Source organism: Odocoileus virginianus, chromosome 18 (assembly GCF_023699985.2).
Source record: "Odocoileus virginianus isolate 20LAN1187 ecotype Illinois chromosome 18, Ovbor_1.2, whole genome shotgun sequence".
Classification (NCBI taxonomy): domain Eukaryota; kingdom Metazoa; phylum Chordata; class Mammalia; order Artiodactyla; family Cervidae; genus Odocoileus; species Odocoileus virginianus.
Window position 1 is genome coordinate 20072886 of NC_069691.1, and position 843147 is coordinate 20916032.

General features: G+C 38.8%; 1 protein-coding gene, 1 long non-coding RNA gene and 3 pseudogenes across 14 annotated transcripts; all 5 read right to left on the minus strand.

Moving 5' to 3' along the window:
• Window positions 1-14551: 14551 nt before the first annotated feature.
• On the minus strand, window positions 14552-15502 carry LOC110136809 (voltage-dependent anion-selective channel protein 3 pseudogene; annotated as a pseudogene).
• A 3832-nt stretch (window positions 15503-19334) lies between these two features.
• Window positions 19335-264198, minus strand: LOC139039421 (uncharacterized). 5 transcript variants are annotated; one of them, XR_011492682.1, is made up of 9 exons: window positions 264086-264198; window positions 183345-183470; window positions 137647-137751; window positions 61395-61485; window positions 41941-42148; window positions 40760-40846; window positions 24791-24880; window positions 22889-22996; window positions 19335-20524 (listed from the first exon to the last, which is right to left on the minus strand). It is a non-coding gene; the product is annotated as an uncharacterized lncRNA (long non-coding RNA). The 5 variants fall into 5 exon arrangements; XR_011492684.1 differs by lacking the exon at window positions 22889-22996 and adding an exon at window positions 23063-23118; XR_011492683.1 differs by lacking the exon at window positions 19335-20524 and adding an exon at window positions 22674-22757.
• LOC110136808 (transformer-2 protein homolog beta pseudogene) lies at window positions 63132-67384 on the minus strand (annotated as a pseudogene).
• A 26558-nt stretch (window positions 264199-290756) lies between the features above and the next one.
• RFX3 (regulatory factor X3) lies at window positions 290757-718407 on the minus strand. Of its 9 annotated transcripts, none has more exons than XM_020879414.2 (18): window positions 596139-596768; window positions 556518-556585; window positions 471217-471341; window positions 412173-412270; window positions 396707-396965; window positions 378383-378457; window positions 368799-368980; window positions 364952-365071; window positions 350909-351030; window positions 349083-349195; window positions 345029-345144; window positions 344437-344591; window positions 340426-340523; window positions 337278-337427; window positions 330994-331202; window positions 318435-318588; window positions 301786-301828; window positions 290757-297653 (listed from the first exon to the last, which is right to left on the minus strand). In XM_020879414.2, exons 3-18 carry the CDS (start codon window positions 471331-471333, stop codon window positions 297415-297417), a joined length of 2250 nt encoding a protein of 749 aa, XP_020735073.1. In that variant the 5' UTR covers window positions 471334-471341; window positions 556518-556585; window positions 596139-596768; the 3' UTR covers window positions 290757-297414. The 9 variants fall into 9 exon arrangements, with proteins under 9 accessions (XP_020735073.1, XP_020735070.1, XP_070336519.1 ...); XM_020879411.2 differs by lacking the exon at window positions 556518-556585 and adding an exon at window positions 594863-594920; XM_070480418.1 differs by lacking the exon at window positions 596139-596768 and adding an exon at window positions 594863-594920.
• LOC110128563 (PRELI domain-containing protein 1, mitochondrial pseudogene) lies at window positions 441717-443839 on the minus strand (annotated as a pseudogene).
• Window positions 718408-843147: the final 124740 nt, after the last annotated feature.

The following is an 843147-nucleotide window of genomic DNA, read 5'->3' on the forward strand; positions in this document are numbered from 1 at the left end:
TCTTTAAATTTTATTGAAGTATAGCTGATTTATAATATTGTGTTAATTTCTGCTATATGGCAAGGTGGTTCAGTTACATATATACTTTTCATATTTTTCCATTATGGTTTGTCACAGGATACTGAATACAGTTCCCTGTGCTAGAGCAGGACCTCGCTGCTTATCCATTTCCTGTATACTAGTTTGTATCTGCTAACCTCAAACTCCCAATCCTACCCTCCTTCCCCCATGGCAGCCGCGGGTCTGTTCTCTATGCCTGTGAGTTTGTTTCTGTTTGTAGATAAGTTTATGTGTGCTGTATTTTAGATTCCACATAATATAAGTGATATGGTACTTGTCTTTCCCTTTGTGACTTACTTTGCTTAGTATGATAATCTCTAGGTCCATTCATGCTGCTGCAAGTGGCATTATTTCATTCTTTTTAAAAGCTGAGTGACAGTCCCTTGGATATATGTACCACATTTTCCTTATTCATTCCTCTGCTGATGGACATCTAGACTGCTTCCATGTCTTGGCTATTGTGAGAAGTGCCGGTATAAACACAGGGGCGCATGTATCTTTCTGAATTGTAATTTTGTCTGGGTATGTGCCCAGTAGTGGGATTGCTGAATCATATGGCAACTCTATTTCTGGTTTTTGAGGAACCTCCATACTCCATACTGTTTTCCATAATGGCTGCATCAACTCACATTTGTCTGTTTGGTATTTGTGTGTGTGGAACTGTCTACTTGTCCATCCTTGCACCCACACGTGCTGTCTCCAGCACAATAATTGGTCTCGACATATGATGGAGAAAGTTCTCTTGTCTTCTCCTTCAGCACTGCCCTAGCTATTCTCTGCCTTTTGCTTTTGTACTGCATCTTCAGTGATGAAGACACAGATCTATTTAGTTTGATTTCTTTCCTCCCTCCTACCACTGTTTGCTCTTTTCATTCAAACCTATTTTATAGCAACATCTTGCTTATGTGATTCTTGTCTCCTCCTTTAGGTTCAGAAAATTTGAATTATAAAAAAAATTATCCTCGCATATTTCTTTTTCAGTAAAGAACAGCATTTCTACTTATCTAATAGAATGGGAAAAGAGATTACAGACAGACTCTCCTTGATGTTTTTATAGCTCATTTATAAATGAACTCAGTGGATCAAACTAAATTTATATTTCACGTGAAATTTCAACAAGATGACATATAAAACTGAGTGCCTGTGTTCCTTCACCCTTATCCCACCTATGCCAGCCTCTTTGTTGCTCTCAGGCACCTCTTTCTTCCTTCCCAACCCCTCCTTGGTAACGCTTGGCCTCATTTATGTGTAAAATCTATCTTACAGATGTTCTTTCCATTTGAACTGCTAAGCCCTTTAACATCTGCTCACTCTCGTGTATTACTTGGACAAGACCTCACCATGCATCATCAACCACCTGCTCTAGAGCTGCCACAGAAGAACTGGGTTTGAAAAATTTAAGTAGAAAATAAACTGCTCAATGATTAATGAAAGTCTCATAGCATTTCAGGAAATGGATGTCAGAATTGCCCAAATGCCTGCAACCACAGCTCATGGCAAGTGTGCTAGTGAACAGAAGTAACTAAACTCAATTTTTTATTAGAAGTCTTTTGATTTAAACTGCATTTGATGGCTGGTAATCAGAGACCTGATCTGAGTGGCTTCAGCAGATGAGGGGTATATTTTTTGACATAAAAAAAGATCCAGAGGTAGGCAGCCCAAGGCTAGTGTGGCAACTCACTGCCACCAGGAATCCAGGCATCTCCTCCTTTTGCCTCCCTACCTGGGGTCACGGCTGCATTCCCAAGGATGCTAGCAATCCAAGATGACTGCCAGGGGGTGACCACTCTGTGTGTAGTTTAGCAAAGCCTGAATGGAGTGAAAAGGTTCCTGTAAGAGCCAGAATGGGAGGGTGAAGGGGTTTTGCTTTTGAGAAGGGAAGAGGAGAGAGGAGTGAAGGAAATTTCCCCGAATAGGGCAGAATTTGGAAGTCAACAGAGATCACAAATCTTTGCTCACATTTGTATATAGATCTCTGGACTGGTGGCTCAGGTGGTAAAGAATCTGCCTGCAATACAGGAGACCTGAGTGTGATCCCTGAGTCGGGATGATACCCGGGAGGTGGGCATGACAACCTACTCCAGTATTCTTTCCATGGATTCCATGGCAGGCTACACTCCATGGGGTCACAAAGAGTCAGATGTGACTAACTGAGTGACTAACACTTTCACTGGACTAACTAGAGGTCAAAACCTTTGTGTTTTAAAACTGTTCCTCAGAGAAGCTGTGAGTCAGCAATCTGCGAGAGGACCTACGTCACCTGGCTGCATCACTAAGCAGCCAGTGCACGCATGCCCCCTCTTCGCAATTTTCTATCAAGCCCAGTTTTAGGCATTAGACTAAAATCTGTATCACTGATAAAACCCATAACTCTCCCAATGATATTTCTATTTAAACACTCACCAAAGGCATCCAAAGTTGATCACTGTAATTGTTTTATATTTTTCCCAATTTGGGGTTAAAACAGTATATCATTGCTTTATTTGATTATTGGTGAGCTTGGATTTTTTCATGTTTATTGGTCATTTTTGTTTCTGTTGAGAATTTTTGCTCATATCTTTTGCACATTCACAGATTGGAGTGTTAAGAGGTTTTATTTTTAACTTACACAGTTTCCTTATACAGTCGGGTTATTAGCCAATTGTCTAATTTATTACAAACTAATTTGTTACAAAATAATCTTCCAATTGGGCTTCCCTGGTGGCTCGGTGGTAAAGAATCTGCCTGCCAATGCAGGAGATGCAGGTTTGATCCCTGGGTCGGGAAGATCCTCTGGAGAAGGAAACGGCAACCCACTCCAGTCTTCTTGCCTGGGAAATCCCATGGACAGAGAAGCCAGCAGGCTACAGTCCATGGGGTCACAAAAGAGTCAGACACAACTTAGTGACTAAAACATCAACACGACAACAATCTTCTAATTCCTGCTTCATTCCTCAGCTATATCTGCCCTATTATTTACTCCATCTATTATATTCTCTTTAAAATATCATAGTTTTAACCTGGTTCTTTTCTGATTTTTTGTCTCATATATCTATCACCCCTTATCACAGGCATTTCTTGTGTTCATTTAAAATTCTTGTTCCAGCGATGCTGCCTTGGATGGAATCTGAAGCGCCTGTCAGGGTGAGTTCAGGTAACTTCGAAGAGAGGAAAGGACAAGCCCCATGGTGAAGCCTGGGCACCACAGAACCACAGCTGAGCTCTGCCACTGGCTGCTATGGCAACACCTGTGGTCAGAAAGGCATCTTTAAAAACTGGGAGAGGCAACATTTTGGGGAGGGCATCTCTTCACTACATTATGTTCTAAGCAATGGCTCTGGGCTGGAGGTGGAGGAGGAGAGGAGTGCCCTGACCTGTGGCTCCTTTCCTTCAACACCTTCCTCTGCAAGGCTTTGGGGCCCGCATCCATGTCACACTGACAGAGGAAGTCTGAAGGGTCAGGCAGTGATTTCTCCAAGTTACTCAGAGGAGAGGAGGGGCAGGTTAAAAGGTTTTCCCCCAACTTCTCACTGTGGCCTCAGGCCACCCTCTGGCTGCAGCCACACCAGTTTTCCCACAAAACCAGGCAACCCTGGGAATTCTCAGGGGCAGCTCACATTTTTTAGCTCTAGTTTTACCACTAGTTCCTACAATCCATGTTTCTTCTTGGTTACTTGGAGAGTTACTCCAGGGTGGACTCTGGAGGATGGAACCAGCAGCCCGAGTGGTTGGTTATCGTATGGGTTCCCTAGGGCTGCTGTAACCAAGGACTACAAACACGGTGGCTTAAGACAACAGAAATATATTCTCTCACAGTTCTAGAGGTGGGAAGCCCAGAATCAAGCTGTTGGCAGGATTGGTCCCTGCTGAAAGATCTGAGTGAGAACCCATTGACTGTCCCTCTCCTAGCTTCTGGTGACTTTGGGCCATTCTTGGCACACACTGGCTTGTAGTTGCATCACTCCAATCTTTACACAGCCATAGTCTTTATATGGCCTTTTCCCCTGTGTTCAGGTCCTCTCTTCCTCCTACAAGGGCACGGATCACTGGATTTAGGGGCCACATGGATAATCCAGGAAGAGCCCATCTAGAGATCCTTAATCATTACATCTGCAAAGACCCTTTTCCCAAGGATCTCCTGTATAGTACAGAGAATTACAGTATTTTGTAATAACCTACAAGGGAAAAGAATCTGAAATAAATAAATAAATAAATAAATATATATATATATATATATATAAACACTTTGCTGTATCTGAAATTAACACAATATTGCAAATCAATTATGTGTGCGCGTGTGCTAAGTCGTTTCAGTTGTGTCCGACTCTTTGTGACCCCATGGATTGTAGCCCAGCAGGCTCCTCTGTCCATGGGATTCTCCAGGCAAGAATACTGGAGTGGATTGCCATGTCCCACCCCCGGGCATCTTCCTAACCCAGGGATCGAAGCTGCATCTCTTACATGTCCTGAGTATACTTCAATAATTTTTTTTTCACTTTAAAAAACCCCCCCTTTCCCAAATAAGGTCACATTCACTGGTGTCCAGGACCACCAAACAGCCCACTACGGCCATCGTGGCAGGAGATACAACCTCCAAGGACAACTGGTTCAGCTACATCTATTTTTCGGAACGCATCCAAGCAGGGCATTGGTGCTCTTCTGGTATCACCTGTCCCTCCTATGAAGCATGCCTTCTTTAGCCCAGAGGTCAAGTTCTTCCAGGATCCACCAAAAGTTCCCTCTTTCTTTCTCAAGTCTTTAGGAGGTCAGAAGGATTCTTGTTAAGGAGACACTTCTCGGTCTGGCTTGGAGGAAAGCCACCACGCCTGTGTCCCAGGCCCTTTGATCTTCTCCAGTCTCTGACAATTTTAGTAGAAACATAACAGACATGCCTGGAGAGGCCAGACTCTGAAAATCTATAAGCCATTAGCCACAGCTCTATTAAACGAATAAGAATCCATTCCCACTCATGTCTTCAAAGCATGCCAGGGTCTAGAAGGGGCTAGAAGCGCAACAGTCTACAGCCAGGCTCATCATCCACAGAGGGGCTGGTGGGGTCACTCTTTACAAACTGTCCGATCCTCAGAAGAAGACTCTCCAGCTTCACCTGAGACTATTGAGCAGGAGTGGAGAAGGCGATTCCTTCACCCAGAGGCAGAACGGAGGGCCGGGAAGGACTGAACAGGGAATCGGCAATGGCCAAGCTCCTGAAATCAGCGGGCTTTGAAGACCCTGAGTTTTGCTTGCCTGAATGACTCCTGGTTGCATGATGCCTATTGATGTTCCCGAGCTTCCGTGGCTGGTAACTGATGAGGCTTTTATCGCACTCCATGACTGAAGGGCACACAACTGTGAGAGCAGCTCATTTCATTTTTTTCGATTTATACAAAAGATGCTGTGGCCCGAGCCCTCTAGGCACCCATCTCAATACATAAATATGCCAATTAAGCTAAATGGAAATCCTGCAGGTTAAAAGTGCCTCATAAAAGAAGGAGGCTTTTTCCAGAGCCAGAAAGTTGATCCATAGAGGAAATACCAGATCGACAAAAGTGGGTTTGTGCCAAACCCTGAAGATTAAAAAAAATAAAGAGTTCTGCAATCCAAAAATGAAGAAAAATCGCCCCCCCACCTCCACCACAAAAGCCAATTGAGGGAAAATACCTTGAAGCTGTGTATTCAAGATTCTAAGCAACTGTTATTACTGAGTATTTATTTATTGCATTTTCCTGGAGAGGGCTGGTAGTGTCGGGGGCAGGTGAAGGAGAGGAGACCAATGCTAGAACCAGATACCAAGAATGTCTCAGGTATTCCTCCAAAATGTCATAGTGATGGGTGCGGGCAAACCAGAGTTAGATATGTTGATGGTTTTGTTACCCAAAGAGTGGCTCATCAAACTGATGCCCAGCAATACGAACAGCAGTGCCAACAGGGAACTGGTGGGTTATTTTTTTTGGCCATGCTGTGCAGCGTGTGGAATCCTAGTTCCCAGACCAAGGATCAAACACATGCCGTCTACACTGTAAGGACATCTTAAATCAACCACTGGACCACCTGGAAAGTCCCTGGGAAATCTGCTAAAAGTAGAGACTCTAGGGCCCCATCCAGATTAATTTGGGCAGAAAGGATTTTTTTTACCGAATGCTCTTAGTAAAGATAAGCAGGGTTAAAAATACTGTGTAATCCTTGCAAGTTTTCTCCCACCAGTAGTACCAAAAAGGCATACAATGCCACAGACTAAACAATGCCAAAATCATCAAACACATTTAATCAAACCGAAGCATCTTCACTCACTCAGTTGCTCTCTCAGCCCCCAATAAATACTCAGTGCGTATCTATCAATCTCACACTTGACAAAACCCACTGCTATTGGACTGCTGCCTCCTCTGATTTCTTTTCCTGCCACACTTCATAAAGAGCCCTCAGTGCTACTTGTACTTTCTTAAGACCCGGCTCTGCTTCTCTGTCATCTGTCTGTATCCCCTACTGCTTCACAGAAACAAGTCTTGAAAACCCCCTGCATCTCTTTGCCAAATACAAGCAGTGACTCTTGAATGTCCATTAGGAGGCAGGACTCTAAGAAAACGCCTTCTATTTTTGACTTCCATGACAGTGCCTTTTATTGCTCTCCTATCCCCATGACTTCTCTCTCCCTCAGCTGCCCACCTTTCCTCTGTTTATCTACTCCAGAACACAGATTTTTCAGTTTTCCACCGCAGACTGATAACAGTTACGAATTTTAAGCTGATGTGATATGGGGCAGGTACCATGTTGGACATTTAACTGACATTCTTACTTAAACCCACAATGTAACATTAAGTACTTATTCCCTTCTTAAAGTTAAGAAACTCAAGAATCAAAGGAGTTCAATAACAAGGTCTCAGAGCTGGCTGATAGGGAGTCACCTGCATCTAAAATATGGCCATCAGGAATCTGTCATCCTCTGTAGGAATCCAGAATAATGGGTGTGGGAAGGGCTGACTGAGACTTTAGGAGACCAGGAGTCCTGTATGGACGGAGTGCTGAGCAGGGAAGACTGCAGGGTGCCCCTCCACAGGTGGAGCCCATGAGGAGGCACTGTCGGAGCTGCCAAGCTGATGAATAAGCCTGAGAAGAGGGGTGGCTCCACCGATGCTGACACTGAGACGGAGAAAAGGAAGAGTCAGTAGCACCACCTGGGAAGAAACTCGGGTCCAGAGACAAAGTCCTAACTGTATCATCTATAAGCCCTGTGGTCCAAATTGCCAATTTTCAAGGAGGTGTTATCACTTTGGTTCAGTCCGGTGGACAACACTATGGGCCTTTTCCACACCCCATGCTGTCTACAGACAAAATAGGTAGAATCACGTTGACTTAAGGCCCAGGCTTTGATTATTAGAGAGACATGGACGTCAAGCTGGACTCGATCCATGCTTGCTATGTGGCTTTGTGCAAGTACCATCTCCCTCTGAGCCTCAGTTTTTTCATCTGTAAATGGGGATAATAATGATGCCTATTCACTCAACTGATACACTGTCCAAAGAGATCATGCAAGCAAAGCTCTGAGTACAATAGAAAGCCTCCCTAAAATGATGGAGAGGTTGGAGGTGGGGAGCGAGGGGAGGCTGGTAAGGGGTCGGGGAGGCAGAGAACACATCTTCAACTGGGAAACTGAACCATTTAACCACACTTTTCTCAAGGGATTTTCCTGGAGAAGCATTTGTTGGGAAAACGTGTGAGGTAACAGATTCTATCTTTACAGCACAGAAAGGCAAGATGATGAAAATGAATGGAGACTGTGGGGAAGCAGATTTCAGCTCATTATAAGTAATAGCTTTCTAACAATAAACATTGTCAAACAATTCTTGACAATGAAGGACTGAGTTTCCCAACACTGGGATTCAACAAGCCAAGATGGGTAGCTGTAAAAAGGCCTTCCGGGGAATGAGTGACTGAACGGAAGTTGTTTCACTCCTGCCCACCTTCCTAGCCTTTCTGTCTCAGAGGCCCTCAAGGTTCAGGCATCTTCCTCCTCCTTCTCTGTTCTTTCATTCACTCCTACCTACCACTCCGCCACTTCTCTCTGAGGTCTCGCTTCTGAACTCCAGACAGGTGTCTCCCGTTACTTGTCTGCACTTGGACGGCACCAATTCCCCAAGTCCCAAGCGGAACTGGTCCTTCTCAATCAGTGAGCAAGGACTCAAAGGCATTTCACAGGCCTGTCACTTTCAAAGGACTTCCCTGCTGGGCTGCGAGGGAAAAACGAGAGGAAGACTGTCAGTAGAGGGAGATGTCAGCTAAGAAAAGACTCTCAGAGGCTCTGTCAGGATGATTTTCAAGCCATTTTTTTTCCCCTTAACTCAAAAAAAGCTTTTAAAATTGGCTAGTTTTTTGAACTCTGAAAAAAATGAATGTTGTTTTATAACTTCTGACATGGTATTTTCTATAGTTGGGAGGGTTCTTTCTGCGAGTTTGCCTTATGCGAGGGAAGCAATAGTTGCATCTGGTTCTTAATGCAAACAAGCCTCACCATAGCACATGCTTATTGAGGACTACCTTCCCCCTGCCACCCACGGCATGGAGATGCTACCCCATGAAGTCCAAGCCAGGGTGCCTAGTCCAGGAAAGACACACGCCACAGGCCAGAGCTCCAGGTCTGGCAAGATGCTCACTTTGGTTATGAGTGTCCCTGCCTCTCACTGTCACGAGCAGCCCCTCAGAGAGCAACCCAGTCTAGCACATGTGTGTGTGTGTGTGTGTGTGTGAGAGGTCAGCCCGGCTCTGGGCTCTGTATTCCCCCATCCTTGTATTTCTCTGTTATTCTACACAACTATAGTTTCTATTACTATATCATATACAATTTATCCTTGGAAACCCACTTAATTCTTTTGTAAAAAGCCATAATGGGTGGATAGATAAGTGGATGAAGGAGTAGACACATGTACAAGCAGGAAGACAGACACTTTTTAACAGCCACCTGGGCAAAGGGCTATTGATAAATCCTTACTGTCTCCACGGGTTCATTTACAGTTTCCCTCTCTTCTATTCTCCCTCTAATTCACCTTCTCTTTGCTCTCATTTTCCTCTCATGCTTTCTGTGTCCCATCCCCACCACTCTCCTCACCTCTGAGCCAGGATAGGGTTTGGGGTAACTGAAGATTCCGCACTATTTGAACTTCCCAGGAGAAAAGCCCCCTCAAGTGTGTTCCAGAAATGCCAGGCCAGTGTTAACCTTCTTGGCAACGTTCCCCTTCTTGTTCCGTTCTCCCGTCCATCCTGGTCTTCATTTTGGAGTGCTTACCCTCTGCCTTGTGTCTGGCCCATTTCCACCTGAGGCTTTTGGGGAACAACTGTAGTCAGATGGATGAGTTATGGAGGGAGGGGAATCTTGAGAATAGAACTGTTGGAGAAGAAAGAATTCTGAATGCTGGCTCCTGGTGAGAAGGATGCCCTGCTGGGGACCCCCCAGTCCTCAAATAAAGTCATGATGCCTCAGACACAGGCGTGTACTCAGACTCATCACACCTTAGGGGTGCCCTCAACCCTCATATCTTCCCATACATTGACCGCTCACCCCCGGGGTGGGGGCAGAATCAGTCTCTTCAACAGCTCAGCTCCCATCAGGACAGTGGCTTCGCACAAGGGGAGTTCATGGGAAACAAAGCCCACTGAATGCATTCAGCAGTGGAGCCTCATCATGCTCTAAGAAAGAGACTTTTCATTTGGTAAACATGTATTGAGCATCTACTGTATGCAAGGGAACCCCATAGGCCAATGGAAAGAGGGTAGGGCATAGAAACACAAAAATGTGTTCAACTCAGCCCTCCAGGACTCTGGGGAAAAGGACCACAAAGAAAATATTTTTTCACGATTGGCCCATCAAAGTGACCAGATGTGGCAAATCACGCTTTTGCTCAGCATTCATCAAGCTGAATTCTCTCACAATTTATATGGATAGAGTGTGCAGTTCAGCCTCTGAGACATCAACAATTATGAGCACCAACCCTCCTAGACATGCAGTTATCATCAATTAAGTCCATTTCTGAGTCATCGACAGCTAGGAAAATGCTGGTTCCCAAACCACTGGAAGGGAGAACAGATTGGTAAAGACTTTACGGGAACAAGGACAGAAGCCGAAAACTGAGAGTATCAGTGGAGATGAGATTCAGGCAAATGCTTCCAAGAGTGGGTCTGTAAGAGAAGCTAGACAGGGAAGTCTAAAATATACCACTATTTTCTTTTGGGTTCATCTGTAGTTGTGTTATTTTAATACAAAGATATGTATTATGTGGGCTTCCCTAGGTGGTGTCAGTGGTAAAGAATCCATCTGCAAATGCAAGAGACATGGGTTCGATCCCTGAGTCCAGAAGATCCCCTGAAGAAGGGAATAGCTACCCATTCCAGTATTCTTGCTTGGAAAATTCAAAGGACAGAGGAGCCTGGTGGGCTACATACCATAGGGTCACAGGGTCAGACATGACCGTGTGACTCAGCACACATGTATTATGTATGCGACGAATAAAAGGACAAGCAATCTACTTTGGCCAACAGTTGTCTTAACAGCCCTCCATTCTGACACTTTGTTACAGGAGCTAAGTTTGGCTTGACCCTCCTCCCATGACGTCTATCTTGAGTTGACAGTGTTTTCTTCTCAGCCTCTCTGGGCTTTGGTGCTGGTAATGCTCATTCTTTTGTGCTTAGCTCTGTGGTCTGTTTTTGAGATTCCCTTTTGTAAGAACCTGGCTATTTCCTCCCCGTTTCTGAGCTCAGGAGGAAAACACTTCAGTTTTTTTCTCCCCTTGGAGCCACCATCACTCCCTAACATACATGATAACAGTGTACATAAAAGTGTTTTATCCCCAGTAAAGCGATGGACAACGTCAATAGATGTGATTCAAAGTAGCTGCTCTACATGTCTCAGGTTGATTTCCAATCAGATTCCTGTTACCAGATTAAATCTGAGATAAAACTGCCCTCCTTGCTTCTGTGGTGACAGAGCCATTCAGGCACAATGCTATTGTGACAGCTGGGAATCATCTGAAAATGAGCCTTGCTTGGCATGTCAGATGGTAATGTAAAAAACACTGGGTCCTGGTTTGTTTTTTTTTTAAGATTAGAATTGATTCACATTCAAGAGGCACACACCCCCTGCCTGGAGAGGGGCTCAGATATGCAGCTGGTGGTGGGACATCAAACTGGGAGCACAGGGACCTGGTCACACAATAAATCCTAATGGAGGCATTGCAGGGATGGCCAGCCAAGAGGGAGGCGTTTGCGATACCAGGCCAGTCTTGACGGGGAACAGCTGGTGATCGTCGTAGCTGACTGACTTCAGAGGGAGCTGGCCAAGGACCCCCTTGGGTGTGCTGGCAGGAGGGCGAAGCCTTCACAGAAGTGCTGGAAGGGATCAGTGATGGCAAGGTTCCACGGCAGTCCTGGGAACTTGGATGAGATTCTTAGGCACAAATGTCACATTTCCTATCTTTGTTCTCCTAGGCACCTTCCACCTCCTCATGGGTCCACCCCATTCAACGGATGCTCTCAGACACAGGAGATCTCAGTTTAGACTCCATTTATTATGCCTACTACTTCATACAAAACTGCTTTCCTAAAAAATGTTTATCACAAATTTTGTGGCTGTTTTGTAGATGTGAAGCTGCGAAAATCCACTTCTCTCCCTGTGGTCACACTCCTGGCTTTGTAGATGGAGAATCCTATTTTGGCTAAGGTACCACATGTGCCAAAAGGTGAGGGAGGGAAGAATGGGTGCTCCTGGCTCCCAAAGTCACCATGGCACACACTTGGGGAGGAGCCACTGAATACTTGCAGACAGCAATTAATCTCTTCGTTGTCTAATTTCTTCGCTATTCTCATAGATAAGCTCACGTATTCAACCAGCTTTTGTAGAACAGCATGACTTAAAATGGCACCTCTCTTCTCCACAGACAGAATTCACACTTGAGCAAGGCCCTACCCCTCACTTCAACAGCCAGGACGTGGGGTTAAGCGCGGTTGCACAGGATTCCATGCTGAGTGTTTGTGGTTTAATGCTCTGGAGTAACTCTCCTGAGATCTTTAATATTTTTATCTTTGTGTTTTGTTAGTGCAGTGTGCTGAGACTTCAGTGCACACCCTTGAGACTGGCAACTTCAGTTCACAGGGACAGGATTCCGCCTTCCCTCTGCCTCTCTAGCATCCAACCACAAAGCCCCAGGTTCTGCCGGGCCTCCCCCTCCTTGCCTCTGCCCCCAGGACTATAGTAGCAACAGGTGGGGGTGGCCTGAGTTCTGTTACACTCTGTTGCCATGAGGGTTCCTGGCAAGCCACAGGCATAACTGGAATCAGGCATATGTCCAGCTGTTTCTTTGGTGGGGAAGAGCAAGGCTACTTCCTGCCCAGGGACTGAGGTCAGCAGCAAATCCAAGGGGTCCTCTCCCCCATTCTCCATCTCGGCACTGGGAAGCTGCAGTCTTGGGGGTCATCTGTCCACCACGGTTTGGAACAAGAGGCTCACAAAAGGGGAGACTGACTTATCTACCCAGCCTGGGTCTCTGCATCTTTTTTTTCACTGGGTGGTGCAAACTATGTAGCCTGCTCCGACTGTGGCTCTCTGATGTGTTTCTTTAAATGTAGTGGAAATGTCAAGTCATAATAAAATGTGACATTAATATTACTTCCAAGGGTGCTGAGTGCAAGACACTAATAATTTAATAAGTTTGGGCTTCTGCACTGACCTATGTTAATATGTGATTTCATGCTATTTTGCATGGCAAGGGAAGTTCCCCAGAATTTATTTGATTGTTAGATCAATGTGAAAATGCATTATCTGTCTGCCTTGAGCATGGCCAACTGTTGACCTCTCCAATTAAGTAGACTTGAGAATGAAAATTCAGTTACAATGAACAAACGTTTCTTGAACACTTTCTATGAGCCAGGCCCTATGCCAGGCCCTGTGGGGAATATGCAAATTTGTGAGATCTGTTCCTATCTCTGGAGTGCTTGCAAGCAAGTGGGAAGAGGGAAAGATACGTATGTGGATGACTACGGTGCAATACACCATCTTACCTTGTAAGTGCAGAGGGAATGGGATTAGTAGAACAGCTGGGCTATTTCTAGGCAGCCCCTCATAAGCAGATGACAGTGGCTCCTTGCTGCATGTCCATTATCCTTCTTGGGAAACAGAACTCTATTTTCTTCTTTTTTTCAGAGTCTATCCCTTGGGAAAGATGAGTCTATCTCCAGCTCAGTGATAAATCCTGACCAGCTCAGCCCCTCTGCAGTGATCCCATGTCTCCTGGCAGTGACTGGGTTAGAGGTGAGCATGTGACTCAGGTCTGGCCATTGAAACAGGAAGACAAGTCTGTGGGCTGTTTCTAGAAAGGCTTTCTTGAGAGCAGAGAGCTTTGTGGTTCTGCACGGACTCTGGAGTGGACTGAACTCTGGAGTAGACTGCCTGGTTGATGATCCTGAAACTATCACTCACTAGCTGTGTCATTTGGAAAGTGACTTAACCTTTCTGCCTCCATTTCCTCATCCGTTCAACAGGGTTAATAATAATACAGCAATAGGAGTGTTGTGAGGATCAAAATTAATGTTTGTAAAGTTCCTGGAACATAGTAAGTGCTACATAAATGTCAACTACCATTATCACCAAGAGGAGACACCAGAGAAGACAGCCTCTTCTTAAGACTCCAGACACTGGTGTGTGTAGATGTGGCTCCTGTTACTTCCACGGTCACCTTGGGCCTCAAGGGGAGTCTGACCTATGAGGGGGGATGGCAGAGCCAAAGGAGGGAAGAACCTCAGTCCTTGAGGAAATCTCCAAGCTACTCAGTCACCAATCCTGGAGTCCACTCCACCTCAGAACTTCTTGTTCTGTGATATGATAACATCACTGGTTATCTTCAGTCAGGGTCTTGTGTTACTGGCTGTCAAATGCACAATTTAACCCCTACACCAGCTGCTGGTATACATCCTGGAGCTCCTTAGCCTGTGCAACATCCAAGTCCCACAACTGTCCGGCTAGATGCGGGCTACCTCACAGCAGCTCCTGACATCAGCCCCTGTCCAACCTGCTATGACTCCTGAGGGCTCTGGCCTTATCTTTTTTTTCCTTTATATTCCAAATGTGATGTGTTTATGATGCAAAAGCAAAGATTCAACTACTGCACAGGGACCAATATGTTACAAGGTCATGAAAAAGTGGTGTGGGACAAGCAGGAGGTGATGGACAACCGGAGGGTCGGGTCATCTCCTTTGTAATGTGACACTGCACTGTCGCTGGAACACATTGAAAAGAACACTGCAGAACTGAACTGAAATGAGACACGAACATACAACTTCCAGGCATGCCTTCAAGCACCTCCCTGAGGATGGGCTTGGTGTCTAGGCTTCAGAGTGGGGAAGATTACAAATCTTTGGAAGAATAAAAAGCTCACCCTTTTGAAATTTCACAGAAGAATTTAAAGGCCAGAACATATTGGGTTCATTTCTCTTCACCTTCAGGGACAAAGATGATGCTTTATTCAAAACTCCATTAAGCTTCAAGTTCAAATCTCAGCCCGATCTTGTGCCCTCTTGCACTGAAGTTCTTTCCATTGATGAGAGCTGACAGGGTCAGTTTCACTCCTAGTTGAAGGGTCTGAGTATAGCCCAGTCCAATCAGGCTGGCATTATTTACTTTAGCAGAGAGAGAAGTTCTACAATCCATCTTGCACTTAGAGCAATGCCAATACAGGCATTCCTGCCAACTATCTACACAAGTTTTATTGATGTTCTGATCTTCTCATTCACCTTCTGGTAGAGTAACCCTCCGAATTCAGTGCCTAGTTCATGTAAGGGTGCAGCTAGATGTCTGAAGCCTTGCAACTCAGAGTGAAACTACTCTGTGACAGTTTGGATTTGGCTGTGTCAAAACCCAAGTGATAGCCAGCAAGCTAACCTTCAAAGGTCAACACAGCCCAGTCATAGATAACTGGTCCAGAAATATCTATATCAACATTATTGCCAAGATGGAAACAAGCCCATTTATAGGAGGCCTTCAATTTCCTACTCTTCTTTCCTATGTTCGATACAAACAACCCTTTTGCCAACTTGTTCTCCAAAGAGATTTTTGTCCCCAGATTACTGTCTGTGTTTCACTCTTGGGTGAAGGTCAGTGCATAATTACAGATCTTGTATTTGGTCTCTAGGTTGCCTGATGCTTTCCCTGAATCAGTGTAAGTAAGCAAAGTCAGAAGTAGGAAATTCCACTCCACTACATGACCTGGTTCTCAGATCTGTCTCGGTCATGTCAAATCCATATCCTCTGTTGAAGGCATTGTTGGTAGTCTTTCCTGGGTCATAGTAAGTTGGTGTGTTATACATATCTCCTACTGGAGGGCCTGTCCGCTCCACCAGGGCATTGCTGAAGTTCTTCTTCAGACCACTGATCTGACCTTGTCTGAATTATAATGTGATGGCTTCATGAAGGATTAAGGCTTCCAAGGTTTCCCTAAATTCATTTTCTCTTGATATTCAGAGGGGACATGCTTTGAGGTCACTTTCAAACTTGCAAATACTATGGTAATGTAATTTCCCCATAAAATACAGTAAATTAGCACTTAATAAGTAATTCCCTTGATTCTTAAGAATTCCATTGATACAGGACGGAGATAAGAAAAAGTTATTAAGTTCCTCCATTAAAATATGCTCTACCCTACATCATTTGTTTAGTGACACTAAGAGCTTACATTTCTAAAAATAAGGTGAAAGTGTTGAAAGTGCTAGTTGCTCAGTAGTGTCCAACCCTTTGCAACCTGGCGGACTATAGCCCACCAGGCTTCCCTGTCCATGAGATTTCCCAGGCAAGAATACTGGAGTGAGCTTCTATTTCCTTCTCCAGGGGATCTTCCCAACTCATGGATCAAAGCTGGGTCTCCTGCATCACAAGCAGATTCTTTACCATCTGAGCCACCAGGGAAGTCCCAAAATAAGGTGAAGACAATGACAATTTTTAAGCAATACCTCAGGAGAGTTACTGATTACATGGAGGTGCATCCTCTGAGTTACTGACAAAAAGACACTCCCCTCATATCCACCTTGTAGCAGATATCACTATCAAATTTGTGCTCCAGCAAAATTATAAATCCATAATACTATATACCTTTAAGACTGTTCAAAGATTGGGAAATAATATCAATGTTTAGAGTCATTAAAAGTGATTGGATTTCATCTCCTGTGCTCACTTCTACAGACTCATCATGGCTTCCAAGGGTGTCAGGCTAAGAAGAACTGTGAGGTCATATCAGGATTCAGTGGGAGAGAGTTCGGGGATTGATTACAAATGTCTGCCTTGGGTTCGGGTGGAGACAGCAGCATCAGCCATATTGTTCCTATAATTCAGGTTACAGTTTCTTGAAAAGCAACTAGAACATTATCAGGTTTCATAAATTGTACCAGTGTTTTCTTAGGTCAGTCTCCCAAGGGAATAAAAATAAAAACAAAAATAAACAAACGGACAAACTTACAAGTTTTGCACAGCAAAAGAGACCATGAACAAAACGAAAAAACAATCTATGTACTGGGAGAAAACATTTGCAAATTATGTGACTGACAAGGGCTTAGTTTCCAAAATATACAAACACCTCATATAATGCACAACCCAACAACAAAACACAACCCAATTGAAAAATGGGCAGAAGACCTAAATAGACATTTCTCCAAAGAAGACATACATATGGCAAAAAAGCAGATGAAAAGATGAAAGATGAAAAGATAAAAGATGCTCGACATCACTAATTGTTAGAGAAATGCAAATCAAAATTATTAATACAATGAGATACCATCTCACACCAGTTAGAATGGCCAACATTAAAAAGTCTACAAATGTGTATGGAAATAGAAAAAACCTCAAATAGCCAAAGCAATCTTAAGAAAGAAGAATGGAACTGGAGGAATCAACCTGCCTGACTTCAGGCTCTACTACAAAGCCACAGTCATCAAGACAGTATGGTACTGGCACAAAGACAGAAACATAGATCAAAGGAACAAAATAGAAAGCCCAGAGATAAATCCATGCACCTATGGACACCTTATCTTTGACAAAGGAGGCAAGAATATAGAGTGGAGAAAAGATAATCTCTTTAAACAAGTGGAGCTGGGAAAACTGATCAACCACTTGTAAAAGAATGAAACGAGAACACTTTCTAATACCATACACAAAAATAAACTCAAAATGGATTAAAGATCTAAATGTAAGACCAGAAACTATAAAACTCCTAGAGGAAAACATAGGCAAAACACTCTCTGATGTAAATCATAGCAGGATCCTCTATGACCCACCTCCCAGAGTAATGGAAATAAAAGCAAAAATAAACAAATGGGACCTAATTAAACTTAAAAGCTTTTGTACAATGAAGGAAACTATAAGCAAGGTGAAAAGACAGCCTTCAGAATGGGAGAAAATAATAGCAAATGAAGCAACTGACAAAGAATTAATCTCAAAAATATACAAGCAACTCCTGCAGCTCAATTCCAGGAAAATAAGCGATCCAATTAAAAAATGGGTCAAAGAACTAAACAGACGATTCTCCAAAAAATACATACAGATGGCTAACAAACATATGAAAAGATGCTCAACATCACTCATTATTAGAGAAATGCAAATCAAAACCACAATGAGGTACCATCTCACACTGGTCAGAATGGCTGCCATCCAAAAGTCTACAAGCAATAAATGCTGGAGAGGGTGTGGAGAAAAGGGGACCCTCTTACTCTGTTGGTGGGAATGCAAACTAGTACAGCCACTATGGAGAACAGTGTGGAGATTCCTTAAAAATCTGGAAATAGAACTGGCATATGACCCAGCAATCCCACTTCTGGGCATACACACCGAGGAAACCAGAATAGAAAGAGACATGTGTACCCCAGTGTTCATCGCAGCACTATTTACAATAGCTAGGATGTGGAAGCAACCTAGATGCCCATCAGCAGATGAATGGATAAGAAAGCTGTGGTGCATATACACAATGGAATATTACTCAGCTATTAAAAAGAATGAATTTGAATCCGTTCTAATGAGGTGGATGAAACTGGAGCCTATTATACAGAGTGAAGTAAGTCAGAAAGAAAAACACCAATACAGTATATTAATGCATAGATATGGACTTTAGAAAGATGGTAACGATGACCCTATATGCGAGACAGCAAGAGAGACGCAGATGTAAAGAACAAACTTTTGGACTCTGTGGGAGAAGGCGAGGGTGGGATGATTTGAGAGAATAGCATTGAAACATATATATTATCATATGTGAAATAGATCGCCAGTCCAGGTTCAATGCATGAGACAGGGTTCTCAGGGCTGGTGCACTGGGATGACCCTGAGGGAAGGGATGGGGAGGGAGGTGGGAGGAGGATGAGGAACACATGTACACCCATGGCTGATTCATGTCAATGTATGGCAAAAACCACCACAGTATTGTAAAGTAATTGGCCTCCAATTAAAAAAAAAAAGTCTACAAATGACAAATGCTGGAGACGGTGTGGAGAAAAGATAACCTTCCTACACTGTTGGTGGGACCAGAAGTTGGTGCAGCTACTGTGGAAAACAGTATGAAGATTTCTCAGAAAACTAAAAATAGAATTGCCATATGATCCAGCAGTCCCACTCCTGGACATATTTCCAGATAAAACTATAAGTCAAAAAGATACATGCACCCCTATGTTCGCAACAGCATTCTTTATAACAGCAAAGCCATGGAAGCAATCTAAATGTCCATCAACAGATGAATGTATAAAGAAGATGCAGTACATGTATACAATGGAATACTACTCAGCCATAAAAAACAACAAAGTCATGCCATGTGCAGCAAACTGAATGCAACTAAAGATAATCACATTAAGTGAAGTAAAAAAGAGAAAAACCATATGATATCACTTACATGTGGAATCTAAAATATGACACAAATGAACCTATCTTTAAAAAAGAAACAGAATCACGAACATAGAGAACAGACTGGTAGTTGCCAAGTAGGAGAGAGAGATTGGGAGGTCGGGATTAGCAGACGTAAGCTTTTATATAGAGAATGGAAAAACAACAAGGTCCTATTGGATAGTACAGAGACCTATATTCAATATCCTATGATAAGCCATAAAACATTTAAAAATGTATGTATTTGTAACTGAATCACTTTGCTATACAGCAGAAATTAACATGGCATTGTAAATCAACTATACTTCAATAAAAATATTGACAAAAAAGGTCTGATTCCATAATTCCAATTACTCTTAACTTCAGGATTAATTTCTTTCTTTTATCAATGTACATTTATTGAGCACATTCCATGTATGAGGTGTACCGTTAGGCACTGAAAGAATAAAAAGTGAATTGGTCTCTCATCCAACCCACAAAGTAGTAGTTAATAAAAGAGAAAGACGTGTGTGTGTTTCGGGTATGAAGTGATAAAATGCTGCATGAAGAGTTTGAGAAGAAGGACTGGAGATGCATCAATGGTAGGAAGGGGTACTTTTAGAGAGGCATGCTGTGTGTGGCAGGGAAGCCTTGCAGTGATGTGAGACTGTTGGAATGGACTGAAGGAGAAGGCTATTTCAAACTGAGTTGCCAGAAAGAGTGGAAGCACCAGAGTGGAAAGCTGATGGCGGTGGGTGACTGACTGACTGACGAGAATATGGAGCTGCTCTTTATCCCAGCTTCCCCCACAGAGCAAGCTGGGTGCCTGTTGGCTTCATTAGGTGGTATGCTGACATGACTGACACCCATTTCTAGAAGGGTTGTTCCGGTCCAGGGAAAACCTGCTCTCTGGAAAGATCATCTTTCATCACCATTTAAAGCGTGACATAGAACAGATGTCTTTAGTAAAGGGGAGGCCTCACTGGTGTCTCACACTGTACATTTTTTATTGTAAACCTAAGAGGACTGACAAAGTTTCCATCTTTATTTTCTGAACTGCACACCGAGTCATCAAATGTGGCTGATGAAGAACACTCGTGATGTCGTATTATTCTTTTACCTGGATAAGGCAAAAATTCTTTAACACATTGCTGAGCTAGACACTAAGTGTTGATTTACTGAAAACATTTGCAAGAATAGATTAAAATTGAAAACAGAGGATCACCCCTCACATGCTCTTATGTCATGTCGTATATAAGCATAGAATATAAACATGAGGTAGCATTTTGTTCAATTTCTTTTTTAAATACTTCAAAAGCCAATCATATTGGCTTTACTTTAAAAATAAAGAAAGAAACCAAAAAAGAAAACCACTTTTCAGCTACATGAAGAAAACTTACAGGGCCAGTCCAGGTAAAGAAGTACCAAGAAATAGATTTGTCAGTAAAATTAGGATGTGCATTTTAAAGTTAAGAAGGGAGAAAGAAATTTAATTAAATCTAACATCCTTGTAAAATTTAGAATGCACGTCCAGAACAGGAAGGATTAACTTGCATGTCCAGGGACTTCTCAGGCCTTCACTTACTCATGGCTTGGCTTGTCACTATCTTCTAAGCAAACCTAAAACAGAGAAGGTTATACTGTGATACTGAGTAAGTTCCACCAGGTCCAAAGCTACAGGCAAGCTGATTGTTCACGTCCCTCCTCAGCCCCTCCTACTTCCCTCTTTCCACTCCATGCCCTTCTCTGGAGTTTTTATGGGCAGCCTTAGATCTATATTTACCCACTATATTTAGCGAGTTTGATTATGCACAGCCTAAATTCAGATCCGAGATGACGATCCAGATTTTTGTTCACTGAAAGAACTTTTTTTTTGAAAATAGGTTTATAGCAAAGACTAAGCACTGACTTATTTCTCTCTTTTCTTGCTTTTCAATAGGCTTGTTTTGCCTCAGGCCTTTGCCCTTCCTGTTCTCTTCTAGAAAGTTCTGTGTGCACACCTGCCCAAGCCACTTCCTTCCTGATATTTACCTGGCCACTCTCCTGCTACCTCTTTGGAGAGGCCTTGAAGATCACCCCACATAAATGACACCCACCCCCAGTCCCTGGCCTTGCCACTGTCCAATAGGTCACCCTATCCATCTGTTTTCTGCTGTCTCTTTTTCATTCTAAGTTTTTGTATAATTGAAATATTCTTATAGATACAGTAAAGTTCACCCTTTTTAGTGTCCAGTTCTGTAAGTTTTGACAAACATATAGACACACTGCCACAACTACAGTCAAGATTTAGAAAAATTCCATCACCCTGCACAACATTTCTATGCCCCCTTTATAGTGAACACTCTCCCAGTCACAGTTCTCATCTGTTTCCTGCATCTATAGTGTTTCCTTTGTCAGAATATCATAGAAATGGGGTCACAGAGTACGTAACATTTTGAGTCTGGCTTTTTCACTTAGCATAAAGTATTTGAGACTTAACTATATTATCACATCTGTCAGCACTTCGTTCCTTTTGATTGCTGAAAATGACTCCATTGTATGCATGTTATACACTCTCCATTTGAAAAACATTCCATTTGTTTCGAATTTTTCGTGATTATAAGCAAAGATACAGTAAACATTCAAATATAGTTCTCATTTCACTGGTGTAAATATCCAGAGGTGGGATTGCTGGGTGATACTGTAAGTGAATGTTTAACTACAGAATAAACTACAACTGTTTTTCAAAGTGGCTGTACCGTTTTGTATTCTGACCAGCAATGAGTGAGGGTTCCAGTACCCCTACATCTTCCTCAGCACTTGGTATTTTATTCCAGCCATTCTAAGAGCTGCATAGTAGAATGCCACTGTGGTTACAGTTTGCATTTTCCCTAACGACTAATTATGCTGAACATCTTTTCATGTACATATTTGATATTATATCTCTTTTCCCTTTGGAATTAATTTTTAGAGCTGGTGTGAGATATGGAAGGAAGTTTGTGTTTCTAGCACCTAACGTGTAACACTGCCATTACAACTAGCAGTAGGCAAGACTTTGTGCTCCAAGTATGAGGGGACACAGACAAAGAAAACAGTAACTGATAATAACTGAGGCAGAGCCATCCAGGTGCCCTAGAAGTGGGAGCTGCACACGGCTCTTTAGGTGACGTGGGAGGGGCCCCTCGGTCAGCCTCAGGCCTGGAAGACTTCTCAGAAGAGAAGCCTTGCTTGATCAAGGTCTCAGGGTTCAACAGGAAACCTTGGGTCCCAGCTCCTCTGAGTGGGGCGTGGCAACCCCGTAGCACAGAGCTCTCTCTCCTGGAGCGCGTCAGCTGTTTCTGGACTTGGGGTGCCCACGGTGGTGGGATTACAGATTAATTCTTCAGGGGCAACCTCTACTCCTCCTGCACGCCACTTACGCAGTTACGATGACATCATTCATTATGCAGTTAAGTATTTAGCACCCACTTCTCTCCCACTACAAGAGCTTCCTGGGGCCCAGGGCTGCTCCTGCCCTGGTCACACCACAACCCAGCAGCGTGAGTGGCCCAGCCAGGTCCTGGGACAGAATGGCACCCAAAGGACGAAGGACTAGTCTCATAGCTCCTGGAAAAATTGACTAGGCTACTGGAGAGTTTTCCCTCCCTGGTGGGGTAGTTTTGTACCTTTGCTCACTTTTAGGACCAGCTGTTAGCTCTTTATTTTCAAATTACTAAAATAATTGACAGTCAAAATAAAGGTGCCCCCGACCCCCCCCCCCCGCCCGCCACCCCGCTCCATCCAAGGGAAAACAAACTTTCACATTGTGTATAATGGTGGATGTTCATGCCTTAAGCAATCAATCTGTTGATCCTGGGATGTTTTCAGCATGTCACTGGTGGTCAGATGGTATCGGGGATATGCCAAAATAAAAAAAGAAATCTTTTGTCAGAAAGGTCTATTGTGCCCTAAAAATGGGTAGAACAAAAAGCAAATGGAGAGAAAGTTATTTTGAAGCTAAATTACCTATCAATCCTCCAGGTAATGTCATTCATTTTAATTCTCCTCCGTATTCACATACAACACACACACCCCCTTGGGCTGGCTTCTCGTTGATGCAATAGCAAATTGGAGCTGAACGTGGGGGAGCAGGAGAAGGAGGTGATCACTTTGGAACATTCAACTGCACCTACTACGTACCAAGTATTCATCCAAGAGTCTCATTTAGCCCACACCTCCACTGAGGATACGGAGGCCTACACATCGGGAAATGGACGGTAAAGAAATAGAATCAAGATCTGCAATTTCCAGGGGAGTCACATTTTTAAGCACAACACTGGCTTAATTAAATACATGAGTCAGACTTGCTGCGGAGTTGGGGAAAGGGGAACGGGAAGGGCACCGCCCCTGGCCCCACAGTCTGCCTGTCTGACAGGGTTCTGGCCATCTTCAGCATCACCAGACCTCTGACCAACTCTCACTTTGACCTTGTGGCCACTGTGTTTATGCCATCATGCAAAGCAGGGGCTGGTCAGGGCTCAGATCTTCTCCGTATGGTTTTTTGGTTCAGATTTTGTTCTTGTGTGATGAAGTGGAAGTGGGACTCAGGGTTACCAGTTGACATGGTTCTTGCATTCAGAATGCAGGTTTTTCTAAAACCCTACAAAAATTCTTTTTCTTTTCCCAAACCCAAATGATTATGTTTGGAATGAACTACAAGTCAGCATCTATTTACTCACAGAGAGAACCAGTGAGCAGAGAACAGGAAGAAAAGAAAGTGACATTTATTGAGCACCAATTATGTGAATTACTAAGCATCTGGACATGTCATAGAAATCTTTGCAATTGTCCAGTGAAGTATGTTGTTTATCCCATTTTACAGATGAGAAAACTGAAGCCTAGGAACATTCAGTAGTACTAGCAAGTAGTCAATCTGTTCTCTCTTGAGGCTAAAACCTACGCCCTTTACTTTACATGGCAGGACTGTACAAGGGGATGGGAGTGAGGATTTCTCCCTTCTCATGGAATTAGAGCTAGACCCCTATCCCTAATTGGCAATAGGTTTCAAAGAGTCATACCACGTGTGACAGCCTGCTCACAATGTACACAGTTACAGCCTCGCCTGTTTTATTTCCTTTCCTGCTTCAAGCTCAACATCTCATTTTCCCAGTGTTGCCAAAGAGTTCTTGTTTTGGTTTCCTGAGTTCCCTCTTCTCTTCAAGCTTTTCAATATTATACAGACATGATGCTCTGAATTAAAGCCTTGGAAAGACATTAAAATATGGGGGAAGTCACTTTCTAGCCAGTAGCTTTTTTGTGTACTTGACTTCATGTGTGGATTTTTAATTCATTCATATTGAATAGATACAAAGATGGGGAGTTTTTCCAGAAGCATTTGTTGTATCCAACTCATAGTGGCAAGTTCTTCATTTCAGACAAAATCTGCATAGCTTAAAGAGAGTTATGCCCTGACTTACATGATCTCAAAAAACATTCCAAAAATGTACCTTAAATGGACTCATGTTTTATGTGTTTTGGAATCACTACTACATAAAATCATCCCACAGTGAATGAAGGTCAAAAGAGATTAAACTCTACATTTTGCAGATGAGAAAACTAATGCCAAAAGGAAAGTGACTTTGCCTGAGGTCACACAGCTCATTATAGCTCAGCTAGAAGGAAAATTCACTTTGTAGGGCTCTCCTGCACTCTGTTTTGAGATCAGATTGCTATATACTGAATTCTGCTGAATGGAACATAAAACACTCAACTACATACCAAAATCCAAGTCTCCTTAGAGAGGGAAGAATAGATGTGTTTTCTCCTCTTAGGGAAGACATAGTATTCTAAAGCTCTTTATCTTGTCATATGGTCAGTTGAGATTCACACCTATATACATAGGTGTGAAATGGATGAGGAATTTCTTACCTAAAGAAAGGATTCTTTAAATTGAGGGTGTTCCCAGATCTGAAGCCCATCTGGTGTACCAGCACCATGATCTGAATGTCATAGCTCTGTCTGCAAGGCAGGAAAAAAACACACATCATCTCACAGGCTGTGTCAAGCCAGTTACATACATTTAGGGCATCTTCTACACATACCTACTTCATGACGGTTTTAGGAGTATGTGTTGGACATCTTATACATGTCTGCATCTGTTTCAATTTCCCTGGTGTCTCAGATGGTAAAGAATATGCCTGCAATGCAGCAGTCCCAGGTTTAACCCTGGGGTTGGTAAGATCCCCTTGAAAAGGGAATGGCTACCAGCTCCAGTATTTTTTCCTGGAGAATTCCATGGACAGAGGCACCTGGTGGGCTACAGTCCATGGGGCTGCAAAGAGTCAGTGACTAACACTTTTCATTCTCAATATTACTAGAGGCAACTGAAGGCTCATTTGCTTGCAAATGGTTTGTTACAAAAGTTTGATAGCTATAATTTCTTGGTTTAAATATTACAAATGTAATGGTGTTTCTGGTTGGTTAAAGTGATTTTTTTTTTTTAAAAAAGCTTTACCAATATCAATGGCAGAAATGGCTTTATGAAACAGAGACTCTTTATGTGTCACCACTGACATACCAAAACAATCCTAATCATGTAAGAATTGGCTAAGCTAGTATTTCAAACTGACAAAAAGCAGCTAACAAATATGACTGATTTAATTTAAGACACCCCAGATGAAGACTCAAATAATTACAAGAAGTGGCTAATAATAGCAAGTAGTATGCTATACCCTTGATGACTAATCTGAAAGGGCTGTGATTTGGGAATTTTTATTATTCATTCTTAACAATATATGTATTTCTTTTGGTTATAAAAGTGTCACATACTCACTGTAGAAAAATAAGGAAACATTTAAATAAAATAAAGTAATCTATAATATCATTAGACAGATTCTTTCAACCAACATTGTAGAATATTTCCCTTCTGTGTATTTTTCACTCTGTATATTTATAAATGTAAATTTTTAGTAAAATGATGCCTAAGTATTCCTTCATCTCTCTTTATTTAATGCTAGCATTTATTCTATAATTCTTAACAATGAACTTTTCAACAGCATAATGTGGGTATAGCACAATTTAGCAATTCTTCATTATTAAATATTTATGCCTTTATAATAACATATTATTACTTATGGTAACAAATATCTGGTTTTATGACAGAAATTCTTCTGTAAAAGACATTCTTATAATACATCTTTATGTGCTATCAAGGATTATAGTTTTTGGAATAAATTCTCAGAGGCAGACTCACCAGGCTAAAGCATATAAGGCATATTTAAGGTTCCCAACACCTGCTGCTAAAATGTCTTCCAGAAAGTACACCAAACTACTTCCTTACCTACAAAGTATAAAAGTGCTAATTTCATTATACCTTTCCCGACCTTTAATATTTAAATGTTTGGGATTAGAATATTATTATTTGAATTTGAATTTCCTTGATAACTAGGCTTCCTTTTTAAATTCCAGAAATTAGCAAGGGACATAATTCCCTCCCTTCCCTATTATTACCAATTGAGGCCTGGGTAGGTTTAAATACAATGTCAAATTCTGTGAAACCAGCAACTCAAGATCTAGCTTTAACTGAGGACAAACAAGAGGAAGACATATTCCAAATGGTTCCAAATTGGACAAGGAATACGTCAAGGATGTACACTGTCACCCTGCTTATTTATATTATATGCAGACTACATCATGCAAAATGCCTGGATGAGTACAAGCTGGAATCAAGATTTCTGGGAGAAATATCAATAACCTTAGATACACAGATGACACCACCCTTGTAGCAAAAAGTGAAGAAGTGAAGAGCCTCTAGATGAAAGTAAAAGAGAGTGAAAAGTTGGCTTAAAACTCAACATTAAAAAAACCAAGATCATGGCATCCAGTTCCAACACTTCATGGCAAATAGATGGGGAAACAATGGAAACGGTGACAGACTTTATTTTCTTGGGCTCCAAAATCACTGCAGATGGTGACTGCAGCCATGAAATTAAAAGACACTTGCTCCCTGGAAGCAAAGCTATGACCAACCTAGACAGCATATTAAAAAGCAGAGACATTACTTTGCTGACAAAGGTCTGTCTAGTCAAAGCTACAGCTTTTCCAGTAGTCATGAATAGATGTGAGAGTTGAACCATAAAGAAAGTTGAGTGCCAAAGAATTGATGCTTTTGAACTGTGGTGTTGGAGAAGACTCTTAAGAGTCCCTTGGCCTGTAAGGAGATCAAACCAGTCAATCCTAAAAGAAATCAGTCCTGAATATTCATTGGAAAGACTGATGCGAAACTGAAACTCTAATACTTTGGTCACCTGATGTGAAGAACTGACTCATTGGAAAAGACCCTGACTCTGGGAAAGATTGAAGGCAGGAGTAGAAGGGGATGACAGAGGATGGGACAGTTGGATGGAATCACTGACTCAATGGACATGAGTTTGAGCAAGCTCTGGAAGTTGGTGATGGACAGGGAAGCCTGGCGTGCTGCAGTCCATGGGGTTGCAAAGAGACAGACATGACTGAGCAACTGAACTGAACTGATAGCTAGAGATTTAAAAAAAAAAAAGTAATGTCCTTTGAGGGCTTCAAGGGGGCTCAGTAGTAAAGAACCAACCTCCTGGCTACAGTCCATGAAATGGTAAGACAGTCAGATACAACTTAGCGACTCAATAACAATAACAATGTCCTTTCCTATTTCAACTTCTGTAACTGACTTGGAATTCTTTTTTGTTTTAAAATGTTTCTTCCTGACATTCACATCCTGCAGTTCACTTCCTTTGTGATACTTGAGGGTAGATTTGAAGAGAACCAGACACTGAGGCAGTGAGCTCTTTAGGAGCAAGGTTTATAAAGCAATCAATAATGGATAATTTTCCAATACTGCATCTACAGGATCCTAAATAACTATTCACTGTTTTGAATCAGTTATTTGCCAATGTACATTAAAAGAAAATGCAACCTAAGTCCTTGCCAGAGTTACTCATTTAAAACCTTATGTGGCCAGGGGATTCCCTGGTGGTCCAGTGGTTTTGCCTTCCAGTGCAGCAGGGGACATCAGTCTGATTCCTTGTCAGGGAGCTAGATCTCACATGCCTTATGGCCAAAAAATAAACAAGTAAAAAACACCCAAAACATAAAACAGAAGTAATATTGGAACAAATTCAATAAAGACTTTAAAAATGGTCTATACCAAGAAATACCTTAAAAAAATTTTTTTTAACTAAAAAAGAAAAAAATCTTATAGGGCCAGCGCAGGTGACTAAGTGGTAACATACTCTAGTTTAAGAATTGAATACAAAACCATTGCTTTATATACTAAGATCTCTTTTGTAATATTCAAGAAGATTTTGGAAACCTGGGACTAACACAAGCAGTCATGTTCTTACTGAAGAAATAATTCATGATCATTCATCTTAGAGCAAACAGAAGGTACAGTAGTGGGATGGGTTCAGTGGTGACCATCAAGGAAGAATGGGATGGAGAAGAGAAGAGGTAGGAAGCCTGGGGACAAAATGGTCCAAGTCACCCAGGATTTACTGAGAGATAAAGGAAGGAATGAGAACCTCAGCACATGCGAACTCTAGACCAGTGTTCTTCAAAGGGGTTGAAACGTGCCCCAGAAAGGACGTGGGATGCTACCTCATGGTGTGGAAGAAAATACAGACCCGTTATTTTCAATTTTTTCAGTTATTCGTTTTAGTGTCCTACCAACATGTATACTCAAGTCCTAAAGCCTGGTACCCGTGCCTATGATTGTATCTGGATAGAAGATCTTTGTACACGTGATGAAGTTTATATGAAGTCATACTGGATTAAGTGAAAGTCGCTCAGTCGTGTCTGACTCTTTGTGACCCCAAAGACTATACAGTTCATGGAATTCTCCAGCCCAGAATACTAGAATGGGTATCCTTTCCCTTCTCCAGGGGATCTTCCCAACCCAGGGAACGAACCCAGGTCTCACACACTGCAGGCAGATTCTCTACCAGCTGAGCCACAGGGGAAGCCCATACTAGATTAAGGTGAGCCCCAAATCCAATGATCAGTGTCCTTATAAGAAGACAGGACACATAGAGACACACCCAGGGATGAAAAGCAACTGAAGAGTGTGGCAGAGACTGGAGTTATGCAGCTACAAGGAAGACCAAGGATTTTCAGGCACCATCAGAAGCTGAAAGACCCGTTTCTTCCTTGGAAACATGGTCCTGCTGATGCCCAGATTTCACACTTCTAGCCTCTGGAATTGTTAGAGGATATATTTTTGTTGTTTTAAGCACCTGGTTGGTAGTAATTTGTTACAGCAGCCCTAGGAGATGAGTGCAGTTTATTAAATATATTTTGAACACAAGTGGATTGAGTAGGTAAATGCTGGATTCCAATCACCAGCTTAGAGTTAAGACATCTGTTAGTTCACCTAAGTTCCTCAGGCTTGGCTAAGGGGGGTTGGTTTAGCAAGACTGTGATTACATCTTAAACCATGTGCTACAATGATACTGAGTAAACACCAGCCATGAGACTGTCAGACAGCATCACAGACTCAATGGTTGTAAATTTGAGCAAACTCGGGGAGATAGTGGAAGACAGAGGAGCCTAGTGTGCTATAGTCCACGGGTTGGGCACGAACAATTGCAGAGAGTTGAACACAGCTTAGCAATTGAACAACGGCAACAACAACCAGCCATGTGATGGACACACGGGTCAGAGTTTGAATAATCTGAGTAAGGGTGTAGAATGTGGAAATGTCACTTAAAGCTGCCCATCACATATCATTACTTCACTGTACCTAACCATGCACAACAGTTTCCCCTTGAAATTCCTTCTGCTGCAGCTGTCCAAATACACAGCAAGTGAGAGGATTTGTCTTAGCTGGAGTCCAAGGTGGAGAAGCTTAATGCTAAGCACTTGAAGCTTCCAAAGCATTTAATTCTCTGGTCAGCATGTCTTCCAGTTTTATAAACCAAAAAGCTCATTCAACTCTCTGGAAACCACCTTCTCTGGCAGCATACCTGGGTAGTGCAGACCTTTGCCTGGGATCCAAAAATTTTAAACTATGTTTTAAAACATTATGGCACAGGATAAGCAGCTGAGCTGGATCCAACAATAAGCCATATTTATTTTTTCAGTTCATGTTTTTAGTTTTATTTTTGTATGTCTTAGAAAATGCACCCTATATGAATTTCTGTATGTGAATATACACAGACATGTCTACGCATGTGTGTATATATAGTATATAGACACATATACATCCATATAGACCTACCTATATATCTATGTGGAGCATTTTGTTTTGTATTTTCTATTATTACTGTAGTATATCCACACAATTAAAAGAGAAATATTAATCTACGTGGAACACACATAAATAAAGAGATTTTACTCAAACGTGCAGATATCCAATAACATTGGAGACCATTTCGGGGAACTTTAGGGATATAAATTTCATAAAGTTCATAAAAAAGAAATGTTCTCTTTTACTGTCCAGAGCAATAAGACGAAAGACAGCTCAAGAATGATAGGAGGCTGTCAGAAATAAAATGCTACAGTACAATCAGAAATGTTGCTGGCAGGGAAGGAAAGGGCAGGCATTGTCACACCGGTGTGGTCGCACAGGCAGTTCTCCCAGGAGGTCAGAGTTTAAAAGAATATTTGACGATAAAGGAGCGGAGATCCTCCCTGAGGCAGAACAAAAAGGTAGCCCCTTTCTGAGAAAATAGTGTAAAAACCTTGACATTAAGGAAGTGCCAAGGTTTGTAGAAAATAACCAAGGAAAACAATTTTAAGACCAAAAAAATAAAATCTGATTAGATACAGTAAGAGTAAGAAAGTAAGTAGAGGAAGAGGAAATAGAACTGAGGTTTACTGTGGACCCACTGTGTGCTAATTATTACACTGTGTTCTCCCTTAGTATCTGCAAAAGCCTAGTGAGACAATGATCATAAAGTCTACTGTATAGATGGTGAGGTGAGGAAACTGGGGTGCTAGAGAGATTGATTAAATTGCCTGAGATCACTCAGGTACAAACTAGTATGGAGAAAAGCTTGGAAAGAACCAGGACACATCCAGACTCCAAAACCTAGTCTCTTCCACTACACAAGGGTACTGGTCTAATAAGAGGAAGAACTTCCTCCCTTTCTTCCTCCTGCAAAGCACTGCATGCCTATGACGTCTCAGCATCTTCTTTCAATTGTGCCGGACTACGTTTTTAATGCGAGAGGAATCAGCTATGAGTCTGTGATTCAGGGAGTCATTCCATACCACTGTTGAATCTCTGGAATGTATTAGGTGAGGACAGACACCACAGAATAAAACTCAGGCCCTCTTTTTCGGAAGTTCACATACAGGCAAATTAACAGCAATATAACAATGCTGTCATAATAAAGCTGTGGAGGGCTGGAGGAGCCCTGGGCGTCAGGAGGCAGTGGAGATGGTTTGCTTTCTTCTTGGCTATTAGGGGCGTGAAGGAGGGGAGGGCTGAAAAATATGACTGATAAGGATGAAACCCAAGCTACATTAGAAAAAAGGAGTGGAGGAATAAGATGACTTAAATTCAGTCACCTAATTTTACCCTAGGGTACCTTAAAATATTTGAAAAGAAATGGATGTTATTCTGGTTTGCACAAAGCAGAAAAGGTAAAGTCCCAAACTCCAGGCAGATGCTGGTTACTGCTCCTTAGCACTAAAGAACCAGTCATTAAACAGGTGGTATATGAGGGTTTAGGCAGAAAGTGGTCACTTCAAGAACAAGGCATGAAGTATCTCCCACTTTTTCTCCTAGAAAGTTTTGGGATGCTATCCCAAAGCAAGGAGAAGAGAGGGACGCTGCAAACCACAGAGCACATTTTCTGTAAAATTGGTAGAAAGATGTATCTGCCATCTCCAACTTAGGTGTAAGGGCTGCCGAAGCAACTGAGATTAGTTGAAAGCCACATGGGAAAAAGTGCAGACGTGCAAAGAGGGACGACAGCCCAGGGCCAGTACGCCTCAGAAAGTACTCACACCACTATACTACCTGAAGATAAGGAACGCCTTCTGACATGCCAAAGTTTTATCCCTTGTACCCTGATGTGTAGGAATTGGAGCAAGTAAGGCTGCTGCTGCTGCTAAGTCACTTCAGTCACGTCCGACTCCGTGCGACCCCCACAGACGGCAGCCCACCAGGCTCCCCCATCCCTGGGATTCTCCAGGCAAGAACACTGGAGTGGGTTGCCATTTCCTTCTCCAGGGGATCTTCCCAACCCAGGGATCGAACCCGGGTCTCCCGCATTGCAGGCAGATGCTTTACCCTCTGAACTACCAGGGAAGCACCCAGGTAAGGCACAAATACAGCAAATATTTTGTTACAATTTTTCAAAACTGCAATGAAGCTCTTACCTCTGTGAAGGAAGTAATGATGTTTATGAAGGAAGACCATGATGTAGAAATACAATAACTCCAGGAAGAGGAAGAGAAAGATCTCAGTGTACCGATTTGGAAATTATTTGAGATGCATTGTTAAGTGAGAATATTAAGATGTAGAAAACAGGTATAGAATGTTACTGTTTACATATAAAAGCAGAGGAAAAATATCCCTACAAATACAGTGTTTTCTAACTGTATATCCAAAATGAAACTCTTAAGAGATATACAAGGAACAGTTAACAGTGTCTACACAATGGAGGAGAGGAAGGAATGAATGGGGTGTGATACTGGGATGAACACTTTTCACTGTCAGCCTTTTTATATATTTTTATTGTGAACATCATGACTGTATTATTAAAAATTGAATATCCCCTTAAGGAGATAGAAAGTTATGATAACTGGAGATATAACACAGTTTTATAAAGAACAGTAATGATATAACACAGTTTTATAAAGAACAGTAACGAAAGCGAAAATGTTAATCACTGAGTCAGGTCTGACTCTTTGCAACCCCATGGACTGGAGCCCTCCAGGCTCCTCTGTCCATGGGATTCTGTGGGCAAGAATACTGGAGTGGGTGGACATTTCCTTCCCCAGGGGGATCGTCCCGATCCACAGATCGAACCTGGGGCTCCTGCATTGCAGGTGGTCTCCTTCACTGTAAGCAGGTTCTTTCCCGAATGAGCCACCAGGGAAACTCTAAAATAACAGTAATAGCTAGCCCGATTAGTTTCATTTCTCAAGGCAGTGTTATTCCCCTGGGCTATGAGGGTGAAACCAGAGGTTAAACTCAAGTGCATCACATTCAATAAAGGCTGGTCCATACTTCCTCTGGCCTGGACGGAGGAATGTAGGCAGGATATGACGACAGGTGGAGGGTTTTGAGCTACTTCCACGACAGATCCAAAGGGTGCAGACAGGGTTATGCACATTTTGAAGGAACATTTACACTCTGGGCCTCTTTCTGCTGAACAACTTTTAAATAAATATTTGCCTATTAAATTTGCAAATGATTAAAAAATGGTAGGCATCCCTAACGTGCTCCACTAAAGAATGTTTAAAAGTAAGTAAAAGAATCCACTGGCTCTAGTAAGGATCTACAGACAGCGCGATGAATGCATGAGTGGAATAAACAGCACGATAAATGCATGAAGTGGAATAAACACAAAAACTTGAACTGAAGCTGACAAACATCAGCTGTGTACTAGAAGAAAAGACTTAAATGTAGATTGTATAAAAATAGGCTTTTTGCTTTGAATTATCTAAACACTCGAGTAAAGTGGCCCTCAGCCTACGGTTTGATTATATTATTATAAGTATGGTACTCAAGACAGCAGTGGTCACTATTGCTTTGTACTTAGCATGTATCAGAAGATGTATGCTGTCCTGTTCTTTTAAAGGGGACACTGAAAACCTGGCTATTTCCAGAGAGGATTTAAAATTTTAAACTAGTTCAAAATCACTCTTAAAGGCGGGGAGGAGCTGAGCACGTTAGCCTGAGGACAGGGAGACTAGGAGAATATTTTCTAAGACTCTCCTAATACTTGAACAACTGCCACCTGGAGATTGGAATAGATCTATTTCTTTTGAATTCATAAGCACAACTAAGATTAATGAGTTGAATATACAGGAAGTAGATAAAGGATCAATATCAAGAATGATTTTTTAATAATTAAGAGATGTCTAAAGTAGAAGAAAGTAGTGAATAGCCCATGACTTTATGAAAAGTTACTTAACTGTATTAGTGATTAAGGGCTTCCCTGGTGGCTCAGAGCGTAAAGAATCTGCCCGCAATGCAGGAGACCCAGGTTCGATCCCTGGGTCAGAAGATCCCCTGGAGAAGGAAATGGCACCCCACTCCAGTACTCTTGCCTGGAGAATCCCATGGACAGAGAAGTCTGGTGTGCCACAGTCTATGGAATCTCAAAGAGTTGGACACGACTGAGCTACTAATACTATTAGTGACTAAATAACTATAAATCAACTATAACCAGATGCAACTTTAAACACTTATTTTAGAGTCTATTAGATTTGAAAAAGCATAGAGACTGGTAATATCCAGTCTTAGGAAAAATACGGACAAAAAGAGCCTGCTTATCAATGGCTATTATGAGTGGAAATTGGTGCTGCCACTGAGAAAGTTAGGATCTAGCAGACTGTAACATGTATGTACCCTCTGATCCAGCATTTCTATTTTTAGGCATCTCACTTAGAAATATTTACATTACTGTGCAAGCTCTATGTTCAAGTGCACTTAGTGCAAATTTTTTTTTTGCAATGGCAAAACAAAAAAAAATAATTGGAAGCAATCTAAACGTCAGTGGATCAGGGATTTTTTAAAAGACATGATGGTATATCCATGTCCTTGACTGTCATTCACCCATGAAAAGAACAAAGCTTATCTATCTGTACAGATTCAGGACTTACTACTAAGCAAAAACGTTAGTTGTAGACTGTTAGTATAACCTTTGTATAAAACAACAGCAACTCCACAGTGATGTTATTTGTTGGTCCAGGCACAGAAAATCACTTGAAAGGATATGGACCAAGCAAGCATATCTGAGGAATGGGGTGAGGGGTGGGTGTGTGGATTGACCCTAGACACTTTTGAAGTTTTTAATTTATATGTGAGCATGTTTAGGTTTTGTAATGAAATCAAGACTTTAAATATGGAAAAGCTGACTGCTGAGGTGGTGAGCTCTCTGTCACTGGAATGTTTAAGCACAGGCCCAAGGAAGCGGGATACAGGGGGAGGTAGGGAGGGATGAAAGTTGGGTGAAATGACCTCTGAATACCCTTAATATCCTGAGATATAATATTCAAGTGTCCTTGAACCACACTCCTCTGGGCCCTTCTCTGCTAACTCACACAGGAGAAGCTCCCACAAGATGAAAGAAAACAGAGCATTCTAAAAATGAGCCAAGTCAAAGTAATCGCTGCTGAGACCTCGTGCGTCCATCACCAGAGGAGAGCAGTATCCTGCCGGTCACACCGCATATGCCCCTGCAGTACTCTCCCCCCTGCAGTACAGATGGACTTCCCGGCACTAAATCCGGGGATGTTTGGCCAGACAGATGCAAGTAAAGCTAGGAAGCTGCCACGGGCTTTAGAGCACTTGAGAGCTCAAGCTTTGGCCAGTGTCCCCACAAGCTGATGGATTTCCTTCCTGGCTGCGCGCGCGGTAAGGAGGGGACCACTGCCTTTGACTTACCCTAAACTCCCTTTCCTGGCTGTGCTCAGGGCAAGCTGATGTGTGCCCTGTAGGCTTTGACACCGGGGGCACCTTTGCAAGCTCAGCCAGGCCTTGGTAAAGCCTGTTGGCCACTTCCAGTCCTGGGGTCTCAGGGGCCCACCAGCTTCCCACAGGCCCAGTAACCAGAGGCAGGATCAAGTCCACACTCTCGTGCTTACTGCTTATTGTCGACAAACAGCACTTTCCCTGAGAGGGTCTCTCCTTCCCTGTCCAAAAGAGGAGTCTGAAGAAGACACCGCGCCTGATACCAGTGAGTCCAAGGCTCAGTGGGGGCTGTTGACAGCCAGACCCTTACCCTATGGGGCAAGGAAAGAGTTAAAAGCCAATTAGGCTCCAGGTCCAGAACTGGGGACTAGTAGTTCACGGTTTATTGACTCATGGAACACTTTTAAAATAAGGATAGCTCAATTTATTGAGCAGTTACTATGTGCTGAGTATTGTCCCAGGACCATTAGGTATATTAGCCCATTAAATCTATACAGCAACCTTATGGAGTTAGGCCAGGCTTCAAATCCAGGGACTTGGTCACTCTATAAATCTATATGGCTGTATCAAAGTTCATTAGAAGCCCAATAATAACAAAGTTTGGGGAATTGATTTCTTGGCAAAGCCTGGCAGGGCGGAAAGTCTGGAGTGTGGCCTTTTACTGTCTGATGCCAACCTGTTCAGGGGTCCCGATGGGCTTCTGGAAGCAAGAAAACCTATTGGGGCAGATGGCCTCTACCATCTTTCCAGCCCCAATGTGTGTGTCTGTATGTGTCTGTGTGTGTGTGCGTGTGTCTGTTTGTGTGCCTATATGTGTGTATATATCTGTATGTGTGTGTGTCTGTGTAAGTTGAGTTGCTTCATTTCACATGAAGGAGGACATCCTGCTGATGCTCTGAACGCAAGGTCACCTGTCCTGGGATTCGGCAGGGCTCGTGGGCGGGCAGGGAATCAGGTGTGCACTGAGCGTGGAGTACATCCCTAGAGGGGACATTCTGAACTGAAGATTTTGGGGAGAAACTTTATATAGTCTAACTGCTAAGTAAAATGAACCACTTTTATATTAAAATACATACTCAGCTATATTATGAGGTAGAATGCAAATGTAGAAGCTTTTTAAAATAAAGCATTTAACTTCAAAGAAATTTCCTCTGTGAAGCAGGCCGCTTCAAGCTTATCTCCCTCACCCTTGCAGGAACAAATTCATTTACTTGGGATGTGAGTAGGGGGAAGTTTGAGAAATAGATGCACAGATTCCTTGAACACGAATGCTGTGTGGAATAGGAGTGACTCACAGATCATGTGCCTTCTGGTTGTCAGTCCAGACAAGGCTTCTGGGGATCCCCTCCTCCTGAGCCCCACAAGCCCCCTGAGCTGTATCACATGCCCATGGGCACTTCTTTCTCAGTAGGTGGCCATGAGGAGCCTGGATGTTTTCATAAGAAGTGGAGGAGGGCCAGGTCACATGACTCAGATCAACCCTCACTGCTGGTGGGACACATGGAGAAGCGTGGGGAGAGAGCAGGAGTGTCAGAAAGAGAGCAGAGACTCGGGGGTCATGGAGTGGCACAGCCCTTAAGAGAACACCAAACACTGACAGTCACCTTGTAGGTGGTCCTTCCCCTCTTCCCCCCACAACTTTCAAGCCTTTCCAGTAGGAGAGAAAGGGGTGCACAGAGTGGGAAGTTACCAATGCTGCAATTAGCATTGTTAGCACCTGCTTGCCTGATCATTAAAAAAAGGATTCTAGATTGTGAAACCGAAAGCTGTAACCTACATGGGGAAAATCCATTGAGGCATTACTCAGACACAAGAGGTTCTACAACCAGGGATGATGGAAACGAAGACAGGGGCTTATTCATCACCGCCCCCCACCTTCCCCACCACCACCCATCTATTCTGGGAAAGAACAAGTTGGCTGACAAAGCACAGACCCTATCTCACTCCTCCAAATCCCAACCCAACTGGCTTAAGAGATTTCATTACAGATTTTATTTTAGCCAGAGTTGATATGGCTACCACAGAAAACTGTCTTATCTTTATTTCAGTCTAAAAACTAAAAGTAACATTAACATCAGTGCTTATTTTCTGGAAACCCAGAGAAATGAATACTACTGTTTGAACCTAGTTTTTTAAAACTTTAAAGTTATGATGACAAATAGTAGAGGATGATGTGGAACAGCACAGATGAGGAAGGGGAATGATACCGACTGAGACCCAGCAAAGGCCACGTCAAACCAGAAGGCCAGGCCGTGGATGAGGCCAGACTGCGCCATCTGAAACACAAAGGGAATTTCTATTCTGCAAGGAAATAAAAAAGAGAAAGAACAAAGAAACACTTGAAATTATTTTTCTGTTGACAGACATACTGGATACATTTGTGAGATCGGTGGGAACATTCACAGAACATTTTCTTTCTCTCTGAAGCACTCTTGCTTTGGCAGCAAGACTCTCGGTGGGTGACTAACGCTTGGGTGAGGCTGCACATTTAAGAATGTTGCTTCTTGATGAAACCCTGCAAGGACCAGCCCACTGTGCTGCAGTGATCCAGAACTCCACAGGGAGGGTACAGCATTCAGAATGGGGTTTGACTACTGAACAGGAGGATGACTCAGGACACGGATGACAACTGTCCTTCCAGAAGCCAAAACGTGGGCTCTGGCAGCTCCCCTAGGTAGCTCTTCAGAAGGGAAAGGCTATTCAGACCCTTACGCGATGAAATGGACCACGAGGGTGAAGATGGAGCTCAGAAGGTCACTGTCACAGTTCATTTCTTTTTCAGGGAGGCAATATAACTTCCCACCACGCTGCTGCAAAACTCTGGCAGAAGGGGCCATGGCTGATGTCAAATGCAGAGTAAGTAGGAATAGAAAGAAAGTTGGAAAAGACATAACAAAATATAGAAGCTGGACCTGTTTTAGCCATGGATCTTTGGAAAGTCATTTAAATTCTCCGAGCCTCAGTTTCCTCCTTTGTTGAGTGCTTGTGCTCAGTCATGTCTGACTCTTTGTGACACCATGGACTATAGCACGGGCTCCTCTGTCTGTGGGAATATCCTGGCAAGAATATTGGATTGGGTTACTATTTCCTACCCCAGGGGATCTTCCCAGCCCAAGGATCCAACCCACATCTCCTGCATTGGCAGGCATATTCTTTTACTTTTAACCTACCTGGAAAGCCCCTTCCAAGCAGCGAAATCTCTCTTCCCTCTCAAGGTTCTTGTGTAGGTCAAGTGGGAAAAAATGTATATGAAAGTGCTTTGTAAAGTTGAAAGTATTTCACAATTAAAAGATGATATTATTGGTCCACTGATGGAGCTATACTGCTCCAAGGAGATACATTTTAGTGAATGCTCTAGAGACTGACAAAGAAAAATCTTATTTTTAAGATTACTTGTATTTATGGTACCACCAAAGGCCTAACTTCTTCCATTCTGCAGTAGTCAGAACATTTCTCGAGTTTTCCGTATTTGTCACACTGAATTTGTTGGTATTGCATTACAATTATTTCATCCCCTAAAGGGACCATGAGCTTCTCAAGGAGAAACTTAAGTGACTTAATGTACCTTTGCAGGCACCAGTACAGTACCAGGCATAAAGGAGAACTGCAATCAACATTCGCTGAATCAATGCACAAATGACATTGCAGAAAAGTCAACAAAGATACACTTTTCAAAAAATACCCTCAGGAGGCAGACAAGAGTGGCAAATAAAGCCATGGAAGTCAATTTTGCCTGGATCTTGATAGTTACTGGACTTCTCTGGTGGCTCAGCAGTAAAGAATACACCTGCAGTGCAGGAGATATGGGTTCGATCCCTGGGTCTGGCAGATCCCCTGGAGAAGGAAGTGGCCACCCATTCCAGTATTCTTGCCAGGGACAGAGGCGCTTTGTGGCATACAGTCTATGGGGGCGCAAGAGTTGGCCATGACTTAGCAAGTGAGCACACAAACGGTAGCTATTAGAGTTGTTCCCAAATGCCTATTCTCTTGCTCTGAGCACAGTAGGACTGCATTCATCCACCTCCTGTGCTCAGGTACTGCCTTGTGATTTGCTCTGACCAATTAAATGTGAAGTGAGTGGTGTCACGTCCCAGCAGAAGCTTTACTGCTAGTACATGCTTTGCCATGCTCTTCTTCCTCAGTAATCATTCCTTGTTTCAGATAGGGGCTGCGGCACCAGCCTGATAGCTGGGGTGGGTGATGCTGCATGGAGCTAAGCTGATGCACAAAGAATGAACAGTGTGGGAGAGAAAGGTCTCTGTGTTATCATAAACCACTGAAGATTGGTTTTATTACTGCAGCATACTCTAGCCTATCCTTACTGATACAGCATCCTTTGTCCATCATGATCTCGAGGCAGATGATGGTCTGAGTTAACTAGCTGTACCTTCTGAAGTCTGTCTGATTCATGCTTCCTCAGTCATCCTGGCAAATTATAACCTGGCCTTATATTTATTAATTTCAAATTAATTTTTAAATTAAATTTATTATCAAGGAAAAAAAAAAGGTCAATCTTCTCAGGCAGAAAAAGGAAAATTCTAATGAAAGGTCATTCAAAGGGGATTCATATTACCATCTGAGAAATAAGTCTTCATTTCAGAGTCTCTTCAAGTGGAAAAAAGAGGACAAAAACTAACATTTACCGAGGGCCTTCTTGGAAAATGAGGTAGAGCCTGTAAAATTTTTAGTATGTTACCTAGTATGCAGTAAGCACTCAAAAAGTTGTAGCTCTTCTTCCTGTCATTAGTGTGGGTACTTGCCTGGGTGGATGGTTAAAAAGTCCAGACACTGGCCTTCTGAAAGGTTCAATCCTAGCTTCAACTCACATATTAATTCTGTGCATTTTATATAATTTTGTATATGCAACTTACTGTTTCATTCTACTTGATATGTGTCATTAGTTAAGTGGGGACAAAAACAGTACCATCTGCCTAGGGTTGCTGTGAGGATTAAATGAGTCATTATATATATATACAAATATATATATATATATATATATATATATATATATATATATATGGCTCAGAACAGTGTATATAAGCATAAGCTACTATTCAATGTTTCTCATTCAATTCCTAAAGCAATCCTAAGAAGGAAGCATCATTATCCTCATTTTTCAATAAATGAAACTAGTATTAACAGACCCTCCCTGTGGGTAACTCACACCTGAAATCTGTCCCCTGTGTGAGCTCTGAAACTCTGCCCTGAAGCTTAGGGAATGAGAGAGGTAGAGGAGAATCTAAAAATCAAGAGCAACATCGATTTGTACCAACCTGTGGAGGTCTGTCTCTTGCACATCCATAAAGTTTACTGTGTGCTTGACTGTCTGAGCCATCAAATTCCTAATGTCAAATGTGTCCCTGGGGAAAAAAAATAAAGATGATACCTTTTTTTCCGGATAAACTGAAGTCAAGCAAGATTGCTGTCTAGCTTTCCTCCTGAAATTTTAAGTCAGCAAGAGTGAGGGTTTAGAGGGCATGAGCTTAATGAGAATAGTATTAACAACAAAAGCTCACATTTATTTAGTGCTTACTATACGCCAAGCACTAAGTGCTCTGTACTTTATTAAGTTCTTTACTAGGTCCTATCTTTTAATCCTCACCAATGTCTCGGGAATAGGCATTTGGCGTTTTTTGGACCATCCAGAATTTACCACCTCTCCACACTCCAAGAAGTTTCCCAGCAAATCAGTCTACCCTCAGCTCCAGGTAGAAGCTGGCGCTCAGGTACCTGACCTCAGAAAAGCCAATCAGAGCATTACTTTTTCCCTGAAGACAGGAGCTGATTCACAGATGGAGGCATGAGCCAAAGTTTGACAAACAGGCTCCATCTAAACTAATTCTGGGGCTTTTGCCTAAGTTATTAGGAAAAGTCAGGTTCTCCTGTGGGACTTAGTTACAAGGATCTGAAGTTGTAGCTTCTGATGCTACCTTCTTACCCTAAGGAAAGACCCTGCTAGGCAACAGAGTAAAATCACAGGAAATGGAGATAAGTGGTAAGAGTAGAAAAACCAGACCCTCGTGACAATGTCTGAACTTGTGCAACAGGTCCCTGAAGCAAGCTCTGTCTCCAGGCTTTGCAGTATTGGAGAACCAATAGTTTCATTCTAGTTTAAGCCAGTGTGAGTTTCAGATAATGCAAACTTGAGTTGTCTAAGGTTACACAGCTAGATGGGATCACAACTGAAACCCACATCTGTCTGACAACAAAACTCCAGCTCCCAGCTATTTATTATCCAAAGCTTCCCCTTCTATTATGCATTTGGTCACTAGAATCAATGAGAGGATATGAATTATTGAACAAGTATGAGGGCTGAGTGTGTGCATGCGGTGAGTCAGGACACTTGGAGAATTAAAAGTTACTTATCAACATGCAGTCAGAAAATCTCCTTGCTTTCAATAGTATCATTCTCTGAGAATTTTCCTAACTGATCAGGAGATCAGAGGTGGAAAACCTGAAACAGCGTTCCCAGGAGCTTTTTCTTTCCTTCTGTGTTGGCTCAGCACAGCTCGTCCCAGGCGCCTGAGTGAGCAAGTGGATGAGTCAGCAGATAAACACCCGGGAAGAAGAGCCCACTTATCACTACTGGCTGGCTGAAGTAGTCCTCCACCGTGGCACCCTGGAGACTGGACAGGCCGACCCCGAAGCAGCACCGCTGGTACCTGAAATAGATGGCAGAAAGCAACACCATGCATCTTGTCGTGTTTCCCCAAGCCCCAAAGAACCGTAATGCACTGCATGGCCACCTCGTGGGTCCTCAGCCCCGGGGCAAGTATGAAGATGTGTGAAGGGCAAGAGGTTGACGAGGGCAGAGGAAGAAACTCTCTCTAAAGTCTCTGCGGTTCAGGTGGCGAGAAAAGCAAGGAGGTAATGGAGGCGGAGGAAATTACTTGTGGGGAGAATACTGACAAGGGTATTTAGCGGCTGAAAGGCCTTTGAGTCCCCTCCCTTGACCTCATGCCTTGTGGACACAGCCTTCATGTCCTGAAAGACAATTCCTTGGCCCTCTCATTATCTCAACCCAAAGCACAACAGAGACCTTCCAACGTTTACAGAAATAGATTTCCTTTTCCTGTTCTTCCATGGCCACTCATGCACCTTGATGGCATTTGTCGTGGTGGCCGACACCCAGTCTAGTGGGGAACTGGAGCCCACTCCCCACTGTCCATTGGGCACATTTCTTCTCAATTCCGGGCTCAGGGCCGTCTGGACCTCAGCAGTGGGCACGTTCTACGAATGCTGCCTCTCACTCACTCCTCTCAGTGAGCCAGATGTGGGGCAAATGCCCCAGCGCACGCCTGGGGCGGGAACACAGCAACAACTCCCTGCTGGCTTGGCTAAAGGTCTTGGCTTTTAGCGAAGAGATCTGGGGTGAAGATTAGCATTAGCATTAGTTGCTAAGTCGTGTCTGACTCTTTGCAACCCCATGGACTGTAGCCCACCAGGCTACTCTGTTTCATGGAATTCCCCAGGCAAGAATACTGGGGGGGGTTGCAATTTCCTTCTCCAGGGGATCTTCCTGACCCAGGGAACAAACCCGGGTCTCCTGCACTGGAGGCGGATGCTTTACCATCTGAGCTACCAGGGAAGCTGTCTTTAGCGTCTGGGCTACTAGGGGTGTGGATTAAGTGTGGCTTTACTCAAATTCTTCAACTGCCTGGCTATGTGCCTTGGGTGAGTTATCTGAACTCTGGGCTTCAGTTTCCTTATTTCTAAAATGGGGATAATTATAAACTCATTTTGTAGGGTTATGGTAAGGGTTAAATGAGTTAATACAAGTAAAGCACTTTAAGCAGTGCTTATCATTTTGTTCCTACTATATAAGTGCTGGCTATTATTCTCTGAACTTCACCTTCCAAAATCACACAGGGGACTAAGGCAGTGGTTCCCAGTAGGACTGTACCATGGGATGACTTGGAAAGTTAATTAAAAATTCAAATTCCCAGGCACAACTGCAGTGATAAGGCTGGGGGACCTTATCACTGGAGACAGAAGGCCTTTGAGATGAGAAAAAGTTTTCCCTACTAAGGCTGTGTGTGCGTGTGCTGGACAGCCCATGAATCAGACGGGAATTCAGTTTATTAGTTTCTATTCCTCCCCAACCCACTGCCTGCCGACCTGCAGGGAAGAAAAAAGAAAACAAAAACAAAAACAGAGAATAAACATAAAATGTGGATTACAGTTAGATTTTAGCCAAAGGAAGGCTCAGAATCAGGAGACAATGCCTCAGATGCCCTGTGGGAGGCAGGGAGGCTTAACACAGTTAAGTCAACAGCCAGTCCCCAACCTGCAGGCGAAGCACCAGGCCTCCAAGCCTTTCAGACCATGAAAGGCTTGTACTATTTTTCACCTCTGAGCCGTTGCTTGCTTTTCCTTCTCCCCAGAATATTCCTTCCCCTCCTTTGCCCCATTAATTCCTACTCAATCTTTAAGAGTCAGCTCAAATATTTCCACTTGAAAATGTAAAACCTGGTATTACAATTAAATATTCAAGTTTTACCCACTTAAAAACAGAAGTTATTCTTTTTCTTTCTGTGTATATTTAACACTTAGCATGGGGCATCGAACACTGTTAGTACATAAAAACATCTACGTACCTATCTTTGCATTTAATGAGTGAATGGAGAACTGGGCACCTAAACGGCCCTGTGTGTGGGCCAGTGACAATGAGGACAATGCTGTGCTCAGTCATGTCTGACTCTCTGCAACCCTACAGACGATAGCCCGCCAGGCTCCTCCTTCCATGAAATTTCCCAGGCAAGAACACTGGAGTGGGCTGCATTTCCTACTCCAGGGGATCTTCCCCACACAGGAATCAAACTTGCTTCTCCTGCATTGGCAGGCAAATTCTTCACCATCAACCACCTGGGAAGCCCAATAAGGACAATGGGGAAATGGAAAATCATTTGCCAAAGTCTCTCTCGCTTCATCTCGTTCCCAACACTCTCTTCCATCATGGGCCAGAGACAGGCTGTCCACAGGTACAGCCAAACTGCTGTATGTCACTTCATAAATATACATAGCGGAAACAAGACTCCTGTTATCCTGGAAAATGTTTGGAAATAGAACACTAAATTTAAGCAATCTTTCTCAGTATTCAGAAAGAGAGTGAAAGTGTTCTTGTGGAAATAAGCCATTGTCACAAAAGTTTTTATTGGAGGGAAATGGGGAGAGGGAGGGAGGGGAAGCGAGGAGGGTGGTAGGGAGGAAGAGGTGGAGAGAGGGAAGAGAGAGGAGGCGAGGGTCAGAGAGTCAGAAGTTCCCAGAAAGCCTGGAAGCACTCAACCTTGTCTGTCCTTGAGAAGCCCCTGGGAAGCTTTCACAACATCTACAGCCTGGACTGAACCCCCAGTTGTGATTTACTGGATCTGGGGGTGTAGCCCTAACACTGATCTGTTTCTGAAGCTCAACAAATGATTCTAATGCACGACCAGGGTTGAAGACTACTGAGTCAGCGGTTCTAGAATCCTGGCCAAGTAGGTGGAAGGGAAAACCCCGAAGGCAAAGACCGCCCTCCGCCTGGCAGTGGCTGAGGCTGGGAACTGCTCGCAGTTCTCTGTGTACTAGTCTCTGCATTCAACCTCAGCTGTGCCACTCACTATATGCCAATTAAAACCCAGCAGCCACGACCAGTGTGGTGCAAACGGGCACTGTTCCTGGGGCAGACGGAGAGCGGTGGGCAGAGAGCCCACTGCCTCGGTTTTTAAAATTTTTCTGGCTGGACCATATTTCCAATTCTTAGAAATCCCCAGCCTCCTGAAATGCATCAAAGATAATTAAAGCAGATGGGAGCTGGCATCGTTCTGGATCTCCTAAGATACATTGTCGGGGATGGATCAGGAAACCAATCTTTTGACTTGGAAGCTGGAGATAATTTCCATTGTTTTTATCATATGTGGGTTCTATTCTCCAAGTTAGCTTAAGGCCTCTTTATGAGTGTGTAAGGTGGGTCTACATGCACTTTTTCCTCCTGTCTTCAAATTTCAAGTGTCGCTGTCTCCTCTTCTCCACCATAATACATGCAACATCTTGAAAAGTCCTGCAGGTACAGTTCAGAAGGAAATCAATCTTACACTGGCTATACCTTAACACAGCCAGAATACAGAGAAAGAGGCCAGCCATTCACCATCATATCAGCCTCTCCATGGTCTCCATACAGAGCTGAGCCTGGAGAAATACCATGAGAATCTTTCCTCTGGAGTCTCTTTGGTTCTTGCCTCTCCTCTGACTTACCATGGTCCTTTGTCCTTTCACCTCCTCCACATCTCTCCTCCTGTCACAGTGTCCTGGATCTGTATTTGAAGGATGGTGGTACAGCCCACCACCCCACCCGCCAGGTTCTCTTGCCGAAGTTAACACTGGCGGTTTCTCTAACGCACACACTCCTTTGTCTTGCTAATATGAACACATGTTCTCAAAGCATAACTGAGATGTTTCCCTAAGAAAATCTCTGTGAAACTAACACAACATTGTAAATCAACTATACTCTAATATTAAGAATCTTTGCAAAAAAAAAGAATCTTTGCTTCCTCCTTCTATTCTGACCAAAAAAAATTCACTCATCCCCATAAAAAACTTCCTTCCTTTTAGAAAGGCAAAAAAAAAAAAAAAAAAAAGAAAGAAAGAAAGAAAGAGAAGGGAGAAAAGTAAGGGAGGAAGGATAACCTTTTTCTGCTGTTTGACAATTAAGCAACTTTTGGGTATTTAGCAGAATATGTTCTACCAAAATCAACCAGTGACATGTTAACCCCACTGAGCTACAGTCCATGGGGTTGCAAAGAGTCAGACACGACTGAGCAAGAACGCACAACATGCTAACCTGAGGAGAGACACATATAACCTTAAGAAACAGGAGACACAAGCAAGGATCCAAGAAGGTCACCCAAGCCACACACAACACTGACGATGTAGCATAAGAGGGTGTGGTTGGAATGGCCTGCTGGAAATGCCTGGTAGGAGAAAGATACATGTCTAGAAACATATTGTGTCTTTATTTCTTATACATTCCTTTTATATAGCAGGACTTGAAGCTTGGTTGTTTTTGACAATTTTCTACATCAGTAGCATGTAGACATACCATTCTGTAAAGTGGTATCTATAAAGATGCTCAGCTCATTATGTCTCTGGTTCTACTGGCTTAAACCCCAGCAAAGTAAAGTGGCTTATACTTTACATGCGTTGTATTTATATGCTTTTGCATTTGTAAAAATAGGTGTTTTTCTTTTTTTAAGTATAAAGGAAAAAGGGAAATGGATGCACAGGCTTTAAAAGAAACCGAGCTTCAGGCTGTCTCTTTCCGAAGAAGATAGAGAGAGCCGGGAATTCTGTAAAGAAATCCATTGAGCATTGCTCAGTGTATCAACAGGAATCTAGACATTACCGGTTTGCATGAGAACAGGGCCCACAGAAATGGGTCAGAAGAAAAATTGCATCAGTCAAGACAGCTACAGGGGACACCTTTTGTTCATTCTACCCAGCAAATAGTTCCCTCTTCTCCTGGTTATAGCACCAAATCTTCTGAAAGACACCTTGTCCTCACTCTCAGTTCTTGGGGTTTGGATGGTCTTGATTTTGCCTTCAGCAATAAAGTCTGCTATGTAGCTGAGCTGTAGCCAATCAGAGCATCTCATCTCCTTGGCCTTGATGATGGACCCCAGGGTTAAGCATGCGACCCCAGGACAGTCAGGTGAAAGCCTTTTGTTCAAACTGTTGCAAGAGAGAAGTGGCCAGGGAGCTCTGAGTCTATGAATCCAGATTTGTCGGAAACCACATTACTGCCATGAGGGATGAGCCCTGTCCAAGGATGGAGTTGAGCTGAGGCGGAGAGAGAGACCTGAACCCAGTAAGTGTCTGTGCCCTGGGATTCATTTCAGCCTGAGAAGCTGAATCTGCTTTCCGGCTTTTCAGATACATTAGCCAAAAGTATTCTTTTTCTATAAGTCATTGTTTCATTCTTTCTTTTTTTGTTTTTGTCACTTAAAACTACAAGAGTCTTAGCTAAAAAGAAAACAGCTAATAAGAGTCTGTCATATGTGTCATGAATATAATTCTGATGAATAGTTTGTCTAATTCAGGGGAGTTCTAATTCTGTGAGTATGGAAAGTGCTTTGGCTTAGAGTGTGTAGAACCAGACCCAGGGATGATGAAGTAATGTCTGCTGAACTTGAACTCTGTCTGGAAATGGACAGCTCTGAATCCAGAGGATCCAGAAATTGAAACAGTGTGTCCCTGACTACACAGATCTGGATTTGTATGGGCCCAGCAGCAGAGTATTATGGAAGAGCAATGGGTTTGATACAGGTTACCAAAAAGATGAATACAGAAACTGAGGTCTATATCATGAGCAAAAGTCAGTGAGTTCAAGAGCTGCAGACATAAAAGGAGAAGCAGAGGAAATATCAAGAAGAAATACTGGGTAGCTGAAAGACTATAGTTCCAGGAATCACTGCAATATAAATGAAACAGGAATAGTGGTATACGAAAGTCCAAACACGGTTATGTTGCTGGTGGCATTCCTGCCAAAGTTCTCTGTGATGCTTTCTGCACATATTTGACTTCCAGTTAAAATCTGGTTGTATCTCATGGTAATTTGAAATATTCTTCTTTGGTCCACATGGTACTTCTATGAACTAATGACTATCTGGGCCAAATATATTTTTGGGAAAGACCAGAAGGCCTAAAACTCTAGCTTTACCAAAAGTACCTTTAGTAGAAACTTCAGTTTGGGGGCAGGATTGGCCCAGGAACAAACCTACCCAGTGCCTTCATGGTAGAATTGAGCAGTTTGTCCATTCAGTGGAGTAGACTCCCTTCAAGATAATATCAGCCCCACCATGGTCAAGAAGGCATTCAGTAGTGTCAGAGTAGAGAGGTGCAAGAAAAGCGCTCTCACCGTCTGTGGCAGGATTCTGCTTACATTCATCTTCCCTTGTCCTTTTGCAAGCACAGATTCCAATTTCTGTAAAGAACAACTGACTACAGGCCATCCACCACTGGCCGCCCTGCCATCATTCTACCTGCTCTTTGTCAAGCATGATGAGTGCCCATCATCACTCAAAATACTCTGAAAAGGAAACTGGGAAATCTCTTTCGGTTCCTTCAGTGGTATGCTATTACCTTTGAAAGGTCAGCTGAGTTCCTCCGTCTTACCTGCCTCTGGAGTCCTCAGCCAGGTGCTGTGCCCTCACTGTGTCAAGGTGGGTTCACCGGACCCTGTGTGAGCACGGCCCAGCAGGGCTGCACCTCAGGCCCACCCCGTGAGCTCTCCCCTCCTGCTCTAAAGGCTCCTGCAGACTGCGGGGCGTGAGGAGCCGTGGCCTGAACTTGGTGTCCCTGCACGCACAACCAGAAGTTCACACTAAATGTTGAGTAAACAGCTGGCCAGTGAAGAGGTAAGAGCCTGTGGATGAATCCACTTCTTTCCAATCCTCTATATAAAGGGTCCTGACATGTATTTCATGTGACTTCCTGAAGATGGTACTAAGGGACCCAGCAATCTCTTGGTATTTGCTACCTGGTGGTGATCAGATCAGCTCAGAAATGCACTTTTGCATTAGTTCTGCCTCCTTCCTCACTCTGGTTTTTCCTCATTCTTGTTTCACTGGGACTGCATTAGTTCAGTAGCTAAGTCATGTCTGATGTTTCTCAAACCCATGGACTGCAAAACTCCGGGCTTCCCTATCCATCACGAACTTCCAGAATTTGCTGAAACTCATGTCCTTCAAGTCGGTAATGGCATCCAAACAATTCATCCTGGGTCATCCCCTTCTCCTCTGCATACACTAATAAAATAGCTTATGAGCTTTGCCTAAGACCCTGATTCCTGGGGAACCCAAGCTAAGACAATTATATGGTTGGGATGGTCCCTGAATGTAGACCCTCAAGATGGAATTACTGGTATGTTAAGCTCCACTGCACTGTTGCTCACTGCCTCCAGGCTAATGGCCCCTCGTTGCTGTCAGGCTGGTAACCCCAGCACAGAATGAGCATTAAGTATACTCCTACTCCAGGAGGAGATAACTTCCACAACAAAACGTTGCAGGAGCTGGTTAATATTTTCTGCTAAGAACCATGGAAATAGGTATTGGAGTGGATTTTAAGGGTGCTGGATTGGGGATTTGGAGAGCAACATATGTCAGGGTAGCTCAGTCGCTCGTCACGTCTGACTCGTTGCAACCCCATGGACTGCAGCACGATAGGCTTCCCTGTCTACCACCAACTCCCGGAGTTTACTCAAACTCATGTTCATCAGTTGGTGATGCCTTCCAATCATCTCATCCTCTATCGTCCCCCTTCTCCTCCTGCCTTCAATCTCTCCTAGCATCAGCGACTTTACCAGTGAGTCAGTTCTTCATATCAGGTGGCCAAAGTATTGGAGTTTCAGCTTCAACATCAGTCCTTCCAATGAATATTCAGGACTGATCTCCTTTAGGATGGACTGGTTTCATCTCCTTGCAGTCCAAGGAACCCTCAAGAGTTTTCTCCAACACCACAGTTCAAAAACATCAATTCTGTGGTGCTCAGCTTTCTTTATGGTCCAACTCTCACATCCATACATGACTACTGGAAAAACCATAGCTTTGACTAGATGGACATTTGTCAACAAAGTAATGTCTTTGCTTTTTAATACACTGTCTAGTTTGGCCTAGATTTTCTTCTAAGGAGCAAGCGTCTTTTAATTTCATGGCTGCAGTCACCATCTGCAGTGATTTTGGAGCCCCCAAAAATAAAGTCTGTCACTATTTCCATTGTTTCCCCATCTATCTGCCATGAAGTGATGGGATTAGATGCCATGATCTTAGCTTTCTGAATGTTGAGTTTTAGGCCAGCTTTTTCACTCTCCTCTTTCACTTTCATCAAAAGGCTCTTTAGTTCTTCACTTTCTACCATAAGGGTGGTGTCATCTGCATATCTGAGGTTATTGATATTTCTCCCGGCAATCTTGATTCCAGCTTGTGCTTCATTCAGCCTGGCATTTCACAGGATGTACTCTGCATAGAAGTTAAATAAGCAGGGTGACAATATGCAGCCTTGATGGACTCCTTTACCAATTTGGAACCAGTCTGTTGTTCCATGTCCAGTTCTAACTGTTGCTTCTTGACCTGCATACAGGTTTCTAAGGAGGCAGGTAAGGTGGTCTGGTATTCCCACCTCTTGAAGAATTTTCCAGTTTGTTGTGATCTGCACAGTTAAAGGCTTTGGCATAATCAATAAAGCAGAAGTAGATGTTTTCCTGGTACTGTCTTGCTCTTATGATGATCCAACAGATGTTGGCAATTTGATCTCTGGTTCCTCTGCCTGTTCTAAATCCAGCTTGAACATCCATAAGTTCATGGTTCATGTACTGTTTGTTAGGTAGTTAGAATAGGGAAAAAGAGTCCAAAATGGTGGTGGCTAAAAGACCTGGAAGGGAAAGCCCGCGAAAACAGAACAAAGGAAGGTCCGAGGACCGGAGTGAGAACCTCAGGTAAAACAAACAACACTCCTGGCTGGCCCAATTTACATAAGACAGGCCCAGGGACAGAGAAACACATAAAAAAGAGGAGCCAAAGCCCTCTTCTCACTCTCTCTCTCTCCTGCACGATGGGGCGATCTTCGCATCTTTGGATCAACGTGCGCTCATGCCTCCAAGATGGATTTTCCTGCTATTATCTAAACAAATAGAGCTGTAACACTGAGCTGTAACACTGATTATTTAAGAGCTATAACATGGTCTGTCCTCCAAGAGCTGTGACCCGCTAACGGGGCTTCAATGTCCGTCACTCCAAATTCTTTGTTGTGACGAGACAGAGAACCTGAGGAACATACACTAGCGTGAGATGTTGAAGCCAGGCTTGGAGAATTTTGAGCATTACTTTGTGAGCATGTGAAATGAGTGCAATTGTGCGGTAGCTTGAACATTCCTTTGCATTGCCTTTCTTTGGGATTGGAATGAAAACTGACCTTTTCCAGTCCTGTGGCCACTGTTGAATTTTCCAAATTTGCTGGCATATTAAGTACAGCACATTCATAGCATCATCTTTTAGGATCTGAAACAGCTCAGCTGGAATTCCATCACTTCCACTAGCTTTGTTCACAGCAATGCTTCCTAAGGCCCACTTGACTTCGCATTCCAGGATGTCTGGCTCTAGGTGAGTGATCATGATCACACCATCATGGTTATCTGGGTCATGAAGATCTTTGTTGTATAGTCCCTTCTATAGTTCCTCTTCTTAATATCATCTGCTTCTGTTAGGTCCATACCATCCTTTGTTGTAACCATCTGAGAGGGTAACAGGAGGAAGGCCAGGGGTCTCTGAGGAAATCGGCTGCAAGTGTCAGACATTTGTTATCTCTCTCTTATGTGGCAGGAGGAAAACAAACTAGTGTTACATTTTTTTCCCCTTCTCTATACAAATTTAAAAAGAGGTTTCTCTTAAAATTTTGTGTTGCCGTAATGACACGTGGTTCCACCTGAACTTAAATTTTCTCAAATTCTGAGCTAACCAAAGCATTTTTCTTATGGAAATGTTTGTCTTAAGCTATGTTAATGTGCTATGTGTTTACCCCAGACTGTTTTCAAGACAGTTCCGCCTAAAGGCTCAGGCTCAGAACCAACTTGACAAACCAGTATGTTACACTCATACACTGTTCTCCTAATCTATGTTAAAGAAACTGTATATTTGTATGGAAATCTGCTTTTCTTCAAGATTCAAGTCAATCATTTTATGGCCCAGATGAGTCACCTGGTGCCAAGGTCATCTCAAAATGCATCTTGTGGGTGAGGGACCTGGTAACATTCTCTGAGTTTTGAGACATTTCCTTTCTTTAATTAGCAGACTGCTAGTAGCTATGTAACATCCAGTTAAAGACTAACAGGGGGGCACTCGTCCTGCCCTCTTCTGATGTCTATGTCAGAAGCTTTCTCTATCTCTTTTATACTTTAATAAAACTTTATTACATGAAAGCTCTGAGCAATCAAACCTCCTCACTGGTCCCGGATTGAATTCCTCTCCCCCGGAGGCCAAAAATCCCGGCATCTTTCATGGTTCAGCAACAACCTTTCACATCTTTGCATGAAATGCTCCCTTGGTATTTCTAATTTTCTTGAAGAGACCTCTAGTCTTTCCCATTCTATTGTTTTCCTCTATTTCTTTGCATTGATCACTGAGAAGGGCTTTCTTATCTGTCCTTTTTATTCTTTGGAACTCTGCATTCAAATAGGTATATCTTTCCTTTTCTCCTTTGCCTTTAGCTTCTCTTCTTTTCTCAGCTATTAGTAAGGCCTCCTTTGACAACCATTTTGCCTTTTTGCATTTCTTTCTCTTGGGGATGGTCTTGATCGCTGCCTCCTGTACAATGTCACGAATCTCTGTCCATAGTTCTTAAGATACTCTATCAGATCTAATCCCTTGAATCTATTTGTCACTTTCACTGTATACTCGTAAGGGATTTGATTTAGGTCATACCTAAATGGTCTAGTGGTTTTTCCCTACTTGCTTCAATTTAAGTCTAAATTTTGCAATAAGGAGTTCATGATCTGAGCCACAGTCAGCTCCCGGTTTTGTTTTTGCTGACTGTATAGAGCTTCTCCATCTTTGGCTGCAAAGAATATAATCAATCTGATTTTGGTATTGACCATCTGGTTATGTCTATGTGTAGAGTCTTCTCTTGTGCTGTTGAAAGAGGGCATTTGCTATGACCAGTGTGTTTTCTTGGCAGAACTCTGTTAGCCTTTGCCCTGCTTCATTTTATACTCCAAGGCCAAATTTGCCTGTTATCTCTTGACTTGATATCCTGGTATCTCTTGACTTCCTACTTCTGCATTACAGTCCCCTATGATAAAAAGGACATCTCTTTTGGGTATTAGTTCTAGAAGGTCTTGTAGGTCTTATTGACAAGGCACTCCCAGGATTCAACATTCTAGCAGATACCATTATTAACAGTCTCCTGGGATGTCATTGTGAAGAACTCTCATCATGGTGGCCTGTAGTTAATGAGATAGAGATTCCAGAATCTCTGCAGCATAGTAATTTTTTGAATTTATTTTTTAATTGGAGGAAAATTGCTTTATAATGCTGTATTCATTGTGGCATGGTATTGAAGAAGGGGTCTAAAGGCTCAGAGAAGTGGAAAAGCTAGATGGGTTTACTGTGGAAGACCTAAGAATGTTCCACCTAACTTTTCTCAGGCAAAGTCCATGAAACTCTTGTTTCATAAAGATAACAGGGAACAAACCAGGAGAGAGCAGAGGTATTTTTGAGACATTTAAGGTGGCCATTCTCAGTACATGAAGGACAGTGACACGGCATGTGGCCATTAAACCATGGTCTGCATGAGCACAACCTGAACAGAATTTCATAATGTAAGAAGCAATAAAGCAGTAATTAACCATCATAAGCAAGAATGACATAATTACTGTGTTGGACAGCAAGACAAGATTGACAGTCAGGGAACCCTGAACCAGAGGCATCTGTGCTGGTTGCTAAGAGATCCCAGTGTTATCAGAGGGGTGAAATAGATGTGGAATCACTAGGATAGTACTCAAACTCTGTAACAACAACATAAGATATGTTATCTTATGAGTAGGATGATGTCAGTTGTCACAATAGAGGTTTGGTCCCTCATCCGGTTTCCAGATCTGGTTTCTGGATCCAGTGACCACTGGCCCATGACTGAAGTGGAAACTCGGTCCCCTGAGGGAGGAATCTGCAGTGCCATCACAGGAACATATAGGAAACAATTCCCAAATCTTCTCTGTGGAAAAGCAACTATGTTGGAGAAAGGAGAATATCTAGATTTTTTGAGGAATGTGAGGTAAGAAGGCACATTGATTTGAGACATTTTAGAATATCTCTGGTTAGTAACAGCTTATGAAGGTAGCAGAGGAAGGTCTGAACAAGTTGACTGCACATGGTGTCCAGTGAGTTCATCCCTACCCTGTGGTTATTATCTCAGTCCCTGAATATATAACTGGGAGAGAACTATTCAGCACCTGGTAAAACCCTTACACTGGCCTGTAAAGAAAGGGCTATGACAGTACTATAAGGACAGGACCCATCCCTAAATTGAAACTCCCCATTCCCCAAGTAGATTACACTGATATCTTTAATTTAGAAATAAGGGAACTTGCCTGGTGGTCCAGTGGTGAAGACTGCACTCCCAATGCAGGGCGGCCAGGTTCAATCCCTGGTCAGGGAACTAGATCCCACATGCTGCAACTAAGACTCGACAAGCTAATTAAATAAACACATAAATATAAAAATTTTTATAAATAAACTGTGTCTAAGAGAAGTTAGATTAACTTGGCTAAGTGTTTACAGTTAGTAATGGACAGAACCAAGAATCAAATGTAGTTGAATCTGGCTCCAGAGTCTGATTTATCTATTAACAGTGTTTAACTACCGCCTACTTGCCCGTGTCCATGGACAGTGAAGCCTGTCCTCTGTCCTTTGCGACAGGGTCGCAAAGATTCAGACATGACTGAGGGACTGAGAATGCATGGACACACTTGCCTACACTTGTATATTCTATAACTGCAATAAATATAACAAGGTAAATGAGCACCATCTCAATCTTCTTGAGAATATCTGGTTACTCCTCTTAATTGTTCCTATGTATATATATTTTTCTCACATATTTATTTATAAGAATCCATTAAAATTTGAATTTAAAGACCTTGGTTTGCACCTGCTAAACCAATTATTTTCAGTAATATCAGTAGTATCTATCACATAAAGAAGTTTTACAGCTGAGAATAATGATTGTTCATGACTGAGCCTTACTCTGAAGAGATATTTTTCAGTCTTAATTAATAAGAGCAAAAAAATCTTAGTCAAGTGAGAAAAGAAAATTATTAATTTTGTAGGTGACTGCTACTAACATCAGAATGCAGTAATCTTGTCTATTTACAGAAAATCCCATGACTTGTTATTTAAAAACAGTAAAGTTATATGCATACTGCATATTTAAATTAAAATGAATTTAGAGTTAAATGCATATTTGAAAGAAGTGAAAAAAGTAAAATATAAAAGAAGAAGAAAGTGAATACCAAAGTTAGGGTGGGGAAGCCTTTTTTCAAATAAAGGAAAAGAAAGAAATTGTAAAAGAAAATATTGGGAGATTTACATACATAAAAGTTTCTAACTTCTTTTGTGATAAAAACCACCACAAAGAATATTACAAAGTAAAGTGAAGTCTGAAGAAAACACAACAAAGTCTTAATATCCAAAGTGCCGAAGTTTGTCACCTGTGGTATGTTGTTCATTTGAGCACTAGAGAAAGAAAGCATCTTCCAGAACTAGGCCCCCAAGGTCATACACCTCACTGGTCATAAAGCCGAGTTGAGAATCCAGGTTCAACTAAAAAAAAGAAGTCTTAATATCCTTAATATATAAGGATAAATAAATTTATAAATAATTTATAAATTCTTATAAATAATGCATTTGTCTTCTAGTTAGCCAAAATGTACTGAACAATTATGATGAGCTAGGTCAATTTTCATTTCAATCTCAAAGAAGGCTAATGCTGAAGAATGTTCAAACTACCCTACAGTTACACTCATTTCTCATGTTAGTAAGGCTGTGCTCAAAATCCTGCAAGCTAGGCTTCAGCACTACGTGAACAGAGAACTTACAAGCTGGGTTTAGAAAAGGCAGAGGAACCAGACATCAAATTGGCAACATTTGTTGGATGGTAGAGAAAGCAAGGGAATTTCAGAAAAGTATCTACTTCTGCCTCATTGACTATGCAAAAGCCTATGACTGTGTGTATCACAACAAATTGTGGGAAACTCTTAAACAGCTGGGGCTACCAGACCACCTTACCTGAGAAACCTGTATGTAGGACAAGAAGCAACAGTTAGAACCAGACATGGAACAACCAGCTGGTTCAAAATTGGGAAAGAGGTACAACAGGCTATATACACATTTCACATGTATATCATGTGAAATGCTGGGCTGGAAGAATTACAAGCTGGAATCAAGATTGCTAGACATCCAAGGTCTATGGTTCTGGGGAGAAGTCTGGCCTGGAGTTCTAATTATGAGACTTGTCGACACAAAGACAGTATTTACTGCCAAGAGCCTAAATGAGATCATTAAGAAAGTGAGCACAGACAGAAAACAGAAGACATCTAAGAACAAACCTGCAGTCAATCTAACAAGAAAGATTTGAGTCAGAAGGAAGTCAGCAAAGGAGACTTCATGCCAATAAAGAAGGAGGGAAATCGGGCTTAGGCTCCAGAAGTGAAGAATCAAAGGTGTTGTGTGTTGTTGATATTAAGTCAGTTGAGGACTGATGATGAATTGTATCTGCTGATCTTATTTACTTCATCTGTTAATTATTCCTCAATCTCTCAGCTCACTCCTGTAGAACATACACAGACTCACTGCTTACACCCACCTCCTTCTCTCAGCCAGCATTTCCACTTCTTTGCTTCTTCTGATGGAAACTGAAAATCATGCAAGCTTTCACTACCTGTTCCTTGGATCCATGCAAGAAAGGACCCGCACACTAGCAATCTAAAGCAGAAATGTCCTTATACAGGGAAGGGAAGTAGAAGCAGAGTGAATGAAGGCTATGAATTTTGATAACTATATATTAAAAAACTGTGTGTGTCTGTTGACTGAAAATAAAACCATTCAAATGTACTAGCTATCAAAGAAATACAGATTAAAAATAAATTGGCCACCATTTTTTTGCAAATCAAATTGGCATTTAACAAAACATAGCCCGTATGGGCAAGACTCAGCAGACATTCTCATATACCACTGGTGGAAGTGTTAATTGGTGAAACTTCTCTACGGGGCAATTTGGCAACATATAAGAATAATTTTTTTAAAGTTCATTCTTCACATCTTTCCGTCCAGTGATTCTTCTTCTAGCTATTTATTGTAAGGTAATAATCAGAATGCACAAGATTTCTATAATAGGATATTCATTTCATTGTTGCTTCCTATAGAATTTAGGGTATAGAAGTCTATAAAATTCTATATTCTTGTGGAATATAGGAACAATACCTTAGTGGTGTTTCCTAATAGAAGGAATAGATTTAAAATGGTAGTGGTAGCAGTTTAGTTGCTAAGTCATGTTCACCTCTTTTGTGATGGCATGGACTGTAGCCTGCAAGGCTTCCCTGTCCATTGGACTTCCCAGGCAAAAACACTGGAATGGGTAGCCATTTCCTTTTCCAGGGGAGCTTCCTGACCCAGGGATCAAACCCAGGTCTCCTGCACTGCAAGTGGATTCTTCACCAACTGAGCCACTAGGAAGCCCACAGGGTTAAAGGAGTAATTAAATAATTTAATATCCAACTTTGGAGCTTAAGTCAATAAATCATGAGACAGCCACAAAAGAAATAACCTGTAGCAACAGAATAACTAAAAGGTATGAGAATATGTCAATAAGGCACTGATCAAGTTTTTAAAGTGCTATAAAATGCATTTATGGTATTATTCTAATTTTATAAAGAAAAAGAAAAGTGAGAACGATATCAACTAAAATCTCGGTGGTAATTATTTCCATACATGCTTGAGATTATAGGAGTTTCTACTTATTCAGAAATATTTTCTGGGAGCCTACCATGTGGCATAATTCCAGCTTTTGGCGGTGCTCATGTTCTATGCAGTGGGATACAGACAATAAACTAATAAATAAACGAACAATATATCTTTTAGGAAGTGGTAAGCACTGTGGGGGAAAACACAAGAGCAGGAAAGGTGTGATTGGGAGTGGTATGGCTGCCGCTTTAAATACAGTGGTCAGGGCAGGTCCTATTGAGAAGGTGGTGTTCAACAAAGACATGTGGCGAAGGAATTAGCCATGTGACTTCGGAGGGAAAAGTACCCCAGAGGAGGGTCAGCACATGCAAGGCCATGAAAAGGGAGGGAGTTGGGTATGCCTGGGGATGGGAAGGGAAGCCTGGGTGGCTGTGAACACAACAGCTGGGAATGAGGAACCAGATTAGGTAGGACCTACTGGAAGGCTGTGAGGATGTTGGGATAGACAAGGTAACAGCTGCTGCAATAACTGAGATGAGAGATGGCACGGCTGGGATCAAGAGGAATCAGTGCACATAAGGGGACTGGTCAGATTCTCCCTTGGACAACATAACGGGGGTTGTTGGCACACCCACTCTTGGCACAGCTGAGAATCCCTGGTTAAATTTACAGTCAGCCCTCTGTATCCGTGGTTTCATAGCTGTGGATTCATATGTAGAACTACAGAATGTATTTATTGAAAACAATCCACATACAAGTGGACACACACAGTTCAAACATGACTTCTTCAAAAGTCAAATGTTTTTAAAAGTAAAACCAACATAATTTACTGATGGTTTAGGCACAGAGGACAAAGAAATAAGGCCTTCAAGATTTTGGACCTGAATTATTAGAAAGATAACGTTGTCAGCAACTGAGGTGGGAAGACTGTAGGTAAAGCAGGTGTGGGCACGAGTGGGTAAGGTCAGGAGTTACATTTTGGGCAAAGTGAGATATCCAAGAGGCACTTGCTGTGGAAAAATATGGAGTTCACAGGACAAGTCTGAGTTGGGGAGATGCACTGGGAAACCTTGAGTATAGAGATGGTATTTGAACTGTAGAATCATCAAGGGAATTCTGTGGACAGAAAGGATGTCTAAAGACTGCATGCTGGGGCAATTCCAACATTAAGAGGTTGAGGAGACTAGTAACGACCTGAACCACAGAAGCAGAAGGAAAAAAATCAAAAGAATGTGGGGCAAGGGTGCTCTGCTGATGACCGAGAGGGCTGGGATGCAGTGGTGGGAGGGAGGCTCTAGAGGGAGGGCATATATGTATACTTAGGGCTGATTCACAGTGGTGTACAGCAGAGACCATCACAACATTGGAAAGCAATTATCCTCCACTTAAAAATAAATAAAAAAAGAATGTGGGGCAAATATGTGTCTCAAATGCTGCTCAAATGCTGGTAGTTACATAAGTTGAGAAGTGATAAATGATCACTGGATTTAGCAAGTCGGGGCACTGGCCACCTTGGAAAAAAAGCTTTAGGTAGAACGTTTGGAGAGAAATCAAAGTGGGGGCCGAGGGATGTGACTAGAGACCATGAAATACAGACAGCTCTTCTGAGGAACTTCATTGCGATAAGATAAGTGGCGGCTGACTGGGGAAGTGAGGTATAAAAAAATTTTTTTTTTTTCCTGATGGAATGAATAGCAGCATGTTTGCAGGTTTGATGGGGAGACAGCCAGTCCACCATGATTGTTAATACTGTCCAGGTATTAATAAGTAAGATGGCAGCAGATGGTATGGTTGGGAGGTCACATAAGAAATGCCTAGACAATAAACCTCCCCTATAAGTCTCGGTCATCTGAAATACTCTGGCATACTCTGTCACCTGAAACTCCTATCTCTCCAACCTTTGCATTTAAAATAGAAATATTTAGGGTCTACATAACCTTACATGACATAACTGCTACCCCCTAACCACACACATACTAATACACTAACAGGCCATTCATCCCCATTGGAAAGTCTGGCTTGTAGTTTCGAAATTACAGATTAAGCAGACTCCATAGTAAGAAAGTCAATTTTGCAAGAAAAAACTGGGGAGAAAGAAAAATCATACCTCTCTGAACTCACTCCTCACAGAACTCTATATAACTCAGGAAACCAAAGCATCTCCCATTTGCTCCTCCTGCACCAGAAGATGGCATTACCAAGAGAAAGTCCTGGAAATCAACTTTGGATATCTCTGCTGGACAGCTCTGCATACTTCAGCCAGAACTCAAAGGGTCTATTTTAGCATGCATCCTAACCCACGTGTCTGCACACACCTGTGCTCCTTCCTAGACACTTAACATTTGCACTCAGATGGTGTCACCATCATTCTCCTCTTTTCCTTCTAAAAACCAATATCAAGAAAGAAAGGCAGAAGGAGGACTTCCCTGTGGTCCAGTGGTTGGGAATCTGCCTGCCGATGCAGGGGACATGGGTTTGATCCCTCGTCCAGGAAAACCCTACATGCCACAGGGCAACTAAACCCTTGCGCCAGAACTCCTGAGCCTGCTCTAGAGACCATGTGCTGCAATGAGAGAAAGTGTGCACACAGCAATGAAGACCCAGTGCAGCCAAAAATAAATAAAAAAGAAAGGCAGAAGGAATGGGGACTTAAAATGGTCAAGCTGTCAGGGGTTTTATGTTAGCTTTCATTTTACAAATGAAGAAATCAAGTCTGGAGGGTGACATGAACTGCCCCAAAGTCACCAGCTACTTAGTAGGGAAGCTCCAAGTTTTTTTGATCCTACATCAAGGTATATAGATTGATCTGTTCTCTGACAAAGGCTTGTTCTTGCAGAAACCATAGTTTTGGGCCAAAGGAATGGATGGAGGAAGTGGAAAGAGGAAACGGGAGGCAGAGGAGGAGGCTGGTAACTTAGCATTAGGGCAGTATTTTGAATGGTAGCTCCCTTATTTGTCTATTTCGGGGGCTTCTCTGGTGGCTCAGCTGGTAAAAAATCTGCCTACAACGAGGGTGACCCAGATTCAATCCCTGGGTTAGAAAGATTCCCTGGAGAAGGGAATGGCTACCTACTCCAGCGCTCCTGCCTGGAGAATTCAAAGGACAGATAAGCCTGGTGGGCTACAGTCCATGGGGTCTCAAAGAGTCAGACACAACTAAGCAACTAACACTTTCACTTCTATTTCAGTAATTCTCAACAAGGGGTGACTTTGCCTTCCAAGGGGATGTTCGGCAATGTCTGGAGACACTTTTGGTTGGCACAATTAGTGGGAAGGTGCCTTTGGCATCCAGTAATACATGCCAAGAAAGCTGCTAAACTTCCTACAGTGCCCAGGTCAGTCCCTGCCCCCAATTTATGACCCACTGTGTCAACAGTTTAGGAACCCTGGTTTACTCTGGAAAGGAGGAGAAGAAAGAAAAGAACATTACCAAAAGTTGGCTCTGGAGCGGTGTTCCATCTACAGCTGCTCATCAGAAAAGGGGGTCAGATGGATGTTGCTGAACGTTGGGAACATCATTCCTATTGAGTAAGAGACAACAGGCTCAAAGCTGACTCCTACTGCCTTCTGATTGAAGATGCTCACTTGCCACTCAGCCAGTTCCATTCTTTTATTCCATCTCAGTTATCACACAACAGGCTAATGTGTAAAGCTGCCTCAAAGCAGTGATAAGAAAACTAGGCAACAGATTGGAGAGGATATAAGAGACTATTATAGCAAGTCACAAAGCTATGCTATAATGATAGCTTAGAGTTTTAGGTGAGGCCTTTAAGCCGGCTTACTGGCCTTCTCAGCTATTGGTTTTTTCCTTTCTCTATGCCTGGTGCTTAGAAATCCAGGCATTTCCTTCCTTTATTTATTTACTCTTTTCATTTGTGTTTATTTAAATACAGTTCACAAAACATTTGCGTGAAACTGGGCCTCCTTAGGTAAGCAAAGGGGACCTGAATATAATATTTAAAAAATGAACAAAGTCTTCAGATCATCCACAACACAGGTATAGTGCTCCCTTCTTTTCTATCAAACTCTGAAGCACCCAGTTCTTCCATATAGTCTTAAAGCTTGGACTCTGGGAGAAGGAGAGGGTGGGATGTTTCAGGAGAACAGCATTGAAACATGTATATTATCTAGGGTGAAACGGATAACCAGCTCAGGTTGGGGACATGAGACAAGTGCTCGGGCCTGGTGCACTGGGAAGACCCAGAGGGATCGGGTGGAGAGGGAGGTGGGAGGGGGGACTGGGATGGGGAATACATGTAAATCCATGGCTAATTCATATCAATGTATAACAAAAACTACTGTAATGATGTAAAGTAATTAGCCTCCAACTAATAAAAATTTAAAAAAAAAATAAAATAAAATAAATTTGGATAAATTTACAGGTAGGTTAAAAAAAAAAAAAAAAAAGCTAGAAGATCAAGAGCACATTTGTGGTGGAATGTATTCATCATTTGCTGATAACTAGTTGAAAGACCATCATCCCCTTGTAACAGCTTTAAGAAATAACTTTTTGAAAGCATACATTGTGTAACTCATTCCCTGCTGTATATAATACAGATTACACAAAGGCTGACAAATTCACATTTATATAAGTATTAAGCATTTGCTGTATTGAAAGATCTTTAGCTTTAATACTAGCCATATAGAGTTATAAAGCCTAATTTTTATCACTTAATTGCAGGTATTAAAAGTATGGTATGTTTCATGGGCTGAAAGAAAATGGGCCTTTCTGTCTTGAATTTACTACTGACAATCTAATCTGAACAGTTTTGCTAAGCATTGATATGTTAGAAAGAAATGTAAAAATCAAACTGTACTGTTGCTTTTTGCCACTGGTAGCATTTTACACACAGGCTTTGATCTTCAGAATACCCTAGATTCAGGAAGAAAACCATTTACATGAAGTTCTATACAATAGAAACTTCTCAGCAGTCAAAATTTTAGACTGTAAAATAATACATGCAAAACATACTTTTCTGAAAACACTTAACCTTGAACAAAGCACTGAACTACACAAATGCAGAATGAAAACAGCATTTCAACTCCAACAAAAATAGTCATCATAAAAGATGCAAGTCACCTAACTTCACTAGGCGCTGTTCACTTTTTAAACAGGAGATAATAAAAAGTACTGTCCACAAACAATATCCCAGCTCTAGGGCAGATTTCAGGAACTCTTCATCTTCATGCTGTGGCAGTGACAAGGTGAGTATGATTAAGATCTGGAACATGATCTGTATCATCCACGACTATAAGAGGGAGGAGGTGACCATCTTCTCTATATCTGATCCCTGTCTTGAGCAGCTCTCCATCCTCCTCCTCCTTTATATGACATGCTTTAATAGTCCTGATCATCATAGCCTCAACCACATCCTCTGTCGTAAGTAAACCCAGTATGTGAGCTGCCATAGGTAGGTCTCCCCATGTAAATTCCTGGTTGGAGTACATGCTCTTTTTGTTATAGAGAGATCAACTCTAATACTATGTCCATCAAGCTCAATTCCACTGGCATGCCCTTTTGCTTCCTTGGCATTATTGCCATTTTCCAAGGATACAAAGGAAAATCCTCTTGAATGTCTAGATTGCTGGTCATATACAATAGACACACATCAGCAACTGGGCCATATTTAGAGAACACTTCTCTTAGATCTCTTTCTGTAGTGTACAAGCTCAACCCAAATACTCCAAAACAATAGTTGGGATCAAAATTTGCCCGATTCCCAACATGACACCTATGAGTTCACCTGGGAGAATGACTGTGGCAATGCCATCTTCTATAATCTCTACTGTAAGATCTGCTATGGAACCTACTATGGGAGCAGGACTGAGGTCGTGACCTTGTATAATGCCTTTAAGAACTTCTTCTGGACCTATACTTAGATTTGGATCTGGACTTGGACTTTGATCTGAAATGCCTGGCATCTTCCTTGGAGTGAGACCTTGCAGGGGTATGCCTTGCAGATTTCCCAGATCCATGGGCACCTTCACTTTGGAAGACTGGTATTCCCACCTGCTGTAGCTCTGCTTGCCACTGTTGCTCAATACTTCTACTGCTGTCGCCACCTGACATGCTGCAGTCAAAGCTGCCAACCTCTCGTGCCTTCTACACAGAGACTCAGCCGCAGCCTCGCGGCTCGTACCACGCACCAGTCCCCGAGCCGCTGAGAGCTGAAATGCTCTGCGCTGCCTCAGAGTTCAGGCTCTCCATTTATTTTTTTATTTTTTGTAAAAACAACTTCACCATAAACAAATCATTTCATTCATAGTATTTTCAGAGGTGATTGGAGAAAAATAATCTACATTCAATCCTCCTATCACATTATTGTTAGTATTTTCATTCTCAACCTTTGTTGATGTAAAACCTTACTATCTTTTTAAGTGCTATTAGAATCTATGCTTATGTGCTGGCTCACCATCCTCCATGCCAAGAAGCCAAAACACTTGCATTTTGTTCCTGACATTTGCAGTAAAAAGGGGAAAAAACATTTACTTTAGTAGAAAACAAACACCTAGGCTGGCATGCCTGAAGTTGGGCCATTCTGGGCAGGCAGACGGGGTGATCAGCATTATTGCTCTCATCATATAAAAATGTATAAATCCTATAATTATCATCATCATTCTAAAAACAGTACCTAAATTTTCTTGGTTATGTCAACCCTGTCTCAAACCTTTCCATGGGCTTTCCATGTATTAATTCATTTAATTCTTGGGACTTCCCTGGTGGCTAAAGTGGGTACTATTATTATATTCATTTTATACATGAGAAAACTAAGAAACAGGGAAATTTAAACAATTCAACCATAATCACAGAGCTATTAAGTAGAAGGAAAAAAACTCAGGAGAGAAGTCCCTCCTATAGTCAATGGTCTCATAGTTTAGCTATGTTCACTTTGATGTCTCTTAAAATTGAACAAATCATCTCATTCACAGTATTTTCAGAGGTGATCAGAGAAAAACCATGGGTGTAACATCATTCGCATTTCTCCATCTAAATCTCAAGCACTGTTGTCAAAACAGCAATGACTGCTGGTAGTTTTTTAAATTTCAAGGATATTAAACAACTTTGGAAAAGTCAAATGTATCATTATCTGTGTAAACTTGTGAAGTTTCAGAGCTCTGAGGCCAAGTCTAACAGGAATTTCAAAGATATCAGATAAAATGGAGGAGAGGAACTCATCAAAGGTAAAATACAAGAAAAATTCCAAGAGAAGAAGAAAATGAGTCTTCTGACTTAACATACCCATTACATGTCCTACAGAAGAAAATGGCAACCCATTCCAGTATGTTTGCCTGGGAAATCCCATGGACACAGGAGCCTGGCAGGTTACAGTCCATGGGGTCACAAAAGAGTTGGACAGGGGTTAGCAACTAAACAAATAACAACAACATGGACAGCATAGCAATTTAAAATATTTCACACTAAGAGAACTAAAGAAAAAATACTAAAAGCATCAAGATGGAAAAACTATGCCATTCTAAAAGTTCAGAAGTCAGAATGGCATTGGACTTCTCAACAGTAACATAGGAAACCAGATACTAAAAAAAGATGCCTTAAAAAAACTGAGTAAAAATTGTTTTCAAGTTAAAATTCTCTATCTAACAAAATGATAATTTTGTTATCAAGGACTCAACAAACAAAGTAACTCAAGCATCCTTTCTCCAGAAGCTATTGAAAAATATTCTTTGCTGAAAGAAATGGTGTAAATCAAAAAAGAGAAAACAAAAAATGACCAAAAGTCAAAGTGGAATAGCCATACAACAAGACCAGAGAGCCACCCATTCGTGTGGTAGAGGAGGACAGAGAATTACAGGAGAATTCCACAAAATAAATACTGATAGGCAATCTGTCAGACCTGTTAAAGCATGGAAACAACCAGTCATGAGTATATAGAAAACTAATAAAAAAACAAGGCAATTAACTCCAGGAAGAACAAAAGATTTCATGAAAAAGATACATAATCATATGTAATCTGGTGGGCTACAGTCCATGGGGTCACAGAGAGTCGGACACAATTGAACACACATACAGAGAGGATGCACCTGCCTCAGCACTGAACAGTATTTACATTGTCATAATGATGCAAACACTGATTATTGATTTAAATCAAGTCATAATTTAGGTCTATATTGCCTTATATTTTTTAAAAAATTCTAACATCCAAAAAGCTCTGCAAAGCAACAGATTTTTGTTAGGTTTGCAACATTATATAATGGCAAGACCTGACCTGAGTTGACTTGAGTTTATAGTCTTTATTTATCCCTTCTGAGATGCCTGTATGCAGGACAAGAAGCAACAGCAAGAATGGGACATGTAACAGTGGACTGGTTCAAAATTGGGAAAGGAGTAGTCAAGGCTGTATATTGTCACTGTGTTTATTTAACTTTTAAGCAGAGTACTTCATGGGACACGTCAGGCTGGATGAATCACAAGCTGGAATCAAGACTGTCAGGAGAAATAACAACAATCTCAGATATACAGTTGATACCACTTTAATGGCAGAAAGCAAAGAGGAACTAAAGAGCCTCTTGATGAAGGTGAAAGAGTGGAGTCAAAAAGCTGGCCTAAAACTCAACACAGAAAAAACTAAGATCATGGCATCCAGTCACATCACTTCATGGCAAATAGATGGGGACAACAATGAAAACAGTGACAGATTTTATTTCTTGGGCTCAAAAATCACTACGGACGGTGACTGCAGCCATGAAATTAAAAGATGCTTGCTCCTGAGAAGAAAAGCTATGACAAATCTAAACAGCACATTAAAAAGCAGAGATATCACTTTGCTGACAAAGGTCTGTATACTTGAAGCTATGGTTTTCCAGTAGTTATGTACAGATGTGAGAGTTGGACCATAAAGAAGGCTAAGCACCAAAGAATTGATGCTTTCAAACTGTGGTTCTAGAAAAGACTCGAGAGTCCCCTGGACAGTAAGGAGATCAAACCAATCAATCCTAAAGGAAATCAGCTCTGAATATTCATTGGAAGGTCTGATGCTGAAGCTCCAATACTTTGGCCACCTGATGTGAAGAGCCGATTCATTGGAAAAGACCCTGATGCTGGGAAAGACCGAAGGCAAGAGGAAAAGGGGGCTACAGAGAATGAGATGGTTAGATGGCATCATTGACTCAGTGTACATGAGTCTGAGCAAACTCCAGGAGATAGTGAAGGGCAGGGAAGCCTGGCGTGCTGCAATTCATGAGGCTGCAATGTGTTGGACACAACTTAGCAACTGAACAACAATCCATACCAATATAGACTTGGTATCCATATTCGTGTTTTGTTGCAGAAATATTACATGTTTCATTATGGAGGGTTGCCTCAGATCCCACTGGAGGAGTGAAGTATAACACATGTGGTGTGATTCTACAGCCTTTGCAAAGTCCTCCAGATTCTGAATTCTGAAACGCACCTGGCCCCATCAAGGGTCTGGATAAGGGACTGAGGACCTTTATAAATACATCAAGAGGATGAGGTGGGGGTGCCTCAATAAGGGAAGGAGCCGCTATATAGGAGAGCTAACTTCTCAACTAGAGGGTGACAAGAAGAGCAACATGATAATTTTACAATAGAAATATGTGGTTAAATAATAGAAGCAACAGAAAAGAGAGCTGAAAAGGAAAAAGCCTTCGGGAAGCAGTCTTGGGATTGGAAGAGGCATGGCAGAGGGTTACTATTTTTCACTGTCTTTTTATTATTATGTGATGTTGTAAACTATGTCTTATTTTGATGGAAAATAAAAATAATTTGGAAAAATATCAGTCATCCTTTCCCCCAGGAATGCACAGGATAGAAGGCTGATAAAATCAGTATTCATTTCTACTTGTCTAGTTAAAGATACATAGCCCAATATAAAATTTCATATATGTTTCTAACATCTGGGGGAAAAGAATGCCCAGACATTAAGTCCAAATATTCGGCTTAGGGGGCAGCTCATCAGATGCATATTAATTAACTTTGTTTAAAATCTCATCATACAAAGACACCAAACCATTTGAGAAAAATCCAGAAAAAGTATAAAAATTCTTTCTGGAGGCACTGAGGAGGAAATCCAAACAGCTTTGCTCCTTTGCTTTCATCTCCCATAGTTCAATTTTATCACATGACCACAAGGCTTCCAAGATCTTCCTTGGCTGTTCTATAATGGAAATGCTAATAAAGTTCTTAACTTTAGGTATACTTTACCTAAGCTTATTTATTTTTGCATGAGTTTTTTTAAAAAATGCCTATTGATAAATCCCTAATTTTTGAAACCTGTAGGAAATTATAGACGAACGTCAACCTTTACTTATATGCATATATACCAGGTAATCTGGTGAGTACATGTTGTGTTTTATTCGTTATTTTGTCTTCATTGGGTATTAGCAGCAAGCCACAACGATGGTAATTTCAGGTAAGTATAACAGGTTAGGAAGGAGCTGCCATTCTCACTAGAGATACAACTGCTAAAACTGGCCAGTTACTTTTCTAACTCTCATTTGAAAAAACATATGTTATTGGAACACATCCCCTCTCTGGTGAAGAGTGGAAAGCGAGTGTGTGTGCAAGGAGTTGTGAGTGTGGCTTTCAGGGTCAGACAGATCTAGCGTCAAATCCCTGCTCTGTGACTTATTACAGTTCTGTCCTTGCCAAGCTGCTTCCCCTCATGGTGCTTCAGTTTTTTAAGTGGGGATTGTAATACTGTCTCCTACCAAGCCAGGTCTCAATCTTGGCACTATTGACATTTTGGGCTGAATATGAGCTGAATAACTCTTTGATGTGTGGGGGTGATATCCTGCACACCAAAAGATATTTAGCAAGTCCCTGGCCTCCCCCATAGGTGCTGGTAGCACCCCCTTGCCAGTTATGACAACTCAAAATGTCTTCAGACATAACCAAACGTCTCCTGCGAAAGGAGTATAAAATAACCAAGAATCTCTGCAGTAAACCTTCAAATAAACTGAAAGCTTTCATTACTCAAACTTTGTAAGGTTTTCATAAAATAATTTGTACAAAGTCTGCTTAGCACACACAGATATTCGGTCAGCACAAAGAGAATACTGAACTTTATCTTATTATCTCAATTACATGTAGCGATCATAGGGAAAGAAACACAGCAGGAAGAGAATATGTTAGAAAGAAGAAATGAACACCAGAGACTTTCTCACACTTCAGAAGGTCAATACTTGAAAGGGCTTTAGAGACTACTTTTAATAATACAGATGAGGAAGCCAAAGTCAAAAGATCAAGTATCAAGCCAAGTTAGCTAAGAAAGTGATTGCATCAGGACAAAAACACGTAACTCAGAACTGGTCTTCTACACCATTCTGAACACCATGGCTATCAGGGTCTTTTGGGGACTAGCTCAATTATTATGGGAGAATAAGATGAGGAAATCAAATACCTGGTTTAACAGAAATGTTCTTTCCTCCTTTCTGTAAAGGATTGAATATAGGGGAAGGAAGATGGCAAATCTTACAGAAAAAGTTAGCCTACTTTCAAAACCAGGAACTAGCCAGCTCACCATTTGTTTTCAGCCACTTTTTGGAATGAAGGTAACTTTCCAGCATCCTTTCATTACACAGCATGCATCCCATTAGTTCTGAAATGATCACATCTACAGCCTCAGGAAGTGAGATTTCTTCAGTTTTCCCTGGCAAAACAATGATATTGTCTGAAAGGTTGTTACTTTCCACTAGCATCTGAAACAGATAAAATGTACCAGTACTGTTATACAGAATCTTATGAAAAGTAAGTTTTATAGATTAGGGGTTGACTGGGTGATATGGATGAGAGGGAAGTTATTTATTTGCTTCTATAATATTATACAGATATTTTTTCTTACTGCACAAACATTTCAAGTTTACTGTAGATAAATTAGAAGATACAGATATGGAACAAATAAAAACATCTATAATCAATGCCACATACGAATAATAACTATTAATAGCTTTATATATATCCTTCTAGACTCTATACAAACATACCCTTATATGCACATACATACTGTATGTGCGGTCTGTGTATGTGTGTGTGTGAAAGTCAAAGTCGCTCAATCATGTCTGACTCTTTGCAACCCCATGGACTGTACAGTCCATGGAATTCTCCAGACCAGAGGGTAGCCGTTCCTTTCTCTAGGGGATCTTCCCAACCCAGAGATGAATCCAAGTCTCCTGCATTGCAGACGGATTCTTTATCATCTGAGCCACGAGGGAAGCCCATGTGTGTGTATATATGCACGTGTACTTTGGGGGGATTATTAATGATTTCAGTCTATTTCTGATTGTTCTACTGGCATTAAGAGATGCCCAAGAGTTCTGTACAACAATCTTGCGTAACATAATAATCCTGATCCTTATTAAATCATCCTTTGATCTTTTGATTCCAAAGATAAATAATACCATGCTCATTAGCTTTGTTAGAAGTACATTTTACAGTTATGTATTCTTTTTTCTTTGATGTCCTCTGTATTGTATTTAGTAATTTTGAGCTCTCTTAAAAGAAGGACCTTGAAGAGAAATATGGTTATGTATTTCTAACATATTTCTTCTAAATGTCAAATACAATAAGGTGATTATATTATTACATTTATGTCTTTCTACTGCTTGAAAAAATATTTCCTAATAAACATCTTATATTCACCATCACAAATACATACAGCACATTCCTTTTCAAGCTGTGCTTTCCTGAGATTCTTACATCTTTGCTCATTGTATTTATACATATTCAGAGACTCTACATTTTGTATTTTTGCAACTTGACCCTTTCCTCATCCAAAATGCAATATACCAAGCATCCGTCATGATTCAGTTGCATTTTCTCAACTTCTGATCACCTCTTCCCAAGATTAGGATATCTTTCACTTTGAAGTCTGTCTTCTAGGATGCTGCTTGGTAACATTACACCACAAGCTTGTTGAATGTCTTTTCTACCTACATTTTCTTTAAAAGAAATGAAGCAGTGTCTGATCTAAGAAAAACAATGAAAACTATTTGAACATGCCATTCACTGTCAACATCCACCCCTGCACAAGGACTTGCGGAATTCCATTCTTCTATTGCCCTACACGTGCTTGTCAAGTCTCGGGGGCCTGTGATCACAGGGCCTAAAGGGCAAGGCTTTAGGGGGCCTGATTTTCTGAGCACGTTCTTTTCTGGGGAGAGCCCTTCTCCTGGATAGCTGTAAGCACGGCTCCCCGCGGATGACAGGGCAAGCTTCAGGTTTTCTCTCTCACCTGAGCACTGGCCACTACCTGGACATTTCCACCAACCTGCTAGGTTATCTCCTCAGTCTCACCAAGTAAAGAGCCAATCTCAAAACTCCTTCTTGAAAACTAGCCATTTATCTAAATTCCTTTAAAATCTTCACATGATTTTGTATTTTCTTGATTCTTTTTTGGTTACTGAGGCCATAATCCTCAACATCCTGGAGGCATACATACTTGCTTCCCGTGGACAATTAGTTACTATTTTCTCGTATTTCTACTTTTCAGATGTGTCTCATTTCCACCTTCTTCTTTCTGCCTGCATTAACTTGTCCTGTTCTTAATAACTTCAAATCTGAGATTTAAAAATAGCAGTTACATAATGAAAATAATAATAGCAGTGCTTACACTTCACAGGCCTGCTTGAGGCTAAAACAAGATAAATCATATTAAGGGTCATGTAAGTATTAAATTACTATTGTCATATTATTGCTATTAAAGAAAAGCACTAACTAAAAAAGAGAAATGTAGATGAGCAAAAGCATGAGAATAAAAATCACTGTATTCCCATCACCCGGACATAGGCAGAGTATATTTCCTAGCACAATTTTGAGTGTATCTATATTTATAAAAATATGTACTTTTGTAGTTATATTTCATAATCTTTTTACATATATTTTAGACCAGTTTTCTGAATATTATCTACATCATGGCATACACATAAAAAGTAACACTTTTATGAATAGTAGGGTGAACAGGGAAGGATGTCTGTGCTTTTGAGACATTTAACCTGGGGGTTCATGCCCCATGAGACCCTGACCATCTCCCAAGAAGGCAAAGGGCACTAAAACATTCTTCCTGACACATTTTTCCAGAAGTTCTGCTATTGACATCTTTCCATGAACTGCTCTAGAACATAATTTTTATTGGCTGTATAGTACTTCAAAACACACTTTGATTCACTAACCAATACTATGCTACTGGACATTCAAGTTATATCAAATGTTTCATTATTACAACAGTATATTGACAAATAATAAAGCTATTCAATCTGGGGACATACTTCTTACAACTCTGTTTCAAAGTTAAAGGACCCAGAACTTTTAAGGGTTTCAGGTTCACACTGTCCCTCTGCCTAATGGAAAGGTGATTCCATTTCTAAATTACAAGCCCTTTTTAAATTCCACTTATGGGATTTGAGGCTGTCTACATAACTTCAATGTGTAAATGTGAAGTGAAGTTGCTCAGTTGTGTCCGACTCTCTGCTACCCCTGACAGGCTCCGCTGTCCATGGGATTCTCCAGGCAAGAATACTGGAGTGGGTTGCCATTTCCTTCTCCAGGGGATCTTCCCAACCCAGGGATTGAGCTCAGGTCTTCCACATTGCAGGTAGACACTTTAACCTCTGAGCCACCAGGGAAGCCTCATCAACTTGGATCAGGATGTTGGAAGGGAAATTTTTCTGGCTAAATTTTGCTGGGAGGACTAATAAGATAGGATGGTCAAGGGAGTGTGATATCCACTCTACATGGAGATTTTATAGAGAATAATCAGAGACTCTTACACCCTCAGGAAGATCAGATATCTAAGAAGGTTCGAGAGAGAGGATGCTATGAGCTGTCAGAAGGGCGATTTGAGGTTCAAAGGAAAGAATTTGTCTTACTATTTGTCTTACTATTCTCACAGGTGAAAAAGGACATACCACATATGTGTAAGCAAACAAACAGGCTTGCCTTCGGGCCACTGCATCTTGTGACTTATTTTTTCCTTAATTTTACAAAACTTCATCGGAGTATAGTTGCTTTACAATGTTGTATTAGTTTTCACTGTACAGCAAATATACATATATGTATATCTACACTTTCTGGACTTCCTTCACATTTAGGTCATGAAGTGACTTCATTTATTTTTGACCAGATTCAAAGAACATTAGATCAAGAATATGAAGATACAGATTCTAGACCTGCCATTATCATCAAAGAGCCGTGTGCCCTTGGGGAAGTACTTAAACTCTCCACATTTATTTCCCTCTTGAAAAATTAGAGTTTAAAATTGAGTCATTTTAAGGCTCCATTCAGTTCTAAAATTTCATGATTTGAGGAAAGCAAAATTTCTGTAAAGTCTGTTCCAGAAATCCATGAACACAAGGAGTACCATGATCAAATATTATTGGGACTTCGTTATAATGCATATTCCCTCTTACAAATTCAGAGAGTTCATTACCATATTAATAGATTCAAAAAATTCTGCTGAAAACTGGTTTGGCTAAATCAAAGATATCCAAACTTACTTCAGTATTTGACAGCTTTTTTCTTGAAAGTTTATCTCTGACAGATCAATCTTTAAGAAACAGTAAAAGACAGTTATTTGATAATCCTAGGTTGCAAAGGAGAAAAGGAAAGATATACCCATTTGAATGCAGAGTTCCAAAGAATAGCAAGGAGAGATAAGAAAACCTTCCTCAGTGATTACTGCAAACAAACAGAATGGGGAAAAAAAGAATGGGAAAGACTAGAGATCTCTTCAAGAAAAGTATAGATACCAAGGGAACATTTAATGTAAAGATGGGGACAATAAAGGACAGAAATGGTATGGACCTAACAGAAGCAGAAGATACTAAGAAGTGGCAAGAATACATAGAAGAACTGTACAAAAAACATATCACAACCCAGATAATCACGATGGTGTGATCACTCACCTAGAGCCAAACATCCTGGAATGCGAAGTCAAGTGGGCTTTAAAGAGCATTGTTAGGAACAAAGCTAGTGGAGGTGATGGAATTCCAGTTGAGCTATTTCAAATCCTAAAAGATGATGCTATGAAAGTGCTGCACTCAATATGCCAGCAAAGTTGGAAAACTCAGCAGTGGCCACAGGACTGGAAAAGGTCAGTCTTCATTCCAATCCCAAAGAAAGGCAATCCCAAAGAATGCTCAAACTACCACACAATTGTACACATCTCACACACTAGCAAAGTAATGCTCAAAATTCTCCAAGCCAAGCTTCAACAGTATGTGAACTGTGAACTTTCAGATGTTCAAGCTGGATTTAGAAAAGGCAGAGGAACCAGAGATCAAATTGCCAATATCCACTGGATCATAGAAAAAGCAAGAGAGTTCCAGAAAAACATCTACTTCTGCTTTATTGACTATGCCAAAGCCTTTCACTGTGTGGATCGTAACAAACTGTGGCAAATTCTTAAAGAGATGAGTATACCAAACCACCTGACCTGCTTCTTGAGAAACCTGTATGCAGGTCAGGAAGCAACAGTTAGAACTGGACATGGAACAACAAACTGGTTTGAAATCGGGAAAGGGATACATCAAGGCTGCATATTGTCATCCTGCTTATTTAAATTATATGCAGAGTACATTATAAGAAACACTGGGCTGGAGGAAGCACAGGCTGGAATCAAGATTGCCAGGAGAAATATCAATAACCTCAGATATGCAGATGATACCACACTTGTGGCAGAAAGTGAAGAAGAACTAAAGAGTCTCCTGATGAAAGTGAAAGAGAGTGAAAAAGTTGGCTTGAAACTCAACATTCAGAAAACTACGATCATGGCATCTGGTCCCAATACTTCATGACAAGTAGATGGGGAAACAATAGAAATAGTGAGAGACTTTATTTTTTGGGGTTTGAAAATCACTGCAGATGGTGACTGCAGCCATGAAATTAAAAGATGCTTGCTCCGTGGAAGAAAAGCTACGACCAACCTAAACAGCATATTAAAAAGTAAAGACATTACTTAGCCAACAAAAGTCTACCTAGTCAAAGCTATGGTTTTTCCAGTAGTCATGTATGAATGTGAGAGTTGGATTATAAAGAAAGCTGAGTGCCAAAGAATTGATGCTTTTAACTGCGATACTGGAGAAGACTCTTAAGAGTCCATTGGACTGCAAGGAGATCAAACCAGTCAATCCCAAAGGAAATCAGTCCTGAATATTCACTGGAAGGACTAATGCTGAAGCTGAAATTCCAATACTTCGGTTACCTGAGGCGAAGAACTGACTCATTGGAAAAGACCCTGATGCTGGGAAAGATTGAAGGTGGGAGGAGAAGGGGATGACAGAGGAGGAGATGGTTGAATGGCATCACCGACTCAATGGACATGAGTTTGAGTAAACTCTGTGTGTTGGTGATGAACAGGGAGGCCTGGCATGCTGCAGTCCATAGGGTCGCAAAGAGTCGGACACAACTGAGTGACTGAACTGAACTGAGGCTGAAAACAATTCACTGATAGAGATATTTGAAGACAGAACATAAACTCAATCAGTAATACCTCCTAGAGACAAGAGCAGCTAATTCTGGACGTGAGACGCATTTTATTCTGAGTCAGTCTTGCTGCCTTACTTGCTGTTTGGTAATCAACAGCTAGTTGTATGTTAGCCTGTCACTTTGGACTCCATTCTTCCAAAACTAAATCCTGTAGAACTATCCTTTCTAGAGAATGCATGCCCAATATCCAGGAAGAGAATATGTTATACTCAAAGCATACATAACCATTTTGGAAAACCATCTGGCATTACTTGATAAAGCTGAAGATGTCTATAACTTAGAAATATCACTCCCATAAATACACATTCTAGAGAATTTTTTGAACATGTGTACAATATAACGTATACTAAAACTTTATAATAATATTGGTAATTATAAATTTAAAAATAGATAATCAGGATTTACTAACTGATAGGGAAGTAAATGAATAAATGCTGTTATATTCATATTATGAATACTACTGAACAGTGAGAAAGAAAGAACTAGAGGTTTTCATGTTAACAAATTAATTTCACAAGCACAATTTTAAGGAGGAAAAGAAACAGGTTGCTGAAGAATATACACTATGTTTCCTTTTACTTAAAAAGTCAACTGCATCCAAAAGTAAACTGTATTGATTAGGATATACTGCTGCTGCTGCTAAGTCGCTTCAGTCGTGTTCTACTCTGTGTGACACCGTAGACAGCAGCCCACCAGGCTCCACTATCTGAGGATTCTCCAGGCAAGAGTACTGGAGTGGGTTGCCATTTCCTTCTCCAACGCATGACAGTGAAAAGTGAAAGTGAAGTCGCTCAGTTGTATCCGACTCTTTGCAACCCCATGGACTGCAGCCTACCAGGCTCCTCAGTCCATGGGATTTTCCAGGCAAGAGTACTGGAGTGGGTTGCCATTGCCTTCTCCGTAGGATATAATACATTATTCTTAAAAACTCTTCTATCCTAACATGCTGGTAACTTTTGGGAGTGAAAAGAGGGCATGAAATTTGGGAGAAGCATAAAGGAATTTTAATACACAGTTATATTATTCTAGCTGTTACACTGCATTGTGGGCATATATGTGGTTTTTATATTTACATTCACCTTTATTCTGGATGCAAGAGTATTTTACAATAAGAAGTACTTTTAATAGAAAAGTTTGAGGTAATCATAAAAAATGCAAATTGTGAAAAACAAACTGATTTCTGCAATCAGAAGATAACAGATATGAAAGACAGACTTAAAACAAAGCAGCATAAAGGTAATTAATGTCTCTGAAGAACAGAAAAATCATTCAAAGGTATATTAAAATTTCCCTGAAGTAAAAAAAAAACTGAATCCATTAACAGAAAAAATACACAGTGCTCATAAGAAAATGCCATACAGTAATAGCAACATGGAAATATATTCTGCTCAAGATTGTAAATTTAATTCCTTGGGTACCCATGCAGAAAAAAAAATCACCCTAAAACTGAAAGAAAATCAGGCTGGCATCAGACTGCTCTATACTCATATTCATTTTAAAAAGATAGTGGAACAATATCTGCCAAATTTAGAAACAAAAATCTGTGATCAAAATAAGATTAAATCCAAAAATAATAATAATAAAAAAATTAAATCCAGAGGAGGTACTATTCATATTTTCAACATGAGAAAACTCAGGATAGCACACATAAGACCTTCCTCAAAAACTGATTTACCAAAAACAAAATAATTCATGTTATTAAGATATGAACTAAACAAAGAGTTTGGTAATAAAGAAGTTACATACATGAAAGATATATCCATCTGAATGCAGAATTCCAAAGAGTAGCAAGGAGAGATAAAAAAGCCTTCCTAAGTGATCAATGCAAAGAAACAGAGGAAAACAATAGAATGGGAAAGACTAGAAATCTCTTCAAGAAAATTAGAGATACCAAGGGAACATTTAATGTAAAGATGGACACAATAAAGGACAGAAACAGTATGAATCTAACAAAAGCAAAAGACATTAAGAAGAGGTGGAAAGAATACACAGAACTATATAAAAAAGGTCTTAATGATCCAGATAACCATGATGGTGTGGTCACTCACCTAGAGGCAGACAACCTGGAATGAAAAGTAAAGTGTACCTTGGGAAGCATCACTATGAACAAAGCTAGTGGAGGTGATGGAATTCCAGCTGAGCTGTTTCAAATCCTAAAAGATGATGCTATGAAAGTGCTGCACTCAATATGCCAGCAAATTTGGAAAACTCATCAGTGGCCACAGGACTGGGAAAGGTCAGTCTTCATTCCAATCCCAAAGAAAGGTAATGCCAAAGAATGCTCAAACTACCGTACAATTGTGCACATCTCATTCACTAGCAAAGTAATGCTCAAAAGTCTCCAAGCTAGGCTTCAACAGTATGTGAACCGAGAACTTCTGGATGTTCAAGCTGGATTTCGAAAGGGCAGAGGAACCAGAGATCAAATTGCCAACATCCATCGGATCATCAGAAAAGCAAGAGAAATCTGGAAAAACATCTACTTACGCTTCATTGACTACACTAAAACCTTTGACTGTGTGGATCACAACAAACTATGGACAATTCTACAAGAGATGGGAATACGAGAGCACCTTACCTGCCTCCTGAGAAATCTGCATGCAAGTCAAGAAACATCAGTTAGAACCAGACAGGAAACAACAGACAAGGCTGTATAGAGTCACCCAGCTTACTTAACTTACATCATGCAAAATGTCAAGCTGGATGAAGCACAAGCTGGAATCAAGATTGCTGGTAGAAATTTCAATATGGCAGAGAGTGAAGAAGAACTAAAGAGCCTCTTGATGAAGGTGAAAGAGGAGAGTGAAAAAGTTGGCTTAAAGCTCAACATTCAGAAAACTAAGATCATGGCATCTGATCTTATAACTTCATGGCAAATAGATGGGGAAATAATGGAAACAGTGAGAGACTTTATTTTCTTGGGCTCCAAAATCACTGCAGATGGTGACTGCAGTCATGAAATTAAAAGATGGTTGCTCCTTGGAAGAAAAGTTATGACCAACCTAGACAGCATATTAAAAAGCAGAGACATTACTTTGCCGACAAAGGTCCATTTAGTCAAAGCTGTGGCTTTTCCAGTAGTCATTTATGGATGTGAGTTGGACCATAAAGAAGGCTGAGTGCCGAAGAATTGATGCTTTTGAACTGTGGTGTTGGAGAAGACTCTTGAGAGTCCCTTGGACTGCAAGGTGATCAAACCAGTCAATCCTAAAGGAAATCAGTACTGAATATTCATTGGAAGGACTAATGCTGAAGATCCAATACTTCGGCTACCTGACGAGAAGAATTGACTTATTGGAAAAGACCCTGATGCTGGGAAAGATTGAAGGCAGGAGGAGAAGGGGATGACAGAGGATGAGATGGTTGGATGGAATCACTGACTCAATGGACATGAGTCTGAGTAAGCTACGGGATTTGGTGAATGACAGGGAAGCCTGGCATGTTCCAGTCCATGGGGCCACAAAGAATTGGACACGACTGAATGATTGAACTGAACTGACAGGAGGAAGGTGGAGCTATGGGAACACTGATGATTTCACTTCTGTTATATAGGAAGGAGTGAATTTTTATCATGATGTTTAAAAAGATTCAGTTTCTTAATATTTTCCAAAACTTTACAGGAATCCATTAGGAAGCAATTTCTCTTAAAAAATTTTCTTTTTTTTACTGGAGTATAGTTTATTTACAATGTTGTGTTAGTCTCAGGTATACAGTAAAGTGAATCTGTTATACATACAGCCACTCTTTTGTAGATTCTTTACCCATATAGACCAGTATAGAGAACTGAGTAGAGTTCCCTATGCTACACAATAGGTCCTTATTAGCTATCTACTTTATATATAGTAGTGTGCATATGTTAATCCAAGTAGGAAGCAATTTCTTTTTATGTGAAGAACTTATTCAAAGTTAAAACAATTTATCTTTTATTCTTAGTTTCTTTTCCTCATTAAATTCAACAAAATTCAACATTTTTTTATTCAAAACATTACAGATCAGATAATCTCATTTTTCTAAAAATGTTTCTCTCTAACCATTCTTCTCCTTGTATCTTTGCATAGAAAAATGTCTGAAATGCAGATTCAAGTAATATTAATGATAACTATTATGGGTGGTTAAAATTTTTCTTCTTTGCTAGATTTCTCAATTGCTTAATTTCTTTATTATAAGGCATTATTTTTATAAATACAGCTAAATGATTTTTCTTTAAAGAAAACTATTAGTAAAACTAGGAATCTAAGCAAATATAACTGTCTCCTCTCTTTTGTGAGATCCCACAGAAATACAGGAAATGAAATAAATCAGATAGAAACTTTAATATGCATGTACATTAAAAAGAACTATCAAGAGGAGAGAGTCTGAGAGCATTCTGTAAGATAGAAAGCAGATTGGATTGGATTGATGGAAAAAACAGAGTACATTATTCTGAACCCCTAAATTTCAGAGCTAAGGACAGCTTTCTGTAAGGGAGTTTGGGAGGAAAAATTCCAAATTTCAAGTCAGCAAATGTCAAGAGCAGACGAACCCATGGGATTACTATCTAGGCTTGTATGTCCACCCTCTCACCCATCTTAGGAATACAGACTCTATGAGACTGGCCTCGGTGGCTTTTGTTCCTGGCTAAAGCTCTTAGCATGGCTTTTGTGATACGTCTTAGCAGGAATCCTAATGTGAATTTTAAAACCCAAAAGCAAAACACAGAAGAGCTTGGGTAACTTTGGGTCCCAATGGGAAGAAAATTATGAGGCGGTGCCACCCAAAGTTCCATTCCCAGGGATAAAGCTCTTACTTTGGCAATAGTGCAGGTCACTAGGCTACCAGTGAGCTACACACACATCCATGTACACATACAGGGAAGCTCACCTGCCAGCACATCTTCTCCACGGGGCAAAGGCTTTGTTTGATCTGCTCTCCCTATTAAGGGGGAGATGTGTTGGAAACACAGACTCACACTCTCTATACTAAGCAACATAGTTCTTCATCAGCTCAGAGTGAGTGAACAAGGATTTCTAGACATTGGAGGAAAGTAAATAGCATGAAAGAGAAAGTTGGAGAGTAACAAACAGAACAAATGACTCATGAGGAAACATCATTATTTTTAAAAAATGACTAACCTCAGAGAGGTGAGATTTTATAGCCATAAAACCACAACAGGCTGCTATAAAATTAAGAATATGACGACTAGAAAATAAATTCAGTTGGTAAACTGTCAAAACTTAAGACCAAGATAGTGAACTGTAAGAAAACTTTGAGGAAATCTGAGAACAGAGCAAACTCAAAGAGACAGACACCATAAAAGAACAGTTGAATTGACATGGGTATAATATCCATAGTTAAATAAATAATAGAAAATATCCCAGAACTCAAGAAAGACTTAGTCTTCAAATTGAAAGAGCTTACTGAGAATGACGCAGAGGAGACCATCTAAAAAGTTAGTTCACATCTAAATACATAATGGCAAATTTGACAACCCCAACAACTATGCTGGTAAAGAATCCACCTGCAATGCAGGAGACCTGGGTTTGATCCCTGGGTTAGAAAGATCCCCTGGAGAAGGGAAAGGCTACCCACTCCAGTATTCTGGCCTGGAGAATTCCGTGGACCACGTAGTCCATAGGGTCACAAAAAGTCAGACATGACTGACTGACTTTCACTTTCAGTTTCAGGAATTATGACAAAGATTCCTAAAGCTTTTAAAGTTTTAAAAAGTCACAGCTTCTGGTGAACAAAAATTATACTGATGCCAGAATTCTCACCAGCAGCAAAGGCCATTAGCAGATAACAAAGCAAGTTCAGAGGGAAAAAGACTTTTGAGCCCCAAATCCAAAAACTTTGAGGAAATAGAAAACTTTTTCAGATATAAAAAGCCTCAAAGATTTTGTGTGTCACAGTGAAAAAATAAAAGGAATTAGTCAAGAGGAAAAAACAAATATAAGAAATATTTCCTGGCGGTCCAGCGATTGAGACTTCTCCTTCCAATGAGGGGGGTGGGTTCAATCCCTGGATGGGCAGGTAGAAGCCCACATGTCTCATGGACAAAAGGCTAAAACATAAAACAGAAACAATACTGTAACAAATTCAACAGACTTTAAAAATGATCTACCTCAAAAAATTCTTTTTAAAAGAAAAGGGATAACATAGATAACAACGATAGCAAAGATAGAAGAAACAGTGGCAATCTGAGTATAAACTATAGGAAGGGTAGAAATCTGAAAATAAAAAAAGAATTATATCCATTTTTAATGATGAGCACATTTTTCCAGACTAGCAAGTGTTCAGTGTCACAGGATTCTTTTTCTATTAGTTTATGAAACTGGTTGGTTCCACAATGAAAGGTATTTATATGGTCATTATACTTAATATGCTTTTTGTACAGGGGGTAAATTTTCTGATGCAATCTATAAACCAAGCAATACTTAGTGAACTACATATTCTAAATCTTGACTATCTATAGATAATATAACCAAACAAAATTGGGAGTTCTATACTGGGAGTCAGCAGTACATCCAGAGTAGATAGCTCAGGAAACAGAAATATGAGTATTACGACATACAGTTATCACGGTCATCAGCTAAAACAAGCAAATAACAGGTCAGAGTAGATCACACTGGGAAATGTGATCAGGCACAAGTGGAGTGGGTGGGAGAAAGTTGTTTCTGTTTTTTTTGAAAATTGTTTTTATTTTACACATTCCTATACAGTTTGACTCCCCTTCCTCATGTTCAATATTTCTTTAATTTTAAAAAGTCAGTGAGCAGTCCCCCAAAGAACAGAATACCTAAACAATCCTTCAGTTCTCTCCTTTTAACCCCATTCCTTAGTGAACAATTCTGAACATCTGCCTAAATATTTTACAAAGTCCTATTCACCTTACTTTTTAAAAACTCAGTGACTTTAGTTTACTGAAACAGAGTATTTATGCTAAAGTTATTCCTAACTCGCTGTTTGTTACCCCGTCATTTTAGAACTCAGGAAACTGAGTCCTGGGGAGGTCAGTGTCCAAGTCAAGGATACGCTACAAGGCAGTGGCAGATGTCCGGGGCTTAAGTGGTTTACAGCGATCCATACTGTTATCAGAGGCAGTAGCATTATGGGCTGGCTTTCTGAGAAGGTTCAAAGAGGAAACACCTGTGGTAACGGTCCCTCCCCCTCTCCCTCTCCCTCCCTCAGTGTTGGCTGCCTCCTGCCTGCAATCCAGGGGAACATTAAGCATCACATATCACCCTTCTTAGGCCACTGGTACGTCATTACTGGTGTGCAGATATCAGGGCCTCCTGGAATCTGTGGTTAAGAAAGAATAAACGGGCCTCTGGAGGAACCAGTCAGAGCTGTGAGTGCAAAAATCCTTTGCAAACAAGAACTAGTGGGCAGGTCAATGAGGACTACACAGAGTGAGACAGACAGTGAGTGACAGAAGGATGGGAAGGAGAGGCAGAGAGAAGGACTTTTTTTGTTTCTCTTAAGGGTGACTTACGGGGACAGAGCTTGTGGGGTTCGGAAGTTTCTTTGCACTGGGTGATTATACACCCTTTTATCACCGCAGGATCTCCAGAGGTGACAGAAGGAAGTAACATGCAGTCTCTGTGATGGAAATGCTACTAATCCTACAGCACGGCCACCAACAAGAACAAAAACCTCCTGGCAACTTTAATACACACTGTTGTTTCCCTCTGATGATGTTCCAGGATGCTCAAGAACTGGGAAAGAAGAATACCAAGAAGCCAGACAACCTGTCTAAACTTGGAAAGGATGCTTTGACCAAGCTATAAAATAAGCACTAAGAACTATGTCTGCAGAAGCAACTCAGAGCTGTGTGTATGTGTGTGTTGGGGGAGGGAGGGTTTGTACCTTTATACATCCTATTAGCCAGCTAATTTGCCCTCCATGGGAAGGTAAGTTGTCCCCTGCAGACTGCAAGTATCTGACAGCAGTTTCCATGCCTACTGCGCTCATCCAGCAGAGTATCTGGCACATGAAAGGCATGAGTAAGTACCTGTTAATTACCTCACTAAAGGGGACATGGCAGCCCTTGGAATTCAGTCTCCATCTCAGTTTGAAGAGATGATTCTGTGCGCTTCTCTTCCTCTCTGCAGCTCCTCTGGTAGCAGATAAATGGAGGGTAGATAGGTAAGACAGGTCTGGGGGATATTCTTCACATCTCTAAATGCTGGTACATTTGGCAACAGAGAGAGGGCAATTCAGGTATGTCAGGAAGAGGTTTTTTTTTTAAGAATTTTTTGATATGGACCATTTTTGAAGTCTTTACTGAATTTGTAACAATATTGCTTCTGCTTTATGTTTTGTTTGTTTGCCCCACCCCACCCCCACCCCAGGCATGTGGGATGTTAGCTCCCTGACCAGGTATTGAACCTGCAACCCCAGCACTGGAAGGCGAAGTCTTAACCACTGGACCACTAGGCAATTCCCAGGAAAAGTTGTTAAACTGTATTTTAAAATGGACAAAAGGTTACTGAGTGTCCTGTGCAGTATAACCTTCCAGGGTGCTCTTCACCTTTCAGAATCTTAAAGTTATTTTTCAACTCCGTAAGAAAAACTAATGATGATGCAAGTAATTCTTGTCCTTAGAAACTGAATGGAATTATATCTGGAGGAATCTGAAAGATGACTGCCCTACAGATGGACCAGTCTTCCATCTATGTATAAATTCTTTCCAGGGTTCCTCATTGCCTACAAATGTGGTTCCTTGAGGTTGCCTTTGAACAGGTTTAACATCTTACTAGTTTACCTACTCATGAGTTAAATAAAGTATCTGTCACATGCTAATATTTGCATGAGAATCATGCCTTTATCTTTGTAAGAAGTTATCTTTTAGAATTTTAATACACTACTTTTCACTTTAGTTCTAGGATGTAATTTATTGTCACCTCATCATGACTTTTCCTCTTTCCTTGTAGGTGTAATGCACAGCACAGTAACTAACAGTATACTTGCTTTGGAGATGACTGACCTGCTCTCCTTCTCTATCTCCTAGTAATCTTGTTCAAATTAATTAACCTCAAGCCTTGGCTTCTATATATGTAGAACAGGACTAATATTAGCAGTTACTTTATGGGTTGCTCTGAGACAATGAGTTAATGCACAAAAAACGATTATACATGGCTTGGTAAACAGCAAGTGCACAACAGATGCACTATTAATCCTCTTTTAATGCCCTGTGGAGGGTGAGCCAGACTTTCAGTGATTGGTGTCCAGTAAGAATGGGAGGGTAGAATGGACAGCTGGTCAAGTCACTACGCAGCAATTCTCCTAGATTGTAATTATTCCTTTCCACTCATTCACTGGAAAGTCCCAAGAAATATATAGTCTGTGTAGCAACTTCTAGTTGCCTATCCAAATCCATTCTTGCCTTTTACCTTATTAATACCTACATTAATGTTGGTGCAAGAATGCACCAACTGAAATACAATACTGCCCAGCCACTCTTGCAGCAAAGTATGGCTAATGACTAAGTTTTGACCTTTGAGATGAGCACATAAACTTGCTGGGAGAGACTTCCTGGGAGGTTCCTTAAAATGGGGAGGAAAAACTAGGGAAAGACAATTTTGAGTTCCTTCCTTTATCCATCTGATGGCCTAGAACATGGATTTCTTGGCTGAAGCTCTAGCCAACACATCTTGGATGTTGAGGTGACTTGCAGGAGATAAGCTGTGTACTAAGACAGTGTAGCAGGAAGATGCAAGCAGCCTGGGATTAAACAAATTTTGTGTAGCTGCCACACTGCCTTCTCAATCTGACTTCTTTCACATAAATTAAAAAATGTCCCTCTGTGTTTAAGTCACTGTTAATTTGGGCTTTGTGTAAGTTACGTGGAGGTGAACTAACTGATAAATGCTGTTCCTGTTCAGACCAAGGGGCATCGTAACCATGTGAGTCATAATGGAACCATGGAATCTGAGAACTCAGATCAATTTCTACCCTCTGCGTTTAGCTGGGTTACTTGCTGGATCCGAGGGACCACATAGTAGCAAAGGACACAAGTCGAAAGGTGAAGGGTCTCCCCTTCCGGCCGTGCCTCCAGGTTTACAAATGAATCATTTCCCCAGTGGGGACTTCTTTCCATCCATAGCAATCTTCAGGACTATGAGGCTCTGGTGCAATTATAGAATGAAAATGCTAAATGAAATGCTAAACGTTAGCATATTTAGAATATGCTAGGATATTTTATGTTAGAATAAAAAATTAAATTTTGATTTGCTTCCTCTGGGCAGATATAAACAGTATTTAGTTATATGACTATATAACTATGGTTATAGTTAGGTTATATAATGTCAGTCAGTTCAGTTCAGTTCAGTCACTCAGTCGTGTCCGACTCTTTGTGACCCCATGGACTGAAGCACGCTAGGCTTCCCTGTCCATCACCAACTCCCAGAGCCCGCGCAAACTCATGTCCATAAAATTTGTTGTGATCCACACAGTCAAAGGCTTTGGCATAGTCAATAAAGCAGAAGTAGATGTTTTTCTGGAACTCTCTTGCTTTTATGATAATCCAATGGATGTTGGCAATTTCATCTCTGGTTCCTGTGCCTTTCCTAAATCCAGCTTGAACATCTGGAAGTTCATGGTTCATGCACTGTTGAAGCCTGACTTGGAGAAGTTTAAGCATTACTTTGCTAGTGCGTGAGATAAGTGCAATTGTGCAGTAGTTTGAGCATTCTTTGGCATTCCCTTTCTTTAGGATTGGAATGAAACTGACCTTTCCCAGTCTTGTGGCCACTGATGAGTTTTCCAAATTTGCTGGCATATTGAGTGAAGCACTTTCACAGCATCATCTTTTAGGATTTGAAATAGCTCAACTGGAATCCCATCACCTCCACTAGCTTTGTTCATAGTGATCCTTCCTAAGGTCCACTTGACTTCGCATTCCAGGATCACATTCCAGTGATCACAATAGCATGATCACGTGCCTAGGTTATATAATATATATTTACATAATTATACTTTTGTGGTTTTACTTTTGGTAAAATCAGTGAAAATATTAGACCCCTACCTTTCACAAAATGTGTTCCATTTATTTTCTCGTATCTGTTCCACAACACTGTGAATGAAGCATTAATGTTTCCAGTTTGTTGTTCAGATGCAACTTCGTGATTTACAGATACAAAAACTAAAATGCAAAGTGATTCAATAATTCGATCCAGCTAACTCCTATTTCTCTGTAGCAACTGGTCTGTAGCAACTGATCACTAAAGAAACCCTTGATTGAACTGATATTTTTTAATAGCAAAAGACATTTTAAAATTTAAAACAAAGAAACATTTCTAACATTTGAAGTTAGAACTTTCAATATATAAAAAAGACCAACAAATTACATATTTGATTTTGCTGATTAAGAAGTAAAGCAACATTTTAACAATTTAAACATGAAGAAAGTAGGATTATTTGGATTTTATTTTCCACCCAATATGTGAATATAAAATCTGTCCCAGGTTTAACCAAATTTCAAATGTTTCATCTTCTCAATGGTTTTTCCTCTAATGTGAAATGCAGCTAATTAGCTCATCCCTGATTTGAGAGCAACTAGTGACTTGAGAACATCCAGGGGACCGACCTGCAGCCAGCTCTGCAGAGCCCTGAAGAGACAACAGATGAGTAAATGGATTTGTTCCTCGAGGGTGAGAGCTGATGAAATGCACATGTTGCACAGATGTAACCAAGGCATCCTGAAATTTCTTTTCTCCAGGTCCCTTTTAAGAATATTTAGTCTAAAAAAGTTGCCTGCCAATGAAAGAATCACATTTCTGAAAGGTTATTCAACCAGTATTACAAATAGGTGAAATATTTATAACAACCAAAAAACAGATCTAAAGAAGTATTCGAGTTCATGCACAACTCCATTATGGAATTAATATAATTAGGGGCCTACAGAACAAACACATCGGAGGCAACAGAGCTCTAATAAGAGACTATGTCTGAATCAAAACACATTACTCTACTCTTAAAAATCACAGATTCTTGGGATCTGGGTCTGGATAATTGTCCTCCTTCCTCTCCCACACCATTTCCTTTCTTACAAGGATTATTCAGTAAGTCTGGAGAGTTCAGAATTTCTCCCACATCAGAAGCCTTCTGGCTTCAGAGAAATATCCATCCACCCAGCATCTTTCTTCCACAATGATCCCAAACCACTCACTGTCTCAGTTAAGCTTGCCAAAGAAAATTTCATCCCCAGACAGTTAGTGACTTAACTGACTTGTGTGTGTGCTCAGTCATGTCCAACTCTTTACAACCCCATGGACTGTGGCCCTCCAGGATCCTCTGTCCTTGGTATTTTCCAGGCAAGAATACTGGAGTGGGGTGCCATGCCCTTCTCCAGAGAATCTTCCTGACCCAGAGGTCGAACCCAGGTCTCCCACATTGCGGACAGATTCTTTACCATCTACAACCTCACTGTACAAGAGAGGAGACAGATGCAGATAAGTGACATGACTTATCAATTTCAAGAAACCAAGGAGCAACCCAGCAAGGAACCAAGGAGCAACCCAGCCAAGGCTAGAAGCTGAACTGGCTGTCCCCCATGCAAATATTTTCTTATGCCAGCCCTCGGAGTCCCACGTGGAGGTGGCCTGCTATTGCTGGAACCGGAGGAAGATCGTATCAGTCAGTATGCTCACTGTGCCTCAGAAGTCTGCTAAATGACATTTGCATGTTGTTTCCTTGTCCCTGCTTTACTCAGAATAATCCAACCACCTTCTCCATGTGCTGCTGTTCTGTGCTGACCAGCTGAGAAATTCTGCTGATTTATTAGTCTTTGGTGGGCTGTGTTCCATGTAATTTTCAAGCAAAAGCAAAAAAGATTGCTATCAGCTAGGAAGTTATATGAAGCACAGAGGTTAAAACAACATCTCCCCTGAATAACACATTTAAAAAGTCACCCAAAGCATCTTATTCAATCTAGCACCCAGATTTAAAGATTGCCAGATGGCCCACCCAGGCCCCTGAGGAAGAAATATTGCATTGGTCTTCCCTTCTTATTCCTGTCTTGCCCTGAAAATACCAAAAACTTGTAGAGAACCACAGAACTGCAGCATTCAATTATGCTAATAATTAAAGGTAAGATACTCAGGCTGGATGGTTTCTCACTACCTGGAGATGAAATACAGCATTTGTATATGTAATACCAAATTCCCTGAGCATTTCTAAGAAAGCTGGAAACCTCAGGAAGAGATCAAGAAAGATGAGGGGTTTCAAATTCCTCCCAGGACAAGCCTCTGGGATGCAACTATGTGAACAGCATGATAAAGTGTAATCAACCAAATACACTATCTCACAAAGCCAGATGGACTTTCAATTATAGCCCTGGTATCACTCTGAATTGTTCTTGCCCTGCACTCGCTTTAAACAATCAGTTCAACGATTAGGCATCGGGCACGAAGTGCCCTGCTCTGCAGTATCATACATGACGTGAGAGCATTATAAACAGGACCAGCAAAGGCCCCACCCACTGAGGTTACTGAAGGAGACAGACGCACACGCGGTCAAACACATTAGGTAATTCAGGGCTTACTTATGTTTTTGCACTATCTCAATATTTAAAATATTCACTTGTTGAATCACACAGGATCTCTACAACATAGGCTATATTTTATTCTATTTGCTAAAGTAGAAATTAGGTCGCTCTTCTGGATTGATTGTACACCCCCACCTTAATTAATATGGTTGAAGTCCTAATCATGGGTACCTCAGGATGTGATCTTATTTGGAAATAGAGTTGTAGCAAATGTAACTAGCTCAGGTTGAAGTCACTGGAGCAGGGTGGGCCCCTAATCCATTACGACAGGTCTCCTTACCCAGAGGGGAACCCTGGACATGGGCAAGCATACAGAGAGAGTGCCACAGGAAGATGGAGGCAGAGCCCAGGTGAAGGCAGCAGAAGCCAGGGAACACCCAAGACGCCAGCAAACCTCTAGATGCTCAGAGAGAGGCATGAACAGATTCACCGTCATAACTGTCATAAGCAGCCAATCAGCCAATACCTTGCTCTCAGACTTCTAGCCTCCAGAACTGAGACAACAAATTCTGTCTAAGCCATCCAGTCTGCGGTACTTATTACAGCAGCCCTAGCAAACCAATATAGTCACCAAGCCAATAAAACATGAACAACACAAACCCCAGCAGCCTGGTGCCAGAGTTGGCATTCATAAGCATTTCACTGAAGTGCTTATACTCTTTAAAGCATTGAGCCAAACACCACACACTCTCCTGCCCATGAGGCCGAACGAGAGCCACAGAGGTACACAGAAGCCAGAGTGCAAAGAAAGATCTTGAGGAGTCTCATTCAAAACATCCCTTCAGTAAGCATCTGTTGAGACTTAACAACTATAAAGACTCAACGTGTAGGATGTGTCTCTGTTCTCATGGAATTTAATACTCCTAATAGATCTCTGAGCAACTAAATGACAATGTACTGAATTAGGGAGGCCTTACATCAGAAGTTTGTAAAATCCAGAAGGTCATGCAGGTACTAGGAGGTTAATGCTGGGGTAGAAGGAGATTTTGAGCAGACAAAAAACAATATGTATAATGTCACAGAATCACAAACTGAAGATAGCAAGGCAAGGAAGAGAAAGCCCAGATTCTAAATAAAGTGTGTGAGGCTGGGTGAGAGCCACTAAGATCTAGAAAGCAGCCCTGGACTGGAGCCTGCTGCTGCCTCGGGTGCTGACCCGGGCCACCCTCCTGTCACTGCACTGATTTCCTCATTCATGAAGATTTCCTGCTCCTCATTCATGTCACTCTGGCTGCCTGACTCCACGAAGCTAAACCTCAGCTTCTGAGGACCATCTCAATCCACCAGGCTTTTTACCCCCCTCTCCACCCACTGCTTCTAGGGCATCTTGGCCCTGTCTCCAGATTTTTTGGGGGAAACCATTTAGTTCTTCTTTCGGGCTTCCTACATCTGGCCACTGGGGAGCTGGATCAGCCAAGCCTGCCTGGATCAGGTGGTTAAGGGAGGGGAAGGGGCCAGGTCACCTACCAGGATAAGGGGAGGCAGGTGAGCTGTTATGGGCTAACTGTGTCATCCCCACAAATTCATATGTTAGAGCCCTAACTTCCCAGCACCTCAGAATGTGCTGTGTTTGAAGAGAGGAGCTTTCAAGAAGTACTTAAGTTAAAATGAGGTCATGAGGGTGGGCGCTAATCCATGCACCAACATAGACACTTGTCCTAAGAGACGCACACACACGGGAAGTCCACGGGAAGACACAGGCAGAAGAGAGCCATCTCCAAACCAAGGGAGAGGCTTCCCAAGAATCCAATCCTGCTGACAACTTGATCTTGGACCTCTGGCCTCAAGAACTGTGAGAAAGTAAGTTCCTATTGTTGAAACCACCCAGGCTGTGGTACTTTGTTCTGACAGCCCTAGGAGATTAATACACAGGTGATACAGGAAACGCAAAGGGAGGTACTTGTCAGTGGATCCCACTATCTCCGGGGCAGCTCTGATTCCTGGAATACAGTCAAGATTAAGAGACTGGGCCTTTCTGGATCCCAGCTGTGGGACAAAGCCCCCAGTCAATGAGGGCTCTGGGAAGCGGGAGGCTCACGGAGAGGTGGATCTTATCCTTGTCTCCTCCTCTTATTCTGAAGACCGAATCAGACTCGCCTTGAGGGCTGTGGTCACAATAAGAGTAAGTGTGATTCCAGACACTTGGCCCATCCCCTTAACATACATAATTTCAGCTGTCAATTACCCCAGTTCAAAGCTAAAATGCAAAGTGAGTGAGAAGGTGAAAACTTCAGTAACACGAGTAACATGGGTGATCAATCAACACAAGAAAGTGACAGTTACATCTTCTTCCCTGTTTTGACTGGAAAAGTAGGCAGCACTGGGTGTAGGAAGCAGGGGGATGGTCCACAACAGAGAGAACTGCAGCACAAGTGTACTGTGTGCATGTGTGTATGTGTTCGGGGAGACAGCTCTAGAAATGGTGTCTGGAGATGCAGCAGGAAGACTTTTTAAAAGTTCAACCTGGCATTGGCGCTATTTACCCTCGGCGGAGTCGCCGAGCAAGTATTTTGGTTGCACTCACACGTGCTCACTGCTGGGCTTCCAGGGATTTATGAAAACTGCTTTAATGACTTCATTATAAAGGTGCCTCCTTCCCAAGGGATCCATACATCAAGGTGCCAAGGCAGTGCTTCCTGCCTCTGGTCTGGCTACGAAAGGCCTTTTGAACAAACCATGCACAGCTGTAATGTGGAGCGTGCTGCCGCAAGCACAGGACTTAAACATCATTCAGTAAGTACAAGATACTAGCTGTCAAGGCATCAGGAGGAGAGTGAAGAATTCAGTCCATTTGCCCTGATTCTTCCCTGACATAATCTGCATATTTGGAGCCGTTGGGGTCTGCTTGGGGTGAAACATTCCTCCAGGAGAGGGGCTGCATCTTATTCTTCCAGAACTTCCCCTAACCCCAAGCCAGGGTCACAGGAGCACCCAGCCAACACATGCTGTAGAACACGTCACCACATCATCCTATATATCTGTCATCTGGCAGGGGAACCTCATTCCAAAGTAACAAGCAACCCTGTTCCTAGGTTTAATACTAAAAGGTTTTTGTCACTGACTCAGTCAATTTGCTGCTAACCTCTTGCCTATTTATTGCAACTTCACTTTCACCTAAGTAAGATAGTGGAACAATACAGGCCTGCCACCAGCACTAATGTACCCTGGTAAATAATGGGACTTTTTGTTCAACTTGCATAAGAACAGCAATTAGCATTTGGACAATGCTTTGCAATTTGCAAAAGACTTTCACATGCTTTATCTTATTGAGAGCTAGGCAGGTTTGTTTGAGCTTTTGGGTTGATTTCACCAGAGTAGGCCTTGTTCTTCCTCTCCAAGAAGGGGGAATTTCTGGGAAATTCTTCCTCCCCTATTCTGATCCTGTGATCCCAGTGCGACTGCCAATTACAGCCAGCTTCCCACACCTCAGCCACAGAAGCTGGGCGGGGACCAGTGCGGGCCATCCCGGGACTCCATCGAAAGCCTTCCCCAAGATCTCTGCAGGGCAGACATGGAGGAGGAGGAGCGCTCTTGCTTTCGGAGTCATGCAGCTGAAAGGATGTTTCCAGGGGCTGCTGGTGGTCGTCCCCACCACACGTGGACAGAGAGAGTATGGCCGGAGAATAAATCCAACCCAGAGCAGGATGGGCTCCCCCAGTGGCTCAGTGGGAAAGAATCCGCCTGCCAAGCAGGAGATACGTGTTCAGTCTCTGGGTCAGGAAGACTCCCTGGAGAAGGGCATGGCGACCCACTCCAGCATTCTTGCCTGGGAAATCCCAGGGACAGAGGAGCCTGGGGGGCTACCGTCCACGGGGTCGCAAGGAGTCAGACACAACTCAGTGACTAAAGAACACCAACAGAGAGAAGGAAGGAGAGGTGAGGAGGGGAGGAGAGAGGGAGGGGGAAAGAGGGAGAGAGAACTCCATTGGGGTGCATAGGAACTCCCTGGTTATGCAAGGCAATAAATTCTCTTTTCTCTTAAGCTTAATGTGAGTTGTACTTCTGTGATTTGCGATCTAAAGTCTGACAGATTTTACAAAATTAGACTAATCTTTGAAGTTAGAGAAACCAAATTGTCTTCCTACTGTCCATAAATATCTCTTCCCCTTCCTATGACCCATTCACATCAGGCTTGGTCATGTGAGGTGCTTTATCAATAAAATAAACCACAGACATGGACACGTGAGCAAAAATTTAAACCTTTTGTTGTTGTCAGGTTCGAGAAGTTGGAGTTTTTTGTTTCTATAGCAGACCCTTGAGGAAAAACCGTGCCTATCCTGACAGATATGCTTACAAGAAATCAGACAGTCCAAGTATCAATATATACTGCTTGATTACAAACCCTACAGTTCTTATTTACACTAGGTCAGGCTGCCTGTGGCAAACCTAAACTCTCCAAGTTTTCCAAAGCATCTGTGAAAAATAAAAACCGTATCACAACAAAATAAAGTTGTTCAGTCTCATGGCCAATGCTAGGTAGTGCCAGGTTAACTGACACAAACAATGGCGATGCTAATAACAAGAACAGCTAATGATAACATCCACTAAAAGGGAGCCTTAATGAGAGCAGGGACCTAGGATGTAGTGCTCATTGCAGTATCCTCAGGAGTTAGCAAGTGCCTGGCAAGCTATAAAGCTCAATAAATATCTGTTCAGTGTTAAAGAGTTCCATTTGCAGGTGCCGTGCTGCATGCTCTTCCCCCCCTCATTGTATTCATTTACTCGACAGAAATGGACGTGCACCGCCTTTGTGCCAAGCACAGCTGTAACCACTGAGGACAATGGAGACCACAGACCAAGTCTTTGCTCTTATTCTGCTTCTGCTCCCCAGTATGGCTGCCTATCTCACCATTAGGGACATTTGGGGCCATAGGATTTTCTGTTGTGAACTTCTGTCTGAACCATCTGAGCTTCTTACTCCCAACGTGACAACCCAGAATATCTCCAGGCACTGGTTAGTGTCTCCAGGGGGGCAAATATCGCCGCAGATTGAGATCCACTATGTTAGTGGTAGGAGACAAGCAGGCTATTGACTTAAAATATCTGAAAGTATAAAGGTGCCATCAGTGAACATAAAGCGGGTAGCAGAATAGTGCATAGTCCAAAGGGAGGTGCTTCTTCACTGAGTGATCAGAGAAGACCTTGGTTCTACATTAAGGCTTGAGGAGAACTGAACGGAGTGAGTGCCAGCCCTGTGGCCACTTGGGGGGAGAAGTTTCCTGTGACAGGGAACAGTGAGAGCAAGGACCAGGAGGAGGGGATGCGCTGGCTGTTTCCGAGCAGAGCCACGAGTCCAGAAAGGCCGGCAAGCAAGGGCAGGTGCGGGAGGAAATGTGGTCACGGTGGAGGCCGGGCCCAAGGACTCCACTCTGCTCAGGCTAGTCTGCGGAGTTCCTGGGAGGTGTGAGCAGAGACACGGCAGATTCTGACTTACATTTTAAAGAACTACGCAGGCTGCAGTGTGAAAAACAACACAAGGGACATGGACAGAAGCAAGAAGACTAGTCAAGAGGCTGATCCGCTCTTCTGATCCAGGCACTGCCTGGAGGGGACTGGGGAGCGGTGGGTGGATTCAGGAGGTATTTTGAAGGAAGAGCTTGCTAGATCTGGTGTGCTGGATATAGAGGAGAGGGAAAGGAACAGGCAACCAGATGTCCTGTTAATATCCGCATGGTGAAGATGAGGAAACCAAAGTGCAGACTTGAGGCAGCCCGTGCATGACCGCGGCTTTTAGGTGTTCGAGCCGCCTTTCCCCCAGACACTGATCTCAGAGCTTATTCTCTCGCTCCCTTTTGCTAGCTGCTTCAAGTTTATTTTCCACTTGGTGCAGGGTTGTGGGGTGTCAGGAAGGCTCTCATGTGACTTAGATCGGAAACAGTGGGGTTCTCTCAACATCCTTCTTGGTGTTTTGATACTAAAAACCCAGCTGCTTCCACTGGCTGCAGGCTGCTTAGTCGAAAGGAGGGGCAGGCAGGGTGGGGAGGGCTCTGATGGGCCCGATGCCTCGGAAGGAAGCCTGGCAGTTGGTGGTGGCTGCTCAGGACAGGGGCCTGCAGCTGGTTTCGCGAGCCTGGCCGCCACGCTGCTGCAGCCCCAGAGCTTCCCGAGCCAGGCCACACACAGGGGACCATGCCGGGGGGCGGCTGGGCAGGTCCCAAGTGCTCCGGGGACTCCAACGCCGTGGCCATGAAGGGGGCGTGGACTTCCCTCCGGAGAAGCTAGCCCACCAATGCCTGGGGTGGGCTTTGAGGAGCCTGGGGTAGTGGGGGATGGCTTCCCCAGGAGAGGACGGCTGCCTTGCTCGTGTTTGGGGGCTGGCAGAAAGCTTCGAGGTGGGGATTGCGGGAAACCGGGCCATTAAGTCCATCTGCCTAGGAAATCACTGGCAGTTGCTCCACGACCTAGAGACATGGGGCCCAGAGTCTATAGCCTTAATCTCTATTTTATATGCCAATCATAGGGCTGGCAGTGGAGAGGAGGAGAAAAAACAGAGGCGCTCCAACCACCCATTTTCTTTGAAAAAATGAAAGAAAAATGAAAGACCCCTGTCTCAGGGTCCACGACACCCCAGATGATGTGCTCATATAGACATAATACAAAAACAAGCACCCAAGACAGCGGCGGACCCAAGCCTTCTCATTACTAGCTCTTGTTAGGCCCATGCACAAGTAATGGAGATTTAATTCTTACAAGAAGATAGCTTAAAAAATTCAAAATTACCAGGAAAACTTCTTGAAATATATATTTACACTCAATATCATTCACAACAAAAGCTCACCTCAAGGTTATATATTGCACTAGTAAAAAGCATCTGGATTTGTAAGACATTTAAATAGCTTATCAACTGAGCTATGGAGACACTTTTACAATTTTTTCAAATACCCATTTAAAGGTATGCATTACTCAACCCAGCTCTGCATTAAATTTCTCCAAATTTCGTAAGCCATTTTTGAGGTTCCTTACATAATAACAAATCATTGAAGCCAAGTATCAATGAAAAATGCTTGTTCTTCCTGCTGTGGTAAAAACGACTGAAATAATACATGGCAACAATATAAAGAAAAAGTAAAATGCATTCACCTGTTACTGAATAATACTGGCAATGCAGAGAAAATACTGTTGATAATCTAAGAAACAATTCAGAAAAAAAAATACATGTGGAAGGCTTGCCACATACATTTGCATTAAATACTGATGTTCCTAATGTAAATTATAGCTTCCCCTGCGGTTCAGTGGTAGAGAACCCGCCTGCCCATGCAGGAAACGTGGGTTCCATGCCCAGGTGGGGAAGATGCCCTGGAGAAGGAAATGGCAACCCACTCCAGTATTCTTGCCTGGGAAATTCCATGGACAGAGGAGCCTGGAGGCCTAAAATCCATGGGGTCGCAAAAAGTCAGACACGACTAAGCAACTAAACAACGCTAAGTTACATTAAAGTCTAGATTCTGTTTCAAAAACATTTACCACAGCTGTTTTCCTGAGGGCCTGCTAAAGAAGCCACATACTGGAAAAGATTCATGATCTTCAATGATATCAATATTGGGAAAACTGTGTACATACAACCACTCATAGAGCAGTTATTTTGGTGTGAATTTCTAAAAATTCACAGAGGGACTGTTTACATATGGATAGCTCTGTATGTAAAATTCCTTCAGAGTATTATACATCAGTGAGTTATTACAGATAAGATGTTGAAGTAAGAAATCCACATGGTCTATGAGGCTGTCATCAATGTGAATAATTTTATATATATTTTAAAAGCCATAAGATGTAGATGGTTTATATTATTTTGTAATAACAAAAATGGCCTGAGAAATCTTGATAGCCATGAATCTTTGCTGGTTATTTCATAACAAAGCTTTTAGAAGAACTGTTCCACTAACAGATGAATCATGCAATTTCTTGTTAAAGACAAGAGTTGTAATTTGCTGAAATTTTCTGTGATGACATGTAGCTGTCAGAATTATTCTACTAGTAGGCATTTTTAGAAGAAATAAACTTAATTTGCCCTTTCAAAGATGACTTTTTGTAATGAATAAGGGAGGGACAATTTTTTCAAGAGAAACTCATGCTATGGAAAAAATATTTTGAAAATGGTTGTCTTTATATATTTCATTGTTACATGATTACACTTCTGAAAATAATATAGAAAGTTTCAGATTGGAAAATTTTTTTTTAAACTTAGAGATATGATTTTCTAATTTGCTCAAAAATCTTCCAAGAGAAAAATTTTAATATTTTTAAATCTATTTTTTTAACAATGTAAGACTTTCTGATTGACATCATCAGAGAAAAGAGAAATGTATTAACTAAATTTTATATGCTTTGCATAATGGTAAATGGGTTAAAAATCGAGTACTGTGATTTATTTAGCTCAACTCATTTTGCTTTCCTTCCATTTGTATTTATATATTTTTGTGTGTTTTCCCATTCACCAGCAACACACCTCATAACTAAGTAAAATATATTTATTATAGAACCAGATGTTTAAGTCACATTATCACCAAACATTAAAATCAATATTTAAAATCATACAACTCTTTAGGTTTTTGGGTCCTCTAAGTATAACACAGATATTTTAATATATTAATAATTTTCATCCATGTCTTATCTTCTCCCTTTTCATCCATTTTATTCCTGGTTCTTATTCCATGAACTCTGACTTCCAGTACAAAAGTGAAGAGAATTTTACTTTTGTGTTTTAAAAAGCATGCTTACTGAAAGTCTGCTGAATAATTTACATACAATGAAACACTCATTTTAAGTGTATAGTTAAATGTATTTTAATAAATGTGTATTCAGGTAACTATCACCATAAGTCAAAATATACAAAATAACCAGCACCTTCAATCTCCTTCACATCATCTTTTGGTCAATCCAGACCCTTACTTCACTCCTACTCAAAACCGCCTACTCCCTGGTAACCACTGATATGCCTTCTGACCTTATTAGATTAATTCTGAGGCAGGAGACAGATGGGCTGCAGAGTAGACATTTATAACTGGCCTCCTGTTTACATTTCTTGGGGTGAGAAAAAAGATGGACTTCAGGCTGGACACTGATAACTAACCTCTTGTTTGCATTTCCTGAGACAGGAGATAGGTGCGTTCCAGGTTAGATATTTACAATCAGTGTCCTGTTAATACTTCAAAATAGAAATAGTAACAGAGGTTTCCCAAGTGGCTCAGTGGTGAAAGAATCCACCTGCCAATGCAGGAGGTGCAGGAGATGCCAGTTTGATCCCCGGGGTCATGAAGATCCTCTGGAGTAGAAAATATCAACCCACTCCAGTATTCCTGCTTGGAAAAATCCCATGGACAGAGGAGCCTGGCATACTACAGTCCATAGGATCACGAAGAGTCAGACACAACTGAGACTAAAGCCGCGTGTACCAGAACTTACCTGTCTCCTGAGAAACCTGTGTGTGGGTCAAGAAGGAACAGTTAGAACCAGACAGGGAACAAATGACTGGTTCAAAACTGGGAACGGAGTACATCAAGGCTGCATGTTGTCACCCTGCTTATTTAACTTATATGCAAAGTATGTTACGCGAAATGTGCTCACAAGCTAGAATCAAGATTGCCAGGAGAAATATCAACAACCTCAGATATGCAGATGATGCCTCTCTAATGACAGAAAGTGAAGAAGAACTAAAGAGCCTCTTGATGAAGGTGAAAGAGGAGAGTGAAAAAGCTGGCTTGAAATTCAACATTAAAAAAGCTAAGATCATGGCATCTGGTCCCATCACTTCATGGTAAACAGAAGAGGGAAAAGTGGAAGCACTGGCAGATTTTATTTTCTCGGGCTCCAAAATCACTGCAGACGGTGACCGCAGACACTTGCTCCTTGGAAGGAAAGCTATGCAAACCTAGACAGCGTACTAAAAAGCAGAGACATCATTTTGTCGACAAAGGTCCGTATTTTCAGAGCTATGGTTTTTCCAGTTGAGCACTGAAGAACTGATCTCTTGAATTGTGGTGCTGAAGAAGACTTTAGATTTCCTTGGACAGCAAGGAGATCAAATCAGTCAATCCTAAAGGAAATCAACCCTGATATTCACTGGAAGGACTGATGCTGAAGCTGAAGAAGCTCCAATACTTTGGCCACCTGATGCGAAGAGCTAACTCACTTGAAAAAACCTTGATCCTGGGAAAGACTGACAGCAAAAGGAGAGTAAAATCCTGGCAGAGGATGAGATGGCTAGATAGCATCACCAACTCAACGGACTGAGTTTGAGCAAACCCCAGGAGATAGCAGAGGACAAAGGAGCCTCGTGTGCTGCGATACATGGGCTCACAGAATCGGACACAACTTAGCCATTGAACAACACCATCATTTACCAGGGACGGGGGCACAGTTCTTCAGGTGCTAGCCTACTGTGTTCCTGCTTTCCCTGGCCAGGTAATAAAGCCACTCTTTCTTTCTCCTTCATAAAAAAGAAAAAAAGCAACAGAAACAGGGAAAATAGCTAGGCTTTGTCTCCTGAGGCCACTTTAAGATACCAATGACGGCAGAACAGAGAAGGGCTAAACCTTGTTTGAGTAAAAGATCAAGAAGTCATGTATTTCCCATCTGGGGGTCAAGGGAGAAACTGCACCTGTGCAGAAAGGCTCCATGGGGATCAAAAAGGAGGGTGCACCACCCCAGAACAGGTGATGCCAAAGCCCCCCATAGGCCTCTGGGCTGGAGTCCATCTTGGAAAAAAGCTGTGCACATATGCTGGGGAAGGTCCTAAGGGCAGGTCAGATGTGGAAAAAGAAACCAGATAATTGGTCAAAGGTAAAGAAAGACCTGGAAGAACTGTCCTCTGTGAATGAATTCTCTGCCTATTTCCTCCTCTTCACTAGGGAGGATACCCTTTTTTTCTGGCTGTGCATTTCTGCCTTGCTTCTGTTTTGTCTAAACTGTTTCTCTGGGCGCTCTCCCACTTGCTGTACTGTGTGTCTCTAATAAACTTTGTACATGTCTTAGCAGTTTTCGCCTCCTTGAGAAATGTGGCGGGGATGGGGGGGGGGTGGGGCAAGGGCCCAGGGAATTTTGCTTCTAGCCTCTAGCCCCTGGTGGTCTAGTGGCTAGGATTCCTGGTTTTCATCCAGGCTCCCCAGGTTCAAAAATGGGCTGGGCACCTTGCAACTTCCTTGATGGTCCACTGGTTAAGACTCCAAGCTTCCCCTGCAGGTGGCATGAGTTTGATCCCTGGTCAGGGAACTGAGATCCTGCATGCTGCACAGGGTCATCAAAAATTCCTGGGTAGGGAGCCAAGATCTCATTGCAAGCCACTGCTCAGTGCTGTTTCTCTGGGGTCAATTCTGTTTATTTCAATATAATAAAACAATATGTCCTTTGTGTCTAGCTTCTTTCACGCAGCTTATGTTTCTGAGATTCATCCATAGTCTTATGTACAAAAGTAGTTGACTCATTTGTATTCTTAACAGCAATCCATTGTTTGTCTTTTCATCTGCTGATGGACGTTTGGGTTACTTCCAATGTACAAATCTTTGTGGAAACATATATTCTTATTTCTTTTTGGAAAATGCCAAGGAGTGAATTGCTGGGTCACAGTGAGAATTCATGTTTAACTTTAAGAGAAACTGCCCAATTATTCTTGAAAGTTCTTAATGCCATTTTACATTCTCACCAACAATGTATGCGGGTCCCACTGGCTTTATTGTCAGTCTTTTACATTTCAGCTCTGTGTGGGTGTATAGTGGGATATCATTTTAATTCTGGAGAATGTTTATAATGCACATAATATGTGAGCACAGTAGTACATAGTTTTCAAAATAAACTTATCTATAAATATATATTGATGGGATAGCTAAAAATGTGCACCAATTATGATATACACGCAGAGCTTTGCAGATACATAGTCATAGTTAATGATCAGGCCCCTGCCTTAAGAACCAGTCATCTAACACCCAGGAAACTGCTTTTTAAAAATATTACACTATGGTGGTTTTGAAATTTAAAAGAATCTCAGAAGGAGAGGGAACAATTTCCTGCCTTCAGGTTCCAGTCTGACGGCAGTCAGCAGAGGCTGCCTGTCCGCAGGGGTAGAAGGGAGACTGCCCCGGTTTTCTGCTGTGTGTTTTCACTCCATTCCGGGTCCCCCATGGCGCTGGCTCTGGTTTCACCCCTGATTGAAATTCTTGTCCACAGAGGGTAACCCTAAAAAAAAAAACACATTTCCCCTTCCAGCACTGCCCCAGGAGGTGGCTGGGCCCCAGGAGTTTCTCGGGCACTTAACCTGTGGCTCACACTCAAGTTTAGGGACACTCATCTGTCATTTCACAGCTTGTTGGCAGAAAAGCAGCAGTGCAAATTCCAAGAAGCCTCGGTGGTAAGTCCGATTCAAGCAGGTCAGATGCCCAGTAATATGCGCAGTGTGATAGTTTAATCAGAGAATAGTGCAGTATTACTGCTCCTGCCTGAGAGAAGCAGACTTTTTTCTTTTCAAGAAAGCTCTTTTCAGATGGCTATTAGGTTGTTGAATGAGGAGAGGCACAAAAGAAATGCCGGCTCCTTGTGGTCTTTCAGATAATTAAAAAGTAACCCAGGTGGCAAAACCAGTTATCATTTCCTCAGCTTCAGTAGATGAAAAGAGCAAGAATGGACACCAGTCTGAAGCTACGGGACGGCCAAACCATCAGCCCAGAGCAAGAGGATTCATCAATCTTGCGGAAAATGAGGAGTCAAAATGATTATGTAGCATTGAGTGTGGAGGCCAACCTGTTGGTGTGATATGGCTGAATTTTTTCCTTCTCGGATGTCGGTCTGGTCTTTGAAGAGTCTCACACAGCTAAACACTGATCTCGTTTTTTTTTTCTTCCCCCACTCTTACAGGACTTCTACAGGGTGAAGCTCTTCTGGCTGGGAAAGGTAAAGTTTAGGTGGGGTTGGAGGTGTGGGAGTGTGATGCAAATTCACAGCCAGAGCTGAAGGAATTTAGCTGTAAGATGTCAAGACATTTTTTAGCAATGATTAGTAATCAACCATCTGAATGCCTGTTGATTTCACAAATCAAATGACACCTTTCTTATTTGGATGAATTTAAATTACAGTCTGTCCCACCCTCCCTGCTCTGCTTGCCAAGAAAATGTGTAGCCTAAATCACAGTTCCCTTAAACTGTGTAGCTGCTATCGCAGACAAATGTTTTAGGTCAACAAGCACTTTCTGCTGCTTCTTGCCTCTGACAACCAGAATCAAATGGGCCCTGAAGTGGGGGCCGACAACAGCTCTGCCCTGGGGGCTGTGGGGCAAGAGGAGAGGGACAAGAAGGTGACTGGCTGTGAGTGGAGACGCTGGCTTAGGGAGAGCAGAGTTCAGAAGCAGTGAGGGAAGAAGCTGCTTGAATTACGGTTTAGACACGTCAGTGCTGGACTCGAGGACCGCTTCCCACAGCAGAGGAACAGCAACTGTCCACGTAGGCAAGGCCCTTACTTCTCAAGGTCCCCCTCTGGAAATTGAGGAAACTGGACATCCATTTCAAAACGTTGCTTTAGCCTCCAGAAGGGAAGCATTAGTTGCTCAGTTGTGTCCGACTCTTGTGACCCCATGGACTTTAACCCGCTAGGCTCCTCTGTCCGTGGGATTCTCCAGGCAAGAATACTGAAGTGAGTTGCCATTTTCTTGTCCAGGGGAATCTTTCTGACCCAGGGATCGAACGCAGGTCCCTTGTGTTGGCAGGTGGGTTCTTTACCATCTGAGCCACCAGGGAAGCCCTCCACACCCTTCTTCAAATAAAAGTTGATCCAGAAACCCACTAAGTAAAAACACATAAAAGGTGTGTTACTCTCCTAACCATCAGGGAAATACAGATCAAAATCACAAGACATCACCTTAAGTAGGACTCCTGTTTCCTAATAATAGCCAAAAAATAAGTTGGTGAGGATGTGGAAAAATTGGAACCCTCCTTATACATTGGTAGTGGGCATATAAAATGATGCAGCCACTATAGAAAACTGGAGTTCCCATAAAAATTAAAAACAGAACTACTCTATGACCTTTGAATCTCAATTGTGAGCATATATCCACAAGAAGTGAAATCAGGACACTGAAAAGGTATCTGCACCAATGTTGACTGCAGCATTACTCACAGCAGAAATGTGGTGTGTGTATATATATATATATGTGTGTGTGAGTATACATATATGTGTATACTTTATATATATACACATATATATGTGTATACCTATATATACATATATATATACAGACACAAACAAAGGAGTAATATCCAGCCTTAAACAAAGAAAGAAATCCTGCCATTTGAAGCAACATGAATAAATGCAGGGGACATAATGCTAAGTGAAATAAGCCAATCACAAGAGGACAAATACTGTATGATTCCCCATAAAGAGCCCGCCTGCCAATGCAGGAGATGCAGGAGACTCCAGTTCAATCCCTGGGCCAGGAAGATCCCTTGGAAAGGAAATGGCAATCCACTCCAGTATTCTTGCCTGCAGAATCCCATGGGTAGAGGAGCCTGGCAGGCTACAGTCCATGGGGTTGCAAAGAGTCAGATATGAGTGAAGCAACTTAGCACGCACATACACCATATGTCAGGTATGTAAAACAGTCCAACTCACTGAAACATAGAATAGTATTGCCAGGGACTACAGGAAGGGGAAATGCAGAATTATTTTTCAATGGGTATTTAATTTTTGTTATGCAAGATTTCAAACCCTAAAGATGATGCTGTGAAAGTGCTGCACTCAACATGCCAGCAAATTCGGAAAACTCAGCACTGGCCACAGGACTGGAAGAGGTCAGTTTTCATTCCAATCCCAAAGAAAGGCAATGCCAAAGAATGCTCAAACTACCACACAATTGTACTCATCTCACATGCTAGTAAAGTAATGCTCAAAATTCTCCAAGCCAGGCTTCAGCAATACATGAACCATGAACTTCCAGATGTTCAAGCTGGTTTTAGAAAAGGAGGAGGAACCAGAAATCAAATTGTCAACATCTGCTGGATCATCAAAAAAACAAGAGAGTTCTAGAAAAACATCTATTTCTGCTTTACTGACTGTGCCAAAGCCTTTGACTGTGTGGATCAACAATCAACGGTGGAAAATTCTTCAAGAGATGGGAATACCAGACCATCTGACCTACCTCTTGAGAAACCTGTATGCAGGTCAGGAGCAACAGTTAGAACTGGACATGGAACAACAGACTGGTTCCAAATAGGAAAATGAGTATGTCAAGGCTGTATATTGTCACCCTGCTTATTTAACTTATATGCAGAGTATATCATGAGAAACACTGGGCTGGAGGAAGCACAAGCTGGAATCAAGATTGCCGGGAAAAATATCAATAACCTCAGATATGCAGATGACACCACCCTTATGGCAGAAAGTGAAGAAGAACTAAAAAGCCTCTTGATGAAAGTGAAAGAGGAGAGTGAAAAAGTTGGCTTAAAGCTCAACATTCAGAAAACTAAGATCATGGCATCCGGTCCCATCACTTCAGGGCAAATAGATGGGGAAACAGTAGCTGACTTTATTTTTCTGGGCTCCAAAATCACTGCAGATGGTGATTGCAACCATGAAATTAAAAGATGCTTACTCCTTGGAAGGAAAGTTATGACCAACCTAGACAGCATATTCAAAAGCAGAGACATTACTTTGCCAACAAAGGTCCGTCTAGTCAAGGCTATGGTTTTTCCAGTGGTCACGTATGGATGTGAGAGTTGGACTATAAGCGCCAAAGAATTGATGCTTTTGAACTGTGGTGTTGGAGAAGACTCTTGAGAGTCCCTTGGACTGCAAGAACATCCAACCAGTCCATCCTTAAGGAGATCAGTCCTGGGTGTTCATTGGAAAGACTGATGTTGAAGCTGAAACTCCAATACTTTGGCCACCTGACACAATGAGTTGACTCACTGGAAAAGACCCTGATGCTGGGAAAGACGGAGGGCAGGAGGAGAAGGGGACGACAGAGGATGAGATGGTTGGATGGCATCACCAACTTGATGGACATGTGTCGGGAGATGCCGGGATGTGCCCAATCCGTGACAAGGTCACGGGGCGAGAAAGGAACCTGCAAGGCAGCTCTTCCCCTCGGGGTTGTCCTGGGGGCCCAGTATGTCCCTTTCCTCTTTCTGTCTTACTGTTGTTGGGCTTTCTATTAATTTTTGGAAATGTAACATATAGTAATAAGGCCTCCCCGGAAAAGTCCAAGCCTATTTAGAAATGCTCATGGTTGCTCTGGCTCAGGACAAGACCATAAACATCAAGTCAAAAAGGAAAAGGCCACAGGCATAGTTTGGCTGCTTGCTTAAAAGATTATAATGTTCTAGAATAGAAAAGAGTAGAGGCATTTAGATTTATAAGTAGATATACTGCTTCAGTTTACTTGCTCCTTGGTTGAGAGGGTTTTCATTATTGCTATTTACTTGCTGCTATTTGTTCATTGTTTCCCTTCCTTTAAACAACATGGAATATTACGGGTATTTTTGTAGCGTTAGGAAATGTGGTTCATAGGATCTCAATAGAAGATTTATATTAACCAGCTTCACTGCCATTACCGCACTATTAATAGAGGTGTTTTGCTGCTTCATAGTTAATCATTGCAGACCGAGGTTTTGTAGTTTCAGGTAAAGAAAAATATCAGGGTTTTCATGTGGTACTATTCTCAGAAATGTCAAACATGTTTGTGTAGCCCTTCCCATGTATTGTTTTATTGTCTAAAGAATTCACACTATACCTGAAATTTGTGGAACATTGTTTTTGTTAGAGTGAAAATGTTAGGCCATTGAGGCAAGAAGACTAATGTACGGGACATTTAAGAAAAAACCCTGTAATCAGAAATGTTCCAGATGAATACACAGGGGAAAAACATGGGAAGAAAAATATTGACAAAAGCACAAAACCAATATCTGATGTAATATGTGGTGACTTAAGGGGGAGGTAATGTTCATTCTATAAAAACTGAGCTGTCCTAAAAATAAAAAAGCTTTTTCTTCCATGCAACCTTCTGTGTGTGTCTGTCTTCTTCCTCACCAATGCCATTCATCCCTTGGGTATTCCTGGACCCGCTGGGGCTGGACTCCGGCAGACATGGGTTTGGGTGGAGTTGGTGATGGACGGGGAGGCCTGGCATGCTGCAGTTCATGGGGTCACAAAGAGTTGGACACAACTGAGCAACTGAACTGAACTGAACTGAAAGATGATGCTGTGAAAGTGCTGCACTCAACATGCCAGCAAATTTGGAAAACTCAGCAGTGGCCACGGCACTGGAAAAGGTCAGTTTTCATTCCAATCCCAAAGAAAGGCAATGCCAAAGAATGTTCAAACTACTGCACCATTGCACTCACCTCACACGCTAGCAAAGTAATGCTCAAAATTCTCCAAGCCACGCTTCAGCAGCACGAGAACCGTGACCTTTCAGATGCTCAAGCTGGATTTAGAAAAGGCAGAGGAACCAGATGTCAAATTGCCAACATCTGCTGGATCATTGAGAAAGCAAGAGAGTTCCAGGAAAACATCTACTTCTCCTTTATTGACTGTGCCAAAGCCTCTGACTGTGTGGATCACAACAAACTGTGGAAAATTCTTCAAATGATGGGAATACCAGACCACCTTACCTGCCTCCTGAGAAATCTGTATGCAGGTCAAGAAGCAACAGTTAGAACTGAACATGGAACAATGAACTGGTTCCAAATCAGGAAAGGAGTACGTCAAGGCTGTATATTGTCACCCTGTTTTTTTAACTTATATGCAGAGTACATCATGAGGAACGCTAGGCTGGATGCAGCACAAGCTGGAATTAAGATTTCCAGGAGAAAATCAATAACCTCAGATATGCAGATGACACCACCCTTATGGCAGAAAGTGAAGAACAAAACAACCTCTTGATGAAAGTGAAAGAGGACAGTGAAAACCCTGGCTTAAAACTCAACATTCAATAAACAAAGATCATGGCATCTAGTTCCATCACTTCATGGCAAATGGAAACAGTGACAGACTTTATTTTCTTGTGCTCCAAAATCACAGCAGATGGTGACTATAGCCACGAAATTAAGACACTTGCTCCTTGGAAGAAAAGCTATAACAAAACTAGAAGCATATTAAAAAGCAGAGACATTACTTTGCCGACAAAGGTGTGTCTGGTCAAAGCTATGGTTTTTCCAGTAGTCATGTATGGATGTAAGAGTTGGACTATAAAGAAAGCTGAGTGCAGAAGGATTTATATTTTTGAACTGTGGTGTTGGAGAAGACTCTTGAGAGTCCCTCGGACTGCAAGGAGATCAAACCAGTCAATCCTAAAGGAAATCAGTCCTGAATATTCATTGGAAGACTCATCAGGAAAGACCCTGATGCTGGGCAAGATTTTAAGGTAGGAGGATAAGGGGACAACAGAGGATGAGATGCTTGGAGGGCATCACCGATTCGATGGACATGAGTTTGAGCAAGCTCCGGGAGTTGGTGATGGACAGGGAAGCCTCATGTGCTGCATTCCACAGGGTCGCAAAGAGTTGGACACGACTGAGCGATTGAACTGAAGTGATGCAAGATGAGTAAGATCTTAGACATGCGCTGTACAGCGCAGCACCTATACTTAGCAATGCAGCATGGCAGACTTTAAGATATGCTATGAAGATAGATCCCATGTTAAGTTCTTATCAAAACACCAAACGAAAACAGAACACAAGGACATCTTTGCAGGTGATGTACATGTTTAGTAACTTGGTTGTAGTGGAAATATCAGATTATGCATATGTCATATTCTTTAAGATAGTATTACACTAAGTGTGTGCAATTTTAAAGTATCAATTATGCTTCAACTAAGCAAAAAAGGGAGGTTGTTAAAGGAAACAAAACCACTATCTCAAAAAGATACCTGTTACTCACAAGTTCACTACCACATTATCTACAATAGCCAAGACACAAGACTTACGTCCATTCATCGATGAATGGATAAAGAAGTTGGGGTATATATGTAAATATAATGGAATATTATTCAGCCACAAAACAAGGAAATTCTACCACTTATAACAACATGGATAGACCTTGAAGGCCTTATGGTAAGTGAAGTAAATCAGACAGAGAAAGACAAACACTTCATGATCTCACTTACATACATAATTAAAACAAAACAACAATGGAAAAAACCCACCAAACTCATAGAAAAAGAGGTCAGAGGTCAAGGGCTGGTGAAGGAACTGGAGGAAGGGGGGTCCAAAGGTTTTAAGAATAATATGTACATGGGATATAATATATAACATGATAAGTATAATTAACACTGCTGTATATTATCTATGAAAGCTGTTAAAAGACTAAATTGTAAGAGTTATAATGAGAAATCTTTCTTTTTATTGTATTTATATGAGGTAGTGAATGTTAACTAAACTACTGTGGTAATCATTTCATATTACCTTTAAATCAAAATATCATTTTGCATACCTTATTCTTACACAGTGATATACGTCAACTATTTCTCAATAAAACTGGAAAAAAAACCAAAAATGAGGTTAAAAATTAAAGCAAACTTTTTAAAGAAGAAAAATAGAAAAAAAGACAATCAAGTTATTTTTAACCAAGTCTCAATGATGTGCAAAATACATCTGGTGTTAAGCCCTTAGCATTTCTGGCTATTTACTAAATTGGATGCAATAATATTTATCCCTGGTGGCTCAGATAGTAAAGAATCCACCTGCAAAGTGGGAGACCTGGGTTTGATCCCTGGGTTAGGGAGATCTCCTGGAGGAGGGCATGGCAACCCACTCCAGCATTCTTGCCTGGAGAATCCGCATAGACAGAGGAGCCTGGTAGACTACAGTTCATGGGGTCACAAAGAGTCAGACACGACTGAGTGACTAAGCACAGTATTTATCCATCATTATAAACTGACATTTTACTCTCACTATAGGGGCCTTGGGGCAGGTAAGCTCACTGCCACAAGGTCCCTTTCCTCCCTAATTCAGTCCCTGAAAGGTCTTCTAGATGTACCTTTCAGAAACATTTTGGAAAATCCTTTTTAGGGGCTGTTTCATCTCTGATGTTATATAATTCCAGTGGTTCTCAAAGTGCGGTCCCCTCATCAGAAGCATCAGCATCATCAGAATTTACTAGAAATGTAGATTCTCAGTCTACATTCCAGTATGGACTGATTAGAAACTGGGACTTGGGCTCAGCACCTGTGTTACAGGAGCCCTGTGGGGGGGGATCCTGAGGCATCCTTGCCTGAGGGCCACTTCACTGCTTTCTGATGCTGAAGTGGCAGGGTTCCTCCAAACAGTCATCAGTACTGAGGCCATCTGAGGATAACTGTGCAGATTTGGGCCAGCAAGGGAAATTCCTACTAGGAAAAGGACATTGGAACAGCTATGAATTTCTCAGAAGTGAATTTCAGAGAACTGTTTATCAGGCTGCCCTGCCCAGTCTGCGGAGGCTTTGAGAAGAGCTGGGAACCTGTACATACATCTTGTAATGTTTTGATAATTGAAAAGAAATAACACTGGACTTCCCTCATGGTCCAGTGGCTAAGAATCTTCCTGCCAATCCAAGGGGCATGGGTTTGACTCCTGGTCTGGGATGTGGGGCAACTAAGCCTGTGTACCAAAACTCCTGAGCTTGTGCACCCGAGACCATGCTCTGCAACAAGAGGAGCCTGAGCACTGCGACCAGAGAGGCGCTCTGCTCCTGTTCGCTGCAATAGGAAAACCTACGCGCAGCAACAAAGATCCGGTGCAGCCAAAAATACATAAATTAATTTCTTTTTAAGTTTAAAAAGGAGTAATACAAATTACAGTTTAGAGCACCCTGTACTTTTCTTTCACAACCACTACTTAAGAGTTTCTAATTACATATTTGTGTGGTTATTCTATCATGAGCTCCATGAGGACAAGGACCATGTCTAAATACAGATGTTACAGTCCCCAAGTCTAGCATGGGACCTGACATAGATCAGCTACTTAACTAAAAAAACCTGTTTTTTATGAATTAGGGTTATTTTAGGCCAGGAGTCAGCATTAGCGCCCACAGGAAGATCTGGTCCATTACTCTCTCTCTCTGCATGGCCTGCAAGCTAAGAATGGTTTTTGTATTTTTAAATGCCTGGGAAAAAATAAAAAGAAGGATACAGCTTGACATATGAAAATTAAATAAAATTCCATTTAAGAAAAATCCATTTCAGTGTTCATAAATAAAGCTTTATTGAAATGTAAAAAAATACAAAGGAGTAAGAAAAGAAATTTCAAAATTCAATTTAAACACACACACTGTGGCCTGGCCTCCCTGCTCAGTTGATCTGTACAGAGATGAAATGAGACCCTATAATGATGCTGATAATAACCATGACAGCAATAACAATTGCTACAGAATGTCGGACATCAATTTTCTCATTCAGTTCTCTTAATATCTTCATGAGGGATTATCATGATCTACAATTTCACAGGTGAAGAAAATGGGGTAGAGAAAGATCAAGTAACTTGTTATGGTTGGCAGAATAATCGCAGCTCCCCTCAATCCCCACAAGTGTCTACATCCTATTTCCTGGAAATTTACAAATGTGTCACTTTACATGGCAAAGCGATGTTGTAAATGGGAGTAAATTAAGGATTCTGAGATGGATTACCGGGGCTATCTTGGTGGGCCCAATATAATCACAAGGCTCTTTATATGCCAGAAGCAGGAAAATGAGAAAAGGAAAAGTGATGCTTCCAAAGCAGAGTGATGTAGTCACTGGCTAAGTGAGGCCAGCAACCTCTAAAGGCTGCAAAAGGCAAAGAACAGATCCTCCCTTAGAGTCTCCAGAGTGAACACAGCTCTGTGTCACTCTGATCTTACCCCATGAAACCCACTCCAAATCTCTAACCTCCAGAACTATAAGATAATAAATACAAATTGGTTATAGCCACTAAGTTTGTGTTAATTTGTTACAGCAGCAATTAGGAAACTAATACACTTGTCAAGGTCACATATCCATTAGGTCATGGATCAAGAATGAAACCCCATGCTGTATGATTCCAGAACCTGCATCATCACTTCTAATACTGGCAAAGGTGTTGAGGACCTACCCTACAGGGAAGAGAATATTGAGGGAGATGAAGAGGCATCAACATTCTCTACCAAGAGGCCACCTTACCTTACCCATCACCAATCCAGCTACAAGAAGAATTATTTTGGGGGCAGGGTTTTGTGGCAAATGGGGTGGCATTCCATGTGGACGACCTCAAACAGCTCCCCTATTAAGTGTGTTGCTACTTGATTTTGCCACAGAGGAAGGTTTCCTTCTTATATAGCAGGCCTACCTGCCTGTTTAAGTACTTCATAATAGATAGCTCGAGAAGAAAAAGATGCTTTTCTCCTGGCTCCTAGATGAACTATCTACAGGAGTAAGAGCTCCTTATAGCTCTTATAAACACATTCACCTCTTCACCGCCAAGGGAACCACTAGTCACAGCTTACCTGGATGCTGAAGAAGGAGGGGGCAGTGAGGGTCTGTGTCATGACCTAACTTCTCCAAGGTTCTTTCTCATCTGTCATGTGGATATGATAATATCTGCCCCAAGCACCTCAAAGACTCTTCCTGAAAAACTACGAGTTTATAGATATGGAAATGCAACCTAAATTCTAAAAAAAGTCAACTATGCAAAATGGGTATTATTATTTTTTCATGGATTTGTTATGGTCACCTTTTAACTTTCCTATCAGTGCAAAAATAAAAAGTGTTGATGCTCTGGATGGAATTTGGTGACTCGGGCTTTTGGTGTCTATGGGAGATGACAAGGGAGAAGTAAGCTATAAGAGACACTAAAAAAAAAAAACAGAGAAAAATCCTCCTTAAAGAATGAACTCGTATCAGAAAACTTCAAAGTATACATTCTTTCTAGTAGTCAAGATTAAAAATTAGAATGACCTTTTCAATAAATGACCTTCAGTTATTTGTGAAGAGATTAGCAACATATTTAGGGTAGAACCCCATGAGAACTCAAGGGTTTTTTAAAAATCTCATTTTTGGCAGTAAGAGATGAAAATGGAAAGAGGGGCAGTTCATTCCCCTACATCTTTAAGGATTCAAGCCAAATCACACCGCTTATCAGATGGTTCTCTGAACAGCCAAGCTGATGGGAACTGTTCCTTACAGTGACATTTCTTGTCTCTACCATTCATATGCATTAGGCGTTCAGTGTCCTATGGCAAGAATTTCACTTGTGTGAAGCCCAATTGGAAGACAAATTACCTCAGGGGAGAAATCACATCTCATATGTATTCTGTGTCCGCACAGAGCTTAGAAATGTACGAAGTACATCAGTTCAGATGTGGACTGGGTTTCTAGGTAATCTCTGCCCATCCCTAAAGCACACACAGCAAATCACCCCGGTCTCACCCATGCTGTCAGTATCACCCTCTCTGCTCCATCACTTTGACCCTCCTCCTTGATTTACTATTATGTTTCTTCTCCATCAGCTTCCTGTCTGAAGACTAAAGTCAGGATCCTGAATCCTGACCCTATAGTACTTGCTGAGACACACCATGCAGATTCTTCCTTCAGGACCAAGGCATCATCCCCCAGAGGCTGGGAATGCTGCAGATGATGGCTCCCAGCTGAGTTTTGGTCTACAAGCTTCCCTCGGCCCAGGAGAGCCACCTTCCCCAAGGTTACACTCCTTCCTGAGGACGTGTATATAAAAAATGTGAAGCATAAAAGCCCTTGCCTCAAGGTGGTTCAACTCTGAAACATTCCCCCAGCTCGAGAATTCCCTGTGGGTTTGCCTGAGCTCTTTATTCCAACTACATTGCAGCTTAACTCCTCCTCTGCCCAATTTTATCCTAGTTCCTTCACAGGTCAGATTCCTGAGAGCCTTCTGCAATAAATTTCCTGCATGTAAATCTGTGCATCACCATCTGTTTCCTAGGGAACCTGTTCTAAGCCAGATCTTACACAAAAATAAGGGAAAGATAAACAATGCCCACAGCAAGAGGGGCTGGGGAGGGCTGTCTCAACTCACACCAAACCGGTCTGATCCGGCCATGGCTGCCAACACCTGCCAGCGAACACGGCCACCAGCCCGGCCCTTCCATGCCAGAGAAGTGACGGATGGCCACCCGTGTCCTCTTCATCAGTACTACCCACTCAAACTTTCTTTGATGAGGGACATATTCCATACTTTCACAGTCTACTACAATAGCCATTAGCTACTAAGCACTTGAAATGCAGCTAGTGAGACTAAGAAATTTAATTTTAAAAATGAGTTTATATTTACATATAAAGAGCCATATGTGTCTAAAGGCTGCCACATTAGACAAAGCAGCCCTAGATTTTGAACCCAGTAGATTTAGAAATGCAATGTCACAACATTTCCAATTCTACCTGCTTTTAATTCCACTACTCATGACCTAGAAATACTTGGTCTGACTCCTTAAAAATCATCCTAATGAGACATAGGTAAGAACTATATGCTAGTAAAGTCTAAGTGGTCCAATAATGATTATGAACATTGTGAAATCTAAGAGCCAGAGAGCTTTGCTGTAAGCTTAAGCTGATTATAATACATAAATCTATTCACGACGGCTTACTCTCATAGTCTTTTAATTTCCAGCCTTTCAAAGAATTTATCATCGGGATGGAGAGGCATCTGTGTACAATTTTAACTTAAGAATCATCCTCTTCCTTGACTATATACATGTATACATTTGATTAATGCCTTCTCCCCACTCCCATTCGGTCTATATGCTGAGGGTTTCAGCTTTATGTTTCAACAGAAAAGAAAAAGAGAACAAGAAACAGCTGCCCTTTTGAGGTGGGCCGACTCACAGGCTGGGAACTCAGGGGAGACCTTTAGTTCTGCCCTGTTTCTTGGACAGAGATGGTCTCTTATTATTGACCCAGAAATGTCAGATGGGGCCCAGGGTGAGAGCACATGTCTGCACCTGGGCAGGTTCACGACTATCCCGCAAAAAATGACTAAATGTGCGTGCCCTCCAGACAAGGAGTCATCTCCATCATCTCATCATCTGAGGGTCAGCCCTTACAAAATCAGCTTTAGCCACTGAATGTGACTGAAATTGAATTCAATGCAAACTGAAAATATTCTGTTTACTTAAAGCCCAGAAGCCTTTTGTGAGAAGAATCCAGGGGCAGGCAATGGTAGTTAAATTTGTACATTTTTCTTTCTTGTTACAGTTTTATCTTTTCCGAGCAATTTAATGAAGACTCCAGAGGAAAGAATTAAATGTCTGCTGGTTCAATTACTGAATAATGAAAAGGTGGAAAGGAGCACCATGCGCTGTGTGCCGAGCGGCCAGCAAGGCCTATTCTTAGAGTGGAAATCTTTTCTGTGCTGTTCACACTCACCTGTGCCATCTACAAGTTGTACAGACAAGTGTCGGCGGAAGCAGCAGAAACCGAGCCTGGTGTAGATCTTCCTCTGCAAGGGTGACAGGCCTGGCCCACAGGGGGCATTGCAGGACACCCACAGTAGCAGCCAGGAACATGGCCATCCTTCAAGAAGATTCTCACCAGCCCTGGCCCCGAATGCACTCGTAACTAGCCTGTCCTTAGGATCACACGACAGGAAGGCCTCAGGGGCAGAGGAAGACTTGCCAGCAAGGATTTCAAGGATACTTGACAGTCCCCGCAGCATTTGGAAAACTACCCCTGCCCCCTACCTGCCCTAGCCATACACAGGAAGATTACAGAAGCACAAAAATCCTCCCTGCATGCTAAAACCAAAGATAAAATAAAGCGATGATGCTTCAGAATTCTTTAGAACATTGCTTTAAAAACTTTAAAACTCAAGTCTCCCTGGAAATACTATGCAAGGAATTAGGCAGTGAAGTGTAGACTGTTCTTGCCTCAACGCCCAGGGTGACGTGTATCTCTGCTCATGCTGGGGCCTCCCTGAAATCTGTTCAGTAACATCAGAAGACTCCATGGACAAGCCATTGTACAGCTTCTTTCTCACCTTTGAATTCTTCTCTGTTTATTTAAGAGAATGACTTTGTTCTTGCAAAACACACACTGAAATGTTTAAGGATAAAAGGCTATGATGTACATAACCAACCCATAGGAAAAAAATGTGTGTATCTCTATCTGCATATATATATATATATATATATATATATAATATATACATACACACACACCTGTATTTGTGTATACATATGAACACGTGTGTTCGTGGATGGTAACAGTGGAGCAAGAGTAAATGATAAAGCAAATGGGATAAAATATCAACAATGGATGAATCAAGCTAAAGAGAACTTGTAAAGCTTTTGAATTACTTTCTATTTTTTTACAACTTATTTGTAAGTTTGAAATTAAATAGTTTAAAATAGTTTCAAAGTTAAAAATAATACAAAGTTTTACAATTTTAAATTCTTTCTCTTTTCTTCTCTGTATTGGTTTCTTGCTAGAGACCTTTATAATTAGCCAGAGGACCTACTGGGTAAAAGTGTCTGTGCGGGTAGCCCCGCTCTGCAGGAAGGCAACTGTCCCGCCGACGTGTTTAATCAGGCTGAGAATTCTCTTGGAGAAACCAATCACAGATGGTTCTGGAACAGCTCCTCTGATGGTGTGCTGGTGATGACTGGGGCTGTGTGCTGGGGGGGATAGGACTGTGTCTAGGGAGTGCATGAGGATCTCAAGCTCTTCCTCTCTTCCCTTAAAATATTACAACCAAAGGCATTACATTTTAAAAAATAACTATCAAGTGTGTCTCAAGCCACCTTAAATATGTGAGAAAATAAACTGTGAGAAAGAAGAAATCTCTAATGCCTCTCTCTCTCTCTGTTGTTTTTTTTTTTTTTTTTGGTATGTGACACAAGAGACGACAACAACGTCAATCTATCAGAATAGAAGCTCTTTAAATACAAGAGTACTCCTTAATTATTTCTGTTTCTCCTATACTGTCCCAAGAAACAGAACTGTGGGATGCAACTGAATGAAGATGTGATTAAATAAATGCACAACCCCCGAGACAAGTTCTACATGCAGCTCCTTCGGTTTAAGACTGCATTAAAAAAAAAAAAAAAGACTGCATTTTGAAATCTATCAAATGTTGAAGCAGGGACATTGTTATCTATGGGTTCTCTCTATGTAAGTTTATATTCTTCTTCTCTTTTCTTTTTAGAATTCTGTATTTAAATCTTATTTAGAATTCCATGAAGAGAAAAGGTGAGGTACTAACTGGGAGAAGATACTTTCTTCCCATATAAAACTGAACAGAATTAATATCCAGAATATAGACATCATTCCTACAAATGAATTAGACATTAAAACAATTGAAAAAAAGCACTGTCCAAAAAACTGGAACAGGTATTTCATGGAAGAGACGAGATGGTCAAACACCATTCAAAGATGCTCAAAGTCACTAGTGGTTAGAAAATACAAATTAAAACCACAAATATGTGGTAAACCCCAGATTGATAAGAATTCCAAAGCCTGACAATACCAAGTGCTGACAAAGTTGTAGAATAACAGCACGCTCATTATCTGCTGAAGTGAGTGAAAACTGGAACAACCACTTTGGAAAACCAGTTGGCATCACAGAACAGAGGTGTATGCATGCTCTATTATCCATCAATTCTACTCTTGGGTATATACTGAGATAGGTGGAGAGTGTGTACAAGAATACTCATAATAATACTTGTATAATGGAAGTCATCCAAATTTTATCAACAGCACATTGCACTAGCAACTTAATGCATTTCATATTACAGAATGCTATCCAACATTGATAAGGGCTGTATGCATCAACAAAATGACCATCAGAAGCAACATGTTGGGTTAAAAAAGCAGATTATAGGATATATACATTATGATCCCATTTATGGAAAGTTCATTTGGATTTGTTTTAGGAATAGAAACACATGTGGTAAAACTATAAAGAAGAGCATGCAAATGACCAACAAAAATTCAACACAGCAGTTACCTCTGTTTAGAGCAGAAGAGAAGAGTGATCAGGACAAGACACATGAACCTTTAATAGAAATGCTAATGGCCTATTCCTTAAAAGACACAGTGGACACATATTCATTGTATTGTTATTCTTGATATTTTACAAATGTACACATTTTACAAATATTAATATGTATGCTAAGTGAGTGCTCACTCAGGCATGTCTGACTGTTTGTGACCTCACAGAATGTAGACCACAAGGCTTCTCCGTCCATGTGATTTCCCAGGCAAGAATGCTGGAGTGGGCTGCCATTTCCTACTCCATGGGGTCTCCCCGACCCAAGGATCGAATCTGTGTTTCCTGCATTGGCAGGCAGATTCTTCACCAATGAGCCATCGAGGAGGCCCCCAATAATAGGTATACATTTAATAAATATTCTTTTGTGTGCACTCAATATTTAACAAAAATGACTCTTAAGAATTGGTTAGTAAGCCAAAGACCAAAAATATTTTATCCAAGGCTTGTTGGAAGAAGGAAGTGAAACAACATGCTGGTCATCAGGTCCTGGCACTCCTTCCTTCCAAACACGGCATGCTGTCTACTGGTCTCCAGTTCCTCCCCGGTCATTCAATCCAAACTCAGCCATCACTCAGAGCTACCAACTGTCCCAGGCCCAAGGAAAGTTTCAGGATGTTCCTCAGAAGCAGCAGGCAAGCTTCCCTTTCTATCTGCAGTTATAGCCCTCATTTTAGCATAGGCCTCCTCCAGGTGTGAATGACAAGCACATCACCCTGAGCAAGTCTGTGCACACACACTTCCAACTCTGCAGCTTGATTGGGTTACTATTACATCCAACCATTACTGAAAGCTACTATTACTGACTCTTGACTTTGATTTATTCGCCAATATTTGTACACATTTCATAATGATAATGAAGCACCACATTTAAAACAAAGCATCTCCCTGTCCTCCGGTCAGAATCTGCAATCTGAAAAAGCTCCTTGAAACATACATCTCTCCACGCTCCAACTACAACCATGTAGGAACCATCCCTTAAACCAAAACTGAAATTTAAAATGAGTGGTGCAGTTACTGTCAGTATAGCATTGAAGAAAAAATCAACCTAGCTCCAGGGATGTCTGACTCCTCACCTTAGTAGGTCATTAAAGATAAGAAAGAATTTACCTTCCCCAGGCAAGGGAAGGATAGGGAAGAAGAAAGTTTTGTTATATTTTTAGTATTGTGAATGTTTTTAGATAAATGTTTTCATTATCAATTACTACAATGAAGGTGGGCTCCTTCAGCAGTAACATCCCAACAGAAAAAAAATCGGACTGGAAAAAAAATTCTTTTATATATGACTTACCTTGAAAAGTCCATCACTCAATCCCCTATAAAAATATAGCCACTTATCTCAGCATATTGTGCTACTGAACTGGCCTCAACTGCATAGACTCTACAAGCTCCAGCCTGCACAGCAAAAAATGACAGCATTCCTGATCCACAACAAACATCCAAAACAATCTGGAAGGAAGTGAGAAGACAGACAAAAAGGGGTGAAAACACATACCAGAGTTTTGAGACCAGACAATTAAAGTACTGGCTTTGATTTTTACAAGTGGTCTTACTTTGGCCAAGTTATGAATCTCACTGAGACTCCCTTTTCTCCTATGTTAAACACGGTTAGTAACTCCCACCTTTTAAGGTTTGCTGTAGGGATTAATATGAAGTATATACAAAGTACTTGGCACATAATTGGTTTTACTGATATTATTGCTATCGTTACTACAGTTTCTTTGTTATATGGTTTGCTTTTAGGATATTTAGGACCAATAAAAGTAGAGCATCATGAATGAACTTGCTTATCCTAAACATCAACATGAACAAAATGAAAACTGTCTCCAATAATTCTTAGAATTATATATATATACACACACACGGGGATATGTGTGTGTATATTATATATATGTGTGTGTACATATATATATACACACATATATATTCATAAAAAAACTGAAGATAAAGTCTTTCACCCACATAAACTAGGATATAAGCTTTCATTCTAGGTAACCCCAAAAAAGTTGTGGTGATTTATATGAAGGGTAGAAGGGTATTAAGACAGTAGACAAATAGAATTAACAGAAACTTTTCTTCTAAGATTTAAATCAACAAAACCACCACTCATGGGCACAAAAGGACAAGCCAATATTTGGACCTGCATGCTGAGAGGAAGAGGTGGATGTTATGGACTGGATCTCTGGCCCCACACACTGCGAAACTGAGGCCTAAAGCTCATTCTGATGGTTGAAACCTTAGGATTCTGTATTTCTGCCATATCTTTTAGTCTTAGCATCTTTTAGCACTAGCTTTGAGCAAGGCATTTCACATGGCTCAAACCCTCACAATAAATATATGAATAGATAGCATTATCGTGCCCACTTGTGAGAGGACTAAACTGAAAATCAGAGACATTGAATGAGCCCAATTTCACCTAGCAGTAAGCAGGGGAAATAGGAGTTGAACCTGGGCATTTCTGCCTTCCAAGCTCATGTTTCATAAAATCACACACTGATTACTTAAGTTCAATTTTATAAATCTGACATTTTAACCCAGCCAACACCAAGAGGTAATGAACGACAAGGAAACAAAGTAGTTTTTTTTTTTTTTTCCAGGAAAATTTATAACAGTTTTTACTTTTACTTTGATAGCAGGAAAAATTTTCCAAAAAGTAGGAAATATTGGAGGTCACACATTCATGCGTGTGTGCGTGTGTTTTAATTGCAATATCATACTGTGCTGACACAGATTCGGTGCCATTATTCTAAGAGAACATGCTGTTAGTAATGGGCTCACAGTGCTCACTTGTATTAACTCTAGAGCTGTGGCTGTATTCCACACGGTCTCCTAGGGCCTGGGTAATTAGGAGCATTACCAATTTAAAATGTCACCCAGTCTCTGGAATTTGCCGTTAGGCTGCCTATCTTTTTTGAAATACCGCTATTTATTTCTCCCCATCCTCCCTAGGAGCATCATCTTCACATGGTCCTGGTTTATTGCAAGAACACTCACGACTGCTGGCTAAAGAACAGAGGCTCTGTAGGTTGGACAGTGCAACCCAAGCCCCCCTCAAAAGACGCACCACACCCAGAAGAACTTTTCCAGAATCTTCTTCAATTAAAAATAGAACATCTTCAATTCTATGTTCAGTCCAAAATAGGGATACAAAATTAAGACACGATAGAAACTGCACCTGTTTGCTCTGGTGACAGGTGCCCCAGAAATGTGTGAAGGGAACATTTTATTAGGGTTTCACAAGGCACATCTTAGAGGAGTGTATTTCAGTTCTCTTGATTCCGCAGACTAAAAAACAAAGACATGTTTAACCACTAGAAGAGAGACAGTGAAGAGAGGGAATGAGGAGAGAGAGAAAAGAGGTGAGAGGGAGCCTGATGTGGTTCAACTTTTTGCCAAATTAGGACTTTAAGTAGGAAGACGCTTTGACAGACCCAGACCCTATCTAGAGAAGAGCTGAAAACGATTCCCAAATACCTTATTTCAATAACTAATTTCAAGTCAAAACAACTTTATTCATTTGGGTGATTTCAAAACAGAGCAGAGCCCTTGAAAAAGAATCTGATCGTTTTCTAGCATTATCCAGATAATGCCATCTGTTTCCCGCTTGTGTGTATATTTAAAAAGTTAACAAGTGAATTTTCAGTCTGGGGCTTGCAGAAGAGGGAGCGGAGAGGGAGGGACATTCTGCCTTGTCTACATAGAGCCATGAAATGCTGGAAACAAAGCTGAGGGAGGCTGAGAATACATTCTCTGGTGAAAAATGAAAGAGTCAAAGCAAATGCTCAGCCTCGAATGGAAACATACTCCCTTGGCCCTTTCCAATGGGGGTTTCCCAGACTAGGAGGAGAGAGGGCATTAACGCAGATAATTCTTTTACACCTTCTTATCTGGCACCTCAGGAAGCCTTGGAGCTGCCACTAATCACATTTTCTTGTCCTCACAGAAGATTATATTGAGTCCGTTTTTTATTCTACCATTGGGAGGCCATCACAGAACTGGGTATGCTTGAGGACCTTACACTTCCTGATCCTAGAGAAACCTCTCTCCCCTCAGACAGAGGCAAAAGAGAGTCACAAAATCCCCTTTAACGGGTAAAGCAGTGTGTAGTTTCCAAAGGATGTTCCCTTGGCACTCTCTCTGTGGTCCTCATGCCTCCCTGGGATACAGGGTACGCGGTCAGGGCCCCACTGTACTGAGAAGGAAACAGGCTTGGAGAGACGGTGTTCAGCCCAAGGTGACGCAGCTGGTGAGGGGCAGGGCTGGATGAGAATGCAGTGCTCAGCGATCGGCGGCATCACGGCCATCCTTCTGCACAGGGACTATGAAGACATGCAAGTCTGACCACACCACACTCCAACTGAACATTCCCGATGGCTCCATGGTATTGGACTCTGGTTGGGATCAGCCAAGAGAAAGGACGACAGTAGGTCAGAGGCAGTGAGGACAGCAAGCTCAGGGAACCTATTCTGACTTCCTCCCTCCTGGGTCTCCAGGGATTGGCTGAGTCTCCTCCACCAAAGCCACAGCTCTGCTGGGCTTCCATTTCTTCCAGCTCTGACTATTGTCTCAGGTTCCCAGCAACCACTCCTTCCTCTCTCCTCCTTCAGGCCTAGGGGCGCTAACAGGTCCCCACTCTCGCTAGTGCTAGGGAATTTCACCATCTCATGCTGGCTCCCTATATTCTGCCCACAGCACTGTAAACGGTCCTGTCCTTCAACTCTCCTAAAACACCTTGTCGGGTATGCTGTGTCTCTCCTGCAGGAACCCTGGCTATTACACCAACTCTTCCTTCTGTGCCCCAGCAGGGAATATTTCCTTAACCTTCGCTCCCCTCCCAGGCTAAGCCAAGTGCTCCAGCTCTATACTTTTTATCATCACCTACTCAAGCCCTCCCTCTGCAACATTCACCACAGTTATACTTTTTCATTCGAGGAGGAACTATCTGATTAATTTCTGCTCCTTGTCCTGGATCCTAAGCTTCATTAAAGGAGAGACTTCTATCTGTTTTTTCAGGACACTCACTAAATCTTTGTTAAACAAACTGAGCAAATAGCAATGGGTCTCACTACCACAGAGAAGGAACATATTCACGATCCAAAAGACACAGTGCAAATCTGTTACCTCCGTGAGAAAGCATCTTCTACCGGCATAACACATTCACTTCAACCTTGGGATCTTAATAAGCATCCTTCAAAGGAAGACTTTCCTTTGATGGTGCCATACCATCATCACATTACAATCTAGTTAGCTCCGGTTTACCATGTTCCTCTAGAGACAGAATTCATCCTCAGCTCCCCCTGGATACACAGGCAGTTAACTAGAGAACTGGATAATTTGGGGCTCATGTGCGGCAGCAGCAGAAAACGGTATGAAATCCTTGCCAGGACTAATGGGGAAAAGTCAACAATCGGTCCATGTAACAACGGTCCAAAGTTCTGTGAATTTATTTGTAAATAAAGTTTAAAAAAAATTTAAAAGATAAGGTCATTTCACATGTACAGATTATTTTAATTACATGCTCTTATGGTTTCCTGGGCAAAGAAATTTTGCAAAATGTTTGGACAGGCCTAAAAAAGCTCCAAGAGGGTTCAGAGATATTTATCAGGATTTACTAGGTTAAAATTAACAAAGAACACACAGGTCCTAATGAAAACATGAAACACAACTACCCCGGAATAATAAAGCAAAAATAAACACAGACCATTATTTTTATATTTACTTTGTACTATGCTTATTTAGTACCTGTACTTTATTTATTCATGGTGATGACCATCAAATGTGGGCACCTTATTTTCTCCATAGTACAAATAAAGAGACTGAAAATTAGACAGAATTGAAGTCATACACTTAATAAATGGCAGAGATGAGATAAAAACAAATGTACCTAACTGAAACATCATGCTATCAGCCACTTCCCCCAGTTTTGATTCAAAGCTTTTTCTGTGTGCTGCTCAGGCTACAGTAATATTGGTCACATTTAGTCTTCTTTTCACGCCACCAGTTTTACAACTATCTTCAAAGATTGAGGTCTTGACTCTCCTACAATCAGTTCTTCAATTCATGCCAGTTGTTATGTATGCACTGTTTCTTTATTTGCTTGAGGGTAACAATGGCTGCCCTGAACTGCAAATCCTAACTGTCATTTTTGTATGCCTCATACCCCTAAATTGTGCCCTACCACTTGGCACTTTCATGGCCATTGCTGCTTCTTCCAGGCATTATTTTGTTACATCCACAGATACCACCATTGAACAATCCCAAGTTATAAGAACCCCATGATTTTGCAATGTCATGTACTTTATCAACATAGCTATCTGGGTTATGATGGGCTCATAGCCCATATTTATGGGCTCCCTACCCCACAGACTGCATCCAACTCTTCCAACAACCAAATTGCTAACTAATAGGTTGACTGAACAGCTTCTAGGTAGGAAGAGAATGATTGAACTACACAGCCTTCTGCAGGCCACTACATCTCTCACTCTGGCTTTTATCAGAGAAGAAAAATTCCAAATCACCTCAAGAGCTACAGAAGACATCCCTTTGTGGCCTCCACAGCTAGGTTTAAATCCTGTTCAGATAACTGGCACTTTCACTATGGCCAGAAGAGTTCTTCAGTGACAGCTCCTCATAAGACAGAACTCTACAACTGTTGTGCAATTAAACTGGCTTTCCACAAAAAGGTTGCCTGTATTGAAATAATGAATATTTAATACTTATGAGCACCCTTGTTTCATCCCACCTTATTTCTTCTGGCAGAGGACAGATAAATTCATCACCCATCTTTTCACCACCCTTTTACCAGTTCTCCAACTACTTTTCTCTATTGTTATGGAAAATACAGAGATGCTGATCACTCTCAGCTTCTCTCCCCGTGATTATCCCCTTCACATGCTGCCAACAGACTCAGACAAGCTCACTCAGCTCTAAACCCTTTGGCACGCAGTCATTCATCAGACATCAAAAGTGACTCCTACTACCCGTTGTGCCAAATACTGCTAGATGCTGGAAATGCAGAGATGAAAATAACCTGTCTAGTAGGGAGAAGTACAATAGTGTGTTCTAGTAGCAGTGATAGTTTTCTATAACAGGCACAATGAAAGCATGAAAGAGGAATGGTCTGCTCTACTAAGGAGTCTGGAAAGACTTCATTGAGATGACCTGAAGAGTGAAACTCGACAGATAAGTTGATGTGTGTCATGGGAACGGAGGGAGTGGCAGGAGTTTCAAGCTGAAAGCATATGAAGGCACCAATGAATGACAGAGCCAGTCAAGTTTGCTGTTCAGTCACTCAGTCATGTCCAGCTCTTTGCAACCCCAGGGACTGCAGCATGCCAGGCTTCCCTGTCATGTCCAGGAGGCAGCAAATTTTCTCAGGAGTATGATGTGTGTGGTAGAGACAGAAGTTGGGCGAATGGTTGATAACAGCGCAACAGCAAAGGGTGATGCTTGATTGTAAATGGTCTTGTACATGACACTAAGAACTTGGACTTAATCCTTAAGCAAAGAAGGACCATAAAAATGTTTTCAGTGGAAGAATTATTTCATAGTTGGATTTCAGCAACTTCAGTGTGGCATAGATTGGAGGGCAAGATATCAGAGGTAGCAAAGCAAACACTGGAAGTTCCTAATCACCATCAGTCCCTTCTTCCTTCTTATCAGAATCTCACTCTATGATGTATGCCCCTCTGTGTGATTAGCCATCCCCAGTCCCAGCCTGGGAAACTCAACATTCAAAAAACTAAGATCATGGCATCTGGTCCCATAACTTCATAGCATAGAGATGGGGAAACAATGGAAACAGTGAAAGACTTTATTTTCTTGGGCTCCAAAATCACTGCGAATGGTGACTGCAGCCATGAAATTAAAAGATGTTTGCTCCTTGGAAGGAAAGCTATGACCAACCTAGACAGCATATGAAAAAGCAGAGACAATACTTTGCCGACAAAGGTCCATCTAGTCAAAGCTGTGGTTTTCAAAGTAGTCATGTATGGATGTCAGAGTTGGACTATAAAGAAGGCTGAGCACCTAAGAATTGATGCTTTTGAACCATGGTGTTGGAGAAGACTCTTGAGAGTCCCCTAAACAGAAAGACCACACCAGTCAATCCTAAAGGAAATCAACCCTGAATATTCATTGGAAGGACTGATACTAAAGTTGAAGCTCTAATACTTTGGCCACCTGATGCAAAGAGCTGACTCACTGGAAAAGACCCTGATGCTGGGCAAGACTGAAGGCAAAAGAAGAAGAGGGTGGCAGAGGATGAGATGGTTGGATAGTATCACTGACTCAATGGACATGAGTTTGAGCAAGCTCTGGGAGATAGTGAAGGATAGGGAAGAATGGTGTGCCACAGTCCATGGGGTCACAAAGAGTCGGACACAACTGAGCAACTGAACAACATCAACAAGTCCCAAACAAAGGAGCCGGACTGGTTCAGGGCAATCATAAGTGGTTCTTTGTCTCTTGCCAGTGATGGCTTTTGTACATGGTGTGTGTAATACAATATTGCTAATAATACCAGAGGGGAACTCTGTTGGGAGCTACTGGGAAATTTTATGCCTTTTAAGACAGACACACAAGAAAGATGTTACTTCCTTCTTGGAAATGATTAAATTTAAATGTGATGCTCAGAAGAACTGGATTAAAACACCTCAGAATCTCACTACCTCCAGCATTTCAGCCAATTTGAACAGGATTTCCTCCTATTTGAGGCCAAAGTTATCTTAACTGGTACAAGTAGGGAAACTAATTGGAAAACATTTCCAATACTCTAGAAAAGACACAGTAAGATTGAGAACTAAGAATCAGCTGTGGGACAAAGGGAAAGAGAAGCATCGCAAAAATGCTGGGTTCATAGACACTAAAGAATTTGGAAACTGGAAAGTATAAGAAAAGGCCAAGATTGACTCTGGGTTCCTGGCTGATGTTTATAACATCTTCAGTTTCTGCAGCTAGAATGGGGTGCCTGCCTGCCTTGCTGACCAGCCACAGTGGCCGGAGAAACTGCTTGTGCTGGTCTTTGAAGGTGGAGCTGTTTCACTGCTGCTGCTCCAGCCACCGCTGCTCACAGAACGCGCAGCAGAGTGTCCGCTGTCCCTCACATTGCGCATGGGCACAACTGAACGATGCCCACCTCACTCGGGCCACATCCACCTCCTCCCCTGCCTCCTCCCACTGCTGAGTCACTACAGCCCCCATCTGGCATGCATGCAGATGCTCCTTGGAGATAAGGGAGGTAACCAGGGGGAGATGGCAGCCAGTGGAGAAACCATTCTCCTCTCCCACCCATGAACTACCTGAAGACAAAGTGGCTTCGTATGATCTCTCTGAAGATGTCTTATGACACAGAGCATGCAGTTTTTCATCAAGCATTGGTCAGCTCAGTAACACTCCTCCCCAATACACCTCCCCTCCCTCCTTCCCTGCCTTGCTCCTGCTCTGGGGAGACTGCCCTCTCTAAGACAGTCCGAGCACAGAAGCCTTTCCTGCATGATCTGTGATATGGGGATCTGAGGCTAAGAAAACAGTGGTCCTTAAACAAAATAAAACGTCTGTTGACATTTTTCTTCAATTCTGTCTTTTCTGGATTTTTGTACTTCTACATTCTAAACCTAAGCTACTACTCTGCAGTGGAGTGGCTGTGTCAACAACTCAGATTTAGGGAATTAAGCAAAAAGAAGATACAGGCAGACGCTCTAGGTTCACTGATGCCCAAGTCCTAGTTCAGGGCTGGGGAAGACCAGGTTCTAGTACAGGACTTTGTTTTCTCAAATCTAACTGCTTTTACTGACTTGATTCTATTTACATTCTCATCTTGCAAAGCAGATATTAACACAAAGACATCTACGTTAGAAGTTCCTGCTGTACTGAGCCTCTAACAAGGTCAGTAACAAATAACAAAGTCAGCAGTTGCTCCAAATTAGTCTTTCATGCCATTGTCTTATACGGAAAGTGAAAGGTTTAGAAATTCAACCCTAGGATGTTTCTAAAGTGCACTGCCTTTTGTGGGAAGGGACTCCACCAGGCAGAAGTTCATAGGAAGCTAACCAATAAAACCATATCAGTGAAAACAAAGTTCTTTTTTTTTTCTAGCTCCCCTCCCATGCATGGCTGAGGCACTGAGAATTTCACCTTAGGCAATCTGTGCCTTCTTTAATGATTTTGCAAAAGTGGCATCTGGTATGATAGTTATTAGCGCCACTTACCAGATATTTCTGGTTCTCCTTATGGCACATGGCAGAACTGCACCCTTTGCCCTTTGGAAATCAGGAATGACCATGAGCCTGGTGGACTACAGTCTGTGGGCTGCAAAGAGTTGGACACAAGTGAGCACACACATGACTCGCTTTGGCCCATGTAACGTGCCAGGGGTTAAGATGGGTCACTGCTGGGAGGAAGACTGAAGAAAGAGGCGTGCGCTTTGCCACATGCTCCTTCTCTTGACAACAGGAATGTCACACATGGAGGCGGCTTCCTCAGCCTGGGTCTCAGGGTGAGAATGAGACAAAATACAGCCCTCAGCTAGCCCGCAGTGGATTAAACAAGCAATATATACAGTTCTACTGATTTAAACCATGGAGGTCTGAGGGCTGACTGTTAGAGCAGCATAACCTAGTTCACCCCAACAAGCCCAGCTAAACCATACCCCTGCAGTGCTGATGATTTCTGACTCAGATTCCCCAGTGTGTTCACAGAACTCGGATGCTGTGCCGCGACTCTGGTGCTGCAGTTCACTAAATTCTTACAGTCATCACATGTTAAGTGTTCTTAACTCATTTTAAAATTGACTTCCAAAAGATTAAGGTCAAATGTCAGCATCTTGAAAGATACAGAGGCTGGCCTGGAGCACAGTTATCTTGACTAGAAAATCCATCGAGTACATTACAGCCCCTAGCTCCCTCTTTTCCAAATGCCCTGAAAAACAGTCTGTGATTGTTGTTTATTCGGTCTTCTTGGCTTGCCTTGAAAGCTGCACTTTGCTTTCATACCAAATGAAAGCACTTTTCTGTGCTGGTTCTGGCATCTTTCTGCAGTGCCCTCACAGGAGCAGATTCTATCCAAGCTCAGGAGAATCCTGGCACAGACACACCATCTGCTTCACTCACTCGCATTCAGGAAATCTCCGTGGGGGCCCCCTCAGGACTTCAGGGGCCAAAGAGCTCCGTTAAAACCCAGATCCATTCTCTACCTCTACCTCCTCACCTGAACTACAGACAATTAACCTCAGGGATGAGTTTCTGTGGCGTACGCTCTAACATGAACCTTGGCCTCTGCACCAGGCTGAAGCAGTGGCCTCCAAAATTGATGTCTACCCAGAATCCGTGAATGTGACTGTATTTGGAAAGATGGTTTTTACAGATATATCAAATTAACTGGACTACGGAGAGCCCTAAATCCAACATGCCTGGTGCCATCACAAGGAGAGGAGGGCTTACACAGAGACATAAGACACACAGGGGGAGCGCCACCCAGCGGAGATGAGACTGCAGTGACGCATTTTAAGGAACACAGGACCACCAGCAGCCTCAAGAAGCTAGGGGAAGGCGAGGAAGGACCTTCCCCCAGAGCGTTCAGAGGGAGCACGGGCTTGCTGACACCCTGATTGTAGACTTCTGACATCTGGAACTGGGAGAGAATACACTTCTATTGTTCTAAGCTACCTTGTTCGCGGTAATTTGTTATGACAGCCCCAGGAAAGTAAAACAGCCTCCAAACTCCAAGTCAGAGGGAAATACAATACATATGCAAAACAGACACACAAGATATACACAAATAACATACACAAAACAGATACATATACATGTGTACATGTATCACAGAGACTCTTTTTCACAATCACATCCTATCCTCATACACATTCCAAAGATCACATAAATAAAATATCAGTCTGATTACCAACCCAGAACATACGAAGAATGCCTTTACATTGCTCCTAAAGTCACTGTGCAGTCCTAGCAGACCTGAGTTCGCACATCGCTCTTCCACTCAGGAGCAATGCACCTTAAAGCAAGTGAGTTAAATCTATGGATCTCTGGTCCCTTTATCTAGATCACAAGCTGAATAACATATCTTGAGTTTGCCAGGTGGTATGGCTGGCGTTTACCATTCTTTGGTGCCTCTCTGAACTCTCATCTGAAACTTCTTCCTTTGCTTGGGGAATGTCCCACTTTGGAGGCATACACCTCCAACCTGGGAAGCTGCAGGGGTCTCGTGTTCTTTCCCAGTATCCCTGAGGCATGACTGAGGCACTACAGGTAATATGCACTTTGCACGTGAAACTGACAGTGCACAGACAGACAGCACAGAATCCATGCTGGTGAGGTCAAGGCCATCTCCAGGTTCCACCAGCGCAACAGAGAAAGGTTCTAAGGACATCACTCAAGGGTAGTATCAGGTGAAGCTATGTATGCTGGGGTGTCTATGTCTGGTTACCCTGATGTCGCCCAGAGATCAGTTCTGTAGCATGATTTTGGAAATTATTTTTGGTCCTGTAGCCTCCATGCCTAGTTCTCTGATGATCTGCATACATTTAGGAAATTATTTTTTCTTTTTTTGTTCTTTATTTTCTTAAGTTTGCATATCTGGTTTCTGATGCTGGCAGCTAAGAACCCTGACTAACATACAAGGATTATAATGAGAGAAGATACGCAAAGCACCTAGCAGGAGTCACTTCCTTTCTTTCCACTTTCCTACACAGCTCTAAATGAGGATTCTTCTGTCAATGGTTAACAATACTCAGGGGTGAGAAGTGGAGGATTTGAAGAATGCATAAAGAAAACGTGGTATACACACACAATGGAATATTATGTTGTCTTAAAAAAGGAGATCTTGCCATGTGTGGCATGGGGCTTCCCAGGTGGCTTGGTGGTAAAGACTCCGCCTGCCTATGCAGGAGACATGGGTTCGATCCCCGGATTGGGAAGAACCCCTGGAGAAGGGAATGTAACCCCCTCCAGTATCCTTGCTGGGAAAATCTTATGGACATAAGTGCCGGGGGGACTACGGTCCATGAGGTCGCAGACAGTAGGACAGGACTGGGCATGCATACCATGTGCGACAACATGGATGAACCTGGAGGACAATATGTTAAGTGGAATAAGTCAGACGGAGAGGGATGAATACTGCGTGATTTCGCGTATATGAAGTAGTTAAAAGAGTCAGACTCTTAGAAGCAGAGTAGAATGGTGGTTGTTGCCAGTGGCTGGAAAAGAGATGAAAATAGGAAAGTATTAGTCAAAAGGTACAAAGTTTGGGTTATGGAGGATGAATCATTCTTACTTCCTAAACCTCTGTTGGTGCCTAGAGTTACCAATACCATAGTTGTTACTTTAAAAGTTGCTAAGAGAGTGGATCTTATATTAAGTGTTCTCATCAGAAAATAATAATAATAGTTACTATCATAAATAAAGAAACCAAGAGAAAACTTTTGGAAATGATGGATATGGTTATGGCCAAGATTGTGGTGCTAGTTTCATGGGTGTATTATGCGTGCATGTGTGCATGCTCAGTCGTGTCCAACTCTGAAACCCCTTCGACTGTAGCCCACCAGGCTTCTCTGTCCCTGGGAATCTCCAGGCAAGAATAGTGGAGGGGGTTGCCATGCCCTCCTCCAGAGGATCTTTCCAAATCATGGATCGAACCCAAGTCTCCTGCATCTCCCGCATTGGCACGCAGATTCTTTACCACTGAGCCACATGGGAAGCCCCTCATGGGTGTATACGTATCTCCAAACTCATCAAGTTGTATACATTAAATATGTACAGCTTTCTGTCTGTGCTTCATACCTCATTAAACAGTTTAACATTTTTTTTTTTCAGGAAGTGAGACCTGTTTTAACAGGTGTCAACATGACTATCTGGCAGGCATGTGCTGAGGCCTTTACTCCCTCTGTGATGAAGGCTGGCCCTCATTCATGCACCAGGCTGAACAAATAAAGCAGCAGCAGTGCTTTAAAGTCAGAGAATTTCAGAGCAGGATCAGGTCCAAATATTCAACCAGACTGATGATAAGTTCACACCAAAGAAAACTCACACTGGACAAGCCAGAAGCTCAGGCTCTGCGAATCTGCACATCATCTGACAATCCGAACAGGTGGCTTTGCATGTTTGTTGTAGTTATTTATGTTTTCTTTTAAGCCTTTAAATCCCTGAATCCCTTCCATCTAAGTCTACCTTACTTGTGGGTGCACGAAGCAGCTGGGGATTCTCTCCTCTACTGAAAATGATGAGTTTTTTTTCTTTAAATAATAAGCTTCCGGCTCCTGCTTTTACTCTCACAAGCTTCCAGCAACTGGTGCCCTGACAAATGAAGTGTCAAAACATTTCCAAATTAAAACCCTACGGCTCATACAGCCCCACACCTTCAGCAAGATGGACCTTCCTGCTTGTTCCGAGCGCATACTCAAAGACACTAAGAATAGCCAGATGGCAATTAACAGAAACTCTGAGGAGGGCAGTGGAGTGGGTTCCAGCAGGGTCAGTTTCCTGGACAGATTCCAAATGGAGTTCTCAGCCAGCAGTGCTCCTGCCAAGGAAGGATTTTCATTAAAACTGCATGGAGGAGGCAGGATGAAAAACCAAGATTTGAAAGATATAAAATTATTGCTGAGGTGGAAACTTCAGCACCATCCCCAAGATCACTAATAACAACAATACTTGCTACTAAGGACTGAGCTGATATTTGAGGCCATGTATTGAGCATTTCCTATGCAGTGTATCATCCTGATCTCACAAGGACTCTAGGAAGTAACTGCTGCTCTCACAGACAAGGAAATGGAAGCCCAGAGATGGTAGAAAACCTGTCAAGATCTCAAGGCAAACAGGATAAAAGTCTATGGCAGGTGCCTAGTAAGTGGCCAAGTTAGAGTTTGAACTCAGTTCTCTGGCTCCAAAACTCACGAATTTAACCATGGTACAATGCTGCATCATACTTGCATGGGGGTGTTTTAAATAACTACAATCATTCCATCCTTAAGCCCAGAGAAACAAAAGTCTCTCTTGGCAATTTCAGCCAACATTCCCATGAGCAACCTCCCTTCCAGAGGTTATGTGCACTAACTGGGCTCAACTTCTGGCCTTCTCATTTATTAGTTGTATAAATTCAGGTAAATTATCAACAGTCCCAAGTCTTAGCTCTCTCATCTCTAAAATGGCAAAAATACTAGCCTCTAATTAAGCTGTAATGATTTTAAAAAAAAATGCTGCAACTGAATTTTTGTGCCCTCCAAAATCCACAGGTTGATACCCCAATCCCCAAGGTGAAGGAATTTGAATACTTGGCCTTTGGGTGGTGATTAGGTCACAAGGGCGGAGTCGTCATGGTGGGATTAGTGTCCTTGTAAGAGGAAGCAGAGGATGGCTTGCTTCTTCTCCCTCTTATGTGAGGACATGGCAAGAAGGTTGCCATCCACAAGCCAGGAAAAGAACCCTCACCAGTCACCAGCTCTACAGGGACAATGATCTTGGACTACAAGAAATCAATGCTGTGTTAAGACATGCTGTCTAGAATATTTTGTTACAGCATTGTGAACTAAGACAGAAATAGTATATGAAAAGCTAGCTCTTGGTGTGGTGCCTCCATATACTAAGTTCTTCAATAAACAATAGCCACTGGGACTGAAAAGACTGATGGTGGGAAAGAATGAAGGTGGGAGGAGGTGACAGAGGATGAGATGGTTGGATGGTATCAGTGACTCACTGGATATGAGTTTTAGAAAAGTCTGGGAGATAGTGAAGGATAGGGAAGCCTAGTATGATGCAGTCCATGGAGCTGCAGAGTCGGACATGACTTAGTGATTGAAAACAACAACAACAAAAATTGATCATTCTAAACCCAAGCCCTTTTAGGTAATCAGTTTCAATAAGCAAGAAAACAAGAACTTAGAGAAAAAGTAGCATCCTCCATGGACTCAAGGGGGTTATTCTAATATGGTCTTCAGCATGATGAAGCAAACAAAAAAGGACTTTAAAACATTCTGGGGTTTGTCGTGGATTTGGTAGGTCTGGAGTTAGGGTGACCAACCATCCTGGTTTGTCTGGGACTGAGGGGATTCCTGGGACATTAAAACTGGGATAATTTGTTCTTTCAGTTTTCAGAGGGGAGGAGATACTTCAGGAGTGGACAGGACTGGGAAAAGAGAGCTCACCTCCCCTTCCTCTCTCTACCTCCTAACAGAAGTGACCTACCTGACTGGTGACGCTGGAAACCAGTCTGAGCTTGCAGAGCACTGTACTTGGAAGAGGCCAGCCTGTCTCCCTCTGCCCAAGCATGTGTTCTTGAGTCTCCCATGTGGAAGCTTGCTGGGCGGGCTCTGGACCTGTCTGGGTAGACCAGACGTTCAGAACACAAGTGAGTGGAAAAGTTTAGTTTGGGGGAAAATGGGTGGGAACTTTGGACACATGTCCAAGCTCCATACTGCAAATAGCATTGCCAACAATAAAGCTGATATTGTGATTTCTACCTGACATCTGTGTCTATTTCTAAACTGGTTCAGAATTCAGAGGGGGAGAGGGTATAATTAATTACCAAATATGTCATTAGTTATCACCTTCATAAACCCCAACATATGGATGCCTATTTTATTTCACTGTCAGAAAAACCCATCCCAGGCTGGCAAGAAGAAAGTATTTCATAGAATCCAATAAGGTTAGAGGAGGGAGTGACCTTAGAGATGACCTGGTCAATATCTTTGTTTTCATAGATGAAAAGAAATACAAATGAAACAGTAAAGTGACAAAATCCCTGTGAGATTCTGTGAAAAACTCATCAAGTGCAGATTATTAGTAGTTTGGGGAGTGGTCTTTAAAGTTACAATAAGAAATAAAAACAGATTATAGATAATATAGAAAATAGGCTATAGATTAAAGAAAATAGATTAGAGATTAAAACTAAGCAATTTCAGAAGGAGAGAAATTTCCCAAAATAAAAGCATTACTTCCAAGAAACCTCTTCAAACCATCGAGAAGCAACCAACAGTTGAGAGCTGAATTATATCAACTGTCAAGATAACGGTAAGACTTAGTTCAGTTAGACTGCTTATGCACAATTTTGAATATCAGGTAGGGTGTCAAAAGAAACAAGCTTTGTCCTTCTGTCCTCATTGTGCCTACCTATCACAAGCTGATCCTCTGCAGTAGGAATGTTTACTTCCTCACTGTTAACCGGGAATGCCCACTGGCAGAAGAAGGGTCCCGGAACCTCAACACGAGACCCTTTGATCATCCAAGGCCATTTCTGGTCATACCTTCTTCTCTTGCTCACCAGAGTACCTATGTTTGACTTTTTTAAAATGTCTAGTTTTGGGTAAGTCAGAGAAAGCCCACCTCACTCTGACTGTCGAGTAAACGCAGCTATAAAACCTGGACAGAATGCATGGAGCAGTTACTTGAAGCCTCTGAAAAGTCAACAGTAGTAAAGGGAGGCTGGGGAAGATGACCAGAATTTCAAATACTACTGAGCCATGTATCTCCTTACCCTCAACAGGAGCCTGAACTCAACACACCAGCTGAGGAGGCCAGGGTCCAGGCAAGAGAGCTCTAGCTGGGAGAAGGGAACCCCTAATGCCCAAAGGGAATGGGAAATCCTAGTTTTTCCCTTGCTCTTTTTTTTTTTTTTCTTTTCCTCTCCCCTCCCTTCCTTTCTTCTTCCCTTTCCTCCCTTCTTCTATGCTCCAGCCCACAAATCTTACGGAGTCATATCATCACATCAGCCCACACTATAAGAGAAGGGACACTTCCTCTGCCTTCAGTAGAGCCACAGATCCCAGAGGCAAGGACCAAGCCCCATTGCTTCCTCTCCGCTCCTGTCCTCGCTCTGCTCGGTGATACCTAGGCAAGGCCACGGATGTGCCTGGCAGAGTCAGCCTTTTGGCCAGAGACTAAAAAGTGGTCCCAAGGAACCAGAAAGTACCAGGGAGACATGGAGAGGAAGGAACTGGGCAAAGAAACCCCAACATTCACCCTCAAACTGTACATGCAAGGATCCCATCTTAATTAGCACATCAAAACTCTGAGAACTCTACCGAGGTGCCAGACTGACCACTGGGTGACAAGCACATGGGACAGAGCCAGATGGCACCGTGAAGGCTTTGAAAAGTGAAATGACGTGGAAACCAGAGCCCCCAGCAGATCAACTAGTGCTGTGAGCCTAACCAGGCTGAATGAATCCTCAATTGGAAATAACACTCTCTATAGGCTTTAAACAAGACCCAGGGTATCATAATATAATAACCAAGATGAATGTAAAACAACCCAAAATTCCCTGGCATAGGAAGACTGAGGGAAGTACCAATTCCCTGGGAACAGATAATTAACTGTAGTGAACACAGCAGTGACACAGATGTTAGAATTATCTGGCAAATCTTTCAAGTCACTATTATAAAAAAAGCTCCAAGCATCGATCATAAACACTACTGATTCAAGGGAAAAATAAATGGTCTCAGTCAAGAAATACATGACATAAAGAAGAGCCAAATGGAAATTTTAGAGCTGAAAAATACAATGACCAAAATTAAAAGTTCTCTGATGGGTTCAATAGCAGAATGGACATGACAGCAGAAAACAAATCATGAGGAAATCAACTTCAAGCTGGGCGCCTATGTGTCACTATTTTTTCATGTGTCTTTTCTCTGCTTTAATTAACTATTTCACCACCATAAACTACATCAGGATTTAGTAGCTTAAACTAGAACCAATATACTATTTCTCCCAGCTCTGTGGGAAGGCTGGGCAGTTTCTCTATGGATCTTGCCTGGATTCACTCCTGTTCCTGCATTCAACTGGAGAGGTGGTTGGACAGGAAGGTCCAGCCTGGCCTCACTCACCAGTCTGGCAGTTGGTACTGGCTACTGACTGGACTGCCTTACTTCTCCACCTGACCTCCCAATCTCTAGTAAGTTCAGTTCAGTTTAGTCTCTCAGTCATGTCCGACTCCCTGCAACCCTATGGAGCACAGCACGCTAGGCCTCCCTGTCCATCACCAACTCCTGGAGTCCACCCAAACCATGTCCATTGAGTCGGTGATGCCATCGAACCATCTCATCCTCTGTCATCCCCTTCTCCTCCTGCCCTCAATCTTTCCCAGCATCAGGGTCTCTTCCTATGAGTCAGCTCTTCGCATCAGGTGGCCAAAGTACTGGAGTTTCAGCTTCAACATCAGTCCTTCCAATGAACATCCAGGACTGATCTCCTTTAGGATGGACTGGTTGGATCTCCATGCAGTCTCTCAAGGGACTCTCAAGAGTCTTCTCCAACACCACAGTTCAAAAGCATCAATTCTTTGGCGCTCAGCTTTCTTTATCGTCCAACTCTCACATCCATACATGACCACTGCAAAAACCACAGCCTTGACTAGACAGACCTTTGTTGGCAAAGTAATGTCTCTGCTTTTTAATATGCTGTCTAGGTTGGTCATAACTTTCCTTCCAAGGAGTAAGCGTCTTTTAATTTCATGGCTGCAATGGCTAGACGGGACTTATTGTCATTATGGTGGTCTCTGTGCCAAGAGGGTGAATGAAGCCAGAAGCCTCATGAAGACGGAGACTCTGAAAGGCACGCAACATCATCTTTGTCATATTCTACTGACCGAAATATATCCCAAGGATTGTGCAGAGATGAAGGACAAAAAATAAAACTATCTCTTTATGAAAGGAGCAGCTGTACAACTTTGCAAACGTGTGTGAACACAGGGATGAGATCCTGATTTGACAATTCTACCACATTCCTCCAGTCAAATTAATGCTGAAAATCTCAAAGGCCACTGATCTACAGTGACTGTGGCAGGAGATGAAATTCTGAGGCTCAGAGAAATCTAATGCTTTGCCTAAGATCACAAAGCCAGTAAGTGGGAAAATATGAAACTAGATCCCAGGCCTGCTGATTCACTGACCCCTGATCTTGTTTTCTGAGATGAGCTATATAGTATTTGGAACACTTCGGCTGTTTAACAGGTCGGAAAACAATGGACAACACTTGTACCGTGTGTTAGCAATCATTCATCATTCAGATCCATTTTGTGAAGAAAATAAATGCAGGCACTTATGGAGTCTATGAAAAAAAAGTGAAGTAAAGTGACACAATAAGAGCTATTCATTATGTAGCAATAAAGCTCCTAACCTGTTCTGTGCATCAAAACACAGTGCATTCAGCCTCTCAAGTTCCTGGCACTCAAAGCTTAACTCCCTTTTGGGGTAAAATTCACATAACATACAATTAGCTATTAACCCTTTTAAAGCGTCCAACTCAGTGGCTTTTGGTACATGCACTATGATAGGCAACCATTACATCTAGCAAGACACCTTCAGCCCCTCCCAAAAGGCACTGTACCCACTAGCAGCCCCCCGGCCCCTGGGAATCACCAGGCTGCCTTCTCTCCATGGGCTTCTATTCTGGATACTTCCTATAAATGGAATCATATGAGCTTTGTAACTGGCTGCTTTCACTGAGCATGTTTCCATGGTTAATTCGCATTGCAGTGTGTATCAGCATTACACTCCTTTTTATGAATAATATAAATATAATCAATATTCACAATATTCCACTATATGGATACACCATGTTTTGGTCATCTATTCATCAGTTGATGGGCATTTGGAATTCTCCCACTTTCTGGCTAATATGAACAGTGCTATTATGAACATTCATATAGAGATGGTTATTTCAATACCTGCTTTTAATTCTTTCCATTAGGTATAGAGTTAAAACTGAATTTTGAGTCCAGTTTTTGATAAGGCTTCTTAAAATGGTTTGAGAAAATAAACTGCTGCTAGCATTACCTTATTTCTGAAGTGAGTGTGGTTCTAGAGGATGGCTCTGTGGTAAGTGGCTGTCATCACAAAATCTCACATCACGTTCTGCTGCTGGGAAAGGCAGCCATAAAACTGTAAGGAAAAGAGAAAGAGAGGGAGAGTAAACGTGCCACAAGGCAGGACCTTCACGAACACATACAGCCACCACCGTCAAGGCACGTCGAGGCTCTGAGGCTCTAACTCTCAGGAGAGCAGAGGCTCTGAGACAGCGGTGACCTGTCCACACCGGCCCTATGTATAAGGCCGGTAACTCTAAGGAGACGCCTGGACTTGACTGTTGCTCCATACTATGGATCACGTCTAGCTCTTGAACAACTGGTGTTGGGGGGTCCTTCCCAAAGCAGAGGCTGAAAGCACAGTGCAGTTCAGTCACTCAATTGTGCCCGACACTTTGCGATCCACGGACTGCAGCACGCCAGGCCTCCCTGTCCATGACCAACTCCCGGAGTTTATTCAAACTCATGTCCATTGAGTCAGTGATGCCATCCAACCATCTATCCTCTGTCGTCCCCTTCTCCTCCTGTCTTCAATCTTTCCCAGAATCAGGGTCTTTTTCAATGAGTTAGTTCATTGAATCAGGTGGCCAAAGCACTGGAGTTTCAGCTTCAGCAACAGTCCTTCCAATGAATATTCAGGACTGATTTCCTTTAGGATGGACTGGTTGGATCTCCTAGCTGTCCAAGGGACTCTTAACAGTATTCTCCAACACCACAGTTCAAAAGCATCAATTATTCAGCACTCAGCTTTCTTTGTAGTCCAACTCTCACATCCATACATGACAACTGGGAAAACCATAGCTTTGACTAGACAGACCTTTGTTGGCAAAGTAATGTCTCTACTTTTTAATATGCTGTCTAGGTTGGTCATAACTTTTCTTCCAAGGAGCAAATTCTTTTAATTTCATGGCTGCAGTCACCATCTATAGTCATTTTCAAGCCCCCCAAAATAAAGTCTGTCACTGTTTCCACTGTTTCCCCATCAATCTGCCATGAAGTGATGGGACCAGATGCCATGATTTTAGTTTTCTGAATGTTGAGCTTTAAGACAACTCTTTCACTCTCCTCTTTTACTTTCATCAAGAGGCTCTTTAGTTCTTCTTCGCTTTCTGCCGTAAGGGTGGTGTCATCTGCATGTCTGCATGCATGCATGCATGTCTGCATGTCTGAGGTTATTGATATTTCTCCTGGAAATCTTGATTCCAGCTTATGCTTCATCCAGCCAGCATTTCTCAGGATGTATTCTGTATACAAGTTAAAAAAACAGGGTGACAATATACAGCCTTGATGTACTCCTTTCCTGATTTGGAACCAGTCTGTTGTTCCATGCCCAGTTCTAACTGTTGCTTCTTGACCTGCATACAAATTTCTGAGGGGGCAGGTCAGGTGGTCTGGTATTCCCATCTCTTGAGGAATTTTCCAGTTTGCTGTGATCCACACAGTCAAAGGCTTTGGAACAGTCAATAAAGCAGAAGTAGATGCTTTTCTGGAACTCTCTTGCTTTTTCTATGATCCAGTAGATGTTGGCAATATGATCTCTGGTTCCTCTCTCTGTTCTAAATTCAACTTGAACACCTGGAAGTTCACGGTTCACATATTGCTGAAGCCTGGCTTGGAGAATTTTGAGCATTACTTTACTAGCGTGTGAGATGAATGCAATTGTGTGTGGTAGTTTGAGCATTCTTTGGCATTGCCTTTCTTTGGGACTGGAATGAAAACTGACCTTTTCCAGTCCTGTGGCCACTGCTGAGTTTTCCGAATTTGCTGGCATATTGAGTGCAGCACTTTCACAGCATCATCTTTTAGGATTTGAAATAGCTCAACTGGAATTCCATCATCTCCACTAGCTTTGTTTGTAGTGATGCTTCCTAAGGCCCACTTGACTTTGCATTTCGGGATGTCTGGCTCCAGGTGAGTGATCACACCATAGTGATCATCTGGGTCATGAAGATCTTTTCTGTACAGTTCTTCTGTGTATTCTTGCCACTTCTCAGTATCTTCTGGTTCTGTTAGGTCCCTACCATTTCTGTCCTTTATTGAGCCCATCTTTGCATGAAATGTTCCCTTCGTATATCTAATTTTCCTGAAGAGATCTCTAGTCTTTCCCATTCTATTTTCCTTTATTTCTCTGCATTGATCGCTGAGGAGGGTTTTCTCATCTCTCCTTGCTATTCTTTGAACTCTGCATTCAAATGGGCACATCTTTCCTTTTCTCCTTTTCCTTTTGCTTCTCTTCTTTTCACAGCTATTTGTAAGACCTCCTCAGACAGCCATTTTGCTTTTTTGCATTTCTTTTTCTTGGGGATGGTCGTGATCCCTGTCTCCTGTACAATGTCATGAACCTCCGCCCATGGTTCTTCAGGCACTCTGTCTAGGGATTAGATCAGATCTAATCCCTTGAATCTATTTCTCACTTTCACTGTATAATCATAAGGGATTTGATTAAGTCATACCTGAATGATCTAGTGGTTTTCCCTACTTACTTCAATTTAAGTCTGAATTCGGCAATAAGGAGTTCATGATCTGAGACACAGTCAGTTCCTGGTCTTGTTTTTGCTGACTGTATAGAGCTTCTCCATCTTTGGCTGCAAAGAATATAATCAATCTGATTTCGGTATTGACCATCTGGTGATGTCCATGTGTAAAGTCTTTTGTATTGTTGGAAGAGGGTGTTTGCTATGACAAGTATGTTCTCTTAGCAAAACTCTATTAGTTTTTGCCCTGCTTCATTCTGTAGTCCAAGGCCAAATCTGCCTGTTACCCAGATGTTTCTTGACTTCCTACTTTTGCACTCCAGTCCCCTATAATGAAAATGACATCATTTTTCAGTGTTAGTTCTAGAAGGTCTTATATGTCTTCATAGAACCATTCTACTTCAGCTTCTTCAGCATTACTGGTCGGGGCATAGACTTGGATTACTCTGATATTGAATGGTTTGCCTTGGAAATGAACAGAGATCATTCTGTCATTTTTGAGTTAGCGTCCAAGTACTGCATTTCAAACTCTTTTGTTGACTATGATGGCTACTCCATTTCTTCTAAGGGATTCCTGCCCACAGTAGTAGATATAATGGTCATCTGAGTTAAATTCACCCATTCTAGTCCATTTTAGTTTGTTGATTCCTAAAATGTCAGTGTTCACTCATGCCATCTCCTGTTTGACCACTTTCAGTTTGCCTTGATTCACGGACCTAACATTCCAGGTTCCTGTGCAATATTGCTCTTTACAGCATCAGACTTCACTTCCATCACCAGTCACATACACAACTGGGTGTTGTTTTTGCTTTGGCTCTGTCTCTTCATTCTTTCTCGAGTTATTTCTCCAGTGTTCTCCAGTAGCATATTGGGCAACTACTGACCTGGGGAGTTTATGGTTCAGTGTCCTATCTTTTTGCCTTTTCATACTGTTCATGGGGTTCTCAAGGCAAGAATACTGAAGTGGTTTGCCATTCCCTTCTCCAGTGGAGCACGTATTGTCAGAAGTCTCCACCATGACCTGTCCGTCTTGGGTGGCCCTACACGGCATGGCTCATAGTTTCATTGAGATAGACAAGGCTGTGGTCCATGTGATCAGATTAGTCATGAGAAACACAGGGGACTTCCTTGGTGGTCCAGTGGTTAAGAATTTGCCTTGCAATACAGGGCACATCGGTTTGATCCCTGGTAGGAGAACTCAGATCCCATATGCCACAGAGCAACTAAGCCCACATGCCGCAAGTGCTGAGCCCACATGCCGCAAGTGCTGAGCCCACATGCCGCAAGTACTGAGTCCACTGCCGCAAGTACTGAGCCCACTGCCGCAAGTACTGAGCCCACATGCTGCAAGTACTGAGACCACATGTCGCAAGTACTGAGCCCACTGCCACAACTAGAGAGTCCGTGTGCTGTAACAATGGCTCCTACAGGCAGCGATGAAGACCCTGCATGCTGCAGCTAAGATCCAATCCAGTGAAAAAAGATTAAAGAGAGAAGTGAGAGAGAAAGGGGCAAAGGCCAAAAGGGATGGCCCTGAGGAGTCCCATCAGCCTAGAGAGAAAGCAAAGTCTTGTACAGACTTCTCCCTCCCAGGAGAGGGTGGGAATGCAGCAGAAGGCACTGATGGTAGTAATCTGAGGAAGCAAGCCGGCTAGGTGGTGTGGTGCATGTGAGTCCACGAGAACTGAGTCAGCAGTAAATATCATGACTGTAATGGTCACCATTTTGGAGAGTATGCCACGTGCCGGGCACCATGCTAAGTGCTTCACGTATATCCTCTAATCAAATTACATCACCACAACAATCATGAAATATGTTCACCAGATGAGGGAATGTTCCTGCTGTCAGAGGACCATACGTTAAAAACCAGTTCACTCTCTTCTCTACCCACCACCCCACCCAGGTGTCTGTCACTTTGAAATGACACAGTTCTGCCAGGGGCAACTTCCCTGACCTGGAAGTACTGTGCAGCAGACACCTCTTCTGTCCGCTGGCTGAACACTGAGTGTTCCTCTTTCTCACACTTTCTCAAGGTATTTGAAAATGCACAGAACTCTGCAAGGAGAAGAGAGAAGATATATTTCTACACCTTGGAAACCATAGCATTACCCTTCAAAAAATTCCAACTGAGAAAATATTAGAAGATTAAAACAGCACAGTCACCCCAGAACACATGGGTGATAAGGAATGGCAAGGTGGGAATGGGTACTACTCCGAGCTGTGAGACCCTTATTTACACTTGTCAGACACATCTGCATTCAGAAATGTCGAGTACGAGAGTGGAACAGAACACGGGCAGAGTTTGGGCTCACCGAATTCTCCTGGTACCATGCTAATAGGGCTCACAGGCTTATCCTCAGTAGTGCACTGGGGAAGGCAATTGTTGATGGTAAGGGAAAAAAATGTATATGTGAATACAAACTATAGATGCATATAAGTAAATATATACTGGGTTCAGTCCCTGGGTTGGGAAGATCCCCTGGAGAAGGGAATGATTACCCATCTCAGTATTCTTGCCTGGGAAATCCCACGGACAGAGGAGCCTGGTGGGCTATAGTCCATGGGGATTGCACAGAGTTGGACATGACTTAGCGACTAACACTTTCACTTTCAACCTCACTCTAGTATCATAGTGACAGTCTCCCCCCACCCCCCACATTTAGTATTCTCTAAGCGTACAGGGAAAGGGTAAAATAACTGGGGATATGTGAATATATAACAGAATGCTTTTATTATTTGAGAAAAAAAAATAGAAGTAAAAGTTCAAAAAATACCAGAAGTGATAGACAACACAGTAGGCACAGTTGAATTCTGTGACTTCTGCCTTAGAAATGTCTCTCCAAGTCCTGCCCAGCGGGGCTCGCTGCCTGTGGTCTTGCCCCTCTCCACTTCTGGGGCTGTGAGCAGGTCTCTCCTTCCAGCCCACACTGGATCCCTAATGCTCACCCAGTCCGGATTCACCATGAGCTCCAGTCCCTCACATTCTGTCTGCCCCATGCACGTGCCCTCCACACCCCTTTTCTGCACATACAAGACATACGCATACAAGACATACATACAAGACATACACATACAAGACATACAAGGCAGCATTGCCATGCTGGAGCACTTACACATTTCCACGTCAACCTGGGCCTGGCCTGGCTTCTTGATTTTGAAACCTCCATTTCTTCTGCTTAGAGTACCTTCTGACCTCAAACTACTATTCATCATCCAAGACTCAGTTCAACAAGTATTTCTTCATTGCTGTGTTCTGTAACACCCATAGGCAGAATGAACTGCTGTAAACACACTGGGCCTCAACACTTGGCTACAGATCAGAATGACCTAGGAAGGTTTTTTTTGTTTTTGTTTTTGTTTTAATATGCATGCTCCCTCATCCTATACTTGGAAATTCAATGCTCTGGTGTGGGTACAAGGCATCTCTATTTTTCTCAAAAGCTTCCACTAAGTTTTTATGTTCAGCCAGGGAGAAGAACATGTGTTCTCATCTCAGGCTCTCAGCTTACCATTTTATTTCATATTTTACTGAATTCATCAATTTTTGAACTATTCATCTCTCTATCTATATCAAGCTCTTTTAGGGCATGGTTTAGGGAGGTGGGTCAAGCTTTATTATTATAATCTCTAGTCCTTAGAATAATAGCAGCCACCCAGTAACAGGTCAAAATGTGAGTTCAATAAATTTGGGGAGATGATGAATGAATTTGGTGAAACTACTTCATATCTGTCAACAGATGAACAGATTTTAAGATGTGATATATATTATATAATATATATATATTCATTCAATGAATATCATTCAGCCACAAGAAAGAAGGAAATCTTGCCACTTAACAGCAACATGGATGGACTTCGATGGCATTATGCTAAATGAAATAAAGTAGATAGAGGAAGGGACTTCCCTGGTAGCTCAGTTGGTAAAGAAACTGCCTGCAGTGCAGAAGATCTGGGTTCAATCCCTGGGTCAAGAAGATCCCCTGGAGAAGGAAACAGCAACCTACTCCGGTGTTCTTGCCTGGAAAATCCTATGGACAGAGGAGCCTGGCAGGCTACAGTCTATGGGTCACAAGAGTCAGATGCAACTTAGTGACTAAGCCACCAGATGGAGGAAAACAAATATTATATTATTTATATATGGAAACTTTTTAAAAATGTGGACCATTTTAAAAATCTTTACTGAATTTGTAATAATATTGCTTCTGTTTTATGTTTTGTTTTTTTTGGGCCACGAAGCATATGGAATCTTAGCTCCCTAACCAGGAATTGAACAGGAATCCCCTGCATTGGAAGGATAAGTTATAACCATAGGACCACGAGGGAAGTCCCAGGAACCTTTTTTTAAAGTCAAACTTATAAAAACAGAGGGCAGAAAGGTAGTTACCAGGAGCTAAGGGGTGGGAAAATAGGTAAACATTGGTAAAGGGGTACAAACTTTCAATTATAGAATGGATGAGGCCTGAGGATCTGGAATATAGCATGGTAACTATAGTTGTTAACATGTATTATACAATTTAAATTTGCTAACAGAGAACTTAGATAGTCTCAGCAAAAAAAATTAACAATAAAGTAAAATAAAATATAATAACAGGGCTTCTCTGGTGGCACTTGTGGTAAAAGAACCTGCCTGCCAATGCAGGAGTCCAGGAGATGCAGGTGTGGTTCCTGGGTCAGGAAGATCCCCTGGGGGAAGGCATGGCAATCCACTCCCATTGACAGAGAATCCCACTGAGAATCCCCTTGACAGAATCGTCCCATGGAGGACCCTAGTGGGCTACGTTCCAGAGGGTCCCAAAGAGTCAGACAAGATTGAAGCAACTTAGCATACATGAGTTTAAGCAAGCTCTAAGAGATGGCTTCCTTCTAGGAAGCCAGGGAAGCCTGGCATGCTACAGTCCATGGGGACGCAAAGAATTGGACATGACTGAGCAACTGAAAAACAACAACCTACAGTCAGAAGTCAGTCAGTTCAGTCGCACAGTCATGTCCCTGCAGCTTGCTCAAACTCACGTCCATTCAGTTGGTGTTGCCATCCAACTATCTCATCCTCTGTCGTCCTCTTCTCCTCCCGCCTTCAATCTTTCCCAGCATCAGGGTCTTTTCCAATGAGTCAGTTCTTCGCATCAGGTGGCCAAAGTATTGGAGCTTCAGCTTCAGCACCAGTCCTTCCAATGAACACCCAGGACTGATCTTTAGGATGGACTGATTGGATCTCCCTGCAGTCCAAGGGACTCTCAAGAGTCTTCTCCAACACCACAGTTCAAAAGCATCAATTCTTCAGTGCTCAGCTTTCTTTATGGTCCAACTCTCACATCTATACAGTTCAGTTCAGTTGCTCAGTTGTGTCCTGACTCTTTGTGACCCCATGGACTGCAGCACACCAGGCTTCCCTGTCCATCACCAACCCCCAGGAGCTTGCTCAAACTCATGTCCATCAAGTCAGTGATGCCATTCAACCATCTCATCCTGACTACTGGAAAAACCAGTAGACTAGATGACTAGATGGACCTTTGTTGGCAAAATAATGTCCCTGATTTTTAACATGCTGTCTAGGTTGGTCATAGCTTTTCTTCCAAGGAGCATGCGTCGTTTTAATTTCAAGACTGAAGTCACCATCTGTAGTGATTTTGGAGCCCAAGAAAATAAAGTGTCACTGTTTCCATTGTTTCCCCATCTATTTGCCATGAAATGATGGAACTGGATGACATGATTTTTGTTTACTGACTGTTCAGTTTTAAGCCAGCTTTTTCACTCTCTTCTTTCACTTTCATCAAGAGGCTCTTTAGTTCCTCTTCACTTCTTGCTATAGGGTGGTGTCATCTGCATTTCTGAGGTTATTGATATTTCTCCTGGCAATCTTGATTCCAGCTTGTGCTTCATCCAGTCCAGCATTTCAGATAATGTACTCTGCATAAAAGTTAAATAAGCAGGGTGACAATCTACAGCCTTGACGTACAACATTCCCAATCTTGATCCAGTTTGCTGTTCCGTGTCTGGTTCTAAGTGTTGCTTCTTTACCTGCATACAGATTTCTCAGGAGGCAGGTAAGGTGGTCTGGTATTTCTATGTCTTTAAGAATTTTCCACAGTTTGTTGTGATCCACACAGTCAAAGCTTTTAGCGTTTCAGTGAAGCAGAAGCAGAGGTTTTTCTGGAATTCTCTTGCTTTTTCTATGATCCAATGGATGCTGGCAATTTGATCTCTGGTTCCTCTCCCTTTTTTAAATCCAGCTTGAACATCTGGAATTTCTTAGTGAAGAGGATGTATGGCAAATTGCAAAGTACCCTTTCGGGTTTAAAAGCAAGATTTTGATTATAAAGTAACAAGGAGAGTCTGCTCGTATACCTCACCAATTGTCTCCAAAGGACAAAGTGAAGGAGAAACTCCAGTGAAGTTTTGTGTTATGACCAGCATTCAGGCAATGCACATACAGCCTTCTAAAATCAATACTAATTCGAATGTATCAAGTCTGTGTTTGCTATTTTTAAAAAATCCAATCTCACTACATTACACACTATAATCACAACCCTGTAATTCTGGCACAGGGACCATATGTGACAAACCAAAAATAATGGTCTCTAGTTTGACAAGTTTGAGATGTGTTTATGGGATTTTAGGAAATTAGAAGCCAATACTCGGCAAGTCCAGGAATCAACATCATTCACTATTGTGAGTTCTGTCACAACGGTTGCCAGGAGAATGTTCTTTTCACAAGTTACCCTTACTTTTATGGCTATTTAATGGTTAAACAAATGTGTATAAATAAATGTCAGGCTTACATCTTTCCATACACAGAAGAACGTTACTTGGTACCTGATTTTCCTTACCTCACAATAATCTTTGATGTTCAGACTGCCTGCCCACTTTGTTACAAACTGCTACATAGCCTGGCTCCCCCTCCCACATCCTTGGAACAGTTTTCTCCAAGTTACTGAGAAGATATCTCCGGGGCTTGGGGTCTTTTAACATTCTCACCAAGTAAAATAACTCTCCACTTTAAGGTTGTGACTAAAATTTTTGTCAACACTGTGTTTCCACATGATGTATAAAGATGGAAAAAAAAGAACCATTGTATTTTAAAAAAGGAAAAGAAATTTAATTGCTGATTTCTCCCCTTCCCTCAGCCTCTAGAAGAAAGGACTCTTAGCCACTAGAGACACAGTCTTAGTCCGTCTGGGCTGCTATAATAGAGAACCACAGACAGGGGGACTTCTCAACAAGGGAAATTGGGTTCTCACAGTTGTGGAGGCTGAACGTCTGAGATCAGGATGCCAGCATTGTTAGGTTCTGGTGAGGGTTCTCTTCTGAGCTGCTGACTACAGACTTCTGTCTGTGTCCTCACCCAGCAGAAGAGAGAAAGGACCTCTCTGGGATCTCTTTTAAAGGACACTAACCTCATTCATAAGGGCTCCACTCTTTTGATCCAATCACTTCCCACCTACACTTGAGGCTGCTATGCCTTTCTTTGAAAACTCACACACACAGAGTATATCTATACAGGAAATGTCCTGAAATTCAGCTTGCATTTATCTAACTTTGGGAGCAAGACCAAAGAAGGTATGGATATTTTCTTATGAAAATATTATTAATATGTTCCTCTTCATTATAAAAAGATGAAAAATAGTAACTGACATTTAAGAGTTCAGATGGTGAATAGATTGTGACTTAAAATGCACCATAGACCAAAGATAATTTAGTTCTGCCAGTGATAGCTACCTAGAACTTTTGGACTAATTAAACTTTCACTCTAAGTAAGCTAGAACAACCAGATCCAAATAGTTAAGTTCACACATCTCTGATAAGGGAATAAATAGGAGAAAATAAATCCTTGATTCTAAGGACTATGAAACCAGGAGAAGCAGAACTGAACAGAAGCAGATGGTCGGTTGTGTTTCCTTTTTTGAAAATAGGTATCTTTTACTTCTTCCTGGTAAAAAGACCTTAATTTTGCAAATTTGAGCTGACTGACCATAGAGAATCAGGATGGGCTATTTGTAAATTATTCAAGATAGTCCACAGGCAGCTCTGCAAGAAGTCTGCAGTTTGACTTTTCTTTAAAAAAAAAAAAAAATGTATACCATGGTTATCATATTGCCAGTTTGGGATTTTCCAATATAATTTTGGGACATGTGTCCAGAACAGCTGAGGTAGTCAGGCAGGTATTAGCCACTCCTGGCACAGAAAGATGCTAGCATCTTGGTAAACAAACTTTGTGTAGCAAGTACCACAGACAGTATCACTTGTAAACAGCAGCTTTTTAAGGGAGGCAAGGAAACAAAAACGGGTCCCTTCAATCTGTTTTTTTTTTTTTTTTTTTTTTTAGCAATAACAGAACAAAAAGGAAATTGCTGTGTCTGAGTAGTCTTTACTGATCCATGAGTACACTACATGCTAAAGCTGAAAGTAATGGTTTGTCAAGAAAGAACCTAAATTGAGCCTGAGAAAGTAGAATAATGAGAATCATGACTGAGGCATGAAACTGTCATGTCCTTGGTTGGTATTTATATGATAGAGAAAATGACATCCATGTACTGTGGTGAGAAAAGGTAAAACGTGATGGTTTACAGCCAGAGTGGCTACAATGCCAGTTCCATCAGGCCATCCTCTTCAAAAACAGTGAGGATAAATGTGTCCTTCGAAGGGACTTCTCAACAGCTGGACTTTCTTTACTCTCTTCTGGGAGTCAACCTGGATCTACAGAATTAATGTCATTCAAACAGATGATGCCTGCAGATCAAAAGTCTCCTTCATCCAAAAAAGAAAAAAATTGTTTCTCCTTGCCAAAATATTTTCCAAAGGCAAAATTACCTGTTGATTTAAAGTTCTTTTCCAAGGCAACCCATTCACTATCACAGTAATCCAAGCCTATGCCCCAACCAATAATGCTCAAGAAGCTGAAGTTGAATGGTTCTACAAGACCTTTTAGAACTAACACCCTAAAAAGATGTCCTTTTCATTATAGGGGACTGGAATGCAAAAGCAGGAAGTCAATAAACACCTGGAGTAACAGGCAAATTTGGCCTTGGAGTACAGAATGGAGCAGGGCAAAGGCTAATAGAGTTTTGTCAAGAGAATGCACTGGTCATAGCAAACACCCTCTTCCAACAACACAAGAGAAGACTCTACACATGGACATCACCAGATGGTCAACACTGAAATCAGATTGATTATATTCTTTGCAGCCAAAGATGGAGAAGCTCTATACAGTCAGCAAAAACAAGACCAGGAACTGACTGTGTCTCAGATCATGAACTCCTTACTGCCGAATTCAGACTTAAATTGAAGTAAGTAGGGAAAACCACTAGATCATTCCGGTATGACTTAATCAAATCCCTTATGATTATACAGTGAAAGTGAGAATAGATTCAAGGGATTAGATCTGATCTAATCCCTAGACAGAGTGCCTGAAGAACCATGGACGGAGGTTCATGACATTGTACAGGAGACAGGGATCACGACCATCCCCAAGAAAAAGAAATGCAAAAAAGCAAAATGGCTGTCTGAGGAGGTCTTACAAATAGCTGTGAAAAGAAGAGAAGCAAAAGGAAAAGGAGAAAAGGAAAGATGTGCCCATTTGAATGCAGAGTTCAAAGAATAGCAAGGAGAGATGAGAAAACCTTCCTCAGTGATCAATGCAGAGAAATAAAGGAAAATAGAATGGGAAAGACTAGAGATCTCTTCAGGAAAATCAGAGATACCAAGGGAACATTTCATGCAAAGATGGGCTCAATAAAGGACAGAAATGGTAGGGACCTAACAGAAGCAGAAGATATTGAGAAGTGGCAAGAATACACAGAAGAACTGTACAAAAAAGATCATGACCCAGATAATCACAGTGGTGTGATCACTCACCTAGAGCCAGACATCCTGGAATGCGAAGTCAAGTGGGCCTTAGAAAGCATGACTACAAACAAAGCTAGGGAGGTGATGGAATTCCAGTTGAGCTATTTCAAATCCTGAAAGATGATGCTGTGAAAGTGCTGCACTCAACATGCCAGCAAATTCGGAAAACTCAGCAGTGGCCACAGGACTGGAAAAGGTCAGTTTTCATTCCAATCCCAAAGAAAGGTAATCCCAAAGAATGCTCAAACTACCGCACAATTGCACTCATCTCACATGCTAGTAAAGTAATGCTCAAAATTCTCTAAGCCAGGCTTCAGCAATACGTGAACCGTGAACTTCCAGATGTTCAAGCTGGTTTTAGAAAAGCCAGAGGAACCAGAGATCAAATTGCCAATATCTGCTGGATCATTGAAAAAGCAAGCGAGTTCCAGAAAAACATCTATTTCTGCTTTATTGACTACGCCAAAGCCTTTGACTGTGTGGATCACAATAAACTGTGGAAAATTCTTCAAGAGATGGGCATACCAGACCACCTGACCTGCCTCTTGAGAAACCTGTATGCAGGTCAGGATGCAACAGTTAGAACTGGACATGGAACAACAGACTGGTTCCAAATAGGAAAAGGAGTACGTCAAGGCTGTATATTATCACCCTGCTTATTCAACTTATATGCAGAGTACATCATGCGAAATGCTGGGCTGGATGAAGCACAAGCTGGAATCAAGATTGCCGTGAGAAATATCAATGAAGATGACACCAGATATGCAGATATGAGATGAATGATATGCAGATGACACCACCCTTATGACAGAATATGAAGAAAGCCTCTTGATGAAAGTGAAAGAGGAGAGTGAAAAAGTTGGCTTAAAGCTTAACATTCAGAAAACTAAGATCATGGCATCTGGTCCCATCACCTCATGGGAAATAGATGGGGAGACAGTGGAAACAGTGTCAGACTTTATTTTTGGGGACTCCAAAATCACTGCAGATGGTGATTGTAGCCATGAAATTAAAAGACGCTTACTCCTTGGAAGGAAAGTCATGACCAACCTAGATAGCATATTAAACAGCAGAGACATTACTTTGCCAACAAATGTCTGTCTGGTCAAGGCTATGGTTTTTCCAGTGGTCATGTATGGATGTGAGAGTTGGACTGTGAAGAAAGCTGAGCACCGAAAAACTGATGCTTTTGAACTGTGGTGTTGGAGAAGACTCTTGAGAGTCCCTTGGACTGCAAGGAGATCCAACCAGTGCATCCTAAAGGAGATCAGTCCTGGGTGTTCATTGGAAGGACTGATGCTGAAGCTGAAACTCCAACACTTTGGCTACCTCATGCGAAGAGTTGACTCATTGGAAAAGACCATGATGCTGGGAGGGATTGGGGGCACGAGGAGAAGGGGACGACAGAGGATGAGATGGCTGGATGGCATCACCAACTCGATGGACATGAGTTTGAGTAAACTCTGGGAGTTGGTGATGGACAGGGAGGCCTGGCGTGCTGCGATTCATGGGGTCGCAAAGAGTCAGACACGACTAGCGACTGAACTGAACTTACCTCTCCTACCAAAAGTCTCTCCTTCTAGTTTGGAGAACTGAAGAAGACACGATGGGTTATTACTGCCTCTTATTTTGGAATCTCCAATGAGCATTGTCAAAGACAATGTTTGTCTCCCTAAAATCATACATTGAAACCTAGTCTCCAGTGAGGGCAGTTAGAGGATAGAGCCTTTGGGTAGTGATTAGATATAAAGTAGATTCTTGGAGTGCCCACCATAGATAGCATTATGATAAGACACAGTAGGTTTCTACTGCATACATAAGAAAACTAGAAAAATGGAGAACTTCCCTAAACTTCAAGCCAGTGTTTTTGTCTCCTCTTTAAAATAAATTTGTTAGGACTTCTCTGGTGTCCTAGTGGTTAAGACTCCTCCTTCCAATGCAAGGGGTGTGAGTTCAATCCCCACTTGGGGAACTAAGGTCCTACATGCCATGGAGTGTGGCCAAAAATAAATAAATAAATAACTGTTTAAGTTGCCTCTTAAAAAAAATACATTAGCATTTCTTGCAAGCAATTGCCAATCAACTTCTCTTAAAGATACTTATAAGTTCTAAGAAATCAAATGTATTATTTGGTTTTGCATTCCCCTCAAAGCTTTACAATTAGCAACTAAAAGTATAATCCATAATCCATATAATGTTCAACTAAAATTATTTTGTACAAATAAAACATTAGTATAAAGTACTGGGAAGGGCTATTTGCGAATACTTGGTATATTTGTCGTTCTCTCTAAATATTTAGAATCTTATGCAAAAACAACTGGATCACAAATCCCATAAAGTTTCAGACACAATCTACACACACATCTTATAAACCAACTGAATATTTTCTGAGATGACCAGCTGTGACCTAAACACTAGTGAACTAGTGAGCTTCACCATTTACAAAAATAAGGACAGTTTGCTTATTTGTTTGAATGTTGAACCAGTTCCCTGATCCCTGTGGGATCTTAGCACACTTGTCCTGACACTCAACCCAGCAGCAAGGAAAAACCAAGATCGAAGAACTGTGTGGTTTCCAATAAGCCAAAGGATGAGGGGTCAGCCTTGGACAGAGGGATAGGTGACTGAGACAAAGTACAAACAAGATTTTAAGGAAAGGATATTAGTGAAAACTCTTGTTGGCAAGAGGTGGAAACTCAACCAAGTTGAAGGGAAATAGGAATTTTATGGCTCATGAAACTGAAAAATCCAGAATTAAAACTCAATTTTCAAGAATGATTGTATCCAGGAGTCTGAATGATTTTAAGACCCTCCCACTCTCGCTCTGGCTCTCATGCTCACTCAGTGTTTCCCTATTTTAGTTTCCTGTTCAGGCGGGCTTCCCCTCCCACAGGACAAGATGATGGTCATCATCTCCAGAACACTGCCACCAGCCCAGCAAGCCCCGTCCTTCCAAAATGTTGCAACAAAAGCCCCAGGCCGAGTCTCACTGAACCAAGCTAAATTAAGGACCCATCTCGGGATCAATTGCTATGGTCAGGGATCAATGCCAACTGACCAGACTCGAGTCAGCCCTATCTAAACACAAAGAAAACTGGGCCTCTTTTATCAGAGGAAAATAGAGTAGATTAAATAAAAACAGTTGATCACTGCTGAAAGAGAGGTTGAACCATTAGAGACTAAGTTGAAACTGATAAAATAGGAGTGAGAAAATACACGTAATTCAGGGGACAAACTGGAGGATGGAGAGCCACGAAAGCTAGACATTAAGTCTCTTGGCTTCAGAAATCTTTGAACCGGGGCTAGCTTAAACCCAGCTTTTGCTCCCAAAGCAGGCTGCTGTTGTGAAAGGCTACTACAAAGCAATTGATCTAACATTTCTGGACCTGGAACATGCTGAATCTCTGACACTGTCCCAGTTAACGAGCTTCTTCTTCCTATCCATACTCTTTTAACAGTATCTGCCCCTGTTCAGAGCTCCTGATATTCTGTTTGCACTACTGGATCCCAACCTTATTCAGTAGATTAGTTAAAAATGAGATGCTGATTAAAAGATCTTTCAGTCTGGACCAACAGACCCAGATACTAATAAACATGATGGACTCTGGGGCTCCAAATCTTGGCGGGGGGGTGGGGGGGGCAGGCAGGAGAGGTGGTGATCCTACATCCTGGCTTACCTGGGACATTTCAGTTTATGTCTGCCCTCCTGGAGGGATTACTGGTTACACTTCCTCTCATACTCAAAGAGTCCTGGTTGGAATGATAAATTACTGAGTCACCTTAGCTACAAGACGATGCAATCTTAGAGGAGGGAGCCAGGCAGGGTCAAGTGCAAGAGGGACAGGAAGCTGAGAGATGATGATACAGAAAGATGCAGATGGGGGAACCACGCAGAGAATACCTGTTTCCTCACACAGTTCCAGTACAGTGTCTTCCTCTGCCTTAAAGGCCATGAAACATTTCCTTACAGTAACTTCCCTTTTTTTGTCCTGAGCTACTCTGTGTAGGTAGACTTGACTAGAACAGAAATCTCCCCATGTTATGATAATGTTTTTTATTTGTTTTTTTCTGAGTCATTGCCAGTTGACTCAGGACTACTGAGAGTTTTTTGGTTTGGGTTTGGTTTGGTTTTACAAACAATTTTATATATTTTTATGCTGTGCCCCTTTCAAGGGTTATTATTTTTTTCTAATCTACACCATACTTTGTTTGACTCCAGAGGTCAATCAGCTGATTTACAGTTGAGCTCATTTCTACCATTATATTTTAAACCCATTACAGTGAAGGCCCTCCCATATGTGCATTATTTAGGATCAAGACTGCATTCCACAAAGCCACCTAGTCATTTGAAGGTCATCAGACTTGCAGCAAGATAAATGGTACCTCAGTTCACTAAGTGAGGCCAGAATACACCTTCTAGAGCATTTAGCATGTATTCACGGAGGGACTAATTTATGTATGCGGCAGCACAAGCCATGATTCAGCTGGCTTTCATGGCTTCCTAAGCTCTCTCTGTGCTTCCCAGCGAGCAAATCAGCACAGGTGAGCACCGAACAGGTGGCAGGGAGGCACATTTCCAATTTGCTTAGATTTACACAGACTTTAAAATGATGTTTAACAACTTAAATGCACATTTTCAGCTGCTTATGCCATACTCCCTACACTCCCTCGAACAGTTAACTTTGCGTAAGCATTAACGTAATGCAGCATAAAACTCAAAAACTTGAAATAGCAGCCTGTACCTTCAGTACATAATGTTCAGGGCACCTCACTTTGCCAAGTGAAAACTTAGCATAATAAGTAGACACAAAAATCTCTCTAGGCTTTCTCTTTATATATTATCTCTACACGAATGAGACAAAAATATCCACAAATTCAGCTGAGAAATTCTGTACCTGTTGCAAAGCAAAGACAAACTTCACATCTGGCAGAGTTGAGATTTCAAGTTACATTAAGGGGGGGAAAAAAAGACAGTTTCAGATGACAAGTAGCATCTTTGGTTCTGCAATACAATTTTTATGAAATGGCTCTCTTCTGACTCAAATATCACTTTAACAATAACACTACACACCATACTTTAATGCAAAGATGGGCACAATAAAGGAGAGAAATGGTATGGAACTAACAGAAGCAAAATATATTAAGAAGAGGTGGCAAGAATACACAGAACTATACAAAAAAGATCTTTATAACCCAGATAATCACAATGGCTTGATCACTCACTTAGAGCCAGACATCCTCGAATGCAAAGTCAAGTGGGCCTTAGGAAGCATGACTACGAACAAAGCTAGTGGATGTGATGGAATTCCAGTTGAGCTATTTCAAATCCTGAAAGATGATGCTGTGAAAGTGCTGCACTCAATATGCCAGCAAATTTGGAAAACTCAGCAGTGGCCACAGGACTGGAAAAGGTCAGTTTTCATTCCAGTCCCAAAGAAAGGCAAGGCCAAAGAATGCTCAAACTACTGCACAGTTGCACTCATCTCACACGTTAACAAAGTAATGATCCAATTTCTCCAAGTCAGGCTTCAACAGTAAATGAACCGTGAATTTCTAGATGTTCAAGCTGGATTTAGAAAAGACAGAGGAACCAGAGATCAAATTGCCAACATCTGTTGGATCATAGAAAAATCAAGAGAGTTCCAGAAAAACATCTACTTTTGCTTTATTGACTATGCCAACGCCTTTGACTGTGTGGATCACAACAAACTGGAAAATTCTTCAAGAGATGGGAATACCAGACCACCTGACCTGCCTCCTCAGAAATTTGTATGCAGGTCAGAACACAACAGTTAGAACTGGACATGGAACAACACACTGGTTCCAAATTGGGAAAGGAGTACATCAAGGCTGTATATTGTCACCCTGCTTATTTAACTTATATGCAGAGTACATCATGAGAAATGCTGGACTGGATGAAGCACAAGCTGGAATCAAGATTTCCGGGAGAAATATCAATAACCTCAGATATGCAGATGACACCACCCTTGTGGCAGAAAGCGAAGAGGAACTAAACAGTCTCTTGAAGAAAGTGAAAGAGGAGAGTGAAAAAGCTGTGTTAAAACTCAACATTCAGAAAACTAAGGTCATGGCATCTGTTCCCATCACTTTATGGCAAACAGATGGGGAAACAATGGAAACAGTGAGACTACTTTTGGGGGCTCGAAAATCACTGTAGATGTTGATTGTATCCATGAAATTAAAAGACGCTTGCTCCTTGGAAGAAAAGTTATACCAACCTAGACAGCATATTAAAAAGCAGAGACATTACTTTGCCAACCAAGGTCTGTCTAGTCAAAGCTACGGTTTTTCCAGTAGTCATGTATGGATGCAAGAGTTGGACTACAAAGAAAGCTAAGCGCCGAAGAATTGATGCTTTTGAAATATGGTGCTGGAGAAGACTTTTGAGAGTCCCTTGGACAGCTAGGAGATCCAACCAGTCCATCCTAAAGGAAATCAGTCCTGAATATTCATTGGAAGAACTGATGTTGAAGCTCCAATTGAAGCTGAGACTCCAATCCTTTGGCCACCTGATGCGAAGAGCTGACTCATCCGAAAAGACCCTGATGCTGGGAACGACTGAAGGTGGGAAGAAAAGGGGATGACAGAGGATGAGATGGTTGGATGGCATCACTGATTTGATGGACATGAGTTTGAGTAAACTCTGGGAGTTGGTGATAGACAGCGAGGCCTGGCATGCTGCAGTTCATAGGGTTGCAAAGAGTCAGACACGACTGAGTGACAAAACTGAACTAACATAGCATACTTACAGGAAATTAATCTTGTCTTCATTTTTTAGCAAGGAAAATGCATCTACTATAGTTCTCTCAATGGCATGAACCTATAATAGACTAAAAGCATGGATGTACAGTTGCTTTCTTAGCCCAGTCTCTTTCTTTTCCTCTTGTTTCCTCTTTCACATTTAGCCAGCTGGTTCACTGGGCGCAGAACCACTTAGCAGAGGCTAAATCTAGCCTCTAGGCACTTTTAAACTTGGTCACCATATGTCTTAATAATCACAAAAATCTCACAGAAAATATGAATTTCTGACTAAAATGGCACAGCATGAAATCCCTGGGTCTGACTTTCTCTATGACAACAATCACATGAAGGAAGTAGTTGCCACCTTTCTCCAGGTTACCACAGTTGCCACCATTCATTCATTCCTGTTTGCAACCAGCTCCCTTCATGTATTTCCATGACCTGCCTGGGCCTTGTAGACTTTTGAGTCTGTGATTCCATATCCCCAGGGTCCACTACAAACCTTAGTAGAGAGCAAGTCTGCAACTTAAAATATCAACTATTTCTCTTCAATTTTTAAGCACTGTGAAACCATAAAAACGAAGGAAAATGAAACACATTTTATCATGCTGTCTTTTCAATCATTAGTTACATTTTAAGCTTACAGAAGAAGCTGTTGAGTTTCTTGACAGTGATTTTATTTGGCTATTTTGTACAGACACTCATCAGGGCAGGTTCAAACTCTTAACTCTAGAGCTCTTAGATAACCTCTGGTGAAATGATCACTATCATTCCCAAACAAATTATTTCCGTATGAAAAGGGTACTACTGACTGACCCACAGGGTGATTTCAGCAGTGAAAATGACCTTCATTACATCATCCACCTCCCCCAACCTTCCCCTGTAATTAGAGATAATCTAGGAGACTCAGGAGAGTGACATCTACAGTGAAGACCAACTCCACTCAGGAAGGATGCCCAGAGCATGCACTGCATTTGTCTTCAACCCCTAACGAACTGAACCCACCATCCACTTTGCTGACAAATCACTAGTGGATTTATTAATAGTTGAATGAATACTTCCTGGGTGATATCTGTCTACACTTTCCTCACATGGAATGGTGGATGACACTGACCATTTTAATTTTCTGAAGTCAGGAAAATTAATCCAGGGATATTGGTTATCATTCAATACTTTCATAACTACAACCAGCAGTTTGTTTTATATGTGGGGTTTACCTGAAACTTTAACTGCATCCTAGCTCTAGAATGAGCATTAAGTTTAGAGCCCTTAATACTCTATTCTGAAGAATGCTCCAAATCTTATTAGGAGCCCATTTGAAAAACTTTCTTCAGAGCAAAATGCCAAGGGAAACTTTGCTTGACATTCTGCCCACCAACCATTGATCGGCCCCTCATGGACACAAGGAATCTTGTAGGTCAACAGCATTGCCTCTTTTGCTAGGGTGCCAGGATGATCAGAGCCAAAATTATGGGTTGACAGTAATATTTATGGGTCCTATAATATGCAGGTTTGTGTTTCAATTTCCTCTTGGCCTCAGTCCTTCTATATTTTCCCTGATCTTAAAATGTATCTACTTATATTTTTTAATATAAATGTGTAAGGAAACAACTTATCAGTAGGAAAAAAATGAGAAATGGATGGATGATGGATACAAAGATCTACTGTTTTCATCATTACTATATGAAGATGTAACAAAGACTGGTTGTTAAGTCATTCTGCAATTTTCTGCCTCACTTTCCACACAATAACCCACCCCTGCTCTGAACAGAAAATGCAAGGACTGTGGAAGCAACAGCGTTGGTCCCATATGCTAAAAGCAGATGGGATCTGCACTGTCTTCACAGGAGCAGCTGCCCAGGATCCAAAGTGAAGAGGAGGGGGCTGGGGGAAAGAGCACAAGGGGAGAGAAACACAAAAGAGCAACTAGGAGTAGACAAGAGAGATACTTCCTGCTACCATTCTCCGCCACGGTTATAAAGCAAGAGCACATTTATGTTTGCACAATTTATGATGTCACTTCATTCAATTCCCACTGCCAGGAGGTATTCTGATCACCACTGTACACAGAAAGGAAAGGGAAGGACATAGTGTATTCTGATTAAAATTAGCAAGGCCAGTGTTCATTCCAATACCACTATCTGCATTCCAGAAATTCTAAAATATAGAAGGAGTGTGTTCTACCTTGGAAGAAGCTGATTATGTACTAAGTGAGAATGGCTGGGGGAAAAAAAATTAAGATATAACATATCAATGTAACATAAGTAACAGGGAAATGACTTCAGCTGCAGCCAGAGAGATTGGCTGAACAGGGAAATGCTTTTGATTCCAAGTGTTACAAAATCACAACGGCAAACAATTCTCTGTGTGCAACTGCAAAATTTCCTTATTTGGAGATGTTGCTTTCAACACTAGCTATTTTTTATTCTAGCTTGGCAAAATTTTGCCAAAATTTTCTTTAAAACACTCTAGCGAATCTCTCACTGTTCTCATAAACCAGGTAACTACCAATATACAAGTATGAATATCAAGCATAGAGTGATGTTAGCAGCATAGCTGAATAAGATGGCCTTTGTTTCTGTCTCTCCCCATCACAACCCCCAAAACAAGAACAATTTGGTGTCCATCCATGGACAAAAGCACCTTTGTGGGAGCTATGGGGTCCAACGTAATACACCAAGAAACCCAGAAGGAGTCCACCCACGTGTTGGGTAATAGGTACACAGATCTTAGTTCCAGCTGTGGACTCTGAGTGGCCTATGAACTGACTCCAGCCCCTCCAAGACAGTCTTGGAGGCTCTGGAAAAGATTGTCTTAGACAATCAACCATGGACAAGAGATCTTTTGCGGAAATCCAGGTTTCCAATAGTGCTAGCATACCACTGGAACAAAACAAAAATGTGAATTTGGACATGCTGGAGAGGGTAAGAGAAACATTGTGATATCACTCAAACTACACTTCACCCAAGGCTAAAACATGTGAAAATATGAACACACTGGTAAAGGTAAGTATATAGTTAAGTTCAGAATACTGTCATACTGCAATATGATGTGTTACCCATTTAATAAGGCTTAAAGGACAAGAGTTGTTAAAAATAGCTAAAATAATCTGTTAATAAATATACTATATAAAAAGAGGCAAATTGAGACAAGAAAAACAAAACAGGGTGGAGGTATATAAAAGGGCATAGTTTTTGTGTTAATGAACTTGTTGTAAGTGTAAAATAGACTATAATATTTATAGAATGTTCTGTGTAAGCCTCATATTAACCACAAAGCAAAAGCCTACAGCAGATAAAGGGATAGAAAAAGATACTCCATGCAAATGAAAACCAAAAGAGAGCAGTAGCAGCTATCAAGTAGACCCTTGAAAAATACAGGGCTTAGGGCTGCCAAACTCACCCCCATGCATTTGAAAATCTGCATGTAAATACAATCAGCCCTCCACATTCATGGTTCCACATCCAAAGATTCAATCAACCAAGTGATCATGTAGTAATACACTATGTAGTTACTGAAAAAAAATGCATATAAGTAGACTTATGCAATTCAAACCTGTATCATTTAAGGGTCAACTGTACTTATATCAGAAAAAAATAGACTTTAAGCCAAAAACTATAAATCCAGAAGACCATTATATAATGATATTAGGGTCAATTAACCAAGAAGATTAACAATCATAAGTATATATGTACCCAACACTGGAACACCTAAATATGTTCAACAAATACTAGAAGATCTGAATGGATAAATAGACAACAATACAATAATAGCATAGAACTTCAATATGCTACTATCAACAGTGAGTAAGTCATTCAGAGAGACAATATGGGAACATTGGAGCTGAATTGTCCTTTAGACCAAATGCACAAAGAACGTCCTTCCCAAATACACATAGAACATTCTCCAGGATAGAGCATACAATGAGTCACAAGTCTGAGCAAATTTAAGATTGAAATCATACCAGTATCTTTAGTGACCACAACAGTATGAAACTAAAAGTCAATAAAAGGAGGAAGGTTGGCATATTGACAAATATATGGAAATTAAACACCACTCTCCTGAATAACCAGTGGGTCAAAGGAGAAATTTCAAAATATATAAGACAATGAGGGAAGTTTATAGCAATAAACCACTACATAAAAAAAAGAAAGTTATCAAATAAACAAGTTAAATTTATACCTTAAGACACTAGAGAAGAAAGAAGAAAAGAAGCTCAGAGATAGCAGATGGAAGGAAACAACAGCGATCAGAGCAGATACAGGCCAGCAAAACAACAGAATAAAACAAAATGAAAAGCTGTTTTTTTAAAAGATAAAATTGTCAAAACTTTAAAAACACCATCTTAAAAAAAAAAGAAGACTCAATTATTTCAGAAATGGAAGAGGAGACATTACAACCAGACCACAGAAATACAAAGGGTCAAAGAGACTACAATTAATAATCAAACAGACTATAATTAACAATTACATGTCAACAAACTGGATAGCCTAGAAGAAAATGGATATATTTCTAGAAACATAAAAACCACCAAGCCAAATCATGAAGAATTAGAAAATCTGAGAAGATCAATAATGAATAAGGAGACTGAATCAGTAAAAAAAACAAAAAACTTCCAAACAAAGAAAAGCCCAGGGTCCAATAGCTTTCCAGATGAATTCGATCAAGTATTTAAAGAATTAATGCTGATCTTTCTCAAACTTTCCTAAAATATTGAAGAAGAGGAAACACTCTTGAACTTATTTTATCTGATACCAAGTCAGATAAGAATACTAAATACAAAAGAAGAGAAAACGATAGGCCATTATCCTTGATGAACATAAACGTAAAAATTCTCAACAGAGTATTACCAAACATAATTTAACAGTAAACTTAAAGGATTTATCTCTTTTAGTTAAAAGGAATGTAGCCCCAAATAAGAAAGATAAATCATAAGGGGAGATCTGTCCTTGTGTTCATAATCTGATCTTATATAGAAAAACTCCTAGACTCCATCAAAACACTGTTGGAACTAATCAACAACTTCAGTAAAGTTGCAGGATACAAAATCAACATACAGAAATCAGAATCATTTCCATACAAAAACAATACTTGAAAAAGTAAAAAACCAAACTCACTTACAAGACCATTAGAAGCAATGAAATACTTAGGAATAAATTTAACCACAGAAGTGAAGAGCTGAAACTGTAAGATGTTGATGAAAGAAACTGAAGATGACACAAATAAATGGAAACATATATATGTTCATCATTCAGAAGAGTTAATATTATTAAAATGTCAATACTACAGAGTCAGATTCAGTGCAGTCTCTATCAAGATTCCAATTGCATTTTTCATGGAAATAAGAGCAATCTGAAAACTTGTAATGGCACTATGCAAGACCCTGATTAGCCAAAGCAATGCTGAGAATGAAGAACAAAGCTGCAAACGTCACACCCCCTGATTTCAAATGTAGTGAAAAGTTACACTAACCAAAACAATATGGTACTGACATAAAAATATACACAGATTAATCGAATAGAACTGAGTGCCCCCAAATAAACCCTCACATATATGGTAAACTAATATTTGACAGGGGAGCCAAGAATAATCAAGGAATAAATGATAATCTCTTTTAAAAATGGTGTTGGAAAAACCATATAACCACATACAAAAAAATGTGGCTGAACCCTTTCTTATACTATTTACAAAAATTAACGCAACATGGATTACAGACTTAAACATAAGACCTGAAGCCATAAAACTACTAGAAGAAAACAAGAAAAAACTTCTTGATATTGCTCCTGGTAATGATTTGTTGGACATGACAGCAAGAGTAAAATAAACAAATGGGACTACATCAAAAAGCTTCTTCACAAAAAAGAAACAATCAACAAATGAAAACAAAATCTATATAATAAGAGAAAATACTTGCAAATCATCTGATAAAGGGTTTAAAATATATAAGGAACTCATAAAACTAAACAGCAAAAAAAAAAACAACAAACAACCTCATTAAAAAATGAGCAGAGGACCTTAATAGATATTTGTCCAAAGAAGATATCAAGATGGCCAACAGATACAGAAAAGATTGTCAATATCCTAATCATCAGGAAAACACAAAGCAAAACTTCAATCACCTTACACCTGTTAGGAAGGCTGTCATGAAAAAGACAAGAGACTGCAAACACTGGTGAGGATGTGGAGAAAAGGGGGCCTTTGTGCACTGTTGGTGGGAATATAAACTGGTAGGGCCATTATGGAAGACAGTATGGAAGTCCCTCAAAAAATTAAAAACAGGACTACATATACAATCCAATAATTCTACTTCTGGGTAAATATACAAAGGAAATGAAATTACTACCTCAAAAAGTTATCTTCGCGCCCATGTTCACTGAAGCATTATTCATAATAGCCAAGGTATGGAAACAACCTCAGTGGCTAGATGAACAGATAAAAGTGATGAATGGATAAAAAAGATGTGGTGTATGTATTCAATGGAATGTCATTCAGCCATGAGAAAGAAGGAAATCCTGCCATTTATGACAACATGGACATACTGTGAGGGTATTATGGTAAGTAAAATAAGTGAAATAGAGAGACATATACTGTGTATCACTTATATGTGGACTCTATAAAAGGTGAGCTCACAGAAACAGTGGAATGGTGGCTATAAGGGGTTTGACGTGAGAGAAGTGTTGTTAAAATATACAAACTTCCAGTTATTAGAATAAGTGCTAGAGATCTAATGTACAGTATGGTGATTACAGTTAACAATATGGTATTCAAGACTTGAAATTACTAAGAGAGTAAACCTTAACTGTTCTCATCACAAAAAACAAATGATAATTATTTGAGGTGATGCAGGTGTGGACTAACCCTACTGAGGTAATCATTTCACAATATATAAGTGTATCAAATCAACACATTGTATACCTTAAACTTGTACAATGTTATATATAAATGATACCTTGATAAAGCTAGAAAATATCTAATTTATAAAATATTACACTTCAAAATTGTTTCCTGTCTTGTCTACACACAGGTACACACACAGATATACTCCCTCTCTCACAGGATACTAATTAATACTAAGAGGTCCAGTATAGAATACTACATAGGGCAAATGCCAAGAGCTCAGACTCAAAGTAGTCTGCCTGGCGTACAGTTCTGGCTCGACCATTTGCTACTGTGTGACTTCGGACAGGTTACATAAAGGTGTCTTTTGTAAAATGAGAATAGGTGATAACACTTTTCCCTGAGCTTGCTTGGTGAATATAAATATATGCACATATATATTTACATTTACTTACAAATGTATATACACTTATATGCATATTTACATGTCATATAAGAAGTACTCAGTGCTTGCTCAGGTTGGAAATCATTTTATTTTGCTAAAGGAAAATGAGCAGACATAGGTGTGAATTTTATCTGAGTGAGCCCTAGGCCTCCTCTCCACTGGGGATTTCTTTCTTTCACCATTACTCAAGGGTAGGATGGCCCTTTCTGAGTTTTTTCTTTGAAGGCCCAGTATTGAAATTCATTCCAGTACTATGGAAGGAAGCCAAGAAAGTCAGCTTTTCTTGGAAGGCTGCAAGCCTTAGAACAACCTGAGCCACGGGGGCCAGAGTGCTGGCAGTGAGTCAACTCCTTATTAAAAAGCACTTATTGATCACCTGCTGAGTGCTGGGTACAGGCGCAGGGACTATGGAGGGGGTACAAACAAAATTAGAAATGAGGTTTCCACCCTTCAGGAATATGTAACTAAACAGATGCATACACACACAAACACACAATTACAAAACAAAGCATTATTACACACAAAATGTGGGATAATTTTTATTCAAAAATCCAGGGAAACCAAGCGCTGTGTGTTCATCCCATCAGGGAAGGGTGCTCAGAGGAGGTGGAAGGTGAGCTGAAGGATGCAGGAAGAATCTGGAAAGGCAGCGTGGAAGGAGGAGAGTCGTGGCCTGGAAACAGAGCTCCCAGCAGGGAGATTTCTGAGTACCTGTGCAAGTGGGGAGATGGCCTATCTTTCCAGTGTGGATGGGCCAACGTATGGATTTACAGAGAAAATTAAAGTGGACAAAAAGGCCACTTGGTGATGCAATGTTCAGTGTAAGGTTAGATTTGTCATCTCAAGCAACAGGTAGTCTGTGTGGCTTGTTGAGGAGGGTCTGATGACAATTTCAGAAATTTTCTTTGCCTTGAGCTTTGGTGTTGCCATGGATGTCACAGTTAACTTTTTGATCAGTTCCCTCAAAAATCATTAGCTTGCATCCTGTGTGAGGGAAGAAAGTCTGTTTCTGGCCTGTTCACCATTATCCAGGATGGGGGTTGCAAGTAAAAATCTCCAATTTGATAATTAAATAAGTTAATATACGTAAAGTACTCAGAAGAATGTCAAGCACAAAAGAAGCTCTACAAAAATACTGCTATTCTCCCTCCTCCTCCTCTTCCCCCTTCTTCATGAATAAGGCAGAAGATGCATCATAACCTCAATGAGTCCTGTCCACTGGGCCAGGGTCTCCAAGTGTGACCATGTGGGTTGTGCATGGCATAGAATCCCCACATGGACCACGAAAAGAAGTGTGTTGTCTGAAACTGTTTTACACAACAGCCCTGCACAGGCAAGATTTCCATGATATACTGAACTTGGAAGCTCCTCTCATGCTTTCAAATTCTAGAATAACCTCAAAACCCCTTCCCAGCATCACAGCAGAAGGTAGATCAAAGAGTGGACAGAGTAGAAAGAAACTGTAACAGTGCAAAAATGAAAGAAGGCATTCTCAAGGTAACTGACAGCTGCAGCAGGCATCATTTAAGTGTATTGGAAGAAAAGGACACTCCTAAAGGTTTTGCAAAAAGGAAGAATAGGAAGATCACTACTTTAAAGGCTTGAACTTGAGTACTGCAGTCGAAGACACACAGAAAACTCTGCAATCGGCATAAAACATCTGACTCAGGAGTGTGTGAGGTCAAGCTGGGATGAGCAGCCCAGGATATGAGCAACATGAGACATAAAAGGATTCGCGGGTGATACCAGGAAAACTTCAGGAAACAAACTGTAAAGGCTCAGGACTGTTGCTAAGGGAGTCACCAATTCTTTCTGGAAGTAAGATCAGCTGTTAGCATGTGAATATCACTACATATTATTATACTCAAAGAAGTATGTCTGTGATTCATTTGTTGTATAAAAAGAAACAATTTAGAAAGCTGCATGCCATTAAAACCAAATGGAGGTTCTAGTCATTCACAAGGCACTTTGTTATTCTTTGTCTTTAAGGGCTGGGCTAAAGAAATTCCCTAACAAGGCTAGGATTATAGCCTTGTTATATATCAGGTGACTATCACCTGTATCAGGCGACAAGCCCAGATAGCATTCCAGTTGGTGACCACATTGGGCAGAATAAGAAACTTTACAAAGAAGTAAGGGTAAGACTGATTTTTAAGTGGAACTTAAAATAAAGCTATAGGCTTTCCTGGTGGCTCAGTGGTAAAGAATCCTCCCGCCAAAGCAGGAGACACGGGTTGGATCCCTGGGCCAGGAAGATCCCCTGGAGAAGGAAATGGCAGCCCAATCCAGTATTCTTGCCTGGAAGACACCATGGACAGAAAGCCTGATGGGCTACAGTCCATGGGATTGCAAAAGAGTTGGACACGACTTAGGGACGAAATAACAACCTCAGAGGTCAATAACCATACACCTCATTCTGCTTGTACAGTGGCATACCAGCAGACTGTGTATGAATACATCAGAATGACTTCAGTGTAATGGAAGTTTACCAATGACAAAGTGCTGACTGCCCCAAACTCAGCTGGGCTACACGAGGAAGAGCGGAAAGTGGAAGCTCTACCTCTGTGGCTGCCGACGGACAGTGAGCCGAGGGAACGGCAGGGGTGCTGGCAAGGGTGACGGGGAAGCTGGGCTTCGGAGCAGCAGCGCCACCGTGGGTGGCCGGGGATTAACAGAGGCACAGGGACCCGCCTCCCCGGGGCACCCCCAGAAGGGTCTGTGCTCTCTTTGAAAGAACACCCCACATGTTCCAAAGCCCGAGAAGCAGTACTGCGAACATCGAGATGACAGACTGTCCCCGCTGTGCACCTCTGATAGCTGTGATCACTCTGCCACGTGTGTGACAGCTACTGGGGCACACGGCCACCTCCCTGCTAGACTCCCAGCTCCCAGAGAGTGCAGCTGTGCCTGCTTCGTTTCAGATCTCCCAGGGTGACTAGCCCAGCACTGGGCCTGCGGTGGATGCTGACAGCGTGCTGGGCCATGGCCATGAGATCCTTCGTCTCATTTAATTCACCAGCAGTCCTCTGCAGTATGCACTGTAATCATTCCCATCTCACAATGAGGAAACCAAACCTCAGGAGGACGAAGCAACTGCTGTTAAATTACACGGCTGATTGGTGAAAATACCAGGATTTGCACCAAAAGAAGTCATGTGTTTTAACTAACACATTACTGTTCCTCTAGATTAGGGGTGGGCAAACGACTAGCCATGGGCCAAACTCAGCCTCTGGTCTGTTTCTGTACTGGCCACAAGCTAACAACAGTTTTTACCTTTTCACAAAGTTGTTTTTAAAAAATCAAAGCAATAATAATATTTTGTGACAAATGAAAATTACATGAGATTCAAATTTCAGTATTCCGTAAAAGATGTTTAACTGGAGTATGCCACCTTCACTCTTCTACATATTGCCCAAGGCTGCTTCCAGGCTACAAGCTGGCCCTTTACAGAAAGACAGTTTACTCAGTTCCTTCCCAGATACAGTCAAGCAGCAGACACACCCCTCCGCTCGGCTGGGCAGGACCCTGGCACACAGGTCAGAGAAGTCGTGGATCCACGAGCACCAGGTCAGCTCAGAGGCGCTGTCTGAAGCCCACGGCTACAACCTGGCCACACCCGCAACTCAGAGGCACTTGGCTCAGGACCATTTACTGGCAGAGGAGACACTGCTGATGGTATTTCTGAAGGTCAGTGAGGATGCTCAATAACCCACTTATTGCAAGTAAAAAGGATCTTGCAGATGACTGAGCCATGCAGACGATATGAAAATGACATTAGCCTTGAGTCAGCAGCCTCCTCTCCTGCTGAGCTCTCTGCCGAGATCCCAACAAGTCGCAGAACTGACAGATTTGAGTACCACCATCCTGCGTTAGGGATGCTAATTGAGCAGTGACACAGCCAGGGGGCAGACAGCAGGATGGGAGAAAGACAAACCAGATGCCCCTGCAATCCTGTACCTGCAGGATGAGAAGGGCCCAGATGACCCATCTCTCTGCACAGCCAGGAGAACACAATGGAAGCAGCCAGACAGAGCCCCAGAGACAAGAAACCAGCTCTGGGGAGTAGGGAGGGGGCTCAGGAGAAAGGGAGAGATAGTCACTACTTGGCTGTATGTTTTATGGGCCTCCTGCCAGATGGTGAAGGCAAAGGACACCCATGCTCAGGAAGGGGCTGGGACAAAGTGGTCAGCACACCAGGTCTTACTAGATCCCCCACGCAGGACCTAACATCATTAACTGTGACCTGGTACTCTAAGGTCAGTATTCTGCATGGCAGTTCTGAAAATGTGCAGTAATAGTGGAGTGGGGGAATTAACAGAAATCACATCTTTGGAAAACAAGATGGTACAATAAATAAAACACAGGCTTTGGGGCCAAAATTCCCAGGCCTCAGTTTTGTCTCTGACACTAGTACTCCTTGCATAATCCTTGTCAGATCACTTAAGTTTTCAGATTTCTGGTAAGCTCCTCTGCAAAATGAACTAACAGAGCTAATTAATGGGTTATGTATCCTATGTAAGTCCAGATTAGGCTTGTCTGCATATAACAAAATTTCAAACAAAAGTGACCTAAATAACAGAGTGATTTACTTTTCTCTCAGATAAAAGAAGTCCAGAATTAGGCAGTGTAAGACTGGCTCAGTAGTTACACAGTCAAACAAATACAAGTACCATGTAATCCTCCTCTGATGTTCTTAGAATCTACTTTCCATCCTCAGGGTGCCTCATAGTCAAAAATGACTGCTGCAGCTCCAGCAAGCATGTCTACATTCCAGGTAGCAAGAAGCTGGATGGGGCAATGGATAAATGATGTACTTCCTCTCTGAATCAGCTCATGTTAAGATTTCCTAGAAACCCTATTCAATCAACTGCCATCTTTATTTGCAAGGCTGGTTGGGAGGTGTACATTTTTATTATGGTCATAATTACCCCTAGTAAGACAGAACTTCAATAATGTGGAAGGAGGAGAGAATAGAATGAAGAGGCAATACGCAGTCTTAGCCACAAGGGCTGATACTGTTTCCAAATGATAAGTTCCCAACATGTATGAAAGGCCATTATAAAGTTGCAGAGGCACACGCAATAAAGCCCACAGCCCTTGGTTTCCAATACGAGGTGTTTTATGACTTGGCCCTAATCCCCTGTTAAGTCACACCTCCTACCCCTCTTCCCACCTTGCTGTTTCTGCTCATCAAAGCAAACTGCAGGAAGTTCCTTGCATGCCTTAAATCTCCTTCTCTTTGCCCAGCCCAGGTGCCATCTTCCAGAAACCTCCTGGAGCTCCAGGCTGAGGTAAGTGTTCATTTGCTGTCCTCCCACAGTGCCCCATGGACATTCTATCAAACCATCCCCCTCATCACCCTGAAATATGATGGTATGACTAAGGCCAATGAGAGGCTAAGATGACAGCAGTCAAGGGCAAGGGTCTGGCAGGACCAAAATGTGCCCTATTTGGGGCCTTGAGAAAGACTGGGAAGAATCAAGGTGGTCCCTTGTGGAGCAGTGGCCAGAGCACAGCTTCACAGCCCCAGCTTCAAACCCTGGTACTGCTATTAACCAGAGCATGGCCTTGACAAGGATGTGTACTCTGAGCCTCCCTGTCTTCACCTATAAAGTAGGGATGATGACAGCACTGACCTCCACATGGCAAGGAGAAATAAGGAGAGTCTGCTGGCACAGTCCCTGAAGCAGAAAGACGATCCATAAATGTTAGCTTTTCTTTTATTAGCTTTTACGGGCCCATCGTGAAGGAAAAGCAATTTTTTAAAAGCTGCCTGAAGCCAACCCATATTAAGTCATTTCCCTGCTGAATATTAAAACAGTCTTTAATCTGAGATGACAAAAATAATTTGAGCTGGCAGATGGCAGGGTGCTGTCACCCACTTTGCTGCTGGAAACTGAATGGATCATACATAAATACCACCAAACCCTTCCTTGTTTGGAAAAGCACCTGACTTGAAGGGCTGCTGCCTGTTCAGCGGTGCTGAAGGGGCCTCGAAGGTGGGAGCAATGGCAGAGCCAAGCAGGCAGGTGGAGCAGCTGGGCTTGGCTGGCCACCCAGGCAGGTGGGTTATGCGCCTAACTCACCACCAACACAATCTCAGGGGCTGAGCACCACCCCCACATTTGCTTCTCATTTATGCTACACGCACAGTTCAGTGCAGGGCCATGGCTTCCTGTTATTCTCACCAGAGGACCCAGGTAAGGAAGTGCCCAGGATTGTGGCTGCAGGAAAGCAGGAATGTGGCAATGCTCACACTGGCTCCTGAAACAATCCGGCAGAAATGATACATCTCTCTAGCGCACATGTATTGGCCAAAGCCAGTCACATGTCTGTGTCTGACTTCAGGGAGTAGGGAAATGGAATCTGATCATACGGCTGGAAAGAAGGAATGAAAAGTAATACCCATGTAGAGTTCTGATGACTGCCACCATCTGGTAGATGGTCATGTGATGACAGAGATATGATGCCATCCAGTGCCCTGAAAGTCTGGGATTCCTACACAACTGCCCTCAATTTTGTTATCAACAGAAAGCAATAAAATTCAAACTGAAATGATGTGCCATTTTTAAGAACAACTGAATCAGTAAATTTATAGCATGCAATTTTGTTAAGGTTTCAGTGAAACGATACACCCAAACACTCCTGGAGTCACCATAAATCAGAACATGTGCTGTGGAAAGCAGTCTGACAGTACGTATTAGAGCAAGAAGGGAACGTTTACGTCCTTTGGCACCTTTGTTCAGTTCCTGAGGACTGATCCAAAAGCTATAGGTTCAAAGACATTCATTTACTTGTAATATAATGAATGTTGCTCTTACCAATTACAATTGCAAAAATATTTATAACTTAAAAAGTAGAAATAAAACATCCTACTACAGATTCTGGGTTAAGTAAGCTAGAGAAGCTCTTTGAGGAACATAATTTATGTATTTTCAATGATGTTTATAAAGTCCAACAAATAGAGAAATATGCTTATGATGGGAATTAAATGAAATTAGTAGGATTAAATGAAAATAGTAGGATGCAAAATAATATGTAAATAATAATCACAACCAATGCTAATAGCAGAGACATTAATATTTTCATCTCATATACAATAATGAAAAATAAACTTTAAAATGGAACCTGAGAAAAGTAAAAATTATCTTCAGTTGCAAGGGATTCTGTGAAGAGGCTGCTTGGGCAGAGGTTATATTTAGAAAATGGTTTTCCCATAAAATCATGGATTTATCACAGTGCAAGATCACAGTAGGTGCTCAACAATATTACTGAATGAAGACCTAAATATACAATTTTCCAAAGAAGATGTGCAGATGATCAAGAGGCACATGAAAACATGCTCCTAGCTAAATATTAGAGAAATACAAATCAAAACTACAATGAGGTACCACCTCACACCAGTCAGAACGGCCATCGTTAAAAAGTCTACAAACAATAAACGCTGGAGAGGGAGTGGAGGAAAGGGAACGCTCTGCACTGTTTGTGGGAACGTAAACTAGTTCAGCCACCGCAGAGAAACTAAAAACAGAGCTACTACACGATCCAACAGGGCTTCCCCGCTGGCTAGAAGGGAAGAATCTGCCTGCAGTGTGGGACACCCAGGTTCAGCTCCTGGGTCAGGAGGATCCCCTGGAGAAGGGAATGGTAACTCACTCCAGTTCTCTCGCCTGGAGAATTCCATGGCCGAGGAGCCTGGTGGGCTACAGTCCATGGGGTCGCAAAGAGTAGCACATGACTGAGCGACTAACACTTTCACTGTTCATGATCCAGCAATCCCACTCCTGGGCATTTATCAGAAGGAAACTATGGGTCAAAAGGATACATGAACCCCAGTGTTCACTGTGTGTGTATATATATATATATATACACACACACACACACACAATGGAAAATTACTCATCTGTTAAAAAGAATGAAATAATACCATTTGCAGCAACATGGATGGACCTGGAGATTATCACACTAAACGAAGCACGTTAGAGAAAGACAAATGTACGCTATTGCTTATATGTGGGGTCAAAAAAAAATGATACAACTGAAGTTATTTATAAAACAGAAACAGACTCACAGACTTAGAGAATGAACCTATAGTTACTGAGGGGAAGGGACAGACTGGGAGTTTGGGACTGACACACACACACTGCTATGTTGAAAACAGGTGACCAACAAGGACTAACTGAACGGCACAGGCAACTGTTCAATACTCTGTAATAACCTAAGCAGGAAAATAATTTGAAAAAAGAAACAGCTGCACGTGTATGTATAACTGAATCACTCTGCTACACACCCGAAACTAAAATTGTTAATCAACTACACTCCAATATACAATAAAATTTTTTTTAAAATTAGTATAAACAGTAAACAAAAAATAAACCAAAAACATATCTTTTATAAACATTTATTGAACAAACAAATTTAAAAGAAAGATTAATGGAAAAAAGAAAAACAACCACAAATGAATGTTGAATTGAGAACATGAAAGTGGAGGGATCATCTCTCAGGAACTTTGCCTGACTAGATACCACTATTCACTAATGAGATAAACAGTTTTCAAATTGAGAACTCCAGTACTCTTGCCTGGAAAATCCCATGGATGGAGGAGCCTGGTAGGCTGCAGTCCATGGGGTCGCGAAGAGTCGGACATGACTCCGTGACTTCACTTTCACTTTTCACTTTTATGCACTGGAGAAGGAAATGGCAACCCACTCCAGTGTTCTTGCCTGGAGAATCCCAGGGATGGCGTCGCACAGAGTCGGACACAACTGAAGTGAGAAAGAACAGCCTCCCCAGATTGATTCTGGCCCAGGATGTGCGCATCCAGTGGACAGAGGTCAGGGATGTTACTCAGCATCCCACAGAGTACAGGACACCACCCGCCCCCCACCATCACCACAAAGAATGATTCAGACTAAAAGGTTAACAAAAGGTTAACAGTGTTGCTGCTGAAAAACTCTGGTCAAAGTAGCTTTGTGAGAATTGAAAACAGAAGACTTGAAAAAAGGGAGCTTTTTAGCTTGATGTGCAAGGAATCCTTAAATCCTAGGAAGGATCTACAGGTGTGGATGGTAGAATTTAAAAGGCTTAGCCAATTTCTGGAACCAGCATACGAAGAGGGGTGACCAAGATGTTAGCAATAAACTACAATAAAGGCACTTCTAGACAAGAGGTTGTTCCAGCTCCTTACTCTAGGGACTCCTGGAAGCCATTACTTTGTCCACATATTTGTGTGATATGCAATGTCATGTCAGATCACAGGAACCATTATTGGTGAGTTTCTGGGAATGTGTTTCAATAGCACATGAACCACTGGTGAAGATGGTGGCATCTTAAATTCTTCCTCAGAGAAAACTTTACCCACATTATTATTCTTCTTGTTGAATATGGACATTATACTTCACGACACTGAGTACTAGCTTCAGATATACCATGAAATTTGCAAACTGGCCTGAACACTATGCCTCCTGCAAGTTACTTCAAAGAGCAATGATGTCTGAATTTCCAACTACCAGAAGCAGATTTTAACTCCATTCTGATGTATGACCACCATTCAAATCTGGCAGTCCTTTTAAATGGGTGAACTACCATGCTGTCTCATCAACAAATTTTTTTACAATGATTTCCTTTCCTTGAGATGGGTTTGATATACCACACTGCCTCTTCCTGTATGCTCCAGGACTCCACAGGAACACTAAAAACAGGCTAAGATGACATGAATCAAATTGCTTTGGGGGCATCATCACCTTATCTGGGAACCAGAGAAAGTCTTCTCTTACAAAGAGAAGGTGGGAGGGTTGGAGGAGGCACTTGCCTGGTAAAAAATCGCTCAACAAATGAAAATCAATGAAAGGGAATATTCTATCCCTATCATCCAGCATAGTGCTTGAATGATTGAGGGTTTTAAACACTAAGTATTTTTTCCACTGAAAAATATATAAATTGATGCCATAAACAATTCTTCCCATTTAAAATTTTTTTAATTTAACAATGTATCTATAAGTTTTTCTCCAAAGTAAGCATAGGGTTTTGTTTTTAGACAGCTATATCATATTTCAAATCACCAATAGTCAGATGATGGACATTTTGGTTGTTTTCAGTATTTTGCTATTAAAAACACTGAGTTAATTTCAGTATTTTCTTGGATTTCATTTCTCCCATTTATGAGTATATTTGTAGATTAAACTCCTAGAAGTGAGATTAAAAGAAGCATGCATTTTAATTTTGAAATATATTACCAAATTGTGCTCTGTATCTTCTCAGGTGGCACTAGTGGTAAACACTCCACCTGCCAACGCAGGAGATGTGAGAGATGTAGGTTCAATCCCTCGGTCAGGAAGATCCGCTGGAGAAGGAAATGGCAACCTCCTGCAGTACTCTTGCCTGGAGAATCCCATGGACAGAGGAGCCTGGAGGGCTGCAGTTCAAAGAATCGGACTTGTCCGATTGAAGTGACTTAGTATGGACACACATCCTCTATATAGACTATTATAATTTACACTCTTCAGGAATCTGTGACAATGCCTATTTCCCCACATCACTACCAACATAGTGCAGCTAACAATTTTTCACAATATTTATTTGGCTGCATCAGATCTTGTGGGATCCAGTTCCTTGACCAGGGATCAAACCTGGGGGCCGTGCACTAGGAGAGCAGAGATGGAGCCACTGGACCACTAGGGAAGTCACAACTTTGTTTTTAATGAATAAATAAATTTAAACATTTATGTATTCTCTTTTATGTTAACCTGTTTTATGACATAAGTTTCTTTAATAACTCTCAGGAGTGCTAAAGTATTTAAAGGCACTTTAAAGAAGAACGGGGGGATGGGACGGGGGAAGATTGCAAAAAAAAAATATTGCTGAGCCCAGGTTGTCCTGTATTATTAATAAATAACCTTCTGTTTTTCCAGTAACTATGCAATAAAGCCCAAACTACAAAGGGTCTCAAGTTCTACTTCTCAGCCACCTCAGCTTCCTGCCATTGCTACTATAATCTGAAAAGGGCATTTCAATGCAGCTCGAAAGCTCATGATCAATAACCATACCTCAGATGACCAGCAGGAAGATAAACATATAGGTAAATGAGATGTTTCCTGAAAAAATGTCTATATCTCTTGACGCTCCAAATCATATTTTTATGGACTTATTCACATATGATATTTTTACTTTCATTATGAAGATTTTCAAAAGTACATAAAATACATAGATTAATAAAGGTTTCTATCATCAAGATTCAAAATGAACTAAGACTTTGCTGATCTTAATTCATTTCTGCTATCATGTAATTTTTGTTTTCTTAGCTGGACATTTTAAAGTAAAACCCAGAAATAAAGTCATTTCATCCATAAATATTTCAGCAGTTTGCATATTTTGTGCACATATTCGGCAGGAAACAGGGGCCAGAGAATATGTAATAAATACTGAGAGCAGAAAAGCATGGAGAACCACACTCCAACTGAGTTTAAGCGAGGTATGAGTTTTCCTCATATGAGAAAAAACTGAAGTACAGTTTCAGGAAACTTGGAGTCTTTACTTTTTGCTTTCTTGATTCACTATCTGAAAAGTAATCTCACATATACTCAATAGAATATACTCAATTTTTATATAGCAAAGGGGCATAAACAACTATAACATACAACAAATCCAGTTATAACTGGTCATTCCAACTCTCCTCTTTATATAATTAATAAATAAGTAGGCTAAGAATCGTTAAAGATCAATTTGACTTAACTGATATTTAGACAACAGTCCACCCAATAATAACAAAACACATGTTATTTTCAAATGCACACAGAAAATTCACCAAGATGGACCATACTGTAGACCAGAAAACAAACTTGAACAAATCTTAAACCACTAATAATCATACAAACCATGTTCTCAGGCCACAAAAGAATCCAACTGGAACATGAAAGCTATTAGGGAAGTGTCCAAATATTTGGAAATTAAACAATATACTTCCAAATAGTCCACAGATCAAAAAAAGAAACCCATAGGCCAAAAACCAAATAACACAAATTATTTTTAACCACATGACAAGGAAAACAGAACATAACAAAATGTATTGAATGCAGCTAGGGCAGTGCATAGAAAGAAATGTAGAGTGTTAAATGTGTGTATTGGAAAAAAAGAGAAAGCGTTAAAATTAATGGTCTAAGCATCTAGCTAGAGCACAGGAAGCTCAGCTTGGTTCTCTGTGATGACCTAGAAGGGTGGGATGGGGAGAATGGGAGGAGGTTCAACAAGGAGGGGATATATGTACACATATAGCTGATTCACTTTGTTATACAACAGAAGCTAAGACAACATTGTAAAGCAATTATACTCAAATTTTAAAAAGAGAAGAGTTAATCAGAGGATCAAATTTCATGAAAGTGTAAACAATTATAAACAACAGATACATTATTCACTCAATAATGTACCTTATTCACTCAATAAACAACAGAGACATTAAACAGATCTATATATATTAAAACAATTGACTCTGTAGTTAACTATCTTCTCTCAAAGAAAACTTAAGGTCCATTTGACTTCAGTTGTTAATTTTAACAAACACTTGAGGAAGAAGCAATGTCAAATTCTATACACAGTCTGCAGAGGAGGGAATCTAAGCTGAATTTTCTAAGGCCAGTATTACTTTGAAACCCAAACCAAACTAAAGCATTAAGGAAGCAATCCCTAAGGAATGTAGACACAAAAATTCTTTATAAAATTCTAGCAAATCTAGTTCAGCAAACAGAGAAAGGATCATACATCATGACAATGAGGCAATCATCACAGATTCAGAAACAGCATTTCACAACATATAATTCAAGACAGAAATTATCCATAAACTAGAAACAGAATGGACTTTATTCAACCTGATATAAGACATCTACAAAACCAGAACTATAGCTAATAAATGCTACCCCAGAAGTCATAAACAAGGTAAGGATGTCCACTCTAATTTCTTCTATGCAACACTGTACTAAAGGTCCTATTTGGTGTAATAAGCAAGAAAAAGAAACTTTAAAGCATACACACACACACACACACACACACATATATATGAAAGGAAAAAAGTAAAATTGTCTTTAATCACAGAAGACATAATCATTTATGCAGAAACTCCTAAGAATCTACACAAGAAACCTGCAAGAACTAAATGACTTACTAAGATCGCAGGATCTTGCCCACATATATTTTTTAAAAAGTAAACTGTCTTTCCAAAGAAATAGATAATAAATGAATACTAAGGTTAGGCTGTCTGATGACAAACAGGATATTTGGGTAACTTCAAAATGCCTTCATAGAGACTGCGTGTTAGTTCTATCAGGGAAAGCATAGTAACTTTATAGTGGAGAAACTAAAAGTATCTTGACCTGGCACTTGAAATTTCTATTATCAAAAAGAGGTAGACAGATCTCAGTACTCCCTGATGTGATCCTGAAAAGGACACAAGAATATTTACGTAGTTTACTGACAGGGGATGCGTAACCTGAATTTTTCCATGAGGAAACATCAGAAAAACACAAACTCGGGAATATTCTATAAAATAACTGGTCCCTGTTCTCTAAATTACACAATGACATGAAAAGAAAGGTTGAGGAACTGTTACAGATTAAGGGAGTCTAAAGAGAAGTGACAACTAAATGCAATATATGATCCTGGACCAGATTTAGAAATAGAGAGGGAAAAAAACTGCTCTAAAGGACTGTGTGTGTGTGTGTGTGTGTGTGTCTGTCTGTCTGTCTGTCTCAGTCACTCAGTTTCAACTCTTTTCAATCCCATAGGCTGTAGCCCACTTGAATTTCTAGGCAAGAACACTGGAGTAGGCTGCCATTTCCTATTCCAGCGGATCTTCCCAACCCAGGGATTGAACCCAAATTTCTTGCATCTCCCGCACTGGCAGGTGGATTCTTTACCACTGAACCACCTTGTACTGTATAAAGGATATTACTGGCATAATTTATGAAACTGGGCTATAGATGGTAAAAATAAATATAAATATTGCATAGATGTTAGATTCCTGAATTTGGTAACTCTACTGTGGTCACACAAGAGAATATTCTTGTTTCTAGGTTATATCTAGTGAAACACTAAATAGTAAAGAACTATGACATATGCAAGTTACTCTCCAATGATTCAGAAATATAATATGTTTATATATACGTACACACATATAAAGAGATGGATAAAGCATAAGAAATGTAAATTAGTGAACCTGTTCAAAGGCTATTCAGAAACTCCATAACTCCCAGAACAAGGCTTACCTGGGTCTTGCTTTTTCATGTAGTGGAATGTTGACAAAAGTGGGTTTTCCCATGTTTGTATTATCATCCCAATTAAAGATATGAGTTTTCTAGATTATATGTCAACTCATGAAGAGTGCAGGGACAGATGGGAAATTGTTGAGAGAACACGAGCCTTACATTTTCTCTGTCATTTGGGAAACTTCCTTCCTGTCTATGAATCTTAGTGTCTTTGGGTAACAATGGGCATGTTGTTTAGCAGCTCAGTCATGTCCGACTCTTCTGTGACCCTAGGGACTGTAGCCCGCCAGGCTCCTCTGTCCATAGGATTTCCCAGGCAAGAATACTGGAGTGGGCTGCCATTTCCTTCTCCAGGGGATCTTCCTGACCCAGGGACCAAACCCTAGCCTCTTGCATCTCCTGCACTGATGAGTGGATTCTTTACCACTGAGCCACAGGGAAGCCTGCTAACAATGGGAATGAAAGTGAAAGTGAAGCCGCTCAGTCGTGTCCAACTCTTTGCGACCCTGTGGACTGTAGCCTACCAGGCTCCTCCATCCATAGGATTCTCCAGGCAAGAATACTGGAGTGGGTTGCCATTTCCTTCTCCAAACAATGGGAAAAAGTAATAATAAAAATACCAACTTTACAGAGCTGCTGTGAGAAAGGCAATAAGAGAAAGTATAAATACATACCTTTCAAAGTATAAAAAAGTACATATATAATGCTCAGTCAATGCTGGGCCTCTGCTTCATGACCTCAGATATTTTCAATATCCCTTAGCATCCTCACCATGACTTCCAGTGTCTCCCCTGACTGCTTTCTAACTCTCTGAGCTCACCATTCTCCTTCTCCTCACTAAGTCCCTCTGTTCTTCGTGCCATTCCCTAAGCTTACTCTGCCTCAAGGTCCTTGCAGTTCTCCTCACCTGTCCATCTCACCAGATAAACACAAGGGCCCTCCCTTCCAGCTCCCTGCGTACATGTCAGACATCTTATCAGTGATCTCTCCCCAAAATAACCTATAAAACAGTAAACATACTTAACCCCTATTGGTTGCCTCTTTGCCTGATTTTTCTTTTCAATATTTATCACACACAATCCACCATGTATGTATCTTCATTTACTAATTGCCTGTGTCCTTCTCTTAAAATGTCAGCTGTACAATTTTAAGGACTTATATTTACTCAGTACTGCATTTTTAGCACATGAACAAGTGCTTAGAACATTAACAGACTCTCAATAAATATTTGTTAAATGAATGAATGAACAGGGAAGCCCTGCACATATCTAGTTCATACACAGTGCTTCACAGAAATTATCTCAAGTCCATTTAATTAAAATGTCATTTTTTTCCTGTCGACATCTGTCACTATTAAATATTCCCACTGCTTTTAAGGTCCATCTAGTCAAAGCTATGGTTTTTCCAGTAGTCATGTATGGATGTGACAGTTGGACTATAAAGAAAGCTGACTGCCAAAGAATTGATGCTTTTGAACTGTGGTGTTGGAGAAGACTCTTGAGAGTCCCTGGGATTGCAAGGAGATCCAACCAGTCCATCCTAAAGGAAATCAGTCCTGAATATTCATTGAAAGGACTGATGCTGAATCTGAAACTCCAATACTTTGGCTACCTGATGCGAAAAACTGACTCACTAGAAAAGACCCTGATGCTGGGAAAGATTGAAGGCGGGAGGAGAAGGGGACGAGAGAGGATGAGATAGTTGGATGGCATCACTGACTCACTGGACATGGGTTTAAGTAAGCTCAGGGAGTTGGTGAAGGACAGGGAAGCTGGGTGTGCTTCAGTATCCATGGGGTCGCAAAGAGTCGGACACGACTAAGCAGCTGAACTGAACTGCTTCTAAAATACAATGAATTTAAGTGCACTGGATTTCACACTAGTCTTTGAGATTACTGGAGATTATTTAACATGTGACTGAATCAGGCCTGGAGATCACTGAATCATAATTCTGAAGAAGGAAAGAAGGGCAAGAAGAAATATTCCTCACACAGACATTTGAATATTGGCTCATTTCTTTCTTAGTGGTTCCATCTAATTATCAAGACAGGGCAATCCCCAGTACAGTTGGATTTTCTTTCTTATCCAAGTTACAGATAATTGGCAGCTGCTCACTCACTTCTAAATATAAAATAGAACTCTCACATTTCAAACGCCACATCCTCTTACTCCAGAAAAGCAGAACACATCTCAAAAATTCAGCAATTGTGTCTGATGGGCAGTGACAGCAGTAGACAGCCTTCTGTCAACACCCAGGCTGACAAATGACAATCAATATCCCACTGCCACCTGGGATCTGGGCCACCTGGGACCCTCCGAGTCACAGCCAGCTTGTTCCTCACTTGCCACTACCTTCCTGCAGCTGTGGACTCAGGTCTGCATTGCAACCTGCCCTGACAGATCCAGAATGAGGGATCAGCTGCTTGGCTTGTTCAGTTTCCAGGGCCAGGAAAATCAGACAGGCAACCAACGCCCCAGGGACATTCATTGAATCTGAAAACTACTATTAAATTAAACTATGGAGGATCACCAATTTGCAAACATCTGCATTTGCAATCCTTTTGGTGTTGGTATTCACTTTCAGCAGAGATCAAGAAACACATGAACTCCAGAAAAGGGAACTATTGTTTAAGGCATCCCCAGCAAATTCTCAAAACAACAGAAATTCCTGTTAACAATTATTTTCCTTTCCTACTAATAATAAATGAGGCTAGAAAGTTATACCCAGTGCTCTAAAGCATGGTGAGACCAGGTCTTTATGCTCATTCCTGAAACACAGAATATACACTGAACCAACTAAGAATTCATGATACAGAATTCATCCCACCTAAAGGGCTCCTTATTTAGAAACTTACTCTCTTGCCTTTTTTTTTCCCCCACTGGTATAAACAGTTTAAAAAGTACCTTAGTATTTTAAATTATTGAACCCAAAGTCTCTGTCTCAAGAAATGTAATAGGAAAGGTCTGTAGACTATCTCTCCTAGTCAGGCAAGTCAACAGAATGACAACCGGAACCTTGGTGTAGGATAGAGGCCCCCAACACTCAGAGAGCCATGTTGGTTCTGGGTCTTATAACTTTCCAGGCCATTTATGATTATCTCATTCAGGTAGAGAGGTGGAAGCTGTATGGGAGTAGTACATGGAAACTGCTTAGTCACTGGATGCAACAGGGAATAAAATACATCCCAAATTATTTACACTTTGTCTATTGGCATCTCAAAATTCCCATTTCACTGCCATGTAAAGATTCCAATAAAAGTTTCATCCAGACAATGAAGGCAGCTTCAACTTCGAGCGTACCTAAAACATGAAGTTTCCAGGCCTGCTCAGATTGTGGTACCAACTCTGAACAGTACAATAAGCCTGAAACATGGATATCTTTTTGTTTCCGCAAACCCCCACCCCCCTCAGCTGTGCCTCGGAGGCATGCAGGATCTTAGTTCCCTAACCAGGAATGGAACCCCCAGACCCCTGGAGGTGCAAGCATGCAGTCTTAACCACTAGACCACTAGGGAATTTCTGAAGCACAGATACCCTCAAGCATTAAGTGCTCTAAGTGTGAACACATTAAAAGAAAGGTTTTTCCATTCAACTGTGCAGTTACACCTTATTCTTTCACCGGTTTCTTTCTTTCTTAAAACTAACTGGGTGTCATTACAGAAGGATGCATTGTGGTGCGGGAAGAGTACATGAGCTCTGGAGTAGGTAACTCTAGATTCAAATCCTTGGTCAGTTAATTATTAGTTATATTACCTTGAACAAGTGACCAATTTTCTCTGAATCTCAGTTTCCTCATTAGTAAGATGATCTGATTAAATTCTCCCTTAAGTGAATGGTATATGAGATGAGGTAATATGTTAAATGTTTATAGCATAAAAAGCCAAAATCAGTTTGCTTTTAACTTGGTTATGTCTGATCACATGACTCAGAAAAAAATTCCACTTATTAAAGCCTTCAATTACTGAAATCCATAAAGTACCAAGAAATTATGAAACATTCACATGCTGAGGTAAGCCATATCCTGATTTTCATGATCAAAAATAGGAATTTCTTATTTTTATTAAAATTGACTCAACTATAACCCAATCAGAACTGCAGACTGTCAAACAATTATACCTCAGTAAAGCGAACAACTGCAAGAAATGGATAAATTCCTAGAAATGTACAATCTGCCAAGACTGAATCAGGAAGAAACAGAAAATATGAACAGACTGGTTACGAGTAATGAAACTGAATCAGCCATTTTAAAGTTCTCAATAAACAATAGCTTCCCAGGTAAATTCTACAGGACATTTTTAAAAATTTATTTATTTATTTTAATTGGAGGCTAATTACTTTACAATATTGCAGTGGTTTTTGCCATACATTGACATGAATCAGCCATGGGTGTACATGTGTTCCCCATCCTGATCCCCCCTCCCCCCTCCCTCCCCATCCCATCCCTCTGGGTCATCCCAGTGCACCAGCCCTGAGCGTCCTGTCTCCTGCATCGAACATGGACTGGTGATCTATTTCACGCATGATAATATACATGTTTCAATGCTATTCTCTCAAATCATCCCACCCTCGCCTTCTCCCACAGAGTCCAAAAGACTGTTCTCTACATCTGTGTCTCTTTTGCTGTCTCACATATAGGGTCACTGTTACCAACTTTCTAAATTCCATATATATGTGTTAGTATACTGTATTGGTGTTTTTCTTTCTGACTCCTCTATGTAATAGGCTCCAGTTTCATCCACCTCATTAGAACTGATTCAAACACATTCTTTTTAATGACTGAGTAATATTTCATTGTGTTTATGTACCACAGAACTGACTCACTAGAAAAGACCCTGATGCTGGGAAAGATTGAAGGTGGGAGGAGAAGGGGGCGACAGAGGATGAGATGGTTGGATGGCATCACTGATGCGATGGACATGAGTTCGAGTAAACTCTGGGAGTTCGTGATGGACAGGGAGGCCTGGCGTGCTGCAGTCCATGGGGTTGCAAAGAGTCAGACATGACTGAGAAACTGAACTGAACTGAAGTCAGGGAGTTGGGACAGGCACAAAACTTACCAGCATGAGATGCAAACTTCAGCAAAGCACTGTGGTAGCCCAGAGTAACCAAGATGGACTCCTTCCCCACGTAGCAACTTCCAGTGTCCCTGCTGAGTGAGCATCTGAAGACATAGAGGCCATCAGCTATAGGAGGAAGGGAAAAAAAAGGATGATGAAATTCATTTTGAGCTCTGTAAAAAAGATTCAGCCAATCCTACATTTCTGTTTTCAAGGCTCCCCATTTCTATCTTCTTAATATAATATAGCGACTTCACTTTCACTTTTCACTTTCATGCATTGGAGAAGGGCATGGCAACCCACTCCAGTGTTCTTGCCTGAAAAATCCCAGGGATGGGGGAGCCTGGTGGGCTTCCATCTATGGGGTCGCACAGAGTCGGACACTACTGAAGCGACTTAACAGCAGCAGCAGCAGCAGCAATGTATATGCAGACATATGTGAACATGAACAGGAATGCAACCATGACCAAAAAATAATTCTTCACATATGGGCTAATACAGGGCTCAAAACTGCCTCTTATCTCTTACCTCTGTGTACATCATTCCATTCCCTACAACTCTTTATTCCTCAAAACACTTTGTATCTCTTGACACCATTCCAGGAGAGATCAGGTAATGGTTTTCCAGGTGATTCTGGAGCACCGACTACATGCCAGAGATTTCACAACAAATCTTCACTGTATGTATCATCACTGGCAATATTAGTTGAATACCAGGAAAAGAGTTTAGGTCCAAATACGCACAGCTAATAAGTAGCAGAACTGGAATTCAAACCAAGTTATTTTACTCCTAAGCATGTTCTTCCTACTGCAGTGTGCAAGTATGATTAAAAGGGGAGATTCGTTTCTGCAAGCAGAACCTGTGATAAAGGGCTAAGGTCTCATTAAATTCACCCATAGACAATTGGGAAGTAGCTCTCAATTCTTCTCTTTAGTGGGGAGACAGGCCTAGGTAGAAACAGCAATGAAACTTGCAGTTCTTTTTTCATCTTTGATATTTACTAACCTGGGAACTTCAATTACTTAATCACTACATTTCTTCATTGTGTAAAATAAAAATAGTGATTCTTATTTCACAGGCTTTTTTGTGAAGACTGAATAACCAAGGTAAATAATTTCTAAAATCCTATTAAAACAAAAAAGGGTTATTATTATTTCTCTCATTATAAAGTAGATCTTAGTTTCTATTCTTAATGGTTTGCATTCTCCCTAACAAAATTAAATAAGCGTGTTAACTGAAAAACATAATGATATATAAAATTCTACACATGAGCATGTGCACATTCAAAACACACACACACAGAGTTAAAATGACAAAATATTTTCAAATATTTTCATGCACTATTTCAATTAAGTGAGCACCTCATAATGGAGGCATTCACAAATATTTTTCACAAAACATCTTGGCTGATTAAATAGTACAGATGTTCTGAAAACATTTTCCTGCCACAAAACATGACTACAGGTTTAGATGTTATGACACAGGGAGTGTCTCAAAGGCGTAAATGTCTCCCTGCAGAGAGATTGCCGTGAATGTAGATACATAAGAACAGAGTTTGGAGTCTTTTAAACAATGTTTTCTTTTTTTTTTTTAATCAAAAACTCCTTCAAGAAAGCAGGATTTCTAGCATTTACCAATTATTTCTTTGATGGTTTCAGTTCAGTTCAGTTCAGTCGCTCAGTCGTGTCCGACTCTTTGAGACCCCATGAATCACAGCACGCAGGCCTCCCTGTCCATCACCAACTCCTGGAGTTTACTCAAACTCATGTCCACCGAGTCAGTGATGCCATCCAGCCATCTCGTCCTCTGTCATCCCCTTCTCCTCCTGACACCAATCCCTCCCAGCATCAGGGTCTTTTCCAATGAGTCAACTCTTCACATGAGGTGGCCAAAGTATTGGAGCTTCAGCTTCAGCATCAGTCCTGACAATGAACACCCAGGACTGAGTTCCTTTAGGATGGACTGGTTGGATCTCCTTCAGTCAAGAGACTCTCAAGAGTCTTCTCCAACACCACAGTTCAAAAGCATCAATTTTTCAGTGCTCAGCTTTCTTCACAGTCCAACTCTCACATCCATACATGACTACTGGAAAAACCATAGCCTTGACTAGACGGACCTTTGTTGGCAAAGTAACGTCTCTGCTGTTTAATATGCTCTCTGGGTTGGTCATAACTTTCCTTCCAAGGAGTAGGCATATTTTAATTTCATGGCTGTAATCACCATCTGCAGTGATTCTGGAGCCCCCCAAAATAAAGTCTGACACTGTTTCCACTGTTTTCCCATCTACTTCCCATGAAGTCATGGGACCGGATGCCATGATCTTAGTTTTCTGAATGTTGAATAACAGAGAAGGAAGAAGGAATGAGGAGTCAGGGTCCCACAGTCCCTTGTCCCTACATGACTATTATAGTCTGTGAACTCTTTGTGGGCAGGGGCAATTTTACTTTATTTTTGTAATCAGTATCTTTTTCTTTCTGAATCAAAACCTAGACCAGTACCTGGTACTTAATATTTGTTGAATCAGTGAAGGTATTTCTCCATGTACTGATGGCACACAACCATAGAATGGGTAAAAAGCTTTAACTTTTATCTGGTTCAATTCTCCTTAGCCAAACAGGTGCAGACGTTTTTTATTATTGTTTGTTTGCTTCACTGTAATTTGATTAGAATATAAATTGAGTAGCTTGTTTTCCTACTTTTATAAATTATAAAATGTCTGTCTATATAACCTCTTTTCTTCATCATCTTCCTACTCTGTTTAAGTACAGATGGAGAATGTCTTAAGTATGCAACAGAATTCAAAAAACACTGAAAATTTAAAAATTTTTAAACCTACAAATGGCAAAAAATTGTTAATACTTTAAACCAAATTAAAAGCAATGATAAACAAGGAAAATACTTTCAAAAATGTAACAAAGACTTAATACCCAAATCTACAATTAGCTGCAAAAGAAAATAAGAAGTGACCTACTGAAAATTTAGTAAGAAGGATTAACAAACAACTGGCAACTAGAAAATTGCTGATGCTAAATAAAGGTGAAAAAAAAATAGACCTCAGAAATAATCAAATTGAAATATATGATAAAACAATAAGATCAAACTTTTTATGTCTCACTGTTAAGTTTTAAAAAATATAAACTGACAGTATCAAATATTGGCAAAGGTATGAGAAATCAGTGGATGGCAGTAATTTAGAATATAAATTTCTATGCTCCTAGAGTACAGCCTGCCCATATGGTTCAAAATTTAAAACCTATGTACTCTTTGTCAGATATTTTAGTCATAATTTCTTCCAGTATGACTTTATCAAGTGTGGATAAATGTATATTAAAGAAGTTCATTTTAGAGCTGTTTATTACAGCTATGGAGTGTAAAGAAGCTAAGAGCCTGTCACTTACATGGTTGGTTAAATCAAACAAGGTACCTTCCTATTAAGGTTTCAGAACAGCATGTATAATATTATTGTAACAACTTAACCTCATGTTGGCCTTCGGAGAAAGCTGTCCTAAAAGACACACACCAAAGACATACAGACATGCATCATCAGTGGTTTCCTCTGAATAGAGAGATGTGGGAACATTTTTACTTTTCCCCTCATTCAGTTCTCCCTTATTTGAATTTTCTTTGTGACCTGTACTTTTTATAATAATAATTTTAAAAAGCTATTTTCAACTGGTAAAAAGCAATCAAACAAAATGCACACTACCACTGCTAATGCAGTTAGCATGTAACTACTAGTGTAATTACCACATACTCATTCTTGGTGAGGATTACCATTCCTTTCATTTGTTCATTTATTAGATAGATATTAATTGGTACCTCATTCATTCAACATAATAATTTAAGAGTTCCTGCATTCAATATAATCATTTTAATTCTCACTTTAAACATAATTCATGGAAATGAATGTTTTATCATGTTTTTATTTGCTAATCTTCTACCCTCTAGTGTTTATTTCCTTTCTGCCCTCTGACTATGTTATATAGAAAACAAACATTCTAAATTATTTCTGCCAACTAATATGATTGAGATTAAAGTGCAGCTATTTTAGGGAAGAGTATATTAATAGAGAATTGTATCTTTTAAAATTTATATTAGAAAAATGAAGAAATACGTAAATATTGTTGAAGAAATACGTAAATACAAATCTAAGACCAGGAAAAATTCTATCAGTGAAAAGTAGGGGTGGTGGGGGAAATCATTTCCAATCTACCCTGAACTAAGGTACAGGACATCTATCTTTCTATCGAGCTGTCATTACTAGTGAAAATAACTACATTTGCAGAGCCCTCTGACTCCCTTTACAAACACTGCATCTCGCCTTTTCAGCGGCACGGAAGCCTGTACTCACTATCATTCAGCTTTTGAACTTTGCTTTCATCAGCAGCCCTCTTTGCTACATCTTCAAAGGGCAAGGCCTGACCTCTTGGTAGCAGCAGAGTAATAAGCGGAGTAAGCTCATGTGCACAAACTTTGGCTGACTTTAGCAAAGCCCGGGGCCGTGCTTCCTCCTTGAGGAAAGCCACTTGTTCTACCAGAGGACTCTCAAAAGGAATCCACAGAAACAGTGAATCCAGATGCCTTACTCTGTTCTCCACCTTAGCCTTATGTGACAAAAACTGCAAAGGTTCAGAAAGAAATTCAGGATCCAGCCAGTTTACAAGTGCATACAAGGAAACAGGGAAAGTGCCACCAGGAAACATCAAGAGAATTGTCTTTGCCTCTCTTAACCAATACTTCCTTACCTTTCCACATATATACCTCCAATCCTTTCAGCTTGTGAAAGTGAAAGTTGCTTAGTTGTGTCTCTTTGCGACCTCATGGACTATACAGTCCATGGAATTCTCCAGGCCAGAATACTGGAGTGGGTAGCCTTTCCCTTCTCCAGGGGACTTTCCCAACTCAGGGATAGAACCTAGGTCTTCCAAATTGCATGTGGATTCTTTACCAGCTGAGCCACAAGAGAAGCCCAAGAATACTGGAGTGGGTAGCCTATCCCTTCTCAAGAAGATCTTCCCGACCCAGGAATCAAACCAGGTTCTCCTGTATTGCAGCCATAAACTTTCAGCTTAGCAAAGGCAAAAGTTCAATCTCTACAGGAAAGCTAAAACACTAGTTGATCAAGAATATTAGGTATCAGGCATGGTCTAAACAGATATTCTAAAATGTATTTTTATACATAAATTCCCAGACTGAAGAGTATTCATGACCTAATAATATGGCATCATGTCAATTCTTTGCTAAATAACCCTATCAAGAACTAGGAAGTTTGTCTATCTAAGGAATGTTTCCTGGACACAAATAACTAAAAAATAAAAGATTGTATGGGCAGCACTTGCGCATATGGAATAAAGTATATAGACAACTATGTAGTTATTTTTTAACAAATTTAACTATGGAAAAAGAGTGTAAGGAAAAAAGGACAGGGTTATGGACTCGCTTCTACCTGGTAAGGAGAATTTTCCATTTGAAAGATGAGATTTTCAGCTTTTGCTTGCTGGAGTAATGAGAGTGAAGAAAAACTGAAAATGGAATGATTGATTTGGGTTAAAAACAGCCTAAGGTTAATAGAAAAGAAATGAAGAGAGCAGGAAAATCAGAAGAAGGAAGAAAGGGATTTAAAGGTAGTTTTAGAGTTAAGAACTGGGGAAACTGCCATATGTGAGAGACAGAAGACAAAGAAAAGGTGCTTTTAAGACATCAGTTTCAGACTAACAATGTAAATACTATCAGCACCAACTATGATTACTGAAACAGGTATCTAATTGTTTTATTGTTGCTTTGGTTTAGGGTTTGGTTTGGATTTGTAAACGCACTTCCCTCCCTCTACATTTTGTTTTTTTATTATGGTAAGTCTACATTGTCAAATCATACAGTCCTTATACAATATATTATTCCCTATTAGCCCTCATTTAATAACTATCGAGTGCTCCCCACCAGTCCTATATTGATGTCTCTTTAGTCATTTTGGTTATCCAAAGTCGTATTCTCTAGTAGTATTTTAGGAAGGGCTTGCTGAAACAATATTCCATGAATTTCTGTGTGCCAATCATTGTCTTTTATATTTTTGAGGGTCAGTTTTTCTGGATATAAAATTCTTATCTCACATTTTTTTTTCCTCTGAAGATCTTTAATGTTACTTCATTTTCTTCTGGCATGTAGCATTACTGTTAAAAAGTCTAATGATAGATGAATGGATAAGAAAGCTGTGGTACATATACACCATAGAATATTACTCAGCCATTAAAAAGAATTCATTTGAATCAGTTCTAATGAGATGGATGAAACTGGAGCCCATTATACAGAGTGAAGTAAGCCAGAAAGATAAAGACCATTACAGTATACTAACACATATATATGGAATTTAGAAAGATGGTAACGATAACCCTATATGCAAAACAGAAGAGACACAGATGTATAGAACTTGTGGACTCTGTGGGAGAAGGCGAGGGTGGGATGTTTCGAGAGAACAGCATTGAAACATGTATATTATCTAGGGTGAAACAGATCACCAGCCCAGGTTGGATGCATGAGACAAGTGCTCAGGGCTGGTGCACTGGGAAGACCCAGAGGGATGGGATGGAGAGGGAGGCGGGAGGGGGGATTGGGATGGGGAACACATGTAAATCCATGACTGATTCATGTCAATGTATGACAAAAACCACTACAATATTGTAAAGTAATTAGCCTCTAACTAATAAAAATAAATGAAAAAAAAAGTCTAATGATAATCAGACTTTCTTTCCCTTAACAGATACTATGATAATGTTGTCTCAATTCTAAAGTGTTTCTCTTTCTTTAAAAGGTCAGTAATTTTTGCTAGAAGTGTCTTATGCTGGCCATTCTAGGTCAGTATTTTCAGGTATAAATTTAACTCTTTCAGTATATATTTTTAATTATCTCAGCAAAATTTTCTCAACCATAATTTTTGTACTTGTTTCTTTGCTCTGATATCTTCTTCAGAGATTTTTATGCATATATTAGATCTTCTTTACTTATGCTTGCAATTTTCCTTTGAATTCTTTTTATCTGTTTTATATTCCCTCTTATATTTAAAAACTTTCCATCTTTTCTTCTTTATTTGATATAATTTTTTCCCTTCTCTTCAGTCTTCATTTCTAAAATCAATATTTTTTAAATTATTTTATTTCTGATTGCTCCTTGAATTTTTTCATTTTAACTTCTAAGCTTTTCAAATTCTGATTTATATTATTATTTCATGTCCTGTATAATGTTCCTAATTGTTAATTTGTCCTGCAAATTAATCTTACATATTTTTGGAACATACCTTTATAGTATGCTTTCACTGTTGGTAGAGATGTTAGTCTGCCTTTTTCTCTTAGAGTAAGTGCATGGAATTTGATCTCCATACTTTGCTGTTGTTCATTTTAATGTAAACATAATTTTCCTGAACTTTTAGGAGGATAGTAATTACATATATAGTTTTGTAGGAAACTATCAAATTCTCTTCCATAGTGACTGTGATATTTAACATTCATATCAACAATGGAAAAATAATCTAGTTTCTCCACATACTCATAGTGTAGTAGTATCTCATTGTGGGTTAAATTTGCACTTTCCTAAGGTCTAATAAGGGCTTCCCAGATGGCTCAGTGGTAAAGAATCTGCCTGCCAAGGCAGGAGATGCAAGAGAACTGGATGCTAATGATGCTGACCATCTTTTCATGTGTTTGTTTACCATCTGAATAGTCTCTTCAGTGAATGTCTGTTTACGTTATCTGTTGTTGTTGTTCAATTGCTAAGTCGTGTCCGACTCTTTGTGACCCTATGAACTGCAGCATGCCAGGCTTCACTATCCTTCACTATCTCCCTGAGTTTGCTCACGCTCATGCCCATTGAGTCGGTGATGCCATCTAACCATCTCATTCTCTGTCACCCCCTTCTCCTACTGCCCTCAATCTTTCCCAGCATCAGGGTCTTTTCCAATGAATTGGCTCTTCACATCAGGTGGCCAAAGTATTGGAGCTTCAGTATCAGTCCTTCCAATGAACACTCAGGGTTGATTTCCTTTAGGACTGACTGATTTTATCTCCTTGCTTTCCAAAGGACTCTCAAGAGTTTTTCCTAGCACTGCAATTTAAAAGTATAGATTCTTTGGCGTTCAGTCTTCATTATGGTCCAACTCTTACATCCATACATGATTACTGGAAAAACCATAGCTTTTACCCATTTGCAAAATGGATTGGTTTGGGTTTGTTTGTTTTAACTATTGAGTTCTTCATATATTGTGGATACAGTCCTTTAACAGATATGTGGTTTGCAAATATTTTCTCCCATTTTGTAGTGTACCCTTTATTCCTCTTAACAGGATTTTTCACATAGCAAATGCTTAATTCTGATAAAGTCCAATTACCAATTTTTCCTTTTATTAATTATCTTTCAGTGTCTAAGAACTCTCTGCCTGAGTCTTTTGATCTTGCTTGTTCCTTGGTTTCATTACATTCTACGTGGACAACAGTGACAGTCTCTTCACTGTTATCTGCCCTGGTAACTGAAAATGAGTTCACACTACTCCAAGCTGCCAGGTTACAATTAATGAAGCACACATGCAGTCATTGCAATGCTCTGCTCAAACCTTCAAAGATTCCCCACTGAACATTAAAGTACGGAGCTTCCTGCCTGGAACTGTAAATCCCCCAGAATCTTTCCTACTTCCGCCCAGCCAATCCACAGCTCCCTAACATACTCCAACCAGACTAATTATCAGCTGCTCTGCAAGAAGATTATGATTAGAGTGACAGCAGAGATGTGAATTAGAAGAACAGAACTTCTAAAGTGATACAGAAAATCAAATCTGCCACTGTAAACATTGCCTAATTTACCAATGTCCTTATCAAACACCATCACTGCCATGGCACCTTTCCTGATTGCCCCCAACTGGCATATGTTTTCTCCCTGCCCGGGTTGGGAAGATCCCCTGGAGAAGGAAATGGCAACCCACTCCAGTACTCTTGCCTAGAAAATTCCATGGATGGAGGAGCCCGGTGGGCTACAGTCCATGGGGTCACAAAAGAGTCAGACACGACTGAACGACTTCACTTTACTAACAGAGGTTCAACAGCACTCTGTTACAGCACTTAGCTTATCCTGCCATTTGCAGCCCAATTTTAACTATTCTGCAACATGTCATACCTTCCACAGGCAGAGATTGTGTCCTCCTTTCTCTGATTCTTCTGGAGGAACTGATACATAGCAAGGACTGTCAAACTTCAACTTGACAGGAACCACCATCAACATTACTCCAGTTTGGACACATCTGGTGTGTTTGCCATATTTACTGCTGAAAACAAAGCTTGAAGACAAATTCAACTCATCTTCCTAGCCTTTGAATCAGCTTAAACATATTTTTAACCAGTCTCTCTTTTTTCCACATTCTTCTCTCCACACATAACCACAGCAAAAAAAAAAAAAAAAAATAAACACTGAAACCAACTTCATAATGAAATTTTAAACACCTCTGTGAACAATATTTTCAAATCAGAAGGAAGTAACATTTCATACTGCCTTTTAATGAAACAGTATGCCATGTCCCTAACAACTCCCTAGGAACCTACTACTCCCTCAAATTTATTTGCAATGCTTCTCTGAGTAATCCTTCGGCTGAAATTTTTCAAGGCAGGAAAATGACTTGGTGCCAGAGAGCCATGAATACATGGAATTCTAGAAAAGGGAGTAATGCGTTTTGTTCTTCTTTTAATCTCAAAATTTCCCTATCAAATACATGTCTATTGTTTCCAGAACACCACTCAGCACATAGAATATGACTGGTACTTAACAAATTAAACAACAGAATCATTACAGTTATAGAAGCCATGGTCACTTTTAAACCACGCAAAAATAAAGAAAATGAAATAGAGCAGTATGGATATCAAAGTGTCAATCAAACACTTGGTACTTTCAGTCAACTTTTTTTTCCAACTCCTGCAAATGGTTTGGAGCATTTGGTTAATGAAATGTTTTTCCTGTTATGATATAAGATCAAGAAAAAGTTCACTTTCTCTTTTCTCCATTAAGAATGTAAACTTCTTAATTCTTCCAACCTTACCTGAAGAAGCTGGTCATCTCAGGTTTAGATTTAAACTTCATTGTGAATGTCTCTACAGGGTCTAAACTAAATATTGTAGCATCTACTTTCTTCCTGGGAAGAGTTTTCTCCGATCTCCAGCTTTCTCCTTGTGGTTTCTAGAGACTATAGACTATTCTCTTGAAGTTACTCAGTCAGGGATAATTGCTCTGATGCAGACTCACTGACTATAACAACAAAAAAGCGAGAGCTTCCAATGAAAGAGTATAAAATAACAACTCTGCTGTCAAGACCTGTTGTACAGATTCAGTTTTGTTTCTGCCCCGCAGCAGATATGGTGGAACCAGATGTCTGTAAGCCATGGCTTGGGGATTCACTCCTACATGCACATAGCACTAACATTTTACCAGCATCTGCTGTAAACCAGTCACTACTGATTGGCACCAGGGAAAGATGCAAAGATGAACTGCAGACACAGCCTTGAGAGAGCTCACAGTGCAAGGAGAAGAGGTCTGTTCACAAGTTACGGTCCCTGAGAGAAACAAGCAGCTAATTTTGCCTAGGAGATCCCTCACGGGAGACAGGACACGGGGAGGGAGCCCTGGAAGAAAAGTAAGAGCTTTCCAAGCAGAAAGGAAAGAAGGGAGAAAGGTCACACTGCACGCAGAGGGAACAGCCTTTGTAAAGGGCTACTGAATGAACGTGTCACGAACGAGGACAGCAGACCTGGACGGTCCACCTCACCTGCAGCTGGAATAATTAACATTAAGACCTCAGTCAGAGAGAAAAAAAAAAAAAGACCTCAGTCTGAATAGCATAACTGGAAAAGGGATTCTGTTTTAAGTCAAATAATTTTTGCCCTACACCTTCACTTTATAAAGGAATTCTTTTTTTTTTTTTAATAAAAAGCACTAAGAGACTTGATTCAACACAGCGCCTGCATTTTTACTACAGTCATGGAAGGATTCCTAAATGTTTAGATCAGCAGTTTTTATAGAACACAATGCAAATTTTTAAATAACTGAATTACTTTTTTAACTTTACAAAACATAAATAAGTGGGAACAGGATGGTTTGTTCAATAATTGTGTTGATGCAACTGGATAAACATTTAAGGAATAGAAATAATAACATGTTTACCTGTTACTTCTCCCCCACTCCCCCCAAAAATTAAAGGTTTGTTAAAAATTAAGCAACAAAGATATTAGAAGAAAATATAGGTCAGTTGCCATATAAACTTGGGCTGCGGAATATGTGTGTATATTTTCCAGACATGATACTGAGGCAGAAGATAGATGGCCCCAGGCTGAACAGTTTCTCCCCTGTAGACAGAAACTCCATGAAAGCAGGGTAACAGACGAGGCCAGGCCCTGCCAGGTTGAGACAAAACAACACGCATTCCTTATTTTCAAAGTCAAGGAGACCTCTCCACCTCCACATGCGCAGACAGGCTCCCTGGAGGTCAAAAAGGGAGGGCGCACCACCCCATAATAAGTGATATCAACTACCCACAGGCCTCTTTGCTAAAATCCATCTTGGCTAATAAGAGATGGACACGCACATGTGGGAGGACCCTGAGATATACCTAATACACTCAGGACCAGGCAAAGCAGGGTGACTGGCCAAAGGAAACCCAGAAGAAACACCCCATAAAAGTAATTCAAACTCCCAGAAGGGCACAACTCTCTGAGCACGCCCATGTGTCTATCTACATACACTGTACTCTTTTTCCCTAATAAACACTACTTGCTTCACTGCTGTCTGTCTCTACTTGGAAATTCACTTCTACACAACTGATGGGCCAGGGCCTTGTCACTGGTTTCTGGTGGCCTAGTGGCTAGGATTCAGGACTCTCACTTCCTTAGGCATACTGAAGCCTTGCTTTTTTTTTTTTTTCAGGGAAAAAAATCAAAGACATTTGACAATCTATTCTTTTAAAAGCTCATAAACTTAAGACAAATTATAAAATGGAAACATACCACAATATATAGCAAAAGAACAGTATATTTTTGTTGTTTTTGTTAAAGACCCACAAAGAGAGAAGCAATGTTTTTGTCTATTCGACTCATGAAGATGTTTTTTATGAATGTGGGTTAAAACAGAGTAACAATACTCATACAATGAGAGTATAAATGAGAATATCTGGGGAGGAAAACTTAATAATATATATATCAAAATCTTTCAAAGTAATCATGCCCTTTGACTCAGTAATTTTAGATTGATAAGTTTACTCTGAGACTATAATAAAGATTGTGTGGAAAGACTTAATTACAATTCATTATAGTGCTACTTGTACTTTCAAAAAAACTGAAAGATTTTAAATGTCAAGCAATAGGGGATTAATTAAATAGATCATGGTAATCCCCATAAAGGAACACCATAGAATTTTCAAAAATGTTATCATGGATAGTTGTTCCTCATATATTCTAAAGAATAAAATATTTTGTGTAACTCTCATTTTTTAAGGAAAAAATTATATGAAAGTGCCTGGAAACATAGGCAGTGAATCTTTAAGAGCATTTTTCCCCCTCTGGTAGGTAGAATAAAAGGTAATCTTCTTGTCTCCATTATTTTATTTTTCATTAATTAATACATATAGCTTTTTCATAAGAAAATACAATAAAACTTATTTTTACAAAAATATAAAAATACAGCATATATCTCGTATGCCTTAAAGTGGTAGTAGTCACTTAACGTTACACTGAATTGGAAAGAGCGGGAAATGAATCATGTGTATGTACAACCCGACACTGAAATTTCCCTCCAGGGAATTGTTAGAATGCCTTTGACACTGAACTTGGTAAGTACACCATGAAGAATGACAGCATTAAGTCTGAGTGTGCCTATCTTCCTACATTTCCCTAAAAATTCACACAGGTTTCCAAAAACATGAGTGTAAATTCATATATAGTATGGTATTTATGTACATCTTCCTAACTCACTATTATTTAAAAACACCATGCTGTATTTTGAGCAGTGAGCTCTCCTAACTTGACCATCTGCCTTTTTTTCTTATCTTGAAATCTTTATCTGTTTAAAATTTTTCTGATAAATCCAGAATATGAAACCTATGTATATATGAAACACTCTGAATGTCCAGACATTCAACAGACAAAAGGTCATTCTCTGAAAGACCACTGAATAAAAATTTATCTTTCCTGCTTTTTTTCTTCTGTCGTATTTCTAATCTAAAGTTTCCATCACTGAAATATTTGGGGAGGACCAGTCTTCAGACCTGTAGGTCTGTAAGCCTTGAAATACTTTGCTAAAACATCTGTACGCATTCATATATTTATATTCATAAAATAGATCATATGTATTTGTGGGTTTAAAGTTGTAGTTGGCAATAAAGAAAAAATGATTAATGGCAATTTGGAACGTTTTTCATCCAATTATCAAATCATACACATTTTTTAACCTAGATCTCCTTCATGTATTAAACGCTACCATTTGTATAAGTAGATTAAGGTATGCTCTGATTTCACCATATTGACAACTCTGTGAAAATATTTCTCTTTGTAATAAGTCATCCTCCTGGTAAATTAATAACTGCACTCCATCATGGACTTAGAAACAGAGCCCCAATTTATTATCTTTTCTCTTATATATATTTCAGTATTTTAAAGCTGGTTTTTAGCCCTTATATAATGTCACACATAAAAATTCATAGGAAAAAAATTCATAGGAATGTTTATAAGCATAAATTCAATTCTGAAAAGCAAGCATAGGTGGGCACTATAATATTCCAGGCTCTGCTAATTAAGATGGTAACAAAGAAGAGCAGGAAGTTTCTGCCCACAAGGGGTTCACAGTCTCAACTTCAAAGTGTTATAACATAAAGTATAACCATACAGTGTTATGGTGACAGTGTGTGCAAATGAAGAGCGCCTGCCCAGACTTGGGAGCGCAGTGAAGAAGTTCCAAGGATTTCCAGGAGATTATTCTAAATTGAGGCTTAAAAATGACTAGTCAGGGAAGCGAAAATGAAATTATCCAGGCAGAAGAAACAGCAGGTACAAAGGCACAGAGGCATAAAGAAGCAGAGTATGTATGGGAAATAACATTAGTTTGATGTTGCTGGAACACAAAGTGTGAGGCCAAGAAAAACAGAAGGAAGTTGGCAGGAGCCTCATAGTCATGTTCATCCATCAGGCTTTAGTTGAAAGAACAGAAATCACTCTAACTAGATTAAACAAAAGATATTTAATTTAGAGAAACAGGGCTTAGAAAATCATTGGGAGAGTTTTGTAAGCAGCTTCTAGGCTGACCTTTAGAGTGATCCCGACAGCAATCCCTCCCAAAAGATGCTCCAATGAGGCTGCCGTCTCTGACGCAGTCAGAAACCAGAGAATCTAGACGCTTCTGCTACAGCAGCTGGCTACAGGGTTACGCAACTCCAGCTGCAACTGATGTCAGCAAAATGGGCACTTCAGCTCTAGTTTTCAACACCAGATCCTGGGAACTCTGCAGCCTTTGCCACTTAAAAACATAATAAATATAAATTCCAAATGTGTTCATGGTAGGAAGACCAGAAACATTGCTTTTGCATCACTTCTGGCTTTAAAAAAAAAAAAACTCTTCCAGACTCACCTGCTTGGCGGAAACTCTCCAGCTTCTAGGGTGCATGAAGGCTTGCTACTGAAGTTATAAAACAGATTCAAGCCATCCAAACTATAATCTTCAGTACACTCTGATAAGCAGCCTGGGTTTCATCAAGGATTTTGTGTGTGTGTGATGTAACTCACATCCCATGAAATTCACCATTTTAGAGCATATAATTCAGTGTGTTATTTAATTCCTAAGGCTGTATGACTATTATAAATCCAAAACTTTTTCATTACCCTAAAAAGAAGTCCCATACCCATCCTCAGTCCCTCTTCATTCTTTTCTTCTTCTACCTTCTGCCAACCACTAGTCTGCTTTCTGTCTCTATGTATGTCTCTCCTACATTTTTAAAAAATGGACTCTCTGTGGGAGAAGGCAAGGGTGGAATGTTCTGAGAGAACAGCATTGAAACAAGTATACTATCAAGGGCGAAACAGATCACCAGCCCAGGTTGGATGCATGAGACAAGTGCTCAGGGCTGGTGCACTGGGAAGACCCAAAGGGATCGGATCGGATGGGGAGGGAGGCGGGAGTTGGGGATTAGGATGGGGAACACATGTAAATCCATGGCTGATTCATGTCAATGTATGGCAAAAACCACTACAATACTGTAAAGTAATTAGCCTCCGACTAATAAAAATAAATGAGAAAAAAAAAAAAGCCAGACTCATGCAACATGTCTTTATGTCTGGCTTTTTTCACTTAGCATAATGTGTTCAGGGTTCATCATGCCATAACATATATTAACACTTCATTTCTTTATACGGTTGGATAATAATCAAATGTATGGAAATACCATAATTTGTTTATCCATTCATCAGTTTATCTACTCATCAGGCAATGATTTCTTAGTTGGGTTGTTACCATGTTTTTCACTTTCATAAATAATGCTTCTGTGAACATTCTTGCAGAAATCTTTGTTTTAAAATATGCTTTCAATTTTCTTGGGATTATACCTAGGAGTAGAATTGCTAGGTTATCTATGTTTAATTTCTTGAAGAACTGTCAAACTGTTTTCCACCATAATTATACCATGTTATATTCCCATCAGGAATGTATCGGGCTTCCAATTTCCCTACATATAACACTAGCTATTATCTGGTTATTATTATTATTATATTACCATTATTATTGCCATGCCAGCAGATATAAAGTGATATCTCACTGTAATTTTCATTTGTATTCCCCTAATGACCACTGAGGTAAGCAAGCATCTTTTCATGAGGTTACTGGCCATTTTACATTTTCTCTGGAGAAATGTCAATTCAAACCCTTTGCCATATTTTCTCCCATTCTGTGTGTTGTCTTTTTACACTATCTTGTAGTTTCCTTTGATGCATAAGAGTTTTTAATTTTGATCATGTCTGATTTACCTGGATTTTCTTCAGTGGCTTATGTTTATAGGCATAGCTAAGAAATCACTGCCTAATCCAAGGTCACAGGATTTAAGCCTATATTTTTCTAAGAGTGTCATGGTTTTAAATCTTAGAACTTTATCCATTTTGAGTAAATTTTTGTATATGATTAATCAGCCCAAATTATTTTTTCTTTTTATGTGACTATCCAGCTGTCCTAATACCAACTGTTGAAAAAGACCATTTTTTCTCCATTTAATTGATGTGACACTCTAGCCAAAGGTCAACTGGCCATAGATATACAGGTTTATTTCTGAACTCTCAAGTCTAGTTCATTGATATAAACGTCTATTCTTAGGCCAATACTACACTTGTCTTGATTACTTATAACTTTGTACTAAGTTCTTGAATTGAGAAGTATGAGTCCTTCAACTTTGTTCTTTTGTAAGATGGTTTTGTCTATCCTGGGTCTCTTGTATTTTCACACAAATTTTAAGACCAGTTTCTCCCCAGTTTATTCATTTCTGCAACAGAGACAGTCAGGTGTTTTTTTTTTTTACAGAATTGCACTGAATCTGTAGATCAATTTGGTGAGTACTTTATCTTAATAATAGTCTTCCAAAATCATCTTAATAAAATTTTCTTCCAATCTATGAACACAGGATGTCTCTGCAATTATTTGTGTTAAATAATTTGCAATTATTTAACCTCTTTCAACAATGTATTGTAGTTTTCAGTATACAAGTCATACACTTAATTTATTCCTATTTCATTAAAATAAACTGGAATTTTTAAAATATTATCTTCAGACTGTCCAGTGTATAGAAATGCAACTGATTTTTGCATACTGATTTTGTATACTGGAAACTTGCCAAACTCCTTTACTAACTCAAACACTGTCCTTAGTAATGTATGGGTTCCTTAGGCTCTTTTTTAATACACAAATATTTTTACTTCTTCCTTTTCAATGTGGATGCTTCAATTTCATTTTCTTGTTTAAATCTCCTGTACAATGCTGAATAGAATCAGTGAGAGGAAACATCCTTGATTTGTTCTTGATCTTCGGGGGACAGTTTTTAAGTGTTTCAACATTAAGTATGATGTTAACTGTGATCACCAAGGATTCTAATCAGTAGTCTGAAGAGGTACAAGATCGGAAGCACAGACAAGCAGGTTAATACTGGGAGATCTATGTTCTCTGAATTACAAATTAAGGCCAGTTTTATTATCACTACGTCCCTAGCGTCTGCTAGCTTTTTCAGTAGAGTCTTTCTCTATACTCTAGATTCTGTGCAAGGAAGAGATGGATTCCAGCCTCCTCTTTCCAGTGAGATCACTTTTTCCCAGCTCTCCACCACCACCAGGACAAGTAAGATGCTTCCTCCTAATTCCAGCCACTAAGATAACAGTTCTCCAAGAAAATTTTACTGACCTCTTCACTGTCACACCACCAGGAACTATAGAAGAGATTAATGTCCAGTGGCCCCCAATCTCAGGACTTTTCCCATTATGCCTCACCCTCCCATTAACCTCACAGAGTATGAGAATTTCAAGCCTCCCAAGTCTCTCATTTATCCTGCCCAGCATTCCATAATTCCATGGCCCCCAACACCCTGTTACTATGTCTCTGGTCTTTCCCCCATAACCCTGATCTGCTATTTGAAGCTCCCCTCATCCTCTTGTATAACAGAAACCTGGCTGATCTGTAATGAGCCCATTTCTGCAGGCCTCTCAATTAAAAGCTATTTTTCTTTCTGACACCCCTGAGGTATTACTTAGCTATTGCTGGCAACAAATCCCCACAACCTTAGCAGTTTAAACTGACACAAGTTTATTAGCTTACAGTTCTGGAGGTGAGAACTCCTTTTCTCCATGACTGGTTCCATTTTCTCACTCAAATATCAGTTTCAACATCACTTTCTGATAAAGCCACCCTGCTGCCCACAATCATTCCATCTTCAGTCTCTCAGTCACTGTTACATTAACCCTATTTTAATCCCCCATACTTACCACTGTCTGAATTTTAACTTGTAAGTTTATATATATAAATACACACACACACACACACATACACACACATATATATAAAATATGCTCTCCATTAAAATATTTATTGGAATCTTTCTTCCCCTTTTATCAGATAACTTTACCAAACCTTATTATTGTAACTAATAGAGTTTTCAGTTGATTTTAGGTAAATACTCTGACATTTGAAAAAAATGATAATTTTGTGATTTCCTTTATGGTACGTTTTTAAAAAACCTTATTTTGTTGGCTAAAACTTCAATGACACCATGGAACAAATAGCAGTGGGAGTAGACATCTGCATCATTATTTTTTACTATTTGATTCATAGCTCTAGTTTGACCATTTAGTATGATGTTTGCTATAGACTTATGATACAAACTCTTTACCATGTAAAGAGTGCTTAAATTTTTAACATTGTTTGCTAATATTTTTATCACCAAGGAAGTTTGAATTTATCAGTTTTCAACATCTATTTATATTTTCTTCTCCTTTATTATATATTACATTAGTATTAATATATAACATTAATATATTACATTAATGTGCTAAGTGCAGAATTTTATTTGTAGGTATTCACAGGTAATCTACCCCTGCAATTCTTTGATAAACTGACTTAAGAATTGCTAATTATCATTCTAAGAAGCTATTGTGCTTAATTTGTTAAGAGTTTGGTGTATTTTCACATCTTTATTCCTATGGAAAATTAATTTGTAGTTGCTTTGTTCTTTTGTCCTATTTGGCCATCAGTGGCATGTTAACTCATCAAAATGAACACAGTGTTTCATGAAACTGATTAAAAAAACTCTAACTTTGGATCAAGTTTAGTAACGTTGTAATTATCTCTTTCTTAAGGATTTTATAAAAGTCTCCCAATTAACTATCCCAGTCTAGTAAAAAATGGCATTTAACTTTTTTTCTCCAGAACTATATCCTTCATATCTTCCAGAATGCTCTCCAAACCATATGCTGGTTTCTTGCTTGAGCAAACTGCAAAGTGCGCTTTCTTAGTTCAGTCTACCCCAAAATAAGGAAGAGGCTGAAAGAGCAGATGAAAAGGTAAGACCTGGTGAGTCCACTTCAAGATGTATTATTCTCTTTATCACTTCTACAGATTCGTCTAAATGAATAAGTGCAAGATTATTTGCAACATCTGCTGTTTTCTTTTCTTTCCCTTTGAGTCCAGAGGCAGGGACTGGTTATGAATTAAAAGCTACTTACTCTCCGTGTAGACTCCTGGTCTCTGATGTTTGTCAAGTCCCCACCATTCAGCTATACAAAGCATCAGAGCTCTGAGGAATTAACTCCATTGACACTTTCCCACCAATCAAAATGCTTCCTTTAACCTATTTCTTTTTAAGATTTTTATATTATGTTCTATTCAAATTGCTCTTAACTAATCAAATATCCCTTCTGAAGTACATGGCTTATTGCTTTATGGTTTCTTTTCTAATTATGAGCAACATGGACCTTAAGAAGAAATTGATCCTACTGTCTAATATTGCCACCATAAAGTGGTTCAGAGGAACTATTAATTGGTGTAGATCAGATAATTTCACACAGCACAACACAATACTTAAAAGTCACTCTGGTTTACATTTCACAAGTAATTATCTTGAAAAACAACCAGCAGTTGTCCTACACAAACCTAGCCTTCAGGATGTTTTAAATGAGTTATGACTATGGTGGATACCTGGTTGCACCTGCTTTAATAATCTTCCAGACTAAAATTTATGTGGTCATGCTATATGAAATAGAACATATTCTGGCCTGGAGAATTCCATGGACTGTATAGTACATGGGGTCATAAAGAGTCGGACACAACTGAGAGACTTTCACTTTCACTTTTCATAATGAAAAATAATTTCAAAAATGTATTTACATACAACTGAATCACTTTGCTGTACATCTGAAACACAACATTATAAATTAACTATAGTACATATAGTATATTCCCTGGATCATAGAAAAAGTGAGAGAATTCCAGAAAAACATCACTTCTGCTTCATTGACTATGCTAAAGCTTCTCACTGTGCAGACTACAACAAACTGTGGAAAATTCTTCAAGACCCTGGCCTGCCACCTGATCTGTATGCAGGTCAAGAAGCAACAGTTAGAACAAGACATGGAACAACAAACTTGCTCCAAATTGGGAAAGGAGTACATCAAGGCTGTATACTGTCACCCTGCTTATTTAACTTATATGCAGAGTATATCATGCAAAATGCTGGGCTGGATGAAGCAGAAGCTGGAATCAAGATTGCCGGGAGAAATATCAATAACCTCAGGAATGCAGATGACACCACCCTTGTGGCAGAAAGAGAAGAGGAACTAAACAGTCTCCTGATGAAAGTGAAAGAGGAGAGTGAAAAAGCTGGCTTAAAACTCAATATTCAAAAAACTAAGATCATGGCATCTGATCTCATCACTTCATGGCAAATAGATGGAGAAAAAAATGGAAACAGTGACAGACTTTATTTTCTTGGGCTCCAAAATCACTGCAGATGGTGACTGCAGCCATGAAATGAAAAGAGGCTTGTTCCTTGGAAGAAAAGCTATGACCAACCTAGACAGCGTATTAAAAAGCAGAGACATTACTTTGTCAACAAACGTTCATACAGTCAAAGCTATGGTTTTTCCAATAGTCATGTATGGATGTGAGAGCTGGACCATAAAGAAAGCTGAGTGCCAAAACTGGATGCTTTTGAACTGTGGTGTTGGATAAGACTCTTGAGAGTCCTTTGAACTGCAAGGAGATTAGACCAGTCAATCCTCAAGGAAATCAGTCCTGAATATTCATTGGAAGGACTGATGCTGAAGCTCAAAACTCCAATATTCTGGCCACCTGATGCGAAGAACTGACTCACTGGAAAAGATCCTGATGCTGGGAAAGATTGAAGGTGGGAGGAAAAGGGGACGACAGAGGATGAGATGGTTGGATGGCATCGCCAACGGATGGATATGAATTTGAGCAAGCTTTGGGAGTTGGTGATGGACAGGAAAGCCTGGCGTGCTGCAGCCCATGGGGTCGCAAAGAGTCAGACATGACTGATTGACTGAACTGAACTGACAGTGCATAAGAAAAAAAATAAATAAAATCTTTAAAGTAGCCAGTGAAAAGTGACACATAACATACAACAGTACAGCAATTTGAATTATCAGTGACTATCTGTAATTAACAGAGTTCAAAGATAATAAAACATCTTCAAAATACTGAAAGAAAAAAAATAGCTACTAACCCCAAATTCCATATTCAGAGAAAATATTCCTCAAAAATGAAAGCAAAGTTTAGATATTTTCAGATAATGGAAAACTGAAAGAATGTCTTGCCAGCTCATCTGCACTATAAAAAAAAATGTTAAAGGGAAATTATAGCAGATGAAAACCTGGATCTTCAGGAAGGAAAGAAAAACAGAGATAGTAAATGTATAATTTTAAAAGATTATATTCTTCTAGATGTTTTAAAATAAAATGTATAACACTGTGTTCAGATACAGTGACACAGTTTACAACAAATGGAGATGTAATACGTATAATAAATGTATCATAAACAATAGGAGAGTAAGTGGAACTCTACAGTTGCAAATTTTACATAAGTGGTACAATAATAATTATAATAATAAGCATACTATGAAAAGTTAGAATGTATAATTTCTAAATCCACTCCTAAAATGGCAAAGAGTTATAGCTATAAAGTTAATAGATAAATTTAAGAGGATTTATTTAAAAGATTCAAATAATCCACAAGGCAGCAAGGTAGAAGAAACAAAGGAACTAACTGCAAAGGGACAGACAAATAAGAAGACAGAAGTAAATCAACCATATTAATAATTAAATGTTAATGAAGTAAGCATTTAATTAACAGGCAAAGTTTATCAGAACTGATTGAAGACCAAAACCCAACTATATGACCTCTACAACATTTTAAAATACATGTATGTACAATCCATAAGCACATGGCTGGAGTAGATACACTGATATAACTTAAAGTATACTTCAAGGAAATAAAGATATTACCAGAGATAAGGCCATTTCACAATGTAATACGATCATTTCATCAGGAAGACAAATAATCATAAAAGTCTATGTACCTAGCAGCAGAGTTTCAAAATATTTGAAGCAAGAATGGCCAGAAATAATAAATTAAAAATTCAGTAAAAGCACAGATGATTTCAACAACACCAGCAATCACCCTGACATAACTGATATTTATAAAACACTTACCCCCAAAAGTGCTGAATACATGTTCTTTTCACATATACAAAGTACTGTAACCAAGATAGACCACACCATGGGCTATGAATTAAGTATTGACAATAGTGAAAGGCATGAAATCATATTTAGTGTGATCTCTGATCACAAAAAATTGAAAAGGAAATCAATAAACACATATATTAAAAAACCAAATCCAACACTTATGTGAAATGAATAAATATCTTGAAAAAACAACTTACCAAATCTGATACAAAAGGAAATAAAAAAATCTGAAGGCCCTATATATAAATGAATTTGATGTCAAACAAAGAAATAATAACACCAATCTAATAAAATTTATTCAGAATATAGAGAAGGGAACACTTCCTAAATAATTTTTGAGGCCAACATAACTGTAATACTTATTTGGAATAACTTCTGACAAAGCAGCAATGAAATTTAAAATAACATATCAATTTCCCTCACAAACCAGACACAACATTTCTTAACCAAATAAAAGCAAACTGAATCAGTAGTATATAAAAAAGACAATGCATCAAGAGCAAGTAGGGTTCCCGAGGAATGTAAGGTTGGTTTAACATTCAAAAATCAATCACATAATTCACCACTTTGAACTGCAATGTTTCAATTAACAAAGAAAAGCCAATTGACATAATTCAATAATCACCGATTATAAAACCTCTTAGCAAATAGATCAGAAGGGAATTTCCTCAGTCTAACAAAGGGTATTTACAAAAAGCCTCAGCAAGCATTATTTCTAGTGATTTAAAAAGATGAGTAGGCAAGTCACAGACTAGGAGAAAACATCTTCAGAACACACAGCTGACAATATACCAGTACCAGGATTTAGAAAATACTACATTAAGTCCATTAAAAACAGACAATCCCCCAAAACAGGCAAAAGACCTGAAATGATACTTCACAAAAGAAAATATGCACAGCAAAATAAGCACCTGAAAAAGTTCTCAACATCAGTAGGCAATAAAAACTATAACAAAATACATACTACCAAAACCCACAGGCAATGGTTAAAAGTAAGACTGAAAACACTTAATTGAGCATGTGAAGCGTCTAGAACATTCATGCATAGTTTGTGGGAGTGCAAAATGGTCTAACCACGTAGAAATCTGGAAATTTCACTTTAGAAACCACTGGAAATGTCTTATAAAACTTAAGACCAATGCACTCTATGACCCAGCCTTTCCAATTCTAGCTATTTTCTCATGAGAAATGAAAATACATGCTCATAAAAAAGACTATGTACCAGGATATGTGGATGAAAAACGCCAGTGCCACATCAGTAAACAGAGGATGCTGCAGGTATCAGCCACTATTGCTGCTGCCCACCTCCATGGTGAGCCCTGAAGGAACTCAGGCTTCAGACAACCAGGCTGCCCCGAAGGCCACCAGGGTGTCAGCCGCTGCAGCAGTCTCCAAACGGTGGGCCCCGAGTCCCGGCTCCTCCCTTACTTCTTTTTTTTTTCTGCTTTTATGTATTTTTTTCTTTCATTTATTTATATTAGTTGGAGGCTAATTACAATATTGTAGTAGTTTTTGCCATACACTGATAGGAATCAGCCATGAATTTACATGTGACTCTGTGGGAGAAGGCTAGAGGGGGATGATCTCAGAGAACAGCATTGAAACATGTACATTATCAATTGTGAAACATCGCCAGTCCAGGTTTGATGCATGAGAGAAGTGCTCAGGGCTGGTGCACTCGGATGACCCAGAGGGATGGGATGGGGAGGGAGGTGGGAGGGGGGTTCAGGATGGGGAACACATGTAAATCCATGGCTGATTCATATTAATGTATGGCAAAACCTCCCTTACTTCTTCAGAGCAGTCTGCAGAGCTATCTGAGAGGCTGCCTCTCAGGCTTGAGTTCTGAGAAGGTTCTCAGAATAAAACATAATTTCTCCACTTTTAGGTTGTGCTTTTCTTTTTTCAGCTGACAGATATTTACAGCCAGGATCTGGAAAGAGACCACGTGTCCATCAACAGAAATGTATAAACAAATTGAGGTATACGCATACAATGGAACACAACTCAGCAGTATAAAGGAACTAAAATACTGATAGTCAACACAAAACGGATGTCTCAAAAATATTATGTCAAGTAAAAGAAGCTTTACACAAAATAATACATACTGTGTGATTCCATAAAGAAGACAGGCAAAACTAAATCAAGGTGGAAAGGATCAGAAAGGCTGTTGCTCCAAATAGGTAGTATCAACTGACAATATGTTTAATTAAACCAATTTTACCACGAAGAGTGCCCACGAGAATATCTTGTTTTTTTCACCATTTTAAAGGTATGCAACTGCCAATTGTAAAATGTTTATTAATCTGATAGTAACATTTTAATTTACATTTCTTTAAAGTCAAGGGTTTTCACATCTTTACAAATGTTTATAGGCCATTTCTGTTTCTGTGTTTACCTTCTGTGGTTACCTTTTCGTATTTTTTTAAGAATTAATTTATTTATTTTCATTGGAGGCTAATTACTTTGCAATAGTGTAGTGGTTTTTGCCATACATTGACATGAATCAGACATGGGTGTACCTGTGTCCCCCATCCTGAACCCTCCTCCCACCTCCCTCCCCATTCCATCCCTCAAGGTTGTCCCAGTACACCGGCTTTGAGTGCCCCGTTTCATGCATAGAACTTAGACTGGTGGTCTATTTCACATATGGTAATATAGATGTTTCAATGTGGTTACCTTTTCACATTCTTTATAGCTCAGCTGGTAAAGAGTCCGCCTGCAATGCAGGAGGTCCCGGTTCAATTCCTGGGTCAGGAAGATCCACTGGAGAAGGGATAGATAGGCTACTCACTCCAGTATTCTTGGGCTTCCCTTGGGGCTCAGCTGGTAAAGAATCCGTCAGCAATGTGGGAGAGCTGGTTCAATCCCTGGTTTGGGAAGAACTCCTGGAGAAGATAAAGACTACCCACTCTAGTATTCTGGCCTGGAGAATTCCATGGACTGTATAGTCCACGGGGTCGCAAAGAGTTAGACACAACTGAGGGACTTTCATATTCTTCAGAATGTTTCCGATTGCTTTTTTGTTTTATTTCTTATTGCATTGTAAGAGTTATTTTATATGTTAAGAGATGTATCTATATCTGTCGTTTTTGTTACAAATTGTTTTTTCTCCTAAGTTGTTTTGTCTTTTGACTTACGATGGGTATACACTCTGGTATAACTATGAAGATTAATATGAGAAGAGATGGCAAGCTAATTGGATAAAAAAACAACCTTACAAGATTCACTAGGCTTCATTTACATTGGAACTAATTTGTCTGTATTGAAGATGAAAAAAATAAGACACTGACAAAATTTAAAAATAAAAGAATATCGGTTGCTTTTGAGGGGGTGGGGAGGACAAGACTGAGAAACTTTCAGGGTTGATAGGTTCTCTATCTTGACAGAGACTGGGTTACACAGATAGAAGTATGTGTCAAAATTATGGTACACATAAGATTTATACATTATATTCATGTATAAATTTTACCAAAAATAGAAAGAAAAAACAGTAAGCAAGTATCAAGTACTTATAAACAAGTAAAACAGTAAACAATTATTTATGATTTGCATGCTGAAGTATCTAGGGTGAAATGTATGGATGTCTGCAACTGATTTTGAAACAGGTCAAAAACACTGTATATCCTTGCCTCCTTTGTCGAAGATAAGGTGTCCATAGGTTCGTGGATTTATCTCTGGGCTTTCTATTCTGTTCCATTGATCTATATTTCTGTCTTTGTGCCAGTACCATACTGTCTTGATGACTGTGGCTTTGTAGTATAGTCTGAAGTCAGGCAGGTTGATTCCTCCAGTTCCATTCTTCTTTCTCAAGATTACTTTGGCTATTTGAGGTTTTTTGTATTTCCATACAAATTGTGAAATTATTTGTTCTAGTTCTGTGAAAAATACCGTTGGTAGCTTAATATGGATTGCATTGAATCTATAGATTGCTTTGGGTAGTATAGCCATTTTGACAATATTGATTCTTCCAATCCATGAACAGGGTATGCTTCTCCATCTGTTTGTGTCCTCTTTGATTTCTTTCATCAGTGTTTTATAGTTTTCTATGTATAGGTGTTTTGTTTCTTTAGGTAGATATACTCCTAAGTATTTTATTCTTTTTGTTGCAATGGTGAATGGTATTGTTTCCTTAATTTCTCTTTCTGTTTTCTCATTGTTAGTGTATAGGAATGCAAGGGATTTCTGTGTGTTTATTTTATATCCTGCAACTTTACTATATTCATTGATTAGCTCTAGTAATTTTCTGGTAGAGTCTTTAGGGTTTTCTATGTAGAGGATCACATCATCTGCAAACAGCGAGAGTTTCACTTCTTTTCCTATCTGGATTCCTTTTACTTCTTTTTCTGCTCTGATTGCTGTGGCCAAAACTTCCAAAACTATGTTGAATAGTAGTGGTGAGAATGGGCACCCTTGTCTTGTTCCTGATTTCAGGGGAAATGCTTTCAATTTTTCACTATTGAGGGTAATGCTTGCTGTGAGTTTGTCATATATAGCTTTTATTATGTTGAGGTATGTTCCTTCTATTCCTGCTTTCTGGAGAGTTTTAATCATAAATGGGTGCTGAATTTTGTCAAAGGCTTTTTCTGCATCTATTGAGATAATCATATGGTTTTAACAAAAATATTTATGAATAGACAGAGGAGTGGATTAATCAACAGATACATAATAAAGCAAGTATAGGGAAACATTAATGATTTAATCTGGGTTTTGTATAAACAAATGTTAACAATATAAAATTTTCATTAAAATATTTGGGGAAAAGAGGAAGTTTGATTGTACTTCTTGAATTTTATTCGAAACATATTCTAAAGCAGTATTATTTTTAGAAATGGAGGATTTGTGGCCATAATGACTATTTTTCTAAAGTTAAATCATATTACTCTGAGTATAACCTAAAATGTGTAATTTGAAATAACTGTGCTTATATTACCTATTTTTATTAAAGCTATATCAGAATAACTAATCTGTATCTACAGATAGAATGTAATTTTGAAAGGCATATTTTGAAAGCCAATTATGAACTGGTTTTGAATAACTGTCTTCCAAAGATGTAATTATTTACTTCAATCCAAACTTTTTTCATATCTGTATGTGTCAAGTTCTAATCATCTGGGAAGCTTAATGGGTTTCTATTTTTAATTGTTTTGAATAAAGCAATCCTTTTTTTATATTCCAATGTTTTCTATATAGGGAAGCAAAGAAAATAAGTTTAAATTATAATAGTTGTGTTAAACTAGAATTTCTAGGTGACAATTCTCATTTCTAGTGATTCTACCAAGAAAGAAAAATGTCTAACTTTAGGTTTTTACATATGACAGATTATTAATATCTTTGGATTATTTTAGGTAGGTATATGAGAATATGGGTGTCTTCAGTTACTCAGTGATAAAGAATCTACCCGCAATGCAGGAGATGCAAAGACATGGGTTCAACCCCTGGGTCAGGAAAATCCCCTGGAAGAAGAAACAGCAACCTACTCCCGTTTATTTTTGCCTGTAAAATTCCATGGACAGAGGAGCCTGGTGGGCTACAGTTCATGGGGTCACAGAATTGGACGTGACTGGGCACATACAGTGAGAACTCCATGTGGCTCCTTAAGATATTAATATAATCTGTAGCTTCTTAGAACTGGTAGTATAAAATAAGGATGACAAGATACATGGTAATTCACTTATTAATACAGATCATAATAATCCATTAGGGCACTCTGTCCCATCCAGCCGAGGGCAGTTACAGAATCCTTCTCAACACCATGTCTAGCAGGCATTACTAACTGGTCAGAGTTGACCTAGAAGAAACTTAGTGAACTTGGCCCTTGCCCATCTGTCTTTAGGTCATGGAAGTGGCGATGTATTAGTCACTTCACTGTTAACTACAAACATGACTTGATAGTTACATAACTGAGCTCTGTTGACTGTAGAGGATTCTCTATGGAAACAGTCTGAATTGTTAAAGAACTTTCAAATTATGTAACTGAAAATTCTTTCATGGTAGAAGCAAAATAATTCTCATCTTTTTAGCAAAACCAATTTGTGCAGCACTGAAAGCAATATTAACCAAGAGTCAAATGTGAAGACACTGGTAAGTATCATATTTCATTTAGTAACTTACATTCTATCTCATTTCCAAAAGGTTCTGAAGGTCCTCAGGAAATAAATAGCTCAAGAGATTTATTAGTTCATTTGTTTCCTTTTGTGTGGTTTTTAAAGACTGCGGAATCAAGATGTGAAGGAAACATGTTGCCTGTCTTATCAGTAAACAAAGGATATTGAGGCCATGGACCAGCAGTCCCTGCAGCCACCCTGAGGGGATTCAGGATGGAGAAAAGCAGGATACTGGTCCTAACTGGTTAAGGTGTGAATCAAAGGAAGGATTTCAATGAGCTCAGACTCTTGCATCTTCCATACACAGAAAAGCACTAACTCACTAACTTGTCTGGTTTTCTTTAATTAATGGTATCTTTTGATGTTCAGACTACCCGTTCTTTGTTGCAAAAACTCTGATATATTCTGGCTTCTCCCTTACCTCTGCAGAGCAGTCCCTCAGAGCTATCTGAGAGTCTGTCTTCCAGGCGTAAGTGCTCAGTTTTGTCTGCCAAATAAAACATCATTCTCAACTTTTATGCTGTGCACTTTTTTCATTCAGCAAAGGTATTTTAATTCAATTGGCTTCTATAAAAACCTACAGGCTGGAGTGACTGACAAAAGGGCAAGAGGTGATCTCTGACTCTGTTTAAAATAGACCAGGACTAATTAAACATGAGAAACAATGACATTATTTGAGCTCCTGAGTCCTGCTATGCCTGAAGCCAATTCATTCTTGAAATTTTATTATATTAGTCTCTTTATTTATTATAGCTTAAGATGTGATTTCAACACCTGCAACAAAGAGTCCCCAGAAAGAATCATTCTAATAAAAATACATATATAACTTGATAAAAAAGGGAATAAAGAACAACACTGAGGGAGCAAAAATAACATCTAAACATGCATGGAGAATTACATGTATCATAAAGTGTTCTAATTGCTTTATATGTGGTACTCATTTAATTCTCACAGCAAATCAATGATAAAAATGTTACTATTATTTCCCTTCTTTAGATAAGGATATTAAAAAGCAAAAAAATTGAGAGATTAACCCACTCCAGTCACAAAGTTAGCAAACGAGGGCACAAAGAGTTGAACCCAAGCTGATTTGCTTCAAAACCATCTCTTAATCAATAGGTTAATCCACTTCTCTGCTTAAAGGTGGAGTAAATACACAGCAACACATCCTTTAGTCACATATACTTGCTAGAAATGGGCTGTGAATTTGTTTCAGACTTTTTCATCTGGTTAACTGGTTACGCAAAGAGATAAATATAATCAGATATTGGTTCACGATGTCAAGAATACAAATATGTTATCAACTACTCATAGATACCAGAGATACCATAGCTCAGTTGGTAAAGAATCTGCTTGCAATGCAGGAGACCTGGGTTCGGTTCCTGGGTTGGGAAGATCCCCTGGAGAAGGAAATGGCAACCCACTCCAGTATTCTTGCCTGGAGAATCCCAAGAACAGAGGAGCCTGGCAGGCTACAGTCCATGGGGTCGCAATAGTCGGACATGACTTAGCAACTTAACCACCACCATCATCAGAGATACCTAAGAAATTCCTTCTTTGAATGTTGAGAACAGAGTGATTTGCTGGACAACACTCTCAACAGATAAGAAATACCAGATAGCTTCTACTTACATTTCAACTTAAGTTGAGAATTTCAGGACAAATTGTAAATCAAGTTACTCTTCTAGAGAGCAAAAATAATGCTCTCCAGTCATAAACAGCCTAGTTTTATCAAGTATATCTAGAGGAAGGGGTGAATTTGATTGTTTCAGACACGACCCTCCATGTATATTATTTTAAGGTGTTGACTTATTGGCTTTTGTGAACTCCGGACAGCAAATGGTTGTGTTACAGTCGCTCTCAAGAAACTACAATGCCCAATTTCCCTCTTTCCCCCCAAATGGAAGATTTACATGTTTTGATATTAAAAATTGAGTAGCTAAATCATGTATCCTTGTCCCCAAAATAAAACAGTCCACTTCAAATGGGATGGACCAAAATAGTTGATGGAAGATCACTGGATAAAGCTAATATATATTGAGAAAACAGCTTTGGATCTGTTCTAATCCAAAGAGCAGGGAAAGAATGGCACTCCAATGCTTCAAAGAGAGCATGTCTGTGCTAGATCCGCCCCCCTCAGAAAATTTTCAAAATTGGCATTATTGATTTTAAGTAACACAACATCTTCACGAACCCTCTAAGATGAACCAGTTGCAAAACTAAGCCCTAGGCAACACCCTGAGTTGACCTTTTGTATAGTTACTAGATATAAACCAATTCAACAACTTAGAATATCTGTTAAAAACAATGACCTTATTTGAGAAGTAGTTGGTTATGAGCCATGGTTTGTTCTGACAGTAATTAGATATCTAGCAGGACTAGCTGTCAGTTGAGTTCAGTCCTATTTTATGACAGTAAAATCATCTCTCATTATTTTCCTTATCTGTCTAAAGGAATGTGATCCAAAACTGGGCTGACATCTTAAGATCAAGTTAGGAATAAGAGAATAGACCAAACTTCTCTCAGCTTTACAACATAAGGAATTATTATTTTCTGTGTCAGAAGATCTTTGACTGTTCATTCTGACTTTTTTAAGGGTATTTTTGAGCTCTATATAAACAATTTTAAAGTTTTTACTGAGGTTAAGCAAGTTAGCTAGCTCTTGTGCACACAGTCAAAGGCAGAGAAAAGAGCAATAAAAATTCTGGAAAAGTTATACAGAGAATCCTGACAGATTTATCTATAAGGTTATAAAGAATATATTAGTGGTCTATTTTACACTAGCTCTATCTAAATCCCACCTGCTTCCCAAAGTAGGATAATAACAGCCAACATACAGTGATGTATAATTTAATAGCAATGTTCTAGAGATTTGGCAGTAATTACCTCATTTAATTCTAACAACCTATTAAGTTCAGCACTATTATAATCCAAAATTAGATGATAAAACTGAGGCATAGAACTATGACTTAATCTGCCCCAAATCACACTACTAGAGCGTAGCTAAACAAACATAAAACCCCACCAGTCTAACTTTCAGATCATGCTCTAATCACTGTGCTGTGTCATATTATTTTGGTTCATGAAGCCAACATTTGTTATTTCAGGGAGATTTGGAATATATTTTGAATGGGATATCCAATACACTAATGGATCTACCATTTGGGGAGGAAATAATTATATAAGGGCTTTACTGGCTCAGGAAAGTAAAGAATGGCTCAGTCGGTAAAGAATGAGGTTCAGTTGGTAAATAATCCACCTGCAATGCAGAAGACTGCCTGCAACACAGTAGACCCAGGTTTGATCCTTGGGTTGGGAAGACCCCCTAAAGAAGGAAATGGCAACCCCCCAGTATTCTTGCCTAGAAAATCTCACTGACAGTGGAGCCTGGCAGGCTGAGGTCCATGGGGTTGCAAGAGTCAGACACAACTTAGCGACTAAACCACCATAAACAAACGTCCTTTTAATAAAAGAAGAATAGAGTACAGGCAGCTATAGATTTAAAAAATAGATAAACTAGATTTCATCAAACTTAACAGCTTTTGGGCATCTAAAGACAATATCAAGAGAATGAAAAGAAAACCCAAAGAATTGTAGAACCTGTGTGCAAAGCATATTTCTGATAAAGGATCAATATCCAGAAGATATAAAGAAGTTACAACTCAACAATAGCAAAAAACCCAAACAGCCTAATTCAAAAATAAAGGGTTTAAACAGATAATTCTCCAAAGATGATACACAAATGGTCAAGAAGCAGATGAAAAGTTGTTCAACATCACTAACCATTATGGAAACACATGTCAAAATCAAAATGAGATACTACCTCACATTTGTTAGGATGACTACTATAAACAATCCCTCCCCCCAAATAACAAAAGTTAACAAGGAGTTGAAGACATTATAAACCTGTACACTGTAATGAGAGTATGAAATGATATAGTCACTATGGAAAACAATTTAGTGGATCCTCTCAAACTTAATCACTGATCCACCAATGTCATCCTAGATTTCAACACAAAAAATAATTTACAGCAGGGACTCAAAAGAAATCAAACTGTGATACATGAGGAAGGGTGGAGTCAGAGGAGGAGGACTAGGGGTAGAACCAAGGGCAAGGAAAAAAAGTTCTGATACTACAGCATGGATGAAACCTGAAAGCACTGAGCTACATGAGACAGACCAGACACAAAAGGACAACTGCTGTACAGTTTCACCTACAGAGATACCTAGAAGAAGCATTCTCACACAGACAGAAAGCCAGAGCAGAGGTGACCAGGACTAGGAGGAAGAAAGAGTAGAGGGGTATCGTTTAATGGGCAAAGAGTTTCTGTTTGGGGTAACAAAAAGTTCTGGAAATGGATAGTACTGGGACAGCCAAATGGTTTGTTAAGGTTGTTCCATTACATTTTACGAAAAAACCCAAATGAACTTATCGGCCAGTCTGATAGTAATAGTTGCACACACTGTGACTGAACTTAATACCCCTAAACTAGACACTTAAAAATGGTTAAAATGCCAAATGTTATCTTATGCATATTTCACCACAATTATTTTAAATTAATAGAACCTACAATGGTTTCATCCAGGTGCTACTTCACCTGTAGAATTAAGCAGATAAATTATGAGATCAGAGCATAATTGGAAGAATTCGGGAAGTGTGACATCTTCACTGGCTGGCTTAACTACCTGTAGAAGACATTAGTTGTGCCCAAACAGAAAGAAGCCTACCTCCTACAAAGCTCAAGCTGGTCAGCGGGCCTTGGTTTATAAAGTTAATCAAAATAAGTCCCTTAGGGTCAGGTGAGATATGGGCAGCCATGATCCTCACACTGGGGTCCATGCCCTAGGAAAGGGAACTGACATTTACAATGACTGCTGCTTAAAGATTATTACAAGAGTATCTGAAGAAGAAAACTACTCGTATTTCTAAAGCACATTCTCATACAGTTTAAAAATAGACAAAGGCATTTTCATTAGCAACTGAATCCTCTCAACAATTGCAAAAGAAGGAAAAGTAAACAGTAACTTTACTGCAAGCCTTTTCTTTTCTTTTTTTTTTCTTAAAAAAAAGAATACAAAAAATAAAAGGGTTCATATACTAGGAAAAGTTTGAAATTTCAGTGTATTGGGTTTATTATCTGACCACTCGTTCATTATTTCATGCTGCTAACTGCATCAACATCCTTTATCATTCTCCAGAAAGTCATATGACATTTTTGTTCATAGTATGTCACAATTAATTTTAACTTGAAGATTCTTTCTAGAATTTTCTAACAGTGCTAAAATTACTGAATATACTCAACATATCACAAAGCAAAAATGGGAACTGTTAAGTGACCAGACAAATGCTGAGGTGCATGACAGATCTACCTATCACAGGCCGGTGGATGGTACAATCCAAGTGAATAGAGGATTCTAGACTACACAATTCTTGGGTAGTCTTGGAATCATGCTTCTGCCCTCAACAATTAAAATGCTACAGGTGCAACAACTTTGCATGGATTTCCAGTGGTTATTTGATGAAACACTTACATGAATTAAACAAATCAAAGTCCTAATATGGGCAGCAATGGAAATCCAAATGAGTAGAATCCTCTCCATATTAGGCTGGATCATGAAGAGGAACTCAGTGACCATGTACAATATATGAAATCAGAGACATGAAACAAAATAAATCAGACATAAGTAAAAACAAATACTTGAGTGAATTCAGAATTCAGAAAAATGCCTTCTGAATTCTGAAAAGGATTGTAGAAGCCATCTATAAACCATGAAAAACTAATTTTGCCATAATAAAATAATTAGTGCTCTATAAGAATGAGCAAATGTGCTGGGCCTATGAAATTTTGTGAAAACACACAAAGAGCATAGTAAATAATGCTCTCAGATAAAAGTCACTTTGATAAGACAAACTTACTGTAAGAAGAAAGTTTTAAAGTTCTTAATGAGATAAAAGAAGAAAACACCTTTTTAAAATAGACTATTACCAGAAAGGTACAGGCTAGGGTAAAGAAAGCCTGTATTAAAATTACAAACACAGTACCCAATTTGGAAACGTTTTAGCCTTAGATTGGTATGAAATTGCTTTTGCTTTATGGTCAAAGGTAAGGAACTAATTCATTATCTCAAATTTTCTAAATAATATCTCCTCCCACCAATAATGTTGGCAATTCTTATCATGTACTGAATTCTTCTATTCTAAACACTAAATTCTATTTCTAGGATATCTATAATACTACATACAAATCTACTATCCAATTGTAGTGCTACTACAATTCAATTTTAATTCTTGGAGTTTTACAACACAGTTTCATATCTGATAGGGGATGTTTTTATTTTTTTCAAAACATCTTTTAAACTGTTTTTATTATTCTTCCATATAACTTTTTAGAATAATTTTGTTAAGTTAAATTGAATTTCCAGCAAGTTCAGCTGAGGTTTTATTAAAATTGGATTAAATGTATCTATTAATTCTGAAACTAAAATACATACTAAGTGTTAAAAGAATACAGAAGGAAAGACCTAAGAATATTAAGGATGATTATCTTCAAGTGATGGAGTTATGAATCACTCTAAATTTCTTCTTCATACCTTTTCATGTTTCTCAAACTTTCCACAATAGAAATTATCACAGTTATAACCAAGAATTGCTTATATATAATAGTACAGTAAATCACAGACTTGACATTGCATATAATTCAATCATAGAAATGCATGACTTATTTCTAAGATGCTTCTGGAACTCAAGTAAAAATGACAGATATCATGATAAATAATGATTGGATGAACTGTAGGGACACAAAATATTATATTCATCTCCTTATACTCCGCAGGAGTCAAATGCTATTATATTTTCCTTATCTGTAATAATTAATAAAGACAGATTTAAGAACACATCTCAAAATCATAAGGATAATAAATTTGGAAAGAAACAGGAAGAATAATTTTCCAAACATCTGAAGATGGAGTAACATTAATTAACTCTACCATTTGTTGACTATGTGCCATGCACCACTTAATCTTCAGATAATTGGAGTTACTATCCCCCATTACAACTATGGGGAAAGCAACAGCAAACCACAAAATTTAAAGGATTTTGGATTTCAGTTGTGCCAGTCTGATTCCACAGTATGTTTTTTTAACCTCCATACACATTTCGGCCCACAATAACACCTGAGTTTCCACAATAACACCCATGGTACCAGGCAGTACTAGTAGTTAAAGAACCTGCCTGCAAACGCAGGGGATGTAAGAGATGCGGGTTTGGTCCCTGAATAGGAAGATCCCTGCAGCAGGCATGGCAACCCACTCCAGCATTCGTGCCTGGAGACTCTCATGGACAGAGGAGCCTGACAGACTACAGTCCACAGGGCTCACAGAGAGTTGGACATGACTGAAGCGACTTAACACGCATGCACACATGCGCAGAAAATTAGGTACTTACCGTCTACTTCTGGGATATCAATTCTCTCCCTTTGATCAGTCTGTTGATTACAGTTTGGAGTATATTTTAATACTAGCATTAACAATAATGAATTTTCCCAATATGGAACACAGGATATTCCTTCATTTATACAAGTTTTTCATGGCTCCCAGTCAAGTTTTAAAGTATCTTATTGTAAATCACTAGATTTTTTTTAAGGTCATTCCTATTTATATTTGCAACAACTATCTAAACAGAATTTATTCCATTATAGGCTCTATTATACTTTAGTTCCTCTGTGGTCATGTGAACTATTTCTGTATATTTGTTTTGAATCTGGCCACAACTCTGGGTAATTCTAATTTTTCAATTGGTTCTCCTTAATTTTTAAAGGTATATAGTTACAGCATTTACAGATTTTCTCTCCTTTTTCCGTTATTTTTACACTTCTCACTGAACTAGTTAGAATTTTCCAGAATAACAACTGTTTAGCAGGTGATCTAGTCCTGGTCCAGACTACAAAAGGAAAACCCCTGGTCCAGGCTAAAAGGAAAGCCAGAACTAATTTTCACCCAGTCCAACTGGTATGGCCTTCCATGCTGGAAAAGAGTTGCTGTCCTGACCCCTAGACAACCACCCAGAAAGGTTAATGCTTCACATAGTAGAAGCCTTTAAAGACTCCTCTAGCTCAAAGCTTAACGACTCCTCCTGGCCATCCTGTCTGGTGGTACCTGCAATCTGCTTATTGTTGTTCAGTTGCTCAGCCCTGTCCAACTCTTTGCGACCCCATGGACTGCAGCACGCCAGGCTCCCCCGTCCTTCACTATATCCTGGAGTTTGCTCAAACTCATGTCCATTGAGTCAGTGATGTCATTAACCTATATCTCCTATACCAATATTATAAAACAGAATGTTGAGTGATCTGTACCCTCAAAGATATTAAAAATCCTTCTTTTCTTGAGTTTAATAGCAGAAAATTATGCTAGATATTTAATACAATACCATAGAGTTACTAGGGATGACAATTAAAGATAATCTTTCTTAGCACAGAAAACTGCTACACTATGACCAATGAAAAACCAGAGTACCAATTTTACATAGGTTGTAAAAATAAATATATAAAAAATATGTACTTAGAACCAAGAGACTTAGAAAAACAGAGTATTAGTGATGATTGTCTTATGACAAAGTTTTATCTTCCATCTTTGTATGGTTTCCTTTTCTTCTTTACATAATGAGTTTGCAGTACTTCTACACTGACGGAAAAAGCCTTCATGTTAAAAAATGAATATAATTCAGTGCCCTCAAAAACAATTTGTACATATATAAGGTTAAATTAATGACCAAACAATATGTTAAAAAAAAAGTGTAAGAAATTAGCATAAACTGAACTATAGATGTGTAGCAGGAAGGAGATACTGGTCAAAGTACACAGTTAGTGAAAATTATTTACAATTAACAGTCTTAACATTTCTGATGAGAATTTCAGGCTGTTTATAAGATTTTATGAGGGCAAAGAGGGGAAACTTGAGACTAACCTTCTTGGAGAAAACAGGTGAAATTGGTAAGCAAAACACATTTTAATAATGGGCTATTTTATTGTGTTTCTGTAAATACCAGCAACTTTCAGAACTATGGAGAGATCTGAGTCAAGGCAATGTTAAATACTGACAGTATTCTCAAAGGAGAAAGTGTGCTGCACCACTGAAACAAACCAGCAGTGATACTTGACATCATTTGAATTCACTTGCTTTCCTCCCTCCTTACAAAGGCTGAAAAACAATGTGTAATGAATCCTTTTCTCTCACTACTTATCTCTAAGCACTCATGGAGAGAAAGACTTCAGGGTTCAGATCTGCTTTCAGAAATAACAAAGGAAAAGAACTAGACAGAGCATTCTGTCCTACAGAATCACAAAACATTACTGAGAGACATCAGTGGCCACGCATTCCATAGTGAAAGGCTGCGGGCCAGCCTGCACTTTGCCAGTCCAAGTTCTGGGTGCATTAGCAACAAACTATGAAAACACCAGCCCCAAAACAAAAGCTCCTACAAAATAACAATCACATGTCACCTGGTGTCCATGACATTTCATCAGAGCCCAGTGTGAATTAATCTAATAAAACTGACGTGCTCTCACTGGGCTTCCCGGTGGCTCAGACAGTAAAGAATCCGCCTGCAACACGGGAGACCTGGGTTCAATCCCTGAGTTGGGGAGATACCCTGGAGGGGGGCATGGCATACCACCCCAGTACTCTTGCCCGGAGAATCCTCGTGGATAGAGGAGCCTGGGACGCTACCAGTCCATGAGGTAGCAAAGAGTCGGACATGACTGAGCAAATAAGCACAGCACAGCCCTCACTGCAATTTAAATTAGTACAAAAATCTCAGATACTAGACTACAAAACCATACATGTAACTGAAGAATATATTGCTACATATCTTTGTAATTTCTACAAACAACCACCAAGTAGAAGTTAGCTAAGGAAGTTTGCTAAGTATTAGAAACAGGCTTATGAGTCTTTGGGTCAATTGTTTCACTTTTCTAAGTCTCAATTTCCTCACCTATAAGATAATAATGATTCTGACAATGATGAGAATAATAATACTAGTACCTTCCTCATGGGGTTGTTGTGAGAATTAAATAAAATATCAATGTGTGGATTTGTAATTGGTGTATAAAGATGTGTTAGGTTTTTCTCTTCTTGAGCATTTCATCTCTCTTCTAATGTGAAGATCATTCTGAACAAATTACTATATGCCAGTCAGTATGCTTCAAAACAAACAGAGAGTGAGCCTAAACCCAACAATTCTCCAAAACCATTTTAAACTGCTGACAAATGGTCAAGGGACCCACCCAGGAAAATAGAAGAGATGACAGCAGAACCCAGAGGGGCTTGAACCTTCAGCGGGGACAATATTCTTAAAATTAATGGAGGTCAAATAAGTAATACTGTTGTTTAACTGCTAATAGGAAAACAGGAAGCAGATGTATGAAACTGTAACAACAGAAAGACTGCACGATGCTTCCAAATCCTTACATTGGAAGCATGGCCATAAAAAGAGTACTGCTTAATCAAAGAGTTCTAAGAAAAGTGATTTTATACCCCATGCACGTGTATCTAACTAACTAAAGGCATTTAACCATATGAATTGAGAGACCTATTTTTCTGACCATGCCACTGTAAAAACTTAAGTTATTCCATAAAAACTGACACATTTACCCCATGGAAGGTTGGCCCACTAACTGTCCCAGTTAAAGACATAGAACACGGGGGAAGCTGATGAATTAGGGCTCCTGTTCTTTGTCAAGATGTTCTGCCTAGATGAAACCACTAGCATCTGTGAGTGCAGGAAACTGTGAATTTCCATAAATAACCACATTTTAATTTCACACCTCTTATAACTTTCAGATCGAAAACCTAAACTCTCCTAGGTCTTTTGTGTGGTTCATCTGTTACTAGTTGTGAATCAATCCATACGTGGGCTACCGAATCATTCCCTTTCATAAGAGTGCAGTAAACTGACTAACACATTTGAAACGTCACAGATGTTAAAGCAGCAAGGTCCTTAGAAATTTTAGCCTGACACCCTTATCATCTGGATGAGAAAAAATGGTGGCAGAGAGAGGCCCAGGCATTAGACCAAAGTTGTAGAGCAGATTAACTTCTAAATGAACAGCTAACAGGAAAGAACATTTTAATACTTCAATACTAGTGGTTTTCCAAAGAATTTTTAAAGGAAAAATTTTAAATTTTTTAAAGTGTCTTCATTATTTGTTACAAAATCTTACACAGACCTCCAATATATATAATAGTCAGAGGCGCCGACTGATGGCCAAGGGAGGGACTGGCTGACCGAGCCCCTTCTTACGCCTCATCCTATTTGCCACACCTCCTCCACCCCATCCCCAGCTCTGGCCAGCTCTGGCCTGCACCATATCTCTGCAAAACCCTGAGATTTAATGAAGTGGAGTCTGAACCTTTGCATGTATCATCTTGAAACTGTTTCTGCTGAAATTCTGGGGCTCCTTAGCTGTGCCTTCACTACTGGGCTATGTCCTCCGTGATCACTGCGTGCTCCCCTGCGGCCAGAGGCACCCAGACCCATGAGCCCTGTTCCTCTTCCTTTCCTCCTTCCCCTGTATGTGCTCAACTTAATTGTTTCCCCTGGTGTCTCCTCTCCTTGTAGGCCATAGCCATGGACAACTCTATTAACTTCTCTGAATGTCTAAGCAAATCTATTTTAAAATGTATCAAAGCAAAGCAAAACAGATTTTCTGGTTCAGAGTGTCACCACTGTTTTATAGTTGGCCCCTTCTTAACTTGGCAGTCTGTTGGAAAGAAAAAAAAAATGGAAATGTTCTTTTCCTGGGGTTTTCATCATTCTGCTGGTGAACTGGGTGGACTCCTTCTCCAGGGGCTTGAGAAGCCCTGGCCTCTCCACTAGGCGTATTCAAGTCAGCATGGATCATTAAGCTTTGGGAAAGCTGTGGTCTTGCAAAACCAGTGCAAGGCATTCCAACAGAAAGCAAGACGGAAAAAGACCACTCTCGCTTTCCAACTGCTTTTATTTTCACAAGTGCTACAAGCTCAAAGCAAACCTTCCCCTCTACCACCCCTGATGCCATAGTAGATACAGAATATAATGCCACTCCCTTTATTCTGCCTCTTTGTTCAGTGTTTCTCAACCATTAACATTTGTGAAACGAGAGCTTTAATGTGAGGAATTGTCCTGTACTTTAAAGGGCACTTAGCATTATTGCCTTCACTCACTAAAAGGTCAGTTATGTTACGTCCCAATCATCCTGACAACCAAACTTGTCCCCATAGATTCTAAACACCTCGAGAAACACAGAACCACCTCTGAGAACTGCTCCCTGGTCATTGCTGCCTCCATTTTTCCCTTCCTGCTTTTCCTTAGGTCAGGAACCCCTTCTCATGCCCCCAACACATCTTTGCAGGTCTGCAGCACCATCCATCAGAGTATATTATCACATCATCCATGCATGCATTGGTCCCCACCACTCTCAGGCCCTATCTATGAATATTCTGAAGGTAGGGATCATACACGAACCTTCGAAATCTGTTAAATGCTCAATAAATTTGCATGGAGGGAAAAAAAACAATAAAATGAGCAAATAACATATGCAGGGAATTTCGCCTATGTTAAGGAAAAACTGTGATCATTTTTAAAAACATTTGGGAGCTTCTTCTAGCTTCTCAATTCCTTGATACTACCTGAAAATGTGTAATTTTGGAGATACTATGCAGAGATGTTTTTATTCTTTGAAGGAGTTTGTATTACTAGCTTCAGCCTGCTTTTGAACCTCTTTGCTACCATTATTAGTAAGGAAAAAAACCTGATTCCACCACCAATCACAAATCCATTCGAACTAATTAAACTATCTTTGCAGTACTTCAGTCAAAAGAATTGCTAAATGGGGAATAAAAATCCATGTTTCACCTAAACAGAATTTCAGATGCCAAGACCAGAAATAAGGGGCAGATCAGTGAAGCAAAAGGCCTCACCAGGGTGTGTGATATGTAAATCACACACCTAAAATACAAGGACACAGGAAAGCATTCATGGGTCCCTTATGTATGAGGTTTCACATGCTTCAATTTATTGAACCTTCACTATTTAATCTTTTAGAGGAAGTGACACTACTACGGCCCCTGTTTTACAGATCAGGAAAGACATTCATCTTCCAGAATACAAACCTCACAAGTAGCTGAGCCAGGATTCAAGTTCATCCAAGCTTAAATTCATCCACCTCCAAGCTCTGAATCACCACTTTCAACCATCTCCCACACATGTAGGGTTCCTCTCTCCCAACAAAATTAAAGGCACTTAATATATAAACTAATAAGTTGTGTCGTTGCTTCAAAGTCACACATTACCTTAAGCTTTCAAGTCACTGCTCCCATATCAGGCTGCTTTCTCAAGGGGAGAAGACAGAAGAGAAAGGAAAAGATTTTTTGATACCTATCATGTTTTAGGTAGTAAGCTTTATATTGAAATTTAATCTCTGTAATAAATGTACCTGTGTTGTCAGATAAGGAAATTAAGATTCCAAGGTTAAGACAGCTGCCAAACTCATCATTCTCTGGGGTCACACATCAAGGGAAGACTCAAACTGGAATTCAATGCAAGTAAGGATGACTATATCACACTACCACCTATATAATTGTTTTAAAACAAAGAAAATATTGGAAGAGCCTGGAATTTCTAAAGTATTAACACATAGAAATATTGACTCAGGCAGTATACATGATATGAAAACATCACATAAAACTGCCATTTCTGTTAGGATGATCGCTTAGACTGCTGGTGGAAACCAAATGATACAAGATTTCCCCCCCGTAAAAAAAAAAGAGAAAGAGAGAGAAAGGGAGACTTGCACTAGGTAAGAAAAAAATCTAGCAGGAGGTTTGCTGACTGGTATTCTTCATCTTCAACCAAATTCTGGCCCATCAGCCTATGCTCAAGAATAATTTCCTGATTGATAATTATATTAAATTATGCAGATAGAGCTGTCGTTCTCATCTGACTCTATTTTGTGCTTTATAAAAGTCTTTTCTAATCAGTAAAGATTAGTTACAATATGTTTTGTATCAGTAATTATAAAGCGGCCATGGTATTTAGTAGTTTCATTATATTTTCAAGCATCAGATTCTCAGGTTATTAAATTAGACATGCTACCGCTGGGGAGCCTGGCAATTTTTCCTAATTAACAATGACAAAAGGAGACAAAGGGAATATTGTTTCATGGTCCAAATGTATTCAAAAGCTAATATCTTCTACGAAACACTAAACTTGGACACACACCCACACACCCACACACCTACACACACACACACACACACACAACACAGCAGGCTCTACTTTTGCTGACCACCATAAAGCTGGCACTCAATTAAAAAATGAATTCTAAATGAAATTTTTCTTTTCCCTCTATTCGTACTTTTGATGTTATTTTAACACAACTGCAATCAAAACGATCTTTAGAGAAATGTTACAAGTTATATATGGTTACCAATGAAAATCAATAAGGCCTCTTAAACAGTAGTTCCAATAAAACAAATTATGTATAATTCTTACTTTCACAACTCAATGATGCTTGAAATGAAATCTTTTTATACTCTTTATCCAAGTATATTTTAGTAGTAGTTAGCAATTTGAAAAAAAGGGTTTTATTAGCAAGATTTCTGCTATTGCACGTCCACCTTGACTTAAGGGGTCAAGCGGTACTGGATCAATGTATTCAGGTGCATAAAGCATGCTGCTTCTTAGCTTATAGAAAAATGAGAGCTACAGGTCATTCTGCTCTTAAATAGATGTAAGAAATGGAAAGAAAAAATATCCTTTACACACAGAGGTTTTTAACTGTAATAAAGTCTTTATAGTCTCAAATTATAGCTCTGAAAGGAAAATTAGAAAAATAATCTTTTAATTTTCCTCCTCTATCTACTTTCCAACATAACATATCTTTCCTAGGCATACTACAAAAATAAATATGGACAAGATTATAAACAAGGAAGTATCTCCACTGTCATAAAAGTCCATACTATATATATATACACACACAATGATATATATATACTATATACATGTTTTTTTAAATATACACCAGTGACGACATACATATAAAATATGTAAGATGTGTATCATTAGTATATATTTTATATACATGTATAAACATCTATATTGTCATTAGTATAGTTTATATATATAGGTATATACACACATCACAGGTATGTGTCTCATATATTTTTCCCATGATTTAGTGCAAATACTTCCTTGATTGTAATATAGCCCATATTTATTTTTATAATATGCCTGGGATACATATGATGATGGTTGGCAATTATCATAGTGCAATGTGCTAGGCACCATTCTAAATGCTTTTCAAACTAACTCATTTAATCCTAAGGTAGGTACTAATATGATCCTTTTGCTCCTGGTGAACAAACTGAAGCATAGAGTCTTTTTCAGATCACACAGGATGTAAGTGCTAGAATCATGACCTAAACCCTGGCAGACTGGTCCCAGGATCTGCATACTAAAGCTAAAGCTACTTAGGGGTTTCCGTGGTGCCTAAAGGTAAAGAATCCACCTGCGGAGAAACAGACAGAGAGAACAGACTTACGGACACAGTGAGAGGGGGGGAGAGGGTGAGATGTACAGAGAAAGTAACATGGAAACTTACATCACCATGTGTAAAATACACAGCCAACGGGAATTTGCTGTATGTCTTGGGGAACTCAAATAGGGGCTTGGTATCAACCTAGAGGTGTGGGATGGGGAGAGAGATGGGAAGGAGGTTCAGGAAGGAGGGAACATATGTACATATATGGCTGAGGTTTGACAGAAAACATTCTGTAAAGAAATTGTCCTTGAATTAAAAAGTAAAAAAAAAGAATGCAGGAGAGACGAGTTCGATCACTGATCCAGTTAGATCTCACATGTCACAAAGCAATTAAGCCCATGTGCCACAACTACTGAGCCTGTGCTCTAGAGCCCAGGAACCCAACTACTGAGCCACATACAGCAACCACTGAAGCCTGCACACCCGAGAGCCCATGCTCTGAGACAAGAGGAGCCACTGCGGTGAGAAGCCCACGCACCACAGCAAAGAGTAGCCCCCACTCACCACAACTAGAGAAAGTCCACGTGCATCAACAAAGACCTTAGTCCAACCAAAAAAAAAAAAAAAGAGTTAAAAGTTACTTAGCCTGGCCCAGAGGACACAACACGTGTGGATGCCTACTGCTTTCCACCTTCTTCAATATGCTCGCTTTGGATCCTCACTACTGGCCACGCTGGCCTCTTTACTGCATTCTGTCCCCTGTGCCAGTCACAGGGTCTTTGCACATCCTGCTCACTCTTGCTGGATCATTCTCCCCTCTCTTCCTTTTCAATATCAGCTCATGTGTCACTTTCCCAGAAGCAGACTTTCTGTGACCTCCCTAACTACCTACTGCCCTATCAGAGGTTCTCCTAGCACTGTTCTTCTTTGGAGAACAAGATTATACTTACCCGTGTAATCAGGTGATTGACATCAGTGTCTTCCACTGACATCGAAGATTGGGAATTGGGTCTGACTTTGTTTATCTCCAGTATTGCTGGGAGCCAACACACGAGACCCTACCCATGACAAGGCCATGAGGGAGAAAGCCTGACAGGGAAGGTGGATCAGGTTTTCAGGGGTTTCGAAAAGGCCAGCTCACGAGATCCCACCCATGACAAGGTCACGAGGAGAAAGCCTGACAGGCAAGGCAGATCAGGTTTTCAGGGATTTCGAAAAGCTGCCCCCGGCGCTCACCTTAAAGATGATATCTGTCTTTCTGATGCCTGCCTCAATAGACTACTCCCTAATTTCTGTGACACAGGCAGAAGGCCTTCCCCGATCTCTTCCCAAATAAGAATCAATTTAGAACTTTAATCAATAAGTTTCCCAGGTGGTGGTATTTTATGAGATTATCCAGGGTAAAGGAGTGTTTTAATTTAAACGCCTTTGCTGGTATTTTAGTTTGTTTGGTAAATGCATTTATGCCCTTGGTACTAATATGCATGATTGCTTATAATACCTTAATCATAAAATAACCTAAAGAACCTGATCATATAAAGGCCCTAACAGACATAGAGCCCTTCGGGGGGTGAGGAAGCCCTATTAGAAAACACAAGAAAAATTATTCTAAAAGTAGCTATTGGGTTAACATTTGCTTTCTGTGTTTTGCTTGCTGTGTTTTTGCTTTTAATGGGCTACGGTTGTGTTATAGAAACCATTGTTAATATAGTTAAAGATCTAGAGAAATAAGAGCTTAGCCCTAGTGTAGTAACAATAAGATGGTTGTTAATTGTCAGCCAGGAGTGCTAGGCAGAGGCTACCTCACCAAAGTCGCAGAGTCAGTGTGGGGTAAACTTCTTAGATAAATGCAACTGACAACTTCTGCAGAAGGATTAATTTTTGTGTTAACAAGGTTATACTTCTACTCTGTACTGTTGCCCTATGAGACTGTTACCTTTCAGTTAAGGTCACCATAGAAACAGAAAATAGGTTTACATTCACCTGACTTGCATAAAATGTTAATAGGCCCCAAGGCCAGAAGATAATGTACAAGACCCTCATAAACAAAGAAGTGTGCAGAAAACACCCTGGTTTCGTGAGGAACAAGCTGATGTAATGTTAAACTATCTTCCCCTTAGAAATGTACTAACTTAGGGTATAAAAGCTACGGTAAAAAATAAAGCATTGCCAGACTCTGCACCCCCCGTCTGGTCACTCTCTCCCTCGCAGACTTGGCCCTATCAAGGCTGGTCTCACGTGTCTTCTCTCTCTTGCCAACGCCATTCATCCTGAGGGTACCCCCTGGATCCTGCCGAGGCTGGACCCTGGCACAGTATTTCTGTCAGTATCCAGTTCTGTGTACTGAATGGATGTATAGAGGAATACACAGACTCCTTGCTATTGTAGCCTCTGAGCAAGTTAGTCTTTCAGATGGGTTCTTCTGAATCTGAAGAATGAAATCTGTGTATCTATAAAAGAGGGCTAAAAGGAGGCAGGTGTGTCAGAGATTGAAGGGCCAGAAAGAGTGTGGCATGGACCTCATTTATCCACTTAGCTGGCGATCACTAAGCACGTCCCTGTTGAGTATCAAGGAATGTGGGCGGCATGATGAGGACAGTTTTTAAAGGAAACAATTCTGCTATGGCTAATTAAACAAATGCAATACAACCTAAGGGCAACATATTTAAAAAGGGCAGACGACGGAGGAACAAATCAAGTCCACATGGGCTACAGCTGGGAATGGTTTCAGCGGCAAAGTCTGGGAAGACATGAGTGAGTTTTTCAGGTTGATGGAAAAGAATTACATGAAATACTTTGTTCAAAGTTAGACACATATGAGAATACACAAAAGGGTTTGGAGATGTAGGAGTGCTCAGGAAAGCCAGGAGTTGGGGGATAGGAAGCGGCTAAGTGGTGGTCAGATTCTGGAGGAAACCAGATGCCATGGACAGTAGTAGTTCTTTTTCTAATGTTCAGTGAGGAAACAATAACTGTAAATGTAGGATCAATATGATATAAAACGGCAGACTGTTTTCCCATGCCTAAGATGTTTTTTCTCAGTATCACCAATTCTTGCCTTTCCCACCCTTGACGTGTTTGGAAAGGCTCTCTGCACTTGATCCGTCACAGTTTCTGCCACTCACTGGCTTCAGGGATCACCTCCATGAAGGTGACGCTCCCAGCAGTACTGCTAAACCTGTGCCCTTTCTGAGTTTTACCCTCACACCTCTTACTTCCATCCGTGCATTTTCATCTCTGTTTTAGGCTTCCCTTCTCCTAACATTCCAGTAGCTCTCTCTCATGACTTCCCAGCACCTATTAATATAATTTTTCTCAGGATGGAAGCCTCACACTCACATCTCCCTCTCTTGCTGGACAAGTGAAGATGCTATGTTTGTGAGTATTGGAAAAATCTAACTGGTAGCAATGTAGAAATTATATGTAACTAGGAATTGGGGTGGGCACTAGAAAAGCTGTCATAGCCTTCCATCTAGTTCCCTTCACTATATGGAGCTGAAATCCAGGCCACACTTTTGTTAATCATATCTTTTGTATCTGTGCAGAGGAGGTACCTTCTTCTAATTCAACAATGGCCCTGAATAAGATCAAGCAGACAAGCAAACACAGCGGAAGATAACTCTGAAACCACACAATAGATATGCAAGAGGAAAAATAAGGAGGATCACTCTGCCCAGTAACACATACACTGTAGTCCCAGTGTCATCTATACTTTTGTCAGCTGGAACAAAGGTTCCCTGGGCTGACTGTCTGCTTTACATCCACACCATAAAATGAAGCCTGCCAACCAATATGCCCTGCCCTCTTATGCAGAGCATACTACTAGGTATCTCACTGAAGAGCAAAGTATGTTGGGGAAGTAGACGCTCACAAATGCATGTCAGTATAAACTTATACCAGCTTATAGAATAATCAATACATAATTGCATAATACCCACCAATACTATGCACTAATCAATCCAGTCTTTAAAAGTGCATAAAATAACTTAAGCAACTAATATAAATATATACAACCAAGGAAAATCAATGCCACAAAAGAGAATAACCAAGAGAAATAATCAGAACAACTGACACCAGAAGAACCAGAAATAATTTAGTTGATAGGAGAGGATATTTTGGAAGGTTCACTATCCACAGACAGATTACAAAGGATATTGCATCTAATGTTAGCAATGGTTGAATCTAGCTGGAGGGCATTACGTATCCACCATACCCACTTTTTAATATACTTCTGTGTTCAGAAAAATTTTTGAAAAGTTAACAGGCAAAAGAATATTGGTCTATAAAACAAGGACAAAGACAAGCTACTATAGCTGAGGAATGAAAAATAAGAAAGAATTCTGAAACGGAAGGCAGTGATGATCTGAGTAAGTGGCTTCCCTGGTGGTCCAGTGCCTGCGATTCCACAATCCCAATGCAAGGGGCCCGGATTCAATTTCTGGTCAAGGAACTAGATCCCATATGCTGCAACTAAGAGTTCTCAAGCTGAAACTAAGACTCAGTGGAGCCAAAGAAATAAGCAAATAAATAAATATGTATTTAAAAAGTCAAAGCCCACCAATTACTGAGGAGGATACATTTTTTAAATTTTTAAAGATTCAGATTCATTTTTTGTGAAATTTCGGAACACCAAGTATAGATAGAAGAATAAAACTAGCTTTTCCCACTGGAGAGGGGAAAAACGGATTATCTATAAAAGACTAGATCATACTGAGAACAAATGTCTCAAAACAACACTGAACACCAGATGACTACATGGAAATACATTCAAATGTCTGAGGGAAAACAATCTTAAAACTGAACTGTTCAGCCAGTAGACAGAAATTAATTTGGCAAAATGATGACAGTTTGGGTTATTCAAGACTCAAAAAATTCACCTCCTATGTACCTAACACAGCACACAGTGTCAGTCAAAAAATGACTTAAAGGTAGAAAAAAAAATCCCAAAAGAAATCAAAGAAAGCAATGTCTTTGCCACTGGCACATTATTCCTTGGTTAGTAACGGTTTAGATATATAGAATTATATTGCTTTCTCTATGTTAAGTCCTAACTAGTACCTGGTACTGTTTTAAGTACAATGTAGATAATCATATTACTCCCTTTATTGAACTTACAGACAAAACAAAGGAGACAGAGATACAGAACAAGAAATAAATGGTCAAAACATCAATAATGCAGAGAGATATGTGCTTAACGAAATGAGTAATGTTTGAGTGAAAATGGTCTAAACTTCTCATCTTCCATGGCCAGAGCCAACAGTTTGAAAACCAACTGGATAACAAAGAAAGGTATATCGCGGGACATCACAAACAACAAAACGTGGCTACGTATCAGGCACTGACTGGACAGGGTGAATGTGAAGGCCAAAGTTTCTAAGATGGTGGAGCCTTGAACCTCGTCCATTTTTCAAGCTCCTATTCAAAAGGAACATATTGTAAAATGAGCTTACATAAGGTGGCAATAAATGTTCCTTTTAAAATATTTTCTCTTTTCATATTTTTTATCCCAGGAAGCCTCAATACAGTGGCAGGTGTATTTTATATAAATGACCAAAATGTAACAATGTAAGTATGCCTCACATCTTGATCTCCATCTGTTTCCCTGTGAGAAAATTAAACAGCCTTGCAGCAGACCATCCTTTCACAAATCATCCTTCAGATGGCCTCTGTGTGCAGCACATTCATCTAGCCTTCCATCTCTCAAAGTTAAAGTGACCTCTTCAGGCTCCGCTCTCGGGACATCAGTGTTTTTCCAACACAGGCTCCGTCTTTACATTCTGCCAGCTGACTATGAAATTCATTTGACTACAGTGAAATCTGGCTTTCTTGAGGGGTTCAGGAGTTAACTGTTGCCGAAAAAAAAATCCGTGGGAGGAAAAGTCTGTCATGGTTAATGATATGATTTATTGCAATTACAGAAAACTACCCTGATTGTTCAAATTGCGGTCTGTGGGCCTCAGCCAGATTAAATGCCAGGCTGTGACTGGCACAGGGAGGTAATCAAATAACTGACTTCACTAAATAACACTGTTTTTAATTCACACAGCAAACTTTCGAAAAGTGTAAATTGGTATTATGTGACTGAGAGAAATAAAACCCCAAGATTTTAAAAATCAGACTGTGCAACAAAAATGGATCTAGTATTTGCTGACCAAAACTAATCTGTAAGGCAAATTTTCTTCGAAGGTATCTGAAGTTTAGAGTGTTACAGAGGGCCAAAGATTTCATATAACCCAATAACTAATTATTACAAAATGTAATAACTGCCTTTTGTGAATGTTCGTGTCCCCCAGCAAAATTTCACATGCTGGAATCCTAACCTCCAATATAATGTTATTAGGAGGTGAAGCCTTTGGGAGGTGCTTGGGGTCATGAGTGTGGAGTCCTCATAAATGGGTTAGTGCCCTTAGAAAAGAGACCCGGGAGAAGCCTGTCTCCTCCTTTCTTCCATGGTAAGACACATGAAAAGTAAAATAGAGACAGTACATATGTTTGATTGGATATTATCCACTCAGAAGATAGTCTGCCTGAACCAACAGATTGGAGAGTGAAGGATGAGGCAGTATCTTTGAAAGTCTGTCAAGTGTCACAATTAGTTTATTCTAGTTAAAATAAAAAAGAATTGGTCACCTATATTGTCAGTGATACTTGTGTATGATCAAAGAATCTGCAGTGGTTAATTATGGAAATGCTCTCTTAGTCTCAAAAGAAAATGGTGCAAAAGATAATAAGGAAAAACAGGTAATATGGATGCTTGCTATCCATATCCAAAACCTCTAAGGGCAGTTTTTGTTGGTTTTTTTTTTTTAGTAACCCATTATGTCATCCAAAGCACATCTAGATCAAGCATTTCCAAACAACCACTAAAGGGCACATATTAATTACAGCTCACAGTGAAGGCACCAGACTCATAAAAGGTTTTTTTATTGCATCCTCCCAACATGCATGAAATTAAGCTTTGTTCTGAAGTTCAGAAATGGGCTAAGTTTCCATCTTGCCTATGCCAAATTTACAGTCTACTCAGAAAACAGAATGGGCAAAGGGAGATACCACAGTAATCTACTAATGGCTCACCAGAGATAGACCATGAATACGAGGAAAATATTAAAAGAAACATACGTAATTTGGACACATTAACACACAAATCAAGTTGAATGGATGACGAAGTGTGACTTGGAGACTAATGGATTAAGGTAAATGAACCCAGAATAAGATATTATTGGGTAGACATTAGAGAAAACTTGAAAGAGACATGAAACTGTACACAGAAATGTGGAGGACATAATCTAATTTGAAACACTGGCCATGAAATGGGGGTCGGTCATAACAGAGGGGGTTTCCCAGGTGGCTCCCTAGTAAAGAATCTGCCTGCCAATGCAGGAGACACGGGAGATGTGGGTTTGATCCCTGGGTCAGGAAGATCCCCTGGAGGAGGAAATGGCAACCCACTCTAGTATCCTTACCTGGAGAATCCCATGGACAGAAGGCCTGGCATGCTATAGTCCACTGGGTAGCAAAGAGACAGCACGCAGGCACACACACCAGAGGTGTTTACAATCACAAGGGTTTGACAGTCTCAGACCCTCTCAGAGAAACAGGAGCTGAGGTAAGTAGTAAAGCGGAGGCCAAAGTGACCCATGAGAACAGTGGCTGCCAGGAACCAAAATCAGAGTAAAAGTTTTTCAAAAATAACAAGACAGATAAATAAATGACAAAAACCAGAAACCAAGGGAAACAAATTATAGAACAGAAGCTACGCAAGATGAAAAGTGAAGGAAATGCCCAATTAATTTCAACAGTCTGGATGGCTGTGTGCCATTTCAGAGGACTGGACTTTTCATTCTCCCAGCTACACATTTAATTTTGCATCTATTTGGTCTGTTTTTCTGTTCTTCTTCCTAATCGCAACATTCATTAGAGGTGGAACTCTGACAACACAAAAGAAAGCGCTGGCTATCTTCAGAAAGTCTCGGGGGTGAAAATCTGAAGTTGGTAACTATTCTCAGAAATGCATTCTGTTTAAGAAAACTCTTGGTGATTATTTCTTCATCTTTCTTTAATAGAGCAATGTGTATTTGTCTCCAAAAGGATTTGTTTCTGTTATTCTGTGTACTGGCTTATTAGTCACAGCTTCTCTTTCATTTCTAAAATATGGTCAGATAATTTACTAATAAATACTGTCAGTTTTGTTTTGTTTTAATGCTACCACTAGGGAGTAACCAAGAGTAAATATTGAGATTCTTTAAACACAGAAAGAAAAAAAAACAGAAAGTCTTCCAACTAATGTAACTTAATATGTCTAGTTTATCCCAATATGAGGTTGTTAATAGGAGAGTTATGTGTCCAGTCATAAGGATATGAATAAGCCACAAATTCCTGAGTTTAGAATATAAAAAGCCACCAAAGAATATCACTCTAACCCTAATTTTATATTTATTTTTATGTGTCAACCTGACTGCATCATGAGGTACCCAAATATTTGACTAAACATTATTTCTGGGTATGTATGATGAATTTAAATTATGCATTTAAACTGGTAAAATCAGTAAAGCAATTTGTCCTCTCCAATGTGAGTGGGGATTATCAAACCCACTGAGGTTCTGAATAAAACAAAAAGGCAGAGGAAGGAAGAATTCAACCCTTTCTGCCTGACGCCTTGAGCTGAGATACTGATGTTCTTCTGTCTTCCGCATGCTGGGTTTTTAGGCCTTCAGAATTGGGCTGAATTATACCACAGGCTTTCGTGAGTCTCCAGCTAGTAGGTAGCATATCAGGGGACTTCTGAGCCTTCCTAATTGCACAAGCCAATTTCTTACAATCAATTCTCTCTCTTTCTTTATATATATATATATCTATATCCATATATGGTGTGTGTGTATATATATATCTATCTATGTATGTATGTATTTCCATATCTACTGGTTCCACTTCTCTAAGGAGAACCCAGACTAACCTTGAGATTTCAAGGCAACCAGGCAAACTGAATTCAAACCCCCCTGAGGACAGATGGGAGACAGAAACTGGAAAACTAGGAGAGAAAGAGGTGATAAACCTAAAAGCAGGAAAAACATCAGCTCAAAACTAGTACACTTCTAAAGCCTGGAAGTAGACTAGCACAGCGGCTTAGAACCCCTGGGAGCCACAGACGAGTGGAATCCTTACCCACTCACCGGCTTTTCTCTATGAGCCGCCACAGGCGCTTAGGAGGAAGATGGTGGAGGGCGGGAAACCTGGGAACGACACCCGATGCCCACAGGGTGCAGAGCAGGACCAGGAGTGGGCGTGGGAGACGAGGATGCGAGTGGAGGAGCATCTACAAAAGGGAAGCGTCTACCACAACTCCAGAAATTATACAATTTTTTGCCTCCCTAGTTTCATTAAAATAATAAATTAATGAGTTTTCTGATATTCTTACAATGAAATTTTACTGGGTATTTTAAAAATATTCTGTTGCAGTCTGTATTTTTATTTAAGGCTTTTTACATCAATAGTCATAACAGGTTAGTTACAAATTTTTATAACCAATAAAGTTTTATACAGTCTTTATCATCTTGGGGATCAACAATAAATAAGTTTCTATAATAAATGTGAAAGATGTCTTTTACTCTGCATTGGAATAGTTTAAGTATTATTACTGCTACTGAGATATATATACACACATATGTTTATATAAACACTGTACACACACACACATATATAAGAATGTTACTCAGCCATCAAAAACTGTGAAATAAATGGGAAAAAAAAAAACTGTGAAATAATGCCATATGCAGAAACAATGGATGGATCTTGAATCTAGAGATTAGTATACTAAGTGAAGTGAGTCAGAAAAAGATAAACTATACGATATCACTTATACATGGAATCTAAAATATGACAAAAATGAACTTATCTACAAAACAAAAACAGACACGGAGAACAGACTTGTGGATGCCAGGGGGATAAAGGGGGAAGAGGAAAGTTGGATTGGGAGACTGAGACTAGCAGATGCAAACTATTAAATATAAAATGGATTAAAAAAACAAGGTTTTATTGTACAGTGCAGGGAACTATATTCAACATCCTATAATAAACCATAACAGAAAAGAACATGAAAAAGAATATATAAAATATATATATATAACATATATTTCCATCCCTTACAGGCAAAGTCTTTTCCATACAAATCACCAGGGGAGCCTATCTATCTATCTATCTATCTATAACTAAATCACTTGGCAGTATACCAGAAACTAACACAACATTGTAAATCAACTGTACATCAATAAAATTTTAAAACTGAAACTTAAGGGCTTATTTTCCTTGGAAGAAGAGACACCCGTCCAACCCATCATAGCCATAAATGGAGCAATTTATTCTTTTCCAACTTCTTGGAATGAACCACAAAAAATCTAACGTAACTAAACTGATTCTCAATCTAGCTGTCTTTCCAATATGTCATACTGTCTCATGTGAAAGTTAATGATAGATGTATTTCATATGGTATCTAACTATTCAGTAAGCTTTTTGTACTAAAAAGTGTCCAAAGGTTGTTTTACTTTTTTCCTCACACAGTGTTTTTTAAAGTATCTATCTTAAGTATCATCATTATTATGATATATCCGTGCCTGAGCAAGTATTTCTAAGCTTTCAAATTCTCTGTGGTTAGCCATGGTCATTAAGTGACCTACACTTAACGTCAAGGTCCAGAGGAATATTGAGCTATATTTTTACTCAGTCTCAGAGAGTATAACTTGACTGCCCCTAATTACACTGAGATAAGGCAGCACAAACTCCTGCAAGAAGGCACTGACTATGCCTACTTAGAGAAAAATGGCAGGAGACTGAGCGACTTACTCAGATACTCGCTTTCTGTTTTGAGTAACCACATCCGCATCACTTCAAAACATAAATGTAACCGAATGCTTTTTATGTTAGAATTCTGTGGCTGCTGGAACAAACTACCACAAACAAGATGGCTGAAAACAATACAAATATATCCCCCCCAGTTCCAGAGGCCAGAAGCCCCACACCCAGGTGTTAGCAGGGCTGTGGGCCCTCTGCAGGGCCTATGGTGGAATCCATCCTTTCTCGCCTTCAGCTTCTACTGGCACCAGTGTTCTGCGACCTGCGGTCACAGGATCCCAGGATTCCAACCCCTGGGCCCTAGTCAACAGTGAGGGTAAACGAAGCACTTTTTAAGTTTACGATGCTCAAACATCACAGAACTACTGTTTTCTCTTCTCCTCTTTCTCAGAGAACTGTAGTGCGGTTATGTTTTTCATTTGAAATACAGTTCAGCTTATTTCTCTGTCTGTATTTTGATTTATAGTTTTCCCCCTTGTTTGTTGATCTTATTTATTCATATCGTATATATAAAACATCAGCATAGTTCTATACAATACCATGCATTTTAAGACGTTCAACCTCTCTTCCCAATTATTTCTACCCTTTCCACTGCATTCCCATTCCCTGTCTTTCCCTCCAGGTAACCAATGTAACTATTCTCTCAAGTACCTTTCCTTCTTTGCTATATAAATTTCAGATGCATGCATGTATTTTCTCATTTTCCCTTCTTTCCTATACAAAAGGTAGCATATTATACTCTTTTTCACTTGCCTTTTCAATTCTGGAAGCCACGCTACAATAGCTCATTGAGATAAACCTCTCTTGTTTTACATCTGCACAATCTCCATCACATATATTTAACAGCTTATTTAATTATTCCTCAATATTTCAGCATTTAGGTTGTTTCCACAATTATATAATTACAAATTCTACTGCAACAACAAAAATTTCACATATGTGCTTCCATATTGTTAAAGGGGTACCTCCAGGGTAAATTTCTAAAAGTGAAATTGCTGGATCAAATGCCAAAACATATGTAGTTTGTTTTGTTTTGTTAAGATGGTGCCAAACTCCCTTCCACAAGGAGGGTAACAATTTGCATTTCCCTCACCAGTGTGTAAGACTGCCTATTTTCTCACAGCCTCAAACACAGAAAGGTGTGTTCTACTTTTTAATTCTTGCCAATCCGATATATAGGAAATCATATTTCAGAGCACTTTACTTTTCATTTTTCTCATTAAAGTGAGGCTGAAAAACTTTTTATATGTTGAAGTGTCATTTTATATCTTTATCTGTAAATTGTCTGTTTGTGGCTTTTGCCCATTTTTCTATTGGTTTTTAGTCTAATTTTTAAAGATTTCTTTATATATTAAGGATATTAGCACTTTGTGATACATGATGTAAATATTTTCTCTCAGTTTGTCAGTTATACTTTTGAATTGCAAAATTTTGTGTATTTCCGTCAGTTCAGTCTCTCATTCGTGTCCGACTCTTTGCGACCCCAAGGATTGCAGCACACCAGGCTTCCCTGTCCATCATGAACTCCCAGAGTTTACTCAAACTCATGTCCATCGAGTCGGTGATGCCATCCAACCATCTCATCCTCTGTCGTCTCCTCCTCCTCCTGCCTTCAATCTTTCCCAGCATCAGGGTCTTTTCAAATGAGTCAGTTATTCGCATCAGGTGGCCAAAGTATTGGAGTTTCAGCTTCAGCATCAGTCCTTCCAATGAATATTCAGGACTGACTTCCTTTAAGATTGACTGGTTGGATCTCCTTGCAGTCCAAGGGACTCTCAAGAGTCTTCTCCAACACCATAGTTCAAAAGCATCAATTATTTGGCACTCAGCCTTCTTTATAGTCCAACTCTCACATCCATAAATGACTACTGGAAAAATCATAGCCTTGACTAGACAGACCTTTGTTGGCAAAGTAGTGTCTCTGCTTTTAAATATGCTGTCTAGGTTGGTCATAGATTTTCCTAAAAGGAGCAAGCATCTTTTCATTTCATGGCTGCACTCAAAATCTGCAGTGATTTTGGAGTCCCCAAAAATATAGTCTCTCACTGTTTCCCCATCTATTTGCCATGAAGTAATCAGACCAGATGCCATGATTTTAGTTTTCTGAATGTTGACTTTGAAACCAGCTTTTTCACTCTCCTCTTTCACCTTCACCAAGGGGCTCTTTAGTTTTTCACTTTCTGCCATAAGGGTGGTGTCATCTGCATATCTGAGGTTATTGATATTTCATATGGCAGTCTTGATTCCAGCTTGTGCTTCATCTATCCTGGCATTTCATATGATATACTCTGCATGTAAGTTAAATCAGCAGGGTAGCGATATATAACCTTGACATACTCCTTTCCCTATTTGGAACCAGTCTGTTGTTCCATGTCCAGTTCTAACTGTTGCTTCTTGACCTGCAAACAGATTTTTCAGGAGGCAGGTCAGATTGTCTGGATGTCTACCTCTTGAAGAATTTTCCAGTTTGTTGTGATCTACACAAAGACTTTGGCTTAATCAATAAAGGAGAAGTAGATGTTTTTCCGGTATTCTCTTGCTTTTTTGATGATCCAATGGATGTTGGCAATTAGATCTCTGGTTCCTCTGCCTTTTCTAAAACCAGCTTGAACATCTTGAAGTTCACAGTTCACATACGGTTGAAGCATGGCTTGGAAAATTTGGAGCATTACTTTACTAGCATGTGAGGTAAGTACAATTGTGTGGTAGTTTGAACATTCTTTAGCATTGCCTTTCTTTGGGATTGGAATGAAAACTGACCTTTTCCAATCCTGTAGCCACTGCTGAGTTTTCCAAATTTGCTGGTATTATTGAGTGCAGCAATTTCACAGCATCATTTTTCAGGATTTGAAATAGCTCAACTGGAATTCCATCACCTCCATTAGCTTTGTTTGTAGTGATGCTTCCTAAGGCACACTTGACTTTGCATTCCAGTATGTCTGGCTCTGGGTGAGTGATCACACCATCGTGATTATCTGGGTCATGAAGATCTTTTTTGTATAGTTCTTCTGTGTATTCTTGCCACCTCTTCTTAATATCTTCTGCTTCTGTTAGGTCCATAGCATTTCCGTCCTTTACTGTGCCCATCTTTGCATGAAATGTTCCCTTGGTATCTCTAATTTTCTTGAAGACATCTCTAGTCTTTCCCATTCTATTGTTTTCCTCCATTTCTTTGCATTGATCACTGAGGAAGGCTTTCTTATCTCTCCTTGCTATTCTTTGGAACTCTATATTCAAACGGGTATATTTTCCTTTTCTCCTTTGCCTTGCACCATGGTCCCTGAGACAGTTTTTCTGTAGTAAATTTTATTAATCATTTATTTTATTGCCTCAGTATTTTTTAAAGGTTTTATGCATTTATTTTTTGGCCATGCTGAATCTTTGATGCTGTGTGCAGGTTTTCTCTGGTTGCAGCGAGCTGGGGCCTCTCTTCATTGCCGTGTGCGAGCTTCTCACAGAAGCTTCTCTTTGGCTTCTTTTTGCGGAGCACAGGCTCCAGGCAAATGGCCTTCGGCAGCTGTGGCTTGTGGGTTCTAGAGCACTAGCTCAGCAGCTGTGGCGCACAGGCTTAGCTGCTCCACGGCGTGTGGGAACGTTCCAGACCAGGGGCAGGAGTGGCAGCCCTCGTATTGCAAGGTGGATTCTTAACCACTGGGCCACTAGGGAAGCCCTGCATCAGTATTTTGAGGCCCAGTTAAAAACCCTTTTCCTTCACATAGGTAAAAGAAGAATTATATACATTTTCTTGTATTGTGTATACAATTTTATTTTTTAGGTTTGGATCTCTGATCCCTCTGGAGTTTATTCTCATGTATGATGTGAGTTACGGATCTAATTTTAACTTTTTCCAAATGACTAATACGTTGTCCTAGAATTACTTAGTAAAAAGTCCATCTTTGATCTGATAATCTGACATGACATCTTTATGATAAATATAGTTTTAGATATTTCTGGATCTACTTCTGGACTTTTTATTCTATTCCATTGACCTTTCTCTTCGTGTTTTAAGTATTGTGGTGTGTTTTAAGTATTGTGGTGTGTTTTAATACCTGGTAGGGGTTACTTTTCCTGCATAGTTTTTCTTTTTTAATGTTTTCCTGGCTATTTATCATTCCACATAGATTCTAGTATCAACTCATCCAATTTCACCTTTACGGTGTGAGTCACCTTTTCAAGATGAGGGGAGGGAGTCTTTAATTTATTCACATACTTCTGTGTCTTTCACAAGTGTTTTAAAGATTACCTTTTCGGTTTTTGCAAACCAATTTTAAGTATTTAATCTCTTTTGTTTCTATTTAAATGTGGTTTCTCTACCATTATGTCTGCACACTGGTTATTGTTTCTCTATCTAAAGACAAGCGATTTCAATTTCCTTATGTTAATTTTATATGCTGTTACTTTATTGAATTCCTTTTATTGTCTGAGAAAGTTTTACCATTGTTTTCCTAGGGTTTTCCAAGTACATGATCATATTATCAGCAAATAGAAACAATTCTATTTTTCTTTTCAAATTCTTAGCTTTCTAATTGCCTTGTCCTATGACTATCTAGGAATCAGCGAACTAAAATGGACTGGAATGGGTGAATTTAACTCAGATGACCATTATATCTACTACTATGGGCAGGAATCCCTTAGAAGAAATGGCATAGCAATCATGGTCAACAAAAGAGTCTGAAATGCAGTACTTGGATGCAATCTCAAAAATGACAGAATGATCACTGTTTGTTTTCAAGGCAAACCAGTCAACATCACGGTAATCCAAACCTATGCTCGAACCAGTAACACTGAAGAAGCTGAAGTTGAACGGTACTATGAAGACCTACAAGACCTTTTAGAACTGACACCCAAAAAAGATGTCCTTTTCATTATAGGGGACTGGAATGCAAAAGTAGGAAGTCAAGAAACGCCTGGAGTAACAGGCAAATTTGGCCTTGGAGTACAGAATGAAGCAGGGCAAAGGCTAATAGAGTTTTACCAAGAGAACACACTGGTCATAACAAACACCCTCTTCCAACAACACAAGAGAAGACTCTACACATGGACATCACCAGATGGTCAACACCAAAATCAGATTGATTATATTCTTTGCAGCCAAAGATGCAGAAGCTCTATACAGTCAGCAAAAATAAGACTGGGAGCTGACTGTGGCTCAGATCATGAACTCCTTATTGCCAAATTCAGACTTAAATTGAAGAAAGTAGGGAAAACCACTAGACCAGGTATGACCTAAATCAAATCCCTTATGATTACACAGTGGAAATGAGAAATAGATTTCAGGGACCAGATCTGATAGACAAGTGCCTGATGAACTATGGATGGAGGTTCGTGACACTGTACAGGAGACAGGATCAAGACCATCCCCATGGAAAAGAAATGCAAAAAAGGCAAAATGGCTGTCTGAGGAGGCCTTACAAATAGCTGTGAAAAGAAGGGAAGCAAAAAGCAAAGGAGAAAAGGAAAGATATTCCCATTTGAATGCAGAGTTCCAGACAATAGCAAGGAGAGATAAGAAAGCCTTCCTAAGCGATCAATGCAAAGAAATAGAGGAAAAAAACAGAATGGGAAAGACTAGAGATGTGTTCAAGAAAATTAGAGCTACCAAGGGAATATTTCATGCAAAGATGGGTTTGATAAAGGAGAGAAATGGTATAGACCTAACAGAAGCAGAAGATACTAAGAGGAGGTTGCAAGAATCACAATGGTGTGATCACTCACCTAGAGTCAGACATCCTGGAATGCCAAGTCAAGTGGCCTTAGAAAGCATCACTATGAACAAAGCTAGTGGAGGTGATGGAATTCCAGTTGAGCTATTTCAAATCCTGAAAGATGATGCTGTGAAAGTGCTGCACTCAATATGCCAGTACATTTGGAAAACTCAGCAGTGGCTACAGGACTAGAAAAGGTCAGTTTTCATTCAATCCCAAAGAAAGGCAAGGCTAAAGAATGCTCAAACTACCACACAATTGCACTCATCTCACACGCTAGTAAAGTAACACTAAAAATTTTCCAAGCCAGGCTTCAGCAATACGTGAACCATGAATTTCCAGATGTTCAAGCTGGTTTTAAAAAAAGTAGAGGAACCAGAGATCAAATTGCCAACATCCGCTGGATCATCGAAAAAGCAAGAGAGTTCCAGAAATACATTTATTTCTACTTTATTGACTGTGTCAAAGCCTTTAACTGTGTGGATCACAGTAAACTGTGGAAAATTCTGAAAGAGATGGGAATACCAGACCACCTGACCTGCCTCTTTAGAAACCTGTATGCAGGTCAGGAAGCAACAGTTAGAACTGGACATGGAACAACAGACTGGTTCCAAATAGGGAAAGGAGTACATCACCCTGTATACTGTCACCCTGCTCATTCAACTTATATGCAGAGTACATCATGAGAAAGGCTGGGCTGGAAGAAGCACAAGCTGAAATCAAGATTTCCGGGAGAAATATCAATAACCTCAGATATACAGATGACACCACCCTTATGGCAGAAAAAGAAGAGGAACTAAAGATTCTCTTGATGAAAGTGAAAGAAGAGAGTGAAAAAGTTGGCTTAAAGCTCAACATTCAGAAAACTAAGATCATGGAATCTGGTCCCATCACCTCATGGGAAATAGATGAGGAAACAGTAGAAACAGTGGCTGACTTTATTTTGGGGGGCTCGAAAATCACTGCAGCCATGAAATTAAAAGACGCTTACTCCTTGGAAGGAAACTTATGACCAACCCAGAGAGCATATTAAAAGGCAGAGACATTACTTTGCCAAAAAAGGTCCGTCTTGTCAAGGCTATGGTTTTTCCAGTGGTCATGTATGGATGTGAGAGTTGGACTGTGAAGAAAGCTGATTGCCAAAGAATTGATGCTTTTGAACTGTGGTGTTGGAGAAGACTCTTGAGAGTCCCTTGGACTGTAAGGAGATCCAACCAGTCCATCCTCAAGGAGATCAGTCCTGGGTGTTCATTGGAAGGACTGATGCTGAAGCTGAAACTCCAGTACTTTGGCCACCTCATGCGAAGAGTTGACTCATTGGAAAAGACCCTGATGCTGGGAGGGATTGGGGGCAGGAGGCAAAGGGGACGACAGAGGATGAGATGGCTGGATGCCATCACTGACTCAATGGACATGAGTGTGAGTAAACTCCGGGAGTTGGTGATGGACAGGGAGGCCTGGCGTGCTGTGATTCATGGGGTCACAAAGATTCGGACACAACTGAGCAACTGAACTGAAACTGACACTGATTCTAGGACAACATTGAATGGCAGTACAGATAGTAGGCATATTTTCCTTGTTCTTAGTATTAATGCAAGTACCTCTAGTATTTCTCCAAAGATGTTAGCCTGAAGAATGAGTTACAGGGATTCTCTGGTAGCTCACTGGTAAAGAATCTGTCTGCCAGTGCAGGGGATATGGGTTCGATCCCTTGTCTGGGAAGATTCCACATGCCTTGGAGCAACTAAACCTGTGCACCACAACTACAGAGCCAGCGCTCTAGAGCCCATGAGCTGCAGCTACTGAGAAGCCTGCATGCCTACAGCCTGTGCTCCGCAACAAGAGAAACCAGTACAGCGAGAAGCCTGAGCACCACAACTAGAGAGGAGCCCCTGCTCACCGAGACCACAGAAAGCCCATGCACAGCAACAAAGGCCCAGTGCAGCTATAAATATACAAATCTTAAAAAAAAAAAGACTTCCATATTTTTAATTTTTGTTCAAAGACTTTTAAGCATCTCTGGAGATACTTGTAGGATCTTTTTTTCTCCTTAGATCTGTTAATGTGGTATATCATTGTACTGAATTTCTTAACTGTGAACCAAGCTTGCCCTCCTGGAATAAATGCCACTTAATCATGGCATTTTTACTGTAGTATTGGATTCTGCTTGCTGATGTTTTATTAAACTTTGCACCAATACTCCTAAATGATATTGGTAATAGTTTTCTAATTATAATTTCATTAGCTTACTTATTTATTAAAAAGAATTTCAAAACTTTTAAATACATTATAAGGCAGTGGGTATATCTAGCCTTTGATGGTTTGGAAGAATTCCCCTGTGAAACCATCAGGATCTGGTGTTTCCTTATGAAGTAGCTCCTTTATAATCATCTCTATTTCTTTGATGGAACTGTCTGTTTAACCTTCTTTTCATAACAAAGTCAATTTCTTTAGCAAACTGTCTATTCCACACAGGTTTTCAAATTCATTTGCATAGATGTTGGCAAAACTGTCTCTAATGATTTTTTTAAATTCTTCTGTTTTAACAGTTATTTCTTCCTTGCCAATTCTTATTTTGAATATTTATACTTTCTCATTAGGTTAGTTCAGGATTTGTATATTTTGCTAATTTTTCCAAAAACCTGTTTCTGGCTTAATTATATCTAATTTTACTTATTTTATTATTTTCCTCCTTTTCCTCTCATTTGTTTACATTTTCTAGCTTTTTTAATCTGGCATTTGTTAATTTTCATTTTTCATTTTAATAGGTGTTTTAAGACTATAATTTTTCTTCTAATCATTACTTTAACATATAACAGATTTCTCTATCCTCATCTTCATTTTTAATTTAGTGTGAGATGTACAATGAAATATACTAAATTCATATCATCAGACCTTTTGCCAAAGCTTAACTCTTGATGTGGAGTTCAGTTGCTCAGTCGTGTCCAACTCTTTGCGACCCCATGGACTGCAGCATGCCAGACTACCCTGTCCATCACCAACTCCCGGAGTTTCCTCAAACTCATGTCCATCACATTGGTGATGTCACCCAACCATCTCATCCTCTGTTGTCCCCTTCCCCTCCTGCCTTCAATCTTTCCAAGCATCAGGGTCTTTTCAAATAGTTGGTTTTTCGTTATCAGGTGGTCGAAGTATTGGAGTTTCAGCTTCAGCATCAGTCCTTCCAATGAATATTCAGGACTGATCTCCTTTAGGATTGACTGGTTGGCTCTCCTTGCAGTCCAAGGGACTCTCAACAGTCTTCCCAACACCACAGTTCAAAAGAATCAGTTCTTGTGTAGTGAAAGTCTGATATCCTCAAGAAGGCCCCTGGTTATGAGTTCCTGAGTTCTTGTATATTTAAAAGACATGATAATGCTGTTCTGTTACTGATGTACTTTGTATGTTGTTTTTGAATGTTTAAAGCCACCCTATAAACATATTTATAACATATTTTGTATTTTTTGCAATGTTACTCTAAGGACTTTTTAAAATAGCTTTACAGTCTAATTGTTTTGCTCAGATAGGTCTGAAAGTTACTTGCTAGGAGTGAGAGTTAGCTGTTAAGGATCAATATTCCCTGTTATCTAGTAAGCCTTTTTAATATGTAGATTCTGACCTTTAACTTCCTAGAAATAAGGATTTTTTTAAATTATAGTTTTAAATATTACTTGCTCCATTGTTTTATGTATCATTTTTCAGAGAATCCAATTATATCTAACTGAATCATTTGCCTGTGCTTTTTTCAAATACTTCCTTTCTCTTAAAATTTCTTTTTTTAATGTCATTTTTCATTCTCGTGGTATTTTCCTGATTTTCTTTAATGCTCTTATTTTCATTTTATTCTCATATTCTTTAGGGAATTTTCAAATTAGTCTTCATTCCTTTAAGAATTAGACTATTTCTTCCATTTTTTCCAGAATTTAACTAACCCTTATTAACTTTAATCAACTCTTTAATCTTGTGTCCAAACCTACTATTGGCTTTTAAATTGCTGCTCCCTCCAAAAGTAGTTTGATTTTTCAAATTTTCAAAAGTTTATTTGGGAATATTTTATTTCATTTGATTGAGCTGGTAGAATTTTCATTAGATGAATTAATGTGCTTTTAATTTCCTGATTTATTTTTATGGTAATTATATATAAATGAAGACTGCTTATGCCTCTGCATTTCTGTGCATAGGTAGTTTGGAGTGGTTTAAGAGATGCCTACTAGAAGAGCACACTCTTCCATCAGGGTACTAAAATGTGGTATGTGTCTGTGTGCATACATGCATGTGTGCTCAATGATGTCCAGCTCTTTGTGACCCAGTGGAATATAACCTCCCAGGCTCGTCTGTCCATAAGATTTTCCAGGTAAGAACACTGCAGTGGGTTGCCATTCCCTTCTCCAGGGGCTCTTTCCAACCCAGGGGTCACACCCCTGTCTCTTGTCTCTCCTGTATCAGCACGCAGGTTCTTGACCAGGTGAACCACCACGGAAGCCCCAAATGGGGTAGATTTACTGAACAGCTCTTTTCTTTTTACTGAATGGAGGATTCTTTAAATTCTATAGTGCTTTACAACTTTCCAAAGTTTTATACCATGGTCTCCTATAATTCTATAATAACCCTTTCCCCCTTATCCCTATGTTACCCCTCTTCCTCCCCTTGCCTCACTGGTAACCACTAGTTTGCTCTCTATAACTTTAAGTCCGCTGCATTGTTTTATTGACTACTTTGTTGTATTTTTTTAGATTTCACATGTAAATGATATCTACAGTATTTGTCTTTCTCTGCTTGACTTATTTCACTTAGCATAATGCCCTCCAAGACCATCCATGTTGCTGCAAATTGTAAAATTCATTCTTTCTTATCACTAAGTAGTATTTAATTGTATATACATGCACCACATTTTCTTTATTCATTCATCTCTTGATGGACACTTAGGTTGCTTCAATACTTTGGCAATTATAAATAATGCTGCTATGAACACTAGGATACGTGGATCTTCTTGAATTAGTGTTGCTTATTTTTGATATATACCCACATAAGTAACTGGCTGAAAGTGAAAAATATGAGGCCAAAAGAGAAAGCAGAAATTTGGGGGAGCAGATCCATGGTAAGTAACTAATAAGATACCTTTGTTAAGTAGGAAATGTGATATTTAGTAATCACTTTCTGAGATTATAATAAAAAGATGGACATGGGATTATGGTTTTTTCCTAGTGTTCATTACTTCACCTCTCATGTTTCAATTCCTTTGCGTTATATGTCTCTTTTCTCTTATTCTGTTAATACCGTGTTATCGGTATCTTTTAAGAGAAATTTCATTCCATGAACTGAAAAGCTGGTTGTTTCCAGAGACAATCAGGAAGATCAAGTCAAGAAGCATGAGAGCAAAGATGTACCTTTACATCAGTTCTGGGACTCCAGGCACTACCAGCTGCTGAAAACATTCTATTGCGTCTATTGTGCCACATTACCAACAGTAAGAATTGTACAGAATAACTGGTTGCTCTTTTGTTACTGATAAGATGGTATAATGGTACAGGCACAGATGCCTAATAAATAATCACGGATGAATATGAGAAATAATGAAAATTACCATGACTCTTCACAATCTTGCTACTTTTCAATGACAGAATATGCTGCTTTAGAAAATGTTTATTTAAAAGCTACTATTTTGCTTCACACCAAATGAAGTCTCTATTTCTTGGGATCTAAACTCCATGGAGAAAAGTGTTCTCTTTGGTTTTCTAAGGAACTAGATTTATTAGAAATTTCACCCTTTTGCAAGGTGGGTATTATTCACAGATCGCAAAATACCTTTGGCCCCATGTGAATTGAGTTAACTAAAAGCAGAAAAATATATTTAAGAATGAATCAGGGGGAAAATGGGTAGGAAAACCTGGAGATGACTTCCAAAACACTAAACGATATTTTTACTTGTAACTTAGCACAAACACTTCCCCTTATAGTTGTATTATTACATTGTATTACATTTCAGGCACACATTCTGACTAGGAAAGTAAAGGTCTACATCAGAATATGGAGAAATGCAGAGAAAGCAGTACCCCTAAAATGTTTCAACACCAGATAATGTAATTACCATTCTAACTGGAATATCAGGGGACCAAAAACTTTGTGGAAAGAAAATGTCTCTTGTAAATGAAAAAGAAAAATCACAACTATTGCTGGGAGTCAAGAGATACAAATCATATAAATTGACTAAGAGAACTCATTCTAAATATTCTCCAAGGAGACTTTGAAATGGGGGGCCAAGCCCAGCCCTACCCATCTATGTACGAGCTAGGTGCACCTGTAGATTTATTCCACCTCTCTGAACCAAAGTCTCTTCGAATGCTATTATTATTCCATAGATTAGAAAATTAATATTCATTGCCTATGGTTGACATGTTCCCTGCTCTTCTGATCTTTCTAAAAATCTAAGGAAACAGAATTCACATCCTGAAGGACTTGTCATCTATGGAAACAGGATTTAAAAACTTAATTTTCTGAGGAAGGAAAAAACTATGAAATTAGAAGTGAGTCTTCCTATAAGGAGAAAAACATAAGCTTTATCCAAAGGAAATTCATGAAGTAATGACACAGACCTTGTGTTTCCCAGGCACAAAGAAGCATTACAAGGGCCCAGATTCTAGCCCCAATGACTGTGTTTACACTGTCAGCTCTGTTCTTTCCTCAAAGAGTCTTAGGCCAGTTTCTGAATTATGCCTGTCTTCTTTCAAGGTAGCAGACATCTCACATTAATTTGCGATATTTATAAATACCTTGGGGTCTATGGGATCATTAGCTGGACTGGGTTTGGCTGACAGCAATGCATAAAATTCAGATTCACTTTCCTCCTCCCCGTCCCAATGTATGGATTTTCATTAATCTTTGATTTTCTAATACCCACGATTCAAGGCATGGGTATTCTCTCAAGCCTGTACACAATCTGTCTCTATGTCTTTTAAAATGTAAATTCTAAACCCATGACTGTATAAATGTCAAAGTTTGTGAAACATATTTTAGATAAGGACAAAAACCATGGCTAGCACAGAATATACCAATATTGCCACAGTGAATCTGTCTGTTTATCCCCAAGATGCAATAAACCCAGAGTGAGTACTCTCGCTTCCTTTCTTCTTTCCCCCCTTCTTTCCTTCATTCCTTCCATCCATCCGTCACTCCTTTCTTTCTTTCTCTTTCCCTATCTTTGTCCTAACTTCTTTGTTTTACTTTCTAAAACTTCACTGTAATTTCTAGTATTTGAAACAGCAGCTACCTCTGTCTCTCCTGTGAGTGACTTAATAAAAACACTTTAGTGTCTGAACCTAAACACAAGACAAATTTTATCTTCAGTGCATCTCATCCCTGTATTCCTGCAAAGAAGAAAAGCTAGCTGAGCCCAGCAAACAAAGAAATGAAGTCATGATAAAGTAAAGCTGCCTAAAAATTAGACAGAGGTTCCCACAAAGGATGTGTCTTAATCATAAATATGGGCCTCTTCCACCCAGCTATCCAAAGCAAAGCAAAGGACCTAGAAGCCAAAAGCACACTGGAGCCGATTTTCTGTTCCACTGATCAGTGCAGCTCTGCTGAAAGATTCCGTATACTCTGAGCTACGTGCTTCAGTTCTGCAAGTTAGCTGCAAACTCCCTGAGGGTTTCACAGCAATATCGTATGTGATAACTAATTTTAAAAAGGATTCTTCGCATGGTGTTTAGCAATTTGTGTTAGAAGCACAAATATATTTTCTTCAAACAGGCCCTTAGAAGGTCCAACAGATGCTTTCTGACTGGTACTAGAACGTACCCTTGGTAAAAGCAGGGACTTTGTTACCTTCAGTCCTTGTTGCAGGCAGACTCTACGATAGCCCTCAGTGGTCACTGGTATGCATGCCACTATGGAATCCTCTCCCATCAGGTGTGGAATGGCCCAGTGACTAACCAACACACTACATCAAAGGTCATGGATCTAACCTCCATGGTTAGGTTACAAAGGACTGAGATTTTCATCTTGCCATCAGACTCCTTCCTCTCTTACTGGCCTTTATGACACAAGTTGCCATGCTGGGCAGCCCATGTACCAAGGAACAGAAGCAGGCTTCCTACAAATGGACCACAAGGAATCGAGGCCCTCAGTGAACCACCACTGATGACCAGAATTAAGCCAACAAGCACACAAGAGGGCTGAGAAGAGGATCCTTAGCCCAGCCAAATCTTTATATGAAACCTCAGCACAAGCAGAGCCTTCGGTGCAGCAGAGCCTTGAGTGCAGCTCTGAGAAAGTGGAAGTGAAATTTGCTCAGCCGATTCCGACTCTCTGCGACCCCCTGGACTATACAGTCCCTGGAATTCTCCAGGCCAGAATACTGGAGTGGGTAGCCTTTCCCTTCTCCAGGGGAACTTCCCAACCCAGGGATAGAACCCAGGTCTCTCACATTGCAGGAGGATTCTTTACCAGCTGAGCCAGAAGGGAAGCCCAAGAATACTGCATAGAGTAGCCTATCCCTTCTCCAGGGGATCCTCCCAACCCAGGAATCGAACCAGGGTCTCCTGTATTGTGGGTGGATTCTTTACCAACTGAGCTATCAGGGCTGCCCACAGCAGCTCTGAGAGATCCTGAGCAAAGGCCCCTGCTAAGCCACACTTAAGATTGCTGACCCTAGAAACAGTGAAGACAATCAAAGCGTACTGTTTTAAGCCACTGAGTTGGTGGTTGTCACTCAACAATAGGTAGCTAAACCCTGCTATTTAGGCTTTCCTGGTGGCTCAGACAGTAAAGAATCTGCCTGTAACGCAGAAAACCTGGGTTCAATTCCAGGGTCGGGAAGATCCCCTGGAGAAGAGAATAGCAACTCACTCTAGATAGGGAAACAGTGGAAACAGCGACTGACTTTATTTTTTGGAGCTCCAAATCACTGCAGATGGTGACTGCAACCATGAAATTAAAAGACGCTTGCTCCTTGGAAGGAAAGTTATGACCAACTTAGACAGCATATTAAAAAGCAGAGACAGTACTTGGCCAACAAAGGTCTGTCTAGTCAAGGCTACGGTTCTTCCAGTAGTCATGTATGGATGTGAGAGTTGGACTATAAAGAAAGCTGAACACCAAATAACTGATCCTTTTGAACTGTGGTGTTGGAGAAGACTCTTGAGAGTCCCTTGGACTGCAAGGAGATCCAACCAGTCCCTCCTAAAGGAGATCAGTCCTGGGTGTTCATTGGAAGGACTGATGTTGAAGGCGAAACTCCAATACTTGGGCCACCTGATGCAAACAGCTGACTCATTTGAACAGACCCTGATGCTGGGAAAGATTGAGGGCAAGAGGAGAAGGGGACGACAAGATGAGATGATTGGATGGCATCATGGACTCAATGGACATGAGTTTGAGTAAACTCCGGGAGTTGATGATGGACAGGAAGGCCTGGCGTGCTGCAATTCATGGGGTCGCAAAGAGTCGGACACAACTGAGCGACTGAACTAACTGACTAACTGAAGACAGTAATCTATTCATCACAGTGCTGCTGTGTACAACACAAATGTGTAAATAAACTCAATTTTCTACAAACATTCTAATAAATTCAATTTTGTAAAAGAAACAAAGTAAATACAATTTCCTATAACGAGCATGTTAAATAAACTTCGGTGGCCGTAAGAGCCTCAATGTTGACTTATATTTCCCAGGAGAAAACAATAAACTTTGTATAGTTAAAAACAAAATATTGCAGGAGGCTTTTTTTCCCCCCACTCTCAGGGACTGGTCTGGAACTCAATTTCTTCATGACAAAATTCAGAGGATGTGTAGCTCTGATTCAAGTAGTCCTTCTACCTGACCTGGCAAGTGTTTTTTATTTTTCCTGCCTTCATGGCTCCTAATTGGAAAATATGCTGCAACCTACTCTTCACATTCTCAAAAGCTTTGGGGTCAACTTCCGTTCTTCTTAAGGTTTCTTATTAAATATTCTTGAGATTTGTGACCGGTGATTCCAACTTCAATTTTAACCAGGAAGGAAGAATTTTTTTAAATTTCTCATTGCAAGTTGTGATCACTGCTATGAAAGCAAGAGGGCTGAGATAAATGGTGGTAAACCCCGTAGGAATCCTGGGTACTCAGCCTTGTGAGAAATATAACTTTCAAACTCTGACTCAAAGGATGAGAAGGACCCATAATACAAAGGGTTGAGACAGGGATGTGGACATGGACCAGCAATTCAAGCAGATGGAACAGCACATAGAAAGGCTCTGAGATCCCTCAGCAGAGAGGCTGATAGTCGAGTCAGCCATATTCTGATTGTGAAAGGCAACTATACACAATCAATCTGTTAGAATCACAAATGATACATTTCCCCCACTAGTCCTGCAGGAAGTCCAGCAAAAACAAAGAAACCTGAGGCTTTCTGAATGGTACTAAAATGCCAGCTCCACAAAAGTGTTAGCTTAGCTTCACAACTGCTTGTCAAATAGTTTTATTTTTATTTGATCATTTTAACCCACTCACTTTAAAAATTAATAAAAGTCATTTTGATTTTTTTTTTTTTTTTACTTTTTGTTATTTTGTTTATTTTCCCCATTACTTAATGAGATAAAACTTAGCTTCTTGGAAAGAAGACGAAGGTTTAGGCAGGTTCAAAAAAACTCCCCAAGGTAATGAAGCCAGTACTTGGGGGAATCTGAGCTGGTTGGGGCTTCCCAAGTAGCCCTAGTGAAAAAGAACCTGTCTGCCGGTGCAGACTTAGAAGACTCGGGTTCAATCCCTGGGAAGATTCCCTGGAGGAGGGCATGGTAACCCACTCCAGTATCCTTGCGTGGAGAATCCCGGGAACAGAGGAGCCTCGCGGGCTACAGTCCATACAGTAGCAAAGAGTCACACAGGACTGAAGCAACTTAGCACACACACAAGGTGGTTGATCCAACCATCTCACCAGCCTAACCATAAAACAGGTTCAAATAGTGAGAAGCAATTAACAAAAGACGGTCACACAATTTTATTTAGATTGGTGACCTGGAGTTTAGGAAACCTCATTTCTATCTAAAATATGCCAAGAATGATACCATTAGCCACTCTACCCATTCACTCAGGTTTCTAAGCTCACTGAAGAATCCAGCTCCCTATAAGCAACAAGCAAGTATTTTCTCATCCTATGGATTTGTGGCCAGACATCCAATTTTATCACAGACTCAAGACTGGGTAGCTAAACACAAGAGGTTTACCATGGCAAGGAGGAGGTGCTCAGGTTTGTGGACAATGTACCTGGAACAAATGGACTGATAAAATAAGGTCCATTTGTCAATATTCTCTACCCTCCAGGTCATTGTGAGCCTAATGTGTGCAGGACCTCCCACGGAGGGAGTAGCTTAGCTAAACGGAAGTGTAGGAATTAAAAAGTGATGTGAGAAGGGCTTCCCCGGTGGTCCAGTGATGAGAATCTGCGCGCCAATGCAGGGGACACTGGTTCCGGGAATTAAGCTTCCACATGCAACTAAACCCATCTGCCACAACCACCCAGCCTGCGTGCTAGGGCCTGTGCTCTACAAGAGAAGCTACAGCAACAAGAAGCCCACACACCTCAATAAAGACAGCGCAGCAACAATTAATTCATAATTAAACATTTTAAAGATCTGAGATACCTAGTGAGACCTTATTCAAGAATGTAAGGGCATACCATTGAGCAAGGAATGTGTTCCTGTTAAAATGCTAATATATTGGGAAAACCTAACCCCCTTCAGCTTTTACAGATCTTCAGGTGAAATCCTGGCAAGACAGAGAAGGAACCAAGGGGTGTGGGGGAAAGCCTCTCAGGCACTAAGGGTTTAAAAGGGAGGAAAATCCCGGGAGGAGGAGGTTACTGATGACCATATGCTCCAATGTGCCAGGGATAAGAGTGCGCATCGCTGTGACCACAGGAGCGGGGAAAGGAGGTACAGAAGCAGTTTCATCATCAGGATGGTCCTAGTCTGGTTCATTTTTATAAGCGTCATCTTTTAAAGTAACTATACATTTCAAATATCCTGTGGCCAGCCACAACAAAAAGCACAAATATAATGTCAGTGACATAGCTTTCTTTCTTTTTTTGCTTCAATAATCTGTTTTAAAAAACAACTCTGAATATTACAAGCAACTATGGTATCTACAGTTTACTCACAAGATCCTCATGCCTCTTTTCTCTTCCCAGCGGCACTGATTTTAAGTATTAATGAGTGGATGCCTGTCCATGAAATAGTTTATTCATTGGTACTAATCACAAACTTAGTAACACTATTGAAAATGGGGAATGAAAGGGATCTTTAAAAGATCTTTATTTAGCCAGAAAAACAAGCCTTTTCATCTGTTTTCACTTCCGGTGAAACACAAGGGCCTTGAACCATTTTCCATTTGTCACCCATTCGAGGTTCCATTACTGCCTGACAGAAGGAGGAAAGGCTTGTGCTTCACTGCTTGTGCATCCCATAATGCTGAAACACAAAACCAGGTCCAGCTGAAAGCCTCCATTTCATTCCATTAAATATCTTCCTTGGAAAAAGCCACAAGAAATCATGAAAGCACTGCTTCTGGTAAAATAACAATGAAAAAAAAGGAGTTACTTGGCAGGATTCTGACAGTATTTCACATCTTAAAACAACTCTTCAGCGCAACAAAATCGAAATAGTTGCTAGGATTAAACAGTAGCAAGGTCGGATTTGCCCAAGAATATAAGGAATGATCTACTGTTTGGGGGGTGGACTACTGTGCTAGAGAAATATGTAGTTGTTTCTCAAACAGTTTGGAAGGAGACATGTTAGGGTGTGCTGAGTTTGTGACTGCCGGGTCGGGGTAGGCAGGGGAAGAAACTCTGCATTCTTCCTCCCTCACAGGCCACCTGAAGGAGTTCCACTAGCACGCATGAACGTTGTTTCTCTCCGTCACAGGAACTGGGGCATGAAACTTGGGGTTGCTGGGATTTACCGCCAAGGGACCAGAGGTGCTAACCACTCTGCAGTGTCTCTCACAACGAAGAATGTTCCAGCACAAATGCTGCTTATGCCCCACTGAGAAATACTGGGTCCCAGTAAGGGCTCCAGCCTCTTTCCCCATGCCCTCTCTCCCTTCCCAGGATTCTCTGATTTATGACTTTGAGAGAAGGATAGAACCCGCACATCTAGCCCCTACCTGCTTGCTTCCCCATCTGCTGCTTGCAGGGAAGGCATTCTGTGAGGTGCTCATCTCAAGTGGGGGCAAGTTCAGTTTATAAAAGAAAAATGAGAAAGCCCTCTGTGGTACACATCAAAACCCATGCTCTCTATCAGCTGTTTCAGTAATTTTGATGAAGAGGACTGGTATTACAGTTCCTCCAAAAACCCTAAGTGCGTGTGTGAGTGAAAGAAAGAGAGAGAGAGAAAGAGTGAGAGAATGAGTGTGTGTGTGTATCCTACACGACCCAGCTGGTCTAAGCGGCAATTTTAAAACATTTTACCTAAATTATTTGACCCCCCTGCCATGAAGAGGTGAGGTCTATCCACATCCTCTCCTGTTGAACCTGGGCAGGTTTGTAACCTGCGCTCTGGCCAACAGAGCGTGCCACAGGTGATATCAGCTGACACCCACGCACGGGTCACAAAAAGGAAGGCAGCTTCTGTTTCGTCTGCTGGAAAACTCTCACGGGGCAATAGAAGTCTTGCTGGGAGAAGCCCCAGGTGTGAAGAGACCATGCAGGACAAAGTCATGCCACACACATAGGCCACATACAGGCTCCCTGCTCACAGTCTCAGCGTTGTCGTTTAAGTTCAAAGACAATCTGCTGGCAGAGTTCTTTCTTGCTGAGCAAAGACCAGTCTATTGAGGTCTTCAAATGATTGGCTGAGGCCCGTCCACATTCTTGAGGGGCAATCTGCTATACTCAAAGTTACTGACTTAAATATTACTCTCATTCCAAAACACCCTCACTGACACATTCAGAATAATGTTTGGTCAGTAATCTGGGCACATGACCCACCCAAATTAACATACGTAATTAACTATCACACCAGCCCATATGACAACCCAAGTGAAAAAGCCTTGCTGGATACCCCAGACCACGCTGGCTACCAGCTGAGTGCCAAGGGGTCACCTGTCAATGCCACAGGGAGCAAAAGAATCACCCAGCCAAGTCCTGCCTGGTTTCTTAACCCACAGAGTGGTCCGGGAGCATGGCAGTTATTTTAAGGCACTGAGGGAACCTGTTATGCTTCAATAAAAACAGGAATGCTAACTTCAACTCACGTTGCTCCCTGTCCCCCTTAAGAAGCATCAGTTACACTGGCCATGTCAGACACATCGGCTCCTTCCAGCTACAGGGCCATTCCACCTGCCCTTCTCTCACCTGTTATGGTTTTCCTCCAGCACTTTGCTTAGCTGGCTCCTTTCATCCTTTCTCCTTCAGATCAAGGATTACTTCCTCAGAGAGGCCGTCCCTGACCACATTCTTTATAAGTTAGCCTTCCTCTCAATGTCTCTAATTTTTCATTCTGTTCATTTACCTCAATCTGAAATTATCTTGCCGTCTCTTTGGCTATTGTCTTCCCCCCAATTAAAATAATAGTTCCATAATCCTGGGTCTTTATCCAGCCCCACACTGCCCACACAGTGATTAGGACAGAACACATGTTCAATAAATACCTGCTGAATAAGAAGTAATTAATGCTCAGGACTTCCCTGGTGGTACAGTGGCTAAAACTCTGCACTCTCAATGCAGGGGGCCCAGGTTCAATCCCTGATCAGGGTATTAGACCCCTCAGGCTGCAACTAAAGATTCCACATGCCACAACTAAGATCCAGCACAGCCAAATGAATATTTAAAAAAAAAAAAGTAATTAATGCTCATGTCACACACAGATGCCTGACTTGCAGACTCTAAGTTGCAGTCCCTAGGTCTCAACTTACTAACAACTTTTAGCACAGATTTAATGAAGGAAGATTAGTGTACCATGTGATACAAAGGATATGTTTCTCTGACGTTTCTTCTCCCTCATCTAATGAGATGAGCAACCACTGGGGGACAAAAAACCTGGCATCCTTTCACCATCCCTCAGAGACAAAAACCACTGCATTTTTATACTTGATTATCAATGTGGCTTATTTACATATTTTCCAAACTCTTCCAGATTAATTAAAAGACAACTCTAAACTGAGAAAGTGAATAAAAGTTCTCTCTTTCCTCCTGGAGATCCACTCTACCTTTAGCCTTTGCACAATACAGTCTCAGCTCTTCATCTCCCCGCTGCTCCCCAGCACAGGATTATACAGACCTTGGAGAAAGGGGTGGAGGAGAAGCAGCCCCATCCCCCACTTTTTTGGTTCCCTTCCCTTTCCCAGTTCAATGAAATCAATATATGTTTTTCCCATCACCTGAACTCAACTCCTGACCCACAAGCCCTTCCTACCTGCAGCCACCCTCCACGCCAGCAGCACCCACCCCACCCTATATACTTGCCAATTCTTTTGTATTCTGATACTCCCTTGTTCTAACCGTGACTTTTCATTGTGTATTCTGATACTGGATACACTGCCTCTCCCAGGGTAAACCAATTCCTAGAGATAGTTAACAACTTACCTGCAAGCACACTTTTCAAATAGAATCCAATCAATCCAGACCCCACACAACTGTCTCCTTTATTGGGCCCCCACACCCTGGGCCACTATCCACCTGCCCTAAACACCCTTGGGCCAGATACCAGACCACCAGGTAGAGCCTGTATGCCCCCAGAGCCCACTGAAATGATTCTAACCAGCCAATTTACACCTGGCCACCCTGCCTCACCCATTCCTTCCCACAGAAAGCATGACAAAGGCTCTTGCCCACAGCTCCCTATCACTCCCAGCCGCCTCCTGAGGACTCCAGGGCTTCTCCACGTGTTCCATCCCCCCACCCTCATGGTGTGCTATGCCCTCTCTCTCTTCTGGGGAACTGAGTAACAAACTTTTTTTTTTAATGTTTATTTTTATTGGCTGCACCAGGTCTTAGTTGTAGCATGTGGGATCTAGCTCCTTGACCTGGGATAAACCCCGGGGCCCCTGTATTGGAAGCAGTCTTAGCCCCTGGACAATCAGGGCAATTGTCTCCTGAACTGTGTACCTTACTATATCTCCATTGTCTGTTAATTCACTATATTTTACAACATCCCTCTAGACTGTAAGTGAAGCCAGTGTCTTAATCATTAGGGAGACAATTCAGAATCTGCACTCTAAGTACTCACTATTTCAACTTTCATTTTAGCAAGATTAAAAAATTCTCGCATTAAATCACTGACTCACTCAAGAAACATTTAGTGATGTCTTGTGTGTGCCAGGTATCCTGGAAGGCTCTGGGAATAGGAGGATAAATGAAGCATGCCTCAGGCAGGCTCCTGGTAGGATGGGGGCTCAAAAAATTTTAAGAAAGAAGGGATGGATAAATGTCTTCCCAGAGTCCACAAGACAGAGCACATTACTGGCTAGATCCCCTGGTGTGTTCCCTTCATAAAATTGTCAATTTTGGAGGGACTGAAAATAGAATAAACTAATTTGTCTTGTTCTATCCCATTCTTTACATGACAAGCTATTGAAACTGGGAATCAAGAAGATTATTCAGTTTTCCAAGTAATTATCAGATTTAATTAACCCTTCTAAGAAAAACCTTCACAAAAATACAGCCTACCTATTCCTCAGCACAGCCTGAGAAAACTATTGCCTGGGGGGACACAACATAAATAATAATAACAACAGAAAACACTTACTGATCTCTTAATAATCTCTTAATATATGCCAGGTATTGTATCAAGCATGGTGTATGCATTCTTCCATTTAATCCTCATGTGGTGGTGGGGGTGGTGGTTGAGTTGCCAAGTCCTGTCCAATTCTTGGGACCCCATGGATTGTAGCTCACCAGGCTCTTCCCGTCCATGGGATTTCTCAGGTAAGAATACTGGAGTGGGCTGCCATTTCAATCTCCAGGGGATCTTCCTGACCCAGGGATCGAACCTGTGAACCTGTGTCTCCTGCATCACAGGCAGAGGCTTCACTGCTGAGCCACCAGGAAGCCCTGAATGTGTATTATCATTCTTATTTTACAAATGAAGAAACTGAAGCTTACGTAGGATGAAAGCTTTGAAAAATGCAGCACAGCTGAAAAAGGCAGTGCCAGGATTTGAACTCAGGCCAGGTTACTCCAGAGTCTACTTGTTTAACAACAAATTCTAGATACAAACTGAGAAACGATGTCGTTTTCTAAGGGTACATTGCTTAGACCCTTTCTTATATCCCATTAAAGAATCTGGGCCATTCTTTACCCCAGGAGAAATTCTACCCATTCAAAATGCTGCTACTAAATGTACAATATTTGAACACAACATAATCTTCCTTCGGGCTTCCCTGGGGGATCACATAGTAAAGAATCCACCTGCAATGCAGGAGACCTGGGTTCGACCCCTGGGTTGGGAAGATCCCCTGGAGGAGGGCAGGGCAACCCACTCCAGTATTCTTGCCTGGAGAATTCCATGGACAGAGGAGCCTGACGGGCTACAGTCTATGGGGTCGCAGAGAGACACAACTGAGCAACTAAGCGCAGCATAGTCTTCCTTCTAACAGTTCTTTAGAATTTGTTGCTAAGCTGCTCTGCCCAACCACCATCCATAGGGGTCTGGTTGGTTATACAGTAAAATGAGCTACTTAAAAAAAAAAAGAGACTCAAGAATTGTTCTCCAAAAACTCCATAAAAGAGCAGCAAACTTAAGTAACTGCATTCATGTACAGAATGCATTTTAGGACTCAAGTTGTTAGGAGAGTGAATTCTCTGCTTCTTTGTTAGTGAATCTTTCACTAGGAATTGAGTAAAAATCTTGTGGCAATGACTGCTCGCCTTAGCTTTAATTATTCCTTTTGTTTCCATTAACATGGTTTACTGCATACCAAAGAGGTCATCTCCAGATTTGATCTGTTCATTGAGGGAAGCTTATTCCTCTCTGTAAGATGATTATACCCTCAAAGGCCAGGCATCGGGTGTGCTCTCAGGAAACTACAACTTCAGTAACCTTGAGTCTCTGATACTTCTTTTAAAGCACATTTGTGGGAAAGCCACAAGACACCAAGTACCATGTTTATCTCAAATCTGCTCTTCTGTTTCTCTATATGGATGACTACAGATTAAACAAAATCACTGTAATAGGTAAACTGAACTCACTCTTTCTGGCACCTTGAGTTTCAGAATTCCCCAGAGAAACACTGAAACCTACTCCTAATCCTTCTTATACCCATAAAAGAGATCCATGAGTCACTTGAATAAGGCTTCTGATCTCCAGCCAAATCTCAAGCTTCCTAAGATACTGGTCAAATGATAATTAATATTTCTTTAAAAAAAAAAAAAAAATTTGTGTGTGTGTGGGGTGGGGGGGCTTCCCAGGCAGATGGTAAAGAATCTGCCTGCAATGCAATTCGATCCCTGGGTCAGGAAGATCCCCTGGAGAAGGGAATGGCTACCCATTCCAGTATTCTTGCCTGGAGAATTCCGTGGGCGGAGGAGCCTGACACGCTACAGTCAATGGGATCACAAAGAGTTGGAGACAGCTGAGCAACTTTCACTTCATTTTTAAAAATTTTTTATATATTTTTTAACAACAAAAATATTTTGTATTGGAGTATAGCCGATTAACAATGCTGTGATACTTTCAGGTGAACAGTCAAGGGACTCAGTGCTAAAGGAAATCAGTCCTGAATATTCACTGGAAGGACTGATGCTTAAACTTAAACTCCAATACTCTGGCCACCTGACACGAAGAACTGACTCACTGGAAAAGACCCTGATGCTGGGAAAGATTGAAGGCGGGAAGAGAACGGGACAACAGGATAAGATGGTTGGATGGCATCACCGACTCGATGGACATGAGTTTGAGAAAGCTCATGGCTTTTAATTTCATGGCTTTAGAGAAATGCAAATCGAAACTACAATGAGATATCACCTCATTCCAGTCAGAATGGTTACCATCCAAAAAACCCACAAACAGCAAATGCTGGAGAGAGCATGGAGTGAAAAGAACTCTCTTGCACTGTTGGGAAGAAGGTAAATTGATACAGCCACTATAGAGAACAGTATGGTTTCTTAAAAAACTAAAATCAGAGCTATTATATGACCTGCAATCCCACTCCTGGGCACATATCCAGAGAAAAACATGGCCCAAAAAGATACACACACCCCTAAGTTCACTGCAGCACTGTTTACAGTAGCCAAGACATGGAGACAACCCAGAGGAATGGATAAAGAAGATGTGTTTTATGTATATATACACACAAGGGAATAATATTCAGCCTTTAATACTACCTTTTTAAAGACCCAAGCCTCATCATTCCAGCCTACAGTAAAGAGAGAAGACACATGTGAAGGGTTTTATTATTCCACAACAAGCATTTTTTGAGTGAGAACTATGTACCTGGGTCTGTTCTAAGGCTTCAGAGATATGGCAGTGAGCCGGGATCACACTTATTACTGAGGGGCAGGACAGTTCTTGAAATTCCCACTAGAACCGAACGACAATGCAGAACACTCTAAACTCGACTCAGCATCTTAGAAGTTAGGGTCGGAAGGAGCCTCAGCAGTCTCAAGACTTGCAGCTGTCTCAGGATCTATTCCCTACACTTAAAACTGGTGACTTAACATGAGCTGCAGAAAAGAGCTGTGATCCCCGCCCCCCACCCCCATAGTTATAAGCAAAGTTTGTCGGGCGTGTACATACATTTTCTGAGACAAGGTTCTAAAGGTTTCCTTGAATTCTCAAAACTTCTGAGATCCCACAAAGATCAGAAGCATTCCCTTCATACACCCACTCCTCGACTCAAGGAAGCCAGGGGACTGGTACCTGCGCGTCTTTGGTAAGTCACCTCTGGGACCGAAACTGCTGCCCTTCCAACTCAGAACTTCGCCCCCAAGAAAGCTGCAGACCGGGAGGTGGTGGCCCCCTGCCTTCGAAAAGCAGCAAGGCCCGGAAGGAGAGTGACAAAGCTTCCCAGCGAGGAAATCACGCGCCTCACTTCTGACATCTACAAGTTACGGCTAAGACTAGTTCGCAGAGCCGGTCTGCCCAGAGCGCCAAAGTTTCTCGGATCTCAATTAAGACACAATTGGAAGCACGTGGGCCTTTTGGGAACTGGCGCGATAGCCCGGCAGTCCCCCAAGCCAAGCCTTGGTGCGGAGGGGGCGCACACCCGCTCAGGACGGGGAGACGCGACCCCGGGCTGAGCGCACCCCGCACCCCTCTGCCCCCACCCCACGCGCGCCGGCCCATGGCCGCCCTTTCGGACTCGCCAGCAGCTCACCGGCGGTCCCCGTCGCATCCGCCTCCTCCCCCGCCGGGTGCACCTCCAGCCGCAGCGACTTCGGAAAAGGGAGCCAGAGCGGCCCCGCGGCGAAGAGCTGCTCCTCGGTGACCGAGCCGGCGAGCCGGGATCCGGGCGGGGGCGGGAGCCGCGGCCCCGGCGCGAGCGCCTCCGCCCCGAGCCGCGCCGCGCGGCGCTCCCAAACCCTGCCGCGGGAAGGGGAGGGGCCGGGAAGCGCCGGCACCTGCCTCAGCTCCGCCGCGGGGTCGCGCTCCCGCCTGGGAGGTCCCGCCGGCTGGGCCCCGCGCATCCCCCCCGCTCCACCCGGCCCGGCCGCCGCTGGCACGCGGGGACCCCCGGCACACAGGGTGGTGCAGGCGCCCCGCGGGCCGCGGCTCCGAACGCACAAGTTTAGAGCGCGCGAGGCACCGAGGTAGCTGGGGTTTGGAAGCAGAACGGTGACACCTGCCGTTCACTGGGACCCGCGAGGGCGTCGGATTGGAGCCTGCCTTGGCCCGCGCTTTGCTGGGTGGGCACTCGCTCTTGTGGGGAGGGTCTCCCCGGGCCCACGTGTGAACACACGTCCTAAGTCCTGAACTCCTCCCTCGTGGACGGTTTTCCCGACAGTAGCATGGGGGTGGGGAGGAGGGCCCCACGGAGAAGCCCGAGGACATTCCTGCCACCCGGCCGTCTGGTCCAAATGACCACGGTCATCTCCCGTCACCTAACGGAGTTGAAAACGTACTGGCTGCTGCATGGTGAACCGTTTCGCTAGACGTGGGTCGGGAGGGCCAGGGAGTCTCATCCCCAAGTTGACGCCTGCAAGACCAGCCATCTAACCTACCCAGTTAGCTTCAGCGTCAACGGATGGGGCCTCCAAACCCAATTAGAGGTTGTCTTCTCCAAAGAGAAATCGGTCTTCTGCTGCAGGTGGATAAGAAAAAGAAGCAGTCCTTCTGACGGGAGTCTCCCTCAGTCACAGACTCATTTACCATAAAGGAAACTTTTCAAATTCGGCATCAATTTATGTATTCTAAATCTGTAATCTCCTGACAGAATGAACTGCAGGGAGGAAGCAAGGATTGCAAATCCATGTAGATTCCTTGAAGACAATATCCGTAACCAAGCAGGCTGACTTGACAGCAATGAGCTTCCCGAGAGGTTCTGGGGGTTGTAACTTCAGAATTTCTGACTTCATTGGACCCAGCCAGGCTTTATGGAATCCCTAGCCTCATCTATTTCCCCACTACCCCCACCTCCCACGGGGTCCTAAGTTCCTGACATGGCCTCTCTGACTGCCCCCCCTTACTCCCTTTCCCAGGGCTTTTTCTCCCCTTTGTCTGTCTGTCTGTCTCTTTCATCCAAGTACCCCGCTCTTCCTTCTTATGGCTTTGATTTGTGCCCTGGAAGTCCCTGGGAATCAGGAATTCTTATAAAAGTTGGAGTTCTGGGATGAAGACCACAGAACACTTGTATTCTGCCGCACCCTGCCCCTCCCTGTATCATTCTGCCTCTCCTGCTTCCAGCCTCCTCAAAACCTTCTCCTGCCTTCCTCATTTCTTTTTGCCTTCTCAAGCCTGATGGCACTATTTTCCTGCTACCCAAAACCCTCCCAAGTAGTGCTTGGACCTCTTTATCCTTCTGTCAAAAAAGCTTGTTTAGCGTTCACATGCTTTCAGTTGTTAAGTTGGATTTATACTAAAATGTGAATGATAGATGAAAATGACTCATAAAGCCTCTCTACAAGGACAATATAATGAACTTAGAATTTCCACCATACTCTCAAGAAACCAGGAGTCCTCTGTTCCTTAAACCAAACAAGCAAACATAAAACACATTGGCAGTATTTCCTAAACGTGGGGTGCAAAAACCCAACCAGCTAACTAGAGAAAAATGTCAAAATATGATTCATCACAAAGCCAGGAAACCTAAGCTTTGGTCATGACTAAATTTAGGGCCTTCATTGATTAGATGGTCTTGTCTCATCTTACAGAGAGGCCTCAGTCACATGCTGGAAGTCGTCACTGATTTACAACCTTTCAGCAAAGGCAAGGCCACATCTCCTCTAACTCCAAGTCGAGTTAAGCCATTTGAAAATGACTGATTTGCTGTGAGGTCTACCCAAATTGGCCTCGGACTAGGAAGAATGGAAGCCTTACCAAGTCTGCATCACCCGAATGACTGCTGAGCAGAAAACCAAAGGGAGGAGGTAGCTGGGATGATAAAGCAAGTTACAATCATGACATCTACCACTGAGGGCTTATCACATGCCGGCACTATTGTGAGCACATCACAGACATCCCACCCTGTGAGAGCGGTATTAGACTATTATGACCCTTGTTTTGACGAATGAGGAAACTAGGCACAAAGATTAACCAATTTGCCCAAAGTCAGAACTGAGAAGGGACAAACTACAGCAGTTCAGACTCAAAATAAGTCCATGAATGCCCTTACTGCCATTTTTCAAAGTTAGAAGCTAGTAGACTAATTTCCTGGTATTTCAAATAGAAATCAGGACCTTAAGAGTCCCCAGAATTATAAGCACATTATTTAAATGGGTCCCATTTTCTTTCCTCTCATGGCCCCCCACCCCCATGCAGATGGTTAAGAATCCCTTAGACTTCCCCTCCGCAGGTGTTTCACCTTCCAATAGTCTTGGTGATATTTATACTTGAACAGTTTTCGCTCTGGTGCATGTACTAAGCAGAAAGTTCCATGAATCATTTTTCTTCTGTCTTAAGTGTAGTGTGGATTCACTCACATCATCTATTCCATCCACCAGTGAATTTGACTTTTTATCTTTAGTTTGTCCCTAGTTTGTTTCCCAACAGCCACCACTCTCTTCCTCATCTTCCTTTCTGTCATCAGCACTTTCTTTTCAGGGCCACCAAACTTAAAAAAAAAAAAAATCAGTACAGGATAGTTAAGGAAAGAGAAGCTCCAGTCTGCAATGGAATAATGATTGGGAGCAATTGGAAAGACTTATCTACTAGATTCCTGTATCCGCTTTGCCAGCCTCAGTGTGTGCCAGGGGGAGGCTTTTTTTCGAGCAATTGGCAGAGACATAATGGAGTTCTGAGGGTCCAACTGGGGGAACTAAACCCATGCTCCAGATTCTTCCTCCTTCATATCCTCTAGGAAGAATAAGTTCTCTCAGATGTGACGGAGGACCCCTGATACCTGATATCCCTGACAGACCCCTATCCACCATGGCCAGCTCCAGATTGACTGTTGTCACTGCAGCATCAAAAGCATTGTCTTTGTTTATGTATCTGACCTGTGCCCAAAGCTTCGAGAGATTCTTTCTACCCTTTTCTTTCTCCAGATAATGCACAGAAAAGGACCTCTGGCCAATCACATTTGCAGGGGCCTGTGGCTGCAAGCTCAGCTCAACTTTGGACTCCAAAGAGACATCATCAGACCAGTGCTGAGCTGAGACAGAGAAAGGGGTCCACTTTGTCTATCTCCTGCCTTCCATAGGGTGCAGCCCAATCTGCTAATGAACTGCAACTCAACTGCCTGAAGTCTAGACCAGTCTCTTCAACCCTCGGCAAGCTCTTTCCCTCATATCCTCAATAGAGAGGCTCAGATGAGAGTCCCTGATACACTGATTTCAAAGTACGTTATCCTCAGCTACACAGTGACCACATTACTTATCATATTGTTCCAAACAACAATAACAAAAGTCTACACGTCATGAAGAAACTGTGATGTCACTCACAAGTCTACCTCAGATAGTTCTGTGGCCGACCCCGGGACATGATTCTAACTTCAGTGACTCAGATACAGGAAGAGGTGCTTATAAGAAAAAGGGGAATTAACCCTGGGATAACCCCTCCCTACCCCCACCCCCACCATGGTGAGGTTTGCTAAGAAAGATTATGGGAATGGCCAAAGTTAGAAGCTGAAGGTGGCCTGGTCTGGCAGGGAGAGGGGGACCTGAGGTTAGGGAAGCAAGGTCAGGACTTGGGAACATCACGGGAGAGGTTTCATGTCCCTTAGCTCACAAAGCAAGTCCCACTCCGTGTGTGGTTTTTCGCATTGCAGGCTGTGAGTTCCTTTCAGTACCCCATCTCGGTGCTTCAGTTTCTCAGCTTTGCCTCAGCTGAGTGCGATGGTGGGCTGGGGCACAGGGTAAGAGAAATAGGTGTGCCAGTGACATGGGGAGGAAGCAGTTATAGAGAAGACTGTATCCAGGATTGCAGATCGTTACTAGCAAGAAGTGAATGGGACCCCACAGGGCTGGGAATGAAAGGAAGGAGCAAGACCCACTGAGGAATATGCCAGGAGACTTGGGCCAGGCAGATTTGGGGTCGAATCCCAGTCCCATTCATTGCTTCTTACCTGAGTAACTCGGCAAATTATTCAGATGCTTTGAATTTATGGAAGCATTTACAGTAAACTCATAATGCCCCTATAAGCTTATTGTGAAAATTAAATGACACGGTACAGCACTGAATATATATAGTGGCTATTCCCTGGTGGTTGGAATGCAGAAACTGCCTGGAATGCAAGAGATGCAGATTCGATCTGTGCGTCAGGAATATCCCCTGGAGGAGGACATGACAACCCACTCCAGTATACTTGCCTGGGAAATCCCATGGACAGAGGAGCCTGGCAGCTACAGTCCATGGAGTCACAAAGAGTCAGACATGACTGAGCACACAGCACACATCATTAGTATTATTATTCATGCAACAAAATATGGAAAAGTGAAAAGACAGGAGCTTAAATAAATCATATTCCCTCACCTGAATGCAAGTATTGGAACTATGTTACACTGTTTTTTTTTTTTCTGTTAGCTAGCTAATCATGGCATTTAGTCAATTTTTTTATTGAAAGAAAAAAAAGTGTGAATACCCACAAGTCAGAGAGATGTATGCATATAGGATTGACTCCCATTTTTCTCAGATAAGAAAAACTTATTACACAGGCATATGAGTGTCAGCTTTTACTTACTTCTGCTTTTGTTGTTCTGTCATTTATTTATGGCTGTGATTTATATTGTACTCATGCCCAGAGGCACATTGGCATGTTTTGTAAACTACCAAATAAACAAACAACAGCTATATTTCCAGATCCGTTTGTATGGAGGTGAAAGCAAACATGAAAATTGGAGAAAATAAGCTGAAAAACTGAGATGATGGTTGGAGAGGCATTTTGAAAACCTAATGTGATTATTATTAATCTGCCAATCTACGCTTAAATCCAGGGTCAGACCCCACTGCAATTGTCAGTTACAAGGAAATTACTTCAATGATCATCCGCCTGGGGTTCTTCCCCAAGAGGTGATGTGCTTGTATGAGATCTATGCATGATTTCTCACGAGGTTCTCGTCTTGATCTCTAAGCAAGAAATATAAAACAGACATAGTAAGCTTACTGACTCACCTCTCATTCTCTCAGCAACCACCATAAACCAGAATACACCTTATTATCTGATTTATTAGAGAACACAGTAAGAAGAATAAAACAGATGCTATAAAAAATGCATCAGTATATATTTTATACCACATGCTTACCCTTTTCAGTTTCTCCATAAATTAAAAAAATAGTTGCCTCACCAGTGAATCTTAATGCATCCTTCCAGCTCTACTGCTTTCAGTATGTCGAACAGCTGATATTTATTCATTGGTCTACATGGATTCTCCTTTGTATCATATGGTTGCAGATTTACCTTTAGGCTAATATTCGCACTCCTCCACATTCTGAAGGGTAATGGTGGTCAAATTTTACTATGCTTAAGAATCACCTGGAGAGATGGTTAAAATGCAGATTGCTGGGCCCAGTCCTCAGCGATTCAAATTTAACAGGCCTAGTGTGGTGCCCAAGAAATAATTCTAACAAGATCTCAGGGGATGGCAATGCTGCTGGGTTGCCACCAGTGGACTAAACTTTAAGTAACTCTGTTTTAACCTTGCGAGCAGCTGCATCCCAAGTTAGGCTGAATGTTAAACTGTTCAGCAGCTAATCCAGAACACTGAAGAACTGCATAGAGATGATGAAGGAGAATTATATTGTTCAATTACACGTGTGTATTTGCTGGAGGGCTGCTCAGGTGGCTCAGTGGTCAAGAATCAGCCAGCCAGCAGGAGACGCAGGTTTGATTCCTGGGTCAGGAAGATTCCCTGGAGAAGGAAATGGCGACCCACTCCAGTATTCTTGTCTGGAAAATCCCATGGACAGAGGAGCTTGGCCGGCTACAGTCCATAGAGTTGCGAAAGGGTCAGACATGATCTAGCAACTAAGCAACAACAAAGTATTTGTCAGGAGCTGGTTTTGCCACAAACATTGTGAAAACTATTTTCCTATAAGTTCAAAGCTATAATAATAATAGCTTATCTTTTCAGGGGATGCACTGACACAAAATTTCCAGAAGGGACAAATGAAGAATGGGATTATTTGAAAGAGCTTCACCTTCATGCTTGTACACCAACCAATCAGCACTTCCCTTTCACTCATATTTAACCGTCCCATGTACAGTTGTACCCAGGTACAGCGCAATAAGCACTTTAATCTCTTCCATGTTTCCCCTTCCTCATCTGCAGACTGAGAAGAGAAATGCTGGTATCAAAGACTTGACGTGAAGATTAAAAGAATAATGCACACGAAAGCAAAACACTGCCCAGAGAATACACCCCGGAGTTTCCCGTTCTCTCAGGACACCTCATTCCTTTCCTTCAGCATGCTCATTGGAGATTATAACTCTACCCGTGGTGGGTGGGGAGGGTATGACTTAATTAACCTCTCTCTCTCACACACATACTATCATAAACCCCATGAGTATGTGTTTTGCTCGCTGTTGAATCCACACCCTTAACCCAGTTCCTGGTTTTTAGCAGGCCATCAGAAAAGACAGTATTTGGCCTGTGGTAAAAACACAGTGTCAATTTAAAAATGGATACACACAAAATATTAGGTGCAATAAAAATGAGCAATTTAGAGAAGGAAGGCATTCTTAACAATCAAGAATCTGACTGTGCCACTAGGGTTGGCTGCAAAGCCGGCGCAGCCCTCTGAGCTGTGGTCCCCTCGGGGGACCACTGAGACTGCTAGCTGCAACTGCAAAGCCAAGACTGACAACCGTGGTGTCTAAAAGTTGGGTTATTAGCTCCCAGAAAAAAATAAAAAGGTTGAGTTACTGATCTCTTGGGTCTTTCTTTTTTGTTTAAGAATCTACTTTGTCTCTCATTTCTTCAAATGTATTGCCTGTTCTTTCTGAGTTCTTCTTAATGGAAAATTGAAGTCAGGGATAAGTGAAGAATCTTAGAATTTACAAACACAATGCAGATTTGCAGCTCAGTAGTTGCCACAGGTCTGCCAAAATTGTCAAATTTCTAATGATGGTGGGGGTGGGGGAACTGCTTGGTTAGATTGCCAAGAACAGTGACACACACACAGCACATTAATTTTTACCTTTCAAAGATCCAAATTAATTTTTAGTATGAGGACATTTACTAGTATGACAGCTTTACTGTACAAGTTATAAACAGGAATTTCTTAAAAGTACAAAGACACTATATCACTGAGCTCACACTGTTAAGTGGTTTTCCTTGGAAGGAGAAATAAACAGCTCGGTCCTGAGACAGAAGTTGCACAAGGAGTCAACATAAACAAGCTAATTGCAGACAATAAAGATAAATCTTAAAACAATTTTTATATATACATAAAGGCAAAGGAGGTCATTTTAGAAAGCTTTCCTAAGCTTTGGGGCTTCCCTGAGAGCCAGTTCGTAAACAATTCGCCTGCAATGCAGGAGACCCTGGTTCGACTCTTGGGTTGGGAAGATCCCCTGGAGAACGGATAGGCTACCCACTCCAGTATTCTTGGGCTTCCTTGTGACTCAGCTGGTAAAGAATCCACCTGCAGTGGGGAAGACCTGGGTTCTATCCCTGGGTTGGGAAGATCCCCTGGAGAAGGGAAAGGCTACCCACTCCAGTATTCTGGCCTGAAGAATTCCATGGACTGTATAGTCCATTGGGTCACAAAGAGTCAGACACGACTGAGGGCCTTTCACTTTCACTTTTCTAAGCTTTGCAATCAGAACTAAACCTGCCGTGCTTGTGCATTAGTTTGAAAAGTTTTCAAAATGAATTCAAATCTTCTCTAGTCTTCCATTAAGTCTTTTCTCTTTCTGCTACTAATTTTTACACTTTGGAAATCACATCACACTTAAGAAAAGGATTCCCAGTACCTGCTGAAGAGATGCTCTTTTCAGACATTCCTCTATTTGGTTTCCAGTTTATTGTGGTGCAGAGAGACAGGGCTCCTAGTCAATGGATGTGTGCGTCCATCTCAGCCACACAAGCTGGAACCTTCCTTACCTATGCGTGCCGCAAGCATCTCCCTTTGTAAGAGGAGGATAACAACAAACCTAATCTCAGAGTAACGGCCAGGATCATCCTCTTAATTCCCATTCATTTGGGCTAATGTAAACCTTGTTCCCATTCCCCAAACAGGAACAGTTCTGTAGTGGAAGGTACAGCAAAGTGGAATAATGCGTGCAAAAGTGCTTAGTAAGACTAAGAAGCACACACAGAATTTTATTAATATTACTTTAAATAACTTCCTCAGTAAGGGAAGAACATAGCTGCCAGCCACGGACAGAAACAGCCCCAAATGGTTACTTAGGAGCCAAGCCTCCCACAGGTTTACTGCACTCAACGTCCCTGGGTCTTTCAGAGTGGGCAACGCTCAGCACTTTGCATCGACATTCAGTGATACCTGCCAATTATCTTCCCCAGAGACCTGCTAAGAGGGGCTGTGCTCGGAGCACCTGCAATTTCTGCTCTTTAAAAATAGAAAACCACTTTAACCTGTGGAGGCTTAACACAAGTGGGGGCAGAAAACCACCTCAACCCTAGTACATGCAAAGAATTTTTCTCCTCCTTTGTACCAGAAATGATTGTTTTTCTCAAATGATGTCTTTTTCTGAAAATCATAAATGAAGTAAGACAAATAAGATCTTGTTCTTATTTGTCAAATAAGATCAATAAGACATTTACTGGTAAACTATAAACAAAACTTAATTATCACTACTTTTCTAGTTCTTTAGGCATATCACTACAATTGAGAGAAATTATCAGCCTTGAGGGTAATTTTCAAAGGTCATTTGGTCCTCATGGTATAAACGACCAATTCTCTCACACACACAAAATACAAATTGTAGGAATATGTGTGTATAGGATCAGATGTATATACATGCATAGGATCAGATATTCAAGTTCAGTTTGGAAAATGTGAAGTAAAAATCTTTAAACCTTTTTTCACTTTCTAGAATCACAAAATATCTTTAAAATTCTACTGACTATGAGGTAGAGAAATAAGCATCCTGTTCATTGATGAGGGCTATGTAAACTGGTAAAGCTCTCTGGAGGACAGTACACATCAAATTTCAAAATACCTATCTCTTAGTACCAGCAACTCCACTTCTAAAAATGGACTGGAGATGGACTGGAGTCAAAGCTTATGAGGAGCACAAGCTTTATGATGAAAATGTAAAACTTAAAAACGTACTCAGAAATTCCTTCAATCTGCCTCAACGTACAGCATATTGTATAGAGTCACAATGTAGTCTACATGTGAGAAATATATAAATGTGTAGAGATAAATGTGTAAAATATAATTTTACAGTATTTCTAGCAACAAAGGATGATGAGACCCTCCCTCATTCAATACCGGAAATTAAAAGACAAAGCTTAAATTATTGATGATTATAGAAAAGGAGGGGTATGCTCAGGCACGGGCTTCCATAGTGGCTCAGCAGGTAAAGAATCTGCCTGCAATGCAGCAGACACAAGAGATGCGGGTTCGATCCCTGGGGTCAGGAAGATCCCCTGGAGGAGAAAAATAGCAACCCATTCCAGCATTCTTGCCTGATGGGCTGCAGTTCAAAGGGTTGCAAAGAGTCAGACATGACTGAAGGACTAAGCATGCGTGCTCAGACAACACTGTCTCTGCATAGAAGGGATTGAGTTTACAAGGTTTGGTTTGGTTTGGTTTGGAAAGCATGGAGTTCAGGGGTTGCACCTTTTCAGAGGTGTGGGTAGGCTAACATCGTATGTAGAAGCCTGGTAACCTGGGTGAGGCTGTTGGTTGCTTGCTTGGTGGTATTTGAGGTGTATTTATTGGCATGGGTCTCTGGTTGACCGGCTTTCAGTAGCCAGGGTTGACACTGATTGTCTGGTTTGTAAATTTAAAGTTGTTGATCCATTGGTTCATAAGGAGTTCCGGTGGCCACTTGTTATCATGGCTATGGAAAAATATATCTTTTCCAAAATGTGTGGAAATACATTTGATCTTACTGTTGAGCTTACCCAAATGTCTTTTGAGGCAAATGCACTTTATAATCAGAAAAACAGACAAGGAAATTCACTGCCAAGAGAGACTGCAAACAACTTAACATAAATTAGGTTTTTAAATGAATCTGGCACATCTGTATGATAGAATACAATATGGTTTTTATAAGGAAGGAAACTAGATGTACTGATATGGAACAATCTCCATGATGTGGTGGTAAGTGAAAAAAGTCAGGTGTGGAATAAGTTCTTATCTATATGTAGAAGTCTCTGAAAGGAACAAAAAAGACTGATAAAGGTATTTACCTCATGAGAGAGAAATGGAGAGTCCTTGGGAGGGAAGAGTGGAGGAAAACCTTTCATTAGAAAGTCAGTGTTCAAACTCCAGTCATCTCGGACTCTAAATTCCATTCTCTTTCCACACAGCCCCAACAACTCATCTTTTATGTGATTTTTCTGGTTGGTGCTCCAGTTGGCTTTGAGTAAGAGCTCCCCCGACATACTCCATAAAATGGTCTTTTAAAACTTATAACACCAGCAGCCAAAATCCCTCTCTTCTTACTCATCCTCATTTGCTAATGTTGACTATATTCTGGAGGTTTGGCAAACCTGGGGTGAGCACCCTTCCTAGGAAGGGATTACCCTGAGGCAGGACGGTCCTGCCCAGAGATCTCCCGATCTGGGAGCCCTCGCTGCTCCACACCCCCGGTAACTCCCCCCTCACCCTGTGGAATGCTCACTGGGTTTGCCTTCTCCATAAACCAGAAGCCTGTTCTCTCTTCCTTCCCTATTTAGTCAGCGCAGGGTTGACACAGCTGCTGGGATGTCTTTCAACCGCCTCCGGAAGCAGTGCCTTGGGGGCCCCTGCAGTACTTTCCCCAACCTTCTCTCAAATCTTTCCAGCCTCTCGCATGCAGCTGAGGAGAAGGCAGTGGCACCCCACTCCAGTACTCTTGCCTGGAAAATCCCATGGACGGAGGAGCCTGGTGGGCTGCAGTCCATGGGGTCATGAAGAGTCAGACACAACTGAGCGACTTCTCTTTCACTTCTCACTTTCATGCATTGGAGAAGGAAATGGCAACCCACTCCAGTGTTCTTGCCTGGAGAATCCCAGGGACGGGGGAGCCTGGTGGGCTGCCGTCTATGGGGTCGCACAGAGTCGGACACGACTGAAGCGACTTGGCAGCAGCAGCATGCAGCTGAGAGGCTCAGGACTAAACATGGCCAGCCAGGCATGGTCTCTAGAGGACTCTACATCACTTACTACAACAGTGAGAGGAGAACTCATTAATGCAACAAACACCGAGCAGGAACACAGTCCTGTCAGAATGCCTGGGACTCCTGGTGCTGTTGGAGTCAGCACTTGGCGAGGGGTGCCTGGGGAGCCAGGAAGGGGGTGCAAACCATGGGCAGAGCCTAGGAACGAGACAGGAGGCACACCTTCAGATGGTGAAGGTGCTTCGGAACAAAGTCTCCACACAGCTGTAGGACTGCCTTCTTGGACAGGGGCTGTGTCAGTTAGGTAGGTGGATTCTTGTATTTTAACCTAACTTTCAACCAGTCCACAGGCTTCTCTTTGGAGTCCACACAGGCAGAGGTTGCCGGAGGTGCCTGTTGTCTCTCAGAGAGACCTGAATCCTACTGGATTAGAGCTCCACACTAATGGCTTCAGTGAATCTTAATCACTTCCTCTACAGGCCCCATTGCCAAGTACAGCCACAGCTGGGGGTTTGGGCTTCAGCTGATAATTCCGGGAAGGGCACAGCATTCAGTCCAGACTAGGTGGCTGTCCCCCACCATTGTCATACTTGAGTCAAAACCGCCACCTACATACAGCTCCCAACCAGAGAGATGGGTCTATTCACAGACCTCCAGCACCTGGGAATCTGCTGGACTCTGAATGTGGGTTCAGGGCATCAGAGCACCATGGTTAAGAACTCTGGTTCTGAACTACCAACAGACAGACGCACCTCTTGTTTGCCGTCTTGGGAACGTGACTGCGAGTTAGTTCCATGGGGACGTGTACACGGCAGCACGCTGGGGACTAGGTTTTCTGTGGCAGACCTGGGGTGGCCTCTGGTGATGAACAGCCTCTTGCAGAAATGAAGCAGGACCCTCCGGGGCCCTCCCCAGGACAAAATCCTTTCCATGTCGCCTGTTTCTTGTCTGTAGGAAAAAGGCTTCAGCCAGACCTTCCCTGAGTTCCAAAGGGCAGATTCAAACAGTTAGGGATAAGGGAACTGAGTGAGCGCAGAAACAAAGAAATCAAGACAAGATAGTGCTATGATAAAGACAGGTCCCAGTTCCTCCTCAAGGGATACACACAACAGCCTGAAATATATCTCTGAGTTCTCCTACAGGAACTAAGGTTCCGACTCAGGCTAAAGATGCTAACTTCAGGCTGAGCACAAACATACAGACACCAGACTGGTTGGAACCAGGCGGATGACTGAGATGCCGGAAACATCATCCTGTTATCTCACCACCAACCAATGAAAAGAAAGTCACACATCTTGTAGCCTCTCAACCCCACCCCTCTGCCAAATGCTGCCTTTAAGAATATTTCCCTGAAGTGTTTCGTCTGTTGAGCACAAGCCATCCGTCTCCTTGCTTGGCCCTGTAATAAGCCTTTCTCTGCTCCAAACTCCAATGTTTCAGTTTGTTTGGCCTCACTATGCATCGGGCCCATGAACTCAGGTTCAACGACACTGTGACGGTGTACAATACAGTAAGTCCTCTACATGCAGATGAGCTCGGTTCTAAGTGATGTCACTCAGTTGTGTCCAGCTCTTTGCGACCCCATGGACTGTAGGCCTACCAGGCTCCCCCGTCCATGGGATTTTCCAGGCAAGGGTACTGGAGTGGGTTGCCATTTCCTTCTCCAGGGAATCTTCCCAACCCAGGGATCAAACCCAGGTCTACCCTCATTGTGGGCAGACACTTTACCATCTGAGCCGTTAGGGAAGCCTTCTGTTCTAAGAGTGGGTTCCAAAGTCCAATTTGTCCAACAAAGTTAGCCTAGGTACGCAAATAACACTATCGGCTCCATACCACTGCTTTTATGCTTGCTTCCAGACATCCTGGGCTTGAAATAAAAATACTATACCACTGTACTCTACACAGTCCTGTACAGTACACAAAAGCACAACCACCTGTAGATGATGCATGCATGTGACGATGTATACCAGACACATGAACTGACTTACATGATTGTACATGCAAACATACGTCGCATTTTTGAAAGTTGGTTCATATATAGGGGACTTACTGTAATTATACATGCATCATCACATGAAAACAGAGCAGATGATGAGGTTCAGGATGTGCTACCCAAAATATGGCACCTTGGGATAGTAATATCTTAAGCTGAAGGAATTAAAAAAATAAATACATAAAAAACCCCAGCAGAAGCAGGAAGATCACTCTGACCTCTCCTAGATCACTCTTCTTCCCTGAAACAGGTCATAAAACTCCTATGTGAATAGTATCCCTCACCAGGGGGAGGAAAGACATTCATATCACCAAAAACAGGGAATTTGGGACCAAGAAACCTGTGCAAACAAACCTTGTTAAACTAACCCATATCTTGTTAGTTACTTCTTCACCATTTACTACCCCAAGCCCAAATCCCTTTGAGTAGTCAATTCTTCACAAATTTATTGTTGTTTTATTTCAAAGAGAATTTTCAAGTGTCTACAGTGAATACATATAACTTTGTATTGATATAAATTATTTTAAAGTGTTTTAAAGCATGGCATTTATCCACTGAAGGAAATTCAAAAAGATTTTCTTCCGCTAGTTCCCACATGTGTTGTTGTTCAGGTTGCTAAGCTGTGTCCATCTCTTTCGGGATCCCATGGACTGCAGTCGGCCAGGCTGCTATGTCCATGGGATTTCCCAGGCAAGAATACTAGAGTGGGTGGCCATTTCCTGCTCCAGGGTGTCTTCTTGACCCAGGGATCTAACCCGCTCCTCCTGCTTGACGGGCAGATTCTTTACCACTGAGCCACCTGGGAAGCCCACTAGATCCCACACAGGAGGTCTGAAATATGAGATTTGTCAGACATGTGGGTGAATCTAAAAGAAACACTGGCTGTACAAAACAACAATCATAATGTCAAGTATGTGTGCAGAGAAACAAGCCAGAACCAAAATACTGGGCAAAGATGGCATTAACATTGGAAGAGGGTTATCATAACTACTGGGCTTCCCTGATAGCTCAGTTGGTAAAGAATCCACCTGCAATGCAAGAGGCCCTGGTTTGATCCCTGGGTCGGGAAGATCCACTGGAGAAGGGATAGGCTACCCACTCGAGTATTCTGGCCTGGAGAATTCCATGGATTGTATAGTCCATGGGGTCGCAAAGAATCAGACATGACTGAGCAACTTCACTTTCGTCAGAACTATTGCAGCATATTATCCAGTGGCACTATACACAAAGTACAGAGGAACTGCAGGAATGAAGAGAAACACCAAGAATTTTCTGTAAGTGCTCCTTTCCAGCCACTGAGAGAGAGAGAAAAAGTTGCTGACCACATTTATGGAGGGAGACATCTCCATAAAATATAAAGTAGGATCTGCATGTCAAGATAAACATAGACATAATGTACTTTTGAGAACAGATTTGTCTCGTGGTAAATTAAGATCAGAAAAGCAAAGAATGGCAACTATTTAAAAATAAGCAAGCATTTGGCAATTAGGTCATTTCATCTTAACAAACATCTACAGTCTCTATAGCTCACAAGGTATTCATTCTGCAAACAAAAGAAACTTGATGTAACACAGGCAAAAGTTACCTGAAATTGTTTCAAAGTTTCCTTATAATTTGAACGTGCTCTCCTTTTTACAGGGGACTCACATTTCTAATTCCATGTTTTCCATTTCCAGACTAGATATGTATCTATGCATCTTGGCTCCATCCTTCATTACTTACTGGTAGCTAATTATGCTGAATTAAGTTAATGAAAATTTTCAATCTTTTAAAATTTACCCCTATGCTCACTATTTCAGACACAGGAGGAAAAAGAATATGTTCTTAGATAAGGCAAACTTGTGGATTCTGTGGATTTAAAGACATCCTTGGGTACTTCCCTGGTGGCGCAGGGGCCATGGGTTTGATCCCTGGTCTGGGAAGATTTCACAAGCCGCAGAGCAACTAACCCTGTGTGTTGCAACTCCTGAGCCTGCGCTCTAGGCCCCGTGAGCGACAACTACCAAGCCGGCGTACTGCCACTCCGGAAACTCATGCAGTTAGAGCCCGTGCTCCTCAACTAGAGAAGCCCGCATACCACAATGAAGAGCAGCCCCCACTCGCCATAACTAGAGAAAGTCCACGCACAGCAGCAAAGAGCCAGTGCGGTCAAAAGTAAACAAATATTTTTTTTAAAAAAGAACATTCTTAGAAGTCTCTTTGTAGTTAGTGCTTACTGAGTGAATGAGTGAAAGAATGGATATGCAAATGAATGGATGGTTCTGCGGACAACCAGGCCAACTGCTGAATCTCATCCTCCCTTTGGTTTTGCTTCCTCTCCTCTGTCAGCTGGTTCTGAGCACCTGCAAAAGTTATTCTGCACAGGCCTGTTTTGCGCTGGCCTTAGTAGTTGAGGGGATGCCAGCCTCGGTTCTGCCCAGCACTCAGCCTCAGCCCCATGGGCTCCCTCCGAACTGAGAGAGAGCGCCGCTGGCTGCAGACACCTGCAATCTCGGCAGGGGAGCTGCCCCTGTCACCGAGCCTGGTTCCCAGTCGGTTCAGCACCTGTGCCGCTGGCCTCTGGCCCTGCCTCCCTGTCTCCATGCTGACAGCTCCTGATGGGGCTCCCACCTGGTTTTCTATATCCACTGCTCACCCCGTCGTCATGGGTTAGTCACTCCCAGGTGGTAGGTGTGATGCCGGTGAAAAGGTGGAGTGCCAAACACTTACAGGAGAAAGTGGGGACGATGCTATAGTTCAATGAAGAGATGAAAAGACTCAATAACATGGGGATGGATTTTGAAAGAAGCTCTAGCCAAAGGCATTGCTCTCTCCCCAAATGACTGTGCATGAAGAAACATTGCATACGATGAACCCGAAGTCACAGAAGCACAGACCCTTCAGAAACAGGGTGTAAGTCCAATACTCCAAAGCCCTACGGAGAGGCGAGGAAGACAGCAAAACCAGTGTTTCCTAGCATCACACAATCTGCCAATGGCAGGTGGAGAGCGCGACTTTACAAGTGTCTGCCACCTCACAAGGCACACTGGCATACAATGTTTTATTTACTCCACCACACGAACTCCATAGGACTTCCCTGGTGGCTCAGATGGTAAAGAATCTGCCTGCGATATGAGAGACCTGGGTTCGATTCCTGGGCTGGGAATCGAGGAGGAGGAGGAGGAAATGGCAACCCACTCTAGTATTCTTACCTGGAGAATCCCCATGGGCAGAGGAGCCTGGAGGGCTACAGTCCATGGGGTCACAAACAGTCAAACACAATTGAGCAAATAAGCGCAGCACAGCACAAACTCTCTATATATTTATTATGATGCTATTTTACATCTAAGGAAACCACTTGTCTGGCACAGTGGTAAAGAATCTGCCTGCCAATGCAGTAGATGCAAAAGACGCGGGCGGGTTCTATCTCTGGGTTGGGAAGATTCTCTGAATTAGGAACTGGCAATCCACTCCATTACTCTTGCCTGGGAAATCCCATGGACAGAGGAACCTGGTGGGCTACAGTCCGTGGGGTCGCACAGAGTCAGACAAGACTGAGCATGCATGCAGACCATCTGTCAGAGCAGGGATATTTGTTCCTTCACGCCCAAACAGTCCAGGAATCAGCAGGTTGATGGTTCTCAACTGCTGATCTGAGTATTTGATAATAACTATTTGTAGAGCTGTGTTGAACCAAGTTTTTAACTGAAGTTGACAATGTTTTACAGATTGAGAATAATTTGGAGATCATTGAGAAAAACACACCATAACTTTATGACAAAGGAAGTAAACACAGAAATAAATTTAAACAAACTTAGAGCTTCCCAGGAGGTGCCAGTGGTAAAGAACCCAACTGCCAATGCAGGAGACGAAAGAGACTCAGACTCAATCCCTGGGTTGTGAAGATCCCCTGGAGGAGGGCATGGCAACCCACTCCAGTATTCTTGCCTGGAGAATCCCCTGGACAGAGGAGCCTGGTGGGACCACTACAGTTTATGGGGTTGCGTAGAGTTGGACAGGACTGAAGAGACTTAGCATATATGCATTACAGTAAAAATTATGAATTGTGGTTTTCTTACATTCAGAATTGAAACACACAGTTCTAATGTACCAATTATAACATATAACTGAGTAGGTAATAAATGGAGTTAAATTGTTCTAAGGCCTGTGTACTACCCAGGACAAAGGTAAAAGTATTGATACTTTTAGATCTTAATCATACATATAGTTGAAAATAATATATATTATGTATGATACTATGTACTATATATTATTTTTAAGTTAATCAATAAAAGAATAGAAAAAGAGTACATGACTTCTTACCCAGCAGAAGGGGAAATGTAATGATAGAAATTATTCAGTCCAATAGAAATGACAGAGAAGGAAAACACAGGACAGGCATGACAAAGACTCAAAATGATAGATGAAACCTAATTATGTCTGCAGTCGTATCAGCATAAATAGAGTAAATGTTCCTGCCAGCATCCATGATTTTTCTGAAAACATCTAACTTTCATCCATTTACAAGAAATGCATTTAAGACATTAAAATGTATAAAAACTGAAAGTAAAATTATGAAAAAGGATAAGTCAAAAGAACATTGGTATATCCATATTAATATTAGACAGTGCAGACTTCCAGGCAAAAAGCAGCACAAGGAAGCCACTTCCTAATGGTAAAAGGCTCAATCCTTCAGGAAGATAAAATAGTTTTAAGTTGCTATACTTATAACAACATTGCCAATAAATAAACAAGCAAGCAAACACAGAATTACAAGAGGTAAACAAATCCATAATCAGAGGGTGAAAGATTAAAAACTCATGTTTCTGACTAAATTATGGAACAGGAAGACAAAACATACCAGTATGAACATTAAAAGTATGAACAACATAAGTACAAACTAGAGCACATGTGTGTACATAAAATCTGCACACAGTACTGAAAAATGCATTCTTTCATGGTACACATAATATTTAAGGAAACTGACTATGTACGGGGTCATGAAGTAAAACCTACACACATCTCAAAAGACTGAAATCATACAGAATTTCTTCTCTGACAGCAATGTAATTAAGTGACAAATTAAGTGACAAGTTAACTAAAAAAATCTTCTTATGTTTGGAAAGTAAGACATACTTCCAACTTGTCCATGGGTTAAACAGGAAATGGTCATATAAATTAGACAATGTTCAGAGTGAATACAAACACATAACAAAATGTCTGGATGATCTTTATGTCATGAGATAGAAAGACCTACAGAAAATGAAAATTTTTCTAAAAAATATAACTTATCAAAACTGACCTGAAAAAAAGAAACCCCTGAACCTAAGAAGGAATTTAAAACTTGAAAGAAAAAAAAAAGAAAAGAAATTGAACCAGTCACTTAAAATCTTCCAAAGAAAATGAAATTCTAGGTCCAAGTGGCTTCAACTGATGAAGTTCAACAAACATTCAAGGAATAATTAATAAAACAAGATAGAGTGAATGGTAGAAAAGCATTAATCAAAGAAAGCAATTCTGAAAAATGTCTAGAAGAGAAGGAAGACAGTGAATCAATACTTGTTACTGCTCCTGAAAGCACCGCAAAAGAGTTCATTACTACCTTACTAGCCGTCAAAAACAAAAGACTGGAATCTCAGAAAAAGGCCATTCCCCTCTGGCATAATTATAGCAATGACTGACCAAGCCTCTCCTCCTGAACCGCCCAGGGGTGGGTGGGGGCTCCAGGCCCTCCCACAGCATGCCCTGGGTCTTCCCACATAGATTACTACCTAAACTCCTGTATTGCCTCTTTTAATCTCTGTGGTGTGCATCCTATTCTTATCTTGATTTTACAGATGAGGAAGTTGAACTTTAGAAAAGTGATTTTCATGGCCACATGGTTAACAGAGGGCGTGGGTGGGGATGGAAGACAGGCCAATTGATGGTACTGGAAATCTCATACCCTTCTCTTCTTCTCTACATCCATGTAGGTACTGGTCCCACTGAACCTCCCAGCAGGATCCATCAGGAATGTTTGCTTCCCCACAACAACACAGCCCTTCCCTGGCACAGATAAATCAGTGCTGACTATTTCAAAGAAGCATATGGTGCCCAGGACTGACCTTTGGATAGCTATTTAAAGAACAAGGACATTCTGAGGTTTGTGCCATTGTGTGACAGCAGGTGGTCAGCAGTTACCCATGAAAGTTGTTTAAAAGAGCACTTGACAAATATTTACTATCTCCAGAAAATGGGGCTTAAATAATAGAAACTATCCCACAGAGTTGTTGGGATATTAGATGAGCTAATATTTATGCTTTATGTCACCCACCAAGACACAAACAGTCAGAGCATCTCCACAAAACACTGTTCACCCTTCCATCACGGCCAACCAATGCTGAGTCTGCCCAGCCCCAACTGCATTACATTCTGATAAGCATCCACAGACAATTATGAAGAACACCCAAATGTCTTAATTTGGCCCCTCTCAGAGAAGAGATATCCCAAATCTGAAGGAGTGTTAGAGGTTGATCAGGTCAATTAAGCCACCAGCTATGCACCTCACCCAAGTGCTCTAGGCTTCGCCATCATGAGTTAAGGAGTTGTCATCTCCCTTCTGGAATGAATTTCCTCTCCAGACTCATTACTCTCATTCCTCATATAGCTGTACCAGGTCCATACTCTAATTTCTCAGAGATTCTGTTACGTGAATCAGTGCAGTATGTAACACCAAGTTTAAGGAATCTTGAGTCATGTGTTACACACATTTTCCATTTTTATCTTTGCTTGGTGGAGTGTGTCATGGAGTTTTAAATAGATCTTGGTCTCCTTGAACCTTTTATATTCTAATTCATTCTTAGGGTGAAAAAAACTTATATAAAGTCAAATATAAAGAACAAGTTTCTTGTAAACCCACGACTAAGCAGCTGCCCTTGATGAGCAGAGAGGGAAGCCCTCTGCCAACACTTCCTGCTGGCCCTTCAGTCCTGAGAAAGGAGATCAGAGGAACTGTGCCCACTGCATGTATTTGTTTTGATGATGCAGACAAAATAATTTAATGCATTTAGGCTTCCTAACAAATCTGACATCCAAATGTCGAGTGGAAACTTTGAGATGCACTGAATTTTAGAGAGAGGGCATGCCATTTACAGACGCCCAAGAATTTTAGCAGTGGGTGTAAATTTCACAATACATAAACTCACTGTTACAAAAGTATTTTTTAAATCTCTTATATCCAGCTCCGCTTCTGCTGGTTAACAGAACACTTATTAGCTGTTACATTTGTAAAGTAGAATTAGACTGGGAAGAAGGACTTTTTTTTTTAACTTTGTATACTTCTGTGCAATTTTACTTTATTATTTTTTGGAAAGGGGTCCATTTTCCCTAACTGCTAATGAAAATCCTTTTTGGACCAGATTCAGACGAATTTCGTTACCCATGGAAAAGCAGGTAGTTGATGGTGATGCTTCAGAATTCTCCCAGCAGAACATGACAGCAGATATGCCTTCCCCCAGAAACCTTGAAATACCCTATGTTAGAGTTGATGCACCTACACATTATTAAGAACTTGGGTCTCTCTTAAAGGCTTAAACATAAGGTATGACACCATAAAACTTCTAGAAGAGATCATAGGAAAAAACATTCTCTGACATAAATCTTACCAGCATCTTTTTAGGTCAGTCTTCTATGGCAATAGAAATAAAAATAAACAAATGGGACCTAACAAAACAAAAACCCTGATGGTGGGAAAGACTGAAAGGAAAAGGAGAAGGGGGCAGCCGAGGATGAGATGGCTGGATGCCATCACTGATTTAATGGACACGAATTTGAGCAAACTCTGGGAGATAGTGAAGGACAGGGAAGCCTGGCATGATGCAGTCCATGGGGTCAAAAAGGGTCAGACACAACTTGATGACTAAACAACAATAAACACAGGTAACAAATGCTGGAGAGAGTGTGTAGAAAAGGAAACCCTCTTACACTGCTGGTGGGACTGTAAATTGGTGCAGCCGCTATGGAAAACAGTATGGCGGTTCCTCAAAAATGCTAAAAATAGAGTTGCCATGTGATTCAGTGATCCCACTTCTGGGCATATATCCAGACAAAACTATAATTTTAAAAGATACATGTACCCCTATATTCACAGCAGAACTATTTACAATAGTTAAGACATGGAAACAATCTAAATGTCCATCACCAGACAAATGGATAAAGCAGATACAGTGTAAACACATGCACACGCATGTGCGCACACACACACACACAAATGGAATATTACCCAGCAATCAGAAACAATAAAATAATGCCATTTGCAGCAACACGGATGAACCCAGAGATTACCATACTAAGCAAAGGAAATCAGAACGACAAATGATATCACTTATATGTGGAATCTAAAATATGATACAAATCAACATATCTATTAAAAAAAACACAGACTTACAGACACAGAGAACAGACTTATGGTTGTCAAGGGAGTGGAGAGGAAAGTAGGGAAGGGATGGGAGTTTGGGATTAGCAGAGGCAAACTATTACATATAGGATAGATAAACAACAAGCTCCTCCTGTAAAGCACAGGGAACAATACTCAATATCCTGTGACAAACCATAATGGAAAGAAGATACACACACACACACACACACACACACACACACACATATGTAACTGTGTCACTTTGCTATACAGAAGGAATTAATACAAGATTGTAAATCAACTATACTTTCATTAAAAAAATTTTTTTTTAAGAATTTGGGCCTCAAATAAGATACAGAAACACTCTAGTGGCAGAAAATTAAGTACAATAAAAGCTGATCCCCACTGGCTCAACAGTTGAGAGCCAGCAAGAACAGGGAGAACCTGAGGAGTGGAGCAGGCAAGCCCTGGAGTTCCCCTCTCTGGCTCTTTGCATTCTGATGACACTACTTAGCAAAAGCATTTCTATGCAACAGTGTGACCACTGCTGTTTCACTAGTCATAAGCTGTGTGGTATTTTGGATTCTGCAAATCATTCAGGACGGCCATATGGCATCCTAGGTTTAACTGAGTGGCACTGGGCATACTGCAGTGATAATGCACCCATGAAGCAAGTAAATCATCCTATTTCTGCAAACGAATAGTGTGATTTCCTGCCCGTATCTTCTGTTTCTTAGGGTTCCCCCACACACACTTTGAGGCCTTAGTTTGCTTCCAGGCGTCACATACAGTGAGGCCTCTGTCTTCTAAAGACCACAGAGCTACTCTTCTAATGCACAGTACCTGCTGATGTAATCATCTGAATAGCCATTTGGGCAAAGTGGACAAACACTGGGCCCTCTAGACCACTGAGAGACATTTCTGCAGGATCTTGACAACCTGTAAACCTGGATATTCTGTTATAGAGTGTATCCTTACTCTTAACTTACTAGGCACTCAGATTTTTTTCTAAAAAGATTATGCTTAGCATTTATTTGTTAAACCAACTCCAACAAATACATCCTTTTGTAACAAGATACAAGAAATCAGGTAGGCAGGTCGCACAGAGTCAGGCATGACTCAACCGACTTAGCAGCAGCAGTCAGCTGTGATTACTGAAGCATGAACATTTCATAGCTGCTTCTGGTTCAAGATATCATTAAATAATGTGTTAAACGTAACTCTGGAACACAGCATTTGGGATGCCTTTCAATATAAATGCGTAAGTTAAATGTTTCCTGGGCTTAAGAAAACTGTTAGGTGGATTTGGGATTTTAAGCCATTAGGGAAACTGAACCCAAACTAGTTTCAATGTTTTTAAAAAATCAGTTCAATAAATTATCTTAAACTAAATGTACAGATAACCACTACACAGATCAAGAAACAGTATGTTGTTAGCATCACAAAACCTTGCTCTTTTCTAATTGCAAGTGTTTCTGTAACCAAGCAGTACCCCATGAGGCCTTCCTGGGACAGACCCCTTCTCCATATCCTCTGCTTTATCTCCTCGCTGAAGTACCTAGGTAATAGTATCTGATGCACATTTCCTGAGTTGTCTTATTGATGTGAAACTACCACCAAAGGGAAGAAATGAACTACTTGATGACCATGAGCATGTAACCCCCAGATCTACTAGCATCAAAAGATTTACAGTGTTAACCCCTGTGACACTGCCCTGTTACCTCACCATCAGCCAATCAAAACTGTACATGAGCTGATCACATAACCTAGACCCCACTCACCACCCTCCGCCTTGCTTTTAAAAATGTTTTCCTGAAATACATCAGGGAGTTCTGGTGTTTTGAGCACTAGCTCGTTTGGTGCCCTGAAATAAATGCTGCATTTCACCACAATCTAGTGTCAGTAGACTGCCTTTACTGCATACAGGCCAGCAGACCCATTTGGGTTTTCTCCTCTTCAAAGGTAAACAATAAACTCTAGTATGCAGCTTCCTGGTTTTGAACCTTATAAATGAAATCATGTAACATGTAGTCCTTCATGTTTGTCTTCTTTTTTCCATGGAATGTTTGTGAAATTTATCAAGTTAATTGTACTCTGTTTAATTCACTAACATATGGTACTCCTTACATAAATAGTCTGTAATGTCTTTATCCATTCTACATTTGAAGGAAATGGGTTGTTTTTAGTTTGGTAAGATTATGAGTCATTTCTTTAGCTCAGAAAGATTTAAAAAAATTTTTTTTCCATAATTTAAAAAACAGTCCCTCTACTTAATACACATAGTGAAGTGTTCTGAGAATATGTAGGTATGTTCAACTGGCTACAGTTAAAATGACAGTGAAGTAATGATATGTTAACATAAGTGCTTAGTGTTACATTTGTAACTCGTATTCCAAGTTTAACTTTAGGATGACCACTTGGGGTATAAAATATTTACTTGCCCAAAATGCCTTCACAATTAATATGACCATTGCTGAGGGAAAGTTTCCAAATAATCAACTATCATTTTACTGGATAATCAATTTGCCAAATTATTCAGGGATTTTCTGAAGTGTTGATTTCTCTGCCTATAAAATGGTAAATAGTCCCAGATCAAACATAAGATGCCTTTACAACAATTTTTTTCCACTAATTTTTTTTCTGAGATCAGATTCAGAGTTTTTGAAGGAATTATAAATTGGTTTAGGCTTTCACAGAGTTCAGCAACCTGTTCCAAAAATAGTTTTACCATTTTAGGCTTTTGGAAACATGTGTAGAGAATCTGTGTTTACAGGAAAAATGGGATAAATGCACAGACAAAATGCTCAAGAGGAGTTTGTAAGAATTATTTGTAATGGCAGAAACCATGAACCTTAAAACTGTATAAACATTAGGTATAATGAATTAAGGTATTCAAACAAGTATTTGTTTATTAAATAATTCACGCCAAGGACTTCCCTGGTGGTCCAGGGCAAAGAATCAGCCTGCCAATGCAGGGGGCACAGGTTCGATCCCTAGTCTGGGAGGATCCCACATGCCAGGGGGCAACTAAGCCCATGCACCACAACTTCTGGGCCCAGGAGCCTAGAACCAGCAAGCTGCGACCACTGAAGCCCAGGCGCCTAGAGCCTGTGCTCACAAGAGAAGCCACTGCAAACAGAAGCCCAGCAACAAAAGAAGAACTAACCCCGCTCATCGCAGTTAGAGAAAGCCGGCTCGCAGCAAGGAAGAACCAACGCAGCCTAAATTAATTAGTTAATTATAAAATATGCCAAGTACCACGCGACACAGAGAATTCTGCAGTGATCAAGACAGAGGTTCCTGAGCATTAAATTCCTGACTCACCTCTCCCATAGACACACGGAGTCTACAGCTACAGATGGAACACATTTCCTCTAATATAAGGCTGGCTGAGCAACTGCGACATGTTGGATAAATCAGGAACAAAAATACATTAAACTCGGTAGGAGACTGGGACACAACCTCACCATAAACTTCATGCCCAACCCCAGCCCCACAATCAGAAGAGAACTCAAAATCCAGTACTACTGCCTGAGGAGCCAGGCCGCTCAACTTTTAATACCTTCGCCTCACAGACGAGCCCTTAAAATATCTAAACCATTTGAAAACCAACAGGAGACCCACAAGGCTCTAGCAAAACTGAGAAGGGCTCCTGAGGGCTGGAGCGCCCAGACTCACCGCCCCCGGCTCCGTGCAGACTGGACGTGAAGGAGGCGGCTTCTTTGCTTCCACTCCAGGCGGCGTGGTTTTTGGCCCACTCACCTGGGAACTACGGCTCCTCTGGGACAGAAGGTAGGCACCTGGCTCCCCACTGCCGGCTCCAGCGCCTGCGCGGTTTGCTTTTTTGGTAGGTCCTCTCTCCTTCCTGGCAGGTGCCCTCTTCCTTGGCTGCACTCCTGAGCCAGGATTAACTAGAAGGAAACTTTCCCTCCTGTCTGGGGCCTGGGTCTGGTGGCCGCGCGCTGGGGACACGGCTCAGTCACGTGACTGGGGGCGGACGGGGGGCTTGCAGTCCTGGACACCACAGGACTGGGACAATGGCGAGGCAGTCGTGCTGGGGGAACCAGACAGCTGACCGAGAGAAACGCCCAGACTTCCCTAGAAGGAGCCCGTTTGCTGGTCTAGGGGCACCCTTCCTGCCTCAGGGGACGGGGGCTGGTGGTTCCAGGCTGAGTGCTGTGGCTCTGCCTCTCTCCAGTTCACCAGTATCACTGGTCTGGCGCCTCATTTTGTGGTTGCCTCCAGAGAACCTCAGATTTCCAAGAGAAACCAAGTACAAAAAAAAAAAAGAGGTTAGAAACTGTGAACTCTTCTATGTATAAAGGGTGAATTTTCCTGAATGTAAATACATCATTCAAAGAAGAAAAAAACTGAGGCAGGGTATCTTAAGTGTATTAAAATGAATTTTAATAAACTGTTGCAATCTAAGCAAGAAACTTGGGTGCCAAATATCAATGTGAAGTGACACCAAACAAACACATTATGAACATCCAAAAATCTGGATTTACAATGGGAATGTTGACAGCTTTTGAAATTAAACAGCACTCAATCACTAATTTTCTTTGAGGGTAAGATTTGTACCCTGCTGGGCTTATAATTTTGTTTTCTCTTTTTGTGCTGTTCATGTGTAAATATTGCCAATTCCATTTGACACAAAAAAGGAAAACAACTTAATTTTGTTTCTAAGCTAGTGAATGATAGACATCCTAGATGAGGCAGTGTAATATATGCTTCCTGGCAATGATACGAGGTGCGTGTGGGGGGAGGGAATCAAGCCATTTCAAATGTATTTGTAACAAGGAAACAAATTTATTGATTTTAAAAGACAAGACACCATTTTGTTTTGAAAAACACAAGGAAGCTAGCCTGAGTTCAAGTCTGAAATATTCAGAAAAATCCTACTAATATCTTTAGTATGTTCCAGTCATTTGTTTTAAACAACACACTAAAAGTTAATATATATTTTTATAATTATAAAAGTTCCCCAGTTATTGTACAGTACACAATACAAATCGCCCACAAACTATTATTTAGCTCCTGCCAATTTTGAGAGGACATGATATACTAAAAGATTTAGCATTTCTCACAAAAATCACATCAGGAAATACGTATTTACAAAATCAAATACATTATACAAAAAACCATCACATGTTATTCGGTAAAGATGTTTTTAAATAATTAAAAAGTTTATTCAACTGTAGTCCAAAACTGGAAAAGAACATTACATTATCTCACACATACAACCTCTACAAAAGTTGCTTACCTCATTTACATAATATATTCAGTCGATTGTAAAATAAATGTTCAAATATCTCCTAGTGTTACTATGTTTCTGTGCTTGTGGGACTGAATAATGTAATCTGCCACTTACTAAGTGAAATTTAAATGATGGCACTTAAAAAAAAATACAATATTTTAAAAAAACACAATGAAATAAGTTTTACCTAGAAGGTACGAAAGCCCTGAGTGATAGTAGAATTACTGATTGGTAAGCACTACAATTAACCTAATTAAAAGTTTACCACCCCAGGCACAAATTTCCAAGTTTTCTCAAGGCACTCACTTATAGTTTCTGTAACCAACGCATTGGTCACCACCATAGGTCCCAATTGATGATGGAGATGAGAAAAAATTTGCTTTGGTACAAAAGATGCTTTTTAAACGAATAAAATTCAATACCTCCGTTACTGGGTCATTTAAAATTGTGTTTAACAGGTTAAAACAAGGCAATTATTTGTTCAAAAGTATTAATTCATTAAGGAAAAATTTACTTGGTTATCAACAGTCAATGGGAGTTTTCACTTTTTCTTTTCCTCCCCAGAATCATAATCCCTCTAATAAAGACTTGTCCTCATTACTGAGCTACATAAAAACAATCCTTACCAAAGATTTCATTACTCAGGGCTTCCAATCCCAACATCATAATTCATTTAAAAAAAACAAAGGAAAGAAGTGGCGGGGAGGGGAAAGGATCAAATATCAGAACCAAATACGAGACAAAATACATCTTTGAAAATAGGACATATTACCAATTACTTCAAACCAAAAGAAAAAAAAAAGAAATCCTAGGCAGTCACTTTGTAAGTGGCTTTTACTATTTAAGTAAAATTGGTAAACTAAACTCAGGTCTACTGGCACATAAAATCACTAGCAGCAATGATCAAGGCATGCAAACTTAGAAGCATTTACAGTAAATCATCATGAAGAATTCAAAAGAAGAGAGTTAAATTAAAACCCTTTGAGTATTGCATGTTAACACATGAGTAATTTGCATGGTTTGACTTCCTAAACTGCCTAAAAAAAGCAACGTTTACGGCAAACTTGCACTATGCTATGGATGTCCTTTCACCAGACATCAGAATAGGTTACACTCTTTATGAGCGCCTGGCTAGCGCAGCACAAGCACATCTGCAGATGACACGGCTCTCAAGTTCCCTTGAGCAGGGGACAAAGGGGGCCCAGTGCACGCAGAGAGGCCCTGGAACAAAGTCAGCAATTGTGTAAGCACACTGGCATTTAGATACCAGAAGCAGTAGTCATAGCATCTCCTGACAGATGAGCTTAAAATCAAGTGCCATTCTATCTATATATAATTCTTTTGACAAAGTATTAAAGTTTTGGAGCATAGATAAAATTATGCCCTACATGAAATTCCCAAACAATATTTTATGAGAGATCTAACTCCAAATAGCTTACCTGCCCCCATAGTTCAGCTTTTCTTTATCCACTCGTTTCTAAGGCTTCTCTTACAACTGTACTTTCTAAAGCTAAATAAACGAGATCTTTTGTTCTGTTTGGGGAAAAAAAATGTAACCCTTTCTTTATCATACCTTTTAAAGGCAATCTAGGTACTTTCAATGTGCAGAGATCAGTAATGACATAGGTCTACAGGCCCATGTATTTGTCCTCCTTTTCTAGAGTCATGATGTGATGCTAGAAAAGTTGATTTTTTTTTTTTTTCTGTAAACAGTACACTTCCTTAGATGGCAGTGAATATTTGGGAATAAATATATCAAGCCCTCTTGAAGAAAATTAAGAGTTGTATATAAAATGCAAGTGTTCAGCATGGAAACACTTTATCTTCCTACCCCCCCTTTAAAAAAACAGCATAATTAGACATTTGGATATAGAGTATATTTTACCGGTCTAAGTCTAAATAAATGATCTGAAAGGCTTTTGTCCCCCATTGTATATCTTACAATGCTCAAAGGGTTAATACAAGGCATTACATTAAAGGGGTTTTCTAATACTAGAACTAAGCACTGAATTAATGCTTCTATTCCAGTTTTTAAAAATCACCAAACTTGCAGAAATACTAGGATTCCATTAATTGATTTGTTCTAAGCACACACATGGAGGTTGATCTGATCTAGTGACAAGCCTAATTTTCAGTAGCACTGCATGTCAACCCCTCTCCCCCATGTTCTGCTATGATTCATACAAATCATAAATTGTAACTTTAATTTTTTGATGACTATTATTTTTCTCACCAGGAATTTGGAGGAGGGGAGGTTATAACAAAGGTCAATTTATTGTAATATAACCACTGCCTCAAATTGTACACAAAGGTGACTTGCCAAAGTTTTTTACTTTCTACTTGTGTCCACACAAGGAGGACCAACATCACAGTGACCTACACTTTTTTTACACTAATGTTTCAAGCACAGCATTATTTTAGACATTTCAAATACATCTGAAGAATTTTTCAATTTGAAAATGCATCGCGATTTGCACTTCTAGAGAGTGCGTTCACGTAAAAAGGTTCATGATTATGGTAATGAAACCATATTCAGTCCTGAATGACTTTGACAGCATTCTACAAGAACGTGTTCGTTTTTACATGTCTACTACAAAGCAAAGGCAGTCAATGATGCACACTACTAATTTTAGGTATGCAGTGTTAAAAATCATTTTCTAAAATTTACTTTTGTTTTTAAAGTACACCATCTAAAGAGAGGTGCATGAACCGTGCTATACAGTACAAGAAAACGCACAAAAAGGAAAGCAGATTTCTGAAAAGGCAGTAAGACTTATAGAGTCAGTCCAAACATAGTTTGGATGAGAATCCTGAAAAAGTGACCAGCCATTTGATATCGAGAGAAAAAATTTTAAATTGGGTCCTGTGTTCCAAGGAGACATTTCAGCCATTTCATCCCATTGTTCACTGGCTTTGTGAATGCAAATCTTTTGGGTATGATTCTCAAAGTGTATGTGAAGGTCAAACTATACCCATGGTACTCAATACTATTACATGCAAATATCTTTTTAGAAACTTAAAAATAGCCAACATGTCCTCCTCACATTTTTCCTCACCGAAAGTCTAGCACTGGGTCTACATAGATACTTTCATGACTAGTATTTAATTACAATGTCAAGAAATATTAAGAGGTCCTTAAAATGTGTACTTTCACTTATCAGTGAAATCTACTCTGAGAGTGGTCATAATTTTAGAAAAGGTAATAGTTTTTGTGAATAAAAAAATGAAAAAAAATTCAACATTTGCTCCAATTTGCTCAACTGTGTAAATTATGCTTTTATTTTCTAATATATTTCACAATTCAAAGTCAAAATTGTTTAAGCTCTGTGTGTCCTTCTGTGGATTACAGATAACTGGAAATAGCAGAGACCACAGATGTCATTTTATCTATTGGTCAGAACTGCCTACCCTAGTCACGAAGAATCAATGTCCCTGTGTTCATAAAAAGACATTAGAATACTGTAATATTCATTGAAATGTAATAATATTTGATTCCTCTAATCTGTCCTAATTTAGAACCAACCGTGAACAACTGGAAGAAATGTTGAATCCTGGAGGGTACCCAATCCCTAAATTTCATCAATCTAAATTTGCCCATTATTTATCAGATTCCTCTCATGATACAAATATATCCAACATTAAACAATGATAATAAATATTTAAAATCATTCAATAAACAAGATGAAAACAGTAAATACATTTGGTCCAATATAGATATAATATAGTTCTGGGGGTGGTGAATGGGAAAGTGAAAAAATTCAGAAAGGAGGGTCATAATGAAGAATGATTTTTTCCTTTTTAGATTTTAATTTTACCTGTAAACCTTTTCTAATGCACAATGAAGTAGATACACGTCTTTGCAGCTTTAAGGTGTTTTGTTTGCCTTTGTGTGTGTGTGATAGTGCAAATTCATTGCCTTTTGGGGAGGAAAAAGGGGAATGATTATTTAAATGATATTTAAAGAAGGTGATGCTAGGATGCTAGTGAAGACTTTCAAATATGTGAGTTGTATGATACAAAATTTGAATCAATTAAAAAATTATATCTAAATCATTCAAACTTAAGAAGCTTTGTTGATCTTAGTTATTTGAGTAGTCTAAGGCAATCAGGTAACAGTAGCTGAAATGTACTAGTGTTACCCAATGCGCCATTTGGTATTTTCAATTTAACAGATTAGATTGGCTCACCCTCTCCTTCCCACACCCCACCCCCACCCTAATAAAACTGAGAAGATAAAACCTCTTGAGTTTAACATAGGCCTCATTAATAATCTGTAAATCATTTTGTGCTTTCCCTTTTTTTGGCTCTGTGTATTTGTATACTATTTATTTTTGCTAATTAGCTTTTTTAGAACTATTTAAATAAATGGATGTGCCTGTTCTTTTTGTTAATAATTTGAGTGCTTAAAAGAACCTCGCTTTTCACATAAATTAAAATAGGGATGGGTGTATCCTCTCTGGGATCTCACCTTCTGACTTTGTAGCTGACTCCCGCCCATGGACACCCCTGTACACATGGGCACACAGACACCGAGACACACAGAGAAACATTTAGACTGAAAAGATGCACTTCAATAAGTACCTGCTTATTTTGTTAATTTTCTTAAATTATAACTAGATAAGAATGGTCTAAAACATAGATGATTTTATGTAACAAAGTTGGTAATTAAAACTAGCCTGCTATTCCACAACAGCAATCTGATCCTTAATCTTTAAACAATGTGATTTGTAATCAAATAATCTTCAGCTCAAGGAACAAAAATAAATTCATGGTCACTCAACGAGGGGAAGTGATTTTTGTCTGTTTTGCTTAGCTTTCCCTAAATTTCCTTTGAAGAACATGTTACCTGTCCTCACTTCGGCAATCTGAAAATGACAGGCACACCTTGTCAAATGGATTGAAAAGGAATTCACATGAACAAAATAAGCCTTACTAAACCTTAGCTTCAGTTCTGTTTTAAGGCACCATGTAATAGCCGAGGTACGATGATCCCTGATGTACATTCTTCAATGGCACTGGTCCACCCAGCCACCTATCCAAATCCTACAGAATTGGAGATAAGCAGCAGTGTGGTGTGCCAGTTACACTGCCTTCAGGTTCTGTTTAAAATTTAAATCCACGTATTTTAGAAACCAGGAAATATTTTTGAAGGAAATAACGATATGCAGGTTGCTACATTCCTTGCATTCTATAAATTTTCTTTTACAATAGCAGCATATTGAACTACTATTAGGAAAAAGACCTGGAATAAAAGAAAGTCATCCAAATGGAATGGTTTCCTGTATGTCCAGCTCAGCATAAGTAGCGTGTACACTTAAAAAAAAAAAAAAGTCAAGTCATTTTTTTCAGCTTCAGTATCTAACTATAACAGCCCCACTCAACAGCAGAATGCATCTGTGCAGTGGTCCCAAATACAGAATCAGTAGTCTTTAAACAGAGGAATTGGTATGCAAATAACAGTTAAAATTCAATGTTTAACGGAAGCTTGCATTAACATGGTTTAATAATTATGTACACAAATTATGTACTTATTAGCATAATCTCTTGCAATTCTGTCATTTACTCTGAACTGATAAATGCACAGCTCAATTTTTCTTTAGAGAAAAATAGATGACCTTCCCAACCCTCTAGCACTATAATAAAAATGCTTTGTATTCTCTCTCCGTACTCCAAAATGTTATCAAAATAGTGTCTTGTGGTTCTGTCCAATGAAAAGCACCTTTCAAAAGCAAATTTGATGCATCTGCTGCCAAATGTGCATGCCTCCAGTGTAAATCAAAGAAAATAATTTCTTTTGATATTTCACAGAAGTGCATCTAATTAAAAACTTACACATGAAATCATACACCAAGACTAACAATCAACAATAAAATATTTTAAGCTACAAAAATGTAAATTACTTTTTAATTATAAGAAAACAAAAACATTGACATTAAGTGTTGTAAAAATCCTTCTTGACACCCAAAACTAAGGGGAAAAAACTCATTATTAAGAGGCAAATAATTTTGTTTATGTTAAAAAAAAAGACCTGGCAAAATACATACACCCATTCCATTTCACAACTCTGAAAAGATAATGTTCAGCACAGATAGTATTTGACAACAGTCGACCTTCAGGCTTATTAAAATTTCAACTTAAGCCCAATATCAACAGGGTTAATGTTAGCTGGAAAAATACACTTTAATATCCTTTAGACTGCAGTATAGGTATTTCCTGTAGCGCTGCACTGTCTGATAGTCTGAGTGCTTGTGACGATGTGCTCGCTGTGAATTGGATTCAGGAGGCTTGGCTGCACGCCACTCTCGAGAACAGGCTGCATGCAACCCACCGGAAACGCCTGGTTCAGCTCTGTTTTCTCTCTTTTGGCTTGAGGTTCTGAAGAGTCATCTAATTCCTCATCCATTTCACTTTCCACTTCACTGCCTTCATCTGCACAAACATAATACCAAGACAAGTACTAGAAGACAAACTGGAAAAGAGCAATCCACACATGCTTTAGAAACACTTTAATATAGTACATTAGGAAAGCAACTCCTTAGCCCTTCTTGGAGGACAAAGCTTGTGGGTTTTCCTTTCAATGGATTCTACCTGTGTCAGTGCCCTATTCTTTCAAACACAGCAAAGGTACTTTATTCTTGACCTGTTTGTGGCTCGTACCTTTAATAGTTCTTCTAAGAAGACCTTTGGAGTTTCCTAAAGTTTTACATTAAAGAGTAGCATAACTTGTGTCATTTTAAAGTAGGCACTTTGGTACACTATGCTGGTTTGCAGGGAATGTACTGAGCTGAAAAATGCTAACTTAACAAAAAAGGAAGAAAGAAAAAATTACAGTTTCCTCTGAAGACCTACACTAGATATAAATTTCATCTGTGCTGATGTTAATACAGATAGGAACTATGTTGATTCATGAAATAACTACAGTGTATATAAGCAGGGGCTGTGTACACACCTTCTGTGCACATGAATGTTGTCGATCACAATATTAATTAGATCCTTAACTTTCCTTACAAAAAATTATGAAGACTGAGGCGCAGTATCAGATTTAAAAAGCATAATGAATTTCTTTCCTGGCAACACTGATAGTCTCTGTTAATAGCTGGTATTCATTTCTGGAAATTAGGTGTATTAAGTAGTCACTATTACCTCCAAATTTTAATACATTCTATATTAACTAAAACATTGTTATAATGGGATACTATTTAATTTTTTCCAGCATGTGCTATTAAAATTCAAAAGCACAGCAAAGAGAGAAAATGGTTACACACAGCTTTACTACTGTGTAAGAGTCTCCTGAGAGGAGTGGAGAGAATGCCTCTTCATGAGTGCTAATTTTTAAACAGCTAGGGATATATTTCTGCTTCAGAAATCTTTTTATTGTAAATTCGCTGATGGTACAATGGTTAAGACTCTGCACTTTCACTGCTAGGGGCCTGAGTTTGATCCGTGGTTGGGGAACTAAGATCCCACAAGCTGTGAAGTGCAGCCAGAAAAAAAAAAAAACCTCTTTTTTACTCATCTTCAATATGTTTTATTGTTTACCCTTCCCCCACAAAAAAACCCACATATAATTATACCAAAACCTCATTTATAAATAAATCTATACTTACTCTTAGATATTTTTACTTTTTATGGTGACTTGTATTAACAGAATTAGATCTCCATTACATTCTATGGCATGTTATGTACAATGAGTGTGTAACTAATAACTGAAAAAGTCAGCTGGACTCATTCTAAGGGGTGTTGAGGCTAGTTTTACCCTTTGGGGGCACACCTGCAGAAGTTCTGCTAATACAGCTCTCAACATAAATGGGCTCCTTGACTTTTCTCCTTTTCCTATCAACTGGTGCAAAGATGGCTCCAGAGAGAAATGATGAGGAATAACAGAGCCTCCATATGTGGTTGTGCAGGTTGTGCAGCCTCCATATGTGGCTGCCGGGAGCAACATTTCTGGAAATGCTGGGTGATTAAAAAAGGCTGATATTAGGTATTATCGACTAGAAATAATATCTGTACTGCATTCAACAATATACAGAGAAGTTCTCTTAGATGAGGCAAGATATCCTGGCTCACCTATTTTATCTAGTTACCTTTTGCCTCTGGAAAATGAACTTGATGATAACACTGCAGTTGGTCAGAACATATCCAAAGGTCTGGAGGGCTGCAGGAGAGGACTACATTCCATAGACATTTGCTTCAATAAGAGGAGCTGGTGGCTCAGATGGTAAAGAATTAGCCTGCAATGCAGGAGACCCAGGTTTGATCCCTGGGTTGGGGAGATCCCCTGGAGAAGGGAATGGCTACCCACTCCAGTGTTCTTGCATGGAGAACCCCAGGGACGTAGGAGCCTGGTGGGCTATAGTCCATGGGGTCCCAAAGAGTTGGACATGATTGAGCAACTAACACTTTGACTTTCATGATACCTCTGTGGTTTATATATATATATATATATAAACAAACAACAATAGGTCTGGAAGGATCCTCTCACTAAATTCTTAATGTTTAAATTCAGAAGTCTCTTAGGCTACGAAGTTTTCACTTTCTATACTTTCTAATTCTAATTCTCTGCATTATTTGAAATCTTTCTACAGAGCTACTATTACTTTCATTATCTGGAAAAAATTAGGTTCTCATTTTATGTCAAAAAGCCCACAAAAATTTCTTAAAAGATTTCACATTCAAGCCTTAGGTTCTGAATATGCTAGTGTGGTCCTGTCTCAAGAAACATCCAGTCGGCAGTGAATGGGACCAGCAGAGCCACCCAGGAAGAAGAGGGTAAGTCACACTGCTTCTTGGCTCCATCTCCACCAACTTTTCTGTGACTAGAAAATAGTGCCAACATAATAAAAGAGGCAGAAGTAAAAGAAAAATAAAATCATTTCAAGAAGGCAGGCAAGTGGAGAGAAAGTGGGATGTCCTGAAAAAGGCAATGGGGCGAAGGGCAAAACAAACTAGTGTTCAAGGCCACCCTGCTTCAGGTCCACTTATGAGCGACAGGGCTCTTTTGGACAGGCTACACAGGAGCACAAAAGCAAGCCCTTTCTCTAGTTCCCACAGACATTTTAAGCTTCTATAAAGACCAAAGATAAAATTCAAGTCTTTATAGAAAGACTTCTATAAAATTCAAGATATTTCCTAGGAACCTATTTGAAGTTATAGGAATTTGGAACAAAAGAACGAAAACAAAAGAAAGGTGCTACTATTGAAGACTCTGGTTCAACACTGGACAAAGAAGACTGGCTGCCAATCAGTGTCTGGCCCAGAGGCAACATTCCTAGGACACCTCCAGGCACCCTGGGATGAAATCCCTGAATCTGAATTAGGAGGCTTTATCAGTGCATCATCAGGGTTGTCTTATGTTGGACTTGGGTGTCAACAGCTACTTTTCCTGCTCTGAAATGACAAACTGGCCTCATCATTGATTTACTTTTCTGATGTTTCTTCAGTTAATCCTAAATAATATATATTTGCAGCTATTTTATAGGGGCTATCATTTTCTACTTTCCCTGTTTTGCTACTATTGAGCTATTATGCATAATATTAACACGGGAATTGAGGTGGACATGGTTGATAAATAGTGACAGGAGTTTAATGTGGGAGTGATGTTGATTCACATAGGACTTCCCCGGCACATGACTGTCTTCCACCACCAGGAAGGTTCGGAAGCTGAACACTGAGGACCCTGGTACAGAATGCTGCAGAGGACAGCACAGCACCTTGTGCGGAGATTTCCTACATCCTTCCTCATGCCTCAGTTTCCCCACTGGCTCTGTCCTGGTCTAACGGTATAGTTCTTCCCAGTCTTTGTACACTTTGACTCCAAAACTCAATTCTTTAAACCTCAAGATGTCTTCACTTTGTGTGTGTTTTAACAAAGGTGTACACTTTCTGCAGTGCTTACTTATTAGAAATTTTACATTAAGATAAAATCTGAGTTAGAATTTTTTTTCAGGAGTGTTTGTGTGTGTGTTCTATTCCAACCTCATTTTCCCTTGAGCCCTGCTCCTTTTACTCTGATATAGGTTGTGAGTTTCTTCAGAATTATATATTGGATTGTCATATTAGAATGGCAACACTAATATGAAAGTTCAAGAAATATATATGTTACTCCCCCAATACTGATTGTGCTTTAATAGTAAACTTCACTGCTATTTCTGGGTTCCCTTTCTACTGAAAAGTATGAATTAGTGACTTGGGTAGGCTGAGGACTCTTTTCTTGCCGAGTGGGCCTTGAATAAAAATATTTGACCCAATTTTATCACTTTTCTCCAGGACTTCAGTGAAGGCCAGAAAGAATTTCTTGTTACTTGTAATCAACTGCAGGCAAAACTGCATTTAAATTCAATTCTTGCACTTAATATACATAACATAAAGAAAGCATAGAACTGGAGTGAAGCATTTCAAAAGACACAACTGTCACATTCATCAAGGATTCGATGCCATTTCCACAAAATGGAAATGTATGTGTATATATACTTTATATATGTACATATACTACATTTTCCTCTGAGAACTTCTTACTCAAAAAAAGTCCTTGAAAATGTACATTATTTTTGATTCTTACCTTTATCCAGATTTCCAGGAGACACAGCATTTAAATCACCAAACTGCAAAACAACAGTCATTTGTGCAATAGTTACTACCAGGTGGAATAAAATAATATTCTAAGAGACTGTAGTAAAAACACCACACTATGACTTTTTAAACTGTAAACTCGTGACCATTTTGATTTCTAACTACATGGGTCACCTAATTTTCCAATCAAACCTGTCGAATTTGAACAGTTTAAATTGTGTTACAATTTAGCTGTCTTAGCCTCGTCACAAAAGGATAACAATTTTCTCTGCCTTTCATGCTCCACTTTACTTTTTATTAGTTGAACTCAGCAGTGAAGAAATAGGGGCCTGGCTGACCTGGATCAAGATGATGTGGCAGAATAAATTTGGAAACGCTCTGATAAAGCAGGATGCATCAGCTCCACCCCCGTTAACTCCAAGAGTTCACCAGGAGTCTACATTACAGAAATGTGGTCCAGCCACTTGTTTGAACTCTGCTTTTTGAGTTTTTATTAGTAGAAGTGAAAAACAATAGGAGTCCCAACACTGAGAATATTAATTTTTACAAAACCTTTGGGACTTTTTATCATTTGATCTTTTTATTTACTAAGATACAGGGTCCCAAATTAAAAAAGAAAGGCATCTGATTGTTACTAATGCAACAAAAAGGGCTTAAAACAATATGGAACAATTAATAATATTCAGCTTAGACTTTATTTTCTACCTTGGTTCAAAAACTTAAGGATATTTTTACAGTGAAAAAAATACACTTTGAGATTCTCAGGGTGAACAAAGATGGATACATTGAATAAAAAATTGAAGAGCAGAGGTAACAAAGCTAATCAGAAAAAGGTGAAGTGAAATCTCATAGCACCTGCTTTTCAAATGGTAAACATTACTTTTTTGAATGCTGAGGATTCAGAATAAGTCATTATTAGAAATTCAGATTTCTTAAAAAGCTTAGAAAGGGTAAGAGAGAAATTCTACTTACATTTGGAAGTTTGCTTATAAAAAGTTCCATGATAGTAGTAGTTTTTTCACCTATAAAGTATGTCTACAAAGTAATAAAACTAATCTTATTTTGCAAACATACACACATTATTATTTTTTTACCTAGAGATGTATTGTTCTTCACAGTAGCTACCTTAGGAGCCTCTACATTTATTCCAAGTTTTAAGATTCCGGAATTCCTCTTTGATAATCAATGTCAAAAGTTCGTTTATGTATCATTCAAGAAAGGCCATCTTGTTGTCTTTACATCAAACAATCACCCCAAATACTCTGCATTTTCTTCACTGTGTTTGATCTAAGATGATTTTTGATTACTCATCAAAGTCAAATGCATCTCTACCACAATTCAGGATATCCAAAATAATGTGTCATCTTGCTTTTTATTATTTCTTAGCAGGTTCAGAGGCAGTTTTAAAAAACGGTATTCCACAACATTTTAAGTCATGAGGGTATTACTGGAACAAACATGTAGCCTCCCTAGGTGACTGCTTTGAAAGGGACAAGCCCTCCTGGATGCATAACTCTCAGCATGTTTGTTTGAAAGACTGCCCAATCGCCTCACAGTTATATCCCTTGGACAGCAAATACAAAATCATAAATACTGAACTGTTGTTTTAAAGTTGTTCCTGTTCATATGGCTCAGAACCTTATGCTAGTCTAAATAAACATCACAGTTTAAATTGTATAGGATTTCTTGAACTAGAGAATATAAGCGCTAAAAATCACAACAGGATTTTCTTTACCTATTTTTGGTATTATTTAAATATTTTAGGACTATAAATAGAGAATGCTCAAAGCTGAAAGGGCAATACGTTATTTTTATTTGGCATACAGAATCAGAGTTTTATTTCTTGTACATGAGTATTTAACAACACTTAAGACCCCATACTGGAAACAAGTTGGCACTGATGAATCTAAACATACTTCAATACCTATAAAAAGTGAACACACCATTTGTTTTTGATAAATCTTGAAAAATTTTTTGAAACTAAATTATTCCTGCTACTGGTGATCAATAATACCATGCAAAGTGGCTAAAACCAAACTCTGGACACATTTGAAAATTTTTCTTCAAAATAAACACTGCTTTTTAGTTGCTACTTAACTGAAAATATGACAACTTAATATAAATATTTTTCTTGAAAATTTCTGCTTAATTTGATGAACGTATCTAATTACTGGGCTCTCCTGGTGGCTCAGACCGTAAAGAATCTGTCTGCAGTGCAGGAGACTTAGGTTCCCAGGTGGCGCTAGTGGTTTAGAGCCTACCTACCAATGCAGGAGACATAAGAGGCATGGGGGGGGGCGGGGGGGCGGGTTCGAACCCTGGGTTGGGAAGATCCCCTGGAAGAGGGCATGGCAACCCACACTAGTATTCTTGCTTGGAGAATCCCGTGGACAAAGGAGCTTGGCAGGGTACAGTCCATAGGGTCACAAAGAGTCAGACACGACTAAAGCGACGACTTAGCATGCATGCACACACATCTGATTACTCAGGATGATAAAAATAAAAACCCAAACAACTGAAATCTCTGTGATTGTTATGATCATTAGTAAATAAATATTTGCACACTCAATGCTGCAGGCTTGTGACCACGTACTGTGGGGGACAACGTGCCAATAATAATAATCTCTGAGACACTGCCAATGCCTCTAGGCGTCTCTGGGATTAATGACAAAGTTAATCCCAGGGTAGAGTTAAAATAAAAATCTTGTGAGTAAGAGATTTTAATATCTATATAGTGGAAGGTAAAGGCTTTTATATGCATTTTATGGGTAAGGAAACAATATACACATATTAAGGAAAAAAGTCACTTTAATCTTATAGATAGACTAAGATTAGGACAATCAATTCATTCACTCAGGATTCGAAAAATATTTACTGAGAGCTTAGTATGTGCTAGACACTCTACCAGCCAGTTCCAGTCAGGTTAGTCTGGAAATACTCTTCTTTCCAAACGTGAATATCAAAAGTTGCTTATATTGGAAAGGACAGGTGGTTTAGCCAAAAACGGAGGCAGCCAGGGAAACCTGCAGGAAGGTTTTAAAAGTATAGGGTTATTAGAAAGGGAAGTCAACTGCAGGGGGAACTGGAGTGAGCAGTGGGTCAAAGCAGCAGGAAGGGAAGGGAGGCAGGGGAGACTGAGGGTGGGCATAAGGAAGACAGAATCCCAGAGGGGAGTGAGACCACAAGGACCTAAATGAGGCCAGCCCAAACCAGAAAGAGAAGAGGAGGAGAGACACGATACAGATGAAAAAATGGAGGTTGGCAAGAAGGTCCAAAGATCAGTGCAAACTTATGGCTTCAGAAATCAGGAAAACTGTTACTGCTTTCTAATTTTCCTTGCTGCACAGGGGACTGGAAGGGACTGCGATTCACTGAGGTGACATCTTAACAATTTATAGAGTACTGTCATGGTTTAGTAGGTGGTTGGTTTCCTCTCAAATATAAGGATGTCAAATATCACCGTCTCTATGTCATTTCCTCAGAGAGCCTTTTCCTCACAACCCTACTTAAGTATCACTGCCTCACAAAAAAAAGTTTATGAATTTGGCAAGGTAAGGAGCTTAGAGTTAATCTTATAGCCACTGAAAACACATTAATCTGTTTAGCATTGTATAGGAAATATGGTGGTCTAATATGGTATTAGACCACCATATTTCCTATATATAGCATTGAGTATGCAATATTGAGACCAGATATTCTGACCATCAGTTTAGGAAGGGAGGGAGTTAGGGATCAGGAGGGACAGATGGAAAGGAGGAGAAGGTCAGAGAGACAGAATGTATGTTTCATACAAGGAGGAGAGAATAGAAATTAAGTGATTTAACATGTGCTCTGGGGTAGAAAGCATATGGCCTTGGATGTACACAGGAATTAAAACTGTCAGCCAGATAGATAAATAGGGGACATTCTAAAGCAGAAACTGAATGGGATGCAGAGAAAGCATATCTGTTACTTTTAGGAAGATAGACCTCTTAACCTTAGAAACTGTTTCCTCCAGGTCTAACAAGGGATCATAATAATGAGCATGCTACTAGACAAAAGCAGACTGAAAAATGTGTGGTCAAGGCACCCAGCGGGTGTCTGTTAGACCACGAGTTTACGACGAGTAGTAATGGCCAGGAAGCATAAGCAGGAGACTCGTCAGCACAGCCAGTGCAACGACGGGCAGCGTCCTTGGGAGCGACCCTGAGTACGACCCTGACTTGTGGCCAAGCAGCTGAGAAGTAGTTCATCATAGGAGTTCATCACCAAGAGAGGAACCAGGCTCGGCACAGGGGAATGCAGCCCCCAGACCTACTCCAGAGGCCACTATACGCTGAATCCAGCAGCAGTGAACTTTCCATAGTGAGGGAGGCAAGCTGTATATATTGTGATAGCTGGAAACTGAAACAACGCGGAGGATGCCAGGGGGCCCAGACAGCAAACTGGGGAGGCTCCACGGGAGCCCTCAACACAGAGACTGGGGATAGAAGGAAGGTGTTCAAAGCCTGAGACAAAGACCTCACTTGTTGGGATGCTGGAAGAGTTCACCCCATCCTGGGGAGGGAGGATTCATCAGTAATCATGACCACATCATCTGGGCAGCCAGGTAAAATTTGCAAGGTATGTTAATGTTCCATTTGGCAAAACTGTGTGTTCCTTGACCATTTTTTTACTCTAGAAGTAGACTTTTCTATGTATTTCCAAATAGCTTTACTGAAGCCTGCAAAGATGGGTAAGATTTCTGCTAGTCTGCTTCACATCAAGGCAAATTCTGCCAAACATTCACTGTTGGTTCTACCCTTTCAGGCTAGCTGGCTATCCTGGCAACTTGTGCTATTGGCTACTCTATACCCAGGTAGGTTATTTTCATCATGATTCTGACTCCTCAGGATTTTTTCCCTTCCGCACCCTAGGGATACAGTAATTTATCTGCCTTTACATGGTTTCAAAATCTCTTAAGAAGTTAAACTACTATGTAAAAATAGATAAGCAGCATAGTAGCTCAGACAGTAAAGAATCTGCCTGCAATGCAGGAGATCTGGGTTCGACCCCTGGGTGGGGAAAATCCCCTTGAGAAGGAAATGGCAACCCACTCCAGTATTCTTGCCTGGAGGATTCCGTGGACAGAAAAGCCTGGTAGGCTACAGTTCATGGGGTTGTAAAGAGTTGGACATGACTGAGCCATTAACACTTTCACAAGAATATATTTACAGCAGAGGGAAATAAAGGCATTAGTTTGTAACAACTTTAAATGGGGAGTAAAATCTATAAAAAGAGTGAATCACTATTCCCTCCATCTGAAATTAATATTGCCAAGCAATTATATTTCAAGAAAAAAATCTCTAAGAAGCACTCATGAGTGAGTAAGCAGGTAGTGAAGAAGAAGGAATACAGGCCTTAGTTGCTTTTGAGGAGAAGAGTAATTTCAAAAACAGGAACATTTAATGCTCCCACTAGGTCACACCAAGAGGGGCCTCTGTCCTGAGCCCCACATCACAGAGAGCCCTGTCTTGGCTTCCCAATGGCCGCGGCCCTCGCCACAGAGTGAGGAGCCCGCTGGGTCACGTGGGTGTGCCGTGGCTCTCGCCACAGAGCGAGGAGCCCGCTGGGTCACGTGGCTGTGCCGTGGCCCTCGCCACAGAGTGAGGAGCCGGCTGGGTCACGTGGGTGTGCCGCGGCCCTCCGCACAGAGCGAGGAGCCCGCTGGGTCACGTGGGTGTGCCGCGGCCCTCCGCACAGAGCGAGGAGCCCGATGGGTCACGTGGGTGTGCTGCGGCCCTCCGCACAGAGCGAGGAGCCCGCTGGGTCACGTGGCTGTGGCTGCGGCCCTCCGCACAGAGCGAGGAGCCCGCTGGGTCACGTGGCTGTGCTGCGGCCCTCCGCACAGAGCGAGGAGCCCGCTGGTTCACGTGGCTGTGCCGTGGCCCTCGCCACAGAGCGAGGAGCCCGCTGGGTCACGTGGCTGTGCCGTGGCCCTCGCCACAGAGCGAGGAGCCCGCTGGGTCACGTGGCTGTGCCGTGGCCCTCGCCACAGAGCGAAGAGCCCGCTGGGTCACGTGGGTGTGCCCGCCGGAAGCCTGTGTTTTACTCCTACCCCCAGGCCATACTTCTGTTGTCTGAGATCCCAGAATTTCCTGCCTAAAACCCCAAAGTCCCCTTTCAGGCCTGTACAGGTCCACCTTTCGGAGGAAAGAAGGGAGAGCTGGTGTGGGGGGTGGGGTAGGAGGAGAGGCAGCTGTTTGCAAAAGACAGACGAAACCTGAACACTGGACCAAGGTGCCCCCCAAGCAGGAGCACAGGCTCTTCACAATATAGGCAGGGAGTGATACCTGAGAGAAGAGGCGTGGTCCAGGGGACAGAGGCTGGGCCACGGATCAGCATTGTCTATGTCACCATATTCTGGTACGGAACTAGGAGCCGCCCAAGAATTTACAATTTAAATCCAGTCTTCCAAGTTATTATCAAAGTATATTTTTCAACCTAGATGGATAGAACATGTTTTATTTCTAGTTTGATTCATAACTTTTAGAATATTCAAATGCAGGGTACCATAGGCCCTGCCAATGTTTGGGTGGGGCCTGGCAGTATACCCTTTATGCAAATAAAACTATAGGCTGAAAAGAAAGAACCTTGGTGCTTTTAACTACAGACAGGCTCCCACTGAGGCCACCTTCACTATCTATCAGAAAACCATGGTATTAATTTATTATGTCAGGGGAGCACTTCTTATTTTGATTATGCCACTTCCCTTTTTTGAAAATTATTAACTGTGGAGACAAGGGTGATGAGAGTGTAGAAACATGTTCTCTTTGTAACAAGACTTTTACCACTAGAGTGAATCAGATTTGAAGTACTTGTAGGATTATCACACCTGGCCCATATACATACTGAAAGTCTCTCATATGAAAGTATATTTTAGTACAGTGATGGTGAAAAGCAGAAAACCATTCCTGTGAATTGAGGAGCTTACCCATCTCAAACAAGGACTGTTTCTTTCCATGGAGGACCAGCGACCACCATCTTCACCTGTGTCTGTGAGCAAAAATATCAGGAAGACAACAGCAGGGCCAGACACATGGGCTGGGTACAGGAAGACAGTGTGGCAAGGAGGGCAGCAGGGGGCGCTGTCATGCTTAATCTATGCCAGGGAACCTTTCACACCTAGCTGACTCCAAGGCCGGGCCTACCAGCGAACTGTTTCTAAGCGAAGAGCCCAGTGGTGGACGTTGTTGAAGAGGACAGTGTGCTATTTCCCTTCCTATTGTCTACACTGACCATTTTAGTTCTTGAAAAATGCCCAGAAATCTTGGATTTTTATTTTCTTCTCTTTGGCCACTTCCAAACTCTCTGGGAAAACCAAGCTCTAGTTGTAAGCACTCATGAAAACCCAACTTCATACAGAGGCTCTCTGAAATACTGAAGGCATATTCTGGGGAGAGGGAGCACTTCCCCCTCTAGGAGCGAGTATAGGAGCTTTAGATATAAATCCAGTATGTTCATCATGAAATGAATGAGATATTCTGTTAGCTGGTATTCTGTCTTTCTATTTTTTCTACTTCCTACCATGAATGAGGGCTTCCCTTGTGGCTCAGCTGGTAAAGAATCACCTGCGATGCAGGAGACCTGGGTTCGATTCCTGCGTTGGGAAGATCCCCTGGAGAAGGGAAAGGCTACCCACTCCAGTATTCAGGCCTAAAAAATTCCATGGACTGTATAGTCCATGCGGTTGCATTGCAGTCAGACATAACTGAGCAACTTTCACTTCACCACAAATGAAGGATTGATGCTGAAGCTTTAATACTCTGGCCACCTGATGCAAAGAGCCTACTCACTGGAAAAGGCCTGTGGCTTGGAAAGATTGAGGGCAGGAGGAGAAGGGGATGACAGAGGATGAGATGGTTGGATAGCATCACTGACTCAATGGACATGAGTTTCAGCAAATGCCAGGAGATGGTAAAGGACAGGGAAGCCTGGCATGCTGCAGTCCATGGGGCTGCAAAGAGTTGGATGTGAATTAGTGCTTGAACAACAACAATCTTGAATGAGTATTTTGGGGGCACCTATTGCTGGATTGTGTTTAGACCAGATCTCTAAGCAAAACTCCATTCCCTGAAGAGGATATGAGGAGAGGTTAGAGCCCAGAGCAAGCCACGAAGGAAACCAAGTAGAGGGAGCTAATGCACAGGGATCCATCCCAGAGGGACAAGGTGGCAGCTCTGAGGTGCTGAGTCAATAGATGCTTTTCTCAAATGCGAGGAGAGTAAGGAGGAGAATGATAAACCAGGAAAGAGGAAAGAAATTGGAAAATGTCTACAGAGATAATTCTTAGAAACTTGGAGGATGAAGTGTAGGAGAAAGGTTTTCCAGGGGGTCACTTTTATCATTTATTTTCAAGTTGTTAGAATTGTACTAATGTAGAGGAGCAGATTTATAGCTAAAAGCAAACTGCAAATTCTTAAAACATAATTTTGATTTAGGTCTAGTCTGTGGGTGGGTACAGAGGAACTGAAGGGTATAATTTGTTGGTGGTGTTGTTTTCTGGCAGATTAAGCTTTCCAACTGCAATTTGCTTAGACTAATACTCTATTTAGTTTGCTAACTAGCAAAAAGTGGATAAGGGGAAGGGTGGTAGGACTATCAAGATGCAACCTGCAAAGCAGAGGAAAGAAGCCTTGCCCTGGAACAACATAATGAAAGCTTTCATGCCAGGCATCTAGTTTGTGTATGACTGTGAGTGTGCATGCATTTGGGGGGAGTAGTAAAGTACAGACACAAATAAATTAGTCCCTGTTTTGAAACTATCTATAAACAATTTATGCAGTGAAAAACTAAAATGTGGATTGAACTCATTTGGCTATTTGGAGTGAGACTGACCGACTTTCTACAGTCAGCTCTACCACTGACTAGTTCTGATATTGGGTGACTTTCAACCTGTATTTTCCTTATGGGTGAAATGGGGACACGAAGAGACCCTTTGCAAGATTTTGGTGAATATTAAATAAGAATGTAAGGCATTCAGCACAGTAATTGTCACCAGGCCAGTCCTCAATTAGAAAAAATATTAATAAAAAGTAAGCTTTGTTATAAATAATAAAACTTTTGACAAGTACTCATTATATTTGATAAGTCACTACTTTTCCAAGATATGCTTTTTTCCTGCAAATGATTTTAACTTGTGATATAATCCCTTTTAAAATATTCTATAACAAGTCTACTATTCAATAAGTACATTTTCAGTGTATTCCCTTGATGCACTAGAATAACAGTGCTCATTGAAATCTGTGTATCATTAATTTGATTTTACTTTGAGCATTCATGCTTGTTTACAATGGTTGTACTTTTATCAAATGGAACTTTTTCACTCAATTTTATCCTAAAGGCTTTTGCCTGTGAATTATTACTGCTCTTCTCCACTTTTTAGGTTTTAAACAGTTTTTTCCCTTTCCCTCTGAGTATATCAGTTTTACTGACGCCAAGACAGTTTTCTTTTAATGGTAAATCCTTAAGATTGCTTTATTTTTTTCTAATATTTCTAATATTTTTAAAATAGTACTAAATATTATATTTTTAATACTGATATTCACAACCAAATTAAAGCATGTTTTGGTTCCTAATTTTATTTCAAAAAGTTGATTAGACAGATGTCTTAGATATTCTATTAAGTATAATTAAATTATGATAAAGACAATTTAAATATGCTTACCACATTAAACATAAAAATGTTTGTCACAAAAAATCATTTTATGCAGCAATACAAATTTGTAGATTGAATGACTATATTAAGACTACATATATTTTAAAGTAATGAAGCATGTATACCATAAGCTTCCAAATATACTTCAAATAGTCATAAGATCCAAATAAAAGGATATTTTTCCGTTCAATTTTCTGTGTCAAAGCTGAAGAGAAAACCTTACGATTTTTAAAAGAATTTAACAAGTGTGCAAACAGATGCAACTTGTTTATTTTATTCCTTCTCTCAAAATTTTATCACTGCCACAAAGTCTATTGGCATATTTATAATATTTAAATAAAATTCAAAAAATTGCATAAATTTTAGCAGTAAATAAATGGTTTCCTTTTTATCACCCAGACAAAAAATAAAAATAATAATGTCATTTTTGAAGTGCAAATACTTTAAATAACTTGCTAGTTGGTGTTATGTAGTAGCAGGCTGATATTCAGAAGAAAACTCATAGTGGTGATGCTCTTTTATTTGGGAGTTCCATTACATGGTAGCCTTCATTTCAACTGAAATAGTGCTACAGGGAATGCAAAAACAAAACTGTATGTTTGTTTACAGTGTTTATACATAAAACATGATGTATTGGTCTCTCCTGCTTGCTCAAATAATGTAAATAATGTTAATTTTAAAACATTTATTGAATTCACATTAATGAAAAGATACATTGTCCCTTAAGCTACTTTAAAAGGGAAACCTTTCCCCTTGCATCTGGATCTATTTAGCTGACTTTCTTTAGTCACTAAGCCATGTCTGACTCTTTGCGACTCCACAGACTGTAGCCTATCAGGCTTCTCTGTCCATGTGATTTCAAGGCAAGAATACTGGAGTGGGTGGCCATTTCCTTTTCCAGGGGATCATCCCAATCCAGGGACTGAACCCATGTCTCCTGCAGTGCAGGCAGACTTTTTATGGCTGAGCCACCAGGGAAGCCTCTTAACTGTCTGATATCTGTCCCAAATACAACACCTATAGATGTAAAACAAATGTCCAGTAAAGTTTGTGACTCTTTTTCCACTTTCTCATCACTGATATCTGAACTATTCTTGCTTCAGTCTCACTCTGTCCAGCAGCAGGTAACAAGCATGGCAGAATATCAGCAAGGGTTAATCGTGCCAGGGTGCTTGGCTTCCGAACCTGATTTTATAACCTAGTAGCTGTGTGACTCTGTGTGACTTGATGGCTCTGTCTCATTTCACCGTTTGTAAAATGAGTTAAAAATAATATTAACTCACAAATGAATATTATTCTTTAAGTATTCCTTAAGTATTATTAATATAGTAGTAATAACATATTATTAAGTATTCATGTCTGACTCCTTGCGACCCCGTGGATTGTACAGTTCAGGGAATTCTCCAGGCGAGAATACTGGAGTGGGTAGCCTTTCCCTTCTCCAGGGGATCTTCCCAACCCCAGTGATCAAACCCAGGTCTCCCACATTGCAGGCAGATTCTTTACAAGCTGAGCCACCAGGGAAGCCCTAAGTATTCCTATATCCTTTTAATTTTCCTTTGCAGTATTTCTCAGAATTTATAGCTATATAGTTATGTGAACATTTGACAAATATGTATCCACTACTAAAATATAAGTTCCATGGATGCAGTGTCAAAATTCATCTTGTTCATCATTATATCCTAAACATTATAGAATAGATGCATAAGACTGTGTGGATCATAACAAACTGTGGAAAATTCTTAGAGATGGGAATACCAGACAACCTTACCTGCCTCCTGAGAAACCTGTATGCAGGTCAAGAAGCAAGAGAACCAGACATGGAATGACAAACTGGTTGAAAATTTGGAAAGGAGTACGTAAAGGTTTTATATTGTTACCCTGCTTATTTAACTTCTACGCAGAGTACATTATGCGAAATGCTGGGCTGGATGAAGCACAAGCTGGAATCAAAATTGCCAGAAGAAATATCAATAATCTCAGATATGCAGATGACACCACCCTAATGGCAGAAAGCGAAGAGGAACTAAAGAGCCTCTTGATGAAAGTGAAACACAGGAGAGTGAAAAAGCTGGTTTGAAACTCAATATTCAAGACTCAGATGTATAGAACAGACTTGTGGACTCTGTGGGAGAAGGCGAGGGTGGGATGTTTAAAGAGAACAGCATAGAAACATGTATATTATCAAGGGTGAAACAGATCACCAGCCCAGGTTGGGTGCATGAGACAAGTGCTCGGGGCTGGTGCACTGGGAAGACCCAGAGGGATAGGGTGGAGAGGGAGGTGGGAGGGGGGACCGGGATGGGGAATACATGTAAATCCATGGCTAATTCATTTCAATGTAAGACAAAAACCACTGCAATGATGTAAAGTAATTAGCCTCCAACTAATAAAAATAAATGGAAAAAAAAACAAACAAACAAAAAAAGAAACTCAACATTCAGAAAACTAAGATCATGTCATCTGGTTCCATCACTTTATGGCAAATAGATGGGGAAACCATGGAAACTAACAGATTTTATTTTCTTGGGCTCTAAAATCACTGCAGATGGTGACTACAGCCATGAAATTAAAAGACACTTGCTCCTTGGAAGAAAAGCTATGACAAACTGAGACAGTAGAGACATCACTTTTCTGACAAAGGTCTATATAGTCAAAGATATGGTTTTTCCAGTAGTCATGTATGGATATGAGAGTTGGACCATAAAGAAGGCTGAGTGCTAAAGAATTGATATTTCAAACTGTGGTGCTGGAGAAGAATTTTGAGACTCCCTTGGACATCAAGATCAAATCAGTCAATCCTAAAGTAAATCAACACTGAAAATTCATTGGAAGGACTGATGATGAAGCTGAAGCTCCAATGCTCTGGTCACCTGATGTGAAGAGCCGACTCACTGGAAAAGACCCTGATGCTGGGAAAGACAGAAGGCAGGAGGAAAAGGAGGCAACAGAGGATGAAATGGTTGGATGGCATCACTGACTCAATGGACCCGATTTCCAGCAAACTCTAGGAGATAGTGAAGGACAGGGAAGGCTGGCGTGCTGCAGTCCACGGGGTCACAAAGAGTCGAACACGACAGAGCGACTGAACAACAAAGATGCATAAGAAGTACTTGTTAAATAAATGAATACATTAATTTTAGAGATAAGTCAGAGAATCAGCCTAAGTGAACATGATTTGCCCAAGATTATACTACCATAAGTTACAGAACTGTAAGCAGAGTTCAATTCTTCTGACTCAAAGTCCTCCATTATTTCCAGGCAATAAGTCTATAATAACACAAATCATACAAAGCACTGTGCAATTATTATTCTGCAGGTTCTAGAATGAAAAAGAAAAGTATAAATTAGAGAGAAAAGGAGTATCAAATGTAGTCTGAGGGAAACTGGACCTCTTAGAGGAACTGGTATTTAAGACATGAAGGAGTTAGAATGGGCAAAGAGAGTCAGGCAGACAGTTCTAGGTAAAAGAACCATTTACACACTTGTCCAGTGATGAGAAAAACTTGAGTAAGAACAGAGAAAAGACTACTGTAATTGCAACAGAAGGACCTGGAAGAGACAGGGTGAGTTTGATCAGAGAGAAAGGCCAGATCTTATACCATAGAAAGACTTTTGTCTCTTAACTAGCAGAAGATAAACTCACTAAAGGGTTTTAAGAGGGTATAACACAATCAGGTTTGCATTTTCATAAGATGATACTGCCTACAACTATGGGGAATTTGGGAAAGGGCAGACTTAGTAACTGGTTGGACACTCAGGTCAAAACAGAAAGATACATAAAGATGTTGCTCATATATTCAACCTGATCGACAGGGGGAGTACCGTTTACTGAGAAAGGACCATTAGTAGATAGATCAAGAGCTTAATTTCATTCAGGGTATAATAAACTCACACTAACTAGTGATAACTGCAGTTGTTATCACTGATGATTGAAAACCACTAGCTGCAACTGAGAGTAATGGTGAATTTTTATGGATGTCCATGGATTTTGGCCTGTGGTGTCGTGCCCATGTATACACAGGCACTTCTGGACCTTTTCTTTTGAAGTGGAAGTCATCTAAGGAGTTAAGATTACAGTTGAGCCTTGACACATGAAAGCCTTTTAACTTCCAGTCTGACTTCTAGGGTAGGCTTAGGGTAACACATGAAAAGATACATGGGAAAACAACCTTCCTTTCTCTCACATTTCTTTCTCCTTTCCCCAAGAATCAAGAAATTTTAGATATGATAATATGACCATAGCTAACAAGTCTATAATGGCTCATTGTTCTATGAGGCATAAATCTTACAGGGAGATCAAACCTGTAAAATTAGCTTTACTTGGCCTGGACTGAATAATGATGAGCATGGACAACTCAAGAGGGTTTTCCTATAAACTGAGTAAGGAGATAGTAAGCAAAGAAATCAAGAGGTATGCTTAGATCTTTGATCTTAGAGAAGAACACTTTCTGATCTAGACTTTGTGTCATATTTTTGAATCATGTGGCAGTGTCTTATTCATTTACATTGTTTACCTAAGGTAAAAAAAAGCCATTTAGAACGTTTGTTGGCAGTATAGACTATATAAAGTCATTTTAATTCTGGTGAGCCAGGACTTCCTATACCAGCATATGAGGAAGTAGTTAAGTCTTCATGCCATGTCACTGGCTTACAGCCACAGCTTTTACTCCCTAAAGATGCAAGGGAAGCAAAGACCATATATCAGCATTAGCCACATGGTATTAATGAGAATCCGTATTATCATTATCCTGGTCATCCTGTTATAGAGGTCCTGGAGCATAGGCGGTATGTGCCACATGCATTAAATATACCAAAAGGGATGTCTATTTCAGAACTTTTTGGGCCCCGGGTTAAGAAAGTTTATAGTATTTAATCTACTTGCCAGTTGGGCATTTTGCAACCAGATAATTAGAGAAGAACTAAGAAAAGAGGCACTGAGGGGAAGTCAAATCTAAGAAAAGTTCAGACTGCTTTTGGTCACATGAGGATCTGCCCGTAATTTAAAAGCTAAAAGGAATCTTGCTTAATTCTCATATATACATAATTGGCATCATTTAGGCACAATCACCATTAAAAAACATACAAATATATGTAGATCAGCAAACAGCAAGGGATTTTAAAGAGGGAAAGAAGAATATTTTAACCAATATTCTAAATAAAATTCATATGTATTTTATTTATATTAGAATACTTACATAGTTCCTTGAGGTATTTTACTATATATTTTAATTTATACTTTGTCATCATATTTATAAAACTACTATTTTCTAATTTAAATAAGCACATATGCATAGTTTAAAAGTGAATATGTCTTCTTGACTACTTCGGATGATAAAATGTAACATTGCCTAATCTGGTATAATCTAGCAAAATCTGGATTCAGTCAAAATCCAGTACAGTACAACAAAGTAAGCCAGTGCTGAATCATTAAGCAAGTACATCTATCCCTCAATATATTGAGCAATCTTGTATATATTAACTTCAGCATTTTAGCTTTACAACATGTTGAACATATCAATGACATCTTGGCACTATCCAGAAATTATGAAGAAGAGAATATTTTTTCTACATCTTTAGTGATTAGGAGCATGGGTGTGAAAATCAGACTAAATACTTAAAAGAGGTCTCCACCACTTACTAGATATACAACCTTTTAATCTCTCTGTGCCTTAGCCTCCGTCCTGAACCTCAGATTCTCATCAGTAAAACAGTATGAGGTAGCACCTATCTCAAAGCATTGTTATATGTATTAAATGCTTTATTATATATACATAAGGGAATTAGGACTATGTTTGGCACATAGTAAGTGCTCCCAGAATGTTAGCTATCACTTTCATCATCATTGGTATTACCCTTCATTCTTTTCCTGGGCACTTGGATAAAGAGTCAACAAGATACATATTTAACTTTTTCCTCTCAGTTCCTAGCCCATAGGCTTATCGGAAGCATCAGTCTTCCTTATTTTCCAGTCAGTAACGTTTTTATTTTTTAATTCAAGTATAGTTGATTTATAATACTGTGGTAGTTTCAGGTAAATGATAAAGTGATTTAGCTATATACATATATATATATATTTATATATATCTGCAAACTTTTTTCTCAGTTCTTTTCCAATATATTTTATTACAAAACATTGGATAAATTTCTCTGTGTCCTATGGCAAAATCTTGTTTATCTACTGTATATACGGTAGTGTACATCTGTTAAACACATGTGTTAGTCACTCAGTCGGGTCTGACTCTTTGCGGCCCCACGGAAAGAGTAGCCCACCAGGCTCCTCTGTCCATGGAATTCTCTAGGCAAGAGTACTGGAGTGGGTTGCCATTCCCTTCTCCAAGGACTGAATCCGGGTCTCTTGCATTGTAGGCAGCCTCTTGATCATCTGAGCCACCAGGGAAGCCCAATTTATACGATTGTTAATCCTATATTCCCCAATTCATCCCTCCTCTGCTTTCCTTTTGGGAACCATAATTTTGTCTTCCACGTCTGTATGTCCGTTTCTGTTTTGTAAATAAATTTATTTGTAACTATTTTCTTTAGAGTCCACATATAAATATCATATATTTATGTTTGTCTGATTTACTTCACTTGGTATGATAATTTCTAGGACCATCTATGTTGCTGCAAATGGCATTATCTGATTCTGTTTTATGGTTGACTAATACTAAGGATTTTTAAATCCAGTGATTCTCAAGCTTTTTTGTTATATAGAGACTTTTATAGCATATTGAAATATTCCATATACTTTTCCATGATATCATCCACAATTTTAGAATCTTTTGACTAATAATATATGAACAAAGGGATTTAGGGACCCCCTGAAATAACTATACAGGCTCTCTGGAGTGCAAGACTCATTGGTTAGAAACCATCGCTTTGATAATTAATATTTAGATTAAAATAAAATTCAGATTTTTTTAGAAAGTCTTGTGGGTCATAGCTCATTTAGCTTCTCTTACCTCACCCATGACTGCTATGGGTGTCTCTCCTGTTGCCTGAGCAACACGATGTTCTACTAAGTAGAACATGTACTCGTCGTAGAGTAGACGGATCAGGTGGAAGGAGCCAAAGCTAGCAGCACTGCGTAGAGTTAAGTCCCGAATAACCATTGAGCTGTTCCAAGAGAAAAGACACAGATGCAGCCAGCGTTAGTGATCAGGATTAGCATTCAGCATGCTTTTCCTACTAAAAGAAGTTAGAGGTCTAATAGATTGGTACAGTGCATGACTTTGCATGGAATAATTTCATAAATGAAGCAGTTGGCTCAACTCTTTAAAACAGAGTGGTAAAGAGGTAATCTTCATTAAGACTTGACTAGATCCTTGTGAGAACTAGATAGGCACTCATTGGGAAAAACCATTTTACTATCATAAGCAAGTTCACAAATGGGTCAGAATCAATTAAAAAAAAATTTTTGGAAGGCTGACAATTCCTCACCATCAGAAAAAGCATCTCAAAGTGAAAGTGTTATGATGATGAGTGAACACTGTATCACCATCTCAATGACTTCTGAGGTACACTTTGGGGAAATATGTATTTGTCCCCAACTAAGTTTACAACATAAAATAAGCAATGTTTACAAATACACAAGCAAGTTTACAAATATACTAAGCAATGTTCCCAGATGCGGCAATGTAGAATGTAGGAGAGGATATACAGGGATCCTTGCAACTTCTGTTGGAAGGCAAATTTATTAAGCGATTCTACTTCCTTACTGATTTCCATTAAATTAAGGTGATTTTCCCATTAGCAGTAGTATAATAAAGTCAATTAAAAATGCATAACCTTGAAAAATATGAATGTGTAACTACAAAATACCAAAATCTGAAATATATTTTTAATTAAATACTAACAATACACTCTATTATACTCAAAATAGAAGTAAGTCAAAATAAAATTTTGGCTTCATTGAAGACATGTCAATTATTAACTTGACCATGCACTTCAAATCTCCTTAATATTTTTAACTTAGAGTCAGAGTAGGATGTGTGTGTGTGTATGTGTGTGTTTCTCCTCACTTTCATTTAGTGTCTTTCTCTAGAGACTTCTGTCCTACGCAAACTAAAACAGCCATTATATTCTCAGATAGGAGGAAGAGATAGACTCTCACAAATGTATGGGCTAATATTGCTAAGGGGCTTCCTTGATGGTTCAGTGGTAAAGAATGCACCTGTCAATGTAGGAGAAGTAGGTTTGATCCCTGGGTTGGGAAGATCCCCTGGAGAAAGAAATGGCAACCCACTATAGAATTTTTGCCTGAGAAATTCTGTGGACAGAGGATCCTGGCAGGCTACAGTTCATGGGGTCACAAAGAGTCAGACATGACTTAATGACTGAACAACAAACAACAATATCTTATTTTGCAATGAAGAATTGTAAAACACCAGACAGATGGAAAAACAGACTGTACTTTTGTTTTCCCTTTCACTTTTAACCTTAATTATATAGTGGCTACTAATATATCAAATTCTGCACATTCAAGTTGGCAAGTGACAGATCACCACTGTACATCTAAAACCCTAAAGCCCTGGATTCCGACTCTGGTTTTTCATTAATTCACTGTCAATCTCAAAAAACACCATTTCCTGGAGAGTGTTTTCCTTTTGGGTGCAAATAAAAGCAATACTTCTGGCCTTATCTAATGTATGTGATTATTTCAAGGATAAAATGGGTTAAAGGTTGTGAAATAAACTTAGGAATGAATAGAACGAGACTCAAATATAAGTGATTATGATCCTAATACACATTACAGGAGGTGAGCTTGTCACTCTTATTTGTTTATGGCAACAAAAACAGGTGTTACAAAGATGGCAGAGAATTTCTCCTTCTGTGGATTTACTCACTAAAAAGAAAAAAAAAAACACAGTTTTTCATCCACAGGTTTGAAGTGAGATCCACATTAACCACTATATGATCTTGACTGTACATCATTCAACATTTTAAGGTTCAAAATTAGCTTGAGAGTCAAGTGAGATAATGTGTGTGATATCTTAAGAAAACTGCCAATTGCAACACTATTACATATGATGGAGTTCAGTTCAGTTCAGTTCAGTCACTCAGTCGTGTCTGCCTCTTTGTAACCCCATGGACTGCAGCATGCCAGGCCTCCCTGTCCATCACCAACTCCCCAACTTTACTCAAACTCATGTCCATTGAGTTGGTGATGCCACCCAACCATCTCATCCTCTGTCGTCCCCTTCTCCTCCCACCTTCAGTCTTTCCCAGCATCAGGGTCTTTTCCAATGAGTCAGTTCTTTGCATCACTGGCCAAAGTATTGGAGTCTCAGCTTCAACATCAGTCTGTCCAATGAATATTCAGGACTGATTTCCTTTAGGATGAACTGGTTGGATTACCTTGCAGTCCAAGGGACTTTCAAGAGTCTTCTCCAACATTATAGTTCAAAAGCATCAATTCTTCAGTGCTCAGCTTTCTTTATAGTCCAACTCTCACATCTATACATGATTACCAGAAAAACCATAGCCTTGACTAGACAGACCTTTGTTGGCAAAGTAACGTCTCTGCTTTTTAATATGCTGTCTAGGTTGGTCGTAACTTTTCTTCCAAGGAGCAAGCATCTTTTAATTTCATGGCTGCAGTCACCATCTGCTGTGATTTTGGAGCCCCCCCAAAATAAACTCTCTCACTGTTTCCATTGTTTCCCCATCTATTTGCCATGAAGTGATGGGACCAGATGCCATGATCTTACTTTTCTGAATGTTGAACTTTAAGCCAACTTTTTCACTCTCCTCTTTCACTTTCATCAAGAGAATCTTTAGTTCCTCTTCGCTTTCTGCCATAAGGATGGTGTCATCTGCATATCTCAGGTTATTGATATCTCTCCTGGCAATCTTGATTCCAGCTTGTTATTCATCCAGCCCAGCATTTCTCATGATGTACTCTGCATATAAGTTAAAAAAGCAGGGTGACAATATACAGCTTTGACATATTCCTTTCCCTATCTGGAGCCAGTCTGTTGTTCCATGTCCAATTCTAACTGTTGCTTCCCGACCTGCATACAGGTTTCTCAAGAGGCAGGTCAGGTGGTCTGGTATTCCCATCTCTTCAATAATTTTCCACGGTTTGTGGTGATCCACACAGTCAAAGGCTTTGGCATAGTCAATAAAGCAGAAATAGATGTTTTTCTGCAACTCTCTTGCTTTTTCAATAATCCAATCGGTGTCGGCAATTTGATCTCTGGTTCCTCTGCCTTTTCTAAAACCAGCTTGAACATCTGGAAGTTCACGGTTCAATATACTTAATATAGAATTTGCCTGCCAATGCAGGAGACAGGAATGTTTGATTCCTGTGTCGGGAACATCCCCTGGAGTAGGAAATGGCAACCCACTCCAGTATTCTTGCCTGGAAAATCCCATGGACAGAGTAGCCTGGTGGGCTACAGTCCATGGAGTCTCAAAGAGTTGGACACGACTGAGAATACACATTATAAAAGGCAGTACTGGTGACTGATTCCTCGGAGTTATATACTTTAATGAATACTTTAAGTTTAGAACTCTAAAAGAATCACTAAAAATGAACTAACACTTTCAGCTATATGTCAACGATATAATGACAAATTTTATTTATAATCCTATGCATGCTTTGTCTAAAATTAAGTGACACATCACCTATTTGTAAAAATAACTTGTAAACTTAATAGCTATTTGAAATTTATTTCCTATGGAAAAAAATTTAAAAGGCAGAGACTCCTCTACTTTGAAAAGCAAAACAAGATAACATGTTGGCTAGCATTCTTAACCATACAAACTTGATCATGTGAAGCAAATATGTAATAGTTACATAAACATTACATAAACAACTATGCAATACAGGAGGAGAATATACACTCCAAGTACATATCTCTTGCTGAAGAAAGACAGCAAATATTTAAAATACAGCCTGGAAAGACAAATGGCCAACAAGTATATTCAGTTCAGTTCAGTCGCATCCAACTCTTTGTGACCCCATAAACTGCAGCACGCCAGGCCTCCCTGTCCATCACCAACTCCTGAAGTCCACCCAAACCCATGTCCATTGAGTCAGTGATGCCATCCAACCATCTCATCCTCTGTTGTCCCTTTCTCCTCCTTCCCTCAATCTTTCCCAGCATCAGGGTCTTTCCAAATGAGTCAGCTCTTTGCATCAGGTGGCCAAAGTATTGGAGTTTCAGTTTCAACATCAGTCCTTCCAATGAACACCCAGGACTGATCTCCTTTAGGATGGACTGGTTGGATCTCCTTGCAGTCCAAGGGACTCTCAAGAGTCTTCTCCAACACCACAGTTCAAAAGCATCAATTCTTCTGCGCTCAGCTTTCTTTATAGTCCAACTCTCACATCCATACATGACCACTGGAAAAACCATAGCCTTGACTAGACGGACCTTTGTTGGCAAAGTAATGTCTCTGCCTTTTAATATGCTGTCTAGGTTGGTCGTAACTTTTTTTCCAAGGAGTAAGTGTCTTTTAATTTCATGGCTGCAATCACCATCTGCAGTGATTTTGGAGCCCAGAAAAATAAAGTCAGCCACTGTTTCCCCATCTATTTGCCATGAAGTGACAGGACCAGATGCCATGATCTTGGTTTTCTGAATGTTGAGCTTTAAGCCAACTTTTTCAGTCTCCTCTTTCACTTTCATCAAGAGGCTCTTTAGTTCTTCTTCACTTTCTGCCATAAGGGTGGTATAATCTTCATATCTGAAGTTATTGATATTTCTCCTGGCAATCTTGATTCCAGCGTGTGCTTCTTCCAGCCCAGCATTTCTCATGATGTACCCTGCATATAACTTAAATAAGCAGAGTGATAATATACAGCCTTGAAGCACTCCTTTTCCTATTTGGAACCAGTCTGTTGTTCCATGTCCAGTCCTAACTGTTGCTTCCTGACCTGCATACAGGTTTCTCAAGAAGCAGGTCAGGTTGTCTGGTATTCCCATCTCTTTTAGAATTTTCCACAGTTTATTGTGATCCACACAGTCAAAGGCTTTAGCATAGTCAATAAAGCAGAAATAGATGTCTTTCTGGAACTCTCTTGCTCTTTTGATGATCCAGCAGATGTTGGCAATTTGATCTCTGGTTCCTCTGCCTTTTCTAAAACCAGCTGGAACATCTGGAAGTTCACAGTTTACGTATTGCTGAAACCTGGCTTAGAGAATTTTAAGCATCACTTTACTAGCATGTGAGATGAGTGCAATGGTGTGGTAGCATGAACATTCTTTGGCATTGCCTCACATTGAGATTGGAATTAAAACTGACCTTTTCCATTCCTGTGGCCACTGCTGAGTTTTCCAAATTTGCTGGCATATTGAGTGCAGCACTTTCACAGCATCATCTTTCAGGATTTGAAATAGCTCAACTGGAATTCCATCACCTCCATTAGCTTTGCTCGTAGTGATGCTTCCTAAGGCCCACTTGACTTGACATTCCAGGATGTCTGGCTCTAGTGAGTGATCACACCATGGTGATTATCTGGGCTGTGAAGATCTTTTTTGTACAGTCCTTCTGTGTATTCTTGCCACCTCTTCTTAATATCTTCTTCTGTTAGATCCCTAGCATTTCTGTCCTTTATTGAGCCCATCTTTGCATGAAATGTTCCCTTGGTATCTCTAATTTTCTTGAAGACATCTCTCGTCTTTCCCATTCTATTGTTTTCCTCTATTTCTTTGCATTGATAGCTGAGGAAGGCTTTCTTATCTCTCCTTGCTATTCTTTGGAACTGTGCATTCAATTGGGTATATCTTTCCTTTCCTCCTTTGCTTTTCACTTCCCTTCTTTTCACAGCTATTTGTAAGGCCTCCTCAGACAGCCGTTTTGCTTTTCTGCATTTCTTTTTCTTGGGGATGGTCTTTATTCCTGTCTCCTCTACAATGTCACGAACCTCCGTCCATAGTTCATCAGGCTCTCTGTCTATCAGATCTAGTCTCTTAAATCTATTTCTCACTTCCACTGTATAGCCATTTGATTTAGGTTATACCTGAATGGTCTAGTGGTTTTCTCCACTCTCTTCAATTTCAGTGTGAATTTGGCAATAAGGAGTTCATGATCTGAGCCACAGTCAGCTCCCAGTCTTGTTTTTGATGACTGTATAGAGCTTCTCCATCTTTGGCTGCAAAGAATATAATCAATCTGATTTTGGTGTTGACCATCTGGTGGTGTCCATGTGTAGAGTCTTCTCTTGTGTTGTTGGAAGAGGGTGTTTGCTACGACCAGTGTGTTCTCTTGGCAAAACTATTAGCCTTTGCCCTGCTTCATTCTGTACTCCAAGGCCAAATTTGCCTGCTACTCCAGGTGCTTCTTGACTTCCTACTTTTGCATTCCAGCCCCCTATAATGAAAAGGACATCTTTTTTGGGTGTTATTTCTAGAAGGTCTTATAGGTCTTCACAGAACTGTTCAACTTCAGCTTCTTCAGCATTACTGGTCGGGGGATAGACTTGGATTACTATGATATTGAATGGTTTTCCTTGGAAACAAACAGAAATCATTCTGTCGTTTTTGAGATTGCATCCAAGTACTGCATTTCGGACTCTTTTGTTGACTATAATGGATACTCCATTTCCTCTAAGGGAATCATAACAAGCATATATGATTAACCTTATTCAAAATTAAAAGAAATACAAATAAAAGTAAGATACCATATATTATCTATTATACTATAAGAAATTAAAAGATCAGCATTGAAGAGGGTATGGGGAAAGAACTCTCATTTATTGTTTCTTCAAGCATGAATTCACAAAATTTTTATGAAGGGAAATTTGGCAACAAATGTCAAAATTAAAAAAGGCACAAATGCTTTCACCTAGCATTTCTAATTCTAATATTTACACAAATGACCAAAGATGGTTTTAATTGTAGCAATATTTATACTAGTGAGAAAATAAGGGGCAACACTAAATAACCACTTGTAGGATACTAGGTAAAAAATGGCTCATTCATATATGGAAATTTATACAATACTTTAAAGAAACTGGGCTTCCTGAGTAGCTCAAATGGTAAAGAATCCACCTGCAATGCAGGAGGCCTGAGTTCCACCCCTGGGTTGGGAAGACCCCCTGGGGAAGGGAATGGTAACTCACTCCAGTATTCTTTCCTGGAAAATTCCATGGATAGAATAGCCTGGCAAGTCACAGTCCATGGGGTCACAAAAAGGGTCAGACATGGCTGGGTAATTTCACTCACTTTAAAGAAATGAGAGCGATTACACATAGAGGTAGTAAGATGGAAAGACGTCAATTATAAAATGTTAAGTGAAAGAAGGCACACGTGTAATATGTGCCCATTTAACATAGAAACTATCTGCAAAGTTCTTGAAAAAGTCCTACCTCTAAATAAATGGGAATGGTTAATACTTATCAGTCTCAAGATAGCATACTTCATTAAAACAGTATTAGTCAACTTAAAAATGCAAATTTATTTGAAGATAAATGTGCAACTTTATATAAAGATAAACATTAAAGTATGTTTTATATTTGTACTGTAAGACCAAAACCCACCTAAATGTTTAAGAATAAGAGACAAAAAGAATGTTTAAATAATGTATGCATGAGTGCTTGCTAAGTCGCTTCAGTTGTGTCCGACTTTTTGGACCCCATGGACTGCAGACTCCTCTGTCCATGGGATTCTCCAGGTGAGAACACCTGAGTGGGTTGCCATTTCATACAAAATGGAATATTGGAAGGACATTAAAAATTAAGTTTCTTAAGATATGCCTGAGGTATAATGTTAAGGGAAAAATACAGATAATAAACTCTGATAAACAACTGGATCTCAATTTTATATAAAACTGAAAGAAAACATTTTACCATTGGTCTTTCTGGGTAGTAAATTATGGATGATTTAAGTTTATTCTTTGTACAGTATTTGTATTTTTCAGGTTTTCTAAAGTGAGTATATACTAATTTCATAATAAAAATGATTTATTTTAAAAGAAATTTATTATAATATAGAAAAACAATCCTGTGTCAGTTGAATGTCAGTAAATCTTTACAGGAATAGATATGACAGATATAGAATAAATATATATATATATGTTTCTAAATCCAACTTTTAGGCCTTTATATTTCCCTCAAAGTAATGTAAATGACTAAGAAGAATATTCATATTGAGTACACCTTTATGGTAGTTTTAAAAGAAATGCAAAGCCAATTTCTTTTATCCAAGAGAATTCATTTTCATTCATTGAATAGATATTTATTGTGTTCCTACTGTGTGTCAGGGTCTTGTTCTACAGCAAGTCAGACAAAAGATTGGTTTCAAAAGAACTCACTTTCTAGTAGGACAGATAGTTGATAAAAACAGAGTAGAAATAAATTATAAAGTTAGGTAGTGGTAAATCCTATGAAGAAAGTAAATTAGGTCAAGAGACTACAGGGTGATGGGCTCTGGCACTTAAAAGTCAGGGTGTCAGGAAAACTTTGAGGAGGTGATAAGTGAGCATAAATGAGACTGAAGTGAGGGAGTGAGCCATGCAAACACATGAACTTTCCTAGCAGAAAGGAGAGCAGATGCTGAGACTGAGGCAGAACTATGTTTGTTTTATTGAAAGAATAGTCCAGAAGCTGCGGCTGGGAAGACATGAGCAGAGAGAATATATATGATGGGACTAGAGATCATTAGTAGCTGGACCATGGAGGGTCTGTAGGCCATAAATAATAAGGGCTTCATATTCTATCCCAAGTGTTTTGGAAACTTTGACAATTGGGCAATCACCTTCCTGCAGCATAAAGACATAGGTAACACAAAATTCTGTTGGAAAATGAAAAAAAAAAGAGTGTGCTGACCTTCAGTTATAATAGTTACTTTTCAAAGTACTGATAATCTGCTATGAAATTATTGTCATCTGTTTAGAAGAGAATCAGTTGAATTATATTATTAACATAATAATATAATATTATTATATTATTAATAATGTCTATGTCTACTTTTTGCTCTCTGTGTTGGGCCTCTGCCCTACAAGCCAAGTATCAAATGACACAATTAACAGTTTAATTGGAAACCTACTGTCTGATTCAGATTTCTGTAAGACATGTTACAAAATTGACTCCACTGAATTTCATGTTGCTAAGTTACCATGAACTCAACTCTTTAAAATTGGAGTTAAAACTGTTAATTATTTTATAACAGATGAGAAATATCTTTGTGTATATAGCTTCATAATTCATGGCGTGAAAATTAAAACATATACTTGAACACATGATACTCAATCCACCTCTTTATGTATTTGGGGAGACATCACACATGCCTGAGAAGAAAGGTGAGAACATCACACCGTGGCCCCCCCACCCCCCAGCTCCACCCTGTGAACTCTTCTCAAACAGTGCTTACAGCTTATTCCAAAATTGGAAGATTTATATATTGTTCAGCTGAAGGCAAACTAGGTTCTCTGTGCCCGCTTTCAAGTTATTGTATCAAAGCTATAAATTTAATTCTTTAAAAATGGGATGTTTGGTTGACCCTCAGGGTGGCCCTGAGGAATTCTGTGTTCTGTTATTCACAAAACACCCAAGCTGAGAAACGGCCCACTTAACTTCTGCACTGCTGCCCAAGAAAGGTGGCAATATCTTTTCCACCTCCCAGGGAGCCAGCAGTAGACATTCAAAGCCATGTTAGGCAAGGAGAGACCCCCATTTGGAGCAGAGGGTGGTTGCAGCAACATGTCCACTACTGCTATCACGACTCTCTGCCAGTCCATTTCTTGTATATACATGTGAATCTATACACAGAATTTTAGAAATTATGAGATTAATCAACTTCAGAAAATGAATGGTTGGTATATGTGACTGCAAAATTCTTATTACAAAGCCAAAAACATTTAAAAAATACTCTGTAACTCTGCTTCTGTTTGTGAATGAAGTTTTCATTACTCGGTATGTTCTTATGCCTCAGTAAAAAACAGATCAGATTTTAGTCTTCTATGTTACTAAGCTATTGACTTCGCCCACCAGCAGGAGGTATGCATCTTTCTGAATATGCCTTTCCTTCTGTAGCCCTGAACTGTACACCTTCAAGACTCTTTGAAATGAAAATAATAGCCATAATAGTGTCTAATAATAACAAGCCAATTATCCCCAACTCAGGGCGGACAGAGGGCAGGCAAGTGATGATCTACTGGGTTGGTGTATCTGCAGAGAACAAGACACACGAGTAAGTAATTTTCTCTCCTTTCAAGATACTGCAGCAGATCTCTGTGGAGACAAAGGCTCCAGGGGTGTATTTCTAAAATGGTATCTACCAAACAGATTTAAAAACTCCTCAGGGACGAGTAAGGGCAAGTCTGATGTAACAGCAAAAGAAAGCAGTAAGAAGAAGGGAAAAAACCCTTGCTTTTTTTGATATAGAGGATGTACTGTGCTTTTGCTCCTATAGGTTTTAGAGCAACAGCTAGTATAACATCTGTTTTACCACTCATGAAGCATGTATACCATCTACATGATTTTTTTGAGGGGAAAAAAATGGATGAAATCAACTTGCAAACAAATGGGGAAATATTTGAAATCTTTTAAAGAAATGTTCCCAAGTTAAAATTTTGAATTCCATTAATACTACTACTATTGGCTATATCTACTTTGAGAATACTGTGATATTGTTTTCCAAATCTTCCCCATATATCAAGGGAAAACATATCAACACATTTCTCACTGACACCCAGATCTAAACCTAGTGCTGACTTTAATGAAGCGTATCAGTGGGTCATAGAATTAGATAGCACCTTAATAAGGTGCTTTACAAACCCTGTGGGCTAAAAGTATTATGTATATGAGAGACAAAATGGTGGAATTATTCCATTCCAAAATAAAAACAAAACACCACCACCACTGCTATGCTTTCTTTCACAGCATTTATTGAACTCTGGGAATGGGTTCAGTCTCAGGGTCAGGAAGATCCCCTGGAGGAGGAAATGGCAACCCACACCAGTATTCTTGCCTGGAGAATTCCATGGACAGAGGAGCCTGGAGGGCTACAGTTCACGGGCTCGCAAAGTGTCAGACTTGACTGGGCAGGTATGCAGACACTAGAAAATCATTTTCAGGATATAAGGATAATTTAACTCCTAATTAAACATATATGGAATCTACAACTCTACTTCAGTTTAAGAAATAAGAATTGGGCTAAATCAATTGAAAAAGAAAGAAGTCACAATAAAAACCTTCTACCATGATAATGGAATCTCTGGTTCCATCCTTATAAAGGTGATCAAAACAAGATGGAAATCCTATAATTTGGGCTTAGCGGGTTCACAATTTCTACTAGTTTCTAAACTTTGCTATTTCTTTGCATATCATCTCTCCTCACAACTGCTTTGGACTCACTGCTGATGTCCAGATGATGACCACAGTGTACCCATAGCCACAGCCAGTGGTAGGTTCTGTAGCCACTATTTTGATGAGTGCATGGTTACACAGGAACTAAATTAGGGACTGCCTAAAGTTCAAAGTGATATGGCTTTTAGAAAGGCCATTATGATCTAAAGAAGAAAAGAAATAAACTCTCACCACAAGAGTAAATGCTGGGGTCAAAAACATAACTTACCTAACATCTTAAGAAATGGAACTCCATCCGTCAATGCCATCCTATGCCATATATATGGTATATATGCCAACTCGCACAGGGTCTGTTTTTAAACCCTGGAGTGGACCTATGGTCAATGGCTCATCACAACATTTGATATCATATATAAGTAATTTTTCTATTCTGGGGTTCTTCTATGTCTAAAAAAACATACATTTATTTATATATTATTTTAGTCCAAAAGCGATTCATTTTGAATTATCTACTAGATTATTTGATATTAAACTAGCTATGCATTAAAATTACCAGGAGTAACCTTTCTAAAAAAAAAAAAAAAAAGAATTTCTGATTATCCCTATTGCTAATTACTACTTTCTAACCACCATGATTTTGAGTAAGTTTGGGGAGGTACGTAGAAGCTCTGTTTTTCTTTCCACTAATTCTGAGGTGCAACTAGGTTTGAAAACAATTTTAATTGATCAAATTAAAAAATTAACTAGATTGTTCTGAGCACCCATCTAAATTGCCTGGACAGAACTTTAAAAAAGCATAGATTGCTGGGCCTCTCCTCCGCAATTTGTGATTAAGGTGGGTTTGGGGGAGGGGTCTGAAAATACACATTTTTAATGTGTTTCCAAGCAACAGTGATGCTACTGGTCTAGGGAAGACAGTTTGAGAATCCCTGAACTAGAGAATAAAAAGAAGAGTGGTGGAAAGCCTAAATGATACATGTTTGCCAAAAGGAGGACTTTCCTGACTTGTTAAGCACATTATCTAGACTGGAATCTCTGATGTTCCCATCTGAGAACTTCTAGGGCTCTGAATAAGAGGCTTTCTTTTCCCAGCAGAAATTTTATTTCCAAAAGCCTCCTGGTTCAATTCCATGATGTTGTAATCACAAGCTGGGCTGAAGATAATCACAACACATAGTTTCTACATACTAAACTCTCACTCTTTTCCTTTTTTCTGAGAAGCATGTACATACATAATTACAGAATAGGAAAAATTGAGATGATACCTGTAGAAAGACCATTTTAGCAGAAATTGCCTGGCAGCTTTAGGAAAACTGGGTCTTCCTTCATAAGGTTTCAGTGCTTGCATCATCACATTGTCAAGCCAAGCTGCCCACTGCTCCAGGGTGCTCTGCTGCTGGAGAGTCATCTTGAAGTCTGTTTCTAGTCTCTGAACCATGTTGTCATCACACTGGCACACCCAGGAAGCCTGCTCCTGGGACAGTACACAGAAAGCAAAGGACAATTTCAAGTCAGCATTTTTTCATTGAATGTCAGCACACAAACCATATGCATGAATGGCAAACTATACTGAAAGTACAAAACAATCAAATGAATTAAGAAAAATGAATGACTACTTGGCAGTTGTTAAGGAAACTAACATCACTTCTGTGCATGAAAAAGTGATGTGACATAAAGGTATGACTTGGTGTTCTACATTAGCTAGTCTGTGTGAAAGACTAAAATACATGATTACTTAAGAAGAAAAGGAGCCTGAATTTACTGTATGTAGAGTCTTTTTCTAGTTTTTATACTCTCTCTTTTACTTCTCAATCAGATAAAACTAAAGCCAATTCATTTGAAAAGATTTAGGGTAAGTCAGATGGATAAATAGATTCAATTGAGCAGAAGCGGTCCCTCAGGATTAAGACAAAAGCAAACAATGAATGATACAAGGCAGAAGCACATGCTGTGTGAGTTTCATGGGAAAGAAACTGAGTCTCCAGGACTCTCAAGGTAAAAGCTATGAATGCAAATTAACTCACAGAACCAAAACCAACAATAACAATAACCAAAAATACATTAGAGAAAATGTAGCAATGCTACCTACCAAGAAATTTGATTGCTATAGTTTTCCTTCTGGTTCTGATAGGAAAGTTTCATGTTTGGTAACAGGGATGAAAATAGAAACTTTTAAAGTTAATTTTCAATGGTTGCCATGAGTTTTACAATGTTTCTAGTGCTGCGTTTCATTTTAAGATTAAAAAAATACTATACTCTTTCAGGTCAGAAGATAATTATCTGATAATATTAATATAATATTTGAGTGAAGACTTGGATTTTAACATAGGGCCTGAATCCACTAACTTGATTTTAAGCAATGCATTTAACCTACATGGGCCTCATTTTCCCCAAGCATAAAATTAGAGAAGTGAAATGTGACAAGAATTTTTAAGCTAGGTTCATTGTGTCCAGATAATATTTTCAACATAGAGTTCTGTGGAGGGGTGTCTGTGAAGGTCCTAATTCTATATGTAAAACATTATCAATATGTGTGTATTTTTCTGAAAAGTCTCTATAGCTTTCAATCTATCTGTTCTCAGAGGACAAATTTATTTAAATCAACCTTTCGACTGAATCAATCCCTAATCTCCACCCTGTGATTCCAGGATCTCTCCTGACCCCACAAACTCTACCTTATTCAAAAGACATTTCAAATGGGAGGTACTTCAAATAGAAAATGGCTAAACTCAATTCATTTTTCTTTCTCAGGGAAATTTAGGGCTTCTTCCAAATTTCCAACTGAGGATGCCATCTACTAACCTTCCTTCTCTTATCTAATTAATAATAAAGCCTTTCAGATTTTTACCTCCTAAGTATCACCTTTAAGTATTTTAAGTACACTAAAATACGATTATTAAATTTGAAAGTACAAATAAAAAGAAATAAAATATTAAGAGTATCTAAAATGCCAACATTAAGAGAGAACTATAAATGCTAATTTTCAAACTGTTCATATGCAATATATACATATGCATGTATACTTATGTATATATATTATTTTAAAAAAGGATCATATTATACATTTTACTTGACATTTTGCTTAGTTTCTCTTTATATATAGGTAAATGAGGAGCTACATTTATTGTTCAATGACTCAATTTGCTTCAATACATGAATATACCATTATTTACAAAGTCAATTCCACATGGCTGCACATTTATGGTCATTCCAATTTTTTACTGTTAGGAATAATGCTGGAATTAGCAATCTTGTAACTACATCTTTGCTTAGTCTGTACTTATTTCTATGTGATACATTTACATAAGAATAGTTAAGATCTTTCAAAATACAGTTAAATGATTCCCAGAAATTTTATATCAGTTTAACAGTTGAGGAGAACACCCAGGGAAGAAGTTGCATACACGCTAAGTTACTTCAGTTGTATCCGACTCTTTGTGACCCTATGGACTGTACCCTGGGTTCCTCTGTCCATAGGATTCTCTAGGCAAGAATTCTGGAGTGGGTAGCCATGCCCTTCTCCAGGGGGGGGAATCTTTCCACCCAGGCATCAAACTCACATCTCTATGTGTCCTACATTGGCAGATGGGTTCTTTACCACTAGCACTACCTGGGATGCAGATGAGGAGGGAAGAATTTAGGCCTCAAGAAAAAGACAGGGGATGTTGTTTGTTTGTGTGTGTGTGTGTGTGTGTGTGTTTTAAATCCACAAACATCTAAGCATTTTTTGGTCTGTGGCATAAAACAAGAAACATAAAACTTATCATCTTAACCATTTTTAAGTATACAGTATAGGAGTGTTAGGGATTTCCTGATGGCTCAGTGGTAAAGAATCTGTCTTCCAATGCAAGAGATGCGGGTTCAGTTCGTGGGTCAGGAAGATCCCCTGGAGAAGGAAATGACAACCAACTCCAGTATTCTTGCCTGGGAAACCCACAGTTTCTCAGGGGTCACAAGAGTTGAACATGATTTAGCAACTACAAAACAATAACAACAATATGAGTGTCTACTTATACTCAATACTGTACATTAGCTCTTTTTCATCTTGCAAAACTGAAATTCTATGGGAAGCCACTGTGGGAGATGTGTTTTATGTATTGGCAAGGAAAAGAAGGAACTTACTGGTATCCTTGGAATAATTTAATTTCATTTCTTAACATAAATTCAAACTCACTACTTCCTACAGTTAGATTTGCCAAAAGAAAATGATAATCTAAGACTAAGCTTAGAGAAATAAAGCCACAGGACATTATTCTGGCTCTTCAAACTACGTTTCATTTTACTACTCTCAAGGTTTAAAATATACTAACAACTGAGTACCCTGTAAATATTCCCTTATGAAGGAACTTGGATATTTTAATTCTTTAGTGGAAAAAGGTAAGGATGAAAACTAAAGATATTATCTTGGAAATAAATTATCTCCAAGATGATAAGAAGTCAGTAACTTCAAAATCAGATTCTCTTTTAAATATAGAAACACAAGTACATGCAAAAGTTAGGTTATCAGGTCAACTAACCCAAGTATATTTAGCCCATACTGTAGTTGAAAAACTATCCATTTACACACAAAAAAATTAGAAAGCAATACTACTATAATGTTATCAATTAAACAGAAAACCAATTATACTGCAATAGGAAAGCTTATCCTGAATGCATGAGGAAAAGATTTGATTAGAGAATGATGAAGTGATGACAGAGGCTTCCCTGGTGGCTAGACAGTGGTTCAGATGGTAACAAGTCTGCTTACAATGTGGGAGACTTGAGTTCGATTTTTGGGCCGTGAAGATTCCCCTGGAGAAGGAAATGGACTCTTGCCTGGAAAATCCCATGGACGGAGAAGCCTGGCAGGCTACAGTTCATGGGGTCGCAAAGAGTCAGACACAACTGAGCAACTAACACATTCACTTTTCTTTCAGAGCATTAAAATATTGACCCTTACACGCGGTTTCAATGTTTCAAATTAAAGTTTCCTTATTACAGGAGCATCATCCTTACATGTATCTGCCAGTTTACTGAGGTTAATCTCATAGAGACAGGAACAATTTTCAAATGAACAGAAGATGGTGATGAAGGTGGAATGGGAGCTAGAAGACTGAGAAAACCAGGGGACTCAGGAAGCCAGAACAGAAAAGGAAAGAAAGAAGGGAGTTGAAATCAAATATGTTAACCTGAGAAAGATTATGTATTAAAATGAAGAGTGGTGAGAAGTAAAATGTAGAGGGAAATGGAGGGCTACCACTGTGTTCATGGTCCTCTAAGGAAGGAGGCCCTGGAGGATAGATACTTGAGCACACAGGTTTCAGCACTAATAACTGCTGTGGAAACCCAGAAAAATTTGGTACTTAAAGAAGGGAAAAAGGTAGCCTCAAAGTTGGTGAGTAGAGAGGATGAGGATGAGCATAGTAAAGATGTATAACTAACCATTTATATGTAATAATGTTGCCAAGGATGGCATTTATAGCCAGGAAGAACTCATTTCTGTAAATACTTCACATGATTCAGGCATACAACTATACAAATGAAAATAATGTTAACATAAAATTTAAAATCTTTCTCAGATCTTATCAGGAATCAGTCTTAAACATGTTTTTTGCTATTAAACTTAAATTACTTTTTCAGACTGGAAGTTTTCTTACCATTTCAACTTTTCTTAAGGTACTTTTAAACATATCTTTTCTGAATGAAGATTTGAAATTAACATTATAGTATACATTTTAAGACAATACTGTATGAGCTCTTAATATTCCCACTAAAATCAGGTAATGTAAATTCCACTGAAATATGTAAAGTTAATGGATTTGTAAACATGAGTTTGTTCTTATGGAGATTATGAATTTGCATGTGTATGTATGTATGTTTGTGTGTGTATATATATACACACACATATATATAAACAGGTGTTTATATAGATTTAAGGAAAACTATGCACATTAGAAGACTAAATCAAATTCATTAAAGTCAGAATGAACTTAACTACTAAATCCTAGCACTAAAATTAATCAAGCCCAAATATTACTTTTATTTTAAATTCTAAAACAAGCCCAGAATTGTAGATTAAAATTTATAGGAAATGTAGAAATAATTAGTTTATTATTGAGCAATGCTATTGTTTTTTTAAAACAGTTTTATTGAGATGTAATTCATATAGCAAACAATTCATTCAATAAAAGTATATAATTCAATGGCTTCACTCAGTATATTCACTGAGTGGTCCGTCTAACACCACAATTAATTTTAAAATGTATTCATTCTTAAAGAAGAAATGTCATACTCCTTATCTATCAGTTCCCAATCACCTAGTCTACAGGGCCTAGGCAACCACTAATTTACTGTGTGTCTCTATAGATCTACTTGTTCTGCACATTTAATATAAATGGAATCTTGTAACATAAGGTCCTTTGTATCTGGTTCCTTTCACTTAGTGTAATGTTCATCTGTGTTGTAGCATGTATCAGAACAGAACTTCATTACTTTTTATTGTCTGATAACATTTAATTGTGTGAAATGCCATGTTTTGTCTATACAGTCATCAGTTAATGGACATCTGGGTGGTTCTCACTTTAGAGTGGCTAATATGAATAATGCTGCTGGAATAACCATGAACAAGTTTTTAGATGGGCGTGTTTTCATTTTGCTTGGTATGTACCTAGGAGTGAAACTGCCAAGTCATATGGTAACTCTAACCTTTTAAGAAACTGCCATACTGCTTTAAAAGTTGCTGTAGCACTTTACAGTCCAATCACTAGTGTATAATGGTTCTCATTTCTCCACATCCTTATTAACATTTGCTGTTATTCATCTTTTTGATAATACCTATTTTAGTGTATGTTGCTGTTCAGTTGCTAAGTCATGTCTGATTCTTTGCAACCCCATGGATTGCAGCACACCAGGCTTCCCTATCCTCCACTATCTCCTGGAGTTTGCTCAAACTCATGTTCATTGAGTCGGTGATGCCATCCAACCATCTCATCCTCTGTCGTCCCCTTTTCCTCCTGCCTTCAATCTTTCCCAGCATCAGGGTCTTTTCCAGTGAGTCAATTCTTCGCATCAAAGTGGCCAAAGTATTGGAGCTTCAGCTTCAGCATTACTCCTTCCAATGAACATTCAGGACTGATTTCCTTTAGGATGGACTAGTTTGATATCCTTGAAGTCCAAGGGACTCTCAGCAGAGTCTTCTCCAACACCACAGTTCAAAATTATCAATTCTTTGATGCTCAGCTTTCTTTATGGTCCAACTTTCACATCCATACATGACTACCATAGCTTTGACTCTTGCCTACACCATGGCTGTTCTTACTGTATTAATCATTCAGCAAATCCTGGTGACATATGTTGCAGTCTGGCACTAAAAATCTTCCCAGGCTTTAACCACAAAACAGAGGAGCAGTTAAGTTACAGTTGAGTAAAACTCTCCTCTTTCAGGACACTGTGAATCTAGATGTGCCTGTAAATTGATATAACTTTGAAAAGAAATAAGATGATCTTAATTAAGAAGAAAAATATTGGATACCTTTCATTCAAAGATCTGTTTTGAAAGAAAACAGAGTACCTGGACATTGGCAAAGTCGACACGGTTGAGGTCATTGAGCATCTGGTTGATCTGTGACGTGTTCTGCAGCACTGCACGAGCTGCCTGGGCCAGGTGATTAAGCGACGTGTATCTTCGCAGAGTCTGGGCAAAGGCACTTACAGCTGCAACCTGTAAAGAAACCCAGTTAAATTGGGATTTCTTTTCTCCTCCAATAAAAGAAACCACTGCGATCTTCAAATCTTCATTCCCTTGCCAAATTTTAAATGCTTCTCTCTGATACTTATTTCAAATTCATTTGGTGAGACAGTTTACTTGTAAATTATAGCATTTAAACCTCTAAACCAAGTATTATTTTCCTTTTCAGCAGGTTGAGGTCAAGGCTAACACAAACTCCCACATTCTTAGGCATCTGAGTGTACCATTAATTAAACCAGTCTTGCAAGTAGCTACTCATCATCAGCAAGAAATGATTTAGTCTAGGAAATTAGGGAAAATGTTGATTTTCATTTCTTATTCTCAGTGTGACAGTCAACTATAAATTAAGCAAATAAGAAAAATTTTCCTTTTACTTGGAAAACCAAGCTGTCCAGTCCCACTTTTTAACTGGATTAAAAAAATATACTTCTCAGAGCATTATCATTCAGATTCACTCTTTTAATCTTCATTTTATAGAGGTGAAATAAGGGTGGTAAATTTTGGGGTGAAATAGGAGAACTAAAAGCCTGTATTAGCAAGTAGATAGCTAATAAACTTCTCAGACACAAGCAACAAGAAGAACCCTTTTTTTCCAGAATCTGGATGTATGTAAAAGGGTTATCCAGAAAAATCCCCGTTTGCCCTCTGAAATGTACTTTCTATCCTTCCCTCTTCTGCTCTGTGCCCGGGAAGACTGAACTCAAAAAATTACATTAACTGCCTCCCTTGTCCTTGGGCTTCTAGTTGGATTTGGTCAATGAGACGCACTGGTAAGGGACTGAAGGACAGAAGAAAGTGGCCAAAATATTTATTCCCTTACAACCTCCGCTCTCTCCTTCCTAAGGCCACAGTCCTGCATGAGCAGAAAAGCTCCTGCTGCCACATTCACTTCTCTCCCATTCAGACCTAGGGATGGGCAGGCTTCCCCCACTAATTCTAGGTCTTGGTTTTCTTAGCTCTGTTTACACATTTAGAAACAGACCCTTATTAAACTTTCTTCAATTATTCTTCTCTTTGGATACACCATTTATTTCCTGCTGAAACCCTGAACAAATCAGGTTATGTAGAAAGATAGCAAAGATAATGACAAAAAAAGTCTAAATAAATATCTAAATGTCATGATCTCATGAAAATTTGTTACTTCCATAGCAGATCTGATGAGGATTTTAATGTATTTACAGGAATAGATGGAATGACATTAAATCACTGTGGGTATATAAACAAGCAACTGATTGAACAGTCATTTGGCTGAGTGGGAGTAGATGTTCCTCAAGACAACGATGCCCTGTCTTGATAGTGAGATGTTTTAGGACCATGTGGAGCTTGGGGACATCCACATATCCTCAGAGAGAATATTTCACATTTTCCCATCTCTGAGGTTTGTACTAATCAAGTACGTATTACGTGCCAGGCATTGTGTTAAATGTCTAACATACAATACCATGTTCAATTCTCATAAACATCCCATTAGACACATGTTATACCTTAGGGAGGTTAGCTGTCTTACTCAAGATACAGAGAAACTAAAGTACAGAGGTGGGATATGAATCCAGGCATTTTGATAACAACTTCCAGTCACATCCTCATTATGCTGTTTCTACTGTCCAGCTGGATCATCTTTGTTGACTGAATGCTCAGCTGAAAAAAGGCTGCACATCCTTGAAAGAGGAGTAGCAGAAGACATCTTTCACTAAGGGAAAATACTCAAATCAATTCTGGAGATCAATGAGATGGCCAATAGTGCAGCTGGATTGCTATCACAGCCACTTGATGGTACTGGGATAGGAGATGCTTTTAGTTGTTTGAAAGTACCGTTATGACTATGACTGACTTTGCAAGTTGGAAAGCATTCCTCTGATCATCTTAATCAAACAGTACCTCCTTTATTTGCTCACCTCAATGTGGCACTCTAGAACAGCACTGCCACAGATGGAATCATTTCTGCAATGATGGAAATGCTCTACATGTGTGTTACCTAATATGGTGGCCACTAGTCATGTGGGTTAAGATGCACTTGAAATGTAGCTAGTGTGACTGAAGAGCTAAAATTTTAATGCAATTTAAATAAATTTAGATGTAAATAGTCACATGTGGTTAGCCCTACCATATTGACAGCACAGCTCAATCAAGCAACAATCTAAGGTGGACATGTCCTTGAAATGTGACCTTCAGTATGTTTTAGAGATAGAATGTGTTATTGCAAACCTTAAGCCAAAATAGGAAGAACTGAGAGTTAAACTTGTGCTATCACAGACTTGTCAGCTCCAAAGCTTCAACTACACTTTCAAACTGAAAGCCAAGGCATATTGTTGGAGTCTGACAGGAGATACAGTCCCTGACAAAAGGCCATAAATGTGATTTTTGTTAATAAAGTTTAGACAGAATCAGTCCAATCTGTCGAGTGTGTTCACAGATTAATCTAAAGTAACATGGTTAATAGGGGAAAAAGTGAAGAGTAGAATTCATATCTCCATATTATAATCCATATTCCTGAAATATACTCAACTATGAGATAATGGTTCTCTTTAAGAAATGATTACTTGATTCACAAAAGCATTCTCCAGTGTTAAAAACAAAACATCCTGAAAAGCAAAATGGTTATTATTTTACATGAGCATTTCAGAATATGAGTATAGTAGGGGACTTAAAGAAAACCTAAAACTCATTCAAATGGAAATTATTTGCACATTCTAGGCTATTCTTTTCAATATTTGAAATTATGCAACCTGAAATATACACTTTAGAAAAGGGCTGATATATACACCACACCTACAATGCTTCTCTAGTCTCTCTGAAGGGAGCATTATCAGACAACATATCTTGTGAAGTTCTTTGCCACATGGTTATAAAATAGAAATATAAAAATCAATGCTATATTTCACATAACATCATTTGATAGGACAGATTTAAAATTCATAGTTCATGACTATTTCCTAAACACAAAAGAAAAGGCAAGGACATGAAAGTGTACCTTGGTTTGTATCATTCTTTGTGGAATATTGTTCATGGCATTGGAAAGCCAACCTTCAAGGCTTTTTGCAAAATTTCGAATGGCTTGGGTCAAGGCACCTAAATGTTAAAGAACAGAAGCAGAACGAAACAAATACCAAAGAACATTAATCTTTATGCGAGAATAAGGGAAAACATACAACCATAACATCTGAAATAGCACAGAACTTATCCTCATTAACAAGACTTTATTTAACATTATTCCTAGCTTTGAAAGAATCCAGATATTATATCGTGGGCTTTTTTGTCTTAAAGCTATTTTGTTCCCAGATACTTATGACACTTCATTGGGAAATGAAAACATTCAAGCGTTTTTTGCTTATAGCAACATATACCAGTTGTGAATATACTTATGGAATTTTCTATCTTAGACAAAATACTCTTTTCAAAAACAGCTTTTTGCTCAAAGGCTAAGTATTGTCTTTAGAAATCTGGTGACTTTTTTCAAGCTCTTATTTTCATTTCTTTAGCTAGAAAGAAAATAATGCAAAGCTTTCTTTCTCTATGCATCTCTTTACATTAGAACATGTCAATTAGAGTAGTTATCTCTCACTGTTGTTGAAAAGTAAGGTAAAATTAAAATTGCCTGACTTGATATTCTGGATAACTATTCTCCATCTCACTGGCAGGTAGCGATAAAAGATTACTGTGATAAAACTGCTGTCACAGAGACCAATGTTCTTAAGATATTCCTAAAATAGTCTGTTCCATATTCCTTGCATCTCTGTTAAAACCTGAGTAAGTATAGGTCCCATGAGAGCAGCTTTTATGGTGGTCATAAAACGATTGGAAGCATTTTCCAGTATCAGGGGTGACTATGATTATTTTATACGAAGGGATCTGCTTACTGAGATAGGAAACAGAATTCTTCTCTTGTTCAACAAGTAGTTCAGTCAGAGCATTTCACTTCATCTGTGCCCAAAGCTACACAGTGTAGGGAGTAGTTTTAAGACATTTAATAAATGTCTGAAGCACCCACAACACAAAGCAAATCCTTGTGGGTTCCCTATAATGCAGGTAGGTAGTACAGTTGGTAGTCCACGATAAGAGACAAAGAAGTCACATTGTTACCCAAGGCTCCCAAGAGTATTAATGTTAATGATGGGATCAAATTCCCTCATTTTTCTTCTGTGCTCAAAATAGTCTGACATGCATCTTTATTACTTTTGTTAAAGCAGAGTTAGACATAATTTAACTTACTCAAATTGCTTGCATCAGATATAAATTATACTGATCCAATAATAAAATTACTAATTTTTAAAAGTTATTTATTTAAGTGGTCAAATGACAAAAAAGATTTAAATGGCTATCTTTTTTTTGGAAAAATACTCAAGTAGTGCAGATTTTAAACATGAGAATCATCCATTGAAAACCCTGAGTTGGAAATTTCTTGAGAGCTAAGTTTTTGAAATTTCCAAAGCTTCCCACATTAGCCAAAAAGAAAAAAGAAAGAAAAATATTTTTCTGCTGTATTATGTACTAGAACCATGGAGGGCAGGCATGAATGGAAATGAAAAAGAGTGAAAAAAAATTAAAGACCCTTTTTGAAAGTCAGTAAAATTTTGTTCAAGATTTAGTTTTACTATCTGTATTATGTTGTTTTCTCTAATTAATAATTATTTAATCTGAAAAAACCAAGAACTGGGTAAAGCTACTTTAAAAATTTTAATATGGGTCTTCTTTTATCTACACAAATTTAATGCTAGGGAGATTATAAAATAAAAAGATATGTTTTATATCTCAAATGATTTTTAGTTTTTACTTTTTTGTATTAAATGACATTTTGGGTCACCTTTAACTGAAATCATAAATTGTACATTTAAGTGCTACCAGTTGAGTTCTTATACACTTTTTTTACACTTCACTTTATTTTTTCCATTTTCAGATAAATGTATTTTAGAGTATAGTAGCTTCAAGCTGACTTTAAATTAGTGTGATATGCAAACTTTTTTTTTGGCTAAAAAAAGGAATCCCATCTGGACAGTAAATGATAGAGCGAAGTACTAGTAGCCAGGAAAATAAAATTCTCCAAAATAAAATTAAGTTTGTTCTCTCTATAGGGATTCATGTCAGATTAAATTGTGCAGATTGACTGACAACTTTTTCTCATGAATGGATGGTTAGAAATTTAAAGCTATTCTAAAGCTAACTTGTCTCAGCCTGCTTATGATTAATACAAAAATGCATACAATCAGAAGATTGTGATTTAAACTATATTTTAAGCTTTACTTTTGTTAAATCTTATTATAGAACATGAATTAAAATTCCAAATTTACTTGGTAGGGTGGCACATTAATGTATCTTGTAATTTCAGAGAAACTGTAAAACTGTACTTATACAAAAATTCCTGAATTTGAGTTCTCTGAATGCAGAGACAGAATAAAATGCTTTTCAAACAAAAATTTGTGAAAAGCAAAGGTCATGTGTATTGTGTACTTAAAAATTATGGGGCTTAAGACCATCTAAACTTGATACATGGTTTATGTTAGGTAACTGCTGAGTTTACAAGTTAAAGTCTTATGATGCTAACATAGAAGCAACAGATTTTAGAACTGTTTAACGAATACTGATGTTGTTGATTTGCCTCAAAGAAGGTGCTCACTGACATTTTTTTCTTATATCTCATGAGAGAAATTTATGTTGGTGGCAAGATGTCATAGGCTAATGAGCTACCCTATGCAACTTTTCTTAAACATCTCTAGAGATTATTACTCAGAGCACAGGGAGTAAGACAAAAACAAGGAAAATCAGATTCTGGAACATAAATCAGTAGAGAATTTACATGTTGAAATTTTCCATGACAATGTCACTTTTAATCAATCTTTAGTCAGGAAACTTGATGTAGTAAAGAAGATATTAGCAATTTATAACAATGTGAGACTATGGCAGCTGAATTTTTTTAAAACTAATTTGTGTACATATTTATGTACGTTTATGTGTGCGTTTATTGATAGTATATATAAATGTACATCTAAGCATACTAAAGGTGGTGGGAAACATACATATCTTCCACTCTATCATATTTTTAAAAAGAAAGTATAAACATACAAATGTTAAATCTTCACCTTACTAAATCCCTATATTAATATTTTCTGGAATACTTTAATACAGATTTCTGTGAACAGTGTACTTGAAGTACACAGTTGCTAATTTTAAAAGCTAAAATTGTTTGCCTTGTTAATGTCACTGCAGAGTATCAATTCTGTTCCATTTCTCCAAAGGTTAAGTTTACTAGTATGTGCTCATAAAGATGTAGGGCTAAAATCGTTTCAACTGCCTCCAACATATGTATCCACAGTGGCTTTTAGACTGACACTTGAAAAAAAAAAATAGCTTTGTTTGCAACAGGGTAGATTAAAAAGCACTATCACTTAAAAAAGTAATCTAACTTATCTATGTAATTCCTATTTGCTTCATGGCAGGAATACAATGCTCTTGCAGTTACATAGATTTTTCTCTCAAAATGCCAGTTAACCATTACTGTTAATGGAAACTGCATTTGTAGTTTTTAACATGTCAGTGACAAAGTAAATGCTTTTATAAAGAAATTCAACTTCAGTAGAAACCAAGATAAATTCATTTCAAATCAAAAGCAACCGTGAAAGAGGCTGGTCTAGAAATCACAGATTTCCAAAATTAGGAGTTTTATGAAGGACACTGTGTCCTTGGGTAGAATGATTTTCACACTGGTTGACTGGCCTGGGAGTGTTCTTGCAGTTAGTCATCAGGGCTGTCACATCTTTAGGCTGTCTTTTCGTCAAAAAGAAAATGAAAGATTGAAAAACAGAGAATTTTTCCTTTTTAACTACAGTTTTGCCCTAGGCTGCTTTCATGCAATACTCTGTTGTGTGTTTTCTATGTGGCAAATTTAAATGAGATTAGAATCACTCTAGTTTGCAACGTCACTACCCGAAACTTCCTGGGTGGAATGTAGGAGAACAAAAGCATCCGTACTTGTCTGCATTTAACTTACTAGGAATAGGTCTAAGGACGTCGGGGATGAGAATCTCCACCAAAGCCTGGTACATCCCATGGTCACAGTTACACATCCATTTCAGGATAGACTCATGTTTGCACAGAGTTATCAGCTTTGCTTTCGGAAGTCGACTTTCTATTTCACTCAGATTGCTGGTGTGAATAAATGTAGCAAATGAATAGATGGCAAATGAGGATAAAAAAGAAAATGGACTTTAAAAATAGTTTTAGTTTATCAAATATTACTGAGGTTAGAACTATACCACCACTGCCCTGGTGCCATACGGCTGGATATATAAAATACTCCCCCGGAGCTGCCTATGCACGTTAAGACTTTCTGACGGTATGAAAGGCAGATATGATACTAAACCCATGAGGATGAAATAGTTCTACCGCAGTCCCCCAAATCAATAAAAATGGGAGCTATAATACACAGGCTGAAATCTCAAGAGAGTACTTTGTGGTTTATTTCAATCTATTCAATTAAGGTTATCAGGTAAGGTTCACAACTGGTATACATATCTCTAATTTATTAGCTGTGACATCTACTCAGCCATGAAAATGAATTGGAAAAGCATATTGATTCTGACCTTGACTCAGTAATGGTAGTGCCGTCAGCTGGAGTTGAGGGAGAATAGCGCCAGAATGTTTGCCACAATTTTTCTATCAGGCTAAACTGAAGATTCACAACAACATCCAATATTGCCTACAAAACAAAATGGTTATCGATATTACCTTAACAAAATTACTTATGGGGATGTGTGAGGAATACATACTGTAACAAGACTTAAAAGGTAAAGATACTTTTGGGCTCATAAACTGACATAGTGAAACTGGACTAAGTTTTGCAGTGGAAATGGGAACACAAAAGAGATTAGCTAGAGATGAAGAGGAAAATATCTCATAAATAAATGATTAAGAAGAGTAACTTGTATCCCTCTCAGAATGACCTCACACTCCACCCTTATTTTTACCTCTTTTCTCTCCATTTCCATGCTTGCTTCCCTAACTTTTCTTTCACCCATTAACCCACTGCTTCCCTGTCTGTCTCCACTCTTATTATCCTCAGATTCATAAGCGCACAGAACATAGATTTGATTCACATCAGCCTTCACTGGACTGTGTGTACTGGTCATGAAAGAGGGCAAAAGATAAGGGTATGGAGGTGCCTGTGCGTGGCAGATGGAGTTAGGGTTAAGTTACCTTGGTCTAGGGCTGCCGACTATGGCTTCTGAAGCATTCCTAGCCAAGCAGAGGCTGGGGGTAGAAACTAGAATTAGGCTGACTTTCCAAGGGTAGTGCCTGTCTTGGCAGAAAAAAAGCCTCTCTGTGGTCACACTGTGCCTTCCATTCAATCCTCTCTCCACACACTCCCTTTAGAGAGAAGCTGTAAGACTATCTCTCCTTTCCTAACCTTGAGGGCATGGGCCTCACCTCTCCTTCTCTTTAATTTTATCTCCTAGATCTCCAGCTGCATCAGGATATTTTTTTCGATGATGCTAAAATTTGCCACTTTCATTAGCTTTTGATGATCATATTTAATTTCACCCTGTCATTGCAATTAGTCTGCAAATTTGCCTTCAGATAAAAGCAGTCATAAAACTAAATAACTTATTTGTACAAAGATCATGTGATTCTGTGATTATTTTGAGTATAAAAGACAAGTCCTCAGTATAATCTGTTTGATGTCATCAGCACTGAGAACAAAAACACGTAAAACAACGCGTTCAAGATCTGCAAAATTCACAGAAGCTAAGAGACAATAAGAAGCAACTGAGAGAATCAATCTGAACATTTGAGGAAGAAAGAAGAAACCATGACTTTCTAATCCTGGAGTATGTGCTACCTGTGTAGACCTGGCCCTGTGCATGGTACAGAGAATAACTGATGCTCTATACAGAGGCACTTTGAGACCAATTTGAATATTAAGTAAAATCTGTTTGGGAGCATGTTCTGGGAACTAGTAGGAAATGTTGCAAGTAGTCAGACAATGAAAATGAAGGGAAGGGGACAAATTAATATCACACTCCTCACCCTTTAATATCAGTAACAATAAAAATGCAAAAGCAAGCCCTAAAAGTAAAGGGCATCCAGATGTGGCTGCTCCCAGCAAAACCCAAAACCTTCTCAGGAGGCAAATTATTATAGCTGCTTTCTTGAAAGATTCTAACTTAGACTTCTTCTGACAAGACGCCTATTAATGGAGCAACTAGTAATATCTCATCTAATACCTTATATGTCTCTAATTATGAGACTGCTGTAAGAACACTATGCATATATTGAAAGGAAAAATTACTGTTATATCAACTTGTGTTGAAAATTATATTTAATATAATCACTACATAACTAGTGATCCTTTCAAGGTATCTTTGATAAACAACTATGAGAATTCCAAATAACAGTCAAAATAGGTATGTTACTCTTTCTTAAAAATATAAATAGGAAACATGAAATAAAATAAGGCAAGTAACAAATTCAGTGCACCTTAAATTAAGAATCTCTTCAAATTAAATAACCTCAAATAATTATGTCGAAAAGGACATTTGTATCAGCCTCACTCACAAATGAATAAAATGTTTTGTCATTTGTCCACCCACTTTTAAATTTGTTCAGACTAAAATTTATGGCAAATATAGTTTAAAATAATCCTGATGCCACTAGCCTAAGGCAAACGACCATTTACAGGATTGGATCCGAGACCCAAAAGTTTAGAAGTGTGGCAGGAAACAATAATTAGGGACTTTCTTTTCATAAATGACTTTATGCTCCATGAGAGTGGCCATGAATACTGGTAACTCTGAAACAAATGAGGATCATTCTATGAACTGCCATTTCCCATGCAGATTAATTACCCTAAATGTTCCTCTGGCCATGGGATTATCCAGGCAAGAATATTGGAATGCATTGCCATGCCCTATTCCAGGGGATCTTCCCCACCCAGGCAGGCTCTTTACCACTAGTGCCACCTGGGAAGCCCTCATATAGAGTATTCATGACAATTAATGAAAATTTTATAATCCAAATAATATTCTCATCTTATTGGGGGAGTTTTTAATTTAGATTAATTTTAGTGTATATTTTTTAGAGTTGTAAATAATCATCCCAAGTTATATTTTGAATAATATGATAAACTTTAAAAAAATCTAAATTATATTTGTATAGGCTGGGTTGCTTGAAGCGAGTTTCACCTGAACACAGAGCAATGAGAAAAATGATTAGAGCATCTGTATGTAAACCTTTGAATAGACATGATATTCATGTAGAAAGCAAGAAAGAAGTTTTTTTTTCCTTGATAAGTAAGGATCATCCAGAAATTCTCTAATACTAGGAAAAGTACAGCAGTGGAAGAGAAATGGACAGTGTTTTTCATCATAACAAGAAACGTTGGGAACAAACTGTCAGGACATGTTAAAAAATACTTATGGGACATGGTTTGTTAACAAGGAGACAACTTGCCCTTGGTTGTTAATAACCTAGCACCCTTGACAAGCACTCAGATTCACTCAAGCAGTTCTTATTTCTGGAGTGGGGAAAAAAAACCTGTGAATGCTATGAGCTGAGACTTCTCACTACATACTGCATCGTCAGCAGTCAGGAGGACTGCCCAAGGATTATCTTTTACTTCTAAGTAGATCATAAATAGCCCTGGAATAAAGCTACCTAAATTCTAAGCAGTTCCTCTTTGAAAAGAAGGGATACTTTAGAAAACTCCTATAGCAATCTGCTATCTCCTTTCTTCCAGATAAGTGGCCAGTATATGTGGACCTGGAGAGAATTCACTTCCTGGAGACAATGTATCCAATTCTGATCTGGGATAATCAGAAAAGAAGGAGGAGGAGGGATGGAAAACACCAAGAGAAGACTCAAGGGGCAAAAATGAAACAAGCAAAACTAGAGCTTCAGTGATCCCTGGAAGGAACTCCTAAACATTTCTAGAAAATAGTTTTTGATAAAAATACATACTTACAGTATAAACTTCAGAAGATTAAAAAGGGTGTATAGAAAATTAAGTCTCTTTCCCCTGACTCCTTAAACTCAGTTTTGATCCCAAAGGCAACCAGCATTAATATTTTGTTCTTTCTTCTGGAGAGATGTATACAACATGTTCTTTTTCATGAAAACAACAGTATGCTATACTCACTGTTTACATCTTGCTTTTTCTCTTAAAAATAAATCCTGGAGCTTGTTCCACAAATGTACATTTAGACTTGCCTATTCCTTTTAATGGTTGCATAGCATTCCACTCTATAGGTTATACCATATTTTATTTATTCAGTTTCCTGTTAGATACTGAAGTTATAATCAATCTTTTTAATTAAAAAACATAATGCAACAAGTTCCCTATACACTTATCTCTTCAACCACATGTAAACATTTTTCTAGGATGAGTACCTAGAAGTGGAATTGCTCCATCAAAGGATTTATATCAGACTAGGCTAAGAGGATGGAAAGTAAAATTTATTCTCCCCTTCCTGCCTTCTTCACTTCTCCAGTTTGAGACAAGAAGAAAAAAATAGCTTATCCGTGTTCAAAGAAATATGAACTAACTTCATCTGTCCTCTAGGAATACGTTGGAGTTTTTGTTTTAGCCAGTTGTCTGGAAAAACTTAGCTTGTGTCCATACTATGTTTTGAAAAGACCTACCTCACAGTGCTCTCGATAAAGACTCTGCAGTGACTTGATATCCTCAAAGGTAGTACCATCTGGCAGAGAAGAGATTTCAACTTCTCCAAACTCTGGAAGTGCGCGAGATGCATCTGTTACCATGACAACACAATGGAAAAAAGTTACTGTGGATGGTGCCAATTAAAGACTAATGAAGGAAATTTTAAGCAGACTAAAAAGGAAAAAATATTATAGGTCAGAGGTCCAAAAAGCAAGGACTTTTCATACTAGTATTTTATAAACAAAACTTACAGCAGCAGCAGCACAAAAGAATAGAGGGAATACTTCTAAAATTTTGGAGAAACTAAATTTTCACTATGATTATACTGGAAATAACATATCACAATGACTCTCAAAACAGGACCCCTATGATAAGAAAAATACCTTGAGGTGGCCACTATCAATTTTAGTTATTTTTATCATTTTGTTACTTAGGTATATAAAATACATTAGCTTTAAACTCATTATGCTTATACAACTCATATAATCATAAACCGAAAGACCTGCAAAGTAAGTATAAAGAAACCTAAAAAAATAACATTAAACTTAATAATGTTAATTTATATGATAGATGATGGTGCTGTCCTGTAACTGAATCTCTCACGACTTGAATTTGGCACTGACTGCTGCAGTGCAGAAACTTTTGAGTTTGACAAGCAACACATACTTCATGGTGGCTGGTTCTCCCATTATGCTTCTATATTCAAATGAGCTGTGAAACTTTCCTCCACACAGAGCACTAGGACATCATTTAGCCTTCCCTTGGGATGAAGCCGTAATTTACATAGTAAGTCTCTGTTCTTTTCTCATTAGCTCTGGACAATTAATGCAATACACTTTGGTGCCAGCCTTATCATAAATTCAAATACAAATGTGGAAACTATAAAGTTTCAGAACAGTATTCGTTCTAATCTTCTAGGTAATCCAAAATATGCTTTTTTTAAAAAGATTATAATTGAAATAAGAACATAAAATAAGAAACATAAAAATTCTTGTTGAGAGCTCATGGATCTATAAGAATATACTTGAAGACTCTAGTTTGGGAATGCTGCCATAATGTTTTCATACTTCAGTAGCTATTCTGTCCTGAGAGTACATTTTAGTTGTCTTTGTCAGAAAGTGCACATAGACACATACACACACACACACACACAGACACATACACACACTCTGATACATTCTACTAATTTTGATCTGTTGTACCAAAACTATGCATGCTCATCTCTAGAAAAGCTGTCATTTAAAGTGCAAAATGCCATTTTGCACTTTTAGCTTTTATAGGAATATGCAAAATGTTCAAGTTCTACTTCCTTAACTCTTAAGTAACAAGAAACATGTATACCATTTACAAAATTACAAAAATAGGAAATACTATGATCAATTTAAAAGAATAAATTACTTAAAAGTTTATAATATTTTTTTCTAATCTGAGATTGTATGCACATGCAACTTTCTACATTGGAAATGAGAATTGCTTTTGGCACTTGAAGCTACTAATACTATTGAAACCAGAACACAATTTTGACCACAAATGCCCAATTAATACAAATTCTGGGAAACAATTCCACAGAAATGAGCCTTTAATTCATACGAATTTAAAAGTTTTACATAGCTTGAGATTTTTAAAAATAAGTCTAGAGGACACAAAAAAAAGTAGAAATGAAATAATGTGCATAGTTTCAGCATACAAAGAAATCTATGTAATTAATATCTGTAATAGACATTGTACTTGGATAAAACACTACTGTAGTTCTTTTGTTTTCAAAATTCTAATAACAACTAATATGCATTACACCTTAACATACCTAAAAATTGTTGATGATGTTGACTTTGGGCAATTACAGTTTGCTCAACAGATGTGCCTGTCTGTTGACCACTTCCTGTGAAACCATCTGCAACCCCATCCACTTTCTGCATAGGCTTGTACCTAAAAATATTAGATGGGAAAAAACAAATAAATCAAATTATTCCTTGCTTTTTTGTACTACAAAAAACTCCCAAGGCATTCATTTTTGTTTTATCTTCTTTAACTGTCTCATGACAGTTGTAAAAGATTTTCTTCCTTGATAGTCTCATAAAGTAGGATGAGGAAATTTTTTAAATTGCAAAAAGAAAAATGAAGGAGAAGCACTTAGGAAAGGCACCCATTTTTGAAAATTCAGTAATTTAGCTAAGAATGAAAGTTAGGTATTTCTTTGGACAGCAGTGGCAAGGAAGTCCATGATTATACTTTTAATACACTATTTGAACATAATTCTTAATGGCCAATGGATCAAGGGAGAAACATTTTAAATACATTGGGATGTGAATCTGAATTAAAATCTAGGAGTTTGGGCCTGAGCAATGTTTTAAATGACTTTTATTTAATTAATATCTCCAAAATGTGGTTCAGCCTAAAACTCAACCATACTGTTTTCCATATCACCTAAATCCCCACATGCATCTCAACACATTCATCTCCCTTGACTTCTGTCCACATCTGCAAGTATAAAGACCATAAGCATCAGCTTGTAGCAAAATGCATGCAAAAATCTATCTATAAACCCGAATCATCAAATTTAAAAAAGTAAAATGAATAAAAGTCACCTATAGTTATGCATTTATCTTTAGGTCCTAGTCATATAAACTCAAGAACTTTCCATACTGTTAAAATAGAAAAAATATGCTTCAACAGTATAGGCAAGAAAGAAAGATGCTTGGGAGAGAAATACCATAGGAAAAATACATAGGTAACTCTCCTAAGATAAGCAAATATAAAATAAGAAAGAAGCAGCAACTATAATTTCTTCTGTTTCTAAGATCTTAAATATTTTTATTCATTTTATAAATTAAAAAAAACAGATAAATGTAAGAAAATGTTCAAATCTATAATAAGTTTATTATCTACATTTATGCACTTTATGCTGTTTGTCCTTCCATTTCTCCCCATCTCTAAATATATTTATAATATAATAGTCTTACCATCCAGATACTTGACTCTTTCATTGATACCATAAGTTAACTGTTAATACTGTGTTAATATGAAGTTATTGTGAGTAGCAATGTCCCCAGTACACGAACAAGATATACACAGAGATGCCTACAGTCTGACAACAGATAGGAAATGAATGGATCTGGTGAAACATCACACAAACTAATGCTGAGGCTGCCTTAGGAAGTAATTCAACCTTGAGTGCTATTATGACTTAGATAAACGAAACTTCCATGAAAAACTGCAGAGTCACTCGTAATGACATTTACTTGTATTTTTTGTGTGACAGGAATCTCACAAAGAACTATATGAAAAGCAAAAATAAAATCAGAAGATGAACAGGGTGAACAAAGGATACAACACACCTCATCCCTGCTATCAGTTTAGTGATGACCCTGTGCACCAAAATGGTGGTTGTTATTTTCTAATGATATAAAAGAACTCAAGCCTATTCTTTTATGTAATGGAAAAAAACATTTGAAAGTACTTTTCAATTGGGGCCACATCAAGAGATAACACACGGTTTAATACGGTAGTGTGCTAGAAGTGCCATTTATTTCTTTTAAAAAATGAATGTTTTTCTGATTTTTTTCCTCCTTAAAGAATCATCTTAGAGAGGCCCCAAAAAAAAAAAAAAAATCCTTTGTGAGGCAAGAACTTTTGAGTATTTTTGTGGGGGAGCAGTTGCTAACCATTCTGTTCTAGAAGACTTTAATGATTTTACCTTTAGAGAATACAGTTAGAGAAGCTTTTATCCTCATTGATCCCTTCCAGGTTTCATTTGATTTTAGCCTCCCTTTGTCAACTATGAAATTTTATATCACTAATAAAAGAAGCTAAAATTGTTTAACCATGTTTCTTCATTTATGTAATAGAGTTTGGGGATCATGGAGTTAATAAACAAAAGTGGTTAAAGGGACTTGATTACTTACTCTGGAGAAGAGCAAAATGGAAATATTTCCTATAGTCTTCAATTATATTAATTTTCAATATAGGATGAGAGAGTAATTATTAGACTTTGTCCAGCTGTGCTTTATCAGTTTGCTGTGTCCTGCACAGCATCTAGTATACTACAGATGTTTAGTAGGCACAAATATCAAGGACCATAAAAGGATATGACATATATTCACCTTAGACTGACATACAGACATTGTACAGATGCTGCGTCACCTTCTACTTGTACACAGTGCTTAGCAAGCCTATGGTCTGCAAGGAAAATGATCTACTTCCTCAGAAAGATGTAGACAGCAGAAGTTCCGAACGAGAAAGATGTATTTTTAATAAGCAAAGTCACAGTACACTATAATTAATGAATGATTATGCTTAATAATAATGATATTGAGTGGCAAGCATTGATTAGAGGTATATTCTATTATACAGGAGATTCAAAAATTCATTAAGATTAGTTTGTAGACAAAAAAGAAATAAGTTAATTCTGGAGAAATTCTGCAGGTCAGTACTTAAGAACAAATCTTATAAAGAAGAGGTGAAGAAAAAAAAAAAGAAAATACCTTCAAAACTGGGCAATAGGAGGTTTAATTTTAACCACAGAGTTGGGTTGCAAAGTGAATGGTGGATTGAATGGATTGGGTGAAAATGCACCAAGTGTTTCAGTGTTTGCTTGCCTGGGTAATAATAAAGCTAGTCACTCAGTCATGTCCGATTCTTTATGACCCATGAACTGTAGCCCTCCAGGCTTCTCCATCCATGGGATTTACTAGGCAAGAATACTGCAGAGGGTTGCCATTTCCCTCTCCAGGAGATCTTCCTGACTCAGGGATCAAACCCAAGTCTCCTACATTGCAGGCAGACTCTCCACCATCTCAGCCACCAGAGAAGCCCTTTGCCTCAATAATAGGACCTCTACATGCCAGAAGCTTATGTTGTATCTCTTTAGAAAAAGATGTGAAGACAAGTTTGGGAGGGTTTTGTGACATAGAGAATGACAAAAGAGATTTCTGTGGTGGTCTAGTGGTTAAGAACCCACCTTGCAAAATGCAGAGGACATGGGTTCAATCACTGGTCAGGAAACTTAAGATTCCATATGCCACGGAGCAACAAAGTCCACACATCACAACTAGAGAGGCTGCATGTGTCAAAGCACTTCAGAGCCCACAGCCCACAACTCCTGAAGCCTGTGCCCTCTGGAGCCTGCTCATTGCAACCACTGAGCCTGGGACCACAGCGAGTCCATGCACCGCAACAAGAGACCTCACGTGCTACAACCAAGACCCGATGCAGCCAACAGATAAATGTTAAAAGAGAATGACATCGGAAGGGCAGATATACGGCTCATATTCAAGAACAGTAAGAGTGTGGGCCTATAAATAAGAGAGAGCTTCCAGGCAGTGCTGACTTTTCCCAGTAGTAGCATTTCCAAATGCCAGGTATTGCCTGGTACTAAATTGATACTTAGAAAGAAACCCCAAGAAATTAGAAATATTGAACTGAGGAAAGCTAGATGTTCATTTTCCTGACATCCTATCTAAGGATAACATCCTATCCCTGCCATTACTTCAGAGCACTGGGGCTTCCCAGAGAAGGAAGGAGTTTAATAGGAAGTTGAATAGCCACATTAAATATAAGATAAACAAATACATGTGATAACTGACCCTTCTTGGAAGAAACAGTTATAGATGATATTATATTGGGTTTTGAAAGCTATTTATATATCAGTATCTGAGTAGGTTTCAAAAAAATTCAAATGCTAGGCTTACCCTAGATCTATCTAACAAAATCTTTGAGAATGGGGATTAGGAATTTATTATTTTAACTAGCTTCTCATATATTTCTTAAGTAGTCTTCACAGAACTAGCCTATAGGAGCATCTTGGCCCAATAATAAATTTATTCAGTCAAATGTTGTAGAAATAGAACCATAACATTACAGAAAAATCATTTTCATAAGTCATTTCTCAATTTTTTTCAATAAACTATATTTGGAATGTAAATAACTATGTCTGAACAGATGGTGGATGATTAAATGAATGTATGAAGGAATGCTCAAGGTAACACCTTTCACCTATTAGACCATCAATTGATCTTAACAAATAGCAAACCTAGTTAACAAATATCTACTTTACTATAGGTAAAGTATTGTAGAGGCGTAGCTTTGAAAAGGCTGTGTATGCATAGAATTTTCCAGGATGTTTTAATATTCCATTGACTTACATGATAATCCAACATTATCTTAGCTCTGGTTGAATTTCAAGTGACCTCTTAGCATTGAAACACAACTTTCAGATTTCCTATCTTTTTTTTTAAATTTATTTTTTAATTAAGGATAATTGCTTTAGAGAATTTTGTTGTTTTCTTTCAAACATCAATAAGAACCAGCCATGTCCCTATCTTTTCTAAATAAAATAATCACTATTTAACTACTAAAATTACCAAAAACAAGTTTTCTACTGAAAAAAAATTTGTTGAATCTTTCAAAAAACAGAACTCTTTAGTGTTTAAGAATTCTCTCCTTCTACTAGCATTTATTTTTACAAATTTATTGTTTTATAATAGGCTTTCTTATAGTAGATTCTTAGTGCTCTTGAGTTGTGTGTGCTCTAATAAAGACCTGTGCTACATCAAATGAACAAACAGCTCTTGGTTTCAAAATCAGTAAGAGGCAAATGATAATTTTAACAGCTTGCAACTCCATGGGCAATCAAAGCTAAAGTTGTTAATGATTAAGAAATCAAAGAAACTCTAATGCTTTAATAGCTGAGCGTTATGCATGAAACCTGTCACTAACAAAGAAACTTGGAAAATTATTAGGAATCTTCCCCCATGGGGTTAGACATAGCTGTTATTTAGAACTTGGACAGCTGTAACTCTACTGTAAAATAATATCTAATTCTGTCAATAATCTCACACATACAGACATTGAAGGAGTTCAATGGAAGGCAAAGAAGGGTATATGTATTTACCATCACATTCAACTCATAGTAACAGGTAGAAGGATTTTCAACAGACTAAATGAACCATTTGGACAAGTATCTTTGAACCAGGCAAAAAAATGCACAAGCAAGATGTAAAATCTCAGCTATATAGGCATTTAGAGTCATCATTATGCTTATAACTATAGAGAGTACAAAATCATTTGATTTGCATGAACAAACCTAAATGTTGAGCTCATAACCAGGACAAAAGGCTAACATTTTCTGCAGGAATCATGACATTCCCTTTGGAAAAATTGTCCCAGAAAATTCTTAGGTGACTTGAGGTATGAAGTAAATCAAACGATATAAACATGAACAGATCAGAAGAAAATAATGTTGGGTGCCATCTTTTCAGAATAGTAATGGACTTCTTGATGTCACACTGGATATGTTTCTATCTTGACTTGTAGCATCAACCCTGCTGATTAATGATAGTTATTACAACTCTTCAATACTTGTTGGTAGCTCTATATTTGTCTCGTCATTAGCTCTACATCTATAATTGGGAAAGGAGAGTAGGAAAAATTAAATTCAAATGGGAGTATTTGTGTTCATTGCAGCAGTTTTAGTAGGAAATGTGGAAGGGAAGCAGGGAAGGGAAGAGGTTTAAGCTGTTGGATGAAACGGAAGCCTGTGGATCCTTTATTCATTTCACAAATGATGCTCACTGCTCTCCTAGGTGCTGAAAATGCAATGTTGAAAGAAGCAAATACAATTCCCTTAGCTCATGAATTTCTTCACTGAGTTCTCCTATTATAGGTAATTTAGACTTAACTATATAGAACTGATATGTTCTTGTTACAAATATGTATGACACCTTTATGATACTTCTTTTATCTATAGTTGGTCCTTTCTGTTAAACTGATCCTAGAGGAATGCGTCCACTCTCCCTTTATTTGGAGAATGACAACATGACTCCACCTGACTGCAAGACAGCAACAAAAACAAAAATGGGCATCTGAAACTCTATCTTGGAAAAAACAAATTAGTGAGCTTCTTGCATAAAGCAAATTAAATAAGCCTGTTTCCTTATCAGTAAATAACAAACAATATAATTGCCAAATGAGATCTTGCATATAAATGAACATTTCACAAGTTCAATAAATGTTCATCAGAAGAATTAATATTAACAAACTTTACATGAATTACTATACTTAATAATTACTGAATGTGATTATTTATGATTCTATCTTCAGTGAAAAATATATTTACATTAGGGACTTGCTGCAGCAGTATAGTGAACATTAAATACCTCAGTGCCAAGATTCCTTATTTTTTTCCAAAAGCCAAACGCACAGACATCTGATCATCTTCTCACTAAAGACCCCTGCCACCTTCAGCTGCCTCAGAGCAATTTACCAGTCCTAGATGCTTATCTCTGTAATGACCTCAGGGAATTTATGGTCAGGAAAGGAATTGTAAACCATTAACATCAATCACAGTTGAAAACCACTGGCCCAGAGGTGTAAAGAAATGAAAGCCAAACTTGCCCAATTTCCCAGCTTCATTCTTCTCCAAAACAGCCTTACTCTTTAATTTTTTAAAATTGTAGTATAGTTGATTTACAATATCATGCTAGTTTCTGGTGTACAGCTCAATGATTATATAAAATACAATTCGTTTTCAGAATCTTTTCCCTTGTAGGTTATTAAAAAATACTGAGTATATTTCCCTTTGCTATATAGAAGAAGGAAACATATCTTGAGACAGAGAATTGTATCCAGGAAGTTTGTTGGGGAGCACCCAGGGCATCAATGCTCATGGAAGGGGTGGTGAAGGGAGGAAGAATGGGCAGGCGGAGGAATCAAGTGCTTTTGTGTTTTTTTTTAATTGAAAAACATATTTATTTTCAGTTGGAGGATAATTGATTTACAGTGTTGTGTTCATTTCTGCCATACATCCACATGAAAGTCACAGGTGTACATATGTTCCCTCCCTCTTGAATCTCCCTCCCATCTCCATGCCCCGCATCCCACCCCTCTAGCTGTCACAGAGGACCAGGCTGAGCTCCCTGTGCTACACGGCAACATCTCATTGGCTGTCTATTTCACACATAGTAATAAATATATTTCAAAGCTACTTTCTCAACTTGGTCCACCTTCTTCTTCCCCCACTGTGTCCATAAGTCTGTTCTCTATGTCTGAGTTTTTATTCCTGCCCTGCAAATAGGTTCATCAGCACCTTTGTCACCACAAACTGGAGAGCTCTTAGAGAGATGGGAACACCAGACCATCTTACCTGTCTTCTGAGAAACCTGTATGCGGATCAAGAAGCAACAGTTAGAACCCTGTATGGAACAACTGAGTGGTTCAAGAATGAGAAAGGAGTCTGACAGGGCTGTTTGCTGTCACCTTGTTTGCTTAATCAATATGCTGAGCACATCATGAGAAATGCCAGGCTGGATGAGTTACAAGCTGGAATCAACATAGGCAGGAGAAACATCAACAACCTCAGATGTCCAAATGTTACCACTCTAATGGCAGAAAGAGAAGAGGAACTAAACAGCCTCTTGATGAGGGTGAAGGAAGAGAATGAAAGAGCTGGCTTAAGACTACATAAAAAACACTAAGATCGTGACGTCTGGCCCATTACTGCATTGCAAATAGAAAGAGAAAAGGTGGAGTTAGTGACAGACTTCCCCTTCTTCCTTGATAGCTCAGTTGGTAAAGAATCCGCCTGCAGTACAGGAGGCCGTGGTTCAATTCCTGGGTCGGGAAGATCCCCTGAGGAAGGGACAGGCTGCCCACTCCAGTATTCTCGGGCTTCCCTTGTGGCTCAGCTGAGCCAGCTGGTAAAGAATCTGCCTGCAATGTGGGAGACCTGGGTTCAGTCCCTGGGTTTGGAAGATCCTCAGGAAAAGGGAAAGGCTACACACTCCAGTATTCTGTCCTGGAGAATTCCAAGGACTGTATAGTCCATGGGGTCGCAGAGTCGGACACAACTGAGCAATTTTCATATTCCTCTTCTTGGGCTCCAAAATCACTGTAGACAGTGACGGATGGTGACTGCAGCCATGAAATCAGAAGACAATTGCTTCTTGGCAGGAAAGTTATGACAAACCTAGACAGTGTGCTGAAAAACAGAGAAATTATTCTGCTGACAAAGGTCCGTATAGTCAAGGCTATGGTCTTTCCAGTGGTCGTGTATGGTTGTGACAGCTGGACTATAAAGAAAGCTGAATGCCAAAGAATTGATGCCTTCAAACTGTGGTGCTGGAGAAGACTCTTGAAAGTCCCTTGGACACAGGAGATCAAACCAGTCAATCTTAAGGGGGATCAACCCTGAATGTTTACTGGAAGGACTGATGCTGAAGCTGAAGCTCCAATATTTTGGCCATCTGATGTGAAGAGATGACTGATTGGAAAAGTCCCTGATGCTGGGAAAGATCAAAGGCAGGAGGAGAAGAAAGCATCAGAGGATGAGACTGCTGGATGGCATCACTGATGCAATGAACGTGAACTTGGGCAAACCCCAGGAGACAGTGAGGGACAGGGAGGCCTGGCGTGCCACAGTCCATGGGACTGCAAAGAGTCAGACACGACTGGGGACTGAACAACAACAATTATTATTAATTTCCATTTTTCAGATGAAGAAACTGAGGTTCAGTGACGTTCAGTCATACACACCAAAGTGCCACGCAACCTGTACTCAAATCCCTATTTCCAACCTTTACATACAGAATTCTTTTCACTAGTCTACAAAACTATATTAAGAAAGGTCTTCTAATGACAGAGGTTCTTGCCCTCACTCCTTAGGAACATGCATGCTTTCACATCTGTCTACAGCCAAAGCACAACTAGCTTTGCTTTTCAATTGGCCTCTATTTTCCTCCCCTCACTGCCACAAAAATTTCTTTTTTTCACAGAATCCAATTCCTATGAAGAGATTGTTCACAGAGTCAGGAAGTGACACATTTCTTCACTTATTTAGGACATACTCAACTGTAATCTTCCCCTTTATTTCATATGCAAAACTTTTATTAACATGTGTACATTTCTCTTTGGGCTATACTACCTCTTTGGGGAAAGAACCTTGTCAGGTCAAAGATAAGAGGCCTGGGTTTTTGTCCTGGTTTCTATATGATCATGGATACATTACCTACTCTTGTGGACTTCAGTTTTCTCATCAAGAAAACTGCACTTTTAGGTGCACTAGGTGACCCCTTGCTCCAACTCTTTCTATGATTCTGTGATGGACATATTCTATATGCACCATTGATTGTTATGTATTTGGTGAAGGAATCAAATGCAGCAAACCACATTGTCAAAAGCATCTGACTCTATTTCACCACTTTTGCTACTAGAATTTGGAAGAATAACCAAAATACATGTGCCAACACTCTCTATGTATGTTTTTTAAATAGTAAAAAGAAACTGCAGTGAAGATTTTTATTTAGATCATAAAGCTGAAAATTATTCACCTCCTTTTTGCTCTACACTAACCTAATTTATTTATTGTCTATATTAGAGTGAGCAAATTAGTCCATGAGTAAAATTCCTTGAAAACTGAAGATTACCTCATTTAAGTGCAGAAGTTATTTTCATGTGAAATATTTTCAAAAGGAAGGTCTTAAAAATTACCCAATTATTACACATTCTCCTGCTTCCTTAAGCAGAGTACTTAACCACTTTCTGATTACCTATAATGCCATCAATATGCCAAATAGTTATCACATTGTGTAGACTAGACTTTAGTCACTATAGTGCTACTTAAAGGGCCTACTGGAGTGCCTAGGTCTACATGTTCCTCCATGGAAAGTGCACAGATTGCTGGGCTGAATAACCCAAAAGGGAATCAAAGACACTTGTCTACTTATATTTCCTCTTGCCAGCTGTTATATCTCACGATTGCCTATGAATCAAGTGGGCTTTAATCTTGCTCCTTTATTTTAGGTAAATGACTTGAGGATGGCTTCATCTTTTCAATTAAGCTAATCTATGGGCTCTGTGACATCTGTTTTTCAATCAGAAGCTGTTTCCATTTATTTCCAGACTCATGGCTATGTTCCCATATGGTGGTGTTGCTGGGAATTTGATTTGCAGATAAGTGGAAATTTCCTCTACTGCCCTATCAAATCTTCAAATGAGATACCATATTAAAGGAGTTCTAAAAATTATAAAGCTATGCAAAACAAAAATCATTATAAATGCTATAGCTACAGTGATTCCAAACTAATGAGAAAAAAATGCACAAACTGAACTCCAAAAAATGATTTTTTTTGGATAAAATAATTACTGTTTATATTTGAATTTTCTTATAGGAACAGGTGAAGCACATACATTTACACTATGGAAGATGTGCACATATAGATTCATAAAAAACTCCTACTGTATTTAAACAATTTGAATATTCTAAAATATTAAACACTAGTAGATGCTATAAACTATATTAAACTTTTCAAATGTCCCTCGTACTTTACCAGGATGAACGGCAGTCTCTTCTTATGTGAAATTTAATACATTCAATAGAATCATTTGAATTTTGAAACCATCTTATTTTATAAGCTATAAAGCAAATGATACAATAAGTCTTTTTTCCACTGTGTTCAACAAATACTTTAACCCTTGCATTTAAGACTCAGGAAGAGACACTTTTCCTCTTCTGTGCAAGTGCTTCCTCTCAGTGGGGTAACTGGCTTCACTTAAGGTTCATCAATGTTGCCATTGATATAACCCTTCAGAGATAATAATAAAAAAAAAAATTAGGATTCCTCCTAATCCAATGAGGGGTTGGTGAAGTTGATAATAGAAGCAATTATCCAAAACACCATGCCAAGAGAAACTGTCCATAATCCAAAACTTGTACCATTAACAAATAACAACAACAAATTAAAGGAAGTTTCAGTACGTCTTTGGTTCTCTAATATTCTTATTTCATAAGAAAGCAAACACTGTAAGAAACTAAAGTCTCATGAACTATGAATATCACTGGGAATTTTATATCACTTCTTAAATACAACCATATCATATCTAATTCTAAAAGCAGTACTTGGATTGCAGGGTTTTCATAGCTCATTAAACTTTATAGCTCTGAAATCTGTTTCATAAGGAGACCTTTGTAACTCTTTGGTTTTGCTTACCTAACCCAGGCTTTGTAAAAAGAATGTTCCTGGAAGGCTTCCATTTCCATGAAAACTTGCAGTGAAATCCCTGGATAAAGTAAGCTTCAGCTATCTTGGGTGCAATTTACCAAGGCATTGTTCGTATTTAAATTTGAATATATGTTATTTTTGAACTAATCTTTTCTTTCTTTATTGCACCAACATCTCCAATGAGAATTGCTGCTATGCGTGAGTGCAGAGACTATGCCAGAAAGTAAAAGCTATAAGTGTTATCACTAACAGGTGGAAACAGTAATTGTAAATCAAGACAAGTAACAGTTTATTCCAACTCACACAAACTCTGTTCCCAACCATAAAAGGGACTGTTTTGTGTTTCTTCCCCAGAACTCTTAATATATTTGATTGATTACACCTCAAAAAACAGAAATCAGTAATTTAAAAACTAAGTTTGAGAATCTGTGAAACATAATTTATGTAATAGCTAATCCTGAACTGACTCTTCAGTCCTGAATACTAGAAATTATATCTGTATTTACAAGCGCCTTTACCTCCAGTCTCTTTCCACTAAATAGGTCTTGCCCCAAATCAAAAAGTAATCTCTTCAGACAAAATCTGAATGTGTCACTACTTTGTTTGGAAGCAAGTCTTTGAAGTCTTGACAGTTTCTAAGCACAAAGTCATTAACTCCACATACAACCAAATCCCTTCATCTGTGATCCAAACTACTTTTAAAATCCCATCTCTCACTCAAGTTTAATCTTAACCCTAAAGGACCCAATCTTCTCAGTTCTCCTCCTGCAATATCAACCTCACCATATCAGAGTGTATTCACCAGAGATGTCATGGACTTTATGCCTCAGTGGTACATGTGTTTACATTATTCCCTCTGCCTAAATGTTCCTCTCTTATTCTGATCCCTCTAATTCCCTACTCAAATAACACCTTCTCTGTGAAACTTCCCAATCCTCCCTTTCCAAGACTTGGCTCAAACAGTTTGGCAAAGTAGTCCAACAGTTCCTTGATCAAAGCTTTGTTTTAGCATTTCTTAGGCTGCATTATCGGAGAAGGCAATGGCACCCCACTCCAGGGCTCTTGCCTGGAAAATCCCATGGATGGAGGAGCCTGGTAGGCTGCAGTCCATGGGGTCGCGAAGAGTTGGACATGACTGAGTGACTTCACTTTCACTTTTCAATTTTATGCATTGGAGAAGGAAATGGCAACCCACTCCAGTGTTCTTGCCTGGAGAATCCCATGGATGGGGTCGCACAGAGTCGGACATGACTGAAGTGACTTAGCAGCAGTAGCAGCAGCAGGCTGCATTATGGGCTTCCCAGGTGGCAGCAGTGGTAAAGTACCTGCCGGCCAATGCAGGAGACACAAGAGACATGGGTTCAATCCCTGGGTCAGGAAGATACCCTGAAGGAAGCCAGGGCAACCCACTCCAGTAGTCTTGCCTGGAGAATCTCATGGACAGAGGAGCCTGGAGGGCTATAGTCCATAGGGTCGAAGAGTCAGACAGGACTGAAGTGATAGCATGCACACAGGCTGCATTACCTTTAAAAAAAAAAATTTTTTCCATGTGCCTGGTTATCTAATTTCTTAACTACTCAAAGGTAAGAACTGTGTCTTATCTCTGCACTCAGGACCTAGCACATGTTAGAGATGCAACCGGTGCTCAGTTACTAAATAGATAAAGGGCTACTGCATGGTATGGCCTTTCCAGGTCCAACAGTAGTAAAGAATCTACCTGCCAATGCAAAGGACACAGGTTCAAGCCCTGGGTCAGGAAGACCCACTGGAGGAGGAAATGGCAATCTACTCCATTATTCTTGCCTGGAAAATTCCATGGACAGAGGAGCCTGGTAGGCTGCAATCCACGGGGGTCACAAAAAAGTTGGACATGACTGAGCATGTACACACTGCATGGTATCCTTTTTCTCCAGCAGTAACTTAGAACTAATGCATCTGATTACACTAGTATGATGTGGAGATCTTGCCAAGATGACTCACTATCCCAGATCAATGGATTAAGCAGATTGACATAGATCACCTGACTACATATGTGCAGTCCTTCTTTTCCCTATCAAACATTGCATGCTCAACTGAAAACAAAAACTGGAACTACTGCCATGGCTGAGCTATATTAGTAAAGAGGGAAAGATTTTTCATTTTACTCCAAACTGTGATATAAGTCACATGAGACAGAAGGCCTTTGGCTATGTAGCAATTTTACACGCTTGTGCAAATCATTTAACCTCTCTGGGACTTATCTGAAAAAAAAAAGAAAAAAAACCAGGGGTTTTAGTGCTTTGACTAACACAAAGCTAAGGAGGCAGACTACACTGATGTATTTTTCATTTCTAAGATCTATAACTCTATTTATCCATCCATCCATTCATCATCCACCCATCCATTCATGAATGCTTGAGATATCTTAAAGCCCTAATATTTACAATTCTACATTTATGAAAGTTGGAGTCAAAGAAAATGCAAGGAGTCCCAAACATTTCTGCAAGAATTTATACTGTCAAAAAGAATGACTTAAAAACATGTGCAGATTAACAAGAAGCTCATGAATACTGACAAATTTCTCCAGATGCCTCTTATAGCATGTGTTTAGTCTCCTTATTGGAATAGTTTGGGATGTCACGTTTATTTAAAGGGACCAAACAGGCTGTCTGATAAGTAATTTTTCAAAGATTTAGAAAACAGAATGAATGAAATTCTAAATCATATTTGAGAACTGTCTGTAGTGAAAGCATATCAACAATAGTGACATTCTTGCACACTTAGGTATTTGTTTACTCGTTCAGAAAAAAAAAAAAAACTGAAACAGCTAAAGAAATCCATAACTTTGACATGTCAATGACAATCCCAAAATCTACCTTTGTTTCTGTTGCATGGGTTGTTGTCTCATAGCCATATACTGCATGTCTTCTTGGAGGCGATTAAGAGGGGAATCAGGCTTGACACGAATCCCATAGTAATGGTACTTGGAGTTTCCTCTTCATAAGAGAACAGCAAACAGAGACACAAAAAAGTCAGTCAAGTCATTATCAATCATATAGGATTCCATTTAATTTCATATTTGGAAAAAATAGGTAAAGGCAAACTTAATGTTATATATCTATGATTTACCTGTTCTGGACACCTGTGTATTTTTATGGTGGCTACATTTGAAGAATCAAAATAAGATTCTGAATCAATTAGTTCAAGGCCCTAAGAAAAATCTTTCCTTATAAACTTTTGCTTAAATACTAGTCACAGTCCATTTGTTTGATTTAAATTATTTTGTTTTCAAATTTATATTTTAGCTATAATTTAGAAAATTAACAGGATATTCACTAACAGGATAAAGGGCTGCACACTAAGAAGTTACTATAAAGTAGTTATGCAGAACAAAGAGGAAAAAAATATTAACTCTACTGTCTTGGAGAAGTCCTGTATTTTTCTAGTTCTATTATTGCAGGGGTGATTAAGATAACTTCACTGACACAAGTTGTTGCTAAGTCTATTATTTAATATTTTGAAACCTAAAAAAGCAGGCATTTAATCCTACTGATTTCAAAACATATTTTATTAGTCTCTGTTTTTATGGATTCATATCAGTTTTGCAGGCTGAATAAGATGTGTCACAACAGATATGGAGAAATTTCTCTGTGAAAATGGCAAATTTCCACCTGGATAAAAAAATTGTAACAATTTCCTCATGTTCATGAAAAAGACCATATTTGTTATTAGAAATGACAAAGTTTTACCCTGAATGAAATTTGCAAATTCTTTCAAAAATAACATTTTAAATATGTAAATTTTTGCAAATAGAAAATAGTAGTTTTTCACAAGTCTATATATAGCAAGCCATCAGTGCTCTTTCCAATTTTTTCTTTCATTTACAAAAAAAAAATGCAAGTGGAGTGTGGATTCAATATTTTATATAAAAATAAAACAAAATTTTACTTCCAAGCTCCAAGAACACACATTAGATGAACTCTATATATTTGAAAATACATTACATTTTTATTATATAAATAATATTGGTAGCCTAAAAAGGTAGCCTACCACTTTGAATACCTACACAGTTATCGGTGTAGGTATTTGAATACCTACATAGTTATAGTAAAATAAACCAGTAGGAAAACTTAATGCCTTCCATTTGCAGACATTAGATTTTTTCTCCAAGATCCACTGCCAAATAGAGCAAAATACAAAAACAGACAAACAAATACCACAAACTCAGTTAGCCCTGTTCTCCCACACAAACAGCAGAACAAGAGGGAAAAGCCAATGACAAAGTTACAAAGTAAAATGACATCGCTCTTGTGAGATCCCAAAATACATGAAGTATCTATCAGTAGTTTCTCTTCAGTTTCCTATAAATCAGCACTTTGGGTGTGTTGGTGGGGAGGTGGTTCTTTCTGTGCCACTGGAGATGGTTGGGGGATATGAGTATGTTCTGTGGTAACAAAAGATACCCTTTGATTTGTCTTTGTTTAGAAACACGGTGACTTTACTCATCTTTTACTTAGTTCCAGAGACTGAGAAACAGTCTGGTTCTGGTTTGAATGAATTCACCCGATAATTTTATTGACGGATAAGTAACAATTTACATACGGTTTGCTTTGAAAAAAAAAAGTATCTGAGTTGGTCTGCCTCATGATTTATACTGAATTTCTTTCTGTTCCCTGGATTAGGCATAGAAAATGAATGCTAAAACAGTTTCCACGGTAGAAAGAGTCCCTGGTACCTCATCCCTACCATCGTCAGCTTTTCTACATTAAGAGTTCTGCTATCTTCATAACACAGTATTTGTTTAAACTTTCTCCATAAGATTTCTTTTCTCCTTATTCTTCTAGGCTTTGTTTTCCATCTCTAATTTCAAACATTACATACAATTTTAAAAGGAACAGGAGACACAACTCATATAGTGCGAAGGGGAAGAAAAGAAGATAGAAATTAAAAGCTGCAATATTGCAATATGTACTTATAGAGCCTAGAGTATGGATTCCACTCATTCGCAAACCCAAACAACCCCAATTTTGTCCTTTTCTATTTTAAAGATGCCTTTCAGGGCTTGAATGGAGCCTCAAAATAGGATTCATTGAAATCCCTTTCAGTAACAAAAGAGGCACAACAATACCGCTATTAGAATTCTGAATAAAGCCCAGAGATTCAAAATATTGGCACAGTATGCATAACTACTGATCCATCAGCTAGGATATAGTAGATTAGGTCCCCAAATAATGATTTTTGTGGTTCCAGGAAAAAAAATACTAACAAAACAAAAAGACTTTTTCAAGTGATAGGAAACTAGTTCCTTTACTCTGAATAAATAATCACATTCTTCAGTTTAAAATACACTATTCTTTTGAAGTATGGATAGAAGAAAATACATTTCTGAGAGAACAGAACCTTCAGTAATCTGAAAGCTGTACAATCACTTACAATGCAACAGAAAGGAATAATTCACACTCTGAATACATACAGACCTTGTAATCCTCATAAAACTGTCACATTCCTTTTTTCTGTATAAATTTACATTGAAGTCAATTACAAAGGCTCTGTTTATTTTATTAAGAATATTAAAAACTCTTTGCTAGAATACTATGGGGCTGTGACATCTCTCATTAAAGGTACATCATCTGTTATATATTATATAGAATCTATACATTTATACTTTTAAATATAGATTTCATCAGGTATAAGAAATCAGAAGCATGCATAAGACTCTGCTCAGCTATTCAAAATATGTTACGGTAATTTGTAAAAAATACAGCAGTAAAATGAAGCTCTCCAGTTTTAAGTATTATTTTCATCATATTTTGACTAATAAAAACACTCATATGTATTTCCAAAAGAAGGAAACAGAGAAACTCTAAGAATCTTCCTCACGTTATTGATTTCCTTGCAATGGAACCATACTAAATTTTTGCTTCCATAAATTCATGGCTTGACAATCAGGAGTTTTAAAAAGGCTAATAAAAGGTTAAAAAGGACAGTGTCATTAACTGAGAGCTTCAAACATCCAAAACTTGTAAGTTCACCAAATAATTTTTAATTGGTCTCCAAAAATGACATGAATAACTCAGCTTTAATTTCTTACTTTATGCAAATAGAAGAGTTATTTATAAAGATCTTTCAATGTAATTTTGCAAATCAAGAGATACATGGTTTTCCACTTACTATGTCACTTTATTCATCATCTTTAGTACATTTATTTTCCAAAAGAGAAGAAAGCAGTATACACTGATTTTTAAAGCATCATATATAAATTTTCCATTAATAGCTTGAAAAATGAAAGTGAAAGCGTTAGTGGCTAGGTTGTGTGCGACTGTCTGCAGCCCCATGGACTATAGCCCACCAGGCTCCTCTGTCTATGGAATTCTCCAGGCAAGAATATTGGAGTCGGTTGCCATTCCCTTCTCCAGTGGATCTTCCCGACCCAGGGATCAAACCAGGGTCTCCCGCATTGGTCTGTTCATTTCTACATGATTTGAGAATCAGTTTTTCTCCACGCTTTGCTACTTGGATGTTTAGGACAAGACATCATTCTGTATTGTCAGTTTTCAGTGAATAATGACCTTTCCTTTTCCTGAGGATTTTCATAAACTGAGCTAATTTTTAAATTTTTTTCTTAATGTATTATCTATAATCAAATACTTTTGCCCAAACAATATACTGAATGACTATAGTTTAAAAAAGAGAGATTAGTTTATATTATCTTTTAGTACTAACCTAGTTCCCAATCTCCTGGTTCGTAGCCCCATAAAAATTGACCTTATTAGTTTTCCAAAAGAAGCAGCATTGACCGGATCCAGTTTGTGTTCCTGACAGTGTCGTAGGTAGTGGTTGTACAGAGTGCTTCTGGGAAGGCTCACTCCTTCTGCTGTCTCGTAATTGTCCAACAGCCACTGGAGCTAGTGTAAACAAGACAGGGTAAACACAGAGAAACCGAATCATTCACCAAAATGCCTCTAAGACACCGCAACTACAACACACAGAAATATGTAGAAGATCTTCCTCAAGCCTTATGACAGGGAAACTGTTGCAATTTGGAGGCCTGTGTAATCTGAATGTGAAAAGTCTTGGAAGTTTAGATAGCTGACCAGCGTTTATTGACCTCAGACCATGTCCATTCCTTCAAACATTCAAGGACCTATACAGACATACTAGTTTTCCTCGTATTGATTCCTACTTTGGAGATAAAAACCTCTTCAAGGAATTAAAATAATCTCATCAACTGTTTATAAATATAATTCATAATTGCTACAGAAACAAACATATCACCAAGCCTGGCAGCATGGTGCTTAATATGTCTTCAGTGCTGGTTTGTTACAACACACAATCAGCAGGCTGCCTTGTATAAATTTTTATATTAAGGCTCTATTCATTTTTATAGAATTCTAATTTACTTACACAAGATAATACAATAACAGCATTATCTACTGGGACAAATTCTACAAGCAGTAAGGAAAATTTTCAGTCTTTTCTTCCCCAGAAAGAAACTTGCTAGACACTGATTTTAAAAAATTATGTGTAAAGGGATCACTTATTACAATAATTTGAGTTTCTCTATGTTTTTTTTCATAATTTTGGAAGACACAGTACACTGGTAGTTGGAAAACAATGTTTTTTCAGTCTGTAGTGCATATTTTAAAGTCTTATGGGTGGCCAATAACATCATGAAAAGATGTTCAACATCACAAATGATTAGAAAAATGCAAATCGAAACTACAATGAGGTCATCACCTCACACCAGTCAGAATGGACATAATCAAAAAAATCTACAAACAATAAATGCTGGAGAGGATATGGAGAAAAGGGAACCCTCTTACATCAGTGCTGGGAGTGTAAACAGATATAGCCATTATGGAGAATAGTATGGAGATGCCTTAAAAAACTAGGAATAAATCTACCATATGACCCAGGAATCCCACTACTGGGCATATACCCTAAGAAAGCCACAATTCTAAAAGACACATGTGCCCCAGTGTTCACTGCAGCACCATTTACAATAGCCAGGACATGGAAGTAACCTAGATGTCCATCTATAGATGAATGGATAAATAAGTTTCATATATATATATATATATATATATATATATACACATATGTATGTATATACATACATATGTATATATATACACACAATGTAATATTACTCGGCCATAAAAATGAACTAATTTGAGTCAGTTCTAATAAGGTGGATGTACCTAGAGCCTGTTACACAGAGTGAAGTCAGAAAGAGGAAAACAGATACTGTATGTTAACACAGACATATGGAATCTAGAAAAATGGTATTGATGAGCCCATTTGCAGGTAAAGAATGGAGATGTAGATGTAGAGAATGATCTTGTGGACACAGGGAGGGAAGGAAAGAGTGAGAGGAACAGAGAACATAGCATCTACACATGTACACTATCATGTGTAACACAGCTGGTGAGAAGCTGCTATAGAACACAGAGAGCCCAGCCTAGCACTATTTGATAACCTAGAGGGGTGGGATTCAGGGAGGGGAGGGAGGTTCAAGAGGGAGGGGGTATCTGTATAATTATGGCTGATTTGAGTTGTTGCACGGCATAAGCCAACACAACATGGTAAAACAATTATCCTCCAATTAAAAAATAAATTAAGAAAATAAAGTTTCATGTTGTCCTGTGTGTATTTTTAAAAAATCATCTTTCAAGTACAGTATGTGCAAGAAATTTTTAGAAAAATCAAATCTAGGCATATATTACCAAGTTTCAACATTAGTAAAATTAAATCATCAATCTGTTCATTATTTATTTACAAACATGTATGCGTGCTCGGTCATGTCTGACTCTTTCACGACCCCATGGACTGTCAAACCCAGGTCTCTTGCATCTCCTGCATTGGCAGGCGGACTCTTTATTACTGCGCCACCTGGGAAGCCCTTATTTACAAAAAGAGAATTGAAATAGGTTTAAATAACTTTCTTAAGGCCATACATGAACTGTCTCAGGGCCTGATATAGTTTCCAACACATTTCCCTAATGACTCACATATCAGTTATTGCTACAAAAGTAGCATATATATCACATATTACTTGTCTAAACCAAATTTCCATGCCATATATATGAAGTGTGATAAAAAGTTGATATTCTACATGCAATTCAAGTTAAATATAAGTTATGGAAGTAAAAGAATCCCTTTATTGAGCATCAATTATTAGCCAGGCAATGTGCTAGGCACCTACCAGATGCAAAAATGAATGTGACCTCACCCCTGTCCTCTGGTGATTCACAATCACATACTAAAAATGATAATGTGGACAGTCAAATAAACTAAAGCATTTCTCCATTTTGCTTACATAAAGATTTGTGATCAAACTTCAAAGCTACACTTTCAGAATCATAATAAAAAAGAACATTAAAATGTTTTCAAAAATTTTTTCCTTTAACCAAGACAAAGAGTATTCCAGAACCATTTCAATTTCAAATATTCATATATGATATTTATATGTAACTAAAACTTATGTCATTAAACCCAAATTGATGTTGGCTTAGAAAATATGGCCACTAAGCCTAAAAGACAGAGCAGAGTACTTTAAAAAAAAATAAAATTAATGTTTTGTTCAGGAAGCCTTTAAGTTCTCTATGAAGCACATGTGTATATCAATACATTTAAATATACCTATTGCCTCTGAACACATATAATCATCCTCTAAAAATTTTTTTAAAGATTATACAAAATAAGCATTTATTTTTATAATGGTCAAAAAATTAAGATTTTTTTTTTTTATATGAATCATCTGTAACCTTACTACCAGTAAACAGCTTTTCTGGAGGCATTCACACATGATTCCTGAATATTCTACATGATACACAGAAAAAGTTCACATATACATATTCATTTAGGGTAAAGAGAGGAGGTAAACTGATTGGGATATACAGTTATTAAAGCTCAAACTAGTATTCCGCCTACAACAGTGGGTCAGTACCTCTCTTTAGTACTCCTTTTTAAATTTTTAAGACTTCATTGATTAAAAGCACAATTGATGGAGACAACACATAAAACATGGCAAATTAAACCTGTTTCACATATTTTATCCACATGCTTCAGTAAGATAGCCGGGATTGGAAAGCATTGTCTCCTCACTTAATAGCGTTAGGACAGCTCTAGTGAACCATATTGCACAAAAATGATGCCTCTTGTTTTGTGTACTAGATACAGCCTTCTATTGGCATTCTAAATACATAAAGGATATAGAATAAATAAAGAGTATCAAAATAGAGAATATATATAGAGGAATATTCTACGAGGAATTAAATTCCATGAGATCAAGAAATATAAAGAAAATACTACAAAAGGGCAAATGTATTAAAAACTATAAGTCTTTTTTGAAAAACAGTAGTAGTTTGCAACTAAACTAATGAAGTACCCACATCCACAAGCTTGAAACAGACAATGCCAGTAACATGTCAAAGTTAAAAATGTCAAAGATATGTTTATATATATATATGTGTGTGTGTGTGTGTGTGTCCTCACATAATAATGCATAGTCAAAGCCAAAACGACATGATTATTTATCAAAAAATAAAAATCAGTAAAAAATTAAATATTTATCCCTTTGCTAATGAACAGAACATATATCTATAGAGGAAGTATTGGTTTGAAGGACTTTTTTCAGAAATGGAAAAATAATCAATTTTTAAATGTAAACTTTATAACCAAAAGTATACAAATAATAAAAACAGATTTGACGTAAAATACTTTTAATAAGATATAAAGTAAACGAAAATAATTTATTTAATCAGGTACAAATTAAATTTTCAAAAACTGCCTTAACAGCTTACTAGTCTCCTTGTAACGTTTAGTTACTTAAAAGTAAAGATAAATATCTAAAAATGAGAGTTTATTAATATCTCATGAACAAGAAAATTCTTTTAAATAAATTTTAAAAATCTATAAAATAATTTGAAAAAACAAATCCAAAATAAAATATTTGAAGGGTACTAGCATAAACTGCCTTTTGTAAAAGTGAAAACTTGTGCCAAAATTAAAGTTTAACATAAAATACTTTTAATCCAAAGGTATGTTTGCACATATAAAAATGTTAATCAGGCCATTCTTAATCAAAGAAAAGCTTCCACAGAAATAGTAAGATAATTACAGCACAGGTTGACTTAAAATACTCATAAGCCTAAATAATATTACTCAAGCCCCCAGTGAGTAACCTGGACAAAACTACGTTTTTATTGGATTGGCCATGTGGTCCTTTGAAGTGGCTAAGCAAGTCACTGAATTTGGACTGGCTGTTTTGCAAACATTGTTTTTATTATATAGTTCTACATTCTTAAAAATTCTTCTTCATTTCTAATCTAGTTTTTAAAAATCTGAGTTTATTTGTAATATGTATTTGTGTGTCTGTGTATGTACACACACATGCATATGGTATACATAATTACACACATACTACGTACACAAAATCGTTAGTGGTTTGATAAATTCCACAAGGGTGGATATGCTGGTGGATATATATCTAAAGTTTTACAGCTGCAAAGCTGGGCTTTGTTCCCTGTGCCCTGTTTGCAGGAAGAGGAGCTCCTATTCCGTGCCAGGAGCCTGCAGATCTCCCGGGAGGAGCACAGGGAGGTCAAGCGGAGGTAAAAGCCCTGGAGGACGAGAGGGGGCTCTGCGCGGCCACGGCAGCTCCGGCAAGGAAGCCTGCCAACGGCTGTACAGACAGGGGAAGTGCTCCTAGAAACTCACTGTGGAAGCAGAAATTGGTTTAGGAATTACACAAGATTTTGAAATTTAGCTGAGGAGTATAATCTACATTCTACATGCCAGCATTTAACCTTTGAGTTTTGACACAGTGATGAAACTCTAAGTCAGATCTTTGAGTCTAAAACACAGTATTAAGGACTAATTTTTATTATAAGAGAAACTGGGCAGTTAAATGTAACCTGAAGGCATTTACTCCATGTGTTACACCAGGGAAGTTAATGCCTGTTATAGATACATTTTCCTTGGGTTTTGTCTTTAATAAAATGTATTTGGACAGTAATTCAATATCCTTAACACTTATTAATTTAGAAATAAACCACTGCTATTTCTTTCACTCATTCATAAAATGTCTTAAAAATATTTGTTTATATTTATGATCTTGAAAGCCTATGAAATACCATAGGACCTTTTAACCTTTATCTTTAAAACCTGAGTATTCTACTAATGAACTAACAAATTCATGTAAGGGTCGAAACCAAGATAATTGCATCTTTCAACCTTAGCATTTAATCTATATTAATCAAAGTAGATTAAGGAAGATGAACAGTTCCTATTTTTCCCAAAGGGAAATACTGATTGACAAATTAAAAAAAATACATATTGCATTCCCCAATTAACATCTAAATGTAACATTTGGCATTTTTTCCCAGATGGATTATTATCCATTAGGATTCATTTTAAGTTCAGTTCACTGATGATATGCATTTTGACAGGTCTTATTTCCATCATAACTTATATTTACAACACAGCCAAGTCAAGGGAAAGTGAGCATAAAACAACATTTTGCTTTGAGCTGAATATATTTCAATAGCTAAAATGCAAAATTGATGAAACAGTTATTTGCTAAATTGTGAAAGGTATATAAAATAAATGCCTAAAGCTATTTATATATTTTAAAGGGAATTTTTAAAATGTACAAGCTGAAGAATGTTACATGAAATTTAGGAACAATTAATTTAAGAACATTTCTGCATATAAATTTGTAATCCAAAGTATCCCAAATTGGATACAGTATAACCATTAAATACAAATTTATATTAATTATAACTAAGAAGGAGTATAAAATAAACTTAAATCTGCAATGAAGAGAATTAAGATATCCTAATTCCATTTAGGAAGACCACCCATCATTTACCCATAACATTTTCACATGCCGAAAAACTTAGAAATATTTAAACAAACTAAAGGCTCCACATGAGGAAATGATAGACCAGCAATACATTCTTTCATTCAGATGGTATACAGGGAAAAGACCACTGTCTATCAATAAGGCTCACACATACACCTAACTGAAGCACACTTCATAACAAAGAATGCACGTATGAGTCCCCAAATAAATGCACGCACGATTGGCAAAGATATTTAGAATACTGAAGGTAAGATAAGGTCTTTTCCCATCCATTATTTGTTTCCTATGTTTAATCATTCAGCAAATATTTAGTGAGAATCTACTATGTACCAGGCACTGTTCTAGGCACCAGGGATGTTATCAGTGGACAAAACATATCAATCTTTACTGTCTTAGAATTTTCACTTGTCAATAAATATTTACCATCTGCCTGTATGATGCTATTACTGAAATAAGTGCCATTATGTTAATAATGTTAATAGAACATGGCATTCAATGTAACTGTACTCAGTCACTGGTGAGGTTGGATATGAGAAAGACAAGTTGTAAATGTATTTTGACTTGCATGATAACAGCATGATGATGACAAAAATAGAGTAGCAGTACAAAATATTCTTAAGAATATGCTGAACAGGGATATAAAGCTTAATACTCACTCCATCTTCTAATGTGTAGAAAGAGAGGTGAAAATGAATCAAGCAAGCTAGATTATACTGACAGGGGTTATTTGTTTGACTCTAATAAGAGACTCCTGAATTATTGCAAATAATCAAATAATGAGAAAATAGAAAATCTATTCTATTCCATATTGCAAAATAGAATGACAACAGACTTTCAGCTCAAAAATCATGACTAGTAAGTATGGAACACAACTTATTGATAATTTCTCCTAGGCTGTGCCTAATGAAATTGGTCCTTTGTAGAAATTGATGTCAGGGAACTACCATCTTAACGTTGAATTCATGTCCACTTCAAAGAATCCCACAAACCTCATATATTTCTGTGTCATATATAGTAAGGGATAAAGGTAACTTCCAGTTTATTAACATTGAAATCGTTAGCCATATTTAAATTAAAAAGAAAACTCTTCACACATGTTTTTTATACAACTGAAGATCACCAATTAATTAACAGAATTTAAATAGAGGGTATTTAAAATGCCCTCACCAGGTGATTATCAACTGGAATGCATGTAGTAGCTTATTCCTTGGGTAAATCTAACAAAAATTAGGAGCATCACTAACTTTCCAAGGACAGAAAGACAGGAGGACCTTTCTTTCTCTGTTCAGGTAGAAACAAAACCTGACCATCACCAGAAACACTGACTCCTTCTTCACTACTTATATCCATATAAAGAATCATTTTTATTTCCAAAAACTTGATTATAAATGTGTTATTTTCAAGTAAAAGTAACTGTACCTCAGAGGTGTAATAAAAGTGAATCAGGATATTTAGAGAAATATTTAGAGAAAGATTACCACTGCATTAGCAACATTTACGCCCACCTTTCTATATAATGAAATGCCTCTGTCAGTTGTAAACAGTATGAGAGAGCTGCCATGCTATGTGATAAAAAATACAAAGCCAAAGAGTAAAAAACATGTCTCTGCTGTTTATGCAGCTTAACTCACACATTCATTAACATTAGTGCTTCATGAATTTTGTAAGAGAATAACAATTTTAAAATATCTGAAAAGTTTAAAAATCAAATCAAAACATACAAGAAAAAATTTTCTTATATCCACATTATTATTCATAAAAAAGGCTAATTTGATTAATTCAAGTTAATTGAAGCATATCACACATTTTACTAAAATATATATCTCAAACGAAAATGAGATGTGAATTGAATATCAAAGCACAAATTCTTAGATGTCTGAAAGTTCAAAAAAGTAACTGGAAACTTAAGGAATTTTTTTTTTATACCTCTGCACATTTTTGACCAAAATGAACAACACTTTCAATACTTGCCATTTCCAAAACAAAACACCAGGTGGTCCTCACCCCTTCCTCAAAACAAACATTCTAATAGTATACAGTAAATCAGCCTCTACACACAACCACAGATTCATGCCAACACAGCAGGAATATACCTATGAAACATATTAATATGAAAGAGTGATATACTGCATACAAATTTTCAGAAAGGAGAAAATCACATTCCTTAAACTTTCAAAAGAAAGGCCAAAATATATATTATTTTAGAATTTATAATCTATAATTTTCACTAAAATTGTAGTCATTCTCCAAGTGCATTAACCTGTTTTTATTTGCCATGATACCTCCCTTTGGGAAAACAAACAAACTACTTCATCTAAAAACAAATATGTAAAAACATAATGAAGTATTTTGTGTTATGTTGGAATATAAAATTTAAATGTTTGGAAATCCACATATTTAAAAAGCATAATGAAAACATTTTCTATAAGTTAAATTTTTAAAGTTTATTGAAAAAAAATTAATGATATTTTATTTCATTCGTGTGATCCAATTTTGGACTGTTCCATCACAAAATATGGGGAAGAATTAAAAATAACTTATCTCTAAATTTAAGAATACATTGTCGGTTGGGAGGGAAAACTCTAATTCTTATTATACTGTTACTGATACTAATTTAGAAGAACTGTCTAGACAGATTTAAGTCTAGGTCTATTTACTCTTCCTCATATATTCAGAAATCATGATAACAAAATAATTCTTTATCATTTTTCATTGATTCCCCAAAATTTGAACATTTAATGAGAATGTTTATAGTTTCACAAATGGTTATCACTTTCTTATCTTCACCAGTGTTATAGTGATGCTGCATCTGGGTAATGGTTAAAAGCTTTAAGAAATAGTAACAACAATAATACTGTTTTATCTCAATTATTAGCAGCTTATGGCTTATTTAGAGCCTCACTTCTTCTCTTGGCCCAGACTTATTTTTCTTTAAGTCTTAGGATCTGAGCTCCTCTAGGGAGCTGTTTCCTGCCCACTGGTAAATACATCATTTTAAAAAGTTTATCATTGGGTTTGGCATTAATGTTTTTCCACTTAAAAGATATTACTGGTTATACAAATAGAGACAACCATTTCTCCATCTCAGACATGAAGATGCAGATTACAAACATTTGCTTTGTAACATTATAAATAAATACCACACTAGAAAATTTAAATCATCAACCACTTTTTACCAGTCATGGCAGCTTGTTATTAACTTGGAAATGTTATATCTGTACCAAAACAGTACAAAATCCTAATGAAGTAGTATATTGTGGGCTCTATTTTTAGCTAGTCCACTGTACAAAAATGCCATTAAGTGATATAGAGATCATAAGCAGCTGAGAAAGGAAGGTTAAGAAGCAAAATAAGTAAATAAATAAAACAAGCATTTAGAAGCAAGCAACACATGCAGAACAAGCAAGAGATTAGTTTACATGAAGAAGAGGCAACTTACATGGCTGTTGAGAAGAGAGCTTCTGTGAGTGGACAGACCGTCAGACTTTTGCAGCGTCTCAATCGCCATTTCAATCTGATAATAGATGTCATTAAAAAAAGGGCTCAAGACAAGATAGTAATAAAAGGCTCACCAGAGAATTTTTGATAGATTTTTTAAAAGTTCAATTTCTCCTTCAATGGTGGCTAATGAATAGCTCTCACTGAATGTGTATTTCCCCCTTCCTCCCCCCAATCCCAGAGAATAACATAAAAACAGGCACGCCACTAATAAGCTCAATCATAAAAGCAAACCTTTTTGAATATTCACAATTATAATCAGAACGGAGACCTGAGGAGCAGGAACCCCAGTGGATTGTGCTAGTTAAAATATTCTTGACTTTCATAGTTCAAGATGTTAGATAGTAACCACTCTCTCTCTAGTCTCCCACATAAAAAGTATTTAATATTTGCCCTATTCTGTCACAAAAGGAAAATAGTACAGATTCTGTATTTTACATACATTAGTATTTTAATGCAAATGTGCAAAGACACCTTTATTAATGTTCAAAAGTTACTAACTCTAACCATTTCTCTCTAAATCCTGTATTAAAACTTGGAAGTGGAACATCATTAGTATGGACATGTTTACATGTAAGCATGGATCCTATATCATATTTTAAGATGTGGTGGTGAGGCAGAGATATTAGAAATGATAGCAGAAATGAAATGTAGAAGAGAAAATAATTCAGAGCCAACAAAGAAAAGGGACAACCACAGAAACAGTTTATTCTGTGTAATCTCAGTGTATGATGAGTAATCATAACCTTAATTAAGTAGGAGGTACCAATAATAAATGAGATGCGCTGTTGATCCCTTCATATTTAAAGATAAGTCTCTCTCGGCTCCTAGCACTACAGCATTTACTGTAAGATCAGGTTCCAAACACCCTGTATGTGATTACTGGATTTTATTAACAATATTAGCTAAGGTTAAATTTAAAAATCACACTATATAAGAAAGAAATCATTATTTTTATTTTTGCTACAAATCAATACTCATATAAGCAGTTAAAAATATTTCATGCTTTCTAAAATAGGTAAGTTATATTTTACACTAGCTATGAAAATTAATGATGCCTTGAAATTTTAACATACTGTCTACTCCTATCTAAAGAAAAAATGGATGGCAAAATCCATAGCAGAGCAAAGTCTTGTTTTTCCCACCAAGTGTCCAACTTCTTTATGGTAATGACAAAATACTTTACAGATAGAATGTTCAGTCTCCATTATCCCAACATTAAATTTAGTTTCCTTAGGAATTGGTAGCTTTAATTTTATGTTATTTCCCCAAGTTACTGGTTCTTCTTTCTCAGAGTTAATAAAATGCAATACAGAGAAGAATGTCAGGTTAGAAATTATATAAAAATACTCTTAAATATGTATTAAAATAATTCATAAGCTGATAGAACACAATTTATTATTTTGTTAATTTTTTTTAGATCACACACTTAAGTAAACTGGCTTCAGAAATACTCTTTGCCAGATGGAATGTTAATGTATTTCATCATTATACTTGAAAATAAACTGATGAAAATGATACTGTACAAGCCAAAAAAAAATACATTACAGAAAGAGTAATGTAAATTCTACTAAATTTACTAAATGTTAAATTTTAAAACCAAAGAATCTCAGTATTACATCTCTTAAAAGGGTATCAATAAGTACTACTTCTTTCAGAGAGAAAACATGTATCAAAAGAATGCTGAGAAGTCCAATCCTCAAGTGACTATAAATCTCTTCTAGGAAGAATTTGCTCAAAACTTTAATTTGCTAAAATGCCTACTTTTTTAAAAGTTTGAGTGTGGAAAATTTGAAATTAGATTTTAGTCTACTTGAAAATAAAATGATCTGTTTCTTTTGATTTTACAGGTTTAGGTGAAAGGTAAAAATCACCAAAAATCTAAGAGCAGAGCAATAATGAGGGAGAGATCCACATTCAGATTTGCTTGTTAACAGCAATTTCCATTTCTTTATGACTAAAGCATTTGTTGTTTTTGACAATTAAAAATTGAGTGCAGTAAACAAACATTTTCCATTTCTTCCCTAAACTAATTAAGCTTTGGACTATAGCTTAGCTTGTTTTCTTTCCTTTTTTTGGAGAAATAAGTTCTCTGAACTAAGCCCAAGTTGTGTCTCTTAACCATCCTAGGACTGAGTGCCTAATAGTGCACACGTCCTCTCCATGATTATCTAATGCTAGGATATGTGTTGCTTTGGAGTTTAGACTGGTCCATGGTGATCCTGTACTATTGCCTCATAATCAGATAAGAAGCTATGGCAACTACTCTTAGATCAAATGGTGGGATGCTCTATTTGAGATGAGATGTTCGGCCTGGAAAGCCAGGCTTATAGAGCGTTAAGTGTGATTACTGGAGTGGGTGAGACTTAAAACTCCCTGTGTGAAAGAGCAGGTAAGAAACTGATATACATTCCAGCCACAATGGGCACACGAATTCTTAGAAAAATAAGTTTTTTCTGGAAGATAAAAAAAGATACTTAGTAATATATTAATACTTGGGGTGAATTAAACCCCTCCAGATTCACCAGCTGAAACAGGATTCCTCTGAGAATGGGAGTCTACTCTGAGGGTGGTTATCAGTCAGAGAGAGACCCTTGCTCCTACGCTACTGCAGAAACATTTTCAGAAACTGGAAAAGAGGGTTTCACACTGTGTTTAGACACATCATTGAAATTATTAGAGGACTGACCAGCCTCTGGGTCAGAAAAATGACAGGGATCAATAAAAAGTTTTCCAGCCATAGGAGTTACAAGTGTGGGATGACGACCCTCAGATGTTACCCCAACAGAATGCCTGGCAAAGTCTGAAGAGTCAGAATTCAGGAAATGTGGAGTGCTTCCTACATGCATAGGCCAGGTTTCTTCCCGACCACACAATAGCAGGAAAATAGAAGACCTCTTTGCAGTGTGATGCATGACAAAGCACTATGGAGCATAATTCTAAAGATGAGACCTGGTTTGAGCATTTGCTGCGAATATTTTACAATGAAGACTATTTAGGGAAACCCAGATTTCATCAGCAGGGACACTCATGAGTTTTGCTCTGAGTAAAGCTTAATTTGGGTGAAGAAAAAGAAGGTAACACCAGTTGTTATGACAAAACAATGTCTGGGCTTGTGTCACCAGTTCGGAACTGGAGAATTAAAGTAAATACAGGTATGACTTGGTTCCCACAACCAAACACTGAATTCTCAAAAGACAGAATGCCAGGGCTTCCCTCATTTGGGCAAAAGTTTCTCCATGCTAAGAATGTGACCTAAATATCAGGCTGCAGACTCTTTTCCAATCACTGAAATGCTAACGTTGCCTTGTTAGAATCAAAGGACAGGTGGAGAGTCTCCAAGCATCCAGGGTAACTTGAGACTAGTAAGATATTCACCCAAGAATCAGTGTCATGATAAGGACTTAAGAGAAAAGTCACACCAAGACCTTAAGAAAAGAGGATGAGAGAGCACAGGAGAGGGATCAGATGCTGCCTGAGGTCCGGTAAATACAGTGTTTGTATTCTCTTTTCTCAAGCTCAAAGAAGAGATCAATATTGTACTTTTACTAAAGCAGCAAATACTTTTAAAGAGAAAAATGTAACAAGAAAAAAGCATTTCCCCTATTATTTATAATTCCCCATCGTTATTTATAATTGGTGTTTATGGTTCCCTGTTGCCTTTTCACGCAGGAGAATCCTTATCACAGGGTGGCGTCTTGCTTTGCAGAGCTATCATCAGGCTTTTAGTGTTCTGCTGGAGGGCTGAGAGGTTTGAGGAGACGGGGACCTGGGCAGAGTGGAAGGGGACGTTCACTGGCAGGTGATGGGCAGACTGGGGAGGGCAGGTGGCGCTCAGGGGCTCTGAGGGACTCTGCAGTATGTGACCCTTAACCTCAGCTCCTTCCCCCACAACATCTTCAGTAAGCTTGATGCCACTCGCACATACTTCGGGAACAAGTAGTCAAAACTGGCTAGAGCACAGGCCTCACTTAGGGGCAGTTGGTGCTGTCATAAAGGCAAATTTCAGGTTCAAATGCAGAGAAACTAGGAGAGGTATTGAGTCTTTTATTTATTGTTGACATTAATTTTGTCATCACCATTACTTCTAAGAGAGAGAGTTATTTAAGTAATTCTGGAGACATTTGTTTTAGAGCTAATCTTATTTCAAACATCAGGATGCATCAATGTTGGGGAATGTCAATCACCTTCAGTGAAAAGGAACAGGAAGGCTGACCTCAAACTGAGAGATGCTGAATCTTTTTGCAGGAGTTGCACAGAGCCAAAAAGTCCCCCCTGTACACGTGATTTATCTACATATTACAGGCATCTATTCCATGGCCCAAATAGAATATCATGTGTGTGGACAGTTAGAACTTTGTCTTAATGTAAATATCGACCATTCAATTACGTGCTATTAACAGAAGGAAAAAGAATAACTATATCAACTTATTCACTGTCTATAGGTCAAGGCATATTCTAGTGACTCTGAAATGGCTTTTTAAACTTTTTTAAAGACTAAATGTCAAGACTGATATATTCAACTACCACTATAATTAAAATTGGTCTCATGGTAGAAATTATTTCCTTTCTAGAACTAAGAAAGCAATTTAAAAATAGAAATAATACTACGACATTTTATGACTTATAAAGCCTTTTTAGATTAAATCTCATTTGATCTTCATTACAACTTTGTGAAACAGCAAAGGCAAGCAATATTATCTCCTTTTCACAGATCAGAAAACTGAGTGTCTATGGGATTATATAGGTATTTATACACCTGGAGACTGGAATCCAAGATTTATCACTCTACATTCAACATAATTTCCATTTTATACAAATACAACATGAACACTAATCAAGTAGAAATATCACTGCTGAGGAGTGGCCTGTAAGATTAAAATTTGCTAAATGATTTGCTATTAACAAGATTCATTTTCTAACAGAAAGGACTTGAATATGATTAATAAGCATTGCTTGAAAATGATTTCAAAGTGATCAAGTTACAAAGCAACAAAAAGTTTTGAAAGACAGTTAATTTTACTTATTATAAAATAGTTATGTAATGATTGCATTTTCTTAATATAGGTTATTTTGTTAACCTCACAAGTTAACATTTTTTTAAGAGAAACATCATTTTTGTTTCCTTGTAAAAGAAAAGTAAATTTATTAGAGAGACCCAATGAAGATAATACACTTAAGACTGGAAATTTCCTTTGGGATATTTTTTCTCCTGAACTCTTGACTTTTTATTTTGTTTGAATTTGAGATCAAATAAGATACAAATGGGTTTCCCTGGTAGCTCAGCTGGTAAAGAATCCACCTGCAATGCAGGGTACCTGGGTTTCATTCCTGGGTCAGGAAGAGCCCTGGAGAAAGGGATAGGCTACTCACTCCAGCATTCTTGGGCTTTCCTGGTGGCTCAGAAGGTAAATAATCTGCCTGCGATGTGGGAGACTTGGGCTCGATCCCTGGGTTGGGAAGATCCCCTGGAGGAGGGCATGGTAATCGACACCAGTATTCTTGCCTGGAGAATCCCCATGGACAGAGGAGCCTGGTGGGCTACTGTCCATGGGGTTGCAAAGAGTTGTACATGACTGAGAGACTAAGCAAAGCACAGCACAGCAAGATACAAATATTTCTACTGGGGGGCTTGTTTAGAAAAAATACCTGTGATCGCTGACATGAGCCGTGTGACAACTGCCCTTATACCTGTTAGAAATGACCACCCCCTGGTGTGTTAGTGTGTATTGGATGCAGGGCACTTTCACAGTAAGTACTTCAAGCCAGGAGCACTAAGGGAAAACCCTTTCGCTCTGCATTTAGTCTGTATAATCACCTCACAGGCGTTTTCCAAGTGTGGTCCCAGATGCTTGTTAGAGTCATCTGAACATGTGTTAGAAATGCAAACCAACAATAATGAAAAACAAACAAAAAGAATGGAGCTCAAATTCAGTGCTCTGTGACAACCTAGAGGGGTGAGATGGGATGGGAGGTGGGTGGAAGTTCAAGAGGGAAGAGACTTATGTATACCTGTGGCTGACTCATGTTGATGTACGGTAGGAACCAACACAGTATTGTAAAGTAATCATTCTCCAATTAAAAATAAATAATTTTTTTAAAAAAGAATGAAAACTGCATCCTGGCTGCTCATACATGTTGCTGATGCTTTGATCTCTTCTTCAGTTTTTCCAAAGCAGCACTTTTCAGAAAGTAAGGTGTAACCCATTAGTAGGTTATGAAATCAACTACCCTGACCAGCATTTTTTAAACATTAAGGAAATCAAAAAGAGTAGAAAAATACTCAAATATCGTAGCACACAGTATGTATAACTTTGGCTTCAGTCCTCCATATATGAATGTATATTATGTATATACTAGTCATATGTGTGTGCATACAAGTGTGTACTAATGAATGTATGCATGTATGTATGTGTATGAGGAGTAAAAGGCCACAATGTAAAGGTATTTTCACTGTAGATTGTGGCCCCCAAACTTTGAATGCTCTGCATGAACAGTTAGTCCCTTCTAGTAACTGGATCCCTTCTAAGGATCTACAAGTGTCTCTTGGGCCCATGAATCCCTGCAATGCAGACAGAGACAGCTCACTGAGGCTAAAGTTGTGAATATGATACTACTCTGTAAGTTGTACGTTCAACCAATATAGAAATCAACATGTGAATATATTACTCCATAGCAATATTAAAGAAAAGTTTAACCAAAAGATTCAGGACTGGTTGTTAACTCTTAAAAAAATTTACATTGCCCAGAAAACACACCTAACCAGTTTTGCTTTTCATCTCTTGAACCAAAAGTAGCTAAGACAATACCTTAATCTTATACATTAAGCCTTTAGAGAAAAGAAGTCTTAGATCTTGCAAATGTTTAACTATATGAAATTTTTTTTTACTCAGTTATAATTTTATGACATCTAAAATTTTTTTTTATTGTTTTGCTTTCAATCTGAAGTTTTGGCAATTTTGTATCCCCTCAAGCTATTTTGAAATATTGATACAGGAAAAAAAAAAAAAACATCTAGAGAAGATACTTGCATGAACTGAATGTGTTCTGAGAACATTTGGTTTAACTAGGTAAACTGAAACCATTGTCGTTCAGGGCTTCCATTGCCGCTGCTGCTAAGTCGCTTCAGTTGTATCTGACTCTGTGCGACCCCATAGATGGCAGTCCACCAGGCTACCCTGTCCCTGGGATTCTCCAGGCAAAAACACTGGAGTGGGTTGCCATTTCCTTCTTCAATGCATGAAAGTGAAAAGTCAAAGTGAAGTCACTCAGTTGTGTCCAACTCTTAGCGACCCCATGGACTGCAGCCTACCAGGCTCCTCCATCCATGGTATGCTCCAGGCAAGGGTACTGGAGTGGGGTGCCATTGCCTTCTCCATTGATTATTCTGTAAAGCCCACACCCCTCCACCCACACCAGGACTCTGTGAGACTGGCGTTACTGGTGCATGAATATAAAATTAATTTTAAGATAGCAACTGTATAAGCTCTAGGGATTACAATCACCCTTCAGGAATCTGCTGGGTTAGGATTAGTTGATAGGATTTAAAGCCAAATTTATATTTTCAAATTTAAGATTTCAAATCTGCCTTTTTCAGACTATTCTGAGTACTATGAACATTTTCAGTTTATATTTATAGTCATATAATCATTAAAACAGAGGTTTTCTCTAAGTGTAATTCTGGATGAGCATTATCAGAATCACCAGGTACTTAAAAGAAATGCAAATCTTAGGTCCTTCTCCACACTCAATCAAAAGGCTAGAGGGTGGGGGCCGGCAATGCATTTAATCAATGCTCCAAACATAATGTACATTCAAGTTTGAGGAACACTGTAGTAAACATACCTCTTGATGAAAGTGAAAGAGGAGAGTGAAAAAAGTTGGCTTAAAACTCAATATTCAGAAAACTAAGATGATGGCATCCATTCCCATCACCTCAGGGCAAATAGATGGGGAAACAATGGAAACACGACTGCAGCCATGAAATTAAAAGACGCTTGCTCTTGGAAGAAAAGCTATGACCAACCTAGACAGCATATTAAAAAGCAGAGACATTACTTTGCCAACAAAGGTCCCTCTAGTCAAAGCTATGGGTTTTCCAGTAGTTATGTATGGATGTGAGAGTTGGACTATAAAGAAAGCTGAGCACCAAAGAATTCATGTTTTTGAACTGTGCTGTTGGGTAAGACTCTTGACAGTCCCTTAGACTGCAAGGAGATCAAATCAGTCAATCCTAAAGGAAATCAGTCCTGACTATTCTTTGGAAGGACTGATGCTGAAGCTCTAATACTTCGGTCACCTGACATGAAGAGCTGATTCATTGGAAAAGACCCCATGCTGGGAAAGACTGAAGGCAGGAGGAGAAGAGGATGATAGAGGATGTGATGGTTGGATGTCATCACCGACCTGATGGACATGAGTTTGAGCAGGCTCCGGGAGTTGATGAAGGACAGGGAAACCTGGCCTGTTGCAGTCCATGGGGTAGCAGAGTCAGACAGGACTGAGTGACTGAAACTTGAAACTTGTACTAAACAAGATCACATCTTTTTCTTTGCCAGGGTTAGACTGCAATTAATCACTGCAGATGGTGATTGCAGTCATGAAATTAAAAGAGGCTTACTCCTTGGGAGGAAAGTTATGACCAACCTAGATAACATATTAAAAAGCGGAGACATTACTTTGCCAACAAAGGTCCGTCTAGTCAAGGCTATGGTTTTTCCAGTGGTCATGTATGGATGTGAGAGTTGGATTGTGAAGAAAGCTGAGCGCTGAAAAATTGATGCTTTTGAACTGTGGTGTTGGAGAAGACTCTTGAGAGTCCCTTGGACTGCAAGGAGATCCAACCAGTCCATCCTAAAGGAGATCAATCCTGGGTGTTCACTGGAAGGACTGATGCTGAAGCTGAAACTCCAATACTTTGGCCACCTCATGCGAAGAGTTGACTCATTGGAAAAGACCCTGATGCTGGGAGGGATTGGGGGCAGGAGGAGAAGGAGACGACAGAGGATGAGATGGCTGGATGGTATCACCGACTCGATGGACATGAATTTGACTAATCTCCTGGAGTTGATGATCGACAGGGAGGCTTGGTGTGCTGCGATTCATGGGGTTGCAAAGAGTCGGACACGACTGAGCAACTGAACTGAACTGAATTCTATATAAGGGATGTTTCTTAAGTATTATTTGAATTTTTGCCTCTCTTTCATTCTCTTGCTAGCCAATCTTACCCAACCTTTAGACATTTTGCAATTTATATTAGTAACATAATCAGAAGATAAACATAATTTTGGTGAATCTAAAATTAATCAATTTACAACATATTAACATTTGTGATTTAAAAAATAATGTGATGAGAAAGAAAATGAAAGCCAACCACTTGAAAGAAGTTTGGGGCTCTTTGTGGATTTCCATTTTTTGCCTAGGAGTATTAAGGTACCTTTCAGTGATGAAATTAGCTCTATTACGCATACTGTAAACCTTTACATCCATACAAGCACAATGCCTGGTCAATAGTGATTGCTCAATAAATGTCTGAGAGAGTTAGTGATTAAAGAGAACAATCCAGACTCTGAGTACATGAATAAAAATACCAAATGTTCACCTTCACTCCAAAATATTGAATAGTAAGAATGGTTCTATAAATCTTTACTAAATTTAAAGCAAGTTTTCATTCTCTAAACTTTCTACAGTCTAATAAAAGAGGATGTTTTCTAAAACCAAGGATCATGGTTTAATTTGAACCATGATACCTCGCAGACAATCTTTTACTGGGCATAAAGTAAAAGAAAAGGTTGTTGCAGTTACATGCATTTGGGTAGATACAGTTTATAATCATTAAGAGCTTGCCTGAGTTTTTTAAAATAATAAATCACTTTTTAATTGAAAATACATTCATATGCCTCCCAACCTTTTTCCTTCATGCATTCTTCTAGAGATACCCTTGTACTTACATAAGCATATAGGAATGTACGGGGCTTTCCTGGTGGCTCAGGTGGTAAAGAATCAGCCTGCAATGCAGGAGATCTGGGTTTGATTCCCCGGGTCAGGAAAATTCCCTGGAGAAGGAAATGGCAACCCACTCCAACATTCTTGTCTGGGAAATCCCGTGGACAGAGGAGACTGACTACAGTCCATGAGGTCATGAAGACTCGGACATGACTGAGCAACTAACACTTTCACTTTCTTTCTTTCATAGAAAAAAGTATGTTTCTATTTCATGTACACATGCATGCACACATAAACACACTACTTGTTTTTTCATTTAACAGTATATTTGGGGATCTTTCCATATCTATTTACACACATATATACACACACACACTGCCTCACTCTTTTTAATGACTGTATAAAATCCCACTGAATGAGCAAATGCAAAAATATATATTTATTTCTTTGCTGATCAACAATTAGGCTTCTTACAATCTTTTTCTAATACAAATAACTAATGAATATAGTTGTTTATGCAGCATTTCACATATGTAAGAGTATCATCAGTGGATTAAATTCCTCGAAGTACTATGAGTCAATTTTTTGACTCGAAGTACTATGAGTCACATTTTTGAAAAAAACATGTATTTTTAATCTTGATTAAAATTTCCTATTGCTCACCAATCCTATACCAATATAGTTTCTTAAGAACAATGGGACTGCTTATTTCCTTATGCCTTTGCCAAGGTTTACTAACTTTTTAGTTTTGTCTGTGTGAGAGAGAAAAAATGGTATCTCTTTGTAGTTTATTTTTTATTTCCTTTTCAGTAGACTGCTTCTTCAACTGCTTTCCTCATTTCTGGTCTTTTTTTTTTTTCTGAAGAATTTCTAAGAGTGGTATGTATATTAAATGAATTCATGCTTTGAATATAATGTTTCAAACCTTGATGTGAGGTTGTTGTTTCACTGTTGCCTTTTTTTTGCTGTGGCTTCTTTCATATGGAATGTTTTTACTTTTATGGAGCTGATCACACCAATGTATTTTTTGTAGGAACTAAATTTTATATCATGTTTCCCCATTGAGAGAAAGATAATAAAAATATTTTTCCTTCCAAGTGAAATTAATCTTTATATTTGGAGTAATGTATGGAACCAATCTAATTTTCTTTTAAAAATAGTTACCCAGTTGTCTAAAACATCATTTATCTATAGTTCATCATTTTTCTACCTACAGGCAATGCCATTTTTACATCTCTAAATGCATTTGGCCTATTTATGATTTTTAGTCTATTAATGGCTATATTAGTCTATTCATGTGCATAGATAATTGTTTTAAACATTAATTTTATGTACATTTGAATAACTGGTACGGCCATTTGTATCCCATGTCATTCATTATTAGTTTTATTTTTACACAACTTTCTTCACTATTCTTGTAGGTAGGTTTATCTATGTAAACAGCCTTTCTTAGAAAAGAAAAAACCTACTGGTATCTTGATGGGATAATATTAAAAATTTTTAAGTTAATTTATGGAGATTAAAAATATTAGATAGTGAAACTTCTTCAATTACTCAAGCTTCCTTTTGTGTCCCTTAGGAACTTTAAACAGTTTTATTCAGCAGCTGGATCTTGCACATATATTATTAGCTTACTGCCTGGTATATTTTGAGTTTATTATAAACTATGTCTTTGCTTATTTTCTAACTACTGTCATTTGTATCTAGAAGAGCTGTGGATTTCTTTGTATATAAATTTTGTACTAAGTCACATTACTAAATTCTCCTATTATTTGTTATAAATTTTCATTTGATCCTCTCTGATTTTTTATCAAGTATACAGTCATATCTACAAATTCTGACCTCTTTACCCCCTTCTAATTTTATTTTTTATTTCCTTCTGTCTAACCACCTCCTTCCTATAATTTTGAAAGCACAATTAATAAATCACATCTTCCTTTCACACAAGGTGATGAGAAAAGTAACTAAAACTTATAGTGGGTTAACTTAAATGAATTAAATTACTTTAACATTCTACAGTTAGTTTACAAAATCCTTAAACCATGAAATTTTGGGGCACCAATAGCTATATTTTTTTTAATCTAGATTTTAAAAGAAACCAAATAATTCCATGGCCAATAAATACAAGTTATGCTTGCTGAGAAAGTGTTAACCAAATCACATGCTTTTGGAGTATGAACTCATAAACACTGGAACACGGAGAAATTCCCACTCATTTGAGAACTGACATTTGGTCATAGGTATCATGTGATCTTTAGCCTCATTAAATTAAAAGACATGGACCAGTGGAACAGGCAGTATTAAAATTTTATGGGTCTAAAGTTGACTCATATGTAACTCACAGATGACAGTATATTTATTTTTGCCAGCAATACATTTCATATTTTATCTGGATCACATAGTTTCCACAAATGAAACATCAGTGATTTTTTCCATCAAAATCTATAGTAGTTTCAAACTAGTAAATTAGCTTGCAATTTGATTTAGAAATATAAGGACCAGGTGAAAGTTATGCAACAGGTCACCTGGAACATAGTTAACTTCATATTTATAACGAGAATTTATAAACATCATTAAACACTCCTAATCTAGATTTTGGCTGAAATAAAATCTAGCCATTTCTGGCACGCTGCAACATACCTGGGGCTCTGAAATGATGTTTCAGTATGAAATAGCTAAAAATTAAAATAACACATTCCATTTTGTTTAGAAATTCAGGAGGACTCCGTCAGCTATGCTAAGGAGTGCCTGAAGGCCCCATCATTTTGTTTGTCTTAACCTTCTACTTTATCAAGATTTCTAGGGGTGGAATGTCTTACATTCCACAGTAATTTTAACCATAAAATTACTGCCTCTAGATCTTATCAGCTTCAAGGCTGGAGCAGTGTGAAACTGACTGGCAGCTGAATGGAATATAGATAAAGCAATGGAGACTACAAGTCACTCAAAGTCCCATTTAATTAAGTGCTTTGAAAATAAGTTCCCAGAACCTTCAGTCAACTCAGGACTTAGTGCAGAGAGCAGAAGATTCATGGTACTCTTTCAGAGGAGTTTTATTTGAGACCTCAGGTTGGCCTAGGGAAAACGGGACATAGGAAAAGAGAAAATATTAAGATTATAATGGACATACATACTTTTGCCAAAATAAATGGAAAAAAGTAGTTTTGCTTTTCATTTTTAAATCATTGAGGCTATAAGAAAATTATTTAAAATATAAATTTATTATTTCTATAATATGCAAAATGTAAAATAACTGTGATTTAAGTATAACATCACATTTCTAACAAAACATTTCTTCCAAGCATATCTATATATATGACAATTAAACACGTTGTCATCTCATGTGACTATGTTACTTTTCTATCTCTATATAGTTATAACAAGTAATCCAACATTATTTTAACATTTTTTTACCCTTTGGTAAGAAGTATGGGCAGTACAGCTCCTTCTAATATAGCCATTTCCCCTTAAATATAAAGAAGCCCTTCAAGTACTGATAAAATTTTAAAAAAATCTCTGACACATACTGCAGTGGGAAAAAAAAAGCCAAGATGTTTTATTTTCGTTACCACTTGCAAAAAAATTTAATGAGTGGGGAAGACAGAGACATTCTGCTTATACATTCAGAAGGTATCTCTAGAGTGATACTCAAAGAACTTGGTAACTGTGACTGCCTCCTAGGAGAAGAACTGAGAAACGAGTGAGAGAAACACTGCATTAAGCACTTTCTTTTATCTTTTGAATTGTGCAACTTAAGAATGTATAACTTATTCATAAAGATAAATTAATAAAAGCTTCAAAAGAAATAGCCATTGGTACCACTCCAGTAAAAAATAAGAAAGCAAAGTATTTATGAAGCACTATCTTGTGAAGCACTTTCTCTGTGTCCTTGCCTGAGAAAGCCCACGGACAGAGGAGCCTGGTGGGCTATTCAGTCCATAGAGCTGCAGAAGAGTTGGACACGATTTAGTGACTAAACAACAACAAAATGCATTCATCTTTCTAGAAAAAGCATTCTCACATACCATATCCACAAATGTGTAAATCCAGGGATAAAGAAATAAAAGCATTTAAAATTCTTCAATGTATTCTTAACTTTGTATACATTACATAAGATAGCTCAAACTTTTGCTTAAATAGCCATAGATGGACATTCAAACTTTCCTCCAAACAACTGAAAGAAATTACAATATTTTACATTAATCCAAAGAGGTAGAGATACGAACAATACTAGTTTTGATACATTTACCTTGTGCGTTTGGTGGGATCTAATTTTAGCAAGAGTCATTTAACGTATATAATTACTAAATGTATGTACAGAAAAGTAGAAAATTAGCTTTCATATCACAGTCTCAAAAATGATTAATGCAATCTTATTCAGTTGGTTTCCTTATCAAGAAGAAAAAACAACTCCATAAATAACCATCTAATTATAAGAATACAAATGTTATTTTTGGAGGAATGAGTAAATAAAGCTTCTTACAGCAAATTGCTAATTATTGTATAGTCTCATATAAGATAAACTATGTTGTGATGAGTATAAAAATATCACTAACTACAATCACAAATTTTTGATCTTCAAGTGCAAAATGTGTTCTGGTTCAAAATTGTGAAAAAATATTGTTATACAAAAAATAATTTAGCATTTAAAATTAAAGACACATAAGGAAACCCTAGGAAGATGTATTTAGAAGAATATCGAAGCATAATGAGTAGAGATATGACAGCAGTCAACTCTTCTACCTTAATGTCCATGTTCTCCCAAAATGTTAACAACAAATAGATCCCTAGCATTAATTTAATGAAATGTAAAACATGTTTTCAAGTAGTAACTTAGCTGGTCATATCCAGTGATGTCCCAAGAAAAATGTTACATAATCTTTTGAAAAATTTTTATCTAATACTGTCAGCAGGAGATGCCTTTTAAATGTAAGTTTATACTTATATTTAAATAACTAAAATATATATATATATATATATATATATACACATATTTAACGTTATACACATGGACTCCATTGACCAAATAAAAGAATACAGTAAGTAAAAGGAGAAAAAGTATTTTGACCAAGTCTGAATATTGGTAGTTTGTACCACACTGCATTCATCAAATAAAATTTAACATGTTACCATCATTATCTTTGAAAAATTCTGAAATCTCTATGCACTTTGAAAATTGAAACATTTCACAATGCATAGGAAAAATAAAACACTAAAACATGTTTATGTAAAGTATTTTTTCACTTAAGGTTATAAAATTAAAGTAAATATATGCTCAATGATAAATTCTCCATTAATGTAGAGATTCTTGTAGTATAAGAAAGATGGTTTTATATCTACTATTAGATTAGGTAAGAAAATATCTCAAGTGCTAACCATTTATTTTTCTTAGTAGTGGCTTCAATTTCAAATCATGAAATTTGACCTCTTTTTATTGGCTTATCCTGAAAAGTTGGTTTGCACAATGGAGTAAACGTTTTTGTGGCAGAAAATTATTCCTAATGAATTTAAATGAAAGTATTTCTATCTAGACAGAGGTCAAAGGTAAGAGAGAATCAAGGCAATTTTTCTAAGAACTGGAGCAGGAAACCTTGCTAACCAGGAACTGAGTAGAAGTACTAGGTCTGTGCTGTTCCTCAGTCCTCAAATTTAATTATTTTCACATCAACTGAATTAACAATTTATTCCTCTTATTATAGGCTGTTAAGGAATAGCCCAATTGACCATTTCCCTTCAGGAATTCTGGCCACAATAGGGGCCATTCCTACACAGTTAGTTGCACCAGGCTTGCTATAGGTGATAGCTTGAACACTAAAGAGCTCAGAAAAACTGGATTTATATGGCACACAGTCTGGCTCAGTGTCTGAAAAGAAATGGCTTGCGTCTTAACCAGCAAGTTGTTAAAGAGTGTGCTCACAGACATTCTTCGTATGGTTCTACAGCGAATGAAAAAGGTATATGAAAATAAGCAAATCCCCTCTAATGACATGGCACCTACCAAAAACTTTGGAGTTCTAGTAGTCTAAGCAACTATACTGCACAAATTTTCTAGCATCTGGCAAGAGGAGGATGGGAGGAAATGTTAAATAGGTGTCACGGCACTTAAACTTTGTTAACTTTACTATAGTAGAGAACAGAGATGAAATTGTGCAAGAATCACCACCTACAGAGAATGAAGCAGATGAAGACCTTTAGCACGACTGAGGGGGGATCTAAATCACATATAAATGGTGGTAGTAAATGCAAGGTAACACAATAGTGCTAACAGATATACATCTATCATATGCTACTATTATGTGTGTTTTCAATGAGGGCATCTTATGATTTTCCCATGTAAAAATTATTTCTTTAGGTAACATTTAAACTTTTGCTAAAAAGGAAGTTTTCTTGTAAAAATGAAAACAAAAAACCACCCTTAACAGAAGCTTAAATACTAATGCCTTTTAAAAAGTGTAAATTAATATGTGCAACTGATACTAGGAATTGATAGTTTGTTTTTTTAAAAATAGTTTTTCCCCTATTTCCAGTTGGTATAAGTCAATTGTTTTGTGTTAGTTTAATTTACCAATTAATATAACAAAAATTGCACTATATTTATGTAATGGATAACTTAAGGAGTCATGCCACTTTTCACACTCTATATAGAAAGAAAGAAAAAAATCAAGCTATAAAATTTACCCTGTTCAAAATCTGTACCTGTATACACATGACCTAAAATAATCAACTTAGTTATCTCAGTAGTGATAGCACTAGAAAATTTAGTAAACCTATATCCAGCTCATGAGGATGTTTAACAGATAGCTAGAAATCAATGTGAAGGCAAGCAGGAATGTCTGGGGAAGGTGAAGCAGGAGTGGACGGCAGATGGAATGGTGATAAGCCAGCTTGAGAGAGGTGGATGAAATGAAAGTGGGAAAAGGACTCTTCCTCTCCATTTTCCCAGATTTCCTAAGGCCTTCGTAAGCGGCAAGTACTTCCCTTTCCACTGAAAATCACTGTCTGGGTGACCTTTATGAGGAGCATTATAAAGTACTGGCACCTAACCTATCGCCTTTCCTTTTATGGTAAATATGTAGTTATTTTACATCCAAAACATTTTACAATTCCTTCGTAAATATGATTTTAAAGCTGAAAAGAAATTAGGAAATCATTTAGTCTAACTAATCCCTTATTTCATTGACAGGAGAACTGAGGTCAAGAGAATCTATGATTTAGTTTCTAATCTACATAAATATACTGATGTTACCGAAAGGTATAGAAATTCCATATTTAATGTTATTAAAAGCAAGAGGGAAATGGATGTTAGAAATGCTTCAAAAATACAAAGAAAAAAATGGAACAGCTAATCTATTCTGATGTTAGTAGGAAAGAGTTAATTAAAAATAAAGGGCTTTAAAGACAGATTAGGGAAAAAATACTAAATGATGAAGGTATGAGTACATGGTAATCATTACAAACAGAAAATGTATATAGAAAATACTTACCAAATATATATTATATCATGAAGAAAATCCACAAAGTGAAAAATGTAAAGTCTCTCACATAATTATTTTCTATTTGTTTCTATTTCATTATAAGAACAAATTATATGGTAGGAGTACAGAAAAGGGGTACATGCACTTAAGTCAGATTTCCAGGCCCCTTTTATACGAAACAACTGTAAGATCAATTCCATTTCTACTTTAGCTAGGTGGTTCTAAATGATTATTCTCCCTATGCTTAGCTGAAGTAAAAAGGAAAGACCAGGAGGAAAGACCAGGTTACAGAGTTTGAGGATATCAAAAACTGCACAGGTTTTTATTACTATTTTTATCATAGCATTTTAGCACATTAAAATATCTTATGTCAAAATAAACCTTACATTTTAAAAACTTGAAAACTCAAATATGTATTTGTGTTCCTAAGTTATTCTTTGCTCACACCTATGATCAGAGCCAATCTATTAAATGTTTTTCACTGGAATGAAAATGAAAGTGGCAAAGGACTCATCCTCCCCATTTCCCCAGCTTTCCTAAGGCCTTGATAAGTGGCAAGTACTTCCCTTTTCCACTGTGAAAATCACTGTCTAGATGGCCTTTGTCAGTGCTTCCCAAAGTGTTCTGGTTCAATGCAAAATGACTTCAATATGGGTAAGCATGTCTAATTTTATTCTGTAAGAACAGATTTTAACATACATTAGAAAAAGTTACATGCTAAAACTTCTCAACACATTCTTGCCCCAGCCCAGTGTTTTGCTTTTTTTTTCCTCTCTAAAGAGAAAAGTGTATGAAAGAGGCCACCAAGAAGCTGAATTAAACAAATAAAAACTTAAGATACTTACTGTCGCTGGGGAAGCCCGAGTGGTATGTGTCACTGAGTGTCCAGAATTCTCCATTGAGTTGCCGATCAGATAGGTTCCTCCAGAGCTGCTGATGAGTTGACCTCCAGTGACGCCCATCTGAATCCCACCGGTGCCCACCATACTGTGGGACGAGACCACAGTAGTCACCTGTGCGGAGCTCCCTTGAGTATCAAAGTAATTCCCTCCAGTGTTTTGGCTGTACATCTGTGTTTCTGTGTAAGGATAAGTTGTTGTTCGGCTTTAGAAGAAGAAAAGAAAGAAATTTATTTACATCATCTTATTTTTTTCCAGGGTGAATATATGTTTAAAATATATCAGCTTAGCCTTTGGGACATGGTGAGTTTTGTATTTTGTGTGAAACTTCATTCCCAGAAATAGCTGGGCTTACTTTCCAAATTAAAGGTACATTTATTTATAAGTACCTCAACACTTTTCTGCACAGTATAGTTTTTGCCACTATTGGGGCCTACCTCAAGTGTATAAATAAACTCAGGTCTTGTCCCTTCAAAAAATCCTGCTGTGTGACTTCTTAAATTTCTTATAAAACTTCCTGCAAATCCCAGTTTTAGGAGAGCTGGGATCTGGAATGACTAGGGGTTGACAAGTCAGCTCTCCAAGCTACTTCACATTGCTGGTGACTTGCAGGAAACCTTCATGACTAAGGTAGCTTGCATGAATCTCTTTCTAATCACTAGGCAGGATCTTGAGCAAAGCATGTGCCCTAAATCCCTAACTTTTACTTCTTCTTTACACTCAAGCTTCTCCTCAATGAGATGACTATGCCACCTCATGTCCTCATTTTCTGCTTCCCAACAACAACAGTCAAGCTTCTGCCCTTAGCCTTTCATTGAAAATGCTTTTAATAAGGTCACTTGTGACCTCATCTAAATGCCAAGCTAAAAGGCTGCTGTCCGCTCTCATCTTTCCTGACTTATCTGCAGTACAATGTTGTTGACTATGCCATGGTATCCTTTCCCTCCTTGCCCTGTTCTGATTAAGCAGCTTGTTTGATGGATTTATTTTTAACTTTTAATTGACTATATCATATATTTTAACATGACTTTTGTTTTTATTTTGCAATTAGTGCAGGCTCTCAAGAAGTTTCAAAAACAGTAGGAAGGTGTAAAATACTTTTCTTTTTAAAAATTCAAACATCAAATTAAAATTCCCAGTGTTTTTGGTCATTCTTTTCAACACTACATCTCAGAGTGAGCCAGTACCAACAATTTGGTGTAGATGTCTGTGGACATTTCTATGTATTCTATGTATACGCAAGGTCTTTCTGTTTTAATCTTTCTTGTTCATTAGTTTCTATGGCATTTCTCTTTCACCTTTTAATTTTTTTAACCACAGTGTTTCAAGAACCTTTTGGAGGCTCAATTTTTTCAGCACATTAAATAGTAATTTCCGAGGTCTCCAATTTTAACTCTTATCTTTTCTCACTTTTATTCAGACCATACACTTTGATCATATACTACATGACCATATTCATGCTAATAAGTTTATACCTCCACTTTCTTCACTTTCTAGTTTTACTTTTGTTGTTGTTGTTCAGTTTCTAAGTTGTGTCTGAATCTTTGCGACCCCACTGATGGCAGCACGCTAGGTTATACTTTAAGAGTTTCAAATCTAGACTTCTGAGAGTCACTTACGTATCTCTGCTAGGGAACCCCTGATATTTGGGAGGTCTCCTGTGTAAAAGTGAAGGCATACCTAAAAAGGAATTCTTTTCTCTCCTACTCTTTTTCCTATATTCCCCCCTCTCAGCAGGGGGCAGCACCACAACACTCAGCTTTGGAAATTATTGCTAACTCTTCTTGCTCAGGATTTCCTAGTTTGCTCAGTGGTAGAAGAATCTGCCTGTCACGGTAAGAGGCGAGGAGATGCACGTTCGATTCCTAGGTTGGGAAGACTCCCTGGAGAAGGAAATGACAACCCACTCCAATATTTTTGCTTAAAAAAAAAAAAAAATCTATGGACTGAGGAGTCTGGCAGGTTGCAGTCTATGGGGTCATAAAGAGGCGGATGTGACTGAGTGCACGCATACTTTTCTTGCTCAGATTGACATCAGTCCCACTCACTTTACCTCTGAAACAATTCAATCTCCTTTCCATTCTTGTACTCACTGCCTTAACTCATGACGAATGAGTAAAGTTAAGTGAAAGTCTCTCAGTCGTATACGATTCTTTGTGACCCCATGGACTATACAGTCCATGGAATTCTCTAGGCCAGAATACTGGAGTGGTAGCCTTTCCCTTCTCCAGGGGATCTTCCCAACCCAGGGATCGAACCCAGGTCTCCCGCATTGCAGGCAGTTCTTTATTAGCTGAGCCACAAGGGAAGCCCAAGAATATTGGAGTGGGTAGCTTATTCCTTCTCCAGCGGATCGTCCTGACCCAGGAATCCAACCAGGGTGTCCTGCATTGCAGGCGGATTCTTTAACAACTGAGCTATCAGGGGTCCTTTAACTCATAATATTCACCATTAAAATTGCCTTCTAACTAGTTTTCCTTCCTCTATTTGGTTCTCTTCCAATCTATCTTCAGCTCTGATGCCAGGGGAAGATTTCTAAAAGGAAAATATGAAAATCAAGCTTTTCTTAAAAACCTTTCTGTGATTCTCTCTTGCCTTGGGAAGAAAATCACAACCCTTGACCTGTCTTCTCAGGGCCGTTGCCGGCACAATCTCTGGTTTTGGTACCAGCCATGTCTTGAAATGATTTCTTTGCTCACAGCACACTGACCTTGTTGCTGATCTCCTGTAAAGCACTATCTTCTCTTGCCTCCCTGCTATATTGTGTAGGGTTTCCCCTGTCTGGAAGGCCTTCACATGTCTTCAACTCTCTTCCTTTGCCTAAATCACCCTTAAACTCTCAGTTCAAGCATCGCCTTATCTCAGAATTACTCCTCTGCACCCCTTGTATTCCGTGGCCACTCCTTACAGGACTGTTATGTTTTGCTCTCTCTACTTTCCTGCGCATACCTGAAATATAACTCTCAATGCACTGTTAATTTCCTGAATTCTTCATATTCCCATGAAATTATGTTCTATTCCCATCTGTACCCTCAACACTTAACATAACTATTGCTACATGGTGGACTCACTAATCAACAAATAAAATAGGACTCTATTTAAAAGTATATTTGGCATAATGGTCACTTTCATAAATTTATAAAACATACTTTCTTTTTTTGATGTTTTTCTAAAGCATGAGAAATTGGGCTAAACTATTTCAAGATTTTTCTGTATTGTTTAAAATAGGTCATTTAACCCATTACAAATTATATTTATATTGTAATTTCTAATGCAAATTTCAGTAAAATAGTAAGAGTGCTCCAAAAGTATTCAACACTGGGTAAAGTTACTGCTTCCCAGAAAGAATCATCACAGATCCAGGTATAAATTTTAGTTTGGGATGATGACAGAAACAACTCTATAGAGAATTTTTTTTTTTTACACATAGAAAAGCATCATTTAAAATACACATTTCTTCTCAATACTGCTATATTTTCCAACTGGAAATCTCATTTATGTATTTCTTTCAGCATATACTTATTTTAATAAAACAGCCATGTTGATTTTAAATTTGGATAAAAAGAGAAATGAGTTCATCTTATGTCCCATAAATATGACAGTGAGCCTATTTAGCTGCACTTAACACAATCTGATGTTGGTATTTAAGTATAATCAAGTAAGATGTACAAATAGATACAGAGAAATAAACACTATGACAGATGCAGGAAACTGTGCCAACTTTTCTTTTCACAGTCTGAATAAAACGCTTAAGAATGCTTTCCAGTAGTAAGTTGATCTTACAAATAAATCATACAATAATAGCTATTAATAGCTAATATTTACTATTTACTATGCAACAGGCACGATCTTATGTGCTTTTCAGGTATTAACTCACTTAACCTTCGTTACAACTTTATGAGATAGGTACTGTTATTTCTATTTGCAAAGACAAGGAGAATACTTGGAAGTCTAGATAGATTAAACAGCTTTAGCCAAAGCATATAGCTGGTAAAAAACTGGACTTGGAATATGCACTTAACCAATTCACTCAAACATTTCATCACATTAAAAGAATTTAACTTTCAAATATGTCAATGATAGTTATCAATGACTATATTGTGGAACAGTCCCAAAAGGTGGTACAGGTAACATACAAACTTTCTATTGCTATTTAAGAGTTTCTTATATTTTAGCTAAAAGATGATGCTGTTAAAGTGCTGCACTCAATATGCCAGCAAATTTGGAAAAATCAGCAGTGGCCACAGGACTGGAAAAGGCCAGTTTTCATTCCAATCCCAAAGAAAGGTAATGCCAAAGAATGTTCAAACTACTGCACAATTGCACTCATCCACATGCTAGCAAAGTAATGCTCAAAATTCTTTAAGTGAGACTTCCACAGTACATAAACCGAGAACTTCCAGATGTTCAAGCTGGATTTAGAAAAGGCAAAAAAACCAGAGACAAATTGCCAACATCTATTGGATCATAGAAAAAGCAAGGGAATTCCAGAAAAACATCAACTCTACTTCATTGACTACCCTAAGTCTTTCACTGTGTGGATCACAACAAACTGGGGAAAATTCTGAAAGAGATGGGAATACCATACCACCTTACCTGCCTCCTGAGAAATCTATATGCAGGTCAAGTAGCAACAGTTAGAACCGGACATGGAACAATTGACTGCTTCACAATCGGGAAGGGAGTACATCAAGGCTGTATATTGTCACCCTGCTTATTTAACTTATATGCAGAGTACATCATAAGAAAAGCTGGGCTGGAATCAAGATTGCCAGGAAAAATATCAATAACCTCAGAGTTGCAGATGACACCACCCTAATGGCAGAAAGTGAAGAGGAACTAAAGAGCCTCTTGATGAAGGTGAATGAGAGAGTGAAAAAGCTATGTTACAACTCAGCATTCAAAATACTAAGATCATGGCATCAGGTCATCACTTCATGGCAAATAGATGGGGAAACAATGGAAACTGTGATAGACTTTATTTTCTTGGGCTCCAAAATCACTACAGATGGTGACTGCAGCCATGAAATTAAAAGACACTTGCTCCTTGGAGGAAAAGCTATGACAAAAATAGACAGCATATTAAAAAGCAGAGACATTACCTTGCCAACAAAGATCCATATAGTCAAAGCTATGGCTGTTCCAGTAGTCACATATGGATGTGAGAGCTGACCCATAAAGAAGGCTGGGTGTCGATGAATTCATGCTTTTGAACTGTAGTGTTGGAGAAGACTTTAAGAGTCCCTTGACGGCAAGGAGATCAGTCAATCCTAAATGAAATCAACCCTGAATATTATTGGAAGGACTGATGCTGAAGCTCCAATACTTTGGCCACCTGATGCAAAGAGCCAACTCACTAGAAAAGACCCTGATGCTAGGAAAGATTGAAGGCAGGAGGAGAAGGGGATGACAGAGAACAAGATGGTTGGATGGCATCACTGACATCACTCTCAATGGACATGAGTTTGAGCAAGCTCCAGGAGATGGTGAAGGACAGGGAAGCCTGGCGTGCTGCAGTCCAAGGGGTCACAAAGAGTCAGACACGACTGAGCCAGTGAACTACAACTACACTTTGCTAACTGTTTATCAGCACCCCACTACTCTACTGTATTACTCAGAATGGGATCTGCAGAAGATGTCCTTGCAATGGTAAAGAAAAAGAGATGGAAAGGGTCAGACTATTTTGGAGGATAGTTACCATTGCACACTAAGACTTTGGAAGTTCTGTGATTGTGGAAGTTGCAGTTCTATTATAAGAGCATCATTCCAAGGGATTTAAATCACGCCATCTTCTGGGCATGACTCCTTTATATAATTAGTCCTCAGTGAACAATAGTAATACAAATAAATGCATCACAGATATATAGAAAATCTCTATAGCCCTCAAGTCAGCATAAAAATATGGCAGCAAAGAGCTTTGATTTTCATAGTTCCCCCTAGCTGGAGATGATTCATTAGCTAAAAAATGAGCAAAGAACAGGAGAAGAGTGAAAGTCACTAAAGAGTATATCTAATCCATAAATGATGTTCATTACTCAATCATGACCCATGGGACTGAGGAGAAAGCTTGTGTAAGCACACACAGGGGTAAAGATTGGTAACTTCCAGGGGAAAAAAGGCACAATTATATTAGTAAATGAAGTGTCACAAATTGTTGCTGAATTTGTCTCTGGCACTTAAACACTTGCAATGTAGAAGAGAGGAGACTTTTCAACACTGGACTGGCCAACAGAGGCAGGCCTCAATGTCCTCAGTCAATGCTCTTCAAGAGTAAGAAGGTAAGTACTAACTCATTTGCTGGAGGCCTTTTTGGAGCCAGAGCCAGAGTCAGGCAGAAATTAATTCTTTAATATCTTTTCAGTTCTAAATGCTCTAAGCTACTGGATAAATTCTGAAGAAATTTTTTTTTAAAAAAAGAAGTGCCAACAACATAAACAGTTCTTTCTTAGGAACTAGAAATAATTATTCTAATTCTGATACCTAAGATCAGCTGTCTTTCATACCACTATAATGAATACATAAGAGCTATTGCTTGCACACTATGTCCCCCAGAAATCTCCAAGACATATGATTGAGAAAATTACTCAATTTTCAGCATATCGGATTGAAAGCAGCTATTTCCGACTATACATTCCTGAAACAACTAAATTCCCAAGCAATTCTGTGCATGTTTGAAACATGCCTGTTTGTTTTTTATTGATTGCCACAGACTTATGAAAATACTATGTCATATTATTCTATAGCAGAAGAAGAATCTTTCCATTATTCTGCATACGTATCCTGTAATGAATGTAAACACACAGATATGCCCATACTTGCTGACAGAAGGTTCTTCCTAGCTGAAGGTATTATCAGGTTCTGTGTAAACGTCAGGACTCGGATCCACTGAACCCAGTCAATTAGTGCTGCTGCACCCCATCATGCCTCAGCATGCACCCTGGCTAAGCATGACCCTGAATGGGTCCTTGCTTATTCACCACAATGACTATGTCAGTTTATTTTAGCTATAACCAATTTTTCCGTTTTCTTTATTTTCAGGTGTCTATCCATAAGTCCAGATATATAATACTTCTAAATTATGCATTTTGTGTTTTACCTAGGTTTTGAATATCCTCTCACCAATAAAGCAATGGTATGAAAAATTTCAAATTAAGATAATAAAATATCTTACAAATTTCATACCATAAAATTCATTATGAAGATAAAATGTAGTAATGTTGATCATTATAACATCTTACATTGGTACAATGTTTTTATTGATTTCAGGCTGCTCTGTACCTATTCTTTTAATAAATATTTACAGCACCTGGGAAAAAATGAATATGACCTCTATTCATGTAAAGGTTACATAACATAAGAAGTAGGTGGTCAAAAATAAGAAAGGAAATATGATCATTAGATATTTTGTTATATCTATAGAAGAGAAAAATAGCATATTAAAGTATAATAAATGGAAAGGCACATATTAGATCAGGTAATCAAGTGCTGTTACTTTCCAAGAAGATAGTTAGGTTGAAACTAGAGGATGAAAAGAAGTCAGTTCTATGAAAAACAAGAAGAAAGATATATCAAGAAGATAGTGTAGCATGTACAAAAGCCATGACACAGGGAAGATCCTGGTATTTAGGAATAAACTAGAAGTCTAGAATGGTTGTTTAAAATGAATGAGAAGGACGCTAGAAAAAAAATGAGGCTTAAAAAGTAGGTGAAAACGAAACATGTAAGTAGTGTAAACAAATTTTGTTTGTGGGTCATGATCCGTGATTTAATGGGTCACACTAGCATTAAAAAAGAAAGAGACTAGACAAGATCAGAACATATTATACCTAGGAGGAGAAGAATTATTTTGAGAAGCTTTTTTTCTGTCATATGCATATACAGCATGTGTGTGTGCCTATGTATATTTAGCTGAGTAAAAAATTGCACATCTAGTTTTCTCACTGGAGATGGTTTTTTAAAAAGCTTGAAAGACATCACTATGGACCACAGAATGAAGTTTGGATGTTATTTTAAGCTGGGATAGGAGTTCAAGGAGGCAAGTGAATGTTACAGGCAAAGAAACAGCCTAAAGAAAGGCCTGAGGTCAGAGAGGTAACAGGAGACCATGAGAAAAGGGAGTGGCAATCAGAGCACGCTGCTATAGTCAGAACATATGATCCTGAAACATGTTCATTAGATATAATAATAGGAGGTGACCTTATTGCAAGGTGTTTCCATGCTGTGATAGCAGTATATGTCTGACTGGACAAACTGAAGAAATAACTATAGGCAGTCAGAATGACTAAGTTTTAAATATTTTCAAAAAGTTTGCGAGCTAGGAGAATATGAGCATGGGGAGAACTGTTGCTAAGGACAGAGGTACATGATTTCATGGAATCTTCATTAAGTCAGTCACACAGGTTGCACAGTTCTGATTGGAATCCGGTGTCAGCAGTGGCCAACAGTGTTTGAGAGGGTTGTGGTCGTGCGGTGTTCTGACTGGACAGCTCCTGGCGTGAGGTTTTGTCTTTGGTCTGGCTACTGTTTAACAACGCTTGTACCTATTTTTTTTTCAGCTTGTTTCTTCAGACTTCCTGAAAATTCTGAGTCACAAATATCTTTCAATAAATTATTTGTTTTGCTTAAATAAGCCAGACTTAGTTTTTGCTGCTTGAAACCAAGAACTCTGCCTTAGGTAGTTTTTACATTGTGAAGCTTTTGTGAAAGTCACCGAAGCCTCACATGGAAGTAGCTACATTATGTGGAATCGTCAACACACTGCATTCATGCGGTACATAATCTCTGGTTGGCTAGCATGCAGAATATTTTTGAGTCTTGAAACAGATCATTTCTTGAATGCTCCAAGTCATACTGAAGGCAGAAAACAGCATAAAGAAAGAAAGCAGCCTCTCCATCTCAATTATAGAAATACCATACAACTATATCTTCTAAGCAGAGAGCATTTAAATGATAATAACAATGCATAATTTTACCTGAAAATCCTGAGACTATTTCACTGAAAGAGAAAATATGAACTTGAAGAGTATCTTTTGTAAGGCTCTTTATTAATCAAGAAGCAACCATTAGAACTGGAAATGGGACAACTGACTGGTTCAAAATCGGGAAAGGAGTACATCAAGGCTGTATATTGTCACCCTGCTTATTTAACTTATATGCAGAGCACATCATGTGAAACGCTGGGCTGGATGAAGCTCAAGCTAGAATCAAGATTGCTGGGAGAAATAACAATAACCTCAGATATGCAGATCATACCACCCTAATGGCAGAAGGTGAAGAGTAACTAAAGAGCCTCTTGATGAAGGTGAAAAAGGAGAGTGAAAAAGCTGGCTTAAAATTCAACATTCAAAAAACAAAGATCATGGCATCCAGGTCAACTCCTTCATGGCAAAAAGATGGGGAGAAGGTGGAAACAGTGACACGTTTTATTTTCTTGGGCTCCAAAATCACTGTGGATGGTGACTGCAGCCACGGAATTAATAGGCACTGGCTACTTGGAAGGAAAGCTATGACAAACCTAGACAGCATATTAAAAAGCAAAGGCATCACTTTGCCAACAAAGGTCTGTATAGTCAAAGCTATGGTTTTTCCAGTAGTCATGTACAGATGTGAGAGTTGGACCATAAAGAAGGCTGAGCATGAAGAATTGATGCTTTTCTATTGTGGTACTAGAGAAGACTTGAGAATTCCTTGGACAGCAAAGAAATCAAACCAGTCAATTCTAAAGAAAATCAACCCTGAATATTCACTGGAGGGACTGATGCTGAAGCTCCAATACTTTGGCCACCTGACGTAAAAAGCCAGCTCCTTGGAAAATACCCTGATGCTGGGGAAGAACGAGGGCAAAAGGAGAAGGGGGCAGCAGAGGAAGAGATGGTTAGACAGCATCAGCGACTCAAACTCTGAGAGAGAGTGAAAGACAGGGGAGCCTGGTGTGCTGCAGTCTATGGGGTCACAAAGAGTAAGACATGACAGTGACTAAACAACAATTAATCAATTAAAGAGTATATGGAAAGGATAACTGGATGGCTTCAGAAAATACCCTAACTATATTATTTTCTAAAAAGGTGAGTCCAATACACATGCTTGTACCTTTTGAATAAATCTGCTAATTGTCAATATATCATTAATGTACCACCTCCTAAAGTATATGGTGTCATGTTACTAGATATGATTCAGATGAGAATTCTGTGGTCAGTTTTTAAAACACTGCATTTCTTTCCTAGGGGATTTCTCAGAATCTTTAAAAAACAAACAGAAATTTAGAGTCCTCAAAAGAAGTTTATATAGTGTTTTTCTGCTTGTGTCATCACAGAACTTTTTTAGAGAACTAACATTTTATGAAACACATTTGATAAATTCTCTGTTGAGTTTGATAAATCCATAATTTAAAGATTATGAGAATGCTTCCTATTGGTCAAGTCTTACTGCAATAGAAACCCACACAATGAAAACCTTAACATTTTAAAACACTGATCATCTCTAACCAGGAGATAATCTTCAAAGAGCGGTTGATATGAGAAAATGAAAAGTATTTTCAAAAGATATTTCTTAATTTGGACAAGATAGAGTATGATGTCTTTATTTCTACTTTGACTAACATGATGGAGTAAGTGGGGGAAGTGAGATTAAAAAATGGAGATGCGAAAGAAAAAATTTCATTGATTCATGTCAATGTATGACAAAACCCACTACAATACTGTAAAGTAATTAGCTTTCAACTAATAAAAATAAATGAAAAAAACTTGATTTCTCAGTTACATCAAGAAATTTCAACTGAATGGGACTCTCTCTACATGGTATGCAATGTTTCCCAGCTAGTTTCATTACAGTAGTCTAAATTATTAGATACCATAAATTGTAAGAATCTATAGCAATGGACAAGACTATGAACCAGCCCAGTAAAAAATATTCTTGGGAAAACTATTGCCAGGAAATACGTAAATGTGTGTTTGTACAGAAGTAATGATAAATAGGAACAAGAGTGAATTAGATTACCTTCTCCCTTGAGTAAAAAGCTATTCTACTTCAACACCCAGTACAGAAAAGCAGTTTCAACTGAAATACATGTTCACTCACTGACTCCCATTATTAATCCTGTTATGCTACCAGTAACTGTCCATAGTCACAGAGAAAAAAAGTAAACACTTTAGTATCATCATATTATAAGGATTACACATCTTTATATTGATGACACATATCTGTGAGGGCTATCATCACCTCTTGAGTGAAACCTTGTTCATTATGGCTACTTGGCAAGGCTGCTGGTGACAGGAGCAACAGTGAACCAGGATTTACTAACCATGCGCAGGCTGCAAGGCCATGTACTGGATGCTTGAAGGTTCACGATAAAGATCAGCATCCCGAACTTCTGGGAGAATAACTAGCAAAAAGTGTTTGTTATCACACAGAAGTGGGACTCTCAATATGACCTGAGTCAGGGATCAAACACTAGCTGACTATTAATTCACTGTGGTGAAAATGAATATGGAATACTCTTTTCTAACACACATGGAAGTGCATCAAATATGAAGAGTAGAAAGACTCTAAAATGAACTTTAGAGACAAAAACTGTACATAGTTAAATGTCAGCACTGCAAAATTACAGAAAGATTGAAATAGCTTAAGCTGAAAAATTTTCTTGTTATAGTTTAAAAATATGTTCATAGTCCTCTAGCTACTAAAATGTTGAGTGTAATTCATGACAACACAATGTTTCTTTAGTAAAAATGAAAATGATGCTATAGAATCATTAGTCAGAAGCACTGAAATTGAAATTGTAATGAAAGGTTTTAAGGATGCATCTTCTTTATCCTGACCAAGGGTGCATGTTTGTGACATAATTAGCTGAAGTTGAGGATATAATCTGGGCCCACACAGACTGGATCAAAGCTAATTGGACTTTGTGGCAAATGAACTTGTGACCTAGACCTCATTAGCCATGATCTAACTAACTGAGTTTGAGGGCCACAGAAAATACATGTTGGCACAAGATATTTACTTTGAATTATTTCTGCACTTAATGGGCCCTATAATTTTAAAGAGTCAACTTTTAGAGATGTTTTTCTAAGGTTTTGTGAATGAATGAAATCACCGATCTCATATTTACGCATATAGAAGACCCTAATATCAGTGGTGGGATAGCTTTAAAAGGCACAAGGCAATATGCAGAATTAAGAAAAAAAAATAACTAGAGAGCAAAATTGTATAGTAATAACTAATGCTTAGTGAGTGTTTTCAATGTCTCAGAAGCTATACAAAACACTTTGGATAAACTATCTCCATATTAAATGAAGAGAGTGAAGCAGGCTGTGTATCTTTTACAAAATCACACACTAGCCATCACCCTATTCTACTCTGGGCCAATGATAAATGACTGTGATAGATACCACAGAGTTAACTCTCTCAAAACCCATTCCAACTATCCTTTTCCTTTGCTGTCATCTACCATACAGACACAAAAGCTACAAACCTGCATTCTTAGATTCCTCTGCAGCTAATTACTTTGTTACACAGTTATGGCCAATGAGATATAAGCACAAAGGGAGCTAGGGGTTTCTGGAAAGCCTGTGTGTGTGTGTACACACATATTTATATGTAAGTATGTACGCATATACAGTGTATCCTCTTTTTCCACCTTCCTGTTGTCTTCCCATCTTGTTGTCTGGAATATAGCTGTGATGGTTGTGACCAAAGCAGACTTACTACCACACAGCAAACCTTTGCCTGATACCCTGAGCTGCTAATGTCAGCAACAGACTGAGAGGAAGTGCGGCTGTGTTTTCTAAATGCTCATTTCCTGTCATCTTTCGGTAGCTTAGCACTAAGCTGGCTCAGGTGGTCTGAGTTAATCCTGATGGAAGAACAGGCTAGGGGACCTGAACTTGAGAAGCACCCACTCCTCCCTAGATAAGAAAGCCATGTTTTTTCTACTAAATAACCGGTTAATGTTCACTACCCCTGCCCCCTAGAAATATGAAGCACTCTGTGAGGCCAGAGGTATTCTACTGGAGCAATTTCCATGGTACCGTCCAGTCTTACTAGAGGTATCCGCTGTATGCCAGCTTGTAAGATCTCTTCAATAAGGCTTATTTTATATTTGCACATAGTGCTAGTTACTTGTACAATATGCTAACCCTGGATTTTTTTTCTTTTGACAAAAATAAAAGCCCTAATTTGTTTAAATCTCTGTCATATTTTTTTGGTTTCTTAGATGATTGATTGCAGTAAAAAACATAAGGTAAAACATTATGGAATAGAGAGTGATAATGTAGCCCTCCAGTGGGGTCTGCTAAGGCATTACCTAGGATGTCTTTGAATTAGGAGAACAGACTAGGTAGGAAATGGTACTTGCTTAAACAAAGGTAGAAAACATAATGACTTTACTCTGAGGTTCTGGAAGGAAATATACTACAGACAAGGATGCAGCAACAATACAACTGCGTGACCTCCAGCAGTGTCTAGTAACTCATTTATATTCCCTGATAGCATAAAAGACCAAGTGGCAGGCATCCTCATTTTTTTTTTTTTGGTCTAAATGCCAATAAGAGTTTAGATTTATGGTAGAGATTCCAGAAGTAGGCTCCAGAATGTCCTGGCCTTATACAACAGAGAGGTAAAGAGTACTGTGTGTCTATTATATATAAAGTGCTATAGATTCAGCAGAGTAACAGAAATGTGCTGATCCTTCATCATGTGCCCTTCCCCTAAACTGATGTAAATAAAAGAACAAAATGACAACAATTCCCATTCAGGAAGAGTTCTCAGTATGATAAATATATATAAGGATTCGTCACACCATGGTGGAACTAGGAGTCTGGGTACACTGCTATTTTTACTGTAGAGGGGATAAATAAGTTACCCGCAGAGGAAAGCCAGGGTTCATGACACAAAGGAGGATGTGACATGGCAGCCTACAAAGATATTGCTATACTGGTGTAGTGGTTTGGGAACGGAAGAGAGAAGTGGAGAATGATATTCCAGCAGAGGAAACAACGTGTCCAATAATACAGAGGCATGAAAGGGCAAACAGGTACAAAGTTGGTTGTTACCAGAACAGATGGAAGATGAAGCCAGGGAGATAGGAAGGGGGAGAAAACCAAGACAGAGAGACACATTTTACTTTATAGCTAATACAGGCTCTAAAGGTGGTGGTGATGTAGGCAGATTCAGTGACCAAAAGCAATAAGAAAAAAGAGACAATGAGTCAAGATCAATGAAGAACTGTCAGTTTTGTATCATCTGTTGTAAACTGGGTCCTGTGCGAGCTGCTTCATATACTCTGCCTTAAATCCTCACAATAATCCAGTAACAGTAAGTTTATTATCCTCCCATTTCCCAGGAAAGAACAGTAGAAGCACAGAATAGTTGAGTACCTTGACCATGATTATAAAACTAATAGATAGTTAAACCAGGATTTTAAGATGTTTAGCTATAATAAGAATAAATGCACTTTTTACATACCACACACACTTCTGCTGTTAGATTTACTGTAGTGAAACAACAAAAACCACCCAAAAATCCCTGCCCCTCATGGAGCTTACAGGTTGGTGTCATGGAGGTCTATAAAACCACCCAAGGAAATAGTAGGTGCAGTAAGAATTAAGAATGCAGAGATTCTCAACCTAAGGCACAGCAGCCTGGGGCAGAAGAGTCAATGAGAGAATCTGAATTCATTTCAGATCAGGAGATCTAACAGATTGCAAACAAAAACCTGTGGTAAATGAAAACAAACGTGGTGACTTATAACAGTTCTTAGTACCTTTATTTATAAAAACATCCTGAATCTCACAGTGGCTGAAAAACTCTAAAGAAAAAAATATACAAACTGACATTATTGTTGATGCAAAGGAGATGGAGTGAGAGTTGGGGAGGAAAGGGAAGTTCAGACAGGAAAATAAGATTTATTGAGTAGCTGGCACTTTTACATAGAGTGGTAAGTACCTCATTTAATAAATGCAAAAAAAAAAAAAATAACCTCCTCCTAATCTACTAATACAGTAGATTTATATTACTTTACAGAAGACACACAAAAATTCACCTTATTGATAAAAACAAGAAGCATAGATTTAAGAAGGTATTATTATGATACAGAAATCACCAATAAGGGGGTATGTTTTTCTCAACCTAGAGAAAACCTTTCATGGGTACAACAATGTAAAATTTTAAAATATTCTACTGGTGTAGAAATTTCAAAATATTTTAAAAATATTCTACAAAGGAAAATGAGCGCATATTTTTAACAAACATAAACAAGGCTCAAAACGTCAGTTTAAGTTCAATAATCATACTCTGGTTAAAAAAAAAAATTTACTGTGAAAACAAGGAAATAACTTGGGATGAGCAGAAGGTGTCAGGAAGTGCATTCCTCTTCTCTGAGTGGGGGAATGAAGACGACTTCCCCGTATAAACTTACATTGCTCCGTTGGTATAGACAGTGTCGCTTCCTTCCACATACTGCACCTGAGCTGGATAGACATGCTGCACCTGCTGCACAGTCTGCACCTGCTGCACCTGGAAAGCAAACATCAGACCTGATGAGAGGCGCATGTAACAGAACGAAGGCACAGTGTCAGATTGACTGCAAAGGTTTTTCTAGGGTATCGATAAACCCAAGAATGTTTCATAATGAAAACTGTTAGGTTCATGCTAATTTCAGCATAAGTATGTGCTGGGTCCAAAGGTCCAAATCAAAAGTAGCATTTATGCTGAATAAATTCAGTAACATTCTTGCAAGTATGTATATACACACTTCAAGTGTTTAGAGTGAAAATTCTGAAAGCTCTGAACTTATTTTGATGGTTGATGAAATTCTCTTCAACCTGGCTTGTGAAAGTACATTTATTTTTTAATTAAAAAATTCACAGTGGAAAAGTTCAGATACTTATATGTAGAAAAAAATACTATAATAAACCCCATGTACTCATCATCCAACATAAATAACTGTCACCAAATCTTCCTCTTCAGCCCCTCAGAGGATTATTTAAAAGCAAGTGTAGAACTTACAGCATTTCACTGGTAATATTTCATTTTTTCTTAACAGAAAAGAGCGACTGTTAACATGAATACAATACTAACATCATAAATAAAACATTAACAGTTCCTTAATATCATATAAAACCCCATGATTGTTCAAATGTCTCTAATTATTCCAATGTTTTCTTAAAAGTTGGCTTGCTCAAATCAGATCCAAACAAGGTCTACCCGTTACATTTGGTTGATATTTCCTTTCTTTCTCTTTTAGTCTCTAATAGTTTCCCATCCTTTTTATATTTGTTAGTTATTCATGACTGAAAAAACTAGATCAGTTATCTACTAGAATTTCTAGAATGCTAAATTTGCCTAATAGCATCCCTGAGATGTCACGTAATAAATTCCTCTATCTTCTATATTTCCTACAAATGAGTAGTTAGATCAGGGACCCTGACTGATCAGGGATTCAATTTTTAAAAAGCTGTGTACTATTGCATCATATAAGCTGCCATTGAATAGCTGGTTGTCTCTCATTCTGCAGTATTTTTGATCAAGAGCTTCAGGTGTTGTCAGCTGGTTTCACTGGTTATAATGTTTCAGGATATCACTAGTCACTGATGACCATTTTCTGTAGCGATTACTTTTATTAATAAAAGGCTTCAAACTTGTGGTGATCTGATTCTGCTATTATCTCTTCATTTATGAATAGCATTCTATAAAAGAATTCTTCTTATTAGTACTTGACTACTCTGAATTAAGATTTGTACAGGAAGAATAGGATAAAGGCATAATTTCACTATTTATTGGTACTCAGAATAATGATTTTATTCCCTTAGCTCCCTCCCCAAGGTGACCAGTGTTGTTTTCAGTTTGATCTTGCTTGTATCCTTTAAGATTTTTAGCTTTTGAACACAGCAATCATTTTTTTCCCCTCAAATGCCCCACCTTTGACTAATGGTAGTGCCTTCATGGGGGCTTCCCTGGTGTCTCCATCAGTAAAGAATCCACAATGCGGGAGACCTGGGTTCGATCCCTGGGTTGGGAAGATACCCTAGAGGAGGGCATGGCAAACCACTCTAGTATTCTTGCCTGGAGAAGCCCCATGGACAGAGAAGCCTGGTGGGCTACAGTCCATGGGATCGCAAAGATTTGGACACAACTGAGCGACTAAGCACAGCACACACACACACAGCAATGCTTTCATGACCACAGTAATCTTTCTTAATTCTTAGATCTATCCTAGATCTGAAATCAACCATTTTTGAAAACCCCTGGGTCTTCTGTTTTAGTTGTAATATAAATATGTAGAAACTGCTTGGGAAAGCAATTTACCAACAGGCAAATGATTTGACACCTTTGTGATTTCTTCTACAGAAATATTCACCATATGAAGAGTTGCTGTCAATATTTTTAAAAATACAGCTTATAAGAATAAGAAGGAAAAGCCTTAATGACTGCAAAAGTGGAGTAATTAAACATAGAAGATCATTCTATAGAATATATGGTTGATAATAAAAGAATAAATTAAGATTAATATATACCATATTAGCAGGATCTCTAAGACATATCCTAAGTGAAAACGTTGCTGAAAAATACTTAACAGTGCATGCTAACTCGGTCAGTTGTGTCCAACTCTTTGCAACCCCATGAACTGTAGCCCACCAGGCTCCTATCTCTAGGGGATTTTCCAGGCAAGAACACCAGAGTGACTTGTCATTTCCTTCTCCAGAGACTTACAATGTAACTTGATTTACATATATATCTGCATATATGGGCACATGTGCATACAAACGTGCTTAAATATATAAAGGAAGATAGAAGGATGCACACTAAATTTCTAAAAATGGTTACTTTGCTGAGCGACATTAAATGAGATGGGAGAGAAGAAATGACTAACATCCTTTATGAATTCATATCTGTATTTTTATATCAAATATATATCTCAATATATGAAAGGACTTTCACTTCTGGCCATGATGGAGTAAACACTATTGGAAATGCCCTCCCCCTGTAAACAGGTAGAAAAGTGGACAAAATGTGTAAAACAATATTTTCAGTCATTCGACAAAAAGGCATCATGCGATTCTGTTCCTTAACAGAAGGAAAAGAAACACAGTGAACCCTATGATGATCTTGGAGACCAGGATGCAGAATGTACAGCAGGAATGGGGAAACCAAGCAGAGCATCGTGACCTCACTGAGGTGAGGAGATACTGAATTTGGGAAAGGCTGATTCACCTGAAGCTTGAGGACAGTATCAGAAAGGAGGTTAAGTAGAGAAATAGATCCAGAAATGTTCGTAGAGATCCCCTTGATGCCGAATACTAAGCTGCACATGTCCAGCGGACAGAGAGATGTTCAAGTTCTAGCCACCCATAGTGTCATGACCTTATTGAACAGTTAGGACATTCTGTAGAAACACCAGAGGGCAGAGCCATAGTATTGATAAAAGGACTAAACTACGTCTAGAATAAAACTACTTTGCGTGCATGCTAAGTTGCTTCAGTCGTGTCTGACTCTTGCAACCCTATCGACCATAGCCTACCAGGCTTCTGTGTCCATGGGATTCTCCAGGGAAGAATACTAGAGTGGGTCACCATGCCCTCCTCCAGGGGATCTTCTCGACCTAGGGATTGAACCTGCATCTCCTGTGTCTCAAAAACTACTTTAGGTCCATCCTAATAAATCTAAAATAAAAGCTTTGATAATATCCACAAGTAACTGCCTATATGGAACTAAATTTAACACTTGTAAAGGAAGATATCAAAATCCAGACATATAAAACCATAAGAATCACAGTGTCCAGCATTCAAAAAAAAAATTATGACATATGAAGAAGCAGGAAAGTGTGATTGCTAGTGAGGAAGAAAATCATCAATAGAAATAAATCTAGAAATGAAAGTTATGAAGTGGCAGAGAGACGTTAAAACAACTATTCTAAATAGACTTGAGATTTAAAGGAAAATGCAAACATGGTAAGAAAGAAGCTATAACGAACTGAGTCAAATTTGTGGAGTTGAAAAGTACAGTATCTGAAATGAAAAATTTGCTCAATGGAATGGACAGATTACATAATGCAGAAGAAAAGACAAGTTAAGATGAAAACCAAGCAATAAAAACTATTTGCAGAACAGAATAAAAGAAATAATGAAGAACAGAGAATCAATGAAAAATGGAAAAATATCAAGTAGTCTAAACAATGTAACTATAGTCCCAGAAGAGGAAGAACAGAGAATATATTTGAAGGAAGAGCGGTATAAACTTACAATTTTATTAAAACTATAAACAGATCTAAGAAGCTTAATATACAAGACAATGTATAGACGAATGAAAACCACAGTAAAGTGCACTATAATTAAAGTGCTAAAGGAGAAAAATTCCTAAGCAGATAGAAAACAGAGACATTGTACACAAGGCAACAGGTATTAAAATTACTGAAAACTTCCCAGTCAAAAAATACAAGCCTAAGATAATCAAATAGCATGTATTTAATGCAATGAGAGAAAAACTTCAATCAAGAATCCCATAACCAGTAAAATATTCTTCAAAAATGAAGAGGAAATCCTTTCTTAGACAAAAACTAAGATCATTCATTCTGCTCTAGCAGACCTCCAGTGAAGGGAACCACAAAAGAGAGTTTTGGACTAAAGAAAAACAATTCCAGATGGAAAAGGGGACTTACACAAGAAATGAGGACCACGAGATGGTAAATTTGTAGGTAAGGGGCTTTTAAATTATTCTCTCATCTTTTAATTTCTATAAAAGATAACTGCCTGTGCAAAGTAAAAATAACAATATGTATATAATAGGGCTTATCACATATGTAGAAATAAAATGTAAGTATGACAAAAATAGCACAAAAGAAACTATACTCAATTTAAATCTTGATTGTCATACTGGGTAAAAATGTAAACTCTAACTATATACTTTCCACCAGAACACATTTTAAATATACAAAGACAGGTTAAAAATAAAAGGATATAAAAAGACAGCCTTTGGCAAACACCAATCACAAGAAAGAATGGCTAAGTTAACATCAGAGTAGACTTCAAGACAACCAATATTACCAAAGAAAAAGACGGAAATTTAATCAAAAAATTATCAAGAATAAATAATACATCCTATATGTCTTTGCATCTAAGAACAGTTTCAAAATAACATGAAGGAAAAACTGAAAGAATTGAATGTTAACTAGTTTCCTTTGTGGAGGCCAATATGGAATGGTTGCAAATTCAGTTAATTTGGAAATAGGAGAATTCATTTTAGGTCTTAATGCTGACACTTGCTATTTATATATTGGGAAAGTCAATTCGCTTTTTAAACTACTAATTTCTTTGTGTGTAAAGAAAAACTATATCTACTCTGTCAAAAAGAATTTTTGTGAGAATCCAAAACTACTAAATATAAACACAAAGCATGTCATAGGCATATGTGATAATTATAATACATTTTGAATAATGAGAATCATTATTAAATACTTTGAAATAAGAATCTTGTCTTCTATATCTGTGTAATTTTCATCTTTATATTCCACTTGGTTTTAGCCATAAATATGTACAATAAATGTTCATCTAGAGTTCCTTCAAATCATGAGATTCTATAATCGAAGTAGAAATGAAACTCAAAGTGTCATGAATCTTGGAAAAGAATTCTGAGTAGATGCTGGCTAACTCATCTAACACATCAAAACATAAATATGGCTCTTGATTACACTGAGACTTAACTGTACAGTGTAAAAATAGGGCATAATTCTTCGCATTATCTACCAAGTTAAGGAACTGATGAAGTAAACAGAGACCCATTTACTTAAGCAGAAATAGAAAAACACTAAAAATAATAAATTATAGCATATATTGGAGGTAACACAATTTTCCTTATTATCCAGACTAATCACAAACTAGGCTGAAGAGGCCTTGAAACAAATTAGTGATGAGAAATGGAATTGCCTATAGTTTGATAAAGTATTTTTTCAAGGTATAATGACAGTGAAGGAAGTAAAAGAGGAGTAAAAAAGCAGAAAAAGAAAGAAGAAAGGAAAAATAACTAATTTATGTCTGTACGTTTCATTTCACCAATGAAAAATTAAGGTCCTTTTAATTTTTAGTTGAGGGTTATTTGACTGTCTTTCCTTTGTTGGGGAGGGGAAAGTGGAGCTCCATCATTAGTTAAAGGTCACTGGAGAGGTGCAGAAATGCTCCTTTCCTATCTCAAAATTATTCAGATCTAGGAAGAGAGATATATCTACAAAATAACTCTATTGAGACTTATAAATCCAGTCACAGGATGGAAGTGCACATGTAGACCATTTTGTATATTTTGATACGTTTCCCAAAACCCAACACCTTTATACTATATATATTGCACAATAATTAAATAACACCTGTACCTAGCAAAGGAAATGCCCAGTGACTATTTGTGCAGTTTATAATATTTTCTAAATGTGAACATGTATTCATTTTTTAAAAAAACACCAAGAAATGCTCATGATTCCAAAGTGAACTGATATGATTACTTTAATGCCCTTTAATGTGACATTAAAGACCAAAGGTAAAAATTTAAAAGGAAGTTGCATGCTATTTTCTTTTTCCTAATTAACTGTGATCTCAAATGTGTTCAAATATTATTTTATACCATCTTTTTGTTAAATATTAATTTCTGTTCAAATATTTACTAAATTGCTATCTTTTGTAAGTTCATTTTCTATTTTATTTGCTAATCACAGTGCAGGAACTGTTCAGGTCAGCAATGCTGAAAGAAAGGAAAACTAGCATCCTGTAGGCTTTAACAGTATTCTCCATCCATCTTTGTGAAATCTATAAACTGTCACATTTTACTGCCTACCCTACCCAAGTCCTCAGGGGAAAGGAAGATGATTTAAAAAACTCTACAGCAAATTAATTTTCTCTTAATTTTATTGTATTTCCAAGATAAATTCTCAGAAGTGTTTCCAAAGAGGATGAACTAATAATTTTCACCACTTGAACTTTAATAAACAACAAATTGGTAAAAATATGAATTGAAAAGAGATGGAATTAACAGAAATAAATCAATAATTTCTACAATTAATTGTTTATTTAATAAAAATGACCTTGGGTTAATTTTTAAAAGGCTACCTAATACATATCAGAATGTTGGTGGGAATGAAGTCAAACCATAACATTCTGTACAAGAAATTCATCCATTTTTTGTCAACTGGAGGAAAAAAAAATCCTCCAAATATAAATATATGTAACAATGTATATACATTTATACACTAGATGAATTAAGCACATTAATACTCTTACCAATACACACTTAAATGGAAGCACCTCATTACTACTCAAATGTAGTATGACAAATGCCTTTGCTTATTTCACTGAATTTTTATAATTCTTATTGTTTATAAAAAGAAGTGAATACCATAACAAACTACATACCACAGGAAAATGCGCTGGTTCAACAGAATCAATTAGTATATTTTGAGGACAAATTTATACAATATGTTGTTTTGGATGAGCTTCAAGAGAAATAAAATGAATCACACTTCAAAACAGTAATCCTTTTCAATAGTAAATGAAATCATTTATAATTGTTAAGCTTATTAGTCAGTTAAGAATAATACTAGTCTCTGTAGAAATGTCTTTATTATGTCAAGATATTCATTGCCTTTCCTGTATAAAAGCATTCCTTACACATGTGGCTGGCACCAAACGTCTAACTTTAGTACGGAGAACTGTCAAAAACTGCATTAAGATGACTTTAATAAACCCGCAAGAGATATGAAAGAGCTCTCAGAAGATTAAAAACAGAGGATATTAGAACAGCTATGTTAGAGACTGCTATGTGGCTGACCAAAAGTGAAGCAGAAAGGAAAAGATCAACACTGGAACAGCTATTAATAAAAGGGCAGAGGGGAAGGAAGACATCCAGAGTAGCAGCAGAGAGTTAATTAGAAAAGCCACCTTGTGAGAAAACAGAAAGAACTAATTCAATAATTTTGGACGACAACAACTGTAGGGAATTGAGGGACTGTGGAAAGATAGTCAAGAAGTTCAATGACTACAGCGTTAGAACTGCCTCAAAAAGAAGCAACAACAACAAAAGATTTAAGGGGAATTTCTTTACAAGCACAGTTATGGGAACAGAAATAAAAAACCTAAAACCACTGTTTTCACTCTGTTAAAATTAAAATGAAATTATATATTACAGAGGTGTTTAATAAATTTTGCCAAGAAAGAATCCCACAAATATTTTGAATGTTCAAAGCTCATTTGCAGGTACCGGATGGTTATACGTCTTGATCACAAGATCATGGTGAACAAAAAGAATGGTTAAGTGACAGGACAGGTTAAAAAATTATTACTTAAAATTCTCCTTATGTTTGCAGAGAACAAGAAGTTTCCCTAGGTCTTTACTGTTAATTTACCAAGTTCTTCCTGGGATATTCAATGATAACTATAAAATTCCTGTTTTATCTTCTAAGACTGGTAGCCCTCCACTTCAAAGAATGTGATGAACATGAAATGTTGGAAAATAGGATATTATTTATTTAAATGACAGAGTTCATTTTATGCAGAAAATGGAATCTGTTCATTTACATTGTAAAATTTAAATAGGATACTCACTCTTCCTATGTTAATTGACTCTCACTTAAAAACTATGTAGCACTTTTTTTTTCCAGAAATACTCAGATTTTGGGATATATTTTACTTATAGCAGACTCTATGTAAATAAATGATGCTTCTAGCACATTCAGATCCAACAAACATCATGAAGCCTGCTTCTTCAATAGGACTAGAGGTAAACAAATATATAGGAACTATTTACTAAAATTATATGATTGTTACAGGCAACTAAAAGTTATTATGAAAATTATTGTTATACTTGGACTTCAAATAGTCATATGAAAGCTAATAGTACAGTGGTAAGTAAGGTCCTGGCTCACTTTCTTATACTTCTGATCACATGAAAATGAGAGAATCAATGGGGAATGAATTATTTCAATGAATCACCCCAACTGCCTACCATCTATCGCCCCAAAGTACCTAATTAGCTTCACAGAACAAAAGTAGCCTGAGAAAGGTGAAGCAAGTTCCTGAGGACAAGAGTGGAAGTGTTTCTGGGAGCAGGGATGTGGCTAAGAGAAGATTTAGCTTATAAGGATTTCTCAATAACAAATTGGATAGATATTTCATAAAATACATAAACCTACTTTTGTGAATCAAAAATAACAAAGTAACAACTACTTCCTACAAGTGAGGAACATTTTCTGTCATGATGAAACACTAAGCATTATTTCCCTTGGGGCCCAGCAGGACAGATCAATAACAGCCTAGTAAACTAAGTAATAATTTCTAGGGAAAGAAATTCAGTAAATAACACTCTGGTGACCTGATGGGGCAAATGAGCTCAGTATACCAATCTCACTGCCATATTAGAAGAAGACTTTGTAATGGGAGGCTACTCCAGTCTTTCTAGTAAAAAGTCAATCTACTATAGAATCTATAGAAACTTGGAATATCAATAAATGTAAGCAGCACATCAGAAAATCTAACTGCACAAAATACATTTCACAACTCGAGACTCACCATTAAAATATGTATTTTGAATGTATTCCATGGTGAGATTGCATAGGTGCAAACTCATATATACACCCAGTGTCTATGGTAATAAAGTATATTTACAAGATAGGACAGATGTTGATTCCCTTTGGGTGGAGTACACAAAATTAACAGAATGAATTATTAAACTTAAGTGTCAGCAGACAAAGCACTGTAACCTAAAAGAGAAGAATTCCTTAGTTATATATGATTGTTAAACTAGCACTGAAAGTATTAATAGTGACATGCAATATTATTTTATTTGTTCTTCACAAATATCCTAAGATGAATTAAACAGTAGGCATTTTTGCCCCCATTTTATAAATGGAGATACAACATATAGTGACAACCCAAAGATACAGTGACAGGTAGCAGTGATTTGATTATGAATCCAATCCTAGAATTCTTTCTAAAATATAGTGTTTCTGAAAATACGGGATTAATAATACTAGTGATACAGAGGCAAGATAGTAAATGACTATAAAACATATGCTAAGAATTTATTCCATTTTCAGTTATCTTTGATGCATCCTGATATGTCAAGGAAAAGGTCTCAGTCTTTTGGTTCAGCTGCTTACCATGTGCAACTCTTTGCAACTCCATGGACTGCAGCACGCCAGGCGTCCCTGTCCATCACCAACTCCCGGAGTTTACTCATATTCATGTCCATCGAGTCAGTGATGCCATCCAACCATCTCATCCTCTGTCGTCCCATTCTCCTGCCTCCTTCAATCTTTCCCAGCATCAGGGTCACTTCAAATAAGTCAATTCTTCCCATCAAGTGGCCAAAGTATTGGAGTTTCAGCTTCAACATCAGTCTGTCCAATGAATATTCAGGACTGACTTCATTACAATGGACTGGTTGGATCTCCTTGCTGTCCAAAGGACTCCAAGAGTCTTCTCCAATACCACAGCTCAAAAGCATGAATTCTTTAGTGCTCAGCTTTCTTTATAGTCCAACTCTCACATCCATACATGACTACTGGAAAAACTATAGCCTTGACTAGACGGACTTTTGTTGGCAAGGTAACGCCCCTGCTTTTAAATATGCTGTCTAGGTTGGTCATAACTTTCTTTCAAGGAGCAAGCGCCTTTTAATTTCATGACTTCAGTCAACATCTGCAGTCATTTTGGAGCCCCCAAAAATAAAGTCTGCCATTGTTTCCCCATCTATTTGTCATGAAATGATGGGATCAGATGACATGATCTTAGTTTTCTGAATGTTGAGCTTTAAGCCAACTTGTTCACTCTCCTCTTCAACTTTCATCAAGAGGCTCTTTAGTTCCTCTTCGCATCTGACATAAGGGTGGTATTATCTGCATATCTGAGGTTATTGATATTTCTCCCGGCAATCTTGATTCCAGCTTGTGCTTCATCCAGCCCAGCATTTCTCATGATGTACTCTGCATAGAAGTTAAATAAGCAGGGTGACAGCCTACAACCTTGACATATTCCTTTTCCTATTTGGAACCAGTCTGTTGTTACATGTCAAGTTCTAACTGTTGTTTCCTGACCTGCATACAGATTTCTTAGGAGGCAGGTCAGGTTGTCTGGTATTCCCATCTGTTTAGGAATTTTCCACAATTTGTTGGGATCCACACTGTCAAAGGCTTTAGCATAGTCAATAAAGCAGAAGTAGATGTTTTTCTGGAACTCTCTTGCTTTTTTGATGATCCAGTGGATGTTGGCAATTTGATCTCTGGTTCTTCTGCCTTTTCTAAAACCAGCTTAAACATCTGGAAGTTCAAGGTTCACCTATGGTTGAAGCCTGGCTTGGAAAATTTTGAGCATTACTTTACTAGCATGTGAGATGAGTACAATTGAGTGGTAGCCTGAACATTCTTTGGCATTGCCTCACTTTGCATTGGAATGAAAACTGACCTTTTCCAGTCCTGTGGCCAGTACTGCGTTTTCCAAACTTGCTGGCATTTTGAGTGCAGCACTTTCACAGCATCATCTTTTATGATTTGAAATAGTTCAACTGGAATTCCATCAGCTCCACTAGCTTTGTTCATAGTGATGCTTCCTAAGGCCCACTTGACTTCACATTCCAGGACGTCTGGCCCTAGGTGAGTGATCACGCCATCATGATTATCTGGGTCGTGAAGATCTTTTATGTATAGTTCTTCAGTGTATTCTTGCCACCTCTTAATATCTTCTGCTTCTGTTAGGTCCATACAGGTCCATAAAATTTCTGTCCTTTATTGTGTCCATCATTACATGAAATGTTCCCTTGGTATCTCAAATTTTCTTGAAGAGATCTCTAGTCTTTCTCATTCTATTGTTTTCCTCTATTTCTTTGCATTGATCACTGAGGAATGCTTTCTTATCTCTGCTTGTTATTCTTTGGAACTCTGCATCCAAATGGGTGTAACTTCCCTTTTCTCCTTTGCTTTTCCCTTCTGTTCTTTTCACAGCTATTTGTAAGGCCTCTTCAGACAGCCAATTACCTTTTTTGCATAACGTTTTCTTGCAGATGGTCTTGATCACTGCCTCCTGTACAATGTCAGGATCCTCCATCCATAGTTCATCAGGCACTCTATCAGATCTAGTCCCTTGAATCTATTTGTCACTTCCACTGTATAACCATAAGGGATTTGATTTAGGTCATACCTGAATGGTCTAGTGGTCCCTACTTTCTTCAATTTAATTCTGAATTTGGCAATAATGAGTTCATGACCACAGTCAGCTCCCATTTTTTTTTTTTGCTGATTGTATGGAGCTTCCCCACCTTTAGTTGCAAAGAATGTAATCAGATTTCAGTATTAATCATCTGGTAATGTCTACGTGTAGAGTGTTCTCTTGTGTTGTTGGAAGAGGGTGTTTGCTATGACCAGTGCGTCCTCTTGGCAAAACTCTATTAGCCTTTGCCATGCTTCATTCCATACTCCAAGGCCAAATTTGACTGTTACTTCAGATGTTTTTTGACTTCCTACCTTTGCATTCCAGTCCCCTATAATGAAAAGGACATCTTTTTTGGGTGTTAGTTCTAGAAGGTCTTGTAGGTCTTCATAGAACCATTCAACTTCAGCTTCTTCAGCATTACTGGTGGGGCACAGACTTGGATTACTGTGATATTGAATGGTTTGCCTTGGAAACGAACAGAGATCATTCTGTCGTTTTTGAGACTGCATCCAAGTACGGCATTTCAGACTCTTTTGTCTACTATGATGGCTACTCCATTTCTTCTAAGGAATTCTTGCCCACAGTAGTAGATATAATGGTCATCTGAGTTAAGTTCATCCATTCCAATCTTTACCACCTCTGATTCTGGAAATGAGGCTCCAGTGTTGGATGGTTGTTCAGCAAAAGCATTTAGCCAAATCATATAATATTTCATTTCATGTAGCACAGATGGTAAAGAATCTGCCTGCAATGCAGGAGACCTGGGTTCGATCCCTGGGTTGGGAAGATCTCCTGGAGAAGGAAATGGCTACCAACTCCAGTATTCTTGCCTGGAGAATCCCATGGACGGAGGAGCCTGGTGGGCTACAGTCCACGGGGTGAAAAGAGTAGGATACAACTGAGCGACTAACACACACACACACACATAGCTTATGTTTATCTTCCATTTATGTCAAAGGACACATTTTTTTTCACTTTAGGTAGAAACATAATGTTTTCTCTGTATTAAATTAATGTAAGTAGTTTTATAGAAAACTAGTACATAAAAATATAGTGGATTCTGGAAAAAATAAAAATCCATTAAACAGTTTAATGACCACCAAAAGGCTTTCCAATTTAGAGAACTTTACATTTCACACAGAATTCAATCAATTAGTTGCTTCATTGTATCAACTTATTACTTACATAAATTCCTAAATGAGCATACAGTAGTCATAATACTACCATAGCAAGAGTCAAGTTAGTTTTGAAGGAAATTTGGTGTATCACATACTTTTTAGCAATATTTCATTTATTCTAATACTATTACAATAGAAGTAATACATAAATACAGTTGCATAAGATTCAAACAAAAAGAATAATCAGAGTAAAACGTGACTGTTTATGTTCAAGTCACTCAGTCCTGTTTGACTCTTTCCGACTCTATGGACTGCAGCCCACCAGGCTCCTCCCGCTTCATGCTCACACTCCCAGCTATTCCTGTTCCTGGACATAATGACTAACTAACTGTAAGACAAAAAGCATTCCTCCGACAATTCAGTTCAGTTGCTCAGTTGTGTCTGACTCTTTGACCACATAGACTGCAGCACTCCAGGCTTCTGTATCCATCACCAACTCCTGGAGCTTGCTGCTGCTGCTAAGTTGTGTCAGACTCTGTGCGACTCCATAGACAGCAGCCCAGCAAGCTCCCCCGTCCCTGGGATTCTCCAGGCAAGAACACTGGAGTGGGTTGCCATTTCCTTCTCCAAAGCATGAAAGTGAAAAGTGAAAGTCAAGTCACTCAGTCGTGTCCAACTCTTAGCGATCCCATGAACTGCAGCCTGCCAGGCTTCTCTGTCCATGGGATTTTCCAGGCAAGAATACTGGAGTAGGGTGCAATTGCCTTCTCCCTCCTGGAGCTTACTCAAACTCAATCCATTGAGTCAGTGATGCCATCAGACCATCTAATCCTCTGTCATCCCCTTCTCCTTCTGTCTTCAATCTTTTCCAGCATCAGGGTCTTTTGCAATGAGTTAATTATTTGCATCAAGTGGCCAAAGTATTAGAACTTCAGCTTCGGCATCAGTCTTTCCAATGAATATTCAGGACTGATTTCACTTAGGATTGACTGGTTTGATCTCTTTGCAGTCCAAGGGACTCTCTCAAGAGTTCTTTCCAAAACCACAGTTCAAAAGCATCAATTCTTTGGTGCTCAGCCTTCTTTATGGTCCAACTCCTCATCCATACATGACTACTGGAAAACCCACAGCTTTGACTAGATGGACCTACCTTTGTTGGCAAATTAATGTCTCTGCTTCTTAATATGCTGTCTAGGTTGGTCATAGCTTTTCTTGCAAGGAGCAAGCATCTTTTAATTTCATGGCAAGCTTCTTTTAATTTAGTGATTTAGGAGCCCAAGAAAATAAAATCTGTAACTATTCCCATTGTTTCCCCATCTATTTTTCATGAAGTGATGGGACTAGATGCCATGATTTTAGCTTTTTGAATGTTGAGTCTTAAGCCAACTTTTTCACTCTCCTCTTTCACTTTCATCAAGAGGCTCTTTAGTTCCTCTTCGCTTTCTGCCATCAGGGTGCTGTCATCTGCATTTCTGAGGTTATTGATATTTCTCCCGGCAATCTTGATTCCAGCTTGTGCTTCATCCAGCCCAGCATTTCACATGTGTACTCTGCATATAAGTTAAATAAGCAGGGTGACAAAATACAGCCTTGATGTACTCTTTTCCCAATTTCAAACCAGTCTGCTGTTTCATGTACAGTTCTAACTGTTGCTTCTTGACATGCATACAGACTTCTCAGAAGGCAGGTAAGGTGGTCTGGTATTCCCATCTCTTTAAGAATTTTCCACAGTTTGTGATCCACACGGTCAACAGCTGTGGCATAGTCAATAAAGCAGAAGTAGATGTTTTTCTGGAACTTTCTTGCTTTTTCTATTGTCCAATGGATGTTGGCAATTTGATTCTGGTTCCTCTACTTTTCCTAAATCCACCTTAAACATCTGGAAGTTCTTGATTCATGTACTACTGAAGCCTGGCTTGGAGAATTTTGAGCATTACTTTGCTAGTGTGTGGGATGAGTGCAATTGTGTGGTAGTTTGAACATTCTTTTGCCTTGATTTTTTGGGGATTGTAATGAAAACTGACCCTTTCCAGCCCTGTGGCCACTGCTGAGTTTTCCAAATTTGCTGGCATATTGGGTGCAGCACTTTAACAGCATCATCTTTTAGGATTTGAAATAGCTCAGCTGGAATTCCATCATCTCCACTAGCTTTGTTCGTAGTGTTCTTCTAACATCCTAACAGTGTGTGTTTTTTTCTTCATACTAGCCAGGAAAGTTAACACTATTTGCTACAAGAGACAGCTCTCAAAGGTCCATGCTTTAAATCCTGTTACCTACCTATAGAGGGTACAAGGAGCCCAAGATCCACATGCTCACTTTAGAGACCCCGGTTAACAAGGCTCTACCATTCTGTACCTGTGTGACCTTGATGTAGCTTTAGAGGAGCTAAGAGACTATAGAGGTGGCATAATGTCTCCTAAATACCTTGACTCACACGTAATACATGCCACTTTTGCTCACAACCCACTATCCAGAAATATGCCATAGGGCCCAACCTAAACATAAGGGAAAATACAGTGCTGAACTTATATATCTGATACAACACCATTTTGTTCAATAGTACATCTATGATTCAGGTGAAAGAGAATATGCTTTCCTGCTACATACTTGTCTTCATCTTACTGATATATTCAGAGCTCTTTTCAAGTATATTTGTAGTATGTATTCGTACGTGCAAAACTATTTTTATTGGTTTCATAGTACCTATAGCACAGCTAAATCACTTAACCATTCCACTAATGATGAATATTCAGGCTACTTTTTCTCCATTATAAAAAATACTATAAAAAAAGAATACACCTAACTTTTAATCAAACATTTTATGGCGTCAATCCTGTCCATATGTTTACTGGCCATTGCGTTCTCATGTTTTGTGAACAGCCTATCCATATCCTATGTCCATTTAACTATTGTACTCTCTTCCCTGAATGATTTACAGAATCTTGTTAATAAACATGATGAAATTTTTATTCCAATGAACTTGATATTTTTTTCCTTCAACTTTACTTATGGTGTTTGTTAACTATTACTTGGCAAAATATATCAACTTTTTTTCTATAAACCTTGTGATGTTTTATATTCTACATAAGATGATCTTCCTCCTTTTAAGATTATGAAAAAATATTCTCCAGCTTTTGTTTCTATTGGTTATGAAGTTTTAAAACTGATTATTTCTAGAATATATTTTGGGTTTTAAGACAAAGGTATATCTTTGTATTTTCTAAACAGATAATCAGTTTTTCTCAACACCATTGCAATATTTGCATCAATGTATTTATTGCATTATCTGTTTTTCTTATTTGAAACAGTATATTTATCATAAACTAAGTTCTCATTTGTATCTGGATTTGTTTATTTACTCCTGGTCTGTTTCAGTTCTTATTACTATAGCTTTGCAGCATTTTATAAGGTTAGTAGAACAAGTCCTCTATGGCTATTCTTGTGTATATTGCTTTTCCATTAACTTTAAGATTAGCCTTGTAAATTTTAAGAAAACATTGATGGATGTTTCGGTTGGACTATGTTGAACTGTGCATTTGTTTGGGAAAGAAATGAATTCTGCATAATATGGAGTCTATCCATCCAGAAACACAATAATCTCACCACATATCCTTTGTAGAAAAAAAAAAATCTCATTTTTAAATTTAGGCCTCTTTAATGTCCTTTCATATGTGAGTTATAAGCTTCACCGTAACTCACTGGTTATGAGCACCTATTATGAAGCTTGATGCTATTTTTCAAAGTGATGTGGTAGGTAGATTTCTGAAAATCTCTCAGATTCCAAACCTGCATCCCTGTAACCTATGAAAGTGATGAGAGATATCTACCATGATTGTGTTACATGGCACAATTGAAGTTAAAATTGAGACTGACTTAGCCTCAAACTATCACACAACTGCACTCATCTCACACACTAGCAAAGTAATGCTCAAAATTCTCTAAGTCAGGCTTCAGTATGTCAAGGCTGTATTTTGTCACCCTGCTTATTTAACTTATATGCAGAGTACACATGCAAAATGCCGGGCTGGATGAAGCACAAGTTGGAATCAAGATTGCGGGGAGAAATATCAAACCTCAGATATGCAGATGATACCACCCTTATGTCAGAAAACAAACAGGAACTAAAGAGCCTCTTGAAGAAAGTGAAAGAGTAGAGTGAAAAAGTTGGCTTAAAGCTCAACATTCAGAAAACTAAGATCACGGCATCTGGTCCCATCACTTCATGACAAATAGATGAGGAAACAATGGAAACAGTTACAGATTTTATTTTCTTAGGCTCCAAAATCACTGCAGATGGTGATTGCAGTCATGAAATTAAAAGATGCTTGCTCCTTGGAAGAAAAGGTATGACCACCCTAGATAGCATATTAAAAAGCAGAGACATTATTTTGCCAACAAAGTCCATCTACTCAAAGCTATGGATTTTCCAGTAATCATGTATGGATGTGAGAATTGGACTATAAAGAAAGCTGAGCACCAAAGAATTGATGCTTTTGAACTGTGGTGTTGGAGAAGACTCTTGAGAGTCCCTCGGACTGCAAGGAGATCCAACCAGTCCATCCTAAAGGAATTCCGTCCTGACTGTTCATCGGAAGGACTGATGCTGAACTTGAAACTTCAATACTTTGGTCACCTGATGTGAAGAACTGACTCATTCGAAAAGACCCTGATGCTGGGAAAGATTGAAGGTGGGAGGAGAAGGGGATGATGGACGACATGATGGTTGTATGGCATCACTTGACTGAATGGACATGAGCTTGAGTTAACTCCAGGAGTTGGTGATGGGTAAGGAAGCCTGGCATGCTTCAGTCCATGGGGTCACAAAGAGCCGGCCATGACTGAGCAACTGAAGTGACGTGAAATGAACAACCTGAATGAGTTTGAAAATGAATTAATCCTAGGACCACTACAAAAAACTCTGGTGTGATAGACACCTTAATATCCATCCTGTGAGACGTAAAACAGAGAACCCAGTTGCATCCACTCAGATTTTGACTTACAGAAATTATGAGATAATAAATGGGTGTTGTTTTAAGCCACTAAGTTTTTTGTAATTTGTTACACAGCAATAGGAAACTAATCCAGATAGACTCCAAAACAATTGTTATTACTACTTTCCACCTCCATATGGTTTCAGGATTCCCAGGGATAAGTGATTCAGAATCACTTCTCCCTTCCTCCCTTGTATTTCCACTAATACTCCTTAATTAAGCCATATATGCCAACCAAAATCTTTAATTTCCTCTTAAATGTTAAGTCTGGGGGAGTAAAATGCTATCTCTTCCTGAAAATGTTTGGATATTTAAGGTACAAGGTAAATTGAAAACACAAATATTAAAGAACATAAAGACTAAAAGTCATTGGGTAAATCACCTAATCAAAAATAGGAGCATATTAACTGGTATCAAATACTAGAATCCAAAATCTATTTCACAAGAGCCCAGGATATATACAATAGCCAAGGTTCTTTCAGCAATTTATCTATAATGACTATAGTATTTAAAAGCAAATACAGTATATTGGTAAAACAATAATTAATCAACATTCTTGATTCCACTGAATAAATTATTGCACTATTTACCTTTTCCTTTAATTAAAAATGCAATTTATTAGATAGTATGTTAAATTTATAAAACACTTCATGGTCTAAGAAATATTAAATAATTTATACTTTGAAATCAGTTTAGAGAATTTTGAGCTGATGCCTGGCTGAATTATGTAATTTTTAAAAGTATGGTAAAAGAAAACTTACAATGGTACTCAGTGACAAGGATGACAATAAAATAACCTTCACTTATTTTGTCTGCATGCTTCTATACTATTTGAATCCTTTTTAACAAAACATGTTACTTATAGTTCCTGGGTAAAATTTTTAAAACAAAGGAATAAATAAAGCAAGAAAAAAGTTTAGTGACTATGAAAGATAATGATTTTAATTATCATGGAACTGAGAGAGTTTTCAAATCAGAAAACAAATTAAAGGAAAGTAAAAATAGAGAAGAAAGAAATTAAAGAAAATAACATAACATGGAATAATGATTATATATTTTTTAGAACTATCAAAACAGTGTTGTGAGAGTTAATTAAAAAGAAAATTCATCCACTGTCTAAAATTTTAAAGTTTATTTTCTTATTAAAAGTGATTTTTAAAATTATTGACCTGTCCTGCTCTCCTCAAAACACCAGTTTCTATGATATACAAATAAGTGAGCTGTAGTGATAGACCTAGGAACCAGTGTCCTTCTCAAAATTTTAACAGATGGTCTTATCAGAATAATAGACAGGGATCTTATTTCCTTAATTGATTTTCTCTGATGTCTCCACGGTTTTTCACTCAGTAAACAAAAGGTATTATTTACCAAGTTGCCCCTGCCTGTTGGTAAGGCAGACTGCAGTCAATTTAACAGTTGCTGGGAGAGCACATCTAAATCTACTTACCACTTGCCTGATGATTTGAATGGAACCTCACAAGGGAGAACAATCCCTCTGACCTAATGCTCGGCCTATTCCTAAGCACTGTAGTTTATAATTTAAATGTCATTATTTTGTCATCCATTTACATCTTAGTACAAGATGTGCTTTCCCTGCAAAGACTAGGCTAGTTCTGATGTAGAGGACAGAGGGAGAATTGGGTTTTTTATGTAAGTCCCATGAAAGGAGGAACAATATCTGTTTCTTCTTTTCCTCTATCACAATGACTGGCACATAGTAAATTCTCAGTAAGGATCTGATGAAGTAAAAGTTAAAATTAAAGTCATTCAGTCATGTCCGACTCTTTGCAACCCCATGGACTGTAGCCTACCAGGCTCCTCTGTCCAAGGAATTCTTCAGGCAAGAATACTGGCGTTCCCTTCCTTCTCTATGGGATCTTCTCAACCCAGGGAATGAACCCAGGTCTCCCACTGGCAAATTCTTTACCATCTGAGCCACCAGGGAAGCCCAAGAATACTGGAGTTGGTAGCCTATCCCTTCTTCAAGAGATATTCCCAACCCAGGAATCGAATCAAGGTCTCGCAGGTGGTTTCTTTACCAGTTGAGCTACAAAGGTGAGCACAAACTAAAATTCAACAAATAGCACTGAGTTGCCAACGAACAACAAGAACAAAAAATGACACAGGCAAATAGCACATTAGGGAAGAAAGAAAACATAAACAGAAGAAAGTGATAGTGAAAAGAGCAAGAAAGTTCAGTTTTCATACTATTCCTAAATAAAGGCATTTTATTTTTCTTCACGACTTTCTCAGTTAAATAGTTCCAACCATATGTTAATTTAAAGAATAAAATTCATTGGAATGGTAGGGGAAAAAACAGTCTACCAGGAAAGACTGCTTCCAAAGAGATAAAGACATGGGGCCCAGTAAGCACTAACAGCATATTAGATTAGATAACTATTTAGGTAAAGAATACTTTTACATTAGCAAAAGCAAAAAACATTTTAAAGCCAAAGGTGTAAACATATGGGTCACAAAAATGGCTGATGACTAATCTGGAGTTGAATCAATGGCTTTATAGACAAGTTTGCATTTTTGTTTTTCTTTTTGTTTTTAAAGATGGACAGTTTAGGGATCTCCAGAAAATTATCCAATAAATACATGCAAACAATGTGGGACTCAATTCCGTATTAATCCATATTATATAATACTTATAAAGTCAAAAAATCAGAATATTAAAAATCACTCTTAAAAATTACAGTACATATTTTTCCATTACTGGTAATTAGTCTGTTCATATTATCTATTTCTCCCTGGTTCAGTCTTGGAAGATTATTCATTTCTAGAAATTTGTCCATTTCTTCTAGGTTGCCCAATTTATTGGCATATAGTTGTTAGTGGTAGTCTCTTATGACCCTTTGTTTTTCTGTGGTATCAGCTCTAACTTCTTTTTCACTTCGATTTTATTGACTTGAGTCGTCATCTTTCTTTTTCTTAATATCCTGACTAAAGGTTTATAACTTTATCTTTTTCTGCCTATTTTTAAAAATTTATTTTATTGAAGGATAATTGCTTTACAGAATTATGTTGTATTCTGTCGAACCTCAACATGAATCAGCCACAGGTATACATATATCCCCTCCCTTTTGAACCTCCCTCCCATCTCCCTCTCTATCCCACCCCTCTAGGTTGAACAGAGCCCCTGTTTGAGTTTCCTGAGCCATAGAGCAAATTCCCGTTGGCTATCTATTTTACATATGGTAATGTAAGTTTCCATGTTACTCTTGGCATACATCTCACCCTCTCCTCTCCTCTCCCCATAAGGCTATCCTCTATGTCTGTTTCTCCACTGTTACCGGGTAAATAAATTCTTCAGTACCATTTTTCTAGATTCTGTATATATGCATTAGAAAATGATATTTATCTATCTGACTTACTTCACTCTGTGTAATAGGTTCTAGGTCCATTCACCTCATTAGAAGTGACTCAAAATATGTTCATTTTTATGGCTCAGTAATATTCCACTGTGTATATGTACCACAACTTCTTTATCCAATCATCTGTCAATGGACATCTACGTTGCTTCCATGTTCTAGCTATTGTAAATAGTGCTCCAATGAACAATGGGATACATGAGCCTTTTTCAGTTTTGGTTTCCTCAGGGTATATGCCTAGGAGTGGGATTGCGGGATCATATGGTGGTTTTAATGCTAGCTTTTTAAGGAATCTCCATACTGTCTTCCACAGTGGCTGTATCAATTTACATTCCCACTAACAGAGTTCCCTTTTCTCCACACCCTCTCCAGCATTTATTGTTTGTAGACATTTTGATGATGACCATTCTGACCAGTGTGAGGTGATATCTCATTGTAGTTTTGATTTGCACTTCTCTAATAATGAGCGATATTGAGCATCTTTTCATGTGTTTGTTAGCCATCAGTATGTCTTCTTTGGAGAAATGTCTGTTTAGGTCTTTTTTTCCACTTTTTGATGGGATTGTTTGTTTTTCTGGTATTGAGTTGTATGAGCTGCTTATATATTTTTGAAGTTAGTCCTTTGTCAGTTGTTTCATTTGTTATTATTTTCTTCCATTTGGAGGGTTGTCTTTTCATCTTGCTTATAGTTTCCTTTGCTGTGAAAAAACGTTTATGTTTAATTAGGTCCCACTTGTTTACTTTTGTTTTTATTTCCATTACTCTAGGAGGTGGGTCATAGAAGATCTTATTTTGACTTATGTCATCGAGTGTTCTGCCTGTGCCTCTAAGAGTTTAATAGTTTCTGGTCTTACATTTAGGTCTTTAATCCATTTTGAGTTTATCTTTGTGTATGGTGTTAGGAAGTGTTCTAAGTTCATTCTTTTACATGTAGCTGTCCAGTTTTCCCAGCACCATTTATTGAAGAGGCTGTCTTTGCCCCATTGTATATTCTTGCCTCCTTTGTCAAAAATAAGCTACCCATAGGTGCATGGGTTTATTTCTTGGCACAATGTCTTGTTCCATTGGTCTATATTTCTGTTTTTGTGCCCAGTACCATACTGTCCTGATGACTGTAGCTTTGTAGTATAATCTTAAATCAGGAAAGTTGATTCCTCCAGCTCCATTCTTCTTTCTCAAGACTGCTTGGGCTATTTAGGGTCTTTTGTGTTTCTGTATGAATTTTGAAATTGTTTGCTCTAGTTCTGTGAAAAATGCCATTAGTAATTTGATAGGGATTACACTGAATCTGTAGATTGCATTTGGTAGTAAAGTCGTTTTCACGATATTGATTCTTCCTACCCAAGAACATGGAATATCTCTCTGTCTGTTTATGTCATCTTTGATTTCTTTCATTAGTATCTTATATTTTCTGTGTATATTTCTTTTGTCTCCTTAGGTAGGTTTATTCCTAGATATTTAATTCTTTTTGTTGCAGTGGTGAGTGGGATTGATTCCTTAATTTCTCTTCCTGATTTTTCATTGTTAGTATACAGAAATGCAAGGGATTTCTGCATATTGATTTTGTATCCTGCAACTTTGCTAAATTCACTGATTAGCTCTAGCAATATTCTGATACTATTTTAGGGTTTTCTATGTACAGTATCATGTCACCTGCAAACAGTGAGAGCTTTACTTCTTCTTTTCTGATCTGGATTCCTTTTATTTCTTTTTCTTCTCTGATGGTTGTAGCTAGGACTTCCAGAACTATGTTGAATAATAGTGGTGAAAGTGGACACCCTTGTCTTGTTCCTGATCTTAGGGGGAATGCTTTCAGTTTTTCACCACTGAGAATAATGCTTGCTGTAGTTTTATTATATACGGCCTTTACTATCTTGAGGTAGTTTCCTTCCATGCCCATTTTTTGAAGAGTTTTTATCATAAATGGGTGCTGAATTTTGTCAAAGGCTTTTTCTGCATTTATTGAGATGATCATATGATTTTTATCTTTCAATTTGTTAATATGGTGTATCACATTGATTGATTTGCATATATTGAAGAATCCTTGCATCCCTTGGAATAAACCCAATTTGATCATGATGTATGAGCTTTTTGATGTGTTACTTGTGTTGTTAAAATTTTGTTGAGGATTTTTGCATCTATGTTCATCAGTGATATTGGCCTGTAGTTTTCCTTTTTAGTGTTGTCTTTGTCTGGTTTTGTTATCAGGGTGATGGTGGCCTCATAGAATGAGTATTCAAGTTTGGAACTTCCTCTGTGATTTTTTGAAAGAATTTTAGAAGGACAGGCATCAGCTCTTCTCTAAATGTTTGACAGAATTCTCCTGTGAAGCCATCTGGCCTTGGGCTTTTGTTTTTCTGGGAGATTTTTGTTCACATCTTTAATTTCAGTGCTATCTTGTTCCTAATTTCTAGGTCTTCCTGGTTCAGTCTTAGAAGGTTGAACTTTTCTAAGAATCTGTCCATTTCTTCCAGGTTATCCATTTTATTACTATAAAGTTTTTCATAATAGTCTTTTATAATCCTTTGTATTTCTGCATTGTTTGTTGTCCTGTTGTAACCTCTCCTGTTTCATTTCTAATTTTGTTGATTCAATTCTTCTTTTTTTCTTGATGAGTCTGCCTAAAGGTTTGTCAATTTTGTTTACCTTCTCAAAGAAGCAGCTTTTAGTTTTACTAATCTTTACTACTGTTTCTTTCATTTCTTTTTCACTTATTTCTGCTTGGATCTTAATGATTTCTTTTCTTCTACTAACTTTGGGTTTCTTTTCTTCTTTTCCAGTTGTTTTAGGTGTAAAGTTAGATTGTCTATTCTATTTTTTTTTGTTGTTGTTGTTTCTTGAGGTAGGATTGTATTGCTATAAACTTCCCTCTTAAAACTGCTTCTGTTGCATCCCATAGGTTTTGAGTTGTCATGTTTTCATTGTCATTCTTTCTTTTTTTTTATTTTTATTTTTTTTTCCATTTATTTTTATTAGTTGGAGGCTAATTACTTTACATCATTACAGTAGTTTTTGTTATACATTGAAATGAATTAGCCATGGATTTACATGTATTCCCCATCCCAGTCCCCCCTCCCACCTCCCTCTCCACCCGATCCCTCTGGGTCTTCCCAGTGTCATTCTTTCTAGAAAAGTTTTGATTTCCCTTTTGATTTCTTCAGTAACCTGTTGGTTATTTAGAAACGTGTTGTTTAATCTCCATGTGTTTCTGTTTCTTACAGCTTTTTTCTTGAAACTGATATCTTGTTTCATAGCACTGTGGTCAGAGAAGATCCCTGATAAAATTTCAATTTTCTTAAATTTACTAAGTTTTGATTTGTGACCCAAGATGTGGTCTATCCTGGAGAATGTTCCATGTGCACTTGAGAAGAAGGTGTTTGCCTTCTTCTCAATCCAATCTTCTGCATTTGTATGGAATGTCCTTAAGATATCAATGAGATCCATCTCATCTAATGTATCATTTAAGACTTGTGTTTCCTTATTAATTTTCTGTTTTGATGACCTGTCCATTGGTGTGAGTGGGGTGTTAAAGTCTCCTACTATTATTGTGTTACTGTCAATTTCTCCTTTTAGGTCTGATAGTGTTTGTCTCATGTATTGAGGTGCTCCTATGTTGAGTCTATAGATACTTAAAATTGTTGTGTCTTCCTCTTGGATTGATCACTTGATCATTATGTAGTGTCCTTCCTTATCTCTTGTAATCTTCTTTTTTTTAACATCTATTTTGTCTGATATGAGGATTTCTACTCCAGCTTTCTTTTGTTTCCCATTTGCATGGAATTTATTTTTCCATACTCTCATTTTCAGTCTACATGTGTCTTTAGGTCTGAAGTGTGTTTCTTTCAGACAGCATATTTATGGGTCTTGTTTTTTGTATCCATTCAGCTAGTCTATGTCTTTTGGTTAGTACATTTAATCCATTTACATTTAAAGTATTTATTGGTATATATGTTCCTATTGAAATTTTCTTAATTGTTTGGGGTTGATTTTGTAGATCTTTTTTCTTCTCTTGTATTTCTTGACCATATAAAGTCCCTTTAACATTTGTTGTAAAACTGGTTTGATGGTACTGAATTCTCTTAACTTTTGCTTGTCTGAAAAGCTTTTTATTTCTCCATCAATTTTGAAGGAGATCCTGGCTGGGTACTGTAATCTTGGTTGTAGATCTTTCCCTTTCAATACTTTAAATATATCCTGCCATTCCCTTCTGGCCTGCAGAATTTCTCCTGAAAGGTCAGCTGTTAAGCATATGGGGTTTCCTTTGTATGTTACTTCTTGCTTATCCCTTGCTGCTTTTAATATTCTTTGTGTTTAGTCTTTGTCAGTTTGATTACTATGTGTCTTGGTGTTTCCCTTTGGGTATATCCTGTATGGGACTCTTTGTGCCTCTTGGGCTTGATTGATTATTTCATTTTCCATGTTGGGGAAATTTTAAACTATAATCTCTTCAAAACTTCTTATACCCTTTCTTTTTCTGTTCTTCTTCTGGGACCCCTATAATTTGAATGTTGGAGCATGTTTGAATGTGGTCCCAGAGGTCTATGAGACTGTCCTCAGTTCTTTTCACTCTTTTTACTTTATTCTGCTCTTCAGAGTTATTTCTACCATTTTATCTTCCAGCTCACTGATTCATTTTTCTGCTTCAGATATTCTGCTACTGATTCCTTCTATAGTATTTTTAATTTCAGTAATTGGGCTGTTTGCCGCTGTATGTTTAGTATTTAATTCTTCTAGGTCTTTGTTAATTGATTCTCGCATTTTCTCCATTTTGTTTTCAAGGTTTTTTATCATCTTTACTATCATCATTCTGAATTCTTTTTCAGGTAGTTTGCCTATTTCCTCTTCATTTATTTGGACTTCTGTGTTTCAAGTTTGTTCCTTCATTTGTGTAGTATTTCCCTGCCTTTTCATTATTGTTTTTTAAACTTTTTGTGTTTTCTGTCTCCTTTGCCCAGGCTTCAAGGAAAGTTGAATTCTTTCCTTGAAGAAGGTTGAATTCTTTCTTCCTTTTGGTTTCTGCCCTCCTAAGGTTGGGCCAGTGGTTTCTGTAAGCTTCTTATAGGGTAAGATTTTTGCTGAGTTTTTGTTTGTTTGTTTTTCCTCTGATGGGCAAGGTTGAGTGAGGTGGTAATTCTATCTGCTGATGATTGGGTTTGCATTTTTGTTTTGTTTGTTGTTTAGATGAGGTGTCCTGTACATGGTGCTACTGGGTGGTATCGGGTCTTGTTGGGTGGTATTGGGTCTTGTATTCAATCGGTTTTGTTTGTGTGTGTGTTCTTACTATTTGATACTCCCTAGGGTTAGTTCTCTGGTAGTCTTGGAGTCAGTGGTCCCACTCCAATGGCTCAGAGATTGATCTCTGGTCAGGAACAGAGATTCCTGGTATGTTATGTCATTAAGTGAGATTAAAACAAATATCTGAAAACAAAAACCAAAGATGAACCCCAGACAAATGGCAGTTACAAAATAAGGCAAACAATAATTAAAATAATGGAATATACACATATACATTTATACCCATGAGCAAAGTTAAAACAGTACAACAAAAATAAAGTACAATAGATTGAGCCGGCAAACAAGGGAAATCAAAAATTATACTTACCAGTTAATAACAAAACTAACTAAAGCACAAACTGGAAAACAAAACTAAAGCAAGGTGTCAAGTGGGTAATAAAGAAATGAAAACAAATCTAACAAATATGTTAAGATGAAAGGAAAGAAAGAAAGAATAGATATGCAAAGTTAAATAGAGGTAGATGGAGATTTATATACATTAAAGAGTAACTGCAAGGGGAGAAGAACAGTGAGAAAGGCAAACAAAGGAATAAATGTAGAAAAAATAAATGTTCTAAAAAATTAAAATTATAAAAAAGAGAAAAAAAATAGAAGATGAAAGAAAAAAGAAAAAAAAAAGGAAAACTGCACAGAACTGCAAAAGCCCAATGTAAAGGCAGAGGTTTATAACAACAATAAAAAATGTGACTGAGAAAATGAAAAGTTCAAAAGCTTAATTGGATTTCACAGAGCCAATAAAACCAACAACTACAACAGAGTAGAAAAAAAGGAAAAAAGAAAAAAGAAAAAAAAATCCAAAAGATTCTACAGAACAAGTCAAAAATAAGAATAATAGATGTTGTTTTCGAGTCACTGCTGTCAGGAGTCCTCTCCCTCGATGGGAGTCACAGTCCCCCTCACCTCCCCAGGATGCCATCCAACACTGTGTTCATCTCTGGACCTGCTGTCCCAGCTCAGATTCTAATCTGGTCCTACTCCCGTGTTTTCTTGCCTCCAGTGTCCACAGTTACCAGAACTAGTACGTTTTGTGGGAGCTCTCAATGACCTTTTATATATTCCATAAGACACAGAGTCTGCCTAGTTGATTGTGTGGATTTAATCTGCAGCTTGTACAGTTGGTGGAAAGGTTTTGGGTCTTCTTCCTTAGCCACACTGCCCCTGGGTTTCAACTGTGGTTTTATTTCCACCTCTACATGTGGATCATCACTGGGGTTTGCTCCTGAGGCTGCCCTGGAGGACTTGGGTTTGCCCCTGTGAGGGTCAGGTGTGGAGGTGGTGCAGCTGCTTGGGTCACAGGGGTTCTGGCAGCACCAGGTACTCAGGGGAGTTGGCGGCTAGGGCAGCAGGAAATATAGTGCTCTAGATGGGTATGGCAACCAGTATTGGCCAGTACACTCCAGTATTGCCTGGAGAATACCCTCCCTGACAGAGAAGACTGGCAGACCACAGTCTACAGGGTCACAAAGAGTTGGACACGACTGAAGCGACCCCGCATGCATAGACACAAGACTTTTTGTCTGTGGCAGCTCTGCTGCAGTGAGAGTTGAGCATAAAGGTGGTACAGCTGCTTGGCTTATGGGGACCCTGGTGGTGCCAAGGGTGCAGGGATACCCTCTGCCGCAGGAGTTATGGCCCTATTAGAGTCTTTTTTTCGAGCCTCTTGTCACTAGCGATCAGAAGGTCTCTTTGGCCACTCTTTCTCCATTAGCTCTGCCCGTTCAGGGAGAGACGGTTAGATGGTTCCCTTGTCTGAGGTCCTTCTCTGTTGTTCCCTGAGTCAGGCACATAGAGGGGACTCCCTGGCTGGGCCTCCTCTGTAGATCGGTGCATCAGGGACTTGAAGGGGCACCCTGAGTAGGATCCTACTCTGCAGTTTGGGGCATCAGTCACTTAAAGGAGCACCCTGGGTGGGGTCCTGCTCTGTAGTTCAGTGAGTCAGAATTTGATGGGCCAGCCTCTCTATTGTTCAGCTGCCAATGCTGGCATGTGGGGAGAGAGGCTGTGGTGAGGGCTCCAACCCCTACGTGTGACTCAGCAGTATCGCCTTGCTTCCATGGCTGCCTGGCTTTCCTGCACCAGCATTTCCCCCCTCCCCCCATTCTCCTCCCTCACATCCCCTCAGATCTGTCCCTCCACAATCAACAGCAGCCCCTGCCCTGGAATCGCTCCACAATCCCTAAACTCCAGCTCCCAGCCACTGCGCCTTCTAGAGTACCAGCATTCCTGTCCGGAAGATGTATGGCTGCGGCAAGGACTGTCTGATTCTCATTCTGTTTAGGCTGCCACAGAACAGCTGTTTCACTCTCAGCCTTAAATCTCTGACTCAGATAATTGCTCAGATGTGGGGAACTGTGCTTCAGTTCTCCCACCCACTGAGGGCAGGTCCATTCTTACTAACACTCCTGTTTTTCCCCCTAGTTTCTTCATCCTACCAAGTTTTGTGTGGTTTTCTATATATTTTTTCCCATTGGTCATGTACTCCTGTCTGCTCTCAACTGGTGTTCTGCATGCACTTCTGTGTCTGAATGTATCCTGATGTGTCCGAGGAGAGAGATGTACTTCACTTCCACCTCCTCCTCTGCCATCTTGTTCTCTACTTGTTTATCTTTTTAAAGAACCAAGTCTTAGTTTCACTGATATTTTCTACTGATTTTTATTCTGTATTTCATTTAAATCTGCTGTGATCATGATTCCTTCTCTTCCACTAACTTTGGTTTTGTTTGTTATTTTTCTAGCTCCTTTAATGTATATGGTTAGGTTATTTATTTGAGATTTTTGTTTGCTTGTTTTCTACAATAAGTTTGTATTTTATAAACTCCCCTCTTAGTACTGCTTTTGCTGCATCCCATGGGTTTTTTTTTTCCCTATTTAATTGGAGTATAGTTGCTTTACACTGATCTCCCAATTCATCCCGCCCCTTCCCCTTGCTATCCATATGTTTGTTCTCTATGTCTGTGTCTCTAGTTCTGTTTTGCAAATAAGATCATCTATGTTATTTTTCTTCCTTGGTGGTTCAGTCGGTTAATAGTCTGCCTGCAATGCAGGAGACCTGGGTTCAATCCCTGGGTCAGGAAGATCCCTTGGAGAAGGAAATGGCAACCCACTCCAGTATTCTTGCCTGTAGAATTCAGTGGACAGAGGAGCCTGGTGGGCTACAATCCATGGGGTCACAAAGAGTTGGACACAACTGAGTGACTAAACTTTCATACCATTTTTCTAGATTCTATATATATATGTGTTAATACATAATGTTTGCTTTTCTCTTTTTGACTTACTTCACTTCGTATGATAGTCTCTATGTCCATCTATATCTTTGCAAATGACACAATTTCATTCCTTTTAATGACTAAATAACATTCATTGTATATATGTACTACATCTTCTTTATCCATTCCTCTGTTGATAGTCATTTAGGTTGCTTCCATGTCTTGGTTATTGTGAATAGTGCTGCAATGAACAAAAGGATGCATGTATCTTTTTTATAATTTTATTCATTTACTTATGGCTGTGCTGGGTCTTCATTGCTCCTCTGGCTTTTCTCTAGTTGTGGTGAGAGGCGGGCTCTTCCTGAGTTGCTGTGTGCATGCCTTGCAACATGGTGGTCTCTCTTGTGGAACATCAGTTCTAGGACTTGTAGGCTTCAGGAATTGCAGCACATGGGCTCAACAGTTTCAGCTCATGGGCTCTAGAGCACTGTGGCACATGGGCTTAACTGCTCCACAGCATGTGGGATCTTCCTGGACCAGAGACTGAATGTGAGTATCATGCACTGGCAGGCAGGTTCTTTACCACTGAGATATCAGGGAAGCCCAGGGTGCATGTATATTTTTGAATTATGGCTTTCTTTGGGTATATGCCTGGGAGTGGGACTGCTGGGTCACATGAGAGTTCTATTTTTATTTTTTTATTTTTTTTGGGGGGGTCCAATTGAATTCAACAAGTATTTATTGAGTGCTTGTTACACGTAAGATTTTGTTTCAGATACTTGGGACACATGAGAGGATAAAACAACGGTCCCTGCCCTCATGGAGCTCACAGTCTAGCATTTACGACCACTTCACCTGGATGCAGTGACCCTGGGCAAGTCACTGCCTCTGTCCTTGGCCACCCGATGCAGGAGTGAGGAGGCCCAGCTCAGACACAGGGAACGGGCTGGCTGTGCTGGAGATGCCAAACAGGGCCCCTGCCCTCAGCCCACCACCCAGACAGTCAAGAGGGCTAGAAGCTGGCTTTTAATGATAAAGTACAGGAGGCGGGGGCACGGACCGGCGCCGGTAGTCTGCTAGGCTGCTGCCTCGGGGCCTGGGCCGGCTACACGAACTGCTGCTGCTGCTGCTTCTTCGTGGCTGCCTTGCTGGCAAGGTCCTTGGCCTTCTCCGTAGCTGCCAGTGCCGTCTCCTTGGCCTTCTCCTTGGCTTCCTTGGCTGTTTCAACAAGGGTTTTGGGAGGGGCCTCACCTTGCAGCTTGGCCAAGATGTATTCAAAACCCTTCATAGTCTTGGTCACGTTGCTTTTGAACCGCGCGAGACCAAATTCCTGGACAGCTCTGGAGACGCCAAATAAGCTAGGGGAGACCCAGGCTTCCCGGCGGATTTCGGTCCAGCCGCTGTTATCAGAGTTCACACGCTAAACACATCGTTCCTCCACCACCATCAGCCGGGCGAGGTTGATGTTCCAGGTGAAGGTGGTCATGGTCTGGTTTTGTGGGTCCACAATAGAATCCTCCAGGATGTACACTGAGTGAGCAACATTGGCAGGGAACAGTCGCTCAGCCCAGCGGGGCATCCTGTTCGTCTTGGTCAGGAGTCGTCAGGACAGGAGCTTCTGGTCAGAGGTCACCTCTCGGTGCACTATGTCTTCCGTCAAGACATGTTTGCTATAGGGATTCGGGTACCGCTGCCAGAAGGCAGCGAACACTTGGTCCCAGGAACTCCGGAGCACGCTCTGGCCCAGGAAATACTTCACCATCGTCCCGGCCGGAGCGGGCTCAGCGCCTGAGCAGCATCAGGGGTGCGGAGCCCGAGGGGCACGCGGAAGCCGAGCTGGAGCTCGACGCTCGGCCGCCAGGCTAGCAGCAGATCAGTCGCTGCAGCGCCGCACCCAACCAGCCGCCGCCACCCCCGCCGCCATGAGGAATTATCGGGCCCTATTTTTCGTTTTTTAAAGGAATCTCCTCCATACTGCTCTCTGGGATTCCCAGGTGGCACTATGGTAAAGAATACACCTACCAATGCAAGAGGCCCAAGAGACACAGGTTCGATCCCTGGGTCAGGAAGATCCTGAGGAGGAAATGGCAACTCACTCTAGTATTCTTTCCTGGAAAATTCCATGGACAGAGGAGCCTGGCAAGCTGTAGTCCATCGGGTCACAAGGAGTTGGACATGACAGAGCACCTGTACACTGCATACTGTTGTCTATATGGTTGTATCAATTCACATTCCCACCAGTAGTGTAAGAGAGTTCCCTTTTCTTCACACCCTTTCCAACATTTATTGTTTGTAAATTTTTTTTAAGATGGCCACTGTGACCAGTGTGAAGTGATACTTCATTGTAGTTTTGATTTGCATTTTTCTAATAATTAGTGATGCTGAGCATCTTTTCATATTTTTGTTGGCCATCTGTATGTCTTTTTCAGAGAAATGTCTATTTAGGTCTTTGTTGCATCCCATAGGTTATGGATTATTGTGCTTTCACTTTCATTTGTTTCCAGATATTTTTAAATTTCCTCTTTTTGCAGTGATCCATTGGTTGTAGCAGCATATTGCTTAGCTTCCACCTGTTAGTGCTTTTGCAGTTTCTCTTTTGTAGTTGATTTCTACTCCCATAGCATTGTGGTAAGAAAACATGCATGATATGACTTCAGTTTTCTTAAATTTACTGAGGCTTGTTTCGTGGCCTAGCATGTGATCTATCTTAGAGATTTTTTAAATCATAACATCAATATTCAATCCTTAATCAGTAGTTCAAAAGAGTATTCAATAAATTTCATCTCTTTAACTTCAAATTCTTCTGTGAGGTTACATGGCTTTTCAAAAATGAAATAAAATTTATATATTTATATTATGTATTATCTACAAATTATATACACAAACTATTTATATATCTATAAATGAGAAGGGCTTGCTTCTCAGATTGAGTTGATACAAGAGGAAGGCATAGATGGACTGGGAAGAGGCACAGAAAACTTTCTGGCATGACAAAAATGTCCTGTATCATGAACAAAGTGTGGGATATAGGGATAAAATCACTTCTCTTAGCACACTGAATTGTGTCACCTAGGATTCATGTCTTTCACCATAAATAAATTGCAGCTAACTAAAATCTAAAAGGCAGGGAAAAAAAAAGTATGTAGAATATTTCTTTTCTTGACTATAACAAAAATACAATTATAGAATGTAATTAATTCAACACTGAAAATAGACGCTGGTGTGTGTGAGGGGGATGGGTATTTCCCCCCAAAAAATGAAGCAGTAATTTATTTGGCTTTCATAATGATATGTGGCCAAAATAGCATCATAAAACACCTGTGGGAGTAATGACCAAGAACATAATTAAACAAAGATTCTTCAAATTATTGTGTATTAACATAAAATGAATCCCTTTTTAAATGAAGCAAAACACTCAATTATTTGACTCTGCATAAGATAGATACTTAATTGAAGGAAAGTCATTCAATTTATTTGCTATTGTATATATATCACTTAAGGAAGATATTACTAGTTGTTATCAAGGGTAAGCCCTCTAAACATCAGAGTTGTGTATTTACAATCTACTGTGGCTTTCATTTTTCAGATATTTCTATTTATATTGCCAGCAGTATTGTTTTTTCTTTTTTTTTCGTCTGCCAATAGAGTTAAGAAGACAAAGCAAATGAATTTAGATACTTACAAAATAATTTAACCAATTCAATCTCTTTTGCAGCACAGTTAATTCCTATTGCTTAATTTTAACTTTATATTATTAGCACAAAGTATTTAGGATTAAATCAGTGTGTCCACTTCAGTTCAATTCAGGTGCTCTGTCGTGTCCGACTCTTTGAGACCCTGTGGAATGCAGCACACCAGGCCTCCCTATACATCACCAACTCCTGAAGTTTACTCAAACTCATGCCTACTGAGTTGGTGATGCCATCTAACCATCTCATCATCCGTTGTCCCCTTCTCCTCCCACCTTCAATCTTTCCGAGAATCAGGGTCTTTTCCAATGAGTCAGTTCTTAGCATCAGGTAGCCAAAGTATTGGAGTTTCAGCTTCAGCATCAGTCCTTCCAGTGAACAGTCAGGACGGATTTCCTTTAGTATGGATTGTTTGGATCTCCTTGAGAGTTGTCCAAGCAACTCTCAAGAGTCTTCCCCAGTACTACAGTTCAAAAGCATCAATTCTTCAGTGCTCAGCTTTCTTTATAGTCCAACTCTCACATCCATACATGACTACTGGAAAAACCATAGCTTTGACTAGACGGACCTTTGTTGGCAAAGTAATGTCTCCACTTTTTAACATGCTGTCAAGAAAGGTCATAACTTTTCTTCCAAGGAGCAAGCGTCTCTTAATTTCATGGCTTCAGTCACCACCTGCAGTGATTTTGGAGCCCAAAAAAATAGTCTCTCACTGTTTCCATTGTTTCCCCATCTATTTGCCATGAAGTGATGGGACCAGATGCCATTATTTTAGTCTTCTGAATGTTGAGTTTTAAGCCAACTTTTTCACTCTCCTCTTTCACTTTCATCAAGAGGCTCTTTAGTTCTTCTCATTCTGCCATAAGGGTGGTATCATCTGCATATACGAGGTTATGGATATTTCTCCTGGCAATCTTGACTGCAACATGTGCTTCATCCACTCCAGCATTTCTCATGATGTACTCTGCATATAAGTTAAATAAGCAGGGTGACAATATACAGCCTTGACGTACTCCTTTCCCGACTGGAACCAGTCTGTTGTTCCATGTCCAGTTCTAACTGTTGCTCCTTGTTTCCACTTAACACAGTTCTAAAATACATTATACTAACTATCAAATAGTTGATATAGATATGCTATAACTTTGGGGCTTATTTCAGTAATCTGCATAACTAAAATTTAAATTACCATCCAAATGATGATAAATTGTTAATAAACTATGGAGTTTTACTTGTGGCCAGAAATTTAAATTATATAAGACTTTGATAAATGTATTTTCTTGAAAATGCAGTTACAGAAAATAGGCTCATCAACTTAAAATGAAGAGAAGTTGCAGAAAGTCCAGTAACAAGTAATATAAATTACTAAATGACTTAACAAAGAAAACCTAAAATAATGTGGGTTAGTAGGGAACAAAAGACTGGTGTAGGAACTAATAACAGTCTTTATTCAACTAGATAAAATAATATACAAATAGAATTCCAGTATTCTGCCCACTGAGAAAAAGATAAGAAGATAAACATAAGTAGGAACTAGAAGGGCTATGTTTAATACCAAAAAAAGTTTCCTTTTCAGTTTCAAGACATTTTCTCTGAAAATGTTCAGTCACAATAGAAATTACCAAAGGTAGCTATTCTTCTAACACACATGTAGTGTATACCCAAAGACCATACATACTCACCCATACCACTTCAATGTACACTTGTCTAGCTTTACATTACAGCATCTGAGAGATTTATCAGAACTTTAGCACCCTATTTGCCCACTTGCACATCAGCTATAAATGTCAGGAAGTTAACCCCTACCTGTGACTGGCCAATGATGGACAGGAGTCTATATAAATACCCTAGGCTTCCTTTGCCCTCAGGTGAAGTAACTCTTGAGATGTGGCATAACAGTGGTTCCCAGACTGGTCCCAATGTGATCATCTCCAATTACCTACAGCTGTAACTTGTATAATCATATCTCTGTTAGATAAAATCCCTTCACTGTCTCATTTTCCCAGTAACCTACTGGCATTTCCAGGGATCACCCATGAAATAAATGACTTGCACTGAAATCTTCATATTCAAGTTTGCTTCTTTAGTACAAACCAAGATAACATATATGCCATTTCATTGTACCACCTGTCTTTTCAAATACTCAACAGTTTCTTTAAATTCCCCAATTGTAAAATTTCTTAAAAAACTTTTATAACAGAAGAACTAGAATACTAATACTCTCCAACATTCATTATTACAATATATTAAAAGTAAATGATATCAAAAGAGTTATTTAATATAAGCCAGCTACTGCTACCTATTATCTTTGAGTCTGGATTCTGCTCTTTTTTCAAAAGTATGTACATGGGAGTGGGGAAAGATCAGCAAATATTTGTGAAGTATTACAGGTATCCTGCACCCAACTGACCTTGCTGATTACTTGAAGTGAGTGACAGACAATGGAAGAGGGAATAACCCTCACCCTGCAGATCAATGTTTTCTTAAAGCTCTTTCTCATAACCACTTGAAGTCTGTTTTATCATCTTGGACCATTTAAAATCATTTCACAGCTCAATGGAATATACATTCCACACTTCAGAAAATATTATGCTACAGAATAGATAAACCTGAGAAAGCTAATTCACAATCTTACTCAGAAAAAAATTATTAGGGATCTCTCAGTATTTCTTTGATCTCTCTATAGCTTCAGGAACTATTAAAGGGAGAGTTAGGCATTCTAGTCTTAATTTTCTGTGTAGCTGTGGCCAAGTCACTTCACTTTTCGGGACCTCAGTTTCCTCAACCTTAAAAATGTGAAACAGACCAACGTCTTGTCTTTCCTGTTCTCCTCCTTGCTGCTTCAGGGAGAAGTGGAGCAAGCAGAAGTGAAGCTCTAGGTTTCCCAGTCCCACTCCTTCAACACGGTTCTAGGAAGAGCAGTTTTACATACAGACCTATTTGCTAGGAGGAAGAGGAAACAGGAGAGAGAAAGGAAGGAAGGAGTAGATAAAGAGGAAAGAAGGGCAGGGAGGAAGGCTAGGAGAAGAAAAAGAAAGGAATCTGACTTTTAAATATACAGGAAAACACCTTCCACTTTTTAGAATGTGCACTACTGAAAAATGACAAAATAACTCGTGTTGATAAGGATGTGGAGAATTGGAGCATTTGCGTACTGTTGGGAGGAGTGTAAAATGGTATAGCCAGTGTGGAAAACAGTAATGTCAGTTCCTCAAAAAAATAAAAGTAGAATGTACCACATGATCCTGCAATTCCACTCTTGGGTATATACCTGAAAGGGATTAAAAGCAGTGTCTCAAAGAAACACTTGCATCCTCATGTTTATAGCAGAGCTATTCACAACCAGTCAAAAACTGGAAGCAACTCAAATGTCTCAACAGACGAATGGATAAACAAAATGAGAAGTATACATACAATGGAGTATTAGTCTTACAAAGGAAGGAATTCTGATTAATGCTACAACATAGACGAACCTGGAGTACCTCACGCTAAGTGAAATAAGCCAATCACAAAAAGGCAAATACTGTATGATTCCTCTTATATGAAATGTCCAGAGTAGTCAAAATCATAGCGACAACAAGTAAAATAGAGGTAACCAGGGGAAATGAAAAGCTGCTGGTTAATGAATGTACAGTTTCACTTCTTGCAAGATGAAGAGTTCTTGAGACTGGTTGCACAACAATGTGAATCTACTTAACACTACTGAACTGTGCACTTAAAATGATTATGATGGTAAATTTAATGTTATGTTTATTTTGTCATGAATTAAATTTTTTTAAAATACAGATTAAAAATAAAACCCACAGGTCTATATAATATTTAAGCTCTCTTTCAGCTCCACAGTCTTCAAATTAGCATTAACAACAATTATGTAATTTATCATGGTCATGATTCAAGGTTCATTAACAAGATTAAAACAAAAAAGTTATCCATCCCATAAATATTATCCATAATATTTGCAGTATGTGTGTTAGAACCATTATCAGTCCTGAATATTCATTGGAAGGACTGATGCTGAAGCTGAAGCTCCAATACTTTGGCCACCTGATACGAACTGACTCACTGGAAAAGACTGATGCTGGCAAAGATTGAAGGTAGGAGGAGAAGGGGATGACAGAGGATGAGACTGTTAGATGGCATCACCGACCCAATGGACATGAGTTTGACCAAGCTCCAGGAGTTGGTGATGGACAGGGAAGCTTGGCGTGCTGCAGTCAATGGGGTCACAAAAAGTTGGACACGACTGAGTGACTGAACTGTACTGATGAGAACCACTAATCTCTGTGAAAAAAGCAATAAGCCTCAGTGACTAATACTTATTTATGCTCTCTACAGAGAGTCACTAAAATATTACCTAAATGCTAGAAATCTTATGTCCAAATAGAAAGTTCTGAAAATTAAGGTTACTATTAATCTCCAGTCAAAGCTGTCACCTCCACTTTGAAGGCTATTACATCCCAGTCAAGATCAAAGAGCAGTCAGTTTCTTCTGTACTCCCACAAAATATAACATTCTTTCACGTTCATGGTCAATCCTGTGTCTGCCATTCTACCTTGATTCTGAGCCCCAGTGAGTAAGACCTCACCATACAGTAGCTTATTGATCTTGTCTAGCTCTGTCCACAGTACACTGCAACCACACAGTATTACTACAATTAGCATACCATCTACTCATAAGTTCTCACATTTCTTAATACAAGCTGATAAGAGGATATCTACAACTAAATAAAACATCTCATGTCTTTTTATTTTGGTATAATTCTATTTATTTCTGACTGAAAACATAAACTTGACCTAAGTTAATTTATTATTATTAAATTTTCTCTTTTCTTAATCTCTTAGGCTTTAACTTAAAATTTAAAAAAAATTACTTGAACTCATCTAAGTGTATTTTAAAAATCTATTAGACACAGATGAGGTACTTACTGATTTAAATAAAAGTATAAATGGAAGAAAATTAAACTATCAGTAGTTAATAAACTATTAAGATATATATAGTTGCCAATAAGCACAAAAGATTTTCAACATTATTATCAGAGAAATGCAAACTAAAACTATAGTGAAATACCACTTTATAACACACTGATACGACTAAAATTGAAACCACTGATAACTCTTTGGTAAGGATGTCAAGCGACTAGAAGTCACACACTGCTGGTGGGCATATAAGCATTTTGGAAAACAGTAGGGCAGTTGCTTACAAGGTTAAAAAAACACATTCTGTATGACCCAACAAATCCACTCCTAGGTATTTACACAAGAAAAATAAAAATGCATCTTCACACAAAAGCAATGTATGAATGCTCAAAACAGAAAACAAACCAAATGTTCAACAGTAGGTAGTGAGTAAACAACCATAATATATTGTTATGATGGACTGTTATTCATGAATGAAAAAGAATGAAGCACTGAGAGACATAAAATTACGGATGAACCTCCAAAACATTATGCTGAGTAAAAGAAACACAACATAAAGGAGTATATATGTTGTAAGGTTTTATTTGAAATTCTAGAAAAGACAAAACAAGCTAAATGATAGCAGATGAGGACTTTTCTGAAACTGGAAATGGGCGAGGGGAAGAACTGAGAGTGAAGAGGACAGATGGAACTATATGGGGTGATGAAAATGTTCTATATTTTGAGTGCAACAGTGTTTATACAAAAATACATGTTTGGCAAAACTCATTAAACTGTACATTTAAATGGATTTTATTGTGTGTAAATAGCACCTTCTTCATAGAAAGTGATAATGGTAACTAATATACTAGTTCAGTAGTTTGCAAACTTTTAAAATAATGTTCCTCTTTTACTTAAAAAATTACTTGTATATTACATACATGTTTAGAAGTATATACTTTACAAAAATACAGAAAAATAGGAATTATAAAATAAAAAGCCAAAGATTAAATAATGAAGTGTTCTGTTAACTGAAGCAACTGCATTAGCAAATCAAATGGCATATGTACTTAGGTGAGGTCTTCATCATTAAAGATAATGGACATAAATCTGTATATCAAAAATATTCTCAGTATGTAGAATCTGTGGCGCCAACTTCTCACCATTCAGACAGTGCCTGTCTAAACAGGCATTTTCTACATGACTGTCAAAGAATTAGAGGAGCACTTATTCTGCCATCTTGATTCTGCTTGCAGTATTAGTACTATCTTCAATCCATAGGCTGCATGTTAGAAGAATTTTAAGCTGCCTTTCCACACTATAAAGTTAGTTTAATGAAAACTAAACTATATAATCTATTAATCCACCTGACTGGAAACAGAAAATGCAAAAAAATAACTGAAGGGGAGAGATGGGGGAACAAGGTGGTGGAGAAGGAAGATCCTGGGTTTGTCTCTTCCCATGGATACTATATTTAGAAACTTAAGTAGAAAGGTCAAAAGACTTCACCAATAAGCATTTGAAACTAGGTTCATTTCTATATATCATTAATTCTTTTTCTGATAATTTTAAAACTGCATCAAAAAGAATAAAATATCTAAAAACAAACAACCAAGACAGTGAAAGACTACTCTGAAAACTGTAAGACACTGATGAGAGCAACTGAAGATACAAAGAAATGAAAAGGATATACTAATGAAATGGAAGAATCAGTACTGTTAAAATATTCATACCACCCAAATCAATATACAGATTCAATGCACTCACCAAAATACCAAAGCTATTCACAAAAATAGAATAAAATTTTCCAAGCCGGGCTTCAGCAATACATGAACCGTGAGCTTCCAGATGTTCAAACTGGTTTTAGAAAAGACAGAGGAACCAGAGATCAAATTGCCAACATCCACTGGATCATTGAAAAAGCAAGAGAGTTCCAGAAAAACATCTATTTCTGCTTTATTGACTATGCCAAAGCCTTTGACTGCGCGGATCAACAATAAACAGTGGAAAATTCTGAAAGACATGGGGATACCAGACCACCTGACCTGCCTCTTGAGAAATCTGTATGCAGGTCAGGAAGCAACAGTTAGAACTGGACATGGTTCCAAATAGGAAAAGGAGTACGTCAAGGCTGTATATTGTCACCCTGCTTATTTAAATTATATGCAGAGTACATCATGAGAAACGCTGGGCTAGAGGAAGCACAAGCTGGAATCAAGATTGCCAGGAGAAATACCAATAACCTCAGATATGCAGATGACACCACCCTTATGGCAGAAAGAGAAGAAGAACTAAAGAGCCTCTTGATGAAAGTGAAAGAGGAGAGTGAAAAAGTTGGCTTAAATCTCAACATTCAGAAAACTAAGATCATGGCATCCAGTCCCATCACTTCATGGCAAAAAGGTGGGGAAACAGTGGCTGACTTTATTTTGGGGGGCTCGAAAATCACTGCAGATGGTGACTGCAGCCATGAAATTAAAAGACGCTTACTCCTTGGAAGGAAAGTTATGACCAACCTAGACAGCATATTAAAAAGCAGAGACATTATTTTGCCAACAAAGGTCTGTATAGTCAAGGCTATGTCTTTTCCAGTGGTCATGTATGGATGTGAGAGTTGGACTGTGAATAAAGCTGAGCGCCGAAGAATTGATGCTTTTGAACTGTGGTGTTGGAGAAGACTCTTGAGAGTCCCTTGGACTGCAAGGAGATCCACCCAGTCCATCCTAAAGGAGATCAGTCCTGGGTGTTCATTGGAAGGACTGATGCTGAAGCTGAAACTCCAATACTTTGGCCACCTCATGCAAAGACTTGACTCACTGGAAAAGACCCTGATGCTGAGAGGGGTTGGGGGCAGGAGGAAAAGGGGAAGACTGAGGATGAGATGGCTAGATGGCATCACCGACTCGATGGACATGAGTTTGAGTAAACTCCGTGAGTTGGTGATGGACAGGGAGGCCTGGCGTGCTGCGATTCTTGGGGTCGCAAAGAGTCAGACATGGCTGAGCGACTAAACTGAGTCCTTGACTAGAGCACTAAGAATACACAATGGGGAAAGAATAATCTGTTCAATAAACGGTGTTGGGAAAACTGGAAAGCTACATGCAAAAGAATTTTCTCATACCACATATAATAAAAAACTCAAAATAAATTAAAGACTTAAATGTAAGGCATGAAACCACAAAACTTCTAGAAGAAAATACAAGCAGTAAACTATCTGACATCAGCCTTAGTAATATTTTTCTGATCTGTCTCCTCAGGCAAGAGCAACAAAAGCAAAGTAAAACAAATGAGGTTATGTCAAACTAAAAAGCTTTTGCAGTGAAGGAAACCATCAATAAAATGAAAAGGCAACATACTGAATGGGAAAAGGTATTTTCAAATGATGCATCCCCTAAAGGGTCAATATCCAAAATATATAAAGAACTCATACAACTCAGTTTCAGAAAAAAATAAATAAATAATGTGATTTTAAAAATGGTCAGAGGATCTGAATAGACATATGTCCAAAGAAAACACAGAGATGGCCAAAAGACATATAAAAGGATACGCAACATCACTAATGATCAGGGGAATACAAATCATCAAAAACACAACCAATAATAAATATTGGTGAGGATGTGGATAAGAAGGAACAGTTTTGCACTGTTACTGGGAATGTAAACTGGTGCAGCCACTATGGAAAATAGTATGGAGGTTCTTCAGTTAATTAAAAATAGAACTACCATATGATCTAGCAATTCTATGTCTTGGTATTTACATGAAGAAAACAAAAACCCCTATGCTAATTGCAGCATTATTTACAATAGCCAAGATATGGAAGCAATCTAATCGTCCACTGATGAGTGGATAAAAGAAGATATGGTATATATATATATGTGTTATGTGTGTATGTAAGGATTATTATTCAGCCATAAAACAAACGAAATCTTGCCATTTGTAACAACATAAATAGATCTAGAGAGTATTATGTTAAATGAAATAAGCCAGGCAAAGACAAATACTGTATGACTTCACTTATATGTGGAGCCTAAAACACAAAGCAAACAAAACAGAAATAGACTCATAGATACAGAGGAAAAGACAGTGGCTGCAAAAGCGGAAAAGGGGTGAACAAAAGGGTGAAATAGGTAAAGGAGATTAAAAGAGGCAAATTTAAGATTACAAAATAAATAAGGCAAGGGGATGTAACATACAGCTTAGTGAATATAGTCAATAATATTGTAACAACTTCATATGTTGACAGATGGTTACAAGACATATTGTGGTGATCATTTTGTGATGAATTTAAATGTCAGATCCCTATGCTATATACCTAAAACTATAATATTGTACATCAACTATATTTCAAGAAAAATAAATAAGCTATTTTTCAAAAGACAAGGGGCTACCATTACCCCCTCCTCTTTCTTTAGGATTCCTCATTTATACATGCAATAGATGTAAGTAATTAGTTATTTGCTATATTTCCTATTTTTAGTAAAAAATATAAGCAGCTATTTAGTAAAAAATATAAGCAGCTATAAGAAAGCTATAAGCTTTCTCTTACTCTAATAAATCTTGCACTAATACAGGATGTAGAAGTTCTGCTTTGGATACATCTGAGACAGACCATTTATACTGTTCAAAAAATTATAGTGTTTAAAAACTAGAGTAAGTGTGTGTGCACATTTAACTCTGAACATGTAATTAAGCAACTTCAGCCACTTAGTTTAGAATGCACTTCCGTATTACCTAGTTCAATAATTAATTCAACAAACATTTATTGAGCACATATTATGTGTCAGGCAGATCAGGTATGCTAGGTTGTACTACAGTGGGAGCAAAAGAAGATATGGTGTCTGGATAATCAACTTAAGATACAGTTTTGGGGAAAGACACTAATCACATAAATCAGTTAAAATGAAAATCATTTCACAGCAATGAAATGGTCTGTGAGGGGAAGGTACACGGGTCTAAGAGAGTGTAGAACAGAAAACCTTAATTTTGGTTTGGGGATTAACCATGCTTCGTGGGGATGATGATTACAGACTTAAAGTGTTCAATAAAATACTATTAAAACATGTAAACATAAACCAAGGCATAAACAACAATAGCTGTGGGGCCAAATATTATGATAAAGCTTCTTTTGCATTCAGTCTATCTTGAAGTATCATTTATCCTTGATCATTTTCATATGAAGGTTGATTCTATTCCTCATTAGTCTCAAAAACTATAGCAGTTCAATCTAGCACCAAAGAAATTTTAGACACATATGAAAACACACTGAAATTGAAAGGCATTCTCAGTTATAATTCATAAATTAAGATAATCTTGACTATGTTCACACTTTTATTACAAACATTATCTAAATGGACACATATACACAGAAAACATCCATGTATCACACTTTCAGGAGTAGTGCTCTTTACAATCATTTTCTAACCTCCAGTTCTTAGCAGTGTCTGGTATATGAACCAGTAATTTGTCATATCTGCAAAATGCTTTGCAGTTTATAAAGCCACATCACAAAAGATTTTATCATTTGATTCTAATAACAATTCTGGGTGAATTATCTATTCTAAAATAAGCAAACTAAGGCTGGGTGATATTTTCTTCAAGAAGTTTCTCACAACTGCCCCCTCCCATCAACTTATTGATCTCCACATATTATGTGTTTTTTTTTCTCCTATAGCTCTCTCTATAAACTTCAGCCATCACCATTCCCTATGTCATCTACTGTTCACCTGTCCATCTCTTTGACCTAACTTTAAAAGTTTTTTATATACCAGCAGCACATTACAGATGTTCAATCAATATTTGTCCAGTGAGGTTTTACAATACAGTTATGGAGACTAAACCATAGGGTGGTTAAAATGAGCTCAATACCATGTAGCTTCTTGTGGCAGAACTGGAACTCTGACTCACTCACACCTCCTGAGACCAAAGTCTAGTCACTGTTCCTTCAGCCTATATCTCTAATATTTGGGGCAGTATTACTGCTTTATAGGGGCTTCCACAATGGCTCAGCAGGTAAAAAATCTGCCTGCAACACAGGAGACAAGGGAAACATGGGTTCAGTCCCTAGGTCAGGAAGATCCCCTGGAGAAGGAAATGGTAACCCACTCCAGTATTCTTGTCTGGGAAATCCCATGAACAGAGGAGTCTGGTGGACTCTAGTCCACCAAGAGTCAAGAGGTGGCCATGACTTAGCAACTAAACCACCACCATCATTGCTTCATAGGAAGTATAACAACAAAAACTGCATTCCTTCAATACTAATTTAAAGTATTATGAAACAAATGGGACCTAATTAAACTTAAAAGCTTTTGCACAACAAAGGAAACTATAAGCAAGGTGAAAAGACAGCCTTCAGAATGGGAGAAAATAATAGCAAATGAAGAAACAGACGAAGGATTAATCTCAAAAATATACAAGCAACTCCTGAAGCTCAATTCCAGAAAAATAAATGACCCAATCAAAAAATTGGTCAAAGAACTAAACAGACATTTCCCCAAAGAAGACATACAGATGGCTAAAAAACACATGAAAAGATGCTCAACATCACTCTTTATCAGAGAAATGCAAATCAAAACCACAATGAGATACCATTACATGCCAGTCAGAATGGCTGCTATCCAAAAGTCTACAAGCAATAAATGCTGGAGAGGGTGTGGAGAAAACGGAACCCTCTTACACTGTTGGTAGGAATGCAAACTAGTACAGCCACTATGGAGAACAGTGTGGAGATTCCTTAAAAAACTGGAAACAGAACTGCCACATGACCCAGCAATCCCACTCCTGGGCATACACACCGAAGAAACCAGAACTGAAAGAGACACGTGCACCCCAAGGTTCATCGCAGCACTGTTTATCATAGCCAGGACATGGAAGCAACCTAGATGCCCATCCGCAGACAAATGGATATGAAAGCTGTGGTACATATACACAATGGAATATTACTCAGCCATTAAAAATAATTCATTTGAATCAGTTCTAATGAGATGGATAAAACTGGAGCCCATTATACAGAGTGAAGTAAGCCAGAAAGATAAACACCAATACAGTATACTAACGCATATATATGGAATTTAGAAATGGTAACGATAACCCTATATGCAAGACAGAAAAAGATACACAGATGTACAGAACAGACTTTTGGACTCTGTGGGAGAAGGCGAGGGTGGGATGATCTGAGAGAACAACATCGAAACGTATATTATCAAGTGTGAAACAGATCACCAGCCCAGGTTGGATGCATGAGACAAGTGCTCGGGGCTGGTGCACTGGGATGACCCAGAGGGATGGGCTGGGGAGGGAGGTGGCAGGGGGGTTCAGGATGGGGAACACATGTAAATCCATGGCTGATTCATGTCAATGTATGGCAAAAACCACTACAATACTGTAAAGTAATTAGCCTTCAACTAATAAAAATAAATGAAAAATTAAAAAAAAAATAAAGTATTACAAACCAAAACATAGGTATGAATACAATTTAAGCTCAAAATTCAAAAACATTTTCCATGTGTGAAATAAACGGTCCACTGAAATCAATTAGCACTGTCAGGAGTCTATTTTTATACTGACAAGAGTATGGGTTTTATTACACTAGCTTCTGTAGATCATATATTTTTTTCCTAGATAGTGTTCCCTGATGCTCTTTTGCTTTGTTATTTTTAATAGCTAGTTAAAATAAATAACTAAAGAAATACATTCTCTGAAACCTGGAATACATTCTCTGAAATCACTGGAAAACAAGTTTTAAATGTATAACTACCTACCAGATCAATGAACCAAAGGAAACAAACACCTTAGTGAACCTCAATGTCAAAACAAAGCCTTGAAAATCAGCACAATAACAGAAAAGCTAGTCGTAAAAAGGCTTGGCATAGAATAATTATGTTACCAACGGTCATAAACAGAGGATTGTAATCAATGGCCTAGTTAGTCTCATCAGAAACTCAGTAAAAAATGATTACTGGGAACTAAAGTTTAGGTTCATTCAAAGTAAAATTACCTTGCTTACTATCACTCTTTCAAAAGTTCAGAAATAATTTTTCTCAGTTATTACATTTATTGCAAAAAAAAAAAAAAAGCACAAAGCCTCATGTTCATCTGTATTATAGTTTACCTCTGCTAGCAATAAGATAAAAAGCTACTCTGAGATTTATAAATGGGACAGTGCCTCTTTAAACCTGATTATATAATACTGACAAGCATTTTTAAGAATCATGTTTCTTCTTATATTTCAAGTGATCTCTTTTCTAATGTGTAACTTTTCTCCTTTTGTTTCTCTTCTTTAATCCTATGATTTTTAAAATGTTGAGATTGCTAGTAATAAGGAAGCACAGATCTAACAGAAACCAAAGCTATCAATACTTAACAACCCAGGAACACCAAGTACTAAAGGGCAACAGGGAAAAAAAAAAGAAAAAAATCACAGCTTTGGTTAGTTATAGAGATTTCTGAGAAGCAGCTTGACCAAGCTGTAGCCAAAAGTAAAAAGTTCCACATATTATTATTTTGAGTATTGAGGCCTTTCTTTTTGTCACTCATTAAAACTGTACCTTACAGATATAAGACAATCTTTTAAACAATCTTTAAATATTACATTATAAGATGAAAAACTGTACCTCTTTACTGAATAAAAAAAATCTATATTCTACCTCTTCTTCTATTCAATAATGTATCAACTGTAGTATAAATTTGGGTGAGTTTAATTTTTTAAAGTCTGCTAATCAGTTGATTTGATGAAGCTGGTTTCCTTACAGTATGGGGTGATAACTGGCTGGCTGAGCCTTCATACTATATGGATATATAACCCTACTAAATAAAACAAAAATCAAAGTCACAAACTGGCTAATTATCTTTTTCGAGTTTATTATCTAATTCCTACTTCCTAATACTTTTATCTTCCTTCTTGAGAATAATTTTGTTTGCATCTTATAGCAAACAGATTTTATATAGCAACCCTCAATTGTACCACCAATTCATTATGCACTTCTGTTTTTAAAATAGTCTTAAAAGTATCACTAATTTTTTTCTTTATTGATCATTCACTTTATATGTTATTCAGGCTTGCTTTTCTGTCTATTTTCTTGGTGGTAATCATAAGACTGGAGGACTGATGGGTAATACAGAGTCAACTGGGCAAAATGCTCAATACTGATTTTCCGATGCGACATTTTTCTTTTCTCTTTTTAAAACATTGATCTGTTTCGATGAGACAAAAGTAGTTTAAATTTGGGGTACTTTTTAGAAGGACTCTTGTTGCTTAGCATATATATAAGGAAAACTTTCAGGTTTTATTTATTTAAAGTGAAAATAGTAAGTACCCATGTTTACTGAACACAATATTATGATTAGTAGCTCAAACTATCACTTAACAAACCTTACCTCAAAATAGCACACTTATTTAAAAATTTTTTTATGTAACTGCAGACTAGAAAAGGTGCAAGAGTCATGAGTCATACAAAATATTCCCAAGTTACCCTTTCTCTACATTTTCTAAATGACAACATTTAACTACATTGATTTTGATCATATTTCCCCTCTTTTTGTTGAAAGTTCTCTATTTACTGATGTTGGTACTTAGAATCTGAGTTTAGAGAGGGCTTTAGCAAGTTTAAGGTTTATAATTTTTTTAATTTGATATTTACTTTGCTTAAGCAGCCCTTTATACCCCAGATGCACCTGCTTCACTAGTTTTACTTGTAGGATCTTCAAAAATGCACTGTGATTGATCATAGAACTAAAATTGATCCTTCTTGATATAAAGTATATCATGTTCTTCACCATGACACTGTCCAGCTATGTCAGTGGGCTTACACCATATCTTTTTATAACTTATATGACTGCTTTATTTCTATAGGGTGTGGCTTAGGAGTTCAGGTCCTGAAGTCAGGTATCTTGGGTTTGATGCTGACCTGAAAGAATCATGGCTGAAGGAAGGTATATTAGTTAAACATCAGGTTGAGGATTTAGCACTGAACTACCAGGCAGCCAGGATAAAGAGGTGGCTGTGATTTCCACTCATGAGGAAGTCTATTAGTTTGTAAGGGCTGTAAGAAAAATGAAACCTCAGTGTCCCAGCAGAAATGGCTTTGACTGATATCAACACAAGTTTGTAAAGAAAATAAAGAGCCATTCAATGTGTGTCTATTTCTAAAGTCAGCCCTGGATAAAAGGAAGAGCAAAATGATCATTTTTCATGAACAGAAAAGTTATGTTAATTGTGCCATGGAATAAACCTTATGATATGCTGGTTTAATACAGATATTAAACTTGAAAAATTTTAATGGGCAATTCATTTGGCTATAAAAGAGTCCAGAGGAGGAGATCATTCTCAACTTGTATACCATTAATCCCTAGAGGTTCCACTTCCCTGATAGCACAGTTGGTAAAGAATCCACCTGCAATGCAGGAAACCCTGTTTCGATTCCTGGGTTGGGAAGATCTGGTGGAGAAGGGATAGGCTACCCTCTCCAGTATTCTTGGGCTTCCCTTGTTACTCAGCTAGTAAAGAATCTGCCTGCAGTGAGGGAGACCTGGGTTCAACCCCTGGGATGGGAAGATCCCCTGGAGAAGGGAAAGGCTACCCACTCCAGTATTCTGGCCTGGAGAATTCCATAGGTGAAAAGCATCTTCGGAGCTGTTAACAGAGGCAGAAGAAGTAGACAAGACCCAAGTCCTTTCCCCTCCACACACAAAAGGATTGAGTCTGAAGAGCTCAAGCTATTGTATTATTTAGTATACTCCATCAATACAAACTGACTATCTACTTGCTCAGCATTTATGGGTCCCATGAAAGAAGACTTTCAAAAAAATTATTTGTCAAATAACAATACAAATATAATCCATTCTTGAAAGAAATATAACATCAATCCCACACACATACATTTTGTAGTTACTATCTAAAAGTGCACTTCTCAAATGTTAAGCACAGGCTGTCAAGGCCAAATGACTGTAATCTAAAGTACGTTATTTAAATTCTTTGATTCTCAGTTTCCTCACCTGCAATACTACCACCTACCCTTGTGGAGCCATTTTAAGCTTTAGAAATAAAGAGCTGAGCATTAAGCACAGGAAATGGCACACAATAGGTGCTGAGTATATGGCAGCTACTATTATTATTATTATTCATTGCTGTGCCTGGATTTCTGACAAAGCAGAATGGTAGATGACTTCGAAATGAGAATGATTATTGAAAACCTAAACAGCTTATATAGCTCGACCAGCAGTCACCGAGCACTCCACCTCACCTCTCACTACTCAAGTCTCCCACCCACCCCTCCAGGCACTTTAACCCTGTTTCAGATCCATCAACCCACCATGTTCTCCCTCACATCAGGTCTTCACAAACACCCTTCTCTCGGAAGACTCTTCCTTTCAGTTCCTCCCTGGTCACCCATATTCTTTAAATCTTAGCTTAAACATCACTTCCTCTGGGAAGACTTCCTTGACAAGCTGTTACTACAAATAACAACTTTTATTGCTTCTTCTCTTTCAGACACTGATGGCAAGGAAGCTCAGCTTTACATATATATATTTAGGTCTATATTGACAATGTATTTCTAGCACATATAAAGAATTCCTCTGATGTACTTTGGCCAAAAGGGCAGGTGCTCTGTTTAAATTGTGTTCCAATTTCTTCAAATTATATGTAGACAGAAGTGCTAGTTATTATATTTTCTACTTTCTATTTATAGGAAAAATGTTATAGAACAAACTGAACTTTTCAACAAACAAAAAGCACTGATGTTGAAACTGATAGTTTGATAAGCAAATCTGATGATTCATAGGAAACTTTACATGTCTCTAAGAACAAAATTATGGAATTGACTAAAATAAGTCTATAAAACTAAGTGATTATTGAAAAAGAAAATATTCTGCAGTTCAGCTTTGGGAGGTCCTTTGGAATAGCTACATTAGATGAATAGTGTAAGCCTCTTCTAATTAGAAAACTGAATTCCAGGTCAAAGTAGCTATAGAACATTAATATATGATTCTCATTTTAATTTCTTAAAGTCATATCATACCACAGCACCAAACTTGGTTCAAAATTATATTTTATGAACTGAGCAAAAACTGGAGGTGTCCTTGAACTCTACTGAAAAAATTGGCATTTCTCTAATCACTGTGGTGACTGCACTGGGTGACAGACCATCCAGGGTGAAGGACACCAATGCTGACCTTGCCTCGGACCAAGTCGGTGTCCACTCTGACCTAGAGCCTGAGTTTCAATAATTCATAATCCAGAGCAATAAAAGGAAGAACCAGAGGTTCTTAGTAAAGAAAACAGAAGCAGCTGGCTTTAAGACTAAGGTAATTGAAGAAGATCAGTTACTTGACAGTGAGGGCGAAGAGAGAGAGTCAAAGACCAGCTCTTATAGAAAAGGAGGTCAAATCCCACCCCCTCCAATTTTTCATTAGACAAGTCTGATAATATTACCAGTACTACTGATAGCGATAACAATGAAAATAATAATAGCAAAAAGAGAACCTTTATTAAAGGTTTTTATATATCAGGTACTATTCTAAATTATTTAATAAATAGGTTATTTAATACTTTAAGTATGTTAGACATAATTATTTTTATACAGTAGGGTATTCAGTCTTAGAAAATAAATTGTTTGTTAAAAGTCATATAACTAAAAAGAGCTAGAGTTAGAATTTAAATCCATCCTTTCCAACTCTGAATCTCACTCTCTTAATCTGTACAAAACCTGATTTATTGATGAAATATCTCTCAAAGAAACAAAAGGGGGAAAAAAATCCATGCAAAAAAAGACATACATAATAGTCAACAGAATCTAATGTTAAAGAAAAATCTAGAAAGACCCTAGAGAAAATTATTGCATTTGGCTCTGTTCATAGTGCACAGTCCAATATTCTTGCCTGGAGAATTCCATGGACAGAGGATCCTGGCAGACAGTCCTTGGGGTCACAAAGAGTAGGACACAATTAGTGACTAACATTTTCACTTTCTAAGTGCATAGTATCCATTGTATGGGTAGCACCCAAATTTCATAGGATTAAAAAGTGGTTAGACAAAAGGGAAATGTAATAGATAACTGTGATGTCTACGTCCAGGAAATTACCAATGAGGGAATACCTAAAGAAACATGTCAACTGAAGAGGGAAAATAATAGGGAGGAGATACATGTAAAGATACCATACTCAAACTCCCACAAGAGGTTTTTATGCAACATTGTTCCACAGCCCTCACTCCCAGCCCCCTCACCTCTTTTTACAACTCCTTCATTTCACCTGAGCTCTTCAATATTTCTATCAAGAAATGCCTTTTTCCAGTTTGTTTTTCTTGTGAAATCCAACTTTTCCTTCAGCACACAGTTCAAAGGTCACATCCTTGGTGAAGACATCACTGACCCTCATTTCCAAAACAATTTTCATTTTTACTCCTATGGAGCTTTGTATCTAATTCTATAACAAATTCATCTCCATTAAAAGTTGGTTTCCAAGGCTTTCCAGTGGCTCAGTGGTAAAGAGCTAATGCAGGAGACACGGGTTGGATCCATGGTCTGGGAATATCCCAAGTGCCAAGGAGCAACTGGGCTCACGGGCCACAACTAATGAGCCTGTGCCCTAGAGCTTGTGAGCGGCAACCATACGGCCAGCGTGCAGCAACTGCTGAAGCCCATGTGCCCTAAAGCTTGTGCTCTGCGACGAGAGGCTACTGCAGTGACAAGCTCACGCGTTGCAACTAGAGAGTAGCCCCCGCTTGCTGCAATTAGAGAAAAGCCAACACAGCAGCAAAGACACAGCACAGCTACAAATAAATAAATAACATCAATGGTTTCCTGTAATCAGGCACCAAACTGAATTACCTTTGAAACCCTAGCATTTACACAGTGCCTGGCATAGTACTCTTAAAATATACTATCTAGAACTGTTAATAATTTTTTTAATAATTTTTAACTCTAGATGAGAAAATATTCTAAAGATCACCTAAAAGAGAATCAAAGACTATTACTACCCAACTATTTAAATAGTAGTTCTTATTTTTACAACTATTCAGTACAGTTGGTCAACTAAAGAATCTTCTTAATGGGTTGGCACAGTAAAACTTATTTTGGTTTTAAATCAGCATGTCACTTCAAAGCACCTTACTTTTTTTATATTGGATACTAAAAATTAGCAGCTCTGATCCCAAAAATAAAAATGTTCCTCAAGAACTAAAATTAATGTCTTTTAAAAAAATCATTTTTACAAAAGACTTTCAACTGAAATTCACTTAAAAACATAACCCCACCTTTTAGGATGTCTGCCACAGTCTAATTATGAAAACACTATTCGCTTAGGGGACTAAGCCAACAAGAATCAAGTCCCAAGTAAGAGCAAATGAGAGAAAAATGTCTTTGTTTCTGTTGATTACATCAAATAATGGTCTGAAATGAAAAGAATTCTATTCATGCCCATTGAAGCTAGGATGAACAAGAAGCAAACCTCTTGACCTGGAACAGAGGAAAGATAGACAAGGAAGATGGATGCACTACCTTGGGCTTAGTTCTCCAAGCTAACAGAGGGTTCCATCACCAATATTACTGATCAAATTTTAATCCAATAGAACATTCTGTTTTAGACTCAATATTTTACAGGCAATCATTTTTTCCTCTTAATCACTGCTGACTGCTTCCATCAGAAGAACTTTCTCATGGGCATATTGCTAATTACCACAGCTTCCTTCTGATTGTGATGATTTACTACACACAAGAATATGGAGAACAGAAGTCAGGACAGAAATAATCCATTAAGCTGTGGCCTAATGTGGGGAAGTCAGGAGCATTGATACCTAACATTAATTCCTAAAATCCATCTTCTAAGGGTTGTGGCACCATTTTAAAGATATCCATAAACCTAACCTTCTTGAAGATTGTCCTTTGCCTAACTGACAGTTCTGGTTGGATTTGTTTCCTACACAAAATGTCTTTTTGACCACAGGGATAATATGCTCACTCTTCAGGATGTACAAGTGGAAATGCTAAGTGGGTGATAAATTGATACTAGACAAAAGAAAACAATAGCTATTACATCCATTCTGCACATTCAAATTATCAACAAAGAGTTATTTATACATATATTTAAAAACATATTTGTAAGAATATGTGTGTGTGATATATATATATATATATTTAACTGAATATAATCTTGAAATGAGCTTTAATCACATCAAAAGAAGTTTCAATGTTGCAGTTACACATATATATATATATATATATATATATATATGCCAAAGACCCACAAGAAACAAACAGTATCTGGGCAGAAAAAAGTCAAGATTCACAGTCTCTGACAATAAAAGAATCTGAACAAAGTTAACAGCACCTTTGAATACAAATATATATATATGTCCTTGACCTCAGATAGAAGCCCCTCAACCCCTGGGCTCCATTGTCCCTGGGGTGTTACACTTAGAAGGAGCAGTATTAGGACAACATACTTGCCCACTTTGAGAGAAAAGATGTATGCCCTTTTTCAAGGAAAAGGGAAGACAGGCAGAGACAGTAGAGTCAGGAAGAAATACATTTGGGGGGCCAGTTAAAACTTTGGGAAGCCTGAATGGGAGAAAATATTCTTGGAGCCCTGGTTCAAGATTTAGGCTGGTTTAGAAATTATCCTCAATGTCAGCAGCATTTGTGAAATACCTGGATCCCACGATTAAAACATGAATAAAAGTTCTGACTTTTGACTAGGTTCTACCTTGAAAAGAATTTAAACTGGCTGGCTATGATGTAAAATGAAATAGTAGGAATACATTTTCCTTTTCCTCTACCCTGGATTTTTTTAACTTATTTATTTTTAATTGAAGGATAATTGCTTTATAATATTGTGTTGGTTTCTGCTAAACATCAACATGAGTCAGCCATAGGTATACGTATGTCCCCTCCTTCTTCATTGTCCCTCCCACCTCCTACTCTATCCCATCTCTCTAGGTGTCACAGAGCCCCAGTTTGAGTTCCCCGAGTCATTTACCCTGGATTTTTTAATTCAGGTCCAGGGCAAGTAGGGTTAGAAGACCTCCCAAAATTAGGCATAAAATGACCAACTTGAAGAAGTATCTACAAGCAACTCTGACAAATCACTCAAGGAAGGGGTAGGGGAAGGGAGATTAGACATTTCTAGTCATATTCGATAGAGACCTATTAGTTCAAAAGGGCTTTTTACAAATATGATAAGGATAAACAATATCAAGGTTGTAGTTTCTAGTCAAGATACTGAACTTGCATGTTCTTATGTATTTTATTTAAATGGGCAACAATGTCTCTATTTTTAAGCTGAGACTCTATGGCATTTTATGAATAATGAAATATTGGAAAAAAATAGAAAATTTGATAAAGAATTATATAATAATACCTTGAAATATTTTCTTAGAATTCTCTATTCCTAAGTCAGATTGTCCAAGGGGAAGTGACAAACTGATTCTTAACATCATATAGAATAAATTAAAAATAACCGAAATATTTTTAGAATCAACATTTTGTTTGGTACTTATTACACAGTGAAATTAGAACCCTTAGGGCTTTGAAGAAATAAAACTATATAATAAGATTTTAATATGTTCTGGTTTCTCAAAATTCCAATACATATAATATTACATTGTCTCAAAATTTAAAGATTCGGCTATGGGCTTTCTCTTAACATCAAATGGCCAAAGCAAAGAAAGCAAGAACACAATGAAAAGTTAAATCAATAGAAGTAACTACCTTTAACATCAATGCTATGATTTCAACATCCATCATGGGTCAGTGACAAGAGTTGGAATATTTTAGAGGCATCCTACCACAGTTTGAAAACTAAAGATGACATCAGCATATTAACAATACAAAGATGTTAGAATAAGTACTTATAGCACCCATTGTATCAGTTATAGACCATATATATTCACAGAAACACTGTTAGAATGCACTGAGGATCTTCAAATATGTCACTGTTCTAGAGGAGAGGAGGGAGAGGAGAGAAGGAGAAGGGAGGGGAGATGAGAAAGGGAGGAAGAGGGGGAGAGGAAGGAAAGGAGAAAGAGAGGAAGGGAGGAAGGAAGGAAATGACAGAGTAGACAAAATCTTTCCCAATAAGATAAGCCTGGAAGGACAATATAACAAGCATTTCCAGGCATATATTACAAGAACCCACCATGTGAAATAAAGTACTTTGTTGACAAAAAGAAAATGAAAGCTCTCAAATTCTTTGCTTGGTGTAAGGGGATCAGGTTGTCACCTGCCTTGAATATCCTAGAGGAAAGAACTAACTTGAGAGACTGAAAAATACGCCTGTTGGGAACAAGCCATGTGGCATACCATAAAGTTTTCTATACTGTGTTCCATATGTACATGAGATTATTTTTTTATAAGGACATGAACAAAGTGTGTGTGTATATGTGTAATTTTCTACTTATGGCTGGTGATATTGATTTTCTACTTGTTACGAACTTAGGTTTTTTTTGGTTTTATATATATTTAATATAAAAAGTGATTCTATTTAAGAAGCAATCAGATCTCCTCTATCAACTCTGTGCAATGAGGTGACTGGCCTTCCCTAACTATGGTGAAAGTCTGAACGTTTATTCTTTGGTTTAACCTCTGCAATGAGGAAACCAAGTACAGGTGAAACCATATTGAAAGGAAGCAATCAGCGAATTAGCGTAAGAAATATCCAACTATCTTCCCCTGTTCAGTTCCCCAGGCAACTAAGGATTCAGTGAATTAGTGCAAGAAATATCCAACTATCTTTCCTTACTCAGATCCCCAAGCAACTAAGCATTCACCCACCAGGCAGGAAGCTGAAATCGTCTTTAAAAATATGACCACCTCAAGAGGAAGAAAAGTACTGAACATCAGAAGGTCCCCAGTTAAAAATCCCAGTCAAGTGACTCTATACTGAAGTCAACAAAGTCATTGATGTGTTCAAATCAGGCTTTTATCCCCACATTTTAAAATATGAATAAACCCTCAAAGATTATCAGGTATTTCAGAAAAGATTCTAATACAAAAGACAGGCCAGAAAAAAATTATTCTACATGAAAGAAAGAGGCTATATGAGAAGAAAATTTAACCAACTTGAAAAATTAATACCTTGAGACAAAAAAAGACACAATAAACAGGAAATAAAGCATGATGTTATAAAAAGGGCCATATAAGGAATTTTTTAAAGCTATTAAAAATTAAAATTATGGTAACAGAAATGAAAAGTAATAGATGGGATGGAAGATGAAACTAAAAACAGAATCAAGAAGTCCAAAAAGTGAAAAAGGAGATAAAAGAGGGGAGGTAATCATAAATGGAAAAAAAAAAAAAGATAAATTCCCAGTATTGGAGAACATGAGTGTCCATGAGACTGAATAGGCTCATCAAGGTTCCAGCACAATATATGGGAATAGGCCCACATCAAGACATGAAATTTTAAGAAACTGGAATTTAAAACATAAGAGGAAAAAACATATAGGTTGCATACAATGGATCAGGAATCAGAACAGTTTTTCACTTTTCCATAGCAATTCTGCAAACTGGAAGACATTGAACAATTCCCTCAAGATTCTGAAGAAAAAGATATCCAACCCCCAATTCTGTACTCATTCAACTACCAAACTGTGAAATAAATTCCCTCTCAGACACACGAGTGCAAAATATACCATTTCTTCGGATGTTACTGCAAGTCGTGCTTTAGCAAATCAAGAAAGAGTTTAAGACACTGGTTTAGGAAACAGGAAAGCCAACATAACAGAGAAAAGGGAAATCCCAGGATGATGGCAAAGAGATCGCCCAGGATGGGGCTGAGCAAAAAGCATCCACTGCAGACTGGAGCAGGTCAGAATGCTCTGAGGCTTATTCAACGGGACACACAATTGTTAAACGCAGGGAAAGTAAATGAGTTTTACAAAAAAGAAAAGTAATCACAGCTCACTAGATAGATCTGAATAGTTTTTATATGTCACGAGATTATAAACATTGATTAATGATCTATCAAAATTATAGCATAATTATTAGGTTGAAAAGTATGAAATTGCTGTTTTTGTAGATCAAAAATTGCACATAGTTCAACCTAGTATATCAGGAGCCTTTGGGATGGAAAAAATCTGTGTGTATGCATACAGGCATATGTTAAGGACTAGAAAGAAGAGTGTGATACAAAAATGTTTAAAACTAAAAAATCAAGAAACAGTAAAATAAACACTGCTTGCCACTGAGAAGAAACAGAGGGAGGGTGAGGACTGCTTTTTTTCAAATAACAATCTTGCTGAGCTATTTTTGACTTGTAGCAAACATCTAATAACATTAAATTTAATTTTTAAAAAATGTTTTTTGAAAAGGAAGGAAGGAAAAAAGGAAGAAAATGGAAAGGAGAACGAGAGAAAGGAAAGACAGTCCTGGAGTGAAGGCCACGTGCACTTATCACAGACACGTCAGGTTCTCAAGGGGGCACCTTCTGGAGAAAAGAGCAGGCTCTCCACTGCACTACCATCAGAGATGGGCACGCTCAAGGTCAATCTTCTTCCATGCAGGAGACAAACAACAAACCACAGTGAGTGCAACTGCTCAATATGTGCTTAATATTGGTAGGCTGTTGAATTATCTTCTTAAAATTATATATAATATTGTTCCAATAGTTCTCTACCTGCTCTTTGGATGATATAGCGTAAGCTACTGTCTTCTGAATAATGTTCAGAGTCTTGAAATTGGTGATGACATCAATGATATCACTGTGTCATACAGAATAAAGAGGAATGTTCTAAGATTTAAGTACAAAAGAAATAATTGTGACGGATGTCTTCATTTACACTGAGAGTCCAATACCCTTCTACATGATTTTGGCACTTCCCCTGCCCACCCCACTTCTATCTCCTGAGAAGAACACAACCTTGAGTCCTTCTGTTTATAATTTAAGAAAAGTTATCCCTCTACCCAAAGACTTATTTATATTGCAATTTCAAAAGCACATTTGCTAAAAATTTTCTTTGATACTGAGAAATTACAGGAAAATGATCTTTCTCACATATTTTCTCACCATTCTTTAGAAGAAATGACAAGCCAATGTATTCACAATCCAAAGGAAAACTATTAACTGGCACAGAATAGCACTATTTTGTCAGTAGCTTTCCAAAACAAACTCAGTGTCCCAAGTATGAATAAGCCTTGTAGTAAACATGTGATGATGAATTCATTCTCAATTTTTTAAGTGGTATGACTCAGATTTTCAGACCTTTAAGATAATTTAATTTTCATTAAACAGTATCAGTCACCATAACGCCCAGGCACCTTCCAAAATATCACAAAGGCAAAATCCCTTCCTGTAGGATACAAACATCCTCTCCTTTATCAAATACTACCATGAGCCAATTATATAAAAATATGAGTGCCGACATGTCAATAAGAAAGAAACAGGAAGATGAGATAAACAAGAAGGAGGGGCGACGAGGAGGAGAAAACCCAGCTAGGGCAGTCAAGTCAGAAACAAATGCTCTCTTTAGGACTTCAGAGGCTCTTTTGGAAGAGGGATTATAGTTTGAGTGTTTATCTTTGTATCCCGACAGCCTATCTTAGAAAGAACTTGGCACACCAGAAAATGCTCAAGGAACATTTGCTGACTTTATCTAAGAACTGAAGGAGGTCTATTTTGGCACCCATTGTGCCAAAAAGTATTATCCGAATCATTTCTTCCACACAGATATGTTAGAGGGGCAGCACAAGGAGATGCACAGCATCTTCTCTGGAAACAGCAGCTCCTTACCTGTTGCTGGACTGGTACTTGCTGAACCACCTGTGTAGGCACTGCTGCTTGACTAGCCACAGATGTCTGTAAAGTCACTGTCGAACCTGTATCCGACCCGGTCTCTGATGTCTGCATGATGGTCTCTGAAATTTATCAAAACAGAAAGAAAGTTTAAAATGCTCTTCTTATATGACTAGACGCATCACAGTGTTCTTAACATCTTACACTGAGACTAACTTTCTACTCCCAGAATATCTCTACCTCCACCTAACATGCTCTCTTGATATTCCATGCATGGTTATAATCATGTTGACCACTTTTAAAATCAATATAGAAAACTGCTAATCTACATTTAAAAAATATCCTTGAAAACCTCTTATTTTGAGGCTATAAAGGTTGAACTTCAATGAGGTCTCATCTGTTATAAACTATTTCAAGCACACTATAAACTAGTCATATTGTAAATTATGTGAAGACTTAATTCTCATAACACAAACCATAACTGGATGCAAATGTCATAAATTGTACTTTCTCAACACTTTTATAAACTATAGCATGTCACTGGAGGTGTATAATTTAGAATAAATTATTTCTAAGGTCCAACTTTCAAACTCAATATTCAGGGACTTTTAAAAATTAATGTGTATATAAAAACCAATTGATAAATCCTAAATTTAGCCACAGGATCAAGCTCATGGATTTTCTTGCCTGTGGGATGATCTAGTGCTAAAATTAAAGTTAAATTATATTCTTACACAAAGATAGCCAAACAACAATAACGTTGAATATTTTGAAAGATAGGGAGGATCACTATTATCTAGTGACATCTGCAAACAAAGACACGAAATTTTACCATCTCTCATTCACAACTCAACATGGCATATTTTTCAGTTCTCATGTGCCTACCTTATTAAATCAGAATTAGACTTTACAGTATACATTCAACAAGTATGGTTTCTTAGGCCCTGACAGTCCCCTTTGATACTTATACAGTCAATAGAAAAAATAATTTCTTTGCTATTGAGCAGGGACTAGAATTCTGATTTTCTTTCCTAGGGGAAAAAACAATATTTAATTGGTAGCTTAAGAAAAACACTGCATTATGGTTTAAATCCATGAACAGTATGATGAACATTAATTTTTCCCAAAGAAAATTCTGAAAGAGTATTCAGTTCTTTCAGTAGAAAATTAACCCCTCTCAGCATTTTTTGTCACAGCATGACCTCTTCCAATTTTTTGCCAAACCTTTTCTATCATCTCATTCAATTTCAGAAACGGACCTCTGACGATATCTAATCTAAACTTATTTCATAAAAGAGAAAACTGAAGCCCAGAGAGGTCAAGAGACTTGCTCAAAGTGACAGGGAGTAAAGAAAGGACTAGGCCTTTTCACTTCAAATCTCTGCTTAGTTTTCTTTCTAGACTTTGATACTGGTATAACTTTAGGTGATTGACTATTCTTATTCCATTGTTAGTCAAACCCCTAAAGGAGAACAATAAACCTTAGTGCATACAAAAAGATATAGCAGTAAAGCTAACACTGACAGAGTATTTAACATACGATATGTTCTCTTCTAAATGCTTTACATGTTAATTCATAAAAAACTCCACGTGACAACCCAGTGTGGTTGGTATGAGTATAATCTCCATTTACAGATGAGGAACCTATGCCCACAGAGTGAAGGTAGAGAGGGGCTACAGAAGGAAAATGATGGCAGCTGTAGCTACCACTCCATTTATTTGGACCAGCTAATGTTCAGCTCAGTGAAAACTGTGAAGGGGAAAGCAAAACTGTAGCTGCCAGTTTCTCCAATTTCCAAAAGAAGACTTTTTTATGTGAACTAGCTAAAGATGGTGGCTAATTAATAAAAAAGGTAACACTGATCTCCAAACACACACACAGCCTTTTTTTCCACTAGTATTAAGACCACGAATATGCCTGACAATATTTGAGAATGACAGTATTCACTACATAAAACTCTTGCCTAATTAAGATTACTTGGGGACTAGTGGTTCCCAAAATTGGGAGAGGGGATACACAAATTCAGAATTCTATCTGTACCTCTTCTTCTTTATTCCATTGTAGACAGAAAAAATACCCTCCCCCAAAAGAAAGCACATGCCAATTTCCTTCAATTCATTACACACTTTTGGGCAATTGATGCCACTGGCACTATAGCAGAGGGCTATCAGTGAGAGCGAGGTGACAGCTTTCTGCAGGGAATGAGGAATGAACCAGATGTTAGATATCATCTTCAGTGAGTTTTTCTTAGCTTCTCTTCCCAACTCCAAGAGAAGCCTTAGTCAATTTAGTACACAAATGAGGAACACAGAGTTGCCAGTTATGTTTTCGTGTTTAAGCTATTCAATCAAGGGTTGGATGAGATTCTTACAGTGAAGTCACTCAAAGTAAAACCCTCTCCTGTTCATCCCAGTCTTGGCTAGGAACTTCACTGAGGCTCTTTCGTGTATCCAGGGGTCTGTACTGAAGATCACCTTACACACTCTTTTTTGGTATATGACTCATAATTTGACAACCACTGTTTTAGACAAATATACGTTAAGACTATAAATAATGAAGATCTTTAAAAAATTAAATGTAATTTTTTTTTCTATGTACAGTAGATAAAAGTTTTATTAGACTGCAGAATGTTGTTTCATGGAAATTAAGATAAACATGTTTCACACAAGACATTTTGCCATGAAGTGAAGTGAAGTTGCTCAGTCGTGTCCGACTCTTTGTGACCCCATGGACTGTAGCCTACTAGGCTCCTCGGTCCATGGGATTTTCCAGGCAAGAGTACTGGAGTGGGTTAAATGTACTTTTAAAGTAATTCCTCAGTAAATCACCTGAGAGAGCTTACCAGAAGATAAAAGGCACGGATTTGAAAACTGGGTGCCTATGGACCATATTAGACTCCATAGATAGGATTTGGCACAGAGTATCTACAAATTAAAATTTTTAATTGTCAGTCTGTAAAAATCAGAAAATTGTGTTAAAAGCCAAATTTCTAAATTCTCTTGAAAAATCTGAATATCTAGAAAAGGGAAGCCCATATTATGTGTTTTATACTCAAATTATTTATATGGCAATACATATGCTTGGCCTTTATAGGCATTTGAGGCATAAAAGAAACACCCAAGCTTTGACTACTTTACTAATAGAAATGTTTAACTTATAGACGATTGGAACTAAAATCTTTATCATTTAACCTCATCTCTGGGTCAGCTGAGGCTCAGAGATGTTAAGTTGCTGAACCGAGATCAAATAGCTGTGGGAAGTAAGAAAAGAGGGTATGGACATAACACTAAAGCTCATGCATTGAACTATTAAACAAACTGGAAGTCCTGAGTTTCATAATTGACACTGAATAGACCAGAAGTGAAGGGAATTAAAAAAAAGCAAATTGGTGAACTTTTAGAATGAGAAAGGAGGAAAAAGATCCCAACCTTTACAGAACAGAATGGGGAAAATAAGATGGAGAGAAAATGATGGCCTATATACCTTAAAATTAGAGAGTCATGGAGAAATTTCCATCCAACTTCTGGCTCTAGTACATACCACATCAAAACCAGCACAGAAAGACCAATCCAGAACATTTAATAACTTCGCAGAATATCTACTGTTTACTCCCAAACTACTGCTCATCATCTAATCTCCTTGGCTCCTCAATTACAGGGTCATGACAACTGATAAGAACTTAGTCTCTCAGTTTGATCTCTACCCTTTCTTAATAGACACAACTTAATTATCCTCTGATTTCATTTTCTTCCTCAAGTTTGCAGAAGAGGTTCTCTCCACCAAAGCCTCAGGCCTTGAAAGGATCTTAGTCACATCCCTGCCAGAGACTGGCTCAAAAAGTCATAACAAAAAAAAAAAAGTCACAATCCCATAGTTAGGTCTCTCATTAACTAGTCTTTTCCAGGTGCCACACAATATGCTAACAGCTTGAAATACATCTTCTCATTTAATCCTCAAAAGACCCCCATAATGGTAATGCTATTATTTCCACTTTAAAAATGAGAAAACTGAGGCACACATTGATTAAAAACTTGCTGAAAGTCACACAGTTGGTAAGAATAAGTGTCTAAATTCAAATCCAGACTTGCTTTACTCTAAAGCCCATGATGTTACCATATACCACACATATGCCATAATGTACATTACTGAAATACTTGGCAAAATCACAATGAAAGGCTTCCAAATGAAAAGCTAGCGATAACCGGTCTGAACAGAAAATCTTTGGGATTCTCAATCTATCCTATTTGATCTATACTTCTAATAATAGTGAGACATCTCTTCTCTTTCCAACATCGAGCACAGGAAGTATTCTCTTTCTACTGAGACATAATAAAACCCAACTGAGCTATCAGGGAAGCCTCAGAGTCCATTTGGTAAAGAATCTGCCTGCAATGCAGGAGACCCAGGATGGGGACGATCCCCTGGAGAAGGGATAGGCTACCCACTCCAGTATTCTTGGGGGTCCCTTGTAGCTCAGTTGGTAAAAAATCCCCCTGCAATGCAGGAGACCTGGGTTCTTCCCCTGGGTTGGGAAGATTCCCTGGAGAAGGGAAAGGCTACCCACTACAATATTCTGGTCTAGAGAATTCCATGGACTGTATATCCATGGGGTCACAAAGAGTCAGACACGACTAAGCGACCTTCACTTTCACTTTCAATAAAACCCAACTAGTGTTTTTCCAGAGGCATTTTAACTGATTAATTCTGAAGACCTGATTTAATAGCAAATCAATTTGAATGTTAAAGCATGCTGAGAAGTGTAAGCTTCCCGCCAAATTTTCCTAAACAGATCATTTAAACCCACTGACACATGTAGAGTATTTTGGTAGCTTTCCAACATTACTTGAAAGCACAGACCATCACATGAGGGTAGTGTCTTAGCATGCTTCATTTGTAGGTTTTGTTTTAGATCCAGTATAAAGGACTGTGTGTACATCTGAGGTGTTCTCATTCATCTAATGGTGGTTTCTGATGTTTTGTTTATGTTTGGGAGTAATTTGGTTAGTTCAGTTCCTTCATAGCCCCCTTTCAAGTGATATTTGTTTATCAGCCACAAATGCTGTCACATTAATCCACTCTGATAAGCTAAATAAACCCCTGCAGTTTGTCCATGATGCAGTCCATATGTAAATAAGTTGTATATTCTTGCAGGAGAGAAATGCACAATTTCAGTCTAGTCATCCTTGCCTAATGTGGCTGTCAGGTGTGTCAAGAGCAACAGATGCTTGTTTGACAAAGGACCTTTTTATTCTGGCTAATTAAGCAGTTGGACACACCCGCCTGTTAACGGTTTTTGCTTTGTGTGGCCAGCTCTGGCTGAATCATGCGAATCTACAGCTAAATAGGCCACATTTTGAAAGAAGGCTAATTAACCCTTGGAAAAAGGAAAAGAATATTGCAAAAACCCAGCTGCTGAATGCAGCAAGATTACCATTCTGCAACCTGATGGGCAAAACCTAGGCAAAGCAAATGTGTTTGGAACAAACACACATTATTGCAAGTTTCAAGGCATTCAAGTATTCTTTGTGAAACTTCCTGAAGATGATTTAATACACTCAAATTCACAGCTGGATTTCTTTCACCACACACAATGTACATGCTAGATTAAATGGTTTAATAGTCTGACCTAATCAATTACTTATCAAACAGAACTATATAATGGGCTAGCTTAAAAGTACATAGTATCATCTAATTTTTATTGGGTTTTTTCATCCTGAAATAATTTGCTTTCAAAAAAAAAAAAGCAAAGTCTGCAAAGTTTGGTCCCAGTATACTGACTGTATTGTCGTTACACACTAAGGAATGTAACAAGTTTTAATTCAGTTCAGTTCAAAATAAAAACCTGTAATTTGAATACAACAGAATTATCTTCCTTTATCCTTAGTATAGAAAGGCAAAAGATGGTAATTCCAATTTCTATTTGAACCAAATTAACCAATATTATTATGAGTCACTTATTGGTATAGTAAAAATAAATCACACCTAAAATGCGACATTAAAGAATAAATCACTTAGAAACCTGGTTCAACATAAGACCATAGGAATGCTATTTACAGAAAAAAAAAGCCATAATTTAAAATTACTACTTTTATAATACAGAATAAGGAGTTTAATATCAGTGCGCTTTCATGGAGAAACATCTGAAATCACAACAAAAGTTTTTCAGTATAAGGTTATTACTAATACTCTGATTAAGCATCAGTATTCTTGAATAAATGTTAGAAAATAAATAAGAGCATATATAACACCCAGAGCATTGAAAACCTCTACTTACAAATATTAGACAACTGAGTCATGTTTTTTTTGGGAAAAAAAATAGCTGATACATATTTTCCTGAACATAAAACCAGAATGAAATATACATTTCTGACTATTCTGAAGTAGATGATGAAAATATTAAGATCATTTCAATTCTTTAGAAAAAAACTAAGAATATTAAGCAACTTTCAAAGTTGACAATATAATGAAAAATAATGAGGCATATTAGAAATTATATATATGGTTAAAATAATGTTTTTTTTTTTTGAAACTGACAAAAATGATATTGGGTTGAATAATTTACCTACAAATGTAAAACACTATGACTTGGCTATTTTTTTTTTTTTTTTTTACTTCACTAGCACAAATGAAAGCAAACTGGTTAAGATACAAACTAACAGCTCTTTTTACTTGAAATATACCTCTGTGAAAAGTTTACTCATTGTAAAAAAAGCACAGGGCTTTATCAAATCAATAAATCAAGTAACTAAAGAGATGTAAAATAAAAATTTCTATTTTTCTATATTATAAAATCTCTGCTTCTTTTTTAGATTTGATGCTACAATCCTCCTGACTGTGTACATTTAATCTTTTGTACTAAACTGATCTGTAGAAAAATGATGGAATGTTAATAGTATAGACTGCTTGGCAGTCATCTTCCTATAGTAACTGATGACAGAGATTAATGTTGGCAATGATTAATCAGCACACTGTTAACATATACAAGTTGCCTGGGTAACTTTTCACTTTTCAAACAAAAGTTTTCTCTTTGATTCAGAAATAGATTATGAAATAGATTATGTTCTTTGGAGAAGACAAATCAAATTAAATAACTTTAACATTTTTTATCTTAATGGACTAAATTATTAACACATTACTAAAACCAAACTGCTGAAATGATGTAAGAATTTTGTTATTTGTTTCTAGTTATCAAAAGAGACTATTTATCAGTCACAGAGGTAACTCCTGGGAAAAGATAACTACATGCTTGTCCGGTCTACTGCTGGGGCCATCCTGCCTGGCATTTTCTCGCACTCACTTTGACAAATTAAAAGGCAAATCAGTCTTACTTAGGTGACATATGCTAAAAAAAAAAAAAAAAAGCACTCAGATAACAGCAAAAAGAAAAGAAAACCAATGAACAAAATTTTCTGAATATCCTATACTTTTTCTTACTAGAAGAAGAGTCTGAGAACAAAATGATGCAACATACAGAAAGATTCTTACCAAAATCTATGAGACAAACCTATAAATGTTTCTTACAATTGGTCAATTCAATCCTGACAGGGACTAGAACCTAATAAAGAGAGTATTTCATGATGACAGCACTTAGAATTAAAAAACAAAGAGCATTTTATCATAAATCAATCATTTTCATTGCTAGAGACAGTAATAAGCATAGCTAGCATATGTTGAGCATTTCCTATGTGATAGATGGTTTGCATCTTTGCATACATTGAATCTTAATTTCAACCATGAAGTAGATATTCTCATTTTATAGGAGAGAAAAGTAAGGCTTAGAATTCTGTAATTTGCTGACAATCACAGAACCATTAAGAGATAAAGCAAGATTCAAGTTCAGGTCTGCCTCATTCCAATAATGGCACCCTGACACTGGATCCCAGGCAGCGACATAAACAGCAAGACAGGTGAGGCTATTTTAGTGAAATCATCAAGATAAAGTAGTCTATGGAGACTTTGCGTGCTAAGAAAGAATTGTAAATTTGAACAAATGTATACAAATATCACATGAACTGTCAATATGTACTATGCCGAGTATTTGATCACTATGTAATCAAAGCTATGTTTATGACATAAAAAAGCATATCATGGGTTAAAAAAGATACACAGTAACCTTGTATTCAGAAAATATTTTATAGATGGAAGAGGAAATAATATGAGATTTGTTTCCTTTTAAGGATTTAAATTTCTCTTAAAAAAAAGTCAAATGGGCCCATTTAGGCTAGTACCTATATATAATAATATACACAAATACAAAGATGTTCACTCAAGTATTATTTATGACAGTCAATAATAACTGAAATGTCTGTAATGGGGGGAACTGTTCTATTCTATATGCCTATAATGGAACATTATATAAATCTATAAAAGTCAGCATGGGAAGATGTTCATAATATTTAAGCATAAGAAGCAGGGTGCCAAATATGCAGCCCATGGTATAATTTTATTCACAGATATAAAATGGTACATGGTTCGGTAAAATTCTTGACATCAGTGTAACTCCAAAGGACTCCTGAAATACAAGCTTTCCCAAACCAATGATCTTAACTTTGGGTGGCCTCAAGCTAACCACAGGCTTGCTGGTCAAAAGCAACATGAGATCCAGAGAGGCATCCCACCCTGGAGCCATCCCCAAAAGCCAGTCTTGTATTCTGTAAAACAGCCCTTATAATCCCCAAAATACCTGTATTGTATTTGATCCATTCAGTTAGTAAAAGCTCTGTCTGCCTTCTTACTAAGTGGCTCAAAATTCCCAAAGTGCTCTAAAAACCAACATTTTCAATATTTCTAGTGGAACAGGCTACATGCAAAACAATGAAATCCGATAGTTCTTTGACACCACACACAAAAATAAGCTCAAAATGGATTAAAGACCTAAATGTGAGACTATACACTATAAAATTCCTAGAGGAAAACACAAACAGAACCCTCTGACATAAACTGCAGCAGTATCTTTTTTGACCAATCTCCCAGGATAATGTAAATAAAAACAAAAAAATACAAATGGGACTAACTTAAACTCAAACTTTTGCACAGCAAAGGAAACAATAAACAAGATGAAAAGACAACCCACAGATGGGGAGAAAATATTTGCAAATGACACGGCCTACAAGGGATTAGTATCCAAAATTTATAAACAGCTCATGATGGTTAACAGCATCAAAACAAACAACTCAATCGACAAATGGGCAGAAGACTTAAATAGGTACTTCCCCAAAGAAGACATACAGATGGCCAAGAGTCACATAAAAAGATGTTCAACATCACTAATTATTAGAGAAATGAAAAACAAAACTACAATGAGCTATCACCTCACACTAGCCAGAATGGCTATCATCAAAAAATCCACAAAGAATAAATGCTGGAGAGAGTGTGAAGAGAAAGGAACGCTTCAACCCTGCAATCTCACTTCTGGGTATATACCCAGAGAAAAACATGACCTGAAAGGATACACACACCCCAGTGTTCACTGGGGTGTGTATAATAGCCAAGACATGAAAGCAACCTAAATGTGCATCAACAGAGGAACAGATAAAGATGTGGTACATATATACAATGGACTACTACTCAGTCCATTGTATATATGTACACATAATTATTTAAAAAGAATTAAATAATGCCATTTGCAGCAACATGAGTAGACTGAGAGACTGTCATACTGAGTGATATGATATCCTTTATATGTAGAAGCTATAAAGAAATGACATAGATGAATTTACTTACAAAACAGAAACAGACACACAGGCTTAAGAGAACGAACTTATGGTTGCCAGTGGGAGGGATGGGTGGAAGGAATAGTTAGGGAGTTTGGGATAGACATATATACTCTGCTATATTTAAAATGGATAACCAACAAGAATCTACTGTATAACACATGGAATTCTGCTCAATTGTTATGTGGCAGCCTGGATGGGAGGAGAGTTTGATGGAGAACTGATACATGTACTTGTATGGCTGAGTCCCCTTACTGTTCCCCCAAAACTATCACAACATTGTCAATTGGCTATGTGCTGTGCTGTGCTTAATCCCTCAGTCATGTCCAACTCTTTGCAACTCCATGGACTGTAGGCTCCTCTGTCCCTAGCTCCTCCAGCTCCCGACAGGCTCCTCTGTCCATGAGGATTCTCCAGGCAAGAATATTGGAGTGCGATGCCATGCCCTTCTCCAGGGGATCTCCCCAACCCAGGAATCAAACTGAGGTCTCCTGCATTGCAGGTGGATTCTTTATCAGTTGGGCCACCAGGAAAGCCCAACTGGCTGTACCCCAATACAAAACAAAAAGTTAAAAAAAATTATCTGGAGATTGTATCTACAGGTCCATTCATTGCTAGTTCCATGAACTTGGTCATTTTTCTGCTGAAAGAAGGAAATCAATGGTAATACACATTCCCAAATGTTAAATATGATCCCTTCCTTATGACTGCCTAGTACTTATTGTCCAGTTCAGAATAAAGACATGAATTTCAACCCTGTTTCCATGTACTGAAGCTCATAAAAGCAGTGGTGCCTTTTCCATAGATCTCAAACTGAGAAGAGGATACAGGTGGGGAATTTAGGTGTTTAGTGTCTCTTTTAAAACAAGCCTAGTGACATCTGGTTTCTTCTTCCTATATACCCTAAACTTTATAAAAAAGTTTTATTTTTTTCCCTATACTCAGTAGTGGGGTTTTATCCACACACATGAAATTATTCACCCAGTCTTATGATTTGTGTTGATAAACAAGGATATGCTTGTCAGCTAGGGCTCCCAAATAAATGGTCTTACTTTAGACGCTGCTAAGTCACTTCAGTCGTGTCCGACTCTGTGCGACCCCATAGACGGCAGCACACCAGGCTCCCCCGTCCCCGGGATTCTCCAGGCAACAACACTGGAGTGGGTTGCCATTTCCTTCTCCAAAGTGTGAAAGTGAAAAGTGAAAGTGAAGTCGCTCAGTTGTGTTCGACTCTTAGCCACCCCATGGACTGCAGCCTAGCAGGCTCCTCTGTCCACGGGATTTTCCAGGCAAGAGTACTGGAGTGGGGTGTCATGGCCTTCTCCGTACTTTAGATGGGATGAGAGCAAAAAGAGAGGAAACATTGGCTTAAAACGTAGCATTACTTAAAGAACCACAAAAGAAAACAAACAGGTAATGCTGTCTCCAAACAGGATTTCCTTTGGATTTTACAGGGAGTGAAGTAAAACACGAATTCTTAATTTTCTTCACACCAAGAAAGGCTTCAATAACAACTTTTTCTTGGATTCTCTTTCCCACGCAAGAAATTTTTCTATTTTTTTCTACCTCTTATTTCTTTTTATAAAAGTAAAGAATAGAGCCTTCTGCAGTTCCTAACTATTGCAATGACAGGCTCAAAGAGATCAACACATCTAAAAGGGGATATAATACTATATAATAACATTGCTAATAATGGAAATAATATACCCCACTAAATGTACAATATCTGAAAAGAACTGAGTTCTCATTACTGCCATTTTTTGGCGAATGTAGTGAACATGGGAGAGAGGGTGGACTTAAATAAATCTGTATATTCATACATACAAAAATTCTGGAAATAACTGCTCTAAAACATAATACTATTAATCAAGTGAAATAGTTACACTGACTTTCATTATAAAATACATATATACACACTCGGAAAAAAGGCTTGGATAAAAGATGAAAATTAAAACAGATCGAAGATTCTACCCAACTCTGTACGTCCTCAAACTTAACCAGAAAATTACTTCTAAAAATGAATAATACTTGAAATAAGTCAATAATACTGAACTAAAGACACTTCCTTCAGAGCTTCTTTTTTGGAATTGGTGATGCACTCCTTCCAATTCACTCTAAAGCATTTTTATGGCTTCAAAAGCAAGAGTTCCTTCTAAAGTGGATTACCTTAGGCCTTAGGCTATCTCATAAATCTATGGTTAACACCCCTTAACTGGGAATATTAATATGCTTCAAATCACCTGTAAATTTTCTATTATTAAAAGCTATTGTCATTATGTAATGTTTTATAAAAGTGTGAAATTTTACATGATGTGTTTTATTTCTACCCTCCCTGCCCCTCTCACACTTTGGTGATCTTCCCAGGGGACTAAAACAGAACTCTTCCTTTAACCCTTAAAATACCTTAAACAGTGACTGTTCTATCACTTCTTTTATCACCAAACTTTTCTCTCTCAATTCCCAAATCTAATCAATTACTGAGGCCAATGACTCTGCTTCTTAGTCTCTCAAAATTTACTCACATATCTTCATCTCTGCAGCTCCAGAGTGGAGGCCCCTCCCTGCAATAGGTTCCCAGTGCCCTTAGGATGAATAGCAAAGCCCTCAGCAAGGGTCTGTAAGACTCTTTAGAACACAGCTCCCGCCTACCATCTCCAGAGAGTACTAAATACAAGCCAGCCACAGGGAACTACTCTCAGCTCCCTGATCCCAGGGCTTTTGCACAGGAAGTTCCCTTTGACTCAAACAAATTTGCCTTTCCACCTCTTCACTTTATCTTTCAGATCTCAGAATACCTTCCACTTCCCCCAGACACTCTCCCAAACCCCACCACTATTCCCTCTCCCTGACCCCTCTGCTTCCAAATAAGTCTGGATCTGGTATTTGAGTGTTCCTATAGCATCTTACTTTCACTCAGCTAGCAGCAATATTTGTTGCAGTTTAACTGTCTCTCCAGATTATAAAAACCATGAGCACATGGACTATGCTTATCTTTTTCACCTACAAATATACAACACTGCCTAACACAGAGAGGATCTTCAATTTGCTGAATGAGCAGATGAATCTACAGGGAGGATGAGTTTAAGACCCTGCAGAAACAGTACTATTAGAGTACACTATATCAGGTTCATTTAATATTTAAAAATTGTGAAAAGGTATAGTTTTCTACTAGAGACATTTACAACCAAGTTATTTATTAAGAATGTTTTCTCTTAATTTTCTACTGTGACTTCACTTTCAATTCCCATTATGGCAGAATTTTACAACTCCCATATTCTAATATTTGTATGCCTTTACAGATTTTGCATAGTTTTTTTTAATAAAGAAACAAGATAAGGATTAAATAAACTCAAATGAGCAAATTAAGTTTGCAACTATTGCTCTGAATCTCCTGACACATCATTTACTATTTTAATAAGTACACCTGATTCACTGAATTGTGGTTTAAGAACCAATGCTCTAATCATATCATCTTAGAAAAAGTAGCCTGGTATGCCTCCTTTGTTTTCAAAAGACAGAAGCACTCAGAGATCTTTAATTTTCATAGCTGAAATGCTAAGAATAAGTAATTGGCCTAAGAGTAATTATTCTAGCTTCATCATTAATTAACCATTTGAAATTTATTTGAGCTTGGCAACATTCAACTGACATTCTTCTATGTTCTCATAACAATCACTGAAACTTCACGAAAAAAAACCAAAAAGCCTCTAGTTATAAATTAGTTAACACATTTATGTAAGGATTTTACATGCATTATTTAATCTGTCCAGAAAGCCTGTGAGGTAGATACTATTATTATCCCACTTTATGGATGAGAAAACTTAGGCCCAAAGCTTAAATAATTCTATAATCTCCAAGGGCACATAGCTAGAAATGGACAGAATGAGGACACAAATATACCATACCATCTATTAGGTACCAGAAGCAAAAACCGTGGGGGTTTTTTTCTTTCATTTTTTTTACCCTAGCAATATGCTGTATTGGGCTTATAATACAATGAATTCAATGTTGTACAGACCAACTACTATGTAGTCCTGTATAAACAGTAGCCTTTTTTATATTTTTAATCTTTTACAACAGAAATTGGACATGCTGGAATTTTGTAACCAAGTTACTAATCCTCTGTTGTGGTAGCCATGGCACATGTGCACGTATGCACACGCGGATACACACACACACACACACATAATGGATATTTAGCATCAACAGTTATGCTGGACATATAGTAAGTACACAACACACATGCAAATACACACAGAGGCAGACCTTCCAGATGGTTCCAACTTTGGCTATAGACAAGGGTGAGGAAAAAACACTCTAATTCTAAAGGCAGTAGTACTGTTCCTTATAGCTTCACTGTCCCCCACTCCTGGTAGAGACGGTGATGGGTGTATGACAACAAGGAGACTACTCTGTCAAAACTCAACTTGCTAGATAAGAATCATTGGTGATAAATTGACCAATTCACTCAACATTCGTTTAACCATTTACTCTATGACACAGTTTGTATTGAATAAAACAGTTTTAAAGGGCCTTTGAAGATTTCTTTGACCCTTATATTGATGAGCTCAAGATTTTAACTTATCTGAAATTTTGCTGCAAGTCAGCACACTATAGGCTACCTATAACTATATTCTGAAATTTCACCATTTTCTGAGGCAATGACTTTTGAAAATGAACGAATGAATATGAAAATGAAAATGAATGAAAATGAATATTTATTTTAAATTAAAGGAATGTGCATGTCTTGAATGTCATGAGGTTTATAAATGAGAACAGGGAAGGTGTATTTCTTTTAATACATTTTTCACCCATTAAATGCATTCTATACTTATCCTAATTTAAATTTGTTAACCACCAGAAATAGATAAATATAATGCTTTGGTTTTAAGCAACAGAAAGGTATTCCATATATAAAGTATCAATGATAAATTTGGCATTCAATTGGGCTATACTGATAAATATTTGTTGAAAAATGTCTGTGGTGAAACTGTTGTGGAAAAATTAAAACCAAATTAAAACTAATTAATGTGTGTGCTTAGTCACTCAGTCATGTCCGACTCCTTGCAATCCCATGAACTGTAGCCTGCCAGGCTCCTCTGTCCATGGGGATTCTCCAGGAAAGAATACTGGAGTGGGTTGCCATGCTCCTCCAGGGGATCTTCCCCACTCAGGAATCGAACCAAGGTCTCCCACGTTGCAGGCGGATTCTTTACCATCTGAGCCACCAGGGAAGCCCATGAATACTGGAGTGGGTAGCCTATCCCTTCTCCAGGGGGTGTTCCCAACCCAGGAATCGAACCAGGGTCTCCTGCATTGGAGGCAGATTCTTTACTAGCTGAGCTACCAGGGAAGCCTAATTAATACTTCCCACCAAAATTTCAAAAGCTTTTGTGACTATTTAGTGCAGTGCAATTTGTGATAAATTTCATAGGTAGTTAATACAAACATATTCAGGTAGCTGATAATTTGGAAAACTGGTTCTTAGCCAACTAATAAATCAGAGTACTTGGAGAACTTAACAAAATTGCCACTCAATGAATTTCATGTTTCAGCAAACTGCTCTTAGAAGAAATACCCATTCAGTAAATTGATCACTCAGTAAGAAAAAAAAAAAAAAAAAACCTGGAGAAGAGGGTATATAATAGGTTTTCAGATAAATGCTCTACTTCTCAAAATCACAGCATTTAAGGCTAAAAAGTATCCAGAAGGTCATCTGGTTCAGGTCCCCATTTCACAGGGAATCTGAGACCAATAAACCAAATGGATCCATTAGTTAGTAGCAGAGTTGGCATTAGAACTCAGAATTCCCAATTCCCAGTCAATAGCTCTTTCTAACAAACTATGGTGCATAAGAAGAAAGAAGGAATGCACTCAAAAAGAAGAAGGAAGGCCTATCAAAAGCTCAAACTGCTTCTTACACAATGAAAGAAATACACATAACATGGAGAATGAAACCCTAAAATAATGAGTCTCTTAGACATTTTCAAGTTTCTTTCTCACATAAATGATTAAGGTATTCTTTGAAGATGTTTAACAAGATTTCAAGTATGGCAAACGTGTGTGTGTATGGAGATGCTAACTAAAATGGCTCACTGGATTTTATATTCTGCAGATTCTGAATCCTCTTGCAAGATTGTCTTTTGTGTCTTCATGTGTCTATTCCTCATATACATGAAGCATCTAAGTGACCTAGGTTCAGTATTTTATTATTACATGGAATATCAGAGTGTTTCAGGTTCAACTTTCATTATTACATTATCTCTGTCTATAGCCTATAGCACACAAACTGACTGTGTATATACTGAATAAAGAAACCAAAAAGGCTAATTTCTAGTTTTCCAGGAAGAAGGGAGAGAAGCAAAATTCAACACCATGATAACTGCCACCAAAATAAACAAGGAACAAATTCTGAATTTTCACTTGCAGCAAATAAGTGTAATTTTGGGGTGTGAGACGGAAACCGTTCAAATGTAATGGTTTGTTTAACAGCTTTCACAAGGTGTACTTTTCACTGTCAAACAGCATGAAATGCTCGTAAGGGTAATCAGTTTTAGATGGCAGGTTTACAAGCTTTCCACAACCTGCACTGTTTATTCATGTAAAAATGTTATGCAATTACTTCTTTTACATATTAAGATCACGCCTCCTTTTAAATTTTTAAAAATTATTTTGTACAAATGTAACTCCCAAACCAACCATATTGCACAAATTCTTTATGTACGTGATGCATACTGTTGGATTTTGTTGCCTCATAAGTCATCTACAACTAATTTACATAGTTCTGTACTAGTTCTGTTATATCGTAGTTCTGTAATATTGAAGGACATCACAGCCAGGTGAAAGCAAACACCTCCCAACATAACTACTCAAAACTTGTATTTTCTATGTCACCTTTCTTAAGAAGGTAATATAAATGATTTTTCTTGTTGTACCAAGACATGCATATATTATACTCAAAACCAGATACAAATATGGGCTGATTACTTCTCATGATTCTGTGGGGTCCATTTTTACATAAACCAGATTTATAAGGGCTTCTCCTGCCAATGTAGGAGATTCAAGAGACATGGTTTTGATCCCTGGGTTGGGAAGATCATCTAGAGTAGGAAATGGCAACCCATTCCACAGTTCTTGCCTGGAAAATTCCATGGGCAGAGGAGCCTGGCAGGCTACAGTCCATGGGGCCGCAAGGAGCTGGACACAACTGAGCCCAGATTTATAAGGGTGGTTTTTTTTCTCAGAGCAAATGAAAGGTTGTTTACAATGAAAATTCTCTTTGTTCACAAGGTTTATTCAACATTGCCTGATACATTCTGTTTCATTAAGACAACAGAATTTTTTTTTAGTGTAGGCTAATGAATCAATCATTCTTCCTCCCCGAGTCCCTTTCTCTTTCTTTTCTCCTTCCCTTTTACTCATCCTGCTCCACTTTCCCAAATACAAGCACCTAGATAGGACCATATTTAAGTAGTAGCCACACAACAGCTCCTCCAAATTGCTCTAATTACATAGGCTGAGTCAGCAATGTAGCTTAATTATGTCAATCATTTTTTCCTTAAAATTGTTCTCATATATTTTAAAAACTAATTTTGACATTTTGAGGTTTGGTAGAGTCACACCATTTCAATCATTATAGACATCAAAAATAATAGCTAAACTATTTTTCAATACTTACAGATAAGCCACATGCCCAAAGTATCTGGTGTCTCAAAACAAAGCTTACCGTGAAATTAAATCACCAGCATTGAATATTCCTTCCTTATACTTACTAGACTACAGTAGAACCACATTATAATAGGGCTGCTAACAGTCAACATTAGTCATATTGTATTACTTTATGTGATTATGTTTAGAGCAATGTAGGCTCAGAGCACTTCAAGGTAAGACCCTGTGTCATAGTTTAGGCTGTGATCTACCTGTTTGATCTCTGCAATGAAGCTCTACCATACTACTTGACAAGGGTAACTTAGCTCTTAATGTGACTTCAAAGGTAATTCCACTATATTTTTGTTTTTAAGTACACAAATCATAATTAACAGTAGAAAGGGAAAAGAAACAAAGGCTTCCAAAGATTATCAGGAAAAATTAATAAAGAAAGATTATTAATTCATTTTACTTTTTGTCTTCCTGAGAAAACTCTAAAACAACATACCATTTTTCCTAGAGCAAATATATTGGGTAAAAGTCATAAAAGAAAGGTGCAAAGGATGAAGCTGACATTCCTAAAGTTCACCAGCTATTGCTCCAAACCCATTAAGTCAGTGAAACCTAAGCCTCCAGGGCAGCTTCCAGAGATGAAACGCCTGTAAGAAAAGCTATCACCTGGTTCCAAAATATAGGAGGCATGTTTTTACTCATGCTAAGCCCTATATCAAAGTTATTTTATAAAGAGGGAAAATTATGACTATCTTTGAACTTCTAGGAAAAAAATTACAAACTTATTTTTAAAATCATCATTGCTGGCAATTCTAGCATTAAATTCATTTTTCTTCCAAACCGGGTATTAATAAAGCTACCACACCAAGCTGAAAATCTATGTATTGTTTTAGTATGAATTTAATAAAAACCAACAAAGATAACAGAGTAATCAAAAAATAAGATTCCAATGTGTATTATATTGAAGAATCTAAAAATGGGACATCTTAAGTTGGTTCTTAAAGCACAGGCTTTAGACACATGAAAATTTATCTCAGTTTAACAAGAAAAAACAAAATATCCAAAAGCCCTTCCCATGGGAAATACACAGACTACACAAATTTCTACAAACTGACACTTTATAGTAACATCTAATTTTTTTTCAATTACAACCTTTTCTCCTAAATAAAACTTATCCAACATCTACACAGTCGTAGAGCATTATGAAAATATTTGTTAAAACATAATATAACACAAAGCAATTAAAACTTTTAAAGTGTATTCAATTTACCCAAAAATTATTTGTTAAATATCATGAAGAAGGCTCAATAATAATTAACAATTCACAATTTAAGTGATGATGCTGAAGCTGAAACTCCAATATTTTGGCCACCTGATGCAAAGAACTGACTCACTAGAAAAGACCCTGATGCAGGGAAAGATTGAAGGTAGGAGGAGAAGGGGACAAGAGAGGATAAGATGGTTGGATGGCATCACTGACTCGATGGAAGTATGAGTAAGCTTCGGGAGTTGGTGATGGACAAGGAAGCCTGGCATGCTGCAGTGGTCGCAGAGTCAGACGTGACTGAGCGACTGAACTGAATTTAAGTAATTTATGTTCCTTCCCCAAAATGTATAATTAAATTATTTTTACACAAGTATTAAATTGGGATACCTTATTTTAGTTTACAATTTGTTCAATTTGCTCTGGAGTGAATTCTTCTCCTTTTATTTTATTTTTAAAAGGCCTACCTTCAGTATTTAGATTAAGCTTTTTCTTCATGTATAGCTTTCACTTGAGGGAGGAAAAAAAGGCATATCAATAGAAAAAGATACCTATTGATAATTTATTATCTACTGCACATCCTGGACACTACTTTTTGAAGAATTCATGCCTTCTTCCTTTCTTGCTTTGAAGGCAAGAAATCAGTGCTTCCTGAATGTAGAATTTAACCTAAGAGTTCACTGCTTTAACATCTTTACAGTCAAAATAGTTGTAGCAAACATAAGTTAAATTCTGTAATATAGCTGTTCTCCTGGCAACTGTAAGTCTGCAAGCGAAAAACCTTTTAAAGCTTTTTTGTATGGCATCTCAGCATGGAAAGCTGAATACTAAGCAATAACTCAGGAAACAGAAAAAGAGTCATGCCTTCCACCTAAATAACATTAAGAAAGTTAAGGCTGCTGTTTGGTACCCAAAAGATTCTACCAATAAATCAGAAATTTTCTCTATCCTCAGCTCTTCAGTTATATTCTTTTAAAGCTGCTGTTTATCACTGAGTGCCAACCACTAAATTTAATACTTTAATTCTCATGACAACTTTGAAAAAATGTATGTTGTTCTCGACTTTATAAAAATGAACACTGAGGTCCAGAAATATTTTTTCAAAGTTTTACTTCTAGTAAAAGACAACACCAAAACCCACATGGAACTCAATCTGACTATAAAATCTAAGTTCTTGCCACAGTCCCCCCTGCCTGAAATTTTTTGCTTGTTTTTCATAGTTCCAAGCTAACAGAAACAAAATTTGCATTTCACACTTGAAATTTTCACTGAGAATGGCACTCTTAAGAATAAGCTCATGGTCCTGCAATGTCAGCAAAAAGTTGAAAAACATCATGGTCCTTAAGTGTTCATTACATACATCAGTTTGAAAGACTCTCAGAAATATTTCGAGTTTAACCAGAAAAGCACATCACATTACATATCATTTTAATAGATACAATAATAAACTAATAAATTAAGCTCATAGCCTATGTGCATCAAAGTTCAAAACTCACTTGTAAAATGCAAGTTACTGCATTTTGATACTGAAGAAAATGGAAGGATTAGGGAAGCATTAACTTTCCAGGCTTCCTCCTCTTTTATTCCCTAACAAAGACTTCCCTGAAGATACATGCTTGTCCTTCTTCGTTCCACTATGTACACACCGTTGATAATACTGCAGCCTTAATGTTCACTTGTATATTATGATGACTTTCAAACCTACTGTTCTTCTTCTCATTGACCTAGATTCTAATAGGAACTGTCTCTGCAAATGCCATACAATCAGACGAAAATGATATTCTCTCTCATACCATGTGAATGCTGACCCCTCAGTCTCTCTCTGTCCATTGCTAGAATTTAGAGGCCAGTATCTCTGACTGCCCCAACCTCTGGCCTTCCTGGAGTTTATTCACAACTTAGATCTCCCCTGAACTCTGAACCTATGTGATTACCATACCCATTCATGGTAACCCCACCCACATTAACTTGTCTTCCCTGCTGCTGCTGCTGCTGCTAAGCCGCTTCAGTCGTGTCTGACTCTGTGAGACTCCATAGACAGATGTTTCCAGGTCAAAAGGACAGAATAAAGTTTGTAAAGATAATTGCGAGAGAAAACTAAAAGCATTTCCTTCGGCGTCAGGCAATAACTTACATGATCTTTATATGGCAAGTATATCTGAAGCCCTGCAATGTAACAAGCAATTTAATTAACTAGGTATTTTATAAATATGTTATATCACTTAATACTGACAATCAAGAGAGAAAAAAAACATCATATAAGCACACAGAACAACAACTCCTTGAAGTGATTATGATCTATATTTTAGGGCATAAAATTGTAGTGTTTAAATAACTCATCCAGGGTCATATATTTAGCAAGCAACAGGGCTAGAATTCAAACATAGGTTCAGCTGACTTCAAGATCACTATTCCTTACATTATGCTATGTTGGGCCTATTTTGCCATTTATTACAGTCACTTTAAACTGAGACTCAGTTTGTTCATCCACAAAAAGAAAGGATATTATCAATGTTCCTATGGGAGGAACAAGAAGCCCAAGGAGGGTATCTGAAGCAAGGAGCTTTTCAAAGTGCCCACATATATACCAAACATGATTCCAGTATGGTCGTCCAATCCACTGCCCCAGCTGCTGCTGGGAACCACTGGCTTTTCTTGCACTAGACAGGAGGTGGTATGATCCTACATGACGGGATAGCATAGCAAGTTAAAGAAACGAACTGCAAACCATACAGTAACAACTTAAAATACAAAATCAAGGGATAACAATAAGCCAATAAAGACGATGACATCACAAAATCACTCAAGTAAAACAAAATAAAGCAAGAATAGAGAAAAAAAGGAACAAAAGGTTAGGAAAGACAAATAGAAAACAAATAGTAACATAGTAGATTCAAACCTAACCTATCAATAATCATGTAAGATGTACTTTAAACACACCAATGGAAAGGTAGAGACTGTCAAAATATAAGCAAAGACCAAGCTAAATGTTCTTTATAAGAAATTCATTTAAAATACAATGTCACAATAGATTAAAAGTAAGGACTGAAAAAGATACACAATGCTATATCAATATTAGACAAGTAGATTTCAAAGCAGGAAATATTGCCAGGAATAAACAGGAACACTTCTGAATGATAAATGAATCTACTCATCAAAAGAACTTACAATTCTAAATGTTTATGCACTTACTATCAGAACATCAAAACACATAAATCAAAACCTGACCAAACTGAAAAAATGAGAAAGAGTAAAATGCATTATTATAGATGGAGATTTTAACACTCATCTTTCAATAGTTGATATAACAAGTAGACAGAAAATCAGTAAGGATATAGAAAACACCACCATTAGGCAACTTGACCTAACTGACATACAATACTCCACTCAACAGCAGAATCCACATCCTTCTCGAGTACATACAGAACATCTAAGAGAGACCATACTCTGATCGCAAAACAAGTCTCAATACGTTTCAAAGGAGTCAATCTTAGAAGGTTAAGTTGTCTGATCAGAACAGAATTAGAATCAATAACAAAAATATCAGGAAAAACACCAAATACATGGAAACTAAATAATATATTTCTGAATAATCCATGGGAAAATGGCTGAGTTGCTTTGGGGCACACCTGAAACCATCACAACATTGTTAATCAGCTATGCTCCAATATAAAATAAAAGTTAAAACAACAAGAACACACACACAACAAACAAAAACATAACTCGTGCCCAAAGAAATAAAAATCCAATCAGAAGTATTTTGAAGTGAATGAAAACTGACATACAATTATGAGATGCCTCGCATGTTCGAGCATGGTTGCTCAGTCATGTCCGATTCTTTGCGACCCAATGTCCTGTAGCCCTTCCATCTCCTCTGTCCATGGGATTCTACAGGCAAGCATATTGGAGCGGGTTGCCATTTCCTCCTCCAGGGGATCTTCCTGACCCAAGGATCAAACCCATGTTTCCCAGGTCTCCTGCATGGGCAGGTGGATTCTTTACCACGGTGCCACCTGGGGGGCTTCTCTCGTGGCTCAGACAGTAAAGAATCTGCCTGCAATGCGGGAGACCTTGGTTCCATTCCTGGGTTGGGAAAATCCCCTGGAGGAGGGCATGGCAACCCACTCCAGTATTCTTGCCTGGAGAATACCCACAGAAGAGCCTGGCAGGCTACAGTTCATGGGGCATGACTGAGTGTCTAAGACAGTTGGACATGACTGACTGTCTAAGCACAGCACAGTGCCACCTGGAAAGCCCCGAGATGCCTTATTCCCTCAATAAGTGAGTGAAGGAAAGATAGTTAAATGAATCAATCAACAGATTTTCAAGTAAGCAAAATCAGAAATTAATAATAAAAGAAAGAGGATCACAAATTCATAAAATATTGAAACCAGAAGGATTCTAGAAACCTTTCTAAAATTTAAAAACTCACAAAATTTATAGAGGAAACAGTTCCAGGAAGAACATATGATTTGCTTAATAGGGTTTATAATAGTAAACATTTTAAAATGTGCAGTCTCTGCTAGTAGCTACATTACACAATTATCTGAATACTTTAAATGCCTACTTTCATCTAATAAAAGCAGATAAAGGTTTTATAAAACAGATGTGCACATTTCTGTGCCTATGTCTGACTAATGTATTTTGTGCTTTATTTGTATATTTTCCATATGTGCACACATAGTATAATAATTAAGAATACTGAATTCTTGGTCCACATTGCCTAAATTCATACTCTGGTTTTATCACAACTATTAATAATAACCATGATATTAGGCCAGTTATCAGTTATCTAACCACCAATGTCTCAGTTTTTTCAACTGTAAAGCAGGAATAAACCATAGAATGAGAATAAGCAGTTTCTACCCCCTGAAGCAATAATAAGGATTCAGTAAGTTTACAACAGTGCTTGATGCATAGTAAGAGCTCAATAAATGACAACTATTGTTACATATCATTCATTTATAATTACTTGAGGCTTATTAGTCAAGACAATGATTTTAATTATTTTTAATTAGGTGACATCAATTAAAACAGGATATCAGCACAGGAAAATGGGTTGCTTCCAATTCTTAAGTGTTAAAAAAATAGCTCAGAAGTTCTTTGAAAGCCAATGTCAAAACAAAGCTGGGGCAATTTCTTTTCAAAGCAGGAGACAATGATCCAATGAAAAATGATTATATAGAGTGTTTTTGGATCAACCAACAAATTTAATACTGTCATGTATGATAGGATATTAAAGTTACACATGAGGGCTATATTGCTGCCTTCATCTATTCCTCCTAAGTGCTTCATTCAACTAGACTTTATGGATTTAAATATTATAATTTAAAAATGACAAAACATTCATTTCTAAATTTGTTTTTAAATGGATAAGAGGCAGCACTCAGCAGTATATCATTTGAGCAAATTCCACTTGGTGAAAACAAAATAAACGTGTAACATATTTCACATTTTTTATTTCATGCAACTTCAATGCTTTCAACACTGCATATATTACTAAAAATACAAAAATAGCTGCTGTACTATCAAATTGTAAAGAATACCAAATTGATATGATTATACTTTATAATTTCTTCCAAATTTCAAAAGGACAAGTTTTTTTGTTTTTTTTAAAATTGATTTCACGTGTCTCTTATGTGCAGTAAACAATCTATGTATGATGTGCTCTAACAATCAGGTAAAACATATTTTCACTAAGTAGCTCCACATTTTCCTGTTTTAATAAATACTACTTTTTATAACGGGAGCTTCAGCTCTCTGACAATGACAGCAAAGATTCTTCAGCTGGACTGAATGAGCATGTGACTGAATCAATATGGTAATAGGATACCAAAATGAGTCTGACTTAGTCTATTTTACTGTTTCTGAAGCAGGTGAGAAGATTTTCTATACTTTTAATAACATAACTAAAATTTCATCCCTAACCTTAGCATTTGCAAACCACCTTTCTCCTCTCCTCATACTACGCAGACACTTCTTCACATTCAAAATTACAAGGAAGCTGGACACAATGGCACAAAAGAGCAGTGAGCGAGCCTAGCTGGACGAGGCAGAATGCACGTGGACGTCTACAGCTCTGCTTGTCCTCTGAGCGGCCTTTCAGCCTCCATCCACCTTTCAGCCAGCCAGATGTAGATTAAAGCTCTCAGCATGTGAGCTGTCTTTCTCAAGCTTTTTGTAACTCTACCAACCAGTAGCTTTCACTACTGGGAGGACTGAGGCCAGGAAAATACTCATGCATAAGTAGAGTATCAATGGGACATCCTATGGTTCACTGAGCATAACGTCTACCAAGAAGATAACAGAAACCTGAAAACAGAAGCCCAGAGCAAAGAAAGAAATCTAAGAAAGCTCTGAAGACTGATCAAGGTTATCAATTATCATCTTCAAATACTTACCTAAGCTTTACCACTTACAAAGTATCTTCATATGCTTTGTTTTATTTGATTCTCACAACAGTCATATGAGAATATAGTGCAGATACTTTCATTAATCACTATATTTTGCAGGTAAAAAAACTGAAGAAACCCAACTGAGAGTTTCTTAAGGTCACATTAACCAGTAAGAGAGCAGGAACTCCACTTCTATTTCTCCAAAACTAATGGCAAATTTCAGTCTTCCAGATACATTGCTGTAGCCCAGAGAAAAAGGAAGAGGGGTAAATTGAAAGAAGTAGATTCCATACTGAACAAAATGAGCAATTATTCTTATAAACCACTGTATTTTTCCCTACCTACCTTTAATTATCAGTCCCACTCCTTTTATTCCTTACCTCCCTTTATTTCTAGTTCTTTCATTCTGGTGACCCAATGGTCAGAAACCATTTTGTCCATTTAAATCCCTTAGATACTGATCTGCAAAACCAAAAATAACCCTAAGTCAAAGCTGAAATCAGCAACTACAGACCCTTCTCTTTTGTTAAGATATCTGGCTATATGAGAAACTGACCTAAGGAGTAATGAAATTTGTGGAAATTTCAGGGGTAAAATTTTTTCAACTATATACCAAAAAAGCAGGCAGTCAATAAATTATCAATGTAGTATCTCCCAGATGAATACTATATCTCCTGTTCCCTGCAGGCTGGACTCATTAAATGACTGACCTAGACAAACCACTGAGAATGTTAAAATAAGTCACAATAAGCAACAAAATAGGATACTAACCTCTCAAGTGGGGCTTCCCTGGTGGCTCAGTAGTAAAGAGTCCACCTGCAAATGTAGGACATGCAGGTTCGATCCCTGGGTTGGGACGATCCCCTGGAGAAGAAGTGGCAACCCACTCCAGTATTCTTGCCTGGGAAATCCCATGTATGGAGGAGCCTGGTGGGCTATAGTCCATGGGGTCAAAAAAGTCTGACACAACCTAACAATTAAACAACAACAAACCTCTAAAGAACTGCCTAGATTACCATATTAAGTGTTTACAATCTTTCTGAACTCAAAGCTCACAAGCTCTTGACGAGTATGTCAAAACAAAGTTGTGGAAGATGCTAGCAAAAACAATGGAAAGGAACCTCTACTGATTAAAAGCAATTGCTAAAGAGCTGAATATGTGCCTTTCATCTAAAACTTAAAATGAATTTTAATATAGAAAAAAGGGAATATTTAAATCTACATACATTTAACTCTACAGAGATAACCACTGTTAACATTCTTCTAGTCTACTTTATGAAAATATATGACAGGGGGAGTGTGCATTTTTAAAACAAATACTATCTAGTACTTACCACTGTACAGGATAGTAGTTGATTAAAACTCTTAGCATTCCAAGTCCTTCTCCTATATGAAATCTGATCATCTCACTAACCCAATGGCAGAGGAATAAGAGATAGCATACTTATTTCACAGGTGAGGAAATCAAGGCACGTATTTATTTGCAGTAGTTGTAGATAAGCTATATGACATAAATGAAATATAGAAAGAAATCCTGATAGAATGATGCTGTCTTCTTTACACATTTCCTCCCATACAGTTTCTCTTTATCTGCCTCTCTGTTCTTCTCTCCCCAACATAATGTACCTGAAAGATTATCACGTTAACTCCAGCAGGGAAATGGAGTCCACCAACAGGGTCTATAGTCCTATTGAGGGAAACTATGCACTCCAAAACAAAAAAATACTGTGGTTTGTTTTAAGTGAACTTTTAGGAAAGGGGGAAAAAAAAATGGGAGGGGAGAATGCAAGAAAAGTTGATTTGTTCTTTAGAATAGAAAAGGTACCTAAGAAAGGACAGGAGTGGCTACAGAAAAGGACCAGTGAAACAGGTATGTGGAGAACAAAAGCCAACATGTGGCAATTACTCCAGGTGAAAGATCTTTAGTTAAACCATCCTGATGTATATACCTCTCACGTGAGAGGACAGCTGGTCTTGTTTTAGCCCAATAAACTTTCCCCTATATTACCAAACTGATCTCAAAGCAAATTTGGGTTTCTTTGTTTTTTATTGTTGCTGGTGGTGGTGCATGTGTGTTTGTTTTTAAAAGAGAAATGATATAAAGTCAAAGGCAAAAACACTATGATTCTTCTGCCCTGGTATGCAGTGGATCTACCCCAGCTTACAGGATTTAGAGTTTACAATATAAATTAAAAATTTTAAAAATATAAATTTTTAATTGTTAAGACAGCAAAGGAGAAACTACTGCTGCCTTAGAAGCACCTTCTCTCTACCGTTTGATACTATTGGGAATAAAAGATCTTCTAATTGATTTACAGATCAAACTCAACAACTGAATCACTCATTATGCTAGTTAAGGAGATTCCATAAAAAGTCAGATTTATTTACAGTTCTACCCAATTTGGCTACTTGCTTAGGAGGCAAGTAACAGGTATTATGGAATGAAAACATGGTTTTTAAGAAATAAGAAGACATTGAGCACCTGCTATGGGTAAAGGTCTGCTACATACAAGGAACATTGAGAGGCAAGGAGTTTTACAAACATGATTAGCTTCAAAAGAAGAAATGTATTTCAGAAACATGATTTCTGTATGATTTTAGTATAGTGCCTGACCAGACTGTCACAATGGAGTTATATTTTTAAAAGTACAGAAAAAGAAGCTTTACAAAAATAGTACTTTTTTTCAGAAAGCTAAAGATTTGCAAGAAAACTGACAATCTTGAGAGGATAAAAGATGAAAAAAAGCTATTTCCTAACTTTAGGACTATAATATAGACTAGTCAAAGTAAATGGAAACTCTGGATAATTGCAGACTACTTTTGTAATATCAATCTAGTACTATCCAAACATATGCTAAGAATTCTACTCAGCTTTAAAACAATGACTGGATGAGTATGAACTGGAGCTATTATTACATTGATGTTGGGAATATAAAATGGTAAAGTCACTTAAGAAAGTACCTTGGAAGCTTCTTCTGAGGTTAAACATGCACTAAGCATATGATCCAACAATCCTATTCACAAACAAGTATTTATTCAAGAAAAAAGAAAACATTTGTCTAAACAAAGACTTGCACGCAAATTTCATATCAGTTTTGTTCACTATAGCCAAGAACTTGTGTTGTGGTATGGTCATTACATGGAATATTAATCAGCAATAAAAAGAAAAGAACTATTAATATCATGACAATATGGATGAATCGCAACATTATGCTGAGCAAAACAAGCCAGACACAAAAGAGTGCACATTGTACAATTCCATTTTCTATGCTGGAATTCTAGAAAGCAGAGCAGTGTCTGTCTGAGGCTGGGTGTCAGATGTGGATGTGACACTGAGTAAGGGAACAGGAAGTTTGGGTGGACATAGGAATGTTCTATAACTTAATTGTGGAGGTCCTGGTTACATGGATATAAAATTTTAAAAATTCAACTGAACACTTTTAAGTAGTACATTTTAATGTATGTATTGTGCATTTTATAATGCATGTACGTCAACTAAAGCAATTTAAAAACATTTTGGAAGTAACATAATTAGAACAAGGAAATAAATATCCCCACTATATGAACTGCACTGTTCAGATCATATCAAGGTTATAGTGTCTACTTATGTGACTATCTTAAAACAAACTAAAAATTAAAGAAATTTAAGAGGAAGGTAAGTTGAATGGTGAGACAATGCTATCATGTATGAGAAATAACTGGATGTCTTGCTTAGTGACAAGATGAAATAGGGAGACATGTTGCCCAAATATATATGAAGCACTTCTGTCTAGGGGAAAGAAAGAGACACCTACCAGGTGGAAGTTGTTATAAACACAGGAATTTTCCCCTCAATATATGGAAGACAGTAACTGCTTTAATAAGAGCTCAAATTACAAATCAAATCATATTTGAATATTCACTATATCCTATATAAAATGGAATGTGAACCTTTTAAGAAAGTAGTTACTGAGTTCTCATTGCTAAACTCTTCCTGTCAGGCTCACTGGAAAGGGAATTAGATAGGGTGACAGATTAGATGCACTCTAAGAGTCGTTTCTTAGAGTATATTAATATTTCATTCTCTTTTATACAACTTGAACTAAATATTATGATTTCAAATTACTTAACTTTATACTTGCTACAGGTACCATGTCTTTCACATTTTGGTATTTAATAATTTTTTTAAAATTGTGCTCTGCTTCTTAAAATGTATGGCTGTTCATCACTAACATACTCAAAGCGGAGTTCCTGGCTGGTATAAGCCACCTAATGGTAAAATTCTACAGTATGGGGAAATAAAATACACTTCAGAATGATTCACATGATCCCAAAACTGTTGACACAGGAAAAAAATAACAAGCTGTTTGTCCTATTGATAGAAAACAACTGACCAGGAAAATTGTCTTTTCCTGCTTTTCAGAGGAAAACAATAAGTCCCCTATGTTAGAAATAAAAGAAAGTTTAGTCTTAAGTATGTCTTAAAGGTGAGGTGGCTGTAAAGGATGATGGCATATGTGATGAACATTAATCACCTCCCTTCACATTTACTGTCCCCCTTTTCTCTTCCCAGAATATAACATTTTAACTTGGGGATCCAAGGATGTTAATTCCACCCTTTACTTCAGGAATGGATCACACAATCCAGAATGATTCAACAATTATAACTTTCAACTATCATGGCCATGGTGATTAGTTCTGAGGTGAAGTACAACCTAAACTGCTTGAATCAGAATAGATACCAAGACTTTGTTGGAAATACTTAGGCAAATACTCCTTTGTCCAGGGGAGATAAATATGGAAACGGTCAGCCTCAGGATCTACTAGAAGCCAAATCAGAATCAAGACAACAGAATCAGAATGAAACCAACATCAGGAAACCAGAATAAAGAAAGGAAGTCACAAAGCCAAGGGTTCATTCCCAAAGTAGCACCATTTTGGACTCTGGGGTTACATTAGTTAATGTGTTTCATTTATGGCTAAAATTTATTTCTTTTTTAAGAAGAAAATTTTTATTACTTGCAACAAAAACTGAGAAGGCAGGAACTTGATGCAAAGAGAAAAAAGACTAGAATGCACAAGTTGTCTATAAGACTTTGATTCTGTAATTTATAGACAAATTCACTATTAAAGTAATTCTGGTGTTAAGCAGAGACATAATCTAAGTCCCCATTCATTGGGCATCTTTTATTTGTCCTATGTTGATATTTCATATAAGCACTTATTTTAAAACTTGTAAATGTTTTTAGATCCATTTTAACTCTCTCCTCCACAGGAGCTCCAGACTTAAAAGGTCTGGGCCACATCTCTTGAACTGGTGAGGTGAAAACAAGATGGTGCCATCTCTAGTCTCAAGCTGTCACAATCAGTTAGAAATTGGGTGAAAGAGCCATCACCTTCTAGAGTTCAGCTCTAATTAACAAGCAAAATGTGGACATGTATGTAGCCTCTGCTCTACAAAGTTTCTCACTATTCCTCTTGAATCCTGTTCCAATTCCCAAATATATCAGAGCCCTGAGAATACAGATATAGAACTTTTAATAAGCAGACTACAAAGTTACCAGACAATAAAGTTGCTAAAAAAAAGTTACTGTTAAAAGCAAAGGACCCCAGTATTAATGTGACTCATCATTTAAAATATTTCATTTGAGAATTATATTGAAAAAAATAAAAATTAAATACTGGTAAGAAAATACATTCATTGGCTTCAGCACTTTGGAATTTTGAGAACCACTGCAGATTCCTGTCTACGTTCCTCTGATAAAAAATATCTAAATAAGAAATAGGAGGTTGTCTTTGGTGATCTTCAGGTAAAAATCAATTTCATTTTGTCTACATATCACTTGATTGAGAAAAAATTCTTAATTATTCATAGTGTCTATAGAAAAATTTTAGCAGGACCATATTTTACCCAAAATGGGGGAGGAGAAAGAAATATCAGTTACAGTCTTATTAATTGAAAGAAAAACTGCATCCAGGCCTCCTAATATAGAAATTATAAGCAATTTTCATGGGCTACAATTTCTAATCCACGAATGGTTTATGTCTAACTAGAGATCAGAACTTAGGGCATATTTTGAAAAGTATATGTCTTAAATAAAAACATTTTGTATTTTTTAATAGTTTCCCACCTATTGACAAAAACAAAGAAAGAAAAGGAAACATAGTAGAATAAAAGGTCAGAAGCCATTTGATCACCGGCAGTTCATATTCTATTTCTATATTATCATATATTTCCTCCAATAAGCCTGCATCATGTTTGTAGTTTGAAAAGCAAAATCCTACATTTTAAAATTAATCTAGGCATGTAGAATATGATTCCATATTTTAAAATATATAAACCAGTCCTACCTTCCTGTACCATATTCTTCCCCATGTGGATAAAGTTAACTGCTCCTTCCAAAATGGTAGTGGAATACTTAAAGCCACGTGACAGTTTCTTTATCACCACCTTATTGACAACTGGCTATTTCGGCAGCTTAACTGTAACATGCCTAGGTGCTTGGGTTTAGCTGAGCTTCTTGGATGTAAAAATTCACGTTTTAATAAATACAGAAAATTTCAACCATTATTTCTGAAACACTTTTTATGCCCCTTCTCATGCTTTCCTTTTGTAACTCCAGTTACCCATATGTGAAATTCCTTAGGTCCCTGAGTCTCTGGTTCATTTTTCTTTTTTCTTTCTAGGTTCTTCATATCAAGTAAATTTTATTAATATGCTTCAAGTTCATTGATTTTTCTACTATCACCAATAAACAGGCTCAACCAATAACACTTCAATTATTTCCAGTTCTAGAATTTCCATTTAGCTCTTTTTGTATAGTTTTCGTTTCTTTGCCAAGATTTCCTATCTGTTCACACATAAAGACCACAGAATTTTTTCTTTTGAAGTCCTGATTTGGGTGTGCATTCTTAAGTCTTCGTCAACTAAATCCAACATTTAGGCCACTGCAAGGTCTCTTTCATTTATTTTTTTTCTTCACTAGGGAATAAAATTTTTCCTGGGTTATATTGTAAATTTGTTTTTTGCATGTCTAATAATTTTCATTGTATATTGAATACTGTGGTAATAAGATGTAAAAGTGACCATATATTTGGTCATGTGACAGTAAATCTGCAGTGTGAAGACGAGACATATAGATAGAAAGCAAACATGCAAGGTGAAGAAAATATTGCTAGTAGCTAGGTTCCTAATGGCTTTACTGATGAAGATTTCCAGTTTCTTGTGAGGCCAGGCTATTCTTTGGGATTTCAAGAGTTATGCCAATATCCAATGTATGTAAAAACTGAATGAGGAGGAGATGTTAAATTGAGGAATAACTCAAATAAAAATAAGAAATAAATAACTCAACTAAAAAGAAAGTTTTCAAAAACCAGACACCAGTAATCAGGTATGAATAATATTATTAAACAGATTTTATTTTTAGTGAAAAGATAAATGCTTTCAAAAGATAAGAGCATTTATATAAAGATTAATATCCTAATTAATTAATATTCTAAAGCAAATATTTTTCAGTAATTCCTCCAGGGAAAAATCTGCTGTCACTCGACCCTTAGTTCTAAAATTATTCAAAATACTTCATTGCAGGTAACTGGTTCTAACTTCCTTTTTTTAAGCAAAAAATTAACCATTACTAGAATAAACTTATTGAGACAACAAATATGTTTAATCCCCAAAAAAAAGAACAGAGAGAAATTCTAAGTAAGATGTGAAGTAGAAATCAACTTCTGAAGGAAAAAAAGGATAGGAAATTATCACACCAAACTGGAATTCTATTACTCAGACACGTGAAAAAGGAGATGTAAAAGGCAATGAGTCCAAGCCAATAAATTCCCTAAGAACCAAGCCAGTCACCTCAAAATATGACTCAATTCTGATCACCCATGCAGCCGACTATTCCTATTTAATTAAAAAAAATTAGTTCCTAATTGAGTAATCCACATTAAGAAGTTTAAATAAAACTGACAAAATCTTAGCAGTTTTCTTTATAGTATTATTCAAATTATCCATTTTTTTCCAAGCAGCAAGTGAAAATGTCAAAAACATTCTTGCTGTAGATATTTAGCTGTTTTCTGCCAAATTAATGAAAGGAAAATATTGCACTCTGAATTGGTTAATTACCATGAATCCTTCTGCAAAGGGCTCCTGCTTGCAGAATTAAGCCAGCTCTAGTTGGCACACTGCCCTAATATTCATGGAGACCAGACTACAGGCTCCACTGTACTCGAGAGATATTCAGCTTTTGGCACCCATTCATCAGCTTACAAATCATCACTTCTAACCACTATAGACACTCAACTGTCTGAAGCAAACAGGGCAGAAAGCACCTGTATTTAATAGGGATGTACCACATTCTGCTTCTTTAAAATTTTAAGAGCTAGACTTAGAATACAGAATGAACAAGAATACCCTGATTTACACATCTTCTAGAAACGAGAGCTACTTCAACAAAAATCCTCTAATGACAAAGCTATTTCAAGGAAAACCACTAGGAATAAGGTAAATTCAGGAAAGGAGGAATTTGGAGAAGTTCTTTTTCTAAGTTCAAGGCCAGGGTGAATGGCCTTACACAGGCCTCTGAGAACCTACATACAGAGCTCATACTTTGCCACTTTCTAGGATCCAAGATAGATAGGTGCTGATCTGGCAATTTCCAAACCTGATAAAATAACCATACCATTACTCAAACTTAAGCTCATGTCTCCCTTCTCTGTCATGCCATTCCCTTCTCTGCTGGAATTATAAGACATGAAAATGCCTTTCCATGTTGGATGACATACTGATGTACTTCTTTATAGGAATATGTTGTTCATTATTTTGAAACATGCACTACATCAGTCCTTTTATTTGGGAAAGAAAGAGTAGACTGATATAGAAAATAACTATTAACTTATCTCTCTTCTTTTTCTCCTTTTTAAAATAAAATGGAAAAAAAAAATGATCCTGAATCAAGACAGACAAATACTGATTAACCTAGGAATGCAAGCTGGCTTTTCTAAGATCCACTTCATCTGGTCCTCAGAAGTAAACACCTGCAGGCTCCAAATATATCACCTTGTCATACAGAATCTTGCATCAAGGAATGGAAAGAACACAGAAGCCAATAGTTGATCCTAAAAAGGGTTATTCAAAACCAACTGCAACATCGATTTACATTAACATCTAAGTATTAAAGCCATAAGCAATTTTTCAGGATTAAGAAAAAAACCTTAATATCCTAGTCAAAAACATTTAGAGAACATTAAACATACAAGCTTTGAGAACCTGACATGATAAATCTACACAATCTTCCAAAAAACTGAAGCTAACCCAAATGACAACCAGGATGCTTAAAGGGTTTAGAAATCACCAGAGAAACAGCATACAAATAAACAAAAGAAGGCAGGAAAAGAGAAACAGGGAACAAAGAACAGATGGGACAGAGAACAAACAGTAAGATGACAGACTTACAATGAACCATGTCAACAATCATGGTAAATGTAAATGATCTAAACAGTCCAATTAAAAGACACATATCATCACATTCCTAAAAAAGCAAGACCCTACAATATGTTGTCTCTGAAAAAGGTATGTTAAATACAGACACACACAGGGTAAAAAGAAAAGGATAGAAAAAGACACACCACACTAACACTAGTCAAAAGAAACCTAGAGTGATTTTACTAATATCAGAAAAAGTTGATGTCAGGATAGAACGATTACCAGGAACACAGAGGATAATTTCATAATAATAAAGTAGTCAATTTATCAAGAGAACATAATAATCCTAAATGTTTATGTATCTAAAAAGGAGCTTTAAAATACATGAAACAGATAAGAAAGCTGTGGATAAGAAAGATACAGGTAAGAAAGCTGTGGTACACATACACAATGGAATATTACTCGGCCATTAAAAAGAATACATTTGAATCAGCTATAATGAGGTGGATGAAACTGGAGCCTATTATACAGAGTGAAGTAAGTCAGAAAGAAAAACACCAATATAGTATACTAACGCATATCTATGGAATTTAGAAAGATGGTAATGATAACCCTGTATGTGAGACAGCAAAAGAGATACAGATGTAGAGAACAGTCTTTTGGACTCTGTGGGAGAAGGCGAGGGTGGGATGATTTGAGAGAATAGCATTGAAACATGTATATCATCATATGTGAAACAGATCACCAGTCCAGGTCCGATGCGTGAGACAGGGTGCTCAGGACTGGTGCACTGGGATGACCCAGAAGGATGGGATGGGGAGGGAGATGGGAGGGGGTTCAGGATGGGGAACACATGTACATCCATGGTGGATTCATGTCAATATATGGCAAAACCACCATAATATTCTAAATTAATTAGCCTCCAATTAAAACAAAAATTAAAAAAAAATTTTTTTAAGTCTATTGGTCAATGCATAGACTGCTGAAGTAGTTTTTAGTTAAATAAATACAGACACCAAGCCTCAAAAAATAAGTAAATAAATAAATAAAATACATGAAACAAAAACTGGAAATCAAGGTATAGAATATTCTGGTTATAAAACAAGTCTCAAATTTAAAAGGATTCAAGTCATACAAAGTATATTCTCTGCTCACAACTGAACTAAATTAGAAAACAGTAACAGAAAGATCTCTGGAAAGCTCCCAAATATTAACTAAATTAGACTTCTAAATAATCAGAGTCAAAGAAGAAACAAAAAGAGAAGGTAGAAAGTATGTAATGGAATAAAAATGTAAACACATCATATTAAACTTTGTGGGATGCTGCTAAAATAGTAATTATATGGAAATCTATAGTAGACAACATCTGTATTAGAAAAATGTAAAGGTCTCAACTCAATGACTTCACCTTCCACTCTACGACCAGAAAAAGAAGGGCAAATTAAACATAAATCAAGCAGAAGAGAGAAAATAAATAATAAAGATCACAGCAGAATTCAATGAGGTGGAAAATAATAAAATAAGAAAAGTAAATGAAATAGAAAGCTTATTCTGTAAAATGGTCAACAAATTGATAGCTGTCTAGATAGATGTGTCTGATCAGAAAAAAAAAAAGATATCAAGAGTGAGTGAAGCGACATCTCTACAGAATATACAGATCATTTGGGAATATTATAATAACTTTATACCAGTTAGGTTGACAGCTTAAGAAAAATAATCAATTCCTTGAAAAACACAAATTACCAAAGTTTACACAAGAGAAAAGAGATAATGGAAGTAAACCTTTAATACAGAAATTGAATTTGTAGTTAAAAACCTTCCCATAAGAAAAAATCCATGCCCAGATAGTTTCACTGGAGAAATAAGTCTAAAAACGTCCCCCCAAATTACAGAGGAATGAATACTTTCCAATTTATACTCATTTATACCATTATTATTATATATATACAATTTATATCAGCATTACTCTTGATAAGAAAAACAAACATAGATATTTTAAAAGGAAATCATATTAGACCAATATTCCCCATTAAATATAAAAATTCTAAAAAGCTGAATCCAACAATATCCATAAAATACAATGTATCAGACCAAATAGAGTCAATCATGGGTTTCAAAGCTGGTTTAGGATTTCAGGGACAGTGAATTAAATGTAATTCACCATGCCAAGAAACTAAAAACAGAAAATCTTATGATCATCTAAACAGGTACCAAAAAGTACTCAACAAAATCCAACATTCACTTCTGATAAAACCCTCAGCAAAGAAGACAACAAAAGAACATTTCTTTAGCTTGATAAAGTGCATCTATGACAAACCTACAGTTAACATCATACTTAATGGCTTCCCTGGTGGCTCAGATGGTAAAGCATCTGCCTGCAATGCGGAAGACCCGGGTTTGATCCCTGGGTCGGGAAGATCCCCTGGAGAAGGAAATAGCAACCCACTCCAGTACTCTTGCCTGGAAAATTCCATGGACAGAGGAGCATGGTAGGCTATAGTCTGTGGGGTTGCAAAGAGTCGGACACGACTGAGCAACTTCACTTTTCACTTAATGGGGAAAGACTGAATGCTTCTGCTCTATGATCAGGAACAGGTTAGAAATAGTTGCTCCCATCACTTCTCTGTTGCAACTGAGCAAGAAAAAGAAATGAAAAGGTACTGAGAAAGGAAGATATAAAATTTTCTTTATTCACAAACAACATGATCTTCTATGTAGAAAACCAGACAAAATCTATAAAACAGATATAAGAACTAGTAAGTTTTAAAAGGTTTCAAGACACTAAGGCTCATTTAAGAACTGCTGATCTAAGGCTGGGACATTGAAAATATAAGATGAGCCTTAGGTATCTTGTAGTGTCAATAAAAAAGAAAGTTATGAGAAAAGGGAAAAAAAAAAAAAAAAAGATGTAAGTCCAAGGGACACAAAACCCAACCAAACAGAGCTCCCAATGGCCAGAACTGGAGTAAGCTGAATGACAAACAATATTTAGAAAATCAATCATATGTCTATTTACTAATAACTGATCATTGGAAGTTGCTATTAAAAGCCAATACCATTTACAGTAGCATTCCTAGGAAATACTTAGGAATAAATCTGACAAAAGATGTTTAAGACTATAAGTTGACAACTACAAAACCCTCCTGAAAGAAGTCAAAGACATATATAAATGGAGAGGTATTATATAGTCATGAAAGATATGACTCAATATTGTTAAGATGTCAGTTCTCTCCAAATTAATCTAAAGATTCAATGCAATTCAAATCCAAATCCCACTAGGCTTTTTGGTAGAAACTGCACAAACATATTCTAAAATTCATATAAAAATGCAATGATATAGAACAGCCAAACATCTTTGAAAAAGAGGGCTAATAATAGCACTACCTGATTTCAAGATTTACTATAAAGCTACAATAATCAACACAGTAAGTTATTAGAATGAAGACAGACAAACAAACCAACAAATGGAACAGAAAGTTCCAAAACTGACCAATATATAAAAGGAGAATCAGTTTTTAACAAAGATGCAAAGGCATTTAGTGAAGAAAGGATAGCCTTTTAAACAAATATTGCTGGAACAGTTGAATATTCACATTTTTAAAAAATGAACCATCATACATCTCATACCATATACAAAAACTAACTCAAAATGGAGAGTACAGGTTAATAACTCTGAAACTGCTTGACATGTATACTGTGCTTGAACAAATAAACATGGTGAGAATCATGCTTTTCACTGATGGAGAGACACCTTATGAATAAACATTATTCATTAGGGAAGAGTCAGCAATATCAGTATGAATTCAGATTTAGCTTAATATAGATAAAAATGGACAGATGCAGAAGTAATTTTAGATGTGTATACCACAGGTTAGCATGCATACCTATATTTCCTGGTTCTGCTTGCTGAAGGAACCAAGATATAGTGATACCCCAGTAGCAGAAACCAGAATATCCAATGCCCACATCTTGGTTTCTACTAAATAACATATGCCCCCAAACATATCTAGGGCTCCTTTGAGAAATGGCTGATTCTAAGGCTGGGGCACTGAAAATAAACATCTTGTAGTATATTCTGTAGTGGCATCTAGTAGTGTCAGAAAACAAAGAAGTACTGAGAAAAGGGGAAAGAAAGGCAGAAAAAAAAACAAAAAAAGGAAAGTAAGTCCAAGGGATACAGGAACCAACCTAAAAAGAGTTGGAATGGAAGAAACTGGGGCAAGCTGAGCAGCGAAATTAAAACTCAGTATTTCATTATAACCAAAAGCATAAAATTAATATACCTTAATTCATATTGGTATAATAAATTACTGAAGAAATAAATAAGTGGGGGAAAAGAGGAAAATAATACCATTTATAGTACTGATCTTGCAAAATAATGTCAAACAATTTATGTAGATACTCATCTCCAGGAAGCATAAATCCTGCCGTCCCACCCGCCTCACCCCCTTACCCCCTGCCTCCCTGGAGCAGGGCTATACTTAGTAACTTGCTTCCAAAGAATAATGCATGGAAGGGGTGAGAAAAAGATTAACTTTATAGTGGAAAAACCTGAAAAATATCATCTTGGTGGGGTAACCAAGGTTAAGGAGCACCAGGGATAAAACATGTTGATACCATGTGTCTACCTACATCTACTTCTCCCCAAAATTATCCCAGTCAAAATAAGAGAAACATCAGCCAACCTCAAATTGAGAGACATTCTACAAAGAATCTGACCAGTACTGCTGAAGACTGTCATAGTCATTAAAAACAAGGAAAGACTAAGAAACTGTCAAGGATCAGAGGTGACTAAGGGGCTATGAGGCCTAAACACTATATAAAATCCTGGACTGAATTCTAGAATAGAAAAAAGATAGTTTTAAAAAAAGGTGAAATCTAATTAAAGTCTGAAATGTAGTTAATAGCAATGTATCAATACTGATTACTTAGTTTTGACAAATTTACCATGTTACATAAGATGTTATTAAGAGAAAGAGTGATTAATAAACTCCTTTATTGGGGAATACATGTAAATCCATGGCTAATTCATTTCAATGTATGACAAAAACCACTGCAATGCTGTAAAGTAATTAGCCTCCAACTAATAAAAATAAATGGAAAAGAAAAAAAAATAAATAAAAGCTTGAACATCTTATACCTATTAAGTAAAAAAAATAAATAAATAAACTCCTTTATTATCTTTGTAACTTTTCTGCAAGTTGAACATTATTTCAAACCAAAAACTTTATCATGAAAGTAGATTGTAGACACAAATGTCAAAAGCAAAACCATAAAACTCCTAAAAGAGAATGTGATGAAATATTTTAGATTTTGAGTTAGGTAAAGACTTTTCTTTTTTTTTTAACTTCCCCAGTGGCTCAGATGGTAAAGCTTCTGCCTGCAATGCAGGAGACCCGGGTTCGATCCCTGGGTTGGGAAGATCCCCTGGAGAAGGAAATGGCAACCCACTCCAGTACTCTTGCCTGGAAAATCCCATGGACAGAGGAGCCTGGTAAGCTACAGTCCATGGGGTCGCAAAGAGTTGGACCCGACTGAGCAACTTCTCTTTCTTTCTTTCAAAGACTTTTTTAGAAAGATGCCACCACTAAAATCCATCAAAGATAAAATTGATAAATTAGACTTTATCAAAATTAAATCTTCAGCTATTTGAAAGACACTGTTTGGGAATGAAAGGACAAGCTGACTAGGAGAAAATATCTGCAAATCATATATCCAGTACAAGACTTCTATCAATAATGTATAATGAACCCTTAAAATTCAATATGGACCATAATGAAAGCTGAGCACCAAAGAATTGATGCTTTACAACTGTGGTGCTGGAGAAGACTGTTGAGATACCCTTAGACAGCAAAGAGATCAAATCAGGTCAAAACTAAATGAAATCAACCCTGAATATTCACTGAAGGACTGATGCTGAAGCTGAAGCTCCAATACTTTGGCCATCTGATGCAAAAAGCTGTCTCATTGGAAAAGACCCTGAAACTGGGAAAGACTTAGGGCAGGAGGAAAAGAGGTCGAGAGAGAATGAGATGACTGGATGGCATCTTTGGCTCAATGGACATGAGTTTGGGCAAACTCTGGGAGATAGTGAAGGACAGGGAAGCCTGGTGTGCTGCAGTCCATGGGGTCGCAATGAGTCAGACATGACTGAGTGACTGAACAAAAAAATTCAATAATAATAACTTGATTTTTTTAAATGGACAAAAGATTTGAACAGACTTCAGTGAAGATATAAAGATTATAAATGTGCACATGTTCAAAATAATTAACCTTAGGATGATGCAAATTAATACCACAAGGAGAAACTTCATATACAGTAGAATGAGCTCTATTATACCAAGTGTTGGTAAGGATGCAGAGGAACTAGAACTCTCATACTATGCTGGTGGAGATATAAAAAGGTATCATTAGTTTGAAGAGTTTGCAATTTTTCCTAAAATTTAAACATACCTATCATGTATACCAACTATTCTACTCCTAGGTATTTATCCACCTTTCCTCAAAAGAAAACATATGTCCTCTTGTAACATCAATGATCATAATTATTTTAATCATAATATTTAATAACTGGACATAATCCAGTGGTCCATAAACAGGTGAATGAAACACTACTCATCTATAAAAGAAAATAAAATATTATCTGTAACAATATGGATATATCTCAAAATAACTACGCTGACTGAAAGAAGCCAGACCAAAAAAAGAATGCATACTGTATGATTTCATTTACATTAAGTTCAGGAAATGTAAACTAATCTATATCGACAATAACAGAGGAGTAATTGTAGGGGTTGGAAGGGTGGGATCTGGCTTGGTGGGACAGGGAGTGATGGAACAAAGAAAATATAGAGACATAAGGAAACCACTGGGTAAATGCATATCCACTATTTTGACTGCTGTTATGGTTTCACAAATATGTGCATATATCAAAGTTGTATACTTAACATATGTGTGTAGTTTATCCCAAATATATGTCAACAAACCTGTTCTTTAAACAAATCAACAACCACAAAACCTGGAAAACCTGAAAATATAGTAAACCTGGAAATGAGAAGCCTGAAAAAAGGGAGGATGGCTTTTGACAAACAGTTGATGGCACAGCAAGTGAAAACTGATTAGATTTGGTCTATTTGATTTTGGGAGAGAACTAGTACCCAAGCAGTAGAAATTAAAATTAAGCTGCATAAAATACATGAGAAAAATATCCTACAATTCCAGTTTGAGCTGAATGTGGAATAGACTTCTTTGTAGGGTAAAGGACCCTCACAAAGGAGTTCAAGCAGAAATTTAATCATCTGTTTAGGGGGATCCTAGGAGAAATTCCCACTTGAGATAGGAGAAGTATTTCTTGATCTTTAAATGCACTGATTATAAAAACAGAACAGTTTCCACTTGGGGAAAAATTTATTTAGTCATATTTATCAGACAATAAAGCCATCAACACCAAATATTTTGAATGATTTAAAGTATTTGGGAATATATGACCAAGGTTAACGAACCCATTTGTCAATCTTCAACTGAGTTATCCACACAGGGAAAGTAATAAGGGAGGCCGCAAAAATAAACACAGATAAAAAATATGTATTTATCTTACTCATTTGTTTTTGCATATATTAAATTATTATAAATTTCTTGAGGGAAAGGAGCACTTACAATGTTTACCATGTAATTCTAAGTACTTACAGGACAGTAACTAATAATAATAGCTACCATTTATTGAATATGCATTATAAGCCTACAAGTTTAAGCAAAGCACTTTGAGCTCCTGAACTTTACCATACTTCAAGATAGCTATTATCTCCATTTTACAAATGAAGAATCTTAGGCTGAAAGAAGTTAAGGAAACCTTCATATCAAGGATCTGAAGTCAAGTCTGTCTGACTCCAAAACCCAATGATATAAGATTGCTTCCTAATTCACTAGGCCATCTGATGCTCACTGTGTAATCTCTTTCTTCCCTATCCAAATATTTCCTATAATCCTGACCAATTTATTGTTCAAAAGTACAAAATAATCTCATGTTACTCATCCAGCTTTATTTCCCTCAAAGCCTTTTAACTCCTTACAAGTAAAACCTAAACTCATCAATGTGCCTACTTTTCCAACACCACTTCCAATTATTTCTCCTGTATATTCCAAATAGATACTAGCAATTCTTTAAGAAATGCAATGCACCTGTACTTTCTATTCTCACCTTTCAGGATAGCCTTCCTCTTATTTTCAGCCTGGTGAAGGAACTTTTTATCTTTCCAGACTCACTTTAAATATTGCCTCCCCTGTTGAAGTCTTCATTGACATTCCAGCAACAATTAGATGTACCTTCTTTTACATGTACAGCAGTCTATCCATACTAATAATTACTTGTGAATCTGTTTCTTGAAAAAAATAATCTCAGAAACAGCTATTCATCTCTGAATCACCAGTATCCAAGCCCAATTCCTGATATACAAGAAAGGTTCAATAAATGTTTATTGACTAAACGAATGGATGGTGGACAGGTCGATGTATAAACAATTAAATGGCTATACTAACCAGCATCTGAAATTAAACAAGAATAAGAAAAACATAAGGGTTTTCCTTTTTTTGGTACACAAAAGAAATTATACTGCCTATGACAGAGATATACTAGTTGCCACTATTATAACACACACTGTACCTTATTAATTCTTTATGATTTCATCCTAAAGTATGTATTAATTGAAGCAACTATTATTATCTAGCCTATTTGCACAGTCCTATCAAAACAGTTTATTCAATCAAAACTAAGGAAATATATAATTTGATGCAAAAATTCTCAAGACTATATAAAATAATTGGAAACCAGGGTATCTGTGAACTACTCTGATTACTTGTCAAGAAGAAGAAAGCCAGAGGAATAACCTTTCTGTGACCTCCTCCCACAAACAAAACTATTCACAGACTATACCATTTCAAGATACAAACTTGTTTAGAGCTCTCTTCCTGCAGATTGATATGAGACATCAAAAAAAAAATAAATAAACCTCCAACCATTTAAAAACTCAAATCAAGTTTCCTCAATTCTTTATGATTTTAAATTATTTTTATGCCAGCCAGTGTATCTCTGACTAAGTTCCTAAAATCAATCTTAATGTATAACTGGGATAATTTATGCTACACTTTGGGGAGCTTCTTTTATTATATTAATCAGTTGCACAGAGATGACATGGAAGTAGCTTAGATCCTGTTGTTTAATGTTACAATCAGCTTAGACTTAATTCTTTTAAAAAATGCAAAATAAGATGGAACTTAGAGAAAAAAAAGTCAAGAAGCTTTGAGAACCACTCTCAGCTAATGGAAAAATTATTTTAATTACAAGAGAAATGTTCTAAAGCAATTTTCCAGGTGAAAACAAAACATTACTTATTAGCGGAGGAAAATGACTTTCCTAAAGAAATGTTCACATGTTCAGTAATCCTTAGTCCATGAAATAAATGCCTTATATAGGTAGGTTAAAAAAAAAAAAGTCACACCTTGGCAATTTTCTTCTAAAATGCTGCTTCACTATAGCAATAACATTTTGATTTATGCTAGAAAGAGTTCCTTTCTGAAAAACTAAAAGGTATCTTAAAAAATGCACAGGAAGAAAACTGAAATGCTCAATAAAGTGCTCTAAAAGTATATAGCAGTCAACTCTGCTTTAAAAGGACAAAAGAAGCCATTTTAAACCACATTAACTGTAATCATCTTTTTCCCCCTGAAACATGATAGTAAAATGGGGAAAATAACTGAATGATTTCAGAGTGCAGCACTGAAAAATTTGGACTGTAAAATGAACAATAAAAAAATACTTTGGGCTAAGATATCCATTAAATAAAAGGAGACTATTTTTCAAACACTGATATAAATGTTCTCAGATTAGGCAGCAAACACAGGATATGCAATCTGCTTTGATTTTTCTCTTTACTATCTTCAACTTTGTTCCTGAGTTTCTTTTTATAAACAAATAGGTTAACATAAGGAGGTAACTGATTGTTTAACTTATCACATTGTGATCTTTCAAGGGAAATGTTTCAGCTCATTCAAGTTCTGGCTCTTCTCAGTATTTTTCATCTCCTGCATGAAAATATGATATTCCATAAAAGGAAAGGACACCATGTGTGAATTAAGTAAGAAGGGTTCATGAGAGAACTGGAATCTAATTACATAAACACACTTCCCTACAGGTGGATTTAAGTTCAGAAATCTCTGAAATCTCGTCTTTAAAGGCTAGCAGTGCTTTTTTAATTATGCTAAAAGTCCCTTGTCTGCTTGATCTCTCATGAACAATTTTAATCAAGGAAGCCTAATACACTCTGTCTCACAGACAACTTACCAGAGCTCTCAACTATGAGCTAATGGGAAGACAAGGAACCACAAGGATTTTTATTAAAAGGAAAAAATGACCAGCCTAGAGATTTGGCCAGCAATAAAACAAGATTAAATCATGCTTTCCCCCTACTTAGCCTACTTAACTTCAAGAACTACAGACATGTAATTAATTTGCTCTTGAGATTTACTCTGTAAACATAAACACACCATTTAAAATATATTACATTCTTACAGCTCACAGTGGTTTTCCTTATTCTCCTTTCCCATTCACAAACAGAATAATAATACTAACAACCAGTTTTCTGGACTCAAGAATAACCCCTAAAATGTACCTCCCCCTCAAGAGGAGTCACAAATCACGCTCTTTAGTCTATAAGAATCCTGACAAGATCAAAATGAATGTGAAATGATAATTAAATGGACCAACAATAACCCCATCTCCACCTTTCAGTCAATCCCCAAGTCCACTTGCTCCATCAGCTATCTCCAGTCCTCAGTCCATTCCAAGGCCCTCTCAATACAGCAGGCTACCTCAATCTTCATTTTTCAACTGCTCTAAACTACCGCAACCCAACAGCCACCAGTTTAAACTCCTTTCTCTTAATCAATTCAACCCACAGACTCCAACATCATCCTGGTGGTTGCCCTGGTCCTACGTGTCTGCACGTATGCTAAACTGAATTGGGATTTTCTTTCTACCTTGATCTCCAAACTGCTTTGGAATTAAAATTTCAGAATTTTAAACCCTGATCAGGGTTTACCTGATTAGTTGCTGTGAGGTTGGTAACATATTCTCAAGCCCCTCTGTGCCTCATTTCTTTCATCCGTAATACTGTAAGTAATAATACACTGCCTTAAAGAGTTGAAGAAAGAATAAAATGACATAATAAATGAAAGAGCTGATACAAGAATTAAATGGCATACTACACCAAGCATGGTGTATACATCTAATACATTTAGGTTTTCCACCAGTGTGTCCCAGATCAGCATTTCCAGGCTCTTCATGTATAATCTCTAGCACTTCTGTCAGAACCTTTTTGTTTTAATTTCCCCATCTCTACACTCAGCTCCATCCCTCTTGAGGTTTGCCAGCTATTTTCATGCTAGGGCTCTCTGGGCATCTGTCTCACTCCATTTTTCTGGGCACTGAGTCACATTTGCTTATTCATTAGAGGGTGCTTCATTTAACTTTCCTTCACTTTTTACCTGCCTGGTTCTTTTCCTCATTAGTGCTGTAATTTTCACTAACTGCAACTGTGCCTCATCATTTTAATTCAATACTTTTCTATTTACATTGATTCAAAATACTACTCTTCACAGTTAAACTAAAAGACAGCAAATTACAATATAACAGATTAGGATAGTGATGACTATAGCCCAGGAAAAAGCACTTGGTTAATTCTTATAAAATTGCTTCTTCTTATTTTTTTTTTAAACAAATATATACTACACACATTCAGATTCTGTGATACTTCTGACCTGGTTGCTAGATGAGGTGTAAAAATTCAACTTGTTTACTGAAATGGTAGATGCTGACGAGCAAAAGGGAATACTTGCCTTATAAGGCAGCGCAAAAAATAAAATCGAGAAATAAACTTAAGAAATGTTCATCAGTACTACTAAGACTGAAAATACATACACACAAATCCCTTAACATCCCCAAGGAAAGGGTTATCTGATCTATCAACAAACATCTCAGATTAAGAGAAATCTCAGTTCCAGCGTTAGAAAGGCCAGAACTCTAATAGGGAATATTCCTCTGTAATGACATAAATCAGTTAGGACATACTGTTTAGATATTGTAACCATGCTCAGTGGTCATTTTTTCTTCTCCTTTCTATTTTTTTTTTTTTTTGCTTTTTGTTAATAGTCTCTCTCTCATTCTTACACAAATTTAAAGTGGTTAGTGACACATTATTCCTTAGATAAATATGAATTATATGTCTTTCATAGACTCCATGCTTGCTAATTTTCCTAATGGAGCATAAAGTCTTCTCAAATCCTAGCATTAATCCTAACCTGTTTCAAATTACCAGGTTTTCAAGTTTTGCCTCAGGTTCTGGTCAAGGACAAATTAAGTTAAATAAAGTGCCATCAAGGACAGGTTTTCTTTAATATTTTTAGTAACAGAAAATAATAATAAAATAATATTTCTTAGAATTTTACCTTGAAAACTCTTAGGATCATCCTATTCAATTCACTCAGGCAAATTTTATATTCTAACAATATTGACAAATAAATTACTGCAATGACCTAATTCAGCACTTCAAGGGACAATGGCTATAACTTTCTTTTCAACTCAACATTTAGTTTTAAAAGAGCTGCTATCTGTCATCAAGATCACAGTTGCTAATACCATGTTCCAGTAAAAGAAACCAAGGTTCCTCAGAGAAGTGACTGATTCTAGGAGTAAAGCAGGAAATGTAAAGGTAAGCCTGATGAATCCTGAGGTACCAGAAAGGAAAGCATCAAAAAAGAAAAAAAATGAAACAAAACACAGTGATGAGGGTATGTCAAAGGAACACAGGAGTTAACACAGAATAATTAAAAAGCTGCCAGTGGCCAAAGCTGGAATAATTTGAGCAATAATATTGGATTTTAACCCAAAGTAATAAAATAAATATCACTGAATCCATACTCTACATAAATAAATGATTGGCTAAATAAATAAACAGATAGGGAGAAGAAGCATATTTCCTGTTCAGAAGTATTCTAAATAATTCACAAATCTACTCCCCACTCAAAGAGGTGTGACATAGTGTGGAAAGAGGGAGTTAAAGAGTGACTTTAGAGTGGGAAAATCTGTTAATAAGAGGAGAATATGTGCAAGATACATGAGAATTCTATGTGCTACCTTCACAAGTTTTCTGTAAATCTGAATCTATTGTAATATTAAAAATGTATTTTAAAAGTTGAAAAAAGAAAGATCTTCCACTGCCTTTAGCTGTCTAAAGTTTGCTAACTAGCTTACCTGTAGAAACTCTAGTCAATTTTAGACCACTTTAATTGTACAGTTCTTCACAACATTCTCAAATCCAGAGGTAACTTGCACTGCCTTAGAATGGAAAGGTGAGAGTCGCAGACCTGCATTCCAATTTGGCTCTATATGGAACTATGCACTTGACAGAAATAACCAATCTCCTCATCTATAAAATGAAGCAAGCCTACTTGGAGGACTTTCCTATGGGGTGGAGGCTAATGGGATGGCCTGTCTGTGTTCTCATCACTGAATCTCATCGGCATCTACCCCTAGTTTGGCCCATGTGGGTGTTAACCAGTTTCCAGACCTGGGTGTTTCCAGTTTGTTTCTTTGATGATCAAATATCATGCTTAATTAAAAAAAAAAAATCAATCCATGTTAATTCTATCTGTTGAAGAATAACAAGAAATCAGACAGAACAGCTAACTCTAGTGGACACAGATGTGGGAGGCAAACATAATTCAACTGTATACACTCTTGGCTACATGAATTATTTTTTACTATGTGTACACATTAGCTGAAAACTGTATAAATCTTAATTATATGGAATTGGTTCATAGTGCTTTTCAGGCCTTCTACTTTTCTGTCTATTCATTCTATTAATCTTTGAGAATTTGATATTAAAATTCCAATTAAAAATCTTAATTTAACCACTTTAAAAAATTGTAACATATATAGTGGAACTATATGCAACTTTGTTCTGTATTTTTTAAGTCTCCTGTAAATATGTTATCATACTTTCCTAATTTCAAAAAGAAAGAAAGAAAAAGTTATTACAGAAGCAACAAGAAATTCATTACTACTCAGGGATTACTAAAATTTTCTTACTCCTACCTTCGTACCTGCTGTCTGTTATCTCTTTTTTAATGCAGTATCATAGCAAAAAGCAAGAAGCATGGCTCCAGAGAAATCTAAAATTATTTCAAACAACTTCTTTTGTACCAAATCAGCTGTCTCAACTGGCATAGCAGTCTTGGAATCAAAAGTGACTTGAATCTAGGCTTGCCTGTATACTAGTTATTTAACCACACTAAACCCCAGTGTCCTCATCTATAAAACTGGAGTAACAATACCCACATTTCACAAGGTTGTTGGAAAGATTAAATACAAGTACATGTAAAACCCTTAGTCATGCTTGGTCCATCTATTACAGCCATTATCAGTATAAATGGAAGCCTGTGGGAAGATTTGATTTCTCACTCAAACTTGTTTTTGTACTTAGCTATGCATCCAGAAGCAACTTCCAAGTTTTAATATATTTAAAATGCAACTGGTTTTCAGCAATTATTACTCCTAGTTTCCTAAAGAAAAAAGCATTAAAGAACTAGAATGAACAGAATTTCCTTCTCTGCACAGGAAAGTCTCCAATCTTAAGAAACATGAAAGATTCACACACTATAGCTAACATACTTAAATAATTCTTTTGAACCATAAAAGCAACAAAATAATCAATGACAATAACAGAAAATTTTATTAAGTGTGCAAATGCTATAGTTGAAGCTGTCTTTGGGATTCTGCCAGAGAATTGCTAAGTTTAAAATTTTAGGTTACATTTGTATTCTGGCCCTTTGTTTTAGTTGACCCGCAAAGGGGTATGTCACACATAGACAAAGTTTTCTGAGACTAGTGGTAACATATATAAATAATTTTAATAAAAATACAAGTTAGAGCAACACATATAAACATCTTATATGATCAATGAATATTTGTTGAATGAATTTTGAGTGTATAAATATGTAAATAAATAATACATAACCAACTCATCTTCTTTCCTATGAGTTATGAGAAATACCATCCACATCCTTTTTCAAAAAAAGGAATTAAACAATATATTTTACACCGATTTCTATTTTACAACAGGTTTTAAATAAAAGCACTTCAAAAACCATAGGTCATATTTCCACTTACAGGACCTTTTGTGTATTTGTGGGGATTCACAGACACCTACATACAAAGACAAGGGACACACTTTAGTAGAAGTGTGTATCTCTACATACTTGCATGCAATTTAAGATATAAAAGTAGTACCTTACCAAAAGATATTATTTGAGGAATTTTTTTATACTTCCTAATTTTTATTTTAGAGTTTTGTTACAAGACTCCTTAAAACTCATTCTTGCTTTTGAGATTACACATAAGAAAAACTCATGTATCTCTGTATCTCTGACTCAAAACCATTTGAAGCAACTTGACTGTTAACTAGAAAGTCAAACGGCATTGAGTAACTATAAATTTTTACACTGTGCCTGTCAGTGAATTCTCCAAAACAAAAGGAAGAGGAATGGAAATCTGAAAGTACAATGATAAAAATCTTAAAGAATCATCTATTTCAAACGGTTAGGTTAGGAAACATTTAAGAACTTTCATTCTGTTACTCCACCAGCCAGTACAATAATGAACACTTGACTGATTTTTTTCTCAATTCTTCCATGTTATGTAACACTCCACAGTTTGTAAGTCACTCACATGGACGTTAAAACATATATGGTAATCCTGACAAAACCTGTGAGCGAATGTTGTGCAGTTCATTCAGTCAGGGGCACAGGGAATGGGATTTGCACAAGGGCACCAAGCTAGTAACTGGCAGAATGGGACTCACACCCAAGTCCTCTGGCCCTCACACAGTGCTCTCTCTGCGCTCTCCACAGCTCAGCTCCACCTTCACGGACAGTCCCCTTGCAGCATGATGCCCCCCGGCCACCCCTTGCAGTTCTTCCTCTCTGGCCTCACACCAGTCTGTAGCCATAGACATCTTCCCAAATTTAAATCTCTCTTCAAGGTAAGACCAGCAAATGCTTTTCAGTGTTTCCAGATATGGAATAAACTTTTTGGTAAGGTCTTCAAGGTCTGAACGGCCTGACCACTACTTCCTTTTCAGGTTTGGAATGTAATTTCTGTGCACCAGACAGGCTTTCCATCCTTTATAATCAGCACGCTCACTCACATTAGGCCCCTCTCTGCTCCCCTTTCCACCAAGTTAACATATAGTATACTCTGTCTTATCTTGTGTCACTTCCTCAAGCAAGCCTTCCCTTACTAATCAAATCAAATGCTCCTATTGTACACTCCCTGGATGCCAGGTACCTTTACTTCCTATAGTTAGTATAGCTGCAATTACATGTACTCATATAATTATTTGCTTAATGTCTGACTTTTCCACCAGACTGTCAGTGCCACAAAGGGTAAAGATGAAGTTATATTTCCCCTGTTTTTAGTCACTATTATATCCCCAATGCCCAGCACAATTTCCAGCCCTAGAAAAGGAACTTTCTTTTAAAAGTTGAACAAATATGGAATTAGGCTAATTCCTTTCAGTCTTTATATATTTGAAAACAACTATTATTCTGATGATCCCTCATTCTGTACATACATGCACAAAAGTTTTACTACGGAAACCACTCTGATTCTTTAAAATAACCTTTGTATGACAAAATTCTCAGACACTTCTTAAAACCTGGAAGCTATAAAGGAACACGATGGTATTTTCTCACTAGTCCAGGGACTCGGCAACTTTTCTGTTCCAAACACTGCACTTCCATTAAAATAATCTACACCTGAGACACAGCGGTGACAGTTGTATCACATTTCCAGGTCTTCTTCAGATGAACTGCTCTTAAAAACACATCTGATTCTTACTAGTGTGATAATTTGACAAACTTATATGCAGAATTCTACATTAATCACTAATTGTAGGCCATTTTAATTTCAGCCAATCATTTCAGATGACTAAACCTTTTTTCAATCCTGATTCCCTCATCCAAACCATTAGCTTTAGCTCCAGCTTTATGTGATATGCAAATATGATGGGCCTGTTTTATCCAAGTCAGTGATAAAATTGATTAATAGGATAGAGTGAAAGAAAGAGCCAAGTCACATCTCTAGAAATACCTCTCTCCAAGCTGACAGCAATCCATTCATCACCTTTTTTCAAACATCTGTGAATCTACCTGTCCTCTCAAAACAGCACCTAACTTGACCATCTATTTCAAAAACATATTGTGAGACACTCTGTCCAAGGCTTTGCCAAAATCAACTTACTCCACCTACACGGGAAAAAGAATTACATGAGTTTAATATGATATATTCCAACTGAACCCATGTGGTTTCCAGAGGACTGTTTCTTTTCTAGTTAAGTCTTCATGAATCATTTATTTAATGATCAATTAAAAAATTGTCCCAAAGACAGACATGAAACCCACTAATCTCACAGTTTCAGAATTCTATTTTTACCCCTATTTTTAAAAAATAAATAAATAAAGCAGTATTTGCAGATCTTAAGTCTTTTGGGACCTCTACTACTGACCATAAATTGCTCAAAAAACACCAAACCACTCATTTCTCCAAGTAATTTAATCTCAGGACATTTACTAGTTGAGAGCATTGAGTGCTTTCTTATCACTGCCTCACCTCCGGAAACTTTAACTCTCTGACTACCATCATTAGTCTCCTTTTCTGAACCTGAATATTATTATTATTATTTTTTTGGATAGAGAAGTTGAGACCAACCTAGAAGTTCCATAGCTCTGCCTTAAATTCCAATGTCTAGTATTATCATACGATCTAACCCAAGCAATATTTTATCCCTTTTCTTGTTTTCCTTCACAATCTGAACACAACATGTTGTGGTCCTTAGCCTCTTGATGAGTTTCAAAACGGTTTGGGATTCAGCCTCTTGTATGCTCTTCTCTTTTATACCACTTCTGCATTTCTGTTCCAACCCTTTCTTAGGTACAAGGATCACTTATGCTTATATTGCCAGTATTTCACTATAGACATTTCATGCATTCAATCAACATTTTATTGCTTGCTAAATATATGCAATTCACCCTACTAGAGCAAAGCATACAAAGAGACCTAAGAGCTTATCCCTGCCTTCAAGGAATCCAGAGGAAAAAAATAGACATTGGGGAAGAAATATAGGCCCAAACATATCAAGATAAAAGTGCTATGTGAGCAGGGTACAAAGCAACTAGCTCAAGTATGAAATAGTTGCTAAAGTCTTCATCAAGGAAAGATACCTGAACTGAGTCCTGAGGTGAAGAAATAGTCAGTAAAAGACAAAAAGTACGTGCAAAGGTAAGGTAATATAAAGACTGCCTTGTTTTCATACAAGAGTGGTTAACTTCAAGTAGCTAGGATTTAAGTTGCCTGGAGTGCAAAAGTCAGCCTGAAAATATAAAGCCAGTTATTATAAGGCCTTGTGATTTGGGTGCCCAACACACAGAACCAACAAAAAGAAGCAAGTTCTCTCTACAGAATACTAGGAAGGTAGCTTTAGTCGCTAAGTCTTGTCCGACTCTTGTGACTCCATGGACTGTAGTCTACCAGGCTCCTCTGTCCATAGGATTTCCCAGGGGAGAATACTGGAGTGGGTTGCCATTCCCTTCTCCTGGGAATCTTACCGATCCATGGATTGAATCCAAGTCTCCTGCATTGCAGGTAGACTTTACCAACTGAGCCACCAAGGAAACCCCACAAAATACTACGCAGCAGTTAAAACAAATCAAGGTGTATACCCAATAATATGGAAAGGTCTTTAGTATTAGTGCTGAGGGCAAACTAAATAATGTCTATAGCATAATATCAGCAATGCAAAATTAAAATATATGTGCATGGATGCAAAGAATTGACTCAGTGGAAAAGACCCTGATGCTGGGAGAGATTGAAGGCAGGAGAAGGGGATGACTGAGGATGAGACGGTTAGATGGCATCACTGAATCAAAGGACATGAGTTTGAGCAAGCTTGAGGAGTTAGTGATTAACAGGGAAGCATGGAGTGCTGCAGTCCATGGGGTCGCAAAGAGTCAGACACAACTGAGTGACTGAACTGAATTGACATCAAGTGTTTATATGCACACAAAATAAAGCTACAAGTTTATACAAATGAAAGGATTCAGATAAAAAATATGATATGATAAAATATGATTCCCTACAGAGAGGGAGGGACTTCCCTGGTGGCTCAGAAAGTAGAGAATTCACCTACAATCTGGGTTCAATCCCTGGGTGGGGAAGATCCTCTGGAGGACATAGCAACCCACTCCAGTTATTCTTGCCTGGAGAATCTCCATGGACAGAGGAGCCTGGCGGGCTGCAGTCTATCCACGGGGTCGCAGAGCTGGACACGACTGAGTGACTAAGCACAGCACAGAGAGGCAATGTAACAAGAAGCTGGGAGAGGAAAAGAAAGGAATTTTTTTAAAGTGTATATGACAGCAAAAGCCATAAAAAAAAAAAAAAAAAAACAACTTGGTGTTCCTATAAATGACAGAAATTTTAAAGTCTGGAAATGGCAGAATATAATGTACTTTTAGGAAGAAAGTTCGGCCCAGTGTGAAGTGCATACCCCTGTAGATATAGTTTATTCTAGAATTGAAGAGGATGGGTTCATCATCCCTTTTCTGCACATGCTGAGTAGATCTTTATCATTCTGTTGCAAAGGCTAGGAAAATTGGCAGACTAAACTGCCAATAAGTAAAGAGGGATGTAGAACTTTGTTAAAAGATGAAACTGAAGACTAGGCTGGACAGAGAGTTAATAGCTGCAAATAAAAGCTGTATCTTAAAGTCCAAATTTGACTATCTTCTGGAAACCTTACTGAAAATATTCCTGCACTGTGTAGATAATGAACTATGTGAATAGTAAGGGTTTTACCAAGATAAGGGTCTATTTCATTTTCTTATAAGTGTGCCAAAGAGAGAGCAATGAGACATTAAAACAAAGTCTTGATGAGTGTATCTTGGGAACTCAGAATAGGTGTCTCTGCAATAAACTCACACAGGCCCTACCATTTGCATTACCAAGAGCTGCTTCATTTGTACAAAGAGACTTTCTATAGAACCATAACTGAACACTACAGGCAACAAGCCAACATTTTAAAACTTCATCAAGCTCTAGTGCCAGGTGACAACTGTTTGCTTGACATGATTTATGCAACACATTTCATCTAGTTATCTCAGAATCAAAGGAATTTTACCAAAGCGTTCTCATTCAGACAAACAGGAATGATTTCTCCTCCAACCACATCTGTGAAAAGTGGAAAACACACCTGGGAAGTTCCAGGACGAGATTCTACTGATTGAATTTTCAGAACAAAGAACTTAAAAACAGAAAGTTGGCAGCCTTATTTAGCATTCCTCTATTGTGAATCTGCCTACAATGCAGGAGACCCAGGTTCAATTCCTGGGTTGGGAAGATCCGCTGGAGAAGGGTTAGGCTACCCACTCAAGTATTCTTGGGCTTCCCTTGTGGCTCAACTGGTAATAAAATCTGCCTGCAATGCGAGAGACCTGGGTTCAATCCCTGGTTTGGGAAGACCCCCTGGAAAAGGGGAAGGCTACCCACTTCAGTGTTCTGGCCTAGAGAATTCCACAGACTGTATAGTCCATGGGGTGGCAAAGAGTCAGATACAACTGAGTGACTTTCACTATTGTGAAGACACTTTTCTTCATTTGAACGCAGAAATATAACTAAAAGGCAACCAGAATCAAAATAATTTTTAATTAAAAATGACACATATAAATAAAACATAACATGGTTAACAATACTGTCTATATAACCATGGGGCCTTCCCTGGTGGCTCAGCAGTAAAGAATGCACCTGCAATAGAGGAGAGAAAAGAGATGTGGGTTCAATCCCTGTGTCGGGAAGATCCTCTGGAGGAGGACATGGCAACCCACTCCAGTGTTCTTGCCTAGAGAATCCCATGGACAGAGGAGTATAGTGGGCTACGGTCCATGGGGTCACAAAGAATTGGACATGGCTAAGCAAGCTGAACACACACATATATAACCTTACATTTCTACAGACATGTTCATGAGAGTCAAATGTTTGTTTTTCTGTTTGGTTTGTGCTTCATTAATCTGAAAGACATTCTTTCCCCTCTGAATCTTCTCGTGACATGTCATTTCAGCCCCTACTTAATTATCTATCATCTCATCTTACTATCTTTTCACCCATTCAGAATAAGGTAAACTTCAATAAAAAGTGGAAGTTATAGGAGGGTATCTTCAATAATGACCAAAACTATTTTATTTATAAGGGGTATTTTTATTTTACCCTTATTATTACTTAAGGTAAATACATATTATCTATGGGAAATGAGATAGGGATATTAGTTCCTTCCCTCTACATAAAATATGTTTCCTGTATAACCAAGAAAAACTATTTCAAACTACTATGATGACTTCCCTGATAGCTCAGTTGGTAAAGAATCCACTTGCAATGCAGGAGACCCCGGTTCGATTCCTGGGTTGGGAAGATCCGCTGGAGAAGAGATAGGCTACCCACTCCAGTATTCTGGCCTAGAGAATTCCAAGGACTCTACAGTCCTGGAGTTGGAAAGAGTCGGGCATAACTGAGCAACTTTCACTTCCATAGTGACATGATGAGGGAAAATTTTATTATAAGAAATTCTCAACTACAAAAAGATGGTTATAATCAAAACAGCAATGAAGTATATCACCTCACACCAGTCACATTGGTCATCATAAAAAAAACTACAAATTATAAATGCTACAGAGGATACGGAGAAAAGGGAACCTTCTTTCACTGTTGGTGGGAATGTAAATTGATAGAACCACCGTGGAGAGCAGTATGGAGAACCTTTAAAAAAAAAAAAGGAATAAAACTATCATACAACCCAGCAATCCCACTACTGAGCATATATTCAGAAAATCATAACTGAAAAAGACACATGTACCCCAATGTTCATTGCAGCACTATTTACAATCACCAGGACATGGAAGCAAACTGAATGCCCATCAACAGATGAACAGACAAAGAAGTTGAGGTACATATATACAATGGCATATTACTCAGCCATAAAAAGGAATGAATTTGAGTCATTTGAAATGAGGTATGATAAACCTAGAGTCTGTTATACAGAGTGAAGTAAGTCAAAGAGAAAAAGAAATATCATATGTTAATGCATATATATGGGCTCTAGAAAAATGGCACTGATGAACCTACTTGCAGGGCAGAGACAGTGATATAGACATAGAAGATGGTCTTGTAGATACAGTGGGGGAAGGAGAGGGTGGGACAAATCAAGAGAGTAGCAGTGACATATATACAGCACTATGTGTAATAAAGCTAGTGAGAAGCTGCTACATAACACAAGGAGCTCAGCCCTGCACTGTGATGATACAGACAGGAGGGATGAGGTGGTGGGTGGGAGAGACACACAAGACAGAGGGAATAAATATATACTTATGGCTAATTCATGCTGCTGTATGGCAGAAACCAATGCAAGATTGTAAAGCAATTATCTTACAATTAAAAAAATAGATGGGTATATATCAAAGGACCTCAGTCTAGGATCTTCCTCTTGCCCTCTCTCATTTTCCTGGCTAAAAACCCAACTTTAGATACAAATGCACAATCATTAGCTTTGTCAAAGGTTCTGTGAGAAATTGAAGAGTGGCGGCAAAGACTGACAAAGTCTAAAAGTTATATATAATTAGAAAAGACAATCTGTTCTAGACTCAAATTCTATATTATACTAAGATGCCTACTTTTCTTATAATGAGACACATTAATATAGCACCTCAACAATTAATGCTAAATAAATACAAATATTCTTGCACCTCAATCTACCCATGTATGAAGTGAAATAACCTAACATTAACAATGTCACATAATAGTTTTAACAGGATGGTAAGGAAAAAGTCCTCGCTCAATACAACAATTATTGGCCTGATATTTACCAAGTTTTCCTCTTACACAATCATAAGTAAGTCAACATTTAAAAAACAACAATATAACATTTAATGTCCAATTTTACTTTGCTTAGCATTCAACTTGAAACTAATAAACTTGTTTATTCATATCACTTAGTCACCTCATTCTCTGTACACCTTAACTGAGCTGGGATTTCACAGAATCTCAGAGCTAGTATGTTACCTCTCATCTTCTCAAGCTCAAGAACAGTATTAGGGGCTAACACAAGTCCTCAAAAAATATGTTAAATCACTAATTACACTAAGACATGATAGCACTTAAGTTATAAGCTACAAAAGGCCACTATCAAAAAAGCTCCAAAACACTGCTCCTTTTCTTTCCATTCCAAGTACACACACCTCTATTTCTATAACGAGAAAGAATTATATGTCGATAACCACTTAACCAGTTTCCTAATAAGCAACATATTTTACTGTATGTACAATAGAGACTACACCTGCCTACCAATGCTTCTTTATATTCTCTCTTTGACGTATTTAATGTTCCCACAGAATGATTTTTTTCTTATAAAATGACAAATTATTATAATCTACAAAATACACTTTTTCCCAGTGAGTTAGGACACCCTTGAGATTTACTATTTCTTTCCTATTTTCTTTCACTAATATTCATTTAAAAGGTACAGTATAGGAGTAGTAGTACCACAGCTGCCTTTAATACAGTAATTTGTAACTTGCCTTTTTATGTCATTCTATACAGCAAATAAATGCAAATGCAACTCATGGGGTGAGTACTTCCTAAAATATAATCATGCAAAATATCAACAATATGTTTAATGATTTAGTTACAGGTTTTGATTCTTATACTTTATGTCATTATGTCAGTGGTATTTACTGCAAAGTAAGCATTTAGCAGGAGAAAAATTTCAAGTTCATGACTGTTGTAATGAGAAAAGATGCAAAAAGATCTATTTAAGCACCTTGTGAAATTCTGTTTCATATAATTTAAACTTTTCAGGTAGTTTTGAAATCTCACTATTCTAATAAATGTTATATGATATTTACAAAGATAAGAATACACTAGATGATTTACAGGGCATAGGGTTTCTCCTCATGGGGTTTACAGTCTAAGCTACATAGCAAAACATAAGTAACAAACGTTTTTAAATCTTGCAGCAATGTTAAATTTTTAAAACTCTTGAAAGTACATCAGAGTATAACAATTTTCATTGCATGAAAACATAAATTGAGTTTTATGTTTCTTTATCAAACAGTATAGTTCACAACTTTTATTCATTTAATCCAATTTCCCAATCCTCCGAAACAATTTTAACAGATACTTTGTTAGTAAAACAGCATTTTTTACTCATCCTAAAGCCCACAGAATATACTTTGGAGGAAGGTAGAGTGATTTTAACATCACCGTGTAAAACATCATCCAACAAGGTATAGCCAAATCAACAACTAAGCACTTGAAATACATCTACCAGTCCTTCCATCAAAAAGATAAAATCTAAGAACTAATGCCCTTTCAAGGAATAGGTTCTGGCTAGGAAGAAGTACAATTAAAACAATATTATGCTAGGTCAAAAGTTTTTCAAAAATTCACTGCAGTTACAATTATCACTGACAAGTCTTAAGAAGCTAAAGTATAAAGTACGAATTAACAAGAATGTACAAAAGACTGTATAAAATGTTTCAATGAACAGCAAATGCAAATATCAACATCTCTATAAAACATAATATCAAGTATTTACGGTTTATTGAAAACAAATTCTCATCCAAATTTACATTTGCTTTGCATGTCATATTTTGCAAATATCTGCATGAACATGCCTATATAAGCTATTTTTTTGTTTTATCTTGGTTTTAGATATAAAAAAACCATTTGGAGAATATCTGAAAGGAATAACATGCCCTATATCTTATATTAAAATATTTATTTCTCTGATAATAAGTTGTTAGAGTAACATAAGTGAACTTTTGTGTTTCCCAATTCATAAATCAATTAGTGCTTATACTATTTCTGAAAATAAAAGAGGGGGGAACATCCACCAACTCATTTTATGAGGCCAGCATGATTCTAATTTTTTTAAAAAATGACAAAAATATTATAAGAAAATTTAATCAATATCAATATTTCTCAAGAAAACAGACACAAGTATGTCTGTAACAAAATCCTAACAAATCAAACCAGCAACACATAAAATGTGTAATAAATCATGATAAAAATGGGACTTATCCTAGAATTTAAAAGCTGCTTAATATTAGAGTATCATTCAGTGTAATTTACCAGATTAACAGACTAGAAGACAAAAAGACAAATACACCCACACATATATCATGAATTGATTTTCAATAAAGGTGTCAAAGTAATTGAATGAAGAAATTATAGTGCTTTCAACAAATGATGCTGAAAAAAGTGGATACTTATATGGAAAAGACATGAAACTTACATTACCTCATATATTAAAAAATCAACTTAAAATGTATCATCAACCTAAAGAGATGATAAACTTCAAGAAGAAAACAGACAAGTTAAATGACATTAGATTAGACAAAATTTTTAATACTCTATAGAAAGCCCAAAGAAAGAAACTGATAAATTAACTCCATCAAAATAAGACTTCTGTTCTTTGAAAAGACACACTTAAGAAAACAAATAGGCAAGCACATCGATGTGAGGGGAAAAACCTGCAAAACATATTTTTGATAAAGGTTTGTATTCAGAATATGTAAATATCTAAAAAGAACTCAATAAGGAGACAAAAAACACGATTTGGGGGGACATGGGTAAACCTATTGCTGATTCATGTTGATTTTTGGTAGAAACCAACGCAATACTGTAAAGAAATTATCCTTCAATTAAAAATAATTTTTTAAAATACTAAATGTAAATGGTAAATGGACACTTTACAAATGGGGATATGTAAATGACCAATAAGTGTATGTGAAAATATTCAACATCATCAGTCACTCTAGTACAATACAAATTGAAACTGCAATAAACTACTATTACTACATACTCAGTGTAACTGGAGCTAAAATTAAAAACACTGTCAACTCCAACTAATAAAAATAAATGAAAAAAAAACCAAAAAATAAATAAATAAAAATAAAAACACTGTCAGTACTTGTGTTAGCAAAGATGCAGAGCAACTGGAACTCATACATTACCAGAGGAGATGCAAAAATAGTACACTTGGAAAACAGTTTGCAAAAATTTATTGAGTACCTATTATATGTTAGGCACAGTACAGAAATGGAGCAGCTTGGCAAGAAATTCTAGTCTTAGGAATTTGGTCTTTTTACTCTGTAGCCAATAAAAGTAAGAGAGTTCTTCAGAGCTCATGGCAATTTCACATACATTATCTCAGTCAATCTTCACAAAAAATGATTTTGTAGAATGAGGAAACAGAGACTTGGAAGGCATATGTTTATGCTTAAAGTACTACAGCAAAAGAGAGGGAGAAAAAACATCCAGATCTTTCTATCCCTACCTGAGTGCTCCTCTGTTGCTCCATTCTCCATACTATTATGCTGTTTTTCTCAAGAAAACAATAAATCATTAAAAAAAAAGCATGATGTGATAAAAGTAGTATTTTAGTCAAATATGCATGGGCTGAATTAGAAAGCACAGAATCTGGTAGCAAAGAGATCTAAATAGTATTCTAATAATCCAGGAATAAGTGGAAGCCATAGGATGAAAGTCAGTGTCTGAAAGACTACACAAAGACTCAACTAGGTATCTTATTTGAAATGCCAAGAAACTAAAAAATAAGCAGAAGACTAGTAGAGCCACTTACAAAACTGAAATGTCAATAACCAGATCTGTTTTGTTGAGGAAATCATCTACTGTGGTCAAATTATTTCCAAAACACAAAGATAAACACATTATATAAGTCTCTACTACTAAAGCCAGAATAATGCAGGGTTTACTGCACTTGGATACTCTATTTACAGATATTTGTAATTTATATTCGAAACAATCCAAACCCTCCAACAATCCCCAAAGGTATCTACAGTCACAAAGCCCAGTAGGAGTTATATGCCCACTTTCTGGAAACTTCTAAAATAGTTGATACACCTAAAACTAAAGAACAAATAAGTATCTGTTTAATTAAATCTATCATTGAGTCAAGGCTTTCTTCCAGGGGATCAGAGTTATTTACCAGTAACAAGTAAATGCCTATTCAAAGGCATGCAACTGAGAAAGTATTTTAAAATCTATAAAAAGATCAAATCTATCTTACCTCTCAGTTGGAAATTATTTCTCACGGCAGGGCTATATGTGTAACCTCTCCCAAGATTCTAAAAAATCCCATTCTTTGTATTGGTTTACTGACAACATCATCAGACTGGTAGCTCTTTAATAGCTATAACTTGAGATCCAACAGATAAGCTAGTTCTTTAAAGGGAATAACCGGCGTGCTGAGTCCCTGGGTTGCAAAGCATCAGATATGACTTAGAGACTGAACAACAACAGAGAGCTGAGGCCAAATAAAATCCTTTGCAACCCAGAGTGGAAAGAACATAGGTCAATACTGCACTTTTGCGATGGCCAGTAGAGGCTGCCAATGTACGGAGACCTATAGGGCTCCCCTCCACCTCACAAACATACAAGGTGTCGCCACCAAAACAAAACGCATTTCCCATGGCAGAGTATGAAGCCCAGCATTCTGGGCTCCTCAAAGAATATCATTCAACAGCAATCACCAACTATCTTTTCAACCATAGCTTCTGGGCATGTGTTGAACAAACAAAGGAACTGCAGGGTATTTTGAGTACTTTTGAAAGATGATCACACTTAGCCGCTCTCTGGTCAAAAGAAATCACGACGTGTTACACAATTACCTTTCCAGAAGTGATCCTTCAGATTTTAGAAACATGTGAAAAGGAGTATTTTCACTGAAAAAACAGTTTGCTTTATGGTCTTAAAATTCTCCTTTGAATAGATGCATTATTTGACGTCTTCAAATAAAGGGAACAGGTTAGAGCTAAAGGAAATTTTCAGTTACTGAATACAGAGTCATAATTTGATCTATAATTTATTTGTAAGTATCAATCTTAAATCACCAATCCTAACATGCTTAAAAGGAACTTCCTTGCATGCAGCAGTCAGGGGAGATTCTGTCTGTCTGTGCCCCTCACCCAGAGCCAAGAACACAGACACTCAAATACACCAAGTGGCAATCAATTCTTAAAATTCATTTCATGAATCTGCTCGACAATTTTAAGAATTATGTATCTGGCCCTTTTTGAGCTCCACAACACTGCTATTTCTTGTAGAGAGGAACTCTGCTGTCAATCACAGCTCCCTTTTGCCACGCAAATATGTGCTGCAGCTTTCACTTGTCACTCCTATTATATGTAATGTAGGCAGCTTAGCACTAAATCAATTTAAGGAACTGCAGAAGTTAAATACATACATTATTATGACGATGACAGGAAAGGCAATGAATGTCTTGCAGCTCCATTTGCTTTCTTTGTTAAGAAAGAAAAAGCTAATTATCTGCAGCTGTCAACCATGAAGACCTAGACCTATTTAAGTCAACATTAGCCTTGGACAACTGAAAACATTTCTCATATTTTTGCCCAATTGTTTTCTTTTTCCTAAAAAATGTATCTCATTATGAAATATTAAACATTCTGAAGGACAATGTAAAAACAAGTTGCAAAATGTAAGACTAAACATTTGTACCCCTTTTCAAAACCAATTCATTTTAATACTCAAAAAACTGACTGCCAATTTTTTGTAATATCCATTCTCTAATTAGTGTAGTCAAAATTTAGAAAGATACCAACCCTCTCCACATAGATTCATATTAAAAAAATTCAACTGAAACCCCACAAACTAGTGGTTGCAATGAAATTATGTTAAGATGATCAAAGGAGAAATTTTAGCCATTTATTTAATGAAGGGAAAGAAAAACTCATTTCCAAAGTTAAAATGCTGATAAACAACAGAAAATTCACACTGAATTACCACCTTCCATGTAGAATCATGTAGTCTTTATCTATCAATCTTCCATTTTTCAATCTAGTCCCATTAAAATCTAAAACTGAATAGCTAGTTTGTATATTTCTTATCCAGAAAATATCAAACAAGAATGAAAAGAATACTCTTAATAAGTTAAAAAAATCAATATATAACCTATGGAATCTCGTAACAGTGAGTTCTTAAAAGTATACAAAGGTCATTATTCTTGATTATGAACATGAACATTCTCGCATTTGCTCTTACTGAGTTTTCAGTGGTAAAACATTATTTTTTTATTTCTTGTGAAGAGCTCTTCTCACAAGAATACACTTAAAAGTATTTTAAAATTCCATATTAAAACACTATGCATTTAGCTTTCTAGAGAATTAAACCTATGTAACCCCTAACATAAGCAAAATCAACATAGATAAACTGAAACTCAATCACACAAGAAAAAAATCTAACAAACAGCCTAACAAAATTAGTTTTACAAATAATAGCTTAACGTTTAAGTCCCTAAACCAACCTTAAAGAGAAGTCTTTTCTAACTACATCTAACCCACCAGTCCTCCCTTCCACCTAAAGGAATCACTATTGTATTTTCAGGAGACAAGGGAGAAAAGGTCAAGAATCTTTAATAGCATAAAAAGCAAAGTCATCTCAGATCCAAAGACTCACATGTGGAAATGGCTAAGCTACAGACACAGACATGGCCTGTGCGATAGGTAAAGAAACAGTACAGTTAAGGACCAAAAAAACATGAAGTAAAATTTCTACAGACCTTAACTAGCAACAGACAGGATCAAAATTCTATTGTAACTTTGTCAACAAAGCCCAGGTTCTTTTCATAACACAGTACTATCCCCAAGCAGAATTCTTCTCTAACTCTACATTTTTAAAAATCTGTATCTATCAAGATTGAGCAATGATTGCCATCCTGTACAACTGATGATACTGGTGAGAGTGTTATCCAAATACACAAAGCAGAAATGAAAAAATATGATTGGGAAACAATCCTTTATCTTAAAATGAGGAGGATAAGACAGGTGACCTTCCAGGGTCCCTTTGGATTATTTATCTTGCAAGACATTTGGGAACAGATAAGAAGCCTCTGGCTATTTCTTTCCTACTTTCTGACATCTGTTCAAGGTAACATTATAATTCCCAGCTGATTATTGTATAAAAACCTAAAAATATCATCTACAACTAATGTAATTCTCACAGCTCTGTGAGGGGGTAATTATCGTATACAGCTGAGAGAAACTAGGTTCAAGATTGTGGTGACTTGGCACAAATCATCAAACTACTAAATAAAAGTAATCCTAAAGGCAGATCTGCCCTACTCACAACTCAGGACACTTCCCATCAGGCACTAAAGGCCACCCTAATAACAGGGTCTATTTGTACATCACCAGGACTTCGTTACATGCTCCTCTTTTGGTTCTCAGAACAACCCTGTAATGAAACAAGGCAGGTAACAGTAGTATTCTGGCCTCATTTTACAAATGAGAAAACTGAGATCAGAGAGAAATTCAAACCACTTGCTGAAGGATCCTTCAGAGTAATGTCAAAGTCTCAAACACAGGCTTCCTGACTTCCAAGTTCAGTGTTACTTTTGTCACTGTAATTTTTATTGTCAATTACAAGTTGGCTTTAACGTATCTTCAAAACATTTTTATGCCTACACTGTGTAACCTGGTCTCTCCAACTCTGAAATCTAGTCAATGGAATTGATCCCACGAAGGCATCATGTTTACACTTACATGTGACATAACTTACATTTCCAATACAGAATTTATTTTCCAAAGATATCTGCCTATGACTGTCAAAAAGATTTCCACTCAGATTTTGAATGATCAAGAACAAGGTTCTGCACATTAGAAAAATCCTACTTGAATCCCACCAGAAAAAAAAAGATGCCTAATTTGGGAGTTTGTTAAATTATAAATCAGACTTCTCCTTGCTTATATCCACTTAATAGGACAGTCAGTAGTACTGCCTTCTTGTCATTAATTCCTCAAAATCTTTCTACCCAAATGCACTGACATTACCGAAGGCCAGAATGATCTCATTTAGTAAAGCAGCTTCTTGCCCTTTCATTAGGCCCTAAACTAAATTACAGTATAAAGACATAAGGCCCTGTACTCGTGACTGGTTCATGATAAAGGGCACTAGCTGGTCCTGCGGCCTGATGAAGTCTGGGGACACAGAAGGGTCTTTTTTGGACTTTATCATTCTAAGAGCAGGCAATTCATTTTGAGCCAGAAAAATAAAATATAATCTTGGGCCATCTGGTTCTGTAACACTCTATATTTGTTTAGAAAGGTCACTGTTGTCAAGTTATTGAATGTTATCTCTGGAATTGACAGGAAGAGAGAAGTTTCTGAAAGCAGGCCAGGAATATTAAAGCACCGTATATTAAGGTGTAAAGTAGTGTTTAAAAGCTTGGGCTTTGATGTTAAACAGACCACAGTTCAAATCCTAGCTCCACTACCTACTAGTTAAGTGGCCTTGGGCAAGGCAGCAGTTTTCTTAACTCATTTTACCCATCTATAAAGCCTAGATAATAACATTCTAGAGGAATATTTGTAATAACAACATTACCTAACAGTTATACATCACTAGTCTATAGTTACCATTCAAAACTTATTCAGCAATTATTATCTGTTAACTTTCATTCTCCTTTTACTCTAGTTTGGTATGAAACTAGTTTCATTGCTTTTATTAAATCTTTTTCCAGACAACAAAGTGGAATTTAAATATAGACTTAAAATTTATGCTATGCACATAAAATACATGAATTTAGAGCCTATCTTTAACAAAACTCCAGTCTATCTTAAGCATTTAGGCATCAGTCACTTTTTTTAAACCAGATTTATAGCAGCCATTACATTGTTAGTAGAATGACAGAGTTACTGTGTCACTCAAGAATGAATACTAAGCAGTATCAAATCTGCATCCGAACTTCAGTGAGACTAGTACAGCTGTTTTACTGAACAACTGTTTCAGTATCTGATGTTGTTATATGACAGTTATTTTCTCTGTATTAGGTAGTTTTCTATCCATGTTTCATAGAGGTACTATGAGCCAACTATTGCAGTAACAAGAAAATCCAGAGTTGATACAGATAGGTCATTTATGCCCTTCTCCTTTGGGAGATTAGCAATGTGTCTAAAAATATACAAAAAATTAAAACATATACTTAGAAAAGCAGCTCAATTGAAACTCCATCCGGAATGTAGCCAAAAGGCACTGTTTTCAGTTCAGCAGGCCAGATTCCAGACTGACTTACATGACACCTTTTGTAGCTCACACCACATGTACATATGCTCAGTAGTGTCAGACTCTTTGCAACTCCGTGGACTGTAGCCCACTAGGTTCCTCTGTCACTGGAATTTTCCAGGCAAGAATACTGGAGTGGTTACCATTTCCTACTCCAGGAGATCTAACCCACGTCTCTTGCATCACCTGCACTGGCAAGCAGATTTTTTACCACTGGCGCCACCTGGGAAGTCTTATATCTCAATGATGGGCAAATATTTCACCTGCACTTTGGTAGGAATAGCCATCATCATGTGTTGAATTGTATTATCCCCATACTTTCTGACTGCTTTCTCCCAAATCAAAGTATGCCCTATAAACTGGAGCAAGAGTTGTAGTCTCAGGCTAGGAAGCAACATTTCTATCTTTTCTACTTCAACTATCAGCTGTTATGCAGTTTCCTGCTTGGTGTCAATGAGAATAGGTCCATCTCCTCCATGAGCTGTTGGGTGGGTTCTCTGCTTTCTCCACATTGACCTAAGAGGTCTAGGAGTCATCAAAAACAAATCTCAAACTTCAGGTTCCGGTCAAGATTACTCACAGATCAACAGACAGAAGTCTTATATTCAAGTATTGAATTAAGGGCTACAAAGGTAAGGATTACAGAAATTGATAATCTTACACAGAAAAATATTACAATATATGAGAAACTCTCTTGACCAGCCTTCATTTACCCAGCTTGCTAACTGAACCCACACTCTCCATTTCCTCTCCCTCTTCTACAGGGACAGATGCCCACAGTGTGCTGAAAACTCTCAGAATGTGGCCTGCTCTCTGGTCCACCCCTCACAGTCCTGCTCCCCAATGCTGAGTGTCTCTTCCCCCCAAATCAGCAGTATTTGCTGATTAGGGGAGTTTTGTTACTGTAATTAATTTAATTACCTATTACACAAATAGTGAAAGCAAAAACAAAAGCTAAAGTATCTTTAAAAATTTCTCCAAAAGCTTTGAAAGACTTAATAAAGGCAAATCACTATGTAACCCTGGTGTTGAAATAGACAAAGATAAGAGAAATACAAAAAACTGATGAAAATCATAAAATACAGAACAATGGCTCTCAAACTTTAGCTTGGAGGACTTATAAAAACAGACTGCAGAGCCCCACCCTCTTAGTTTCCGATTCAGTGAGTCTGGGGTGAAAACAAAGAATTTGCATGCTAGAAAGTTCCATGTGATGCCAATGCTGTTCATCTGGAAACCACACTTTGAAAACTATTGCTTTCAATTCTCTAAAGTTATAATCTACACTACAGAAATAAAGTATAAACTGAAAATGATTTGCTATAGATGTAATAGATTTAAGAAAGACGCATTGTTCCAATCAGCAAACCCATTCAAAGGAAAGGCCTTGGCCCTAATCCAAAGACATTTATGTTTTGAGTTAAGACATTAGTGTAATGTATACATCATCTTTTATGAGCTATACTGACTTTTTCAATTAATGGATAAACTATGAGAAACAAACTCATCAGAAGAGATCTGTCAGATACAAGTGATAAAATTATTACCAGAGCCTAAAAATGCCTTCCCAGGTGGCTCAGTGGTAAAGAATCTGCCTGCCGATTAGACGCAGGTTCAATCCCTGGGGTGGGTAGATCCCCTGGAGTAGGACATGGCAAGCCACTCCAGTATGCTTGCTTGGGAAATCCCATGGACAGTGGAACCTGGTGGGCTACAGTCCATGGAGTTGCAAAGAGTCAGACATGATTTAGCGACTAAACAACAACAAAAATCCCTTCATTTCACTATTTGTAAAAGGAGAATTCTAATGTGTAGAATTGGTTAAAAAATTTGCTAAAGTCTCAAGCTTACAGTATCAGTGAAGCCTTTAAAATAAAAATTTATGTATCATTATCTAAACTTACTTATGAGATTTCTGTATTGGAGGATTAAAATATACATTGTCAGCCAAGTGGCAGAGTCAATAGAGATCTGTCCTCATATTCAAAGTTGCTTTTTCTCCAACCTTACAACATGGCAGTATGATCTTTGGAAGAGTTCAAGACAAATTAGCAACAACATTTGGCTCCCAATCAATCTACATGTCTGCAAAATAGAAAATGCCAAAATTCATTCAGCTATTTAAAACTAGATGGACTATAAGCATTATATCTGCTGTTTTGAATAAGACTGTAAGCACACCCAAAGACATACTTACCATTAAATGGCTAGTTTATTGAATATAGGGCATTATAAGAGAGCTGGTCTACCCACACTGAAGCAAAGTTTTTGGCAACACAACCCTGTTTAGGCAAGAAATCTGTGGAGAACAGATGACAGAAAAATTCACAGATGGATGCAGTAGACTAAGTAAAATGGAGAACACCATGTTCAGGGAGCATCAAAGCAGCAGCCTAGGTATATGCTGAAGTAATGTATCTGAAGATGTGGCATATATGGACTGCTTGGAAACAAGATAAACTACTCAGTGACAGCAATCACCATTATGATCATGCAAGCTTACTGTTTTAGAAATTAGAGGTACAGACAAAAGCATTTTATCTTTGCCTAAGAAGGTGCTGATATGTAACGCAGTATCATATGAATTCCAAAAGTAAAGAGGACCATATTTGATAAAGTATAAAGGAATTCAAATGGCCAGTTTTACACACTCAATCTAATATGTTTAGAACACTAGCTCCAATTAGTATTATAGTATTTGAGGTCAGGGAACAGTTTGTGAAGATTTGCAATAACTATTCTGTTTCTTTAGAAAGTGATTCAGAAGTAAATAAAGGCCTAACATCATGTTAGCAGTAAGCTATAGACCTAGAAATGGTTAGGGTGGTCACTATAAGACAAAACAAAACCAAAAACATAAAACAACAAGTGCTGGTGAGGATGCAGAGAAACTAGAACCCTTGTGTACTGTTGGTGGAAATGTAAAATGATGCAGCTGCTATGAAAAACTGTATGAAGTTACTCAAAAAATTAAAAATAGAACTGTCAAATGATCCAGTAATCCTACCTCTGTGTATATACCCAAAAGAACTGAAATCAATATCTTGAAGAGATATTTATACACCCATGTTCTCTACAGCATTATGCACAATAGCCAAGAAGTGGAAGCAACCTAAACGCCCATTAATAAATAAATGGATAGGATGGGTTGTGAGTTTTGGATTAGTAGATGCAAATTATTATATATGAAATGAATAAACAAGGTCCTACTATAAGCACAGGGAAGTATATTCAATACCCTGTAATAAACAACAATGGAAAGGAATGTGAAAAAAATATATACATGTGTAAACTGAATTACTTTGCTGCGCAGCAGAAATTAACACAGTATAAGTCAAATATACTTCAATTTAAAAAACCACTGAAGAAAAAACTATTACTTCAGTAAAATAAATTTTAAAAAATAAATGCATAAATAGTATACACATAAAGGCACACCTTGAAGCCATTGCAGGTTTGGTTCCAGACCACCGCAATAAAATGAATATCACCAACAAAGTGAGTCATGTGATTTTTTTTGGTTTTCCAATGTATATAAAAGCTACATTGACACTAAACTACAGTCTATTATATGTGCAACACCATTGCGTCTAAAAGATACTTTATTGCTAAAAAATATTAACCATCTGAGCCTTTAGTGGATCATAACTTTTTGCAATAGGAATATCAAGACACTGTAACAAATATAATAATAATGAAAAAGCTTGAAATATTGGGAGAATTATCAAAATGTGACACAAAGACAAGAAATGAGTATGTACTGTTGGAAAAACTGGCATCAACAGATTTTTTGAGTGCAGGGTTGTCATAAACCTTCAATTTGTAAAAAAAAAAAAGTGCACTACCTGAGATGCACAATAAAACGAAGTGCAATAAAATGAGGTATGCCTGTACAATGGAACATTATTGAAGGCGATCCTGTCATATTCTACAACACCTTGATGACACTACAGTATGTGAAATAAGACAGTCACAAAATCACAAATACTGAATGATCATATGTATATGAGATGTTTAAAATAGTAAAATTCTTAGAAAGTGGAATTGCCATTACCAGAGGCTAAGGGGACGGAAGAAAGGAGAATTATTCTTCAAGGGTGTAAAGTTTCAGTTCTGCAAGCTGAAGAAGTTCTAGAGGTCTGTTGTACTACAATGAGCATACATTTAATGTACTGTACTGGAAAATGGTGAGTCTGCTTAGAGAAAAGCCATAGAAATAAAAACATCTTGAAAACTCTGGTAAGTTCACAGAAAAAGTACTGAAAAGGTTCACTCTAACTTGCTTAAGAAATAATATAATCTCACAAGAGTAGATTCAATATGAATCATTATAATCTCTCAGTAACACTAATTTCTATAAAATTCTAGGAACCTATGACTTAAATTTGTTACTTCTAATGGAAAGAGATATGGCATATCAGAATTACTTGGAGGGCTTTTAAAATATTTCTTACTCTCAGCCAGAGAGATGCTCCCACTACAGTGAGCCATCATTACTGAGGCAACTGTGCTGTATTCTTCAACTGTGCTGGGACTGAAAACAGATTAAGAATTATGTTTTTATTTAAATGATAGTTTAAATCAGTAATAAAAATATTCATTTTAATCACTTTTCCTATAATAAGAAAATTACACATAGTGTTTGATATAATTAAACTTTCTTCACACTATGAAGCTAAACATGTGTTCTATTTTCTGAATGCATACATAAGATATTGTAAATGTGGCTGCTTGAACAATGAACAATCTTTGTCATGAGGCCACATATTCATTTGGGCTGGGCACCGATGGAGAACAGGATCAACAATATCTGGAAAACGCAGGCAGAAATACCTCTCAGGACTTCTGAAATATTGTGTCCATAACATTACGCTTTTTGACAGCCCTTTCCTATGTGCATTTATCTCAAGATGCCTTTTTGCCATGATCTCCTCTCTTCCTCAAAGCATTTTTCTCACTGTTTCTTTTCCATATTTGAGAAAGGTGAAGAACTAAATTTTCCACACCCAAACTTTCAGAAGCAAAATAAACAGTTATCTCTCATTTCCATATATTGCTGCTTCATTTCCAAGCAAACAAAGCTACATTTTAAGAACCCAGGGTTAATTGAATCTTTTCACACTAACTTCACTTCAGTGCATTTTTCTTATATCATATTTTTAAAATCTATAGATAAGTATCCAATAGTACCGTAAAATTAAGCATTGACCTATATTCTCTATTGGTAACATTTTCTTAAAGATTATATAAATATGCTATTTTACATGGAAATTATACATTAATAACTTCAATTCTGTAAGGGTATATTTCAGCTCTTTTTATCATTCCCTGCCTCCTTTTGTGCTAAATAGATATTGTCTAGTGTACTTTTTTCATTCCTTGGTTGTTTCTTTCACTACAATGTTTTGAGTTATTTTCTTAGTGGTTACTCTGGAAATTACAATTATCATTTTAATTTAAAACATTCTGATTAGGAATGGTACAGACCTAACAGAAGCAGAAGATATTAAGAAGAGGTGGCAAGAATACACAGAAGAACTATACAAAAAAGATCTTCATGACCCAGATAATCACGATGGTGTGATCACTCACCTAGAGCCAGACATCCTGGAATACGAAGTCAAGTGGGCCTTAGGAAGCATCACTACAAGCACAAGTAGTGGAGGTGACAGAATTCCAGTTGACCTATTTCAAATGCTAAAAGATGATGCTGTGAAAGTGCTGCACTCAATATGCCAGCAAATTTGGAAAACTCAGCAGTGGCCACAGGACTGGAAAAGGTCAGTTTTTGTCACAATCCCAAAGAAAGGCAATGCCAAAGAATGCTTAAATTACCACACAACTGCACTCATCTCGCATGCTAGCAAGGTAATGCTCAAAATTCTCCAAGCCAGGCTTCAACAGTATGTGAACCCTGAACTTCCAGATGTTCAAGCTGGATTTAGAAAAGGCAGAAGAACCAGAGATCAAATTGCCAACATCCACTGGATCATAGAAAAAGCAAGAGAGTTCCAGAAAAACATCTATTTCTGCTTTATTGACTATGCCAAAGCCTTTGACTGTGTGGATCACAACAAACTATGGAAATTTCTTCAAGAGATGGGAATACCAGTCCACCTGACCTGCCTCCTGAAAAATCTATATGCAGGTCAAGAAGCAACAGTTAGAACTCATAAAACAAAAGACTGGTTCGAAATCAGGAAAGGAGTACACCAAGGCTATGTATTGTCACCCTGCTTGTTTGATTTATATGCAGAGTACATAATGAGAAATGTAGGATTGGATGAAACACAAGCTGGAATTAAGACTGCCGGGAGAAATATCCATAATCTCAGATATGACACCACACTTATGGCAGAAAGCGAAGAAGAACTAAAGAGCCTCTTGATGAAAGTGAAAGAGGAGAGTGAAAAAGTTGGCTTAAAACTCAACATTCAGAAAACTAAGATCATGGCACCTGGTCCCATCGCTTCATGGCAAATAGATGAGAAACAATGGAAACAGTGACAAACTTTATTTTGGGGGGGTCCAAGATCACTGCAGATGGTGACTGCAGCCATGAAATTAAAAGATGCTTGCTCCTTGGAAGAAAAGCTATGACCAACCTAGACAGGATATTAAAAAGCAGAGACGTTACTTTGCCAACAAAGGTCCATCTAGTCAAAGCTGTGGTTTTTCCAGTAGTCATGTATGGATGTGAGAACTGGACTCTAAAGAAAGCTGAGCACCACAGAATTGGTGTTTTTGAACTGTAGTGTTGGAGAAGACTCTTAAGAGACCCTTGGACGGCAAGGAGATCCAACCAGTCCATCCTAAAGGAAATCAGTCCTGAATATTCATTGGAAGGACTGATGCTGAAGCTGAAACTCCAATACTTTGGGCACCTGATGTGAACAACTGACTCACTGGAAAAGACCCTGATGCTGGGAAAGATTGTAGGTGGGAGGAGAAGGGGACTACAGATGGTTGGATGATATCACCACAACAATGAACATGAGCTTGAGTAAACTCTGGGAGTTGGTGATGGACAGGGAGGCCGGGCATGCTGCAGCCCATGGGGTCATGCAGAGTCAGACACAACTGAGCGACTGACCTGAACCAAGTCTGGATTAACACTGAAATTTTATAATAATTTAAAACTTGCCTCCAATATGCCTTTGTTTCCTTGCCTTTCTTTTTATTATTATTGTAAAACTACTTCTCTATATGTTACAATCTCATCAATTTACCATTGCTCTTTATTTCATGTTTACTGTCTACTATCCTTTTGTTTCAACCTGAAATATTCCCTATAATGTTTCCTGTAGGGCAAGTTTGCCAGTGACAAACTCAGCTTTTGTTGTAAATGTCTTAATTTCTCCAACGTTGAAAGAGATTTTAGCAAGATATAGAATACCCGGTTAAGTCTTTTTTTCCCTTCAACACTTTGAAAATGTCTTCTAGTGTCCATGGTTTCTGATAAGTCAGCTATCAATATTTTTATTCTGTTGCTTTTAAGATTTCTCTTTCACTTTCATAAATTTGACTATGATGTCTAAATTAGATTTTGATGTCTATGATTTGTCTATATTCGGGTTTAATCTACTTGGAGTATACTAAGTTTCTTCAATACATAAATTAGTATTTTTTCAGCAAGTTTGTGATGCTTTCTGTCATTATTTCTTTTAATATTCTTTTTGCCTTTGTTTTTTTTTTCTTTTCTGCTCTTCTCCTTCTAAGACTCCCATTATGTGTATGTTGATACACTTGCAATGTCCCATAAGTCTCCTGAAGTTGTGTTCACTTTCTACTTCCTTTCTACTCCTCACACTGGATAATCTCTATTGAGCTACATTCAAGTTGACTAATACTTTCTTCTACCAACTCATATCAGTTATTTGAGCCCCTTTAGTAAATTTTTCATTTTTGGTATCATACTTTTTAAACTTCAAAATTTCTATATGGTTCTTTTAAACTAATTTCTATGCTTGTTCATATTCTCTTTGGTAAGATAACAATTTCACACTTTCCTTTAGTTCTTTAGACATGGTTTCACTGAGTTCCTTAAACATATTTACAATAGCTGACTTAAAGTCTTTATCTTTTAAGTCCAAATCTAGACTTTTCTGTTCGGTAGTTTTTCACTTTTTCCCATGTATGTAGCACACTTTTCTATTTCTTAAAGATCTCATAATTTTTGTGTTGAAAGCTAGCCATTTTAAATAATACATTTTAACAATTCTGGTATCAGAATCTTCCACAGTGCCCCGCTAAGACTTTTAATCACTAGCTCTGTTCTTTTTCCTGGTGCTGCTGATTTGTTTAGCACTTTCATGAACTAATTATATATCCCCTGTATTATGTGGCTACTGAGTATTTCAGGCTTTTATTTTTAGGCCTGGCTTCCTAGATCAGTATAATTTAGTGATCAACCAATAACTGGTCAGAAGATTTCTTTAACTGCCTGTGTATCTTCCACCCTTTGCCAGAGAAATGTCTGTGAGAAGTCACACCTCTTAACATCAGGTAGCTTTTAAGATGGCCATAGCTTTCACTTCCTTCTTGCACAGAGCCTCAAAATCAGCCAGAGGTGGATCCTCTCCTTTCCCAGGTCTTTCCTGGGCATATGCAAAGCCTTGCACATCCTATAGTCTTTTGGATACCTTAGAAATACTTGGAGCTTTTCAAAGTTCCCTATGGTTCGCTAATCCTCAAGGATTTCCTTTTAACTTCCTGGCCAAGCTCTTGTTTGCCCCACCAGAAATCATAGCCTTAAATGGTGGAGATGTTGCCAAGGGTGGCTACTGTTTCAGCAAAGTCCAGCGGGTAGGCCTTTTTTCCCCAAACTGAGCTGAGCTCTGAGTCAAATCAACAGTCAATCTCTCTCTGAGAACTGGGTTTTCCCAGGGAGCTGCGAGTTCGAGCAAAACATTAACTGTGCTCTAGATATGGTGCTTTTCATGGACCTCCAAAAGAGGTCAGATCTCTCCATTGTCAACAATGTTGCCAGCTTTTGCTATAGGACAAGCTGGGGAAGGAGGGAAAATGGGAGTGGACACAAATCAGATGCCACTGTCATCATCCATAGTTCAGTAGTTTTCTCTCCAACAGACAATCTTTAGTTCATCCTCTGGCTCTGATCAACAGCCATAATTCTGAAATGGTTGATTTTAGTTGTGTAGCCCATGCTTTTGTTGTGTTATACAGAGAGGGAGTATACTGAGGCCCTCACTCCAGCGATCTAGAAGCCAATCAAGCTCTGTAATATTACAAATCTATCTTCATGTATTTTTTAAAAACAACATTTTAACAAAATTGTTTTAAAAATTATACTTATAAGCATTTAGATCACTGGTTCTCATCTCTAGTAGAAACTTATAAAACATTTTGCAATTTTTTAATTTTTATAATTTTTAAATTATAATTGTAGAATAAAATATGCAATATTTATAGTTAAATAGGAAGAAACTGATCTGTGAGAGGACCAAGATAAACTGCATAAGTAATGTCTCATAGTAGTATATCTTTCCTGTTAAGTAATATGTGAATGATCAGATAGATATAAAGGTGAGTCCATATCATAGTTTTACTCTCAACCCAAAAGGCCTCTCACGTCTTTTTGGACAAGTTCAAGAGAGGAAGAAAGACTATTCCATCTGGTTTTTAACTGGTTAACCAAGGCCAAATTCAATTCAACTCTGATAGGGATAAAAAGAGCCACAAAAGACAGACTGTGAAACTCAACAAAGAAGAATCTGACATCTGAACCTAGGAAGCAACCCTAGCTCCTGAGACTTCTCTGAAGAGACTCAGCACAGAAATAGGGTTTACCTCAGGTTTATCAAAATATCCTGCCAAACCTATGCATTTAAGAGCCTCTGGAAGGCAGGAGACTTACGCCCAAAACCTGAGAACACCAGAAAACTCCTGATTACACGGAACATTAAGTAATAAGAGACCGTCCAAAAGCCTCCATACCTACACTGAAACCAACCACCACCCAAGAGCCAGTAAGCTTCAGAGCAAGACATACCACGCAAATTCTCCAGCAACGCAGGAACATAGCCCTGAACGTCAACATACAGGCTGCCCAAAGTCACACCTAACACATAGACCCATCTCAAAACTCATTACTGGGCACTCCACTGCACTCCAGAGAGAAGAAATCCAGTTTCACGTACCAGAACACCGACGCAAGCTTCCCTAACCAGGAAACCTTGACAAGCCAATCGTCCAACCCCACCCACTGGGTAAAACCTCCACAATAAAAAGGAACCACAGAACACCAGAATACAGAAAGCCCACTCCAGACACAGCAATCTAAACAAGATGAAAAGGCAGAGAAATACCCAACAGGTAAAGGGACATGAAAAATGCCCACCAAGTCAAACAAAAGAGGAGGAGATAGGGTATCTACCTGAAAAAGAATTTAGAATAATGATAATAAAAATGATCCAAAATCTTAAGAGCTTCTGGAAAGGGAAGTTACTCATTACTGTCATCTCTCTTCAACACTCCTGGGTACTAGCAAACCACAAAAAGACCAAAACTGTTAAAATGGGCCAAGAAAGGGAGACACTTTTGAGCAAGATTTTTATTTTCAAGTACACCTCAAGCTTCTCAGGCTTTTCTACTGTTGTGCAACAAGCCACTCCAAAACTCACCGCTCAAAAAAAAATTTTATTTGCTCATAATTCTGCAACGTGGGTTCAAAACTTACTGCTCAAAAAGAAAAAAACAAAACCACCTATTTTATTTGCTCATAATTCTGCAAACTAGGCTAGGCTCAGCTAAGCAGTTCTTCTTCTCATCCTGCTGATGATCACTTACACAATTGCTTTGAGCTGGAAGATAGGAACTGGGCTTAACTAGAATACTAGGATTAGGGTGGCTGGGCTTCTGTCTCTAAGTAATTCCAGAGCCTCTCTGATCCTCCTTCCCTTTCCTCCCTGGTACCTTCCTCCCCTCCCCCCTCCTCTTCCTCCCTCTCTCTCCATGTTGCCTCAGTTCAACACAATTACTCTAGGAAGATAGCCAGATTTCTGACATAATGGTTTAGGTCTCCCAAAAACATAAAAGTTACCTAGTTTTATTAAGGCTTATGCTCAAACTTCAAACAGCTCTAACTCTGTTGCATTCTGTTTGTTAAGTAAAGAAAGTGAAAGTCCCTCAGTTGTGAATGACTCTTTGCAACCCCATGGACTATACAGTCCATGTGAATTCTCCAGGCCGGAATACTGGAGTGGGTAGCCATTCCTTTCTCCAGGGGATCTTCCCAAACCAGGGATCAATCCCAGGTCTCCCGCAATATAGGCAGATTCTTTACCAGCTGAGCCACAAGTAAGGCCCAGTCCAAACTGAAAGAAAAAAGAGTGCACAAGGGTGTGAATATCCCAGATGTGATTCATTGTAACCATCAACATAATAGACTACTAAAACATTAAAGCCAATGTTCAGATGACTAGAACGGAAACAACCACAAGAAACTATAGATGGCTAGAGTTAAATGAAGACTTAGCAATTATAGTCAAATTTTATTCTGTTCCTTTCCATACTGAAGGTCAATCTAGGTTCGGTAAGAATCTTAATTATAGGCGAAAGGAAATGAACCTGAAAACCACTTATAAGCCATATGACCTTGGATAAGTCTTTCATCCTCTACAAGCCTCAGTTCCTCAACTGTAAAATGTAAAATCATACAGGCCTTGCTTATGTTATAAGAAGATTGTACAGAGTAAATAAAACAAGAAATGAGAAAGAGCTCTAAAAACAAAACTGCTATACAAATAAAAGGAAGTAATGTTTATCTGACAGGATCCTAGGTATAGTAAATCTAGTTAGGCACCATTCTCTCTTAATAAAATTATAATAGTCATAGTTAATTACCTGATATGCTAAATTATAATACTACCACAGCAATATTATTGTATATAGTAATGGGCTAAAATTATTTATCACTAATATAGAGAACAAAAACACTAAAACTATGATTTATTGTTGTCTGATTATATGTCAGGTGCTGCTAAATACTCCAAGTAAACTATAACTAATCCTTACAATAACTCAACAAAGTAGTTATTATCTCCCTTTTTCAAATAAATAAACTGAGTCAGGAAATTGACAACTTAGAGTAACATGACAACAGTCACACAGCTAATAAGTGGAAAATCCATTTTCAATGTTTAATGTACAATACGTGTTTGATAAATGCTTCTCATCTAAATTAAGGAGAAATAAACAAACCTAGGACTATCTGGCTTTAAAGTAACTACAACTAACTCCATCAAAATATCTCTCTCAATCACAACTCTTCTTTATTTGCAGGTGAAACTGGAATTACAGCAAACATATCTAACATGAGCAATTCACCACCTTTCTCATATGCAAAATGGTTTCCAGTCAGAAAACTACCACCATTTTTTAAAATATCTAATCTTTAACCCATGTATTGAATCATGACTTATAATGGTCTTATTATAATTTAGGAGTATCAATTGAAAAAAATGATACATTCTATATTCTATTTTTCTATTACATTCAATATTTCTAAAAGATCAAACCAAAAAGAGAAAAATAGCAAATATTTTTAAATGGCAAAATATGTAGAGTATTAATTATAAATAAAAGTTTATGTCCCTCTATTAAGAAGAAATCTTGAAATTTAAAAGAAGGAAGGAGGAGGAAAAGAAGACATTGTCCAACAGGAAAGGGTACTAATGATATAAGTGGACAATCACCAAAAGAAATAAAATGACTAATATGCTTTTTAAAAAATTTGCCATTAGTTACCAAAGAAATGCAAATACAAGTGAGATTTTTTTTTCCCAACTATCTGACTGGCATAAATACAAAAAAAAAATTACAAAAAGTGATCACACCTAGTATAAGAAAGCATGCAAAGAAATTAAACATTAAAGTGTTACTGTTCCAAGTATGAAGTGGCATGATCCATCTAGAGAGCAATTTGGTAGTTGATAAAAACACTGAACTGTACACAGCCTTCTACTTAAGCAATTACATTCCTAAGAACTCATTTAAAGAAAATTATTGGATGAAGCACAAGGATGTATGTACAGTAATTAACCATAAACCCAAAATACAGAATATAACCTAAATGTCTAGCTAGAGAGCTGCTTAAGTAGATATGCCAAAAAGAATGCATATGATATTATTATCATGAAAGGATATGAGTGTTAAAAGTTAAAAAACAAATCACATGACAACTTTTAAGAGAATATGCACATATTTCTGTGTTTATAAGAGAAAGGAAACATGCACATGTGTGGCCAGAAGCATACCCAAGAATGCCATACAAACTCACTAGGGAAATTGTGAGATGTGACAGCAATCTTGTGAGCAGATGGGTAGTAAGCTTTGAGGAGAATGCTTTTTTTTTTAACTCCCTTTGTGTGTGTCTAGTCAATCAGTCGTGCCTGATTCTTTGCAACCCCATGGACTGTAGCCTACCAGGCTCCTCTATCCATGGGATTCTCTAGGCAAGAATATTGGAGCAGGTTGCCATTCCCTTCTCCAGGGGATCTTCCTGACCCAGGGACCGACCCCAGGTCTCCCACATTGCTGGCAGATTCTTTACCATCTGAGTCACCAGGGAAGCCTTTCTGTATTTTCTGAATGTTTTATGTTAAGCATATATAACTTCTGAAATAATAACAAAATAATTTTCATTTAAAATAATGCCAAATGTCATAACCCTGAGGCTCTGTAAACTTTCAAATGTTATTACCTTTAATTTAAAATATTGATTAAAAAGCAGTTAATATGTTCACTGAATCAAAGTTTAATTTCATTCCTCTTTCAAATGACAGCTTCAAATCATAAATCCTTCACAGCTGTTCTTATTACAAATCATTTAACATTTTTAATTTTGCTAGATTTCTCTTAAAAATAAAAGGAAAGCAGAAATATTTAAGTGCTTCAAACTATACTTAGTATAAATGTGCTATGTCTTTAAGAAATACTTTGCATATATAAGGGATATACATTATTTTTTTTAGACATAATGCTATTGCACACTTAACAGACTACAGAACAGTGTAAACACAACTTTTATATGCAAACTGGTAAACAAAAAAACTTGTGTGACTCATTTATTACAATGTTTCCTTTACTGCAAAGCTCTGGAACTGAATATGCAATATCTCTAAGGCATGACTGTATCATTTAGTAGCCACTATGCTGTACCAAGCACTGAATTATGTACTTCATATATATCCTTTTTTAAATTTTCATAAGGATGCAAGGCAAAAGTCATTATCCTCATATTACACAGCCATACAGAGAAGGACAAGTACTGTGCAATGTCCCTTATGTGTAGAATCTAAAAAATAAAACTACTAGTAAACACAACAAAAAGAAACAGACTCATAGATATAGAGAACTAACTAGTGATTACCAGTAGGGAGAGGAAAGAAGGGTGGGACAAGATGGGGCTAGGGCATTAAAAGGTACAAACTATTATGTAAAAAACAAATAAGCTCCAAGGATATACTGTACAACTATAACAACTATAAACGGAGTATAACCTTTAAAATTGTGAATCATAATGCTGTATACTTACTTATATAATACTGTACATCAACTATATTTCAATCAAAAAATTTAAAAATAAAAAAGGTAAAAAACTGTTGACACATTAAATGTGTAGAAAGCTATGATTTGAGTCTAAACAATTACTCTTATCTTGAATACGTGATAAACTTCTCAGTTCAGTTCAGTCGCTCAGTCGTGTCCCACTCTGCAACCCCATGGAATGCAGCATGCCAGGCCTCCCTGTCCATCACCAACTCCTGGAGTTTACACAAGCTCACGTCCATTGTGTCGGTGATGCCATCCAACCATCTCATCCTCTGTGGTCCCCTTCTCCTCCCACCTTCAATCCTTCCCAGCATCAGGGTCTTTCAAATGAGTCAGTTCTCTGCATCAGGTGGCCAAAATATTGGAGTTTCAGCTTCAGCATCAGTCCTTCCAATGAATGTTCAGGACTGATTTCCTTTAGGATGAACTGGTTGGATCTCCTTGCACTCCAAGAGACTATCAAGAGTCTTCTCCAACACTACAGTTCAAAAGCATGAATTCTTCAGTGCTCAGCTTTCTTTATAGCCCAACTCTTAACACCCATCATGACTACTGGAAAAACCATAGCCTTGACTAGATGGACCTTTGTTGGCAAAGCAACGTCTCTGCTTTTTAATATGCTGTCTAGGTTGGTCATAACTTTTCTTCCAAGGAGCAAGCTTCTTTTAATTTCATGGCTGCAGTCACCATCTGCAGTGATTTTGGAGCCCCCAAAAATAAAGTCTGCCACTGTTTCCACTGTTAACCCATCTATTTGCCATGAAGTGATGGGACCAGATGCCATGATCTTAGTTTTCTGAATGAGTTTTAAGCCAACTTTTTCACTCTCCTCTTTCACTTTCATCAAGAGGCTCTTTAGTTCTCCTTTGCTTTCTGCCAACCATCATTAAATTTCATGATGTTTTTGCTGAATCTGTGATGAAATTTATTATCTATTTGCAGATATGTAATTCCATAGACTGTTACAATAAGGCTTGGGTAAGTTGAATACATATTCTGGAATTCATTATTATCAAAGACTCTAGAGTTCTGTAATATGATGAAGGAAGCATTCCATGACACTATTAGCATTACTCATAAATGCTACTGAAATCTAGAATTTTCAAGGCTCTATACATAGACAGTAGCTGATGAAACAACTTTTAAGAATGGATATGCTTAACTGCAGCTTCCCTGGTGACTCAGATGGTAACGAATCTACCTGCAAATGCAGGAGATCCTTGTTCAATCCCTGGAAGATCGCCTGGAGTAAGGAATGGCTACCTCCTCCAGTATTCTTGCCTGAAGAACTCCACGGACCGAGGAGTCGGAAGGGCTACCCTGGGGTCACAAATAGTTGAATACACTGAGCGACTAACACACGCTTGACCACCAGGCTTGGGATTATTAAGTACAATTGATATTTTAAATTATATAAAAATGATAATGCCTTTAAATGTCACTTCAACCAAGATTTGATATATTTAATATGAACAGTTTCTATTTTAATTTTTATTAAAAAACTATATTACTACTTTCAAGCCAACTGTCATTGGCCCTCATAAAAAGCCAGCAATTCATGTATCCTGTGTACTGTGTTCAGTCCCTATTCAGTAAGTACTCAGTTGACAAGGAACAGAAGTAAGCAAAGGGCTGGCAGACTAATTTTTATTTCTAGATCCACAATGTTAGTATGAAAAGAGGCAGATAGCCGTGTTTGTCACTTAGAGGGGTAAGTTTGCTTTTCTACAGCCCTTGCACAGAGAAAAGCAGCACAGAGCAGTGGCTCTAAATAAGCCTACCCCCAGTGAAATACTTCCCAGAGCCTCCAAAGGAAAGGAGACAAAGACGGACCTGCTCGGCAGCCTCCAACATTCCCCAAGGCAGCTCCTGCAGAACCTGACTGGAAAATACAATCTGAAAATTACTAATACAGTGGACAGGAACATTGGAGATCACAAGATCTGGGAGTACATGCTAGACTTTCCGCTACCTGCTGTGTAACTGTGTTCAAAAGGTGCATCTTAACCTCTCTTGGACTTGGGTTTTCACATACATAATACTGTCCCAAATAACTAGTTAGTGGGAAAGCTGAGTGAGATGCTGTCCACACAGAAGACCTTTATAGTTTTTGAAGTGTGATCGACGATGTAAATGTAAAGTATATTGTAATTTACATCCCGTATGTTACGCAAAAAGGAGAAGTATTTTTCCTTCCCTATTCCTCCCCCTCCCAAGACAATTTACTTATTTCACATATAACAAAGAAGTTTAAGACTATCAAAATGAAACAAAGTCCAAAAGTCAGATTAAAAGGAAAAAGTGGGAGGAGAGCACATAGAAACTTATTCTCTATGGCTTCTCAGGATGATTCAAGTTATCTTTCACAAACGTTATTTGCAAGCACTTTTAACTGAACTATATTATGGAAACCCTTTTCTCAAGGCCCACACAAGCTTTCACAATTATTAGATATGATATCAATGTCTATATCAGATGCCCTCAATCATGAAGAATGAATGATAAGGAATAAGTATCAGACTCATTCATTAGAAGACAATTCAAATGGTTTAAGAAATATGATAAAGCTGCAAAATTTCCTAAGAAAACTATTTCAAAGAGTCGGCACTGAGTCTCTTTAAATGTACTAACAGTGATGAAGATTATAACTCTTAAGTCATAACTCCTATACATGAGTGCATAGTTTTTGTTAGAAGTCATATTACAAAGATCTTAGACATAGAACTATTTACCTTATCTTTCTTGCAACCTCATATTGATAAAGAATTTTGAAAAACACATAGGGAAATTTTCGGTGCATCCTGTTGTGGACTTTTACAAAACCACAGGTTTGAAATGGAGGAAGTAGCTCCAGCTTATTTCTCAGTCTTAGTTAAGTCTCTTAAACAGCAGACTGTGTGGTTATCTTCCCACAGAAGCTGAAGACTAAAGAAATGTCAAAAGAGCAATGTTTTACCACCTTGAATGGGCTGCATCTTAGTTGCATTCCAACTATGTGGGAAGGTAAAAATGTAATTCAGTTCGGGAACAAACACAGTCTCAAAGCCCAATGATGATGAACCGCGTACGTGTACTCAGACTCGACGCCCATCCCTCTTATGCCCCTCCCACCACCCCCTCCACCACCCCCTCTGCACTTTTCACCTTTCTGAATGCCAATGGAAAGCCTCTCTCTAAAGTACTGCTGTAGTGGAAGCAGAAGTTCACACAAACTGCTGCACCTTCTTACATAACCAACACATTACTGAGTAGGGGAATTATGACATCAGCAGGAGGTTAGCCTATTATTCTACCACGTAATTAATATCTACTGATTCTCACACTACCATGCCATTGGCTGGATTTCATAAGGATAGCTGCTATATTTTACTATCTTTAATTTGAATTGATTCTGATACAGGCTTGAAGCTTAGTAATCTATGAAACAACTATGGAAATGAATGTGGCATATGCACTTAGCTGAGTGCCATTTCAGGGTTAACCACACACAGGCACATGCATGCTGACACGAGGATACTGAAGAAACAGGAAAAGACTAACCTGTCAGGCTCACAATTGCTTTCACTAGAACACCCTCTAAATGCCTAGAAAGTTCACGGTATAGGAGCCTCGACGCCCTTTCTCTCTACTTCCCCCATAGACTGTGTGCGCTAGCTGTTAGTATTTTACAGTGTAGCATGCCTCTAATCCTACTTAAAGGGGCATGGGGAGGAGGATAGGAAGGAGGCGCGCTCTTGTGGTTTCTATAGCCCCAGAGAGCTAAGCTATCTGAAGCATTTAAAAATATTAATTGTAACCATATAATGTGAAGAAGAGTTCTAATATTGTTTTGTCTTAAATATATAAAGTAGTAATGAAAATAAAGTTCCTTACCATATTAGCTACTGTTAACCATTAAGAAATGAAAAACCTATCTCAAAATCTCATATTTAAAATGTTATTGAAAAAATTCCAACATAAGATACCATATTTGACATATTAAAGTACTCTATGTTTTGTGTACATTTACTTCATAATTTATAGAGAACATGGATCAATTACCTCATATTCTTTCCATGAGCCAAACTCAATGTATTCTCTACCATAAAATGCCAGAATGACCAAGTGGCCTAAAATATTAAAAGCAAGAAGAATTAGGTTAACATTAAAAATGAATTCTTTGATATCTAGAAACTATATGATTACTTTAAATTATTGAATCTAGATAAATACTAATTACCATACAAATGAATTATTTTATTGTATTTCTTTGTATATTTTTAAAGCTTCCAAGTAGCCAAAAAAAATATTGTTTTGATTTTGCACAAAAGGAGAGAGATTTTTCAAAGAATTCGAATGCAAGTAAACATTATGAACATAATAATTAGGAAAAAATATAAGTGAGGGAAAATAATGAAGAGAAGAATACTTTGAAAAAAATCTATACTTTTAAACTGTGAAGATGACAGACCAACCAATTCTGAGAGCAGCCTGATACAGAGAAGCAACAGGGAGAACGGATTAGCAGCTAATATATATTTACTTGTTCCTTAAAAATAATAACATTTATTTCTTCAAAATAAAAAAAAAAAAACAGAAATAATATACAAACAGGTCACAAACTGGAGAACTAAGTACATATGATTATTCAGTTTTATGGAAATTTTAAAAAGAAATACTTGGTTTGGAGACGAATGGGCAAGATTATTTTAAAACTAATGATTTTTATTGGCTAATAAATTTAGGGTAACACTGATATACAAAAATGTAATTAAGTATTATTGATATACATTCACATCTTTTTTGCCCTAAATTTGGCCCATGATATCAGATATAAATTAGGTACAGAGTTCTCTATCATTTAGTCAACTGTAAACAGCATCATAGCTGCCTGGCATGCTTTAGTTTTGCTTGTTTTCTTTTTTTCTTTAAAGGTAAAGGTGACATTAAGTGACAGTTGCCATAAATTTTTATGTCGGTCCATTAAACTCTGAAAAATAACAAAGCAAACAGGCACAGCTGAGTATATATGAACAGGGAACAGTCTAAATACACATTTTCAGGGTTACTTAAACAAGACAAGACAAGGATCACTAAAATAATCACAGGTGTTTGCTGTGTATTTAGGTGATTACAAGTCAGTTACAGCAAAAATGCAATAATCAACACTAATTAACACATCAGAGTTCTCAAAAATAACTTGGAAATTTTTAACCCTATTATCAGATTTTCCTGTTACTTTATTATCATCATGAAATATATTTTCTGACATGAGGCATTATTGTACATATTTATTTTAAACTAAATGACTACATGGGCTTCCCAGGTAACGCAAGTGGTAAAGAAACACCTGTCAATGCAGGAGACATAGAGAGACACAGTTTCTATCCCTAAGTAGGGAAGATCTCCTGGAGGATGGCATGGCAACCCATTCCACTATTTTTGCCTGGAGGATCCCATGGGGAGAGGAGATGGGCGGGCTACACTCTATAGGGTCGCAAGAGTCAGATACGACTGAAGCAACTTAGCATGCACACACACAAGTGACTAAATACTTCATAATAACTTTAAGCAAAATGACTATGAGTGATACGTCCTACAATTAGATTTTTCTAAGATAACTCTACCAGTTCCTTTAGCTCTAATTCTTTTCTTCAACCACATTCACCTGTACCTAACTTGAATGCTGCTGCTGCTAAGTCACTTCAGTCGTGTCCGACTCCGTGTGATCCCATAGATGGCAGCCCACCAGGCTCCCCCATCCCTGGGATTCTCCAGGCAAGAACACGAGTGGGTTGCCATTTCCTTCTCCAATGTGTGAAAGTGAAACATGAAAGTGAAGTTGCTCAGTCGTGTCTGATTCTTAGCGACCCCATGGACCACAGCCTACCAGGCTCCTCCATCCATGGGATTTTCCAGGCAAGAGTACTGGAGTGGGGTGCCACTGCCTTCTCCACCTAACTTGAATATCAAGTAAGAAAAGTCAAGATAATCTACAGTTATCTGTGTCTTCTACTCCTCTCCAGACAAGTTACAAGTAACATCTCCTCTTTGAAGACATATTCCACTACCTCATTCTAATACTAACACAACTGTTTAGGATCTCTTCATGTCTTGAATTATCACAAGTTTCTCAGCCTCCATATCAGTTCACTGATAATACAAATCTTTGCCACTTATAATCTTAACTTTAAAATCCAATTCATTCTTTAGAGCCTGTTCTCATATAATATTATTCAATTACTCATTTAAGAAAGAATTGCAACTGTTAGGTGCCACATATACTAATATTTAATATACATGATCCACACACACAAGCAGCTCACTCACTGCCATGACAATCACAGCAAGATGCTCCCTCCTTCAAAACTCCACACCAGCCCCACAAGAACTTATTATCCTTCTATACCCTACAATGACTTTCTTCTCATCTCTGGCCCAGATAATCCCAGTATCTTCATCTTGCCCTTTAACACTGAGTCACTACTATGTGCTTAGCAATATGCTAGAAGTTGATTAGGTACTCAATGCCAAACAAAACAGAGTATTTTTTTTGTATTCAGGTCCCACCCCATTTGCTCCCACATACTATGCTAACTTTCTCAGTGTCTTTATAACTGTCCTTTATGTTATGTTAGACGCTCAGTCATGTCAGACTCTTTGTGACCCATGGACTGTAGACCGCCAGGTTTGCCTGTCCAGGGAATTCTCCAGGCAAGAATAGTGGAGTGGGTAGCCATTCCCTCTCCAGGGGATCTTCCCAACCCAGTGATTGAATCTGGGTCTCCTGCATTGCAGGCAGATTCTTTAACATCTGATTCTCCTGGTTCCCACGTGAGTAAGTCCTTCCCCATATACCTAGACAACACACCTCCCTAAAAACATTTAAGATCCATATCATCATACTTTGCCTCCTTCCTAAAGACTTCTCTGACTACTCAAGGCCAGAATCTTTTCTCATCCCCAATGTTGTATATCCCTGTAATACTAAGAGTCTCTGATCACTCAACAAGTAATTAGCTATGAACTTAGCAGGGTGTCAACTTCAAAGGATATGATGTATCTTCATGTCACTTTATGAAGTTAATTTTTTTGGAAGGCACTATAGGGGAAACTGGTAAAGTGGCTCTAAAGACAAAACCCCCGGCTAATTATCTGCCTTGATCATATATTAGCACAGACTTTGGAACTGAATTTGTAAAGTAATTCATTTATGATTAGCAGACTTTTTGGTCCCAGAGCCAGTCTCGATCTTAAATTTTTCGAGAATACCAAAGAATTTTTGTTTATGTGTATTATACCAAGCTGTGCAGTGGTATATAATTTATCAGCCAACTTTCCTCCCTTCACCCTCAAAAATGCCAAATTTGTGGTTTCAACTCATTTCATAATGTAAATATTCCCAATATAGCTAGTTTCAAGTTAGCAATGTGACAACTGAGTAAAGATTTAAGAAGATATGAATAACACTGGCTCTCTCCAGCTATTAAAAGGAGCTTCAGTTCACTACTGGTTATGTCTGTTCATTTATCATATTAGAAAATAAAATGGAAGGAGAAAGTTCAAGAAAATGGCATAGGAAGATCCTACACTCTTCCCATGGATAAACCAAACCTACAGCTACATATGGAATAATTCCCTCTGGGCAAAAAAATTAAAACTAAAAATTCTGCCAGCAAACAGTAAAAGGGCAAACAGTAAAAAAGGCCGGATCACAACAGGGAGCAGAGGCAGCCTCACCAAGAACCTCATCCCAGCATGGCAACCTGCAACTGGGAGGGATTTCACAAATCCAGAGCTTTTCCCTCAGAAGGAAGAGGTGCATGCCCCATATCAGGCACCCCAACCCTTAGGACATGAAACAGAGACAAGCCTCCAAAACATCTGGCTATGAAAACAATTGGGCTCACACCCAAGAGACCCAAAGGACTGTAGGGAGCTGGTATACTTTAAAGGGCTTGAGCTCACACTCACTCTCTCCAGACACCAGCACAAAACCAGCAGTTTGAAAACTCCTAGGCTGGATGTGAATAATATGCACTCATAGTCTTAAAGCATCTACCAGAAGGACAGAGACCTGACTGGACTCTATGGGGACAGAAAGAGAAAGTTGCTCAGTCGTGTCCAACTCTTTGCAACCCCATGCACTATAGCCTGCCAGGTTCCTCTATCAATGGAATTCTCCAGATAAGAATATTGACGTGGGTAGCCATTCCTTTCTCCAGAGGATCTTCCAGACCCAGGGACTGAACCTGGGTCTCCTGCATTGCAGGCAGATTCTTTACTGTCTGAGCCACTGGGAGCTGGTCATTTTTCTGCTCCCTTCCGCCACGAAGGTGCTAGCAGGTCAGGTACACCCTGACCCTGTACCCTCTCGAGGCCCTGCCAAAAGTGGTGGGCTCACCCAAGTCCTGAGCTCTCCTGCTGTCTCAATGAAGTTGGCAGGCATGGGCAATACACACAGGGAACACTCCTTGCTCACCTATCTGGCTATGGTGACCGGGGGGCTGGCATTCTTGGGTCCCACAGGACTATTAACAATTGGAAAGATAGTTGTAGCAGGCATCATCCTCAAGGCACCACAGAGTAAGCAGAATGAAACATATCCTAGATCTGTCAGTGAAAAAGGAGAGTTTATTTAGCTTGAGAGGCTATAACTTTAGCTTGAGGGGCAGACTAAGGCTTGCCAAACATATCTAGAGACTACAAAGCTGCCCAGTGAAAATAGGCTAGGAAACACCATCTTTGTGCTATCCCTTGACCTTGCAACAGTTCTCTACTATCTCCCAGAAAACAGGTTATACACATGACTGAAGCCTTGATTTTTGCAAGTGATGCTCAAGACACCTCCAGATTACCAGCAGTGTTTACGATTGCAATCCCACAGGACTGTATATATTTGCATTCTTAAAAAGCTGTCTGAAGGTCTAGCTTCTGACTGAAGATAGCTGCTGACTGAGCTACTTCCCTTTGGAACACTGATGAGGCTGGGAACTATCAGGAATAACTCAGGCTGCTTGGACAACTACAAAGGTTTGTCAACAGACAACCAAGACCTACAGTGAGGCTGAAAGATACTGTTCATCTCCAAACACAACGCCATTCTTTCAAGATTGGGAAGGCAGTTGTTTCACCTAATATATAGAAACAAACAGAGTCAAGAAAATGAAGACAGAAGAACAAGTCTGAAAAGGAAGAAAAACAAAAAACCTAACAACAAAACCTCAGTGAAACAGAGATAGTTATTTGTTTGAAAAAGAGTAAAAGATAAATGTAAATAAGCTAGCTGCTCCAATCAAAAGATATGGCGTGGCTGAATGGATACATAAACAAAACACATCTATAAACTACCTCCAAGAGACTCACTTCAGATATAAAACACACACACACAAAGAAAGTCAAGGGTCGGAAAAAGATATAGAATGCCAATAGAAACCAAAAGAAAGCTAGGGCAGCTATACTTCTATCAGAAAAAAAAAGAAAATAGACTGTAAAACATCTACTACAATAAAAGAAGGGCATTACATAATGATACAGGATCCCTGATGGCTCAGAGAGTAAACAATTTGTCTGCAATGTAGGAGACAAACATACAATCCCTGAATCAGAAAGATGCCCTGGAAAGGGAATGGTAACCCGTTCCAGTATTCCTGCCTGGGAAATCCCAAGGACACAGGAGTCCAGTGGGCTACAGTCCATGGGGTCACAAAGAGTTGGACAAGACTGAGCGACTAACACACACATACACATGTAATGATAAAGGGGTCAATCTAAAGAGAAGACAACAGTATTTGTAAATATACATGCACCCAACATAAGAGCACCACAGATATTAACACACCTAAAGGGAGAAAGTGACAGAATTACAATAATATTGCAGAACTTTAATAACCCACTTACATAAATGAATAGCTCATCTACATGTTACGAGAAAACTGAAAAACTCATAAATGTGTTAAGATTAAACAACATGCAATTAAACAACCAATGGGTTGTTTAATCAACAACCCATTGAAATCAAAAGAAAAATTAAAAAAAATACCAATACACAATGTACCAAAACATATGGATGCAGCAAAAGCAGTTCTAAGAGGAATGTATAGTCATACAAGTCTACCTCAAGAAAAAAGAAAATCCTCAACCTAACTTTACACCTAAAGGAACCAGGCTTCACTGGTGACTCATATGGTAAAGAATCTGTCTGTAATGCAGGAGACCCAGGATCTTCCCTGGCTCGGGAAGATCCCCTGGAGAAGGGAACGGCAACCCACTCCAGTATTCTTGCCTGGAGAATTCCATGGATATAGGAGCCTGGCGGGTTACAGTCCATGGAGCAAAGCATCAGACGTAACTAAGTAACTAACACTTTTCACTTTTCAAAGGAACTAGAAAAGAAGAACAAAGCCCAAAGTAAGTTGAAAGAAGGTAATAAAAATGACCAGAGCAGAAAACGAGACTAAAGAGGCAACAGAAGAGATCAATGAACCTAAAAACCCATTCTTCGACAAAATAACCAAAACTGACAAACTGTTAGCTGAATTCACCACTCTCACCACTTTTATTTAACATAGTATTAGAAGTCCTAGTGAGAGCAACTAAGCAAGGAAAAAAGTAAACAAAAGGCATCCAAACTGAAAAGGAACAAGTAAAACTGTCACTATTTGAGGACAGAGTGTATGTATGTCAGACAGGGAAAGAGACACACTGTACAATCTTATATATGGAATCCAAAAAACAACACAAATGAACAAGCCAAATTCATTAAAAAAAAAAAAAAAAAAACAAACAGTACAGACAGCTGCCAAAGTAGGGGGTGGGGGAGAATTGGAGGTGAGCAAATGGGTGACCTGCTAAAGAGGCACTAACTTGCAAATAAAAAATGTTAAGGGGATGTAATATACAAATGGTGGCTATCGTCTATAATAATACTGTAGTGCATATTTGAAAGTTGCCGAGGGAGTAAATCTTAAAAGTGCTCATCACAAGAAAGAGAAAAAGAAATGTAATTTTGTATGGGATGGTTGGTAACCAGACTTCCTGTCCTGATCATTTTAAAGTGTATACAAATAACAAATTATTATGTTGGACACCTAAAAATACATGAATAAAAAAAGAGTAATAATAAAACCATTGCATCTTATGATAGTCACAATTTTATGAAATAAATGTAATTTTCTGAGGGAAAAAAACAATTTTATGAGAAGAGTAGCACTGTTTTTTGTATTGTTCGTGTCCAACTCTGCAACCCCATGAACTGCAGCACATCAGGCTTCCCTGTCCTTCATTATCTCCCAGAGATTGCTCATACTCATATTCATTGTGTTGGTAATGCCATTCAACCAGCTTATCTGCTGGCGCCCCTTTCTCCTCTTGCTCTCAATCTTTCCTATTATCAGGGTCTTTTCCAATGAGTTGGCTCTTTTTCCAATGAGTTTGGCTCTCAGGTGGCCAAAGTACTGTAGCTTCAGCTTCAGCATCAGTCCTTCCAATGAATATTCAGGACTGATATCCTTTAGGATGGACTGGTTTGATCTTCTTGCTGACCAAGGTACTCTCAAGAGTATTCTCCAGCACCACAGTATGAAAGCATCAATTCTTCAGCACTCAGCCTTCTCTGTGGTCCAACTCTCACATCTATACATGACTACTGGAAAAACCACATCTTTGACTATATGTACGTTTGTCAGCAAAGTGATGTCTCTGCTTTTTAACACGCTTTCTAGTATTGTCATAGCTTTTCTTCCAAGGATCAAGCATCTTTTAATTTTGTGGCTGCAATTATTGTCCACAGTGATTTTGGAGCCCAAGAAAATAAAATCTGTCACTGTTTCCACTTTTCTCCCATCTATTTCCCAGGAAGTGTTGGGACCAGATGCCATGATCTTTGTTTTTAGAATGTTGAGTTTTAAGCCAGCCTTTTCACTCTCCTCTTTTACCTTCGTCAAGAGGTTCTTTAGAGACAGATAAATGTCGCATACTAATACATATGTACAGAATCTAGAAAGATGGTATAGATGAAATTACTCGCAGGGCAGCAATGGACACACAGACATAGAAAACAGACTTATGGAAAAACACTTATGGTGGGGGGACAGGAGGAAAGAGTGGATGAGATGTATGGAGAAAGTAACAAGGAGAGTTACATTACCATATGTAAAATAGATAGTCAATGGGAATCTGATATATGACACAGGGAACTCAAACAGGGGCCCTGTAACAACCTAGAGGGGTGGGGTGGGGAGAGAGATGGGAGGGAAGTTCAAAAGGGAGGGGGCATATGTATCCCTATGGCTGATTAATGTTGATGTTTGGCAGAAACCAACATAATTCTGTAAAGCAATTATCCGTCAATTTAAAAATAAATAAATTTTAAAAATAAAAAAATTAAGAGTTTACAAGAAAAAGAGGCTCTTCAGTTCCTCTTTGCTTTCTGCCATTAAAGCGGTATCATCTGCCTATCTGAGGTTGTTGATATTTCTCCTGGCAATCTTGATTCCGGCTTGCGAGTCATGCAGCCTGCCATTTTGCATGCTGTACTCTGCATTAAAGTTAAATAAGCAGGGTGACAGTATTCAGCCTTGACATACTCCTTTCCCAATTTTGAACTAGTCCATTGTTCTATGTCCGATTCTGTTACTTCTTACCCTGCATACGACCTTCTCAGGAGACAGGTTGGTAGGCATCATTTTATAGTTTCATAAACTTCTTTAACATATTAATAGAAAACAACTGGCTTCTCAGGTCTATTTTTACACACAACTTGCTGTTTTGATTGAAATATATAAAATACATGCAGCCTCACATAGATATTTAGTTGAAAAGGAAAGACCTCCTGGGGCTGGTCACCAGCCCCCCGCCCCCCCAGGGTTCTCCATTCATACTTTGAGCAGCATTCACATGCAGTATACATTTTATACAGAAGACTCTGGTGTGAAAAGAACTCACCAATAGTGAGAGTTTGGACTAGTTTAGTAGTTAAAAGTTTTTCTTACTTAGCAATTATTTAAATATGAAGAATTCTAACTTTAGTCTGCACTGAGAAGAAAGTTTATGCTATTTCCTGTGTATATTTACATATATATATATATATATATACACAAGGAAGTTCCCTGGTAGCTCAGATAGTAAGGCGTCTGCCTACAATGTGGGAGACCTGGGTTCGATCCCTGGGTCAGGAAGATCCCCTGGAGAAGGATATGGCAACCCACTCCAGTACTCTTGCCTGGAAAATCCTATGGACGGAGGAGTCTGGTAGGCTACAGTCCATGGGGTCGCAAAGAGTCGGACACGACTGAGCGACTTCACGTACATACACATATATATGCAAATATACTTCCCAATTCAACAACTCAAACTACAAAGAATATCAAGAAAGATATAACTATAAAGTAAAAACTTCATTTTCAGGAGAAAAAAATTTACACAGAGAATATTTATGAAGCTCACAAATGAATCTTCAGTGAGTTGGCCATAATCTTCAGTTAAGCATAAAAGGTACAATTATACTCTACGTTTTCACAAGTGATCAATGGCACCATATGTACAAAATGACAAATCAGAGTTACATATTCATTGATGTAAAAAAATAGCTTGAGAACAGAATTATATTTTGGTTAACTTAAATTTTATATTTCCCAATTGGAAGGAATATTTACTTCTTCAAAATGATACTGTTAAACAGTTTAACAGTATGAGCACATAAATCATTGCTGTTGTTTAGTTGCTAAGTCCGGTTTGACTCTTTGGGAAATCCATGGACTGTAGCCCGCCAGGTTCCTCCATCTATGGGATTTCCCAGGCAAGAATACTGGAATGGGCAGCCATTTCCTTCTCCAGATCTTCCTGACCCAGGGGCTGAAGGCAGGTATCCTGTACTTGCAGGTGTATTCTCTACCACTGAGACGCCTGGGAAGCTCATTCATAAGTCATACTCAATCTAAAATTTATAGAACTACAGGCAAGAGCCAGTAGTTTTATCTGAAAAACTGTGTATTCTTAATGGTAAGTGCTATTTCCCCTTGGCTCTAAGTATCGCTGTAGCCTGGTATTTTTTTCCCTTTTACAATATCAGGGCAAAGTATGTTCCTTACCTCCTCCTTTACTTCAGCTTCAGCTAGAATTACCTTATTCAAAGAAATAGGAGAGCTATTGCCTAAACCAGTTTAATCCCACTAGCTACTTCAAACTGCTACATTTCAAACCACTTCTATTCTTTTGCAAATATTATCTATTCATTAAATTAAATGCCTTTATGATCCCTTCAGCAACAACAGTATATATTAAAATTTAAACTACATTTTGTAAATCAAGTGTAAGTATATTGAACATTTTTTCAAGGGTAGGCCAAAAAGTACCACAGGTAATCAGATTTTTATGGGACTCTACTCTTGCTTTATTTCTTAGCAGAAGTTACTGATAACTCATTTTCAGTTTTCCTTTATCATTTAGTATTACATGCTTACACAAGGCTGGGCAGTTTACTTACTTCTGCTCCTACTTTTTACATGGGAGAAAAAATGGAGAGAAGTCAAATGTTTAAATAATACAAGGATCACCATACATATAAAATAAACTTGCTTTATTCTTTAAATTCTACCCTATGTTAGAGTAATTAGTATTTCATCTGACCAGTGTATATCTTTCTTATCAATTACTGTTCTGTATTCTTTAAAGATCCTGTCCCAATATTTGAATCTGTGAACAAGAGGGATTACTATAAACTGTTTATTCTAACAAATTCCTAATACTGAAAATGACTTAATAAAATATACATACATAATATTCCTCTTGGAAAACCATTATTTTCTGATTATATGTTTCATGTTACTACCTGTTTTCAGCTGCCACCCTCTCCAGCAAAACCCTCTTCATATCCTACCAAAGGAGTCAGCTAGAAAGCTAATGACCATACTAGTTACCAGTCTGAGTGCCAATATAGACTCTCACGTTAAGTTTTCTATAGACACATCTTGCTTTATCATTCACCTTATTTTCACTTTATAATGCAACTGTATATGCAAAATCTTCATGTTTACATTAAAAATCTGGGCTTAAAATAGCTGAAGAATTTAAAAATAATTAGTCATCAAAAGATAAGCCAGGAATTGAACTCAGGTCTATTTTACTTTTCAAAAGGCTAGGACTCACATCTTCCTCTAACAATTTTGCAAGCTGACAAAGCTCATGTAACATGCATCAGATATTTTTATTTTCTTCAGCTAAAGACATAAGTAGCCATGGATATTTGTGTAAGTGAAATTCACATGAGTGTCTCACATAGCATACTTTGGGGCTCTGTGGAAACTTTACAGTTCCATGCAAGTACTCCAATAGACTTCTATTAATATTGGGACAATCCCAACAAAAATCTATATTCAAGATTAGTTGAAGGAGGCAATCATTCCAGAAGTCTGCTTCATACTAATCATGTTTGTGTCTTCACTCATAGGTTGAACTACAGTTCACACCCATGCCTCATGATATGGAAGAGGACAGTCATTAACTATTAGAACGTGTGGCAGGTCAGCCTACCGAACAGCTCAACTACAATTCAGAATACAGGCATGACTTCTATACAGTGGTATGCAGTCACTATGTAAAATAAAGACAGTAACACTTCAGAAGTATCACTGACTGTAAAAAAGAGCCACGTAATAAATTTATTCCCTGGAAAAGCAGACAACTCAATGTTGTACAAGTGATGCCTATATTCAAGTATTAAACTTACTGCGGCTCTAGTGGATTACTAGTATTTCAGATATTGATACTCTAGTGGTAAAACTTCCAAACAACCTAGTTCTGCTTGGTAAAGGTAGTATTTACATTGAATTTGAATTAGGATGCTAATTCACCAGGGAGCAGAAAAAGTTTCTTTGGTGATGCCATGTTGATCCCTGGGTCTATGACACCTCTTAATATCATTCTCTACTAGGAAGCTAGTATAATATTAGATGGGTGTATTAAAATACCTCAATGGGAAAATGTCACTGTGGATAAGCTATTATTATAGAAATGCACACACACACAAAAAGCATGGCACTTAATCACTGATAAAAATTTCTATCTAAAGAAAATTCATTGTTAAAAAACAGTTTATACTATTTACCATTTACTCATTCTATGCCATGAGTTTAAGAGGTTGATTTTACCTTTAGCTAAAGCTGTGTATTTTCTAATCTGTTTAGGGCAGCTGTCATGTAATCAGAATAAGCGATGCCATTTTAAAAAGGAAGTCTTTTAATGAAATATAATAGGTCACAAATATCTAATTTCTGCTCTTTACTGTAATTGCCAGTATGTACTAAAACTGCCACTTTAACAATCTCTTCCAAATGCTGACACAAAAGATGAACAAATCAGGGTATTAGTATGTACGTATATTTACAGCTTATTGCTGTCAAAGGCTATACGGTTCCACTCGAACTTCAGCAGCTATATAAGGCATCCTGTTTCAGGTTGTGAATGTATCTGAATTAATCTCTTTTTCATGGCTAGGTAAACAAATATAGACTAAATAATACCCAGGAGAAATGTTAACGAAGTTGTAGCGCAGTATTACACCTTTAGTAATATCACAGACACTTTTACTCTCACTGTGGAATACTGTACATTTTACTACTTTATTCTTTTTTCTTCAATAGATTCTCTGCTCCATTGGTTGTTGGTTCATAATTACAAAAAACACTGTTTATATGTAGTTCAAATAGTGTGGTTTCTTTGATAATTTTAAAGTTTATCATAAGCATCAGTTTTATATGCTCATCATTTAAATCGCATACATAAAACTACATAGAGTTGCTGAAAAATTAAAAGAGGATCCCCAAAAGAGAGCACAAATATTGCGATTTTTATTTTTAACAAGCATTCAATATAACTGTCTTGCTACAGTTTGGTTTTATAAGTCTTTTTAAAAAACACCTCCCTGAAAACTCCTTTACATGATATTCCTTTTACTTTTTTATTTCGAGCATACATTTTTAAAATCAGTAGCTCTTTAAATTTGGTATTATTGCTATTTTAATACCAGAAGTACTATGTACAAATAGTAGTAGTTTTATAAGAAGTTTACCCATTTTTTAAAGGCTAAGCTTCCCCAAAATCAAACTAGCCTACTGTGAAAAGAAAACCATGACAACTGTTTGTACCTCTTGCTTTATTATTACATCCGGCCTGGTCACTCTTAGAAATTCAATCTATTACGGTTGCTAGGAGTCTGTTGCTGTGCAACCTAGAAGGGTATGCTGTGCTTTCAGGCTGAGGAGTGCTAATAAACCTGTAGGCTTCCCTCTATGGGTCTGACCAGTGTGTTTAAAGGGCTTAATACTTTTCAAGAGTGATTGGACCACAATTCAAGACACATCCTATTAAAAATAAGTCACACTGAGAGATTTCTAACAAAGGAACAAAATGCTAAACATACACAAATATTCAAAATGAATCCTTAGAATCCCTAACTAATTTGGTAAAACAAATAAAGAACAGATTATGATCTACATTTCAATTATACCACCTAGCACCTCCAAGTTTTTATTTCCACATAGTCTCCTAAAAGGTTATAATGGATACAGATGAACTGAGAAAGTTTCAAGGGAAAAAAAAGGCAGTATTAAGCATCTTCAACTTTAATTTTAAAAAATGGCATTAGGTAGAATCCAATAGCAGAAAAGTAAATTAAACCTAGGAACCCAGAAGTCACCAAGTCATAAACTAAAAGCAGTCCCCCACCACACACACACACACACACACACACACACACACACACACAAAATCACTGAAAAACTAAAGAAATTCTAAGTTTCATTATATTATAAAACCAGATTTTTGTTTTTCTTGTCACCTCTTGGTAATAATTTTATATTAATTCCAAAATCTATTCTATCCTATCAGATACATATTCTATAACTTTAAAGATTAACACTCAACAAATTATTAACATAAATTAATTACAACTAGTACTACTTCAATGCAAATGCAAACAAATGAGAAAAAACAGTAGTCTATCAATAAAATACCGCTAAACAAATTATGTGAAACAGAAGTTGAAACGTGGGCAGGGACTTCTACCTTCTTTAAAAGAAGAAACTGTATTGAGGTTTATATAGTTATGTATGATAGGCATTTTTTCATAAAGTATTTAAAGACAAAAATAGATGCCGGCCTACTATAAAATACCAAAGACCATCAGGGAAATAAAAACAATACATGATTTTACAATAATGATCTAATCCAAACTTCCCAGGTATATTTTGGCTATACTAATATTGCCTGTAATTTCTGAAAGTTAAAAATAAAATTAAAAAAATAAAAACAACATTCATTTTTTACATTCACAGCAACATTTAGCCCTTCTATCTACTCCAAACTGGGAGCATTGTTTAAAATAATCTGTCAACTGCATCACCTTATTCTTTTCTAAAGAGCCAACAGCACCTGTCCTTCAACTGCTGTTTTTTATTTCTTCTTCTCATTATGTACCATAGGAAGCAGAATAAAGGAAATTAGCTATTTCTCTAAAAGTACCAGGAAACAATAAACAGAGGAATGCAGAACAATTATTCCAAAAACAAGGAATTCAATAACAAGAGAGCGGAAGCAGGCTAAGAGATGCAAAGGCAGCATTTGAGCAACAAACCAAGGTCGAGGCAGGATGGGTTGGCTGAGAAGGTTGAGCTGAAAAAGCTTGTAAGGAAAGCCAAGCAGAGTAGAACCAAGCAAAAGGGGAAAATAGGACAGAAAGGATGAGAGAGACAAGAATGGAGAAAGAGAACTGAAAGAAAATTTGCAGAAACATGAGAATTTGTTTTATAGATGAGAAAAAAAGGGAAAAAACACAAAGATGAAAAATTTTACATTCAATAATTGTATTTCCCTTGACTCACTCTTACTTCTTCTTAGGTCAAGCAACAACACAGAAAAGAAAAGGTCCTTAAAATATGCAGTGATCATCAGTAACAACTATAATGCAAAAAGAAAAACAAGAAGCCATTTTTTAACTTGAAGATTCAACTTAATTTTACAGTTCAGAACTTTGAAAACTTTCCAATTCTCATTTAGGATTAGAAAAACTTAATTCTAAAACTAAGAACCTATTAATAATATATGAAAATCTTTTTCAAGTAATGAAAATTGATTTTTTTCCAACAAGAACAAAACATTAGAATATACACACTACACACACAGACACACAGCAGTCAATAAAGTCATTAAAGTCAGATTCTACTTATGAGTATACCAGTCACAGGGCCTGTGGCAGGCAAATGCATTTATTTTAAAGCAATTATTTAATAGTTGGTTAATTCCTAGTATATATTACATAACTCTAGAAGAATCTGCTCTGAAAGAATCCAAGTTCTAAACTGTCTTCATTAATATTTAGGACCCTGTCAGGTACTACTGGGCTTCCCTGGTGGCTCAGTGGTAAAGAATCTGCCTGCAATGCAGGAGACCCAGGTTCGATCCCTGGGGTCAGGAAGATTCCCTGGAGAAGGGAATGGCCACCCACTCCAGTATTCTTGCCTGGAGAATTCCATGGAGAGAGGGGCCTGGAAGGCTACAGACCACAGGGTGGAAAAGAGTTGGACACAACTGAGAGACTTAACACTTTAATTTTTCACTTTTCACAGGCAGTGTTAACTAAAAGGCAATGGATAAAATAAAGAATAAATTGTTAAATGAGAATGGATATCTTACAGTAGAAGTGTTGTTGAAAAAGAGCTTTCTGGTGTCCATTGAGGTCTTCTGTCTTTCAAGTTATGAAGCCACAAAAAATCATGAAATGTGGCTTCATTACAAGAAACCAGCTACACAAATGCAGCTACAGAGAATCACATATTTATCTATGGAATTTGGCCTGTCTTTTGCACATTCAAGTTTGATTGGATTTGCAACACCCTGTCACACTTCATTTCTACATACCAATCCCTCTCCCCCCAAAATCAAAGATCCTCAACAAAAGTTGCTGAATAAAACTTAACTCTGAATTTTTAAAAATTTTGTAAGCATTTGTCAAGAATTATAGGCTTTTTAATAAATCACATAACTAGGGTTGGTAGCCAATGACTTACAGGTTAGAATTCTTTTTAGTTATCATCTTATTAATTATAAAGAGAAAAAAAAATCATTATGAGAGCCCCAAATATATGGCCTTCTTGCTTCTACCAGCTCCTATCTACTGACAGAATACTTTCCAAAATATGTTCTTTCTAAAGTTTTCTGCAATTTATTTAGCCAAGGTCAAAAGGATATTGATGGACAAAGGAAGAATTTTTAATATTAAGATTTATTAAAGGATTGTGATACAACATCTGATTGGAAGAATGCTTATCAGTTAAAAACCTGTTTTAAAACCTCAAAAAACTTCTACATTGTAATTACTACTAACTACTTTTATCATTTAAAAACTTGAAAAAATATTGAATTAATGGGAAAAAGGGAACTGGATCAATTGATTTTTGAAATGCATAAGAGGCTACTGAAAAAAGCATCTTTAAGTACATTCTATAAATCTGAGGGCCAATTTCAGTTGTACCACATTATAAATCCCAAAAATCTCAAAGATACATATTTCACAATTTTTTTTGTGAAAGCAAATACACAGAAAATCTTTAGAAAAAATAAAAAGGAACCATCTTTGTAAAGAGAAAAAATGTTACCTTCTCACAGAGCACTAACAAACTGACTTTGTGGAGTCTACACTTAATTTGGAAGATAATATTTAATTCCAACTCAAAATCTGAGACAAGAAATATGAAAGTCCACAATTCAAAATCTTAAATGATACTTGTTTGGAAACTAACCTTCATTCTTTTCATGATTTTTTTTTCCATTCATCCCTCTATTTCCAGGGGGTGGGGAGATGACGCAACCTGGCAAAGCAGAGTAAAGGACTGGAGGTGTGAGCACTAAGCCTGGCTCAGCTGTGCTGGGTCTCGTTTCACAGGTAAAAAGTGAGGCCAACAATAATGGGGTCGGTGGGGAGTGAGGAGGAATGGCTGCAGTAAAATTGACCACAACTTAATAATTAGAGCAGAGAGATGGGTACATAGGAATTCGTTTCATTATTTCATCATATTTTCTATTTTTGTGTATCTTAACATTTTTCATTAATGAAAACCTAGGTAGGGGAGAATATGAGGGCAGACGTGCTTTCCAATGTCTTTCATACAGCTTACATATTTTTTCATAAACATGGTGATGGTACAAACAAGCAGTGATACTAAATTTGACTTTATTTATTTATATTTTTAATGGCAAAAACAGCAAGTACGCAAGTTCAATAAACTTTGAACTACAGGCTGCTAAAACGTGGGAATATATGACTCACTTCAGACACAAATGCCTGGGCGTATCTTCTAGTATAACCACTTAACCAACCTTCAAGGAGGAAACCAGGATTAGAAATAAACATTACATACAAAGTCACATAAATTCAAACAGAGAACTGTAGTTTATGTGATTAAAACTCCACGACAATGTCTTTAACTTAAATACAACTTCCTTAACTTAAATACATTAAAAACTATACTTTTATATTATATATTTTGTACCATTTTTAAGTATTCCAATACAGTACAATACCCTCAAATACTGTCAAACTGTATGTACATTTCATAATGGATGACAGGCATAGTGTTGAATATCTGACACTGAATTTGAAATGGAAAATACAATTTTGACATTAGTACACTGAAAATTTTATTCTAAAAATATCAGTATGACAACCTATTTGTCAAAATAACAGAATTCAAGACAATTTCCCCCCATTAATAACTTTTATTTGTCTAAATAATCTCATTTATCTCTTTTAGCATACACCAAATTTTACAAATAAATTCAATTCATAAACCTATGAGAAGTCACAATTAGCATGACTAGATAATGACAGATATCTAGCCTATATAAACAATTCTCATTTTCATATCTAACACACTGACCATAGAAACCATCATATGCAAAGAGTCTTGGTTCTGTTTAAATTAGCCATATAAGTAAACTGAGAGCATAATCAACAAATAAGCAGTTTGGCTAGAGTAATTTCTATTTATCTATTAACTGTGATTTTTAACTTTTAATAGTTCATGCATCAATTCTTTCCATTTTTTAAAATATATATTTTAGTGACAGTTACAGGTGTTTCAGAAGAACCTCTAACCTGTAAGCAGGTAGGGTGAACTTAATGAAAATCTTCTCCTCCAAAAAAAAAATAAAAGTTTTGAAAGAGATTTTTAATCTTCACAATCTCTTATAGAAACCATTTTTAGTCAACAGTTTTAGTCAATACAACTTCAAAAGAATATATAAATGAAAAGGTTGTATATTCAGAGAAAAGCATATAAAATGGATAAAAGGCAGCAAAGAGAAAGGAAGAAAGAAAAGTACTATGTAAGAACAGATGTAAACAGATAGGGCTCTTTATTTACAGAAGAAAATACAGCTCTGTAGCTCCTCCTTTACAGAAGGAAGACTAGCATCAATCAAGGCATCAATACATAAAGCCACATTTGAAGAAATAAACAATACTTACCTCTGTAACACTTTGTCACCTTCTCTTTAAGTTTTTCCTAATTTCCCTACTTAAAATTTCCTTCACTCTCATCACCTACCCTCTCTATTCTCCTTTATTTTTCTCTATAGCATTTATAACCATTTATTATAATATTCATTTATTTTTCTCTCTCTCATTGCCAACTGTTCAACTGTAAACTCTTCGAGAGCACAGACCTGATCAATTTTGTTCACTGTTCTATCCTCCACAGCATTTCTCTGCTTGGCCCATATAGTAGGTGCCAATGTTTACTCAATAAATAATTGAAGATATAAAAAGTAAAAATGAACTTGTACACCTAAACTGATTCTAGAAATTGAAGGGAACCCCTTAAGTCTGAAGACAGGTCAAGATGACTTCATAACTGGTAGGAAATTTACCAAACAAAATCTCAAAAGATGATACAGAATTAACATATATTGGTTAAAAAAAGAGCTGGATGGATTTATGGATGACAGTTTCATAAAAAATAAACATTATTCAGGGTAAAGTCTCCACAGTAGACATTAAAGCCAATTGTAACATCCCATAGTGCAACTGTAGTGGAACATCACAAGTGCAACCACAGATCTGACTACTGTTAATAATCCACTCTGACACCAAGTGCATTGGTAAAACCTTGGAACTCAAGCCCTAATTTTGCACTTTGTGGACATCTCAGCAGAACAGTGAAGATAGGCAGCAAACGGAGAAACTAAAGAGTTTGAAAGTATTCAAAGTAGCAACCCCCAAAAAATTGTCCCCCAGGTCTCTTCCATGGTAAGCAGCATTAGGAATTTCCACAGTCTGCAACAATGAGAAAATGGGAAGAAGGTACTGGATTCTACAAGGCACTCTTCAAATTCCAAAACTAAGAAACTACTCTTGTTAGACACAAGACATTCCAAGCAAGTCTGAAATTTTATACACATCGACACATGCACAGACACACACACACACACACATGCAATGCATATATAGATACAGTTAGGTAACAAAATGTCACTTGAAAACATAAGAGGAAAAGACCTTGGTTAAGTCAGCTCAAATCTACTCCCTAATGATGCTAATTTGAAGAAATAACAAAAAAACTTATGAAATCATTTTATTCCACTAAATCAATTTGAAAAAAAAAAAAAACAGGAACTTTAAAAAATCCATTTGGAATACTATAACTGCATTGCTCAAATGGTCACTATAAAATCAGGGCTAGACAAAATTAGTTCAGTTCCATTGCTCAGTCATGTTCAACTCTTTGTGACCCTGTGGACTGCAGCACACCAGGCCTCCCTGTTCATCACCAACTTCCAGAGTTTATTCAAACTCACACATTGAGTTGGTGATGCCATCCAACCATCTCAGCCTCTGTCATCCCCTTCTCCTCCCACCTTCAATCTTTACCAGCATCAGGGTCTTTTCAAATGAGTCAGTTCTTCACATCAGGTGGCCAAAATATTGGAGTTTCAACTTCAACATCAGTCCTTCCAATGAATATTCAGGACTGATTTCCTTTAGAATGGACTGGTTGGATCTCCTTGCAGTCCAAAGGACTCTTAAGAGTCTTCTCCAACACCACAGTGCAAAAGAATCAACTCTGTGGTGCTCAGCTTTCTTTATAGTCCAGTTCTCACATCCAAACATGACTACTGGAAAAACCATAGCCTTGACTAGATGGACCTTTGTTGGCAAAGTAACATCTCTGCTTTTTAATGTACTGTCTACGTTGGTCATAACTTTTCTTCCAAGGAGCAAGTGTCTTTCAATTTCAAGGTTGCAGTCACCATCTACAATGATTTTGGAGCCCCCCAAAATAGAGTCTGACGCTATTTTAGCATCTACTTGCCATGAAGTGACGGGACCAGATGCCATGATCTTAGTTTTCTGAATGTTGAGCTTTAGGCCAACTTTTTCATACTCCTCTTTCACTTTCATCAAGAGGCTCTTTAGTTCTTCTTCACTTTCTGCCATAAGTGTGGTGTCATCTATGTACCTGAGATTATTGATAATTCTCCCAGCAATCTTGATTCCAGCTTGAGCTTCATCCACCCCAGCATTTCTCATGATGTACTCTGCATATAAGTTAAATAAGCAAGGTGACGATATACAGCCTTGACATACTCCGTTTCCCTATTTGGAACGAATCTGTTGTTCCATGTCCAGTTCTGACTATTGCTTCCTGACCTGCACACAGGTTTCTCGAGAGGCAGATCAGGTGGTCTGGTATTCCCATCTTTTGAAGAATTTTCCACAGTTTGTTGGGATCCACACAGTCAAAGGTTTTGGCATAGTCAATAAAGCAGAAATAGATGTTTTTCTGGAACTCTCTTGCTTTTTCTATGATCCCATGGATGTTGGCAATTTGATCTCTGGTTCCACTGCCTTTTCTAAGTCCAGCCTGATCATCTATAAGTTCACAGTTCACATACTGTTGAAGCCTGGCTTGGAGAATTTTGAGCATTACTTTACTAGCATGTGAGATGAGTGCAATTGTGGGGTAGTTTGAGCTTTCTTTGGCATTTCATTTCTTTGGGATTGGAATGAAAACTGACCTTTTCCAGTCTTGTGGCCACTGCTGAGTTTTCCAAATTTGCTGGCATTTTGAGTGCAGCACTTTCACAGCATCATCTTTTAGGATTTGAAATAGCTCAACTGGAATCTATCGCATCCACTAGCTTTGTTCGTAGTGATGCTTTCTAAGGCCCATTTGACTTCACATTCCAGGACGTCTGGCTCTAGGTGAGTGATAACACCACCGTGATTATCTTGGTCATGAAGATCTTTTTTGTACAGTTCTTCTGTGTATTCTTGCCACCTCTTCTTAATATCTTCTGCTTCTGTTAGGTCCATACCATTTCTGTCCTTTATTGAGCCCATCTTTGCATGAAATGTTCCCCTGATATCTCTTTCTTGAAGAGATCTCTAGTCTTTCCCATTCTATTGTTCTCCTCTATTTCTTTGCACTGATCACTGAGGAAGGCTTTCTTATCTCTCCTTGCTATTCTTTGGAACTCTGCATTCAAATGGGAATCTTTCCTTTTCTCCTTTGCTTTTCGCTTCTCTTTTCACAGTTATTAGTAAAGCCTCCTCAGACAACTATTTTGCTTTTTTGCATTTCTTTTTCTTGGGGGTGGTCTTGATCCCTGCCTCCTGTACAATGTCCCAAACCTCCATCCATAGTTCTTCAGGAACTCTATCAGATCTAATCTCTTGAATCTATTTCTTACTTCCACTGTATAATCATAAGGGATTTGATTTGGGTCATACCTGAATGGTCTAGAGGTTTTCCCTACTTTCTTCAATTTAAGTCTGAGTTTAGCAATAAGGAGTTCATGATCTGAGCCATAGTCAGCTCCCAGTCTTGTTTTTGCTGACTGTATAGAGCTTCTCTATCTTTGGCTGCAAAGAATATAATCAATCTGATTTCAGTATTGACCATCTGGTGATGTCCATATGTAGAGTCTTCTCTGGTGTTATTGGAAGAGGGTATTTGTTATGACCAGTGCATTTTCTTGGCAAACTCTATCAGCCTTTGCCCTGCTTCATTCTGTACTCCAAGGCCATATTTTCCTGTTACTCTAGGTGTTTCTTGACTTATATAATGGCTAAAAGTGATTTCTATAATTGATAAAGATAAGCAATCTGAGATTTAATAATTTTTCATTGATTGCTTCTATTAGGAAAAGATACTGGGTTTTGTGTTGAGTTCAAAAACCTATTCTGTAGTCATTTACCCTCTGGAATCTTAGGAACAATTTGGAAAGATCAAACATTTATAGACATAAACCTAAATCACAATTCCCTATCAATAGCTGTGTTAATAAGAAATTCATTAAAAGTAAACTCATCAAGTTAGGGACCACTGTAAGTTTAGGAGAGATGAATCTGGGGAGACTGAAGAACACAGTTTACATAGAATAAATGATGAGAACCAAGTAACAGAAAAAAAGGATAAGTCAGAATTCCGGTACAGACTGTACAGAGTAGTAACAGCAACTGCCATTCACTAAGCACTTAGATGTCAGACACAGTGCCATTTGCCTAAGTCATCTAATGTAATTTTTTGAAACAGCAGTTTAAAGTAATCTGCCTAAGGTTAAACTACTAATCAGCAGCAGGCAGAGCTAGAATTCAAACCTAGGGTTGTCCATTCTGAAGTTCATGCTCTTAATCAGCTACATAACATCATAAACCAGGCAGGCCAGAAAAGAGCAGTTTACAGAGCAGAATGATGAAATCTAAGTTTGAAAATTTAAACTAAACTGTGAGCTTCCTAAAAACACAACCTATGGCAGATTTGTGCACTCAATAAACAGTTCTTAAAGAATTCTGACAAATAGGCAATGAAAGATGCCGACACCAACAAAAAAACTCTGGGCTATATGAGAACATTCAAAAATACCTCCTTTTTAGAAAATTCCATTAGTTCATATTTAGAAACAGTTTTAATTTAAAAAATTAGCCAGATTATAAATTCATAAGCTATTAAGACCACACACCATGTTTCAGATTCTTCCCCTTTATATCCAACAAATCCAGCAGTCTAATATTTAGTAACTGGTAACTCTATATTCAAACCTCAATTAGACTTCCAAGTAATTAGCATTTTTTTAATCTGAATAATTTGTATTTTCTGTTCCATTTTATGGGCCAGTAGGTATATGCTGGCAAATCAGGAATATAGTTAATTCTAAAAGTAAATGATTGAGATGCCCCCCCAACAACTCACTCAAAAGCAAAACCCCTTTTCTTCAGTTAACACAAAGTCCATTTAATGCACTGTATCCTGATTCTTAATTCTCATTAAATTAAAAAAATAAAACCATAAAGATTAAGAATGAGTAACTTCTAGGCAAAAATGCAAGAGCTAACTACTATTTCATCATATCTTTGTTTATCATAGCTCCTTTTTTATTGAAGGAGAAAAGAAATCCAAGGGGAACAGTTTTACAAGAAACGTTTGTCCATAGAGATTTACCTTGTTAAGAGCAAATGACAAATGGTTTTCCCCCATAGGAAACCTACTCCTGTTTTATATAAATGCATCCTTTAAGATTTGGTGCCACAAATAAAGCTGGTAAGAGCATCAGGTTACTGCTAGAAAGTTCAGTTTTTTTGTCAATTTCTCAGTCTCTCTTAGGTGGATTGTTTCAAATAATCAACAAGGTTAGTGCTCAAATTGTTCACCTTTATCACAAAACAGGATACCAAAACTAAATTCAAGCCTAACCTCATAGGTTTACTTCCAAATCTAACACACACACACACAAACACAGAAAAATAAGACAAAATCTTGGTAATTACTTATTCCTGCCACAGTCTCAAACTATTAATCAGTAAACAACAGATCCTTCCAAAAACTCAGATTAAGAAAATAAGAAGTCATACAACAGCATGACTGCATGTACTGATTCTAGTTGCTATGGAATACAGGGCAGTCCCTTCACACTCTCATTTGTTGGTTCTTTGACTTAAGAGTGCTGCAGCACCTTTAAATCCCAGCTAGGCAAGTCTCAGCTTGTATAGCCAATAGCAGCTGCCAGTAATTTTACTTTTCCTCAAAAAAGTGACCTAGAGGAACAAATATTTCAATTCCTGTAATTAACAATTCATTAAATTTTTACAACCACCTTTAGAATGATTAGAATCACCCTTACCTCATCAAGTAAGTAAACAGGTGTATGCCAAGTGTTAGGATAATGTACACTAATACAGTTATTATGACATAAATCACTAACACCCAATAAAGGGGAAGTACAAATGATAGAGATTACAAATCTGCTATTTTTCTTTAAAAAAATAAAAAAACAAGCAAATATGGTACTTCCCCTTAGAATACAGCCTATTTAAGAGCTTGGAAAATATTTTAAATTGCATTTCTATGTCATTTTTAAATAAAACAATAATGACCTGTATACCAAAAATTATAGTTGACAATGACAAAAACTGGGCTTCCCTGGTGGCTCAGTGGTAAAGAATCCACCTGCAATGCGGGTTTGATCTCTGGGTAGGGAGGATCCCATGCTGAAAAGGGAATCGCAACCCATCCCAGTATTCTTGCCTGGGAAATTCCATGGACAGAGGAGCCTGGTGGGCTCCAGTCCATGAGGTCGCAAAAGACACAACTTAGCAGCTAAATGACAATAACATGATAAATTAAGATATATATTCAAAATTGAATACCGAATTATAAAACTTTACTTTTTCTAGGAAAAATATGGAGCTCAGACTTGTAGATAAAATAAGCAAGTACTGTGAATATCTAAGGCAGCACATTTGAGTTGCCGGCCTTTAATGAAAGTAAGTATACAGCATGAGAAGTATACACAGTGAGAACACTGGTCAAGGAGTGAGGAATCTGGAGCTCAAAAGCCCCAGCACTGATAAATGTTATACTTCCCAGTCACTTTACCTCCATTTTCTTTCAAATAAATGGGGGACGGAGGGTTGAATGAGATAACCTGGAGTCTGTTCCAACTTAAAAATTCTGTTTCTAAAATGAAATATCCTAATTATGTCTCTGCTGGAATCTATTTGTGCCGTCTGGAAGCATGTGTAAATCTAGCAACAGACCTTTTCACCTCTTTAATCTCTACGTTAGCATCCTGGCTACCCCTTTTGGTCAGCTGTGCTGACCAGACATAGTGAAGAGGCAGAAGAATAGAGTTAAATAGAAACAGGGAGAAAGGCTGAAGTTGGGTCTCTGAAAATGGAAGACATTCTTTCTAGGCGATCTGAAGCTCCAGCTTCAGACTCAAAAGCTTAGCTGTTATGCAGACAGATTCAGGTTCTAAAACAGAAGTTAATTATTTGACAAAGATTTTCTTCTCATGGTGTTCTCCCAAATCAGAACATTGTTTGCTACTGGGGAGTTACTCCAATAGAGAGTAAGTAGAGCAACATATTTTTCTCACATTAGGAACTGCTTAGTTTCTAAATTACATTAAAATATAAAGATAGTTGATTCTCTTCCCTTATCAACATACAAAATGACATTAATCATTATTTGTTACACATATTATTCTGCTCATTACAGAATAATTTTCACCATGAATAATGGACTTGGCATGGGGAACAGACTCCAGCGTTGGAAAATAAGCTTCTTTTATACTGCCTGACTTCAGTCCCGGGCTTCCCTAGTGGCTCCCTTGTAAAGAATTCACCTGCCAAATGCAGGAGATGCAAGTTCGACCCCTCAGTTGTGAAGACCCCCTGGAGAAGGAAATGGCAACCCACTCCAGAATTCTTGCCTGGGAAATCCCATAGAGAGAGGGGCCTGGTGGGCTACATTCCATGGGGTCACAAAGAGTCAGACACGACTTAGCAACTAAACAACAAGACTTCAGTCAAATAATAAAACTAAGGGACTCTCCTCATTCTCTGAAGACAATAAAAAAACATTAAATTGTTTGAATGATGTCATAAGTTTTCAGTACATTAACTCTTACCAATGGGTGTCTCTTCCTTTATGTTCTATTATATCCAAGTAACTGAGTCGCTAACTCTGAAGGGAATATTCCAGAAGATACATGGTTCTCTTCCCTGCCAGCTTACAAAATGGCTCTTAACAGTTCATTCAAATCTACCCTAAAACAAGTTAAAAGAATGATGTGCAAAACAGTAATCCCTTTCACCTCTAGCAGGTGTATATAAAGAGTTGTTTTCCTGTGCCCTGCAAACAAGGGCTGCAGCTGTGTGCTGTTCCCTTTAGTAATGATAGGCAGATTCCAAGCAGGAGAGGCTGCAATTAATAAACAAAGAACCTGACCAACAAATGAGAACAAACCTCCTGATGTACAAATGCTTTGCTGAGAAGAAACAACAAGAAGATCAAACATTCTTAAATATTTTGTCTTAAATTAATGAAAGCATGGTTTCCATGGTTTCAAGGCTACACTGAATCTGTTCTTAACATTTGACTTAAACTTCTTCAGAGCAATGTAAAACAAAGTGGGATTCAAGTTCATTTCAATACACAAGTGTTATTTTGTTTATATTGTATAAACAATATTTTGTATTGTTATTTTGTATTATACAGTTTTAAGAACAGAACGTAATAATCGTTAGGTCTGAGTGACAGACCCATGAGGATTCACTATGCTATTCTATATTCTCCACTATTAGTTTTTAAAGTTTCCAAATAAGAAAGTTTTAAGAATATATACAATTATGGTACACAGTTTTTCACTATACACTGGCTTCCCAAATGTTAACTGCTTTGGATATCATATACACTAATCAGATATTCTAATGGAATATATTAATTCTTTATACTAACATTTAACTGTTACAAAAAAGGAATTACAAGAAAACTCTGATGTAACTTCTCAGTTTAATTCTTTTCCTATATACAACATTAATAGTGAAGCCCCATACAATAACAGTCAAAGGTCCCAGATCTTATTGTAAATATTTCAGACAAAAAAACAAATGTGGTGCTCATAAGAAACTTAAGTAGAGTTTGTTTCTCAGCTTCCTCTATTTGGTTTTGGTTTTTCTTTTTCACTTATTTTTATTGGCTGGAGGCTAATTACTTTACAATATTGTAGTGGTTTTTGCCATACATTGACATGAATCAGCCATGGATTTACATGTGATCCCCATCCCGATCCCTCCTCCCCCTCTATTTGTTAAAATCATAGTAAGGCCAAGAAGTGATTATTCATCTAACAAATTATTATACCATTCATATTTTGATTTATCCATTTCAACTTATTTTTAACCTTTATTTCAAGGTTTCATCTGATTTCATTTTCAATGTCTCCTCTGATCCTTTGTTTTTAATCCCTCCTGATGTCTAAATATCATCTCGATCATTTCTGCCTTTCAAAATTTCAGATCTTAAAAAATATGTCCACCTAGCCAAGAATATCTAATTTTGTACCAAATACCTAATTTTTCTCTTTTCTTTCAAAATACTCCTTAAAACCCAACAGAAAGCCAAGCCATTTCAGGATTCCTAAATTAACCAAAATCATACTGGCACTAAATACACACTGATATAAATCCTTAATTTCTCATTCAAAAATAAAGCTAAAGAACAAAGATATAAAACTACAAGCTTATAGACTAACATATCAAAGTTTTATTACGTCTCTGCTAGAATATTTTAGAATAAAATATTAGAAATAATGTTATTAATGATAGCAGTAATATTACTAAATATGCTTAATCTGGCCAAGTGAATTTCCTATGTAGCCCCTAATATCACCCTTCTTATTCTCTATACTGTATCAGTCGTTATTCCTTGTCTAATTTTTCCAAGAATATGATTGGAAATTACGAAATTACCCTCATCTTATCCCATTCCTTCAGATTAAGGTGTTGTTCTAGGCATGCCTAGTCATCAATTATCATTCTTTCTAAGATTTATAAACCAAAACATATGCTGGAGCTTCCAAAGCTCATGGACAATGCATCACACAAGACTGTGGTAGGGTTTGGGAAACTCCAGGCAGCCATGTAAATTAACAAAAACACAATATCAAAGGTTAATATTATCCAAAAGAGATGTCTTCACTTTAAAGTTTATCAAGGACAGCATGAAGGAAGGTTGAGCGACCTGTCAGGATCACTACAATGACCTCCTCCCACAAACGTCTCTGATCGTCTTCATTCCATGGTCACTGGCATTTCTATTAAGACCAATAAGTACTCAAGTAAATCTAACTCAAATCAAAAAATATTAAAATACATCACCTCCAAATTTCAAAGATAAAATCCCACCTGACTTCCAAACCATCTACCTCTCAAACCTTTGCTGAAATATAAATCCACATCTATTATACAGCTCTACTCATTCAACGTTATTTAAAAGGTTTCAAATTTCAGAACTAGGCAGATTTCTGAAAATAAAAGATCAAATGTTGATCCAGCAGCACATTATCTTAACCTACTATAATAAGAATTACAATTTTTGCCTTTAACAATTCAATTCAATTTCAGCATTCATGGCCTTTGTTAAGTAAAGGTAGCCTTTAAATATCACTGTATAATGTGAGGCACTATTAAAAATTGCTCCCCAATTCACAGAAAGGTCATTCAAAGAACTTAAGCCACAAAGTCCCCTAATTTTCTCTGCTTCAAGAAAATAACACTAATATTGTTCCAAGATATGCAAAATACAAAAACCAGTGGGCAAAAACAGTGTTGACCGAAGTTCTGAAGTACCAATTAAAATGATTTTCTAAAGGTCTATACACAAATATATGCATATACACAAAACACTACATATAAGCTAAAATCCAGTTTTCTTAATGAAAGTACACCCTAGAAATATGACTCGTTAAACAAAATATCATGTTTTAAAATGTCCTTTAAAAGCATATAATGTGATCATGCTACATGATCAAAACAAATAATCTCACTTTATCTGGTGTCTGTGTATTAATATTTCATGTTGGGTTTTCATCACGGCACATCAAAATATGCATATTGTATATTTAAGATGTAAAAGTGATTTTAAGATCACTAATATAATATCTTTTCATGTGTTTTTTTAATGACTCTTATGCTGACACTTCATTAAAACTCATCTCCAAGATTGTTATCAGATATAATCAGATGCCAATCAGTGAAAGCCTGATGTGACAGACTACACTCTTTGGTTCTTTTAAAATGTAAGCCTCAGTAGGAATAGAGGAAAAATCTAGACTTTATTGCAAAAAAATATATCAACAAAACAATCTATCAAAGAAAATGCAGAGAGGTGAATTTAAGGAATCATTTCTGTTATCTAGCACAGAAACTACATTTTCTCACTACTTACTCCTACCTTTCTAAATCTGTGCATGACTAAATCACAATATAGACTCTTTAAAAGAGAAAGATATTACTGCATACCAATATACAAAGGGTGTTGTATATACAACATACATAAAAAGATACAGTCAAGTATTTTAGGAGAAAAGGAATCACACAAATATGAAATAATAAAATGCCTATCCTCCAAAAGTGTACATACCCTGATTTATACCACAACACAGTAAAGGAAACAGATCTGAATAAATACTGGGTCACCTAAGTCATTTCTGTTCCCCACCCCACCCCACATGCCTTGCAATCCCCACACGAATCTTTATTTCCATCAAAACTTCACAGTCCAGAAAACCAACTGGATAGAGTATGCAAAGCACTAATATTCAATCATGGAAACAGGATATAATTTTTACATGTATCTCTTTCTTCCTGCCCTGCTCCAGCAGCCTCCCTCACCACCCCCACAACTAAAGCATGGAAGAAACAAATTTAACTGAGAAGCAGAGGGTTTCTAATTGCATGTTAAGATAAACTATGCTGATTGAGACTGAGAGGGCCAGATGCATTTTTAAGGATGATAAGTTTTATACTGAAATGTTTGAAGCCATCAAGCATGCAGACTGTAATTCAGAAACTTGAATATATTTCTATTAATCAATAAAAAATAGCATTCAAGTATTAAAAGTAATGATTAAAATCTGTTAATCTTTCATATACCCCTTATTAAACTGGTAGGAGAGGTAAGATAGAGCAGAACGTAAGACTTATATTAATGAACAAATGAAAAATCCTCTAAAATCTTGTAAGTACACTTGCCAAATAAAGTACTGAATGAAGTAAATCAGAAAGAGAAAGACAAAGATCATTTTTGGTATCTAAAAAGTAGTATAAATTAACTTATTTACAAAGCAGAAACAGAGTCACTGATGTAGAAAACAAAACTTATGGTTACCAAGAGGGAAAGGGGAAGGAAGGGATCAACTGGGAGATTGGGGCTGACATATACACACTACTATATATAAAACAGATAACTAATAAGGGCCTACCATATGGCACAGGGAACTCTACTCAATACCCTGTAATGACCTCTATGGAAAAAGAATCTAAGAAAGAGTGGATATACATATGGGTATAACTGATTCATCTTGCTATACACTTGGAACTAACACAACATTGTAAGTCAACCATATTCCAATAAAGATTTTTTTTTAAGTTATGAAAATGCATACTTCTTGACCAAAAGACATAATTTCTCTGCCAAAAAACCTGAATTTAAAAAATGCATATCCAAGTATAAACAATATTCAGAAAGCAAAAAGCAACAATGATTGCCAATGCATCCCACAGCACGGCCCCAAAGCAGTCAAGAGGCCCTGAGAACTTACTCAGACTCCTTGACAGGATTTTAGCTCTTCTCAAAAGTAGCTGAATAGTATGAAGGGAAGAAAAAAGTCAAGGCTTTAGGAACTGGGGAAGAAATGTTGAAAAATGAGACCAACAGAAACTAATTTTTACCGCTTCTAATAAGAGTGAACAAAGCTTGCAGAGAGAGCTTATCGTCCATGCCTCCACTTTCCCTGTCCATTTGCCTATCCACAGAGTTGGGAGATCATGTCCTGTTTTAAATATCTCATTGGTGAGCAACAGGCAGGAGCCCCAACTGTCAGACACTTGTCTGGCACACTGACATAAAGGAGCTGGCGCGGCAAGAGCTCAGGCTGCAAGACTCGGCTTATCCCTGTGTGGGTGAGGAAATCAGGGCACTTGGCCACAGCTCCCCTCAGGGGCCACTGAGAAAGTGGAAGCTTCTGAGACTGTGCCATAGACATGGCCATTATGGTAGACCCAGGCTCTGGGTTTTCTTTGCTGTTCTTATCAGAAGAAACAACGGGCAAGCAAAATGCCATCAGTAAAGGAAACAGTGACTCCAGGCTCCATGTTATTGGCATGTTTCCCTTTTCCCCACGCCAATCTCACCATGAAATCATAGACGACTCGTGCTAGAAAGGGCTTTAGAGATCACACAGCCCTACTGTTTCAGTTTACAAATGGAGAAACTGAGACCTAGCGGGTTTAAGTGACTAGCTGAAGGTTTTTCACTTAGTGGCAGGCTGCATATCAGAAAAGAAGCTTTTTTTCCTCCTCTTTACTGTTCTCTGGCTGGTGCTTGAAGACCTTTATTTCTCAGCCTAGTTCCCCTATCTTGTTCTTGCACATCACCTGTCAGTGTATCTGTCTCCTCTCTCCAACCAATGTACTTTCATTTTCATGCAAGCTGCCTCACTCTTAGCTCCTATTACCCCTTGACCATTTCTGCCTAAACAGGAAGACCTCTCATAATCTCAATCAGGTACTGTGAAGTCAAGCCAAGCAATACTGACTGGGTATTACAGCTTCTGACCGACTTCCCTGGTGGATCAGCAGTAAAGAAATCCACCCGCAACGCAGGAGATACAGGTTTGATCTCTGGGTCGGAAAGATCCCTTGGAGAAGGAAATAGCAACCCATTCCAGTATTCTTGACTGGGAAATCCCATGGACACAGGAGCCTGGCAGGCGACAGTTCATGAGGTCACAAAAGAGTCAGACAAGATTTAGTGACTAAACAACAACAAATTACAGCTTCTAATGAAAGCAGAGAAAGAATACAGGAGTTAAAAGTCAGCAATGGGCAGGCACATGTGACTATGTAAACAAGGTATTTTGGGACTAGACTAGAGATTCAACCAAAAGTGCTTAGCCAGAGGCCAGAACATAGCCGGGACCAGGAAGAAATACTTCTGGAGCATAATTATGCTCAGGCTACATCATTAGTGGAACAAGGATATGAATTTGTTCAAGAGGACAACGTTTACAAAGATAATAGATGAATGAAACTGGTAAGAAAGATATATAATCTTACCATCTAAGTCACATTTCCTAGCCTTTTTCCAAAAGTTCCCTTGAAAATGTATTAGATTCACTGGTGAAAGGAAGCAGAGACGGCTGAGCTGAGAGTCTGCCTACTTTATAAGTTGGGACTAATTATCTATAAAAATAATGTAAAGGAGTCATATACTTAATTGAATACTTAATTGAACACTGAACAGGAGTGGAAGGATAGAAGTAGGTAAGATGAGGGTGACGGGCAAAAAGCCTGTACAGTATACGATGCTTCAGCAAAAATGATGACACACAGTATCAGGTAAATTTTCAAATGTAATGGATAAATCATGTTCCCACTCTGAGAAAGATCGGGGCTATTTAGATCACTCCAAAATGAGAAAAACATTTCATTCTTAGTCAAAGTACTTAGAAAAATAGAAACATAGCAAACTTAACTGAACAGTAACTTTAGAAATAGCAGTCAACTAAAATGATTCTTTCAACATCTTTAATGCCCTAACAAAGGAAACCAAAGGTGTTATTTTTCCTCTATAATTTCATATTATATGTTTTACCAAATAACACTCTCGAGGTTACTTTATACCGCAAGATTGGGATTGGCAAACTCTTCTAACATTACTTATTGCTAAAGGTATATAAATGGTGACCTCACACACTTTTCTACTGTTGTTACAATAACAATTCTAAGCAGTGCATTATAAATGGGAATACATCCTTATACAACTATTGTCATTATATTAATGACTGCATTTTATATAAGTAGGGCTCAAAATGTTTTCAAATGAATTCATGTATAATAGATGTGAAAAGGAAAATATAAATTGGACAATGGGAAGTGTAAGAGTTTATGAAGTGTTACACCATTAATTCTCAGTCTGAGATCTCTAGACCAGAAAAGGTATCCAACATCAAAAGAATCCATTATAATAGGCTGTAGAAAACTAAAACTAAAAGATAACTTTGGGCGAGCACCCTATTGTGTGTGCTCAGTCACTCACTCGGGTCTGACTCTGCAACCCCATGGACTTTAGCCCACCAGGCTCCTCTGTCCATGGGATTTTACAGGCAAGAACACTGGGATGGGTTGCCATTTCCTCCTTCAAGGGGTATTCCCGACCCAGGGATCGAACCTGAGTCTCCAGCATCTCCTGCACTGGCAGGAAGATTCATTACCACTGCACCAGCTGGGAAGCCCCAGCACCCTATTACTTCAGTGTAACAACAAGACTGGTTATTAAATGGTGATCCAAGCCTACAGCTGATAGCTTTGGTCTCTTTATTTTTAAAAGGAGGGAAAGGGAATAATTATTTAATATGTAGATCAGTGAGCAAAATCTTTCAAAACTTAGGACCCAATAGCATATTCAAAGAATTCTTAGATAGCAGAAATTTTAGACTGGGTATTTTCTCAGTATTCCATAAGAGCCAACATGTACTGAACATGTGTGTGCATGGGTGCCTGCATGCTCAGTTGCCAAATCGTGTCCAACTCTTTGCAACCCCATGGACTACAGCCCAACAGGATTCTCTGTCCATGGGGTTTCCCAAGCAAGAATACTGGAGCGGGGTGCCATTTCCTCCCCCAGGGGATCCTCCTGACCCAGGGATCGAACCCACATCTCCTGTGTCTCCTGCACTGGCAGACAGGTTCTTCACCACTGAGCCCCTGGGCATATATTCTGTCTAGTACTGAGCAAAGCACATTACATGAATTAGCTCCTTTACTTTTCACAAAACTCTGTAAGGCAGGCTAAGACTGATCCATTTTTGAGATGAGAAAACTGAGGCCAAATGAAAGGAAATAACCTATCCAAGGTTCCATAGCTGATAAGATCTGAAATTTGCATCCAAAGCCTTGTGTTTTTAACCAATATATTTATCCTCAATCTATTTAAAAAACAAAGCATACACCTATTTGATACTCTAACTACATTCCAACTTTTTAACTGATTTTTCATGAAATATGTCTTTAGTTTGATATGAAATATAAAACATCAAATATAAAGGTTCTGAAACAATGTCATAATACTTTAAATTCTCAGCAGCAAAAATTGGTTATGCCAATTTGATAATTTATTCATTAACCAATTCTGTTAATGAATTAGTAGGACCATATTTTTAAGGAGAAATTCCTAACCTATTTTAACAAGACTAATACTTTAAAATATTGTTATTCTCTATTGATGTTTTGGAGTCTCTGGCATTCCAACACATGAAATACTATGTCTTAGAAAGGTACTTTAAAAAAAAAAATCACAGTTTGCTGATTGTAATTAAATGTGGAACTACAGTACACATAAATCCATCATCTGGAGAAAAGCTGACTTGATATAACCGTGCCTTTCTAAGCTTACTTGAGGAAAACACTGACGACTACTGCTTCAGTATTTACCTTACATGTACATTACTACGGAAGAAGTAAAGTCAATGATGCAAGAACCCCAAAGACTGGATTCAAGTGTTCTCCTAAAAAACCTGCTGAACAAATATTCAGATACATAAAGTAATACATGGTCACTTCCAGTTTAGAAGTATAAGGCACAGAGTAAAGCAGAGAATCTAAAACTTTTCAGATAATAAAGCCAAGTTAAATATTCAAATCAGACTATTCTAACAACATGAAGTAGGGGCCAGATTCTCCAGACAATTTCTATTCTTACTGCTGTTGACTTAGTTAGCCTGATAACTATTATTACAATTTATACTTTTGAAATGGTTTTAGATTATACAATAAAAAGCACACCACTAATAATGCCATATATAAATGTTATAAAGATATACAGTATATTGATAGGTGCAACAATAACCAATTTACAGAGTACAAAGCTACACTGCCAAATAGTATGATTCTCAAGTTAGCTAATTATTTTTAGATACAAATTAAAATAACTTCATAAGAAGATGATAAATGTATGTGCATACAGGACAAATGCTGACATTCAGATGATACCAAAGATATCAATCTTGATACTGTTTTATGCTATGCTAATATATATTAGTTCAGAGAGGCAGACTTTGATAAAAAACTGCCAATTATGACAGTATATTAAATTTAAACTCCAAAGAAATAAGGCTATTATATGCTTGAATGCATATGTAATTAAATTTTTTCTTTAAATAAAAGTTCTAATCAGATCACATTCTTTGCGATAATAATCTCTTGTTGCAAACAGCATAGCACCCTCTGGTGCATCTGTTGTAAGATGTATAAAATTTCCACCGAAAAAAAGGATAGAATTCAAGTAAAAATGAACCTTAAGAATCAATAGGTTGATACTCTTTCACTTATTTCAGTACATATTTTTAAACATTAATGCTTAAAAACAATTTTCACTTAAAAAGAGCACTAAAATCTTTATAGTAACAATCAAAGTAGGTCAGGAAAATGTTTTCACTTGATAATATTTAAAATAACCAACAAAACCACACCAGTTCTCAACACTTAATATTTAAGTTAAAATAATGCTGCCAAAAAAACATTCAAGTATGGGACAGCAAAAGTTAACTTTGTTACCTAATTTCACTTTATTCAAATCTGCCTTGGCTTTTTGCTTCAGATAAACTGACTGTGTGAAGTGGTCCTGAGTACTTTTTCTGGATTCAAATGGAATTTATCACTGTTTAAAGAATTTGAAGTGTTTTCTGAAAGGACCTGCAGCTTACACAGCTCAAAATCAGAGTAATATTCAAAAATAAAAGTTATGTTAATTAAATTAGGAATCTTAATTTGATAAGTTCAAAACCTTTACTTTAAAAAGAAAAATAACTCTTCCTAGGAAAATAATTAACTCCAAAAGTAAATCTATGAACAAAAGCAAAGGATGCCACCTGCTTTAGACAGCTCGTTTGTGAACCACTGGAAGTCCCAACACAATGCACCAGAAATGAAAGTGACACCTGTTTAAAATAGCCATCTGTCCCTAACAAAGCTAGATTTATTTAAATCCATTTAATCTTAGATTTCCAAAATATGGGAACACTATGCACCTGTGAACAGAGAGGAATTTAAAATCTGTTTTCCAACAGCCACTGGGACTCTATACCAAAGAGTAAAGACAAATATTTCCATTAGGGAAACTAAGTTGTTTATTTTTAAAGTAACCAGATGTAGAGGATTTTCAGGCTAATGCTCAGCATAAAAACAAAGCAAGCAAGCAAAAAAAAAACCAAAAAACCAAAAAATCTAGCACATTTTCCTAATGTAAAGGTTTGTCTTTGAAGACTGTAATTTGAAAAGCTTTGTTTGGTATTCTCATTTCTTGTAACATACTCACTAGAGGTACCAAAAAAAAACCAAACAAAGTAACATTCTTACTACACCGTTCAGAAAAGTTTTTTTAAACTCTTCCTACATATCTGATACTCTTCTCTTTTAAATACACACACACATACTTACTAAAAACTCAGATGTAAAATCAAACTCCACCCACTGATTTCTTCAGTTGACAGTTTAGAGAGTACATAAAACATCAACCTTCTGAAGAACAATGAAACATGTTATCAAACTGTAACATGTATCATTTAAATAAAAGATTAAATCTTTGATTCAAAATTCAGGTTTTAATTCCTATTTTTCAATAACAATACCTTTAACCATTAAATGCTTCTATAAAAAATATTGTTTAGGGTTAACATATATTAAATTCATAAACTCTAAGTTTGTTGCATATCCTAAACTTATTAACTACAAACCTTTTGAGTACAAGAGTATTTGAATATGGAGGAATAATATACTATTTTTTAAATTAGCATAATCATCCCATATAATGAAAACACTGTAGAATGATGCATTTGAGAAGTATATTTTAGTTTACTGTTATACATTTAAATATACTACAGAAATATGCCTATACCATTTAATGCAATAGGCACAATAATATAAAAAGGCTGAGACAGACATTATGACATATAATGAATCACAAATATTCAGCTATTCAAAATAAGTTACAAGTAACTCCTATTCAATAATTTTAGCTTTAAAGTTTGGACACTTCAGTGTTTTTTTTTAGTCTAACAGAAACACAAAAGAATACCAACACATAATATAGTCTCTCCTAGGAAAAATATCACAGGAAAAAAAAATTAAAGTGTTACCACTATTTATCGGTATGCTAAATTTAAAAATTTATCCTTTGTTAGTATTTCTATTATTTACTTTATCCATATGAATAATGTTGACACACCTGAGTTCAAGGCATCTCTAGCAGCAACTTTTATATCACATATGTGCTTTTAATAACGGATAAGTAACAGAATTCAAATTAAGTTCTGCTCTCAAAACACCTTTTGAATGAAAATCTAACTTAGAGAAAACCTGAGATAGTCGTAATGAGCGAAATGCCTAAAAAAAGTTCTTGGACACTGCCAATAAAAACATTAAACTATAAAATTATAGCATATAATCTACTCGACTGACAATGTATTATGTAAATGGCATAAAGTCTGAAACTGTCTCAAGACAGTAAAACTCCTATTAACTTCAGTTTATAAGGACCCAGGAACTTCACCATCCAAAAGTGTTCAGGCATTTGACACTCATCTGAACAGAAAAAAAATACAGGTTAGTATTAGAAATTTGCATGAAACCTATGTTGGGGAGGGGGCGACAAATATAAAGAAATTTGAGTGCTCTGAGAAAGTCTTCGTTCAGAACCAACATCATCTTCATTTAAAATACCAACCACAAGGAAATTAATTTTAAAAAAGAAAAGTTTTTAAACCTTAACTCTTATTTTACAAAGTATTAGCCTTAAATTGCATTACAATTACCCAACCTGCTCATGGACAATCTCAAGAATAATTAATACTGTCACATTATCCACGGTCTGTTCTGTCGGGTAAATCAATATATGGTTTGCTGTTAGAAAAAAAGACTAAGTAAGTATTTAAATATTCCAATTTGGAAACTTCAGTATGTGCAAATAAAATAGTACATTACATTTGCTTTAGCACACACTATCAAACTCTTTACTCATGATCTATTAATTACACATTGCGCTGAAAAATAAACAAATCTACAGGATCTCTAAAACTGGGTTACCTGTATCTAAGAGCCTATAACTTGTGGACTGACAAATATTCAAATGTACAGAGAAAAATAGAATTTTGAAGGAAAGACCTGAAAAAGTTCTCTCTTCAGCAGGTTTAAGTCACTGTCCAAAGAAAACCAAAAACTAATATTAAAAAGACTTAAGTACACACATGCCTAGATCTTAACAACCACAAAGAAAGTGAAATATACACACGTTTCAAGTTGAGAAGCTTCATACATTCTTTATGAACAACTTGACTTCAATTTCAACTCTCAAAGGAAAACGAACAGAGAAGATGAAGAAAAAAAAAGAAAGAAAGAAACTCTTTAGAAGTACCATAACTGTCGCAAATAACACTGTAAACAGTTCTCACAAAGCTTCCTTCTGTCCTTTCCCTGTGTGTAACACACAAAGTCTCATAACCACAATGAAAATTGTTAACACTCCACTGTGGGGAAGGAGGCTCATCAAAGTGAAATGGAACCTCACTAGTACCCCTCCCATCTCCACATGAAGGGATAAAGCACTGTCAATAACTACTAACCAAGTATCACAGATGCCCTGCATCCGGTTTAAATCTCACACTCACACACACACACACACACACCCCAAGAGAGAAAGAGAGAGGAGAGAGACTTAAAAAAAAAAAAAAAAAAGATCTTCCCAGTGCAGCAAAGGACCCAGCCAAGAAGCCTCTGGTTCCAGTGTGTGTGCAAGGGGTGTGGGGGTAAAAGAAAGGGGGGAGGGAAGAGTGCTGAAAGGATATTAAGACTGTTTGCAGCACAAAGAAAACACAGTTTTAAAAGAAAAAAGAAAACCATGCAGCTGATGATGATGGTAAAAGAGCAGCTCATTTAGCACAAGGCAAAGAGGGGCAAAAATGAAGGGAAAAGGCGGTGAGAAAAGTTCACCGTTGTATAAGGATAAAAACAACAAAACCCGTAACAAGGCCCCACAAGTGAACAACAACAGAACACCACCTCTTGGGTCCCCCCTTGCACACTGTTGTCTATTTCGGGTTTGAAAGAAGCAGGAACCAAGCAGCTTTGTAAAACAAGAAAATTAAAGAAAGAAAGGGGGGGGGGGGAATCCTTCTCTCTTCACCTGGCCCTCCTCCTCAGCCCCAGACCTAGGGGAGAGCTCCACCGTCCGCAGCGCAGAACTGTGGCTCCCTCTCCCGCTCCGCTCAGCAGCCCCCCGAGCTCCCGCTCCATCCCTGAAGCGCGGCCGCGGAGGGCCGGGGCCGGCGGGCGGGCGGCGCGGCGCCCACACCCCCGACCCAGCCGCGGCGCGCACGGTCCATTGTAAACAAGCCCGGGGGACCGAGCCCCTCGGCAGCGGCGCCGCAGCTGCAGCCCCGGTGTCAGAAGTGAGACCCCCGCACAGCCACACTCGGCGAGCACACGCACGGACACACACACGCACGGACACAAGCGTTCACACGCATCCACACGCTCCCACACACATGTAGAGACCGAAGAATATTCACCTTGGCTGTGGATTATTGTGGTGTTGTTGGTGGGTGATGGAGATGGTGGTGGTGGGGAGGAGGAAGAGGAGGAGGAGGAGGAGGAGGAGAGGAGTAGTTGTTGTTGATGGGTAACAGTCGCCAGGACTACGGTGACTATGGCGCTTGATTCACAAGGCAACGGTTGCTATAACTCACAAAAGAGAGAGAGAGGGAGAAGAGAGAGGGAGCGAGAGGGAGAGGGAGACACTCGCACGGGGAGGGGTGGGGGAGGGAAGAGAGGAGGAGGCGGGCCGGCAAGCAGCCGGAAGGGGCGGGCTCAGTTCCGTGACGGACAACCCCTGAACCGAGTTACAGGGGGGAGCGAGTGCAGGTTTCCGAGAAAGGATTCCAAAGAGAGGCGCTAGGTTTGGCAGGGGCTGAAGTTACCCCCAGAGTCTCCTCGGAGGTACGCTACTACACGCCCTAGCATGGCTGGAGAACGAATTTAGGGCCGTGGCGCGAGGGATACTTTCTGTGAAACGAGAGCTACCAGTCGCAGCAGCCTGCATTGTGCCAAGAAGCGTCAGAGCGGGAAACGGTAACGGCTAAGCCAGGAGAGGGGCTGTTTGAGGACGATTCCAGACACCTTGCGAGACAACCAGCTACAGCTGGGGAAGAATCCTCTTTGGAGAGAGACCCCGCCCCCCATGTAAACATCATTTCCGGGGCGGGGCGGGCGTAGACTCCCGGATGTGCCGCCGCTCGCTCGCTCGCTCTCTTTTTTTCCCCTCACTTTTTCGTTAGCCACCCCTCCCGTTTCTGAGGACCCGACTGTATTCCCGGTAGCCGGGCGCCTGCTGACTTCTAGCATACCGGGGCGGTGGGGAACGCGCTGGATTGGAGGGTCCACGCCGCCCTCGCGCTCCTGCTTTCCGCATTCCGGCCCGCTCCCTCCTCCCGAGGCTACGACTCGGAGGAGCGCGGGCGGCGGGGTGTGAGTTAGCTGCCTCCGCCGCCATTTTAGAGCGGGCGAAAGCGGGGCGCGCGTGGGAGGCGCGCCGGCCTCCCGCCTTCCAGCCGCGGCGTGGCGCGCACCGGGAAGGTCCAAGCTCTTCCGGCCCTCAGGAGCGAACGACGAGGTCTTGACTCCCTCCCTACCTATAGGGCGGGGAGTAAGCGCTACTAAGAAACAAGAAATCGGTTTCTCCCGGAACGCGAAAACGCATGGCGGCCCCCCTCCGGGAAAGGCGTTGGGAGGTGTGGTAACCTAGTCTGTTCCTAGAGCCCCGTTAATCTTCAGCCCTCTTAAGTGCTTGTCCCTCTTTGAAGCTGACCAAACCAGGATTTGAGCTCAACCCCGGTGTCTTACTACTTGCCTCGTCCCGCTCGCCGGTTCCCTAACAACCTGCTGTACTGAGGGTCTTGCTCCTTCCGGGTGTTTTGAGATAGACGAATGGCTTCCCTTGGTGATGGATATTGTTAGCACACAACTGTCTCGAACCCCCATTGGTATCGAATTAGCCTCTAACGCCACAGGGTTCAAACATATTCCCCCAATTCCCAGCAGACAAGAATCCTGCAGAAATATGCCTTCAGGCCCTGCCAATACACAGCAAACTAACACAGGCAGCTAAGCTGCTTATCCAGGACAATAACTTGGATATTAGAGCATTAGGAAGTCAGTTCTCCTCTTGAGGCTTAATTTTTGCACCTGCAGGATGAGGGTTTGCGGCTTGCTAAAATAATAGCTACCGTTTCCGAAGTTTTATTCTGCCCCAGACGTTGTGCTTAGTGTTTTACATGCATTATCTCACTTAATCCTCACAACACCACTATCAGGTACATAATACTCACTTTGGAGAAGGTACTGTCTTAACTAAAAGTCAGTGGTTTTATTTTACAGTTTTGCACCATGGAGTATTAGATAAGGGTATTTTACGAATCAGCTGCACAATAGATTCAAGAAAGTAATGTTGCCTTTGGTAATCTCATAATGAGTTACAGCGTTTTTTATAATGTGTTACAATGTAATAGTGAAGAGGGTTGAGCACAGTGCTAAAACGGAAAGGTTCATGAGCCAGTGTGGTAGGAGACCCTTCCAATCTGAGACATGACACGGTGACCAACAACAGTTAAACTCTTCAGATTTAGAATAATAGTTTCGACGTACACGTAGGAAATAAAGTATGCATTCCAGCTATATGAAAACTGGTAGTCATTATGAATATTCATTTCATTACATTTACAGCTAAAGTCTCTCTATTTCTGTAATGGTGAGCGTTGCTGTTTGCTCACACTACACAGCTCTGAATAGCTTTTTTAGTTCTATTATAGTTTGCCCATCTCTTCCCTGTCAGCTGTTGCTTCTTACTGCTGTTAGCATAATTTCATTATCCTCCCCACTCTATTAATTTACTGATTATAATCTGCAGAGAAGAAAACCACATAATAAAGCTTGTGCAAAACTATCTCAAGAGTACTTTGAGGAACACTGCTTTAGGAAAAGTGTGTGACCTTTGTGTGAGGACTTTGCAACATCAGTTTTAAGCTGCTTAGAGGGTTTTTTTTGTTTGTTTTTTACCTACATCCTCATTTGGCCTTTTCCTGAGTTACAGATAAATATTTTAAGTGAGTTCTTTTAAAGTTAGGATTTAGAATATTTCTCCCTGTTTTAGAATAATTGATAGTATTAGTTCTAATCATAATGAGATTACTATAATATGAATTTTTCAATGTTACCACCAGACAACCAATTCAAGCTATAGATTTGGAAACATGCTGGATTATAAATACATGTTTTGTGTTGTAACAGTTATGAAAGGTCAGAAATCCCTTTGCCTATATTCATTTCTCTGTTGTCATTTATAAGCTTATATAGCTACATCTTTCGGAGAAGGCAATGGCACCCCACTCTAGTACTCTTGCCTGGAAAATCCCATGGACAGAGGAGCCTGGTAAGCTGCAGTCCATGGGGTCGCTGAGAGTCCGACACAACTGAGCGACTTCACTTTCACTTCTCACTTTCATGCATTGGAGAAGGAAATGGCAACCCACTCCAGTGCTCTTGCCTGGAGAATCCCAGGAGCGGGGGAGCCTGGTGGGCTGCCGTCTATGGGGTTGCACAGAGTTGGACACGACTGAAGCGACTTAGGAGCAGCAGCAGCTACATCTTTACATATGTTACACATAAATAAAATAATAACACATAAAATAATTTGTTACACCACAGAAAATACCCAGCCATGTGTCTAACATTTATCACCTGTTACAGTGTAATACACACTGGGCTGAAAAAGTACCTAACCAAAAAATACTTTACATTCTTTGACAAATTCAATAAACTGCCAATGCAGTAGTTATTTGTTGAGCATCAAAAATGGGCTAGATATGATTCTGTAAAATGTGCAAAGTCAATATCAGTGAATTTAAAATGCTGTTTCCTTTGATCTTGGATTGTTTTTGCTCTCAGCTTGGAGTGAATGGCAGAGACATCGATTAACACATTTGTATCTGAACCTCTTGAAAAACAGGAAGCCCTGATTATGTGTGGATTATATACTTTATAAATTACTTTAGTACATTCTCAAGGATAAATTTCCTCTTCATTATTATCTATTAGCTTATTTCCTACTATTGATATCTACTGCATAGTCAAGAACTAATAAGTTACTTCAACATTAATGCTTATAAAAGGAAAAACTGCATACAAAAGACAAAATACTGATAATATGATAGATTTACTCCCCAAAAATTGTATATATGAGAGTTTTAAAAATTAATGGATTGGCCTGTGGCAGCTTACCAGTGAATTTTTGGTGAATCCTTTCGTAAAGCAGAAATCACACCTGTTTAAAATGTTTTCACTTTATTATAATATCTGATTTTCTTCAATTGAGAGACACTTATAGTCTTAGTTCTCTTAGGGAACTAAGGGAAATGAATGGTTTCATTTCAACCAGTTATTTATTGAGTATTTATGATATGCATATGGACTTCCCTGGTGGCTCAGGCCATAAAGTGTCTGCCTACAATTCTAGAGACCTGGGTTCGATCCCTGGGTCAGGAAGATCCCTGGAGAAGGAAATGGCAACCCACTCCAGTATTCTTGCCTGGAAAATCCCATGGACTGAGGAGCCTGGTAGGCTATAGGCCATGCAGTCGCAAAGAGTCAGACTCAACTTCACTTTCACTTTCTTATGATATGCATAACACTGGGAAATTAAACTACTGGATTACTAGTTGCCTTTACTAGATCTCAAGTTCTGTGGATATATAATAATAATTAATAATGATATCAGGTGATAGAGGCCAAAACTACAGTAGATAGAGTAATTCAAAAGTATATAATTTTGTCATTTTTCTCTGGAGCACTCCTAACTCTACCCATTCCCACCCAAAGTATATTTTGGTTTTGAAAATACTGCATTAATTTTTTCTGGTAGATTTGTCATTCTAACTATTTTTAGGTTATACAAACCAACTGTTAACTCAACAATCCTGAGATATGTCTGTTCTTACATATAATCTGGAATTAAATTTTCAGCCAAGTAAAGACGTGTAAAGATGTAAAGACGTGGGTTCAGTCCCTGGGTTAGGAAGATCCCCTGTAGAAGGGCATGGCAACCCATTCCAGTATTATTGCCTAGAGAATCCCATGGACAGAGGAGCCTGGCCGGTTACAGCCTATAGGATTGCAAAGAGTCAGACAAGACTGAAGCAACTTAGCATCAGTGCACACACAGACACACACACACACACACACACACATTCATTTGTTAAAATAAAAAATTACCTGAGCAACAGAAGATAATAGAATTTCATAAGTTGATTATCTTTTTCAAGATCAAAGTATCTTTGATATACACGTGTAGCTTTTTTCACTTTAATTAATGCAGAATCTTATACAGTATTTGCAGCATTAAAACCAAATAATTGGAAACAACCTAAATAGCTATCAGTAGGAAGATGGGAAAACAAATTGTGATACATTTATGCAATGGAATACTACTAGGCAATTAAAAGGAACTGACTAATGATACACATGGGTGCATCTCAAAAACATGTTTATGTTTATAATAGCCAGGACATGGAAGCAACCTAGATGCCCATCAGCAGATGAATGGATGAGGAAACTGTGGTACATATACACCATGGAATATTACTCAACCATTAAAAAGAATTCATTTGAATCAGTTCTAATGAGATGGATGAAACTGGAGCCCATTATACAGAGCGAAGTAAGCCAGAAAGATAAAGATCATTACAGTATACTAACACATATATATGGAATTTAGAAAGATGGTAACGATAACCCTATATGCAAAACAGAAAAAGAGACTCAGGTGTATAGAACAGACTTGTGGACTCTGTGGGAGAAGGCGAGGGTGGGATGTTTCAAGAGAACAGCATCGAAACATGTATATCTAGGGTGAAACAGATCACCAGCCCAGGTTGGATGCATGAGACAAGTGCTCGGGCCTGGTGCACTGGGAAGACCCAGAGGGATGGGGTGGAGAGGGAGGTGGGAGGGGGGACCAGGATGGGGAATACATGTAAATCCATGGCTAATTCATTTCAATGTATGACAAAAACCACTGCAATGTTGTAAAGTAATTAGCCTCCAACTAATAAAAATAAATGGAAAAAAAAAAAGTAATAAAAATTAAAAAAAAACATGTTTAACAAAAGAACCCAGGTACAAAGAGTATATACTGTATGAAACCATTTAGGTAAAGTCCAAAAACAGGATAAGTTAGATTTTTAATGTTTCCCTATGATGCCAGGAGAAGGAGGAATTACTGGAAAGGAGTTTCAGGGAACTATCTTGTGTGGTGGAAATGTTCAGTGCTGTCCAACATGTAGCCACTAGCTAAAAATTAAAATCGTAAACAAAAATGAAATGAAACTTAAAATCAGTTCTGTAGTTACAGTAGCTATATTTTAAGTGCTCCTTAGCCACATAGGGCTAGTGGCTACCAAATGGGACAGTACAAATACAGACCATTTCTATTGTTGCAGATGTTCTAATAGAAAGTGCTGTTCTAGGTCTTGTTTTAGGCAGTAAAGCATTTTACAATTGTCAAAATTGTAATACAATGCATATTATATATGCAGAATGTCAATAATACTTGCTCCCAGAAAACACTAACAGAAATATTTATTGCTGTATTACATACCTAATTAACCACTTTCCCCTTAATATTTTTATTCAACACTACCTAAATAACAGCTAGTAAAATTATCCTTGACAAATTTGCAAAACTGTTTAAGTGTAGCTCAACAGTAGATGATGTTGGTTTGCTAAAGAAATGAGTTATGCCACTTTATAATCTTTCATACAACTAGAAACCAAACAAATTGCTTTTGAAGGCTTAAAGTCAAGTCTAAGTGCTTAAGGAGGATTTTTTTCTTTCTATTTTCCCTATTGGAATCACAATAGCTTAAACATGGTGGAGATCATATAACTTTCTTCTGAGATAACACAGAAGTACTTCAGAGATTTTGGTACTAACTTTATGACCCGGTAGAGAAAATGATGTAAACTCTCTAGGTAACAATAAAGACTCAGGGCCTTTGGAGGTAGAAGGAAATGTTTGTAAACAGATTAAAAGACTTGAATGATCTCAATTCTAAATTCTAAATTTCATGGATTTTCAGAAGTGGCACACCAGATGAACTGATTCAAAATGCTAAAAACATATGTACATGTTAACACTTTTCTGAAATTAGTAGATAATTTTGGTGTAGTAAATACTATAAAGTTAACAGGTATTTTACTGGCACTTATTAAGAATATTGTGAACCCCAAGTAGATTTTTACAAGATACAGAGCTTGAACTGAATTAGAGATTAATTATTATAACTTAATCAGCAATTAATGTCTGTAGTTATGCTGAAAAGTATTTTTAATGATTATCCATTAATGTCAATAATTGATTATTATCAAAAACCATTTATCAGAAATGATTTTATTGATTCAAAGTCTTTAACTGCTAAAGACATTCTTAAGTTGGCTCTCTCCTGTTACTTACCCCAACCCCCCACACCCTTTGATGTAATGTAGCTGCTGCTGCTGCTAAGTTGCTTCAGTCGTGTTTGACTCTAGGCGACCCCATAGATGGCAGCCCACCAGGCTCCCCCATCCCTGGGATTCTCCAAGCAAGAACATTGGAGTGGGTTGCCATTTCCTTCTCCAGTGCATGAAAGTGACAGTGAAAGTGAAGTCACTCAGTCGTGTCCGACTCTTAGCGACCCCAGGGACTGCAACCTACCAGGCTCCTCCATTCATGGGATTTTCTAGGCAAGAGTAGTGGAGTGGGTTGCCATTGCCTTCTCTGAATGTAATGTAGAATATGGGGGGAAAAAAACTCCCAAGTTTCTGTAGGGCCATTATTCCTATGTTAAGTGCACTAAAAGTATCTTCCCACTGGTGTATGTCATACATCTCACCCTCCTCACCCCCAATATTACAATTCATTATAAAGCCTACCTTTAACTTGTTTTTGAATACTTATACCAACTGTTAAAACATAAGACTGAACTTTTTTTCACTCATTTTTTACCAACTTACCTCAGCCACTAATAAGAAAGAAAGATCACTGAATCAGATTACATGATTTGTCTCTTGATACCTTTTTGTTTGTTTTGAAAAGAGGAAATTTATGTGTGTGGAATATTTTCCAAAATTTTTGTTTTGCTTATATTTTTCTTTTGAGGGACAAGGAATATAAAAAATACATATTGTAGTGTGAAACATTTAAAACACTTTCCTCCAAACACTATTTGAAATTTTACCTACTACTTTCTTTCAGAAAAAGAGATTAAGGTCATTTTTAAGACTTTCATAGATCTGGCTTAATGTGAAAGTACTGATTATAGCCTAGTTTTGAAGTTCTCCAGTCCCACATCTTAAAATATACCATATATTACATAAAATAAATATAAATAAAAATTGAGTTTATAGTTAGCATATTGTTAGGTTTTATAGACACCTAATTAAGTATTTGTTCATTTTGATTTGCGGCTTTCTTTTCATATTTCAACTTTTTTTTTCAGATCCCTAACATTTTCAGAGAACTTACAGAAATATATAAAGTCCTGAACATAATACTCAATGAATAAAATGTCCTAAAATATAGCACGAAAACTGAATTTAGCAAAATTTGACTTTGTTCTTCTTCTTATGGGGTGGGGATGTTAATTAACTAGAAAAACATAAAAATACACTAAGATAACAAAATTACAGTGAACCATGGAGACTGGTTTCACAAAGATCTGAAAAAAACTAATCAAGAAATTGAAAAATTATTTTCTGAGATGATGACTTACATGTACTTGAACTCAGTACCCTAATTTGACACTACAATCTTTACCTCATTACAAAATTACACATTATAAAAGAGATAATAAAGACAATTGGATTTACATTACAGGGATACCCTAATTGTAGCTTCAAATGTGTGACACATTAATTACAGAGTTCTTGTTAAATGTGATACCATTCTTCACCCAGAAGAAATAACCCTTAAAAAAGAATACTAATTCATCTTGAAAATTGATGAAAGACAAGAAATGTTAATGTGAATAATTTTAAAAGATATATAAAAGTCTTTGACAAGGAATTTTTCATAGGTTTAAATGCATATTTTTGAAGTATTTTTTTAAGGTTAAATCTTTGCTCAAATCAAATCAAAAAGATAAAAAGTAAAATCACATAAAATAACCATGTCATTTTCTTTCAAGTAAGTACTGATTCAGTGACCCAACAATGTAATACAAAGCACTGTGTTACTGGAAAAGCCACAAAATATATAAGCTTCTAAAGGAACCAGCTACAGAGATGGCAGAGCTGAATGATGTGTAAATAAGTAAGTCTAAAATGGAGATTTATCTCAATAATCATTGTCACTGCTGAGAGTAAACTAAGGAAGTATCCAATATAAGTAAAAGTAATTCTTAGAAGAATATTTTTGTTAACGTAGCTGTCTAATCAAATCATTACAAATTATTAGCATCTCTTGAAAAAGCCACATTGCTATCTTTGGGAGTCATTTTCAGAAAAGAAATATCCTAAAAGTTTATTGTAGGCTTCAAAAGGTATAATGCTTACCTGTCAGAAACAGGTAAGGTAGGCTGGAAGTTGTAACACTTTGGGAAAGTAAGTTGACAGGAACCTTTCTTAAATGTTCACAATCTTAATCTGATGTCTGCTATAATGAAGCAGTATAAAGGTGACATCTGAATGCAGAGTTCCAAAGAATAGCAAGCAGAGATAAGAAAGCCTTCCTAAGTGATCAATGCAAAGAAATAGAGGAAAACAGTAGAATGGGAAAGACTAGAAATCACTTCAAGAAAATTAGAGATACCAAAGGAACATTTCATGCAAATATGGGCACAATAAGGACAGAAACGGTATGGACCTAACAGAAGCAGAAGATATTAAGAAGAGGTGGCAAAAATATACAGAAGAACTGTATGAAAAAGATCTTCATGACCCAGATAATCACAATGGTGCGATCACTCACCTAGAGCCAGACATCCTAGAATATGAAGTCAAGTGGGCCTTAGGAAGCATCACTACAAACAAAGCTAGTGGAGGTGATGGAATTCCAGTTGAGCTCTTTCAAATCCTAAAAGATGATGCTGTGAAAGTGATGCTCTCAATATGCCAGCAAATTTGGAAAACTGAGCAGTGGCCATAGGACTAGAAAAGGTCCGTTTTCATTCCAATCCCAAAGAAAGGCAATGCCAAAGAATGTTCAGACTACTGCACAATTGCACTCATCTCACACACTAGCAAAGTAACGCTCAAAATTCTCCAAGCTAGGCTTCAACAGTATGTGAACTGAGAACTTCCAGATGCTTAAGCTGGATTTAGAAAAGGCAGAGGAAAAAAAAAATGGCAGAGGAAACAAAGATCAAATTGCCAACATCCGTTGGAACAAAGAAAAAGCAAGAGAATTCCATAAAAACATCTGCTTTATTGACTATGCCAAAGCCTTTGACTGTGGATCACAACAAACTGGAAAATTCTTAAAGAAACAGGAATACCAGACCACCTGACCTGCCTCCTGAGAAATCTGTATGCAGGTCAAGAAGCAACAGTTAGAATCAGACATGAAACAACAGACTAGTTCCAAATTGGGAAAGGAGTACGTCAAGGCTGTATATTGTCACCCTGCTTATTTAATTTATATGCAGAGTATATCATGTGAAATGTCAGGCTGGATGACTCACAAGCTGGAATCAAGATTGACAGGAGAAATGTCAACAACTCAGATGATACCACCCTAATGGCAGAAAGTGAAGAGGAACTAAAGTTTGATGGTGAAAGAGAAGAGTGGAAAACACTGGTTTAAAACACAACATTCAAAAAACGAAGCATCCAGTCCCATCACTTCATGGCAAATAGATGGGGACAAAATGGAAACAGTGATAGACTTTATTTTCTTGGGCTCCAAAATCACTATGGATGGTGACTACAGCCACAAAATTAAAAGATGCTTGCTCCTTGGAAGAAAAGCTATGACAAACCAACCCAGCATATTAAAAAGCAGACACATCACCTTACCAACAAGGGTCCGTGCAATCAAAGCTATGTTGTTTTCCAGTAGTTATGTACAAATGTGAGAACTGAACCATAAAGAAGGCTGAGCAATGAAGAATTGATGCTTTTGAACTGTGGTGGTAGAGAAGACTCTTGAGAGTCCTTGGACAGCAAGGAGATCAAATCATTCATCCTAAAGGACATTAGTCGTGAATATTCATTGGAGGGACTGATGCAGAAACTGAAGCTTCAGTACTTTGGCCACCTGCTGGGAAGAGTCGACTGTATTTGGACACTTTAAGGAGGTAACTTAGTTAAAACTGGTTCATTGGGGTTAGACCTAATCCAGTATGACTGGTGTCCTCTTAAAAAGACAAGATTAGGACATAAACACTTGGAAAAGGCCCTGATGCTGGGAAAGAATAAAGGCAGAAGGAAAAGAGGATAACAGAGGATGAGACGGTTGGATTGCATCACTGACTCAATGGACATGGGTTTGAGCAAACTCTGGGGCTTGGTGAAGGACAGGGAAGCCTGGCATGCAAGTCCATGGGGTCAGTAAAAGTGGGACATGACTTAGTGACCAAGCAACAACAATAAAGGTTGGAGAAGGAGAAAATGTAATCAAACCATTTAATCAACTGAGATATTGTTATGCAACTAAGCATTGTTTTGTTTTGCTTTGCTTTTATTTGGGTTGCGTTGCTTTGCTTGCTTTTTCATTTGCATAGAATTAACCAACTAAAAACCATGAGGAAAGTAGTAGTCTTAGATAAAACATAGTTAGGATCTGGATTAAGGCTATAACTACAAATAGTGAGAAGACATGGCGTAAACACTAGTAGAAAGGAAATATTGACAATAGTTGTAAATTACTCAGCATGTCTAATATTGTAAATCAACTGTACCTTAATAAGAAAAAAATTAATGTTAAATCTGAAAACGTTTAAATTTCATTGACAACAAATAAATAGATAAAAGAGTTAAAAACATGAGAGCAGAAAGATAAAATAGAAAATAACTGGGGATGAAAAATAACCTATTCCCAGAGAATTTTTGAGGATCTGCTGTATATTTTCTAGGCACTTTTGTGGGGGTGGAAGAGGTAGCAAACAAGGAAAAGAGGAAAATACAGTCCCTCCCTGTGCTAGATATCCTCTGTGTGTTTCTCCAGACTCACTCTCTACTCTTCTTCACGCTTCATGCTAGGTGGCTGACCTTCCCGGGCCACATGACTGCATTCCTATGCTTTCTGGGGGCTGGTTGGTTTCTGTCAGTGGTAGCACTGACAGGAGATTGAAGGCAGGGAGAAGAAGCATTGGGTCAGAACACTTATTACCATTTTCCCTTCCTCCAAAGTTGCTTCAAGATACACCTGCATCCCCTCACTGAATATTCTAATAAAGGCTCCTTCCTACCATAGTGTTTCCAGGTGGTAACAGCTTCATTCTTCTTTAGGTTAATGCACCATCCTTTCTGGTCCTCCAACACCCACATCACAGTAAATCGGCCTTTTGTACTTTAAATCTCCTTGAATTGCCTTCTTTTTAGTGTCATTTGTTTCCTTTTGGGACTTTGATGATGCCAAATAAGACAACAGACTATGTACTACTTTGCTAGGCTGCCATAACAATGCCCCTCAGATTGGGTGGCTTAAATTATAGGAATTTAGATTCTTGAATTCCAGGCTAGAAGTTCAAGATCAAAGCATTGATAGACCTGATTACTTCTGAGGTCTCTGCTTGGCTTGCAGATATGCATCTCCCTGTGTCTTCACAAGGTCTTTCCAACATGTGTGTTTATGTCCTAATCTTGTCTTTTTTAAGAGGACACCAGTCATACTGGATTAGGTCCAACCCCAATGAACCAGTTTTAACTAAGTTACCTCCTTAAAGTGTCCAAATACAGTCACATCCTGAGGTAGTGGGAGTTAGAACTTCAACATATGAATTTGGGGGAGGGGAGACACAACCTAGTTAATAACAAACTAGTTGAGAAAGAAAAACATAGAATAAGTTAGGAAATAATATCTCAAGATTATGACAACATATTTTTTTGACTTATGGTGGGGTTAAACCCCGATAAAGCTATTGTAAATCAAAATGCATTTCAACCTACTGGACATCATATCTTAATCTAGCCTAAGGTAAACATGCTCAGAAAACAAAGCCTACATTTTGGCAAAATTATCTAACACCTATTTTATAATATGTTGGATATCTCTTTGTAAATCAAAATGCTTTTAATATATTCAACCTACTTAACATCATAGCTTGGTCTAGTGTAAGTTAAACATACTCAGAACACAAAGCCTACATTTTGGCAAAATCATTTAACACAAAATCATCTAACCCTTATTTCAAAATGATATGTTGGATATCTCATAATTAATTGAATACTATACTAAAAGTGAAAAACAGAATGGTTGTATGAATACAGAACAGTTGCAAGTATATTAGCTGTTTACTGATCCTGTGGGAGCTTCAATTTGCTGCCACTTCTCAGCATCACAAGAAACTATTAATAGTATTGCTTATTAATAGCCTGGGGAAAAGATCAAAACTGGAAGTATGGTTGCTTTTGAATCCATATCACTTTTACCCCATCATATAGTCAAACCATCCCAAGTTGGGGACAGTCTATAGTATGAATGTAAGACAATAGACAGTATTACACTTATCCTGAGCAGAATATTAGAAGGAGGTGATGAGAAGAAAATTTTAAATGAGCAGTTTTATAAATGTGCAAATCTCAGTGGCAGATTGAAGTGAAAAGGCATGTACAAAAGAAATCACATGAGTTAGAACTGTTAGGTCTGGAGACTGAATTGGGAGTCCTTTCAGTAATCAAATAACAATAATAGCTAAAACCTATAGAGCACTGTGACAGAGATTAGTTGTTATGCTTATCTATGATAACATGATTACTCCTGTTTTTTGCCAGACCTTTTCCACAAACTGAACTTTTCAGACTTCCTTTTCTGGTCTCACTTAAAGCTAGTTGGAGAACTGTGACTAAGCTCTGGTCAGTGAGTTATATTCATGTTCATGGGGCCACCTCTAAGAAATCTTCCTGAAGAGACACCTTACATGTGTCCTTGGTCCTTTTATCCTTTCATCCCCTTCTCTATCCCGCTGCTTAGAACAAGAATGTCACAAAGTGGGACCAAGACACATGGGGCAACAGACCTGGAGACTAGGTCCCTAGTGATTGTGAGGCTACTATCCTGCCCATCACGGGGAAAAGAATCAGCCAGTATGTTTTGTCTCACAGCTGAAACAAATACTAATTAATACAAATATTTTCTATGTGCCAGGTACTCTTCACAGTTTTTTATCTGTAAGTACTTAATGCTGTAACAATTCTATATGTCGGTGCTATTATTATCTTCCATAAGCAAATAGGCACAGAGATATTAAATAATTTTCCCTAAACAACACACCATGTAGAGTGTAGGAATTAACCAGACTAAGATAATCTGACTCCAGAGTCTGCCCTCTTAATCACTATGTCAAGTGGCCTCCTTCTAGTTTCTGGTCTGATGCCAAATCATCCATTATATGGGGAGTGGGGTTGCTTTTGAAAGCTACAGCATAAGGAGGAAAATCTTACTTGAATTTGGAACAATGTTACACAGTCTACCAAGGGAGGGAAAGCAGATGAAATGGAAAAATTTTGGTGAAGATTTCTACATGACCATAATCTTATTTTCATTGCTTATTTTAGTCCTGAATTTACTACAGATTTGGTTACAACATGTCTCTTTATAAACTTAATTTTTAAAAAGGTTTTTACTATTAGAGACTCTTGTGAAGCTCTCTAAATCTAAAATGATTTGCTTCCTAGTTATCCTGGCTGTGATCAGCCCCACAGGGCAAGAAGGTGTTTTAGATGTACGCCATAGAAGGGCTTCCTTTTGGCCATATTCGGCCAGAGTCCTTCTCAGAACGCCAGCTGGGTTAATCTTTGGTGCAATCGAGGGGCAACTTCTGTGCTTAATTGTCAGATTTCTCTTGAGAAAGATTCAGCTCTCAGTCAGGAGTCAATCCTTATGGTCGCATTCTCTGTTGTACTTCCTTTAGCAGCAGGAGAGCTTTAAGATGGTTACTGGGCTTTGTTAAGCCCTCTCTTAGAGAGACTGAAGAAAAAAGGATTTTAAGGGCATCTTGATTTTTTTTAAAGTTTGGAAAGAGGAAAAATTGGACCAGTGGATATTGTTCTATTCCCTTCCCATCTGGCTACATAAAAGGCTTCAGAAAGGCCAATGAATCTACTTAGAGGATATTAATGCACAATAATTCTGCAAAGAAATAAGGCATAAATACGGGATCCATTTATCCACTTGCAGTAAGAAGTTCTGAAGGCAGAAACACAGAAGGCAAAGGACCTCTAATCTCTCACACAATTTGCTTTCAGGCTATTAACAGTACTGATCCTTAAGAACAGCTTTTTTGGGATGGGATTTCAAAATGCATCTACCCCTATACTTACTGTTGTTTTTAGAGATTAAAGTTACTCCCTGTAACCAATTTTTCCAGCGGACAAAGACATTTGAAAAGTACTTTTATGATCAGCATTATGCCATCTTGGGGTAGAAATAAGTATATATTACCTTTTGAAAACAGCTTTACTGAGTTATAACTCACACAGAAAAAAATTCACCCATATTAGGTATACAGTTAGAAAAGTTTAAGCAAAGTATCCAGTCTTTGATTATCACCACAGTCAAGTTACTGAACTCTTCTATCAGCATCAAAAATTTCTCTGTGGCTCTTTGCAGTCAAGTCCTTTCCTTGTAAACCATCTCCTCCTCTGACTCTGGGAAAACTGTTATATACCCTTACTATTGTGTTTCCCTTTACTAGAATGTCATTTAAATGGAAAATAAAATATCAAAAATCTGAGGGGGGGTGTCTAGCTTCTTTAACTTGGCAGTATATTTTTGAGATTCATCCATATTAATGTATATATCAGTTAATTCATTTATTTTTACTGCTGAGTAATTTTCCTTTGAATGGATATACCACAGTTTGTTTTCAATGTTTTGTTATTATAAATAATGCCACTATGAGCATTTGTATATAAGTGTTCTTGTGGACAGACATTTTCATTTTACTTCAGTAGATAGCCACATGTGTAACTTCTGTCACATGTTAAGAGTATGTTTTACTTTGTAAGAAACTGCTGTGCATTACTATCAGAAACATGAGAGTTCTAGGTGCTATACATCTTCATCAACCTTTGTGGCATGGATTAAAATGTCCTTTTACTTTTAGTTATTCCAATGGATATACAGTAGTATCTCATTGTAGTTTTGTTATTTCCCTAATAACTGGTAGCTCAGCTGGTAAAGAATCCACCTGCAATGTGGGAGACCTGTGTTCGATCCCTGGTTTGGGAAGATCTCCTGGAGAAGGGAATGGCTACCCACTCCAGTATTCTGGCCTGGAGAATTCCGTGAACTGTATGGTTCATGGGGTCACAGAGTGTCAGACACGACTGAGCAACTTTCACTTCACTAACAACTAGTGATGGTGAGCATCTTTTCATGGGCTTGCTGTCCATTTCTATACCTTCTTTTGTGAAATATCTGCTATATTTTGTCATATTTTGAGTTGTCTTCTTATTGAGTTGTAAGTTCTTAACATAGTTTGGATATAAGTCTTTTGTCAGATACATATTTTACAAGTATTTCTCCCAATACATGGCTTCCTTTTCATTTCCTTAAAAGTGTCTTTCAAAGAGCAAAAGATTTTAATTTTGATGCAATCTATTAGGTTATCAATATTTTATTTTATTGTTTGTTCCTTTTCTGTTTTATCTAAGAAATCTTTGCTTAACCCAAGGTCATTAGATTTTTCTCCTCTATATTCTTAACAAAGTTTTATTATTTTAGCTCTTAAAATTTTATTATTTTAGATCTTAAGTTTAGGTCTGTGAATCATTTTGAATTAAATTTTATATAGGATGTGAGATAAAGACTGAAGTCCACAGCTAACTGTACAGATATCCAATTATTACAGTGCCATTTGTTAAAAAACCAAATTGCCCTTTTACCTTTGTCAAAAATCAGTTGTTCGAACATGCATGGGTCCATCTGGGGATTCTCTAATCTGTTCCATCTGTATGTCTATCTCTACCCCATACCACCTTATCTATTTTCTGTAACTTTATACTAAAATTTTAAATTTACAACAACAACAAAAATCAGGTAGTATTAACCCTCCATTTCTGCTGTTCTTTTTCAAAGTTGTTTTGGACATTCTAGGTCTTTTGCCTTTCCATATGAATTTTAGTAACATCTTGTCAATTTCTACAAAAAAAGGCTTGTGGGGATTTGGATTGATATTGTACTGAATAGATAGATCAGTCTGGTGAGGACTGACATCTTAATAGTAGACAGTCTTCTGATCCATGACAAAGATAAATCTCTACTTTTATTTAAGTCTTCTTTAATTTCTCTTAGTAATTTTTTTTAGCATATACAGGTCTTTCACATTTTTTCTCAGATGTATCCCTAAATATATAATTTGGATGCTATTGTAAATAACATTGTTTTAAAATTGCTTTTGTTCATTGCTAGTGTAGAGAAATGTAATGGATTTTTTATATTGATCTTATATCCTGATACCTTGTAAAAATCACATATTAGTTCTAGTAGCTTTTTTTATTGATTCCATCAGACTTTCTATGTAAACCACTACGTTGGCTGTGAATAAAGACAACTTTACTTTTATCTTTTCCAAAAGTAAAGGGCTTTCTTTCCTAATATCCTCCTGCCCACCAGGTCTAAGAGATAAGCTAACAATGTTTGGCTTTAGTTCCTCTGGTAATCACCTCATTTATGTGGAACTGTGGCTTGTATTTAAATAGTGTCTATAAACTGATATAGCCACTATGAAGAGCAGTATGGAGATTCCTTTAAAAACTAGGAATGCAATGACCATCAGTTCAGTTCAGTTCAGTCATTCAGTCATGTCCGACTCTTTGCGACCCCATGAATCACAGCACGCCAGGCCTCCCTGTCCATCACCAATTCCCGGAGTTTACCCAAACTTATGTCCATTGAGTCGGTGATACCATCCAGCCATCTCATCCTCTGTCGTCCCCTTCTCCTCCTGCCCCCAATCCCTCCCAGCATCAAGGTCTTTTCCAATGAGTCAACTCTTTGCACGAGGTGGTCAAAGTACTGGAGTTTCAGCTTCAGCATTAGTCCTTCCAGTGAACACCCAGGACTGATCTCCTTTAGGATGGACTGGTTGGATCTCCTTGCAGTCCACGGGACTCTCAAGAGTCTTCTTCAACACCCTAGTTCAAAAGCATCAATTTTTCCGTGCTCAGCTTTCTTCACAGGCCAACTCTCACATCCATACATGACCAGTGGAAAAACCATAGCCTTGACCAGACGGACCTTTGTTGGCAAAGTAATGTCTCTGCTTTTTAATATGCTATCTAGGTTGGTCATCACTTTCCTTCCAAGGAGTAAGTGTCTTTTAATTTCATGGCTGCAGTCACCATCTGCAGTGATTTTGGAGCCCAAAAAACAAAGTCTGACACTGTTTCTACTGTTTCCCCATCTATTTCCCATGAGGTGATGGGACCAGATGTCATGATCTTAGTTTTCTGAATGTTAAGTGTCAAGCCAACTTTTTCACTCTCCTCTGTCACTTTCATCAAGAGGCTTTTTTAGTTCCTCTTCACTTTCTGCCATAAGCGTGGTATCATCTGCATATCTGAGGTTATTGATATTTCTCCCAGCAATCTTGATTCCAGCTTGTGCTTCATCCAGCCCAGCGATTCTCATGATGTACTCTGCATATAAGGTAAATAATCAGGGTGACAATATACAGTCTTGACATACTCCTTTTCCTATTTGGAACCAGTCTGTTGTCCCATATCCAGTTCTAACTGTTTCTTCCTGACCTGCATACAGGTTTCTCAAGAGGCAGGTCAGGTGGTCTGGTATTCCCATCTCTTTCAGAATTTTCCACAGTTTTTTGTGATCCACACAGTCAAAGGCTTTGGCATAGTCAATAAAGCAGGAATAGATGTTTTTCTGGAACTCTTGACTTTTTCGATGATCCAGCAGATACTGGCAATTTGATCTCTGGTTCCTCTGCCTTTTCTAAAACCAGCTTGAACATCTGGAAGTTCATGGTTCACATATTGTTGAAGCCTGGTTTGGAGAATTTTGAGCATTACTTTACTAGTGTGTGAGATGAGTGCAGTTGTGTGGTAGTTTGAGCATTCTTTGGAATTGCCTTTCTTAGGGATTGGAATGAAAACCGACCTTCCAGTCCTGTGGCCACTGCTGAGTTTTCCAAATTTGCTGGCATATTGAGTGAAGCACTTTCACAGCATCATCTTTCAGGATTTGAAATAGCTCAAGTGGAATTCCATCACATCCACTAGCTTTGTTTATAGTGATGCTTTCTAAGGCCCACTTGACTTCACATTCCAGGATGTTTGGCTCTAGGTGAGTGATCACACCATTGTGATTATCTGGGAGTATTACTCAGCCATAAAAAAGAATGGATTTGAGTCAGTTCTAGTGAAGTGGATGAACCCAGAGCCTGTTATACGGAGTGAAGTAAAGCAGAAAGAGAAAAACAAATATTGTGTCTTAGCACATATATGGAATCTAGAAAAATGTTAGGGCAGGAATAGAGATGAAGACATAGAGGACAGACATACGGACACAGCAGGGGAAGCAGAGGGTGGGGCAAATTGAGAGAGTAGCATTGACACATATTCATTACCATATGTAAAATATATAGCCAATGAGAAGTTGTTGTATTACACAAGGAGCTCAACTTGGTACTCAGTGACAACCTAGAGGGGTGGGACTTGGTGGGGGTGGGAGGGAGTTCGAGAGGAAGGGGACCTATGTGTACTTATGGCTGATTCACACTGTTGTAGGGCAGAAACCAATGCAACATTGTAAAGCAATGATCCTCTAATTAAAAATAAATTAAAAAATAGTGTCTACCAACACTCTACAGTGAAAGATGAAAAAATGATCCTATTTTTCCTTCCCTCATCCTGTTTTTTCCCTCTGATTCCCATTTTCAAGTTAACATTATACTTTTACATTGCCTACATTTACAAAAATTATTTCCATTTCTGATCATATGGTGGGTTAGGTAAGCTGAATAAACCTTTAGCAAACACCAAAAAATTCTGAGTGAAGTATTTTAATACAGCTTATTAAATGCATTGCTGAGCTAGCAAGAAAGTAAAGGAAATTCACAAAGATCTAGAAAGGAATGAAAGTCCAAATAAAAAAGAGTTAAAACAGTCCTGAAGAGAAAAAAAATCTGCCATTCCTTAGTAAACTAGAATTTCAATTTTAATGGTCTCTTGGAAACTGAACACAAAGACGTGGACCTCATGGGGTGAATAGTTATAATCTGAAATCCCTTCACAAAGCCAAGACCTGAAAGCTGCACCTTCAGTGTAAATGTGAATTAGGTAGAAGGAAACAAGTAGTCATGTAAGAGAGAAGGCAAAGAAGATGTGGAAGACTATAACTCTTGAAAAAAGGAGTCCTGTACAAAATCCTTTCTGGCATCAATCAATGCCTCCTTAGCTTTTATTTACATAATTATCATTTTCAATTACTACTGATGTATAGTTTCATTTTAGTATCCTCTGTACTTTTCCATTCATTTTAGTCTCTGAATACTTTTTTTCCTATGGATATTGGATAATGAAGGATTTAGGAACCGAGTAATACAGAAGGAAATGGAAACCCACTCCAGTATTCTTGCCTGAAAAACCCCATGGACAGAGGAGCGTCAAGGGCTATAGTCCATGGGATCATAAACAGTCAGACACTACTGAGTGACTGAGTGCAATGAAGAGTAGCTCTCATTCTCAATGAGGACTCCATTCTGCTACCCCTCCAGGGCACTGATGGTTGTATAAATTGACAGGATACAATTTTTTTCCCAAGTACTTGAGTAGGCCAGCCTGAATTAATGATAAATCCAGACTTTTGGATAATTCTTGAAAGGAAATACCTATTAATACTGCAAAAGGTAAATAAAGCACATGATTGCTGAACTTCTTGGAATGGTTCAAAAAGTTAATCCAATGACAGTCAGACCCTTTAGGTTTCAATCACGCATTCAAAAATCACCAGACACTGACTTCTGGAACAGAAGAATCACTCATTTATAATAAAAGATATAAACCTAGTCTGAAAACAAGAGTCATCCTCAAAGCACATCTCTTTCTGCATAAACATTCAAAAATTTGAATGTTCAAGAAGCCCAGACTTCTCTGATGATGGGCATCTCTACTTAGAATACCACAAATGCCTTCAACAAAAAATATCCTAAATCTGACCTCACAATTTTTATTCTAACATTTAATTTTTCATCCTGGATCCCATTTCTGGATGAATGGCCTCACTACACTTCAGTTGCCTGAGCTAAAAATGAAGTAGTCATTCTAGACTCCTCCCTCTTACTTACCTCCCACAGCCAGTGAGTCACCAAGTCCAGGACATTCACTCTCCATTATGTCTTTTACGAACCAACCAATCAATGTGTATGTGCTCAGTCATGTCTGACTCTGCGATCCCATGGAGTGCAGCCCACCAGGCCCCTCTGTCCTTTGGATTCTCCAGGCAAGAATGCTGAATGAGTTGCCATTTCCTACTCCAGGATATCTTCCTGACCCAGAGATTGAATTTGAGCCTCTTGTGTCTCCTGCATTGGCAGGCAGGTTCGCTATCACTGTGACACCTGGAAAGACACTGCTATCCCTTTGTTCCCACTACTGCTGTTTACAGCAGGTTCCATTTCCTGGGTTTACCTGCACAGACACTCCCAATGGGTTTTCCTATAGCTGATCTAGAAATTGTTGCCAGAGTGATCTTCTTAAAATAGAAATCTGATCATGTCTTTCCTCTATTTAAAGTTCTCTAGTGGTTCTTTGTAGCTTATAGGAAAATGTTCAGATTCCTGAACACGTATAGCTCCTTATAACTTGGCACTGTCCTTTCTCTCTAGAAAATTGTCCAGGCATCCTCTGCATCTGGTGGTGTTAACATCAGAGGCAGGCCAGGTTGGGGAGTTTCCTGGAGAATGGCTGGAGTTCAGCAGTGAGGCATATTTATTTTACACTGTTAGGGTTCACAGAGACCAGGAGTTGTGACCTCTGAATTGCATAGTTCAGTCTGCAGTAAACAGTCCAAATCCATGAGTTGTATTAAAAGCAGAAACCTGAGAAGGGAGCCAAATTGAATTCACAAACTAGGCTAAGAGTGAGGAGTGTTGGTAGGAAGGTACATTTGAAGGAATTCTTGAGGTGAAATCAAACATTTGTAACAAACTTTTAATGTAATTTTCATGTCAACTGTGAGGACATGCTGGGTTGAATGGAGGTAAATTAAAGTAGACCTAGAGATGCTACGCTGCTTCATGTCTCTGCATCTATCCCACCCCATTGCCTCCCTCTGAAGTGCTATCTCCCACTCCCCTGCCCTCTAACTCCTACTCATTCCACAGACCCATTTCAAGCATCATCTCTTCTGTAAATACTACTGGCCAACATAAATTGAACATTTATAATCCATAGGCACTATGCAAGATGCTTCAATACATAATCTCATTTAAATCTCACTAGGAAAGGTGCCTCTGTTTTCCACATGGTACAGATTAAGGTACTAATGTCGAGAGAGTTGAATGAATTTGCACAGGTCCTACAACAATTGACTTCCCAGGTGGCACTACTGGTAAAAAACCTGCCTGCCAATGCAGGAGACTTAAGAAACATGGGCTCAATCCCTGGATGGGAGATCTCTTGGAGGAGGGAATCGCAACCTACTCCAATATTATTGCCTGGGGAGTTCTATGGACAGAGGAGCCTGGCAGGCTACAGTCCATGGGGTTGTACATGACTGAGGCAACTTAACTCTCAGTACTACAACAATTAAATGTGAAGAGGGGAATTAAATCCAGGCAGTCCAATGCTAAAGTTTGAGCTTGTCAACCACCACTGACCTTCACCAATGCCTCAAGCTGATTTGCTATGCCTCTTCACATGTAACCGTGTTTATATCATCATGGCTCCATCCTTGTCTAATATAATCTTTTATTTATTGGTTTCTCCCAGTAGTTAGGGAGCTCTGAAAAATCAATGGTCAAATATCTGCTACAAAACTAGAATTTTAATTAATTAAAGTAAATGTTTAATTACTACTGTCCATCAAGTTGCTACGGAGCAATAATTAAGGATACTGGCTATTGAACTAAGGAAATTAGTGTCAACTTAACGTAGCCTGTTGTGTTATTCTTTTGTCTTTTACAGTATACTTTTTTAAAGTAAAATCTGGTATCAGTAAAGTAAAATCAGAATATTCTCTTACCTAGACTGTTTCTTTGTCTTTCTACTTTATTAAACCATCTGTTTCTTCTGGTAGTCATGATCATACTATAGTCTCCAAAACAAGTACTTCCATTCAGTTCAGTTCAGTTCAGTCACTCAGTCGTGTCTGACTCTTTGTGACCCCATAAACCACAGCACACCAGGCCTCCCTGTCCATCACCAACTCCCGGAGTCCACCCAAAGCCATGTCCATTGAGTCGGTGATGCCATCCAGCCATCTCATCCTCTGCCGTCCCATTTTCCTCCTGCCCTCAATCTTTCCCAGCGTCAGGGTCTTTTCAATTGAGTCAGCTTTTCTAATCTGGTGGCCAAAGTATTGGAGTTTCAGCTTCAACATCAGTCCCTCCAGTGCACACCCAGGACTGATCTCCTTTAGGATGGACTGGTTGCATCTCCTTGCAGTCCAAGGGACTCTCAAGAGTCTTCTCCAACACCACAGTTCAAAAGAATCAATCCTTCGGCGCTCAGCCTTCTTTATAGTCCAACTCTCACATCCATACATGACCAACTGGAAAAACCATAGCCTTGACCAGACAGACCTTTGTTGGCAAAGTAATGTCTCTGCTTTTTAATATGCTGTCTATGTTGGTCATCACTTTCCTTCCAAGGAGTAAGCGTCTTTTAATTTCATGGCTGCAATCACTATCTGCAGTGATTTTGGAGCCATTAAATATGGTATATTAAAGTAAAATGTTTTTCCTAACTCTGCCCTTCATAAACTATTATCTTAATTTTCCAACTTTTGTGTTTTGGGGTTTTAGTGGAATCTAAGAGAATGGTTGGCCCCTTGGACTTTACTCCTCAGTGACTGTATTAGATTCAAAATAACTGATTTGATCAAAGAGCTTTTCAACCAATTGTTTGAAATTGTAAGTTTTAGGGATTTATTTCAGCCCACCACTAAGTATCCCTCAAGTTTCCAAAGGAAGGAAAAACAGAGGAAATAAAAACAAAAATACTATTGGGAAGGAGGCAGTTATCCAGCTCCAACTGGGCTCAAGAAAATTAGCCGTTAAACAGGTGCCTCTAGACCCAGAGGAATGAAGTGAGAAGCAGATCTACATGCAATGAAAGCAGCTTGGAAACTCAGGCTCTGTGTTCTTCCATCCACAACCCTAGGGGCAGCAGAGTGATTTTACTCTTGGTGGGAAGGAGAACAGGGAAATTTTGACTCATTTGCTTCCAGATTGAATATTGCCCAACATCACTCAAGATTTTGTTTCGAACAAGAACGGCCTAGACTGACAAAATGTCAATATGTACCCAGATCTTCACCTTTTGTGAGCTAATTACAGCACTTCTAATAGAAGGGAGAGAAAGACATCAGAAGCAATTCAGTCCAGACCACAGAATTCACTAGGACAGTTTGCTAGGTTTCAGAGGGCTGTGAGAATGTGGAGCAAACTTGCCTAAGGTGGGATGGAGTAAGCCCCACCTCCAAGTGTGGGGTTTAGTTACCTGCAGAAATAGCCGGCAGCCTTGGAGCCCATGCCTCTGCCTCCAGGGCAAGTGCTCCGTGGCTCATAGGTGCCCCTCCGCCCCTGACACACAGAAGCAAGTGTCCACGACTCTTCGTCTGTCATGCTGGAGCCACGCACTGAGACCTGGGAAGATGTGCCAAGAGGGCTGAGGCGCCAAGTGAAAAGCACCTTAGGAGAGCCAGAAACATGCATCTGCCGTGTCAAACTGAGCTGCTGGAGTTTATCTGACACAGCGATTGCCTTTACCTGACCAGATCAGGGTTCCACACCTACAGGAAACACTGTATTTCCTGAGTCCGATCACCTAGCTTTCACTTTTTCTTTTTTCCTCCAAGAAAAAGTTTTTTTTGAATGTCTCAGTCCTGGCTCTGTTTCCTAATTTTAAAGAAAGAATCACAGGTCAGCTTTGGCTCAGATTTAGACTGTTAATGGAGGAGCTGCTCAACTCTGAGATTAGATGTTTGGTGGTAGCATTATCATTGGATTACTAGCGTGCCTAGTAACAAGGCATCAATGGAAAGACAAACCTTGAGAAGCAGGACTGTGTTGTCAAGTTCTCTGTTTAAACACTTTCCACTGAGTCCCAACCTGGAAACTCTAATATTTCTGTATTTTTAATTTTTACTTTTACTTTTATTTTTATTTTTACAGATTTTGCTTTTACTATGAGGCTGTTTTGGAGAAGGCAATGGCACCCCACTCCAGTACTCTTGCCTGGAAAATCCCATGGACGGAGGAGCCTGGTAGGCTGCAGTTCTTGGGGTGGCTGAGAGTCGGACATGACTCAGCGACTTCACTTTCACTTTTCACTTTCATGCATTGGAGAAGGAAGTGGCAACCCAGTCCAGTGTTCTTGCCTGGAGAATCCCAGGGACGGGAGAGCCTGGTGGGCTGCCGTCTATGGGGTCGCACAGAGTCAGCCACAACTGAAGCGACTCAGCAGCAGCAGCATGAGGCTGTTTATTTTCTTTTTTATTATTACTTTTACTTTTATTTTAACAGATTTTACTTTTATTATGAGGCTGTTTATTTCCTTTAGCTTTTATTTTTAATTAAGAAAGATTGTATTTTGTGTGTGTATGTGCTTCTCAGATGGCACTAGTGGTAAAGAATCCACCTGCCAATGCAGGAGAAGAGATGTGGTTTGATCCCTGGATCAAGAAGATCCCCTGGAGGAGGAAAGGGCAAGCCACTACAGCATTCTTGCCTGGACAAGAATCCCATGGACAGAGGAACCTGGCAGGGTACAGTCCATGGGGTCACAAAGAGTCAAACACAACTAAAGTGACTTAGCAGTAGCAGTATATTTTTTTACTACAATCTTACCAGGTAGGCCTTTATGCATATTTAAAAATATAAATGGCTATTAGTAATTTTACAGTGACAAAAAATGTGTTTTCTTAAGTAGATTACATTTTCACTGAAATAATATTTACAATTTTGTGTACATAATTCAAAGTTAATATTCAGTGTAGCCTTTGGTCAAATCTGTCATGTACTGCAAGTTGGTGGGTTATGAATTGATATTTATATCAATTTGATCAATATATTATCTATATGATCAACTGCTATCAAAATTTATCAATGTAAATTTTAAAAGTTTCATATGTTAGAATGGTCCCAAAACACAGTACATCAAAACCACATTGTTACAGAAGGGAAAAATAAAACATACACACACACAGGTAGAATCACAGAGAAGTTACTCCCTTAACAGAACAGGAGATTCCTTAACAAGCTCAAGTTGCTTAAGAATTAGAACAAGTTCCAGACTTTCTGAAGAATTTTGGGACTTTGGGTCCTGAAAGCTCCCAACAGCACTAGACACTGTCTCAAAATATTTCAGAAAAGCAAGCTCCTTGTCATATCATCTGAAAATAAAATTCTTTTTTACTGCTGCTGACATCTACAATTTAAACAAGTGGAAAATATAAAACTGATATTCTCTGAGGCATTGGAGCAGTGGGAAAGGAAGTATTTTCTAATGAATTTTACAATGCACCTGAATGGAAATAGCTGATCATTTTAAAGCTTAAACCATATCCATATGGCTTTTTAAAAGATATTAGTAGCAGAACCAACCTAGAAAAGGAGAGACACTCATATCTACACAGATTTCTACTTGAATGGTAATTGTTCCTTTGTCTTTTATAATCACTAAAAAAAAATACTGTTAATTAATGGTGAATCATGCTCCAGCGATCTATTCCTATTCCCTGGCATGTTGCTCTGGAGGTGGTAAGCAGCAAAGTGTTGATAACTATATTGACTCAACTTGGAAAGAGATTAAGAATCTCAGTATGACAACAAATAAGTATTTTCTTATTATAGAAATACTTCACTCTTCTGTTCAAAATCAACAGTAACTTTCTTAGTCTTTTTGAATAGCAGCCAAACTTTTCTGCCTAACCTTTAAGGCCCATTGTCAATTCACACCTTGTACTCCTCAATTTACTTGCTCGGGCTCAACTCTATTTTTTTCTTTTCTTTGCACATGTCCCTTTTTGCATCATTAAAGCTGTTCCATTCTCTCCTTCCATCCATGTTCTCTGTCCTCTAAATTTGACTGAAAAACCAACTGCGGTAATTACACGGGAGGAAGATAATAGCCAGAAGTAGTAGAATGAACTTCTGTTTTACCTGGAAACCTTTTGTCATGTTTGTGGAAGACAATGCTAGTTGCCTACACCAAATTCATTCCCCCTTCACTCTTGGTAGCACAATTCCGATTTTGCTCAGGGTGGCGGTGTGTTTTTCTGCAAATAGGGTAGCCTTCTGGTATAATTTTGGACAATGAGATGGAAATACGGGTTTCTTGGAAAACTGTCTCTCTCTCTTTTTTTTTTTTTTCATAAAGAACTCCTTCCTTCCTCTATATACCAGGAATGTTGATGCAATACCTGGAGATAGTGACTTTTGGCCACCTTGATATGACAATCCTGAGGACAAAGACCTAAATGTTAAGGATAATGGAGTGGGAAAATAGAAGACTGGGACCCTACTGTTACCACTGAGCTGCCGTGAATGGCCCTTTTCTACCTACCTCTCCATCCCTAGTCTTGTTCTGGGAGTCACATAAGCTTCTATCTCTCTACACTATTGGAGGGGTCTTCCAGCTATTGTGGACAAATGAAGTCCTAACTGAAATAACACTTAGACTTTTTTTTAACTCTAAGAATGAATTCTTTTCATAATAATGAAGTAATAATTGCTTGAAGTTAAAAGAAAGTATACAAGAGCACAAGCTTTGGTGTCAGACAGGGATAAAGTAGAATCCAGATTTTTCACACAGTAATGGAAATTTGTTGGACTTTTTCCATGTAATTAATATTTTTGAATATTAATTTCCTTAATTAATATTAACACTTAATCTCCTTATTGATTTTCTTTCAATAACAAAAGTAATATAGATAATATCTAACAAAGCATAAATAGGGTTATTGTCAGGCACACAGTGAACACTCAGTAAACTATAGCTATTACTATTATTGCTAAGTATCCCAACACACACCACTCCCTCCTCTTCCGTGTGTTTCTAAAACATGTGTGACATCCTTCAAAAGCACTGGACATCAGGAGAGTTGGTTTTCATCTACCACCAGTCATATGTGACTTTGGGAGATATATGATTTCTTTTGGCATCAAAGTCCACATCTGAAATATGTGTGAGATAAGATTGAAAAGTGAAAGTGAATGTGTTAGTCTTTTTACTGTTTCCATATTCTTGTTTTCTTCAGAATGTCATTAAGTTGAAATCTTACAGTATGCAGCCTTTTATATTGATTTCTTTTAGCAAACTGCATCTAAGATTCCTCATGTCTTTCCATGGTTTGATAGCACCTTTTTTATCACTGAATAATATTTCATTGTGTGGATATACCATAGTTTGCTCATCTATTCACCTATTGAAGGACATCTTGATTGCTTCCAACTTTTGGAAATTCTGAGTAAAGATGCTATAAACATTTGTGTTCATAATTTTGTATAGGCCTAAGTTTGCAACTCATATGGGTAAATATGCCAATTTGCAGAGACACTGTATCAGACATGAAGTCCTTCCATTCCTCCCCCTATCAGTTAGAAATGATAGATGGCATAGTAAGTCTGAAGATTATCCCCAAGTTAGCACTGGCTTGGTAGGGATTTCTGAATGTCAAGTTGTCTTAAGACGGCCACATAAGTAATGCATCCAACAACCAGCTCCCTGGGGCCTATCACTTCCATCTTCCCTTAACCAAAAATCTTCTTTCAGAGAAAGGTGACCTTATGCAGAAGCTTTAGAGAAAGCTACCACTAGACAAAAGGGAATACAAAGACAGAACTTCCAAAGATATCGGATGCCGGGAGCCTGTCTGATGGCCATCACATGTACCTTATGACAGAACCAGTTGCTGGACACCACAATAGACGAGGTGAAGACAAGTGACTCTAGAGTCAAGGAAGGACAATTCACAGACTTCATAGGAGGAGCCAATCTGGTACCACTGTCAAGTGGGACAAATGTCATCATGGACACCTGAAGCCAAGGCAGGCAAAACACCCACTTGGGCTCCTGAAGCCTCTTCTATCACCATAAGGATGGATTTGCTTCCCTCTTGAACACAGACTTCATGTGTGAAAATAGAGAGAAAGGCAACAGACCTGTCAGGGATTTGAACTTTGATATAAATGATTACTCACCTGACATGGATGGATCTTTTAATCAATGTGGTTAGGAATTCTCCCTTCTATCTCTTCCTAGAAGAGTAGTAGAGTTAGTCACTCTGTTGTGTCTGACTCTTTGAGACCCCATGGACTGTAGCTCACCAGGCTCCTCTGTCCATGGAACTCTCCAGGAAAGAATATTGGAGTGGGTTGCCATTACTTTCTCAAAGGGATCTTCCCAACCTGGGGATTGAATCCAGGTCTCCTGAACTGCAGACAGATTCTTTACTGTTTGAGCTACAGGGAAGCCCCCTATCTCTTCCTACCCACCCCTAATTGGAAATATGAGGGCCTATACCCATGTGAAGTTTAGATCCTTAAGAAGAAGGAGGAAGAGGGGGGAGAGAAAGAAAAGAGGAAGGGGGCAACATAAGGAAGGAGGTTTGTTACATTTTCATACTACTGTATGGTTTGCATTAAATAATATATTTCACATAGAATACAGTGTTATGTAGTAGGATATAAAGCTCTGCTCCAAGGATGGAAAACAGGAACTGCTCATCCTAAAGGCAATGAAATCCCCATGTTTAAGGGCTTAGAACTTAAACTGTGTGTGTGTATGTATGTTTGAATCCCAGCATCCTCACTCATCTTGACCAAATTAATTAACCTGGCTGAGCATCAGATTACTTATTTATTAAGAAAACCCCAAAGCCAAAAAACAAACAAAAGCCTAGCAATGTCTACTTCCCAAGCTATTTCGACATTGAGAGATGCATAAACATGTTGGCATAGTATTTAACACCAAGCAAGTATTATTGAGCTCTGAGCTTTACACTGTGTACAATGGAATATTATTCAGTCATAAAAAAGAATGAAATTCTGCCATTTACAACAATGTGGATGGCCCTAGAGAGTATTATGCTTAGTGAAGTAAGTCAAAGACAAATACTATATGTTATCACTTATATATGGAATCTAAAAATAAAACAAAAGAATATATATTACAAATGAGCCACACAGATTCAGAGAACATATGTGGTTATCAGTGAGGAGAGGGGTGGGTGGTGGGGTAACATAGACGAAGAGGATTAAGGCGTACAAACTACTAATGTTGTACAATACAGGAAAATATATCCATTGTTTTGGAATAAAATTTTTTTCTTATTCTAATCAAAGTTGTATTCTGAGAAAACCAAGCCATGTACCTTTCTTCTGCTTTCATTTACAAATTTCAGTTTGGTCCCAAGACAACCTGCATATTTGGATATTAGTCTTACTGCTCAATAATACACAAAAGTGTGCAGGTAATTAATTACAGATTGTGGTTTGCAATTTTTCTACCACAAGGGAAATATTTTCATGATTTATTCAACATTTATTACATCACAATATACAACTCTCTATTCATTTTAGAATTAAACATAATGCAGATTGTTTTGTAATAAATTTAAATAGAGTACTAAGCTATACAAATATTGAATCACTGTGTTAACACCTGAGACTAACATTGTGAATCAACTATACTACAAGAATAATAAAAAATAATGAACTTTACACTCTGTACAAGTCACAAGGGCCATGTGACACTGACTTTTTCATCTGTAATGAGAGGGTCACTGCCTCTTTCACGGGGGGTTGGGAGAACCGTATGGGGTAACTAAAGAATGAGTGAGCATGGAGTATATGCTTAGAACGTGTTAGTTTCTTTCCCCCCTCCTCTCTCTAACACTACCTACAACAGTGCAATGTTTATAATAGGTCCTTCTAGCTTTTAAGAATCCATTAAAGAATTCATTTGAATCAGTTCTAATGAGACGGATGAAACTGGAGCCCATTATACAGAGTGAAGTAAGCCAGAAAGATAAAGACCATTACAGTATACTAACACATATATATGGACTTTAGAAAGATGGTAACGATAACCCTATATGCAAAACAGAAAAAGAGACTCAGATGTATAGAACAGACTTGTGGACTCTGGGAGAAGGCGAGGGTGGGATGTTTCAAGAGAACAGCATTGAACCATGTATATTATCTAGGGTGAAACAGATCACCAGCCCAGGTTGGATGCATGAGACAAGTGCTCGGGCCTGGTGCACTGGGAAGACCCAGAGGGATGGGGTGGAGAGGGAGGTGGGAGGGGGGACTGGGATGGGGAGTACATGTAAATCCATGGCTAATTCATTTCAATGTATGACAAAAGCTACTGTAATGATGTAAAGTAATTAGCCTCCAACTAATAAAAATAAATGGAAAAAATAAAAATAAAAAAATAAAAAGCTAATGAAAAAAAGACAAAAAAAAAAAAAAAAGAAAGAAACTAGCTTGTTTCTATTTCTGAGGTTTCTAGTCTCTTTGGTGAATTATGTTCCTGAGGAGACTAAGGAACCGTTTCAGAGCACTTACAGTACCAGAGCCGAGTCTGGTCAACTTTGTGAAGGAGGTACCTGTATACGCAGCATGTTCTTGCTTCTCTCAGCACAGTTTTCTTTTCTATTCTTCCTCACCCACATAAATCTTGACTCACTATGTTGTACACCTGAAACTCATGTTGTAAATAAACTATAGTTTAATAAAAATAATAATAAACATCAAAAAATAAGCTTGAGACTTTGTCCAAGTCACTTCTCATCTGGCTTCACTTCCTGGCATCCTTATTTCAACCCTACCCAGTTCCTCCCCTGTAGGTGCTGGGTCACTGTAACTCCTTTACCACCAAATCTTGTGCTCGGAGGGCTCCCCTTCAGCAGAGCACTGGAGGATTAGTGATCTGAAAAATGGATCTTCCCTGGGTTCTTCATTAATGATGGATTAATTAGTGTGTCATTCTCTTCCAGAGTGTTGCATTTAACAGGATACTCTGGTAGATTTTGTGCTTTAAGCCAAAGGAATAATTTTTTATAGTCCTAATATCACTCTTGAGTGCAAATAATGAAAAATTTTGAGGTTCCATACACTTTTGAGGCCCCTCGTAACACACTCAGGCTTGTATACTCGGCAAGGCATAGTGCACCTCGCTGAGAACAGTGTAATGCCGGTGTCCCAGAGACCTGGAAATGCTAATTTATCTCCAGGACATACTGCGGGAGTGGCACAGGGTGCTGCAAGCATAAGCCAAATAAAATAAATTTATTAAGTGGAAATCATTTTACTGACCTACAGATAAAATGCTGCCCTCAAACCCTTATTGGAGTTCTACATTTTATATTGGAAAGCTAAGAAGACCATGGGCTTCCCTTGAGGCTCAGCTGGTAAAGAATCCACCTGCAATGCAGGAGACCTGGGTTCAGACCCTGGGTTGGGAAGATCCCCTGGAGAAGGGAAAGGCTACCCACTCACTCCAGTATTCTGGTTTGGAGAATGGTCCATGGGGTTGCAAAGAGCTGGACACAACTGAGCAACTTTTAGTTTCACTTTCACTTTCACAAACACCATAAAATTCCTGTTTAAAACACGTGTTTCACAAAGAGAGTATATACAACAATGTGCTCATTGGAGACATACTACATTTACTTGTGGAAGTCAGCTTTTCCCAATGTTTGTGTCTACCATGAATTTGGGACATTAAAAAGAAATCTAAGATCTGTATTGTTATCACAGTGTTTTCAATGCTTATTATTTTTGTTCTTTCCACAAAATACAGGTGCCATTACCATTGCCTCTCACCAAGTCTCTGGAGAACCACTCCAGCCTCTTTCACGTACAGAGAAAAAGAAAACAGTCCCTGCTCCCTTTTACCTCTAAACTGTAATAAGGTTATATCCTAGAACTGATTCATGATAGCACCACTTTGCTGAAAATACTTGAAAACTCCCTTCTGATACATGAATTCATTTACTTACAGTATTTGTTGAGCCCAAATATTTACAGACACTATGTTAGAAACTGTGATAGATGCAAGGAATCATTTCTTCCCCAAATGGCTCATAACAACGTACCAGAAAGGCAAGGATCACACAATATGATGGACGCTCCTTTGACATCCTGGATGGCAAACTATAGCCTGTGGATCAAATTTGGCTCATGGACTGTTTTCTGTGGCCTGCAAGCTAAGAAAGTTTATTTATATTTTTAAGAGATTATAAAAAACAAAGAAGAACATGTGACAGAGTCTGTAACTGGCCCATGAAGCCTAAGATGTCAACCATCTGGCCCTTTGCAGAGAAGTTTCACCAACCCCTGCCCCACACAGTTCTGCATGTAACTAGTAAGAGACAGTCCTTCCCCAAGGGCAAATACTAGAGAACGCTGTCATGGTCCCCACATACACATACATTACCCAACCTCTTCTATAATGCTTTCCCAGTGGTCCCACGTGTTTCTCTGTATCTTGAGAGAATTTTAGTCTCTCTCAGCACTATCTCCTAGTGCTGAGTTGTACCAAAGGGCATTTGCAGCAGAATGTTAATAGTAGCCTTGACCAGTAGTTATGTCTAAAACACAGAAGCAGGGTGAAGATATACTTTTCAAATTCTATGGAAAGGCAAATCCCCAGCATGACCCTTCTACTTATGCTGCTGCTAAGTCACGTCAGTCGTGTCCGACTCTGTGTGACCCCACAGACGGCAGCCCACCAGGCTCCTCTGTCCCTGGGATTCTTCAGGCGAGAATACTGGAGTGGGTTGCCATTTCCTTCTCCACTGCATGCATGCTAAGTCACTTCAGTCATGTCCTGACCCTGTGTGACCCGAAGGGCAGCAGCCCACCAGGCTCCCCCGTCCACGGGATTCTCCAGGTAGGAATACTAGAGTGGGTTGCCATTTCCTTCTCCATGACCCTTCTATACCTTGCTAAGTAGAAGCCCAAAGTATTTGAGCTCTTAGCCATCAACTCTCAGCTGTCATATTAGCCATCTTCTAGTCACTAAATTTCAGGCTTCCCCGCTGGTGGTAAAGAATCTGCCTGCAACGCAGGAGACACAAGTTCGATCCCTGGGTTGGGAAGATCCCCTGGAAGAGGAAGTGGCAACCCATTCCAGTATTCTTGCCTGGAAAATCTCATGGACAGAGGAGTCTGACTGGCTGTACTCCATGGGGTCACAAAGAGTCAGACGTGACTGAAGTGACTTAGTACGCATATACTGAATTTCAGCACTCACTCCATCATGGACCCAGAATTTCTGCTCTATTGCCTACTAGTATGACTCTCACCCAAAAATGTGGAAAGGCTTCTATTCATACCCAAGATCCTATATTGGCATCCTTACTTTCAAACCTAGCTACCTAAAGACTATTGGCTTATCAAGGGCTCAAAATTCAAATCTATTACTCAGTGCTTTTAAAAAAAACAAAAGATCGGAACACATGTAAATCCATGGCTGATTCATGTCAATGTATGGCAAAAACCACTACAATACTGTAAAGTAATTAGCCTCCAACTAATAAAAATAAATGGGGGGAAAAAGGAAAAACAACAACAAAAATAAAATAAATAAATAAATAAATAAAAGATCTTATGTAATGTATGAAGATATACAAAAACTCTAATCTATTGGACTGAGTAGCAACTGTCCCATTAGCGAAGCCATGCTTGCTAAGTCGTCCACTATGTCCGGCTCTCTGTGAGCCCATGGACTGTAGTCTGCCAGGCTCCTCTGACCACTAACACCACCTGGGAAGCCCAGATAAGCCACAGGCTCTATAAATGGTCACCGAATCAGTCACTGTCTCCCATTGTTTGGACCTAAGGCTGAGTGTCTGGCATACCATATACTGTCTTAAAAGGCAGTTATTTATAATAACCTCCTTGGCCCCTGGTTTAACTCCTGTTTTTAATCCTCAAAATGCAAAAGACTCACTTGATACCCACTAGGATGACTATTGTCAAAGTAATAAACAGAAAATAATAAGTGTTGGTGAGCATGTGGAGAAATTGGAAACTCTGTGCACTGATGGTAGGAATGTAAAATGGTGCAGCCAATGTGAAGAATAGTATGGTGGTTCCTCAAAAACTTAAAAATAGAATTACCACATGATCTAGTAATTCCACTTCTAGGTATATACCCAAAAGAATTGAAACGAGGACTCAAGCAGATATTTGTACATTCACATTCATAATAGCATAACTGGCAATATCCAAAAGCTGGAAGTAACCCAAGTAACCACTGACAGATGGAAGGATAAACGAAATGTGGTATACACACACAGTGGAATATTATTCAGCCTTAGAAAAGAAGGAATCTCTGACACATGCTACAAAATGGATTAACTTTGAAGACATTATGCTAAGTGAAATAAGCCAGTCACAAAATGACAAAAAAAGAAAAAAACCGACAAATACTGTATGATTCCACTTATATGAAGTAAATACAGTAGTCAAATTTGTTGAGACAAAGTAGAAATGGTGATTGTCAGGGGCTGGGAGAGGAGAGAACAGAGTGTTATTCTTTAACAGGTACAGAGTTTCAGTTTTTAAAGATGAACAAAATTCTAGAAATGGATGGTGGTCTGGTATCTATCTATTCCAGTATTGTTTATGAGAATTAAATGAGCACAGACTGTGAAGTGATTTGTAAATAGTAAACCACATTCCAGGTGGGGGATAAATGCCATATAAGTGATACAGGTGAGTGCGAAATTTGCAGAACTATGATCACTTCCAATGGAAATAATAGAGGATGATAACAGAGCTTTCCTGGACGACCATGAGCTTCAAAGAATGGGCAGAATTTTTAAAGGTGCAAATACAGAGGGGCATTTGGAACAGAGAGAGGCGCAAGTAAAGTGGACAGATAAAAGATTGTTTGAGCAAATAATCAGGATTCCTAGTAGAGTAGGGTGAAAAAAATCAACAGCAAGGGTCATATTACAGAAAGTCATGAATGTCTGTCTATGAAATTCAATTTTCATTCAGTGGACAATGGGAAGCCAACTGTGGCTTTAAGAAGAAGGCTTCTATAGATTGCTTTGGGCAGTATAGCCATTTTGACAATATTGATTCTTCCAATCCATGAACACGGTATATTTCTCCATCTGTTTGTGTCCTCTTTGATTTCTTTCATCAGTGTTTTATAGTTTTCTATGTATAGGTCTTTTGTTTCTTTAGGTAGATATACTCCTAAGTATTTTATTCTTTTTGTTGCAATGGTGAATGGTATTGTTTCCTTAATTTCTCTTTCTGTTTTCTCATTGTTAGTGTATAGGAATGCAAGAGATTTCTGTGTGTTAATTTTATATCCTGCAACTTTACTGTATTCATTGATTAGCTCTAGTAATTTTCTGGTAGAGTCTTTAGGGTTTTCTATGTAGAGGATCATGTCATCTGCAAACAGAGAGAGTTTCACTTCTTCTTCTCCTATCTGGATTCCTTTTATTTCTTTTTCTGCCCTGATTGCTGTGGCCAAAACTTCAAAAACTATGTTGAATAGTAGTGGTGAGAGTGGGCACCCTTGTCTTGTACCATTACATGCCAGTCAGAATGGCTGCTATCCAAAAGTCTACAAGCAATAAATGCTGGAGAGGGTGTGGAGAAAAGGGAACCCTCTTACACTGTTGGTGGGAATGCAAATTAGTACAGCCACTATGGAAAACACTGTGGAGATTTCTTAAAAAGCTGGAAATAGAACTGCCATATGACCCAGCAATCCCACTTCTGGGCATACACACCAAGGAAACCAGATCTGAAAGAGACACATGCACCCCAATGTTCATCACAGCACTGTTTATAATAGCCAGGACATGGAAGCAACCTAGATGCCCATCAGCAGACGAATGGATGAGGAAGCTGTGGTACATATACACCATGGAATATTACTCAGCCATTAAAAAGAATTCATTTGAATCAGTTCTAATGAGATGGATGAAACTGGAGCCCATTATACAGAGCGAAGTAAGCCAGAAAGATAAAGACCATTACAGTATACTAACACATATATATGGACTTTAGAAAGATGGTAACGATAACCCTATATGCAAAACAGAAAAAGAGACTCAGATGTATAGAACAGACTTGTGGACTCTGGGGAGAAGGCGAGGGTGGGATGTTTCAAGAGAACAGCATTGAAACATGTATATTATCTAGGGTGAAACAGATCACCAGCCCAGGTTGGATGCATGAGACAAGTGCTCGGGCCTGGTGCACTGGGAAGACCCAGAGGGATCGGGTGGAGAGGGAGGTGGGAGGGGGGACTGGGATGGGGAATACAAGTAAATCCATGGCTAATTCATTTCAATGTATGACAAAAACTACTGTAATGATGTAAAGTAATTAGCCTCCAACTAATAAAAATAAATGGAAAAAAAAAAAAAAGAAGGCTTACTAGAGCTTTATAGGTACTATTGCAGAGGTATACAGAATAGATTGAAAGATAGCCTAGAATAAAAGAGATCAGCTTAAAAGTTATAGATTTTTAACTATAACTTATAACTTAAAAGTTATAGATTATAACTTCTATAAGTTAAGTTATATAGATATAACTTAAAAGTTATTTTTATAACTTAAAAGTTATAGATTTTCAAGTCATGAGTTATTCAGGGCTAAGGTAAGATGTTGGTAGAGGAAATTAAAAGGAAAGGATACAAATCCTGGTTAGATTAGTAAGAATTTTATAATTCTTTTTTACCTCACTATTGGTGGAAGGTTGAGAGTAATTTCAGATCTAACAGATATTTCCAAGAAAAAAATCATATATTTAGTCACATCTCTATTCTAGGCTTCAGAATCATGCCATTCCTCCATCCTTTGGGTATCATCTGAATGTTCTCCCTCAAATTAAAGATGTTCATCCTTGAACTTATAAGCCTGTTACTTCTCCAGTTTTCTGATTCTTACAGAAATACCATTTATACTTTTTTCTCTCATTAAAACAGTGATGAATATTCTTTGTTGAACATTTGAAAAATCATCACCATGCAAAAAACTTAATCTTCTCCCTATTCCCCACAAATTTCTCACAAATGTACTTGATAAACACATTTATAGTCTTTTTACACATATGATTAACTTTTTAAGTAAGAAAAAATTAGCACTGAACTCTACATATTATTTTGTAACTCTTTTTTGTTTTGATGACCCAGTACTATTATAAAATAATACATCAAGATCATTTCTCCCATATCCACATAGTCTATCATTAACTATGAGATTTTTTAAAAATTAATTTATTTTAGCTGGAGTATAATTACTTTACAATATTGTGATGGTTTTTTGCCATGCATCAACATGAATTGGCCACAGGCATACATGTGTCCCCCCATGCAGATTCACTCTCACACCTCCCTCCCCACTCTATCTCAGTTGTCCCAGAGCTTTTGTACAAGGAAGGAAACTATAAGCAAGGCAAAAAGATAGCCCTCAGAATGGGAGAAAATAATAGCAAACAAAACAACCGACAAATAATTAATCTCCAGAATATATAAGCAGCTCATGCAGCTCAATATCAGAAAAACAAACAACCCAATCAAAAAGTGGGAAAAAGACCTAAACAGACATTTCTCCAAAGAAGACATACAGATGGCTAATAAATACATTAAAAGATGCTCAGCATCACTCACTATAAATAAATGCAAATCAAAACCACAATGAGGTATCATCTCACACCAGTAAGAAAGTCTATCACCAAAAAGTCTGCAAACAATAAATGCTGGAGAGAGTGTGGAGAAAAGGGAACCCTCTTACACTGTTCGTGGGAATGCAAATTGGTACAGCCGCTATGGAGAACAGTGTGGAGATTCCTTAAATACTGGGAATAGAACTGCCATACAAACCAGCAACCCCACTGCTGGGCATACACTCCAAGGAAACCAGAACCAAGAGAGACACATGTATTCCAATGTTCATTGCAGCACTTTTTACAATAGCTAGGACATGGAAGCAACCTAGATGTCCTTTGGCAGATGAATGGATAAGGAAGGTGTGGTACATATACACAATGGAATATTACTCAGCTATAAAAAGGGACACATTTGAGTCAGTTCTAATGAGGTGGATGAAACTGGAGCCTATTATACAGAATGAAGTAAATTAGAAAGAGAACATTAGAAAGAGACAAATACTGTATATTAACACATCTATGTGGAATTTAGAAAGATGGTACTAATGATCCTACATGAAAGGCGGCAAAGGAGACACAGATGTGAAAAGCAGACTTTTGAACTCAGTGGGAGAAGGCAAGGGTGGGATGATTTGAGAGAGTAGCATTGAAACATGTCCATTACCTAATGTAAAATAGATGACCAGTGCAAATTCGATGCTTGAAGCAGGTCAACTATGTGATCTTGAGTAAATCAATCCCCCAATTCTATTTTCTTTACTCGAAAATGGATATGCTAGTACTTAGCTCATTGCATTGCTGGAAGGTGGTGGTTTCTAAACTTTGCTGTACGTTAGAATCACCTGGTGAGCTTTTTAATATTCCAAACTGGTAGTCACACCTCAGAGTGTCTGGGAATGAGAGGTAGTCACCAATAATTTTCAATCCAGTCAACTTCAACTTACAGTAAAACCAGAGAGTCAAATTTAAGGTTTAAATGAGAAAACATATCAAAAGCACCTGGCAGGTAGAAGGCACTTAATAAATACTAGTATCTTTCATTTACTGAATGTCCACTATGTATCCCACACTTCACCATACTGTATTCGTTATTTCCTTTATCTCTCATCATATCTCTATGAGGTTTTATTATCCTAATTTTACAAGGTAGGGAACTTCAATTAAGAAACCTCTCAATGTAACACATAATTCAGGAACCATGATTCAAATCCAGGTGTCCTGGACTCAGATCCACCCCTTTCCCTCACACTACACAGCCTACAGAAATAGTTTTTTTCCCTCTTTTCTTCCCAGCTTCTCCAATCCTATTGAAACCAGTTGATCACAATACTTTTCACACTGATGAAGTTTTATGTAAATAAAAACTGAATTTGCATTCTGTGGGGTTTCTATCCATATCTTCTGTAACTCTACTAATTCCCATTTTCAGCAAAGAAAATAGGGTTAATTTGTGGTGGCAGAAGCAGATGCCTATTTGATATACACTGTTAATTGAGTGTAAAATGTGTTTTATCCCTTTACCTATATAGCCCAGGGAACCACAAATAGATTAGAAACAATTATATTCATAGATCCCACCTGAGGCCCTATGCAGTCATCTTTTAAATATGTAACATTTGCTATAAGAGAATTTGTATTGGCTTTAAGCAAACTAATCACCACCATTAGAAATTAACCACACATGGATACACATTTTATATACATACATAATGGTTTTGAAACAGAATTCCTGGCTGCACCACAGTTGTAAAGCCTATAAGGATGACTCTGCTTGAACACGTGGTGTGAGGAGTGCTTCCATCTGTGGGTAGTTAGGAATCGTGTCAGTTTTTATCATGTAGTAAGACACAGTCAAATTATTTCCATAACTTTTGGAAGTTACTCATTCCACATTTTCTTTATTACTTTTTGGCATTGGAGGCTATTTTATTGCTCTGACCAAATGTCTATGTCTTGATAGCAAAAACATTTGCTTTCTTCTCATCGTGCTCGATATTTTTGGAAGAACAAATTGACAACTCCCATGAATGATTCTGAGTTAGCAGGAGAGCATCTGCTGTAGGCTGGCTCTCCCTCTTTTGAAGTTCACCGAGAAGCGAATTTCAGCATTTTAAGAGCAAGAATATTGCCCAGTCTGAGGTGACAATAAAAGGAATCTACATTCAAAGTCTGGACCACTTATATCCAGAAAACAGGAAAATGTTAATATTTAGTTGGTACATGCTAGCAAATGCTATCCACACCAATACAGAATGTCCATGAATATGGATTGGCTTATCTTGTATTCACTAACTTTTGGGTTTTGATGTTTATCTTGGAAAATTTCCTGTTCAGGGTAGGTTCTATTTTCAAAAAGTTTATATGGTGGGAAAAGAGACACATTAGCTGAATTTGGTAATAATTTCATGTTAAAGCTGGTCAGTGAAATCTTTTTCAAAGCAATTGTATCTATTCAGTAATAGCACATGGGTTTATTTTTTCATTGTTCATATTGTGAATTTTCAGCATTCCTTTAGTGGCCCATTTTTGTTACATATTTATTGGCTGATTTTTTAAAGACTCATCGATCTTTAAAGATCTTTGGGAATACATTCAAAAACGTTAAAATGTTAGCTTAGTAAAATTACAACAGGCAACGTAAGCCAGATTGAGAAATATCTTGCCAAATAGTATTTCTCAGCAAGCCATTTGGAGATACTAATTTTTTTTATAAAAAGTAGTTGATACCTTGATCAAAAATGTAATTTCTCCCTTCCCCTTTTTCTGAACATTAGTGTTCTTATACACATATAAATTCCTACATGGCTACAATTCTAAGTTATTCCTGGCATTCATATGTGATTGCATACAAATGTTTGTCTACAGAGAATCAAAAGGAATTAAAAGTTCTCAGTGGTAGAAATTATCTTAAACAAATTCATTCGGGATTCTGTTCAAACCTTTGGGCTCTGAAACCATGAACCGCTTACAAACTAAGGTAGAATAGTGGGGAGATAACTCTCTCAGTGACCAACACAATATATGAGTTTTCCCTTGGGAGGAAAATTTATTGGGTTGGCCAAAAAGTTCATTCAAGTTTTCCATAAACATTGTATGGAAACCTGAATGAAATTTTGGGCCAATCCACTATTTCGGGTGGCTACTGACTTTGAGTCTTTGTGACTGCCGGAAAAGAGAAAATCTCTGCCTACTTTGGGTAACAGGGTAGGTCTTGGGGTGAGAGGAAATATACTTGGATGGGGTGGCCAGGGAATGCCTCTTGACATAGTAAACTTAAAAACTGAATTAGAAAGAAAGAAAGGTAAAAACTGATATGAAATATGGAAGGGATGAAGAACTTTCCAGGCAAAGGGGAAGGCCCATAAAAAGGACCCTGAAGAGAGTCCTATATTTGAGAAGCAGGCAGTTCATTACTATGTGTGAAATAAAATGGTTAAGAAAAGAGTACCACAAGAAAGAGTTGTAATGGATAAGACCTAAAATCATTAGGAGCCTTGAAAGCATAGTAAAGAGTTCAAATTTTGTTTTATGATATTTGTTGAGTAGAGTTTTAAGCAAAACAGTGACATGATTTAACTTTGATTTTGAAAAGATTACTCTGACTACTAGAGTATAAACCAGAAGAAGCCAGGCCAATCAAGAAACTATTAAAAGACAGAAATGACCAAAATTGGTACAAGACCAAAACTGTTTCATAACTGGCTACAAAATAAATCACAAAGGTTAAAAAATTGATAATTTAAAAGACACACAGATGGTTTTAGACATGAATTCTTTCTAACACTAGTGAATATATATATATATATATATATATTTAGTCCACCAACTCTAGACTGTAGAAAAACATGAAAACTTCTCAAATAAAGTTAGAATAGCCTTAGTAAAAAAATCCAATGCTTTGCATATAGGGTTATCGTTACCATCTTTCTAAAGTCCATATATATGTGTTAGTATACTGTAATGGTCTTTATCTTTCTGGCTTACTTCGCTCTGTATAATGGGCTCCAGTTTCATCCATCTCATTAGAACTGATTCAAATGAATTCTTTTGAGTAATATTCCATGGTGTATATGTACCACAGCTTCTTCATCCATTCGTCTGCTGATGGGCAGCTCAGGTTGGGTACATGAGACAAGTGCTAGGTCCTGGTGCACTGGGAAGACCCAGAGGGATCGGGTGGAGAGGGAGGTGGGAGGGGGGACTGGGATGGGGAATACATGTAAATCCATGGCTAATTCATTTCAATGTATGACAAAAACTACTGTAATGATGTAAAGTAATTAGCCTCCAACTAATAAAAAAAAAATCCAATGCAATTTAAAAGAATTTGTATGTTTTATGTTTTGAAATGAAGATATCTATCAAGATGATTGAACACATCAAACATTACAAGAGAAAAAAATGTGATTCTGTCAATAATTGCTACAGAAGTATTTGATAAAGTTCATTAGTCATTCCTAAGAAAAATTCTAAGTCAAATTAGGAATAAGAGAAAGCTCTATAGCAGGTCTTGGCAGCCAGAGGAGGATGTGGTATGGGCCAGTTCATGCACAACTAAAAAAGAACCAGTTTCTCTACCTGCCCAGCCTGTGTTCTACCTGACACATGCCAGTGATAACAGGCAAGGAGAACTTCAGCATCACTGGGCTGCAGCCTGATACTAAAACCTACTACTGACCTCTACTTTTAGGGCCAGCAGAGCGAGTGGTCCTGCTCCACCAATTACCAGCGCTCTGAGGATCAGCGCTTCACCACCCCCAGCCTGGCACCTCTGTGTCTCAGGCAATAAGGCATTTTATAGGTAGTTTTGAGAAACTTGATTCCTTTTCTCTCCCTCTAGGGTACAGGAGTTTTTAGGGGCTTGGCTAGGCAAAGTCTTTCAGCCTTGTCACTGCTGACATTTTGAACCAGATAAGTCTTTGTTGTGGGGCACTCTCCACCATTATAAGACATTTGGCAGCATCCGTGGTTTTTATGTGCTTGATGTCAGCAGCATACAATAGTCTCCCTTAGTTGTGACAACCAAAAATGTCTCTAGACATTGCTAAATGTCCTGAAAGACAAAAATCACTGCAGTTGAGAACTGCTGGTCTAGAGGACAATGTCATGACTATGTTTATCATAACTTATGGCTTCATAAGGTTGCATTTACACCAAAAAATTCTCAGTTAGGAAAGAAAAGGGGGAAACTATTTGTGTTAAGTGAGACTGAGCTGACAAAATAAAACACCATAGACTAAGTAGCTTTAAACAAGAGGAATTTATTTTCCCACAGTTCTAGAGGATGGAAGTCTGAGATCAGGGTATGAGTATAGTTGGGTTCTGATAAGATCTCTCTTCCTAGCTTGCAGATGGCTAACTTCTCACTGTGTCCTCACACAGCAGAGAGAGAGAGCCAACTTCGGTGTTCCTTCCTTTCCTTACAAGGCACCAATTCTAGCAGACAGGGATCTACCCTTCTGATCTAATGTATCCTTAAACACCTCAAAGTCTCTATCTGCAATAAAGTCACATAAGGAGTTACACATGTGTAACATGAATTATGGGGTGACATAATTCAGTCTACAGCACCACCTACTAAATAAGAATTTTTAATAAGCTTTCCCTAAACCCAACAACCATATTATATACAGTAGCCATTTATAAATTAAAATCAGTAACATAACAGGGATTTCTGCTATTATCACTAATATGCAACACATTTTGGAGACTTATAAGGCTGAAAAATAAAGAAGCAGTTTAAAAGACGGGAATGAAAAGATAATACTATATTTCCAGTTGGTATGATTTTATATTTAGAAAATAGAAGATATTCTGCAAACTATCTGTGGGCATTAATAAGAGAATTTGGTAATGTGAGTAGCCAGATGCAAAATTAATAGCTTTTCTTTCTACTAATATTATGCAATTAGAAATTTAAACAGGAAACATCCCATTCATAAGCACAATAGAAAAGAAAAATTACCAAAATAAATCTAAGAAGACAATAATTAGAACTAAATGAAGCAAATGATAATAGTTTATTGAAGGGCATAAAACAAGATCTGAAATTGAAGAGACATACTTCCTATGTTATTAATAATACATACATTTATTGCAGTTCTAATCAGAATCTCAGCATAATTTTTTTCAATTGGTCAAAAATTCATATGGAAAAAAGAATGTATAATAACTTTTCATTTAAAAAATGATATCAAGTACCTACTCAATCAGATACTAAAAGTGCTCTAAATCTACTGTAATAAAAGCACCACATAATACCATATTAATAAGACAAATAGATACCTGGTATAAAACAAAACCTAAAATGAACATAATAAATGATAAAGTTGGTATTTTGATTTAGGACAAGAAACTTCTCTCTCTAAAAAGATGTCAGCGTTCCTGGTCAGTTACTTAGAAGAATATACAAGTACTCTGCAATGGCTAAAGATACAAGTGTAAAAAAGTTACAAGACAAAAAGAAAAGAGACTTTTCTCCTTGGAATGGAGAAAGCAAGACAGTAAAGTCTTAAAAACATACAGAAGAAGTAGTAGATTTGGCTACACTAAATTAAGGTATTTCTGCCCAAGAAAGAGAAGCTAGCACTGTTGTTCAGATGAGAGGTGAGAGTAGTTACACATGGAAGTCATAGTGGTGGGGAGAAGTAGACAGAGTTGACATTAATATATACCTTAAGGTAGGAATACCTGGACTTCCAGACAGAATGGATGTGGATTTGAAAGTGGGAAGATAGTAGAATTTGATCCAAGTATTATGGGACCAATTTTAAGAAAAAATACAAAACTACTCATTCCAAATTAGATACAAAATGAGTATTTCTTTAGAATGAGAAAAGAAGCCAAAAGAAAGAAGCCACATTACAGATTTTAAAAAGCTGCCAAAAACTATAAACATTACCAAGTCTAAGAAAAAGTAATAATGAGATACTAATTTTAATCAATCAACTGCTTGAGACACTTGGCAGCAAACTCTTTGATATCACCTGTTATATACAATGATTTTGTAAAATAATATCATAAATAAAGAAAAGCAAGATAATTTAGTCTTTGTTCTAGCATGGTTGATCAACTTTAGTTTTCTTTATTATGGCAAATTGGGATATATAAAATACAACATCACACATAGATGTACTTACTATATGTATCATAGCTTTAAGCTTGTGGTCTATGTGAAAAATTCTGATAATTCTATTTCATTCAGTTTTTATATAAAAATATGAATATTTATAATCATATATGTTACATTTTTGTGGCAAGGGAGAACTTATATTTTGACTAGGCACCATTATGTCTCAAATATTTCACTATTCAGCTAAATAAATTGCTCTAATTACAGCCAAATGAATGCTAAATATTACAAGTCTAATTACTAGAAGAATTATCCACAGGATAATTTCTGGATCCCCAAATTTCAAATATTTCTTCTCTCTACACAATACTTCTGAGTGAGACAGATAGAGCTCTAATTGTAAGATAACTGTAGGTCCTGAATCTCATGTCACTAAGCTGGGTAAGTCAGTGAAGTGAGTGGTTACTTTCCCAAAGCCACTCCATTCAAGAAAGTCTAGCAATAACTGTATACAGAAGTGTCTGTGGATTAAAAAAAAAAAAAAAAAAAAAGCTTATCTCATCAAATTTCAAACTAAATGTATCCCTAACACAACTTTTTCTTGCAGCTAGATCTCAAAAGTGCATGAGGTGATGACATGAGGAGAATGTGATAAAAGGGAAGTCAGGGGGGGGAAAGGCACAGTTTTAATTAGCTTAAGTTAAAATATGCTACTTTTGAAAATTTTATAAAAATATGTGACCATGTAAACACTTTTGGGTTGCAAGGTCTCTGATAGGCTATCACCAGTGGGGAGCACTAGAACTTAAGCTTCACTGAGTCTCAGTAAATTCACTTCCGGTTGACAGAAGGAAGAATCATAGATGATATCCAGGCTTTTGGCTTGAATAACACACACCGAATGCTTGAATAAAGACATTCCCTTGTTTGAGGTTTCATGGCACTTTCTTAAAAACCAGGTGGTTGGGGAGCACCAGGGAGAAGAATCCTGCACAACTGGCTGCCTAGTCTAGAAAGCTTTTGCTCTGTGACTCGGAGATTCCTTTCCTCTATGTAGAGACACGAGGTAACCTGGCCTGGAGAAATTTCTACCCCTTCAGGCAGCACTACCATGGACCTTTGGGAGCCCTGCCAGCATCAGATAAACCAAGCAGATGAAAACAGTACCACAAGAGCTCTCAAAACTATCATTAGAATTGTCATAAAAGAAAAGATTTAATAGGACCCAGACTCTAGTAGCCAAATGTCCAGGATATAGTTTTTTTTAAGATCACCTGTTATATACCAAGAATGAGGAAAATCACAACTTGAACAAAAAGCAAAATTGACAAAACCAAGATGAATCAAATATAGAAATTGTTCTATAATAACAAGAATTTTAAAGCAGTCACATTAAAAATGCTTTAATAAGCAATTACAAATTTTGTTGAAACAAATGAAATGACATAAAATGACAGAGGAGAAATAGAAGTTATAATAAAGAATGACATGGAAAATACAGAATTGAAATACGGCATTAGAAATAAAAAATTGCTTGAGGGCAAAGTTGCAGAGTAGAGGTGACAGATAAAATCAGTGAACTTGAGGAAAGATCAATAGAATTTATCCATTCTGAACAAAGGAGGAAAAATAGACTGGGAAAAAAAAAACTAAACAAAGACTTACAGAAATTTTGGCAATAACAAAAAATCTAGCATTTGTATTAGTGGGTTTCCTCATGACTCAGCTAGTAAAGAATCTGCCTGCAATGCAGGAGACCTGGGTTTGATCCTTGGGTCAGGAAGGTCCCCTGAAGAAGGGAATGGCAACCCACTCCAGTATTCTTACCTGGAAAATCCCATGGAGAGGGGAGCCTGGTGGGCTACAGTGCATGGGGTCACAAAGAGTCAGACACAGCTGAGCAACTAACACTAACAGAAGAGAAGAAAGGAGAGAGCGCTGAACGAGCATTTGAATAAATAATGGTTGAGAAATTTTTTAAATTGGTTTAAAAAAACAGAAAAGAAGAAAAGCCCTAAAACCACAGAATAAAGAAGTTGTGAAAAATTCAAATAATATAAACTAAAAAAAAAATCCATGCTAAGATATAAACTTTCAAAAACTAAAAATATTGAAAAAAATCTTGAAAGTAGTCAGAGTGACCCAACACATTAGCTACAGGAAACTTTGAATGACAATGGATTTCTTCTGGAAATCATGGTGGCCAGAAGGATATGCCACAACATTTTCAAATGAGTAAAGAAAATAGTTGTCAATATCAAATTTTATATCTGGGAAATCTATCCTTTAGTAATGAAGAGGCAATGAAAACATAACCAGATAAAAGAAAACTAAAAGAATTTGATACTAGCACATCTACCCTTCAAGAATGCAAAAGAATTTTCTTCAAACAGAAAGAAGATGATGAATCATTTTTTAATATCAAGGAAAAAGGGAAAGAACAGAAATATGGGTACATGAAAAAGACTATCCTTCTCATGAGTTTTGTAAATCATATTTCATGATTGAAACAAATATTTTAATGCCATCTTATAGCCAAGACAATGCTAGAAGTGGGGAAGGTAAAGAAAAATAAATGGAAAAAAGGGATTCAATATTTCACTGAAGTAATAAAATGTTAATATCAGTAAACTGCTATAAGTCCTATATGCATTTTATAACACCCAGAGCAACTACTATGAAAACTATACAAAGATTCACACTAAAAAAACTACAAATATATCAATTCAGAATTCTAAAAATGTCTCAATAACCTGCAGGAAGGCAAGAAAAGAGAAGCAGAGGAATAAGAACCAAAGAAAACAAACAATAAAAGGCAAATCTAAGTTTTAATATAGCAACAGTTACTTTAAGTGCAATAGTCTAACTACAACAATTAAAAGTACATTAAAAACACAACCCAACTATATGCTATTTATAAGAAACTCACTTAGAATTCCACAAGATATGCTGAAAGTAAAAGGATAGAAAAGTATACCATGCACAGGCTAATTTTTAAAAAAGCAGGAGTGGCTCTATTAATATGAGATTAAGTGGACTTAAGAGCAATCAATGTTACTAGAGGCAAAGAGGCATATTACATAGTGATAAGAGAATCAATCCATCAGGTAGACATAACAATCCCGATGTGTGTGCACCACACAGTAGAACCCCAAAAATACACAAAGAAGAAATGAATACAGTTGAAAAGAGAAATAGACAAATTTACCATTATGGTTTGGTCTTTAATGCCTCCTCTTAGCAAGCAATAGAACTAATAAGAAATCATCAAGGACATAGAAGATCTGAACCTGTCTTGTATTTCTGCTGCAAGCTTCTTTGCAGCAAACATTTTTGTTGTGAGCATTTTTGCTACAGACATTTTGGCCACATGACTAATTGACTGTAAGGTGTTTTGCTCTGACAGATAACTGGTTGACAGTTTTTGGTTTGACATTTTGGTTTCAGTGAGCTATGTTATTGATGGTTTCATTGACCTGACAGAAACCAACAAGAGTTGGTTTCTTATTTTCAAAGTCACTGCACTGGAGGAGAAAGAGGCCGAGGGCCTCAAAGGCATGGAGTTGAACCCACATTTCCTATAGAACTTAGGAGTGTCTGTCAACAGACATGTGACAATATGCCAAGAACAAACAACACTGTACAACTTTTCACAATGTAATACAAAGGTCAGGTACAAATATGCACCTTAGCATTTGAAAACCAACACCCCTCTTAATGAAGGAAGACATTTTCAGGAAAAAGAAAAGTGTGATGCCAAATGAGGAGAGGTATCCACAAACCAAAAAAAATGTAATAACATACTATGAAAGTATAAAAGACTTGGAAAACAGTGCTTAGGTACAACTCATAATATAAAATCAATTCTTTGTGCAGTATTGCTATGAACCTACATACATCTTAAATGTGTTCAAATATTTCATATTTTGTAATGAAGCCTTTTTAATTTTGCTATTTGCTTCTCATGAGTCATCATGTCCTTTTTAATTTCCCTTTTATTTTTCATTATTTTATCTTTTACCATAAAATTGTCTTATGGCCAATTAGTTATGCAATGGAAATATCTGAAAATAACAAAAATGCTTGTGGCAAAGATCTTACAGTGAAAGTGCCTAGAACTGATCTGAAAAACACAGTTAACCAACAGAAAATTGATGTATATAGAACATTTCACCCAACAAGAACAGAATATACAATTTTTAAGCACCATGGAACATTTACCAAGTATACAATATCTTGAGCATAAAACAAAACTTAATCAATTTAAAAATAATTGAAATCATAGAAAGTATGTTCTCTGACAAAAATGAAACTAGAAATCAATAACAGAAAAATGAAGTAAATCTCCAAACACTTGGGAATTAAGTAACACACTTCTAAACAATGGATCATAAAGTCACAAAGGAAATTTAAAAATTCATAACAGGAAATAAAAATGAAAATGCCATATAAAACGTGGGATGCAGCTAAAGCAGTGCTGAGAGGGAAATTTATAGAAAAGAAGGAAGGTCTTAAACCAGTAATATAAGCTTCTATATCAAGAAATTCCCCCAAAAGAGCAAAATAAGCCCAAATCAAGAAGAAGAATGAATATACTGACCACATTCAATTCTTTTACTTCTCTTGTTATCAGGTCTGGATTCTATTGTACAGCTTTATAACTATCTCCTTACTAGTACCATTAATTAGTTGCTTATCTCTTTTGTATATAACCAGAAAAAAAAAATCCTAACTTGCCTTATACAAATCTCTCTCTCTACATTTGTTTTCAGTGTCTCAGTATTAACGGAGAGAATCACAGCAGTACAGACCAGAATCATTTCAAATCCATGACCATACCCCATGAATGGTCATTTGACACTGACAAACCTGCTCCAGTTTGCTCACTTATCCGTTATTGCAGTGGATGGTTTCAGTTCTCTTATATTCTCTTCCCCTCATGATCTAAGCTAATAAGTCTGTATATTTTACACAAAAATACTCCACTCCAGTAAGAACTACCTCATCTTTCCACCAGATGGTCAATCTACTTGTATCTGTATACACATATTAGCCTCCCCTCTAGCTATAATAGAAAAGGCACTGCTCCTATCTCAACTCACTTTATTTATTTTTTCCTCTGAAGCATTTTATTTGTATGTATTATATCCCTAGAAAAAGAATCCAAGGATTTTCTCTCCTGCGTGTTTTTGTCTTGCTTCATCACGGTCCATGATGCCAGCTGAAGTTGTCAGTACAATGAAACCAAACTGATGGGACAGGAGCAAGTTATTCTGCCATTCTTCTAGATCTCTGAATTGCAAATCTGGGGCTGATTGCTTCACACTTATTTAGCCTGCCTGTGAGGTTCACAACAATTTTCCAGCCCTGTGATCATAAGTGATTTCAAATTCACCAGTGTAACCATGCTTCATTATCACAGTTAGAGACCTGAGGATGACTTCAGAGCATGGCCTGATAAGCACCTGGCATTGCCTCTCTTTTTGACATTGTTGATATTCTTGAGAGCATTAGCCAGGGCATTGATGTGCACCATTATGGCAGCATGGGAATATGGTGGAAAACTTACCTTTATTTTTAAAAGGAAACTTTTTTTTTCACTGCCATTTTTTCCTTCTCGACTATATTATTAATATAGTCATCACCGGATCCTTCCTATCCAAACTGATGCATCCTTTAAGATGATTGAAACAAACTAAAAAAGCAAACAAGCAAAAACTTCCCTTTGATTCTATACCCTATTCCTGCTACTCTCCATGTCTCTGTTCTCCTTCATAAAAATAGAGCATTGTCTATGCTTTTCTCTACCTTTACACTTCCCATTTTCTCTTCAAATCATTCTAATTGGGTATTTCTCTGACTTCTCTAAAAAACAAATAAAATGGACCTTATATCACCAATGACCTCATCTTGCTATAAAGCTAATGTTCGCTTCTCTGAGATCATCTTGCTTGAGCTCTTAACATTTGACACCATGCAGTATTCCTGCCTTCTTGATACACATCCCTCACTTGGTTTCCAGGATATCATGCTTCCTTGGCTTTTCTTTCGTCTCTTTGCCTCATCTCAAACTTCTTTCCCTCTCCCCCAGACCTCTAAATGTTTTGGTGACAAAAGGCTTTCTCTTCTACTCTCTTCTCAGATCAGTGATCTCATCTGAGTAATTTCAACTAGTCTCAGGGCTTTAAATTTCATCTTCAGCATACAACTCAAATTTATATCTCCAGCTTAGTCCTCTTTTTAGAATTCCAAACTCCTATATGCTACTTAACATTTCAATTTGGATCTAATAGAAAACTTAAGCATGACCAAATAGAATTATTAATACCCCTTCCAAACTTGCTGCTGCAAAATCTTCCACCTTTCACTAAACAGATTTATCATCTACCTAATTGCTCAAACAAAAAAAATTACAGGTTTTATAATTCTTGATTCTTCTTTCTCTTATAGCCTATATACAATCCATCAGTAGTACTGTTGGTATTGGTTTCAATATGTCTTGAGACTGTCCAGTTACTACCACTGGCATAACTATAACTTTTTCCACACCATCTACTCACCTCATATTTTCTTAACAATTGACTTTCAGAATTTATTTAAAACTGAGATGTGGATGGCAGGTCATTTAAAAATGGTAGGACCTTAAACTTCTCCAGGGTCATACATTGTGTGAGTGTTTGCTTTCAATTTGAACCTTAAAAGATATTTTTGGGAGAAACTACTTCAAATGCCATTTTATACTGAAAATATTGGAGCTTGTATTTTGAAAAGACAAACAAAAAGCATAAAAAGCTTTTGGGGTCACCAGTGGTGAATTTAAACTACTTCAGTTCAGTTCAGTCGCATCAGTCATGTCCGACTCTTTGCGACCCCATGAAACACAGCACGCCAGGCCTCCCTGTCCATCACCAACTCCCGGAGTCCACCCAAACCCATGTCCATTGAGTCAGTGATGCCATCCAACCATCTCATCCTCTGTCGTCCCCTTCTCCTCCTGCCCTCAATTTTTCCCAGCATCAGGGTCTTTTCAAATGAGTCAGCTCTTTGCATCAGGTGGCCAAAGTACTGGAGTTGCAGCTTCAACATCAGTCCTTCCAATGAACACCCAGGACTGATCTCCTTTAGGATGGACTGGTTGGATCTCCTTGCAGTCCAAGGGACTCTCAAGAGTCTTCTCCAACACCACAGTTCAAAAGCATCAATTCTTCAGCGCTCAGCTTTCTTTATAGACCAACTCTCACATCCATACACGACCACTGGAAAAACCATAGGCTTGACTAGATGGACCTTTGTTGACAAAGTAATGTCTCTGCTTTTAATATGCTGTCTAGGTTGGTCATAACTTTCCTTCCAAGGAGTAAGCATCTTTTACTTTCATGGCTGCAATCACCATCTGCAGTGACTTTGGAGCCCAGAAAAATAAAGTCAGCCACTGTTTCCACTGTTTCCCCATCTATTTCCCATGAAGTGATGGGACCAGATGCCATGATCTTAGTTTTCTGAATGTTGAGCTTTAAGCCAACTTCTTCACTCTCCTCTTTCACTTTCATTAAGAGGCTCTTTAGTTCTTCTTCATTTTCTGCCATAAACTACTTAGACACGTCTTTAAGAATGAATTAAAGCATAAACTCTTGGGGTGCTAAAGTTTGTATAGTATCATAATGGGGAAAGAAGAGAATCTTAAAAGTTATACTAATGAGCAAGAGGAACAAACAGGAAGAGGTAGGCCCTCTGCTTGAGACAGATGGTGATAACAGATGACAAAAAGGAAGCAGGACCACTGCGTTCCTGTTCTGCCAGTCTTCTGCATAAAAGACAATGATCTTCAGATTGAAGATGGAAGAACAAACTATTTAAGAGGCATCTGGTATTAGAAATAGGTGGGAGTATTCAGAACATCAAGTGCCCTGGCTATGATGACCTTCACTGCAGGGTTGGAGAGAACTAGGAGGTGGAACTTCTGAACCAGCAACAGTGACCTCTGAGGAAGAATGGAGAAGGGAGAGGTGTCATAGGACTGGAAAAGCAAATGCAGTGCAAATTCTCCATATGGGAAAATAGCAATTCTGCAACTACAGATCAGTGAGCCAGACATTAATCCCTATATAAAATTAAAAAATAGATTATCAAAATGGATGAGTTTTCAAACAGCATAAAGTGAGAGCATGTAAATTCCTATTAATATAAAGAGAAATGGTATTCACTAAGACTCAGCATGGGCTCATTAAGACTAAACTGTACTCAGACTAACTTAATTTTGTTTTAGGGTAGGTTAACTACTACTGTTAAGAGGAGCTACTATTTCTTCAGTACTTACTCGATATCTGGCTCTTGGTTAATGCTTTATTTGCATTTTCTTAGTTGATCTTAAGTATTATTTTCCCCCATCTAATAGATAAAGTAACAGAAGTTTAGAGCAGTAAATAGCCCAAGATCACAATGCTAAGACTAGGCAATAGGAATTTTAGTATAGGTAGCCACATTACAGGCAGTGCTATAATGACAGTAAAGAGTATAGGATGAGTATATACCAAGAACGCTATTGAAATGGTACACCCTGGGGGAGAACGGGGGAGGATATACATGTATATGTATGGCTGAATACCTTTGCTGTCCACTTAAAACTATCACAATATTGTTAATTGGCTATACTCCAATATAAAATAAAAAGGTTTGAAAAATTTTTAAAAAGGGGGGCTTCCCTGGTGGCTCAGTGGTATACAATCTGCCTGCAAATGCAAGAGATGCAGGAGACCTGGGTTTAATCGCTGGTCTGGGAGATCCCACATGCCACGGAGCAACCAGGGTCATGCAGCACTAGTGAGCCGGTGCTCTAGAGCCCAGGAGTCACAGCTGATGAGCCTGTGCGTCCTAGAGCCCATGACCTGCAACAAGAGAAGCCACTGCAACGGGAAGCCCGCACACAGAAACTAGAGAGGAGCCCCCGCCGGCGGCAACGAGAAAAGCCCGTGCAGCAACCAAGATCCAGCACAACCAAAAATAAATTAATAAATAATACATAACTTTTTAAAAGAGAAAGAAATGGTACACCTGAATGTGGACAAAGTATAAAAGGATGAATTAGCTGATGGTACACTTGGGGTGATCCATAAATGATAGAATGATCCTTTTCAAAGAGCACAAATTAATGTATCATTGTCTATGAAGAAAGAAATCTCCAGTGATCTAATCCCAGAATTTCATCCTTGACCTATGGTTGGTTACTTTTTTATGAACAACTTGGCTAAATAAATAAATTGTATCTGATCATATATGTGGATAACCTGAAATTTAGTTGGCTAGTACCTAATGACAAAATTGGATTCTCCAAACATCTTAGCACAGGTTCAATAAAACAAGAGATAGCATATTAGGATAAAATATAAAATCTATCACTTCGGTTTTTAAAAATCTACCCAACGATCCATGGAGAAAAACAGAAGAACCAACAATAATTGACGAATAGCTTCTCCTTATGTGGCCAGGGCAGTGGTATCATAGCCCCAGGGTAAGGCATCTTACCAAGGCAAAAAGTCCAAATAAGGAAGCTTTAGATTCCATCACTGAACTCTTTATGGAAAGGCTCCAAAAACACAAGTGGGAAAACAATGCCAAGAGTGAAGTCCGGCGAGTAACACCGGGGTAAATATTAGAGAGCAAGCAAAGTGGAAGTGTAGCGGTTGTGAGAATTTGAAGCAGGAGAGGGAGAAAGATATCAGAAAAATCAAACTATTTTATACTCGTTTTTTTCCTTATATATATATACACTCTTTCTTTTTTTCAGAAATCAGGAAAAACTTATTGCATAAAAAATTCTCTACAGAGAATTCTCTACATTACCCTAATACCAAAATTTCAATTCAAAGTGGATCAAAGAAATAAATGTGCAGAACAAAGCCTAAACCACATTGGAAAAATATAAATGACAATAAATTTGTGCTTAAGTGTAAACAAAATTATGATTACCAAGTGGAAATATGGTGGGGGTAGATAATTTAGGAGTTTGGGATTAACATATACACATTACTCACTACTATATATAAAATAGATAATCAAAAAGGACTTACTATACAGCACAGGGAACTCCACTCAATATTCCATAACAATCTATATGGGAAAGGAATCTAAAAAGAATGAATATATGCAATGAATAACTGAATCACTTTGCCATATACCTATGACTAACACCACACTGTAAATCAATTATACTTCAATAATCTTTTTTAAAGTTCTCTTTCACACGTTTATCTTTCCTTTTGAATTGGAGGATAATTGACTTACAATATTGTGTTGGCCTCTGCCATACATCAACATGAATCTGTCACAGGTATACACATGTCCCCTCCGTCCTCAACCCCACTCCCATCTCCCACCCCATCTCATCACTCTAGGTTGTCACAGAGCACTGGGTTGAGCTCCCTTTGTCACATAGCAAATTCCTACTTGCTATCCACTTTACATATGACAATGTACATGTTTCCATGCTATTCTTTCAATTTCTCCCAACCTCTCCTTCCCGCACCATGTCCACAATTCCGGTCTCTATGTCTGCATCTCCAGTGCTGTCCTGCAAGTGGGTGCATCAGTACCATCTTTCTAGCTTCTGTATACACGCATTAATATACAATACTTATCTTTCTCTTTCTAACTTACTTCACTCTGATACACAGTCTTTATTTGCCTTTCCTCTCTTAAGTGTGTAGTGTAATAGTGGAAGGTCTCCAATTACCGAGGGCTTCGATTATTTTCATTACCTGTACTATACGCAGGCCTTCAAGTGGCTTTTGTGGTAAATAATGTTTCTTTATTTATTACTTTAATGTTTAAAAAATATTTGTTTTAGTTTTTTAAAAAATCTTTTTACATGTGAACTATTTTAAAGGATTTTAGGCTTGAATATGCATGTGTCCCTTGATGTTAAGGGAAGCTGATTTACAGACAACACAGATGCATTGAAGCTTCTTTTTATTTAGTTTCTGGGAAGTATTTGAAGAAGTATGTATAGCAGCTATAAGGAGCTTTGACTCTTCCGAAAAATGCATTGGATAGAAATATGAGAATGACGTGACTACTAAAAAAAGCTAAGGAGATGCGATGCTACACTGACAAAATTATACTATATAGTAAGAAGGAATTAATCATCTCTTTCTCTCTATGTATGTATGTGTATGTATGTGTGTGTGTGTGTGTCTATATATATATATATTTATATATATATAAATCCACACATGGAAGAATATCTAACTCTAACACTTTAACAGGATGAATAAAAATACTCCATAGACAGCAGCCCACCAGGCTCCTCCATCTCTGGGATTCTCCAGGCAAGAACACTGGAGTGGGTATATACACACTACTATATATAAAACAGGTAACTAATAAGAACCGACATAGTGGGTATAGCACAGAGGACTCTACTCAATACTCAATGTCCTATTTGGGAAAGGAATCTAAAAAAGAGTGAATATATGTATAACTTGCTGTACACTTGAAACTAACACAACGTAAATCAACCGTACGCCAATACAAATTAAAAAAAAAACTTTCTCAAGTTACTACTCTGTGTGGTACTTTTCTCATCTATATAATGGTCTTGAACAACTTGGGTTTGCAACACATAGGTCCACTTTTACTCAGACTTTTTCCTAAGGTAAATGCTATGGTAGTATGTAGACTGCAAATTTGTGGATGCAGAGGAAGTGTGGATCTGGAGGGCCACTGAATAACTCCTGCATTGTTTGGGGGTGAACATGTCATTAGGATTAAGTGAATGAGGTATGTATTAATAAAACACAAACAATATTTGCTGGTATATGTCAAGCACTGATACACTGTAGTTACCAGAAAAGCATAATTAGAAATTTACTTCTTGTTAGATAACCTAAACTAATGATTAGACCTTTGATATATAGTTCAGTCAGGAAACAGGGTGATGGGGAAGGAAAGAATGGTCACAGTCAGGTTTGAGAATTTGAGTTTGCTTGTGTTTATCATGGAATATATCTGGCTGAAGCAAAATGGATCCTAATCACTAAAGTTAGGATATCGTCAACTCTCTACTGAGGTCTCATTACTCAGCAAAATAAAACATAAACTGATTAATATTTGATTTTTTTAAGTTAGATTGTCAAGAAGATAAGTAGTCTAGCACACCTAGACAAGCTTCTTGAATTTTTTTATATAAAGAGGCAGGACAATAAAACCTATTGAGAAAATTCTATTAAAATTACTATGAAAGTTACCTCTCACTTTACTATGAGCAGAGGTAGCTCATTAGAATAAATTATAGTACCTGTAGATTATATGAAATAAATAAAATATGTAGATACAAATGAAAACACTTCTATCATAAAGGAAACTTTATATCTCTTAGCAAGTGACATTTTATGTCCCCTGTGTGCTTCGCCTTAAATCTTCTCCCAAATGACAAATTTTAGAAATAGAAGCCTTTTATCTGAGAAAGGAAAGAGTTAGACAACAGTTAACAGTTGTTGATACTTGGACTTTTAATAAGATTTTATGTTAAAACAAGGACACCGATTTGATTAACAATGGACTGCAATTCTATCCTGGATATTTTGTCTATTTTGTTAGGCTAAGAAACTCTGGGTCCCGGAGGCTCCTGATTCTTTTATTCCTTTCACAAATCGTTATTGAACATTTACTATGTGCCAAACTCTTTCCTAAGCCCTCAAAAGAGAACAGGAACAAGACAGTGTACTCATAGAAGTGAAAGTGAAAGGATTAGTCGCTCAGTCATGTCCAACTCTTTGTGACCCCATGGGCTGTAGCCCACCAGGTTTCTCTCCTCCATTCAGGGAATTCTCCAGGCAAGAACACTGGAGTGGTTTGCTGTTTCTTTCTCCAGGGGATCTTTCTGACCCAGGGATCAAACCCAGGTCTCCTGCATTGCAGGCAGAGTCTTCACCATCTGAGTCACCAGGGAAGCCCTCATAGAACTTATATTCTAGTGAGGAGACATAACAGATAAACAAGAAAAATCCCAGAGAGTGTTAACTTTAGGATTGAATAAAACGTAAAGATGGGAAAAAACTAGATGGCTATTTTTTTCATTTATTTTTATTAGTTGGAGGCTAATTATATTACAATATTGTAAAGTTTTTGCCATACATTGACATGAATCAGTCATGGATTTACATGTGTTCCCCATCCTGAACCCCCCTCCCACATCCCTCCCCCAGAGAGGCTTCTCTAAGGAGCTGGCATGCCAACTGAGATATGTATGATAATAAGCATCCAGAACTGTGAGGGACAAGAAGGAAAATCATCCAAAGGAAAGTACCAAGTACCAAGATCTCAAGGTGAGAGGGAAGGCTAATTTGGCTGAACTTGGTCAGGATATTTAGGGGAAGTTCAAAGATGTTGAGTCCAGGTTATTTTTTTTTGTGTGTGTGTGTTTTCCTTTTTTTATTAGAGAAGTTGGAAGTTTAATTTCAATATTGATGGTAACATAATTCTCTGTTTTATTCAGAGGAACACACAGAATCAATCTGAGTCCAGGTTATTTATGACACGATAGGACAAGATGAGACAATTGAGGTTTTAGCTAAGATCAGAAGCCAGGCATTTGGTTGGTTTTAAACAGAGGAGTAAAATGATCTAATTATATTTTATTTAAATAAATTGCTCTTGCTATTCCATGATGTTTAGGTTATAAAAAGCAGGAGTGCGAGAGAGGAGACCAACTGGAAGGTTATGACAATAGTTCAGGCAAGACATGGAGATGATTTAGATGGAGGTGGTAGTAGTGAAGATAATGATAAATAGTCATGTTTGGGGTAATTTTTGGAATTAGAGGTGATAGAATTTGTGGAAGACTGGAGGGAGAGAGGTAAGGAAAAAGAGAGCGAGAGCATGGGCATAGAAAGAGAGAGGGAGAGAGGAGGGAAACAGGGAGAAGGGAGGAACTGTGGGCTATATTACAGATGTTTTTGGCAATTTTTGGAAAATTAGTAGAAGTTGTGCCATTTTCCTGAGATTTGTAATCTTGGGGGAGGAATGGATTGGGATAGAAAAATAAGCTTTAGATGCCAATTAGCCATTCAAGAAGAGTGGACACGTATGAAGCTGGATATCTGAATCTAAGTTTTGGAGGGGAAGTTACAAGATAATGATTTGAAAGCCCAGTCTACCTGAAGCCATGAAAATTAGCAATACAGCTTAAAAAATCGGGGCCAAGTCACTGAGCCATGGAGTACTACAACATTTAGAGGCTGGGTAGAAGAGGAGGAGGAGCCAGAATCCAAGACTGAGAAGGATCAATCAGTGAGCTGGGAGGAAAGGCAAGAGGGATGCTAACCAGGAGGCCAAGAGAAGAAGTCAAGTCAATAAGGAGAGTGGCCAAATACGCTGCGCGCTGCTGAAAACTGAATTAAGACCACACCAGAGACCATCGGGTTTGGCAGTCCCAGTGGAATGGCGGGTCCCAAAGCTCAATTAGAATAAGCTGATGCATGAATGTGCATGAGGAAAGAAAGAGAGCAACTACTGACAAGAGTAAAGTACTTCTAGATGACATAATCATTAGAGCCCCCTGACATTGAACAGGCCCACTTATGATATTGGAAAAGCTCAAAGATGTGTTTATTAATACAACTGAAATGAGGGATTTGTGCATTTGTGAGTTGGACCAGATGACCTTGAAAATATCCATCATGCAATGGTGTTGTAGGATTTTTTTTATTGTACAGTATTTATCTGATTTTTCTATTGCTTTCCTAAAATGTCAGTGCAGTGTCCCCAACCTGATCCCTCTGCAACCTTATCAAGGATAGATAAATTATTTTCATTAGCCTTTATAAAATACTGGAAATAGCTCTTGAATTTTTATTACTTTCTCAGTAGGCTCTAGATTGGAATAAATTGGTCTCATTCAACTGTCTCATAATGTAGACAGGACAATTAAGGCTCTGAGAAGTGGAATGATTAGTCAAATTTAAAATTCAAAGATAACAGCAAAGCTAGGACTAGAACTCAAGTCTCCTCATTTCATTTCTCATCATCTTATTATTTCTCCATTTTTGGTTTATAGCTTTCTAATTTTTATAAACTGTCTGCTTATGTTAAGAGCTTTTGAAGTTGCACTGTTTGAAATAGCAAAATAAAAAGCAACCAAAAAATAAGGAACACCTGAAAGTCTCAACATCAGAGCACAGAAGCTCCTTTTTCAGGAAGGAGCTGGAGCATCATTCCTCCAGCTGCTGGCAAAGTGGCAGCTGAGGGCTGTCCGCCAAGCACTTTCCTCCAGATTGTCAAGTCTTCCCTGGGGGTGGCCACAGCAGCAATCCATCACAAGACGGAAGTGGCAAATCCAGGATCAAGCATGAGCAGGACGGAAGGCACAGATAAGCTGCATTGCACCTCTCCCTCAGCATGAACCAATGGCCACAGCAGGGGCCCCTGATGATGAGCTCAGGGAAGAGGAAAAAGCCCAAGAGACGGCTAACAGATGGGTCATCCCGACATGAAGTGCAAGGTGAGAGTGGACTGCCTCCGCTCTACAGTCTCACTCAAGGGTGTCTCCGACAGAAAGCTGTGAAGGGAAATCCTCTCAATGTGCAGGCCTTCTAGGACTGCATCTGGTCATTCAACTTGCATGGAAGAATGCTAGACCACAGGAAAGCATGCCTGTTCACGAGCAGAGGAAAATGACTGAGTTGGTTGTTCAGAAACCCAGAAAAAGAAAAATTATAAGGTTGGTGACAAGGGTGTCTGGGAAGCTCTGTGTGGGTGGGCCTGTGGGAATAAGCCCATGTGTGAAGATCTTTGTATCACATGTCAATGTCCTCTAGAGAGTTTCCCTACCTCCATTATCCTTTGTAGAAGAGGCATTCAATTCAGTTCAGTTCAGTTGCTCAGTCATGTCTGACTCTTTGCAACCCCAGGAAACACAGCACAGGCCTCCCTGTCCATCACCAACTCCCAGAGTCCACCCAAACCCATGTCCATCGAGTCAATAATGCCATCCAACCATCTCATCCTCTGTCATCCCCTTCTCCTCCTGCCCTCAATCTTTCTCAGCATCAGGGTCTTTTCAAATGAGTCAGCTCTTTGCATCAGGTGGCCAAAGTATTGGGAGTTTCAGCTTCAACATCAGTCCTTCCAATGAACACCCAGGGCTGATCTCCTTTAGGATGGACTGGTTGCATCTCCTTGCAGTCCAAGAGACTCTCAAGAGTCTTCTCCAACACCACAGTTCAAAAGCATCAATTCTTCGGCGCTCAGCTCTCTTTATAGTCCAACTCTCACATCCACACATGACCACTGAGAAAACCATAGCCTTGACTAGACAGAGCTTTGTTGATAAAGTAATGTCTCTTCTTTTTAATATGCTGTCTAGGTTGGTCATAACTTTTCTTTCAAGGAGTAAGCATCTTTTAATTTCAAGGCTGCAATCACCATTAAACAACCAAAAATACAGAATGGTATGGAAAACTGCCAGTGGTATGACAAATTGACCACTCTGAATTCCTGCCACTCTTCAAGGGGAAGCAATTCATCTTGGTTACAATCAATACCTATTCCAGGTATGGCCAATTTCTCCAGACCTCAGACACCATCTCTATTCAAAGGCTTACAGAGTGATCCATAGAGTGATCCATTGACATGGGATCTTTGCAACATTGCATCTGACTAACAGACCGCTTGACAACAAAGGAGATAGGGCTATGAACACAGGACCTGGAGATCCACTGCACCATCCAGAAGATCACATACTGCACCACCCAGAAGTTGCCAGTGGTAGAAAAAATAACAGAATAGCATTTTGAAGTTTTGACTGAGGCACCAGCTTGGATTTGAGACTCTACAATAATGGGAGGCTTATGCTCTAGTATCTAGTTACACCCTAAATCAGGAACTAGTGTATTATGCTATGTTCCCAACAGGTAGAATGTATGAGTCTGGGACTAAGAGAAGGAAGGAGTGTCCTTGTTGACCATCCCTCCAAGTGAATTTATGCTTCCCATCTCTACAACTCTAGGTACTGTTTATGTTTAGTTGTTAATTCATGTCCAGCTCTTTGGCAACTCCAAGGACTGTAGTCCACCAGGCTCCTCTGTCTATGGGATTTCCCAGGCAAGAATTCTGGAGTGGGTTGCCACTTCCTTTCCCAGGGGATCTTCCCAATCCAGGGATCGAACTTGCATCTCCTACATTGGTAGACAGTTTCTTTACCACTGAGCCACCATGAATCCAAATGTTCCACCTCACAGAGTGGGGAAATGTTCCATCAAAAGACATAATAAGACTTCCATTAAATTTTAAGTTAAAATGACCACTGTCACTTTGGGGTCCTTATGATAAAAAGAAAGGACACAAAGAAAGGTGTCACCATCGGGGCATGAGGTGGAGGTAGAAGAGATGCTTCACAGTGACAGCAGGGAGGACTCTGGTTTGGTACCTATCAAAGGTACCTACCATTGGTAATATTGGTAAAACTTGGTAAATATTGGTAAAATTTGGAAAGCTCTACCCTCTGAACCACATTGCCCAATCTTGATAATGACTTGTTGTTCAGTCACTCAGTCGTGTCTGACTCTTTGTGACCCATGGACTGCAGCACACCAGGCTTCTCTGTCCTTCACCATCTCCTGGAGCTTACTCAAACTCATGTCCATTGAGTCGGTGATGCCATCCAACTATCTTGTCCTCTTTCATCTCCTTCTTCTCCTGCCTTCAATCTTTCCCAGAATCAGGGCCTTTTCTAGTGAGTCACCTCTTCGCATCAGGGGGCCAGAGTATTGGAGCTTCAGCTTCAGCATCAGTCCTTCCAATGGATATTCAGGACTGATTTCCTTTAGGATGGACTGGTTGGATCTCCTTGCAGTCCAAGGGACTCTCAAGAGTCTTCCCCAAAACCACATTAAAAAAAAAAAAAATCAATCCTTCAGTGCTCAGCTTTCTTCACCGTCCAACTCTCACATCCATACATGACTATTGGAGAAACCAGACCTTTGTTGGCAAAGTAATGTCTCTGCTTTTTAATATGCTGTCTGGGTTGGTCATAGTTTTTCTTCCAAGGAGCAAGTGTCTTTTAATTTCATTGCTGCAGCCACCATGTGCAGTTATTTTGGAGCCCAAGAAAATAAAGTCTGTCACTGTTTCCATATCTACTTGCCTTGATGAGATTGGATGCCATAATCTGCGTTTTCTGAATGTTAAGTTTTAAGCCAACATTTTCAATGACTGGACAAGTACAATAGCCATGGCCTGAGACAGTCACAATGACAGGGATCAGACTTGCGAGAGATTAGGGTCTGGGTCACCTCATCACGTAAGCCACCTGGATCAGCTGAGATGTTAGCCAAGAGTGAGTGGAATCTTGATCATATAGTAGAAGAATGATAGAATGATAAATTAGTAAGAGATAAAAGTGAATTCAAGCATCACAGGAGATAGACTGTGACAGGAGTCTCACAGGAGATAGTCACCCAAATCGTTCCCTTCAGGACTGAGGAATTTATCACTTCAGTTGCTGGTAGCATGGCCAACTTATGGCACTCAGCTGAATGTCTATCTGTGAATTGTCCTCAGCTTGAAAGAGCTGCCTCGCCCAAGATCACAACTACTCCTGGGGCACAGGTCCTGCTCGGTTAATGGATAATAAGAGTGTTCAAACACCCAGCCCCTCTGTCTCAAGGACCAACAACTCTGAAGGGCCCTTCCAGCTCTAGAGGGTCTTTATTGCAGCTTCACTGTGGTCTTACTCTTCCCTCACCCAATCTTACTTTCTCTACTTCCTCATGTAAGGGTTAAGTCTAAGGCCTTTCACTAATAAAATTACTGCATACAAATCTCTGAGAATCTGTTTCTCATGGACAGCTAATGCAAAAAGCATATAGCATGCCCTAAGCATATGCCATGCCCTAAGCCCAACTCATTGGAAAAAATCCTAATGCTGGGAAACACTGGAGACAGGAGAAGGGGGCGACAGAGGATGAGATGGTTGGATGGCATCACCGACTCAATGGACATGAGTTTGAACAAGCTCTGGGAGATGGTGAAGGACAGGGAAGGATAGGGAAGACTGGTGTGCTGCAGTCCATGGGTTCACAAAGTGCCGGACAATACCTGGCGACTGAACAACAACATGCTTATGTGAGATAATATTTGCTAGTTATGAGGACGGTATTGTAGATTATTTCATGAAATTGAGAAAATCAGGTCAGGGCAGTTGTGAAATGTTTGATCCAACTTTCATAAATGTAATTATATGTAAATATTCAATATACCCTGAGAAGAAGCATAAAGTAGCAAAATATTAACATTGGCTATCTTTGGGTACAAGGCTTATAGGGTTTTTCTCTATTTTTAATAATCAACAGTAGGCAGTTACTTTTAATAAGCTGAAATACTTAGTAAAAAAGTTTAGTGTATACTAGAGATATGTATGCATAAAACAGAAGGAAGTAGAGACAATAAGCACAGAGTCCAAAATAATTGCTGTTTATTTTAGATGACCCATGATTTAAGAATGGAAAACAATTCGCCTTTCTTCCCTAATTCATCCACTGGCTTAACTGAAGTTACCTGGTGAGGTGTACATACAGGAAACTAACATCTAGGAGTGGGATTGCTGGGTGATATGGCCCCTCTATGCTTAACCTTTTGAGGAACTACCAGACTGTTTTCCAAAGTGGCCTCACCATTGTACAGTCAGCAGTTATTATAAACCACATTATGTTCCCACCCTAGTCCAAGCAGGTTTCTCTTGTGGTCTGAAATATTCTGTCAGACACAGATCAGTCATTTCTCTTAAATGGGTCTGTGCAGGGTCCCTACCAAGAGAAAGACTATGTGTGACAAGTACAAAGAATTTGGTTGGTTCCCAAGGCATCATACGTACAGAAAATGAGTCAATCGTATTAGTTTTCTTCAAGACTGACACTCAGCTCCTAGTGCAGCGCTTCACTACTTCTGTTTAGCCTTTTAAGGTGTGCATTCATTCGCCACCCCCTCAAGAATCGCTACAATAAAGATGGGAACATTTTCATTGTCCTGTCCAACTCTTAGTGATCCTACAGACTGTAGCCCATCAGGCTCCTCAGTCCATGGGGATTCTCTAGGCAAGAATACTGGAGTGGGTTGCCATGCCCTTCTCCAGGGCATCTTCTCGACCCAGGGATCGAACCCACATCTCATTATGTCTCCTCCATTGGCAGGTGGGTTCTTTACCACTAGCACCACCTGGGAAGCTCTATCTATCTCTACAATCCCCTCAAAGAAAGGAGCCTTGATACTGTCCTCTCAAGTTGCTTTACCTTGCCCAGGGAGCCAAATTTTAATTGAAATCAGGAATTATAAAAATTGTTATTCAGTATAAGATTGTTTTGCTTGCTTTTGAAAAAATTTGCTGCATAAAATTTAAAAACAGTTGATCCTTGCTTTTCCCTTCTCCTTTCCCAAAGCTAGATCATCCCAAAAGTTGTTAGGTAATTTGCCATATACTGTGGTTGAACATCAGATTCAATCCCCACGTTCTTGGCAGCAATTCTTATCTGATAAAAGGAAGCATACAGTGCTTAAAAACATTTTCTGGTACAAAAATTTAAATGAGGGAAGTTATGATTTATACAAGTGGCATCAAGGAGCCCAACGGTCACAATGTCTTTTAACAGTTCCACAGAAAAAACAGAAGTGTTCTTCAAGTGGGTGTTCCTTGATCAACTCTAAATAAAAACCCAATGAATCACATCAAAATATATTTTCTGTGAGGATGTTTTTGAGGAGGTTAATTAAATGTATTTCAAGAGCAATGTGGCTGCATTTAATGTGATTTTGAAGTTCACTAATTTGATGTGATATAATACATTAATAAAGGCTGTATGTATATATTTTGAAATAGTTTATATCCCTTCCAAGTGACTGAATACATTATAAACTATGCTTTTATTTTTTTCATTGAAAGTGAAAGTGAAGTCGCTTAGTTGCGTATGACTCTTTGCAACGCCGTGGACTGTAGCCCACCAGGCTCCTCCATCCATGGGATTCTCCAAGGCAAGAAAACTGGAGTGGGTTGCTATTTCATTCTCCAGGTGATCTTCCCAACCCAGGGATCGAACACCAGGTCAACCGTGTTGCAGGCAGATGCTTTAACCTCTGAGCCATTAGGAAATAGCAAATTAATTGGCAAAAAACCCACCCTCCTTTGTCAGGTCTGTTGAAACTTAGTCTTGAATTATTAAAAACAAGTGAGGTTTCCAGAAATGTATCATTCACATTAATCAACTGCCCTGTATCTGGCTCTCTGGTGCTCTATCTTCACAGGTGAAATCCTTAATCTCATAGAATGATATGCTATATATTGCACATTACACATTATTACATTAACATGTTGCATTCTCATCCAGAAGTTAAAACCCTAGCCAACAATCAGAGTTAACCAGAGAGTTATTTATAAGCCATATTTTGCCATGAGTATTATACAAGTACTATTTTTCAGTTATTTCTGAGTACAAAATATTTTTACTTGGCTCAAATTTCAAAAAGCATAAAACGTTTTTCTATGGAAAAACCTCTCCCCCACTCCTATCTACCAACCACCACGTTCTCTGCAGAGGCAAAACCAGTATTATCAGCTTTTTGTATAACCTTCCAGAGATACTTCACACATGAGGTGAAAGTGTTAGTTGCTCAGTCATGTCTGACTCTTTGCGACGCCATGGACTGTAGCATCAAGATCCTCTGTCCATAGATTTCTCCAGGCAAGAATACTGGAGTGAGTTGCCATTTCCTTCTCCAGGGGATCTTCCCAACCCAAGGATTGAACCCAGGTCTCCTGCACTGCCACAGATTCTTTACCATCTGAGCCACCAGGAAAGCCAAAGTGCTCAGAGATGAAAGCATTAGTCATTTCACACATACATAAGCACATATGTGTGTTTATCCTTTTTACAGCACTGGTAACAAGTGATACACACTCTGCATGCTTTACTTGATAAGACATCTTGAAGATGAGCCCATATCCTCATACAAAGAAGCCCCTCCTTCTCTTTTGTATGTACATTGTATACTACTGTATGGATGAACCACAGGTTCTTTAGCATACCTGGAAAGTTTTTAAAAATATTTGTTCCTGGGCCCTCTCATAGACCTACAGATTCAAAAAGTACAGGCTAGAGTCTGGAATATGTATTTTTAACAAGCTCCTCAGAAGGCTGTTACCCTGTCAGCCCAGCAGATGGGTTCTGGGGACTCACCATTCTGGATGATCTACTCTGAATGTCACTCTTTCCAGTTGATCTTTTTATTGAGGCTAGAAAGCAGAGCTCATATTTTCTGGCAAGAGCCTGACTCATTGGTGATACATGTTTTTATTGTTTGATTTATGAGACATTTTAAGCAAAAAATTTAGTCTTATGGATTGCTGCCGGGATAGTTAAGTCACCTATTGACTTGCTCCATATCACACTCAGCTGAAATGATTCTCAGGGAACTCAACTTCTCTTCTGCTTTACGTAACTCCCTGCAGCACTGATGTTTTCCCTGACATGGCGATACTCAGAGGGGAGCTGGAGCACAGAAATAATGATGGCCACAGTTTTTGTAAAACGGAAAGATCACAGTGGAGACTCTGATCAAATTCCCAAGGGAAGTGCACACTTCCAATCAGTGGAGAAAAACTGATTTTGATTCTCCAAGAAGGCCATGAAAATCTCCTAGGTCATCACTATATTCATTCAGTCAAGAGAAAATGATTTATTTTTTTATCAAACAGAAGAATCAAAGTCAAATGACAACCTAGCTGTATCCTTGCTCTCCCCTCCCCCGCCTTACCAGGATATAACGCGTTTTTGTCCCCTCCTGGAAGCTAATGGCACAGGATAGCACATCATTCAACAATATTTTCCCTAAAGGCCCTAACCATATAATGCAGCAGTGAAGAGTTTGATTTTTAGTCAATGTTTCAAGTAGGTGTAGATTTGGAACCACACAAATTACCTAAGAAAATGTAAAAACAATTAAAACAAAAAAATATATACTGGGTCGTTTTGATTTGGGGCAAGTGTAAAAATATTTGTGGTTACATTGAATAATCCCCTTCTTTCCCTTCATTCCTAAAATAAACCTTTCATTCTTTAATAACTGCTTCCCTTCTGATTTTATCAGGCTCATTATCTGTGGGAAGGCATAAACAAAATGGTTTATCAGTTGATTTTGCCTGGAGGTCTTGCAAGTAGATTTAGAGCCCTGCTATAATTAATACATTGGTTTTGTTTGAGCACTTTGAAAAAATAAATCAATTGCTTAAAACAAGTTAAATAAAAGATGTGCTTTTCCTTACAGCTGTGGATGCTAATGGTTCATGGATCTTAGCATCTTAACCGATGATAGTGACCTTTGAGATGGATTTTATGAAAGCAGAAAGGAACTAACATGTACTGATTACATTCTATTGATACATGGATTACTTAAACTAATTATATACAGTGTAATCACATATTCCCATTTTATAGATGAAGACATGGAGGCTCAAAGAGGTTAAACAACTTACCCAAGTCAAATATCTAGTGAATGACATAGATAGGGCTGGAAATTGGTTCTGATTCCAAATATTATCCTGCTTCTACTAAATCATGTTCACTATCTAAACAAATAATACAATTTGGAGACATATTTACAAGATAAAATAGTCAACACATTTAGATTAAAAACCTACTCAGTGTATCATTATGAATCCCCAAACTGGGTAATTGAGTGGATTCAATTTCCTAGACAAGAATTTCTGTGGCTGAATGGATAATTATTGAACAATTGTGCTATCAGATCTTACAGGTCACCAAAGAGCAGCTGTTCTAGATACAGTACTTTCCATACATTGCACGAGCTTAGTTTCAGCTATAACTGAGCATAATAGGCTTTTGAGAAAGCTTCCAAATGAAAAAGTGATTTGCACCTTCATTGTTGTTAATGTGTAGTTCTACACTATATTTAATCAAATGTTTAATGTAGATTTAAGTATTGACTTTAAATATAGATCACTGACAGACACACACTACTTAGTGCTTCTGCAATAACATCACACAAAAAGAAATCAACCTCAAGTAAGATTACATTTTTTAAAGAAACCTGCTTACCTGTTCTGGGTCTCTCTGAGTTCAGCAATGGTGATGTTAAGATTTACCTAAGTATCTATACCTAACAAAACCTGGATAAATTATACAATATTAGACTTTTATTAAAATAAGAAAATAATTTGTTTTAAAAGTATTGAAACCACAGTATCTAATGAGAGTAATATATACTCTACCCTTAATCTAGTCACCAATATATTATGCATATATGTATATATGCATGTGGCATGCATATGTGTGCATGTGTATATGCACATATTACACAGTGGATACTGCTATCACCTTCCAGCCCTTCGCTAGGCCACATCTACATTTTGGTCTGATTTGGAGTCGTCTTCCATATTCTGCCTTATCCTCTTCCTAACATCTCACCTTCTGGTCCCAAATGGATGGGATTTTAGGGCTCTTATTTTCATTACTTATTTACCTATTTACAAAACTATAAAGAGTATCTCTTAGTGTAATATTTTAATTTTTAAATATTTTAATATACATAAGAAACACATTTACCCAATTCCAGGATCCATCAAATATACTATTTTGCTTTATTTGATTTCATTTTTAAATTACAAAAAATAGCTACAGTTGATTTTGAAGCTCCCTTAAACCCCTTACTAGTCCCATTTCCTTTTCTCTCTCCCCACACGGTAACCAAGACCTGTGAATATGGTGTCAGTCATTCTCAGTATTAGCTGCTCAGTTGTGCTGACTCTTTGTGACCCCATGGTCTGTCCATGGAATTTTCCAGGCAAGAATACTGGAGTGGGTTGCCATTCCCTTCTCCAGGGGATCTTCCCAAGCCAGGGATCAAACCTGGGTCTCCTGCATTGCAGGCAGATTCTTTACTGTCTGAGCTACAAGGGAAGCCCAATCATTCTCAAACATGTTTTAATTTGCTTACTTAAAATGTTTATATATATGGACAATAAACAGGACTCCAGTTAAACATGGTAGGTTGAACACACACATTTATTTTCAGCCCTTCCTGAAGTCTAACTAAAAATGCTACAAAGACATAATCACACAATGAGAACAAGTCGTGCTTTGCCCAGTTGAAGGTGGGAGTATGTGGAGGGGGAATTTTTATTCCAACAAGATAGAAAAAAAAGAAATATAAAATGTCTGTCCCTTTTATCAGGAATGCAAAAACTTTCCCTGTTGATTTTTGCTTTTGTGATATCGGTGAAAACTGAGTCACATGACCATTACAAACTGCAGCAGTCCTAGGACAGAAAGTATTTGCCTTTTCAACCTTAAAGCAGAAGCTGGCAAGTGCATCCATGTAGACTAGCCAAACTACTGAGTTTGCCAAAGGGCCTAAGAATCCTACTTAGCTGGGAGGAGAGATTAGAGTTATCAATTGCATTATAGGAGACTGCTACCTTACATAAATTTCATAAGATGAGAAGTTCTACTTTGCTTATTAACGCTATCTTTAGCTCAGATTTCTCCAAAGGGTTCTCCTTGGAATAGGATTCAGTGGAATGTTTTTCAAGCTTATTTGACCATAGTATTATGTAGCCAAATAAGCTTAAAAAATTATAACTGATGTACTAAACTGCTAAAATATATTTTATTATATTAGGGTATATGTAATTTCTCTCTGTATCAAAATTCCCATTTCCAGTGTATTCTTTGGCAGGAAGTTACTGCTCGTTACTGATTTTTCTTTAATTTTTTCCCACCTGTGTAAAGGTTAAATTGTATATGAAATTATAACATCTCAGGCCTCAATTCTAATTCTGTTCTTTCATTCTAATTCCCTCAAGTAATATAAATCTATGGTTTTATTATAATTTGTGATTAAAATAATAGGTCTTCCAACTACTATTATTTTTTAACATTTAGATTTTGTTTTTAATTTATCACAGTAACACAAGCACATAGTTTATGAAACAAAAAAAGTTCTAAAATATTTATAACAAAAACAATGGCTCTAGTCCACATCTCTCTCCTCCTCCCCTGGGTCACTAATCTCATATTTATACCTCTTTATAAGTAATACATATATATCTTTATATTTTCTCTTCTTTTCTTCAACTCATTTTATCTTCTATTTTAGAAAACTTCAAACATGTATAAAAATAGAAGGAATAATTTAATGGACCCCATGGACCCATCATCCATACTTCACACTTAACATACACATACTTAACATACTTAACATCATCCATACATAACATCAATTTATGGCTAATCTTGTTTCAGTAAATCCATACCTACTTTCTCTTCTCTAGAATTATTTATCTTTCATTTAAATTTTTTTTTCCATTTATTTTTATTAGTTGGAGGCTAATTACTTTACAACATTGCAGTGGTATTTGTCATACATTGAAATGAATTAGCCATGGATTTACATGTATTCCCCATCCCGGTCCCCCCTCCTACCTCCCTCTCCACCCGATCCCTCTGGGTCTTCCCAGTGCACCAGGCCCAAGCACTTGTCTCATGCATCCAACCTGGGCTGGTGATCTGTTTCACCCTAGATAATATACATGTTTCAATGCTGTTCTCTTGAAACATCCCACCCTCGCCTCCTCCCACAGAGTCCACAAGTCTGTTCTATACATCTGAGTCTCTTTTTCTGTTCTGCATATAGGGTTATCGCTACCATCTTTCTAAATTCATATATATGTGTTAGTATACTGTAATGGTCTTTATCTTTCTGGCTTACTTCGCTCTGTATAATGGGCTCCAGTTTCATCCATCTCATTAGAACTGATTCAAATGAATTCTTTTTAATGGCTGAGTAATATTCCATGGTGTATATGTACCACAGCTTCCTCATCCATTCGTCTGCTGATGGGCATCTAGGTTGCTTCCATGTCCTGGCTATTATAAACAGTGCTGCGATGAACACTGGGGTGCATGTGTCTCTTTCAGATCTGGTTTCCTCGGTGTGTATGCCCAGAAGTGGGATTGCTGGGTCATACGGCAGTTCTATTTCCAGCTTTTTAAGAAATCTCCACACTGTTTTCCATAGTGGCTGTACCAATTTGCATTCCCACCAACAGTGTAATAGGGTTCCCTTTTCTCCACACCCTCTCCAGCATTTACTGCTTGTAGACTTTTGGATAGCAGCCATCCTTACTGGCGTGTAATGGTACCTCTTTGTGGTTTTGATTTGCATTTCTCTGATAATGAGTGATGTTGAGCATCTTTTCATGTGTTTGTTAGCCATCTGTATGTCTTCCTTGGAGAAATGTCTGTTGAGTTCTTTGGCCCATTTTTTGATTGGGTCATTTATTTTTCTGGAGTTGAGCTGGAGGAGTTGCTTGTATATTTTTGAGATTAATCCTTTGTCTGTTGCTTCGTTTGCTATTATTTCCTCCCAATCTGAGGGCTGTCTTTTCACCTTGCTTATAGTTTCCTTTGTTGTGCAAAAGCTTCTAAGTTTCGTTAGGTCCCATTTGTTTATTTTTGCTTTTGTTCCTAAAATTCTGGGATGTGGGTCATAGAGGATCCTGCTGTGATTTATGTCGGAGAGTGTTTTGCCTATGTTCTCCTCTAGGAGTTTTATAGTTTCTGGTCTTACATTTAGATCTTTAATCCATTTTGAGTTTATTTTTGATGGAGAGATCACAACAGACAACACTGAAATACAAAGGATCATAAGAGACTACTACCAGCAGCTCTATGCCAATAAAATGGACAACTTGGAAGAAATGGACAAGTTCTTAGAGAAGTATAACTTTCCAAAACTGAACCAGGAAGAAATAGAAGATCTTAACAAACCCATCACAAGCAAGGAAATCGAAACTGTAATCAGAAATCTTCCAGCAAACAAAAGCCCAGGACCAGATGGCTTCACAGCTGAATTCTACCAAAAATTTAGAGAAGAGCTAACACCTATCTTACTCAAACTCTTCCAGAAAATTGCAGAAGAAGGTAAACTTCCAAACTCATTCTATGAGGCCACCATCACCCTAATTCCAAAACCAGACAAAGATGCCACAAAAAAAGAAAACTACAGGCCAATATCACTGATGAACATAGATGCAAAAATCCTTAACAAAATTCTAGCAAACAGAATCCAACAACATATTAAAAAAATCATACACCATGACCAAGTGGGCTTTATCCCAGGAATGCAAGGATTCTTTAATATCTGCAAATCAATCAATGTATTACACCACATTAACAAATTGAAAGATAAAAACCATATGATTATCTCAATAGATGGAGAAAAAGCCTTTGACAAAATTCAACATCCACTTATGATTAAAACTCTCCAGAAAGCAGGAATAGAAGGAACATACCTCAACATAATAAAAGCTATATATGACAAACTCATTTAAATTTTTTAATGTAAAACACATATAGAAATGTGCAAGGACCAAAATGTATCGCTCACTGAATTTCGGCAAAGTGAACACACCCACGGAACCACTATACACAACAAGGAACAGAACATTGGTAGCCTCCAGAGCCTCTCATTAGAGCTCCTCACTCCTGCCTCTTTCTGGCCAACCCCTTCCTAACCGCTCTTCTTTTTTTTCTTTATACATATATATATATGTATAAATATATATAATTGAAGTATAATTGACTTACAATGTTTCAGGTGCACAGCAAGGTGATTCAGTTATACACATGTTATTTTTCTTATTATTTTCCATTATAGGTTATTACAAGATATTGACTATACTTCCCAGTAAACCTTTGTTGCTTATTGCATATCTATTTTTTAATTAGAAATCTAGCATTCTATTTGCACTAAGTCAAACAAATGAACTCAAAATGTCATAAAATTTTTAGTTAGGCAAGAATTCATAAGTTTTCTAAAATATATTATTGTACATATTATTTACATATATGTATACAAAAGCATTACTACTATGCTTGATAAAGGCTTGAGAAAGAATACCAAAAAGAAGAGATGGAGAAATTGGAAAAAAAATGAAATGTGAGCACTGAATATGAAATAGAAATAAGTGAAACAAACTAGATAAAAGTAAAAAATCATCATATAGTCCAGTTGTTTTTAAAGACTGGCTGCTCATTAGAAACATACCTGGAGCTCTGTAGAAAAAAGCAATACTTGGGCATTTGAGTTTTCAAAAAATTTCAAGATAATTCTGATACGCATCCAGATTTTAAAAAGTGATTATAGGTTTTCTATTAAAGGTAGTTTTCGTTATATGGAATTCTATTATTTTTCTGTTAACCAATCATGATAAAATGGTATCAAGTGAGTAATAGTTACATAATCACAATAGTAAAAGATATGTTTCACAATCAATACCCAGACAAAAAATAAAAGACAAAAGATAATTACGCTAACCACTCTTTTAATAGCACAGATTCATTTCCATTGTTTTGGTACATTGTACAAATGGATTCATACAATATGTACTTTTTTGTTCTAACTTCTTTCGCTCAGTATTACATCTCTTATATTCATTCCTATGGTTGTCTGGTTTAAGTTGTTCTTTCTCATTACTGTTTACCATTGAATTATGTAAATATCCCATGGTTTAGTCACTATACTATTTGTTGATGAATATTTCAGTCAGATCCATATTTTAGCTATTTCAAATGGCATGGCTATAAATATACTAAAACATGGATTTGATGATCATATGCTTGCATTTTTGTTGGGGATACACCCAAGAGAAGAATTTCTGGGTCATAGAGTATGTGCATGTTCAGCTATAGCATATACTTTCAAAAGTTTCCCAAAGTTGACTGTCTCATATATATCCCTACCAGCAATGTGTGGGAGTACCAGTTATTTCACATCTCTGACAACAGTTCTCTTTTTTTCTCTTTCATTTTAACCATTCTGGTGGGACTATAGTGGTATCTCAATGCTTTTTAAATTTGAATTTCTCTGTAGACTAATGAAGTTGAACGCTTTTTCATATTTGTATTGGCCATTTGGATATCTTCTTTAGTGAAGTGCCTTGTCAAGTCTTTTGTCATTTTCCCTTATTGACTTGTGGAAATTCTTTAAATGTTTTGAATTTAAGTCCCTTTTCAGCCAATCTTCTCCTACTACTTGGGTTGCCTTTTCAACTCCATAATGATATCTTTCAGTGAATATAAGTTTTAAATTTTAAAACAGTAGCATTTTAAAAAAATTTGGTTAGTGTTTTCTATGTATTGTTTAAGAAATCTTTGCCAATCTCACTGTCATAAAAATTCTCTTTTATATTTAATTCTGAACTCTCTGTTGTTTAACCTTTCACATTGCAGTTAGAACTGCAATCTGACCAGAAATAATAAACTAATCCAGGAATACTTATTGAAAAAACTTCCTTTCTCCATTGTATTGAAGTATCATATTTCTCATAAATCAGCTGACTATATGGATCTTTCTGAAATCACTTCTTTTCTGTAGATTTGTTCTTATTCAAATAACCAAGTTTTAGTCACTAAAGTTTTGTAATTGGTATTGGTATTTGTAGTTCAGACTTTCTCCCTGTTCAGTTCAGTCGCTCAGTCATGTCCAACTCTTTGCAACCCCATGGACTGCAGCACGCCAGGCTTCCCTGTCCATCACCAACACTCAGAACTTGCTCAAACTCATGGCCATCGAGTCGGTGATGCCATCCAACCATCACATCCTCTGTCATCCCTTTCTCCTCCTGCCTTCAATGTTTCCCAGCATCAAGGTCTTTTCTAATGAGTCAGTTCTTTGCATCAGGTGACCAAAGTATTGGAGCTTCAGTTTCATTATCAGTCCTTCCAATGATTACTCAGGACTGATTTCCTTTATGACTGACTGGTTTGATCTCCTTGCAGTCCACTCAAGAGTCTTCTCCAACACCACAGTTCAAAAGCATCAATCCTTTGGCACTCAACTTTATGGTCCAACTCTCACATCCAAATATGACTACGGGATAAACCAGAACTTTGACAATACGGAACTTTGTCGGCAAAGTAATGTCTCTGCAACCTAGTAATGCTGTCTAGGTTGGTCATAGCTTTCTTCCAAGGAGCAATCATCTTCTAATTTCATGGCTGCAGTCACCATGTGCAGTGATTTTGGAGCCCAAGAAAATAAAGCCCATCACTGTTTCGATTGTTTCCCCATCTATTTGCCATTAAGTGATGGGATTAAATGCCAAGATCTTTTTTTTTTTTTTTTAGCATTTCCATATTAACTTTTAATTAGCTTTTTAATTGTTTGAAAAAAAAGTAATAATAACTTGTTGGCATTTTTATTGGACTGAGTTGAGTATATAATTTGGAGATAATGGCCCACCAGGCTTTCCTGGTGGCTTGGACTGTAAAGATTCTGCCTTCAAGGCAGGAGAGCCAGGCTTGATCCCTGGGTCGGGAAGATCCCCTAGAGAAAGGTATGGCAACACACTCCAGTATTCTTGCTTGGGAAATCCCATGGACCAGAGGAGCCTGGCAGGCTACAGTTCATTGGGTAGCAAAGAGTCAGACATGACTGAGTGACTGAACAACAAGAACCTACGCTGGCACAGCATGATCCTTGGCCAAAGATTCAATGGGACCAAATTTAGGTTTGTGAAGATCCTTTTCTTTGAAGCTCTCTCTTCTCAGCACTTCATATTTCAGCCATCTAAAAACCTGTATTCTGCTCAATTTCTTAAAATCATATTGAACTCAACTGTGATCCTTTTCTATTACTTTTTTTTTTTGGTTTTGGATTCTGTTTTTAAATTGTCCCCTTCTGGTGAGTGCCTGTTGGTAATTCTGAGGGTCTTCCATTCCCAGGGGCACCCTGATGCCTTCCCTCAGTTTTCTCTTTCACAGATGCCAAAGGGTCATGTAGCTGTGAGCTATTTGCCACTACTTGTTCATATTTTAGGTTTATGGAATCCTTTATCATCTAGTTTTGTCATTGATATTGTTTTCAGGTTTTGGTTTTTGTTATCCTATTTGCTTTTATGTTTTATTATGATTTAGGGAAGTTAAATACCAACATAGGGCTTCCCTGGTAGCTCAGCTGGTAAAGAATCCACCTGCAATGCAGGAGATCCCAGTATGATTCCTGGGTCAGGAAGATCTGCTGGAGAAGGGATAGGCTACCCACTCCAGTATTCTTGGGCTTCCCGGTGGCTCAGCTGGTAAAGAATCTGCCTGCAATGCAGAAGACCTGGGTTTGATCCCTGGGTTGGGAAGATCCCTTGGAGAAGGGAACAGTTACCCACTCCAGTATTCTGGTCTGGAGAATTCCACGGGCTGTATAGTCCACGGGGTCACAAAGAGTCGGGCACAACTGAGTGGCTTTCAGTTCACTTCACTGCCAATGTAATCAGCCTAGAATTCTCCTTTATTTCTTATTCATATAAATGCATATTTTTGTCATGCAGAAATGGAAGTTATACTTCAATTCACGTGCTACTTAAACTTTAGAATCACTAATACAGCTCTGACTAGTGAATAAAATACTGTCAGGATTAAGGAACATAATTGGTTAGTTAAATGTTGACCAAAAATTGTAAACACACAATTCTACAACAGGATTGGAGTGTGTGTGTAGTAAAAATCAACTTTACCCAAAGAGAGTTCTGGCCTTTGCCCTCAGCTCCTGGGAGCTCTCTAGGCCCCTGGAATGTCTTACTTGATAAAAGTGTCTTTGTTTGCCAGAGGGATTTTGCCACTGAACCGTCTAGCAATGTGATTTGTGATAGGGGTTTTAAAACTGGCCATGATTAGTTCAAACTTCTGGAGGAACTGAAGACTAAAGGTATTATCCAGAACCTCCAAAGGTGGCTGGAACCTAAAGGTCAGTCCCATGGGCAGTAAGTGATCAAACACCAAAATCTCAAATACCAAAACAACAAAATCTCTGGTCACCACAGGTTCAGATGAGCTTTCCTGGTTGTCAGTACTATGTGTATTATTACAAATGGAGGGTGATGTGTCCCTGCGGATGATGGAAGCTTCATATCTGGAACCTTTCCAGATCTTTTTTTTTTTCCATTTATTTTTATTAGTTGGAGGCTAATTACTTTACATCATTACAGTAGTTTTTGTCCTACATTGAAATGAATTAGCCATGGATTTACATGTATTCCCCATCCCAGTCCCCCCTCCCCACCTCCCTCTCCACCCGATCCCTCTGGGTCTTCCCAGTGCACCAGGCCCGAGCACTTGTCTCATGCATCCAACCTGGGCTGGTGATCTGTTTCAATGCTGTTCTCTTGAAACATCCCACCCTCGCCTTCTCCCAGAGTCCACAAGTCTGTTCTATACATCTGAGTCTCTTTTACTGTTTTGCATATAGGGTTATCGTTACCATCTTTCTAAATTCCATATATATGTGTTAGTATACTGTAATGGTCTTTATCTTTCTGGCTTACTTCGCTCTGTATAATGGGCTCCAGTTTCATCCATCTCATCAGAACTGATTCAAATGAATTCTTTTTAATGGCTGAGTAATATTCCATGGTGTATATGTACCACAGCTTCCTCATCCATTCGTCTGCTGATGGGCATCTGGGTTGCTTCCATGTCCTGGCTATTATAAACAGTTCTTGCCCTATGCATCTCTCTCTTTGGCTGGCTTTGATTTGATTTCTTTGCTTTAATATAATTGTAATCATAAACACAGTGCTTTCCTGAGTTCTGTGAGTTGTTCTACAGAATTAACAAAACTAAGGGGATGGTGGGAACCTCTGAGCTTGTTGCCTGCTGACCATAAGTGAGGTTGGCTTGAGGACTCCCAAACTTCTGGCTGGTGTCTAATGTGAGGGTACTCTTGTAGAGGACTGTGCCCTTTATCCATGAAGTCTGTTTGAGCTTTCAGGTAGAAAGTATTATGGCTTTTGATGAAAAAGGTTGGGTATCAATATAGTGTACAAATAAACAGACTCATTTTGGAGTAACACAGACTAAGGAAGAAAGTATATGCTAAAAGGGTATACCATTATTGGGAAGAGAAATGCTGGACAATGAGAGAGAATCAAAACACATATGGATGATGGCATTATTGCTATGATTCTGGAATGCTTAAATTATTTCTTACTAGTCATCCCCAAATCATTCATGACATATTTCTAACAATAAAGATCAATAGGAAAAAGGGATTCAAATGACAATCTGCAGCTACCCTAATGAAGGTCTAAGGAAATGAGAGTGTCACTGGTTCACTAACTACACAGTGAAAAAAGAGATGAAAGGAACCAGGGAGGTAAGTCTTGTCCAGCTCTCTTTTCTCTCTTTAGCATACGGAGAAAAGACAGCTGAAATTACAAAAGATGGCTAGTCTTTTTCTTGGTCCACTGAGCTATGTTTTCTTATACATAGAGCTCTCTTTTCTCTCCTTGGCAACTGGGGTAGGCCATGCCAGACCTCTTGTACTGAACAGTCAGGTGGGATCAATGATACAGTAAGAGCCACAGCATATTCTGAAGCGGCAGATTTCTTGTATGAAAATACTGTGCTTTTCAGACTTAGGAAGCCAATTTATGGTTGCCGGGTGGAGGGGACAGTTGGCAGTTTGGGACTGACATGTCCACACACTGCTGTATTTAAAATAGACAATCAACAATGAACTACTGTGTAGCACAGGGAACTCTGCTCAACATTATGTGGCATCCTGGATGGAAGGGGAGTCTGGGGGAAAATGGATACATGTATATGTATGGCTGAGTCCCTTTGCTGTCCACCTGAAACTATCACAATATTGTTAATTGGCTATACTTCAATATAAAAATAAAGTTTTTATAAAAGGAAAATAATGTGCTTTCTACCCAGCCTGAGTAGTGCAAAAGACTGCATCCAATAGCTCTGTGTCCACCAGCCCTGACAGAGTTTATAGACTTCATTTTCGGCCATACTAATCACCAAACTTCAGATACACCTTCATGAAAAATAGCGGGAAGTACTAGAAAGAATCAAACCAGTCAATCCTAAAGAAAAGTCAACTCTGAATACTAATTGGAAGGACTGATGCTGAAGCTGATGCTCTAATACTTTGCACATCTGATGTGAAGAGTCAACTCATTGGAAAAGACCTTGATGCTAGGAAAAGACTGAGGGCAGAGAGAGAAGGGGGCAAAAGAGGATGAGATGGTTGGATGGCACCACTGACTCAAAGGACATGAATTTGAGCAAACTCCAGGGGAACGTGAAAAACAGAGAAGCCTGGTGCGCTGCAGTCCATGGGGTCACAAAGAGCTGGACGTGACTAAGTGACTCAACAACAGCCTAGAAAGGCATGACTACCCATTTGCATTCATCGCAAACAATTTGCACTTGACTTCATGTAATTTTGCTGGTTTGGCAATTACAAAGTGAAAGTCACCCTGGATGAAGTCCCTTTGTCATTATTACCAATATTATCAATATCTGAACTTAGAATACATGTTCTGATCCAGAGCTGTGTGTGTTTTTACCAATAAGGTTAGTGGCTGTGAGTGCATCATATGATTGCATGGTCTTTAGGACAGACATTCTATTTGCTATATTATACTGCATATAAGGGGGCTTCCCAGGTGGCACAGTGGTAAAGAATATACCTGCCAAAGCAGGAGACATGGGTTCCATCCCTGGGTCAGGAAGGTCCCCTGGAGAAGGGAATGGTAACCCACTTGGGTATTCTTGCCTGGAAAATTCCATGGACAGAGGAGCCTGGCAGGCTGGAGTCTCTGGGGTCACACAGAGTCAAATACAACTGAGCACACAACACACGTCACATAACACGTGGCTTATCTTCCCACCACGTCTGAGACTGTTTTAGTTTCTAATTTAGGGCTGATTATTTTTTGCTGCTGCTGCTGCTGCTGCTAAGTCGCTTCAGTCGTGTCCAACTCTGTGTGACCCCATAGACGGCAGCCCACCAGGTTCGACCATCCCTGGGATTCTCCAGGCAAGAACACTGGAGTGGGTTGCCATTGCCTTCTCCACCTAAAGGAGTTGGGATAAGTAAAGGATTAGGCAGGAAGGAAATGGGAAGGGAGGAAGAACAGAAAGACATAAGGCAACAAGACACAGTCTTTATTAAAACTGGTCTAACATTTTGTTAAATGTGTTGTTCCAGGATTCAGTCCTCCTAACTGGTATCCAACAGTTAAACTGTTCCCAGGTGGAGGGAAGACGCTAAGGCCCACAGTTCAGTGAGTGGTCCTGAAATCTTCACTTCTGTCACAGAGAGCCAGACCCACGTCTACTTCCCCAACTCCCCTATTTTGCCCCTGCAGCAGTTATCTATCACTGCCAGGATGAAGAATGCAAAGATGAGGACACCAACTCAGTTTGTAACTCTTGAGATCTGGTTGTATTACTGAGCTTTACTAGAGTTCTGTTGGTTGACTAGTATGGTTCCAGGATGTTGATATAAAATTAGGCACTATTTCTATTGATTTTCTATTCTACTGAGAATCTTATGATTCTAATATTTCACTTGAGGAGAATACACTTGAGGACTAACAACTATGATAGGTTCAGACTCTGAATATTTTTGGAGACACGTATTTCCTTACTTTGTGAGGAAAACCTACAAAAAATTATTCTCTATGTTAATATTTGCCTTTTCAAAACATCCCTCTGGAACAATGAATAATAGATGCATTTCTTTTTACAGAGGGTCAGATTTAAATATAAAGACAGCTATATACTTTTTTTCCCCAGGCATTGTAGATGTTTCCAATAACTTTATATGTTCCTTGGAATTTAACAGTTCATAAACATCATCCAGGCAATTTCATCAGCTGGTAATTGAAGCCCCTACTAGTTGATAAGGGAACACTCTACTTGAAATGCCAGTTAACAAATGTAGAAGGGATAATAGAATGAGTAAAACTTCATTTTATAAACTTTAGCTAATTTATCAATTTAGACAAGGTTTATCAAGGTTAAAATCCTTAGATAAATGGTTTATAGGAGCCTGGACATTAATTTGGTGCCAAACTAATATCACACAGAATATGTTCTAGTCACAAGAAGTTAAGTAAAATTGTACAATAGAGAGTTCAGACTGCCCCCACTCCAGTGCAGGTCAATTACAGCAAATTAATGGTAGATGAACTAGAAGTTTCAGGTCTTCTGATGTGATACAACAAGCATGAAGTATACAAAGCACTTACGATGTTCTATCCATAGTGTTTTGCTTGAGTCCATCAAGCCTTTAAAATCACTTGCACAGGGGATACAGTGAAAGAGGATATAACCAGACAAAACCCAAAAGGTGGAATATTCTGGAGGTCAATTGACCTTCAGTCTTCAGTCAAAAAAAGGAACTGTTTTAGATTTTAAAAGATTTAAGAGATACATATATATTTTAAAGATAAAGATACACAAGTGCATGTGTGCTCAGTCCTGTCCGTCTCTTTGTAACTCCATGAACTGTAGCTCGCCAGGCTCCTCTGTCCATGGAATTTTCAGGCAAGAATACTGGAGTAGGTTGGCATTTGCTATTCCAGGGGATCTCCCTGACCCAGGGATCAAACCTGGGTCTCTTGGGGTCTCCTGCATTGGCAGGAGACTACTGTACCACCTGGGAAGCCCATACTAAGATGTTAATAGTGTCTGTTACTGGATGGTGGGATGTGAGATTCTTTTCTTTGTATTCTCTATTCTTCTACAATGAACCAATTGTGTATTCTCTCTATAATAATAAAACGTCATTTAAAAAATGGATCATCAACTTAGTTAAATGACTTGTTCAGTCTATGTGAGATGGTTTCTACTTATCACACTTATCCTCCCGTCATACTTATCCTCCCCTGACCGAACTCTTTAGCATTTATCCTTTCAGAAATATGATACCTATTATTTGGCAATATGCCTCAGATATCATCATACTGGTACAAGGTAGGACTTCTGATTTGACTGCTTCTATTAAGGATATTGAAGACTATATTACCTTCTTGGAAACTCAATCACATTGCTGACTGTTTAGAACAGTCCAAGACTATTTAGAATACAGGTTAACTGTTTAGAATAAACTATTTAAAACGGAAACTGCCTATTTAAAATAGAGATTAAAAACACGGGCTTTGGAGATCTTGGGGAAAATTACTTAATCTCACTATAGATGAGAAAACTGAAGCTTAAAGTGAAAGAAATACTAGAATCTCTCTCACAGGGTTGTTATGAGGACTAAATGAGATAAAATAGCAAAGGAGTTGAGTATAGTACTTAGTTTACAGCATATAATAAATAAATTTGAGTTGTTATTATAATTATTATTGTAGTATATTAAGTCTCAGCATGAAGGCTGCATCATTTAGAATCCCTACAATACTTCAAAATTACTTTAATCAAAAGTAGTACATTTTTACTCGCTTCCTAGTGAAAATATCTTTTAATCAAAAGAAGAGGCAGGATCAAATGATGTAGTAGGAAGATGCTGAGCTCATCTCCCCTGATGAACACATCAGAACTACAGCTATATATAGAGCAACTCTCCCTGAGAATGACCTGAAGACTAGCGGACTGTAACGAAAGAACCAAATGGAGTCTTACAGGAGGGAAGGAGAAGAGATCTACTCAGGACCCGTAGCCCCAGTGGGCACACAGAAGGGGCTGGAAGTATCTCAGGCTCTCTGCCACTCACTGACTTCAGATTATACTACAGTCATCAGAATGGTAGTGGCACAAAAAGGGACACACAGACCAATGGAACAGAACAGAGAGCCAGAAATCAATCCAGGAACATAGGGTCAACTAATCCACGACACAGGAGGCAGTGAGGAAAAGCTAGCCTCTTCAATAACTGATGTTGAGAAAACTGGACAGCAACACGTAAACGAATAAAAGTAAATCATTTCCTCACAACTTACATGAAAATAATCTCCAAATGGATTGAAAACTTGAATGTAAGAACTGAAACCATAAAAACTAGCAGAAAACATAGGCAGTACACACTTTGACATAGTTCCTAGAAATATCTTATTGGCTGTGTCTCCTCAGGCAAGGAAAACAAAAATAAACCAATTGGGCCTAATCAAACCTAAACACTTTTGTCCAGCAAAGGAAACCACTGACAAGATGAAATGGCAACCTGCCGAACGGGAGAAGATATTTGCAAATGATATGTCTGATAAGGGGTTAATATCCAAAGTATATAAAGAACTCATATAACTCAATATAAAAAAAAATAAAAAATTGGCAGAAGACCTAAATAAGCATTTTTCCAAAGAAGACATACAGATGGCCAACAGGGACATGATAGGATGCTCAACATCAGTAATGACCAGGGAAATGCAAATCTAAACCACAATGAGCTAGTGCCTCACAGCTGCCAGAATGGCTATTATAAAAAAAACCAACAAATAACAAGGCGACAAGGACATGGAGAAAAGGGAATCCTCCAACACTATTGGTGGGAACATGACTTGGTACAGCTACTATGGAAATCAATATGGAGGTTCCTCAGAAACTTAAAAATAGAACTACCATATGATTCAGAAATGCTGCTCCTATGAACATATCTGAAGAAAATGAAAACACTAATTTGAAAAGATACATGCACCCCAATATTCAGCAGTTTATTTACAATATCTGGAAGCAACCTAAGTGTCCACCAACAGATGAATGAAGGAAAGGTGGTATATGTGTGTATATATACCAAAGGGGTATATATGTGTATTTGTGTGTGTGTGTGTGTGTGTATACTCATACAATAGAATATTACTTAGTCATAAAAAATAATGGAATTTTACCATCTGTCTATACCTGACAATAATTATACCACTGTATTTCCATTTTTATTATACTGTGAATTCTTTCATTAACTCACCAATATTGAATCCTTTGAATATTTAGGAAAAATGGAACCAAGGAAGCACCTACTTGAATACAGTAACCTCAAGAGTTCAGGGTAAAGTTTAGGTGTCTTCATGTGTACTGACATTATATGAGAATATACAAAAGTTAATGAGTCACTTGGATGATTGAATGCTCTGAGGAACTCATCAGGGTCACACAATTTGCTCTGTGTGGGGTTAATATACTCACAATTAACTAGTGGAATAATGATACTCAAAAAGTACAAAGGAAAAACCTCAGAATTCTTGAGAGTATCCATCAAAATGCAGAAATAGAGGGTCTTTTATGTGAGAGGTAAAATGATGGAGAATTTTAAGTTTTAAAAATTGATGCTCCTCCAAATGCCAAATAATTAGCCCAAGAACAGAAAAATGCGGAGAAGTTGAATTACTTCAAAGTAAAACATTTTCTTAGAGTTTTACACTAGATATTTTAGAAATTTAAATGAAATTGGTAATTTTGCTGTATATTAATTAGAGTTCTTTCTCTTGCAAGTGACAAAAATTCAAGTGATTTAAAAGGTAATGAAATGTACTGACTTGCATAACTGGAAGTCCAGAAGTAAGGCAGACTTCAAGGTTACGAAGCACTTAATCTGACAGTGCTAGCTTTCTGTCCCAGGATGGTTCTTTTGACTCTGTCCTCTGTTTATTTCCTTCATGAAACGGCAGTCCCAGCTTTACCTGTACATAACCTTTCCCTATGTCTCTCACTTAAAAGATAAGAAAACATTTTCCAGAAACTCCCAACAAATTCCCCTTGACCTCACTGGCCAGGATTGTGTCTTAGCCCTCATTTTTGGGAGAATCATTAACAAGGAAGTGGAGTTACTCCTGAATTACATAGCTTCAGGTAAGGGAGCTGTGGATGAATGAATGAAAACTGGGGTATTCTTGGTAAGGAGGGGAATCAATGTTGAGTGAGTATCAACAAGGAGTAACACAATGTTTGGAGGTTGGATGAAGCAAGGAATTATTTTATTTTCAGATAACTAGCTTTTCATACAAAACTTGGCTTTTAAACAATTTATGAAGGAAAAGAATCCAAACCTTTTCCCATCTGGTTTTCCCCTTTGCTGAAATGACAATAATAATTTTGGGTGGGAATAACAATATTATTATCTATCCTATCTCTAGCCATGTTTTAGAATTCCCAAATGGCTCTGAACATTTTCAAAATGTTTGGAGTTTGGAAAAACCTAAGTGGTAATTTGCCCTTAATTTTCAGAATATGAGATTTTTAAAAATGGAGATGCAATCTGTAATAACCTAGACTTCAAAATGTTGTTATGTAACAGCTATTTGATGTTTGACAAGCTTTTGACACTCTTTAATGAGCTTGTTTATATCTTTAATCTTAGAAATAAATTTACCAAGTATAAATCTGTGCACCAAGTATGATAAATTCAGCATTTTATCCTTGAAGAGGTGGAGGGACATCTAAATTCAGCAAGCTACTTCTTATTTTTCTTAAAGTGAAAACATACCTATATGCTTTAATGATTTCCATCTCAGTGCCTCTTCTTTTACTTTTATCTTTAGAAAAAAAAAAAAACCACAACAAATTAACAACCAACAATTTTCCTGTTACTAGAAACTTCTAGATGTTTGTGGAGAAGAGTTTCATGATCTAAAGTCAGGTGACCTGGATACAAGTGTCAAGGTAGTTGTGATAAAAGCCATTTTCCTCTCATGTCATTAGATTCCATGACTCATTCATTCATTAAATCGATGAACATTTATTGACTGTCTATTATGGTGCTGAGAATTAAAAGAAAAACAGACTTGATCCTGCCTTTCAACCAGTTCATAGTAAAGTAACACAGTCTGACATCTAGCAAAAAGGAATTTTTAGAAGGGGTTAAGTATGATGATGGAAATATGAGTGGGTATTTAGGAACTTCACCTAGAGGAATACTTAGGTCACCTTAAGTCTGAAGATAGATGAAGGGAAAGTTTTCTTGGAGATGATGATACTTGAAGGATAAGTAGGCATCAGCTAGACAAAGGCAGGTTGGAGAGAAGGTGAACATTTTCAGAAAGAGAAGTTGTGTGATGAAAGACATAAAGTGAAGACACAGCATTATATAGGGAACATTATAAGCAATTCATGTTAATGGAGGAAAAATTGCAAAGCAGGAAGTGGGAAAAGGAAAGGCTGGAAAGGTGTGCAGGAACCAGAAGGCTGTGAGAGATACTTTCCCTTGTAGATAGCAAAGATTCACTAAAGGACGTTATTTAAGGGTTAGATTGAAGCCATCTCAAAGTTTTCTAACCTCTCAATCTAACCGTCTTTAATTCTACTTAAGGATTTTATCTTTATCATTTAAAATAACCTGAAGGAAGTGGTCTCTAGTTTGTTCTATAATTTTCTGCCTTCCCAACCTCACTGCCACCACTTCATTTATTAGTATGGTTCTAGGGTATTTACTGAAGCCAAGCTTCTTTCTCTTATTCAGCTGAACCAAAATAGTTGAGAAGCTTTTTTTGTTTCAAGCAAACACAATTGTGAATTAGCAAAGGGTTTGTCAAAGGAGTTCAGCAAAGTCTTACCGTGGGATTGTTCCACCCTCAGTTTAATTTTCCTTCCATTTTCATAAGGTTGACTATTTCCTAAATAACACAAACTTAAGAACCAGCTGAGTAATCTGTTACTTTTATACTCTCAGACACATATAAAATTCTGGGTATTAAAACCAATTTTCCTCCTCTTCCTCCTTCAGGTCCTCCTCCTTCTTCTTTTACTTAAAAAAGTTTCCTATTAAGATGCAAATTCTTGAAGTAGAATTCATTAAGCTATTATCAGATAATGGCAGCATGAATTAGTTGACTTATTAGTTGCCCAATATAAAGAGTTGACTAATTAGTTTGCCCAGAAGGGAAATGTGCTTACCATCCACAATCAAGTGGCCAGAGGTGGAAAAAGGCCTGGAAGTCTGAGAAGGAAGGACCAAACACTTGCTCTGCCTTTTCACTGCAGAGCACCAGTTTCAGCCAATATGGCTTTTTCTAGTAAAGCAAGCGAGGGTCGAAAAGTGCTTAATGCTTTTCTAAAAATTTTGGCCATGCCGAGCAGTGTTTATACCCAGCCAGAGATGAATCCACACCCTCTACACTGGAAGCATGGAGTATTACTACTGGACTTCCAGGGAAGTCCAAGAAATGCCTAACATTTTTAAAGAAAATAATGGAAGGTTCTATTATTCAGAAGGCTCCCCTGGTGGTTCATATGGTAAAGACTCTGCCTGCAATGCAGGAGACCAGGGTTCAGTTACAGAGAAGATCTCCTGGAGAAGGGAATGGCAACCCAACTCCAGTATTCTTGCCTGGAGAATGGCACAAACAGAGAAGCCTGGTGAATACAGTCCATAGGGTCACAAAGAGTCGGACACAACTGAGCGAGTAAAACACAAACATACATTATTCAGAAGCAGGTGAGTTCAAAGCCACTAAATAAAAGTGTATTTTCTTGTTATGAATACCAGCAATACAGTCTTGGACAAAAATGGAATGTTTGTCTTGTTGATGTGCTAACCTATCTAAGTGACCTGGTAACAAAAGTATTTGTGTGTCTCTATGTTGGGGAAACTGATCTGAAATTGGAGCATCTGTAGTCATCCTCATTTATAGGATGAGTGTTTTCTGCCTCCCAACACTCCCACACCTTAGCTTAAATGAGCAGATAGATCCCCCACACCTTGGCAAAATGTGGAATACATTTCTCTCAGAATTCTCCAGGAGGAGAGGTGGATTCACAAAAGAACTTGAAGAGGGTGCTACATGGAAGTCTGAAGAAAGAGAGAAAGGTGGGGTATGTTTATAAGATAGGGAAGGAGAGTGTGTACAAGGGGAGCATTTTCATCATGTTCAGTTCAGTTGCTCAGTCGTGTCTGGCTCTGCGACCCCATGAACCGCAGCATGCCAGGCCTCCCTGTCTATCACCAACTCCCAGAGTTTACCCAAACCCATGTCCATTGAGTCGGTGATGCCATCCAACCATCTTATCCTCTGTCATCCCCTTCTCCTCCTGCCCTCAATCTTTCCCAGCATCAGGGTCTTTTCCAATGAGTCAACTCTTCTCATCAGGTGGCCAAAGTATTGGAGTTTCAGCTGCAACATCAGTCCTTTCAATGAATACCCAGGACTGATCTCCTTTAGGATGGACTGGTTGGATCTCCTTGCAGTCCAAGGGACTCTCAAGAGTCTTCTCCAACACCACAGTTCAAAAGCATCAATTCTTCTGCACTCAGCTTTCTTTATAGTCCAGCTCTCACATCTATACATGACTACTGGAAAAACCATAGCCTTGACTAGACGGACCTTTACTGGCAAGGTAACATCTCTGCTTTTTAATAGGCTGTCTAGATTGGTCATAACTTTCCTTCCAAGGAGTAAGCATCTTTTATTTTCATGGCTGCAATCACCATCTGCAGTGACTTTGGAGCCCAGAAAAATAAAGTCAGCCACTGTTTCCACTGTTTCCCCATCAATTTGCCATGAAGTGATGGGACCGGATGCCATGATCTTAGTTTTCTGAATATTGACTGTGTCAAAAAATGATTAAGTCAGAGGGAATTCCTATGACTTAGAAGACCTCTAGTCTTCACTGCCCTACAAGGCTAACTTCACAGACGCACTACCTATGCAGTCTTACTATTTTTCGTTGACCCTATGTTTGATAAATGACAATGAGCATGAGCAGAGGAGACATGCACAATGTCGCAGTATGCAAGCATGTTGCATTTCTTTATCTTTGCCTAATACTTTGGCCACTTATGCTAAAAATGATGTCAGTCAGCCCTTTTTACTCATCAATAACTAAAAGTAGAAAGTGTTGGAAGAATGTACACAGAAATGAAAATCAAAAAATGGTAGCTTTGCACAATGTAGTAAGAATAAAATACATATGCACCAATGAGCTATGAAATATGAATTATGTGGTTTCAATGATTCTGCATACAGGTTCAGTGATCTTACATTTGCATTTAAAACTGGTATTATAGAATATAAAGAATAGTAAAAGCCATGCTAATTACTACAATTTAAAATTTATCTTTAGTTAGAACAACATTAAATAACAATAACAACAAAAAGTCCACCATGACAATTTGGAAGAGACTTTCAGAAGAAATAAAGTTTTACATTGTAATAGCATTAATAACATTTTTCCTGATTTTTGAACAAGAGGTCCCACATTTTTGTTTTATACTGAATTCTACAAATTATCTAGTCAGCCCTATGACTCTCTTTCTTGAGATCTACCTGAATATTCAGTTTAAAAAATGTATATCTTAACAGAACATGTTTGGTCTAGTAGGATTTTGCTCTCCAGCATGGCTTACATCACCCATCCCAGTCACCCTGTTTCTTGTCATTGGTATTTCTGTTGGTGACGAGAACATTGCACCCCAACCCCTACTCTGAGGCATTATAAATTAAGCTGTCTCTTGTTAACTGAACCATAGGGAGATCCCCTTGACTTGAGCAGCAAGAGACTAAATTTCTTAACGGTTTCTACAAGTAAACAAAGTATAACCTTAAAAAGAGACAAAAGGAAAGGCCCAGTCCACCACTGCTTTTAAATTGAATATATTTGGCATATAATATTGTATAAGTTTAAGGTATACAATGTGCTATTTTATTTATACGTTGTAGTATGTTTGCTGTTGTAGCAATATTTAGTACCTCTGTAACACAAATATCCTTTCTTCCAGTCCACCATCCTTAACACTTGTGATTAATTTCCCTCCATCCGCATATAGGGGCCTACATATTTAGCTCTGGTGGTTTAGTTGTGAAGTTGTGTCCAACTCTTGTGACTCCATAGACTGTAGCCTGCCAGGCTCCTCTGTCCATGGGATTTCCCAGGCAAGAATACTGGAGTGGGTTGCCATTTCCTTCTCCAGGGGATCTTCCCAACCCAGGGATCAAACCTGAGTCTCCTGCATTGCAGGCAGATTCTTTACCAACTGAGCCACCAGGAAAATTTCACTAAAAACAATCAAGGCTGACCTAACAAAGTTCATGCTCCTAGAATCTTGCCTCCAAGATGTTCAAGAAATACTATCTCTATTAGTTAAGATTTTATTTAACTGCAAGTGACAGAAAGCTCCCCCAAATAGTGACAATAGCAAGTTCAAAGTACTTTTCTCTTTAATTTGTACGTTTGAAAGTAAGACTTACAAACTGGAGAGAAAGTGAGAGCCTCCCTGGTTCCTTCTATTTTGTTGCTCTGCAAGCTACAACCTCCATCCCAAGGCTACCATGAGATTCAAGATGTCAATAGGCATCTATCTAGCTTATCTGCAGAACAGCAGGAATACTCAAAAGGAAAAAGGGAATGCCCCCTTTCTTTAAGAAACTTCTAGAAATTGAACACAACACTTCCACTTACATCCTGCTAAACTGAATTTAGACACACAGCTACATAAGGTGCAAAAGAGGATGGAAAATGTAGTACTACATTCTTGGCTAAAAATATAGGGTTTTGTTTCTAAGAAAAGTTAGGAGAATGGAAGTTATGGGAAACCATCACTATGCCATATTTTCAAGCCACTCATAACCTTTCTGAAAAGAGTTCTCAGTGCCTAATACATAACATTAATGGTAATTAATGGATACTATTCACTTGGTTCATGAATAGTGAATATTTAAATGTATAAAGCTCCCTAATTTCTCTAATGCCTATTCATTTTGGTTAGTAACTCAGAAGCATAGAAAAAAGAATATAATTCAAATGCAATAAATTAAAAAAATAATCACACTATGTTGTATGTTTTAGAAACCAGATATATTTTCTAATATCACATATCTTTAAAGTGAATTGTAGCTGAAAATGAGAGACAAATCATGTGCACAGACAGCTTTTTTTAAGGGAGCTTTCCAGAAGACTGACTTCTGGACACAAATTCAGAAAATCTGCTCTGGGCTCCAGAATCAGAATTTTCAGCAGGTGTCTGGTTAATTACCATGAGAAACACAACCACAAGACATAGTGGATTAGAATATGTTTACCTGTAGCTTACTCCCCGGAAGCCCAGCACAGGACAGGATCTTTAAAAGTTATGTCCAGAATATCATCTTTCTTCCTATACCTTTCATAAATTACTGCTAACTCCAGGCCCTTGTGTTTGGAGTTTCCTCTCTGTTAGCTAGGTCTTCCCTGGTGGCTCAGTCGGTACAGAGTCTGACCGCAATGTGGGAGAGCCAGGTTCAGTCCCTGGGTTGGGAAGATCCCCTGGAGACAGAAATGGCAACCCACTCCAGTATTCTTGACTGGAGAATTCCACAGACAGAAGAGCCTGGTAGGCTACAGTCCATGGGGTCACACAGAGTCAGACAAGACATAGTGATTAACACTTTCCCTGTTACCTACTACTTCATATTTTTGCTTGTTTCCTGATTCTTCCCCAAATAACACCCTGAAGATCACCACAGCACAAGTAAAGAAGCATGAGAAGCCTTAATGAACCATGTGGCGAACTTCTGGGTTGGCAAGCCAAAAGTGAGAAGGAAATGGATGCTATTTGCCAATTCATTCATTCATTTGACCACTAGGTTGGTGAAACAAATTTCTTTACTCAGTGTGTTACTAGGACAGCTAATAAATATTTATCATTGTTTCACTTCCAATAGAAGATACTAAGAAATAATTACTGAGCTTAAATGCTGATTTTGTCTTATGATTCAATGTTTCCTAAAGTGTGCTACACACGCCTTATATTGTTGCTGCTCAGTCACTAAGTTGTATCTGACTTTTTGAGACCCCATGAACTGCAGCATGCCAGACTTCCCTGTCCTTCACTATCTCCCAGAGTTTGTTCAAGCTCATGTCCAGTCAAGTCATGTCCATCATCAGTCAGTGATGCCATTCTAACATCTCAACCTCTGTTGCCCACTTCTCTTGCCCTCAATCGTTCCCAGCATCAGGGTCTTTTCCAATGAGTCAGCTCTTCACATCAGGTGGCCAAAGTATTGGAGCTTCAGCTTTAGCACCAGCCCTTCCAATGAATATTCAGGGTTGATTTCTTTTAGGATTGACTGGTTTGATCTCCTTGCAGTCCCAGGGACTCTCAAGAGTATTCTCCAACACCACAGTTCAAAAGCATCAGTTCTTTGGTGCTCAGTCTTCTTTATAGTGCAACTCTCACATCCATACATGACTACTGAAAAACCATAGCTTTGACTATATGGACTTTTGTCAGCAACGTGCTGTCTCTGCTTTTTAATACATGTCTAGGTTTGTCATAGCTTTTCTTCCAAGAAGCAAGCATCTTTTACTTTTGTGGTGGCAGTCACTGTCTGCAGTGATTTTGGAGCCCAAGAAAGTGAAATCTGACACTGTTTCCACATTTTCCCCATCTATTTGCCATCAATAGGTAGGACGAGATGCCAAGATCTTTGTTTTATGAAGTTGAGTTTTAAGCCTGCTTTTTCACTCTCCTCTTTCACCTTCATCAAGAAGCTCTTTAGTCCCTCTTCACTTTCTGCCATTAAAGTGGTATCATCTGCATATATGAGGTTGTTGATATTTCTCCTGGAAATCTTGATTCCAGATTGTGATTCATCCAACCCAGCATTTTGCATGATGTACTCTGCATAGAAGTTAATTAAGCAAGGTGATAATATACAGCCTTGATGTACTCCTTTCCCAATTTGGAACCAGTCCATTGTTCCATGTCTAGTTCTCACTGTTGCTTCTTGTCCTGCATACATGTTTCTCAGGAGGCAGATAATGTGGTCTTGTATTCCCATTTCATGAAGAATTTCCCACAGTTTGTTGTGATCTACACAGTCAAAGGCTTTATTATTGTTAATGAAGCATAAGTAGATGTTTTTTGGGAATTCCCTTGCTTTTTCTATGATCCAGCATATGCTGGCAATTTGGTCTCTGGTTCCTCTGCCTTTTCTAAATCCAGCCTTGTATCTGGAAGTTCTTAGTACATGTATTGCTGAAGCTTAGCTTGAAGGATTTTGAGCATAATCTTGCTGGCATGTGAAATGAGTGCAATTGTATGGTAATTTGAACATTCATATCTTATATACATGAGGTAATTTTAAGTTGTACCTTTGACAATTTTAAATTTGAATAGTTTCATGTTTATTTTTACCTTGCATTTATGACAAACTGCTCTGAATTTCTATTAGTAACATAAAGCTTTCTTTCACAATAATTTTTAAGTAGAAATGAGGTATTTAATGAAGAATACTGAGAGTGTTTAACCAAAATTAATATCAAATTCTAAGCCTAAGAGTTGAATGAGTTTATCAGTTCATATCTCTAATCCTGTTTCTTCATGTGGTAAAATGGAAATAAAAATAACCAGATCAGAGGATTATTGTTTTAAATGAAATATTTCATGTATATAATGTCTTCAGTATTGATAACAGTTATTATTAGTGTTATTAATATGAATAAAATTTTCATGTGCATTATCTTGATGTTTAATGTGAAATCTGCCTAGACATTGAAAGAGGATTACCAGGGATTACAAAGAAAAACTGGCTTCTTAAAAGATGGGATATTAAATGTCCATTAATAGGGTATTTGTTAAGTGAATTTTTATGCATCCAGAAATGATCATCTTGCACATAGGTGCCTTTGGGCAAAAATGTTTCATGTGAAAGAGCTAAACCATCACATTCCTAAGGACATTATGGACAAGAGGCACCATGTGAGCCCTGGCCTGCCATCCTCCAGACTTTAATGTGAAAAAAAGTGAAAAAGCTTCTTTTTTTTTGAGCTATAGCTGACTTTAGGTTTCCATTTTTTCCAAGCTGAAGATACTCAAAACCTATAGAATAGGCGATTACAATATATCATGGTGAGCAGCACTGGTTACGCAGAGGAGCCCCCTACCCCTATCTTGGGGGATTTAGAGGAAGCTTCTGAGGAGGTCATGAATAAGAAACAAGATAGGTTCAAGTACGCTTATGTGGATCCAATCCTTACATACATTAAGTAGAAGAGGGAGGGGAAGCAAGGTATAGAACAATGTTTTAATAAATTATCAATGTACAAAAAGATGTGTATAAGTGTATGTATATATAGTATAATGATTTATCTAATATATTGTGTATAACAACATGAAGACAATATATCTCCATATCCAATAAATACACACTACTATATATAAAATAAATAAACAACAAGTACCTAGTGTATAGCATACAGAACTATATTCAAGATCTTATAATAACCTACAATGAAAAATCTGAAAGAAAAATTATAGAGAAAGAGGAAAACAAAGGATTAGCTGAGTCTAGGTGAGGGGGGCACTCTAAGGACTTAAAAAGGCTTTATAGAGGAACTAAAGGTTGAGTACATTCTTGAAGCTAAGGGTGGCAGACAGACAAAAGAAGGAACAAGTAGCCAGGACAGAAGAAGGAGCTATCCACAGACACAGATACAGAAAACCCTGATTTGGTGAGATGACCTCTTTGTAGAACCATAAGCACCTCAGTACGGCTCAAGCATGAAATACACGCTAGATGATGGTACAGTTGTTTGAGTCTAGACAGGTTGGTGCCAGATGACAGAGAAGCTTAATGTCACACTAAGAGATGGGGTAATGGGGTGTCTCTAGCCAGCTTCAAGAAAGGCAGTCACAGGATCAGGATTGTGGTCTTGAAAGATCGCTTTGACAACAGTGTGGAGGATGGTTAGCTGTGTGAAACAAGAGGTTATTACTGTGATCTAGAGTAGAAATGAGGAAAAACCCGAAGGAAAGGCAATTGGAGCAGAATGGAAAGGAGGAAGCATGGAGAAGCATTTGGCAATTACCGGAAGTAGAGGGAAACTGTGACGCCACGGCGGAATTCAAAAGATGGCCAAGAGGCATAGGAAAAGATGCTCAACATTGCTAATCATTTAGTTCAGTTCAGTCGCTCAGTCATGTCCGACTCTGCGACCCCATGAATCGCAGCACGCCAGGCCTCCCTGTCCATCACCAACTCCCGGAGTTTACCCAAACCCATGTCCATCAAGTCGGGAATGCCATTCAGCCATCTCATCCTCTGTTGTCCCCTTCTCCTCCTGCTCCCAATCCTTCCCATCATTAGGGTCTTTTCAAATAAGTCAGCTCTTCGCATCAGGTGTCCAAAGTATTGGAGTTTCAGCTTCAACATCAGTCCTTCCAATGAACAGCCAGGGCTGATCTCCTTTAGGATGGACTGGTTGGATCTCCTTGCAGTCCAAGGGACTCTCAAGAGTCTTCTCCAACACCACAGTTCAAATGCATCAATTCTTCGGTGCTCAGCTTTCTTCACCGTCCAACTCTCACATCCATACATGACCACTGGAAAAACCATAGCCTTGACTAGATGGACCTTTGTTGGCAAAGTAATGTCTCTGCTTTTTAATATGCTATCTAGGTTGGTCGTAACTTTCCTTCCAAGGAGTAAGCGTCTTTTAACTTCATGGCTGCAATCACCATCTGCAATGATTTTGGAACCCAAAAAAATAAAGTCTGACACTGTTTCCCCATCTATTTCCCATGAAGTGATGGGACCAGATGCCATGATATGAGTTTTCTGAATGTTGACCTTTAAGCCAACTTTTTTACTCCTTCACTTTCATCAAGAGGCTTTTTAGTTCCTCTTCAATTTCTGCCATAAGGGTGGTGTCGTCTGCATATCTGAGGTTATTGATATTTCTCTCGGCAGTCTTGATTCCAGCTTGTGCTTCCTCCAGCCCAGCATTTCTCATGATGTACTCTGCATATAAGTTAAATAAGCAGGGTGACAATATACAGCCTTCACATACTCCTTTTCCTATTTGGATCTGGTTTGTAGTTCCATGTCCAGTTCTAACTAATTCTTGCTTCCTGACCTGCATATAGGTTTCTCAAGAGACAGGTCAGATGGTCTGGTATTCCCATCTCTTTCAGAATTCTCCACAGTTTATTGTGATCCACACAGTCAAAGGCTTTGGCATAGTCAATAAAGCAGAAATAGATGTTTTCCTGGAACTCTCTTGCTTTTTTGATGATCCAGTGGATGTTGGCAATTTGATCTCTGGTTCCTCTGCCTTTTATAAAACCAACTTGAATGTCTGGAAGGTCACAGTTCACGTATTGCTGAAGCCTGGCTTGGAGAATTTTAAGCATGACTTTACTAGCGTGTGAGATGAGTGCAATTGTGCGGTAGTTTGAGCATTCTTTGGCATTGCCTTTCTTTGGGATTGGAATGAAAACAGACCTTTCCCAGTTCTGTGGCCACTGCTAGTTTTCCAAATTTGCTGGCATATTGAGTGCAGCACCTTCACAGCATCACCTTTCAGGATTTTAAATAGCTTAGCTAGAATTCCATTACCTCCACTAGCTTTGTTCGCAGTGATGCTTCCTAAGGCCCACTTGACTTCACATTCCATGATGTCTGGCTCTAGGTGAGTGATCACACCATCGTGATTATCTGGGTCATGAAGATCTTTTTTGTACAGTTCTTCTGTGTATTCTTGCCACCTCTTCTCTATATCTTGTGCTTCTGTTAGGTCCATACTATTTCTGTCCTTTATTGTGCCCATCTTTGCATGAAATGTTCCCTTGGTATCTATAATTTTCTTGAAGAGATCTCTAGTCTTTCCCATTCTACTGTCTTCCTCTATTTCTTTGCATTGATGGCTGAGGAAGGCTTTCTTATCTCTCCTTACTATTCTTTGGAACTCTGCATTCAAATGGTATGTCTTTCCTTTTCTCCTTTGCTTTTCACTTCCCTTCTTTTCACAGCTATTTGTAAGGCCGCCTCAGACAGCCATTTTGCTTTTTTGCATTTCTTTTCCATGGGGATGGTCTTAATCCCTGTCTCCTATACAATGTCCTGAACCTCTGACCATAGTTCATCAGGCACTCTGTCTATCAGATCTAGTCCCTTAAATCTATTTCTCACTTCTACTGTATAGTCATAAGGGATTTGATTTAGGTCATTCTGAATGGTCTAGTGGTTTTCCCTACTTTCTTCAATTCAAGTCTGAATTTGGAAATAAGGAGTTCGTGATCTGAGCCACAGTCATCTCCCGGTCTTGTTTTTGCTGACTGTATAGAGTTTCTCCATCTTTGGCTGTAAAGGATATAATCAATCTGATTTCGGTGTAGACCATCTGGTGATGTCCATGTGTAGAGTCTTCTCTTGTGTTGTTGGAAGAGGGTGTTTGCTATGACCAGTGCGTTCTCTTGGCAGAACTCGATTAGCCTTTGCCCTGCTTCATTCTGTATTCCAAGACCAAATTTGCCTGTTATTCCAGGTGTTTCCTGACAACCTACTTTTGCATTCCAGTACCCTATGATGAAAAGGACATCTTTTTTGGGTGTTAGTTCTAAAAGGTCTTGTAGGTCTTCATAGAACTGTTCAACTTCAGCTTCTTCAGCATTACTGATTGGGGCATAGGCTTGGATTACTGTTATTCTGACAGAATGTGGTCCACTGGAGAAGGGAATGGCAAATCACTTCAGTATTCTTGCCTTGAGAACCCCATGAACAGTATGAAAAGGCAAAAAGATAGGACACTGAAAGATGAACTCCCCAGATCAGTAGGTGCCCAATATGCTACTGGAGATCAGTGGAGAAATAACTCCAGAAAGAATGAAGGGATGGAGTCAAAGCAAAAACAATAGCCAGTTGTGGATGTGACTGGTAATAGAATCAAGGTCCAATGCTGTAAAGAGCAATATTGCATAGGAACCTGGAATGTTAGGTCCATGAATCAAGGCAAATTGGAAGCGGTCAAACAGGAGATGGCAAGAGTAAACGTCGACATTCTAGGAATCATCGAACTAAGATGGACTCAAATGGGTGTATTTAACTCGGATGACCACTATATCTACTGCTGTGGGCAGGAATCCCTTAGAAGAAATGGAATAGCCATTATGGTCAACAAAAGAGTTCGAAATGCAGTGCTTGTTAATTATTAGAGAAATGCAAAACAAAACCACAATGAGATATCACCTCATACTGGTCAGAATAAAAAAATATCAATAAATAATAAATGCTGGAGAGGGTGCAGAGAAAAGGGAACCCTCCTACACTGTTGATTGGAATATAAATAGGTTTGTCTGCTGTGGAGAACACTATGCAGGTTCCTTAAGAAACTAAAAATGGAGCTACCATATGATCCAGCAATCCCAGTCCTGGGCATATAACAAGAGAAAAACACGGTTTGAAATGATACACGAACCCCAGTGTTCATTACAGAGCTGTTAACAATAGCCAAGATAAGTAGGCAACCTTAATATCCATTGATAGATGAATGGATAAAGAAGATGTGGTATATGTGTGTGTGTGTATACACACATGGAATATCACTCATCCATTATAAAGAATAAAATAACGCCATTTGCAACAACATGGATGGACCTGGAGATTATCAAACTAAGTCAGAGAGAGAAAGACGAACATCACATGTTAGTGCTTATATGCGGAATCTAAAAAAACATGAAAGAAATGAACTTGTATCATTATGTACAAAACAGAACAGATTTACAGACTTAGGGAAAGAACTATGGTTACGAGGGGGAAATGGTTGAGGGGAGGGATAGATTGGGAGTTTGGGATTGACATATATATTTAAAATAGATAACCAACAAGGATTCACTGTACAGCACATGGAATGCTGCCCAATAGTCTATGATAACCTAAATGGGAAAAGAATTTGAAAAAGAATAGATACATGTATATGTATAAATGACTCACTTTGCTGTATACCAGAAACTAATACAACACTACTACTCAACTATGCTACAATATAAAATACAAATTAAAAAAAAAAGAAAAGAAATCATCTAAGTGGTAGTTGTAGAGATAACAATTTGGAATTTAGCGTATTTGAGAGCTTAAGGTACATCCAAATGGCCATGAACTATGTGGGCCTAAGAGTCTAATACTTAGGGGAGACAGAGGTATGAGCCTGCTGCCTCCCAGTCCTAGGACCACCTCACATGAACAATATGGGGATTTCTTTAAAAACTAGGGGTAAAACTACCACGTGTGTGTGCTAAGTTGCTTCAGTCATGTCTGATTATTTGTGACCCTAGGGACCTTGGTTCTAGTGGTAAGGAACCTGCCTGCCAGTGCAGAGGAAGTAAGAGATGCAGGTCCGATTCCTGGGTTGGGAAGATCCCCTGGAGGAGGTCAAGGCAACTCACCCCAGTATTCTTGCCTGGAGAATCCCATGGACAGAGGAGCCTAGTGGGCCACAGTTCATAGAGTTGTACAGAGTCAGCCACGAGTAAAGCAACTTAGTATGCACACATGGACCACAGACCATCAGGCTCCTCTTTGTGACTCTATGGAGTAGCCCCCTAGGCTCTCCCATGCATGGGATTCCCCAGGCATGAATACTGGAGTGGGTTGGCATGCCCTCCTCCAGGGAATCTTCTTAATCCAGGGAGTGAACCCACATCTCTTGTATCTCCTGCATTGGCAGATGGGTTATCACTACCAGTGCCACTTGGGAAACCCAAAACTACCATATGACTCAGCAATTCTACTACTGGGCATATACCCTGAGACAACCATAATTGAAAAAGACCCTAATGTACCCCAATGTTCATTGTAGTACTGTTTATAATAGTTAGGACATGGAAGCAACCTAGATGTCCTAGATTCATCGACAGATGAATGGATAAAGAAGCTGTGGTTCCATATGTACAATGGAATATTACTCAGCCATAAAAGGAAAGCATTTGAGTCCATTTTAGTGAGGTGAATGAACCTAGAGCCTGTACAGAGTAAAGTAAGTCAGAAAAACAAATATCATATATTCACACACACACACACACACACACATATATGGAATCTAGAAAAATGGTACTGATGAAACTATTTGCAGGGCCGGAAGAGAGACTCAGGCATAGAGGATGGACTTATGGGGATGGACAGCAGGGGAAGGAGAGGGTGGTATGACTTGAGAGAGTAGCATTGAAACATATACATTACCACGTGTAAAATAGCTAATGGGAAGTCGCTGTATAGCTCAGGGAGCTCAGCCCGGTGCTCTGTGACAACAGAGAAGGAAGGGATGGGGTGGGGAGTGGGAGGGAGGTTGAAGAGGGAGGGGAACGTGTACACCTATGGCTGATTCTTGCTGATGTATGGCAGAAAGCAGCACAGCACTGTAAAGCAATTATTCTCCAATTAAAAATAAATTAATTAATTTTAAAAAAGATCACCTCACATTATTACATTTCAGTAAAAGCCTGTCTGATAAAGTGTCTTTAATAGTAAATCAATATAAATGAGAAAACGACCTTTTATTTTGGTTGTGTGGCTTATCTCCAAATTGCTTGCATCACACTTCATCTTCACAAAGGGGCTCTGGTCTAACTGCTTGAAAAGCACTCATAATAGCTCTAATTTTGGACCCCTCTGTTTCACATTGATTAGTGGTCCAAATTCTCCCATCTGACCAAGATGTCACAGCTTACTCTGAAAGTTATGCCAGAAAAAGTTCTGAAACATAATTCCTATTCTGAGAGTGAGATGAGTCAGTTTGAATAGCATACCAAAATGAAAGAAATCCCGCAATGCAGAGCAAATCAGTCTTTCTGGTATCCTGGTTATTGAATTTACTGAAACTCTTGATTTTGCAGTTCTTAAAGAGAAGAGTGTTTTTAAAGCAAGAGTAAAATCTAGAAGACTTTTTGAGAGGCCAGATACATTACAATGGGGAAGCAGAATGGCCTGCCTGTGAAAGCTTACAACTCTGTTTGGCTTTGCCTGGTGTTGAAAGTGACCAAAACTAATCGGGTCCAGAAGAGCATTCAGTAAAGCTGCTTTTCTGACTCTCTGTCTCTGCCCTTCCTGCTTCTTCTGCAGAGCAGATTGCAAGAGACTGGTGCCAACTCTACATCGCTTAATAATAATTCTCATTAGCATGCTGTCTTGGATGTGTATCACAGAGCAAATTTAGCTCCTCCTCGGTGCAAATCAAGAGAAGAGTCATGAAATTCTCAGAGTGTGCAAAGGTTAAAAGATCTCTGAAAAGGGGACACCATTGGAAGGCCATAGTACCTTTCTCTATCCAACACAGGTGGGACAGGCAAAAAAAAAAAAAAGGAAGTTTAAAAAAAAAAAGGGAAGTTTAATATCAAACTGGGAACCTTGTGTTCTCTCTGCTTCTTCACTTGCAGCCCCTGAGATTTTAGTTGTTTGTGGTTTCCCACTGCACAGTCTGATAAATTCCAAAATCCGCAGCTGGCCTGAGCCCAGTGCCCCTGCGGAGTGGATGCTATTGGCTCTGGTCTCTGCATTTGACCACATGGACAACGGTCGCATGTACCTGCAGCTCCATGACTTTTCTGAGGTCACTTGCATTAGCTTTCATTCTGAAAGTGAACGGGATGCTGTTTCCTCTCCTGCAGATGCCAGGGTGACTGGATGACACACTGTGGAAACACGCACAACCTTGCACGTTCACAGCCTATTTATCAGGGGCCATATTTCCCACAAAGGCTTTCACATGCCATCTGCTGTCACATGATACCACGTGCCAGGTCCTTACATGAGACGGATCTGATCACCCAGTTTCTCCCTCCTCCTTTAAAAACAGCAAATTGAACAAGACACTAAGTAGGTTTCACACTAAAGGAATTATGTGCATATCAAATGTAGTGAGTTAAAAGGGAATTTTTATTGTAATTGCCTGCTGAAAAATGGCAATCACCCACCCTTATGAAAAATTTAGAGAAGTTATCAGACTTTGTGGCTGGCAGCAAAGAAATTCACAAGCAAATTTTGTGAATTTACTTGCCAACAGAATAACAACAACAAAAGATTTAGAAGGGGAGTCCAAGGCAATTTATGCTTCCCTATTTTTTTCGTTCTCCTGCTGGAATACAATTTCTCTTGTCTGATCACATGCTGAATCCAGTGGTAGGGAAGTGCCACACTGTGAAAGGGTGACAGAATGCAAACAGGAGAAGAGAACTGCAGTGTCCCAGAAAACCAATGAATTAGTATATCCTGTCAGGTCTCACCCATGAAGGATGGCACATTCTTTGCTAATTGAAAAGAAATATAATTTGGGGGAAATAGCCAAAAAAAAAATAAAATAAAATAAAAGATTTCTGGCTCTTCTTTCTCTCTTCTCTTTCCTGACCTATGACACACTCTGGAATGTTTCACAGTCTCACATTTTCATGTATTATTCTGATGCTGTCTGTAGGGAGCCTAGAACTGGCTGCCAGAGAGACAGTCTGTAATTGAAAGTTCTTTCAAGAGAAAGACTTCTATCAGGCCTGCCAAGGGAATAGGAGCTCCACCTGCTGACTTTTTTATGTTTGCCGACTCTGAAAGAATGCAAAACATCAAGAAATTGAATGGCAGTTATTTCTTTTATAATTTCTCAGTGGAAATATAGTTTTAAAAATTATTGATAAGATGTACCCATCTAACCAGGACTTTCAAGATGAAATTGCAATCCATAGCTTGTTTTAAGGGTGGGGATTATGTTGGGTTTCCCTGAGCTGGTCTAAATAATTACTTTAAGCCATCACAACATATAAATTCATAAGTTGTTGTCACCCTGGCTCTTAGGGAGTGCTTGACTTTTCAAACTCTGCATCTCTCAGCCATAAATTTACACTACACTATTGGTCCATGTGTGTATTGGTTTAAGAGGCTGTAGTCTCATATCATAGATAGTTTGGGGAAAATGGTAGGCATTTTCGATCTAAGGAATAAAGAACAAATCCTAGTGGAAAAAAACTGCATTTACAAGAACACAGACATGATATGACTATTTGTTGCCTGCATTTCAGAAAGACTTGCAGCTATGTAATACCCATGAACTTTACAAGCTGTTCATTTGTCTTTATCTCAGTGAACACTGCCATGAGAAAACATGGGATGTGCTACAAATATGCTGGGTTGCTTAGCTCCCTCGATGATAAGATCCTTGAAGGCAGGCACATCTGCTTGCTCCTTACAATCTCAGGGTTGTGGGTTTCATTTCTTATCTAGATTTTTGCTCATTAACCAAGGATAAACTAATTACTTGCTGGATTCAACCAAAACAAAATGAATACTGTATTTATAGCTTGGGTTTTGTGCTTAGGAAGCATCTTGTATGTTCTTATGTGTGAGTACTGTAAATCCTTTTCTGTACTCATATGAGCCACTGGAAGTGGCAGTGTTACCCATACTCAAGTGTCCTCTCAGGCACTGTATCACAGAGCCAGATGGTTCCTGAGGTAGTCTTAGTCAGTTGGTTTTTGTCTTCCTAACTATCTATTCCATGACCCTTACTCTGGAAATACACTGTGCACCCCCAGAGCTGTCATCTACCCCTTCTTCAAGAGTGGTCACATGACCCAGGGCAGGCCCCATACTCCTGGTCCAATCAGAGGTCTTCTCTGGGATTAACACATGGAGAGTGGGAGGAAGATGCTATCTGCTCTCTCAGGAGTTGCTTGGCTGTGGCTGATTGTGGCTATGTTCTCTTCCATGTGGTCACAATCCAGGTAAACTGGAAAATACAATCCAGTCCCCAAAGCAAAGTTAAGACTGATGGAGATGAGAGCTGCAGCAGGAGAATGAAAGTTCCAGCAGAAGCCACAAGGCTCGGGTCCCTACCACCCTTCCTCTGTTTCTGGGGGCTACACTCATCATCTCCCTCTGAATCCCATTTCTGGGTTACATCACTTGAGATGGGTTTTTATTATTTGTAACCAAAACAGGCCTGACTACCATAACTCCATACAAGAGAAGTGAGAGTGATGAGGCAGACAATTAAATACTCATGGGGAAGTGAAGAAACCTCATTTTCTCTATGGAGACTAGAATTACAAAGGATGGAGAAAGAGAAACAGAAAAAATTCTCAAGAGTATTAAGTAACAACAAAACCCAGCATTTGTGTAGGGCTCTACAGTTTTCAAAGGACTTTCATGATCATTTTCTCATTTGGCCCTCACAATAATTCTGTGAAGCAGAGGAAATATAGTGTATAATTATACACATTTACAAACAGAATGGCAAGTGGAAGTCTTTCTGGTAGTTCTGGAATATAGTGAAGGCCCATTGCTGAGCACAAAAGACCCTGAAGTGTTTTATGAGTCCTGAGGACTTTTGTGAGGGGCAGCCTCTCTCTTCACAAGTTTACCGGGAAGGCCAGTTCAGAGAATCAACACCATGAACCTCAAATCAAGGGAGAGCCAAGAGCACTAGCAGGGAACATAGGGCATTTGTAAGAAGTGAGACTGGCATGCCGTTGCCCAGTTGGACATCAGAAGTCCTGCCTTTCTGTCTCTAGAAAGAGCACAGAAAATGAAGATAGAGAGAGAAAGTGAAGTGGGGAAGCAATGCTCAGTAAGGTTACTTTCCAAGGCCATAAACCAAGGCTGTAGCTGAAATGAGGTTTGAATATAAACAACTGATGCTCACACTTCATTGTACAGCAGCAGCACAGAGGATTCATGTGACACGGGGAGAGACTTGTTATAACAGACTGCTGGATCCTAGAATCTCTGATTCAAGGAGTTTGGGGAAGGGCCAAGACTGCATTTTTTTTTCCAGGCATGCTGCACAGCTTGTCAGATCTTAGTCCCCAACCAGGGATCAGGTCTAGGCCCCCCTGAGGTGGAAGTGTGGAGTCCAAAGCACTGGACTACCAGGGAATTCCCCAAGACTACATCTTGACAAGTTTCCAGGTGGTGCTGACGCTCCTCGTCCAGGACAATCAACTTTGAGAGAACCACTGATCTAGATCCTCTCATTCTGGACTTCTTATATCCCCCTACATCGCATCCCTTTAACAACAGCCAAAAAGCCTTCATTCTCTGTCATCATGTATTACTGACATCTCATCAATATTCTGAAGTATGACTTTCCAAGAAATAACATTTCATGGCACATATAAGCTTTTGGTATGTGTGTATGTGTTAGTCACTCAGTCGTGTCTGACTCTCTGCGATCCCTTGCACTGTAGCTCACCAGGCTCCTCTGTCCATGGAAATCTCCAGGAAAGAATACTGGAGTGGGTTGCCATGCCCTTTTCCAGGGGATCTTCCCAACCAGGGATTGAACCCAGGTATCCTGCATTGCAGGCAAATTCTTTACCATTTGAGCTACCTGGGAAGGCACTTCTGGTATACCTTTGCAATTTTTGTACTATATAACAAATGCCATTCTGGATATGAGGGACAAAAGCTGGGTAGAAATAAAATTTCTAAAGTCTGAAGTCCATGTTACTTTAAAGTGTATCTTATTTAAGAATAGAGTGTGGTTTAGGAGCCGGGCTGAACAGTAGCAGTATATATGGGAAATGGTAGGCTTTGCACATGAAATGTACATCAGGAGAAAAAATAAAGCAGAAAATAAACAAGATGAACTCAAAATACTGTAGCAAATGTTGGGCTGAAACACTGCCAGGTGTGGAGGTGTAGAAAAATGAACACACATTTTGGTGGCAAGGCAAAAACTGTTTAGATCCTTTTGCAGAAGTTTCTGAAAACTGTAACTTTGGCATGGCGCTATGAGTAGAGCTACTGGATTTATCATGTAGGCAAACCAGCAATGTCCTGTGAAAACTGCCCTGTCCAGTCTTAAATGGCATAGCTCCTCTAAATCATCACCTCCACATATGCCAAAGAATGGAACACTGAGAAATGAGTGCTGAAATTTTTTTCTATACAATAAAAATATACCAGAATGTGGAACTCTCAATAAATGCTAACTAGCTCCTATTATCTTAAAGTAATATTCCTACAAAGGACTCAGAATGATATTTTTTTTAGTATAAGAGAATATGTATACATAGATGCCTATAAATGTATTTTTCTTTAAAACATTTTATGAAGTTTAGTTTATGACAAATTCCAAAAATTATAACTTCTGGTCAGTACTGATGGCAGAGGAAGAGTCTGAGGTGAGAGATGCCAGCACACTGTGTATGGTAGTGACCAGCAACTTTAAACTAATGACCTCTCAAATTTTTTTACCTTAGAAAACAGTTGAGAAAGGCAGTGGTGGAGGTAGGTGCCCTTGAAAACATTTGCCCTGCAAAAAGTTAATGAAGTGTTATATCCATAATCCAGCAATTGCTACCCTGGGATGTGTTCATATTAGCCTGGAACTTCTTATTATTGAACTCAAGGATGCTCAGGAACAATGGAAGGGCAGAGGACTGAGCACTTTCCCACAGGTGCATCACCCCCTCACTGACTGAGGTCAATACCAAACTTTATACAGAAGTGGAGGAAAAAACCCCTGATTCAATGACCTATCTTTGTGTCTCCTAGTCCTATATGGACAGTAGATTTCTAAACATTGGACCATTGTTTGGAAGGAAAATATAAAAAGAAATATGGGCTGCTGAGACCATGAGCGAAGGAAGCATGAGAAATTTGGGTACTGGTGACAGAGTTTAGAAATGCCTTAAAAAAAAAAAAAAAAGAAATGCCTTGAATTCAACCTAAAGTCTTCTCCTTCAGCAATGTCATCTGACTAGGTTTAAATGTAATCCAAATAGATTTTCACTCTTGCAAGCATAATAATAATACTAAGTGTGTGTGTGTGTGTGTGTGTGTGTGTGTGTGTGTGTGTGTGTATACAACCAGAGATAGCCACATACTCTTGTATGATATCACTAGACGATTTATTTATATATAAACAAAATATCTATGTGCAGACTCTTAGTAACTTCTAAGCATTGCTACAGTGTTCAGAGGAGGTATTATTTTAATCTGTTAGATGAGAAAATTTAAGGGTAGGGGCTTACACACAATTTATAAATGAGTGACATGGAGATAATACAACACCAGCTCTCAGATGCCAGAGCCCTGATGTTCCTGGTGTAAGTTAGTGCTTCTGTATCTTTGGGGAATTTTAATGGGATCTGGAAAGTGAAGATATTTCTTAGTGGTTAACATCTTGTGATGTATTTAGCAACAGCTATTTGAGAGCTGGGAGATGATGTAAATCTAGGATAAAGGAAGGAGAGAAAGCAAAGGCAGAACTTAGGAATGACTATGAAGATAGCCCTATGACTATGGAGGAAAGAACCAATCAAATTAAACCGCTTTTTAACCTGGTCTAGGACTGTCTCTGGCTATGCTATCTATAGCAGATATTATTTAATCAATACTTAACCAACTCAGCACATCTTCATTGAGTGCTTGTTATATATTAAGCAGTATTCTTGGGTTTAAAAGACATGAGTGAGGGAGTGATAGTTGCTCAGTGGTGTCTGACTCTTTGCAATGCCATGGACCTTAGCTTGCCAGACCCCTCTGTCCATGGAATTCTCCAGGCAAGAACACTGGAGTGGGTTGCCATTACCTTCTCCAGGGGCTCTTCCTGATCCAGGGATCGAACACGGGTCTCCTCCACTGCAGGCAGATTCTTTACCATCTGAGCACCAGGGAAGCCTTTGTAAGAGTCTCTGCATTTATGGTGCTTGTGTAATGGTTCTCAAACTATCACAAATAGAATCTTCTGAGAACTTGGTTAAAGGTCTGATGCCTGGGACTCACCTCCAGCTATTTGGATTCTCTTTGTCTGGGGTGAGGTCTGGGTATTACCTTTTGTTTACAACTTCCCTGGTTTTTTAACATACAGTCAAAAGTACAAACCTGTCTAATGGCTGGGGTAAGTTTCCAGTGTTAGGGCAGGAATGGGTTACATGTACACTGAGATAATATGTCCCTCAGCTTTTGTCGTGTCTGTAAAAGTATCAATTTCTGTGTCTGCTATGATATATGAAAGGTTGGGAAACACTAAAATTGTTAGCAAATAAACCATTGGCATATATCACAGCATATGGGTAGGTATTTGTGTCCATTTGTCTCTACAGACGGGTGGTGGAAGAAAATCTGATCCATCATTTAAGCTGTGTTCCAAGCGGTCTTTTGCAGAAACTCCCTCAGTGGGGCATAAAACAAAATCAGAGAACCAAACAGTCTTAGAAATCATCTTCTAGCCCAACTCCTTTGTCTCAGAAATTAAGGAAGCTGCTTACAATTACAGAGCAACTCAGGGCTGGAGCCTGGCCATGGACCCCACTCTTTCAGACCCTTTCCAAATAGCTTAATGTAAATCACAACCCTACATAGGGTAATTGCATAAAGTAAAAAATTAAGTATCTGCCTGAATCATATTTATATCGAAGTCTCATCCTAGGAGTACCTCACTTCTGCCTTTGTTCCACACACTGCATCCTAAGTAAAGTGACAGTCCAAGAGACAGACGCTCAAGTAGAAGGGTCTCCAGAGAGGCTCATGATTTCCTTAAGCCCCACAAGAAAAAAAAAAAAAAATGTCACACAAAGCTTTTCCCAGGTAGGGAAAATGCCAAGTTCCTGCCAAGCCTTCTTCCCTCTCCCTGGGTTGCCTCTGCAGTCCCTCTGCCAGCTGCTGTTCTCATTGCTATCATTATTTCTGTTTCTCCGAGGAGAACAGAATGCTGCCAGCCTGCTTCTGTCCTCCTCAAACTCTCTCATCTCACTGTTTTCTAAAGAACCTTCCGTCAGCCCATTTCTTTCTCTAGCTTTTACATGATTCCTCATTTTCCCTGAGGTCTTCACTATCACATCACTCACTTCCTGCCACTGTGGCTCCTGCTGCTCCTACTCGCAGCTGGGTTTTTTGACTTTAAGCACCACCATTTCCAGGGGAAATTCTGGCTGTCCTAATTGTAAAATTCTGAACACTGATCCCCCATCCTCAATTATGTTCAGTGGATCTCTGCTACAAAGTGTTCAGAGCATGTATGGGTGGAACTCTAATGCTCTGTCTCAGGTATATTTGCAACCACCAACCCCTGGGCTTCTGCTCCCAGGATTGAGCACTCTGCCCTTTCTGTTCTCTTTATACCCTTCCTCACAGTGTATTCTTCTACTTAGAGTATTTTTAGCTTTTTAAGAGTTACCTCAAACTGTTTGATTGCTACCATCTTGCATAGCTGCTGAGTCTATGAATCTGGGGATTAACCATCTTAAGTTTGAATGCCAGTTGTGTCACATAATGGATGTGTGACCTTGGGCAAATCACTGACCTTTTTGAGGCTTTGTAAATGGGAACAATAATGGTACCTACATCATAATGTTGGGAGGACTTACCCAGGACTTTTCCTTTTCTCTTTTTCTAGAATTCAGACACCAAGATGAAATAGTTTCAACCACATAGATGAGGGCAATGCCTTAGAAGGTTCTTAAGTGGGATAACACACATGGAGTACACAGCACAGTATTGGCACATAGTAATTGCTCAATAGCATCATCTGTTATTATTAGACTGTACTCTATCAATGATCTGTCTAAAGATTATGATCTGTGTAAACTACTTACAAATTAAGAAAATCACAGATATCCAGACTCTCATCACTCATATGATCGATGTCAATTAACTGAGAGAAGTTTTGTCATTAACCGAAAGTTTCACATCAAAGTTGCACATTTGCTGCTACTCAATGCAGCTTGGTAACCTTTAACTTCTTCATTCTCTTCTCTGTGGCTTCACAGGCTATTTCTTAGTTTTATGGTTAATGCATGTAAGTTTATACACTCCCAGATTTCCATGAATAATTCTGTCATATACACTCTATTCCCTAAGAATCACCATCCCTCAGAGAGCAAACTCATATTTCTTGGAACCGTTATTATTTTCATAAAATATCTTAAAAATTTAATCCAAATATTACATATCATTTTAGTCATTGTATAGCTAAACTGCTGTGACAAGAAGATCCCAAGTACAGTGACCTAAAAATAGAAATGCATTTTCTGTGATGTAACAGACAAACATGGAACCATAGGTTTTCCATGACCCTGGGTTCTTTCTGCCTTGTTGTTCTACTGCCTCATAGGGTATTGCCCCCATCTACATGGTTGAAGCAATTTCACCTTGATGTCTAAATTCCAGAAGAAGGAAAAATAAAAAGTTTAGGATAAGTGGTTTCATATTTAAGGAAGTGAACTAAATGAAGTTTCACATGTCAGTAATACATCCATTGACCAAAACTAAATCACTACCTAGCTAGACCCACCTTCCCAAGAGGCTGCACACATAGTCCCTCTATTACTAAAAGGAAGAGGGAGAACATATACTGCAAACATTGAGTGGCTTCTGCCATATGTGTATGTGTGTGTGCTGTCATGTCAAACTCTTTGAGACCCCATGGACTTTAGCCTGCCAGGCTCCTCTGTCCATGTAGTTTTTCAGGCAAGAATATTGGAATGGGTTGCCATTTCCTCCTTCAAGGGATCTTCCCAACCCAGGGGTCAAACCTGTGTCTCTTTTGTCTCCTGCATTGGCAGGAGGATTTTTTTACCACTGCACCACCTGGGAAGCCCTCTGCCATGTGTACACATGATTCAAAGTTCAACGAGCACAGAGGGGTGAATTATGAAGATGGCAGTCATCCCCCTACCCTTTCTTATCATCAACACCACTCCTCTAAAGAAACCAGTAGAAGAATCCAACTCATTTCCTAGCTACTTTGATGATTAAGATATTATTTAGAGATAAACAGGTATAGACTTTAAACAGTCCATCAAAATAGTATATATCTCTACATAATACCTTATTGATTTCCTCAAACATCTAATGGGATTTCTTTTATTTTCTTCTTACTGAGGACAACCAAAGAAGTTGGATGAACTACAAAATACATCTTTTTGAAGCATCATAGAATCGCAAGATAGCAAGGAAATTTGGGGTCAAGACAGAAGACAACAAGAAGCTAGAAGGATAAACCTAAACCTAAAAATGTTTTTTCCCTAAGGGCTTTTGTCAAGTCTGGGAAAGCAGCTGCAAAGCTGGGCCACCCTTTTGGTGATGGTCCCAGGGATAAACACACAGAGGTTGAAGACTGAAGCCTGCCAGGAACAGAGATTTGATACACCAAGCTTCCTTTGAGTTGAAAATCTGAAGAACCAGACCTTCCATATGAAGACTAACTCTAAGTAGATCAGCCCTTTCATGGGTTTGCAGTCAGCTTTGCATCACATAATGGTCAAGTAAACTCAAACTCTTATAGTATGTTAAGATATTTCTGGAATAATAACACCTACTGTTATTTGCAGAAGCAAATGAATATCTTCTCTGGAGGAAGACCTCACCACATCAGGCCTCAAGATTTTCCCCAAATAATTTGCAAAATATACCATCTAATATGTAATGGAAAATAACTAAGTTTATAAGACAATAGGATGCAATGGATGAGTAACAGAAGAAAGACAACAGAAAGAAGACTCACAACTTGAATTCTTAGAACTATCAGACATGGTTCATAAAATAATCATGCTTGTTACAATTATGATATAAAGTATAAGCTTAAAAATATCAGAAGTGAACTGGATACCTTAAAATTTAACATAGCCCATTAAAACCCAAAACTTTGAAAGATGTAATATTCAAAATTAAGGTGGGTTTAAGGGCAAATTAAGTTTTGTCATATTAAAAATATATAAATTGGAAGATAGGAAAATGAAAATGTCTGCAATGCAGCACAAAGAGACAAAAGGAAGGAAGTCATAGAAGAAAAGGTAAGAGGTATATGGGTTAATCATGAGACATTCTAACCAAAAAAGGGTGTAATGAAAGGGATGGGATGGAGGTTAAGCAATAGCTCTGAATTTTTCAAAAGCAATAACAAAGGGCTTCCCTGGTGGCTTAGTGGTAAAGAATCTGCCTGCCAATGCAGGAGACATGGGTGCAATCCCTGATCCGAGAAGACCCCACACACAGAGGAGCAATTAAGCCCATGTGCCACAACTACTGACCACTTGCTCTAGATCCCGGGAGCCACAAATACTGAGCCCAGAGCCCAAGTGCTACAACTACTGAAGCCCATGCACCTACAGCCTTGCTCCATAAGAGAAGCCACAGCAATGAGAAGCATCATACCACAACGAAGAGAAGCCCCCGCTTGCCACAACTAGAGAAAAGCCTATGGAGCAATGAAGACCCAGTGCAGTCAAAAATAAATCATTACAAAAGAAGAAAGACAAAAAGAAACAATTTCAAACACTCATTGAACCCTAAACATAATAATCAAAATAAATCCACATCTAGACATTCTCGTGAAACTATAGACAACCATAGATGAAGAGAAAATCTTAAACAGCATAAGAAAAAAAATTACTTTCAAAAGAACAGTTAAACTGAAAATTGACTTCTCTACAGTAACAAAGGAAGTCAGAAAGCAACAGAATATTTTCAATTAACATTAAAGTTTGATATGGTAAAAAAGATATTTGCAATTAAACCATCTCAAAAAAACTGGAAAAGATTACAACTTGGAAGCTAGTAGAGACAAAAACTGGAATGTTAAAGAAAGATAATCCAAATAGAATACTTAGAATAAGCAGCACAAAGTAAGACCACTGATTTAACTTAAATATCAGTAATTACACTGCATATAAAAGGACTAAATATTCAGTTCAAATGAGAGATGTGCAGAATGGCAGAATGGATTTAAAAATAAAACTAAATTATACACTGCTTAAAGAGACATATTTAAAATACAAGGATATAAGAAGTTTGAGAATAAATGGAAAAAAAAAGAAAGAGAAGTCAAGTAAATACTAACTTAAAGAAATCAGCTTTAGTATACTATAACAGAGTAGACTTTAAAGTGAAAAGCATTAGCATAGATTCTACAGCAAGAGGATAAAATGTCCTATTGTCCATGAGCAAATAACAATTTAAAATCTGAATGTGCCTGATAACATGGACTAAAAATATGAAGAAAGCATTGGCATAACTAAAATGAAAAATAGACAAATGCACAATCATAGTGAGAAATTTCTAGTGCATCTCTCTCAGTAACTGAAAAAATAAAACAAAAAGGAATATATAAGACATAAACAACATGATTAACAAAGTGACCTAAATGACACAGCTGCAAAATACATATTCTTTTCAAGTTTGCACAGCTATAAAATTCTCAATAGAATGCATTTTCCAACACAATGAAATTATGGTAGATATTAATTAGTAGAAAAATCCCCTAAGTATGGAAATTTAGAAATACATTTTTTTCATAATTAATGGATAAAAGAAGAAAGCACAATGGAGATTAAAAGAAGAAATCACAGAGACTAAACTCTGGTGAAAATTCAATAGATCAAAACTTATGTAAAGCAGCCAATATAGTACTTAGAAGGAAATTTAAAGACTTAAATCAATGTTAGAAAATAAAAATGGCTAAAAGTTAGTGATCTAAGCATTATGTCCTGTAAAGAAATTATTAAAGTGAATTAAACTCAGAGAAATTAAAACAAAGGAAATAATGATTGGACCAGAAGTTAATAAAAAAAGAAGACAAACATATGATAGAGAGCTTCAGCAAAGTCAAAAGTTGGTTCTTTGAACAGATGATAAAAGTCCTGGTAGGACTAATTCAGAAAATAAGAGCAAAAGCACATTTACCAGTATCAGGAATGAAAAAGGTTTACCATGACAGATTCTGTACACACTGCTGCTGCTGCTGCAGCTTCAGTCGTGTCCGACTCTTAGCGACCCCATGGACCACAGCCTACCAGGCTCCTCTGTCCATGGGATTTTCCAGGCAAGAGTGCTGGAGTGGGTTGCCATTGCCTTCTCTATACACACTAAAAAAAAATGAAAAAAGGATGCTATGAACCACTTAACCATATAAGACATAGAGACTGTGAACAGTCAAATAAAACTGACAGAGGAATGAAAAACTTTCCCATAAATAACACTCTAGGCTCTCTCAGTGGTAAAGAATCAGCCTGCCAATGCAGGAGAGGAGGATTTGATTCCTGGTTCGGGAAGACCCCACATGCCATGGGGCAACTAAGCCTGTGTACCACAACTACTGAGCCTGTGTCCAGGGCCTGGGAGCTGCAACTACTGAGCCCAGCACCACGACTACTGAGGTCCACGTGCCAAGAGCCCGAGTTCTGCAACAAAAAGCCACCGCAATGAGAAGCTCACCCACACTCCAACTAGCAGGTAGCCCCCACTCACTGCAACTAGAGAAAAGCCCCACATTGCAAAGAAGATCCAGTGCAACCAAAAATATATATGCAAAGTCATTAAAAAAAAAAAACTTTAGGCCCACCCAAATAGTTTCAACAGTGACTTCTACCAAACATTTAAGGAAGAAATTATTACAGGTTTAAAAAATCTCTTCCAGAGAATAAAAAAATAGGATGAAGCCTTGAAATCACTTTACAAGACTAGTATAACTCTTGATACCAAAATCTGACAAGTGCAATAAGGAAAGGGAATGTTATCAGCCATTCTTACTCACGAATATAGATGCAAAAATCATAAATAAAATACAGGCAAACATATGATCAAGTTACATTTTCCCAGGAATAAGAGATACAATGCCATTAAATTCAATGTCCACCCATAACTGAAAAGTATAAAAGAAGGAAAAAGGGAACTTTCCTATGCTGATAAAAGATATCTTCAGGGAAACAAAAGAAATCCTTATTACAAAATTCTCAAAGTAAAAAGTTGAAAGTCTTTCCTCTAAAGTAAAATGTTGCAAGTTTTCCCTCTAACATCAGAACAAAATTATACTTAATTTTATTCTGTCTTTTTAACACACCTTTTAACATTATCTACTGGAATAGCAAGGCAAGAAAATAAAATAAAGGGTTGGAAAAGTAGGAGAAAAACATTATTTACAGAATATGTGATTGCATATGGAGAAACAAAAAAGAATATAACATAAAGTATTCAAATTCATAATTGAATGTGTAAGTTTGTATGCTAAAATTCGACACACAAAAATCAATATTTTCTATATGTCATTGATAACAGAGAATGAAATATTTTAAAGGTTCAATTTGAAATTACATCAAAATACTATACATACAGGAATACATCCAAATAAAAAACTTACTAAGAGTCATTTAGGAAGACCTAATAGATACCCTATCAATATAGACTTGAAACTGAATCCTATAAAAAGTATAATTCTACCAACGTTGATATATAGATTCAATGTAATCTCAGTCAAAACCCCAAGAGATTGTTAAAGGAATTGGATAAGCTGATTCTAATTTCAGTTTGAAATACAAAAGGCTAAAAATAGCAAAGATTTTCCTGAAGATGAAGAGCAAGACAGGAAGACTTACTCTGATACTGAATGAGCATGGTATCAGTGTAAGAATAGACATATAGACCTAGCGCAGATGAAGAGACACTCATACACGTATTTGGACACTCCAGTAATGACAAAGGAAACACTGTAAGGAAGAAGGAAAAGGATAGTCTTTTTGAAAAATGAAGCTGGGACAATTAGATCTCCAAACAGAAAAAAGAATGAAATTATAGCCCTACAGCTCAACATAATGAAATCAATACTAGAGGTATTATAGACCTAAATATGAAAGGCAAGGCAATAGCTCTTACAGGTTATAATCCAGAAGAACACCATCATGATTTTTCTTTTTCATCATGATTTTGCATTAGCGCAAAGGTTTTGCCCTTGTACCCAGAGCCTGTGCCAAGAGTGATACAGCCTTTGAGGGGGAAAGTGTCCAGTTTGCGTGGGAACCCTTGCAAGCACTGTAGGAGCAATAAGACATTCCATGTAGTAAGTCTTCACGTCACTCCCACTTGACTGTTCTGTGAGTATGCTTCCCTGCTGTGCCAAATCAGGACCACTAGACCAAAGACTCATCGACTCAATGGGCATGAGTTTGAGCAAACTCTGGAAGACAGTGAAGGACAGGGTAGCCTGGTGTACTGCAGTCTGTGGGGTCACAAAGAGTCAGACACGACTGAGCAACTGAACAATTGAACATCAAGACCAAAGAGGACTCCTAGGCCAAAGAGTACCCACAGCACCTGGTGAGATAGAGAAGAGCCCAGCATTTTTATTTGTGGATAGAACGGTGCTTCTTAAATGTCTCTGGGCCTGAGAATATGAGTGTGTGTGTGTGTGTGTGTGTGTGTGTGTGTGTGTTTAGTCGCTCAGTCATGTCCAACTCTTTGCAACCCCATGGACTGTTAGCCCACCAGGCTCCTCTGTCCATGGGATTCTCTAGGCAAGAATACCAGAGTGGGTTGCCATGCCCTTCTTCAGGGGATCTTCCCAACCCAGGGATCGAACCCGGGTCTCTTGCACTACAGGTGGATTCTTTACCACCTGAGCCACCAGTGAAGCCCATGAGAGAATATAAGCCCTAGACGCCAACTGTATGAAAATGAAAGCCTGCACTGCTAGAACAAAAGATGGTGGCTACTGCTTTCTGTTGATTCTGAATTTTATGTGTCAGTCATTTGTTGTTTGTGGGTTAATTGTGGGTGTGGAGTCAAAAGCAGGAAAAAATGAGGTCTCTGTCGAGGTGACAGTTTAAAATAAGAAATTTTTAGTGGCCTTCTTAACTGTAGTTTGTTTTAATTTTAAATACAAAAAGCATCGGCATGTAAGCAAAGCAAATGAAATTTAAATGGATCTGGAATGCAAAGCACATGGAGGAGTCAGGTTGATCTTGAGGTAGCTTGTAGGCTGGGCAACTTTCCATTGTCTTGAAAGAACTATTTATTTATATTGGTGGTGTTTTTGTCACTAAGTCGTGTTCAACTTTTGCGACCCTAAGGCCTGTTGCTCGCCAGGCTCCTCTCTCCATGAGATTTCCCAGACAAGAATACTGGAGTGGGTTGCCATTTCCTTCTCCAGGGGATCTTCCCAAACCAGGGATTGAACCCAGGTCTCCTGCACTGCAAGCAGATTCTTTACTGACTGGGAAGCCCATCTATTAAAATGGGCAACACTAAAGAGTATTTTATTGGAAAGATTCAGGAACAGCCTAAACCACTTCCTCTCCCTTTCCTCTTCTCCCATCTCTAAAATTTCTCTGACATTTCCCATGACTTTTTAAATTCCACCTTGCAGGAAGTTCTTTAGCTTAAGGTTTGATCTGTGTTACAAAGGGAAGAAAACCAGCATGATCACCAGCATTTTGGTGTAAATAACTTACTCCAAAAAAAAGGTTTTGATGAGGAGAGAGCACGAAGCATTAACAGGAATGAAGGAAAAGCAAGAAGCAGATAGTGGAAGCACAGGAAAAGAAGGGGACAGATGTAGCTCAAACTTGGAGTTAAGCAAGAGGATCTGCATTAGAATTGTGACTGTATTGGTCTAGTGACTTCACCAATTACAGCCTCACTTTTCTTAGCTGTAAAACGACAGCATGTACCCTGCGCCTTTGTCTAAGAATTAAATGAGATAATACCACTGAAGCATCTGATGGAATGCTGGAGTTCATTAAGTCTTAGCTCCCATGTTGCCAGGTTTTTGGTTTTTTTCTGCCAACACTAATCTTTCTTAGTGCCAATTCCTTTGTGATATCTTCCATCTCATCCATACACTTAAGTATTTTCATCACTCTATGGCTTTTAGATGACTTAGGAAAACTTTTTTTTTTTTTTTTTAAGAAAAAAGCAGGATGAGCCTATTTTGTATTCCCCATATCTTAATAATAATATTTTTGGTACTCCCTTTCAGAGGAACTATCTGGAATTGGAAGAAAATATCAATTTGCTTTCACATTTTTCCCCTTACTTCAGCTTGACAATGTTTCTTACATATCTCCTGATGAAATGTATGGAAGTATTGATAAAGTACATCACTATCTGAAATAACATGCGAATAGTCTGGATGTGACTCAAGGACAAGGTTATTGAGAATAAGTCTACCTTCCCAGAAGCAATGACACTGTCTTTGAATGAACAAGGCCAAAAGAGAATCTAATTTATTGAAAAGGAACATAGCTATTTCTTTTTCTTTAGAGTAGTAGCTTTTAAACTTTTTTTTTTACCTCAACCTACGGCAAGAAAAATATTTTATGCTGTGACCTGATACACACATATGCATTGTATGTGTATGTCTATCTGTTTGAAACGAATATCATGGAATAAAACTTACTATATTTCACACAACTGGAAATGTTCCTTTCTATTCTAATCTTTTTAAATGCTGTTTGAGACCATTATATTGATTTTATGTTTCTCATTTCTAAAACCAGTGCTTCAGGGTTTTATTTTGCTTTTCTGAGTGAAAAGCGTCTTCCTGTTAGTTTTGAATGCATTTAATTTGGTTCTATTCCCCCTCCCCCTTTTTTTGGATGTGTGTCTTCAAATATAAATATTAGCTAAGATGGAAGAATATTAAGAAAAATCAGGTTACGATTAGCTTGGTTGAGTTACCTGCCACACAAGTAAATGCAATAAGGGTCCTCTCACCATCTTTTATATTTCCTGTCCATTCAACTTCCTTTCTTATTCTCTTTTTCTTTATTATTTCCCCCAAAGACTAATTTTCAGTTGTTATTAGGCACAACAGGATTATTGAAGAGAAGGGAGGGGACTAACATTTAATGAGCAACTGGCTACACATTATTTCTTCTCAATAACACTCAAGGGATTTTTTAAAATGCATCTCTTTTTACTCACAAGGAAACTAGGACTTAGAGAAGTGAAGAAACTTGCTCAAGGTCAAAAAAACTCAAAAAGCTGGTTCATAGTAGAACTGACCCAAAACCCAGGTCTGGCTAACCCCAGAATCACTGCAATGTATTTCCTTTATGTCAATGTAAAGCTAAAACCACACACACAAAAATTAGACCTTCTGTTTTTAATCTACTAACTCTAGTAAAGCATGCTTGTATCACTTCTTTTCAAATTGTTTTTGTTGTTGTTAGACTCTCTTATTTACCAAGTATTACACAGAACATATGTTGAACTTTCCAACATGTATTCATGCATTCATTCTCCCAGCACACCATTTATTCATTTAGAGTACTCTGGAGCTTATAACCTACTTACATAATTTTTTCCCACAAGGATTCCATGTTTTCTGTTGCCTTCCAAACTCAGGATTCTAATTTATCTTTGCATTACAACATTTGCTTTCATAGTAACCTCCTCAATACTGAAGAGAAAATTAAAATAAAATGCTTTCTTTTGTAACCTTTAGTTCTCCACAGAAGCCATTAGGGACTTTAAAATAATCACATTTAAAGCTGATTTTTGAATTGGTAAACATTTTGTATGAAGTTAAATAAGCTTTGCCTGTTCTAGGAGAGAGAGTGGACTAAATTAACCAGTGGTGCATGTCACTTGCCTGAAGTGACAAGAATAAAGAAGAGATTGTACCCACTCCTCTACTCCCGTTAAGCTGCCTCTTTATTCTGAAATTGGACTGAGATTCCAGGGCATCTCTTAACCTATAGGAGACACTGGATCTCAAGCAGAAGCAGGTAGCCCGTACCTTCTTTAAATTAACAGCTCTACTGAGATATAATTTACATAGTATAATCTGGGGCTGTTTCTACCCATAATGACATTTCTAACTCTGAAACTTGAAAGGAACTAATAAACACCAATTTCATGCTCTCACCAGTTTACACTCAACTAATCTCCTTTATGATTTCTCTCACTCCTTCTTCCCCATTTTTCTTGCCCAATGTCCCATTACTTGTTGTTCCACACACAGTATATTGACACATTCACCCAGGTATTTTCACACGTGGCCTTTCAAGGATTCCATACTGATTAAGTTTCATCCCAAGGTAAGAACAACCATAAAATAGTATCATTAAACTTGAAAATGCAGTCATCCCTGTGTTAGGGCAGAACTGCAATTATAGCTGATGCTTTGTCTTCAGAGAGAAACGAATTGGCAGGAGGAGTGGAATTCAAGATCTAATATTTACATTATCATTAACAATATCAAGTTTTTCCCTCAGGATTTGGATGGTCACAGTGATAGAGGGGATTCTAGTTCAGTGATTAAACAAAAGGTTAGTGCACCATCATACACGTGATGCCATTATGTCAAAGTGAGAACACCAGTGTGATTTTCTGAATAATGTCATCGACAGTGATGTCTCTCTTAAATTTCAATACTCCTGTGCCAGCTTTCTAATGCATTAACAACTGTCAGATATATAAACATTGTTTTAGTATCCAAAAGATCCTGTGAACCACCAGCCCCACCTCCTGAAAAAAAAGTTGAGCCTTAGCTGTGTCACATTTTGAGTTTTACATTATTCTCAGGTGACAGTGGTAGACATCATATAATAGGATGCCCTGCTGGAGATGAATTAATTTGTACTTTTCCCTCTTCTATGAAACAGGAGCATCCAGAAAACCAACCCTGGAGCTCACATCTAGAAAGGGAAGGTGAGCATATCCTGAAATCACCTAGAAGCCAGATTTACTTCAAGAGGTTTGGACAGGGCAGATCACCCTATTTCGAGGGGAAAAGGGGAAAATGAGAACCTCTGTACCCAGCTGTGATGGAGAAATAGAAGCTGAGTACTCTTTTGTCCCCCCAAAAGAGGTTTAATCAGGCAGTTTATATTTTCAGGTTAGAAAAGAGTAAGTTATCTAAACCCTGAGAGTGTAGATTCCTGAAAGGAAATGAGAACAGTAAAGCATCAATGAAGCAACTGAAGAAATAAAAGTATAGGCAACTTTTAGCTGAAATTAAAAAATGGAAGGAGATATATCTCTTAAGGACTACAGAAGCCGGAATGGGAATCTAACAGTGAATGGGCATCTCAGAGTAAACCAGAATCTTCTGTGGGACTGCAAACAGCAAATTCACCATAGCAACATAATGGAAGAGCAAGAAACATCTTAGGTGTAGAAATTGTACTGACTGTTCTGGACTACATAAAGTTCAGAATTTGGAGGGGGGAATCATTTATGGAGACAGGATATATTGGTTTTCTATTGCTGCTATAACCAGTTACTGCAAACTTTAGTGGCTTAAAACAACAAAGATCGATTATCTTACAGTCCTGTAGGTTTGACGTCTGAAGCGTGGCTCCCTGGGGTAGCATCAAGGTGTCAGAGCTGCATCTCTTCTGCATGCTCCAGGGGAGAATCCATTTTCTCACATGTTCTAGCATCTATGGCAGGGGTTCCCAACTTCCAGGATCTAATGCCTGATGATCTGAGATGGAGATGCTATAATAATAATAGAAATAAAGTACACAATAAATGTAACGCACTTAATCATCCTGAAAGCATCCCCTACTCCCTCCCTGTCCATAGGAAAATAATGGACAGGAAACCAGGAAATCAGTCCCTGGTGCCAGAAACGTTGAGGACTGTGGGTCTAGAGGCAGTCCTCAGAAGGGGCCCGCTGATCTAGAAGTCGATCTTTCTGACATTTCTTGGCTGGTAAACCCCGGGCTCAAGCATGTCAGACTGAGTGCTCCTCTCTAGGTTTGTTTCTCCTGGCTCCCTCTTTAACTTGTAAGGACCTTTGCAGTTATATTGGGGTCACGTGGACAATTTCCTTATTTTAAGGTCAGCAGATTAGCAACCTTATCTTCATTTGCACTTTAGTTCCCCTTTGCCACGTGACCTAACACATTCAGTTTCCAGGAATTGGGAGGCAGATATCTTTTGGGAAGGGGCATTATTTTGCCTCCCAATGGAACTCCAACAGGGAGATACTAAATGCCCTGTAAATATGGTAGGTGTGTAAGGAGGACAAACAAGCTGAGAATGAACTCAACCTTGGGCTCAATGCTGGCTTACATGTATAATCATGTGGTAGGAAGTCCTAAAGAAATACTAATGCTCAGGTCACACCCTCACATGTTCTAATAGGTTTGGGGTGGATTCCAGACATAGTGATGTAGGGATATATAGATCTGAATGACCCAGGTGGTTTTTTATGTCCAGACAGGTTCCAGGCCACTGATCTAGGAATGGGAGTTGCTAACCTGGCTCCAGGGGACAAGGACTCAGATCACACATGTTCTAGAGTTATATGTTCTTATCTGACTTCTATCAGTTACTTCTATTACATATCAAGTCCCACTTCTTTAATCTACCTCTATCTAACTTACTATATGGGTTCTAAATATTCTTAGATGTAAAGAAATCTTCCCCTAGAAACACTATTATTTAAAATTGCATTTTATACATTTTAATTTACTTTCCCAATCTGTCTAAACTTGTTTTCCAAAAATACTGTTAACTGAAAAATTACATCATTAAGAGTTCATCAATAATAGTTTATTTCACTGTGTATACCTGGCTCCTTTGTAATGAAGAGTTAAACTATATTTCATTTACCTTAATGAAATCTATTTTCATGAGGAGTCACTGTATAGTGTTTACTTCACAAACATTTCATGGTATTTCGATCAGTTTATGCTTTTTCTATTTTGTTACTTTTCTTATGTTATTTCATTCTTGCATATAAAATTGTTGGTAGTTGCCATGGTAATTCTAATTGATTTCTTTCTGCTGTTTTTGTAGGCTTTTAAAGAGATTTGCACAATACATCATTCATATTGTTATTTTTATCTCTGTAAATTTGTAATGGCCTCTCAAAAAAAAAAAAAAAAAGCTGTGTAACAAGAGCATCAGATGCTACTTTGCTCAGTGGGAAGGCTGTGAAGAACAGGAGAAAACTGAGGAGGAAAAGCCAAATTGGGAAGGGCAATGAAGGAGAGGAAAAGTGTGTGCCGCACAAAAGCAAGAGTTCAGGCACCCGAGTGAGTGGTAATGCAAGAGTCAGAGATGTGCTTTTCAGAGAGAATTGACCTTGTCAGTGTGATTCAGCTCTGGAAGACCAATAAATGATGGAAGGCGAGGCAGGAGGACCAACCAGGTGACAATGTTGCCATGTTATTTGTTTATCCCCCAGTAAATATCAAACCTTCTCTGCTTCTGTTAGACACATCCACCAGCATGCACTCATGGAATGCATCAGTACATTCGTTGTCAGGACCAGCTAGCATTCTCATTGCAGTAAACCAGAGCTGTGTTCTCTGACAGATGCCATGTGCTGTGATTAACTGCCTTCTAGAGAATGAGCTACCATACCATTTGCAGCCCTAGAGGTCATGAGAAAATGAGCAGAAAGATTCTTGGGGGATCTGGAGTGAATTGGATTTAGTTTTAGGTTTACTGTAGAATTCCAGAAAGTTTACTTTTTTTTAACTTATACCACATCTTTTTCCAAAACACAATACTGTACAATCAATAATAAAAAGTGATGGCAATTTCAAATCATGTTGTACACCTGAAACTCATATAATGCTTTGTCAATTATTTGTTGTTTTTCAGTTGCTAAGTCATGTCCAACTCTCTGCAACCCCATGGACTGCAGCATGCCAGGCTTCCTTGTCCTCCTGTCAATTATACCCCAATAAAAAAAAGAAAGGTAGAAGAGTAAATTTAGGACACTGCCAGTGCATTATGAGGTCTGTATGATGGTTAAAAGCCAGTAGTGAATTTGCCTCTGATATTCTTGATGGTCAAAGCAAAGAGGAAAACATGATCAGAATCAAGACTCTAAGTTCTTATGAAAGAAACATTTATTAGGTGCAACAGAGGAACAGTGTTTCCAGGAATTGAGACCAGTAATAAATTCCCCCAGAGGAAAGGATATTTTAATGCAATGTGCAGTCACCTTATCAATATTTCTGCAATATGAAACAGTGAGTTTCACATAGCCACTTTTTAAAAAAAATTTCTACCAACTGAAATCAAGGTCTATGTGTTGAGCATAATAACCGAGCACAGCTCAGAGAAAACTTGTTAACAAGGATGAAGGGCTCTGAAAGTCAAATATCCCACCCTGGAATGATCCTGGTGACCCAAGAAGTCACTCTGGAGAGGACTACACAGCTAGCATATGTTTTGGAGAAAATGTATGCCCCATCCCATTGCATGGTAAATTCAAGAGACTGGATGGGATTGCACCCTAGCAGCCCTTTCAGAGTCTCACCTCATGAAAAAGAAACCTCACTCCATCCCGCTGTAATCATGCGAAAAGATCTTGGGAATAGCAAACATGATTCATCTGAGAAACCCATTGTAAAAACTACATTACACAGGCCTATGTGAAACATGCAAAAGCTTTGGAAAATAAATGCCTAGCATAATCCACCATAAAACTTTTAGATAAATTATTATGACCCTGTTCTTCTGGTACAAGCATAAATGTGTTTCCGATAAATGCATTTTATTGTGTTTTGCTTCATGAGACCATCCGATTATAAATTCAGGATGGTTAAAAGAAAAATTTAAGATCCTCTCTTCCTTTGGCAGTCAGAACAAGGTTTTTAAAACCAAAAACATATGTTTAAATTTAGCTCCACATGTGCCAGCTAGTTATTGACTGATTACTGACATGTGTTTGAGCTCTAGGCAGCTCAGATCTCTCTCTGCTTCTCCCCCACCCCCAGCTCCTCAACACTACACATCTCACGCACACGTGCATACAGGCATGCACACACACACACACACACACACCACACATTGGGAATTCTGATATTTAGCAGGTAATTGGGACCTAGTATTCAGAGTAAACACATGCCCTGATGGGAGAACAGTATGGGATGCTGTATGCACTGCCTTACTTTGGGAGAGAGAAATGAATGACTCTTGCCAAAATCTTACTACCCCTTGAGCTTGTCTTGTTCTTTAGAAAATTGTTTTCCTCTGAATGCTTCTCAGTTATGTCCATGACTTATCAGAAACAATATATTTTAAAATCAGATCTCCCCTAGGTAAGTGAAAACAACATTCTGCTGGTGGGATCATCTCAGCAAATTGCAGTGGGAATACAGCTCTGAAAACAATCTGGTTTTGTCCCTCTAGGTTGCCAAATCCTGGGTCTGGTGGCAATGGTGATAGGCCTTGTAGACCTCCAACCAGGGAGAACAAATTGACTAAGGCCCCAGCTGGGACATTGTGAAGCCCAACAGCACATTTATGATTGGGGCTATGCTTGCCACGCTGCTCTTGGCCAATGGCTGAGCGGGCAGGGATGCTAAGGCAGGCTATTCCTGGGAGAACCAGGGACCCTCTGACAACTCCAGGACTCCCGGACTGTCTTGCGTCCTGGGATGCTTCTATTCAATCTTTCCTTTTTCTCTCCTCCACTTAGCATCAGGTTTCAATCAGGTCTGAAAACTTTTTCTAGCTCCCTCCCCATTTTCTCTCACATAGGCAGTTCCACTAAGAAAACCTCTGTCTGTTTAATCCTGTCTTGACATCTGCTTTTTGGAGGACCAGGACTAAAAACATACTGTTTAGTTTTAAAGGTAGGTTATGTTACCATAAGGAAATATTAATACATCTTCACAGAGTCAAGAACTGCAGCTCTAAATTAGTGTTCTGCTGCAGAAAGATGTATTACACTTGGAACATAATATTTCCATGCATAGATTTGGATCCTGAATTGAACCAGATTAAAATTCCTTGCAAGTGACGTTCCAAAGTAAATCCCTAATTCATTCCCTTGTCCAAGAAGTCACAATGTTTCCTCTAATCTTAAAGTCATCAATAATTCATCTATTCTTCTCAAGAATGCTGAAATTTTGTTTTTTAGAACCCCACTTAAATCATACTTGGTAATTTTTTTTCTTTTCCATTATGGTTTATTACAGGATATTGAATAGAGTTCCCTGTGCTACACAGTAGGACCTTGTTGTTTATCTATTTTATATATAGTATTTTATATCTGCTGATTCCAAACTCCTACTTTATCCCTTTCCACCCTCTTCCTTCTTTGGTAAGCATAAGTTTGTTTCCTATGTTTGTGAGTCTGTTTCTGTTCTATAAATAAGTGCATGTCTGTCATGTTTTAGATGCCACATAGAAGTGATATCATGTGGTATTTGTCTTTCTCTTTCTGACTTACTTCACCTAGTACAAGAATCTCAAGGTCTACATGTAGGTCAATATCCATGTTGCTATAAATGCCATTATTTCATTCTTTTTTATGGCTAAGCAATATGTCATTGTGTGTGTGTATGTGTTTTTGTCATTGTGTGTTTTTACCATATCTTCTTTTTCCATTCATCTGTCAATGGACAACTTAGTTTGCTTCCATATATTGACTATTGTAAATAGTGTTACTATGAACATTGGGGTGCATGTATCTTTTTGAATCAGAGTTTTCTCCAGATATATACCCAGGATCTGGGTATATGGAATTGCTGGATCGTATGGCAACTCTATTCATACCTGTTAATTTTGTCAGTTAGAATGCGCCAATTAAAATGCATATTCTAGTCTAAATCTCAATCTTTCACATGATTGACAATAATGGCACTATTTAGCTTTATATCATTGCTTATATGAGAGATCCACCTTGAAATCATATGGACAGGTCAGTATCAGTTTAAGACCACTTTGGGATTCTTTGAAGCAGGGTCAAACCCTATTCCCTCTCTGTTGGAACCACCTAAAAAATTAGACAGTAGAATCAGAGATAGGAAACAAAAGACTGCAGTTTAATATTTGGAGCATCTTGCGTCTAGACCATGGGTTGCCCATCCAATCTAGATAGTGTAAATGGAAGCTGTAGGACTCCCAGTTGGAGGCCTAATGGATGCCAGGTCTAATGCTATCCTATCAGCCTTCTATCCTTTAAACTAGAGTGCAGCAATGGATAGAATGCTACATGCGGCCAATGGGAGATTCCAAAGAGAAGAGCAAGACTTATCCCAGAACAGGTGAGCTAAAAAATAAAAGCATTAGTCTCCTCTCTACCTTGTCCTCTCTTGGGGAACATTGAGAAGGAGATAGAAAGAAGCTTCCCAATTCTTCCGAAAACACAGCAGTTTCACTGTGTGGGCCATGGTGGAAAATCAGAGAGAGAAACAGAAACAGTTTATCCTACAAAAGCCCAATCCTTGATCTACTGATGGGGAGGTCAGTGGCATTAACTCTGTGCGTGAAGAACGGATCATCACTGAGCCACCTTAGCTATAGGTCAGCCAGAACTGACGTTGCACAGAACACAATGCAAACTTTCCTCTCCTTCATTTCGTTACTATTCACATGTTTCAGAACAATTCATTCAAGATTCACATAAAGTTAGCTATGGGCTTTTCTAAATAGAGCTCTTACAACTTAAAAATAAATCCAAGGCTTTTAAAGCTCTGTAATTATCTTGTCTATTATCTCTTCTGCTGCTTCATCTTTCATTCCCTCCCCTGATCTTTTTTCTGTATGGGGGTTTGCCATTTTTGCATAGCTTTTAAAGCAAATTCTGGATATTTTCAGAGATGGGGGGGTAGGAGAATAGATATGTCACAATTTGTGTTACTTACTCACTTTTTTGGAAAATTAACTCCTCAAGAACCTGATGAGTAACAGGCACCTGGGCATTTGGAATTTGAGGAAGAATTTTAATTGTATCATTTCATTGCTGTGATTGTTCTTAACGATGAAAATTCTTAGTTTCCCGCACCATGGCATTTATAGCTTTATTTAAGCCACATTTTAAAATTGCATATTCTTAGAACTCTGTCCTCAACGATCTATGTAACTAACTTAGAGCTTAATGACCTCCGCAAAGTAAACTTACTCTTCTGACAGGGGAAGCGTATGTAGAAAGAATGTGATATATTTCAGAAAAAGTTATGTTTGACTGAAATACCACATAAATGGATGTAAATTTATGTATAGTTTTCTGATTTAAAAAGTACATACTCAAAAAAAATTTAGAAATTACAAAAAAAAAGAAGAATATAAAATAGAATAAAACCCATCCTTCTAATTATCATTTGATGCAACCATTAACATTTTGGTATCTTTCTTTACAGTATTTTACATCATACACACATATATATATACATATGTACACATACACAGTGGATCATACTAAGTAGAGTTTTATATCCAGTTTTTCCATGTGTTAGCATTTTCCTATATCATTTGCCTATATCATTTTGTAGACACTAAAATATGTTTTTTACATGATAGAATATATGAGAATTTATCAAGTATCTTGCCAGACCACTCTTAAATATATAATATTTGTTATTCCAAAGTTTTCATCACTGTAAACAATGCTGTCATAAATATTACTATACAATACAAAGGTTTTTTTTTTCCCTATATTGTGGTTCTTTCCATAGGAGATAAAACAAAATTACTGAATTAAGTTATTAATTTATTTTGGGGGAGAACCCATGGAGACACTTCCTTTCTTGTTTCAGAATAGCCAGGAAACCAAACCAATAGGCATTCCCTCAGGCACTGTAGAATCAGGGCAAGAGGTGGCCATCTTGAAGGATATTTCATTCAGGTCACAGTGAGCCTGATATCTATGACTTTCTCAGCTGAACTGATGTCTTTACATGAAAACATTTTGTCATTACAAACCTTAATTATGCTGCAATTTAGATGGCCCTTGGCTTGTAATATTTACCATGTTATAAAGCACTTTAAAACTCTGCATGTGCCCAAATTACTCCACACAATCAACAAAGGACTTATTTGTCCCAACTGAAACACCAGCTGAAGGGCCACTGCTGGGCCTTGGGCTCTCAGACTACAGCATGCTGCTGTAAACCACTACAGTGAGACCAAGCCACACTGGAGAATTAAGGTCAATGTGGAGAACTGAGCATCTAGGCTTGAGGGAGACAGATTCACACGACAAACATCAAAGAAGAGAACTAGATACTATTTGCTCAGATGTATTTACGGTAGATACTTCTACTGGTAAATGATATAATTTATTTCATATTTTACATAAAAAAACAATTTACCCTTTTGACTATCATGATTCTTCTGACAATTTCAGTATGTTTTCATTTTTCTTGTGAATTGGGAGAGTTATGGATTATTTTCCACTATCTCACCCCTAACTTCAGGAGGATTGGAAAACCAAATTTAAAAATATGTGAAGAGTGAGTAAAAAAGTAGCAAGGAAAAGAGTCCAGGACTGTTCACATCTGGCAAGTCCACTGTTGTCATCATAGTTCAAAATGGATATGTCTGCATGCCTTCAAGGGGCACAAGAAGGTCAGGCACTCTGATGTGCCAGTCTTTTGAAGCTAAATTAGATTGATTAACACCTTCAACTATTGTCTTTTGGGAGTTTATAGGCTTTGGGAGTACCCTTCAATTAGACAGATTTAAAAATATGCAGATAACAGAACCAATATAACTTTGGTGGCTTCACGGGAAAGAAGCTGCCTGTAATGCAGGATACCCAGGTTCAGTCTCTGGGTTAGGAAGATCCCCTGGAGAAGAAAATGGCAACCCACTCCTGTATTCTTACCTGGAAAATTCCATGGACAGAGGAGTCTGGTGGGCCACAGTCCATGGAGTTGCAAAGAGTCTGACTGAGCAACTAATACTTTCATTTTTTTCATTTTCACTATAGGGTGATACTAAACTAGACACTATGGGTTTAGAAGCAAGCAGGACAGACAAGACCCGTGTTCTATTTTCTAAACTGATGATGGAGGGGATAGAAAATAAACATACACAAAGGCAGTACAATTTTAAGTAGTGATGTTGCTAGAAAGAAAAGTGAATCAGTCTAAGGGGATAGAGAGTGATGTTGGTGCTACCTTAGTTGGAGGAGGTCGGACCTGAAGGAAGAGGAAAGACATTAAGAGGCACAGAGGAGTCTCCCAGGTGGAGGGAACTGCAGGGTCAAAGTTTCTGAGGCAGGAAGCAGCTTGGCTTGCCTGAGCTATGGCAGAAAGACCGTGTGGTGGACAGAGTAGAGAAAGGAAGGGAGAGAATGCTAAAAAATGAGCTCAGAGAAATGGAGGAGATCAAGCATTACCTTGGTAACCAGTCATTACCTTCTGTTTAAGAAGGTAATGAACAGAAGTGTAGGTTTAAGTTTCATTGTTCTATAGAAAGCCATTGGAGGATTTGATCTGAAGAGTAACATAACCTGATGTACCGTTGGGAAGTGTAACTCTGACTGTTCTGCAGAGGAGCCAGAAGAGAAGCAGGAAGACCGCTGGTGGTCCTGGTGATGACACAGGGTAACTTGGACCACAGGGATGCCAGCAGACATGGAGAGTAGTCAGGTTGATGACAGGTTCTGAAATAGCCAATAAAACTTGAAGAATGAATATGGGTTCTGAAGAAAAGAGAGTAACAGGATAAAGCATACTGTTTTATTCCAGCAGCTGAGATAATGCTGATGTGATTTCCTCAGAGTGGGAGCCCTAAGGGAAAGATAGGTAAAGAATGGAAGAGAATTAAAAGTTTTTTTTTGGAACTACAAAAACAGGCAGTAAAGATGAGTCTAGAATTCAGGGATGATGCCAGAGATAAAGGTACAAATTTGTGAGCCAGAATATAGATAATATTCAAGGTTATGGGACTGGATGAGATGACTCATGGAGAGTGTATGAGAAAAGAGAAGAGAAAACAGAGGTGATTTGAAAGACTGGCATATGCCAACACTTAGAGTCAAGGAGAAGCACTGCTGGGATGTTGAGGCAAATAGTACAGAGAAGTGACCAGGGCACTGGTAGGATGATTTATAGTCCATGTAATTTATAGTTCAAGCCATGATATCTTAAAAAGTGAAATTGAAGTTGTTAATAATTCTGCTAAGACCACAGGTACAATCTGGGACTGTCCTGGGCAAACAAGAACATATACAGGGTCCTTCTACACATCAGTAACCTCCCTAAGGCTGGTTTCATTGGAGTTGTAGTGATGGCACCCTGACAGCTACGGGCTAAGGAGAGATAAAAGGTGAAGGAATGAAAACAGGAAGCAGAAGCAACCCTTTTGAAAAAATTTGCCGTAAAGAAGCTAGTAGAAAAACAGGACATGGCTAGAGGGGATATGAAACCAAGGAAAGAGTTGATTTTTTATGGAGCTATTGCAGCTCCATAAGATAGCTATTGCTATCTTTGGGGGCTTCCCAAGTGGCGCTAGTAGTAAAGAACCTGCCTGCCAATGTAGGATACATAAGAGACATGGGTTCGATTCCTGGGTTGGAAGATCCCCTGGAGGACAGCAGAGCAACCCACTCCAGTATTCTTGCCTGGAGAATCCCATGGACAGAGGAGCCTGGAGGGCTATGGTCCATAGACTGCACAGAGTTGGACACGACTGAAGCAACTTAGCACAGCACATAGCATCTTTGTGTGCTAATAGGAAGGATCTAGGAGAGAGGGAAAATTTTGATAAGGTAAGGGGAAAGGAACAGTAGTGGAGACAGAGCACAAGAGTAGGATTCTGTGCGTGCACAAGTGGAGGGGCTGACATTGGATGTTGATTTCATTCACCCATTGAAATGAGGAAAGGAGGCTCATGTGGATACAGGTGTACAGAGTTGCTAAATTGGGCTGTGAAAAAAGGAGTTAGCTTCTTAGCCAAAGCAAAAGAAATTTCGCTTTTTCTGAAATTCTCTTTTCCTCCCACAAGAAGTCACAGTTTACCCTTTGGGGGCAATTTTCTTTTTAGACGTTAAGAAGAGATACGTGAGCTATTTCTCCTTTCAGGAAAAATGCTCCAGTATGGAGCCTTTAATAGTTTACCAGCAAATGTGAAAATTCTCCCAGGTCCAATTTAGATCTGGCAGAGAAGATGAATATTACTAGTCAATCGGCAACTGCCTATAACAGATGTTTTTGTTGAATGTGAACATTAACAGTTCTATTCGGCCTTTTCAGAATTTGAATTAAGAAATAGAAGAAATAGCCAAGAGTACATTGAGACCCAGGTGGAAGGAAATCCTTTGATCAGAAACACAAAATGTAACATCTAGTGAAAACTTCAGCACCCAAGAACTGTGTGACCCTGGGGAAATCACCGTGCTCTGATTGTTTGAGATGTAAGAGAGAAAAAAGCAAATGCCAAGCAGAAATCAGGGGGTTGTAGATATGCATAGTTTCCGTCAAATAACCATTGGTAGGACTTTTAGAGAACTGTAAGCTTTTTGTGGAGCAGCACAAAATAACCAAGCAAATGACTATTACCAGTGATTTAATGTCTAGAAGTAATTCAGTTCAATTGATTCAGCAGAGAAAACCGGAAGTACGTGGCTTAGATTAAAAATTATATTCCTTCCAAAGGTGAACTCCCTTGAATCTGCTCAAAGGCAGGGATGATAATAAAGACCATTCTCCTTCTCTTATGAATTAAACTTACATTTCTCTAGGCAACCAGGTACAGTGGCTGAAAGATAATTTGCTCATTTGGAAAATGGATCTGAGAAATCATTGCCAGATGTGCCTTGAGTCACTGCAGACATTGGCCCAAGGCAATAGAACTATAATGCAGGTCAGTTTAGGCACTCTCCAGTGTAATAATCATACCTGCTAAGGTACTGCAGGCAGGAACCAGGCCTTCACCCATAAGATGTCTGCTGCTAATGTACCACCTACACATGCCACTGCCATAGTGAGAAACCACTAGATCAGTGCTCTATAAATTCTACCATTACATGGGATTGAACAGAGTCCTGGGATTTCCCTGGTGTTACAGTGGATAGGAGCCTGCCAGCCAATGCAGGGAACACGGGTTTGATCCCTGGTCCAGGAAGATTCACATGTCTTGGAGCAACTGAGCCTGCACCCCATAACTACTGAAGCTGTACGTTCTAGGGTCTGTGAGCCACAACTACTGACACTGTGAGCTGCAACTACTGAAGCCTGTGCGCCTAGAACCCATGCACCACAACAAGAGAAGGCCCTGCAACGAGAAGCCTCGGCATCACAACTAGAGAGTAGCCCCCACTCTATGCAACTAGAGAAAGCTCACACACAGTGATGAAGATGCAGTGCAACCAAAAATTAAAAATAACAGTAATATAAATAAATTATAAAAGATAGAGTCCCTACGAACAGGTTTTTAAAATGGCACAAGTGTAGCAATTCATGGATGCTGCACTACAAGACAGTTTAAAGAACTGTCTAATGTTCTTAGGTATTGATCCTATAGACCAGTCTGTTTTTCAATGACAAAGTTCAACCTGTGCGTACTTGTTATCCATTGCATCCTCACTTTTAGCAAGGCAAAAGCAAACAGTAGATTTTTCAAGCACGTATAGATAAAGTCAGTTTGTTATCTGATAATACCCACTACTGAGAAACATTTATTATGTGACAGTATAACATCAATAGCATCTGTTTTAACTGAAACAGCTTTAAGTTTCCTTTTTAATGAACACTGTATTAACTGAAAAAAAAAATAGATTAAGGAATATAGCATCTCATGTCAAGCTCTGATTTAGGGTTTTAGGCTCAGATGTTTATGAACTACTGCAATTATAGTCATTTCCTAGGGATACTGACCCATCATTCAGAATTTACCTGTGAGTTGCAGAGATAATGGTTAGCAACATGTGAGCCATAACTGAGCATGCAGATGTGGTTGTTTTATTCAGAGGCTCTATGAACTCCTACTATTGGAGGCTACCTTCCTTTTATTACAGATGTTGAAATCACTTACATTCCACATTAAATGTTTTATGTATATATATATATATATATCAAGAGCTGAGTGGAGTTGTCCTCAACTAGTTGACTTATTGCCACAATTTATAACATTTAGTTAAAAACTTGTGAATTTCAGTGCTGGTAACTACGTTGCATATTGGGGAGCCAATAAAACGTTTTTTATGTTTCAAACATTTTTTTGTAGAGGTTTAACAGACCACCTGACCTGCCTCTTGAGAAACCTGTATGCAGGTCAGGAAGCAACAGTGAGAACTGGACATGGAACAACAGACTAGTTCCAAATAGGTAAAGGAATACATCAAGGCTGTATATTGTCACCCTGCTTATTTAACTTATATGCAGAGTACATCATGAGAAACACTGGCCTGGAAGAAGCACAAGTTGGAATCAAGATTGCTGGGAGAAATATCAATAATCTCAGATATGCAGATGACACCACCCTTATGGCAGAAAGTGAAGAAGGACTAAAGAGCCTCTTGATGAAAGTGAAAGAGGAGAGTGAAAAAGTTGTCTTAAAGCTCAACACTCAGAAAACTAAGATCATGGCATCTGGTCCCATCACTTCATGGCAAATAGGTGGGGAAACAGTGGAAACAGTGGCTGAATTTATTTTGGGGGGCTCCAAAACCACTGCAGATGGTGATTGCAGCCATGAAATTAAAAGACGCTTACTCCTTGGAAGGAAAGTTATGAGCAACCTAGACAGCATATTAAAAAGTAGAGACATTGCTTTGCCAACAAAGGTCTGTCGCGTAAAAGCTTTGGTTTTTCCAGTAGACATGTATGGATGTGAGAGTTGGACTATAAAGACGGATGAGCACTGAAGAATTGATGCTTTTGAACTGTGGTGTTGGAGAAGACTCTTGAGAGTCTCTTGGAAAGTAAGGAGATACAACCAGTCCATCCTAAAGGAGATCAGTCCTGGGTGTTCATTGGACAGACTGATGTTGAAGCTGAAACTCCAATACTTTGGCCACCTGATGAGAAGAGCTGACTCATTGGAAAAGAGCCTGATGCTGGGAAAGATTGAGGGCAGGAGGAGAAGGGGACGACAGAGGATGAGATGGTTGGATGGCATCACTGACTCAATGGACATGGGTTTGGGTGGACTCTGGGAGTTGGTGATGGACAGAGAGGCCTGGCATGCTGCAGTTCATGCTGCAGTTCATGCAGTTCATGCTGCAAAGAGTTGGACACGACTGAGTGACTGAACTGAACTAAACATTTGCTAATTTTAATATTGCAATTTTCTTTTCTTATTGTGAAGTCAATGAGTTGGGGGGTTAGTATCTCAAACATATTTACAGACCCTGGTCAAACTCACGGGCTCTGGGCGAGGCACCTTAGTGCTTACTAGATAAAATGTATGCAGACAAAAACTTTGGGCCTGAAGGATGTTTGAAGCTTTCAGTTCAGTTCAGTCGCTCAGTCATGTCTGACTCTTTGCGACCCCATGTATCACAGCATGCCAGGCCTCCCTGTCCATCACCAACTCCCAGAGTTTACTCAAACTCATGTCCATCGAGTCGGTGATGCCATCCAGCCATCTCATCCTCTGTCGTCCCCTTCTCCTCCTGCCCCCAATCCCTTCCAGCATCAGGGTCTTTTCCAATGAGTCAACTCTTATGAGGTGGCCAAAGTATTGGAGTTTCAGCTTCAGTATCAGTCCTTCCAATGAACACCCAGTACTGATCTCCTTTAGGATGGACTGGTTGGATCTCCTTGCAGTACAAGGGACTCTCAAGAGTCTTCTCCAACACCACAGTTTAAAAGCATCAATTCTTTAGCTATGTCAAATTTCAGAAAAACTGCACTGGGATGTAAATTCTTCACATGGTGTTTCATGTCCTAGTTATCAAATGCAATGAAAGATTTCTTTATAATCTCTCTATCCAGACTGTTTCCTTTCCTTCTTCCTCCACCTTTTTTAGGTCTCTATCACATCAGATACAAACTACTGGATTGGCCAAAAAGTTCATTAGAGTTTTTTCATAAGATGGTATGGAAAAATCTGAATGAACTTTTTGGCCAACCCAATATGACAAAAGACTTCTATTTTGTCTCCCTGCCTGAAATTTTTCCCTTCTTCAACCTCCTTCAACACAAGTCGACAGATTAGGTTTGCTAAAATGCTAGTCAACCAAACAAGCACAATTCAGTTTAACAATTAAGTACTTAATTAAACTGAATGACTTGGATCTTTTGTATTAATATTCTATGTGTTCTTGTTGTTTAAACATAAATGTGTGGCTTTATCCTTTAATTTTCCAATAAAGGTTTTCTACTTGGACTTCTTTGAATATGCTAAACACATTTTCACCCTTGTCTGTTATTTCTGTCATTCAAGAAATATCATTAGCACTCATGGAGTTCCAGACATTGTAATAGTCATTGAGAGTTCAGTGATGAGTAAGAGCAATCCTAGCCCTCAGGTTACTCCCATTCTTGTGGAAGATAAATAATAAAATACATGTACCTGAAATGCTACAGGTGCTGTGATAGAAGTGAGTATAGGCTACAGTGGAAAGCACAAAAGCAGAGTGGTCAATTTTGTTTGAGGATGGGGTAGGGAAGGCTGGTTCAGCAAAAGCTTATTTTCAGAAAATGTTTAAACCATTTACCCCGTATGCATTTGGACAAGGGCATTGCAGCCATAAGAAATAATATGAACAAAGGCATCAGGGCAAGAGATGGATTTTGAAAATACTGAATTAACAAATTTGTATTCATGAAAGCAAGACAACAAAATTATAATAAATTATATTTTTGGTATAAATAAACTATTTTAAATTAAAATAACTTTTAATATGCCTACTCTTCAAGTTTACAGTTTTTAACCTATCCTAATGTTCTAAGACACAACCATTTAAAAATACATAAAAATTCATATCTAGGGGTACACATTTTTACTTTTGTCTCAGACTCTAAAATGGCTTAGCATGGCACTGCCAGATTCTGTTTTTATTTAAAATTTTGACATTTTGTTCATTATGCATTTCTTGCATTAATTTTTACTTTAAAATGTTATTAAAACATTATTATTTTGATTACTGAGTTTTCTGGCAGCCCCTTAAATTTTGCACACAAGTGCTTCACTTACCTCACCCTAATCTCACTAAAGCCTTCAGATCTACATTTAAAGATCATTCTCTCACAGTGCTGAGAATGGCCTACTGAAGATTTTGGTAGGTAAGACTAGAGAAATAGGGGCAAACTCAAAAGTCTATTGCAATAGCTTAGGCAGAAAATAATGGAACTTTGAACCAAGGCAACAAAGAGGATAGAGTGGAGGCAGGGCTGAAAGAAGTATTAGGAATGAATGGGGAGAATTTGACAAAAATTGGATTTATGAGAAATCTCTCTTCTGGAATTTGCTCTCCAAACTGTGACTATCAAAGCCCACTGGAGTCTCCCTTCTTCAGGAATCCTTTTTAAGCCATTTCACACCATGGCCAATTCTTAGATTATAATCTCTTTGCTGCCAAAGACCATATTTTTTTTTTCTCCCACAGTGTTTTAAGCACAGTAGATGCTCAATAAATACCTTTCGAAAGAACTAGAATCATCAGTGATTTTTAATACTGCTGCAAGATGGTGCCAATAATTATTAAGCCAACAAAAGAAGAGTTTAAATCTTCTTCCCTGGATATATTTTTAAGGTTAAGATGCTCATTTATCTGTCCAAGATGGCATAAATGACTTCACAGGGCCCTTTCCAATTACATGATTAACAGCCCTTTTTGAGAAGGGTTTTATATATGTTACTCTAATAGCAAGAGAACTTCTCCTGGGGCCTTTTCCCCTTTTATGAGATTACACTGGTATTTTAGAGACACTGAAATTACTGCATCCCAGCTGGGAAGTTCTTTTGAATTTATAAAATGCCCAGATTTCAACAGGACTGTAAAGTTGAGGCAGGTCTCTTATCCAATCATCAATAGATCATTTTGGTTTCTCATAATCTTTCTCACAAAAGTTCTACTGTGGTTACCCATGTCCAAAATTTGACATTAATGTATTGCCCTTGACAACTGAACCAGAGAGCTTCTCTGGAAATTATTCCAGTTACAGTAAAAAGATAATTATAGTTGTAGAAAAATTTGAATTTAATATGTCTGAGTGTGGCTTTGTCAGATTTCCATTTCTGGTGATGTCTTGATTCATTTTATCAGAAAGTACTATTGTTATTATTATTATCACTGTTACTATCATTTGGGACAAGGGGCTTTTAGTAAAGTTTTTTAAAAGGTAACTAGATAAATCCTGCATGGACTCTTTGTCCTCTGCCTCTCCCCTTCTGAATGAAGGGTAAAATGCTGAAGCAGCCACCTGCCACAGTGGGGGAGCTGTCACACAAGCCCTGTATTAACTGCATCTCAGTTCAGTTCAGTTCAGTCACTCAGTTGTGTCCAACTCTTTGTGACCCCATGGACTGCAGCATGCCAGGCCTCCCTGTCCATCACCAACTCCCGGAGTTTACTCAAATTTATGTCCATTGAGTTTGTGATGCCATCTAATCACCTCATCCTCTGTCGTCCCCTATTCCTCCTGCCCTCAATCTTTCCCAGCATCAGGGTCTTTTCAAATGAGTCAGCTCTTTGCATCAGGTGGCCAAAGTACTGGAGCTTCAGCTTCAGCATCATCCTTCCAATGAATATTCAGGACTGATTTCCTTTAGGATAGACTGATTGGATCTCCTTGCTTTCCAAGGGACTATCAACAGTCTTCTCTAACACCACAGTCAAAAGCATCAATTCTTCAGTGCTCAGCTTTCTTTATAGTCCAACTCTCACATCCATACATGACTACTGGAAAAATGATAGCTTTTACTCGACAGAGCTTTGTTGTCAAAGTAATGTCTCTGCTTTCTAATATGCTGTCTAGGTTGCTCATAACTTTCCTTCCAAGGAGTAAGCGTCTTTTAATTTCATGGCTGCAATCACCATCTGCAGTGGTTTTGGAGCCCCCCAAAATAAATTCAGCCACTGTTTCCACTGTTTCCCCACCTATTTGCCATGAAGTGATGGGACCAGATGCCATGGTCTTAGTTTTCTGAATGTTGAGCTTTAAGACAACTTTTTCACTCTCCTCTTTCACTTTCATCAGTAGGCTCTTTAGTTCTTCTTCACTTTCTGCCATAAGGGTGGTGTCATCTGCATATCTGAGATTATTGATATTTCTCCCAGCAATCTTGACTCCAAGTTGTGCTTCTTCCAGTCCAGCGTTTCTCATGATGTACTCTGCATATAAGTTAAATAAGCAGGGTGACAATATACAGCTTTGATGTACTTCTTTCCCAATTTGGAACCAGTCTGTTGTTCCATGTCCAGTTCTAAATGTTGCTTCCTGACCTGCATACAGATTTCTCAAGAGGCAGGTCAGGTGGTCTGCTATTCCTATCTCTTTAAGAATTTTCCACAGTTTGTTGTGACCCACACAGTTAAAGGCTTTGGCATGGTCAATAAAGCAGAAGTAGATGTTTTTCTGGAGTTCTCTCACTTTTTCGATGATCAAATATATGTTGGCAATTTGATCTCTGGTTCCTCTGCCTTTTCTAAATCCAGCTTGAACATCTGCATGTTCGTGGTTCACGTACTGTTGAAGCCTGGCTTAGAGAATTTTGAGCATTACTTTGCTAGCATGTGAGATGAGTGCAATTATGCAGTAGTTTGAATATGCTTTGGCATTGCCTTTCTTTGGGACTGGAATGAAAACTGACCTTTTCCAGTCTGATGCATCTCATTTCATGGGGAAAGCAAAATAATTAGTATGTTTATACTGCTTGTTTTTCAATTTTATGACAGAGTTGAATATAATTTTCAACTGATAACAGAATTTGGTATCTAAAACTGCAGTGCTTTAAGGAAACCTAAAATGTAAAATTGAATTGGTGGGAGAAAATGGGACTTTGGACAATAAGAACTTAGATACTTTAAACTGGAAAAATGGGGTTGTTTTTGTTATGAGATGGCAGAAAATTTGACAAAATCTTGCCTACTTAAGTTGGAATGTAGGCCTGGGCTAACTAAGGCCATGCAGTTAGGAGAAATGGTAGCAAATATTTTACATATTGGCCTGTGCTACCTCTGGCACTTTCAGAAAAATCCTACTAAAGAGATGACATCATACTAGAGCTACCTAGACTGCAAACAGAAAAGGAAGGAAACACTATTTTCCCAAGTGTTTGAGAGTTGAGACCTGCCTTAACTTTTCCCTGCCTGTGGTCTACACGTCATAGTGAAGGGAGCCTTAAAGCCGATGGCTTCTGTTCTTCAAAACTGAAGCAATTATAAATAGTGATGGACAAGAGTCTAAATTCTGGTGCTTTGTTGAAGAGAAGCACCAGATGGTGCTGGTGGTGATGGACTTGCTGAGCCTTCCTGCCAGAGCCTGTTGATGCTAACTTATCAGTTCATGCATTCTCAGTCACGTCTGACTCTACAACCCCATGGACTGTAGCCTGACAGGCTTTTCTGTCCATGGGATCTCTCAGGCAAGAATACTAGAGTGGGTTGCCATTTCCTCCTCCAGGGGATCTTCCCGACCCAGGGATCAAACAAGTGTCTCCTGTGGCTCCTGCATTGGCAGGTGGACTCTTTACCACTGCGCCACCTGGGAATCCCTAATGTTATCAAGGAGGCAGCTACAGAATCTATGACAAGGAAGACGGGAAGAGCAGAAAGACCAGTAATTATAGCAGGAAGTCCTCAGGCTTAAAGTCTACATCTGAATAAGACCCTTGGCTATTATTTCCTGAACCTGGACTTCACCAGAAGCAAACAGAGCAAAACTAGACTGAGTTTACAGGAAACTATATTTCCAAAGTATTTCCCTGCCTTCATGACTGGCCTGAAATAGCTTCTGGCTAATAAATCACTAACATAGTCCCTGGTCTTTTAGACTACAACAATAGGAAGTTGGCTTTGAGGGCTTTGTAACAGTAGAAAGGGCATCTTTATCAAGTCACATCAGAGGGAAGAACTAGAGGATGAGAGGAACAGGGATCCAAGAAGTTTCTCCCAGAGAGAATAACCAGGTTCAGCTAGATCAGCCATGCAAGGAACTCATCCCATGATAAGATAGAGGGTCCGTGCTACTCATGGCAAGTAGAATTGCTTGTTGCTATGGATAACTGATGGTTCTATATTTCCCATCCTCTCCTTTTTTAATGGGACCTTATGGTAGTTACCCTATTCCTTCTCCCACTATTGTATATTAAGGGTATACTATGTCATTTGATTTATAGACCAGTAGGCCTGGAAAATCCCATGGACGGGGGAGCCTGGTAGGTTGCAGTGCATGGGTTCACAAAGAGTTGGACACGACTGAGGGACTTCACTTTCACTTTTCACTTTCATGCATTGGAGAAGGAAATGGCGACCCACTCCAGTGTTCTTGCCTGGAGAATCCCAGGGATGGGGGAGCCTGGTGAGCTGCCGTCTATGGGGTTGCACAGAGTCGGACAAGACTGAAGCGACTTAGCAGCAGCAGCAGCAATAGCAGACCTACAATAAAGTCTTCCCTGGTGGTTCAGTGGTAAAGAATCTGCCTGCCAATGCAGGAGAGGCAGGTTTGATCCCTGGGTCAGGAAGATCCCCTGGAGAAGGAAATGGCAACTCACTCCAGTATTCTTGCCTGGGCAATCCCAAGAACAGAGGAGTCTGGTGGGGTATGGTCCATGGAGTCTCAAAGAGTCGGACACAACAGCAACTAAACAACAACAACAGATCTGTAACAAACCAAACACACCAACAACTTTCCATCTGTATCTGATGGAAAGTCTGCATATCACCCAAAGAGCCTGCATTTTGAACTGGGTGCAAGAAATGCAATAGACTGAGGTTCTTTCCTTCAGGATGTTCTTTTTCTGGGAAGAAACTTGTGTTTTTGATAAATGTTTAACCACTGACTGGAGTGGGGTTGCACATATTTATATACCTATGTACGTTTATTATAAATTTCATTAAAACTTTATTGATATAAAGTATGTAATTTATAAATAATAAGGTCATATTCTTTATTGTAAATTCCTTAGAGTCAATTGGTTCTCCCAGAATTTTCTTTGGCAAACAAAGCAGTTGACAAATAAGTATAGTTCTGACATGAATGTTGGGTGATAAGTTTGTTCATGTTGACAAGTAAAATGAAAGTGAAACATTGAAGATGTGTCAGAATTCCAGCCATTCATCAATATTGTGAGCAACTTTCAAATATTGGAAACTTCAAAAACTAGAAGAATATTTCCTCACTTTTTTGTGTTATTCACAATGCAAGAGCTACTATCACAACATACTACAAAGTTTAAGTTGCACTAGTAACATTTTTTTCATTATCCTTAAGTCTAGACAACAAAAAAACTAAGTCAAGTCCTGATTCATAGTATTTGCTGATTTCCATGGCATAAGTACTCCTGTGGCTGATTTTAAGATACTAACTTGATGTCACTGAGGCAGAGTTGGGAACAGATGTGACCATTTTAAATCATACCATTTAAAAATATCCCCACTATTAAGATATGATAGTTGCAAACTTCAAGACCAAAGAGGAAAACGTAGTAAAACAATTAGAAAGTGATGAATTTTGAATATTACCTTTGTTTTTTAGTATAATCTATATAATTATAAAAATTACAAGTTTGTATAATTTCATTCTTAAAAATAACTGTATAACCATGAATTCACAAAATTCTTGAAATTTTAACAACTGGTTTTGTGAGCTAGTATAAAGCTTATTTCCATGCCACTGGAAATAAGAGTGTATCTGAATGACGCGTAACCAGAGGGATGGCAAACAATGCTAGTTATCTACCCAGTAGATAATTTTCTATTTCTCCTACTAAGAAAATATCACTTTTATTAGATGAAGCATATGTCAAATTTATTTAATAGCTTTCCTTGTAGACAGATTGGAGAAGGGAATAAAAGCAACCCACTCCAGTATTCTTGCTTGTAGAATTCCATGGACTGAGGATACTGGCAGACTATATTCCATGGGGTTGCACAGAGTTGGACACGACTGAGCGACTATCACTTTTACAGATAGGTATGGTCCTATAACACAGTTCTGGCTAATAAGATGTAAGTAAATGATGTTGAATGAGATGAAAAATCTTAAAAGTGAACAGGAGGAAGCTGACACGAGCTTTTTGTCCTCTGCTCTTCCCATTGTATCAATCAGGTTGGGCTTGATTATGCTGCAATAATAATTTAATTCCTAAATATTAGAGGTTTTAACATAAAAGTTAACTTCTCATTTCATGTCCATTGCCAGTGGCTAAGGCAGGTCTGATCCACTCAGGGACCCAGGTGCAGTGGCTCCACCAATTTGTAGCTGTATCATCTGGAATACACAGGTTCTTCAGGTGAGCTGATTGTTATCTATGCCCAGAAAAGAAACTCTTCATTTCCCCATACAGCCTATTGGCCAGAATTATTTTTATGGCTCTGTCTAACTGCCAAGCAGGCTAGGGGTATATATTCCTTAAGTAGGAAAAAGAAAACCTCTGATTTGTTTCAGACCATTATTTCTGGATCTGGATTTTGCTTACAGTCAAACACAATTGCTAAGTGATATAATTGATACCACTTTTTATGTTTTTTGTGTGCAAAGTTGTTCTAGTCATGTCCAACTCTATGCATCCTATGGACTGTAGCCCATCAGGCTCCTCTGTCCTTGGGATTTCCCAGGCAAAAATATTGGAGTGAGTTGCCATTTCTTTCTCCAGAGGGTCTTCCTGACCCAGGGATCAAACCCACGTCTCGTGTCTCTGGCGCTGGCAGGGGTTCTTTACCACTAGTGCCACCTGAGAAGCCAATGGCATATAGAGTGTGCTATATTCTAATCTTTCCAGAAGTTTATACAAGACCAGCAAGAGAAAGAAAGTGGAGGTTTATGCATGGAACCAATACACACCTCCTTTTGTCAGGGAAGAAGTCACATGCTCTAACAAGATACTGCAGGTTTTGTCTACTCCTAGAGCAGAGTCATGAAGAATGTATTTTTCACATGAGAAATCATTTTACATAATAATTTGGTTTTCTCTTTTTCCTTTCTGAGTACCTTTACCTAACCTGACCCAGGTATCCATCTTTGCCTGGGAAGAGATTAGAAATCACAGCAGAAGGTAGGCAAGAAGAAAGAGGAGGGGATACCCAGCTCTTGACATTAAAATTGGATTGTGCAACAAGAGAATGCCCTGTGAGTCAGCTGATTTTCTTGAGACAGGATTTTTCTAAATTCCTGCCTGTTGCATATTGCATATCAAAGACAGGCCTGTCCTTAGATCTTATCTGCAGTCAGAAAAGGGAAAAGACATGATGTGAAATTAATAGAAAAAGCCATGCATCTGGTCCCTGGAAAATAGGAAGAGAGGGAAGGAAAGGAGACAGGGAACAGGAGTGCTGTGACCAGCATCAGCGTCTTGCTTTCCTCCTCTCTGGGTTCAAGCTGCGAGGTAGAAGGAAGTACATTGAATCAGCGATGACAAACCCTGAGGTAAAGCCGTGGGATGGCCCCAGAAACCCAGCAAACAGGGTTTGGGAGGAGTGCTGGTGGTTTAGTACTTCCAACGTTCTCTTAATTCTCACATGGCACAGAGATTGAGTTGAAGCCAGTGGGCATTCCATGGAGTCTGCCATGACTTGGTGAGATGCTGGGGGTGAACTGCCAAGTTAGAGGATGGGGGAGATGACACAGCTAGGGGCTCGGTGGGAACTAGAACTGCAGGAATGGAATGAGGAGGAGGAGGAGGCATGGAGCACTATGGGAGCATCACTTGAGTCAAAAGAATGGACCCTGAGTCCAATCAGTCATAGCACTTGAAGACAGCAGGGCAAGGAATACACAGGTGAGTAAAGAACACCATCCCAGAGACCCAGCAGATTCTAGCCAGTGCTCACCTGAGGACCAGCATGTCTCTTCCCTATCAACATCACGCCCAACAAAGACACGCTGGCTTCCTCACCCCTGGACACCTGGATGCCGTTTCAGAGGAAGGGACAGGAGAAGAGCAGGTTTTTGAGGACATGAACTTTTTTTTTTTTTTTGTCCTAGAGAGACTAAATTTTACTTCAGGGAACCATGTAAAAAACTGGGTTGTACTAAGCTTAATGGCCTCCCCTGGTGACTCAGATGGTAAAGAATCTGCATGCAGTGAGGGAGACCAGGGTTCAGTCTCTGGGTTGGGAAGATCCCCTGGAGAAGGGAATGGCAACCCACTCCAGTATTCTTGCCTGGAGAATTCCATGGACAGAGGAGCCTGGTGGGCTAGAGTGAATGTGGTCATAAAGAGTCAGACATGACTGAGCAACTAACACTTCCTCTTTCACTGCCACTCAAGCTTAACCTAGATCAGTTGATTTATATGCCTACTAACCAGTTAATTTATACTGATTTTCAGAAAGAGTACAAGTAACTGTAGATAAAATTAAGGAACTCCGTGGGGTCAATATCCTGATTTTTATTTACATATACATCTCATCATTTTTTAGAGTTCAGGTAGATCTGCACATGAGGGATTTCTACAAGAAAATAACAGATTTTAGTATAAGATATCATCTTAAATTTCATACTCACTAGTTGCAGGTTTGTGGGTACATTAATTATTTTTTCTGTGCCTCAGTTTTCCAACTGACAAAATAGGGATAGAAAAATATAACTAGCCATGGAGGTATTAAGGTATTTAGGAAGTGCTTAGAGGAGGAGGAGGTCTTGCCATATAGTAAGAACTATGTAAGAAAAATTTTGGAGGTCTTATTATGTTAGAATTTAGACCTAACTCACCTCTCCTCTTTAACTATGGAACAATTCACTTTCTACAGAAGGGGACAATTTATGGTTCAAAACTATTATAGTCCAGAGGCTATCTGGGTCAAGAAGGGCATGTTGACTTGAGTGTCTCCTAAGATGCTAAGGGATGGGAACAAAAGACTTCCTATTTGGGGAGTAAAGACACCTGGGGCTGACTACCCCCAAACTGCACTGATGTTTCCTGCTTTCATTAGCTGTAAAATAAATAAATCAAAATAAACAAAAGATAGCCAACATCAACAAAACACTGACACATTCTTTCAGTTGCCATGGCTTTGAAAAGACTGGAGTAATGTAGGGAAGACAAAGCCGGTTGACTCATAAACTCTTAAGTGAGTTTACGGACGCTGTGGTGCAGGAAAAGGGCTAAGGGATCATAGTGCCTGGCTCAACAGCCTGGAATTCAGCAAAGTTTTGTCTTATAATGTCTGGATAGGGAAGAAGACAGATACTATGGCCTGAGAAAAACAACAGATTGAGAGAGAAAAATCTTTTATTTGTTGATTATATACACATGCAGAGTCCAGACAATTGCCTTACTCTCCCTTCATTTGGACCATCAAGCATCTGCTGATTCTGAACAATCAGCCCCAGGTTGGTATCCAGTGTCATCCTTTCCTGTCTCCTCCCTTCAACATATCTTGGGTCCTCAAAATCAGCTTTAAATGGCCTCACTTGGATTTTTCTCAGCCTTCTCCTCCACAATAAAGAATCCATGAAATTCTGGTTCTGATGAGCTCTGTTTTTCTCTAAAATTATATTAAAATAGATATACAAATATTAAACTTTATAAAAATGTTTTCCATATGCTTCCTAAAATTATCTCCTAACCTGCAATTATATTAAAATATATATACAAATATTTAAACTTTATCAAAATGTTTTTCCATATGCCTCCTAAAATTATCTCCTAACCTACAGGGGTTCTGATCTAAGTGAGAGTAGAATCTACAAAGGTGATTATAGCTACCTGGCGCCCCAAAACAAAAAGCATCATCAAGGCTCGAAGGGGCTGTTGGACTAGGTGTCATATGACGGTCACTCTCCAGGAGTGGGATGTTGGGCAGGCCTTTTCTCCCTTTTCTCCATGAGGAAAGCAGATGGGCAAAGAGTGGGGTAAGAGTTCACTCCGGGCTAAGAATTGGTGGGAGAGGTATTGGCCAGCACTAAGAAACAAGTTAACAACAACAACAATGAATAGGGCTGGAATAAATTATGTCTAACCACTGAACTAAAGTCTCAGCAGCAACAATTTGAGGACCTTAGGAAGCTGCTGCACCTTCACAAAGCTTGAGCCTCAGGGCACCCCCCTGCAGTAGTAGGGTTGGTGGGAGAGCAAGAGGGTCAGAGAGGTTCAGAGGTCTAGAAAGGGTGGCATCAAAAAGTGACTGAGCTTGGGCTCCACGCTGGGCAAGAAGACCTGGGGATCTACAAGGTTCTGAAGGACCAGGAGAAGCAGGGGGCCTCTGCACTAGTGTGGAGCCAGAAAGGTGTTTGGTGAGAACAAGCAAATGAGAGGATCACTTAAAGTAAAACACACCCACCCACCTCCCCACCCACTTCTCTCCTTTTCAGTTTTTGAAAGTCAGTAGGCCTTCCATTGGATCTTAAATTCCCTCTGAAAAAAATAATGTAAAAGATATCCTGACTTTTGACATAAGCTCTGAAATGCCTAAGAAGTTCCTTGTAAAAATTTACAGTCTCTTTGGAAGGGTGCTGTTGTTGTTGTTGCTGTTGTTTTTTAAAAATATTTTCAATTACAGATTTATGGCAGAATTTTTTATAGGCCCGAATTGTCTGTTTAATATTAAAATGATTCTTGTAGGGAGCCATCTGTTATGTGATCAGGCATGGAAATTCTTTACAGGGCTTTACATCAGCACTCAATCCAATGTGTGTCATGCTTCAAATATCCTCATGCATTTGTGTTTCCACTTAGAAGAGCGAGGTGAAGGATGTAGAGGTAGGACATGATGTCTCCTGATTATTCACTGGGTGATACTGAAAATACTGTCTTCAACATATGGTTTGCTAAATTGTCTTTTTCCCTAAACTACCCTCAACGTTTTCCTTAACTATGACAGAATAATACCTTGAGAAGGATATTTTGATAGTCATTGTATCTACTGTCCGAACAAACTTTGCCCATTGTATTAATCAACTCATTATTTCTTCAAAACCGTTGTTCTTTTTTTTAAAAAAGTAATGTATTTCAGCTTATTTTCCCAAGTGCTATTATATTTGAACTAACTTTATTTTCCCAAGTGGGTTTCATCACAGGTGTTCGCTTCGAATCACTGGGCTGGGAGCTGCCTTAAAAAGGTGTGTTGAGAAAGATAGTGAGTCGTCATTCAAGCTCGGTAGGAAAGAGTACACAATTGATTATTTATGTCTGTCATGGGTGTAGGAAAGCGAGTATGGGCCACATGAACCACCTATTTGCCATGTCGGGCCTATTCTTTTTCTCTGTTCCTCTATCATCATGCTCATTAATATGCATTGTGAAGCAGCTGACCTCAGGGCAAGCCAGAGTAAAATAAACTCCTTTATCTGGAAACCAAACTTGAACCTGATACCACAATATTATTAATAATGAGAATAATACATGCTGTATTTGTTAAGCATTTGCTGTTATAGGCATCACTGTAGGTTCTTTATAGACATTGAATTATTTAATTTAGTCTTCACAAACATTTTGCGAGAGATGTGTGTGCTGTGTGCTTAGTCACTCAGTCGTGTCTGACTCTTGCAACCCCATGGACCATAGCCTGCCAGATTCCTCTGTCCATGAGGATTCTCCAGGCAAGAATACTGAAGTGGGTTGCCATGCCCTCCTCCAGGGGATTTTTCCAACCCAGGGATCAAACACAGGTCTCCTACATTGCAGGCGGGTTCTTTATGTTCTGAGCCACCATGTTATCCCTAAATTCCAGAGAAAAGCCTTACTATATATGTGTAAATTATATATCAGTAAAACTGGACAAAATTATGTAAGCCTTCTTCTGGGAAATATATGAATGAATTGATAAGGATGATTTGAACAAAAAGGTGAACTCAGTAAATTTACTTCACCTCTTTGATCTTGAGTCTTCAAGATCTCCTGGGAGAGGAGTATGTCAAGGCTGTATATTGTTACCCTGCTTATTTAACTTACGTGCAGAGTACATCATGAGAAATGCTGGACTGGAAGAAGCACAAGCTGGAATCAAGATTGCAGGAAGAAATAGATATGCAAATGACACCACCCTTCTGGCAGAAAGCAAAGAGGAACTAAAGAGCCTCTTAATGAAAGAGAAGAGGAGAGAGAAAAAGCTGGCTTAAAATTCAGCATTAAAAAAACTAAGATCAAGGCAGCTGGTTTCATCACTTCACAGTAAATAGATGGGGAAACAATGGAAACAGTGACAGACTTTATTTTCTTGGGCTCCAAAATAACTGCAGATGGTGACTGCAGCCATGAAATTAAAAGATGCTTGTTCCTTGGAAGAAAAGCTATGACCAACCTAGACAGCATATTAAAAAGCAGAGACATTACTTTACTGACAAAGGTCCATCTAGTCAAAGATATGGTTTTTCTAGTAGTCATGTAAGGATGTGAGAGTTGGACCATAACGCTGAGCGCCAAAGAATTGATGTTTTGAACTGTGTTGATGGAGAAGACTCTTGAGAGTCCTTTGGACTGCAAGGAGATCAAACCAATCAATCCTAAAGGAAATCAGTGCTGAATATTCATTGGAAGGACTGATGTTGAGGCTGAAGTGCCAATACTTTGGCCACCTGATGTGAAGAACTGACTCATTCAAAAAGACCCTGATGCTGGGAAAGACTGACAGCAGGAGCAGAAGGGGACAACAGAGGATGAGATGGTTGGATAGCATCACCGACTCATTGGACATGAGTTTGAGTAAGCTCCAGGAGTTGGTGAAGGACAGGGAAACTTGGCTTGCTGCAGTCCAAGGGGTCACAAAGAGTTGGACACAACTGAGTCACTGAACTGAACTGAATTTACATGCAACATTGCATTAGTTTAAGATGTACAACATAATATACATATATGTGAAAAATGAAAGTGCAAGTCACTCGGTCGTGTCCACTCTTTGCGACCCCATGGACTATACAGTTTATAGAATTCTCCAGGCTAGAATACTATAGTGGGTAGCCTTTCCCTTCTCCAGGGGATCTTCCCAACCCAGGGATCAAACCCAGGTCTCTCGCGTTGCAGGCGGATTCTTTACCAGCTAAGCCACCAGGGAAGCCCAAGAATACTGGAGTGGGTAACCTATCCCTTCTCCAATGGATCTTCCCAACCCAGGAATTGAACCAGGGTCTCCTGCACTGCAGGCAGATTCTTTACCAACTGAGCTATCAGGAAAGCCCATATACATATATATGAAGATATATAAATATATGTCTGTGAGTCTATTTCTGTTTCATATATAAGCTTATTTGTGTCATATTTTGGATTCTACATAGGAGTGATATCATATGGCATTTGTCTTTTTCTGACTTACTTTATTTAGTATGATATTCTCTAGGCCCATCCATTTAGCTGCAAAAGGCATTATTTCATTCGTTTTTATGGCTGAGTAACATTCCATTGCATATATGTATCACGAAACTTTATCCATTTATCCGTTGATGGATCTTTAGGTTGTTTCCATGTCTTGGCTATTGTAAACACTGACTGCTTCATTTTGTAATGTGGTTCCCAGACCCGTGCGCTTCTCACTGTTTTGGATATTCTTTTCCATATCCACTCGGGCTTCCCTGCTGACTCAGACAGTAAGGAATCTGCCTATAACACAGGATGGAATCTGCCTCCAATGCGGGACACCTGGGTTTGACCCCTGGGCTGGGAAGATCTCCTGGAGAAGGGAACGGCCACCCACTCCAGTATTCTCACCTGGAGAATTCTATGGACTGTACAGTCCCAGGGGTCACAAAGAGTCAGACATGACTGAGACTTTCATTTCACTTCTTCCATATCCACTCAGTCATTTCCTTCTTACGCTCAAATCTCAGCTCAGTCTTTCCCTCTATACATTTCTTCCTGCCTGGAAGATGCCCTTGATGAAGCAGAAAGAAATCCCAGCCTCAGCTCAGCCAAGTTGGACACACTCTGAAGCCATCACAGGCTCTTCTCTGAGGCTATGAGATATTACCCCATATGACCCATTATGGATAATTCAGCCAAACCAGCTGTCAATTCAATTCAATTTTTAAAATTCCTTTTTTAATGATTTCATCAATTGTATATATTTTTAATTTAACTGTTACATATCTAAACTGAGTCGTCAAACTGTTTAGTGAATCCAACTTGAGCTTTTTAGTAGCTGGTCAAAGTAAATAGCCAATGCCATCAACCTAAAGGTCCTTCCATGAAAATTAGCTGTTGTCTTAGTGAAGATAACATGGTGAGATGGCTTTTTGGTCATATCCCTCCATGTAAGAGTGAAGTAGATTATAATTTTTCAAAGGTGGCTGTGTCTAGTTCCCTAGTGTAGCTCCTACTGCCAAAAGCCTGGTCCTGTTGATCACTAGCTTCAAAATCCTCCAATACAGTTGTGAGTCAATAAGAAAATCATGTACAGACTTGACTATAGCCTCCATTTACATCTTAATGGGAACCAATGATAGTTCACTTCCTCCAGAAAAAAGTAAACAGAAATAGAAAAAGAAAAATGCCTTTATGGGCAGAAGACACAATTGGATTGATGGTACATTGTTGTTTATATGCAAATCAAATAACAGAAAAGAAAAAAAACACCCCAAGTTAATTCTTTAGGTTCTGTTTATATGTCTGTTTTCAAGACTACTCATGTTATTTTGCCTAAGCAAAGTTTTGTTTGTCTTGTTAGGGCTAACTTTGCTTTGAGATATTAGTACATGACAGGGTTTGGCAAACTTACCTCTGAGGCAAAACTTTAAAAGTGAGAAATTCAAACACTTGTAAAATGCAAAGATATTTGCTTTTACTAACATCCATTTCCAAGTTGCCCTCTTTTTATCCAACAGTTGTTGGAGAAGGAAATGGCTACCTACTCCAGTATTCTTGCCTGGAGACCCCATGGACGGAGGAGCCTGGTAGGTTACAGTCCATGGGGTCACAAAGAGTCAGACATGACTGAGCGACTAACACTTCACACATTGATTTGGACAAAAGATGTGTGAACTGACCTAATTCACAACCTGATTTTCTTTACTCCCAGGATAGATATCACCTAATATCTGAGCTTCAGCATTGCTCTGCCATTAACAAATTAAGGAGGCTAGTTGACTCTGCTCTACTTTTTTGGATCTTTAGCAAGTGTTACATCTTATTTCATATATAACTAAGGTACTTGCCTTTCTCCTCTGCCCACAGACCCATTTTCCACTTATCAACAAGCATGTCAAGTTTCTTCAGTCTCTCCCCTTACATGCTACTTTTACATGCTGCACAATCAAGGCATTGAATATGCTGAAACAGGATTGATTCCCCATCTCAAGAAATTTCCTACCATTTGGATTGTGCCATATTTTTAAAGATACCAGCAACATCTCTAATTGTTTCCACATGCAAGTTAAATTCTCTGCTTCAAAGATCTCAATATTACCCTTTCCCCACTACATGGTCCCAAGTCCCTCTGCGTGCTATCATTTCCCTTTAAAATCCACAACCAGACTGTTTCCTTGGATTGGGAGGGGGCCATCATCCTCCCCAAATCACCTCGACCTCTCCTGGTATGCATTCTTGCTTACTTGCCAACTGGAATGATATTAAAAGGATTTTACATGAATGGGGTCTCTCATTCTTTCCAAGTTCTTCAAAGAACTACTTCTGGTTAAATCATTTTTGAATTAGTTTAGTGGTAGCCATTACTCAAAGATAGACTTAAAATCCTTTAATCTATTTTTATCCCTAATTCTTTTCCTCTAAAACCTTTGTATAATATGTTAGTACACTAGGTCCTTTTTTTTTTTTTAACTTAGAATCTAATTATAAATGTTAGAAATCAATTTTGGGTTGTGTTGCTTGGGGCTGGTGGTATGTTGCCTTTTGATTTTCCACAGTACATGAAAGCAGAACACAGGCAGCTTCCCTCTCTTGGGTGGGAGATGGGACAGTGTGTCCCCGCCATCTGAGAGGGTAGGATGAGTCTGTAAATTTCTTGTGCCCGCAACATCATGTACCTGCAAGAGGCAAAAATAATCTCTCTTCTCTCGAGTTCCACAAAGGAATGTACTCTGTGTAATTAGCTCACATTCATAGCCTTTAAATTAGAGAACAAACTATTGGCTCATTCTCCACTTTTTGCCTCACACTGTTCCCCACAGCTGAAATTAAAATTATTTCATAGCTTACAATTCAGTGTATATTCTATCTAATCAACCAATAACTCTCCTTGCTAATGCTGATAAAATATCTATCTTAGCCCATCTTTGGTAAGTTTTCCCACAGGAGGACAGGGACCAAGAGAAGGAATTAAAAGAAAAAACAAAGAAAAACAACCTTTGAAAGTTATTTTTTAGCAGTTTTGAAGGAAGGTGAGCCTGGTTCCACTCAAAAAATAATGTAGAAAGAATTTCCCCATCGGCTGTTTTCAGCTAATCCCTTTCAGCTTGGTATGAATAATTATCTATAGATTTTTTTTCTTTATCTCTAATTTGTCTCTTTTCAGAGACAATAGTTAGACAGCAAGGTACCCTTATGATTTCAAGATAAGTCATCTTCTGAGAATAAAATTAGAGAAAATCAAATGTTATAGAAAAATATTTCAAGACAAAGAATGCCGTTTATGCTATATTCAATGAAAAATGTGATAAAGCAACATGTATTATGCAATCTCATTCTTATCTATTTATCATCTTTCACACACACATATACTGAAACAGCCACATGAGGCAATATTCAAATTCTTAGGAGGAAGTGGAATTGTTATGGCCGATATTTATATCTTTTTCCCCCCAATTTTTTTCAGAGACGATGCAGTATTTGTATCAAAATTTTTTAAAAAGAAAGTAGTAATTTTACTCTTCTTTATCACATGCTGTGGATTGTGACCAGCAGAAACTATATTGGAAAGCTTCCATTACTAATGATTTTGAAAGGAAAAAGCCTGTCCTTTATTGTATGTCTCCCTTTAAAAGAAAAAATTCAACTGGTAATTTACCAAAATCAACATGGAAAACAGGCTAACAGAAGGAGAAGAGAGAGTCATTTCACTTTTCAGAAAGCACTAAACAATTAGAGAACACATAGCTCTTTGCCAGCTGTCTGCTGCAGCAAGAGTGGCAGAGAGATGGCTGTTCTGCTCCCGACATGGAGAAGTTACATCAGGGTTAGAGAGGGTTAGAAGCCTTCTTTCCCATTATTCTGGAGTCCTTGCCTCAGAAATGCGATAGAAAGCTAACATTTGTTGAGTTTACTATGTGTATACACAGTTCTAAGAACTTTGTATGTTAACTCATTTAATCATCCCCTAAACCCTATATGGTAGGAACTATTATTACCTTGGTTTACTAAGGAAGCATAAGACACACTCATTTGCCCAACCTCTCCTTCAGGGTCAGCCCACCCTCACGCCTCGAGGGTGTACTTTCCTTGGGATTCACTGGTGGTTCAGTTGGTAAAGAATCTGCCTGCAATGTGGGAGACCTGGGTTTGATTCCTGGGTTGGGAAGACCTCTTGGGGAAGGGAACAGCTACCCAGTCCAGAATTCTGGCCTGGGTAATTCCATGGACTATAGTCCATGGGGTCACAAAGAGTCAGACAGGACTGAGCGACTTGCACTCCCACTTCTCAGCTAGCAGATGGCAGATTTGAAGTTTAAATCAGGCAGTGTGGCTCCTGACTCCGTGCTTTTAAGGGGTGATTCTCTGTGATCTTTTGAAGTATCACAAAGAACCCGTTGCAGAACTGTCTGGCTCAGGGCTGGGGAAGCTTGGGTATTCATCCGCCAGTCGCATTCCTTGTTGGTCGAAGAGTTCCACTGAGAGCCACAGATCTCCAGCACTTCTGGGCAGCTCTCCAGGCAGCCTGAGCGGGATGCTCTGGTGCTGGAGTCAGTCTCTGGGCAGAGAAACAGAGCAGCGCAAGGACCAGGTAGGAAGCTGTGTGTTTATAACAGCAACTGCCCACTAGAGCTACAGGAGAACTCAGAGGTAAGCTGTAAGTTTTGGGGTGGGGCCTCAACGGTGCCCTGTTGGCACACCCATCAAATTAATTCTGGGTTGGGGTTTTTTAAGATGTTGTTAGAGGAAAGGCTGACAAGTACTCGGGGCATCTGAGAGTGGTCCCCAGACCAGCAGCATCAGCATCAGTCGGGAGCTAAGAAATGCAAATGTTGGACACCTCCCCACATCTCTCGAATGGGAAACTCAGGATCTGTGATCTGTATTTTAAAAACCCTCCAGGTGATCCTGATGAACATTAATACTCTGCAAACCACAGTTTTAAAAGATGGAAAGGGATCCACCCATAAATTGATTTATTTTCCAAGGGAAGATGGAGATTTAGAACTTTTCCAATGCTAAATATTTAGAACCCAGGTCTCCAAACCTAGTTCCTCACAGGAATGATTCAAACATTTCTCCCCCATAGATTTGTGTATTAGTTATTATAAACAGTAAGCTGCTGCAACAAAAAGAACCCAAAAGGCAATGCCTTAAATGACATAGAAAACCATCTCCAGGACTTCTCTGGTTGCATAGTGGATAGAAATCTGCCTGCCAGTGCAGGCGGCATGGGTTCGATACCTGGTCTGAGAAGATTCCACCTGCCATGGAGTAACTAAGCCTGTGCGTCACAACTACTGAGCCTACACTCTAGAGCCCATGAGCCACAATTACGGAGCCCAAGTGCCACAGCTACTAAAGCACATGTGCCTGGAGCCTGTGATCCACAACCAGAGAAGCCACCACAATGAGACACCCATGCACTGCAATGTAGAGTAGACCCCTGCTCACCGCAACTAGAGAAAGCCCATGTGCAGCAGAAAAAACCCAGTGCAACAAATTAATAAAAAGAAAGAAAAGGATTTCCATGTAACAGTCCAGCAGTATAGGCTGATGGGGCGGTTCTGCTCTATGAACTCATTTACAGACTAGGTTCTTTCCTTCTTGGGGGCACTGCTATTTCCCTGGGTGGTGTCTCCAATGGGATAGTCAAACTAGATTGCTGTCTTATCCAAATTCTAGCCACAGAATGTGACAGAGACAAAGTTCAGAGTCAGAAGCTCATCTTAATTTGCATGTGACACAGTATTTGAAAATATCACATCTGCAAATGTTCAGTTGTTTCGAACTGAGTCATATGGCCGCTTGGAACTGCAAAGGGCACTGAGGAATGTAGTAGTCTCCAGCCTAGCGGTTTTGTTCCCAGGAAGAAAGGATCTGTAGGACAACCAACACAGTCACAGCATGTGCCGCAATGTCATACGAACACTGAAGTCTTACTGCTGTTATTGTTTTGTTTTGTATTGTTTTACTTCCTGTGTTCCAGGAAGGCACCAAGGCACCTTCAGTATGTGAGTTAGAAAATCTCACTCAGATGGCTTATTAAGACACACAAGTGATTTTGAACAGGGAAAGCATAATCATCTAATACGTTTCAAAGAAATCCATGCTTGGGTGTAATAGACCAGATACCTGTCATCCAGTAAAATGGTAAGTTACTGTGGGAACGGGACTTAGAACTGTTCTGAAGGGAATAAAGGTGCACACCAGCATCCAACTTCTAGATATGATGGAGAAGAAGAGAGAGCCAAGAGAATAAACCCAAAGGAGGATGATAGTATCTGAAGTCACACCTGTTCTGATCACAATTCTGCCCAGACCTGACAGGGTCAGGGGGTAAGTATGTCTGTCCCTTGTCTATGAGTTCCAAATATACCCAGCCAAGGCACTTGTCCAGCAGGTTAATTTCAACGTTTGGCTTAGAAGGGACTCAAGTTGGATGCTCAAGTTATCCAATTCATGGCAAGATCAGGAGGAGCCAGAAGGCTGAGTCAGGGCTAAAGTGTCATGGGACTCCTTGGACAAAAGTGTAATAAGCTGCAAGTTTCAAAGGAGAAAGTTCATCTTAACAAAAACAAAAACAAAAAAAAAAAAAAGGAGGGAGCAAAAACCAAGCCAAAGACCAGGTGGAAATAGAGCTGAATAAAATGAGGTGGAAAACAAAGGGAGATGGGTGATTTCTGAAAATGGAACTGGGCGGTCACATTTTCTGGTTGCTGGGCAAGTCCTGTGGGTGACCTGGAATCTCCACAAGAAGAAGGGTAGGTGTGGGTTTTGTGAACAGTGTAGCTCTTAGAGATAGAGGCACAGAACCAAATCCCTATTCCTTCTAAAGTAATAGTCACCTCAACACACTCTCTGGGCAAGGAATTAAAAATAACAGTTTGGAATAAATCATAATTAGAAAGCTAATTAACTGAGGCAATGCACAATAAAAGACATAGGCCTTGAATTGTGCCCCTGAAGCCAAGCTGATTTGTGCTTTTGTATTTTTTTTTTCTTCCAGGAATATAGATTATATCTAAATATATCTCAGTAAACCTAACAAATAAGCACGAACACAATTAAGCCACTCCACATAAAGCAAAAAGCCTCACCAGTGTCAGCAAGTGGCAATGTCCTTTTCACTTTAAAGCTTCTATAAAGCCCCAAAGGAAATGCCAGTCAGCAACCCTTTGTCCTTTTAACCAAGGCCAACAGCTCTCATATTTTTCTCTTTGCTCCATACTGCACAGAGTGAGCCTCCAAGTGTGTTGTTTTCTCTGTGCTTGCCACAGAATCAGCAGATTATGTACCATAACGATTACGCTCTATTCCCTCATCATTTCTTTTGACAGACAAGAAAGCTTCGGCACTATTTAGTTATGCTCCCCTACAAATATAATACGTGGAGTTTCAGGCATGCAAAAGAAATAGACTTTTCTAGCTCTTGTAAAGATGCCTGCATGTTGTGGGTTTCCACGACTAGGCACAGCTTAACAACCCAACAGAGCAGCAGGACCTTGTCTGTAGTGCCTGCCTTCCCCACCTTCTGCCCAGGTTCATGAGGCTTTCTCAGTGTGACGGAGTGATCCAGAGCTCAGATTCTGTAGTCACACTGCCTGAGGTCATGTCACAACCCTGCCATTAATAAACTGGTTGGGCAAGTTACTTAGGTTCTTTGAACTTGTTTCCTCATCTACAAAATGAGAACACATCTACTGAAGTTGTTGTGAAAATTAAGCGACTAAACTTGTAAAGCCCTTTAGAACAGGTCCTGACACACAGTAAATACTGGGTATGTTAGATGCTATTCCATCTCTGACTGCCTGGTGCCTACACCAGTGAGACAGGCAGGAAGGGAAAAGAACGAGGAGGGGGACACAGCCTGAGAAAAACAGGATACAACAAAAACCAGCTAGAACCTAGATGGTGTCAATAGTGGCCTGGTCGTTAGCTGATTATACCTTCATTATCATACTGGTTATAATACTAAAAATCACTCCCCCTTGTGCCATGACAGTTCTGAGGATGACCATAAAAGGCCAAAAAGTAAGCAGTGGTCAATTCCTGAAAATTCCCAGCCCCTTCCCCTTAATAGTTAGAACATTCCTTCCACTCATCAGTGTATGAAATCACCCAGCCCATAAAAAGTAACAGCCCTATACTTCCAGGGCCAATCTTGCCTTCTGAGATGGACTACTTTCTGTCTATGGAGTGTGCATCTCTTAGCATAAAACCACTTTCACTCTACTTCAGCTTGCTTTCGAATTCTTTGCGGCATGAAGCCAAGGATCCTCACTTGGCAGCCATCCCAGGGACTTGCTGGAGACCGGGGATGTGGCCAGCCTCTCGCTCCCCCTTCTCCTGCATCACCTTGGCACTCAGCCTTGCCTGAGCTTTGACAGTGGTGCAAGCCCTCAGATCATCCTACCTGCCTTAAGCTTCAACTTCCTTTAAGTTCTTTTCTCCACCAGTTGACTAGACAGCAGACTGAGCATGGATCAGAGCAGGTTCAAACCTGCCCACACAAATCATTTGGGGAACCCTGATATTAGGCAGGTTTGGATGCAGTAGGTCTGAAGAAGCTGGGAAAGACTGAGGGCAGATGAAGAAGGGGGCAACAGAGGATGAGATGGCTGGATGGCATCACTGACTCGATGGACATGTGTTTGAGTAAACTCCAGGAGTTGGTGACGGACAGGGAGGCCTGGCGTGCTGCAGTTCATGGGGTCATGAAGAATCAGACACAACTGAGCAACTAGACAATGAACAACAGAACCAGAAATTCTGCTCATTCTGCTGGTCTGTGGACCACACTTTGAAGAGCAAGAGGTTGGTGTCATTTAAATCTAGATTCTAATCCCATTAAGAGCTTGAGGACCCAGGGCAAGTTTTTCAACTCCTGCCAGTTTGCTTAAGCTCAAAGTTACCTCACTGGATCAATGTGAGGGCTAAATGAATTAACGGTTGTAATAAAATGTTCAGCAAAGTACCTGGCTGGCAGCAGCATACTTCCAATGATTGGTAACAATTAAGTTGTTAGGAGCAGAGTTATTAGACATTAATTCCTAAGGGAGTTGGTATTTTAAAAGAGGTGACACATCAGCTGAGTTTAAGTGCTTTAATTTCTACTTGCAATGTCAAATAAGAAAACTGTAAGGTGACCCTGGCCACTGGTATATTACTGCAACCAACTTCCAGGTCAAAGGCAAATATGTACAAGAAAAGCTTTACTTCCTAAACAGAATTTCGGTTCTATTCCCAATAAATAGCACAGAATCTATAACTCTTGAATCTCTTTTCAGCCAGCAGTACAGAATTCTTAGACTTCTAAACATTACCAATGACTTCTGGACAAAATGGAATAACATGGATAGTTATTTCCCACCTGAAACATTCAAACAAACAAAAAGACAAAATATATAAGAGCTTTCAAGACAGCAGAATCAGACAATGAAAAACAGTAATCCTTGAGAGGAGAAGCATATGAGGTAAGATCTTTGCTTGCTCTAGCTTACTTTTTGCCTTGAGAGAAATTCCAGCCCACAACATAGGGACTGAGAACCCAAATGGAGCCTAGGAGCTCTTTCAGTTGAGGTGATATGGCTGAAATCCAGGGGGATCTTGGTGGCTAGAGTTTTCAGAATTGAGTACCAGAGAGGAGAGAGCTGCACAGAAAAAAGATCTCTGGACATCTAAAAAATACAAATTAATCTATATTGACATAAATGAGATAAAGGAATAACAGAAAAGAAGGGATTACAAACGAGCAGTAGGGATCGTTGGTGGATGATGGCTATGTTCACTGTCTTGCTTCTGGTGTACACGTATGTCAAAACTTTTCATATGGAAACTTTATATGCAGTTTATCATTGGTCAATTATCCTTCAATAAATGATCAAACAAAAAATTTAGGTGGCGCAGAGGTAAAGAATCTTCCTGCTAATGCAGAAGACACTGAAGACGCAGGTTTGACCCCTGGGTTGGAAAGATCCCCTGGAGAAGGGAATGGGAACCTATTCCAGTATTCTTGCCTGGGAAATCCCATGGACAGAGGAGCCTGAAAGTCTATAGTCCATGGGGTCGCAAAGAGTCAGACACAACTGAACATGCACACACACAACCCTGATTTCTAACTGCTTGCCTTACAGGTCCAGGACATGGCAAAAGTCATTCATGGGAGGATGGCCACACAGCTTAGACACAATTCACTCTGTTCTTTTGATTCTCTGAACTCTGTTCTTTAATTGTGTCACACCTTTCATGCTATCCCTTAAAAACAACTTCAGAATTACAATTTCACTTGATATATTAGCCTTTAATATTTGGAAGGATGTTTAGCATCCTAAAAGCAACTATCACTATGGAGCCCCAGAAAATACCTCCCGAGAGTGAGCCTGGTTCGTATAAACACAAAAGCAACAATTTTTCTGGCACCCCGCTCAGCAAGGGAAGTCTACCCAAAAGATCTTAAAATTTGAATTGATATCCAGTATAATGGGATCCTGGAGTTTCTTTTGGACTCCTGGGTCCTTGTTAAATGTATTCCCTCCACCCCTGCCTCTATCAGCCTAAAGATACTTCCCATTATCTTGTCCCACGAATTCTGCAGAAAGATATACTAGATAACTCACTCCTAGATTTTAAATGTTGGATAAAGTTTATCTCTAAATGAAAAGGCAAACATCTTGTTATTTGGTATGGAGAAGTGAGAAACTACATTTTTTTTTCTTTTGCTTCTCCACACTGTGAGCACATGACCCAATTACACTTGCTGTTCCACCTCAGTGCTTTTACCTTGATCTGAGCAACCATCCCCATTCACCTGAATACTGCAGCAGCTTCTTAACTAGCCTCCCTGGGTCCACCTTTGCCCTCCTTCAGTCTATTTGCAACAGAGCCATCCTTTAAAAACATAAGCCAGATTGTGTCAATCTTCTACTTGATGCCTTTCCTCAGCTCTCATTTCACTTTGAGTAAAATCCAAATCCTTCAGTGTATGCAAAGCCCTTTGTGCCCTGACCATTGTTACCTCTGACCTCTTGCCCTATCGTGTTCCTCAGGCTCATTTTTCTTAACCCCCCTGGCCTCTGCTCCATTCCTGGGACTTGCCAGGTATGATGCTGCCATAGGGCCTTTGCACCTGCCATTCCCTTGGCCTGTGAAGTTCTTCCCACCATCATTAGCACAGTGAACTCCTTCTCCTTCTGCAAGTCTTTGCTCAAATGGCACAGCCTTATGAGTTCCGTCTTGACCATTCTATTTTAAATTGTAACCCATTCCCGTTTATTTTATTGGTTTTTTGTTTATTGTTTGTGTTTGTTTATTGTTAAGGGCAGGGATTTTGATGTGTTTTATTCTCTGATATATCCCAAACTGCTAGAAAAGAGCCTGGCATATAGTAGAAGCTTGATAAATATCTGTTGAATGAGTTATGATTATGTATTCCTTGATCTAGACATGAATTCTTGAATGACCTTGCCCAGCTTATATGTAAATAGGTCAAGGTGAACTTGCATTAGGAGGAAAGAACCTGAATTCTGATTTTAGGCAGGTTAGGGTGAGTATAGGTCACCTGTGGTGCAATTTTTAGCAAACCAGACAGTTAAGCTCTTAGCATTTTAACCATTCTCCCTGAATTGTTTTTACAGTTTTATTATCATGGCTACATAGCTTGTTCTGAGAGGCCCATCTGTCTCATATCTCTTCCCTACTCCATCTGTCTTCTCATTGCATGCTCTCTCTCCCACTTTCTCTCTCTCTCTGACCTTATGATTTGAATAAGAGCAAAATGTCTTTGGCACCATCCAGTATGAATTAAAAACTGAAGGCTCTCTCTGTTGAAACAACAAAGAAGAGCCAAGCAAATCAATTAGAGAAATGAGGTAGAAGGGGGGGTGGGGTGAGAAGTTTGTTTGCTTGTTTATTTATTTATGTGTGTGTGTGTTAAAACTTTGTTCCATTCTAAAAAAAGAATTAAAGCTGAGCCAAGGCTAGGGTCTTCTTTTTTTTTTCTTCTTTTTTGAGTCTAAGGCAGGGAACTAAAAATTTTTAAACATCTGCAAATTGAGAAAGGTACTCTGTGCACGCGCACACACACACACACACACACACACACACAAATTAATTAGAGGCACTTCCTTAGTGGCTCAGTGGGAAAGAATCTACCTACCAATGCAAGAGACGTGGAGTCTATCCCTGATCCAGGAAGATCCCACATGCTGTGAAGCAGCTAAGCCTGTGCACCACAACTATTGAACCTGTGCTCTAGACACCAGGAACTACAACGGCAGAGCCCGCATACCAATTACTGAATACAATTACTGAAGTCCCTTCAAGCTAGAGTCCGTGCTCCACAACAAGAAAAGCCACCATAATGAGAAGCCGCATACCACGAGGAAGAGTAGCTTCCATTCACTGCAACTACAGAAAAGTCCAAGCAGCAATGAAGACCCAACACAGCCAAAATAAATAAAATTAGTAAAAACTATTTCATAGATATTCTATAAAAATATATGCTACATATATAATGTAAATTTAAAATATTTAAGGTCAATATTTTTTGCATTATGAAAAATCTCAAATACACAGGAAATTAGAAAAGTGAACATATATACTTACTATCTACCATTACAATTTTTAACAACAGGCCATTTTGTTTTATCTCTCTAGATAAATTTTTGCTGAGCTACTAAAAAAATTATAGACATTATGACACTTAACCTATAAGCATTTTAGAATTCATTTCTAAAAATGAAAGAAATTCCCTACATTCTTTTTGATATTAAAAAATCTGGCCTCTTTTGATATTACTACATTAACCCTTAGAAACTTCTCAGCTTCCAGGGTCACCTTATACCATCACTGCCACAGACCAGAAATCACCTTTTCTTTGGAAAGCTGACTCCTTTTAGTAGAAAATAGTATTCAGCAACATAAGTGTCCATCAAGAGATGAATGGACAGAAGATGTAGTATATATATACAATGGAATATTACTCAGCCGGGAAAAAAAATCTGCCCTCTGTAACAATGTGGATAGACTTGGAGGGTGAAATAAGTCTGACACAGAAAGAAAAATATTGCATGATATCACTTATCTGTGGGATCTAAAAACTAAAACAAACTAGTGAGTACAATAAAAAAAGAAATAGACATAAAAATATAGAAAACAAACTAGTAGTTACCACTGGAGATTGGGGCAAGATTGGGGTAGGAGATTAAGAGATTAATAGCCACTATGTATAAAATAAAATACAAGGAATATTGTACATCACAGGGAATATAGTCAATATTTTTACAACTATAAACAGAGTGTAAGTTATAAAATTTTTGAATCACTATATTGTACACCCAAACATAGTATAATATTGTAATTCAACTATATTTAAGCTAAAAAAGAATAAATTATTTCAGTAGTTTATTGTCTTCCAAGAGATTTTGGTTACACCACTGTCCCCCAGGATTTCCCCTTTCCCTGTAACTGTGGTTACAAAGTATATCTAGGTCCAGATCAGCAGCATTACCATCACCTGTGAACTGGTTAGAAATACTAATTTTCAGGCCCTACCCTATACTTAATCAGAAACTCTGGTGCGGTGCCCTGTGACCTGTGACCTGTGTTTGCACAGCCCTCAGGAGCTTCTGGTTCATGCTGAATTTTGTTAACCAGTGCTCTACATCTTAAGATTTCTGCTCTGGGAAGTAAAATTTCCAGCAGCTTCCCTGGTAACAAAAGAGTTTTGTACTATTGGTCCCCCAATGTACATGCATATAAACTTATCCACCAATAATACATGTAATTTTTTCTATATATTTTAAATGAACATATATTTTATATGTTTTAATTAAATGTTTAATTAAATGAACATACATGATACTATTCCATACATCTCATCCAACATAACTTTTTTCACTCAATACTATGTTCGATCTATGTGAGTGTAGGTACCTTTTGTGATAAGAAAAGGATTGGAAATGTAGGATATGGAATGAAGAACAGAAAAATGAAATAAAAGAGAAATTTTTTATCAAAAATGATGGTGTGCCACAAACTGAGGAATGTGATCATTCCAAACCACTTGGTCACATTTCAGTTTTTAAAATCCAGCTACACAGAATTTTCCTTTCAATGTCGTGATCAAACCTGCTCCTAATGATGAAGTGCTTCCCAATTTTAAAGTATGTCAGTGATCAGGTTAGTAGTCTATGAAGGAGCACTATGGTGGACCTTAGATTCTTACTTCGCCCCTTTAAAACACCTATATTTTTTGTGATAAGATGGCTGTAATTGACTACATTGTCTCAGCTTGTGCATATTTATGTTGCCTTGTTCTGTGTCCTGCTTTTTCCATACTCAGCAGCCCTTGGCACTCAAAATAGCATGATTCGTAAGGAAGAAGGATACTCCTCCTAATACAAAATTCTCAAGTATTAGGCATAAAGTCCACCCCCAATAAAAATTTACTGTTACACAATTTCTGTCCTTATTACTTTTCTTTCTCTATGTTGGCAGTGAGGAGGGTCATTTAAATCATTTGCATGTTATCAACCATACCTCTCTGCTGATGATCCACAAATTTACATCTCTTGTCCACACTTCTTTATTAGTCCTCAGAGCCATATATCTGATAGGTTTGTGGACATCTGTGAGTCCCAGGGGTCCATCAAACTCAACATATCCAACATGTACTCATCACCTGCCTCCCAGAAACCTCTATCCTCTGGTTTCATAATTTGCATAATATCACTCTTCTAGACAGCAAGGCTAGAAACTTCTGATTCCTCTTGGCTCACCAACTGGTGATGAAGTTGTTTCCAATCTGCTTTTAAAATGTCATTTGGCAATAATCCCTTTTCATGCCCACAGTTTCTAAATTTAGAATTTTATTATCTCTTATCTAGATAATTGCTATACTTTGTTTTTTCCTTGACTTCAATTTCTTACCTTATTTCTCCTTTCAGAAAATATTTATGACTGACATTCATTGACTATGTACAATTTATAAATTACTGTTTCAACACTCTCCAAATATTATCTCATTTAATCCTACAAGGCATATATTAATGCATATTAATGCATATGTAAATGTATTAATGTATATTAATTAATTAATGTAGTTACATATACATTAATATATGTGTATATATCATATATACATACATCAACACATGTGTATGTAACTATACACACATACGTATATGTATAGTTACATACATATATGTATACGCATGTATGTATATATGTTGCATTACACATGCATGTTACACATGTCACACATGTTACATACATATGATACATGTGTATATGTTACATATGTATATACATATGTATCATATGTATGTATTAATGTAGTACATATGCATTAATGTATTAATGTATTATCTCACTCCCCTGATCCAAAACCTTCAACAGCTCCCCATTTCTTCCCCAGTAAAATCCAAGGCTTTCCCAGGGCTCCCAACATAGATCTCCAGATAAACCTCCCACCATTCCTTCCCATATTCACTGTGTTCCAACCACCTTGGATTGCTGATCATCTCCCTCACACATCATGTGTTCATGGCTCTGCTTTTACCAATGCAACTGCTCAGCCTTTCCAATCTTTATCACCACCTTTTAAACTCCAGTTTAAACAGTATCACTTCCACCAAACTTAACATATCTACTTCCTCCCTGTGATTATAATCCTTCTGAGGAGAAAAGTCATCTCTTCATTGTTGCAGCTCAATCTACCACCCCTTAGAATTCATGCATGCTTGTGTTTATTCATTCAAAAACATAGCTTAAAAACTTATTATGTTACAGGAACTGGCAGTGAACAACAAATAACACAGTGATTGCCTGTTGGAGTTTGTAGTCTGAGTGGATACAAAAATTTGTTTATGAAAAATTAGACTGCAGTGCAGCATATGCAGGAAAAAATGGCGATTAGTCATGCCTTCCCAGGGCAGAGACAAGTGACAAAGGGCATTTAAGCCAGCTCTTTAAGACTGAGTTGGCGTTCACTACAGGACAAACACAATCCAGGAAAAACAAATAGTATGTCAAGGAGGACAGGCATGAAATAACATGATGTATTCAAGCAAAGGTTAACAATTCTGAATTGTTAATCTGAACTCAAGGGTACAGTGGATGGAGATACTGCAGACAGGTAGATGTCATTCAGATTGTGGAAGGCCTTAGAAACCATGCCAAGTGAACATCACTATAGGAAATTTAAGGTAACACTGGATAAGCATGTCTGTTCCAAGACATGTTTGGAACAGGAAAAAGTAGCCTCCTCCTAACCCAGGAGATTCTGAGGCAATTCTCTAAGGAAGACTGCAATATTGAGAGCAGTGTAACTCATGTCACCTTTCAATGTATAATGTTTTGTTGTTTGGGGGTGTTTGCTTGTCTTAATGTGGGAAGAGGTTTTTTTTTTTTTTTTTTTTTTACATTGGTTGAATTATTAGTAAAATTGTTAGTTTTCCTTAACAGTATAATATGCAAGAAATCTAAGCCTTAAGCTCAACTGCTTAGGTTAGCATTGTTTTTCCAAATCAATTGTTTTACCTCCAAACCTGCCCTTTTAAGAAAATCGAATATCAATTATTTGATGCGCACACACCCCTTCCCCTGCCAACATACCCAGACATAACATGCCCTAGCACCTGGAAGACTTATCTAGACAAAGGAGAGACTTGGACGTCCTGTCGTCTAGAGGTGCCAGGCTTCAGCCAGTGTGGCTACTGGAACCTGGTCCTGCCCTGTCCAGGGGATGCTTCATCACTCTTGTGCAAACACTCTTGCTCCAGCATGATAGTAGGCTACACAATGAGATCTAGCTCACTCTCCTGAGCTGTGGCTCCCCTAACCACTAACACACAAATAGGCCAAGAAGAACTTTAGATTGCAGGCACATATTAGAACAGAACCAGCCCCCTAGCCCCCATGTTGGGCTCATTGGGCTAAATGAGCTGCCCACGGTTACACAGCTAGAGAGAAGAATGTTTGGGTGCAAAATCAAGTATTCAGATTTCTACAGCTTTTCTCATTATGCTCTGCTGCTCCAATAAGAAATGTATTTAGCTTGTGTGTGTGCTCAGTTGCGTCCAACTCTTTGTGACCCCACGGACTGTAGCCCACCATGCTCCTCTGTCCGTGCGATTTCCCAGGCAAGGACACTGGAGTGGATTGCCCTTTTCTCCTCCAGGTGATATTCCCCACTCAGGGATCGAATCCAAGTCTCCCGCATTGGCAGGCAGATTCTTTACCACTTTGCCACCTGGGAAGATCTTGACAGCTAGGAAATAAGCCTTGATATCTACAAGGGATTTTGTGAGATAACTGAGTCTTCAGGATTATTAAGTCCCAGAACAAGTTACTAACAACCTCTTATCATAAGAGGTCCTGCTGATTTTCTTTTGAAAGGAAGGATTCCTTGAGTCTGGAGTGGATAGTCTCATCTGTATTTGGTAGCTTATAGTCCATGACCTTGAGCTTGCAAGGATTTGGGACATGTCTTCCAACACATCATGCAAAGCTACTTTTCTGCCTCACTGACCTGCTGGCATCATGCAGGGAGAACCTTTTTAATGCTACATTTGTTAGATCAAAATAGGCACTTCACAAGGGATGAGCAAACGTCAAGATTTCAGAATGCATCATATTTGGATGAAAATTATCAGAAATTAGTTTTAACAGCTGAGATGTATAGTATATAAGTCATTAGCAATTTGCTTGTCCTTCAGCCATATGGTGGAACATACATGTCCAACCACATAAATAAGGATATTATGACAAACCTTTCAAATTATAGTGTTCTGTATATAATGTAACTCATTATTAAAACATACAATAAAATAATAAACATGAATGGTTTTGAGGATTAAGATCAAAAGACATTATCTCTAATTTGAAAGAGAAACTTTAAGACAAAAATAAATGTACCTTCAAATTGAGTTGTTTCTCAAATTATTAGTGTTTCAGCGTGTCTCCTCCCCCATCTCACTTTTTAGTCAACAGTTTATCTGAAATTCCCAAGGGTTGTGTGGTTCCCTCTACAAAGATATGGTGCATTCAACACAACCTGAGGAGGGCAAAGGAGGCAAAGAACAGAGAACTGGATCGGGAAGGAACAGACTCCCAAGCTTAGCTTTGCAGGATTGGAATCATCACCCAATTCTAGGTTTCAATTTGCTCATTTGGGAATGGAGTAGGTGGTGGAGGAACTGAATTAGACAACATTTAAGATTTTTCCCACTTTGAAATTTTTGTTTGACAAGTTTGACAAGTTGATTAAACTCTCAGAATTCTAGCCTCCTGATCCAGCAGGTGCGGGCTACTTTGTATGGCTGTGCGGAAGATTAAACGCTTTGCCTGTGTGGTTGTATGTGTCTCCATGAGGCCCTGCCGTTCCAGTGAAGAGATCAAGATGGCTTCCCACGAAGCTGAAGCAAGGGTTTGGAATATACAATTTCTCATTCACTTAAAACTTTTAGTGAATTTTTTTTTTTTTTTAGAAATAAAGGCATAATTCTTAGTATTGTGGTGTGTGGTGGTAATAAAGGGTGAGGAGAGAGGGAATAAATTCAACAATTCAATACCTCATGTACATCATAGAGATGTAAAAAATATCTCCAGTTCAGGAAACAAAGACCTAAACACCAGTGATTCTGGTACACACACGACTAATAGGCTAACTGGTGTTAATATTATAAACTGTTTAGAATTCAATCCTATTGTAACTCTATCAGGTAGGCTCCCTTCTGGGTGACTACAAATGTCACTTGGCATTACCACATTTATAGTCAGATGCCTGGGTACACACCCAAAACACCTACATTCCTCTCCCCATCACCCCCGACTTGTCTTTGACAGTAGCAAGTCTCTCTCCTTCCCTGCAAGCTGACAGAACAAAGCCTGCCTTCTGGCTCACATGTACCACATGCTGGTCACATATAGCGGTTTATGAAAAGGCAGACTTTTGCTGTATGGGAGAGTATTCCAGCTGCTACTCAGAGTTTATAGACAAGATAAATTCTGATTTTAAATTTGAGTTACATAAGAAGGCTTATTTGTTCTTCATAACTCTTAGTATTAAAACAATACTAAGTATATACCTAATCTGAAAGAAAGTTAAGACCTTGCTTAAATTCCCAAATAACACTGTTTGTGTCTAACAGGATCACAGCACAGATAGTGTATGCACACATATTTCTTAATCTACCAACAGAGATCAACAAAATCAGATTTGTTTACAGAGATACGGATACTTCAAGTCAGTAATGCATGTCAGTAATGCAAACAAAACAGGCACTTAGGGGGAAAAATCCTTTGCCTTACTTGAGAGAGAGGAGCAATCCAGGGGACTGGCCTGCAAGGGAAGTCTGCGGCTCTAACTGCATTTCAATGCAGTGCTTAGTTTATTCACCAGGGGTCATCAAAGGTCTGGATTTTCTTTGTCTACTTGTTGACTCTTAAACGTACACTGTACACTTAAGAACTACTGACTTCTTCCCACTTGTGCATCAGGAAGTGTGGCCTGCAATTCCTTCCCCCCACCACGCCAGGCCCACCCCTACTACTTAGCTCAGAGCTGTTACTCTTATAGACCTCTACCAATGCACTGCAACAAGAAAGTTAGAGGCATAATGAAAATGCCTTTTCCACTAAAAGCATCTGTTAAAAAGGAGGAAGATGAAATGTGATATCTAATTAATTATTTTGTTTTAATAACCTTTGGTTTCATTTTTTAAAGTTGGAAAATGGAAGGCTTAGAAAACTACTGTTTTCTGGATCCATGAACTGACCTGCATGCTTGGAAAGCAAGTGCGTATGACTCTCTTTCATCTGTAGCTGGGTTCCTTGAGGGCCAGAGGTGGTCAACAGAAGGACAAGTTAACGTCATTCTGTGAGACTTTTTCAGCCCCATCGAACAAGCAAATAGGGGAAGTTTTTGATGAAGATTGGCCCTGGCATGGGACAAGGGTCCCATGGATCTTGGAAACCCTAATGGACTGGACTGAAGACCTCTTTTTGAGCAGCTCAGGGTATTTATCTCAATTTTTCTGTGATATCCTTAAAATGTCTTTAGCATGAAGCTTTGGAGCCAAATGAATTCTTTCTTACTTATACCCTCTGAATAAAACAAACTGCATCCTTTGAAAGCTCAAAAATAAACCATAATTCAGCCACAGTGAGAAGTAGATTCAGTTTGCAGAATTCTTCCAGGGTTGCATAGCTCCTATTTAAAAATTGACAGTGGCTCCCTATACCCTTCCTCCTGCCCCCAAACAGTCATAAAAACAGAAAAAAAAAAAAAAAAAAAGGAAATGCCTTGCTATTCAAGGCATTTGATCTATATTACTTTCATGCTCTCCTTTAAAATGCAAAAATCATCTAGTGGTAGAATGTAAGAGCTGGATGAGGCTACAAATTCCAATTCAATCTTCTTGCCTTACATGTTTGCAAATGAGCCTGAGAGAAGGTAAGTACTGCTTTGAGTCATTTGATGCCAAAAATGGACCTATTCACTTTGTTCTATAGCACTCTTTCCAAATAAAATGAGGGGAAGACTAATAATACAAAATATATAAGATAACACTGTTGAAAAGGCAGTGAAGACCATGGAAATAAAGAGGAAGTCAATTCTGACCCACAGCACAATTGATAAATCTGGCCCTGAGTGCCTAGTCCACAAGGTATCACACAGGTCTCCCAACCCCAAAACTGCTAGTTATCTTCCTTGCGCTTGTCAGTGACTAAATAAAAACACTATGAGACACATGAGGACCACAGTTGTGTCAACAGAATAAGATGGCTTGCTAAGACTTGTTATGAAGAGAGACTGTGAGAGTTGATACAAGAATCCTGGTTAGGCTTAGCCCACTGCAAATCCAGAAACCTTTGGAAATTGCCACTCCACACTAGTCTGGAGCAATCATTTCTTGAAGAATGTTCAACAGCATAGTACCTGGCTTTTAAGTGAATAAACCACCACTTATGACCTATTAACCTCTTGACAGAACAAGGATTTGTGATTAAAAAAAAAAAAAAAGCAGTGAGGCTGGGGGAATGGAGGAGCCAAAGGCAAGATGAGTTGCTTTTTATTTTCTCTTCACACGAACTCTTAAAAGATAAGCTAGAAAACCCTGAAGAAGCAGTACTTGTCCACTAACCCCATGCTGTTTTACATGAAATTATATAACCCACTCCTGCAAAAGTACTATGTTTTCAAACATCCTCAAACTAAATAGCAGGGACAGTTATTTCAAAGTGACATTTATACTGTCAATGGGGAATGAATGGCAGAAAGGTAAGATAGTGATCAAGAGAAGATTTAATCCCAGGACCGAGAGGAGGCAGACACCTATGAAAAAGATAAGAGAGCCTGTAGCTGCCTGGAGCTTCTTATTTTTAGACAATTGGGAATACTGCAAGTTGCAAAGGCTTTGTGTGTGTGTGTGTGTGTGTGTGTGTGTGTGTGTGTGTGTGAGTGATCAGGAAAATAAGAAACTATTGGTTGAGTCCACTATTTCTTTCCTCCATTATTTCCTCTGCTGATGGTTGATTTTCTTATCCTCAATTGCATCAGTTTTTGCCCAAGTCTCCCCACACCCAGAAAATTGTGAGTCAACATGTATTTTGCTAAGTCCAACAGGTTATACTCACACTATGGGGAATGTGTTTTAAAAAACTCATGTCTTATCATTTCACTTTAGAGGATTTAAACACTCTGGAATACATTTCAAAACCCTTCCTTCTCACTACCCAACTTACTGTTTATTTGCTGGCTTCTTTTTGTTTTGGATGCTGTTTCCTTGCCTCCTATTTGATAGAGATTAAATGTGTTTAAGGGACTTTGAAGAAAGATGATAAAGACATTTGGCTTCTGTTTTGTGAGGAGAAGACTTCGGAGGGAACTCATGGTAACCATCAACTATAAAAAGTATAATTATAGCCGATGATGACCCTCTCTTTCCTGTAAGGCACAGCATGATGAAATACGTTTTTGTGAAGAAGACTGCTGACAACTTAGAATGTATCAATGAGTAATCAGGAGGACAAGGGGCCTGGGAACGACCTCAAAAGAAGAATAACTGAAAGAACTGGGGGTGTTTAGCCTAAAATCGAGAAGATGTTAAGGCAACAGGTTAGCTTTCTATAATAATCAAAATAATAAGAGAAAGTTCAGCTCTGTAGAACCATAACCTTGTAGGTAGAAGTTGTTAATAGCCAGGTTGAAAATTAACACAACAAAACTCTTCCCATCAACTGAAGGGGTTGTCTTTTACCTTTAGTAGTTTCTTATCAAAGTCTTTTGCTAGAGGCTGGATGGCCATCTTAGAAGGCTATTGCAGAGAAGACTCTTGAAAGGGACAGAGGTAGCATTAGATGATTGCAAAGGCCCTTCCTGCTCAAACACTGTAGACGTGACAGAACTAGATGTGTCTAATCTACAATAGCAATCTGAGGGCATCTATATGCTCACATACTCAGTTGCTCAATCATGTCTGCCTCTTTGTGACCCCAAGGACTGCAGCCTGCCAGGGTCCTCTGTCCATGGAATTTTTCAGGCAAGAATACTGGAGTGGATTGCCAATTTCCACTCTAGGGGATCTTCCCAACCCAGGGATTGAACCTGTGTCTCTTGAAACTCCTGCACTGGCAGGTGGATTATTTACCACTGCACCACCTGAGAAGCCTGAGTGCTTTTACAGTCAGAGTAAACCAGATGTGAAACAACTAAATATGACTGTTTTTCTTTTTGTAATTCTACTTATCAAACTTGAGCCTTTTATCCTTCCTGCCCCACATACAGTGCTGACCCACTTCCCATAGCCTTTCATCCAGAGGACTGAGTAAAACTACACTTGAAGAATAATAATAGATTTTCAGCCAATCTAGAGGATGTATTGATATAATTATGCTATATATTCCAGCAAACTGCAAATAACAGTAGATTTAATCTCTTTGTGACTCCATGGACTATACAGTCCATGGAATTCTCCAGGCCGGAATACTGGAGTGGGTAGCCTTTCTCTTCTCCAGGGGGATCTTCCCAACCTAGGTCTCCCGCATTGCAGGCAGATTCTTTACCAGCTGAGCCACAAGGGAAGCCCAAGAATACTGGAGTGGGCAGCCTATCCCTTCTCCAGCAGATCTTCCTGACTCAGGAATCAAACCAGGGTGTCCTGCATTGCAGGTGGATTCTTTACTAACTGAGCTGTCAGGGAAGCCCATATTGATACAATTATGCTATATATTCCAGCAAACTGCAAACAACAGTAGATTTAATTGGATAGTTATTTGCCTATCATGTAAAGAAACTCAAGCGTAGGCACTTTGAACTGGTATAGGAGCTCCATGGTCAAGACAAGGACTCAGAGGTCTAGCTTTCTATCCCATTATCTGAGTGTGTGGTTTTCACCTCATGGTCCAAGATAGCTGGAGGCTCTGCCCACATCCCAGACAGCAGGAAGAGGGAAGTAGAGAGAGGCACACCTCCTTTCTTTTGAGCAACCATACTTGAACTCTTATAAAATATTTTTACCACATCTCATCAGCCAAATACAGATTCAAAGAAGGCAACCAGACAAAATTATTTATCTGGACAGCACCAGGCCAGCTAACACTAAGGCTTCTGTTACTATGAGAAAAGAAAAGAATGTCAGGAAGTGGCTGACAATCTATCCTTAAAAAAAAGTTTAGGTATCGTAAAAAAACAACATAAAACTACTGTCTGGATTTCTGTTTCCTCAACATTTTAAAGTAAATCCACTTAAAGCAGATGCTACATTTTAATAGTAAGTAGTGAAGGAAACACTGGTTCCAAATCAGGAAAGGAATACATCAAGGCTGAATATTGTCACCCTGCTCATTTAACTTATATGCACAATACATCATGCAAAATGCCAGGCTGGATGAAGCACAAGCTGGAATCAAGATTATCAGGAGAAATATCAATAACCTCAGATATGCAAATGACACCATTCTTATGGTAGAAAGTGAAGAAGAACTAAAGAGCCTCTTGATGAAAGTGAAAGAGGAGAGTGAAAAAGTTGGCTTAAAACTCAACATTCAGAAAACTAAGATCATGGTATCTGGTCCCATCACTTCATGGCAAATAGATGGGGAAACAATGGAAAGAGTGACAGACTTTATTTTCTTGGCCTCCAAAATCACTGCAGATGGTGACTGCAGCCATGAAATTAAGAGATGCTTGCTCCTTGGAAGGAAAGTTATGACCAACCTAGATAGCCTATTAAAAAGCAGAGACATTACTTAACCAACAAAGGTCTGTCTAGTCAAAGCTATGGTTTTTCCAATAGTCATATATGGATGTGAGAGTTGGACTATGAAGAAGGCTGAGTGCTGAAGAATTGATGCTTTTGAACTGTGGTGTTGGAGAAGACTCTTGAGAGTCCCTTGGACTGCAAAGAGATCCAAGTAGTCCATCCTAAAGGAAATCAGTTCTGAATATTCATTGGAAGGACTGATGCTGAGGCTGGAACTCCAATACTTTGGCCACCTGATGCGAAGAACTGACTCATTGGAAAAGACACTATGCTGGGAAAGATTGAAGGTGGGAGGAGAAGGGAACAACAGAGAATGAGACAGTTGGAGGGTATCACCAACTCGATAGACATGAGTCTGAGTAAGCTCCGGGAGTTGGTGATGGACAGAGAAGCCTGGTGTTCTGCAGTCCTTGGGGTCACAAAGAGTCAGACACGACTGAGCAACTGAACTGACTGACTGAGTGAAGGAAAAATTTCAGGTGCAATTGTACCTCCAAAAATGATACTAAAATTCTGAAAATTATTTTCTCTTATGTTTAATAAGATTCAGGCTTTATCAAGTATTTTTTAGCTTTTACCAAGGATGAAATGCTGATTATTTAATCACATGTCAATCTGACAAGAAATAATGATCTAATATTTCTTTGTTTTCATTTGTCTTTTGCTGTTTGATTGCAGAAAGAATTTCTGTGTGAAAATATGCATCACTTTTACCAAGAGCCTCTCTTAGGCCTTTGATATTCAAATCATTCTTAGAGAATCTATGCTAGTATCAAAATTCCAGATGTTTTACTAAAGATTTTTCATTGGTCTACTGCTGCTAGACCTCATATGTCAGGAACTTTGATAGTGATAGAATAAATTTTTCAACAGTACTTTAATTAGTGTCATGAAATGTTGTACCACTTGCAAGATATGCAACCTCAATTTGCAATTGGTTTTTATTACCAGCTGTTCCCAATTTACAATCTAGTGGAGACTCATCTGCAAATATTAGGATGGATTGGTAGAAATAGACACTACTCTTTGGTAAGGAGGATTGTTTAAGTCATTGGCAAGTGTTTTTGCATCATGAAGGCTCTTGTTTCCATTGACAATCTTATAAATACAGTTTTTTAGATAACAAAGTTTTGGATAGTGAGGACTTACTTTCTAATTTTCACCCTGTATGTTGTACTTCAGTTATGAAGTTAGAAAAAAAATAGAAATTGTGTGCGTGTGTGTACACGGAGAGAATTAATCTACCATATATCAGGTGCTATTCTAGAAAGTATTTTGCATGCTATTTCATATAATCCTCCCAATAAGCCTATAAAATAAAGTCTTAATTTCCATTTATAAATCAGAAAATTTATAGAATCTCAATAATTTACAAGTGTAAACATCATAGTAGTGCTCTCATTGAAGGCCAGGAGTGTCTGCCTCCAAGGCCTATGCTCTTTACTCTAGAAATATGTTATGCTTCAAGTTTTTGATCAACTTGTTTTTAAGGACTGTTATTGTTAATGGAAAGAACAAGAAGGATAGAATGTTTCTTTCTGGTTAGTTTAAAACAAACCAGGCTTGAAACTTCCTTCAAGGCTGGAGGCCTTAATATCTTCATGTATTTCTCAGCGCCTATGCACATAACCAGGGTCCTCAGGTGGCTCAGTGGTAAAGATTCTGCCTGCCAGTGCGGGAGAAACAAGCAGCATGGGTTCAGTCCTTGGGTGGGGAAGATCCCTTGGAGGAGGAAATGGCAACCCCCTCCAGTATTCTGGCCTGGAGAGTCCCATGGACGGAGGAGTCTGGCAGGCTACAGTCCATAGAGTTGCAAAGAGTCAGACACGAGTGACTGACTGAGCACGCATGCATGCACGTGCATAAATTAAGAGGCATTCAGCTGCAAGAAATTGAAACCCATGGCAATTGACTTTCAGACCAGTGACTATCAAAGTGTTATCCCTGGACCAATAACATCAGCATCTCCTGGGAACTTGTTAGAAATGCAAATTCTCCACTTCTACCCTGGGTATACTGTCAGAAACTCTGGGAGTGGGCTGAGAAATCCATGCTGTTAAGGCCCATGGGGGATTCTGACTAAGGCTAAAGTTTGAGAACTACTGGTTTAGACAATAAAGAAATTACTTTCCTCACTAAGCAGGAAGTACAAAGACAGAGTATCTCTGGGTATAACAGGATCAGGGCCAGGTTCTATTTCTCTGTTTCTCTTTCATTTTCCTCAAGCTGACTCCCCTTCATGGCCTCAATACCTAGAGGCAGAAAATGAGTCTTTACTTCATTTTTGAAGAAACAAAAGAGTGGAGACACCCTTCCCAGAAGTCTTCCCAAGAGGCTTGCCCTCATGTTTCAAAGGCCAGAATTCTGTCATCTAGCAACACCTTTAGCCAATTATTGGCAACTTGAATGGCACCAATGTAATTGGCTGAAACTAATCAAGACCCCACCCCTGCCATATGGCCATATCAAGGAGGAAGCATACCTGAATAAAAACCGAAGCAAGGAGGTGATCTATGGGAATAGATACTGTATAGTGTTAACTACTGTCACAAACATGGTTGATTCACACTGCAGCTAATTCTTATTACATAAGAACTTCAACTTGGAATCTACACATTTGCTTCAATAATCTGACTATTCTAATTTTTAGCCTTTTAGAATTTCAGGTCTAAAGCAGCAACCTACAGATTACTTTTATATTTTGGTGATTATAGTCTGACATTTAGAATCAACTAGGCATAATAATATATTAGAGTCTTTTAGTGGCTAAAAGAGATTTTGAGATCTGTTTTATCTATTTTAGCTAAATATTCTATATTTTTATACCAAGCTCTGAGATAACTATAATTAAAAGGACAAAAAATTATGATTAAAGTATGTATTTTCCCTCTACAGTATTTGTGCTTCTTCAAATGACAGGTGTTTCTTCAGAAAGGAAATTCTACTCATTGCTATCTTTGTTATCTTTCCTATAGCAAAAAATGAATTTTAAATAATGACTTTTCAGAAGAGAGAAAATGTGAAATGATGAGCAGATTGCTTTGATCACTGCTTTGTTGAACAAAACAGACAGTTGTTTGGAGACAGGTTGCAATACAACAAACATTTAATTTTTGCTTGATTCACACATGAAACTATCAGTTGGGAAGGTTAGTAATTATCAAATCCTCAATTCAATCAGACATGAATGCCACACAACCCTGCGCTTGTTTAGCTGTAATATGGAATTGATCTCAGCAGATGTAGTAAACTAGTTCATATCCATAACGCCTGAAAAAATTCACACAGCCTGCATTTCATTGTTGCTCTGTACTACAGCCCTCCCCAACTCTCCCATTTCTTGAGTTTTTCAATTAAGTGCTTTCCTTATTTATATTCTACATCTGATCAAACACCAAAAAATGTGGATTAGTCACATTCCTAAATAAATTGAAACATTATGTAACAAGTGTCCCAGCAGTTTGAGAAGGAACCTCAAGGTGGCATGTTGGAAAGAGCCCTGGACTGGCTTTTTCTGACTTCTCATCCCAACTCTACCATCCACATAAGTGATGATTTGGAGTGATTTAATTCACACCTCAGGCCTCAGATTTCAGCGGTAAAATTAGAAGATTGGCATTGGCTATCTCTCAATTCTATGGCAGTTCTAACTGCTTGGACTGAAGAAAGATCAAAGGAGAGGCAGCTTGGCACAGTGTAAAAAAACCCTGAAGTTCAAATCTCAGCTCAGCTACTTATTAACTGTGTGACCTTGGGCAAATGATTTAAAATCTCTAAGAGTGTTTTCTCATAGATAGAAGAGAGATAATATCAACCTACCTCTCAGGATGTTGTGAGACTTCAAGAAAAATATTAGAAGAGACTGACATTGTTGATGCCTGTAGTCGTCACTATTATAATTTAAATGAAGAGGAAGAATCCAACTTATTTTTTTTCTATCCCTCACTACTAAAATTCTTGCAGCAAAAAACCCAAATACACACCAAAAAGCAGGTGGAGCCAGTATCTCCATATTCTTGCCACTCTCTCGTTCATTAATAATTTACTCTCAAAAAATTGACACCTTAGGTTAATAAAAGTTATATGTCAATAAAGTAGGGCAAAAAAGACCAGAAAAGTATGACTGCATCAGAGTATACCTTGAAATGCTGTGTCTTCAAGGAAAACTCATGAAGGGGTCTATCTCCTTCACTCTGTGAGAGGAGGAGGAGGAAGAGGAGGAGGAGAAGGAGTAGTTGACAGCTGAGGGCATTTTTCTTTTCTGAGTTTCACTTGAATGGGCTCAAGGTATCTTGCAGTCATCAAGTGATTTTACTCCCATAAACTAGGCCTATAAAGTCAGAGTTGCCACAACTCTCTTTATCAAGTAAGCAAAAATGAAAGCACTAGATGAAATACAAATGAGAAAAAGCCAGAAGTCATAGCTGGATAAGGAAGTTCCATCTCTTCTGTGAGTCAACAAATCCTAACTTCTGCAAGGTGACTCAGGAATCCCTAGTAAGTCTGAAAAGACTACCATACAATGAACACAAGCCTTTGTTTTTGTTTTTTTTTAATAAAATCTAAGCAGGAAGGAAATCCTAAACCAAATATGAGAAGATACAGGTTAACACCACAATTACGATACATATGAATTAGTTAACCTCCATGGGACTATTTCCTTACTAGAGAAAAATGAAAATAATAGTATCTCTGTCTATGATGATCCAATGAGATATCACTGGAAACAGTCATTTTAAAAATTTACTGCACAAAATTGGTGGAATTCAACAGTTGCAGGGTCTTTGTTTCACCACAATGATCTGGGATGCCTGTGATACAGGGATCATTTGACTGGTGGGGAATCAGAGATGCCATATATCCTGCAATGTGCAGACAGTCTTGTACAAGGAAAAATTGTTCTGCCTTCAATCAATTTTCTAATGTCACAGACTTCAGTGAAAGTGAGTGAAAAAGTTGTTTATAATAATCTGAGTATATATCCTTACTTGAATTAATACATAAACACCAAGTAGTTTTGCATGGTTGGAATATGCACCAAATTTTCCAGATGAAAACTGCCATCTAAATTGAAGAAATACAGAATTCAGTTTTGCCTAGAAAACCTTTCCAGCAAAAGCAGCATTGAGTCACAAATACAACACATGTGGTTTCAGTTTTCATCTGTAACTAGTATTTCTGGCAATTCACACATACATGAAGTGAAGTGAAGTGAAGTCGCTCAGTTGTGTCGGAATCTTTGCAACCCCATGGACTGTAGCCCACCAGGCTTCTCCATCCATGGAATTTTCCAGGCAAGAGCACTGGATCGGGTTGCCATTTCCTTCTCCAGAGGATCTTCCTGACCCAGGGATCAAACCTGGGTCTCCCACATTGCAGGCAGACACTTTACCATCTGAGCCACCAGGACACACACACATATACATGTATACACACATATACATGTACACACACACACACATGTATATACACACATATACATGTACACACATGTATATACATGCATATACATGTACAGACACATATACATGTATACACATATACATGTATACACACATATATACATGTATACACACATATACATGTATACACACATATACATGTATATACATATATATATATACATGTATACACACATATACATGTATACACACATATACACATTTACACTGTTTAGTCACTAAGTTGTGTCTGACTCTTTTGCGACCCCATGGATTGTACAGTCCACTAGGCTCCTCTGTCCATGGGATTTCCCAGGCAAGAATAATGGAGTGGGTTGCCATTTCGTACTCCAGGGGACCTTCCCAACCCAGTGATCAAACCCAAATCTCCTGCATTAGCAGGTGGGTCCCTTACCACTAAGCCACCAAGGGAGTCTATATGTATTTATAGACATACACATACATGTACTTACAAAACCTTTATTTTTCAAATATGACAAAAGTTTAAACAGGAAGCCATTAGTTGAATATTATCTTAATTTTGAATCTGTGGATTTTATGTACATGCAAGCATTTGACGACTCCTTGATTTTCTTAGGTGAGGTGTTCCTCAGTATTTACATATTGAGACACATATTAATTGACTATACATTAGTTTTTCATCATTGACTTTTATACTACAGTGAGGACATTTTATTGAAGCTTTTGAAATTATGCTTGTACATAAGCTATTTTATCTATGAATTTAATTTCAAAATAGCAAAAGGGCAGCAGAGAATATGTGCTTTATAAAGTGAGCTGGGACTGAGAAGGCTGAGGACTACAACACGAAAGAAATGTAAATAATTGCTGTTTGTCCTTGGTTTTGCACAAGAGACTGGCTGGATTCAAATGGCCAGGGAGAGATGACTCTCTGCTCGTTATGATGTCAAGGCTGCTACATTAAATATCTCCCAACTAGCTTCTTTTGTTCTCTGGTGTGTGTGTTACTCATGGTTTGCTAAGGGAGTCCATGGACAGATCATAGACAGTTTTCTGAAAGAAAAGTCAGCTCTGGGTGTGAGAGGTAATCCTAAGGAACAATGACTGCTGGCATAACTGGACCCTTAATTTGACGTCTATATGTGTGTGGATGCCAGGGAGTTCACGAGAATGCAGGAGTGTCTTTTGTCAGCAATTCTGCTAAGTGCCAATTACGGCATTCTAATGCGGTTATATCCTGGGCTGTGTTTTGCATATTGTTCTACTTCTAACCACTAGCTGAGAAAACTTTTTCCAGAATTTAAGTATGTCCAAATGCATCTGAACATTTGAGGAGAGAAAAGAAGACATAAGCCAAAAGTCAAGAATGAGACTCATTTCCTACCCTTAGGCCATGTGCTGGAGTAACAGACAACAACTTGTTCACTTGATTACTCTCTGGACTGTGAAGTTATACTCTATTTCCGTAATTTATATTTGAGGAAATAGAAATTAAAACTAAAGGCATATATCTAGAGCTTCATAGACACATGCAACATTTGGGAATCAAAATCACATTATCTGATTCCAAAGGTGACAGTCTTTCCAAGGTATTTCTCTACTCTCTGTCCCGAGCATATCCAAATGGATTCATTTATCCAAACAGTCCTTGAGTCCCAACTGTGGGAAGGAACAGCAGTGGATATGAGCTTGGCTTTGCCCTTTGAGAAGCTCACAGAATTATCGGCTAGCTACACAAATAAGAAACTATTGGGGCCAAGGGGTCAACACAACTACAAAGGACAGTCTGTAAAGATAGCCACCATCAGCTGCTTCTTCTCTACCTGGGCATGACACTCCTTCCATTGAGAGGGGAAGCCTATCTTCCCTCTCCTTGAATCTATACTGTTCTTGTGATTTGTTTTGGCCTATAGAACGCAACTCTATACCCAATGATATCATTCTAATGGCAGAAAGTGAAGAGGAACTAAAGAGCCTCTTAATTAGGGTGAAGGAGGAGAGTGAAAGAGCAGGTTTAAGACTAAATATTTAAAAAAAACTAAGATCATGGCATCTGGTCCCATTACTGTATGGCAAATAGAAGGGGAAAGGAGGAAGGAGTGACAGATTTTCTCTTCTTAGATCTCAAAATCACTGCAGACAGTGACTGCAGGCATGAAATCAGAAGATGATTGCTTCTTAGCAGGAAAGCAATGACAAACCTAGACAATGTGTTGAAAAGCAGAGATATTACTCTGCCCACAAAGGTCTGTATAGTCAAGGCTATGATCTTCCCAGTGGTCATGTACAGTTGTGAGAACTGGACCATAAAGAAGGCAGAATGCCAAAAAATTGGTGCCTTTGAACTGGTGCTGGAGAAGACTCCCGAAAGTCCCTTGGACAGCAAGGAGATCAAAGCAGTCAATCTTAAGGGAGATCAACCCTGAATATTTTCACTGGAAGGACTGATGCTGAAGCTGAACCTCCAGTATTTCGGTCATCTGATGTGAACAGACGACTTATTGGAAAAGTCCCTGACACTGGGAAAGACTGAGGGCAGAAGGAGAAAAGGGTGTCAGAGGATGAGATGACTGGACGGCATCACTGATGCATAAACGTAGACTTGGGCAAACTCCGGGAGATGGTCAGGGACAGGGAGGCCTGGCATGCAGCAGTCCACGGGGTCATAAAGAGTCAGACACAACTGGGTGACTAACAACAACAACAACAGAACACAACAGCAGTGCTGCTATGTCAGTTCTGTACCTAAGCTTTAAGAGTCCTGAAAGACTCCATTTTCATTCTGCTAGACCCCTGAGATACCCTGAAGAAGTCCAACTATCCATCTGGAATGTGAGGCTTGATTGTCTTCCATGTATTCCTGCTGTTCCAGTTGAGGCGTCACACACAGAAGGAAAGCTTCTGGGATCCCGGAGCCCTCATGTTACTGAGATGACCCATGACTGCTGAGCCTTGCTAAAATTCCTCACCCACAGACTACCAAGCAATGAAATCATTTTTGCTTTAAACCATCTACCTTGGGATGCTCCATTACAGGGCAGTAGACATCAGAGACAGAAACACCATGGAACACCTGGAAGTGAGAGAAAGCCCCCTGGGGGACACTGAGGAGGATTCACTGAAGAAGCAGAATTCGAGCTGGACCCCACAGGCATGAGTAGATCATCAGGAAGTTTTTTTATAGGGCTGCTCAGGAGCATGTGTCACACCTTGGAAGAAAAACACAACAAAACAGCCACTTCCCAAAATATAAGACAAAGGCTCAAAGAACCATAAATTTTGCCTTTGAAATGAGAAAGAATGCCTCCCTTCTGCTGCCATCTGAAAGAGACCACTGAGGAGAAAACAACATTATTCCGTACATGTGTTCTAAGACACTCCCCAGCTCAGTGTTCCTTTTCAAGCCTTTCTCTACACTGAGGTCTGTCCCCTATTTCTCTTCAAAGAGTCCCCCTCAACCTCACCAAGTTACTTTATTTGCAGCCATAAAAACATGCTAAGAAGATTTTCCCCTTATTTAGTTTCTTCATTTTTATGACTTCCAAAGGAAGCAGTTTCCAGTGCCTTTTTCCTAGTAGGTACTCTTGAAATGGGTGTTGAATTACATAGTAGTGAATATGCAATTAATTTGTCATAAAGAAAAAAAAATTTTTTGCCAAGGAAGCAATAAAAGTCAGCGACTTTTGCTAAATTTCTTCTCACCATTTCTAATGAGTCAACATGTGTTGAGAAGAAGAAATTAGTCAGAGAAGAATGTATCCTATTATACAGCTTCACTTTTGCGAGAGTGAGTCAGAGATTCCCTTGTTGTGGTGTTCTGGGCACTTGGTTGGGATGAGTAGGGTTGGGGGCGAAAAGAAGCTCTTTCTTGAAAGACTTAAAAGGAAACCTTAGCAGATAAGTGTTTAAAGCGTTTCCAATTAATGTAAAAGCAAACCATAGTCAGACTTTGGTTCTACTACTATGGAAAAATATGACATTTTTCTCTTCTATCCCGTAAATCACCCCAACTTCTAATTGGTCTCAACAAAGCCACTGACCCCCTACAAAAGATTAAACAGGAGCAAGATAAGCATTCATGGTGATGATTTCATAGCAGACCTGACCAAATAAACAATTGTTTGATCCACTGTATTCTACATGTGCTTTGTTTGAGACATTACTATGTGTTGAGCACTAAGCTAGGGTGAGGGAGTCCAAGATAAGTAAGCTTAGCAAGCCTTAGCAGGCAACACTTCAGTGAAAGAGATAAACAACTAGGACTTACAGGTGTGGGAGTGATAGGGGCAAAGGAGCATGAATCTGTGGAAAGAGTCTGAAATGGAATTCGTCTGCTTCTACTACTTCCAGGTTGAAATGAAAGATTTTTTTGTTGTTGTTTGAGATGAATTTAAACCCTACCCTGAGTGTAGAGAGGGCTTCTTTGGTAGCTCAGATGGTAAAGAATCTGCTTGCAATGCAGGATATGCAGGTTCGATCCCTGGGTTGGGAAGATCCCCTGGAGAAGGGAATGACCAACCACTCCAGTATTCTTTCCTGGAGAATCCCATGGACAGAGGAGCCTGGCAGGCTACAGTCCCAGTGTCACAAAGAGTTGGACACGACTGAGCGAAACACACACACAAATACACAAACACTGAGAGTGGAACCTGAGGACAGGAGAAAGGAATGTGGCTACCTTCTTATATTTGGACAATTATATCTATATTAAGCATACTTCTGGAACAAAGATGGGGTCTATATCTAATATATTCTGACAAGACAATATTTTTGAAGTAGGTGTTAGGAAGGGAATGTTATGGACTGAATGTCTCCCCAATATTCATATGTTGAAACCCTAATCCCAATGTGATGGTATTAGGAGATGGGACTTTGGGGAGTTAATTAAGTCATGAGGGTGGAGCCCTCCTGAATGGAATTAGTGCCCCTGGGGAGAAGCTGGACAGCTCTCTCTCTCTCTCTGCTGTGCAAGGATACAATGAGAAGATAGCACTCTGCAACTCAGAAGAAGACTCTCAGCAGAACCCAGCCAAACTGGCACCCAGATCTTGAATTTCTAGCCTCCAGAACTGTGAGAAATAGAATCTTGTTTATAGGCCATCTGGTCTATGGTACTTTGTTATAGCAGCCTGAGCTAAGACAGCATGAAATCAAAGATTGTAGTATCCATAGAACAATGAGGAAGAAAAAATGTGTTCACTTCAAGGCCAAGTTCAGGGCCCTTGCCAATCTCTGTGTTATTGCATATAGTTAAAAATGCTTTCTATAAGTCCTACTGCTCCAGTAATTAATAATATTAGGGCAAGGACTACAGTGTATTTGGATGGTGCTTTTTTTCACAATATTAATTATTTTAAAAAATGTACTAGTAACTGGAAGGAGAAACATATGGGAGGGCACAGAAGTGGTAAGCAATTATTTTTAAGTTGGATATAGTCAAGCCTCACTTTGGCAAGGACCCAACCAGTAAATATCACTGTGGGAATGCTAACATGGAAACTGGTTTCATCTTTGTTTATTTCATATTTAATAAACATTTATGGGGAAGCTGTGTGCAGGGTATCGTGCCTCGTACAGACCTGCTCTTCCATCTGCCTGGTCAACCTTTCCACAGAGATAGATTGCCAGGAACCAAGCTCAGCAGGTCCAAAACAAAACTTATCTGGCCCCCCAAACCTGTTCCTCCACCTGTGTTTCTTATCTCAGTAAATGATACCACACTCCTCCAAATGCTCAGGCACCTACCTTTGGAAACATAGTAGCCTTCTCCTCTCACTGTTCCCACACATCCCATCCTATTGATACGATCACATTTCCTACTCAGCCCTTCTTTTCATTTAATTTTTCTAGCAACTTCTTGTCTGATCTGTTCAACCATCTTCTAAATGATCTTGCCATTGTAAATGGGCAACTCTTCATTTTTACCACCTGCTATCTATTTGCTTTTCCAGTCAACCAGTAGTTGTTGGGGAGAGAGAAACTCTTTCTGTTCTCATGGATTTGAAGAAGAGAGACTGGGGGATCTACAACTACTATAGTGGTCCTATGACCACAATGGGAGAGCCTTGTCAGAAAGTGAAGCTACCACAGAGAAAGCATATTTCATCCTACTCCTCTAGTAAGGACACATATATAGTTGTACACATACTTTTTCCACATCACCCTATAAGGTGATCCAGGTATCACAAATTATCACTCTGTCATAAAGCTCTAGGCATTCCTCTGGTTAAAACTTATCATGAATCCCAATCAGGCAAAGAATAAAGTCTAAACTTCTTAGCATTACCTAAAATCCTTATACAATCTGACCTTCCTCTAATTTTCTATCACTTTTTAATTTTCTTTCAAAATATTTTAAGTATCTCCTGCCAATGTAAGTCCTCCAAATAGGCACTTAATGCTCATGTTTCTGCCATTTTTCTCTTCAGACTTTCCTCTATTAGGAATGTCCTTTCTCCATATTTCTGTTTGTTGAACTATTCAAACTGTGAAGCCCAACTCAACTGCTACTATCAAAGTGAAACCTTCTTTGCTCCAACTCCCCATTCTCAGGCTTAATTAATAATTTCCTCCTTGGTGTGTATCAACCATTATGGCACTTACTATGCTATGCTTGGTGTTGCTTATTTGTGTACCTGCATTTGCCCTTAAATCATGAGTCTCTTAAAGGGAGGATCTATGTCTCTCATCCTTTCAGATCCCAGAGTCCTTCAAATGTTTGTTGAATCAATAAATCAATGAATAAATAAATAAATAATCCTTATTTTCTTCCAACATAAAAGTATTCTAATCTTTAACAACTTGGAATCCTAGACATGCTTTTGTTTTTACCAGAATAATAACAATAACAAACATTTATATAGTACTCATTATGTACCACATACTGGTCTAAATGCTGTGTGTTTATTAAGTCATTTAATCATCACAATAAGGTGATGAGGCTAAGCTACTACTACTGCTATGAGGTTAAGTATGACTACTACTATTACTACTATTCAATTTGAAAAAGAAAAGCACAGCCAGATTAAGTAACTTTCCCAAGGTCAAATAGCTAAACTATAGAGCTGACCCTTGAACTCAAACACACTAAATCTAAAGTCACCACTGCACCCACTATACCACCTCACCACTCCCAAGACTTTGAGGGAAATGTTCTGGCTCACTTTTATTCAATGCAAAACAGACAACTACAATTGTGCAAATGATTTGATAATCCCATTTTTAACAATCTGATGAGTCTTTTAAGTGTTGTTGAGGATGTACAGTGACAGGAACGTGCATTTGCTACTGGCGATAGTACACATTGGAACAACCACTTTGGAAAGCTGTCTGGCATAACGAATTAAGGTTGAAGGTATATAAAACTTACGATCCATCTATACCACTCTCAGCCACAGACACCCTATATAAATCTTTGTCCACGTGCACCAGGATAAAATGTACAAAACTATTTATACTATCATTGTTTCAGTTCAGTTAATTCACTCAGTCACAGCCAACTCTTTGTGACCCCATGAATTGCAGCATGCCAGGCCTCCCTGTCCATCACCAACTTCCAGAGTTCACCCAAACTCATGTCCATCGACTTGGTGATGCCATCCAACCATCTCATCCTCTGTTGTCCCCTTCTCCTCCTGCCTTCAATCTTTCCCAGCATCAGGGTCTTTTCAAATAAGTCAGCTCTTCGCATCAGCTGGCCAAAGTATTGGAGCTTCAGCTTCAGCATCAGTCCTTCCAATGAACACCCAGGATTAGGAAAGACTGGTTGGCTCTCCTTGCAGTCCAAGGGACTCTCAACAGTCTTCTCCAACACCACAGTTCAAAAGCATCAATTCTTCGGTGCTCAGCTTTCTTCACCGTCCAACTCTCACATCCACACATGACCACTGGAAAAACCATAGCCTTGACTAGATGGACCTTTGTTGGCAAAGTAATGTCTCTGCTTTGTAATATGCTGTCCAGGTTGCTCATAACTTTCCTTCCAAGGAGTAAGCATCTTTTAATTTCATGGCTGCAATCACCATCTGCAGTGATTTTGGAGCCCCCCAAAATAAAGTCTGACACTGTTTCCACTGGTTCCCCATCTATTTGCCATGAAGTGATGGGACCAGATGCCATGATCTTAGTTTTCTGAATGTTAAGCTTTAAGACAACTTATTCACTCTCTATCACTTTCATCAAGAGGCCCTTTAGTTCTTCACTTTCTGCCATCAGGGTGGTGTCATCTGCATATCTGATGTTGTTGATATTTCTCCAGCAATCTTGATTCCAGCTTGTGCTTCCTCCAGTCCAGTGTTTCTCATGATGTACTGTGCATATAAGTTAAATAAGCAGGGTGACAATATATAGCCTTGATTTACTCCTTTTCCTATTTGGAACCAGTCTATTGTTCCATGTCCAGTTCTAACTGTTGCTTCCTGACCTGCATAAAGGTTTCTCAAGAGGCAGGTCAGGTGGTCTGGTATGCCCATCTCTTTCAGAATTTTCCACAGTTTATTGTGATCCACACAGTCAAACACTTTGGCATAGTCAATAAAGCAGAAATAGAAAAACATCTATTGCTTATTTTGATGAAACCTTCTTGCTTTTTCGATGATCCAGTGCATATTGGCAATTTGATCTCTGGTTCCTCCGCCTTTTCTAAAACCAGCTTGAACAACTGGAAGTTCACAGTTCACGTATTGCTGAAGCCTGGGCTGGAGAATTTTGAGCATTACTTTACTAGTGTGTGAGATGAGTGCAATTGTGCTGTAGTTTGAGCATTCTTTGGCATTACATTTCTTTGGGATTGGAATGAAAATTGACCTTTTCCAGTCCTGTGGGCACTGCTGAGTTTTCCAAATTTGCTGGCATATTGAGTGCAGCACTTTCACAGCATTGTCTTTCAGGATTTGAAACAGCTCAACTGGAATTCCATCACCTCCACTACCTTTGTTCGTAGTGATGCTTCCTAAGGCCCACTTGACTTCACATTCCATGTGCATCTAGGTGACTGATAACACCACTGTAATTATCTGGACCGTGAAGATCTTTTTTGTACAGTTCTTCTGTGTATTCTTGCCACCTCTTCTTAATATCTTCTGCTTCTGTTAGGTCCCTACCGTTTCGTCCTTTATTGAGCCCATTTTTGCATGAAATGTCCCCTTGGTATCTCTAATTTTCTTGAAGAGATCTCTAGTCTTTGCCATTCTATTGCTTTCCTCTATTTCTTTGCATTGATCACTGAGGATCAATTGTTTATAACAGCCCAAATGTCACAGGTGGTCTTCAGCTGTAGAATGGATGAATATATTATATTTGTACAATGGAATGCTACATAGCAATGAAAATAAATTAACTAATTTCACCCAAACACACAGATAAAATTTAGTGAAAGCAGACAGTTACAAATGAATGTGTCTGATTTCACTCATATAAAATTCAAAAACTAGCAAAACTAAACTATTTCGCCTGTTGATTCATCATTGGGTGATAAAATTAAAAATCAGTAAGAGAGTAATCACCTACAAAAGTCAGGCTAATGGTTACCTTGGGGAAGGTGACAATTGCTGTCAGGAAGAGGTATTTAACAGGAACTTCTGGGTGTTGGCAATGGACTACTTCTTAACTCAGATGGTCGTTATACATGTGAGCATTTTAAAATAATTAAAATTAAACATAATACTTCTCTGAACATCAATTAGATTTCACTATAAATAATGATTTTTTTAAAGGATAAATGGGAAAAAAAAAGCCCAAAGAAAGAGTGAGAATGGGAAGAAAGGAATTGGGCACATTAGCTATCTCTGCCCCTTTTCTTAGGGTCACATTCAAGATGCAAAATCCCAGGAGAGAGCATCCTATTGGTTTAATTCATGCCACATGCCTGAAACTGCCCAGGGAGGGATAAGAAGCCTCTGCAGTACCATGTGGGGCCCTCCAGAAGGCATACTAGGGTATTAACAGGAAGAGGAATTTGAATGCCAGAAGGTACCAAAACTAATAAACATCTTATATAAGTTCTAGAAGCTTTCAGAGTTTTCTTCTCACCTGTTCAATGGGGGATAATAGTTCATGTCCTCATTATCTCATCTTACTGAGAGAGAAGACCTAAAATTACTCTGAAAATCTGAAAGTTCTGCAGAAAACACATAAGACTTGATTCATAAGAGCCCCCCAAGGAGGCTGAGCCAAAAATGTACTGCATTATATTTTATGGTAAACCCTTCAGAGGACTAACCCCATTTCTAGAAACAAGGCTGGGTTGTGGCCAAATTGGTCAAACACATTGACTGGAAAAGAACTGTGAAAACCAGCAAGGAAATTAAAAAAAAAAAACACACACACCATTTCATTCTTTCTGTTCTTCTCGAGCAGAGAACAACGAAGCCACAGGCCGGTGAGTTTTGGCAACTCTGCCACAAACCAAACCACAGAAGCATGCTGCCCTCCAACGCACACGATTATGGTCGTGGTTGCTTTGAAAGTTGGAAACTGCTGTGACATTCATTTCAAAAAAGCTTTTAGGGCTTTTGCTTGTTTTGTTCTCCCTTTCAACAGGAAAATCAGGGAACAACAAAATTCCACAAATTCTTTCATATAAATTATTGACCAGCTTTTAGGGTAACCTTTGTTATGCTAGAGTTATCTGGTACAAATGCACTTCCTGAAAACAAAACAGAAAGAAATTGAATCCCTAGAGTCACAGCTTTGGTGCATGCACAGTCTGTGGTCATCTAGGTGGCAGGAGGCTGGAAGCTTCTCCTCCCACACCTTTCTATTAAAGGAAAAATGATAACATCGATTCAATACCTCTCAAATAAGACCAAGATTTCCTTGTGATTTTTTTAAAGTATTTTTTGATTGTTTCACTTTTCTTTCATTTTCTCTCCACTCAGCTTATTCTCCTGTCTTGGGTAAATCTGCCAATTTGGCTGAGTGAAAGAATTAACACCAAAGCAAGGTCATTACCCTATTTAGAAGGAATGCACTGAGGGAGAATGTAAAAGACTGGGAGTTTGTGAGGCTTATGTTTTCCAGATTGTATCACAGCAGAGATACAAAAATTTTCCAATAAATAACACCCTCGTTGAACAAATAGGTACAGTTTCAGCACAGAATAAGGTAGTAACCTTTAAATGATGACTAGTTTTATCATGAGAAAAATATACATGCATTTCAGCATGGTGGGTTGGGTAACATTTAAAAGCACATGAGAATGAAAAATTGCTTATAACCCTACTACCCAGATAACCATGTAATATTGTGATATACATCTCTTCCATGGTATTTACTCTTTTCTGTTTCAAAGTATGTTCATTTACCCTATCCTACATATCTCACAGAAGTTTCAAAATATGCCTAAGTAAAATTTGGAGTCTCAAATGTGAACACATTAATTCATCCCATTATAAAATCTAGAGTTCCAAAAATGAAGTCTCCAATCTAGTTTACTTACATTAATAACAAGTCAATCAAATATTTCCCCTCATCGATTTCTCATTTTGCTTGTTTCAGGTAGTGAGTTCTCATTTAGGGCCCCAAGACACATCAGACTGTATCCTTGTCTGTTTTCCACTCTAAAGGGCAAAGTTCTGATAGCAACACCCCATTTTCAAAGCCCCTAGATTCATATGCTCAGAAAATACAGGTTAATTCTCAATCACTCCAGCAATTAACCTAAATAAAATGACCTCCCACATGTGGTCAGTCTGGACCACAGCAGATCCGATCACCACCTGGGGGGAAGGGAGATCCAGTTGTTCCAAATAGCCCCCCAATATACTGTTTGCCTTGTTATCTGGCTTATATTGTTTTTGGAAGCATACTTTGGTTGGAGATTTTTTAGCTATAGACATGTTGCTCTTATTCCATTGCTTAAGGTATTTCAAATTTAACTTTTAGGCAAGTTAGAAAACACTTACCTCAGGGGTGTTTCTAGTCATATTCCAGCCCAGATGTTTCCAACTATGCCATTCGGTGCTCTCATCACCATCAATATAGGGACCCAATTCTCTCCTACCCCCACCCCCCAGACACACTTCCTGGGCTGGAAATATCTTTGATGTTGTAAGAAGGGGGATATTCATACCAAGTAGCATGACAAGGACCAAGTCTAGTCTCAAGACAAAGATGGGCACAACCTCTGATCATCAGGCAACTGGTGAAGCCCAGTGGGGAGTAACTTCCCACCTGGACCTACTGGTGAATTTACTGTCCTGGGCCCACATTCATGCAATAGGATACCATCACTTTTTGGTCCTGAGCAATTGGCTAGCAAACACAAGCCCTTTGAATATAGTCCTTCTAAGTGGCCCTTCTCCAAGGCCAACAGCCTCTTTCTATCTTTTTATTTTTTTGGCTACCTCCCCCAGGATGAACTCCTAGATTATGGTCATCTCTCATGTGACTTTCTTATTTTCTCTTTCTTACCACAGTCCAAGTCTCACCTCACAGTCAGAGTACCAAAACATTATTTCACTGTCACTAAGTCTTAAAATAGAATCACTGGCAACAGAAAAGCCAATTCTTCTGTCTTTTAGAGCTCAATCTTTACCCCTCTGAGAAATATTTGCAAATCATCCTATAGGGAATGCTGTCTGCTCCCCTAACTTAAAATGGATTAGAATCTTCTAATGTCATAAACAAGGGGGGAAAAGGAAGAAAAACAACATGGCTTTGCTTCCCTCATTATAGCTGCATTTATACAGGGTTTGTTCCCAAAGTTAAAATCCAACATTAAAAATCCTTTAAATAAATTTCAATGTTCAAAAGGGAGGAAATATGTGTATACCTATGGCTGAGTCATGTTGAGGCTTGAGAGAAAACAGCAAATTCTGTAAAGCAATTATCTTTCAATAAAAAACAAATAAAAATACTTTAAATCACTCCAAGTAGAGTTTACTCAAAATAAACATACTAAAGTTTGAGATTTATTTTGTAAACTAATGGATAATCTATATGTAGATATATGGTCATTCAATGTATTCTATCTTTAAAATCACAGTGAAATCCCTAGCAATAAATAGAGGAATGAGTAGAGAATTTTATAGTGCTTCTGCTTTCCTTCAGAATTTGTCCCTCTCCATTTTGATACTAAATCCTATAATTAAATCCATGTTAATAGATGTGTTTCTTACTCTGGAAAGTAAATGAGACAGTGGGGTGGCAGTTTACCAGAAGTTAAATTACCAAATAAACAAGTAAATTTTATATCTATCATCTATCTGGGCTTCCCTGGTGGCTCAGTGGTAAAGAATCTGCCTGCCAATGCAGGAGACAAGTTCGAGCCCGGGGTAGGGAAGACACCCTAGGGAAAGAAATGGCAACCCATTTCCCAGTATTCTTGCCTAGGAAATCCCGTGGACAGAGGAGCCTGGCCGGCTATGGTCCATGGGATTGCAAAGAGTCAGACATGACTTAAGTGACTAAACAACAACAATAATCTATCTAACATCTATATATGTATCTCCATAGAGAGATAAGATAGCTAGACTACATTGTAACCCTATTAACAAAATATAATTTCTGTTAATATATTAGTATTTTTCTTCTAGATTTTTGTACATGCACAGCACATACATCACAATATACCTTTTGCAGCTAACTATTTTCATACTTCCTAAAGATTTCTCAGATTCCTTAACTTTGGAATTTGCATATTCTTTTTTTTGGACATAAAAATTTTTAATTTTTTGTCATCAAATTATAAAATTTAAAATTCATGCAATTTCTCTTTGTGCAATGTTTTAAAAATGTCTTCACATTTTAAAACAAAATTAATATTAATCTGTACTTCATTCTATTTATTATGTGTTTTTCCATTTATAATCTAACTTTCTTCTGGTATCAGACTATGGTAGAGAGGGCTTCCCAAGTGGCATTAGTGGTAAAGAAAGGCCTGCCAATGGAGGAGACATAAGAGATGCAGGTTTGATCCATGGGTCGGGGAGATCCCCTGGAGGGGGATATGGCAACCCACTCCAGTATTCTTGCCTGGAAAATCTCATAGACAGAGGAGTCTGGCGGGCTACAGTTCATTGGTTTGCAAAAAGTTGAACACGACTGAATGATGTGTGGTAGAGAATGAAGCCTTTTCCCTCAAAATGTTGGCTGATTCTATCATCATTATTTACTTAATAATCTATTTTTCTTCATTGTTAGAAATGCTCCTTACTTTATAAATTCTTATTCTATTCTTAAGAGTTTTATGACATGCCATTTACCTGCATATCCACTTCTATAATAGAACACAATGATTTAATTATCAGGGTTTTATAATACATTTTATTAATCAAGAAAATCTGTTTGTTTTTCCTATATAAATATTTTCCCTTAGATTATAAGCTTACTAACAACAAGTATTATGTCACTTAAATACAACTGATCCTGTACATGGGACCAACACAGCGTTAGACAATAAAAACCTCTCTTATATGTAAGTTATTTTGATTTTCAAAGCTTCCTTTACACTTTTCCTATGAGTTCTTCCACATTCCAGTTCCCTTACTAGTATGATCAAGTTTAGTCCAAAATGGTCTAAAGCTTTTTGCCTCAAATACAGGCACGTAATAGGTGCTTAGAGAGTTCTTATCTATTGGTCCATATTTCCTCCTGTCTATTCAAGAAGGACAAACTGAAAGACAATGAGAACCATGATTTATAGTCAGTGACTTAATATTTTGATGAAGTATAAAAAAAGTATTAAAAAAGTATAAAAAAAACCTAAGCAAAATTAGAAACATCCTAAGACTCTGCTAGATTTGTTATTTTGCACTGCAATTGTCCTGACCAAATGTCTCTGAGTATCATGTCTCGGGGAAGCATCACAAAGACAAGGGTGGTGAGTGTAGGGGTCTATTATGGCTGCTGTAACAAATTACCACCAACTTGGTGGCTTAAAGCAACAAGCATTTATTCTCTCTGTTTCTGGATATCAGAGGTCTGAAATCCTTTTCCCGGGGCTGAAATTAAGAGCCACAAGTCCCCCTGAGGCTCTAGAGGAAAAGGCACTTTTTTCCTTCTTTTCTGTCTTTAGAGCTACATTCTTTGCGTTTTTTAGCATCTGGCCTCTTCCACCATCTTCAAAGCCAACACTAGAGCATCTTGCTTCCATCATCGTATTGGCTGCTCCTTCCGTAGTTAAATCTCCCTCTGCCTCCCTGTTATAAAGACACTTGTGATTATATTTAGGGCCTACTCCAGATAATCCAGAATAATCTCCTCATTTTAACATTAATTTACTCACATCTACCTCTTGGACTGCAAGGAGATGAAACCAGTCAATCCTAAAGGAAACCAACCCTGAATACTCATTGGAAGGATTGATGCTGAAGCTACAATACTTTACCCACCTGAAGTGAAGAGCTGACTCATTGGAAGAGACCCTGATGCTATGAAAGAATGAGGGCAGAAGGAAGAGAGGGCAGCAGGGGATGAGATGGTTGGACAGCATCACTGGCTCAATAGACATGAGTTTGAGCAAACTCAGGGAGATAGTGAAGGACAGGGAAGCCTGAAGCGTGGTGTGCTGCAGTTCATAGGGTTGCAAAGAGTTGGACATGACTTAGTGACTGAACAACAACAACCGATCCCCTCTGGCCACACAGTGTAACCTTCACAGGTTCCAGGGATTAGGACCTGGACATCTTGTGGGATGATCATTCAGCCTACCACAGTGAGCAACCCCAAGCCCTCTGAGTCATGGATGTCAGTTAATGGGCCAATTATCATTCTCCCCATGAGTCAATTCAATCCTGGAGATTCTTCTTCTTCATTCACTGACAGAAAAGATATAAGCAGGTATGGAGGTTACAAAAAATTGACATAGTCCCTGCCTTCAAGGGGTTCCACAATTTTACTGTTGCTTTTCTTTTTCTTTTTCGTTGTTGTTGTTATTGTTTAAGTGTAGACGATATATCCTTGGAAGTGGAATTCATTTATGGTATTATTTTTTTCTTTAGGAGATGGAAAAATTTTTATTCTCTACTCTTTAGGTTTAGCTGCTAGGGCATGTAAATTAAGTTAATGAAAGACAAATCAACAGTAGAAAAGTTCTGTTTTATATGCACATGGGGGAGCCTCACAGAAAAGAGGTGAAAACATCCCTAAAACGGGAATGGGAGCTTATATACCATTTTAACAAAGAACGAGGAATTTTGGACCAATGACAAAAGAAAAGAGATTTGAGCTTCTAAAGGCAGGAAATTTGGGAAAGGTAAGTGTGTGGGGAAAACCAATGGAGACTAAGGGATATTTTAGTAAGGTTTGTCTGGGCAGACCCATTTGAGTGCTGACATTCTGTCTCCAGTAATGAGGGATGTTTTCCTGGTGCCGGGGGTGGGGAGAGGAGGCAATCTTCACAAAGAGAAATTTATGCTCTGCTTTTCTGCAAATAGGAGTAGGACAAGAGCTCTTTCTGCATTTGCAGCTTCTTAATTGCCTTTAGCTCAAAATAATCCTGATGCTGAAGTGGCATCTTTTAGTGTGGTACATTCTGAGTCCCATCATTGAATATGCTTCCAAGTCCTCCAGCTGTGAGAACTTTCTCTTTTCCATTCTTATCTATCTGAATCCTGTCTCCTCTTACTTCCATTCTCACTGCCAGAGAATGATCACACACACACACTCTCTCTCTCAACCAATAAATCTGCATATAAAGTAACAGGTAGTAGTAAGAGCTATTTTTAAAAATTAAGGAATATAGCAACAGAGCTGGGATGGTTATCACCATTTTATGTAGGAGAGTCAGGAGAATCTCTGATCAGATTACATTGCAGAAGAGACCAAAAAGAAATGTAAAGGAGAAAATCAGACATCAAGCTAGGGAAAGACCAAGGAACTAACTTGGGCAAAGACCCTGGTGCTTTGTGTGTTTAAGAAATAGCAAAGTGGCCAAGTGTAACTTCACTCTTCCTAATACTCCACAACCACTCCCCCCTCTTCTAGGTTCCATACTCTTTCCTTCTTGTTTCAGCCCACTCACCCTTTACCTACCACTATAATTGTCTTTTCTGAGTGAATTCCTGCTTATTGCCTATTGTGTTTAAGTAACATTCTAACCACAATAACAGGCAAAGTGAAGCAAGAAGAGTTTGAGCAACTTGCTAAAATCATACAGCCAATAACTGGCATAGGTGAGATTTGAAACCAGGCAGTTTGGTTCTAAAGTCTGACCTCATTTCCACAGATATCAAACCTTTGTCTTTCCATAGAATGCTCTCCTTCACCCACAGAACTATCCTTAAGACTCAACTTTTCTTATTCCCCTCAATCACTCCCACAAGATTTTCTCCCAACTCCGTGCTTCACAACATTGAACCCTGTCTGTGACATTTGTTGTTGTTGTTGTTTAGTTATGTACAATTGGTACAACCCCATGGACTGAAGCCCACTAGTCTGTTCTGTTCATGGGATTTCCCAGGTAAAAATACTCAAGCAGGTTGCCATTTCCTTTTCCAGGAGGTCTTCCTGACCCAGGGATAAAACTGGCGTCTCCTGGATTGGCAGGCAGATTCTTTACCACTGAGCCACCAGGGAAGCCCCATCCATGATATTTAGGTTGTCATAATGTCACCCTGCTTATTTAACTTCTATGCAGAGTACATCATGAGAAACGCTGGGCTGGAGGAAGCACAAGCTGGAACCAAGATTGCAGGGAGAAATATCAATAACCTCAGATATGCAGATGATACCACCCTGATGGCAGAAAGTGAAGAAGAACTAAAGAGCCTCTTGATGAAAGTGAAACAAGAGAGTGAAAAAGTTGTCTTAAAGCTCAACATTCAGAAAACTAAGATCATGGCATCCGGTCCCATCACTTCATGGAAAACAGATGGGGAAACAGTGGCTGACTTTATTTTGGGGGGCTCCAAAATCACTGCAGATGGTGATTGCAGTCATGAAATTAAAAGACGCTTACTCCTTGGAAGGAAAGTTATGACCAACCTAGATAACATATTTAAAAGCAGAGACATTCCTTTGCCAACAAAGGTCTGTCTAGTTAAGGCTATGGTTTTTCTACTGGTCATGTATGGATCTGAGAGTTGGACTATAAAGAAAGCCGAGCACCGAAGAATTGATGCTTTTGAACTGTGGTGTTGGAGAAGACTGTTGAGAGTCCCTTGGACTGCAAGGAGATCCAACCAGTCCATCCTAAAGGAAATCAGTCCTGGGTGTTCTTTGGAAGGACTGATGCTGAAGCTGAAACTCCAATACTTTGGCTACCTGATGCGAAGAGTTGACTGGAAAAGACTCTAATGCTGGGAAAGATTAAGGGCAGGAGGAAAAGGGGATGACAGAGGATGAGATGGTTGGATGGCATCACTGAGTCGATGGACATGGGTGTGGGTGAACTCTGGGAGTTGGTGATGGACAGGGAGGCCTGATGTGCTGCCGTTCATGGGGTCACAAAGAGTCTGACATGACTGAGCGACTGAACTGAACTGAATCTTATCTCTACCAAAGGGACCACAAGTTCTCTGACATCAGGGCCATGTCCTGGGTCATTAATTTCTGAAGGGGTGGGCACAAAGAGAGCTCAGAAAAAAATTGTAGACAAATCACCACTTTTCATCAATTCAGAGATTCACACTTTTCCATCACACTGAACATCTCTGACACCAGTCATACAATTGATGGTTTGTCAGGGTTAACTAGCAGGCTTCTTTTCTTTCTTAGCAGCCTTAAAGATTTGATGAAATAATTAAAAATCTTGACCCTGCCCCTTCCTTTGGTGACTTGGTATTATTTGAATTACTCACCATGGTTGAATGGAGAGGAAGCGATCTTGCTCTTTCCTGACCACACCAGAGTTGTACCAGAAAGCTCTTTGCTGCTATGCAACTTACCTACTGTCAAATTCTACTTATTAGGCTATTTATGGGACATCTGAAATGAAGGGAAACATTTAATATGTAGAAAATAGTGGCAAAAAGACTCAGGACCTTGGTTATTCAAGGCCCGGATACAGACAACAAAAATGAGGAGTCCCCCACTCAACAGAAAGTTTTTGAAGATACCATCTCCCACAATTTATTTTCTCTGCTGAGAAAAGAAACTCATGCAGGAAACATCTTAAAACCAAGTAAATAAAACAGAGATGCCCACAATTTCCTGCAAGTCTGATTAAAAATAGGAACTCTGCAATCATGAATGTGGCTCATCTGGCAGCTGCAGGACCATATACCTTGGGAAGCTGAAATCACTGGCAGCTGCCTGAGAACAGGGCAAGTGTGGCAGGTGTTCATACACACTGTCATGGGGGGCAGAGGGAGGCCAGACTTCAGATGCTTGTTTTAACTAAGATATATAAATGACTTCTTAATAATAAAACATAGGCATCCAAGAATTATTTGATCTCTCATTTCCAACTCCACCCGTCCTCTAATGTCACCCTATCTGTGTTCTCCAAAGTGAAATTCTAGTTCCTTGCACCTCTCTTAGACTGAATTCCCCCAAAAATGGGTGCTGCAGAGAAACATCAGAGTTTTATTCTCCCCTCCTGCACCATACCCAAAATATCGTGAACCAATGCAGCCCTGAGCTCTATTACGAGTATTTATGGCTTTTTTTTTTTTTTCCTGCCTGAATTACAGGCACTCTGGATTGGATCTTCAAAGCAATGTACAGGGTTTAAGCTGAGCGATTCTCATGCAAGTCTGTGGGAGGCACACAGCAAGAATCCTGTAATATCTCAGAGGATTTATTCCTTTTTAAGTTCTTTTATAAGAAGCCTTTGCTAAGGGATTTACAAGAACTCAAGATTACTTAGTGATAATAGAATGAGAAACGTTGCTGGAAGTGTAAAAGGCAGCCACATTCCCACCAAAAGAATTCCTGATAAATAATGTCATTATGGTACAAAGAATACAAAATGAACTTAATCATTAGCTTCTAATTGAAGGGATCTGTCAAATTTGCTTCTCCTTGCTACCTTAGCTATTTTCTGTTCAGTGGGGTTCCATCAAATGTAAACAAAGAGTTGGTGAAGGAGCATGATTAATTGCTAAATTGGTGAGACCAGCCTGGACCCATGGATTGGTGGTGGGAATTGGCTGTTGCATCTTTCATTTCCCCTATGCCCCTACACTTACCCATTAAATCTCAGATGGACCTCCTAATCAATGGAAGTGGTCAGTGGAAGTCAAATAGTGCCTTATTGAGGGATTCCCAGGTAAGATTCTCCTAAACAAAGCAAGGACTAAAAATAAAACATCCAGATAGAGACAGAACACTGTCTTTGAATGAATATTGTCATAAAAAAAAAACCAAAAAACTCAGTTACATGTCTCATTTTTAAGATAAAGATTTACAATCAAATAAACATTTCTAATAATTTTTAAAGAGGGCATGTATATACACAACTTTATATATGAACCCACATAAAGTCTCAATTACCCACAAAGTTTAGGACCCAAGTCAAGTAAATTGTGCAATTAACTAAATGATGACCAAAATTTTTCTCATCTAAATTTTTTAAAAACCTCACTGGAGAGTGTTTATAAATGCATCACTCCTCTTTCCTGTCTTATTCAGTACAGTAGTAAAATGACCGCAGTTGACTCTTTCGATAACTGGGGATTTTATAGTTACTCATGGTTATTTTTTGACCATCAGTTCTATTTCTACAGAATTGAGACTTGGAAGGCAGACTGATTCTAAGGAAAGTCCTGGAAATTATTAAGATCCTTGATATGAGTTCTTAAAGTATCACTTTCCTCCCCCACTTCCAAAAATAGAAAGAGGAAAATTTCAGTTAATTGGAGGTACTAGTTGAATGCTTACAATTTCACACTCTTCCACTCATCTGATTCTTACCCACACAAAACTATAGTTGAAAGTTTTACTTCAGGATATTCAAGTAGGCTATATCCCTTGAATCATGAAAGGGTTCATTGGAAATGAAATCTCTTAAATTTATCTTTTCGGTAACTGTTACTATGAGAATTGGTGAAATGCTTTCATTTTTCACCACTGAAGTCAATGCTGAATGAAGATCCTCTGCTGATTCACATTTTGCAAGGACTGGGATGTTTGTTTGTGGAAATGAGAAAGGACGGCTGGTTTGCTGACAGTTTAGGTGAGAACAAGGCATGCTGAGCCATCTGTTTTGCTACCTCGCCACATGAAAAAAGGGACACTCTCCTCTGAGAACACATGCTACTAGATATATCCTCCCAGGTGCTCAGTGGTAAAGAATCCACCTGTCAATGCAGGAGACACAAGAGACATGGGTTTGATCCTTGAGTCAGGAAGACCCCCTGAAGGAGGAAATGGCAACCCTCTCCAGTATTCCTGCTTGAAAAATTGCATGGAGAGAGGAGCCTGGTGGACTACAATCTACGGACTTGCAAAGAGTCTGATGTGACTGAGCACGCAAAGATGAATACTTTTTGTTGTTGTTGTTGTTGTTGCGCCACGAGGCATCTGGGATCTTAGTTCCCCAACCAGGGATCAAACCTGCACCCCCAGCATTCAAAGTGTGGAGGCTTAACCACTAGACTGCCAGGGAAGTCTCAAATACTTTTTGAGGAGCTCCACATGGAGCTAGCCTGTGGACCTCAACGAGTTCTTGGACAATCAGGTATTACTCCCTTCTAAAGTCAGTTTACTCAGACCCTGTATACAAAAGGGCTCCTTCTGGGAAATAGCAACCTCAAGCATGCAGAGGAAGATTTCAAGGACCTGTGTTTCTCAAGTAGTTATCTTCAAGCCAGTCAGTGTGTAGGAAAGAAATATATGTTACATTCCATTCTAGAAACTTCCATCTAAAGCCACCACTCTGCATTCCCTGTCACTCCTCCACAGTCTGGTCTTGCCGAAGAAAGCTTAGTCTGTAGAGGTGAGAAGTAAGGGAGAAAAAAGGGGATAAATAAGGTACTCTCTTATTCCTACTTTCCCTTTCTATTCAGAGTCCAGGAAGGGTACGACCTGTCCCATGTGGCTTTATTCTTGTTTGACTCCAGCTTCGTTAAGATAGGAGAAGCACATATAAACCTCATTCCCCTTCTCTATCGTGGTGGCAGTGATGTAAAATCACCCTTGGGATCCAAAAATGTTTGGAATTCAAATGGAGTTGTTTTCAGAGAGAAAAGGCAGGGAAAAGGTATAAGAATGCAAGCAGATCTTGCGAAATAATTCATATTTATGTGCAACTTTCTGTTTTCAAAGTGCATGGGAGTGCAGATGTTTGAAGAGTGAGAAGCCAAAGGGGTTGACTGTGCCACTGATCAATTTATTATCACCTTTTGTCTCCAGATCAGTTTCATTGCCTGCTCTGTGTGAATGGAGCTTGTTCTTTTAAGTATTTTTCCTGTGTTAGCTAGCACAATGTTTCTGGTTGGTATGGAGTTTTTGTTTTATTTTTTTTTCCATTTTTGAAGACTGAGATAAAATTGATGTAACATAAAATCCACCATTTTAAAGGTTTACAATTATGTGGATTTTCAGTATATTCACAATGCTATGAGACATTGTTGTTTAGTCACTAAGTCATGCCCAACTCTTTGCTACTCCATGAACTGCAGCACACCAGGCTTCTCTGTCCAACGCTATCTCCCTGAGTTTGCTCAAACTCATGTCCATTGAGTCAGTGATGCCACCCAATCATCTTATCCTCTGTCATCCACTTCTCCTCTTGCTCTCAATTTTTCCCAGCATCAGGGTCTTTTCCAATGAGTCAGCTCTTCTCATCAGGTGGCCAAAGTATTGGAGCTTCAGTTTCAGCATCAGTCCTTCTAATGACTATTCAGGATTGCTCTCCTTTAGGATTGAGACATTAACACTATATAAACAAAATCACTGCAGATGGTGACTGCAGAAGCTTATGATCAACCTAGACAGCATATTAAAAAGCAGAGACATTACTTTACCAACAAAAGTCTGTCTAGTCAAAGCTATGGTTTTACCAGTAGTCATGTATGGATGTGAGAGTTGGACTACAAAGAAAGCTGAGTGCTGAAGAATTGATGCTTTTGAACTGTGGTGTTGGAGAAGACTCTTGAGAGTCCCTTGGACTACAAGGAGATCCAACCAGCAACCCTAAAGGAAATCAGTCCTGAATACTTCTTGGAAGGATTGATGCTGAAGCTGAAACTCCAATACTTTGGACATCTGGTGGGAAGAACTGACTCACTGGAAAAGAGCCTGATGCTGGGAAAGATTGAAGGCGGGAGGAGAAGGGGACGACAGAGGATGAGATGGTTGGATGGCATCACTGACATGATGGACATGAATTTGAGTAGGCTCCGAGAGTTGATGGTGGACAGGGAAGCCTGGAGTGCTGCAGTCAACGGGGTCACAAAGAGTCGGACTTGACTGAGTGACTGAACTGAACTGAACTGAACTCCATAACATTTCCATCACCCCAAAAGTAATGTCTGTAAATGTTAGCAATTTTAGTTACCTCTCATTCCTCCATTCCATGACAACCATGTCTTTTGACTGTCTCTATAGATTTGCCCATTCACATAATATGCTGCCTTTGCTGTGTCTGGATTCTTTCATTTAATGTTTTGTTTTCAATTTTCATCCATGTTATAGCGTGTGTCAGTATTTCATTCCCCCATCCTTTTCTTGATTGAATAACATTTCATTTTGTGGATATTTTATCTACATTTTCATTTACTCAGTTGATATTTGGGTTGTGTCCACTTCTTGGCTATTATGCATTTTGCTGGTATGAATATTCATGTTCAAGCCTCTGTGTGGATATTTGTTTTCTATTCTCTTAAATATACGCTGAGAAGTAAAATTTCTAGGTCATATAGCAACTCTATGTTTAGCTTTTTGAGGACCTGCCAGACTGTTTTCCATAGTAGTTACACTATTTTCTATTCCCACTAGTAATTTATGAGAGCTCCAATTGCTTCAATCCTAAGTAACACTTGTTATTCTCTGTGTTTTTTATTGGAGCCATCCTAGTGGGTGTGAAGTGATATCTCATTGTGGTTTTGAATTTGTATTTCCCTAGTTATGGTTTTGGAGAAGACTCTTGAGAGTCCCTTGAACCAGTCCATCCAGTCCATCCTAAAGGAGATCAGTCCTGGGTGTTCACTGGAAGGACTGATGCTGAAGCTGAAACCCCAGTACTTGGCCACCTCATGCGAAGAGTTGACTCATTGGAAAAAACCCCGATGCTGGGAGGGATTGGGGGCAGGAGGAGAAGGGGATGACAAGAGGATGAGATGGCTGGATGGTATCACCGACTCAATGGACATGAGTTTGAGTAAACTCTGGGAGTTGGTGATGGACACGGAGGCCTGGTGTGCTGCGATTCATGGGGTTGCAAAGAGTCCGACATGACTGAAAGACTGAACTGAACTGACTGACTGACTAATCATGTTTGTATGGTTTTGGTTTTGTATTTTGAACCATCTTTAGGCTTACAGAAAATTTTCAAAAATAGTATTGGGGCCAAATTCTGAACTTTAGATTCTATCCATTCTTGTATTTGTCTCCTCATGTGTCATAGCATCCTATTTTGATTATGGGAGCTTTACATATATTTTAACATCTAGTAGTGCTAGCTAATGGAGAAGGAAATGGCAACCCACTCCAGTATTCTTGCCTGGAGAATCCCAGGGACGGCAGAGCCTGTGGGGTCTGCCTGTGGGGTCACACAGAGTCAAACACGACTGAAGCGACTTGGCAGCAGCAGCAGCAGTGCTAACTATCCCTTTTAGGTATTTCCCGGTGATCACCGCATGTTTGTTTTTCTATATGAACTTTAGTATCAACTTGTCTATAAAATGACTTCTTGGCACTTTTATTGGAGTTGCATAGATTTTATAAATTAATTTCAGGGGAACTGACAACTTAATGTTTCATCCTATGCAAGAACAAATTATGGATTTCTAATTGTTCAGCTCTGCTTTTGGTCTTTTAGGAGTGTTTCAAAATTGTCCTCATATAGACAGGCTTTGCTCATTTCTGGTTAAGTAAGCAATTAATCTTTTACAATTTTTATTTTATTTTTTTTTTGGTGTATAGGTACTTTACACTGCTGTGTCAGTTTCTACTGTAGAACAAAGTGAATCAGTCATACATATATACATATCCCTCTTTTTTGGATTTCCTTCCCATTTAAGTTACTACAAAGCACCTACTAGAGTTTCCTGTACTATACAGTAGGTTCTCATTAGTTATCTATTTTATACATAGTAGTGTATATATGTCAATCCCAGACTCCCAAAAGGGAACCCCCTTGCACTGTTGGTGGGAATGTAAATTGATACAACCACTGTGGAAAACAGTATGGAGATTACTTAAAAAACTAGGAATATAACTATCATGAAAAGTAAAAAGTGTTAGTCACTCAGTCGAGTCCAGCTCTTTGTGATCCCATGGACTATAGCCTGCCAGGCTCCTCTGTCCACGGAATGCTCCAGGCAAGAATACTGGAGTGAGTAGCCAGTCCCATCTCCAGGGGATCTTCTCAACCCAGGGATTAAACCTGAGTCTCCTGCATTGCAGGCAGATTCTTTACCATCTGAGCCACCAGGGAAGTCCTAGACCTACCTTATGACCCAGCAATTCCACTACTGGGCACATAGCCTGAGAAAACCATCATTCAAAAAGACACATGTACCTGAATGTTCGTTGCATTTACAAAACCCAGGACATGGAAGCAACCTAGATGTCCACTAACAGATGGATGGATGAAGAAGTTGTGATACATACATACAATGGAATATTAGCCATAAAAAGAACAAATTTGAGTCAGTTCTAATGAGGTGGATGAACCTAGAACCTGTTATACAGAGTGAAGTAAGTCAGAAAGAGGAAAATAAATATCATATATTAATCCACATATATGGAATCTAGAAAAAAATGGTACTCATGAACCTATTTGCAGGGTAGGTATAGAGATGCAGACATAGAAAACAGACTTGTGGACACAGCGGGGGGGGGAAGGAGAGAGTGGGAACAATTGAGAGAATAGCACTGAAACATACATTACCATATGTAAACTAGATGGCTAGTGGAAAGTCGCTGTTTTAACAGGAACCTCAAACCGGTGCTCTGTGACAATCTAGAGCGACTGGGGGTGGAAGCAGGTTAAGAGGGAGGAGACACATGTATACTTACGGCTGATTCACACTGCTGTATGGCAGAAAACAACACAACACTGCAAAGCAATTATTCTCTAATTAAAAATTTAAAAGTACACATGTATATAAAAAATAAAGTCAACAAATAACAAGCAAGTAAAAAAACACCCAGTGTCCCAACTTCTCCTACTTGCCACCCCCACATTCCTTCCCCCTTGGTATCTACACGTTTGTTCTCTATGTCTGTATTTCTGCTTTGCAAAAGCATTTAATCTTCTTGGCTGCTGTTGTAAATGGGATGTTCATTGCCATCAGGTCCTCTGTTTTTTTATATGTGAAGGCTATTTATTTTGTTTGTTAATTTTATATCCTGACCACTGAATTCCTAGTCTGGTTTTATCATTGATTCTCTGGGTTTTTCAGAGTACTGTGTTATCATCTTCGAATAGGGGTAGTTTTACCTGTCATTTCCCATTTGTATATCTTTAATTAGTCTTTCTTGTCTAACTCCATTGGCTAACACATTCCATACAATGTTTAATTCTTGCCTTGTTTCTCATCTTAAGGAAAATACCTACAGTGTTTTCCCATTAAATAGAATATTAGCTTTAGGACAAAGATAAACATATTTTATCATATTGAGAAGGTACCCTTCAATCCCTATTTCCTCGAGTGTTTTTTTTTTTCATGAATAAGTAATGAATTTAGTCAAAAATTTTCTCAGCATCTGCAGAAATAGTGCATTCCTTGAGTATATCCTCCTTGGTCATATTGTATTATTATATTTAATGTGGTATTGGAATATGTTTGCTAATATTATCATTGCTATTAAAATTTACATACCTCTATAAAGACTCCATTCAGTATATTTTCTTCAATCCCAGCTGAATTAGGAATTTTTGTTCAGAATTTTTGCATTAATATTCATAAGTGATATTCATCTACAGTTTTCTTTCTTTGTATAATCTTTAGTTTATGCATAATTTTATACTTGCTTCATAAAAGGAATTAGGAATTGTTTTTTCCTTAAAACTCTAGAATGATTTTTAAAGCACTGGGAAAATCTGGTCTTTGAATGTTTGGTAGAAATCACTTGTGAATCCAGTTGGGTATGGTAACATTTTTTAGTGTGGGTTAATTTCTTATTAACACTATTTCTTTGTAGAAATTGGCCTGCTTAAACTTTTTAACTCTGATGGCATTAAATTTGGTCATTTGAATTTCCCTAAGAAATTATCCATTTTATCTAGCTTTTCAAATGCACTTGTATAGAGATCTCAAAAGTAGTTTCTTATGTTGTTTTTAATTTCTTCTACTTCAGTGATTATAACCTCATCATTTTAATTTGTATATTTGTGATTACTCTTTCTTTTCTTGATCAAGCTAGCTCGTGGTTTGTCTGTTACTTTTTTTAACCTACAATTTCGTTAATTAGATCTGCAGTTTTCCTCATCCTTAGGCATTCTACCTCAGCCCTGGGGTATGTCACTATTCCTTACATCCTTTTTTCCTATATTTTTAGAGTTTTCATTGTTATTAACCAATTCCTAATTACCTCGATCAATTTTTATATTAAATCTTTTTTTTTCCATTTATTTTTATTAGTTGGAGGCTAATTACTTTACATCATTGCAGTGGTTTTTGTCATACATTGAAATGAATTAGCCATGGATTTACATGTATTCCCCATCCCGGTCCCCCCTCCCACCTCCCTCTCCACCCGATCCCTCTGGGTCTTCCCAGTGCACCAGGCCCGAGCACTTGTCTCATGCACCCAACCTGGGCTGGTGATCTGTTTCATATTAAATCTTTCCTATTCAAATTATTGTGTGGTTCCACGTCCTGACTAGATCCTGACTATGACATTTGCCATCTCTTGGATCTGTTCTCTTTTTTCCCCACCCACTCAGTGGCCAGTTTCCTCCAGCCTTTTTGAGTCTAGATAAATGCAATACTCTTAAAATATCTTGCTTACCTCCAAGTCTCTAGTTCAGACTCCTCTAACCTATCTTTTATGATAACATCAGACTATGAGAAAATGCTACTAATCTATTCATGCCGAATCCCCAATTTAAAAGCCCTCGATGGGGACACTACCCTAAATGCGAAGTCTAGACCCCTAAGCATGGAACACAAGGGCTTCTATGCTCTGGCTCCTTCTTAACTCTTGTTAACCAAAGCTCTTGTTTTGCTCCTTTCTGTCTCCTTCCTTTGGCACTTTAGGCATAATAGACAATTAGAAGTTCCTTGAAAAACTGGAGTATTTCTTTCCTCTTTCAACCATTATTAAATTGCTCTTTTTGCGTGGAATTCTGTTTCTGACTCTTGTCTATTTGGTGAACACAACTACTCATTCCTCAAGACAGTTTCAGGATTCATTTATTTAGGTGTATCTTCATCTCTTAGAGTGGAAAATTTCCTCAAAGAAAAGAATCATGTCTTACTTGTCTTAAATTTTCAAAGTCTCCTCCAAAGTAGGTACTAGATACATATGTGCTAATGTTGAATGAATGGATGAATTTTTATGAATGTAAATACTTTTGGTGCAATGCTATGAGGTTAAGGCACTTTCAGATGTCTAAGAATTGCTAAGGACACAACAAGGCATTGTTATTTCAAGGAATTTTCTACTTTCCATGAAGTGACCTGATGAGGGTTCAAAGTTTCAAGTCCTGAGGCCAATTCCTGGCTCCTCTATATTATTAGTTGGGTGTTCTTCTGTAAGCCATTCTGAGGATAATACTTTAATGTCAAAATTACCCATAGAACTCAGGATGCCAACTGGAAACAGAAAGTTCACTCCACTTGGATTTTGATGAAAATTAATTACTGAAGTCTTTGTACAGGTATGGAAGGATTAAAGAATCCAACAGGTGGGTATTGGGGCATTTAGAAACTAGCAACAGTGAGAAGTCATTACCACGTAGTCCTAAAGGGATAAGCGAAGAAACAGTGTTCCTGGAGCCTGATATGAAGTAGAGCTATACAGAGGGGCTTCCTGAAAGGAGGTATATACTTAGAGATGAAGATACTGCCAGGAAAAAACACAATGCAACAGGATGGCATGGGGAGAAATGTCCTGACTTCTTTCTCAATCTTCGCTCCAATCTCTTGCTAGCGCTTCCCCTTGGCTCCTCTACTTGACCAGGAGTCTCTGGTGAGGATGCCTGGGTGACATGGTCTGGGGAGCCAGCCCCATTCTCCTCTGAGCATACAGCAGGGTGGAGAAGGGCAGACATCACACGGGGGGAGTGCAAGCAAAGAATAACCAGCAATTCACCTAATTTACACTTGTAGGGAGTAAAATACATATGAAAATAACATGTCAGTTATACATTTTATGCAAAAAGGGAGTATTTCCTAAATTCAACACCATCAGACATATCAAATAATCAAGTTTATTTTCTTCTAGAAGCAATGTCTTGGATAGGTACCAGGATAATCAGAATTCTGTGGTTCTGTGGTTAGACAGCTCTCTTGGTTAGAGATTGGTGATGATGAGGCCAAATTAAGAGATTTGGTCACATGAGCAGCAGTTATGGGACACAGACTAACTATTGCTTTTCAAATAATTTGCATAAGTGTTTGTCCTACTATAGTTATATATTAGAGGTGAGATATTCAGGCATTAGAAATGGACTTTATGTGGTGTTTCTAAAAGTCAGTCCTAGTAATTATCCAAATATCATCCAACCACCCTATTCTATATTTCTCATAATAAATGCAAAAAGCAATGCCTTATAGCAGGTGTCAGTTTGCAATTCTAGGGTATCATCTGAAGAACACTCCAAGGAGCTTCTCCTCCAAAGGTTTACCCTTTACCCTAAAAACTGATCCTGCATACCAAAGTGAGAACATTCAGTTCTCACACTAGCAATCCTGCTCGTGGTTATCTACAATTACTTGGGAAGTTCCATCCTAAATTATTTACAAGGTACTTAGGAATGGTGACATTTACATGCAGTCCTATAATTTCATTTATCAGATCATCTAGAAGACTTGTTCATTCATTCAACAAGTGTTTGCTGAGAGCCAACAGTGTGCATTTACACAAAGTCTGACCAGCAAAATGGCATAGTTATTCCAGGTGGGGGAAGAGAGGAAAGAGGTCACAAAATGTCCACAGCTGGATGCCTCATCAGAGAGGACGTTATGTGAGTACCTTGTGAGCCTAATTAGGGACCAGAGGGAGAAAGCAGTGAGACTGGGGAAGAGATGAGTCATGTGAGCTCACTTTAGTTTGGCAAAGAGATGTGTCTGATGATCCTGCATAAATCACAATTCTCACAATTATGGGAGCACTTGTGTCCCAACAGAGTGTTGATAAGTTCGAGATTCCTTTGTCTTTAATTTCTCTCTTACTTGGTGAGTATTGTGAAGCCCTTTTTTCATGAGAAAATTTAGTGCAGAAAGGATGTGATTCACCAATACCCAAGAAGATGACACACGGTAAAGCCAGGAATCAAATTCAGTTCTGTCCTCAGAATCTGCACTCTTTCCATTCTGTAACATCAACTTCCTATGGGTTTGAATTAGTAAAACATCTTTTTCTATACCTAAGATTTGGTCATTAAAAAACTGCTTAGACCTTAGTGATCTACTGAAAAGAGTGAAGAGTAAAGTGAATCTCTCACACTTGCAGAAGACTTATGGTTCTGCACTCATCAGTTTTGTTTTCTGAGGAAAAACTAAGAAGACACTAACAGATTAGTCAACAAATGTTTGGTGAATGAATGGCACCATGATCAAGCAGTGAGAAGTCATATAACACTTTCTAATACGTAAAACACAAGATGTCTCAACTCCTTCCTAAGACTCATTTCTCATTAAATTCTTTTTCACTTGATGTACTGCAGACCCTCCCAGTATCAACAAAAATTAGGTAGCATTTCCTTGCCAGGCTGATGCTATTGTGGAGCAAAGTGAAAGAAAAGAAAGTGAAAATGGCTCAGTCATGTCCGACTCTTTGTGACCCATGGACTGGAGTCTGTAGAATTCTCCAGGCCAGAATACTGGAGTGGGTAGCCTTTCCCTTCTCCAGGGGATCTTCCCAACTCAGGGATCAAACTCAGGGATCTCCCGCATTGCAGGTGGCTTCTTTACCAGCTGAGCCACAAAGGAAGCCCGATAATACTGGAGTGGATACAGATTTTCCCGACCCAGGAATCAAACCAGCATCTCCTGCATTACAGGTGGATTCTTTACCAAGTGAGCTATCAGGGAAGCCCATTGTGGAGCAAACTGTAACAAATTGGGGTTCAATCAAATAAAAGACCAATAAATGAATAACTTTCTCAATGACCTTCTGCCTTTCTTGGCTTAGCACCTTCTGAAGAGAAATAAAACAGGACAGAGAATATAAGCAAAGAGTGTCAGGAATTTGTGAATGGGACTGGTTCCCATGGAAGGCCTATCTTTCTCTTAATAACACATTGTCAGGCTCAGAACCATGAAGTTCCCTGGAATGGGTAGGCCTACAGACAAATGTTTGTCCCTTCAACCAGCTGAATGGAAACCACCAAGACAATGAGTACAACAGGAGAGGAACAAAATCCTAAGCCAGCTGTTTCTGGACATATGGCTTGCTCCTCACACCCACTGTTTGTTTCCAAGGCATGGCTCACGGAACTCAGTAGCAAGCATCTATTCAATGTGAAAATGATAGAAAGAACATAATTTTCCCAAACAAAAATAGCAAAGCTTGAAGAGGCCTCCAAATCATGCAAGAGGATCTTGTACTTCTCTGGCCTGCTGAAATACCATCTCCACTTCAATGTTGTGGAAAAGATGGCCATTTCATTTGGCCACTCATATCCTCCTGCATAACCAACTCCCTGAGTAATCCACTCTGTCAGCAACTCTTGCAGTAGTTCCTGTTTTCCTGATTAGGTCTTGACTGATACGTGTGTGTGTGTGTGTGTGTGTGTGTGTGTGTGTATGTTCCTTCCTTTATTGTGAAGGCAAGACGTCAAACACAGGCCTCAAGTCATTTACCTCAAACCAGTATACTTCCCCACCTACTTTTCTGTCAGCTAGACTGTGGATTCACATCAAGAGTGAGGGTAGCTGGAATTGGACTTAGAGGGCTCTCAAAGATTATCTATTGAGCAAATAAGTCTCCCTGGCATGTTGCAACATCCTGCGTTTCATGTGTCCTTGTGACCAGAGGGACTTTCTGAGATGAAGGGGTTATATGGCTCCATCTACCTCTGACCTGGAGTAATGAAAAGAGCTTGGTATTCTATAAAACGGTCTATAAATAAAAGTTACTTTAGGACATGTGTCAGGATACTTTGCTGCAATAAGAAATAGAAACCAAGTCAAAGTAGTTTCAGCAAAAAAAAATGTTAGCTCATATGACTGAAAAGTCCAGAGGCTGCACAAACTTTAGTTATGATTGGGTCCAATGGTTCAAACAATGCCTTCAGGAGTCTGCTGCATCTCTCTCCATCGCTCTGACTTGCTCTATCTTCATTTTAGTCTCATCAGACTCTTTCACACGATTGCAAGAGGGCTTCCAACAGCTCCAAGTTACATGGCATTTTAGTGCTCTCAATCTCAGACAGACATTATTCTTTCTGTGTGTGTCACTACTGTGTCACAACCATTTCTTAATAAAGGATTCTGACTGGTCCTGCTTGGATTTTGTACCCACTCTTGGCCAGTTATTCCATCCCTGGGTACCAAAGGTTTTGGAAATACCCTATTCCTAAACCATTTGTGGCAGGGGAAGCAGAATCCCTGGAGTGAAGACAAATAGGATAAAAGATACTGGGCAGGTGCCAGGTATAGAATATCATGAAGCAGCTGGGTACTGAGGGGGGAGTGAATTAGAAGACTTGAAACTGATCTCTGACTCCATCACTGATTCGCTGAGAGCCCAGGCAGAGTATTTGACTTCTCTCGTTTTAGGTTTCCTTGTTTGTGAAATGTGTGCACTAGGCTTAGAACAGTCATTTGTAAGCATCTTTAACTTCAAGATTCTCAATTTGAACAAATGCTGTGCAGAACACACAGGACCTTAGCAAAGCCAGCGGGAGAGGTGCTGGGGGGCAGGGCCATGACTGGAGGCCCACCTGCTCGCTCCACCTCCTGTCCTCCTGATGGGGCTGCTTGAAACTCCTGCGGCTGCTCAGAACACAGTCTGAGAAACCTTGAGGTGGCTGATCTCCTATGCCTCTTCTAGTCTGGAATTTGGGGAAGTCTACGTAGACTGTGAAACCCTCTTTAATCTCATTTTGCTCACTTTCCCTCTATTTATTTTTGGGCTAAAATCATGGATATTGGCTATGTGTGAGAGGCTACTTAGGAAAAATAATCATTTATTCAAATATCCGGCCAATTTACTTTGGCCTATTTGGAGCTTGTTTTTCCTGATAGGGAGGGAATAAATTTCCAAAGCCCACTTTTAAGATCAGCCTAGAAAAGATGAGTGTACAAGTGAGGAAAAATAGGCAGTGGAAGTTGCCAAGCTGAGCTGGAAGCAGTAAATTCAAACCACTCCCATCTCCCCCACACGTGTGCCCTGCTGGGCACTCAAGGCCAAGTGCATGGTCTGGAACGGATGGCAGAGGAGGACGATGTAGGTTTTGGCTTCACCACTTGTGAAAACTTACTTTGGGAAGACACCTTCAACTCTAATCTGAGTGTGTTTGATTGAAATAGAGCACTGGGCAAGAGGAAGAGAATGGCCAGGGACGTGGCCATCCTGCAGCCAGAAGGCAAGGGGGGAGGAGGGCATCTTTGGTCCAGCAGCACCAGGAGTGACAAATTAATGCTGCGATGATTCCCAAGGAAGCCAGAACCTTTGTGTTCCTTTTACTTGTGACCGTTTAGAAAACAATCATAGAGTGGCTAGGAGATGTCAGCCAGTCCTTTGGGGAATAGATACGGATAAGCAGTTGTCTCTAGTCTCCTCTCCTAGAATGAAGAGAGGAGATAGGCAAACCAGTACAGTACAGGACACTGTGTGGGAAGCTGATACCCAGCTGTCCTGCACCAGTTGCTTGTGGCTGGTGTCTCTAACCTGATAGGTCTGTCCTATTAGTTTATTACCATCCACACTTTGTGATGGGGGAATAGTACAAGAAAACACATGTATAACTCTACCATGGTGGCACAGAGTAGGAAAAACGACTCTGGAGGAGTTGAAGTAAGCTTTCCAGTGTGGAGGCATTTAGTCTGTGCCCTACTGTTAGGGTAGGACATCACAGAGAGGGTGAGAGGAGAGGGGATGGGGACTGCCAGGGCACAGGTGGAGCCACCATGTTCTGCGGCCTGAACACGTGCACAGAGGTTGGGAAGCTGAACAAGTGGGCTGGTGAACTGAGCATCAGTTGTTGGAGAAGCAGCCGCTGAGGAGGTGAGAGTGGACTGTGACAGGCCTACAGACACTGCTTAAAAGCCGGGCCTTGCTCAGGGTGCCACTGCGAGCCGCCGCATGTGGGAGGCTGGGTGCCGTGATCAGGCCCGTGTTTGAGATTCATTAGGCCCCTGGTGAAGCTGCAGGTCTAGGAGGTGGGAAGGCCAGACAGAATCACTTCTGCTCAAGTGCTCAACAGCTGGCTAGGTCTTTCTTTCTGTTTAGTAAAAGCCAACATTTGCCGAGTGTTTACTTTATGCTGAGCCCTTGCAAAACGCTTCCTCTTACTCAATCCTCCGTACATTCCCGGCTCTGCTGATCCCAAGTTACAGTGAGGAGACTGAAGCTTAAAGACGCTGCCATTAGCCCACTGGGAGGCAATGTGAGGAGGAAGGAGTAGAGTGACCTAGAGGCTTTTGGAGAGGAAGGGACACTTAGTGGGTGACTGCTAGGGGCCACCCTCCATGGGATGTGCGTCCAATTTAACTGTTAGAAAACGGCTGCAGCTCTGTGGGTGGCAGTCACATTCCCCGAGCTGCTCAGGCCAAAAGTTTGAAGATATCCCCCCTCTCTCTCACACCCCAAAGCCTATCTATCAAGATAGCATGTTAGTCCTCTACCTTCAAAACATACAGTATTCAACCACTTGTCCCCCTTCACTGCTGCCAGCCTGGCCCAGCCCACCACCTCGTCCCTAATTCTGCCCGCTACAGATGGCCCTCTGCACAGCATCCTGAGTCATTCACCTAGAACCCAGGTCAGCTCACCTAACCTCTTCTCTGCCTAAAGTCCTGCAGCGGCTCCCGTGTCACTGAAGTGAAGCCACGTCCTGCTGATGCCACCCTGCCATCCCCTCTGGATCGCCTCTTGCGCTTCTCCCCACATTGCCCACTCTCCTCTGACCACTCCAGCTTCCTTCTTATTCCTCGAGCTCGCCCGGCACACTCCCGTCTCAGGACCTTCGCTCCAGCTGTGCCCGAAACACTCTTCGCTCAGGTCCCTCCTCTGAGTCTCGCCTTCAGATCTTTGCTCCTGACGGTGGTGCTGAGAACCCTGGTGAATTCCCCCATTACAGGGGGGAACCTACCCTCCTTGACTGGGTCTACTCTCCTGCCTCAAGTCAATTACCTAATAAGTGGCAGAGCTAGCACTGCCCAGTGGCAAATCCTGGGCCCTTGCTGTCACACCTGAGGAGAAGGAAAGCCCATGGGAGCCCTGATGGGAGCACGGGCAGGCAGCAGGGACGATATTAGCTGTGCTGACATGGGGTTGCATGGCAGATGCTGCAAAGAGGAAAGCAACCTTTTCTTACACAATCTTGTTGCTGTAGTTTTTTAAAAAATAAAGAAATAATGACCCTCATGGCTGAGAAGACATGCTGTGTGTGCGCGCACGCGGATGTGTGTGTAAAGGCATTGGCTTTCATCCTAGAACCTTACCTCATTCAGCAGGCATTTAACAAAGGCAGCATTATTGAATACCGACTAATTATCTGGCAACAGAGGGAGAGACTGAGAGATGGATGGGCCAGAGCGCACCTGACGGATGAAACATGAGTCATTCACAGATATCTTCCAGAAAGAGGCATCGCTGACAAGCACTGCTTTAGGAGTGTCACATACAAACCCTTTACTTCCCATAGGTTTTCTGAACCTGAGAGGCAAGGCTGAATTTTCAGGACAGAGCCTCAGCGAAGGCAATTCTGAGCTGCTCCTTGAGTTGCTGCCCCGGAACCCATCCTGCTATACCTCCTTGCATTGGTTCTGGAGCTGGGACCAAGTTATCTATTTCTCTAGGCTCCAGGTTAATACTGCTTTCACTGGTTAATACCAAGGACTGTCCCCAAGGATAGAGAGAATGCCACTTACCACAGTGGCCCTTTCTAGAAAGTAGGCTGGATTGGGAGGAGGCAGGCAGGTCGCAAACTCAGAGAGATGAGGCCAGTCCTCACCTAGTCGAGGGGGTTACTTTCTTTCCTCCACTGTATGTTCACTCTAAATGTTCAGGCTCAGAAGCGTGCTGGGGGGTGTGGGGATGGAAGCAGTGTTTAGATACAACACTTGTGCTCTCTGTAAGGCCTTGTTCAGAAATGAACCAAGACTCCCAGTTGCGGTGATGCCTTAAGTGAGTAAAGCCAGCAAGCACTTTGAGTGATGAAAAGAGAAACAGAGGTGCCTCCTGGCTTCTTCCAGGTCACAGGTAGCTCTAGAAGGTGCTGCTGGATAAGCTGCTGTTATGACAGAAATGAGATCTGTTTTACACAGGCCTCAAATGATGACCTCCCCCAAACATTCCCTATTACTAGTCAGAAGCCACTCAAGACAGTATCAAAATATGAGCGCCTGAGAAAAGTATTATGAAACAGCTTACTTTACAAGTGATTTCTCCCACAAAAGGAACATGCAAATCTCCACCTCCTCTCTCTGGATCCCAGCTCGCTTGTATTGGTGTGTAGAAAAGTGAATGGATCCATTAAGTCCCAGCCCTGTTTCAGTCTGCCCACTTGTCACATTTGCTTGTTGTACTACTTGAAATTTGCAGCCTCTGTGCCGTGAAGCATTCCTGATATGACATCATTCTGGTTTTACTATGGCTTTTTCAAATATTATCATTATAAACCATGTCTGCTCCAGAGTCTACATGCCTCCCAGGTCGCTCAGTGGTAAAGAATCTGCCTGCCGATGTAGGAGATGGGGGTTTTGATCCCTGGGTTGGGAAGGTCGTCTGGAGGAGGAGATGGAAACCCACTCCAGTATTCTTGCCTGGAGAATCCCATGGACAGAGGAGCCTGGTGGGCTATATAGTACATGGGGTTGCAAAACAGCCGAACAAGACTGAGCTACTGGGCACACACACACGCACACACTATAATCTATAATGAGTGTGGACACCCTCTCTGCCAAGAGTTCTCAAGCTTTAACTTGCATTCAAGTCCCCTAGAGGGCTGGTTAAAATACAACCCTGGGCCTCACCGCTGGAAGCTCTGATTCAAGAGATCTGGGGTGGGGCTTGAAAAGGTGCACTTCTGACAAGTCACAGGGGCTGCACTTACTGCCGCCTCTGGTATCATACACTTTGAGAACTTCTGTCATGCTTTGTACTTGGCTTGCTCCTGGTAGGAAAGACAAATAGTTGTTTCATAATTGAACCCAGGAGGTGTTAACAAAGTGAGCACAGGTATGAGGCCAAACAGTAGCAGGACGACAAGATGGGAATTGAGTGCTGGGCATGGAGGTGAAGGTACGTGTTCACGCATCTCACAGTTCCCTGAAGGATCCTTTTTCGTAGGGGAAGAACTCAAACAGTGAAATGGTCAGTATTGGTTTGAATTCTTCCAGTTGCAAATGACAGGAAAGAGAAAGGGTATTTGAGGCTTACATAATAAATGAAATATTTAAAGACGCACTGACTTCAGCCATGTCTTGATCCAGAAGCCCAAGTGAGTTTTTCTCTAACTTTGTTCTCTGCCTCTTCTCTATCTGCCCCCATCTCAGATGGCCTCTCAGATTCTGGCGACAAGATGAATAGGAAGCAGTTCTTCCCACTGGCCAACTTTTTAGGAAGCCTACTGTGCTATAGGGCTGTTCACCAGACAACTGTAGGGATCATCCCCTTCCTGTGTTCCAGCACGGAGAAGTCCAAGTGGACCAATCCACAGTACATCATCCACAATGGCTGTTGCTGCTGCAACATTGAGGGAAGTTGGGACAACATAAAAATAGCACAGGGCTATGTTTATTATCAAAGCTTCCTGTTATACATACCCAACCCCATCCAGCTAAGAATACGACAACTTTTACTTTGGAAAGCTTCACACAACATTTACCTCTTTTGCCATCATCAGATACAAAGTGTTTACTGGTGGGCTTAGCGTTGGAAACCTGTCATTTTAATGGGAGAATTTGCCAGAGGCGGTGGTATAGACTAGGTGAAATTGTAGCCTTGTAGCCATCATTTCCCCCAGATTCACAATAACTTAAAAAGAAAATCTTTCCCTCTGCTGAAAAACACCTTCCTAGCTACATAGTCTAATAGGTGATTTTAAGGGGACATAACGTTATTTTGAGTGCTATTTTCAGTCCCATAGAGTTTTCATTTAGTTCTTCATGTAATAGGCACATGTACAAAAGCAATTAAACTAGAGAAAAAGCAAAAAATAACAGCAGGCAACTTGCTGCCTTTGGTTACTGTGCTCCCAATCGGGAACACTGTCAGTCACCAGGGGGGCCTACAGAATTAAATGAGTTGGGGGGTGGGGTGGGGATTTTTTTTTTTGCTGAGTCAGCATCTAAATATAGGAATCCTTCTGAAGGACTGCAGGTTTCTCAGAGGGCTATGCTGGAGGCAGGGAGTAGACTGATTTTTAAAAGTCTATCCAGGAAAAAAGAATTATTGCAAAATGTGCAAATTTCCTGAATTGTGGTTAGGAAAAAAACACAACTGTTTGGCTTTCCTGTTTGGGACCTAGTGAAGTGAAAGTGTCAGTCACTCAGTCACAAGACTCTTCGCGACCCCCTGGACTGCAGCCCACCAGGCACCTCTGTGCATGAGATTCTCCAGGCAAGAATATTGGAGTGGGTAGCCATTCCTTCTCCAGGGGATCTAGACATTGTCTTTATTTCATTAAGAGAAGCCAGTACAATAATCATGATCCTAGAGTGATATAATCTAAAGTATGAGTTGGGGTTATGTTTTAGTAAAGTTGGGTTTTAAGTAATAGGGACTAAATTCACTTAAGTATTAAGGGGATGTGTTAGAAAGCCACTGGAGATTAACAGAATCAAAGGGAGAGGAATTGCTGGAGTTAAGGGATTCACTACTGTCAAGCCCACTCACTCATACACTCTTCCCCATCATCTCTCTCTGTCTTGGTGCAGATATGCCTGGCTTTATTCTCTCCTGCTGCAAACAGATTTCCACAGATAATGGAAGACAGCCACCAACAGATTCTAATTCATGTCCTCCAGCTTCTATGACCCAAATGCAAGACATATTCTCTCCACTTGAAGACACAGCCCAGAAAAAAAAAAAAGGAGTTCACAAAGGAGATGAGAGATGGGTGACCTGAAGAGTAAGAGAGGGCCCAGCAGAGAGCTATGTTATGGAAACCAGAGCCGGACGGAGTTACAAGCAGGCGGCAATGGTCAAAGACATCAGACAGCACAGAGGGGCCAAGTAGAATGGGATGGAAAAGTTCCTTACAGCATTATTAACACAAAAAAGTTAAAGTCATGTTTATCTGTGCACTTAATATTGCAGGCATGTAATCATCGCATCACAGCCCTTTCCTTGAATTCTGGTGCTCCTGAGCTGTCACACGAATTTGGTTAACTGCCCATAGATGTGTGGTTCCATGTAGTGGTGGCCCAAAAGTATTCACTAACATTAAAAAATTGGATAAAGGAACCACAAACAGCAATGAAATAAATCTCAGAGAAGAATCACAGTGGGCCGAGCATAAGTCACACACCTGCCAAAGTGAAAGAGTTGGCCAGGCTGGGGTCAATAGACACATCATGTCTACTCCTGTGGGCAAGGACCAGGTACTATGACCAACAACCCAACCAGGATTACAGAATTGGAGTTGGGAGAAGCTGGTTCCCAAGGAAGAGAAGGAAGGAAGGTGTGTGGATAACCAATACAAATGGTTACAGGCACAGAGCCAAGGGTAAACACATCCCAAGATCGCCAATAACAGCCATTAGTTATTCATATCAATGCTTCTGTTGCACCTACTTGTGTCTTACCTGTGTAGGTCTGGAGTATCACAAAGATGAGTGCAATAAGATCCTCACCTTCAGAGTTCAGGCAGTTGATGTATTGTTTAGTTGCTAAGTCACATCTGACTCTTACATGACCCCATGGACTATAGCCCGCCAGGCTCCTCTGTTTGTGGGATTTCCCAGGCAATAATACTGGAATGGGTTGCCATTTCCTTCTCTAGGGGATCTTCCAGACCCAGGGATCAAACCTGCATCTCCTGCACTGGCAGGCAGATTCTCTATCACTAAGCTACCTTGGAAGCCAAGTTGATGAGTAGACATGTGTGAACATAAATTGGGCACTATGTAATGCAGACTATGGTAGAAAAATTTGAAAAATAGTGTGGTGGTGGTTTAGTTGCTAAGTCATGTCTGATTCTTGCAACCCCATGGACTGTAGCCTGCCAGGCTCCTCTGTCCATGGGATTCTCCAGGCAAGAATACTGGAATGGGTTGCCATTTCCTTCTCCAGGGGACTTTCCAGACCTAGGAATCAAACCCAGGTTTCCTGCACTTCAGGCATATTCTTTACCAACTGAGCTACAAGGGAAGCCCGAAAAGGAGTGCAGCAGAGAGAAAAAGGGATGAATTCCATTGGGAGTGTGATTAGGGTGAGCTTTGTGATGAATCCGAACTTGCAGGACGGCTTTGAAGGAATCACTGAAGTTTCCAGGAGGACAAGATGTGTTCCCAAAGAAGTCTCCTCATCTTAATTGATCACTATGCCCAATTGTACTGGAGAATATTATGGTTTGCAATACATAGGACAACAGTTGGAAAATACAGAGCTAGTTAAAATTTCACACAGAAACTAAGTCTTATAGAAATTAAGTGATTTGACCAAAGTGTTATAACACAGCTAGAGAGAGATAGGCTTAGGGTGAGACTCAGACTTCTTGGTGATGTAAGTCGAGCTTCTTCCATTCCTCCACATGAAACCTGAGTAGCCAAGTCAAGAGGCAGTCTGAGCCCTTCCTTGGTTTTCAAGAGGCACAGTCTAGATGGCGAGATCCAACCACAGATATGGTGTGCCCCAGGCATTACCAGCTCATTAGCCTTGAAGAATTCTAAGCAGCAAGTGCTCATTGTGACTTATAAATTCACAAACAAGTTGGAACAAATCTGTTCCTGAAAAACACAACTGGCCGCCACAGAGCACTGAATGCTTACCCAGGTTACATCCAAAACTCATGGACATTGGGTTGCTTTTTAATTAAACTGAGGGCTGAGTTCTAGAAGGGCTATTTCCTTAGCAAAGCTGTGACTCAGGGTGAAGGCAGGCCCTGTGGTTTCCACCAGGAAACAAAACGCTAGGCCAAATGTGTGTCTTCCTCATGTGAACCGGTAGGGCAGAGAGCAGAGCTGACGAGGAGCAGAGCTCTGAGGAGATGACAGCCTGGAAGTTGCTGGGCTGAGTCAGCCACTAAGGCTTTCGCATCTCCCTGCCAAGGCTGAACTGGAAACCCTGCTGACTTCCTGAGTAGAGGCTCTGAAGTCCTATGCAACGACAGCACAGGACTGGGCCAGATGGGCTGGAGGTTTTCAGGCGAGGATCGTAGGTGCATGCCCTCTTCCACACTGCCTCCTGTGTACAGGCGTCCCTGGTTCCTCAGATACAATCCCTAACCAGAAAGCCATGGAAGGCAGCAGGTGGCCCTCACCTCTGGGCACGTGCCCTGAGCAGGAGTGCCAGGAAGTACACAGCATCATCTTTCCCTGTGAAGAGGCTCTGAGAGAAGTGATAGAGGAATACAAACCAAGCATCCTGTGTTTGTGGAGGGCTGGTGAGAGGCAACACAAGCCACCCCCCGCCCCCCAAAAAAAGTCTCAGTGTAATATTCCGTCACTCCAGAGAAAAGATCTAAGCTCACAATTGTCAAGAGTTGGAGGGAAACTGTCAAGAGCACGATAAACCAGCCGAGGACAATGTGAAACTAACCATCACTCTTGCAATGGGTTAAAAGATCCAAACCGTCATCAGAATAAAAAAGAAAAACAAAGACTGTCAGGGCCATGACATGGAAAGTCCTGAGCCACTGGAGCCCAAGGTCTCTGCCAGCCTCTCCTTCTCACCCCTTTTGACTACATATACATATGCTACAATAATGCTATTAGTCTGCAACAGGTTGGAGAGCTTGGAGCCACTTCTTGCAAAGGACTGGGCTACTGAGTAACATTTGCTTGACTCTTCTATGTGTGGTTTTATAGGCAGATTCCTCAAGGTATGGATCCTGGCTTTGCTGCGTGGTCTAGGATAAGTTATTTGACCTCTGTAAAACACACCTCAAGAGTCTTGAAAAATGATGACTATATAGGAGAATATCTATAAAATACTGAGCATGGCACTGGAACACAGTAGGTGCTCAAAATGGTAGCTGTTAATGTCATTTTCATTATTAAAACCCAGACCTTGCCTTTGAACAGCTCACAGTCTAATAAGAAAAGCAAACCTAGTTATGATATAATAGAATGGTTTTATAAGTGTAGGTTGTGGTTATTTAAGATAACATTTGTGTAATCTGTTCCAGGTAGATGGTGACAGCATTTGCAAAACTCAAAGGAAAAAAATCACGAAACTCTTACCAGGCTAGGAGAGTGTTCTAGATTCTAGAACACATCAAGATCTTTGTCTACTGTGGAAAGGCAGAGATGTGAGATGCTAGCACCTTCAGGCAGCTTGGATCTCAGCTTTGTCTGCACCAGGGACACTTTCAAAATTCCAGTGCCCATTCAACAAACATGCCAATTCAATGAAGGATGGATAGTCTGTTAAACAAATGGAACTCGAACAGTTAATATCAAAATATGCAAAACCTCACAATATAAATAAGAACCAACTCAAAATGATCATAGATCTAAATGCAAGAGCTAAAACTATAAGACTTTTAGAGTTAACACAGGAGAAAGCTTTCATGACTTTAGGTTGGGCAAAGAGTTTTCAGATATGACACAAAAGCACAATCTATAAAATGAAAAACTGATATCTTGTACATCATGAGGAATTAAAAGCATTTGCATTTCAAAAAGCACCAATGAGAAAATGAAAAGACAAGTCGAAGACTGGGAGAAAATATCTGCAAATCACATGTCTGATAAAAGTCTTGTTTACAGAATATATAAAGAACTCTCACAAGCTCCTAATAAGAAGACAATCTGATGAAAAAAAATGGGCAAAAAACTTGAATAGACGTCTCACTAAAGAAAATATACAAATGGCTAATAAGTACTTGAAAAGATATTCAATACCATTAGTCATTACGGAAATACAAATTAACAATTAAAAATACTGACAATACTATGTGTTAGCAAAATGAAACCCCTAATCATTGCTGATAGGACTATAAAATGGTACACATTGGAATATAGTTTGGCAGTTTCTTTAAAAGTTAAACATAAACTTACCAAATGACTCAGCAACTCTGCTCCTAGAAATATACCTAAGAGAAATATAATACCTAAGATAAATATAAAAGACCTAAGAGAAATATAAACATATTTCTACACAAAGGTATGCCCATAAATGTTCACAGTAACATTATTCATAATAACCCCAAACTGGAAACAATGTAAACGTCCATCAACTGCTGAATAAATGAAATGTGGCATATTTATAGGGGGGAGTACTGTTCATCAATAAAAAAGACCATGCTACAACACAGATGAACCTCAACAATATTATGAAAAGTGAAGGAAACCAGATGAACAAGAATACACATAGTCTGATTCTGTTTACATGGATGTCCACAAAAGACAAATGGAGAGAGATATAAAGTAGATTAGTGGCTGTCTAAGGCCAGACAAGAAGCAATAACTGACTGCAAATTGGTAGTAGAAAATTTGAGGGGTGGTGGAAAAATTACTATTGTAAAACTACATAATGGTAATGACTGAATAATTCTATAAATATGAATTTTTAAATAACTAAGTTTATTATAATGGGTAAATTTCATGCTATATACAATAGATGTCAATAAAGCTGTTTTAAAAATTCCAGTGTCCAAGATTCTCTCCAGATCCATTACACCAGAATCTTTGGGGCTGGGACCCAGGCATTGTAATTTTTTAAAGCCAGATACTTAAACTGAACTATCCAAATGCTTGCTTTGGACTTAAACCATCTAGATGTCATCAGGGATACTACTGATGGTCAGTATTACATCTTATCAATTTGGGGTAATATTGCAATTGGAAATAGGGTCAGATAGTTGAGATCCTGAAAACTCAAAACCATCAACTTAGCCTCTCACAGCTGCTATAATGATAATCAAATATTTTGTACCTGTTTAGGGTATGTTTGGCTGCACGTAATAGAATCTTATTTTCAGCATCTTAAATCACAGTTACTTTTCATTAACAGATAGTCTGGAAGTAGGCAAACTAAGTTTGTTTTGGAAATTCAGTTACGTCATTAAGGACCAAGGCTCTTTACATTCTTGAACTTTATTATTCATCCCATGTGCAGGCAGCATCTCTCCTCATGGTCAGAAAATGGTTGCCAGATCTCCAAGCTACTCATTCTTACATGACAGTATCCCAAGAAGAAAGCTGGGGCAGGAAGGCTGGGGGGAGTGACAGAAGTTTCTCTTTATATACCTCTCTCTTATTAGAAAGGAAGGAGAACTCTTTCTCAGAAGTTCCAAGAAGCCCATCCTTTATAACATCTCTGCTGAAACTGGGTCAAGGGTCCACCTGTTAGCAAGGGAGAGGGAAGACTGGCTGCTAGAGAGGAACAAAAGCATCTGCTGTGTCCCTTGTGTTCATATGGTGTTTTACAGTTATGCATATGTGGCAGACAATGTTCCTAATTACAAGCAATAGAAAATGTTCCTGGCTAATTTAACCAGAAAATGACTTTATTCATTGGATTTTGAGTAATTCAGAGTTGTCAGGATAGCTGAAGAATGAGGCTTGAGGTTAAGCTGCCAGAAACAATGTCCAAAATCATGAGCATTATTCTAATGAAGAAGCCCCTGCTGCTGTCCCTCGCCACACAAAACACCCTCAGTTTGCACCATTGCTGTTTCTCTGCTGAGAATTTTATCTTGTTTCATTGTTACTGCCATGGCCATCAAAAAGAGAGAAAATGTGCTACCCAACCTTGGTTGTTGTGTCACTGACTCCCAAGTCAAACTGTACTGTGAATCATCTGACTGGTGGAGCCTAGGACAGATTATTTTACCCGGCTGCTAAGGAGTCTGGGAAGGTGAGTATGTGGCATTTGGGGTATTTCTAATGGAAGAAAATCTTTATCCTCAACCAAGACTTACTAAGTGGAGAGTTCCTGAAGTAGATAGAGCTTTAGATACAAGGGAGCTAGAGTGAATTACATATGTCCACCTCAGTGTTAACGATCCCATCTGATTCTCACAGCCTCTTGCAGTCATCCTTATTTTATTGAAAGAGCTCAAAGGTGCCTTGCCATGTTCCAAAATCTAAGCTCCACAGTAATACACAAGTAAGCAAAGACTAGTGTCCAAGACATGCACTGGGCACTGTTGGACAAATTAATAGAAAACAAATCAGATGTCCATGATGAGGTATTTGCTAATCAACATTTGTTAACAAACTGTTCTACATTTATACAATGGAACTCCATCTAACATTTTAAGAAATGAGGTAGTTTTTTATGTGGTGATAAGAAGAGATCTTCAGGATGTATTATTAAGCAGAAAAAGAAGTTTCAAAACAATATGTATAACTCCAATATAGTTCTAAGATATTAAACTATATTTTGTGTGTGTACCAAACGATTAACAGTGGTTGTCTCAGGGTATGTGAATAAGAACCTTCACTTTAACTACTAGATATTTTTAAAAAATGTTTTACAATAACTATATTATTTTTGTAAGCAAGAGAAGATGTGACAAATGAATTTTTAATTGAGCCAACAGATTATTTGCTAAACCATAAAGGCAAGGGTCTCAGCTGTTTAGAGGATGGGAGGGTGGAGATGGGGAGACTGTCCATGTTACTTAAGGGCTCTTTCACCTCTAGGGCTGAGATATCGAAATGAAAATAAATGAGTCACTCAAAGAGTAGAGCCTGTGGGAAAGGGAAAAGGCAGGTAGCTTGGCACTCCACGAGAAGCTGGGTCCTGAGCCACTGGGGCCAGAGGGGTCACCTGCAGCCGAAGTCATGGAACACTGAGGGGGTTCCACGCAGCGGAAGAGTCAGTGCTGGGTCACAGATCTGGAGAGGATCAGCAAGAGTGACTAAGATCAATGCCATGTGTCAAAGAGGCTGGACCCTCCCTGCAGACTGGGTAAGAGGAACTGGGCTCAGGTCGGGACTAGGCTTTATTCTCAAAGCACAGCTGCTCAGGCAGGAAGTTGCAAGTTATGATGTGGAATATTTTTTTCTTTTTAATTGCAAATATTTCTATCATGATTTATTATTGATGAAAATTGTTTCTAGCTATGGGAATCTTATATTTTAATACCACAGATGGTACAAATAAATGTACCAAGCCCCGAGAGAGAGGCAGGAATGCTTAGGGGAGAAGAGTGTAGACTGGACTTGGTTTCTTAGGCAATGTAGACAAAGAGTTGACCCTGGGTGACTCCAGAGGAGAATCTCTGATCGAGTGCTTGGCTTTGGGCAAGTCTTCCTGAGGAAAATGGCTTCAGTACTGACAGGACCATCCCAACCCAGGCTTCCCCCTGATGGCTTTATGTATAGACCTGGGCTTTAGTTGGGGGAGCTGTGGTGGGGACCTTCATGCTCTAACCTGGAAATGCTTAGGCTTTTGCTATAAAAGAACAAAGAAAGAATGGCTACAATGTACCATCTTGGGCTTTCCTGTTGGCGCAGTGGTAAAGAATCTGCCTGCCAATACAGGAGACATGGGTCGGATTCCTGATCCAGGAAGATTCCATATGCCACAGAGCAACTAAGCCTGTGAGCCACAACTACTGAGTCTGTGCTCTAGAGTCTGGGAGCCACAACTACCGAAGCCCAAGTATTGAATCCATGCTCCCCAACAAGAGAAGCCGCCACGACAGGAATCTCCTGCTGGGAAACTAGAGAGTAGCCCCACCCCCTCTCCAGGATTAGAGAAAAGCCCCCACAGCAATGAGGACCCTGCACAGCCATAAATTAATAAAACTATAAAAAGTACGACTGTTACAGTAACATAACAAAATGAACCAACTCCAGTCTGTGCTGTGAGTCCTGGGCAGGCAGCCTTGCTCCTCACAGGTCAGAATGCCTGACGCCTGCTGCTGGGTGTTCTCCACAGACCTGCCAGCCATGGGCTGGCCCTGGCCCTCTACAAGGAGGTAAGAGCCCTGAGTCGTGACAGAGACATCAATGGTCTAATGCAGAGGCCCCCCAGCCTTTTTTGGCACTGGGTACTGGTTTCACGGAAGACGATTTTTCCACAGACAAGAGGGCACAGGCGGGATACAGTGTCGGTTTTGCCACTTACCTCCTGTGCAGTGCCCCAGTTCCTAACAGGTCCTGGACCAGTACTGGTCCGTGGCCTGAGGGTCTAATGGATGGGGGCGCTTACCTATCTGAAGCAAAGTCCTGGAGCGACATCCCTCCACCTGCAGTGCAGACGGCAGGCGGCAGTGGCCCCAGAACATGGCGGCAGCCTTCGTGATGGGGGAGGAGGAGGTTACCAGTCACTGGGGGAACTGACTTCCGGTCTTCTTGTTGGTTACCAGGGAAACTAGCAGGGAGGCACACCCCTCACTGCCCCTATATCTACCAGGTGATCTAATTAGAACGATAACTAACTGGGGCTGGAGGCAAGTACCTAGGTGTTTTGATTCGGCTGTATGATGAAGGGGGAAGGCCAGTTAGATGAGGAGGGTAGAGCTAAGGCAGGGATTGGTCGAGCAGCGGAGGTACAGAGAACAAGGGAACGGCCTTCTTGGGTGGCCTGATCGGACACGCACTCAGCAGGAAAGGACACCCTGGCTGAAGGGTCCATACGTTATCATCTTTAGCAGCTCACTCTCCCCACTCCCCGCCATGTGTGCGACGTCTGTCAACACAGGTGTCACAAATCACCAGTGAAGCACTGCGCTTACAGAGACAGAAATCTAGAACAATCACCTGAGGCAAGGAAGGAAGAAGGCTTCTCCGGAATGATCCTTCACCATCCATTTGTGAATTTCTGGCCAACTTTTGGCCAGTTCTCACGCTAAAGACATGACTTTGTGGGCAGTTTATGGAACAACTTGGCATATATAACATAGGGGTTTTTTCCCTTCCCCATTTTGTTTTGTTTTGCTTTCCAATATCAAAGTAATTCTAAGCCACTAGACATAGCTTCTATCCCATGACTTCAGATGAACAACCTCCAGATGTGCTACGTGTAGTCTGTTCAAAATATAACAGTTGTAAAGATGTGAATGTCCATCCCCTGGGGACAGTATAGCATAACATTCCACACAGGAGCCTGGCTGCTGGGATAGAATTCTGACTCTACCACTAAGGCAAGCTTCTAACTTCTTTGTGCCTCAGTTTTTTCACCTGTAAAATGATGATAATTATAGTACCAACCTCATAGGGATGTTGTGAGGATTAAATTAGTTAACTTTCTTTTTTACAAAAGAGTATGTAATTAGTAGTGCCTGCATAGTATGGAGAAGGCGATGGCACCCCACTCCAGTACTCTTGCCTGGAAAATCCCCTGGACGGAGGAGCCTGGTGGGCTGCAGTCCATGGGGTCGTTAAGAGTCGGACACGACTGATCGGCTTCACTTTCACTTTTCACTTTCATGCATTGGAGAAGGAAATGGCAACCCACTCCATTGTTTTTGCCTGGAGAATCCCAGGGACGGAGGAGCCTGGTGGGCTGCCATCTCCGGGGTCGCACAGAGTCGGACACGACTGAAGCGACTTAGCAGCAGCAGCAGCATAGTAAGTGTAAGCACTGTTATTATTGAAGAATCCTGTTGGCTGTTCCCACAGGACCTCACAAGGTTGGCGTGAGTAGATGAATGGGCCTTGGGCATCATGGTGCAAAGCTCAGCTTTACAGATCTAGAAAAGTGATCGCCTCAGTGAGCTCACAGTTAAGGGGACCTAGGGCATTATCCCATGCAGACTAGATTCACAAACTCACAAAAGGGTTTATTTCCTGTCTGCCAAAGTGTTTACCTGCAGCAAGGCAAGGGGGCCAATGCTACAGGCATTCATGTAGCAGTCCCTCCTAAGAAAAGTTACATGGGAAACTGAGTTTTAACTCAAAGGTTACTTGTGAATGCAGCAGCAGAACTGTGCTAACTTAATGCCATCATCCCCACCATAGGAGGAGAATACTGGGTCCTTGTGTACAAAAGGGGATGTGTCTTCCAGTTGCCTGGAGAGGAAACTCCCTCCAGTGAACAGGACTGACACAGTTCTTGTTCTGGTTCTACACAGAATGTCTCACTGTGATGACATGCTTTCTTTGAGACTGTGGACCAAAAGGAAGGTCTAAAGCTTTAGATAGGCTAATATTGGACCTTGGGTACATCTGAAACTTTTTAGACATTTCAGCTTCAAGTGAGCTTCTTTCAAACTGACCTAGGGCAGAGTGGAACTTCCATTGCAGAATAAATGAAAATTTTGATGTATAATAGGATGAAGGAATTTATACTTACTTGAACTCTTCTAAAGGACAGCCTTTTGCAGAGTCGAAGACTGTTTTATGAGCCACTTGACATCAATGCATGTGTGTTGGGGGTGGGCAGTGGATATGCTTAGACAAAACAGATTGTCAGTGGACTGCAGTCTGAGGAGTAGGATACTAGTCACTACAGGGCTTTCATTTAACAGAGCTGGAAGCCAAGTTTAAACAAGTGAGTGCTGTGTTAGGGTCAGAAAGAGAAGTAGTACCACGTATTAGAGGGGCGGCCAGGAAGAGATGGACTTGTCAGATGCACATGTTTGAGGCTGATGCCACACAGGGATTGGGGCTATAAAGCAAATCTTCTCTTACTTCATGTCTTACCTACCTCTCCCGGTGCAGGACACTTTGCAGTGCGCAGCGCCCAAGAGTCCTGAAATGCAGTCTACTTTTTGAGCCCCACTCTCCATCTTCCCAATGATTCTGTGAGCTCAGCTATTAGTCTTTCTGTGAATTCCCTTTTAAATTAATTAATTAATTCATGGTGAAGCTACTTAGAATTGCTTTCTGTTGTTTGCAGACAAAAATTTTGAATGATTCATTCTTATTTTAAAATACATCCTCTCCTTCACTGTTCTTTCCTCCCTCTCTCTCTCTCTGTTTCTTTTTCTCCCTATTGATTTACACAAACACACAATGACAATAAGGAAGAAAATCAGGGCAAAGAGAAAATCATTTAAGAATAGAATCCAGCAAGAAGTGACATCAATACACAAAGTTCATGTTACACATTTCCATGCCTTTTGTTTAGGTGAGAGCACATTAGAATCTAAGCTTCCTAGGAGTCAAAGTGAAGACAGGAACAACATTTGTATACAATTCTGTGCCCGTAGGGAAGAAAAAAACATAAACTAGTAGCTCTAGGAAGCCATGGCTGACCTGACACCAAAGAACAATTTCTGCCATGGATCCTCCTACAACACAGAATGAAAAAGTGAACGTCATCCTGCATGATATCTATGCACTAAATACAATACAGGTTCATAAAACTGCAGAGCAGAAAAACTGAATCTAATCTCACCCTTTCACCAAAGCATAATTCAGTCAGATCACCTCTGTGGACAATAAAGCAATATATCCCAGTTATTGGGATGGGTCTGGTTTAACTTAGGGACAGATTTGAAAGAGTAAAGCTTCAGGCAATTCTCATTTAATAAGGTATGTTTTCAACTGATCTTTGGAAGGATACCGAGCCACATTAAATTTCAGATTATACTTTCTGACAAGTACCTGGAATGCAGCTCTTCAGTGTTTCGGGGTTAATAATAAACTCATTATGTTTCAACAGCTGACTGAACTGGGATTAGGGATAACATATTTTGTGAGATGTTAAAAATCTGAGGAGGTGATGTACTTGAAGGGACAACCAACCCAGCTTTTATCAGAGGTAGATCAAGGCAGTACCCATGAAGAAGGTCAAATCTTCTTATATACATGTTCACATCAGCACTACTCATTACAGTCAAAAGGTAGAAGCCACAAGGTATAGATGAATGGATAAACAAAATGTGGTCTACACATGCACTAGAATAATAGTCAGCCTTTAAGAATGAAGGCAATTTGACAGAGAGCACAGCGTGGATGAACATTGAAGACTTTATATTAAATGAAATAAGCCAGTCACAAAAGGACAAGTATTTATACAATTCCTCTTCTATGAGATGCTTTGAGTAGTCAAATTCATAGACACAAAGTAGAATGATGATTGCCAGGGGATAAGGAAGAGGAGCACGGAGAGGAGTTTAATGGGTGTAGAGTATCAGTCTGGGAAAGTGAAAAGGTTCTGCAGATGGATGGTGGTGTTGGTTGCACAAGTTTGTGAATATACGAAGTGCCACAGAATTTCACACTCAAAAATGGTTAAAATGGTAAATTTTGTTGTGTATATTTCACCCTAATTAGGAAATAAAGCATGGAAAAAAGTAAATTAGGAAAACTCCAAAAAAAAAAATGGATGAATGGTCTCAAAATTTGACACCTTAGAGCCTCACTATATAAATTTAACTTGAAAATCTTTAAAAGTAGGCACTGCCAAACATCCACCTTGGCTATAAAAAATCCTAATAAATCTCCCAGGTTTAGAATGTCTAATTTTGAGCAATGAAGTTTCCTGGTGAGCGCTCCAAGATAAACTGATTCCAAAACACACATTTGTGTAAATGGATTTATTGGCTTGCTGCCTTGGGGTTGTTCACTAGAGCCAGTAGGGGCCATGCTCTTATCAATCCCTATAACAACTCTGTACGAGTCAGGTCCATTTTGCAGATGAGCAAACCAAGACTCAGAAAGATCAGGTAGCTTTCATAAGTTCACCTAGCTCAGAAGCAGTGGATCTTAGATTTGAACCAGACCCCCTTCTAATATTCAAGAGGCTAAGGTTCAATACCTGCTCAGGTCGGAAGATCCCCTGGAGGAGGAAATGGCAACCCACTCCAGTATTCTTGCCTGGGAAATCCCATGGACAGGGGAACCTGGTGGGCTGCAGTCCCTGAGGTCACAAAGAATCAGATACAACTGAGCACACACATACACATTCGCTCTAATACGAACCATGTCCACACAGGCTGGAGAAAGCCTGTTATCTTTTAGTACACTCCATGAATCTTCAAGCAGGGGAAATTTTACCCTGTATCCCTTTGCTGGGTTTTATAGGCTTTGGGGGGCTAGTACAAGACAACTGAATTGTAACTAAAAATAGCCTGCCCCACCTCTGCAAACATCCTCAAAACTTACATCCAGGCTGAGGTCAGAAAGAACATGCATGAATTTCCTTCACCATTTCATTTTACTTTATTTCCTTATTAGTAAACATTGAAAATATACTATGTATCATACTGGCCTAAAAACTGGGGGTTTAAAGCAATTCACAGAGAAAATAATTGGTACATTTGAGTAGGAAAATCCCCTTTTGATTTTTGAGTCTCCATCTTCAAGCTTTAGAGCACAAAGTCTGTGGCAAGTCAGTTCAGAAAAGCCCCATTGGGCCACCTCCCACAGTTCTCCAGGGAAATTATTACCCAATCAAGCCTGTTCCACATTCTATCCGCTCCCCTCTAGCCCTTGCTAATTGCTCCTAATTACATACCTCAAGAATTCCTCTCTCTCTGGTGTGTGTGTCCGGAAAACACACTGTGTTTTGTCTTTCCCTAGGCTAATTAGGATTTGTCGAAGAAAGCAACAGGGCTTGGAGCCCTCTGATCTTCCGGAGAGGCCCTGCCCTCATTTGTCTTCTGCACTGAATTTCCTTGACTCTGTCTTTCTCTGTTTGGACACCTCAGCTTCACTGGGATCCAGGTGCGGCTCTCCTACAATCAGATGTAAACAGTCTCTCCTCTCTTTGTGCAGGTTCCCTGTGCCCTGTAGCCTAAAGAGTTCTTGCTGAGTGTGCTGAAAGCTTAATTTATGCTGCTTTCTCCTTTTTGCTTTGCTTTAGAGCATGCTGTACTTTATAAAGTTTCAGTGGCATTTTTCAAAGCAGAAAACAGTCTCCATGTATTCTTTATATGTGTAAATGTGAGCTCCTCTGAATTTCTTACACAATGTCTTCAGGCACATTGGTACATGCAATATTTATTAACTCACTCAAGTTTCTATCTATCCAACTTAAAAAAAATTGATTTATTTTTGATGGTCATTAAAGGCAAAATAACTAGGTGTTTCACACCTCTGTGTCCGTGTCTTTTCCCTTTGGCCCTGCTGCTATTCTGCAATAATGATGTAGAAATATCTCAGTGCTGTTGAGAGTTGCTGTACCAGATCAGACTAGGAGTACTCCCCCAAGTGTGTTCTGGAGATGTTTAAAAAAAACAGTGGAGTGTATTGGAAAATGAAGTGGGAAGAAAGCCAGGAACTCAAGGTTCAAGTTATGATTCATTATCAATATCCTTGGGAAAGCTACCTCTCCATCTCTGCATCTCAGCTGTGCCATCTCTACAGCAAAAATGTCTTATCAGATGACATCCTGTCACTGTCTTCATTTTATTTCATCAACTGCTTTTTTGCTTTAAGAGATTTGATGAGGTTGTTGACATACAAATTGAAGAAATCTTGAGTTGATCATTATTTATTCTCCTCCCAGCAAATTGTTGTCTTGAACCACCTTCTTCAACTCAGCTGACTATTTTTTACTGACCCCAAATGAAAGGTCTTTTCTGCTCCACCTGGATTTGTGACTTTCCTTCTCTACCCTCCATCTCCTCAACTCTTGAAAGACAGGGTCTCTGCTTTTACCCCTGTGGGAATTCATCCTATCCCTTCTTCAGTGTTAATTTTATCTTAATCGTTACAAATTCACCCATGTTTCCCTGAAAGATTTTTAAAATCCACAGAGTCACATATGAAGGTCAAACTTAAATTCTGATTAACATTTGGTATTAATTTGTTATTAACCACACATGTCCAGAAATAGACACTTTTTAGAGAAAGAAGTACCTGCTATAATTCCACCACTTGCCTTGGCTTGGAGGATGCCATTTTGGACAGCAATGTGAGTTTCCTTTCTTTTTTTTTTTCCTGCTTCTGTGAATAAGGAAATGCCAGAGACCTTCGTACCCCCTCAGCCAACCCAGTACTCCCCGTTCAGGTGCTTCTGCCAACTAATTAACACCTCCTTCACAAACTGTAAATTGGACGGCAGATGCACATGAATGCAGAACCCGGTGGGGAGTCTTGTGCTTTCTCTATACATATATTTCATGAAAGGCAGGAAGTGAAATTAAGAAGGCTGCTGGGAAATTCATTTTGCCAAAATGGCCACCCCCAGAATCTTATATTTATAGGGCTTTTAATGCAAAATCCACTTCTTATATCTTTGGAGGAGAGACCTTTTTGATGTTGTTGTTATTATTGTTTTTCAAATGTAACCCAAGGGGTTCTCAAAATTCCGGGAAAATTATTGAACATCTTTGGGAAGCCCTCAGATGGCACCAGAGATGCAAGTACATTTGCACACATATTCTACACTCTGAGTCCACTGAACATTATTCTTCCAACCTCTAAGGACCAGTGTCTGGATCATCAAATCATTGCCTCTAGCCTCAATCTGTTCCAATCTATCCTTTATTTTGCTGACAGTGTTCTGTTTACAAGCCAAAAAAGATCATGTCACAGGCTTAACATAGTTTCATGCTTCTCCAGATCTCACAGGATATATTCTAAACTCTGTATGGGGGTCCTTAGCCTCTGAGGACCTGTTTCCTTCTTACGTTTCTCTCCTGATTCCCACTCACATTGTGCTCACCAGCCGGACTGAACCTGTTGTAGTCCTTCACACAGGTGATCTCTCACAGCTCTACACTCTAGCTCTGTCCCTGTCCCATTCTTACTCCAGAAGCCATAATTTTCACTTTCTCCAAAGAGCATGGAAGTAATTTTTTCATTCACCTGCAATTCAATTCAATTCAACAAAGTTTATTAAGGACCTTTTCTGTGTCAAACACTCTGCTATACTCAGAGAACACAATGATGCATAAGTCATAAGTTCTCTCTCTGGGGAGCGGAGTGGAGGAGACATCAGTAAAGAACTATAACAAGCTTTGATGGGTCTTCCTAGAGGGCATGCCCCAAGACCTGCGGCAGCACAGAAGGATTTATTCTTCAGAAATGGTAGCTAGTGTTGGGGAGGACAATTGTGTTTGGGGAAACTTTAGGGAGGGGGTGAACATTCAAATGGGTCCGCGGTATTTTTCTCATCTCTTTGCTTTGGTCTCATGCTTCCTGGTGGGTACAGGGCAGCTCTTTGTGCAAAACAGGAAGAAAACAACACAGAGATGAATCAACCAAATCGCACGAAATGGACCTGGAGTGCTGAGGATATTAAGTGTTATGGATATTGGAAAATGTGAAGAAATAACTCCCCAAATGTGTCAGATATTAGCTAACTTCCCATTAAGTAGAACTTATCTTCCTTTTTAAGGGAAAAATGTCTATCTCTTTGTTCATGTGCGCTTTCATATCTCTAACAAATTTCTAAACAGAGACTGTTGTATTCAAGCAAAAATGTAGACATTTGTAAGCTATTGCTGAAAGAGTTTAAACTAAAATTTCAGAAAATTTTGAACACCTAGGTAAATGTGTGAAAAAAATACAAGAGGCGGGAGGCAATAAATGCAAAGCAGGTACATTTAAGTCTTCACTTTCCCCCTTATTAATTAGCATGTGATAACCTTGGCCAGGGTGTGCAAAGGAATAGCCTGCATGGATGTGGCTGGGGACGTCACATCTGTGCAGGTCAGCCTGTATGGTGACATCCACTTCTGATGTAGGCGTCTGTCTCTGTCTCTGTAGCTGGTCAGCAGCACCAACATCACGTATGAGCTTCTGAGAAACGCAGCTTGTCAGGCCCTTCCTCGAATCTACTGAATCAGAATGTGTGTTTTATCAAGCTCCTCACCTCACTGAGATGCACACTGAAGTCTGACCATTGTTATGTTACCTCATTCCAACTTCACAACATCCCACTGGGGTTCTCAACTCTGGGCCTCAGGCCTCAGGTCTCCAGTAGATGTTTGATGTGATCCCTTGCGGTATGTGCCCTTATGTGTGTAAAGCGTCTTAGTGAAGAGAGGTGCCCCAGACAGTACTTACTTGCATTTCCTCCCTCATCCCATCAGTGCACCACACACATTTTGAGAAGTAAATCAATAAAAAATGTTTTCCCATTAAAACCTCTCCCCTTGACTCTCCCCCAACATACACACACACACACACACACAATTGTTATCAACTTCTAAGTAGCATTTATAAAGCCAGTGGGCAAGGAGGGGACACTTGTCAAGGGGGTACCTTTTTTGTCTTGGAGGAATAAAGAAAACTTAAATTACTGCACACACATTGTAGTGAGAAGGGAAGTTAGAAGGGAAGCCTCGTTAGCCCTCACTCTGTTATTGTTTGTTTCTGTTGTTGTTGTTTTCTTTTAAATGCTGCCTCATCAGTAGAGGAGAATTGCTCAACCACACCTAACCCCACTGAGGAAGCCCAAGGGTGGGCAGGACAGGCGCAACAGCAGCCTGCCCTTCTTCCTTTAGCTGAAGATATCTCAGTTCTCAGCTGTATTTAGATAGAAGAAGTGATGCATACAGACTGTGAACAGCCCAGTCAACCAGCAACAAATTTAATCTCTGCTCTTTCTCAAAAATCTCTCTCCTCGCTTTTTCCTCTTAAGCATTAATTATTTCTGAGAGGGAGAACTAAATACTGAGGAACTCTTGAAAGAAGCAGGTCTGCCAGGCAGTAGTCAACTGAGGCAGGCTTTGAGAAACATCCTGCTGTCTAAGGGTCACTATGCACTTATTCCTGATTTGTGGTAATCTTGGAATGATGGAGCTCCTTCAGCTTCAGTCATGACTTTGAGTGGTTCAGCCTGCAAGGCTGCCATGCATATATTTTAGAGCCTATGCCAGCATCACAGAGATCCCCCTTTTTTGTCCCCTCACTCATTATGGGGAGTGGAGAGTTAACTAAATTACCAAGCACCAAGAGTAAATGGTCAGACCAGGGGTGGCTACCGGAGTCAAGATGGACAGCTCAGGGACTTCCCTGGTGATCCAGTGGCTAAGACTCTGCTCTAATGCAGGGGGCCCAGGTTTGATCTCTGGTCAGGGAACTAGACTGCACATGCCACAAATAAAAAAGAATTTACATGCCACATGTTACTGTATGCTACATGTTACTGTATGCCACAACTAAGACCCAGCACAGTCAAATAAATAAGTATTTAAAAAGCTGGGCACTTCAGAAGGCCTTTTTGTGAATCCAAAATCCAGATTGATAGGATATCTATCCATATCTATGTCTATGTCTATATCTACATCTATATTTATCTGTGCGTGGAGAGAGGCTGGCTGATTTATTCTTTCTTTATGCTGGTAAAGCATAAACCTTGGAATGTAGGGTGGGCAACATTTGCCGGTTGTGTGGATGGAGAAGTTGAGGAGGCAGGTCTGCAGAGACAGCAGAATAGAACAGCCAGGCCAAAATGAGTCAAGATGAAAGATGAGAGAGCGAGTATGCTGAGTTAGCATTTCAGTTCCATCACTGGTGTCTCCTTACTCTTGTACCCTCTGTCTTTTCAATAACTTCCCCTTCACCACTTAAGCAGCCCAGGGTGGCTTTTGTTAATTATAAACAAGAGAGTTGCTGCCTTCCACGTGGCTGTGCAGACCTGAGCTTTTACCCTCTGAAAGTTTGACTCTCACCCCCAGTCCTCTGCACCAGTCCTGAGATTGGAGCTCAGGGGGTGGACGGCCAGCAGGGGAGGTCTTGGTATTGTTCTGTGGGCTGCAGCCTCTGAGAGGAGGCTCCCCTGCCTGCATGAGCCCTGCAGCTCCCATGCCTCAGGATGGCATGTTCCACTGACCAGAGTTGCCCTGGAACCAGGAGGCACAGAAGGCAGTCTTGCTACAGGTCACTTCCTGGATCCATCTTCTGGGTGGACCACTAATAGAGCCAACCGCCAGGTGGATGACTCTGGCTGCAAAGCCCTTTGTGTTCTGGGAAGTGAGGGACAACACAATTTCATAGCAAACTTTCCAATGAACACAGTAGGGCTGAGGAGGGAAAGGACCCCAGAGGGAAATGGATGTTGGATCTTGGGGAAAATACGGAAATAGGAAGCCAAGCGACAGCATGCCAGAGCTGTACAGATCATCTATTTCCACTCCTTGAATTTTATAGTTGGGGCGGGGAAACCAAAGTTTATTAAGGGCCCAACCATGTGATGGATACATGAGTCCCTAGGAACCCTGTTGCTCGGGTATTATCCTCATTGAATAGATGAAGAATCTGAGGTTCAGAGAAGTCAAACAATTTGCTTCAGTGCTGAAGGAGGAGTGGATTCTGAGGCCATCTCATTCTGGAGCTCAAGAGCTGGTCAGAAGCGACTTGGCTGTCATCACCCAGTGGGAGCCTGGTCTCCGGACCCCAGACCAGCGCTTTTTCCTTCTCACCATGCTGCCTCCATCACACTGCAGTTGGCATGGCTGGAGCAGCACTGAACTCAGGTCATACAGAGCCCAGCCAGGCAGCCTGAGATCCACTGCAAAGAGGAGACTGGAACAACAGCCTGAGATTCCCAGAGCAGCTTTCCTCTACTCTGGGTGGTGAGCAAGCCTGACTAGTAATAGCTCAGCACAGCCCGGTCAGGTTGATAAGGGCAAAGATTCTGGAAAGCCTGGGAGCAGAGGAAAAGTGACCAGTTTAAACAGAAGAGCCCAGGCTTCTTGGTCTGTCGTCTCACTCACTGGCCTTGGACAAGCTGCTGATGCTGCATCTGGGTTCCTGTGCAGGAGCAAGGCAACTGGACTGGATGATGTCCGGTGACCAAGCTCTGGATTCCTCAGGCATCCATGGGAGCCTGGAGCATAAGTGGGCCTGTTCCATCATGAGCCCTAGGCCTCAGACATAAACCCTTCCTGAGGACATGAATCTGGCCTTTTGAAAGACTCAGCAGAGTGAGCACAGAGTCTAAGCCAGGGAGAAGACAGAGGGTGATCTAGAGTTGATGATGGAAGACCCAGCTGTGTGGCTGGGCCACACAGATGTGCCCCGCCCCCATACTCCCAGAGAGAGACTGCTAGCTTAACGTGCCTTGCAGATGTGGAGGCAAGGGTGAGGTAAAACTCTTCAGTTTAATGGGCCGTACTACATATATACTACATGGACAACACAAAGGTCTCAGCTGTACACATGTTCTATGGCCCATACATGGAGACAGGGTCTACACATGTTCCCTAGGGACTGAAGAGCACAGCCAAGTCAGGAAACTCTTGGATTAGAAATAACTATATAGTATTCTGTTTTCAAAAGCATCAGAGTACAACAAATGTTTGCATTGTGCACCATTTGCTGTCTAGCAACTGTCAAGGTATTTGCTGAGTCCTGATGCTCTGACATTCCTTAAAGAGTTTTAACAGGCTTTTGAGTATCTACTGGAGAAGGAAATGGCAACCCACTCTAGTGCTCTTGCCTGGAAAATCCCATGGATGGAGGAGCCTGGTAGGCTACAGTCTTTGGGGTCGCAAAGAGTCAGACACGACTGAGTGACTTCACTTTCTTTCTTTCTATAGTTCCTTTTGGAGAAGGAAATGGCAGCCCACTCCAGTGTTCTTGCCTGGAGAATCCCACGGGTGGAGGGGCCTGGTGGGCTAAGTCTATGGGGTTACAAAGAGTTGGATATGACTAAGCAACTACACACACACACACACACACACACACACACATGAGTATCTACTGCATACCTTCTCTCCTTGTACTTTAGGGGCCTACGGACCCCAGGCTCTAAGACTCCCCACAGGCCCACCTTGAATATTTATAGGTCCCCAGGGCAGGATTGCAAATTGAAGCCCACAAACTCATAGATCTAAATATTTTTAAATTCCAAAGAAATCTAAAATAATTGTTAACTAATGTACTTTCACAATAATCTGGAAGGTCAGGTTTGATTTAGAATGATCAGAAACTCCTTGGATTTCTTCACCAGAAAAATGATGGCACTAAGTGAGCCAGTCCCTGGCCTCAGGCCACTGACCCACCCCTCTTCTCTCCAAAATGCTGGTCCCATCTTCAACCATGAGGAGACTTTATGAACAGATGTAGACCGCCCAGCCTCCACATACAGCTCCATCCACAATCCCACCAAGACACTCCCTGGGTACCCTGCAGACTCAGGGATGTACACACTGAAGCCCTGATCCACTCTGGGGAGGATGTACTCGAGAAAGAAGACTGGGCTGGCCCTGGAAGCAGTGTGGGACTGTTTGGAAAGGGAATTCTGAGGTCACAGATAGATACCTGGACTAGGTTTAGAAGTGGAAGGAAAGTGGGTTTGGGCTGGAGACATACCTTTGGTCAATGAGCTCCCCACTTTGTGGGGCAGGGCATGGCTGGAGGCTAATCAGAGGGGAGCCTTTGAAGCACAGGGCCCAGTACCGAAGAGCCTCTCCTTTGCTTCTAAAGGCAGTACCACCTATCTTGATGGGCCCAGGAAGAAGTCCAAGAGGCATCCATGTGTACTACAGGTTGCTCTGAGCTCATGGCAAAGACAGACTTTGTGGGCAATGTCATCTGGGTAATTTTATGACTTGCTTACTCTCAGGCTAGCTCATTTCCTTCCTGCTTCCATGCACTGGTCTGAGAAAGATGGTCCCTTCTGTGCTCTCCTCACAAATTATCATTCTACTCTGGGTGCAGGATCAGTAATTTTTAAAATATGAAGGTCACTCTTTAGCAAGTCCTGTACATGTACCTGGGATTATGCCAGATAATCTGCATGATCTCATTGCCTGGGAGAGGAGCATAATTATTCCTGCTGGAAGAAGAAATGGGCTCAGGGTGTAAGCTAGGGGTTACTTCTGCTGCTGCTGCAAAGGATGTAAGTGACAGAGAACAAGGTCTGCCTGACACCAAAGCCTGTGACAGTCCTCGATGCCTCCTGGTTTAGAGCAAAAACAATAGGTTATCCACCACCCTACGTCCCTCGAAATTTCTCACCACTGTCCCCAGGAAGAAGGGTACTAAGCCCTGAGAGAAAATACTCTTGAGATGCTGAAATCCCAGTGACCCTGTGTGTGTGTGTGAGAACGTGTGTGTGTTTGTGTGTTAGAGCTAGCAGAGGAAGAGCTGAGTCAGAAATCCATTTTAGATAGTGTGTAGGAGTGTATACCCCCAAAACACTCCTTACTACAAACTGGGGAACATGATGGAGGACCTCTGCTTTTCCCTAATGCCCTATTAGGAACAGAGCTATGCTGTTCAGACCCCCCAGCCACATCGTGTGTGGTTAGAGGACACTATTAACTTTTCAGTGTCTCCTCAGCTTTCTGGCTCTCTGGAAGGACCTCAGCCACTGAGTGAACAAGAGTGATAGCCAAGACACACCCTTCTCAGGAAGGACTTCAGCATGGGGGTGGTGTGACGGCCTAGCTATTTCCAGCCAGCATGGTGCTCCTGTTGTGGTTCAGAGCAACCTCTGTTCCAGGGCACTGAAAGAACCTCTGTCCAGTTAGCATCACAGTCTGACGGTGCCTCCCGCCCAATCCAGCTTTGGCCCCTCTGCTTTCACGCTTCAAAACTTCCTCAAAACTGTTTCCATTCCCAACTGTGTCTCAGCATGTCCTTCTTGGAGAACCCAACCATCACTGACCTCCCAGAGCCTCATATGTCCCAGATAACCAGAGCAAACAATTTGAAATGCCAGTCCACTGGAATGCAATGCCCTGAGGACAGGCATAACGCTGTTCTCTTTTTTGATTATCGCAGCACCTAGAACAGTAAGAGGCACACAGCCATGGGCGTGGAGCTCAGTAAACGACGGTCAGATTGAACGAAGCCCAGATCTCTGCATCCGCGCTCACTGGGACTGGTGGGGACTCCGCCAGCACCTCCTGTCTTCCTCCGCAGCCCAATGCCTCTTCCTGCTGCTTCACTAACACCCACCCCTTCCCTCCATCTGCCTTTCTCTCCCTTCCTCAGTTACCCGGGAATTTACACCGGGCGCAGCGCTCTGAGCTCAGAACTGTCTTCTGCCGTTGCTCCAAACCACCTGGCCCTCCCCTTGTCTGCTTTCTCTGCCAGCCGGTGCCATTTGTAGCCTCCACTTCCACCTACCCAGGACCAACACCATCAGCCCACCATGGGCTTTACCTGTGTCTGGAGTTCCCATTCCCCAACTGTGTCCTAAGGAACGCTTACCATCGGGGTGCTTACTTCAAAAATTATCTTCTGCATGTCAGGCACCCTATTAGGTGCTCTGTTTATATTACACTTTTTATTATGCTAAAACATACCTAACATAAAGTTTACCATTTTAACGATTTTTGAGTGCACAAGTTTAGTTACATTCAATATAATTGTATCTCAGTATCCATGGGGCATTGGTTCCATGGATACCAAAATCTGTGGATGCTCAAGTCCATTATGTAAAATGACAGAATACAGTTGGTTGGCTCCAAATCTGTGGATACAGAAGCCTGGTTATACATTCAGTGTGGACAGACCACACTTTGTTTATACATTCATCAGCTGGTGGGCTACATTTTGGCTATTGTGAATGTGTTTGGAGCATTTGGCATTTTGTCAATTTGGCTGTTGTCAATGCTTCTAGGAGCATTGGTATACACATATCTGTTTTTGGTCCCAGTTATCAGTTCTTTTTGAGTATGCATATAAGAGTGAAATGGCTGGATCATATGGTAATTGTATAGTTAACTTTTTGAGGAGCCACCAAACTGTTTTCTACATTGCTAACCTGGTACTTTTTGGAAAAAAGCATTCCACAGTCAATAGACTTCCTCCTCCAACTCTTTCTTGGAGAGTCACATTGCACTGTAGCATTGTAAAGTCTCTGAGAGGTCCTGCAATAAGAAAAAAAAAAAAAAAAAGAGTCTTTGTAACTTTGACCCATCACTCCCCAAACTAACTTAAAAGTGGAACTCTGTTTTGCAGAGTAACTGGTAACATACTGCTGGTTTAGGAAACAATGCCCTGAGCTCCATGAGGTAGACAAAGAGGGCCTGGGGCTCAGGACCAGAGAAGAATCACTTGAGGCCCAGAGAAGGGACAACCTACAACTCTCCAACTAGCTTACTGGGTGACACTTGGCAAGTTACTTTCCTTCTCCTGGCAGCTCTGCACACAAGATGTTTTTGCCTGGTACATCCTTTTGCTGGGCTTACCTTGTGGCTTAGTGGTGAAGAATCTGCCCACTATGCAGAAGACACAGGTTGAATGCCTCGGTAGGGAAGATCCACATGAGAAGGAAATGGCAACCCACTCCAGTACCCTTGCCTGGAGAATCCCATGGACAGAGGAGCCTGGTGGGTTACAGTCCATGGGGTCATAAGATTCAGACTTGATTTAGCAACTAAACAAAACCAATACCCTTCTGCAGCTTCTTTGCTTCTTCATGATTAACTTGACCTTCAGGACTAGCTCAGGGAGCCATCCCTTCCCTCAGGAAACTCAGACCCTGCTCTCCTGTCTCCCCAGGCAAGGACTGGAAGGCCCTCTTTGCTGGTTCTTATTAAACTGTGTTGCCCTGTTAAATGGTCAGCTTCTTCTACTAAATCAAGGCAGGTGGCTGAGGGTGGGGGTGGGGGTGGGGAGGAGAAAGGGTCAAAGTTAGTTTCCATAAACAACCACCTGGAGAGCTTAGTTAAGAATGTAGTTGCAACCGCCTGAACCCTAAGAATTCCAGCTCAGTAACTCTGAGACTTGTGTTCAGCAGCTTTAGAGTGTGAATTTTGAATAAGCACCTGGCAATGTTCTCAGGCAGATGATTCTTGGGATCCTCTGTGGTCAGCTATGTGAGGATAAGATTCACTTCTACCTCTGTGTTTTTTACATAAATGTTAAATGAATGAACAAATGAATGAAACAACCTCAATTTCCTTCTCTGTAAAAGATGAGGTTGGACTGAATGTTCTCTAAGCTTTTCTTTGGTTAAACTTCTTTTTATAAAGTTCAGATTATTTCATCCAAGACGCTGTGTTCCTTGCAGCTTTAATATCCAGACCATACACAACGCATGAAGCCAAGCACTCAAAACCACCAGGGAGCCCCTCTGAGGAGGACTCAGTCCACGCTGGTATTTAACAAATGCCCCAGGACTCATGAACAACCTTGCTTTTGAAATGATTATCCATTTCATCACAAGCTGGAGAAATAAAGCAAGCTTACACTCATGACCGAGTGACTTCACGCTCATTCTCTCTCAAGAGCATGAGTAGCTGACAGGCAGCACTGCCAGGGCTGAGAAACACTTAAGTTTGAGAATTAGGGAGCCAGGCATACTGAGAAACCAGGGGCTAGAGAAGGTGCTGGGGTGCTGGGCACTTTCTCCCGCTATGAGGAGAGGGCACAGATGATCAGCACCGTCAGGGCACCCTGACTCTGCTCCAACCATTTCTCGGAGGAGTCTTTGAGCATAAAACCTTGACTCTCCTCTGCCTGAGAACCCTGCAGGTTTTGAGAAGCAACTCCAGCTTCTCATGAGAGCTATGGCCTGAGAAAAATGAAGTCTCCTGTTACTTGTAACCTCTTAGCATTTCAGAGGAAAAGGTTGGCTATGGCTGCCAAGATCCAGCAAATATTTGGTTAGCTTGGAAAGAATGGGTGCTCATTTTCCAATTCTCACAGATTTCTCTCTGCCCAGTTCTTTTTATTAAAAACTTCAAATCCAGAGATAAAGTCGAATGGCACTCCAGGCTCTTAAGCATTCATCTGTATCCCGGGGAGCAGAACCCAGAATCTAAACAAAGAAAAGCTTAATCAATAGAGCTCATGAATTTCCTCCAGGAACAGGACCTGGCGTAGCCAAAGAATAAGCAGAGAGGCTGCTTACTGCAGTTTTCTTTGGGTGATTATTTATGAGAAGGGCAGGAGAAGGTTCCCTCATTTGACTAGGGATGGCAAACTGTGGCCCATGCGCAAATCTTGCCTACTGCCTTTTTTTGCTTCATTTTGTATGGCTTCTAGAATAAGAATTTTTTTTTTTTTACATTTTTAAATAGTTGAGAAAAATCAAAAGACAAAAAATATCGCATGACATCTGAAAACCACAGGAAATTCAAATTTGTGTCCATAAATAAAGTTTTATTGTAACACAGCCATATGCATTCATTTGTAGATTGTCTCTGGCTGCTTTTGAGCTGCAGAACAAAGTTGAGTAGCTGAGACTCAAAGCCAAAAAATGTATTCTACCTGGCCCTTTACAGACCAAGTTTTCAGAACCCTGGAGCAGAGGATATAAGAGTTGACCTTCACTGGTATTTGAACTAAAAACTAAAAAATGTGTATGTACAGAGCAAACATCTGTTTAATATGTGAGTCAGGAAACTAAGTATGGTTGCTCAGCACCCCAGAAGTCCTCTGGGTGCCCTTTCTTCCTAACAGGAGGTCCTCGGTATCTGGATCTTTGTGGTAGCATTTTCCTTGCTGTTGTTTACACTTCTGCCCTCTAAACCCTACATTTGAATTCTGCTTGTTTTTGAACTGTGTATAAATAGAATAACATTGTGTATTTTCTTTTCTGTCTTGTTTTTCTTTCAGCATGGTTCCTGAGACTCAGCTTTGGATGACTGCATGTGGCTGCAGTTCTGTCACTGCCTTGGCTGTGTGATCACATGTCCTTCATTACTTGAGCACAGTTCACTTCTTTCCACTGTTGGTGGACAGTTGTGTCATTTCCAGTGTTTGGCTATTGTGGACGGCATTCAACATCGTGTATCTGAACCGTTATTGACTCCCAAGAGAGGAATGGAATAGCTGGAGTGGAGGGTATATGTATCTTTAACTCTACCAGTTAATGCCACCCTGTCCTCCTAAAAGATTGGACCAAATCACCCTCTCGCCAGCTGCCTCCCTTCAAGGAGCAGACTCCCTGTGTCTTGTCAGTCAGCACTATTTCCACCTCTAAACCGTTCCCCCAGCACCTTGAAGAACCAGACGAGGTGCCTGGGAGCAATCATCCCTTCAGCTTTGTATCTCCCATTAACAGAATCTTCAAGTCTTAAAATTTCTGTGAGAAAACTATCAATATCCTAAGAATGGTCCTTGAGATAACGTGATGTCTTTTAGAGTGCTGTGCTTGGCTCACCGGTCAGTCAGTTGTGCGAGCTTCCTGACTACTCTTTCCCCCTTTCCCATCTCCTGTGGATGGGAGCTAGGGACAGAAGCTCATCACAGCCAGAGGGACAGGCAGCCCCCCGAAGCCTGCAGA

Coding starts and splice junctions, on each gene's coding strand:
- RFX3 (XM_020879411.2), bottom strand. CDS start 594,884: ATGAAGCTTCTCAACTTGAAAC. Junction 349,196..350,908: donor ACATCATCAACAATTTTTAG/GTATGTTAAGGT, acceptor TCATGGTAACAG/ATGCATCTCGCGCACTTCCA. Junction 345,145..349,082: donor TTTATCGAGAGCACTGTGAG/GTAGGTCTTTTC, acceptor TTTGTTTTGTAG/GCAATATTGGATGTTGTTGT.